We start from the raw sequence: 1,153,433 nt of genomic DNA, 5'->3' as shown, positions 1-1,153,433 counted from the left end.
GATGTACAGCAAAGTGATTCAGTTATACATACACATGTATCTATTCTTTTTCAAATTCTTTTTCCATTTAGGTTATTACAGAATATTGAGCAGAGTTCTCTGTGCTATACAGTAGGCCCTTGTTGGTTATCCATTTTAAATATAGCATTGTGTACATGTCAGTTGCAAAATCCCTATCTCCCCCCCTCCCCCAAGTAGTCATAAGTTCATTCTCTAAGTCTGAGTCTGTTTCTCTTTTGTAAATAAGTTCATTTGTATAATTTTTTTTAGGTTCTGCATATAAGTAATATCATAATATATTGATATTTCTCTGTCTCTGTCTGACTTCACTCAGTCTGACAATCTCTAGGTCTATCCATGTTGCTGCAAATGACCTATCTTGTCTTTATTGTAAACCTGGAGAAAGGGTGGAAGCCACAGTCTTATGATAGGCTTGTCAAGGTGAGTTTAAAAGTCTTTGGGATAAGACTTCAAGGCCAAGAACTTCTCGCATTCCGATCAGGTCTCAACTCCATTTCCATCAGGTGATCTTGCCCATCAGAGAGCAGCAATACTTGCACTCCTATTTTCCAAGTGTTCCTTCTTTAGGTTGACATTGTGTGACTCCTGGGGTTAAGATGTGGGGGAGGCAGGATCATTCCAAGCCATCAGTCTTGTCTCCTACCCCAGCTGGACTACATTAGTTTACTCTGTCACCTCCTCTTTGTGTTCAGTTGGCGTTGATGGAGGAAAGAACGGAGCACACCAGAAAGCTCTTCCACAGCATATTCTCTCATTTGGCTCTTGGCCCTGCTCCACCTTGGGTCCCCAATTTCTTCCCTCATAATGACCCTACCAACTTCCATTTCCCCAAAGGTCTTTCACAATTTTGCCTTATGCTCCAGATTCCATCAACTTCTTTCTAACTTCTGTGGTATGTTTAAGGCTAGTTTCATCAGCAGCTTAAACAGAGCTCTGATTTTGTTTCTTATTTTATTTAAAGATGCAGAAATTGTGTTCCTGGCATATGTTGATAACACTTGGTAATGTGTCACTCCCTAGCAAACTGGACATATATTAAAGCAGACCAGAGCCCTGAAATGGAAGTGATTTGTTTTCATATGAGGTCCAGATTTATATGTAAAGTTGAGTGATTATGCGGTAGCATTCAATGTTTTCTTTTCTCTCTTTTTTTATGTTCTGAATGTTTTATAATTTGGAACTATTCAGATGAAACTTTAGAGCTGTGTTGAATTGTTGTTGGTAATTTATTGATAGTAACTAAGTGACTGTGCCTGGTAGCAGAGCCAAGATACTCTGACATTCTGAAAACAACTAATATTTGTTTAACATTTTGCAAAGTATTATCATAGTAGCTGATACCACAAAACTGTAAAACAAGCTTTATTATAATTCTCACTTTATCGATGAGGAAACCAGGGTTAAGAAGGGCTTTTTGACTTTTCAAAATCATTCAGCCAAGAATAAAAGACAGGTAAATAGCATAAAGAAAAAGAACCTGGGCTGCCTCAAATGCTGGATTAAGCAGGCACAAGTACTGAGTATGGTAGTACTAAACCAAGCCAGCAAATGCAGAAGGGAGCAAATGCAAGAAATAGATATCTACTTATGGCTGCAAAACCTGAAAGAACCAAGCTGGTCTGGCTGCCAGAATTTAGCCTCCTCTATATCTCTATTTAATATAAGAAAAATACCTAGAAAATGTAAGACAACACACACTTAGTTTAAAATTGTCTTAGCAGTGAGGAAGCAGTGGGTGGGAGGGACAGAACAGTGGGAGGGGGAACAACTCAGGTGCTTTCCCCACAGCTTTCCAAAGAGGAAAACATTTTGGTTACTACACTTATTTTTAAAATGTCAAAACAATGGCATTTTCCTTCTCTCCACACTACCCTGACTTCTGTTTCTATCTCACACTTTCCTTGACTGATTTTTGTGCTACATCCCTTCTATCTCCACACTTCTTTACCCCAGAAATTTCTATGCTATTAAGGTGCTTCTCCTATTTTCCTCTATTTTTTCTCTTATTATTCTCTTCTGTTTCTCTTTAATCCAGCATCTGGATCATAATTATTCTACAATGATACATTAGGATCACCAACTCTGCAACATTTATGCCTAAAAGAAAGCTTTACAGTATTCTGATATTTGAGTTAATTTCACATTTTTATGTGTTCTTTCTGGTATGTAGATATTTTATTATTCCTAAATATTATTCCATTATCTGGGAGATTCTGAATAAAAGTGATGAAAGTGAGAGTCTTTATCTTTTCCCTGAGTTTAACAAAAATGATATATACCAGTTGTTCTGGGTATCTTATAAATATCTAAGATTTAGGAATTGTCTTTCTATCTTTACCTTAGTAGGTCTTTTGAATTTTATTTTGCTTTTAAATCAAAACAGGCATTTAAAATAATTATTTAAAAATATTTTTATTGTATATTAAGATAATCATCTTTTTAAAAAATTAATCATGAGCATAACTTTTTAAAAAATTATCATGAGCATAACTCATGATAAATAATTGCTTCATTCTTAAGAAAAAGCTTACCAGGTACTATTTGTAAATATTATATTTAAAAGTTTAGCTTTTTGTTCATAATTTATATTGATCTATTAGTTTTCCTTTATGTGCACTACTTATTCAGATCTGATTTCAGATTTGCTTTAGCCTCCTTCAGGAATAAGTTGTTTTTTGTTTGTTTTTTTTACTTTCCGTTTTTCTTAAATTTGTTTCTAACACTGATGGTATCTCTTCTTGAAGTTTTGGTGAAACTCATCTGCAAACTGTCTAGAACTGACATCCATTTTAGAGGTAGTACTTTCCATTGAAATTTTTTTTTCAAATTCTGTGATTATTAGTTTATTTAGTTATTTTAATTCTCCTTGAATTTTAGTATCTCTTTGTTAATGTATATTGTCTTAAAATATTAATTTAATTAAATTTAGTGACATGAATTTGCCTGCAGCAGTATCTTATTTTTTATAACTATTTTAATTTATGTAACTACTATGTTTTTAAGTCTTTTCTTCCAGTTTTGTTGTTGTTTGGTTGTTTTGGTCTTCCATTTTTCTTGATCAGATTTCCCCAAGGCTTGCTAGGCTATTGATCTTAAATAAGTTGTTTAAAAAAATAAAATAAAATAAGCTTGTTTATAATAACCAATAACATTGTTTCTATTATATTGTTTCTTGTTTTTATAATTGTTATGCTCTCTCTATTTTTAATTTATTTTGCTTTTCTAACTTCTTAAATTGAAAATTGATTTGATAAATTTTCAAACTTTTTTTGTTTTCTATTATATATATTTAAAAATGTAAATTTTCTCTGAGTGCCATTCTGGTCTCTGCCATGTTTAAATATACAAGTGATCTCATTGCCTACCATTTTAAAGTACTTGCTAATTTTTACCTCATTTCTTCTTTAACACAAGAAAAATTTAGTGGCATGTCACTTACTCTAGACATACACAACACTGGGAGAAAGGAGAGGAGGAAATGTTATTCTTTTGTTGAAAATGTCCAATTTTTCTCACAATGTTCATACAAGTAACATCTGCTTTGGGAAAGTTGTTGAGTTTCTTTAATGCCCAATATATGATCTGGTTTATCGACTGCTCTAGATTTATTTGAATATAAGTTTATTTCCAGTTTTTTGATACACAATTATATTTACCTGTCTATGACTATAAGCTGGTTGTTTTATTAACATCTCTCTATAATTTCTTTTAAAATGTGTTATCTCAGTTTCAGAGGGAGGAGAATTAATAAGATTTAATTATAATAGTGAATTTGTCAATTAATTTGTATAATTATCAAAAAACGTTTTTACTGTATTACAACAATTTTTTTTAGGCCTAAATAGGCTTCTTATTACTATGGGTCTTCACAAATTAAATCTTTAATGAACATTAAATAATATTGAACATTTATTGAGCTTCCTACATAACAGGCTGTGTTTAAGTACTTTGCATTTCTACTAGGTTGATAGTGTCATTATTGTTATTATTATTTCAATTTTACAGAAAAGAAACCTAATGTAAAGAATGAATACCCAAAGTTACTCTCAGCTAGCAAGCAAAGAGGCTTCCTGGACCCAATCCCACTGGCTCCAGAGTCATGTTCATTAATTATCACAATATGTGACTCATCATCAATATCATTCACAATTTTGTCTTTTTCTTGATTTCTATATTGTCTTTCCTTTATATGGTGGTTGTCTGGCCTACCTTTTCCCATTCTTTTGTTTTCAACCATTTTGTATTAGGTCCAATGTTTGTTAACATCATATAACTGGATTTTTAAAAACCAGTTTGATAGTCCCTCCTTTAATAAACAACAGAAACCCCCACCACACACACACACATTTTAATTGTGGGTATTTTGACTTAATGTTGTTTTATTTTCCTATTTACTATATATGTATTAATTTTTAAATTTATTTTTTCTTGTCAAATGTTCTTTACTAAATAATATTCATTTACCTCTCCTAATTTTCTTCATTACTCTATCTTCATGAATGTCATAATCCTCTCCAGTTGTCTAATGGTTAGTTCAACATTTTATCTTGTGTTTCTCTGAAAAGTCTAAAGAAAATCAGCTTTTATTTCTTCCTCTGAAACAGGACAAGAAATTTAAAATATCTAACTCTACCAACATATGCTGGGGGGAATTTTGTGCCAGAGTTATTTTTTTAAATATTGAATATTATCAATAATTTATAGTTAATTGAAAATATTACTTTCGTCTCATCAAGGTTTCTTGTATATAAAAATCTATTCTTTTGGCTTTGCTTTTGTAAGACCGAATGTCCATAATAATAACCTCTTTCATTTGAATAAAATTTTCTGTTTTCATTCCCTTTTCTTCTGTCTGACATGTTCTGGGATTTCCATTACATAAATACTAGATTTCTTCAATTACTCTTCCAACTCTCCCATGTTAAGTGCATAATTTTCTTATCCTTATTCAATTCATTTTAGTTCCAGGGAAAATACATTGAGCTGATCATAAAATATCTGCATTTCTAAATTGTTTCTCAGTATCTCCATGGCACTTGAAATTTCTGTCTTTAATCTCCAAGCAATCCACTTGTTCTTTCATGACTTCTGGCTTTAGGTCATAGGTGTATCTTTTTTTATGTTTTAAAGATTAAATTTTCATTTGTTTCTTTGAATAAGTCTTATTTGTAAGGAAGTTATTCTTCCAACTGACTCCCCCAATTTGATAAATCATTTTACATGACCAATGTTTTTTTATTTGCTTTCATTTTCTATCTTCTTCTATACATTGATTATAAAGACTGTGCTGAGTCTCCTCCCAGATAGTGTGAGCCTTTGATTTTCTCATGTCCAGCCAGACGGCACACATATTTTGAAAAAGTAAGACCCTTTTTTAATGACGAGAAGTGTGAAATGGAGATGGTAAGAGAGGGTTGAGAGAGAGGAAAGAGGTCAGAAGTACTTTTCATATAATGAGCAGGGGTTATTTTGCACACCAGAGGAAATGTGGTAATGCCTAGAGGCATTTTAGTTGTCACAACTTGTGGGGAGCTACTGGCATCTGGTGGATAAAGGCCAGGGGTGCTGCTAAACCACCTACAATACACAAAACAGCTCTCCAGATAAAAAAAAAATTATCTAGTCAAAATGTCAATAGTGTGGAATTTGGGAAACTCTGGTTTATAGAAATGAAAAGGAACTCACGGTTGAGGAAAAGCAGCAACAAAATAGTCAAAGAAGGGTCAGTAAGAGAGAACAAAGATCATTGCCACAAGAAGAATAAATACTGAGAACAGAATGCACCGGCAATTTTACATTCTCCAATAGAAAATAAAATATGATCCTTTTTTAATCTCCCTAAGAACATTTAATAAAAATCCATATTGTTGAACCTACTTTGAGTGTTGCATTTCTGATGTTTTCCTATTTGGTTTTTCAAAATTATTCTAAGAATAACTCCCCAGCAGGTGAAGCAGAAACTGCCGAGCAGTCCTTGTAACAGTATCATTATGCTTAGAATTATTGTAACCATATCAGAAGTTTCCTAGATTCTGAGAGATAGTTGGAGAGCAACAGCTAGAAGATATGGCAAATAAGCTGAACTTCCATGTCTTAACACAAAATAAGTGGATTTCTATTTAGGGCTAATACAAGTGGTACTGGTCAGCAAGAGTCTCCTTCCATGATAATTTAGGTTCTGTTTATTTTTGGTTGGGCCATCCCGGAGACTGCAGCATCAAGCCCGCAAATGGAAGATGAAAGAGTGAAGAAAGAACACACCCTTCTTAAATGCCTAAACCCAGAATTGATATACATTACACTTTTTCACTTTTCATTGGAGAGCACCAGTCACATAATGCCACCTAGATGCAATAAATGTAGGGAATGTAATACTTGATTGGGAAGCCACTTACCAGCAATTACTCTAGATATTAAATGGAGAGCATGTATTTTGATGAACAGTTGATACACATCATGAGATTTTTCATGTCCTTGAATTTATTTATTATTTTTATATTACCTGTGATAGTTTGACTTAACTGGGGAAATTCAATTATTCTCTTATTGACATACTTTTGGCCTTATTAGGAGGAAATGCTTAAATGTTCTGTTCCTATCAATAAGAACATGGTCTAGGTGTTGAGAAGGAGTCTCTCTTTTATCAGTTCTGTGTTGCCAAGTTTTCCTCCAAGTGGAAGAAGTCTGAGAAGTTCTACTTCTGGAGAGGTGTTTTTTATTCATTGTACAAATATGCAATGCATTCATACGTGTATAAGTTGTGAGTTTTTTGACCCTAGCCTCAATCTTATCTTACTTACATTATAACCTACAGAAACTCAAACATACTTGGAATGTATAGATTGTACCTTTGTCTAGTTTCTATGAAATATAAACTTTAAAAATTAATATTCATTTTTAATAAGAATTAGAAGAAAATGGCATAAATGAATGTGCTCAAAGTGTGCACATTCCTTTATGCTACTGAGAGCACTACTTCTTCCAACATCCTGCTCTTGTTAGCTCCAAATATGAAAACATTTGAAGTGTCAGCCATTATTGCATGCATGGGATTCTGAAGTAAAACCAAGGAAGTTCCTTATCATATTAAGATATGTGTTGATTTCCTCACAGTTCCTGCTGGAAATGAAGTGAATTTAGTTGTTTCATTTATGAAAGGACAGAGTTGTACGCATCAGTTTTAAGTTGTGAGAAGACCACAACAGTGGTTTGCAACGAGCAAGATATTTAATGCGGTCTGATTTTTTTTTGTTTGTTTGTAATCACTGCTGTATGCATTCCAATAAAAGCGTTTTGCATAAAAGGGCTTGAAAAAAAAGTGTTTACATGGCACTATCACAAACAGAAATTATCGCAAGCAAATAAGTATTTCCTGCCTTTTCAGAAATGCAGAGCATCCCTTTGAATCAAAAGGACTTTATTTAAAGATCATTAGATCACACAGAAAACAGTGTAATAAAAGCGCTTCACATTTCTTTACTGAGGACACAGAGAGCATATGTATATCTACCAGGGTATCACACCAACTCACGGGACACCAAGGGCATAGGGCTGGCCAGACCTAGATGTTCAACTCAGCACAGTTCTGGGATTTTACTGGTCTTCGTAAATATGTGTTAGGTTTAAGATAAATAACAGAAACAAAAGAATAGGCAGAAGAATAATTTCAGGGTGAAAGTTAGAAGACAGATTCTTAGAGATCACAAAATTAGAAAATGACATTAACAAGCAGAATTGATCCATTTTAATACAGTACAGTTTTCTCTGGGTTATACTCTCTCTGTCTTGACTTATTTGTGCTCAAAGATGATAATTGCATCCAAACAGAATTTAGGGTAACTCACTCATGATTGAGTAAAGGAAAGATATGCCCATTTGACTTCACATAAATGAATCTTAATAAGACCATAAGATTCTTTGAGTAACATTAAAGCCAGATTTTACTAATAGAAAATATTGTTTATTCAGCACCTACTCAAGACCATGAAGAGGAAACAACAATCTATAGGCATGTGCAAAATAAAAGCTTATAGACTACAGCAGAGTAGTTATGGCATCCACACCAATAACTGTATTCTAAGGTGCAAATTAATAACTGCCATAAGATTTTTGAAGATGAAATTATTTAAGAAATTCAGAAAACAGGGACACTGCTTGCATATTGTAGGAGATGTCAAAAATATCATGGAAAAAGACATTTGAAGAGAGCTTAAGATAACAGGAAAAATAAGTTTGGAGAACTATATTTAAGGTATGTTAGTAGAGATCCTCATACACTGGACTAAAGAGTTGAAACTGTTTGGTGCCCAACTGACAACAAGTGCTGAAATTCTAGGAAGAGGGTTAGGGAGTTCTACTTTAGGGAGATGCATTTTGCAGCACTGTAGTGTAATTAGAGGAAAGGAGACTATGAAACCGGCAAGGGCCATTAGTAGTTTATTGCAACAATTATGGTGGTGAAAGTCTGACTGCAGTAGCTGCTGTAGAATGGATACAAAAAGTGACTGATAGTGGTGTTCCAGAACACTTGGCAGAATGTGATCACCATTGTGGGTGAGTACTGCAGAATGATAGCACTGATGTTTCAAATCTGGATATCTAAAAGGACAGGAATTCTCTTAGTTTGGGTAAGGGATATACAAAGAAAATGTGGTTAGAAGTAAGTTTAAATACTAAATAAATACTCAACATATTTAAAAGTTACTTCGATATTTTAACACATAAAATAATTTTTAACACGACTTTTTAAGGATTAAAACAACATAGCATGAACAAATCATATTTCCAAAGGAAAGTGAACACTGATTAATATATCTACCAATTCCATCCATTATCTATTTTAACACCTGATAATATTTATATAAATCATCTCATTGCTATATTCTGTGCTTTACTTGATTGAGAAGATTTATCCTTAAGAAGGCCAAAGGACTCTAGTTATGTGAATATTAATGGCTAAGTTGGTTTGTTAAATTATTTTTGCAAAGTAACCTCTGGCTTTTAATAACCATTAACAGTAAAAACAATGGTCATGCCCTTTACAGATATATAGAATTTTTGACCTCCTGGGGAATAAGAATAAAATGATATGAAAGAAAACTGTCATAGTGTGATTAGAAGAACTTCTAGAGCACAAAGAAGGCCATGTTGTCTACATCAATTTGAGAACAAAACCTTTCAGCTAAATAATCCTTAGTACCAAGAGAGGAGTTAAACATAGACTGGAGGAATTGGGAAGTGGAACCCAAAAGAATTCTAAGATTTAACTGGCAATTTTTTTTCCTGTAAAAGTAATAAAGAGACCCTGAAGTAAATTTTCACAATGCACAAAACACACATGCACAAATAACCTCTCCAAAATTAACATTTCAGTACTTATCCTTCAAATCTTTTCTAGGTACATATATTCAGATGTTTACGGCATGCATTCATTATTAAGATCTAACTCTGTTCAATATACTGATCTAAATCAGTGGCTCTCAACTGAGGGCAATTTTGTTCCCCAGAGGACAATTGGAAATGTATGGAGATATATTTGGTTGTTATAATTTGGAGTAAAACTTGCGACTGGCAACTAGTGGGTAGAGGCCAGAGATGTTGCTGAACATCCTACAATTCACAGAACAGCCCTCACATCAAAGAAGTATCCAGCCCCAAATGTCAGTGGTGCTTAGGTTGAGAAACCGTAATATAGTTGCTAGGGATTCAGTAGTTTATAAAACAAAGTCTCGGTTTTCATAGATATTTTCTCTATTTGCTAGAGTAACACACACACACAAATACACACAAATACATAGGATGGAGACAAAATAACTAATAAAAGTTATTACAGAGTGATGATAGGGGGTGCCACTTTTATAGGGTGCCATGGAAGTTCCCTAAAATTCGTTATCATCCGAGCAGACATACGTAATGTAAAGGAGCTAATTATATGGGCATCTCAGCAAAGATACCACTGGGCAGAGGGTAAATAGGCACATATCCTGAGAAGGAAATGTGTCTAGTGTGTTCAAAGAAAAACAAGGTGGCCAATGTGCCTAGAATGTAGTAAGGAGGTAACTGTAAAGAAACAACGTCGGAAGATAAATGGCTGCCAGTAGCGTAGTACCTTGTTAAGCATGACAAAGGTTTGGGGCTTTTACTCTGGATGAGAGGGAAAGTCATTGGAAAGTATAAACAGAAGAGAGATATGATCTAATTTACATTTTTTTGTAAAGGATTATTTTTATTAATTTTATTTTTTATTTTTTTATAATCCATCTTTTTTTTTTATTGGAATAAAATTGCTTTACAATGTTGTGTTAGTTTCTGCTGTATGATGAAGTGAACCAGCTACATGTATACCTATATCCCCTCCTTCTTGGACCACCCTCTCTCCGTTCCCTCCCCCATCTAGGTCATCACAGAGCACTGAGCTGAACTCCCTGTGCTATACAACAGGTTCCCACTAGCTATCTATTTTACACATGGTAGTGTGTTTATGTCAAACTTAATTTTGCAATTCTTCCCACCATCCCCTTCCCCCCTGTGTCTGCATGACCGTTCTCTACGTCTACATCTCTATTCCTGCCCTACAAATAGGTTCATCTGTACCATTTTTCTAGATTCTACATATATGTGTTAATATACAATATTTGTTTTTCCCTTTCTGGCTTACTTCACTCTGTATGACAGACTCTAGGTCCATCCACATCTCTACAAATGACCCAATTTCATTCCTTTTTATGGATGAGTAATATTCCATTGTATATATGTACCATATCTTCTTTATCCATTTATCTATCATTGGACATTTAGTTTATTTCCATGTCCTGGTTATTGTAAATAGTGCTGCAGTGAACATTGGGGTACATGTGTCCTTTTGAATTATGGTTTTCTCAGTGTATGTGCCCAGTAGTGGGATTGGTGTGTCATATGGTAGTTCTATTTTTAGTTTTTAAGGAACCTACATACTGTTCTCCATAGTGGCTGTATCAATTTACATTCCCACCAACAGTACGAAAGGGTTACCTTTTCTCCACACTCTCTCCAGCATTTACTGTTTGTAGATTTTTTGATGATGGCCATTCTGAACAGTATTATGTATTACCTAATCGTAGTTTTGATTTTCATTTTCCTAATAATTAGTGACATTGAGCATTTTTCCATGTACCTCTTAGCCATCTGTATGTCTTCTTTGGTGAAATGTCTATTTAGGTCTTCCACCCATTTTTTTAATCGGGTTGTTTGTTTTCCTGACATTGAGCTCCATGAGCTGTTTGTATATTTTGGAGATAAATCATTTGTTTGTTGTTTCATTTGCAAATATTTTCTCTCATTCTGAGGGTTGTCTTTTCGTCTTATTTATGGTTTCCTTTGCTGTGCAAAAGCTGTTAAGTCTAATTAGGTCCCATTTGTTTATTTTTGTTTTTATTTTCATTACTCTAGGAGGTGGGTCGAAAAAGATCTTGCTGTGGTTTATGTCAAAAAGTGTTTTTCCTATGTTTTCCTCTAAGAGTTTTATAGTGTCTGGTCTTACATTTAGGTCTTTAATCCATTTGGAGTTTATTTTTGTGTATGGTGTTAGGGAGTGTTCTAATTTCATTCTTTAACATGTAGCTGTCCAGTTGTCCCAGCGCCACTTATTGAAGAGGTCGTCTTTTCTCAATTGTATGTTCTTGCCTCCTTTGTCATATATTAGGTGACCATACGTCTGATTTGCATTTTTAGAAATCACTGCCTGCCATGTGAGTAGACTAGAAGGGAGATTGGGCAGCCAAATTGGATACTGTCCAGCCAAAAAAAATTATTGTGATTTGGGCTAATGAATAGTAATAGAGATAGTAAGAAATTATTGGATTCAGTGTATATTTTGAAAATAGAGCTAAAGCATACCATCCTTGGGGACTAAGAAGTCCAAATAGTAGAACTCAAGGCTGTCAGGATGGGAGTGATGTTGAATCTGGCCTCTGTACCCTGACACTAAATTAAATCTCGGAGACAGAGTTTTCGGTGCAGTAGAAAAGAATAGCTTTATTGCTTTGCCAGGCAAAGGGGGCCACAGCAGGCTAATGCTCTCAAAACTGTGTGTCCTGACCTGGAAGGGGTAGTGAAGAGTTTTATAGTAATGGTTCAAAGAGGAGGGCATGATTGGGCCATGGAAATTCTTCTGATTGGTTGGCAGTGAGGTAAGTGGGAATCAGCAACATCAACCTTCTGATTCCAACTGATGCTTGTGGGCAGCATACAGTTAACTTCTTTCACCAGGAAGGGTTTCAGTATTTGCAAAACAGCTCAAAGATATTGCTATGTATATCTCTTGAGGGGGAACCAGGACCCTGCCCCAAGGCTGCACTATTGTTTCTTGACTGTTCCTCCCTTGTCTCCATGTCTCCTCCCTTTCTGGATTAGCAACTGTTTGAACCTGCCCACTGGAACTCAAGGAAGGTCATGGAGGCTGAATGAAGCCTATTTCCTATAATCAAGAACTGGGAACACAAAAAGACTTTTGTGCCCAGAAGCCCCACAGGGTTCTGCTCGATTTCAGCAGCAAAGATTCTGTGAGTGGTTACTAAGTATTTTAGTGTAAAGAGACAGTTCTACTCTATTACCCATTGATTCCTGGGTTCATGTATTCTGGCTATGAAAGGGAAGTACCATTTAATGTATATGGTTCAAGAACATATATACTTCATTGGGTAAGCCCATTTTTTCAGGGAGTTGTTTCCCAACTGGATCTGTAAATGAGTCTTTTGTAAGCCATCTTACCTTTGATTAGCCTAGCTGCTTCTTGGTGGTGAGGAATGTGGTAATCCAGTTAATTTTATAAGTATGAACCCACTGCTGAACTTTCTTTGCTGTAAAATAAGTTCTTTGATTAGAAGCAATTTGATGGGGAATGTTCTACGAGCCCACAGGTGGTGGTGCTGGCAGAAACATTAGGGGAGTGAAGGCAAATTCATTTCCAGGATGCATGTCTATTCCAGTGAGGTTTAATCTGTACTCCAATGTAATCAACCTGTACCAAATAGTTGGCTAGTTTGCACCAGTAAATGGTGGCATACCAAGAAGAGTGGATCTCTGCCTTTGACAGATTAGGCATTTAACAATAATGTTAACAAGGTCATTTTTGGTGAGGAGCATGTTACCAAGTCCAAGTTCGCTCTGTTTGCTGCATGACAGGCCAATAAATTATGAGGGAACATGTTGAGGCAAGGAACAGCAACTTTATTTGGATAGCCAGCAGACCAAGAAGATGGTGGAGTAGTGTTCCCAGAAGCCACCTTATCAGGGTCTGGATGCCAGTTTCTTTTATAGAACAGAGAGGGAGAGGAGGTGAGGAAGTAAACTAAAAAGGCCATTAGTTTTGCAAAATATCTCCTGGCTCGGGGCCAGCATCAGGGAGGGGATATGTTAATTTCTTCTTTTCTGCAGCCATTCACAGGTGGGCAGGGTCAAATTGTCTCCCTGTGAGCTGAACAAAGGCACTTTAGTTTAACATTCAGGCAGAGGGGCAGGGTTCCCTAAGGCAGGCCATTATGTATGATTATAATAGAAAAAGCAGTGGAAAGCAAAGGTTAAATTAGAAGAAACAGATCCAACATGGAGTCAGATTTTGCTCTTCCCTGTTACAAGAAGATTATGTTGTTGAGCCCAAAGTATAACTTCTAACCTTGTCACCACAGCTACTTTGTTCATGGGTCCATTAAGCAAACAGTGGGGTAGATAGAGAAAGAGGCTGATTAATGTGCACAAAGGGTATATGTCATTTTGTCTACAAGATTAGTAGGAGTCTCTCATGCAGTGGATACATTTTGATGGATATTCACAAGGGACACAAATATCTTCACAATCTATGCCCATTCTGAGAGGTCCATCCACATACTTCTTTACCAGACTTCACTGGGACACAGTGGCATTTTGAGTCTATGCACATGAGCATCAATTCAAAGCCAGTAATCTCTGAAAAGTCTGGATATTTATTTTTCTTCAATGTATAGTCATTTTGGTGAAGAGGCTTTTTGGAAAAGGGTTGGAGAAGATTTAGTATGGTGGGTGCTTTTGGCAATACTGCAAGTTCTTTCCTCAAAAGGACCCAGTCTTCAATTAAAAGATCTGTGAATTGACTTAGAACAGGAAACTGGATGAGAGGCTAGGACTCTCCACTGTGATTATTCAAGTCAGATTTTTGGCTGTCAGATTTAGTTTTTTCTTGTATATTGATCAAGCAATAATCTAGTGGGCTGTCCAACTATTTCATTTCTATAGATTTCATGATCAAATAGCCACTGTCAAATATCTCTGCACACCAAGGCATACTGATTACGGGTATGCCCTTGTAGCATTTTTCAGTAGTTATGCTCTTTCTGTCTTTGATAGTTAAGTGCCTCTAGGTGACCTCTGGAACTTCTAGATTTCATTATCCCCTTTGAAATCAGGGAGATCATCCCAATGGTGGTACCTAGGATCACAACTCTTCTGATGGAAAACCACACTTTGAGGTGGCTGGAAACCTGCTGCCCATTGGTCACTGCTGGCTGCAATGGATCGAAAGAGCCTGGCCAAATGACTAGACCAGAGACAGGAATAGAGTCTTCTTCCTCAAATGTCCCTCTAGTGTCCTCTACTGACCAAGTAAACACTCTGCTTAGTGACAAAAAAAAAAATTTATAGGGTTCAAATTCTTTATCACAGAAGGGTGGATTTGAAACTAAGAAACAATGCATTGATCACTAGCATGCTCTCTACTGTAAACATCCAAGTATGAGAATTTGGGGGTTTATCTGGAAGCTCCATAGTTGGAGAATCAGAATTTGTATTTTCTTATGCCCTCCACTTGGTTGAAGATGTTTTAAGACCACAGCCAAATCCCAGAAAACAACATGGAGGAGGAAAGAGAAGCATGCTTCCTTTTTTTAAAGCAGTGACTTGGAATTTGTACACATCACTTCCACATGCATACCAATGCCCAGAACATAGTCACCAGGACACAATTAGCTATGGAGACTGTATTATACAGTCCTTAGCTAGGCAGCATGTGATCATCTAAAATTCAGGTGCTTAATCCCTGTAGGAAGAAAGAAGAATGGATATTAGGAGTCAACTTCTTTTCGTCTTCTGTTATATTGTTCGAAATGCCTATTAGATATTCAAATGTCTTCCTCATATATGATTCCTAAACAGAAATCACACAGTACATGTTTCATAATTAATTTTTGTACTTAAAATGTATGATCATATTTCCATAACAATACCTCAATCTGAGATCTAATATTGCAACATGCTTTGTGTTGTTGCAGGAAGGGGGACACCTTCCAGGGCCCGAGAATGGGCTCTTGTCTAACATTTGGAAATGAATTGTCCTAGGAGACACTTGCTGACAAAGCAAGAAACTTTATTGGGAAGGGGTGCCTGGGCGGAGAACAGCAGAGTAAGGGAAACCAGGAGAACTGCTCTGCCACGTGGCTCGCAGTTTTGGGTTTTATGGTGATGGGGTTAATTTCTAGGTTGTCTCTGGCCAATCATTCTGACTCAGGGTCTTTCCTGGCGGTGCACGCATCACTCAGCCAAGATGGATTCCAGTGAGAGGGATTCTGGGAGGTTGATAGGACATATGGGCTGGTATCTCCCCTCTCCTTTTGACCTTTCCTGAATTCTTCCAGTTGGTTGTAGCTTGTTAGTTCCATGTTCCCTACCAGGACCTCTTGTTGCTAAGATAACTCATGAAAGTGGGTACTATCTTGCCTGGCCAGGGAGGGCAGTTTTAGTCAGTGGTTCCCCAACAGTGTTACTAACACCCTATAATGTGCTTAATCTGTCCCTTAATCCTAGACATTTTTACTGCTTCTAATTCTCAGTAGTAAATTAAAGCTTCATATAGACAAGACCCTGCACACGTGTTTAATTTTTGTTTAAAATGCATTCTGAAAAACTGTATTACCAGTCAATAAATGTGATTTTTAAAAAATTTTATGTGTTGACAAACTATACTCTTATAATATAAAAAATCTAAAATGATCTGTGCGAATGCCCATTTCATCACACTTACACCACACTATTTTTATTTTGTTTTTATTATTTGTCCATTTGTTTAAGTCACTTGCAATTTTTCTTATCTATGTCTTCTTAAAGTACTTTATAAAATATATTGTCAAGTATCTTGATCAGAGATATGTCAGACATATAAGTATGGTACGTCTCCATTACATTTTTAAATGGAATATTTTTGGTATATAGAAATTACTGATTTTTACATACTCACTTGTTTTCCTTCACAAAGTACTTGCTTCTTCCTGAATCTCTTTTGTTTTCCAGTTTAATCTCATATCATCTAAAAATAATAGTCAGATTGCCATCACTGTAATACTCCAAATTTCTTTTTTTTTCCTCTTTCCTCAGCTAAAACTTCTAAAACACTATTAAATAAAAGTGGGGGGCTTCCCTGGTGGCGCAGTGGTTGAGAATCTGCCTGCCAATGCAGGGGACACGGATTCGAGCCCTGGGCTGGGAAGATCCCACATGCCGCGGAGCAGCTGGGCCCGTGAGCCACAATTACTGAGCTTGCGCGTCTGGAGCCTGTGCTCCGCAACAAGAGAGGCCGCGATAGTGAGAGGCCCGCGCACCGCGATGAAGAGTGGCCCCTGCTTGCCACAACTAGAGAAAGCCCTCGCACAGAAACGAAGACCCAACACAGCCATAAATAAATAAATAAATAAATAAATAAATAAAAATTAAAAAAAAAAAAGTGGGGACACTAGTTGACCTTGTCTAGTTTCCAAATATAATTAAAATGCCCATTTAATTTCACCACTAAGCATGATAATGCTATTGGTTAAAACTGTTATTTTTCCTTGCAACTGAGAAGAATCTTTCCATTAACAACCTGTCAAGACTTCATTGTCCAAACTCATGTACTTTTTCCTAGTCAAGGCAATTATGTCAGCAGTGATCCAGGTAAGATAAGGCTGCATACATAATAAAGTCTCTATAAAGTTGTAGAGATGGTGGGATGGGTTAACAAAGCTTACTGGTGAGTATTACAGGTAACTCATTACCTGGTTATTTGGGTTTTTAAATTTGGAGGCAGTGACCTGACACAGCCATACCTAAACTGATGGAGGCAATGACAAGAATGACCTGGAATTACAAGTCAAAAGAAAGCCAATCTCAACCACATGAACAATTCAAGAAACTTTACTTTGCATTGCCTTTATATATAACATACACGTCTATTTTAACTCTAATGTCTAAGTGAGAACTTGGAACATAGTAGGCACTCAATACACATAGATGACTGAATTTGGAGATTATATTTTTGAGAATGTTCTACACACACAAAACTCATTTGTAATATTTATTAGAGAAAGAATTGAGGCAAAGGGTTGTTCTTAGATTAAGCTTGTTTAGAAAAAAAGACCAGCTATTACTGTATTCAAAACTAACACATAATAGAAGAAAAGAGTGAAATACTCAAAGGAGACTCAAGGAGACACTTTAGAATCCATTTATTATTTTTTCTGCATCCAGAGCCAGACTGTGTTCCAAATATGACTTATGACTTAGTTCTTTGACCCTTTAATTAATTTTGGGCATGATAATTATATCTTTTCTGAATGTTATTTTATGTCATAATTCCACTTTTTAAAAATGTATTAGAATGTTTTGTCTTCGGCAATTCTGGAGAAAGTAAAATACATAACTCTTAATAAATGTCTCTATGGAAATATGTATGGAAATATGTTAATATAAATGTTTCAGACATTACATGAAATTTCTAAAAATCTTAGATGTTCTGGTATAATGTTATAAGTAATAATCCTAGTTATTACTTTAAAATGTATATCTCAGAAATAACTAATTTTCTTGTCAACTGCATTATTATGAACTGTCATCAAATCTTTAACCGTGGTCATTTTTAAGTCTTTTGTCATTTACAGACAGTTCTGGGTGTACTCTGGTGATTTTGCAAATATGTTCCTATAAAAGGGTTTCATCTTCAAGAAATACATGGAAAAGACTCTGACAAGTACAGGTTTCTGGTAACGGACTGTACTGCTGAACTGAATGAATAAGCATTTTCAGAACTCTAATGAAAAACTGATGAACTCATAAAAGTGCTAACAAAAGATCAAGATGAAAAAAAAAAATTAATTACATGGGACTGAGTGAACTGATGAGGATGAGTATAATTTTTGTGACTTTCTGTCTGAATTTAAAAAAAAAAAAAAAAAAATTCCACAAGGACTCAGAGGCAAAGAATATACAAATCAATTTTCAGTGCAAAGTAAAGGAGCTGTTACAGTGGAGGATTACTGGACTGAATGTCAATACTATGACATAGTATGAGTGTGTTTCATGTTTGGTAATTGCAATCATTGTTGCTTTTGTTGTGGTCATCCATGTACAATGCTTGGTGTCAGTCGATTTATCTCTTGTAAAAATAAAATACAGTGTGTGTGTGTGTGAAAAAAAAAAAAAAAAAATGTCTCTGAAACCTGAGCCTTGTTTTCTATTTCAAAGCCTTATGTGCTCACACATACAAGTAAGTGACCTGCCCCACTTCAGGGCAATAATTCAGATATAATGTCAAATAAATATATTGTCCACGTTGAAGCTTTCAGTAGTCACTCTGCCTGCCAAAGCAAGACTCCTTTGGGAGACAGCCTTTTTCAGCATTGAGTCAAAAATTTCTATGCATCACACACATTTCACTGTCCCCACCATCTGTCACCAGAGGGAAAGTCCATGCCCTTTCCCCTAATAATCTTCTTACATTGATAATCATAGATCAAGAGAAACAGACTTCACATGCAAGCCACATCTTAATAGAGCTTAAATTAGCTGAGCTAAGTTTAAACACTTTTAACATATACCTGATGGTCCCAGTAAGTGATCATAAGTGGTTTCTGTGGCGCTGGTGAGTAGAGAAATCTTGATGTCTGAACTGCACTTGTATAAGTTCCAGATATTATAAAAATGCAAATGATTTCAACTGTAATCATGGTCCGCACCACCGCATGGGAGCAACCCAGAGAACATTAACACTGATATAAATATTCAGCAAGAGACTAATTTCTGGCACATTTGTGAGTTATTACTTTTATAAAAATATGTATATAAAAACATACTTCTGTTATATTATTATTAGCCTCAAATTTAAATAGTGTATAACTATATTTTATTTAACTAGAACATGGATTTCAATAAAAGTATTAAGGAAAGAAACAATAAACTAGAAAATAAATGATTAATAATATTTGTGAATTAATATTCTTGCTATGCAGAATAAATTTTTAAATCAAAAGTTAAAACTTTAACATCAATATAAAAGTAATATTGGAATATTGACTCACAAAGTAGGAAATACAAATGGTTAATAGGTATTTGGGGAAAAAAGAGGTTTTAACTTTAATATAAGAAATACTTTTTTTTTTTTTAAAGAAACCAGTTTTCTTAACTTCTAAAATACCCAATGTTTTAAAAATAATCATCTTCACCTTCAATGAACTGAGAACTCTCATACAGTTCAGATAACTGGAATAACATTATAGAAGACAATTAAGATATATATTCATTGCAAAATTGCATATATATACATGGGGGGGAGGAAGAAAATTTTCTGTACCTTTTAGGTTTTTCTGATGGTTTAAGAATTAAACTGACATGAGACAGATTAACAAGAGAAAATCAAACAAAGTTTAATAAGATGTATATGTGAGAGAGACCAAGAAATACTGAGTCACTGGCCTAAATGGCAGAAACCCTCACCTTAAATACCATTTTCAGCTAAAGACAAAAGAGGGTGTTGGGGGTAGGGGTTTGGGACTTCAAAATGGAGGAAGGGAATTCACGTTGATAAATGGAATATTTCATGCCACATCAGTAAACAGGATGTCACAGTCATCAGTGATTGCAGCCACCACCAGACAGTGAGCTGGTGAACCCTGAGGGAACTCAGGAAGGAAAAGAATACCTGCCATCTAGCAGCCATCAGACTGCAGCCACTTCCTATGGTGAGCCCTGAGGAAATTCAGGATATGAAAACACATCCTGGCCCCAGATAGCTGAGATACATATCAAAGGAATGATTTCAGTGAACCCAGACTCTTGTGTCTTCCCATATAGAGAAAAGTGTTAAATTGTTTTACTTGAGATTTCTAGTTTTCTTTAACTAACAATAATCTTTTGATGTTCAGACTACCTGTCCTTTGTTGCAAAGCTCTTATATATCCTGGCTCCTCCCATTTCTCACCTCTTAGGAACAGTTCTCAGGTTTACTTGAGATGCTGTCTCCTGGGCTTGAAGTCCTAAAAATTCCCACCAACTAAGACATAATTCTCAAGTTTTAGGTTGTGAATAATTTTTTAGTTGACAGCATGAAGATGGAAAAGCAAATATTTGATAAACAAATGAGCCATGCAGAGACAATGGGGCACAGAGAGGCTCTGATCTCTATGCTCTTCTCCCTCCAACACACTTAACCTATACAGTCGTAGGAAGAGGAAATCCTTCCAGGGCCCAGGAGTGGGCTCTTGTCTAACACTCGGAAATGAATTGTCCAAAGAGACACTTGCTGACAAAGCAAGAAACTTTATTGGAAAAGGGCGCCCGGGCAGAGAGCAGCAGGGTAAGGGAACCCAGGAGAACTGCTCTGCCACATTGTTCACAGTCTTGGGTTTTATTGTGATGGGGTTAGTTTCCAGGTTGTCTCTGGACAGTCATTGTGACTCAGGGTCCTTCCTAGTGGCATGCCCACTGCTCAGCCAATATGGATTCCAATGAGAAGGATTCTGGGAGGTTGGAAGGACATATGGACTGGCGTCTCCTCTCTTTTGAACTTTCCTGAATTCTTCCAGTTGGTGGTAGCTTGTTAGTTCGGCATTCCTTACCAGGACCTCCTGCTGGAAAGTGGTTACTATCGGGCCTAGCCAGGGAGGGTGGTTTTGGTAGTGGTTTCCCTAACAAAATTATAGTTATGTATGTTGATAGCTCCCTTCCTGGAACAGGTTCTCTGGCTACACTCTTTAATCAGTTAGTGAGAAGGTCAAAGTTTCTTTCTGAGTCTTTTGAGCCTTGACTGTTTACAGCTGAAAATAATCTGCATGCCAAAGAGACCTTTTGGAGTGGCAAGTTTGGCTCCCTTAATATGTATATGACATATATATATATATATATATATATATATATATATATATATATATATACATATGAAACTATCTACAGAGATGATAATGGAAGCTTTGAATCATCATTAAATTGAAAATATCCTAAATACCCAATAATAGGGAAATAGGTTATTCATTTATTTAATAAATATTTAATTTGACAATATGTCCAGACATTGTGTTAAGGGTTCTATGAAAGATAATACTTTTTTTTTAGTAATTACTCTATGTCAAATGTGTTAAATAAGTTGCATATGTGTTTATATTTTTCTTATCTCCTTTAATTCTTGCAAATGATATGTGTTAGTTACTTTTGCTTCAATTTTAACTTATGAGAAAACTAGATATAAGAGTTTAAGTAACTTGTCCAAAAGTTTATAGATAGTACATGAAAGAATCTGGAAGTGAGTCTAAAAGCTTAAGTCCATGCATTTAAGCAATAAACTTTCATAATAATAACAAAGTTAGGATGCACTTTCTATATGCCAACACTGTTCTGAAGCCTTCAGGTATATCATTTCATTTACAATGATAGCTTAGTAAGATAGATACTATTATTATGCTAGTTTATCACATGAGAAAACCATGGTACAGAATGATAAAGTAATTTGTCCAAGTTCTTCATCTAGAAAGTGAAAACCAGGATTAAAAATAGGCAGTCTGATTCTAAAGAATAAACTCTTTAATTTCAGGGGCAATGCTTAATTAAAACTCCATTATCGAAAATGATTTAAAACTTTGATCAATTATTTCTAATTGATGAATTGTATTGACCAAAACCTATAATTTGATAATATAATATAGACTTTTTTCATCAAAATAAATACTAAAAATAATTACACAAACTACTAAAAATACAGAAATTTATAAAACTGGAGCTCAGGAAATACAAAGAAGAAATAATAAAATAAATATAGTAGAAGAAAACTTCCTTGAAAAGGTCGGTGTCTTCAATTTAAAAGAGCCCCTTAAATACTTGTAAAACTAATTAAAAGACATACTGGCCTAAGTGAAATATAATTTCACTTTTCTAAATTTCAAAAATAAAGACTAAAATACTTAAATTTATTCAGATAGAAAAATATAGGTAAAATATAAATATAAAAAATATGCATATAATTATTAGTTTTTCAAATACTAAATGTTGAAAGACAATGGAGCAATGTTTTCAAAATTTAGTATAAAATTGTACTCAGCCAGACTATATGTGAACTCTATAGAAAGATATGGGCTATTTGTTGAATCAAACATTTTCACAAAATATATTACCTTTTCTGGAAAGTAAACTCTTGACCAAGTACTCCATATAATCAAGAAATTCAAACACACACACACACACAAATCCACACACAAATCAAAAATAAGGAAGACATGATATAAAATTATAAACTGAGACTAATAAAAATAACAAAATGAACATTAACTTCCAAAGAATTATTAATAACTTTTACTAAACAATGAAATATGCAAGGGTATTTTTGAAAGAGAAAATATTATGCTGTATAAAGCAACTAATTAATAAGTTGGGTCTAATAATCACAGATTATTTCAATAGATCTGGAGCTCAGAATTGTTGGGAAAAGTTGAAGACTTGCTAAAGGTCTTAACCTATTAAGAGAGATCTTTTAGAATTTTTATGTCTTTCACATTAATGGAAAATCATATTCATTTACAGTTCAATAGATAAAAAGTAAAAAATAAAAATTCATAAATAATTCATAAAGGTAGAGAGATATTTTAAAGAAAATAGCAAGAATTTGTAACATGTAGAAAGCATGACATAAAGCAAATGGATAGGGAGAAACATTACATACATAAACAATAAAAAAATATGGAGGGAGTAAAGATAATATTAGACAAAATGTACTTAAAAAGAAAGAATATGTAATTAAGGTTAAAAAGGTCTTTAGATTAAATATTTATGTATGTATATTTATAGTCAAACATTTATATGTTAAATAGTATAATATTTATAGACAGGTATATTTATATCCATAAAATATAACATTCAAAATTAAGTTATAAAATTCCTGGATGTGGAGATATATATATATATATATATATATATATATATATATCCTCAAACACATACACACAAATTGAAATAAAACAAAATGATTGCTCAATAATTATTTATGGAGCATATATTATCTTACGAGTAATGTAATTACTCAAAAAATGATAGACTTTTTGAATAAACAATAACTAAAGTAATCTAACAACTTTGAAATAATGAAATTAAGTTTACTTTGGTTAAAGAATTAATCAAAATTGCAAATTGCATTTCAAAGTAATCACAAATTATTATCAATGAGAATAACAAGATATTGGGAAAGCTGTACCAATTTATTTACTTTTAAGTTTTTAAGCAAGAAAAAATAAAAAGAAGAAAGTACAGTAAGATAAATGGAGTAAATGTAGAAGGAAGTAATTAATAATGATAGATATAATATCAGCATGTAATTTATTCAATAACAGAAGAAAAAAGAATTGACTAAATGAACACTTAATTTGTTAAATAACATCAATAAAATAGACAAAGTCTGTTAAGATCACTCATGACACAGTATGAAGGCAAAATTACAGTATATTATGTATGAGAAAAGGAATATATTAACACTGATATGTTTATTATATTAAAAATATAACCCAAAAATGCTAATTTGAAAATTACAACGAAGTAGACTATTCTGAAGGAATTTATAATTTAAAATGTTATTCAAGAACAGGTAGAATAACTTAACAACTAATAATAATAGTTGAATGATAACGTAAGAAACTGTAAGAGTTGTCAAAGAACTAAGCAGAAAAGTGGTATCTCATACAAATAGTTTTAATACTAGGTTTTATGAAAATTCATTTCTATTATATTTTAGCTGCTCAGGGCATTTTTTAAAATCTTATAAAAAAACACTCATTCACATACAAAAAATTATGGATGTGCCATACATAGGGAGTCCAAAATTCTAAATATATTAGCAAACAAAGCCAACTATATAATTGAGATCTACTCTGAGACTGGAAAGATGGTTGACTATTAGGAGATACATTAATAGAAATTATTATATTAAGTACACTGTATAGGAGAAGAGAGAATCTTGTCTGTTTTTATATACCACTTTATCCCTAATGACTATAACAATGTCAATTTTATATTAATTGATAAATACTGTCTGAATGACTTTTCATCATCAATAAGCAAAGGAGAAAAAATAAATGTATAATAACACTAGCATTTTATTGATCGCTTACTTTTTAAGAGGTACACTTACCTGTGAAGTGGGTGCAAAAAATACTTGAGTAAAGGGAGGTATAGAACCAATAATTTACATAGTCAAGTGATGAGTAGTCAATGAAGGTAGTCTGGCTCTAAATTCCTAGAAACCAGACTGTATTGCTTATACAATTAACATGCCAGAAGGGCAACTGATGAATTCAATATTCTTTACTGTTTAAAAAATGTTTTTAAAATCTGTTTAAACAATACTACCAGATGGATTTTTCTTAAGACCAAAAAGAAAAAAAAAGATAGATAGATATTAGATAGATAGATAGATGATAGATAGATAGACACACAGATAAGCCAACATTATAGTGAACTATCTTAATGACTATGAAACATCAGAAGCATTCTTTTCAAAATTAGGAAATGATATACAGAATTACTGAAACATTATGTAGGAGTATATTGTAGTTTTCAATGAATTCATAATTAAGAACTCACACATAGTAAAGCAGTCAATACCGTTGCTATTTGCAGATAATCTTATTTTGGTTTTTATATAAAATTTTTTTACAAAATATTCAAAACACATAGATAATGACACCATTCTATCCTCTGCCAAAATGAAATAGATATGAAAAGTTTGCCCGGTGACTTCCCTGGTGGCACAATGGTTAAGAATCCACCTGCCAATGCAGGGGACATGGTTTTGATCCCTGGTCCAGGAAGATCCCACATGCCGTGGAGCAACTAAGCCCATGCGCCACAACTACTGAGGCCCACGCACCTAGAGCCCATGCTCTGCAACAAGAGAAGCCACTGCAATGAGAAGCCCACACACCACAACGAAGAGTAACCCCTGCTCACCACAACTAGAGAAAGCCCGTGCACAGAAAAGAAGACCCAACACAGCCAAAAATAAATAAATAAAATAAATTAATTAAAAAAAAGAAAAGCTTGCCCGGTATTTATCTGATCTCTTTTCTATTAAAAACAAATTAAATGGAATATTACAGGTAAAGCTAAAGCTCCACCCCTGAAATACACTCGACACTGTCTCCTACACCATTTCTAAGTTCCTATTGCCATCTTGGTATTGCTATGAGCATTTCCCATACATGCTTATAGTATTTTCCTACATAAATGTGTATCTTACCAATGATAGGTAGTTTTATTTACAATTTTTATGATTTACATAAGTGGATTTGTTGTTTTCTTATATAAAGTCGCTTTCACAGCAATATATTTTTGAGTATTCAGGGACTTGATTTATTCATTTTAAGTGGTAAAACTGTATTTTTCCATGTGAACACACTACAAATGGTTTACAATTCTTTTATAAAAGGACATGAACAATAAACATCATTGCACAGGTCTCCTGTGCACATACACAAGAATTTCTGTAGAGTTGTCCCTTGGAAGTGAAAAGTCAGAATTTGATAATGTAGGCAACTGCAATATAGTTAGACATTGCCAAAATTGTTATACAAACTTATCCTTCTACCAGAAAAGGGTTACAACTCTGTTATCCCCATCAGCTGATACTTAGTTTCCCACCCTGATTGGCATGGAATGTATCATTGACATTTACATTTGTATTTCTCTGTGTTGAAATGTGTCAAAATAAATGTCTAGGCCCAAGATGGGACTGCTTTTGCCTGGTGCCATGTCAGCAAACCGAAACTTAGGTAACTTTCAAGCCACTATAAATTCTCCCCTGGACCAGAAACATATTATATGCAGTCAGCCAATCCCCAAACAGCCAAGCCAACTCTGGGCTCTATGCTTATTTCCTGTTCCTTATCATTTTCTATTTTTCTCTTCCCTGTTCCTTATTCTTTTTTTTTTTTTTTTTTTTTTTTTTTATTTTATTGATTTGAGTCCTCTCCCTCTTTTTCTTGATGAGTCTGGCTAATGGCTTATCAATTTTGTTTATCTTCTCAAAGAACCAACTTTTAGTTTTATTGATCTTTGCTATTGTTTTCTTTGTTTCTATTTCATTTATTTCTGCTCTGATCTTTATGATTTCTTTCCTTCTGCTAACTTTGGGTTTTGTTTGTTCTTCTTTCTCTAGTTTCTTTAAGTGTAAGGTTAGATTGTTTACTTGAGCTTTTTCTTGTTTCTTTAGGTAGGCTTGTATAGCTATAAACTTCCCTCTTAGAACTGCTTTTGCTGCATCCCATAGGTTTTGGGTCGTCGTGTTTTCATTGTCATTTGTCTCTAGGTATTTTTTGATTTCCTCTTTGATTTCTTCAGTGATCTCTTGGTTATTTAGTAACGTATTGTTTAGCCTCCATGTGTTTGTCCTTTTTACGTTTTTTTCCCTGTAATTCATTTCTAATCTCATAGCGTTGTGGTCAGAAAAGATGCTTGATATGATTTCAATTTTCTTAAATTTACTGAGGCTTGATTTGTGACCCAAGATGTGATCTATCTTGGAGAATGTTCCGTGCGCACTTGAGAAGAACGTGTAATCTGCTGTTTTTGGATGGAATGTCCGATATATATCAATTAAATCTATCTGGTCTATTGTGTCATTTAAAGCTTCTGTTTCCTTATTTATTTTCATTTTGGATGATCTGTCCATTGGTGTAAGTGAGGTGTTAAAGTCCCCCACTATTATTGTGTTACTGTCGATTTCCTCTTTTATAGCTGTTAGCAGTTGCCTTATGTATTGAGGTGCTCCTATGTTGGGTGCATATATATTTATAATTGTTATATCTTCTTCTTGGATTGATCCCTGGATCATTATGTAGTGTCCTTCCTTGTCTCTTGTAACATTCTTTAATTTAAAGTCTATTTTATCTGATATGAGTATAGCTACTCCAGCTTTCTTTTGATTTCCATTTGCATGGAATATCTTTTTCCATCCCATCACTTTCAGTCTGTATGTGTCCCTAGGTCTAAAGTGGGTCTCTTGTAGACAGCATATATATGGGTCTTGTTTTTGTATCCATTCAGCCAGTCTATGTCTTTTGGTTGGGGCATTTAATCCATTCACGTTTAAGGTAATTATCGATATGTATGTTCCTATGACCATTTTCTTAATTGTTTTGGGTTTGTTTTTGTAGGTCCTTTTCTTCTCTTGTGTTTCCCACTTAGAGAAGTTCCTTTAGCATTTGTTGTAGAGCTGGTTTGGTGGTGCTGAATTCTCTTAGCTTTTGCTTGTCTGTAAAGCTTTTGATTTCTCCATCAAATCTAAATGAGATCCTTGCCGGGTAGAGTAATCTTGGTTGTAGGTTCTTCCCTTTCATCACTTTAAGTATATCATGCCACTCCCTTCTGGCTTGCAGAGTTTCTGCTGAGAAATCAGCTGTTAACCTTATGGGAGTTCCCTTGTATGTTATTTGTCGTTTTTCCCTTGCTGCTTTCAATAATTTTTCTTTGTCTTTAATTTTTGCCACTTTGATTACTATGTGTCTCGGCGTGTTTCTCCTTGGGTTTATCCTGTATGGGACTCTCTGCGCTTCCTGGACTTGGGTGGCTATTTCCTTTCCCATGTTAGGGAAGTTTTCGACTATAATCTCTTCAAATATTTTCTCTGGTCCTTTCTCTCTCTCTTCTCCTTCTGGGACCCCTATAATGCGAATGTTGTTGCGTTTAATGTTGTCCCAGAGGTCTCTTAGGCTGTCTTCATTTCTTTTCATTCTTTTTTCTTTAGTCTGTTCCGCAGCAGTGAATTCCATCATTCTGTCTTCCAGGTCACTTATCCGTTCTTCTGCCTCAGTTATTCTGCTATTGATTCCTTCTAGTGTAGTTTTCATTTCAGTTATTGTATTGGTCATCTCTGTTTGTTTGTTCTTTAATTCTTCTAGGTCTTTGTTAATCATTTCTTGCATCTTCTCAATCTTTGCCTCCATTCTTATTCCAAGGTCCTGGATCATCTTCACTATCATTATTCTGAATTCTTTTTCTGGAAGGTTGCCTATCTCCACTTCATTTAGTTGTTTTTCTGGGGTTTTTTCTTGTTCCTTCATCTGGTACATAGCCCTCTGCCTTTTCATCTTCTCTATCTTTCTGTAACTGTGGTTTTTGGTCCACAGGCTGCAGGATTATAGTTTTTCTTGCTTCTGTTGTCTGCTCTCTGGTGGTTGAGGCTATCTAAGAGGCTTGATGGGAGGCTCTGGTGGTGGGTAGAGCTGACTGTTGCTGTCCTGTTCCTTATTCTTTATCCTGCCTTCGACACTATTTTGCAGCTCTCTTTCTCTGCACCCTTCTAAGCAGAGAATGTCTGTTTCACAGAGTGTTAAATAAAGTTTGTTTGTATCACCTGACAAATGACAAAACTAAAACAATTTTTAATAACGTGTTTAATGTTCTTTGTTGAAGGGAGAACAATCCATAGACTGGGAGAGTTCAGTGCCTCACAAGAGCCAGGTCCAAGAGCCAGTTTTACAGAGGTTAGAAGAGGCAACATGGAAGCAGAGCATGATGGGTTAGGAGGTCTGGATTTCCTTAGAAGGTGAGCAGGTTCTTCTTTCTAGGGTACAGAGAGCTAGAGAAAGAAGGGTTAGAAGATTGTGCTGGGTGTATGTTAGGTTTACTAGAGGTATGTTTCCTATAAATGCAACTGATTTAGGTTTGGATTTGTGATGTGGGCAGGGCCACTGGGGCAACCTCCATTTTGTGGGTCTCCATATGAATTAACTTTATCACACCTAAATTGGCTTCTTTGATCATTTTTAACATGTATAATTTACAGACAACAAGATTCACTCATTTTGAACATACCATTTCATGATTCTTGACAATCCAGGTATACCAAATGTCTATCATCCCACAATATTTCCTGTATCACTTCTCAGTGAGTATCTCCCTTCTCCCCAACTCCAGGCTTTCTGTCACTATTGACTAGATTAATATCCAACAACTTTTGGTCTTTGTAGGTAATTTTTTTTCTAGTTGCTTTTACAACTATGCTTCGTTCTGCAGGTTCACCCTTATGTATCTAAGTTGAGATATATTTTAAAATATTTTGCTTAAGAATTATTTTCCTTGAAACTTTCACCAACCTTGGAGAATTCTCAGCCATTATCTAGTCTATTTGAGGAAATAAAAGTTCACATTTTAAGAAAAGAGAAAGTTAAACATAGAACTTTTTTTCTGTCTTTGGCCTCCTCCCTCTCCTCAAATGTGTGTTATGCTTCTGTATTATGTGTTAACCAGACTTCCCCAATGGCAGAAATACCTGCTCAACCATAAAGATCAATTATTCTCCTTCTGACACCAACCATGTAGCTCCTTAGAAGATAACATTCCTTTTTGAATCCTGGAAGGGATCACGATGACCCATCACTCACCTTGTATGTGCAGATATCTTTGGTAAACTTTATGTACAATGCCAATATATCATTTCCTTTAGAGATAGCGATTGGTGCAGAACAGACTGGTCAGCAGATGTGGGGTGACAGTAGGCCACACCTAATGGATGTTCCTAGCTTAAATACTTACTTATGACCTTACTAATGTTATTAGCTATATTACTTGAATTCTGCCTATTTTACAAGGTTATAGTCTCTTGCATTACCAAATGTGTGACTGAGCCTCAGATAAAATTAATGATGATTAGGCAACTTGAAACGATTGACCAAATATGGAGTCCTATAAGATCAATTTTTGTAATAGTGTAACTCTAGATATGGGAAGAAGCAACAAGGGAGAACCATTTCCTGGACCATAATAGACTAATAAAACAGGTGGCACAGAGGCTTTTGGTTACTGTTAACAGAGCTTAGCCAGTAATAGCACATTGAGTGGCCTATCAGGAAAATCCTTGCCTAACCTGGGAATGAGCATTCCTAGTGCCATTGGACAAACTGGTCACAAATTGCCTCCCAAACCTAGGTTGAAATTAAGACTGAAAAGGAAGAGATTGTAAAATAAAGAATGTTTCCTACCATCCAGTTCTACATGAGTCAAGTCATTGGTCACTGCAATTGCTGAGCTTCAGTACTGAAGATTGGGATGAAGCACTCTGTGCTCTGGAAAAACTGGCAGAATAGCCTTCAGATAGATACTTTCAGGAGAAATTTTTTATGAACTTGGATTCTTATATTTTCCCATACTCACAAAAACACTAAAATCATTAACTAAGAAGTCTGTTCCTCCTGGCTAGCTGCAACCTTCTATTGAGATGTGTGCTTGGTTGTGTGTATCCCCTTCACCAAAATCACATGTATACTGACTTCCCCCCTTACCTCTTCAGAAAAGTTCTCAGAGCTCTCTGAGAAGATGTCTCCCAGGTTATAATCCTCAGCTTGGCTCAAATAAAATTTTCCATTTCTTTCTTTTTTTTTTTTTTTTTCCAGATAAGGCTTTATTGGGACCCCTGCTGCAGCAGGGGGGGAGCAAGAACAAACAACAGGTTCCCTTGCTTGATCACTCCCTGAGGGGGGGTGAACTTTTTCCTTATATGGGGTAAGGGTAGGGGTGTATCCAGGCGTTGGGCCAGAGGGGTGACCTAGGTGTTTTGCCCATCCCTTAGGTGTTGTTGTGTGCAGAGGCATGCGCAGTACCCTGCTTTTGCTCCTAACCCCCTGCTTTTGCTCCAGGCTCTTCAAAAGTGGCAGTTCGGTTTTTTGGTCTCTTTGAATCTTTTGTCCAGGATTTGCCCTAACTGTGCAAGCATGCAGTTATTTTTAGTCCTATATAGTTTCCTTGTATTTTGTTGCTCAAGGAGAGGTGTGTCCAGGCACAAGCATTGCAGCACTGTAGCAAAGGATCCCAGGTCCCAGCCTGTCTCATTCCCCCCGAGAGACTCTACACCCTTATTCTTAAGGGGTAAGGGGCCAAAGTTCTCTTCTTCTGAAACTTCTTCCTGCTGGACAGGGGCTGCAGACCCTAGCCTACCCTAGAGATGTAAAAGTCCCTCAGTGACTGTTCCAAGAACCTGTAGGGACCTGGGACATCCTCCTCTGGAATGGGTTGAACTCCTTGAGCTATCAGGAGCCTTACTTCAAACTGCTGGAGCCTAGAAGACACAAACTCAACCAAAAGGTTAAATAAATAAGGGCTAGAAAGGAGAAGAACAACAATAGCCATTAAAGGGCCCAGAAAGGGAAGGAACAAGGTTAACTTTGGGTTCCTTTAACAGTTGACTAGAAAAGGGAGACAATATTGCCCCTGCCAAAATTATGAAGCCACTCTGCCTGAGGGTATATTTCCTTAATGTTAACTTTTACCTGCCCTGTTAGGTTGATCCAAGCGTGGCAGGAAGTATTACTTATTGCTCCATTTCTTTCTTAGATTGACTATTGATTGATGTTTTTTCTTGACACATTCTTTCCCACAATTTTCTTTCACACAATTTCTTTATCATCTTTATCTCTAAACCCTAATATTCACATGTAGTATTTTCTCACTTCATCCTTAAAACTCATATTTTATAACAGTTTCATTCCTCATAATTTCCTCAGGTCTAACTTGAAATTGATAAGTTCTATTCCTAGACTTGTCTAATTTATTATACAATTCATCTACAGGTTTTAAAATTCATTTATATATTTAAAAATTTTAAGACATTCTGTTTAGCTCCTTTTCAAATCTAACTTTCTTTTTTTAAAGTTGTGATTAAATAATTTATGTGCTTAATCATTGTGAAAAATTATTTCATATTCTCTTTCTGATGTATCTGAAATCCATGTTTTCTATTATTGCTGTTATTTCCTATTGCTGTTTACACCTTGTGTTTATTCTTGCTTTGTGTATTTGGTAATTTCTGATGGTTAGTTCATAGTTGCCTTCTATTTTTTTCTTTTTTAATTCCTTGTGCCTAAGGTTGTCAAAGTATTTTTCCAGAGTGATTCTGATTGTCTTCTGCCAAGAACAAAATGCATATAATTGGTTCAATAGCACTAATCATGTTAATTTCTCAGATTGTAAATTCCAGGGCCACAATTGAAACATCAAATTTAAGCAAATTGTATACTAGAGGTTTTAAATTCTTAGAGCAGAATTTTCTACACCAGACCTCAAGCAAAGATGCATATTTTTGTCATCTTAAATCAATTTTTAATATTTATATTTATTTATGAAAGTGAACAAAGTTTCTGGATCCAGGCAGGTTATCATTATTACAGAAATAACAACATTATTTTCCCTTTTCCCCAATTCTTCCCTCTTCTAAAGTTATGCACGACAGGAGAGGGACCTTGAACTAGGAATTTGGGAGTTTTATAAGAGAGCTTGCACAGTAGCCCCTCCTCCCCTCCAAGAGAGGAGTGGAATAGTTTGTTTATCAGTATAAACAAATCCTTTGTAATGTAAATGATAGCTCCATATATAATCTCCCTTTGAAATGTAAACATATACCTCCAGGGAAGTAAATCTCTGTTCCAGAGACATCTAAATCATCTTTTAACTTGCAAGACTCATCCTTTAATCCAAGTTTAAATTTTCTTTGTTTGGAAAACCCTAACCATGCAGAAACATCAAAATATTTTCTCAACAGTCTTATAGTTTCCCAGTGTAAGTCGATTTTTTGAATATTCCCTTTTCATGAAGGGTGTATGCAGACTTTCAAATAGTCCCAACCAAATATAGGGCCTTCATACCTACTCCACAACTCACTCAATATGAATGCATCATTTGTTTTACCTGCATGGGTATTGAAACTCCGGCCTTAAATTGCCAGAATGAATAATAGCCTCAAATTCCACTCTAAGGCAATTATGGTAATTCTCAGTTCTTTATTCCTGGCACCTGAGGATTTTCCTTTGCTTTTTACCAGTTCTTTTATGCATCATTTACTTATTTATGTTCAAAAATCTCATACAGTATTTCTAAATATATCTGAAAGATATTCAGGTTATGTTTATCACATTGTCAGAAACGAGCAACCAATGATTGCGTTTTGTAATTGTAATAATAGTAGGTCCATGAGGTGGCTGCATAAAACATAAATTCAACAGACGTTCTATATGCCAGCATTAAGCAGTGTGGACAAAGAATGACACCTACCCTTTTAATAAACAAAGGATGTTTTAGCTATAAAGCATCAGCTACTGCAGCTGCCCCCTGATGGTGCACCCTGAGGAGTATTCAGGATGGAGAAAAACAGGATACTGGCCCTAGATAGTGAAGGTGTATATCAAAGAAATAAATTAAATAAGCCCAGACTCTTGCATCTTTCCATTCATAGAAAAGCACTAAAATCATCAACTTAAGATGTCTGTTTTTTGTGATTAGCAGTAATCTTTTGATGTTCAACTACATGTTTTATTTCTCAGCAAATTCCTATATACCCTGGCTTCTCCCATACCTCTTTGGAACATTTCCTCAGATCTAAGAGGCTGTTTCTAGGCTATAGTCCTCAATAACTCCCCAAGTAAAACAAAATTCTCAACTTTAGGTTGTGCTTTTTTTTTTCAGTTGACAGCTGATAAACAATAGTGATGAAATCCCATTCAACATAGTAGCAAACATATGCTCAAGGTTATCCAGTGTTCTGCAGAAAGAACTGGGGAAAGAAGCACTCTTGATGGGAGAGGAGATTTGGCACTTTCATATAGCAATTTGCCATTTTCATGTAGCAATTTGTCAATGGTCATTAAATATCCTCACAATATTTATACTTTCTGCTGTATTAATTCATATTCTAGAAATTTATTCTAAGAAAATTATGATGGATATGTGCAAAAATGTCTGTAAAATATGTTTATGAAAGTATTTTTTATAGATAAGTAGATTTGATTGATAAAAATGGAAAAAAAAAACCCTAAATGCTCAACAATATGGTATTAGGTAAATTATGGTATGCAGTAGTAAATAGCATGTAAAAGTTTTAAATTGTATTATACAGAATATTAACATGAAGAAATATTCATAATATAACAATTCATGAAAAAAGCAAGACACTGAAGTATATGTAGAGTTCGACATGATTTTTCATAAAATATATGAGAATGCTTAGAAAATTTACTTAAAATACATAAAAACTTTAAACAGTATTTATCTCTGAGCGCTGGATTCTACTGAATATTTTACATTTATAAATATTCTTGTTTCTTTTCTTGCATTCTGCAACAGAGATATGTAATTTTATAATTAAAATATAAATTTTAACGGCATAATAATTCCACTTTTAGGATTATGTTAAAGCAATATTTATAATAGTGAATCACTATTTATAATAGTGAATCACAATATTTATAATAGTGACTCCAACTCTATTATATCTCCATGTAAAGAAATAATATGCAACGATTAACAAAATGTTCTTAAGGAATATGTAAGATTGTGAGAAAAATGAAAACAGTATAAGGTTAGGTTAAAAAGTACATGATTGAAGATCATAGCATAATTTTCATTTATGTTCATTTCTTTTTTTATTTTATTTTATTTTTGAATTTTAGAATTTTATTTATTTTTTTTATACAGCGGGTTCTTATTATCCATTTTATACATATTACATTATCCATTTTATACATATTAGTGTATATGTGTCAATATGTTCATTTCTTAGATAAAAGTTTATAAATGGTCTTCAAGATTTTAAATAATAGCTTAGGTTATCATAAAATATGTTCCTTTTTGTATAAAATACTTATTTATATTCTGTGAGATTTTACAGGACTGCAATACCCTAGAAGCAATCACTGTGATATTATAGTTCATTAGAAGATATTTTGTCCCCTAGATAGGACATACTCCTGTAGGGCTTTGAAATTTAATCACTGAGTCAAATGCATAGCTTGTGCTGTACAATACTGTTGTCACTAGCTCCACCTGGCTATTTAGATTTAAATTAGTTAAAATTGAATAAGATTAAAATTGTGTTCCTTATGTTACAGCAGGTAGGTAGCTAGGTAAGAGCAGAGAAATGGGAGCAGGGGCCAGGTGTCAGGAAATCATGCTTCTTGTAAACAGCGGGGGTCCATAGGCAGACAAAGGAAAGCAGGAACCTGCAGACTGACGAGAAACCACACATTTTGGGTGATAAGTGTCTGGGTAGCAGAAAAAGAAATGTGGGAAAAAGCGGGAACCTCCTGAGTCTGAATGTAACCTGTTGCTCATTATGTTCTTATTACTATAAAATTAGCCTTACAGATAAGAAGTACCCATCATGCACTGACGCCATGACACTTCTGATCTAAGCTAAATAAGTACAAAAATCCCTCCTCTGCTCTGGAAAATGAAGCTGGGATGAAAATCAGGGAATGCGACCCCCAAACTCCCCCTTCCCCAGTGAATATTCCACCCCTTCATTTGTAGGCCCCTCATAACCAGCTTGCCAAAAATACCCCAGGGCAACAGCTCCTCACCTGTCCGCCCGCTCTCCCTCTGAGAGTGTATCCTTGCTTAAATAAACTCTCACTTTACTTTCTTAACCTCTCTCCTTCGTCTCTGAATTCTTTCGTGACGAAGAAAGAACCTTAAATTCACCGGGAACACTTAGTCACATAGCCATGTTTCAAGTGGTCGATAGCCACTTGGGACTAGTGGTTGCCGTAACAGCAGTTAGCCTAAGAGCAGAAGTGCCATTATATAATATTTCTATCATTACAGAAATTTAATGGGAGAGTGCTACATAGACTTTTCAAAATAATTCCCAAATGTCTAAGGAAATATAAGATAAAATAAATGATTAAATCTTCATATTTAAGGGAACAAAATTATTATTATTTTTTTTAACAATACTAGTTATATGCTGACTCAGAGAACAGTCAGAAAAATACAAGCCACCCTAGACATTTCAACAAGAAGAGATTTCATGCAGGGAATTGGCACATAGATATTTAAAGTTTGAATAAACAAAAGGGTACCAGATAATACAGTTACTGCAAGAAGCAGATATTATTCATACGACTATGGTAACTTAGGTAATAATAACTGAGGAATCTGAAAAATGGAAGAGGTAGTGGTATCTAAACCTAGGAACTCATAGGAGGGGCCCCAGATTGCTGCTTCTTGGACCTCTGAAGGATACATTACATGGTTGGTACAAGGATTGCTGAGGGAAGCATGGCCAGCTGAGGCTGGTACTTCCGGGGCTGGAAGGACCAAAAGAAGGAGATGGAGGATGACATTGTAACAGTCATCTGAAACTGAAGTGATAGTAACATGAACTGTAAACAGAAGGGAATGTCTATTCTCCCCTCATACTGCTTTCCTATCTTCTTCTAATACAGCTTCTTATAGAGCTAGGCGGACATCAGTAGTAAAGAGATGTGAAAATTGTAGTTTGCAGATCTCTGTGAGCGTCCCAGAGCCAAATACGGAAGAGAGGATTTGAAGCTGAAATATAATAGGTAAGTCGCCTATATACACTTACACAAAATAAACCTGAAATCACCTCATTATGTATGGTCCTCTAAAGAGAATAACTGCATTTAAATAAAACAAATATATATACTCATCTATATAATATATTAAATGTACATACACATGTATATTATATATATATACCCCCACTAGTTAAAACATACTTCATGGAATAGCTTTATTAATATTTCTAATGGCAATGTTTAGGATTTTGTATTCAATATTAATATTAAAACATTAATTATTTATTAATTAATTTTTAATTGCACTACTTACGTAGGTACTCTTTACATGTGTTATCTCATTTACTTGTAACAAAAATCCTATAGAGTATTATTTTACCATTTACTACATGTGAAACTGAAGTTTGGTAACATTCCCAAGAATTCACATTCAGGAAGAAGAAGACTGATATAAAAACTGAGCAATTAACCTCAATGGCCATCTGGCAATAAGGGATAGTCTGAGGTTATATGTTCCTATCACTCATTTAATATGTAGTATTTTGACTAATTATTGCTTAAGAAATGAAGGCAAACAAAACAATCTAATGATTAAAGTGTTAATACAGTAGTAGGCACTTAACAAAGATTCATGTAACTGCATACTAATTTTGACTTTCCTTACATAAGGCCCTGGAACATTTAGGGTACTCTATTAGTCAATGTATGAATATTGCATTTAGAGCAGTTTCCCCTGTCATTTTTATTTCCCATAATGTATCCTTTTATCTATAATGTTAGAATAATTTTTCCATGGTCATCCGGGGAAATCATCATTTTGGAGATCATTACAACTGATTTTTATACTATTTTTATTTTGACTAGAGATTATGCATGTGTCAACAAGTACAAAAGAGCATTGTCTTTTGGTAAAAACAAACTTCCAAAAATCATACTATCATTGCATCTAGAAGCATACATATTTCTAGGACCATGAGTTTTTGTACAGAACTGAAATTAAGAATCTGTAAGAGAGTAGAATAAGAAAATGAAAAGGAATTACATTTTATTGCATTCTTATTATCCAGCAAGTGTTCTGAATATGTGCTTTCCATTAATCATCAAAGTAAGCTTTTGAGAAAAATATATTATTTTACCTTTGATATGTGATAAAACAATTTCAGAGGGTGGGATGAGTACTTCTGGCAAATCTAGAGCTGGGAATCCAGTCCAGTTGGACCCCACAGACAATATACTCTCCTCAACACTAGGTAGGATTCTAGCTATTCATTTGGTGCTGGTTTCACTCTCCATTCACTGATTGAACCCAATTTTAAGAACCTAATATATTAACTAAGCACTCTGCTAGTAACTAGAGATGCTGAATGCATTGAGACAGCATTCCCAACAAAAAGAGCTCTGAGCCAAAGGACATAGAGGAGACATGCAATCAGACAAGTGCATCCCAGTGAGATAATTACTAATAAGAGGATAACCTGAGTCCTGTAGGGGAGATAGAGGAAGCCTACTTTTGCTTTCGAGTTTGGGAAGGCTTTCTTGAGGAAGTGGTAGACATTTACAGCACAGCAGAGTATTGTCTATTAGATGTGGAAAGCTTCATGCCTAGTAGGTTCCTAAAGGCAGCTGCAAGTTCTGACCACACTCCTCTGTACCATCTCCGTTTAAAGTTTGCTGTGATCTCCACATGGGAATAATGCAAATTTAAAGTAATATATTTAATTTTCAGAATCTCATATCCCACTTGGAGATTTCACAACTACCATTATCCTTGGTAATATCAAAGATTTGAAGAAATATAAAATAAATCTTATGTTTCTCTCTCACTATTGATTTGATACAAAACTTTATTTACAGAACTCTCTTTTCGCCCCGATTCATTATTCAACACTCAAAAAATTAAACCTAGATAAGCACTGATATAAAAAATTATGTAATATATATTAGATACTGAATAAGAAAATAGAAAACTTTACAAATATCTTCTTAAATGTTTTAGGATATCCTAGGATAAGCTATTTTATAGCATAATCAGCTTATGTTACTTAACCTCAAATATGTCTCCAAGTAAGAGCTATCCTTCTACATCCAACCTCATATCTGAACAAAACCAAGTTCAACATCTTTTCTCCTTTTGTACTCCAGAACCTGTTTTTTTTTTTTTTAATCAACATTTATTCAAGCCATAAAAACGAAGAAATGCTAGACACCTTCTTCAACTGCACCCAATGGGTCACCTTTTCCAGTCAACTGTATTTCTTTCTCTATACTTGCATAACAATTACTATCATTTGAATCTTCATTATTTATCTTATGTTTACTCATAAATGGATCACTGATATTAATCTTACCTACAGGTACCTTAGTTCAAATACTCATCATTTCCCATCTGAATTTTTATAATCACTCCCTAACTGGGCTCCATGTTTAACCTCACTTTGTTCCCAATGCAAATCTAATAACATGATTATCTACTAAAACAGTCCTATATATAGCCCTTATGTATGAAATTAGTTCTATGTGACTTAGCACAACATGCAAAGTTCTCCATAATCTATCTCATTTCTAATCTTTCCCATTGCATTTTCCATCCATGAACATCATCCCATGCTTCCAAACTCCAACCCATATTGAGTTTCCCCATTTCTCAATGAGCTCTTCTCTTCTCTGACTTTACATCTTTTCCTTTTCACCTATTGTTTCTCTGCTTGGAATTCTCTTCTTACTTCTCGAACTCTTCAGCACTTCAAATGTTACCTCTAGTGCTTTCTTCTCTGGTCAAACCCTTCTACTTCACCAGGTAAAGTCATGTATTTCTTACTCTTTGTGTAAGTTTTCTGGAGTGTATTTGTTTGGGTGGGTTCTGCTTAAGTGTTCCCCAACAGCTCAGCATTTTAAACAGGGTGACATTAACAACAATGTCTCCTTTTTTTTTTTTTTTTTTATTCCCAAGCTCTACTTCAGAACTCCATATTATTGATGACCTCTTATTACTCTGGTTGTCCTTAGTTATATCACATCTGTCTTGACAAATAAGGCTGTTTAGCTAAAATATATTTAAAAATAACAAACTCTTATGACTTGTGTGATATTTTGAGGTTGAGAGCAGAGACAAAACTACTTTCAGCCCTCCTCCCCTTACACAGCTCGGTCCACTGATGTTTTCCATTCCTTAATACCACCTCAATTTCCAAGTAAATCTTAACTCAAGTAGTCAGCATAAAAATACATGCTGGAGAGCTTAAAAATAAGTTCTCCAACCAGATGGGGATTTAGGTTTCCTAGCGTGAATGTTAGGCTTGTTTATTTTTCTCAAGAGCCCTCTGAACCTTAGATATCATGTACCTAGGAAAACCTTCATGTCCATGCTCATTAAAAGTCATTACTACACACCAACTGAGGGTCCACAAGTGCAGGTCTTGCTTTCCTGATTTAAGCTTTTGAGATATAAGAATAAGCCAGATAAATATTTGTTAAAAGATAAATTAAGGATATATCAATTTGTTTGGAGTAAGCAATGTTATCTAGATACAGTGAAATAATTAGCCTCACTTTTCTGATTTCTCATCTATGGCCACATTGGCTGATTCCCTAGGTTCTGATCCTCCCCTGTCTCCTATTCTCAGCTCTCTTCTATACTCAAACTCATGGCATCTCCCATTAACTTTGGAATATTCAGACTTTGGGGACCATTGAACCTCTACTTCCAGCATCACAAACTGAGCCCATCACCTTCTTGTCATTGGCTGATACCTTTAACTACTTTCCTTCAATTTTTACTCTCAGCCTTCTCTGTTCCAAATTATCATAAACTTGTATACAGGAAAGTACTGCAAAGGAAGTCCTAAATAGATGATTTTATCTTAACTCATTACAACCCAACTTCATCAACCTTGTCTTTGAAAGCTGCCTAGATGTTATAAAAGTTAGTGGCAAAAGAAAAAACCAACATATTACAAAAATTAACTTTTAGTTTATTTTTCTTAGTTTATTTTGTTTATTTCATACATAAAAGTACTTATTCATTTCATTTAAAAAATCCTTTAGTGCCCCATGTAATTAAGAACACTGTAAGTCTAAATACAGTTTAGAATTTATTTATCTACTACTTTCTAGTAGAGTCTAGTAGAGTTTTGGTTGTAATGAGTTAATATTAGGAAAGATGATCTGTAAGCTGCCTATTCTTTTGCAATGGCAAACTATGTCTGCCACTAATAAAATAATAAACTTAGGACTTCCTTTTCAGTACTTTCCTGTCTCTAAGTTTATTGTAATTTAGAATATAGACAGAAGGCTAAGTGAAAATTGAAGGAAGTTTATGAATAGTCAGTATCAGTCATAACAAGAAAATGATGGGCCTCGGGTTTTTAATGCTGGAAATAGATGTTGAATGGTCCCCAAAATTTGAATACCCTAAAATAAATGGGAGATGCCATAAATTTGGCTATTGAAGTTCATATATTACCATATATTCATATTACTATATGTAATGTTTCATGTTTGCAGTTGATGACAATTAGCCCTAAATCCAAGATATATATGGTGATTGAACTCCACATATAAAGAAATTTCTTAAGTTTGATTGTCCATCATTACCAACAGATTACTTCCTTTACAAGCTATCAAGTTGACCTTCAGATCCTGGAATATCTCCAGTGGCTCAGAAGAGTTTGAAATACCACTGAACACACTAGTCTACCATTTAGAATAACATGGTTTGAATGGTTTTGTTTCTTTTAGAAGACTTGTAGGTATAAATTGCCAGCAAAAGGCAAACCATTATCTTAATAATAAATATTCACTTTAGCACAAGTTTTTTTTCTTTTGAACTAGTCTCCAGAAAGAGATTTCTACTTTGATAGTGAACTACAGCATCTGAAGCAGAGACAGAAATAATATCTTCCATAGTTGCTACCATTGCTATCTGGCTCTCTTGTCAGCTACTCAGTTTAAAGTATTTTATTAGCCAATTTCCCAGTTTTTCTCTATTTATCAAGCTGTGCTTGGTAAGACATGGGAGAAGTTGCCAGTTTATAGGATTTCCATGACACAACCCATGCCCAACTGTTACATTAAATGAAAAATAACGATTGGATAGCTTACAAAACATTTGGTAAGGTACAAATAGGTTAATTTGATTTTACTAACACATAATAATCTTATAGCCAGTTTCCAAGTTTACTTGTGCACTAAACAAAAATTTTCAATTTACTAGAGCTCCGCAAAATTCATCTTAAAATTTGACTCTTGTGCATCAGACTAAAGCTATTTGGATTTTCAAAATTGTATTTTATGGCACACAGAAACATGGCCATATCAAAAGGTCACAATTTAGTTTTGTCCCAGACCCAACAAAGACTCAAAAATTATCTTTCAAAGTATTATTTGAGCAGAGAATGCAGAAATATCTTCATATGCTTATTTTTCCCTTTACATCCAAGGGGAAATGTCATATGCAAGCATGCTAATTGATCAACTGATTGCTTATTTTGGACTTATTTAAAAATTATTGCTCAAAATTATTGGTGATAATAGAAAATGTAAAGCACAGCCCTTGTCCTCAGTGAGCTCAAAATCTGAACAGAGATGAAAACCAGTTCTTAAAAAATTAATAAATAGAAGAAGCTAAGGACTAAACTGGGTGGAAGGATGTTGGTAAGCAAAAATTCTAAAACAAGGAAGGTTTCTTGAAAAAGTTAGAAGTTAGGGAGGCTATGAAGACCAATTGAAAAGGAGAGCTCATGCAATGGCAACATAGTATGGGATTCTTGTTCTCAAAGTCAAGTCAGACAGGCTCTCAGAACCTCTCAAGACCTTGCTATGTCATTATTAAGTCAGTTCAATGCACAGTGGTAGATATTCATCTGTGAGAGAAATAAACTCTCATTATTGCTTCCTATGTGAATATGTCTCTAATAGAGTTTTCATAATGTAAATAAAAGTGTTTCTGTTTTTATGAGTTTCTTTCTATTACACAAATACACACACATCCAAATATTTAGTTTTTAAAAGTATATACTTCTCTTTTACCTTTGTGTTCTGTCATTTGCTATTCAGATTTGTTGTTGTTGTTGTTATTGTCTGAAGTTATTTGATTAGGGAGGCCTCAGGAGTAATCTGGTTACAGATTTGTTTTCTTTGTCCATTGATGTTTTTAGAAATTGGATTTGTTCCCGTTAGAGAACATCTATCCAGTTAGAGAAGTCCCCAATAGATCCTATTATTTTATTGCAGTCACTCTGTCTATTGAAGGAGCCTTTATTCTCCTCCTATATGTCTTTAAATTCTCACAAGAAATAATTTTAACAGTCTGAAAACATTATGGGTTTTATATTTTAGAGTTAAAGATAAATATCATTTAGCAAAATACTCCTCTGATATATGACTAAACAAAATTTCTTCATCTCATTACGGAAATGTCTACCTGTAGGCTTTTTTTTTTTTTTTTATTAACCTGGGATCTTAGGCCTAATTTATTGTTAATTTTTACATAAAATATATTGTCACGCAAAAATTACTTATGCATTATTTTGTATCCATATTTAGAAGTGATTTAATTTATACTATGTTTAAGAGTTTAGTGTCTGAATTTTCCTATATCATTTATTTTTATTTATCTATTAGTTGATAGTTGTACTTACTTAAACATATATACACTTGTTTGCTTTTATTCCTGTTGACCTTGTCTCTTCTTAAGAATAACCATCATCCATATATTTGATATCCATTGTCTGTCACCTTTGTCTATTGTATTTTGATGTTCCTTTCTTTTATTTTTTACTCCTTTTCTTCTGTCTTCCGGTAGCAAGTATATACCCTGTCCCTGATTCAGTTCTTCTTTTTGTTAATTTCTATTTTTATCTTCAAATAAAATATATTTGACTTTGTTAACTTTAGTTTACTTAAAATATTTCTTTAATCTATATAGTTCTTTTATATCTCTTTCTGCATTCTTCTCATCATATTCTTTACATGTTTTATCTCACATTTTATCTGCTTTCATAGACTATACATTTCATTGGATTTTTTTGCAAGTAAAAAATATACTTTTTTCCCCTCCTTCTCAAGCATATTATTTATCTCTGTCATTTGCTTGCCAAAATATTTTGTAGACTCACATTTTGATTTTGTTTTTAGGTGCCGAAGACTTTATTCTTTATTTGAGGTAGATCTATTATGGTTTGTTTTGTGCTACAAAAGAGTACAGAACATTCTCCTTGATTTCTCCCAATCATAATAGAACTCTCCTTATACATACTAAATTAGAGAAGTGGTTAATAGACCAATTAAGAATAAAAAAAATAAAATATTTTATGTAACTTTCATTTATTACTTTTCTAATGCTCTCCCTTTCTTTTCATAGATCTTAATTTCTGACTGATACCATTTTCTTTCTTTTTGAAGAATTTATTTTAACATTTCTTGCAAAGCAGGTCTACTGGTAACAAATTATATCAATTTTATTTTTTTTTCTGGGAAGTTTTTATTCTTTTATTTTTAAGGGTAATTTCACTGGATATAGAATTATAGGTTGTTTTTTTCTTGCTTGCCTATTTTCTGAAGAGAACTCTGATGTAATTTTTATCTATACTGTTCTACAGGTAATGTTTTATTTGTTTCTTTGTTTCCCAGCTTCTTTCAAAATTTTCTTAGAAAATTTCTTTGTCTTTTATTTTCTGCAATTTAAATATGATATGCTCAGTTATAGATTTTGTAGCATTTTGCATGTTTACTTGTCTCTGAGATTCCTGAATTTGTGGTTTGGTTTCTACATTAGTTTTGGGAAATTCAAACTCATCAATTGCTTCAACTATTTCTTCTGCTTCTTTCTCTTTCTTCTTCTTGTGGTATTCCCCGTAAGCATATGTTACATGTTTTGTAGTTTTCCCATAGTTCTTGAATATTCTGGATTTATTTTAATTCTTTTTTCACTTTTTCAGTTTTTGAGGTTTCTATTGACATAGGTTTTTGTTTGTTCGTTTGTTTTAATTAATTTTTTTTTATACAGCAGGTTCTTATTAGTTATCTATTTTATGCATATTGGTGTATATATGTCAATCCCAATCTCCCAGTTCACCCCACCACCACCCCCACCCCACCCCCGCTTCCCCGCTTTGTGTCCATACATTAATTCTCTACATTTGTGTCTCTATTGTGCCTTGCAAACCAGTTCATCTGTACCATTTTTCTAGATTCCACATATATATGTTAATATATGATATTTATTTTTCTCTTTCTGACTTACTTCACTCTATATGACAGTCTCTATGTCCATCCACATCTCTACAAATGACCCAATTTCGTTCCTTTTTATGGCTGAGTAATATTCCATTGTATATATGTACCACATCTTTATCCATTCGTCTGTCAATGTGCATTTAGGTTGCTTCTGTGCCAGGCTATTGTAAATAGTGTCACAATGAATATTGGAGTGCATGTGTCTTTTTGAATTATGGTTTTCTCTGGGTATATGCCCAGGAGTGGGATTGCTGGGTCATATGGTAATTCTATTTTTAGTTTTTTAAGGAACCTCATACTGTTTTCCATAGTGGCTATATCAATTTACATTCCCACCAGCAGTACAAGAGGGTTCCCTTTTCTCCACACCCTCTCCAACATTTGTTGTTTGTATATTTTCTGATGATGCCCATTCTAACTGGTGTGAGGTGATACCTCATTGTAGTTTTGATTTACATTTCTCTAATAATTAGTGATGTTGAGCAGTTTTTCATGTGCCTCTTGGCCATCTGTATGTCTTCTTTGGAGAAATGTTTATTTAGGTCTTTTGCCCATTTTATGATTAGGGTTTTTTTTTTTTTTTTAATATTGAGCTGCACGAGCTGTTTATATATTTTGGAGGTTAATCGTTTGTCCATTGATTCGTTTGCAAATATTTTCTCCCATTCTGAGGGTTGTCTTTTCATCTTGTTTAGAGTTTCCTTTCTGTGCAAAAGATTTTAAGTTTCATTAGGTCCCATTTGTTTATTTTTTTGTTTTTATTTCCATTACTCTAGGAGGTAGGTCAAAAAAGATCTTACTGTGATTTATGTCAAAGAGTGTTCTTCCTGTGTTTTCCCCTAAGAGTTTTATAGTGTCCAGTCTTACATTTAGGTCTTTAATCCATTTTGAGTTTATTTTTGTGTATGGTGTTAGGGTCTATTGACATAGCTTTAAGCTCACTGATTTTTTTCAGCTGTGTCCAGCCTATTAAAAAGTCTATCAAAGGTATTATTTGTTTCTGTTACAGTGTTTTTGATTTCTTGTATTTCTTTTTGATTCTGTTTTAGACTTTCCATCCGTCTGCTTACATTACCCATCTGTTCTTGCATGTTGTTCACTTTTTCTATTACAGCCCTTAGCACATTAATCACAACTGCTTTAAATTTCTTGTCTGATAATTGTAACATCTCTGCCATATCCCTGTCAGGTTCTCCTTCCCCTGTCTCTTCAAACTGAGTTTTTTGTCCTTCAGTGTGCCTTGATTTTTTTGTGTGAAACCTGGACATGATGTACTGGGTAAAAATATGGGAAGTAAATAGTATTTTAGTGTGAAGTTTGATGTTTACCTGGCTAGGAGTATGACTGTGTATATTATTGCTGTGGCTGTGGAACAGGAATTCCCAATTTGGCAGCATTTGGTAGAGGGCAGCCTGGTCCCATTGGGTCATACCTTAGGGAAAATCATAGAGTGATATACATTTTGAGACTTGTCACCTCTGCCAAGATATAGAACAAAAAGTACTATCAAGCAGATTTATTAACTGGCTTAGGGTTAAATTTCGGGCATCTAAGGGCACTCATCTGCAGCACAATATGGCATGTGTGGAGTTTGTCAGCTGAATTGTGTTTTTTTCATTTACAAGGACAAAGTATTGCACAGAGCCAAAAAGTTTTAAACAATAACTTTGCATACAAATGAATAAAATATAATATTTGATTGGGGTGTTATAGTAAGTAACCAGCAAGCTCAAACCCAGGAATAAAGGAAGAATCATATAGACTCTAGATATAAGCCTGCAATCACTTTTATTACCATAATCTCCTAAGAAGCTCAGAACTAACATAACTGGCTGCAAACAGATTCTTGTGAACACAGGTCCATAATAATAAATGAAATGACATGTTTTCAAACAGGTTGGAGTAATGCTTAATATACATTTGTTAGAAACTCAAGTGTCTAAACAATGAAAAAAGAGAATTATGAGTTAGACTGGCAGTTGAACACTTGAGTCCATGTTATGATATTTATTGGGCTGCTCCTGAAGGCTGTAATTGTGCACATTTGGTTGATTACATAAACAGCTGCTGATATTCTGACTAAAATCAGGTTTGATATTTATAAAGGTTTTATTGAATATTATAGTCATTGGATATGGCTGAGCAATAGGTTCCAATGCTTACTGACCCATCAGAATGAAAGAACACATTGGTTAAGTTTTACAATGAGATACATACTTTTACTAATTATTTGAGTCAGTAATGCAGATAAAGAATTTGCTAAAAACAGAAAACACATTAGTTTGAGACGGAAGTTCTGTACTCTACTTCTACATCTATGACTCCTCTTAGTTTGGTCTCATGTTCCCATTTGCAAGTAAGAAGCTGCATTATATGACCTCTTAACTTTTTTTTTTCAATCTTGGTAACTCATCAAAAATATTTGGCAAGGCTTTGATAAAACTAGGAATACTTAGTTGTCATCTAGGCCAATGGGAACAGACTAACTATCAAGGAATTAATCCATTTATTTATATATTATTTTGTTTTCTCATTTTCTTTCTTTTCCTTTTTTTTTTTAAATTCTACAAGTGACCCTGTTGCATAACCAACATTTAGAACCCCTCTTGTATGTATCCTCTAAGTTCAAAATGGATTAGTGTCCAACTGGGCATTAGTATCCCTAATAAATTTCCTATCCATGTGGTACACCTCAAGAGAATAAGGGCTAAATCTAGGAACAACCTGAAGCAACTACCCAGGCAAAGATCGTGACAAAGAGTAACAATGAAATCATAAGTAGGAAAAAGTATATGGAAAATTTAAGGCAGCTTCAGACGCCTTAAGTGCCCAAGATTTGTTCTGATTTCAAACATTGGGAATCTAGGGTTGGGGTGCATTTCAGAGAATTGAAATTAAGAATCTTCAAGGTCTGATGCAATCCAGATAATTAATCAAGATCATCAATTTATGCAAGACAGGGAAGTCAATAGAAAGTGTACAACCCTGCGATAGAGCTGGTAAGTCTTAAAAAAATAGGACAAGTTCTCATTAGATGACTCCTTAACCAGGCTTAATATCCCTGGAGGGTAGACAGTAAGTCTCCATTAGTTTTCCCACATCAAAACCACTGTAGTTGGGAAACTATATATATGGGAGTGAGGAGGAGAAAGTGTTAGATTTAGGTGTTAAATTAGTTCTAAAATGCCAGAAGGAGAACCTTAATTAGGATTTGGTGTTTTAGCCCTAGAGCAAGAAATTTTCTAAACTCTATTATTTAACACAACAACAATGTATTTCTTTCCAACCTGTCACATAAAATCTAGTTAAATATTTCTCAATTATCTTCCCTCATCTCAAGTCCTCACTTGTTTGTCCTAGTCCAAATCCTTCTTATCTCCATCCTAATTAGTGCTCCAGCTTCCTCACTGGGTTGCTCTGTCCACTCTCTCCATCTTGCAGCCCAGTTCATCTTCCATATTCACTGAAGTAAGTTGTTTTTGTTTTTTTTTTTTAATGAAATTTGAGATATGGCTTGAAACTTTTAGTTGTTGTCTGTCACCGACAGGACAAATATTCTCTGCCATGTGAGGCTGGTCTTTTACCATCTGCTTGCTTCTCAAGACTCTTTTGATGTGTCCTCTATAAGTGCTCCGTTCCAATCAGGCACATCCACTTGACTATTTCCTCTTAATGATCCATGTTGACATGGCAAGTGGAGGCTGAAAATGATAATCCCCCAAATTGGAATGAGGAAACCAAGGCTTCTGGGGAATAAGAATAGGGATGCCAGATATAATTGTGTCAGCCTCTTCCCTGTGTCACAGAAGAAGACCCTCCCCAGTCATCTACAACCCCCTCAGGGCCAGGGAGGCCAGTTGCCCTTCGGGCCCCTGTTTGGTTGTGTTTTAATGACTAATTACCATATTTCTGGCTCAGACGATTTCCTCCAAAGATATGAAGAGAGAGCATTGTTGAGTTCACCAAGTCCAGTAGAGATGAGCCTAGCTTCATGGCAGGACTGATCCCCAACTTCTTTCCTGAAGGGACAACTCTTTTTCCAAACTCCAACTTCATAAACGTTGATTATTTGCATTGAATCAATAGGAAAGGCAGGATTCTCTGAGTTACTGAGGAAGAGGTGAATCTCTATTGATACTGACTTACAAAAATGACACAATAGAATTCTGATCTTTGCAGGAGGAGGCACTGGGTGTCAGCCATGCTGCCTCATTACAAATTGATGATCTCCAGATGCAGAGACACAGAGTTGTAAAATGGATAAGTATGGGAAAATAGTCAATGATAAAAATTTATGTTAATGCCTACCTTATTTTATGTGTGCTAGTATTCTTTTTCCTAGTGGTCTTATTAGGCAAATAGAAAGTGACAACAATGTCAATTATCTTTTTATCTTCTCATTGTGCTGCTTTATTATGTTTGTCTGTCTGATACCATTGAATAGTTCTAATTGAATCAAAACTCAGAAGTTGGGACAGAATTATAGTTTATTGGTCTCCCAAATTCAGTCATCTGAGGAAAATGTACAAAGTATATCAGAATTTGTACATTGACTTATTACACATTTTGTTTCTAAGTAGAAAAAGAAAACTGCCTTCTGATTATGTCACCTTTCTTTTCACCTTGTCTGTGGAAAAAAATACAGTGGTTAGACCCTAGTATGTATTTTTATTCAGTATTTTTCTATAAAATTAAGAAATTGGCACTCTTGTTGCACATAATATTTTCTAAATGTGTTAATCTGGTTACACCACAAACTTTATTGTTATCACCTTTCAGATTTCCCCTCAAATTCACCTATATTTTGAATAGTTTTAAGAGAATGTAATAGTTTAATAAAGATGAAAACTAAATAATATGCTTTCTTAACTCTAAGAGCTCAAAGTACAAGATCTGTTTTGCTTCCCAATGATAATTGTTTATATATGTGCAGCACTCCTGCATATATTCCCAATTTTTATCCTCAAAAGGATGTTTTGAAAGTAGCAGAGCAGATGTCAGTCCCTTTTTTACATTTTACTGAAGCACAAACTTGGAATTAGATGGGTTTGAAGATATGCCTAAAGTCACTTTAAAGAGTAAAAGCCAGTGAAAACCAAGCCTTACAAGGCCCAAGCGAGGCCATCAGAGTACCTGGGTGTATTAATTGACACTTTTAGTGTGCAAGTGCTAAAGATGTTTGTTTAGGTAGTTGACATGACTTAGAGCTCTAAAATGAACACACTGGGGAAGTGTCACAGGGCCTTGATGAGAGAAATTGCAGGATTTTACAATTTTGAAGGATCATTCTGGCTGCTTTTATGAGAATAGACTGTAGAGGGTGAAAGATGGAAGTAAGGACACCTGTTGGGTGACCATTGCAGTTATCTACGTGAGGGATGATGGGAGCTTGGACCAGGGAAGTGAACAGTAAAGATTCTGAGAAGTGATCTGACTAAATATATTTTAAAGAAAGAGTCAATAGGATTTTCTGATAATCATGGGACATGAGATAAATGAGAGGAGTAAAAGATAACTCAGCTTTTCATGTGTGAGATGCACAAAGTATGCAATTAATTAAGTGAAATGGGGAATAATGCTGGCGGAGAAACTTTGGAAAGGAAGATTAGAATTTGAGGCTTAGACATGTTATGTTAGAAACATTTTTGGACATCTAAGTCAGGACGTTAAGTAGACAGTTGTCTATGTAAACCTGGAGTTCAGAGGAGAGGTCCAAGTGGAAATATAAATTTAGGAGTCCTATCTGCTTTGTCCTTCTCTCTCTGGAGAACTTTCTCTGCTCCTTAGTTCACAGAAGGTACTATGCACTTTTTTCTAATTAAGAAGCAGCATAAACAGAGTAAAATTATTTGGTCCCAATTCTAATTTATTGAAGAGAATACCTGATTGGCCCAATGTTACTCAGGGGGGTCTACACTTTGACCAACTAGTTGCAGCCAGGGAATGGAATGATGAGGCAGACACATGGTCTAGCCCTGTAGGAGTGGAAAGTAGGTCCTGAACAAGAGTTAAATAGACCACCCTGTAGGTGACCACAATACACAACCAAGAGATTTTAATAGGTGAGAGAGCTTAGTATATTTATTAATGAGTTATAAGAAAAATGAATGTAACTAACTTTGACAGGGTAGAGAGAAGTATATATTAAAGGACTGTAACAGAGTACAGACACGTATAATAATTCTTGATTTAAAATAAATCATAAAATGCAAGAAAAATTGCAGGGAAAATAATCCAATCAACCTTCACTAATGTCAGCCCAGACAAAACAGTATCTCAATAGCAGATGCTTTGTTACATTCTAATTTGATAGCCAAATTCATATTCAAATTTGATCTGGTGATAATGTTGAGACTCATTATTTGCTATCAAATTTGAATATAGCAGCCATTAATGAGTCTCAATATTATCTCCAGATCACTAAATTCTCATTAAATTTTACTTAAACTTTTGTTATAGTTGTTAAAAAAATTATAAAATGTCTTTCTCTTATATCCTACACCTTTTTTTCCTTGATTTTATGTGTGATTTATGGAAAAGATGCATTTAACATGTAGTAAAAATAAAATTATAAATTTCTATGTATGCAGAATTAATGATTAAAATTCCTTATTTCTTTCTGTTCAAAGGGCTGAATATCCATTCCATGTTAATGACGACCAAGGCTGATATTATCATTGACATGAACCCAACAACTATTTTGTAGGTTAAGCTATCAGAGAGGTGGCACCATAACTGATTAATAGAGCCAAATAATGGTTTTGGAAATCATCAAAGATCTCGTTATTTTAAAGACAAGATTCGTGTTAAAGTTGCTATAAAAAGTGATATTGTACTTCCTTAGAATAAAAATTACAATGTGTTGTTAATACCGTCTGTCCCTTTCCAAAAGTAAAAATAAAGATTTTTCTGTAACATCTCTTCTTAGAGTGTGGCCTCAACAATACATTTGTGCTAAAATTACATGTTTCTTTGTCTCACCCAGATCTCTGAGGTAAGACGTAGTGTGAAATTTGCATTTTTAACAAACTCTCAAATGTGACTCTTATGTGCAATAGTTTAAAAGCCATTTGCTGAGAGTCAATATAACTGAATTTATTTACAAATTCAGTATAAGCCAAAAAAAAAAGCCAAATGGAGAATGAGATGACAGGTCGTGTTTCACAACCTTAAATGTTAGTGAGGAAAGAAGTACAAGTGTTATGATAAAAGTGGGCAAAAAGCCAAGATCATTAAAATTCTGATTGGGTTCCTGCCTGATTTCCCAATGACCTGGTCATATTTTAAGCAATTCATCAATCAAGAATAAATATTTAGTGAGATGTGTGGCATGTTCTAGGTGTGGTGTGATTTCTTCTGGTCCCTGGACATATGTTATATTTGCATGATTGATTATGCATGATATCTCAGTATTTATCCACCCCGTTGGCAGGATGAAACTGCTACTATACCCAAATTGCCTTTAACAGGCTAGTTATGAAGGGGAGGAAGAAAAAAACATTAAGTAAATAAATGTGTAAGGTTTACATATTAGGCAAATCCAATAGGACCATGTTGAATGCTGCTAAGATTTTAAATCTGTTTGGGGATGAACACAGAGAGCCTGGACTTTGACAGCATTCTCTGACTTTTTTATCACATTGACTAAACCATCTATTGAAACTATATTGATTAAAAATATTTGTTATACAGACCAGCTGAAGTTTAAAAAGCAAACAATTTGGAATTCAATGATCTGGATTTAAGCTTGACTGAGTTTCTCCAATACGTTATCTTTAAAATGAGGAAAATTATGAGTTCCTTATGGAACTGCTGGGACAATGAGAAAAAAAAAAATGTGATAATGTATCAAATGGTGAAGCATCATGTGAAGGGCTACAAAAATGTTATTTGAAAGAATCAACTGTTCATTTCAGGTAGACCCATGACAAGAACTGAAGTTTAAAGCTTGTCACTTGCACTAGGATTTGATAACATGCCCTGTGAAAACTATGATAATTCAGAAATTGGCAGGATTTTTGGCTCAACGTGTAGGAATTTTCTGAGGAGATGCATAGGGCTAAGATCCAATTAGGGCAGAAAATATCCAGCAAACAACAGGCAAATGTGATGTTAGGAATATCTTGTGGAGTTTCACCACCCTTAGCTCCAATATGACCATTGTCGTTCATTATAGTGATTTTATCTGTCATTTGTCATTCTTGGTATATTCTCTTGGTTCCTTCATATTTATCTATTTATCTTCTATTTATCTATTATTCACTACCACGTACTGCACTGAGCAATTTACTTGCAATAGGTTATTTAATCTTTATAACACCAATCTGAAAAAGACACTAAATTAGCACCATTTTCATTTATAAAGAAAGTGAACTCCAGTAATGAGAAGTAGCTTGTCCACTGTTATACAGAAAGGAAAATGTGAAGCTGGAATTTAAAACAAAACCATCTTTACTCTAGAATGCACACTGTGAAATACCTCATTATACTTCCTCCTAGGGTTTTTAATTATTTTGAATAACATATTAAAAGATGTGTTAATTATGGTTTTTGTTTACATTTTCATAAATGTCATGTATCTCAAATTTTTTTCTATTGAAATATTTTTAACAATTTAAATTGGATTCCTTACATATTGAATTCTAAGCTCTAGAACTGGTTCTCAGAAATAATTCATTATACCTTTAATAATAAATAAATGGGTGATACACCTTACATTTTATAATATTGATTTTTTTTAACATTAATTTTTTTTTCAATAATATGTTTACATCTATTTCTAGGGTTAAAGACTCCAGAATGTAATCTTCCCTCTGAACTTTATTCCTGTCCCCAAAATAGACGCATAAAAAAGATAAAGTTGTGAGAAGTTTGTTCCTCAAGTCAAAGGAAATTAGTGATCCAAAGTGAGAAAAGATCCAGGCATGGAGAAATAGGGAAAGAATTGGATAAGGCCTGCCCATCACACCTGGATAGACTCCAAGGACTGGTAGGCCAGAGGGAGCACTATCCTCTTAGAAATGAGCCTGCAGAGTCTTAGCCAGCCCCTCACTGCCAGTAGGTAGGATGGCTAAATATGGTCCAGTGTGCTGGGAAAGAAATGATGTAATCATCTAACTAAATCACAGATTATATTCTAAATATTCTTTTTTATAATATGACTGTTGACTTGAGTCCTAGTCCTATCGTTAGCTATTGAATGATCTTAAGAAAGATACTTAAATAATCTCTACCTAAGTCTCCTCATGAGTAAAAGGGGGCTCATAATAATGCCTACTTCATTAAGTTATTGAGAAGAGAAAATTTATTAATACATGCAAAAAATAAACAGAAAGTTGTCTGGTCCATAGTAAGTACTCAGTAATTGCTAGCTATTGCTTTTATTACCTATTTTTGTCTATCTAGTCCAGACTGCACTGCATGGAAAGATGAGCCTGGCACAATACTTGGCACAGAGATGGTGCTCAGTAAATGTTGTTGAATTAAATAATATATTTAAGCTTCCCCCAGTGAAATGACTTAACTATTCATAAAAATATTAAATGATCTATATTATAAGAAATTCATTAGGTTAGAAAGAATTCATATATAATCTTATCTTTATTGGTTACTGCTAGAAATGTTTTTTTTTTTAATGTATTTAGTTTTATTTATTTATGGCTGTGTTGGGTCTTTGCTTCTGCGTGAGGGCCCTCTCCAGTTGCGGCAAGCGGGGGCCACTCCTCACCGTGGTGCACGGGGCCCTCACCATCGCGGCCTCACTTATTGCGGAGCACAGGCTCCAGACGCGCAGGCCCAGCAACTGTGGCTCACGGGCCCAGCTGCTCCGCCTCACGCGGGATCCTCCCAGACCAGGACTCGAACCCGTGTCCCCTGCACCGGCAGGCAGACTCCCAACCACTGAGCCACCAGGGAAGCCCTAGAAATGTTTTATTAAAGTCAAAGCTAAAGCTATTTTCATGAAAATTCCACAGCTGATGGTCTTCAAGGTATATAAATCTTTAGATTTCCAATAAAAGAGCTCTGATGAGAAGGAAAGATTTGCCTCTGCCTGCTCTCTTCTAGAAGAATTCTGAGCTACTTGCCTGACAAATCATTATTAACAGAAATGCCTGGCTGAGACACGATTTGTTGTCAGTAATAGGACTGTCTTTCAAAGCAGGTCTTGTAGATTTTTAACCAACAAATTAAGCTCAAGAAAACGTTGTGTTTAATTGTATTTTTTCTCTCTCTCTTTGTCTTTCATAAATTGTATCCTCCTACATTACTGTATTAGAGGGCTATAAAATAAAATCTCTAAGCACTAAACATACAAGCAAGTTTGGTCTCATATGCACTCCAATTTTCCAGAAGTTTAGCCCAAAGAGATACATTTGGAGGGGTCTCTACCTCATACTACAAACCTAGAGAAACGCGCTCAGCACTTCTCTTTGTTATATAAATATTCTCTCTCTCTACCTGAGACAGCTTGAGTTTACTTGAATCCACCAGTCCTCCTCTAAGTGATAAGAGAACAGTGCACAGCTTGTATATGCTTAGTATTATTCACTAGAACTGCGAACACTGACAGCCTCCCCAGCACCCACTTTCCCCTCAGCTGCCAGTAGAGTTGATGCTGCCAGTGTCTGTAGCTGTTTCACAAGTCTTCCTTACACTTGTTCTTCTTCCAGAAAGACATTATATTTCATGAAAGAAGCCTGATCAGGCAGCCAGGGACAAGAAAGTAGAAAGAGAAATAATAGTGTTCCAGGTTTATTAGAAGTAAACTAGTAAGAACAGAGGTGCAGCAGTGGTGGTAGAAAGCATTCTCTAGCCCAGGGCTGCTTCCTCTGCTATCAAATTTACAGTACTTTGGGCCAAGGCAAGACCTCGTTTATAAACTTAGTATGTTAAATTAGGTGACCCCTTAAGTCTTTTCTCATTCAAAAATTACACTAATTTAGAAATTCAACTAAACATTGGAGTTTTCAGTGAGAAAAGGAGTTCAGTGTGCCCTGAGTCTTATATGGAATTTGTTATATAGGCCAACATGAAAAAATGTAGTCAAACAACTTCATTTTACGAAGAATAAAACTAAAATCCAACAAAGTTAAGTAGGATAGACTCAGGATTATAACTTAGTTGATCTAATTTTCAATCTAGTGTCCTTTCCATAAAACTTCATCAAAATTCCCACTGGACTGTTTCCAGGCATTATCTGGTAAGTTGTGGAAAGGGTAATTTAAGATTTAAAAAAAAAAAAAAAAAAAGACCTTTCTGAAGTCACTTAATTCATTTTGTGGGATTTATCCTGTATTCAGTTCTTAAAACACTCAAACCAATTGGCGTTGGCTTTTGTAGGGCTGGTTTGTTCACTTTATATGGGAATGCCTATAGGACAGGTGACAAGGTAGAGATGTCCAATTCCATAGGTTACAAGTATAATACATGTCTCTGAAGGTAAAGTCTGGATAAATTTTACCTCTGGATAATATTTTAAGTAAACATAAGCAGCTGAGGATTACATTTTGAAAAAGATTTCCTGTCCTTTGCCTCCAAATTTCAAGAACATATTCAAGGTATTTATTCTACATGATTTTATCTCATAATATATTCACTTTTACAATTTTAACTTTGAGAAATTTATTCTTTAGTGCCTCAAATTTAGAAAATCTAGAATAAAAATTTCCTTCTAAACACCTATACTGGGCATCTGGGCTGAACTGAAATCCCTGATATAAATGAAGTCCTTGGAGATGATCATTGTGGTCTCCCAGGGAAGTCAAGACACCTTTGTTCAAGTTTTCTCATGTATAGATCATGAAGTCCAGACAGGGAGCCAGTCTTTATGAATTGTAGCCAGTTTAGAGCTATACTCCATTTATAAGCAGGGCATTATATCCTTCACTGTGTGTATATAAAGAATGAAAAGACATAATTAAAATAGATCTGGTCAAGAGTAATGAGGTATTAGGTGAGAAGGAGACAAGGCTAAGTAAGTGAATAAATTATCAAATAAAGAATAATATTCAAACTCTTTTTTATTCTCCTAGCCTGAAATAAACCATTCCCTGAGTAGATTGACTATATCAGTTTAGGCTAAATTATGAAATTATAACAAACAACCCAAAAATCTCAGTGACTCACAACGTGTTTCTCTCTGAAATTACGTGTCAATCATGAGTTGGCTCTGATTCTTTTTCATGTTATTTTACTCCAGTATTCAGGCTTACAGTAGAGCCCTTATGTAAGACATTACCAATCTCATGTAGAAAATGTAAGTGGGAATTAATGCAGAAATAATTTGTGGGAAATAGCATTGGCATTTTCTCTTAAATCTCAGTGGTAATTGATTGGTCAAAGTAAGTTATGTGTTTGTGTTTGAGGCTAATAAAATAAGAATTACACTCCAAAGGTAGGGTCACCACAAAAAAGAATGCCCAAGAAGGGGCAACAAGTATGTTGAGCCATAACGCAACTTACCACATTGACCTATAAGTCAGAAGAGGAATGAATTACAGTTGAAAATGTCATGCAGTCTCACATCATCTCTCAACAAAAATAGCTTTGAAAGTACATATCCCTCCCTCCAAAAAAAAAAAAAAAAAAGAAAGAAAATCAAGACTTACTAGACTTACTACCAACCAAATGCCAGACTCTTGATTGATTGATTGATGGCACTAGACCAAGTAAACAGATAATCAACTAATAGTTTGTGCGTAGCATGACCATGTGTCCCAGTTTGCCAGGGACAATCTCCTTTTACTGTCAAAAGTGTCTTGCAGTATGTAAAAATAAATTTATAATGAAATGTTAGGGAAAAAAATGTGTCTCAGACTGATGGTCAATTATATGGTCACCCCTAGGGATATCTAATGACTGCCTGGACATGCTTATGTGCCAGATATATAGGTCTTAAAGTCATGGAATTTGACAGCCTTCAGCTTGCCCTGGGATGATGTCTATGAGGGTCTGGAAGGGCTCTTTTCCCACATATCCATGTGCTAATATCTTTCTGCAGTTTGATAGAAATAACTGAACAAAACTGAACTATCACTATCAGACCAAGCAGAAGTAGTGAAGAAGTAGTCCAAAATGACACTGTAAGTGTGACTGAATACAGGAAGAATATTTGGAAATTGTTATCTTTATTTCCTCCCTCAAGTGCAAGTACAAGAAAGTCAGGCTGTTTAAGAGCAGAAAATGAAACTTTTTCACAAAAGATGAGTAAAGTGGAGCAACACTTTACAAAGGACAATTTGTTGATATTAATTCTAATTCTAAGCAATGAACATGCCATTTATTTCAACAATTTTTCTTCCAGAAATTTATGCTAAGGAAACAATCACAGCTATAAGCAAAGAAGAGTTGAAGCAATTACTTTCTATACCATTTAAAAAACACAATGGGCTAAGACAGTACTAAGCACTTTACACACATTTTTAATCTAATACTGACAACAATATTAAGTCCAAATGATCATCTCCTTCTTCCACTTTGGTCTAAAGACTTTTTTTTTTTTTTTTCAAAGAGGTGAGCAAGAGGGAAGCCAAAGTCTTTTTTTTTTTTTTTAATTATTAGCACCTTTAATTATTATTTATTTATTTATTTATTTTGGCTGTGTTGGGTCCCTGTTTCTGTGTGAGGACTCTCTCTAGTTGCGCCAAGCGGGGGTCACTCTTCATAGCAGTGCACGGGCCTCTCACTATCACGGCCTCTCTTGTTGTGGAGCACAGGCTCCAGACGCGCAGGCTCAGTAGTTGTGGCGCATGAGCCCAGTTGCTCTGTGGCATGTGGGATCTTCCCAGACCAGGGCTCAAACCCGTGTCCCCTGCATTGGCAGGCAGACTCTCAACCACTGCGCCACCAGGGAAGCCCTGGTCTAAAGACTTTTAATGTCACTTATCCCATAAGCAGAAGTGGGAGAGTAAACATTTCAATCTAGATATATCACAACAGCTTCCCTACACTATTCTCAGAAAACTAGATACTACCTAAAAGGGAAAAATAACCATCTATTACCCACATTATATTTCAAATATTTTACAAGCAGTAGATAATTACAGTTTTTACAAAGATATTTTAGAAGAGACCACTAGAACAAATGGCAGAGTAGGTAGCTCCAAGAATTCATCCACAGGAACATTGAAAAATGAAGCAAACACTGTTAGAATCAGTTTTGTCAGAATGTTAGAAAATAGTCAAAGGATTACAACAACCAAGTCAAAACTGAATGAAGAAAATGATAATTTAGAAACGTAGAAAACTCCATGGTGTTTTGCTTGCATTTGCCCAACCCCCTCCCTGGCTTAAGGATGATCTTGAAGATGGCAGCTTACTTCCCAGTATGGAACCCTGGTCACTGGTTCCATAGGGAGCATAATAGACCTTATTCTCAATCATGTTTATCTGTTCTAACATGTATGGGGCTACATGAAGACTGACATAATTTCTTAATTTCATTTTGCCTAAAATAGAACTCACACAGTATGGAAAGTTGTAGGCATTTCAAAAAAAAAATTTTTTTAAGGCAATTGAACAACTTTAATTGAATTTAGCCTGTGGTTAAAGATTACATTTATGGTAAACAGTAAAATATCTAAATTCTGGAATAAAAGTTGAGGAGAGAGGGTTTTTTTCCTTTTTCCTTTTTGTTTTTTGTTTTTTTGTTGTTGTAGTTTTTGGAATTCAAAAAGGCTCATGTGTACTGGAGACTTTAGAAAGCCATGGGCACCCCAGGGCAGAACACATGCTCATAAAAGACCTGAGGGGACCCAGTGCTGAAGTGAGACTGTGTGAATACAGACCTTACTAAAATATTGTAGAAAAGTTGCCAAATAAACAGCTAAACAACACAGCAAACAAAAAAAAACAAAGACTGAAGATGGGGGAAATTTGACTCCAAGAGTTATCACATTATATAACTTAAATGTCCAATATTTTACAAAAAATTAGAAAGAATGAAAAGAAACAAGAAAGCATGGCCCATTCCTAGAAGAAATTTCCAGAAACTGTAGGCAAAGACTTTAAGTCAACCGTCTTAAATACGCTCAAAGAATTTAAACAACATAATCAACCTATTATTTTAAAAGAGATATACAGAACACTCTATCCCAAAACAATAGCATGCACATTCTCTTCAAATGCAGGGACATTTTCCAGGATAGACCATATGTTAGGCCATAAATTAAGTTTCCATAGATTTAAAAATATAGATACTCTACAAAGTATCTTCTTTGACCATAACAGGTGAAAGTTAGAAATCAACAAGAGGGACTTCCCTGGTGGTCCAGTGGTAAAGAATCCCACCTTACAGTGCAGGGGACATGGGTTTGATCCCTGCTCGGGGAACTAAGATTCCACATGCCACAGGGCAACTAAGCCTGCATGCTACAACTACTGAGCTCATGCACCTCAACGAGAGAGCCTGTGTGCCACAAACAACAGAGCCCACGTGCTCTGGAACTCGCGTGCCACACTACAGAGTCCACGCACCCTAGAGCCTGTGTGTCACAACTAGAGACAGGAAACTTGCACGCCATTGCTAGAGAGAAGCCCACATGTTGCAACAAAGAGCCTGCGCACCACAACAAGAGATCCCATGTGCCTCAACGAAGATCCCACATGCTGGAACTAAGACCTGACACAGCCAAAAATAAATAAAATAAATTTAGAAAAATAAAATAAATCTAAAAGAAAAAAAGAAATCAACAAGAACTGGAATATTCATAAAATTTTGGAGATTAAAAACACGCTTTTAAACAACCAATAGATCAAAGAATAAATCACAAGGAAAATTAGAAAATACTTAGAAATGAATGAAAATGAAAATACAACATACCAAAACTGTGAGATACAGCAAATGCAGTGCCAAGGAGGAAATTTATGACTATAAATGCTTACATAATAAAATGAGAAAGATCTCAAATCAATAATCTAACTTTACAACTTAAAGAACCAGTAAAAAGAACAAACCAAAGTCAAATTGAGAAGAAGAAAGGACATACGATTACATCAGAGATGAATGAAATAAAGAATAGAAAAATAATAGAGAAAATAATAAAACCAAAGTTGGTTCTTCAAAAATATTAACAAAATTGTTAAACCTTTAGTTAGATACTAAGAAAAAAGAGGGAAGACCCAAATTACTAAAATCAAAGAGTGGTCTGGGCAAGATGGCAGAAGAGTAAGAGGCGGAGATCACCTTCCTCCCCACAGATAAATCAGAAATACATCTACACGTGGAACTGTTCCTATAGAACACCCACTGAATGCTGGCAGAAGACGTCAGACTTCCCAAAAGGCAAGAAACTCCCCACGTACTTGGGTAGGGCAAAAGAAAAAAGAAATAACAGAGACAAAAGAATAGGGACGGGACCTGCACCAGTGGGAGGGAGCTGTGAAAGAGGAAGGGTTTACCACACACTAGGAAGCCCCTTCACGGGTGGAGACTGCGGGTGGCAGAGGGGGGAAGCTTCGGAGCCACGGAGGAGAATGCAGCCACAGGGGTGCGGAGGGCAAAGCGGAGAGATTCCTGCAGAGAGGATCGGTGCCAAGCAGCACTCACCAGCACGAGAGGCTTGTCTGCTCACACTCCGGGGCGGGCAGGGGCAGGGAGCTGAGGCTCGGGCTTCGGTCGGATCCCAGGGAGAGGACTGGGGTTGGCGATGTGAACACAGCCTGAAGGGGTTAGTGCACCACAGCTAGCCTGTAGGGAGTCCGGGAAAAGATCTGGAGCTGCCGAACAGGCAAGAGACATTATCTTGCCTCTTTGTTTCCTGAGGAGAGGGGATTCAGAGCGCTGCCTAAAAGAGCTCCAGAGATGGGCGTGAGCCGCGGCTATCAGCGCAGACCCCAGAGACGGGCATGAGACGCTAAGGCTGCTGCTGCCGCCACCAAGAAGCCTGTGTGCGAGCACAGGTCACTATCCACACCATCCCTCCTGGGAGCTGGTGCAGCCTGCTACTGCCAGGGTCCTGTGATCCAGGGACAACTTCCCCAGAAGAAAGCAAGGCGCACCTCAGGCTGCTGCAACGTCACGGCAGGCTCTTCCGCCACAGGCTCTTCCCGCATCCGTACCCCTCCCTCCCCCCAGCCTGAGAGAGCCAGAGCCACCGAATCAGCTGCTCCTTTAACCCCGTCCTGTGTGAGTGAAGAACAGACGCCCTCAGGCAACCTACAAGCAGAGACGGGTCCAAATCCAAAGCTGAACCCTGGGAGCTGTATGAACAAAGAAGAGAAAAGGAAATTTCTCCTAGCAGCCTCAGAAGCAGTGGATTAAAGCTCCGCAAACAACTTGATGTACCTGCATCTGTTGAATACCTGAATAGACAATGAATCATCCCAAATTGAGGAGTTGGACTATGGGAGCAGAATATATTATTTTTGCCCCTTTTCCTCTTTTTCTGAGTGTATATGTGTATGCTTCTGTGTGAGATTTTTGTCTGTATAGCTTTGCTTTCACCATTTGTCCTAGGGTTCGGTCTGTCTGTTTCTGTTTTTTTTTTTTTTTAACTTAAAAATTTTTTTTTCTTAATAATTTTTTTCTTATTTTTTATTTTAAAAAATTTAAAAAAAAATTTTTCTTAATAAATTTTCTTAATTTTTTTATTTTTTATTTTAAAAAATTAAAAAATTTACTTTAAAAAATTAAAATTCTTTTTCTTAATAATCTATTTCTTATTTTCTATTATAATAGCTTTATTTTATTTTATCTTACTTTATTGTATTTTATTTTATTTTATCCTCTTTCATTCTTTCTTTCTATTTTTTCTCCATTTTATTCTGAGCCGTGTGGATGAAAGGCTCCTGGTGCTCCAGCCAGGTATCAGGGCTGTGCCTCTGAGGTGGGAGAGCCAACTTCAGGACACTGGTCCACAAGAGACCTCCCAGCTCCACGTAATACCAAATGGCGAAAATCTCTCAGATAGCTCCATCTCAACACAAAGACCCAGCTTCACTCAACGACCAGCAAGCTACAGTGTGGGACACCCTATGCCAAAAAACTATCAAGACAGGAACACAGCCCCATCCATTAGCAGAGAGGCTGCCTAAAATCATAATAAGGCCACAGACACCCCAAAACACACCACCAGACGTGGAGGTGCCAACCAGAATGACAAGATCCAGCCTCATCCAAAAGAACACAGGCACTAGTCCCCTCCACCAGGAAGCCTACACAACCCACTGAACCAACCTTAGCCACTGGGGACAGATACCAAAAACAACGGGAACTATGAACCTGCAGCCTGTGAAAAGGAGACCCCAAACACAGGAAGATAAGCAAAATGAGAAGACAGAAAAACACACAGCAGATGAAGGAGCAATGTAAAAACAAACCAGACCTAACAAATGAAGAGGAAATAGGTAGTCTACCTGAAAAAGAATTCAGAATAATGATAGGAAGGATGATCCAAAATCTTGGAAATAGAATAGACAAAATGCAAGAAACATTTAACAGGGACGTAGAAGAACTAAAGAGGAACCAAGCAATGATGAAAAACACAATAAATGAAATTAAAAATACTTTAGAAGGGATCAATAGCAGAATAACTGAGGCAGAAGAACGGGTAATTGACCTGGAAGATAAAATAGTGGAAATAACTACTGCAGAGTAGAATAAAGAAAAAAGAATGTAAAGAACTGAGGGCAGTCTCAGAGACCTCTGGGACAACATTAAACACACCAACATTCGAATTATAGGGGTCCCAGAAGAAGAAGAGAAAAAGAAAGGGACTGAGAAAATATTTGAAAAGATTAGAGTTGAAAACTTACCTAATACGAGACAGGAAACACTTAATCAAATCCTGGAAGCACAGAGAGTCCCATACAGGATAAATCCAAGGAGAAACATGCCAAGACACATATTAATCAAACTATCAAAAATTAAATATAAAGAAAACATATTAAAAGCAGCAAGGGAAAAACAACAAATAACACACAAGGGGAACCCCATAAGGTTAACATCTGATCTTCCAGCAGAAACTCTGCAAGCCAGAAGGGAGTGGCAGGATATACTTAAAGTGATGAAGTAGAGAAAGCTACAACCAAGATTACTCTACCCAGCAAGGATCTCATTCAGATTTGATGGAGAAATGAAAACCTTTACAGACAAGCAAAACCTGAGAGAGTTCATCACCACCAACCAGCTTTACAACAAATGCTAAAGGAACTTCTCTAGGCAAGAAACACAAGAGAAGGAAAACACCTACAATCACAAACCCAAAACATTTAAGAAAATGGGAATAGGAACATACATATCAATAATTACCTTAAATATAAATGAAATAATGTTCCCACCAAAAGACACAGACTGGCTGAATGGATATAAAAACAATATCCATATATATGCTGTCTACAAGAGACCCACTTCAGACCTAGGGACACATACAGACTGAAAGTGAGGGGATGGAAAAAGATATTCCATGCAAATGGAAAACAAAAGAAAGCTGGAGTAGCAATACTCATATCAGATAAAATAGACTTCAAAATAAAGACTATTATAAGAGATAAAGAAGGACACTATATAATGATCAAAGGATTGATCTAAGAAGACGGTATAAGAATTGTAAATATCTATGCACCCAACATAGGAGCACCTCAATACATAAGGCAAATATTTACAGCCATAAAAAGGGAAATCGACAGTAACACAATAATAGTAGGGGATTTTAACTCCCCAATTTCACCAACGGACAGATCATCCAAAATGAAAATAAATAAGGAAACACAAACTTTAAATGATACATTAAACAAGATGAGCTTAATTGATATTTTTAGGGCATTCCACCCCAAAACAACAGAATACACATTTTTCTCAAGTGCTCATGGAACATTCTCCAGGATAGATCATATCTTGGGTCACAAATCAAGCCTTGGTAAATTTAAGAAAATTGAAATCATATCAAGTATCTTTTCTGACCACAATGCTATGAGACTAGATATCAATTACAGGAAAAGATCTGTAAGAAATACAAACACATGGAGGCTAAAGAATACACTACTTAATAACGAAGCAATAACTGAAGAAATCAAAGGGGAAATCAAAAAATACCTAGAATCAAATGACAATGGAGACACGATGAACCAAAACCTATGGGATGCAGCAAAAGAAGTTCTAAGAGGGAAGATTATAGCAATACAAGCCTACCTCAAGAAACAGGAAGCATCTCGAATAAAAAACCTAACCTTGCACCTAAAGCAATTAGAGAAAGAAGAACAAAAAAACACCAAAGTTAGCAGAAGGAAAGAAATCATAAAGATCAGATCAGAAATAAATGAAAAAGAAATGAAGGAAACAATAGCAAAGATCAATAAAGCTAAAAGCTTGTTCTTGGAGAAGATAAACAAAACTGATAAACCATTAGCCAGACTCATCAAGAAAATGGGAGAGCACTCAAATCAATAGAATTAGAAATGAAAACGGAGAAGTAACAACAGACATGGCAGAAATACAAACGATCATGAGAGATTACTACAAGCAACTCTATGCCAATAAAATGGACAACCTGGAAGAAATGGACAGATTCTTAGAAATGCACAACCTGCCGAGACTGAACCAGGAAGAAATAGAAAATATGAACACACCAATCACAAGCACTGAAATTGAAACTGTGATTAAAAGTCTTCCAACAAACAAAAGCCCAGGACCAGATGGCTTCACAGGATAATTCTATCAAACATTTAGGGAAGAGTTAACACCTATCCTTCTCAAACTCTTCCAAAATATTGCAGAGGGAGGAACACTCTCCAAATCATTCTACGAGGCCATCATCACCCTGATACCAAAACCAGACAAAGATGCCACAAAGAAAGAAAACTACAGGCCAATATCACTGATGAACATAGATGAAAAAATCCTCAACAAAATACGAGCTAACAGAATCCAACAGCAGATTAAAAGGATCATACACCATGATCAAGTGGGGTTTATTCCAGGAATGCAAGGATTCTTCAATATACGCAAATCAATCAACGTGATTCACCATATTAACAAACTGAAGGAGAAAAACCATATGATCATCTCAATAGATGCAGAGAAAACTTTCGACAAAATTCAACACTCATTTATGATAAAGGCCCTGCAGAAAGTAGGCATAGAGGAAAATATCCTCAACATAATAAAGGCCATATATGACAAACCCACAGCCAACATTGTCCTCAATGGTGAAAAACTGAAACCATTTCCACTAAGATCAGGAACAAGACAAGGTTGTCCACTCTCACCACTATTATTCAACATAGTTTTGGAAGCGTTAGCCACAGCAATCAGAGAAGAAAAAGAAATAAAAGAATCCAAATCGGAAAAGAAGAAGTAAAGCTGTCACTGTTTGCAGATGACATGATACTATACAAAGAGAATGCTAAAGATGCAACCAGAAAACTCCTAGAGCTAATCAATGAATTTGGTAAAGTAGCAGGACACAAAATTCATGCACAGTAATCTCTTGCATTCCTAGACACTAATGATGAAAAATCTGAAAGTGAAATTAAGAAAACATTCCCGTTTACCATTGCAACAAAAAGAATAAAATATCTAGGAATAAACCTACCTAAGGAGACAAAAGACCTGTATGCAGAAAATTATAAGACACTGATGAAAGAAATTAAAGATGATACAAATAGATGGAGAGATATACCATGTTCTTGGATTGGAAGAATCAGCATTGTGAAAATGACTCTACTACCCAAAGCAACCTACAGATTCAATGCAATCCCTATCAAACTACCACTGGCATTTTTCACAGAACTAGAACAAAAAGTTTCAGAATCTGTATGGAAACACAAAAGACCCTGAATAGCCAAAGCAATCTTGAGAATGGAAAATGGAGCTGGAGGAATCAGGCTCCCTGACTTCAGACTATACTACAAAGCTACAGTAATGAAGACAGTATGGTACAGGCACAAAAACAGAAACATAGATCAATGTAACAGGATAGAAATCCCAGAGATAAACCCACGCACATATGGTCACCTTATCTTTGATAAAGTAGGCAAGCGTATACAGTGGAGAAAAGAGAGCCTCTTCAATAAGTGATGCTGGGAAAACTGGACAGGTACATGTAAAAGTATGAAATTAGAACACTCCCTAACACCATACACAAAAATAAACTCAAAATGGATTAAAGACCTAAGTCTAAGGCCAGACACTATAAAACTCTTAGAGGAAAACATAGGCAGAACACTCTATGACATAAATCACAGCAAGATCCTTTTTGACCCACCTGCTAGAGAAATGGAACTAAAAACAAAAATAAACAAATGGGACCTAATGAAACTTAAAAGCTTTTGCACAGCAAAGGAACCCATAAACAAGACCAAAAGACAACCCTCAGAATGGGAGAAAATATTTGCAAATGAAGCAACTGACAAAAGATTAATCTCTAAGATTTACAAGCATCTCATGCAGCTCAAAAACAAAAAAACAAACAACCCAATCCAAAAATGGGCAGAAGACCTAAATAGACATTTCTCTAAAGAACATATACAGATTGCCCACAAAAACATGAAAGAATGCTCAACATCATTAATCATTAGAGAAATGCAAATCAAAACTTCAATGAGATATCATCTCACACGGGTCAGAATGGCCATCATCAAAAATCTAGAAACAATAAATGCTGGAGAAGGTGTGGAGAAAAGGGAACACTCTTACACTGTTGGTGGGAATGTAAATTGATACAGCTACTATGGAGAACAGTATGGATGTTCCTTAAAAAACTACAAATAGAACTACCATATGACCCAGCAATCCCACTACTGGGCATATACCCTGAGAAAACCATAATTCAAAAAGAGTCATGTACCAAAATGTTCATTGCAGCTCTATTTCCAATAGCCAGGACATGGAAGCAACCTAAGTGTCCATCATTGGATGAATGGATAAAGAAGATGTGGCACATATATACAATGGAATATTACTCAGCCATAAAAAGAAATGAAATGGAGTTATTTGTAATGAGGTGGATGGAGTTAGAATCTGTCATACAGAGTGAAGTAAGTCAGAAAGAGAAAAACAAATACAGTATGCTACTACATATATATAGAATCTAAGGGAAAAAAAAAAAAAGGTCATGAAGAACCTAGTGGCAAGATGGGAATAAAGACACAGACCTACTACAGAATGGACTTGAGGATATGAGGAGGGGGAATGGTAAGATGTGACAAAGAGAGAGAGTGTCATGGACATATATACACTACCAAACGTAAAATCGATAGCTCGTGGGAAGCAGCCGCATAGCACAGGGAGATCAGCTCTGTGCTTTGTGACCACCTAGAGGTGTGGGATAGGGAGGGTGGGAGGCAGGGAGATGCAAGAGGGAAGAGATATGGGAACATATGCATATGTATAACTGATTCACTTTGTTATAAAGCAGAAACTAACACACCATTGTAAAGCAATTATACTCCAATAAAGATGTTTAAAAAAAAGTACCAAAAAAAATTAAAAAAAAAATAAAATTAAAAACAAAAGTTTGCCCAGTACTACCAATTCTGCAAAAATAAAAAGGAGTATAGGACAGTATTATGAATAATTATATAGCAAATACTTGTATAACCTAGATGACATGGACAGATTTCTAAAACAGCAAAACCACCAAAGATAAACTCACAAAGAAATAGATAATCTTAAAAGACCTATAACTAGTAATGAGATTGAATCTGTAATCAAAAATCTTCTAACAACAACAATAAAAAAAGCCCAAGACTTGATGGCTTCACTGAGAAATTCTACCAAACATTTAAAAAATAACTACATCAACCCTTCTTAAACTTTCCCAAAGAGTTGAAGAGAAGACAATTCTTCTTAATTAATTCTATGAGGCCAGTGTTACCCTGATACCTAAGCAAGATGAAGACAGTACTAGGAAATAAAACCATAGACTAATATCTCTCATGAATATGGATGCAAAAATTCTCAACTAAATACTAGAAAACCAAATTCAGAACCATATTAAAGGGATTATACACCATAACCAAATGGCATTTATTCCTGGAATGCAAGGAGGGTTCAACATATAAAAATCAATCAGTATAATACATCACATTAACAGATGGAAGGGGAAAAAACCCACAATTTCCTCAATTAATGCAGAAGAAGCATTTGACAAAATTCAAAACTATTTCATGATAAAAATACTCAACAAACTAGGAATAGAAGAAATTATCTCAACATAATAAAATCCATGTATAAAAAAACTTATGGTGAACATCAAACTCAATAGTGAAAGACTTTTCCTCTATCATGAAGAAGCAGGCAAGTATGCCCACTTTCACCACTCCTATTTAACATAGTACTGGAAGTTCTAGCCAGACCAGTTAGGCAACAAAAAGAAATAAAAAACATCCAAATTGGAAAAGAAATAATATTATCTCTATTCACAGATTATATGATCTCATATGTAGAATACCCTAAAGATTCCACCAAAAAAAAACCTGTTAGAAGTAATAAATAAATTCAACAAAGTAGCAGAGTACAAAGTCAACACATACACACACACTCACACACAAAATTCTAGCTATACACTAACAGTGAACAATATGAAAGGAAATTATGAAAATTATTAATTTATAATAGCATCAAAAATAATGACACACTTAGGTTTAACTTAACCAAGAAAGTGAAAAATGTATACAATGAATACTACAAAACATTGCTGAAAGAAATTGAAGAAGGTATAAATAAATAGAATACATCCCATATTCATGAATTGGAACACTTAATATTGTTAAGATGTTAATACTACCCAATAAAATTTACAGAATCTATGCAATCCTTATCAAAATTCCAAAGAATTTTTTTTCTTTTTGCAGAAACATAAAAACCCATCCTAAAATCCATATGCAACCTCAAAAGAACCTGAACAGCCAAAACAACTTTGAAAAGAAAGAACAAAGATGGAGAACTCATACTTCCTGATTTGAAAACTTAATATAAAGCTAAAACAATTAAAACAGTGTTGTAGTGGAATAAAGACAGACATACAGAAAAATTAAAAAGAATAAAGAGCCTGAAATAAACCCATGGATATGTAGTCAAATGATATTTTACAAGGGCATCAAGACCATTCAATGGGGAAAGGATAGTATTCTCAAGAAGTGGCACAAGGAAAACTGGACACCCCAAAAAAAAAAAAAATATGAAGTTGGAACTTCACCTAACACCATATACAAGAATTTTTTTTTTAATGTTTCAAAGACCTAAAAGTAAGAACTAAAACTATAAAAGTCCTAGAAGAAAACATAGGGCAAAATCTTCACAACTTTAGAGTTGACAATGATTTCTTGGACACGGCACCAAAGGGAGAGACAACAAAACACAAAATAGACAAATTGCACTTTATGAAAATTTAGAATTTTGTGCATCAAAAGACAATATCAACTGAGTAAAAAGGCAACCCACAGAATGGGAGAAAATATTTACAAATAATCTATCTGTAAAGGGATTAATATTCAGAATGTATAGAGAATTCCTAAAACTCAACAACAGTAAAATGAACTGCTCAATCAAAAAATCAGCTAATGATTTGAATAGACTTTTCTCCAAAGACATATGCAAATGGCCAATAAACACATAAAATGTTGCTCAACATCACTAAGGAAATGCAAGTCAAAACTACAGTGTGGGGGAGACCTTCAAGATGGTGGAAGAGTGAGATGTGGAGACCGTCTTTCCCCACAAATACATCAGAAATACATCTACATGTGGAACAACTCCTACAGAACACCTACTGAACGCTGGCAGAAGACCTCAGATTTCCCAAAAGGCAAGAAACTCCCCACGTACCTGGGTAAGGCAAAAGAAAAAAGAAAAAAACAGAGACAATAAAATAGGAACAAGACCTGCACCACTGAAGGGAGCTGTGAAGGAGGAAAAGTTTCCACACACTAGGAAGCCCCTCCACTGATGGAGACGGGGGTGGTGGTGGGGGAAGCTTCAGAGCCATGGAGGAGACTGCAGCAACAGGGGTGCAGAGGGCAAAGCAGTGAGATTCCTGCACAGAGGATCAGTGACAACCAGCACTCACTAGCCTGAGAGGCTTGTCTGCTCACCCGCCGGCCGGGATGGGTGGGGGCTGGGAGCTGAGGCTCGGGCTTCAGAGGTCAGATCCCAGGGAGAGGACTGGGGTTGGCTGTGTGAACACAGTCTGAGGGGGCTAGTGCACCACAGCTATGCAGGAGGGAGTCTGGGAAAAAGTCTGTACCTGCCTAAGAGGCAATAGACCATTGTTTCAGGGTGCGCAAGGAGAGGGGATTCAGAGCACTGCCTAAACAAGCTCCAGAGATGGGTGCAAGCCATGGCTATCAGTGCAGACACCAGAGACTGGCAAGAAACGCTAAGGCTGCTGCTGCAGCCACCAAGAAGCATGTGCGCAAGCACAGGTTACTATCCACACCTCCCCTCCAGGGAGCCAGTGCAGCCTGCCACTGTCAGTCCCGTGATCCAGGGACAACGTTCCCAGGAGAACACAAGGCATGCCTCAGGCTGTTGCAATGTCACTGCGGCCTCTGTCCCTGCTGGCTTGCTCCGCATTCCATACTCCTCTCTCCCTCTACCCTGAGTGAGGGAGAGCCCCCTAATCAGCTGCTACGTTAACCCCGTCCTGTCTGAGTGAAGAACAGACACCCTCAGGCAACCTACACGCAGAGGTGGGGGCAAATCCAAAGCTGAACCCCAGGAGATGTACAAAAAATAAGAGAAAGAGAAATCTCTCTCAGCAGACTCAGGAGCAGCGAATTAAATCTCCACAATCAACTTGATGTACCTGCATATGTGGAATACCTGAATAGACAATGAATCATCCCAAAATTGAGGCAGTGGACTTTGGGAGCAATGATATATATATATATATTTTTTTTTTTTTTCGTTTTTCTCTTTTTGTGAGTGTGTATGTGTATGCTTCTTTGTGTAATTTTGTATGTATAGCTTTGCTTTTACCATTTGTCCTAGGGTTCTGTCTGTCCATTTTTGTTTTTTTTTAGCATAGTTTTTAGTGTTTGTTATCATTGGTGGATTTGTTTTCTGGTTTGGTGGCTCTCTTCTTTCTCTCTTTCTTTCTTGAATTTTTTATTTTTAATATTTATTTTTTATGTTTTACTTTAATAACTTTATTTTCTTTCTTTCTTTCTTTCTTTCTTTCTTTCTTTCTTTCTTTCTTTCTTTTTTTCTCCCTTTTCTTCGGAGCCATGTGGCTGACAGGGTCTTGGTGTGCTGGCCGGGTGTCAGGCCTGTGCCCCTGGGATGGGAGAGCCAAGTTCAGGACACTGATCCACCAGAGACCTCCCGGCTCCACATAATATTACATGGCAAAAGCTCTAGCAGAGATCTCCATCTCAACACTAAGACCCAGCTCTACTCAAAAACCAGCAAGCTAGAGCAATGGACATCCTATGCCAAACAACTAGCAAGACAGGAACACAACCCCACCCCTTAGCAGAGAGCCTGACTAAAATAAAAATAAGGTCACAGACACCCCAAAACACCATCGAATGCGGTCCTGCCCACCAGAAAGACAAGATCATGCCTCATCCTCCAGAACACAGGCACCAGTCCCCTCCTAAAGGAAGCGTACACAACCCACTGAGTGAACCTTAGTCATTGGGGGCAGAAACCAAAAACAATGGGAACTACAAACCTGCAGCCTGTGAAAAGGAGACCCCAAACACAGTAAATTAAGCAAACGGAGAAGAAAGAGAAACACACAGCAGATGAAAGAGCAAGGTAAAACCCACCAGACAAAACAAATGAAGAGGAAATAGGCAGTCTACCTGAAAAAGAATTCAGAGTAATGATAATAAAGATGTTATAAAATCTTGGAAATAGAATGGAGAAAATACAAGAAACGTTTATCAAGGACCTAGAAGAACTAAAGAGCAAACAAACAATGATGAACAACACAATAAATGAAATTTAAAATTCTCTAGAAGGAATCAATAGCAGAATAATGGAGGCAGAAAAACGGATAAATGACCTGGAAGATAAAATAGTGGAAATAATTAACACAGAGCAGAATAAAGAAAAAAGAATGAAAAGAATTGAGGATAGTCTCATAGACCTCTGGGACAACACTAAATGAATGCACCAACATTTGAATTATAGGGGTCCCAAAGGAAGAAGACAGAAAGAGAGTGAAAAAATATTTGAAGAGATAATAGTTGAAAACTTCCCTAATATGAGAAAGGAAATAGTTAATCAAGTCCAGGAAGCACAGAGAGTCACATACAGGATAAATCCAAGGTGAAACATGCCAAGATGCATATTAATCAAAATATTAAAAATTAAACACAAAGAAAAAATATTAAAAGCAGCAAGGCAAAAATGACAAATAACATAAAAAGGAACCCCCATAAGGTTAACAGCTGATCTTTCAGCAGAAACTCTGCAAGCCAGAAGGGAGTGGCAGGACATATTTAAAGTGATGAGGGGGAAAAAGCTACAACCAAGATTACTCTACCCAGCAAGGATCTCATTCAGATTTGACTGAGAAATTAAAACCTTTACAGACAAGCAATAGCTAAGAAAATACAGCACCACCAAACCAACGTTACAACAAATGCTAAAGGAACTTCTCTAGAAAGGAAACACAAGAGAAGGAAAAGTTCTACAATAACTAACCCAAAACAACTAAGAAAATGGTAATAAGAACATACATATCGATAATTACCTTAAATGTAAATGGATTAAATGCTCCAACCAAAAGACATACAATGGCTGAATGGATAAAAAAAAAGACCCGTATATATGCTGTCCACAAGAGACCCACTTCAAACCTAGGGACACATACAGACTGAAAGTGAGGGGATGGAAAAAGATATTCCATGCAAATGGAAATCAAAAGAAAGCTGGAGTAGCAATTCTCATATCAGACAAAATGGACTTTAAAATAAAGACTGTTAAAAGATGCAAAGAAGGACACTACATAATGATCAAGAGATCAATCCAAGAAGAAGATGTAACAATTGTAAATATTTATGCACCCAACATAGGAGCACCTCTCAATATATAAGGCAAATGCTAACAGCCATAAAAGGGGAGATTGACAGTAATACAATCCTAGTAGGGAAATTTAAAACCCCACTTGCACCAATGGAAAGATCATCCAACATGAAAATAAGTAAGGAAACACAAACTTTAAATGACATATTAAACAAGATGGATTTAATTGATATTTATAGGACATTCCATCCAAGAACAACAGAATAAAATTTCTTCTCAAGTGCTCATGGAACATTCTCCAGGATAGATCATATCTTGGGTCACCAATCAAGCCTTGGTAAATTTAAGAAAATTGAAATAGTATCAGGTATCTTTTCCAACCACAATGCTATGAGACTAGATATCAATTACAGGAAAAAAATCTGTAAAGAATACAAATACATGGAGGCTAAACAATACACTACTTAATAACCAAGAGATCACTAAAGAAATCAAAGAGGAAATCCAAAACTACCTAGAAACAATTGACCATGAAACACGACTACCCAAAAACTATGGGTTGCAGCACAAGCAGTTCTAAGAGGGAATTTTATAGCAATACAATCCTACCTCAAGAAACAAGAAAAATCTCAAATAAACAACCTAACCTTACACCTAAAGCAATTAGAGAAAAAAGAAAAAAAGAACCCCAAAGTTAGCAGAAGGAAAGAAATCATAAAGGTCAGATCAGAAATAAATGAAAAAGAAATGAAGGAAACGATAGCAAAGATCAATAAAACTAAAAGCTGATTCTTTTGGAAGATAAACCATTATCCAGACTCATCAAGAAAAAAAGGGAGAAGACTCAAATCAGTAGAATTAGAAAGGAAAAAGGAGAAGTAACAACTGACATGGCAGAAATACAAACGATCATGAGAGATTACTACAAGCAACTATATGCCAATTAAATGGACAACCTGGAAGAAATGGACAGATTCTTAGCAAACCACAACTTTCCGAGACTGAAACAGGAAGAAATAGAAAATATAAACAGACCAATCACAAGCACTGAAATTGAGACTGTGATTAAAAATTTTCCAACAAACAAAAGCCCAGGACCAGATGGCTTCACAGGCAAATTCTATCAAACATTTAGAGAAGAGCTAACACCTATCCTTCTCAAACTCATACAAAATATAGCAGAGGGAGGAACACTCCCAAACTCATTCTACAAGGCCACCATCACCCTGATACCAAAACCAGATAAAGATGTCACAAAGAAAGAAAACTACAGGCCAATAACACTGATGAACATAGATGCAAAAATCCTCAACAAAATACTAGTGAACAGAATCCAACAGCACGTTGAAAGGATCATACACCATGATCAAGTGAGGTTTTTTCCAGGAATGCAAAGATTCTTCAGTACAGGCAAATCAATCAATGTGATACACCGTATTAAAAAACTGAAGGAGAAAAACCACATGATCATCTCAATAGATGCAGAAAAAGCTTTTGACCAAATTCAACACCGATTTATGAAAATAACCCTCCAGAAAGTAGGCATAGAGGGAAGTTACCTCAACATAACAAAGGCCATATATGACAAACTCACAGCCAACATCGTTCCCAATGGTGAAACACTGAAAACATTTCCTCTAAGATCATGAACAAGACAATGTTGCCCACTCTCACCACTATTATTCAACATAGCTTTGGGAGTTTTAGCCACAGCAATCAGAGAACAAAAAGAAATAAAAGGAATCCAAATTGGAAAAGAAGAAGTAAATCTGTCACTGTTTGCAGATAGCATGATATCATACATAGAGAACCCTAAAGATGCCACCAGAAAATTATTGGAACTAATCAATGAAGTTGGTAAAGTTGCAGGCTACAAAATTAATGCACAGAAATCCCTTACATTCCTATATACTAAAACAAAATATCAGAAAGAGAAATTAAGGAAACACTCCTATTTACCATTGCAACCAAAAGAATAAATTACCGAGGAATAAACTTACCTAAGGAGAGAAGAGACCTGTATGCAGAAAACTATAAGAAACTGATGAAAGAAATTAAAGATGATAGAAACAGATAGCAAGATTTACCATATTCTTGGACTGGAAGAATCAACATTGTGAAAATGACTATACTACCCAAAGCAATCTATCGATTCAATGAAATCCCTATCAAACTACCAATGGCATTTTTCACAGAGCTAGAACAAAAAATTTCACAATTTACGTGGAAACACAAAAGGCTCCGAATAGCCAAAGCAATCTTGAGAAAGAAAAACGGAGCTGGAGGAACCAGGCTCCCTGACTTCAAACTATACTACAAATCTACAGTACTCACCACAGAATGGTACTGGCAGAGAAACAGAAATATGCATCAATGAAACAGGATAGAAAGCCCAAAGATAAACCCACACACATATGGTCATCTTATTTTTATAAAGGAGGCAAGAATATACAATGAAGAAAAGACAGCCTCTTCAATAAGTGGTGCTGGAAAAACAGGACAGCTACATGTAAAGAATGAAATTAGAACACTCCTTAACACCATACACAAAAGTAAACTCAAAATGGATTAAAGACCTAAATGTAAGACCAGACACTATAAAATTCTTAGAGGAAAACATAGGCAGAACACTCTATGACATAAATTACAGCAAGATCCTGTTTGACCCACCACCTAGAGAAATGGAAATAAAAACAAAAATAAACAAATGAGACCTAATGAAACTTTAAAGCTTTTGCACAGCAAAGGAAACCATAAACAATACGAAAAGATAACACTCAGAATAGGAGAAAATATTTACAAATGAAGCAACTGACAAAGGACTAATCTCCAAAATTTACAAGCAGCTCATGCAGCTCAATATCAAAAAAACAAACAACCCAATCCAAAAATGGGCAGAAGACCTAAACTGACATTTCTCCAAAGAAGATATACAGACAGCCAACAAACACATGAAAGAATGCTCAACATCACTAATCATTAGAGAAATGCAAATCAAAACTACAATGAGGTATCAACTCACACCAGTCAGAATAGCCATCATCAAAAAATCTACAATCAATAAATGCTGGAGAGGTTGTGGAGAAAAGGGAACCCTTTTGCACTGTTGGTGGGAATGTAAATTGATACAACCACTATGGAGAACAGTATGGAGGTTCCTTAAAAATCTAAAAATAGAAGTACCAGATGACCCAGCAATGCCACTACTGGGCATATACCCTGAGAAAACCATAATTCAGAAAGAGTCATGTACCACAATATTCATTGCAGCACTATTTACAATAGCCAGGACATGGAAGCAACCTAAGTGTCCATCAACAGATGAATGGATAAAGAAGATGTGGCACATTTATGCAATGGAATATTACTCAGCCATAAAAAGAAACAAAATTAAGTTATATGTAGTGAGGTGGATGGACTTAGAGTCTGTCATACAGAGTGAAGTAAGCCAGAAAGAGAAAAACAGATACCATATGATAACACATATATATGGAATCTAAAAAAAAAAAAAAAGGTTATGAAGAACCTAAGGGCAAGACAGGAATAATGACACAGATGTTGATAATTGACTTGAGGGCATGGGGAGGGTGAAAGGTAAGCTGGGACAAAGTGAGAGAGTGGCATGGACTAGTATATAATACCAAATGCAAAATAGATAGCTAGTGGGAAGCAGCCGCATAGCACAGGGAGATCAGCTCGGTGTTTTGTGAACACATATTTGGGTGGGAGAGAGAGAGTGGGAGGGAGACTCAAGAGGGAGGAGATATGGGGATATATGTATATGTATAGCTGATTCACTTTGTAATAAAGCAGAAACTACCACACCATTGTAAAGCAATTATACTCTAATAAAAATGTTAAAAAAAAAATCTACAATGTGATAGTACTTCATGCCCATTGGGATGGCTACTGTCAAACAAACAAAGACAAAGAAATTAAGTGTTGGAAAAGATACAGAGAAATTGGAATCCTTGGCACTGTTGGTAAGAATGTTAAATGTTACAACCACTGCAGCAAACAGCATGACAGCTTCCTAAAAATGGAAAATAGTTTTACCATATAATTTAGCAATTCCTTTTCTGGGCATATATTCAAAAGTATTAAAAGCAGTCTTGAAAAGATATGTGTACACATATGTTTGTAGCAGCATTATTCACAGTAGCCAAAATGTGGAAGCAACCCAAATTCCACTGATACATACAATGGAATATTATTCAGCCTTACAAAGGAAGGAAATTCTGGCATTTGCTACAACATGAATGAACCTTGATGACATTATGCTTAGTGAAATAAGCCAGTCATAAAGAGACAACTCTATGATTCCACTTATGTGAAGTACTTAGAGTAGTCAAAATCCTAGAGACAGAAGTACAATGGTGGTTGCTAGGTACTGGGAGAAGGAGGCATAGGGAGCTATTTTTTAATGGGTATAGAATGTCAGCTTTATAAGATGAAAAGAGTTATAAAGATGGATGACGTTGACGATTGCACAACATTATGAATGAGTTTAATACCACTGAACTGTACACTTAAAAATGGTTAAGATAATAAATTTTATATTATATATAATTTACTATAATTATTTTTTTAAAGAAGCCAAACAGAAATTCTCAAACTGGAAACTAAAATAACTAAAATGAAAAACTCACTAGATCATTTTAATAGCAGATTTGAGCAGGCAGAAGAAAGAATCAGCAAGCTTGAAGATAGGTCAATTGAAATTATCCTGTCTAAGAGGCATGTGGGACATAATCAATCACATTAACATATACAAAATGAGAGTCTCAGAAATAGAGGGGGAGAGAGAAATGAACAGAAAGAATATTCAAAGAAATAATGGCTGAAAACTCCCCATATCTGATTAAAAAAACATGAATATACACATCAAAGAAACTAAACAAGTTTTAGCAAAGTTAAACTAAAAATATTTATGCAGACACATTAAAATCAGATTGTCAAAAGTCAAATACAAAATGAGAATCTTAAAATCAGCAAGGGATATGTGATTGTCATATACAAGTGATTCTCAGTAAGATTAATAGTCAACTTTGCATCATAAACCCTGAAGGACAGAAAAAAATGGGACAGCAGTTTTAAATTGCTGAAAGAATTATCTGTCAACCAAGATTTCCATATCCAGCAAAATTCTCCTCCCAAAGTGAAGGGGGTATAAAGACTTTCCAAGATAAACAAGAATGAAGTTAGATTCCTACCTTGCATGATACACATAAAATTCTCTCAAAATGAATCAGATACCTAAATATAAAACTTAGAACTATAAAACTCTTAGAAAAGAATATAGGGTTAAATTTTTATGTCCTTGGATTTGGCAATGGAGTTTTATATATGACACCAAAATCATGAGCAACAAAAGAAAAAAAAAAGAAAAACAGATAAATGGACTTCATCAAAATTTAAAACTTTTATGTATCAAAGGACATTATCAAGAAAAGTAAAAAAAAAAAAAAAACAACCTAAATAATGGGAGGAAATATTTGCAAAATCATGTATATAATAAGTGTCTAGTATCTGGAATATATAAAGAATTCATGACTCAAGAACAAGAGACAAAAAGTTAAATTAAAAAATTGGCAAAGAACTAAAGTAGATATTTCTCCAAAGAAGATATACAAATAGGCAATAGCACAAGAAAAACTGTTCAATATTAGGAGTCAATAAGGGAATGCAAATATAAACCACAATGAGCTATCACTTCACACCCACTAGGATGACTATAAGTTTTAAAAATTGAAAATGTGTTCAAAAGGATATAAAGAGATTGAACGTTTTGTACATTGCTGATGGGTATGTAAAATAATGCAGCCACTAACAAAGCAGTTTGGTAGTTCCTCAAAAAGTTAAATACAGAATTATTATGTGACTCAGCAATTTTCTTCCTGTATATAAACCCTTAAAAATTTAAAATAGGAACTTAAACAATTACTTGCACATGAATGTTCATAGCAGCATTTCTCACAACAGCTGAAAGATGGAAACAACACAAAATCCATCATCTGTTGAACAGATAAAATATTATATATATATATATATATATATATATATATATATATGGAATATTTTCAGCCATAAAAGGAATGAAGTGATGATATGTGCTAGTACATGGATGTACCTCAAAAGCATTTTGCTAAGTAAAAAAAAAAGTCAGACACAAAACATCACATATTGCATAATTTCATTAATATAAAATATTAAGGATATTCAGAAATATTCAGAGATAAAAACCAAATTTGTATTTTCCAGAAGCAAAAGGGTGGGGGAAAAGAAAGTGACTACTTACTTGATATGAGATTTTTCTTTTGAGGTCATGAAAATGTTTTCGACCTAGATAGAGGTGATGGTCACAAAGTGAATGTATCAAGTGCCATTGAATTGTACACTTTTAAATTGTTGATTTTACATTACTCCTTTATTTTACTTCAATTTTAAAAACACAATGTTTTAAATATTTTATGACACAAAAATTCTAACCATGCATGTTGTTAACAGAATATGGATTAGGACGTTATGTGTGTATATTTGTGTACCTGTGTCTCAGATTATATACCCTATAGGACAGAGGGTTTTTGTTTTTTTTTTAAATCTGTTTCGTTTACTACTATATTGCCAGGAACTGAACCTGACATTAGTATGCACACAAAAATATTTGTTGAATGAATGAATAAATCTGTGAATTGATGGAAGATAAAGAGACAGACAATTTAGGTAAACACCAAAATGCCTGTTGCTATCTCTCAGGGAACTGTGGATGGTTTTTATTTTCTTCTACTTGCTTTTTTGTATTTTTCTAAAATTTAGTTCCTTTACATAAATATGTATAATTTTGTAGTGAAAACTGATTAACAACGAAAGTGTTTTAAAAGGAATCGAGGTTTTTAAATTAAGGATCCACAGAATTCAGCCCCTTCCTATTCCAGTTAAATAAAAAAACAACAACTAAAGAGGCAGATTCCAGCTATATATTTTAGCAGCACATAATACAAAACAGCCAATAAATCCTTCATGAAAGACATTGAAAATAATTCTCTTTGGGCACTACTAATAATGTCTTAGTGCTCCAAATATGAAGCAGTTATTTCTTTCGAGAAGAAAAAAAACTAGTGAATAGTAAACCTTTTCTAGTAGAGAGATCTCTGATATAAAAACAATAACAGAATTTGATGATCATGTCATCATTGTGCACACAAATTGCTGAAAATATAAAACAGCAAAAGCAAGGTCAATAGAAATTAACATACAGTTATTCAGAGCCCCAAGCAGGCAGATTAATGGGCTACTTAATAAAGTACAAGTCTGTCAAAGCTGGCTGTTTAATGAACAATTATAGCATCCCAGATATTAGAGAAAGGATGGAAGACAGCATAGTATTTTGGAACTCATAATGAGTCCGGATATAATGAAATCTACTTCAGTAATGAGATGACAATAGACCTGAAACATGGATCCCTGAAGCAGTGATGAGTTAACCTTTAAAAATCATTTGTGAGATCTAGTTAAGAGAAAGAGGTGAAAGCTCAGATTCTTTAATCTCATTAATTGGAAATTCTACTGCACACTCTAAAAATCAGGTTCATTATAACTGGAAGCCTCAACTATGTAGGAATAAAAATTGTCTTTACCAGGATATTATTTGAAACTAAACTCAGGAATTTAAATTAAGGAGGAAAGAGCCTTAAACATTCATGTTCACTGGGAAAAAATAGATTAAAGCAACATTCTGGACTGGTTTCATTTTATCAGAATTTACTTTTCTACTTCAGCTGGAGGCTGTCATATTTCTCTAGAGAAATCATTAATGATGTATTTGGAGTTCTAATAAAAATTTAAAGTGAGAATATAACAGGAGCTCCCTGTCCATGATGACAATTAATGTCAACATGTTTAATATGACATTATCTTTCCACATCTGTACTGAAATGGCCAAATATAATAGGAAAATCCAACATATCATCTAGAGGTTTTAATTGCAAGCAATAGAAAACCTGAAATGTATTGGAAGGATATTAAGTCACACACAGAATCACCAGGTATCCTTAAGGTCATACTTGGAAAACAATTGGAATTAAGAGCAACTATACACTATGAGATCTATCCAGTGCCACTCTCATTAAATGCTGGATGTTCTAGCTTGCTCCACTGATGCTAATGTGCAGGATACAGGATGTCACCTTATGCACTGTTGCATCTGGAAAGCTGATATTGCTGCCATCACCACCATCACCAAAATTGAGTTTATGATATTTCCACATCTATGTAGCACTAACTCCCATGTCAGGTTCAGAGTGTGTCTCTAAACGTTAAGGCTTAAATCCTTTGCCTGCCCTTTTGGTGCAAGAAAGGGTGTTTTCTCGGTTTCTATAGGGGACAGGTGATTCTGGTTCCCATGAAGACTTAAACACAGTTGCCAAACATAAAAGGATATTCCAGTGATGAACGGGTAAAAATTATTAATGTTACCTACAATCTAAAACTTTGGTTGTTCAACATCAGTGTATGTTTTTTGCACTTCAAAACAATGATCTTGCTTCTCACAATTCAACTATCTCATATTGCAAGCAAAATACCTCACCTTATCACCAAAAGGAGGCATCCAAATCATGGTATGTGTTGTGTCACCATTATCTGTGGGAGATTTGTGTTTCCTTACTTTGGCCTGAATACCACCTGTATATAGGCAAACTACTGACTAAGTCATACAGGTAGCCAAACCCATTTTACTCAACAATGGATAAAATGAGAGAAATTAAAAAGAAAAAGTCTGTCTCCCAACACACATACACACATGTATGGGAAGGAAGAAAACATATTTATAGTATAATATAGTCCTTACTTCTGGGACTACTCATGAGAGAATTTATTATTTCCCTTATCTAATAACAACTAAAGATTACTTCTGTTTTCACCAAGCACCTAAACTGATCAGAGATCTGTTTACAGTGGGATAGACCAAGCCTTCAGTCCTAACAGATCTGAACCCTTAGTGGTTCCACCTGTGTAGCGTTGCAGCGGTCTTATATTACTGTTACTCTTGAACCTAGTAGTAAAAACATGTACCCTAGGGCATCCCATGGGTGCCATCTGTGCTCCCCTTTGACTCCACAACACAGATGCAACCCAATTGCCCCTTGATATTTAAAATATATCACCTGGACAACATAATAACACCTTTCTGGGGGCTTATGTATAAACTGACCTCAGAACAACAAAGTGGCCCTGTAACAGACTTACTCAGCTTCCAATTCAGGGGAAATATTGTTATGTCTTTAGTGGAAATATTCTCCATAAGCATTAAAATTTCTGAACAGAGTTCAGAACAGAAGCAAGAATTTTACAAATAAAACCTGAGGGCTAATCATGAAATGTTCTACCCTGTAGATATCAGCCTTCTCTAAACGTCCCTCCCAAATACAGTAGACTTCAGACTGGCAAAAATATTTTGCTTTTCATTTTATCTCAGGTAAAGAGCATATATACATGTACCAAAAGTATCCGCATACTTTCTGCTACCCAAAACACAAAGCCCTAGTTGACAATGCAGGTGTTTGAATCAGACAGCCCTGGGTTAATTTTAGTGAAGCCAGTTACTGGCAATGTGATCTTAGACAAGTCACAATATCCTTTGAGTTTTAGTTTTCCCATCTGTAAAATGGAGATAACACCAACTATTCATGGATGTTGATTTCTTTTTCTTGTAATAAGATTATATAGTTAAAGTTCTTAGCACATTGCCTGCTAATGTGAGTGCTTGATTCATAGAAGCAGAGGTAATATTTAAAATATTTTGCACATCATAGTCACAAATCAATTAAAGCAGATTCAGGTTGTGATGTTAGAACAAGGTCTTGGGGGTCTGGCATCATCCCTTTTGATAGCAGACATTAGGGAGGTTCAGGGAAGGGGCTGGGACATCAGGAGCCATGTGAGGAGCTCTAGGGCAGCCGTATTTTACTAACCATGTAGGAGTATTCAGTGCTATATTAACTGGTGCAGCTAGAGTATAATAACTGATAACCAGCCTCTCATTAGAGACACGTAGTAGTAACAGGGATGGTGAGGGTGGTAGTGGGAGCTGTAATAAAACATTCTCTTAGTAAGGATAAGCAGAAAGAGATGAATCATCTAACACATGAAAAGCTAAGAAAAAACATAATGGGAGTAGGATAAAAAAAGAGGACAGTCATAACTTGAATGTAAATGATGTTCTTGAAATTTCAAAGCAGTACAGTTGTTCAGTAGTTTTTAACTGAATAAAAATGTGACTCATTATTCTTGGAAATAGGAACACCCCATAAAGTTTGGGGTTTTCTTTATGAAACAATTAATTTTTAAGGGAAATTTAATTTCGTTTGCCAGTGTTTTCTTCTAGCCAAATAGAAAATTCTTACCAAGAGTTAATTATATTTCATTTTCTAAAATGTGTGAGAAAAGAGGAAAACAGTTTCTGAGCCATGTGTTCTGCTGCACAGAAGAAAATAATACTCATAATCAACTTTCAATGTTTGTTAGTTTTTATACGTTTATATTTTAAAACAATAGCTATAATTAAAGATGTATTCTTCTCTTGAGAGACTATATTTCAAGTCACATTTATTGAGCATCTACTACCTATTAGGTAGACAATGGGGTACTGTGATTGATAGATCATGGTGTTTGTTAGGGAAACCACCATTTCAGCTCAATGACGTCCAACATGATAGACCAGACCCCTGGCTATCTCTCTGAACTCCTATCAATTCCTCCTTATTTACTATGTTCCAGAAAGATAGTTTTCCAGTCCCTGGAGGAGGCCTAGCTTATAGTTGCCTTAAGGTCTTTGCATTTACTCTGTCCTCCCTCTGGAATACTCTTGTCATGACTGTCTTCTTTTCAACATTTACCTGAAAAAAACCACCTTCTCAGAGAGGCCTCATATGACAATCATAGCTAAAGTAGCAACAATCCCCCAACTGTCACACTCTATCTCATAACCTTGTTTTGTAGACACTTTTAAGAGATACTTACCATTATCCAAAATATTTATGCTTATATATTTATGATTTATCCTTGAAATAAAAACTCTAGTAGGCCAAGATTTTGTTGTGATACCCTTAGTAATATGAACAGTTCTTGGCACATAGAAAGGTTCATAAATAATTATTTAATAAAAGTAGTGACACAAAGCAAAACTAAATCACTTGATTTCCAGCTATGTAAGTTTTGAGATTGTTTGAATTTTACACCACATTAGAAAAAGGTTAACTGCCATTGTATGCATCAAGTACTTGAAGAAACAAACATGAAGCTATCCTTGGGAATGGTATGTGTGGCTATTCCATGTGAGTTCTTTGACTATACTACTACATCTCAGTAGTAGATAGGGCTTGTATTAAAACAATTAAATATAAGCCTCAATTATGTTTCTTAGAATTTTCAACATTTTAGAGACCTGTTCCTGAGACCTTGAACTAATTTGCACTCATCTATTAATTATGGTGCCACTGTATGCAATCCCATGCTGTGAGGTTGTGATAATAATGGTTTATTTAATTTTTAAATCCAGTGTTCAAAGGGGAAACAAGCATTTTTCTCCTCTGGCTCCTTGTGGGGAGATAAAATGACTGAAGGGATGAAAGAACAGTAGATCAAATGTGAAACCACGCATCTAAAGCTAGAGGAAAAAGTCAGAAAAAGAGATAGCCAGATACCAAATTTTAAAAAGAGAGATATTTATATTAAAGAAAGATAAGAAAAAAGGGGAACCAGTTCTGCTGTATAAACTTTTCCACAGCTCATAAAAATACAAAAAAATTATGCATTTTAATATTTAACTAGCAAATCATTGTCATTTAATTGCTGACACAATTTTAAAAGATTGTGCACATAATAACAGTATTTAAATAACAGGTAACTGATAGAAAATAAATATCTCAAGTACAATAACAAGAAATGTAATATGCATAAAAATATCATAACAATAAATGAGAGACATATATAGAAAGAATAACAATACCCTATTGATGTCAATAAATTAAAAGGATTTGCTTGCTATTATTACTGAATAGTATGAAATATGTGAAATATATGAAAATGAAACCCACATTAGTTGAGTTTAATTCAATTCAAGTTAAAATCCTAATTATGCATTTTTTATAAAGTTTTACAAAATTATTCTAAAATTACTCCAAATTCAATATTAAAATGGGTGGTAATTCTCTCTGAAATAATTTTTATGTAATTTATTCCAGGGAAAATATTTATGATTGATTTTGGAAAAAAATGATTGAAAATTTAAAATTGGAAGAAAAATATAAAGACTACATGAAGGCTAGTCTTAAATAATATAAAAGTTATCTATGCAGTTAAGAGAATCTAAATAATATGATTCTGGCAATTGGAAAACTAAATAAGGAAATTGAACAGAAAGCCTAGAAATAAACCAGAATATGTAACTATTTAGTATATGAATGAGATGGTATTAAATACCAAGTTAGCATTAAATAACCAAGTTACTCTATAAATGGTGTCAAACTAATTGACCAGTTCTTTGGGGAGAGGAAAGATGTTTACCTCACTTTGTGCATCAACATAAATTTCAAAATGATTAAAGAATTAATAGTAAAACACTAATCCAAAAATATTACTAGACTATAAATGTTAATATAGAATTTAATCCAGAGAAGGCCTTTCTATACTTGACACCAAAGGTAGAAATTATAAACAGTATTGATAAGTTAAAATCTTCCTCATCAAAAACATACAACTAAAAGACAATGAAAAAAAATTAGAAAAAAGAATGTCATTCAAAATTAACTAACCTTTATTCTTTTGTAGAATTCATAAAGCTTGCTGTAAAATATTAAAACAATTTGTAAAAGTATAAAGAAATCAAGAAAAATTACTTTCAAACACACAGATTATTACATAGTTAGCATTTTGATAAATTTCCTTTCAAATATTATCTTCTCTGCATTGATATACATCCAATTGCAAGAATATAACTTTTCTTTTTAGATATGTTGTTCTGATAACCTACTTTTTCCAAAAAATATATTTTGGAACAATTATTTATATAGCATTTACATTGTATTAGGTATTATAAGCAATCTAGAGATGATTTAAAGTATATTGGAGGATGTGTGTAAGTTATATGCAAATACTATACCACTTTACCCTTTTTATAAGGGACTTGAGAATTCCTGGATTTTGGTATCTGCGGGGAGTCCTAGAACCAATCCCACACAAACACCAAGGGGTGACTGTGTATATTATTCCATCATACAACTTGTACTAAAATTCAATTAATCAGTCCCTTTTCTTCTATTATAATATGTGTAATTATTTCTTAACATTTTCTTCCTTGCTACATAGTGAGTGTCCTGACAACAGAGATGGTCTCTGTCATTTTTTCCTGCTGTAATCCCAGCGCTCATTGTGGGACCCAGCTAATGCTGAGTTCTCTAAAAGTAGTTATTGCGTAAAAGGATAGAGGTAGATTAAATATGTAAGGCTACATAATTTTGAAAACAAAATGGAGACTCTATATAGTCCGTGGGGGCCAGTAACAGGATTTAAAACCCAGATTTTTTAAGAATGAGTGGTAAAGATAACAGGTGATAGAAAAATTATGGGAATTGTTCTCATCAAACCATGTGACCATGAACCTGACTTCATTATACCCTTGATGAAACTAAGGGACAAAGTAAGTTTTGTTAATTAATTTATATCTGTTACTAATAAGATAAATTACATATTGGTTTTTCAGCTGGGGTCAACCATGTAGCTAAGGGAATTAATACACAAGGACTCCACAATTTTGGCAAAATAATCTCTTTTTTTGAGTTCCTCACAATGGAACTGGGTAAGGAGAAGGAGCTCACTTTGAAGTTACTAGCTGACCCATCACCATTTCCCTACAGAAACTTCAAGACAGTCAAACATTAATGTACAAAGATTGTAGAGCAGAGTTACTAATAATAGAAAAATGATGGACAAAGCCTACATAAACAGTGATAAAAGAATGATTTAATCAAGTCTGTGATTAGCAATGTCTAATCATAAAATGAGGAAATGGTGACTAGTTTTCTGTCTCTAGAGCTCCTCAAACTATCTGTGGTATAGATTTTTTTTTTCAATTTCTAATTTATTTCAGACTTATGTTTTATAAAATACAATTAAAAATTTTCAGCAATATCAAATTGCTGTAAATTATCTTAGTGTTTCCCCTGATATTCTGTACTTATCCGTTTGTGGACCAATTACAAACAGTTCAGAAACTGTCATCAGTCCATGGACCACACTTTGTGTAGCACAGTTTTATACAACTTTGGTAAATATGCTCATTGATTCAAAATGGAAATGTCTTAAAAAAATTTTCAATCTCAAATATACCAAATATCACATGAACTTTCTTGGAGTATTTTCCATTATGGTATATTCATCTTAAAGTGGCAGTGTGTAACACTGACTACACTGGAGAATATGGAAGTTATTTGTCATCAACTGGTTTTGTGTCACAAATATCAAAACTGGGAACTTTGTTGTTACCCAGGTTTTGTATAGCAACCAGGAGTTGATATTTAGTATACTTTATGATATATATAACTATTCTTTTGCAGATAAAATATCTTGACTTTTACTTTGTCCATTTTCCCTCTATAAATAAAACTATCATTCAAGTCTATTCTTGAGAAAATGTTAGCTAGGGTTCATGTACAACAGGAAACAAATAACTACTATAATCCTGGCCAGGAATTGTTTCCAAAGAGCTAATTAACTCCGAGTATTTGAAGCCGACAGGATTGCCCACCTTCACCCTAGAGAGGGCAAATAGGCCTTATTTCCATGTAATACACTCATAGCCTCTCTTAAAGTCTGGCAGTAGAAATCCAGCGGTTGAGTTTTTAGTGCTGTTAGATTATCCCAGGGCAGCATCAATTTCTGGCAGTGATAATGCATGCAGTGGCTTTCCGGCAGGACACAGCCACAGGGTTCCTGGCAAAGCTACTGAGCAAGGTTTTTGTAAGCAGATCCGTATCAGTTTTGACAGGGCTAACATATGGCTTTGAATTTCTGGCCAAAGCCTGCTTCATGGTTGCTATCAGAAGAAACCCTACATGCTGTCTGGCAGCACTGCCATGCAATGTAAAGAATTTAATTCCTGGAAGTATATTGCCACAATGGTTTGCTACAGAACAAATTTCGAAGCTGGTTTCCTGCCAACATAAAATTCTATAGGTCATGTCAAGGCCAATACTGCAGTGAGTTTTCAGCAATAAGATATTGAGCTGATCTTTTAATAGCCTTCATACTCACATTTTGCAATACTCTTTAAGTGTTTCCACGTACACTGAATGTAAATGAACTATTTTCTACATGAAAGGATATTGCAGTCAGTATGTGTTTTGTGCATTGGCTTATGTGAGCATTTTCCAGCACCTCTCACTTGTCCATCTAATACAATGAATTGCAATTATTTCACACTTTCACTTTAAATTGTAAAAGAACCAACGCATGTTCATGTTAACAGTAAGTATAGAAAGAACAACAACATCCCGCAGTTCAAATTGCAGCTTAATTCTTTCATCTTTTTATTCTGACCACAGGCTAACTCAGCAGCTTAACTGACTGCAAATATCTGAGGGGAAGAAGCCCTGGCTTTGAAAGGTGATTAGAGTTCAAGATATAGGACAGAAAGTAGCAGTATATCCTTCAGTGGGAGTGATGCATCATTGTTTTTTCCTAAAACAGAACTATGCACAGTGAATATATTTAAAACACTGTTCTAGTACTGCTTTCATGATACTGAAATTGACAATGTCACATGACATTTTCCTGATAATTTCATCACAACTGAGATCATCCTGCTTAGGCTTAACTTAATAAATACTGATTCAGACAAGAGATTTCTCAAAGATCACAGGATCATTACATTTCATTTGATTTATATAAAATACTAAACAAACTAATGAGAAAAGCAAGCTCAAAATAAAAGTGCTTTTAAAAATGGTTATTATGGGGCTTCCCTGGTGGCGCAGTGGTTGAGAATCTGCCTGCCAATGCAGGGGACACGGGTTCGAGCCCTGGTCTGGGAAGATCCCACATGCCACGGAGCAACTGGGCCCGTGAGCCACAATTACTGAGCCTGCGCGTCTGGAGCCTGTGCTCCGCAACAAGAGAGACCGCGATGGTGAGAGGCCCGCACACCGCGATGAAGAGTGGTCCCCACTTGCCGCAACTAGAGAAAGCCCTCGCACAGAAACGAAGACTCAACACAGTCATAAATAAATAAATAAATAAATAAAAGAACGTGAATTTCTTTAAAAAAAAAAAAAAAAAGCAAACTGGGCTATTCATTTCAGTAACAGTCAAGTGGTCTTAGTTTGCATTCAATTTCCAATCAGTTTCTCAATCTAAAAAAAAAAAATGGTTATTATGCAACTAAAGCAAACAAAAAATTATTCTAGGTTACTTCTTGTCTGTTTCATGGTGCCGCTGAAGTCTTATTATAACAATTAATTCAGGGTAGTTTTTTAAATCTGTTTATTATCATTCTTATAAAAACACTGTCCCCAAACCAAAGGCTAGTCACATTTGAGTAACCCTTAAGATATATGTGGATTAACTCTAATGTGTAAAATGATTTGTGGGCAAAACGTCTCAATGAAATATAAAGCTATAAAACTTACAGGCAAATTAAGGTTATATGTGTGAGACTTGTTTCTTTGTTGTTCATTTTGATATGCCTAAGGAATATAAAGTTTAGAAACAATCAGCAAGAATATTTTCTGAGTGCCATAGACCAGAGCACTGTACTGATGGATGTACTATAGTTATAATTCCAAATCAGCCCTTACCTCACTAGAGTCCCTTCAACAAAGCCTGAAAAATATCTTTGAAGCTGATGTCTCTACTTCTTTTTTGTCAACAGCTGCAAAGACATTCTGAATTAGGTGAAACTCTGGTTGTTCTTTCATAATCATTCTAATAATTTGGAATTGTCTTACTATATCTGATGCAATATTTGACATGTGTCACAAACCCTCAATATTTCTTTCATTTATTTTCTCAATCAATAAATAATAACTGAGTAGCAATTATGTGCCAGGTACTTAAGATTCAGTGATTGGTATGGAGTGTCCTCACAGGATTCAAAAATCCTGAACCTCATCTTTGGACCATTATAAGGGAAACCTTGGAAGTTATAATTAATTTTTGCCCTACCAAAAGAAATAGGTCAAAAAAGAAGAATGAAAGGGTAAGATTTACAGTCCAATGAAGTTGGAAGATCTCAAAATTTTCCAGTAAATCACGGTTTAATTTGAAAAACAGCATGTCATACTACTCTACTAAATACATGTACAATGTAATTTACTTCAAATAAGATATAAGAATTTGGCACCAGGAAAAAGCAATAACTTACCTATTACTAACCAACACTTTATTTTACAATTTTCTGTTAATGCAGGACCATCTCATACAACTCACTAAGTGTTAATGTTTCAGTCAAAGAGTTTGAGAATCACTTATCTGGCCGGTTCATTCAACAATGGCTCAAACTCAAAAGACAGCTAAAACACAGAGGAGCAATAAATCTGGCTTGGCAAAATCACTGAAAATGACAGTAGCTCTCAGGTGATAGGAAAAGACTCTTGGTCTTTGGCCTTTCTTTGACTTTGTATAACTTTGCATGCCTGGGTTTCTTGGTAGGTAATTATAGAGCAGTAGGTCAATAACGTGTAGGTTCATCCTTCTGAAGACTGAGATATCAAAAAGGAGTCAAACTGTCTCCCACCTTTGACAGGACAACAGGAAGGGACCACCAGGTAAATTGGTCAGAGTTAAGTGAACTACTACAAGAGTGATGAATATGTTTTTAAACAAGAACAACGGAAAAGACTTTGGGATATCAAATGGAAATATGCACACTTTTCCCCTGAGAAAAGGCAATCACTATGATTTTCAAAGCACTTACTAGGCACTAAAGAAAATTTTCAGATATTATTATGCTAATTTAAGAATGAGAAAAGCATCCTTACAAGTTAAATAAATAACCCAAGAATGCAGAACCAGCACCTGGCAGAGGCAGTGTTGGCATGCAGCAGGTTGGTGTCACTTAGATACAGCTGCACCCCACCCCCCCAACCAGACCTTCCCTAAGCTTGTGGTTCCTTTTTACCACTGGGAGTGAATGACAAAGACATCATTTTCCCACCTATTTTAGAGCACAGATTTGCTAACTATATTTCTCATTTCCATTCTCACAAAGCACCCAAAGTGCTTTTGTATGGGGTCAGAAATATCAGATTTCACCATGAAACCCTGGATTCTTAAACACATGATGTTTCTTTTAACAATATTTTCTATAATTAAAAAATAATGACCATAGGAGAAACAATATTAGCAAATCCATTAATTAGGGCATTTCCTCCCCTAGGAAAATAATTTTAGATCAACTGTTCAGCCATCATTAAAGCCATTACATTCTATAGAATAGAAAATATGTTTGAGCTTCCCACTGCTGTGTTTTCAGTTGGATTGTCTCCTACTCCACATTTTATCAAACTATTGTATAATCAAGGTACAGGTTAAGGTAACACATTATTAGGCTTCCCAAGAGAAGTGTAAATGAACTCTGATCTGTAAATTGGCCAATTATTTTTGTGCTACATCATTAGCTGTAGAAAGTCTTTAGACTCAAATGTATTATTGACAGAAAAATTCAAGCCTATCATTTATAAAAGGGACAACAGCATTATTCAAGGACATGTAATAGCTGAACCATGAAAGAATTTCTTTAATTCTTCTTAATTTAAATTATTTTCTTACTCTAAATGTAATAACTGTTCATTGTAAAAAATATAGGAAGATGCAGAAAACCACAAAGAAGAGAATAAAAATTGCTTGAACCCCACAACTCAGAGAAAACTACTATTACCATAACCAGTCTTAAAACATATATATATTATACATAACATATATATGTTTAAACATATATATATGCAAATGTATTTATACGCTTACAAAATTGGGACAATAATAGACTACTGGTTTATAGTCTAATATTTTTTTTCATTTAACAATAAACCAGGAGGTCTGGGCAAGATGGCAGAAGAGTAAGACACGGAGATCACCTTCCTTCCCACAGATACAGTAGAAATACATCTACACGTGGAACTGCTCCTACAGAACACCCACTGAATGCTGGCAGAAGACGTCAGACCTCCCAAAAGGCAAGAAACTCCCCATGTACTTGGGTAGGGCAAAAGAAAAAAGAAATAACAGAGACAAAAGAATAGGGACGGGACCTACACCAGTGGGAGGGAGCCGTGAAGGAGGAAAGGTTTCCACACACTAGGAAGCCCCTTCGCGGGCAGAGACTGCGGGTGGCAGAGGGGGGAAGCTTCAGAGCCACGGAGGAGAGCGAAGCCACAGGGGTGCGGAGGGTAAAGCGGAGAGATTCCAGCATGGAGGATCGGTGCTGAGTAGCATTCACCAGCCCGAGAGGATTGTCTGCTCAGCCGCCAGGGCGGGTGGGGGCTGGGAGCTGAGGCTCGGGCTTTGGTGCTAGCCGGGAGGGAGTCCGGGAAAAAGTCTGCAGCTGCCGAAGAGGCAAGAGACTTTTTCTTGCCTCTTTGTTTCGCGGCGCGCAAGGAGAGGGGATTCAGAGCACCGCCTAAACGAGCTCCAGAGACAGGGGCGAGCTGCGGCTATCAGCGCGGATCCCACAGCAACAGGGGCGCAGAGGGCAAAGTGGAGAGATTCCCGCACAGAGGCTCAGCGCTGAGCAGCACTCACCAGCCCGAGAGGCTTGTCTGCTCACCCGCCGGGGTGGGCGGGGGCTGGGAGCTGAGGCTGGGGCTTCGGTCCGATCCCAGGGAGAGGACTGGGGTTGGTGGTATGAACACAGCCTGAAAGGGTTAGCGCACCACAGCTAGCCAGGAGGGAGCCCGAGAAAAAGTCTGCAGCTGCTGAAAAGGCAAGAGACTTTTTCTTGCCTCTTTGTTTTGCGGCACGCAAGGAGAGGGCATTCAGAGCTCCGCCTAAACAAACTCCAGAGATGGGCATGAGCCGCGGCTATCAGCGTGGACTCCAGAGGCAGGCGCGAGCCGCGGCTATCAAAGCAGACCCCAGAGACGGGCGCGAGCTGCGGTTATCAGCGCGGACCACAGAGACAGGCAGGAAATGCTAAGGCTGCTGCTGCCGCCACCAAGAAGCCTGTGTGCGAGCACAGTTCACACTCCACACCACCCCTCCTGGAAGCCTGTGCAGCCCGCCACTGCCAGGCTCCAGTGATCCGGGGACAAATTCCCTGGGAGAACGCATGGCACGCCTTGGGCTGCTGCAATGTCAGGCCGGCCTCTGCCGCCACAGGCTCGCCCTGCATCTGTACCCCTCCCTCCCCCCAGCCTGAGTGAGCCAGAGCCCCCAAAGCAGCTACTCCTTTAACCCCGTTCTGTCTGGGCGGGGAACAGACGCCCTCAGGAGACCTACATGCAGAGGCGGGTCCAAATCCAAAGCTGAACCCCAGGAGCTGTACGAACAAAGAAGAGAAAGGGAAATCTCTCCCAGCAGCCTCAGAAGCAGCAGATTAAAGCTCCACAAACAACTTGATGTGCCTGCATCTGTTAAATACCTGAATAGACAACGAATCATCCCAAATTCAGGAGGTGGACTTTGGGAGCAGTATATATTAATTTTTACCCTTTTCCTTTTTTTGTGAGTGTATATGTGTATGCTTCTGGGTGAGATTTTGTCTGTATAGCTTTGCTTTCACCATTAGTCCTAAGGTTAGGTCTGTCCGTTTTTTTGTTTTTTTTTTTTAATTAAAAAAATTTTTTTCCTAATAAATGTTTTCTTAATAATTGTTTCCTTATTTTCTATTTTTAGAAATTAAAAAAATTTTAATAAGTTTTTTCATATTTTTATTTTAAAAAATTAAAAATTTTTTTCTTAATAAATTTATTCTTAATAACTTTTTTCTTATTTTTTATTATAATAGCTTTATTTTATTTTATTTTATCCTCTTTCTTTCTTTTGTTCCATTTTTTTCTCCCTATTATTCTGAGCCGTGTGGATGAAAGGCTCTTGGTGCTCCAGCCAGGCATCAGGGCTGTGCCTCTGAGGTGGGAGAGCTAACTTCAGGACATTGGCCCACAAGAGACCTCCCAGCTCCACGTAATACCAAACGGTGAAAATCTCTCAGAGATCTCCATCTCAACATCAAGACCCAGCTTCACTCAACGACCAGCAAGCTACAGCGCTGGACACCCTATGCCAAACAACTAGCAAGACAGGAACACAGCCCCATCCATTAGCAGAGAGGCTGCCTAAAATCATAATAAGACCACAGACACCCCAAAACACACCACCAGACGTGGACATGCCCACCAGAAAGACAAGATACAACCCCATACACCAGAACACAGGCACTAGTCCCCTCCACCAGGAAGCCTACACAACCCACTGAACCAACTTTAGCCACTGGGGACAGATACCAAAAACAACGGGAACTATGAACCTGCAGCCAGTGAAAAGGAGACCCCAAACACAGTAAGATAAGCAAAATGAGATGACAGAAAAACACACAGCAGATGAAGGAGCAGGGTCAAAGCACACCAGACCTAACAAATGAAGAGGAAATAGGTAGTCTACCTGAAAAAGAATTCAGAATAATGATAGGAAGGATGATCCAAAATCTTGGAAATAGAATAGACAAAATGCAAGAAACATTTAACAAGGACGTCGAAGAACTAAAGAGGAACCAAGCAATGAAGAAAAACACAATAAATGAAATTAAAAATACTCTAGATAGGATCAATAGCAGAATAACTGAGGCAGAAGAATGGATAAGTGACCTGGAAGATAAAATAGTGGAAATAACTACTGCAGAGCAGGATAAAGAAAAAAGAATGAAAAGAACTGAGGACAGTCTCAGAGACCTCTGGGACAACATTAAACACACCAACATTCGAATTATAGGGGTCACCGAAGAAGAAGAGAACAAGAAAGGCACTGAGAAAATATTTGAAGAGATTATAGTTGAAAACTTCCCTAATATGGGAAAGGAAATAGTTAATCAAGTCCTGGAAGCACAGAGAGTCCCATACAGGATAAATCTAAGGAGAAACACACCAAGACACATATTAATCAAACTATCAAAAATTAAATATAAAGAAAACATATTAAAAGCAGCAAGGGAAAAACAACAAATAACACACAAGGGAATCCCCATAAGGTTAACAGCTGATCTTTCAGCAGAAACTGTGCAAGCCAGAAGGGAGTGGCAGGATATACTTAAAGTGATGAAGGAGAAAAAGCTACAACCAAGATTACTCTACCCAGCATGGATCTCATTCAGATTTGATGGAGAAATGAAAACCTTTACAGACAAGCAAAAGCTGAGAGAGTTCAGCACCACCAAACCAGCTTTACAACAAATGCTAAAGGAACTTCTCTAGGCAAGAAACACAAGAGAAGGAAAACACCTACAATAACAAACCAAAAACATTTAAGAAAATGGGAATAGGAACATACATATCAATAATTACCTTAAATGTAAATGGATTAAATACTCCCACCAAAAGACACAGACTGGCTGAATGGATACAAAAACAAGACCCATATATATGCTGTCTACAAGAGACCCACTTCAGACCTAGAGACACATACAGACTGAAAGTGAGGGGATGGAAAAAGATATTCCATGAAAATGGAAATCAAAAGAAAGCTGGAGTAGCAATTTTCATATCAGAGAACATGGACTTTAAAATAAAGACTATAAAAAGAGACAAAGAAGGACACTATATAATGATCAAGGGATCGATCCAAGAGGAAGGTATAACAATTGTAAATATTTATGCACCCAACATAGGAGCACATCAATACGTAAGGCAAATATTAACAGCCATAAAAGGGGAAATGGACTGTAACACAATCATAGTAGGGGACTTTAAAACCCCACTTTCACCAATGGACAGATCATCCAAAATGAAAATAAATAAGGAAACACAAGCTTTAAATGATACATTAAACAAGATGAACTTAATTGATATTTATAGGACATTCCACCCAAAAACAACAGAATACACATTTTTCTCAAGTGCTCATGGAACATCCTCCAGGATAGATCATATCTTGGGTCACAAATCACGCCTTGGTAAATTTAAGAAAATTGAAATCATATCAAGTATCTTTTCCTACCACAACGCTATAAGACTAGATATCAATTACAGGAAAAGATCTGTAAAAAATACAAACACATGGAGGCTACACAATACACTACTTAATAACAAAGCGATCACTGAAGAAATCAGAGGGGAAATCAAAAAATACCTAGAAACAAATGACAATGGAGACACAACGACCCTTAACCTATCGGATGCAGCAAAAGCAGTTCTAAGAGGGAAGTTTATAGCAATACAAGCCTACCTCAAGAAACAGGAAGCATCTAGAATAAACAACCTAACCTTGCACCTAAAGCAATTAGAGAAAGAAGAAGAAAAAAAAAAAAACAAAGCTAGCAGAAGGAAAGATATCATAAATATCATGTCAGAAATAAATGAAAAAGAAATGAAGGAAACAATAGCAAAAATCAATGAAACTAAAAGCTGGTTCTTCGAGAAGATAAACAAAATTGATAAACCATTAGCCAGACTCATCAAGAGAAAAAGGGAGAAGACTCAAATCAGTAGAATTAGAAATTAAAAAGGAGAAGTAACCAGTGACACTGGAGAAATACAAACGATCATGAGAGATTACTACAAGCAACTCTATGCCAATAAAATGGACAACCTGGAAGAAATGGACAGATTCTTAGAAATGCACAACGTGCCGAGACTGAACCAGGAAGAAATAGAAAATATGAACAGACCAATCACACGCACTGAAATTGAAACTGTGATTAAAAATTTTCCAGCAAACAAAAGCCCAGGATCAGATGGCTTCACAGGCGAATTCTATCAAACATTTAGAGAAAAGCTAACACCTATCCTTCTCAAACTCTTCCAAAATATTGCAGAGGGAGGAACATTCCCCAACTCATTCTACGAGGCCACCATCACCCTGATACCAAAACAAGACAAAGATGTCACAAAGAAAGAAAACTACAGGCCAATATCACTGATGAACATAGATCCAAAAATCCTCAACAAAACACTAGCAAACAGAATCCAACAGCACATTAAAAGGATCATACACCATGATCAAGTGGGGTTTATTCCAGGAATGCAAGGATTCTTCAATATACGCAAATAAATCAACGTGATACATCATATTAACAAAGTGAAGGAGAAAAACCATATGATCATCTCAATAGATGCAGAGAAAGCTTTCGACAAAATTCAACACCCATTTATGATAAAAGCCCTGCAGAAAGTAGGCATAGAGGGAACTTTCCTCAACATAATAAAGGCCATATATGACAAACCCACAGCCAACATTGTCCTCAATGGTGAAAAACTGAAACCATTTCCACTAAGATCAGGAACAAGACAAGGTTGTCCACTCTCACCACTATTCTTCAACATAGTTTCGTAAGTGTTAGCCACAGCAATCAGAGAAGAAAAAGAAATAAAAGGAATCCAAATCAGAAAAGAAGAAGTAAAGCTGTCACTGTTTGCAGATGACATGATACTATACATAGAGAATCCTAAAGATGCTACCAGAAAACTACTAGAGCTAATGAATGAATTTGGTAAAGTAGCAGGATACAAAATTAATGCACAGAAATCTCTTGCATTCCTATATACTAATGATGAAAAATCTGAAAGTGAAATTAAGAAAACACTCCTGTTTACCATTGCAACAAAAAGAATAAAATATCTAGGAATAAACCTACCTAAGGAGACAAAAGACCTGTATGCAGAAAATCACAGGACACTGATGAAAGAAATTAAAGATGATACAAATAGATGGAGAGATATACCATGTTCTTGGATTGAAAGAATCAACATTGTGAAAATGACTCTACTACCCAAAGCAATCTATAGATTCAATGCAATCCCTATCAAACTACCACTGGTATTTTTCACAGAACTAGAACAAAAAATTTCACAATTTGTATGGAGACACAAAAGACCCTGAATAGCCAAAGCAATCTTGAGAACGAAAAATGGAGCTGGAGGAATCAGGCTCCCTGACTTCAGACTTTATTACAAAGCTACAGTAATCAAGACAGTTTGGTACTGGCACAAAAACAGAAATATAGATCAATGGAACAGGATAGAAAGCCCAGAGATAAACCCATGCACATATGGTCACCTTATCTTTGATAAAGTAGGCAAGCATATACAGTGGAGAAAAGACAGCCTCTTCAATAAGTGGTGCAGGGAAAATTGGACAGATACATGTAAAAGTATGAAATTAGAACACTCCCTGACACCTTACACAAAAATAAACTCAAAATGGATTAAAGACCTAAGTGTAAGGCCAGAGACTATCAAACTCTTAGAGGAAAACATAGGCAGAACACTCTATGACATAAATCACAGCAAGATCCTTTTTGACCCAGCTCCCAGAGAAATGGAAATAAAAACACAAATAAACAAATGGAACCTAATGAAACTTAAAAGGTTTTGCACAGCAAAGGAAACCATAAGCAAGACCAAAAGACAACCCTCAGAATGGGAGAAAATATTTGCAAATGAAGCAACTGACAAAGGATTAATCTCCAAGATTTACAAGCAGCCCATGCAGCTCAATAACAAAAAAAACAAACAACCCAATCCAAAAATGGGCAGAAGACCTAAATAGACATTTCTCCAAAGAAGATATACAGATGGCCAACAGACACATGAAAGAATGCTCAACATCATTAATCATTAGAGAAATGCAAATCAAAACTACAATGAGGTATCATCTCACACCGGTCAGAATGGCCATCATCAAAAAATTAAAAACAATAAATGCTGGAGAGGGTGTGGAGAAAAGGGAACACTCTTGCACTGTTGGTGGGAATGTAAATTGATACAGCCACTATGGAGAACAGTATGGAGGTTCCTTAAAAAACTACAAATAGAACTACCATACGACCCAGTAATCCCACTACTGGACATATACCCTGAGAAAACAATAATTCAAAAAGTGTCATGTACCAAAATGTTCATTGCAGCTCTATTTACAATAGCCAGGACATGGAAGCAACCTAAGTGTCCATCATCGGATGAATGGATAAGGCAGATGTGGCACATATATACAATGGAATATTACTCAGCCATAAAAAGAAATGAAATGGAGGTATTTGTAATGAGGTGGATGGAGTTAGAGTCTGTCATACAGAGTGAAGTAAGTCAGAAAGAGAAAAACAAATACAGAATGCTAAGACATATATATGGAATCTAAGGGGAAAAAAAAAAAAGGTCATGAAGAACTTAGTGGCAAGATGGGAATAAAGACACAGACCTACTAGAGAATGGACTTGAGGATATGGAGAGGTGGAGGGGGGAGATGTGATAGGGTGAGAGAGTGTCATGGACATATATACACTACCAAACGTAAAATCGATAGCTAGTGGGAAGCAGCCGCATAGCACAGGGAGATCAGCTCGGTGCTTTGTGACCACCTAGAGGGGTGGGATAGGGAGGGTGGGAGGGAGGGAGATGCAAGAGGGAAGAGATATGGGAACATATGTATATGTATAACTGATTCACTTTGTTATAAAGCAGAAACTAACACACCATTGTAAAGCAATTATACTTCAATAAAGATGTTAAAAAAAAACAATAAACCAGGCGCAGATTTCTATGTTATTAAAATATTTTGTATAAAGTTATATTTATGTCCGTAAAATTCATAATGTACCAAAACGTTTAGTCAATATAATTATTTATTTATTCATTTTCAAGTTTTCAAACTATTATAAACAATCCCAGGAGGAATATACTGAAAGAAAACAAAATGGCATCAACCTCTATGATGACTTCCTAAGAATAAATTAATGGAAAGAGTCAAAGAATATGTATTATTAATTTTTTTTCCCTAAATGTCATACCAGTTTAATATCTACCAACAGGGAGGTAAGATTGTTGATTTCTCTATCGTTGCCTAAAGTGGCTATTATCAAAACATTTAAACTCTTACCAATTTAACAGATTAAAGGTTTTATCTTGTTTTTATTTACCTGGAGGTCTTTGACTATTAAGTGGAAAAATTTTCAATATAGTCATTGGTTATCTGCAATGAATTATATTTTACTTTTTTGTTGTATTCATCTCATCATTCATTTGTTCATCCATTTATTCATTTAGTAAGTACCTACTGTGCTGCAGTCAGAATTCTTTCAGTTGCTAGTGAAGAAAAACTTCTGTTCACACGCTTCTGAAGGGAGCCAAATAATAAGCAAAATATCAAAAAATAAGTTACTTTTGGATTACTTGTATTAGTTTCTTAGGGCTGCTGTAACAAATTACCACAAACTGGGTGGCTCAAACAACAGAAATTTATTCTGTAACAGTTCAGAAGGCTAGAAGTTTGAAATCAAGGTGTCAGCAGGACTGTGTTCTCTCTGTCTCTAGGAGAGAAAATTTCCTTGTCTATTCTAGCTTCTCCTGTCCCCCAGGCATTTCCTTGACTTGTGGCCTCTTTGCTCCAATCTCTGTATCCATCTTCTCTCTGTGTGTATCCTCTATGTCTCTGTGTCCAAAGACATCCCTCCTTTCTCTTATAAAGATATCAGTCATTGGATTTAGAGACTACCCTAATCCACTATGACCTCAGTTTAACTTGATTACATCTACAAAGACCTTATTTCCAAATAAGGTTACATTTACAGGTATTGGGGGTTAGGACTTGAATATATCTTTTAGGGGAGCAAAATTCAATCCGCTAGACTGTGACAAACACTAGGAGGAAAACAAAGGTTTGAATTAAACTTCTATGATAGAGTGTGATCAAGTGTGATGGGCTGGGAGACCTATTTCGATGTAGTGTTCAGGGGAGACATCTCTGGGAAGGTTACCACTGAACTAAGACCTGAATGATGAGCAGAAGCCAGTCATGCAGAGATCTCCAAGCAGCAAAAAAACAACTAGTGCAGTGTCCCCAAGGGGTGGAGTGTTATGGGATAGATAGGGGCTGATCATACAGGACTTTATAGACCATGGTGAAGAGATTTTATTCAATCAGGGTAGAAAATAATCTTTTAAAATAACTATAATTGGATTGTTACTATATGTCAGGAAATATTGAAACAAGTTTTATATACCATACCTCATACATACAGAGAAAATAATTTATTACTCTCTTCAAGAATAATAAAGGCTCAGAAATTCTAAACCAGTATTTTTTAAGGTTAAAAGATAATTAGGAACATTTCTAATCGTTTCATCAGTACTTTTTCTATATTAAGTATGCTAATCTATATTTCTTTTGATGTGTAATTTCCTTTAATTAGTCTTTGGGCTTTTCAACCAGTACATGCTAATACAGTTCTACCTATAAATGTACTTAGCTATCTATTTATATACCTACTTATCTATTATTTTATGTTATGAGCTCTTCCTTGCCTTGTATGACTAGGGAAAAGAAAAACCCTGCAACATCAGGGATTAAAATAAATGATGGTCTACACTTTATCTTTTCTGTTTGTTTGTTTGCTTGCTTATTGTTTGTTTTTCATTTATTTTATATGTACTTCTTTCATTCATCTGGAAAATATTTTTGAACTAGAATTCATTTTGATATCCTGACCATTATATCAGAAAAAAAGTGGTGTCATAATGAAGGTATTCTCTCTGGTACAACATTTACCCAAAGCCCATGCACACAACTGCCCCAAACCTAAATCTGCAGTGGCAAAAAATCATTTTCTATACCAGGGCATGACATAACCCCATCTTGGTCACTTCAGGCTGCTATAACAGAAATACCATAGACAGGGTGACTTTAACAACAAACATTTATTTCTCACAGTTCTGGAGGCTGGGAACTCCAAGATCAAGGTGCTCACGCAGCCCATGTCCATTGACAGTCCTTTTCCTGGTTTGAAGATGGCTATCCTCACTTAGCATCCTCATCTGATGGAAAGAAGAAAGAGGAAGTTCTGATGTCTCTTCCTCTTCTTGTGAGAGCATTAATCCCATCATGAGGCTTCCACCCTCATGAGCTCCTCTAAAATTAATTACTTTCCAAAGGTGCCATCTCTAAATGCTTTCATATTGGGGATTCGGGTGCCAACATAGGAATTTGGAGGGACACAAACATTCAGTGCATAGTAAATATCTAGTTCTTGAATTTTCAAATCACAGAGCATTAATGTGGCTTTGTAATAATCTTCTCTACTGGCTTTCTGAAACACCACATTTCTTTCACAGAGGGAATGTTGTGAGTCAGCTTTTGGCATTTGCTTTTGTTTAAATTTTGTCCCAAAGCAATCCTATCTATCAGATTTACTCTGAATGCAATTACTATTTACCTGGACTCCAAAAATGACTCAGGTTTTTCCCTTCTTTTCCTTTGGTCATTTCAATAAGGTTTGAGAAAAAGATGGGGGAAGTTGTGTTCTTGGGCTAATATTTTTATTTGATATTGAAAATTAAAAATATTTCAGTATTACAACATATAGAAAAACATAGCTTTCAATGAACTTCCAATTTTTCATCAAAATGATAGAAATAAGTAATTTTCATTTTATTTTCAGAGTTAAACTTCTATCATAGATACCACTGGCTTCAATATAGTGTCTTACTTGTTTTCCAAATCAATCATTCACCACATTTCCAAGTATCTCCTAGTTGTTAATTCTTGGTCACATTGTGAGGCTTTCTAACAGAATCAAACATCAGATAATATCAGAAAGAAGGCCAATAAAATTGTTGGTTCGGTGACTGATTTGGCAGAAAATTATTATTAAAAATCTGGGTGCTATAAATTATTTCAAAATATCTGACAATATATAAACTGTTTACTCAAAACAGTGAAACACATGATACTGGGTCAATAAGAACATCAAGAAGTACAGATCTATAAAACAGAAAATGGTATGTGCTGATTCTTAGTCACTTATATGTGACAAAGTAGCTAAATCTTAGATTGGCAGAATTCAAACACTACCAACTCCAGACCCAAAAGAGAAAAGAAAGATGTGACTATTGGTATAAAACTCAGTATGGAAATCAGACAGAGAAACAAGAAAATCCTACCAATTTTCTCATGTAGAAGAAACTGTTTAATCAGTTACAACAGATCCATTTATATAGTTGTAAAATATGGGTGGTTCACTTTAAGTTACAGATTCTGAAAACTGTGCTCAGAATCTTATAGGAGTTAATTTTTTTTTTTTATTTTATGCCATTGTGATTATATTTTTCCCTAAGTAATAACTGTATATGAACAGTCCTCAAAACATGATAAATAAAATTTGAACTATCCTATTATATCCATCAATATAAACAAGGAAGTTAAATGATTTAGTTTTGTATGCATTACCTCTATTTTACTTGATTAGATTAGTTTAGAAGCTGAAACTATCTATCTATCTACCTATGTATCTATCATCTATCTATTTTCCTTCTTCTTCTATGTCATCTGGGTAGGCAAACCCAATTAGCACATGTTGAAAGCTAGCAACACCTTTTTCAACATTTCAAAGTTCTGGCAAACTCTAAAAGTTACTGTGTCACATAAAAGCTCATTTGGCACAATGAAGGGTTTGCAGTATGAATTTATCACATGAAATGATCATTTTTTAAGTGCATTGAGAACACACAGAACAATTGGATTTGGAAAAATCAGTTGAAATAAACTTCATTATTGTGATCCTAGGATCAATCCATTCAATCTCTTTAATGGAGTTCTTCACCTTCTCTACTTATACAAAAGAGAAAAAAACATGATCCAGAAGAGCCCTGGCCTTGGTCTGAGATGGTCTCATTTCTGGCACTAAATCAACTCACTAAGAGAATCTGGGAAAGGATGGAGATGAAGGCTCCAAGTTTACACTACAGGTTTTATAAAATTCCCAAATTCCTAAGTCTTTCTCATTATGTTAATGGTTTCCAAATCTCCTCAGAGATCAGCAATCAGTTTTCCTCAGTAATTATATACCTGAAACTGGCTGCCAATTGGCCACTAGTTTTTCTCTTCTACTTCAGTAACATGCATTAGAGAAATTCTCTGGTGTATTAACATTGGTCTGTTTTGATGTATATGCTATATTGCCTTGTTGACCATTTGTTCCAAATTCCTTTAAGGGTGACTTCCTTTATTCAAGAGGCTGGACAGCAAAATATTACATTTCCCAGATTTCTTTTCACCTGGAGTTCCAGATGTAATTTAGGACCCTCCATTTAAATACACTTGCCTGAGCATTGGATCTATAATTAAGTTAAGTAGGGAGACAAGCAATAGCCCTTGAAACATGCATTTCGCTGTTGCATCTCAAGCAGCCATAACAGGGTTCTGGGGCCACCAGCTCTGACATCAACTCCCTATCCCATTTTCAAGATTCTGGATTGTGGCAGAATTGGCACTTCTTTTGGTACACCAGTTCTATGGTGTTCCTATGCAGGATCTTTCTGTGTATGAATCTCAGCCAACACCCTGCTCTGCCATCATTTCCAGTGATTTGTGTGAGCTCTTACTTCCCAGAATTAAATACCTTCATGTTTAAAAGAAGTAGTTTTCATCTGTACTGGATTCTGACTTATAAAGTCGTAGTCTACTACAGTGAGATTACTATGTCCTTGAAATCAAATTACCTTTATGAAGTGATTTAAGCTACATCACATATTCTCTTTTATCTCCTTCTTGCACACACAGAGATGAGAACATGAGGAATTATTTTGGAATTAACAATATCATAGTAATTCAAGAAGGTGTCTTATTCTAAAACTAATACTTTTCCAGGTCCCTATCAGTATGAGGGATTATACTAAGAGCATACAACACATACCTTCATATACACATACCCATATTTTAACTACCCACTTCATACACCTGTTTGAAATCTCCATTGTAAACCAGCCCCCTCCCCATAATCTAAATCTAAATGTTCTCTAAAACCAAAAACACAACTGACACTGAAGCTAATGTTACCATTTCTCTACTTATGGTCATATTTTATTATTACTTTTAAATCATCCCTAATATCTAAACAGACTCTATGTCTTATTTGCTCTTTTATCACAACCATTCTTCATTAAGGGAAGCATGATAGAACGGGGCCAAACAGGTCCTACTCTGCCACATTCTAGCTCTTTGTGAGTGGCATCCTCTCACTCTCCTTAGTTTCCTGATCTGAAAAATGGGCACACTAATGTCTACTCTATAATGTTTGGAGGCAATTAAATGAGAACACTAATATATCAGTGGTAACTGGCTTGCTAGGTGCTTAATAAATTGTTGCTTCTTGCCTGCTGTCATCATTCTCATTCAAGCTATTATCATTTCATAACCATGTATTGTAATGACCTCTGAATGTTTCTGGCTGGGGAAAAAGATGTTTAGATAGACCATCATATAAGAGGACTTTAGGTGGGAAGAGCAAGGTGCCTTATAGGAACACATGTAATCTTAGGTTTTCTCCATAAACTCCTCCTATAATGCCATCAAAGCAGCTGTAAGCTTTTACTGGTAACACAAACCATTAGAAATCTCTTCCTCTTTCAAACATTTGTAATCTTTAACTCATGTAATTCCTACATTTTCACATATTTTTGTTTTCCTAATTATACTATAAGCTGGGCCCAGAGCTAATGCCACAGTGTTCATGCTCCATTACTTGCTGAATATCACACTATAGGTACCTCAAAAAGGTTTTGGTTGATCTAACCTGAAATCTGGAATTCTAGAATAAGCCTCATTCTTGAATCATTATAATAGTTTTAAGTTTCAAAATAATTCCTCATGCCCATATCTCTGTCTTTCATTTTACTTTTTGGTGCACTCTTAAAGTACAACTTCTCTTTTTCACAAATAGATAACTTGTTACTCAGACATTTTGCTACTAGAATTGAAATCTGTCCAGTCTTATAAAAATAGCTATTTCTGAAATTATACTCAGTCTCAAAAATTCTGCTTTACTAGTTCTAAAATGCCATAATTAGAATTATCACCTTGTTAGAGGTGACCAGAGCCATACTGAATGAAATCAGCTCGTCATGAGCTTACATCAGACTGTCCCAATATGATCTTTTAAATGACTGATGCATCTCAACTGTGTTAAGTAAGATGTGTTAGTGCATTAAAAAATAAATAAATAAATGTCAGGAAGATCCTTAAAAGCACAATGCTTGCAATAGATAAAATTTTGTACTTTAAAAAAAATAATAATAGATTAGAACCAATGATGGCTCAATATTTTAAAGCAAATATAATTTCTCATAATGTTTAGTGTATGGTTTTACGAGGTTATTAATAAACAACATTATTTACTGTTAGAGCTTAATAAAATATCACAGTGTCATATATCATCTACATTGTTCTGAAGAGACACAGTCATAGGCAACTCTGATGTGTAAAAGTTGCCTAAATGTTCATTTGGGATTAGCCAGTTTGGGGCTGAAATAACAATTTACCAATTCCACTAGTGGCTTAAGTAATTGAGCATGTCTATAAGGCTATGTCTTTAAAAGTGTCCTTGTTTTTCTTATACATCTTGCAAATACTTATGCAATGTGGGCACTGTTCAAAAGGCTAATTCCCACAGGGAAAAGAAGAAAGCCAAAATTTGAGTTCCCAAACTGAATGAAAATGTGTTCATTCCTCCCACTTCAGGGAGGTGTCAAAAAAGACTGTCAGTTTCATAATTATGCCTCTTGAGCAGATGGGCAGTAAGACATTCTGTGACATTTGAGAAGAAAATAATTTTAAAACCCTAAAAATAATAACAAAGGAACTTCTAAATAAAGTGCATGCTCCAACACACAAGTAAAACATCTTAAAGTAGGAATGGAGCTTTTAAAATGACTAGAGATCCATTTGTTAGCTAGACCTTTCTATGTTTACAGTACACACACCATCAGGTTTACAGCAGGTCATAACAAAAGACAACCCTGCAGAATGTTCTGGAATAGCTACATAAGTTTGGAACCAATGAATTTATGTAGTATGAATCCACAGTTTGCTCCCACTTTGAATCAACCACAAGAAATAGATGCTGCAGTAAACAAGGTTAAAATTACAATATGAATCTGGGGTTTGAGGAGGGTTGGTAAAACTCACAGCTCAAATTCCTATCAAAACCTGAAGGATACCTGGCTTTCTGAACTGCCAGTCTATTGACAGACAATAAAGATGTCAAATCCCTCAATCATCACACCCCTTCAGAACATAGTATTTTCTTTACAGTGTTTTTTTGGGTACACTGGATGGATAAACACCACAGCTTTAGGTGTGAACAGTCTATCTGGAGAAGCATGAAAAAGAATATTGACAAATCATTTGTTGCTTCTGTCTTTTGTGTCAGATTCAGAAAACCAAGGAAGAGCAAAAAAGAAAGCAAAAACAAAACCCAAAACAAAAAAACAAACAAAACCAAAAAGATTTCAAAGCCCACATCAAATTTTGGTTGTTGAGTCCTGCAACCACCAGAACAGATGACCCTCAATTTTTCAATATAATACATTTTTAAATTATGAAAGTAATGTATGCTTATTATAGAACAGATAGAAAGTAAAGATAAGCAAAAAAGAATAAAAAAAAAATGTGTTCATAATTCCATTACCTAGTGGTCAGTCAGGACTATAAACACTTGGTGTCAGTTCTTTTGGTGTATTTTTCTATATACACATAACTATAATGAAAAGATAAGATCATTTTTATTACTCTTCTATAGGCTGTGTGAAGGTTAAAAAGGAAAAATCTCGCTAAAATAGTCAGGAGACCAGAAGGGGGAGGTCTCACACACAGACCACTCCAGGTCAATACAGATCCCAATAGGAAGAGAGGTACCTTGCATCTCTGGCAAGGAAATGACACTACTTTACTACCACCAAGAGGAGGAAGAAAGAGTTTTTCCCCTTTGCCTGGCAAGAGCTAAACTAATGAGAGACTGTCACAGCTCAGCCAATTAAAATCCACTATACTTTGAACTCCCAGTTTCTTCCAAAGGCTTTTTTGTTTATAAGAGCCTCTTCCAACTTCCCCTTCTCCTCTGTAAAAGAATTTCTTTTCCTTTGTTTTAGTGGGCTTGCATGTGGTTCTCCTCCTGTCCTGAACTACAATTCTTTGCTGCTCCTGAATAAACCCATTTAGCTGTTTTTTTTTTTTTTTTAACCAACTGTTTTACTAGGTTAACAGGTGCTTTTTCCATGTACAGTTCTTGAAAACTGTAAGTGTCATTTGAGTTCTGTAATTTTAACAGCTATATATTGCTTATATGCATATATAATATACTAACATAATATATAGGTAGTTATAAATATAGATATAGACAATTCCTATTACATTACATATGCATTTAATGTTTTGATATATTCCTACTACATTCCAAACAGCATTAGGTATTTCACTTGGATTATTTCTAATGATTTGATATAAATACTGCTGAAATGAATTTTCTCATATATACAGCTTTTTAAATAAATTTTCTGAATAACTAAAATTGTTTCCTTAGAATTCTTAGGAGTAGAATTGCTTTGTCAAAGAGGATGTATACCCACATTTACAAAGATTTTGATATATATTACTATATTTTCTTCCAGAAAAGCTGTGCCAATTTAAGCTACCACTAGCAATTATTAGAATGCTCACTCTACACCTTGTCAAACCTGAACTTTATCTTTTCTAATCATATAAGAAAAATGCCACTCATAATTTTTTTCTCTATTTATATTATTTGGTTACCAGTGAGGCCAAACAATTATTAACAGTTTTGTTGGCAATCTATTTCTTATTTAATGAAGCCTTGCTCATGACTTTATTACTTAGAATTTAGTTGCGTATAACAGAATAACTACAGCTCTTTCAAGCAATTGAAATATAATCAGGGTTTTACATGCTTATAAAATCATTAGAAGATCTGGGAACACAGACTGGAGGCTGAACATATACAGTAGAGTGGATGTTACTGATGACCCACATGATTCCTCTTACCAGTTAGGATACCATGCCACAGAAGTTGTGAGAGTTAGTTCACAGCTGCCTACTTCTTTTAAGAATTTTCTTTGGCTGAATGGGAGCCACCTCACCCTGGTGGTTAGGTTACCCTACACCCCCAAAGAAGCTGGCAGGCAATAACTGACTAACATTAGATATAAAAGGCCAGATCCCTTGCCTCAAGGTGGTGCAATTGATGACTCAGAGTTTCCCCCACAGCCAAAGCTCCCCTTAGGTACAGGCAACATCCTTGTTTAGCCTCTCCCCAACTCATCCTGCTATCATAACTCTCCCTTTCCTAGGAGCATTCAATTAGTAAATCACTCACACAAAAATCCCCATCTTGGCTCTGCTTCTGCAGATCCTGACTGAACACAATGACTGTGAGGACAATACTGCATAACTGGCCCGCCATGGAGGCTGGTGGACCAATTCAAAAGCTTGGGAGTCAGGAAGGCTGCTTCCCCAGTACTGCTCAAATTCCAATACATAACAGATACCCTGGATCCTGTGTCTTAATGTCTACAAGGCCATGGAGTATCCACTGTGGCCATGACTACTGTTGCTACCATAAAACCAATGACTTCCACAAACAAACTTGCCCACAGAAGCAGCAAGAACAGCAAAAACATGGCTTCCACTTCATTTCTGTGCTACTTTTGTACTATCCACCTTCTTCACTGCAGCTTGGACCAAAAGCACTAAGAGAGTCTGATGAAGGTGGTCTCTGGCTTCCCGGTCTCTATCCAGCTTTAAGGCTGGCTGCAAGAGTTTGAAAGCATTCTTACAATTCTCAGCTTGCCACTTGTGGCCTAATATTGCTTATGATAATTTTTTACATTCAGACTTTTTTTTTTTTTTTCAAATTTGCTTTTTCCTTATAGTTTCTCTTTGATATCACCCTTAGAATGTCTTTCCCCAGAAAGTTATAACAAAAATCTTTCCTATACTCAGTTCTAATATTTTCATGGTATTATCATGCATATTCAACTATTTGAAATTAGATGAGCATTTGCAGTAAGATAAAGATTCTACTAAACATTTTTTTCAAATGTAGGCAGCTAAACATATGGGTCCAGATTATTGTACTCACTACTTTGATTTGGCTTGCTTACGCCTTTTGTATTTTTGGAAGTGTTATTTTTCTTAAACCATTTTATTGAAGTATGATTTATAAACAAAAAGCTGTCTATACTCAATGTATACAACTTGATGAGTTTGCAGATAAGTATACATCCATGAAACCCTCACCACAATCTATGCCATAAACATAGCCATCACCTCCAAAAATTTTGTATTTTTATATTGCCACTCATTCTTTGATTTTTAACCTTTCTCAGTTATTTCATTTAAAATGATGACATATAGTGGGGATTTTTTAACATAATCTAAGATGTGTAGAAAAAAGCAAGCACACTCACTTAACATGACAAACCAAAAAGGAGAGAGGAAAAAAGAGGTAACAGTTTGATAGCTGTGGGGGAACAAAATATTCATTTTGCACAGAAGGAAGTCCATAGATGGATAGTGAATAAAGTTAGAATGTAAAAAAATAACAGTGGAGAAGCACATTACCTAAAATTTTGAAATAGTTTGTCAGAAAAATCAGGTAAAATATTTAAAAGTTTTTAAAGTGAGTACCTCTGAGGAAGAGAATAGCATACTACTGTTCTTTATTATACTCCTTGTAAATAATTTCACTTAAAGTATGTAAATGCTTTATTTTGATAAAAATAAATTTAAAAAACAAAACAAAAGAAAATAAATTGATTGATAGATTGATAATAAAAATATTGCATCATTTAAGATCAAAATGGTAACCCTTTGAAGACTGAGAGACAAAAACCATTAATAGCCTTTGAGGAAAGGAGAGGGGGTAGAAATATTTGCATTTCACAACTTCCTCTACTCTTTGATTTTTTTACATCATGCACACACATCCATTCCATAATATGGGTGTTAGATATCTGTTTTTTTTAAGCTTTTAAAAAAAGAAAATGTAGGAAATTTTTAAAATAGAATAAAGGAATTTTGTTGAACTAGAGTAAATAAGCCTATTTAGAGAATTGTACTTTATTTTATGTTGTGGATGTATAGCTAAAATTTGTTCATAGTTTAAATTATTTTAAATAAATTAGGGATCTGGATACTTTAAAAAATTCTGTGTTACAGTGGCTTGGAAGAAACATGACCACAGAAGAATTTTCCTCTGACTAAAAGAAGTTTCAGAAGCGGGCGGGTGAAAGGGTGAGAAAAGCATGGGGAACTTTCATGGTTCCCCAAAGTAGCCCACAGAGGATCGGGTAAGTTTCCTAAAAGGAACAGCTGCCTGGTGCATCCTGGCAGAGAGAAATCACAAACAGCTTACTCAGATGTGCCTCTGCCCCAGGCGGGCACAGGGCTGCAGAAGTCTGCTGGAGGATCAGGCAGAAATGAAGGGAACATCTCAGTGGGTTCCTGTGTAAAGCACTGAAGAGTGCATAGCCCTGGATTGGTGGGGGGACCCCAGGAATGACTGAGGTTTCCTGCAAATATGAAAGAAGGTAGGCTCGCAACTGCAATTAAATTGATTTATAGAAAGTACAAAAAAAAAAAAAATCTGTGATAAACTCAAACAGGAGATACATATCTTCTTATTTGTATGAAATTGCAACTAAGACTTATGACTGAGAGCTGTATTAGTTATATAAACAGTTGACCCTTGAACAATGCAGGGTTTAGGGGTGTAGTAAAAGATCCACTTATAAACTATAGTTGGCCCTCCATTATACAAGATTCCTTTGTATCCGGGGAATCTGCCAACCTCTGATCATGTATTATTGTAGTATTTACTATTGAAAAAAATCTACGTATAAGTGGACCTGCTCAGTTCACACCCATGTTGTTCAAGGCTCAACAGTATGTATGTATTATTATACTTGTCTTCATATATATGTATATATGTATAATATTTATCTTAGTGAACAAATAGATCTAAATCTTCCCTTAATTCTAGTTAGAACATCATTTCTCTGTTCTTGGGATCTTGGGGTCTTCTTTTCCAGTGATTCTTCTTTTCAGCTATTATGCTTCTTCAAATAATGTAGTATGAAGGTTACATAATGGAAAATATCCTAATGGTGTGCATATTTGAGAAGGTTTTTTGCTACCTTTATACTTAAGTAAAAACTTGACCTTTAGAATCTGTCCTGTCAGCACTTCACTGAGAGAAAGGGAAATGAAGACAGGGCTGGTTTCTAGTTGTCAGGTCTGTCAGCCTTTTGGGAATGGTGGGAAGGGATGAAGGTCATCTCAGCAGGACAGCTTCATTGCTGGGAGATTTAGTTTATGTATTTACAATACTTGTGACTGCTGTCATTTCTGTTGCTACAGCAGACCTACATACTCAAGAAGCACCACTGTTCTTTCCCCTTCCACCCATTTCTTTACTTATAGGCCTAGGGATTGTGAAGCTCCAACTGCTTCAACTTCCTCATGCTCAGTGGGCAAATATCCTCTAAATGGGATGTTGACCATGGGTCTTCCTTACCATGGGTCACCATTCTTGTCTCTAGTCTTTGATTCTCCAAGATAGGACCTTGGGGAAAAAATCAACCCCCGTATATTCTCTATTGAATTCTGCTGTGTTATGATGCATTTGGGGAATGATGAGTTTCATGTTCGCTCTGAGTTCTCTTTATATCCTGTACCATTTACACTGCATTTGGTAGAAATTTTTAGTGTTTGGCATACAGATAAAACTAATTCAAACATCAATGCAGGGTTTTCACTCTCTATTTTTTTTTAAAGATTTGTGTTGGAAATAATATAATTGATTCTTTCCGGAAAACCCCTCCCCTCAAATATTTAAGAGCTGCATTTAATTTATTTGCAATCTCAGAAGTTAGAAGAAAATTTATTAGATTTCACTAATTAGCTAGGTAAGCAATCTTTTTCATTTATTTACATTTAGATTAATTTATCACCCTATGGAGGTTTTACTTAATATAAGAGCAAAACTTTCATGTAGGAAGTATAAATGAGTTTATGAGGTGGATGGAAAAGGACTCTTAACTGACTTAATTGTGCATGTGAAGATATTTTGTGTAAATAAATGGCTAGAACACTGTATTTGTTTTCTAGTGCAGTTACAGCAAGTTGCCAAGGGCATAACAGTTTAAACAACACAAATTTATCATTGTATGATTCTCCAACGATTCTGCAGGTCAGAGGTCCAGCATGAGTCTCACTGGGTTAAAATCAAGATGTTGTCAAGGTTAGGCTCCTCTCTGGAGACTCAAGGCAAGGATCTGTTTTTCTGCCTTGTCCAGTTTCTAGAGGCTGCCTGCATTCCCTGGCTCATGGACCCTCTCTCCAGCTTCAAAGGCAGCAATGTAGCATCTCTCTGATCCTGCTTTCATCATCATTATCTTTTTCTCTGAGCACAGCCAGGAAGGATTCTTCGATTTTGAGGACTCATGTGCTTAGATGGGTCTCATCTGGCTAATCCAGGATAAGCTCCCCTACCCAATGTTCTTAAATTGATCACATCTGCAAGTCCCTTTTTCCATGTCAGGTAACATAGTCACATGTTTCAGGCACTAGGATGTTGATAGGTATGAAGTTCTACAAATAAATGTCCAGAAAAATTTTAGAAAAGTCTCTTGATCAATCTGCCTTTCAGACCTTAGTATGAATAGTTTTCAGATCATTTTCTCAGACAAAGTTTTAACTTGGAGTTGGTGGGATGTTGCATTCTCCCCAACAGGAGAAGGTGGGGCCTTTGGGCACAGATAACATATTGCTCAGTAAATCCATAGTAATATTTCAGAGTTATTTTATAGGTAATCCTGTCCCTTGACAGGACCTCCAAGATTTGTTGATATTTAAAATGGTGCATTGCTCAGTATGAGAAACACTGGTATTTAGAATTTCATATAAATGTTCGTTCCACCACGCAACATAAGACCTGTCATGTTGTGTGGACTCTGATGGAGTTGAGCATGTAATGGTTCTCCAGAAAGACTTACTCCCTAGGCAAAGCAGCTCCCCTGTTGGATGCAGTGGTTGCCACACATATGATATCAACTCCGGAGTCTGCTCTTATGTTTCAGCTGCTATGATTACATTTCCTACACAGGCATCTTTCCAGTTGGTAGCTAGACTGAGAGGAGTGTCTCTCTATCTTAAAGCACCCTCTGGATGATTAACCCTTCATCAACTCCTCCCTCCCAAGCTCTGGGGAAAGCTGAAGGACACACATGCCCTCAAAGCCCTTGCTTAGTATGCCATGTCTTTGCTGCTCTCTTCCTACAACCTCACCACACATGCCAAACATCGGGCAGATGTGCTCATTCTGCTGCCTGTTTATTTTTCTTGAAGTGGTTTGCACAGCAGATTTTCCAGTAAGTGTTTTCTCCTTCATCTCTTTACAATTTTGCTACAAAATAGAAACTGTACACATGCTATTTCCCTTCATATTTTCAAAGAGAAAACTCTTCACAACCCCCTTTATACCTCAGTGGAAACTACCCTTTTTCTCCTGGGCACAGATGTAACTTATTTGGAGAGTGTGTCCCATCATGCTTATTTCATCAGCATCTTTCTCCACTTCCAGGTGCCTTTCTCTACAGCCTGATTACTGCATAGTTATTTAATTTCAGATTTCTCTGCTTTTTCTAACCCAGCAGCCTGGTTAGCAGAACAGTTTTGTCATATCTGTCCTTTTCATCCTAGCACTATTCTTAGTCCTGCATGCTTATCACCCAGCTTTTGAAAATGGTATCACAAGTTCAGATACCTTAGAAAAAAAAAGCTCATTACATTAAGTAAACATCTCTGTTTATTATAGTAATATCACAATAGTTGTGGTTTAAATGATCATATACGTGCATTTTATAAACTATTTTAATCAAAATATCAAATCCATTAAATAAGTTATTGAAATGCATTTACTCAATCATTCTACGAATATTTCATGAGAGGGTGAAGTTCTCAAGTTGAAGAGTCAAAGAGAGCTGAGGACAAAATGTTCATGCCAAGCACGGCTCATGTTAAAGTTAGGCAGAGATCTAAACAGTGAATAATGCTTTAGTATTCGCAAATTTACTTCAAATATTACACAGAACATACTTATACTTATTTGTGGTTTATGTGAAAATCAAATTTACCTGAGAGTACTATATTTTAATGGGCAATCCTACCCTCAGTTTATGAAAAGGTAAGAAAAATGGAAGAAGATGGTCTAGTGTGTTCAGCTTCCATTAGCATTAGAGTCAAAGTCGTTGCTGATTTGGGGTATCGGATTTTTTGTTTTTGTTTTGCTTTTTGCTAAATCTGGCAACCTATGTGAGGAGGATTCCTCTTAGGTCATTGCTTCTTACCAGTATTAAAGGCATTAATAAAATCCCTTTGAAACCATGTTCATGAACAGAAAACAAGGACCTGGATCAGTGTGGCCTTAAAAACACCTCATGAAAACCATTTGGTTCATCTGCAAGTTCTAAAAAGAAAGTTCCTGAAGTGATTCCTATGCACACAAGTTTTGGAAAACTATCTAGCATGTGAATAAATAAGTTAATATTTTCAACTGTATTATCCCCATTAACCTTCACAAGAATCCCATGTGATAAATACAATTGTTATTACCACTTTACAGGTGAGAAAACTAAGGCAAAGGTATTTTAAATCCCTTGATTTGCCTAGAGCTGGGATTTGAGCCCAAGTTTTAACGTTTGGATTATGTACTTATAAACACTATGCTATTCTGTCTCCAATTAATGTAACTAAAGGAATAATATTCAAAATTTTATATAAAGACAAGAAATCATATCTCTTTCTACTATCTCAAAAACTGCTTGAGTATATTATCTAAGCTCATTCACCAACATGAGCCAGGTGACACAATATGCCAAATTATAGTAAATACACTAGAAAATGCTTCAAATTGGTCTTTACTTTTATCAAGCAAATCTTTTGTTTCCACAGGTAAATTAAATTGTAAGTCCAAATTAACTCCCTACTCTCATTTCTTCTTATATTGCTAATTCCCATGCAGAGGGCCTATGCTCAGTCTTGTTTGGGCTGTAACAAATGTTGCTTCTTCAGCAATAAGTGATCACTCTAATGCCAAATCACTAATGTCTCCCACATTTCTGAAGTTCCAGTGAATCAACAAAACACATATCATATACAAATATCAGAACATCAGCCCTGAGCTCACAGGAATTCTAAAATATGATCAAATCTCAAACTAGTTTCCTATCAGATCTCTTGGAGATATGTCATTCATTATTCATTTCATCTTTTATGTTTAAAAGCTTTTGTTTTCCCTTTGGCTTCTGCCTTTCTGACATTTCAGTGCTGGATTGATATGAGCTCTGTATAGGGGAAACAGTCTTAATTCTTCTATTGTAAGAGATCCCCATAATTTGAATAGGCAACCTCCCTGACCCAGTATTCTTGCTTTGAAAAGTCCCCAAGACTTTTGTACCCCAGGCTCTTTCTAAGGGTTACTCCTAAAGATGTGACCTTTAGTCAGGTACTCTTCTAGAAACCATGCCTATCCTTGGTTTTGGGAATTTGTTACTCCAAAGACAGCACAAGTGTGTCATTCCAATCTCATTTTTCTACTGTAGCATACCCCTTTATTTTTTTCCTGGGTTAACATTTCAGCCATTAGTCCCAAGAGGAAAGGAGAACTTTGAATTCTAAACACAATGTCACCCACTGTTGCCTGGATCCTCCAAGCCAGATCCCTCCAGTGAAGTTCCACAAGGCAATGTTTCTCTGTTTTAGGAAATAAAGCCCTAGCTCCATCAAGGCTTTCTCTCCATGGAGGACTCTGACTGAATAGCAGCTGCCTTGTAATTTGAGACCCTATTTAAGTCTGCCTCAAATCCTAAAATTAAATCTTCCTTCCCAGATCAGATTCCATCTTCTAATTTCTTCAACCCCACATGAGATCGTGCCTGCAAGAAATGCAGTTAGTTGCAATAGCAGCTTGAATTCTAGCAGAAACTTTCCCAGCCTCAAAACAAATATCCCATCCTCATAAAGGCAAGATCCTTTTAGGGACATGTAGGCTATTTCTCAAGGAAAATGCTCTGTCAGCAGATTGAGATGTTATTACCAGTTGTTCAGGTAGGGGTTAGCCTCCCAGTTCCCAGTCTATTCCATATGTTCTTTTTTTTTTTAAATCTTCCAAGAACATTTGTTTATTTAACCTCCTCCTCTTCCTCCCAATAGCACTTAGTATGAACACAGCATTGTTCTGAGGGCTTTAAGAATATTAACTTGTTTAATTCCCACCCATGAAGTAGATCCTAGTATTATCCTTATTTTACAGTGGAGGAGCCTGAGGTTCAGAGAGAGGTTAAGACACTTGCCCAGGGCCACACAGCTGGGATGTGGTGGGGCTGAGAACTGAACCCAGGCAGCCTAGCCCAGAACCTTGAACATACCACACTGAGCTCTGCCCACATGCTGATGTGAGCTCTGGGCAGCAGTGGGCCCTGGTGCTTTGTGTGGAGTCATCCTCACTGCCCCTCACACAGCCTGGTGGGGCTGGTACTGCCTTTCCCAGCATGCCCCTGCCTCACTGACTGGGCCCCCAAGCCCCTTTGGTCCAACATAGGCCCCTCCAGACCGTTGGCCACCAACAGCTCCACCAGGGGGCGCTGTGGTCCCACGTGAGCCACTGCGTGTTTCTTAGGCAGCTCCTACCTGCCCGCCCTTTTCTCCCTCCCTTTGCCAGACAGACTGGCATTTTCCATCCCCTTCATGCACCCTGGGTACTCACCCCTTCCATGGAAGGGCAGTGACCTGTGGGAAACTACAGTCAAATGAGGAGGCTTAGGGCAAGGCTCCCTCCAGGAAAACGGGCTTTCCTTCCATCTCCTCTTTTTCCTTTTCTTTCTAAAGGATCCTAAGGGCAGAGGAGGGTGGGGTGGGATTTGAGGGGTGTTGGGAAAGCCCTGAGATTCCTCCCTTCACCAAAGTTTCACCTGAAATCCCATCTGCACCCCTTCATTTATGTCTTGCTGTCTTTGATCATTTTTTAAAATGATGTGCAGAAAAGGCCATGGACTGAGTTCCAATTCAAACTGCCACATGTGTGAGTCAGATCCGCTCTCTGGAGGATCAGTTTTCCTACCTGTAAAATGTTTTCTTATCTGTAAAATAGAGGCCAGAGTGGAGAGGTGTGTTACAGCCACTCGTCATCATTACAGCAGAAATAACAAGCGTTTTGTAAATAAGCTCATTTGTACCATTTTTTTAGATTCTACATATAAGCAAATGAAGTTATTTACAAAACAGAAATAGAGTCACAGATGTAGAAAATAAACCTATGGTTATGGGTGGTTGGGGGGAAGGAGGGATAAACTGGGGATTGGGATTGACACATACACACTACTGTATATAAAATACATAACCAATAAGAACCTACCGCACAGCACAGGGAACTCTACTCAATACCCCGTAATGATATGTATGAGAAAAGAATCTAAAAAAGAGTGGATATATGTATATGTATAACTCACTCACCTTGCTGTACAGCAAAAACCAACACAACACCATAAATCAACCATAATCCAACAAAATTAATTAAAAAAAAAAAAAGAACAAGCTCTAACAGCACTGTCAGGTGGGCACTTAGTTAAGTGTGGGCATTGGCCTGGGCCAATGTGGGCCAGGCATTGAGATTTTTTTTGTTTAACACCTGTATTAGAGTATAATTGCTTTACAATGGTGGGCCAGCCTCCTCTTCACAACAAAGTGAATCAGCTATACATATACATACATCCCCATATCTCCTCCTTCTTGTGTCTCCCACACACCCTCCCTATCCCACCCCTCTAGGTGGTCACAAAGCACCGAGCTGACCTCCCTATGCTATGAGGCTGCTTCCCACTAGCTATATATTTCACATTTAGTAGTGTATATATGTCCATGACACTCTCTCACTTCGTCCCAGCTTACACTTCCCCCTCCCCAGGTCCTGAAGTCCATTCTCTACATCTGCATCTCCATTCCCATCCTGACCCTAGGTTCTTCAGAACCTTTTTGTTTGTTTGTTTTTAAGATTCCATATATACGTGTTAGCATACAGTATTTATTTTTCTCTTTCTGACTTACTTCACTCAGTATGGCAGTCTCTAGGTCCATCCACCTCACTACAAATGACTCAATTTCATTTGTTTTTATGGCTGAGTAATATCCCGTTGTATATATATATGTGACATCTTCTTTATCTATTCATCTGTCGATGGACACTTAGGTTGTTTCCATGTCCTGGCTATTATAAATAGAGCTGCAATGAACATTGTGGTACATGACTCTTTTTGAATTATGGTTTTCTCAGAGTATATGCCCAGTAGTGGGATTGCTGGGTCGTATGGTAGTTCTATTTTTAGTTTTTATAGGAACCTCCATACTGTTCTCCATAGTGGCTGTATCAATTTACATTCCCACCAAAAGTACAAGAGGGTTCCCTTTTCTCAACACCCTCTCCAGCATTTATTGCTTGTAGATTTTTTGATGATAGCCATTCTGACTGGTGTGAGGTGATACCTCATTGTAGTTTTGATATGAATTTCTCTAATAATTAGTGATGTTGAGCATCCTTTCATGTGTTTGTTGGCAATCTGAATATCTTCTTTGAAGAAATGTCTATTTAGGTCTTCAGCCCACTTTTGGATTGGGTTGTTTGTATTTTTGATATTGAGCTGCTTGTATATTTTGGAGATTAATCCTTTGTCAGTTGCTTCATTTGCAAATATTTTCTCCCATTCTGAGGGTTGTCTTCTCATCTTGTGTATGGTTTCCTGTGCTGTGCAAAAGCTTTTAAGTTTCATTGGGACCCATTTGTTTATTTTTGTTTTTATTTCCATTTATCTAGGGGGTGGGTCAAAAAGGATCTTGCTGTGATTTATGTCATAGAGTGTTCTGCCTATGTTTTCCTCTAAGAGTTTGATAGTGTCTGGCCTTACATTTAGGTCTTTAACCCATTTTGAGTTTATTTTTGAGTATGCTGTTAAGGAGTGTTCTAATTTCATTCTTTTACATGTAGCTGTCCAGTTTTCCCAGCATCACTTATTGAAGAGGCTGTCTTTTCTCCACTGTATATTCTCGCCTCCTTTATCAAAGATAAGGTGACCATAAGTGTGTGGGTTTATATCTGGGCTTTCTATCCTGTTCCACTGATCTATATTTCTGTTTTTGTATCAGTACCATACTGTCATGATTACTGTAGCTTTGTAGTATAGTCTGAAATCGGGGAGCCTGATTCCTCCAGCTCCGTTTTTCTTTCTCAAGATTGCTTTGGCTACTCAGGGTCTTTTGTGTTTCCATACATATTGTGAAGTTTTTTGTTCTAGTTCTGTGAAAAATGCCATTCGAAGTTTGAAAGGGATTGCACTGAATCTGTAGATTTCTTTGGGTTGTATAGTCATTTTCACAATGTTGATTCTTCCAAGCCAAGAACATCTTGGTATATCTCTCCATCTATTTGTATCATCTTTCATTTCTTTCATCAGGGTCTTATAGTTTACTGCATACAGGTCTATTGTCTCCTTAGGTAGGTTTTTTCCTACGTATTTTATTCTTTTGGTTGCAGTGGTAGATGGGAGTGTTTCCTTAATTTCTCTTTCAGATTTTTCAGCATTAGTGTACATGAATGAAGAAGTTTTCTGTGAATTAATTTTGTATCCTGCTACTTTACCAAATTCATTGATTAGCTCTAGTAGTTTTCTGGTGGCATCTTTCGGATTTTCTATGTATAGTATTATGTCATCTTCAAACAGTGGCAGTTTTACTTCTTCTTTTCCGATTTGGAGTCATTTTATTTCTTTATCTTCTCTGATTGCTGTGGCTAAAACTTCCAAACCTATGTTGAATAATAGTGGTGAGAGGGGGAAACCTTGTCTTGTTCCTGATCTTAGAGGAAATTGATTCAGTTTTTCACCATTGAGAACAATGTTGGTTGTGGGTTTGTCATATATGGCCTTTATTATGTTGAGGTAAGTTCCTGTTATGCCTACTTTCTGGAGTGTTTTAATCATAAATGGGTGTTGAATTTTGTCAAAACATTTTTCTGCATCTATTGAGATGATCATATGTTTTTTCTCCTTCAATTTGTTAATATGGTTTATCACATTGATTGATTTGTGTGTACTGAAGAATTCTTCCATTCCTGGGATAAACCACACTTGATCATGGTGCATGATCCTTTTAATGTGCTGTTGGATTCTGCTTGCTAGTATTTTGTTGAGGATTTTTGCATCTATGTTAATCAGTGATATTGGCCTGTAGTTTTCTTTCTTTGTGACATCTTTGTCTGATGTTGTTATCAGGGTGATGATGGCCTTGTAGAATGAGTTTGAGAGTGTTCCTCCCTCTGTTATATTTTGGAAGAGTTTGAGAAGGATAGGTGTTAGCTCTTCTCTAAATGTTTGACAGAATTTGCCTGTGAAGCCATCTGGTTCTGGGCATTTGTTTGTTGGAAGAGTTTAAATCACATTCTCAATTTCAGTGCTTGTGATTGGTCTGCTTTTATTTTGAATTTCTTCCTGGTTCAGTCTCAGAAGGTTGTGCTTTTCTAAGAATTTGTTCATTTCCTCCAGGTTGTCCATTTTATTGGCATATATTTGCTTGTAGTAATCTCTCATGATCCTTTGTATTTCTGCAGTGTCAGTTCTTTGTTCTCCTTTTTCATTTCTAATTCATTGATTTGAGTCTTCTCCCTGTTTTTCTTGATGAGTCTGGCTAATGGTTTATCAATTCTGTTTATCTTCTCAAATAACCAGCTTTTAGTTTTATTGATCTTTGCTATCGTTTCCTTCATTTCCTTTTCATTTATTTCTGATCTGATCTTTATGATTTCTTTCCTTCAGCTAACTTCGTGGTTTTTTTGGTCTTCTTTCTCTAATTGCTTTAAGTGTAAAGTTAGGTTGTTTATTTGAGATGTTTCTTCAGGTAGGGTTTTATTGCTCTAAACTTCCCTCTTAGAACTGCGTTTGCTGCATCCCATAGGTTTTGGGTTGTTGTGTTTTCATGGTCATTTGTTTCTACATATTTTTTGATTTCCTCTTTGATTTCCTTAGTGATTTCTTTGTTATTAAGTAGTGTATTGTTTAACCTCCATGTGTTTGTATTTTTTACAGATCTTTTCATGTAATGAATATCTAGTCTCATAGCGTTGTGGTCAGAAAAGATACTTGATATGATTTCAATTTTCTTAAATTTACCAAGGCTTGATTTGTGACCCAAGATATGATCTATCCTGGAGAATGTTCCATGAGCACTTGAGACGAAAGTGTATTCTGTTGTTCTTGGTTGGAATGTCCAATAAATATCAATTAAGTCCATCTTGTTTAATGTGTCATTTAAAGCTTGTGTTTCCTTATTTATTTTCATTTTGGATGATCTGTCCATTGGTGAAACTGGGGTGTTAAAGTCCCCTACTATGATTATGTTACTGTTGATTTCCCCTTTTATGGCTGTTAGCATTTACCTTATGTATTGAGGTGTTCCTATGTTGGGTGCCTAAATATTTACAATTGTTATATCTTCTTCTTGGATTGATCCCTTGATTATTATGTAGTGTCCTTCTTTTTCTCTTGTAATAATCTTTATTTTAAAGTCCATGTTTTCTGATATGAGAATTGCTACTCCAGCTTTCTTTTGATTTCCATTTGCATGGAATATCTTTTTCCATCCCCTCACTTTCAGTCTGTATGTGTCCCTAGGTCTGAAGTGGGTCTCTTGTAGACAGCAAATATACGGGTCTTGTTTTTGTATCCATTCAGCCAGTCTATGTGTTTTGGTTGGAGCATTTAATCCATTTACATTTAAGGTAATTATCAATATGTGTGTTCCTATTACCATTTTCTTAATTGTTTTGGGTTAGTTATTGTAGGTGTTTTCCTTCTCTTGTGTTTCCTGCCTGGAGAAGTCCTTTTAGCATTTGTTGTGAAGCTGGTTTGGTGGTGCTGAGTTCTCATAGCTTTTGCTTGTCTGCAAAGGTTTTAATTTCTCCATTCAATCTGAATGAGATCCTTGCTGGGTAGAGTAACCCTGGTTGCAGGTTTTTCCCTTCCATCACTTTAAATATGTCTTGCCACTCCCTTCTGGCTTGCATAGTTTCTGCTGAAAGATCAGCTCTTCACCTTATGGGGATTCCTTTGTATGTATTTGTCATTTTTCCCTTGCTGCTTTTAATATTTTTTCTTTGTATTTAATTTTTGATAGTTTGATTAATATGTGTCTTGGCATGCTTCTCCTTGGATTTATCCTGTATGGGACTCTCTGTGATTTCTGTACTTGATTGAAAACTTTCCTTTCCCATATTAGGGAAATTTTCAACTATAATCTCCTCAAATATTTTCTCAGTCCCTTTCTTTTTCTCTTCTTCTTCTGGGACCCCTATATTTTGAATGTTGGTGCATTTAATGTTGTCCCAGAGGTCTCTAAGACTGTCCTCAATTCTTTTCATTCTTTTTTCTTTATTCTGCTCTGCAGTAGTTATTTCCACTATTTTATCTTCCAGGTTACTTATCCGTTCTTCTGCCTCAGTTTTTGTGCTATTGATTCCTTCTAGAGAATTTTAAATTTCGTTTATTGTGTTGTTCACCATTGTTTGTTTGCTCTTTAGTTCTTCTAGGTCCTTGTTAATCATTTCTTTTATTTTCTCCATTCTATTTCCAAGATTTTGAATCATCTTTACTATCATTACTCTGAATTCTTTTTCAGGTAGACTATTTCCTCTTCATTTGTTAGGTCTGGTGGGTTTTTACCTTGCTCCTTCATCTGCTGTACATTTCTGTGTCTTCTCATTTTGCTTAACTTACTGTGTTTGGGTTCTCCTTTTCACAGGCTGCTGGTGCCTAGTTCCCATTGTTTTTGGTGTCTACCCCCAGTGGCTAATGTTGTTTCAGTGGGTTGTGTAGGCTTCTTGTTGGAGGGGACTAGTGCCTGTGTTCTGGTGGGTCGGGCTGGATCTTGTCTTCCTGGTGGGCAGTACCATGTCTGGTGCTGTGTTTTGGGGTGTCTGTGACCTTATTATGATTTTAGGTAGCCTCTCTGCTAATGGGTGGGGTTGTGTACCTGTCTTGTTAGTTGTTTGGCATAGTGTGTCCAGCAATGTATCTTGCTGGTTGTTTAGTGGAGATGGGTCTTAGCGTTGAGATGGAGATCTCTGCTAGAGCTTTCACTGTTTGATATTATGTGGAGCCAGGAGGTCTCTGGTGGACCCATGTCTGAACTCTGCTCTCCCACCTCAGAGGCCCAAGCCTGATACCCGGCCAGAGCACCAAGACCCTGCCAGCCACACGGCCAGGTATGTGGCGAGTTTCTTGGCTGTTGGGAAGTGTGAGCTCTTCTGTCAGCATTCAGTAGGTGTTCTGTAGGAGTTGTTCCTCATATAGATGCACCTGTGGTGTATTTGTAGGGAGGAAGGTGATCTCCATGTCTTACTCCTCTGCCATCTTGAAGGTCTCCTATTCCATATATTCTTAATCTGCTGAGCCATGCAAGACCATATTTGGCTGGGGAGATAATTGTATTACATCTGAAACTGAAAATACAATTAATTACAATATCATGGCCTATTATATTTAATACTATTAATATTCCATTATGAAATCAGAGCTTTATAAAAATTATTGCAGAATTACAAAGAATTTTTTATACTTGGTAAAAATGACAGATGAAACACTCATATTAAATTTGAGTCCCTCCTGAATTCCCATATAATATAAATAACAGAATTTTTTTGAAGGCATAATCTCATAAAGGAAAAGGAAAGAAATTAACAACATTCAGAAGCTGAAAGCAGAAGTGTGAGAGGTACCTGACTTAGTATATAGAGCCAAACTGGAAAAAGCTTAGAAATTACCAAGAAGCCCCAGAAGTTGTCAGCAACATGTCCTCTGGAAGTCAGAGTGAAGATGGGGCTAAAAACAAAAAGATCCAAATCTGGAAGAAAAACATTAGGAAAAGTTTTTAAGAACATTAGGAAAAGAAAAACAATACATTAGGGCAAGTAACGAATGTTGGCTTTTAGTATCAATACTGGGTACGCTGGCAATAAAAATTTCCCACCCCAACTCTGCAGCTGAGGGACTGCCCCTTCCTTATCCAGGCAGAAGAGGGTAAGCTAGAGTATGACTATAGAAACCACAGTTGACAGCAGGTATGTGTACTTAAAGAAAGGAATTAAATGAATATATATTAAATAGTGAGACAACCAGCCCTCTTCTCCCTCTCATATCCACAGAATTACTGGCTAGATCAACACCCTCTTAGAGGACCTTGGATAGGTCCTCTCTGAGGAATCTGATTAGCTCCAGAGAAAGATTTAAGGAACCTGATATCAGAAAGGCCACAACAAAACAGCCCAGAGAGATGATCTTTCAGAGAAACTCATATCTCAATCCATATTTATAGTGCTGCTATGAGCTTTCTAGACAGAAACAAAGCAACTGAGGATCAACAGGAGTACAAGGAAAACTTCTAAGATGAAATTTAGAGGCCAAAACAGAGAAAAAGGCAGTAGGAAATTGGGGAAAACCATGAAGGGAGGAAAAAATTCAAAATTTATTGTAATATAAATATAATGTAAATTAAACAAATATATTTTAATCTATATACCTATATATAAACTGTATCTAATATAAATATGTAAAATTAAATGTATGAAATATTTTATAAAAGAAAAAAAGACTGACAAATGAAAAAATTACCATGAAGAGTGGGTTCATGGAACTGAATTTTAGAGCTTGAGAGTATTACAGAACTTTTGAATAAGCATGCAATTCAAATGCCTCCTTCTTTAATCATTTTTTGAGATTGGGAGGGTTAATTTCCTCCTTTGTGTCCCTCATTTGTAATATAAGGATAATAGAATATATCTCTTCTCAGTGTTTTGTGGACTAAGTGAGAAATGAATGTAAAAGTCTGAGGATGGCTTCTGTTGAATAGGAGATAGTTTTGATAGCTATTATTTATTATTACTGTTATTGTTACTATTATTAGTCTTAATATAGCAAAATTAAAATTAATCAACTTATCATTGCCAGTATAAAAATCCACATTATCTATAAATACCTGTATATTTCTGACCACAAACAAGAAATCATGAACTCTCCTAGAATAGAGGTAAGTGCATTTTGAGGCCAGGAGAGTTCCTACTCACTGCCATCTCTCCATTCCTCCACGAATTGTGTTAGACTGAATTCATTAATCTTCAGAGCAGGAAAGGCTGGAGAACACAAGGAATATAAGTACAAGATTTAAAGAACACAGAGAATGTAGGAGGGTTCCATCACACTTCAGAGAGCCCACACTTGCCCTCCCTGACTCTGCTTTCACTCTCCACCCATCTTCAGAGCACAGTGGGCTTTGAGAAGTGTACATTCATGGAGTGTTCAGCCCCTCACTGGAGTATTCTATTCTACCAGTCCTTCATCAGGTGCTTTGAGACACATTCACAGGTGTAAACTGAATGAGATTATATGGTTGAAACACAACAGATCTGATCAGTACTGAGAATAAAAGCAAAACAAATAAAGAAGTAAAACTCAAAGGAAATGTCCTAATGTAGCAGAATCAGAGATTACTATCTAAAGCACAGCTACAGCTATAGCCAAATGAATTCTCCATGAGTTAAGGTGATTTTTTTTTTCCCTGCTGGCATTGTTGTCAGGTTTGGCTGACCCACAGCTTATCCCATGATGTTTTGCTACATTAGTCTGCTGCTACTGTCTCATACACCAGAGGTAGCAGCCTTTGAGAAGTAAAACTACTTGACACAATTTGATAAAACAAAACAAACTGTTCCTTTTCTCAGTGTTTCAGGACGTGAACCCAGGCAGGTTTTTAGTCCTATCTGTTCTATTATTCGTTCTCTTTCCTACTCTTTTTGTCCATAGTGTAAAAGATGGATATATATCTATATGTCTATAGATATATGTCATAAACATTTATATAAGTATATTCATATCAATAAAAATATACATTTACATTCAAATACTGGAAAGCATCCCTATTACAGAATACGGTGCAAGTTCTGCTGCAAAGAAAGAAATAGAATTACTAGGTAGGTGTTTAACTTTTCAAACATAAGCAAAAGGGTTATCTTTTTTTCCAAATAGATATGTCCACACGAAGATTTTCTGTTTTGTTAAATGATAAGGTTTGCATCACTGCAGGTGACAACAGAGATATCATGGAGGAAAATGGTACATTGGAAGAGAGTTTAGTCACTACATTCTCTTGCAATTTTGAGAGCTCCTTGTTGTGTAAATAAGCACCAATTTGAGAAATAAAAGATACATTGTAATTTCAGATGTGATTGATACTTAAGAACCCCATCGTCAGTACTTTTACAATTTGTTTTCAAGGCAAATTATATTTTAAGTTTACATAGGTCCATCTTCCACTGCCCTGGGTAGCAAATGTAATGCTACATCCCTTAATTCAAAAGAAGGAAAGGCAATGGGCTTTATTCACTATTGATTGCCAGCTCATTCTTCCCAAGGCACTGATCTGCTCTTGATACTTTCCAAAATTAAAGTACAGTTGACACTTGAACAACATGAGTTTAAACTCAGAGTGGTCCACATATACCAGATTTTTTTCAGTAGTAAATACTACAGTACTACACAATCCACAATTGGTTGAATCTTGAATTGGCAGATGTGGAACTGTTGATACAGAGGATCCACGGACACAGAGGGCCAACTCTAAGTTATAGGGTCAGTGCCCCTAAATTCCCCATGATATTCAAAGGCCAACCAGTAGTTCCAGATTTCTGAGCCTTCCACCACCTGATCATGTCTTCTTATCCAGCCACACATACCCATTTGCTCCAATCTCCCTCCGCTGTCTCTTCATCTTGTCTTGCCTTTATATGTTTTAACCACTGAGCTAGATATTTTTTATAGATTATCATAATACAAAGTCTTACAAAATATACATTTTAATCTTAAATTTCAACTCAGATCTGTCCAAATTTTTCAATGTACTATAGTGTGTCTTACTTATAGTTCACAATTTGTAAGATATCTTGGCAATTTTAGATTTTTCCACTTTTATGTGGTTAGAACATACAGTGAGGATATTAAAGGTAAAAGAAAAATTGTTATAGAAAGTCACAGTATTGCTGTTATTGGCACACATGTAAAATAATAGATGTTCATTCAGAACTAAAGAAGAAAAGCCACAGAATAATTTAAAGGCTATTAGTAATCTGGTCCCAAATGACATCACCACAGCCACATGACAGTCCCTAATGATAAAGACTTTTAAAAGCTCTCTACCAGGCGTTTACAGGTCACACAACATCCCAGAACCAAGGCAGTCAGGTTTTATATTAAAGGACAAGTGCAATTTAGTGTTAAGACACAATTCAGAATGATGAGGCTAATGGAGTATTTTCAGATATAAACCTGCAAAAGCCTTGGTCATGCATCTTTGCATTGCTGCAGGGTCTACACAGAGAAAGAGAGAAAAACAACCAGGCTGCAGGTTCAGACACATTCTACAGTTGTGCCCATTAACTCTTGGAGAGAATACAGACTCACCACCTAATGATAGCAATTTCCAGTCAATCTAGCAAAAGACATGACCTGTTCTGGGTTTCCTGGAGGTTATAAGAACATTGACTAATTTACTGAGCCACTATAATAAGATAACCAGATGGAGAAGCTAATGAGCTGAGACAACGACAGTTAAACATTATTTGCTAACATCAGTACAGTGGGAAGTGGAGTATATTATAGGCCAGTACTTACCTTTTAATTAAAATAATACTGTTTTCAGCTTTATTTTAATACAGCAGTTAGGCAGCATGGACTCAGACTACCAGCCTTATTATTATCATTATTTTTTAAGCCTCTTTCGGGATGACTGAGCAAAGTCAGACAGCCTGAATGTCACAGTATTTTGATCCAGCTGTTTAAAGTCTAGTTTGTTGCTTGTTTAACCCTACCAAGTTAATATTTTAAAGAATAAGAAGCAGTATAGCAATATTCACAAAGATCGAAAATCTGAGAATTGAAAATAAAACCTTTAAGGATCATTAGGTACAATCTCTACATCCCATCTTTGAATACCTTCTAAGAGTTATTCAACAAACCATTGAAATTTAAAATATCCCCTACAGGTTTCTGTTTTTAAGTACTTCTAAGTTGTTTACTAAGCAAGACATGAAGACATTGCCTTAAGCAAATCCATTTCAGTGGCCCAACACTCTTTTACACCCAATTCTGTGATGAATATTACAAAAAATCTTGAAAAAACATTCTCATCATCTTACACCCAGAGTCTGATCAAATCGTACTGACCACATGTGTCTTAGATATTCTCTTGTACCACAAAGCCTTGAAGGTATCTTTCTATCCCCTCCCCTTTACATAACTTTTTCTTTAATCTTTACCTATGATCTTGTTTCAAACTTTTAGTTTGAACAAATGAAACACATGCTATCCCAGCTTCCCCTTTGTTGACTTATTCTATCCTCCATCGTTTTTCCTGTGTGCTTCATTCACACTTATTTTTAACTCATTCTGTCTCTCTACCCTTACTTTTACTATTTTATCCCTTTCTCTATCCCTCAATTATCCCTTCATTTCTCCCTTGAACTACTTTCTCTCTTTTCCTCTTTTTTTCCCCCTTCAGTCTTCTGAATTTACTGTCTCATCACTCTTATTTCAGTACTTGGTTTTACTTTTACTTTTCTGGCTTTAAGCTTTGAAAGGCAAACACACACTAGCGAAACCAGTGATAATAAATACACACACACACGAATAAAAAATCTTTATTTCTCTTTCCTCTTTTCCTTCTTCCCAGAGGTAGACAGAATGTGGTAAGAGCCAGTCTGAATTAATCTAACTTTGGCCAACTGAATAGTATTTGTAAGAGTAAAATTATAATTAAAGAAAAGTAGTACTTTTAGAGACTTAGTTTAAGTCGACTATTTTTCTCTGTGCATTCATCCAGTATGGGAGATAATATTCCACTATAGGTACCTTAAATAACAAAACTATATAGACCTCTTGTGTGGTCTGTGCTGCCACTACTGTATTGATTTGTTCTCCACTATTTTTTGTAAGGAATCTGTAAAGTACTCACTCTCTAAGGCTCTGGACCATGAAGCATTAACTCACCTTAAGGAAACTGTCATCTACCAACCTCCGAGTCACTTTGCAACTACTGAAGATTCTTAAACCTGACTGGAAGTATTTATCTCCACTCTTAGTTTTGCTGGTCATTTGTTAACTCTGTGGGTTTAGAGGAGAATGCTAGTTCTCTCTACAAATCAGTTTCTCCATCAGAAAATGGAGAAAAAAGAGTACTTATGTCACAGGATTATTGAATAACACTTACTTAATGACATAATAAGTAATTTAGATGAAGATTTTTAATGAGGACAACTATAAAAGCTGTATAAAATATTTTAAAAATCCACATGAGGTCATCAGAAAACTAGCAAGTTAGTGAAGTTATTTTTGAGCCAAGATCCAGGAGTGGTGGGCAGAGGTTTAGGGAATTGATCTCATTAGGCCCGCTCTTCCCTTTGGAGACATTTGCTGTTATCAGAGGAAATGGTTGAGAGAGTTAGAAGCTTATAAACATTTTTGAGAACCTCATGTGACAAGTGAGACAAGAATTGGAATTTAGAGTCCACCTAAACGGGGATGTGGTCCTGGAAACACCCCTTTGTTTAGGTTGGAATCTTCAGGGGCTCATACCAGAAGTAAGAGTGAACTGGAAATTAACATCCTATTGCAGGGTACTCCAGTTCAAAATTCTCTCCATCTCTTCAATTGACGTGCAGGTCAATTGTCTAGGAAGGGACTCGCTGGTCATGGGGAAACTAGACCCACTACTGAAGATCTTGCTCTGTCTTTTCTCTATGTGAGTAGAGCATTGTTCTATCCAGTACTCAATTGCATTGTGTTTTCCTTGCTGATTCTGATACCAAGATACAGTAGGCAGAAGCACTCAGACTTTTATTCCTGGTGACAGGCAACAGATGTCCTTTGCCATCAATCCAGATTTCCTCAATTTTTACTTAATGTCCTTCTTCTACTCCAGGATTTTATACAGGATACCACATTATGTTTAGACATCATGTCTTTTTAGACTCCTCTTGGTGGTGACTATTTCTCAGATTTTCCATGATTTTAATGACCTTGATAGTTTTGAGGAGTGCTAGTCAGATATTTTGTAAAATGCTCCTTTGCTGGGATTTGTCTAATTTTTTGTCGTGTGCTCATATTCAGTTATAGTTTTTTTTGGGAAGAAGATCACAGAAGTAAAGTGCCATTTTCATCTCATCATATCAGTGATATGTGACTTATCTCTGTTAATGTTGACTTTGATCACCTGGCTGAGATAGTGTTTGTGAAGTTTTCTGTTATAAAGTTACCCTTTTATTCCCCTTTTTCATATCATATTCTATGGAAGGAAGTCTCTATGCTTAGCCCACACATAAAGAGTGGGGAGTTATGCTCTACCTCCTTGAGGAAGGCGTATCTACACAATTTATTTAGAACTCTTCATGGGAAATTTGTCTCTCCTCTCACATGTATTTTTGTTCAAAGATTTATTTCAGTATGAACTTATGGATATTTATTTTGTATTTTGGGTTAAATACAGTATTACTATATTTATTTGTTTCTCAAATTTTTTCCATTTTGGCCATTGGGAACTCTCTTAGCTGACTTCTGTAACCCTTGACATATTCCCTCACTGTGTGTGTGTGAGTGTGTGTGTGCATGTGCGTGTGTGTGTGTGTGTGCATTTCCTTACTTTCTGGCACTGAAAGATGCCCAGGCTTATTTTGTATAGTTCTTGTCCCAGCCCTAGAATAATCCATTTCTTCAAAGAGCCCTGATTCTTTTAATTGGAAAATGGTATTAGAGATCAACATCTGGATGCTAACTGTGGTTATTGCAACTGAGATGTTGTTTCTAGGCCCTTCAGCTGATTGAACAAGGAATATGTGTATTATATATATGTATATTCATATATACACACCTAGAAATATTTATATATGTAACCATGCGTCTATATTAAGATAGGCATGAGTTCATACTGATGTCTCCCACTCTAAATCATTACTACATGAATCATTTTAGATTCTTCCCTTTGCTTATTTGTAAACTTCCAATCCAACAGTGAGAATCACCATCAATTTATTTCATTATTCAATTCACAATACATGTAGAGTAGTATTAGAATTGTTCCCTGTGGGAAACAACTTTGTTAACTAAATACAATGTTTATGTTGTTTCTTTTGCCTTTAGTCTTACTGATTCTATTCATTTCCAAAGTTATTTAGGTCGACATCTTTTTCATTTATAATACAGTAAAATTTTGCATTTTATTCAATAAAATGGCCAGCTAAATGATTTTTTTAATTTGCATACATTAAGATTTATTCCTTGACTGCGTGCATAGCTTCTCAGACCTTGGCCTCAAGGCAGAGACCACCATCACTCCAGGGAGAAGTGGAGGTAGCTCAGATTTGTGGCTCCAGCCCCTTGGGCCATGGTCCCATTCCCAACCAAGGTGGAGACTGCCATTGCTTTGAGGAGAAACTGAGCTCCCTCAGGGTTCATGCCCCTGAAAGGGCAGCAACTGCTGTCAAGCCTGGAAGAAACCCTGGCTCACACCTTGCTCTGGCTCTAGTGCCTCCAATTCCAGCCCTTTGCCTCACCAAGGTGGCTGTAGCCAGTGCACCCTGGTAGAAATCATGGCCAGTGACTTCAATCCAGCTATCCCCCCGAAACCATTGAACATATGCAGACTGCACAGGGATGCTCCCACATAAGAATACACCTCCAAGACCAGGATAGGTAACAGTTTAACTTAATTTTGAAGAGACAAACAGAGAAAGTCAAACAAAATGAGAAGTCAGAGGAATATGTTCCAAAGAAAAGAAGAAGATAAAACCACAAGAAAAAAAAACTAATAAAAGAGAGATAAATAATTTACCTGATAAAAAGTTTAAAGCAGGAGGGGGATCAAGATGACAGAATAGGAGGATGTGAAGTTCACCCCCCACCCACCAACAAACACATAAAAAAAATACATCTTCATGTGGAACAATTCTCATGGAAAGTTCAGTGGAAACTGGCAGAAGAACTCCTATGCAAACAAACTAGAAAGAGTTCCATGTAATGGGTAGAACAACAACCAAAAAAGGCATCAGGTCAGGACCTGTGCCTCTGGGAGGGATTTGTAAGGTAGAGGAGGTCTACATGGGTGGACCCTCATCCTGGGGAGTGAGCAGGCTGAGCTAAAATCTGGCATTCCAGGCCTGGAGGCCTGCATTAAGGAAACAAGCCCCCTTGCCTGTTAGGAAATCCAATGAGACAGATAAAAGGGCTGGAGAAGCCCAGATTCTAATCGTGAGGAGTGCACACATGCTAGATTGCTAACAATCAGGGAGGGGAAAGCTTTGTACTATTGGCTGCCATCTCACTGCACTTCCCAGTCTGAAGAGGCAGACACCTCAGCCTCACTCACTCCGCACCAGAGCCTGGCATGAGATCTGGGCAAAGACTTGATCTATCTATGCAGAGACAGACTGGGGCAACATGGGTATGACTCATGCAAATCCATGGAGGCCAGTGCTACACACTGGGCAACAGGTGTAGCCACAGGGATATTGTCAGAGAGCACACAGGGCAGTGCCACAAGGGCTTGCACAGCTAACTGTTGAATCTCCAGCAGACAGGTCCTGGGAGAAGACTCCATAGAGCTAAGCAGAGAGACAGCCTGGAGAGTCTGGGGAGTTGTCCAGCTGGAGCAGCATCAGCCATTGTCAGCATGCTCAGGAATATACAGTTGTTCCTCTCCCAGCCAGAGCACTCAGACGAAAGCACTCCACACTACAGCTTAGCACTAGATCTGGGGAAGATATAGGTCCTGGGAGAAGTCTGCCACAGAGGCAGCCCAGATCTCAGGCGACAGCACAGCCACCTCAATGTCTACAGCCACAACACCCTAATCTCTGGCCCAGTCTATTCCACATCACATATTTGCACTAGATCTGGGACAACACAACAGAGAAAGGGACATGGCCATGGGCTGCTTTTGAATGTAACTGCAGATGCCTACACAGCCAGAGTATAGGTCCTCTGTGACTTCATGGGCCTCACTTGCTTCAGCAATCATCTCCTTTGCGGCAGGGCATATGCTCAGGGCAAGGAAGCCTGATTTAACATGACTCTCAGAGTTTCTACCTCAACAACTGGAGAGCAGACACCACCCCTAACAGGTGGTAATAGCCACAGAAGAGAGAGGGAGCCTTACCTCACACCCAGCATGGGTTCTAGATCCTACAACACCAACAGCACCCCCCTATTAAGGGGATAATGACCAGCACACCCTGAAGAAAGACTTGGCTGGTGTCTATACCAAAATCAGCCCTTGCACCAAAAATACTGAACACACACAGGCTGCACAGGGATACTCTCACATAAAAACACCCCTTCAAGACCACAGTAAGTGGGACTTCCCTGGTGGCACAGTGGTTAAGACTCTGTGTCCCAATACAGGGGGCCCAGGTTTGATCCCTGGTCAGGGAACTAGATCCCACATTCATGCCACAACTAAAAGTTTGCATGCCACAACTAAGGAGCCCACATGCTGCAACTAAGGAGCCCACCTGCCACAACTAAGACCAAGCACAACCAGATAAATAAGTAAATAAATAAATATTTATAAAAAGACCACAGTAGGTAACTGATTCTCCTTAATTCATAGAGACAGAGAAAGTTAAGTAAAATGAAAAGGCAGAGGAACTACTCCCAATTAAAAGAACAAGTGAAATCCCCTGAAAGAACAAATAATGAAACAGAGCTCATCAGTCTACTACACCCCAAGTTCAAAAAGGAAGTGATAAAAGTGCTAACTGAATTAAGAAAGATTATTGACAGAAATGCAGATCATTGTAACAAGAAACTAGAAGCTACAGTATAAATATGAAACAATGAAAAATAGAAATTCTAATTCTCAAGACAAAAACCAATCAAGATGCAATGAATATCAGACAAAATGACACAGAAGAACAAATAAGTGATCTAGGAAAATAATGGAAATCACCCAATCAGAACAGTAGACAGAAAGAAAAATTTAAAAAAAATGAAAGCAACGTATAAGATCTATGGAAAATATAAAACATGCCAACCTATGCACAATAGGCGTTCCAGAAAGAGGAGAGAGAGATGGGGAACAAAAATATATTTGAAGAAATTGTGGCTGAAAACTTTTTAAATCTAAGAAGGAAACAGACACCCAGGTACAGGAAGTACAGAGGGTTCCAAGCAAGATAAACCCAAACAGACCCAGACCAAGACAAATCATAATTAAAATGTTAAAAGTTAACAATAAAGACAGGATTCTGAAGGCCGTAGGAGAGAAAACAGTCAGTTAAAAGGGAAGCCCCATATGGCCATCAACTGATTTTTCAGCAGAAACTTTGTAGGCCAGAAGGGAGTGTCATGATATATTCAAAGTCCTGAACAGGAAAACCCTGCAACCTAGAATATTCTACCCATCATGATTATCATTTAGAAGAGAAGGAGAGATAAAGAATTTCTCAGACAAACAAAAACTAAAAGAATTCAGCAATTCTAAACCTACTCTAAAAGAAATATTGTAGGCTCTCCTCTAAATAGAAGGGAAGCAAGAATACATAGGAAAGTGAAAATCACAATAGGAAAGGCCAATATATAAAAGGATTGAAGATCACATAAATAAGTCAGGGCACAGATTAAAAAATGATAAAAACTTGTAAAAGTGACTATAACTAAAATTAGCAATAGAAGTATAAGCATGAAGACGTAAAATAAGACATCAAAATCACAAAATGTGGTGGAAAGGAGTATAAAAATGTAGATCATTTTTAATGTGTTTGAACTTGAATGACTATCAATTTAAAGCAATTAGATATAGTTATAGGTCAACATACTTGAAAACCAAGGTAACCACAAATTGAAAGCACAAATAGATTCACAAAAACTGAGCAGAAAGGAACTCAAGCATACTACAAAAGAAAGGCATCAAACTGCAAAAGGAAAAACAAAAAGAAGAAATGATCAAAGAAGAACTACCAAAACAGCTGAAAAACAAGGATTAAAATGGCAATAAGTACATATATGTAAATAATTACTTTAAATGTCAATAAACTAAGTGTTCCTATCAAAAGACAAGTGGCCTATTAAGTAAAAAAACAAAAATGTATAATATGCTACCTACAAGGGACACACTTCAGGCTGAAAAGTACACACAGACTGAAAGTGAGGGGATGAAAAAAGACATTTCATTCCAATGGAAATGACAAGAAAGAGGGGGTCACTATACTCATATCAGAAAAATAGACTTTAAAACAATGGCCATAAAGAAAAACAAAGAAAGGCATTATGTAATGACAGAAAGATCAGTATCAAGAAGAGATTATTACTCATTAATATATGTGCACATAATATAGGAGCAGCTAAATATATAACACAAATTTTAACAGATATAAAGTGAGAAACTGACAAGAATACAATAAGAGCAGGAGACTTTAACACCCCACTGACATCAACGGACAGATCATCCAGACAGAAAATCAATAAGGTAACAGAAGTCCTAAATGACACTGTAGACCAGTTGGACTTAATTAGTATCAACAGGACACTACATCCAAAAACAGCAGAATACACATTCTTTTCAAGTGCTCATGGGACTTTCTCTAGGATAGAAGAAATATTAGTGCACAAAAAAGGTTCAACAAATTTAAGATAATAGAAGTCATTTCAAGCATCTTTTCTGACCACAATGACATGAAACTAGTTATCAACCACAGAAAGGAAAATGGGAAAATACTAAACACACAGAGACCAAACAACATGCTATTAAAAGACAAATGGGTCAATGATGAAATCAAAGAAATCAAAAATTTAATACTTCAAGACAAACAAAAATGAAAACACAACCTGACAATTTCTATGCAATGCAGCAAAGGCATTTCTAAGAGGGAAGTTCATAGTTATACAAGCCTTCCTCAAGAAATAAGAAAAAATCTCAAATAAGCAATCTAACTTACTGCATAAAAGAATTAGGAAAAGAAGAACAAACAGAACCTGAAGTAAGCAGAAGGAAGGTAATAATGAAGATCAGAGAGGAAATAAATAAAATAGAGATCAAAAAAACGAAAGAAAAGGTCAATAAAACCAATAGCTGGTTTCCTGAAAAGATAAAATCTACAAACATCTAGCCAGGCTCACCAAGAAAAAAAGAGGGAGGGCCCATCTGAACAAAATAATAAATGAAAGAGGAGAAATAATAACTGTTACCACAGAAATTAACAAATCATAAGAGAATACTATGAACAATTAAATACCAACAAATTGGACAACCAAGAAGAAAAACTGGACAAGGTTCTAAAAGCATACAGCCTACCAAAACTGAGTCAAGAAGAAACAGATAATTTGAACAGACCAATCACTAGAAGTGAAATAGACTCTGTAATAATAATAACAATAAAACTCCCAACAAGCAAAATCAGGACCAAAAGACTTCACTGGGCAATTCTGCTGAACATACAAAGAAGAACTTATACCTATTCTTTCCAAACTATTCCAAAAATTGAAGAGTCTGAACACTCTCAAATTAATTCTATGAATCCACCATCACCCTGATATCAAAATCAGGCACAGACACTACAAAAAACAAAAATTGCAAGCCAATATCTTTGATGAATACATATGCAAAAATCCCCCACAAAATATTAGCAAATCAAATCCAACAATACATAAAAAGGATCATACAATATGATCAAGTCAGGTTCATTCCAGAGTTGCTAGTATGGTTCAGCGTACACAAATCCATGAATGTGATACACTACATTAACAAAAGGAAAGACAAATACTGAATGATTATGTCCATAGATTCAAAAAAAAAGCATTTGACAAAGTTCAACATCCAATTATGATAAAAACTCTCATCAAAGTGAGTATAGAGGGAACATACCTCAACATAATAAAAGCCATTTATGACAAATCCATAGCCAACCTGACACTCAATGGTAAAAAGCTGAAAGCCTTCCCCCTAAATTCAGGAACAAGACAAGGATGCCCACTCTCACCACTCCTATTCAACATAGTATTGAAAGTCCTAGCCACAGCAAGCAGACAAGAAAAAATAAATAAACAAATAAACAGTATTCAAATTGGAAGGGAAGAAGTAAAAATATCATTATTTGCAGATGATATGATATTCTATATAGAAAACTCTAAAGTCTCCACCAAAAAATATTAGAACTAATAAATAAATTCAGTAAACTTGCAGGATAAAAGATTAATATACAGAAGTCTGTTTCTTTTCTATACCCTAATAATGAACTATCAGAAAGAGAAATGAAGAAAAAATACCATTTAAAATCACATAAAATAATAAAATATCTAGGAATAAATTTAAGGAGGTGAAATACTTATACTCTGATAACTATAAAACATTGATGAAGGAATTTGAAAATGATAGAAAGAAAAGGAAAGATATTCTGTGTTCTTGGATTTGAAGAATAAATATTGTTAAAATGTCCATTTTACCCAAAGTAATGTACAAATTTAATACAATTCTTATCAAAATATGCTTGCCATTTTCGCATAGAATTAAACAAATAATCCTAAATATATATGAAACCATGAAAAATCCAATTGCCAAAGCAAACTTGAGAAAAATGGACATAGCTGGACGGATCATGCTCCCTGGCTTCACACTATAGTACATCAAAACTGCATGGTACTGCCACAAAAACAGACACACAGATCAATGGAACAGAATAGAAAGTTCAGAAATATACCCATGCATCTGCCATCAATTAATCTACAACAAACGAGGCAAGAATATACTATAGAGAAAAGACTGTCTCTTCAATAAGTGGTGCTGGGAAAGCTGGACAGCTACACATAAAAGAATGAAATTAGAATACTTTTTCATATTATAGACAAAATAAACTCAAAATGGATTAGATTTAAAACCTAAATGTAAAACTGAAAATCACAAAACTCCTAGAAGAAATAGGCAGAACAGTCTGACATAAATCATAGCAAAGTTTTATTTTTGGATTCATCTCCTAATGCAAAAGACACAAAAGCAAAAATAAACAAATGGTACCTAACTAAACCTAAAAACTTTTGCACAGCAAAGGAAACTGTGAACTAAGTGAAAACACAATCTACTGAATGGGAGAAAATATTTGCAAATGGTATGACCAATAAGTGATTAATATTCAAAACATGTAAACAGCTCAACTTGGTTAAAAAAAGTTTAGGGGAGTTGGATAGATATTTTTCCAAAGAAGACATACAGATGGTCAACAGGCACATGAAAAATGCTCAGCATCACTAATTATCAGAGAAATGCAAATCAAAACCACAATGAGATATCACTTCACACCTGTCAGAATGGCTTTCATCAATAAGTCTACAAATAACAAATATTTGGAAAGGACAAGAAGAAAAGGGAATCCTAGTACATTGTTGGTAGGAATGTAATTTGGTGCAGCCACTATGGAAAATAACATAGAGGTTCCTCAAAAAACTAAAATACAACTACCATATGATACAGCAATTCTACTCCTGGATATATATCTAAAGAAAATGAAAGCATTAATTCAAAAAGACACATGCACCCTAATGTTAATAGCAGCATTATTTACAATTGCCAAGATAGGGAAGCAACCTAAATGTCCATCAACATACAAATGGATAAAGAAGATATACATACAATGGAATACTACTTAGGAATAAAAATAATGAAAATTTGCCATTGTAACAATGGGAATGGACCTGGAGGGTATTATGCTTAGTGAAATAAGTCAGATAGAGAAAGACATATACTGTATGTTATCACTTATATGTGGAATCTAAAAAATAAAATTTGTGAATGTATGAGAAAACAGAAACAGACTCACAGATACAGAGGACAAACTAGTGGTTACCAGTGGAGAAAGTGAAGGATGGATGGGCAAGATAGGGGTAAGGGATCATGATATACAAACTACTAGGTATAAAACAAATAAACAACAATGATATATTGTACAGCACATGAAAATAAAGCCATTATTTTTAATAAATTTGAATGGAATATAAAAATATTGAATCATTATTTTATACACCTGAAACTAATACAATATTGTAAATCAACTATAGTTATAAAAAAAGAGTTTTTGTGCATCCTTGCCAAATTTGGTATATTTAGGTGTTTCAATTTTAACCATCGTAGTGTGTGGTGGTAACTCACTGTTGTTTTAATTTTCAATTCTTTGATACATATGATATTAAGCACTTTTTCATATGCTAACCTGCCATCAGTATATGTTCTTTGATGGGGTGTCTGTGGAGATATTTTTGCCTATTTTTAGTTCAATTATTAGTTTTCTTATCATTGAGTTTTAAGAATTCTTTGCATATTTTTGGTATATATTGTTTATGAGATGTGTGTTTCTCAAATATTTTCTCCCAGTTTATCTCTTGTCCTTTTATCCTCTTAAACATGTCTTTTGCATATCAGAAGTGTTTTATTTTAATAAAATAAAATTTTCTTTTATTAATCATGTTTGGTGTTTCAGCTAAAACTCATCACCAAACCCAAGTTCATTTTTTCTTCTATAATTTGATCTAGAAGAATTATAATTTTGCATGTTACTTTTAGGCCTATGATCTATATTTAGTTAATTTCTGTAAAAAAGTGTAAGATCAGCTTCTACGTTTGGTTTTGTTTTGGGTTTTTTTTGCATATAAACACTGAATTTTTCCAGCACCATTTGTTTGTCAAAGATCAACTGATTATATTTGTGTGGGTCTATTTCTGGGTTATTTTGTTACATGATTCTGTTCTATGTGTCTATTATTTGTCAGTATGACCCTGTCTTAAAAATTATAGCTTTACAGTAAGCCTTGAAATTGGGTAGCACATATTCTACAACTTTATTCTTCTTCAGTATTATGTTGTATATTCTAGGTTTTCTGAATTTCTAAATAAACTTAGAATCTGTTTGCCAATATCTACAAAACAGTTTATTTAGATTTTGATGGGATTGCATTAAATCTATGTATCAGAGTGGGAAGAATTGAAATCTTAACAAAATATCTCCTTTTATTAGATCCTCTTTGATTTCTTTCACTAGTGTTTAATAGTTTTCCATATGTATATCTTGTATAAATTATACTAAATTTATACCTAAATACATCATTTGTATGTGTTTGTGTATACTAATGTAAATGGCATTGTTTTTATTTTCATATTTTATTTGTTCATTGCTGGCATATAAGAAAGCAATTGAGTTTTGTACATTAACATTGTATCCTGCAAACTTGCTGTATTTGCTTATTAGCTCTGGAATATTTTGTCAATTCTTTGAGATCTTCTACATAGCAACCATATTATCTGAGAATAAAGAGAGTTATAGTTCTTCCTTCTAATCTGTACACTTTGAATTTCCTTTTTTTGTTTTGTTTTGTTTTGTTGTACTATCTAGGTCTTTCAGTACCATGTTGAATAGAAATGGTGAGAAAGTACATCTTCGCTTGTTCTTGATCTTAAAGGATAACATTTTTCACTTTAGTTAGTGGATTATAAAACTTATATGCTAAACAAACACTCAAATTGGGTCAGAAACAAAGCACAAATCTGTAGTTTAAAAGAGGCAAAGTTAAAGATAAAATCTTAGAAAGATTAAATATAAAATAATGATTTTTAGAGAGCAATGTTAGGTAATTAGGAGATGCTCCTACCTTCTAATCAGAGAAAAAATCAATGCTAATGTCACATCTTGCAAAGAGTAGCTGATCCATCTACTGCCTCTTCTGAAATCCCATGTTTACTCTGAAAGGAGAAGAAAAAAAATCTAACTCCAAAATGATTGAAAACTTTCTCTAACTCTCAAAAACATTTGAGTTTTCTCTGTGACCTGGTTCTATGAGAAAAATTTTAGAAAATTTAATGAGAACTTCTGTTGGAATAAGTGAGTCACAGTGAAATAATACATATGATTAAAATATTTAAAAAATAAAAGCAAGCCAAGTACACAATTCAAAAGTAAATTTCCAGTAGTTTTATTTCTGTCACTATTCATGAGGCCATCATTCATGCACCAGAAAAATCTAAAAAAAGAATAAATTTTTATGTTTAGGCTAAAATACTTATACTGTAAATTTACCCCTCTCTTCCCCTATTTTTCTTTTCTCGCTGAAGATAAGAATGTACAAGATTTTTAGATCATCGGGGGCAAGATGGCGGAAGAGTAAGACGCGGAGATCACCTTCCTTCCCACAGATACAGTAGCAATACATCTACACGTGGAACTGCTCCTACAGAACACCCACTGAATGCTGGCAGAAGACGTCAGACCTCCCAAAAGGCAAGAAAATCCCCACGTACTTGGGTAGGGCAAAAGAAAAAAGAAATAACAGAGACAAAAGAATAGGGACGGGAGCTGCACCAGTGGGAGGGAGCCATGAAGGAGGAAGGGTTTACCACACAGTAGGAAGCCCCTTCACGGGCGGAGACTGCGGGTGGCAGAGGGGGGAAGCTTCAGAGCCACGGAGGAGGACGCAGCCACAAGGGTGCAGAGGGCAAAGCGGAGAGATTCCTGCAGAGAGGATCGGTGCCGAGCAGCACTCACCAGCACGAGAGGCTTGTCTGCTCAGCCGCCGGGGCGGTCGGGGGCTGGGAGCTGAGGCTCAGGCTTTGGTGCTAACCGGGAGGGAGTCCGGGAAAAAGTCTGCAGCTGCAGAAGAGACAAGAGACTTTTTCTTGCCTCTGTGTTTCACGGCACGCAAGGAGAGGGGATTCAGAGCACTGCCTAAACGAGCTCCAGAGACAGGCGCGAGCTGTGCCTGTTTCTATTTTTAGAAATTAAAAAAAATTTTTAGTAAGTTTTTTCATATCTTTTATTTAAAAAATTTTTTTCCTTAATAAATTTATTTATTTTTTTATTTTTTATTATAAAAAATTAATAAATCTATTTTTAAAAATTAAAAAAAAATGTTTCTGAATACATTTATTCTTAATAATTTTTTTTCTTATTTTTTATTATAATAGCTTTATTTTATTTTATTTTATCCTCTTTCTTTCTTTCTTTCTATTTTTTTCTCCCTTTTATTCTGAGCCGTGTGGATGAAAGGCTCTTGGTGCTCCAGCCAGGCATCAGGGCTGTGCCTCTGAGGTGGGAGAGCCAACTTCAGGACACTGGTCCACAAGAGACCTCCCAGCTCCACATAATACCAAACGGTGAAAATCTCTCAGCGATCTCCATCTCAACATCAAGACCCAGCTTCTCTCAACGACCAGCAAGCTACAGTGCTGGACACCCTATGCCAAACAACTAGCAAGACAGGAACACAGCCCCATCCATTAGCAGAGAGGCTGCCTAAAATCATAATAAGGCCACAGACACCCCAAAACACACCACCAGACGTGGACATGCCCACCAGAAAGACAAGATCCAACCTCATCCACCAGAACACAGACACTAGTCCCCTCCACCAGGAAGCCTACACAACCCACTGAACCAACCTTAGCCACTGGGGACAGATACCAAAAACAACGGGAACTACGAACCTGCAGCCTGTGAAAAGGAGACCCCAAACACAGTAAGATAAGCAAAATGAGAAGATGAAAAAACACAGAGCACGTGAAGGAGAAGGGTCAAAACACACCAGACCTAACAAATGAAGAGGAAATAGGCAGTCTACCTGAAAAAGAATTCAGAATAATGATAGTAAAGATGATCCAAAATCTTGGAAATAGAATAGACAAAATGCAAGAAACATTTAACAAGGATGTAGAAGAACTAAAGAGGAACCAAGCAACGATGAAAAGCACAATAAATGAAATTAAAAATACTCTAGATGGGATCAATAGCAGAATAACTGAGGCAGAAGAACGGATAAGTGACCTGGAAGATAAAATAGTGGAAATAACTACTGCAGAGCAGAATAAAGAAAAAAGAATGAAAAGAACTGAGGACAGTCTCAGAGACCTCTGGGACAACATTAAATGCACCAACATTCGAATTATAGGGGTCCCAGAAGAAGAAGAGAAAAAGAAAGGGACTGAGAAAATATACGAAGAGATTCTAGTTGAAAACTTCCCTAATATGGGAAAGGAAATAGTTAGTCAAGTCCTGGAAGCACAGAGAGTCCCATACAGGATAAATCCAAGGAGAAACACGCCAAGACACATATTAATCAAACTATCAAAAATTAAATATAAAGAAAACATATTAAAAGCAGCAAGGGAAAAACAACAAATAACACACAAGGGAATCCCCATAAGGTTAACAGCTGATCTTTCAGCAGAAACTCTGCAAGCCAGAAGGGAGAGGCAGGATATACTTAAAGTGCTGAAGGAGAAAAACCTACAACCAAGGTTACTCTACCCAGAAAGGATCTCATTCAGATTTGATGGAGAATTTAAAACCTTTACAGGCAAGCAAAAGCTGAGAGAGTTCAGCACCACCAAACCAGCTTTACAACAAATGCTAAAGGAACTTCTATAGGCAACAAACACAAGAGAAGGAAAACACCTACAATAACAAACACAAAATATTTAAGAAAATGGGAATAGGAACATACATATCAATAATTAGCTTAAATGTAAATGGATTAAATGCTCCCACCAAAAGACACAGACTGGCTGAATGGATACAAAAACAAGACCCATACATATGCTGTCTACAAGAGACCCACTTCAGACCTAGAGAGACATACAGACTGAAAGTGAGGGGATGGAAAAAGATATTCCATGAAAATGGAAATCAAAAGAAAGCTGGAGTAGCAATTTTCATATCAGACAAAATAGACTTTCAAATAAAGACTATTACAAGACAGAAAGAAGGACACTATATAATGATCAAGGGATTGATCCAAGAGGAAGGTATAACAATTGTAAATATTTATGCACCCAACATAGGAGCACCTCAATACATAAGGCAAATATTAACAGCCATAAAAGGGGAAATGGACAGTAACACAATCATAGTAGGGGACTTTAACACCCCACTTTCACCAATGGACAGATCATCCAAAATGAAAATAAATAAGGAAACACAAGCTTTAAATGATACATTAAACAAGATGGACTTAATTGATATTTATAGAACATTCCACCCAAGAACAACAGAATACACTTTCGTCTCAAGTGCTCATGGAACATTCTCCAGGATAGATCATATCTTGGGTCACAAATCAAGCCTTGGTAAATTTAAGAAAATTGAAATCGTATCAAGTATCTTTTCCGACCACAACGCTATGAGACTAGATATCAATTACAGGAAAACATATGTAAAAAATACAAACACATGGAGGCTACACAATACACTACTTAATAACGAAGTGATCACTGAAGAAATCAAAGGGGAAATCAAAAAATACCTAGAAACAAATGACAATGGAGACACGACGACCCAAAACCTATGGGACGCAGCAAAAGCAGTTCTAAGAGGGAAGTTTATAACAATACAAGCCTACCTCAAGAAACAGGAAACATCTCGAATAAACAACCTAACCTTGCACCTGCAGCAATTAGAGAAAGAAGAACAAAAAAACCCCCAAAGCTAGCAGAAGGAAAGAAATCATAAAGATCAGATCAGAAATAAATGAAAAAGAAATGAAGGCAACAATAGCAAAAATCAATGAAACTAAAAGCTGGTTCTTCGAGAAGATAAACAAAATTCATAAACCATTAGCCAGACTCATCAAGAGAAAAAGGGAGAAGACTCAAATCAATAGAATTAGAAATGAAAAAGGAGAAGTAACCACTGACACTGCAGAAATACAAACGATCATGAGAGATTACTACAAGCAACTCTATGCCAATAAAATGGACAACTTGGAAGAAATGGACAGATTCTTAGCAATGCACACCCTGCTGAGACTGAACCAGGAAGAAATAGAAAATATGAACAGACCAATCACAAGCACTGAAATTGAAACTGTGATTTAAAATCTTCCAACAAACAAAAGCCCAGGACCAGATGGCTTCACTGGCGAATTCTATCAAACATTTAGAGAAAAGCTAACACCTATCCTTCTCAAACTCTTCCAAAATATTGCAGAGGGAGGAACACTCTCCAAATTATTCTACGAGGCCACCATCACCCTGATACCAAAGCAGGAAAGATGTCACAAAGAAAGAAAACTACAGGCCAATATCACTGATGAACATAGATGCAAAAGTCCTCAACAAAATACTAGCAAACAGAATCCAACAGCACATTAAAAGGATTATACACCAGGATCAAGTGGGGTTTATTCCAGGAATGCAAGGATTCTTCAATATACGCAAATCAATCTATGTGATACATCATATTAATAAAGTGAAGGAGAAAAACCATATGATCATCTCAATAGATGCAGAGAAAGCTTTTGACAAAATTCAACACCCATTTATGATAAAAGCCCTGCAGAAAGTAGGCATAGAGGGAACTTTCCTCAACATAATAAAGGCCATATATGACAAACCCACAGCCAACATTGTCCTCAATGGTGAAAAACTGAAACCATTTCCACTAAGATCAGGAACAAGACAAGGTTGCCCACTCTCACCACTATTATTCAACGTAGTTTTGGAAGTGTTAGCCACAGCAATCAGAGAAGAAAAAGAAATAAAAGGAATCCAAATCGGAAAAGAAGAAGTAAAGCTGTCACTGTTTTCAGATGACATGATACTATACATAGAGAATCCTAAAGATGCTACCAGAAAACTACTAGAGATAATCAATGAATTTGGTAAAGTAGTAGGATACAAAATTAATGCACAGAAATATCTTGCATTCCTATATACTAATGATGGAAAATCTGAAAGTGAAATTAAGAAAACACTCCCGTTTACCATTGCAACAAAAAGAATAAAATATCTAGGAATAAACCTACCTAAGGAGACAAAAGACCTGTATGCAGAAAATCACAGGACACTGATGAAAGAAATTAAAGATGATACAAATAGATGGAGAGATATACCATGTTCTTGGATTGGAAGAATCAACATTGTGAAAATGACTCTACTACCCAAAGCAATCTACAGATTCAATGCCATCCCTATCAAACTACCACAGGCATTTTTCACAGAACTAGAACAAAAAATTTCACAATTTGTATGGAGACACAAAAGACCCCGAATAGCCAAAGCAATCTTGAGAATGAAAAATGGAGCTGGAGGAATCAGGCTCCCTGACTTCAGACTTTATTACAAAGCTACAGTAATCAAGACAGTTTGGTACTGGCACAAAAACAGAAATATAGATCAATGGAACAGGATAGAAAGCCCAGAGATATACCCACGCACATATGGTCACCTTATCTTTGATAAAGGAGGCAAGCATATACAGTGGAGAAAAGACAGCCTCTTCAATAAGTGGTGCTGGGAAAATTGGACAGGTACATGTAAAAGTATGAAATTAGAACACTCCCTGACACCACACACAAAAATAAACTCAAAATGGATTAAAGACCTAAGTGTAAAGCCAGACACTATCAAACTCTTAGAGGAAAACATAGGCAGAACACTCTATGACATAAATCGCAGCAAGATTGTTTTTGACCCAGCTCCTAGAGAAATGGAAAGAAAAACAAAAATAAACAAATGGGACCTAATGAAACTTAAAAACTTTTGCACAGCAAAGGAAACCATAAGCAAGACCAAAAGACAACCCTCAGAATGTGAGAAAATATTTGCAAATGAAGCAACTGACAAAGGATTAATCTCCAAGATTTACAAGCAGCCCATGCAGCTCAATAACAAAAAAACAAACAACCCAATCCAAAAATGGGCAGCAGACCTAAATAGACATTTCTCCAAAGAAGATATACAGATGTCCAACAGACACATGAAAGAATGCTCAACATCATTAATCATTAGAGAAATGCAAATCAAAACTACAATGAGATATCATCTCACACCGGTCAGAATGGCCACCATCAAAAAATCTACAAACAATAAATGCTGGAGAGGGTGTGGAGAAAAGGAACACTCTTGCACTGTTGGTGGGAATATAAATTTATACAGCCACTATGGAGAACAGTATGGAGGTTCCTGAAAAAACTACAAATAGAACTACCATATGACCCAGCAATCCCACTACTGGGCATATACCCTGAGAAAACCATAATTCAAAAAGAGTCATGTACCAAAATGTTCATTGCAGCTCTATTTACAATAGCCAGGACATGGAAGCAACCTAAGTGTCCATCATCGGATGAATGGATAAAGCAGATGTGGCACATATATACAATGGAATATTACTCAGCCATAAAAAGAAATGAAATGGAGGTATTTTTAATGAGGTGGATGGAGTTAGAGTCTGTCATACAGAGTGAAGTAAGTCAGAAAGAGAAAAACAAATACAGTATGCTAACACATATATATGGAATCTAAGAAAAAAAAAAAAAAAGGTCATGAAGAACCTAGTGGCAAGATGGGAATAAAGACACAGACCTACTAAAGAATGGACTTGAGGATATCGGGAGGGGGAGGAGTGAGATGTGACAAAGTGAGAGAGTGTCATGGGCATATATACACTACCAAATGTAAAATAGATAGCTAGTGAGAAGCAGCCACATAGCACGGAGAGCAGCTCGGTGCTTTGTGACCGCCTAGAGAGGTGGGATAGGGAGGGTGAGAGGGAGGGAGATGCAAGAGGGGAGAGATATGGGCACATATGTATATGTATAACTGATTCACTTTGTTATAAAGCAGAAACTAACACACCAGTGTAAAGCAATTATACTTCAATAAATATGTTAAAAAAAAAAAGATTTTTAAAATTATTAATTAAATGACATTTTGTCTAAATGACTATGTTAAGCATTTTATGATTAACACTAAACGAGAGAGCTTCTTATTAACTAACTTGTTTTGAAAGATTTATGTTCTAATATTACAATGGGTAAACCAGATGTAATCTGTGTTCTTAATTTAATTTTAGTTTTCTTCTTGTATTGAAAAGATTCTGCACTGTTTCTTGTTTTTAAGAACTGTTTAAAAAGATATTAACAATAATATTGAAAAAGATTAAGTAAACCAAAACAATTGCAATGAGAGCAAACTATGTCTCTGTCTATATGGTGTTTATACATTTGAAGAAAGAAGGAAGGGAGGAAGGAAGGAAGGAAGGAAGGAAGGAAGGAAGGAAGGAAGGAAGGAAGGAAGGAAGGAAGGGAAGACTTAGCAGGTTGGAATAAAACTATCTTTTGTTATAAAAGTCCCAGACTTGGAAAGGGCCAGACCAGTTTAAAATGGTATCTAACCCAAACTTCTACTGTTCACTCCCCTGACTTCTCATTAAATTACCTATAGAGATGGGAGAAGGGACCACAATGTAAGCAAGAACTAAGACTAGCAGGCATACCAATTTCAACTTCTGAGAAAAAAGTAGCAGAAATCATAAAACTGATTAATTTATATAGGGATTGCACTTATCAAACTAACATGTACTGAATCTTTTCGTGAAACAATGTAGCAGGCATTTGTCTATTCTCCATCATCTGCTGTCAGTGTCAGAGATACAGAGTTTCTATCATCCAAAGAAACAGGCAACTCTGTTACTATCATTTTCGTTGTTGCTATCATTTTTTTTTTAATAGATCTTTATTGGAGTATAACTGCTTCACAATACCGTGGTAGTTTCTGTTGTACACCAAAGTGAATCAGCCATATGCATACATATGTCCCCATATATGATCCCTCCTGAGCTTCCCTTTCATCCTCCCTATCCCACCCCTCTTGGTCATTGCAAAACACCGAGTTGATCTCCCTGTGCTATGCTGCTGCTTCCCACTAGTAAACTATTTTACATATGGAAGTGTGTATATGTCGATGCTACTCTCACTTTGCCCCAGCTTCCCCCTCGCACCCCGTGTCCTCAAGTCCATTCTCCATGTCTACATCTTTATTCCTGCCCTGAAACTGAGTTCATCAGTACCACTTTTTTTTTTTTTTTTAGATTCCATATATATGCGTTAGCATATGGTATTTGTTTTTCTCTTTCTGACTTACTTCACTCTGTATGACAGACTCTAGGTTCATCCACCTCACTACAAATGACTCAATTTTGTTTCCTTTTATGGCTGAGTAATATTCCATTGTATATATGTGCCACATCTTCTTTATCCATTCATCTGTTGATAGACATTTAGTTTGCTTCCATGTCCTGGCTATTGTAAATAGTGCTGCAATGAACATTGTGGTACATGACTATTTTTGAATTATGATTTTCTCAGGGTATATGCCCAGTAGTGGGATTGCTGGGTCATATAGTAGTTCTATTTTTAATTTTTTAAGGAACCTCCATACTGTTCTGCATAGTGGCTGTATCAATTTATATTCCCACCAACAGTGCTGAAGGGTTATATTTTCACCACATCTTTTCCAACATTTATTGTTTCTAGATTTTTTGATAATGGCCATTCTGACTGGTGTGAGGTGATACGCCAATCAGAATGCATTTCTCTAATAATTAATGATGTTGAGCATCTTTTCATGTGCCTCTTGGCCATCTGTATGTCTTCCTTAGTGAATTGTCTATTTAGGTCTTCCACCTATTTTACAATTGGATTGTTTGTTTTTTTGATATTGAGCTGTGTGAGCTGCTTGTATATTTCAGAGATTAATCCTTTGTCAGTTGCTTCATTTGCAAATATTTTCTCCCATTCTGAGTGTTGTCTTTTCATCTTGTTTATGGTTTCCTTTGCTGTGCAAAAGCTTTTAAGTCCCATTTGTTTTTATTTCCATTACTCTAGGAGGTGGGTCAAAATTATCTTGCTGTGGTTTATGTCAAAGTGTTTTTCCTAAGTTTTCCTCTAAGAGTTTTATAGTGTCTGGTCTTACATTTAGGTCTCTAACCCATTTTGAGTTTATTTTTGTGTATGGTGTTAGGGAATGTTCTAATTTCATTCTTTTACATGTAGCTGTCCAGTTTTCCCAGCACCAATTATTGAAGAGGCTGTCTTTTCTCCGTTGAATGTTCTTGCCTCATTTGTTGTAAAGTAGGTGACCATATGTGTGTGTGTTTATCTCTGTGCATTCTATCCTGTACCTTTGATCTATATTTCTGTTTCTGAGTTCTTTTTCCCAGATGTTTTCTGATGCAGGGGTAAGAATATTATTTCTACACATAGGGCCTTAATCCTGCTTTCTCTTATCTACCAATAAACCAGTAGGATCACCAAATTTCAGAAAGCACTGGGTAGGATATGACTAGGGCAGAGTTGGAAACAGGGCTGTGGGAAGACAAGTTATCCATAACCCAACCAAAGTTTAGTCTAAAAGATAAAAAGACTGGATAGAATAAAAGTATCTGCTTTAGCAACACATCCTAGTATTACAATTGTTAATATCCCAAATTTGTTTAGGGTATTAGACAATTAGGTAATGTATAGAAGGAACATTTGATATGTGTGCAGTGAGTATATACAGTGAGGTGAAACCTTGTCAGAAACCAGAATTTGAACACAGAATGGTGGATGGCTTATTATAAATCCAGTCATTGAGACAAAGAAACAAAAACTGATTTTATCTGTAGAATTCAGAAGAAAAGTTCATGAAAGTAATGTCTTCAAAAGAATATAAGAAGAATTAATGTGATTTGAATTTAAAAATATGACTAGCTTTTCTTAAAACATGGTAAAGATAATTATTAAAGCTTATTTTGAATAATAAATATCTTAGGCCAGTGATCCTCAAAGTGTGATCCCCAGACCAGAATTATTAGCATCACTAGGAACTTGTTCGAGATGTGAATTCTCAGGCTCCCTACCAGACTTCCTGAATCAGAAACTCTGGGTCTGAAGCCCAATATTCACTGTATTAAAAAGCCCTTCAGGGTATTCTGATATATATTCAATCTGTTTTGATATATATTCAGTTTGATTTAGATTATTTACTTTAGGAGTAAAGAAGTATAATGTAAGAGGCATCACATGTCCATATATCTACACATGTGCCTGTGTGTGGTCAGCCATACTAATTAAAACAGCATGGAAATAGCACTGAAATAGAAAGACATTCACAGAAAGAGAAATATGTCCAAGAAAAGATTCAAGAATATTGGCAAAATGAAGCTGAATCTTTATCTAAAACCATATACAAAAATTAATTAAAAATGTATCAAAACCTAAACATAAGAACTAACACTATAAAACTCTTAGAAGAAACCATAGGGGAAAAACTTCATGTTATAGGATTTGGCAATGATTTCTTGGATATGACATCAAAAGCACAGGGTGATGGTTAATTTTGTGTCCACTTGACTGGCTTAAATGATGCCCAGATAGCTGGTAAAACATTATTTCTGGGTGTGTCTTTGAGGGTGTTTCTGGAAAAGACTAGCATTTGATTCAGTAGACTGAGTGAAGAGAATTACCTTCACAAATGAGGGTAGGAATCATCCAATCTGTTGCTCCCAAATGGAGCAAAAAGGTGAAGGAAGGACAAATTCCCTCTCTCTTTTTGAACTGGGACATCCATCTTCTCCTGCTTTCTGACATCAGAGCTCCTGGTTTTTGGACCTTTGGATTCCAGGACTTATACCAGTGGCCCCATTCTCAGGCTTTTGTACTAAAACTGAATCATACCATCAGTTCTCCAGATTCTCCAGCTTGCAGACAGCAGACTGTGGGACTTTTTGGCCTCTGTAACTGTGGAAGCAGTTCCTATTTTATATATTTATATCTATTTATCTATCTCTCTATCTATCTATCATCTATCTATTATATCTCCTATTGATTCTGTTTCTCTATAGATAGAATCCTAAGGCAGGAAACAACAACAAAGTTGATAAATTGGACTAAATGAAAGTTCAAAACTGCATCAAAGGACATAATCAACAGTGTAAGGTGAAAAGGCAACATATAGAATAGGATAAAAAATTTCAAACCATATATCTGATAACGGACTATTATCCAGAGTATATAAATAACTCCTACCACCTAATGACAACAACAACAAAATCTGATTAAAAAGTGGCCAAAAAACTGTAATAGGCATTTCTTCAAAGAAGATATACAAATGATCAATCATCACATGAGAAGATGCTCAACTTCAGGAATCATTAGAGAAATGCAAATCAAAACAAAATGAAATATCACGTCATTCCTATTAGGATGGCTATTTAAAAAAAAAAAAGCCAGTGTTGGTGAGGACGTGGAGAAACTGGAACCTTTATACACAGTTGGTGCAAATGTAAAATGGTAAATCCACTATAGAAGACAGTATGGTGGTTCCTCAAAAAAATTAAAAGTAAAATTGCAATATAATCCAGCAATTCCACTTCTGGGTATATATCCAAAATAATTGAAAGCAGAGTCTCAAAGAGATATTTGTACAACCATGTTTATAGCAGCATTATTTGAAGTAGCCAAAAAGTAGAAGCAACATGTGTCCGTTGATAGATGAGGGGATAATCAAAACATGGTGTGTACATACAATAGAATATTATTCAGCCTTAAAAAGGAAGGAAATTCTGACAAATGTGACAAGATGGATGAACCTTTAAGATATGTTACGTAAAATAAGCTAGTCACAAAAAGAAACAAATACTATAATTCCACTTACATGAGGTAGTGAGAATAGTCAAAATTATAGAGACAGAAAACAAAGTGGTGATTTCCAGGGGCTGAGCAAAGGGGAAATGGGGAGCCATTGTTTAGTGAGTACTGAATTTCAATTTGACAAGATGAAAAGTGTTATATATGAGGGTGTGATGGTTGTACAACATTATGAATGTACATAATACCACTGATGCACACTTAAAAATGGTTGAGATGGTAAATTTTATGTTATGCATATTTTACCACAATTCAAATAATATAGACAAAATTAAAATATAATAAAATGGCAGTTTGAATCAGTAAAGATTATTTATCAGATGGTATTAAAAATTGGTGCCTATTTGTGAAAACATAGTTGTACCTCTAATTCAATCTAACCCCCACTATAAATTCTAGATATGTTAAAGAGTGAAAGGTGAAAGAGATTGAAACTGTAAAAATGTTAACAGAATATCTTATGAACATTTGTATAAGCTTTGAGTGAGGTAGGTTATTTAAAATCACAACAGAAGAAACTACAAAGGAAAAAAGAAATATGTCTGAGAGGACAAATAACATTTAAAAAATTAGGAAAAGAGAAGTGCCCTCCCCATGGAGGTCTGGGTAGCTCAGTATAAACTCTCCTCCAAGATGCTGAGGTACCAGCTGTTGATCTGCAGTGACCCTCCTAAAGGATCAGAGTCCCAATTCCGTGGAACACTTCTCTCAGCTTCTAGAATCTGATAATCTCAGTCTTTTCCTTTTGTCCTCCCAACCCTATGGGTAGAAGCTACTTCCTGCAATTATTAGCTCTGCAAATTCACTATCCCTTTTTCCTTTTTTTATTTCTTCAGAATCTGCTTTTGTAATTCCTTGTATTATCTGTTAAAATATCTGATGTTTTGTTTTCTTCATGGACACACATTTTAAATACTTTTCTTATATTAATAAAACACTTCATAATAATTTTATATTATAAATTAAATAAGAAGGATTATGTTAATTAAGTCTCAAAACTGTATGAAGAGAAGAGATAAGGATTTGTTGTGCAAGAAAAATCCCTTTGTAGTTGCCATCTGTCATGCACTAAGGCTTGGGACAAGCCATATTACATGAGTTAAGAAGTTAGTATTGTTTGGAAATCTTATAAACCTGGGGTCAACAAGAAGAGAAAGCAATTGTTCCACAAAGCCTTCATTTTCTACAGACATAGGCATGCCAGGGTTTTATGCAGCACATGGAGTATGGGTTTATAATCCAGGGCAGATTACCATATCCCTCTTTCTCTCCTTTTTTAGGACAAATATGAAAACAACTGAGTCACACGGCAGGATGTGGTGGGGGATATGCATATTATTGGGATGTCAGGCAGACATGTCTTGAAGCCTGCTCTACAGGAGTTGTCTGAGAAAGCCAGCTTCTCACTGGTGACTTTGGGACCTTTGGGAATTGTAGACCCTCCGTATCAGGTAAAGAAAGATCTGATGATAAATTGGATTCAGATATAGTCCCTCTGCAAGGAGAGTAGGAAGAGTCTATTCCAAGCTTCCCTGTTGTCTAGGAAACCCAGAATGAATATATTTGTTGCTCTACATACCTGACTCGTCTACATTTCTTTTATAAAATATATATATTGCCTGTTAACATACTATATAATTTGCTTACTTATTATGTCTATTGTCTTCTGTCTTTCTCTTTGCACTAGAATGTATAGTACATGTGGGCATAGTTTTTGGTTTGTTCACTGATGTTTCCAAGTGTCTAGATACAGTTTTCATATTATTAGGTAGTCAATAACCACTTGTTTAATAAATCAATAAAGGCTGGAGTTGCTTTCTTCCAAGTGTAGCTGCCTTTCATTTTCCTTTTCTGCTCACTTTCTTATCTAGACCACCAGTCCCTTAGCTCTATGAAACATTTTCACGTTCTACTCTCTAAAACAGGTTTCAACTTTTTTTCAGACACCATCATCTTTTCCATACTTATACATGTTTTTTCCCTCTTCACTACTTTCCCTCTCAAATTTCTTTAAGGAAAAAGAGTAAATTGAAAGAAAATAAGATGACATGTAGCAGTATGAAGAAATGGGAAAACTTTGAATGTATAATTAGAATGATCCAAGTTTATGAAAACAATAAAAGGAAAGAAAAATAAAGGGACCAAAAAAGAATGGTGTTCTCCATGAGTCTCAAAGCACAGGATTGGTAAGAGCTAGGGAGTTAGAAATGTGGTAAGGTGGGTAAGAGTAGTCAGAATTATATGTTAAAATTGAAGATTTTTGAAATGGAGAGAAAACCAAAAGATGGCAAAATTTATGCTGTTGCTACAGGTGTGGGTGCTATAGGGAGGAGAGGATAAAAGTTTCTGAGGGAAAGGTAAAGGATCTCTGAGGCCAGAATGTTGGATGGGCCACAAACACATAGGTTTAAGTCATAGATACAGTCTCAAAGGAGATCTTAAATGTGGAATTTTGCAGGTAACAGCTGCAGGGATAATAACTGAATAGTGTCAAGGGGGAGAAGTTATTTTCTCTCTTTCTTCTTTTTTTAATGAAAGATTATAAAACAATTGTAGGGAAGCTGCAGAGAGGGGCCAAGAGTGTGCTTTCTCCTTTCTCATGTCCCTGAGACAGAGGGGAAAGGAAGTTTTAGCTGGAGAAGTTAGTGAGACCATACCAACCAAACTCCATTGATAGAAATGTCAGGAAAGATCTGACGTGAAGGAAATGTCTGTGCTTCTGCTCATTATGGCCAAACCTTGGTTAATTTTAGAATGCACTATCTGCCACAGGTGAATCAGTTTGTTTTCTCTAGCCCAGGATTTGGCTCAAAGTCAGATTTCAGTGAATGCTTTTATTAACATAATGTTGATTTATAGATATTTCATTTGTGTAATGAGAAGCATATTCTCACACTGAAAGAGATACGACCTGTAAACACATCAGCACAGTGCTCAGTCCTTAGGGTGTCTTTGGCATTTAGGCAGAATTTGAAGTTGAATGTCACAGTGCTTCCCATTTTGATTTTCTTATTGAATCCTGATACACTTGTTTTCAAATTTCAAAATCAAACTAAATTTATTATTTGACTACCTACTATATCATCATAGTTATGCTTTATATGCAACTTATTAAACTATTTTCTACATTTTTCTTGTCTTTTAATTGGCCATAATACTTGAACTTAGGAAACATCAAGGTTAAGCCGCTTACCTAGATATAGAAAAAGAATGAAAAATTATGACAGCAGGAATTGTATACTATATGCCCTTCTATTCAATCATGCGCAACATGTCACTTCTCGTCCAACTTATCATGAGAGCCATTGAATGTATATGACAGGACATATATTTGACTGCGGGAATGATGGACGTCTTTGAATGTGTGGACCTGGATTGATGAGAGAAGATTATGAATGTGTGGCATCGAAGGCAGGTTCCCAGCAGAGGAAACGGAATTTCTACCTGATGCTGCACCGAGGTTCGGGGACATTTGCCTTAATATGATAGCTGACAGTTTGCATGTGTTTTAACTCTGGCAGTCAGTCAACCTGCTCTTGATGGGTAATTGCCAGCAGGAACCTAAGTTTTTCACATCAGTTGTCACTCATGTCTCTAATATTCTTATTCACCATTAACTAGATTGACGATGTTGTTTCAGACAAGAAGGAAGGAAAGGTTTCACTTTCTTCCTAGAAAGACACATTAGTTCAGCTAAATTATATAAGTAAAAAGCTAACAAATCTTTGGAGTAGGCACTGAAGATTAAAATAAATGGTAATGTCCAATGTCACATTCATGCATTGATCAGTATAAAATTGCTACATATTTTGTTGATGTACACGAAGTCAAGTTATTTTAGCTTGTGGAACAGAGATCCATGGATGCATTTTGAAAATAGGATCTTTTGAAAATACATCCACTTGATGTGGATATATTCTCTTTAAGTTTTAAATGCATTTGAAGCTAAAGCAGATTACTTATTTTTCTAATTAAATTATTATTAAGATAATAAATACCTCTATTAAAAAGAATATATGCATGTAAGAAAGTCTGGAAACAAGATGAGAATTGATATAATGAAGAAAATACAAAATATTAATTATTTTATCACAGGATAACTTTTGATATATGAATTTTCAGATATAAATACACACATGCATATATGTTATCATTATACATTATCACGCTAATGCGTGTTTCATTTCACCAATTTTCTTATTGCACATTTGAGTTTTTGTTAATTTTAAACTTTTATAAATTACGTTTTAACAGATAACCTTGAGATTACATGTATGAAGACACCTTTATTACTTATTTATGCTAAATGACAATAAAAGGAATTTCTGGGATTAAAGATATGCAATTTTAGACTTTTTATATCTGATGTTTAATTTCTCAGAATTTAAACTTCTAGTAACTGTAGAGTGTAAGAATTTCCACTTTCTCACATCAAAAGCTATTTTTTCTTTGACAACTTAATAAATTAAGAAAAAAAAGGTTACCATTGCTGTTTCCATTAGGCTTGATTACTGATGGATAAAACGTGATTATTGGGCATTTTTATTTCTTGTGTGTGTATTTCCATACGAATGTGTGTATGAAATGGTTGTTTTCAAAATCTTGACCATTTTCTTCATATTTTTCTTTGTAATTTACTTTTTAAATTTTTTTTTTGAGATAATTATAGATTCCTGAGAAGCTGCAAAAATAATGCAGAGTTCTCATGTAAACTTTACCTTGTTTTCCCAATATTTACATCTTACATAACTATAACACAATATCAAAACCAGGAAATTGACATTAGCACAATATGTGTTTACAGTTATATACCATTTTTATCATTTTGGGTAAATATCATTACAATCAAGGTACAGAGCTATTTCATCAAAACAAAGATTTCTCTTTTGTTATCTCTTTATAGTCACACCCACCCCTCTCTCTCCTACATTCCTGAACCCTAGGCACCACTAATCTGTTCTCCATCTCTGTAGTTTTGCCATTTCAATAATGTTATATAAATAGAAACACTAACTTATCTTTTTTGGACTCTTTGTATATTAAAGATATTACATAATTGTAATGATTTCTTTATGTTGCAAATTCTTCTAAAGGACCATTTTACTTTGTGGGGTTTTTTTGAGACATTCCTTTTACAAAGTTTTATATTTTATTTATTAAAATATCATTTTTATGGTTCCTGCCTTTAGTGTTTTCCTAATATCATCCATTTACTCTATATTATTCTTGTGGACTTAATGCATATACCTTTAATTTCTTAAATTATTTAAAATTTCATATTTAAATATTTCCACTTTGGTTTTATTTTGACACATGTTGTAAAGTAGAAATTTTAACTTTATTTTGTTTCTGCAGCAATTTTCCCAATATAAGTAGTTGAATTATGTATAAATATATACTTATCTGAAATATGAAGGAAATATATATATATATATATATTCTCTAATTTGAAAAAGCCAACTTTATAGAATATTTAATTATATATGCACACACATACATATACATTACACTTCTTTTATTCTGTTGGGTCTGTCTCTAGGTTTCTAAGTTTTATGTGAACTACTTTTCTCTTCTAGCAACAGTGTAGCCTTCTCTTAATTATTGTGGTTTAATTATATTTTAACTTCTGAAGATGTAACTTTACCTTTATTATGCTTCTTTCTGAGATTGTTCTTCTCATGTATTTTTGAATCCTTGTTATGATATTGAAAAATAGAAAAGTCCCATTGGGATTGTAAATAACAATAATACAAATTAAGAACTTAGTTTGGAGAGGATTGACATCAACACAGCATTAAATTCTCTCACTTAGTAGTAACCTCCAAGTCTTCTGCTTTTTTTCAATCTGCTGTCCTACAATTTATGTGTGGACCAATGTTCATATGAGGCTTATATATTTATTGTTAGGTAAATTCCTAGGTATTTTATAAGTTGTACCCTCTCACCTCACCCTAATAGGCTCTTGCCAGGCAGTGCCACTCAAAGACCCCCAGTCACTTGCACCAAATGGAATCTGAAACGAAGGAGTGTTACCCTGCCATCTGGGTGGAAATTAGACAGCCTTCCCCAAGCAGGGTATTACAGGAACTCAGCAAGCTCATCTTGCTGACTTTGCAGAGTTCCTGCCTTTCAGGGGAACTTACGGGGACAAGCTGGCAAAACAAAGGCCCGGTGTGTGTGTGGGTGGGGCGTGGGGGCTCTCACACAACATAGAAGTGCTCTCTCCTGCTTCTCCTAATTCTCCCAGCAGTTAGGTGGTGTTTCCATAGGGAGCCCTCCATCCAAACTTCACAGTAGCTATTTTTAACCTCTACCTCTATTCTCTTCCCCCTCATTCTCTGCAAATGACCTGTTAACCTACTTCACAAATAAAAGAGAAACTCTCTTAACACTCAACTCCTTTAACTTCCCTCCATGTACCTGCCACCTACCAATTTTCCTGAGTCTGCACCCACCTACTTTTTCTTTTTAACTGCTGTAATAAAAGAGTTGTCCTTCCTTTTTATAGCTTATTTCTCAACCTGGGCTATGGCTTTCTTGGAGACCTTGCTCTATTGATTTCCCTTCTTGTATTTCCTCAATACAGTTCTATCTACTGTCCTCTTTCCTTCAAATTTAGAAAATTTCAAGTGTCTTTCATCTTAAAAAATAATCCAATTTTCACGTCATCTCAAAGTACAGGTCTCTGTGGTTATATGACATTTGTAATTATTCATTCTATATAGTGTTTTCTAGCGAGCCTTGTCAGAAGACTGTCTACTATACTGATCTTTGCAAATAACCAGTGCCAATATTTCTTCATCAATTCTTAAGTGTTTGTATTTTCCAATTTGTTAATTTTGTTTTTACTCTTCCTCCTATTTTTAAAGCATTCTCCCCCCACCTATATTTTTAGTTATAGTCTTTAGAAATAGGGATATTGTTGCTGTTTTTCTTTTCACTTATTTAATTAAATATGAAATTCATTAGTAATTGTTTCTTGTTTTATAATGAAAATGTTTATTGCTCCTCTTTTTCATCTGATTTTACCTTTAGTTGCATCTCATATGCTTTGAAATATAGTCTTGTTATTTTCATTGTCTTTCTTTAAAGCCTGTAATTGCAGCTTTGATCTCTCTTTGACCCAAAAGTTATTAAGGATAGTGCTTTTGGTTTCCAAGTAGTTTGATTATTTTGGTTTATTTCGTTATTACTTTCTAGAATCATCTAGTGGAAGTCAGATAATATGATCTCCATAAGATATTCATTGTTATCTCAATTTTTAAAAACATTTACAGACATTAAAAAACAGTATATATTCTCTGTAGGGTACAACATTTTATATAAAACTATTAAAGCAACATTATTATTAAAGATAATATTCCATCACTCATTTTTTACTTTTTCTTTTTTTAGTTTGTCAAGTCTAACAGAAGTAAGTCAAAGTTTTCCAGTAAAATTGGGGTTTGGGCAATATTTTCATGCATTTGGATGCTACATATTCAATTGTATAAACTTTTATGACAAAACAGTTTCACTCTGTAGAGAAGTTTTAATCAAAAGGATATAATCCTTTTTATCTAATTTGTCTACCTGGATTACTAACTTTCCCATTAATATTGATATTGCTAATATGGTTTGCCTGATATGGTTTTGCTAATCTGTTTATGGTTATTTTTGATAGATGGTCTCATAATTGCCATACAGATACATTTTGTATTTTGACTCATTTTGAACTATATTTTAATAAAAATTTACTTACACATGTATTTATTAAATAGCCAACCTTTTGGAAAGTTGCAAAATTCAAAAGATATACATTGGTATAAGTGAAAAAAAATAATCTGTGTCCCTCCCCTGTACCCAAGTACCCTTTTACTGTTCTCAGAAGTCACACCATTAACTCATAACCATCTGTTGTATCTGAGATAGTCCATGCATTTACATACATTTGTGCATGTGCTTCTTTTTTCAAATAAATTGTAGCATATTCTTCACACTGATTTTTTTTTTTAACTCATATATTTTACCTAGCTATATGACTGTACACAATTCCTATCTGTTCATATATAACTACTCTATTCTTTTCAGTAACTACAAAATATGTCATTGGTTTCTTGTGTCATTTCTGCCAGGCTTCTTTCTTTCCCTTCACACATCTAGCTTCCATTAAGATTCTTTTTTTTTTTTTTTTTAGTGTAGATGAATTTGGTATGATTAATAAATCTGAAAATAGTAATTAAAATTAGTCTAAAATTAACACATGCACAGGAATAATCCAAATGTGTTTTAAACTTGGCACTCTGTCATTCTGAGCTACATAATTGTGTAATCAAATTACTCTTGTACCAGAAACATTGACTGTATTGACTAATTGATGAAGAGGCATAGAAATGTCTCACAGTAACACTTGTTTCTTCAGGCTATTTTGCCACACAGGTAGAATCCTAGCATTCCTCAGGTCAAGATTCAGCAGAGGTGAAATCTAACACCATTTGCATGAAACACATGTATCTTAACACTCAAACACACTCACTATTTGTGTTACTGCTACAGAATTTTGCTCTCTCTATAAAATAATTACAATTTATATTACTTTGGTTTATTTCACTATGAAAGAAATAAAAATATGTCTATAATTACAGATACTTCATTTTCAAGTATATTTCGATGGGAGCAAATTTCTATTTTAATTAGACTCCAAGACACCTGAATCCTGGACATACAGTTTTATAAATCTCAGATTAGAAGAAGTTTTCACAGATTAGCATCTGCCTCCATACTTTTCAAAACTTATTTCTTCTCCACTATTCACAAGTTTCTAAGGACAGGTGCTATGAGGCATGTTCATCTTGTGATTTGACCACTTGCCCTACACCTTCAACTACGAATGAGTCAGCAGAACAGGTAGCTGGAGCATTCTTAGAAGCCATTCCTACTCTGGGGCAAGGTGCTATAACTTAATTGTACATAGAAGCTACTGTGAAACACATAAATATATCCCTCTAAACCCAACCTACATGTATTCACTATAAAATTTCCTCTTTGCCTAAGTATTTTCAATCTTTTTGGTACCACTGACCTCTTTGGCTTCAGCCTGTGGATTTTTCAGAATAATAAGCGCATAAAATAATATACTAATATTAAAAACTAAATCAATTATATTGAAATCCATATATAAATAATAAAGTTGTAATATATTAATATAGGTGTGTCTTTATTATTACATTACAATTAAAGGATTTAATCCCTATGATTTCAAATAGTGATAAGCAAAGCATATGCAGAGTTAGCTATTATGACTCTATGATGATACAATATATATGTAATGTCAATGAGAAAAAACTAGTCACAGATATTGTTAATTTACTGTGGTTTAATGCTTTCGTTCATAAGTAAAGGAAATACTAAGTCATTGTACATAAAGATGTACTTTTTTTCACCCAAATTCACACATAAATTCTGAGTTCTACTCATTCATTTATATGTTAAGACCAAACAGAACCAAATTGTCCATGGCCACTCTAACATGATTAGAAGGAGAAGAATGGAGAGAAAGTTAAAATGGAACAATGTAGTGATTTAACAAATTCCAGTTAAAGTTTATTTTTAATTTTTTTTCAGTCTTTTCCATTATAGTTTATTATAAGATATTGAATGTAGTTCCCTGTGCTGTACAGTAGGACCTTGTTGTTTATCTATTTTATGTATAGTTGTTTGTATCTGCTAATCCGAAACTCCTAATTTGTCCCTCCTCACCTTTCCCCTTTGGTAAATATAAGTTCGCTTTCTATATCTGTGAGTCTGTTTTGTAAATAATCTCATTTGTTTGTTACCATTTTTTTGGATTCCACATATTAGTGATATTACATGATATTTATCTTTCTCTTTCTGACATACTTCACTTAATATGATAATCTCTAGGTCCATCCATGTTGTGGCAAATGGTGTTATTTCATTCTTTTTTTTGTGTGTGTGTAAACATCTTTATTGGAGTATAATTGCTTTACACTGGTGTGTTAGTTTCTGCTTTATAACAAAGTGAATCAGTTATACATATACATATGTTCCCATATCTCTTCCCTCTTGCATCTCCCTCCCTCCCACCCTCCCTATCCCACCCCTCTAGGTGGTCACAAAGCACCGAGCTGATCTCTCTGTGCTATGTGGCTGCTTCCCACTAGCTATCTATTTTACGTTTGGTAGTGTATATATATCCATGCCACTCTCTCTGTTTGTCACAGCTTACCCTTCCCCCTCCCCATATCCTCAAGTCCATTCTCTAGTAAGTCTGTGTCTTTATTCCCATCTTGGCACTAGGTTCTTCATGACTTTTGTTTTTCCCCTTAGATTCCATATATATGTGTTAGCATACTGTATTTTTCTCTTTCTGACTTACTTCACTCTGTATGACAGACTCTAACTCCATCCACCTCACTACAAATAACTCCATTTCGTTTCTTTTTATGGCTGAGTAATATTCCACATTACTATGTGGATAGTATAGGATATATGTGCCACATCTTCTTTATCCATTCATCCGATGATGGACACTTAGATTGCTTCCATGTCCTGGCTATTGGAAACAGAGCTGCAATGAACATTTTGGTACATGACTCTTTCTGAATTATGGTTTTCTCAGGGTATATGCCCAGTAGTGGGATTGCTGGGTCATATGGTAGTTCTATTTTTAGTTTTTTAAGGAACCTCCATACTGTTCTCCATAGTGGCTGTATCAATTTACATTCCCACCAACAGTGCAAGAGTGTTCCCTTTTCTCCACACCCTCTCCAGCATTTATTGTTTTTAATTTTTTGATGATGGCCATTCTGACCGGTGTGAGATGATACCTCATTGTAGTTTTGATTTGCATTTCTCTAATGATTAATGATGTTGAGCATTCTTTCATGTGTCTGATGGCCATCTGTATATCTTCTTTGGAGAAATGTCTATTTAGGTCTTCTGCCCATTTTTGGATTGGGTTGTTTGTTTTTTTGTTATTGAGCTGCATGAGCTGCTTGTAAATCTTGGAGATTAATCCTTTGTCAGTTGCTTTCTTTGCAAATATTTTCTCCCATTCTGAGGGTTGTCTTTTCGTCTTGTTTATGGTTTCCTTTGCTGTGCAAAAGCTTTTAAGTTTCATTAGGTCTCATTTGTTTATCTTTGTTTTTCTTTCCATTTCTCTAGGAGGTGGGTCAAAAAGGATCTTGCTGTGATTTATGTCATAGAGTGTTCTGCCTATGTGTTCCTCTAAGAGTTTGATAGTGTCTGGCCTTACACTTAGATCTTTAATCCATTTTGAGTTTATTTTTGTGTATGGTGTTAGGGAGTGCTCTAATTTCATACTTTTACATGTACCTGTCCAGTTTTCCCAGCACCACTTATTGAAGAGGCTGTCTTTTCTCCACTGTATATGCTTGCTTCCTTTATCAAAGATAAGGTGACCATATGTGCATGGGTTTATCTCTGGGCTTTCTATCCTGTTCCATTGATCTATGTTTCTGTTTTTGTGCCAGTGCCATACTGTCTTGATTACTGTAGCTTTGTAGTATAGTCTGAAGTCAGGGAACCTGATTCCTCCAGCTCCATTTTTCGTTCTCAAGATTGCTTTGGCTATTCGGGGTCTTTTGTGTCTCCATACAAATTGTGAAATTTTTTGTTCTAGTTCTGTGAAAAATGCCAGTGGTAGTTTGATAGGGATTGCATTGAATCTGTAGATTGCTTTGGGTAGTAGAGTCATTTTCACAAAGTTGATTCTTCCAATCCAAGAACATGGTATATCTCTCCATCTATTTGTATCATCTTTAATTTCTCTCATTAGTGTCTTATAATTTTCTGCATACAGGTCTTTTGTCTCCTTAGGTAGGTTTATTCCTAGATATTTTATTCTTTTTGTTGCAATGGTACATGGGAGTGTTTTCTTAATTTCACTTTCAGATTTTTCATCATTAGTGTATAGAAATGCAAGAGATTTCTGTGCATTAATTTTGTATCCTGCTACTTTATCAAATTCATTGGTTAGCTCTAGTAGTTTTCTGGTAGCAGCTTTAGGATTCTCTATGTATAGTATCATGTCATCTGCAAACAGTGACAGCTTTACTTCTTCTTTTCTGATTTGGATTCCTTTTATTTCTTTTTCTTCTCTGATTGCTGTGGCTAACACTTCCAAAACTATGTGAATAATAGTGGTGAGAGTGGACAACCTTGTCTTGTTCCTGATCTTAGTGGAAATGGTTTCAGTTTTTCACCATTGAGGATGATGTTGGCTGTGGGTTTGTCATATATGGCCTTTATTATGTTGAGGAAGGTTCCCTCTATGCCTACTTTCTACAGGGCTTTTATCATAAATGGGTGTTGAATTTTGTCGAAAGCTTTCCTGCATCTATTGAGATGATCATATGGTTTTTCTCCTTCAATTTGTTAATATGGTGTATACAGACTTCATTGGGAGTTTCTCCCTGTCTTTTCAGCTTATTTCTTCCATCTTCATTTACAATCACATCCTGGTCTAAGAGAGACAGCTTTCTTTTCAGCAGAACACCTTTCTCTTGAGCAGAGAGTGAAGGTTCTGAGGACACTCATTTTAAACAATCCTCTCTGGCAGGCATGTCTGTTGAATTTATAGCCTGTGCTGACCGAGCATGGTTTAGGTTTCCTTTGACAGTCTCTGAAGTGACCTCTGCTGTTTCTTCATTCTGCTCTGGGCTAAGCTCACTGGCACAATGAGACTCTTCTATTACTGAAGGAAAACCAAAAGGTTTGTTTTTAATACATGGTAATGAAATCCAGGAAGAGTCCTTCAGGCCTTCTTTTAAGCTTTCAGGTGATAATAAATCACATAAAATCTTGTCTACTTCTAGCTTTGCAGGTGCGAAATCTTCATCAAGCATTAAGCCCTGAAGAAACAGTTGTAAGGCATCACCTAAAAAACCAGCATCATGGAGGACTTTTCCTTTCCTGAAGTAGACCTGAGGCCAATTTTGCAGTTGAAAGAGAACTGCATTTAAATCTTCTATGGCTGCTTTAAACTCTCGCAGACCAGCATATGATTCAGCTCTGTAAATTTTCAGAGTCAAGTCACTGGGCTCTGTTCACAGCTCCTCGCAGGTGGCGGCCAGGGTCTACCCGTAGCGCCCCTGGTGCAGCAGCTCCCCGAGACGCCCGGCCACCCAGGCTCTCTCCTGCTCGCCCGGGAACCACTTTTCAGCCAGGTGTTTGAGAACGACGCTAGTCCTGAAGCCCGAGGCAACGATGGCGGTGGCCAGAGGCGGTGGCCACGGGGAGGTCCCCTCAGCATCAGCGGCCATGGCGGGTGGCAAATGGTCGCACTCTTTTTTTATAGCTGAGTAATATTCCATTGTATATATACACTGCATCTTCTTTATCCATTCATCTGTCGATGGACATTTTGGTTGTTTCCTTGCCTTAGCTATTGTAAATAGTGCTGCTATAACCATTGGGGTGCATGTATTTTTTCCAGTTAGAGTTTCTCCAGATATATATGCCTAGGAATGGGATTGCTGGATCATATGGTAGCTCTATTTTTAGTTTTTTAAGGAACCTCCATACGGTTCTCCATAGTGACTGCACTAATTTACATTCCCACCAACAGTGTACTGGGTTCCAACTTCTCCATACCTTCTCCAGAGTTTATTATTTGTAGACTTTATGATGATGGCTATTCTGACCAATGTGAGGTGATACTTCATTGTATTTTGCTTTGCATTTCTTTCATAATTAGCAGTGTTGAGCATCTTTTCATATGCCTATTGGCCATCTGCATGTCTTCTTTGCAGAAATTTCTATTTAGGTCTTCGGCCCATTTTTTGATTGAGCTATTTGTTTTTTGTTATTGAGCTGCATGAGCTGTTTATATATTTTGGAAATTAAGCCCTGTTGGTCATATCTTTGGCAACTATTTTCTCCCAGTCCACAGGTTGTCTTTTTGTTCTGTTTATGGTTTCCTTTGCTGTGCAAATGCTTATGTTTGATTAGGACATATTTGTTTATTTTTGCTTTTATTTCTATTGCCTTGGGAGACTGACCTAAGAAAACATTGCAATAACTTATGTCAGAGAATGTTTTGCTTATGTTCTCTTCCAGGAGTTTTATGGCATCATTTCATATTTAAATCTTTAAACTATTTTGTGTTTATTTTTATGTGTGCTGTGAGGGAGTGTTCTAACTTCATTGATTTACATGAGGCTGTCCAGCTTGCCCACCACCACTTGTTGAAGAGACTGTCTTTTCTCCATTGTATATTCTTGTCTCCTTTGTTGAAGATTAATTAGCTGTGGGTGTGTGGGTTTATTTCTGCTCTTTCTATTCTCTTCCATTGATCCATATGTCTGTTTTTGTGCCTATATGATGCTATTTTGATTACTGTAGGTTTGTAGTATTATCTGAAGTATGGGAGGTTATGCCTACAGCTTTATTCTTTTTCCTCAGGATTGCTATTGCAATTCTGGGTCTTTTCTGCTCCCATATAAATTTTAGGATTATTTGCTCTAGTTCTGTGAAAAATGTCATGGATAATTTGGTAGGGATAGCATTGAATCTGTAGATTGCTTTGAGTAATATGGCCATTTTAACAATATTAGTTCTTCCAATCCAAGATGGGATATCTTTCCATTTCTTTGAATCATCTTCAGTTTCCTTTATCAATGCTTTATAGTTCTCAGCATATAACTCTTTCATCTCATTGGTTAGGTTTATTCCCAGGTACTTTTTTGATGCAATTTTAAAGGGGATTTTTTTTCTTTTTACTTTCTCTTTCTGATATTTCATTGTTAATGTAGATATGCAACAGATTTCTGTACATTAATATTGTATCTTGCTACCTTGCTGAATTTGTTTATTAATTCTACTATTTATTGTGTGGAGTTTTGTGTTTTCTATGCAGAGTATTATGTCACCTGCATATAATGACAATTTTACCTTTTCCTTTCCAATTTGGATACCTTTTATTTAATTTTTTCTTGTCTGACTGCTGTGGTTAGGACTTACAATACTATGTTGAATAGAAGTGGTGAGAGTTGGCATCCTTGTCCTTTTCCAGATTTTAGTGGGAAGGCTTTCAGCTTTTCACCATTAAATATTATGTTGGCTGTGGGTTTGTCATAAATAGCTTTTATTATGTTGGGATATGTTCCCTCTATACCCATTTTGGTAGAGTTTTTTTTTTTTTTTTTTATCATGAATGGATGTTGAATTTTATCAAATGATTTTTCCACATCTATTGAGATGATCATGTGATTTTTGTCTTTTCTTTCCTTAATATGGTGTATCACATTGATTGCTTTGTATATGTTGCATCATTCTTGTGACTCTGGGATGACTCCAACTCGATCAGGGTGTATGATCCTTTTTATGTGTTGGATTTGGGTTGCTAATATTTCGTTGGGGATCTTTACAGTATATTGATCAAGGATATTGGCCTGTAATTTTCTTTTTTGGTAGTCCTGTTGTCTGGTTTTGGGATCAGTGTGATGGTGGCTTCAGAGAATGACTTCAGAAGTGTTCCCTTCTCTTCAGTCTTTTGGAAGAGCTTGAGAAGGATTGGTATAAATTCTTCTTTGTATGTTTGTAGAATTCTCCCTTGAAACCATTTGGTCCTGGACTATTGTTTGCAGGCAGTTTTTTTTTTTTTTTTTTCTTTAATTACAGATTCTATTTCACTTCTAGTGATGGGTCATTCAAATTATCTATTTCTCCTTGACTCAGCTTTGTGGACTGTATGTTTCTAGAAACTTGTCCATTTATTCTAGGTTGTCCAATTTGTTGGCACATAATTGTTCATAGTATTCTCTTATGGTTGTTTGTATTTCTGCAGTATTGGTTGTTATTTCTCCTCTTTCATTTCTTATTTTGTTTATGTGGGTCCTCTCTCTTTTCTTCTTGGTGAGCCTGGCCAGAGATTTGTCAATTTTGTTTATCCTTTCAAAAAAACAGTTCTTGGTTTTATTGATTTTTTTCTACTGTCTTTTAATCTTTATTTCATTTATTTCCTCTTTGATCTTTATTATTTCCTTCGTTCTGCTGACTTTAGGTTTTGTTTGTTCTTCTTTTTCTGATTCTTTTAGGTGGTAAATTAGGTTGTTTATTTGAGACTTTTCATATTTTGGGGGGAAGGTCTGTATTGCTATGAACTTCCCTCTTAGGACTGCTTTTTCTGTATTCCATATAATTTGTATGGTTGGGTTTTCATTATCATTTGTCTTAAGGTATTTTTAAATTTCCTCTTTGATTTCATTGTTTACCCACTTTTTTTTTTTTATAGCATGTTGTTTTGTCTTCATGTAATTGTTTTATTCTCATTTCTTTTTCTGTGGCTCATTTTTATTTTCATTTCATTGTGGTCAGAAGAGATGCTCGAAACAATTTCTATTCTCTTAAATTTATTGAGGCTTGTTTTGTGAACTATTACGTGGTCTATCCTAAAGAATATTCCATATGAACTTGAAAAGAATGTGTATTCTGGGGGTTTTATTGGATTTAATGTCCTGAAAATATCAAATAAGCCTAACTGTTCTATTGTGTTAGTTAGGATCTCTATTGATTACCTTATTGATTTTCTATCTGAACGTTCTGTCCATTGATGTCAGTCAGGTGTTAAAGTCTCCTATTATTATTGTATTCTTGTCAGTTTTTCCCTCCATGTCTGTTACTATTTCTGTTATATATTTAGGTGCTTCTGTTTGGGACCATATATGTTAACAAGTGTAATATCCTCTTCTTGTATTGATTATTTTATCATGATATAGTGTCCCTCTTTATCTTTATTTATGACCTTTGTTCTAAAGCCTATTTTGTCTGATATGAGTATGCTACCCCTGCTTTCTTGTCATTTCCACTTGAATGAAATAGCTTTTTTCATCGCCTCATTTTCAATCTATGTGTGTCCTTCACCCTAAAGTGAGTTTTTGTAGGCCGCATATTGTAGGCTCTTCTTTTGTTATCCAGTCTGCCACTCTATGTCTTTTGGTCAGAGCATTTAGACCATTGACATTTAAGGTAATTATTGATAGATATGTGTTTATTGCCATTTTCAACTTTGTTTTCTAATTGATTTTGTATTTCTTCTTTGTTCCTTTTTGTTTTTCCTTTTGTGGTTTGACGGTTTTCTTTTTGTCATGCTTGAGTTCTCTCCTTTTTGTTTTTTTGTAAATCTATTGTATGTTTTTGATTTTTGGTTACACTGTTTTTCAAGTATGTAAACTCATCACTATATCTACATGCTTTAGAGTGGTAGTCATATAAGCTCAAACACATTATTAAAAAAAAAAAAAAATCTACATTTTCTTACTCCCTTTCCCCACATTTTATGATTTTGGTGTCCTTTTTTACATCTTCACGTTTATCCTTTTTCCTGTTCATTGTAGTTATAATTGCTTTCCCAAAAGTATTTTGATTTTTGAAAAAAATCTGTGTACAGACTTATTTAAGTGATTTACTTTCCTATTGTAATTTTCTCTTTCCTGTAAATTCTTTTTTTCTTTTCTTTTCTTTTCTATTTAGAGAAGATCTTTCAGTAATTCTTTTAGGATAGGTTTAGTATTGCTCTATTCTTTTAATTTTTGCTTGTCTAAGAAATTCTTTAATTCTCCTTCTTTTCTAAATGATAATCTTGCTAGGTAGAGTATCTTAGGTTGTAGGTTTTTCCCTTTCAGGACTTTGAATATATCTTGCTATTCCCTTCAGGCCTGCAATATTTCTGTAGAGAAATCAGCTAATAACCTTATGTGGGTTCCCTTTTAAGTAACTCTTTGTTTTTCTTTTGCTGTCTTTAGAATCTTCTCTTTTTTGCCATTTTAAGTGTAATATGTCTTGGTGTAGGTCTGTTTGGGTTCATCTTGTTTGGGACCCTCTCTGCTTACTCTACCTGGATAACTGTTTCCTTCTTTAGGTTTGGGAAGTTTTCAGCTACAATTTCTTCAAATACATTTTCTATCTCCCTTTCTCTTTCTTCTCCTTCTGGGATCCCTATTATGCATAGATTGTCTCACTATATATTATCCCATAGGTCTCATATATTGCTTTTTTTTTTTTTTTAAATTAGTCTTTCTGTCTGCTGTTCTGTTTGGGTGATTTCCATTATTCTATCTTCCAGATCACTTATTCCTTCTTCTGTATTATTTAGTTTGCTAGTTATTGCCTTAAGCTAGATTTTCATCTTAGCTAATGAGTTTTAAATTTCAGCTGGCTCCTCTTTATAGTTTCTAGTTCCTTATTACAATGCTCTGCATTTCTGTCAATAGCCTTTCTTAATTCCTTCACTATTTTTATTACCTCCTTTTTGAATTTGGGGTCTGGTAGTCTGGAGAAGTCTGTTTTATTGTTTATTCTTTCAGGGGAATTCTCTTATTTTTTTAAATTAGGAGTGGTTCCTCTGCTTATTCATTTTACTTTTATTTATCTGACTCTATAAATTTAGGAGAAACAGTTATCTACTGTGGTCTTTCAGGGCTGTTTTTATGTAGGAGGGTACCTGTGCAGCCTTCATGAGTCTAATATGTTTGGTGCAAGAGCTGTTTTTAATATGGATATCTGCCACATCTTTCCTCAGTGTGTGCTGGCCATTATCCCTTTGATACCCCAATTGTGATTGGTGTTGTGGTGACAAGAGTCAGCATGGGATGTTGAGCAGGGCCTCCTCTTTGCTCTGTGGTTGTCATAGAAGTTTCAGGGACAGGGTCTGCTCCCCAGCTGTTGGAGTAGAAGACCCCAGATCCAGTTCTAAGCTGCAGTGTGAGGTAGGCAGTAATGAAGTGCTCCTGCTTGGAGAGGAGCCACTGAGTACTCCTCCATAGGAGTTGTCCACCAGGAAGTGCACCTTGTGGCATTACCTGTCACCCATTGTGAGAACTCACAAATTACACTGTTTTTGGCATTCCCCTTGACTCTGCCTCAGCCTTGGGAATGCAGGAAATCTTCCCAGATCGCCCTCAGGCACTGTGCTCACAAAGCGGCTGGTGCAGATCCGTTTATGTCCGGCATTGGGACCTGCTGTAGTAATACACATGGACCTGCCCTGGGAGCTACAGAATCAGCCCAGACCCCAGCCCTGCCTCTTCATGTTCACACCCACAAAGCCCATGGCTTCTAACATCAGACCCAACCCAGCCATGGGAGCACCAGTAATTTTCTTGGATGTCCTGGAGGCACTGTGGTTACAAAGCTATCAGCAGAGTAAATCCGCTTAAGTCACAGAGCCACTGGACTCAGGTCAGATGTTAGCCCTGCTTCAGAACTCCTGATGCCACCAGGGATCATTTCAGATTTCAGCCCCACCTCTGTGTGTGGGCAACCCTTAGAAGCTGTCATGCTCCTGGAGCTTGTAGAGGCAAAGCCTGGCACCCTGTGAGCATGAGGCTATGGTGGGCCCTGCCTCTCTCTTCTCATGTGGTTTAACAATGGGTCTTCTGTGGTGTACCTGAGCTCCATCTTGTGAACACCCCCAGTTGCAGCCTGGACCACACTCCAGTCCTTTCAGGCTGTCTCTGTGCAGTCTTCTCCCCAGGTCTGTTCACTGAAGCCTGAGTCTCAGTGCCCAGCCACCGTGCACACGAGCAGATGCACGTCTCTGGTTGTGAAGTGCATGAAGTGGCCAGGACAGTCTGTGTTGGTTTCTGTCTGTTCTGCCTGCTGCAAGCCAACTGCTGCCTCTCCTCTGAATCTCTGAAGTTCCCTGTCTGTCCCCACTGGTCTAGCTGGTGGAGGGGTTTCCCAGGGTAAGGGAGCCTTTCCTCTTTCACAGCTCCCTCCCAGAGACACAGATCCCAAACTGAAACCTGATTCCTTTTTTTTCTTCGTCTTACCCAGTTATGCGGTGAACTTTCTTGCATCTTTGGTTGTATGAGCTCTTCTGCCAGCATACAGTAGGTATTCTATGAAAATTCTTCTACATGTAGATGTATTTTTGATGTATTTGTGGCAGGAGGTGAGCTCTGCATCCTTCTATTAGCCATCTGATATCCCTACTTAAAATATCTCACTTTCGTAAATTTTATAGAATTCAATGACTATGTGGGCACATTGTTAGATTCTTTAGAAGAGGTCCATAAAAATGTGGAACACTGAAGCTTAAGGTCCATTTAGCTTCTTGGTAAGTTCATCTTGATTTAGATTCAAGGCAAATCCATTTGTGCATAATATGTATATTTGATTTCTTTTTCTCTATAGGTCTTACCTTTTGACTCTGTATTTTCATATTTCATGCTGTGAAAATGGCTCTAATTAATCAAAATATTCCAGTTATTGAACATAATGCCGTTTTCTGTTTGATCATTTTCACTGAGGTATGTATAAACCGATCCTATAGGAAGCTGAAGTGAACCAAAGGAGGTGTGAGTTAAATTTTGGACCCTTTAGTGCAGAATATGAAATATGAGAATGGTGTAGAATCATTGCAATTTTATTTCCCCAATGAGAAAAATAGCAACCTGTACGATCTTTTCTTAATTGAAATATAGTTTATTTACAAAATTATATTAGTTTCAGATGTACAACATAGTGATACAATATTTTAATAGACTATACTCCTTTTAAAATTATTATAAAATACTGGCTATATACCCTGTGCTGTACAATATATCCTTGTATCTTATATACATTATACATAGTAATTTGTGCCTCTTAATCCTCTACACCTATCTTGCCCTTCCCCCTCCCTCTCCCCACTGGTAATCACTACTTTGTTCTCTATATCTGTGAGTCTGTTTCTGCTTTGTTGTATTCATTCATTTTATTTTTTAGATTCACTTAAAGGGAATAACATACAGTTTTTGTCTTTCTCTGTCTGACATTTCATTAAGCATAGTAACTTCTAGGTCCATTCATGGTGTTACAAATGACAGATTTCATTCTTCTTTAATGGCTGAGTAATATTTCACTGTATATATCTTCTCTACCCATTCATCTGTTTATGGATTATTTCCATATCTTGACTCTTGTAAATTACACTGCTGTGAACATTGTGGTACATGTATCTTTTCAATTTAGTGGTTTCCTTTACTTTGGATATACACCCAGGGTGGTATTGTTCAACAAAAAGGTACTTATATTTTTAGTTTTTGAGAAACCTCCATAACGTTTTCTACAGTGGCTGCACCAATTTTCATTCCCACCAACAGTGTATTAAGATTCCCTTTTCTCTACTTCCTTGCCAGCAATTGTTATTAGTGGTCTTTTTGATGATAGCTATTATGACAAGTGTGAGGTGATATCTGCTGGGGTTTTGATTTGCATTTCTCTAATGATTAGCAATTTGAACATATTTTCATGTGCCTGTTAGCCATCTGCATATCTTCTTTGGAAAAAATGTCTATTCATGTCTTCTGCCCACTTTTTAATTTTTTTTTTTTTTTTTGCTATTGAGTTGTATGAGCTGTTTATATATTTTGGGTATTAACAGTTTATTGCTCATATCACTGGGAAATATTTTCTCCCATTTTGTAGTTTGTCATTTTGTTTTGTTGATGATTTCCTTTGCTATGAAAAAGCTGTTAAATTTCATTAGGTCTCATTTGTTTATTTTTGTTTTTATTTCTTTTTCATTCAGAGACTGATCCAAAAAATAATGCTACAATTTATGTCAAAGAGTGTTCTGTCTATGTTTTCTTCTAGCAGTTTTATGGTTTCCAGTCTTACACATAAGTCTTTATTTCATTTTGAGTTTATCTTTTTATATGGTGTAAGAAAATGTTCTAATTTCATTCTTTTACATGTAGCTGTCCAGTTTTCCCAGCCCCACATGTTGAAGAGACTGTCTTTTCTCCATTGTATATTCTTGCCACCTTTGTCATAGATTAATTTTATGGTACGTACATAGGTTTATTTCTGGGCTCTCTTTCTATTGCATTGATCTATGTGTCTGTTTTTTTGCCAGTATCATACTGTATTGATTATTGTAGCTTTGTAGTATAGTGTGAAGCCAGAGAGCATGATACCTCCAGCTTTGTTCTTTTTTCTCAAGTTTGCTTTGGCTATTTCTGTTCTTTTTTGCTTTCATATACATTTTAGGATTATTTGTTCTAGTTCTGTGAAAAATGTTTTGGGTATTTGCATAGGAAATGCATTAAATGCATACATTGCTTTGGGTAGTATGGATATTTTAACAATATTAATTCTTCCAATCAATGAACATGACATATCTTTAAATTTATTTGTATCATCTTCAATTTCCGTTATCAGTGTCTTATAGTTTACACAGTAGAGTTCTTTCACCCACTAGCCACCCTTCTGTGACTAGGTTTTCCAATACTATTTTAAGTAGAAGTGGTGAAGATGGGCATCATTATCATGTTCCTGATTTTAGAGGAAAAACTTTCAGCTTTTCACCATTGAGTCTGATAGAAGCTGTGACTGTGTAATAAATGTTCTATATTATGTTGAGATATGTTCCCTCTTTGATGAGAGTTTTTATCATGAATGGATGTTAAAATTTGTTAAATGATTTTTCTGTGCCTAATGAGATAATCATGTGATTTTTTCCCTTCTTTTTGTTAATGTGGTGTATCACATTGATGTATTTCTGAATATCAAACTATTCTTGCATTCCTAGGATAAATCCTACTTGATCATGGTGTATAATATTATATATATATATATATATATATATATATATATATATATATATATTGTTTACTAATATTTTATTGAGGATTTTTACATCTGTATTCAAAAGAGATATTGACCTGTAATCTTTTTTTTTTTGTAGTATATTTGTCTGGTTTGGTATCATGGAAATGGTGTTAAAGTCTCCTACTATTATTGTATTGTCAATTTCTCCTTTATGTCTGTTAGTATTTGCTTTATATATTTAAATGCTCCAGTTTTGGCTGAATATATGTTAACAAGTGTAATATCCTCTTCTTGTATTGATCCCTTTATCATTATATAATGCCCTTCTTTGTCTTTTGTTAAAGACTTTGTTTTAAAGTCTAATTTCTTTGGTATGAGTGTTGCTACCCAGTTTTCTTGCTGTTTCCATTTGCATGAAATATCTTTTTCCATCTCCTCACTTTGTCTTTGTTTGTCTTTAACTCTGAAGTGAGTCTCTTATAAACGGCATATAGAGGTTTTTTTTTGATTGTTTGTTTTGTTTTTTTATCCAATGAGCCATCTTATATCTTTTGATTGGAGCATTTAGTCTGTTGACATTTAAAGTGATTATTGATAGGTATGTACTTATTGCCATTTTGTTACTTGTATTCTGATTGTTTATGTAGTTCTTCTCTGTTCTTCTTTTAGGCTCTTCCTTTGTGGTTTGATGATTTTCTTTAGTGGTATGCTTGTGTTCATTTTCGTCTAGTTTTTGTGTACCTATTATAGGTTTTTGATTTATGGTTACCATTTGTTCATATATCTTGACCTATAACTGTATCTACTTGTTTTAAACTGGTTTTCATTTAAGTTCAAACACATTCTAAAAGACCTCCATTTTTTTACTCTCCTCCCCAACGTTTTGTGTTTTTGATATTATATTTCACATCTTCATCTTTATCCCTTTATTTTTTATTGAACTTATAGTTGCTTTTAAAATTTTGTGCTTTTTAATCTTTGTGTTAGCTTAACTGGTTGATTCACAGCCTTTACTATATATTTGCCTCTTTAGTGGGATTCTTCCTTTTTAATAGATTCTTACTTTTTGATGTAGCATTTTATTTTCCACATAGAGAAACCCCTTAACATTTATTTTAGGATAGGTTCAGTATTGATGAACTCTTTTAGTTTTTGCTCCTCTGAGAAGTATTTTTTTTTAAATCTCTTTGAATTTTAAATAATAATCTTCCTGTGTAGATTATTCTAGGTTCCTGATTTTTCCTTTTCAGCACTTTAAACATATTATGTCACTCACTTAGGCCTGCAAAATTTATGTAGAAAAATCAGCTTATAGCTTTATGGGTGTACCTGTTTGTGATTCTCTGCTTTTCTTTTGCTGCCTTTAGAAGGCTCTATAATTAACTTTTGCCAAGAGGGTGTCTGTGGGTGTGGGCTCTGTTCACAATTTTTCTGTTCCTCTGAAGTCTTCCCTAAGGTTATCCTAAGTCAAGTGAATCAGGAAAGTAAATGAATTAGTGAGAATTAAGAAGCTTTTGTGGAAGAGAGTAGAGTGGAAAGATGTGAGTTCACCTTTTCTTACAGAAACACCAAAACCACAACTAACTACTGAACAACCATTAAAAAAAACAAACAAACAAAAAAAAACCCTGGAACCTACCAAAAAAGATACCCTACATCCAAAAACAAAGAAGAAGCTACAATGAGATGGTAGGAGGGGTGTAATCACAATAAAAATCAAACCCCATACACACCGGTGTGGGTGACCCACAAACTGAAAAATAACTATACCACAGAAGTTCTCCCACAGGAATGAAAGTTCTGACCCCCATGTCAGGCTCCACAGTCTGGCGGGTCTGGCAACTGGAGGAGAAACCCCCAGAGAATCTGGCTTTGAAGGCCAGAGGGCTTTGACTGCAGGAATTCCACAGGACTGGAGGAAACGGAAACTCTACTCTTGGAGGGCACACACAGGGCCTTGTGCACACCAAGAACCAGGGAAAAAATGGTGACCTCAAAAGAGCCTGAGCCAGACCTACCTGCTAGTATTGGAGGGTCTCGTGTTGAGGTGGGGGACATCAGTGGCTCACTCTGGGGACAAGGACACTGCCAGCAGTAGTTCTGGAGAATAAACATTGGTGTGAGCCATCTTGGAGGCCACCATTTTCTCACCAAGACCTAGCCCCCCCCAACAGCCTGTAGGCTCCAGTGCTGGGACACCTCAGGCCAAACAACCAATAGGGTGGGAACATAGTCCCACCCATTAGCAGGCAAGCTGCTTAAAGTTTTCTGAGCATCATACTCAAAGGTGAAAAGCTGAAAGCATTTCCTGTAAAATCAGGAACAAAACAAGGATGTCCACTCTCACTGCTTTTATTCAACATAATTTTGGATGTCCTAGCCACAGTAATCAGAGCAGGAAAGAAATAGAGGAAATCCAAATTGAAAAGAAGTAAAACTGTCACTGTTTGCAGATGACATGATACTATACATAGAAAATCCTAAAGATGCCACCAGAAAACTACTAGCGCTCATCAATGAATTTGGTAAAATTGCAGGATACAAAATAAATACACAGAAATCTGTTGCATTTCTATACACTAACAACCAAAGATCAGAAAGAGAAATTAAAGAAACAATCTCATTTACCAATGCATAAAAAAGAATACAATACCTAGGAATAAACCTACCCAAGGAGGCCAAAGACCTGTACTACAAAAACTATAAGATGCTGATGGAAGAAATCAAAGATGACACAAACAGATGGAAAGATATACCTATCATGTTCTTGGATTGAAAGAATCAATATAGTCAAAATGACTGTAGCACCCAAGGCAATCTACAGATTCAATGCAATCCCTAAAAAACTACCAATGGAATTTTTTTACAGAACTAGAACAAAAAGTCTTAAAATTTGTATGGAGACACAAAAGACCCTGAATAGCCAAAGCAAACTTGAGATAGACAAAAAGGAGCTGGAGGAATCAGATTCCTTGACTTCAAACTATAATACAAAGCTACAGTAATCAAGACAGTATGGTACTGGCACAAAAACATAAATACAGATCAATGGAACAGGATAGAAAGTCCAGAGATAAACCCACACACCTATAGTCACCTGTTCTATGACAAAGTAGGCCAGAATATACAATGGAGAAAAGACATTCTCTTCAATAAGTGGTGCTGGGAAAACTGAACAGCTACATGTAAAAGAATGGCATTAGAACATTCTTGAACACCATACATAAAAATAAACTCAAAATGTATTAAAGACCTAAATGTAAGACATATACTATAAAACTCTTAGAGGAAAACATAGTCAGAACACTCTTTCACATCGCAGCAAAATATCTTTTATGATCCATCTCCTAGAGTAATGGAAAAAACACAAAAGTAAAGAAATGGGACCTAATTAAACTCAAAAGCTTTGGCACAGCAAAGGAAACCATAAACAAAATGAAAAGACAATTCACAGAATGGGAGAAAATACTTGCAAATGATGCCGACAAGGGATTAATCTCCAAAATTTACAAACAGCTAATGAAGCTCAATATCAAAAAAAAAAAAAAAAAAAAAACACAGCCCAGTCAAAAAATGGGCAGAAGACCTAAATAGACATTTCTCCAGAGAAGACATACAGATATCCAAGAGATACATGAAAAGATGCTCAACATCACTAATTATTAGAGAAATGCAAATGAAAACTGCAATGCATTATCACCTCACACCAGTCAGAATGGCCATCATTAAAATGTCTACAAACAATAAATGCTGGAGAAAGTGTGGAGAAAAGGGAACCTTCCTACACTGTTAGTGGGAATGTAAATTGGTACAGCCACTATGGAGAACAGTATGGAGGTTCCTTAAGAAACTAAAATTGAATTACCATGTGATTCAGCAATCCCACTCCTGGACATATATCTGGAGAAAAGCATGGTTCAAAAGGATACATGCACCACAATGTTCATAGCAGTGCTGTTCACAATAACCAAGACATGGATGTAACCTAAATGTTGACAGAAGAATGGGTAAAAAAGATGTGGTACATGTATACAATGGAATATTACTCAGCCATAAAAAATGAACAAAATAATGCCTTTTGCAGCAACATGGATGGACCTGGAGATTATCATACTAGATGAAGTAAGTAAGACAGAGAAAGACGAATATCATACAATATCACTTTTATGCTGAATCTAAAAAAATTATACAAATGAACTTATTTAAAAAACTGAAGCAGACTCACAGACTTAGAGAATAAACTTATAGTTACCGGGGGGAAGGGTTGTGGGGAGATAGATTGAGAGGTTGGGGTTGACATATACACAATGCTATATTTAAGAGAGATAACCAACAAGGACCTTCTGTATAGCACAGGGAACTCTGCTCAATATTCTGTAATAACCCAAATGGGAAAATAATTTGAAAAAGAATAGATACATGTATATGTATTACTGAATCACTTTGCTGTACACCTGAAACTATCACAACATTGTTAATCAACTGTATTCCAATATAAAATAAAAATTAAAAAAAAAAAAACTTTTGCTATTTTAATTATGATACGTTTTGGTGTGGATCTCTTTGGGTTTATCTTGTTTGGGACCATCTGTGCTTCCTGTAATTGGATATCTGTTTCCTTTTTTTAGGTTTTGGAAGTTTTCAGCCATAATTTCTCAAAAATAATTTGACCCCTTTCCCTCTCTCTTCTCCTTCTGGGAGAATGCTGGTACTTTTGATGTTGTCCTAGAAGTCCCTTAAATTGTTCCCTCCACCTTTTCTTTAATTTTTTTTTCTTGTTTGTTTTGTTTTGATTGCATGATTTCCACTATTCTATTTTCCTGACCTCTTACGTGTTCTTCTGTATCACTTTGCTGTTCATTCCTTCTAGTGGGTACTTCATTTGAGTTATTGTATTCTTCAATACTGACTGGTTCTATTTTCTGTTTCTTTGTTAAAATTCTCACTGTCTTCATCTATTCTTTTCCCTAATTCACTTAGCATTTTTATTAATAGTGCTTTGAACACTTTATCTGACAAATTACATTTTTTTCTGTTTCATTAGTTGTTTTTTAGGGGGTTTTTTGTTCTTTCATTTGAAATAAATTCCTCTGTTCTCTCATTTTGCTTAATTTTCTCTGTCTTCATGAAATTAGGTGAAACTGTTAACTGTTCTAGTCTTGAAGTCGTCTCCTTATATGGGCACATCCCTGTATCTTCTGAGTGTGCTCAGTGGCTTAGGTGGGAGAGCTGGAGTCATGCTTCTCCCCAGGGTGCACTAGAAGCTCTCAGCTTGGTAGGAGGTGCAGCTGGAGTTAGAGGGGCTTGAACCAGAGGCAGGTGTGAGCTGAGGCTTCTCCTCTCCTCAGTGGCCAATATCACCCTATTGGGGGTGGGGTCAGGTCCCAAGCTGCTGGAGCAGAAGCCTTGTGTGTCAGGTTCATTCTGGCTGTTTGCTATAAGTGAGTGCTTTATCCCTCCCAACACTGGCACCATTGCACCAAGGGAAGCTATACTGGAGCAAGAGGGGCCAGAACACACACTGGGCATGGGTCAGGGTATGGGCTGTTGTGGCCCCAGCACCAGAGTCTCAGACTACTCCTGACTCTCTGCCTCCATAGGCTCCAGCAAGACTGCCCATGCCCCCTTTGTATCCTGTTCTGGGACCAAGCTGGCTCTGTCCCTCACAACTGTTCACTCCCCTCAGTGTGACACCCCTCACCCTACGGCGGAGCTGCATCCTGGAGCAAGAGGGGCTGGAGCATGTGCTTGGCTCAGGCTGGGGTACATGCCATGACAGTCTCAGAAAACTGACCAGGGTCCTGGGAAGTTTAAATCTGCTACCTCCACCTTGTTTTGGGAATAAGCAAGTGTGTGTATGCTCTTCACAAGCAGAGTCTAAGTTTCTTTCAGCCCTTCTGTCAGTCCTACAAGTTTTCAAATCAGCTAAAGAAGACTCATCCTCCTGGTGTTGCACCCTAGAGCTGGGGCACCCAATACGTGGTTTGTACTACTTACTTCTCAAGGAGGATCTCAAAACACATGTAATTCTCCTCCTCTTCTGTGTCCCCTCCCAGTGGGTGCTTCTTCTAACCTGATGGTTTATCTTCTCTTCCTACTCAATTCTGTGTGGATCTTTCTTACAGCTTTGGTTGTATGAGTCTTTCTGCCAGTCTCCAGTTTGTTTTCAGTGATAAGTGCTCCACATGCACTTATTTTTTGATGTGTTTTTTTGATGTGTTTTTGGGGGCTGGGAGCTCTGCATCCTCCTACTCTGGCATCTTGGTCTCCCCACAATGTGTGCAATCTTGATGGGAACTCCAGGTGGAAGTTGTTGAGGCAAGGCATGTATTCTTCCCACTAAGTAAAAGCTTTTCTGTATTTGTTGGGTTAGCTAAAACTAGATAGGGCCAAGCATCCTCTACTAACTCATATAGTTGATAATGTAAGTGGTCTCCTGTGGTAAATTGAATTAGTGTTCATCCATAATTAGTGCTTCTCAATTCAATTCCCTTCCCAAGGAGAAGATTATATATTCTCAAACTGCTGAAATTTGGTCTTGCCATGTGTCTTGCTTTAGGCCAGTGATTTTCAACCAGGAGCAATTTTGTCACCAAAGAGACCATATGTCAATATCTGAAGACATTTTTGGTTGTCACAATTAAGGGAGGGGTTATTACTGATTCTGAATAGATAGAAGCCAGGGATGTTGTTTAAAATTCTGAAATGTACAGGACAACTCTTTATAACAAATAATTATCCAGCTCAAAATATCAGTAGTGCCAATGTTGAGAAACCCTGATTTAAACAATAAAATGTGAAAATAAATGATGTTTTTTCCTTCCAGGAAGAAGATTTGAGTGTAATTTCATTAGTTATTGTATCCCCTGATAATATCTCAGAGACAAGCTGCTCCATCACCCTGGCTCCTATAGTAAAAACAACATGGAACCGTAACCAATTATGAAGGGTCTGAGCTTTTACTCTACTTGCAAACATACAATTTCATCCTCCCACTGTTTTAGAATAGAAGGTATGAGACACTTGAGTCAGAGAAAAAAATTATTATTACTCACAGTACAGGTAAGCAGCATGAGCATCATGTTTCATGTCAGTTTAACTTGTCCCCAAGTTCCCCTTGGGAGTGACATGGAGGTGGTCAAGTTGAAGAGCACATGCATGGTAACCTTGAGTTAGGAAACCCAAATCTTTTATAATTGATTGAAACAAACATGGAGGGCATTTTTCCTGGAGGGATAAATTAACTTTATTATACTGGGCATTAAACAAGCACTTCTTTTGCTTCAGAGGGAGATACTTTCTCTATCTTCCAAGGCTGTTCAACATACAAACTACTCTGAAAAGATAGTCCAGAGTGATGTCCAACAATGTTTCTGCTCAAAGACAGTGGTGTGAGAGCACCATGGAAGACTGTCTTCCAAAAAGAGTAGGACCTCAGCAAAGCTGCACTGAACCTATAGCATGATCTAGAAATAAACTTGTAAGGTAAGCAGCTGTGATCTGGGCCACTCATTATGTTTGCTGGAAATCATATGACTTCTTACTCTTGATCCATTTACCAAATTGTCACCAGCTAACTAATTCCAACAAATTAATGATCCTTCTACAGCCCAAACTTATAATAGTTGCAGTCAGTCTTCAACAGGAAAATGAAGGAAGAAGATCTACAAAGAGGATTCCCCTAACACTCTCTTGATATATATTTGTGTCAAGCTGTAAAGTCTCAACTGCCTGGATGACAACTAACTTGTAAATCACTTACAAATTACTTGAATTAATGAGTATAAAATTAATATTTGAGCAATTGATACATTGTAAATATTTTACAAGGGATTTATTTGCTATTAGTCATAATTGTATGTATTCTGTTACATGATAAATCATTTCAAAAGACTAGTGTGTCTTGTGAATGATTTATAAATATTTGCAAAAATTTGTCTCATACATTGGCCTATAAATAATTTGTCTTTTACATGTTACCACATACTTATAATCTTCTGTTTACCATAAATATTTGAATTTCTGAAAATGCATTTAATGCTACTGAGCTCCAAAATGATCTTTTGTAGCTTGCTGTGACTGAGAAGAATAGAAATAGCTTTGTGGGGGTTTGTTTGTTTGTTTTAATTTTAACAATTACATATATACTTATGCCTCTAAGTGTTTAGAGGATGTGACTATTAATGGTGAGATTGCTAATTTTTAACAATAACAAAGAGTTTATAAAATTAATAAACATCAATTTTCAAATTAACATTTTTGGAGACCTACATTCTTTATCAAGAAATGTTCCTGTTTCAAAATTCACTTCTGAAATCCTCTTTAGAGTAGTCTTCTTCATAAACTTGAACTTTTTCTGTGTTTAGTTTATAAACCTACCAAATTTATTTAAAAAGAAAATTCCCAAATTTCTCTAGTTTCCTCTCCATGTGCTATTTCTCTCACTTACAAATAACTTATTTCCTTATTACAACATTCACTCTTGAACACACTAAACCTGTGTTCCCCATCAGTCTTCCATCAGAAATAGTTTTTTTAAATGATAACAAAATTTCTCATATATATATGTATATATATATATACATATATATGTATATGTATATATATATGAGTATTTTCTAACTGGAAAAGTAACATAGATTCACCATAGAATTTTACACAGTACAGAAAAATAAAAATAAGCAAATCTTTGCCATTAGAAATATATTCCATTGTTACTTTGATGAATATCCTACATTCTGTAGTCTTTCTGTTTTTTGTAAGTATAAATGTATATATTCTTACACAAATTTGCAGATGACACCAAATTTTATATTTATTTGCAGGCTATGAAGATGGTCTTTGAGGACATATACTGATTCAGAAACTGGGAATCTAGCAAATCTAGCTGAGGAAACTAGCGAATCTTAGACAGTGTATTTTGAGCATTTTAAGCTGTGATCTATATTAAGAAATATGTTTTTCATTGTGATCAATTATACACACATTTATACACACATTTTTCAAAAGTGTCATAAAACAATTCCCATTGTAACGACATCACTTTTAATATTTTCTACTCTATTTTCTATTTTAAAGTAACAAACTTTAAAATAGTTTCATTAGTAGGTTTCATTAGTAGGTCGTGGACAGTGGGTCACAAATTAGTAGTTTAGAAAACAATAATCTATGAGATGATTTATTTCCAGATCTGATAATAGACTCCTAAGTACTAATTCTGTTATCTTTGGGAGCTCATGGCTTCATTCAGTTTATCTGTTATAGCAGTCTCCAGACCTCTGTGACCACCTGGAGTGAATTACCACTGATTCAATCTCTGTTCCAGAGCAGAGTTTCCCAGTATTTGTTTCAGTTTTAATCAGTTTATGTCCTGACCTTACTAATCCATAGGTGTTTTAACAAATCAAAACACTATATCTCAACAGTAGTACTACTGATGTTTTGGGTTGATTAATTTTGTTATGGAGGGCTGTCTTCTACATAGGATGTTTAGTAACATTCTTTTTTTTTAAAATTTTTATTGGAGTATAGTTGATTTAAAATGTTGTGTTCATTTCTGTGGTATAGCAATATGAATCAGTTATACATATACATATATCAACTCTTTTTTTAGATTCTTTTCCCATATAGGTCATTTCAGAGTATTGAGTAGAGTTCCCTATGCTATACAGTAGGTCCTTATCAGTTATCTATTTTATATATAGTAGTGTATATATGTCAACCCTAACCTTTTAATTTATCCCTACTCCCCTGCTTTCCTCCTTGGTAACCATAAGTTTGTTTTTTACATCTGTGACTCTATTTCTGTTTTGAAAATAAGTTCATTTGTACCATTTTTTTTTTTAGATTCTACATATAAGCTATATCATATGATATATGTGTTTCCCTGTCTGACTTACTTCAGTCAGTATGACAGTCTCTAGGTCCATCCATGTTGCTGCAAATGGCATTATTTCATTCTTTTTTATGGCTAAGTAATATTCCATTGTATATATGTACCACATCTTCTTTATCCATTCCTCTGTTGATGGACATTTAGGTTGTTTCCATGTCCTGGCTGCCCTAAATAGTGCTGCAATGAATATTGGGGTGCCTGTATCTTTTTGAATTGTGGTCTTCTCTGGATATATGCCCAGGAGTGGGATTGCTGCATCATATAGTAACTCTATTTTTAGTTTTTAAAGGAACCTCCATACTGTTTTCCATACTGGTTGTACCAGTTTACATTTCCACAAACAGTGTATGAGGGTTCCCTTTTCTCCACACCATTTCCAGCATTTATGTTTGTAGATTTTTTGATGATGGTCATTCTGACCAGTGTGAGGTGATACAGATTCTGCCTGTTTCCCTCTAAGAGTTTTAAAGTGCCTTACATTTAGGTCTTTATTCATTATGAGTTTATTTTTGTATATGGCATAAGAAAATATTCTACTTTCATTCTTTTACATGTAGCTGTCCAGTTTTCCCAGCACTACTTATTGAAGAGACTGTCTTTTCTCCATTGTATATTCTTGCCTGCTTTGTCATAGAATAGGTGACCATAGGTACATGGGTTTATCTCTGGACCTTCTATCCTGTTGCATTGATCTATATTTCTGTTATTGTGCTAGTACCATACTGTTTTGATGACTGCAGCTTCATAGTATAGTCTGAAGTCAGGGAGCCTGATTCCTCCAGCCTCATTTTGCTTTCTCAAGATTGGTTTGGCTATTCAGAGTCTTTTCTGTTTCCATACAAATTGTAAATTTTTTTGCTCTAATTCTATGAAAAATGCTATTGAGGGACTTCCCTGGTGGTGCAGTGGTTAAGAATCTGCATGCCAATGCAGGGGACACAGGTTTGAGCCCTGGTCTGGGAAGATCCCACATGCCACAGAACAACTAAGCTCGTGCACCACAACTACTGAGCCCACACGCCTAGAGCAGGTGCTCCACAACAGGAGAAGCCAGCACAATGAGAAGCCCACGCACAGCAACACAACTAGAGAAAGCCTGCACACAGCAACGAAGACCCAACACGGACAAAAATAAATTAATTAATTAATTTAAAAAAAATGCTATTTATAATTTGATAAGGATTGCATTGAATCTATAGTTTGCTTTGGGTAGTATAGTCATTTTGACAATATTGATTCTTACAATCCAAGAACATGGTATATCTCTCCAACCGTTTGTGTCATATTTGATTTCTTTCATCAGTATCATATAGTTTTTGAGTATAGTTTTTTGTCTCCTTAGGTAGGTCTATTCTTAGGTATTTTATCCTTTTTGATGAGATGGTAAATGGGATTTTTTCCTTGATTACTCTTTCTGATCTTTCATTGTTAGTGTATAGGAATGCAAGTGATTTCTGTGTATTAATTTTGTATCTTGCAACTTTTCCAAATTAACTGATGAGCTCTAGTAGTTTTCTGGTAGCATCTTTAGGGTCTTCTATGTATAGTATCATGTCATCTGCAAACAGTGACAGGTTTACTTCTTCTTTTCCAATTTGGATTCCTTTTATTACTTTTTCTTCTCTGATTGCCATACCTAGGACTTCCAAAACTATGTTGAATAAAACTGGGAGACTGCACATCCTTGTCTTGTTTCTGATCTTAGAGGAAATCCTTTCAGTGTTTCACCATTGAGAATGATGTTAGGTTTGTCGTATATGGCTTTTATTATGTTGAGGTAGGTTCCCTGTATCCCCACTTTCTGGAGAGTTTTGACCATAAATTGGTGTTGAATTTTGTCAAAAGCTTTTTCTGCACCTATTGAGATGATCATATGGTTTTTATTCTTCAATTTGTTAATGTGGTGCATCACAGTGATTGATTTAAGTGTATTGAAGAATACTTACATCCCTGGGTTAAATCCCACTTGATCATGGTGTATGATCCTTTTAGTGTGTTGTTGGATTCTGTTTTCTAGTATTTTGTTGAGGATTTTTGCATCTATGTTATCAGTGATATTGGACTGTAATTTTCTTTCTTTTTTTTTTTTTGTCATATTGTTGTCTGGTTTTGGTATCAGGGTGATACAGTCAGCCTTCATCTCCCCAGGAGACACTTCAAGACCCCTAGGTAGGTTTAGCCCAGGTTCCTATGGAGGTACTGCCTTGTGGTTGTTCCCAGTGCATGTGAGACCTTGTGTACATCCTCAAAGAGTGGAGTCTCCGTTTCCCCAAGCCCTGTGGAACTCCTGCACTTAAGCCCCACTGACCATCAAGGCTAAATGCTCTGGGGGTTCTTCTTCCTGATGCCAGACCCCCAGACAGTCTTGGAGGGCTATTTTTATTTGGGAATGTCCCTGTGTAGCCTGAGTGGGTTTAATGCTTTTTGGTGTGCGTGCTCTTTTTGTTATAGATATCTGCCACCTCTTTCCTCAGTGTATGCTAGCCACTATCGCCTTGCTAGGAGGTGTGACTGATGTTGTGGTGACTAGAACCTGCCCTGGATCTTGAGCAGGTTCTCCCCTTTGCTCTGTTGGTGTCACTGCCCTGTCAGGAGCAGGGTCTGCTCCCTAGTTGTTGGAGCAGAGGCCCCCAGATCTGTTTCTTAGCTGTGTTTCTGATCTGCAGTGTGAGGTAGGTGGAATTGGAGCATTCCTACTGGGAGAGAAGCCACTGAGTGTCCCTCCTTTGGAGCCGTTTACCTGTGGGTGTGCTCTGTTGTGTCACCTTTTACCCATTTTGTGAGCTCTCAGATTACACTGTTGTTGGCACTGCTCTCAGCCCCACCTTAATCATGGAGATGTTGGCAATTGGCCCTGGTGGCTCTCAGGCATTGTTTTCCCCAGGCCACCAGCTCAGATTCACTGAAGTCAGGTCCTGGAATTGCAGTAATCATGGATCTTGGATCTGGACATGCTATGGGCTCTATGGGGGCAGCTCAGATTCTGGCCTGGCCCTACCCCTGTGTGTACTTGCCCACAAAGTCTACAGCTGCTTAAGTTAGACCCATCTTGGCTGCAGGAGCACTTGTTGTCTTTTCAGATGTACTGTAGGTGATGAGTTTACAAAACCAGTTGTGGGTGTGGCAGTCCACAGTTTGTGCAACTGTGAGGAGAGATTTCAGCTTTTCTTCTTTAGTTGTATGGCCCCTGGGGCTCGGCTGTGGTTTCAGCTCCACCTCTGCGTGTGGACCACCCACAGGTATCTGCTCCCAAGGCTGCCCCAGAGCACACAGCCCACCCCGGCGAGGAGGGGGGAACTGGCATCCAGGGCACGAGAGAACCTGCCCCAGTGGGGATGGGGCTCAGAAGAAGAGGCGGCTGCTGCCAGGGTTGCAAGAGCACCTGCCCTGATGGGAGCCTTTTCTAGTGCTCAGGAGGCAGGGGCTGGTGCATGGGAAAAGAAGCTGCAATGGCAGCCCCACCCTTCGTGCATCACTCAACAACGGCACTTCACTTTTATGGCAGTCCCGGTTTCCTCCACAAGCATTCCCGGTTGTGGATTTCCTCACTCCCATCTCCTCAGGCCATGCCCTCACAGCCAACAGCAGTCCTCTCCCTGGGTCTGCTCTCCAATCCCCATGTTCTAGCAACCAGCCTCTGTCCACACTTGTGGACACACCTCTCAGGATGGACTGTGCAAGGCTGTGGTAAGGACCATCTGTGTAAGTCTCACACTGTCCTGCCTGCCACAGATAAGTTGCTGTGCCCTCCTCCAATAGTCCCTGAAACTTCCCTTCTGTCCCAGCTGATCTTCCCACTGGTGAGGAACCTTCCCAGGATATAGGAACCTTTCCTCTCCTTCAGCTCCCCCGCAGGGGTACAGGCCCTGTCCTGCTTCCTCTCCTCTTCCTTTTCCTTCTTCTTTCCTTCACGCTACCCTGTTATGTGGGGATCTTTCTTACCCTTTTAGGTGTGCGAGGTCCTCTGCTAGCGTTCAGCAGGTGCTCTGTGAGAATCGTTCCATTTGTATATATATTCTTGATACATTTGTGAGGAGAGATGAACTCCATGTCCTCCTACTCCTCTGACATCTTGACTCTTCTCCTAGCAACATTCTTGTCCTCTACCTACTGTATGCCTATAATAATCCTTGACATATGCCATTTATGATAATTAAAAATATTCACATACTTTATCAAATGTGCCCTGGGAGGGTGAGAGCAGAGCCATTCCAAGTTGAGAACCATAGCTCTATATGGTCAGGCATTTAATCAGGAAAAACTTACAGGGAGACAAAAAATGAAATTCAAAGTCAGCCCCACAGTAGGTCATTGTCATAGCCCCTACCATAACCCCAGCCCTTACCACCTTTTGTTTAGCTCACAAGTACCAGGAGACAATATGTTCACCATGGGCCTATATCATATAATTCTGGTGTGAAAGAGAATAATAATAGTAATAATATACATTTATTATGCACCAGACACTGCTCTATATGCTTTAGATAACAACCCCATCCATGACTTGGAAAAGAACAGGGCACTTAAATGTCTTGTTTATTATGACCACAGAGGTCTATTAAGGATGGAGCCAAGATTTGAACCTAGGCAGTATGGCTTCAGAGTTTACACATTTACCTATCCTAACATAATTGTCTCAAGAATTCTGCACCTATAACTTGATTTTTAACAGACTGGTTTCTAGACATCTGTGCTCTCAAATGATCAGATGTCTGCAGAAGAGGGTTCCTGCAAAAGGGAGACACAATTCTTCCACTATCATCTGGCTATAGATTGTCCCTTTAGTACAATTCTTAACTAAGGTCATAGGGAGTAATTAATTCAGTACACTCTACCCATATTTTACTTAAAACTTTGCCCTCAGTGGATCTCGTTCTCTAAAGAATGTGTGTAATATTAAATTATCTCCTGGTATGGTAGAATCCACTTTGCTTGCCAGCCTCATTCAGCCAACCTTTCACCTCCACATGTATAATCTGACAGCTCACATACAAACCACAGACTGTCTGTGGTCTTAAGAGAAATGTCTGATGGATTCTTGGCTAATTAGTGGACTGGTTGATCTTGAGTGACAATATTTCATGTTTTATTAATTAAGCCTGCGGTGGAGGATGAGTTGGTGTAAGAGGGTTCAAGTGATACATCTCTTCCAGTGTCTGAGCAAGGCAGTTATATTGAACTAACTGTATTTGATTGGAAAATTGATTGTCATGTACAATTCAGACAGCCATCCCTTTTCTCCCAGTCTGTATTTCCCATGCTTCCTTCTGAATTACATTAAGATCCAATCTCTTAGATCTAAGTTAATTTTTCTAGCCTTAGAGAAAAATACAGTCACAGTTTGGCTAGAAGGCAAGAAACATGTTTGAGTGTCTGTGCTATGATACATGTCATTTTCCTAGGCCGTGTTCAAACTGCCTTCACCTTCTCAGGTGTGTCTCTTTCTTTTTGGACGGAAGATTTTTTGTTTTTGTTTTTTTGGGGTTCTTTTCTGACTGTGATAAATATGTAACTCTATTTTAGAATCTTCTGTTTTATGAGTCTTCCAAAAGCAGGAGCACTCTCAAGCATTGAAAATTTCATTTGTTTTAGACTCATATACATTGTTACAGTATATTTTTCAAAAAGATAAATTGTGACTCCAAGGTAAATATCAAATGAATACATGAAAATATTTTACTTAACTCATTAATTAATGAAGAAGCCAGTAAGATGTTATGGCCAGTTCAAAAGCATTTAAGGAGAAACTTATTTATAGTCTATTTGACAAAGAAGTATCAAATTAACCTGCAAGTTAGATAACTTTGCTAAGTCTGGGACCTTTAATAAAAAATAAACAATGAGATGAACTACATATATAACCCCAGTCACTTCTTGGGTGGCCTTTTCTGCCATATAATATTGAAAGATTGTGTCACCTACCTTTTCTGCCTTATTTCCAATACATGTGTAATTTTTGTATAGTATTAAAGTCTTCTCTATCATGAAATTTTTTATGAATTCCAAACTTTTGGAAATAAAGTGCACACAACTCAAGATTCAATTCCAAGACATAGAATCAAAGATCTAATTACATTTCCTTTCATGCCTTCCTTCTAATTTGTCCTTTGTAACACTTACAAGTATGCTTCCATGAAGTATGTATTTTCCCTTAAGCATAGATCTTGCCTTTGAGTGTGGTTCCTGTCTCATCATTATTTGCCCTTCTCAACTCGGTCTCTAAAATGCCATTTTTGTTTAATATTTTATCCAAGCAAGAGACCCAAAAGATAAGTGAGTATGGTATTTGATGAACTTGGACCAGATTGCACAATAGAATATTTGGAGTGTTTATGAACATGTATGTGTGTATATGTATGTGTATTACTTAATAACTGGAAGGAAGTATCAGATAAATTGTTATATATAATACCTACTACATTTTTTTACCCTGAATCAAAAGTTTTACATCATACTAGAAGCTGATGCCAAATGGATCTGAGGCTTCTAAACATTCAGTGGATGGTCGAGTCTTGACCATTTAATCTATATTGGCAGAGATGATCTAAAGCCCCCTCATAACTTATTCTTCTGTAGTAGCATGTCTATAAATGTAAATGCTGCAAAATTGGAAATATTGTTAAATGTGTACTTCAGGGACAAAAGAAGTAAATCTGCCATAGCACTTTTTTTTGGGAGTCATTATGTCACACCAACGAATCTGTGACAAACAAGACTTGGAAGCATATTCTGTAGACACTCATGCATGTTGAACAGAAATTTGCTTTGAGCTGTACTCCAAGTAGAATGACAAGCACATTATTTGTTCTGAGAGATCTACCCACGTGAAGAGCTGCTGCTTCATACTTGTGACTCTCTTGATCTCCTTCAATTCTCGGGAGTTACTGAAGTTTTTGGTTTTAGCTCTAAGACAACCAACAATACCAGAGATGGTGGCTGCTCCATCATTCTGTGTCTCTTAGTACCTAATGATTAGCAGAGCCCCCTGCCGGCATGCAATGGGCATACAAAATGAACAAGAAATAAACCTGTGCTGTTTTAAGCCACTGAGATTTGAAGATTTTGTTACTGCTGTATACCCTAGCCACTCCTGAGGTAATACAAAAATGGTTTTATCATTAACTTAAAAGTCAATGAATAAACAAGTAGAAATAGACAAAACAAGCAGAAAATAGTCTGTAACAATTATTCGTTTCCTTAATGTGTATCAGAATCACCTGGAAGGCTTGTCAAAGCCCAGATGGTTAGGTCTCACTTCCAGAATTTCTGATTCAGCAGGTTTGGGGGTGGGGTCCAGGAATTTGCCTTTTCAACACACTCTCAGGTGATGCTGATGCTTCTGATATGGAAATCACACTTTGAGGACCTCTAGCCAGAAATACTTTCAAAAGAATATTAATGATGGTGAGAATGCACATATATTATCATAAAATAAAATTCCAATGATACAAGCAGACTGGTTCTCTGATACCAAGGAATACATAAGTTAATGAATTGACTAAAAGGAGCAAAACCATATATAATAATATATGTATATGTTTTACTATTGTGATCTAAATACAAAATGATTTTAATTTCCTAAAACTAGTAATAATTGAAAGCATATTTCCTCTTGAGCAACTGACCTTTTTAATGATACCTTCATCTGACATATTTATTAAAAGAAAGTCAATTGAATTTAAAAAATAAGTTGTATATATAATTGAAAGTTTGCTCTCTTCTCCACAACTTTCTCATTCCCAGCTTCAGTCTGAACTTGCGGAGGGAAGGTCATCTCCCCATCAGCAGTCACAAACTTGCTTCCTGGTATCTGCTTCTCAAGTTAGAGTTAGAGGGAGTACATTCACTGTGACTGTCTGGTGTGTCAGCTGACCTCTTTTTGTTTGTTTGTAATTGTTGTGATGTGAGCAATTGCATATCTGTGTGGTGGCAATGATCTTAAAATGGTTATCTGTAAGGCATTAGGCTTTGAGTGTTGGTGAAAACCCTATGAAAGATGATTATTAATATGATGGGAAATTTAAACCCAAGCTGCTCAGCTGGTATTTGTGGTTCTTGGTAGTACTCAGCTATCTTCAGGCTCACCCATTCATTTCTTTGAAGCGAGTTTCTCTTCATGTGTGCCACTCTATCAGTCCAGCACACCTGCAGAGCCAGTTTCCACTGTTCCATGCTTTCTTATATGATACCAGGGTAACTTTTGGGGTCTGCTTTGATTTTTAAGTTCTAAGTGAAGAGATGATCCTTTTCTTCAAAGGTGTTACTTAAACTTTTCCAGAACTCTTAAAAAGTAATGTAGGAAAGCAGCAATTTTGTCCTGACGAGGGCTGCTACTCCAGGGAGACAGTCCACAGAGCTTCATGCCTTTAGAAACGTTCAGACCAGAGAAAAACACTCACTTCTATGTTTAAGAAGAGCCAACATTCAGTGGACACACATTCAGCATAAATGTTCATCACTCTGACCTGGAGAGGGAGTAGGGCTGCTGTAGAGTTTAAAAAAGCAACACTCAATATGAAACTTCTAGGCTCAAAGTATGTCCTTCCTGATTCTGACCTTCTCTCTCAATGTCTCCTTTTTGACTTTTCCTAAGGTCCCTTATATTGCTCTTGAGGTGTATTGGGAGTCATTTTGCCAAGAACCAGACATACATTGAACTTGGCCTTGGAAAATTTGGTAATTTTATTTTCAATAGGCCAATTTTCTCCAAGATGACTCCTATTATACTTTGTAAACTCCCAGAGCAAAAAGAATCTTAGTACTTCACACCATCATGTTATATAGTACAGTTATAGTGCATTACTTGATAAATGTGATGTTTTTACTTAGTGAGGAAATAAATATTTCATATTGGGTCCTGAAATAATTGATTAAAACTTTGAAGAAAAAATATATATTGAGGGTAGCTTATATTTACTAAATGTTTACAAAGCTTTGTGCTAAAGCCAATACTTTTAATGTCTTATTTGTTCCTCACAGTAAAAACAAGAAGTGAGTCATATAATCAAGGCCACATTGCAAATGAGGAAACTGAGGTTTGTAGAGGCTAAGAAAAATCATTAAACTCTTGGTTCTGACTGCATGTCCAAAGTGCTTAACCAGGTGGTTATAAGTCAAAGTGAGTTCTAGATGAATTTTAGGCATAAAAAATGAAGCCCTAATAAACACAGATGCACTTACATGTGAAGATGATCATACTGCTTAGATAGACAGTAAATCAGATCAAATTAACTACATAAAAATTTAATATTAACAAAAAAATACATCTGAATTTCTGTGTTGGCTTAGATCTGGATATATCTGAAATAGATTTCAAAAAAAGAAAAAAAAAAAACATAAACAAAACATTCTTATCCCAGATTTGTCATCATCATCTGTGGAACTCATGAAATGATCATTCTTGACATAAGGTCTTTGAAATAGTGATTAGAATGGTAAGATATGGAACCTCCCTGTGATGACCTGTGACTATAAAAGAATATTATGGATAACTATTTTTGACATAGAAAAATATTAGTAATATGCTAGAAACAAACAAAAGTGAGTATGAAAACCATTTTGAAAATTTTAAAAAAATATTTGTACCAAAAGTAAAAGCAACAAAATCAAAAATTTAAGAAGGGACTACATCAAACTAAAAAGTTTCTGTACAGCAAAGGAAACCATCAATGAAATAAAAAGGCAAGCTACTGAATGGGAGAACATATTTGCATATCAAAAATATTTGTTAATATCCAAAAAAATATATAAAGGACTCATACAACTCAAAAGCAAAAAACCAAACAGTTAAAGTTAAAAATGGGCAGAAGATCTGAATAGACATTTTTTTTTCCCAAAAAAGACATACAGATGGCCAACAGGTACATGAATGGATGTTCAATACCATTAATCATCCGGAAAATGCAAATCAAAACCACAGTGAGATATAACCTTGAACGTGTTAGAATGGCTATTATCAAAAAGACAAGAAATAACACGTGTTGGTGAGGGTGTAGAGAAAAGGGAGCCCTTGTACACTGTGGGTGGAAATGTAAATTGGTGAAGCCACTATGGCAAACAGTATAGAGGTTCCTCAAAAAATTAAAATAGAAATATCATATGATCCAGCAATTTCACTTCTGGGTATTTAACCAAAAATTATGAAAACTCTAACTCAAAAAGGTATAAGCACCCCCATATTTACTGCAACACTATTTACAATAGTCAAGATATGGAAACAACTTAAGTGTCCATCAACGAATAAATTGATACATTATATATATATATATATATATATATATATATATATATATATATATATATACACACACATTATTCAGCCATAAAAAACAATAAATTCTTGCCATTTGCAACAACATGGATGGACTTTGAGGGCGTTATGCTAACTAAAATAAGTCTGACAGAGAAAGGCAAACACCCTATGATCTAGCTTACATGTGGAATCAAAAAACCAAAAACAAAAATAACAACAACAACAACAAATCAAACAAACAGAAAATCTTACAGATGCAGAGAACATATTGGTGTTTGCCAGAGGCAGGGGTTGGGGGGGTGGGAGAAATGTGTGAATGGGGTCAAAGTTAAAATAAATAAATAAATACACACACACACACACACACACACACACACACACACACACACATCTTAGATGTATTTAGTAGTTTTTTCTTTTCTGGACTATAGAGATTATAAAGAATTGTTTCTTCATATTTTCCTTTTTTACCCAAGAGTTCTACATTTCAGTAATAATACTCATAATTAGAAAAAATGATTTTTAAATTCTTACTATATTTGCTCTCCAATGTGTTATTTAACCTCTTTTAGAAATATTAAAAGATAATGTTGATGGAAATGGCAATTATGGTACATGTAGTGGAGGAAATGTGAGGAAGATAGGCCATGCACGTCTGAATTACTATACCTCTGCTTTTCCAACACCTGTTCTCAGACACCAATTGAGTGTCCTACCATTCAATTTAATTCAACTCTGGTGTTAACTGCCCAGAGTTAGCACAGACCCCACGGGTCAAGGATTCAGTCCTACAAGACTGCCTCCATTTTAGATGCTAGCCACAATTGGGGTTCCCAGGCTACCCACACTTCTGTCTGACTCATCTACAATTTTAGGGATGCCCATGAATCCCCTTCAAGTTCAATAATTTGTTAGAGTGACTCACAGAACTCAGGAAAGCACCATACTTACCATTACAGCTTTATTCTAAAGGATAAAACTCAGGAATAGCCAAAGGGAAGAGGTGCACAGGGCAAGGTAGGGAGGATGGTGCAGAGTCAGGTGCTCTATTCCCACAAAGAATCAATGTGTTCTCCAAACAAGAAACTTCCTGAAGCTCATTGTTAAGAGTTTTTACAGAGGCTTTATTACAGAGACATGATTGGTTAAATAATTGGCCATTGCTTACTAAACTCAATCTCCAGCCCCTCTCCCCTCCAAAGGAGTTATTAGGGGGCAGGACTGAAAGTTATTGGTTGTTATGGCAACAGACCCTATTCTGAAGCTACCTAGCCTCCCCACTGCCCACTGCACAGGAGTTACTCAAGGATTTCAAGGATTTGTGCCAGCAACTGGTAGGCAAGGACCAAATATATATTTTTTGTTATACTACAGCCACAGTTAAAATCTATTAATTATTTGGTGAAAGATATATTTATAATGATTTCTAGAGATAAAACAAGAAAGATCTTAGTAAGCAAAAACAAACAAAATGGGACTTCCCTGGTGGCACAGTGGTTAACAATCCACCTACCAATGCACGGGACACAGGTTTGATCCCTGCTGGGAAGATCCCACATGCCACAGAGCAACTAAGCCCGTGCACCACAACTACTGAGCTTGTGCTCTAGAGACTGTTAGCCACAACTACTGAAGCCTGCATGCCTAGAGACCATGCTCCACAACAAGAGAAGCCACTGCAATGAGAAGCTTGAGCACCGCAACAAAGAGTAGCCCCCATTCGCCACAACTAGAGAAAGCCCGTGTGCAGCAATGTAGACCCAACACAGCCAAAAATAAAAAAAATAAATAAAGTACGTAAGTAAGTAAGTAAATTTATTAACAAACAAACAAACAAAAAACAGAAAACAGGATTTCAAGCCTTCTCTGTAACCTGGAAGAAAATCAGTAAAATTTAAATCTCCAATCTCCAATGTAAAACTTAGTAAAGCTGTCCTTCCTAGTCAGCCAAATCATGATGAACTTTGTAGCACAGAAAACACAACTTTGATATGGGTACCATGGAAAATCATTTTTCTCTCATTAAGAGGTTTAACCACTTCACCTGCCATCTAACATCTGATGGACGATTGTGAGTTATTGAATCTCCTCTTTTTAGACTTTGTGAACCAAACAATGTAGGATAGATGGCCTGCTCCCCACTGTGGCCACATCCTCCTTGAACAATTCCTATCTCTTAGCCATTTTGGCCTGTCTCCTTTATTTACAAAATTCTTAAAACCCATTCAATGAATTGATGATTAAAAATCGATACTTAGGTATTCTTTGCATCATTAAAGCAAGGAGCAGTTAAAATGTTACCATCATTGACTATGTTTGTCCAACAAGTTCTAAGATTGTAAATAATCTTGGCATCACAACTTAATTGTGATCAACCTGTACATGGGCATGTGGGCATATACCTTCGGGGTACTTCATCCATTCTGGGTACAAGCATCTACACAGATTTGTAGAACTATATAAAATTGGGAGGTTGTTATTAGCTATATGTTTTATGAGACTTTTTAAAATTACATTTTACTATGCAACAGGCTTTATGTGTTATAGAGATTCTGTTCTGTAAGAGTTTAAATGTTAGGTAGGGAATCAAGAGTTACAAATAAATTATGTTAAACAACAATATAGAATTAATAAATGTCTAAGACAATAATAAAAGGGGCTTATAAATTGGTGTCTGATTAAGTACAAAATGAACAGTACAAAAAATAGCAGGAATTTAGAAGGAGAAAAGAGCATTTAATGTGAATCTATTTTTGCACTCAGAATCTTAAAGTATAACCTTTATCAAAAAAAGACTATCACTGATTTGTAATTCAATCTAAAAAGGAGTATAAGTCATATTTTTAAAAATTATTTCCAGTTTTGCAGCACCCAAATGTATCTGTCTCATCAACAAACACTACAATTTATAAACCAACCATAATTCTTGCTTCAAAAGGTAACTGTTTACTACCAAATTAAAGACAATTTAAGCAGGTGTCACATATAATTTAACAGTTCATTATATTTCATTATTTTCTTATCTACACCTTGAAGAAATCACATTAATATTTGGGTTGATGTTTTAAATTTTTGATGTAGTTGTACTGTTCTCTGTTAAAAAAGAGATTGAAATTGAAAGGTTATAAAGTCTTGACAATATATTTTCATAAAGGACAATACTTGGAAAGGAAAATTACTTCATTCATGCAGCAGCAAGTCAATAATTCCCAAATTTCTACACTGAGAGTAGGATAGAGTTACACTTATCCAGTAACAGTACTTCAAATCCTGAAGGATCTAAAAAGCTGATTGTAAAGAAGTAATGATTTCAAATATAGCTAGTTCATTAGCATACATGCAGGCAATTTACTTTGCTCTTTGACATAAGTAATAAGATCTTGAGAATAGACATACACATATTAAAGCCATATTCCAAGCAAAGTAATTTATCTTACTTTTGAGGATACATTATTTTAAGTTCTGTGATTGATCTGGAGATAATTTCTAATGCCATGGCAAGGGAACCTGTGTCTCATCCCTTTTGATAGACTCATATTAAGAAGGCAGATTCTAAAAGGTGAAGTATTCTTTGAAAAACATGGAAGGTAGATAAAAAAGACAAAGAGCTTAAAAATAAATGCAACATTGAGAAAAGTAAGTGTACCTTTGGGATGGGTGAGAGCAATCAAGGGATTTTTGAGGAAGAAAATCAGAAAGGATCATTATTAAAAAGAGCATTTAAAAATACTACATCGGGGCTTCCCTGGTGGCGCAGTGGTTGGGAGTCCGCCTGCCAATGCAGGGGACACGGGTTTGAGCCCTGGTCTGGGAGGATCCCACATGCCACAGAGCAACTGGGCGCGTGCGCCACAGCTACTGACCCTGCGCTCTAGAGCCCGCGAGCCACGGCTGCTGAGGCCCGCGTGCCTAGAGCCCGTGCTGCACAGCAAGAGAGGCCACCGTGATGAGAGGCCCGCGCACCGCAACGAAGAGTAGCCCCCGCCACAGCTGGAGAAAGCCTGTGAGCAGCAACGAAGACCCACCGCATCCAAAAATAAATAAATTAAATAAATAAATTAAAAAAAAAAAAAAAATACTACATCAGTGGATGAAAGGGGATTTTCAAGATGGTGGAGAAGTAAGACATGGAGATCACCTTCCTCTTCACAAATGCATTAAAAATAAATCTACATGTGACCACAATGTTCATTGAAGCTCTACTTACAATAGCCAGGACATGGAAGCAACCTAAGTGTCCGTTAACAGATGAATGGATAAAGAACATGTGGTGGCACATATATACAATGGAATATTACTCAGTCATAAAAAGAAATGAAACTGAGTTATTTGTAGTGAGGTGGTTGGACCTAGAGACTGTCATACAGAGTGAAGTAAGTCAGAAAGAGAAAAACAAATACTGTATGCTAACACATATATATGGAATCTAAAAAAAAAAAAAAGTTCTGAAGGACCTAGGGGCAGGACAGGAATAAAGATGCAGATGTAGAGAATGGACTTGAAGACATGGGGAGGGGGAAGGGTAAGCTGGGACGAAGTGAGAGAGTAACAATTGACATATATTCACTACCAAATGTAAAATAGATAGCTAGTGGGAAACAGTGGCATAGCACAGGGAGATCAGCTTGGAGTTTTGTGTCCACCTAGAGGGGTGGGATAGGGAGGGTGGGAGGGAGATGCAAGAGGGAGGAGATATGGGGATATATGGACATGTATAGCTGATTCACTTTATTATAAGCAGAAACTAACACACCATTGAAAAGCAATTATACTCCAATATAGATGTTAAAAAAAAAAATACATCTACATGTGGAACAACTCTTACAGAACACCTACTGAATGCTGGCAGAAGAACACAGACTTCCAAAAAAGCAAGACAATCTCCACATACATGAGTAGGGCATAATAAAAAAAGAAAAAAAAAAAAAGACAAAGGAATAAGGATGGGACCTGCACCTCTGTGAGGGAGCTGTGAAGGAGGAAAAGTTTCCACACACTAGGAAGCACCCTCACTGGCAGGGACAGTCAGGGGGAGCTTCAGAGCCTCAGAAGAGAGTGCAGCAACGAGGGCATGGAGGGCAAAGTGGAGATATTCCCACACAGAGGACCGGTGCCAAGCAGCACTCACCAGCCTGAGAAGCTTGTCTGCTCATCTGCTGAGGTGGGTGGGGGCTGGGAGCTGAAGCTCAGGCTTCATAGATCAGACCCCAGGGAGAGGACTGGGGCTGGCTGTGTGAAGACAGCCTGAAACTGGCTAGTGCACCACAGCTAGCCGGGACTGCTACCACTGCCACCATTGCCACCAAGGATCCTGTGTGCAAGCGCAGGTCACTACCCACACCCTCCTGGGAGCCTATGCAGCACGCCACCGCCAGAGTCCCATGATCCAGGGCCAAATTCCCTGGGAGAACACACAGTGTGCCAGAGGCTGTTGCAACTTCATGCTGACCTCTGCCGCAACAGGCATTCCCCACATCAAAATTGTGACTACCATACCTCTCCCTCTCCCCATCCTGAGCAAACAAGAGAACCCTAATCAGCCGCTGCTTTAACGCCCTGATGTCTGTGTGGGGAACAGATGCCAGAGGGTGGCCTACATGCAGAGGTGGGGCCAAAACCAAAGCTGAATCCCAGGAGCTGTGCAAACAATGAAGAGAAAGGGAAATTTCTCTGTGCAGCCTCAGGAGCAGAGGACTAAATGCTCTCAATCAGCTTGGTAAACCGTGTGTCTGTGGAATACCTGAATAGAAAACAGTTGTTCCTAAAATTGAGGCTGTAGACTTTGGGGGCAACTGTGGACTTGGGGTTTGCTTTCTGAATTTGATTTCTTTTTGGTTTTATGTTTATCTTAGTTTCGTTTTAGTGTTTGTTTTCATTTGTGTGTTTTCATTTGTGTCTATTGGTTTGGCTGAACTCTTGCTTTTTTATTTTTCCCTTTTTGGGAGTGTGCGTTTGTATGTTCTTTGTGTGTTTTGGCTGTTTAGTTTTGCTTTTACCATTTGCCTTGGGGTTCTGTCTGTTCATTTTTTTTCTGCCTTTTCTTCCATACCATGCAGCTGGTAAGGTCTTGGTGCTCCAGTTGGTTATCGGGCCTGAGCCCCCAAAGTGAGATAGCCAAGTCCAGAACACTGGACCACCAGACACCCCCCGGCCCCATGTAATATTAATCAGCAAGAGCTCTCCCAGACATCTCCATTTCAACACTAAGACCCAGCTCCACCAAATGGCCAGCAAGCTCCAGTGTTAGACACCCCATGCCAAACAACTAGCAAGACAGGAACACAACCCCACCCATCAGCAGACAGGCTGCCTAAGTCATAGTAAGTTCACAGACACCCAAAAACACAGCACCAGACATGGCCCTGCCTACCAGAAGGACAAGATCCAGCCCTACCCACCAGATCACAGGCACCAGTCTCCTCCACCAGGAAGCCTACAGAAGCCAATGAAACAACTTCACCCACTGGGCACAGACACCAAAAATAATAGGAACTATGAACCTGCAGCCTGTGAAAAGGAGACCCCAAACACAGTAGTTAAACAAAATGAGAAGACAGAGAAATATGCAGCAGATGAAGGAGCAAGGTAAAAAACCACGGACCAAACAAATGAAGATGAAACAGGTAGTCTACCTGAAAAAGAATTCAGAGTAATGATAGTAAAGATGATCCAAAATCTCGGAAATAGAAAGGAGAAAATACAAGAAACTCTTAACAAGGACCTACAAGAACTAAAGCTCAAAAAAAAAAAAAATTGATGAACAGCACAATAAATGAAATTAAAAATACTCCAGAAGGAATCAATAGCAGAATAACTGAGGCAGAAGAACGGAGAAGTGACCTGGAAGATAGAATAGTAGAAATAACTGCCACAGAGCAGCATAAAGAAAAAAGAAGGAAAAGAATCCAGGAGACTCTCAGAGACCACTGGGACAACATTAAATGCACCAACATTAAAATTACAGGGGTTCCAGAAGAGGAAGAGAAAGAAAGGGTTCAAGAAAATATTTGAAGAGATTATAGTTGAAAACTTCCCAAACATGGGAAAATAAATAATCAATCAAGTCTATAAAGTGCAGAGAGTCCCATACAGGACAAACCCAAAGAGAAACACACCAAAACACATGTTAATCAAACTAACAAAAATAAAATACAAAGAAAAAATATGAAAAGCAGCAAGGGAAAAGCAACAAATACCATACAAGGGAATCCCCATAAGTTAACAGTTGATCTTTCAGAGAAACTCTGCAAGCCAGAAGGGAGTGACAGGACATATTTAAAGTGATGAAAGGGAAAAACCTACAAACAAGATTACTCTACTCAGCAAGGATCTCACTCAGATTTGACGGAGAAATTAAAACCTTACATACGAACAAAAGTTAAGAGAATTCAGCACCACCAAACCAAACAAATGCTAAAGAAACTTCTTTAGGCAGGAATGACAAGAGAAAGAAAAGACCTATGAAAACAATCTGAAAACAATTAAGAAACTGGTAATAGGAAGATACATATCGATAATTACCTTAAATGTAAATGGATTAAATGCTCCAACTAAAAGAAATAAACTGGTTGAATGGATGCAAAAACAAGACCCGTATACATGCTGTCTACAAGAGACCCACTGCAGACATAGGGAAACATACAGACCGAAAGTGAGGGGATAGAAAAACATATTCCATGCAAATGGAAATCAAAAGAAAGTTGGAGTAGCAATACTCATATCAGACAAAATACACTTTAAAATAAAAACAGTAACAAGAGAAAAAGAAGGACACTACATAGTGATCAAGGTATCAATCCAAGAAGAAGATACAACTGTAAATATTTATGCACACAGCATAGGAGCACCTCAAAACATAAAGCAAATGCTAACAGCTATAAAAGGGGAAATCAACAATAACACAATCATAGTAGGGGACTTAAACAACCCACTTTCACCAATGGACAGATCATCAAAAATGCATATAAATAAGGAAACACAAGCTTTAAATGACACATTAGACCAGATGGACTTAATTGATATTTATAGGACATTCCATTCCAAAAAAACAGAATGCACTTTCAAGTGCTCATGGAACATTCTCCATGATAGAGCATATCTTAGGTCACAAATCAAGCCTCGGTAAATTTAAGAAAATTGAAATCATATCAAGTATCTTTTCCGACTACAACGCTATGAGACTAGGTATAAATTACAGGAAAAAAACTGTAAAAAATACAACAGATGGAGGCTAAACAATACACTACTAAATAGCCAAGAGATCACTGAAGAAATCAAAGAGGAAATCAAAAAATACCTTGAAACAACTGACAATGAAAACACGACTACCCAAACCTATGAGATGCAGCAAAAGAAGCCCTAAGAGGGAAGTTTATAGCAGTACAATCCCAGGTCACGAAACAAGAAAAATCTCAAATAAACTACCTAACCTTACACCTAAAGCAATTAGAGAAAGAAGAACAAATGAATAAATAAATAAATAAATAAATAAATAAAACAAAAACAAAAACAAAAGAGCAGAAGGAAAGAAATCATAAAGATCAGATCAGAAATAAATGAAACAGAAATGAAGGAAATGGTCACCTTATTTTTGATAAAGGAGGCAAGAATATACAATAGAGAAAAGACAGCCTCTTCAATAAGTGGTTCTGGGAAAACTGGACAGCTACATGGAAAAGAATGAAATTAGAACACTCCCTATCACCATACACAAAAATAAATTCAAAACGGATTAAAGACCTAAATTTAAGGCCAGACACTATAAATCTCTTAGAGAAAAACATAGGCAGAACACTTTATGAGATAAATCACAGCAAGATCCTTTTGACCCACATCCTAGAGAAATGGAAATAAAAACAAAAACAAACAAAAGGGACCTAATAAGACTTAAAAGCTTTTGCACAGCAAAGGAAAACAAGAACAAAACGAAAAGACAACCTTCAGAATGGGAGAAAATATTTGAAAATGAAGCAATGGACAAAGGATTAATCTCCCAAATTTACAAGCAGCTCATGCAGCTCAATATCAAAAAAACAAACAACCCAATCCAAAAATGGGCAGAAGATCTAAATAGACATTTCTCCAAAGAAGATATACAGATTGCCAGCAAACACATGAAAGGATGCTCAAAATCACTAATCATTAGAGAAATGCAACTCAAAAGTACAATGAGGTATCACCTCACACCAGTCAGAATGGCCATCATCAAAAAATGTACAAGCAATAAATGCTGGAGAGGGTATTGAGAAAAGAGAATGCTCTTGCACTGTTTGTGGGAAAGTAAATTGATACAGCCACAATAGAGATCAGTCTGGAAGTTCCTTACAAAACTAAAAATATAACTACCATATGACCCAGCAATCCCACTGCTGGGCATATATCCTGAGAAAACCATAATTCAAAAGAATCATGTACCACAATGTTCATTGCAGCTCTATTTACAGTAGCCAGGTCATGGAGGCAACCTAAATGTCAATCGACATATGAATGGATAAAGAAGATGTGGCACATATATACAATGGAATATTACTCAGCCATAAAAAGAAACGAAATTGAATCATTTGTAGTGAAGTGGATGGACCTAGAGACTGTCATACAGAGTGAAGTAAGTCAGAAAGGGAAAAATGGATACTGTATGTTAACACATATCTATGGAATCCAAATATAATGGTTCTGAAGAACCTAGGGGCAGGAAAGGAATAAAGACGCAGACATAAAGAATGGAATTGAGGACATGGGGAGTGGGAAGTGTAAGCTGGGATGAAGTGAGAGAGTAACAATTGACATATATACACTACCAAATGTAAAATAGATAGCTAGTAGGAAGCAGCCACATAGCACAGGGAGATGAGCTCAGTGTTTTGTGACCACCTAGAGTGGTGGGATAGGGAGGGTGGCAGGGAGATGCAAGAGGGAGGAGATATGGGGATATATGTATATGTAGAGCTGATTCACTTTGTTATAAAGCAGAAACTAACATACCATTGTAAAGCAATTATACTCCAATAAAGATGTTTTTAAAAAAATAAAAAAGAAATGAAGGAAGCAATAGCAAAGACCAATAAAACCAAAAGCTGTTTCTTTGAGCGATAAACAAAACTGATAAACCATTAGTTAGACTCATTAGGGAAAAAAAGGGAGAAGACTCAAATCAACAGAATTAGAAATGAAACAGGAGAAGTAACAACTGACACTGCAGAAATGCAAAGGCTCATGAGAGGCTACTACAAGGAACTATATGCCAATAAAATGAACAACTTAGAAGAAATGGACAAATTCTTAGAAAAGTACAACCTTCCAAGACTGAACCAGGAAGAAATAGAAAATATGAACAGACCAATCACAAGCACTGAAATTGAAACTGTGATGAAAAACCTTGCAACAAACAAAAGGCAGGACCAGATGGCTTCACAGGTGAATTCTGTCATACATTTAGAGAAGAGCTAACACTTGTCCTTCTCAAACTCTTCCACAATATAGCAGAGGGAGGAAGACTCCCAGCCTCATTCTACAAGGTCACCATCACCCTGATATCAAAATCAAAGTTTTCACAAAGAAAGAAAACTACAGGCCAACATCACTGATGAACATAGATGAAAAATCCTCAACACAATACTAACAACCAGAATCCAACAGCACATTAAAAGGATCATACACCATGATGAAGTGGGGTTTATCCCAGGAATGCAAGGATTTTTTGATATATGCAAATCAATCATTGTGATACACCATATTAACAAACTGAAGGATAAAATCCATGTGATAATCTCAATCGATGCAGAAAAAGCTGTCGACAAAATTCAACACCACTTATGATTAAAACCCCCCAGAAAGTGGGAATAGAGGGAATCTACTTCAATGTAATAAAGGCCATATATGACAACCCACAGCCACCATCATTGTCAATGGTGAAAAACTGAAAACCTTTTCTCTAAGATCAGGAACAAGACAAGGGTACCCACTCTTACCACTATTATTCAACATACCTTTTGAAGTTTTAGCCATGGTAATCAGAGAGAAAAAGAAATAAAGGGAATCCAAATTGGAAAAGCAGAAGTAAAACTGTCACTGTTTGCAGATGACATGATACTATACATAGAGAATCCTAAAGAGGCCACCAGGAAACTACTAGAGCTAATCAATGAATTTGGAAAAGTAGCAGGATACAAAATTAATGCACAGAAATCTCTTACATTCCTATACACTAACAATGAAAAATCTGAAAGAGAAATTAAGGAAACACTCCCATTTACCATTGCAACAAAAAGAATAAAACACCTAGGAATAAACTACATAAGGAGACAAAAAACCTGTATGCAGAAAACCATAAGACACTGATGAAAGAAATCAGAGATCATAAAAACAGATGGAGAGACATACCATGTTCTTGGATGGGAAGAATCAACATTGTGATAATAACTATACCATACAAAGAAATCTACAGATTCAATGCAATCCCTATCAAACGACCAATGACATTTTTCACAGTACTAGAACAAAAAATTTTACAATTTGTATGGAAACAGAAAAGACCGTGAATAGCAAAAGCAATCTTGAGAAAGAAAAATGGAGCTGGAGGAATCAGGCTCCCTGACTTCATACTATACTACAAAGCTACAGTAATAAAGACAGTGTGGTACTGGCACAAAAACAGAAATATAGATCAATGTAACAGGATAGAAAGCCCAGAGATAAACCCACGCATATATCATCACCTTATCTTTGATAAAGGAGGCAAGAATATGCAATGGAGAAAAGACAGCCTCTTCAATAAATAGTGCTGGGAAAACTGGACAGGTACATAGAAAAGGATGAAATTAGAACAATTCTTAATACCATACAAAAAAACAAACTCAAAATAGATTAAAGTCCTAAATGTATAGGCCAGATAGTATAAAACTCTTAGAGGGCAAAATTGGCAGAACACTCTATGGCATAAATCACAGCAAGATCGTTTTTGACCCATCTCCTATACTAATGGAAATAAAAACAAAAATAAACAAATGGGACCTAATGAAACTTAAAAGCTTTTGCACAGCAAAGGAAACCATAAACAAGACGAAAAGACAACCCTCAGAATGGGAGAAAATATTTGCAAATGAAGCAACAGACAAAGGATTAATCCCCAAAATATACAAGCAGCTCATGCAGCTCAATATCAAAAAAACAAACAACCCAATCTAAAAATGGGCAGAAGACCTAAATAGACATCTCTCCAGAGAAGTTATATAGATTGCCAACAAACACATGAAAAGATGCTCAAAGTCACTAATCATTAGAGAAATCCAAATCAAAACCACAATGAGGTATCAGCTCACACCAGTCAGAATGGCCATCATCAAAAAATCTACAAACAATAAATGCTGGAGAGGGTGTGGAGAAAAGGGAACTCTCTGGCACTGTTGGTGGGAATGTAAATTGATACAGCCATTATGGAGAACAATATGGAGGTTTCTTAAAAAACTAAAAATAGAATTGCCGTATGACCCAGCAATCCCACTACTGGGCATATACCCTGAGAAAACCATAATTCAAAAAGAGTCATGTGCCACAATGTTCATTGTGGCACTACTTACAATAGCCAGGACATGGAAGCAACCAAAATGTCCATCTACAGATGAATGGATAAAGAAGATGTGGCACATATATGCAATGGAATATTACTCAGCCATAAAAGAAATGAAATTGAGTTATTTGTAGTGAGGTGGATGGAGTTAGAGTCTGTCATACAGAGTGAAGTAAGTCAGAAAGAAAAAAACAAGTACAATATGCTAATACATATATAAAGAATCTAAAAAAAAAAAAAAAGGTTCTGATGAACCTAGTGGCAGGACAGGAATAAAGATGAAGATGTAGAAAATTGACTTGAGGACACAGGGAGGGTCAGGGAAGGGTAAGCTTGGACGACGTGAGAGTGTAGCATTGACATGTATACACTACCTAATGTAAAATAGATAGCTAGTGGGAGGCAGCTACCTAGCACAGGGAGATCAGCTGGGTGCTTTGTGACCACCTAGAGGGGTGGGATAGGGAGAGTGAGAGGGAGGCTCAAGAGGGAAGAGGTATGGTGATATATGTATTCATATAGCTGATTCACTTTTCTATACAGCAGAAAGTAACACAACACTCTAAAGCAACTATACTCCGATAAAGATGTAAAAAAAAAAAAAAATAGTGTAAAAATAAATAAATAAATAAATAAAAATACTGCTTCAGTGGATGTTAATATTCAGAATTTGTCTAATTTAATACTAAAGTAACTGGCTAAAGGTCATAGAGACCTCCTTGTATGTAACTGAGAAAGTAAGTGTTGTTTGTGAATATTTTGGTATTAGTATTAGTCATAAGAAGCTAAGCTTTGCAGCAGTAACAAAACCCATCCATTCTCGGTGGCTTGGCACAAGATTCCAAATACCAGAGTTGTTGGTTGTGTTCAGGTGGCTGTATTTAGAACCTGCTCCTTCCTTAATGGTAACTCAGGAAGCCAGGATCTTTCCACAAGCCCTGGATAGAAAAGAGAGAGGATGAAGAATTCAATGAAGAATTCCAACCTGTTTTTAACTGTCTCAGGCCACAAATAACAGATGACTTTCACTCACTTTTATACTGAGCAGAACCCAATCATATGGTCCAAATTTAACCATCAGGGCTACTGAGAATTGTAGTTTTTCAGCTTTCCATAGGAAAGGAAAATGTTGTGGTAAACACATAACATAGTCCCTACCACAGTACTCTGGGGAATATAGGAAGAACTAGGTGAGTTACCAAAGGCTTTAAAAAATATAAACTTGAAAGGGAAAATTACTTCATCCATGAAGAAGCTAGTCAACATTTCACAAATTTCTATACAGAGAGTACAGTATTTTGTTTAATTAGTTGATACAGCATTACAAATTTCCAAAAGCAAGCTTCCTTGGGCCATATATATATTCATTAATTTGTTTTACCTACCAGGAGAAAGTGGACTTAAATATGTAAATTTAGACATACAAGTTTACCAGTGAGGAATAAAGGGGAAGGACAGATGAGAATCATTCTTCTAAAAGGAGAAATATATTGATTATATAGTATACTATAAAAAAGAGCATTGCTAAGTGCTGTTGTCATAGAAATTTGTGTTAAGTATTAGTCATATAATTTATGGGGCCCAGTAGGGGCCCAGAAGTCTTAGTAACCACAGACAATGTTTATTCTGTTTGGGTTTTTGCTTTGGTTTGAATGTTGAGACTGATGACACCTCACAGGCACCAAGAGGGTATGAAAAAGTTTATTACTCACATAATGAGACTTTCTGGAGGGAAAAGGGCAGGCTCCCAAGCTGGTTCAAAAATGGTCTTGAGCAAGCAGGGAAAGGAGAGTGGCATGGGATTTATGGTAGCTACAGGGTGGGGCTGGGCTTGGGTCCCTGCATACAGGATGGGGCTTGCATGGTTTTAATTTCCCACTTGCTCCAAGCATTCAGATTTTCTTATTAGCTAACCCAGGTGTAGGAGAGAAGGGCAAAGGGGAATGGTAAGAATTCAAAACTATCATCTGTCAAACATAAAAATGGTGTCAGACTTTATGACAGTTTTTCTGGATCTCATCTAGTGTGTTTCAGTCATAAATAAACAGCATCTAATCCTACTCTTACTCAACATTTCAAATTGTGTGTGTTTTGGGGGAAGGATTATAAATATTAATAAGATATTGGAAAATTTATTTTTTATGACCTGAAAAGATTCCTTAAGCAAGCTATAGAAATTGTTACAAACATATATATTTAATATTAAAGGTAAAAATTATGAGACTACTCAAGTAATCATTCTGTTTCTGGCAGGCAGGGTCCTTGATATTCTTTGGGGTAAAAACCCACAATGGAATAAATACTGGAAAGTATTATGCAGCTAGAAAATTAAAAAGATCTGTATTCATAAATAGTATCTTCACACTGATTTCAAACATGAAAATTATACCATGGATTTGTTTTATTCTTTCATTTCTAACAAATGTTTATTGTATACCTACTATATGCCAGGCTCCAGAATCTTGGCAAATTTGAAAACACCTGAATAGTTCATATTCAGTTTGAAATAAGTACTGTAGAAATTCCCTAGTCATTCAATATTTAATTTTGAGACTGGAAAGTTTGACAAATAATACATGTTTTATTATACTTATCCCACCTAGCATAACTGCATACCAAATTAAAAATTAGTAGAAATTGAAACTGACATAAATGAACTTCAGGATGTGTTTTCTCATCTCAAGTACTGAAAATAATCACACAGTTTGGGAATCTGGGGATATATATCATTTTGCCTTTAATGGAAAAATGTACAGCATCATTAGAATTTAGAAGGAACCAAGATGTCATTTAGTTCAAACTCCTAACTATTGCAAACCACTTTATACACTATTCTAGCAGTTGGACATCAGATACCCACGTTAATATTTGTACTAACAAGTTTTCACTACTTGCCAAGACAGGCCTTTATGTTATTTGTCAAAGCTGGAAAATTTTTTTCTTCAATGAAATCTATAATTCTTGTTATCCTGATGTTTTTCCAGGTAATCCTTTTGATTCTCCTTTAATGGCACTTTTTCTGTTAACTAGGGTTTTGATATGGTCCCATATCAAATATACACACAGTCCATGATCCATTTATACACACAGTCCATGATCCATTTCTTCAATTCCCATGGATTCAATATTTCCTTCTCGATATACACACAGTCCATGATCCATTTCTTCAATTCCCATGGATTCAATATTAAATGCTAATATACACACCCCTACCATTCTTTTTTTTTTTAAACATCTTTATTAGAGTATAATTGTTTTACAATGGTGTGTCAGTTTCTGCTTTATAACAAAGTGAATCAGTTATACATATACATATGTCCCCATATCTCTTCCCTCTTGCATCTCCCTCCCTCCCACCCTCCCTATCCCACCCCTCTAGGTGGTCACAAAGCACCGAGCTGATCACTCTGTGCTATGTGGCTGCTTCCCACTAGCTATCTATTTTACATTTGGTAGTGTATATATCACCCTTACCATTCTTAATTTCAGATATATCTATCTCGCTAGTCCCTGAATTGCACTAGTTGAAAATTCTCAAGTTTTTAAAAGTCAACAAGTCCAAAAGAGAATTCATTATTTTCTACCACAAACCATGTCATTCCTTCTGTGGCTGCTATCTTAGATAATAATATCATAATATGTAATAATATGTTCTTAGTTGCTCAAATCAGGAATATGGGCACTATCCTCAGTACCTCCCATTTCCTCAATTTTTGCCTGCTCCCAATTGCATGGTCCTGCTGCTTCTACTTCCTAGAAAGCTCTCATGTGAAGTCCTAAAATGTCATAGAGCATAGGTGCTAACAGAGCCTCTCTCTTGAGGAGACTTTCTGGATTAGAATAATGCTTCTGTGACTTACTACCTTAACTTCTCCATTTCTTGCATTCTTATCTGTAAAATGAAGCTAACAGTAGTGACTATATGTCAAAGAATTGTTGTGGGTCATTAAATACAATTATTGGAACAGTGCATGGTACACAGTAAGCACTTTATGAATCTTTACTATCCTCTCTATAGTTTTCTGCTCTTAACTCCCACTGGCATTTTCATAAGTCATTCATCATCTCTCAAGTGACATATTGCAGTAGACTCCTAACTGATCTCCAAGGTTCTCGTCTGTCTCACTTCATCCAGTCTTCATACCAAAGCCAAAATATGTTTACTATTCTTATTAAGATCCATTTATGACACCCTTGTTGCTGGAGTATAAATTCTAAACTTAAGTTAAAGCCCAAATGCAGCATAGCTGCCTTCACATTGCATGATCTGGCTTCTGATTACTTTTCTAACTTCACTTTATACCACCTCTTTCTTCACTTACTGCATTCTGTTTCCTTGAACCATTCATGTTCTTCTTACCTCTGAGTACTGTTGCCCTCTTTTGAAAACTCTTTCCATCTTGCCGACCCTCAATGCGGTATTTCCACTCTTGCCAATTGTGTCACTCTAGTATGTGTTCCAATTCTATCCCATTCTTTATTATAGCACTTCTGACATGGAACTAAAAATTGCCATCCAGATTTTTTCATCTGGGAAAAGGAGCAAGCACACTTCCCCTTTTTATATTACTATCATCTCAATCATTAAAGACAGGAATGTTTTACCCTACCTGAATCTCTTCTTTATTCTCAGTTCTCCAGTTTATTCCACAATACTGTTATGATTTCCAACATCCCAAGAGTCTACTCATCATACTCTATGTGAATTTCAAAGTGTAAGAAAACACAGTATATCAATTATTTTCAAACCATGATAAAATATTGAGAACTGAGATACTCTGTGTAGAAATTGGTACTCCATGCATTGTTTGTATAATATACTCTGACAAAAAGCTCAAAATATTTACTTTGATGACAAATTAGATAGCTCATTTTTAGAGTAGAATATCTTCCAGAAAGTTACATTTTTAATGTGAGAATTTTATACCCACACTAAATTCTCCTATTTCTCTTCCCTTCATTGGATAGCTCTTCATTAGGCAAAAAATGTGTTCCTAAATGTACTCTGTGTAAAAGTAACTCTACAGGTCTCAATAACTGTTATTTCAATGAAGAATATTCCAAAATTCAATAACGTTTGGGAAATAATGGATTCAAGCACCCTCTTTACTATAGAAATTCTCAAATATTTTAATATATCAATGAGCATTGAGAATGTCTGAGAGGGTGGATAAAACATATGACTTTCCCTTAAGGTTACTTGACCTTGGAACACTTTTGTGCAAAGCACATCATGGGACTAATGTAAAACCAATTTGGGACTTTTTTTTTTCTAAGTGATAGATTTCTTTAAGAACTCTAAGATGATATATAAAACTTTCTTAATTACCTCCTCTGATGACCTTATTAAGATCTATATTAATACTTCATGTGGCCAAAACAAAGTAGACCTATATTATCTATAAATATATTTAGAGTTCATACTCACTCAGAACCCCAAATAAACTGCATTCCCCTCAAGAATTCTTCTTCTAGAATAAACTGGCTCTTTCCCATATATAAATAAATAAAGTGATTCAGTTGAATCATTCTAGTAGGTATCCTGCAGCTGATGTTTTTCTTGGTTTGGTTTGGTTTGGTTTCCTGTCTGCTATCGACTGAACTGCATTCCCACCAAATTTATATGTTGAAGTCCTAATCCCCCCAATGAGTCTGTATTGGGAGATGGGGTCTATAAAGAGGTAATTAGGTTTAAATGAGGTAATGAGGGTGGAGCCCTGATCTGATAGGATTAGTGTATTTATAAGAGGAAACACTAAACAGTACATTCTCTCTGCTGTGTGTACAATATCAAGAAGGTGGCTGTCTGCAAGCCAGGAAGAGAACTCTCACCCAAAAGCAAATCATGCTGGAGCCTTGCGGTTGGGCTCTTCAGCCTTCAGAACCATGAGAAAATAAATTTTTGTTTAAGCCAAACAGTTTATGGTATTTTGTTATGGCAGCCTGAGCAGAGTAATCCATTGCCTGATTAATCCACACATTAGTCATCCTCCATCAGATTTCCTCCATTATCTAAAATCAAGTGAGTGCCCTGCTAAAGGGGTACAGCAAAACTCAATAATTTTGATAATATGAATATTTTTGACTCCAGGGAATACTCATCATACAGTTCTTCCATCATTTCCATTAGGGTAGCTTTTATAACATGTACAAAATCTGAACTCATGTCTGATCTCCTTTCAATGCATTTTTATTCTTATATTATTTTGAAAAGCAAACAATAATGAGCATAGGAAATCTAAAATCCTTTTTAACACTGCAATTAATTCCTTGGATCTGCTAAGGAAATGACTTAGATAAGATGAACCAAGGCCCATGTTTGGTCCTCTCACCTCCCCTTCTACCAGCAATCTTATTTCTTGTCTGAGGGTAAACTCTAGCCCAGAAAACACAGATGAATAAATGACATCACCTGAGGCTAGTGACTGATCAGGAACTTGTCAACTCACATAATAAAGGCTTCCCACATTACTGTGTGCTTTTGTTGATTTATTATGATTTTCCAATGCCTTACACAGCAGAAACAATGGGCCTAATCTCCAACAAGGGAAGAGGAATGTCATATATGGAGAGATCTATTAAATATTTTCCATTCATGATACCAGGGTCTTATCATATTCATTCTCATTTAATCCAGATGAATTTGACATATGCTCTGTTACTAGAGAGATTAAAATATATTGTGTTCTTAATTTAAATAAAAGCCTCACTGAATCTCAGAAGTAAAGAGTACATTATGTTATTTGTAAATGTGGAAATAGTTATTTGCAAAGGCACATGCTTTCCTTGATGGGCAAAGTAAGAGCATTCTTTAAATCAACATTTACAAACTCAGTTCTATAGAATATTAGTTCTGAAGGATTTTGTTAGGTAGTAAATTAGAGAAGGATATTGTGTTGGGACACATCTATTATAGAAAACCCAGGGTTAAACAAAGTGAAATGGGTTTCTTGACCACAATATTTCTGATATCTTTAAATGTTATAGGGTCTTGTGAATTTCCAAAGGGAGCATGTCATATGCAACATTTTATGAATTTAATTTGAACATAGGAACCTCTTTTGTTGTTGTGGTTGTTGCTGATGTTTATTTTTTGTTTCTTTGCTTTTATAGAAACCATCTTCTGTTAGTATTACACAGCACATTATAGAACATGCTCTGTACAGAAAGGTATAGGCCTCTCATGTTACGTGATTGCATAATGTTTCCACTTAAGTCAATTCTTATTTTAAAGATTCATTTAACATTAAATTCTAAGTAAATATGAAATATAAAGTTTGAGTCCTCACACAGAGTCATCAGCCTACAAGAATATAAATATCTATGCTCTATAGCAAAGTGGTTCTCAAAATGTTGTCCTCATACCAGCAGCACTGACATCACCTACTAGGAATGAATATTATCAGACTTCACCCCAGACTTAATGCATCAGACGTGCTGAGGGTGGGGCCCACCAATCTGTTTTAAAAAGCCTTTCAGGTAATTGTCATACATGCAACATTTGAGAACCTGAGAACCACTGATTTTGCATATTATAATCTAAACAGTGACTCAGACCTTAATCGAGTAGAATGGGCAGTTTTTTTGAAACTGGATTGTACCCCACCGTAGTACAAGCTCAACAATAGTAGACAGGGAATTGAGTAGCTAGCTAGCAAGGTATCATATCAAGAGGATAGAGCACCTGCCCAAGAGGTACTACAAGCAGAAGCAAAGGCTGCAGCAGGGCACATTGGATGTTTGAGAAACTGAGGTCATTTAGAGATCAGCAAAGCAGGTTTGGTAACAAATGACTGGGATTCATAGGCAGAAATCAGGTGCCTAGTAATATGGGCAAGAAAAAGACATTGTTCAGCCTTGGAGGAACCTGGATCCTAGAGATGTGCCAAGGCAGAGGAACTCAGAACTCCAGGGAACAAAACAGAAGGCAGTTACAGAATTTTGTTATAGGAACAATGCCGAGGTCCTGACACTACATGCATGCACTTGGACTAAGTAAAATTAAAACTTAGTTTCAATGATAGATAACTTGAGTTTCTGAACTTAGACTGGTGATGCTGGTTATGCTCTTCTGATTTAAAGGCAATTCAAGGTTATACAACATGCAGTATGGTAAATATGCCTTTATGAGATGCCATGAGGCTTTAGAAATTAGAGAGGTGTAGAGATGAGGAGCTTGACAAGGATCTAGGCTGGTTATTGCCATGAAAGTCTTGGAAGCATCAGCTAAATAATCAATTGCTAACACTGTGTGGCTGTCATGGGCCTGTAGAGCAGAATGAATTTTCTTCCTTTGCTTCTCTTCACTGTTTGATTATCTGTAATTCTTTAATAGCTTCATCCAATGAATGGTCCTGCTTTCAGTGCTTCAATAAGCAAGGATATATGCTATGGATTGCATAAATTTCAATATTCTGTTTATTATTCTTGTAGATGTCTCCTTGCTGATATAACACTGATACTGAATTCCAGGTGTGGTTTGACTAGTAAAGCTTAGATTCAAACAATAACATTCTCTATTTTGGACATCTCTATGACTTGTTTTCTTTGGTGGTCTTGTTGTAATTCACATGCATTGATTGCTCAAAAAACACAAGGGTTTACAGATTGAGATACTACATTTTCTCTCCTTTCTTAGTTTCATGACAGGGATCACTTTGTAGTGTAGATCTACCACAACTTCACTCAAGCTACTGGCAAAAGTGTGGCATGAAGGCCAATGGCAGATGCCAGGGGCATCCTCCTAGAGGTCTCCTTCCCCTCACACTGTTTTATTATTGAGTGAAATTATTTGAAATATTATGACTTAGTCTACTTTTAATTTTCAAAGTATTTGGGTTTTTGGCATTCTGCAAATGATGACTCATCATTTACATCTTTAGTCTCAGAAGGTCATATATGAAATATTGTGAGAAGAGCTACAATAGAATGAAATTTAAACAGATATATATATATATATATATATATATACACACACAATATTTATAGTTTCTGATTTTAGATATTTCTTTATTGCATAATACAATAAGTAAAAGCAAACTCAGCATTACTAAGAATATTTATGAAAAATGTAATCAGAATGTCCGAATAATTGACCATTCCAGTCTGTATGTATCACATTCATAATTCCGTTTAGGCATGGTTTTCATGTCCTTGCTCTATAAATACTCCATGATATTCCTCAACCTGCATAGCTTTCAGAGGTTCAATAAATATTATAGTATAAAATCAAATTACTAATCAGGATGGTCTTGAAATAGAGCATAACTTGTTTTAGGCTCTTTAACATTTTAACATGAAAAATAAGTAAAATCAAAATAATTCCTGACTTTTAGAAGACAGTAAAAAAAAAAACCTTATGTTAGCTATAAGTAGAGAAAAAAAAATCAAAACGTCTCTAGAGGTGTGATATATTTCTTCCACTGTACGCTAGGAAAATACTAAGTGTGTTGTTTGACTCATTGAATGCCACCTTTTAATGGGGCCACAATCCCAAATTTAAAACTCTCTTCCATGTTGAGGGAGAAGGGGGAATCTAGGGCAATCAGTTTGCATAGCACTTGAATGAACCAGACATGGTGATGAAAGTGACCTGAGGGGAGAAGTTTGCTCCATATCATTGAGGAGTCCAGACAATAATTTAGTCTGAGTGGTGACTAACAGAAACCTTGCATCCTCCTTGTTTACACCAGGCTTTCAGCATAGATATGATTGACTTTTGTGTTTAAAGGATGAATAATCCAATATTTGGTTCTTAAGTCATCTGCTGAAATATCACTAATTTTTTCAAGAAGCTGTTTTCTCTAAAGATCTACTTGATCTCTCATACAATATCAAGCTTGAATTTTTCAGTTAAGAACTTTTCTAAGCCTACTTAAGCAAAGATGTTTTTTAGGTTTTTTGGTTTGTTGGGTTGGTTGGCTGGTTTGTTTTTTTGTTTAATCATCAATAGAGTTCCAAAGCTCGGTATAACTTGTTCTGGCATATGTAAATGCTATTAAAAAAAAATATTTGAAAGTTTTCCTATTCAGAGGGTATAGCATTGTCATAATGTTGTCTGTTTTGTTAGCAGTTCAGTATTTCACATTAGACTTGAGGAAACAGTTGACCAAATATGGCAGTTTTAAATAACATGAAGAATATTATCAATGTAGGACTCTCTTTTGTTTACAAGAAACAGAAATAAACAGAATAAATTGTTGATATAAGCCAAATTTGGTCAAGATTTTTCAGGTATGACCTCTAGTAAATCACTTCAGGCAGGGGTGGGGTGGCAGATGGGATATATGGCTGATGTTGGATAAATGGAGAAGGTGGGAAGGGTTAAGAGAATCCTTGTAATTTGGGCAGGCACTCCAAAATGTTCTGCTACAAATCTGTTAAATAATTATTAAATTAAAAAATCAAAATGCCAAAGAACTATCTTTAATTTTTAAACTCATAGTCAATTCATTCTACTTGAATAATTAGGAAACATGGCCAGATATAATATAATCCAAATTTATAAATGTTAGCAGGAAGGTTACAAGAATCTGAGAGCAATAGCCTGTGTTCCAATGTGAAAAACTTCCTTTGATTTAATTTTCTTTAATATGACATAATTGTTTAATCAATTAAGATAGAATTTAACTTCAAATCTAATTTAAAATCATAGTAAGACAGAATGACTTTGAGAAAAAAAAATTCTTATACTTTATGCTTGTTTACTTTGATGTGAAAGTAATTGACAAAGCTCTTTTATTATTATTTTAGGAGAATTTGGAATTAAATGGATGCCAGCTATCTATTTAGTTCTTCAGAAAACCCACTAGTACCACCACATACTAGCACCATTCAGAATGCAAAATCTCACTTAATAAAGGATGACATAGACTATATAATTTCAATTTGTTTTAAAATATCAAATCAGACCAGTGGTTAGATCAGGATAATGTCCATAGTGAATCAGAGAATTGATGAGATATAGCATCACAGACCAAGGAAGTCAAGTGAAAATGGTTCAACTGATGTGTGCATAGGTATTTCCTTTGTTAAAAAAATGGGTGATCACTATGCCTTTTTCAGATTAGTAATCAATTTCCGCACAGTTCTCGCTCTCCTAGAAGATCATTCAACCTCTAACCCTTTCAAGGACACTTACTTTTTTCTCATATTGTTATTTAATTCTGTTTGAGTTACATCATGTCTCCAGAAGTAATTATGAATCCAGTTAGTTCATAAGGTATCTCATACTTCTTTTTTCAGGACTTCCTTACCTGAGGGTGGAACATACAGAAGGCACTTGATAGATACCAACATATTCTTCTTAAATTGCTCTGATATAGACTAGAAAGATTCTATAATATAGAGACAAAGCACTCAACATTAGGTGGGCTGTGGTGTACCAATTGCAAAATAATATGTTTATTTTTCTAACATTTTTTTCTTTTATTGATAAAAATTACACAAAAGTTAATTGATAATTAATTTAAAAACCAAGGTTACACATTATCTTGTGTTTAGAAATTTGTAGCTTGGCAGTTTCATTCATTGACCACATGGCCTTTGTTCTTCATATACCCCTAGTCCAGGTGAGAATATTTCTGGTTGTCTTCTCATTTGGAGGTCTTCACGTCTTTTTATTCACCTCTCACACAGTGAAAGCTCACAGTGAGGACTGCCAGTAGGAAAAAAAAAAAAAAAATCAAAACTCACATTGTATACAATGTGCCTTGAAGGATCATTTGCCCAGATTTTGTTGGATTTTCATTCCAGTAGCTTTGTCAAACTTTGTGGTCAACTTTATTTCTTTGTGGTCTGTGGTACACCAAATCTTCTTTTGGTACAACATAAGTTTGAACACCCATGTTTAGAATTGGGAACAGAATTGCTTGACCAGGAAAAAAAAATAAAACAAACCAAACATGAACAAATGACATTTTTAAAAGAAAAATGAAATGAAAGCAATTTTAATAATCTGTTACACACACCTAACAAGGAAAACTGTATTGTTTCCCCAACTTCCCACCCACACCTGGTTTGATGCTCCCCCCACCTCCCACCCCCTGTGGTTCTCCAGCCCAGGAACCATGCAGTGTAGAAAAAGCAAAATATACAAACAAACCTATAGGTAGCTAAGGTGAAATCTATTTTTATAAGAACTTGACACTTTTACTATTTATATCCAGGAACATTTCTGTTTGTATGCTTTAAAGCAAAGAGAATTCTGTAGTTCTCCTGGTTATGCTGCAGGTGCATCCACTGCCCTCTTTAAGCAGTTTTTTATTTGTTTGTTTCCTTTCGTCTATGTCATAAATGTCTTAGGAACGATGAGCAGGCTGGATTGCGTGATTTGGACACCCATTCTCCTTTAAAATGAAGGCCTTCCTTCCCCGCGTCGAGTTCCCCAATGAGGAGTTAGTTGCCTTTCACGTTAGTTTGTTATTCTCTCAAGGTAAATGGCTGGGGCTGCAGACCTGGCTATGGTGGCGACGAAGCTGTGGTCGGGCCCGAGCTCCAGGCTGGGAGTTTCGTCCTGCTCTGGAGACACTGCTTCGTAGTCCTTGTTGACATGGAGTGGCTGGTGAGCTTGGCAGTACCTGATCACCGGCTGGTCGTAGCTATAATATGGCAAGGGCTTCACGTGGTGTAGGATCTGGTTATGAGAAAGAAAGATACTGATTATAAAAATGCTTTGGATGAGAAGATGACACTCCTAGGATTGTATTTTGTTCTCTTTCATGGTGTTTTAAGTCATCACTTTCTGATCCAACTATAAATAAACATTAAACAAAATAACGCTTGTTAGTATGTAACTCAGTATTGTTTTGTCCATTATATATCATTTTATGTACAAAGTGTATATATACCTTGTATATGAAATCATATATAAAGACTTTTCAGTGTGTGTCCTATCATCTGTCCATCATCATTTATCATCTATCAACATAGCAGAAAGTTAGAAACAACCTAAATTCCCATCAAAATTTAACATAATTATGTTATGTTAAATAATTTTAACATATATTATGTACATGTACATTTGAATGCAGATAATACAAAGATTGGGGAATATCAACCTGTGTAATATGGTAAGATATGATATTAAGTGGAAAAATTAAGTTGTAAAGAATGTATAGTAGGATCCATTTTGTGTGAATAAAACTGTGAACATATACATTTTTTTTTTACTTTCAAAAATATCTTTATAAATCATTGAAATCTTTATTATGGACATATATAACTTTTATTTAACTTTTTTTTAAATTACAGTTTCTCACATATTATTACTAACAATTCTATAATTTCTGAACAAAAGTACTCTAGAATCATGAAAGTTGGCACATCTTTGCATTTGTAATAATAATGTTGTTGATTTTAAGCTAATAAGCTAAAATGTGTCTAATGTTAGAATAATAAACCTGAATAATGGTCTATAGAAATCTCTTTAATAGGAAATGCTGAAAATGTTAAAATTATAGTAATTTTGATTCTCTGTACAGCTTTTAATTATATCACAAATTTCCGATAAAGAAAAATGTCTCAAAACTAGAAAAAGGAAAATGATGATTGCTTAATTCTTGCTTTCATGCTACAGCATTTCTCATAACTCACTAGATCCAATATGACTCTTGATAACAGTCCACAAATGATAAAATTGCAAACCCTTCACTGTCCTGTAAGGTTAAAGGTAGTAGTGGCCTAAACCTTTGTCTCTTGGCTCCAGCCCCAGTTCTGTAGTTGGCTTTATGATGCTGGGCAGGGGCTTTGCAAATCACATTTCTGTTTTACCTGCTGCTCCCTGTTAAACTTTGCCAGTGGGGACCACTGGAGGGAGATGGCAAGACTAGAGAAGATAGAAGGACTGCTCTCTGCTTTTTCCTGCTCCAGATGTTTACCCCAATAACACTTCTTCATTCTCGCTGCAGCAGTGCCTTTCCATAACAGCAGGTGATTCTGGTTTGTAATCTTTTCAACATTTGCATTTCCAACATTTGATCTCATCATGTCCCCCACAGAGACTCTAGCACCAGGGAAATATGAGGTTCATCTCCACAAAGCTCCTCCTCCAAGTGTTTGATTTTTAATGATTCCAACATGTTCCTTTAGTTCCTTAACTCTATAGGTGGTAGGAGTGGCAGTATTTCCTGAAGTTGCTGTCTATGTTATACTATGACACTGTCTTTTAGCCTTTGCATGAACTTAGCAAAAATTCTGTATTTACTTAGCACTACTTTATAAAATTCTTTGTGAAAATCTCTGATAGGTTGTCTGTCTCCTGACTGGGCTATATCTGGCTCTTTCTGTAGGTTAAACTGTGGAAAATGATAAGTTGTTATAATTTTATAATTTAGTAGAGAAGTTAACTGTGGCTTAATTGTTCTGTAGGAAGTTAACTAGTCTTATATCTCACTTAGCAACCTTATTTGCAGAATCCATTCCTCCAATTACTATATAAATACCTCAAATGCTCTTTAAACTAGGTCTTGTGTTTTCTTCCTGATATCCTTATTAATGTGTTGAATAAAATTTTGACACAAATTCACTGTCTGTTTGTATGAGAATTATGTTTTTAACACTCTATACTTATTAAGATAAAAGTCACCTCCTCACATTTTTAAAGATATAGATCAAAGCAATGTTTTCTATGGCAGATCACAACTCATTAGTGAGTTATAAAATCAATTTAGTGAATCCAGATAAACATTTTAAAAATAGAATTAATTAGAATAGAAAGTATCAGAGTATATCATACGAGTAAAGGTAAGTTGTTTCATAAAACTTTTGTTTCACATTTGTGTGTACATATGAGTATGTGTCTACTGAATCATACTGTGATTTTTTAAAAAATTGGGAATCACCATAAAAGATGCTTTTTAAAAATAATCAGAAAACATATTCAGATTACAGATTATTATAATGTGATTAGCGATAGCCTGAATAAATTTCCATCCTGCTTTTAACTATTCTTTTTTTCCTAACTCATAATTCACTGTTTTTCTCAATGAATGAGAAAATTAAACTAATATATATTGCTTTGTTTCTATGATGAGGCATATTTACTTCTAATGAAAAGCAAACACTGTTTTCATCAAGTATTTTAAGAAATATTGAGGAAGAGGTAACTTCTTTATACTTTGATATAACCTGAATATACAATTCCATCCTCAAAAAAAAATCTGAAAAAAATACATACTAGGTCAAAATTGGGATTTATACAGAGATTTTTTTAGACATTAGACATTAATTTCTCTGCTCATAGTGAAAGCAAGGAACAAATTATAAGACAACATGGCCGAATTACCAAATACTAAATATAAAGTTAGGTCTACCCAAAATCAATAGTTTTTTTTTTTTTTCTTTTTTTTCTTCTTACTCATATAGACCTGTGTTTGTCAGCAAGTTCTATTTCAGGAAACCTCATTGGATTTTGAAGTGTGTTGGATAGGTTGAGATATCTGTGATTGGTGTCATGGGTCACCAAAACTCTGAAAAAGTGTAGAAATCAAATCATATTATTCTGACATTTCAGCAGGAAGAATTTTATGAAGAAGACCTCCTTACGAGTTACATAGTCCACTCTTACTTTTGTTGTTGTTGTTGTTGTTGATAGGTGAAATAGTATTACTTGAAAATATAAAAACTTTCACCAAATCATTTCCAATGACAGCAACATTCACTGGGTATAGAACATTTTTTGCACACTTTCATTTAAAGGAATGACTCATTATCTTCAAATTAACCAAATACCAAAAGACATCAAAATAAACATTAAGCATGGATTGTGATTTTGTTCACCATCTTGTATCCTCATGTATAGTCTTTCTCCAGTCATTGCAGTGAGAAGACACTTGAATCTACAAACATGTATGAGCAGAGAATGTGAGAATAAGACAGGGTCTTAAAGACCCTTCTGAAAACCAGGTTAATCTACAGATGAAAACCATTAGCTCATTTGTGAACATGGTTGAATTTCCAGTATAAAATAAAATCCCTAAAGTTGAACTATAATAGGAAAGAGCAATCCAATATCTAAGATACCGTGGTATTTGTCTTCAAACTTGTCAAGGGACTTCCATTAATTTCAGAGGCTTAGGTTTACATATTGCATCACCTCTGAACTCAGAAAATTTGTTTTGCTGTAACAGTTGTACCAGTTTATTTTTATGTCAATGAACAAGGGCTTCTGCCATTTTCTCTATTGTTTTTGAGACAAGCTTAAAACCTCTAGCAGAGTGAAAATATTGTAAAGTTATCCTGCACAGCAGCCCGATAGCAAGACTTCAAAAGCCAAGTGAATTGGCAAGCTCTGAAAGAGTATCTGCGATGTTTGCTCCTTTACATTTAAAGTCTATTCTGTAGGGCATTGTGTAATCAACTCACTCTGTGGTTTCTGAGGAACTGAGAGACTGAGGTTTTGTACTTCATAATAATAATGTACAGTACATTAACCACCTGGGTCCCTGTATGTATCGTTTCCAGCAGTCAAAACAAAGTATGCTTAAGTTCCTCTTAATGTGTATTTGGTATTTTTGTAAATGTGTTCTTAGAGCTTTTCCAATGGTCCCCGTGTTCCATCAGCTCTCTGATGGACTTCACTCTGTAGCACAGCACAACAACATTGCTTAAATATGGCCTCATTCACATGCTTGATTGCTCATTGACTGCCTTGGAAGCTGCACTTTATTTACAGATACTGGGTGTATTATGTGGAATGAAGGGAACTCATTGGGGGAAATATACTAAAATTCTGTTTGTTTCTCTCAAGAATATGAATATTTCAACTCAATTGCATTTAAACTTTTATAGAAATATATAAACTTCTATAGAGACATATTTCATAACTAAATTTGAGGTAGGTTACAAAGGGGAGGAAACATTATTATCACTAATTATGTCTCTTTAATTATCCCAAGTTTCCTGTGAATCCACTGAAAGAGGGAACAGTAATGACACCTCTTTTACCTCTAGAAATTTCAGATAACTCTGAAAGTACTCCCTGGTTCTCAAGAAAGAAGAATATACTGAAAAGGCATATTCCTACACAAATTTTACTCAACTTTGATAGTGTCTTTCCTGGAAACTGTGCCCTGTCTTTTGTTTCTATTCAGAGAGATGCAAGGACATGAAGGGTCACAGAGTGGCTCATTAACAGGGGCTTTCATTCCTACTTTGTGCATTCAGAAGCTTAACATCCTTAGTCTGTGTGCCAGTTTTCTAAAAACATTATTTACCTTTTGCCTAGAATATGTTTTTCTTCCAACATACTGAAGGGAATATAAAAGGACACACTTGTCTCAATTACAGTGGCCCATAGTGTTAGAGATTCAAAGAGGGAAGAGGAAAAGGGGATATTTTTAAATCTTAGGAGAAAGAGCAAAATTATAGAGGGATATGTGGCATTTCAAAAGTCTGAAAATTACTTCAGATCCCAGAGTTTTATATCCATAATAATTATATTTAAAATGAGAAATGAATGTCTCTAGTTAGTGAATGTGAGAGCAATGTGGACTCTTGATACATGTGATCATGAAAGGCTTTTGAAGTTCAGTTTTGTTTTGAGCATGAAATTCCAATATCATTACCCTCTTTTCTCAAAGGTATTAACATTAGTTATAAGTAGTTTAATAGCCTGATCATTCTAAAATTACTATGCACTATCATTAGTTTTATTTATTAACTTTTCATGAACATTGTTCACATTTCAGTATGAGTTCTTTCAGTTGAAGTCATAAAAAGTTGATTTTCAATTTCCTAAATGACATTCGGTCTCTAATTTTTAGAATTAAAGTGTAGTGTCTGACTACTCAGATCATCTAAAAAGTACCATCTTACAAATCTGGATGAGGAATTAAATATAGTTGAGTTGCTTAATGAAGATGGACACTTGGTTTATTGGAAATAAAATTGAAAAATGAAGGGCAATAGCTAAATGAATATATAACTTAGCCTTTATTCTACTTAATATATTAGTATTAGACAAGAATGGACAGGGAATAAGAAAATGTAAACAAGTTTGGGTACAGGTTTTTGCAGGATTTTGATACAAGCTGATAGAAGCTCAACTCATTTAAGTTAGTTAGGTAAAATGGAGACAATTGACTCATAGACACAAGAAAGGATTTAACAGCAACACTGAGGGAAGTTCAAGGTTACCACTAAGTCTCAGGAGCAACTGAAACTAGGAACACAAATGTTACCAGGGTCCTCTCAGTCAACCATGCCTTATAATCTCTGCAAGTTATCTTCATGTCCTATCAGTTTCTCCTACATGACTACGACAGCTCCAAAGCTGTACATGTTCCAGACATAGTAGATTCCATAAATGACCACAGTTCTTAGTAGCTCCTTTCATCCAGAAATTAGAGCCTATTTCTCTTTGCCTTTAATACTGGCTGTCCTTGTAACTCTCTTTGGGCAATAGAAAAGTGGCGGCAACACTGTTTGGGTTGCAAGGCACTTAGGATCCTGGCCAGGCTAGCCACCACCATGAGAACAAGCCCAGGTTAGACCATTGAAGGATGGAAGGCCTTGTGGATCAACTGAGGCATCTTAGACTAGCTAGCACCCGCTACAGCCCAGAGAAGCTCATCACAGGCACATAAGCCAAAGAGCAAAAATCCCAGAGGAGGTTATGAGCATCTGACTGAGCTGTAAAATTAATAGTTCCTACAAACCTGATTCCATCCTTCACGTCTCAAGAGAGAATTAACAGTTACCTTTTCATAAATTTTACCTCCTTGGGTTTTGAATATCTAAAGACATTTATAATATAAAAGAAAAGAGACACTATAAGTAATGAACCAAAATAGTTTTATCAAATGACATTTTTAATCCCATTCTACAATGAAACATTCTTATTCATTTTATTTTTAAATACAGGCTTGCTTCTTCATTAGAAAACACTGATTATCTAAGCATTTAGTTTCTGCTAATTAAAAAGTAAAACTTTTAATATCACATGACATTAAAAAAATAGAGATGTTTGTGTTTTTCTATCACCATATCAAAGACTCTGAGAAATTCCTGCAAGACAGACAGGAGAATGGATCAAAAGAAAACTTTACTAGCATATAATTCAGTGCAACTGGAGGAAAGCTAGTTTGGGCTGGGGAAAGGTCCTTTGCAAACCTATGAGACACTCACCAGCTTTGAGTATCCAGGATGGTAAGGAAGGAAGAAAACTCAGGATTTTGAACAATTCCTTGGCCAGGAGTAAAACCAGAGAGAGATGCAAGAAGAGAATAAGCCGTCACTCCCAGGATTCACAGCGTGGGACACGAAGTCAAGCAAGGGTGTGCCTGAACTAGAAAATTCATCTTCTATTTTAGAAAATGGTGAGTTTTTCAAGGGACAAAAGTGAAACAAAACTCTGCCTGCTGTTTTATTTCTTGTTGTTCAGCTGCCTTCACCAATAGCTTCTCTCTCTCTCTGTGACCTACAAACTTCAACTAATTCACTAATTAATCAAAATCTATACACACACACAAAGACCTTCCTCCCTAAGCAGTAACTATAACAGTGAAGAATCTCCAGAAACAAGAAAGATTCAAGAATTCAAGAGAAGATGATAAATCAAGGAATTAAAGGGCAAGATTTGCTAAAAATGAATAAAAATAATTTTAAATGCATTCTTATTAAACTTCATCATCTAGACACTGATTAGGTACGTAGTAGGTATTCACATATTGATTGAATGAAAGAACAATAAAAATCTTATCTTTCCCCTACTTTGTTTTAAAGATTAAAATAAGTCATAAATGTGAAAAACGTAAAATAATCTATTAATATTTGTTAACTACACTCATTAAACATATGACCTTTGTTTTAGAAAAACTTTAAAGGAAAACAAAATGATAATGGTGCAAATTAATAACTGCCCCACTTCCATTTTGTTTACAGGCTTTAGCTTGTACACAAAGGCTTGTACACAGAGTTGTGTGTACAGCAACTCTGGCACGTAAAATGCACAATGCTAGACACACTGCATGTTGACTTTTTATATTGACTGGACTCTTTGGACCATTTCAAACTCAAGTTCTGACAAAATTTACATGGTAGCATTTGTTTTTCTTTTTCTGGTCTTATTTAAAAGTGGGAATGTGTAGTATTTGTGCACTCATGGTTGTCCAAATTCTAACTTTTAAGTCAGTGATGGGAAAACAGAACAGAACATCCACTTACAGCTTTATTGCTCTCTTACCAGGATGCCATGTTTGTGAGGTGTCCAGAGAGTTGATTAAGTTAATGAATGAGTACTAGCCATTCTTTGAAGTTCACTTTGACTGCATTAACAGGGAAGATTATTACATTAGCAGCACTCTCAGCATTCACTGAGGTTTTGGACTAAATAGCTGGGTTAAGTAGCTAATATTAACATCTAAAGGCTTTCCTCCTGTAGCTCTGGCCCCTGAATTTGAAAAAGTAAGGTGTCCCCAATAGTGCAATGAAAATGAACATACTATTTAAGTGAAATCTATATAAATTTGCTTCCAAAACACTTAAGTAAAAAATAGAGACAATAAAATATCAAAACCCACATTTTTCCCCTAAAAAAATATGGAAGTTTCAATGATATACAATGATGTGCAAAAGACAAGTCTTTTCTATAACAGAACTTGAGTCTGAATCTACTTCCCAAAACTTGAAAACAAAACTATACAAAAGAAAACAAACAAAAAGAAAAACAAAACATCAGCTCATGAAACACATTCAATTTAAGATTTACTTTGTAATCCTTTCTCAGAAATTTGGAAAAGGAAATAAATAAAAGGCAGCAGGAATGCCAATACTAGGAAGGTGCAAGCAACAGGCATTAGAGCCATTTTCTTTCCAAGTTCACTTCCAGTTTCTCCACACTGTTCAGAGTAGCTTATTTCTAGTTTCCATATGAAATTTTGTAGTATGTATTTTGTATGGTTTTTTTGTTAAATCATTAATAGTGTCTTTAACTTGCTTTATACAAGAGTGTATCTCTTCCAAATGTGACCTGTTCTGTTTTTGAAGATATACTCACTTTGTGATCCTCCCAAATAACCAATTCAAATAGTGCAGTGAGTATTCAGTAAAAGCTAGAATATGTTTAAAAATGTAAAGATAAAATGAAATGAAATTCACAAATAAGGAAGGTGATTGAGTTTCTTGCAGTCATGTATCTTTTCAGAGCAGAATTGTGTATCACAGGGTAAAATGTTAGAACCAAATGACGAAAGCAGAAGGAAGAAAACCCCAGAAGGACATACACATACTTGATAGAATGAGATGAGCAACCTGAGATGAGTAACAGAGTTTAAATAGAACTTTGGGGGGAACTGGCCGATCCTCATGAAAAAGAAGCATGGTGATGTATGTTTACTTACAAAAATCAGAGAAGCCCATTTAGAAAACAAAAAGTTTTTATTCTGGTTGAATTTTAGACTAGCACAGCAGAGTGATGCACAAGTCATACTGGTCTCATATTTTTTAATAAAATGTGTTAAGACTGAAATTAATGCCTGGATCTCTGCCATGGAGTACTTCTGAGGAGTAATTACATAAAAAGTAAATTTGCCATTATAGTTCATTTATTTATGCATTCATTCATTTACATGAAAATTACTTGTCACAGAGGTTGGCAAACTTTTTCTGTGAAAGGCCAGTAGTAAGTAGTAAGTAAGGCTTGTAACCCATATAGTCTCTGCCATAAATAGTCAACTCTGCCATGATAGCATGAAAGTACATAGGCTTTGACAAAATGTAAATGAGTGAGCATGGCTCTATTTCAATAAAATTGATTTATGAACATTGAAATGTGAATTTGATATAGTTTTCAGGTGTCACAAAACATTTCTATTCTTCTGTTTTTTTCAACCATTAAAAAAGTAAAAATATTCAGGTAGTGATCAATTTACTGTATACTATGCATTGTAGTAAGTAAGTATCTGCGAGGTATCTGAAGAGGAATAAAATAAGGGTATTTTACTCAAGGAGCTTATTCAGAACTGATAGAATGAGGCAAACCCAATTCCACTTCCCTGTGTTTTATATTGCATAACCCAAATCAAGAAAGCAGAGGGAGAAAAGTGTCCAGCCAGCGGGAATTGCAGGTTTCCTTGTGAAGATCCAGGTCTTCCACTTAACAGCAAAGCTCTCAGCTGATCCAGACAAAGAGCTGGACTTACACAACCTCGGTACTTAGAAGTCAGACTTAAACCTCCAGGTGGGAGTTCTGAAGTCACCATTCAAGTCATTTAGAGCAAACATGCTTGGGCAGAATAAGCACCCAATGACCCTTTAGTGAAGACCTTAAGCAACACTCTTAAGCCAGTGAACATGCCCCTAGGTGTATGATGGTTTATAATGCAAAGCCCAAAAGAACTTTGGTGATTTTGTAAAAGAGGTTAGGTTCACAGGTCATCTAATTATAAACAGGTTTTTGTTTTGTTTTGTTTTGTGAAAAAGTTAAAAAGCCTTCTTTTCATTTCTCAATCTCACCAAGCCTTTTTCCATATCTGGGTCTCTGTACTCACCATACCCTTTGCCTGGGATATTCTTCTTCCAGCTCTTTGCAGTGAAATTATGTTAATCTCTTGGGGCACAGTTTAAATGTCATGTTTCTAGAGGGGCCTTCTCCAATCACTTTGTCTAAAATGCCATCCCATCCTTATTCACATACGTAAGCCATACCTTGTTTCAATTCTCTGTTGTTGTTTTCCCATCACAGCATTTATCAAAATGTTAAATATCCATGATTATATTTTATTTCTGTGTTGGGAACCAGCTGCAAGCTGACACAGTTCTTGCAGCTTAAAGCATGGCAAAGTCCTGCTTAATTCTTGACAGGACCCGAAAGAGTTATTAGAAAAGATATGAGTCTTGGCCCGTGAGGTTGCTTGAGGTTTCTCTAACTATAGTTTGTCCTTGGCATGTTTCGGTAATCACAGTCTGTTCTCACGCATGTTTATATTCTGGTTCGCAGAATGTTTTGTACTATAACTTCAACATTAAGGAAATACTGTCTGATGATTCTGTCTTGTGATTTTAACAAAAACATGTATTGCCTACTGCAATCTATAAAAAGGGTTTTGATGGGAGATAAAGTGTGTGTGTGCTTGTACACCACCCTCCTGACCCCGTCTCTTCTTAATCCCCTCACCTGCTCTCAGGACTTGTTCCTCAGTCTTACAGCGACTGACAAGTGGCGCCCGAACAGGGACCTGAGTACGTGGGCTGTTGAGAGGGACCCCGGAGATACTTCGCGTGCACGCATAAGGTAAGTGAGATTGTGCCAGGGGATGTTTTAGATGTAGTTTTTCTTTCTGTTTTGTTCTCATCAGGAGTAAAAATGGGGCAAACTGGATCTAAGGAACGACAACTTTTCGTTCAGCTACTGTACTCTATGTTTTCCACTCGGGGCGTTAAGGTTACGCATAAACAGCTTGATCGTTTTCTTCATTTTGTGCAGGAAATTTGTCCATGGTTCCCGGAAGGAGGAACTGTTAATATTCAAACATGGGAAAAAATAGGTCAGCAATTGAAAACTTTCTATTCACTTCATGGACCTTCTAAAGTTCCTGTAGATACTTTTTCACTTTGGAATTTGATAAGGGACTGTCTTGACCCAACTCATGGGATTCACAAGTTATTTAAAGCAGCGTCTTTATGCCGCTCTCCTTCTGCTCCTCAGTTACAAAATTTGTCTGAGGAACCTGAGCCTGTCTCTCCTACTGCGCCTCCCTTGTCGGTGAACGTGCCATCCTCAGAGTCCCTGGAGGACGATGATAAATTATCCTCAGAGGATGAGGCTGAATTGGAGGAAGAGGCTGCACGATATCACAATCCTCATTTTGATGATGGCATTTTTGCAGCCCTTAAGAATGCACCTGCGGGATCAGAAAACTTCCCTATATTAGATAAAACTTCATTTACTGCTCTAGCCCAAGCTTTAACTTGTGTAAAACATTTACATGATGTTACTCAAGATGCTTCCCTAGCCCCTGTTGGGCATTCTTCTGGTTTTTCCTTGCCAGTGAAAGTTCCTGATGAGTCCCCCTCAGTAGATCAGGGGTCTGTTTCTGTTTCTTCTACTTCCTCTCTGCCTGTGAGTCTTTCTTTTCCACTCCAAACTGCTTTATTTCAAGCTTCTAAGCAGGGGGAAGATATATCTTCTTTGGGGTTTAAAATAAAGAAGGGGGAATATACCACAATCCCGCACAATTTATTGCAACGTTCTTTATATACTTTAAATTTTTTGAATGTAGATAAGCAAGGACATACAGCTTCAGAAAGATTTTGGCATCCTGGTGCCTTGCCTTTTGCTGAAGTCCGTTGGCAGGATCCTCTTACTAATCAATGGAATGGTCCAGATCCTGTATTAATATGGGGACGAGGGCATGTTTGTGTGTTTCCTAGGGATGCTGAGGATCCTCGTTGGGTGCCTGAGCGCCTGGTGAGATTCTATGGATCCGGACCAAATGGAGAATTCCCTTCCCTGCATTATGGATCCGGACCTGATGGTGAATTCCCTCCCCCACCATATGGAGAGAATGCGACTGGACAGCATACTGTTAGGAATTTAACTGCTTTTGTTATGGCTTGTGTTCCATCACACTATGCTATTCTTACTGGTTCTGTGTACGTTTTCCAAAAAAAAGAGTTTGATGACATACGTTGTGATAATTGTAATTTGACAAATTGTATACCCACGGGGGAGTCCAATCTGAGATTTCTTCTTGTTCATCAGCCTCCGTTTGTTATGCTCCCTGTAAATGTTGCAGGTCCTTAGTATTCTAATTCAGGTTTGCAGGTCATACATGAACTTTCCCTTCTTTTACAATGGTCAAGCGATTTTGGGGGCTACTTATAGCTGGAATTACAGCGCTCATTGCAGTTATCGCTTCTGTAGTTGCTTCTGCTACTGCGCTGACTCAAAGTATCCATACTGCCACATTTGTGAATAACTTAGCCACTATTGTCTCTAATGCTTTGGGAACTCAAGAATCTATTGATAGAAAATTAGAAAGTCGTGTTAATGTGCTGGAAGAAGTTGTTCTTATTCTTGGAGACCAGTTAGCTGCTTTAAAACTGCCTTTTCTATGCGTTGTCATACAGAATTTTCTGCAATCTGTGTAACCTCTAAGCCATATAATCATTCGCAATGGCCTTGGCCTCAGATTAAGAATCATTTATTGGGAATTTGGTCTCATTCCAATCTATCCCTTGATATTGTTCGTTTACATGAGGATATCACAAATATCCAGCATGCAGCTCCCCTAGATGTAAATCCAGTGGAAATTGCTCAAGACATATTTACCCAGATTACACATACTTTTGCCCCGAGTTCTCTTATTAACCTCCTTTATCCTATAATTGTTATTGGTATTTTAATATTATTGTGTATTTGTTGTTTTCCAGTCCTCCTGCGAACTGGCTTATGAGCAATTGCAGAACTCCGAGTCGGAATCTACAACCTTACATTAAAAAATAAGGAAGGGGGACATGTCGGGAATCAGATGCAAGCTGACACAGTTCTTGCAGCTTAAAGCATGGCAAAGTCCTGCTTAATTCTTGACAGGACCCGAAAGAGTTATTAGAGAAGATGAGTCTTGACCCATGAGGTTGATGGCGGTTTCTCTAACTATAGTTTGTCCTTGGCATGTTTCGGTAATCACAGTCTGTTCTCATGCATGTTTATATTCTGGTTCGCAGAATGTTTTGTACTATAACTTCAACATTAAGGAAATACTGTCTGATGATTATGTCTTGTGATTTTAACAAAAACATGTATTGCCTACTGCAATCTATAAAAAGAGTTTTGTTGGGAAATAAAGTGTCTGTGTGCTTGTACACCACCCTCCTGACCCCGTCTCTTCTTAATCCCCTCACCTGCTCTCAGGACTTGTTCCTCAGTCTTACAGCGACTGACATTACTGTACTGTACTGTTTTCCCCCAATACTGTCAGAGAGCTTTTCTGATTGGTTTGCTGCTTTCTGGCTAGAATATTCCAATAAATACATGGTAAAAGAATGTATGAATTTATGAGAAGTATTAGAGAATTGGGTTTTATTTGGAAGAGGTTTGTCTCAGAAACTGTGAACTCCTCCCTTTCCTTTCTCTCTTTCCACTGTCTGTCATCCATTCTCAGCTTTGAATATAAAAGAGATGTACGATAACACACGAACATTTCTATCTACAAAAATTTGCATGCCTGGCATTGTGCTGAGACCTAAAGGTATGAGTATGACTACAGGTATCCATGACCTTAAGGAATCTATAGCCTAATATGGAAGACAAATGTGAGCAGATTTACAATGTAACATCACTTGTGGTAAAATGCAATACTGGAGGTATATGAACAATGACAAGGAAGGAAAGAAGAGAGAATAAGATGCTTATCAAGTCGTTCCTGATTCAAAGAACAAATGTTTATGGAGTCACCAAGAGAAAGCCTGGTACCACATGTAGCTTCAATATAGAGTCAGCACATACATATTGCCATGGCACATGGCTTCCTAAGTGCCATTGAGAACCTACTTCCCAAGTGGTGTATAACAAAAAGCTACTTTTTAAAAAATCTTAGCAATCTACCCAACTTACCCACAACTTGCCCTTGTACAGAATGGATTCCTCACCCTCAGTCTCTTCAGCCATTGTCCACACCTCTCAGGTCAACACTGCAAATGAAGTGTTGCAAATGAAGCATCCCAAAGTTATATTAGGCAATGAGACTTACCATAACTCTGGAATATGGAGACAGCAGGGCATTGCTACAAGCTGCTTTCTCAGCTGTTGCTGAGAAACAAAACAATCAACCCAAGCCACCCTTAATGGAAGCCAAAAAGTACTGCACTTAAAGCAGTAGTTCTCAGGCCTGGCTGCAACTTTGACATCTGTGATGATTTTTAAATACTTATGTCTCATCCCTACCCCAGATCAACTAAATCTGAATTTCTAGGGTATGGCCTATTAAAAAACAAACAAACAAAACAACAACAAAAAACAACAAAACACCTCAGGTGATTCAAATGTGCAACTACGGTTGAGAACACTGCTTCTTTTTAAATTTAGAAGCCTTTCCTTTAAAGAAGTAGGCCCAACAGGGAGTATACAGTTTGATTTAACTAATTTCCCACACCTGCCTGGCTCAAAACAGAGCTGATTACTTCCCAATCAGAAGTTGACATACATGTGCACATAGGTGTGCCTTCTTTTTTTACCTTTCCAATTAAGTTTTTCTTAAGTTCAATTCATTACTGCTAATTATTCTGTCTCACCAATTTAAGCTTTTTCACTTGGCCCTATTCATATTCTTGTTGGTGATTATTCTGTCATCCTTTTAGTTATCATCAATTTGGCTATGTATATATTCTACTCTTTTGTCTAAAGTTAGGTGTAATTCAGTTAGGTAGGTTTAACAACTATTATTATACACATGTTTTTTTAAATAGCTACTTGTAGGGTGAATTTACCTTGCCTTGATGGCGAAGTGCCCATAAATGTTCAGTCAGCTGGAGAACTCCTTTGGCTAAACATTTTCACAATCTATTTATTTTCTTTTTTTAAAGTAATTTAATTTACTGGGATGGTAGTAATAGCCCATTCCACTTTGCACTATGGGTAAGAAAGGATAATTTTATCTACTTAAAAGATAATAAAGGCTCCCACTGTTGAAAAATATCCACACCTCCCAATTGTTTCCATCAAGTGATAAATTTAAAAGAAAAGAAAAAGAATTAAAACTCAAAAGTGTTAGCAAGTAAGCAATAATGACTAAGAAAAATCTTTGGGTAGGATCACTAAATTCATCTTTGCTTTAAAGCAACCTGATACTCAATTACATAGGGGGCTGTAAAAGGGGATCTTCTACTGCTGAAATTAGTAAGAGTTGACTTATAATTGATGAAATTCACTATCTGTGGTAGTAAATCAGAGGAGGAAATGATCTGCAGGTATGAGACTACAGACATCAGCTTGAAGAAGCTGTTCTTCCACCCTCCACCCATCACACCCACTGTCAGCTGCCACCTACCCCAAAGATCACAGGACTTATTTACTTGCCTCTTACTACCATGTTCCACAATGGGCCACCAGGTACACATGCTTATAGTTTCCCAGCACTACGGAGTATTAACTTTTATAGACTACCTCCATAGGTCCCTATTTTATTTATTTATTTTTTAATTTAATTTTTTAAATTGAAGTATAGTTGATTTACAATGTTGTGCCAATCTCTGCTGTACAGCAAAGTGACTCAGTTATACACATACATTCTCCTTTTTATATTCTTTTCCATTATGTTTTATCACAGGATTTGAATATAGTTCCCTGTGCTATACAGTAAGACCATGTTGTTTATCCATCTTATATACAGTAGTTTCCATCTGCTAATCCTACACTCCCAGTCTTTCCCTCCTCCATCCCCCTCCCCCTTGGCAACCACAAATCTGTTCTCTATGTCTGTGAGTGTGTTTCTGTTTTGTAGATAGGTTCATTTGTGCCATATTTTAGATTCCACATATAAGTGATATAATATGGTATGTCTTTCGCTTTCTGACTTACTTCACTTAGTATGATAATCACTAGTTGCATCCATGTTGCTGCAAATGGCATTATTTTGTTCTTTTTTATGGCTGAGTAGTATTCCATTGTATATATGTAACACATCTTCTTTATCCTTTCACCTGTTGATGGACATTTAGGTTGTTCCATGACTTGGCTATTGTGAATAGTGCTGCTCTGAACATAGGGGTGCATGTATCTTTTTGAATTATAGTTTTGTCCAGGTATATGCCCAGGAGTGGGATTGCTGGATCATATGATAATTCCATTTTTAGTTTTCTGAGGAACTTCCACAGCGTTTTCCATAGTGGCTGCACCAATGTACATTCCCACCAACAGTGTGGGAGGGTTCCCTTTTCTCCACATCTTCTCCAGCATTTGTTATTTTTAGACTTTTTAATGATGGCCATTCTGACCATGGGACGTGGTACCTCACTGTAGTTTTGATTTGCATTTCTCTAATAATTAGTGATGTTGAGCATCTTTTCATGTGCCTACTGGCCATCGGTATGTCTTCTTTGGAGAGATGTCTATTAAGGTCTTCTGCCCATTTTTTGATTGGATTGTTTGTTTTTTTGTTGTTGAGTTGTATGAGCTGTTTGTATACTTTGGAAATTAAGTCCTTGTCTGTCCCATCATTTGCAAATATTTTCTGCCATTCCATATGTTGTCTTTGTTTTTTCTTTTTAATTTTTTAAAAATAACTATTTATTTTATTTTATTTATTTTTGGCTGTGCTGGGTCTTTGTTGCTGTGGGCAGGCTTTCTCTAGTTGCGGTGAGCAAGGACTACTCTTCGTTGCAGTGCACCAACTTCTCATTGTGGTGGTTTTTCTTGTTACAGAGCATGGGCTCTAGGCACACGGGCTTCAGTAGTTGTGGCTCACAGGCTCTAGAGTGCAAGCTCAGTAACTGTGGAGCATAGGTTTAGTTGCTCCGCAGCATGTGGGATCTTCCTGGACCAGGGCTGGAACCTGTGTCCACTGCATTGGCAGGCAGATTCTTAAGCACTGTGCCACCAGAAAAGCCCTGTTTTTTTATGGCTGCCTTGCTGTGCAAAAACTTGTAAGTTTGATTAGGACCCATTTGTTTACTTTTGTTTTTATTTCTGTTACCTTGGGAGACTGCATACATCCCTATTTTAGAATGAAGCTAAATTGAGTAGCTGAATTGACACAATCCAGAGGAGTTGGGTGAATCCATCATTCTGTGGTTCATTTTTTTTTTTGACCAACACCCAAAATCTAAACTCTTCTGGGTGTCTAAACCCACTCTACACCATGACTATAAAAGTATTTTCCCCAACCCAAATTTCTTTTCTATATTTCCTAAAAAATTCCACCCTGGCTTCTTGAATTCTGATTGGATCATTAACTACCCTTTATCTTAAACCACTTCAGTGAATTGCATGTAGCTTCCTCAGCTGTTTATTATAATTCACATACCTTTTACTTCTGACTATCTCAGCAGATCACTTCTAATCTACTGTTGTGTTCTAGTTTTATCTGTTTCTCCTAGATCCTGATTTCTGGGTGCTTGAAACTAGTCAAGGTATTTAGCCTAGATTCCTAATTTCCCACTGCTCTTAATAGTTCGATTTGAAAGCTCTTATTTCTGAGCTGTATCTTAATACAGATAAATCATAACATTTAACAAGGAGGCTGACACTTAGTGAATATGACTAAGAATGTTCAATAGAATGACTAATTTTTTAAGTGCCAACTTAATTGTGGTTTACTGTTATCACTAATAATACTTATTATTTATAATAGTGTTATAAATAAGCTTATATATAACATATTAATATAAGTTGTATTATTATTTCATCATGAATTTAGACCCTCAGAGAAGCTCTAGATGCCTGGAATGGAGTCTAGCATTGAGAATTTGGTAAAAAAAGAAATCACAATATTCTTGGAAACATTTAAATTTTTTTTTTTTTTTTACATCTTTATTGGAGTATAACTGCTTTACAATGGTGTGTTAGTTTCTGCTTTATACCAAAGTGAATCAGCTATACATATACATATATCCCCATATCTCTTCCCTCTTGTGTCTCGCTCCCATCCTCCCTATCCCACCCATCCAAGTGGTCAAAAAGCACTGAGCTGATTTCCCTGTGCTATGTGTCTGCTTCCCACTAGCTATCTATTTTACATTTGGTAGTGTATATATGTCCATGCCACTCTATCATTTCATCCCAGCTTACAGTTCCCCCTCCCCACATCCTCAAGTCGATTCTCTACAACTGCATCTTTATTCCTGTCCTGCCACTAGATTCTTCAGAACCATTTTTTTTTTTCTAGATTCCATATATATGTGTTAGCATACGGTATCTGTTTTTCTCTTTCTGACTTACTTCACTCTGTATGACAGACTCTAGGTCCATCCACCTCACTACAAATACCTCCATTTCGTTTCTTTTTATGGCTGAGTAATATTCCATTGTATATATGTGCCACATCTTCTTTATCCATTCATCTGTTGATGGACATTTAGGTTGCTTCCATGTCCTGGCTATTGTAAACAGAGCTGCAACGAACATTGTGGGACATGACTCTTTTTGATTTATGGTTTTCTCAGGGTATATGCCCAATAGTGGGATTGCTGGGTCGTGTGGTAGTGCTACTTTTAGATTTTAAGGAGCCTCCATACTGTTCTCCATAGTGGTGTATCAATTTACATTCCCACCAACAGTGCAAGAGTGTTCCCTTTTCTCCACACTGTCTCCAGCATTTATTGTTTGCAGATTTTTTGATGATGGCCATTCTGACTTGTGTGAGGTGATACCTCATTGTAGTTTTGATTTGCATTTCTATAATGATTAATGATGTTGAGCATCCTCTCATGTGTTTGTTGGCAATCTGTATATCTTCTATGGAGAAATGTCTATTTACTTCTGCCCATTTTTGGATTGGGTTGTTGTTTTTTCATTATTAAGTTGCTTGTAAATTTTGGAGATTAATCCTTTGTCAGTTGCTTCATTTGCAAATATTTTCTACCATTCTGAGGTCTGTCTTTTTGTCTTGTTTATGTTTTCCTTTGCTGTGCAAAGCTTTTAGGTTCCATTGGGTCCCATTTGTTTATTTTTGTTTTTATTTCCATTTCTCTAGGAGGTGGGTCAAAAAGGATCTTGCTGGGATTTATGCCATAGAGTGTTCTGCCTAAGTTTTCCTCTAAGAATTTTATAGTGTCTGGCCTTACATTTAGGTCTTTCATTCATTTTGAGTTTATTTTTGTGTATGGTGTTAGGGAGTGTTCTAATTTCATTATTTTCCATGTAGCTGTCCAGTTTTCCCAGCACCACTTATTGAAGAGGCTGTCTTTTCTCCATTGTAGGTACTTGCCTCCTTTATCAAAAATAAGGTAACCATATGTGTGTGGGTTTATCTCTGGGCTTTCTATCCTGTTCCCATGATCGATATTTCTTTTTGTGTGCCAGTACCATACTATCTTGATTACTGTAGCTTTGTAGTATAGTCTGAAGTCAGGGAGCCTGATTCTTCCAGCTCCATTTTTCGTTCTCAAGATTGCTTTGGCTATTCGGGGTCTTTTGTCTTTCCATGCAAATTGGGGAATTTTTTCTTCTGGTTCTGTGAAAAATGCCATTGGTAGTTTGATAAGGATTGCATTGAATCTGTAGATTGTTTTGGTTAGTAGAGTCCTTTTCACAATGTTGATTCTTCCAATCCAAGAACATGGTATATCTCTCCATCTGTTTGTATCATCTTTAATTTCTTTCATCAGTGTCTTATAGTTTTCTGCATACAGGTCTTTTGTCTCCTTAGGTAGATTTACTCCTATGTATTTTATTCTTTTTGTTGCAATGGTAAATGGAAGAGTTTCCTTAATTTCTATTTCAGATTTTCATCCTTAGTGTATAGGCATGCAATAGATTTCTGTGCATTAATTTTGTATCCTGCTATTTTACCAAATTTATTGATTAGCTCTAGTAGTTTTCCGGTAGCATGTTAAGGATTCTCTATGTATAGTATCAAGTCATCTGCAAACAGTGACAAATTTACTTCTTCTTTTCCAACTTGGATTCCTTTTATTTCTTTTTCTTCTCTGGTTGCTGTGGCTAAACCTTCCAAAACTCTGTTGAATAATAGTGGTGAGAGTAGACAACCTTGTCTTTTTCCTGATCTTAGAGGAAATGGTTTCAGTTTTTCACCATTAAGAACGATCTTGCCTGTGGGTGTGTTATATATGGCCTTTATTATGTTGAGATAAGTTCCCTCTATGCCTACTTTCTGGAGGGTTTTATCATAACTGGGTGTTGAATTTTGTGAAAGTTTTTTCTGCATCTATTGACATGATCATATGGTTTTTCTCCTTCAATTGGTTAATATGGTTTATCACATTGATTGATTTGTGTATATTGAAGAATCCTTACATTCCTGGGATAAACCCTATTTGATAATGGTGTATGATCCTGTTAATGTGCAGTTGGATTCTGTTTGCTAGTACTGTGTTGAGGATTTTTGCATCTATGTTCATCAGTAATATTGGCCTACAGTTTTCTTTCCTTGTGATATCTTTGTCTGGTTTTGGTATCAGGGTGATTGTGGCCTCGTAGAAGGAGTTTGGAAGTGTTCCTCCCTCTGCTATATTTGGAAGTTTGAGAAGGATAGGTGTTAGCTCTTCTCTAAATGTTTGATAGAATTCTCCTGTGAAGCCATCTGGTCCTGGGCTTTTGTTTGTTGGAAGGTTTTTAATCACAGTCTCAATTTCAGTGCTTGTGATTGATCTGTTTATATTTTCTATTTATTCCTGTTTCAGTCTCAGAAGGTTGTGCTTTTTTAAGAATTTGTCCATTTCTTCCAGGTTGTCCCATTTATTGGCATATAGTTGCTTGTAGTAATCTCTCATGATCCTTTTTATTTCTGCAGTGTCAGTTGTTATTTGTTTTTCATTTCTAATTCTATTGATTTGAGTCTTCTCCCTTTTTTTCTTGATGGGTCTGGCTAATGCTTTATCAATTTTGTTTATCTTCTCAAAGAACCAGCTTTTAGTTTTATTGATCTTTGCTATCATTTCCTTCATATTTTTTTCATTTATTTCTGATCTGATCTTTATGATTTCTTTCCTTCTGCTAACTTTGGGTTTTTTTTTTTTTTTTCTTCTTTCTCTAATTACTTAAGGTGTAAGTTTAGGTTGCTTATTTGAGATGTTTCTTGTTTCTTGAGGTAGGAATGTATTGCTTTAAACTTCCCTTTTAGAACTGCTTTTGCTGCATCCCATAGGTTTTGTGTCACCCTGTTTTCATTGTCATTTGTTTCTAGGTATTTTTTGATTTCTTCAGTGATGTCTTGGTTATTTAGTAGTGTATTATTCAACCTCCATGTGTTTGGGTTTTTTTACAGATTTTTTCCTGTAATTAATATCTAGTCTCATAGCGTTGTGTTAGGAAATATACTTGATATGATTTCAATTTTCTTAAATTTACCAAGGCTTGATTTATGACCCAAGATATGATTTATCCTGAAGAATGTTCCACCAGCACTTGAGAAGAAAGTGCATTCTGTTGTTTTGGGATGGAATGTTGCATAAATATCAATTAAATCAATCTTGTTTAATGTATCATTTAAAACTTGTGTTTCCTTATTTATTTTCATTTTGGGTGATCTGTGCGTTGGTGAAAGTGTGGTGTTAAATTCCCTACTATGATTGTGTTACTGTTGATTTCCCCTTTTATGGCTGTTAGCCTTTGCCTTATATATTGAGGTGTTCCTATGTTGGGTGCATAAATATTTACAATTGTTATATTTTTTTCTTGGATTGATTCTGTTATCATTATGTAGTGTCCTTTGCATCTTGTCTTTATTTTAAAGTCTATTTTGTCTGATATGTGAGTTGCTATCCCAGCTTTTGATTTCTATTTGCACAGAATATGTTTTTCCATCCCCTCACTTTCAGTCTGTATGTGTCCCTAGATCTGAAGTGGGTCTCTTGTAGACAACATATATACGGGTCTTGTTTTTATATCCATTCAGACAGTCTATGTCTTTTGTTTGGAGCATTTAATCCATTTACATTTAACATAGTTATCAATATGTGTGTTCTGATTACCATTTTCTTAATTGTTTTGGGTTTGTTATTGTAGGTCTTTTCCTTCTCTTGTGTTTCCTGCCTAGAGAAGTTCCTTTAGCATTTGTTGTGAAGCTGATTTAGTGGTTCTGAATTCTCTTAGCTTTGCTTGTCTGTAAAGGTTTTAATTTCTCCATTGAATCTGAATTAAATCCTTGCTGGGTAGAATAATCTTGTTTTTATGTTTTTGCCTTTCATCATTTTAAATATGTCTTGCCACTCCCTTCTGGCATGCAGAGTTTCTGCTGAAAGTTCAGCTGTTAACCTTATTGGGATTCTCTTGTATATTATTTGTTGTTTTTCCCTTGTTGCTTTAATATTTTTTCTTTGTATTTAATTTTTGATCGTTTGATTAATATGTGTCTTGACATGATTTTCCCTTGGATTTATCCTGTATGGGACACTCTGTGTTTCCTGGACCTGATTGACTATTTCCTTTCCCATATTAGGGAAGATTTCCACTATAATCTCTTCAAATATCTTCTGAGTCCCTTTCTTTTACTCTTCTTCTCTTGGGACAATTATAATTTGAATGTTGGTGCGTTTAATATTGTCCCAAAAGTCCCTGAGACTGTCCTCAATTCTTTTCATTCTTTTTTCTTTATTCTACTCTGCTGTAGTTATTTCCACTGTTCTATCTTCCAGGTCACTCATCCATTCATCTTCCTCAGTTATTCTACTATGGATTCCTTGTAGAGAATTTTTAATTCATTTATTGTGTTGTTCATCATTGTTTGTTTGCTCTTTTTCTTCTAGGTCCTTGTTAAACGTTTCTTGTATTTTCTCCATTCTATTTCGAAGATTTTTGATCATGTTTACTGTCATTACTCTGAATTCTTTTTCAGGTAGACTGCCTATTTCCTCTCCATTTGTTTTGTCTGGTGTGTTTTTCCTTGCTCCTTCATCTACTGTGTGTTTCTCTGTCTTCTCATTTTGCTTAACTTACTGTGTTTGGGGTCTCCTTTTCACAGGTTACAGGTTTGTAGTTCCCATTGTTTTTGGTGTCGGCCCCCAGTGGGTAAGGTTGGGTTGTGTAGGCTTCCTGGTGGTGGGAACTGGTGCCTGTCTTCTGGTGGATGAAGCTGGATCTTATCTTTCTGCTGGGCAGGACCATGTCTGGTGGTGTGTTTTAGGGTGTCTGTGACCATATTATGATTTTAGGCAGCCTCTCTGCTAATGGGTGGTGTTGTGTTTCTGTCTTGCTAGTTGTTTGGCATAGGGTGTTCAGCACTGTAGCTTGCTGGTCTTTGAGTGGAACTGGGTCTTAGCATTGAGATGGAGATCTCTGGGACAGCTTTCACCATTTGATATTATGTGGAGCCAGGAATTCTCTGGTGGACCAATGTCCTGAAGTCAGCTCTCTCACCTCAGAGCCACAGGCCTGACACCCAGCTGGAGCACCAAGACAGTCTCAGCCACACAGCTCAGAAGATAAGGTAGAAAAAAAGAAAGAATGAAAAACATAAAATAAAATAAAATAATTGGAATAAAAAATTACAAAAAATATTAAAAATAAAAAAATTAAAAAGTAATTAAAAAAAGAAAGAAAGAAGCAAGCAACCAAGTCCAAAAACAAATCCACCAATGAAAACAAGCACTGAAAACTATACTAAAAAACAAAACAAAACAAAAACGGATAGACAGATCCCTAGGAAAAGTGGTAAAAGCAAAGCTATACAGACTAAATCACACAAAGAAATATACACGTACACACTCTGAAAAAGAGGAAAACGAAAAAAATACATATCTTTATACTTAAAATAAAAAGGAAGAGAGCAACCAAATCAATAAACATATCTACCAATGAAAATAATCTCTAAATACTAAACTAAGAAACGTAAAACCAGAAACAAATTAGATACAGAAAGTAAACTCCAAGTCTACAGTTGCTCTCGAAGTCCACCGCTTCAATTTTGGGATGAGTCATTGTCTATTCAGTTATTCCAGAGATGCAGGGTACATCAAGTTGATTGTGAAGATTTAATCCACTGCTCCTGACGCTGCTGGGAGAAATTTCCCTTTCTCTTCTTTGTTCGCACAGCTCCTGGGGTTCAGCTTTGGCTCTGGCTCCACATCTATGTTTAGGTCAACTGAGGGTGTCTGTTCTTCTCTCAGACAGGACAGGGTTCAGGCAGCAGCTGATTAGTGGGCTCTGGCTCACTCAGGCTGGGTGGAGGGAAGGGTACAGAATGTGGGGCGATCCTGTAGTGGCAGAGGCTGGTGTGACATTTCAACAGCCTGAGGTGTACTGTGTGTTCTCCCCGGGAAGTTGTACCTGGATCACAGGACCCTGGCAGTGGCAAGCTGCACAGGTTCCTGGGAGGGGAGGTGTCGATAGTGACCTGTGCTTGCACACATGATTCTTGGCGACTGCAGCAGCAGCCTTAGTGTTTCATGCCCGTCTCTGGTGTCTGCGCTGATAGCCATGGCTCACGCCCATCTCTGGAGCTCATTTAGGCTGTGCTCTGTATCCCCTCTCCTCACGCACCCTGAAACAATGGTCTCTTGCCTCTTAGGCAGTTCCAGACATTTTCCTGGACTTCCTCCTGGCTAGCTGTGTTGCACTAACCCCCTTCAGGTTGTGTTCATGCAGCCACCCCCAGTCCTCTCCCTGGGATCTTACCTCCGAAGCTGGAGCCTCAGCTCCCAGCCCACACCCACTGGTGGGTGAGCAGACAAGCCTTTCAGGCTGGGGGGGATCCTCTATGTGGGGATCCTCTGTGCAGGGATCTCTGTGCTTTGCCCTCTGCATCCCTATTGCTGTGCTCTCCTCCATGGCTCTGAAGCTTCCCCCCACCACCTCCCATCTCCGCCAGTGAAGGGGTTTCCTAGTGTGTGGAAATTTTTCCTCCTTCACAGTTCCCTCCCAATGGTGCAGGTCCCATTCTTATTCTATTTTCTCTGTTTTTTTTCTTTTTTCTTTTGCCCTACCCACTTACGTGAGGAGTTTCTTGCCTTATGGGAAGTCCTAGGTCTTCTGCCAGCGTTCAGTAGGTGTTCTGTAGGAGTTGTTCCACATGTAGATGTATTTCTGATATATTTGGGGGGAGGAAGGTGATCTCCATGTCTTACTCCTCTGCAATCTTGATGGTCTCTTGGAAACATTCAATTTTATATGGCCTCTTTAGGCAACCTAAGTACCATTTTCCAGGATGATAGGAAATTTGTGTTTAACTAACTAAAAACATGAAAAGGCCCATTATTTTTTTAGCTAAGCATGTAGTAAAACCTCATCGATTCAGATAAATAGATGATCACTTAATGAGAATTATAAATTATGTAGCATTTTTTAAAATGTAGTGAACTTCATTGAGTGAAACGGAAATTTGTTTCCCTAACCTAAGGTCAACAAGCTACTAGTGTATGTAGACCATGCACTTTCCTACCTCCATCACCTTGATGGATAGTGACTTTATGTTAAGGTTAATTAAGATTAAATGAGCTTATAATGGTTGGGGTCCTGAATTCATAAGATTAGTGTCTTTATAAGAAGAGATGCCAGAAAGCTTGCTCCCTTTTGCTCCATGTGCACAGAAAGAAAAGGTCATGTGAGCACACAGTGAGAAGGTGGTCACCTACAAGCCAAGAGAAGGAGCCTCAGAATGAAACCTACCTTGCCAGCATATTTGACTTACCAGCTTCCAGAACTGTTGTTTAAGTCAACCAGTCTGTGGTATTTTGTTATGGCAGCCTGAACTGACTAATATAGGCACGGTCACTACAGAATGGTGAGGTTTTGCATGAATATTGCTGGATGCTCTCACAGTGATGGAAGAAATGTGGCTGTAGTTGATGGATCATTTTGTGAGAAAGTATTGTTAATTCTTCTACAGAGATCCAGAAAAAATTCTTAAGAGAGATGAGTGAAATCCTGCTATTTAATAGCAGAGTACATGGGTTTTAGTTGTATTTATCTGATTTCTCAATGCTGGACTGCAAAGATCAATATATTGACTCTCACAAGATGCTGAGATCTCTCTCCTAGAAAAATATCTATGAGTTTAGGACAGAAATAATAGGAGCATGATGATTTGTATTCTTTTTTGAACATCTTCTCCCTTCCTCCATTATATAATGTTAATCTTTGTACTATTTAAGTGAAGCTAGAGGTGGGAGGGGGTTATATATGAGGGGATTTTTTTCCCTTCCTTCTGCCTTATTTTTAATGTTCGCTTGGAATCCAAGCTGAAGACATTTTTATACATCTAAGCTGTAGTTCTCATAGTGTCCAGCTGGGGACCTGACATCGATACAGTTTCCTAGGAACCTACAAGTCATGGTGCTCCTTGTCTTTTCATGTTACACCAAAGGCTTATGACTACTGCAAAAGGGACCAGGTAACTCTAATTTAATGCATGCCTTTGGACTGTAAATAGATTATTTTCCTTTTGTCCCCTCAGAATTCTTTCTGCTCTTCCATACTCTGCTATACCCAAAGAATCTCAATTTATAACTAGACTGCTTCACCAAGCTCTCTTGCTTTCCAGCTTTGATTAGTTTCAGTAATGAGAGGTATCCACTTGTGGTGGGAATGGTAGGTCAGAGTATTTAGTACTTGACACACATTCTGGCCTTACTACAGTTCTGCAGTGTCTGGTTCTTCTACAGCAGTGGTTTTCAACCTGGAGGAATTTTATCCCCCACCCTCATCCCAGGAATATTTAGTGGTTAATATCTGGAGGTATTTCTATTGTCGAGACTGATGCAAGACAAGAGATTGTCAGGCCTGAAATATTACTGGAATCTAGTGTAGAGGCCAGGGATGCTACTAAGCATCCTACAATGCACAAGACATCCAACAACAACAACAGAGGATCATCTGATTTAATGTTGAAGTACCACTGTCAAGGCGCCCCGTGCTGTAGTTACAGCTCCTTTTAAATGGACCCTTTTTCACAACTATAGTGCCTACTTAGATCTGATCACACTGTATCTTCCCTCTGCTCCTTCAGGCCTTGGGGGTAGGAGGTCAGGAGAAGCTTCCAGCTTTTTCTGTTTGAATTCTTCTCCATGCTTTGCAGATCTCCCATTAACGCTGCTCTCATTTCTATACAATTCCCTTCACTAAACTCTCTTTGATTAAAACTTTTAAGTGTACAATGTTTCTTTGTGGGATTCTAAGTGACATGGAATTTTAGATTTACATGTAACAATTGATATGAATATTTAACATCGTGTTCATTTTGCTTAAATTAGAAACTTCCACCAGTACTAATTGCTAACAGTTATTGAGTCGTGTCTTTGGTCCACCCATCTTTATAAGTGCTTGATGTGATCAACTCAATGTTCACAAGAGTTCTATGATTTGGGTGCTAATGTGATTTTCATTTAAAAGATGGTAAAACTGAGGCACATGGGTGAACTGACTTGAACAAGGTCACGTACTGAAAACGGCTCTCAAGCCTGGGTGTTTACTACCTCAAGCAGTGCACTCTGTCTTCAGAAAAAAAAAAAAAACAACCAAACTGTATAATATCTATAACACAAGAAGCTATAGTTGGTGCTAGTGAATCATTCAAATAATCACAAAGAAATTTTCAGAGAAGCATCCAGGGCAACTCTTGGTGGCATTCTATACTCCACTCTGCATGTCCTTTGTTCCTCTTTCCTTTACTTCTCTGTCTTTGCCTTCTTCTTGCCTCCTATCTTTCCTCTCATTTCCTTTTTGTTTCTCTTTTCCCTTTATTCTTGCATGCCTCTCCATTTCCACTCTTCCCTCCCATTGCCTTGCCTATTTTAACAAAACTTGGTCTTTCTCTGGCACCTAAATGTTAAAATAAACTAGGTTCATTTCTTAGTCAGAATGGCATTCAAACCATCAGGAACAGAAAGAATGTATGAAATATTAATTAAAGCTATTCGTGGGATTTAATGAAATGTTAAATATAAAATCAAACTTTATTTTTCCAAGTGCTAGTGTCTTGAAGCAACAATATAGCCAATTTCATAAAGAATTTTTGTTATGTAATCAATTGAATCTTAAAGCTTATACTTTAAAAACATAGAAAAAGCAGGTTTTAATTTATATTCATATTATATAGAGATATGAAGCTTTTTTAAAAGGAATAGTTTTTTTTTATTATGAGGGCTTTGTTTTGAAAATATGAAATGCTGATATTTAAAAGTAATAGTTTCTTAGAAAATACTTTTTAAAAGTGGGCAAATTGATTCATTCTCTAAGGAATTATGACGGTAAGGGAAAAAGTATACTCGTGTTTTACATGCAACAATCCTAAATATGTAACATTTTCTATCCCTTTTTTATAACAAATATGTACAGTACTTAACACCAAAAGCTGAGTTGGCCTGACACTTTGATAAATGGATGCATTGGTGGATGAGTGAAATAAGATTTTGTCTTAGAGGAAATACTGGCTTTTTATTAGGTCAACTGAGAATTTATAGTATGCAAAGAATTGGTGTTATTCTAAAAGAGGTTTAAATACTCTTTCTAAAGATATACAAGTTATTTTTTCCTAGGGAAATTATTTCCAATTTCTATGACTAATTGAGAGCAATGCACAACATGCTTGCCCTAAACTTACATATAGAAAGAGTTAAGACTGGAAGTTTATGCTTGTAAATTCAAAGTGCTCTTCTAACTCTGTCTTCTTTATGGACAAAAGTAAATCCTCAGAAATAAGAAAACAAAGCACTCTATTTCTCATGGCAATTTTCTCTGTAAATAACCCTCTCACAAGTCAAAAACAAAGCATTCTCTTGGCATTTCAGAAATTTAGCTGAAATCAGGATGTGATTCCTCCTGCCTAAAACTATCCAGGATAACTGAAGAATTGGGAGAGATTAATTGCCTTGTTCATTCTTTGCAGGGAATAGAATGTGCTGGGGACAGGCTATATTGAAATTCACGTGAAACTGACACAGAGAAATGTCTCCTTTAGATGTGTACAGCACTCTAACTAATGTTATAAAGAGGTCTGAACAAAGATATCAAATGAAGCATCCTGTGGTACTGCTTAAGAAATGACTCATGTTTCTTTGACGGCTGCTCATAATCACCAACTAGTTTCAGGCACAGTGAGGCTATAAAGTATGTATTTCAATTAATTGCCATAAAAAGAGGCAGGTGAAGATCATTAACTTCTCCATAGGACTTGAAGGATCATTCTGCTACCTTGGTTTCATAAACTGTCATTGTTACCTAAGGAACTCCTCTTCATTAAAATGACTAAATGTACCCTGAAAAAAACAAAAATATTTTTCTAAAATGATTCTACCATGTTCTTCTTATTCCCAATCTGATGTAGAACCAGAAAAAAAAATACTGATAAGTAAAATGAAGGGATTAATTTAGAAGATATTTAAGGTCCACTTTGACTTATTCTATGTTTTCTGTGAATACAAAAAATTTTTTTTTTTCTTTTGGGAGTAGTTGACAGTGATAATATAACTGAAGTAGTGAAATTAATTAGATGAATTTGGAATTTGAAATTTAAAAGAAGTTCATTTGTTACTGAAAAAAACACTAATATTTTTGCTAAGGTGATATATTCAATGTCCTTTAACACCTCGCTCCTAGTAGTCTAGTCCACACCACCTAGGAGCTTGTTGGAAATGCAAAATCTCAGGTCTCACCCCAGACTTAGTGAATCTGAGTCAGCATTTCAACAAGGTCTCTAGATGCTTCATATGAATGTTCAAGTTTGTGCCACACTGCTTTAGCAGATCGTTTCATAGCAATCATCTACCAGAATGGTGATGGTATTTATACTGGATAACCCCAATGTTTCCATCATGCCTAGATCAAAAAAGAAAAAAGAAAGAAAAGAAAAGGAAATCATTTTTTTTAGATTCCAGAGAAGTGGTCGTCTGGACCAGTAACAGCAGCATGACCTGTTAACTTGTTAGAAACACAAATAATTGTACCCCTCTCCAGACCTACTGAATCAAACCTATGGGTTCAGGGCCCAGGAACCTGTGTTTGAACAGGCCCTACAGGTGATTCTGATGCACAATGTGACTATGAGAATGGGAGCTGAAGACTCACCAGATGTAGGTAATCAGGATGAAAAGCGGTTAACTGGAGTTACCAAATAAGAAGAAAACAGAAGTTCCAAAAAGAGGCTGAGAGTAAAAGGAAATATTTCCAAAAACAGTGCCATGTTTTAAAAGATTAGTAACATAATATATGCGGAATGGACTATGATTGTTATATTTTCTTCAACTCCATAAATTTTCCTTCAAAACTCATAAAATACTAGCTTCTTTAGAGAACCCATTTCTCCCAAACAGCATTGCTTTCTGTTCTGAACTCGCATCCCCATTATCTGTACAAGGAACCCTGTGGGATTGCTTCAAATATAAAAGTTCTAGAGGGTAGATATTTGGTCTTATACCTATGTAGCCCCCAGGCATCTAGCACTATACCTGGGATACAGTTGGTGTATAATATGTGTTTTCTATTTATTTGTTAATGTTTTGTTTTAGGATGAAAAGGCCTATTTATTTTCCTGGCTTAGAAGTCATCCTATTTTTTTTTTAAGATGAATAACTACCTGTAAAATACACTGAAGTCCTCTGATTAAAAATAAGCTATGTTAAGAATTTCTCCTTTTATATATTAAGCATTAAAAAAATCCACGAACAAAGTCATAGAAGGTCTTTTACCCCCCAATAGTACAATTGAAACATTTGACATAACATAAAATATGTCTCCATTTTCATCCATTTAAATTTCTAATTGTTTCTGGGTCCCTTGGAGAGCTTTTCTAGGTCAACTAAGTACTCACACTGTGCTACATGTTCCAAGAGTCCAAGTTAGTCTCATCTCTGTAACCCTCAAAAAATAGGATGCGAACAAATTCTCCTCATTTATACAACAGTTTGAAAAGATCTAAAGAAAAATTTGACTCTTCGTTAAATACAAGCCCTTGCAGGTATTAGGTTTCTTATTAACAATGTTATTCCTAGCTCTCTAATAATTTCCCTTTTCTCAGGTTCAATCCTGAAAAACAAAACAAAAATCATCAACAACAACAAAATGTGACAAACAATTGTTAAAAATACAGTGATATGATCACAAATGCCTAACCCTCATCATGTCTCACTTTCAACTCAAAGAAATGATTAAAGGATGAAAAAGTGTGTGTGTGTGTGTGTGTGTGTGTGTGTGTGTATACATGCAGGGGCTGGAATTGCTGTACCAGCTATTTGGAAACAGTGTAAAGTATTACCTTTTTGCCATGACCTTAGAGGACTTTGGGGCAATTTAATGCAACAAGAGACAGATAGAAGGAAAACAATGGCTGATTCAGAACTATTCAATCTGATTTAGATGAGATTGACATAAAATCTCACTAAAATGACCTTATTCATGAGAATGAGGAATGGAAGTGGGGTGGGGCAGAAGCAACAGCTCCATGTGGAATCCTTTTAACAGCCATGCTTCCACAGTATTCTTAAGTAGCTGCCTGGGAGGTCCGAGACCCATTGCTGTCACTTCAAACAACTTTGGCTAGAACGCTTCCCTGGAGCATCAAGAAGGCTGTGTGCTGCACCTTGAATCATTGCCAGATGAATTGAAAAACAGTTTGGTTTAAGACTGACCTGGAATACACCTCGTGACAAATACAGTACAGAAGTGAGTCCAAACCAACACAGAGAGGACCTTTCTCTTGACAGACCCCAGGGACTGATCTCTTTCTTTGCCTCTAATGCTATAGAATCCTGAATTTAGAGTCCCTTCCACCTAATATCCAGAAGGACTCATGCTCTCCATGGGAGCAATGAGGGATCTGAGGAAAAACCCACCCAGGTGATTTTGATGGAAATTTCAGCCCAGAATTTTTCTCATGTCCTCAAAGAGAGAGGAAAAGAACAAAATAAACATGAAAACATAGATGCCAGGTGTGAGACAAATGCAAAAATTTACAGGAAATTACTTAAGAATAAGAAAGAAGTTGTTGTGGGCAAAAAGAACAAGAAATTTATCAATGTCTAAATAAATGTTGATGGTGTACTAAGTACTAAAATAATGGAAAAGAATTATGGAAAAAGACAAATATGTAAAAGAAATAATAAACTGACCAAGAGAGCCTTTGTCTTCCCCTAAGCTGTACTAAACTTTGATCCTTCCAGACTATAGGCCACGTCCTTACCTTTTTTTAGAGCATTTACTTTAGAAAACTTGAAATTATAAATTCTTTCTCTGCGCTTGTGAGATGTAAGTCTTCTCCCAGCCTCTTGGCAGTTTTACAACCCAGGAATATCTTTCTCAAGGACATGGAGCCACACCTTTGAAATATACTCATTAAAAAATGGCCTAATCATATTAATCAATCTCCCCCGAATGTCCTCCAGTGACTTTCCACTAGCTCACAGAGGGCTTACAAACTGTCTGGTCTTTGTTTCAGCAGAGTTCAGTTCTATCTCTTTTCCTTGTTGCTGCAGTCTTTAGTAAAATCTTTCTTGCCTATTTAAGTCTGTTTAGTGGAATTTTTCTTTGACAAAACATATATATTTTAATAAAATCTATATATAGTATGGACCACATACAGTATATGTGGGTGAGTAAAATGATAAATTTTTCATCACCATTTCATACAGGTATGTAGTTTCACTCTAAAAGTTGAACTGAAAGAAAAAAATGCTAATTCCAAAGTAGAGTCAAAGGAAAGAAACAACTAAAAATAAAGAATAAAATGTAAAAATTTAAATTAAATTAAATTTAAATTCTCAAAGTTGTGATATTTACACAGAATAGTACATCAAAGAAATATATAAAATCAAAATATTTTAGGGGAAAAATCCCTAGAAACTCAATGAGAAATTGAATAGTTCCTTTCAGTTTTCCATAGACCATGTGGACAAAATAATAAAGGCTATAAATGGTTTAATCATGGAATCAATGTTTTGTTTACTAGGAATAATACAATTTTAGAATTCTTAAATTCTTTTGTTCTCAAATATATCTTAAATTTAAGATGAGGATAGTTGTCCAGAGGGAAAAATTAAAATATAATAAATACAACCATATTAACATTGATTTTAAATTAGTTAATGATTTCTGAAATTTTAAATTGTTGCTGGGGAAACAATTTAAATTGTGAGGGCAACATATATTAGAAATGGGGATATACCAAACACATAGCAATTACTTAAGCCTTTATTAAAATTTATAAATTCATTAAAAATGGCTTTTAACCTTTATTCTTTTTTTATTCTCTAAATGTGTATATATATATATATATATATATATATATATGTATATATATATATATATCTTAGAGATATTCATGCTTAGGTGCAGGGAGTTACATGTACAAGAACTGACAGAGAACATTATTTACAAATGGCCAATGTTAATTACTATTGGGAACAATTCATATCCCACCAACACAGAATCAATAAATAAACTGTATCATTTTCATTTAGAGGAAAATGTAGAACCTTAATTTTTTTTGGTATTAAAAAAATGAAAGCAAGCAAACTTAACATTTGCTTCAAGAAACTAAAACAAATTTTAAAAGATAATGAAATAAATCTGTAAGAGAAAAAGATATCTCAAGAAGGGATTTAACAAATTATTGAATAACATAAAAGAAAACAATTAAATATTAATAATTTAATTTTTTCTCTGAAAACTGCTATAAAATAATGACAAATATATTTTCCTTCTGTTAATCCATATATTCTCTTTTTTTCCTGCAGTATTTAACAAATACCTTATTTAACAATTATTTAATTGCACTTTCCACTAAATCAGACCTTGGGAGATAGATACATGGTAAACAAAACAGGCAGGGTTTCTGTCTTATACAATGATGTTATATGATCAAGTAAAAAGGTCGGGTTGGGAAGATGGCATTTCTGGCAGAAGAAAAACAGGTGCAAAGGCATGAGGCAAGAGAACACAATAGCATTTTTGAAAGAAATTCAAGGTGACAATACTTGTGTGTGTGCATGTGTGTATGTGTGTGTGGTGTACTTTAATTGCAATGTTCAATTAGTGTTTCAAACTGAGATGGAAGAAAGATGTGTATGAGCTTATAGTAAAAGGACTCATAACAAAAGTGACTAGTAATATATAGATTATTCATTTATTCATTAGGAAAAATGTAGAACTGGAGGGTTAACAAAATGTTTGAATTTTCAAAAAATGTAAAATTGTCTTGCATTTTCTTTATTTTATTGTGAAAGTGAGAGAATGCAAAGAATTATTTTTGGAAACTAATTTCCAAATAAGCTTTTATATTTTGAATTAAAATATCCCTAATGTTAATGATATATTCACATTTATCTAATTTAATGTTCAGTCATAACTATAGATGTATCACAATAAAAGATGCATAGGTACCACTAGATTAATATTTCTGAAAAAGAATCCCAGTTTCTTCAGTTAAGATGTTATTCAGATAAATAACATATACTACATTAATTTATGCATTGTAATCCTATGCAGACGGAAGATTATGATGGAAACATATTTAAGGTCAGGAAAAAGCTTTCATATACATGCCAAATGAAAAATGGAGATCAGAAATTACTATATTTCCATTAAAATAAATCCAGCACATATGCCTGTGCATAGATATGTGAGTATTGTGTTTTTCACTGGGTGATGAATTTGAGCTGATTTTTGTGCTCTTCTTTTATAATCACATAATATGAGTAAATGCTATCTTTTTAAAATTATTTATTTTATGTAATTTCATTTATTTAAGTTGTATTTATTATTGGGTACCCCTGATTTTGAAATGATAAATGTAATGTTCTCCTCATTTCATGCAAGAAGAGCTTCCCATAATCTTATTAATATCATAATTACACATCTGAATAACTTCTTAAAATACCAGTAACTGTGTTGGCCAGTAATTTTGTGAAGACTGAATTTCTTTCCATGTCATTTTTTATTTACTCATTTTCACAAAAATAAAATATTAAGACAGTTAAGTAAATATGCCTTAAAGAAAACTGCTCAGCCCAGCATGTAGTGAAATGTTTTAATTGTGAAATCAATTATTTTGCACAAAATTCAATTCAAATAGAAGTTCACAATAACTTAGTGGCAGACTGCACTGTAGGATGCATTGTAGCAATTTGGGTCTTTGTATTCTATCCCATCCTAATCCCTTAGAGGCAGTGTTCTCTTGTTGTTTACAATATGACTATATCAACATTCAATTATTTCTGCAGTTGAAAATAAACTATCTAGATGTTAGTCCTCCAAAGATTTCTTGCTACATGCATTCTTGAAGAAGAATGTAAGAAAGTATAAACAAGTATTTGAAAATTCTGATCTTGTGTTTACATTGGTGTCTATATTTTGAATAGTCTGAATAAAATTTAAGAATAAGAACTTTTTAAATAGTTGAATAGCAGTATTGTAATGAGAAAAATCTTTTCTCAAATGTCTGGCTACAGTTTTCTTTCTGAAGTTAAGCATGTGGTAATTTGAAGGATTAAGCAAAATAGAGCATTAATTTCTAATTTTGTGCTTTATAATATCAATAGTATTTTTTAAGTGGCTCAAGAAAACTTCTAATAAAGTCAAATTTCATGAGAGTGAATTTTGTTGGAAAACCAAATAGTCCATATCATATTTTAGAAGCAGATCATCACTAATCACCTTTTGTATGGTAATCCTGGAAGGATCCTTTTTTATTTAATTTAGAATGTGTTTCTATTTTCTACCAATAATTTAAATGATATCTATATAACATATTATTAATAATCTTTTTTCATAAAAACATATAAATAGAGTAAATTGTTTATGGTATATATTAAAATATTAAAGTAAAAAATATTTTTTTACCCTCTCAGATTTATATAATTGAGTTGCTGCAAATACCTGGTGGAAAATAAAATTGATTTTGATGTACGAGAAATTTAACAATTCTATATTTAATCTGTTAGCACGGCTTGAATCAATCATGTTCATGAATTTATTTATAAAGAAGGGCATTAAAATGCAAAGACCAGACATATAGAAATCTATAAATTTGGATGAGGAAGAAAAAGTATTGCCTGTTGGTCAACCAGAAACAAAATGAACCATGAGTAGAAATATCTTCAACAAGAGTTAATCAGTGACAGTGCACTTGACTGATTTCTGAGCAATATGCACTTTAGCTGAATGATACCTAGCTGCTCCTATCTCTTTAATAGTTTGTGACTCCAGAAAACATAAGGTATATGAGTATCTTGGCAAGCTATATCTTCAACCCTCACCCCAAATTCAACTTCATCTGGGAAACCTGCCATAATTGATTGGAAAAGAAGTACAAAGTTTTTCCTATTCATAGAGCAATAAAGAAAGCTTCTAGCTTATTTTCCAAAATGAAACATGAACCATTAATAAGCTACACTTAACCTTTTCCAAGTGATCAATTTTCCTTAGATTATAAGTTTGAAAATGGCAGAGAGTATATTGATTGTGAATATTTATAACATGTGGGGAAAAAATCAAGAAAACACAAATTATAAATGAGTAAATTGATTGTCTGGTTTCCCAACATCTCTAACACTTTCTTAGCAGTATTTGTATAATATTTTCAATTCTATCATAGCTTTCATTGTCATAACATTCTAAGAATAAAAATTAGTTGTAATTAAATTTAATGAAAACTTTGAAAATTTCTAATGTAACTCTTTTAATCCTTAAGGGAGTTGTCTGATTCAATTTTCCTTTACCTTTTCTCCACTCTGTCCTACAGAGGAGCAAAATAACAAAAGACCTCAGAGTAGAGAGGTAAATTAGTTTTAAAAATATCTACGGGAGGTGCAGATGAATTCAGACAGTTTCTATCACTTTGATTCCTGCTCTCTAAGTGGCCTCCTTTCAATTTTTTATCTTGTGTCAACAGGCTATGTGATTTCTGCAAAGTAATACAACATTTTCTTCGTTGACAAAATAAAAATAGCTTGCTTAAAGAATGCCGAGGGAACAGCATTTTCATACTGTTTCCCTTGCTGTTTTTCTTTTTTTTCTTCATGCTAATAGCATCATAGTGAAGCCATTCTAGTCAGCAAGTTCCTGACACTTTGATTGGCTGAACACAGTGAAAACTTGCTGAGGAGAAAATTTGACTGTCACTTTTCTATTTCCTTCCATGGCCAGGTGACTTGGAGACCCCCAAAGGCATATGGAAGGGAAATACATATGAGTGCTCTGGGGAAAATTCCCATCTTGCTATCCACAGCTGGAGAAAGACAACATGTGACCAGGGAAAGGAAAAACAGTATCCATGCTATAAAGGAAGCAGTGAGCTGTCAGGTGGCCAATGATATCTCTAATAGAAAAGAGAGAAGAGTGTGGAAAATAAAAATGATTTGGAAAACATGATGGTTGGATAGAGAAAAATCGCTCCAGAGGTAAAGAGTGAACAACTGGTATAAGGAGATTTGATTTGCGCTAATAATATATAACTTGCCATTATTGGCAATTTTCAGCCTATGCTGATCTTTATCTCTTTAGATTATTCCTGTGTTGACATATGCAACCTGCTCTGCATAATCTCACCAATGTCAACAATTCCAGAGTTCAAGATCAACAGGTAGGAGACCCATTATCTATTGAGTTCAACACAGAATATTTAATGATTAGGTGTTGAGTTGAAAATAGAGAGTGGGGGTTAAACACATGGAACAGGAAAAAAAAAAGGAATCTTTTATGGAGTGAATAGGAAAATTTAGTACTTTGGTTAAATTTAACAAAGATAGCCTATTTTGTGAAAATTAAAAGAGTTACAGGGAAAAGTCTGTGTTTCAGTGGAAAATTATGCATTTCCCAGAGTATACTTTTCCAGGTTATCTATTGCTGATCCCACAGGAGTTATTTTACAACTATGTAAAATGATTCTTATCTATAGACAACAAAGACAGTCTTTCAGATGGAGGTTCAGTTGACTTCTTTTCCTCTCCATGGAAAAAGCCGCTTTCTCTTTATAAAATCATTTCAACAGTCCTTTATATAAATTTTGTGCTTCTTTAACTTCTTTGAACAAGTTGTAACATCTGTCTAGAATCTTCATTATGAGTTAAGTAAAATCTTTAACACATGTTCATTTTGCCTGTATGAGGTTCATGATTTTACCATATAAAAATTATTTTTTAACAGAGTTAATATGTGTAAAAACAATCAGAACCTCGTCTGGTATAAGGAGAGGTGAATAAATGTTGCAGTTGTTACTATTATTTTTTATGAGCTAGCATTCGTGATTCTACGTGATGGGCCCAGTCATGATTAGAACTGAAGAAGGTCAGAGCATAGTGAGATAATCAATTAAATAAATAGTTCCAGTACAGTGTGCTAAGAAATGTAATTGAGGTAAATGTAAGTTACTGTAGAAATGTGGATAGAACAGCAATTGACTCTGCCTTAAGTTCAAGAGAAAAATGGGTTTGGGCTAACGCAACATTTGAGAGTTAGTTTAGAAACAGAGTTAGCCAATCACATTATTGTACCTAGCTATCCTTGATAAATAACTATAATCAGACATTGTAATATTAAACACAGAATCAGGACAAAGGCAATGAGTGAAAAAACTCTCTTTCACTCAATCAGAACTAAAATGAATTTGAACACAAGGTCACATTTACTAGAACTAGGAAGTGAGCAAAAGTACTAAGTGTTCTCTATTTGTGTAGATTTAGGAGTAGCTGAGATTAATCACAGCAAAGAAACACAAAAGACATAATTTAAAAATAAGTGCAAGGAAGCTTACAAAGCGAGGTTAAATTTAGATAAAAATTTAAGGCCAACTTTTTTTAAGGGTAATTACATAAGAAGGAAATCACATAAGGAGGAAATCACATAAGAAAAAAGTAATAATGCAAATTTGAAGCACTGTGTCTCTGTTCAATGTCCTCTTATATAATTATATCACTGTAACCTTAGAAAGAAGATCCTGTGAATTCATGTGAAGAAGAGAATATTAAAAGTTTTATTATAGTTGAGGACTCATAAACATAGGTTTTTATGCTAAGATCTGTGATAATAATGCTAAATGCTTTTATGTATATGGAACTTATGGTCTCAAAAATATTTTCTGTATACAATATTTCCTTTAAATCCCTAACCACTGTTAAAAAAGAAATTTTATTGAGAAAACTGAGTCAGACAAATAAATGCTCTTATACCAAGTTAAACAGCAAATACATCCTGCTTTTCTGGTTCTGCATTCTGTGCTTTTTCTACTACAAGCTACTTCTCAGTAAAAATGGAAACTTATGCTCTGGAGATGCTTTGGGGTCATAGAGTTCAGGGTTGAGGACCCATTAGGGATAAGGATAGAAGCTTTGTCCCTAATTCCTAACTTCTTTGAATTCCAGAAGAAGGGTGGGACAGAGATGGCAGAGGAGCCAATAAGTTACCCTTCTCTCTTGTCCCACCCTCAGACCATGATACCTAGAGGCAATAAAGAAGAATTGCATGTTATAATCTTTTATCCCAACACTATTATAGTTAGTTTACTTTTTGCCTTCTAAAAGAAATGCATTTTCTTTTTTAAAAAATGACACAGCATTTTGTTTTAGTTTACAGAAAACATGTAAAGATCAAGGCCAATCTTAACAACCCCTACATAACCATACTGGTTTCAATAAGGTTATTGTTTAACAAAGAAAACTGTGTAGTATAAGCCTATAGCTTTCTTGTTTATCTTCCTTGTATAGGACCAAGAATGCTAACTTGTTCTCAAATTCAGTTTGGGACATTGTTAGATGATGCATGCCTGGGGTATTGACTAATTTATCAACTTGCAGAACCACCACCTAGGATTTGTCAGGCTGTACCCTTCAGAAATTGCCCAGACAAACAAATGAGGGAACTCAATTCCAACCCACACTCCACCTACACTTTCTTCCCCATGGGGAGCACCTGCCTGGAGTTGGACTGCAATTATTTGGAGGAGATGTTCACTGTTATTTTATTCCCACTGAGATTCTGTACGTGCTAGCATATGTAGTGATGAAAGGGAATACAAATAGCAGGGAAGACACTGGAAAAGTGGTCAAGGAGGTGAGGTTTGTCTTTAGAAACCCCTGCTTCTCTTTCCCAAACCCCTTCTGTAGTTCAACAGTCTCTTCTCCTCCTCACTCACTTCCATTCTAGTGTTCTCTCCCTCTTCCAATAACACTCATCTTCAAAGAGTAACTCAAAAAACATGATTCGTCTAATAATCCTTCTTTGGAAGGGCTTCTCCATTGCTAAATAAATCACTAAAGAGGGAAATTCTGAAAGTTAATGGGATTTAGTTTTTAAGCTTCAGTGACATTCTAACTTTATACAATTTTTATTTATTTTTTATTTATTTTAGCTTAGTGAGAACTTAAATTTCAGGAGGAGTTTATGACATCTCCGTAATGGTTGCCATGCACCATTCATGCTTGAATATTAGTCACAGTCATGAAGAAAGAGTGTTGATCTGGAATAGCCAAATTCTAGGTTCCCAAGCCTATGGTTAAATGTTTCAATGTCATGGAGCTAAAGGGCATGATCTCTTTCCATTTTTTAATGTCCTTCTCTTCTTAGAAACCTGATTTGGGCAATAACACCTTCTGAATGGACCCCAGAGAGGATCATGGTAATCAATAAATACTGTGCTACTACAATGGCAGGGCATGTTTCTTTACCTCACTCTAAATATGGAAAAAGGAAAAAAAAAAAAACACTCCAAAGTTCTTTTCTCAGCTACGTGATAAGCCAGTTTGATGTTACAATGACAAAGAGATAATTTACCAGGGATATAATTTGTTGGCTATTACTCTGATGGCCTCAGAGGACACAGAATCAATATTCCCTTGCATCCAGTGAGTTCCCTGAAGTAATGCAGGGTTACCTCTTCTCAAGTCAAAATTGGAATCAGAGAATGATAGAACCAGAGTCCATTAAAGCTGCAAGTGATCAAGGGAAGGATCTTGCCAAAACCCTGTTACAGCTAAGATATGTGGAAAGGGCTTCACAGAACACCTTCTAAACTTCTATGGTAATCATTTCAACAATTCTAGAAGTCAGTGTTAGGAGGCATTATCTACTTGAGGAAACAAAGCTCCTTGCCCAAGTCTATCCATGCTCTTTAATAGATTAGAAAATCAAGAGAAGGGCTTTTGATTACAAAATTGGAATATAAGACTCTTAGTTGATTATTAAATAATTTATCAGCAAATTTAGAAAAGAAGTAAATGAGAATATCATGTAAACACCAAGATACCATAAAGAAGACAAAGGGCTCAGGAACTTAGGGCCTCTACTTCAATATAAATATTCAATAGAGCAATAAATCCAATCCTACCAGACATGTAGGAAAATACAGTAGGACACAGTGGATACTTCTGAATTGTATACAAAGTTTTCTTAAACTGTGAGGATCAGCTTAAGACACAATTTCAGTACCTTTTATGTTCTCATATGGAGAAATGTCATAATGCAAATTGGTGAGAGAATGAGCTACGCAGAGTTACACCTTCTATGGATACACAACAGAAAGGAACTTCCGGTTTCAGAGCTGTATTTATTTATTTTGCCAAAAAATTTTGTCATAGAGAATCAAGTCAAAACATTGTAACAAGCTAGTTTCCAATATGAAGCTTTAAAATCCCAGAGAATTCTTGGGGAAAAGCAAAAAATAAAAACCAAACAAAAACTTCTTAACTAGCTTAGCTTATCACCCACTCATGTTTCTGTATCAGATCTGGGTCATAAATTTTATTACATTTCAGTTTTCTCTATTATAGTGTTCTATTTCAGAAAGAAAGTCAGCTCTTCTTTATCTAAGCACATAAACCTAGAAGCAGGCAGAATACATAAAATACAAATGTCCATATTTAATAAAAGGGGGTTTTTCTGGTCATAAAACAAAGAACTTGCAGACTAAGAAAAGAAGATCAGATATGTGGTTTTTGATATTATGCTCCACCTATATGTAGTATTAGTTTGTCTCAGCATTTTAAAAATGTATATTAAATCATCTCAGAAAGAAAAAAAAAAAAATCCATAATAACAACACCCTCTTTCTGGGCAAGAAGGAAGTCACTTTATACATTAAATTAAATACTAGCCCCCAGAGATTAGGAATATATAGAAATTCTGCCAAGTGCCATAGAATGCTAGTGTTCAACTCCAGGAAACATTTATTTGGCATATAGTCTGTACAAAACACTTGTTAGGAACCATGGTTGATTTAAAAGTAGAAAGACATATACCCATACTTTAAGAACTTAGAGTATACTAAGAAAGACATGTGTGTGTGGGCATGTGTGTGTGTGTGATGGCACAAGGTAAGCTTTTCTAAGTCTTCTAGTAGCTATCAGAGAACAGAGTATTCCAGGCAAGAAAAACTGCCTTATGAGTAGCAATGTTGATGCCGTGAATGGTCACTCTTCTGCTGAATTCTTGATGGAGACCCTCTACAGATCTCTGGAATTCTCTCTTCCCCCTTTTTAGTATTTTTTCCTGTAAGTGCTAGTAGTTACAGACACTCAGCTCTGTTCCTTAATTCAGGGAGTAATCTGGGGTGTCCCTGGGTACCCCCTCGCTGAACTGTGCCCTGGAAACTCATTCAAGGCAGTAAGCCAGAGCAATCACAGGGTTCACCTTGTTTGTCTCCATATCTCAGGGATCAATGTCTTTCATTGCTTGATGTCTAGTATCTCGAAAACCATTGTTTTATATATCTTGTCTGAGTTTTTATTTGTTCTGAGTGGGAGGGTGAAACCTATCTATCTATGTCACTCCATCTTGATGGAAAGTAGAAGTCTTCATTGATTCTATACTCTCTTAGAAGAAATTACTCATTTGCCAGTGAAGAAACCAAAGCTTTATCAATATTAAATAACTTCCTGAATTTCACACAGAACATGGAAGTATGAGTTAGTATTCACACTCAAGTTTTTAAGAAAGTAGGGTGCAGGGTCCTATATAATGAAGTGAATGGCTTATTCCATTTGGTTTCAGGGAACTTGCTCTCCCCTTGTTATGCTTCATATTTGTTCAGCTTTCCTTGACTCTTCCCACTATCAGAGTACTTAGATACAAACAATATTCTTTATTCTCAAAGCCTGCTTTCTTTCTGGGAGTCTAAAATCTTGATCATGGTGATTTTTTTCTGTATGTCATAGGCTTGGTTTTCAAATTTTTTATAGTTTCTTACTTATTTGGGTATATTGTTCTAACTTTATTTTTCTTAATTATCTATAATGCACATTCACTGACTTTTCATAATATTTTCTGTCTACATAACTAGTATATATGTACATTGTTTTTGAAAGAAACAATTCATAAACTCATAAAGAAAAGAATCACCTAATATCCAATCAAGAGTTGTCCTTTTCTTTATCTCTTGATGCGTACACATACTTTATGCTTTTTTAAAATTTGCAAAATTGCTGTCAACATTATTTTGGCACACTTTTTTATTTTCCTGAAAAGTAAAAACCAGTATTTTGAAGGCCACTACCAAATTTCTAGAATTGGTACAGAATGATTTTGGAATCTACCATTATGTGCATCAGTGATGTGGAATGTTTCATGGCCAGTGACTTTTCTTGGAAAACATTTAGTCAGGAAACTCAAAAATGCTATGGATTACTGAGAATTTTCTGCTGGAATTTTTTTAATGTTCAACACAGAAAATAGATGGTAATCTTCTTATTTTAAAGAATGTTTTCTTCCATTTCTTTCCCATTTTAGCAGAGACAGTAAAGAATTCAAATTACATAATATCTCTGTCCTCTAGACCAGCTGTGTTTTGTTTGTTAAATGTTTCAAGTGATTTTCAAACAGCTGGGCTTTCTCAGCCATATTTTACCCCAATTATATTTCTCCATGATCTCAGAGCTATTTGAAATGATTTTCCCCTTCATTCAATACACATGTTTACAGTAAAAAAATTGGAAAATGGAGAACAAAGTGATGAAGAAAATCAGTCAACTATAATTGTACTAACCAGTGATAAATAACGTAAACATCTTTTTATCACTAGTAATTTTTCTATACACATACACACAAGTGCAATCCTATTGTACATATTGTTTTATACAATTTATCCCACATACTATAGCTTTAACAGTTTCCAATTTTGTTACATATTCTTCTAGAGTATGAACATTAATATTTGCAATTCATTGCTACTACTCTACAACCACCTTCCTTTCCAAGGTCTCCCCCTGTCAGTTATGCCAACTTCATACCTCAATTGCTCATGCTTAAACCATGGACTCTTCCATGACTCTTCCCTTTCACAACCCACATCCACTCATCTTTTTAACTTTACCTCAAAAAAATCCATAATCTACACACTTCCTACCCTCCACTGCTAACTCCTTAGGCAGACAATTTTTTTTTTCCTTTTCTAGTCGACAACAGAAGGCTCCCTTCTTCCGCTTTACCACTCCTACCATTGGTTAAATAGGTCAGACCATGTACTCGTCTGCTTAGAATCCACCAGTTCCCTTCATCACACTGACAGTAAAACCCCAAATACATGCCTTGGCCTACAAGAACCTGTATGACTGTCCTGTGGCTCCTCTTTGATCAATCTTTATCCTTCTCCCCTCTCTCACTGGACTCCAGCCACAGCTGTTTTCTTAAGGACGCTTGAACATGCTATACTTCCTTCTGAGAGCCTTTGCACTTTCCATTTGCTCTGGCTTTAAGATCTTTTCCCAGACCCTCATGGCTCCTTTTCTCACCTCATGCAGTTCCTATTCAAATGTTATCACCTCAGATACCAACCTATAAAAAATATCACCTGTGACTTGCTGTTCTACATTTTGCTTTATATTTCTTCACAGCATTTATCACCAGCTGATATGGTATACATTTATGTACTTGTTTTACTTACTTTCTATATCCTTCATTAGAATGTAAGCTGAATGAAGATAGTGACATTGTCAGTTTTTGTTCATTGCTATATACCCACCACCTTCAAAGTGAGTGACACACAACAGTCACTCATAAATTGATTAAACCATTTTCTTTTAACTGCAGTTTTTATTTTCTCTTATAGACAATGATTTTCATCCTTAATTATAACTTAACAGTAAACCCTAAGAAGTAAATTACATCATTTAAAAGATGTTAACATTTTGCAAAACGTTTCTTAATAACAGGTTTTCCTAATTTATGATTCCACTAATAGGGTATGAGAATGCCTATATTCCCATAACCTATGAACGCTGAGCTTTATCATTTTTTTCTCTTATATTTTCCATTTACTTGTGAGATAAGATATTGTTTTTGCATTTTAGGTATTACTAATGAAACTGCTTTGAGGTCATTTATGTAAACGGCCTGCTACATAGTGAGCTATCAGTACAGGTTAGTGATTCAAAAAAAAAAAATTATAAATGGTTGTTTTTCTAAAAAGTCTTAAAATCTAAAGAAATTGTATTCCAAATATAAAAGACAGGTTTTCAGCCTGTTGCAACAACTTGCTTACTGAGTTTCTCGATAAAAACTGTGCCTTGAGATCAATGGATAAGCCACATTACAAAAGCATGCTGATTAGGCATGAATGTGTTTTCTCAAGGAACTAAAATCCAGGAGGCTTATTTCTAGTTATTATTCAATATTACAAACTCCCTCTTAGCATTTATGAATACTTGGGGTTATTTTGAGAGATACTGCACTATTTCACTAGTGTGGTAATATTGTAATCTTTCATTAAAATATTATGAACTAGATCAACTGAAAATAAATCAGGAGATATTTGGACATGATTCATTTGAGAGAGATATGGAAATGAAAAGTCCTTCTTATTTGGACAAAGTCCTCCAACCATCCCACCCCCACCTTAGCCCCATTGTTTCTTTAAGGTGCCAGCCACAGACCTTGAAATTTCTACATTTAGAAGCATTTCTTTCTGTTATGGTTTTGATCCAAAAGGCTATTATCAACATGCTTGAATAGAGTTCCTGACACCTTGTAAGCAACCCCAAATTTTCTTGAGTATTCAAGAATCTATGTTATTAAAGAAAAACAAACATCAGCACTCCATAACCCCTTAGCCCACATATTTTATCTAATTTCATAGTTGTCACAAAGCAGCTTTCAGAAGCTTGAAGCCCTAAAGACAGATGAATAGACATTTTGAAGAGTGAAAGATAAATGAGGGCAAACCAAAATGGCTGGGGGCTCTTGGGCTTCCAAAAGGCAGCAAATGTACACTGACTACTTGAAAGGAGGGCCGCAGGCCACCTGAAAGCCCAAGGGAACAGCCACACCATCACATATCTCTACATTGTGAGTTTATTTAAGTGTGAGTTTATTTATTTCCCTTCTACCTGAAGGGAAAATCCATTCCTTCGTGGCTATCATTTTAGCTAGGTTTGTCTGCCTTTGTTGCTGCAATGTCTATATCTGGTAGATGAATGCGTTCATGCAAGAAATCAACATAAGAAAACTGAACACCAACAGAACTGACTTCATGTGTGTCTGAGCTGTGTCCCCCCACACTTAGAAGGGCCTCATGCTTGCTCTTTTAATTATTTGTTGAACAAAGGCCTCACGTTTTCATTTTACTGATCCTAAACACGAAGGAGGCAGAGAATTAGAATCCAAATTCTCAATGGTTGAAAGTAAGCCTTCATTTCATTTGGAAGGTAGGAGATCGCAGGGATACAGTTGGAAAAAAAAATCACACACACACACACACACACACAGAGAAAAAACTGTATGTTTTTCTACCATGATCCTATTCATTGTTTTTATTACATAGTAAGTTTACTCCTTTACTTTTCTTATGTTAATCTCCCATTTTCCTTACTCCCATTATACTAAATATGTTTCATAAGAATTAAATTTCAAACACTGACCTTTTTTTCCTATAGCAATAAAACATTAAAATAACTTATACTTCTTTTGATAAATGGATTTATTTGAACTTCATAAAGCACTAAGAAAAAATTTATAGTGTAACTGAATAATAAACACAGGTAGTAGAAGTCTTTGAGGTCTGGAAGGAGGAATGAAACAATGTATACTTCCTCCCATTTCATATATCTAATCCAATTTTCAGATCTAGGATCCATTCTAATCACTTAAACACCACATAAACTTCTCTGACATTTAATTATATTATGTGTATGCTTGGTACTATAGAAAGACCGACAGAATGAAAACTTCATTGAGTGTTTTCCTGGTTGCCAACCAATGAAATGCTCTGTAAGAACGGACAGTGGTTAACAAACACCTGGCCTGGCAGTAAATTCTCCAGTCTTAAGAGAGTTTTGGAAAGGTCTGAGAGAGGCAGCTTGCTAGAATGTGGTTTAAATTGACTGGGGATACTTGTTAGGATTGAAATGAGATCTAATAGGCTCGCACAACCTTGATAAGAGCCTGTTTCACCAAGAGACACAATTCAGAGTAATTATTGGTTTTTAATTATACTTGGGTCGCCTCCAGCCCCAGTGCTTTCCTATGAAGGAGACATGAAGAAGCTGTTTTGCAATAAGGTAGACTTTTTGTGCCTAGGCTGAAGGTGGGATAAATATTTAATCTGAAATGGTGCATTTACTGCATTTCTGCATTAAAATAGGCTTTTTCCAAGGTCAGATTTAGAGAAAGTTTGCATATGTTTTTGCTAAAAAATACTCAGATCCATTAAAGGAGGAATATGTATACATATTTCATGTGGAAAGGTGTGCATCAGGAAATCACCTCACTGGGGAATTGTTTATAGGAACTATTTTTCTTTACTTAAATCATGAATGGTATAATCTTGCTTTTGTCAGACGAGGCCTATCTCTCATCAGCTGTTTCATCAGATGTCTTTCATCAACCCTGGGCTTGCCTGACTTTCTCTCATTTCAGGGGAATATAAAAGCCCTGGGTCTGTCTCAAGACATGAAATCCCCAAGACATAGAGTATGAAAATATCTATTAATATTTTGTTCTTTTTAATTTGTCATATTCTTTCCATTAAAAATATATAATTCATGTGTTTTAGATGTAAACTACTCATTTATGTGAGCAGTAGAATAAATAATCCCAGGCAGCAAAAAATAATTAAGTAGTCCAAGTTAGCTTTTTGCACATTTCTTTCCTTTTGAATTTCAGATTAGGTTTGGTTGACAGGCTTTAGCTTTTATTACCCCTGCAGTGGTAGCAGGGGGCAGATGAGGAGGAGAGAGGGGTGTTATTTTTTAAATAAACTTTTTTAAAAAATAGTTTTGGATTTACAAAAAAATTTAGAAGAATTTTTACCAAAAAGATAGTATAGAGGGTTCCCATATTCTGCACAGTCTGTTTCCCCTATTCTTAACATCTTAGATTAGTGAATCCTTGGTGTTACACTGTCACAGTTAATTGGCATAATATTATTCACTAAAGTCCATTCAGATTTCCTTATTTTTTACCTGATGTCATTTTCCTGTTCCAGGACACTGCATTACATTTAGTCTTTATGTCTCCTTAGCCTCCTCTGGGCTGTAGCAATGTCTCAAACTTTTCTTGTTTTTAACGACCTTGACAGTTTCAAGGCGTACTGGTAGGGTATTTTGTAGCATGCCCTAAACTGGGATTTGTCTGATGTTTTTCTCATGATTATACTGGAATTATGGGGTTTTCAAAGGAATATCACAGAGGGAAAGTGCCATTCTCATCAAATTTATCAGGGGTACATAGTATCAACATAACTTATCACTGGTGATGCTAATCTTGATCCCCTGTTTTAGGCAGTGTTTTTTGGATTTATACACCATAAAGTTACTCCTTACTCCCACCCCTTTTCCATACTGTATTTTGTGGAAGGAAATCACTATGCATGGCAACACTTAAGGAATAGGAAGTTATGATCTTTCTTCTTGAGAAGGAGTGTCTACGTAAATTATTTGGAATTCTGCACTGGACATTTTTCTATTCCCTCTCATCTCTTAATTGATCACGCATTAATATTGGTATGACTTCATGGATATTTATTTTACACTTTGGCTTACAATCTATGATGTTTATTTTGTTGTTTAAATTGTTCCAGTTTTGGTCATTGGGAGCTCTCCAGTTGGCTATTTTTATCCCTCTGACATGGGTATATGTTTTTTTAATAATATAATAATGATAAAAATAGTGAAAAGGCTTAAAAATCTGAAGAAATGCAAATTTATCATTCCTCTGGTCAAAGCTAAAGCAGAGGTTTTGGTGAAAAGGATGTTTTTCAACTTCTGCTCACTCTTTACATCAACTCTTACTGTTTTATTTTTGTTTTTTTTTTTTTTTTAACTTCTTTATTGGAGTATAACTGCTTTACAATGGTGTGTTAGTTTCTGCTTTATAACAAAGTGAATCAGTTATACATATACATATGTTCCCATATTTCTTCCCTCTTGCATCTCCCTCCCTCCCACCCTCCCTATCCCACCCCTCTAGGTGGTCACAAAGCACTGAGCTGATCTCCCTGTGCTATGGGGCTGCTTCCCACTAGCTATCTATTTTACATTTGGTAGCATATATATGTCCATGCCACTCTCTCACTTTGTCCCATCTTATCCTTCCCCCTCCCCGTATCCTCAAGTCCGTTCTCTAGTAGGTCTGCGTCTTTATTCCCATCTTGCCCCTAGGTTCTTCATGACCATTTTTGTTTGTTCGTTTTGTAGATTCCATGTATATGTGTTAGCATACGGTATTTGTTTTTCTCTTTCTACTTACTTCACTCTGTATGACAGACTCTAGGTCCTTCCACCTCACTACAAATAACTCAATTTCATTTCTTTTTCTTACTGGTTTTAAAATCCCCAAGCAATGATAAAAGGAGGTAACACCTCCACTACCCAATTATTTCATATATGTTTCTCCACAAATAATGAGACTATTGTGAGAGAACACTCTCTCACCAATTGTAAGAATATTAACAAATTCCAGGACCTATCCATAGATCCTAGGTTGAAAAAAATAGTATATTTACCATGTAAATAAAACACAAATGAAGAATAAGCAATCCCTATAATGTACACTGTCTCTAAGTCAGATGTAGGAAACATCTGGTGTTGACATCACCAAGTGTTTATCTTTTTTAATTTTTATTTTATATTGGAGCATATTTGATTAATAATGTTGTGTTAGTTTCAAGTGTACAACAAAGTGATTCAGAAGACCTAAACAGACTTTTCTCCAAAGAACACATAAGATGGTTAAGAAGCACATGAAAATATGCTCAACACCAAGTGGTTTTAATGGTGTGAGTTACTGGCAGGTGGAAGTATAAAGTGGGTCAAATGTGTCCTTGAAAGCAACTCTTCCCTCTTCTTCTTTCCTGCTTCATTTTTTTCCCATTTCAGCAGAAAATTCCTCACCCCAGGGCACTTAGTGATTTCTGGCTGCCAATTTGACCCTACCTGTCATAGAGAAAAGCATCTGGTAAACCAAATAACAGAGCACACAATAAATCACCTAATGCTTTGACTTATTACTTAATGCAATTTCACTTGGCAGACATTTATGGAGTAGCAATTTTATGCTAAACAGGGGAATCGTGGAAAATAGCACAGCCTAGCAAGTGAGGCAGATACATACATAATCATGATTCAGTGAGATTAGAGACATTTAGTACGTATGCCTCCCTAAGATTTCATTTTTACCAATGGGATTTATGCGTGTTTTTTTTATTATTATTATTCTATAATATTTCAGGTGAATCATTAATTATAGAATTTTAGGCCTTAGAGGGTGTGATGATATGGAATTAAAAATGGGCATTCCCTTCATCTCACAAATGAAACCTAGAAAACTGACTATAGGTATTGTTTTAGTTACATGGGACTAATCTTTTAAACACCTCTTCATATTCTCACACACATGTGCATATTTATCATTGTATCCCTAGTACTTAGCACAGAACCTGATAATACATTTTTATAATAGGTATATATGCAATAAATATTTTTTGTTCATATACCTTTTTTGTTTCTTTTTATTTCACTTGGACATTAAAAATAGAGTGTATTTTTTAGAGAAGTTATAAGTTCACAACAAAACAGAGCAGAAAGTGCAGTTCCCAGATACCCTTGCCCCTACAAATGTACAGCCTCCCCCACTATTAAAATTCATTTGAGAATGAGAGGGAGAAAGGAAGAGAATTCGAGAGGGAGGGAACAGGCTGAAAGCAATGGTGAGTGCCAGGAGTAGGCATGGTTGTTTCTAGCATAAATGAGCAAGCAGTCTCAATAGCCTGTTAATTCTTTCTGATGTATAGTGGGCAATGATATTTCATGGGTAATATGGGATCAGATTGGAAGTTCAGGTTAGGTTGTTGCTGAGTTTGAGGTTATATAAATGTACCAAAGTCGACATGATTATTATAGAAGTAAAAGACATGAGGATTGAGGCCGTGTAAAATGGAGTTGGGGTCAGGATGTAGAAGAAGGAGCAATTAACTAACATTTATCAAATTACAATGCTGGGAATGGAATGAGTAATACCTTGTTTAATCCTCACAAGAATGGAAGAGGTTAAGTAACTTATCCAAGGTTGCACAGCTAGTAAGTTTATGAAATCACATTTTGTTATTCCATTCTTGACACTAGGAGTTCTGGGGAGCAGTTAGAATTGTAGCCAGAGAGTAAGGCTATGCCCATAACATATCTACTCAAGTCCTCAGCAACGTTCTTGGAAAACTTCCTTTAGTATCATTTTAAAATGCAAAGTGTTTTAAAATACTACTGTATGCTTAAATACTCTTTGAACAAGAGACATTTTTAATAATCCTATCAGATTTGCATTAATGAATCTGGGCTTCAGAGTAACATCATCTTGCTTCAGATATTCCAGTTTTATACATTTCAGGTGAAAGGACTGGTTTTCCTCTGCAGGGAAAAAGAGCTGTCATATTTATAATAGAGCATATCATCATTCATAAAATATAATCATGTTGGACATAACACTACAGGGTTTTATGCTCTCTTAAACTCTGAATGAATGAATATCCAGAGCAAGTTCTTTAAAACGTTAAGGATACAGATAGCAATAGAAGCATGGACATTGTGGTTTGTAGCCTTTGGTCAAGGAAAGGAAAAAATAAAAGCTACAGTGCATTATCCTTTGTAATATATACTTAAGCTGATGACATATTTCATAACCCTTAAAGATACTTTTCAATTTAAAAAATAATAAGACAAAAAGCAAATTAAAATTAAAAAGTAAAGTTAACTTTTACTTTTAAAGTAAACTTTTAAAGTAAAATTAACTTTTTAATGGAAATGTTTTCTTTAAACTTATGTTAAAAACATAGTGTTTTATTGATTTGTTGTGTTCCTTTAGTCAGTGAAAAGTACAGTAGAATTTACTTACTAGGACATACCCTCATATAATATCAAATTTCTACTTTAAAAACTCAGAAAAAAATACATGAAAACTATGATCTCCTCAGAGCCACGACCCATCGTATTACTGAACATGAAGTCTGAACTAAAACAGTCTCTCAAATTCCTCAGCTAGAATGAGCAAATGCTAAGATGTAAAATGTATTGTAGAGTGAAAGGAAAGTGGTAACCAATCCTCCCTTTCTCAGTTCCTTACAAATAAAATATTGATACGTTCCAAATGTGCTCAATTCAATTAATATTTAAGGTCATTAAGGAGATAGCCTTGAACATGAAAGTTCACTCATGTATCACCACACCCACACCTGCAGACAGCCCTCTACCAGACAGATTATTGTCCACATATGTTTTCTAAGAATATCATTTTTAAAAAACTGGTTAATCCTCCCCCCAAAAAATAAAGAGACAAAAATCATATACACTACATAAAATTAAAAGATGAGAAGTCATATACATTAAATATTAGTGAAACAATTAAAAATAATGTCCTAAATAATTGTTGACATGGTTATGAAACAAAGCAAATAATAGAACAGTTTTTGAAATACAAAAAATGCAATAATATTGTGTTTAAAATTCCATATTATATTATCAAAAATTGATAAAATAAAATTATTAGTCTATTTTTATAGACTAAAATAAAGCTAAACATATTACTTTATAATTTGGGAATAAAGGTAATCAGTAATAATAATAGCCAGTATTTATTGCTGTCTCATACCATATGTGCATTACTTCATTTAATCTTCATTCAATAAAATCACCTGAGGTAGTTAGTAATATTTTCTTTATTATACAAATGAGAAAGCTGAATCATAGAAAAGTTACATTATTTGCTTGAGGTTATAAAAATAGTATGTATACATCCCAAATCAAAAGGCATAAATAGCAAATCAAATGTCATCCTCAATGTAGCAAAACAGAGCTAAGGAAACTAAGAAAGAACAACAAAGCATTTTGTAATTAAAGTAAAAACTGACCAATTGGGCCTGGAAAGCAAAGCAACAAGCAAACTGTATCTTAACATTCTGTTGATAAGTGAGGTACTTAAACATTGGTAGATATCACTTCATAACATTAAAAATATTACTATTTCAAGAAAATAATGGGTAAAATTGAAAATCAAAGACTTTGCCACCCGACAGTGATACTTTCATAATTTTCCACTCCTAAAACTGTGATTCACTTTCTAGATTGCTATTCTCAGCCTACCACTGCCATTAAACCTTCAATTGAGAAAATTAATAATATCACATAGAACTTGCTCAGATGCCAGCCATCCCAACTAAAATTTAATTTTCATGTGCAACCATCCTTTTTTCCTTCCTCCAATTTTAGTAACCTCCCTGTGAAAGGCCAATCTATCAACTTTCTGCTTTTTCAGGAATTCCAAACCATCAGTATACCCACTCTGTGATCTGAATCTTCAACTTCTCTATCTCCTTGGCACATTTTAATAGTGCCCATTTTAGCAACAATGGCAACTACAACAAGAAAAACTTCTGAATCCCACATGCCTTTCCAGGTACACATCTCACAGTTCTCTTGCCCTTTAGTAGAATGTCTTAAGCAAAAAAACAAAGGAAACTTAACATAATCTACTTCTCTTATTCTCATTCTATTTAAATCAGGCTTTTGCTCATGCTACAACAATGAAATTGCTTTTTAATTGTTACTAAGTTTAATTGGTGCTTTTAAAGTTCTCATCTTGCATGGCCTCTCTTTCAAACTCTGTTGGGTAGGCAGCCTTCCTACCTGGCCTCTCAGTATTGGCATTTCTCAGGTCTTCATCTTGGGACTCACTTTCTTCTCATTTAACATTCTTTCTCTGGGCTCTCTAACTTCCTGCTGCATCAAATTAGAAAAGACAGTACTGAAGGCCAGATCAGGGCCAGGGCTATAGTTAATTCAGTCGGATTGGAGGAGACTGGAGAAGTTAAAGATTGCTTCAGACCTCCATAGGAGTGGGAGTAAAAGCAAAACAGAAATCTAGGGTAAATCATGGTTTCCTATTTAGACTTAGTTACTGGGAGGCAGAATCACTGGAAGAAATTTGTCATAAAAACAATGGACTATGTTTTAGATATGTTAATCTTTAAGGAATTATGAGACTTCCTTGGTGGTCCAGTGGTTAAGAATCTGCCTTCCAATGCAGGGCATGCGGGTTCGATATCTAGTTGGGGAACTAAGATCCCACATGCAGTGGGTAACTAAGCCCATGTGCTCTAAAACCTGCACACACAACTAGAGATAAGCCCACATACCGCAACAAAAGATCCTGTGTGCCACTGACACAGCTAAATAAATAAATATTTAAAATAAATCTTTAAGGAATTAGATAGATCTGCTTACCCAACTATATATGACTATCTTTAGTGTTTTTTGCTTATAGAGAACTACTTATACTACATCGTCAATTATCAAAAATATTAATTGAGACTGAAACTCTTTGTTAAAAATAATAGAAAAAGTAAACTTAAGTATCAAGCTGGCAATACTGCTAATGTTCAGTTATAATCTAATACTATATAAAACCATGAATGCTATTATTGCACTAATAAAATAAAAAACCACTGAGGCAAAAAAGGAGCTGGAAGCCATTACAGCATATTAATTCTCCATGATATCCATTCTTTGGAGACTGGAAATAAGGGCAAACCAGTAGGATATCACCTAATGCATTTGACATTCATTTTCTGAACTAAAAATGAGGTGATTAGATGTATGTTTTGATGTAAAATCATGGGTTATATCAGCATACTAAGCATGGTGCTATATCCCAGTGATGCTATGAATATAAAAACTAGATGATTTATGTCATAGAGTGTTCTGCCTATGTTTTCCTCTAAGAGTTTGATAGCATCTGGCCTTACATTTAGGTCTTTAATCCATTTTGAGTTTATTTTTATGTATGTTGTTAAGGAGTGTCCTAATTTCATTCTTTTACATGTAGCTGTCCATTTTTCCCAGCACCACTTATTGAAGAGACTGTCTTTTCTCCATTGTATGTTCTTGCCTCCTTTATCAAAGATAAGGTGACCATATATGTGTGGGTTTATCTCTGGGCTTTCTATCCTGTTCCATTGATCTATATTTCTGTTTTTGTGCCAGTACCATACTGTCTTGATTACTGTAGCTGTGTAGTATAGTCTGAAGTCAGGGAGCCTGATTCCTCCAGTTTCCTTTTTCTTTCTCAAGATTGCCAAAAAACCAAAAAAACCAAAAAACTAGATGAGGTGTTGATGAATATAAGAAATAAATGGAAACTGATTTTGAGCAGCCTGTGACCAAGGTAAGAAAAAATGAGTTGCTGCTACAACATAATGTGTCATATAATTGTGTAGCAAAATAAGGCCAAGCTTTTATGGAAGCACACATTTAAGAAGGGATGTAATCATCCCTTCTGCTTTGTTTAAATGCATTTTGAAACCAAGGTTCAACAGCTTGAGAAAATCATAAAAAGTGAGTAGGATAATTCAGATTTCTGGTCCTCTCTTCTCCAAGTGAAATTAAATTAAAATGGAAGAAAAATTGAGTGCATCCCTGGGTATTATGTACAATTGAGGATAAATGTCTGTCACCATGCTGCCCTGAGTTTTAATGTAATTACTGTGGGTTTTTTTTTTGTTTTTTTTAGTTTTCATAATTTCTGAAACATGATGTATTCATCTAGGTATAAAGCTCATAGAACCAGAATGAAAGACCTCAGAGACCAAATGCATTTCAATGGAAATCAGGAATCCAGTGAAATAAAAATAAATAACAGATATTGACATAATTTTGCAGCACCTGGCATGGATCATTTCCTTTGACTCTTCAGTCCCCTTGGTTTTAACTACTTTGAAAAGAAGTACACTAAGGAAATAATGTGCTGGTACATCCAGCAAATGCTCATTACAGTAGGGGAAGTGAAAAGGTGGGCTTTCTCCCTGAAACAGCTTCATTCCTACCTTATTAAAGTGGAGTATAAAGAAAATACAAAAATTTTACCAAATATGAGGGCAAAAAAATGTACCAAAAAATTTATTTATTGACCATCCTTATAGTGTACTGCCCGGTGTGTATTGGAACAGAGTCTAATAACTTTTTTTGAGGAAATCCTAAACAAATTAATCTATTCTGATTTTGGAAAATAATAGAACTAAATAAATGCTTACAATTTAATGAGTGAAAAAAAAATGAATTTGGTCCATGAAAATATTCAGTAAAATTTTGATAGAGATGATAGTCCAGATTCAAACAAAAATCATATATTCAGAAAAAAATGCTTTAGAAAAACAATAATGGGGAAATGAGAAAAGCAGAAATGGGACAAAATATAAATAGTTTTTATTATTTTACATTGAACAGAGTGAAAAGATCATATATTAGTCTTGATGCAATGATTACAAAATGAAATGATCAGGTAATAAAGTAAAAGTTACCATGGTAAAATTTAAAATAGGTTACACAACATACAAATCACAAGAGGAAATTAAAGAAGCATACCTTGTCCTTATAGCAAAAGACTGGAGAAAATATATCCAGGTAGAAGAGAACAGAGAAACAAGTAAACTAGAAAGAATTAAGATGAGAAAGTATGACCAAATAAAACATCTTTAACTAAATTGACTAAAAACTTTAATTAAAATAAAAGGCTCTCACATTCAGTTAATGTGGTGATTTAAAAATATATTCACAGATTCTCTTATACTGCTCCCTTCAAGAGGTGAAGGCTAATATATTATAGTAATGCAAAAATAATTATTATCCATAGACATGAAAATTCTGTCTTGTCTGGTAGAGATTTAATTGACTCTTCCCAAACTCCCTTTCCAGTTTTTCCTCCATTTACACAATCATTCAATATTCTTGATCTATAAATGTATCTGTTTTTTGCATTCTCTTTTGACCAGTTATGATATCTACCTGGTTTCCTCATAAATTAATGAGTAGAATACAAATTAGAATGTGTGTATTTTATTTCTGCATTATTGCCATAATTTTATTTTATTTTCATGAAAAAAAATTGACATGTTTGCTTCAGGGAAAAAGAAAAGCTATTTTCCTTCAACTGATACTCATAGACCCTTATAAATATAATGTTTTCAGGTTCTCATTGGAGTGTCTTCATGTTCAACCAATTAATTATAAGCCATTTAATAAATTCTTATTTTGAGTGGTATCAATACACTCACTTCATTAAATTAAACAAACACAGTAGTTAAACAAAATAAGAAGACCAAGAAATATGCAGCCAATGAAAGAACAAGGTAAAAGCTCACCAGAACAAACAAATGACGACAAAACAGGCAATCTACCAGAAAAAAGAATTCAGAATAATGATAGTAAAGATGATCCAAAATCTTGGAAATAGAATGGATAAAATACAAGAAACGTTTAACAAGGACCTGGAAGAACTAAAGAGCAAAAAAAAAAAAAAAAAAAGATGAACAACACAATAAATGAAATTAAAAATACTCTAGAAGGAATCAATAGCAGAATAACTGAGGCAGAAGAACGGATAAGTGACCTGGAAGATAGAATAGTGGAAATAAATACCAAAGAGCAGAATAAAGAAAAAAGAATGAAAAGAATCAAGGACAGTCTCAGAGACCACTGGGACAATATTAAATGCACCAACATTCAAATTACAGGGGTCCCAGAAGACGAAGAGAAAAAGAAAGGGACTGAGAAAATGTTTAAAGAGATTATAGTGGAAAACTTCCAAAACATGGGAAAGGAAATAGTCAATAAAGTCCAGGAAGCACAGAGTCCCATACAGGATAAATCCAAGGAGGAACATGTCATGACATATATTAATCAAACTATCAAAAATTAAATACAAAGAAAAAATATTAAAAGCAGCAAGGTAAAAGCAACAAATAACATACAAAGGAATCCCCATAAGGTTAACAGCCGATCTTTCAGCAGAAACTCTGCAAGCCAGACGAGAGTGACAGAACATATTTACAGTGATGAAAGGGAGAAACCTACAACCAAGACTACTCTACCCAGCACAGATCTCACTCAGATTCAATGGAGAAATTAAAAGCTTTACAGACAAGCAAAAGTTAAGAGAATTGAGCACCACCAAACCAGCCTTACAACGAATGCTAAAGGAACTTCTCTAGGCAGGAAAAACAAGAGAAGGAAAAGACCTACAAAGACAAAACCCCCAAATTAAGAAATTGGTAATAGAAGCATACATATCGATAATTGCCTTATATGTAAATGGATTAAATAATCCAACCAAAAGACACAGACGGGCTGAATGTATACAAAAATAAGATATATATATATATATATATATATGCTGTCTACAGGAGACCAACTTTAGACCCAGGGACACATACAGACTGAAAGTGAGGGGATGGAAAAACGTATTCCATGCAAATGGAAATCAAGAGAAAGCTGGACTACTAATACTCATATCAGACAAAATACACTTTAAAATAAAAATTATTACAAGAGAAAAAGAAGGACTCTACATAATGATCAAGGGATCAATCCAAGAAGAAGATAGAACAACTGTATATATTTATGCACCCAACATAGGTACACCTCAACACATAAGGCAAATGCTAACAGCCATAAAAGGGGAAATCGACAGTAACACAGTCTTAGTAGGGGACTTTAACACCCCATTTATTACCAATGGACAATCATCCAAAATGAAAATAGATAGGGAAATACAAGCTTTAAATGACACATTAGACCAGATGGACTTAATTGATGTTTATACAACATTCCATCCAAAAGCAGTAGAATACACTTTCTTCTCACGTGTTCATGGAACATTCTACAAGATAGATCATATCTTGGGCCACAAATCAAGCTTTGGTAAATTTAAGAAAATTGAAATCAGATCAAGTATCATTTCCAACCACAATGCTTTGGGAAAAGATATCAATTACAGGAAAGAAACTGTAAAAAATACAAACACATGGAGGCTAAACAATACGTTACTAAATAACAAAGAGATCACTGAAGAAATCAACGAGGAAATCAGAAAACACCTAGAAACAAATGACCATGAAAACACGACAAGCCAAAACCTATGGGATGCAAAAAAGCAGTTCTAAGTGGGAAGTCTATAACAGTAAAATCTTACCTCAAGAAACAAGAAACATCTTGCTTTAGAGAAAGCAATTAGAGAAAGAAGTACAAAAAAACCCCCGAAGTCAGCAGAAGGAAAGAAATCATAAAGATCAGATCAGAAATAAATGAAAATGAAATGAAGGAAACAATAGCAAAGATCAATAAAACCAAGAGCTGGTTCTTTGAGAAGATAAAAATTATTGATAAGCCATTAGCCAGACTCAAAAAAAAAAAAAAAAAAGGGAGAGGATTCAAATCAACAGATTTAGAAATGAAAAAGTAGAAGTAACAACTGACAATGCAGAAATACAAAGGATCATGAGAGATTACTACAAGCAACTATATGCCAATAAAATGGAAAACCTGGAAGAAATGGACAAATTCTTAGAAAAGTACAACCTTCCAAGACAGAACCAGGAAGAAATAGAAAATATGAACAGACCAATCACAAGCACTGAAATTGAAACTGTGATTAAAAACTTTGCAACAAACAAAAGCCCAGGACCAGATGGCTTCACAGGTGAATTCTATCAAACATTTAGAGAAGAGTTAACACCTATCCTTCTCAAACTCTTCCAAAATATAGCAGATGGAGTAACACTCCCAAACTCATTCTACAAGGCCACCATCAGCCTGATCCCAAAACCAGACAAAGATGTCACAAAAAAAGAAAACTATAGGACAATATCACTGATAAACATAGATGCAAAATCCTCAATGTAATACTAGCACACAGAATCCAACAGCACACTGAAAGGATCATACACCATGATCAAGTGAGGTTTATCCCAGGAAAGGAAGGATTCTTCAATATACGCAAATCAATCAATATGATACACAATTATAACAAATTGAAGGATAAAACTCATATGATAATCTCAATAGATGCAGAAAAAGCTTTCGACAAAATTCAACAGCCATTTATGATAAAAATTCTCCAGTAAGTAGGCATAGAGGAAACCTACCTCAACCTAATAAAGGCCATATATGACTCACCCTCAGCCAACATTGTTCTCAATGGTGAAAAACTGAAACCATTTCCTCTATGATCAGGAAAAAGACAAGGTTGCCCACTCTCACCATTGTTATTCAGCATAGTTTTGGAAGTTTTAGCCACAGCAATCAGAGAAGAAAAAGAAATAATAGGAATCCAAATTAGAAGTGAAGAGGTAAAACTGTTACTGTTTGTAGATGACATGATACTATACATAGAGAATCCTAAAGATGCTACCAGAAAACTACCATAGTTAGTCAATGAATTTGGTAAAGTAGCAGGATACACAATTAATGCACAGAAATCTCTTGTATTCCTATACACTAACAATGAACAATCAGAAACAGAAATTAAGGAAACAAGCCCATTCACCATTGCAACAAAAAGAATAAAATACCTAGGAATAAACCTACCTAAGGAGGCAAAAGACCTGTATGCAGAAAACTATAAGACACTGATGAAAGAAATTAATGATGATACAAACATAGGGAGAGATACACCACATTCTTGAATTGGAAGAATCAACGTTGTGAAAAATGATTATACTACCCAAAGCAATCTACAGATTCAGTGCAATCCTTATCAAACTACCAATGGCATTTTTCTCAGAACTAGAAATTAACATTTTACAATTTGTATGGAAACACAAAAGACCCCGAATAGCCAAAGCAATCTTGAGAAAGAAAAACGGAGCTGGAGGAATCAGGTTCCCTGACTTCAAAATATACTACAAAGCTACAATAAACAAGACAGTATGGTACTGGCACATAAACAGAAATATAGATCAATGGAACAGGATAGAAAGCCCAGAGATAAACCCACGAACGTATGGTCACCTTATTTTTGATAAAGGATGCAAGAATATACAATGGAGAAAAGACAGCCTCTTCAATAAGCGGTGCTGGGAAAAATGGACAGCTGCATGTAAAAGAATGAAATTAGAACACTCCCTAACACCAGACACAAAAATAAGCTTAAAATGGATTAAAGACCTAAATGTAAGGCCAGACACTAAAAAACCCTTAGATGGAAACATAGGCAGAACACCCTATGACATAAATCACAGCAAGACCCTTTTTGACCCACCTCCTAAAGTGATGGAAATAAAAACAAAAATAAACAAATAAGATTAGTGAAACTTAAAAGCTTTTGCACAGCAAAGGAAACCATAAACAAGATGAAAAGACAACCCTCAGAATGGGAGAGAATATTTGCAAATGAAGTAAATGACAAAGGATTAATCTCCAAAATATACAAGCAGCACATGCAGCTCAATATCAAAAAAAGAAACAACTCAATCCAAAAATGAGCAGAAGACCTAAATAGACATTTCTCCAAAAAAGATATACAGTTTGCCAACAACCACATGAAAGGATGCTCAACATCACTAATCATTAGTGAAATGAAGATTAAAACCACAATGAGGTATCACCTACACCAGTCAGAATGGGCATCATCCGAAAAATCTACAAACAATAAATGCTCCAGAGGGTGTAGAGAAAAGGGAACCCTCCTGCACTATTGGTGGGAATGTAAATTGATACAGCCACTATGGAGAACAGTATGGAGATTCCTTAATAAACTACAAATAGAACTACCATGTGAACCAGAAATCCCACTACTGGGCATATACCCTGAGAAAACCATATTTCAGAAAGAAACATATACCACAATGTTCATTGCAGCTCTATGTACAATAGCCAGGGCCTGGAAGCACCTTAGTGTCCATTGACAGATGAATGGATCAAGGAGGTGTGGCACATATATACAATGGAATATTACTCAACCATAAAAAGATACAAAATTGAGGTTTTTTTAGTGAGGTGTCTGTCATACAGAGTGAAGTAAGTCAGAAAGAGAAAAACAAATACCATATGCTAACACATATATATGGAATCTAAAAGAAAAAATGGTTCTAATGAACCTAGGGACAGCACAGGAATAAAGAAGTAGATGTAGAGAATGGACTTGAGGACACTGGGGAGTGGGGGAAGGGGAAGCTGGGATGAAGTGAGAGAGAGCATTGACAAACATACACTACCTAATGTAAAATAGATAGCTAGTGGGAAGCAGCAGCATAGCACAGGGAGACCAGCTTGGTGCTTTGTGACCACCTAGAGGGGTATGAGAAGGAGGGTAGGAGGGAGGCACAAGAGGGAGTGAATATGGGGATGTTTGTATACATATAGTTGTTTCACTTTGTTATACAGCAGAAACTAACACAATATTTTAAAGCAATTATACTCTAATAAAGATGTTATAAAAGGAAGTATTTAATTTTTCTCATATATTAAAACAAATCCAAGAAACGAACACTGAATTTGCTAACCTAGAGTAATTGATAACTTTGATAAAATAAGTTTCATTGTATTTGAATGGATGGAATTCCACTTAGACTGTTGAGGAAACAATGAGAAATAAGAAAGAGGTGGTTACATACCAGCAAGTGTTATCTAAATGTTTTGCTATAAAGAAGACCAAAGAAATGCCATGGTAACTGCACAGAACATTTTTCCTTAATATTGAAGATGAAGATCATTACCAAATGCAATTGTTAATGACACAAAAAATTAGCAAACCTAACAGAAGAAGATTACAGAAAAACCACCAAGTTGTTTATTATAGCAGCAAAGAATTTAGGCTTACGTGTAAGAAGCAGCTGGTTTTGAATCCAAGTATCCCTGCACACTGCACGCATCTTAAATAAGTTACATAAACCCTTTCAGCATTATCCAATCATTCATAAAGGGAAAACCTTAAGTTTGACAATATTAAGGACTACACCAATATACTCCTTAAGAATTTGGAAAGTTAGAATATGCATTGTCATTGAAACATAAACTGCTACATAGAAATAAATAAATAAGTTTATTTATATATATGCAATTTATATATTATATAAAAATGGATATATATAAAACATATAATGGATATATATACACACACATATACATACAATATGCATTTTGAAATTCATCTGTAGGAAATAGAATATCTACAAAGCCAATATTTAACAGTACTTAAATGAATTGCATTAAACTATCTAAATAATCTTGTAAATAATCAGCCATTGAAGCAGAAATAAAAGGAATGTCACTGGGGAAGGTGCTGATCACAGTGATTCAAATACAATGCAAAAACAAGTGTACATTAGTCATCACCCCCAAACATCTCTGTTTCATATGGAAAGTCCATCTTTGGAGTAGAAATCACTATATTGTTCTATAGCCAAGGGGATGTCTGTTTCCATTTTTGAAAGGAAACTCATCACAATAGCAAGGGTGGCTTCTAGCTTTCTCAGGCAGGCACACTAAGCTTGATTGACTCCATTCCCTTGTTCTGTTTCCATGCTCACCAAGCCATTCTCATGCTCTTGTACACATCTAGCTCATGAAGAAGAAGTCCTGATGTGATGGACCTTTGAGTATTTCTCTGTCTTGAGACCATTAGTTCTTGTGGTAAATCAATAAAGTGGTTTCTAATTTCGATTTGGCTTCCCATAGCATTGTATGGCAGAAGGGAAAATGTGCTTATCACTCTGAGTTCAAGTATTTCCTCATCCTATGACGTTATTTTCCATTGTAAAATAATAAATCAGAAATTCGTGCATGTTTCAACTCTGGAGACATTTGAAATAGTCTCTCACGACCTAATTCTTCCCATGTACTTGAAGAGAAAGTTTTTGAGTCTTAAAAGAGCTGCCTCAAATTTCAGGGGTTTGTCCTTATGATTCACCTGCCCTACTGGTTACTGATTGTGAGTCTCCATTAAAACAAAAACACATACTGCTTCATTCTTTCCTTTGAATGTTGCTCAGATTTAGTCTAAGGATTATGATGATACTAGAAATTACACACTATGATGACTATGTCTTGATGGATTGACATGTATTTCATGGCATTGAGAAAATTTCTCATCTGATTTCTGAAAATGTGTTATTTAAATTGACCATATTTCAGATTCATGTACAAAAAGTTGTATATGAGGATAATGAATTGAGACAACTAATTTTATTTCTTCGATTGTATATTTAAGATCAACATATTGTGTACTGATAGAATTAGAAATACATTGTTGTAGTTTTAGGCCATATTAATATCTATCAAGATACCTTGTGCCAGATTTTAAAGTTATTTCTTCATGGGAACTAGATAGTTATAGTACTACTGTTATTGTTGCTTTCTCTCAGGAATCAGATTTTCCATTTTCCACAGTTAATTATTCTAAATATAACATCCTAGTTTGGGAACACAATAGAACAAATGAAATGTTATTTTCAAAATACACAGGAAAATGTCATTTGCTTTGACTCTAATTTGCTGTCTATGTTAGAAAAGTCTTGCTTAGACTCAAGTGTTTACATTTTGGATTTAATGAAAAGAACAATCATTCCTTTCATCATTTCTTTATTACTACCATTTTCGGAATAGAATTATCTCCTGTGTGTTTCTCCTTAACATTGAATGATCTGATGTAAGTGGTTGCCTGATTGCCTAAGCATGCCATTTAGGACACTACAGAGCACTCTAAAGAGTTGCTTCTCCCTCCCAAATTGCAGTTAAGTAGGAAAGTTCTTAAAACTTCAAGAGGCAAAGGCCATCTCCATTTCAGTGCTTCCATAATTGCATCTTATTTGGGCCCAAATGCCTTATGTGTAGTGTATAAAAATGGAACAGTAATATGAAGTGGAAGGGTTATCATCGTAATGCACATTTTAAAGAAACAGTGCTACTTCTCTTGACTTCCTATGCTTTGAAGTGTTCAGAGAATGAAATGATGACACTTATGAAGAATCTAAAAATTTCCTTCTTGGGGAGACATTCAAGGTAGTGGAGGAGTAAGACGTGGAAATCACCTTCCTCCCCCAAAATACATCAGAAATACATCTACATGTGGAACAACTCCTACAGAAGAGCTACTGAACATTGGCAAAAAACCTCAGAATTCTCCAAAGGCAAGAAACTCCCCATGTACCTGGGTAGGACAAAAGAAAAAAGAAAAATCAGAGACAAAAGAATAGGGGCGGAGCCTGCCCCTCTGGGAGGAAGCTGTGAAGGAGGAAATGTTTCCACACACTAGGAAGCCCCTTCACTGGCAGAGACAGGGTGTGGCAGTGGGAAAGCTTCAGACCCATGGAGGAGAGTGCAGCAACAGAGGTACAGAAGCCAAAGAGGAGAGATTCCCACACAGAGGATGAGTGCCAACCAGCACACACCAGCCCAAGAGGATTGTCTGCTCACCCGCTGGGACAGGTTGGGGCTGGGAGCTGAGGATCTGGCTTCGGAGGTCAGATCCCAGTGAGAGGACTGGGGTTGGCTGTGTGAACACAGGCTGAAGGGAGCTAGTGCACCACAGTTAGTCAGGAGGGAGTCTAGGAAAAAGTCTGGACCTGCTTAAGAGGCAAGAGACCATTGTTTTGGGGTGTGCTAGGAGAGGGGATTCAGAGCACTGCCTAAACAAGCTCGAGAGATGGGAGCGAGCTGTGGCTATCAGCGTGGACACCAGAGGTGGGCATGAAATGCTAAGGCTGCTGCTGTAGACACCAAGAAGCCTGTGTGCAAGTACAGGTCACTATCCACACCTCCCCTCCCAGGAGTCTGTGCAGCCCGCCACTGCCAGGGTCCTGTGATCCAGGGACAACTTCCCCAGGAGAACACGGGGCACGCCTCAGGCTATTGCAACATCATGTTAGCCTCTGCCGCCATAGGCTTGCCCCACATTCCCTCCCCCTCCCTCCCCCTGGCCTGAGTGAGCAAGAGCCATCTAATAAGCTGCCACTTTAATCCCATCCTGTCTGGGGGGCAATAGATGCCCTCAGGTGACCTACACACAGAGGTGGGGCGAAATCCAAAGCTTAACCCCAGGAGCATTGTGAAAAAAGAAGAGAAAGGGAAATTTATCCCCGCAGCCTAAGGAGCAATGGATTAAATCTCCACAATCAACTTGATGTACTCTACATCTCTGGAATAACTGAATAGACAGTGAATTATCCCAAAATTGAGGCAGTGGACTTTGGGAGCAACTGTAGACTTGGAGTTTGCTTTCTGCATCTAATTTGTTTCCGGTTTTATGTTTACCTTTGTTTAGTATTTAGAGTTTACTATCATTGGTAGATTTCTTTATTAATTTTGTTGCTCTCTTCCTCCTTTTTTAAAACATATATATATATATATATATATATATATATATATATATATATATTTCCTTTTTCTCCTTTTGTGAGTGTGTATGTGTATGCTTCTTTGTGTGATATTGTCTGTATACCTTTGCTTTTACCATTTCTCTTAGGGTTCTGTCTGTCTGTTTCTTTTGTTGTTGTTTTTTTTTTTGGTTGTTTGTTTCTGTTTATTTTACTATAGTTTTAAGTGCTTTTTATCATTGATGGTTTTGGTTTTTGGTTTGGTTGCTCTCTTCTTTCTTTTTCTTTTTTTATTATTTTATTTTTTTTATTTTTAATAAATATTTTTTATTTTAATAACTTTATTTTATGTTATTTTTTTTCCTTTCTCTCTTTCTTTTTTCTTCTCCCTTTTCTTCTGAGCCATGTGGCTGACAGGGTCTAGGTGCTCTGACTGGGTGTAAGGCCTGTGCCTCTTAGATGGGAGAACCGACTTCAGGACATTGGTCCACCAGAGACCTCCTGGCTCCGCATAATATTAAATGGTGAAAGCTCTCCCAGATACCTCCATATCAGTGCTAAGACCCAGCTCCACTCAATGACCAGCAAGCTACAATGCTGGACACCCTATCCCAAACAACTAGCAAGACAGGAACACAGCCCCATCCATTAACAGAGAGGCTGCCTAAAATCATAATGTCACAGACACCATATAACACACCACTGGATGTGGTCCTGCCACCAGAAAGACAAGATCCAGCCTCATCCACCAGAACACAGGCACTAGTCACCTCCACCAGGAAGCCTACACAATCCACTTAACCAAGCTTAGCCAATAAGGGCAGACACCAAAAACAACAGTAACTACACACCTGCAGCCTGTGAAAAGGAGACGCCAAACACAGTAAGTTAAGCAAAATGAGAAGACAAAGAAACGCACAGCAGGAGCAAGGTAAAAACCTACCAGACCAGACAAATGAAGAGGAAATAGACAATCTACCTGAAAAAGAATTCAGAGTAATGAGAGTAGAGATGATCCAAAATCTTGGAAATAGAATGGAGAAAATACAAGAAAAGTTTAACAAGGACCTAAAAGAATTAAAGAGCAAAGAAACAATAAATGAATAATACAATAAATGAAATTAAAAATTCTCTAGAAGGAATCAAGAGCAGAATACCTGAGGCAGAAGAATGGATAAGTGACCTGGAAGATAAAATAGTAGAAATAACTACTGCACAGCAGAATAAAGAAAAAAGAATGAAATGATTGAGGACAATCTTAGACAACATTAAACGCACCAACATTCAAAATATAGGGGTCCAGAAGAAGAAGAGAAAAGAAAGGGACTGAGAAAATATTTGAAGAGATTATAGTTGAAAACTTCCCTAATATGGGTTAGGAAATAGTTAATCAAGTCCAAGAAGCACAGAGAGTTCCATACAGGATAATCCAAGGAGAAACATGCCAAGACACATATTAATCAAAATTTCAATAATTAAATACAAAGAAAAAATATTAAAAGCAGCAAAGTAAAAACAACAAAAAACATACAAGGGAATCCCCATAAGGCTAACAGCTGATCTTTCAGCAAAAACTCTGCAAGCCAGAAGGGAATGGCAGGACATATTTAAAGTGATGAAAGGCAAAAATCTACAACCAAGATTACTCTACCCAGCAAGGATCTCATCAGATTCAATGGAGAAATGAAAACTTTATACCCAAGCAAAAGCTAAGAGAATTCAGTGCCACCAAACCAGCTTTACAACAAATGCTAAAGGAACTTCTCTAGGCAGGAAACACAAGAGAAGGGAAAGACCTACAATAACAAAGCAGAAACAATTAAGAAAATGGTAATAGGAACATACATATTGATAATTACCTTAAAGGTAAATGGATTAAATGCTCCAACCAAAAGACACAGACTGGCTGAATGGATACAAAAACAAGACTCATATATTTGCTGTCTACAAGAGACCCACTGCAGACCTAGGGACACATACAGACTGAAAGTGTGTAGATAGAAAAAGATATTCCACGCAAAGGGAAATCACAAGAAAGCTGGAGTAGCAACTCTCATATCAGAAAACATGGATTTTAAAATAAAGATTATTACAAGAGAAAAAGAAGGACACTACATAATGATCAAGGGATCAATCCAAGAAGAAGATATAACAATTGTAAATATTTATGCACCCAACATAAGAGCACCTCAATACATAAGGCAAATACTATCAGCCATAAAAGAGTAAGTCGACAGCAACACAATCATAGTAGGGGAATTTAACACCCCATTTTCACCAATGGACCAAGCATCCTAAATGAAAATTAATAAGGAAACACAAGCTTTAAATGATACATTAAACAAGATGGACTTAATTGATATTTATAGGACATCCCATCCAAAAACAACAGAATACACACTTTCTTATCAAGTATTCATGGACATTCTCCAGGATAGATCATATCTTGGGTCACAAATCAAGCCTTGGTAAATTTAAGAAAATTGAAATCATATCAAGTATCTTTTACAACAACAATGCTATGAGACTAGATATCCATTACAGGAAAATATCTGTAAAAAGTACAAACACATGGAGGCTAAACAATACACTACTTAATAACCAAGAGATCACTGAAGAAATCAAAATGGAAATCAACAAATACCTAGAAACAAATGATCATGAAAACATGACGACCCAAAACCTATGGGATGCAGAAAAAGCAGTTCTAAAAGGGAAGTTTAGAGCAGTACAGAACTACCTCAAGAAACAAGAAACATCTCAAATAAACAACCTAACCTTACACCTAAAGGAATTAGAGAAAGAAGAACAAAAAAACTCCAAAGTTAGCAGAAGGAAAGAAATCATAAAGATCAGATAAGAAATAAATGAATAAGAAATTAAGGAAATGATAGCAAAGATCAATAAATTAAAGCTGTTTCTTTGAGAACATAAACAAAATTGATAAACCATTAACCAGATTAATCAAAAAAAGGGGAGAAGACTCAAATCAATAGAATTAGAAATGAAAAAGGAAAAGTAACAACTGACACTGCAGAAATACAAAGGATCATGAGAAATTACTACAAGCAACTACATACCAGTAAAATGGACAACCTGGAAGAAATGGACAAATTCTTAGAAAAGCACAACGTTCTGAGACTGAACCAGGAAGAAATAGAAAATATAAACAGACCAATCACAAGTACTGAAATTGAGACTGTGATTAAAAATCTTCCAGCAAACAAAAGCCCAGGACCATATGGCTTGGCAGGCAAATTTTATCAAACATTTAGAGAAGAGCTAACACCTATTCTTTTCAAACTCTTCCAAAATATAGCAGAGGGAGGAACACTCCCAAACTCATTCTATGAGTCCACCATCACCCTGACACCAAAACTAGACAAAGACGTCACAAAGAAAGAAAACTACAGGCCAATATCACTGATGAACATAGATTCAAAAATCCTCAACAAAATACTGGCAAACATAATGCAACAGCACATTAAAAGGATCATACACTGTGATCAAGTTGGATTTATCCCAGGAATGCAAGGATTCTTCAATATACACAAATCAAACAATGTGATAAACCATATTAACAAACTGAAGGTGAAAAACCATATGATCATCTCAATAGATGCAGAAAAAGCTTTCAACATAGTTCAACACCCATTTGTGATAAAAACCCTCCAGAAAGTAGGCATAGAGGGGACTTACCTCAACACAATAACGGCCATATATAACAAAACCACAGCCAACATTATTCTCAATGGTGAAAAACTGAAACCATTTCCAATAAGATCAGGAACAACACAAGGATGTCCACTCTCACCACTATTATTCAACATAGGTTTGGGAGGTTTAGACACAGCAATCAGAGAAGAAAAAGAAATAAAAAGGATCCAAAATGGAAAGAAGAAGTAAATCTGTTTACCTTTTGCACATGAGATGATACTGTTCATAGAGAATCCTAAAGATGCTACCAGAAAACTACTAGAGCTAATCAATGAATTTGGTAAAGTACCAGGATACAAAATTAATGCACAGAAATCTCTTTCATTCCTGTACATTAATGATGACAAATCTTAAAGAGAAATTAAGGAAACGCTCCCATTCACCACTGCAACAAAAAGAATAAAACACCTAGGAATAAACTTACCTAAGGAGACAAAAGACCTGTATGCAGAAAAATATAAGACACTGATGAAAGAAATTAAAGATGACACAAAAAGATGTGGAGCTATAGCATGATTTTGGATTGGAAGAATCAACACTGTGAAAATGACTATACTACCCAAAGCAATCTACAGATTCAGTGCAATCCCTATCAAACTATGAATGGCATTTTTCACAGAACTAGGACAAAGAATTTCACAATTTGTATGGAAACACAAAAGACCCCAAACAATGAAAGCAGTCTGGAGAAAGAAAAACGGAGCTGGAGGAATCAGGCTCCCAGACTTCAGACTATACTACAAAGCTACTGCAATCAAGATAGTATGGTACTGGAATAAAAACAGAAATATAGATCAGTGGAACAGGATAGAAAGCCCAGAGATAAACCCACACACATATGGTCACCTTATTTTTGTTAAAGGATGCAAGAATATACTATGGAGAAAAGACAGCCTCTTCAATATGTGGTGCTGGGAAAATTGGACAGCTACATGGAAAAGAATGAAATTAGAACACTAGCTAACACCATACACAAAAATAAACTCAAAATGGATTAAGGACCTCAATGTAAGGCCAGACACTATAAAACTCTTAGAGGAAAACGTAAGCAGAACACTCTATGACATAAATCACAGCAAGATCCTTTTTGACCCACCTCCTAGAGAAACAGAAATAAAACCAAAAATAAACAAATGGGAGCTAATGAAACTTAAAAACTTTTGCACAGCAAAGGAAACCATAAACAAGACCAAAAGACAACCCTCAGAATGGGAGAAAATATTTGCAATTGAAGAAACTGACAAAGGATTAATCTCCAAAATTTACAAGCAGCTCATGCAACTCTATATCAAAAAGCAAACAAACCAATCCAAAAATGGGCAGAAGACCTAAACAGACATTTCTCCAAAGAAGATATACAATTTGCCAACAAACACATGAAAGAATGCTCAATATCACTAATCATTAGAGAAATGCAAATCAAAACTACAATGAGGTATCACCTCACACCAGGCAGAATGGCCATCATCAAAAAATCTACAAACAATAGATGCTGGAGAAGGTGTGGAGAAAAGGGAAACCTCTTGCACTGTTTGTGGGAATATAAATTGCTGCAGCCACTTTGGAGAACACTATGGAGGTTCCTTAAAAAACTAAAAATAGAACTACCATGTTACCCAGCAATCCCACTAGTGAACATATACCCTGAGAAAATCATAGTTCAAAAAGAGTCGTGTACCACAATGTTCATTGCAGCTCTATTTACAATAGCCAAGACATGGAATCAACCTAAGTGTCCATCAACAGATGAACGGATAAAGAAGATGTGGCGCATATACACAATGGAATATTACTCAGCCATAAAAAGAAATGAAATTGCGTTATTTTTGGTGAGGTGGATGGACCTAGAATGTGTCATACAGAGTGAAGTAAGTCAGAATGAGAAAAACAAATACCGTATGCGAACACATATATATGTAGTCTAAAAAAAATTTAAAAGTTCTGAAGAACCTAGGGGCAGGACATGAATAAAGATTCAGATGTAGAGAATGAACTTGAGGACCCAGAGAGGGGGAAGGTTGTTGGGATGAAGGGAGAGAGTGGCATGGACTTATATATACTACCAAATGTAAAATTGATAGCTACTGGGAAGCAGCCACATAGCACAGGTAGATCAGCTTGGTGCTTTGTGACCACCTAAAGAGGTGGGATAGGGAGGGTGAGAGAGAGACGCAAGAGGGAGGGGATATGAGGATGTATGTATATGTATAGCTGATTCAGTTTGCTATCAAGCAGAAACTAACATACCATTGTAAAGCCATTATACTCCAATAAAGATGTTAAAAAAATTTTTTTTTACATAAAATAAAAAATTCCTTCTCAACTATTTAATGCAATGCTCCCTTTTGAGAGAGGACAAGGGAAAAGTGTACAGATCCATTAGGGAGTTAACAATTTCTTACTACAACTATGACGCTGTTGGTACCATGAATGTATGACTGAATTTTCCTTTGTGTTTTCAAAAACAGACCTTACCTCTTTACTTGCAAAAGACACTTTAACTAATTTAAGCTCATGTGAACACAGTGTCTACTGCATCCTCATAGAAAGTGAAAGCAAATTCATCTTTGAGCTCCCAGATTCTTTTCATTTTGCAGCTGTAGAAGAATGGAATAAATTTACTATGCCTACTACAAAAATTCTCTGCTCAAATAACCCCAAAGCTAACTTCCACTGGAGACTGGGTACACAGGCTTAATATACAGCCAAGGAGCAACTGATGGCTGGGATTGAGACAGTTATAGGTTGAGGGTGTCCATACCCATGTGTATGATGCTTGTCGAATGCAGGAAAACCTGGAGGTAGGAAAAGAAGGGAAGCAAGATGCAAGCTAGGTGTGACCAATTGCACTCTTTCTCCAATCCCACAAATATTAGGGTCTTTCCTGCCTAAAGTATTCAGCTTAATTCTACAATTTCTTAACTGAATTGGTCATTTTATTTCATAGAGAAGCTGCTCACCTATGACATCCGAGTTCATAGAATCTGCACTACAATCTGGTCCTTGATCATAGACTGTCAAGTGATTGCTTTTTGATTGGTTATGGCCTCCCTTTACCCTCTGTAATTACATATAAATTGCTTTTTTTTTTTACTGTTTAGTATACTGTTATGCATAAATCAATTACCAAGTTCATTTTGTTATATAAATGTACATGGAGAACCAGGCTTATGTTTAAATTAATCTGATTTTCTCTTCCATTTTTCTTTGGGTTGTTGATTTTATTAATGTGCCCAGGAAAAGTAAAAACAATGTGTCCTAGTGGTTTAGCAGCTTCTTGTTCTTGACTCCCCTAGAGTCCCCTGGACCTCTGCCTTACATTTTAATTAATCAGGATTGTAAACTTCATAGCTTTCATTTATACATTTTGAGGAAATTTATTTTTAGAATAGAATCATGGAGAATGAAGAAACATGAATGGCCATTTTGTTTACTCCCCCTTCTTTGGCAGGAATCCAGTGTCCTTGACAGATGTCCAAAGATTAATTGTCCATCCAATTAACCTTAGACTACCAGATGCATATATTGCAGGACTCTGAGCAGTTTTAACCGACCAATGTGTAATAAAATCCTCCCAGAATAGAAACAAATCTCATAATTTTACATGTAAGAAGTAACAGGAACTTGATTATCAGGGCTAGTGTTCTTTCATGGGAGAGTCTTAGAGACCCCAGATTCATCTGTGCCCAGTGTCCACATGAAACATTGTTCTTACCGTCATCAAAGTATTCACATTTCTATAAACTATATTATCTTATATTTAATTCCGCTATGTCCATTCTACTTTTATCCTTTAATTTTTACCTTCTAGGATTTTTATTTTCTCATTCCTGCAAAGTAATGGGAAAGGAATAATTAAGACTAGAAAGAAATTTCAGCCCTGCTTCCTTTTTTGTTGTCTATGTTTCTATGTTTAAAATTAGTTGTTTGCATGTGCTTTTGAGAGAGAGAGGGAGAGTTTGTGGGTGCATGCGTGTGTGTATAAGTGCTCCAGGGAGCATAACTATGGAATGAAATGGAGAATATTTGTATTTTTTGAATTCTGAAATTGTGTGTTTCAAGATTTTGTGTTCATATTAATATTAGAATCCTTGTTACAAAATTAAAAATTAAGCTTTGCATTATCAAAAATTCTTAAAAACAATGTTGTTATGAACTAGCATTGAAAAACATAAGAAAAAGAGTGTGTTTATTTAAAAGTAGATAATTTTTTATGTAAACTATTTCTATTTAAGGTAAAGCAAATGGAACAAATATGGTGAAATGTACCCAATGTTAATTTTAGTTTGTTTGATTTTTAGATCACAATTTTAGCTGTTATTATATATCTCTGATTCAATAAATAAAATATAAATATATAAACAAATGCTATAGTTCTAGTCATAGTTATCTTTAAAAACAGAGTTTTATGTGGTTACAATTTAGCACAATTGGTTTAAATTACTAGCCAATTACTTATTTTAAGGAGATTTTTATTTGTTTTTATAAATTTAGCAACGTTCCACCCCCTGCCTTGTTTAAAGGTGATGTTACTGGTGAAGATTCTTTATTTCTATTTTGTAATTGCAAAACAGTGTATCATCGTTAAAAATATAATAAATTGTATGTGCCTCTATATATATATGAATAAAATATACAATGAATATATCTACAATGAACACACATACACACAACTATACACACACACACATATATATATATATATGAGTATATATTAAGAATTTCAGGTGGTTTGCAACTACTAAATATTATTTGCAACTTTAGTATTTCTGCCTATGTACTTTCATTTGTGTGTGTACATGGTGCACAAGCATTCTTTAAAAATAGCCTCTCTACATGGTCTCTGCATCTCTACCTCTCTGTTCTACGCACATTTAAGAATACTTTAACCATTCCTTTGCACCCACTTAAATGGTTCCCTAATGTGTTTTCTGTTTACAATAGCTTTGCTGTGGACCCTCATCTATTTAATTCCTTCTATAGCATATATAATCCCGAACATAAAATTCATTAGCTAATAAAAAGGAGTATCCCTTGATATCTGATCATTCAGTTTTCAACCTTTGCTATAATGACTTGCAAAATGGAATTCGTGATCCATATTGTAACACTGCTATAACGAATATGTTCATATATCAGTGGAAATGTTGACATCTGAAAGAAAGGATGTTAGTATACTAACACCTTCGTTCAATCCCTCTCATGATATCCTATTGTTGTTACTAACAATTTCCCCATTTTTCCTGAGAATTTAGCCCTTATTGGGCTTCAATATTGCATCTACCAAGCACCTGTGGGCACTGTCAACCTGGGCGCAATTCGGACATCATCTTTAGTATCTTTACCATTTCTCTTCTTTATTTTTAGAATTTATATGGTGGCGCATGTTTGTTGCAGTGCAGAAAACAAATGCAATCTATAGCTGACACAGTATTGTATCTTTGTATTCTACATGTAAACATATCCTTTGGGGTTCATTAAACGTTAAATAATTTTAGAATTGGTATCTTAAGAACATTCTATTCTGCAGAAATCCTCAATGGATTTTTATATTGGTGGTTAAAAACAGTTTAAAGATTTGCAGGAAGATGTTTGGGGGTTTGGATACATTTGGAACCCATTCTTTTCCCTCAGTTTAAAATAATGCAATGCAGTTTACCACTTTCTGAAAATTTGCTCTCCAACACACTGGCAGACACAAATTAGGTTTTTATACTTATAGACGTCTATGCTCTACTTTATCTTATTGCTTTTATTTAGCATGTCTGAGTTTCCTATCACCAATGTAATTGTAAATCATTTGGAAATTTATCTTAGGCTTCTTTGCATCCGTATTGAGTCTAAAATGTGTTGCATGTGAAACAGGCACTTTACGCATATATTCAAGTTGATTAAAGCTTCACACACGCACACACACACACTCACACACATGGTTTCCCTGACCACCACGTGGATTGCTAATCTTATGTTTTCCTATAGTCTATTTTCAGATACATCATTTAGTTGCATCCTTGAAGTGATTCTTTTCTCTATCTTGTTTAACAGGGTAGAGAAGACTAAGAAACTCTTAGATCCTGGATGAAAATTTGTTAAAAGGTGAATTAATATTTTTACTTTTTCTATAATGTTTGAATTTTCTCACTGTATATCCAATATATTATATCAAAGATGTTTTAGAATGAATGTATTTTGATATTTATAGACTGAATTTGAATAAAAACATTCTAATTCCCAAGTCTTGCCATTTTAAATTAACTATAACTCATAGCTGAGACAGTGTGATTGATTCAAAGCCAGCTATAACACCTCTAGTGTACTTAAAGATGTCCAAGACAAAGATGACTGCAGGTCTCCAGGTATGATGTAATAAGGGCTTGATTAGAGTGCAAGGTATTGCAATAGAAAGCTAGGAAGGATTAGGAAAAGAGTCAATAGAACATGCTGATTGAGCTAACTCAGTAGGTAAAGAGCCCAGAGGAATTTAGACACCATCAAGTTGTTAATACTGAGAGAAAAGGGAGGATGTGGTACACTAGACACATTTTGATGCTATTAACAACATCAGAAAGTTAGAAAATAGAACATGTTTATTGGGTTGGGAGAGTTATGGTGGGTTATTTTGAGTTTGTGGTGACTGTTAGATATCTAAGTGGAACTGTGTATGAAATATGCATCTGGAACTTGGGTGAGTAAGCATAGTTGGAAATACAGATTTGGGCGCTGTAAGGCATAGAAATAACGGTTGAAACCATAAAAGTAAATGAACTCTTCAAGGGAGTGATCATAAAGCGTGAGAAGTTTTATTTTAAAGCTCTTATTTTCCTTTAAAAGAATCCTCTGTGACTTACCCATCCACATCCAAGCAGCAAACTCTGATTGTAAATATGCCATTTGTCTTGCAACTTTATATGGATGTTTTAAGTGGGTCAGAGTACTTGAATCCATAAATTTTTCTATATCCAATATATTTTATCTCAGAATTGGAGAAAAATTATAAAAAACTTAAAAATAACTTAGCTGTCCTTATATACGATGCACCTTTCAAGTATATGATAGTCTGGTCACTATAAAAACTAGTAAAACTAGTAGAATAAGGTTGATAGTTAACTTTCTCAGTTTAACTATGTATTGGAATATCCACTTATAAATTTATATTAGTAGCTACATATTATCAATAAACATAATTTTATAATAAATTATAAAAATGATGTTACTAAATTCATAATAAAGTTTTAATTTTGTTAGTCTTTAAAGTTATTTAACTTCATCATAATGATGTTTGTAAAACAATTTAAATTATAAAAATTAAAATATTTTCTTTTTAGAGAAATTAAAAAGATAATATTTTGATATGTCTATATTTTAAATATATTGATCTATTTAATTATAAGTAACAAAGATAATTTTTGCACTTTTCTATCTTTCTTTTTTCTCTTTTCCCTAATGGCATTAAATACCCTTCATATAAGTAGTTTTTAAAGAATGTGTAATACTCCACTGAACAGATAACCATGACATCATTGAAAGAGCTCTTATTTTTGGACTTAAAGGCAATTTCCAAGTATCAGTTACTCTAATTCTTCAATGAGAATATTTGTGCTTAAAATCTGGTTAGTCTTCTCTTTGCATATATTCCTAGACTTAGAATAGTGAGTCAAGGCTTGTAGGTGTACTTAAGGCTCTTGGTCCATATTGTTGCAATCATGTAAGAATTTCAGGTTCTAGGAATGTATGTAACGTTGTTGTAAGTAATTGGATTTTTGCCCATGGCCTCAAAGAGCAGACTTCTTTAATAGCTGTACAAGGTAGATTTAAGATCAGAGTACAATTAAGAGTCTCTTCATGCATTTCTATTCTGCTTGCTTTTTTTTTTTCTGAGCAATATATCATTCCATCATAATCATATTCATCATCTCTTTTATATAATATGTCATTTGACATGGGTATGCTTTCTCCATGGTCAGTGGCTCAAACTCCTATTCAAAGATTGCTATTCAATTCTGAGCTAGGATTTGTGAGAATATCAAAATATTTAGTTTGTTAGCTTATACACTACTTGTATAGATGGTGCATATATAAAATGTATAGATCTCTTTAGAAAGATGATTCATATACCAAATTCATGAAGTAAGAATAGAAGAAACACTATGCATAATGTTACACAGCAATACTTGAATAAATGCCAAATGAGTGTAAACAAAGAAAGTTACCAGCTATTACATGGATCAAGTCATTAGCCACTGCAGCTGTTGACCTACAAGTATACCCAAAAAGGAATTTAGGATGAAGCATCCTGTGTTTTGGATACATGGGCCCCTAGATAGATGAAATGGAAGAATTTCAATGACCCTCAGATTCTTACATCTTTTCATATATAGATAAGCACTAAAATCATTAACTGAGATATCTGATCCACATGACTAGCAGTAACATTTTACCAAGATGTATGCTTGATAACATGTATTTCTTACCTGAAAAAAAAAAATTATATATATCCAGGATGTTCCCCTACCTCTGTGGAGCAGTTTCTTAGCACTCCCGGAGAGGCTGTCTCCTGGGCTATAGTCCTCATTAAGTCTCCAAATAAAACTGAAATTCACAGCTCTCACATTGTGTGTTTTTATTTCAGTCAACATGAGTGATTTCAAAGAAGACCAAGGTCACCACTAGACCATGACCAATAAAAGGTTTTTCTTGGAAGACCATAAAGTTCTGATCTTCCCTTTATATGTGAAAAAGTTAATAATAGAAAGAAGACACATCAGTTCAATGACTAAATACTGTGATTTATAAGAAATATATATTTGGTCATTCAGATATGTTTGGTCTTTGTCCACAGTTCCTGGATCACAGGTCCCAAAACCCTTGAAATTTCCTGAGTGATAAAAATAATAGAAGCATCTTTTGTCATAATATTTGGTCTCTTGTTATCACTTCTTGAAATCGCTTCAGAGCCAAAAATATAAAATGGATGTCTTGTTATTCATAACGCACAACAACTGGGTTTATCTTAATAAGGGGACTTTTGGAAGGCATGTAATGATGGGAGACTGTTTGCCAAGGGAACCATGAATAGACAGCTGGAGCTTTCAGTCCCACCTCCTGACCTTCTGGGAGGGGAGAGAGGCTGGAGATCGAGTTCAGTCCCCAATTGCCATTAATTTAATCAACCAAGCTTGTAATGAAGCCTCCATAAAACCCCAAAAGAGAGAGCTCTGGAGAGCTTCCAGGTTGTTGAACAAGTGGAGATGTAGAGAGAATGGAGCATTCAGAGGGCGTGGAATCTCTGTTCTCTCCATACTTTGCCCTATGCCTCTTTTCCATCTGGCCTTTCTGGAGTTATATCCTTCTATAATAAACCAATAATCTAAAAAGTAAAAAAAAATTCTCTGAGCTCTGTGAACTGCTCTAGAAAATTAATTAAACCCAAAGTGAGGGTCGTTGGGACATCCAATCTATAGCAGGCCAGTCAAGTGACAACCTGGAATTGTGACTGGTGTCTGAAGTGGAGAGGGGAGGTAGTCTTGTGGGACTGAGCCTTTACCTGTGGAATCTGTCATTATTTCTGGGTAGATAGTGTCAGACCTGAGTTGAATTATAAGACAACTAGCTGGTGTCTGAGCATTGCTTATTGATATGGGGGAAAACCCCTCACCTCCATGTTGGAATTGGGTGATCAGAACTTTTACTATTTCAATGTTTAGTAAACTAGATGGTTTTCGGGAACTAATAATATCAGGATCCTTATAGTCTAACTCTGGTCTTATGTACATATTTCATCAAGAGTATCATCCCCATGGTAACATCATAAGCAGGATGTAAGAGACCAGTAATGGTTTAACTTAGCTTAAAGGAATCAAAATATCTGAATATTAATTCTTCCTTGTCAGTAATTTATTAGATATGTGACTTTGGTCCAACTACATAACTTTTCTGAGCCTCAGTTTCAATGTTTCAAAGACTCTTGGCATACTGCAATTTCTCAATAAATATTAGCTTTCTTCTTTGTTGTTTTGTTAATGTCTTTGATTATGCCCATGCCAACATTTGCAAGCACCTACTCCAGGGCATTCTCCATGCCTTCCTGTCTTCTTTCTCATTTTCATTTTCTTGCATACATCTTTCCAACAGGTCTCCCTTGTCTTGTCCTTTTGTTCCATCTTTAGTTGTAAAGACATGATAATGATACTATTGATAAACAGTTATTGAACAGTTAATATACACTAGAGACTGTGCTAAATGCTTTACATTCATGTCACTTAATTCTAATAACCCCATATGGTAAGATCTACTGTTACCCAAGCTTATTCTCTTATTCCATTAATCTCATAGATGGAATAAAGGTTCAGAAATAAGTACTGTCTTCAGTGTTACACAGCTGGGATTCAAATCCATATGTGGTCAGAATCCAAGATCTTGCACAATTCAGCATAGAATGTGTTTCACAAAGTCTAAGGAGGTGGAGAGAAAGATGTAACTAAAGTTTATGTTTGGCCATTAGTTGTTAAGATTGGTCCCATAGAAGTTGTTTTAATTTGTCTTTCCCTTCTGTTCCAAGAACATTTTAATATTAAGTTATATATAGTAAATAAAAATAATATATAATGTCATGAAATTAGAGGATTTTCCCCGTGTTGTATACAAGCAGGTGAAATGTTAGGATGGGATCATTCTGTCACCCTAGAAGTTAAGAATGAAGATAGAAGCAAAAATTTGGGGATGTTTAAGCATTTTAGTATTACTTAAATTTACATTCTCAAAAGTGTCTTAAACATCAACTATGTAATATACCAGAGATGCTTAATTGCATTTATCATTCAATTTATATTACTGTAAGAAATTATTTTGGTTGAGTTACCCAGAAGCATATTTTCAACTTGTTTTCTCTGCACAATATTTATAGTAGTTGTTTTTCTACTTCTAAGATTGTAATTAGTTTATATAAGAAGGCTTTCTGCAGTGTTTAATGTATACCCCTAAATCAAGAAGAATAACTCACTGAGTAGGAACAAATAATGTAACAATTTCAGACTCTATCCTACTGTTCTTCATGACAGTGTAAAAAAATTCAGCTCGTGGAAACCACTTCTAATTTTGTAACCTCAAGTGCTTTTGCAAATTAGTTTTAGAATCCATTTCCCATTTCCCCACCCAACCTCTATTGAAGTAGAGAGTGGCATTTTGCTTCTCATTTTACTTGAAACTGCTATTAACACTTACAAAGTTCTGAAATGTTATAGTCAGTTTCTTCTCTGAATCACACCTCCAATAACATCCAGAAATGTATGAAAATACGTTTTAAGTAATAGACGTTATTTTAATAAAAAATGATATTCTTGAATTGATAATGACATGGGACGTGTTAACAAGAGCTCATTGATAGACTTAAAGGGCTAAGTAACCCAAATATCACTTTTGAATTTGATCTGGGAAAATTTCATCAATATATGCTGGATTTAATTATCAATTATTTCAGGATACCTACTTTTTGTTCTGCAAACAAACCCATCCATTCAATTTGTCTTAGTTTACGTAATTATTTTGTTTTTACCCAGAACAATACTAGCAATAAAGTGTATAACATCCATTACTCAATAAAAAAAGAAAGGGAATTTGGATACCCATTATGGGAGCCAGATCACCTCAAGTCCTCTGTAATGTAAATATTCTGCACTAAAATATTTTTGTAGCATATTTCCTAAGGACATTTACCATAATATAGAGTTAATTATGAAACTGTTAAAAGATAATAATAAATTAAGAGGCAGTGTGAGGAAAATAAGAAGTACTCTCCCAAATAATTGTTGACAACAGATGGAGAGTCAATGAAGTAGAGAGATACAGATATTTCATCCTCAAATGACAATTTCTGAAAGGGAAGTTCTCTAAGTATAAACACAAGATTGCATTAACAGTTCTAACCAGATCTCAGAGAATGTAAGACTCACAGAAGACAGGAAAGAAATTCTTAATTAATCTTTTTATAACTAAAAACATTTTACTGTCCCTAAATTCTCAAATTGTAATCTTAAATTAATAAGAAAGCAGTGAACTATTTTTACTGTACAATTACTTGACAATTTACAAACAGTATCCATTTTCCTTATAATAATTAATTATATTTTCTAATATATTGCACATCAATTGCACATCAAGCCTTCCTGATAGATCATTTTGATCCTGTCATTTTCAATTAATCATGCCTGTTTGCTGGTGATGTTTATCCTGGAAAACTGTCATAAAAATATTATTCTAGCACAGTATTTCCTACATCATAGAATAGATTATTTCCACTATTATTAATAGTAGAAAGTAAATATTTGCATATATCATATAACTAATTTCTTTATCAAATAGTTTATTATGCTTATAAATATATTTGAATAATTCAAGTAATTTCTAAATAAAATTTTATTTTTTAATTGCTGAATCTTGTAAAACTGCACAAAGGAGTATTTGTTCTATCAGTATGAGGAGTAATCTCAATGTCAGTGTCACACTATGAAATTCTTGTTTTATCAAATGGTTCTGGAATTCGGAATTTTTCTTTTATTCACTTAGTAAGAATTATTGAGTGTCTACTGTATGCCAGACACTGAGCCTGGCTCTGAGGACACAATAATAAATAATGGAGACTCACCTGCTGTCCAAATATTGTTTCTACTCCTGAAGGACCCTCCTTTAACTTTGCTTTTTAGGTTCTGATAATAGTGTTCTTTTGAATATCATCAATAGTTAAAAAACATTGTTTTCCCTTTGAAAATGAATTTCTTAGTAAGGAGGGTTATGGGACCAAGACAAAGTGGGCTAACAGCCATTTGTTATTTTAAATTAAGTTTAGTGAAATGCAGAATGCTCACATTGTCATTGTTCCTTTTTTTCAAAATCATAGATTAAATAAAATACAGTGGGAGCAAAACAGGTTCTGAGGGAAATTGCAAAAATAATGCCAAAATTGTTTGAGCAAAGGCATCGTCTTAGAAGGCATATTCCACAAATGCAGCCTTTCACAGCTAGTAAAAGAGCTTTCCTTTCCTTTTCTTGCATCTCTCAGAACACAGTCTGGGTATCCAGCAAATGCTTTGGTGTACTTGTTGGAATGTTCACCAGCACCTGACAAGGTCATAGAGTGATAACTGTGAATATCAAAATTTTATCTGCTGGTTCTCACATACAGAAGACAGGATCATAAAACAAAACAAAAACAAAAGACAAAACAAAACAAAAACCAATTGGTTGGGTTTTTGCAGATGTCCTGCATACATGTAGTTTTCTATTTCCTATGGTAACAGGTAAGAAAACAAAAAAGAGAGGATGGAGTTGGTATTGATATCTGGATTCTTGTTTCTGGTCATAAATTTGCCATCTCTCTGACCATACATCCAGGAAAATGTCACTTTCAATTTACTGCCTTTAAAAGGCCTTTGTAACACTGGGGTGTGATGGGAATTCATTACAATGAAGTACTTTGAAATCTTCAACTTTTAAATACCATACAAGTCCAATGATTATTAGTATTCAAGGCACACAATGCCAGTCAAAATATAGAAAGTTCAGAGCAGTTTGGTAACCTGGAAAAAAGGGAAATGAAAAGTGTACTGTGTACATATGATAAAAAAGCATTCAATATAAAAAAGACAAATGCTCCAATACAAAAATGTAAAAAGTGTGTAAACATTCATGAGACAAATGAAATAACCAATAAAATATCAAATACTCAACCATACTATTAACCAAAGACACACAACTTAAAGCAAGAGATATTATTTTCACATATCAAATGGGCAAACATTTAAAAGGATGTCAGTGAGACTGTGAAAAAAATGGACTCACACATACACTGCTCATAGGAGGCAAAACTTGGACATTTGTTATTAAAAATTGAGCATTAATTATCATTAAAAACATATTTGGAATTTAGCTTCAACTGTTTAAAACTTCTCCTTCCCATATTTCATTTGAAATAATATCAAAATAAGGAAAATTCTGGATTAGTGAAAAATTAAAATAGGGAGGAAATTGACCCTCTCTTTTCTTATGAGTGACATGTGATTAGGGTAAATCTTTATGAAATCTATCTATATTAAGGGAGACTAGCTACTTTTTATAAATATATATTTGGAGTTAGCTGTCACTTCTATGGATTCAGATGCAGAGAGAAATTTCCTCTGCTTAGAAATGGCCCATAGGCTCAAAGTTGTGCTCTAAAATATGTGAGAAAATTTATACATTGCCACTCTTTTTCTTTTTTCCATCAATAACTTCAACACCATAGTGTGGCTTTGCTTGTTATCATTTCTGAGTGACAAACAGGTAATAGTCATCTTTTTGGGCAACACAAATAGGTAAATATGAGTGAGGAAGAAGTGAGAGCAATGGGTCTGGATAGAGGGAGAAGAGAGAACACAAAGGAGGAATCCAAAGATGGTCAGAGTGTGATTTACAGTTTTTCCAGTCTCAATTTTATTTTTGTATTTGCCCTTGATGACTTTTTGATGACTTAGATTTAATGCATATTCCCAAAATCTAAAATTGTATTGTAAAATATCTTATTAAAATGAATATATATATATATCTTACCTCATTTAATCCTCAACCCCCCTTTCGGGTGAGGCTTTTAACCTCATTTTACAAATAAGAAGAATGAAGCCATACAGAAGTAAGAGGAAAAATAAGGCCTAAAATCAAGTTCTTATTAATGGATAATTGGAAATATTCATGTTGACTGGATATTTGATGATAATAAATTATTTTAAATTTTACATCTAATACTGATGTTTTGGTTAAGTTAATGAGTTCTCATTTTAAAAATTATATACTGAAATACTAACATATGAAATGATAAGATTTCTCAGATACATTCAAAAAAATTTGAAGGAGGAAGGTTGGAAGGGGGTGAGGCTAGGGTAGGACTGGCCAAGGTTGATGGTAGCTGAATTCAGGTGGTAGGTAGATGGCAATTTTTCATACAAAACTATTTATGCGTATGTTCAAAATTATCCATTATGAAAGTTAAAACAATATCAATACTAAATATTTCCATCTCCAAACCCCATGCTTTAAAACACACACAATAATTTCTTTATTAATATTTACTTGAAAAAGAATCACGATTTCTGTTTCTCTCCTTGTTTTTTGTTCCCATCTTTATGTCAGCAAAAGTTGAATTAAATTATTTCTTTATCTATTACTACATAATTTAGTTTTTAACTAAAGTTTCACAAATAAGCAAAGAAACAAACAAACCATGTATCATCTCCAATAATGTTGTTTAGAATTGGTGAGTCCCAGGCTAAATGTATTTTACCATTATTTCTATTCACAAGGAGGGTTAAACTGTTTTAGAAAAAAAGATTATTTGATTATAATGTCTCTTAACCTCCACTTCTAAAGTCATTGAACATCTTACTTAGTGGTGGATCACTGTTGTGTAAAGATTTTAATGAGAAAATCTGATATAATGCTACCAAACCCATACACATTGTATAGTTGGATTTCAGCCTAGAGGTTGCTTAGTCATTTTTTAAAAAGGAATGTATTCCCTTCATTTGGAGAAATGACAATGGGATTCTTTTGTTACCAATTAAAAGGCAGTCGTAAAGAGTAGGGAAAGACATGCTGGCAGGGCTTGCTTTAAGCAGAGGTATGGTGAGTTTGCAAATGTGAATTCATTTTAGTGATGCAAGTGAGAATCCCGGCCCCCAAATCTATAACTTCGGTTCCTCTATTATAGTCTGTTTGATGTCAGAGAATTAAAGATTCATGATTTATAAAACAAAAGTCTGGAGGTGGAAAAACCTGACTGTAAAGAAATTAAAATGCAATCAAGGTGATAAAACCAATGCATATAAGACAATCGAAAAACCACAATAAATAAGAAATTAAAGTGTATGTAACAAACTAAAAAACACAGGGTCTACTGTGGACAGCAAGGTGAGTGGCAGCTCCCTGTAGACGTGTGAAGAAGAATCCTCCCCAGGAGGCAGGTCTCAACTGGAGGCTGTAGATGGACTGTGGGATCAGGTCACACCAGCAGATGCACTGAGGTGGAAGTGAACATTGAGGACACTAAAAAATGCATTCCTTAGTATGCAGGCATTTTTCTATAAAATTCAAGTACTATCTGGGCAACTTAGATGAATTTTTTTCAGTCTTTTTATCTCAAAAATGAAACAGCTATTTATAAAGTTGTCTATGTGATAGCATTCTCCACATGAACAGTGCAGAAACAACTGGAGCTTTGATAAGGAAATAGGACAGAAAAACTCCTAAATATGATTGGGGTTCAGTGCTCTAGTTCAGGAGGACATCTCAGAAGCTAGGCATCATGGGAGGCACTGGAAATTTGGAAGAAAGCTGATAAGGTAGTGAGGTAATTCCAAAACTGGGCAATTGCAGAGACCGAAGTGATATGAGTGAGGTACCTAGGGGGCAAATTTAAGGTTGCACTCATTTTCAGGGGCTGACCCCACACTGGTACCACCCTGATGAGGACTTCCTGAATATTTGTGCCCTAGGTGCCTTCCTCCCTTCTGTTTGTCCTGATCCACGTACCATTAAAAAACGTCAACTAGAGTAACATTCTACTCAAAACTAAGGCTATGTGTTCTGTATAAATGTATTTGTACAGATTTTATCAGATTTTCTCCCTCTCTCTCTCTCTGTCACCTATCTCTCTTTATGTATTATCTATCTATCTATCTATCTACCTACCTATCTATCTATCTACCTATCTATCTATCATCTATATATCTGTTGACAGGAAAATCATTCAATAATGCTATACTAATTCAGCACAGAAAAAAAGAGAAACACTTTTAATTACAAATATTTCTGGATAATTAGAATATTTAGTTGGTTTACCTGCTCTGTACCATTAGATTCAAATACTAATAAATATTTTCACTTTTTCCTCAACTATATACTAAGAATAGCTTTATATGTTGGAAACACAAAATTGGATCTACCTAGAAACCTTCCTGAATTTAACACACTGTTTAGTAGGTGAAAGATAAATATTTTGTAAAAAAGTAAAATTTGAGCTAGATTTTGAAGGACAAATGAACAACTACTTATTAGATCAGTGCTTTCCAGATAGACCAGATATCAAGAACCAACTAGGAACATTTTATTTTAAGTGGAGTCCTTAAAAAGGTATAAAGAAATAATTTATTAATTCTTATTTTCATGACAGATGTATCCGGGAAAGATTGTAAGTTTTGTAAAATAATATGTTTTGAACTTCTATCCATCTATCACCTCACTCCCAACGTACTTGTGCCTCCTTGCCAACACAAACAGTTTGTATTGAAAATTCTACTGGACTTAATATGTTTTCTTTGGAATAAGCTGTCCAACAAAAAGATGCTTTCTGTAACAATGACCACAAATTTAATATTAGAGAGATTTTTATAATAGTACTTAAAATTCTAAAATAAATACTGCTTTCATTTTATAATTTCCACATGAAAGTAACTTTCCTGTTCTTCATCATCTCTTCTGCAGCACCCTGTCTCCATTTTTAATATAGATTTTCTCCCATTTCTCCCAAAGGTATTTATCAATGCCTTTCTATGTTTATGAAAGGTGTATGGCCAGCAGGATAGGTTGAGTTTCTATAAAAATTATTTTAATTTTATTATTTTCTGTTACTTTCATAAAATAAAATTCTGTTTGAAAAAGAAAAGAAAAAATGTCATTGGCTTAATTACAAAGGAGAATAAATATTCTCGTGTATTTTAATATTCTGTTTCATACATATTTTTAAATATTCTACATTTGCACAATTTTGTTTATCTTTATTAAGTACTTTATAAGAAAATTTATTGATTATGCATATTAACTTTTGTCAATTTCAGAATTAGATACTCATTAGACTTTTAATGGGATTTCATAAAAACTTTAAGTTAATTTATTTTAAAAATTGACATCTAGGGCTTGAGGCAGTCGGAGCCGAGGCGCCGGGCAGCGTCCTTGCGCTCCCGCCCTGCTTCTGTGTGCGGCTGCGGCCGGAGGCTTTGCAGGTGAAAATACAGCGTTTGTGAAGAGTGAATGGTTTCTGAGACAGAGTACTATTTTGAAGCGCTGGAAGAAGAATTGGTTTGACCTGTGGTCAGATGGTCACCTGATCTATTATGATGACCAAACTCGGCAGAGTGTAGAGGATAAGGTCCACATGCCAGTGGACTGCATCGACATCCACACGGGACATGAATGTCGGGATATTCGGCCTCCAGATGGGAAGCCAAAAGACTGTCTGCTGCAGATTGTTTGCCTAGATGGGAAAACCATCAGTCTTTGTCCAGAAAGCACAGATGATTGTTTGGCTTAGTAATTTACACTTCAGGATTCCAGGACAAACACAGCTTATGTTGGCTCTGAAGTCATGTATGATGAGACTGCCGTGGCTTCCTCCCCACCTCCTTACACAACCTATGCTGCACCAGCCCCTGAGGCATATGACTATGGTCCATACAGTGGTGCATACCCGCCAGGAACTCAAGTTGTCTATGCTGCAAATGGGCAGGCTTATGCTGTACCCTATCAGTACCCGTATGCCGGACTTTACGGACAGCAGCCTGCCAACCAAATCATCATTCGTGAGCGGTATCGAGACAAGGACTGTGACCTGGCGCTGGGCATGCTGGCTGGAACAGCCACAGGCATGGCCTTAGGAGCTCTGTTCTGGGTCTTCTAGGGTCCTTGGAACCTGGATGTGCATAGCTTCTGATACCCTGGGTGCAATAATATACTTTGCAAGACATTTCTGTTTGTTATAAATGTTTTTAATAACAGTTTTAGTAGTTCTTTTGAAAGAAGTGACATCATACTTATAACTAATCCATATAAGTACCACAGAGAAGGCTTTGGACTGCTGTTTAGCTAAAACGTAGACTATCTGGGGGCACTGGCTCATTCTAGGAGTTTTTTTATGGAACTCTCAGAATACCTTATTTGAACACACCTGTTTGTAAAGGCCATTTTCTTTTTAGAGTTAGGCCTTAGTGCTTAAGGGATAATTTATTTTAGTGTTATGCTAGTAACATGGTGATGTATGAGTGAGCGAGTGATTGTGGCAAGAAGAACTGCAGCTGTTTTGGTTTAATGTCAGACTTTGAGACCTCAGACCAGAACTGGTTGCACGTTACTTCAGGAGTTGTAGGATGGAACCTTCCTGAGGCAGCCGTGTGATATCCCCACAGCCTCTGGGGCTCTGCAGACTTTCAGCAAAGCTGACTGCTCAGGATGATGGGCTGGATGGCAGATACCCCCCTTTAAAATGATGCTTTTTCATTTTATTCTTACTAGTTTGTTTTTGGTAGTGATCCTTGGAAAACATCCCAAATTAGGAGTAGACTTGAGTCTCAGCGTTTTAGGGCTTTATCATTTAAAACTTGAACAAGGCAAAACAATTACAAACAAGTGTGTGGAGGTAGATTTGCTTTATTCAGAGATATCATGTTTTTAGTGTTTGCTTTGGGCGTTTTTATTGCCACTTCAGCCTACTTATAGCTTATTTTTCTACCTGTTGAGAAAGTAATATTAAGAGAATGGTGAGGAAAGTGGAATGAGAGCCATAGTTACAGTGTTACTGTTTCAGGGGATTGGGCTGCACTAAGGATTCTCTTTTCCACCCTTCTGAAGGCTGTTAAAGAACCCATTTCCTGTCCTGTGCAGGACTGGGGCACTGTGGCTCTCCCGGAGCACTGGGGTGCCTGGAGCCCTGGTGATGGCATGGTGGGGTAGAGTCAGGTTACAGATGGGAATTGCAGCCTAAAGACATGAATGACCTGTGCAAGGTATTACCCCACCTGACTAGGACACTAGCCTTGTTTTTATTCTTCACTCAAATGTCACAGAGTCACTTAAACCTTTTAATTTGAGCCCCAACTATGTGTGAAGCTCTGGAAAACTGAGAGTCATGCATTTTTGTTATTTCTTTATTTATGTAAATTTTAAAATTTCAATTATTCCAGTTTTCTGTCCTGCATGCTTTAAAAAATTTACTTTTTACAAAGGCAGTTTAGCACATTGAAGGTCTCTGCCTCTATACTCCATATGGCCCTATTTTCCATAAAATACACTCGTAGTAGCACAAATTCTGTTTTAATCTATGTGGCCAGTTACATACATAGTCATTTGTTTCACTGATCAACCCACTCCATCTCTAAGGCAGACTTAAATGGATCTATCTCCGTATGAAACCAGATGCCAAATGAACTTTGTGGTGACCACAGGTCTGTTTTCCTAGCCAATTCTATTGCACTTGTTGACACTGGAGAGTTTGTTTCCAGCTGAAAAGAAGTATACTTGGCTGTCATCTCTTCGGATGTTTGACATGGTGGAAAGTTGCCATATGTGATGTGTGACAACACTGGTTTTGATGGTTAAAAGTGTTGCTTTAGTTATTTTACATTTATGTAATAAGAATGGTTTTCTTCAGATGGTAATCATTATTTGAGCTGTATGCTTTACTTACAAAATACTAAACTCAGTTTTTAATGTTACATCGGGGTATTAATTTTGAATTTGGTGTTACTGGAACCACAGATACCAAATTATGTCTTGAGTTATGTCAGTGAAATGCCCTTGAAGCAGATGGTCTCCCTGTGTTCCCCTGGCTTCCCTCTGACAGAAGGGGGAGAGCTATGGACTGAAGCTTGGGCACACATGTGCCCCCCCATATCCAGTCCCTGTCCCCAGTGGGGCCAGCCCCACTAGGCAACTATAGTTGAGTCTTGAAGTTCACTGTCACTAGTGACTTGATCCTGAGAGGAAATACATACTCGGTATAAAGATGGGCTGAGATACTTCATTTCCCTGACCCCAACTCTCGTAGATGCCAATGCTTAGGTAATCCTAAATCAAGAAGTTAGGTGAGTTGGAAAGAACTTGTTCAGGTTTAGTCAGTATTTTACTTCCATGTGTACTTTTAACTAGTTGGCCATTGACATTGCACACATGCCAGTCTGCTTGTTTCTTAGCTCTGTTCTTTGAATTCCTTGAGTTAACTTCATGGTCTTAGATGTAAAGAGAAGGGAGAGACCCGTGGTTGTGTTTCAGATCATCATTCATGAAACAGACTAGACCGGGACGCAAGATCTGTATCATGGGAGAAGTTCCTGCCATTGAGACAGAATGACCCACATTTATTTTTCTACATTAATTGTGATACTATGTGATCTTTCTTTCTCCTTCCCAAGTTTATGTAGACACCAGCATGGGATGCAGTTCCATTTTTTTCCCCTAGGGTTGATCTTTTTTTCTGATTGCTTGCCTGTCTCTAGTATTCTGTTGTGTCCTCAGAACCTATTTTTCCCTGTATATGAAAATTGTGTATTTATAAGTGATAATGTTAATACATTAAATGATTGTTAACCTTAAAGCATAAAAAAAAAATTGACATCTAAAATTCTCATATCTCAGTACAAGTAAAAGTCCTTATAAGGACATTCACTCATCCAGTTGCCCATTCATCTGCAAACATACTCCCTCTGGAGCATTCAAACGAGGCCATGGGTTCCAAAGATTGATAAAGAATTGGTCACCAATCCCAAACAGCTCAAGAAGAGACAGACATTTAAACAAGTAAAATAATAAACAATGCCTGATCAGTAGAATATGGAGTGTAGCAATTATGTTACAGTGGTGGTCCTGGATCTGAAGAACAGTTGTTATTTGAGTGGGTTGTGAAAGATTTTATGTAGTGGAATATAACTGAGTTTGTGAGCTAGGCTAATTCATAGGGGTTGAGGTCAAGGGTGAACACAGTGGGTGATAAAATGTGTAAAGGGATCTCCATTGCTAAGTCAAAAAGACATGGAATAACATGTAGCATTAAGGGATTTGGTTAGAGATTAATGCTACAGGTATGCCATTCTAGATGATGAGGTTGGAAAGGGGAAAAAAAGGACCTATTCATGGGTGATATTTTATGAAATTTTTGAGAAATACAAAGATAGCTCTAGTCAGACATGGAGATGTACTGACCAATGAAGCAAGAATCAAAGCAGGGCTGAATCTTAGAAAAAATTCAATGGTGGCGGTTTTCCAGAGATCTCATTTATATATTTTTCCTTTTGATTCTTTTTTCTTTTCTTTCTTTCTTTTTTTTTTTTTTTTTTGAGTGGATATATGAGTGACTTTTTCTCCTACTATATTTTGATTTCTTATTGCTCTATACATATTGATGCTATATGTGAACAATATAACTTTTTTTTGAGGTTTTAATTTTTATTGGAGTATAGTTGCTTTACAGTGTTGTGTTAGTTTCTACGGTACAGCAAAGTGAATCTGCTATACATAGACATATATCCCCTCTTTTTTGTATTTCCTTCCCATTTAGGTCACCACAGAGCACTGAGTAGAGTTCCCTGTGCTATACAGTAGGTTCTCATTAGTTATCTATTTTATACATAGTATCAATAGTGTATATATGTCAATCCCAATCTCCCAATTCATCCCATCCCCCCTTTCCCCCACACTGTTCTCCATAGTGGCTGCACCAAATTAAATTCCCACAAACAGTGCAAGATGGTTCCCTTTTCTTCACATTCTCAACAACACTTTTTATTTGTTGCAAGTTTTAAATAATTGCTATTCTGACAGGCATAAGGTGATATCTCATTGTGGTTCTGATATGCATTTCCCTGGTGATTAGTGATGTTGAGTATCTTCTCAAGTGCATGTTGGCCATCTGTATGTCTTCTTTACACAAATATCCATTCAGAACTTCTGCCTATTTTTAAATCAGTTTGTTTGTTTGTTCTTTTTTTTGATGTTGAGTTGTATGAATTATTTATATATTTTGGATATTGACCCCTTATCAAACATATCATTTGTAAATATCTCCTCGTATTTAATATGTTGCCTTTTCATTTTGTTTTTGGGTTCCTTTGCTATGGAAAGCTTTTTAGTCTGTTGTAGTCCCATTTGTTTATTCTGCTTTTGTTGCTCTTGCCTGATGAGACAGATTCCCCCAAAAATATTGCTATGCTATATGTCAAAGGGCTTACTGCTATGACTTTTTCTAGGAGTCTTATGGTTTCATGTCTTATACTTATGTCTTTAAACTGTCTTATTTTTGTATATGGTGTAAGAAAGTGGTCTACACTACTTTCATTCTGTTGCATGTAGCTGTCCAATTTTCCCAACACCATTTATTGAAGAGATTGTCTTTTCCCCATTGTATATTCTAGCCTCCTTTGTTGTAGATTAATTGACCTTATAAGGATGGGTCTATTTCTAGGGTCTCTATTCTGTTCCATTGATCTATGTGTCTGTTTTTGTGCCAGTACCAGTTTGTTTTAATTACTATAGCTTTGTAGTATAGTTTGAAATTAGGCTGCATGATATCTCCAACATTGTCCTTCTTTTCAAGATTGCTTTGGCTATTTGAGGTCTTCTGTGTTGTGTTCCATAAAATTTTAGGATGATTTGTTCTAGTTCTGTGAAAAATTCCTTTGGTATTTTGGTAGGAATTACATTGAGTCAGTAGATACCTTTGAGTAGTATGGACATTTAAACAATACTAATTTTTCCAATCCATGAGCACAGTATATCTTTCCATTTATTTGTGTCATCTTCAGTTTCTTTCAATGATATCTTATAATTTTTAGTGAACAGGTCTTTTATCTCCTTTATTAAATTTATACCTAGGCATTTTATGCTTTTTTTATGCAATTGTAAATGGGATTGTTTTTCTTAATTTCTCTTTCACATGGTTAGTTGTTAGTGTAAAAAATGCAACAGATTTCTGTATATTAATTTTGTGTCTCGTAAGTTTACAAAAATTATTATTATTTTTTGGTGGTGTCTTTGGATTTTCCATATACAGTGTCATATTATAGGCCAATAGTGACAATTTTGTTTCTTCTCTTCCAATCAGGATGTATTTTATTTCTTTTTCTTGTCTGATTGCTGTGGCTAGGATTTCCAATACAATGTTGAATAAAATTGTCAAGAGTGGGCATCCTTGTGTTGTTCCTGATCTTAAAGGAAAAGCTTTCACTGTTGACTATGTTAGTTGTGGGTCTGTTACATATGACTTTTATTATGTTGAGGTATGTTTCCTCTATACCAACTTTGTTGAGAGTTTTAATCACAAATGGGCACTGAATTTTGTCAAAAGATTTTTCTGCATCTGCTAAGATGATCATATGATTTTTAATTACCTCCATTTTGTTAAAGTGGTTTATCATACAGATTGATTTGTAGATATTGAACCATCCTTGCATCCCTGCATTCCAGTTAACCATGGTGTATGATCCTTCTAATGTATTGTTAAATTTGTTTTACAAATATTTTGTTGTGGATTTTTGTATCTGTGTTCATCAGGGATATTGTCCTGTAGTTTTCTGTTCTTGCACTGTTTTGTTTGGTTTTAGAATAAGGGTAATGCTGGCCTCCTAGAACATGTTTGGAAGCATTCTTTTCTCTTCAATTTTTTGGAATTGTTAAGAATGATGGGTGTTAAATCTTCTTTAATTATTTTGTAGAAGCCATTTGGTCCTGGATTTTTGTTTGTTGGGTTTTTAATTACTCATTCAGTTTCATTGTTAGTAATCGGTCTGTTCAAATTTTCGATTTTTTCCTGATTTACTCTTCTAAGAGTGTATGTTTCTATGAATTTATCCATTTCCTTTAGTTTGTCCAATTTGTTGCCATATAATTATTTGTAGTAATCTCTTATGTTTGTTTGTAATTCTGTGGTATTGATTGTAAAGTCTCTTTTTATATTTTGAATTTTATATATTTGGGCCCTCTCTTTTTTTCTTGTTTAGTTTTGCTAATAGTTTGTCAATTTTGTTTATCTTTTCAAAAAACCAGCTCTGAGTTGTATTAATCTTTTCTAAATTTTTAAAAAATTTTAGCCTCCCTTTCATTTATTTCCACTCTGATCATTATTATTTCCCTCCTTTTACTGACTTTGGGCTTTGTTTGCCCACCTCTTCATTGATAAACACCTTTATCATTATGTAATGCTCTTATTTGTCTTTTGTTACAATCATTGTTTTAAAGTATATTTTGTCTAATATGAGTACTGCTACTCCAGCTTGTATTTTTTTCATTTTTATGTGTATGTAATATCTTTTTCCATACCTCCACTTTTAATTCATGTGTGTCTTTAGTTCTGAAGTGAGTTTCTTGTAGGTCTTGTTATTTATCCACTAATCTACTCTACGTCTTTTGATTGAAGTATTTAGACAGTTTACATTTATAGTGATTATTGATAGGTATGCACTTATTGCCATTTTGTTAATTGTTTTCTGGTTGTTTTTGTAGCTCTTCTCTGTTCTTTTCTCCTTCTCTTGTTCTCTTCCCTGGAAGTTTGATTTTCTTTAGTGTTTTGTTTGGTTTCCTTTGTTTATTGTGTATCTATTGCAGGTTTTTGGTTTGTAGTTACCATGTAGTATATATATATATATATATATATATATATATATATATATATATATATGTAAAATAGTTTATCTTAAGCTGATATTCACTTAACTTTGACTGCAAATTAAGCTAACTTTAGTTGTGAATTTTCTTATTTAAATCTCCAGTTCATCATTATTTTAAAGCTGGTTTCCATTACTATTTTATTTTATTTGAAACCCATGAAATTATCTTTGTATAACGTATGCTGAGGATTTCTAAACTATTTTCATACATGTGAATATTAATAGCAATTTCAAAAAAGGGAAAAAAAAACTTTTCCTGATGGACAAATGTTTGGGGAACATGTGCTTATACTAAGTGCAAATGTTTATTTACAGTAAAATATTTGAAATATTAGAAAATTTACATTTAATAGACTTTATTTTTATTGCAGGGCAGAAAAGAGTATGCAAGATTTTGGAAAATTAATTCATGAGAGCACGCTCCTTGATGGACATGCTTTATACCAAATATTTTGAGGAGTCCTAGTTACCAAATACCCACTGGTAAAAGTTCTGACAAGCAAAATCTGTATTCTCTACCATGCCAGACCTCATTTTCCCCCAGATACTGTTCTTATATTAAAATTTACCTTTATGAAACAGATTGTAAATAAAGAAACAGAGTGTAAGCAGAATGTAAATACAGGTTTATTTTTCAGGATTAAATAATAGTACAGAGTTTTAATCAAGGCTTAATAAGTGCTTTGAGAATGGTATAGAGATGGTGGTGCAAAGGAGAGTGAGTAGGTTGAATTAAGGAAAGGCAATCATGTGGAGGGCTATTTCTCTTTTAATAAGGTTCTTGCCTTTGTGCTCAAGACATGCATTATCAATGTGATCCTCCTCTTCCATCCTTCTTTGAGACAGCAAGACTTCTCCTCTTGGAAAAATTAAAATATCTCAGCTGTGATGTAATGTTTCTTCTTTGAATTAAGGAAGGCTGAAAACACAAAGTTGGATTATTTCCTGTTTTGTGAAAATATATAAATATATCCTACAGAAGAAATTGTCCAAAATAAATTCTATGCATTTGTAAGAATAATGAATGGAAATGGGAGGAAAAGTCTTCTTAAAATGAATGCATTGTTATACTTCTATAAAAGGTGACTTAAAAAATCTTTTGTGCAAAATATATAATCATGATTATCAGTAATCTCTACCAAATTCTTCTTTAGAAAATAAGTTCCAAAAGTAAACTTTCCTAAATTTTTAATGAAATCAAAACAACTTATTTACAAATATCTGCAACTAGATTATAATCTCCTTGTATTTAAGTCTGTATTATAATTTCAGTTATTTCACAGTATTTAAAATAATGTTCAGTAATCCCTTAGAGGTTCAAACAATTTTCTGAAAAGAAGAAAAAAAGAAGTGATAATGATATGTTCCTTTCATACAAAGAAGTGATTTACAATAATATTTTCCCTTCTTATTCACATGAAAAGTATAGTGATTGTTGGAGGCTGGTAAAAGGAGTTGAATCTTAGAGCATAGGTATGAATGATGATGGAGCAAATATGTCCTCATGCACATAGTGACAATCATTTGGTACTAGTGGATAATTATTAGCCCTTGAATTTTGAAGTCTCCACTATTTTAGATCCTTCTCAATCTAATTTCAATTTTCCAACTTTCTATCTGAAAAGTCTTCAAGTTAAACATATTATTCTAGACGTTTCTGAGTTTTCCTGCTCTATCCAAATCCTTTGTGCCCATCTGTATTTCATGCCATATCTTTTTCTTTCTTTACAATCATTCACATCTTATCTATCTTTCAAGACCTACCAAAAGTTCAATATGTTCCATGAAGAGATGTATTTACCAGAAACTCAGTGAAAAGGAAGCAGTTGTGCTGTAGACAGATCAGAAAATGACAGTGTAGCAAGACCATGGATTAGGACTAAGAAAAGTAGATTCAAATATTCGTTGCATTAATAATTCAGTGATGTAAAGCAAACTAATGAATAGTTTTAATATTAGGTTTTTCCATTTGGTAGTTGAGAATAAAAATAAGTAGGATCCAAAATTGCTAACTAGATTAAATACCATGTTTAAGTAAGAAATATGAGAGGGTAGGAAAGGGAAGGTATGCATATTTCTCCATTAGATGTTAAGTTTTCTGCATGTGGTAGGCCCTTGACACATGTCACTTTTCTCTCCCCACCTCTGCTCAACTGAAGAACAAGAACGACATCACCATGTCATTGGATGTGTGTGTGTGTGTGTTTGTACAGACGCTTTGTAGTGCTGGGTCCAGTATTATATACATAATTTTCTCAATAAATAGTCTGTTAATGCTTGACTGATTCTAAGAATTAAATTTGTCAATTCTTAATAATAAAAGGGGAAATGGAAAAATGAGAGAAAGCTAAAAATGGATCATATATCACAATTAAGACTTATGGGAGAGACCTTCAAGATGGCAGAGGAGTAAGACGTGGAGATCACCTTTCTCCCCACAAATACATCAGAAATACATCTACATGTGGAACAACTCCTACAGAACACCTGCTGAAAGCTGGCAGAAGACCTCAAATTTCCAAAAAGGCGAGAAACTCCCCACGTACCTGGGTAGGGCAAAAGAAAAAAACAGAGACAAAAGAATAGGGACAAGACCTGTACCTCTGGGAGGGAGCTGTGAAGGAAGAAAAGTTTCCATACACTAGGAAGCCCCTTCACTGGTGGAGACAGCAGGGGGCGGAAGCTTCGGAGCCATGGAGAAGAACACAGCAATAGGGGTACAGAGGACAAAGCGGAGAGATTCCCGCACAGAGGTTCAGTGCCAACCAGCACTCACCAGGCTGAGACACTTGTCTGCTCACCTGCCGGGGCCGGTGGGGGTTGGAAGGAGAGGCTCCAGCATCAGAGGTCAGAGCCCAGGGAAAGAAGAGGGTGTGGCTGTGTGAACACAGCCTGAAGGGGGTTAATGTGCCATAGCTAGCTGGAAGGGAGTCCAGGAAAAAGTCTGGAACTGCCTAAGAGGCAAGAGACCATTGTTTTGGTGTGCATGAGGAGAAGGGATTCAGAGCACTGTCTAAATGAGCTCCAAAGACAAGAGCAAGCCACAGCTATCAGCGCAGACACCAGAGATGGGCATGAAACACTAAGGCTGCTGCTGCAGCCACCAAGAAGCCTGTGTGCAAGCACAGGTCACTATCCACACCTCCCCTCCCGGGATCCTGTCCAGCCCTCCACTGCCAAGGTCCCGTGATCCAGAGACAACTTCCCCGGGAGAACACATGGCACACCTCAGGCTGTTGCAATGTCATGCTGGCCTCTGCCGCCACCGCCTCATCCCACATACTGTACCCCTCACTCTCCCCAGCCTCAGCGAGCCAGAGATCCCTAATTAGCTGCTACTTTAACCCTGTCCAGTCAGAGCAAAGAACAGACGCCCTCTGGTGACATACATGCAGAGGTGGGGCCAAATCCAAAGCTGAACCCCAGGAGCTGTGCGAACAAAGAAGAGAAAGGGAAATTTCTCCAAGCAGCCCCAGGAGCAGCAGATTAAATCTCCACAATCAACTTGATGTACCCTGCATCTCTGGAATACCTGAATAGACAACAAATCATACCAAAATTGAGGCAGTGGACTTTGGGAGCAACTGTAGACTTGGGGTTTGCTTTCTGCATCTAATTTGTTTCTAGTTTTATGTTTATCTTAGTTTAGTATTTAGAGTTTACTATTGTTGGTAGATTTGTTTATTGATTTGGTTGCTGCCTTCCATTTTTAAAAAAATATATAGATATATATACTTTTTCCCTTTTCTTTTTTTTTTTGGTGAGTGTGTATGCTTCTTTGTGTGATTTTGTCTGTATAGCTTTGCTTTTGCCATTTGTCCTAGGGTTCTGTCTGTTGTATATTTTTTTCTTTTTTTAAGTATAGTTTTTAGCACTTGTTACCATTGGTGGCTTTGTTTTTTGGTTTGGGTGCTCTCTTCTTTCTTTCTTTCTTTCTTTCTTTCTTTCTTTCTTTTTTTCTTTTCTTTATTACCCAAAATTTTTTTTAAGAACGTTTTAATTTAATAACTTTATTTTATTTTATTTCATTTTTTTCTTTCTTTTTTCCTTTTTTCTCCCTTTTCTTCAGAGCCATGTGGCTGACAGGGTCTTGGTGCTCCAGCCAGGTGTCAGGCCTGTGCCTCTGAGGTGGGAGAGCCGAGTTCAGGACATTGGTCCACCAGAGACCTCTGGGCTCTATGAAGTATCAAAGAGCGAAAGCTCTCCCAGAGGATCTCCATCTCAATGCTAAGACCCAGCTCCACTCAACGACCAACAAGTTACAGTGCTGAACAATCTTTGCCAGACAACTAGCAAGATAGGAACACAACTCCACCCATTGGCAGAGAGGTTGCCTAAAATCATAATAAGGTAACAGACACCCAAAAACACACGACCAGACGTGGTCCAACCCACCAGAAGGACAAAAGCCAGCCTCGTCCACCAGAACACAGGCACCATTCCCTTCCACCAGGAGGCCTACACAACACACTGAACCAACCTTAGCCACTGGGGGCAGACACCAAAAACAACAGGAACTACGCACCTGCAGCCTGCATAAGTGAGATCCCAAACACAGTAAGTTAAGCAAAAAGAGAAGACAGAGAAACAAATAGCAGATGAAGGAACAAGGTAAAAACCCACCAGACCAAACAAATGAAGGGGAAATAGGCCTTCTACCTGAAAAACAATTCAGAGTAATGATAGTAAACATGATCCAAAATCTTGGAAACAGAATGGAGAAAATACAAGAAACGTTTAACAAGGACCTAGAAGAATTAAAGAGCCAAAAAAATGATGAACAACACAATAAATGAAATTAAAATTACTCTAGAAGGAATCAATAACAGAATAACTGAGGCAGAAGAACGGATAAGAGACCTGGAAGATAAACTAGTGGAAATAACTACCACAGAGTAAAATAAAGGAAAAAGGATGAAAAGAATTGAGGACAGTCTCAGAGACCTCTGGGACAACATTAAATGCACCAGCATTCGAATTATAGGGGTCCCAGAAGAAGACAAGAAAAATAAAGGCTTTGAGAAAATATTTGAAGTAATTGTTAAAAATAATTTGAAGTAATAGTTGAACACATCACAAATAGAGGAAAGGAAATAGTCAATCAAGTCCAGGAAGCAAAGAGAGTCCATTACAGGATAAATCTAAGGACAAACATGCCAAGACATATATTAATCAAACTAAAAAAATTAAATACAAAGAAAAATTATTAAAAGCAGCAAGGAAAAAACAACAAATAACATACAAAGGAATCTCCATAAGGTTAACAGCTGACCTTTCAGCAGAAACTCTGCAAGCCTAAAGGGAGTAGAAGAACATATTTAAAGTGATGAAAAGGAAAAACCTACAACCAAGATTACTCTAACCAGCTAGGATCTCATTCAGATTTGATGGAGAAATTAAAACCTTTAGAGCCAAGCAAAAGCTAAGAGAATTCAGCACCACCAAACCAGTTTTATAAGAAATGATAAAGGAACTTCCCTAGGCAGGAAACACAATGGAAGGAAAAGACCTAAAATAAAAAATCAAAAACAATTAGGAAAATGGTAATAGGAACATACATATCGATAACTACCTTAAATGTAAATGGATTAAATGCTCCAACCAAAAGACATAGACTGGTTGAATGGATACAAAAACAAGACCCATATATATGCTGTCTACAAGAGACTCACTTCAGACCTAGGGACACATGCAGACTGAAAGTGAGGGGATGGAAAAAGATATTCTATGCAAATGGAAATCAAAAGGAAGCTGGAGCAGCAATTCTCATTAGACAAAACCTACTTTAAAATAAAGACTATTACAAGAGGCAAAGAAGGACACTACATAATGACAAAGGATCAATCCAAGAAGAAGAAAAAATAATTGTAAATATTTATGTACCCAACAGGGGAACATCTCAATACATAAGGCAAATGTTAATAGCCATAAAAGGGGAAATCGATAGTAACACAATCATAGTAGGGGACTTTAACACCCCACTTTCACCAATGGACACATCTTCCAAAATGAAAATAAATAAGTGAACACAAGCTTTAAATGATTCATTAAACAAGATGGACTTAATTGATATTTATAGGACATTCCATCCAAAAAGAACAGAATACTCGTTCTTCTTAAGTGCTCATGGAACATTCTCCAGGGGAGGTCATATGTGGGGTCACAAATCAAGCCTTGATAATTTAAGAAAGTTGAAATCATATCAAGTATCTTTTCCGACTACAGCACTATGAGACTACATATCAATTACAGGAAAAAATCTGTAAAAAATACAAACACATGGAGGCTAAACAATACACTACTAAATAACCAAGAGATCACTGAAGAAATCAAAGAGGAAATCTAAAAAAATACCTAGAAACAAATGACAATGAAAATATGACGACCAAAAGCCTATGGGATGCAGCAAAAGTAGCTCTAAGAGGTAAGTTTATTGCAATACAATCCTACCTTAAGAAACAAGAAACACCTCAAATAAACACCTTAACCTTACACCTAAAGCTATTAGAGAAAGAAGAGCAAAAAAACCCAAAGCTGGTAGAAGGAAATAAATCATAAAGAGCAAATAGAAATTAATGACAAAGAAATTAAAAGAAATGGAATACAAAGGCTCCTGAGAGATTACTACAAGCAACTACATGCCAATAATATGGACAACCTGGAAGAAATGGACAAATTCTTAGAAAAGCACAACCTTCCGAGACTGAACCAGGAAGAAATAGAAAATATAAACAGAACGATCATAAGCACTGAAAATGAGACTCTGATTTAAAATCTTCCAACAAACAAAAGCCCAGGACCAGATGGCTTCACAGTAGAATTCTATCAAACATTTAGAGAAGAGCTAACACCTATCCTTCTCAAACTGTTCCAAAATATAACAGAGGGGGAACATTCCCAAACTCATTCTGTGAGGCCACCATCACCCTGATACCAAAATCAGACAAAGATGTCACAAAGAAAGAAAACTACAGGCTAATATCACTGATGAACATAGATGCAAAAATCCTCAACAAAATACTAGCAAACAGAATCCAACAGCACGTTAAAAGGATAATACACCATGATCAACTGGATTTTATCCGAGGAATGCAAGGATTCTTCAGTATACACAAATCAATCAATGTGATTATCCATATTAACAAAGTGAAGGAGAAAAACCATATGATCATGTCAATAGATGCAGAAAAGGCTTTCACAAAATTCAACACCCATTTATGATAAAAACCCTCCAAAAAGTAGGCATAGAGGGAATTTAACGCATAATAATAAAGGCCATATATGATAAACCCACAGCCAACATCATTCTCAATGGTGAAAAACTGAAACCATTTCCTCTAAGATCAGGAACAAAACAAGGTGGTCTACTCTCACCACTATTATTCACATAGTTTTGGAAGTTTTAGCCACAGCAATCTAAGAAGAAAAAGAAATAAAATGAATCCAAATCAGAAAAGAAGAAATAAAGCTGTCACTCTTTGCAGATGACATGATACTGTACATTGAGAATCCTAACGATGCTACCAGAAAACTACTAGTGCTAATCAATGAATTTGGTAAAGTAGCAGGATAGAAAATTATTGCACAGAAATCACTTGCATTCCTATACACTAATGATGAAAAATCTGAAAGAGAAATTAAGGAAACACTCCCATTTACCATTGCAACAAAAGGAATCAAATACATAGGAATAAACCTACCTAAGAAGACAAAAGACCAGTATGCAGAAAATAATAAGACACTGATGAAAGAAAATAAAGATGATACAAACAGATGGAGAGATATACCATGTTCTTGGATTGGAAGAATCAACATCGTGAAAATGATTATATTACCCAAAGCAGTCTACAGATTCGACCCAATCCCTATCAAGCTACCAGTGGAATTTTTCACAGAACTAGAACAAAAAATTTCACAATTTGTATGGAAACACAAAAGACCCCGAATAGTCAAAGCAATCTTGACAAAGAAAAATGGAACTGGAGGAATCAGGCTCCCTGACTTCAGACTATACTACAAAGCTACAGTAATCAAGACAGTATGGTACTGGCACAAAAACAGAAATATAGATCAATGGAACAGGATAGAAAGCCCAGAGATAATCCCATGCACATTTGGTCACCTTACTCTTAGTAAAGGAGGCAAGAATATACAATGGAGAAAAGACAGCCTCCTCATTAAGTGGTGCTGGGAAAACTGGACAGCTACAGGGAAAAGAATGAAATTAGAACCCTCCCTGACACCATACACAAAAATAAACTCAAAGTGGATTAAGGACTCCAATGTAAGGCCAGACACTATAAAACTCTTAGAGGAAAACATAGGTAGAACACTATGACATAAATCACAGCAAGATCCTTTTTGACCCACCTCCTAGAGAAACGGAAATAAAAACAAAAATAAACAAATGGGACCTAATGAAACTTAAAATCTTTTGCACAGCAAAGGAAACCATAAATAAGACGAAAAGACAACCCTCAGAATGGGAGAAAATATTTGCAAATGAAGCAACTGACAAAGGATTAATCTCCAAAATTTACAAGCAGCTCATGCAGCTCAATATCAAAACAAAACAAAACAAAACAACCTAATCCAAAAATGGACAGAAGACCTAAATAGGCATTTCTCCAAAGAAGATATACAGATTGCCAACAAACACATGAAACAATGCTCAACCTCGTTAATCTTAGAGAAATGCAAATCAAAACTACAATGAGATATCACCTCACACCTGTCAGAATGGCCATCATCAAAAAATCTACAAACAGTAAAACAGTAAATGCTGGAGAGGGTGTGGAGAAAAGGGAACACTCTTGCACTGTTGGTGGGAATGTAAATTGATACAGCCACTATGGAGAACAGTATGGAGGTTCCTCAAAAAGCTAAAAATAGAACTACTATACTACCCAGCAATCCCACTAGTGGACATATACCCTGAGAAAACCATAGTTTCAAAAGTCATGTACCACAATGTTCATTGCAACTCTATTTACAATAGCCAGGACATGGAAGCAACCTAAGGGTCCATCAACAGATGAATGGATAAAGAAGATGTGGCACACATATACAATGGAATATTACTCAGCCATAAAAAGAAACAAAATTGAGTTATTTGTAGTGAGATGGATGGACCTAGAATCTGTCATACAGAGTGAAGTGTAAGTCAGAAACAGAAAAAAAAAATACCATATGCTAACACATATATATGATATCTAAAAAAACCAACATGGTCTGAAGTACCTAGGGGTAGGACAGGAATAAACTTGCAGATGTAGAGAATGGACTTGAGGACATGGGGAAGGGTAAGGGTAAGCTGGGATGAAGTGAGAGAGTGGCATGTACATATATACACTACCAAATGTAAAGTAGATAGCTAGTGGGAAGCAGCCACATAGCATAGGGAGATCAAGTTGGTGCTTTGTGACCACCTAGAGGGATGGGATATGGAGGATGGGAGGGAGACGCAAGAGGGAGGAAATATGGTGATATATGTATATGTATAGCTGATTCACTTTCTTATAAAACAGAAACTAACACACCATTGTAAAGCAATTATACTCCAATAAAGCTGTTTTTAAAAAAAGACTTATGGAATATTCGTTTTCCCCTATAACTTAGTGTAGACTCTTTTAAGATACCTGAAAGATTGACACTATTTCTATATATATTTAATTACCAAAGCTCCAATTGCTTTTGGCTAAAGAGCAGCAGCCCGTTTGGGTAAATCTAGAGCCCTTCTTGGGCTGAGGGCCCAGTTTTGCTAACAGTGCACATTCTGGGAATACTGTGAGCAATTCTGTTTATCTAAGAGTTCAGCCTCATGCTTGACTTTGCAAGTGCAGCTGTAAATTTCAGGTGATTTACAGAGTGGAAGCACACCAAATCTGAAATTATAATGGAGTTCAAGGCTCACAGCATCTTTTGTTAGATGCTCTGGTTTTATGATTTTGGGTTGATGCCACCACATTTTTCTTCCAAGTGCAATAAAAAATGATGCCATTCAAGCTGAAAAGCTTAACAACCACTTTACTTTTATTGAATCTGTAGCTAATGTACTGAAATAGCAGGGGTTTTGCTGCAAGTATAATTTTGGGTTTTGTCTGGGCATCTCTTTATGCCTTAAAAATGGGTTTGCATTGAGGACAAGTGAGTTACCTAAAAGATCTAACGATAAAGACGCAGGACATGACCTTATTTTGCTGACAGATGCCCACCTAGAACCAGTGAGAAAGAAACACTGGTTTAGAGATCATGGGGATTGTGAAGCCATCTCCTAAAAACCATCATACAAGACTAACTATTTGTAGATTTAGGCAGTTGCTTAACCTCTGCAGGTTTCACTTTTTCTTATCAATAATTTGATAGAGTTTGTGTTGATGACCTTCAGTTTCCTTCAAAGTCCAGCAGTGTACTCTTTTAAGGAAACTTTCATGCTTAATTTGTTTGTTTGTTTATTTGTTGATTTGACACTGAATGTTTTCCTAAAAACTTTTCCCAAAAGTGATGTTATCTTCCTGGGATATGGAAAATTAAGCACAGGTTTTTTATTCCTATTTATGTTACAATTCTGATTACAATAAAAAATTACAATTTTTGATCCCATTTGCTAATCACATAAGAAACAGTCTCTATATCTGTAGAAGCAAAGGGAACAAGGGAAAGCACTACTTTCATGACTGTGGAGTCTTAATATAAGTCAGTATTACTTAAGGTTGAATCATACTGTATGTATGATAAAGTCCCAAGGAAACCTCATTTCTTCTAATCCTATTCACATTTAACTAATAATTTTGAACACTTACTATCTCTTACACATTATCCTAGGGAATTATACCTGCATTGTTGAATGTTATCATCAAAACAGCCTTACTGAAGGTCACAGGTGAGTAAGAAGATTCTAACTCTGATCTTCTAATTCCAAACTTAGCAGTCTTTCATAATACCTTTTCTATTAAATCCTGCTTCTTACTACCACTCAGCACAAACTGGAGGCAGCATTCAACCTAGATTCCTACCATAATCTTAGCTTCATTCCATCCTCAAAATCATCTATGCTTTTTGGAATTGTTTGTTGTCATTCTGTCCTAGGCTATGCAAACTTTACACTTACATTAACATTCAAATGATGTTCCAATCCTCATCAGGAACTCTTAATAATAATTACATCAGATTTCACCAATTCCCTTTTCTGAATATTTTTAGTGAATTTTGTCTGCATCACTTTTGGATGCAATTTTAAGCTCTCATATTATTATTTATTAAATTAGTGTTTGCTTATAAGCTCCTTTTCGAAAAAAGCATATTTCTCTGGCCACACATAAGATTTATAATAATTATTGTTTAACCCATCCATTTGTTCAATAAAATTTTTAACATTCTTTGCTCTGAAACATGCAAATACAATAAAGTATTCTTAATACTTTGGAAATTCAAAGAGTAAGATAGGGTTACAGACACTCAAACAAATAAATTAAAATATTACTATAGGAGGAGCTTCAAGATGGCGGAAGAGTAAGATGTGTAGATCACCTTCCTCCCCACAAATATATCAGAAATACATGTGGAACAACTCCTACACAACACCTACTGAACGTGGGCAGAAGACCTCAGACCTCCCAAAAGGCAAGAAACTCCCCACATACCTGGGTAGGGCAAAAGAAAAAAGCAAAAACAGAGATGAAAGAATAGGAACGGGACCTGCACCAGTGGGAGGGAGCTGTGAAGGAGGAAAGTTTTCCACACACTAGGAAGCCCCTTCACGGGCGGAGACTGCAGGTAGCGGAGGGGGGAAGCTTTAGGAGCCACAGAGGAGAGTGCAGCAACAGACGTGCAGAGGGCAAAGCGGAGAGATTGCAGCACAGAGGATCAGTGTCATCCAGCACTCACCAGCCCGAGAGGCTTGTCTGCTCACCCGCCGGAACTGGTGGGGCCTGGGAGCTGAGGCTCGGGCTTCGGAGGTTAGACCCCAGGGAGAGGACTGGGGTTGGCTGCGTGAACAGAGCCTGAAGGGGGCTAATGCGGCAAGGATAGCCCGGAGGGAGTCCAGGAAAAGGTCTGGAACTGCCGAAGAGGCAAGAGACTTTTTCTTGCCTCTTTGTTTCCTGGTGCATGAGGAGAGGGGATTAACAGCGCCGCTTAAAGGAGCTCCAGAGAAGGGTGCAAGCCGTGGCTATAAGTGCAGACCCCAGAGATGGGCATGAGGTGCTAAGGATGCTGCTGCAGCCACCAAGAATCCTGTGTGCAAGCACAGGTCACTATCTACTCCCCCCTTTTGGGGAACTGGTGCAGCCTGCCACTGCCAGGGTCCCGTGATACAGGGACAACTTCGCCTGGAGAACACATGGCATGCCTCAGGCTGGTGCAATGTCACGCCGGCCTCTGCCTCCACAGGCTCGCCACACACAACGTACCCCTCCCTCTCCCTGGCCTGAGTGACCCAGATCCCCCGAAGCAGCTGCTCCTTTAACCTCATCCTGTCTGAGCAAAGATGAAATGCCCTCAGGCGACCTACACACAGAGGTGGGTCCAAATCCAAAGCTGAACCCCAGGAGCTGTGCAAACAAAGAAGAGAAAGGGAAATTTCTCCCAGCAGCCTCAGGAGCAGCAGATTAAATCTCAACAATCAACTTGATGTATGCTGCATCTGTGGAATACTTGAATAGAAAATGAATCATACCAAATTGAGTAGATGGACTTTGAGAGCAATGATATATATATGTTTTCCCTTTTTCTCTTTTTCTGAGTGTGTATCTGTATGCTTCGGTGTGTGATTTTGTCTGTATAGTTTTGTTTTTACCATTTGTCCTAGGGTTCTGTCATTCCGTTTTTTTTTTTTTTTTTTTTTTTTTTTAGTATAGTTTTTAGCACTTGTTATCATTGGTGGATTTGTTTTTTGGTTTGGTTGCTCTCTTCTTTCTTTCTTTCTTTTTTTTTATTACATGTTAAATTTTTTAATAATTATTTTTTTATTTTAATAACTTTATTTTATTTTATTTTACTTCATTTTATCTTCTTTCTTTCTTTTTTTTCCTCCCTTTTATTCTGAGCTGTGTGGATGACAGGTTCTTGGTGCTCCAGCTAGGTGTCAGGGCTGTGCTTCTGAGGTGGGAGAGCCAAGTTCAGGACACTGGTCCACAAGACACCTCCCAAATCCATGTAATATCAAATGGCGAAAATCTCCCAGAGATCTCCATCTCAACGCCAAGACCCAGCTCAACTCAATGACCAGCAAGCTACAGTGCTGGACACCCTATGCCAAACAACTAGCAAGAGAAGAGCAAAACCACATCCATTAGCAGACAGGCTGCCTAAAATCATAATAAGGCCACAGACATCCCCAAAACACACCACCAGACGTGGACTTACCCACCAGAAAGACAAGGTCCAGCCTCATCCACCAGAACACAGGCACTAGTCCCCTCCACCAGGAAGGCTACACAATTCACTGAACCAACATTAGCCACTGTGGACAGACACCAAAAACAACGGGAACTACGAACCTGCAGCCTGTGAAAAGGAGACCCCAAACACAGTAAGATAAGCAAAATGAGACGACAGAGAAACACACAGCAGATGAAGGAGAAAGGCAAAAACTCACCAGACCTAACAATTGAAGAGGAAATAGGCAGTCTACCTGAAAAACAATTCAGAATAATGAGAGTAAAGATGATCCAAAATCTTGGAAATAGAATGGAGAAAATACAAGAAACATTTAACAAGGACCTAGAAGAACTAAAGAGCAAATAAACAGTGTTAAACAACACAATAAATAAAATTAAAAATTCTCTGGAAGGGATCAATAGCAGAATAAATGAGGCAGAAGAATGGATAAGTGACATAGAAGATAAAATAGTGGCAATAACTACTGCAGAGCAGAATAAAGAAAAAAGAATGAAAAGAATTGAGGACAGTCTCAGAGACCTCTTGGACAACATTAAACGCACCAATATTTGAATTACAATGGTCCCAGAAGAAGAAAAGAAAGGGACTGAGAAAATATTTGAAGAGGTTATAGTTGAAAAGTTCCCTAATATGGGAAAGGAAATAGTTAATCAAGTCCAGGAAGCACAGAGAGTCACAAACAGGATAAATCCAAGGGGAAACACACCAAGACACATATTAATCAAACTAACAAAAATTAAATGCAAAGAAAAGATATTAAAAGCAGCAAGGGAAAGACAACAAATAACACACAAGGGAATCCCCATAAGGTTAACAGCTGATCTTTCAGCAGAAACTCTGCAAGCCAGAGGCAGGGCATATTTAAAGTGATGAAGGAGAAAAACCTACAACAAAGATTATTCTATCCAACAAGGATCTCATTCAGATTAGACGGAGAAATTAAAAACTTTATACCCAAGCAAAAGTTAAGAGAATTCAGCACCACCAAATCAGCTTTACAACAAATGATAAAGGAACTTCTCTAGGCAGGAAACACAAGAGACGGAAAAGACTTACAATAAGAAACCCACAACAATTAAGAAAATGGTCATAGGAACATACATATCGATAGTTACCTTAAATGTAAATGGATTAAATGCTCCAACCAAAAGACATAGACTGGCTAAATGGATACAAAAACAAGACCTGCATATATACTGTCTACAAGAGACCCACTTCAGACCTAGGGACACATACAGACTGAAAGTGAGGGGATGGAAAAAGATATTCCATGCAAATGGAAATCGAAAGAAAGCTGGAGCAGCAATTCTCATATCAGACAAAATAGACTTTAAAACAAAGACTATTACAAGAGACAGAGAAGGACACTACATAATGATTAAGGAATCAATCCAAGAAGAAGATATAACAATGTAAATATTTATGCACCACACATAGGAACACCTCAATACATAAGGCAAATACTAACAGCCATAAAAGGGGAAATTGACAGTAACACAATCATAGTAGGGGACTTTAACACCCCACTTTCACCAATGGACAGATCACTCAAAATGAAAATAAATAAGGAAACACAAGATTTAAATGATACATAAAACAAGATGGACTTAATTGATATTTATACAACATTCCATCCAAAAAGAACAGAATACTCATTCTTCTCAAGTGCTCTTGGGACATTCTCCAGGATAGATCATATCCTGGGCCACAAATCAAGCCTGGTAAATTTAAGAAAATTGAAATTGTATCAAGTATCTTTTCTGACCACAATGCTATGAGACTAGATATCAATTACAGGAAAAAATCTGTAAAAAATACAAACACATGGAGGCTAAACCATACATTACTAAATAATCAAGATATCACTGACTAAATCAAAGATGAAATAAAAAATTACCTAGAAACAAATGGCAATTAAAATACGATGACCCAAAAACTATGGGATGCAGCAAAAGCAGTTCTAAGAGGGAAGTTTATAGCAATGCAACACTACCTTAAGAAACAAGAAACATCTCAAATAAACAACCTAGCATTACACCTAAAACAATTAGTGACAGAAGAACAAAAAAACCCCCAAAATTAGCAGAAGGAAAGAAATCATAAACATCAGATCAGAAATAAATGAAAAAGATATGAAGGAAACGATAGCAAAGATCGAAACACCTAAAAGCTGGTTCTTTGAGAAGATAAGCAAAAGTGATAAACCATTAGCCAGACTCATCAAGAAAAAAAGGGAGAAGACTCAAATCAATAGAATTAGAATTGAAAAAGGAGAAGTGACAACTGACACTGAAGAAATACAAAGGATCATGAGAGATTACTACAAGCAAAGCTATGCCAATAAAATGGACAACATGGAAAAAACGGAAAATTCTTAAAAAGATACAAAGACTTCCAAGACTGAACCAGGAAGAAATAGAAAATATGAACAGACCAATCACAAACACTGAAATTGAAACTGTGATTAAAAACCTTCCAACAAACAAAAGTCCAGGACCAGATGGTTTCACAGGTGAATATTATCAAATATTTAGAGAAGAGCTAACACCTATCCTTCTCAAACTCTTCCAAAATATAGCAGAGGGAGGAACACTTCCAAACTCATTCTACAAGGCCACCATCACCCTGATACCAAAACCAGCAATGATGTCACAAAGAAAGAAAACTAGAGGGCAATATCACTGATGAACATAGGTGCAAAAATCCTCAACAAAATACCTGCAAACATAATCCAACATCACATTAAAAGGATCATACACCATGATCAAATGAGGTTTATCCCAGGAATGCAAGGATTCTTCAATATATGCAAACCAATCAATGTGATACACCATATTAACAAACTGCAGGAGAAAAACCATATGATCATCTCAATAGATGCAGAGAAAGCTTTTGACAAAATTTAACACCCATTTATGATTAAAACCTTCCAGAAAGTAGGCATAGAGGGAACTCTCCTCAACATAATAAAGGCCGTATATGAGAAACCCACAGCCAACATCATCCTCAATGGTGAAAAACTGAAACCATTTCCACTGAGATCCAGATCAAGACGCTCACCACTATTTTTCAACATAGTTTGGATGTTTTAGCCATGGAAATCAGAGAAGAAAAAGAAATAAAAGGCATCCAGTTTGGAAAAAAGAAGTAAAGATATCACTGTTTGCAGATGACATGATACTATACATAGAGAATACTGAAGATGCTACCAGAAAATTACTAGAGCTAATCAATGAATTTGGTAAAGTAGCTGGATACAAAATTAATGCACAGAAATCTTTTGCATTCTTATGCACTAATGATGAAAAATCTGAAAGTGAAATTAAGAAAACACTCCCGTTTACCATTGCAACAAAAAGAATAAAATATCTAGGAATAAACCTACCTAAGGAGACAAAAGACCTGTATGCAGAAAATTATAAGACACTGATGAAAGAAATTAAAGATGATACAAATAGATGGAGAGATATACCATGTTCTTGGATTGGAAGAATCAACATTATGAAAATGACTCTACTACCCAAAGCAATCTACAGATTCAAAGCAATCCCTATCAAACTACCACTGGTATTTTTCACAGAACTAGAACAAAAAATTTCACAATTTGTATGGAAACACAAAAGACCCCGAATAGCCAAAGCAATCTTGAGAACAAAAAATGGAGCTGGGGGATTCAGGCTCCCTGACTTCAGACTTTATTACAAAGCTACAGTAATCAAGACAGTTTGGTACTGGCACAAAAACAGAAATATAGATTAATGGAACAGGATAGAAAGCCCAGAGATATACCCACGCACATATGGTCACCTTATCTTTGATAAAGGAGGCAAGAATATACAGTGGAGAAAAGACAGCCTCTTCAATAAATGCTGCTGGGAAAACTGGACAGCTACAGGGAAAAGAAAGAAATGAGAACACTCCCTAACACCATACACAAAAATAAACTCAAAATGGATTAAAGACCTAAATGTAAGGCCAGACACTATAAAACTCTTAGAGGAAAACATAGGCAGAACACTCTATGACATAAATCACAGCAAGATCCTTTTTGACCCACCACCTAGAGAAATGGAAATATAAACAAAAATAAGCAAATGGGACCTAATGAAACTTAAAAGCTTTTGCACAGCAAAGGAAACCATAAAAAAGACGAAAAAACAACCCTCAGAATGGGAGAAAATATTTGCAAATGAAACAACTGACAAAGGATGAATCTCCAAAATTTACAAGCAGCTCATGCTGCTCAATATCAAAAATACAAACAACCCAATCCAAAAATGGGCTGGAGAACTAAATAGACATTTCTCCAAAGAAGATATGCAGTTTGCCAACAAACACATGAAAGAATGCTCAACATCATTAATCATTAGAGAAATGCAAATGAAAACTACAATGAGATATCATCTCACACTGGTCAGAATGGCCATCATCAAAAAATATGCAAACAATAAATGCTGGAGAGTGTGTGGAGAAAAAGGAACCCTCCTGCACTGTTGGTGGGAATGTAAATTGATACAGCCACTATGGATAACAGTATGGAGGTTCCTCAAAAAGCTAAAAATAGAACTACTATACTACCCAGCAATCCCACTACTGGGCATATACCCTGAGAAAACCATAATTCAAAAAGAGTCATGTACCACAATGTTCATTGCAGCTCTATTTACAATAGCCAGGACATGGAAGCAACCTAAGGGTCCATCAACTGATGAATGGATAAAGAAGATGTGGCACACACATACAATGGAATATTACTCAGCCATAAAATGAAATGAAACTGAGTTATTTGTAGTGAGGTGGATGGACCTAGAGTGTGTCATACAGAGTGAAGTAAGTCAGAAAAGGAAAAACAAATACTGTATGCTAACACATATATATGGAATCTAAAAAAAAAAAAAAAATGGTCATGAAGAACCTAGGTGCAAGACAGGAATAAAGACACAGGCCTACTAGAGAATGGACTTGAGGATACAGGGAGGGGGAAGGGTAAGCTGGGACAAAGTGAGAGAGTGGCTTTGACATACATCCACTACCAAACGTAAAATAGCGAGCTACTGGGAAGCAGCCACATAGCACAGGGAGATCAGCTCGGTGTTTTGTGATCACCTAGAAGGGTGGGATAGGGAGGGTGGGAGAGAGGGAGACGCAAGAGGGAAGAGATATGGGGACATATGTATAACTGATTAGCTTTGTTATAAAGCAGAAACTGTCATACCATTGTAAAGCAATTATACTCCAATAAACATGTTAAAAAAATGTTACAATACAATTCATGACTAAAATTGCCTTAAATGTTATTATAAGAATATATATGGAAAGTAACTTTGTTAAGGGTATCTTAGGTTTGAGAACACATCAATGAGGAGGCTGGAAATTATGAAAAATTGAGCTTTCTTTTAGATAAGAGAGGATTTCGTTAGAAGAAAAAATGTATGCAAACACAAGTATGGTATATTCTCAGAAGAGGATGGGAATCTGTGTACTATAGCAAGTTGAATAGTAAGAGATGACACAGAACTCACAGTTTGGTACATGTCTCTTGAAAGCTTTATGCTATGCTGAAAAATCTAGGCTTTATCTTAGGAGATGCTGAAGATTTTTCAGTTTTGTTTTGAGTTAGGCAGAGCTTTGATGTGAAAATTTTGGTGTTGGAGAGATAAGGTGGGTACAGTGTGGAGGATGCATGGGGAGGAGCTGTTGTCCCTGATATAGTTGTGGTGAAGAAGGAGAGGTAAAAAATTGATTCAAGAGATGTTTAAGAAATATAATCAACAGAACTGACTGAATTGAGATAGGCTCTCTGTCCCCCTAGATTTTTTAAAAAATATGTCTGCCTTTATTTCAACCTCCAAATTATTGAGAGCACCTATCACCTTCTAAATAGAACACAATTGCTTTCTTGCTGATTTTTTTTCTGGGACAAACCAAACACTTGTTTTTGCCCTTTGGATATTAAAGCTGTCTTTGAATGGGAATACTGTTCAGTTGTGGATAATTTGTCTAAGAAATGCTACACAGAACATATACTTTAAAGTGACTTCCTTTAGTACTACTTAAAATAGTCTAAGTGGCAAATATAATACTTGTGCACAGCAAAAAATTGTTAATCCTAAAGAAGATCTTGAAAGTAGTACTTTAACTCTTTTCCACAGTGGATATCAGGCATATAACACATCAAAAAAAGTGTTAAGATAAATCCCAGATGAAGTCATTTTCCAGAAAGCAAAGAAAACAAAAAATATAGAATTGATTAGTGTTCTGTAAGGACAAATGCAATGACAGTGTTACAGCTGATCCTACATGATGCTGACCTGCCATACGTGATATCTAAAGGAATGTGTTTTCTCAGTGACACAAAATTCAGTTGCCTTTCCCTCTCAGTTGTGGAAATTGTTGAAAATTCATATGCATCTGCCTCTCCTCAAAATTGCAGGTGCTCATTTGTCTACCCATTAATGAGTTCAGTACTTAAGAAAATCTTTCATCATGGTCTGCCTTTAGTAGTAACCACTCTGAGTTGGCAATCTTACAGCCTTCATACTCCACTTCTTTCCTAGCAACTAATTCTTGATTTTGTTCAGGGATGCAATTACATTTCCAGTAGATGAGTTATGACTACTCTAAGGCAATAGTAGTGGAATATTTCCCATTGCTAGACATTCACTGTCACAGTCTCCTGTGCAACTAAAAGATGGTCCTGTGACAAATATGGGCCAATGAGAGGTTAGCACTAATCTTTTAAGGAATATCTGAGAGAGCCTTGGCTGTCTGATAAAAGAACTAGTCATGCTGAGAGTTTGCTTTCACTTTCCTTCAATAAACACATAAATCTTAAAAAGAGTCATGATACAGCTGAAGTGGCAGTCATCTTTCAATCATGAAGTAACAAGCACAATAATCCAAATCAATAAGCATGGTAGAAATAAAGGAATGAAAAACTTGGGTCCAGAGGGATGTTGATAAACCACTTTTTGAGAGCAAAAAGTCATGATTTGTATTGTTTATCAATTTTAATGGTGTAAATATTCCAATTATCACTGAATTGAAATTACCAATCACTGAACATGTAGCACGCCACAGACTGGGTACCTGATGACAAAAATTGAACTACTGAGCCTGCTCTAGACTATCTACTTTAAGATATCTCTATTTATTTGAAAAATATTTATTGAACATCTACTACATGCCAAAAGTTATTCAAGGCATTTGGGATACATCAGTGTGCAAAACAGAGAAAAATATCTCTGCCCTCATGGAGGTGAGATTCTAGAAGAAAGGGAAAGATAATCAATGATAAGCATAATACACAACTGAATTATATAATATTTTAGAAGTTGATAAGTAGTACTTTAAAAAGAAACAGTAGATCACAGAAAGGAAGATAAAGAGAGTCTAGTGGCCAGAAGAGGTAAATTGCAGTAATAAATAAGATGACTCAGATAAGATGCATTGAGACAGTGACATTTGACCAAAGGTTTGAAAGAGAAGAAAGATTCAGCCAAGCAGATATCTGGGACAAGAGTATTCCAGGCAGAGAGAATTGTTAGAGCAAAGGTTTTTGGTCAGAAGCCTGGGAGGCCAGATTGAGGAGTCACCAGGAGCAAGATGAGGGAGAGGAGAGGGAGAGTAAACACTTTTCCCAACTGTTTACCCATTTAATGTATTTGTTCTTCTAAACACTGCGAGACAGGATGGGAACTTTAAAGGTGGAGCATAGAGGACTTAGGCACAGATGGCACATCCCACAATCATATTGCTAGAATACTGTGAAGGAAGAGCTCTGAAATCACAGCCCCCACTGCCCTGATGAACAATTTACAGGACAGGGTGTGTCAGGAGGAGAAATGCCCATTGCGACCAAGGGGAAGCCTTTGTGAGAAGATTATTTCAGGATGTTCCCCGTTAGCCAAGCACACCCCTGATCCTGTGCTCGTAATCAATCTAGAGACTGTGAAATGGTCAAGTGGGGGTTTGTCTCTTCCACCTCTGTCAGCAGCATCTTAATTTCTGCATCATATGAAGATTTATTCAGGCCAAGCATCTGTAGGTCACATTCCAGACTGATCAGGGCTTCACACAGCACCACCGCCCCATCACGGTCCAAGCTAATCCATTCCAGGTTCATGCACCTCAGTGATTTGCAGACAGTGAAAGCCAAGGCCAGGTCCTCACAATAGGCAGAGGTGAGCTCACACATCTCCAACCCAAGATTCTCTAATTTACACTTAGGATGCTTCAAAGCTTCACATAACTCTTTGACACCAGCATCATATATCTTATTGTTCCCTAGTTTCAGAGTTTTTTAGTTTTTCACTGTGAATAAGTATAGTAGCAAGGTCCACACAGCAAACAGAAGTGAAGTAACCACCCATCAACCACAACTCCTGTAGTCTGCAGTTTGGGTGCTTCAGTGATTCACATAGAGTTATCACTCCATCATCTTCCAGGAAATTTAAGGTAACAGGTCAGGGAGGACTTTTAGGTTATGAGTTGTTAGGTCATCGACCATCATTGCCGAAATAACTGAAGAAAATTACTGATCCATATCTAGGACATAGATTGATATTTATGAATGCCCGACCTCATACTCTTTGACAATCCTTAAATGCTAACTCATGCTCTGTGAGATCAATTTCACTTTAGGACTTAAAATATTCCACAAGAAAACGTTTTCTCCTTAAATGATGGTTAGAGCTAAAGCTATTAAAATCTTATATATTTTCCAATTTGTTATAAAAGGAAACATACACTCTAAAATTTTATCTTATTTGACAGATAGTAAAATCATATAAGATACTTTATAAAGTTTCCTTTAAAACCAAACAGCAATGGCATGTTACTCAGTCATAAAAAGAAACAAAATTGAGTTATTTGTAGTGAGGTGGATGGACCTAGAGTCTGTCATACAGAGTGAAGTAAGTCAGAAAAAGAAAAACAAATACCGTATGCTAACACATATACATGAAATCTAACAAACAAAAAAAAAGGTTCTGAAGGCCCTAGGGGCAGGACAGGAATAAAGACACAGACGTAGAGAATAGACTTGAGGACACCGAGAGTGGGAAGGGTAAGCTGAGACAAAGTGAGAGAGTGGCATTGACATATATCCACTACCAAATGTAAAATAGATAGCCAGTGGGAAGCAGCTGCATAGCACAGGGAGATCAGCTTGGTGCTTTGTGACCACCTAGAGGGGTGGGATAGGGAGGGTGGGAGGGAAACACAAGAGGGAGAGGATATGGGGTTATATGTATACATATAGCTGATTCACTTTTTTATACAGCAGCAACTAACACAACAATGTAAAACAATTATACCTCAATAAAGATGTTAAAAAATAAAATCACACATTCTGTGAATAGATTATTGGTAGAGAAAAAAAATTTCATTTATCCTAGTCTCTTCTTTTGCTCTCCACACTGTTTAATGAAACCACAAAAAAACATAAAAAATCAGATTATTTTAAAACAACATTAAAATTAAAACCAGTAAATAATAACATCAGTATGCCAAAATGTAAAAAAAATAGGTCTGAAAACATATAATGTGGATAAATCTAAAAAGTGAATCTGAGGGTATTAACTCGGAAGAAGAGATATCATCCTGCTGTTGGCATATGTGGGTACTGTGTGAGGTTAAGGGACCTTGATAACAAGGCCCCCAACTGGCATGTGGAGATTCAAGAGAAAGCACAAATAATAAAAAAGAGAGAGAGAGAAAGAAAAAAAAGCACAAATAATGCTGCTGTTGAAAGGTGAGAATAAATAGTAGATTTAGATAAAGACGTTTCTGGAATTTTTTAAAGTGGGAAATTGAAATAAACAATTCATAGAAGAACTACAGTTGGTTACTCTGGTAATCATTCAATTACTCTGATAATCAAAGAAACAAATTAAGAAAAAATGAGGTGTTATTTTTATTTTTATATATTTAAATTAATATTACATTGGGTATATACCCAATATACTTGAAGTGCAGGTTAAGAGGTCTCTTATGTATATAAATGTAAATATTGCAATAGTAACACTTATTAATGAGAAATATTAAGCCACATGTAGCAAAAGCATTATCAGTACACCTAGAATTTATCTCAGAAATTTGATTTCTAGGAATTTCCATTAAAAGGTTAATATTGCTTTATGTAATTTGTGTAAAAGTGTCCTTTTAATAGATAAAAATAGGAAATGACCTAAGTGTTTAATATAAGTTAATACTTAAATTACTACCTATTTATCAATAAAATATTTTATTTTCCATTTAGAGCATATGTATTAAATGATTTGTGAAAATGTCCTTGTATATCATTAAGCTGAATGTGTTTTAAACCTGCATAGTGTTTTATTAAAAAAATATATATGTCTATAATCAAAATATTAAATATATACATATGGCTGAAATAAAGTTTATACAATGATACAGCAAATTTAGAATTGGTCATTGCATTATTTTTGCTTCTTTGCTTTCTTGCTTTTCTCTTTCCCCTCCCAAGTTTTGAAAAATAAACATACATGTCTTCTGTTCTTAAAAAAAATCATTAAAACAAAATAAAAATTTACAGCAAAAAATCTTCAAAATTCTTGTTAACAAAGTATGTTTCTCTTACTGCTCCAATATATAAATGTCTCCATTACCCTTTTTGTTTGAAACACATTTATTTACAAATTTATCAATATAATATACATAGAAATACATAATTTTTATTCATATATTCATATTAGTGTATTCATAATGCAATATTTGGACACTCCAAATAGTGGACAACTTCTGGGAGTTCAGAAGTTCAAAAGTTTGCCTTTTGTAACCTCTAGGCAAAAGGCTACAATTACTGGTTTTCCAAGGCAGAAAACCTGGCATATACAATTGCCCATATTGTGTATTTACATGTGACTTTTTACTGTCTATTTATTTTGCACTTAATCCTACCCTGCAATATGTTAAGGAAATGCTAAGGATACTGGCACAGGAGTTGAAAGAGAGTGACTTCAAAATCCTGCTTTGTCATTAATCATATCTCTTGGCTTTTTGTACATCATTTGAACTTTGTGTCTCATTATTCCATTAAAAAGCAATACTTGTGGGCTTCCCGGGTGGTGCAGTGGTTGAGAGTCTGCCTGCTGATGCGGGGCACACGGGTTCGGGCCCTGGTCTGGGAGGATCCCACATGCCGCGGAGCAGCTGGGCCCGTGAGCCGCAACTGCTGAGCCTGCGCATCTGGAGCCTGTGCTCCACAACGAGAGGCCACGATAGTGATAGGCCCGCGCGCCGCAATGAAGAGTGGTCCCCACTTGCCGCAACTAGAGAAAGCCCTCGCACAGAAACGAAGACCCAACGCAGCCAAAAATAAATAAATAAATAAATAAAAATTAAAAAAAAAAAAAAAGCAATACTTGTTATTATAAATAACATTTAACATTTATTGAGTGTCTAATACATACTGGGCAGTATTTAGTGTGTTTAATGGGTAATACATACTGCTCAAAACAACCCTATGAAAAGGTTTCTATTTTATAACCAAAGAACTGGGGGAAGCCAGAATAAATAGCTTTAAGAAAGAGACAACAAATGACAAAGCTGGGATTCAGGCTCTTTCTGATTCCAATATCCTTGCACTCAACCCATATCCTTCACCTCCTCACTAAATTAAATACAATTCTTTTTAGCCCTTCCTGCTTTATAGTTTTTTTTAATGAAGTACGATTACATGATAATACAGAAAATTGTTTTGGAAAGTATAAATAGCTATGCTTTAAATACAAATTCAATAGCAGTTACTCTTCTGTATGTTGGGTTTAAAGAAGCCCCACAACACAGTCTTTTGCCAGAGAATAGTTATAAACTGGCTTCCAAGACACCTATGTGAAGACATTTTCTTGGGGACTGCACAAGAGTCCTGATGTTCCAGAAACTTGAACTATTCAGTATCCGAAGGATCTGGGGACTTAAAATGTCGGCTCATATAAATTAAATTAGCAGGAAGCGTTTGGTGCTGTGTAGTGCCTCTGCTTAAGTGGCTGGTAAGGTCTGGCAGTAGTGGGTATTTGTACTCTTGGAACACAATCCCTTTCAGGTTGAGAGTGTGTCCTTGGGATGTGAGGAAGCTTAGATTAAATGGTAATTCACAGCAGTGCTCAGAAAATGGTTTTTTGAATCTAGCAATCACTTATTTGTTGATTCTACCTAAAATTGCTGTGAACTTTGTTCTTTATTCAGGGAAGTGCTTGGAAAGGGTGATAAAGCCAGCTGCCACTTCTCAGGTGAGAAACAAATGCTGAGAAATGCTATTGCCCTGAAAAGATCATGCTGAAGGTCATTGCTCTGGACCAGACACAACAACAGACAGTAGCAGCATGACCTTCCTGACTGAAAGAAAAGGAAGGTTGTACTCTGAGGAGAGGGAGGGAAATACTATATACACATGTATTTATTATATTTATTATATATAGTACATATATACTATGTATATCATAAAGCAATGATATTATATATATGATATATAGTACATATATACGATGTATACCATAAAGCAATACTCTGTAAATGCAATTACTCTGTTAAACTGAATTCTATTGATCCATGCTTGAACAAAGTAAGAACTGAAAATGAAGATCTTATTCACATATATTTGTTGACTTTGAAGGAGGACTGGCCCGCGCCCGAGTCACGGCCATGGCAGCCTCGCTTTTGCTGGGGCAAGGTTGAGCCGGGGTGCTGAAGACTGTGTTTCTAGAAGCAGGAGTGTTTCGAGGAGTTGTTCCTATAGTTTCTCTCTCTGCAGAATCAGGAAAGAATGAAAAGAGATTGCTAACGAATCCCAAGAAGCAAAAAGTCCACCAAAAAGCCACTGCCCTTGCTGAGCCATTTGACAACACTACCTACAAGAATCTCAAGCATCATGACTACAGCACATACACCTTCTTAGACCTAAACCTGGACCTCTCGAAGTTCAGGATGCCTCAGCCCTCTTCAGGAAGAGAGTCACCTCGCCCCTGAGAGCTCAGTTTAAAGATTAAACTTCCTGTGTCTTTCTGCATTCTTGCCTGCAAAAATAAAATCTGCTCAGCAGTCAAAAAAAAAAAAAAAAATTGGAATTAAAAGAGAGAAATGTGATTTTAACAAATGAAGACATCTAGCTGGCAAGATGGATTCTTATGGTTGCAGAAAACCACGTGGTTAAGGATGGCACCATCTGAATATTCTTTTGTGTAATCTAAAGCAGATTCTACTTCCAGACTATATTTCTGCCCTCCAATCATCTCCTTTGCCAGGGCAGAATTTAAGTCATACACCATCACAACAGTATTCAAAACTGGAAGCATTTTGTTGGTGACTTAAACATAACCCCTCTGGACATTTCTACCTCTCACCTACTCACCACTTTCATTCAAATTATTTTATTATTTGTAAAATTGTCCATCTCCTCCAGGTTATTATAAACTTCTGGTAAGAGAGAAAATCTAACTGCCAAGAGCCTTGTATTTGTATGTAATCATTCAGTTCACACAATATTTTGGTATATAATTGAGAGTGTGTGTGTGTATGTGTGTTTCCATGTCAGAAAATTAAGATGAAAAGGTTAGTGATGTACTCTAGATCACATAGCTAGTGTAGCAGATATAGTAAATGAATCCTGAACTGCCTGGCACTAAATTTACATTGCTTCCTCTATTCTTCACAGCTAAAAGTGTTTTATAGTTATATATCTTTGATTCCTCCCTTTCATTGGCTAAGGTCAAGTCCACAGTTTTTCAAATAATAATTTTAAATAGATGCTAGTTATACACAAATAACTAAAACACTCCCCAGAAATTAATAGAAAATACAGAGGAAGAGAAAGTCATTTTCCTTACATGTTTATTACCAAGTTAATTTTTCACAATTTTCTGATGATGTAGAAGGTAAGACAACCATATTTCACAAGTCTAACACTCAGGCATCTGAAATACACTGGGTGACTGAATTAGACTCCAAAGTCCTTACCTATTTGGAATATCAGGTGGCATCTAATTAAGATGAAATTTAATAAAAATTAATGTTAAATACTACACTCTGATTTTTTTTTTTTAAATCTGCAAGACTTAAAAAGATTTAGGCACATCTAGCCTAAACTTGCTCACTACATTTTAGCATGGGAAACCAAACAAATTATATCCCATTTTTAGAATGATGGTCAGGGTTACTAAGTAAATTGGGAATATCCCATCAAAGGAATTTTGCTTAAGAGAATAAAAGTCTTGGGGAAAATATGATAGTCTTCTTGCTGTATTTTGATATGGTCATGTGGGATAAAAATTGAACTAATTCTCCTTGTTTTTATAGTGGTAGAATTCAGATCAAAAGGCAGAACATGGAGTCAAAAATTTCCTCTTACTACATAACCAAGTTGGCCAAAGACAGAATGAAATACCTGGAGAGTATAAATTTCTTCACTCCTTGAATTTTTTATGCAGAAACTTAAAAACCATTTGTTGGGGATTTTTAAAAAGGGATTTCAGTGTCAGACAGTGCTTATAATCCCATCAAAATCTTGATTATTACTTATGTTCTTCATATTCTTGTAGGAGAGAATTGTTACTGGGACTCTGACAACATTCTCTACCTTCATTCCTGGTTAGGTTATGTTGCCTCACCACACTCTCCCATAGCACAAGCAACCATTGTGTAGCACTTTGCACACATGCTGTTTTCAGAAGTTATTTAGCATGTGTGTTCAAATCCTTTCACTTTAGACTATATGCGCCATGAGGGCAAGGATCATGTCCATCCTGATATTCATGGTTTACCCACCTTTTTGGAGGAAGAAGTGGGTTCCCTTTTCAGAAGCCACTTCTAGATATTCTCTGGTAGTGAAAAAGAGTCAAAGACCAATGGAGTATTGATGCCAACAACACCATGGGATCTAGGGGATGGGCATGGCCCACCTATCTCATGGGTTATTTTGAATGAAGTTTATAAAATTAAAGTCTTTTCCAAAATAGCATTTTACTTTTTTGTACCTAGTTTTCATTCACATTTGTTACTTTATTAGAGAAGTTATTATCCATTAATAAAACTCATATTCCTAATTTGAAGAGGTCAGTTTTTCTAGGCTTTTTCCTAACTTCTCATTAAGCATCTGGGCTAACAGGATTTTGAGCTCCCTCCCATAATTGCTAAAAGTCAAGGTTTAAATATTTTAGAATCAAGGGGATCACTAAGATTCAACCTTACTTTAAAGGAATAAATTAGGCAGAAATACACATACTTAGGATATAGATATTGACTAAATAAAGGGCAAAGACTATACATTTAAACAAAGAGAGAGAGACCTGTTATTACCTGATGACCCTGTTTAGTATTATATAAAAGGAAGATGTATTAGCACTGTCACATTGCATATTACTAGACAGCAAGTAAGAAACTAAATCAAATTTATCTTTAGACCTCTGAAGATTAATGTTAGAGTCCAGAATACTACATCACATTATGACAAATGTTGTATATATCAAAACTCCCATATTCAAATCATTCAAATTACTTTGAAGAAGGCACATGTTACTCTTAGGGTGATCAATACAAATTTCACAGAAGACTTTACTTAGCAGCTGGAGTGAAATGAGCAGGCGGGGAGGAGTCTTGGTAGGTACTATACCACATCCCATCCCTGAATGCAAACAAAATAGAGGAACTTGGTACTATTCCTTCCAGAGCAGGATAATGCTCTTGCCAAAGAATAATCCCAATTACCTACCTCCCTTCAAGATTTATCCAAAGTTAAGGAATTAAATTCCTTTGAGGATCACTGAACATTTCAGAAGTTAATTTAAACCTCTCTGCATGCACTTCAACTGCGGAACAATCTCAGTTCCCACCATCCTTCTCTTTGAAGCCTTGACAAACTCACCAACATGAAACGATTATGATGATCTCATTCTGAACATTTTCCTCAGGGTTTTCATCAGCTCTGCTGGTTACCTTTCTTTCCTTAGAGCAAATTCAATTTCCTATGACTCAGCAAGCAACATTGGATCGGCCCTTCATCTTTTTTTTCCTAAGACGAATTTAAAACCTTTCTCTTCCAAAAGACAAAACTTGGAAAACTCTGCACTGCATCCTTTTTCAAACAATCCTTGATTGATGTGTCATGTTGTGTCACATCACTTTAGGTAACTCCTGTCTCCTTGCATTGTACCCATCAATGAGCAAGTGAGAATGATGGACTGAACTGAACAAGAAACATTAGGATGCAATGTGATGCTTGTTGGACAGGTTTCTTTGAGGTTTTACAACAAATTCTGCCAATGAATACAAATATGAAAGACTTCAGATCATGTTTGCAAACCAAATTGGATACAAATAAGGCCAAGTACAAATGATTTAAAGATTAAAATGCCTGGGACATAGCCCAAACTCTGGAAACAATTTTGCTGTTCATTTCTTCTGGGTATCTTTGGTGAGGATGATGTGTGTTTATTTTAATTTTTTGTTTGTTTCCTTTTATGAATGTTAGAAGTTAGTTACTATAATAAATTCTTTAGAGATCTTTCAGTTGGGGAGATATTTGCCATTAGGTTAGTGTGCAACTGATGCTACAGTGGTCCTAAAACCACAAACAATATACTCCCATCACTGTTCATAGATTTTCCCCTATTTGGTAACACCACTTTAGTATGTAATCACTGACTTAACCTTTTAAAATAGGGTGCTCTTGTCAATTTATAAGTTTTGGCACTATGAGGCAGATGTTGTCTGGAATAGAATATATTTTCTATCAGACATATACCTTCCTATAACACACACAAGTACACATATACATGTATATTTCTTGTCATTCTAATTAGCAATGGAAATTCCACCAAAGTCCCAAGATACATAGGATTGAGGTGTTAATGGCTTACATAGCCCTAGGAATTTTCTAGAGATTAGCTTCATGAGAACTTCTTGTTAATTCTTACTGCCAAGTTAACAAAAAAAAAGCCCTACAGGGTCAGTTCATGTGTGGGAACATTTCCTGTTGATAGAGATGTTCTGTCCTACACTGGTCTAATGTGAGTATCACAGGTTGAGTCAGGAAAAAAAATATAAAGTCATCTGATCGAATTAAGTATTTTTTTCAACTGAACTCAGTCAATCTATAGAAAGATTTTAGACATAGACTCTCATGCAAAAATCTCAGAATAAAGGTAGATTTTTCTGATATTATTATTTTTTACTTGATTGATTAAATTAATAGCTCATGAAGGCATCAGATTTAAGATCTAGTCTGTACTCCTACATGAATCTGAATCACATTTATTAAAATTTCAGTATCTTCTATCTACAGACATGCCACGGTCAGTTTTCAACAAATTTTTTCTAGTGTGAACAGGATAAGAAAAAATATCTCTCATTTATATAGCACCTTTCAATCAGAATGTTCTTTATACACTGTACATGGTAAATTTTTCCTCTCAAAGACATGCATTAAACTCCCACAGATCTATCAGCAATTTCAAGGGCCTATTTTAGGATTATGTTCGAGAAGGGCTTTAGCAGAATAAGAAAGCCTGGTATAGCCCTCACTCAACTTAAGGAAGTTCAAGCTATTTTTATATTGTCAAGTTCTATGCAGAAATATTGTTAAGAACATAATAAAAAATATCCAGTGGCTTTGCAATAGGCAATATGTAGGAGGGAGCCCTGTCACTTAAATAAAAAGAAGCCTAAAATTTTAACTGAGTCAGATCCAGATGAAAGAGGACAAAGTTGACCTCTGATCTTTTCTGGGCAGTCCTTTTTGCCCCCATTTAATCATCCTTTGTCTCTTCCTATTCTCAAGTACCTGAATTCTCATTATATTTTCACTGGTCACCCTATTAAAATTGCTTTCAGGAAAGGACAGGGAATTTACTCAACCCTATATATGTGCAAGTGTTAACAGTTTTATTTGACCTCTCTGGGGTTTTATATTTTAAAAGCTAATAAAACTTGAAGGTGAGGAAGATAATTTCAGGTAGCAAGTTGAAGAGACTGAGCCTTCTCTTTGTCTTTCAGATTGTATAACAGGATAGTCACCAGTTTCATGTATTTTTTTATGTTAGGCTTGTCTTAACCTTATAAATGCAGACTGGCAAAGCTCTGAAATCTCACAGGATGGTTTGGCTTATTCTGAGGCTGATTTGAAAAATGAATTAGAGGTGAGAAAGGGTAGATGATTGATATTTTTTAAAAAGGTCAGATCTTTTTGGGGAACTTAAAAAATGTCTGCCAACTTCAGATATACTTAAGTACATGGTTGGCATTATGTGTGATATAAGTAAATGTATGCTATTAAAACCAAATACAATATAATCAAAGGCAAATTGAATTTACTAAACCTAGGAAGTAGAATTGAGAGTTTATATTGCATGATTATAAGATAATTTGAAAGAAAACTACAAACTAAAACAATACGCAAGGAAGGACAACAAAATATTCTAGCAGGCAACAACGTATAAATTAATAATAATAATGATAAGGAACTAGTATTATGAATGTGCACATTATTTGGCATTTAACACATAAATTTACAATTACCTTCTTATAATATGCCCTTCTAGGTGAGTGATAGCGTAATCCATTTAGGACACAAAGTGAGACATTTTCAATATAAATGGAAAGGAAAAAGAGATTTAGGGAGACAGAAGACAGTTACCCAAAATGGAATTTTGTCAGAACACATAGATTAACAGTCCTTTCCTGGGAGAAGTATCCTGGGATCTTTAATGCTCACTAGTAGCCAGGATCATTCTTTTATTTTTCACTGGAAAGACATATGATATTTTATCCTACTGAAATCTTCCAGTGTTTACTGTTTGCTCAGCATTTTTGCATACCAATGCCTTTTACTGCCTTCTCCAGGAAGAATATATAGTTTACATTTGGATCTGCAGAGTTGCTGAGTAGTCTGACAAAGTCTTTTTGAAAAGGTTGTGTGCTGGGTCATATAATAAGAGATATTATAACCCTCTCTGGCATCTCTCTTTGAGTACTGCAGGACAGTACATTGTTGAATAATGATTGCATGAGCATAGCCAGAACACCCCCAACTCCATCCTTAGTGTTTCCCAAAAGAAAAACTGAAATCTTTGGATAAAATATTTTCTTTGGGAAAAAAAGAAGCTACAGAGAGAGGTTAGATAGCAAGTGCAGGTATACAGCAGGGCAGGTGAATGAAATTTGTCCAGTATATTTGATTCTACTGCTAAACAGAGTAGTGGCCAATTCCTTTCCTATCATTTTAGATCTTTTATTTTTCTCCATTTGTACACATGTCAAACTTCATGAAAATGTTGTAACTCAGCTGCTCCCCAATAATACACAATTTAATCATCCTACCTTTGTACTAATCTGTTCTCTGAATGAATCCAGGGACACTGCTTCTGATTATGTGTACAGAGTTCTACATCTTACAGACTACATAATTAGGTTGCAACACAGTACAATGTAGGTTATAAAATCGTTGAAAAAAATCAGCACAACCTCAGCTTGGTTACCCATACTTTAAAATGGCATATTCTATACTGTAGAGAACAAACATTGTCTCAACTTTCATTTCATATAGAGTTGCAAAGGTAGAAAAAAAATGAACTTCCACTTAAATATTTAAAACACCCTTTTGCCAAATTTGCCTTAAAAGTTCAGATTACTGTATCTGATGCACAGTAATAAGATATTAACATTAAAATGATTTCTAGTCCAATCTCTTGGTATTATAGATAATGAAACTGGGCATAAGTGGAGTTGAGGATTTGACTAACATTGTATAGTAGTTAGTAGAGCATCTAGAGTTTATACTATAGTCTCCTTTTACCAGTAACCAGTTTAGCAATCTAAATAGTCTTACCACATCTTCTAGTCAAGGATATCTCAAGTAAATGCATATATTGAATTAAAAATTTTGTGTTTCTGCCATAATTTATGCATCTCACTTTAGCATATAAAACTTGTAAAACTGTGTAGTAGAGAGACTCTGAGGTGGTTCCCCAATGATTTCTTCCTCTTTGTACTAATGTCCTTGTATATTCAAGTGGGCAGGAATTGTGACTTGCTTCTAACTAACAGAATACAGCAGTTGATGGGCTATTATGCATGATTGTAATTTTTGTCTTCCTAACTAAAAGCCTGCTGCTCATTTTATGAGCTGTCCTATGAAGAGACCTGGGTGGAAAGGAAGTGAGAGCTACCTCTGACATCCAGTAAGGAATTCAGTCTACCATTCACACAGTACGAGGAATTTAATCCTGTCAACAGCTGTGTAAGTAAGCTTTCAAGAAGATTCTTCCCCAGTCAAATGTCAGATAAGTCCTCAACATAGGCCAGAACCTTGACTGAAGCCTTGTGAGAGACCCTGAAGCAGAGGACCCAGCTATGCCATGCCTGAACTCCTGACCCACAGAAATGGTGAGGCAATAAATATGTTTGCTTTAAGCTGTTAATTTTGAGATAATCTGTTATGCAACAATAGATAACTAATACAATTTGCTTTGGGTAAAATAGCAAGGTACAATGTTTAAAGGAGATAAATCTTGTCTACAATCAAGGGAATGTAACTGCAACATACAAACATTAAGTTTTTTCCATACTTCAGGGTAGGTTAAAATCAGAGTCATGAAACCCCTATTAAAATGATCATAAAACAATTGCATAACCATGAATCAGTAAAAGCAATAATAAAAATGGAATTAATAATAGAAGTAAATTATAATTACCTTCCAAAATGTCTTTACACACAACAAATGGTTCTTTGAATGTCACTCTTTACTTGCCTATAGATCCCCTTACTGAAGTGCTCAGATTGTCATCTCCAGGAAGCCACCTCTGACCTCCAGTGTCTGTGTATGGTCTTGGCTTCATTTGCCCTCCCTAAGAACTTACTGGTTGCATCAGTTATGCAGCACCTAAAATATGTTACTGATAATACTGATGGGTGCACAGACCCATATCCTGTCTCCCTAATATGCCCTTCTAAGTAAGTGAAACTTCCTGAGGTCATGTATAATATCTTTTACCTCTCTAATACCAGCATAATATATAGACATTTATGACAGACAAGATGCTCACATATCTGTCTTTGTAGGTTATGTTGCTGATGTTATCAATAGAAATAATGTCTCTTTTATTTAAGGGAAAATTCAAATATCAAAAGTTTTCAAGACATGAGGAAGTCTATTTGCATTATAGTAGGAAATTAGGTAGTTTGCTTAGTATTTTCAGACCTAGACCCTCCTTGACACTGGTGTATTTACCATCACCTAGTCAGCCACCTATGCATTATACACAGCCTAGTTGTAAAACCAGCTCTGAAAAAAAATAGCTAGTTCCTCTGAGCAATTATTGATTTTTCTTCTGGCATTCAGGCAGCTAATTAGACTAACACTTTATCCCATCTTTAAATTTTGTGATAGCCTTGTGACCCTGGCATGAGTGAGACCAACATGCTACTAGGTAGCATTTTGCTATATGACCTTATGGTTAATCATCAAGGTATGCTGCTTGAAGTCACAAATTTTACTAGGAGAAACACATGAAATTGGTTGATAGACTGATACCCCAATCCTGATGCTAATGCATTTAAACACAAGAGGACTCATGAACAGCGTACACAATAAATTTAAGTATTGATTACTTCTTTTGAAGGTCAGTCTCCTCTAATCCTTTGAATCTGTTGAAAATTTGTAAGGTTAATTACTCCTAATTTAATAGCAAATCATGTTTGTCATAAACAAGATTTAATAAAAATTTTTAAACCGAGAAAAAAGTTATAAATACCAACCAAAAATCTACCTCTCATAGAGAATCATTGTTAGTATGTTGGAGTACTTTATGGAAAATTCAAATCATACTGTATAGGAAATGTTTGTGTTTTTCTTTGGACATTGGCATATAATTTTTCTTCTGTCTGGAACATTCTTCCAAACATTCTTTGTCTGCTTAAATCCTATTCATCCTTCTTGTCTCATACTAGACAACCATTGAGGAAGTCTTGACAAATCACAGTTGATTTTGACCCAACAAGCTGTGCTCACCAAATTTTTATTATGTTCTCTTAGTACCTTTCTCTTTTATCTCAACAAATACACACACAATATCACATTTAAATTGCCTGATTCTTTGTTTAACTCTAGAGCTAGGCTACAATCCTCATGAGAGCAAAGACAATGTTTTGCACAAAACTGTACTGCCAAAATAGGCCTGTATCAAAATAGTAATAAACATTTCATAAATGAATGTCTTGGCAAATGAATGGCCTGTTTTAATACATAAATTAAATTATGAGTATATTTGATGATGATCAAATATTGAGAATAATATTTTGAATAGCTGTGTAATATTCCATCACATGAATGGACAATTGTTTATTGAGAAATTCTTTTTGGTTGGTCATTGATGTTATTTCTAATGCTTTGCTATTTTAGATAGCAATTCAGTGGTGGTTCATTTTGTAATATAATACTAATCTCTTCTTCTGATAATTTCCATAGAATATATTCCTACAAATAGAATATTTTTAAGCCTCTTGATACTACTGCCAGATTAGTTTTTTTGGAAAGAGTAATGATTAGTAATGTTAACAGTGGGTATAATTTATTTCTTATCATTTTCTTATTTTATATGTGACAGCATCAGTTTTCATGTTATAGTTAAGTGATGAAGGTCAAATATTCTGTTCATGTATTTATTGCTTATCTGTTACAATAATTTACATGTCTTCATTTATTATAATTATTTCCATTTCTCATCTATAGTTTGTCTGCCAATATCCCTGGTTCATTTGTTTATTGGAGTGGCATTTGATTTGTGGAATTATTTTTATGCCTGTATATTCTGCTACACAATGGCAGAAACTAGAAGCTTCTACATGAGCCAAGTAGCATACAGGTTAAAATAAACACATGTTCAGATCCACCAGAGGACAGACAGCAGAAGCAAGAAGAACTACAATTCTGCAGCCTGTGGAACAAAAACCACATTCACAGAAAGATAGACAAGATGAAAAGGCAGAGGAATATGTACCAGATGAAGGAACAAGATAAAACAGCAGAAAAACAACTAAATGAAATGGAAATAGGCAACCGTCCAGAAAAAGAATTCAGAATAATGATAGTGAAGATGATCCAGTGTCTCAGAAAAATAATGGAGGCAAAGATCGAGAAGATACAAGAAATGTTTAACAAAGACCTAGAATTAAAGAACAAACACTTAAAATAATTAAAGAAAAAACAAACAGAGATGAACAACACAGTAAGTGAAATGAAAAATACGCTACAAGGAATCAATAGCAGAATAACTGAGACAGAAGAATGGATAAGTGACCTGGAAGACAGAATGGTGAAATTCACTGCAGCAGAACAGAATAAAGAAGAAAGACTGAAAAGAAATGGAGACAGCCTAAGAGACTTCTGGGACAACAATAATTGTAACAACATTCGCATTATAGGGGTCGCAGAAGGAGAAGAGAAAGAAAAGGACCCGAGAAAATATTTGAAGAGATTATAGTCAAAAACGTCCCTAACATGGGAAAGGAAATAGCCACCCAATTCCAGGTAAAGCAAAGAGTCCCAGGTAGGATAAACCCAAGGAAAAACATGCTGAGACATATAGTAATCAAATTGGCAAACATTAAGGCAAAGAAAAATTATTGAAAGCAAAAAGGGGAAAATTACAAATAACATACAAGGGAACTCCCATAAGGTTAACAGCTGATTTCTCAGCAGAAACTCTAAAAGCCAGAAGGTGGTGGCATGATATATTTAAAGTGATGAAAGGGAAAAAGCTACAACCAAGATTACTCTACCCAGCAAGGATCTCATTCAGATTTGATGGAAAAATCAAAAGCTTTACAGACGAGCAAAAGCCAAGAGAATTCAGCACCACCAATCCAGCTCTACAACAAATGCTAAAGGAACTTTTCTAAGTGAGAAACACAAGAAAAGAAAAGAACCTACAAAAAAAAAAAATGACAATTAAGAAAATGGTAATAGGCACATACATATCGATAATTATGTTAAACGTGAATGGATTAAATGCTCCAACCAACAGGCTCACTGAATGGATACAAAAACAAGACCCGTACACATGCCGTCCACAAGAGACCCACTTCAGACCTAGGGACACATACAGACTGAAAGTGTGGGGATGGAAAAAGATATTCCATGCAAATGAAAATCAAAAGAAAGCTGGTGTAGCAATACTCATATCAGATAAAATAGACTTTAAAATAAAGAATATTACAAGAGACAAGGAAGGACACTACATAATGATCAAGGGATCAATCCAAGAAGATATAACAATTATAAATATATATGCACGAAACATAGGATCACCTCAATACATAAGGCAATGGCTAACACCTCTAAAAGAGGAAATCAACAGTAATACAATAATAGTGAGGGACTTTAACACCTCACTTACACCAATGGACAGATCATCCAAACAGAAAGTTAATAAGGAAACACAAGTTTTAAATGATACAATAGACCGGATAAATTTAATTGATATTTATAGGACAATCCATCCAAAAACAGCAGATTACACTTTCTTTTCAAGTGCGCACAGAACATTCTCCAGAATAGATCACATTCTGGGTAACAAATCAAGCCTCAGTAAATTTAAGAAAATTCAAATCATATCAAGCATCTTTTCTGACCACAATGCTATGAGATTAGAAATCAATTACAGAGAAAAAAACATAAAACACATGAACACATGGAGGCTAAAAAATACGTTACTAAATAACCAAGAGATCACTGAAGAAATCAAAGAGGAAATCAAAAAATACTTAGAGACAAATTACAATGAAAACAAGATGATCCAAAAAATATGGGATACAGCAAACACAGTTCTAAGAGGGAAGTTTATAGTTATACAAGCCTACCTCAAGAAACAAGAAAAATCTCAAATAAACAATCTAAACTTACAGCTAAAGGAACTAGAGAAAGAAGAACAAACAAAACCCAAAGATGGCAGAATGAAAGAAATCATAAAGATCAGAGCAGAAATAAATGAAATAGAAACAAAGAAAACAAAAGCAAAGATCAATAAAAATAAAAGCTGTTTTTTTGAGAAGATAAAATTGATAAACCATTAGCCAGACTCATCAAGAAAAAGAGGGAGAGGATTTAAATCAATAAAATTAGAAATGAAAAAGGAGAAGTTACAACAGACACAGCAGAAATACAAAGCATCCTAAGAAACTATTACAAGCAACTCTGTGCCAATTAAAGTGGACAACCTGCAAGTAATGGACACATTCTTAGAAAGGTATAACCTTCCAAGACTGAACCGGGAAGAAATAGAAAATATGAACAAACCAATCACAAGCAATGAAATTGAAACTGTGATTAAAAATTTTCCAACAAACAAAAGTCCAGGACCAGATGGCTTCACAGGTGAATTCTATCAAACATTTAGAGAAGAGCTAACACCCATCCTTCTCAAACTGTTCCAAAAATTGCAGAGGAAGGAACACTCCCAAACTCTTTCTATGAGGCCACCATCACCCTGATACCAAAACCAGACAAAGATACCACACAAAAAAGAAAATTAAAGAACAATATCACTGATGAATATAGATGCAAAAATCCTCAACAAAATACCAGCAAACAGATTCCAACAACACATTAAAAGGTTCATACACCATGATCAAGTGGGATTTATCCTAGTGATGCAAGGATTCTTCAATATATGCAAATAAATCAATGTGATACAGCATATTAACAAATTGAAGGATAAAAACCATATGATCATTTCAATAGAGGTAGAAAAAGGTTTTGACAAAATTCTACACATATTTATGATAAAAACTCTCCAGAAATTAGGCATAGAGGGAACTTACCTCAACATAATAAAGGCCATATACGACAAACCCACAGCAAACATCATTCTCAATGATGAAAAACTGAAAGCATTTCCTCTAAGATCAGGTACAAGACAAAGATGTCCACTCTCACCACTATTATTCAACATAGTTTTGGAAGTCCTAGCCACAGTAATCAGAGAAGAAAAGAAAATAAAAGGAATACAAATTGGAAAACAAGAAGTAAAACTGTCACTGTGTGCAGATGACATGATACTATTCATAGAGTATCCTAAAGATGCTACCAGAAAACTACTACAGCTAATCAATGAATTCAGTAAAGTTTCAGAATACAAAATTAATGCACAGAAATCTCTTGCATTCCTATACACTAATGATGAAAAATCTGAAAGAGAAATTAAGGAAACACTCCCATTTACCATTGCAACAAAAAGAATCAAATGCCTAGGAATAAACCTACTTAAGGAGACAAAAGACCTGTATGCAGAAAACTATAAGACACTGATGAAAGAAATTAAACAGATGGAGAGATATACCATGTTATTGGATTGGAAGAATCAATATTGTGAAAATGACTCTACTACCCAAAGCAATCTACAGATTCAATGCAATCCTTATCAAATTACGAATGGCATTTTTTACAGAACTAGAACAAAAAAATCATAAAATTTGTATGGAGACACAAAAGACCCGGAATAGCCAAAGCAGTTTCGAGGGAAAATAACGGAGTTGGAGGAATCAGACTCGCTGACTTCAGACTATACTACAAAGTTACAGTAATCAAGACAGTATGGTACTGGCACAAAATAAGAAATATGGATCAATGGAACAGGATAGAAAGCCCAGAGATAAACGCATGCACCTATGGTCAACTAATCTATGACAAAGGAGGCAAGGATATACAATGGAGAAAAGACAGCCTCTTCAATATGTGGTGCAGGGAAAACCGGACAGCTACATGTAAAAGAATGAAATTAGAACACTCCTTAACACCATACACAAAAAAAAACTCAAAATGGATTAGTTACCTAAATGTAAGACTGGACAGTATAAAACGCTTAGAGGAAAACATAGGAAGAACACACTTTGACATAAATCACAGCAAGATATTTTTTGATTCACCTCCTAGAGTAATGGAAATAAAAACAATAATAAACAAGTGGGACCTAATGAAACTTAAAAGCTTTTGCATAGCAAAGGAAACCATAAACAACACAAAAAGAAAACCCTTAGAATGGGAGAAAATATTTGCAAATGAATCAATGGACAAAGGATTAATCTCCAAAATATATAAACAGCTCATGCAGCTCAATATTAAAAAAAATAAAACAACCCAATCCAAAAATGGGCAGAAGACCTAAATAGACATTTCTCCAAAGAAGACATACAGATGGCCAAGAAGCACATGAAAGCTGCTCAACATCAATAATTATTAGAGAAACGCAAATCAAAACTACAATGAGTTATCACCTCACACCAGTTAGAATGGGTATCATCAGAAAATCTACAAACAACAAAAGCTGGAGAGAGTGTGGAGAAAAGGGAACACTCTTGCACTGTTGGTGGGAATGTAAATTGATACAGCAACTATGGAGAACAGTATAGAGGTTCCTTAAAAACCTAAAAATAGAACTACCACATGACACAGCAATCCCACAACTGGGCATATACCCAGAGAAAACCATAATTCAAAAAGACACATGAACACCAATGTTCATTGCAGCACTATTTACAATAGCCAGGTCATGGAAGCAACCTAAATGCCCATCAACAGATGAATGGATAAAGAAGTTGTGGTACATATATACAATGGAATATTACTCAGCCATAAAATGGAATGAAAGCAGGTCATTTGAGACATGGATGGATCTAGAGACTGTCATACAGAGTGAAGTATGTCAGAAAGAGAAAAACAAATATATTAACGCATATATGTGGAACCTAGAAAAATGGTACAGATGAACCAGTTTGCAGGGAAGAAATAGAGAAAAAGATGTAGAGAACAAACCTATGCACACCAAGGGGGGACAGTGGTGGTGGTGGGAGGGGAGGTGTTGTGTGATGAATTGTGAGAACGGAATTGACATATATACACTAATATGTATAAAATGGATAGCTAATAAGAACCTGCTGTATAAAAAAATAAATAAAATTAAACAAAAAAACAAATAAACACATGTTCATTTATTTGTAATGATGCACACATGACGGGCATGTATTTTTCTGAAATAAAGTAGATAACTATTCCTATGGTAAAACTTATGAGACAATAAAAGATGTGTCTGCTGCAGATATCAGCTAATTCCTACCATGTTCTGATATATTCTAGGACCTTTAAGTGAAATAGCGCTCCCTCTTTAAAACTTCTCAATGATTTCTTCTTCCTTAATATTTTTTTATGATTTACACAAACTTTTCACATTCACTCATCATATTGCTTTTAGATTATGCACTGATTTAATTTTATTCCTCTGAATGACCAGGAAGCCACCTTTGTAATCTCACATCTAGCCCATATCTGACAAATTTTGTTAAGATATGTAGTTTAAAAAATACTGAATAATGAGTGAATGAATCAGTCAAGTAATTAAGATGCATTTCCATTTATATTGTCATTGCAGATAGTGGGTGTATAAAGGAATAAGAAAACCAAATTTTGATGACTGGCATATGTTAAGAAATATATAGACTCTGACCTTTGTCTGTGTCTCTATGGGTTTTTTTTAGCATCTTTTTTTGAGTATAATTTCTTTACAATGTTGTGTTAGTTTCTGCTGTATTACAAAGCGAATCAGCTATACATATGCATATATCCCCATATCTCCTCCCTCTTGCATCTCCCTCCCACACTCCCTATCCCACCCCTCTAGGTGGACACAAAGCACCAAGCTGATCTCCCTGTGCTATGTGTCTGCTTCCCACTAGCTATCTATTTTACATTTGGTAGTGGGTATATGTCCATGCCACGCTCTCACTTCTTCCCAGCTTCCCCTCCCCCTACTCTTGTCCTCAAGTCCATTTTCTAGGTCTGCGTCTTTATTCCTATCCTGCCCCTAGAGTCGTCAGAACCAATTTTTTCTTTTTTTTTTATATTCCATGTTTATGTGTTAGCATATGGTATTTGTTTTTCTCTTTCTGACTTACTTCACTCTGTATGACAGACTCTAGGTCCATCCACCTCACTACAAATAACTCAATTTCGTTTCTTTTTATGGCTGAGTAATATTCCATTTTATATATGTGCCGCATCTTCTTTATCCATTCATCTGTTTATGGAAACTTAGGTTGCTTCCATGTCTTGGCTATTGTAAATAGAGCTGCAATGAACATTGTGGTACATGACACTTTTTGAATTATGGTTTTCTCAGGGTATATATGCCCAGTAGTGGGATTGCTGTGTTGTATAGTATTTCTAATTTTAGTTTTTTGAGGAACCTCCATATTGTTCTCCATAGTGGCTGTATCAATTTACATTCCCACCAAGGGTGCAAGACAGTTCCTTTTTCTTCACACCCTCTACAGCATTTATTGTTTGTAGATGTCTTGATGATGGGCATTCTGACCAGTGTGAAGTCAGATTTGCATTCTCTAATAATTAGTGCTGCTGAGCATCCTTTCATGTGTTTATTGGCAATCTGTATATCTACTTTGGAGAAAAGTCTATGTAGGCCTTTTGCCCATTTTTGGATTGGGTTGTTTGTTTTTTTGATATTGAACTACATGAGCTGCTTGTATGTTTTCGAGATTAATCCTTTGTCAGTTGCTTCATTTGCAAATATTTTCTCCCACTCTGAGGGTTGTCTTTTCATCTTTTTAATGGTTTCCTTTGCTGTGCCAAAGGTTTTAAGTTTCATTAAGTCCCATTTGTTTATTTTTGTTTTTATTTCCATTTCTGTAAGAGGTGGGTCAAAAAGGATCTTGCTGTGTTTTACGTCATAGTGTTCTGCCTATGTTTTCCTTAATAGTTTGACAGTGTTTGGCCTTACCTTAGGTCTTTAATCCATTTTGAGTTTATTTTTGTGTATTGTGTTAGGAAGTGTTCTAATTTCATTCTTTTACATGTAGCTGTCCAGTTTTCCCAGCAAAATTTATTGAAGAAGCTGTCTTTTCTCCACTGTATATTCTTGCCTCCTTTATCAAAGTTAAGGTGACCATATGTGCATGGGTTTATCTCTGGGCTTTCTCTCCTGTTTCATTGATCTATATTTCTTTTTTTTTGTGCCAGTACCATACTGTCTTGATTACTCTTGCTTTGTAGTATAGTCTGAAGTCAGGGAGCCTGATTCCTCCGGCTCTGTTTTTCTTTCTCAAGATTGCTTTGGCTATTCCAGGTCTTTTGTGTTTCCATACAAATTGTGAAATTTTTTGTTCCAGTTCTCTGAAAAATGCCAGTGGTAGTTTGATAGGGCTTGCATTGAATCTGTAGATTGCTTTGGGTAATACAGTCATTTTCACAATATTGATTCTTCCAATCCAATAACATGGTATATCTCTCCATCTGTTCGTATCATCTTTAATTTCTTTCATCAGTGTCTTATAGCTTTCTGCATACAGGTCTTTTGTCTCCTTGAGTAGGTTTATTCCTAGGTATTTGATTCTTTGTGTTGCAAAGGTAAACGGGAGTGTTTCCTTAATTTCTCTTTCAGATTTTTCATCATTAGCTTATAGGAATGCAAGAGATTTTTGTGCATTAATTTTGTATCCTGATACTTTACCGAATTCATTGATTAGCTCTAGTAGTTTTCTGGTAGCATCTTTAGCATTCTCTATGTATAGTATCATGTCATCTGCAAACAGTGGCAGTTTTACACTTCTTTCCCCATTTGGATTCCTATTATTTCTTTTTCTTCTCTGATTTCCGTGACTAAAACTTCCAAAACTACATTGAATTATAGTGGTGAGAGTGAACAACCTTGTTTTGTTCCTGATTTTAGTGGAAATGGTTTCAGTTTTTCAGCATTGAGAATGCTGCTGGCTGTGGGTTTGCCATATATGGCCTTTATTATGTTGAGGTAAGTTCCTTCTATGTCTACTTTCTGGAGGGTTTTTATCATAAATGGGTGTTGAATTTTGTTGAAAGTGTTTTCTGCATCTATTGAGGTGATCATATGGTTTTTATCCTTCAATTTGTTAATATGGTTTATCAAATTGATTGATTTGCATATATTGAAGAATTCTTGGACTCCTGGGATAATCCCCACTTGATCATGGTGTATGAACCTTTTAATGTGCTGTTGGATTCTGTTTGCTAATGTTTCATTGAGGATTTTTGCATCTATGTTCAACAGTGATATTGGCCTGTAGTTTTCTTTCTTTGTGACATCTTTGTGTGGTTTTGGTATCAGGGTGATGGTGGCCTTGTAGAATGAGTTTGGGAGTGTTCCTTCCTCTGCTAAACTTTGGAAGAGTTTGAGAAGGATAGGTGTTAGCTCTTGTCTAAATGTTTGATAGAATTTGCCTGTGAAGCCATCTGGTCCTAGGTTTTTCTTTGTTGGAAGATTTTTAATCACTGTCTCAATTTCAGTGCTTGTGATTGATTATATTTTCTATTTCTTCCTGGTTCAGTCTCGGAACATTGTGCTTTTCTAACAATTTATCGATTTCTTCCAGGTTGTTCATATTATTGGCATATAGTTGCTTGTAGAAATCTCTCATGATCCTTTGTATTTCTTCGTTGTCAGTTGTTACTTCTCCCTTTTCATTTCTAATTCTATTGATTTGACTCTTCCTTTTTTTCTTGATGAGTCTGGCTAATGGTTTATCAATTTTGTTTATCTTCTCAAAGAAACAGCTTTTAGTTCTATTGATCTTTGCTATTTCTTTCCTTCATTTCTTTTCCATTAATTTCTGATCTGATCTTTATGATTTCTTTCCTTCAGCTAACTTTGGGGTTTTTTTGTTCTTCTTTCTCTACTTGCTTTAGGTGTAAGGTTAGGTTGTTTATTTGAGATGTTTCTTGTTTCTGGAGGTAGGGTTGTATTCCTATATACTCCCCTCTTAGAACTATTTTTGCTTCATCCCATAATTTTTTGGGTTGTTGTGTTTTCATTGTCATTTGTTTCTAGGTATTTTTTGATTTCCTCTTTGATTTCTCCATGATCTCTTGGTTATTTATCTCTATGCTTTTTAGAAACATCATTTTCTTTATTAAGCACTTATGTCAGTTACCATTAATAATATAGAAATCTTGATGTGTTTACATGGGTTAAGTATTTTTTTCCTCCCATGACCTTTCAGATGTTTCTGGTCACTTTATATCCTCAGCGGAAACTATTTTTCCAAAGGCAATAATGCTTTTTAAGACAGTGTATGGTGGGGCTATAGGCAATCCTTGCAGGCAAACTCTTATTTCCACTGAATTGTGTCATAGCGCATGGTTAAAAATGTGTTTTTCATTAGAGTGTTGCTGACCTGGGAGCACATTTTCAGTAAGAGTATTTACTAAGTTGGAATACCATTTAGAGTAAAAAAAAAAAAACAAAAAACAAAAAACCATCTTTTAACTTTTTTCCATATTTACAGTAATTCAATTTCATGAGTGTTTCTTTAGCCGTCCACAAGGAATCTACTCTCTAATCAAGTCTAATTGGTGTTTTCCCTGGAGTTAAGAATTATACACACAGAGTAAAGAACAAAGTCGGCTTAAAGATTTTAGAGGAAAAGGGAGGAATTTTTTGAGAAATGAGTAAGATTTGGATTGATTATTGTTAAATCCTGACGTACTTACACCTAAGTTCAAAATATTGTTCATTCACAATATCTCTGAACTCAAAAGACACTTATAAAAAACTAATGAAGTATTGGATGTTAGTGCTGGGTCCAGAGGCATAACACTACCTAAAAAGATGGCATTATTGCATTAAGATTAGAAATTGTTAGATATTTTTTGCTAGTTTAAAGTCCTGGGAAATGTACTGAAATGAATTTTTTTTTTTTTTTTTTTTTTTTTTTTACTGAAGTATCTCTATTAGACATAACATTATAAGAAAAAAATTTAATTTCCATTATCCTTAGATAAAAATATTAAAAAACTCAAAGGATAATATAATGAGTATCTACATATCTGATGCTCAAAATTAACATATAATGTCTATGATTTTCATATTTGCCTCAGAACATTTTTGTTAATAAATTCTTATACACAAAGTTGAACATCATTCTTGATTCTCTTGCCCTTACTCCCCTCCTGTCATCCTACTTTCCTCCTTCATAAGAGGCAGCTACCATATCATGAAATTTTAATATATCTCTCCATGTTTTTATATATTAAATGCTTATTGTGATTCTAAAAGTAGTATATTGTATTTTTATTTATGTACTTTAACCTTTAACTCTGGCTGAATTTTTTTCTTGGCTTATAAATAAAAAAATTGCTCTGGAACTTGGTAAAAAATAACAGATTGTTGGTTTACAGAGATAGAGGTTGGGGAGTGGGTGAAATGGTTGAAGGTAGTTCCAAGGTACAAACTTCCAGTTATAAAATACATGTCTTGGGAATGTAATGTGCAGCATGGTGACTATAGTTAAAAATACTGGATTGTATATTTGCAAGTTGCTAAGAGAATAGATCTTAAAATTTCCCTTCACAAGAAAAAAATTGTAAATATATGAGATTATGGAAGTTAACTAGACATATTATTGGCCATCATTTCACAATATATACATAGATCAAACCATTGTGTTGTCCACCTGAAACTAGTATTAATATGAAATGTCAATAATATCTCAATAACAATTTTTAATCTAAAAATAAAACAATAATGGATATAAATTGATGACATGCAATAGAAAGGAGATGATGGTGCAGTGAAGACCACATTGATAAATTGGTTAAAATAAAGGTTTCCAGTCTTTAGTTTTTCAAATTTTAAAATTAACATTTTTTATAGTTTGTACACTAAAGAAGATACAGGCATACCTTATTTTATTGCACTTCACTTTATTACGCTTTGCAGATATTGTGTTTACTTTACAAATTAAAGATTTGTGACAATACTGTGTCAAGTTTATCAGCGACAATTTTCCAACAGCACTTGTTCACTTTGTGTCTCTATGTCACATTTTGGTAATTCTCAGAATATTTCAACTTTGTTCATGATGTTTTTATTTGTTATGGTGATCTGTGATCAGTGATCTTTGATAGTACTTTTGTAGTTGTTTGGGGGCACCCCAAACCACACCCATATAACACAGCAAACAATCATAAATGTGTGTTTTCTGACTGCTCCACTGACAGGAGTTGCTCTCTCCTTCTCCTTGGGCCTCTCTATTCCCTGAGATACAACAATATTGAAATTAGGCCAATTAATAATGCTACAATGGCTTCTAAGTGTTCAGGTGAAAGGAAGAGCCTCATGTCTTTCTCTTTAAATCAAAAGCTAGAAATGGTTAAGCTTAGTGAGGAAGGAATGTTGAAAGCTGAGATAGGTCAAAAGCTAGGCTTTGGAGCCAGTCAGCCAAGCTGTGAATGTAAAGGAAAATTTCTTAAAAAAAATGACAAGTGCGACTCCAGTGAACACATGAATGATAAGAAAGCAAAACAGTCTTATTGCTGATTTGGAGAAAATTTTAGTGGTTGGGATAGGAGATTAAACCAGCCACAACATTCCATTAAGCCAAAGCCTAATCCAGAACAAGTTTCAACTCTCTTCAATTCTGTGAATGCTGAGAGAGGCAAGGAAGCTACAGAAGAAAAGTTTGAAGCTAGCAGAGTTTGGTTCATGAGGTTTAAGGAAAGGATCTGTCTCCATAACATAAAATTATAAGGTGAAGCAGCAAGTGCTAATGTAGGAGTTGCAGCATGTTATCCAGAAGACCTAATTAATATAATTAATGAAGGTGGCTAAGCTAAACAATAGGTTTTCTATGTAGGCAAATCAGCCTTCTATTGGAAGAAGATGACATCTAAGACTTTTATAGCTAGAGAGGAGAAGTCAATGCCTGGCTTCAAAGCTTCAAAGGACAGGTTGACTCTCTTATTGAGGCTAAAGCAGCTAGTGGCTTTAAGTTGGAGCCAGTACTCATTTATCATTCTGAAAATCTTAGAGCCCCTCAGAATTGTGCTAAAGTTAGTCTTCCTGTGCTCTATCAGTGGAACAAAAAAACCCTGGATGACAGCACAACTGTTTACAACATGGTTTACTGAATATTTGAAGCCCACTGTTGAGACCTACTGCTCAAAAAAAAAAAATTCCTTTCAAGATATTATGCTTCATTCTTTCATAGACAATGCAACTGGTTAACCTAGAGCTCTGATGGAGATGTACAATGAAATCAATGTTGTTTCCATGCCTGCTAACACAACATCCATTCTGTAGTTCATGGATCAAGGAGTAATTTTGACTTTCAAGTCTTATTATTTAAGAAATACATTTCATAAGGCTATAGCTGCCTTAGTGATTCCTCTCATGGTTCTGGGCAAAGTAAATTGAAAAGCTGCTGGAAAGGATTCAGCATTTTAGATACCATCAAGAATATTCATGATTCATGGGAAGAAGTAAAAATATCAACATTAACAGGAGATTAAAAGAAGCTGATTCCAATCCTCCTGACAAACATTGAGATATTCAAGATTTCAGTGGAGGAAGTAACTGCAGATATGGTGGAAATAGCAAGATAACCAGAATTAGAAATGGAGCTTGAAGATGTGACTGAATTGCTGCAATCTCATGATAAAACTTTAATGGGTGAGGAGTTGCCTCTTATAGATGAGCAACAAAATGGTTTCTTGAGATAGAATCTACTCCTGGGGAAGATGCTCTGAAGATTGTTGAAATGACAACAAAAAATTTAGAATATTATGTAAACTGAGTTGATAAAACAGCAGCTGGATTTGAGAGAACTGACTTTGAATTTGAGAGAAGTTCTACTGTGAGTAAAATGCTGTCAAACTGTATTGCATGCTCCAGAAAAATCATTCATGTCAGGGCTTCCCTGGTGGTGCAGTGGTTGAGAGTCTGCCTGCCAATGCAGGGGACGCGGGTTTGAGCCCTGGTCTGGGAGGATCCCACATGCCGCGGAGCGACTGGGCCCATGAGCCACAATTACTGAGCCTGAGCGTCTGGAGCCTGTGCTCCGCAACGGGAGGGGCCGTGATGGTGAGAGGCCCGTGAACCGCGATGAAGAGTGGCCCCCACTTGCCACAACTAGAGAAAGTCCTCACACAGAAGCGAAGGCCCAACACAGCCAAAAATAAATAAAATAAATAAATTAATTAAAAAAAAAATGTACTTAAAAAAAAATCATTCATGAAAGGAAGAGTTAATGCATGCTGAAAACTTTGATATTGCCTTATTTTAATATATTGCCACAACCACCCCAATCTTTGTTACCCATGACCCTGATCAGTCAGCTGCCATCAACATTGAGCAAGACCCTTCCCCAGTAAGAAAATTACACCTTGCTGAAGGCTCAGATGATGGTTAGCAATTTTTAGCAGTAAAGTATTTTTTAATTAAGATATTTACATTGTTTTTCTCAGGCATAATGGTATTGCACACTTAACAGGCTACAGTATAGTGTAAACATAACTTTTATATGCATTGAGAAAGCAAAAAATTCCTGTGATTTGCTTTATTGCAGTTGTCTGGAATTTAACCTGCAATATCTCCAAGGTATGCTTGTATTTTAAACTTAAATTATTTTAAATTTTGGGAATTTTCATCTAGAATGTATCAGAGGTTTTGAAAAATATAGAAGGATCTTACAACTTTTAGCATTTAACACTTTTTTAAAGAGTTACAAGTATATTTTATTTAATTAATTAATTTATTTATTTATTTTTAAAATTTTATTTATTTATTTATTTATTTATTTATTTATTTATTTATGTCTCTGTTGGGTCTTCGTTTCTGTGCGAGGGCTTTCTCTAGTTGAGGCAAGTGGGGGCCACTCTTCATCACGGTGCGTGGGCCTCTCACTATCGCGGTCTCTCTTGTTGTGGAGCACAGGCTCCAGGCGCGCAGGCTCAGCAATTGTGGCTCACGGACCTAGTCGCCCCGCGGCATGTGGGATCCTCCCAGACCAGGCTCAAACACGTGTACCCTGTATTGGTAGGCAGATTCTCAACCACTGCGCCACCAGGGAAGCCCAAATTTTATTTTATTTTGAGCAGATTCTGTCTACTCTGCTTCTTTGGTAAAGTTTTTTTATTAATTCATTTATTTTATTCAATTTTAAGTGAGTAGTCTGAAAAAGTTGGTTGAAAAATGATATTTTATTAGTTAAAATATCCATAATTTTGTGCAACTTTGAAAAGGAAGAGTTTATACATTTTTACAATTATTCCTTTAGATTTTTAAATTTTTTTGCTGCTTAAACTTCTAAATCTTTTTCAGAAATTAGTGACTATTCTACCTTTATGAACAATGGTTAATCAACTAAAGGATCAGCACTTTATAATTACATGTTATTTAGTGTAATTAGGGTGACGTAAAATAATACCTATGTCTATTGGAATTTTAAATTGAAGGTAAATGGTCAAATTAAAAATGTCTTAGGTTGTGTTTTACATTCTAATATTAAATTAGTATTTAATATTACATGCTAATATTTCTATGTTTATTTCAGGAATATAAAAAAAAATCCCAATTATTTTATTCCTTATCAAAATTTTATTTTCTTCCTGATAAAAACGTTATCAAGGTCACTTAGATATAAATCAAATATAAGATCTAATTAATAAAAAGAAAACAACTGAGGTTTTAAATTTGAAGTCAGGGAAACATTCCATAATATATAGTTTACAGGGATGGAATAGTCAAGGGAAAAATTAAAAGACTTGGAGAATCAGTGAAGTAAATCCAATATCTGTGTAGAGGTATTCTAGAAAGAGAGCACTAAAAAAAAAAAAAAAAAAAAAAAGGAAAAAGAAGGAAAGGAAATAGCCACAAAACTATTGGAAGAAAACTATTTGGGGCCATAAGAAGACAAGCAGCTTCAAACTGATCAGACTTCTGGACCCTGGAGCCTGGTGAATGGACACAAGCCCATGACTAGAGAGAAAATCAAATTAATTTTTCCCATGACCACAGCTACTACAACAGCAATGTCACAGCCTGCTAATAAGTGAATTGAGAACCAATTTGGGATTTGACTTTTCATTAGTGACCATGAAGGAAGGCAGAAAGAACATTGTCATCGTCCTTAAAATAATCAGTTTGAACCCAAAATTCAGTAGAGCCTAATTAGCAATCAACTGTGAGGGCAAAAAGGAAACATTTTCAAACATTTAACATTTCAGATAGTTTACTATTCACACATGGTCTATGAAATTTTTTTTCTTTTGTTAGTAGGTCACTTTTTTCCATTACATTTATAATGATAATTTATATCTGGTATTATTGTTATTATCTAAGAATGTAACATTTTTGCAGTGAAGGTTTGCTTTGTTCTTTTAAATGTGTTCTTATTCTCTTTTACTTTATGTTTTTTAGCCATAGATATTGAATTTATATTAATGTTATTGTTTTAGTAAATTTTAGTAAAGAGTCTATTTTAAATTCTACTTGTGTTAACTTTTAGGGAAAAAAAATTAATCCTATTTTTTCTCTAATAACCATCATCCAAAATGAATAGAACTTTGTTTAAAATTGAATTTCTAGTACAAAATTCTTTTTCAACCACACTTAGGGTTTGACGCTCTGCTTGTACTCTGTGCATAATTGCTTTCTACTACGCTGTTCAAACTAGATTATGAATGTCCAAAGATGAGAGGCTGGGTCCTCTTTATGTTGCATCTCCACCATGTGGTAATGTCTAGAACATAGTTAAGTGCCCATAATTTTTTGTTGAACAAAGGATGCATTAATTGGTATCTGAGTGCTACCCTTCATCTGCAGAACTTTTCCAGCCCTTAAGCTCTTCTTCAGACCCAGGAGGACTTTCTCCTGGAAGGTTTCTACCACACTGCTATACCCCAAAACACCAAGAATACCAGCCCTGGAAGGTTATTTTAATAGCAACCCTACACATTTATTTAAAAGGGAGGAATGGTAGTGCTAAACTTGCAAGAGGATTTTTGTAGCCAGACTAAGCTGCAGTTTGAGAGCCAGATTCCATGAGCTCAACCAAAAAGGTAATCACACAATCCCAACAGGATATGTATGGCTAGGGTAGTGGAAGGCGGACAAGAGAAGATCCTATTAGCAAACAAAAAAGTCAAAAGTGTCTCATTGTACTCCACTCTTCCCCTCATCCCACTTTTTCTTACAAATCCTTACCTCAGGAATTGAGAAGCTTGGAGCAGTCACTGTCCCTGAAAATTACTTTATCAGCCATCTCAGCTTCAGTAATCTGGGAGAACTAAAGTTGAGTACTTCAGAGAGGCTCTAAATCTCTAAATGAGTGTGAGTTGGTTGAAAGAAAAGTATTTTATACTGATCCTAATGTAGTCAAGATTTAGATGTTTTATTGGTACCTGATTTAGACTAAGCAAGCCAACTAAGGAGAATGTGACTTTTAAAAAATGCCTTTGCACCTTAATATTGTTGAGCACTTGATTTTATAACAGGCACCATGCTAGACTCATTGTTATATTATTTCATTGAATTCTCACAACAACCCCATGAAGAGAAGAAGAAAGAAGCTTAAAGAAGTGAAGTAGGTTGCCCAAGTCATGCAGCTAGTTAAAAGTCAGGGAATCCTAAACCAACTGTCAAAAACCAAATCATAACTACTATGACAACTACTTTAAAATTTATATTATGTATAATGCTGAATATTGGAAAAAGACTAAATTCCAATGATGACAAATGTTTAAGCAAGCTATAATTCTACCCAAAGATTATTATGTGCCTATTAACAGATTTACACATAAAGATGTTTTTGTTAGGCCAAAGAAGTAGAATGTAAAATTGTATATAAATTATGATTACAACTACATATCTGATTAAAACAACAACACAACCAAATCCTCCTGCATGGGGGAAAAATGAAGCAAAATCCAAAACAATCTTTCTATTCTTTGGTAATATGTACTGAAAGCTTTTTAAGTGTTGAAACATTTAACCCAGTAATTCTATTTCTTATAATCTGTTTTAAAGAAGTCATATAAAAAGTGGATAAACACTTGTGAATAAAGGTGCTCATCAAAGTGAAAAAATGTAAACAACTTAAATATCCAACTGGGCACGTTCAAGAAAATTATTGTGCACATAGGATGTAATTTTACATAGTTATTATACCTTCAAAACCTTTTTAATGGCAAGGAAAAATGCTTGAGATATAATGGTAAGCAGAACTGCAGTACGCAAAATTGTATGTGTGGTATGATTATAAAATATAAGCACAGATAAAAGACTGGAAATACAATAAAAACACTAAAATGTTACTAGTGGTTTTCTCTGAATATTTGGATGATGATTGATTTCCATGTTTATAACTTTCTGTATTCCACAACTTTTCCACAATCCCCATATTTTATTTATATTTTTTAAAATGTCACTCCATGTTAAATAAATAAATAAATACATAAATAAATAAAAAGTCACTCCAAATTCCAAACTTTCTCTATTAAGTATGATTATTTTTATGAAGAACTAAGCACATTTAAAAAGATATTGAATGGTGACTTGTAAAATAAAGTCCTTCCCTATTAGACTGTAGACACTAAAATGCAGCCACAGCATGTTAATAATATGTGTATTCCCTTAACTTACCACTGTGTGCTCAATAAATGCTAATAGAATCAATCAATCAACAAAAGGCATGGAGGATTTGATCTGACTGATAAACAGAAAGGGAGCTTTGACTAAAAAAAAAGTCTAGAAAATATCATGAGGCTTTGGGAGTTTTATGGAAAATACATATGAACTTTCAACTAATAAATAAGAATTTTGTATGTAAACTTTTCCAGCTCCTAAGACATAAATCTTTTCAATTCATTGCAAGAAGCTAGCAACACCTCAGATAAATAAATGTGACAAAAATAACACTTTCCAAAAAACTAAAAGTATAGTACATCATATCAAATAGAATCCATTTCTAAACTTAAAAAATGTTCAACATGACTTATTAAACCAAAGGTTAAAGCTAAAGGCATTGGAGAAAAGTCAATATCCTGAATATAAAATCAAAGAAAAGCAAAGCCAAGCTAAGAAAATTAAGAAAAAAAAAAGAATATTAAGAAATAAAAAAATTATAATACATTTCCCTTACTGTGATATAGAATACTTATCTCAAATAAATAACAATATTTTATTTAATAACGAGCAATAGTCTTAACCATTTGAGTCCCAAACACTTTTGAGTCTTCATCATTAATGATAATTAAACACCCTTAAACTTGCACATACGCACATTTTTACGTGATATCTGGGGGTATGTGGATTAGCTTGAATGTTAATGGAACTCAGGTTAAACACCTCTGCTTTAGAGAAGTTCCTTTTATAGTTAAGTATAAGTAAGGATTCCCATGATCAGCACTGTTATGGTATTTTTCTCTATCTCATGCAATAAAACCAATAGTGAGATAATATGAGTGAATATGAAGGAAAAAAAAGAGACATATCTTTAGGTCAAGATGATATAGTTTACTACCTGGAAAACCCATGGGAAAAACTGAAAAGCCAATAGACTTAATAAGCGTGTTTATAAAAATGTCTGGTTACAAAAATAAAAAAACAAACATAACTTTCCTAGATACTAAAAATTATCATTTAGAAAATGAAGTGTTTAAAAAAAAGATTGGCAGAGAAAAATATTAAACACCTGGTAATGTTAACACTACATGTGTAGGATCTGTACAATCAAAACTGTCTCATTCCTGATAGATTTAATAAATAAAATAAATGAAAATCTTTTACTATACTATAAAACAATGAATGAAAGATTCAACACAAGAAGGGTATTAATTCCTCCAAACTGATCCATAGGTTTCATAAATGTTTTAGCTTAATACCTTGATATTCACATTTGTCTGCAAATCTAAATGTGTATTTCAGAATTTTTCAAAGTTATAGTAAAAGAGGACTTGCATTGTACTATTATTGCATCACAATTATTTACTTTTAAAACTGGGTTGCTAATACCAGAATGTATAGAGAGATCTATAAAATGAAATATTAATCAAAAATACACAGACAAGCAAATACTTTTCAATAAAAAATAAATTATTCAAAATAAGTTTGAATTAACTGTTTAACTCATTAAACAGGAAAGAAAATAATTATCTAGTATCATATGCTAAAATAAATTTGAGCATTAAAGTATAATGTGAAAGTAAATGTGTAAAATATTTTAAAAACTTGTCATATTTAATTTAATTCAGTAAATCTTGTATGTATACAAGGGAATCTTTTTCTAAGGCTCACAGCAATGGCAATAATCAAAAGAAAAACATGGTAGATGTAAATATATGACCAATAGTACCATCACTACAAAACAGTAACAGTGACAAAAAATTACAATTGATACTCTTAATTTATATATATACACATAAACATATGTCATAAATATGTATATATTGTATATACCCATAATATGTTTATGTATGTATATATGTTACTATATATATGTATAGACACATTTCAAAATAAAATACAATAGAGGATAAAGTTAGAAAATGCTTCACTATTGAAAGTTAAGAAATTCAAATGGCTGAGAAAAGCATGAAAAGATAAAATAACTTACCTAGTAGCCAATGGAATGTGACCTAAAATAATGATGAACTACTTTCACTTTTTGGCTGTCAAATTGTCACGACTAAGAAAAAAATAATGCCTAAGTTATCAAGTGGAAGCCCTAATATTCACCTTATGAATGGATAAAATAACAATCTACTTGGAGATGAACTTGTTGCTGTTTATCAAAAGCCTTTAAAAGTGTATACACTTTGAATCATATATTATATATGTGGGTAAATATACATATATATATTCCTAATGTCTGTTATTGTGTGGGTGTATATATATATAACATTAAAGAAAAATATATAATTATATGTATGTACATATATATAATTTTAAAGAAGAAATAGTTTAGCTGCTAATGTATTTTTGGAATAATAATGAAATGCAAGAAATAACCCTGAAGCTCATTATCATATGCATATATGCATTACTGTATAATGTATAATATATAGAGATAACATATGTTTTGTTCCTGTACATACACACCCCCGCCCCCCCCCCCCACACATTTGAAAGGTTATATTCTAAAGTTTTACAATTATCAACTATGGATGGCTAGATTTATTTTCTTAACGTGCATGCATATCTTTCACTGTCAATAAAAATATATTTAAGGCTAAAACTAGCTTACTTCAAGCAAGGAAATTAAGAAAGGCATTCTGATTTGTTGAGATGGCAGATGCTTGTAATTATTCTTATAAATCAAAATTATCACCTTAGTTTCAAATTCTATTCAAATTTAAAAGTTCATTTTAATTATCTAATGCTTTTTTTTCCCCTAAATTTTAGTTTAGATCACTGCTTTCCTTGCCTCTTGTGTTTTGTATTTAATAATATTTATTTTGTTGCACATTTTTCTTTTGCTATTCTGGAGAAATAATGTTCATTCTTTTGCATCTAACACCTGGTTGCCATGTCCAAAGAATGATTGTTCTTTTAATGATTTGTTGATTAAATCAAGTTAATGCTTTTTAAAAAATGATGCTTATTTTGACAATCCTGCTTTCTCCTTTTTAAGAGAAAGACTGCAATTCTAAATTTTTCAATTAAGGCATGTCAGGAACCTAATTTCAACAATCTTTTTTTTCTTAAGGAAGCGTATGTTTCGATACTTAAATATCCCATGGTAATACTTCATGTTAACTCTGAATTAGAATGACAATATCACACAGGTAAAAACAAACAAAAACTATCAAAAATTGAATTTGAAATAGACTATTTGTTTTTCTTTTCATGGAGGAGAATTAGGAATATTTGATCTTTGCTTTGGTTGGGTTAACCATGCAATTGATGTAAAATTAATAATATTATCTTAATCACCATTTTACTCATCTGTTCATAAACTAAGGTTTTGATTTTAGTTTTGAACATGCTTCACCACAAACCTCTCTTAGCTAGATGAAGCTTAGATTGAGAAACCAGATATTGATTTTGAGGAATAAATATTTCTATATAGACTAAAAATACTGCTTTTTATGTGTATAGTCTTTAAAAAAAGAAATGAGAACGTCTTACTGAAAAGAAGTGAGAAGAGCCTTTACTTGAAGTATGTCTTTCATTTTCATTAGTATTAAAGTGAAAAATCCACTATCACTTCTTTCTATATCTTCATTATTCTTAAAGATATTAGTGTTTAGTATATGATTTATGAATTTAAGAAATGAAGGTGGTAAAGATAGGCTAGAAACCTGGCAACAGATACATAAAAATAATTTGACTCCAAAGATCCAAGGATACAGATTGAAGCAAATGGAAGGTCAAGTTAACTGATGATCCAATTAGCAAGGTGGCAGGCAGGCAAAAGGGCTGCACTTTAACATGAGCAGTAGCCCCCACCACACTCTCAGTGCCTGTTTAAATTACATAGTAGAAAAATTATTCTTGCTTTTATCTTTCTTTGTGTTTCTTTCACATAGGAGAGGAAAAGAGACAAATAAAATGAAGAAGAAGGAGGAGAAAGAAACAGAAGGTAGAGAGTGAGATTGAGATAGAATGATTGCAAAAATGAACAATCAAGAACTTGCAAGTGATGGCCAATGGCCACAGGTACTGAAGCACTATTCACCTCAGGGCATTCTGTTCTGTGACCTATTCTTAGATGAATAACTGCAGGGATATTTGGGGAGATCAGTCATTCCATCAAGAGCAAAAAGATCTGAGGTCATTTGCTGGTGAATGTCCCAACCACGATCAATGAAAAGAAGTAATTGTAGCACACACACCATCAAAAGCAATATAAAAACTTAGACTCTTAGAGTTGGATTTCATCATCCCACCACACCAACCAATAACTTTATTCTGATAAAGCCAAGGTTCATGATTGTGAAGCATACACAGCTAGCTGTCTAGCCCTGAGTGGTTATTAGAATCTAGGTCTCATGATCCAACAGTGTTTTTAGTTCATAGATTATTACTCCTGCAAATTAAAATTTCAAGTGGGGATGAGCCAAAACCTCACAAGTGAAGTGAGAACAAAAGATATTATGTCCTGACCATCTTAATATTCTACTCAACAAGTTCTAACATCATGGTTAAGTATGATTTATGTAATTATCAAAAGTTGCTTCAGAGGCCAAAGGTCTTGCCAATGTTAATTACATTTTCTTTAGACTGTTTCATGACCATATTTCCTCAAACTAAGTTAATGCACATTGAAAATTTATGACTTAACAAAACAAACATCTGAAAGAAATAGAGAAAAAAACTTTAAAATATATATATGAAAACTGTATATACAATAGTAAAGAATGTAATGTTTCCATAGGACAATAGGAGCTAACTCAGCTTTTCAAAAATCATACATATCAACAATAGCAAATACAACTGACCATAATCCATACCTAATACATAACTGATAGAAAGATAATGCTACAAAGTTGAATTTATATAGAACTATTGCAATAAATAACTTAAGCAGAGCCAGCTCTGACTCATATGCCGAAAAAGAGGGTTAGGAAGAGTCTGGGTAAAGAAAACGGCTCCAGAAGCCTAACATAGGCAGAAAACCGGTGAAATCACTCTTAGAAAGAGAGAAGCATACCCTGATGGGCAAGATTCAGAACAGATCTGAGACTGATGGGTCTGAGGAAAGATTACTGACAAGGCAACAGGAAGCTTTGAAATTTCAAGGCACTGAAAATGTCAGTCTTAGGGCACCACTTTAAAGACAAAGGAAGGATGAAGTCAAAGGAGGAGGCATTTAAAGACTTAGTGAAGGAAAAGAAGGAAATTAAAGATTCTACAAAACAAAAAGGATCATATAGGCAGAAGACATTCCAAATAAAACAAAAACTACTTAAATATAACAACTGGAGAAGATCTCAAAGAAATGTAATAAAACAACTCAACCACTTTTGCCTAAAAAGAATAACCTATTATTGCTTGTCCAGAAAATTATAAGGACTTTCAAAGTAAACAAAAGAGTAGATGACATCCTTACAAAACTACCTAAGGAAAAAAAAAAAGAAAAAGAATCAGTATTCAGCTGCTGGAATGGAGAAAATTCTTACAAAACTACTCCATGCAAACCATCTCCAGCCTTAGAATATTTTACAAGAAAACTCTATCAAGTTTTCAAAAAAACATAATCACAATATTATTTTACATTTTCCCAGAGTATATGAAAATAGAATAACATTCAGATTCTTTATATGAAGCAAAGTTAACATTAATGCCTAAACATATATATGCACACTTACTCACATAAAATTACCAATCTCACTTAAGCATATTTATGCATAATAAATTATGTAAGATTAGTTTAATATTCATAAATCTTTTGACTATAATTTACTAGGTTAATAGATCCAAATAGAAAATTCATGATTATCCTTGTAGATGTTGAAAGGGTCTTTTATAAAATTCAATACATATCTCTGAAAAAAACAATAAAATAGGAGTTGATGGATACTTGCTTTACATAGTAACAAATGTATGCCTCAATCCTAAAGCCAGCATTTTACTTATTGAGGAACACTAGAGGCATTCCCACTAAGGAGATACAAAAGGTAAGGATGCCCATTATCTCTTCTAATATTTAGCACTGATTGGAGGTGTTAATGCAGCAGTCCCCAAACTTTTTGGCACCAGGGACTGGTTTTGTGGAAGACAATTTTTCCACGGATGGGGGCAAGGGAGATGGTTCAGGTGGTAATGCAAGCAATGGTTCAGGTGGTAATGCGAGCAATGGGGAGTGATAGGGCGTGGGAGATGAAGCTTCACTTCTTCACCCACCGCTCACCACCTGCTGTGCAGGTCTGGTTCCTAACAGGTGGCAGATGGGTACCAGTCCACAGCCCAAGGGTTGGGGACTCCTGTGTTAATGAACACACTCAGACAAAAGATTAAACAAAATGAACAGAACACAACCAACCACAAACTAGCAGAGTTGTAGCAACTGGACAAAAAATAAAAAGACTTTTTTCCAGATGGCCACTTATTACTGGCAACTGAGGACAGGGGGTCAGCAAACTATGGCTAGCAGCCTGGCCTTCTGTTTTGTAAAATCAAGTCTTTGTATATAAAGTTTTACTGGGACACAACCATGGTCATTGATTTATGTATTGTCTGTGCCTGCTTTTGTACTACAACAATAGAGTTAAATATTTGTGATAGGAAAGTCATTGCCAAGGAGGCCTAAAGTATTTATTATCTGGCTCTTTCAGAAAAAGTTTGCTAACCCTTTCCTTAGAGAATCAGTGATAAGATTAACACAAACAATAACACTTATTTAGGTGGTAGAATATGAAATTGTTAGGTAGTTAGTCAGACATTAGCAGCAAGGAGGCAACAGTGGTGAAAAGACAAGAGGGGAGTAGTTGAATCATACCCCAACCATCTGGGGACCCATCTCTGACCCCACCCAGAATGGGTGAAACTATGGTCGCGTGGTGGGCAACTTTTATCCTGATAAGAGGGAGCACAGTAACACGAGGGAACTTCCCCAGGCTGAGCACGCCCAGACCAGACAGGCATATCACCTATAGTAAACCCAAACTCATTACACCATCACTATAATAAAATCTGCATGTGGTTTTGCTCTCCCATCTCCCTGCCCCCAGGTGTGCTTGTCTTAGCAAATCAAGGGTAAGGGCATGCACAATAATGAACTTGTTACACAACTCAGGACTGTCAATCAAATACTGATCCCCTGTCACTCACCCATGATCGCACCCTATCTCCTTGCAAATCACTCCTTATAAACACCCTTAAGCCTGTTCAGGAGGGCTGGTTTCACTTCACAGAAACAGCCCGCTCTCCCTCTGAGAGTGTAACTATGCTTTAATAAACTTTGCTTTGCGCTTAAGCCCAAAGTGGTAGTCTGCAATTCTTTGCTTGCTATCACAAGGACTGAGATTGCTGGTCCGGGTCTTCCATCGACCTCCTTGGTTAAAGCTATTTGACACAACACTCACCAACCTGGTGACAAACTGACCAGGCAAAAGTCAGTAATGTTTATATATAAATAACATCTAGTTAGAATATTGTAAGTGTGAGCCCAATTTATAATAGCAATATGAAAAAAACACTTTTTTTTTTTTTTTTAACCACCAAAGGGAACTCTCCTACACTGTTGGTGGGAATGTAAATTGGTACGGCCACTATGGAGAAAAGTATGGAAGTTCCTTAAAAAGCTAAAATAGAGCTACCATATGATCCAGCAATCCCACTCCTGGGCATATATTTGGAGAAAACCATAACTCAATACATACACCCCAATGTTCACTGAAGCACTGTTTAAAATAGCCAGGACATGGAAGCAACCTAAATATCCATCAACAGAGGATAAAGAAGATGTGGTATATATATATACACAATGGAATATTACTCAGCCATAAAAAAAAATGAAATTGAGTTATTTGTAGTGAGGTGGATGGACCTAGAGTCTGTCATACAGAGTGAAGTAAGTCAGAAAGAGAAAAACAAATACCGTATGCTAACACATATATATGGAATCTAAAAAAAAAAAAAAAAAAAAATGGTTCTGAAGAACCTAGGGGAAGGACAGGAATAAAGATGCAGACATAGAGAATGGACTTGAGGACACGGGGAGGGGGAAGGGTAAGCTGGGACGAAGTGAGAGAGTGGCATGGACATATATACATTACCAAATGTAAAATAGATAGCTAGTGGGAAGCAGCTGCATAGCACAGGGAGATCAGCTCAGGTGATTTGTGTCCACCTAGAGGGGTGGGATAGGAAGGGTGGGAGGGAGACGCAAGAGGGAGGGGATATGGGGATGTATGTATATGTATAGCTAATTCACTTTGTTATACAGCAGAAACTAAAACACCATTGTAAAGCAATTATACTCCAATAAAGATGTTAAAAAAAAAAAAAGAAAATAAGTAACTTAATAGGGCTGTTGTATTACTCAAGTTTCCGTAAGATATTAATGTGTAAACTGGAAAAATTAAAAGAGATTTAAATTCTCAGTTATTATTTGAAGAATTCATGTAATAATCTCTTAAAATATAAATGCTTTAAAGTAAATTGCAACTGGTATATATTTCTGGGCAGTTTCTAATAGTAAAATCTGTGTCCAATAGAGTAGGAAAGTTTTTGGAAGATGGTTGTATATTTGGCTATCTGGGAAATAATTTACATATCTTTAAATTCTTATAATACTACTAATAATATAAGCAACAAGAATAATTGTTATTATTTTAGAAAGCCTAATATGCCCCTGTTTTATGCACTTTCATATATATCTCCTCTAAGGTAATAGGAACCTGAGAAGTTTATCATCTCCATTTATACATGAGGAAATGAAAGCAGTAGTTGAGTAACTCACCACCGTGCACAGCTGGCAGTGGGAGTTTTGGGTCTCATCCTGGCTACAGTATTGTACTTGATGTCCAGACCAACAGAAAAGCAGGCTTCCACCAGAATATTTGTGGCCTCTGTTGCATCTCTTAATATCCTCAACAGAGAAAGAGACCAGAGACTGTGGAGTAATCAGACAATAAACTCAGTCTTCTAACTGGAACCGAGCAGAACCCTGGGTGTCCCCAAGTACAAAGGCCCCACCACGTCCCCTGCCTCTTATTTGTAGAAAAGATAAAGTCTCCCAAAAGAGCAGGCTCAAGCAGTTAATGATTAGGACAATAGAGTTACAGAATCTTTCAGTGTCTGATGCACATTCCTGAGTCATTTTACAGGTACTATAACTGCCACCAGAGGGAAAAAGCTAACTGCATTATGACCAGACTGCAGCCATGAGACAAGCTGCTCCATCTTGAGCAGTACTGTGTCTATGGCTAGCACAATTCCAAGAACTGGCCTTAAGAGAATGGAATTAACACTATTGCTCATAATAATCTAAATCTTTGTGGGTATCAAAATAATTGTAGCTTGTCCTGCCAGTATATGTAAGCAGGCAACTAAAATAGTCAGCAAAGAGACGCTACAGACCCATGTTGACATCTTCCACTCTAAGAATATGGCACCCTATTTCAGCATGAAGAAGTTACAGAAGACGGACCTTCACCCCTAAACCCATAGAAATGAAATGATGTTCTGACAAGTGGGGATTTGTAGGCAGCTTTTGGCAGAAAGAGCTCTTTGCAGGAAACAGCTCTCTGCAGGAGGCCCCTTTTGTCTTGTCTCTTTAGCAAAGCTATATTGTAACTAACCTAACTTTAAACCAGGCACCCCCATGCTCTACTCATCTCCAGCCTAAGCACCTTTCAAATCTTTTGATCACACAATACCTTGCATATTGGTTCTTTCCGTAGATCAAAGAAGTAGAAATGAAGAATAAATAATTAACAGATGACCAGATCTCTTCCTTAGCTTCCCCTTCAGCAATCTTGTGAACAAATTGTGTGAACAAGATAACATTTAAAGAAAGATCACAAGGAGTTGACAAGTCTGCACGCAGTGGGAGATTCTGATCTCCTATCTCCATTATTAACTGAGATTACTTCCACTTTTCCCTTTAAAAACTTTTATGGCTGAGCAGAAATTTTGGAGTTGGTTTTGGGAACACGAGCCAGCCTTCTCCCCAGATTACCAGCTTTTCTGATTAAAGCAACTTTCCTTCCCACCAACACTTGCCTCCTGAGTATTAATTTTCGAGCAATGAGCATCCAGACCTGAGTTTGGTAACATAACTGCTGAACCCAAACCATACTCCACTCTCTAGGTAACCTTTCCATCCTGGGACACTGTTCACTTGGTTACCTTTCTGGTTCTATTTGTCCTTTCTGATACAAAATTATAAGCTGGATTTATCATTTATTTGTCAAATATATATTTTGATTATTTTCTCTTCCAGTTTTGGACCTTCAGCAATAGTCCCTAGTTTTCTAGTTACTTGATGGTAGCACAAATTTTCCATGCTGACAGCCCTAGCTGTTTCATTCTGCTTTCAAAGTTGCTGCCAGGTCCATGATGTAAATGTTATAATGTGGTATAATGCTCATACCATTTTTATTGCTTCTAGAGTAGATTTTTAGGAAGTTAGAAAGAGTTAATAGACCCCTAAGGCATAGTTTCTCCCACTTTAGGCATTTGAAAACTGATTTAAGTGTAAATTACTTTTTTTGGCAAACCTAAAAACAGTGATGAATATCAGGAATTCCCAAAACATGTTCCAAGGAACCACAAAAGTCAATAAGTTTAATTTTAAGAGGAAAAAAATCAGTGTGTGAAGTGGGGATTCAAAATGAAATATATTTAGGAAAAGCTGGGTGATTTTGCATTGTTTAAACTTGGAAAATCACAGCACTTTAAATATTCATTATTACCCTCCAAGAGGGAAATGAAGTATGTAGTATTTCCCAAATATATTTTCCTCACATCATTTTTCAAGGAAGATCTTAATGGATTAGAATTCCTCAAAAATATCTTTGGGAAATATTGACTTCGAAGGAAATATGATAAGAAATATTGAAATGACACTTCAGTGGTATTCTTTGGGGATTATTAAAAATCTTTCCTACTGACATATTCAAAGTTGTCCCAAAAGCATAAAAAGATGTTGGAAATCATGATTAGAGGACTATTACTTAATTTGAACCTCAGAGAAACAGACATAACTATTATCAGCAAAAAACAAGCAAAATAAAAATCAGTGGACAAAAAATTAATGAAAAACTGACTATAGAATTTGAATTTATAAATCAACCATTTAGTGAGATTAAAGTAGTAATATTATTCTATTATTTAGTGACAAAAATCAGTTAGTTTTGTTTTATATTAAAGGAAAAAACTTTTGCACTTGACTTTTAAAATAAATTCAGATACATATTGTTCAAAAGACATACAAGGAATTATATTTTTCTAAAACAAATTGATACATGTTGTTCAAAAGACATACCAGAATTATATTTTTCTAAAGTCACATTCAAATAAAAAGGAATACTTTTCCCAAAGAGGGTGGATTTTCAAAAAAGCTATTATTGACCTCAGTAGAGGTAGAAGAACTTTAATAACCTAATAATCTCTGATAAATTTGATAATGTTAATTTTAAAGTTTTAAAGAATTAAAAATCAAATGGCATTCAAAACAGATAATTCTTGGTGAGTTATTTCAAACCTTCAAAGAGCAGATAATTTATAGTTTATTTGGTCTATTTCAAGGCAAGAAAAAAATGTGTTAACAACCTCAAAATATTGTTCCCAGGTAGATGAACAAGCTAAGAAAAACAACACAAACAGGTAAACTCCAGGACAATTTATGGCATGGTTTAGTTGTGTATTTGTTGTTGTCATCAAAATGGTACTGATTAATGTATATACCCATGCACAGAGGGAAATTTTACTGGAATTCCACAGGGATCTTGATTCATCCTCATCCTATTTTGATGTGTGTGTTTCTGTTTCTCTTTATGTGTGTATACTTATACAGAATATCAACTTTAGTGTAAGCTGATGTCCTCTGCTCCAGTTAAGGCATGGGTCTTCCAGGAGTCTATTTGTTTGAAAGAGAACTCATCCTAAGGACACTGACATATTTCCTGACATGAATGGTCAGGATCAGAGATAGAGAAGATTCTAGTTGTGTCAATGCATTCTGTCCTTATTTTTTCCATTAAAAATGTCACACACTCATCTCTGAGTCCCAAGGATTAAAAACAAACAAACAAAAAAACAAACTCTAAATAAGATCTAAAACAGCTGTTTTACTCAAAATAACATATGTATTTAGTACACACTGTGTTTGTACATTTCATGTGTTTAACACTAGAGAGCAGAAAGACATTTTTTATTATTTAGTCATGAGTCAGTGTGCAGCCAACAACTTTTCCCTCTAAAATATGGATGATTTTTCATGTGAGAAGAACTTTGACAGATTTTAAATGGCCTGAACTCAAATAGCACATCTGGTTCAATCAACTATAAGTAACTCTCCCAATTAGATAAATTCAAATGTGCATATTATACTGAAAAATGGTTAGCTACTTTTATGTAAAAAGGGTCTTTATTAATGTCTGTTGTTAAAGATATGCAAAGATGACCAGTGGATGGAATTTACAGAGAGATAAAGTTTGACTACTTAAAACTTTTCTTAAAATTAAATGGTGTTTACAATGAAGTTGGTTTCCTTGAGAGGCAGTGGGCTTTCTTCCACATGCTAGAAAACCATATGATGATAATGCATTAGCAATAATTCAAGCACTGGTGGATAATTGGATTATATGGCGTATCACATCCCATTGGGCCTGGGATTCTAGAATTCTATGATTCTTGTTTGTAGAAAGTACTGAGTCATTTGATCCCTTATATCTTGATAGAGGCCATGTCTACTTATGGTTTCTAAATTGACCGCTTTTGAGGATAATATGTTTTTGTGCTTTTTTTAACATCTTTATTGGAGTATAATTGCTTTACAATGGTTTGTTAGTTTCTGTTGTATAACAAAGTGAATTGAATCAGCTATACATAAACATATATCCCCATATCTCCTCCCTCTTGCATCTCCCTCCCACCCTCCCTATCCCACCCCTCTAGGTGGTCACAAAGCACCAAACCGATCTCTCTGTGCTATGTGGCTGCTTCCCACTAGCTATCTATCTTACATTTGGTGGCGTATATATGTCCATGCCAATCTCTCACTTCATGCCAGCTTACCCTTCCCCCTCCCCGTGTCCTCAAGTCCATTCTCTATGTCTGCATCTTTATTCCTGTCCTTCCCCTAGGTTCTTCAGAACCTTTTTTTTTTTTTTTTAGATTCTATATATATGTGTTAGCATACGGTATTTATTTTTCTCTTTCTGACTTACTTCACTCTGTATGACAGTCTCTAGGTCCATGAGGATAATATGTTTAATTCATCTTATTAATTAGCTTGTTTGTAATCGATTGAAACTTTCAGACTGTTAGGTTGTTACAACAGCTTACAGTAGCAGATCAGCTGATTTTTAATATGGTGTTTGTAATTAAACGGTATTTTGCTGGAAAATTATGTTAATGTTCCTATTTTCAAAATGGGCCAAATGTTAACTCTTTTGTAATACTGAATTCTATTTGGTGAAGGTTAAAAAAAGCACTATAATAAATCTTTGCAATAGTTTGAATTACATTATTTTTTCTTTTAGTAAACTGGCAATTCAACTCAGCGAATAGTTTTGAACACTTGATTGTAAGCTTGCTTGACAGATATCTATATGTAAATATCTGTATATGCATGTGTGAGATATACACACACATATAGTATGTATGTGTGTATATGTTTATATATGTGTGCATGTGTAGGTAGGTTTATATACATATATAGGTTTATATATATACACACACATTGTTTATTTACAATGTATGTGCACAAATACACATAGCTATACTAGATAGTTAAAAATAATGCAGTTCAATAACAACTTGATTTATGCATTATAATAATATTAATATTATATATAATTAATATATAATATATACTATATATTATACTATATACTATATATATTAACTAATATATATAATATATTAATATATGTCTCTTAAAATAAATTATAATCTTGCCACTGTCACCTCTTTAGAATATTCACTTACCAAATATTAAAGAATGACATTTCATTTTTAAATGAAACAAGGAAAAATACTTTGGCAGACAATGCAATTTTTAAAAAGAGCCAGATTTAATAGGACATTCCCAGGTAGATATTTTCCCACTATAAAATTTTAGCACTTCATTTGCATTTCTATTTGTAACGTATCTACTTTTTTATAACATTCTGTGTTACTTTCCAACTCTATTTATATAAAACTTGTGGAAGATGTTAGACTGATTTGCTATGGATAAAAATACCTCATATTCAAATAGGCTTTATAAAATAGATTACCCATAAGTTCTTTACTAGTGAATCTATTCTCAAACTGCAGTAACATTTATCCATCAAAGAGAGGAGTGGTCATAATAAAAACAGTGCTTTATGCAGTATTTATGCTGCATAAAGCAGTATAATTTATATTACACAATTTATAAATTTATAAATTTATACAATTTATAAATCAAGGTCACAAATATTATCTCATTTTGATATAGAGTCTCAGAACAAAGGCAGACATGGTGACAAATCAAGCTAAAATTACTCATCCTCTGAATCAGTGGGTATGGAATTGAACAAAAATACAGGCCTCGGAATTTTCTTCCCTCCCAGTCATGGTTTCTGATGAAGAGAAGCAAACAGATTGTTAGAGATTTAAATATTTCTCTACTTTTAGCTTGAACTCTATGTATGTCCATTATCTGTCCATAAATCCAGCACACTCTTCAGATTGTACAGTTAAGAAGAGAATAATCTGTGCCTTTATCACTCCATCTGAATGGAATGTGAAGAGCCACAGGGGCAAACACAATGCAAAAAATGTATTGGTGGTTTTAAGCCTAATTCTGTCTTTTTATAAATAATTAAGAAAATGACTAACTTCCATGTAGACTAGGAAGGGTGGCGACATAACCCCAATTACTTGCATTGACAACTGAATTAATCTTCTTCTTTTCTTTTTCTCTTTTCAATAACATATGGGCTCCACTCAGCTGTGGAATATGATGGAACCTCACTGGGATCACATCTGTCAGGTTTACAGGGTAAATAAAAGCACTCAGCAGGTTTGTGTGCTACTGTGTGTGAATACAGAGGTGGATAAGTGCCAAGTCTATGTCCTTGGAAAAACACTTTAACTTGTCCCAAAGAAGTTAAAGATCATTATCTATTACATAGATGAACCCCACAAAATATCCTTTATGGGAAAATTCCAAGAAGAAAAATGTATCTAAAATGGCTTACACTAAGTTGGAATTTCTCTGCAGCTGACACATGCTTAGTTTAGACTCTGTTATGTTTTTCCTATGGTGTGGCAAAAAATCACTTGATCAATAACTTAGACAATAAACACCATACCTATGCAGTCACAGTTAATTAAAATGTAATAGAATAAAAAAGCATATTGCTTTGAATATAAAAGTAACAGTTTTCATCAGGTATAGACATATTCTAATTTCTACCTGACCCTGGCCAGGGAACTGAAAATTTTATTCTTTTGTATGAAAAAAATTATCAAGCTTGAACAATCCATGTGGCTTATCTCAGGTGCAATTTTTCATGATATGGCAAAATTTTTTTAAATTAAGTATGCTATATTTGGCAAAAGTTTATATGGTTCAAACTATAAAACCTACATATCAGTTATTTAGAGTATTCTCAGAAGATAATCACTTTAGTTAAAACTGAATCTCTTTATATTTTTACTTAGTTTATGAAAGTGTCATCTCATCAAATCTTTGAGTCAGTCTGATTTTCAAATCCTTTCATTTCATAGCAAGTGCTTATTGAACACATTCTGACAGTACCCTTAGGGATTATGATTGCTGTACACGATATACATGATGTGTTCCTAGTACCAGAGGCTCATTATTTGGCAACACTAGTTATACATAAAAGATAGAGTTAAATAATTATATAATGCAATTTCTAACAAACTAATGTTATTATACAAAAAACATGGGCTATACATGTGAGAAAGGAATTAGAAGAAATCTGGAGTCTGTACTTTTAATTTTCCTGAATTTGGGAGAGAGAATATTCTGACGAGAGTGCACTTAACTAAGTGCACTTAACTAAGATAGACTTTCTTAGGTTAAGTTTCAAAAAGGAGGTGGTTGTTTAGACAACTCTACAGTCATTGCTCTAATGAGTCTGAAAGAGCCCAAATTCTCTGAGAACTTTATATAAGAAGGCAAGCTTTGAGCTGAATTTTAGTTGTTTATCCAGTGCAGAGAATGGGATGGTGTGGGGTTGCCTGATAATGCAATCACCTTCCCTCCTGCATTTAGAGAAAATTTAGCTCTCTGAAATTTAAGTTCATGAGCAGACAGTGGAAAGAAATGTCACACAACACCTGTGACATCTCAAATTTCATCTCCATATCTAAAATAAAGTAAGAGTTTGTATGATAACCAATACCTACTTTTATTACTAAGTCTATTGGGCATAAAGGCAACAAAAATGAATCAATTTGAATTTTCTCATGGAATTTGTACATTGTGCTTATTCTCTATAGAGTATAAAACATTATAACAAAATCACCTTTTATTAATCTTTGGTAAATAAGCATAATATTAGATGTAAAGAATAAAAAGAGAAAAAGAGTAAGATGAAGTCTTGAATTCTTAGATCTTAGTCAATCAAAGATGGTCATCATAGCTGTTGCTCTATGTATATCCATTTTTAACCTCCAATTAGTACAACGAGGAGGTAATACACTTTAGGCAAAGACAAATGTTTTCATCACTGACTGGGCTATGGCCAACTGAATGTCATTTCCTTCAGTGTCTGGGGCTTGGCCATATGTTAATGGGAACATTTCATAGGTTCAGGCTAGTCATTTGCTCTGTGGACCCTTGTCCTTGAATCCTACCTCTATTCCTGCCTGGCCAATTAATAACAACAATGTCTTTCATTCCATAGAGGAAGGAAGAACAAAATAGGTTTTTCATATTAGTAGAATTAAGCCATCAAAAGGGAAGACAATCTAAATAGGGAAGACTTTATATAGAACAAATATTCTAATGTCTTTACTTTTTCAAATGTAAACTCCAGCCCTTAACAAGATGGCCCAGATTTGTTCCTTTGCCCAGTCTTCCTTCAGAGTTTCTCTGTAGATATGGAATAAAAAAGGAGAGGGCACAAATGAATGGCTAAACACCCTCTAGTATCAGAAAATTTAGCTAAAAGAAATGTGACAAATTCATACAGGCTCTCTTCCCTTATAAATAAATTTGCCTATGTATTCTAAAGCAGTTGTCCCCAATTTTTGATATCAGGAACCAGTTTTGTGGAAGACAATTTTTCCATAGACGGGGTAGGGGGATGGTTTTGGGATGATTCAAGTGCATTACACTTATTGTGCACTTTATTTCTATTATTATTACAATGTAATATATAATGAAACAATTATACAACTCACAATAATGCAGCATCAGTGGGAGCCCTGATCTCATTTTCCTGCAACTAGATGGTCCCAGGGGTGATGGGAGACAGTGACACCCTAGGTGTGTTGCTTATGTCCAGCCTACTCCATAAGATGCAGCTTAATTGTCACTTGCCACTCACTGATAGGGCTTTGATATGAGTCTGTAAGCAATTGATTTATTATGGTCTCTGTGCAGTCAAACCTCTCTGCTAATGATCTGTATTTGTAGCCACTCCCCAGCACTAGCATCACCGCCTCAGCTCCACCTCAGATCATCAGGCATTAGATTCTCATAAGGAGTGCACAACTTAGATCCCTTGCATACGCAGTTCACAGTAGGGTTCGTGCTCCTATGGGAATCGAATGCCACCACTGATCTGATAGGAGGCAGGGCCCAGGCAGTAATGTGAGCAATGAGAAGCGGCTGTAAATACAGATGAGGCTTCGCCCACTCGCTTGCTGCTCAGCTCCTGCTATATGGCCAGGTTCCTAACAGGCCACAGACCAGTACCTTCCGTGGCCTGGGGGTTGGGGACTTCTGTTCTAAAGGATGTATATTGCTACTTATATACATTGTGTTGTACTCTTGGTTGTTTCTGCTTCTTAATTCTGTATAAATAAAAAATATGTACTCATTATATAGTGACTATGTATTTGTTTTTAAATACATAGGAATGTCTCTGCAAAGCTATTTTCTTCTGTTATATGGAATATTTGCTAACAAATTTTCAGGGATCAGCAAATTATATAGCTATACAGTATTTGAGACAATGTGACAAACAACCATTAAAATAATTTCCTCTTGTATATTGCAAGTCAAAATTTTACTTCTGTAGAAAAGGGTAATTTCAAAACGTTCATAATGGTACATTCACAGTACGGTAATGGGTGGTGGTACCGGATAATGCAATTAATGTCCCCTGTTCAAATCTGTGTTAATATTTTTATTATTCACAATCATGTACAGTTTCCTGAGCAAATAGCTCTAGGGATATGGCATCTTATGGACGATGTCTACTAGTTCTAAAAAGAACTAATATAAGAGTATAAGATACATATAGCTTTCTTTGTAATTTTTACACACATTGTACACCAATTATTAATTTCTACTTTTGATTCTAATTTTTAGTTTAGCTTTTTTTTTTTAAACATCTTTGTTGAAGTATAATTGCTTTACAATGGTGTGTTAGTTTCTGCTTTATAACAAAGTGAATCAGTTATACATATACATATGTTCCCATATCTCTTCCCTCTTGCATCTCCCTCCCTCCCACCCTCCCCATCCCACCCCTCTAGGTGGTCACAAAACACCGAGCTGATCTCCCTGTGCTATGCGGCTGCTTCCCAATAGCTATCTATTTTACATTTGGTAGTGTATATATGTCCATGACACTCTCTCACCCTGTCACATCTCCCCCCTCCCCCTCCCCATATCCTCAAGTCCATTCTCTAGTAGGTCTGTGTCTTTATTCCCGTCTTACCACTAGGTTCTTCATGGCCTTTTTTTTTTTTCCTTAGATTCCATATATATGTGTTAGCATACTGTATTTGTTTTTCTCTTTCTGACTTACTTCACTCTGTATGACAGACTCTAACTCCATCCACCTCATTACAAATACCTCCATTTTATTTCTTTTTATGGCTGAGTAATATTCCATTGTATATATGTGCCACATCTTCTTTATCCATTCATCTGATGATGGACACTTAGGTTGCTTTCATGTCCTGGCTATTGTAAATAGAGTTGCAATGAACATTTTGGTACATGACTCTTTTTGAATTATGGTTTTCTCAGGGTATATGCCCAGTAGTGGGATTGCTGGGTCGTATGGTAGTTCTATTTTTAGTTTTTTAAGGAACCTCCATACTGTTCTCCAGAGTGGCTGTATCAATTCACATTCCCACCAACAGTGCAAGAGCGTTCCCTTTTCTCCACACCCTCTCCAGCATTTATTGTTTGTAGATTTTTTGATGACGGCCATTCTGACCGGTGTGAGATGATACCTCATTGTAGTTTAGATTTGCATTTCTCTAATGATTAGTGATGTTGAGCATCCTTTCATGTGTTTCTTGGCAATCTGTATACCTTCTTTGGGGAAATGTCTATTTAGATCTTCTGCCCACTTTTGGATTCGGTTGTTTGTTTTTTTGATATTGAGCTGCATGTGCTGCTTTTATATTTTGGTGATTAATCCTTTGTCAGTTGCTTCATTTGCAAATATTTTCTCACATTCTGAGGGTTGTCTTTTGGTCTTGTTTATGGGTTCCTTTGCTGTGCAAAAGCTTTTAAGTTTCATTAGGTCCCATTTGTTTATTTGTGTTTTTATTTCCATTTCTCTAGGAGCTGGGTCAAAAAGGATCTTGCTGTGATTTATGTCATAGAGTGTTCTGCCAATGTTTTCCTCTAAGAGTTTGATAGTGTCTGGCCTTACACTTAGGTCTTTAATCCATTTTGAGTTTATTTTTGTGCATGGTGTCAGGGAGTGTTCTAATTTCATAGTTTTACATGTAGCTGTCCAATTTTCCCAGCACCACTTATTGAAGAGGCTGTCTTTTCTCCACTGTATATGCTTGCCTCCTTTATCAAAGATAAGGTGACCATATGTGCGTGGGTTTATCTCTGGGCTTTCTATACTGTTCCATTAATCTATATTTCTGTTTTTGTGCCAGTACCAAACTGTCTTGATTACTGTAGCTTTGTAATATAGTCTGAAGTCAGGGAGCCTGAATCGCCCAGCTCCATTTTTTGTTCTCAAGATTGCTTTGGCTATTCAGGGTCTTTTGTGTTTCCATACAAATTGTGAAATTTTTTGTTCTAGTTCTGTGAAAAATGCCAGTGGTAGTTTGATAGGGATTGTTTTGAATCTGTAGATTGCTTTGGGTACTAGAGTCATTTTCATAATGTTGATTCTTCCAATCCAAGAACATGGTATATCTCTCCATCTATTTGTATCATCTTTAATTTCTTTCATCAGTGTCTTATAATTTTCTGCATACAGGTCTTTTGTCTCCTTAGGTAGGTTTATTCCTAGATATTTTATTCTTTTTGTTGCAATGGTAAACGGGAGTGTTTTCTTAATTTCACTTTCAGATTTTTCATCATTAGTGTATAGAAATGCAAGAGATTTCTGTGCTTTAATTTTGTATCCTGCTACTTTACCAAATTCATTGATTAGCTCTAGGAGTTTTCTGGTAGCATCTTTAGGATTCTCTATGTATAGTATCATGTCATCTGCAAACAGTGACAGCTTTACTTCTTCTTTTCCGATTTGGATTCCTTTTATTTCTTTTTCTTCTCTGATTGCTGTAGCTAACACTTCCAAAACTATGTTGAATAATAGTGGTGAGAGTGAGCAACCTTGACTTGTTTGTGATCTTAGTGGAAATGGTTTCAGTTTTTCACCATTGAGGACAATGTTGGCTGTGGGTTTGTCATATATGCCTTTATTATGTTGAGGAAAGTTCCCTCTATGCCTACTTTCTGCAGGGCTTTTATCATAAATCGGTGTTGAATTTTGTCGAAAGCTTTCTCTGCATCTACTGAGATGATCATATGGTTTTTCTCCTTCAATTTATTAATATGGTGTATCACGTTGATTGATTTGCATATATTGAAGAATCCTTGCATTCCTGGGATAAACCCCACTTGATCATGGTGTATGATCCTTTTAATGTGCTGTTGGATTTTGTTTGCTGGTATTTTGTTGAGGATTTTTGCATCTATGTTCATCAGTGATATTGGCCTGTAGTTTTCTTTCTTTGTGACATCTTTGTCTGGTTTTGGTATCAGGGTGATGGTGACCTCGTAGAATGAGTTGGGGAGTGTTCCTCCCTCTGCAATATTTTGGAAGAGTTTGAGAAGGATAGGTGTTAGCTCTTCTCTAAATGTTTGATAGAATTCACCTGTGAAGCCATCTGGTCCTGGTCTTTTGTTTGTTGGTAGGTTTTTAATCACAGTTTCCATTTCAGTGCTTGTGATTGGTCTGTTCATATTTTCTATTTCTTCCTGGTTCAGTCTCGGCAGGTTGTGCATTTCTAAGAATCTGTCCATTTCTTCCAGGTTGTCCATTTTATTGGCATAGAGTTGCTTGTAGTAATCTCTCATGATCTTTTGTATTTCTGCAGTGTCACTGGTTACTTCTCCTTTTTCATTTCTAATTCTATTGATTTGAGTCTTCTCCCTTTTTCTCTTGATGAGTCTGGCTAATGGTTTATCAATTTTGTTTATCTTCTCAAAGAACCAGCTTTTAGTTTCATTGATTTTTGCTATTGTTTCCTTCATTTCTTTTTCATTTATTTCTGATCTGATCTTTATGATTTCTATCCTTCTGCTAGCTTTGGGTTTTTTTTGTTGTTCTTTCTCTAATTGCTTCAGGTGCAAGGTTAGGTTGTTTATTTGAGATGTTTCCTGTTTCTTGAGGTAGGCTTGTATTGCTATAAACTTCCCTCTTAGCACTGCTTTTGCTGCATCGCATAGGTTTTGGGTCGTCGTGTCTCCATTGTCATTTGTTTCTAGGTATTTTTTGATTTCCCCTCTGATTTCTTCAGTGATCTCTTGGTTATTAAGTAGTGTATTGTGTAGCCTCCATGTGTTTGTATTTTTTACAGATCTTTTCCTGTAATTGATATCTAGTCTCATAGCGTTGTTGTCAGAAAAGATACTTGATACGATTTCAATTTTCTTAAATTTACCAAGGCTTGATTTGTGACCCAAGATATGATCTATCCTGGAGAATGTTCCATGAGCACTTGGGAAAAATGTGTATTCTGTTGTTTTTGGGTGGAATGTCCTATAAATATCAATGAAGTCCATCTTGTTTAATGTATCATTTAAAGCTTGTGTTTCCTTATTTATTTTCATTTTGAATGACCTGTCCATTGGTGAAAGTGGGGTGTTAAAGTCCCCTACTATTATTGTGTTGCTGTCGATTTCCCCTTTTATGGCTTTTAGTATTTGCCTTATGTATTGAGGTGCTCCTATGTTGGGTGCATAAATATTTACAATTGTTATACCTTCCTCTTGGATCGATCCCTTGATCATTATATAGTGTCCTTCTTTGTCTCTTGTAATAGTCTTTATTTTAAAGTCTATTTTGTCTGATATGAGAATTGCTACTCCAGCTTTCTTTTGATTTCCATTTGCATGGAATATCTTTTTCCATCCCCTCACTTTCAGTCTGTATGTGTCTCTAGGTCTGAAGTGGGTCTCTTGTAGACAGCATATATATGGGTCTTGTTTTTGTATCCATTCAGCCAGTCTGTGTCTTTTGGTGGGAGCATTTAATCCATATACATTTAAGGCAATTATTGATATGTATGTTCCTATTCCCATTTTCTTAAATGTTTTGAGTTTGTTATTGTAGGTGTTTTCCTTCTCTTGTGTTTCTTGCCTAGAGAAGTTCCTTTAGCATTTGTTGTAAAGCTGGTTTGGTGGTGCTGAACTCTCTCAGCTTTTGCTTGTCTGTAAAGGTTGTAATTTCTCCATCACATCTGAATGAGATCCTTGCTGGGTAGATTAATCTTGGTTGTAGGTTTTTCTCCTTCATCACTTTAAGTATATCCTGCCACTCCCTTCTGGCTTGCACAGTTTCTGCTGAAAGATCAGCTGTTAACCTTATGGGGATTCCCTTGTGTGTTATTTGTTGTTTTTCCCTTGCTGCTTTTAATATGTTTTCTTTATATTTAATTTTTGACAGTTTGATTAATATGTGTCTTGGTGTGTTTCTCCTTGGGTTTATCCTGTATGGGACTCTCTGTGCTTCCAGGGCTTGATTAACTATTTCCTTTCCCATATTAGGGAAGTTTTCAACTCTAATCTCTTCAAATATTTTCTCAGTCCCTTTCTTTTTCTCTTCTTCTTCTGGGACCCCTATAATTCGAATGTTGGTGCGTTTAATGTTGTCCCAGAGGTCTCTGAGACTGTCCTCAGTTCTTTTCATTCTTTTTTCTTTATCCTGCTCTGCGGTAGTTATTTCCACCATTTTATCTTCCAGGTCACTTATCCGTTCTTCTGCCTCAGTTATTCTACTACTGATCCCATCTAGAGTATTTTTAATTGCATTTATTGTGTTTTTCATCATTGCTTGGTTCCTCTTTAGGTCTTCTACGTCCTTGTTAAATGTTTCTTGCATTTTGTCTATTCTATTTCCAAGATTTTGGATCATCCTTACTATCATTATTCTGAATTCTTTTTCAGGCAGACTACCTATTTCCTCTTCATTTGTTAAGTCTGGTGTGTTTTGACCCTGCTCCTTCATCTGCTGTGTGTTTTTCTGTCATCTCATTTTGCTTATCTTACTGTGTTTGGGGTCTCCTTTTCACAGGCTGCAGGTTCGTAGTTCCCGTTGTCTCCTTTTCACAGGCTGCAGGTTCGTAGTTCCTGTTGTTTTTGGTATCTGTCCCCAGTGGCTAAGGTTGGTTCAGTGGGTTGTGTAGGCTTCCTGGTGGAGGGAACTAGTGCCTGTGTTCTGGTGGATGAGGCTGGATCTTGCCTTTCTGGTGGGCACGTCCACGTCTGGTGGTGTGTTTTGGGTTGTCTGTGGCCTTATTATGATTTTAGGCAGCCTCTGTGCTAATGGATTGGGCTGTGTTCCTGTCTTGCTAGTTGTTTGGCATAGGGTGTCCAGCACTGTAGCTTGCTGGTCGTTGAGTGAAGCTGGGTCTTGATGTTGAGATGGAGATCTCTGAGAGATTTTCACCGTTTGGTATTACATGGACCTGGGAGGTCTCTTGTGGACCAGTGTCCTGAAGTTGGCTCTCCCACCTCAGAGGCACAGTCCTGATGCCTTGCTGGAGCACAAAGAGCCTTTCATCCACACAGCTTTTGGGAGGTCTGACGTTTTCTGCCAGCATTCAGTGGGTGTTCTGTAGGAGCAGTTCCACTTGTAGATGTATTTCTAATGTATCTGTGGGAAGGAAGGTGATCTCCGCGTCTTACTCTTCCGCCATCTTCTCTCCCATGGTTTAGCTTTTGAAATGTTTTGAAAGACTGATTTTCCTTGGAAACAGGACCTAGTTTATATAAGAATGTGCTCTTTGATTAAGTTACATTTACAAACCAGTAGAGGAAAAAAGGTTTATGATCAAATTGTGTTGAAAAATTGGTTAACTCCACATTTGAAGAATTATAAGACTCTTAGCTAACTCCTTACACCAAAACAAATAATTGTTTAATTGAGATAGAACTAAAAATTTAAATGAAATATAGGTGAATATTTACAAACTCAAGGTAGGAAAGAACTTTAATAGTTTAGTCAACAAATATATAGAGAGTGATCATGTGGATACAGAGGTGAACAAAACTGCACAAATACCTGCCCTCTAGGAGCTTACATTCTAGTGGAGGGGAGATAGAACAATAAGCAACATATCTATATACACTTTACTTTAGAATAGTAGATGATAAACACTATTAAGAGAAAGGATAAAAACTGTTGATTGTGTACTGTTTAAGAGTTGTTACAAGACTGGTCATTGTTAGGCCTTATGAGGATGATATATGAACAAAGACTTGAAGGAGGTGAGGGATAAATCCTAAAAATTCTTGGAGGAAGACTCAACATGAAGGAAACAGCCAATGGAAAATGCCTAAGGTGAGTTCATCCTGGCATATTGAAGGAACAAGGAGGATAAGGGAAGGGAGAGAAGGAAGGAAAGTAATAGAAAAATTATTGAAACTATAGATGGATTTACTGAAATGATTGATAGGTTTAATTATATATGCATTTACAACTTTCTGGACATTAAAGACATTGAATAAATTAACAGACAAACGACAAATTGAGATCATATGTTGGGAACAAATATAACAAAATGTAATACACTAGATATCAACATCTATGAAAGCTAGAACATTTTTTGGTTCACTGCAGCAACTCCAGAACTTAGAACAGGACATTTTGTATGATGTCCACACTAAATACTTCTTGTTGTTTAATAACTTTCTTGTGGCTGTAGAATATGGATTTCTTTGAGGTATTAGAGAGTTAGAAATACCTATCACAAGTCTCAAAATTTCATGCTGTTAAATTCAATTATCATCCCTATTCCCTCATCTTGTATTATTTTCAAAGTAGTCAGTCTTAACATTATATTTTACATTTATTTTATTATAATGTATCTATTAGGGTAACAGTTTTGTTTGCTCTTTCCTGTATGCCTAATTATAGAATAGTTCCTGGTACATCACAGCTTTCTATAAGTACTTTGTGAATAAATGAATAAACAATTGTACTTCTAGCAAATAATCCAATTGAAATAAGGAATACAAAGATCTATGTAAAAGGATGTTCATTACAGCATAATTTACAATAATGAAACAATGGAAAACCTCACATTTACAAAATAAAGGTAATGATGAGAAATTATTGCATATCCATTTGATGGAATATCATATAGGAATAAATCTTCTTTACAAAGAACATTTAATATTACAAAATAATGCTCACAATATGTTAAATTAAAACAGTGCAATTCTAAATCTAACGACATTCAATTAACACTTATTGAAATTTAATCATATATTAGCAGATGTTGACTAGAACTGAATTTCAGAATTGTAGAAGCCTAAAAATACAGTTAATCCAGGCATTATCTAACATTTCTCTCTCTCTCTATCTCTCTTTGTATACCTATTCTCTTATTCAAGAGAATTTTTAATCAGGATCTTAATGAAAAAAATCACATTTTAAATGGAGTCACTGTCACTGTGATTCAGAGAAGGGAAAGAAGAGGATGGTGTGGGAAAGGCCCCGTGTCCTAATTCCTGAAATTCCATCCTCCTATTCCCATCTTGCTGTCCACAGAAAGCTCAGAGGCAACACTAAGATTCTGAGGCTGCCTCTGAAATTAGTGGAAAAATTTTTTCTGGTTTAATTGAGATCCAAAAGAAGATACTGAGACTCAGAATGTCAAGTTATTGTCTGTGGATATGTGTCTTTTTTAAAAAAATAATTTTAATTTAATATATTTTATTTATGACAGTACATAAATTTAATGTGTTACCAAGTACAATGTGTTACTTTGATATATTTATATATTGTAATATGATTGTTCTGGTAGTGATATTTATCACATTACATTATTGTAGTACAATATTATTATTTATATTCACTATACTGAACATTATTAGATCTCTATGGCTTATTTTCTACCCAGCAGGGCTGGGTTCCTTCCTGGAGATTCTAGATAAACTGTAAATTCTTGCCTTTTCCAGCTTCTAGAGGCTAGCTACATTCCTTGCATTCCTTGGCTCATGACCCCCTTCCTCAATATTCAAAGCCAGTAACATTATATCTCTCTCAACTATTCTTTCATAGTCACATCTCGCTCTCATTTTTTCTCCTCCTCTTCTTCCACTTAAAAGAGCCTTTTAGTTACATTGGGGCATCCACATAATCCAGAATAATCTCCCTATTTTAACCTGGATTCCATATATAACCTTAATTTCCCTTTGCCAGGTAGCCTAAATATTCACAGGTTCACAGAATTAGAACATGGACCTCTTTGAGGGATCATTAGTCTATTACAAAGAACAGTTAAAGAAAAATTCCCCAATATATCTCACTTTTTTTTTAATACCCAACACATGCACATATGCATGCATGCACACACACACATTTTCATCCACACACAGTCTCTTCTGTAATGCAAGGAATTTTCAGATTTCCTTTGGACCAAGACACATAGAAAAGCTGTAAAAATGTGAATTTTATTTAAAAGAAAGTTATAAGTGGAAACCTACTTAATTGATCTCTACTTAACATACTCACAAAATTGATGGTCAATCTCCAAGTCTTCTAAAAAACATAGTGTCTTATTTACAAAACAGAAGTAGAGACCCAGATGTAGAAGACAAATTTATAGTTACCAAGGGATAAATTAGGAGATTGGGATTGACATATACACAGTCCTATATATATAAAATAGATAACTAATAAGAACCTGTAAAGCACAGGGAACTCTACTCAATACTCTGTAATGGCCTATATGAGAAAATAATCTAAAAAAAAAAAAGAGTGGAGATATATATATATATATATACCTGTATACCTGAAACTAACACAACACTCTAAATCAACTATACTCCAATAAATTTTTTAAAAAAATTTAAAAAAAGAATGTGAGTCTTCTACAACATCCTGACCACTGTAGCTACACCTGGATATTCCTATTCCTACCTATCACACTATAAGCAGACCAGGAGTCATTTATGTTTCTCCCTTTTTAATCTACCTTTCTTAAAATTAAATAACCAGTGTTTTTAAAAAAATTATTAGTATTAACCAGTATCTATTCAATCAGACTTGAGAAATTGTCCACATTAATGTTTTAACAAAAATTTCTGTATGAAATCACTTCTCATAAACTATGGGACTGTTGGAGAAAAGAACACAAGGCACGTGGATTTTGATGACTGAGAGGAGTCTAGAAAGTTTAGAATTTAGGGGCAGAGATGGAAGATGATAGCCAAGAATGAGGGCCTCATAGGACCAGAAATTATAAGGGGAGCCCTAGGGAGACAGTTCCTGAATGAGATTTGTGCCAGTTAGTAAACTTTGCCTATTTTAAGTTTTACCTGGGCTTGCGCTCTCTTTTAAGTTCTGTTCTGCACCACCATTTTATTTTTCATTGAACACTTATCTAAGATCAAACTGCCTTAGTTTTAAAATATTCTACTGTTATACTTTCACTGATCTCAAATTGATAGATTTCCCTGGTGCATTTGAAAGAAGTTTTAGAAAAAGTTACCATGCTCTTTGCGTTCTTACCATTTCTTGGTGTCTCTGAATATAAAGTTCTATTTCCAGGGACTGACTTTTTCTATAATAAATTTAAGAATTGGGTGGGTCAAGATTAATGTAATTTTAAACTGTCAATAAAATTCCACAGCTTCTCAGCTCATTAGTATATACTGAACTGTTTCAATTATTTTTCAACCAGATTTCATTAAAACTACAAAAGCTTATTTTATCCAAGCTTGGTAATGCTTGTTGATGACATTGCTGTCTAGAGAAATTAGGAATCTGAGCAGCAGTCAAAACATGATATTCTTGCAACTGAGATACATTAAAAAGTGAAATATCCATAAAGCATTTTCATCATTTCATATTTCCTTGGGTTTCGAGTATCTGTAGATCCAGTTACTAATAAAATGATCATAGAAAAGTTGCATTCTGGAAAGGTGATATGCTACTTTTCTCAACTATGTAATTTTTCTTTTCATTATAACAGAAGCCCTTAGTAAATAGATTATTATTCTATTCTATCCATTCACTTTATACTACCATGTGTAAAATAGATAGCTAGTGGGAACCTGCTGTATAGCACAGGGTGCTCAGCTTGGTGCTCTGTGATGACCTAGATGGGTGGAATTGGGGGGGTGGGAGGGAGGTCCACGAGGGAGGGGATATATGTATACATATAGCTGATTAACTTCCTTGTACAGCAGAAATTAATACAACATTGTAAAGCAATTATACTCCAATTAAAAAAATATATTTAAAGGAAATCCCTTAAGTGTTTCAGAATTAAGTGGCCATTCTTCAAATGTAGGAATACAATGTAATGAAAATGTGAAAGCCAGGTGCTCTTACGTTTAATCTTGGCAAGGATACTGGACGACAGGTCTTATTCCCACCTACTGCTAAGGAACTGAAATCGAATGGAATGAAGTTACTTCCCAGGTTTGCATAGCATGGGAAAATCAGGATTCAGTTAGAGTACTCCCAGTTCAGTGCCATCTATTACTATTACAATTGCCCTTGAGGCAAAGCAGCTTGTGATTCAACCTCATAGGATGTCTTTGTTGTATAATTGGAGTATGCTTAGCAGATCTTCCTATCTTCCAATTAAGCTATTTCAGTTAATTGCCTAATAGAATTTCACCAATTTATTGAAAACAAAAATGGCCTTCTTGGAGAAACCATGGGGGAAGAATATAAGAGAGAGAAAGAAGCATTTGCTTATAGGGAAGATAGAATGAATTTTTAAAAATAATAAAAAAGAGCAAAGGGAAAAATGACAAAACTTGGGTTGATTTGGGATAATCTGGAATACTACATTTTTAAAAAAGAGAAAAGTAAAAGAGGAAATCAGTTTTTATTTTTTATTAAAGTATAGTCGATTTACAATATTATATTAGTTTCAGGGGTACCACATAGTGATTCAATATTTTTACAGATTATGAACCCTTAAAAGTTATTACAAGATAGTGGCTATAATTCATGGTACTATAAAATATATCCTTTTTGCTTATTATTTTATACATAGTAGTTTGCATCTCAGTACCATGTCCCTCTCTCCTTTCCTATCCCCTTTGGTAACCACTAGTTTGTTTTCTATATATGTTTGTCTCTTTCTGTTTTGCATATACATTCATTTGTAGTATGTTTTAGATTCCGTATATAAGTGATGTCATATGGTATTCGTCTTTCTCTGACATTTCATTAAGCATAATATTCTCCAGGTCCCTCTACATTGCTGCAAAGGGCAGAATTTCATTCTTTTTATGGCTGAATAATATTTGATTGTATACGTATATGCCCCATCTTCATCAATTCATCTGCTGATGGGTATTATTTTTGCCTCCATAATGTTATTGTAAACAGAGCTGTTATGAACATGGGGGTGCCTGTTTCTTTTCAAATTAGTGTTTTCATTTTTTCCACATGTATGCCCAGGAGTGGAATTGCTGGGTCATATGGTAGTTATATTTTTAGTTTTTGGAGGAACCTCCATATAGTTTTCCATAATGGCTGCACAATTTATATTCCCTCCAACAGTGTACGAGGGTTCCCTTTTCTCCACATCCTCTCTAGCATTTGTTATTGGTAGACTTTTTGAGGAAAGCAATTCTAACAGGTGTGAAGTGACACCGCATTGTGGTTTTGATTTGCATTCTTTAATAATTAGTGATGTGGAGCATCTTTCCATGTGTCTGTTAGCTATCTGTATGTCTTCTTTGGAAAACTCTCTATTCAGGTCTTCTGTCCATTATTTGATTGGGTTGGTTGTTTATTTGATATTGAGTTATATGAACTTTTTGTGTATTTTGGATATGAACCCCTTGTCAGTCGCATCATGTGCAAATATTTTCTTCCACTCAGTAGGTTGTCTTTTCATTTTGCTAATGGTTTCTTTTGCTGTGAAAAAGTTTTTAAGTTTAATTAGGTCCATTTGTTTATTTTTCTTTTATATCCTTTCTTTAGGAGACAGATCCAAAAAAATGTTGCTAAGATTTATGCCAATGAGTGTTCTGCCTATGTTTTCTACTGGGAGTTTTATGGTTTCCAGTTTCATTAGGTTTTAATTTATTTTGAGCTTATTTTTTATATGTTGTGAGGATATGTTCTAATCTCATCCTTCTTCATGCAGCTATCCAGTTTTCCTGGCACCACTCCTTGAAGAGACTGTCTCTTCTCCATTGTATATTCTTGCATACTTTGTTTTAGATTAATTCACCATAGGTACATGAGTTTAATTCTGGGCTCTCTATTCTGTTCCACTGATCCTTGTGTCTGTTTTTGTGCCAGGACCATGCTGCTTTGATAACTGTAGCTTTATACTATAATCTGAAGTCTGGAAAGGTGATATTTCCAGTTTTGTTCTTTTTTAATCAAGATTGCTTTGGCAATTTGGGGTCTTATGTGGTTCCATATAAATTTTAGAATTATTTGTTCTAGTTTTATGAAAAATGTCATGGGTATTTTGATAGAGATTGAATTAAATTTGTAGATTTCTTTGGGTAGCATTTCTATTTAATGATATTAAATCTTCTGATCCAAAAGCATATGCTATCTTTCCATTTCTTTGTATCATCTTCAATTTGCTTCATAAAAGTTTTATAGTTTTCATAGTATTTGTCTTTCACCTCCTTGGTTAAGTTTCTTCCTGGATATTTTATTCTTTTTGATTTTAAACAGGATTGTTTTCTTGCTTCCTTTTTCTGATAGTTAATTATTAGTGTATAGAAAAGTAACAGATTTCCGTATAATAATTTTGTATTCTGCAAGTTTGCTGAATTCATTTATTAGTTCTAATAGTTTTGGGGTGGAGACTTTAGTATTTTCTGTATAAATTATCATGTCATCTGCAAATAGTGTCAGTTTTACCTTTTCCTTCCCAATTTGGATAGCTTTTTGTTGGTCTGATTTTGGTGGCTAGGAATTCCAGTACTATATTGAATAGAAGTGGTGAGGGTGGACATTTTTGTTTTGCTCCTGAATTTAAAGAAAAGACTTTTAGCTTTTTATCATTGAGTATGATGTTGGCTGTGGGTTTGCCATATATGGTCTTTATTATGTTGAGATATGATCTCTCTTTAGCCACTTTGATGAGAGTTTTTATAATTGATGGATGTTTAATTTTGTCAAATGCTTTTTACGCATCTATTGAGATGATTATGTGATTTTTATCTTTCTTGTTGTTAATGTGGTGTATCACATTGATTTGTGAATACTCATCCATCCTTGCATCCTTGGACTAAATTCCATTTGATCATGGTGTATGATCTTTTTTATATACTGTTGGATTCAATTTCCTAATATTTTGCTGAGGATTTTGCATACATAGTAATCAAATATATTCATCTTTTGTTATAGCCTTTTTTAAAGTCTATTTTGTCTAATATGACTATTGCTACCTCCGCTTTCCTGTTCCTGTTTACGTGAAATGTTTTTTTCCATCCCCTCAATTTCAGTCTGCCTTTAGCCCTGAAGTGAATCTCTTGTAGGCAGTATATTGAAAGGTCTTGTTTTTTTTTATTCAATCACCAACCCTATGTCTTTATTGGAAAATTTAATTCATTGACATTTAAAGTAATTATTGATAGGTAGGTACTTATTGCCACTTTCTTACTTGTTTTCTGGTTGTTTTGCAGTTCTTCCCTATTCATTTGTTCTTTCTACCCTTGTGCTTTGATGATTTTCTTTAGTAGTAAGCTTGTATTCATTTCTTTTTGGTTTTTGTGTATCTATTGTATATTTTTGACTTGTGGTTACTATGGAGTTCATATATGTTCACCCATAATTATATATACTTGCTTTAAACTGGTAGTTATTTAAGTTCAAAAACACATTCTAAGAGATCTACATTTTTTACTCTCTTCTAGGCACATTTTGTGTTTTTGTTATCATATTTTACAACTTCATGTTTATTATATTTTACAATTTTTTGTCTTTCAATCTGTGTACTTATTTATTTGAGTAATCTTCAATTCTTGCTGTATATTTGCCTTTCCTTGTGGGATCTTCCCTTTCCTGTAGATTTTTACCTTTCTTTTGCCTTTGGAGAAGACCCTTTAACCTTTCTTTTAGGGTACATTTAGTATTGATTAATTATTTTAGTTTTTGCTTGTCTGAGAAGTTCTTTATCTCTCCTTCTATTCTAAATGATACTTTTGCTTAGCTGAGTATCTTAGGTTGCAGGTTCTTCCCTTTCAGCACTTTGAAAATATCATGCCACTCTCTTCTAGCCTGCAAAGTTTCTACAGAGAAATCAGCTGATAGCCTTATGGGGATTCCCTGGTAATTAGCTCTTTGTTTTTCTCTCACTGCCTTTAAAATCTTCTCTTTATCTTTAACTTTTGTCATTTTAATTATAATATGTTTTAGTGTGGGGCTGTTTGTTTTCATCTTATTTGGGACCATTTGTGCTTCCTGAATCTGGATATCTGTTTTCTTCTTCAGGTTTGGGAAGTTTTCAGCCATAATTTCTTTAAATACATTTTTGATCTTCTCCTCTTCTCCTTCTGGAACCCCTACAGTGTGAATGTTGGAATACTTAATGTTATACTAGAGATCTTTTACATTGTTTTTATTTTTTTTCTTAACTTTTTCTGCTGTTCTGATTGAGTGATTTCCATCATTCTATCTTCCAGGTCACTTATGTGTTCTTCTGTATCACTTAGTCTGCTTCTAGTGTGCTTGTTATTTCAGATATTGAATTATTTATTATTGATTGGGTCTTTTTTATATTTTCTAGTTCCTTGTTAAAATGATAATTGTTTAACTAAATCCTTTTTCCTAATTTAGTTATCATTTTTGTTACCAAAGTTTTGAATTCTTTATCCAGTAAATTATTTATTTCTGTTTAATTATTTAAAATTTTAGGAGTTTTCTCTTGCTCTTTCAATTGAGAATAGTTCCTCTGCCTTTTCCTTTTACTTAACTTTATATGTCTCTGTAAATTTAGGTGAAACAGTTACCTATTGCTGTTTTGAAATGGTGCTTTTAAGTGGGACTGTTTCTATGCAGACTGTGTGTGCCTTTGGTAGGAGGGCTGGATTTGATGTGGAAACCAGTTGCATCTTTCCTCAAGGTTTTCTGAAAGCTATCACCTAAGTAGGGGGTGGAGCTAAAGATGGAGGGCTAAAGTCTGTGCAGGATGTGAAGCAGAACTTCTCTGTCCAGTAGCCATCACTGCCCTGTCAGAGGCAGGGTCTGATTCCCAAGTTGCTGGAGCAGAAGACTTGGGGGTCCAGCTTAGGCCTGCTCTGTTCTTTTTAAGTGTGTGTTTTCCCCATCTCCCTACACTGGGACCTTTGCCCCAGAGGAGGGCTGTACTGAAGTAAGTGGGACCTTTGTGTATACAGAGATCCAATGTGCTACCTATGTAGTCATCTGTGGCTCCACTCAGATGCAGCCCATGGCAGAGTTTTATCCCTGGTCTGGCTGCTCCAGATCCAGTCTGGTCTGTGGCATGGGCTGAGAGGGCCGGAGGGTTCACATGGTTTAGCCTGGGGTGCATGGTGAGGTGGTCATGAAAAACTTGGCAGCCTCAAGAGCAGACCTCTCTCTGACCTTTCTGGGGGAAAAAACCCCTTTGTTTCTCACAGTGTATCACTGGCCCCAGACTCTACAGCCCCTATCCTTTTACGGAACTGCTCTGCAGTGGTGGCAGGGCTTGGATGATTTTTCTGTGTGTATTGGGTGGTGAGCTGTGGCAGAGAAAGGGTCAAGAATGGCCACTGCCACCCCACCCAGATCCTCTGCCCCAGGATCTTGTCACCTCTGGGTCCCAAGTTTAAGCCATTTCCCCAGTCTTTGCCACCCCAGATCCAATGCCACACGGTGGCATGGAGTGAGTCGGAATGGAGCATTTGTTTGGCTCTGGCTGAGGTGCATGGTGAGACAGTCATGGGAAACCCAGCAGCCATTAATGCAGACCTCTCTCTGCCCTTCCCAGGGGCAAGCCAGCATGGGTGTACTCCTCAGAAGCAAAGTCCAGGTTTCTCCAGCCTTTCTATCTGTCCCAGCAGTTCTCCAACTGGCCAAAGGGGCTTGTTTCCTCAGTTAGGACACCAGCAGTAGGATGCCCAGACTATAGCTTAATCTGCTAACTCCCCAGGGTGGATGTCCACTCATGCAATCTCCCTTTTCGTCAGATTTCCACTCACCCCAAGGTCACATATCCTGATATGATCACTTTTTTTCCTTTCCTGCTAATTACATGTGCATTTTTCCTACAGCCTTGGTTGTACAGGAGTCCTTCTGCCAGTTTCCAGTTAGTTTTCATTGAGAATTGTTCCACATGTAGATGTATTTTTGGTGTGTTCATGGAGGGAGGTGAGGTCTGCATCCTCTTAGCTTGCCATCTTGATCTCTGATAGTCTTAAGTTTATACCAACAAATTCCAAGCATTTTCATGTATTTATTATCCTCATTATTATACTATAAATTTTTTTTTATAATCTTCATATTATATATGGAAACAACATAAGGTTCATGGTTTAAAATGCTAGGCTAAATTCATTAGATTAGAACAAAAAAATTGAGATGAACACACTTCTATATGTCTCTAAGTTCATACACTGTCAACTGCTTAACATTTTACATTATGCCAAACAATAATCCAGTGTGAGTTATCAATTGAAAAGTTAAAAAAATACTATCGTTTTTCAGAATCATAGTGATGATGTTGATACTGTAGTGGAAACATTAATAAATGTGTTTACAACTTTATGGAATTATAAATGAAAACATACAATTAAGGCTCAGAGTTTTAATGATATTAATAATGTGGTTATTGAAAACATTTGATGATGGAATTAATTCATATATCTACTATAAGTAGATCTTTTTTCAAGATTAATGAAAATATGCAGTGAAGAACTTATTAAAAATAACTACTTTAGAAAGAAAAAAAAGACTAAGACATTAGCAGATCTGACTCAAACAGGAACAATAAAATAAAGTCAGAGATTTAAAAGATACCCAAAAAAAATCTTCAAAGATTTAAAGACCTACTGCATGAAATAAGCCTTAAGTTTCAGGTTTGAATTTTAAGAAGGTATTTTTTCAGCTTAGCAGTAGGCAGGAACTACCAGGAATAAAGGCTATACAAGAAAAGAATGAGATACTTAATGAGCTAATCATTGCTGGAAGTTTTAATGGTGGGGCTTGGTTGGCATTTGTTTGCCGTGTTGTATGCAAGATTCAAACAGGCAAAGAAAGAATTGACAGGATACTTCTATGTCTCTTCCAACTCTCATTGCTTATGATTTTAATTTCACTATAGGGAATATCAATGTGAAAATACTTATTTACTTAATATTTATATTATGTAGATCAGTGCTTCATTTGCCAAATATTTTTTTTACCCCTTTGCGTAGGCCAAGATGGAAAAAATCTGTCATGAAGTTTCCATTACATAGCTAGCTAACTTCTGAGAAGAATATAACCTTATTCCTTGAGTAGCTGTACATTTTAAGGAGTAAAACATACAACCCTACTGATCACAGCAGATTTGATTCAGAGATTGTTGCTCAAGGAAGAAAACACTCACAGATAGAGTAGACGTGGAATCCTCCCGATTTGATGGGATTTAGTCACACACTTGATGTCAGTCTTATGTTTCACAATTGCATATATCATTACAACATTTTCATGATGGAAAATAAGCTGTGTTCCTTGCATACAAGCTTGAGAATATGACTGGCTGAAACAACGTGTATCTCTCAGCAGTGTTAATGTAAATCATTGTGAGAGTATAGAAGATTCTAAGTGTCTGTAAAGGACACATTTTCATATATCAGAGCAGTGAGGAATCTACATCAATATCTTAGAAGGCTGTTGGACCTGTAGAAAGAACATCTGCTTGGAAGTTAGAAAACTCCTATGGAAACTCCATCTACAATTAACAAGTTCTATGATCTGAGGAAATATCAAATGTCACACATGTAAGAAAACCGGATATAATGTATAAAACTATGCACCATGAAATGTCATAGTGAAAATAGCATGAGCCACTCACTTGTTGAAAGTGCTTTATTCTTAAATCTCTATTATTAAGCATAAATATTTTTCAGTTTCTCCTTATTCATAGATTAATGGAATACCTTATAAAAAGTGTGCAAGCCCAAGGATAAAGCTTGTGTCAAATTCTTTACTTACCACTCTAGATAATAACTTTGTAGTTATGAAAGAAGACTGCAATAAAATAGTCACAAAGATGCTGGAGGGCCACCCATTTCACAGAAATACTTTGTTATATGAAAACAACTGTGGTGTGAAATGTTAACTGATCTCATATGATTTCTCTTTCCAGCTTATTTCCTTTTTCCCCCAACATATAGTAGAACTATATCTCAATTCTTCTACTAGACATTATCTGTCTTTTTTGACTATTTTCATGCATTCTCCACAGTGTCTTAGACTAAATAACAAGAAAAGACACTGACGACCTTGATGGTATTGAGTAATAAATTGATCTACAAAAAAATGCTTTCACTCAGTAAAACAATCTATAAGATTGCTAATCTTTGCAGAAAATATGGAATTCACATTTGATTCATAATATTTACACATTTTACTTAGGGAATAAGATGAAAAAGAAATGTCTAAAAAAGTGTTCTTTAGTTAACAATGAATCATTTAGGAAGAATCATTTTTCTTGAATGCAGAGAATAAAGGTCAATTAGGTATTGAATTTGCAAAGGAAACCTGCAGTGAATAATATAATAGATGGATTTGTTGCAAAGCCAGAGTAGTAAAAACAACAAATATTTTATCATACTATTTGTTAATACAATAATAATTATTAGGATTTTCATAATTATTTGCTTTCAGTCCATAAAGGATTTATTGAAAATAAAAGTGCAAATCTTGTCCCTGACAGCCAAGAACAAATACTGTGACAGAACATAGTCTTTCTCAAGAAATGGTTACACACTCAACCATGGTGTAAATCTTTCCATCTACAGTAATTCTATCAAGTGTTTCAAAAAAAATTCTAGTATTTGAGAGTTACAGCTTTTTCCTACAGTTCATAGTTAATGAGCTATGGCTTTTTCCTATGCTTCTTGGCAGTGAGAGGTGAGACACTGGGCCATTGAATGGATCATTATGGAGCTCTGTTATGCTCTCTGAAGAGGAGAAATTGAGTATGGGAGAAGAAGAAAACAAAACAACAGAGAAAAGAGGAGTAATGGGGAAGGCAGAGAGGAATATATAGAAAAGGAAAGAAAGAAAGGGATACATAGAAATATCCCTTTATATTTAATTAATACTTTATTTATATTTATTTATATTTAATAGATATGTATAAAGACATGGAAATAAACTAGAGTGGGCTAATCATTTTTTTATGATAATATGTAATATGTACACTCAAAGAAGAACAGAAAAAATGAAAACATTGATATACAAACTTGAGTAAGTTTAAGGTGTACAATGTGTTAATTTGATGTATTTATATGTTACAATATGATGCTGGGGAAAAAAAGAAAACTAACGGTACATCACTTTGATGGAATTATATGCAACAGTTAAAAGTCACATTTTCCAATTTAAAAAAAAAATTAAAACTTTATGATTTGTATGTGTGTGTGTGTGTAGACGTGTATATGTGTAGTTTGAAATTTTCCTTAACCCCACCACAATGAATTAGAAACAATGAGTTATGATGTGTCTTTTTCATTAGGTGTGTGTATAATAATAAGTAATGCATTACACACACTACTTTACAAATGTTTTTCATTTACGTTATCAAAATTGTTATTCCATGTCAATAAGGATACTTCTGCAAAAATGATATAATATTGCATTTTAGGGATATGTCTTAGTTCAGTACATTTTTCAATTAGATTGTTTCCAATTTTTTGGCAATTAAAAATAGGCCTATGATGAATCTCTTGCTGTTTTAAACTTTAATCCACCCTTAATTATTTTCCAAAGATAAAATTTTAGAAGTAAAAAAACAGGCAATAAGTAATGCAAAAGACCTTTGGTAATTCCAAGACTGTTGTAACATTTAGAAATAATGCCATTCAGAATGCTCATGATGACTTAGGTTTTGCCAGAAAAATAAAGTTTTGATATCACAGGACCCAATTTCTTACCATTAGACAGCACTTATTATCATCATATAGTTTAATTTTTGCAAATGAAAAATATTATTTATTTTGTAGCATCACTACTATTCATACTGAACTTGTCTTTACATCTATGTTTCTTCTACTTAGGCTATATGCTACCTTGATTCATTTTTCTTAGATGCATATGTTATATTTATTGATCTGTAAGAGATCTATATATTTTGGAAACATTAGAATTCAGCATTTGAAAAATTTTTGGTATGTTTCATGGTAAGCTTATTACTGGGTATATTTTTTCTAATGTAAATGGTATTTTTTACAATTATCTCAGATTATTGCTAATAAAGGAAAATTAATGTAAGTTCATTTACTTAAGTAAAATAATAGTGGTGATAGAAAACTTGTTTCTTTTTTAGTTTAGAGCATATTTTAGACTTTTGCCACTGTGTTTGAATATTGTTTAGAATCATTTAGAATTTTTTTTTTTCCAGAACAGGATTTCCTTTCTTTCTCTCTTTATTTCTTCTTTCCTTCCTTCTCTTCCTTCCTTCTTTCCTTCCTTCCCTCCTTCTTTTCCTTCCTCTCTCTCTCTCTTGCTTCCTTCCTTTCTTCCTTCCTTCTTTCCAGTTTTATAGAGATATAATTGACAAGAGCACTATGTAAATTTGTCATACAGCATAATGATTTGACTTACATAAATCATGAAATTATTACCACAATAAATTTAATGAACATGCATAATTTCATATAGATACAAAATATATAAAAGAAAAAGAAAAATTTTGTTTTCCTTCTTGTAAGAGCTCTTAGAATTTATTATTTTAACAATTTTCATATATAACATACAGTAGTGTTAATTATATTAATCATGTTGTATATTATATCCCTAGTATTTATTTATCTTATAACCAGAAGTTTGTACCTTTTCACCACCTTCCTCAGTTCCCCCTCCATCCACCCCCTACATTTGTTTAACACAAATCTGATATCTTTTTCTATAAGTATTTTTGGTTTTGTTTGTTGAAGTATAATTGACCTACAACACTATGTTAGTTCCTGGTGCACAACATAGTGATTCCATATTTCTATACAGTACAAAATGATCACCACGGCAAGTCTAGTTACCATCTGTCACCATTCAAATTATTATTGACTATAATCCCCATCTATATTTTATCCCTGTGACTCATTTATGTTGCAACTGGAAGTTTGTACTTCAATCTCTGTCACCTATTTCTCTCCTTCCCTCACCCCCCTCTCCTCTGGCAACCACCTGTTTGTTCTCTGTATCTATGACTCTCTACCTGTTTTATTATGTCTGTTCATTTATTTTGTTTTTTTAGATTTCACGTATAAGTAAAATTATGTGGTATTTTATTTTCTCTGTCTGACTTATTTCTCTTAGCATAATGTCTTCTAGGTCCATCCATGTTGTCACAAAAGGCAAGATTTCATTCTTTTTTATTGCTGAGTACTATTTGATTGTATATGTATATCACATCTTCTTTACCCAGTCTTCTGTCAATTGACACTGAAGAAATCCACCTTCTGAATACCCAATAAAATATAACAAGAAATAAGAACTGTTGCTGGATCTGGGAAAGTGCCATCAAAATGTCAAAACATTTTAGGAGTGTCTCAAAAAATTTAAAATGAGACCAAAAAAAAAAAAAAAAAGAAGAAGAAGAAGAAACAACCAACTGGAGATTTACCATATGCAAAAATATATTTGCCTTGGGAATGAGGTGGATCCTGGGAGCAAACTGGGTGATGTCATCCTGATTGGAGTGGCCAAAGGCAAGAACAAGTGAGCTAATGGTTTATAGTGTAAGAGAGAGTATCTATTCTGAGTCCTCACAGAAAGTTCTGCAGGTAAGTGAAAGTGATATGAAAATGAAATCCAGTCCTAACAGTTACAACAGACCTATGCCTTGAGGGTTGGTCTGTTTAAAGTCGCGTCTTTTTTAATAAGAGAGACTGTCCCAGATAAATTTGCAAGATTTATTTTTAGTAAAGAGGCAAAGATCATCTTCTCCAGCTACTGCAAGCTGTACAATTCTTTTGCCTCTAAAGCTCAGGCTTCTGACATTTAACTAAAGATAATGATTAAAGATAATGATTAAAATGCAGGTATTTGGATAAGTTTACCTCTTTCCCTCAACTGAATTTGCATTTTTTTATTCTTCCATATTCAGAACATAAAGGAGACACGCAGGTACCTCATGTCATACCTGAAGGAAACCATCTCAACCATCTCCACTTATCTGGAACATAGTAAAAAAAAAAAAAAAAAACCTCTTTCAGGGACTAAGTGAAAGTAAAAAATATTAAAATATGAAAAAAGAAGTTCAAATTAAAGGACACACTCTGGGGTAAATAAAAGTTATTATAAAATAAAATAAAATATAATATATATATTATAAAATATACAACATAAAAGTTATTATAAAAAACTGAAGAAAACTATGAAATATCTATTTAATATTTTCATAAAGATTCAAAACTGTAATTAGATCTCACCTCACATCTGTCAAAAAGGCTATCATCAAAAAGATGAGAAATAACAAATGTTAATAAATAAGGTTGTGGGAAAAAGGGAACCCAAGTACACAGTTGGTGAGAATGTAAATTAGTACAGTCATTATGGAAAACAGTATAGAAGTTCCTCAAAAAAATTAAAAATAAAACTACCATAAATCCAGCAATTCCACTCCTGGGTATTTATCTGAAGAAAATGAAAACACTAAGATATATGCACCCCAATGTTCATAGCAGCATTATTTACAATAGTCAGGATATGGAAACAACCTACGTGCCCAACCACAGATGAATGGATAAAGAAGATGTGGCACACACATATATATACACACACATGGGAACGTTACTCAGCCATAAAAAGAATGAAATATTGCCATTTGTGACAGAATGAATGGGCCTAAATGGTATTATGCTTATTGAAAGGCAGACAGAGAAAGATAAATACTGTATGCTTTCACTTATATGTGGAATCTAAAAAAGCAAATGAAGAAATGTAACAAATATAGCATACTCACAAATACAGAGACAATCTGCAGTTGCCAGAGGGTAGAAGGATAGGGTGGGGGGAGGGGTGGAATAGGTAAAGGGGATTAAGAGGTACAAACTACCAGTTATAAAATAAATAAGTCACAAGGAAGTCATATATAGCACAGGGAATATAGTTAATATTTTTGAAAAATTTTGTATGGTGTGTAATCTATAAAAATATTGTATCATTATGTTATAAACCTGAAACTAATATAATATTGTAAGACTACCATACTTCAATAAAAAAAGTTTTAATAGCACATTATTTCTATGAAACTAGAACAATTATTATATAATAAATGATACATTTTACTGAGAAAAGGATTATTGGAAAATAAAAAGTTAATCTTTGCATTTTTAATCTGGTAGTAAGCCTCAGATTAGTAACTGAAGAAAACAAACCAGTGCATTTGAAGATATAGACATTTTCTCAGCAATCAGAATTCAAAAATAAAGAGATGGTAGTGGTGAGAGGGAAAAGTGACATGTAGAACAGATTCTGGGGATAAATTATATTTAAAATATAAATTCCAGAGGAAAGAATAAAACACAGGGATTCTGATAATTTAACCAAAGAAGTGGTAGAGTTTTAAAGATACATACGATCAACCAAAATTAATAAAAATTTACTAGCATCTCACTGTACCCAAGATTTTGAAACTACATGTAATTTCTTAAGTTGAAATCCAGGAAACACTTGGGAAGGTGTTTTTATTTTTCCTGGGGTGTGTCAATATTTTTCCTGGGGTGTGTCATACACAGGTCCCCTTTGTTAACAAATTCTTTTTGGTGCAAACAAGGGGTTGGCCAACTTTTTCTGTACAAGGCCAGATAGTACATATTTTAGACTTTGTGAGCCATGGGGCCTTTGTTGCAACAACCCAACTCTGCCATTGTAGCATAAAAGTAGCCATAGACATTAATTAAATGAATAAATATGGTTATATTCCATTAAATTTTTATTTACAAAAGCAGGAGGCAGACTTGATTTGGCTCAAAGGCTATACTTTGCTGACCCTTGATATACTAAGTTCCCAGAACTCTTTCCAAAGACTTTTAATTTAATTATTTTTATATTGGATTTCATAGCACTGTCATCCTTGAAAACAGTACTTGTGTTCCTAACCAGAGGTTCATGCATTATGTATCTCCATTGGATGTCTTAACTTTTCCTGAGTTCTGTTTTTCCCTCATTTTCACCCAAAATTGTTGGATAATTTTCCAGGACATTTACCTACATAGAAAATTCAGGGAGATTATTGTGCATATATCACTATATGCCCATCTCTGTAGTGTTGCTAAATACCATGAATCAAGATAATAAAACCACACTCCAAATTTCCTCTCAAGTTCGTGTCATACTCAGTCATGTCCCTAAGAGTCTTCCCTGAGAGGGTAGAATTGATCCTCATTTCCTATTCTTCCTCTATTTTTTCTCTTCTCTACTCCCATTACTTTAACTAGTGCCCACGACCCCACCCCCGACATTACCCTCATTTTTGTATTGACAAGGCTTTATTTTGAGGGAAAATGTATTTCCAAATCCTTCTGCCTGATACTTAGCCAGGCAAAATGTACCATCTTTTTCTTATTGGGGCAGGGAAGATGGATGAACACACCATTCGATACTTCAAGGTATTAGTTGATTTCCCGGGATTAATACTTAACATATCACCTTTATTGCAAAACAGTAACAATGCTATGTTAATAAAACTATGAGGGGGTTTCCCTGGTGGTGCAGTGGTTAAGCATCCACCTGCCAATGCAGGGAACATGGGTTTGATCCCTGCTCTGGGAGGGTCTCACATGCCGTGCAGCAACAAAGCCCATGTGCCACAACTACTGAGCTGTGTGCCACAACTACTGAAGCCCGCGTGTTTTAGGACCCGTGTGACGCAACTACTGAGCCTACATGCTGCAACTACTGAAGCCCCCATGCTTAGAGCCTGTGCTCTGCAACAAGAGAAGCCACCACAATGAGAAGCCTGTGCACCAAAATGAAGAAGAGGTCTCGCTGGCTGCAACTACAGAAAGCCCATGGGCAGCAACGAAGACCCAAATCAGCCAAAAAATATTAAAAAATAAAGCAATGAATACTAAAAATTGTAACAACACACCAGTATTTAAGAAATACACTTTCTTGAAGATTGCCTGCCCTTCTAAACCATTTATGAAAGTTCTACCAGTTGCTGAATTAAACATTAAAATCACAAAACAGCAACAGGCTTGCAGCAAACAAATATTAAGTTTTAAAATAGTATTTAATGTTCAAATACTTTTTTTTTTTTTACTTGTGGTGCAATCAAATGACATTATGGCATTTTCTTTCTGTCTGTTCATATTTAGAACTGTCGTGTACCAATTTGGGATAAATGTTTTCATACAATTCAGAATTTCACCTTTAGGTCCCATTTTTAAATTTTTTTGACTTTTGTCGGGAACATATTTGGCTTATCACATAAGTCAGAAGTGTGGGACATGAAGGCTTAGCCATATACAAAAATGTAAAAGGGAGGAGCTTCAAGATGGCGGAAGAGTAAGACGCGAAGACAACCTTCCTCCCCACAAATACATCAGAAATACATCTACAAGTGGAACAACTCTTAGAGAACACCTACTGAACGCTGGTAGAAGACCTCAGACCTCCCAAAAGGCAAGAAACTCCCCAATTACCTGGGTAGGGTAAAAGAAAAAAGGAAAAAACAGAGACAAAGAATAGGGACAGGACGTGTACCAGTGGGAGGGAGCTGTGAAGGAGGAAAGGATACCACACACTAGGAAGCCCCTTCACGGGCGGAGACTGCTTGGTTGCGAGGGGGTGTGGGGGAGGGTGGGGAAGGTGGAGCTTCAGAGCCACGGAGGAGAGCACGGCACCACGGGTGCAGAGGGCAAAGCAGAGAGATTCCTGCACAGAGGATCAGTGCCAACCAGCACTCACCAGCCTGAGAGGCTTGTCAGCTCACCCGCCTGGGCGGGTGGGAGCTGGGAGCTGAGGTTCGGGCTTCCATGGGATCCCAGGGAGAGGACTGAGGCTGGCTGCGTGAACACAGCCTGAAGGGGTTAGTGCACCACAGCTAGCCAGGAGGGAGTCCAGGAAAAAGTCTGGAGCTACTCAAGAGACAAGAGACTATTTCTTGCCTCTTTGTTTACTGGTGCGTGAGGAGAGGGGATTACGAGTGTTGCTCAAAGGAGCTCCAGAGATGGACGCCGGCCGTGGCTATCAGCGTGGACCCCAGAGACGGGCCTAGGATGCTAAGGCTGCTGCTGTAGCCACCAAGAAGCCTGTGTGCAAGCACAGGTCACTATCCACACCTCCCCTCCCCGGATCCTGTGCAACCCACCACTGCCAGGATCCCGTGACAACTTCCCTGGGAGAACACACGGCACACCTCAGGCTGGTGCAACATCACGCCGGACCTGGCCACCTCAGGCTCACCCCGCATCCGTACCCCACCCTCCCCACAGCCTGAGTGAGCCAGAGCCCCTGAATCACCTGCTCCTTTAACCCCGTCCTGTCTGAACGAAGAACAGACACCCTCAGGCAACCTACACGCAGAGGTGGGTCCAAATCCAAAGCTGAACCCCGGGAGCTGTGTGAACAAAGAAGAGAAAGGGAAATTTCTCCCAGCAGCCTCAGGAGCAGTGGATTAAATCTCCACAATCAACTTGATGTACCCTGCATCTGTGGATTACCTGAAATGACAATGAATCATCCCAAATTGAGGAGGTGGACGTTGGGAGCAACAATATGTATATATTTTTCCCTTTTTCTCTTTTTGTGAGTGTGTATGTGTATGCTTCTGTGTGTGATTTTTGTCTGTATAGCTTTGTTTTTACCATTTGTTTAGATTCTGTCTGTCCAGTTTTTTTTTTTTATTACTTAAAAACATTTTTTTTCTTAATAATTATTTTTTATTTTTTATTTTAATAACTTTATTTTATTTTATATTCTTCGTTCTTTTTACTTTTTTTTCCACCCTTTTATTCTGAGTCATGTGGAGGACAGTTTATTGCTGCTCCAGCTAGGCATCAGGGCTGTGCCACTGAGGTGGGAGAGCCAAGTTCAGGACACTGGTCCACAAGAGACCACCCAGCTCCACGTAATATCAAATGACAAAAATCTCCCAGAGATCTCCATCTCAACGCCAACTCCCAGCTCCACTCAACGACCAGCAAGCTACAGTGCAGGACACCCTATGACAAACAACTAGCAAGACAGGAGCACAACCCCATCCATTAGCACAGAGGCTGCCTAAAATCATAATAAGGCCACAGACACCACAAAACACACCACCAGATGCAGACCTGCCCACCAGAAAGACAAGATCCAGCTTCATCCACCAGAACATGGGAACTAGTCCCCTTCACCAGGAAGCCTACACAACTCACTGAACCAACCTTAGCCACTGGGGGCAGACACCAAAAACAATGGAAACTATGAACCTGCAACCTGCGAGAAAAAGACCCCAAACACAGTAAGTTAAGCAAAATGAGAAGACAGAGAAACACACAGCAGATGAAGGAGCAAAAACCCACCAGACCTAACAAATGAAGAGGAAATAGGCAGTCTACCTGAAAAAGAATTCAGAATAATGATAAGAAAGGTGATCCAATATCTTGGAAATACAATGGAGACAAAACAAGAAATGTTTAAAAAAACCTAGAATAACTAAAGAGCAAACAAACAATGATGAACAACACAATAAATGAAATTAAAACTTCTCTACAAGGAATCAATAACTGAGAATTGATAATAACTGAGAATAACTCAGAATAACTGAGGCAGAAGAACGGATAAGTGACCTGGAAGATAAAATAGTGGAAATAACTACTGCAGAGCAGAATAAAGAAAAAAGAATGAAAAGAATTGAGGACAGTCTCAGAGACCTCTGGGACAACATTAAATGCACCAACATTCGAATTATAGGGGTCCCAGAAGAAGAAGAGGAAAAGAAAGAGACTGAGAAAATATTTGAAGAGATTATAGTTGAAAAATTCCCTAATGTGGGAAAGGAAATAGTTAATCAAGTCCAGGAAGCACAGAGAGTCCCATACAGGATAAATCCAAGGGGAAACACGCCAAGACACATATTAATCAAACTATCAAAAATTAAATACAAAGAACAAATTTTAAAAGCAGCAAGGGAAAAACAACAAGTAACACATAAGGGAATCCCCTTAAGGTTAACAGCTGATCTTTCAGCAGAAACTCTGTAAGCCAGAAGGGAGTGGCAACACATATTTAAACTGATGAAAGAGAAAAACCTACAACCAAGATTACTCTACCCAGCAAGGATCTCATCCAGATTTGACAGAGAAATTAAAAGCTTTACAGACAAGCAAAAGCTAAGAGAATTCAGCACCACCAAACCAGGTTTACAAGAAATGCTAAAGGAACTTCTCTGGGCAGGAATCACAAGAGAAGGAAAAGACCTACAATAATAAACCCAAAACAATTTAAAAAATGGGAATAGGAACATACATATCGATAATTACCTTAAATGTAAATGGATTAAATGCTCCAGCCAAAAGACATAGACTGGCTGAATGGATACAAAAACAAGACCTGTATATATGCTGTCTACAAGAGCCCCACTTCAGACCTAGGGACACATACAAATTGAAAGTGAGGGGATGGATAAAAGATATTCCATGCAAATGGAAATCAAAACGAAGCTGGAGTAGCAATTCTCATATCAGACAAAATAGAGTTTAAAATAAAGACTATTACAAGAGACAAAAAAGGACACTACATAATGATCAAGGGAGCAATCCAAGAAGAAGATATAACAATTGTAAATCTTTATGCACCCAACATAGGAGCACCTCAATACATAAGGAAAATGCTAACAGCCATAACAGGGGAAATCGCTAGTAACACAAACATAGTAGGGGACTTTAACACCCCACTTTCACCAATGGACAGATCATCCAAAATGAAAATAAATAAGGAAACACAAGCTTTAAATGATACATTAAAAAAGATGGACTTAATTGATATTTATAGGACATTCCATCCAAAAACAACAGAATACACATTCTTCACAAGTGCTCATGGAACATTCTCCAGGATAGATCATATCTTGGGTAACAAATCAAGCCTTGGGAAATATAAGAAAATTGAAATTGTATCAAGCATCTTTTCAACAAAAGCTTTCAACAAAATTCAAAACGTATTTATGATAAAAACCTTCCAGAAAGTAGGCATAGAGGGAACTTTCCTCAACATAATAAAGGCCATATATGAAAAACCCACAGCCAACATTGTCCTCAGTGGTGAATAACTGAAACCATTTACACTAAGATTAGGAACAAGAGAAGGATGCCCACTCTCACCATTATTATTCAGCATAGTTTTGGAAGTTTTAGCTACAGCAATCAGAGAAGAAAAAGAAATAAAAGGAATCCAAATTGGAAAAGAAGAAGTAAAGCTGTCACTGTTGGCAGATGACATGATACTATACATAGAGAATCCTAAAGGTGCTACCAGAAAACTACTAGAGCTAATCAATGAATTTGGTAAAGTAGCAGGATACAAAATTAATACACAGAAATCTCTAACATTTCTGTACACTAATGATGAAAACTCTGAAAGAGAAATTAAGAAAACACTCCCATTTACCACTGCAACAAAAATAATAAAATATCTAGGAATAAACCTACCTAAGGAGACAAAAGACCTGTATGCAGAAAATTATAAGACACTGATGAAAGAAATTAAAGATGATACAAATAGATGGAGAGATACACCATGTTCTTGGATTGGAAGAATCAATATTGTGAAAATGACTATACTACCCAAAGAAATCTACAGATTCAATGCAATCCCTATCAAACTACCACTGGCATTTTTCAGAGAACTAGAACAAAAAATTTCACAATTTGTATGGAAACACAAAAGACCCCGAATTGCCAAAGCAATCTTGAGAAAGAAAAACGGAGCTAAAGGAATCAGACTCCCTGACTTCGGACTATAATACAAAGCTACAGTAATCAAGACAGTATGGTAGTGGCACAAAAACAGAAATATAGATCAATGGAACAGGATAGAAAGCCCAGAGATAAACCCATGCACATATGGTCACCTTAACTTTGATAAAGGAGGCAAGAATATACAGTGGAGAAAAGACAGCTTCTTCAATAAATTTTGCTGGGAAAACTGGACAGCTACATGTAAAAGAATAAAATTAGAACACTCCCTGACACCATACACAAAAATACACTCAAAATGGATTAAATACCTAAATATAAGGCCAGACACCATCAAACTCTTAGAGGAAAACATAGGCAAAACACTCTATGACACACAGCAAGATCCTTTTTGACCCACCTCCTAGAGAAAGGGGAATAAAAACAAAAATAAACAAATGGGACCTAATGAAACTTAAAAGCTTTTGCACAGCAAAGGAACCCATAAAAAAGACCAAAAGACAACCCTTAGAATGGGAGAAAATATTTTCAAATGAAGCAACTGACAAAGGATTAATCTCCAAAACATACAAGCAACTCATGCAGCTCAATATCAAAAAAAAATCAACCCAATACAAAAATGGGCAGAAGACCTAAATAGACATTTCTCCAAAGAAGATGTACAGATTGCCAACAAACACATGAAAGAATGCTCAACATCATTAATCATTAGAGAAATGCAAATCAAAACTACAATGAAATATTATCTCACACCGGTCAGAATGGCCATCATCAAAAAATCTATAAACAACAAATGCTGGAGAGGGTGTGGAGAAAAGGGAACCCTCTTGCACTGTTGGTGGGAATGTAAATTGATATAGCCACTATGGAGAACAGTATGGAAGTTCCTTAAAAAATTAAAATTAGAACTACCATACAGCCCAGCAATCCCACTACTGGGCATTTACCCTGAGAAAACCATAATTCAAAAAGAGTCATGTACCAAAATGTTCATTTCAGTTCTATTTACAATAGCCAGGACATGGAAGCAACCTAAGTGCCCATCAACAGATGAATGGATAAGAAGATGTGGCATATATATACAATGGAATATTACTCAGCCATAAAAAGGAACGAAACTGAGTTATTTGTAGTGAGGTGGATGGACCTAGAGACTGTCATACAGAGTGAAGTAGGTCAGAGAGAGAAAAACAAGTACCACATGTTAACACATATATATGGAATCTAACAACAACAAAAAAAAAAAACAGGAAAAAAAAAAAGAAAATGGTCAGAAGAACCTAGGGGCAAGACGGGAATAAAGATGCAGACCTACTGGAGAATGGACTTGAGGATACGGGAAGGGGTAGGGTAAGCTGGGACAAAGTGAGAGAGTGGCATAGACATATATACACTACCAAACGTAAAATAGATAGCTAGTGGGAAACGACCACATAGCACAGGGAGATCAGCTCAGTGCTTTGTGACCACCTAGAGGGGCGGGATAGGGAGGGTAGGAGGGAGGGAGATGCAAAAGGGAAGAGATATAGGGATATATGTATATGTATAACTGATTAACTTTGTTATAAAGCAGAAACTGACACACCATTGTAAAGCAATTATACTCTAATTAAGATGTTAAAAAACAAACAAACAAAAAGATTCAAAAAAAAAAAAAAATGTAAAAGGAATAAATGAGACTGACCAAAAAATGGGGAAGGAGGGTAATGTAAAGATATAGAGGAACCAGAAATCATCTGCATCATTACTCTTGGTGGCCTAATTAACAGCTATTTCCTTGCCTTATTTTCCTTCATAACAACTTACCTCACATGATAGAGGCTAAAACTGCATCATTCTCATTTTAGCCTCAGTTAAGCTAGGAGTGGCCCTGTGACCTGCTTCTGACTAGTACAAATTAATTCTGGGAAAGATACCCCTCTGTGATGAGAAGAGACATAAATGAGAATATTGTCCTCATTGCTTCCCACTTCTGACACCAACTTTTCTGGGGTTCCCCAAGACCACACTCAGGATCAATCATTAGCTAGAAAGACTCACAGGACTCAGAAAAGATGTTATACTCAAGGCTATGGTTTATTATAACAAAGTGAAAAGATGCAAAGAGTGGAATTCAGGAGAAACCATGTACAAGCTTCTAGGTGTCCTTTCTCAGTGGAAGCACAGTAACATGCTCAATTCTCCCAACAATGTGTGAAACACATGGAAAATGTTGCCACCCAGGGAAGCTCACCCAAGCCTTAATGTCCAGGGTTTTTATTCTTTTTGGTGGTGGGGTGTTCAGTCACATAGGCATGCAGCACCTCTATGACTGACCTTAGCTATTCAGACTCCAAAACCCCAGAGCAAAAACAGGCATTCACCATAAACCATATTGTTAGCATAAACTGTCTAATCAAACTGGCACTTCATGGCACAAGGCCTCGGGCATACTAAACAGAACACAAAATATTTTTAAAACGCAGCTGGAATATTCCAAGAGCTCGAAATTTATCTCCCAGGAACTAGTCAAGGGCCAGTTCTGAAGGCAAAACTTTCTTGGGAATGTGCAGGATTTGAGACGTTTTTGATATGATTTACCACCTCCAAACCACCCTTCTGTGAATACCTTGAATGTGAAATATACTATTAGGCTCTATCTTATTTGGCTATTCTCTTTGGTTCAGCTAAATGGATCTTAACTGATTCAGTATCTAATGTATACCATAACATACACGTATATGTTTTTAAAACATATATATTCTGATACAATTGGCTCTTAGATTGAATATCAATATGGCGGAAAGTCTGTGTTCTTGTCCTGTCTTCTTCTGGTCCTCTGTCTAGTGCTAAATATATTCAATAACTGCAATATCTCTATTGCTATAATTCTGAGAAACTCACATTCTCTTTTACTCCTTTATATTTCCTTGAAATGTTATTTCCAATAACCTAGCCCAGTGTTTTTTATAATGAACTCTCAATAAATACATTGAATGTTGAATTTCAATTCCGATTCTATGTTCTTCCAATGAGATTTTGCCACTTATCTCTCTCAAAAGAACAATTCAAAATCCTTTTCTGCCATCTACAGATAATAAAAATTAATTTGCAACAGATACTTAGGACGTAGTTTTGATAGAAATGGTCAATTTGTAGCCATTCCACATTTTTCTATTTTCTCTTCATTTTCAATAGAAATAAAAATATTTTTCCTCAAAAGAATAAACTTTGATGTAATTCTCTGTTAGTTTCAGATTAGCTGCATTAAATCCTAGCTAACCTGAAGTTTCTTTCACAATACTTTTAATCCTTCAGCACAGTTTTAGACTATAAACACTCCTTTAAAATCAGGATTGAATGCCTGGTTTTGAAATAAATGTTTAGTTTCCCATAAAATTCTGAAGGCTTTGCACTTGTGCAAAAGAAGGACATTGAGGTTTTAGCAATTGATTTCAGAACCTGGAGAAGACTTCATTTTCATACCTGTCACACTTGGTGTTATGTAGGCCCTAATAACATTCAAAAGTTGTCAATTTGATATATTTTTAATTTGGGAGACTCAGCTGTTACTTATTTAGAGCTGGTTTGTTGGTTTAGAGGTGTTTTCTTTTTTGTCTAAATATAGAATGATGGAAAAGCAAAAAATAAAATATATGTAAAATGAAGCACCTAGCTCAGCCCATGGTAGATTCTCAACAAATGGTCTTTGCTTTTCATTTCATTTGCCAAAACACCATTATTCTAGGCCATATCTCTACCACATTTAAATTAATTCATATATTTGAAACATTTTTTTCCTAGTATCTTTCTTTGATTGTTTTCAATTTAAGTAAATTTTTTACTTTAAAAAACTTTAGATATGGAAAAGTTATATAGAGATAAGTATAGAGTTCCCATATACCACTCACCCTATTTCCCCCATTTTTACCATCTTACATTAGTATGGTGGATTTGTCAAAATTAAGCCAGCCTCAGTATAATATTATTAACTGAACTCTATACTTTATTCAGATTTCACTAACTTTCACCTACTGCCCTATTTTTTATGACAGCCTCCCACCCAGGATATCACATTAAATTTCGTCATCATATCTCTTTAGCTTTTTCTTGGCTAAGACAGCTTCTCAGACTTGGTTTATTTTTGATGACAACCTTTTTGAGGAGACTTGGTCAGGTATTTGGTAGAATGTTGCTCAAATTGAATTCCTCTGATGTTTTTCCTTATGGTTAGGCTGGTGTCATGGGTTTCTGGTAGGAAGACCACAGAGGTGAAGTGCTTTCTCATTATTTCATATTAAGTGTACACTCTATTAAGATGACTTATCACTGATGATGTCACTTGTGGTCACCTGGCAGAGGTAATGTTTGCCATATTTCTCCACTGTAGTTACTCCTCTAACCCCTGCTTTTTTCATGTCCTGTCCTTTGAGAGTAAGTCATTAAGCACAGCCCACATTCAAGTGAAACTCCATCTCCTGGAGCAGGTAATATCTATATAAATGAATTGGAATTCTTCTGTTTGGGAGATTTGTCTCTTTCTCCCATTTGTTTATCTATCTAACCTTTTATTTATGTCAGTATAGATTCATGGACATTTATTTTATACTATAGGTCATATTAATTGTTCGTTGCTCAAATTTTTCCAGGTTTGGCAATGGGGTTTCTTTCATGTTTCTGGGTCCCTTTGACATATCCCAATTTTTTTTTTTTATTTTTGAGCACTTCCTTACTTTCTGGCATTACAAGATGATTCACGCTCCTCTTGTATATTCCTGCTCCAGCCTTAGAATCAGCCACTTCCAAAAGGAGACCTGGGTCTTTTTATTGAAAAGAACATTGGAAGCTAAGATCTGGGTGCTGGATGTGCTCATTGATACCAGGCTCATTTTTATTTTTGTCACAGAAAATTTCAAGCATATATAAAAGTAGAAAAATTATTGAATCCCTCAGTCTTTCACTCACTCAATAATCAATACAGGCAGGAGGAGCTTCAAGATGGTGGGAGAGTAAGACACGGAGATCACCTTCCTCCCCACAAATAGATCAGAAATACATCTACATGTGGAACAACTCCTACAGAACACCTACTGAACACTGGCAGAAGACCTCAGACTTCCCAAAAGGCAAGAAACTCCCCACGTACCTGGGTAGGGCAAAAGAAAAAAAGAAAAAACAGAGACAAAAGAATAGAGATGGGACCTGCACCAGTGGGAGGGAGCTATGAAGGAGGAAAGGTTTCCACACACTAGGACGCTCCTTCGCGGGCGGAGACTGCAGGTGGCGGAGGGGGGAAGCTTCGGAGCCATGGAGGAGGGTGCAGCAACACGGGTGTGGAGGGCAAAGCGGAGAGATTCCTTCACAGAGGATCAGTGCTGACCAACACTCACCAGCCCGAGAGGCTTGTCTGCTCACTCGACGGGGCGGGCGAGGGCTGGGAGCTGAGGCTCAGGCTTCGGTGGGATCCCAGGGAGAGGACTGGGGCTGGCTGTATGAACACAGTCTGAAGGAGGCTAGTGTGCCACAGCTAGCAGGAAGGGAGTCCAGGAAAAAGACTGGAGCAGCCCAAGAGACAAGAGACTTTTTCTTGCCTCTTTGTTTACTGGTGCGCGAGGAGAGGGGATTAAGAGCACCACTTAAAAGAGCTCCAGATAGGGGCATGAGGCGCGGCTCTCAGCGCAGACCCCAGAGACGGGCCTGGGATCCTAAGGCTGCTGCTGCTGCCACCAAGAAGCCTGTGTGTGAGCACAGGTCACTCTCCACACCTCCCCTCCTGGGAGCCTGTGCAGCCCGCCACTGCCAGGGTCCCGGGATCCAGGGACAACTTCCCCAGGAGAACACACGGTGCACCTCAGGCTGGTGCAACGTCATGCTGGCCTCTGCTGCCGCAGGCTCGCCCCGCATCCGTACCCCTCCTTCCCCCTGGCCTGAGTGAGCCAGAGCCCCTGAAGCAGCTGCTCCTTTAACCCCATCTTGTCAGAGTGAAGAGCAGACGCCCTCAGGTGACCTACACGCAGAGGCGGGTCCAAATCCAAAGCTGAACCCCTGGGGCTGTGCAAAAAAAGAAGAGAAAGGGAAATTTCTACTTCAGCTTCAGGAGCAGCAGATTAAATCTCCACAATCAACTTGATGTACCCTGCAACTGTGGATTACCTGAAAAGACAACGAATCATCCCAAATTGAGGAGGTGGACTTTGGCAGCAACGGTATGTATATATTTTTCCCTTTTTCCCTTTTTGTGAGTGTGTATGTGTATGCTTCTGTGTGTGATTTTGTCTGTATAGCTTTGCTTTTACTATTTGTCCTAGGATTCTGTCTGTCCATTTTTTTTTGTGTGTTTTTAATACTTCAAAAAATTTTTTTTCTTAATACTTATTTTTTATTTTAATAACTATTTTATTTTACTTTATTTTATTTTATTTTAACTTCTACGTTTTTTCTTTCATTTTTTTCTCCCTTTTATTCTGAGGCATGTGGAGCACAGGCTCTTGCTGCTCCAGCCAGGTGTCAGGGCTGTGCCACTGAGACGGGACAGCCAAGTTCAGGACACTGGTCCACAAGAGACCTCCCAGCTCCACGTAATATCAAATGGCAAAAATCTCCCAGAGATCTCCATCTCAAGGCCAAGTCCCAGCTCCACTCAATGACCAGCAAGCTACAGTGCAGGACACCCTATGACAAACAACTAGCAAGACAGGAACACAACCCCATCCATTAGCACAGAGGCTGCCTAAAGTCATAACAAGGCCACAGACACCAAAAAACACACCACCAGACGTGGACCTGCCCACCAGAAAGACAAGATCCAGCCTCATCCACCAGAACACAGGAACTAGTCCCCTTCACCAAGAAGCCTACACAAGTCACTGAACCAACCTTAGCCACTGGGAACAGACACCAAAAACAATGGAAACTATGAACCTGCAGCCTGCGAAAAAGTGACCCCAAACACAGTAAGTTAAGCAAAATGAGAAGACAGGGAAACACACAGCAGATGAAAGAGCAAGGCAAAAACCCACCAGACCTAACAAATGAAGAGGAAATAGGCAATCTACCTGGAAAAGAATTCAGAATAATGATAGTAAAGATGATACACAATCTTGTAAATAGAATGGAGAAAATAAAAGAAACGTTTAACAAGGACCTAGAAGAACTAAAGAGCAAACAAACAGTGATGAATACACAATAAATGAAATTAAAAATTCTCTAGAAAGGTTCAATAGCAGAATACCTGAGGCAGAAGAATGGATAAGCAGCCTGGAAGATAAAATATTGGAAATAACTACTGCAGAGCAGAATAAAGAAAAAAGAAAGAAAAGAATTGAGGACAGTCTCAGAGACCTCTGAGACAACATTAAATGCACCAACATTCGAATAATAGGGGTCCCAGAAGAAGAAGGGGAAAAGAAAGGGACTGAGAAAATATTTGAAGAGATTATAGTTGAAAACTTCCCTCATATTGGAAAGGAAATAGTTAATCAAGTCCAGGAAGCACAGAAAGTCCCATACAGGATAAATCCAAGGGGAAACATGCCAAGACACATATTAATCAAACTATCAAAAATTAAATACAAAGAACAAATAATAAAAGCAGCAAGGGAAAAACAACAAATAACACATAAGGGAATCCCCATAAGGTTAACAGCTGATCTTTCCGCAGAAACTCTGCAAGCCAGAAGGGAGTGACAGGACATATTCAAAGTGATGAAGGAGAAAAACCTACAACCAAGATAACGCTACCCAGCAAGGATCTCATTCAGATTTGACAGAGAAATTAAAAGCTTTACAGAGAAGCAAAAGCTAAGAGAATTCAGTACCACCAAACCAGCTTTACAACAAATGCTAAAGGAACGTTTCTAGACAGGAAAAGCAAGAGAAGGGAAAGACCTACAATAATAAACCCACAACAATTAAGAAAATGGGAATAGGAATATAAATATCGATAATTACCTTAAATGTAAATGGATTAAATGCTCCAACCAGAAGACATAGACTGGCTGAATGGATACAAAAACAAGACCCGTATATATGCTGTCTACAAGAGCCCCACTTCAGACTTAGGGACACATACAGACTGAAAGTGAGGGGATGGAAAAAGATATCCCATGCAAATGAAAATCAAAAGAAAACTGGAGTAGTAATTCTCATATCAGACAAAATAGACTTTAAAGCAAAGACTATTACAAGAGACAAAGAAGGACACTACATAATGATCAAGGGATCAATCCAAGAAGAAGATATAACAATTGTAAATCTTTATGCACCCAACATAGGAGCACCTCAATACATAAGGAAAATACTAACAGCCATAAAAGGGGAGATCGATAGTAACACAATCATAGTAGGGGATTTTAACACCCCACTTTCACCAATGGACATATCATCCAAAATGAAAATAAATAAGGAAACAAGCTTTAAATGATACATTAAACAAGATGGACTTAATTGATATTTACAGGACATTCCATCCAAAAAAACCAGAATACACATTCTTCTCAAGTGCTCATGGAACATTCTCCATGAGATCTCCCAAGATCATATCTTGGGTCACAAATCAAGCCTTGGTAAATTTAAAAAAATTGAAATCATATCAAGTATCTTTTCTGACCACAACACTATGAGTCTAGATATCAATTAGAGGAAAAAATCTGTAAGAAATACAAACACATGGAGGGTAAACAACACACTGCTTAATAAACAGGATGTCAGTGAAGAAATCAACGAGGAAATCAAAAAATAGCTAGAAACAAATGACAAAGAAAAAACAATGACTTAAAACCTATGGGATGCAGCAAAAACAGTCCTAAGAGGGAAGTTTATAGCAATACAATTCTACCTTAAGAAACAAGAGACACCTGAAATAAACAACTTAACCTTACACCTAAAGCAATTAGATAAAGAAGAACCAAAAAACCCCAAAGTTAGCAGAAGGAAAGAAATCATAAAGATCAGATCAGAAATAAATGAAAAAGAAATGAAGGGAACGATAGCAAAGATCAACAAAACTAAAAGCTGGTTCTTTTAGAAGATAAACAAAATTGATAAACCATTAGGCAGACTCATCAAGAAAACAAGGGAGAAGACTCAAATCAATAGAATTAGAAATGAAAAAGGAGAAGTAACAACTGACACTGCAGAAATACAAAGGATCATGAGACATTACTACAAGCAACGCTATGCCAATAAAATGGACAACTTGGAGGAAATCGACAAATTCTCAGAAATGCACAACCTTCCGAGACTGAACCAGGAAGGAATAGAAAATATGAACAGACCCATCACAAGCACTGAAATGGAAACTGTGATTAAAAATCTTCCAACAAACAAAAGGCCAGGACCAGATGGCTTCACAGGCGAATTCTATCAAACATTTAGAGAAGAGCTAACACCTATCCTTCTCAAACTCATACAAAATATAGCAGAGGGAGGAACACACCCAAACTCACTCTATGAGGCCACCATTATTCTGATACCAAAACCAGTCAATGATGTCACAAAGAAAGAAAACTACAGGCCAATATCACTGATGAACATAGATGCAAAAATCCTCAACAAAATACTAGCAAACAGAATCCAACAGCACATTAAAAGGGTCTTACATTATGATCAAGTGGGGTTTATTCCAGGAATCCAAGGTTTCTTCAATATACACAAATCAATCAATGTGATACACCATATTAACAAATTGAAGGAGAAAAACCATATGATCATCTCAATAGATGCAGAAAAAGCTTTCAACAAAATTCAAAACTCATTTATGATAAAAAAAACCTCCAGAAAGTAGGCATAGAGGGAACTTTCCTCAATATAATAAAGGCCATATATGACAAACCCACAGCCAACATCATCTTCAATGGTGAAAAACTGAAACCATTTCCACTAAGATCAGGACCAAGACAAGGTTGCCCACTCTCACCACTATTCAACATAGTTTTGGAACTTTTAGCCCCAGCAATTAGAGAAGAAAAAGAAATAAAAGGAATCCACATTGGAAAAGAAGAAGTAAAGCTGTCACTGTTTGCAGATGACATAATACTATACATAGAGAATCCTAAAGATGCTACCAGAAGACTACTATAGCTAATCAATGAATTTGGTAAAGTAGCAGGATACAAAATTAATGCACAGAAATCTCTCACATTCCTATACACTAATGATGAATAATCTGAAAGTTAAATTAAGAAAATTCTCCCATTTACCATTGCAACAAAAGGAATAAATATCTAGGAATAAACCTACCTAAGGAGACATAAGACCTGTATGCAGAAAATTATAAGACACCTATGAAAGAAATTAAAGAGGATACAAATAGATAGAGAGATATACCATGTTCTTGGATTGGAAAAATCAGCATTGTGAAAATGACTCTACTACCGAAAGCAATCTACAGATTCAATGCAATCCCTATCAAACTACCAGTGGCGTTTTTCACAGAACTAGAACAAAAAATTTCACAATTTGTATGGAAACACAAAAGACCCCGAATAGCCAAAGCAATCTTGAGAAAGAAAAACGGACCTGGAAGAATCAGGCTTCCTGACTTCAGACTATACTACAAAGCTACAGTAATCAAGACAGTATGGTAGTGGCACAAAAACAGAAATATAGATCAATGGAACAGGATAGAAAGCCCAGAGATAAACCCACGCACATATGGTCACCTTATATTTGATAAAGGAGGCAAGAATATACAGTGGAGAAAAGACAGCCTCTTCAATAAGTGGTGCTGGGAAAACTGGACAGCTACATGTAAAAGAATGAAATTTGAACACTTCCTAACACCATACCCAAAAATAAACTCAAAATGGATTAAAGACCTAAATGTAAGGCCAGACACCATCAAACTCTTAGAGGAAAACATAGGCAGAACACTCTATGACATAAATCACAGCAAGATCCTTTTTGACCCACCTCCTAGAGAAAGGGGAATAAAAACACAAATAAACAAATGGGACCTAATGAAACTTAAAAGCTTTTGCACAGCAAAGGAACCCATAAACAAGACCAAAAGACAACCCTCAGAATGTGAGAAAATATTTGCAAATGAAGCAACTGAGAAATGATTAATCTCTAAAACATACAAGCAACACATGCAGCTCAATATCAAAAAAACAAACAATCCAATCCAAAATGGGCAGAAGACCTAAATAGACATTTCTCCAAAGAAGATATACAGATTGCCAACAAACACATCAAAGAATGCTCAACATCATTAATCATTAGAGAAATGCAAATCAAAACTACAATGAGATATCATCTCACACTGGTCAGAATGGCCGTCATCAAAAAATCTACAAACAATAAATGCTGGAGAGGGTGTGGAGAAAAGGGAACGCTCTTGCACTGTTGGTGGGAATGTAAATTGATACAGCCACTATGGAGAATAGTAAGGAAGTTCCTTAAAAAACTATAAATAGAACTACCATACGACCCCGCAATGCCACTACTGGGCATATACCCTGAGAAAACCATAATTGACAAAGAGTCATAAACCAAAATGTTCATTGCAGCTCTATTTACAATAGACAGGACATGGAAGCCACCTAAGTGCCCATCAACAGATGAATGGATAAAGAAGATGTGGCACATATATACAATGGAATATTACTCAGCCATAAAAGGGAACGAAACTGAGTTATTTGTAGTGAGGTGGATGGACCTAGAGACTGTCATACAGAGTGAAGTAAGTCAGAAAGAGAAAAACAAATACCACATGCTAACACATATATATGGAATCTAAAAAAAAATAAAAAAGAAAGAAAAAAAATGGTCAGAAGAACCTAGGGGCAAGACAGGAATTAAGATGCAGACCTACTGGAGAATGAACTTGAGGATAAGGGGAGGGGGAAGCATAAGCTGGGACAAAGTGAGAGAGTGGCATGGAAATATATACACTACCAAACGTAAAATAGATAGCTAGTGGGAAGCAGCCTCATAGCCCAGGGAGACCAGCTCGATGCTTTGTGACCACCTAGATGGGCGGGATAGGGAGGGTGGGAGGGAGGGAGATGCAAGAGGGAAGAGCTATCTGGACATATGTATATGTATAACTGATTCATTTCATTATAAAGCAAAAACTAACACACCATTGTAAAGCAATTATACTCTAATAAAGATGTTAAAAAAAATAATCAATACAGCCAAATCTTGTTTCATCTACTCTTTTACTAGCTTCTCTCACATACTCCTGATGTTCTACTGTCCTTGCTTCTACAGAGTGTCTAAAAGATAAATACAGGTTTTAATGTAGCCACAATGCTATTATTAAACTTAAAAAAAATCATTCTGTAATATTATCCAAACTCCAATTAGCATTCAAGTTTAATTGATTGCCTCATATTTTTAAAGTTTATTGTTTTCTTCCTAAGCTTATATAAAATGTTTAGAAATCCAGGAATTTTATAATAGCTTTATTCATAAATGGGTGGAAGATTATATTGCTAAACAGTTGCTTAGGCTATACAACCAGGAGTTAACTTTTTCAGTGACTGTCAAACAATACTTGTAATTTCTAGAACAACACATTTGCAGAGATTATGTGTATTCCTGATTATAGCTGCTTCTTGTGGATGCTTATGGTGTAGCTCCATGACCACTATGACAGAAATGTTGGATGCCTACGATTATTTAGGAAAGGACAGAGGTGATAAAGCCTGGTCACCAGATTGCTAGATAAGAGATGGCTGAAGGTAAGGTAAGACCACAGAGTGTTTTGTCTGGACCCAATAGGTTAGATGTTCAGCTCCTCTCTACTACTGGCTATAGTAGGCACTATGTAACTATTTGTTGAAGGAAATATAAATGCTTTTTACCAGAATTATGCTTTGTCTAACATTACTAGTATTTGTCACTGGCATTATTTTTTTCTGTTTGTATTACCTATATGGGCAGTTATTCATCCCTCTATTATTATTTTTAAATGACATTTTCTTTTAGATGCAAACAGCATTTAGTTGTTATTTGTTTTTGAACTTTTTTGGGAGTCACTGACTCTCATTAAAAATTTTACAAAATTAACCTTTTTTTCAATAATTTACAAACATATTCTTATTTTCATGTTTATTCTTACATTTCTTAGCCACTACATATTTTTCCTTATACTTTTTTCTATTGAGCAGTTTTTATTCTCAACCCCACACGTACCCCATATATTCTAGGAAAGCTTTTTCTTTGTTTATTAAATTATAGTTTGGCACTTAGTTTAGCCAAATCCCACCACACTAGTATAATGCACAAAATTCTCAAATGTGTGTTGTTTTGATGCTATTTCCTTACCGTATTTCACGAAGGCTAATTGAAATAATCTTATTTTAGTTATGTCAGTGGTAATTTGGTGCTAATTTGGATTAAATATATGGTCACTAGTCATCTTCAAAGAGGAATGTCTTCTTATTCTTTTTCACATTCCTGAAATAGTCATGTAGGATGATCCACACATGAGGCATTTTTAATATTGTTTCAGAGATGTAAAATATTCTTGACTTAGCTTGTTTTGACACTTAACCTGTTTTTGCTTATGTTCCTGATTGTCTTTCTGCAGAGGAAGTGCTATTGGGAGAATACACTGAAATTTCTTAACTAGAGTGGAGCCTTGATAGCTGGGCAGCATTTTATAAAAGATCAAGTGAGAAATAGAGACAAAACTATTTATGTGTTTCTGAAATTTTCTGTTACAGAAACTCATTTACTTTCAGAAACTCTCTTGTACCAAACACATTTTAAAACGAAAGCAAAATACACATAATAAATATCATAGTGGTTAGCTTTAAATTAGAACTCAGGTATCCAAACTGTACCACAGTGCCTTTACAATATATTTTCCTGAACTCTTCTCATTCGTTCTCTATGAGCTCTACATCATTATGTAGATAAACCACATATCCATCCCATTTCTCTTCTTCTTTGGCTCATTGGAGCCATGACCACAATTCAGCAAGGACTTGATGGATTGAAATAAAGCCCATTTGTGTATCTATTCCAAATCCAAAGACTATTCCAATTCTATTCAATTTAAAAGGTACTACAAAATTTCCATTCTACGCCAACGTTCTAATTCACATTAGTCCCAACACGACTGATATATTAAGGAACAACCTGAGCATAATACGAATTTTGCATTTGCTTATGCATGATTTAATCTGTGAGAAACAATAGCTGAATGCAGAAAACTGCACAAAGCTGAACTGAGCTACTGGGTAGGAATTCACAAAACACACACACGCACCTCAAACATCTACCAGCTACCTCCATTCACTACATGTGTTATAATCCCCATTGATCCACATCTTGTGTTAAAACTTTTCATCCAATTTCATGTAGCTCTCCTATCACCACTTCACAATAACTCACAAGCTGCAACTGTTCTGTTTTAATAGAATTCAAAGATGGCCTCCAGTGACTCATGTCTTTGTATTAATCCCTTCTCTTGAGTGGGAGGGACTTGTAACTTGCTTCTAATCAATAAAACATGCAAGAGGTGATGGGTTATCTCTCCCATGATCAGGATACATCATATGGTAATGGTGAAGGAAATTTTCCAATATAATTAAGTTTGTTAATCAGTTAACTTGAACTGATTTAAAGTAGATTATTCTGGGTGAGCCTTACCTAATCATGTGAGGCTTTAAAAAGAGGGTCTCAAGGTCAGGGATGAAGGAAGTTAGAGCTCCTCCTCTCCTGCTGCGTTGTGAGCTGCCTGTGGGGAAGGGTGGCCTCCAGAAGCTGAGACTTCAATCCTGCAACCCCAAAATCTGGCCTGCTTACGTACTGAGTGGAAGAGGATCAGAGCTTTAGTAGATATCACTACCTCAGCTGACACCTTGATTTCAGCCTGTGAGACTATGGGCAGAAAATTCAGCTAAGCCGTGCCTGGACCTCTGGTCTATAGAACTGCAAGATTAATAAACAGGTGCTGTTTCAAGCCATGAAGTTTGTTGTGATTACCATGCACGCAATAGAAAACAAATGTTGTTTCTGATGCCCACATCCACAAACAAACTTCAGGCCATTTACAATGTAAAGTACCATTTTGGGAGCAATATTCATGTATTTCTTAATCATTTACCATGTGTGAAAGTATGCTACTGTTTTTATTAGGTTCCTATCTTTTCTTAAATGTGTCGTTAATGAAGTTCTTAAGTGTTGTGACCCAACCCCATTTTTCCAATAGGCTCTGTATTTTCTAGTGTGCAATTTTACACAGCATAGTGATTTTTAGGAATACATATGCCATCTTATATTAGAACTGGCTGTATTTGCAATATATTTGGGGACAAACCCTTTCACAAATATTTACAATGTAAACATCTTACAAAGAGTAAAAACTTTTTCTAATAGTATTCAATGTAGTTGCCATATTTACCCTCAAACTACCTTTTAAAGTAATGAACAGTTTGTGAGGCCTTCAGAAATAAAACCAAGTTATTACAAGGCTGCTCTTTCCAATCTCTACCCTCATAAACAAGATGTGAGTCTGAGACTTTATTTAGGAATTACTATAGTAAGTGAATTTTTTCTAAGTTCTACTTTTTATAAATTGAGGAATCTGATTTGTTTTCTCTTCTGAGGTTATAAGGTTCTCCATTCAGGGACTATTTAGAGGACTCAGTTAAATATGGAATGTATTTAAGAATACTTTCATGAAGGATTAACCAAGATCTTAAAAACATTCATTTTTCAAATACAGATAAAATAAAACTATTATAAATAGTCTTACAAAGAAAAACTCTTTAGGCAAGGCTATGCCATTGCCAGTCAACAATAGTACTGATTCACTCTATATTAGGTCCAATACATTTTATATATAACACATGAATTCTCTGGTTTACTCCCTCTAATGAAAGCCCATCATTGTCTACTACTGAAGAGTAAATTGATGGAGTAAGAGAAAACTGAATTACAGTTGACATTTTCATGAATTGTTATAAGTATGATGATAATGGTGCTTTCATCAAGAAAAAAGAAATTTCCTCTCAATTGCATCCACATACTGTTCTGTATCTTAAAATTTCCTCAAACTACTTCAGAAAAGCTCATATAAATATGAAATGTCTTCCTAGTTTCAGTAGGAACAAAGCAAAGGCATATGAACATGTGTCAAGATGATGAATGGAGACATAATATATTACGTCTGTTTAATTTATTTCTGCATTCGAATTGCAAATCAACAACTATTTATGGTGATTTTACTTATGATGTTTTCATTTATGTTTATTAATACTTAAGCTGTTTGCAGTAGTTAGGTTTTGTATGCTTGTAGTTGATTTCTACAGAGGTCTTTATCAGTGGTCATCTTACATTTTTCCTGGGAGCCCTCCCTTTGTTATATTTACATGACCACATGATGTACCGCTGTATTTATATACATAGTTTATTTGTTTTGGAATGTGAATCTGTCCCAAATTGAACCAATCAAATTCCTTCTTTGGAATTTTAGAATGTGAGGGGATTAAGATATCTGTAAAGGCCTCTCCAATGTAAAAAGTCCATGATATAAAACTTTGTTCTTCTTGATAGCTGTGATTAGCACAAGTCAAGTGTGAGGGATAATGGAGATAAGCCAGAGACAAACAGAGACAAAGATGAAATGGAAAAGACCTGATGGTAAATCTTGATTCTTGAAGCTACCCTCTTTCCCATGATCTGGTTTTCCAACAGTTATGTATTTCAAGAGTAAATTAGTTCTCCTCCACTAATTTACTTTGGTTTCTGCCATTTGCAATGGAATCCTAATTAATAAACTGTTACAGAGGTAACAAATGAACATATGTAATTTAGCTTCCCAGCTTGTGCCTTATGCTTTCTCAGTTTACAAGTTCAGTCTAATGTTTTGGTCTCTTTTTCTAGAGTTTTTCAGTTTTAAAGCACTGATATCTGTCTATAAGGTATTCAACAGTTGGGACAGGAGACAGTGAGGCTAAGCAGGTAAAAGGAGGTAACTCTCCTCTAATCTAAGCAATAAGGTTTATTTTCTCATAAGATTTATTACCTTGAAGGTCTTGTTTTTGAAAATCAATTACACTAAAGTGATTCAAATAAACTGACTAATTTTATAAAACACATACTCTAATTACCTTCCTAAATTTCATGCTCCTGGAAGGCAGAGAATGTGTCTTTCCAATTTTTATATGGCTTTACATCAGATATATAGTAGTCACATAATAAACGTTTGTTGAACTGAATAGAAGGACAGGAGCCATGTGGATGTGGGAATTTGGGTTTGTGACAAAAGTCACACTTTAGAATCACACTTCATCTCTAATGCTTTAAATCCTTTAAAATATTGATAAAATAAAAATTCAGTGTTAATTGGAATTCTCTATTTTGACTGTCAGTTCTCTCATTTAAAACATTAAAAGCGGTATAATGTATAATTTACTGAGTAACAGCAAAAGCCATCCCAAAGTGTTATGAATTTGTTTAAACAAGTGCAGGACGAGAGGCTGAGACGTAAAGACTTCTAATTTTGTGGTTTCAAGATCAAATTCTGCAGTGTGCCTGTAGGTCTGACCACTACCCATGCAGAAGCTTTGAGGATTTTTGATGATGTAGAACAATCAGTGGTGAAAGATCAAAGACTGGAACATTGAGGGCAAACACGGGCTCATGCATTTTAAAGACAGTCATGCCCGAAATAATTTCAATGCATAGAATGAAGCTTCTGGTACTGGTGGAATGAGCATTTAAGGAAGCCAATTTACCTTCTCTTTAGATAAACGGGAAAAGAAAACTACAGCCCAAAATATTGTTTCTCAATTTTTTCAAGCTAGTTGAAAGACCTTTAATCAGTTCAAGGAATAAAAATGCTTGTCAAGGTTTCTGCTTAATTACTGATAATTTTCCTGATAATTCCACCTTTGACTTAACACCATGAAAAAAAATTAATTAAGGACTATCAAAAAGCAAGACTGTGGTGTAATCATCTTTAATATAAAATCATATTAAATCTATTTTCTGTGATTGGTTCTATGTTACTGTATTTAATTTCACATGAACTTTAGAAAGTTTTATGTAATGTAGTATGTTCTTACTTTTAGAGGGAGTTGAATATGGTTTTTGTGAGGATTACACTGCAAAAGTGGGCAGATGATCAAATTATAGGTTTAGGGTTCTACTGAAAAAAAAAAAACCTCCTTAGGATAGTACTGACTGCACATTTTAACCAAAAGCTGAAGCTCACCAGCTCAGCTTCTTCTACGAGCTCAATCTCTGAATGCTTCAAAGAAATAAAAACAAATTAGACAACCAAAGAGTTAAGGGTCAGAAATATTAGTAAGAAGAAGAAAGAGGTTGTGGGTTTTTTTTGTTTTTTTTTGTTTTCCCTTTGTGGATTGTTCTCATTTGTTAAATCGTCTCTCCTTTTCCTCTCTTTCAATTCCATCATAGAGATGGCCTGGAGAACCCTCATACTAGGAGGAGCAGTCTACATCTGCTAAAGACCTAAAATGATCAGCAAAATAGGACCCATAGGCCACATCCTTCCTGTTCCACATCAAACCTGACTATGCTCATTGCTGCCATGGCAAAGATGAGTGGTTGCAACAATGGTCTTTTAGCCCACAAATCTGAATTTGCATTTATTATCTGGACACTTACAGAAAATATTTGTTGACCCACCAGAGTTGGGTTCAGGTGGAAGAAGTATAAACTGAGAATTTTAAGCTGACTCTGCTCTAGTTCTTAGTTTTTTCTATCTTGGTTTTTCCTTTGAGACTTCCTTTGCCAATAGGGTGAGAAAATCTAAATATCCTAGTACAGACTTCAGGAGAAGTGAAAAGAGCAGACATGCTTCTAGTCCTGACTTTAAGTTAAATGTGCCAAGTAAGGTCTTAAACTACACACGTAGTCCAGCATAATTCAACAAGGCACAGACTGTGGGAGTTTAAAGCCAAGCTCATCTTACATAGCAATAAAGTGAACATTTGCCCAGCATTCCCTCCATGTAAATCCCTCATGGATCTAGTGTAGGACAGGTCTCAGAGTCCAGCCACATGCCCTAGCATCAGTGATCTGACTGAAAAAGCATACTGCTTCAAGATGAATGTTAAAGGAACCTCACATATCCTATCTTTTGAGCTTGTTCATTCATAAAGAATAGAAAAAACATAGGTGAATCTGTTTTGTAATAGAGCTCTAAAAATAAGTCAATTGCAATTGGAGTTGCTTTTATTTTTTTAAATTTGACTTATAGCGTATTTTTTTAGGATGAAACCAGTTTAAGTGGGAGAACTACCTCTAACTGTAGGATTTTTTTGTTGGTGATGTTTTTCTTTTTTTTTCATTTATTATCTCTCTGCAGAGAGATTGAAGATCAGTGCCATTTCGACTTCAGACTCTGTGTAATAATGGTGTAATTTCTAACAGCCAATCACAACAAACCCATGAAACTTGTCTTAATGGGATTTTACTTTGAGCACCATCTGTAATTAGGTAGGGGGTTACCACTGCAACTCCATTACTGTGATTTTTAGGTGAGTCTCTTGGGGCTCCTTTGGCCTCTGGGTTTCCAAGCTTCACAGCATTCACTGAACATTAGGTAAGCTTCTTCTGATGCTGAGGTGCACGTGCACACACACACACACACACACACACACACACACAAACCATAGTATGGTTAATATCCATCAATAGTTCTGTAATTAGTAAATGTGTCTGTGCTGAAAGTTTTGTTCTTATTTTACTAATATTTCTTCCTTTTTGCACATATTGGCTCTTTTGATGTAAGTATAATCCAATCTAGAGACAGAAGTAAACGCAGATGCTGCACCAGAAGTATGCTGATGACACCATCTGCTTTCTGCAGTTCTCTCTTGGTCATTGATTTCTCTGAGAGATTTTCTTCAAAATAGTCGGACAATCTTATGGCATGTTGTGTGACATATGGAGTGCTTTTTCACTAGTGACTTCAGCGTGCTGAAGTTGAGAAAGCAAGGGATATGGAATCAGATGGATAGATAGATTTAGAAGTCTGGGTTGGTTTCCTCACTGGATATAGTCATGTGTCCTTCCTGTCCTTAGTCTTCGAATCTCTAAAATAATGACCAATGTCATGGAGATGCCTAAGAGGTGCTATGATAAATAACTGATAAAACATTGAAAATGCTTGATAAATTATAAAGTGCTATTTAAAAATAAATTATAATTGTATTTTTCTTACAGTTTTCTTAATGGAAGTCAAATCATCTCTAACATCAAAAAGGAAAGTTCTCACTCCAGCCCTAGTGATATTTATACCACTTCTGTCAGCATTGCTTAAAACTCATAGACCCTGTTTGATTTTTGTGGTATTAAACTTTTGTTTGAAGAATTTGCACACATTTGTTTTATAGCAGTATCTTAACTATGTAAGAAAAAGGCTATAGGATTATGGTACAAAATCAATGAGTAAGAAAGAGAGAAAAAATTGAGAGAAAAAAGATCCTTTGGAAAGAAAAATTAAGTAAAAAACATATCAAACTTCTTTATCAACTATGAAACCCATGTTATTGTGATATCTCCTACATCCATCAAATAAATAAGAAAGCTATTAAATAGAGGTGATTATTTGCATTCTGGGCATTTTTTTGGAGAAATATAAGCATACATTAATAAATATTAGCAATACTACTCATAGCTCAACATTATGTTAAACTCATCTTCTGTAATGAAATGAAGAAATATAGCATAGTGGAAACCATTTCCTTATTCGCCCCATAATTCTGTGCTTTGGCCTTTTGTCGTGCTGCTCTCCTTGATTTTTCCCTTGACAATTTCTTTTTTGATTCATAAGCAGTATGGTGAAGGCTTCCCTGATATGCCCATAGCTTGCCTGTATGTATTCTCAATGTTCTTTCTCGGTCACACTCTTACTCTCTCCCTCTTGCTCTCTTTTTTTCCCCCATTTCCTGATGCCTCCCAGCTGTGTTATTGATCAGAACAGTCCCTCCTTACTCTCAGGGTTGAATGGACAAAATCCAATTGGCTGGCTAAGTACATATGTTCTCTATAGGGCTTGATTTAAAGGAGTAAAGTAAAAAAAAAAAAAAAACACAAAAAACCTATTTACACCGCAGGTCCAATGCACTTTCTTCAGTCTAAATTTACTACACCTAAAGCTGATATTTTGATACATATTTTACTCTTATTTTAGTTTTCAAATGATCCAGAATCATTGAGTGGGGGACTTATAACTAATTAGTACCTTCAAAAATCCAACAAATATTTTCAATATCAAGGTAGTTTTCATCAGGTTGAAAGAAAGAAACAAAGCAGAGCAGAGAGGCTAGTAAGTGAAAGAATAGTCTTAAGATGTACAAGTATGTCTCCAAAAATATTTGGCTCCAATTACTCTAACCTGGGAATTGATCACAACAATCACAGTGACTACTGTGTTATCCCCCTTTTCCCCTTATTTAAAGTGAATTTTATTCTGTTTATCCTGCTCATCTTTCATTGTATATTGACTGAGACAGAAACACGTACCTTGAGCCATGAGCATTACATCCAAATGTGACCACATCCCAAGTGGTTGGACTTTGAGCAGAAAACATGAATTAACTGAAACCTTGATGATATTGCCTTTAGGGAGGGAGAAAATATGTTCATATATGAGAAGGGTTCTGAACATTATCTCGGTGATCAAAGTACAAACTGATGAGAGAGAATTGTTGTCCCCCACTGATAACTCTTATCCACTCTTTCTCTTAGAAATAAAATCTCCAACTTATATCTGACACCAAGCTACCCATAATAAAGATATTCCCCTGTCTTCATCATAGCTAGGTGTGACCACTGTATTAAACTGTGACAAAGGAATGTGAGTAGAAGTAGTGGGTGCAAGGAATTATCCTTAAAGGAAGGAGGGGCACATCCTTCTTTTGTATTCAATATGTACGCTGGACCTCACTTGTCTCATTTGTAAATGCAAAGCCATTGTCCAGAATAATATCAAAGTTCACTACCAGGTCTGAAAAGCTTATCACTTTCTGATAACCCTTTAAAATCTGCCTCAGGCAGATATAGCCAGAATTTTCCACTAGTAAATTTTAAAGTAGATGAAGCTTTTTTCCAACAACTTCTTTTAGCTTTATTATTTTTGTAAAATGGCGTATTCACTATCAGAAAGGAAAGCTGTAAGTTATTTCTGAGAGTAGTGATGGTGGAGGAAGTGAGTGAATTCATATTAATGTGTTGGTGACTCACTGTATTAATCCCCTGGAGTGTTTGCCTTTTGAGGAAAATAAATACATACACACACATTACACACATACATATACTATACAGGTATTGCCCTCTTTTAGAAAGTTTGTGTTATGCCATTTTGCTTTTACAAAAGACCTACATTAGTACCTGTTTTTGCTAACCAAAAGAAATCTGAAAAAAGATTCTCACCTCTACGAAAAAGAAAATTGCTTCTTCATTTTAAATCATTTGGCTTAACAAAAGTTTTCATAGGAACCCTGTACTTCAGAATAGCAGGAGGATATACACACACCACATGTGCATTCTGTCTATATACATATACATATATGCATATGTGTATATACATACATAAGACAGGAAAATGCTTGCCTTAAAGAAATTAATTTCAAATGATGGAATTTTACACATTCAGTTGAAGTGCGTATAGGAAAATAATTTGAAATACCTGCATTTTCTTCAATTCCTCAAATCCTAATTTTGTGGACACAGGACTTAGCCAATAAGACAAATAACATTGAATGCAACAGTAAGTCAACTTATGATAAATGACAATAAATACATCTAAATAGCACATTTTGAAAATCTGTGAAATAACATCAATTCCTTTCATCTGAATTTCATATCAAAGTAATCACTGTAAGTAGTCACTTAGAAAGATATGCTTTCTTAAGCAATAGAATTGTACGTTATCCCATTCTACTATTGTAAACCTGCCAATTACTACATATTAAAAATATTTTTTCTGTATCCAAAATTAGGCGTTCTTTTTATGCTCACAATATTCTATAAATAGCTGCTTTTCCAAAATTTGATCATATTTCTAGTACTAGAGTAAGAATCAAATTTTGCATATTTACCTAGAGTAATTAGAGGATGATAAATAGAATTGAGGTATGTAAAAGAAGTGCTTATTAATTTTTTAGAATTTGTTACTAAAATTAGCCTCTGGTATTAATGATTGCATAATTTTAGGATATCATGCTTTGAAATAAAAATATGCAGGGTTTGACCCATTGGTGTACTAGCAGTAGCTATTATACTGATTGAAAGCTGCCAGATAAGTCTCTCTTCATTTACAAGGTGTTGACTGGATCAGAGACTGATGATTTAAATAAATAAAGAGGGAGAAATTTCTGAACACAGCACTAGTGTCAGAATCAATGAATTGTTCCTGCTGGGTATTTGTTAGTACACCTAGAAATACTAACTTTAGAGGCAGCCATGACATTCCTGGGAAAGTTGATGAAAAGTTTAACCCTTCACTCCAAATTTACATTTTTCCCTTTCCTACGCTACTTGGATATTAAAGGTAGAAATTTAAAATATATTGGTAATAGTCTGCCCTACACAGGTACTTCTATGCTGAGAAATAACATCTTCAGGTCAGTGGCCAAGATGCCGACAGCATTCATCAATTGATTTACCAGTGTTCACCTTGCATCAGGACTCCAGTTCTCAAAGCAAGATTCTACATTAAATGAAAATAGAGCACTATGCAGAAAAATCTCATGAGGATTTCAACAAACTTGGATTTTTGTCCTTGTCACTCAGAGTTCCTTCAAAAATATCACTAGCATTTAATTATGCTAACCATGATAATTAATCCATTAGAGCGTGTATGTATATATATATATATATATATATATATATATATATATATGTATGTGCGTATATATATATGTGTGCACGCATATTCACCTGTATAACTTTATCACACAGATAAACAATATTGGAATACAATTATTTAGTGATACAGAATAACAACCCTGGAGAAGGGTGAAAAAATAAGTGAGTTTCAGTCAAAAAACCTGCATTTCTATCCAATTACACACATGACAGTCATGTGATGAGGTGTAAGCCAGCTAACATATTGGAATCTTGGATGTCTTATCAGTAAAATTCAAATTAGTGTACATTTTTCAAATAGTTACAAGACATACATTTAGTGATACGCTGATAAACATTTAACAACCAGTTGTCCAGGCCAAGAAAGGCCTCAATCTGTAGCAGTTGCCATTTTTTTGAGAGTAAATATTCCCACCATAGCCAATTTCAAGGTATCAATATGATAGCACTGAGCATGGAGGTGGAAAGGGATGCACAGAATAGATTTTGTAAGCTGGTGAAAGCTAGTTCCAGTACACACTGCTTCCTTTGGAAAACAGGTGAGCTGTAGTGTGAATCACAAAAAGCAGATGCTCACTAAATCTGTGTTGAGTGAACATGTGCATAAAAATATTCGTGAAGGTGATCAGCTGATGCAAATCAAAATCTCGTTAATCTAGCTATAAGACAAGGGGGGAATGGAGTATCTAGGAAGTTCTAGTGAAAGACACTTAGCATAACATTTTGATAACAGTTTTCCCTATATTGGTATGATAGAAAAAGTGGCAAAGAACCAGTGTGGTGGTCATTCTGATCTTTGGATGGAACTTTCATTTTTTTTAACTTGATTTTGTTTAGGCATCAAATAATCCTTTTATTTTAATTAAGGCATTATGCAAGATGATAGGTGTATCTATCAATAGATTTAATTAAGGCATTATGCAAGATAATAGGTGGATTTTATCAATCACTGCATATTGTAAAAAATGCATAAGCTCTAATGACACTTGAGTAAATCACTGAATCAAAGTATCGCTTATAAGCAATAAAGTAATGTTGATTTTGTTTAACATTTGGGAGCTTTGGCTCTGCTTCATCAAGATTCTCCTGAGTGTTTTCCCTCCCCAGAATTTTTTAAATATCCAATAATAAACTTTTCATCCCAATTTGTTTTTTTTAAAAATAATTTCTGGTAAAGAAAATTTCTGTTGGCTCATGGCTGCATTTCATCAGTTCGTTTCAACAGCTTTGATTTTTTTCTCTGACATTCCTTAGTTCTAATTCCATCTAATTGGCAAGTCCAGAGAGAGTACAAAGATTAGTCCTGACACAGGTGTAGAGAACAAACTTATGGACACCAAGGGGAGAAAGTGACTGGGGGTAGGGGTTTGTGTGTGATGAATTGGGAGGTTGGGATTAACATATATACACTAATATGTATAAAATGGATAACTAATAAGAACCTGCTGTATAAAAAAATAAATTAAATTAAATTAAAAAATTCAAAACAAAAGAAAAAGCTTCATTTGGCCCTAACTGCCTGGCAAACTTAAGTATTTGGCAAACAATCATACAGATCATATTTTAGAAATTGGGACAAAACTATTGTGACATTTCTTAATTTCAGAGACAAAAGAATATAAATTATTGTAAAAAAGTATATCTCAAATTGTAATGACAGTTTTAGAACAATTTTCCTGATTATGGATCACATAATTTCATTAGAAAGAGCTTCTTCATAACTGCTTTTTATTGTTTGTAGTTATGTTTTGGGAGATGTGATTTGACACATGGTATGTTTGCATATGAGAATTAATGAACTAGATTTTAATGAGCCTCACTGAGTAAAATGAGATACTACATTTTGTGTGATGTAGAATTTGTATCTAACATTTTCCCTCATTTTTAAACAATTGTTCAAACAACTTTAGATTTAAAAGCTAAGTGGGTTTTGTTTTGTTTTGTTTTTTAGGAAGAGTACTTATAATGCTGTTCTGTTGATCGTAGTTATACGCAAGCAGGAAGGCTATTATGGAAAGTTATTTTTGAAAGACATTAGTGTTTTTATAATATTATATCTGAAAAAAAATTAATAGGGAAAGCAAATAAAATGTTTTAAATTATTCATATGTTATTTATCTATATCATAAAAGATCTTATTTTCATCCTGTGTTCTTTTTATTTTTTAAAGTGTGTATATACAGTCCTATCTTCTAATTTTATGTCTCACAGAGGATTCCAGCAAAGAAATGCCTGGGGAAAGCAAAGGAGCAAAGCAGATTTAGCATTCAATTGTTTGTTATTCTTTGTAGTAAAATTATTCTCTATAGAAACATCTTTGTCTATGAAGAATATTTGGAGGATCTGTTGGCAACAACTGTTGGTTAAGCACAGCTTTGGCATTCTTGCTCTGTAAAATTATTTGTGACACAGACCCTATGGGGATGACACATTTCTATTATGCTAATAGTAGAGAAAACAGATTATCATCTAAGAAATTCTATTCAAGAAAACTTGGAATCAACCTATATATCCTTTAACAAGGGAGGTGATGAATAACATTTCTGTACTCTAGTCTTTCCCATTGCCCTTTTTCCATCCTCACTCTTTGTAGGAATGCTGTCTTTGAGCAAAATAATGCATTAAAATTCAGTCACATGAACCATGTTAAGAGAGATATCATTTCATATTAGATGTAGGGTTTACAATTTGGATGAGCCAAGGGTTTGAGCCAGAACGAGATTGAAGGAGTGACAGTATGAAATAGAATGAAATTGATAGCGAGATGAAAAGATGAAGCCAGGTGTTGGAGTGAATAAGACATGCTGACCAAAGACAAGGGTGAGGGAAATTTTACTGCCGATGTTAAACTAACTCAGCTAAGAATAAAAAACAACCACAGAGGAAGAGTGTACAAATCTTTGTATTATTCCCTGGACTCCAAGTGTATTAATAGTCTAGTGGTATCATATGGTTATTTCTGATACAGACTGTCATTTGGTCTATTCAAGTATTTTAGAGATATTCGTATAATAGCTGCCTTCTATCAGTGATGACGTGAACATTCTGTGAAGAAATTCCAAGCATTTTGAAAGTTAAAAAACAGAAAAAAATACAAATTAAATTTACTTAAGTATAGTATTAATGAAGAAGTATTATTTGTTTTATAAAAACAAATATTCCTAAAACTATCCTCTTGGTATTATAAAAATCAAATTTAATTGCAATAGACCACTCAAGTAACGAAGGACTCACCTCCCACTTGTCTTCATTGAATTGTGGGGTTATGTAACATATCCATTTTTTATTTATGTGTGTGTGGTCAAAGGAATATTTGACAGGGAATATGGAAATCTGGTGCCTTTTCATATATTTGTGACATTGTGAAAACATTTAACTTCTTATCTTCAGTTTATCTAGAAATCATGAGCTATACAATATGTTAAGTCATTTCCAGATATGAATTTTATGCCTTTTTGGATTCTCCTAGAGGTTCACTTATGAATTTATTTCACTTTGCATTACCATTGAATTCAAGTAGATCATTATTCAGTCATAATTAATATTTCATAAATTTTCTCTTGATTTCTATAGGATAAACTATTAAAATAAACTTGTTTAAATATTAAATATATATGTGAACGTGTTTATGCAAATTTATTCTTAAGTTTATATATGGAAAATTAAGTACTTATACAGTTAAGGTAATATACTTACATATTTTGTGTTAAGACTTCTGGCATCCTACTCATTTAGGCATGAATCCAGAAGAAATGTAAGATGTAATATACCTTCTAAATAATAGAGTTCATATATTTTAGGCATTGGGCATATAATACATCTGGCCTCAATTTGCACATGTGGTTCACTGGAAATAATTTATTTGTAACCTTAAGCATAGTGTCTAGTGCATAAAGAGAACACAAAAGGTATGTATAATGCTATTGATCATTATGATAATAATAATAATGACAATAATAATGATAATTATACTATTCTGTTATGATTATTACCTGATACCTGCTGACTTCTATGAAAAACTCAAGGCTCTTGAATCCTGGTCACTTCATTCCCTGATGCCTCTCCACTCAAAAGTAGAAATATTAATAACATAGGATCATTGTCAAGGATGTTGATTATATTCCAATTCTAGATGAAGAGCTTTTAAGATCTAGTAAAGATCTAATGTATTCAAGCTCTTTGTTTCATTGTCATTATCTCTGTCCTAGCTGGAATATGGGATAATCAAAGGCCTTGAGTCTCCCTGCTTTCTGGGATATGCTTCTTTCTTAAGGCCTGCGACAGATAATTTAGATCAACCCTGCAGTAAACATTAGGGAAAATATGCACTTTCCTCTTCTTTTGCCTTAGACTTTTTCTTGCCATCAAAATAGTAAGATAGTTTTATAGATAAAATTTAGAGGAAAAAAGAACTAAGGAATCCATTAAATCTATTGGAGTTAAAATCTCAGGCCTACCTTCTCAACACAAGAGTTTTTGCATATCTATAGCGTCCAACTCAGTTCACTCAGGTCTGAGATTTAGGCCGACATGGAAACAAAGAATAAAATGTTCCTTCCTTGCTGTCCTCTGAATCTACATCTCCACAGAGAGACTTGTGTTGTAATAGTTGTGTTAGGATAAATTTCAGGAATGATACATATGTGGTCTTCTCTGAAAAATTTTCCATCAGGCCCATGGATTATAGAACCTCATAGATAACTTATATTTCTTTATTTATTTCAACCCACTAATGATGATGCTTTTTGATAGCTAATGAAAAGGAGACTCAGAACAAAACAACGAACAATAAAAACCCAGATATAAGACATGGTAAGTGACAACATAGGAGTGACATGCCACTAACAAAAGAGCAGGAAAAGCTAAATCAGAGTAAGTGATTTTATTTATGACGAGTTGTTTCTGAGATTTGTGACAGAACAACATAAACATTCTGTAGAATCTAGAAACTCCCCACATATTCCACTTTCTAGATGAACATTCATACTTCAAAAACTTCTATATTTACTAGAACAGAGGATAATACCTTCTAGCAATTTTTTAACTGGTCACTTTTTATTGGAAAAATTCTGGTGATCTTACTTTTAGAGTGCATTAACAAACTTTAAATTTTAGATAACACAGTAGAAATCTCTAACTCAGACAACGTTTCAGTGCAGTTTTTCCTGGGTACTTTCCTCTGCATGAAGATTCATGAATTCAGATTGCTTTCATCAAATGCTCTATGGTCTTGTAATCCACATTCAACATCAAATGAGGGAAAAATAGTGAAGACATACCTGCACCTTAAAAATCAGAAAATTTCATGTTTCACTTCTGCTCATATTCCACTGATGAAAGATAGCTCTCTCCCAGTGGTATAGTCATGTTATGGAAGATAAAATACATTTTTGGTAAATATCTACTGGCCCTGTCTTGGTATTCAAAGAATAAAAATAATATTTTGCCACTGTTCTGACAGATGCTGTGTTTCTCTCCTATACTAAATGACAAATTTTCTTCTGACCATAAAACTGTGGAACAAATTTTATCCAAAGTAATTACAGGTATTTCAGATAGTTGCAGATGGTCTGATTTTTAAGTGATATCCTTTTAATGAATCTGTATTCAGTGGCTTCTAACTGGCCAGAAATCATCAATAATTCTTAGCATTTTGCAGCAGATTTAGGAAAAAAAAATCATGGGTCATTTCCCCATATATAATTGATTGATACCATTGATTGTTATATTCAAATGAACACGTTACTGACAATTATTCATTATTTCAATGCCAAAATAGGGTTGGTTCTTCGACTACTCTGTTTCTTGTTTAGATGTACAGGTTCCAGATTATATTTGTTTTCTAGACCTCAGGAAGAGAGTTCCTGAAGAGGGTATGCAGTGTAAATCTCCACTCACCCTCCTTACACTGTGCTAACCTGGATCCCCTTCTTTTTTATGCCCAGAATTTAAATCTAATACCCCAGCTCTAGCAAAAATCATCCTTTCAATTAGAGTCCTTTTTCTTTCTCTCTTCTTATACAAGTCTAGCAAGTCAAGCTTCATACAGCATTTCACTACCTACTGACTTCTTACCACTTAGTTTTCCCTAGAGCCGAGGTTGATTCTCATAGCTGTGTTTAGCAACTCATTTTTTTTTTTCTTCTTAACTTTATGTCTGGAGTTTTATTTGTTTTTTCATGGAATATAAGGAAGGAATGAAAAATAAGGTAAAGCACAATGCAGAAGATAAATAAAAATGTATGCAAAATATTATTTCAGAAATAAGATCAAAAAAAGAAGGAAAAATTTAAAAAAGAAGAAAAAGTTGTTTCATGGGCTGCATTCACTAGCAGGATGTACATATACTATATGTTTCATACATTGAATCATATTTGATTAATTTTCAGGCAAAAATGGCTGTTTATATTAAATATTCCAAATACATTCAACTAAGAGTCAGGTGAAAGAGTATTATGATTTAGAGATAAATGGTGTTTTGCCCCCAAGGAGAACAGACAAAAGAATACATATTTCTAATGCTTAAATCTCTGTGCTAACTCTTCTTTGTTATAAAAACAATCTCAAACAGAGTTTCAGCCAGAAAAAGAAGGAAATGTATAAATTTGCATTATAAAAATAATGTGCCCAATAGGGCTTATGAACACTGGGTCTACCTGTTAATATATTTATAATGGGACCTTGGGCAAGTAAGCAACCCCTAGGATCAAGAGATTTTTATTTCAATAGTACAGGGTAATTATAGGTTTTTAATTTTTTTACTGCATGACATAATTTATATAAAACTCTTAATAAGAGTGTGGGGAGTACTAGGTACTAAATATATATTAATTTCTGTCTCAGGGTTTTCTAGTTCCAAGATGAATGTATCCATGAAATAACATAGTATTTTGTAAATGTAGGTAATTAATATTGCCAATGATTAAAACTACATGTTGCAATAAGTAGTTCTAAATCACATATCATTTGTCATAAACTATATGTCTACTGGTCCTTTCCCTTTGATAGGTAATAAAATTTTGAGAATTACAAATATACCATAAAGTTATAATCAGTAGATTTTAGTTCTGTCTTCATGTTAGAATTCCTGTAAAGCTGTTATAACACACCAATCTCTGGATTCTGAAACCCTCAAATCCCCAGATTCTGATTTGATTTTTCTGTGACCAGGACAAAATATCAATATTTTTCAAAGCTCCCTAGGAGATTAATATGCAGCTAGTTTTGTGTATCACTTAAAAGATTCATTGGAAACAGTAATCATGACATGAAGAGGTGTTTACATTTATTTATGGTCTATACTTCCTCATTACAATTTATTCTTCTATCCATAACAATTGTATTCTGCTCTACTGCTCTTGTGAGCTCCAGACTTCTATATCCCACTGCCTTCTGGTTGGCTTCAATTGTATACCCTGCAGGAATCTAATCTTCAAAACACCACAAAATGAACATATTACTTTTGTCTCAGATCTACTTCTTCTCCTCTATTATGTACTTCAATAAATGGCACTGACACACATTTGTTCTTTTAAGCCAAAAGCATAAGCATCAACTTTAATGTCTTGCTTTTCTTCTTCCTTCACACACAATCCCACACACCAGAAGTCTGATAGCTTCCCCTCTTATACATCTCCTGTATCTTTTCATACTCAGGTCCACTACCCTAGTACCACCATCTTATCTTTCCTGGACTATTCCTATAGCTTCATCATTGATCTCCCTGATTTCAGTCTTATTTGTCATCAATCCAAGTTCTATACTGAATCATCAAAAGAACATATGATCTCATCACTCTTTAACCTAAATGCTAATGTGGTCTCTGATGCCCTTTAAGATTGGCTACTTGTCTCTTAGGTCTCATTTCTCTTCTCCCCTATAAGTTCCAGTCACACAAGCCTTCATTCTGTTTCATGTATGGTCTTAACTCTTTGAACATGCTATCACCACTTTGTGAGTCAGAGTTCCTAATACCTCTCTTTCCTACTCCTGACTCATACTTTCATGCCACCTCCTCAAGGCAGCCTTCCCTGGCACTTAAATCCAGATGAAATTTCTTCTTAGGGACTCTTATGGTACTATACCTCCCTTCTCACAGTACTCACACATTGTACTGAATTCTCTATCTACTTGTTTATTTGTTCAAAAACACTGAAAGCTCTCAGATGGGACATAACTGCTTTGTTCCCAGCTACATCTCCAGTGATTTTCCCAATGCCTGAGAAGTAGTAATCACCCAATAAATAATGAATGAAGGAAAAGAAGAGAATACATTGTTTATGACAATGAAAGAACACGCCTTATTATGAATCATGTATGCATACATTCACCTACAGATAAGAATTAGTGGGAGACAAATGAAGATAAAATAGCTCAATGCTATTGTTTTCAATTTTGTTCTAAAACTATAGTCGTACTTATCTACTGAAAATTTAATTATGGTTATAGGATATTCAGTTAGTAAACTGAGAAGTGTTCTTCCAGGTGTTCTCAGAGTATATTTTAGAACACCAGACAGGAATTTCACCAAAGGCAAGTAAAAAGATATTCACAATGAATGAAGAGATAATCAAAGTTATGTATTTTTAAAGGTGTAAGTCTGTATTCACTGGGGACATTAATGAGTGTTCTTCAGCTCAGATATAAGAAAGGAGATGGCAAATTATGGGGTTTCTACAGAGCTTACTTGGAAGGTTGTTGCAGGAGTTCAGGACTCCTATAAAAGGGCACATAGTTTGTGGAATTTAGAAATCACCTGTGGAGTCAGGACCCAGATTTAAGGATTTGAAAATCCTAATTCAGGTTTAGGATAGTTGTGTTTTGTTTAAGGTCATGGGTAGAGTAAATAGCAAGACATTATGACATCTATAAAATGAAACGTAATTACCTAAAGGAGAATCTTAACCAAAATAACTACTTAATAGTTTCCCTTTTATCTTTGTAAAAAAAAAAAAAAAAGATAGAATATGCAAGTAACTTCAACTCCTTCAACTCCAAGGAATTGTTCATAAGATAAAGCAACTAGGATATCTAAATGACACTTTTTATATTTTCCTGAGGAAAATAGATTCACTTTAATGTATACTGATTGGTCTCAGAGTAACAACTTCTTCAGTGCAGAAAAATTTGCTGTGAAAATGTCACAATAATAAAATGTATGATGTTTTATTTTAGCAGATTGAAAATGGCCCATTAAGGCATGGGGCAATATTGGTGAAAATGAAACGTCAACTGCTGTGGCAAATGTACAGTGCAGTTGGTGGCAGAAAGAGGATCCAAGGTGTAATACAAATTATTAAATAACTCTTCATAGAATTAGAAGCAGCATTTGATTACAAAGATTTTTAACCTATTGGGCACTGAAAAAAAGATCTGCATATCTTTAATGCAATCTTTTTTTAAAGTCTTATAATGAACTTCAAGAACAAAGAGAACAGAAAAACAGTAAAATTTTGATTAATATATGTGGGAAACATTTGGGATAAAAAAATGAAACATGTCGAGCAATCATATTTTGAGTGAAAAAATGTGTATTTTTTTTTCAAAGAAGCATTATGGAAGGTGGTTTTTTAAAAAATCACAACAACAAAACTGTTTTTTCTTTTACTTTTATTTCATTCAAATATGCAACCATAATTGTATCCACAATTGAGAAATTGTGGTAAGAAATTCATATATCCTTTCTCATGCTTGTTTTCCACTCAATTTCTCTTAAAAAATTTAAGGTTTCTCTTAATAATACTAATAGTAATTAAACTTTTTAAACAACTTATACTTGAAATCTCAGTGCAGTGTCTTTAAAGTGCAGCATTTTGTCATGTTTTCTAAATGTAGGCCCATTGCATCTTGACTCCATGGGTAACAACTTAGAAGCCAGTTATTTCCTTACACCTAAATACTTTCCTAAAAGATGGTTGAAAACCTTCTGGGGAGTAAATATTACAAGGAAATCACATTTTTAATTATGTTCAGTGGGATTGATATAAGCATATGTTCATAAATTTATACATTTATATTTTAGTTTGCATTATCTTTATAACTTGGTACAGACTAAATATTTGTGTCTCCCAAAATTGGTATGTTGAAACTTAACTCCCAATGTGATGGTATTTGGAGGTCATGAGGAGGGAGCCTTCACGAATGTGATTAGTGCCCTTATAAAAGAGATGCCAGAGAGCTACCTCTGTTCTACCATGTGAGAGCACAGTGAGAAAAGTGTGGTCTATGAACCAGAAAGCAGGTTCTCACCAGACATCAAGTCTGGTGCCTTTATCTTGGACTTCCTATCTTGGACTTCTTCCAGAACTGTGAGAAATAAACTTCTGTTGTTTCTAAGGCACCAATCTACAGTATTTACTACAGCAGCCCTAACAGACTAAGACATAACTATAAAGGCAAATTCAAATCACAGTAAATATATGAAAAATAGAAAAAACTATTCTCAATTGCATGGAAAGAAGATGTCCAGTGTTCTTATGTGTTTGGAAATAAGGCTGTATATAAAAGCACAGATAAGACTTCAGTATTTGAAAAAAATCTTAGCAGTATAGTCCTAAAAACATACACTAAAAATCATGCACATTGGATACCTTTATCACTTCCTAATACTTAGTGAACTTACAAGTTATTATTTCTGAACCACAATTTTTTTCTTTAAAATTGAGATAATAATGTATGCATTGCTGGCTTCATTGAAGAAATAAATGCAACAGAATACATAAAGCCTGGCCAGTTTCAGCAGCCCCGTAGGCATGTAACAAATGTTAAATGTTTTGCTAATGCATACTACAGTAAGGATTTTGTCTATAATCTTCAAAATTATACAATATAAAAAGGAGAAGTTAATTTTTCCTCTAAAGTTTCATTGAAATTTTTAAATATCACTTGAATCATCATTCAATATACATGGATTTATTTATGAGCCATTACTCAAAGTATGTCCTTTCTGCCAAATAAGGTATACCTGGCATATACAGGTGAGGAAGAGAACAAATGTTAAGTTCCTTTCTTTTACTATAATCTTTTAAAAAGATTATAATATCACCAGGAAGTCCTGAAAGATGACATGTTTAGATAATGATAAAATGGTTGGAATGATAAATAAAACTTAATTCATAAGTGTGATGGAATCACCAGTTTTGTATTAAGGGACAGGGTTTTGAATTCTCAGTTCTTGATCTGGGAATTTCAAGGAAATATTGAGATTTGAGATGGAAAAAATGAAATTCTTAACATGTTAATGCACTTGTCAACTGAAAATCAATCAGGAGGAATAAGAGAGTAAGCTGATAATAATAAGTAGCAGCAGAAGTAGAACTAATAGTTATTGAATTCATTCAATGATCCTGAGGCTACAATGAGGTACTTTATGCCTTATCTCTTTCAAGTCTCATAATAGTACTGTTACTAGTAGCCTCCCCATTGTAGAAATGAAAAAGACATTAACAAATTAGATAGGATACACAACTTGCCTAGAAGAACAGATCCAGTAAAGTGAACATGACTGGATTTGAAGTCAGATTCTTCCAAGGAATGGTCATTATAAATTAAGTATAATAATGTAGGAATTATGACTTGTTTTATAAAGTCAGATTCATGCCTAACTTAGTGCCTCACCCCATCTTATCTAATTCATGCTTGCATGTTCAAGCAATCAATTTACAGATAAAACAGAAATGAGACATCTTCACACAGACACATGGACAAACTGATAGACATTTGTACGCACTCATGCATGCAAGCATGCAGACACATACACACATACAAACAGCCTTCTAATTTTGACAACTTACTTTAAAGGGCAGCTGCCCATTAGAGAGGAGTAGAAGTTGTAATGAATACAATACAACCACTAATCACAATGTCATTTATGCCTGTCATTTATGCCTTCCTTTTTATTCTTAGGTTTGAGAGAATAGGTATGCTTACGCTAGCTTCTTAGAAATGACCAAACAAAAGAAAGGAATTTCAATGTGACTCCTCAGATTAAAAAAAAGAAAAAAAAATTATGAGCTGCCCAGATAACTTGATCTTCCTTCCTCATGCCTTGGACTGGAGAATGTTTTAAAATTATGTACTATCAGTTGATTTCTGCAGTTTTCTCTTTGTGCAGATCCTCAACCTATTTTATTCACAAGATAGAGAGGAAGGAAACTTTGACTTAAGATAGAGAACTCCAAATACCGTGAGAGCTGCAAGTTGCACAGCAACAGCAAGTAAACACCAGCACAAATCTATTCAATGGCAAAAGGGATAGGGCTGTCCTTTGTTTCTTCCTGCCCTCATTACTTCCTGTTACTGTGAGCAGAAAATTTTACAGACAGAGGAGATGACAAATATACCTTGAGGCTATGTTCCTATTGTACCCATAAATCTTTTTCACCATTTAATTAGACTAGAGATATGTATAATCTACATGACTGAACTCTCTTGGGTTTGTAATGTGACAAGCCCAATTCTTTGCATTTTAATCTTTTTTCATTAAAGTCTACTGGACATATTTGCAGAGGAAATTTAATAATCTTACACTATTTAGAAATAGTTTATTTTTAGGATTTATTATCTTTTTTTCATTTATCTGACTTCCATTTCCAGTAGAACTGGTCATAGTAACTTCATTTGGAATAAATTCCTTGGTCTGATTATGATTCTGCAGGTGTTATGTAGTAACTTAATAATAGTTCTTAGGCAGTTATTTCACTAGAGATAATTTATAGTGGAAATGCATAAGGAATAATATGTTACTGCTCCACTGAATTTCAAAGGAATTCATTATGATTAATATTACAATAGCAATAGAAGGAAGTAATAAAGATTTGCCACAAGTTGTAAGGAATCATTGAATAGTTTTAATCTGACTATACTTAAACATTGAACTGAAAGTAAATTCAGCAATACTCAGTAATGAGATTTGGGATTCATAAAAATGCCATTAATCATAACTAGGTTTTGTAGATTTTAAGGCAAGGACTACATGATATCTGGAGGATTTGATTTAAAATATTTTACTGATTTTAAATTAAGCTATCTGTGTGAGATTTGAAGCCTGTGGTGATTAAGTCTTTACAAAGGCCATATTTGTTTTAAGTGATTGATAGGTTTAATTCTCTCTAGTGAATATTCCATATTTATACTCAAATTCAACTATTTCATACAATTAAGAGAAATAGAGTGCTTTAGAAAAAAATGAGCAATCTTTTAGCTAATAAAAATACATTTACACCCACGTCCCTGTTTCTTAGGCATCCCTGGCCCTTGGAGTTAACCTTAAATCTAGATGCATTTTTTAAAATAAGTTCAAGTAAATTAATAATTATTAAGTTTCTAGCTCTGTGTTAAAGACTTGGGATATAAGTATAAAGAAGTCAGACTGCTCACTCTCATAGAATTCCCAATAAAGTAGATGCAGAGCCATATACAACTAAATATAATACAATATAAAACCTTCTCTCCTAGAAGCTGGAAAATACCCCAAAGAAAGAACAATTCTTTCTGCTTGAATAGTTCACAGAACACTTCATAGATGAGAAAACATTTTCAGCCAGACTTGATGGATGAAAGGAATTTCAGCTGTTGGGGGAGACATGGAAAAACGTGCCAAAAATATTAGTAGAGACGTGGTAATGCTCAGTGACCACAGGATTTGGAAAGATCTCAGATTCTTCTTGTATATTCAGTCTCTTTGTGTTTCAGTTGACTTATCTATAAAATATGTTACTTCCCTGTTACTGTGATAATTTGCTCATATCTAACAGAATTATCATCAATGAACACATTGAGATAGTTGAAATCACCTTGTGATATTGTAAACACATTATTTATTTTGATATAAAATACTTATGGTGATAATATTAGAAAAATATAGACAATGCAATAACTGTTTCAACAGAAAAGTGGTAAGCTGCATTATCATTGACTGGTCAAGATCATAGACGAAGTCCCATTATAACCAAAATTAAGAGCCATGGAGAAAGAAATAAGTAGGAAAAATAAGGGATACGATAGAAAATATGTAAAGTTAGTAGAGAGTAAGAAGTCAGCAGTAAGAGGTGTAAGTTTGACAAGAATGAATGAATAGAGGCCTTGGTGCAAACAAAGAAAAGTGGATTCTCAAGGGATAGAAAGTGTAGTAAGAGTGGCAATTCTTGGGAAAAGGATCAAGCAAGCCCTTCCAGATTTCTGAGCATTTTTATGAGAGCTCACAAAATCTTAAAGAGATTTCCCAAGAAAAAAGTAAGAGCAATCCATAGTTCTGAAGAATAGCCTAGAAGTATATCATAAAAGGTCACCTCAGAGGCCTCTATGGTACCATGGCATTTTAGCTCATTCACATCTGAAGGCATGCCCATCAAGGTACTTCAGGTATTGTTATGAAATTGGTCACAAATACAACATAACCTCATGCTTAAGCAGCTCAATTTAACCTAGCATATGGCAGAAAAATTATCCAAACTCCATCTAATGCAATGTAAATGGTGTTAGTTAAGAAAATTCTATTAACCTTCTAAACTGTGAATATGGATATTGTATTTGAATTAAAAAGGTTAGAAAAAAACGGAATCCTTTGCTGGATCTAGTCAATACTGATTAATTTGTTTGAAATAATATCCTTTGAGCCAAAAGATATTTCTATCCAAACCTTCAATAATTATTTTTACAAATAGTTAAAAAAGACTACATTCTGTACATAGTCAAATTTGTGTCCCTATAAGAATATTTTTAATGTAGGAAAAAGGGAAATATTGAGACCTGACCCAATTCTTTTAAAAAATTAAATAATTTTTTTAAAGATCAGTTGTAGGTGAAAGTGTTTTCAAGAAGGAGTTTTGTCATAGTTAGATTTAAAGCACATGAAATTAGGAATTCTGTTTTGCTATTCTTTTCTTCATTGCCAATAAATGTGTGTTGGTTGAACAAATGGAAGTGTAGATAAAACATTATAAGACTAATTATACAGGAAAAAGTACCCTTCAAGTAAGACTGCAACTATTTCAAATAAATAAATTCTGAACATTATTCTTCCTTTCAAAATGTTAAAAATACTTTCTGTTCCAGTATTTTTAAGTTAGATGACAATTGGTGCCTGAGAATCAGTTGTCCTTGTGTTGAAGCAAATATAAGACAAGCTGATAATTTTAAATGTGCCAATGCCAGTCCCTCATAAAATAGACCTTCACTGATAAAACAATATGACTCTTCCACACCACTGAAAGCTAAAGAACATTAATTTATTGCTTCCACAGTTTATGTTTACATTTGAATGAAAAATGGCAAACATTCCCTAACTGGTTGAGTCATAAGTTTGTATCTTTACTAATGTATTCAGAATATAGTTTAGCTTTTCTATTTCTGGATAATTATAAAGCTTATCACAAGGACAAGCAATAAAAGTCTCATGAAACTATAAGATTTGGATTATTTAATAATAATGTCCTCCACACTGTTAATGGTTTACTGATTGGGAATTAATGAAATGCTATCTGGAAGCACATTTGTCTATTTGAATGGAAGCAATTCTGACTCAAACAATTACTAGGGTTTGCCTGCTTAGTGGCATATTCTTTTGCCTTCCTGGAAAGAGCTTTGTTATCACCATTAATATGTAGCATAATTGAGTTATTCAGGAGCTGTTTTGTCCAATATCTAAACATGCATCATTAATGAAGCTAAAATGAACTCAAGTTTCCCAGATGTCAGGAAAACCTCATTGTTTTCCTGACAATGTGTCTCCAGATATACCATACAGATGCATTCACGTACAGCCTGTTTTACTTAATTTCAACACTTTGGAAGAGGAATACATCAACGTGATTTAACAATAGGTCTACATATTAGCATTTTTCTATTTTAAGGAAGAAATAAAATATAGTAAGTATACCACATGTTATTTATGATGATTTTAGTCTAGAGGATTTATACAAAAGTCAATTGATAGATCGGCTGTTTTTTAAATAATAGCTGGAAAAAATTAAGTGAAAATACACATAAATAAATTCTTTTCACTTGTTCCAAAATTTAAAAGTAATCTTACAAGCACTAGGTAATAATAAAACTGGAGTGGAATGATGGAAGTTAACTAGACTTATGTATTTGATCATTTTGTAATATATATAAATATTGAATCATTATGTAGTGCATCTGAAAGTAATATAAAGTTATATGTCAATTATACCTCAATTAAAATATAGAAATAAATAAAATAAATTTGAGTGATTAACAGACTGGAAGTGTCTGTTCTGTGATCCTGCTGATCAGTTTGTGGACAATATGAATGGCAAATGTGTAAGTATGATGATTAGGGGAGAAGTTGATTTGAGTTTTGTCTTCTTCTGGTCTTAAGGGTAGCTTCTTTACCACTTAGTTTTTAAGATGCCCACGTTATTCACAAACACATTTTTTTTCAACTGTACTCTTCATAATGAGAAAATATGTCTTTGGTTAATTATAGGAAAACAGGTCACTGGACCACATCTTCCTTCTACTCCAAATAATATTTTCTGGACCTTTTTTTCTCACAGTAGGGGAAACATAATTTAAGAATTTCAAGGTAAGGAATATTGTTTTACTTTCCAAAATAACAAGAAAATGTATTAACTATTCAAAATTTAAATCTAACTTTCACAATTTCAAGAGAATTCTTTATTTTCATTTCCATAATTTACCATTTAATCTAGGTCAAACTTGGGTTACCATATGCCCTTCCTGATCGATTTAAATTGATTTGGCAGTATTTTAGTGTCCACTATTGGAAAGTGAACTCTTTGATAAAATGACTAAATTCAACCTACTTTAACAGGATGAAAAGACTTGAATATGAGAAGTAATAATCCAAGTTTCTCACAATGGCACACAGTCATATAATTTTGGAATGACGACTTCTCAAAATATAGACCCTTATGATGTGGCTTTGTTAAATAGAGTAGATTTCCCTCAAGAGATATGCACTTTTATTTTATTCAGGTTTAAGTCTTCTATTGTCATGGTTACAATTTCAGCTATTTTCAGCTGTAAATCTTGGGTACCTTTGTGACAGTACGGTCAGGTTTAACTGTTGATATGACTCACATGGTGGCAAAAAGTTGTCTTATTAACTACAAAATTTCATGGGATCAAACATTTCTCTACTCTTTCCATTAATATGAAATTAAATATTTATAGAAAAGCTAACCATTTGCACCCAGTAGCTAAGCAGAGGGCCTGTGCTATAATCATAGTGTTAAATTTCTTGTGAAAATCTCTTCCCGGGAATCCAGAATGCAAACTAGGAATAATTTTGACAGAATCTCTTGATTGATGAAAATTCTGAGGCTGATTTTGTAGCTCTCTGGCATGATGAGTTGATAAATTTTCCAACTCAAAGTGAGCAACTGAGCCCCATGATCATTGGAATAAGCAAACCTTGTAACACACCCACCCCCACCCAAAGGAGGGAAATATACTGAAAAAATTGAATGTTCCAATTAGAACACTTTTAAACTCCTAGTTCATCTGCTTTCATAGTTGTTTAAATATTAAATACCATGACAAATTAAATTTAGCATCCATTTTCATGGAAGATCATTCTGGTTTACAATGAGACCCTGAAGTAACACTTGAATCTCACCTATGTTCTTTGTGTTATTTGAACCAAGCAAATAAATCTTGGATTGCTTTCATGTTTCAATGAATATAAGACAAAACTATTCCTCTAAACTGATACTACACCGAGAATAAAATTATCCTCAACCAAGAATTGGTAAGATTATTCTGTGAAGGGCCAGATAGTAAATATTTTAGGCTTTACTGGCCAGATAGTCTCTACTGAAACTACTTAACTCTGCCATTGTAGCATGGAAGCAGCCATAAACAATAAGTAAATGAAAGGGCATTGTTGTATTCTAATAAACATATATGTATTTATAGAAACAGGCAGTAGGTTGGATTTGGCCTACATACCATAAAGTCTGACTCAGACCTAACTGAAACCTCAAAGGTCTGTTGTTACTTTCTTGATCAGCTAATGGAGTCTGAGGAAATCTTACCATTCATATCAGCTGTTACAGTCCCCTTCTGCTTTTTATCTCTGGGCTGTAGAACTCAAAACTTGAGTCTACAAAGGTCCCAGAATCTTCTCCCTACCAAGCTTCTATATCAGTCAGTTTTTCAACTTAACCAAAGCTTCTGGCTCAGACAGTTCATATCCGTGAAGTAGGAGGACATGGCAGTGTGAGAAGATTCCACTCAGGCGGAGAACCTCAAGCACATATGAGGATCCAGTTAAAAAATAAGCACTATTTTGTAATTTAAATCAGTGTTTCTAAAAACCTTAGCAAGTACAAGAAGTACCTGAGATTCTCGCTTCTAAAACTGCAGTCACAATGATCCCACTCCCCAGATATTGCAGTTCAATATGTAAAGAAATCTGAATTTTTATCAAACCACCCAGGCAATTTCAATATAAATGATCCACTGATTACACTTTGGGAATTATCACCTAGTCACCAAAACTGACTGAATACATACAAACCCTGTCAGAAATTATGTCACATGCTTTGGAACCACATGAAGATTCTAGTTACTAAGGATGATCCTGTCATGAAAAACAAAGACAGGTATTTCCATCTGTAAGGACTAATGACAGGTTATCCGTGAAGGAGTTCATAGGCTCCCTCAGAGAGCCTAGAAAATAATGGTAACTGATTTGGAGGGTGCACCCTATACAATCTTTTCCTTTATTCTCCCTTTTATGAATCCTTCAGGCAACGTATCAGTATGCCAGCTACTGGTGAGCCTAATGAGAGCCTGATCCAGAGCTGAACACACAACCCATGGCTTCCAGTTGCTGAAGAGAATTTTTGAAGGAATGTTCTAAGGAACTGTAGTCCTATGGAATAGTAATAGGTGTTAAATGAAAGAAGAATTGCATGCTTAGGTGGGAAGGTAGAATATGTAGTATTTCTCAAATTTTTAAATCTTGAAATCTCCTCATCTACACTCTGTTGCAGCAAGTATCTTGTTGGAATAGTTTTCCAAGCTTGTTGCCTAGAAAATGATCCTGTAGAAGGTGAAGAGCCCAAGGTGGGCTGTCCTCGGTGGTGAAAGGAGAACTCAGAGGCAATGGTCACATTATTAATGTTTCCCTGAGTGCCTTTTCTAGAGAATATTGAACTGTTTGTTGACGATGTCCAGCACCATGAGTATCTGACCTCTAAATCTAGAGTGTCCCCTTGGGTAATTATGATTTCTGTTACTTGATGCTGAAATTTGAAATTTCAAAATTTCCCCTAATCTTCACCCAAAGTAGTCTATTAAACTACTCTTTTTTTTTTTTTTTTTTTTTACCAAATGTGGACATTTATTACTGCAGATTTAACAAATGGACTAGAAAATACATTTACAGACAACTTGCTTAGCTCTTAAAACTAAGACATTTTAGTCTCAAAATAAAAAAGTTAATGCTATTGTACACTTTAACGCAGAAAGTAAAGTTTATGGAGGGTGAAATAAGAGTTACTAAATGATGCAGCTCAACTACTTTTACTACCTAAATGAAATGCAAAAGAGATTGATGGGGAACTCAAGAGAAAAAAAAAAAAAAAAAAAGGTGCCTAGGCTGTAAGAGGTTTTTAGAAATTCAAGGCAATGATCTCAATAATGTTTATCCAAATAGGTCATGACATTCCATAAATCAAAATAAACTGATTCATTCCTTTTTCCATTTTAGTCAAGTGGAAATAAGCATTAAAAAAGATCCTCAACTCCCTATATATGGAACTTGCAAAATCAGTATCAAATGATGCTTTATTGCTATTTTAACTATTTAAATTGAGTAAATACTTAATTAAAATACTCTTTAAGATACTCTTGATAAGTTCTCAAATTTTAAAATTGTATCCAATGTTGTTCATAGTATTAATTAAAAATAAATGTCATGATGGAGAGAAGTACAATTTGAATATAAGGATCTAGCAGCTCCTTCCTAGAAAAATACTAAAATAAAGAAAACATCCTAAATATAGGAAAAGAAAACCCCACATCAATGTTAGCGATGGGGCATAGGCTGCTATCTAATAGCTAATATCACAAACATCAAAGCGTTCCTGGAAAAAGAGAAGACAAGATAGAAGACATAAGAAAAATTATTCCCATCTCAAAAATGAGTCACATCAGAAGTGCACATGAGAGTGTTACAAAAAAACAAACACTCAGTTTGAATAGGGAAGGGATCGAGAGGAAGGTAGTATCTGGAATAGATAAGGCACACATGTACTAGGAAAAATTTCAGCAGCGTATGTAAACAGCATGCAAAATAAGCTGTTCTAAGTATTTGATGTTGGATACACAGAATTTAAATATAGTATGTGATACAACTACTGTTCATTTATCTTGGTAGGCTGGAGGGTACAATTATAATGGTAGGGATCAGTGGTATATTAAGGGTTATGTGTGTGGGAGTCCACATCCAGGTAAGGAAGAGTACTATATCACTTGAATTGTTTTAAATGCCAGTACATGGTGATTTTTTTTTTAAGGAGGCTAACTCATTTTGTTTTATTACTATGTTAAAAATCTCTACAAATATTGCATCCCATTATTACCTGTACTTGGGGAAGACCAATTCCATTGTTACTACCTTCATAACCACTGGTTTATTGTGCATTAGAAATGAAAATATGACCAAGCAGAAAACTAGTTCTTAGAAATTGCCTGATGTGACAGTGACTTCCCAAGACTACAAGCAGAAAGAACACAAAAAGTGAGTTAAATCAGGAGGACCACACATACCACATCTTCTTCTCCATTCTCTTAGTTAGTAAACAGTAAAAAAAACTAATTAAATTCTTACATATTAAAAGAGAGAATAATATATCATTTTGAAAACTTTTTATAGGATATTATTTCATATTTTGGATAAATGTTCCAAATATATTGGTTAGGTAAAACAATGTTACAATAGAGAATTCACAGTACGATCAACAATTTGTTAAAAAAATACATATGCAGGTTCAGATCAAGATGGCAAAGTAGAAGGACATGGAGCTCCCCTTCCCCCATAAACACATAAAAAATACACCTATGTATGGAAAATTTCTCATGGAAAACTAACTGAAAACTGGCAGAAGAACTCCTATATAACCAAAGCTTCAAGAAAGATTTCCACATAACTGGGTAGAATGGAAAAAAAGGCATAGGGTCAGGGCCTCCATCCCTGCAAAGGATCTGAAAGGAAGAGAAGATCCACATAAGCAGATACTTGCCCTGGGGCACGAGTGGGTTGAGCCAAAGTCTAGGTGTCCCAGTCCTAGGGTGCTATGTGAAAGAGACAAATGCCCTTGCCTTCTGGGAGAACTGCTTGGACAGATAGAAAAGATGGAGAAGTCTAACCTCCACTCGCAAAGTGTGTACAGGTGCTGGCTTGCCAACTAAAGGGTATCAAGAGTTCTGCACTGGCAGTGGCTACCTTGCCACCATCACCAATCCAAGCAGGTGAATACCCCAGCCCAGATTATTCCATACCATAGCTTGGAATGGGATCTGGGCCGACCCTAAGAAAACACTTGATCTAGCTACAGAGTGACAGCCTGGGAACCTGGGGTGTGGTCCAAGTGTGGAGGGGGGAGTAGCAGCTATTTTCTGTGCTTACTCAAGCAGTGCCACAGGAACAGCTCCAACCCCACCCACTCCACAACACAGCCTTGGACTAGATCTAGGATGACCACAAAATGGTAAGGGACACAACTTGGGCTGCATCTGAGCCGAGCCCTGGAAACCTACACAGGCAATGAATCAGACGTCTATGGGCTCATAAGCTTCATTTACTTCAGCACTCCCCTGCTTTGGGGCAAATGCACACTCAAAGGGAACAGAGCCTGATTGAGGTCAAACTTCAGGGCTTTATTTCCAGTAACTGGGGAGCAGACCGCATCCCTGACAGGGCTGTGATAGCCACAGACCAGAAAGGAAGTCCTGCCTCACACCTTGTGCAGCCTTTAGATCCTCTAACAGCAACGACACCCCCTATCAAGGTGATAGTGACCAGCACACCCTGAGGAAAGATGTGTGTGGCATCCAAATCAAAACCAGCTCTCACCCCAAAGATATTGGACACACGCAGTCTACTTAGGGATGGTCTCACATGAAAACACCCCTTCAAGACCACAATACATAACTATTCATCTTAAATTCATAGACAGAGAAAGTTAAGTAAAATGAAAAGTCAGAGGAACTACTCCCAACAAAATGAGCAATAGAAAACCCCTGAAAGGACAAACAATGAAACAGAGATCATCAGTCAACCAGACACTGACTTCAGAAAGATGGCAATAAAAATGCTAACTGAATGTAAAAAGATTATTGATATAAATGTGGGTCATTGTAACAAGGAACTAGAAACTTAAAAGATGATCCAATCAAAAATAGACAATTAATTTCTGAGTTCAAAAGCAATCTAGAAGCAAAGAATAGCAAAAAAAGTGACAAAGAAGAATGAGTTAGTGATCTGGAAGATAAAACAATGGAAAACACCAAGCAGAACAGCAGACAGAAAAAGAAACTTAAAAAAAAAGAAAAGAAAAGAAAGCAATATACAAGATCTACGGGTTAATATAAAACATGCCAACTTACACGTAATAGAGGTTGCAGAAGGAGAAGAGAGTGAGAAGGGGATCAAAAATGTATTTTAAAAAATTATGCCTGAAAACTTCCCAAACCTAAAGAAGTAAACAGATATCCAGGTACAGGAAGCACAAAAGGTCCCAAGCAAAATGAACCCAAATAGACCCACACCAAGACATATCATAATTAAAATGGAAAAAGTTAAAGACAGAATTCTAAAGGCATCAAGAGAAAAACAGAGTCATTTAAAAGGGAACCCCTACAAGGCCATCAGCTGATTTCCCTGCAGAAACTTTGCAGGACAGAAGGGAGTGGCATGATATATTCAAAGTCCTGAAGGGGAAAAATCTGCAACCTAATATACTCTACCCAACAAGATTATCATCTCTAGTAGAAGGAGAGATAAGAAATCTTAGACAAGCAAAAAATAAAAGAATTCAACAATACTAAACCTAGCATAAAGGAAATGTTGAAAGGTCTTCTCTAAATGGAAAAGTAGCAAGAATCTATAGGAAAAGAAAAACGCCAATAAGAAGACAAGTATATAGTAAGGATTGAAGACCATTTAAATAAGACAGTACATAGAATAAAAACCAAAAAATTACAAAAGCAACTATTACTACAATAAACAATAAAAGGATAAGCAAGAAGATGTAAAATAGGTCATCAAAAGATCAAAATGTCAGGGAGGGGAGTAAAAATGTAGATATTTTAGGCTGTGTTTGGACTTAAATGATTATCAGTTTAGAGCAAGTAGACATAGTTATGAGTCAACATACATGAACCCCATGGTAACCACAAATCAAAAACCTAAAATAGATTCACAGAAAAGCAAAAAGAAAGAAACATAAGCATACTACAGAAGTAAATCATCAGACCAAAACAGGAAAAACAAAAAGAAGAAATGAACAGAGTAGAACCACAAAAACAACTGGAAAACAAGGAATATAATGGCAATAAGTTATACCTATCAATAATTTCTTTAAATGCCAATGAACTAAATGCTCTGATCAAGACATAGAGTGGCTGACTGGATCAAAAAGAAACAAGAATCTTCAATATTCTGTCTACAAGAGACTAATTTCAGGGCAAAAGACACACACAGACTAAAGGTGAGGGTATAGAAAAGATATTTCATGCCAAAGGAAATGAGGGTAGCAGTCATATCACACAAAATAGACTTTAAAACAAAGGCTATAACAAAAGACAAAGCAGGACATTACATAGTGATAAAGGGATCAATACAGGAATGGACTTTTACACTCCTTAAAATATAGGAACCCAATACAGGAGCACCTAAGTATATAAAGCAAATACTAACAGACATAAAGGAAGAAATTGACAATAATACAATAATAGTAAGAGCAGTTAACATCCCACTGACATCAACAGACAGATCATCCAGAAAGAAAATCAATAAGGCAACAAAGGTCCTAGATGACACAATAGACCAGTTGCACTTAATTGATATATAAAAGACGCTACGTTCAAAAAACAAGATACACATTCTTTTCAAATGCATATGGAACACTCTCCAGGACAGATCACATACTAAGTCATAAAACAAGCCTCAACAAATTTAAGAGGATAGAAATTTTATCAAGCATCTTTTCTGACCACAACAGTATGAAACTAGGAATCAACTACAGAAAGAAAAATGGAAAGAGAACAAACACATAGAGAATAAACAACATGCTAATAAAAAAACAATGGTTCAAGGATGAAATCAAATCAGAAATCAGAAAATACCTTGAGACAAAAAAAAAATGAAAACACAACTTTACAAAAATATGGGATGGAGCAAAAGCAGGTCTAAGAGGGTAGTTCATACTGAAACAGGCCTTCCTCAAGAAAAAGGAAATACCTCAAATAAAAAAACCTAACTACTACTTAAAATAATTATATAAAGAAAAACAAAGAAAGCCCAAAGTCAGTAGAAGAAAGGAAATCAGAAAGATCAGAGAGGAAATAAAGTAGACTTCAAAAAAAAAAAAAAAGAAAGAAAAGATCAATGAAACCAAGAACTCTTTTTTTTAAAGATAAACAAAATTGAGAAACATTTAGTGAGACTCACAAAGAAGAGCAAAATCCCAAATACATAAAATAAGAAATGAAAGAGGAGATATAACAACTAATACCACATAGATACAAAAAATCATGAGAATAATATGAACAGTTATATGCCAACAAATGGAACAACCTGGAAGAAATGAACAAATTTCTAGAAACACAGAGTCAGCCAAGACTGAGTCAGGAAGAAATAGATAATTTGAAAAGACTGACCACTAGAAATGAAATGGAATCTCTAAAAAAAAAAAAAAGCCCCTGCAAATAAAATCCAGGATTGGATGGCTTCACTGGGGAATTCTACCAAACATATAAAGAAGAACTTCTACCTATTTTTCTCAAGCTATTCCAAAAAATTGAAGAGGAAGGAACATTCCCAAATTCATTCTACAAGCCCACCATTACCCAGATAGAAAAACCAGACAAGACACTCCAATTAAGAAAAAAAAAAAAAAAAAATACAGGCCAATATCTTTGATAAATATAGATACAAAAAGCCTCAACAAAATATTAGCAAACTGAATCCAACAATACAAAAAAAGGATCATACATCATGATTAACTTGGATTTATTCCAGGGTCAAAAAAATAGTTCAACATACTCAAATCAATCAATGTGATACACCACATTAACAATAGGAAAGACAAAAATCACATGATCATCTCAACAGACACAGTAAAAGCATCTGAAAAATTTCCATATCCATTCAAAATAAAGAAGAAAAACTCTTATCAAAGTGGGTATGGAGGGAACATATCTCAATACAGCAAAGGCCATTTATGACAAACCCACAACCAACATAATACTCAACAGTGAAATTCTGAAATCATTTCTGCTAAATTCAGTAACAAGACAAGGATGCCCACTCATACCACTTCTATTTAACATAGTATTGGAACACCTAGCCACAGCAATCAGACTAGAAAAAGAAATAAATTTATACAAATTAAAAACAAAGAGGTAAAACCATCACTACTTGCAAATGACATGATACTCTGTACAGAGAATCCTAAAGTCTGCACCCAAAATCTGTTAGAACTATTAAATGAGTTCCAAAACATAGCAGGATGCAAGATTACTATATAGAAATTGGTTGCATTTCTATACAATAATAATGATATATCAGAAAGAGAATTTGTTTTTTTAAATCCCATTTAAAATTGTATCAAAAAATATCTGGGAATAAACTTATCCAAAGAGGTGCAAAAGTTATATGCTGAAAACTATAAAACATCGATAAAGGAAATTGAAGATGATTCAAAGAAAAGGAAAGATAGCCATTCTCTTGAATTGGAAGAATCAGTATTATTAAAATGGCCATAATTCTCAAAGGACTCTACAGATTTAATGCAATTCCCACCAAAATACCAAAGACATTTTTCACAGAAATAGAGTAAATAATTATAAAATTTATATGGAACCACAAAACCCCCAAATTACCAATGCAATCCTGAGAAAAAAGAAAAAACCTGGAAATATAACCCTCCCAGACTTCAGACTATACTACAAAGCTACAGTAATCAAAACAGCATGGTTTAGACACAAAGATCAAAGGAACAGAATAGAGAGCCCAGAAATAAACCCACACACCAATGGTCAACTAATCTATGACAAAGGAGGCAAGAATATACAATAGAGAAAAGACAGTCTTCAATAAGTGGTGCTGAGAGAATTGGACAGCTACATGTAAAACAATGAAATTAGAATATTCTCTAAAGCCATACACAAAAATAAACTCAAAATGGTTTAAAGACCTAAATGTAAGACATGACATCATAAAACTCCTAGAAGAGAACATAGGCAGAACACTCTTTGACATAAATTGTAGCCATATTTTCTTAGATCAGTCTCCTAAGGCAAAAGAAATAAAAGAAAAAATAAACAAATTGGATCTAATCAAACTGAAAAGTTTTGCACGACAAAGGAAGCCATAAGCAAAACAAAAACACAGAGATGGGAGAAAATACTTGAAAATAATGTGACCTACAAAGGGTTAATATCTGGAATATACAAGCAGATCATACAACTCAATGCTAAAATCATAAATAATCCAATGAAAAATGATCAGAAGACCTGAATAGACAGTTTTCCAAAGAAGACATAAAGATGGCTAACAGGCATATGAAAAGCTGCTCTGCACTGCTGATTATTAGAGAATGCAAATCAAAACCACAATGAGGGGCTTCCCTGGTGGCGCAGTGGTTAGGAATCTGCCTGTCAATGCAGGGGACATGGGTTCGAGCCCTGGTCTGGGAAGATCCCACATGCCATGGAGCAACTAAGCCCGTGAGCCACAACTACTGAGCCTGCCTGCACGTCTGGAGCCTGTGCTCCGCAACAAGAGAGGCCACGACAGAGAGAGGCCCATGCACCGCGATGAAGAGTGGCCCCCGCTCGCCACAACTGGAGAAGGCCCTCGCACAGAAACGAAGACCCAACACAGCCAAAAATAAATATAAATAAATTAATTAATTAAAGAAACGTTTAAAAAAAAAAAAACACAATGAGGTATCACCTCACACCTGTCAGAATGACTATCATCAAAAAGTCTACTAAATATCAAATGCTGGAGAAGATGTGGAAAAAAGGAAACCCTCATTGACAGTTGGTGGGAATGTAAATTCGTGCAGCCACTATGGAAAACACTATGGAAATTCCTTAAATAACTAAAAATAGAACTACCATATGATCCAGCAACTCCACTCCTGTGTATATAACCAGAAAAAATGAAAACAGTAATTTGAAAAGATACATGTACCCCATTGTTCACAGGAGACCTATTTACAATAGCCAAGATTTGGAAGCAATCCAATTGCCCATCAACAGACAACTGGATTAAGAAGGTGTGGTATAAACACACACACACACACACACACACGCACATGTACATGCACACACAGTGGAATATTACTCATCCATAAAAATGAATTAAGTTCTGCCATTTGCAGCAACGTGGATGGAACTAGAGATGATTATGCTTAGTGAAATAATTCAGACAAAAACATTACTGTATGATATCACTCACTTGTGGAATCTAAAAAATAATACCAATAACTTTATATACAAAACTGAAACACACTCACAGACATAAAAATAGACGTACGGTTACCAAAGGGGAGAAAGAGGGAGGGAGGGACAAATTAGAGGTATGGGATTTATAGACACAAACCCCTATACATAAAATATCTATTTTATTATTGAGTGATATGAGCTGCACATATGATTTCTATGAGCAACAAGGATTTACTGTATAGCACTGGGAATTATACACAATATCTTGTAACAAATTATAATCTGCAAAAAAAAAAAAGCCTGAATCACTATGCTGTACACCTGAAACTAACACAGGTATTATTATAAATCAACTACATTCAATAAAAAAATACAAATAGTTCATCACGCTGTAAATTCTCCATTATATACATATGTATAAATGTTTTGTACTATATATAGTATATAGGTTCGTATAGAAAACCTGAGAGTTGGAATTACATGAGATTTTATTTTTCCATTTTATGATTTTCTATTTTTCAAATTTATAAAATAAACAGTATTATTATTGAAAAGACAAGAGGGTCAAAATAAAGTATAAACTGTTCCATCTAAAGGAACACTAAAGCAATACTGCCTTGCATGACCTCTTTACTCATTAGTCTCAAAAATTGCATCATAAAATTGCTGCACAGTCAGCAATATGTGGTATCTTTATCACAAATACTCATATTAGCGTGCACAGACACACACACACAGGAATACCACATATCCTTTTCAGGACCACAGTATATTAAAAACAATTTTCTGAGGGTCAAGATATTACACAGGTTAAGAGGACTCTAGAATCACATGATGTAAGTTTTAAACTTGACTGCATTTTCTATTGTATGACCTTTTGCAAGTTATTTTTCCTTTTAAAACAAAATCTCTGTATAGTTATAACCCAGTCTCTTAAAAATCTGAACTTATACCATTCTTATGAGGTTTAAATTGAGAAATATATTTAAAATGCTTAGTAGAATGTTTGTCACGTTATAAACAATAAATGCTCACCATTTATATTGAGTAATGACTATGCAAAATATACTGTGCTAGGACTGTGGGAGAAATGAAAATAATACCAAGAGATGATTTATTTTACCAGTGTGATTTTGGAATCAACACTTGTGAATAATTAGGGAGAATGTAAAATCTTATTTTCATTGTGCCCATCAACATTGATTCATGATTTATTAGTTACTCTCTAGTGTGCTTCCTTGACTATATACAATATGAGATATTTGAATGAAATAAATTTATGATAAACTCCAGATCTACCTTACAGTTTTTCTATAATATCCAAAGTCAGAATATCTGAAATTTCCCTCTGATCCTTCTTATCATCCTCAAATAAGAGTGTTGAATCTGAGGTATCACCTCACACCCATCAGAATGGCCATCATCAAAAAATCTACAAACAATAAATGCTGGAGAGGGTGTGGAGAAAAGGGATCTCTCTTGCACTGTTGGCGGGAATGTAAATTGATACAGCCACTTTGGAGAACAGTATGGAGGTTCCTTAAAAAACTAAAAATAGAACGGCCATATGGCCCAGCAATCCCACTACTGGGCATATACCCCAAGAAAACCATAATTCAAAAAAGTCGTGTACCACAATGTTCATTGCATCTCTATTTATAATAGCCAAGACATGGAAGCAACCGAAGTGTCCTTCGACAGATGAATGGATAAAGAAGTTGTGGCACATATATACAATGGAATATTAGCCAAAAAAAGAAATGAAATTGAGTTATTTGCAGTGAGGTGGATGGATCTAGAGACTGTCATACAGAGTGAAGTAAGTCAGAAAGAGAAAAACAAATACCACATGCTAACACATATATATGGAATCTAAAAAAAAAAAAAAAAGGTTCTGAAGAACCTAGGGGCAGGACAAGAATAAAGACATAGACGTAGAGAATGGACTTGAGGACATGGGGAGGGGGAAGGGTAAGCTGGGATGAAGAGAGAGAGTGGCATGGACATATATACACTACCAAATGTAAAATAGATAGCTAGGGGGAAGCAGCCACATAGCATGGGGAGATCAACTCGGTGCTTTGTGACCACCTGGAGGGGTGGGATAGGGAGGGTGGGAGGGAGGCGCAAGGGGGAGTAGATTTGGGCATATATGTATATGTATAGCTGATTCACTTTGTTATAAAGCAGAAACTAACACACCATTGTAAAGCAATTATATTCCAATAATGGTGTTTAAAAAAAAAATAAGAGTGCTGAGTCTTAACATTTTTCCCTCTGCCTGAATCAAACTAAATAATGCCATAGGTATCTGTAACACCTGTCATATATTTAAATTGTTTGATGTATTTCAGACTTGTTTGACTTATTTCAGACACCCTCCTTCCTCTCATGTTCCAAATTCAGGTAGTCAGAAAGTTTCCCATATTTTATCTCCTAAATATGTCTCTGATCTATTCTTCTCCAGTTGCAGGATCTCTATCAATTCAGATTCCAGTAACATCATATAGAGTTCCACCTACCCATGTATTCTACAAAACTCAATTGGTTTCGTCTTTCAATGTGGCAATTTTCATCATGTCACTTACAACATAAGGTCATTCAGCTTCTCCACAACAAATTGTAATCTCTAATATTGTTGGAATATGGGCATGGGATCTTTTGGCACTCCTGCCTACCTCCTTTTTTAATCTTCTCAAATAACTTTTCCATCACTTAACCTATGTTCCATCATGCAAAATAATTTTTAATTCATCAAACTGGCCATAGTTATAAAACTTGCTCTTTTGCTCACGACAATTCTTAGGATATCCTTTCTCCTCAGCCACATATGTAGTTTTGTCAAATTCCTACTCTTTCTTTAAGTCTTACATTATATATCATTTCCTCTGAGAAGCAAGTTTCTCTTATTTTTTTAAATAACACTTTGCAAATACTGATGTTATAACACTTATTACATTCTCCCCCTGGATTTTGGACTCTATATGAATAGACCCTATGTCCTATTTGTACCTCTATTCCCATCAACTAGCTCAGTGCCTGATGCAGTATAGTGGTTTAACAATATGAAGACAAATGAAGGTTGACTGAGGACTGGCATGTCATTTTCAACTATTTATTTGGTTAAAAAGGCAATAAGGGATGATTAAAAGATTAAAGATGTAAGTAAGCAAAGTAAAGAAACAATGTCAATTACACCATTCATCTATCTGTCATCAACATTTTGGCACATATTCAGGCATTTATTTATGGAAACCTTACATTAAAAATGTAGCTTACAAGGCATATGTAAAAACTGTTTAATTCACTAATGATAATTAAAAATATATAAATTAAAACAGCACTGGGAACTCTAAAAGTAAAATCAAATTTGGCAATGAATCTAAAATCTAATAACACAGAGTATTGGTCAAATGGAAATATAAAGATATGTAAAGTATACAAAAAGAAATTAATCTTTCCCTTTTGCATGCTCTCTCCTCTCCTCCCCTCTATATCGATCTATCATCTATCTATCTATCTATATCTATCTATCTATCTACCTACCTATCTAGCTAGCTATCATTCTATCTTTCTATCTTCTCTTATTGAAAAGACAAGAGAGTCAAAATAAAGTATACACTGTTCCATCTAAAGGAACACTAAAGCAATACAGCCTTGCTGTATGAGTGTATGTATGTGTGTGTATGTATATATATACATACATATGTGTATATATATATGTGTGTGTGTGTATACACACACACACACACACACATATATATATATATATAAACTTTCAGAAGTAAATACTCTTGCGCAGCCAGCCTATTCTTCCTCAATAGCTTTCCTTTAATCTTTAGCTCATTTAGCTTTTAACTCTCTTGGGTTGGCCAGAGGAGGAGAGTAATAAGTATTTATGGTGGAGGGAAAAGGAACAGGTAAAGAGGAAAAGATAAATGATGTGCACAAAATTCTTGATAATCCACACAATCAGGTAAGAATCCTCACCCTGCGAAACTACTCCTCTCTCACTTTAAGCTCCTGCCCAGCATTCAGAGTTCAAAGGCTTCTGCTCAGTAAAGCACTTAAAGTGGATTCCCCTATTCATTGATTTGTGGCTTCTTTTTAAAGATCTCACAATCTCAGAGTTTTGTTTTCAATGTATTAAATCAAAATTGAGCTCCTAGGGAGCTGTCAATTACCTTGCAGTCATTTAGCCTTTGCTAATTGAAAAATAAAGAGAACACTGCCCTTATCATCCTCCGAAAGGGCTTTCCTCTCATTTATATAGTACATCCAAGGATTTTCTCGTATCTATTTCAATTTTTAACGTCGAAGGAATCTGATTTTTTTAGATCTTAGAAACATGTTTAAGGAAGAGCTTTGGGTCCTCTTTAAAAATACCCTTCTTTATGTTAGCAGTCCATTAAACAGCTAATTAGCCTCTTGTGAGGATAGGTTGGGTGCTGAAGGAGTAGTACCATAGACCTTTCTTCTTACCTAATCATTCTGCAAATTAAGTCTTATTCTATTTTGAAGAAGTTCTGGTATATTTTCTATCTTTTTTGTTTGTTTGTTTGTTTCTGCCCTCCCTGTTTCCAGCTGGTGCCAAATACAGAGATGCAAAAGTGCAAGAAAAATGATGTTTTTAGTATTCGCCTCAATCCAGAAGCAGATGTTCTAGAATTCCTCCAAGAAACACAACCCTAGAAAAGTCAGTGCAGGTCTGAATATAGAGAAAATTTAAGCCATTCAGGTAGACATAACAGATAGCTAAATACTAATTACATGCTGACTAAAGCTTTGCATTTTCCATATAGTAACAAAATTTTCTAATTAGTAATAAAATGCCATAGCAATAGAATAATAAAAATAGCACCAATAATAATATAATTATAATGATGAAAATGATGATGCTATTGGTAATGGTTTTGAACACTTACTGCATTCTCAAACTATATTATGGACCACTTTTTTTTAGATACATTGTCTTCATTGCTCACAACAACCACAAGATTTGAAATTGCTATCTCTGTATTCTTTAAAAAGATAAGAAATTGAGGTTTAGAAAAATTAATAGTTGACCCAAATTCTCAAATGCATCTCTCCTGGTCTGCGTCTTCTTCAAAATATCTCTATTCTGCTGGAACTTCTGATAACTTTCATGTAACTTCAAATCAGAAACCATTTTAGAGATCACTCAGTCCCACTCACTCCTTTTAGGGAAAGGAAATTGAAACTCACAGAGTTAAGTGATGAACCCATGGTCAGTCAACCAGGGAGTTCAAAGCAGTACACAACACAGTCTTCCTTCCATGACATCTACAATGGCTCTAAAAATTAGGATTCATAATTTGATAATTGTGAATAAGTGTACAGGATAAAAGTGATAGAATATTTTAAATCTCTGAGAAGCCAATGAGTACATTCAAGATATACACCATGCTGCCTATTTAGTTCTTAGACAAAAGAAATGTATTTCACAGTATTCAATTCTGAAAGCTTTTTCTTCTCCTAGCACTCATGACACTAATAGTATTGTAAATAGTGAGGAAACAATTTTTATTCTGTTGTAAATCCCAAATATTCCTTGTTGGTTTCTTTCCTATTAAAATGATAAGCACATTGGTCTGGGTCCTTACTTTACAAGTACACTATTGATTTATGAGAAGTTGAATAAATTCAGCAATATTCATGGCATGTTATACAAATGTTATAAATATTATAGAATAACTATTATCCTTAGCTCAATAACTTCTGAAAAATAATTGGTTTGCATTATGAAACCTGTAATTTCTCACAAAAGGAAAATACCCTGAAGTAATTTAACACCACCTTCACATATGTTCTGCCAACAGTTACATAAAGCCAAAACTCCTAGCCTAAAGCTGTAGCAATGTAATTAGATTTCATTTTATGACTGAATATGCTGATTTCATTGGAAGGTGTTTAATCACATATTTTGCTTATTATGCCAAAATGTCACATTCAGAGATTGATAAGTTGAGTTACAATTACATGCACTATTTTGGGGAATAACTGAGACAAGAGCAGTATGAAGTTCCCATTGGGATGTAAATGAGACCCACTTAAGTCTCAGGATCATTGATTTATTTGCTCTTTAGAACCAACCCCTTTTTTCAAAGTCTCTCCAAGGCTTGCAGAACAGAAAATCTGATGACAGTACAAAGCAGCATGTGAAGGCAGCTAGGTAATTTGATGATCCAAGATTCTTGAGCTGGAAACAAGAGCAAACTCCCTATGATGGGACTGATGCTAGAGGGGAGAGCAGCTGCATATGGAAGAGCAGTCTTCTGAGACAGATAAAACAGACTCCCACTAGCACTTTCTCAAAGTCTATAGTGAGTATCACCTATATCTGCATGCACCTGTGTGTTTGTTGAAAGCACACATTCTCACCCAACCAACCCATTCAGAATGTTTTGAGTTGGAGTCCTGGAATATGCACCTCTGATAAGCTCCCCAGTCAATTCTGAATGCACACTGAAGTTTGACAACCACTGATCCCTAGAATTTGGTGGCAGGCAATTGATGAGAGAAAAGCAGATGATTAACAGGTGCTAAATCCCTGCTAAACACGGGGCATCAGTTGAATTTCATTGGGAAGGCCAGTCACTGCATTAGGAGGAATGGGGGGGATTCAGATAGGTGATTGGCATCAGAGGTGTCTGTCAGGTAGAATAGGAGCAGGCTCTAGTCTCAGGTTTGGGTAGAGTTCTGATCTCAAAGAAGAAATAATTTTCAGTGTAGCCCCTTGTTTGAGAAATATTGGTACAAACCTGGATAGTAAACAAGGAATAAGGAGTCAGCTTGGAATGGAGAGCATAGGGCCAGAGTTTAACTATATTAACTGTTTTTAAATGTATTTACAAATACATTCAATCATTCAATTGTGGATTTGTTTTACAAAGTTTTCAAATGGACATAGCAGAAAAGAATAGAAAATAACTCGCCCTCCTCCAGAAATACATGGATAAAACAGAGAGCAAAAAATCAATAAGATTTAAATTGTAATGAAAAAATTTTATGGTTATTTACTTTTCTATAAAATGAAGACTGATGATTATAGTGATAGTGTTATATTTCATCCCACCTATCATGCTGTTTCATTGATCTGCAAGGGAACAGATGTCTTTATTTTGGGGGTCACCATCATTTTTCCTTTATGGCCTTCATTTAAAATGCAGCACAGGACCTGGTTGTTATCCTAGCACTTTCCCAGAAGTCAGCCATTCCAGGAAAATCTCAACAATTCTCAATGGATTTTTCTCCAGAAGAATTTGTCAGCGAAAAGGAGGTACCCAATAGTATTTCCCAGAAAATCCTGGTCAAATCTGCTCATCCAATTAGATGAGAGGTCTGGGGAGGATGAGGATATGAGAGAAAGTAACAGGGAATGTAAGTGTGGCTAGCACCCACGGTGAGCCTCTCAGGAGAGAGAAAGTCTCTTCCTCCTACTGTAGTCAAGCTCCTAATTAATATAACTCTGAAGTCACAAATCACTCTCTGCCTTGTAAATATCATGTGTAATTCATTCATTCATTCAAAACATTTTTAAGCTCCTTCTGTGTGCCATGTGGTAGTTTAGGCACACCCATAAATAAGACTGTTGATGTGTCTAACTTCATGGCATTTGGAACCCTGGATGGCAAGGTTTGTGTCTGAATTATCATGCCACCTCCAATGAAAAATATTTACCATATGAAATCATGAAATTAGTATGAAGAAAAGGTTTGCTAGAGTTAATTTTGTGGTTCTTCTTCCTGCTTTCTCTTTAAAAGGTAAGCAAGAATATTCGGTAAAGATTTTTTTCTACCAAAATTTGACAATTATGTACCATTTGGACCAGATCAAAATGAGAATGCTTTCTGTGATACCAAAATAACAAAATCAAGTTTTGACTCTCTGAGGTGGTTGACAAACATTATCTGGTGATATATAAGCTAATTTTATTGCATAAAAAGTGGTGTAACTGAGGGCAGTTGGAAGGAAACTGATAGCTGACAAAGAAAGGGTTGGAAGATCAGTGGCATTGAATTAGCATATGATTTCTATGAAATTATAATCATAGGATAAATGACTAAATGTCTTGAAGGTACTAATTACAGTGTCCCATGTCACACTGCAATTTTCTTTGTTTTATTATGTTTATATAATAGGAGAGTACTATTTGTCCCTACTTCCAATTACATTAAATTGATGAGTTTTACTGATTTTTAAAATATTCTTAAGTGGAAGAAATATTTTCTCAGAAGTTTTAGTTCTCCAGTGCATATTACAGAAAATATATGTCATATTTGACATGCACACTCTCCTGAAGGTAGACATGTTGTTTACTTTTTCCATTGGCTAAAGTTTTCAGATGGAAAGAAGTCTTCACCGGTATTTGGAACACTCTGCCCAAGAAAATATTGCCTTTCCTGTGAGACAAGGGGAATTGTAGACCATATCGCTTCTGATGAGCTCTAATATATACTTTCAAAGGCAATGCTCATTTCTACTCTATCAGTGCTAATACAACCAGATAACCCATTTATGCAATTTTCTACCTTTCTACAAGATGGATGAGTAAGCTTAATGTACAAAAGATGACAAAATGAAATATGGAAGTCTGGACAGAACAGAATAACCAGGGTAGCACATACAATTACTAGCATCTGTCAGTCTTTCCCTATCATTTGTCATTCATTCTGCTAATAACTCTCACAGTTGAAATTATATGTCATGGAATAAATGTGATAGAAAGTTACTTTTCAGCTTTTCTTAAATAAAGGATCAATGAAACATGCATTGCGAAAAAAAATGCAACTGGTATTGCTTGTCATGTTCACATTTTCAGGGTGGAGGAAAATGTACTCTCAAAGTAGCACCTGTTAAGAACACAGTACATACGGAGAATAATTTCCAGTTCCTTAGAAAAATGTCTTGTCATCTGTTCAGATAAATGCACATTTTCTAATGCTGAATTATATGATTATTAATACATTTGCTCTAGTATATCTGTATATTTTTTATTCTGACATACCAGAGCATGAAAAATGATTTAACAGATTTTTAAACATATTTTGACATTATTATTCCTGAAAGTTAAATGTTTTTTAAGTTAGAAACATTTATTTTGAGAACACTAGACAGTTTGAAAATACCAAATGATTGTATTATTACTATGGTGTATTTTATAATATTAACCAAACCCTCACTATGCCTAAAAATTTTAATAAATAAGAGAGTGGGATTACCAATGTGATACACATACACACATAATGAAAATGACGAGAAAGCCCAGAGAATTATCCAGGTAATATATCTACACTTTAGTTTCTAATAAAAGTGGAATTTCAAATGAGTACAAATAATATTTTTCAGTAAATTGTGCTAGGATTTGGAAGGAAATTTGATTACATTTTAAAGTCAAATGAATACTCTGATATACTAAGATTAGAAATTTAATTTTCCAGGCTCCCCTGGTGGCACAGTGGTTGAGAATCCACCTGCCAGTGCAGGGGACACGGGTTCGATCCCTGGTCCGGGAAGATCCCACATGCTGCAAAGCAACTGAGCCCGTGCGCCACAACTACTGAGCCTGCACTCTAGACCCTGTGAGCCACAACTACTGAGCCAGTGTGCCACAACTACTGAAGCCCGCCCGCCCTAGAGCCCACGCTCCACAACAAGAGAAGCCACCACAATGAGAAGCCCACGCACCGCAATGAAGAGTAATCTCCGCTCTCCGCAGCTAGAGAAAGCCTGCATGCATCAATGAAAACTCAGTGCAGCCAAAAATAAATACATAAATGTATTTAAAAAAAAAGAAATTTAATTTTCCAAAAATATTTCTGGAGTATATTCAACAATATATTTTAAAAGTTCTAAAAATTTACACGCTTTTATCTTTTAAAACCGTTTATACTTTTTTTTAATCTAAGGAAATCATGAGGGGCATGCAGAAATAATTATGCACAGCAATAATCATCTTGGCATGTGCTTTTAAAATATTTTCTTTTATATGTATTTTCTACATTTCCTAGCATTCAAAATTGATAAATTGTTAAATTGAGTGGCACTTTAAACAGTGGATCTTTATTTATAAATATCACATGAACTGTGTGCAGAGGTATGCTGATAAATATTTAACAAAAGAAACAAACAAATGAACAAACAAAAAGCCCTGATTAGTAGCACTGGCTGATTTCTGTGATGTAAATTCTCCCACCACGGTGGGTTTCTAGCTACCAACCTGACTTCATGATGCTGGAGAGGGAAAGGGATAAGTACAGTTGGTCTTATCTTTGAGCACACGACTGGACCCATTTAAGAAAAAATAGCATATCATAGGCTCGGAGAGCTCATCTTTTTTTTGTACAAACCAAGTCTCTTCTCCTCATAGTGATTTCTTAAGTAGGACCCCTCTTTGCCATGCATGTGGTGAGAAACAGGCCACTTTGCTCTTAATGCTTAGTTTAGGCAAGGAGCATGCATCCTCACTTGTTCACTAGGAATCTGAGGACAAAATCTAACAGGAATAAAATCAAAGGACATTTTTGGCCAATCCTCTGTGATTTTCTAGGGAAAGTCTGGAAGTAGAGGGAGGTTGTTTTCAGAAAGGGCTAGCAGTAGTGTGGAAGAGACCAATACCTGCCATATTATTTCCTCCCCTACTATTCCGTATTCTAAGCATTTTATTTAATATCACTACATTTTAATTTTCATGTCTCAAAAATAAAAGAAGATAATTATACCCACACTAATAGTCAAAAGATGATTCTGAGGCGAATATTAGGAGTTACTTGTGGAAGTACTCTACTAAGCAGAAAATATTAAACAGACATGAGCAAGATATTTTATTGGACCATTTTTGGCAGAGTCCTTTGTAAAAGGCCCTAAAGTGTCTTTATGATGCCACAATAACTGATAAGTTTATAGGAAACAGTGAATCAAATCAGCATCTTTTTCTCTCTCATTTGTTTACTTTGTAGCTAATCAAATAACTATTAAGTGATTTAGAAACAAACATAAATTCTAGAGATAAAATAAGTCATAGAACATTTTGAGAAGAGATAACTTCCTGTTTTGTTTTTGTTTTGTTTTTTTTTTTCCTAATGAAATAAATAGATTTGCATTCTTGGTCATTCATGCCATGTGTATGGATTTTCTTTTTTTATTGCCTCTGATTATTTGGGGAAATAATGTTTCTTTTATTGGATTTTAATTCTTCTTATAACAAATATGTTCCTTTTATTGAAAATTGGTTTGTGTGCATTTTATATTAAAGGGTTTCAAACTTTTATGCAATCTCCAATCCACTTACAGGCATAGTCTGCAATATTTTTGTCTTTAAATGCATAAAAGATGTTCTTCCAGATTTTTTTCCTTTGCTTGCTTATCACACAATTAACCATGCAAAGAATCTTTTAATAATAGCAGACTATGTTTATATCAAAATACATTTTAAATAATAAAATCAAGAGAACAAACACAATAAAATTATGACCTAATTAGACCCAGTATCTGTGGAAAGAAAAACATATTGGGCTTGATTTAAAGAAATCCATGCTTAAATAATGACTTCTTTATTTAATGGAACCATTTAACTAAGAAAAAGAAACCAAAACAATCTAAAACATATGAGTAATAAGGTTGGATAAGCTAATCATTCATTAAGAGACAAATCATTATTATATATCAGTAATTAGCTACTGTCTCTGTTCTTATATCTCCTTTTAGGTCTTGTTGCCGTCTCTGCCTTCTCCATAGTTCTCTGAATGTCAGTGTGGCCCAGGCTCAGACAAAATTTCTTCTTTACCCACACATACCATTATCTTTTCTCATACATCTCTATGGCATTAAACGTCATCAATATGCTGATTGCATTGTATGTGTTTGTGTGTGTGTGTACATGTGTGAATGTGGGTACATGTGTAGATAGTCTTCTCAGTGGAAACCTTCCCTTTGAGCTAGCAATTTGGTCATTTCCTTTGGGAGTTCATTAATTCCACATAAATATTAATACGTTCAAAATGGCACTCTTGATCCCACATTCCTGGGCATTCTTAATGGCACCAGCAAATATCCTTTTTTTAAATAAAATATCTAGATGTCATACTGATTTTCTGTACCTATCCTCCAATTTTTTGTCCATATTTGAAATCTTTTGCTCATCTTCTCTTGGGAGTAATGTGTGATCCTTAATTTTTGATCAAGTTAAGTACAAATACCCATGAACTTACCCACCTGGTGGCAATCACAATTTCCTGCATAGAGTTCACACAGCGTGAACACATTTTATTGCAAACTAATTCTGAAAGATTGCAAGTATTGGCTTATTCTCAATAAAAACTAAAATTTCAGAAGGCAGGTAGAGCATTAACCCACTGCAGTCATACACACTTGAATCAGCAGCCTGTTGATTTCCAAAATATCTAAGGCTGCCTTTCAATGCCTAAGGCATAAATGCAATAACCATCCCAAACTGTTATTGGATTCCTAGGTCCTCGCAGACATAACTCATGTAGAGGTTTATTTCTTTTGGAATATTGATAATGTTGAGACCAGAGAAATATGACATCTCATTCTTCTTGGTATAATGGTTGTCAATTGGTGATTCTTTATTATATTTCAGTCATGAAAGAGCAATCTAAAGCATAGGAAATGTGTTTTCTCTTTCAAAAACCTATTATATAAAAACAAATAAGGATTAGGGTATAAACTTTTTTTTCATCCAAATGTAGTGAAAACAGTGGAATGCCCTTTTATGCTAACTACGTCTAGGAAAAAATTGAAAAGCTTGCTGAGCCAGAAACATAAATGACTTTGATAGCACTGGAGTTGAAAACCTTTATTTACATTCACTCAGTGTGAATGTGAGCTTCCATATGGTCAAACCCATGGCTTATGAGTCTGTGGGGAAGGTTAATACGTTATCTGGTTCTTCTCACACAAATTATATTCTAATGGCAACCATTAGCCCTCTCATAGTTGTCTTTCTTTTATGAGCCTTCCCAAACTTTTCTCCCTCTTGGCCTACAAACAGATTACTTCCTCTGCTAGGCTGGTTCAGCATTATGGACTCTGAAGGCAAGGTCCTTTCTTTTTTACTACAGAAAAGTAATTCTTTGCTAAGGCATTTCCTTCAGAAGCATTTCGCTGTGTGAAATTTAGATACTGGAAAAAAAGAATCAAGGCACATGTTTGGCTTAAGTTAGAGGATTTTACTGCTTAGTTATGTTGGTGATGATGAATGATAATAGCTGTAGTCATTTTTCTTATATAACATGAAAATATATTTTTTAGTGTTCTGCTTTCACATTTATTTTCTTCAGTCCAAATGCTCACTCATTCATATGGCCTCTAGCTTAGGACTCTTGCATTCTAAGCAATGGGTGAGAAAAAAATAAAACTGATGAGATACCACAGAGCACTTAATTATTCCATCATTAACTCTGTCATTTATTCAATCAACACACATACTACTTTCAGCAGAAAGGGAAGCTTAAATATGTTTGGAAGTGCCTGGTGAACTGGTAAACAGATCTTCATGTAGTTGGTTTGCATGAAAACGTATTTGTTTTGAAGAAGGTGAAAGGGGAGATTTTTTTGGATGCTGGCACCTTGTGACTGAGCCTAGAAGGGGGTGGTGCAGAACAACGCAGCGTTCTCCCTTACCTTGCAGCATGAATTGGGTTTGAGGTCTGAGGAGACAGAGATGAAGAGGAAGTACATAACATATTTTCATGTAGCCTCATATTTGACACTGAGAGACAGCCTGAAGTTCTCATGTCTTCAGACAATATAAAATGACACAGAGTGGGAGAGAAGGATTTTGTTCTCTGTTCCACACACATAATACAGTATTAAGGTTATTGGACCATGTGTAATTTCACTGTGACTACCAGTGATCAGAAAAGAGTCACAGAAACCAGAATGTTCAATGGTCAGTGAGGATGCCTGACCCCCACTAAGTAGTCAGCAGTTGCTCACCTAAGTAATGGCAAATTCCACTATTATCAGACATACATGTGATCACATATCAGAAAACCCTTGGAGACTCCCAGAAAAGCCTGGAGGATACTTTCACATCATTGAGGTACTGCATGAGCAGAAGCAGGCAAGGACAAATGGAGTTTCTGTTACTACTGTTAATTTAACCTCATTAAGAAATAGTTACAACTTATTGGTAGATGCTGTAAAAATTCAGAGGGAGAGTGATGTGTGAGCAAAGGATGAATGTGTAATCCAGACTTGTGAGACTGAGTTTGGAAAGATATAGAGGAAAAAAATAGAGAAATCATAAAAAGCACTACAACAAAAGGATTAGCAAGACATTCTAAAGTATATTCATGGACTTGAAAAAGTTTGCTTGTGTTTGAAGCAAAGGTTTTAATTAGGGTGTAAGCAATAGATAGATAGATAAGTAGATAGGTAGATAGATAGATAGATAGATAGATAGATAGATAGATAGATAGGTAGATAGGACAGAGAGATAGTAAGGTAGAGAGATAGACAGATATGAGTTTAGAAGACAAATAAGGTTCATGTCATAAACTATCTTGTGTTCTTTCCTGGTGTCAGGTTCTACACGGCTAGAGACCACATCTGTCCTATTCACTGCTATACTTCAAACAGCAGCACAGTAACTGGTAAGCAGCAGAAATTCAATAAATAGTTGTTGCCTGAATAGATAAATGCATAGTAAAGTGATCCAAGTTTATCTTATACCCAGTATAAATCATGGCACAATAGCACGCAGAGAAGAATCTTGTGATGGGAAGAAAATATTAATACATAGAATAGCAGTTAAAGCTTTCTTTTTTAGGTGATAGAGTTGAGCATATTTATATGCTGGAGAGAAAAAGCCAATAAGGAGAGAGAAGATGAATATTCAAGACAGGAGGCAATTGTTGGAATAACTGCCTAAGAAGAGTGAAGAAATAGGTTCCAAATCGTGGATGGAGGAATTTTCTTTGGACAGACAAGAGGATACCTCCTCCACTTGAGAGGGAAAGCAAAAAGATGATGGTGAGCATGGAGGTTGATCATATGACTAGAGAGAAGAGATTGGGGGAACACAGGAGGCTGAGAGTGAACCTTCCTTATGTCCTCTATTTTCTCTACGAAAAAGATGAAATAGTCTCAGAAGTTCAGGAAGAGGCAAAAAAAAAAAAAAAAAAAAAAGTTGGAAGACTAACCTGATCAGAATCTGGTTGATGGATGTGGAGAAAGCACTGACTATCTTGGCTAAAGCTAGAAATAGGATCAGTGCTGGAAATTATTTGGGTGTATTATTTATCTTCCACCAGTTTTATTCATAAAGAAGTAAATGAAAAGGAAGTGGATCATTGTATAGGGAACACACATAAGAAGCAGAATAAGCATTTATTCAGAACTTATTTTGTGTAGGTTTGTATAAGACAATGGGAGTTCAAATAGTGTAAAGAAATATCTCCCATGACATTGTACATGAGTGTGAATTTCACCTCCCCATGTTAACTTTAAGCTCTTTAAAAAAGGGGATTGTAACTTTACTTAAGCACCGTTGCATCTAGTCTGCTACTTCACTACTTTGGACATATACCCATCTTTGTTTCCAATTCCTTAATAAAGGAAGAACTGTGTTGTAGTAATGATGTTTAAGGTCTCTTTCTGGTCCAATAATATTCTCTGTCGGGGGCTTTTCTTCTCTTCTTATTCTTCTTTCTTTTTCTCTTTTTTCTTTTTCTAGTAGAGTAAATGTGTAAAATTAATGATAATGATATTATAAGACATTGAGACATGTCTTATTGTACCTTTGTGTGAAAGGGTAAGTCAAGGTGGCCATGTTTTGTTCCACATGGTACCATCCCCAGCCAATTGAATGAGAAGCAGTCACTGAACTCAAGAGTAACCATCCAAAGTCCACTCAGCAACCCTTGACTTATTATCTGGCCACAAATTATGAGCATATTCTAAATCTCATCACTTATAAGCCAGGACTACTGTTAGAAAAGGGCAAGTTAGGTTTGGGAACAGATGCTCAAAAGATTTCTTAAGAAGAGTTGTTAAGTATCACTGGTTCTGTGATGGGCCAAGCACAAATTGAACATATAAGATTAAAAAATATATTTATGAGTAAAGAAAAATCCAGTCAGAAGATAAAACAGGATGAAATACTAGTGTGAACTAAAGAGAATGTAAGGAAGACCCTGTGCAGGCTATATGAAGCAAATTTCTAGGCTATGTCCCTACTACATCTTATTTCCATTGTATTTGTGAATATCATGAAGTTTAAAGGCATAGTCTATGGAAACAAATTTCTTGGGTTTGAATTAAACTCTTTTTCACTAAACATGTGCTCATTGGAAAGTTAAATTTTCTTGCATCAGTATCATTATCCATAAAATGGGAATTATAATACTTGTGAAGAATAAATTAATAGAAAACATTCTTGAAAAAATCCCTCCGTACAAAGCTCTTGATATTATTGTAATATTCCTTACAGTCAATTAGATCTGTCTAAAAGTTTCCATTTCCCGCTTCACCAGTTGTTCTATGGAATCATGTTACATTTTAAGACATTAAAAAAATTAAACTGTATTTGTATATTCAAAATGTATTTGGGACTTTTAGACATAGAAGAAGGGTGAAAAGTTCTTGAAGATGTTACTCTTTGAAGATACTTAAACTCACACCAACATGACAATATGTGAAAGTAGTGGACTGATTGGAGCAGACTTTAGATTTTTATCTGACTGTTTGCTCATTATTCCTCTTATTATGGTAACATTCTTCCTTATCGCCCCTTCTTCTGGGAATAACTCCTCTGATCCCACTCATCACACACTGTATCCACGTGTTTACTTTCAGAGGCTGGACACAAGCTCAGACAATCATTCCCTTCTCTGGATTTTAGATGATGGAGAATGAGATTAGCCTTTCCTTAGGTAGCTATAATAATAATATGTAAACTCAGATAGTATAGGTAACCATGTGCTGCTGTATGGACTGAGGAGCATAGAGAGCCAGTCTTCAGCAAGACAAAAGAATACCACAAACTCTCAGAGAGAAGCAACAATGAGAGAAATGAGAAAGTGTGCTGATGACAATTGAGTCCCTGGGTGGAGCTGGTGCTAATGTCTGGACATCTCTATCCTCAGTTTTCATGTGCATCCCTGGAATATTTTAAGTGCTATGGTCTGAATGCTTGTATCACTCTCCCACCCCATCACATGTTGTAATCTTAATGCCCAATGTAATGGTATTAGGAGGTGGGACTTTTGGGAGGTGATTGGGTCATGAAGATGGAACCCAAATGCATAGGATTAATGCTCTTATAAAAGAGAGCCCACAGGACACACTAGCCCTTTCTGCCATGAGAAGGCTGAAACCTGTGAAGAGAGCCTCACCAGAGCATGCTGGCACTCTGATCTCTATTCCCAGCCCTCCTAACAGTGAAGAATAAATTTCTGTTGTTTATAAGCTATACCTTCTGTAGTATTTTGTTATAGCAAACAAGTTATATATTTGTTCAAACTAGCTTGTGTTTAGCTTCATGTATTTGCCAAAAGGTTGGGGGATGGGGCAGAAATGGCTCTGAATAATAAATCTAGGTTGTTTAAAATTTTTCAAGTATATGACTATCTGGCCAGTATAGCAGACTATCATTCTCTATTAATTCACTCAAAGTCTTGTTACATTTGAATACAAAATAGTAAGAAACCCTACTGAGTAGGAAAATCATCAAAATAATATGAATTCTTAGAATATTAATAGCATTTATATAATTTCACTCTGAAAATTCCAATGATGCAAAATGGGAAATATTTTTAACCACATATTTTATTTTTAAGCCATCAGTCTCTTTTGAGGGGTTTAAATTAAATGGAAAGGAAAGAATAATTTGAAATCTATTACACTCATATCAAGGTTGATAATAAAAAGGTAAATTTGCATAATTCTTGACCCTTTATAGGAGAGTTGGAGTGGTAGAGGAGTTTGTGACCAACTGGGGGAAACTTAATTGAGTGATGGAATGTGACCTATTTCAGTTGCTGCAGCATGTGTGGATCAAGAGCATATCCAGAAAGACAGAAGGAGCATGGATGAAATCCAGAGTTACACAAGGAGTGTTTGAAGGTTTGATATGAAATGATTCAGGTGTAAACCAAACAACAGGGTAAATTATGAAAGCCAGTGTTTAAATAGACTTGCAAAAGTAGGATACACTTGCAAAGAAAGTGAAATGAGGGGTGAAAAGTTGCAAGTTTCATTTATTTTTAAAACTTATACCTACAACTGTGGCCCTTCTACAACAAGTAGAAAAGCATTTTTTAGACAATTTTTCTTATGCTCCAAATGCAGATAAGTAAACTGAGGCTCTGGCAGTTAAATAACTTACTCAAGGTCACACATCAAATTAAATAAACTTACTCAAGGTCACACATCAAATTAAATTATTTAATGTAAGTCCTTTAACTATAAATATTGTGTTCTTTATAGGATAGTACCATTACACTCAAAAGATTTTAAGTAATCCTTTTAATTCCAGCATAACATTAAAATAATAAAAACCACTCATTTCTCCCAGCATAAGAAGGTTGCTGTACAATTCAGAAATGCTTTAATAAACCTAAATATGCAAGAAAATGGTATAGATAGAATGGAGCAGAGGAGTCCAAATTGGCCTTAAGTTCCCAGCCCTTTTTCTAGACTCTTAGAAGTACATCATTGAACAGTAATGTTTCTTAGTTTATATTTGCATTTTATTTATTTTGTATTTTTGTGTTTATATCATATTCTTAAAAATCATACATGAAATTAGAAAGGAAAAGACTCAGGGGTTGTTTCCAACCATCTTCATGTAATCCAACTCTACAAATCATTTCTGTGAGATGAAACAAGATTAGGCCCTAAAAATTTTTTAAATTTGTCTGTCTTCATAATGTCCTAGTATATAGACAAAAATCCAATAAAAACAGTGATATTGGGTCCACAAGGAAGTTGTGCTCTTAAATAGCACACACCTATTTCTCTGTATATGTTTTAAGATGGGAAGTATCAAACGTTGCACAAACACACATTTGAAAACAGCAGGATGATTCCCAGTGCAACTACCTGACACCTGCTGCTTGTGATCATTATCTGAATTAAGATTCAATCCACGGTTACCTAAACAATTACGAGTTATTTACAATTTTAATGAAATTTACCATGTTAAAATGTTACTAAGCTCATTTTAGGGAAGTAGAAACATACAATACAAAATGTTCCTCTGACTAAGAATTAAAACACTGTGGTTCCTTTGAGACATGTCTTCTCAGCTCCGAGATACATTATTAATTTAATAACAGCTGCTTTTGAGTGTAAAATATATTTAATATTAGCACACATTGACTGAAATTTGTTTCTCAGATTCAGAAATGTTTCAATATTTAAAAATATGTAGATTCTATTTTTTGTAGAATTAAGGAACAATTTAGTATCTGGTGGTTTTTACATGTTTATCTCTAAGAAAATAGGCAAAAGAGATGCAACACTGTTGCATAGTTTTAGCTGTTCTACACCTCAGTCCCATTTTTCCTAGATGACTTATATGTATGGTGGCCATGTGATAACATTTTGACCTATGACACTTAAGGGGGAGTCTTCTGGATTTGACAGAGTCAACCAGAAGGCTCTCTGTACAACCTTCTTCTTCCTGCCCTAAACTGGGATGTGATGCTGGAGTTAGGGAAGGCTTCTTACGACTTGAGGCCAAGGACCAACACACTCAGGTTGATAGATCAAAAACCAGCAGAAGTCTTACACATTAAGGATATTGTGGAGCCACTGAATCGGTACTAAACTGCTCTCAAAATTCTTATATAGGAAAGTAAACTCCTACTTGTTTGAGTTCATGTTAATTGGATTTGCTGTCACACGCAGGACAAAGCATTCCTAAGTATACTGCTCACTTTCAAGTTAATATGATTAAAAAACTGAAATAGGTATAATGTATTTAGATTTGCATAAGTAGATAGTAAAATGGAGGTTTGACAAAATAAGAATTATTAAGATTAAAAATAATATAAGGATATTTTTTCTGAATTTTGGGGAAACCAGAGGGTAAAGTTTCAGTGCTATAACATTATAGACATTCAAAGTAAAGTATTTTAAATTTAGAATGAATTATGTGCATTTGGTTTTTCAAAATCTCATAACTTCAAGCAGATCCTCTCATACTTTTCCTCCAAAAATATTTTTTTGATCTTTTATCAAATTGTGGATACTCTTCAGGAAACTCTTTAAACTTTTGTTTAAAACTATTGCATTAAAAAAAAAATGAATTCACAATTAGAAAACTTGGTGTAAGGGTTTGTATTAGAAATACATAAAAGTTGTGTATATCTAAAAAGTCCCCAGCTGTGAATTATTAGGGGAGATAATGTTTCCTTAAGAGTAAATTGAGAAATTGCCTCCTCTGTATTAGAAAGTGTTCCCAGAGAGACTGGCTTTCAGCTTAGAGACACAATGGGATAGCATTTCATTGCTTTCTTCTGCCAATACCACAGAAAAGGAACAGAAGAATAAGAAGAAATAGGATGCCCCTTCCAGAGACCTTAAGTGACAGTAAAGCAAATAAGACTCATCACGCAGGGTGAGAGAGCCCATCCTGAGACAAAAGTTGTCAACTGCTAAAAGGATGTTAGTGAAAATTCTGTTATGTCAATAGTCTTGCCACATGATTGAAGTTTTTATTAAGGAGTTCAGGAAGTTAGAGACTTCTGAGTAATGTGTGAGAGGCAGTCAAAAAGGAGACGGGGAGGACCTTCAAGATGGTGGAGGAGTAAGACGTGGAGATCACCTTCCTCCCCACAAATGAATCAAAAATACATCTACATGTGGAACAACTCCTACAGAACACCTACTGAATGCTGGCAGAAGACCTCAGACTTCCCAAAAGGCAAGAAAATCCCCACTTACATGGGTAGGGCAAAAGAAAAAAGGAAAAAACAGAGCCAAAATAATAGGGATAGGACCTGCACCTCTTGGAGGGAGCTGTGAAGAAAGAAAAGTTTCCACACATTAGGAAGCCCCTTCACTGGTGGAAACGGGGGGTGAGGGGGGGAAGCTTCGGAGCCATGGAGGAGAGTGAAGCAACAGGGGTGCAGGGGGCAAAGCGGAGAGATTTCCACACAGAGGATTGGAGCTGACCAGCACTCACCAGCCTGAAAGGCTTGTCTGCTCACCTGCCAGGGGTGGTGCAGGCTGGGAGCTGAGGCTCCAGCTTCAGAGGTCAGATCTCAGGGAGAGGACTGGGGTTGGCTGCATGAACACAGCCTGAAGGGTGTTAATGTGCCACAGCTAGCCAGGAGGGAGTCCAGGAAAATGTCTGAATCTGCCTAAGAGGCAAGAGACCATTGTTTTGGGGTGCATGAAGAGACAGTATTCCTTCTCTGTCTGCCCACAGAAGGCAGAGCACTGCCTAAACAACCTCCAGAGATGGGCATGAGCCATGGCTATCAGCTCAGACCCCAGAGATGAGTATGAAATGCTAACACTAAATAACAGTTAAATAACTGTTAAATAACAGTAACAGAATATGGATGGGGAAACATAGAGAGTAAAGTGTAAAGAGGCCACAGTCTAGTTCAGGAGGAAGACAGATGTTGTAAGTAACCTTAGATTTTGATAGTTTAGTGTGTATAAAAAGACAGTGATAAAATGACTATACTACTCAAGGCAGTCTACAGATTCAGTACAATCCCTGTCAAAGTACCAAGGGTATTTTCACAGAACTAAAGCAAATAATTTTAAAATTTGTACAGAAACACAAAAGACCCAGAATAGACAAAACAATCTTGAGAAAGACAAACAGAGCTGGAGAAATCACCTTTCCTGACTTCAGACTATCCTACAAAGATACAGTAATCAAAGTAGTATGGTATTGGCATCAAGACAGACAGAACAATGGAACAGAATAGAGAGTCCAGAATTAAACCCAGGCACTTACGGTAAATTAATCTATGATAAAGGGGCAAGAATATACAATGGAGAAAAGACAGTTTCTTCAATAAGTGGTGCTGGGACAACTGGACAACTACATATAAAGGAATGAGATTAGAATATTCTCTAACACCATAAACAAAAATAAATGCAAAATGGATTAAAGACCTAAATGTAACACTGGAAACCATAAAACTCCTAGGAGAAAACATAGGCAGAACACTCTTTGACCTAAATCATAGCAATAATTGTTCGGATCTGATTCCTTAGGTAAATGAAATAAAAGCAAAAATAAACAAATGGGACCTAATTAAAAGCTTTTGCACAGTAAAGGAAACTTTTGACAAAACAAAAAGAGAGCTTACCAAATGGGAGAAAGTATTTGCAAATAATTTTACTGATAAGGGGTTAATATACAAAATATAAAAACAGCTCATACAACTCAACTTCAAAAAAAATAATAACCCAATTAAAAATAGACAGAAGACCTAAATAGACATTTTCCAAAGAAGACATACAGATGGCCAACAGATACATGGAAAGATGCTCACCATCATTAATCATCAGAGAAATGCCAATTAAAACCACAATGAACTATCACTTCACACCTGTCAGAATGGCTATCATCGAATGACCATAAACAACAAATGTTGGAGAGGATGTGGAGAAAAGGGAGCCTTTGTTCACTGTTGGTGGGAATATAAATTGGTGATGCCACTATGGAAAACAGTAGGTTCCTTAAAAGAAATATAAATAGAACTCTTGTATGACCCAGCAATTCTACTCTTGGGTATATATACAGAAAAAAGAAAACAATAATTCAAACAGATACTTGCACCCCAATGTTCACAGCAGCATCATTTATAATTGCCAAGATATGGAAGCAATCTAAATGTCCATCAAGAGATGAATAAAGAAGATGTGATATATATACATATATCAATAGAATACTACTCAACCACAAAAAAGAAAAAAAAATTGCCATTTGCAAGAATATGAATGTACTTGGAAGGTATTATACTTAGGGCAATAAGTCAGACAGAAAGATAAGTACTGTATGATATCACTTATATGTGGAATCTGAAAGATAAAACAAACCAGTGAATACAACAAAAAAGAAACAGACTCAAAGATATAGAGAAAAAACTAGTGGTTACCAGTTGGAGGAGGCACAAGAGAAAGATAAGAGATTAAGAGGTACAAACTACTATGTATTAAATAAATAAACTATAAAGATATACTGTACAACACAGGGAATATAGCCAAAATTTAATAAGTGGAATATAACCTTTAAAATTGTGAATCACTGTGTTAAACACCTGGAGCTTATAAAATGTTGTATATTAACTATACCTCAATAAAACAAAGACATTGAGTGGGATTCATTCACTTATTCAGTACATATCTATTTAGGGCTTAATATGTGCTGGCTAGAGTCTTATGTGCAGAGGAACTTCAGCCTATACCCTTAGCTGAGGAAAAATCATGAAGTGTCAAATAAATATTCTTAGATAGTCACTAGCTGGAGAAGGACAGTACCAGTTGTCAAGGCTTAAACCTGTGAGGGTTACTGTGAGAGAATTCTGAGTCTTATAAAGGAAAAAAATAAAGAAATGCTTGCTGTGTTCTAAGGTTTGGGCTGTATTTGAACATGGAGACTGGTAACTGGTGCTGGTGTAGAAATTTCTATAAAGATTTGGGGAATACTAAAAGAACTTGGAGGAACTGTGGTGCAGCATACCTAAGAAGAAGATGGGACATTTCTTGGCAGAACCCAGTGGTTTCCTAGCTCCATAAAGAGAAAAAAATGCTATGGGACTGAAAGGAAGGCACTAGAAACCATTAATCTTATTTATCTTCTAGGCTATAATTATGCTCATTTGTAAGATTATTGTGCTTTGTTTTCATTTCCAAGAGAGCTCTGTTGGGCTGCACCCTCCAGGCGTACAAACCTTGCACTTGCCCAGCTTCAAGACTGAAGAAAGAGCCCAGACTCAGCAACAGAGACATCAGTGGTTTAATGCATGGGGGAGTTTACACGTCTGAAGCAAGGTCCTGGAGAGACACCCCACTGTGTGCAGTGCATGGTGGCAGGACATGGTGTCAGTCTTCACTCCCAGGGGTGTGGGAGGAGGGGAAATTACATAATTCCTATAACTGGAATTATTAACCAGTCAATTCCAGTTATAGGGGAATTGACATCAGGTGGGCTCATTAGTTACCAGGGAAACAAGAAGAGTGGCATGCCCCTCACTGCCCCTTTGATAAGAGCAATCACTTGCTGGAGCCTGGAGCAAGTACATAGGAAGGTCACCGTGTGTCACGTGCATAGGGTATAGGTGAAGCAGGCACTGGTCGAGAAGGGGATATACAGAGAGCAAGAGAACAGCCATCTTGACTGGCCTCACCATACAAAGCTCCATTAATAGTATATAGATTGTATTGTATACATGTAGTTTTGAACTATTCTCATATGAAATTGAATTGACTAATGAGTTGTATAACTAACAATATGCTGCCAAACTCAGATCATATTTAGTTCACTGTAAATAGTCTTAGGGAAGTGTGAGGTAGAGGAAAAGCCATATGCTTGGGCATGAGAATTTCACAATTAGGTGAGAACACGTGAGAGAGATCATATGTGAACATTGCTACTTTACTAGAAGTTGACTCAATGTCTTCTGGTCAATTGCATATTATATGCCCTTCAATGCATTCCTCATTGTTCCCAACAGAATGCAGCTCAAGAGCTGAGCTTTTCTCAGTATAAGAATTCTATCTTATCCCCCACACAATCAGACAAAAAATAAATAAATAAATAAATAAATAAATAAATAAATATGTCAGATGACGGATGTATTAAGTAGATAGTGGGAATCCTTTTACAATGTATACATAAATGAAATCACCACTTTAAATATCTTACACTTTTATTTGTCAATTATATGTCAATAAAGATGAAATTTTTAAATTAATAAAATTAAAATTAAAAAAAGAAATAACAATAATCATGAGATTCCTAGTGTCCTGCTAATGAAAGCTGTACCAACTTCTATAACTTTGCCTACTGTCCTGTAAAATGCCCTTTTTGCAGCTTACCAAAACAGAGGAAGAATATTTCAGAGTAAAAAAATATGAAGAGGAGTTACTTCTTTGAAGAATTGTGGGGAGAAGCCAATTCTTAATGATAATAAAATTTTGCTTAAGAACATATATCACTAAAAATTAATAGAGGAAAAACAAGGATGACTATAAAGCTGTATTAATTCCTAAGCACAATCCTAATACAAATGATCTCTTGCCTGAAACATGTGTAAAGCTCATAAGTACTCATAAGTGGGGTTGAGGTTTGAGGAGAATAAACCTCTGGTAATATTCTTTAGGAGAAAATATACAATGATGTTAATGATTGACAAACTTTCCTGAAAATCTGCTCAGCTGAAATGTAAAAATCAAACTAAGTGTATTTATAGAAAAAAAATATTTTTTTTGCATAAGTGAGTTATTGGCCTAAGAGTCACACCTAAAACAATCTTTTTTTTAGAGACTCACTCTTGTAGGTGCTTTGCAGGAACTTGTCAATATTTTAATATATCCAGAAAGCAATCAAGAGCACATATCAAGCCTAGTAAATGTACAGTCCAAAGGGGAAATATTGGTCCTGGTCAAGGGAGAAGGAGCCAGAACCATAGGATAAGGCATTGTTGGGTTATTTTGTGTATTTATTCAGAACCAGACTTTTCTGATGGATTTCTCTTAACGTCTTATTCCAAAACCAGTAAAATTTTAATTAACCTAATTTCCCTCATTCTGATCCCATGCTCCCCAAGCAATCATCAACTTATGAAGCTCAATCAAATGGACTTGAAATATTTATGATCTGTCTGACTGTGATTTCTAGAAGTGAATTAGTACTCTCATTCTCAGTCCTGACGTTTTTTTTTTTTTTTTGGTTCCCATGCAGTTTGAAAATAGTGACAGAGCTTGTTTTTGTAAATATGTAAATATGTTGGAGTACATGTCATTGCAAATGTTTTATTTTTCACTGTAAGTTTGGCGATTTAGCAGTCTCTTGTTTACTTTAGTGTTTTCAATATTTTACTTAGCATGACTCAGTCCTCTGGCTCAGCCCTCATCACGCATGAACACTGATAAAATAAGCTTTTGGGACCCTAGAACGATGTTACCAAATTGAGGTGCTATGTCATGTGATCCAGCAGAGCTCAAACCAGTCTTCCTCCAGATTACACTGCTCCCACTTCCTAACTCACTCTACTAATTTATACAATTCCTGTTTTATGAAGGAAAACCCATGAAGTTGCATTTAAGGATACGTGGTTGGTAACATAGCTAGAAGCGGAACTAACATTTTGTGAAGTATATACTACATTCCACACACCGTGCCCCCAACATCTTATGCAGATCCTTCTGTTTATTCCTTACTATTTCCTACGTAGGTTTAAAGGGTTATATCATCAGTCCCACTGGAGAATTGAGGGACCTGCATACATAAGCTGGCATACAGTGTCTTCCCAGGGCATCTATGAATGGGGTTAATATTCATGTGTGGTCCCTCTGCTAGCTGTATCAGAATCAACTTGAGTACTGATTAAACATACAGTTCCATGACTTCCCTTGCCACCACACACAAAACAACAACAAGAACAGCAACAGCAATACAAACAAAACCGTGAAGTTTTAATTTCCAGGCTGAGAGTTGAATCCACATGACCAAAAAGTAACCCCAGGTGATTTTTGTACACATTGAAGTCTGGCATCCACTGCTCTAATCAGCCATCCCTTTGGAGAAAGAACCAATGTGAAACAAGAGTCATTGGTGCTATTCTCCATTACACTTTCCTTAGTTTTTTCTTCTTTTTCCCCTTTCTTCTTAACATTAGGCATAAGTTAAAATTTCTTTTAGTCAGTCCTGAAGTATAGTTCCTTTGTGGTTATGACTCATCCAAAATACTTTCAAACAGAACTGCAGCAGAATCAATAAATCAATGTAATTAAATCACAAACATAAAGAATATTACTTAACAGTATAAGAGCTGTAACACTTGCCCTAACATGTGTTTCTTTTCATTTCCTATCCTGCGAGTAGATACAATTCTCAAGTGAACAGTTTCAGAAAATATCTTGATAGAATCTCAAGATGTACTTGAGCAACTGGTACACAGTAATGATGACTGTGACTTAAGGCGCTCTGGGGTTCAATCTTAGGACCATAAAAAGTGCTTAACTCCAAGAAAGAAAACACAAAAGGAAACAAAATAGCTGGTGAGGAGTTTCCAAATAATAATGTGAGATACATGAAGTTTCTCTCAATTTTATAAAATCAGTATGTTTTTAGCCTATTCGGGCTAAAACAGAACTACCCTGTTTTGGATCATGAGAGCAACATAAGGGCATTTGAAGTTTCTCTATTTTCCTCCACTTTAAAACTTGAATTACTTAAGCTGTTAATATAGTACAAATAATCTGCATATATCTGGTACAATGAATTTTCTCCACCAGCTTATAATGAATTTAATTTTGTCTTTCACAGCACACCATTTAGAGTTCCCGTAGCTGTATTCATTCTTCATTTGTCTCAGGATGTCAAATAGAAAGCATTTTGAACAATTATATAATATAGATTCCAAACTTTTATAAAACTGCTTCAAAATGCCATTTTCAGATGGTTTCTATTGTACCTTAAAACTAAGTTGTTACAGTTTAAAGGTGTACAAGAGCAGTGTGACAGTTCTATATACTATGGAAAGAACTAAATGGAAGATGATAATAGCTACTTTTGGCCAGAAAACTGTAAAATAGATCGCTCTTCTTTACACATTACTGAAGGTAGACTGAAAAATATAGGCTATGTGATTTTTTTTTTTGGATTCTGAGCCTCATTTAACTTGATGAATTGACAAAAGCCTCAGACAGTACCTGAGATGGAGACTGTCCATAGATGGAAAGCATGACCCTAAATCAAACTGTGAATGAGCCTGCGGGGCAGCTGAGGCACAAGAGAGTCCTTTGGACTGAGCATACAGTCTATCTTCTTAGCTTTAAAGGATTTCTGGGAGAAGTAAAGTGGTAGTAATTGTATGGTCTTTTCCATCACAGGGTGCTGACATTTCAAATTCCAAGAGCTATAATAACTGATAGCTTGGGAGAGAACATGGCAGGTTTGGTTTGCAGACCTGCTGGTAGGAGGGTCGAGCATGGCTATGCTCTCGATCTTGGTGGCGGTATCTATGACATGTGAGGGGTGAAGGGATCACTGAAGCAATATATAACTCAATATTGTTAATTGTCCTCAGGGACAGCAGACCGCAAAGGTGCAGTATTGGATTGCCCTAAATGAAAGGAGGTGGGAGGCATCACTTTACTGTCCCATAATTGTGTAGTTTGTGGGACACGGAGCAAAAGAGAGGTGCATATCTTGAGTTGTCCTGGAAACTTGCAGATTTTAAGAGTAATAGAATAACTGAGATTACTATGGCCATTTTTTCATCTTCTTCTTGTTTTTTTTCCAAGCCATTATTTGGGCTCTGTTCTCTGTCTCAGGAAACTTCCATTTCCTTCATTCCTCAAGTTAACCTATGCCCCTCCATGGTGGCAGTGGAGGGAAGTTTTACATGGGAACCCCCTGACTCTTATTCCCTGGAATCCCTTTGTCCTTGAAAATGCAAGGACATTGCTCTCAGAAGCTATAAGCCCAGACCAATCAAAGTACTGACTTGCTGGGCTGTGGCATGTGTCACCTTAGCAGCAGCTTCAGAGAAGCCTATACCTGCCCTCCTTGAAATTTACATTCAAAGACTTGAGGCCAGAGAAAAAAGACAGTTCTTCACCATCCTGTCTTCAGATTACCCTATGAATTTCAATTTTTTTCCATTTTTGGATCACACTTTTCCCTTGAATAATTGGCAGGGGATCCAAAATGATTAGTGTAACTGGAGAGCCAGGGTCCTTACTCTCATGAATGTGTTGCCTCAATAAGACAACCTTATCAGAATGTAGTACAACATTCCTAAGCCAAGTGTGTGTAAGTAATGGGGGGGGGGTGTCAGTGGGTGGGGAGTATCACTGTGGATCAAACATTCCCTTTCTCTGCATGATAGAATAAATTATCGTTAATACTTCTCTGAGAACAAAAGGTAAGATTAGAATCAATGAATAGGCAGAAAACACAGCATCATCCCTGAACTCTCTCTTTCCTTCACACTCATAGCCACTTCTCTCCATCTCCACTAACTTAAAAATCAGCCCGTCCTGTAAAATAGATGCCATGAAAAATTAAGACTCAATTTGAGAGACACTGAACAATTGAGATTTTTCCACAGTGCTGCATGTGCCTTTGTCCTGGCAACTGTTTCTCCCACCACCTCTTTTACAAGACCATAACTCTTAACTGCTACCTCCTGCTACTCTTGACAAAATTCATACTGCGTAAACAATGGCTGGTGACCTACACAAATAATTCCTTCTCAAGAATCACCCTTGACCAACTATTCCTGAAACTAGCCAAACTGCCACTCACCCTGCCTGATAACCCTCCTGAAACCATTAAACCCTCCTGCCCCAAGGTAGAATGTTCCTTTGGAGCCTTCTCATGCTTGGTATTTTCAAATAAAGGTTTATGTTAATGATGATTGATTGATTTTCTTCCACCCAGTGTATAAAACACATGCTTAATATTTTACCCTCTTCGAATTAATCACTATGCTTTTGCAGATCTTCAATATCACTCTCTGTGTTATTTTGAGATAATATTGTGATTTTCCTTATTTTCAAATGTATATTTGACCTCTTTTCAAATACATATCTTAGTTTGCTTTTCAAATAAGCTTTTAAAGTCTATTTTCTGTTAACCCCAGAGCAACTCTGGGAAAGACTTAAAGTTGGGGTTCTGCCCATGTATGAAAGGAAGCTGTAAAAATGATGCATTATTGAGAGATGTGTGGTAGATGCCCAATTCCTGGCTGGCAAGACTCATTTTTTCCTGTGTTCAGATCCTCAGCAAATATTACAAGCCATATTTCAGAATTCCTAGTGTGTGGGCATTTTTTCCCCATAACCACCACAGTGGATTTTGTCCCATCTGAAACCATCACTCATCTGAACTATAACTATTGCCTTCTAAGTGGCATCCCTGCTTTCATACTAGGCCCCTGCAATCTATTCATTTCATAGCAATCAGATTATTCTTCTTAAAAGCATACAACAGAATGTGTCACTCTTCTGCTTAAACCCCCAAGGTTTCACACCACAGTACCCTTTGTGTTTCCTGGAAACAAGGAGCTCATTTTTTCTCTGCCCTTGATGTATCCTTGTCATCCTTGTTCTCACATCCTCTTCAGACTGATTTCTTCCTACCATTCAGGTCTCTACTTAAGAGGCCCCTCATCACAGGTGGCCCCTAGAAGACTGAATCTAAACTCTTACCTCTCCCTTCAGCCACTGTAATTTATTTTTTAAGTATGTATCATTTTAATTTATTTTTTTAACTTTTACTTGTTTAATCACTGTCTTATTAAGAATTTATGCTGTATAGAGCTAAAACTTGTCTTGTCTACAGTGGTAATGCAATGCCTAGAACAGAAGTGACTTATAGTTGGTAGTCAGTTGAGTTTTTATTTTAAGTCTTTTTTTTTTTTATGTTCAAGTCTTTACTTTTGCAAAGAGAACATATCCAATTTCTCTTAAAGTCCCTTAGGCTGAAACTTCAGCTTTTTATGTGTTATTTCTGTCATTTGCTTCCTGTCAATGAAATGTTCTCCATGTATTTTTTTATAACTAAATTTTCTATTCATGATAATTGTAGATTCCAGTTTATTTTATTTGCTTGTTGGCATTATCATTATTATTAAACACGTACATAGAGCTTATACTATTTTAGGGATTATTCTAAGAAATTTACAAACATTAGCTCATTTACTAATATCCTTCTGTAATCACACAGATAATATTATTATCCTTATCACACACACAGAGAAAAGGAAGCACAAAGAAGATAAGTAATGCTCTTAATCACACAGGTAGTAAATAAAAGAACCAGAATTTAAGCCCAAATTTAGGTAGTGTATCTCCAGAGTCCAACTTCTCAAATGAATAAATAGGTCAAAACCCCAAAATGGCATGTATTTAAAATATTTTCTCATATATTCATTTCTTTTCAATCATGTGTTTCTGAGAATTTCTAACTCTTAAACAAAGGACCTCCATTCCTTCAGGGGGAGAAAAATATGGCCTAGAATAAAATGGTTACTGATAATTTTTGAATCAAGAATCTAACATTTTTGGAATCCTAGTAATCACAATAATTTTAAATCTAAGCCAAGCTGAGAAAAAGATTTTTTTCTAAATTCTCAAAATCCATTGTTACTCAGATCAGATATCAAAGATATGTTCAGTAGACAATAGTAAAAAATATTTGAGGATTATTATGAATGTTGTCCCCTTCCAAAAGTAAAGCTTCCACAAAATTTAATTTTAGTGGATGGGAGTAGAGGAAAGAGATGAAAATCTTAACACTGGGATCGAGGTCTATTGCCCTTAGCAAAGTCCATATCTACATGGCATTCTGAGGTACAGAGAGGTTAAGGGCTACAGGAGGTGTCTAGGTTGTTGGGCTGGAGAGCAACCCCTTATAGTTTGCAGGTACCAACATGCTGCAGAAAAATAAGCTGAGATATCCTGAACTTTGGAGCTGTGGAATACTTGAAGAGAACTGGTGGATTAGAAAGGTCTGGGATTGGAATATAGTGGTTGCAAACATGGACCACTTGACAAGGGTCTCTGGCATATGACAACAAGCCACCCACAAAAAACAGGCAGGGCCAGGCAACCTTCAGTGGACACCAGACCCTGACACAAAGAGAAGAGAACAGAGCAAACCTAGACCTTGGGAAGATTGATAGAGGTCCCAAGGACAGAAGTTGGACCAAATATGTCTCTAGCCAAACACATTCATACAAATGTCCTCTTATGTCCAGATTCAAGGAGGGCAAAGTGTAAGCTTTATAGAGAGAAGAATAGCCCAAGATGATTGTTTTTAATTCCAATGACCTTTTATTAACAAGAGTCTGAGTTAATCTGAAAGACCCAGTTTTAACTTGTGAAATCTTGGGAGAAAAATAGAAACTCAAGAGAATTAGAGCTTTTTCTTATAAAAATAAAGAGAAGGGATTTTTTTGCTCATACAGGATATAGCGTATACACATTTACAATTCTTTTATCTAAGATAACTAAGAATTCACAGAGGAGATGTGAGTAAAAAGAGGAGGTAAACATCAAGACTCCCTTGTGTATTATATTAAAAGAAACATTGGGAGCCTTTTGACACAGTGCAAAATATTGAAAATTTGAAAAGATCAATATGAAGATGGCAGTCATGCACGTAAAATCTGTTGAGGTATATTTGTTATATGATCAAATTCTATTCCCATGTGAAAGAACATATTTGGAAAACAATGAAAGTCTATAAATAGAAATAGGCATTTCCATCCATAGGAGGGCCAAGGAAAAAATGGTTCCAAGCTTTGAGAAAGCATTGGTCTGTCATAGTCCTTCCCCTGTCTAATAAAGTGGCAACATGAATGTGTTCATAACTTGTACCTCTGGCTGGCATATTAGTGAATATTTTTACAACTACGTCTCACCATTCAGATCTCTCTTAAGGGGACAGACTAAAGGAAGGTATTTACACTGTTCTTGCAATGGGTCAGTGAAAAAGAAAGGTTGCACATCTTTTGTTTTTCTTCAGAGAGAGTTCCATGAATAGAAAATTGGGTCTTTTCCTAATGGCTCTTCTGGGAATCAGTTATTGTGTGCAACTCCATGTGTGCAACTCCATAACCTACATATCCTACAAAAGACATGGCAGAGGTCAAGTGATTTTGTTCTACATCCAAGACAGCTCATATAATTTTACTGTTCCTTCGATGAATTGAGTCATTCACTGAAAATACATACTTTTATTGTGCCTTAGATATATTATCTAAGGTATTAATCTCCATTGCACCAAATTGAAATAGAGAAGAAAAATGTAAACCACAACAATAATTGTAGAATCTTGTTGTTTAACCAATCACCTATTGTTTGACCAGATACATTGATAGAGAAGACAATGAAAAAAGAAAATAAATGAAAACCTCAAATGTGGTTTGATGTTATAATGTAAAATAAAGTCATCCTGGATGGCATTCCTTACAAATGGCATTCTTTATAAAATGACCAAAAACAGCTACTTGAATTGGTGGTACCCACATTTATGTTTATCCCAGCACCCTAAGTGAAAGTTGATACATAAAACCTCCAATCTTATTTTACCTTATAATCAAATGTAATCTGTATTACATTTTTTTCTTAAACTCAATCATTCCTGAAAGCAGAATCACAGAAGTATCATAGAATATATGTGTCAGATTCTTCAATGTGTTCACAATAATGTAGCTTCACTCAGAAGCTAACGTAACTGTGGGCAGTTTGACCTCACTACTGATGTGATATCAGTTCAACTTTTTAAGTAAGGTTGCCACTGTTGTCACCATAAGACAAACAAGATAGGGGCTGTGGTGATTAAATTCACTAACTGTTGGCAATACAGTGTCTAACAGCTATATATATGAATAACATCTGAGTACCAGACTAAACTCTTGTCTTTCTTGCAGAGGTGTGTTTGCCATATAGCTCAGACTTATATCAGTAGTCAAATCATGTACATCAACTCAGTCAATTTATTGCTTCTGCCTGGGACATAGGGATTTCCAAATGTACAATTTTTATAATTGTTTTCTAGGCCTGAAGGCATGGCAAGGTGTTGGCAATGCCTTTCTGGTAGCTTATTGCTTTCTCCTTGTAGAATTCACTGTTTCTGACTGGGTCAGCACTATATCTAACACTTTTCTGTTATACAGTATGCCAGCTCTCAAGCCACACTGGAGCCAAGAAGGAAAAAACATGATGAAATGCAGCTAAACAGTTTTGCTGACATCTTCTTGTCTCATTTCATTCACAGAGTGTGAACCCCTGGAGTTTTACAATCATTTGAAATTCAAAGGCAAATGCTGAGAGCATACCATCATGAGAACTGGCACCAATAAAAAAGTTTGTCAAAACTGCTTTGGCACTGAAACCACTGAATGTTTCCAGCACAAGTGGAAAGCTGACACCATTCATACACAGCTCATGGGCCAACCCAAAGAAAAGATGTCAGCTCCAGTGAATTTCTTTCCTTTCAATTACTGTATGACTTCAACACTGAAGTCTATAAGAAATACTGTTTTTCTCTGAAATGTGTTCTGTGGTATTATTTTCTTTATCATGAGAAGTTTGTCCTCTCATATTTCCTTTACAACTTGAATATGCATTTTGGAAGCCTGCTATTGACTTTGAATTTCAAAAGAGATAACAAACATGATTCATGTACTATGACTCATCCCTCTTAAATGTTCTAACTGTATAAACTACATCATTCAAAGCATCCTACAGACACATAAAATATTAAACACATTTAAAAGCACCAAGAGGTACGATTCCTTCATGATCACTGATAAAACTGTAACTGATCCTCTACTTTATGTCTACAATGAAAAATAAAACTAAAATGATGGTAAGCCTTACATTTTTAATATTAAACTTGAACACACTAGCTCTAATATCCCAGAAGCCCCATTTTACGAATCAATGAAAATCAACTCCACTTCCATATTCATGGCTTTCTATAATTTCCCACTTTGTTTGCTTTAAAAAAATAAAATTGAAATTATTTCTTGTATGTTGTACACGTCTTTTATCAATAAGTTTATTTCCTTTAACACAATGTAAGCTTCCATCTCCTAATAATTTGAGAAAGAAATGATCATTGTTCAAACCATTTAAAGAAAACCACTTCCAGTTACTTTCTATCATATTATTCTTTTATTTTGCCCAAGATATGTCTCAAACTCTCTAATCACTCTTTTGCTTATCTTATCATCTGTCTCCCCTCATTAAACTCTATGTTCCCTCAGGACAAGTCCCTTTTTTTAACATGTTCAAAGTTGTATCCCCTCCCCCTAGGCCCTAGGAGAGTAGCTGATATTTAGGTGGTAACAGAGAACATCTGTTGAATGAATGAATACATAAATAAACAAATAAATGAATAAATCTATGTTCACAGTGAGGTTAGTCAACTAAAGTCCTATTTCACAGGTAATTTTCTAAGCTGAGATTGATTGTGTTTTGGGGTCCTGGAAGAGAATATTACTTTACAATTCTCACCACGTAAAAGCAACATTTAAAAAGAATTGATCAGCTGGACATCAAATAACATTTGAGGGCTTTTTTCTAATATTACTCATCCACATAGGGGACTGAAGATATTAAAATTACTGAATTAGTCAGTTTTCTGAGAACATCATAAGTGTATGAGTAATCTAGAATAGTACTATCTAATACGAATACAATGTGAGCTGCCCATGTAATTCAAAATGTTTTCATAGCCACACTAAGAAATGAAAAGAAAGGTGTGGATTGAATGATTGTGCCCCCCACCCCCACAATTCTTATATTGAAACCCTAACCCCCAGTAGATGGTATTGGGAGGTGGGGCCTTTGGGAGATAATTAAGTTTCGAAGAGGTCATGAGGGTGAAGCTCCCAGATGGTATTCCCATCCTTTTAAGAAGAGGCAGAGACTAGAGCTTTCTGTCTTCCATGTGAGGACACAGCAAGAAGGTGACGCATCTGCAAACCAGACAGAAGGCCCTTACCAGACAGCAAATCTGTAAACACCTTGATCTTGGGTTTCTCAGCCTCCAGAACTGTGAGAAATAAATTATTGTTGTTCAAGCTATTTAGTCTATGGTGTTTTGCTATAGAAGCCAGAACTAAGACAGAAATGATGCAATTAATTTTAATATATTTTATCTAATACAAAATTTTCAAAATATGATTACAACATACAATCACATAAAAAAATTATTGATGAATTTACTTCCATTTTTTTTACACTAAGCCTTCAAAATCCATTGTGTATTTAATACTCATAGCAGATCTCAATTTAGACTAGTTACATTTAAGTGCTCCATAGTCATATGTGCTAGTGGCTATCATATGGGACAGAACAGAGCTAGAATAGGGACTTATTACTGGGGTTAGACACTACATAATTATGAGAACTAATGGAGGAATCTATGCAAGGTTTAACCTCTGTGTTTAACATTGAGTCTGATGTTTCTAAAGATCAGCCTGATTGACAAGTGGAGAAGAAAGTTTTTTTGTGGCGAAGAAAGTTTTTTTTGTGGACAAGAATGAAGAAAGAGTGGAACACAAGGGGAAAAAGTGCAACACACCTATGTTTCTTACCACCTCCAACCTAGATGCCACAGATGGACCTACATACTCATGTGGTCCAAAACTCAGAGCTGCTGAAGGGAGCAAGCTGGTGGGAGGTGGGAAAGCTGCAGGTTCAGATGCTGCCTCACACCTACAAGGTGAGATAACAAATCAGCTACAGCACATGCCAGCTGCCACAGTGTTTAAAGTCCTGCATCAAACTTTAAAGCATATAAATATGGCTACAGCTTTACTTCTGCCTTCCAAATCTCATGTAAAATGTCTTTTGTGGCCAATGTAAACCCTATGACATACAGGGAATGAATTCTGGGAAATGAAGTTCCAGCTTAAATTCATAACAGTATAAATGCACCACAGGCAGGTAGGGAAGCCTACTCAAGTGTTTCCAAGTCCTATTAAAATTGAAATTATTCTTTGAAAATATCATCTCAATGACATTACAACAGAGGAGTTTGAAAGAGAGGTTCTAATGAAAATTCCTGTAAGGCAGAAACAGTTTTTACACTGAGAAATGAACATTTACAGAGTTTGTGTTGGTATATCTCTCCCATCCTCTGCTGCTTCTTTTTTCTTAATCCAAAACTATGGACACAGACACAAAATCATTTAACTGCAGAGATCCTGGAGAATATAAAGAATCACCTACAAAGCCCAGGCAGGATTTGATGAGTGCTAACTGCACTTGAAGTCAAAGTTCTAACGCAATTTTTAAAGTAAAAATATCACAGGCTTTCAGACTAGAAGTAGTTTTTCAAAATATCAGATTGAATTTCCAGATAAGGAACTGAGACCCAGAAACATGAAGTGAGTAACCTCAAATTTGATTATGCAGCAATTCAGCAAAAACTAGGACTCTGTTTTCCAGAGATCTAATATACTATAACAGAAATAAAATGAGAAAAGCAAATAAGGTTATTCAATCAAACAAGGATTACTTTCCTGGTTAAGTCTAACTCACCACACATACATAATACCTATTAGTAAGTATTATCCACAACACTGTTAAAGACTTACCCATAAAATGAGTGCAGTACATTATGACTAGTAACCTTAAGGTACATCCCCCCCAGGGAAAAGATAAATGTTCAAGAGGTATACTTTTAATCACAGCAAATAGATTTAATAAAAATTAAGGTTAGATGACCTTCTCCCCACTTTCCATCATTCTCATTTCCTTTTCTTTTTACCTTCTTTTTTCTCTCAGCTTTCCCACTGAAAGAGGTCATTACAGAATGGTCTTCACTTACCCAACTTTGGGTTGAATCTCAATGGAAGAGGTGGAACTATTCAGAGCACTTGAGATGGAAGCAGGGAGCAGGAGAAGGTGTGCAACTTGATTCTAGTTTGTTTTTTGTGCTCCTATGAGTTGGCTGCACAGAGTGGATGTGCTCTTGTGACATGTTTCAGCAAAGATAGAGTCTGAGGAAAGTGCCTGCCATTCTCCTTCAGCTCCCAGGAAGTAGAGAGAGGGTCTTCCTGTTTGAGCAAGCTTGCCTGTGAGGTCACCACTCTGAGGGAAAAGTGGCCTTGTAAGGAACATTGCAGGCAAACTAAAAGTCAAATGGAAATCAAAGCCAAGCCTAAGATGATCTGCACTATTAGAAATTGAGGTGAGTAGGAATATCAACACCAGTGATGACATAGACCAGCCCTACCAGAACAATTGTCTCAACAACCAGTGCTGAGAGGACTGAATATGAGTTACTATAGCCTCTGGCTTCTAGTCAGTGGTGACAACAAGGGCAGAGGTCAACGCCACCCAAAGCCAGTGGTGACAACAATCTTCCCAACACATTCACAGACTCTCTTGGACCAAGGAAGAGGTAGTAAAACTCTGTGGGATGGGAGGAGTAACTCAAGTAAGGAATTTGAATTTTGAAATAGTTACATATTTACCCCAACGAGATCATGATAACTATAAAGAGACTGTTATAAGCTGGAACTGTCTGTTGCCTTCAACTGGGTGGGTTACTTCTTAGTGCTTCAGTATTCTATGGGTAAAGTGGGGATTGCTGTACCCATTTTGAAGGGATTTTGAAGGTAAGATTAAGTTTAGTTAGGTTACTTAGGTTAGTAAACTTACATTTTTTTTTTTTCATCCCGCCAGGTAGGAATCAAAGTGAGTAAATTCTCAACACTGTGCCATGAGTATGATGAGGAAGTATGATGAATATGATCAAGTTTGCATGGTGAGTATGAACTTGATCATTTTGTTTGTTTGTTCCTCCTATATGCTATGGATTTGGAGAACTTGAAGGAGAGAATGAATAGAGAGAACTGTATGAAGGCAAATAACATGGAGAAGGCCAAATTTGGAAGAAACAAAAAAAAACTAGACAAAAGTCAAGGTATAGGCAAACTGTAAGCACAAGTATGCTTAGAATGCAGGACTATGTGAGTATATATATTCTACTTATAAATTAAATATTAATTTATTATAAAAAGAATACCTTCCAACTGAAACATTTCAAATTTGTAGAACACAAACAAGGCAATCCCATCCTATAATATGAAGCATTTTCTGCCCTTTTTCCATGTAAGAATTTTTACGTAGCTAATAAACACTGTTTATATGATTGACTATCCTTTTTCTCAAGAGCATTACAGAACAGGCATTTATGCCATCTAATAAAACTTTTTATAAACATTACTTTTAATGACTATACAATATCCAAAAAGATAGTTATACTATGATTGACTTTTCTTTCTTCCAAAGAACTTCATTATATAGGGACTGGGATGGTTTTGTGATTTGTCAACTGGCTAGGCTACTATCTCCAGTTATTCACTACAGGTTAACCTAGATGCTGCTGTGAAGATATTTTGTAGATGTAATTAAAGTCCATAATCAGTTGACAGTCAAGGAGAATATCCTGGATAAACAGGATGGAGCTGATTTAATCAGTTAAAAGGTCTTAAAAATAAAGCTGAGGCATCACCCTGTGGACAGTAGCTTTGCCTCTACCCAGAACTCCACTCTGCCCTTCCTGACAGTCTGCCCTACAATACAAATTTCAGACTTGCCTAATCAGCCCCTGCTATTGCAATTGTGTAAGCCAATTCCTTGCAATATCTCTTAATATATATCTCCTACTGGTTCTACTTTTCTTTTTGGATTGCACTGGTACAGGGAGGAAATTTTGCTTTTCATAAATAATATCACCATGGAATATAATTTGAAGTAGGAAATAAATGACCGAGAAAAGCTCATCAGCCTAGTGAATGCATGAAGTGCATAAGGAAAAAAAAAAAAAAAAAAACCTGGAAATTTGAAATCTCTCAAGACTAAGTACTAGATCTGAAATGTCAAAGAAAAGGAAATGCCAAGGTGATTGTTAACGTGCTAACCAAGCCTTGTTTTGTGGATGAGGAGGGAACAGTGAGAAAGAAGAGAAAAAAGGAACAACTCCTAATTGATGAACATAAATAAGTTTTTTTAAACTTAGAGTTTCGAGATAACCAGGATTTTCCTCCTGGCACCATGAAGCCTGTAAGTATTGTAGTCATGTGCCAACTCAAATGGAAATGTTTCCACATTATTTGCAACTGGACCACGTGGATTGCCTCTCCTCTCATGCTGCGTTCGTATTTCTGATGAAAGAACATAAAATATCTTGCCCCTGAAAATGCAAATAAACTTACCCTTACAGAGGTGCCCACAAATGATAAACGGAGGCCTTGAAACATTTCCTCTAGTGAATTACATATTAGAATTACACTTTCTATTTCTGGGAACTTCACATTCTCACCTATTGCCTTGTTCAACATTTGCTGCCTTTGGCTGCAGAAACTGATTAGGAAGTAAGGCCATTTGGAGATTTGAAATGATACTGTATTGAGTTTTTTTTTTTTTTTTTTTTTTTAATACGGCAGACATAGCCAGCAGAGAAATGTGTAGTAGCATTCTTTATTTAATTGTAGTTAGGGTCATATCTTGTTTCCTCTAATTCATAGTAGCAAATCATGAATACTCCATGTCTCCTTCTCAATTACACTCAGCTAAAAATATTGGGTGTTACTTATTTTAAAGGCATAAGGGAAGAGAACAACACTAGGCAGTAGGTACTTTGTCCTTTGTTAGATATCCCTTAAATGACATCAAAAAGAATTCTCCAAGACAGGTGTCATAGATGAGGGCACTGGGGCTGCAGAAATTAAATGTCATATCCAAGGCAGAAACAGGATTTTAACTAAGGCCTGCTCTCTTTTTGCTTTGCCATGCTGCCATTGAAAGTTACACACGTACTCTATAAAAGTCACATTTGAAATAAATCCCGTTTTAGTAAACACACTTGTGAACTATCTACTAAAAATAATCATTTGCTATAAACTCCTTTTGTAGAACAAATGCCATCCTTATTGGCCTTACACCCTTTTCCATTTATTTTCTCTTCTAATTTTGAGAAAGATATAAAAGAATCTTTTTTTCCTAACAGCATACCTACTCCATTAACTGTACATTCTAGGATTTGATAAATACAGGTAAAGAGATCATTTACTGAAGCTAAATGAAAGTAGTGCTCACAGCTCTCATGTGCTTTTGTAGCATCTACAGAGAAGCAATTTCCTATGAGTAAGGATGTTTGATTAGACCTATGACATGGTCCTGGACTACTGATACCAAATACATTATCTATGTAAATAAGCCCTCTCTTCCTGCCCCTCTTCCCATGACCCAGATTAATCATCAAAATATCTGAAAAGAAAAATAAATAGTGGGTATAAAAGAAGATTTGGGGTATGATTGTGTGAAATCTTCTAATCTCATTAATTTGGCTTTTTATAGGTTTACAGAATAGGAGAATCCCATCCACTTGTATTTAGCAAGTTGGATAATAATCAAAAGATTATATATTAAGAAATATCTTTATTTAAAATAGGAAGTGTAGGCTCAACAAAGATATGAACAAATAATCATAATGAAATGTTATGTAAATATGTTTTGTATATAATTAATGTAAATCTAAATATCTGGCTCATCTGCATGTATGTTAAATCAATATGTACTTGACTTATTTATAGATGTGATATACAGATTGTTTAGTGTAATAAACAATTGAAAGAACTATTTTGAATTTTGATGTTTTTGAAATCTAGTTTCCACTTGAAACATTTCATTTCTGTTATGTGATGAAAAATAGCTCCCCTAAAGAAAAATGCTTTGGTTTTCTTTGTTCAAAAATGCATTTCACTTAGCCATAGAGTTCTGAGTTCTCAATTGTTTTTGTTTTTTGTTTTTGCTCTTTTTCTGACTGTGAGCAGATGAAAAAAGAACAGGAGGGGTGTAAAACCCTCTTTGATACCTGAAGGATTCCTAAGGGTTCTTTTATTTGTTGATGGCTGGAATTTTCTCATTTACATCCTTTCTGAGAACAAATAATGTAGCTGCCATATCGTATCTGTGTCTGGATAACCTTTTGCGCTAGACTGCTGTGTATGGATTAACTCAGGATGATTATTGATTCAGATATCCTACAGCACTTTTTCTGAGCAGAAGGCAGAAACCAGCCTCTTCCATTCCTTATCATAACAACAACACCCAGGCCAATTTCTAGAATCTTAGATTTTGATTATAATAAGAAATACGTACATTTTTCTTTCTTGAAGTTAAATTCTAAATTGCTACTAGTTCAGAAGTTAGGCTGAAGGCTTACATTAACTCAGAAAGCTTTTTAAGCAAATAGGAAAAAAAATTTTTTTTTTTTAGGACAAAGCTTAAAGCCTTTTAAAAGGTTTAAGTCTTCTGATGCAGTGTGGAAAGTATAATTTGCATATAAACAATTGGTATGATAATTATAATTATTTTTCCTTCCAAAAAAAAAAATTAAGGATTTCTAAGGGGTAGCAATGTTTCAGTCTAATTTTAACACTGGTTTTTGTTTGAATGTGGTAAAACATGCTTTCTTTAAATATTTTTTATTCTGAAATTTAATTCTCTTTCATGTAGTGCTCTGCTCCTCCCCACCCCCAATCTCAGTCTCTAAAGTAAAAAGTAGGAATACCTTGTCACAGAAATGTAGTGAATTTGCAGCTCCAATCTTGAATCTCACTCCTTGGAAGGCCCCAATCTGCTGTTCATTTCAGAGTGCTATGTGAAAAACTTCTTGAATGAAATATGGAAACTCAATTTTTAGACTTGTTACAGAGAGTCAGAATATAACTCCACTAACAAATAATGGTATTGAGTTTTACTAAATAAGATTTATTCAAGAACATACAACTGGATGCTAAGCTTGTCCCTGTTTTTCAAATAAAGACAACATAGTGCATTGACCCTGATTATTGATATCCCTTGTCATTATTAAGGCCCCAAAGACCTTAATGTAAAATATGCAACATTATGGGCAATATTATATAGTGTTTAAGGGTATCATTTCTGCAGTCAGAATATTAAGGTTTAAATCCAAAATTTATTACTTTCTATGTGACCTTGAGAAGGTTACAAACCTTTTCTAAGCCTCAGTTACCCATATCAGTGAAATGTTACTATGAATCTCATTTGAAGGAACTGTTGTGAAGATATAAGGAGAAAATGAATTTAAATCCTTTGCACAATGATTGGCAGATAGTAACTGCTTAAAAGGCTTAGTATTTATTTGTATTCATACTGCTAACTCAGTGATAACAATTAAATCATTTGCAGATAAAGCCATTTCTTATTTCTAAAACATGCAAACCAATTTTAAGAGAGACAAACTTGCTTACATTTATAGATTATTACTTTAATGGTACTCATTATGCAGTAATAGATAACTGAAAAGAAATTTTTTTTAAAAAGCTGAACTGAAAGAGAAATTTTCAGTTCACAAGTGATGTTAATAGTAAATATAGAGGGCACAAGACTTGCTTAGTTTGAAAATTGTATTTTCTCCAGTCCTTCCCGTTAGTAAACTATTCTCAAAATAAGAAATGGCCTCTCAGTAAGGAGTAAGTTTAATATAATTTTAAGATCCTCTGTTAATAATTTAGAAACATGGACCCCATCAGCTTCATAAAATGTTTTCTAAGAATCTTAAAGGCTCTGCCCCAACACTCTATGCAAAATAGAGAGGTCTGTTTCAGAAATAATTGTAGATATGGCTTGTGAAACATGATGTGAACAGTTACATGCATATGAAGCTCACATTTTTAAGGGAGTAGTATCAGATTGAACTAAAAGGGTCAGAAGTAGTTCAAAATGAAAAGATATCTCTATGCCCACATAGATATTTCTGTGATCTAAAAGCAACCTGAGAAGATACTCAGCCTCAAACACTGGTCGTTTCTTACAGAAGAGTATCTCACAGGGTGGAGCCAAGAGTCACCAAGGACAAAGAATTTGAGAATCAGACTCCCAGTGATCAGAAACAGACTCTAATCAAAGAGCATTCCCTGTCTTTTGAGTGGGGAATCCTGAGAACAGACACACCCAGCTATTTTCAGAATTGTTGTGGACTAGGGACTGCCTCTCATTTCTTAACTTTTTGAACAGGAGTGTTTATCGCAGTTATCCTGTATTGTCTCATCACTGTATGTTGGCAGTATAAAGGTGTGTAATTTATCTTTTTAGTTTATGGATTCCTGGAATAAGAGGAACACATAAGGTACTGAAAATAAAAAAAAAAAAATATTATCAATATCCAGAATTGATACAGATAAGGAACATGGACTTTAAGACTAATACTTTGATTGAATAAGACATTGGAGTTTTGGCAAAGTGTGAATATATTTTACAGATGGACTGGGGCATTAATCATTGGACTCAGAGAGCAGAACAGGATAAATTGTTTTATATTACTCAGGGCTTCCCCTTCTGAAATATCATGGCCAAAGGGATATCAACACACATGACACAAGAAAAGATATGATAAATGATTACATTGCTGAGCTTGCCAGCTGTCACTATGTGAAAAAATGATCACACTTTTTACACTAAAGATCACATGGAGAGAGATCCCCAATTATCCCAACCATCCCAACTAAGCCCAGCCTTTTACCAAACTTCCAGCTGAATGTAGCTGCATGAGTAAACCCAAGTGAAATCAGCAAAAGAAACTTTCCTCCAACCCACAAAGTCAATAAAAAATATATCTTTCTTGTTTAATCCTCTGAATTTGAGAGTGGTTATACAGCATAGATAACCAATGCAATTACTAATGCCATAAATTCTAATACAAGCAGCCTATCTCACAAATGCACATCATTGGTTGAAAAGAGTCTAGAATAAAAATAATAAAACAATTCAAGTCCTTAAAAGACGACAGAAAAAGAAAAAATCAAAAAGAAAGAAAAAGGGGAAAAACATTTCTTTGTTACTAATTAGTTGTGTGACAGTGAGGCAGCCATGTAGCCTCTTCTTATTTTGGTTTTAGGTAATTTTTCTCATCTATGGAGTAATACAACACAGTTTACTCATTTACGATTTTTCCCATTTGAGGGTTAACTGAGATAATATATGTGAAACATTCTGAAAAATATAAAACAGCCACAATAAAGATGTTTGTAAAGGTAGATAGTAGGAATTCCATTATTGGAAACACATTTTAAGCACTGAGTCTAGCACATCATTCCCAAGGGATGTTTGGAAAGCTAGTTAGGATATATCTTGTTTGAAATGTGATGAGCTCTTTAACTGATAATGCAAACAGATAATATTTTTTGAATTTGTGCCAATAACAATTAATTTGAGAAATTATACCGTTTTGTTTCGGTTGGAATGAGAAAGACTCTTGATCCATATTTTTGAAATTTTAAGGCTTTCAACAACTCAAGGCATGCATATTTTCACATTTTATGTTGTGATAAGTTAATCAGTCCCTCCATAATTAGTGGAAATTTATGTCACATTCTAAGATTTAAAAATTCCAACTAACAAAGAGGTCTGTAATGCTTTCTTTCCCTTGCAAAATCCATGCCCCCTTAATAAGTCACAACTATTCCCCTGGAAAGATACTATGAGTTCTTTCAAATGTATGTTGTTAGTAATCCTTTCAAATAATGTCTTGAAGTAGGTTGATTTATAATTACAATATCGGATTCCTCTCTCCTGCTGTTTTTCACAATATCTAATATTTCCTACTTGAATATGGCTAGTTCCCTCTACAACCAATGAGCACAGGGCAAATCTTGGAGGAGGTCTTGTATATGTTTGGATGTAAGAGAAACTTAGTCCCCACTTCCAGATTGGTGAGCGTTAATCTCTTTCTTCTTTTCTGCAAAACGGTTCTTAGAAATGGCAACAATTTTTCCCCCTCCCTCTCTCTTTCCCTCTTCCCCTCTGTTTCCCCCTTGCCCTCCTTCTCCTCCTCTTCTTTTTCCTCCTCTTTTTCATTCCTTCTCATCCTTTTTCTTTTTAATATTCTGAATCTATCTTCCTTTTTTTTCCTCAATAATCAGAATGTAAATAAAGTCCATCAATATTTCAACAGATCATTTCTTTCAGAACTTAAGCAGTATTGGGTACCAAAAGATGCCAATCTTTTCCCCATTCTCCATTGTACAATAACTTAGTGAATGGCTAAAGGGAAAGGGCCAGGGTGGAGGGGATTGTGTTAAAAAGTAGGTAGCATAAATATAGAGCTACCAAAGTATGTTTGTTTAGGGAGTAACATAATATTACAAAAACTTAACCAACTCCACCATGAAATGGACAGGACCCTATGGTCTTTGCCCCCATGTCCTCAGTCTGCCTTTTGTCTGTGGAAAACCTTTAGCCAAAGAATAATTTTAATTAGAGAAGTAAGGAAATACAGAAACAAAGAAAAACTGTCCGACAAGACTAAATAATAACAGTTTAGTCATTAAGCATATTCAATGACTTTTAGTTCCTCTTCAAGGGCTACAGATAATATTCTGAGCCATATCCTGTGAGCTGTTGTATAGATACTGAAACCCCCACCAGGTGGAAGAGGTTAACTACATGGTGACCAGATGGTAGCCATGATATAAGCTGCCACGATTTCGAGAACTGGCCTCAAAGAAATGCGAACAAACCAACCCTGGAACTAAAGACTAACTGTACTTAAAACAATAAGATGACACTGATCAGACCACTGTATGACCAATTTCAAGATGACTGTCAGAGCTGACTGTGCTGTTTCTACATGTAGCCCACTCCCTCCACCTGTAAAAGCTCTTGCCCACTGGTTGTCAGTGGGAGGAGTCTGCCCTCCCCCTCCCAGATTGCTGGCATCTTAAGTAAAACAAATTTTCCTTTCCACCAACCTTGCCTCTTTATTGGCTTTAGAGCAGTGAGCAGCGAGACACCCACTTTTGGTAGCAACCAGGCTCTGCCTGCATATACATGGGAGATGATTCTTCCTTTCTTTATTCCTTATTTTAGATGTCATTTCATCAACGACCATTTCTACACATACTTGAAAGGAGACCCTAGTTAGATCAGTATTCCAGAGATTAAAGTCAGTTACCACTTCTTACAAATTATCTTGCTAAATAAACAAGCTATGACAACACGTGCCTCCTACTTAAGTCAAAATAAAGCATATAGAATGGGGGAACAACACATGCACAGCTCCGAAATTAAGTCATACATTATAAACATTGACTAAGACAAAATTTTATTTTCTTTGCCTTGGTTAAGTAATTTTACTGGGGATTAAATGACATTAAAGAACATTAAAGCTTAGTCTGTGGAACTCTTTTTGGTAATTAGGACTGCAAGAGAAATAATCTTTTGATTTATTACAGTGATGATAATAGTAGGTAACATTTATGTTTCAGGGGCAGTTTGAAGCACTTTACATGCATCATCCTATTCAATCATCACTGAAACCCTAGGACGGAGATATTATATTTTCTTGATTTTACAGATAAGGGAAATGAGGCTCAGAGAAATTAAAAACTTTGTGTAACTTGGAAGGTGGAGCTGAGAGTCAACTACTTATATGCCAGATTCTAAGTGTTTGGTTTTTAAACAAATCAATAATTATAAGAATAGTAACTGTCCAACATATGCATTTGCAAAAATCTAAATTATTACAATAATTTATAGTGAGTTTTACCATCTTTTAAATTATATTGCAAAATTACAACCAAAGTAATTCTAAGTGACTAATCTAGTTTTTATTAAAATTTGATATCTGACTCAATTTTAATTATTATACCATATATATGTAAATCCTTCTACAAAACCTGAAAAGCAGTTTATTGTCATATAAAAATTAAAATCCTGAATGAAAAAAGTTTTATTTGCATTTTTGCTTGCATATTACACACACACACACACACACACACACACACACACGTTAACCCAAGTATTGTTTCAAAATTTTTGTCTGAATTAAAATTAGGGATAGGGAGGGTGGGAGGGAGATGCAAGAGGGAAGGGATATGGGGATATATGTATACATATAGCCGATTCATTTTGTTATACAGCAGAAACTAACACAACGTTGTAAAGCAATTATACTCCAATAAAGATGTTAAAAAAATGAAAAAAAAATATTTTGGGAGGAAATTCACAGTATAATACTGAGCTATAGTGGTATACAAGTATTTAAAAGAAGATTTCAATATTTGTAAATGCAAGGCAAATAAATATTAGATACATCTGTTAATATTTAGTAAAATGTTACAGGAAATGTTCATTTGAAGGAAAATATATAGTACAACATAATGAAAGATCAGCAAAGAAAAAAATCTCTCCCCTTAGTTAAAACTCTACAACAGAATTTACATCTTCCTATCTACCACCTTGATCTTTTTGTATCTGCCATATCACCAGGAAGTATTGCAATTACAGTAATCCCTATAGTGCCCATATCTCACACCTCCCCCCGTGCCACTTCTTTCCTTTCCTTCTCTCCTGAATTATTTATAGACTGTTTGCACTAAGGCCATCTCTTTTTATTTGCATGCTTCTTCATACCAAAGAAAGTGCCATGTAAGAGCAAGGTTCAGTGTTTAATGAGGGAATAGATGCTTTAACCTGAGGATTTTTTTTAAGGTTACAAAATTGTCGGAGTTGAACTGACTATTAAAGGGAAATAATAAATGTTTTTAAAAATAGCTTATGTAATAGACTGAATTGTCACAGAACGCCAAAATTAATTTTTAGTACATATAAGCACCAGTGATTCAGAGGTTTTAAGAGCATTGATGTGCTTCTAATCTCAAAAGCCAGGTGGCAGTGTCAGAATGGGTAGGTAGGTAGATCATGGTAAAAGCTATTTACCAGCCAGTGTAGAAGCAATTTAATATTTTAACAAATGGCATGACAGTACCAATTCTACCAGTGTAATATCAGCTCTGAGTGTATAATGTGCTTCCTGAATCACTAGGAGCCTTCTAAATGATTATAGTTAAAAAGTGAATTTTCTAGAGGATCATCCCATCTAGTTTAATCATTTATTGACTGTTTGCCTTTTAAAATAACATGTAAGGGAAATATTACAAATATCAAGATATTTGAATTACAATGTACACTGCATTAATTTTAGCATGTTTGCCCAATTCTTACCATGTGGATTTTAACATATTGTATTTGCAATATCCAAAGTATATGTTCACTAAAGTTCTATTTGAGAAGCAGCAATACTGCTTAAGAGCAGAATAAAAAGAATTAACGATTCTTTTTTAAACTGCTTCCTATATCTTTTCCTCTTTTTTAGTAACTGTCTCTAGATTTTAAAGAACATAGAGTTCTTTCAACATAGAGTTGAAATAATGCACAAATATATAAAATGAATTCATGATTTTTCACTTTACACCCATATAAGCTTTGACAAGGTTTTACACCAATTAAAATAAGCAATTTTTTATGGTACTACCTCTATTAAGCTTTCCATGGATAAAAGGAGGATTAACTTAAAGAGTCTAGCATTCAGCTAGGAAAAGAAAAGGTAAATGTACTTAAATCTAAAGTCCAAAATAAATTTGAAGAAGGAAGAGATATCAGAAAGCAACATATGACTCACTAAGCAATAAAAGATACATAGATCAAGAAAGTTAGCGAGTGTTCAATGATATAGAAGTGGAACCTCAGAAGCCAAAAGCATGAATGAAAATCAAGTTTCAGAAAACACTTACAAACGTTAATCAGAGGACTTCCAGGAAAAAATGTTGAATTTAGATCAACTTTCTAACCTTCCATCCCTCCATTAGAAGCCTTCTGGAGAAGCCCAAGGGAATATAAGATAAAAAGGAATCAACCATATGGCTAAATATTCAAAAAATTTGCTTGGATATTAGATTCTATGAGAGGAGATTGAAAGAAAAAACAAAGAACCACTCTCGAGTCATCCTCTCTGTAATTTCAATGAGAATGAGGAAAATGGAAATTCTGAAAACAAGGAAACAACATCAACCATGGGACAAAAATTACTATGATGTTGATAAAAAGAAAGCACACTGAAAATAAACACAATATAAAATAGGTGGTGATATAAAGATCAAAAGATAAGAAGAAAACAACAGAGAATTAAACTATTCATAAGCAATAAAGTCAGAGCTATCCATGCCCACAGTAGATTCTATGATGTAGTGTACAGGTTTGATAAGTCCAGTATTAAGAGGTTAATGTCAGAGATGAAAACTCTAAAAGAGATTATTTGATAAGGAAGTCAGAAAATAGAAATCTAATATATGGCAATTAGAGCTCCTGAAGAATAGAACAAATAAATTGTAAACAAGCAATAACCAAAGATACAATAACATGAAACATTCTTGAGCAGAGGTAAGATTTGTTTCTAAATAAAACGAATCCTCATCTACCTTGAAACATTAGAAAAGGAGGCCAAGGGTAATAAAGCAGAGTCCCATGAGGTAGGACAGGTTTCAGTGGTGACCAAGAAACCTTAGAGACTTGGTGGGGGCGGTGGGGAGGGTGGTGCATCAAACAAAATCAGAGGATTAAAATGAACAACTCAAGAGTTGTAACATTACAGTATAAAATGTCTAATAGTGAGTGCTGCAATAATTGGTACATAGAATTTAGCATGAGGAATTTGTATGTCCATAAGACAATACTAAATTTAAATTTCATTTTTATTAAAAAATCATTTTATTTTCATTAAAAAAAATTTACTGTGAGGGCTTCCCTGGTGGCGCAGTGGTTGAGAATCTGCCTGCTAATGCAGGGGACACGGGTTCGAGCCCTGGTCTGGGAAGATCCCACATGCCACGGAGCAGCTGGGCCCGTGAGCCACAACTGCTGAGCCTGCGCGTCTGGAGTCTGTGCCCCGCAACGGGAGGGGCCGCGATAGTGAAAGGCCCGCGCACCGCGATGAAGAGCGGTCCCCGCACCGCGATGAAAGAGTGGCCCCCGCTTGCTGCAACTAGAGAAAGCCCTCGCACGAACCGAAGACCCAGCACAGCCAAAAATAAATAAATAAATAAATAAATAAATAAATAAATAAATAAAGTAGCTATAAAATTAAAAAAAAAAAAAAAATTACTGTGAACTAATGAACACTCACACATAATATCAAATATCACAGATTTAACAAAGCAATAAAAATGCAAATATTTGCTTAAAGGAAGGAGTTTTTTAATAACGTTTAGAATTTAATCTTAAATGTATAAAAATCTTAGGATGATGAATACAAGTATATAAAACAGGATGTATACTTTCCAATTGATAGAGGATGAGGAAAAAAAAACATCTGAGTTCATACATCGAATGTTTTTTAAAAGGAAACAAACAAAAGCAATCAAAAAGGATAAATTCTCAAAAATGAACAATTTGATATGTTATGAAAATAAAATTAGGTGAGTCAAATGCTACCATTAAAAAAAATAAGACTCATTATTTCCTTGCAGTAAAGTCCCAAAAGATGTTTTCTAGGACAAAGATTGTTGTCAGTCTTCACAGCTTTTATCAGTAATGCCAAATTATCTATTAGAAATCTTGTACCATGCCATCAACAATGTTATAAAGAGACTCTTCTCACTCCATCAAAGCTCAGACACTATCCAGGGTCTAATCTTGCCATTTTCTTAGGCAAGCATCTCTCTTAATTTGCAATTTGTTGATAACTATTGATGTAAATATTTTAAGAAATTTATTGGTCTATGGTATTTATTTCCTCCTCCGTGAATAAACTATTCATGTTCTTCACCCATATTTCTATTGTGATTTTTTTTCCAGATTTGTAAGTGCAATTTATAATACACTATGTAGAACATGCATGCATAAGATATTATTCTTTTTGCTATTTATATTGCAAATATATAGTTCTAAATTTGCCATTTACATTTAATTTTATGATGTTTGTTGGCATGTCATTTTTTTTTCAATTTCTATGCAAGCTAAATCTACTATTCCATTAATTTACTATTTGTTCCATTAAGGAGAGACTCATGCTTTCACCACTCTGAGATCAAATAAATATTTTCTTATAGCTGCCCTATGGTTTTATATCTTCATTTAATTATTCAGTCTACAAAAAATTTGTTTAGCTATAATATCTGAGGTAGGGATTTAACTTCCTTTTTCAAGTAGATCACAGTTATCTAGAGTCATTTACCCTAGTTTACCCATGGTTAAAACTAGACATTGTTCTAGCAAAAGAAATTACAGATTATTATAGATCATAGATTATCCTAAGGAAGCAGGATACATTTGAGAGCCTAAGGTTTATTTCTCAGTCCTCTTTGTATTGCATGTTTGTGTTAGTGATCATACACAGTCTCATGGTTTTAAGTATCATGTATGTCTGATGAGCCCCAAATGAATGACAACAGGGACTCAGTTTTGCTCTTATTGCCATATGCTAGAGCAGAGATTGTCACAAAGTAGAACTTCAATATATTTGTTGCATGAATAAATAAACAATTGAATAAATGAAAGCAAGCCTGACTCACTGAGATCTGTTTGATCCTATTTTCTTCCACTTCTTTTCTATGAGGTGTTCAGTTTCAGAGAAATTTAGTTATTAATATATGATTTATAGTCATATACACAAGTGTTATTCCTTACAAGGTGCTAAAGAGCTACATCAGAACCTTCTTAAGGCTTACCTGTTTAATTATTTTTAAATTTCTCTGATTTATAAATAATATTTTTATAATAATTATATTTCAATAATGATATGTTTGGAAATCTTTTTACAACCAATTTTGTCATATTGATTTACTAGGAATTTATAAAATACAAGTTTTCTTTCTTTCTGGATTTTAATTGTCCTTTATACCGTAGAATATGTTTCTACTCATTGTACTATGTAAAAGTGATCCACCTGCAACACATTTTATATTTAATAACATGTTCAAACTCCTAATAAAAGAGCACACAGATGAAGAGGAAAAAAGGACTTTTGAGACAATCACAATCTATGGTTACCTGGTGTTTTTAAGTTAAAGTAACTGAAAAGTTGCAACAGAAATGATGTCTTGGGAAGAAGGGCTTTAAATTTTAGCCACAATGGAAGAACAGTAATTCCAAGGAACCAACATAGGTTGTAATCTATTCAGTATTTAAAACTCACATTTTCTAAACAAGATCATTATCACATACATTTGTTATTTTAAATGTGCTCTCAAGAAAGCATTGAATTTATATTTATGAAGACATTTATTGCACACTAAATGCCAAGTAAAGATTATAAAAAATATCTTTATTGAACTCTAACAACAATGAAAGACATTTTCCATTAGTGGCATAATTAGCTCATAATTATGTAAGTAATAAATGCATAATTAGTTTTTTTTATTCTCAATATATTAATATTGTATACAATATTGGCCATGCAGCTGTAAATAATATTGACAAATTAAATCACCATTTCCTTGTGTACTGAATAGCAATTTAATTGAAGGAACAGATATTTCTAAAACACAGAAGAGTTTAAGAATTCTTCCACCACAAATCTACATAGAACTCTTCTCCTTGGAAATCTGAGCATAGATTATACTTTTCCATATTTGAGGAGGTGAGGGATATAATAATCTAAGCTCTGTAAGAATCAACATTAGAGATAGGACGACTTATCCTCTCATTTGATATCCATAGAGTCAAGATACAGAACATTTCCTTCACCACAAAGGTCCTTCTTATTTCACTTTTAAAGCTACAGCCACCTCTCTCACACTCCCATCCTCTCTGTGTGATCAATTAGTCTCTTCACTATTGCTATAATTTTGCATTTCCAGAATTTCATTAAAATGGAATTATATAATAAGTAATCTTTTGGAATGGACTTTTTTCATTCAGCATAATCCTCTGGACATCTAGGTCAGGGGTCAGCAAACACCGTCCCCCAACACACACCCCCAGCGCCAGCCGCGGTCTGCACAGCAGGAGGTGAGCAGCTAACCTTGGAAGCTTCATCTGCCACTCCCTATGGCTCGCATTACCCCCTGAACCATCCCCACAACCCCCGCCACCTGTCCGTAGAAAAATTGTCTTTCACGAAACCGGTCCCTGGTGCCAAAAATGTTGGGGACTGATGATCTAGGTTGTTGCGTTTATCAATAGTCCTTTCCCTTTTATTTCTGAGTGCATTCCATGTTATGGATGTAATACATTTCAACAATTCACTTATTGAAGAACACCTAAGTTGGTTTTAGTTTTTTAAATATTACAATTGCAGCTGTTATAAAAATTTCTCCCCCTCTACTACATATGTATGTTAGTTTTGTACCATCAAAGTGCATTTTTATTAATTTCTATAGCATTTCAGGATGTTAACAAATATTAGTTATTGAAAATCATATGCTGTCTGTGAAAAAGAACCATATGTGAATTTTTTTAAATTAAACTTCTTATGATGAGATAATTGTAGATTCACATGCAGCTGAAACAAATAATAGAGATCTGTTTTACTACTTGCCCAGCTCACTTCTAATATTAACAATTTTTAGTTTTATATCATAAAGATGGCTTGTCTCTCAAAATGTAATAACATCTTATTAAGTGGCTTAATACCAAAAAACTCCTATAAAGCATGAGATGAATTACTTAAATGTTAAATAAAGACAAACACTGCAGAAGTTTAAGTCATCAAAGTTTTTTATTTCCCTTATTTTAAAAGCAGTTAGCAAAAAACCAGCATGTCTGAGGCTGAAACTATAACACAATCAATATTTCAAAATCATCTTTTAAATAGAAAGCATGTTTACTATGTTGGTGTTAATTAAAACTAGGAAAAGCTACAATTGTCCTATTATGGCAAATTGTTATGTAAATATTGTACACCCTATAAAGGTATATTATACTAGTTTAAAACAAGTGTTTCAAAGTATTTTTAAAATGTGGAGAAATGTTCACTATAAAATACTTTCTTAAACATTTAATTAAAAATAAAACAAAGTATACACAGAGCTTAATTATATATTATAAAATGAACATCCTTGTCACCAAAATCCAAATCAAGAAACAGAACTTTGCCAGCCCCCTAGAGATCCTGTACAAGTCCACCAATTTAATCAAATTAAGTGCTCTCCTGACATTCATAGCAACTGCTTTCTTTTGAGTTTTTCTAGTTTTAATATCAACGTGTACTTCCTTAGACACTATAGTTTAATCTTGTTCAAATTTTAAAAACATGATATGCATTTTAAGTCATTGTTCAATCTGCAGATACTCACTTCATCTTTTATTTTTCTCTTCCCAATTATGTTTAGAAGATTAGGGAGCATTTGGGTCTCCCACAGTATGGATTTTGCTGATTTCACAATCATGGTGCAGTTCAACATTCCTCTGCCTCCCGTCTTTCTTGAAAATAGGCAGCTGAATCCAGAGACTTGATTAGACTTAGTTTTAATCACTTTGTCAAGGATACAGATGTTTTCTTTCTTCAGAAAGCATATTATGTCTATTTGCTTGATGCTGTTAACAACCATTGGTATTCAATGCCTGGAATCACTAATTTTTTGAGGGTTGCAAACTGGTGATAGTATAATTCTTTCTTTTTTATTTATCAGTTGGAGTAATTCTATAAAGAGAAATTTCACTCATCTACTATTAGTGTTATAATTCATACAGGAAAGGCAGGATAAAGGTGACTTTTTTTTGTATTATTTCTTTTAAAGAAAATAAATTGGTTCCCTGATGTCCTCCAAAGGTGACTAACTAGGATTTTCCTTTTATTTTAAATAAACATTTTATTTTGAGACAATTGTAGATTCACATGCAGTTGTAAGAAATAATATAGACAAATTCTGTGTACACTTTACTCAGTTTCCCCCAATATGAACATCCTACAAAACTATAGTGTGATACTACAACCAGGCTATTGATATCCATAGAGTCAAGATAGAGAACATTTCCTTCACCACAAAGGTTCTTCTTATTTCACTTTTAAAGCTACAGCTACCTCTCTCAAACTCCTAGCCCCTCTGTGAGATCAATTAGTCTCTTCACTATTTCTATAATTTTGTATTTCTAGAATTTTCATTAAAATGGAATTATATAGGAGGGTCAGGATCAAGATGGTGGAGGAGTAGGAAGCAGAGTTCACCCCCCTCCACAGAAACATTGAAAATACATCTACGTGTGGAACGATTCACACAGAACAGCTACTGAATGCTGACAGAAGACTTCAGAAGTCAAAAAAGACAAGAAAACCTCCATGTAACCAGCTAGGACAAAAGGAAAAAGAAAAAGAAGGAATCAGGACAGGTCCTGAGCTTTGGGGAGGGAGCTGTGAAGGAGGAATGCTTCCTGCACCTTGGGAAGGCTCCTCACCATCAGAGAAATTAGACTGGATGGAGAGGGAAGTTTGGAGCCTAAAAAGGGGGAGAGCAGCAACCTGTTTGTGGAAGGCAAAATAGAGAGTAACATGCCCAAAGGGTCGGCTCTGCCGCATTGCACTCCCCAACCTAAGATACTCCTCTGTCGGTGAGGGTGGGGGTCAGGTGCTGAAGCTCAGACCCGGAAGCTCAGGCCCAGGGAGAGGACAAGAATTAGGTGTGGAAACAGTCTGAAGAGTTCAGGCCGTGGCAACTGAGTGTGTGCTAGGTAGAAACCTGGGCTGGCCAGAGAGGCAAGTCACCATTATTGGGAGGTGCACAAGGAGAGGAGCAGAACCACCACAAAACCTTCTTTCCCTGTGAGTGCTCCCAGGAGACAGGGTACCACGTATGGGAGCTCCGGGGGTGGGAGTGAGTTGCCGCTGCCATCTTGGCTGCAGAGGTGGGCACTGGCTGCCCCTTCCAGACCCATGGGAAGATGCCAGCCCCCAACCATGCTGACCTGGAAAGGCATGGACAGCTCCCGAAACTAGAAATTCCACCAGCCAGTCACAGTACCCGCCCTCCCAACCTGGAAGGGTGAAGACAGGTTCCCCCACTGGTAATTCTGCTGGTGGGCACTGGGACACACCCCCAATGATCTGGAGAGGCGTGCACCAATCCAGCCACCGGGAATTCCACCAGCAGACCCCAAGACCTGCCAATGCTGTCCTGCGAGGGTGCAAATAGCTTCTGCAACTAGGAGGTCCATTGGTGGATGCCTGAACCAGCCCTGATGCCCCAGGAGCATGTGGGTAGCTCTGTCTACTGGGAAGCCCACCAGTGGGTTCTGGGACCCACCCTGCTGTCCTGGGAAGGCATGGAAAGCTTCCATGACTAAGAAACCCATCAGTGGGTACCAGAACCTACCCTGCTGTCCAGGGAGCACGTAGATAACTTCACCCACCAGGAAACCCATCAGTGGGTGCCAGAACCTGCCCCACTGCCCTGGGAGGGTGCAGATAAATCCCCCCCACTGGAAATCCATCAGAAGGTGCCTGGAGCTGCCCCACCATCCTGTGAGTGTGGAGAAACCTTTCACAACTAGGAAACCTGACAGTGGGTGCCGGGACCCACCCCGCTGTCCTGGGAGTTCACAGATAGCTCCCCCACTAGGAAATTCACTGAGAGGAGGGGCTGAAACCACAGCTGAACCCCAGTGGCTATGTGACTAAAGAAGAAGAGCTGAAATCTCTCCTCACAGCTGCATGAACTGCAGAGTTACACCTCTGCTGACAGCTTCCTAAATTCAGCACCTGCGAGACATCCAAAAGGACAGCAAGCGCTCTTGCATCTGGGTCAGGTCTGGCTTTAGCAGCTGTGGACTCTGTGGGCATGTACACATGCAGGTTGGGCCAGACCAGAGTTCGAGCTCCCCCAGCTTGTCCAGGTGAATGACTACTGCAGTACTGGGTCCTAACCTCTGTGGACCTATGCTGGTGGCTGGATGAAAACAATGCCTGAGAGGCACTAGGGCCAATTGCCAGCATACCCACAGTTAAAGCAGGATGGAGAGAAGTGTCAAAAACAGTGTACTTTGTGAGCCCACACAACAGGTGAAAGTGGACACAACAGAGCACATTCACAGGTAAATACCTCCAAAGAGAAAAATACAGTGGCTTCTCTCCCAGTAGCAGTGCTCCAATCCCACCTACTTCGTACCACAGATCAGATCACAGCTAAGAAACAGATCTGGAGACCTCTACTCCAATAAGTAGGGAGCAGACCCTGCCCCTGACAGGGCAGATACAGCCATAGAGTAAAGGGGAGGCCCCACTCAATATCTAGAGCAGGCTCTGATCACCACAACAGCAAATCCATCAAAACCATTATCAAGGGGATAATGGCACAAGCTGTTAGACCAACCTCCACACACCAGGGGCAGACACCAGAAGCAAAAGGAACTGTGATTCTGCAGCCTGTGGAAAGGAGACTACAAACACAGTAATTCTGACAAAATTAGATGACAAATCTATCTGAAAAATAATTCAGAGTAATGATAGTAAAGATTACCCAAGATCTTGGAAAAAGAATGGAGGCATGGATCGAGAAGATACAAGAATATTTTAACAAAGACCTAGAAGAACTAAAGGACAGGACAAACAGAGATGAAAAAGACAGTAACCAAAATGAAGAATACACTAGAAGGAATCAGTAGCAGAATAACTGAGGCAGAAGAACGGATAAGTGACCTGGACAACAGAATGGTGGAAATCTCAGCCACAGAACAGAATAATGAAAAAAGAATGAAACAAAATGAAGACAGTTTCAGAGCCCTCTGAGGCAAACTTAAACACACTAACATTTGAATTATAGGGGTCCCAGAAGAAGAAGAAAAAGAGAAAGGGCCTGAGAAAATATTTCAAGAGATCATAGTCGAAAACTTCCCTAATGTGGGAAAGGAAATAGTCAACCAAGTTCAGGAAGTGCAGAGAATCCCATACAGGATAAACCCAAAGAGGAACACACCGAGACAAATATTAATCAAACTAATAAAAATTAAACACAAAGAAAAAATATTAAAAGCAACAAGGTAAAAGCAACAAATACCATACAAGGGAAGCCCCATAAGGTTATCAGCTGATTTTTCAGCAGAATCTCTTCAGGCCAGAAGGAAGTGGCAAGATATATTTAACTGATGAAAGGAAAAAACCTACAACCAAGAATACTCTACCCAGCAAGGCTCTCATTCAGATTCAACGGAGAAATCAAAAGATTTACAGGCAAGCAAAAGCTAAGAGAATTCAGCACAACCAAAACAGCTTTATAACAATTGCCAAACTAACTTCACTAGGCAAGAAACACAGGAGAAGAGAACAAAAGAGGAAGGGAAGAAAAAAAGACCTAGAAAAACAAACCCAAAACAAGAAAATGGTAATAGAAACATACATATCAACAATTACCTTAAATGTAAATGGATTAAATGCTCCAAGCAAAAGACATAGACTGGCAAGATGGATACAAAAATAGGAGCCATATAATTGCTGTCTACAAGAGACCCACTTCAGACCTAGGGACACATACAGACTGAAAGTGAGGGGATGGAAAAAGACACTCCATGCAAATGGAAATTAAATGAAAGCTGGAGTAGCAATTCTCATATCAGATGAAATAGACTTTAAAATAAAGACTGTTACAAGAGACAAGGAAGGACACTACATAATGATCAAGGGATCAATCCAAGAAGAAGATATGACAACTGTGATATTTATGCACCCAACATAGGAGCACCTCAATACATAAGGCAAATGATAACAACTGTAAAATGGGAAATTGACAGTAACACAATAATAGTGGGGAATTTTAACACCCACTTACACTGATGGACAGATCATCCAGACAGAAAATTAATCAGGAACCACAAGCCTTAAATGACACATTAGACTGGATAGAATTAATTGATATTTATAGGTCATTCCATCCAAAAGCAGCAGAATACAATTTCTCAAGTGCACACAGAACATTCTCCGGGATAGACCACATCTTGGGTCTCAAATCAAGCATCAGTAAATTTAAGAAAATTGAAATCATATAAAGCATCTTATCTGACCACAATGCTATGAGATTAGAAATTAAGTACAGGAAAAATAAAACTGTAAAAAACACAAATACATGGAGGATAAACAATATGCTACTAAATAACCAATGCATCACTGAAGAAATCAAAGAGGAAATCAAACAATACGTAGAAACAAATGACAATGAAAACACAACAATCCAAAACCTATGGGATGCAGCAAAAGCAGTTCTAAGAGGGAAGTTTTTAGCAGTACAATCTTACCTCAAGAGTCAAGAAAAATCTCAAATATACAACCTAACCTTACACCTAAAGCAATTAGAGAAAGAACAAACAAAACCCAAAGTCAGTACAAGGAAAGAAACCATAAAGATCAGTGCAGAAATAAATGAAATAGAAATGAAGAAAACAATAGCAAAGATCAATGAAAACAAAAGCTAGTTTTTCGAGAAGATAAACAAAATTGATAAACCTTTATCCAGACTCATCAAGAAAAAAAGGGAGAGGACTCAAATCAATAAAGTTAGAAATGAAAAAGAAGTTACAACTGACACCAAAGAAATACAAATGATCATAAAAGAATACTACAAGCAGCTATATGTCAATAAAATGGACAACCTGGAAGAATTGGATACATTCTTAGAAAGGTACAACCTTCCAAGACTGAACCAGGAAGAAATAGAAAATATGAACAGACTAATCACAATTAAAGAAATTGAAACTGTGAATAGAAATCTTCCAAGAAGTAAAAGTCCCAGACCAGATGGCTTCACAGGTGAATTCTATCAAACATTTAGAGAAGGGCTAACACCTATCCTTCTCAAACTCTTCCAAAATATCTCAGAGGAAGGAACACTCCCAAATGCATTCTACCAGGCCACCATCACCCTGATACCAAAACCAGGGAAAGATATCACAAAAAAGAAAATTACAGACCAATATCACTGATGAACATAGACTCAAAAATCCTCAACAAAATACTTGCAAACAGAATCCAACAACACATTGAAAGGATCATACACCAGAGCAAGTGGCATTTATCCTAGGGATACCAGGATTCTTCAATACATGCAAACCAATCAATGTGAGACACCATATTAACAAATAGAAGAATAAAAAACATACGATCATCTCGATAGATGCAGAAAAAAGCTTTTGACAAAATTCAAAACCTATTTATGATAAAAACTCTCCAGAAAGTGGGCCAGGGCATAGAGGGAACCTACCTCAACATAATAAATGCCATATGCCACAAACCCACAGAAAACATTATTCTCAATGGTGAAAAACTGAAAGCATTTCCTCTAAGATCAGGAACAAGACAAGGATGCCCACTCTTGCCACTATTATTCAACATAGATTTGGAAGTCCTTGCAAGGCAGTCAGAGAAGAAAAAGAAATAGGACTCCAAATTGGAAAAGAAGGAGTAAAAATGTCACTGCAGGGGACTTGATACCATACATAGAAAATGCTAAAGATGCTACCAGAAAACTACTAGAGCTCATCAATGAATTTGGTAAAGTTGCAGGATACAAAATTAATACACAGAAATCTCTTGCATTCCTACACACTAATAATGAAAGATCAGAAAGAGAAATTAAGGAAACAATCCCATGTACCATTGCAACAAAAAGAATAAAGTACCTAGGAATAAACCTATCCAAGGAGGCAAAAGACCTGTATGCAGAAGACTATAAGATACTGATGAAAGAAATCAAAGATGACACAAACAGATGGAGATATATACCTGGAATGGAAGAATCAATGTTGTGAAAATGACTATACTACCCAAAGCAATCTACAGATTCAATGCAACCCCTATAAAATTACCAATGACATTTTTCACAGAACTAAAACAGAAAATTTTACAATTTGTATGGAAACACAAAAGACCCTGAATGGCCAAAGCAATCTTGAGAAAGAAAAACAGAGCTGGAGGAATCATGTTCCCTGACTTCAGACTATACTACAAATCTATAGTAATCAAGACTGTATGGTACTGGCACAAAAACAGCAATATAGATCAATGGAATAGGATAGAAAGCCTAGAGCTAAACCCATACCTATGGTCACCTAATCTATGACAAGGGAGGCAAGAATATACAGTGGAGAAAAGACAGTCTCTTTAATAAGTGGTGCTAGGAAAGCTGGACAGCTACATGTACATGTAAATGAATGAAATTAGAACATTCCCTAACAGCATACACAAAAATAAACTTAAAATGGATTAAAGACTTAAATGTAAGGCTGGACACTATAAAACACTTAGGAAAACATAGGCAGAACACTCTCTGACATAAATCGCAGCAAGATCTTTTTTGATCCACCTCCTAAAGTAATGAAAGTAAAAACAAAAATAAAAAAATTGGGTCTAATTAAACTTAAAAGGGTTTGCACAGCCAAGGAAACCATAAACCAAACAAAAAGACAACCTTCACAATGGGAGAAAATATTTGCAAATGAAGCAACTGACCAGAGATTAATCTCCAAAATATACAAACAGCTCATGCAGCTCAATATAAAAACAAACAAACAACCCAATCCAAAAATGGGCAGAAGACCTAAATAGACATTTCTCCAAAGAAGATATACAGATTGTTAACAAACACATGTAAGGATGCTCAACATCATAATCATTAGAGAAATGCAAATCAAAACTACAATGAGGTATCACCTCACTCTGGTCAGAATGGCCATCTTCAAAAAATCTCCAAATAATAAATGCTTGAGAGGGTATGGAGAAAAGGGAACCCTCCTACATTGTTGGTGGGAATGTAAATTGGTACAGCCGCTATGGAGAGCAATATGGAGTTTCCTTAAAAAACTAAAAATAGAGCTACTTTATGACCCAGCAATCCCACTCCTAGGCATATATCCAGGAAAAACCATAATTTGAAAGGATGCATGCACCCCTATGTTCATTGCAGCACTATTTACAATAGCCAGGATATGGAAGCAACCTAAATGTCCATTGACAGAGGAATGGATAAAGTAGATGTGGTACCAATATACAATGGAATATTTCTCAGACCAAACTATGTTGACAATGGATTTAGGTAGAGTTAGAATTAGCTGAGGAATTGTATCAAAACTACAATGATTAATGGTAGTTGATTTATATTTGCCCTCTTCATCTTGCATTCTCAGGGGAAAGTTTCATGGCAGGAATGCCTAAGACTATTGACTTTGCTTTCTGCAGGACCAAACTCTAATAAAAATTATAATTATGCATATAAAAGATGTTATCAACTGTCAGAGTGAAATTAATGTTAGCTACTAAATTTTAAATAGACAGTTTTTAGAGAAGGCAGTTTATCTCAATAAAATGAAGAACTTAAAAACTGGAATATTAATGCTATTTAACCCTTACATAGAAATTACTATTTGCAAGAACTGTTACAAGTGCTTAATAGATAAACTTTCTAACACCATTGGAGTTAGGGGGCTTGCTCATGGTCACTTGGAGTGAGTGGTGGGACTGAGATGTAAACCCAGGTTGACTGGCTTAAGAAATTATGTTCTTAACTGCTGCACTGTACTGCCTCTCAAACTGGAACTATTCAAAAATAAAATGGGTTAGTCCCAGAGCTTATCATTGTCAACCATTTAGTATAGCAGGACTTTATTCAGAGTTATTGTAGATAAGATCTCTTCATTGAGTTGGTAGTTTGATTTTATGAGCAATGTTGATCAACTCTAAGATAGTGTGATTCTAAGAGAAGTGGTCCTTTTCTATGTCACAAATCATATGCTATGACTAATACATATATATCCACCTATTTGTTCAGCTGCATTTTTATTCCTTCTCTGATGTGCTTTAGTATCTTCTTTTTCATATCATCTTAAATCGACCAGTTCTATTTTTAAAGCAAACTGATTCTGTATAGTGCTTAGAAAAATGACTGATCATCCCAAATTTTCATGCCATGTTCTATATATTATCATAAAAAGGGGCGAGATATTTTATGGTTTTGTTAACTGTCACTTTTATTTTTAATTGTTTGCTTGGCATTTAAGTAGTTCTGCCAAAATTTAAAATTACCTCAAGGTTCCTGGATAATTATGCTTGGGCGTTTAAGAGTACCCAGGTGTTCTGATTTGGTAAAAAGGAAACATGAGATATGCCCAGCATATTAACAATTTACCTTTCCTAAGCAATATGATATTAAGTACTAGATAACAAGAAACGAAGGGCATATACATATCTAAGGAAGTTCTACAAAGATTTCTACATACGTGTATACTCGCATATATATAAATGTGTGTGTGTGTGTCTTCCCATTGAGGAGGAGCTGAGAAGGAAGTGAAGTTCTGCTCACTTTATCAATGCTGCAAATTCCAGGGATGGCAGTATTTCTCACACCCAAACCTAAGTACAAGGGCATTTCTCAAAATTAGCTTTGGAATTATTTATCTTTAAAAATTTTATATGTCACTACTCCCTTTCATTATTATGGATAATCGAGAGTTGATAGTATTAGGAAAAGGCAATGTTTCAGTTAGTACTTTAAGTTCTTTTTTCTATTAAGATTGAAGCACTGTTCTCTCAATATTCTGGACAAATTTGAAAGGAAATCATCACTACAGGTGTTAATATTGAGCTGCTATATCATTGTGTTCATACACAATTTTTAAGGCTGTCATATCTTGCAATATTTACTTACTATGCTAATCTATTTTCAAGTTTTAAGCACAATCTTGACCCTTCTGTAATTTCCTAAAACTATATTCTGTTTTCCTACAGTCAGCTCAACTTCCCTTTATGTATTATACTTTAGGAAAACACTCCATTGTAAAATAATCATGAGAATTTCCTTTTGTACTAACAAAAAGAAAAAACAAAATGAAACAAGAATACATATTTACATGCATAAACATGTAAACTAACCCACATCTCATTCCCTGCCCCTTCCATGAGCCCCAGAATCATACTGAAATGTCAAAAATATTAGACTAATAAAATGCACCACAGATCTAAGTATACTATCTATCACTCAAAAAATAGGAATATTTAAAAGTGCCCTATAATACTGATGAAGGTAATACATAGATACAAACTGGTTCATTAAGTTATTAATGTGAGAAATGTCTTTCATTTGTAATTTTATAAATTAACAATTATATGCTACTAAAATTAACACCAGGATTATATGTTCTAAATTACAAAAAAAAAAAAAAGGAAAGAAAAATAGTGCCCATAAAAAGTTATAGGACATATAAATAGTATATTCTCAAGATGAAATACAGGCTATCAATTAAAAATCATTTTGACAAAACGATCTACTGACCTGAGGAAATGTTCTTGGTTCACTTTTAGGTAATAAAAGCATATTAGTAAGCAGTATATTTAGAATGAAGCCTGAATATTTAAGAACAAAAAATAATATGAATATATAGAAATATTCAGATTACATATATAAAGCTTTTTAGGAAATTCTCTAAAGTTTTAATTTATTCTTTGTGCTTTTGGGCCTGTCTGCATTTTGTGTGTGTGTATACACACATTCGTATGTATATATGATGAATGAATGAGTATATGTATAAATTCTGTGTAAGCTATAATCACATTTTGGGAAAGCATGAAGAGTGTTATTAGCATTTTATCCCAGTAGCTTTTCTTTAAATGTAAATGTTAAGTTGGAACTATTTTTGAAATAGTTATTTTGAACGAAGACCAACTCTATCTGAAGGAAAATAAATAATGTCAAAAGAGCAGTTAATCACAAGTTTTGATTATAATATACAAAACGTTCTTGAAAGTTTTTCTAGAACATTAGACTAATTTGTTACTTAGTCCAGCATTTGATTTGATGACAAACACTAATCAGATTTGTAGTTGCACTGCATCAGTCAGTGGAGATTCACTCCCTCATGAAGAATACCCTTTGAATATATTTAAATTGTATGTTACATTCAGGACAAAATCTCATCTCTCCATTCACTATTTCTTTCGCAAAATCCTGTTCTATGTCTGGCATGCAGTAGGATTTTAATTAATATGAATTTAATTAAATAAGTTAATAAGAGAGTCTAGTCATGAAGAGATTACACTTATAATCTGAAATGTTAATAAATTATTTGATATTCCAAAATTAGATTGAATAAGAAATTATAGGTAAGAAAGAGAAAAGCAGGACCAAATCTTGAGAACGCCTCTCTCCTCCCACAAAATTGGAGGTAGAGTAAGAGTAAAAGTGACAGCAAAGGAAACTGAAAATTGATTTCCAGGGCACACAAAAGGACAGTAGACTGTGGTGTTCTGGATTAAACAAAAGAAGAATATTTCAAGAAGAAGGGTGATGTCAGCTCTGTTGAAGGCTACTGATAAGTAGAGTAAAATCAGGACGGAAAAATGTCAATTGAATTTAGCCACATGGAGATTATTAATGACCTTGGAAAAAGCAAATTCTGTGAGGCAAGAGGGGATTATTTTACATGTATTTTATTAGTGGTAAAAGTCATTTTAGTCTTTGGATATGGTTGCCTCACACTTTTGAAAGCCAAATTTAGAATAGGTTAAAAAGTGATTGAGAGATTATAAATGTTTTTTAATTAAATAACTTAGAAGGAGATTTCTAATTTTATACTTTTCAAATTACCTCGCATACTTACACTCATCTAATCCTCAAGAGACACTTTTGAACTGAATGCCCAGAAATATCTTTTTCTCTCATAAGAAGGAAACTATTATATAGCACAAAAGAGACTAAATTCTAGTTTTTCTGATTCATGGCCCCCTGTTCTTTTGACAACAAATTACAATATAAAACTCTGAAATACACCTTAACTGTAACATGACACAAGCTTTTAATACTTTACAAGAATTTGGATGACTGTTAGCAGTTAAGGCTTGTTTGAAAAAACTTGATTTGATTAAGCTCTAAGGAAAACAGCCTAATGGTTTTGAGATTCCAGACTTCAACTGAATCTCCCTAGGGTGTTAGAGTGCCTTACTCTCAAAGAGTTAGATTGGACCTTTAATTAATTAAGACATATTATTCCCATGGCAATGTAGATGTTGCCACATAAAAACTAAGGAATACAAATTGATAACTTATTCACATGCATCCACTTAAAACATAATGAAGAACCTATCACAGAACCATCAAAAGAAAGCATTATGTTGAAATGAAAAACCAAAGTCAGAGAAAATATTGAAGAAAAAATTATGGGTATGGGAGAAGAGAGAAAAATAAAATAATTGCAAAATAAAGTTCATATAGGTGGAGGTACATTTCTGGTTTTATCCACAGTTCCGTATAGAAATTACATAATTTCATGGGCTAAAGTATTATCCTGTATATTCCTTTGTTCAGGCTGATTTTTAACTCCTGGAACAATATTAATTTTTCTAACAAACAAAAATCTATTTTTTAAAAAATTCTACTATAAGGATCCTGCTCAGATATCACATTCTCAACAGAGTCATTCCTGATTAGCTCAGCAGAGTGGGTCTCTACCAATGCTTGGGCTCCTGCAACCTTACCACCCATTGACTCTGGGCACTCTCTAAATGTTCATTTCTCTTTTCACACGAATTTATCTTATCTCTTAAAAATATCATGTCTAGGCTTCCCTGGTGGTGCAGTGGTTGAGAATCTGCCTGCCGATGCAGGTGACACGGGTTCGAGCCCTGATCTGGGAAGTTCCCACATGCCGTGGAGCAACTAGGCCCGTGAGCCACAACTACTGAGCCTGCGTGTCTGGAGCCTGTGCTCCGCAACAAGAGAGGCCGCGATAGTGAGAGGCCCGCGCACCGTGATGCAGAGCGGCCCCCGCTTGCCGCAACTGGAGAAAGCCCTTGCACAGAAACGAAGACCCAACACGCCAACAATAAATAAATAAATAAATAAATAAATAAATAAATAAATAAATAAATAAATAAATAAATAAAAATTTTAAAAAAAATCAAATAGCATATTAAAAATATATATATATCATGTCTACTGTGTAACACTGATGCTATTTCTATATAAATCCTTTTATGTACTCAGTACAGAGATTTTCATATATTAGATATACTGGACTTGATAAGTTTGGCTTTTGTTTAATAACCATAGATATTGTTGAATCCTGGAAGAAAGAGGAGTCTCTTCCAGTTGACCTAATAATAATGACTGAAGAAGGAAGATGGTGAGAGATGTTTTATTCATGCCCCTCCCACCTCAACTGGGGATTTCTTAAATAAATTTCCAGTTGATCAATGCAAAGCATAGAAACTCTTTACTAGTCTGAGTTTGGGGAGAATGATCTAAAAGTTTCTAGAAGTGATTGAGCCCTATTTAATCCTGCAGGGTGGTTACTCAGATGTTTAGAATTCTAGAATCTCCCCTACCCCTACCAATTGCTTGGCATTTCCCTAGGTGGTCCCTCAATAGGATGGTACTGTGAGACTGAATTTCACCATTTCCCTCTCCCCTAAATCTGGTCACCAAGACAACGGGATGGGATTCCACTGCTAGGCTGTAATCATCTAGGAGGCCAAGAGTATAAATCCACTTATATTTTCTTCAGTACAGTAGTCCACACTTATCTGCATTTCCCTTTCCTCGGTTTTAGTTCCTTGCAGTTTTAGTTACCCGTGGTCAACCTCAATCAGAGAATATTAAATGGAAAATTCCAGACATAAGCAATTCATAAATTTTAAATTGTACACACTCTGAGGAGTGTGATGAAATCTCCCATCAGGAATGTGAATCATCCCTTTGTCCAACATATTCTACCTGTTAGTCACTTAGTAGCCATCTCAGTTACCAGATAAACTGTCGAAGCTACTACAGTGCTTATGTTCAAGTCACCTCTATTTTATTTAATGATGGCCCCAAAGCACAAGAGCAGTAACGCTGGCAATTTGAATATTCTCTTACTGTGCCTGATTTATAAATTAAGCTTTATCATAGGTGTGTATGAATAGGAAAAATCATAGTATATATAGGGTTCGGTACTATCTGAAGTTTCAGGCATCACCTGAAGGTCTTGGAACATAGCTTCCTTGGTTAAAGGGGGAACTTAATATAGAAAGAGAGGATGTGGGCTTCAGAGATCCTGGATTCCCAACAAAGATCTTCATCCAATTCAATAAGGGTTAAAATATCTTATAGAAACTGTGTTAGAGATCAAGTACATGTTCGTCATCAAACAATATGGTCTCCTGTTGTATTTTTATGAGTCTTGACTTTATAGGAACTCAGTCACTTAAATCACTTGTAGGCCATAATATTTCCCTCTATAATCATTGTTTAATCCTGCCTTGCAGGCAGTTTCAAGTGTTACACACCTCCTAAATATTCTGTTTGTCTCTCATTGCTTGAAATATTACTTGCAAATATAGCCATGTCAATGATTTCTCTCATAGCTGTTTTCTTTATTCTTAGTCTAACTAAAGAGAATCCTCACATTTATTTAATACATTGTGTCTCCTTCAAACAGAAACCACAAATCTCCACTTTAAAAGATGTAAAAACTCAAACCATGGGAAGGGGTGCTTTAATTGTGTCTTAAGGATACAATTTCAGATCTCTGTATAGTCCCCAGTGGACAAATTTTATGTTTGTTTTCAGTTTCCAGCATTTCTGACTAGAGTTGAGTTTTGCCTACAGTTAAATGGTTATAGATTCTAAATGCTCTCTCAATTTTAATTTCACATTTTAAATTGGTTTCATATTAATGCATTTGGTGGGAAGTATACGTTTATCTGGTTGACTCTCTCAAGGACTTTAGTAATGAAGTATGCCTGGAGGCCAGTGACTAGTGAAACTGTCAGAATCCTCAGGATCATATTCTTTGCTAAATAAAATCCAAGTGAGCCTAGTGGTCTTCAAAGTATCCATATAATTACAGTAAGCAGATTTTCTCCCCAGTAAAGTACCCATATGTTTCTTTTTTAGACCACTTATATTTTCTTCCTGAATATTTATTAATGAATACACACTATTTCCAAGGAAAATCTATGGAATTTTGAGTAGAAAAGTTGCAAGAACTAATTCAAAATTGTTACTATGGTTTTTACTTATTCTTTACAAATCTTTTAAAAAGAAGCAAATGACAACCATGATTTTAATGCATTCAAAAATCCAACCTTTGAAATTTGCCTAATAGATTGATATCTGCCATGCACAGTCAGGAGCAGATTTGCTATTAGAATTCACCTGACCTTAAGCATGTTAACTCCAATTCTAAAAGAGCATCTGTTTTGTTTTGTTTCAGTTTGTTTTTCACAAGTTACCATTTACACTCTGGCTAATTTTTTTTTTTTTAATAGAAATTATACTGTTCAGATTCTATGAAGCCATGTTTCAGCATTATCCATTTCACTTGTTAAAGGGTGGAGTGATGCAAAATTCTGACCTCCCTTCAGTTTCATTTCTACCATTATCCCCAACGGTATTTGTATGGTGTTTTTAAGATTCTGATACTGATAGAACTGAGTCATCAGCAAATCCCTTTCCTGTCCCCACCCCCATTTTACTGTCCTTCCACCTTTTATAAAGCCAGTTCTCAAGGAATGATTCTGAAAATAAAATAATTTAAAGGTTTTCTTGGTGACTCAAATTTTTAAGCAACACAATGTAAATAGGGGAGTTATTTGGGGAGTTTCCTTCTCCCTTACCTTACTGTTCATAGCACTAACCATTTCATATTGCATTTTTATTTCTTTGCACGTCTGATTCCCATATCAGACTAAAAGTAGTTGAGTTTAGGGACTATATTTAGGCATTGCTCCTAATATATAGTGTGTTTTAAGAATCTGTAAAATTAGCAATATAGCATTTGCAATTCTATAGGCCCAGTGAAGGTCAATAGATTTCTAAGTTCATAAAAAATTTGAATTAGATTATACATCTGCAGTATAGTGATGAATGCAATTAATGAAAAAAAAAACAATCAAAATCTTGTTTTGCTTAAATAGGACAAGAGAAGTAATTAATCTCTAAAATAGTAAGAAAAATAAAGACATAACCTATTTAACATTTAACAGATCTGTCATCTCAGAACAAGGATGTCACAAAACAGCTCCTAAGGATAAAGAGGCTAATGGTGGTTAAATTTTGTTTTGTTTGTTCTTTTTTTTTGACAGATGCTTTAAGTCCAAGCCAGGGTATATCCTGAGATAAGTCCCAAACATCTTTCAACTGACTTTTTTTATTGAGCTGTAGTTGATGTACAGTATTACGTTTCAGGTGTAAAAGTCCAAGTGAGCCTAGTGGTCTTCAAAGTATCCATATAATTACAGTAAGCAGATTTTCTAAGCAGTGATTCACTGCAGTGAGCAGTGATTCACATTTTTTAGAAGCTATAGACCATTTAGAGTTATAAAATATTTGCTATGTTCCCTGTGCTGTGCAATATATCCTTGTAGCTTATTTATTTTATACATAGTAGTTTGTGCCTCTTAATTCCCTACCCCTTAATTTCCCCTTCCCCTTCCCCTTCCCTCTTCCCACTGGTAAGCACTAGTTTGTTCCCTTTCTCCACATCTTTACCAACATTTGCTATTTGTGGTCTTTTTGATGACAGCTATTCTGACAGGTGTGAGGTAATATCCCATTGTGTTTTTAGTTGACATTTCTCTGATTATTAATGACGTTGAGCGTCTTTTCACGTGCTTGTTGGCCATGTGTATGTCTTCTTTGGAAAAATGTTTATTCAGGTCTTCTGCCCATTTTTTAATTAGGTTGTTTGTTTTTTTGATGTTGAGGCATATGAGTTGTTTATATATTTTGGATATTAACCTCTTATCAGTCATATTATTCACAAATATTTTCTCTCATTCAGTAGGTTGTCTTTTTGTTTTGCTTATGGTTTCCTTTGCTGTGCAAAAGCTTTTAAGTTTCATCAGGTCCCATTTGTTTATTTTTGCTTTTATTTCCTTTGCTTTAGGAGGCAGATCCTCAAAAAAATATTGCTAAGATTTAGGTCAAAGAGTGTTCTGCCTATGTTTTCTTCTAAGAGTTTTATTGTTTCTGGTCTTACTTTTAGATCTATAATTTATTTTGAGTTTATTTTTGTATATGGAGTTAAAGAAAGTTCTAATTTCATTCTTTTACATGTAGTTGCCCAGTTTTCCCAGCACCATTTATAGAAGAGAATGTTTTTTCTCCATTGTATATTCTTGCCTCTTTTGTCATAGATTAATTGACCATAAGTGCCCGAGTTTATTTCTGGGCTCTCTATTCTGTTCCATTGATCTATGCATCTGTTTTGGTGCCAGTACCATGCTGTTTTGACTACTGTAGTATAGCCTGAAGTCAAGGAGAGTGATTCCTCCAGTTCTACTCTTCTTTCTCAAGATTATTTTGGCTATTCAGGGTCTTTTGTGTTTCCATACAAATTTTTAAATTATTTGTTCTAGTTCCAAAATGCCCTTGGTATTTTGATAGGGATTACATTGAATTTGTAGATTACCTAATTCTTTCAATTAATGAACACACTATATCGTTCAATCTGTTTGTGTTGTCTTTAGTTTCTTTCATCAGTGTCTTATAGTTATATGAGTGCAGGTTCTTTAGCTCCTTAGGAAGATTTATTCCTAGGTATTTTATTGTTTTTGATGTGATTGCAAATGGATTATTTGCTTAATTTCTCTTTCTGCTTATTCATTATTAGTGTATAGAAATGAAACAAATTTCTCAATATTAATTTTTAATCCTGCAACTTTATCAAATTCATTTATCAGCTCTACAGTCTGTAAACAGTGGCAGCTTTAATTCCTCCTTTCTTTTTTTTTTTTTTTTAAACATCTTTATTGAAGTATAATTGCCTTACAATGGTGTGTTAGCTTCTGCTTTATAACAAAGTTAATCAATTATACATATACAATATGTTCCCATATCTCTTCCCTCTTGCATCTCCCTCCCTCCCACCCTCCCCATCCCACCCTTCTAGGTGGTCACAAAGCACCGAGCTGATCTCCCTGTGCTATGCGGCTGCTTCCCACTAGCTATCTATTTTACATTTGGTACTGTATATATGTCCATGACACTCTCTCACCCTGTCACATCTCACCCCACCCCCTCCCCATATCCTCAAGTCCATTCTCTGGTAGGTCTGTGTCTTTATTCCCGTCTTGCCACTAGGTTCTTCATGGCTTTTTTTTCCCTTAGATTCCGTATATATGTGTTAGCATACTGTATTTGTTTTTCTCTTTCTGAGTTACTTCACTCTGTATGACAGACTCTAACTCCATCCACCTCATTACAAATACCTCCATTTCATTTCTTTTTATGGCTGAGTAATATTCCATTGTATATATGTGCCACATCTTCTTTATCCATTCATCTGTCGATGGACATTTAGGTTGCTTCCATGTCCTGGCTATTGTAAATAGAGCTGCAATGAACATTTTGGTACATGACTCTTTTTGAACTATGGTTTTCTCAGGGTATATGCCCAGTAGTGGGATTGCTGGATCGTATGGTAGTTCTATTTTTAGTTTTTTAAGGAACCTCCATACTGTTCTCCATAGTGGCTGTATCAATTTACATTCCCACCAACAGTGCAAGAGGGTTCCCTTTCCTCCACAGCCTCTCCAGCATTTATTGTTTCTAGATTTTTTGATGATGGCCATTCTGACCAGTGTGAGATGATATCTCATTGTAGTTTTGATTTGCATTTCTCTAATGATTAATGATGTTGAGCATTCTTTCATGTGTCTGTAGGCCATCTGTATATCTTCTTTGGAGAAATGTCTATTTAGGTCTTCTGCCCATTTTTGGATTGGGTTGTTCGTTTTTTTGTTATTGAGCTGCATGAGCTGCTTGTAAATCTTGGAGATTAATCCTTTGTCAGTTGCTTCATTTGCAAATATTTTCTCCCATTCTGATGGTTGTCTTTTGGTCTTGTTTATGGTTTCCTTTGCTGTGCAAAAGCTTTTAAGTTTCATTAGGTCCCATTTGTTTATTTGTGTTCTTATTTCCATTTCTCTGGGAGCTGGGTCAAAAAGAATCTTGCTGTGATGTATGTCATAGAGTGTTCTGCCTATGTTTTCCTCTAAGAGTTTGATAGTGTCTGGTCTTACACTTAGGTCTTTAATCCATTTTGAGTTTATTTTTGTGCATGGTGTCAGGGAGTGTTCTAATTTCATACTTTTACATGTATCTGTCCAATTTTCCCAGCACCACTTATTGAAGAGGCTGTCTTTTCTCCACTGTATAAGCTTGCCTCCTTTATCAAAGATAAGGTGACCATATGTGCGTGGGTTTATCTCTGGGCTTTCTATCCTGTTCCATTGATCAATATTTCTGTTTTTGTGCCAGTACCAAACTGTCTTGATTACTGTAGCTTTGTAATATAGTCTGAAGTCAGGGAGCCTGATTCCCCCAGCTCCATTTTTCGTTCTCAAGATTGCTTTGGTTATTCGGGGTCTTTTGTGTTTCCATACAAATTGCGAAATTTTTTGTTCTAGTTCTGTGAAAAATGCCAGTGGTAGTTTGATAGGGATTGCATTGAATCTGTAGATTGCTTTGGGTAGTAGAGTCATTTTCACAATGTTCATTCTTCCAATCCAGGAACATGGTATATCTTTCCATCTATTTGTATCATCTTTAATTTCTTTCATCAGTGTCTTATAATTTTCTGCATACAGATCTTTTGTCTCCTTAGGTAGGTTTATTCCTAGATATTTTATTCTTTTTGTTGCAATGGTAAACGGGAGTGTTTTCTTAATTTCACTTTCAGATTTTTCGTCATTAGTGTATAGAAATGCAAGAGATTTCTGTGCATTAATTTTGTATCCTGCTACTTTACCAAATTCATTGATTAGCTCTAGGAGTTTTCTGGTAGCATCTTTAGGATTCTCTATGTATAGTATCATGTCATCTGCAAACAGTGACAGCTTTACTTCTTCTTTTCTGATTTGGATTCTTTTTATTTCTTTTTCTTCTCTGATTGCTGTGGCTAACACTTCCAAAACTATGTTGAATAATAGTGGTGAGAGTGGGCAACCTTGTCTTGTTCCTGATCTTAGTGGAAATGGTTTCAGTTTTTCACCATTGAGGACGATGTTGGCTGTGGGTTTGTCATATATGGCCTTTATTATGTTGAGGAAAGTTCCCTCTATGCCTACTTTCTGCAGGGCTTTTATCATAAATCGGTGTTGAATTTTGTCAAAAGCTTTCCTGCATCTATTGAGATGATCATATGGTTTTTCTCCTTCAATTTGTTAATATGGTGTATCACATTGATTGATTTACGTATATTGAAGAATCCTTGCATTCCTGGGATAAACCCCACTTGATCATGGTGTATGATCCTTTTAATGTGCTGTTGGATTCTGTTTGCTAGTATTTTGTTGAGGATTTTTGCATCAATGTTCATCAGTGATATTGGCCTGTAGTTTTCTTTCTTTGTGACATCTTTGTCTGGTTTTGGTATCAGGGTGATGGTGGCCTCGTAGAATGAGTTTGGGAGTGTTCCTCCCTCTGCAATATTTTGGAAGAGTTTGAGAAGGATAGGTGTTAGCTCTTCTCTAAATGTTTGATAGAATTCACCTGTGAAGCCATCTGGTCCTGGTCTTTTGTTTGTTGGAAGGTTTTTAATCACAGTTTCAATTTCAGTGCTTGTGATTGGTCTGTTCATATTTTCTATTTCTTCCTGGTTCAGTCTCGGCAGTTTGTGCATTTCTAAGAATCTGTCCATTTCTTCCAGGTTGTCCATTTTATTGGCATAGAGTTGCTTGTAGTAATCTCTCATGATCTTTTGTATTTCTGCAGTGTCAGTGGTTACTTCTCCTTTTTCATTTCTAATTCTATTGATTTGAGTCTTCTCCCTTTTTCTCTTGATGAGTCTGGCTAATGGTTTATCAATTTTGTTTATCTTCTCAAAGAACCAGCTTTTAGTTTTATTGATTTTTGCTATTGTTTCCTTCATTTCTTTTTCATTTATTTCTGCCCTGATCTTTATGATTTCTTTCCTTCTGCTAGCTTTGGGGTTTTTTTGTTCTTCTTTCTCTAATTGCTTTAGGTGCAAGGTTAGGTTGTTTATTCGAGATGTTTCCTGTTTCTTGAAGTAGGCTTGTATTGCTATAAACTTCCCGCTTAGCACTGCTTTTGCTGCGTCCCATAGGTTTTCGGTCGTCGTATCTCCATTGTCATTTGTTTCTAGGTATTTTTTGATTTCCCCTTTGATTTCTTCAGTGATCACTTCGTTATTAAGTAGTGTATTGTGTAGCCTCCATGTGTTTGTATTTTTTACAGATCTTTTCCTGTAATTGATATCTAGTCTCATAGCGTTGTGGTCGGAAAAGATACTTGATACGATTTCAATTTTCTTAAATTTACCAAGGCTTGATTTGTGACCCAAGATATGATCTATCCTGGAGAATGTTCCATGCGCACTTGAGAAAAATGTGTATTCTGTTGTTTTTGGGTGGAATGTCCTATAAATATCAATTAAGTCCATCTTGTTTAATGTATCATTTAAAGCTTGTGTTTCCTTATTTATTTTCATTTTGGATGATCTGTCCATTGGTGAAAGTGGGGTGTTAAAGTCCCCTACTATGATTGTGTTGCTGTCGATTTCCCCTTTTATGGCTGTTAGTATTTGCCTTATGTATTGAGGTGCTCCTATGTTGGGTGCATAAATATTTACAATTGTTATACCTTCCTCTTGGATCGATCCCTTGATCATTATATAGTGTCCTTCTTTGTCTCTTATAATATTCTTTATTTTAAAGTCTATTTTGTCTGATATGAGAATTGCTACTCCAGCTTTCTTTTGATTTCCATTTGCATGGAATATCTTTTTCCATCCCCTCACTTTCAGTCTGTATGTGTCTCTAGGTCTGAAGTGGGTCTCTTGTAGACAGCATATATATGGGTCTTGTTTTTGTATCCATTCAGCCAGTCTGTGTCTTTTGGTGGGAGCATTTAATCCATTTACATTCAAGGTAATTATCGATATGTATGTTCCTATTCCCATTTTCTTAAATGTTTTGGGTTTGTTATTGCAGGTGTTTTCCTTCTCTTGTGTTTCTTGCCTAGAGAAGTTCCTTTAGCATTTGTTGTAAAGCTGGTTTGGTGGTGCTGAACTCTCTCAGCTTTTGCTTGTCTGTAAAGGTTTTAATTTCTCCATCACATCTGAATGAGATCCTTGCTGGGTAGAGTAATCTTGGTTGTAGGTTTTTCTCCTTCATGACTTTAAGTATATCCTGCCACTCCCTTCTGGCTTGCAGAGTTTCTGCTGAAAGATCAGATGTTAACCTTATGGGGATTCCCTTGTGTGTTATTTGTTGTTTTTCCCTTGCTGCTTTTTATATGTTTTCTTTATATTTAATTTTTGACAGTTTGATTAATATGTGTCTTGGCGTGTTTATCCTTGGGTTTATCCTGTATGGGACTCTCTGTGCTTCCTGGACTTGATTAACTATTTCCTTTCCCATATTAGGGAAGTTTTCAACTATAATCTCTTCAAATATTTTCTCAGTCCCTTTCTTTTTCTCTTCTTCTTCTGGGACCCCTATAATTCGAATGTTGGTGCGTTTAATGTTGTCCCAGAGGTCTCTGAGACTGTCCTCAGTTCTTTTCATTCTTTTTTCTTTATCCTGCTCTGCAGTAGTTATTTCCACCATTTTATCTTCCAGGTCACTTATCCTTTCTTCTGCCTCAGTTATTCTGCTATTGATCCCATCTAGAGTATTTTTAATTTCATTTATTGTGTTTTTCATCGTTGCTTGGTTCCTCTTTAGTTCTTCTACGTCCTTGTTAAATGTTTCTTGCATTTTGTCTATTCTATTTCCAAGATTTTGGATCATCCTTACTATCATTATTCTGAATTCTTTTTCAGGTAGACTACCTATTTCCTCTTCATTTGTTAGGTCTGGTGTGTTTTGACCCTGCTCCTTCATCTGCTGTGTGTTTTTCTGTCGTCTCATTTTGCTTATCTTACTGTGTTTGGGGTCTCCTTTTCACAGGCTGCAGGTTCGTAGTTCCCGTTGTTTTTGGTATCTGTCCCCAGTGGGTAAGGTTGGTTCAGTGGGTTGTGTAGGCTTCCTGGTGGAGGGGACTATTGCCTGTGTTCTGGTGGATGAGGTTGAATCTTGTCTTTCTGGTGGGCACGTCCACGTCTGGTGGTGTGTTTTGGGGTGTCTGTGGCCTTATAATTTTAGGCAGCCTCCCTGCTAATGGATGGGACTGTGTTCCTGTCTTGCTAGTTGTTTGGCATAGGGTGTCCAGCCCTGTAGCTTGCTGGTCGTTGAGTGAAGCTGGGTCTTGATGTTGAGATGGAGATCTCTGAGAGATTTTTGCCGTTTGGTATCACGTGGAGCTGGTAGGTCTCTTGTGGACCAGTGTCCTGAAGTTGGCTCTCCCACCTCAGAGGCACAGCCCTGATGCCTGGCTGGAGCACCAAGAGCCTTTCATCCACACAGCTCAGAATATAAGGGAGAAAAAAATAGAAAGAAAAAAAGAGGATAAAATAAAATAAAATAAAGCTATTATAATAAAAAATAAGAAAAAAATTATTAAGAGTAAATGTATTCAGAAAAAATTTTTTTTAATTTTTAAAAATAGATTTATTAATTTTTTATAGTAAAAAATAAGAAAAAAATTTATTAAGAAAAAAAATTTTAATTTTTTAAAATAAAAAATATGAAAAAACTTATTAAAAATTTTTTTAATTTCTAAAAATAGAAAATACGGAAAAAATTATTAAGAAAACATATATTAGGAAAAAAAAATTTTTTTAAGTAAAAAAAAAAAAAATGGACGGACCTAACCCTAGGACTGATGGTGAAAGCAAAGCTATACAGACAAAATCTCACCCAGAAGCATACACATATACACTCACAAAAAAAGGAAAAGGGGAAATTAATATATCCTGCTCCTAAAGTCCACCTTTTGAATTTGGGATGATTCGTTGTCTATTCAGGTATTCAACAGATGCAGGCACATCAAGTTGTTTGTGGAGCTTTAATCTGCTGCTTCTGAGGCTGCTGGGGGAGATTTCCCTTTCTCTTCTTTGTTCGTACAGCTCCCAGCGTTCAGCTTTGGATTTGGGCCCGCCTCTGCATGTACGTCGCCTGAGGGCGTCCATTCCCCACCCAGAGAGAACGGGGTTAAAGGAGCAGCTGCTTCGGGGGCTCTGGCTCACTCAGGCCGGGGGAGGGAGCGGTACGGAGGAGGCGGGGCGAGCCTGCGGCGTCAGAGGCGTCGTGACATTGCAGCAGCCTGAGGCACGCCGTGTGTTCTCCCGGGGAAGTTGTCCCCGGATCACGGGAGCCTGGCAGTGGCGAGCTGCACCGGCTCCCAGGAGGGGCAGTGTGGAGAGTGACCTGTGCTCGCACACAGGCTTCTTGGTGGCGGCAGCAGCAGCCTTAGCATTTCCTAACAGTCTCTGGGGTCCGCGCTGATGCCGCAGCTCGCGCCCATCTCTGGGGTCCGCGCTGTTAGCCGCGGCTCGCGCCCGCCTCTGGAGTTCGTCTAGGCGGTGCTCTGAATCCCCTCTCCTTGCGCGCCACGAAACAAAGAGGCAAGAAAATGTCTCTTGCCTCTTCGGCGGCTGCAGACCTCCTCTCCGGCTCCCTCCCGGCTCGCCGCGTCACGCCAACCCCTTCAGGCTGTGTTCACGCCACCAACCCCAGTCCTCTCCCTGCGATCCGACGGAAGCCCGCGCCTCAGCTCCCAGCCCTGCCTGCCCCAGTGGGTGAGCAGACAAGCCTCTCGGGCTGGTGAGCGCTGCTCGGCGCTGAGCCTCTGTGCGGGAATCTCTCCGTTTTTCCCTCTGCGCCCCTGTTGCTGTGGGATCCGCGCTGATAGCCGTGGCTCGCACCCGTCTCTGGATTTCGTTTAGGCAGCGCTCTGAATCCCCTCTCCTTGCGCGCCGCGAAACAAAGAGGCAAGAAAAAGTCTCTTGCCTCTTCAGCAGCTGCAGACTTTTTCCCGGACTCCCTCCCGGCTAGCACCAAAGCCCGAGCCTCAGCTCCCAGCCCCCGCCCGCCCCAGCAGGTGAGCAGACAAGCCTCTCGGGCTGGTGAGTGCTGGTTGGCGCCGAGCCTCTGTGCAGGAGTCTCTCCGCTTTGCCCTCCGCACCCCTGTGGCTGCGCTCTCCTCCGTGGCTCCGAAGCTTCCCCCCTCTGCCACCCGCAGTCTCTGCCCGCAAAGGGGCTTCCTAGTGCCTGGAAACCTTTCCTCCTTCACGGCTCCCTCCCACTGGCGCAGGTCCCGTCCCTATTCTTTTGTCTCTGTTATTTCTTTTTTCTTTTACCCTACCCAAGTACGTGGGGATTTTCTTGCCTTTGGGGAGGTCTGACGTCTTCTGCCAGCGTTCAGTGGGTGTTCTGTAGGAGCAGTTCCACGTGTAGATGTATTTCTACTGTATCTGTGGGAAGGAAGGTGATCTCCGCGTCTTACTCTTCCACCATCTTGCCCCTACTCCCCTCCTTTCTTATTTGGATGCCTTTTATTTATTTTTCTTGTATGATTACTGTGACTAGGACTTCCAATACTATGTTGAATAAAAGTGGTGAGAGTACGCATCCTTGTCTTGTTTCTGATCTTAGAGAAAATGCTTTCAGCTTTTCACTCTTGAGTATAATGTTAGCTGTCATATATGGCCTTTATTATGTTGAGTTACATCCAATATATTCCTACTTTCTGGAGAGTTTTTATCATAAATCGATGCTGAATTTTCTCAAAAGCTTTTTCTGCATCTATTAAGATGATCATATGGTTTTATTTTTCAGTTTGTTAATGTGGTGTATCACATTGATAGACTGCAGGTATTGAAAAATCTTTGCATTCCTGGGATGAATCCCACTTGATCATGGTGTATGATCTTTTTAATGTATTGCTGAATTCAGTTTGCTAATATTTTATTGAGGATTTTTGCACCTATGCTCATGAGTGATATTTGGCAGGTAACCTTTCTTGAAAAGCTGTTTTATTAGTGCTGAACTCTTTTAGCTCTCGCTTGTCTGTGAAGATTTTGATCTCTCCATCAAATCTGAATGAGAGCCTTGCTGGGTAGATTATTCTTTGTTGTACATTTTTTTCCCTTTGTCACTTTAAATATATTGTGCTATTCCCTTCTGGCCTGCAGAATTTCTGCTGTAAAGTTAGCTGATATCTTTGTGGGTGTTCCCTTGTACATAACGTGTTACTTTTCCCTTGCTGACTTTAATATTCTCTCTTTATCTTTATTTTTTGCCATTTTAATTACAATGTGTCTTGCTGTGTTCCTCTTTGGGTTAATCCTATATGGGACTTTCTGCACTTCCTGGACTTGGATGCCTGTTTCCTTTCTCAGGTTAGGGAAGTTTTCAGCTATTATTTTTTCAATTATGTTCTCAGTTCCCTTTTCTCTCTCTTCTCCTTCTGGAACCCCTTTAATGCAAATATTAGTGCACTTGATGTTGCCCCAGAGTTCTCTTAAACTGTCCTCATTTCTTTTCATACATTTTTCTGTTCATCATTAGTGATTTCCTCTGCTCTGTCTTCCAGTTTGCTGATTCATTCCTCTGTATCATTTAGTCTACTGTTGATTCTTTCTAGTGTATTTTTTGTTATTGTATCCTTCATCTGTTTGGTTGGTTCTTTATAATTTCTAACTTTGTTAAAAATGTCTAACTTCTCACTCTGTGCATCTATCTTTCTACCGTGTGCTTTGATTATCTCTAGAATCACTACCTTGCAGTCTTTCTTGGATAGATTACCTATCTCCACTTCACTTAATTCTTCTTCTGGGATTGTATCTTCTTCTTTCATTTGAAACATGTTCCTCTGCCACCTCATTTTGTCTAATTGCTGTTTTTAGTTTTATTCATCTGGTGGTTGGTTATGTTTCCTGAACTTGAAGAAGTAGTCTTTTGTAGAAGAAGTCCTATGCACCTCAGCAGCACATTCCTCTCTCATCACCAGAACTATATGCTCTAGAGGTTCCTGTGTCTTGAGGACACGGGGAGTGGGAAGTGTAAGCTGGGACGAAGTAAGAGAGTGGCATGGACATATATACACTACCAAATGTAAAATAGATAACTAGTGAGAAGCAGTCTCATAGCACAGGGAGATCAGCTCGGTGCTTTGTGACCACCTAGAAGGGTGGAATAGGGAGGGTGGAAGGGAGGCACAAGAGGGATGGGATATGGGACATATGTATACATATAAGTGATTCACTTTGTGATACAACAGCAACTAACACAACATTGTAAAGCAATAATACTCCAATAAAGATGTTAAAAATAAAAAGTTAAAGGAAAGGAAAAAAAAAAAACTATTGTACCACTCATTAGAATAGCATTGAGCTCACTAAAGGGAAGGTTGTTTTTAAATTATTTTAATAGAATGATTTTGCAGAGGGAACAAAACTCAACCTAGTAATTTTGTCATTGGACAATATTAATGAATGTTTTTTAATAATTATTTTCTTACCTCTTAAATAGTTGAAATTAAAATAAACTCTTTTTATAAGCAAGAGTATGTGGATTTTTGTTGTATCTTGTTGGCTAAATCAAGTTACCTTTATGCTTATCTTAGCATTAGTAGACTGGTTGGCAGGACAGAAGAAAACATAAAAGCAGAGTGGTCTAATTGATGCCATCATAGACTTCATTGTGGTCCAAATCCATAAAATTTTTAAAACTATAGGTATTTTTCTGTGCTTTTTTTTTCTTTTGTATAATACTAATTAAAATTTTGTTCTTCCATTAAACAAGACATATATTTTGAATCTTCTTTCTGTTCTCTACATTATATATATACTCATTGTGTATCCAAATTATAGCTCTTCATTTGCTAAATGCTTGCAGATATTTTGACAAATGCTACACATGTAATAACTAAAAGTAAACAAGTCTTGTTTAATCTACCGAAACTCTAAATGAAGCTTGAATAAGGTTATATCATATGAAGCTGAAAGAGATTGTCAAATTGATAAATTTTAACTACGCCTCAGTAAGTTCAGTGAAACATAAAAAAAGAAAAAGAAAGAAAAGAAACGAAAGTCATCAAGCTTATGTTTTGGTAGCCCTACTTAGAAGCACTAATAAATAGGCTTCTCAGTAGTTGAAATGCTCTGGAATCTTGGCATTTGACAATTGTAGAGGTTAAATACTCAAATACAAACTACATACATTTCCCAATATACAAAGCAGGAGAGCTGGTGTGATATACTGGACTTAGGAATGAGATTGAGAAATCAAAGGAATAAGTATTTGGACACCAAATCAGTCACTCACTACTTTTGCAGCTCTAGAGAAGACAAATTGTGTGAGTTCACTTTCTGTATGTGTATAAGGAGAGAAGAAATATTACAAATTAAAAAGAGGCCAAAGAGATATAACAGTGAATGCAATGTGTGACCCAAGTTTATGTTTGTTTTTTCTGTCTATAAGGACATTATTGGAACAAATGGAAAATTCTGAATAAGGCCTGTAGTTCAGATAATAATATCATATCACTCTTAATTTCCTGATTTTGATAGTTATACTATGCATGTATAAGAGAATGTCCTTGTGTTATAGGAAATACATGCTGAAGTGTTTAGGGGTAAGTATTCAAAAAAGTAGAAAGAAGGAAAATGATAAAGCAATATGAAAAAATGTTAACATTTGGGAAGTAAGGTTAAAGGATACGTGGGAATTCTTAGTACATTGTACTTTATATAAATCTCAAATTACATCAAAATAAGTTAAAATTTATAAAAAAATGTATGAATAAGAATATCTCTGCCTATTATAAATTTTAATTTGATGTATGAAACATGGCAGTTACTTAACATCTGTTATTACGGGTACTCAACCAAATCAGAATTATAACAAGACTGTAATCTATGTGTATAATATTGTAGAATATAATATGGGGTCTTTTTATTATACAGAAAATTTTTTTAAATAAAATGTAATTTTATATAATCCTTATGATCATGGGTAAATGCTTTATGTGAACATCATATAATGTAATGTTACTAGTGGAGTGTTTATAAACTTACATTGATCAAGAGCATTTCCCTTGATGGAATTTAACTATAAAGACACCTGTAGTCAGAACATTAGACTCCTTCCCTTTCTCCTCCTCTTCCTTAGACCCCTTCCACTGTCCTTGGGCAAAGTCTGGAATGGACCACAGAGCTGAAAGATAGGGCTTTCTCTGCTCCAAACAAAGGGATAAAAGCTAGATCTGGTGCTGTGGGTTACAGTGGGGGGGTCTTCTTTGGGCTCTATCTTTCTTCTATCAAGATGCCCTGGTTCTCTTGGGAGCTACTCAGGCCTAGGAAAGCATGTGCATGGTTTTGTTAGGCCAGCTCTGTCCTTGGGTTTAGGAAGTAAACCTTGTTTTCCCATTCTTTGCTGCTTTGCTTCTTGTACTCACCTTTCACTGATGTGTGAGTGGGTGTGGTTCTGGGAAGATAAGAAGATAATTTGGTTCTAGGTCAGCGGCTGCCTCTAGTGTAGGCATTCAGATTTGAAGTTAATGTTCCAACTGAGAACTGACTTTTTTTGTATGTTTAAATTTTCTCATTATCTATCAGAAGTGTTGTCTATAGGAGGATAGAAAATGAGGATTCAAGCATCCTGGCTTCTCAGCAAGTGTTATCTTCCAATTCTAACACAAAATACAACATTGCAACACGAAATATTTCTGAGAAATTTCTAATTCTCTGAAGGGTCTTCCTGTAATGCTTGCAGAAGTGTTTTTAAGATGCTTAAATGAACGTTGCTGTGTTTAATTTATGCAGCCTACTGAAATCAAATTCAAGCCATAATCAATACTGACATTGTGTGAGAGAAGAGAGAGAAAGAGTTAAGCAAGTACTATCTGATTAAAAAGGTACAATATGGGAACATTTAATTATAACTGGACTATTATCTTATAAATGTGCAGATTACCGCCAAACTTTATGAAGGATGATGAATCAGGAACAGTCTAATGATCTTATAATCTGGCAGAATTCATCTTGCAAACATTCTTATTTTAAAGTGATGAAGCATTTCTGCCAGAATAATAACTAATGGATGTTAAGTTCTATATGTCAGGTAAAAAAAGAAATCATTTATAACTTATTTGCAATTAAAGTAGCAAAATGGTCAATTCTGCAGCCCTCAAGTAGGCAAAAACAATTTTTAGCCCACATCCTGGATAGATTAGTGAGCCTCCCAACTAAGGAGACACCTGCACACTTATTCCAGGATATGCGGTACCTCAGTTGGGAGAACTTCCTCATTTTCTCCTTCATTTCTGTTTGTTTTCTTCCACATCTTCTTACCAGATAATAACAAAAAATGAAGACAGAAATCATGAATGCATTAAACATTCTAGGGAAGTTCCTGTAGGTATTTTATTGACTGCTGTAGGGATTACAATATCCTTGCTTAGCCCTCACAGTATGGGAATACACACCGAACCGACATATTGTCCATTACACTTGAGTACCTTGAACTCATTTGAATATAAAGTGCATTAAATTTGTAAAAGCAATATTATTTTAATGTAATTAAAGATGCAGTGCTTAAATAAAATAGTTCAACTAAAGATTATCTGTAAAATACGGTGCTTAGAATGTTTATTTGAAACTCTGCAAGTTACATCAAACTGTCCAAATATTACTTTGTATAAAAAACTCAAAAGTACTAGTCTTGATCCTGTTCTCTTTGTAAACAGAAATATTTTAAAAGAGGAAATTCATACAGATCTTACAGTCGACCTTAAAAATATTTCTTATGATAATGTATTTTTCTAAACAAATGCATGTATTAGTTAAGACTGTGTGTGTGTGTGTGTGTGTGTGTGTGTGAGAGAGAGAGAGAGAGAAAATGAGAGAGGGAGAGAGAGAGAAGGAGAGAAGAAGGAGGGAGAGATGGATATGGGGGTGAAAATCGTTTATTTGATGTCTTTTCCATGACTAATACATTTTTGGCATTATACACACACAGATATTATGGACAGTCTGGCATAGATGAGGCATATATCTGCAAGAATATTTTGGTAGTGAAAATCGTGTGAATATGAATATGATAATCAGTTACCAAGCATTAAATGTTATGTACCTACATTTTAAATATGTTAACATAAATTGTCTTTACATGAAAAGATCATGTCAGTTTTTTAAACAGAATATAACAATGAGATTAGAAAGTTAATTTTAACCCAGAATGAAGCTAGTAAATTTGGAGAGAAAGGTAAAATTTGAACCCAGAAATGTGGGAATCTGAACTTGGTATCCTTACTTTTTGTATGTTTGCTACAAAAAATTTCATGCTTCATAAAAAAGTAGAGAAAATTTTGCAAATGAACTCCCATATGCCCATCACTCAGTTTCAAGAAGTGTCAAGATTTTTGCCCCATTTGTTTTATCTGTCACTTATTTTTATTATTTTTTTTTCTTTTTTTGCTGAAGTATTATAAAGCTAAATCCTGGTATCATGTCATTTTACCTCCAAATTACATCTGTATTCATCTTTTTCAAAAATACAGGATATATTTTAACCTAAGAATAAGTCCATTTTTATACTTAAATCAAAATTGGCAATTTTTGTATCATTATATATTCAGTCCCTAATTAAATTTCCCTGATAGCTTCAGAATTTTTTTTTTAGTTAGTTGGAATCAAGATACAATCCACACGTTGCATTTGTTTGCTATGTCTCTTGTTTCTTTAATGCAGAACAGACCCTCCCTTTTTCTTTCACACCATTGACTTGTTAGAGAAATCAGATTAGTTGTTCCATAATATGTCCAACATTCTGAATTTGTATGTTTGATTCCTCTTAGTGTCATTTAAGTTGTTCCTCTATTCTCTCATATTACCTGTAAATCTAGCTAAATCTTGATATGATGGCAGTTGAACTATTTAGGAAGAAATACTTCCTAGGTGGTCCCATGTGCTATATATTGCATTAGAACCAGCCCCACAAGCCTAGAAGAAAATGCATCTGATTCTAAAATGCTGCTTTTTGCAACACCTTCCTTTACACTAGTCTATAAACTTTATATCTGGGGACAATTGTTAGCACAAAAGGCCAACCAATGTCCCGGATATGCAATGGACAGATTTGTTTTCTCTGGGAAAATAGTTATAAATCTGTAGTAAATGGAAGCTTAGTGCCAACCTATATATTCTCTCACTCCACCAAATAGTACCCTCGAATATAATCTGATATTCAATTGCCACAGAGCCCTGGCAGACAGTCTCAATGATGAAGTCCATGGAGGAGCCTTTGGCAGAATGACTAGAGTAGATACTGCTTAGCAGGAAGACAAGCTGAGTCTGACACATGTACCCTGGAGGTTGCAGTGTGGAATTAGCCACTTTCTTCCCAGGAAACAGTTGCTTCTTTCACACTGCAAAAAATAGTAGAAGACATAATTTTTTTTTAAAATGAAGTATAAGGAATATGCAGAAGGATATCTGCTCCACAGTATAGACACACATGCATGTGTATCTATGCACACACATGGGCACACACAGTTTTTGTCATACAGGAAAAGATAGTTTGACTTTGGACAGACTTTGAAGTGTTTACATTGGACTTATCAAACCAAATGAGGTGACTCTGGTGGGATGAATAAAATGGAAGCAGAAGTGTGATATTTCGAAATGCATTCATAAGACTGACAGAGATATGTAGAAAGAAGAAAGAGCTTGAAGTCCATCCTTTAGTTCTTTATTGTGATTGCTAACTTATTCCACATGAAGGTGTTCTGCTGCTAACTCAGAACAAGTGTCCAAGAATCAAGGTACATTTTGTCACAATTCAGGAGTTAAAATGTGTTTAGTGGTTCAGAAATATGTTACACTGAAGCTTGTGAGAAACCTTGATGGGAAGAAATCCTTGTTCTTGGGACTTCCCCTGTGGCCCAGTGATAAAGAATCTGCCTTCCAGTGCAGGAGACACGGGTTCAATCCCTGGTTGGGGAACTAAGATCCCACATGCCACGGGGCAACTAAGCCTGTGCGCCTCAACTACTGAGCTTGTGCACCTCAATAGAGGTAGCCTGCATGACACAACTACAGAGCCCATGTGGCCTGGAGCCTGTGCGTCACAACCAGAGAGAGAAAACCCACGCACCACAACTAGAGAGAAACCTGAGCAGACCACGCACCGTATGTAATGGAAAAGATCCTGTGTGCCATAACTAAGACACGAAGCAGCCAAAATAATAATAATAATAAGGAAAATAAGTAACTAAAATAAATAAATATTTACAAAAAAGAAATCCTTGTTCTTGGCACCTCTACAGCATTTTGGCACACCTTTATCAAAATATTTGTGATCTTTCTTTTGGTTTCATATATGACATTGATTTAAGCCAGGTAAGTGCATTGCTAAATGAACTGAGCTTTAGCCAGTCACTGCAGGCAGATTGTTGTTGTTATTTACAATACTTTTCAGAGTTGTTCCTGAGCAGAAACTTTAAGTAAACGGAGTAGTAACAGAGAAGTTAAAAGCACTATGTATTAGTTTGCTTGAGCTGCCATAACAAAGTACCACAAACTGAATGGCTTCAAGAACAAATGCTTATAGAGGCTAGATGTCTGAGGCCAAGGTGTTAGCAGGGTTGGTTCCTTCTGAGGGCTGTGGGCAAGAATCTGTTGCACGATTGTCCACTAGCTTATGGTGCTTTGCTGGCTATCTTTGGTAGTCCTTGAGCTGTCGAAGCATCACCCTAATATCTGCCTTCATCTTCACATGATATTCTCCTGTGTGTGTATGGGTCCAGATCTCTCCTTTCTTAAGGACAGGAGTCAAATTAGATTAGGGGCCCACCCTACGCCAGTGTCATTACATCTTAACTAAGTACATCTGCAACTAATTACAACTAATTGCAACAATGACCCTATTTCCAAATAAGGTCATGTTCTGAGGTACTGGGGATTAGGACTTCAACTATAAATTTTGGTTGGACACATTTCACCCCATAACATCCAATATATCATTTAGACTTAGATGATGAAATATTTGGGATTCTCAACCTCAGCATTATTGATATTTTGGACTTGCTGATTCTTTGTGGGGCGGGGATATTGGCTGTCCTGTGCACTATAGAATGTCCTTAGCAGAATCACAGACCTCTACCTACTAGATGCCCAGTAACACCTCAACCCCCAGTTATGGCAATCATAAATGTCTTCAGATAGTACCAAGGGTCCCCTGAGATAGGGGGATAGCCCCAGTTGAGAAATCACTGAACAATTAGATAAACTTTAAGTTATTTCTGTATGTCTACAGAAAACTGAAAATTATCATAACTCAGAGACAAGTTAACATTGTTATTCCCCTCAGAAATAGTAATGAAAGAAGAGTTAACTTATTTTTTCAAAGTGGTAAATTTGTATTTTTAATAAAGTAGTTATTTTTATAACTAGATACGAAAATATTTTGCTGTAAAATGCATTTCTCTAATTTCTCATCTGTATCTCTCTGTATTTTTATTTTGATCTCATAAAAATGAATTGAAAATGAAATGAGGTATGGGCAATGGAAGGACCTGTGTTAACAGGGGAAAATAAAGCAGCATATACTTCTGATATGCATAAAACAATCATGATTTAAAATAGATAAATTGTGTGTGTGTATACTTTTATGTGGTGTGTGTGTGTGTGTGTGTGTGTGTGTGTGTGTGTGTGTGTGTGTGTAGGTGTATACTTAGGTGGGCCAGACAAAGCATTGGCATGAAAATTTGGTTTTATCATCAAGTGAGTCAAGAGAGGTGGAATCATACATGTATTTGGGTATTGCAACCCTGTTTTGGCATGGATTATTTTATTTAAAAAATATGGATAGCCATCATAGATCAATTTTCAGAAATAGGCAGTACAGTTGGTTTGTGTTAAAGCTTCTTAATATAACCCTCTAAAAACTGGAAATTCAAATAGAGAATGTCTGTATGCATATAATTAAAATGATGCTTCAAAGACAGGTCTAAATAAATTCTGTTGATTTGAAAGAAAAAAATCCCTATTCTTTGTACATTTGCTATTGAAGCTTTTTTAGGGTATCTTTCAGTAAATTTTGATAAAATTAGTATAATACTCCTTCCTTGCCTTGAAAAGGTCCAAAGAAAGAAGGAATGTACACATCATTTTGCCAAACAATCTCAATATCTCTTACCCAAATGACTCGTTGACAAGGAATATAAAAAATTTAGATGAGTTGAGCAAATTTTTTGACTCTTTAGGTTTCTATTCTGTAAAATAAAAACAGTGAAATGACCAAAAGTTTAATAACAGGTGATAGAGCAATATTCTTTTTTTTTTTTTTTAAAGAATGTACCCCATGACTTATTTGGAGCAGAGGTCAAAAAGAGTGTCCGATGGACTGTACCTGTCTGCAATAAAATCATTTTTCAAGTGGTTTTATTTCTTATAATGAATTTAAACTAAAGAAAAGAAAAAGGAAAGTGTTCGATCCAGCAAAACATAGGTGGGCAGAAGTCCTAAATAGACTTTTCGCCAAAGAACACATACAGATGGCCAACAGGCACATGAAAAGATGCTCAATATCACTAATTATTAGAGAAATGCAAATCAAAGCTATAATGAGGTATCACCTCACATGGGTCAGAATGGTCATCATTTAAAAATATACAAGTAACAAATGCTGGAGTGTGTGGAGAAAAGGGAACACTCCTACACTGTTGGTGAGAATGAAAGTTGGTGCAGCCACTATGGAAAACAGTGCAGAGGTTCCTCAATAAACTAAAAATAGAGTTGCCATATGATCCAGCAATCCCACTCCTGGGCATATATACAGACAAAACTCTAATTAAAAAAGATACATGCACCCCAATGTTCACTGCAGCACAGTAGTCAAGACATGGAAAAAACCTGTGTCCATTGATAGATTAATGGATAAAGATGTGATATATATATATATATATATATATATATATATATATATATATATATCACAATGGAATATTACTCAGTCATAAAAAAAGAATGAAATAATATCATTTGCAGCAACATGGATGGATCTAGAGATTATCATACTAAGTGAAGTCAGTTGGAAAGAGAAAGACAAATACCATATGATATCACTTATATGTGGAATCTAAAATATGAAACAAATGAACTTATCTACGAAACAGAAACAGACTCACAGACAGAGAACAGACTTATGGTTGCTAAGGGGGAGAAGGGATGGGGGTGGGAAGGATTAGGAGTTTGGGATTAGCAGATGCAAACTATTATATATAGGATGGATAAACAACAAGGTCCTACTGCATAGTACAGGCAACGATATTCATTATCCTGTGATAAACCATAATGGAAAAGAATATGAAAAAGAATGTATATATATATATACATACATTATATATATATATATATAAAGAAAAAAATCACAACATTTCCTTTAAAAATCTGAGACTTCTGCTTTTCTTGAGACATCAGCGTCTCTGGAATTCCTGACTCTGCATTCTTACATGGCAACAATCAGACAGAGTTCAGAAGCTATAGCCCCTTTGTCTGGGTATATTCTTCAGGAGGCCACTGGCCCCACCATTGTCACTTTTCCCCAATGATGCCTAATGCTAGATGTTATTTATGTTTGTGTTTGTTCTAATCTAGGTCAATCCCATTAATTTTATAACCCTATAGATAGAATAACGGTTTGCCATTTCAACTTAAAACTTGAATCTATGAAAATCAATTGTTTCAAGAAACAGGTATCAGAACACTTCTGTACAAAAATAGGTCAAAAATATAAGGCATCATTATGAAGACCAAGAACCTGAACCCACAAGAGTTTGTGTATTCATACATACAACAAAAGTTTTTGCCACTAACTGCTTGGCACTGTTAGAAACGCACTATGTCTTGGATCTAAACTGATGTCTTGAATACTGCAAAATGGATCTCTTATCTACTTCTTTTGCTAGCTATGTAATCATGGCATTATTTAACCTGCCCAAAACTCACTTTCCACTTCTATAAAACAGGAAAAGTAATTGTATTTATTACATAAGCTTAAGTAAGTATTTTAAAAAGATAATATACTTTGCTTAAAATTATGTTTGGCAGAGTAAGCATTCATTAAATGTTACCAATTATTATTCTAGCTACAATTATTCTGACAACTCACTAACTCATTCTGTAAATAATCATCATGTCATATTCTCAACTGACTCAAATGAGTAATTAACTTTACTTGTATCTATCTAGATCAACCAGACTCCAAAAAAATACTATAGACAACATTAAATATTAGAGCCACTGTTCTCAAACCTGGGTGACTTTGACCCCATAGGACAGTTAGTAATTTCTGCAGATATTTTTGATTGTCAAGACTGGGGGTGTGTGCTATTGTTATCTACTGGGTAGAAGCCAAAGATGTCCCTAAATAAACTTCAGTGTACAGGACAGAGCCCATAACAAAGAAATATCTGATCCAAAATATTAATAGTGTGAGATTTGAGAAACCTGCACTAGAGATATTTACTGACATGAATTAAAGAATTACTGTTATGAAAGAGGGTGAAAAATAATCAGAAAAGGGAGATATATCTAGAAAAAGGCCAAGTGACAGTCACAAACTGTTTTTATTTGCACCATATATTCCTCAAAGAAGTTTTCATTGTCAAATGAATTAAGTGCTTTTCTTTGGACGACAGAAGTTTGAGTTTCAAAAGAAAGCTTTTAGAATCAGGATAAATCTATCATCTTAATGTCTGACTAAACTGTTGAAACCAAAATAAATGAAATCCCCCAGTGGATCACTAGCCATTTGTTCCAGTCTGCACCTCAAATTAATACATGTAATGTCATAGCTTGAAACTACTTTCCATACTTTTTTTCTGCGATAGATAAGACACCAGATTTTAAAGGTCCCTAGACATCTACAAAACCAGTTTTTGTGTAAGGGTCTCATCTGTTAACATTAACTATTTACATAAAGACTAATTTGATTATCAAATTTGAAATCTGAGCATCTGGATAAAGACTTCATTTTTTTTTTTTTTCACTCTTTGTCTCACCTTGGCAAATAGGAAATGAAAGCAGTGGCTGGTTTTCATGACAGTGGCATAATCTGTGAAAACCAACCATTTCCCTCTAGTATACTAATGTTTTTAGGAGATGTAATTGTTTCTGAGGTCTGAAGTACTTTCATTTCTATTCTTCCTCAAGGACCTGCAGTAATCTATATGTAATTTAAAAAACAAACGTATTTTATTTGTAGATGGAAGTTAGGTTATGTTTGGACACATTCTTAACCTTTGACAAGAGCAATCAATGAAAGAAATGCAACAGCACACACAACCTGGGAAAAAGAATACAAAAGGAAATAAAGTTACATCTCCTTTCTCACAAAAGAGAATCATGAGACTCTTAAAAGTGATCATTTTGGGCCATATTCTTCATTTAATAAGTTACAGATTTTCCTCTTGTCTTTTACTTCATGTATTTTTTACTGAACTGGAGGAAGAAGCCATATGCTACCATGTCTTATAATGATATTATGTTCAGAATCTAAACAATAGGTTTTATTCTAATTTTTATAATCATTGCATTTACTTCTCTATAATACTGAAGTGTGTGTGTGTGTGTATGCGCTTGTGTGTGTATATAAAATCCTTGTGAAAGTTTCTATTAATTTTCTATTTTAATTATTTTCTTACAATACCAAGGATGCTGACACAGAAATTCAAAACAAAAGTGAAAAATGTGCTTGATGTAAAGCTTGGCCCCACTGATTTTCTTCAGGGCACATACAATAGAATAGCTTTCCATCTGAGTTCATGAAAATAATTAGGTTTTAGGTCCCACTTAGTAATTTTTGAAAAGGAGCTAGGAATCCCAGGATAGAAGGTAAAAAAGAAGTGACAAAGTCAAATGTTGATAAAAGGATATTTTACTAACATAGTTTAGGAGAAACAGAAAGCTGTGTGAAATTTAAGAGAGATAAAGAGAGTACTTGATGATAACTACAGCGTCACTGGTTCAAAGAAACTATAAGATGAAATGCAAGGTTTATCACTAAGACAGAATTCAGACACTACACAAATGTTTATAGGACATTTTACTTCTATTTGTAGATACATGACAACTCTTTCTCCTGTAGTTCCATAACTGATCACTGTAAATGCAGTGTCCAAATAAGTCCAAATAAAATATTCATATTTAAAAATATAAAGGAAATGAACAAAATTTATTAATTAAATAAGACCACAAAACTGGGATAGTGAATGAGGAAAAAAGCAGACAGAGCAATTAAGGTTTAATATGAAGCTAAGTGGGCCAAAATATTTAAAATTCAATATATATCATCAGAAACCAATGATAATGGATCTGTGGAAATGAAAAACAGAAAGACAACTGTAAGCATATGACTCTCAATTTTAAAATAATACAGTTATGCTTGCTTTGTGTTTTCTGCAGATTTATCCCAAGCCTAAAATGATTGCTTACAGCTGACAGCTTGCTGGTCTCCTAGTGATTTCAGTAATTATCTCTATTGAGTTAGTGTATTGATCTGTAGCTGCTAGCCATTTCAAAATTCCTCTTTTATCCTGATAGAGGTAATAGAATAAATGAGTCTCTTTGCCAAACATAGCAGGAACATTGGGTACACAATTAGGTCACAATATGAAACTGAAAAAAAATAAAGGAAAATTAAACAGAAATTTTGAGCTAAAATAAATTTATATAAGACATTTTTTTCTGTTTAATTTGTTAAATATAGGCGTGATACTAAAACAATAACCAAAGAAAATCAGATTGATTGACTAGCACAACTTCAAATTATCCTTTGTTAATATGAGTAGTAAAACAGTTCAAATACAAGTGGTTTTGAGTTATAAATGTACTTAGTAACTTTTAAAAAAATTCTTCCATGGCAGCTATTTATGATAAGGTTCTGAGTTCCTATTCCACATCAGCATGCCTGAAATAGAATTTGGCTTTGCTTACTTTCTAGCTGTGAGACTTTGCCTCAGTGTCCTTGTCTGTAGAACGGGGATGGTACAGTACCTTCTTCAGGGGATTCTTCTGAGGAGTCCATAAGAAAGCAAGTCATGGGGAAGTTGGACCTTGGGATACAATGCCTACATAGATTCTACAAGTTTCCATCCCAGTGGACAAGTGGATAGAAGCCTCAAGGAATGGTTTGAAGTGAACTCTTAAAAAAATAATTTTGGTTGAAAAAATATATTGCACATTGTTCAAAATCACAAATGAATACAATGTGAATTTGTACAATCACTGATTTTAAAACATTTTTCTAGAGGCATCCACTTTTACTTTGCAAATAATTAGGCAAACCTGGGGATACAGACTACCTGATATGATGATGAATGACAGGAACGCTAAACAAATACTTTTTCAGTCACATACAAAAAAAATTGTATTTATTTGTTTCGCTGGGCACTTCAGATTGTTTACAAAAGGATGTTCAAAGCTATTTAATAATAAAAGAACTAAAACTATGCAGGATAAATGGAGTAAACATGGCTAAACATTTAAAGTAGGTACTATTCAGGAAAAAAATATCCCAAATTAGATATTTCTCATTAATTTGGCATTCTTAATAAGCATAGATATTCTTACAGCCTTTGCCTTAAGTGTACCCATTTACAGATAGAGAGCGCTATATCCTTAGTTTAAAGAATCATGGTTTTTATAAGTAGAGAGGTTAACACTGTTAACACTGTTTTGAAAAGTAGAAACAATCAGATTGCTATTTCTTTAGTTTGAGTAATTGCTGTTTTTAAAAGTAAAGCAGGCATCAGTGACTGGAAAAATTGCAGAAACAGTGACTGGAAAATATTCACTTTTGATCAATTTATCACTTCAACAACTTTGTTTTTGACTTATTCATTTTCGACCCCCCTCCCAAAAAAAAACCCTCAATTTATTTGCAGTCAGATTGTCTGCTTTCCACATAGTAGGAATTGAGCAGCTGCATTTATTCTTGTTCCAAGGGCAAGGTTGGGCCAAGAGCTGGGGCCCTGTGATGGCTGGTTACCAGCAGTAAAACAGTGCTGGCAGAGAAGAAGAACACTGTCTCCCACAGCTGAGAGTTTCCACAGCAAACACAGGAAAGGAACTGTCCATCGCAGAGATGATTTCCCTGCTCTATTTCTGCCAGCTGACTCTATCAACTGCTACGTGAAGAAGCAAAACAAAATGACAGGGCCTCTAAATTGCTCCTTTTCTCTGGGACAGGGCCTGAGATACTCAAGGAAGAACATGCCCAACTGCTGACACAAATCAGTTGTGCTCTTTTTTCTGGGCACACGTCTTATTTATAAAACCAACTGAGAATAATAATGTGGTGTAAGATATAGCAGTTCAAGAGCAGGAAAAGCAGCCAAACCAGCCAAAGTGTCTGATATGTCCTGCTCTAAAGTCAGCTTGCTTTAAGAAGGAAGTTGTTGTTTTTTTTAATTCTTAAATATATATTTAACATTTATACTAGATTAAAAACTATAAGACCTTTAACATGAAATTAAAATACAAACGAGGCAATACAGAGAATATTGGCCATAACAGAAAACAGAATACATGACTTAAACAAAGTTTCAAGATCAATGGAAAAAAATAAAGACTGAAGAACAGATAAAAATATGAAAAGATTGTCATTGGTAACTACATAAAAATAAGAATACAATAAAAGACTTAAAAAGTCATTAACTCAGCAGAAACTCTGCAGGCCAGAAGGGAGTGGCAGAATATATTCAAAGTGATGAAAGGGAAAACCTACAACCAAGATTACTCTACCCAGCAAGGATCTCATTCAAATTCAACAGAGATATCAAAAGCTTTACAGACAAGCAAAAGTTATGAGAATTCAGCACCACCAAACCAGCTTTACAACAAATGCTAAAGGAACTTCTCTAGGTAGGAAACACAAGAGAAGGAAAAGACCTACAAAAACAAACACAAAACAATTAAGAAAATGGTAATAGGAACAAACATATCAATAATTACCTTAAGTGTAAATGGATAAAATGCTCCAACCAAAAGACACAGACTGTTTGAATGGATACAAAAAGAAGACCAGTATATATGCTGTCTACAAGAGACCCACTTCAGATCTAGAGACATACAGACTGCAAGTGAGGGGATGGAAAAAGATATTCCATGCAAATGGATATCAAAAGAAAGCTGGAGTAGCAATACTCATATCAGACAAAAGAGACTTTAAAATAAAGACTATTACAAGAGACAAGGAAGGACATTACATAATGATCAATGGATCAATCCAAGAAGAACATATAACAATTGTAAATATATATACATCCAAAATAGGAGCACCTCAATACATAAGGCAAATGCTAACAGCCATAAAAGGAGAAATCAAGAGTAACACAATAATAGTGGGGACTTTAAGACCACAATACACCAATGGACAGATCATACAAACAGAAAATAAATAAGGAAACACAAGATTTAAATGAGACATTTGACCACACGAACTTAATCAATATTTATAGGACAATCCATCGAAAAACAACAGAATAAACTTTCACCTCAGTTGCACATGGAACATTCTCCAGGATAGATCACATCTTGGGTCACAAATCGAGCCTCAGTAAATTTAAGAAAATTGAAATTGTATCAATCTTTTCTGACCACAACACTCTGAGACTAGATATCAATTACAGGAAAAAAAACTGTAAAAAATACACACACATGGAGGCTAAACAATATGCTACTAAACAATCAAGAGACCACTGAAGAAATAAAATAGGAAATCAAAAAAATACCTAGAAACAAATAACAATGAGAACACAACAACCCAAAACCTATGGGATGCAGCAAAAGCTGTTCTAAGAGGGAAGTTTAGAGCAATACAATCCTACCTCAGGAAATAAGAAACATCTCAAATAAACAACTTAACCTTACACCTAAAGCAATTAGAGAAAGAATAAAAAAAAAAAAAAGTTAGCAGAAAGAAAGAAATCATAGAGATCAGATCAGAAATAAATGACAAAGAAATGAAGAAAACAAGAGCAAAGATCAAAAAAACCAAAAGCTGGTTCTTTGAGAAGATAAACACAAGTGATAAACCATTAACCAGACTCATCAGGAAAAAGAGGGAGAAGACTTCAATCAACAGAATTAGAAATGAAAAAGGAGAAGTAACAACTGACTCCAAAGAACTACAAAGGATCAAGAGAGACTAGTACACGCAACTATATGCCAATAAAATGGACAACCTGGAAGAAACGGACAAATTCTTAGAAAGGTACAAAGACTTCCAAGACTGAACCAGGAAGAAATGGAAAATATGAACAGACCAATCACAAGCACTGAAATTGAAACTGTGATTAAAAATATTCCAACAAACAAAAGACCAGGGCCAGATGGCTTCACAGGCCAACTCTATCGAACATTTAGAGAAGAGCTAACACCTATTGTTCTCAAACTCTTCCAAAATATAACAGAGGGAGGAACACTCCCAACCTCATTCTATTAGGCCACCATCACCCTGATACCAAAACCAGACCAAGATATCACAAAAAAAGAAAATTACAGGCCAATATCACTGATGAACATAGATGCAAACATCCTCAAAAAATACAAGCAAACAGAATCCAACAGCATATTAAAAGGATCATACACCATGGTCAAGTGGGATTTATCCCAGGAATGCAAGGATTCTTCAATATACACAAATCAATCAATGTGATATACCATTTTAAAAAACTGAAGAATAAAAACCATATGATCATCTCAATAAATGCAGAAAAAGCTTTTGACAAAATTCAACACCCATTTATGATAAAAACTCTCCAGAATGTGGGCATAGAGGGAACCTACTTCAACATAATAAAAACCATATATGAGTAACCCACAGCCAACATTATATCAGTGGTGAAAAGCTGAAAGCATTTCCTCTAACGTCAGGAACAAGACATGGGTGCCCACTGCTACCACTATTATTCCACATAGTTATGGAATTTTTATCCACGGCAATCAGAGAAGAAAAAGAAGTAAAAGGAATACAAATTGGAAAAGAAGAAGTAAAACTGTCACTGTTTACAGATGACATGATACTATACATAGAAAATCCTAAAGATGCCACGAGAAAACTACTACAGCTAATCAATGAATTTGGTTAAGTCGCAGGATACAAAATTCATGCACAGAAATCTCTTGCATTCCTCTACACTAAAAATGAAAAATCAGAAAGAGAAATTATGGAAACATTCCCATTTACCATTGCAACAAAAAGCATAAAATAACTAGGAATAAACTTACCTAAGAAGGCAAAAGACCTGTATGCAGAAAAGAATAAGATACTGAAGAAAGAAATAAAAAATGATACAAACAGATGGAGAGATATACCATGCTCTTAGATTGGAAGAATCAACATTGTGAAAATGACTATAATACCCAAAGCAATCTACAGATTCAACGCAATCCCTATCAAACTACCACTGGCATTTTCCACAGAACTAGATCAAGAAATTTTACATTTAATATGGAAATGCAAAAGACCTGGAATAGCCAAAACAATCTTGAGAAAGAAAAACAGAGCTGGAGGAATCAGGCTCCCTGACTTCAGACTATACTACAAAGCTACAGTAATAAAGACAGTATGGTACTGTCATGAAAACAGCAATATAGATCAATGGAACAGGATAGAAAGCCCAGAGATTAACCCATGCACATATTGTCACCTTATCTTTGACAAAGGAGGCAAGAATATACAATGAAGAAAAGACAACCTCTTCAATAACTGGTGCTGGGAAAACTGGACAGCTACATGTAGAAGAATGAAATTAGAACACTTCCTAACACCATACACAAAAATAAACTCAAAATGGATTAAAGAACTAAATGTAAGGCCAGACACTATAAAACTCTTAGAGGAAAACATAGGCAGAACACTCTATGACATAAATCACAGCAAGATTCTTTTTGACCCACCTCCTAGAGTAATGGAAATAAAAACAAAAATAAACAAATAGGATCCAATGAAACTTAAAAGCTTTTGCACAGGAAAGGGAACCATAAACAAGATGAAAAAACAACCCTCAGAATGGGAGAAAATATTTGCAAATGAAGCAACTGGCAAAGGATTATCTCAAAAGTATACAAGCAGCTCATGCAGCTCATTATCAAAAAAACCAAACAACCCAATCTAAACATGGGCAGAAGACCTAAACAGACATTTCTCCAAAGGAGACATACAGATTGCCAACAAACACATGAAAAGATGCTCAACATCACTAATCATTAGAGAAATGCAAATGAAAACCACAATGAGGTATCACCTCACTCCTGTTAGAATGGGCATCATCAAAAAATCTAGAAACAATAAATGCTGGAGTGGGTGTGGAGAAAAGGGAACCCTCTTGCACTGTTGGTGGGAATGTAAATTGATACAGCCACTATGGAGAACAGTATGGAGGTTCCTTAAAAATCTAAAAACAGAACTGCCGTATGACCCAGGAATCCCACTACTGGGCATATACCCTGAGAAAACCATAATTCAAAAAGAGACATGTACCACAATGTTTATTGCAGCACTATTTATGATAGCCAGGACATGCAAGCAACCTAAATGCCCATCGACAGATGAATGGAGAAAGAAGATGTGGCACATATATACAATGGAATATTACTCAGGCATAAAAATAAAGAAAGTGAGTTATTTGTAGTGAGGTGGATGGACCTAGAGTCTGTCATACAGAGTGAAGTAAGTCAGAAAGAGTAAAACAAATACTGTATGCTAACATATATATATGGAATCTAAAAAACTGTTACTGGTGAGCCTAGGGGTAGGGCAGGAATAAAGACGCAGACGTAGAGAACAGAGTTGAGAGCACAGTGGGTGATGGGGAAGCTGGGACTAAGTGAGAGAGTAGCACTGACATATATACACTACCAAATGTAAAAGGGATGGCTAATGGGAAGCTGCTGCATAGCACAGGGAGATCAACTTGATGCTTTCTGATGACCTAGAGGGGTGGGATAGGGAGGGTGGGAGGGAGTCTCAAGAGGGAGGGGATATGGATATATATGTATACATATAGATGATTCGCCTTGTTGTACAGAATAAACTAACACACATTGTAAAGCATTTATACTCCAATAAAGATGTTTAAAAATGTCATTCACTGTAGAAATAAAGATTTCACAGTAATGTGAACTAGGCAAAAGTTTATATACTTAGGTATAATAGTGGCTAAGTTTTAAAAGCATAATGATATAAGAAAAAAATCAGTTCCCACCCCCACCCCCTATGGTTGCCTATTTCCAAGAAAAAATCTGTTATCTAATTTCCCTTCATACTGTAAATATCTAAAGACAAGATCCAGCATGTACAAAGTTTTGAAAGATAATAATCGTAGAGCAAGAACTATAGCCAAACTTTAGTTCGTACCATATGAGATTTGGCAGACTACAGCTTATGTGCCAAACCCGGCCCACCACCTGTGTAAATAAAGTTTTACTGTAACATAGCCACGTCCATTCATTTACATGTTGCATATGGATGTTTTCAGACTATGACAGAATAATTACAATAGAGACTGTATAGCCTGCAAAGTCTTAAATATTTGCCATCTGGCTTTTTACACAAAAACTATGCCAATCCCTGATACAAAATTTGTAAAACCCCTGATCAAAAGGGTATATAATGATTCAGAAAGATTGCCACACATTTATTTTTCCTATGAAGATATTATATAAAATAAGTTTGGGGAAAATCCTGTAAAACATGGGATAAAGTGTAAATAACTGTGACATTATTATGAAACCTATGTATATATAAAATTTTTCTGGAACAGAATAGGCTAACAGTATAATATATACTTACTGTTGAAAGCAATTGTGATAATGTGTGTGAAAATGCTTTGAACCCTGGAACAAGGTAAACAAATTAATTGGATTATCATTAGGCACAAGAAGACCATTAATTAGAGTAATAACTAGTTCACAGTATACTAACATACAGTTTAGTTTTTAAATCATAGAGCAAGCATGGTTAATTTTACTTTTCCTTACTATTAATAACATGAATTTTAGTCTGGCTGTTTTGATTTCAAGGAACTGAGAACCAACCAAGTTAGTCCAGTGGTTCTTATCCTGGCTGCACATTATAGTCACCTGGAGAGCCTTCAAACAAAATACCAAGTGCCCTTTCCATATCCCAGACCCATTAAATTAGACCTCTTGTTAATTTTCAAAAACTCACCACAAGCTTCTAATGTGCAGCCAGGTTCAAGAAACATGAGCTATTGAAATAAACATATAAATAAAAGGAACCTGTATTTTGGGTGGATATGGACTGGAGAGTTAAATTTCATGGGAAGCTAAGACTAAGGTTCATACTAGCCCAGGGATTCATGGTTTTTTGAACTGAGAAAGTTCCCACAAGAGTATAAACACACATAAACGTGACTTACTCCCACTTCTCGCATCAGCTTTTCCATAGTCTGTTACCAATTGCCTTCTTCAGTTTCTATGTCCCCATAAATTTTTGGTCAATAGTTTGGAGTTTTCATGGATTTCTGGCATCACTTCCAAATTATGGCAAATTTTACAGTAATCTTTTTATTTTCCTATACCTAATTACTCCAGTATTTATTTTTAACTCAATCTAACCAACTAAAAATCTCAAGGTAGGGTAGTCTTTTTCACTGTTTATACTTCATAGCTGATTGTTTCATAGAACAGAGGTTGTTAGTTACTGGGCATTCTTTTCAATTGTCTGTCTTTGCTCCTGTAACAAGTGTTTCTGGATGAAGGGGAATAAATTAAAAAGGGCCAGCCAACAGGAATATGAAAGGTGTGCAACATCATTAATCTCAGGGAAATGCAAATCAAAAGCACATTGAAATATCACATTACTTCTGTTAGAATGGCTATTGTTAAACAGACAAAAAAAACAAGTGCTGGTGAGGATGTGGAGAAAAGGAAACTCTTGTGCACTCAAAAAACTAAAAATAGAGCTACCATGTGGAAGCAATTCTACTTCTGGGTCTTTATTCAAAGGAAATGAAAAATGCACCCCTCAGAAAGAAATATTCACCCCTATGTTCACTGCAGCATTATTTAAGCAACCTAAGTGTCCATCAGTCGATGAATAGAGGAATAGATAAAGAAATTGAGGTATATGTATGCAATGGGATATTATTCAGCCATAAAAAGAAGAAAATTTGCCATTTACAAAAACATGGATGGACCTTGAGGACATTAAGCTAAGTGAAATAATTCAGAGAAAGACAAATATTGTATGATCTCACATATATGTAGAATCTAAAAAACAAAACAAAAAATCAAACTCCTAGAAAAGAAAAACACATTGGTTGTGACCGAGACAGCTGTTGAAGGTGGGCAAAATGGGCAAAGATGGTCAAAAGGTACAAACTTCTATATATAAATAAGTCCTGTGGGTATAACCTACTACATGGTAACAATAGGTAATAACACTGTATTGTATGTATGAAAGTTGCTGAGAGAGTAGATCTTAAAAGTTCTCATCACAAGAAAAAAAATGTAACTCTGTGTGGTGATGGACTTACTGTGGTGATCACTTTGAAAAATGTATAAATTTCAAGTCATTATGTTCCACACTTGAAACTAATAAAATATTATATGTCAATTATATCTCAATTAAAAAAAACTGCTAGGGCCAGAGTGAAACCAGTTAATGTTAGCTATAGCTAGTGCCCAAAAAGGCCTTCCTCACTCAGTATTGTCTTTTCCCTACCTTTTACTTTTTCTTTGATTTATTCTTCTGTTCTCTCTAAACAAAGTAAAATACCCTGTAACCAACTTTATATTTCTAATATATTACAAGTGGCATTAGAATATTTAGTTTTCTTTTTTTAATTAATTTTTATTGGAGTATAGTTACTTTACAATGTTGTGAGAATATTAATTTTCTTGATTAAAACATGTACTATTATAAGAAATTTTAAATAGTTATAATATACTAGCCACTAATGAAAATTAGAGTAAAATGTCTAACAAAGCAAGAATTTTTTTTTTTTTTTTTGGTTCTCCACATTAGACATATGACCCAAAAAATCGGATTTAGATAATTATTTTAAAAGAGGATTGTTGTCTTTTTATCAATTCAATATAGGTAATACTGAACAGTTAGTTCCTTTGAATCTCAAGTCCTGGATTTTATAACTTAATATTTTTCATTCAATGCTTAGAAATATATTTAGGAATGAGAATTTTCTGATTTAGTAAGCCTTGAAATAACTATTTTCTAAGTAACTTTTATAAATTTCTTCATTACTTAGGTCAGTCAAAAGTTGTCATTTTTGAAAACAAAGTCTTTTTCTTCTCCCACTAAACTTGTCAGTCTTCTTTTTATTTCCTAAGCTTGGCAATGGCTTTCTGAATCTGCAGCTAAATTTATTCTTTTATACAGGGTTATTTAGCATACTTGAATCAAGAGAACTAGATGATCACCATAAAACAATGTACTTCAAAACAAATATATTGTGTTTGTCTCAATTTTTTAATTTCCTGACAAATGTCTTGGGATTTGGAAGGCCATTTTTCTTTCAGTAATAAACTATTATCATGTCTCAGTGGATAATAATTCCTTTAGTAGAGTTGTCTAAATATTCCCAAGCCTTTTTCTTTTTCTTTTTTTTTTTCACTTGGGTAGCTTCAGCACTTAGATATTATAATAAAATAGCAAGAAACTAAATATAATGGCTTATGTTTTGGCATAGAATCAACAAAAGCTCTGTAAGTGAGGTGCCGGTTCCTCCTCAGTCATAATTTGAAACACATTTCATATGCCTGAGCAGCATGATTTGTTTAGAATTAAGTCAGTGGTAAGAGACTCAATAATTTTGTTTCCTTTTCAAATGAGTTATAGGGAATCTCTTAAATCTGAATAACACTTCTTTTATGGGCATGTTCTATACCAAGTGATTGATTCTTACACAGTGGCAGGCAATCATAAAAGGCAATACATTTTTCATTAATGATCTGTACCTGTCCTCTTTTGGGAGGAGTTGAAAAGTAAAGCAAAAAACATTTTGCTCACATCTTAAAGTCACTTTTTATATTAAATGTATCTTTTTTCTGCCTCATGCTGTTCTATTATACCCTGAATCATTTTGCCAGTTCTCAAGAACCGCAGATTTGCTATCTCCAATTGGTTGTGGAACAGGCATCTCGAGGAATAACACAGTCAAAGTAAAGGTCTTTGCTCTGTTTCTTTTGTTTTCTTTGTGAAAGGCAAGGTAGAGTAAAGGTGAAGAGCAGAGGCTGGCAAACTATGGCCCATGGGCCCAATATGGCTCTCTGTGTATGGCCCTTGAGCTAAGAGTGTATTCTACAGGTAGACATTTGCAATCTATGATATGATAGGGAACACTGGAGTCATTTTGTCTGGAAGGCATCTTGGTTTAGCTAAATTACCTTGGGCCAGTTATGCAATCTCCCTATGCCTTAACTACCTCACAGCATATATGCTTAGAAAAAAAGCCTATGAAAGCATATGCCTAGATGTTAATTGTGGTTTTCAGTGGAAAAATTACTAATGACTTTTTCTTTTTCCCATGTGTTTTTTTGAGACGGGACATTTGCAAAAGTTTCTGTGGTAAATATGTAATTATTTTATAATATAAATATACTATGGAAAATATTAAGCAGTAAATGGGAAGAGTTCAGATCAAATGTCCTTGGAGAAAATGGATTAGCATCTTTGGGAAAAAAGATTTAGGTAAATATGTATTTGGAATTTTAAAAGTATTAAAGCAACTTAGCTGTATATATTCTTATTTGTATCAAAAAAACCATACATAAAAATGTAGAATTATACTAGATAATTTAACAATTATTTTAAGTTCATGGTAAAGTATGTAAAGTCCAATATTAAGGAAAGGGAATATCTATATACGTTATACACACTATTATAAATGCTATACAGCTCTAGATCTAGAGTTTGTTTATGATTCAAATTTGGCTTATGCAATTTAACAGCGCTTACCTTGGGTAATTGTAATTTATCTAAAATGCAGTTTATTTCTTTTTATCAAAAATCAGGGAAAATACAGTATTTTCTTAACAGGGATGTTTTGAGTGCTAAGTCGGATAAATCATGGAAAGATTTTAGCACAATGACTGCCTGGAACATAAATGCTTAATTATCATTCAACACAATTTATATAAATTTATTATTTCTATGTGTGTGTCTGTTTTTCAAGTGTGAAATAGAAACAATAGCAAATCAGAAAGTTAAATCGTTAAGAAGTAAACAATAGTTTACTAGAAAATTATAAGAGCATGTCACATAGAATCAAAAATATCATCTCAAGTCCTAGTCTTGCCACTTCCTTGATTTATAACTTTGGAGATGACATTAGATTTCTTTTAAGTTTAGTTTCTTTAAATCTATACAATCAGTACATATCAGTTGTCCTTCTTATATCACAATGTCAGTGAAAAGCAAATTAGATAAGGCAATATCCTTTAGATTACAGACAGTAGTAGCAATTTTAATTATCATGATTATACTTGGCAAATCTTAAAAGTAAGTTCATATTGCTAATAGCAGTAAATGAAATGTTAAGTCCAGGGTTTTAAGGCTGCTCTCATCTGTTCCCTAATTTAGTCTACCAGTATCTGGAAAAAAAGTTGTCTTCAAAATCAAAAGAATAAACCTGCTGAGATTCTGAGAGCCAGAATGTCAATTACTTCTTCACTTAATGTTATTCAGAAGCTTTCAAAGTGAAATCAGTTCTGCTTTAGGCTGGTTTACTGCATTAGTCTGAAGGTTTATGACAAACATTCTAGTCTCCCTCCAGGAAGAGAGCTCGGTATGGAAGCCAGATGAACATGATTAACCCGCCTTTGTTTGCAGCATTGCCACTTCCCAGATTAGTATAAAATATCATGTTCTTATATATAGCAAACCAACTCCCAAATGTGACATTAGTGTGAACAATCATAATTGTTAATTGAACTAGCCTTCTCTCTCTCTCTCTCTTTCTCTGTTTAATTGAACCCCAGTTGAATACTTTCAAAGTCATCTACACAGTACTTAATAGTTGATAGTTGTTAAAGAGCCAATTAAACAAAATATTTTATGCAGGCTCCTTGAGAATGTGTAAAGCACAAGTGACCTTATAAAGCATGGTACAGTGAAAATAGCTAATGTTCTGGGATATGCTTGTGAAAGATGTGTGAGGGGAATAGAAAGGTGAGAGGTGAGGCATTTGTCTCATTGATCAACTCTGGCTTGAGTTAACCCTTGAAAAACCCTCATTTTCTTTTCCTGCATACATTCTGCATATTTACATTGTTGGACAAACCTCCAGTCTGGTAAATTTCTGCTCGCATTAGGCAGTAACGCCAAGATCTAAAAAAAATGGCAACATCAGTGTTTGCAATTTATTTTAGCTTCTAAACCAGATTAATCAAAGAGCACCTGGTAGGAAGAAAAACAGATAAGAATTTCTCCATTTAAAATGCTAGAACCCTACATAACAGTAGAATTTCAGTCTCTGCAGAAAAATGATAAAACTCAAGATTTGAAAAGAACTTATACTTGCAACTTAGTGTAATCAATTTAAAGCTAATAATAATTTTAATCAGTGTTTAAATGATGAGTAACCTGATCTGGTGATTATTTCAAGTTTTCGAACTTGACAAAGCTCTCTCTGGGAAATGACCAGGTTCTTCTGTCTACTCAATATGCATAGAGATTATGCTGATACTTTAAAAACCAGGGGTTGAAAAGCCTGAGAGCACTTGAGCTGGAGGCAGAAGCAGAGAGGTAGAGCCCCAAGTATAACTTACCCTATAGCACTCCTTGGTGAGATGCAAAAGGACAGGATGAGGCAGGCTCTTCCGGAAATTTTGGAGAACTATTTTGGGAGTGAGGGGAGGTTTCTTTGTGTTCTAGCAGTCAAATAGCATTTTACCCAAGGGACTCGGGTGCGACTCAGGTTGGGGGATGACTCAACTTTTAAAGATTACTTAAATTTCAATTTTTTAATTAAATAAGTTTGAAGTTTCATTATTTTTCAAAATTAACTTAGAGATTTTAATATTTTAAGTTTTGAAAATGTAATTTAACTTTGCAAATATAAGTTTTGGAAATTTAGTTGAGATTTAATTTTTGAAAATTTCATCTGTGACCTTTTCATTTAGTTAAAAAAAATTTTGTTTAAAATATTAATTTAAGATTTGATTTTGTGAATAAGATGTCTAAAAAAATTTAATGTTTGACAATTATTTCTTTTAAAAACTATTTGGCAGCTGTTTTACATTTGTGTTGATGCATGATTCGTATTTATACTTATGTTACAAATACCTATTGTCAAATGTATGCGTGGCCATGATTTAGGCGACTGCCTGTACCTCGAGCTTTATTCTCTCCAGGACTTGTTTTCACAGTGTTGGGGTCCAGGGTAGGCCACCCAAAGCTCTGCCCCAATGGCATACTGATTATTTTGAATTAAAGGTACAGAAGAAATGGTCACCATAAGAGGGACACTCTGACTCACCTTTCTGTCTCCTTGAAAGCAGGAAATAAATCTCTCCTGTGGAAGGTGCACTCCCTGCATTTGGTGGTAGAAGAACATCATTATCAAAGACAGGGAATTCTGGGCTGAGAAGGTTTTATAAACAAACCTTACTTCTTTAATTTACTATCCCAACCCAAACTCTATTTAGATTCTTCACTAATTGGGGACCCAAAACCTAAGTTTCTTTGTTTATAAAGCATAAAAGCTGCCTGCTTTGGCCACTTCTTAGGTCACATTTCTATGGAACCTCCATGTTCATGAATTAATTTTTCTTTCCTTTTTCTCCTGTTAAAAAATAAAATAAAATAAAAATAAATAAATAAAAACCAGGGGTTGAGGTAAGGCTCAGATGGTAATTCAGGTATTCATTCTCTCTCTCTCTCTCTCTCTCTCTCCCTTTCTCAGCAACACAGCATAGTCTTGGATCTTTCATGATGTCTTATTCTTGCCTCCAATAAAGTGCAGCTGGGGCAGGTGGCTTATAGTTCTCCAAAGTTTAAACATTCTTCAGCATTCTGTAATATCGGCACAAGATACAATGTTCTGCAGCACAGATACAGGAAGGTAGACGTGGGCCTTAATTGTTGTCAGTGCAAATTTTATGTCTTGAACATTCTTCTGATAACTTTTTCTTCAGTGTTTTGTTCCCCTTGTCCTTTTTACGGTAGCTTAACTTTCTGGTCATTGCTGTATTCACATTTTAAATCACAGTAAGGTCTCCAAAGACTTGTTTTACATCTGTTGAGTTCATTGTGTTTAGAATAATGTAATGCTGCCTCCTTAGCCTGTGTATTTGCTAACCATGGGGCCATTATATAATCTGCCTCTATGTTTCCACAAAATTATATGTACAACTACTATCCAGAAAGAAAAAATATAGAACAGGAAAATAGTGCTTTTTTTGGTGATAATTGTGCTGTCAACAGAAGATCTATGTGTAGTCTTTTCCAAATTATGCTTTTTTCCAAAAGTCTTTAAAAAATGCAATTGAACATAAAGGGCAAATGCCATTCAAGTTCAAAATCAAAGGAACCCACTTTATAACATCTGAAATTTCAATAATATTAAAAGTCGTCCATTATTTTTGGTCAAAATTAAATTGAGCAGGTTTTGGAAGGAAACATTCCATTTCAAATACTGCACACAATGTCAAAGGCTTATTATAATAAACTACAATTCTGAATCTATAACAAGTTTAATCCTTCCGCATTGTGTTCTACTCAATTAAATCAACTCTATTCTATAGTTACTGGAAGTCTACCGCATGTTACTAAAATAAAGATTATTGATGGTCTGGATTATTATTTTTCTGAAGGAGACAAAGCCTATTTGGGAAGTAGATTCAAAAGTAAAAGTATGAGTAGGAGGAAAGATTAAGTTGTGTGTGCATGTATGTGTATGTATACTTACAGCATGACTTTCAAGAAAGATTATAATTTGTTTCTTACTTTCCTTAATGTACTCATGAAATGTGGAAGCATAATTCAAAAGAATCCGTTGGGAAAAAAAGTTAATATTTTCATCGCAAAACCAATTTAGCTTTGGTTTAAAAAAAAGGTTTGGGGAACTCTAATTTTATTCAGTAGGTACTCCCACCCGAGGTACTATTGTATAAGCTTAAGAAAGTGATAATTGTAAAATGAGGTCTTGCAACAGTATGACTATGTATTATTTAAAATAGGCCTTCAGTGGGCAACCTGATAATTGCCCGCATTTACTGCAATATATATAGTGTAGATAAAACATTGAGGGCTACAGAGGAAGCTAAGGAAGGGTATCTTAAGAATTTAATTTAAAAGTAGATTTCAAAGTTGACATTTTTTCCCTCACTGAGAGTTTCAGGCAAGTTGTGACAGAAGACACAGATATAGATCCTTTAAAGACACCTGCCAAAAAATAATTTCAAAGAACAACTATCAGCTACATTCTTCAGGCCAGGGAAGTATGTGCATACCTTAGCGGAGATGGTCTTATCTCCAAGCAAGTTTACCCTTGGTCACTCAGGCCAGAAATTAATCATTCTGCACATTTCTCTCACAAGATGAAACGACATCTTGTATTTGCTTGATACAGTTTCTTCATATTCTCTAAGGACTATATGCCCATAAAATTATTCAGCATTTTGGAAAAATCTTTTAACATAGAGAGAACTTTTGAATATTCTATCTGAGCAATGGTGTTTTTTCATACCTCCTTCCCCCTAGTCACCCTTTCTGATTGGCAGATTTAACCTATTCTTGGGGAACCTAAATAAGATATCACTTACATTCTGAAGCCTACCCATACAAGCACAACTAGTCCCTAGATATTCTATGATATGATAAATCTTTATAATTAATGTTGATTAATGTTATTTAACACCTATTGCATTCAACTGTGGTTCATTCACATATTGATTTAATACCTATAATAATAATTAATAATATTAATATTTTATTGAAAAAGTATTATGAGTCAAGTATTACAATGAACGATTTGTAAGTATTATTTCTTTTAATTTTCATCAAAGTCATTTCAAGTATTACTACTCCCATTCAACAAGGAACTTAGCTATTATTTTCCTACTGCTAATTGGGTGGCAGAACTGCTTTTGTACACAGATCTGCTGGACTTAGAGGCATAATTCTTTCCATCTTTTTATTAATTTGCAGTAATGGACCCAGAAGTTACAGAGATAATAGTCACAGACCTTGCCCTCAGAGAACTCACACATAATTATGGAAATTAATTTTGAAAAATATATTTTAAATACAATGTAAAATTAAGTCACGTCCCACTCTTTTTTGACCATTTTTGGGGGTCTTAATATCTTCAACATCTCAACTTTCCCATAAAGGATGCTAAATACATGTTTGTTGAATGGGTGAGTAAATGCTACTAAATCACATTCTGTAACAACTGAGTTTGACAGAATAACATTCTGGATTACATAACCTGAAGCTGCATGGAATGCTGGAAAACCCTGGGGCTGTGATTCAGGTGAAGCATACTCAATATCAAGAAGGGAGGTGTAACGTGGGAACAAAACATTTGGCAGAGTAAATTCCTGGTCCAAAGCTAAGAGTCTCTGTTAATCTTGTCATTTGATGCTTCTCCCATATAATAACAGAATGGAGTGTATTCCCAATTTACCCATTTCAACCATTTGCATGGTTGTCATTAGCTCTGAGCCTCCATTTTTACATCTGTAAAAAAGAAAAAATGATGCTAGCCTTATTCATTTCATATAAATTAAATCATATGTGTGAGATACCAACTACAGCTCCAGGTACATAGTTTGTGCTTAATAAATGTTTGTTTATGTGAAATGGGATCTAATAGATCCTTCCTATACACTCTGGCAATGTCTCAAATAAATCCAGGATGGTGTAAAGAAGCTGCACAGTTTTACAGTGAAGAAAAATGATATACTCTACCTTTCTCTCTTGGATTCCTCAAATGCTAATAGTAACAACTTTCATTAGTGAAAGACACAGAACAGCATACTGGTTAAGAGCTCTGATGCTGAGCTAGATTGCCTTTTCCCAATCCTGCCTTTATTAATTGCTATTTTGTGACTTTCAATATGTTCTTTAAGTTTTTATATGCCTCAGTTCCACCATCTATAAAAGGAGGTCACTAGTAGTACTGGACCTGCCCAGTCTGTTGAATTAAATGAATAGAACAAGGATGGGGCTTAGAACAGTACAGTAAACACCTTTAAAAAAGGAGACTAAAGGGCATCATCTCTGTGGGGACAGCCAATTGTAGTCATAGATTCATGCTCAGAAGTTCAAATTCTCTTACTCAATTCATTTTAAAGCTCAAGCTTTAGAGCAAAAGACTGAAAGCATAAGGGTCACTACAGCTTAAAAGAAGTAAAGTAATAGCTAGAAATCAGGAGCTTAATGTGAAAGCTCAGCAGTTTCCCTTTTTTGGAGCATCTTCTGTGATTAATGCAACACACACAAAAAAATGGAAGACTCTTCTTGTCATAGAGGAGCTTGATATGTAGACAGCTACATAAGTAAATATATACAAAAGGAACATATAAAATATTTAAACATTATGAGCCCACTGAAGATTAACATTTTATGAAAGATGAATTAAAGAAGATGTGACATTTAGGTTGAATCTTGAAGAATTACTAGGAGTTCCCTAAAACAAGGATGACTAGTAATGAATGCTGTGCATGGTATGTCCAGAACAAATGTATGGCTGACAGATGAGTTGGCTGCTGAATTCCAGCCCATGATCTAATCTAATCACAAACCTATGAACATTGCCCAGTTCTTCTGGGGAGACTGCCAAATTCCAAGTTTACTCAAAGACAATATATTGGGAGATAGGGGACAATTGCTCCAACTGCTGTGTCATCTGTTAACTTTGTTTAATTTTTTAAGGACCTGTCATACTTTCCTGCAGTGGCTGCACCATTTTGCATTCCTACCAGCAGCATATGTGAGTTTCAGTTTCTTCATATCCTAGTCAACACTTACTTGTTTACATTATTTTATTATTGCCATCACAGTGGGTGTGAAGTGGTGTTTGAGGTTTTGATTTGGATTTCTCTTATAACTAATGATGTTAGCATCTTTTCATGTGTTTCTTGGCCATGTATTTATCTTCTTTTTTGTTTGTTTGTTTGCTTTTATTGAGGTGTAGTTGTTTTACAATGTTGTGTTAGTTTCTACTGTACAGCGAACTGAAGTAGATTTCCCTGTGCTGTACAGCAGGTTCTCATTAGTTATCTATTTTATACATATTAGTGTATATATGTCAGTCTCAATCTCCTAATTCATCCACCGCACCCTTCCCCTCTTGGTGTCCATACATTTTTTTTCTACATCTGTGTCTCTGTTTCTGCCTTGCAAAACGGTTCATCTGTACCATTTTTCTAGATTCCACATATATGTGTTAATATACGAATTTGTTTTTCTCTTTCTTACTTGCTTCACTCTGTATGACAGACTCTAGGTTCTTTTGATACTTGTTGATTCAAATCCTTTGCCTGTTTTTCAATTGGGCTGCTTGTCTTTTTTATTATTGTATTAATAAGAGTTCTTACGCTCCCATGTTCATTGCAGCATTTTTTTATAATAGCCAAGATACAGAGACAACCTAAATGTCCATTGATGGATGAATGGATAAAGAAATTGTGGTATATATATTCAAAATAGTACATTGTTTAGCCATAAAAAAGAATGAAATCTTGCCATTTGCAAAAACATGGATGGATCTTGAGGACATTGTGCTAAATGAAATAAGTTAAATGGAGAAAGACAATAATGCAGAGAACAGATTGATTGTTGCTAGAGCTGGATTGGGTGGGACTAGGGCAAAATAGGTAAGGGGATCTAAGATACAAATTTCCAGTTATAAAATGAGTAAGTCAATGGATGTAATGTACAGCATGGTCAGTAAAGTTAATAATACTGTATTCAATATTTGCAAGTTTCTAAGAGAGTAGATCTTAAAAGTTCCCATCACAAGAAAAAGAAATGGTAATTATGTGTGGTGACAGTTGTTAACTAGGCTTATAGTAGTGATCATTTCACAATATATACATATAGTGAATCATTATTTTGTGCACCTAAAACTAATACAATGTTATATATCAGTTATACCTCAATATTAATTAATTATTAAAAGGCCTTTCTGGTCAAAAATAAGAGTTCTTAATTCTGGATATTAGACACATCAGATGTGTGATTCCATTATAATTATAATTTGGCATTAATGGAATTGAAAATATATCCTAATGATGCTTTTCACTGCCTTTTGCAACATAATAATGGGAAGTAAGCAAAGTGAATATCTGTCAGGAGACAGTCTGAATTTGACACCGTATTTTCTTAATTCCTATTAAAATGATGGAAGGAAGAAAACAAAAGAGAACGTTTAAATCATTTACAAAACTTAAGAAAGAATCCTGATAGCTAGAGGAATTTCTAAAAGGTAAAAGACAGGTGAGACAGGACAGTGGGAATGGCGGATGACCTCATCGTATATTTCAAATTAGAGAAAAGTACCCTTAGGTATTAAAACCTGGCACTAAAATAAGTCAATGACAATTTCTGATTAGGATCATTGGCCTAACAATAAGAAGGGCCTCAAAGTAGGCAATGGAGAAGTGGGTGTAATGGGTTATATTTTGATACAACTAACTAAAGTTTTAAAGCATCTTTTAAAGATAAAATGGAATACTGTAGAAAAAAGATCAATGAATTCGAAGGTAAGAATACAAATTTCGCCAGAACTTGGGGAGAGATTAGGAGATAAATATTATGAGAAAGCCATAAAGAGAACTAGGATGGTCGACTTTCAAAGGCACGTATGTACGAAATCAGAATTTCAGAAAGAATAAGGAAAACAGAAATTGAGGGAGCCATAAACCAGTACGCCATAAGATATATTATATTTGAGCCCAAAGTTAGCCTCATTTTAGAGAGAAATCTCTTACTGAGTACAGTCAAAATTAATGAAAAGAAATATATAAGTAGAAATATAAATATATACTAATCTTGTTGTGTGTCAAAAAGAAAAAGAAATATACTGATAGGTTTTTATTGTATTTGTTTAAAGTATCATAAAATAAATTGAAATAAAATGACAAATTTGGATACAGAGTGTCAACATATAGGGAAGAAATATGAATATGTATACGAAGTGTTCTTACAAATTAATATACTTTTATTAATAAAAAATATATTCACACTAGAGATGAATGCAGACAAGAAAAATATGGAGGCTTTTGTTTCATTTTTGTTTCTTGGGGTTTTTTTTGTTTTTTGTTTAGGAGTATAGACTCTAGGTTGTGTATAATCTGTTGTGGAAATAAGAGCACAAATTTCATATTTTTTCATATATAACTTCTTGTTTCTTAAAGAATTCTGTCTCTAAAATGAAAAAAAGGAACATCTGCTAGCCAGAAACTGGGTGATTATTTCACTTTGATTCTCAATGCTTCAGTTTTTTGCTTGTTTGTTTTTTAAAATTGAGATATAATTCACATACCATAAAAGTCAGCCTTTTAAAGTGTACAATTCAGTGGGTTTTAGTATAATCACAGTCATGCAATCATCACTATCTAATTTCAGAACATTTTCATCACGCCAAAGAGAAACCTCAAACCTATTAGCATTCATTCCTCATTCCCCTCCTCTCCCAGGCCTTGGAAACTACTAATCTACTTTCTATCTCCATAAATCTGCCTATTCTGGATATTTATATAGGTGAAATCAAACAGTATGTGAAATTTTGTATCTGGCTTCTTTTACTAGTAGAAAGTTTTCATGGGTCATGCATTTTATAGCATGCACCTGTACTTCATTTCTTTTTATGCTGAATAATAATCCAATGTATGGCCGTAGTACATTTTGTTTTCCATCATTCAATTGATGGACTTTTGAGCTGTTTCCACTTTTGGCTATTATGAATAATACTGTTATTAACATACACGTATATGTTTTGTGTGGATATATTTTTAAATGTTCTGAAGTGTATAGCTAGGAGTGGACTTGCTGAGTCATATGGTAACTATGTTTAATTTTTTGAGGACCGGGCAACTGTTTTCCACAATGGCTGCACCATTTTGCGTTCCCACCAACAATGTATTAGGGGTCCAATTTCTCCACATCCTAGCTAACGCTTGTTATTTTCAATTTTTAAAATTATAGCCATCATAGTGGGTATGAAGTGGTATTTCTTTGTGTTTTTGATTTGCTTTTCTCTAATAACTAATGGTGTTGAATATCTTTTAATGTGTTTATTGGCCATATTTATATCTTCTTTGGATAAATGCCAATTCAAAATTGTTGCCCATTTTTCAATTAAGTTGTTTGTCTTTTTTTTTATTATTGTATTATAAGAGTACTTGATATATTCTGGATATTAGACACTTATCAGATATATAATTTGCAAATATTTCCCTTTCTTGATTATTGTAGCTTTGGAGTAGCATGAGCCCTCCAAATTTGAAATTGTTCTTAGTTTTTTCAAAATTGTTTTGATTATTCTATGTCCCTTGCATTTCCATGTGACATAAGATCAGCCTGTCCAGTTATGCAAAACAGAGTTGAAATTTTGACATTGTATTGAATGTGTATATAAATTTAGGGAATATTGAATCTTAACAATATCAAGTCTTCTTCTCCATGATCATGGGATGTTTTTACAGTTATTTAAATTTTCCTTAATTTATTTCAACATAGTTTGTACTTTTCAATGAACAAGACTTTCACTTGTTTGATTAAATTTATTCCCAAGTATTTTATATATTTTAATGCTGTTATAAATGGAATTGATTCCCTTAATTCATTTTCAGATTGTTCATTGCTGATGTATAGAATAACAATTGATTTTTGTATCTCCATCTTGTATTCTTCAAGCTTGCTAAATTCTTTTTTTTTTAAAACATTTATTTATTTATTTATTTATTTATGGCTGTGTTGGGTCTTCGCTTCTGTGAGAGGGCTTTCTCTAGTTGCAGCGAGCGGGGGCCACTCTTCATCGCGGTGCGCAGGCCTCTCACTGTCACGGCCTTTCTTGTTGTGGAGCACAGCCTCCAGACGCACAGGCTCAGTAGTTGTGGCTCATGGGCCCAGTCGCTCCGCGGCATGTGGGATCCTCCCAGACCAGGGCTCGAACCCGTGTCCCCTGTATTGGCAGGCAGATTCTCAACCACTGCGCCACCAGGGAAACCCCCTAAATTCATTTTTTTGATCAAATAAATTTTTTGTGGATTCTTTAAGGGTTTTCTATATATAAGATCATGTCATCTGCAAATAGAGGTGGTTTTACCTCTTCCATTCCAAATAGATCCCTTTTATTTTGTTATTTTGCCTAACTTCCTTGGCTAAAACCTCTAGTACAAATTAGAAAATAGGCACCTTGTTTTGTTCCTGATTTTAGGGGAAAAAGCATCCAGTCTTTCATCATTAAGTATGATACTAACTGTGTGTTTTTTGTAGATGTGTTTTATCAGGTTGTTGAGTGTTATGAAAAAATGTGAATAGACATGGTGTTGGATTATGTCAAATAATTCTTCTGCATCTATTGTGATGATCATGTGGCTTTGTCCTGTATTCTATTAAAATGGTACATTACATTAATTAAATTTTTATTTATTTGACAAATCTTGAATTCTTGGGATAAATCATACTTGATCATGCTATATAATCCTTTTTACACACTGATGGATTTGGTTTGCTAGTATTGGGTTGGTGACTTTTGCATCTAAGGGATATTGGTGTGTATTATTATTGTACTATTTTTGAAGGGTTTATTTTTGAAGAGTTTGAGAAGGATTGATGTTAGTTCTTCTTTAAACATTTGGTAGAATTCCCCAGTGAAACCATCTGGATCTGGGTTTTTTACTGTGGGAACTCTTCTGATTACAAACTCAGTTTCTTTACTTGTTATAGGTATATTTAGATTGTCTATTACTTCATGGGGTAGTTTTGGTAGTTTGCATCTTTCAAGAGATTTCTCCATATCACTAGATTGCCTAATTTGTTCTTATGCAAGTATTCATAGTATTCTTTATAATCTTTTAGAAAAAATCCTCTAAAGTTTGTGGTTATGTCTTCTATTTCATGTCTGATTTTTTGTAATTTGATTCTAGTCTCTCATTTTTTTTTTCTTGGTCAGTCTAACTAAAGGTTTATCAATTTTGTGGATCTCTTCAAAGAACCAGCTTATGATTTTATTGATTTCACTATTGTTTTTATATTATCACTTTTTGCTCTAATTTTTATTGTTTCTTTCCTACTATTTACTTTGAGTGCTGTTTGCTACATTTTTTTTTCTTTCTTAAGGTAGAAGATTAGGTTATTGACTGGAGATCTATTTTATTTTTATTAAAATTATTATTTATTTTATTTTATTTTATTTTTTCATTGAAGTATAGCTGATTTACAATGTTGTGTTAGCTTCAGGTTTACAGCAAAGTGATTCAGTTATATGACTTTTATATAAATGTATATATATTCTTTGTCATTATAGGTTATTACAAGATAGTGAATATAGTTTCCTGTGCTATATAGTAGGTCCTTGTTATTTATCAATTTTATATATAGTTGGGTGTATCTATTAATCCCAAGCTCCTAATTTACCTGTCTCCCTCCTTTCCCCTTTGGTAACCATAAGGTTGTTTTTTATGGCCATAAGTGTATTTCTGCTTTGTAAATAAGTTCATTTACATTATTTTTTAATTCCACATATAAATTATATGATACTTGTCTTTCTCTGTCTGACTTACTTCACTTAGTATGATAATTTCTAGGTCCATCCAGATTGCTAAAAATGGCATTATTTCACTTTTTATGACTGAGTAATATTATATATATCATAATATTATATATATCGTAATATTATATATATATATATATATATATATATATGTATATATATACACACACACCACATCTTCTTTATCCACTCCTCTGTCAATAGACACTTAGGTTAATTCCATGTCTTGGCCTTTGCAAATAGTGCTGCTATGAACATTGGGGTGCATATATCTTTTTCTATTAGAGTCTTTGTCTTTTCTGGATATATGCCCAGGAGTTGGATTGCTGGATCATATTGTAACTCTATTTTCAGTTCTTTAAGGAACCTCCATATTGTTCTCCATAGTAGCTGCACCAATTTGCATTTCCACCAACAGTGTAGGAGGGTTTCCTTTTCTCCACATTTCTCCAGCACTTATTTGTAGACATTTTGATGATGACCATTCTGACCAGTGTGAGGTGATACCTCATTGTAGTTTTGATTTGCATTTCTCTGATAATTACTGATGTTGAACATCTTTTCATGTGCCTGTTGGCCATCTGTAGGTTTTCTTTGGAGGAATGTCTGTCTAGGTCTTCTGCCCATTTTTTTGCTTGTTGTTTGTTTGTTTGATATTGGGCTGTTTGCATATTTTGGAAATTAATCCCTTGTCAGTTGCATCACTTGCAAATATTTTCTCCCATTCCATAAGTTATCTTTTTGTTTTGTTTAAGTTTAATTAGGTCCATTAATTTATTTTTGCTTTTATTTCCATTACTGTAAGAGACAAATCCAAAAAAAAGATTGCTGCAATTTATGTCAAAGAGTGTTCTGCCTACATTTTCCTCTAGGAGTTTGATAGTATCCAGAGTCACACTTAGGTATTTAATCCATTTTCAGTTTATTTTCATATTTGGTGTTAGAGGATGTTCTAATTTTATTATTTTACATGAAGCTGTTCAGTTTTCCCAGCACATCTTATTGAAGATACTGTCTTTTCCTCATTGTATATTCTTGCCCCCTTTTGTCATAAATTAATTGACCATAAATGTGTGGTTTGTTTCTGAGTTTTCTATCCTGTTCCATTGATCTGTCTCTTTTTGTTTCGGTACCATACTGTTTTGATTACTGTAGCTTTGTATTATATTCTGAAGTCTGGGAGGGTTATATTTCCAGCTTTGTTCTTTTTTCTCAGGACTGCTTTGGCAATTTGGAGTTTTTGCAGTTTCATATACATTTTAGGATTATTTGTTCTATTTCTGTGAAAAATGTCCTTGGTACTTTAATAGGAATTGTATGTTAAATCTGTAGAGTGCTTTGGGTAGTATGAACATTTTAAGACTATTGATTCTTCCAGTCCAAGAAAACGTCTATCTTTTCATTCCTTTGAGCCATCTTCAATTTTCTTTATCAATGTTTGATAAATTTTAGTGTATAAGTTTTTCACATCCTTGGATAAGTTTATTCCCAGATGTTTTTTGATACAATTTTAAATGGGATATTTTATTTTAATCTCTTTCTGATATTTCATTACTAGTGTATACAAATGCAACAATTTTATGTATTAATTTTGTATCCTGCTACATTTCTGAACTCATTTATTAGTTCTAATTGCTTTTGGGTGGAGACTTTAGGGTTCTCTACACAGAATATCATGTCATTTACAAATAATAAAAGTTTTACCTCTTTGCTTTTCATTTGTATACTTTTTATTTCTTTTTCTTGTCTGATTGCTATGGTTAGGACTTCCAATACTATGTTAAAGAGAAATGATATGAGTGGGCATCCTTGTCTTATCACTGAATTTAACAGAAAGGCTTTCAGCATTTCACTGTTGAGTATCATGTTGGCTGTGGGTCTGTCATAAATGGCTTTTGTTATGTTGAGATATGTTCTCTCCATACCTACTTTGATGAGAGTTTTTTATCTTGAATAAATATTGATTTTTCTCAAATGCTTTTTCTGTGCTTATTAAGATTATCATGTGGTTTTTGTCTTTCCTTTTGTTAATGTGGTGTATCACATTGATTGATTTGCATATGGTAAACCATCCTTGTGACCCTGGAATAAATCCAAGTTTATTGTGGTGTATGATTTTTTTATGTGTTGTTGAATTCAGTTTAGTAATATTTTGTTGAGAATTTGTGTGTCTATATTTATCAAATATATTGGCCTATATATTTTTTTATTGGAGTGTCTTGTCTGGCTTTTGTATCTGGGTAATGATGGCTTGTAGAACGAATTTGGGAGTGTTCCCTCCTCTCCAGTTTTTTGGAATAGCATGAGAAGAATAGATAGAAGTTCTTTTTTATATGTTTGGTGAAATTCCCCAGTGAAGCCATTCAGTCCTGGACTTTTGTTTGCAGGGAGTTTTTTATTAGAGTTTTATATTTCATTTCCAGTGATCAGTCTGTTCAAATTGTCTGTTTCTTCTTGACTCAATCTTGGCAGGCTGTATGTTTCTAGAAATTTGTCCATTTCTTCTAGGTTATCCAATGTGTTGGCCTATAACTGTTCATATTGTTCTCTTGTGATGTTTTGTATCTCTGTGGTATTAGTTGTTAGTTCTGTTCTTTCATTTCTTATTTTGTGTATTTGGTATCTGTCTCTTCTTGGTGAGTCTCACAAAAGGTTTCTCAATTTTGTTTATCTTTAAAAAAAAACAGCTCTTGGTTTCATTGATCTTTTCTATTTTTTTTTTTTTGAAGTCTACTTTATTTTCTCTCTAATATTTATTATTTCCTTTCTTTTGCTAACTTTGGGCTTTGTTTGTTCTTCTTTATATAATTATTTTAGGTAGCAGTTTAGGTTTTTTTATTTAAGGTATTTCCTGTTTCTTGAGGAAAGCCTGTATCATTGTGAATTTCTATCTTAGAACTGCTTTTGCTGCATCCCATAGGTTTTGTAATGTTGTGCTTTCATTTTTGTTTGTCTCGAGGTATTTTCTGATTTCTTATTTGATTTCATCCTTGAACCATTGCTTTTTTATTAACATGTTGTTTATTCTACACGTATTTGTTCTTTTCCCATTTTCCTTTCTGTAGTAGATTCCTAATTTCATACCATTGTAGTCAGAAAAGATAGGTGGAGTGTCTGTTAAGTCTAGTTGGGTTTTAGTGTTTGTCAAGTTTTCTGTTTTCTTGTTGATCTTCTGTCTAGATGTTCTCTTCATTGCTGAAGATCTGTTAATAAAGTGTCTCTTATTACTTTTTTATTTGTTACATCAATCTGTTAGTTTTTGTTTCAGGCATTTTGAAGACTCTGTGGCAAGCTGAATATGTGTTTACAATTGCTATATCTTTTTGATATAACAGGGTTTGTTGTTGCTGCTTGTTGCAGTTGTTTATTTAGTGACTTTTCTGTACTAATTCTGTAAAGTCTATTTTCTGTCATATATGGCCACTATTATTTCTACTCGGTGTATTGGTTATCTAATGAATGGAGAGAGATTTTCTTAAAAGCCCCAACCAGTAAAATTCCCAGTCTTTGCCTTTGCTCTCTGTGTGCTTGTTGGAGTTTGCCTTCAACTCTCAGCCAGCCTAGTTCAGAACCTCATAGTCAACCAGCAGTGAGAACCTAGAGTCTCTTTAAGTCTTTCTGGAGCATGTTCACAATTCTATACAAATGGGTGCTTTCTAAGTTTACAAGAAAATGGAGTAGTTTTTCAAAGTTCCTATGAGCATTACCTTGGCTTTTTCTTTTGTGCTTTTACAAATTTTATGTTTCTTTTCCCCAAATTTTCCTTTTCTTTTGGCATAAATTTGACATGTAGCATTGTGTAAGTTTATGGTGTACAGCATGTTACTTTGATACACTTATATCTTGTAATATGTTTGCCAATGTAGTGATATTTAACTATTTTCACATTATATAATTATAGTACAATATTATTGTCTATATTCATTATGTTGCCATTCAATCCCTATGGCTTATTTATTACTTGTTACAGATGTAAACATTTAAACACCATCACTCTTATCCTTCCCACCCCTATCCACTGGTAACCACCAGTTTACTTTCTGCTTTTTAAAGGTTTAACTTTTTTTCGATTCCTCATATAAGTAATATCATGTAGTACTTGTTTTTCTCTGTCTGATTTATCTTGCTTAACATAGAGTGCTCAAGGTCTATCCCTGTTGTCACAAGTGGAAAGATATTCTCCTTTCTCATGGCTCAATAATTATTCCATTGTATATATGTACCACATCTTTTTTATCCATTCATTTGTTGATGGACATTTGGGTTGTTTCCATATCTATTGTGAGTAATGCTACAATAAACATGGGAGTGCACATATATATAGTTGAAATTCTGTTTTCATTTCCTTTGGGTACATACCCTGAGTGGTACTGCTGGATCATATGGTAGGTCTATTTTTAATTTATTGAGGAACTTCCATATTGTCTCCCATAGTGGTTAGAGCAAATTACATTCCCATCAACAATGCATAGGGGTTGCCTTTCACCACATTCTCCCCAGCACCTGTCCTGTCTTTTCTTCTTGATACCCATTCTAACAGGTGTGAGGTGATCTCTCATTGTGGTTTTGATTTGCATTTCCCTGATGATTAGTGTTGTTGAGCATCTTTTCACATGTCTATTGGCCATTTTGATGTCCTCTTTGCAAAAATATCTATTTAGTTCTTTCACCCATTTTTTTTTATAAATTTAATTTTTATAAATTTATTTTATTTATTTCTTTTGGCTGCGATGGGTCTTTGTTGCTGCCCTCAGACTTTCTCTAGTTGTGGTAAGCAGGAGCTAGTCTTCGTTGTGGTGCCCAGGCTTCTCATTGCAGTGGCTTCTTTTGTTGCGGAGCATGGGCTCTAGGCACACAGGTTTCAGTATTTGTAGCACGTGGGCTCAGTAGCTATGGCACACAGGCCCTAGAGCACAGGCTCAGTAGTTGTGGTGTATGGGTTCAGCTGCTCCGCGGCATGTGGGATCCTCCCGGACCAGGGTTCAAACCTTTGTCCCTTGCATTGGCAGGCGGATTCTTAACCACTGCACCACCAGGGAAGCCCTTTTCACCCGTTTTTAATGGGATTTTTTTTGTTAGGTTGACTGAGTCATTTATATATTTTTGATATTAACCCTTTTTATCTGATAAATCATTTGTAAAAATGTTCTCCCATCCTGTAGGGTTTTTACTTTTGTTAATTCTTTCTTTTGCTGTGCAGAATCTTTTGAGTTTGGCATAGTTCCATTTGTTGATTTTTGCTTTTGTTGTCTGAACTCTTGGCATCATGTTCAACAAATCATTGCCAAGACTTCTTCCCTATGTTTTCTTCTAAGAGTTTTATGGTTTCAGGCCTTATGTTTAAATGAGTGGTGTGAGATAGTGGTCCAATTTTACTGTTCTGCGTGTGTTTCTCCAATTTTCCCAGCACCATTTGTTGAAGATACTACCCTCTCCCCATTGGGTATTCTTGATTCCCAAGTCAAATATTTGTTGATTGTGTATACTGGGGTTTAATTCTGAGCTTTCTATTCTGTTCCATTGGTCAATGTGTCTATTTTTGTGCCAGTACCACACTGTTCTTATTACTATGGCTTTATAATATAGTTTGAAATCTGTAAGTGTGATGAAACTAGCTTTGTTCTTTTTTTTTTTTCCTCTGTTTTACTTTGGCTATTCAGGAACTTTTGTGATTCCACACAGATTTTAGGATTGTTTCTTCTATTTCTGTGAGGAATGCTTTTTTTGGTTAATCTAGTCTTTGCCCCAACAAAATGCCATTGTCCCAGGCAGTTGCAAAGTTCAAAACAATTGCCTGCAAATGTTTTTTGATACACCCTGTGGGAGAAGTTTTAGCCTTCACAAACTGGAGTCAGGTCAATTAAATACAAACTTTTTGAATAGAAACTTCTAGGTAACTACCAGACTTTTCAGATAATAACAATTATTTGGGAATGAGGCTTGGAAAAAGCTTCTGCTTTTTTCTTCTCCTTCCAGTTCCTGATATACAGACCATTTTTTTTTATCAAGAGTCCTGTCAAATTTAAGAACAGGGGATGGGACTAGGACAAGATAAAATGCCACAAAACACACTGTTATTACTGAGAGTCAGCCATTTTTTGAAAATAAATGCTCTATGGGTTGCTGCATGTCTTTGGTTAATTTCAAGAGTTATGGTTTTGAACAATTGTTTGCAGGTTTTGTGTTGATTTTATGGAGGAAAAATTTTATGGAGACCTTTACTCTGCCATTTTCACTGATGTCACTCTATATAGAATAATTAAATGATAAAATGTAAATGACCAAACTACATTTCAAAAATATTCACCCTTTCTACTATGCAGAAAAGCAAACTAAAGTAATAATATTGTTTAATTTATCACCAGAATTTTGGCAAGTGTTTTTTATTTACTCATTTTTTTGGTTTTACTTTCTAAAATTTCTACAAAATTATACAACAGCATCTTTTTAAATTAGTAAATAATACACTTTTTAAAGAACAGTTTTAAAATCAAATGACTATATTCCTTCAGAATCTTGTAGTTTCAATCCTATCCAGAGCCTAGGTTTTACTTTCTGTGCACGTCTCATATTTTATTCTTTTTAACTCTAGAGGTCACATATACTTTGAAAATGGTGTACATAGGTAAATACAGGAACATAAAGAACATTTCACAAAAAGTTCTCGAGATCCATATCTTCAGTGCCAAAAACAAACCACCAAAATCTTCATGAAGGAGGTAAAGATGACATATAAAATTCTAGTGTGAACTTTAGAATCTACATAATACTTACATAACTTGAATTTTAATTTTTTTTGGTGGATCAGAATGCCCCAACAACAAAAATTTCCTTAACCTAAACTGTTACTGGTATATTTGTACACTGCAGTGATTTTCTAGAGACTTACAAATGTCTATTACATTTCTGACCTATATTATTTTAATAAAATTCAATGAAAATGGAGAATTCATGCATACCAAGACAGCTGTCTAGTATTTCAAATAATCATTTAGCCATTGTGACTCAATCTTTAATATTTTAAGTGTAATGGGGTTTTCTGTATTAGAATTTTTCTCCTGAATTCTCTTCAAGGCAAGGAATATGAGAAATATGAAGTCAGTTATAAATATGGGTCATAGTGGAAGAAAAGAGAAGCAGAGTTTTATTCCTACAACATGAGTTAAACCTGAAAAAAAAAATGTTAAAAATCTCAAGTTGTAACCATTATAAAAATTATGAACAGGTAAAACAAATCCAAAATTAATTGTTTTTATTTTGTTTAAAACTATGTACCATAGAATGCATTCCTGTTCATGGCTAAGTGTGCTATATAGACTCTTACAAATAGTAAAATTTAAGAATACAGTATTTGTTGTTGATAAAGAAAAATCTTCAAACAGACTCCACAGTCTAGCATTTGGAGAGGAAAGTTGAGGGGACTAGTGTTTAAACTTTATGTATATACTCCTATACTACAGCCCAGGCAGCATTAAGTTGGTTGGTGGTACAGAACATGAAAGCTGACAGATGTTCAAAATTTTGACTTGGTAGGATTTTCTCATTTTATTTCATGTCACTGAAATCTCCAACAGTTTTTCTACTCTCTCTAATCTGTCAAAAATTTTCACTTGACTTTGTCTAATAGAAAATATACATTATTTTTATTTATATATATACACATAATCATATTTATTATTACTATATATTGCTATATATACATATATGATTTTCTATCTCAAAAACTCAGAATTGTAGGAATGTTATTAAAGATTCAAACCTTTACATTCCATGCTGTCAATTTAAAAACATAAGAATGAGAACTAATGGTGCCTGTCAACAGCATAACAATAGAAGAAAATTAAATCAGCTGTTTACAATGTTGACTGTATTTAAAATTTATAGGTTAGTCTCTTCTAATTCGGTGGTCTTTAGCTGAGCACCCAGCTGATTCATTTTGCCATAGTTATAAACTATTCAACAAGTTTTTCATTATATTTGAGGCATTATTTTGCTGAATAAAATTAATAGCCCAAACACATAAATATATTTGATTTCAAAATTCAGTGGACCCTTGAACAAACATGGGTTTCAAATGTGCAGGTCCACTTATATGCACATTTTTTTTCACTAAATATGTACTATGGTACTACCTGATCTGTGATTGGTTGAATCCACACATGCAGAATGATGGATTAGGAGGGCCAACTGTAAAATTGTGAGTGGATTTTCTACTGCATAGAGAAATACCAGCACCCCTAACCCCCACATTGTTCAAGAATTAATTGTAGATGAAGCCAAAGATTTGGGACATATGATTTTTAAGATTCAAGCATCCCACATGGCTCACCCAAGAATGCCTTATCAAACCTTTCCACAATCCCCAAAGTATATATGATTTTCGCAGTTCTCCAGCTACTTTTTCCAAAGCCTTCTATTGTATCTGTCAGATCACAATAGAAGGCTTTGGAAGATCACGGTTTATCAGGACAGAAAGAGTTTTTCTAGTTTGCACTAAAGATTTTAGAGGAGGGACAAGAAAATGGATTGCAAATATTCTGGTTTAAATTTTATCATGTAATCATTTTTGATTACATGATAAATTCATCATAAATATAGAACTTATATATAAATTTAATATATAAAATACAAGTATAAATTATTTGTTACTGACATTTTTGATAATGCAGAAAAGCATAAAGAAACAGAAATATTATCCTCTAGCAGAATCTATAGACCCTTGCTTCCCAAAGTGTGGGGCTCGGATCAGCTGCATCCCCATTACCTGAGAGATTTTTAGATATGCAGAAAACCAGTCTACATTCCAGACAGCAATATCAGAATTTGTTTTTAAACAAAATCCCCAGGTGATTTATGTACATGTTATGGCTTGAGAAACACTAATATAGAGGCAGCCACTATTGAAATTTTTGTGGGTACACAGGTGGTTTTTCTCCTCCAATATGTTATAGTTTATATATTCATACAATTTTATAATACTATATTATAAATATTTCTTATATCATTAGAAGTTATCGATATTGTTTTCTAATTTTATTATTAAATATGACATGCCTTTTTCAAAAATGTAGCAAAATAGAGCAGAAATTGAAAACAACCTGATTCTTATCATTAGTATAAAATTTTGATGTACATTGCTTCAACCATTATTAATATATTCTTGCATATTATACATAGAATATGGAATTATATAGTATGTAAAGTCTTGCAACAGGCTTATTTCAGTGACACTTTTCTTGTCATAATGTTTCATCTCTATGTTATAGTACCTCCTGTAAACATGTTCTCAATATTATGTTCCATAAATCATTAGCATTGTAAAATGGTCTTCTTAAGATTGAATCTTAAGAATCAGTCTATTTATCTCTTGTAAAAATAAAATACAGTGTGTGTGTGTGAAAAAAAAAAAAAAAAGAAAGAAAAAGATAAATTGCAACTATAAGAGACATGAGCAGGGGCCCGATCTGTCCTTTGGAGATGCTCCAAGTCTGCTCTCTCCACTTGAACTTTGTGACACGGCACTATACATAGGTCAGATGATGACGCTCAAGAAAACCCACAAAAACTTTTTATCTTAGACAAGCTGAATTTCATGAGAAATCAAATCTGGCAATTATAAAATCATGCCATGAATGTGGTAATACAGTTTTATTTTCTATGCAAAACAAATATAAAATGACCCCTTAAAAAAAAAAAAAAATTGAATCTTAGGAAATGAGTTTTTTTAACCACAAAATTATCCATTTTTAATTATTTAATTTACATTTTTTTTGTTGTTGATCTTCAAATACACCATAAAAGAAGGGTATAAAGGAGCAAACGTGTATTATTATGGAAAATAGAATACCAATTCTAATTTCGTGTTACAAGGGAAAATCTGATCTTTCCTTCTTTATAGATAATTTGTCTTTCTCTGCCTGGGTATTTGTATATATTTTTGCTTTTTATAATAATTTAAAGATAGCTATGGTTAAATATGTAAATTTCAGCAATGATTTTTTTTTCTAGGAATGTGGTAAACTTTTCATTTGCATATTCCTGGTTTTCTTTTCAGCTGAGGCCATTTTATAAAATCTATATGATTTTACCATTTGTATTTATGAAAAATATATTCTTAATTAGCTCTATATATTTTTCTTATGAATATTTCATCCTTGTGTACATTTGTACTTTTCTTCTGCATTCTGAAAACCTTTGCAAGTTTGACCTTCGTATCAATGACTCGATATTGCAATGTCTAGTTTATGTTCCATTATCTTCAATGCAATTTAAATTTTTAATGGATATTTTAATTGCCCCAAATTCACCTTTATCTATTTCTCCTTTAATTTTATCCTATTATCTCAACCTTTATATCTTTATATTATTCTCAAACATAAGTGATCTATTTCTAATCAGTCTTTGCTAATAGTGTGGGTGTGTGAATTGCCTTTTTTCATACAACCTGTGTCCTTGGACCTAGTTGATCAGCATCTTCAAATTTGCAACATAAAGTACATTTTTGTCCACAGTCTCATAAACACTTTTCACTGTTGAAGTTGACTTTATCATGTGGGAAATAGCAGTAATAAAATGACATGTTCTGTTTTCTTTTCACTCCTGTTTGGAATTATAGAAACTCAAGGTTAAACATTCAGCATTCCTGGATTCTTTATTTCTGTTATTAAGCCTACAACACTCTATTTTTAGTGACTGAATTACCAAGATTGCACTCTCCTGAATTTTTCCTATTCAGTTGATAACTATCATCTATCTAATCAATCTATATCTATCTCTATCATCTATCTAGCCTTCTATATCTGGATGGATGGACTTTATGGCTGTGAATTACAGTCACCAATAGGAAGTTGAAAGAAAAGTCCTGATTTGGAACAGAGGAAAGAAGGACTATTTTAGAAATTAGCCCTAAACATTAGAATGACATCAGGTCAATGGTAACAGATCTGGACTTTCTAAACTAAGAGGTGGCAAAACTGAGAATAGGTTTTCCTATAGTTCCTAGTTGGCATTGCAGAGGGGTGCCAGCATTTGAGTTAATCAAATAAGTTCCCTCAACTTATGTTTAAAGGAAAACCAGGTACACCAGCAGAAGTTTGACTTAAGATTGACTTTTTTCAGAACATAATGATATTTTGCTGTTTGCTATATTTTAATAAATATTTCAGTGGGAATGTGGGTGACAGCATATACAGACTGCTAACTAGCTATCAATTCAAGCCAGAAACTATCTCTGGGTCATGTAAACCACACCAACATTCTTGTATCAACATTAAGATTTATTTTATTTTATGGTATGATCTTCAGTGAGTTTTTCCCACAGAGTAAATAGTAGGTGAGATGCTCCCTCCAATATATGCTAAATCTGAAGTTGAAAAAGACTAACAAGAAATATAGATAGTGTATCCTTCCAAAACTTATCCAGAGATTGAGTTTTGAAGGAATAGTGTCTTAAGAAGTGAATTATTTGATTATTATATTTTCTACTTGTAAAAGTTAGATTTAATAAAAAATAACCTGGACTCTCTGTTAGTTTATTAATCTTAGTAAAGAAATCAGCAGTTAAATTGCTTTAAATTTCTTCAGACTAAGTTGAGTTTGGGATTATATTTTTATTTCACAAAATTTGTGACATGCTTCACAGCGATTAAGATGATATAGCTATGGTGGCAATAACACTAAACACTACTTAAGATCTCTTTATAAACTTGTCATAAAATAAGTTGTATATTGTTCTCTCATACATGCAAGTAGGATTCAAATTTGATAATAAGAATCCAAATTTAAAACTAATTTTTGACTTTGTTTTAAATGGAGTGGGATGAGCAGTTAAGCTGGTTTCTTATAGGGTCATTCTAAAGTCTGATGTAGATTCCTTTCCAAGAACTGTTTCCATTTATTTCAGATTTTTTTTTTTTCCTAGCACTATGTTGATCAGTGAGGCTTCTGACAGTTACATAAAGTAAAAGGCATTTTCATTCTCTCAGAGCCATTCTTCGAAGAGAAAGATGCTGCAGCTAGGGAAAACATTAATTAGATTTACTTCTAATGTAAATGGCTTGTCACTGAGTTACAATACTTAGCAGAACTCACACTGTCCTTGGAAGTTAGAAAAATTCCTTCAGTGCTTGAGTTTAACTTGAGAAGTTAGCTACTTTAATTTGTAGCAATACATATTATACACAGGCTGCAATGTATTTGCATATTTTAAATACTTTAAAGAATATTCCACCAAATGATCCCTTAATGGAATGTAATTTAATTCACAAGTTAAAAATGGGATAATGGTTTCAGCCCCCATCACTCTCCTAATGCTTGAAGTACAGCTGGAAAATAAAACAAGCAGTGCATAAAAAACAGATATTGTAGTAACAACTGTCATGATAAAGAGAAGGATACACTGTAGTGTTTTTGTTTATTTATAATAAATGAGCATGAATATCTTCCTGTGTTTTTTTGGGGAATAGTGTTCATTCTTTTTGCTATATTTACATGAAATATGGGTAATGTCATTGAATGTGTGTCTAAATTACTCTAAAATGTTATATTATAGAAAAAATAAGATAAACGTCATACAAATGACCATAATGTTTATGTTATCCATTTTTGCTAGTTTTAAGTTGTGTGATTTTGACATAACTCTTTCATTGTTAAAATTATTCATGAATGGCTAATTTATTTGCAAAAGTAGCCTTTGAGAAAACAGACTGTGAGTGCTTTCTTACTACTAGATCTATGCCAGACTTGTGAGCACCAAAATTTGCATCAATTTATCCCTTTGTCAAGAAACATTTTTTCTTTCCTCTCTATTTACCCTAATAGCAATTAGGTTTAACAACAACAAGAAAAACAAAATGTAACAACTCTAAGATGGGTACTGCAACTGTTGCAGTCAATTCTTATCTAGTACCTAGAAGGTCTGAAAAGCAAAATTCATTTCCTATGCATTAGTATGTACACAGTATGAAAAATTACATAGAAATAGAAAAAAGGATAGCTCCATATTGATTTACGTGCATAATAAAGACTTCTCTTCAAACACGTAATAAGTCACCTTCTCACTTATAACAGAAGCATCAATAAATTATGCCACAGATTTCACTGTCTTAAATCCATACACTTCTTGAATATCTATGATCAACCTAAAAATGTGAGATTAGGAACCTTGACCAATACTAGCTTATTTCCAGTCTATGAACATAATTTGTTACTACATCCTAAAAGATACCACAGATGAGACATATCAGAGATATTTTCCAGTTCTTTCAGGAACCATTTGGAATTAGGTCAGAAACTTTGAAAAATTCTGATATGACATTAGACATTTTCAACTCTTCAGAACAGCCTGTGGATCAGAGTGGAAACCCAATTGGCTGGAGCTATAGATGATGTCTCTCACCTCTATTTCCTAATCACAGCCCATGCTCTTGGAACTTGCTGAGACCACTCCAGTGTGCAAGATCCAGAAGGACTACCAGTAGCATAAACACGGTTCCTGTGAGTTTATAAGGACTGGGAGTGACTAGCCTAATAAAAATCCAAAGTATGTTTTACGGGAATAAGAAACAATCTTTTGGTCTGTTTTTATATGTGTAGAATATACTCAGTAGCATCTGGAAACAGCATGTTGACCAAGATTGAAGGAGCTTGCATTTTGGTTAATGAGTTATACGGAGAAAATTCACAATACTTAGTATTTGTCAAATAATTAATCTTCATAGCCCTCTGTAATAAAAGTAGCCTTGCATTTTTAAATGAAGACAGAGAGAAGTAAAATTGTGTGCTTCCTTCCATTTTCCTCTGGAGCTTTCTAATCCCATTTCCCCAATATTTTTAGTGAACCAGATTTCACTCCCTTTCTGAAGTAGTTGAGCTACTCTTTCAACTGCCTGAAAGCAAGATTTTCTTTGTGGTTTTATGGTTTTACCTTTTGCTATAAAGCGATAAGCAACATGGAGATTAACTTTTTGTTGTTGTTGTTATGTATCCCCAAGAGCCATCTGAGATTTCTTTAATAATTCTGTCATCTTATATCTCTATCTGCCACAAACTAATCCAATAGGGATTGGCAGTGTTGAATTGTATCTAAGTGTAAACTTATTTTATTAGTATTTTCTTTTCATATCCAGTTTCTTCTAAAACAAAAAGAACAAGGAAAGAAACTTTTCTTATTGAAGAATATATGTATAGCAACAAAGCAGAATAATATAACAACCTTGTCTGAGAGGACCTTGTTCTTTATTATGTTTATAATATTTTTTCTAATCAGTATTTTATCAACTTAGCAAGTCAGAAAGTCTTTTGTATAGAAGAGCTGTCATGATATATGACAGAATAATTGCCATTATTTTGAAGAGCTATTTATCTTTAGGGCCTTTGGCAAAAATTTGATTATCTGATACCTGTATACTACAGTGGCAAACCTTGTACAACAAGCAAAAGGCTATGGAAAACACATACAGACTTCTGTTAACATTGTCTGTAGTTAGAGAAATAAAATTTAACTGCTCTATTTAGATCTGATTGACATACAAAAAGCTGTAGATATTTAATGTATACAATATGATGTATTTAGACATAAGTATATGTTGTGAAACCATTATCTCAATCAATGCCATAAACTTACCTATTACATACAAAAGTCTCCTTCAACCTACAGCCCTCCTGGTTTTTTTTTTTTTTTGGTTGTTTTTTCTTTTGTGGTAAGATCGCTTAATATAAAATGTATACTCAAGAAAATTTTAAGTATGCAATAGAGTATTATTAACCATAGGCCTTATGTTGTATAGGAGATATCCAGAACTTATTTAGTTTGCATAATGAAACTTTATACCCTTTGACTACCACCTCCCCATTTCCACTTCACCCAAGTCCCTGGCCACCACCATTCTCCGCTTCTATGTGTTTGACTATTTTAGATTCCACATATAAGTGAGATAACACAGTATCTTTCTTCATCTGGCCTATTTCACTTAGCATAATGTCCTCTGGGCTCACCTATGTTGCCACAGATGGCAGAATTTCCTTCTTTTTTAAAGCTGAATGACATTCTAATGTATAGATATAATACATTTTCTTTATTCATTCATCTTTCAATGTATAGTTAGGTTATTTCTATATCTTGGCTACTGTCAGTAATGCTGCAGGTGCACATATCTTTCAAGATCCAGATTTTAATTCCTTTGGATATATACCCAGATGTGGGATAGCTGGATCATATAGTAGTTCTATTTTTAATTTTTTGAAGAACCTCCATATTGTTCTCGATAGTGGCTGCAACAATTTATATTTCCGCCATCAGTGCATAAGAATTCCCTTTTCTCCACATTGTCGTCAACACTTGTCCAGGGAAATGCTTTAAAATACATTATAAATAAAGAGAAACACACTGACAAAAGGAAAACTGTCTTTTCTGTGAATAATGGATTTGGACTTTACAAATCAAACATTTCACCTCTTTTTTTTATGGAGTTAAATCTAGGGTCTGGAATCTTAAATGCCACGATAGTTTTGCATAGTGACTGGCAAACTATGGCCTGCAGGCCAAAGAGAGCTCAATGTTTGTTTTTATAAATATGATTTTATGGGAACACAGCTCTTCTTATTGATTTACATATTGTCTGTGGCTGCTTTCACCATGCAACTGCAGAATTGAGTAATCAAAGCCAAAACTGTATGACCTACAAACTTAAACTACTGTGGTCTCTGTTAAAGACAAAATTTTCTGACTCCTTGTCTTACTGTGCCATGAATTTTAATAATTATTAATTAAAAGATAGGTAAGTACTATTTATTTACTGATTGATAGAATAATGGTGGTTTTTATTTCCATTCTTTTACTTTCTTCTTTCTAGTTATCTCTATGTTCCAAATTTCTTGGAATGTTACATCTAATTCCTATAATGAAAACACATTTTACACTTAATTTTATTTTAAGTATGCATTTTACATAAGAATATATTTTCAAATGCACTTTTAACAACTATCATATTTCTTTGCTCTCTTTTCAGCAAAATTCCTCAAAAGAGTTATTTATATTCGTCTCCCATTTTTAAAATTCCCAGTCTTTCTAAACTCATTCCCATCATGATCTCACCCCCATGATTACTTTAAAATTGCCCTCAGTTTCTTCAATGACCCTACATTACTGAATTCAATATTCACTTCTTGTTTTACTTGACCTATTAGCAGTATTTAAAAGGGTTAATCACTCTTTCCCCCCGAAATGCTTTCTGCAGGTGACTTTCAGAATTCTATCTTCTCCTGTTTACCCCTACATAACTGGTTGCTTGTTTTCAATCTCTTTTGCCAAACTTCCTCTTTTTTCCAATCTCCTCTTAACTGTGGATTTTTGCCCTAGGCTTCAGTCCTTGATCACCTTTCCCAGTCTACACTCACTCTCTTGTGCATATCCCATCTCTGGCTGTTAGCCCCATCTATATGTAAACAACTCTAAAATATATATTCTTGGATCATTCTGGAACACCAGAAGCATGTATCTTGCCTTCTTGACATCTCTACTTGGAAGTCTAACAGACATCTCAAGTTTGACCTGCGCAAAATTGAACTCACGATCAATGTTCTAGCCCAAATTGACTTGACCAGCATCCGTTTCATCTCAGTTAATGGAAACGCCATGTTTCCAGGGGTTCAAGCCTAAAACTTTGAAGTCATCCTTGACTTCTCTCTTTCTCTCACAGCCCATTTTAACAAATCATGGTAATTCCACCTTCAATTTATGTCCAGAACTTAAGCCTTACAGATTTTACCACCAATACAGCTAAGACCCTGGTCTGAATCATCATCTCTTTTCTGCAAGGTACTTACAATGCTTATACAGGCCTCCTTTATGATTACTTTGCCCCCATTTCACTCCTCTTTACCAAACTGTCTCCTTCAAGTTCTACAGTTAAATGGAGCACTCCCCAGCTTCAGGGCTTTTGTGTTTGCCCTTCTCTCTGTCCACATCCCCAGCTATAAGGTAGGTAACTTCCTTAATTCCTTCAAGCCTTGTTTTAGTAGAAATGTCTCAAGGACTCCCACCCTGCTCATATAGCAGATCCTTACCATCTTACTCTACTTTTTCTTTTATTAATTGCATTTGTTATCTTCTGTCATAATCTATAATTTACTTCATAATTATGTTTCTTTTTTTAAATTATCTCTCCCTTGCATGGAAAATAAGCCACATGAGAAAAGTGATCTTGTTTGTGCCCTGATGCATTTCTACTGCCTAAAATAGTAGCTGAAAATCTGACAACTATATATATATACACACACACACACACACACACATATATATATATATATATATATATATATATAAGAAATTAACACACATGTGTGTGCACATATAGACAAAATCTCTACCTGCTACTCACACAAGAAGCATTCAGGCTTTCATCACTTTCAAACATTTTACTCTAGAGAAGTGACTTTTTTCCTAATAAATTCCAGGTACATTTTGAAGTTAGGGATTCTATATATTTTTCTCAAATCTTACATTTCAATAGCAGTTTATCAGTTTGGAAATGTACTCTGGATAGGTTTTAAAAAATGTTTTAGACTTAATTTTCTGACAATGCTGCACCCTGGAAAACTGTTCAACTTTCTTGCCATGGGCGATTGCTGAGTCAACTAAATATCTTCCTAGACCAATTAGATATACTCAACTTCTGGAAGCAATACTCCAATAGTGACAGCTACAAATCAATTAGAAAATTTACAAAGACACATTTAGTCAGCTTTTTGGTTTTTATTTTCAAATAAATAAATGAAAACTGTTATCTAAATTCCATCCTAATGCTGTCACTATTTTGCAATGCACACATATTCTTAGAAAGATTTGAAGTTGTTAACTTTAGTTACACTTATATATACCTCTCTTTGTATTTTTATTTTGTTGTTTATTTACTCCTTGCTATATTTCAGGAAGATAAGTAGACCCCAGAAGAAAACCTCTTCTCTTGCATGCCTTTTCTCATCGACTTTTCTGTCCTAATTTCTACTTATTTTTATGCTTCATGTTAAATTCCAGGAATATTAATGTATCATTTTGAGTTTGAGCCTGAGGTACAGCTCATTCTTGTTTTTCCCAATTGCTTGGTTGATTCAATTTTTTACTACAATTTTATTCATCAAACACCTATGATGTGACTAATATTGGCCCACATGCTTAGAGGAACCCAGATGCCCAAACTCAAAGACTTTACTATCTTGCTTGATTTCCTTCTTTTCATGAGTCTTGTCATAGAAATAGTTATTAAATTCAAATATATTTTTTAAAATTAATGTTTATAGTGAGTTTTCACAGCTTCCTCAGTTGAAGACAATGTTACAACTTTATTTAAAGACAGCTTAATTTTAAAATGGCCTATTCAAAAGGGCATGATTCATACATAGTACGTAGGTCAGTGCAGAAAATTGATGTTGGCTTAATAAGTTGAGAAATGGTAAAGATAAACCAGATGTGAACACATATATATGCACTATTTGTATTTCTCCTCTGATTTAAAAAAAATCAATATGAGGTAGAGAAAAATAAAATGAAAAACCCCCCTCTTTAGTTCTGACATTAATACCAGAGGAAAAAAATCTATTTTGAACGTTTATCTTTTTCTTATAAGAACTACACATTCTTACACTATGTTGCACATTTGCTCTTAAAGAAGAAACACAAATGCCCTGTCACAAATACTATATACACAATACAAACAATATTTTGTCATTTTAATTAATTATTTTCTGTTCTATTAGGAGATCAGCTTGTTATGACTCGTATATTTGGAATAACTCCAAGCCTTTATACATCCTCAAGAAGGAAAAAACATCAGCAGATATACTGAGGATTATTGTTTATTAATTTATAACTTTTTAAAGTATACCAATATACCTATCTGATTGATATAAAAATGCTATATTTGTACATCTGTGATTTTGGTAAATATGTACAGATTTATTCCTTATTTTATTTATGAGCTGATTGGAAAATCCCGAGCCCTTTAATTTTCCATAAAATGAAAGGCAGCATGGTGGGAATTGCATGGTGCATGAAAAAACACATGTTAAGGTAAGGATGTGGCCCAGTTCCCCAGGTACCCAGTTAGCCACCCTGTGGGGCAAAGGATGCCATGCTAGGGGTTTGGAGGAGTGTTTACACTTCCTTAAAATACCAAATCCTAAGAGACTCCGAAGAGTTTGCCCACATAGACAAAAGTTGTAGCAAGTAGAAAATCTACCACACATTTCACCAACCATTTATTTCAACAGTGAAAGCCAGAAAGACAGTCAAAACTAATGAAACAGACACATAACATAGGAAGCTAATCCTGGCAAATATTAGATAGTCTATAAGTTCCTATTCTCTTTTCTACTTCTTAATGAATATTTAGTAAAGAACCATAACTATAATATTCCTCTTACTCACTCTGTTACTGAGTGTTGACTGAATCCCAGTAGCAATTCTCCCTTCTTTCTTTCATAGTACTAGAACTTCCCAATTTTTAACTGGAAACAATGTTTTTTTATAAAAATGTGATTAATTTCTCATGAATGATATAAAAACAAAAGAGTACATGAGAAAGTTCCAATGAGCAGAAAAGTAACTTTGTCTTTTGCCCATCTTCAACTAGTTTTACATTCCGATGTCTGTGATATGAGATGTAATGATTGAACTACTAGCAACCATCTTAACCCCGAAGATAAAGACCACCAAGCTTGATAGGTGGCAAGCTGAAATATGCCCACATAGCCAGGACTTTGTGAAAATAATTTCCATAGCAGCATTCAGAATTTTATATGAGAAACAAGTGCCTCTCGTTTAATTATGTTTAATTTGGTTTAATTATGTTTAATTTGGTTATTTCAGTCGACCTAATTCTAATTATTACACTTAATATTTCCAAATTTACCTTGATATTGTTTTTGGTGAACTACTTCGTTTATTTTTCTGCTTCGTGGGTGTTTTACCAATTACCTACATCATTTATTGTATACCTAGAAGTAATGGTTATGAGCATGGGCTCCGGGGCTTGAGTGATTTTGATTTTGCCATTTACAAGATATATTTTCAAGTTATATAAACAAGCCTCAGCTAGTTTAATCATAGATAGTAATAATAATAGCACTTACTACTTATTATTGTCATGAGAAATAATTTTGATATTATATACAGGAGCTTATCTTAGTTGAGAACACATATTAAGTATTATAGATATATGTATGTATAAATTTACAGTTGTATGTTTTTTAATTATGAGCTGTAGAACAAGTACTGGAACATTAATATAGGCTAGAGTTTAATACTTAATAGTGGTTATGATAATTCTATACACACACATATGCCCACACATACACAATAAAATTTAATTCCAAAATATCTATTGTAAAAGTCAAAGCTATCTTTTCTATAAGTAAAATTTTAGAATGCCTGTAGTGTAACAATGAATGCCTGTATATCAACTAAAGGTAATCTGATTTAACAGTATAATTTTAAAAGCAAACCTTTCTATTGTTGGAAAAAAATTTTTTATATGTTAAAAGAGCTAATTTTAAGAATTTTAGATGTACTTAAGCTTATGAAAAAATAGTTTATGGGACTATCTTTTCTTTAATATCACATTTATTATTTTTAATATACGTATATACATAGTTAATAAATCACATAAAATTTTTCAGTGATACATGAAAGTATTTTCATAGTCAGTTTTTTATTTTTGGACATTTCTTTACCTAAAAGTATTATATACTAACAATAGCTCAAGAACCATTGAAGAGTTGAAAGAAAAAGCACCCCTCTCCTCGCACACACTCACATAAATACATATATATATATATATATATATATATATATATATACACACACACATACAAACATATTTTCTCTTTTAAGGATATTACTTGTAAATTTTGGGGGAGATTTGAGTCTTACCTAATTCTCTCAGTAAAAGATAGATTAACTTTAACTAGAAATCATTAAAGATTTATATAATTTCCTATTCTCTTTTTAACACAGAATTATGTATTAAGAAAGAATTGTAGTCTGCCTTTGCATTCTATGGAAAACTAATTGCCAATGTGCTATTTATTCATTTTCAGCAAATACTATATGAAACACAATTTTCTGCCTGACAAAATTCCTTTAGTTTTTACCAAGAAAAATGTGTTCAACTAAAGAGAACAATCAAATGATTTTTATTTCAAATTGATACCATATTTTCTTTATCTATTTTCAGTACTTTGTGTATCACATAATGATTTTCTGCTTGTTTAAAGATAGCTTCTTACCACGAACTGATTAACCAATGTAAAATATATGAGATTAAAAAGGTTTCTAAATGTTCTCAGTTCCTAAATGTTTTAAGTATTTCTTGTTTGCATGAATGTTCTTATCCTCACAAAATGTATGCAGATAATGAAGAGCCAAAAGGAACAAGTTCTTTTATGCTATTGACATTACCCTATAATGTAAGCCAATTTTTGAAAAGGGGGGAAAACATGTGAGTTAAATTCAGGTCAAAAAAATCCTGTGACAGATCATATAGATTAAGTAATTTGGAATTACACTGAAGGTGGGCAGGAAAAAGCAGTAATAATAATAGAAAGTATTCATAGAACATTTTAATATTCCAGTAGCTGTTCATCACCCTTTTTCTATATGCATTCATTTAATCATCACAGCCATCCAAAGAAATAGATAGTGTTATTTGTGTGCCCATTTTTTAGTTGAGAAAAGTGACTCAAGGAGAATGGCAGCTGGACTAAGTTCTAACATTATAGAGGTGTGGGAGCCGGAAGTCAAGCTCAAGTGGTCTGTCTCTAATGTTTATGTTTTCCACTAACATATTTTGTTGCCTCTTAAATGTTGCATTTTTTCTAATTTTTAAATCATTTATTGATGTTTGTTTTTAAGAAGTTGATATTAGAGGTCATACATCATAATAATATTTAAAAAAAAACACAAAAACCATGGTGCAAGCCTGGTAAGCCCTAGTACAGTGAATTTACTCCACAATTAAATGTCAGAGAACTAACTTCTGTCTCTAGCAGCAATGTTATCTAAATAACCTGAAGAAACAACTGACAAAGCACACCTAGACATTCTAGGTAAAATGTAAAACTACAATCTTTTATTAACATTGTAGCTGAAGTCACAATATAATATTATAGATTACCAGAGGCTGAAAAGAAAAGGGAGTTAGAAATAAGAATGGCAAGTTAATACTAAAACTAAAGCAACCAGTGCATTGCTGCTGAGCTTATTAAGCAAAAGGCTTGTTTGCTGGCAACTTGGGTTTTAATAGTGGCTCTGGAGACCAGAAAAAAGACCTTAGGCTAAATAGCATCAAGGAGATGGGCACACACATACACACACACACACACACACACACACACACAGAGGAAATTGAACTCTCAGAAGTTTTCATCCTAAGTGAACTAGTGGACTAGAAAAACAGTTCCTGCTGGCAATGGCAAAACCCACAAGCTAATTAGCTTATCTTGGCCTAAGGTCTGGTAGGAAAAAATCTCTCCCATAAAAATTCACAGTCACAGCCTTCTCTCAGCAGTTAGGAATCTGATTTTACAATTGGTCCAGAAAAATGACAGTCAACAAGTTCACTTAAAATTTCCCAGGTTAAAAAAAAAAAAAAAAAAAAAAAAAAATTCCCAGGTTGACAGTAATCTAGAATGCCTGGCTGAATTAAGCCTCAGTACTCTTCTGATGTGCAGATCCTCAACCAGTCTTCATAGAAGTCTCACAAACTAAATCTTGGGAAACCTGAGCTCATCATTTAAAATTACTAAATACATGAAGACACAAGCCACACTGAGTAAGAACTATCAGGAACATTTAGAAAAGAACTCAAACACCAATAGCATAGGGTAAAGATAATAAAATAATTGGATGAAGAATGTAAAAATGACTATGTTTAAAGATAGAACTGAGAACAACAGGAAGGCATATAGTATTATTAAAAGAGAATGAGCAGCTGTGGAAAAATATTTACAAAAGAAATATATAATCATTTAATTTAAAAATCAATAGTTGTGCTAAGTTAAATAACAAAGGAGAGAGAATTAATGAACTGTTAGAAAATATGTGCAGAAAATAAAGTAATAGAAATATGACAGCATGTCAATATATTTCTTTGCCCAGTTCCTTCTTCCTGAGGCAAAATATCATATGCAAACACTTCATTGGGAAGTGTAATACCAGGGAAGCATAAGAGAGTGAAAATGGGAAGTGAAGCAGGGAAGCAGAGATAAGAGATAGAGTGGGTTGCTGAGCAAGCTACAACTTCATGACAAGGTGAATGATTAATCTTGCCTGAAACAGGAAGAGAAAGAGATGAGAATTGATTTTGCCCACTGGATTTCTTCTATTTGTCAAAGTTTATGACCTAAGGAGTTAAGTCCATTTACTTTCCAGTTGCAGATGTACAGATATCAAATAGGTCCTACAGAGTCTCATACCTCAGAAGCCACTGGAAGCCCTGAGGTGAAGACAAGAGGGAGAAGTGACAGGCATGATGTTAGTACCACTTGATATTATGGGTTGAATCATTTAGTGGCAGAAGGGCTTAGGAGCAGAAGCTTCAGAAGATCCTTCAGGCTGTAAGGATGTTGGTCATAGTGACCTGGCTCCAGGACAGAGAAAGAAGCAGCACAAACCATCTACAGAGCCTTTGGACCAGATAGTGAGGGAAAGCACATACTGAATCTAGCTGCCTATGAACTGTCTCTTGCAAATTAATATCCAGAAATACGCCCTGTGTTAGAGGAAAAATGAAGTCTAACGTTAATCTAATTGATGTCACAGGTGAATATAACATAGAGAATGGAAGAGAGGTAATGGTAAAAAAGATAATGACTAAATAACTTTAGAATTAAGGAATGATGTAAAATTAGAGAATCAGATTTCTCAATGGCAATAGCAGAATGGGGAAGTTAAGGAATATTGCCTTCAAAATGTTGAATGAGAACCTCTCAACTTAGAGTTGAAATACATTCATATATCATAAAGTTATGAGAAAAAAATGACATATTCAAAAAAAGAAAGTTTACCAATAAGAGATTTGCAGGAACTATAAAAGGGTGTTCTCCACGAATAAGAAAAAAAAAAATTATAAGAAAATATTGTGATGTAAGAATAGTGAGCAAAAATATGGATTAACAGATGAGTAAATATAAACAAAAACAGAGTGCACAGAACAATAATAAAAATAGCTGTAATAAGAATATGGGGCAAAAGACAAAATTGAAGTTAAATGCCTAATTACAACATCAAATACAATGGAAGGGATTGATAAAAGCTAAAATACTGTATATTTTCTGAATTAGACTGGGGTAGAGATAATAGATATAAGTATTGTCAAATCAAATACAAATGTTTGCATGTTTGAGAGTAAGTACAAACACTAAAAAAACAGACTATAGAATTTCTATTACTGGGAAAAATTAGATAAATTATTATCCAAAAGGAGGAAGAATTTTTAAATGTAAAATAAAGCTCAGAAAATCAGAGTAAAAAGAAAGCTTATATTAAGTGACAGAAATAATTCCAAATAGATATTATCAATTTAAGATAATTGGACTAAACTCTTCAGTTAATAGTAGTGATTTTAAGGCCTCATTCAAAATATAAAATTTATATGCCAACTTATTTCCATATATATTATTATAGAATTTATAAAGAACACAGTTAAAATATAGGATTATAGAATATTTGAAAGCAAAGGTGAAAATATATGGCAGGGGAACACTAATCAATAGCAAGCTAGTAGAGCTACAGTAATATTAAGAAAAAATAAGGTTAAAAACATACTACACATAAGGAGAATTATTACATAAAATATATGTGACCACTCAGCTAAAAGATAGTAAAATTCTCATATTTTATGTACTTATTGACATTGACTAATCATTCATAAGGCAAAACTATCTGAATTATAATGAGGTATTGACCAATCCACCATTATTTGAGAATTTCAATGTTAAAAATAGGATGTTTAAGTAATTGTAAGAATAAAAAATTTTAAGAATCTGATTATCATAACTTATTTGTAGTTATTTATAGAACTTTGCATCCCTTAATTAAAAAATACACATTCTTCTTCAGTTGGAATAAAGCTTATGGAAAACTATAAAGGAGTGTTGAACACATTTTAAAATGTCATGTCATACAGATAATATTCAATGACCATGATATAATGAATAGACATAAATAAGAAAAAGATAACTAAGCATATTAAGAAAGTTAAAAATATGTTTTTAAATTAATATTAAAACCACAATGACAATAGACCCACAGATATAGAAAACAAACTTATGGTTACCAAAGGGAAAGTGGGCACAGGAATAAATTAGGAGTTTGGGATTTACATATACGTGAATCTAAATACATATCTGTACATAAAGTAGATAACCAACAAGGACCTACTGTATAGCACAGAGGACAATATTCAATATTTTGTAATAACCTCTAAGGGAAAAGAATCTTAAAAAGAATACATCTATATCTATATAAGTATAACTGAACCACTTTGCTGTACACCTAAAGCTAACACAACATTGTAAATCAACTATACTTCAATAAAAAACAAAACAAAACAAAACCATAATGACATACCATTTCACACCTACTAGGTTGACAATAATATGAAAATCTGATAATGTCAAAAGATGGCTAGTAGGTAGAACAATGGAAGCTCATACATTCTGGTGGTAATTTAAATTGATTAAGACCATTTTAGGGAAAAATTTGGAATATCTAATAAATATGTAAACTCCTAGGTATAATCTAGGAAAACTTTTGCACAGGGGACACAGACAAGAATATTCACAGTAGAAGTATTATTTCTCATAGCAGAATAATTAGGTAAAATACTGTCCCTCTATATATAAGGAAAAATAAATTGTGATGTTTTCATGATTATCTATTGTATAGCAGTGAAAATGAATGAATTAGACCTATATATGTCAAAATGAATGAATTGCACAAATATATTGTTATACATAAAAGTTGGAGAATAATGCATATATTCTGAGTTTATTTACATATATATTAAAATGTGTGTATTAATATTGCACATGGTTTAGGGAGATACACATATATTCTATGGATATATATACTTACATATACTTTAAATGAATACCCTCAGAGGAAAGAGAACTGGATGCAATTGGGAGTGTTAGCCAGGAGACTCCAATAGAACTTAAAATGTTTTATAGGTGTATATTGGTCACATGAATGTTGTTCTTTATGCTTTTTATATATCAGAAATAATTTAAAATGAATGTTAACCAATAGGGAGAACAATCAGATCAACATGTATAAATATCTGCTTAAGTCAAGAAATTAAAGAAACAGTTGTTTGGATTGAATATTACAATTAAGTGAAAGCTAAGGAATCTGGATAACATTCAAAGTATTTTAGTATAATAAAATTTATTTAAATTTAACATTCATCTGAACATAATTTTTAAAATAAATATTAACATATTATTCACTGTCACTTATGTTTTCATGAATGTACAGTACATAAATGCAGCTGTACAACTTCCTGAAGACCATAACTTATGGGTATTTTATAAGTAACATAATTGTTCTATAAACAGTTGAATCATCCTTTACCAAAAATTATTCTTCTCTTTCCTTTAGCTACTCATTGTTTTTGTTTTGTTTTGTATCCTTTGGTGTCCTCTTGTTCCTTTGACTAACATGCAATGAATTTTCTGTCATTTCTGTAACATTTACACATTAACCTCCTTCTCAGCCTTATTGCACTTTTTTGACACATTACATTAATAATGTTGACTGTGATAAAAGAGGAAGTATCCATCACTTTTTCAGGAATTTATGCTAACTTGGGTTAAGAATTTATTTTATATCATTAAGCACTTCATCAGATCATACTCACAATACCCCGACATGCTTTTCTAAGAACTAAACTTCACACTGGACATCTTAAATGACCAGTCACTAATATTGTAAAATGTAATGTAATGCAGCAGAAAATGCACAGCATCACACATGAAGTGTTCTTGCTGCAAAAGCAATGTTGCTGAGTTGAATTATACCTTTAGCTTTAACACTAGTTTATAAGAAAAAGCAAGGATAGAAGGTCAAGTCAAACCTCACCACAGGGAAGCAATCAACCAAATCCAGCATGTGTAACATTCTACAGGACACATAGCCTGGCTTCTCCAGTGATAAGTATCATAAAAAATAAAAGCCAGAGTTTCTTAAAACCTCTTAAGAGATGTAATATTAAAATGCAATGAGCAGCCGTGTTTGGTTTAGTTTAAAATAAATAAAATGTTGGGAAAAAATCATTGAGGTAATCAAGAAAAGGAGACTATGGACAGGGTATTAGATACTATGGAGATATTTTTGTTTATCTTATTAAATGAACAAACAAAAATAAACTCAAAATGGATTAAAGACCTAAGTGTAAGGCCAGACACTATAAAACTCTTACAGGAAAACATAGGCAGACCAGTCTATGACATAAATCACAGCAAGATCCTTTTTGACCCGCCTCCTAGAGTAATGGAAATAAAAACAAAAATAAACAAATGGGACTTAATGAAACAGCTTTTGCACAGCAAAGGAAACCATAAACAAGACGAAAAGACAACCCTTAGAATGGGAGAAAATATTTGCAAACGAAGCAACTGACAAAGGATTAATCTCCAAAATATACAAGCAGATCATGCAGCTCAATATCAAAAAAACAAACAACTCAATCCAAAAATGGGTGGAAGACCTAAACAGACATTTCTCCAAAGAAGATATACAGATTGCCAACAAACAGATGAAAGAATGCTAATCATCACTAATCATTAGAGAAATGCAAACCAAAACCACAATGATGTATCACCTCACACAGTCAGAATGGCCATCATCAAAAAATCTAGAAACAATAAATGTTGGAGAGGGTGTGGAGAAAAGGGAATCCTCCTGCACTGCTGGTGGGAATGTAAGTTGATACAACCACTATGGAAAACAGTATGGCGGTTCCTTAAAAAACAAAAATTAGAACTACCATATGACCCAGCAATCCCACTACTGGGTATACACCCTGAGAAAACCATAATTCAAAAAGAGACATGTACCACAGCGTCCATTGCAGCACTATTTACAATAGCCAGAACATGGAAGCAACCTAAGTGTCCACTGACAGATGAATGGATAAAGAAGGTGTGGCACATATATACAATGGAATATTACTCAGCCATAAAAAGAAACAAAATTGTGTTATTTGTTGCAAGGTGAATGGACCTAGAGTCTGTCATACAGAGTGAAGTAAGTCAGAAAGAGAAAAACAAATACCATATGCTAACACATATATATGGAATCTAAAAAAAAAAAGGTTCTGATGAACCTAGGGGCAGGACAGGAATAAAGATGCAGATGTAGAGAATGGACTTGAGGACACGGGGAGGAGGAAGGGTAAGCTGGGACAAAGTCAGAGAGTAGCACTGACATATATACACTACCAAATGTAAAAAAGATAGCTAGTGGGAAGCAGCTACATAGTACAGAGAGATCAGTTAGGTGCTTTGTGACCACCTAGAGTGGTGGGTTAAGGAGGGTGGAAGGGAGGCTTAAGAGGGAGGGCTTATGGGGATATATGTATACATATAGTTGATTCACATTGTTATACAGCAGAAACTAACACAATATTGTAAAACAATTATATTACAATAAGGGTGTTAAAAAAAAAAAAAACCCAAAAATGAAGCAAAGTTGTTAGAGTAATAGTAAAGGTTTTGATTTTTGTATAAATTCTGATAAGCAATATTTGTAAATGTGACATGTGTACTATGCCCCTACCCTACACCCAAGCCTCATAGTTAGCCTACTAAAACCTTGAGTCAAATATATCTAAAACTAGTTTGTGCTAGATTGTCTTATAGCCAAAAGCCTCCTTTAGAACCTCCTTTTTATGTGATTCTGCAAACTACATTTCCCACATTTCCTTAGTCTGTTGGCATTCTAGTAGATGATGCTAATGGCAGGAACGAAGCAGAGATTTTAGCGCACGTAAAGGGACTTCCTTCCTGCTTTCTAGTAATTATTACCTATATTGTTCCAGCAGCAGACGACAACTGACTCGAGCTTGCAGCTTCTTTCAACCCTCAAACCCCAGGTTTGCCATGTCCTCTTGGCAATTAGTACACCAGACACACTGCAGGCTCCCATGCACTGGCCATGTGGCCCAATTACCAGTCAGGCCTTGCTCTTTCCTCAGAAGCCCAAGCACCTCTTAAGTGTTGCTTCCCATGCCCGCCCCTCTACCAGCAATCAAAGCACTGCACTAGTGGATATGTATTTTGCTGCTCCTAGGTTTGGTTAATTCCATATATTTCCACTTTTTTCACCCGTTCTAGAAGTGACGGCTGCTTTGGGCAGTTATAAATTTCTAGGTTACTTCAGAGTTCTTTTCTGATCTTTCAAACTTCTAACATCAAGGTAAACAGACCTCCTTTGTTTGAAATATGTAATATGTTTTTCGGGCTAGACCCAAGTGAAACACATTTTAAGATAGGGATCTTAGTACATAGTTAAATCTTCTATAATATAAAATTATTTTTCAAATGATCAAAGGAATGTAATACTTGGAAAGGGTGGTTGGCAAATACTGTTAGCTCTAAATCAAGATTTTTTGGGTAATATTTTGGGTGCAGGAAAAGGCATGGAGGAAGGGTTAAAAATAATTTGAAATTCTGGAGTTCTTGGGCTTACTCAGGAAACTCTGAATGCAGAGGGAATGCTTTCCAGTGGAATTCCTGTAATATTACATAATAGAGGTCAGCAAACTATGGCTGGTGTGACAAAGAAATCTGTTGTCTGTTTTTATAAATAAAGTTGTACAGTCACATTTATTCATTCATGTATTGTCTATAAAGATAGAGGTGAATAATTGTGACAGAGATCATATGACCTAAAAAGCCTAAAATATTTACCATTTAGCCCTTTATTGAAAAAGTTTGCCAGTAGGGTAGACAGTAGATCCAAGAGTAAAATACAGTGTTATTTGTATTAAACAAAGTTTAACACCAACATTAATTCCAAATATTATACTTGGTGCAAGAATTCACACAGATAAGAAATTGAATCATTTCATTCACTACAGGTTTCATTTGAGGCCAGGGGCAGTAGGCTGACCGTCAGAGGTGAAGGCCACTGTCATAAGTAGCTGCTAATGAGAGAAGTCATGACATCTGGAAAGGGAAGATATCACAAAAATAAAAATAAAAATAAACATAAATTGTGTTAAACCACAGAAAATAAAAGGAGCATTTTGTCCTTCAGGGTTATCACAGATACAAGAAAGTTAGCACAGACAATTGAAGATTTAAATTAGCAAATGGAATCTAAACTTTTTCTACCTCTCATGTCATTAAAGATTCAAACAACTCAATGCAATCTGCAAGAGAATTCTCAAGTGTAAAAAATAGCCATCCATCTGTAAGAATAAGAAACCATTTGTTCACTGGGCATATGAATTAGATTTATCAGTTGAAAAAGAGGGGAACCAATATTTGAACTCTGTATTAACATTTAGAAATAGATCTACAATGTGAGACACTAAAACGCTGTGGTGTCTGTAATTGACACTCAACATAATTCAGGAGGGCATAATATATATTACAACAGAATATGCAGTCATGACAAGGCAATACTCTGAGTGAGGGAAAACTGATCCAGAGGGAAAGGTTGCCCTATTTTAAAAATACAGTGGAGGCAGTCAAAGCAAATCACAAATTGCAGGAAATGCAACTATTAATTAATTAAAGAAATTCTCCTAGAATTTAGATAAAAATAAGATTCAAATAAGAGAAAGAGTGAAGATAATTAGATAGCTCTCTGTCCATTAACTGTCCCTGGAATTCCAGACTGGAAGATTCACTGCTCATTTGACAATTTCACTTGAATATCTAATAGGGATCTCAAATTTAACAAGATCAAAACAAAATCCTTTATTTCTATCACTCAAACCTTCTCTTACAGTAGCGTTCATCTTAGTTAACATCACCTTCCTACAGTTGCTCAAGGCCAAAATCTACAAGTTGTTGATTCCTTTCTTTCTTTCACCCCATGAGAAATCCACCAGCACATTCTGCCACACTTATCTCTAAATCAATATCGTCTTCTGAGTGTTCCCTCCACCTCTACCTCCCTGGTCCAGGTCAACATTTTCACTCACCTGTACTGATATGAAAGCCTCCTTGCAGGCTTCCCTGCTTCCACTTCTGTCCCTCATGAATCCATTCTCCACGTGGCAAGCAGAGTGAGCTTTTAAATATGTAAATCAGTTCATACCACTTTCCTACCAGAATCCTTAAATTACTTCCCTCTATAAAAATAAACTGTAGGAATTTGAAGGCAGTGGTGGGGTAGTTTTTTTATGAGTACTGCCTTAAAAACATATGGGACAAGGATAGCAAAACCACAAACTCACACACAATATCTACAACAGAACTAAATGTTAACATATTCCTACAAACCTCAAAATATAATCAGGTGGTGAAAAACTGCTAAGAGCTAAAGATACAGATTTATCAGCATTTGTGCAGAAGAAAGCACAGGATCAAAGAAAACTGAAAAGAAAATAATCTCCAAATAGTCAAGGAGTCCTCACTGGAAAGCTTGGTGAGGCAGCTGAGAAAGAGGTGAGTTTAACCCAGTCCAACTCAGAGCTGAGTGACGGACTCAACTAGCCACTGTTCCCTTCACATAAGCAGAATAGCAGATAAAGGATATAAACAAACATGCATAAAACTGTTAAAGACAGCAAAGAAGGTTCAAAACAGGAGAACAAAAAAGAAGCCAGGGAAATCTGAGAAATAAAATAATAGAAATTTTTTAGTTGAAAAAATAACTAAAATAAAAAGCAAAATATATGTTCTAAAGAACTGAAGACAGAATCAGTAAATGGCAAGATAGATGTGAAGAAATTACCCACAGTACAGCACAAGCCACTAAAGAGATTTAAATACATACAGTACAGCACAAGCCACTAAAGAGATTTAAATACATATTTATATAAATAATTAAAAATAATATCTAATTGCAGTGTAAGAAATAGAGAACAGGGAAAATGAGGGAGAGATACATGCAAAGTGATATGACTTCACATTTTTCATAATTGAATAAAGATATGAATAATTAGATGCAGACATCACACCCACACACAAAAGAAATAGCATAAAGAAGGCAAACTCCACATCTAGTCACACCAGAGTCAATCTCCCGAGCACTAAATTGATGGGTACGATTGATCAGTGGGAAACAGCTAAGCACTTACAAAGAAAAGACAACTGTACTGACTCCTTAAAATACTGGGAGAAAATAGCTGGCAACTTAGAATTTATACTCAGCTAAACTATTGTGTAAAAACCAAAAAAATAACCAAATCAAATAAAAATAACATCTTCAGACAAATCAAAATCAAAATCTACCAGCAGAGTTTTGCTGAACTAGGTCCTGTAAGATATTACTTATGGCAAATAACATTGAATCCAATAAGGATGGAAGTTTAAGCTGATACAAACATAAATTGCTATTATACATTAAAAAAACTTTAAGATTTACATCCTTTGCACCAGAAATTCCTTATTTATAAGTTTTGTCCTAATAATTTTGTCATGGATATGTGCAAATATTTGCCTACAAGAAAGTTTTTGAAATCAGATCCCCAGTAAGATGGAACTTGTAAAATATTGAAATATTATACCATCACTAATCATGTGTTTGTAGAGAGACATCTGTCTAAAAGCATGGATGTGTATCAAAGGTATATTATTTTCAAAAGTGGTCTACACTATTATATAGAGTTTGAATACAATTTTGTTGAAATATTACTGGAGACATATCATCCAAAATATTAAAATTAGTTATCTCTGGCAATGGAATTGTGAGTACTTTCAAATTGCTTTTTTGTGCCTGACTATATTTTAAAATTATTTCTACAGTAAACATTTGCTTTTGTACTCAAAAGAAATATTATCAAAAATAAATGCTATCTTTGGGTATAAATATGGTCTCAGTTTCTGAAATTGTGAACACATAGAATTCGAACAAGACATGTAGGAGCATGAAACAGCTGCTTTTATGAGCTCATGAGTGAAGGAACTATTGAGAGAGTTTTTCTACATTGGACCATGACCTTTAGTCTCACATGTTTAAGTTAGAAAATGTGAGGCAGGAGGAGGAAAACAAGAGGTGAAAAGGATATCCAGGGGAATCCAAGGCTGTTTCTAAGGCAACAGTGTATATTCTAACTAATCTCAAGATCTGATCACTTATTTAGATGTCTGCAATGTAAGAATATGAATACTGATTTTTAGTAAATGTTATATTTGGTGATTACTACTGTATAATTCTATTTATTTAAGTTCTCCTTGCAAATAGAGCTTGTAACGGACTATTTTCTTGAATGACCAAGAAAGAAATTAAGCTACCAGTTTCCACGGAGATTATAAATAGATTAGGAAGTAGCCAAAATATGTGGTGTTTTATTACCATTTTTACTTAAAATGACTTCATATATGAATACAATTCTAGGCATAGATATCATACTGAAAAGTCATTCTTGAAGTTAAAATAGTATTTTCCCTTTTATATGGCTTTTGCAATTGATAAATCTGTAGTTTTTCAATGTTACACAAAACATTATATTGATTTTAAAGTACAATGCTCAAGAATCACTGATGAAAGGTTTAAACAGATAGGGTGTGTAATATGCTTTTTCTGAGGTAATGTCTACTGGCTAGAGATGAAGGGGCATAGATATGTGGACTCTGAGATTCCAAAGTATAACACAGTGAGGATTCAGTGACAATATGATTTATTAGACAGATTGGAAGATGTCACTTAAAATTTTTTTTTAAGGTAGTATAACCTGATCAATCTAGAACACTGACTTTATCCTCTAATATTTCTAAAAGCAGAAGTATAAAAATCAACTCCAATTTAACACTAAAGTAGTCCATGTAGAGAAACATAAAAAAAGAACCTAAATATTTATTGAATGTATAATTATTTCATATATATATTTTTTTACAGTTCAGGGAGAGCTAATCATAAAAGCTTGAAGGTTATTTTTACTAAATTTATACTTCAAACTGTGCATTATTGTCCACTTACTTTCTAACCATGAGGAAAACAGTCAACCATCCTTCATCTCCTTTAACCTATATGTAGCACAGCATAATGCACTAACTTTTGCTCAGAGTATCAGGAGAATTGCAATGGCTGATAATACAGTCCTCCAAAGCCTAACGAGATTCTGTACTCTATTTCTTATACAGTGAACACTTTTCCTTTTAAAAAATTTTTTATACAAAATATAAATGCTGTTTTCTGCTCCCCTATGTACTCAACATCTTTTTCTGTTTTCAAAATAAATGAAGGTTTTTATATATCATATAATTGACTAATTTAAAGTGAAAAAATCAATGATATTTTAGTAAATTTATCAAGTTGTGCAACCATCACTATAAATCGCTTTTAGCATACTTTCATCACCCCAGTAAAATCCCTCATGCATTTACACTGTTAACACACATACACACAACTATCCCAGACAACCACTTTCTTCATAGATTTGCCCTTTCTGGACATATCATATAAATATAATCAATAATATATGGTCTGTTATGTATGGATTTTTTTCAAGAGTATGATGTTTCGAAGTCCATCCATGCTGTAGCACATATCCATAGTTTATTCTTTTTAACTGCTGAATAAGATTCCATTGTATGGATATGGCTCATTTTATCTATCCATCAGTTGATGGACATTGAAGATTTTTTCCTTTCATGAATAATGCTGCTGTGAATATCCATGTACAAGTCTCTGCCTGGACATGTTTTCAAATATCTGTGTAATTTTAAGGAATTGAAATTAAGATTAAAAAAGCTTGGAAAATGTACAATTTTAGAGTGATTCAATAGAGTCCAAAAATGGTACTCTTTTTCATTGTAAAATTTGGAAAAACTGTTTAAATATTTTCTCCTACATGTCTTAATAATACATGCATCCATTTGTCTTCATCAGAATTAAGGAAATACATTATACACTATATCTAATACTCAATTGTAAATTCATATGTTAATTTTTCCTGGAGTGACATCTTTCCCTTTTTACCATAAATCATCTGCTCCTATGGGAATGGCAAATATATGAGAAGTAACTTTTTCTCTATATCAGCAATGACCAAATAAATAAGTAGCACTGCCAAGCCAAAATGTATGCAGTGAAGTTGATGCAAAAAATAAAATCAGCTGATCCAATTTAAAAAAGTTTTAGTCATATGGGAAATCCACAAATGGTATGCACACATGTATAAATATACATTTTTGTTATGTATTTTTTAAAAAAACTTTTAAGTGGTCTAATTTATTCAAACATTCTAAAAATAATTATGGAGCCAAGACCTGTTCTAGGTTCTGGAGCTTACTACTGCCTTAAGACTTCAAGAGTTAATTGTGTCTAACTGCATGTTGTTTGAAGAGATGTGACTCTAGCACTATAGAAGGTAATTTCCATCTGCAAAACTCCAGCATTGTGAAGTTCAAAATTTCTGTGTTGTACCCAGAGCATTTTTTATTGTTAAAATGTAGTTTCACAACTAAATTACTACTTCCCATGTTCTAAATTCAATAATTTAGAAATTACAACAAAAAATAAATTTGCTGTCTTCAGAAAATGTTCCTCCTCATCGCACTGACCTCATTTATTTACATAAGGCCAGATCTTCTAACAAAGACTGTCACTGCTAGAAATTGGGCACGTTTTGTAGAGATGCTGTCACTGGGAGAGAAGCCCATTTCATGTCATCTTGGTTAGAAACAAAACTGATAAAGTATCCTTAAAAAATAAAGTGTTAGTCTTATTTGTAAATATTATTAAATTATAGCTTGGTTTAGGAACACTGAGTACTAATATTGATGTAATGTCTAGAAAAAATTATAACCTCAAACTAGGAAGAGTATCTACTTTCTTCATGAAGGAAAGTTGTATACTCATTAATAATGTCAGTGCAGTGGTAAGTCACTAACTCCGTTTTCATGGTTTGCTGTGGTTTATGAGTTGACAGAGACACATAGTTTCTTTCAATCCTGCTTGCTCATTATTAATGCTCAAAATCTTTCAGTGATGGATAGAGTATGCAACATTGCTGAGTCATCATTACACACATTTATTTCTGAGACTCTTCAGCTTTTAACAAAGTATAATTTTGGAATCTAGAAAAACGGAATCAATCTAGGTGAATGTTCATCACTGAACACAATAGACATATTCCTGGAAAGCGGAGGGTGGTAAGGTTAACTGGTTAAAAACATGCGTTATTGAGCCATGCTACCTGACTTATTATTAATTATATGAGAGCTAGGAACAAGTTACTCAACTTTTTAGACTTTGGTTTTCCCACCTCTCAAACAGAGATAATAATGGCATAGAGATTCTTTGAAGATCAAATGAGAAAATCCGTAAGGCTAGGTAAACCATAGAAGTTTTTGTTCTCATCAGGACACTTTGAAGAGGGGACCTATTAATAATTACAGTGGGATAACACACATAAAGCAAGATTTCCTGAGTAAGATGTGCACATGATTATTTTATGTAAAGCACCCTTAGCTCAGTGCTTGACACCTGGTAAAGTTTCAAGTAATGCAAGTGAAGATTAGTACAATTTTAAATTTTATCTATTTGCCTGATGTTTGAAAATCAAATCCCCTTTTAAAATATTTTGATCTAAGAGCAACTAACATGAAAATTCAACCCAAGCATTGTCCTAGGAAATTTGCTCATAGGCATAGCTATGAAGTAACCATTAATTCGTGTAAGTCATGTGTACTTTGCCTACTCTACTCCAAGTACTGGAGCAGATGCTGTAGATAGAGCAAAGAGGAGACAGTCCTTGTCTCTTGGAGCTTCCTTTCTAAAAATACACTCAAGGGACATTGTTTAGGTAACTTTATTTTTTTACTTTTTTAAAATTTTTTATTGAAGTATAGTTGATTTACAATGTTGCATTAGTTTCAGGTGTACAGCAAAGTGATTCAGATATAGATATATAGATATATATATTCTTTTCAGATTCTTTTCCCTTATAGGTTACTTCAAAATATCAAGTATAGTTTCCTGTGCTATACAGTAGGTCCTTGTTGGTTATATATTTTATGTATAGTAGTGCGTAAAAGGAGGTAACCAATGGTGTAAATCTGCTTCTGTAGCAGAATTTCCAAATGAAGCTTGGATTCGATCTCTAGAATTTTAAATATCACTGCTCTGGGTAACTTATTCCTCTCTTCTATGCTTCTTTTCTACTATTCAGATCAAGACTGGAGCTGAAATATGAAGATATTCTGGGGTTTATCTAGGATCTACTGTGTCTGAAGAGCTGGGACTCGCATAAGTAAGGGTAACCTACATTTATGTATAACCCCCCAAATCTCAATTACTTAACAAGTAAATGCCTACTCTTTATTCATGGAAATTTTGCTACTAGTTGGACATACCTCTAGAACAGCTTCCAGATGGTCATTCGGTGATCCAAGATATTTCTATCTTATGAACATACCATCTCTACACTGGCTTCCACAGTCATTGCCAAAAAGGAAGAGAGGTGTTAGACGTTGAAAAATAGCTTTAGTCCAAATTGGTTTCACATTACTTCTGCTCATAACCCATTGGCCTTGGGTAGTTGCAAGAGGGCTGGAATATGTGTGGGGGCATATAGATATTCAACCAGCAGCAAATGTATCATCTGCATGGAAGTATTATCACATGGAGAGTGGGTTAACAGGAGTGGCACTATAGTTAAATTCAGTTTAGGATTTGAGCAGAAATTGAGATGAAGGATAGTGGTGAGAATTTCAAAAGATGTACTTTATTTTTTTTAAAAAGATTTTTTTTTTTTGATGTGGACCAATTTTTTAAGGTCTTTATTGAATTTGTTACAATATTTCTTCTGTTTTATGTTTGGTTTTTTGTCCGCAAGGCATGTGGGACTTAACTCCCCGACCAGGGATTGAACCCACACTCCCTGAATTAGAAGGTGAAGTCTTAACCATTGGACCACCAGGGAAGTCCCCAAGACGTGCTTTATTAAAGTATGAAGAAATGTTTCAGAAAGAAAGTTATCAAAACTACTTAAAGCAGAGCTCTTCCCCAATATTAATTCAAAAATATGAAATGGAATATTAAAATGGATCATTTAAAAGCATTCAGAAACTTGAGGCACACAAGGTTTTCAAATACTTCATTAATTTTCTAGGCCAATAATGTAATTTCAGGCTTCTGATGCTTCATTTTCAAAACCATATTGAAGCATCTCTCTTTCATAAGCTCACTTTCTCAGACACAAGTCCATTGATAAATGACTTGACAGTGCTGGAAAATATATTTTTTTGGATAAAGGACAATATTTATCTTGGTAGAAAAACAAACTCTGCACATTGAAAGAATGTCTTTGGCATCTGTGATAGAGCCAAACATTGCATTCACTTCACTGATGCATGGTATTTGTGTCAATGAAGGAAACTTTTTTTTTTTCTATCAACACATCTTATTCTCTGACAGTCTGAGAAAATATAATTTGATTTGACTTTCAACTGCAGCCTACAGTTCTACAGTTCAGAACCTCAAGTGTTCAGAATGATTTTGAAGCAGATCTTGAAAAAGAAACACAGGAGCTGTATGTGTCTATGTGTGGGTTGTTTGTGTGTAGGTGCACTGTTTGGAAGATAATGACAAGAGAGATAAACAAGACAAGAGACAGAGTTTTAGTGTCAAGCCTCATGTCTAGGTGAAAAAATTAGTTTTTTTGGAAATGGGGGCAGGGAGAATGTGAAAAGGCAAATTACCAACTCACCATTTCATTTCATGTTTCCAACAGCTGTATCACTCTAAATTTTGTTTGACATGAAAATAAATGTCTGAATTTTAAAGACTAAACTGTATATAATGATTTTATCATCAGCTCCTCATCTTAATATCAATATGAACATTTTTAAAATGAAACTGAACTGCACCTAATTAAGAACATAGCACAATAAATTACCTCTCTCAGGGGATACATGGTGTTGTGCATCCTCAATTTAAGGCAAAAACAAAGTGTTAAGAAAATATATATTTCTTTTGATGCTTAACATTTAGAAAAACACACACCACAAAAATTTGAAAGCCAAGATGCTTGCTTTGGAAAATTCTGTAAAGTTTGATTTTACAAAGTGAACAAGAATTATTTAAAAATAAATAAGATTTTTATGCCACGGAAATTAAAAAAAATAAAATAGTTTAGAAGATAATAGACTATTCTTATGGAAACAAATTTCCATAGAAAAAACAGCAGAAGTTTTATTGTACAATTAGGGATTCATAATGACTATGTAGATTTCTTCTTTAATTTGATGGATAATTTTAGTCCATTTTCTCTGGGTAGATGATATTAGCTAAGCAAGCACTTTTCTACCATTTGCTATAACTAATTGAGATGATGTTTCAGGTTACCGTCTTTCTGGTGAAGACAGAAGGAAGCAATGATTTAGGCTACCCTTTGGTGGGCTCCCACTACTAACGTGAAATCCTCAGATGTAAGAATTTAGCATGAATCTATTTAAAATTTACATTTTGGAATACTCCAGAAGATTGATTTATTAATAATCGATAAATTATGCAATTTTGCAAAAAATTGCAATATAGTTATCAGTAATTGCTTAATGTGTTGACAGAGTAGTTTTTGTTTTGGAATGTACAGACATGCACAATATTTATATGTCTATGTATAAATATGTGTCTTATATAATATATATTATTTTATAAACAACTAAATATAAAAATATATTTGTTTAACTAAGTTCACATTAAAAACTAGAGATTTAACTGTTTCATAAAAAGAACTTGCACAATTTATCCCTCCCCTCCCCTCCCCCACCCCGGTAACCATAAGTTTATTTTCTATATCTGTTACTCAAAATTTTTTTTTGGCCACTCTGTGTGGCTTGCGGGATCTTTTTTCCCCTACCAGGGATTGAACCTGGCCTACAGCAATAAAAGCACCAAGTCCTAACCACTGGACTGCCAGGGAATTCCCTGTGACTCTATTTCTGTCTTGTAAATAAGCTTACTTGTACCTTTTCTTTTTTTTTAGATTCCACATATAAGATTGGGAATGACCATACAGACTACTGTATATAAAATAGATAACTAATAAGGACCTACTCTATAGCACAGGGAACTCTACTCAATACTCTATGAGAGTAATGACCTATATGGGAAAAGAATCTAAAAATGAGTGGATATATGTATATGTATAACTGATTCACTTTACTGTACACTTGAAACTAACACAACATTGTAAATCAACTATACTCCAGTAAAAATTTAAAAAAAACAACAACTTGCACAAACATTCCCTGAGAGAAATGATTGAGTTCAATGGAAACTATTTACATCAGATACTATAAAAGAATCACGTTAACAAATCTTAGTGCCATGCCAAGTACATTAAAAATATTTTTTGTACTATAACAATGTGTGATAAGTTCTCATGATACGTTATTGTGTTCAGTTTCCTTTTTAAGTATCTTACATCACAGGAAGTTTTCATGATGCAGGATTCATTCTCTATATATGTATCTGAAAGAACATATTTCAGACAGGCAAACACCATTCTTGCAATTTGCGTATGGGTAACACAGAAAGTCTGATATTGGGCAATCGAATGTTAATATTCCATTCTAAAGCTCTGCCATCCATCATCCATGAATGTACTTTTCCCCATAGCAGTATGCTCACAGACTTAACTGAATAAATGATAGAAAATCATCCAAGTAAAAAGCTTCTCTCAAGTAATAAAGGACAATAATATCAAGGAGAGGCAAAACTCAGAAAATCCAGCAATCTGTGATGAGTGAAAAGTAATTAATTTTGAAAATAGTATCTGTGTGATTTTATCACTCCAAGTAATTCAGCAGTCCCTCAGTTTGCCTCAAGGCTTTTATTTATGTAAGACATGTCAAATTTATATGTGTCCACTCTAAGAGTCAGAAAAATGATGAGACCCTGTAATAAAAATTAATGGCATGGCTCAATGTGTTAAGAACAACAAACAATGAATTAGAATCAATTCAAATATGTGAAAAATGTTTTCTTTTTTCTAACACTGAATATCCAAATTAATTTACATAGTGGGAACCAGTCATGGGAGCAAATGCACAAGCTGAGGAGAAAAACAACATAAGCAAACAAAGAAAAAAAATTTCCTCCTTATATACAATCCCAATTCCACCTGGAGAGTGAGAGAGAGAGAGAGAGAGGTGGGAAGGAGGAAAGGACGGAGGAGAAATGTAATTCATAATTCACTCTTTTTACTTCATGTTTTGGCAGACTTTTCATATTCTCACAGTAAAGTAAATTAACTTTCCTGAGGAACTCCATTTAATTAATTTTTTTTTTCTGTTTTCTGGCTTGCAGCCTAAGGTAAATAAAAAGAAAAGGAAACCCCAACTGAATCATGTATAAACCTTGAATGGCAATGCTGCAGTATTTCTTCCATGTTCATTAGTTTCTGTACATTTTGTGTGGGACTAAGACTTTGGAAGGAACAGTGATATTAAGAAACATATGTAGGCAGAAAGTATCCATAATGGTATAAGATCATGAATCCAATATCTAATCCTTTATGTTGAATATCATATTCAATACAGTGATGAAGTAATACACATTTTTAGAGTGAAATCTGGATGAAAAAGAGGTTTAAATTCATTTATTTTTTTTAGAAACTTCTAATTCCATCTCATTTTCTTTCTCCTTCTAAAGGAACAATGAAAAAAACTATTCTTGCTAACACAGAATATAGTTTTTAATATTGTTTTCACATCAGGAGTTATTTGCTATGCTAATGCATGTTGAGTGGCACCACAAGTGATTTCCATGGCAGGCCACACCAGTATTCCAATTAAAACAGTAGCACGAGACTTCACCTGTTACCCTCTCTGCCTTGACAATAAGTAATAGCAATCTAAGTATGTCTTCCTAGAATTTTTGGGACGGAATGAGAAAGTATCACACCTATGTGGCACTGCAGGCTGTAAGCCTGGAAACAAGGGAGATCTAGAAATTGGTGCAGTGAGGAAAGATTTCCACTATGGGCTAAAGTAAAGAGTATTAGAGGCCAAGGATAAGGAATGCCATTGGCAAGTAAAATAGTGATTTACCTGATTGTCTAGACCCAGCCTCAGGGATGTCTGACATCAAGGAAAATGAAGCCACAGCATTAGAGCTCAGAGGCAGAACTTTAACCATAAGAAAAATGGGCAAGTTAGAATCAGGGTCTTTTATGTGAGGGAACTGGGGGTGGAGATAAAGAGAACCAAAACATGAAGACAAGGAAGAATAAAGGGGCAAAGTGACAGAATGTGGAAAGGGCCTGGGGCTTGTACAGAGCAACAAGACTAACAGCCAAGTTAAAGACTTTCAGGACAGTGTCAAAGTAGAATCAGAATGACATGATTCTCTCTGTGCTGTGACATTAAAGACAAAGAAAGTAATGTTTTAAATTCCCCTACTTTGAGACAAAATTGGTCATAAATTTGGGCACAGAGTAGGACTAGCTCAGAACTTTAAAACAAAAATTGAGTGTTAATTCACCAATTTTTGTTCTAGAAGAAAGCTTTCAATAAGGTAGGATGGAGATCTCTTTCCTGTCCAAGTTACAGACCTCACCAGATAATCCATGCTACCTCTGTAACTCCTTGTCAACCTTTGATTAAATTGGCAACATTGGAGTCACTCTCTATTTCCGGCTTCCTGGAGGGAATGTTAATAATTTTGATTGAGTTTTGTGCTCCTCTGGCCATCAGCACAGATGTACGTATCATGTTTTCCAGACAATGGAACATGGCAGTAAGATATTCTGCTGACTGTACTGTCTTTTGACCATGATGTAGCTCATGACATCTATCTCCTTCAGGTCAATACATAACATTGTGCTGATTCTTTAAAAACATTTCTATTGTATAGCATGTCTTGCAGATATGTCTGAAGGGAATAGGAATCAGCAAGCAGAAACATGTAGCTTGCATATAATTCTGGGCCTGGTTGAGCAGGACATGTTTTGAATAAGCAACAAGGGTGTGTCATCTGCTCCTTTCTTATCTTCCAATTTAAAGCTCCCAAAATCCATAAAAATAAATGACTCTTCAGATTGAGATGGGAATCTGATTGATAAGGATCCAAAGTTATTGTTGATGCCATCATGAAAAGACCTTAGTAGGATTTCCTGTTAAAATTTTTGGCCACAGGTACACAAAATTTGCTGGAGCTCTGACTGAGTGTATTATAAGTTTTGACCCTCAGAATAGAAAGCCATATTTTGGATATCATCTGTGAAACAGTATCCATTGGTCTTAAGATGACATTTAAAGTTTCTATAAACACTATTTCTATAATTTTAGATGATATGATATGATATGGAGATGAAAAAGATAGTCCACAAAAGTTTCCATTGGAGAGAGAGGAGCATGTGAATACAGTCCCCCCAAGAGCTGACTTTCAATCCCCTCTCACAGGGGACTGGCACACATTTGGTAGACCAGGCTTTGCTTTTCATCTTGTATTATTTTCCATCCTAAAAGCCCCACTCACATTGAACCTTCTTTATCATTTGGGTTGAGGTTATTGATAATTACATGTAAACCAGGACTGTCCTGCACTAATGAGTTTACCATAGTTAGGATAATTCCCTGAATCCTCCTTTTTTGACATTTAATGTTTTTTTATTGTCTACATAACCAATAAAATGGAACTGTAGGGGCTTCCCTGGTGGCGCAGTGGTTGAGAATCTGCCTGCCAATGCAGGGGACACGGGTTCGAGCCCTGGTCTGGGAAGATCCCACATGCCACGGAGCAACTAGGCCCGTGAGCCACAATTACTGAGCCTGCGCGTCTGGAGCCTGTGCTCCGCAACAAGAGAGGCCGCGATAGTGAGAGGCCCGCGCGCCGCGATGAAGAGTGGCCCCCACTCGCCGCAACTAGAGAAAGCCCTCGCACAGAAACGAAGACCCAACACAGCCATAAATAAATTAATTAATTAAATAAAATTAAAAAAAAAAAATGGAACTGTATGCATTCTTGTGTGTCCTTAATGTGTGTGTGCATGATTTAAGAAAGATATGAAGATATGGACATTTTAAACCTTTACACCGAAAACTATGAGATCATCATTTCTAGTTTATATGCTTTAAAAAATTATTATGCATAATAGAAATTTCACTTGAAGCTAGTAACAGAGCTTTGAATCAAGTGACTTAAACAAGTAGTGATTGCACACACATACACACATGTATGTGTATACATACATATACATGTGTGTATATAAATGTGTATTTGTATATATATACACACTGGATCATATATAAACATATAAATTCTGGGTTATATATTTACATATATACATATGTGTGTACATGCTGAGTAAAAATAAACTACTCATCTGCAATAGGGAAGTAAAATAACTATTATAGTCTCTATATAAGCAAATAAACTATATTTATGGAATTCTTAGTAGTTTACATCATTCAGTTGCTTTTATTTTGAACACCTTTATGTTGTAAAGCTAACTTGCCTGGATTGTTGTTTATTTCAAAGTGGCATAATACAATAAAGGAATACATTAATAAATAGTACTCTGGGAGATAAACTAAAAATTGGAGAGACAAAAGATTACACTTAAGAATCATTAACAATGGCAAGTTAATGAGGGAATAATTATAGATATTTCATATTGGGACCCTAGGTATATGATGAAGAGAAGCAGGGAAAAGGTTTGAGAGATAGAAGTGGGCAGATTATTGTTCTAGGTTTCTGTATTGTTTATTATATCTTCTCCTTGCTTCTAGTATGGCATATTTCTCCTTGTGCAATGAAAGGAAAAGGTTCTGCATCTGGTACCCCAAAGGTAAGTAAAATGGTGATTCCATTATAAAAGAGGCTATTTAAGTAAGAAAGATAGATTCCCTTCATGGGAAATCAATTCTCTAAGCTCACTTTATAAGGATTTCTCTCATCTTACAAGTAAAATGTAGGATGTAGACAGAAATTGTGAAATGACATAGGGGTCTTGTCAGGTCATTCCTAGAAAGATTTGGAGCTATTAAGGGGGTCCTCCTGGAGTTGATTTAGTTACGTCTAAAATGGAAGAACAAAGTAGATGAAGGATACCAAGATGATAAAAGGAAAATCAGGCATTTAATCCTTGGAAGGTGTTTGCGTCACTGGCTGGTAATTATAACATGCAAAGCCAAGGATTAGTGAGAGGTCCTGGAATTTATTTTTGATTCTGCTACTGGTGTTCTGAAGGTTTCTATACTTCCCTTATGTACAAATCCGTCTTTTCCCCATTTTCCCCCTTAATCTTTTATTATCCTCTAAATATACTGAAAACTTACATGATATGCCATGATTTCTTTCCTCTCCAATATTTTTATTTGACTTCTCTCCTCCACAGTTTAGATGTCAATTACTCAGATGTCTGACTTCCCTGGCTACCCAAGCTCTAGTAATCTCAAAGAATCCTGAACCCAACCCAGCTTTTTTCACTTCTTTTTTAATCTTCTGCTACATGCTGTCCTTATGAGTTCTTTATGGCTCATCACATGCACTTAACAAATATTCAGTGAGTAAACTAATCAAAATTACTTAATTTAAATTGCATTAATCATATAAATCAATAAACTAATACATTATATTCCAGCTAATCTCCAGGATAGCCCGAAGTGTACTCAGCTTTTGATACTCACCTAGTGTGTAGCTCCCTTCCACATTATACAAGAATTGGTTTGTGAGACCAATAGAACATAAAAATGGTTGTAGGTCATATTTGAGATAAGGTTATAAATGACTGAAGCTTCCATTTTGATCATTCTTTCTCTCTCTAATTATTTGCTCTGTGGGAAGTAATGTTATAAGCAACCATATAGAAAAGCCCAGGTAGCAAGAACAGAAGTCTCCTACAAAAAAGCACATGAATGATCTTGGAGCCAATCTTCCAACCCCAGTTTAGTCATAAGAGATGATAGTAGCCTTGATGGAAAGTTTGACTACAATCTCAGAAGAGACCCTGAGCCAGAACCACACAGCTAAGTTACCTCCAGATTTCTAAGCCTCAGAAACTATGTGAGACAATAAGTGTTTGTTGTTTTAAACTGCCAACTTTTGGGCTAATACAAATGAATTATTTCAGGGGGAAAATCCCCAAAACCAAAAACACATGTACATAATAAATACCCATTGTAAGCAATTAATAAGTTTTGGATGTTTTCTTCACCAAAAGTTTGACATCTGGGTTTAGAAGTATAAGATAACCATGAAAGCACACCAAATATGAAATGCTGTAAGTTACAAACACATGCTAAGCAGTGTGTCCTCAAATTTAAGACTAAATCTCACAACAAGCATGGTACCTTAGTAGATTAATCACTCCATGAAGTCCCATTTTGTAGCATTATATAAAACCTATCCAACCTTTTGCTTCTTTCTTATAGTCAAAAGAACCATTCCATCGTGTATTATAAGGAGAAAGGAGAATCATGCCTAAATTTTTATACTTGAAAATTGTACTGAAAAAGATATTTTTCATATTTTTTGTGCCATGTTTGATTTTCCACTTTGTCCTTGCAGACAGATGCTCCCAATCAAAGAAAACATATTTCTGTCTTTGTATCTCCTTTGTTTTCCTGGGCTTCTTATTCCCAAGGCATGTTTTCAGGGATCTAGCCACATAGCCATGGCCTGAGAACATTGATTTAACCTAGGGGATAAAGCAAGTAGTGAAAAAAACAGCAGTTCACTCCCCTCCATAACCTATAAGACTGACTGATCTCTTGATCATCCAGTGGTCTCACATAATGAGTAAACAAGATTTTCACTAAATGCTGATACTAAGCACTCTTATGGGTAAGTGTGAGGAAAGCAAAACCCTTTTATATCCTCTGTACAAACAAATGCTAATAATGCAGAGGTAGGTGTCTTAAATGACTAGGCAACTCCTGCAAGGAAGAAGAAACTGATTAGGTCTGGGACAGTGCAGAACTATGTGAAGTATATGCACAAAGGGCCCCTTTGGGTGAGTGGACATGAGCCCTCTTGCTTTATTTAGCCTAAGTTTTCTTCATATTTCAAGCTGGTTCTCCAAACTTTTACTATTTTTGATAGACGTTGTCTGACCCAAAGCCTGCTTGGCCTAACTTGGGTTTCTGGCTTCACTGACATGCCTCAATAAAGTGCTGCAGTTATTCCTTTGTGGCAAGAATCAAACCTTGCCAAACATCATCTTAAATAAAATGAAGAATAAAGTGTTCTCCACAGATATCATAATCCTAGTTACACAAAGTTTCCAGGAAATCTCTGTATAAACCTGATTGGCAGCACCATGGAGCCTTGTATATTTTAAGTAAATGACTGCCTGCATGGCATGACCATAAGGCCTTTCACAGAATTGTCACTCTCTACTGCTAAGTGAAACGCAATTGTTTCTCCTTTGGGATAAGGCCTTGGTTAAGGAAAGCAACTATTAGCAACCCAGAATGGTGGGTCATCAATGATTTCAAACATCCTGAAATGTTAAGGTTACACTTCAAATAGCAATAACATAAGTAGTAGCAGAGATGTACCTATCACATAGTCTTCCTCCAAAAAAGTTCTAATATCACATATTGGAGGTTCTTATTTATTAGGATATATCTATCTTTGTATTCTTTCTCTATAAGTTCCTTAAATCTACTAATCACCTTCCTTCAGAAAAGGTAGTTACCAGAATCTCTATAATATGCCTTATTCTATCCCCGTCAGTTTTTTTAAGTGTCATATATTGGGTATGTGAGAAAATGCACACTATTTTCTAATTTAATTAAGATAATTGCCTCTACTTAACAAATGTGAATTAAAAAAATGAGAAACAAGGCTCAGATGCTTTGATCCAGAAGTCTTCAATTTGCATTTGTTCTGGAAATAAGTGGAGAAGCCTTTCCATTCACCTTATGTTTCAGACCCACATGGTGTGTTCACAATTAAATTCTCCTTAAATCACTCTCTGGCTTCCTCATATATGCCTACCTCATTGTTCTTTAATCTGAATCTCTACCATGAAAGGTATAAATTTAGGAACATCACAAATAACTGGATTGTTACAAAGTTAAGAAAAAGAGACCTTTGTTTCTTCATATTCAGGAGTGTGTATGTGTGTGTGTGTATGTGTGTGTGTGATGGGTAAGAGAGAGAAAGAGATGCATAAAATTACCAATGAAAATAAATTTATTTATTTTTTCTCTTGAGTAACTTGTATTCTATGCCCCAAAATATTGCTCAATGCAACTTTCAGTTCATGATATATTAGAGTTAATCCATGTTTATTATCCAAAGACTGTGGAAAAGAACACAGAAGTTTGAAGTGTGGCTTAAGGCCAAGAACGTGAGTTATTTGTCAGAGCTGTTTTTAATGAGTATCAGTGCTTTGTAATGGATTTATTACTAGGGAGATTAGTTAGAGGGAAAGACTTATTGAATTTCACAAAAACATGAGTATAATTGAATGTATTATTCACTTGGTATAAATCCAACTTTATTAGCAAGTAGGCATCATTCAATTTTTCAGGTTTTCCAGAGGTCAATATCCTTTCCTCAAGGCTGGTGAAAAGTTATTAGTCTTCCAATCATTATTTGGATTACTTAAGGCTGTGACAGAAGGAGAGTTATTTATTTGTTTTTTTGTTTTTTTTTTCTTTTTGATCATCATCTGTAAAATGTGGAAAGTGTTGAGGAGATTTCCAGAGTAAAATAATAACAGTTATTATTTTGGGTGCCAGGCACTATACTATAACATATAATATTTGCGTTTAATTTATCTTTTATTATTTTATTTCCCTATGTATCACACAAAGGGGCAAAGTGTAATACATAAATGTGTGCTAAACAAAGCTGCAAGTAAATATTTTATAGGTATTTAATCATCACAGCAACCTACGGGGTAGTTATTAGTGTTATTCCCATTTTACTGACACAGTAATTAAGATTCAGAGAAGTTAAACTAAACAAGATCACTTCCCTTGTGGGTATCAAAACTGGAATGAAACATCAACTCTTTGGAAATCCCAACTCTTTTAACACCAGTATTTCCATCGCTAATTGGCCGTGGCAATCTGGTATGTTAAATACATAAAACTAAACTGATGGAGTTAGCTTGTCTTTTGCTCAGTAATATAAATACCTAGGTTTGGGATCTTAACTGAACCAAAATCGTGGTTCATAATATGTTGTGCACTGCCAGAACATAATTTATTGTAAAAGAGTGGTATATTGCATGGGAAGCTAGAGAAAGGCCAAATGTAAATTTCTCAGCCTAATCTGGACTGCACACTCTCAAGAGGATGTCAGTGGTGAGAGCATGGGGGAGGAATTGATAGAGTCATGTTTCCAAAGGTAGGATCTAAAAGCCTCCCACTTCTCAATAAATTTTCTGTGAATATAACTGACTAGTAAATACTTAGGAGGAAACATCCCTGAAGGACCCAGAAGAAGAATTTTAAGAAAAAGAGAAGGAAAGGTAAAGAGAAATTAGAAGAAGAAAGAGGATGTGGAGGAAGTGGAGTAGGAGGTGGAGGAGGAGGAAGAGGGATAAAATGCAGATGAGTATAAACATTAAGCCACTATTACCTGATGTTCCTTTGCCTGGAGTGAATCCTGCAGCTTCACAGAGAATGTACTTCAAGTTATTGAGCAGAGCCAATGGTAAAATAAGCATTTTGAGTATAAATTATGTCTGTGTTGGGTTTTATTTGTTTAGAAATGGAGCTAAGCTAGTGTTGGCAGCTTGGCAAATATCTAAGACAGAGACCAGCCAGCTCAGTAGTAACCGAGATAAACATCAAGTACACTTAGTGTGAAATTAACTTTTACTAAGGGAAAATTGGGGATGATGACATTACACTTCATCGATGAGTAGGCTAATGAACCAATGATTTTTTGGTTTTAGTGTCACAAACCTCAGTTCTGTCGTGTAGTTAAGACATACTAATTTAGATTTAGATGTCAAGTGAAACAAACTATTTCTCTGCATGGATATGCATGCACCCTGGTACTGGGTGTATACCATGAAAAAAACTGGCACAGTGATAATTACTTCCTCACAATATTACCACTCTGTCATTAAATGTCATCCTGTTACTTGAGGCTTGGGTTACCACAGTTAGATGGGATTAAAAGTATGTGGTTACACTTTGTTTTGTTTTGCTTTCCTCATGTATATTTGAGGAATTATAAACCACTTATTATTTGAAACAATAAGAAGAGATTTAAAAAATGAGCTATACCTGCCAAGTCCAAAAATCAATGTTATATACTCTGTCTTGGTAGCTAACATTGAAAACAGCAAAGATTTAATAGCACTAGACAAAATTCTATTAAATATAAATATAAAATATACCATACCTATCTATTTTGAGTAAAAATCCATAAATGTCTAGGATCAAGAGAGAGTAAAGATAAAAATTAACACCTTTTTTTAAAGCTAGCACTTCAAAGTTGACCAAATAAAATTTATAAGGAATTTAAATCTTATATTGTCATGGCTTGTTTACGATAAAGACATGCAAAAGGTGTGCTAGCAGGTGGCTTACAGCTTGAAGTGCCCAGCTTAAAACAATTGTTTTTAGACTGATGACTTTGTCCAATATTTTCATGCACATTTTTTCCATTAGAAAAATACTTTTCATTAGCTTTACGTTGACCACAAGAAGTTCAAGGTTCAGGAGACATTTGTTATTTTAAAATATGTTAAATATATTTGTGCTAAATATGGAATTTGTTCTCCTACTAAGGGACACCAAAAACTTGGACTTAATGCTTCAATTTACACATGACTAAATATGTCAAATTTCTTGTAACTCACAAGTATAGTGATTTTTTCCTTTTATTTTCAGTTATTTTCCTTTTAGAATTTTAGTTCTTATATTCTTATTTGTACACTTGTCTTTGTACATTTGAAAATATCATTTCTAAAGGAAAAGTGTACTGAAGTCTTTCTATAACAGAGCCCTAATAACATGCCAAATACTAAATGTCTTTTAGGTGAAGAAAACTCATGAGAATATCTTTCTCATCATATAAATAATCAATCACAAAGTGAATTAAATGAGCATATGTTCTTTATTTACTGCATCTATGCTCAGGTTACAATGTAAACCTGAGTATAGATGCACTAAATGTATTGTAATGTATTCCCATTTAAAGATGAAATCAATAACAGTAAAAGTTTAGTTCTACAGAAAGGGAGTGAGACCCTTAACATTCAAAACTTTCAGAAGCATCAATAACATTTATTTGAAAGGTACTACAGATAGAAATCCTGAAATTATGCTGACTGAAAATTATAAGTGAAACAAAAATCTGAATAAAAATGGACTGGTAAAAACATTCCATCCAAATTTTGAAAACCCTGGATCTGTAACAGTCCCACATCTCCTACAGAACCAGTGTCCTGGCAAACACTGGCCAATGTGCAGGGCTTACATCACTAGTCAAAGTCTTAATTAGTGCTAAAGGACGTCAGAGCTTTCTCTGCATGAGGCCGGCCCATGTGTCCCTTTTCAGACAGAGCATTCTTCCTATGAGGGGCATTCATTATGTCCAATGGCACATGCTTACTTCTGTCTTCATCATAGCCAGGGTACACAGTCATCAGTGAGGAGTTCTCCATCCTAGTCAGAAGGGTCTTCTGGGATTACAAAATCCCTGCAATGTATGGATTAGATATCAATGTGGTCAGTGACAGTACCACATATATACAATAAAATGGGTTATGGCAGAACTTGATCTAGAAAATAAATGCTATATTTCCTCATTACAACAACACATTCTGATTAATCTTCACTTCTGAAAATTCTCAGTAAACAGTTGATTATGGTGAAGTCTACTGTTGTGAATATTCTTTGATTTTTTTTCAGTATTACTTTTGAAGGCCTTTACATATATATGTATAAAATTTAGAAGTTAGTGCCTTGAAAGTAACCACAACAAATATGAGAACTACAAGGATATAAGTAGCAATTCAATGTAAAAAGAATTAATATAGCAAAATGAATGAATAAATAAAATTTTATTTTCTGAAGTGGGTTGCCAAACTCATTTGACATTTGTTAGAGACTCCTAATGTTATTATCGTTATACATCTTTTTTTTGACTATTATATATCTCATCTAATGGTTAATATTATGTTTATATGAGGACACAATGGCTCTGAGGTTGTATGTATCGGCACTCAACAGCTGTGTAAACAGAAACAAGTTGCATTTCATGTAGGTAACGGAGAGGATACAAACCCAGGCCTTCAATTCCAAAGTCTCTTATCTAAATCACAGTTCTACTCTTTGCTAATTACATTCATCTCTAGAGTTCATATTTACTATCTATGCTAGAGCCAGAGCTGAAATAGACTGAAAAATCTGCAGTTGACAACACATTGAAGTATATACAAAATCACAAGTAAGAAATGTACTCCACACTAAAGACAGCAGGTTTTATAGTTTAGCAACAGGCTTGATAGTTCTAGAAAATGATTGCTAGAAGTCTTCCTCAGTGATCTGAACTTTTAGAATTAATACCCCTGAAATGTATGAGAACATTTACAGCATCAAATTGTTTTGCACTTTTTCACCACAAATTTTTGACAAGACTTTTTAGATGAAAATCCTCTATGTTGTACCCTGTGTCTGAGTTCTTGTTCCTGTTTCCATGGTTTCCTGGGATGTTTAGTCCAAGGACTAGACTAGATCAAAAACCCTAATGAGCCAGTTTGCTTTTTGTTGCTTCTTGTCACATCTTCACACACACACAGACAGTCTCTGCGTGCTTCTCAAAGCTTCACTAATTAAAGAAAAAGTTGATAGTTCTATTGATAAGTATAAAAGGTAATATCCACTTTTTATTTTAATGTCCTAAGTAAATTAATAATTAATTTTTGAATTCAAAGGTTAATTATATCACATTCTAGATGTTTGTCCTTAATAAATCAGTCAAGCAAAGCAGTTTTAGTATAATAACAAAGATGGTCATTGACCCCTGAACCCCATGGTGAGAACCTTTCATAAACTTTGGGAAAGGATATTGATAAAGATGGATTGAAGAAGGGAATGGCAGTGATGATATCTTACATGTTTACAATATTAACATGTTTGTAAGACAGTTTTATATATATACTCTAATCTGATTCTTATAACACATAGTCTCTAACCATTGTAATATACCATTTTTTAATTTGTACTTATAAATAAGAAAACTGAGTGAAAGGGCTATTAAAAATATGTCTCAAGGTCCCACTCCTCTTGTGACAAAGCCATAGTATGAATCTAAGCTTTTAGTTCAGGAAATCATATTGCATCAAATAATTACATTTTCCTTATATTTGAGTTCTCTGTCCCCACACTCAAACAATATTAGCACCGACACCAACACCACTAATAATGAGGCAAATATAGGAATGATGGGGATTCAAATCCAGACTGGATGATTTTAAATCTATGCTTCTTCTAATTCCAATTGTAACTATTCTGAGTAAAGCAACCTTAATTAGAACATTTTTGTCAGTTCTCTTATTTGAACTAGTATATCTTTACAATCAAAATGATTTTAATATAATAATTATATCTTAATTTAACCTTCAAATAGCATTAGTGTGTATAGGAAAAACACTGTGATATTTATTCATTTTTGTTTCAGGGACTTCCAGTGCTCTCTGTGGTGGCAAAAGACATATAAGTTTTTATACCAAGAATATGTCTGTGGCATTTGCTTAGAGATGGGTGATCTGAGCTCATGCTTATAGCTTTCCCCTTCTCTCAAAAACTTCAATGAAAATAATCAGTGGTATAAAAAAACAGAGAAAGCAAACTATAAAACTATAAGATTCTAGGACAATTTTATCATCCACAAGCCAGAAGCTTTTCAGAATTTCTGCAAGATATAAAGAAGGAGAAGCTGGATTTAGGGAAGGGCCAAACAATTCATTGTTCACAATGTGTAAAATAAGAGCCCAGAGGGAAAACAAAGGGACAAAACTGTTAAAGGAGTTTCATTGCCAACTGCTAGCTTTAGAAGCAAAGGGTGAAATTGTAAGGAAGATGTTGGACAATCAGCTGCGGCTAGATCTAGATACTGAATGTATGTCCCATAAATTCACTAGGTTTGTGCATTCACACATAGTTAAAATACCTGTGGTCATTTCATGTAACTAACTGTTGCAGGGTGGGTTCCTCTGGAAGCAGATTCAGGAACAGAGCTTAATATTTAGGATCTTTATTATGAAATGCCCTTGGAAAGGAGGAAAAGAACAACAGTGTAGCATTGGGAGAAGTTAAGTTGTTATGAAGGTCCAGTTATAGGTTTGGCCAACTCAGTGGGAAGGCCTGGATATAAATTGTCCTTCTGAGTTGTCCTGAAGTGAGCCAAAATGTCCAGGACTTTATGACCTAACATCAATTGGTCACTGCATGTGGATCATCCTGGGAAGGGTTGTGACTTTGGACAATGTGGCTTTCTACAATTAAGTCACTTCCTGAATGAGCTGATACATGAAGGCTGCTTTCTGACAATACCCCCAACAAGCAGGCTACAGGTCCTTCCTTGAAGTGAGACTTGGGAGCACATCAAAGTGTTCACCACACTTACGCAAGAACAAAAATAACACCAGTTTCTGATGAGAATAGTTATGCTGGGTAGAGAAGGAAACATAGAGCCAGACATGAATTACAAAGAAGAGAAACTGGTCCACAGATAAGACTGTCTGCCGCAGTTGCCTTCATCTACAGTTCTACTGAACTCGGCTGATAGAAGCAATAGGACTTCAGTGCTAGAAAAATAACACTTCAGAAGAGCTAAGCTTTTCCCTTCTTTTTTACATGACTGTGAAATTAGAATAGAGAGTTACACATATGTAGAATTCCGCTTAGCTTCCAAACTATGATAGTCTATAGACTATCATATTGAGAGACAATCAAAGAGAAAAAATAGCACAAGTCATATAAAGAGATTTAGTAATTCTAAAGAGAAAATATCTGGGGAAGAAAAGCAAATATATTTCAAAGCAATAGATTTGCTGGAAGGACCACTAGAAAACTGTCATTCTCAGGGAGATTTGAGAAGACTTTGGATTTATTAACTTCAGAAAGAGTAAGATTGGAAATATGTGCTCTGATATGAAAATATGATTGGAAGAATTTTAAACATGAAATAATGCAAATAATGTGCAGCAAATAAAATGTGTAGAAAACCAATTTATGGCCTTGAAAAGAATGTCTAAACATATTAATTCCAGCAAGAAAGACTGGCAACATTAATAGGAAATGATAAAGATAACAGGCAGAGAGTAAAAAGCTAGGAAAGATGCCATATTCATGGAATAGAAAGTCCAAAAGTAAAGAGCAGAGAAATTGACAAAGAGTAGTAAAAACAAACAAAAATAGTCTTTGAACATGAGAAAGCCTTGTGGTTTTTATTTTTCCCCTCATCTATATTTTATAATATGATATAGTACATTTGTATTAATTTCATGACAAAAGCAGTAAATGATATAGAGAAGAATATTTCAAAGAACCGAAACCTTAGTTGTCATCAGAGTTTTTCTCATAAAATGTGCATGTGTCCTTGGGTAAGAGAAGATAATATCCTGAGAGCATTGCATATGCATTCTTGCAGTCTTATTACTGTGTTTCAAAGACTATCCTTCTGCCAAGAAAATTTAAGACCAAAGATTTTCAAATCCCATCACCTTTAATCTACAGTCCTCCATCTGCTTGAAGTGTGTAAACAATATTAAAAATGTGGCCTTGGGGCTTCCCTGGTGGTGCAGTGGTTGAGAATCTGCCTGCCAAAGCAGGGGACATGGGTTTGAGCCCTGGTCTGGGAAGATCCCACATGCCACGGAGCAACTGGGCCCGTGAGCCACAATTACTGAGCCTGCACTTCTGGAGCCTGTGCTCCACAACAGGAGAGGCTGCGACAGTGAGAGGCCCACGCACCGCAATGAAGAGTGGCCCCCACTCGCCGCAACTAGAGAAAGCCCTCACGCAGAAACGAAGACCCAACACAGCCAAAAATAATAAATAAATAAATAAATAGAAATTAGAGAGAGGAAAAAAAAATGTGGCTTTTTAAAATCTATATTCAGACCTTCTTAGTTGATGGTATATATTTAACCTCCTGTTTCAGTGTATATTTACTTATTTATTTTTGGACCCTACTTTTAACCTTTAAGCACTACATAATTGGGCACCTTTATCCCTACAAATATAAGATCCTGTTCTCCATATTATTCTGCAACAATTAAGAATCTAAGGACTGGCAACAGAATTACAATAGTAAAGGGTTTCATGTCTAATTTTAATGAGGATATAAACACAAACTCTTATAATACTTTGTATTTTCAACAAACAATTTCAACTCCAGCTTAAAAAGTGTTTCAGGATCAAGAGTGCTTACATCTGCTTGTGGGCAGAGCACAGCATAGATGCTAGAGACATGCTGCCATGTTTATCCTCTTTTAACCTTAGAACTGAAAAGTCAAACTAAGCTGAGATGCTGAACTATAAGGACTTCTATGAAACAAAGGGCCCTGTTCCAACTCAGGGTCATTGAGAATTAGGAATGGAAGACCCTCAAGTTTTAGACTAGGTTAACAACAATTGAAACTTTCTTTTACCATTGCTGTCATGTTTTCCTTTAGTTCCTTTAAAAGCCAGAGATTTCTATGAGGTAGAACACAGAGATTCTAGAAAATAAAATACGTTTCACTAATATTTTGTAATTTCACCTTAAAGGACACTTTCTATTTTAGAGTGGAACCAATTCAAATTTCCAAGCATTAAATCAGTCCTAAATAACTTCCTTTATCCAGTTAAGCCACTTATTCAGACAGTATAAAAAATTAAGAATCTTTCCTCTTTCACACATTCTTCTCCTTTCTTGACAAAGATTACTTGAGCAATACCTTATTCCATACAGAAAAAATAGAAGGAGGCAGTTTATCTGACAAACTAATTGAAATTAATTTAATAATAAAAGTAGTCATTAGATGACAGTATCTGATTTCATAATAATTAATAAAATTTTCAATTTAAAAAACTATACAACTTTTCCAGAGAATAAAAAGACTACTGCATTAATGTAAGGATGGGTGAACTTAAACGTATTATTTTCTACACATATATTTCTTTTCCACCATATCTTTAAGCATACAAAGTTCAAAGGAATGGTTTCAATGTTGTTGGTTTCTATATTTACACCTGCTGTTTATTGCCAATAAAATATGATACTTTGCTATCCTATACTCAGGGAAGACTCCTGCAAGAAGGATTTCCCATCCCAGATGACAAGAGTCACAAGTACTGTATATCAAATCTAATGGCCCAGCTCAGACAATAAAACATATGTCCTGGGAGCACATTTAATTAAGACAGGAACTGTTAGTGTGCAAGAGAGCAGAGCAAAATTAATGGCACAGTGTTTCTCTGTGGACTCTGAGTGGTTTGTTTTCATGTGATTAGAAAAATCTGTCACGTACATTATATCATCACCTTTTTATCCTGTTACCAGGACTCTCTTAATTTGGGTTTGCTTTCTCACTCAGACAACTTTTTCTTCCCTGGCTTCAGCACTTTCCCATCTACCATTAAACTTCTTTTTATTTTCCCCAAATTTCATCTAGTCATTCTGTTGTACTGTTGCAAACATTACTTAAAAGTTATTTGCAAGCACTGATGTCTTCAGTTAAAGCTCTCCCTTAAACTCAACTGAGAATATTCAAAAAAATAAATAGAAATTAAAAAAAAGAACATTGATATGAATTGGATAATTTGTAAGGAGGCATACACAAGAATGTGCCAACTGTGTAAATAAAATGGAAATACTAATCTAATTATGGATAGAATAGTTTTTTTTACCTTTAAAATTTTGTTTAAACTTTGAGGGCTTCTAAATGGAAGATTTCCCCTAATTTATATAGTACTTTGCATTCAATATAAATGATTTTTATTAGCCATTTTTAGAAAATGGTTAACATGCTTTGGCACCAACTCTATGGCTCCACCTCTTGGCATGCAACCACTTACTTTATAGAATCTACCTTCCTTTCTAACTTGTACCTCATGAACATGTGCAATCAGCTGTTCCTTGGGTTGCTATTGATTTCAGCCTGGCAAATGCATCCTGAGAATGGCTTGGCCTTGGCGGTCTTGCAAAATGAAAATTATTTGGCATACCTTGAAATGATGGTGGAAAATGAATAGGGAAATAAATATGTGTGACTTTTATTTAAATTGCTACACTAAGAATGTGAGGAATTTAACCTCTCCACATCTTATTTTTCTTCTTTTTTTAAAAAAACAACATATACATCTAGTTGTCAATGCCCAAAACACACATTAGTCAACTTACTTTTGTAAATGGTAATTCTGTTGCATTTGAATAATGGAAATGAAGTGAAAGGTCAACTAGTTGCAGTGCTGTAACATAGGAATCAGGCACCTAGAAAGACAAACAGGTGACAGGAGAGGAGAGAAGGGTTGGTTTGGAACTAGAAAAAAGGTAAAGAAAAATCACCTGCAATTGATGGTTCAAAACTCAGTTTTGAGTACACAGTTGCAGCAATTCACAAGCTGTTAGTGAACTCGCATCAAGGATTTTCTACGGTCAAAATCCAATGAGGAAACAAAGGGTAGGAAGTAAAGTGTAGCAGTCTTACAGCAGATATTCCTAATGCAATCATCTCTCAGTATCCCCAGGGAACTGGCTCCAGGACAAACACCCCCTGACAAAAATACAGAGGATGTTGAAATCCCTCCCTTCAGTCCTCGGGTTCCCCGGGTTTCAGCTTCTGGGGATTCAACCAACTGCAGATCATGAACATAGTACAAGCTGAATTAATGTACTTAGTTAATTAATGTACAAATTAACTGGTAATAAATACAAATTTTCAACCTCATTTAGAGAAAAAAAATAGTCCCAAAGGACCGCATTGTTTGTCTTCATCACGTCAATAATGTATGTAAGTGAGGCTATATGGCCTCCCTGGCAAATCCAAGGAGAGAGAGCTCTATCAAGCAGGAGGGGGAGTGAGGCAGAAAATGATTGGTGTGACTGCTTGGGAGTCCAAGTTCAGTGAGGTGTGAGACTCTGGCAGGTAGGTTCTCAGGGCTCACCAATGAGGCAGGCAGCCCCTAATGAGTGCCTGTCCACAGAGTCACATTCAGAAGTTCTCACATTCTTTCTCCTTTAAAGTTTCCTTGAAGCATGGTACATTAGAAATCAATCTCCTTAATGAAAATTCAGACAGGTTTTTATGCCTCTGGACAACATGGTTTTCACATTTTTCACAGATCAGATATATTCTGTAAGTATGTATCTGCAAGAATCCACAATAGAACACACACTCTTTCTTTACATGAAGAGACCCTGTGAGCCTCTGGCTCTTCTTTAATAGACCAGGGAATCTGTGAAGTTAATGAAAGATCTAGATGAATGCTATTCAATAAAAATACAATGGGAGAGATACATGTGAGCCACATATGGAATTTTAAATTTTCCAGTAGCCACATTGAACAAATTTTTTAAAAATTAAAACCATATTTTACTACAGTAAAAATAATTGAGATATTTTACATTTTTTTCATATTAAATTTGTGAACTCCAGTGTGTATTTTTTCCCTTACAGCACATCTCAATTCACACTGGCTGTATTTCAAATGTTCACTACCTTTGTGTCTAGGGGCTACAGTACTTACTAATACAACTCTTGATTCTAGACTCAGAAAAACATGGTGTGAAAAACATGTCAGTTTACCCTTGACAACGTCAGGGAGCGGGGCCATTAGGGGCACTGACCCCCTGCACAGTCAAAAATCATGTATAATTTATAGTTGGCCCTCTGTTTAGGAGGTTCCTCAGTATCTGCAGATTCAAGCAACCATGGATCATGTAGTATTGCAGTACGTATTTAGTGAAAAAAATCTACCTGTAAGTGGACCCATGCAGTGCAGTTCAAACTAGTGTTACTCTAGGTTCAACTAGACACCTATATACATACATCTTTTTATATATAATGTTTTCCTACGTGACTGAAGAAGAATATGTAAGAAAATAATATAAGAGTTGCCTGTTAAAAGAACAGCTTGACTGGCTCAGGAACAGAGGTGGCTGGATGCCATTTTCATCTTTTAAATTGTATACCATATCTTTATATTATTCAAAAGTAAATTAAAATCATATTTTTAAGTCAAATCAGTGTGTCATATTTTTCCTCCCACCACCACCCCTCAACTGCTACATCCTCTTCTATTGCTCTAATCTTTCTTTTTGGAGTTTTTCTCCATCATTTTCTTAAAGTTAGTTTTCTCTTTGTCTCACCTCCCATTTATTCAACAAGTTGAACACACTTACACACTTTAAAAAATATCATATAATGGAAAGCAGATTGTAATTCCCTTAGGTATTGTAAGTACATTTAGAAACAGAAAGGTTTTGTTTTCTTATTTGACTCTAACCCAGATCAAATCAATTTGTATAAAGGCTTTGTATCCTACTCAGTATTTTCTTATATTAAGGTTGATTAATTTAATATTTTGAAACAGGAAGACATTTATCTCAGTAATGCTTTTCATGGAATCTTACCCAATTGGGTATCTTAAAGGGATAAGCATGTAGACAAAATGGATCTAAAATTTAACCAACATCTGGAAAATGCAAAGAAAAAATAAGAAATTTGATGTAACTCAGGTTTCTCTGCTTAAATTTCTTAATTGATGTCCTGGCTCCATACCACCTTGTTCACCTCTATTCCTTTTGTGAATTGTCAAAATTCCTAAAGGGTGTCTAATTTGGGCCTACAGAGATGCTTAACTGGTATCCTTAAGGACGTCATGTGGGGCTGCCATTTGATCCCAGCAGAGGCCAGAGAGCACGGTGTTAAGAGCACTTCCTTGCTTACTCCAGAGCCTCATTGCCCAGGTACACCACATACGTGACCTGGAACCTTGGACATAGCTCCTCACTTTTTATATCTTAGTTTATTCATTCACAGAATAGAGATAGCAATTACACATCAAGGGCTTGCTGTGTGATTTAAATGAGCCAATTCATGAGAGACACATATAATAATGAGAATAATGAGTAACTACTCAATAAGTGCCAATTTTTCATTATTTTTCTCCTATTCAAACTCTATCCTTCTTTTTTGATATTTACTCTAAGATTCCCCTGTCTTCAAATTTGCACCGAGGTGGCTTCTTAATACCGTTAATGCTCACAGAGGACCTCCTCCCCATTAGAAGCAATACTGAGCCTTCTGGGGAAAGAGGTACTGAAGATCAGTGCTGTACTCTGCAGTCGTCAATATGCTATGACTGTGTTGTCTAAAGATGAGGGGAGAATGCCTCCCTGCCCACATTTTCTGTAACAGTTTTTCACATACTTAAAAGGATGGTCACCTTGCTTCGTAAGTATATAGTCTTCAGTGAAGTTAATTCTCTGAGTATTTCGTACAGCTTCTAAGTTTAAAAATCTGAGAAATACTAACTCATGTAAATTTAATACAAAAAAAATTGAGCCATTTTCTCTCTCTTTAAAGGCCAAGAAAAATATAGTTTTTAACCATGAATAGGGATGCAGAAATCGCTATTTTACTATGTCTCAAATTAAAGACCCACGTGCCTTATTTAAAAGCTGAATTTTCATTCATGATGAGATATTTTCATATTGGTTTTCCAGGTGGAATATTTCTTTGAGCAAAAAGAACATTTTTAGGGTTAATGGGCTCTGTTCTCATTAAAACTAAAAATTACAAACACTTTTAGATATCACCTAGGGGAAAACACAGCAAATGCAAACTGTCAATTCATACATATGCATTCTAAAATCTCAGTCAAGCACAGTGAAGTCTTGTCAGGAAAAATAATTATTCTCTTGATTTAAAGAGTGCACTTTTTCTGTCCCTAGTGACAAAGGAAACATTTAATTATTAAAAGCTTATGGTTCACAGTTGACATCCAGTTTAATTCATCACTCCAAATATACTGTAAGATACTCTGCTTAAGAAAAAAATCTTAGAACTTTCAGAATTATTTCACAGAAGGTTAAAATAAATTGCTATATTTCTCAATATTTTTCAATTTTAAACTTTCTAATTACTAAAATCAACAACAATTCACATGAAATTCAAAGGAGTTGTAAGATAGTGGAAAGTGTTCTGAATTGGCTTTATGAGGACTTATTTCTATTCCTGGCACTCCTGTGAAAGTTGTGATATTAGCAGAGCTATGTAACTTTCTTCTCTTTTTAGTTTCCATGTTGAACAATTGCAGACTTAACCTAAATATGCTTTATGATCCATCCTAGAGACAAACTATTTAGAGTGTAATTTCTTTTCTTAATCAACCTTCTGTGCACTTGATCCCTCAATAACAAGAAGAATTTTACAAATTGCAATTGAACAATTAATAAATGGCCAACCTAAACAATAATTAAATAATTTTATTTTAAAAGTGCATTTCATAAACTCTGGGTTTTGACAGTGTAATTGGTGATTGGCAAAGAAAAAAGGCTGATTAGAATTCACATTGGCATGAACATAGGAAAACAGGCACTTTCTTAAACTGCTGAAGCAAGTGTGTATATTAGTAAAAACTTTATGGATAGTAACTTGCCAAGATGCATTAAAAGCAATAAAATTAGCCATTTAATTCAACACTCTGTCTTCTAAGAATTTATACTAAGACAATAGACATATTTACAAAGGTGGTTTACATTTATACTTAAGAATGTTTAGCATAGCTGTTCATAAGAGAAAAAATATGAAGTATGTAAACAAATATTAAAGAATAGAAGATTAGTTATATGAATGTTGATGGGACTCTGCACAGCATAATAAGAGTTAGGGACATGGGATTTGAAATCAGAGAACTGTTTCAGTTCAGGACTCTGAAATTTCATAGCAAAAGTTTCTTATGAAAAATTTTTAACCACTATAAAACTCAGTTTCTGACCCTTTAAAATGGGTATAATCATGGTATCAGATTGTTATCAGAAATTTTTTGTGAGAAGTAAGTAAGATATGATTTGTATTGCGCCTTGAACACTTAACTCTCAGTTTTAATGTAAATCTACATGATGGGCACTCCTAGGCATCCATTAACAATAATGGTGCAAAGCTAGGTCAACTAACATGGGAGGTAATTCTTAATTAATTGCTGAATTTAAAAACAGCTAAAAGTTACATAGCAGCAGAGCAACATTAACGTAAAATTTTATTTTAGCTATAAATAGGGAAGGAGAATGAAACATCTGCATATAAATTCTTTATATATTCTAGCTTTCTATGATTTCACAAATTATTGTTTAACTTTTAGAAAAAAATTTACTCTTTGCTAAGTCATATGCAAGCCTAAAGTTGAGTAAAAATCTGATATTCATGGGATTTAAAAAAAATAGAATTTTAAATTATACTTAATTACAATGAAGTGTCTAAAAGATAAGGTATATATTTTCTAATACAAATTGTATTTATGTAGTTTGAGAAATAACCAGGGATAGAATCAAACAAATAATAATTTTTTTTTAGATTTTTGGACAACATGGGGATTATGATAAATAAAAATGATTCCAAATTTGGCTATAAACACATGAAAATTTTAAATACTGTTAAATATGTCTTTTAATACAGAACTGATCTGGTGAAGGGGGGCAGGTGCCATAAATGCAGTAAGAATGGAAAGCAAGTACAGAAGTGGGATCTGAAACCAAGATGTAGTATTTGCACATAGGCCCTGTGGGCTGTGTTCAATGATGTCCACATTGAAGGTATCTCCATGTACCAGATGATGGGGCTGAAATTGAGCCCCTGTGTAGAGAAGAAAGTTTTGAAAAGCTGATTCATCTTTGAAGAGAGGACTAGAAAAAAATTCCTTTCTTTACCCATAGGAAGCTTAGCTTCTAAAGAAATAGAACCCCAGTGTCCCTCTGAGTACACAGAGGACTCCCTGAAGAGTGTGGGGGGTGTTTAAAAGAGGAGAGCTGTAAATAGTACTTCAATGAACATTAGGATGCATATACCTTTTTGAATTATGGTTTTCTCCAGATATATGCCCAGGAGTAGGATTGCAGGATCATATGGTGGCTCTATTTTTAGTTTTTTAAGGAACCTCCATACTGTTCTCCATAGGGGTTGTACCAATTGGAAGCAACCTAAATGTCCATCGACAGATGAATGGTTAAAGAAAATATAGTACATATATGCAAAGGAATATTACTCAGCCATAACAAAGAATGAAATAATGTCATTTGCAGCAACATGGATGGACATAGAGATTAAGATACTAAGTGAAATAAGTCAGACAGAGAAAGACAAACATCATATGACATCACTTATATGTGGAATCTACAAAAAAAAAAAAAGATACAAGTGAACTTATATACAAAACAGAAATAGATCCACAGACATAGAAACTTCTGATTACCAAAGGGAAAGGGAGGGATTAGGAGTTTAGGATTAACATATACACAGTAAATATATACTATCTATATAAAATAGATAACCAACAAGAACCTACTGTATAGCACAGGGAACTATATCAATATTTTGTAATAAGGGGAAATAACCTGAAAAAAATAGATATAGATGTATGTATAACTGAAACACTTTGCTGCTCACCTGAAACTAACACAACATTATAAATCAAATATACTCAAATTTAGAAAATAAAAGTGGTTAAAAAGATAAATTTAATTTTATGTATATGTTATAATATAACAATAAACATTTTTTAAAGGTAAAAACATAAAAATAAAATAAAGGAGGGCCTGAACCAAGATGGTGGAGTAGAAGGACATGCTCTCACTCCCTCTTGTGAGAACACCAGAATCACAAATAGCTGCTGGACAATCATCGACAGGAAGACACTGGAACTCACCAAAATGATACCCCACATCCAAACACAAAGGAGAAGCCACAATGAGACAGTAGGAGGGGCGCAATCACAGTAAAATCAAATCCCATAACTGCTGGGTGGGTGACTCAGACTGGAGAACACTTATACCAAAGAAGTCCACCCATTGGAGTGAAGGTTCTGAGCCCCACGTCAGGCTTCCCAACGTAGGGGTCCAACAATGGGAGTACGAATTCCTAGAGAATCAGACTTTGAAATCTAGTGGGATTTGATTGCAGGACTTCAACAGGACTGGGGGAAACAGGGACTCCACACTTGGAGGGCAAACACAAAGTAGTGTGCGCATCGGGACCCAGGGGAAGGAGCAGTGGTGCCAGAGGAGAATGAACCAGACCTACCTGCTAGTGTTGGAGGGTCTCCTGCAGAGGCGGCGGAGGCTGTGGCTCACCGTGAGTACAAGGACACTGGCAGAAGAAGTTCTGGGAAGTACTCCTTGGTGTGAGCCCTCCCAGAGTCTGCCATTAGCCTCACCAAAGAGCCCAGGTAGGCTCCAGTGTTGGGTTGCCTCAGGCCAAACAAGCAACAGGGAGGGAACCCAGCCCCACCCATCAGCAGTCAAACGGATAAAAGTTTTACTGAGCTCTGCCCACCAGAGCAACAGTCAGCTCTACCCACCACCAGTGCCTCCCATCAGGAAACTTGCACAAGCCTCTTAGATAGCCTCATTCACTAGAAGGAAGACAGCAGAAGGAAGACCAACTACAATCCTGTAGCCTGTGGAACAAAAAAACACATTCACAGAAAGATAGACAAGATGAAAAGGCAGAGGGCTATGTACCAGATGAAGGAACAAGATAAAACCCCAGAAAAACAACTAAATGAAGTGGAGATAGGCAACATTCCAGAAAAAGAATTAAGAATAATGATAGTGAAGATGATCCAGGACCTCGGAAAGAGAATGGAAGCAAAGATTGAGAAGATGCAATAAATGTTTAACAAAGACCTAGAAGAATTAAAGGACAAACAAACAGAGATGAACAATACAATAACTGAAATGAAAATTACACTAGAAGGAATCAATAGCAGAATAAATGGGGCAGAAGAATGGATAAGTGACCTGGAAGACAGAATGGTGGAAGTCACTGCTGTGGAAAGGAATAAAGAAAAAAGAATAAAAAGAAATGAAGACAGCCTAAGAGACATCTAGGACAATATTAAATGCAACAACATTCACATTATAGGGGTGCCAGAGGAAGAAGAGAGAGAGAAAGGACCAGAGAAAATATTTGAAGAGCTTATAGTCGAAAAGTTCCCTAACATGGGAAAGGAATAGCCACCCAAGTCCACGAAGCGCAGAGATCCCATACAGGAAAAACCCAAGGAGAAACACGCCGAGACACATAGTAATCAAATTGGAAAAAATCAAAGACAAAGAAAAATTATTGAAAGCAGCAAGGGAAAAATGACAAATAATATACAAGGGAACTCCCATAAGGTTAAGAGCTGATTTCTCAGCAGAAACTCTACAAGCCAGAAGGGAGTGGCATGATATACTTAAAGTGATGAAAGGGAAGAACCTACAACCAAGATTACTCTACCCGGCAAGGATCTCATTCAGATTCGATGGAGAAATCAAAAGTTTTACAGACAAGCAAAAGCTAAGAGAATTCAGCACCACCAAACCATCTCTACAACAAATGCTAAAGGAACTTCTGTAAGTGGGAAAAACAAGAGAAGAAAAGGACCTGCAAAAACAAACCCAAAACAATTAAGAAAATGGTCATAGGAACATACATATTTATAATTACCTTAAATGTGAATGGATTAAATGCTCCAACTAAAAGACACAGGCTTGCTGAATGGATACAAAAACAAGACTCATGTATATGCTGTCTACAAGAGACCCACTTCAGACCTAGGGACACATACAGACTGAAAGTGAGGGGATGGAAAAGATATTCCATGCAAATGGAAATCAAAAGAAAGCTGGAGTAGCAGTACTCATATCAGATAAAATAGATTTTAAAATAAAGAATGTTACAAGAGACAAGAAAGGACACTACATAATGATCAAGGGATCAATCCAAGAAGATATAACAATTATAAATATATATGCATGCAACATAGGAGCACCTCAATACATAAGGCAATGGCTAACAGCTCTAAAAGAGGAATTCGACAGTAACACAATGATAGTGGGGGACTTTAACAGCTCACTTACACCAATGGACAGATCATCCAAAATGAAAATAAATATGGAAACAGAAGCTTTAAATGACACGATAGACCAGATGGATTTTATTGATATTTATAGGACATTCCATCCAAAAACAGCAGATTACACTTTCTCCTCAAGAGCGCAAGAAACATTCTCCAGAATAGATCATATCTTGGGTCACAAATCAAGCCTCAGTAAATTTAAGAAAATTGAAATCTTATCAAGAAATTTTTCTGACCACAACGTTATGAGATTAGAAATGAATTATGGGAGAAAAATGTAAAAGCACAAACACATGGAGGCTAAACAATACGTACTAAATAACCAAAAGATCATTGAAGAAATCGAAGAGGAAATCAAAAAATACCTAGAGACAAATGACAATGAAAACACGACAATACAAAACCTATGGGATGCAGCAAAAGCAGTTCTAAGAGGGAAGTTTATAGCCATAAAAGCCTACCTCAAGAAACAAGAAAAATCTCAAATACACAATCAAACTGTACACCTAAAGGAACTACAGAAAGAAGAACAAACGAAACCCAAAGTTAGCAGAAGGAAAGAAATCATAAAGATCAGAGCAGAAATAAATGAAATAGAAACAAACAAAACAAGAGCAAAGATCAATAAAACTAAAAGCTGGTTCTTTGGGAAGATAAACAAAATTGATAAACCACTAGCCAGACTCATCAAGAAAAAGAGGGAGAGGACTCAAATCAATAAAATTAGAAATGAAAAAGGAGAAGGTACAACAGACACCACAGAAATACAAAGCATCCTAAGAGACTACTACAAGCAACTCTATGCCAATAAAATGGGCAACCTGGAAGAAATGGACAAATTCTTAGAAAGGTATAACCTTCTAAGACTGAACCAGGAAAAAACAGAAAATATGAACAGACCAATCACAAGTAATGAAACTGAAACTCTGATTAAAAATCTTCCAACAAACAAAAGTGCAGGACCAGTTGGCTTCATAGGTGAATTCTATCAAACATTTAGAGAACAGCTAACACACATCCTTCTCAAACTCTTCCAAAAAATTGCAGAGGAAGGAACACTCCCAAACTCATTCTATGAGGCCACCATCACCCTGATACCAAAACCAGACAAAGATACTACAAAAAAAGAAAATTACAGATCAATATCACTAATGAATATAGATGCAAAAATCTTCAACAAAATACTAGCAAACAGAATCCAAAAACACATTAAAAGGATCATACACCACGATCAAGTGGGATTTATCCCAGGGATACAAGGATTCTTCAATATATATGCAAATCAATCAATGTGATACACCATATTAACAAATTGAAGAAGAAAAACCATATGATCATCTTAATATATGCAGAAAAAGCTTTTGACAAAATTCAACAACCATTTATGATAAAAACTCTCCAGAAAGTGGGCACAGAGGGAACCTACCTCAACATAATTAAGGTCATATACAACAAACCCACAGCAAACATCATTCTCAAAGGTGAAAACCTAAAAGCATTTCCTCTAAGATAAGGAATGAGGCAACGATGTCCATTGTCACCACTATTATTCAACATAGTTTTTGAAATCCTAGCCACGGCAATCAGAGAAGAAAAAGAAATAAAAGGAAAACAAATTGGAAGGAAGAAGTAAAACTGTCACTGTTTGCAGATGACATGATACTATACATAGAGAATCTTAAAAATGCCACCAGAAAACTACTAGAGCTAATCAATCAATTTGGTAAAGTAGCAGGATACAAAATTAATGCACAGAAATCTCTTGCATTCCTATACACTAATGATGAAAACTCCGAAAGAGAAATTATGGAAACACTCCCATTTACCATCGCAACAAAAAGAATAAAATACCTAGGAATAAACTTACCTAGGGAGACAAAAGACCTCTATGCAGAAAACTATAAGACACTGATGAAAGAAATTAAAGATGATACAAACAGATGGAGAGATATACCATGTTATTGGATTGGAAGAATCAATATCGTGAAAATGACTATACTACCCAAAGCAATCTACAGATTCAATGCAATCCCTATCAAATTACCAATGGCATTTTTTATGGAACTAGAACAAATCATCTTCAAATTTGTATGGAGACAAAAAAGACCCCGAATAGCCAAAGCACTCTTGAGGGAAAGAAACAGAGCTGGAGGAATCAGACTCCCTGACTTCAGACTATACTACAAAGCTACAGTAATGAAGACAATATGGTACTGGCACACAAAGGGAAATAGATCAATGAAACAGGATAGAAAGCCCAGAGATAAACCCACACACCTATGGTCAACTAATCTATGACAAAGGACAGAAAGATATACAACGGAGAAAAGACAGTCTCTTCAATAAGTGGTGCTGGGAAAACTGGGCAGCTACATGTAAAAGAATGAAATTAGAACACTCCCTAACACCATACACAAAAATAAACTAAACGTGCATTTGAGACCTAAATGTAAGACCGGACACTATAAAACTCTTAGAGGAAAACATAGGAAGAACACTCTTTGACATAAATCACAGCAAGATCTTTTTTGATCCACCTCCTAGAGTATTGGAAATAAAAACAAAAAAAAAACAAATGCGACCTAATGAAACTTCAAAGCTTTTGCACAGCAAAGGAAACCATAAACAAGACGAAAAGACAACCCTCAGAATGGGAGAAAATATTTGCAAATGAATCAATGGACAAAGGATTAGTCTGCCAAATATATAAACAGCTCATTCAGCTCAATATTAAAGAAACAAACAACCCAATCCAAAAATGGGCAGAAGACCTAAATAGATATTTCTCCAAGGAAGACATACAGGTGGCCAAGAAGCACATGAAAAGCTGCTCAACATCACTAATTATTAGAGAAATGCAAATCAAAACTACAATGAGGTATCACCTCACACCAGTTAGAATGGGCATCATCTGAAAATCTACAAACAACAAATTCTGCAGAGGGTGTGGAGAAAAGGGAACCCTCTTACACTGTTGGTGGGAATGTAAATTGATATGGCCACTATGGAGAACAGTATGGACGTTCCTTAAAAATTAAAAATAGAATTACCAGATGATCCAGCAATCCCACTACTGGGCATATACACAGAGAAAAGTATCATTCAAAAAGACACATGCACCCGAATGTTCATTGCAGCACTATTTACAATAGCCTGGTCATAGAAGCAACCTAAATGCCCATCGACAGATGAATGGATAAAGAAGTTGTGGTACATGTATACAATGTAATATTACTCAGCCATAAAAAGGAACGAAATTGGGTCATTTGTTGATACGTGGATGGATCTAGAGACTGTCATACAGAGTGAAGTAAGTCAGACAGAGAAAAACAAACATCGTATATGAATGCATGTATGTGGAACCTAGAAAAATGGTACAGATGAACCGGTTTGCAGGGCAGAAGTTGAGACACAGATGTAGAGAACAAATGTATGGACATCAAGGGGGGAAAGCCGCGGGGGTTGGGGATGGTGGTGTGATGAATTGGGGGATTGGGACTGACATGTATAGACTGATATGTATAAAATTGATGACTAATAAGAACCTGCTGTATAAAAAAATAAATAAAATTAAATTAAAAAATTAAAATAAAAAAGAAAAAAAGAGTTAAATCCCCTGATCCCCAGGTGGGGAAAGATGATAGAAATCTTGATTGGGATAAAAAAGTATAATATTCCATTGGTTAGTTCTATTTTTGTTTCTGAAACAATGTCTATTGTTTTTTGGTTGTATGCTGGAGACCTAAGAGATTTTAAACTTCTGATGGAAAAGAAATTCTTAAAAGAAAAAAAAGAAATTTTACGTAGGTTGGCAGTGTAGTAGCAGCGAATAAGGGTCCTTATGTTCCACAAAAATATTTCAGTCTATTTGGGGACTTTCTTAAACTGGGCTGGAGAACCCTTCTCTGTAACATAAATACTTTAATCCTGATTGAAAATTACTTCCCTTAAGAGTATGGGGAATGCTTAGGAATCTCCTGTGGCTCACAGCAGAGCCCCCATGTGGCAAAATTGTGATTCAGGAAGAAACTGACTGAGTTCTTGGAAGTAAATGCCATGCATCTCTCATAAAAATAAAATTTATTTATCTGGTAAATAAATAAATAAATAAATAAAGGAGGAAAGTTGTATTAAAAATGAGCAGTCAAATAAAAAGAATTATAATTTATAAGCAACATGAAAAAACTGTAGTTCCATAACAGGAGCAGGTTTAGCAAATAAGAAACACAATTAGGACATAGTAGAGCAAAAGACTATAAGATTAGAATTTTAAAATAATTTAGGAAATACAGGTTGGGAAAACTATTATGAAGAAAGAAAAGGGCACCAAAAAATGAAAAAGAAAGTATTTTAAATTAATGTCTAGTCACAGGAGAATGGTTAAGTAAATTAGAGTATATTCAAACAATGGAAATTTGGACAGAAGTAAAAATGAATCAATCCAAGCTTTATGAATTAAAAGGGACATTGGGTAAAAGTGATAGATATTTCAGTATAGTTTCATTAATACAAAATTAAAAACATTGAAAACAATGACATATATTACTTAGAAATACATGTGTAGAATCAGTGTCAACAAATGCATTTAAACATGAAACTCAGGATGACAGAAGAAGATGGGAACTGGAAAGGGACACATTAAGGTCTTTAACTGCTTACTAATGCTTTTCTTCTCTCCAGGTTATTTAGTAGGTGTATTACTCTTTATACATTTTGTATTTTTGAAATATTTTGCAAGAATCAAATAATAATAATTGAACACTTTTAAAAGATAATGTATGAACTAAAAGGTATATCCAAAAAGAGGGTTACTTAACATTAGAAAATCTAAATTGTATTTTTCACAACTGCATAATAAAGTCTAAGCTATAGTATGGAGTTTATACATATATAACAAAGGGAGAAAAAAAAGGAAGAAGGTAATGATGTTGGGTGGGGTCTGTCAATAAGATGTTAAGAATATATGAAGGGTCATATTACTTAATATAAATTTCAATAGAATATGAATATCACCAAAAGGCCAAGAAGAGAAATTTTTAGAACTAAAAACATGAACACATGTAAATATGGTGTTAAGAAATCATAATAATGGCCTTGTTTGTCTTATTCTTGACTTCAAAATTAATGTTTCTGTTTGATCATTATATGTGATATTTGATGCATTTTATAAAAATAACCTTTTCCCAAATGTATAGGTACTGTTACCTTGTTGATACTGATGTTTAACTTGATATCTTTGTGATCAGAGTGGAACAGCATTCTACATCTGATTAGGGATAAGCCTGTGATGTAAAATTCCTGCCACCTTACTGAATTTTTATCTACCTCCTCTATCTATATTAAGAGATTGATGTTTGAATCTCCCATTAAGACAGTGGATTTTTTTTAAAAATTTTATTTATTTATTTATTTATTTTTGGCTGTGTTGGGTCTTCGTTTCTGTGCAAGGGCTTTCTCTAGTTGCGGCAAGAGGGGGCCACTCTTCATCACGGTGCACGGGCCTCTCACTACCGTGGTCTCTTTTGTTGTGGAGCACAGGCTCCAGACGCGCAGGCTCAGCAGTTGTGGCTCACGGGCCTAGCTGCTCCACGGCATGTGGGATCTTCCCAGACCAGGGCTCGAACCCATGTCCCCTGCATTAGCAGGCAGATTCTCAACCACTGCGCCACCAGGGAAGCCCAAGACAATGGATTTTTAAATTTCTCTTTGCAGATACATCACATTTTAAATCATGTATTTTAAAACTGTTATTAGGTGTATAGTAGTATGAAAAATTCTATGAAGGCACAGCCACAAATGGGTGATTCATAGGTGCTTATGCAGTAACCACAGTGAAACTTGAGAATCACAAGCAGTGCCACTGCTACCAACCTCAGCTGGCAATTTTCAGAAACTTGTTGTCTTCCTGCATATTTGTCAGGGAGTGTTACTAGGAAATAACTTCTTTTCCTTCCTTCACACTTTCAAAATTTGACAGGGGTGGGCTTCACCGATAATCTCTCATCTGGACCCATAAATATAAGGCGATACTAGATAATGTAGTTCCAGAAAATATTGCACATTAGAGTTGAGTTGATGTAATATTTACAGTTGATAACTCAGCACAGCGCACTACCTTGTTTACTCAACATCCATAGACATCCTTCTACCCTCATTTAAATATCTAAATGCTATATACAAACAACAGTATTCTTTCGCCAAACTTAATATAACTACCCATCACAGAACAAAAATTTGCATACCCTTTCCCCAAAATATGTGATCTCTATGTGATAAATATCTGTTTGATATTTATTCCTATTCCAGTTCGGTCATGATCTCCCTATGATATATCAGTGAGGATAGAGAGGGTTATGGTTTGGTAACAAATAAACCCCGAATATTAGTAGCTTAAAAAAACAAAAAGTTTACTTCTAAGGCATGGTACATTTCCATGTATATTAATGAGGTTTTCTGCCCCATGTCTTCATCACGTTGTGTCTCAGGCTAACAGAGGCTACCTCAACCAGAATGCTGATAGTCAAGACAACAAGGGGAAGAGAAAGTGGAGAATTGAGCACCAGTTAAATGCTTAATTCAACAGATCACCTCTATCCATATTTCATTGATCAGTTCTCATGTCCTTGCCTAACTCTAAGAGAGGGGGAGTCTGGTCTTCCTGTATCCCTGAATGTAGAAGGAAACTACATATCAATAAAGAGCAATAATATTTAGCACAGTTATCTGTGATAGAAAATAAGATTTTTCAAGTGATAATAACCAAGGAAGTAAAACAAACAAACAAACATCTTAGATACTTCCCCCCAAACACTTCATTACCACAGGTTGTTTCAAAATTTTTAGCATCATAAAGTATACTTTATTTTCAACAATTATTTTATTTCTTATTCAGTTAGGATGTGACATTTCACTGTGAAAGAATGTTACAAAATGGTTGGCTTTTCCTCCTCCCCTTACTCTTACTCAACATTTGATTTTCTTTTCTGTTTTTTCATTTCCGTCTCCCCAACTTTATGGAGTAGAACTAGAAACATTACAAGTCCAGCTATGTCACCAAGCTATGGTGGAAGTAAAGTTATGTCTTAAGATATTTTCTACTTTTCAAAAAAAAAAAATACCCAAGAAATAAGACCAATTGAGCACTGATTTAATTTCATATTGGTTTCTTGTAACATTTTTAGCTGAGATCAGTGATTCAACAAATGTTCAATTTTATGAAAGAACTTTGTAAGGACATTACAAAACTTGAAGGATACCTTTGAATATTTAAATAAAGCTTAACTATTTAATCCAAAAAACAACTTTAAAAGTAGAAAAATAATAAAAGAGGTTTAGACACTTGTATAGAGGCAAGAAGAAGTATAGTTATATTCAGTGCATGGCCAGAAATGTATTCCACAAACTTTTTTTGTCACTTAACATGTAAGGATTTGAGGAGACATGAGAATATTCTTGAAGAAAAACAAGGCTATCATAGTGCTTGTTTTTAAGCAACACAGCAATATTATTTGGAAAATGAAGGTGTCTTCAAAGCCCTGCCTTCAGTCATGGTTCATGTTCTCTAGACCTCCTCCCCCCTTCAACTTCCTCTTTTTCCATCATACAACACATATCTCCAACTATCTAAGGAAAGAAAGGAGAATACTTTTCAGATACTTGTACAATAAACTTGAATACGATTTATCTATGAATGTATCAGGTATCTTGCTTACAAAGAGAAATCTAGGGACAGAGATTGAAGGCCTTTGAGAGGAAAGAGGAAACAGAAGATACAGTAATCTTACCTTTTTTTTTTTTTAATCGTAATGGAGACCTAAATTGTGAACTAATTGGATTATAATACTTTTTTTTTTTTTAAGTACTTGTTTATTTATTTATTTATGGCTGTGTTGGGTCTTCGTTTCTGTGCAAGGGCTTTCTCTAGTTGTGGCAAGCGGGGGCCACTCTTCATCACGGTGCACGGGCCTCTCACTATCGCGGCCTCTCTTGTTGGGGAGCACAGGCCCCAGACGCGCAGGCTCAGTAATTGTGGCTCACGGGTCTAGCTGCTCAGCGGCACGTGGGATCTTCCCAGACCAGGGCTCAAACCCGTGTCCCCTGCATTGGCAGGCAGATTCTCAACCACTGCACCACCAGGGAAGCCCATCTTTTTTGACTTTTTATTTCTTAAAGAGTAAACTGTTCATTCATACACTTTTTAGTAAAAGGAATAGAAAGAAATATCATAGGAGGACAGGGCAGTAAGATCAAATAGAACCATTTTTATTCTAGATGAAGAGAGCTGAACACATTGAAGGCAAAGAGAAGTGTTCTAAAGGCAGAGATACTTCAAATAGAAGAAAATTAGTACAAATTTTGTTCAGTTTTCTTAAGTCCTGGAAAGGGGTTATAAAGAGAGTTTATAAGGGTTGAAAGAGGGTAATAAGTTTCTCATCTAAAACGGGAAGAGGGATTTTCCCAGTGGCACAGAGGTTAAGAATCTGCCTGCCAATGCAGGGGACATGGGTTCAATCCCTGCTCTGGGAAGATCACACATGCCACGGAGCAACTAATCCCGTGCACCACAACTACTGAGCCTGTGCTCTAGAGCCCGCGAGCCACAACTACTAAGCCCATGTGCTGCCACTACTGAAGCCCACGTGCCTAGAGCCCGTACTCCACAACAGAGACACCACCACAATGAGAAGCCTGCAAACCATAAAGAAGAGTAGCCCCCTGCTCGTGCAACTAGAGAAAGCCCGCATGCAGCAACAAAGACCCAACACAGCCAAAAATAAAATAAAAATAAATAAATAAATAAAATGGGAAGAAAGGCTGAGAAGATAAGGTAAAGAGATAAGTATGTTAGATAAGAAGTACAATAAATACGGGATTTCTTATTAGAAATCCTAAAAGTCTCTGTAAAGCAAGGAATGATATCTTCTGGGAATGATGGGCAACTTGCTCAATAAAGACAGTACTGCAAAAAGGAAGATACAATCTTAATAACCTAGAGTGAAGACTTTGCCATGGAAATAATCATAAATAAACCCAGGGATCAATAGGTAACAGCAGTGTCTCAATTGAACTTACAGGATCTAAAATTCAGTTTGATCATGATTTCCTCTCTTTTGTCAGATCATAAAGAAACTGAATTAATATTGTTGAATGAATGAAAAATGAGTAAAATGCCATCCCAAGAAAGTAGTCAGTTTAAATTCAAAGGAAGAAAATGCTTCCATTTTACTTTCCATTTCCTGATCTCCTCATAGACTGTCAGAGTTAGGCAGGATCTTAGGATCTAACTCTCAATTCTAATATCTTCTATACAGTTCTCCTGAATAGTAATAGAAAGTTACCTACCTGAGCCCTGAAGCTTGGGGACAGTGGGTGGTAGGCAAACTGGGGGGCTGAATGGTCTTTATTATTTCAGCTCATTGTGCCTCCACTGAGTTCTCTGCTGTTGTGACAGATTGCTTTCTTCCTATTTGATATGAAATTTCCTCAGATGGTTAAAGTCAGCCATCAGGTTAATGTTTTCTAGACACGTGAGACTACCTTCCAATTTGTCAAGGCCTCTTCACATTTGTCACGTATCACTCTGGTTATAATTCTGTACCTGTGTTGAGGTATTTATGCAGATCATACAATTAGGAAGACCAAAAATCCCACTTTGCCTGAAACTAAGAGGGCTCCCACGATACCTGACTTTCACTGCTAAAACTAGGCAAGACCTATGCAAACTGAGATGATTTGATTACCCCTCATCATATAAATTGCTCTGTTCATTATCAACCACCACAGGAAAACATTTACTTCTAGATCTGGTTTCAATCTCTTTCTCTTTTTTCTGGTAATTCCTCTGGAAAAGGTGCTAATGACTGATTCAATAGGGAGCAAGAGGGTGATGGAATGGGGAACAATCAATTTAAATCACTTACACTTGGATTGTCAGCACCAAGGTCATAAAAAAATTAATAGATTCCTCTTAAACTACACTATGAATTGAGATGATTAGGAAATTTATTTAATATGGTGGTTTTATGTTATTTTCGGCATCCCACTGTTTCAACTACCACAAACCAAGTTAACTGAATTAGATTCTTGATGCACAAATAGACAATAGCAAATTATTTAATATGTTTCTTGGAACTGTGTCTTAGAACCTTATTTAGAAAGCAAAATACCCTCTTCATTCAAACTGTGCAGAAGGAATCCATGGAAGTGCTTCACAAATTGCTTTCCCATTTCCCACTATGTCCCTAAGTGTCTTCTACCTTCCAAGTACTTCAAAGATTTCTCCATTCTCTTAAAATTATCAAGGTGAAGAAATCTATCCCTTTTAACAAAAGCATTCTTATTCAGAAGTCTACCCAGCCCCATCAAGTGGGGCTTCTTAAAGATAAACCTGCCAAACCAGAATGGTTTCTTATGACTTCCATAGTCTAAAGAACTTTCACATTGAAGTCCTAGTTTTCAAATAAGCATAAGAAGCCCCAGGCCCCAGGGGACCCTGGAACTGGATATTTTTTAAGTACTTGATTCTTTCCAGTTAAAACATTAGGCATGAATTTATCCTCTCTCCATACGTGAAGTAAGTTGACTCCACTGACACTCCTTTGTTCCCTTCCAGTCAGATGTCTTCAAAACTCTGGAGAAGAATTAGAGTCAGTTATCATTAACAAAATTCCTTTGGGAGACTTTTACTACAGTGAGAGACCCAAAAGAGAAAGATTATTCCATATGCATAGCAATATCAACAAGCTTATTCATACTGAATAAGTTAATACATGTAAAGCACATAGGAGAGTGCCTGGCACATAGCAAGTGCTCAAAAAATGTCAGCTATTACCTGCTATATCTTAATACTATATTACAATGAATTAATGTTTTCTTAATATATAAATAGTTCAAGGACATTAAAAACATAGAAATTGAATGTAGAAAAATATAAAAGTTATCTGGAATCATTCTGCTCAGAGAATTATTCTTCTCAGATAATATTTGTACATTTGAAATTATTCTCTGTAGAGAATTTAAAGCTCTTTGTTTTTACTGTTTCACTATTTTATATATTCACTTAATGACTGTGTAGTCTTCCATCAGGTAGCTGTAAAATGGTATAATTAATGAATTCCTTAATAATGAACATCAGCTTTTCCTGAAGTTTTATTATTTTGAACAAATTTGGGTGTTGATATCTTTGACCAAAACTTTTCAGCAAAGTATTATTACTTTAAGATCAAATTCTGAAGGTGCATTTTTGGGCCAAAGGATACATTTTTTAAAATGTGATTCATATTGTAACACTAATCTAAAAAATTCTGGCCAATTTCCTTTCACCTGTAGAGTGCCAAATTTCCTACATTTTCCCAAATCCTTATAAATGGATGAAGATATCCATATATATGTAAATATGTAACCATTAATTTAATCTTTATCTATAATTGTATTTTAGCTTTTTAACTGTTTTTTTTTTAACATTCTTTTTAAGGAATTTTTGCATAATTCAAAATATTTTTATATTTCTGTGGTGAAGATAGGATATGGATAATTAAGGGACAGAAGTCCTATGGCAATCTTAGGATAGACGACCCATTCAGCAAGAGGTAACAAAGCAAAACCTAGGTCTTTGAATGCCATGCCTGGAATTCTTTCCATTTTAGCAAGCAAAATTAACATGTCAATAAGCAAATTTCCTGAAATATAGTGGCAGTAGCTAGGATCATTTACTCTATTTTAGGAAATCTAATTTGGCTTTGAACGTAAAGTAAGTCAAAGAAGTCAATAAACAAAGTCAGAATAAAGGTACTTACAGATGTACTGAGTCAGTGGTCCTTGAAATATTTAACTTTTTCCCCTGTGGGTTGCTTGAGACTTTTGCTGAATAATATGATGCGAGATTTAGTAATTGTTTGTTCAGTTGATTGACAAGCATTACGGTGAGTAATTACTTGTCATTCATCAGTATTTCAAAACGACTGAGGTTAAATCTAGAGTAAGTCACATAATGTTTAGGGGTTTAATGTTCGATTTTCCATTGACATGTCAGGTTTTACTCTATTAAAAATTAGACCATAAAACTTTTCTAATAAGGACGATTCGGGCTTCAGCTGGAGGATAGAAAAAATGAGACTAAGAGCCAACTCATTTTATTACTAAGACAAGACTGATTTCTTATCAGCATAATCACCTTACTTCCAGGTTGCAGATCTCAATGTAGTTGAAGTTGAAAAGTGTTGTAGCCATAGACATAGAAAACCAGTTCTTTTAAATAACAAGTTTCTCCGATCTTTAGGAAACAAAAATTGACCAACAAACAAAGTTGTTGATCAGAAATATCTAAACATATTACATAAAGTTATAACAAAATTAAATGTTTTGTTCAAGAACTGAATAGTTCTTATATTGAACTATTGAACTTCTTATATTGAAGAGCTGAATAGAATTATTATAAGAAAGTGATTAGCTAAAAAAAATAAGACAAATTATTATAATTGCTTATCAGATTAGCTCTTGTCTTAGATGCCAAAGTATAAGAAATTAGCATCTGAAACCCCGTCAGAAATGCTGTAAGAATACAGGAGAGTTTTCTGAGAATCTTGTAGGACTGTTATAGTCTCTTGCATAGAACAGAAATTACAACTTTAACAGCACCAGACAGAAATGTCAGTACACTGATACACTGATTCTGCCTGATTCTGAGTCCCTGTACATTCATCTACTAAGATATTCTATCTCTTAAAAATGGAGAATATTAGTTCATGGCCAAATGAGACACTGGTTGGCCTGCCTAATTATCGCGTTATTAATATGTTACAAATTATAGCTTTAAATCCTGGCTCTTCCAGTAGTTAGTTGTGTGACTTGTATTAGTAGTTTAACCTCTCTTTGTTTCAATTTCCCCCAAAATAAAATGGAGATTTAGTTCTTCCTACTTCATGGACTTGTACAGAAATTCATGTAAAACACTCATTCTGATGCAGGGGATAGATGGGACCCCCGGGCACAATGTTTGCATTCGTTTCTTGTGGACAGATATTCCAAGATGGGAATAACAGGACAATTGAGAGAGGAGGCTGGGCCCTGCCCAGATAGAAGATAAAAGACCACATACTCATTCTCTAAGTCAGGAGACCTCCCCAACTACACATGCACAAAAAGGCTCCTTGGAAGTCAAAAGGGGAGTGATGCCAAGTGGCCAAACCAACCTATAGGCCTCTGCGGTAGAATCCATCTCGGCTAAGAAATGCACGCGCACACGTGGGAAAATCCTGAGATACACCAAATATGGACTCTGAACAAGGCAAATCAAAATGTCCCATATTTAAACTGTCACAAGTGCGCGACTCTCTCTGAACCCGCCCGTGTGTCTATCCACATGTACTGTACTCTTTTATTCTCTTAATAAATACTTTATTTGTTTCACTATTTTCCATCTTTGTGGGAATTATTTTTATGCAAAGCCATAGGGCCAGTGCCTTGTCACTGACCACTGGTCTAGTGGCTAAGATTTGGTCACAGCTCAACCTCAATCACTGGCCAGGAACCGAAGCGTTGCTTCAAGCTGCTGCAGGCCGAGGCCCCCTGGGATCAATTCCAATAAAACATAATTTTAATTATTTTTTTCTCCAGAAAGTTTGTGAAAATCATGAAAATATTTTTTTAGTGTCATGATGTTGAATGTTAGTTTCACTTCAATTTGTATTTGGAAGAAAATTTTGATTGGCTTATTATGCCACTGTACTGTAAATTGATGATATCCATTTGTCATAAAAGCTATGCCAAAAGGATATCACGCAAACTGTTTAAAAAAATAGTGAATCTGAGGATTATGGAACACTCTGTTTCAATCTCTGAAGATGTAATGTACATATTCTCAGAGTCAGGCATGGACAATAAACACTGAATTAATGTGAAATTTCAGTGCACTTTCATTTCCTATATAAATTCTACCCTCTATAGTTTATGTTTAATCCTTTTATGTTAAAGCTCTCTAATCTTTTATCTTTAAAAGAATTAAAAACTAAACAGGCATGAGGAGTGGAAACTATGTTTTGAACCCATGGATTAATCTGTTCATTCCTAATCCCAAATGATTTTACAAAAGAAATATAGTAATGAGTAGAAATTGTTTCTAGCAGGATAGAATAAGGCAGACAGATGTTTTAAAAAATATCTGTTGGGGCTTCCTTGGTGGCGCAGTGGTTGAGAATCTGGCTGCCAATGCAGGGGACATGGGTTCGAGCCCTGATCTGGGAAGATCCCACATGCCATGGAGCAACTGGGCCCGTGAGCCACAATTACTGAGCCTGCGCGTCTGGAGCCTGTGCTCCGCAACAAGAGAGGCCGTGATAGTGAGAGGCCCGCGCACCGCGATGAAGAGTGGCCCCCGCTTGCCACAACTAGAGAAAGCCCTCGCACAGAAACCAAGACCCAACACAGCCATAAATAAAAATAAATAAATAAATTTTTAAAAAATCTGTAGATTACACTGCAGGTTAGACTGAGTTGAGGGCAGGACGTGTGATTTACTGCTTGAAAGAAAAATCTCACAAGGGTATATTGGGAAGGGTGTCCAAAAGACCCATGGACAAACTTAACTTAGACTAGCAATTTGTGGCTGGTGGTGAAACAGATGCAGAAAGGGAAATGGAATAGTTAAACAAATTACTAAAGACTTAAAGAAGTGGCCAGACACCCGAGACAACACAGATCATTATCATCCCAGTGCCAAAGATTTGCATTTGACTGACCGGCTTGTGGTAAAAAAAAAGAACAATGGCTTAAAACAGATTCAAGAGAAAGGCAATGGTGCCAGTCAGGACAGAATTAACTACCATTTTGCTGACACCCAGAAAAGGAATACAAAATTTTAGATACAAAAGTAAAACTTCTCATAAAAATAGCAAACAACAACAACAGAAATAACTTACCCAAGCATACATTTAAAAAAAAATGAGCCATAGTAGGAATGCTATTTAAATATTCCCAAATAAAACAGTATAAGAACAGATGAACAGTTAATACTGTTAAATAAGATGTTAATTCTTTCTATGTTAACTAATAAATTTAATGTGATACAAACAAAAAAAAGCAACAGGGTTTTTTTGGGGGGGGGAGGGAGTGGCAATTTAATAAGATTATTTCAAAGTACACATGGAAAAATTAATCAAAGGATATCTAGCAAAGATTAGAAAAATAATAATATGGGGTACCAGCCTTACTACAAAATACAATGAAAAATTTCAACAATTAAATTGTAGTACCAATACAGAAATAGACAGAAACACTTATTAATAAACATCAACAAACAAGAAAAATCACAAAGTTTATAAAAGAAAATTTGATATCAAATTATAACAAAATGTGATATAAAGAAATGATTTTTCATAATAAAACCAGTCGTATTCGTATTTAATATTTAAATAATTACTGGTAACATGGCTATAAAACACAATCAATGGAAGCACACTGAAGTGAAAGAAATGTTTTGTTTCAAGAGCCATTATCATCTAGAGCTAAAATCTATGGTTTCTCACCATCATTATGTGATGTTTAAATGGTTGGAGAAGTGTAAAAATATGCCAGAAGTTTTCATTTTACATCAGAAAAGTAAACAATTCAATTACTTATGATTTCAGCTGAAATAATTAGGTTCAGCATTTTGATTTTATTATAACATAACAAATATTCTAATGATCTTAGGATATATATCTTCCAAATCACCAGAGGGGACAAAAAAAGAGAGAAAACAAAAATCTTTAACTCCAAAATTCTGATAGTGGTCCAGTATTAGAAATGTGATAATAAAAATGCATCACTTTAAGAGATTTATAGTGAAAAAATATATAATCTGGAATGATGCCCCTAAAAAGCATCTGATAAATTTCAACGTATGTTGATGGTTTTTAACTAAATACAACACTTTTACTAAATAGAAATTGAAGGATAAGTTAATACCATGGTAAAGATTGATTATCTATCACAAAGAAAAGCTAAAATCCTACATAATGGAGGCCTTCTCATTAAAATCAATGAAAGAAAAAGATATCTGACTTATCCCCTGTTATGAAAGTACTAGCCAAGGTAAATGAATAAAAAGTGCTTTTAAAAAGAAGTAATAAAATTGGAATAAAAAATTAAAGCAATGACAAGCTATCTTGAAACCACAGAAGAAACAATTGCAAAAAGATTTGAATTGTTCCAAAAGTAGTATGAGCAACCAAAATTACATATGGCTACATAAAGATTGTAGAATTAATGTTATTTTCCTTTTCTCCATTTGTGCATTAAATTTTTCTTCCATCAAAAAGTATTTTGTTAAAAATTTTAATGAAAGTTATGAAAATATATTAAAATAAACTACAAATCTAAATAAAAAATTAAAGTCACTTTCATAGCACACAGACTAATAAAGCACTACAATTTTATTAATGCCTAAAGCTTTTAGTATTCTCCTTGAATGTTTACAAGTATTATTAATACATTGTACCTCATTCCCCTTAATTCACTCATGAAAAACATAGTCTGCTTTTCCTTGGAGCTAGAAAATCATGATCCATAATTCTTCAGTGTGAGTGAGTTTATTAGAAATTTACCTTATTCAAATTTATCTTATTCATATCCTCTTTCTCTTTCACACACACACACAACTAAGCAAACTTTACATGCATTACTTTAAAAAACATTTACGTCTTTCCAAAATATGAATTATTATCTCCTCTTTTAAGATGGGAAAACACAGCCACGAAAAGAATAACGCTGACTTGCCCTAGGATTCATAGGGAAGGAAGTGGCAGCACTGAGACTCACGCGCATTATTTACCTCTCACAAAGTCTCCACAGAGAGAACTGAAAACTGATGAGGGATTTCACATAAAAATTATATTCTGATGAAAATATCTTTGAACAATTGATTTATAATCAGTTGATGTCTAGCTATATTTTAAAAAATAAACACTACAAGGAAAGCTGAATTATTGTTCCTGTCCTGCCTCCCAAATATTACTGGTATAGCTAGGCAATACCAACAGTAATGCTCAGACTATTAGAATTACATATAAAACTTTTCCCAATAAAGTTTCCTTTAAAAGTTTGTCTTTGGAATGGTTCCAGGTGGAGTTCCACTTCCTTCTAGTTCCCTCTTATTCCAGCCATAAATAAAACAAGCAGAAGAGGGAGATATTGATTTCTGTGTAAATGTTAAATTTGTATCTCCCTATGTAAAAGTGGTAATCATTATTTCCATCAAGAGATGTATTCTAATATTTGCTTCCTTGTTAATAAAATTGAAAACTGGAAAAGTATTATGTGACTTTACATCTTATATCAATGTATTTGGGAAATAAGATAACATTGATATGGGGGGATATTCACTTCTTGTGTCCTTTATTTTTCATATGGAGGAATTACTAGGGCCTGAGCCTCACATCAGATTGATTAAAAAAAAAAAATCTCTTTGGTGGTGGTTTCTATATACTGCACACTGTACACCCAGGGATGAAATCCATGGACCTAAACTAACACTTCTGTCCTTTACCTTCCCACTCCCCACTCATCAATCATTCTTGCCCATGGGAAGAAGAATAAACTTTATATTTAGTAATCTTTGGAGAAGGAACTGAGCATGCCTGACTTAGTGACAGCTTTCTTAGAAGCCAGCATATCCTCAGATCCACATGTTCTGGTCTGTTCTCTGTCTTGTGATAAGGGGGCCACTCCTGATGGGAAAATCTACCCTTTTCCAGTGCTGATGAGATGAATTATTAGCATGCTCATTTGTCCACAGATCTAAAGTAATTTTCACAATAGCTGTATCAGTGATAAAGGTCATATCTTGATCCATCAGGTTCATGCCTTTATTACTCTATTGGATCTGGAAATGGATGAGCAGAGGGGCTGTTATTTATACACTACCCCCTTCCTGCACAACTTTGAGAGTATAATTTCCATTTTACTTTACTTTCACAACTGAGAGCTAAGTGACCAGAGTCCCACAACAAGTGTGTGAATGCATGTTTGGGGTGATCATGGGTGTTAGGGTTGCTGGTAGAGGTGGAGAAATCAAGCTAAGGTACAAACAAGAAACAGACTTTAAATTACACACTGAGGTTGTTTCTCATTCAAGATTAAGTAGGTGACCAAGAGTCACATACATCTTTTAAAACTAACCTTCACCCAAAGAGTTAGGTGCAGCAGGTGTTTGTCAGTTAGGACCATGGAAATTGAAGTCAAACACGCTTAGTTTTAATTCCTGCTCAGCCATTTACAAGTGGTGTGAGTTTAAGCAAGTTACTGAACCTCTTCAAGCTTTAGCTGGCTAAAATGAGAACTCACCTTATGAGCTTTGCATGAGGATTATGTGAGACAATGCTTGTAAAACCTTCAACACAGTGTTTGGCATATAGTAATCAACAGATATTAGCTATTATTATCATTATTTTGTAATGAAGACCTGACACCTAGAGAAAAAATAGGTAATGTGCTTACTATCACAAGGCTGCAAGGTAACAGAAAGGAAGAAATATCAATTGGTTTTAATATTCTTCAACATTACACCCACCTTCATTCCCATGAACTTCAGTCCGATTAGTTCCCGGGTTTTCAGATTGAGATTTGGTGCCTTGCATCCTTCACATATTCTTCTCTGATATTTATCAGTTCTAATGTTATAAGATTTTATCTCTTACATGAAGCCCTCCAAGGTCATCAGAAGGTGTTTACTCTTTCATAATGAATATAGCTTGCACTTCTCATGTGGTACTAATCAGAGATTTCCTTGGGTTGAAATAAATTGTGAATATCTTTTAGTTACCTTGCTGGATTTTATGTCCCTGGGTAGCAGTCTTATTTCTTTGTTTAGTGTATTACTTTATATAGAATAAGCACTTAATAAGTGCGGCCAAATAAAAAATAAATCAGAGAACCTAATATTCACTTAGAAAGCACTGTATTTCTCAAAAACTTGAAATAATGAGATTGTAGAAACAATGACAAAGTCAAATTCAAATAAAATGCTATAGGTCTCATATAAAAAGGAAATAATTCTCTAGGGTGAAAATTAATCAGCATGAAATAACTTTAAACCCCATAGGTGCTTCTGTTATAGCCAGGTATCAATTATACAGTCTCTTCAATAAGTGGTGCTGGGAAAACTGGACAGCTACATGTAAAAGAATGAAATTAGAATACTCCCTAACACCATACACAAAAATAAACTCAAAATGCATTCGAGACCTAAATGTAAGACCAGACACTATAAAACTCTTACAGGAAAACATAGGAAGACATAACACATAAATGTTATGTGTTTGACATAAATCACAGCAAGATCTTTTTTGATCCACCTCCTAGATTAATGGAAATAAAAACAAAAATAAACAAATGGGACCTAATGAAACTTCAAAGCTTTTGCACAGCAAAGGAAACCATAAACAAGACGAAAAGACAACCCTCAGAATGGGAGAAAATATTTGCAAACGAATCAATGGACAAAGGATTAATCTGCCAAATATATAAACAGCTCTTGCAGCTCAATATTAAAGAAACAAACAACCCAATCCAAAAATGGGCAGAAGACCTAAATAGATATTTCTCCAAGGAAGACATACAGGTGGCCAAGAAGCACATGAAAAGCTGCTCAACATCACTAATTATTAGAGACATGCAAATCAAAACTACAATGAGGTATCACCTCACACCAGTTAGAATGGGCATCATCCGAAAATCTACAAACAACAAATTCTGCAGAGGGTGTGGAGAAAAGGGAACCTTCTTGCACTGTTGGTGGGAATGTAAATTGATACGGCCACTATGGAGAACAGTATGGACGTTCCTTAAAAATTAAAAATAGAATTACCAGATGATCCAGCAATCCCACTACTGGGCATATACACAGAGAAAACCATAATTCAAAAAGACACATGCACCCCAATGTTCATTGCAGCACTATTTACAATAGCCAGGTCATGGAAGCAACCTAAATGCCCATCGACAGACGAATGGATAAAGAAGTTGTGGTACATATATACAATGGGATATTACTCAGCCATAAAAAGGAACGAAATTGAGTCATTTGTTGAGACGTGGATGGATCTAGAGACTGTCATACAGAGTGAAGTAAGTCAGAAAGAGAAAAACAAATATCGTATTTTAACGCATGTATGTGGAACCTAGAAAAATGGTACAGATGAACCAGTTTGCAGGGCAGAAGTTGAGACACAGATGTAGAGAACAAACGTATGGACACCAAGGGGGGAAAACCACGGTGGGGTGGGGATGGTGGTGGGCTGAATTGGGCGATTGGGATTGACATGTATACACTGATGTGTATAAAATTGATGACTGATTAAAAAAAAAATACCAACAAACAGAATCCAACAGCACATTAAAAGAATCATACACCATGATCAAGTGGGGTTTATCCCAGGAATGCAAGGATTCTTCAATATATGCGAATCAATCAATGTGATACACCATATTAACAAACTGAAGGATAAAAGCCATATGATTATCTCAATAGACACAGAAAAAGCTCGACAAAATTCAACACCCATTTAGATAAAAACTCTCCAGAAAGTAGGCATAGAGAGAACTTACCTCAACATAATAAAGGCCATATATGACAAACCCACAGCAAACATCATCTCAATGGTGAAAAACTGAAACCATTTCATCTAAAATCAGGGACAAGACAAGGGTGCCCACTCTCACCACTATTATTCAACATAGTTTTGGAAGTTTTAGCCACAGCAATCAGAGAAGAAAAAGAAAAAAAAAAAAAAAGAATACATATTAGAATAAACCATAATGGTATGACACTGACAAGATTTTAAGACTTGCTGAAGGAATGTTGGAGTCGGAAAAATCCTTAGAAGGTCATCTTGTATTACTCTGCATGCCCTTTACAAATTAGTGCTTGCTTACTAGATTAAAAAAGGAAGAGAAAATAAAAACATACCAAACCAGGACTGGGAGTACAGATGGAAATTAAAGAAAAAAATATTCATAGTATCATAATAGCAAACTATTAGGGGCTGACAGGAAGGCAGTGAATATAAACATAGGTAACTCACTATTATTTTGGCTAAGGAGAGCTCTAATAAACCCAAACAATTGGTAAACGTGATAGTATACAAATGGTCTATGAGGCAGTGTTTACCTGAAAAAAAATGGGAGAAATAAGAAGTACTTAACACTTCTTTTAAAGTTCCCAAATTCTTCCATTCGTTTAAAGTATTGCACAACTATTTCCCAAAGTATTAAACGGAAAGTTCTTAACATTAATAAAGATCAATTTTTTTAAGAAAAGAATGTAGTCTTGAAGACTTAATACCCTAGATAGTGAGTGTGAATTTCCTCTGTTGTTCTGTGAGACCGTGTGGATTTTTTTTTTTAACTACATAAAAAAAGAATGTTTTGTAAATTATCTGTAAAATACTTTAAAGTGTTCTGAGATTTTTTAAACGAAGGAATGGAAATTTATATATAAATTATTAATATTCCTTGTAGGCATTTTAGTCTTTTAAAATATATTTTCAAATATGCAGTTGAAAGTAACCATGTAAGTATAAAGTATGCATAATTTGATAATGCAGATCACCCAGTGTGGCCGTGAACACAGTTTAGTCAAGTAAATCAGAGGCATGACACCACATTCTATTTTCTCCATTTAGAAGAGACTATTACTGACAAAAGGCCAGCCCCCAATTTTTAAGCCAACATGGCAAAAATTTAATTGTCTTGGAGAAAAGTCCATTACTCATTTTAGAAGTCATTTTGGAAGATAGTCAGAAGTTTTCTGCAAATAGGAAGAAATTATTCATTTGTTAATTTTGGTTTATACACCTAAAGTAGGGATTGGCAAACTCAAGTACCTATTGGAGTAGGGAGTTAAATGCGTAAATGAATGTAAGATATAATGTAAGAGGATTGGAGGCACCTGTGACAAACTGGAGGCTACAAGCCCACCTAAAGCCATTCAAAATTGAAAAATTTGTGAACATTTTGTTGGGGGAAAAAGCCGTATCTTCAGGCTGCCAGTTTTTACCCCTGATTTAAGGCATGTTGTAAATAAATAAATAAATAAATATTTTGTTTTACCTTTGTTAAAAAAAAAAAAAAAATTATACAATCCCTCCGACTGTTTTATAGAGAGATTTATATGGGGCAATTAATGCTCAATATCCAGCTATGAGTCAAGGAAAACTTTTTTGCACGCTGTTGCTAACTCCCACAACAAAACCCCAAGGGCTACTGATAAGTTTTGGAGCCATAATAAGAGCTATTTTAAAAACGTATTACATTATGAAGATTGAAAATAGAATAATATATAGACCTGTTGTCAAGGGCTGATAGATTTGCCTTTAAAAAGCTATTATATTCCTTCCTCCCTATGCAGCTTCCTAAATAATATCAAACCAGTACCAACACACGTTTAATATAACCTTTAGTCTAGCCTTTTTTGATCCAAACTTATGGTTAGATTGATAATATATAAATTTAATTCACATTGATAATGACATAATTATAAATAATAAGATAGTTTCATGAATTAAATGCATAAATTAATGCATGAAACATTTAATGCTAGAGTTAGCATTACATTAAATTTTAGGTTTAGAGAAGATACTTGATTCATACTTCTTGCAAGGAAGACATTAATCTCAGGCTTTAGATGATATTTTTATCTTTATCTTTTTTCTATTTTCTAAACTAAGATCTACATTTGATACTATCACTCTGCATAGAGGAAGGCTGATTATTAGCAGTTTATTTTCATAGACTACATCCTGTTCTCCTGAATAGAGATAGGACTAGTGTAAGGTAACTGAAGTATTCATCCCCCATACAAAATTTCAGGAAAAACAAAAAACACAGTGATCAAGATAAATACTATGTTTATACAATATTAAAAAAATCAGATCAGCAAACCATGGCGCATAAAATGGCTGCCTATTTTGCTAGTGAAGTTTTATTAGAAGTATCAACAATAGGTAAGTATATATTCAGTGTCACGGGGATTTAGGCAAAGAATCTTGCTGATACTGATTAAATTACATCATAATAGAAGTCAACATTCAATACAATAGGTTGATCTGCTGAGTGGTATTTGAGGAATATAGAGTGAAGCAGGTTTTTTTTTTTTTTTTTTTTTTGAAAATAGTAGAAAAAGAATAGTGAGTATTACAGAGATTATAGACTTTGAATACCTTTCTCTTCACCCAAAGAACAAAATGTGGCAATTACTGCACTCCCACTTGGACAAATTCTTTTCATTTCTTTTAGAATACTTTAACTGTACTGAATTCTGTGGATTTCTTTAGATCCATATTCAAGGACTGAGCCCAAGAAGAAGGCAAGAGATGTATAAACCCTTCTAATTTGTTGAAAAACTAAAAATGGTCTTAGAAACACACATATACTCAAAGCATACCAGTAGCTTTAAATGGTGGGATTTTTATCTGAACCACAGAACCAGTTATATAAGGAGGTAACATGTGAATTATTTATCTCAACAAATAATCACTTATTAATGATGACTACACCAAGGGGTTTATTAGATAAATCCAGATAATTTGGTTTAGGAATTACCATTCATATTTTATATTATTAAAAAAATTGAAACCAGAAGTAAGCTAATTACTGGTGGACAACAATTTGAACAGACTTTTCACTAAAAAGTACATGGTCTTTCTACCAAAACACATTGCTGAAAATAACTTCAGAAGTTATTTAACCCAACTGTTTTTTTCACTAGGAAGAAAGGGATTCTTGTCCTGATTAAAAGCAGAATAAGGACTCTGACGTCCCAGGACAAGTCTTTTTTCATTGTCCATGGTAGTAGAAATGCAGTTGCCTCATCCAGCTCCAATTTACTGCAGATGTACCTCTCCATGGCTGCTAAAATGATCAGAGATGTACCTTTTCTATATCAGGGGTCATCATACTCAGAAATGCCCAGGGTAGGAATTGAGACCTGTAGCCAATGACTGACCGAGGTTAGTATGTTAAGAACCCAGGCCCCTTGCCTAGAGATGGGATAGCTGAGGTGCCATTTAAGAGTCAGATTTCCCTGTGAGATCATTGAACCTAGATATTTATTTTTATTTTATTTTATTTTTTAATTCCTCATCCCTTAACAAGCAAAAGCTGTGACTATTTTTAGCATCACCACTGAAATGAGTAAAAACAAATATGTTCTCCATACAAACATGCAAATTAAAAGCTTTTGGAGAAAAGTCACAGGGAGAAGAGTAAATCAGTTTAAAATATTTTCTTTTAATTAAGTATTATTCCATACCTCTAATGAAAATATATAAATACACAAGATAATTTTCTAAAATATGAGTTGCAAGTACTGTGTTTTTCTAAATATTGTATTTTCTTTGTCTTTTTAATAGTTTTTATTAGATTTAAATTGTACTACATATTTCTGGCTCCTCCTGGAAGGTCCCTCCCACCTGCCTCTCCTGACCTCCCTGGTCTCGGGGGTGCCAATCATGTCTGGCCTCCACTTCTCCTCCCCTCTCAGTCCCCCCATGTCCTACTGGTTCACCTGGGGGCTCCTGCAATCTCCTTGGGCATCATGGACCCCCACCAGTGGCTGGCAGGTGTCCTAGTTGTGGGGAGATGCTAACTCGGCATCTTCCCACACCAGGGCATAGGAGGGAGGCAGGGGACATCAGGAGTGGCAGGTGGGAGGGGCCCTCTGAGAGGAACGGGAGAGGAGTGGAGGGTGTTTGCCCCACGCACTCAGGCCCAGAGAGCTTGCTGAGCTCCCAGGCCTGTCCCCTGCCCTCCAAGGCCCCCCTCCCCCCTGGCCACATTGGTCTTGGGGGGCATAGGAAGGAGGCCAAGGGGAGAACAAGAGAGGCAAGCATGAGGGGACCTCCAGGACTGGAGGAGCAGGAGAGTAGAGGAGAGATTTCTCTTGCCCACTTGAGCCCAGGAAGCCTGTTGGACTCCCAGATGAGGTTCCCCATCCTCTGAGACCAGGGGTTGGGGGAACGCCTGGGCCCCTTCTGTTCCATTGAGACTAAGCCCCACCCCTACAGCCCCCAGGGCCTTTTCCAGCCCTGTGGGTCCTAAGCATAGGCCCCGCCCACCACACAAACCTCGCCCTTGCTTAGGCCCTGCCCTCCACAGCTAAGGCCTTTCCCTTCCCTTTTTTTCCCCTCCTCGTCTTTTTTATTATTGTGGTACTGTAGTACCTTCTGGTTGTTTATTCATCTATATTTTTATTTTTATATTCTTTCTAACATATCTGTTAGTTTCCTAGTCTAATTTTATTTTTTACTTTGTTATTGTTCTTTTTTTTTTTTTCCCACCCACGCAGCTTGCTGGATCTTGGTTCACGAGCCAGGAGTCAGGCTGAAGCTCCTGTGGTGGGAGCACCTAGTCTGAACCACTGGACTAACACAGAACCTTAGACCCCAGGGAATATTCATCAGAGAGAGGTCTCATTGAGGTCCTCACCTTAGCAACAAGACCCAGCTCTACCAAAGAGCCTACAAACTCCAGTGTTGGAAGCCTCAGGCCAAACAACCAGTAAGACAAGAACACAATCCCACTCATAAAAAAAACAAACAAACAAAAAAAGAGACAGCAAAAAATTATGTCACAGATGAAGGAGAAATGTAAAAATCTACAAGACCAAATAAATGAAGAAGAAATAGGAAATCTTCGTAAAAAAGAATTCAGAGTAATGATAGTAAAGATGATCCAGAATCTCAGAAATAAAATGGAGGCATGGATTGAGAAAATACAAGAAAAGATTAACAAAGACCTAGAAGAACTAAAGAACAAACAGAGATGCGCAACAAAATAACTGACATGAAAAATACACTAGAAGGAATCAATAACAGAATAACTGAAGCAGAAGACGAATAAGTGATCTGGAAGACAAAATGGTAGAAATACCTGCCGAGGAACAGAATAAAGGAAAAAGAATGAAAAGAATTGAAGACAATGTCAGAGACCTCTGGGACAACACTAAATGCACCAACATTCAAATTACAAGGATCCCAGAAGAAGAAGAGAAGAAGAAAGGGTCTGAGAAAATATTTGAAGAGATTATAGTCGAAAATTTCCCTAACATTGGAAAGGAAATAGTCATCCAAGTCCAGGAAGCACAGAGAGTCCCATACATGATAAACCCTAGGAAAAACACACCAAGGCACATATTAATCAAACTAACAAAAATCAAGTTCAAAGAAAAAATATTAAAAGCAACAAGGGAAAAACAAAAAAATAACATACAAAGAATCCCCATAACATTATCAGCTGATTTTTCAGTAGAAATTCTGCAGGCCAGAATGGAGTGGCAGAATATACTTAAAGTGATGAAAGAGAAAAACCTACAACCAAGATTACTCTATCCAGGGCTTCCCTGGTGGCGCAGTGGTTGAGAATCTGCCTGCCAATGCAGGGACACGGGTTTGAGCCCTGGTTTGGGAAGATCCCACATGCCATGGAGCAACTAGACCCATGAGCCACAACTACTGAGCCTGCGCATCTGAAGCCTGTGCTCCGCAACAAGAGAGGCCGTGACAATGAGAGGCCTGCGCACCACGATGAAGAGTGGTCCCCGCTTGCCGCAACTAGAGAAAACCCTTGCACAGAAACGAAGACCCAACACAGCCAAAAATAATAAGTAAATAAATAAAAATTAAAAATAAAAAGCCCCAGATTCCGTCACAAGTCCCTCCCTCTTCCCCGGCCCATCTTTCCTCCTCTTCCCAGACTCACCTCCTGGAGAACCTGTCCAAGATCATGCTTTAAAAAAAAAAAAAAAAAAAGATTACTCTATCCAGCAAGGATCTCATTCAGATTCAACAGAGAAATTAAAAGCTTTTTAGACAAGCAAAAGCTAAGAGAATTCAGCACCACCAAACCAACTTTACAACAAATGCTAAAGAAACTTCTCTAAGAGGGAAACACAAGAGAAGAAAAAGACCCACAAAAACAAACCCAAAAAAATTAAGAAAATGGTAATACGAACATACATATCGATAATAACCTTGAATGTAAATGGATTAAATGCCCCAACCAAAAGACACAGACTGGCTGAATGGATACAAAAACATGACCCATATATATGCTGTCTACAAGAGACTCATTTCAGACCTAGGGACACATACAGACTGAAAGTGAAGGGAAGGAAAAAGATATTCCATGTAAATGGAAATCAAAAGAAAGCTGGAGTAGCAATACTTGTATTAGATAAAATAGACTTTAAAAAGAAGACTGTTAAAAGAGATGAGGGACACAACATAATGATCAAAGGATCAATCCAAGAAGAAGATGTAACAATTATAAATGTTTATGCACCCAACGTAGGAACACCTCAATACATAAGGCAAATGCTAACAACCATGAAAGGAGAAATTGACAGTAACACAATAATAGTAGGGGACTTTAACACCCAACTTACACCAATGGACAGAGCATCCAAACAATATAAATAAGAAAACACAAGCTTTAAATAACATGATAGACCAGGTAGATTTAATTGATATTTTAGAACATTCCACCCAAAAGTGGCAGAATACACTTTCCGCTCAAGTGCACACAGAACATTCTCCGGGATAGATCACATCTTGGGTCACAAATCAAGGTTCGGAAAATTTAAGAAAATTGAAATTGTATCAAGCATCTTTTCTGACCACAATGCTATGAGATTGGGAATCAGTTACAGGGAAAAAAACTGTAAAAAACACAAATAAATGGAGGCTAAACAGTGCACTACTAAATAACCAAGAGATCACTAAAGAAATCAAAGAAGAAATTTAAAAATACATAGAAACAAATGACAATGAAAACATGATGACCCAAAACCTATGGGGCACAAAAAGCAGTTCTAAGAGGGAAGTTTATAGCAATTCATTTTCACCTCAAGAAACAAGAAAAATCTCAGATGAACAACCTACCTTATACTTAAAAAAAACTAGAGAAAGAAGAACAAAGAAAACCCAAAGTCAGTATACTGAAAGAAATCATACAGATCAGAGCAGAAATTAGAAATGAAGAAAAAATAGCAAAGATCAATAAAACTAAAAGCTAGTTCATTGAGAAGATAAACAAAATTGACAAACTTTTAGCCAGACTCATCAAGAGAAAAAGAGAGTGGACGCAAATCAAAAAAATTAGAAATGAAAAAGGAGAAATCACAACTGACACTGCAGAAATACAAAGGTTTATAAGACACTACTACTAAACAACTATATGCCAATAAAATGGACAACCATGAAGAAATGGACAAATTCTTGGAAAGGTACAATATTCCAAGACTGAACCAGGAAGAATTAGAAAATATAAAAAGACTTATCACAAGTAATGAAATTGAAACCGTAATTAAAAATCTTCCAGCAAACGAAAGTCCAGGGAGACATGGCTTCATAGGCATAGAGTAATCCTGGTTGTAGGTTGATCTGTTTTATCACTCTTTGTATGTCCTGGCACTCCCTTCTGGCGTGCAGAGTTTCTGTTGAAAAATCAGCCGATAACCTTATGGGAATTCTTTTGTAAGCTATTTTTTGTTTTTCCCTTGCTGCTTTTAATATTTTTTCTTTGAATTTCACTTTTGTTATATGATTAATATGTGTCTTGGTGTGTTTTTCCTAGGGTTTATCCTGTATGGGACTCTCTGTTTCCTGGACTGGGGTGAAGATTTTCTTTCCCATGTTAGGGAAGTTTTCAACTACAATCTCTTCAAGTATTTTTTTATTTAGAGAAGAGCTAACACTTATCTTTCTCAAACTCTTCCAAAAAATTTCAGAAGGAGAAACACTCCCAAATTCATTCTACGAAGCCCCCATCACCCTGATACCAAAACCAGAATAAGATACTACATATAAAGGTAATTATAGACCAATATCACTGATGAACATAGATGCAAAAATATCCTACAAAATACTAGCAAATAGAATCTAACAGCACATTAAAAGGATCATACACCATGATCAAGTAGGGTTTATCCCAGGGATGCAAGGATTCTTCAATATACACAGTTCAATCAATGTGATACACCACATTAACAAATTCAGGAATAAAAACCGTATGATCATCTCAATAGATGCAGAAAAACTTTTGACAGAATTCAACACCAGTTTATGATAAAAACTCTCCAGAAAATGGGCATAGAGGGAACCTACCTCCACATAAAAAAGGCCATATATGATAAACTCACAGCAAGCATCATACTCAATGGTGAAAAACTGAAAGAATTTTCACTAAGATAAGGAACAAGACAAGGATGTCCACTCTCACCACTCTTATTCAACATAGTATTGGAAGACCTAGACACAGCATTCAGAGAAGAAAAAGAAATAAAAGGAATACAAATTGGCACAGAAGTAAAAACTGTCACTGTTTGCAGATGACATGATACTATACATAGAAAATCCTAAAGATGACACTAGAAAACTACTAAAACTAATCAGTGAATTTGGTAAAGTTGAAGGATACAAAATTAATTCACAGATATCTCTGGCATTCCTATACACCAACAAAGAAAAATAAGAAAGAGAAATTAAGGAACACTCCCTTTACTATTGCAACAAAAAGAATAAAATACCTAGGAATAAACCTATGTAAGGAAATAAAAGACCTGTATGCAGCAAAGTATAAGACACTGATGAAAGAAATCAAAGATGACATAAACAGATGGAGAAGTGTACCATGTTCTTGGATTGGAAAAATCAATATTGTGAAAATGACTGTATGACCCAAAGCAACCTACAGATTCAATGCAATCCTTATCAAACTACCAATGGCATTCTTCACAGAATTTGAATTAAAAATTTTACAATTAGAATGGAAACACAGAAGTTCCCAAATAGCCAAAGCAATCTTGAGAAAGAAAAATGGAGTTGGAGGAATCAGGCTCCCCAACTTCAAACTGTACCACAAAGCTACAGTAATCAAGAGAGTATGTACTGGCACAAAAACAGAAATATAGGTCAATGGTACAGGATACAATGCCCAGAGACAAACCCACGGACACATGGTCACCTAATTTATGACAAAGGAGGCAAGAACATACAATGGAGAAAAGACAGCCTCTTCAATAAGTGGGTCTGGTAAAACTGAACAGCTACATGTAAAAGAATGAAATTTGAACACTACCTAACACCATACAAAAAAGTAAACTACAGGGGGGATTGGTTCAAGATGGTGGAGTAGAAGAACGTGCTCTCACTCCCTCTTGTGAGAGCACCAGAACCACAACTAACTGCTGAAACAGAAAATATGAACAGACCAATCACAAGTATTGAAATTGAAACTGTGATTATAAATCTTCCAATAAACAAAAGTCCAGGACCAGCTGGCACCACACGTGAATTCTATGAAACATTTAGAGAAGAGCTAACACCCATCTTTCTCAAACTCTTCCAAAAAATTGCAGAGGAAGGAACACTCCCAAACTCATTCTATGAGGTCACCATCACCCTGACACCAAAACCAGAGGAAAGATACTACAAAAAAAGAACATTACAGACCAATATCACTGCTGAGCATAGACGCAAAAATCCTCAACAAAATACTAGCAAGCAGAATCCAACAATACATTAAAAGGCTCATACACCATGATCAAGTGGGATTTATACCATGGATACAAGGATTCTTCTTATTCAACATAGTTTTGGAAGTCCTAGTCACGGCAATCAGAGAAGAAAAAGAAATAAAAGGAATACAAATTGGAAAAGAAGAAGTAAAACTGTCACTGTTTGCAGATGACATGATACTATACATAGAGAATCCTAAAGATGCAACCAGAAAACTACTAGAGCTAAGCAATGAATTTGGTAAAGTTGCCAGATACAAAATTAATGCATGGAAATCTCTTGCATTCCTCTACACTAATGATGAAAAATCTTAAACAGAAATTAAGGAAACACTCCCATTTACCACTGAAACAAAAATAATAAAATACCAGGAATAAAACTACCTAGGGAGACAAAAGACCTGCAGGCAGAAAAGTGTAAAACATTGCTGAATGAAATTAAAGATGATACAAACAGATGGAGAGATATACCATGTTCTTGGACTGGAAGAATCAATATTGTGAAAATGACTATACTACCCAAAGCAATATACAGATTCAATGCAATCCCTATCAAATTACCAATGGCATTTTTTATGGAGCTAGAACAAATCATCTTAAAATTTGTATGGAGTCACAAAAGACCCCGAATACCCAAAGCAGTCTTGAGGGAAAAAAATGGAGCTGGAGGAATCAGACTCCCTGACTTCAGACTATACTACAAAGCTACAGTAATCAAGACAATATGGTACTGGCACAAAAACAGAAACATAGATCAATGGAACAAGACAGAAAGCCCAGAGATTAACCCACGCACCTATGGTCAACTAATCTATGACAAAGGAGGCAAAGATATACAAAGGAGAAAAGACAGTCTCTTCAATAAGTGGTGCTGGGAATACTGGACAGCTACATGTAAAAGAATGAAATTAGAATACTCCCTAACACCATACACAAAAATAAACTCAAAATGGATTAGAGACCTAAATATAAGACTGGACACTATAAAACTCTTAGAGGAAAACATAGGAAGAACACTCTTTGACATAAATCACAGCAAGATCTTTTTTGATCCACCTCCTAGAGTAATGGAAATAAAAACAAAAATAAACAAATGGGACCTAATGAAACTTCAAAGCTTTTGCACAGCAAAGGAAACCATAAACAAGACGAAAAGACAACCCTCGGAATGGGAGAAAATATTTGCAAACAAATCAACGGACAAAGGATTAATCTCCAAAATATATAAACAGCTCATTCAGCTCAATATTAAAGAAACAAACACCCCAATCCAAAAATGGGCAGAAGACCTAAATAGACATTTCTCTAAAGAAGACATACAGACGGCCACGAAGCACATGAAAAGATGCTCAACATCGCTAATTATTAGAGAAATGCAAATCAAAACTACAATGAGGTATCACCTCACTCCTGTTAGAATGGGCATCATCAGAAAATCTACAAACAACAAATGCTGGAGAGGGTGTGGAGAAATGAACCCTCTTGCACTGTTGGTGGGAATGTAAATTGATACAGCCACTATGGAGAACAATATGGAGGTTCCTTTAAAAACTAAAAATAGAATTACCATATGACCCAGCAATCCCACTACTGGGCATATACCCAGAGAAAACCATAATTCAAAAAGACACATGCACCCGAATGTTCATTGCAGCACTATTTACAATAGCCCGGTCATGGAAGCAACCTAAATGCCCATCAACAGACGAAAGGATAAAGAAGTAGTGGTACATATATACAATGGAATATTACTCAGCCATAAAAAGGAACGAAATTGAGTCATTTGTTGAGACGTGGATGGATCTAGAGACTGTCATACAGAGTGAAGTAAGTCAGAAAGAGAAAAACAAATATCGTATATTAATGCATGTATGTGGAACCTAGAAAAATGGTACAGATGAGCCAGTTTGCAGGGCAGAAGTTGAGACACAGATGTAGAGAATGGACATATGGACACCAAGGGGGGAAAACTGTGGTGGGGTGGGGATGGTGGTGTGCTGAATTGGGTGATTGGGATTGACATGTATACACTGATGTGTATAAAATTGATGCCTAATAAGAACCTGTAAAAAAAAAAAAAATCACTAATAGCAATGGAAATTTAAAATTAAAACTCTAATGATAAGTACTAAGAAGATTAAAATGATAGGAAACATTACATATATGCTAGAAGTTTTTTAAGAAATGTTTATAAAATAGTGTTTCTTGATAAAAAGCAATTTGACTTATTTATCTCAAGAAGTAGAAAATTTGGATAAATAAATCGCCATGTGAAACATTTGTTGAAAAAATTCTGAGAAAGATTAAAATTTTTTAGAGTAGTTAAAAGTACTTTTTCTACATATCTATCACCTGGAACTATAATCATGATTTGGGGAATATGAGGGACAGACCGATTCCTAACTTTAACAGGACAGAAACAATAGTACAAATCAAGTCCTCTCTGCTAACTATATGTTTAAATATGTAAAAGATAAAAATAAAGATAGCCAACTAGAAAATAAGATATGGTATACCTCTACCCACAACAGATAAACTTTCTAATATAGGTACATGAAACTAGAATGTTCTATAACTGAAAATTGGCAAAATATCCAAGACAATTGAAATTGATACTGTACATGCTGGGTGTTGATGGGTGCAGTGTTTATAAGAAAAATAAAATAATAAAGGCCAAATTTTACATTTTTTAAAAAAACCTATATGATTTTTACTTCATATATTTATGACTGTTGCTTCCATTTCAGCAAATTCACTAGTTAGATTGTTTAAGTCAAGATTTTCACATAAATGTACTGACCTTGATATTAAACAAGACAACATTTCTTGAGGTATTGTAGTTCTTGGTTATTTTTTAAAATTTTTTATTATAAATTGCTATTATATTCCTCAAATTTTTACTTTTTAATGAAATTATAACTATGGTACTTAATTTTCTTTCTTTTTTCCAAGTTTTTCAGTGTGACATAATACCCCAAAAAAAGGGAAACAAAACCTAAAAATAGCAACACATGTTTTTCAGTTGACTAATATCACTCTTCTTTTGAAATTTAGAAAAATTATTTTTCTAAAAAATTTTATCTTCTCCAAAGTGAAATAGCTAGACTTAAATTAGTTTGCTTTCATTTTTTTGTAAGCCATGCCAGAAAATTGTAGATAGCACAAGTTCAAAATTAATTTGATTTTCTGCCAAAGATCACAATTGACTTCTAGTATATCTTGCAACATATACATTATATTAAATCAATTTTTTTTTACAGAATTTACATACCATTACCATTGTGTGTCCAAGAGCAGTTTAAAGGTAAAATTTTGTATGTGCTTCACAAGATATTTCATCTTTGGGCAGATTCCAAAAGCATCATGTATAATATTTGAATTTTTCAAAGAATATCATTGCTATTAGCTCAGTAGCACAAACAATAGATTGTATATGGAGAAATAAAGCATTTGATTTTCAGTCAAAAGTCTAGCTTGTACATTTTTTCTTTGCTCTTGACAATACTTAAACTGTTCAAATAAAGCTAAAGTTTTTATTTTTTGAAAAATTTTTGGAAAAAACTTAAATGTTAAATATTTTTTATAAAATAAAATAATTCACAGTTCTTGTATTTAAGAATCTATCTAGTTGCAATATAAAAATTGGTATCATGCCTTACTCCTGTTACTTGTAGAATACATATATACAAATTTGAGAAAAATATGAGTTTTTAATATCACAGAATATCTTTCAGTCACCATGTCCACTGTTGAACACTATTAGGACCTGTATATGAGGAACACATAGAGAAGCAAGAAGATGGAAACTTGCCCCTCTGGGAAGTGATTATGCCAGAATCTATAGTACTCATGCTCTCTAAGAGAAAGGATATAGCAAGTTAATTCATTTAAGCCCTTCTGTTGCTTAAAATTTTATTGTTCTGTAGTGGACAGTGGTGAAATTCACACACCTTAGGGGCATTCGTCTATAGTCACCTTTTGTTTTGAGCATTAGAGTGAGAGGTGTAGAGAAATGTCTCAATGATACTGAGTGATGTTTGTGTCATGGGTACCCTCTTGCCCAGGTCTTGGAGTAGTAAGGAGGAATCTAAGAGAAAATGCCATTATCTTGAAGATGAAACATTAAAAGAAATAGAGAGAATTGGGTCTTTGATGATGTCATCGAGCCCCTGAAATAATCACCTCCAGAACATACCTACCTCCAGAATTCTTATGTGAGAAACTAAAAGTCCATTGATTTAGGCCACGTTTAGTTAGCATATCAGTCAGGATTTGAAGAGCAAGTCAGAAACTGCTTTCTGTATTTCAGGAATAAAGAATTTAATGTAGAAATTACAAAAGCATTTAAATACGTGGGAAATGGAAGTCTAGGAAGTCACAGTTTAACATATCAATCTGAAAAGCTGAAATGTGAGGTTCCTAGCATTCACAGGGCAGTTGCCACAATTCTCAAGAATCTGTAGAAGTTTCCACCGAGTGCCTAGATAGCATCAACAAATCAGATGTCCTCAAGAGCTTAGTGGTAAATGACTGGAAATGTTCTGCCTATCCATTCATCTGGCTATACTGCCTTCAGAGAACAAAAGCCTTTGTTCCTTTTCAGCTTCTAAACCTCGCACAGTAGCCTCTCATTAGAAGAATCTGACCTGTAACCTGTGCGGAAGGCGACCCTGGGTAACATGTCTTGGATGCTGCTCTTTGGGACCCACAAGAGAGAGTGTACATGGAGGTTGCCATATTGCAAGTTGACTGCAGACAATTCAACATGTTTGGGTTTTCTTTCATTTGCAGGAAAAAGTGCCCCATCAGAGCACTAGAAGTATTCAAATTAAGTGAAGGAAAAATAAGTGACAATTTATTTTTTAAGAATGTCTAACATAGTTATAAAATTAAAATATTTAAATGTCACAGTGTTTTCTTTACATACAATATGCTGAAGCTATAAATATTTGACAATCCATGATGGAAAAGATCCCTTGATACAACATGAATTAAATTCAATAATATTAAATTTGTTTTTATATGTTTATTATGTATTCACCTGTATTTTCTAAATTATTCAAAATAAACATGTGTTATATTTTAAGAAGTTTATTGGGTGGGAGGAATTAATTTTTTATCCTACTTGCTTTTGTTACAATGACATGCTTCTGAAATTATATTAGGAATAATTTGCATCTTGAAAATGCTTAATAAATTATTAACACTATTAATCTTTATAAATATTTTCTTAGGCATTGTTCCATACAAATGCGCAACAGGTAAATACTGGAAAATGAAAAATTTTAAAAGCTAGACATTTATAACTTAAATAAACAAGACTATTTTACACATATTTTAAAACCTTTAATAACAACAAATAGGAAAACTTAGCACCTACTCTAAAGAACTGTATTTAAAGCTAAGATCATTTATTCAAAATTTATCAAATAAGTGCTGGCTGCATTTCAATGCACTTTATGCAACTAAAATTGTAAATGTAGATAATGTCAAATTTCTGCATTTAACCTAATATGATGAAGACTATATATATATAATATATATAGTAGGTTATATATAGTATATATGTATGCATAATGAAACTGTAACAGTCCAAATTCCAAATTTAATAAATTCCAAAATATAAACATTAATAATATAATACAAAAATAAAGAGTAAAAATTAACTTCAGTTCTAGTTTTTTAATTTCTAAGGTAGTTGGGTGACCATATAATTTACCACCCAAATAGGTCATGAAAATTATGTTGAGAGAGCATAGTGGGTGCTGTTAATTATGATGAGTTCTCAGTTTGAGCCTGAGTTCCCAGGTTCAAACAAGAATATATGGCCACTATATGGATAGGAAATGACTTCATAGAAGAGGCGCTATTTAAAATGGATCTTGAAGATTGAATGTTGTAGGAAAACTTCCACGTGTGTAGAAAAGTCATTAACTTTCCAGGACAAGAAGAAATCAGTCCCTTTCATGATGGCTCTTGAACACATATTAAAACCCAAATACATTACTTTGGAGGATGAAGACATTTAACAGTCATTAATACATTAGAAATAATGATGTATTTTTTCAGTTATTGTCATTTCCAAAATTTTGTAGCAGTGAAGAGAAGTTTATATTTTTAATAAGGAGATACCATCGGCCAGAATTAAGCAGAGATCTTAGTTAGAGGACAACATGAGAACCCTGGATATACACAGGACATCAAAATAGGACAGGGGAAGAGAGGAAAGACAAACTGTTACTTAACAACTTTAAGTAAAGTTGAACCTAAGATTTATGAAAATGAATTTAAGAGTAAGAAAATAAGTATGAATACTTAATACAAGAAAAACAAAAATATGAGAGAGAAACCATTTTAAAAGAATTGGCTGAAATTTTAGAATAATTTAATAAAGAACTCTAGCATCACAGATTTCTTTATTCCGGTTTTGAGTGCATACCAGGTTTTTTCTTTTTTTTCATCCAAAATTTTCTTGGTCTCCTCCCATTGACTTCATGAATCCCAATTACTAAATCTATTGGTAAAATTTGGCAGTTTTTTTCTCTCTTGACATTAATAGGCCTACCTTAATTAAACTAAGTCATCCTAAATTTGTACCTCGAGTACAATGTTGAATAGAAGTGGAAACGGTGGCCATCCTTGCCTGTTCTTAATCTTAGTGGAAATCTCTCTATAGTTTTCCCATTATGTAATGGAAATAAATTAAAACATCTTAAAATAAATGTGTTCTGAGGAAATTACTTTTGAGAATATTGAGGTCATGCAAGAAAACAGGAAAATGAACCCTACATACTGTTTACTCTTTATAGTCTACACACACCACAAAATAAAAGAGAATAGTAAAATTGGCATTAGATTTTCCATATATCTGTATTATGCAAAATGAGGAACAGCATCAATGCTGATTGATTTTGGAGATTATTAGACTTAAAGAAGATATACTCCTCCTGCAACTTCTTATTCAAACACTTTAATATAATGCTATTATTTGAAATAACAGATGCCAATCTATTATACCTCTAAAATTTTGTTCTGTTAATATTTAAACAATAAATCACATGAAAAATGTAAATGAACTGGGAGGCAGCACACTGGGATAAGGCCTCAGTGAGGCATACTTTGTGATTTTGCAACTATTTTTTAATGAGAACTCGCTTGGGAAATTAATTCATTACAGCTGAACTCCAGTTATTCCATCTGTACAGTAAGTATCTCTTGTGCCATGTTCATTTTCCCCATCCATTTGCCTAGTATATCATTATGTAGGGAATGATAATAAGTTAACTATTTTTCTTTCATTTATTGAAAACTTGATGTCTTCCAAAAACATAGACAAAGTTCTAGTTCTATTGCTTTGCATGCATTATATCAACCAGGAGAGATATTATGTTAAATTCTATTTTCATTTAAGTTTTATTTTTCAATCGTAAGAGAGAAAGAAATACACACACATAAACATGATTTTATGTTGACAGCTATGAGTTTTAGTTAGGTTAGACTAGATTATATTGTAGTACAAAAAACTCTCAAAACCTTAACAGTTGACACAACAAACATTTGTTTCTTCCTCATGTAACTTGCACATTGAGGATTGCTTTGTTCATTGCACATTCTCTAGGACCAAGGGCAACTGAGACTTCATCTTGACAGCCTCTCAGTTCACTGCCTTAGTGGGAAAGGGCCTCTGAGGGGTCTGGCACAAACTGAGGCTCTGGCCAAGTAGTGACACATGCCATTCCCTACACCACTCACTGACTAGAATAGCACCCCATCTTACCACACAGGGCTCAGAAGTTTCAGCTTTCTTATGTCAGGTTGTAGTCAGAAGAAGAAGACCTGGATATCAGACAGCACCTCTAAAAGTTCACATTAGGCAATCTGTTTGCTCAGAAATTATAAATATGTTTGCTTCCATTAGTTTCAGATGCAACATTGTCAAGCTTGTTGAGTGATTCTAGCCGTTTGGTTATCATTAGACAGATTGTTAAAATTAAAACTGGTTGTAACTCAATCAAACTAAACTGAAAATATATTATTTGGAAGTAAGCAGGGGTGAGAGTTCAGAGAGAATTAAAAAAAAAAAAAACCTAGATATATCTGGCACAGAAATTATAAACCAAATTTTTTAAAATAATCATTTAGCTATAAAGCCAGTGAACTTAGTCATTTGATTCCAATCATTGACATTTCCTAAGCTACTGAATAATCTTCATTTTTACACTACAGCACAAATCTACCATCTTTGTAGAGCCTTCTCTACTAGAACTAATCTAATTCACTTTGGTTATTCAGTCGAACATAGACACAGAATGATCTCTCTAAGCATCCTGTTTACTATCTTCTGAGTGTTCATTATGTGTCCTACATACAATTTTTTTTCTTCTTACTTTTGATTGCTACTCTCCTCAGACTGTAAATACTACATGGTCAGGGACACCACCTGCCATGTTAGTCTTTGGAGCCTACCACACAATGATTGACTTTTCCAATTCCTCTGTGTCTTTGGTGTCTGTATCTCTGCTTTGGAACTTTGGACCCTTGATCACAAACCTTCCAGTATTGTCTTGAGAGTACTTATTGGATGCTAAATCATTAAATATTATTAAATATTCCACATAAGAGCATTAAATAAATTCTCTTCTGAAGACACAGCTAGAAATCAGAGGCTTGAATTCTAATGGTAATAATAATAGCAAATACTTATCTAGCACTTGCTACACACCAGATAATGAAGTTTTATGTATTTTAGTTCATTTGGCCCCAAACAATAACCTTTTGAGGCAGATGCTATTGTTATGCTCATTTTACACATGAAGGAATTAAAAACACAAAGAGTGAACAATTGGCCCAAGATCAAATGGCTAATAAGTGGTAGAGCCAAATTCAACCTCAGATAGTCTGACTCGAGAGCATGTGATTTTACTCATTAAGCTATGTTGGAGTAATCATTTTCCCAGTTTTTGGTTTTTTTTTTTTCCCCTTTTGTAAAAAATTTTAAAAAAAAATTGAGAACAAATGATACTCAGATCCCACTTTCCATTTCATGTATCTAAGAGTAAGGTAATGGCAATGGTTTTAAATTGCAAACTTTTGGATACAAGAGTCTTCACAATTTCTACTCCGATATAACTGACAGAGGTGACACAAATTTCATTTGTAATGCCCTGTGCTGTCTTATGCTGTCATATTATTATACCTCAAAGACAAGGAAAAATTATAGCTGTTTAATAAAGGAGGTTTACTCATTGTAATTAATGAATAGCAAACATAAGTTAGTTTCAAGAATGTCATGCCCAAGATAAGTGGAAGTGTCACATGTTACAACCAAGAGAAAGTTGGAGTCAAAGGCATTTGAGGCAACCACTTATAAATATATCACAAATTTCTCTAAAAGTTCAAAACTTCTAAGTGCTTCTTTTTTAAGCACTTCAATGTCTTCAAGAAGTTGTTAGATATGGAATCAATTTCATAGTCAAATACATGTAAGAAATTTAGATTAGGCAAATTTCTTAGAATCTTTACTATGATGATAGAATCATATACTTCTCTTAGAAGGAACAGACTTTCCAACTTACTATGGAAACCCTACTTCTCTCTTGAAGTATCTTGTGTGAAACAAGCTTTAGGAAACACTGATTTTTGGAGTTAAGGGAATATGACATAAAAAACAGTGGGTTCATTTTAAAAGTCCCAAGAACTTTAAAGAAACAATAATATTTTAGCTCTCTTAATAATGTAACTTTCTGATCAAAAGTTTAATTTCTCTGGGGCCTGATATATGCTGCCAAAAATTATTAAATCTGTATGTGTACATACATCTTTCTCCTATATATATATATATATATATGTATAATTATTGTTATATTTTATATATATAACAAAATACAAACTCAATTGACAAAGTAATTACCTTTCTAAAATGTTTATGAACGACATGAATATCCATACTGGAAAACTCTCTTTAATGAATATATCCATGTTCTCAGAAGAATGTTTGATAAGTCTTTGGAAAGACTCACGCTAGGTAGGGTAAAAATGTTCAGTGAAATGTTATCTTCACTTATTTTTCTCCCCAGGCTAGAACTGTCTGCTATAAAGGTCAACAGTTGCAGTCCTCAGTGGATTCTTAGAATGTAGAATGGGGAAGTTTGAAACGATTTGTTCTGTCACCTGTTCCCAGAAAAACTGACATAATTTAATATGATGACTGTTCTTCTTTACCTCATTAAACTGGTAAAGGAGAGCTGGATAAAATCCTAAGTTATTTATGACCAACTACTTATAAAATATGAGTTTGGGATTTTAAACTCTACTTTCCACAACTGCCTTCCTATTCCCACCCACTAGCCAAAATCATCTATACGCACATATAGAAAACCTGAAGCAAAATCCTTTCTAAATCAGCCAAGGCAGATGTAAATAAGCACATCACAGTTTAATATGTAACACCACCTTTAACTTTTAGCAAAACAATGATTTGAGGAGAGTTATTCTTTATATTGTCAAGGCTCAGAATCAATGGGTTTCAAAAGAAGAAAAGAAAAAGTAAACATTCAAAGTATGAACAAAAAAAAAAAAAAAGAGATAAAGATTCTTCAAATAGGACTCCAAGGTAGTGGCTGAGAACTTGGATTCTTAGAGGTTGACTACACAGATAGTAAGAGGGGTCTGCAAAGTATATTTTAGAGATTCAGAAACCAAAATGGGAGTCATCTCTAAGAGTGCCCAAAAAAACTAAACTGCTACATTTTCTTGGTTTTGCCTAAAATTAGTTTAAGCCCATGTTATGTAATGCTGATCCCTGGACGTTGGAAGCTGTATATGTGTTTAATTGACTGAATTTTTGGAAAAAGAAATAACTTCCACTTAAAAGAACAGTTTATCTGACAAATATTTTTAAGAAGCTGTGTGTGTATGTATATATATATATATATATACATGGCATATATATATATATATATATATATATATATATATATATATATATATATGTCAGTATAATTCAAACCAAGAAACAGAATGCAAAGAAAGAAGAGACAAGTTTTTAAGCAGATAGGACTATACTGAAAAGAAAAGGCTTATGTTTTACCAAGCTCCCTAGTGGAATAAATAAAATGGGCATAATAGCAAAAATCTAATATATGCCAAGAAGTAGTAACATTCCATAGAATTTCTGATAAATCACCTTGTGATATTAAAAATCACAGATTTCTAGGGTTTTATTACAGATAAATGGAGTGGATTATAAATAGCCATAAACATAATCTCCTTCATTTTGTAAAGTACTTACCAAATTTCTAAATATGATTTTTCATTATACTTCTTTTCAGGGGTACTACTAGGGAAGGATGTCATGGATGCTTATTTCAGATCTATCATATATAATCTTCTCATCTGCCAAATTTTTGAGACTAAAAGCTGAGCTCATGTACAAGCTGACAAGAAGCGGTGATGAGTCTAGGCTTTCTTGAAGGTTGTTAAAAGTTTAAGTCCCCCCATTGTGCAGATGCTCTCTGAATTGGCTTAGCAATTTTTATAATGACAGTCACTGTCAGGTGAGAGGGTAAATTATTCAGTTCAACTGGTAATGTTGTCAGTAACAGAAAAAGGGTGCTAGAAATAGAAGTGGCCCCAGATAGTGTAGAAAGTGACTTCTGTAAACTTATCAAATCTCTTTGGAAATCCTGAGTTGTTTCGTTTTCCCCCAGGTATGCTTTAAAATCATCACTTCTACTGATGATTACACTTTCATTACATAGAAAGTGAAGTGAAAAACTTATTCAGATTAGCTGAAATAGGAAAAAACCCAAACATGTCAATCTGGAGATTTTGGCCCTGACATCTCCATGTCTGACAACTCCTTATAAATGATGTTACTACTAATTACTATTATTAGTAGCAGTAGTACCAATACTACTATAAGTGTACTACATAGTTTAATGTGTATATCCAAAAATGTCTACAACTTAATTGTCTCTGGAAGTGGTCAAGCAAAATAGGTTGCCAATTTATATCAGAATTTGGAAAATTATATTCTCTAGGCAAGGAAAGGTCTAAGAGAAGTTGCTCAAAATTTTATAGCTGACTGCAGTATTCCAAATGAATAGAACTGGAATTATGTTAGCCTTTGGTGTAAGCTGAGAGGCTTAGGGCAGTTTCAGAGAGTTGTTACGGTCATTGTTTTATTTTATTTTTCTGTTTAATTTTATTTTTTGTCTTCTCAGTGTTTCCTTTTAAAATTTCCAATTTTAGAAATTTTGCCTAGAGACAAAAATTTAGACAAAGTTTTGTCTAAAGACAAAAGCAGATTTCCATTGTCAGGAGAGAAATAGACAGATTACTCAACAGCAACAAGGACAAGGGCCCAGTTAAATGCTAAGTTATACAACTTGAAGTTCCTGGAGATGGACAAGGAATGATAAACAATGAAAGAAAAGGATTTCAAGAACTATATCGCACTGTCATTATTGAAGAACAGCACATATAGTTTAAAATCAAATTCCAGTAGACTTCTTTGCTATTCACTGCCTTAGGTCAAGACTTGTGTTGGAATCTGGCAGTGGGGTCTAGCTTACAGGCCGGGTTTCAAGGACACATTCCTGCTGTGACAATGAGAATGGATGCAGAGACTTTGAGTCTGGTCTCCAATAATTGTGTATTCTGGGATGGAGCTCCATAGTGTTGACTTAGAAAACACCACTAATTACTTTATTCTGATGATAAAGTTTTTTAAGCTGTGGGAATACAGAACAGATTCAAGTACAGAAGGTTCATTCAAAGGCAGTGGGTAGTCTTAATAAGAGATATATATTTCTGGTACAGCCAGTGCATGGTAACTCCCTCTGTTCAGAGATGTTATGCTCAAAATGTTCTATTGTAAGGTTAAGTTAAAGAAACATGCTGTTCCACCAAGATATGTTGAAAAGACATAAAACTCCAGGTAGCACTGACTTTTAGTCTACAATCTGAGGTAGAAGACTTTTTGCCTCTTTCTAGGTCACAGAGAAAGTCACTATAGCAACCAGAGACCTGAACTACAGCTACTTGATGTGTCAGGTGCCATTATCTGAAATGTCCTGGAGTTTACAAGGTCACTGTCAGATATGGAGACCTGGGCATTAAGCCATGCCCTTTGTCTATACCGACATGGGAACAAAGAGGGCATCAACGAAAGAGGGCATCTGCCTAGCAAACTGAGTCCAAGGCAGACATCACAGGGAGAAGCACTTTTTGTGATTCATTGTGTGGAACTGTTTAGTTGCCTGCTCTCTGTCTCAGTAAACTGTAAACTCCATGAAAGTTGGGGCCATTCCAATTTATGCCCTATACAAAGCACAGCACTGAGCAGATTAAGAAGTGCTCAATAAATACTTCCTAAATAAATAAATTAATCTATCAATTGTCATAGTATACCTACCCACACATCCCTCAACTTGGGTAAGAGTGCCATAAAAAAAAAAAAAAAATCAGATATAAAACCAGGAGCATCAGAGACCCTCAAGATGGCAGAGGAGTAAGACGTGGAGATCACCTTCCTCCCCACAAATACATCAGAAATACAACTACATGTGGAACAACTCCCACAGAACACCTACTTAACACTGGCAGAAGACCTCAGACTTCTGAAAAGGCAAGAAACTCTCCACATATCTGGGTAGGATAAAAGAAAAAAGAATAAACAAAGACAGAAGAATACGGACAGGACCTGCCCCTCTGGGAGTGAGCTGTGAAGGAGGAAAAGTTGCCACACACTAGGAAACCCCTTCACTGGTGGAGACAGTGGTTGGCGGGGGTCAAGCTTCAGAGCCATGGAGGAGAGTGCAGCAAGAGAGGTGCAGAGGGCAAAGTGGAGAGATTCCCCACAGAGGACCAGTGCCGACCAGCAATCACCAGCCTGAGAGGCTTGTCTGCTCACCCGCCGGGTCAGGTGGGGGCTGGGAGCTGAGGCTCGGGCTTCGGAGGTCATATCCCAGGGAGAGGACTGGGGTTGGCTGCGTGAACACAGCCTGAAGGGGGCTAGTGGGCCACAGCTAGCAGGGATGGAGTCCAGGAAAAAGTCTGGAACTCCCTAAGAGGCAAGAGACCATTGTTTCAGGGTGCATGAGGAGTGGGGATTCAGAGCACTGCCTAAACGAGCTCCAGAGATGGGCACGAGCCATAGCTATCAACACGGACACCAGAGACTGGCATGAAACACTAAGGCTGCTGCAGCAGCCACCAAGAAGCCTGTGTGCAAGCACAGGTCATTATCCACACCACCCCTCCCAGGAGCCTGTGCAGCTTGCCACTGCCAAGGTCCCATGATCCCAGGACAACTTCCCTGGGAGAACACATGGCACACCTCAGGCTGTTGCAATGTCACATCAGTCTCTGCTGCCGTAGGCTTGCTCTGCATTCTGTACCTCTCCCTACCCCCGGCCTGAGTGAGCCAGAGCTCCCTAATCAGCTGCTATTTTAACCCCATCATGTCTGAGAGAAGAACAGATGCCCTCAGGCGACCTACACACAGGGGCAGAGCCAAATCCAAAGCTGAGCCCCAGGAGCTGTGCGAACAAAGAAGACAAAGGGAAATTTCTCCCAGCAGCCTCAGGAGCAGTGGATTAAATCTCCACAGTCAACTTGATGTACCCGGCATCTGTGGAATACCTGAAGAGACAACAACTCATCCCAAATTTGTGGTGGTGGACATTGGAAACAACTGTAGACTTGGGGTTTTCTTTCTGCATCTAATTTGTTTCTGGTTTTATGCTTATCTTACTTTAAAATTTAGAGTTTATTATCATTGGTAGATTTGTTTATTAATTTGGTTTCTTTCTTCCATTTTTTTTATATAAAGATATATATTTTTCCTTTTTCTATTTCTGTGAGTGTGCCTGTGTATGCTTCTTTGTGTGATATTTGTCTGTATAGCTTTGTCTCTACCGTTTGTCCTAGGGTTCTGTGTGTCAGTTTTTGTTTGTTTGTTTGTTATTTTTGTTGTATAGTTTTTAGTGCTTGTTATCATTGGTGGATTTGTTTTGTGGTTTGTTTGTTCTCTTCTTTCTTTCTTTCTTTCCTTTTTTTCTCCCTTTTCTTCTGAGCTGTGTGGCTGACAGGGTCTTGGTGCTACAGCTGGTGTCATGACTGTGCCTCTGAGGTGGGAGAGCCGAGTTCAGGACATCAGTCCACCAGAGACCTCCCAGCTCCATGTAATATCAAATGGCAAAAGCTCCCCCAGAGATCTCCATATCAATGTTAAGACCCAGCTCCACACAACGGCCAGCAAACTACAGTGCTGGACACCCTATGCCAAACCACTAGCAAGATGGGAACACAACCCCACCAATTAGCAGAGAGGCTGCCTAAAATCATAATAAGGTCCCAGACACCCGAAAACACAACACCAGACCTGGTCCTGCCCACCAGAAAGACAAGATCCAGCCTCATCCACCAGAACACAGGCACCAGTCCCTCCACCAGGAAGCCTACACAAACCACTGAACCAACCTTAGCCACTGGGGGCAACACCAAAAACAACAGGAACTACGAATCTGCAGCCTTCAAAAAGGAGACCCCAAACACAGTAAGTTAAGCAAAATGAGAAGACAGAGAAACACACAGCAGATGAAGGAGCAAGGTAAAAACCCACCAGACCTAATAAATGAAGAGGAAATAGGCAGTCTACATGAAAAAGAATTCAGAGTAATCATAGTAAAGATGATCTAAAACCTTGGAAATAGAATGGACAAAATACAAGAAACATTAACAAGGACCTAGAAGAGCTAACGAGCAAACAAACAATGATGAACAACACAATAAATGAAATGAAAAGTTCTCTAGAAGGAATCAATAGCAGAATAAATGAGGCAGAAGAACGAATAAGTGACCTGGAAGATAAAATAGTGGAAATAACTACCACAAAGCAGAATAAAGAAAAAAGAATAAAAAGAATTGAGGACAGTCTCAGACACCTCTGCAATAACATTAAATGCACCAACATTCAATTATAGGGGTTCCAGAGGAGGAAGAGAAAAAGAAAGGGACTGAGAAAATATTTGAAGAGATTAGAGTTGAAAACTTCCCTAATATGGGAAAGGAAATAGTCAATTAAGTCCAGGAAGCACAGAGAGTCCCATACAGGATAAATCCAAGGAGAAACACACCAAGACACATATTATTCAAACTATCAAAAATTAAATACAAAGAAAAAAATATTAAAAGCAGCAAGGGAAAAGCAACAAATAACATACAATGGAATCTCCATAAGGTTAAGAGCTGATCTTTCAGCAGAAACTCTACAAGCCAGAAGGGAGTGGCAGGACATATTTAAAGTGATGAAAGGGAAAAACCTACAACCAAGATTACTCTACGCAGCAAGGATGTCATTCAGACTTGATGTAGAAATTAAAACCTCTACAGAGAAGCAAAAGCTAAGAGAATTCAACACCACCAAACCAGCTTTACAAAAAATGCTAAAGGAACTTTTCTAGGCAGGAAACACAAGAAAGGAAAAGACCTACAATAACAAACACAAAACAATTAAGAAAATGGTAATAAGAACATACCTATCGATAACTACCTTAAATGTAAATGGATTAAATGCTCCAACCAAAAGACATAGACAAGACAGCACTATTTACGATAGCCAGGACATGCAAGCAACCTAAACGCCCATCGACAGATGAATGGAGAAAGAAGATGTGGCACATATATACAATGGAATATTACTCAGGCATAAAAATAAATGAAAGTGAGTTATTTGTAGTGAGGTGGATGGACCTAGAGTCTGTCATACAGAGTGAAGTAAGTCAGAAAGGTACAAACAAATACCATATGCTAACACATATATATGGAATCTAAAAAAAGAGAAAAAAAGGTTCTGAAGAACCTAAGAACAGGACATGAAAAAGACACAGACGTAGAACATGGACTTGAGGAAACAGGGTGGGGGAAAGGTAAGCTGGGGCGAAATGAGAGAGTGGCATGGACATATATACACTACCAAATGTAAAATAGATAGGTAGAGGGAAGCAGCTGCCTAGCACAAGGAGATTAGCTAGTGCTTTGTGACCACCTAGAAGGGTGGGATAGGGAGGATGGGAGGGAAATGCAAGAGGGAGGAGATATGGTGATATATGTTTATGTATAGCTGATTCACTTTGTTATAAAGCAGAAACTAACACACCATTGTAAAGCAATTATACTCCAATAAATATGTAAAAAATAAAAAAAGAAAACCAGGAACATCTAGAACTGTGATAATTTACAACTTTTGTCTGATGTGAAATTATTATGACATCAAAGTATAAGGCTGTTGGTATTATAAAGTCCAGAGCTAACTTGAGAGATTTATAATTCCCCAGCAGAAGTGTGACTATTTAAGCCATTGGAAGGCTATGAATAATTTCCAGTCCTGGAATAAGGCAATGTATAAATGCAATACATTACAGCACTCAAATATTCATTTAAATAGCAGCTATTTGAATAGCTCTTATCCTAGGTTTGGGGAATGCAATAGTGAACGTGATAAAGATGGTCCTTTGTTTTCATGGAGATTATATTCAAGAGAGGAATAGAGAAAACAAAGAAACAAGAAACCAAGCAAATGAGATAATATCAGATATTGAAAGGCACCATGGGGAAAAAATATATTGGGTAATGAATTCAGAGGAAGGGGAAGTACTAAATGGTCTATTTTAGATTAGATAGTGGTGGATAGCTTCTTGAAGGAAGTGACTTCTTCAGATATGAACAAGAATTTACTAGTGCTGAAAAGATATGGGGGACACTATTCCAGGTAAAAGAAACAACATGGGTAAAGGCTCTCAGAAGGGAGTGTGTGTGATGTGAGCAAAGGACCAGGAGAGAAAAGGAGTCTAGAGCATAAAGAGCAAGAGGGAGAGTGGAGTTAGACAAGGTCAGAAGAGGAGGAGACATTAGATCCTAAAGGATTTGCACACCATGACAATTTGGATGTTATTCTGACTCCAGTGGAAATCCATGAGGTGTTTTCAGCATCAGTAAGGTTATAATAAACCATCATGGCTATTATAAGAAGAAGGTATCTATTCTGTCATGAATGCTGAATGAACACATTGTGTATAAACTTCAGACATCATTAATAATGATGTTGCTAGAGCTTTTGCCTCTTTTCAGTGCTACATAAAGATTTCAAAATCCTTCTGGCTGAACACTACAGTCTAACTGTTCTCTATTCTCCAACATCCCCAAAATGATTTTGTTGACATATCAATATAAACAGCCTTAATTAATGCAGTGCGGGTCACATTTAACATCAAAGACAGCTAATTTAAATTGGGACCAAAAATTACCAAACTTTGGAAAAGTCTCCTATCCTAACTGCAGTTTACTGTAGCTCCATTGCTCAAATCATCCCACAGAGGTGGCAAGGACAATTCCCCATTTCATTTCATGAAAAATGTGACTTGCCAGTTTTTCTTTTGTTTCTGACCAGATTGAAAAAAACTTAAAAATTATGTTTTTCCTAATTTCATTTTGTTTTCTCATCAGAAAACTTTTAGGATGCACTTAGATGTTCCCTTCTCTTCTCCTTGTAGCATGTCATCAGGTAGAGGTTATAATTGATGCTGACACTCAAGCAGACTGTGACTTATTGTCCACTGCAGAGTTAAGCTCACAGCATTTGGCCACTTGTTATAAATTCATACAAAGTTTTGCAAGTTGGTGTCCTTGATGTCTCATCACGCTATTACCTTTAAATGCCTGTAGTAATCATTGACAATTCTGTGTGATGTGGAGATTTTAGCAGGCCTCTAGTTTCTCCTTAATATTTTCAGCTTGTATATAAACTATGTATTATATGTTCCATAAATTATTTAAAAATAAATCATGTTCAATTTTTTCCTCTCTATATGGAAGTGTTTCTGTATTCTCTGTTCTGTGCTAGATACTTGTTAGTGAATATTGACTAAGACATAGTTGCTTCTTTTAAGGGGTATAGAGCATAGTAGGGAAGACTACAATTTAATCAACAATTACATGTTACATGTAAGAATTAGATGCTGTAAGGGATGGAGCCTCCCCCCATGAGGTGAAACTTCAACAAGACTTTGAAGGATAAACAGAATAATTATGTGAAGAAGGAATTCCTTCCATACATGGGGAGACAAGCAGGATTGGGGATCTAGAGCAAATGTGAGACTGCAGGAGGAAGGCTACTTCCACTCACTGAATCAGAAGGGGAAAGGAAAGGTTATAGGTAGAGATACTGGTCAACTGTTGGAGAAGTTGGAAGTTATCTCAGGAAGTATGAGATTAGGTTATTTTACTGCAGGGGAGAAGGATGACTGCTTGTTCGGTCAATGTGGGAAGCAGAAGACCAGAGGTTTAGCCTGGAAAATTAAGTCATATGCACGTTAATAGTTTATTAGAAAATGCCAAGGTCAAGGGCCTGAAAGTTTTGGTGGCAAAGTAGTTATATACTAAAACAATTATATCTGGGGATGATTTAACATAGTTGGCTATTTGCATCACACGAGTAAAATAGTATTTTTAGAAAGTCTCCTGTGTTTTAGAGATGTCAGTGATTCTATGGTTCAGTGCTAAAAATTCACAAAAATGAAATTTCTCCACCTGAAATTTCACTCCATATCTAACTTCCACCCTAATTCTTCCCTCTACTCAGCCTTCCTATGGAGGCTTTTCCTCCCATGTCTAAAATATTCAACCTGCCTCGTCACCAGATCTTTGTTCTCACAGGGCTCCCTCCATCTCAATTTTCAATAGGACTTTAAGTCTTTGAATGGTTATCAAATTATCAAGATTATAAACTCATTATAGAAAGGAAATCTTGCTGTACATTTTTTTTTCCTTTTTCTTTCCTCTACCGAAGAATTCTCAACCAAGCTGTAGCTTAAAACATACTTTTGCCTTGTCTCCACAATGAAACACTAAACCAGAATTCCCGGGAAGTGGGAACTCGTCATTGGTGTTTTGGGAAATTCTCCAGGTGATTTTAATGTGCAGCTGTAACAACCAAATGTTAGTACCTAGATGATGCTCAAGAGAATAGTGTGCTTGCAAAGCTTTTGTTCTTAAGAAGAAAATTGGGCAATTTGATACCAAACTGCAAAAGTACAAACATCACAATAGTTCTTCCTCTTGCAATGGCAAGGTCAATTTCCTTAAAGCACAGATAATGTTTTAGAACTAAGCATTATCAACAGTGGTGCAATTTAAATAAAGTTCATTTGTTGAAACACTTAAACATGTTTTCAATCTGATGATTTACATGCATTTATTTAGCAAAAAGAAAAAAGAAAAAAAGCGATATTTCTACTGAACTCTAATCTTCTTATGCCATTTTCTAAAAGGAATAAAAGGCAACAAAACAATTACATTGAAACAATGCTCTGACCTCAATAATCACATATTGAGAATACTTTTATTTGGAAAAAGCCATTAGGAGAAACTGAACAAGGTGAAAATAGCTTTTGTGTGTTTTGGATAATAGTAACTCAGCAGGACTACAGAAGTAAGCCCTATTAAATCTACCTCACATTCTACAATTCTTGTTCTTCACAGAGTAACTCTTTGACTCCTGGTTTCAAAACTTTCTGTTCTCAACCCAGAATACAATAATATAGCCATCTACCTGGCTTCGGTGGGCATTACACTTGTCATTAGGATGTGTTAGACACTATATGAATCCACCACAAATATACCAAGTTATATTTTATTTACACAAATAGTAACTAATTTTGTTGCTGATGATTTCTAACATGCCAAGGGATTGACTAGGCATTTGAAGGAAAGATCAGACGCAAAATAGGTTTAGCTTCTCCCTATCACCTCTGGGCCTTATGCTGCCTTTTTTATTCTCAATCCCGTTAGTAATAGCATCTTTGCTTCTTATTTTATAGTAACACAAAACTCATCCAGTCCCACCTTTTCTGGAAATCTGTAGTTCTGGAAGTTCTCTCTTTCCCTGAATTTTCTTCCCCCTCCCCTCATAAAGCTTTCTTTTAACTAGCTAACATCTGGAAAGAATAGAATCCTTTAAAAATAAATTAAAATTCTTAGAAAAAGTCACTAAAGAAATTTAAAAATTTAGGAAACAAAGAGGAAAATTTACCGCACTGATAAAACATGTATTATTTTGCTTTGTTTTTGTCTTTGTGTCATATTCATAAATAATTTTATATATCTTGTCAATTGAATCTCCTTTCTCCAAAATTTTTACCTCTCTCCCAATAACCTTAGGTCACACCACTGGTTAATGGTGGAAATAAAACTTTAATCAAGTTCAGTTTGACTCCTAGTTTGCCATTCCTCATACCCTGCCCCGCTCCCTGCATTTTCAGTGTCTGATGATGTCTTTGAAATTGCAACAGAAATAGAGAGCTTGTTTAGAGGTTTGACCTGAAGACATTCAGCTAATCATTTCCCTGTACTGAAAAATTATATCTTCTATCAGGCAAGTTTATCCTAGTCCCCAAATATGTAGGTGCATGAAGGACACACAGCACATGGAGAGAGACTGACAGCACTGTCTCTACTGCCCAATAAGTACAGGAAACTGTGCTGAGCTACAGAGTAACAGATGTGTTAGCCCACCCATTGCCTGAAAGGTGTAATGGATGTAAAAGAATAGTCACCCTGCCCTAAGGAATCCATCAGATAAAAAGTCTCTCTGAAGCCCTCTTGTGCTCAAGGTCCATCCATTAAAAGAGAGCCCAGGTAATTCTATAGAATAATTCAATCTGGGGAACTAGACACAGATGTATTGCAAAACCTGAACACTAATGAAGGTGTGACAACCCAAAGTGAAATACATATAGAAAGTACCCTCAGCTCTAGAGCTAGAAAGACAATAATAGAAACCAGAAACTAAGTGTTAGGACCAACATGCAAGATTGCAATGATAGAGAGGGGATACCCAGTAAGTACTAGAATCATGAAAGAGAAGGCAGATACTGCCTGAATCAGCACAAAAGCAGGGGGAGAGAATGAGAAATATGCAGGCTTCTCCCATTCTTTTATCCTCAGTCTCCTGACTGCCTACACTGAAAGTAATAGGAAACTATGGAGCAAGGGAACAGAAAGGGAAATGTGTTTGAGAGAAAATGGGCAAGTGATTGACCCAACTGCAAATTATTCACAATTTGATTCTGAAGATAAAGTATTCAAAGGAAATCAAATACTTATTATCATTGTTCAATAATATCCAAAGGTATATTTCCACCTGGTTCTAATAATTATTATAGATCATTCTAACTCTACCACAAGTCTTTTCAGCTAAATTAAGTGGGTAAATGAATTCCCTTTAACTAACCATGGGATCAATTTAATGCCAGTGAGGCTGTCAGAAAGACTCCATTCACATAGCTATGTCTCTCAACACTTTAAAACCTTCTGAAGAAGATATTTATGTTAAATTTCCTTTAGGTGTTCTCTAGATAATTCAGATCTTTCACCAATCTTTATATTAAGTGTAATATGAGTAAAATTTAATTCTTACATTATTACATGCAGTTGTATTCCCCAATTTTCCTATGCAATTAAAAGTTTATTACTTAGTATCATGTTCATTAATTCTTCATGAAACTTTTCTTTCCAACCTAGTAATAAACTCTTTGTGGATAGAAACAATGAGTAATATGTCAGTGCCAATGGCACGTGATCCAATACTGTGCATATAGTGATGAATTTCAGGGTTAATGAAATATACCTCCTTTTTTGCTTGCCATACATATACATCAAAACGCACAGTGTGTGGGATGACCTAAATGTATAGGAACAAAGACACCATAAATCATTACTGAAATGACAAAGTGATATCATTAGGTTCAGAATGTTTAGAAAAAAAACTCATTATTCTAGGTTGATTACTTACCAAAATACTAATAGTTATTATAATGTTAATAATGATATATTACACAGAAGAGTTTCTATGAAAAAGTAAATTTACTTTGGAATTTGTGGAGCTATTATTAAATGAATATTAATTGTTTTATATTTTCTTAATGTAATTCTGATAACTAACTCATGTGATAACTATGTGTATTCCTATTTTAGAGCTGAGAAAAATAGAGGTACAAAAATTTAAGCAAACTTCCTTATATAAAATAACTTCTAAATTATAGCATTAGTTTGAGGACTCTAATTTATTACTTTATTTGACTGTATCTGCTCCTCACTGCTGTGTCTTATACAAAAACTCTAAGGTGGTAATGTATACACTATACCAGGTATAATTTATTTTTAGTAAATCTGTTTATACAATCTTTTTCTTGGTTAAAAAAAAAAAAGTGTAGTATTTATTTCGTGTACTTAGTCTTTGAAAATAGAGATGAAACATTTTAGGAATGAGCTATAGAGTCCACACAAGAAATCTTATTTTGTACCCACTGTTCACATAATGAACTTCACAAAAATACAAAATATATACTATTTGAAGATTTTTTCTGTCAAAACTTTATTTCAAGTTTGCAAATCGATCTACTAATCAAAGTTAATTTTCTGAATTAGTAGCATAGCAACTCTCATTAACACCAGTTAACACCTGCAAATGAGATAGAGAAACAAAAGACACTGGTAGGTCATTCTGTCAAGAATGCTATTCTTAAATATAATTTTCAATTTGTTTTAAATACTGTTAACATCAACTTTAGCTTGTAAAGTAGGGACATGCTGTCTTGCCAAACACCTGAGGCCACTCTTCTGTCTAGGAACTGGGGAATGCAGACTAGTGGTCAAAATCAGGAACTTCTGAGCTAGATGGACTGGATTTGAATCTCAACCAGCTTCTCAACTCATTGTGTTACCTGGTCATGTCCCTTGACTGTTCTTGGCCTCAGTTTCCTCATCTACAAAATGGTCATCGTGATAATAACTCCTATCCCATAGGGTTGTCATTAAGAACAAATGAATTAATATATGTTAAGCACATAGAGGAGTACCTGGCACACAGCACACTTTCAACAAAGTTATCTGCTATCATTATACCATACAAGAATTTGAAACCAGGCCTTACATTATCTTCCAACAGCAAAAGACAAGATAGACTTCTTCACAAGCTTTCCTTTCCTGGTGGATGCTGAGGTCTATAAAACCCAACCTCAGACTCTCACAACCCATGTGGGACTAAAGGAATAGGTTGAGCTGGCATCTTCTCTTATCTGCCAGCTAGCTTCAGCTCAGATGTGCTAGAGAGTCTTACAGGTTGCTGGGAGGGTATAATTGATTTTTTGTTTGATGGAACTCCAGCGGAGAGAAAAGTGTTTTACTTCACCTATCCTAGTAGTAGGGCAGATATGGAAAAGATATGAAATGAATGTGAAAGCAAAATGTCATCAGCCATTCAGCTCCTTTATAAAAGGCTATATACTGCCTATTCCTTACTGTATTTGACTGTCATTTAGACTCTATTTTTACAGCAGTAATGATAATATTTCTTTGCATAAATATTAATAATTATTAAATTATATACTGTAGAGATTGCTCAGTTTTATGCCAGATGCACAGCAGGTTCACAAACGAGGCTGTTACTTTATTAGTTTGTCTTCAGTGCAATGACAATTATTCTGTACAATGGCAAAACTTAATTCATGCTTACATAATTTGACTCCAAAATGGTACTTTGCCATTTTCAATAGAAAAGATAGCTATGTGAAGATTTAGCTTATTGAATTCATCATTATTCATGGTACATGCCATGCTTGTATTAGTAAACCTTCCCTTAAGTATAATATGAAAAAGAAGTAAATAGTAAAACTACTAACTTTTTATAGAACTTTTTTTTTTTTTTACCATTGCTAATTCACTGATATGGACCATCATCTCCAGCCATCGGTTAACTCTTTTCTCTGCAAAAATATTTATTTATAATTCTATCAGAATACAGTCCCTCTTTGAATTGAACAGATACAGTGGTGTTTAGCATCCTAAAGAAGCATTCTCTCATCTTTATTCCAGGGTGACTTAGTTTTCTGTGAGGTCGCTTCTAATCTTTTCTTTCACTAAATAGTCTAGAGTCTGCTTTCTTCAGATTAAATAAAATCAAAGTTCTTATATAATTTAATTGGCTTATATTATACTTAGTAACTTTCCAAATATCTGTTTTTAGTAAACTGATAAGGACTATATATATATTCCAGATGTGGCTTAATGTAGTCAATTTTGGCTGGCTACTCTTTTATCAGTGAACATATGCAAACCTTTGTTTTAACAATAAGATTCCTTCATTTAACAATAAGAGCCTTAGAATTTCAATTACAATTAGTTATGTACCAGAAGACATATTTTAAGAGGGGAAAAATGCTAGGGAACAGGAAAAAAGAACAAGAAAAGATTGTGGAAGATGGTTTTGAAGGGAAAAAGTTCAGGGAGAAAAGGAACCACTCTTAAAACCTGTGGCCTTCATGAATTGAAAGGTATTTTATTTTTTTTTTAATTTTTTTTATTTTTTATTTTTATTTTTTTCATACACACACACACTGTATTTTATTTTTACAAGAGATAAATAGACTGACACCAAGCATTGTGCATGGATGACCACAACAAAAGCAACAATGATTGCAATTACCAAACATGAAACACACTCATACTATGTCATAATATTGACATTCAATCCAGTAATCCTCCAATGTAACAGCTCCTTTACTTTGCAGTGAAAATTGATTTGTATATTCTTTGCCTCTGAGTCCTTGTGGGATTTTTTTTTTTAATTCAGACAGAAAGTCACAAAAATTATACTCATCCTCATCAGTTCACTCAGTCCCATGTAATTAATTTTTTTTTTCATCTTGATCTTTTGTTAGCACTTTTATGAGTTCATCAGTTTTTCATTAGAGTTCTGAAAATGCTTATTCATTCAGTTCAGCAGTACAGTCAGTTACCAGAAACCTGTACTTGTTAGAGTCTTTTCCATGAATTTCTTGAAGATGAAACCCTTTTATAGGAACATATTTGCAAAATCATCAGAGTACACCCAGAACTGTCTGTAAATGACAAAAGACTTAAAAATGACCACGGTTAAAGATTTGATGAAAGTTCATAATAATGCAGTTGACAAGAAAATTAGTTATTTCTGAGATATACATTTTAAAGTAATAACTAGAATTATTACTTATAACATTATACCAGAACATGTAAGATTTTTAGAAATTTCATGTAATGTCTGAAACATTTATATTAACATATTTCCATACAAATAACCCAATGAAAGTTTAGTATTAGTTGTTTTGTTTGTTTTTTTATACTGCAGGTTCTTATTAGGCATCAATTTTATACACATCAGTGTATACATGTCAATCCCAATCACCCAATTCAGCACACCACCATCCCCACCCCACCGCAGTTTTCCCCCCTTGGTGTCCATATGTCCATTCTCTACATCTGTGTCTCAACTTCTGCCCTGCAAACTGGCTCATCTGTACCATTTTTCTAGGTTCCACATACATGCATTAATATACGATATTTGTTTTTCTCTTTCTGACTTACTTCACTCTGTATGACAGTCTCTAGATCCATCCACGTCTCAACAAATGACTCAATTTCGTTCCTTTTTATGGCTGAGTAATATTCCATTGTATATATGTACCACTACTTCTTTATCCTTTCATCTGTTGATGGGCATTTAGGTTGCTTCCATGACCTGGCTATTGTAAATAGTGCTGCAATGAACATTCGGGTGCATGTGTCTTTTTGAATTACGGTTTTCTCTGGGTATATGCCCAGTAGTGGGATTGCTGGGTCATATGGTAATTCTATTTTTAGTTTTTTAAGGAACCTCCATATTGTTCTCCATAGTGGCTGTATCAATTTACATTCCCACCAACAGTGCAAGAAGGTTCCCTTTTCTCCACACCCTCTCCAGCATTTGTTGTTTGTAGATTTTCGGATGATGCCCATTCTAACAGGAGTGAGGTGATACCTCATTGTAGTTTTGATTTGCATTTCTCTAATAATTAGTGATGTTGAGCATCTTTTCATGTGCTTCGTGGCCGTCTGTATGGCTTCTTTGGAGAAATGTCTATTTAGGTCTTCTGCCCATTTTTGGATTGGGGTGTTTGTTTCTTTAATATTGAGCTGAATGAGCTGTTTATATATTTTGGAGATTAATCCTTTGTCCGTTGATTCGTTTGCAAATATTTTCTCCCATTCTGAGGGTTGTCTTTTCGTCTTGTTTATGGTTTCCTTTGCTGTGCAAAAGCTTTGAAGTTTCATTAGGTCCCACTTGTTTATTTTTGTTTTTATTTCCATTACTCTAGGAGGTGGATCAAAAAAGATCTTGCTGTGATTTATGTCAGAGAGTGTTCTTCCTATGTTTTCCTCTAAGAGTTTTATAGTGTCCAGTCTTATATTTAGGTCTCTAATCCATTTTGAGTTTATTTTTGTGTATGGTGTTAGGGAGTATTCTAATTTCATTCTTTTACATGTAGCTGTCCAGTTTTCCCAGCACCACTTATTGAAAGGTATTTTAGATGCTTCATTAATGAGAAGAGTAACTTAGCCAAAATATGCTTCAAAGTTACATGGTACAATTGGACACTTCTATGCCCAGATGCATCACTTGCCTATAAGAAACTGTCACAGGCTAATTAAGAGGTAGTCTAACACTATATTTAACAGGGTGGAATTATGCCCAATTTTTTTTTCTTCAACTATCCTTGGTATCTCCTCATTAAACACAAATTGGCTTATTCTATCATACTTAGAGCACAGATGAATTGAAGCCTTACTTTTGGAGTGAGAGGTTGACGCTTAGCTCCTATCATTTTCATTTGAAATGGCTATGAGGCACTTTTTTTATTGAGAGAACTGTTTCAGACTTTCCTTTCTTTTACAGTTTAGTTGAACTTTGGTCAGTCTAGTTTCTTCGGAATGGCTGATTTTAATTGCCACAACTGAACAATGTCAGTTATCCTAGAACCTTGTAGATTTTCGATGCTCATGCAGTTTTTATTAGTGAAAAGTTTGAAATTATTTATATATATTTATAAATATGATTTTTCTTTAGAATTATTATTGCTAACGACAACATCAGCAAATTATTTGTCAACTATAGGATCCCCTCCCCCCATACATCATTTGATCCATGTTCCTATTGCTTGCTATGTCACAGGTAGGCTGCTAGAGCTGGTATAGGAATAAAGAGGGGAAGCTTCTATCCCTTGTAGAAAAGCTGAGGACTATGATGCTTTGAAAAGCCCTCCCACAGTAATACAACTAGGATTTGAATAAACTCGAAAGCATGATGTATAAAGCATTTCTGAGATTTCAGAAAGATAATAGAAATTTTCCAATTTTAGTGCATATAGTAACTCGAATGCAATGCTCATAAAGCGTTTTTTAGAAGAAATAAAAATGAGCTTACTTTAGGAAATATATGATGTATTTGTAAATAGCAGTATTTACTTAAAATTTCTCCCTTGAAGATAGCTTGCTCACCTAAGCAGGTATAACGGAGTCCCCTAAATCTGCGGTTTCTATTTGAAAGGGTAACATGTGACATAAGCACAGAAATAAACTTCATTAATGCAGATATGTTTCAGAGTTTTGCAAACTTATGTGTGCATCAGGATCACATGAGGATACTTTTGATCACATAGGAGGGTGCATCCTAGGTCAATGAATCAGGATTTCCAGGGATAGTTCTGGACTGGTATCCAGGCATTGATTGCTTTTGTGAAAGAAGAAAAATTTAAGATGGCTAAGCCAAAGAGCATTGTTCACCACCAAGTTCTACAAGGGTTAAGTTGTAACCCACACAGTCACTGACTGACAGTGCACTCTGAAAGTAATTCATGATGAAAAACAGAATGAGACATTCTGTGCTTTGCACTAGCAGGTATTTAGAGTTAGATGCATACCTCAGAAAGAATTTCAGTGACCCCAGACTCCCATCTTCCATACATAGAAAAGCACTAAAATCTTTGAGATATATCTTCTTTGTGACTAACAGTAATCTTTTACCAAGATATATGCTTCACTGCATCATATATTAACGGGCTCCTCCCCTACCTCTTCGGAGCACTTTCCTCAGGGCTTACTGGGTGGCTGTCTCCTGTACTATAGTCCTCAGCAAGACCATGAGTAAAAATTAAACTCACAGTTCTTATGCTGTATTTTTCTTTAAGTTGACACTCTCTTTTTTAAAAAAATTCTTCATACAACTTTGATGTACAACTATCGTTGTTGCATATTTTATCCTTCTATTGAGAGTTTTGTTTATTTAGTCTGCTTACTCTAGGTACCAGAATTTTGAGGTCAGCCTATTAGAGATATTAATATTTAATAATACCTAACTGATTTATATATAGTCACTAAGTTTATGTTAATTGAGAATGACTTGGGCTGCATAACAGAATGAACTACCTATTTTTTTTAAGCCTTTAATTTGAAGATAATATACAAATAATAGAAATTGTGTTTCTAGAATTGAGTTCAAATTACTCCTCACCTAAGCTAGAGCTAGAAGTATCAAGGCAAACATAACTGTTTTTTGGGTCATGTTGGTCCTGCTCCATTTATTGTTCTGATGTAGTGTTCCGTGTCCCACATCTATTTTGAGAGGTTTTCTTTCCTTTCTAAATGTTTTTAATACCAATTACAGATAAATTATAAGGCTTAATTAGTACTTGTAACATAGTCTTCACCAGCCCCACTTTCATATGGTAATCTTCTTTAGCCTTGATTGCTAATGACAGCATGGAACATTAATATGTTAAAGACCTTGATTCCCAAATAAATACAGTAGAAGTGTCATTATATTAGAAGCTGTGTCTCCTTTGTTGGGTACTATACCCACTATCAGCACCTAACACATGATAGAGGTTCAATAAATGTTAATTAAACAAAATTGAGCTTTACTTTTCCTAAAACTATTGCTCAGATTTGAGTTATTTTTGATATGCATTCAGATATTTTATCTTCAATGTGATCTTTCTGCAAGGAAAAAACAAAAAGAGTGGGGGGAAAAATGGCTGTCTCTTACCCCAGAAATTACATCTCTTTTAATTCTCTGAAGTTCTGCTCTGTATTCTTCTGTTTTGTGTTTTTTTTTTTTATTATTAGTGCTATGATATTAGAAATGTTTTTAAGAACCGTCAGATATTTAATGAAGAATAAACAGTTTCCAAGTTGAAAAAGACTTTGGGGATATTTCAGATATATCCCCAATATCTGAAACCCTTGGGTCCATGACCCTTCCCTGGTGGAATTATCAAACATGTCTCTTAGCTATAGCCACCGAAGCATTTAATGCTACATATCCAGCTTCACATGAGAAACAATTTCAGTAAGCTTGGATAATGTGGCTTTTTGCAACACTATTTGTGTAAAATTTGTGATTCCTTTATTGAATAAAAAGTGCCATATATGAGGCAAAGCATTAATTAAAAAAAAATTTTATTGAAGTATAGTTGAATTACAATGTTGTGTTAATTTCTACTGTATAGCAAAGTGATTCAGTTATACATATATAGACATTCTTTTTTCATATTTTTTCCATTATGGTTTATCACAGGATATTGAATATAGTTTCCTGTGCTATACAGTAGGACCTTGTTGTTTATCCATTTTGTATATAATAGTTTGCATCTGCTAACCCCAAACTCCTAATCCACCCCTCTCCCACCCCCTTGGCAACGACATGTCTGTTCTTTATTTCTGTGAGTCTATTTCTGTTTTGTAGATAGGTTCATTTGTATCATATTTTAGATTCCACATGTAAGTTATGTCATATGGTATTTGTCTTTTTCATCTGGCTTACTTCACTTACTATGATAATCTCTAGGTCCATCTATGTTGCTGGAAAAGGCATTATTTCATTCTTTTTTATGGTTGAGCAGTATTCCATTGTATGTATGTACCACATCCTCTTTATCCACTCTTCTGTCGATGGACATTTACTTTGCTTTCATGTCTTGGCTATTGTGAATAGTGCTGCTATGAACATAGCAGTGCATGTATCCAGATATATGTCCAGGAATGGGACTGCTGGATCATATGGAAACTCTAGTTTGTTGAGGACCCTCCATACTGTTTTCCATAGTGACTACACCAATTTGCATTCCCACCAACAGTGTAGGAAGATTCCCTTTTCTCCACACCCTCTCCAGCATTTGTTATTTGTAGACTTTTCAGTGATGGCCATCTGACCAGTGTGAGGTAGTACCTAGTTGTATTGATAGTTTTGATTTGCATTTTTCTAATAGTTAGTGATGTTGAACATCTTTTCATATGTCTATTGGTTATCTGTATGTCTTCTTTGGAGAAATGTCTATGTAGGTCTTCTGCTAGGCAAAGCATTATTGATACTGAGATAAAAAAAAAAAAAAAAAAAAACACTAAACCCCTGCCACAAAGGGCTCAAAATAAAGTGGAGAAGAAAATGTAAACAAATAAAACAATGCTTCTGATAACTGCTGGGCATTGTTAGAGTACCACAGAATGTTAGAGTGTTGAAATTCCTCTGAATAATGTTAAAATCAGATTTTTTAACCACAGATTCTTTCTTAATAAATAACTAGGCATGGTGCAAATTGCTTCCTCCCTCCTGAAAATATTATAAAAGAGGCAGGAGGAATCCTATAAATTTCAGCCTGACACTTCCTTGAATTCTTTAGATGGGGAGGAGCTTCAGCTGTATTTCTCTCAATGTATATGGGTTTGGGAGAGCTGATTCTGTGATAAGAACAATAGGAGAACCATAAAAAAAGCAGGGTTTGCATCATCAGATCCTCTTTGTATTTACTTTGCATACATAATGAGTTTGTTCTGGTCACCATCTGGAATTATTGGTCAAATAGCATAACCTGTCAAGTCACTGGAATGAAAGATATCAGAAGGCCTCAATACCCCTCCCCTAGGATCCTGAATTCATAGTGCACTCCCTCACAGTCAGGAAGTCCTAGGATTAAAAAACAGGACCATGATTTAACACGTGCATATATATGGTAAACAAATACTCAGTACCCTTGTTCACAGTACTGAAAATTTCTGAAAAGAACTTGAGAATTTGAGATACATCTTCGCCACTCAGCAGCTGTGTGACTTCAAGCAAGTCACTTTAATGACAATAACAATAGCTAATGTTTCTAAATTGCCTATGGTGTGTGCTGCACTCCTCTAAGTACTTTCACTTCTTCTCTTCCACGACAAATATTTATTGAGTACTTGCTAGGTAAATAGAGAACTTACTATCTATGGGGCCTTGTTAGTCTCACAATTCTCCATAAATGTTTACTGAGTTAATTAATTAATAATGCTTATACACATTGTAATTATACACTGTACATAAATAAATAATTACTATTTGGCCTAGACCTATATATGCTATGGTGAAAACAGATGAAATAGATAACATGGCCATGCCCTTGAATAGCTTTATCTAAGGAGAAAAATTAAAATGTACCTGAAAACTGATTTGAGTTGCTTACATCATTTTGTCTTTGCTTTTAGTAGAAATTAGTTCATTACAATACAATATTTTACAGAGAAAACAGAGATAGACATTTCCATCTACAGAGAAGACATCTAAAAGTTTATCTTTGGAAATGAACAGTAAGTAGCTATTATGTCTGATAAGCAATTCGTTCTTACTGCATGACAGTACAAATAAACAATGTAAAAAATATGTACATGTTTATTATTTTAAAATTTTATTTTTTAAAATGTGTGAAGTTATGAATTTTAAAATTTTTATTTTATTTTAAAATATATTTGTTTTTAACATTTATTTAAAATTTATAAATGTTTAAACATTTATTTTCAGATAATTTAGATCACTCTCAAATTATAAAGACTAAAATTTAAAGATCAACTGAAATTTTCCTATCCAATATTTTATGTAAAATGATTTGAACTAGGCAATACCTTAACCTACATCTGCCAGAGAATTCTTTTGCTCGCTCCTTTTCCTACCCTGGATAAAATAAGCTCAGGTAGGATTAGAGATCACAAAGCAAAAATAAAAATTACAAACAATCAGATATGACTTCTATCCCTTTTTAATTTTTATAATAATAGTTCAATGTCTTTGTAATTAGAGAATAGAAATATATAAAGGTTCATTTACGCTTCATTTCCCCAATTAAAATGAATAAGCTCCCAGTTCTTGCTGTTGTTAGCATTTGTTTTCTATCAGTTAATATTTCTACTGATAGTTTATTACTGATAGGATGACATATATCATGCAAATGCTCAAAACAATTTCTGATACTTAATAGTTCTTTAGGAAAAGCTTGCTAAATGATGTAAAATTTTCTCAAAAACTGCACTTAAAAAACTCATTTGTTGAGCTTAAAAAATAAAACATTTGTTCTCAGGTATAGGTTTTCCTCTCAAGGCAAATATACATTCTATAAATCTTTCTTTTGACATGTTTTGAATCCTTAAGTAGGAACACAATTGGGGTAGACTAATATTCTGAAAATAGAATTATTTGCACAGGCACAAGGGAGAATGTACTAATAATGAGTAATTTTAGGAAGGTGATGGATTTTAGACAGAGTGCATACGCTATGCCTCTAAGATCTGAACTAAATCCTCCCATTCAACATCCAATACCTCTTTCCCTTTGCTCCACATTGTATTTTCAATGTTCTGCCTTATACTCTACTGGATGGAAAGTTAATGAATGTGTTTTCCATTGACAGTTATTCCCAGCCATATCTAGGGACAAGCTGAAATTGGGTCAATAGCACTGCAACCTGGTCTTCTAGTTCTCAGTGCTAGTTGTTGCTAATATCTGCCATACTAGAGTAATGCCAACATCACTTTTTCTGCCCCCCAACCCGGTTTTATGAGTGTTAGCAGCAATCTGCTTTAAGAATTTAATGTGTAGCCTCTGAGATACAAAAGGACAGGAAATTGTACTTTTATGAATTTCCAAATTGCCATAGCTCACATTCAATGTTTATTTTATTTTAATATCACTGCCAATGGGTTTGCGGAGTGCAATAAATTTAGCACTAATGAGCATATTTTGAAAGTTTATAAACATAATTTAATAAATGATTCAATGTAATCTCTACAAAAATGACTCTAAGAAGCTGAGGAGTCATTGAGCAGGAGGGAAACCATGAGGAAACAATGAGACAAAAAATAAATAGGTGGAAGCAATTATGATTTTTATATTAGCAATTAATCAAGGAGTTGTTTCTTTTCAACATCACAAAGACAGTGTTGTACAATGACAAAGTTAAGTCAATTTAATTACAAACATGCATAGAATAGTTATTTGATTAAATTAATTAAACTAACAGGGCCTGGGACATAGTAGGGTTTACATATGTTGGTACCTTTCTAATCTATATTTCTATCCTGTTTTACCTTACAGTGTTTAAATAAAGATCATATAGTGTGGTCTGGCAACTAATGTTTACAGTTAAATTAATGAATTAGTTAACCATAGTTGTTGTATTTTAAATTAAAATTATTATTTTACAATAAGAAATGTTAAAAGGAGCATATTTTCTAGGCTTTACAATATGATTGTACTTTCCAATTTTTATCTTATGCATATGCTTACATTATTATTGCTTCTTTCAAATTGAGCTATCATAGGACTATTTCATTTCTTCCTATTATCACTATTTAAATAGTAATTAATTTATCAGTATTATGTAGAGCTTATGAGGCAAAATAAAATATTGGTGTCACAAAGATATTATTATTAAGTCTAATATTACCTTGGTTTTGAAATAGCACACAATTATAAAGTCTTATAGTGCAATGTAAGCCTGAGCTGAGAAATCTGAGGAAACTGAGAATCAAAGAGATTCAATTTTTGCTCATGATCCATAACAGTTCTAAGATTTTAATAATAGTGGATGCTGTCCAAATACATGATCTTTCCACTAAAGTTTATTTTTTTCACATAATAATTTAATATTTACATTGTTAATTTCTATCTGTACTCTTTAACTCTATTTCCTGTCTTCTCCTTCTCTCTTGAATCCATTACACTGTTTTGCCCCATCTTATCCTAGATTGATCTTCTGCAGACTGGTCACTCAGAAAAAAAGATAGACTTTCTGGAAAGCTCTACAGAAACTGGATAGAGTTCAGTGAATAAGGCTGAGACTCAGCTCACTTGTTCATGCCAGAAGAGGGTCTGATGAGTTTCCAACCAAACATTCTTATGTGGGAAATCTTGCTGCCAGCGTTTTGCCTTACACAGCTACAAACTCAAAGCTTGGACACTAGCCCACTGATCACCCCAGGGAAAGAGCTGGTACTGCTCGCAGCTATTCAGTCTGAGTTAGTGTTTGGGCTGCAGCAAAGGTTCTGCCAAAATGTATTCTGTTGTGTCCTGACCTTTTTCGTACCAGGAGAAGACCTAGTGATTACTTAAATCAGCTTAAGGTTCCCAAAGCCAGACTTCCTCACTTGTAATCTCATGTTCATTCTTGCTGGATACCTGGGGGTTACCCTAGAATGAATGTGCATCAAAGGATCCATATATCTGCTACTTCTCCTATGTCCATGAGTTTTCTCCCAGTGAATGGGGGGATGAATGAATGTGCTCTTTGACCACTTAACTCCCTTCAGTTTTTAATGAAAATCCCCAATTATCCAGCAAAAGAGCTGGCCCACCTCCACGTTTCCAATCAAGTAATCACATTTCTATCCTTACACTATTCACCCTAGCAGCAGAATTTGACAGCATTGATCATGACCATTTGAAACACTTTCTTAACTAGTTTCTGGAATACCATATTCTTGGTTCTTTCTCTGTCTTACTAGTGACTCCGCCTCATTCTCCTTTGTTGGATTATATTTGAATTCACAAATTGTAAAATTAGAGTGTCCTAGTGTTTTGTCCTTCTCTATATTTCTCTATACTCATTGCCCAGATGACCTCATACTTCTCCTTGACTTTGAACATCACCTATAATCAATGAGTGACAACTTTATTTTCTAGCTTCAAACTCTTCTCTAAGCCACAAATTGCTTTATCCAACTTACCTCTCAACTTTGTAAGAAGGTCATAAGCAAGTGAGTTCTAAATTTCTTTGGTCTTTAAGGAAATCTTTACCTAGATTACTAATTAGTACTTCAAGTTTAATGAGTCTAAATTTGCCAGCCCCTAAACTTGCTTCTTCCTCAGTCTTCCCATTATCATTGAATGGTAACCACATTTTTCCAGATGGTAAGGCTCATTCACTTACATCCCTTCTGATATCCCTCCTTCTCTAGTACTCCACATCTAAGCCATCAGCAAATTATGTGGACAGTTCTTCTGAAATATATCCAGAACACAATTTCTGCTCCCCACATCTGCTCTGCATCCACAGTCCAAGGCACCATCATCTCATGCCTGAACTTAACAATAGCTTCCTATCAATTCTCTGTGCTTTTGCTCTGGCCCTTCTAGTGAATATTCTCCAGACAGCAGCAGCAGAATGAGAGTTTTGAGAACAATATGGATGTCACTTTGCTGCATATGTGTCATTAGTCTCATGAGCCTTCTTTGAGTATCTCAAGTACACATCTGCTCAAGGTTTTTGCAATAGATGTTTCTGCTGCTTAGAATGCTATTGTCTTAAATAGTTGAATGGCTGCTTTCTTATTGTCTTCAAATCTCTGCTCACATATCACCTTATCAGTGTTGTCTTTTTAAAAAATTCTCCTATAAAATATCACATCCCTCACAATAACTTTTTATCCACTCAACTTGCTTTATATTTCTTCACTTAGTTTACTACCACAGGAAATATTCTGTCTGTTTTCCCCAGAAAAATATACACTACAAGAGAGCAGGACTATTTCACTATTTCTAATTTTTCAGTGCTTAGGTCTGTTTGACTGCTCATAAAAGTGACTTCCTTTAGAGTTTTTAGTATCGTGCTGTAAATTTAGTTTCAAAATAAAGGATTTTAATATAAAAGAGTCACACTCTTTGCATTCATTCAACTTGTACACTAAGCAATCACATAAATATTAATTTATACTATTAATTATTCAATCCTGATGAATTATTCACCAAGTATACTTTTAAACCCATATACACATAAAACACTGTGCTAGATAGTACTGGGAATACATATATAAATAAGATCCATTGTTTCCCTTAAAAACTATAGAAAAACTATAAGCATCATCAGAGAGAAAAAGATATAAAGATTGCAATCGAAGAATGTTCCAAAGAGAAATTATTCCTAGAAAGACAAAGAACAGTAGTAGAAAGCTTTGCTTCATAGCTGGCCATTGAACTGGGTCTTTATGTAATTTAAATATAAAAAGATTGAGAAGAAATAGCAATTCCATTACTTACTAATTATAGTAAATGATATTTGAAATTTTTTCCTTAAATTTTTATTGATATTTTGTTTTTAATTCTCTGATATTTAGTTTCTTCATCTATATAACAGGGAATTTTATGCATATTAAATGAAAAAAAGTTCATAAAACATATAACCTAGTGCCTGCACATAATAAGTTTTCAATTATTATTATAATAGTAAGGACAATACAGGCTAAATAAACAGCATGAATGATGTAGCTGTACAATGGTAGGCTTAACTTTTATATGTATTTTTAAAAGAAATAGCTGTAACTTTAAGAATAAGAAAAAAGACCCCAAAACTATTATGAAAAAAACACAAAATATTTCCTATTATGTAATGGTCATTTTTGTATACTAACAACATACTTAGTAGTTTTCTACTGTTTGTCACAAAATTTCTAATTATTGCAGGTAGAGTTGCCAGATTTAGCAAATAAAAACACAAGGTTCCCTGTTAAGTTTGAATTTCAGATAAATAAAACTAAATGTCTATACAAGTATGTCCCAAATATTACATGGGACATGTTTATACTTAAAAAAATAAATTTAAGCTGAATTTCAACTTTAACTGGCATGCCTGAATTTAATCTGTCAACTCTAAATACAATATCTTCTTTTATTTTTTAATTTAAAAAGCAGCATGCTGATAAACAGGCTCATCAAACACACACATACATACACACACACATGCATGCACACATACATACATATGCAAGCAGAGGTCTTATTGCCATGTTTGCCAATTTCATCTATTGAGCTGGTAAGGGCAAGCTCTGATATACCATTGGAAGGGAACTCAGAAAACTAGGAGGAGTCTTAGAAATCAAATTAACATCCATTTAATGTATAGAGAAGTGATCTGCAGTCTAAGGTCTGTGAGCAAAATCTCACCTATGGCTTCTTTGTCATAGCCCTCAAGCTAATAATTTTTTTACATTTCTGTATTTTGTATTTTAATTTCTAAAATTAAATTCAATCTCTAATCCATATCCATAGAGTAAACGGTTAGATAAAACCAAATATATAAGATCCTATTGTGGCTGTACAATTTGGCATAGGTGCCTGGGGAAGGAGACTTTTAGACTTTGTTCTAAAGATGTAAGAGAAAACCATGAGGCTCATAAGAAGCCAGTTCTGCCAAACAGGGCAATATTTGTAATTAATCTTTGAAGAGTCTCTCAGAAGTTGCTCTGTGTGATAATCACAAATAATCACAAATAAATGTGTGATTATAATAGATTTAAGAATATTATGGATCATATGCAAAGAATAATGTGCAAAGAGAACTTATATGGTCCACAAATCTTAAAATATTTATTATCTGGCCCTTTATAGAGAAAGTATGCCAACTCATGAATAGAGGAAGGAACGCATTTGTCATTCATTCATTCAGTAAATAATTTTTGAGAGAAATGCATTAAATTAAATAAGCACTGAAATAAATCATTGAGCACTGAAATAAATTTATGTGAAAGTATAGAGCATTATGCACACAAATGATTCTAAAGTTAGGTATTCTGACTTTTTATAAAACAAGTAAGTAATTTATAACACTAGTAATTCAGCCCTGCCAAGAATGAAAACCTATTTTCTGATTTCTTTTTTATGTTTAGTACCTGGCATTTTAAATACTTAATTCAAAATTTACTTTTCATATAACTTTTGTTTTTCTTCAGATTATTCCTTCGTTCAGAGTTTTCAAAGAAATTCTAGCAAGGCAATATGTTACATGTATATTAAGCATAGAAGAGTCTCATTATCTTCCAAATCAACTTACTTTATCTAAAATGCAAGTTCCAGCAGGGCATATGTTGAGTGGTGAAAGATGAATGGGGAAAAACACTCAAGTGGCCAGACCCGCCAAATCTACTCTGCTTGTGAGTGTGATGGTAGCTATTATTGCCCAATACTCTTCAGATCTGACCTTTGTCTTTATTTATAGCCAACATATTTTCCCAAGTCATCTACTCTTATATTTCTTTAAAAGTTAATATTAAAGTAGAAGAATTTGTTACTTATACAACATTAACATTTCTGCCTAGGAACAGAATTTGAGTCCTTGAACTCTACTTACTACACACCTTTTCATGTCATTCATGAAAGACATGTTCTCCACAGAGCAACTCTTTTGTTGTTGTTTTGGCTGCACCCTGTGACTTACAAGATCTTAGTTCCCCAACCAGGGATCAAACCCAGGCCCCTGCAGTGAAAGTGCTGAGTCCTAACCACTGGACCACCTGGGAATTCTCCACAGAGCAACTTCTGAGAGACTCTTCAAAGACTGATCCAAATATTGCCATGTTTGGCAGAACTGGCTTCTTATGAGCCTCATGGTTTCCTTTTGCATCTTTAGAACGAAGTCTAAGTCTAAATCTCCTTCCCCAGGCACCTATGCCAAATTGTATAGCTGCAATAGGATCTTATATATTTGGTTTTATCTAACCTTTTACTCTATAGATACGGATTGAACATAGAGAGGAAATCTCTGAACTCTCCCTATTATTTTGCCAATGGCAGAAATGTGAAATAATCTTAAAGCTTTGTAAAAGCAACATGAATATATGGTCCCAAACAATCACTAATTACATGATAGGGTCTTTCCCACTGTTAAGTCAAACATTTAATAGAAAAAAATTAAAATATGCCTAAGGTAAATGGTTCTTCAAGGTGTAGAATACGTTTATATTTTAAAATCATATTTTTTCTCATAGTATGTTTGCAGTTGAGTGAAAATGTTTAAGTTCTGAGTTTAACTGTCAGATGAATTGATGAACTCAATTATTTGTCTTTAGAAAGTATGACAAAACTATAACAAGAAAAAAATCTTTAAAATAAAATTAAACATACACAATATAGATTGATAGATAGGTGATACATAAAGAGATTGCATTACTTGAGACTTTTTAGTTTTCTAGGATGAATCACAGCTAGGAAATCTACCTTTTGGGGGGTCACAAATCTCACAACAAATTAATATCTTAAAAAATTTAGTTTTTTTGTAGAAATGAAATAGTGTTTATGAAGTACTTGGAGGCTTGGACCTTGTTAAAAAGGTTTAAAAAGGTTAAAACCTATCAATTTGCTCTCCTTTCTAACCATTCTTTAATCTTCCTTGGCAAGTTCCTAACTGGGAGACTGGTTTTACAGCTGCTTTATGAAACAACTTATATCTGGGCTTCTGAGAGACTCCTCACCCCCAGCTCGGTTAAAGCAGAAATGTTAAAATATTAAAGATATCTCTATAAAATTGAGACTTGACATTTCTTAATTTTTTTTCTTTAATATTATGAATTCTGGAATATCTTTGAATCATGTTTATACCTATACTTATTTATTTTTTGATGTTTCTGTTTATATTTATGATGTAATATTTTGGTCTTTTATTTTTCTGCATCACAAATTTTATATTTCAATTTCTCTATATCTCAAATTCTCTCTGTTGACAAAATGTCAATGTTTTTGCTCACTAATAAATTCATAAATAATTTGATGTTTTAACAATTAAGAACTTTTATTTAAAACTTTTTTTGTAAATCAAAAACTCAGAGGATATTTTCTGTTCATGAAAATTTTCTTCTAACTATCTGACATTTGTCTAAGTAGCATGTTTTCTGAGTAGCATGTATGTGCCAGTTATACAGTACATGATATATCTGACAATATAACGGTCACATCTATTGAACTGGATCATGAAAAACAAATCATCCAAAAGACATATATGTTCTTGTTGTTTCTATACCCCCTTCATATTTTCTAATATTCTGTGCAGACTCAAAAGAACCTCAGCTAATAGCCTACCCAACCATGATAACAGAAGAGCCCAATGGGACTGATTTAACCCCTTGGAAAAGACACCTCTCTCCTTAGCTCACAAAAACAAATCACTGTAATGATTTCAAATAATCTGTGACTACAGCTTGGATGTGACCTCAGGTAGAATATGTATCTACAAGTGTAAAAAAAATGACCTTGGTTGGTTTCACTGAAGGAGGTAAGATTAAAAAATGAATACCTTCAAATAAATGTGTGATTATAATAGATTTAAGAATATTATGGATCATATGAAAAGATTTGTTATTTCACACACTTATAGGACCATTTAGAATGATCAGAGCAGTGATCTTAACCTTGGCTACACATTAGAATCGCCTAGGTAGATTTTAATAAATACCCATGCCTGGGGCTCTGCTCATACCAATTAATTAAGAATCTCTGAAGCTTGGGACTTGGGCATCAATATTTATTAAAAATGTCCCCATTGATTCTTATCAGGACCCAGTGTTGAAAGCCATGGCATTAGAAGTTATGCATGGTGCTCAAGTTTCTGGGGTTCTCAACTGTAGTTGTGTATTAGATATACCTGGGAAGCTTTTATTGTCTTTATTGTTATATGTTTAGTACTGATGCAGGAGTTCTGTTTTCCCCAAAGACACAAAAATCTGTTAAAAGCCTAACTCCCAACAAGAAAAATCAGACAGGCTACAAAAATTATAACTTTCTTAAACCCAGATTGCTGAACTCACATGGCTACAACATAGCTTAAAATTTAAGAACTTTTTGCAAGCACTGTTAACTTACTGCAGAGCATGAGGCGAAGAGACAGAAAATGTCCTACTGACAAGAAAGAAGACTTCACCCTAAAATTTTAATGAACTTCTGAAGTTTGAGAGTGGATCACAATGAGAGTACAGAATCACTGGGAGCTACAGACACAGGGGAATTTACACTTACTCTGGGGCTCTTCTTCATGAACCTCCATCAAGTTCTCATTTATTAGGTTGGGAACAGAATGGTAGACTGCAGAGAGCCTCATTTGGTGGGGTAAATCTGGAGGAGGAGAATGCCACTACAAGAGGAAAGACACAGAGCTCCATCCAGACCCTTCTTGTCTACTATTCAAAAGCTCTAGGCTGCCTGGAAGGAGCAGCAAACACTTGCCCCAGGGCACAGGTAACAACCATTGTGACTGAGTGAAGAGCAAAAGAAAAATAATAATAAAAACCCTAACACTATGGGTGGAGAAAGTTTTGGGTGCAAAAACTAAAGCAACACATTTGGAAGTCGCTTAACTTTGGAGGAGAGCAGGACATTCTCTCTCAAGAATACCAAAGAAAGAAGACATAGTCTGTCTGCTACACATAGGAGATACTGCAAAGAAAAGTACCACTGCAAAGACACAGGCGTACAGTGCTTGCCTAATGCTGAAAGTCCATCATGAAAACAGAGATCTGTCCCTCTTCCCCTATGTTCCCTCATCTCAAAACCATGCTAGCAAGAACCAAGTAACAAGCAATAGCAATCTATTGTTGGGAGAAGGAAAATCATATGCAGAAATCCAAGCAGAACGAATATTAAAATCAAAACAAAAATAAAACACTATTAGATACATTATATTTAAACTGCTTAAAATCAAAGATACAGAGTCAATTTTGTCGGCAGCCATTAAAAAAAGAAATATAATATGCTGATAGAGGATCAAAGGCAAGAATTAGAGCAGATTTCCTGTCAGAAACCATGCAACTAGAATACAAAAAAAAAAAAAAAAACTGACATCATTAAAGTACTGAAACAAACAAAAACAAAAAGTCAAACCAGGATATTATATCCAGCAAAAATAAGTTTTTTTCATTAAAATAAATAGTTTTCAGAGGAACCAGTGCTAAGAAAATTCATTACCAGCATACTTGCACTATAAAAATGTTAAAGAAAATTCTTCAGAGAGAAGGAATATATCAGAAATAAATGTGAAATAAGAAAGAGTTTCTGAAACGGTCTCAATGGTCTAAATAAAGATAGAGAAAATATTTTTATTCCTATTTTTAATCACTCTAAATATAATTGACTGTCCAAACAAAAATAGTAACAATGCATTGTAGATGTATTGCATATGTAAAAATAAAATATATGACAATAATAATACAAAAAAGGAGAGGGAGGAAATATAAGTATACTGCTGTGTATACTTGTGTATACTGCACAAAATTGTATAGCATTATCCAGATGTAGATTGTGATAAGAAAATAAATAAGAAGTCAATATTGTAGTTAAAATGGAACAATAAAAAATATACCCAATTATTCTAAAAGCAGGCAGTAAAAGAGGAAAACTAGAACAAAGAAGATATGAGACAAATAGAAAAATGCTAGCAACTTGCTAGATTTTAAACCAACCATATCAATAGTATAAAATGCAAATTGTCTAAACACAGCAATTAAGAAAGAGATTATCAGATTGGATATAAAAACTAGACCCAACTATATGCTGTCAACACAAACGTCACTTTAAATATAAAGTTATCAGTGGATTGAAAGCAAAAGGATGGGGGAAAATACACCTCACAAACATTAATCTAAAGAAGAGCTTGATTAACTATATTAAAGATTTAGGAAAATCATCAGGGATAATGGAGGTCATTCCAGAATGATAAAGAGTTCAATCCATTCAGAAGATATAATAATTGTAAACATTTTTTCACCTACTAACAGGACTTCAGAATTCATAGAGCAAAAGCTAATAGAACTGAAAGCAGATTAAAAAATTAAGAAATTTTGTTGAAGATTTTAATGCTTCTCTCTCAGTAATGTTAGAATAAGGGAGGTAATACAAACAGAAAAGACCTAGAGAATACTATTTGTTCTTCAATCTATTAAGGCAAGTCAACCTATTTCACCTAACTGTCATTTAAGGCAGGGTCCCCAACCTTTTTGGCACCAGGGACAGGTTTCATGGAACACAATTTTTCCACAGACGGGGTGGTGGGTTGGGGGTTTGGGATGGTTCAAGTGGTAATATGAGCACTGGGGAGTGATGGGGAGCAGCAAATAAAGCTTCACTTGCTCACCCACTGCTCACCTCCTGCTGTGAGGCCCAGTACCTAACAGGGACAGGTCCCAGACCAGTACCCGTCCACGGCCCAGGGGTTGGGGACCCCTGATTTAAGGAAAAATCCACTGAATAACAGCAGAATACATGTTCTTTTCCAGTGCACATGGACTGTTACCATATAGAGGTGAGGCGTAAGGTATAAGTTGTGGAAGATGCCATTTCTTTTTTCAATATGCATGACTAAAAGACACAGATGGAAGAACTAGTGATATAAATATGTATTATATATTTATACATATTTGTATGTATGTTAATTTTATGTGTCAGCTTGACTGGGCTAAGGGATGCCAAGATAGCTGTTATTTTAAGGCAATTGGCCTATATGTATACCTTTACACCAGTACCACACTGTTTTGATTACTGTTACTTTATAAATTTGGAAAGTTGAAGTGTGTGGTTTTCAAATTTGTTCTTTTTCAAAATTATTTTGGCTAGTCCAGGTTGCTTAAGAGTCCATATTAATTTTAGGATGAACTATTCTGTTTCTGAAAAAAACCCATGAATTTTGATAGAGAGTGCACTGAAACTTAGACTGCTTTGGATAGTACTGACATATTAACAATATTAAGTGGCAATGAGTTTTTAGATATGACACCACAAGCAATAAAGGCAAATATAGGTAAACTGGGCTACATGAAAATTAAATACTTCTCTGTGTCGAAGGACACAATCAACTGAGTGAAAAGGCAACCTATGGAATGGAAGATCATATTTGTGAATCATATATCTGATAAAGGGTTAAAATGCAGAATATACAGAGAACTACAAGTCAACAACAAAAAAGCAAACAACCTGATTAAAAATGGGAAAATTACTTGAATAGACATTTCTTCAAAGAAAAATGCAAATGGGCAATAAGCACATGAAAAGATGCTCAATATCAGTAAGCATTAGGGAAATGTAAATCAAAACCACAATGAGACACCACCTCACATCCATTATGGTGGCTACTATCCAAAACAAAAATAAACAGAGAAAATAATGTGTTGGTGAGGATATGCAGAAATTGGAACCCCTATACACTGTTCATTGGAAAGTAAAATAATTTCACTGTTATGAAAAACAGTATGGTGGTTCTTCAAAAAAATTAAAAATTGAATTACCACTTCTGACTATAAACCCAAAATATTTTTAGGAAGGGTCTTAAAGATATATTTGTACACCCATGTTTATAGCAGCATTATTCATAATAGCCAAAAGGTGGAATCAATCCAAGTGTCTATCAATGAATGAAATGATTAAAAAATGTGGTCTATACTTTGGAATAATACTCAGCCTTAAAAAGGAAGGAAATTCTGACACATTCTACAACAAGGATGAATCTTGAGAACATTTTGCTGAGTGAAATAAGCCAGTCACAAAAAGATAAATACTGCACTATACCACGTATGTGAATTAGCTAGAGTACTAAAATTCATAAGACAGAACGGAGAACTGTGGTTGCCAGGGTTTGTTAGGAAGTGGGGAATAGGAGTTGTTGATTACTGGGTATAAAGTTAGTTTTGCAAGATGAATAGAGTTCTAGAAATTGGTTGCACAACAATGCAAATGTACTTAACTTTACTGAACTATATACTTAAAAATGGATAAATGGTAAATTTTATGTTATGTGTTTTTTACTACAACTAAAATTTTATTTTTAAAATGACAATTGATATATTATCCCTTAAAGTAAAGTACATCTGTTTTCAGTTTTTTTTAACAATATTTTAATATCATCATGAATAACAGACATTTATATCTACATGTTTTAAAGGAAATTTGCAGCACTAGAATGGGAGCAAATATATGGGAGATTGGTAGATACCTAAAAATAGAGGTTATGACAGGCAGTTTCTGAAATGACTTTAATTATGCCCTCCATCTTGATGTTCATGCCTTCATATCATCTCCTCTTCTTGAGTGTAGTCTGGACCTAGAGGCTCATAATTAATGGAATATAGCAAAAGTGATATTATGGAATTTTTAAGATTAAGTCATACTGTAACTCCCCTCTTGTTCTCATTCTCTCTCAAGGCCTCTCTCTCTGCCTCTTCACACTTGATCACTATGATGAAGCATGTCGCTATGTTCTCAGTTGCTCCATGAAGAGGGTCACAGGCAAAATCTGAAGGAAGCCAGCAAAGAATGAAGACCCTCAACCCAAAGCCCGCAAAGAATCACATCCTGCCAATGCCCACATGAGTAACCTTGGAAGGGGATCCTTTCTCAGTAGAGCCTTGATATGACTCATGCCTTGGCCAACACTCTGAGCTCTTATGAGAGATCCTGAGACCTAGAAGACCCAATCAGGCCAAGCCCAGCTTCCTGACCCACTTAAATTCTGAGATTATGGTTTTTCATGCCACTAAATTTTGGGATGTTTTGTTAGGCGAAAATAGGTAATGACTATGACAAATGACATTGAGTGAGACAGAAAAAAAAATATGTAAAAGAATTAGAAGAAAGTTCAAAGAAGACAATAATCTCCAAGAACACTGGCAGAAATAATACCCTAAAGGTTGGAACTCAGCATGTTCCTAAAGTTTTCTACACATATAACACGTGTGTTGGGGGTTTTGAAGCAATGGAATAAAAAGGAATGGAAAAGAATGAAGCAGGTTTCTCAATCATTAGTAGAGATATCCACTTCCAGTTTCTGAATGAACACTGGTAGTGTGAAGCAACATTTGAACTGCATGAATTTTATACCTGGAATCTCACAAGAGAAAACTTGGTCCTTGCTAATCACCAGAAATCTACATTGATCAACCATATCACATAATCAGTCAGTTCCATTAATCTTAAATGCCAGTAAATTCTCTGTAAATCCTTAGCTGAATTACTTATCTTCTCTGGTTTTTCCAATGCCTGTTTGACTAGCTGACTCTAGTGATAAGTAGGCAAAGCTACTTTTCATTTGAAATGTGTGTGATACTAGATATAAATATTTGCAAGTGACAAAATAAGTTATTTCACTAGATTTAGTGACTGATCAACAGTTTATGTTCTACAACCTAATTTCTTAGCAAGTAAAAGACACCTACATCTGAATGTGTCTTCTAATCTGTGCTTCCTCACAAGTTGTGAATTAAGCAATGTATTTCACTGGCTCTACAATGTGGTCAGCATGATGGAAGGCACAAGTCCAAATCTGTGTACTCACTGCAAAGGTAAATAAGTGAATCAGTATATAAATAAATGACACTGTATACCCGTGCTATTAAACATTGTCATGAGTGACTATTGAAATTAAATTAAATTAAATATTTCACTCCTCAGTCACACTAAACATATTTTAAGTTCTCAATAGCAATATGAGTTTAGTGGTTACTGAACTGTACAGCACAGGTATAGAACGTTATCATTATCACAGAAATTTCTATTATACAAACTTCTTTCAACATCATCCTCTTTGATTTTCCCATCTTTAAAATGAAGATGAAAATCCCTGTCTACTTCACAGTATAAGTAGGATGATCAAATGTGAAAATGAGTGTAAAAGCTCTTTGTATTTATAACAGCATATTATTATCATTGTTGTTGTTTTCATTGTTTTGATTCATTTTTATCAATGAAAATATGAAACCTCTGGATGAATTTATAGGACTCTTCTCAGAGGTAAACATTCCAGCTTACCTAAACGTATTTGAAAAATGAGATGTTTTATAATTACATTCATATATTACTATGTTTAATATTTTTAAAATCATATTTTTACCATTGTAATCCATGTAATTTTACTTCATTTTCTAAATAAATATCCTTCTTCTAATAGGATAAGATTTTTAAATTATATTGATTGGTATTTACAAAACATTTTGATTAACAAAAGTGCACGTGTGTCATACATTGTCTTTAGTAATATGATAATCACTTGGAAACGTATTTTAAATTAATAAATAATTTTAAATTAATGAATATTAATGGCAACTACAATAAAAACAAAATATAACTTCACAAGGGGTGGAAAGTATGTCATGTACAAAACTGAGGACCTGCAATTTCTATTCACTTAAAACTTGATGTAGGTGAATTGAATGATTATAAAATCACACCAGTATATGACTTATTGAAATATTCCTTTTTCTTTTTATTTAGAGACCTGAAAAATCTTCCATCTGTTTTCTAGTTTCTAGCAATGGTATCTTTCAGATAGGTATTTAGGAATAATAGGTCTATTTGTTCTTCTTATATAGCACTCAGAACAGAAAGTACTTTGCAGAATCCATAGCTGTTTTGAAGATACTGTTCCTGAAAATTACAAGCTCCTTTATAACTCTATGTGGGCTCTGATTTTTTATAACTTAGGTGTCCACCACATCTCTCAGTGCTCTTATTACTCTGTCAACATTTTGTGATCCCTAAGAAGTTGGAGAGAAAATTTAAGCAACACAAAACTGTCAGGATGAGATATTCCTCCAATAAAGTGTGCATGGGTAACACTAAAAAAAAAAAAATTATGTTTACATCTGTAATTAAGAATGGTGCCCACAGAAGGTAAGATTAATTAATATTTTGAAATTGTGCTGTTATGTTCAGTATTTCCTGGAAGAGCAATTGGTTATTTTTATATGAGTATTTATATTATTATGTTACCATAATTTTTAATAAGTATAAACTAATGTACTAATAAAATGTATATATTAGTATAATGCAAATTATACTAATATGATTTAACCCATTGATTAATATAAGATAATATAATGTTATGATATAATATTAATTGTATTATTCAATATGTTATTGGCATATAATTTTAATGTCGGAGACTGAATTTTTGTTATTCTGGGGCACAAGAAACAATTATCATTAGACATTTAAATATAATTTTTAAAAATTGCTGACACATTTTATATACACATTATGTAAATATAATATCTATACATGAATTTCTATATACATAAATCTTAAGTGTTTTATAAATATATAAATATATACATGTATGCATTGATTTACAAAATAAAACATAGGCACCAAATAAGTATGTTTAAGTGTATATGTGTATTTATATATATTCATTTGCTAATTAAAAATATGGGCACAAAATCAATACATATTTATATTGCTTCAAAGTAAAGCATAGACATAAAATATTGATACCAAATAAATATAATTATTATAGAACCTATCAAATTTGAATAAAAATGATTAATTTCTATGTTACCAAAATTATACTTCATAGAAAATCAATTTTAAGTGCGATTTGAGCCTGAAAGCCATGAGGTAAGCTGGAGTGCAAACTTTATATAACTCTAACTGTATAAGTACTATTAACAGAAAATCACAAGTAATATGCAATTAAAGATACATTTAACAGTGAAAGGGTAAATCCAAGGTGAAAGCTTGTTTTTTTTTGTTTTGTTTTATGTGAGTAGGTTGTATACTCTATCTCCACATACATGGCTACCAAGGGAGTATGCCCTTTTTCAATCTGTATTGCTATAATTTTATTAATATTATCTTAATGTATGCATAGCAAAAACAATTTCTCTATAATTTTGAATAGAGCATAAATTCTATAGGATTTCAGTTAGGAAAAATAGGTAAAAAAAATTATGAAAGCTTTTCAGAAAAATAAATGCTTCAGCAAATGCATTTAAATTCTAGTTCTCTCCAACATTCCCAGTGAAGTGATTAAAGGCCATAGAGCATGGGTGCCTGAATATTTGTATGTTGTCCTTGTGTGTAACTTCTCCTGTTTCTAGAAAGTAGCTGGGCTCTGTTCTTTGTTTTTTGTTTTTGTTTTTAATTTGCCACAGATTTTGAATGACAAGAAAATAATTAAAAGCACTTCCTCTCTTTTGGTGCAATTTTAAGCTCAGCAAAGAGGATTCCTAGGATTTCCAAGGAAATGGAGGAAGAAGAGAATTAAGAAGTAGTTAGATGGGAAGGACTGAGATTGAGAAGGGGGTTCACTAATCTGTGTCCTTGGGAACCCACAGCACCCCAGGGAGAAGGCAGGAGCTCAGAGAAGCATAATTCAAACACATGTGTAGAGCTTGCTGTGTGCAAAGCACCGTTTTGAGAACTTCACCTGCATTTATTCATTTAATCCTCACAAAAATCTTTGAGACCAAGTATTATAACTTACATTTTACAGCTGAAAAGGCTGAGGCAAAGGGAAGTTATTTAGTATGCAATGCCACACAACAAAAGTAGAGACAGTACTCTATTCAGAGCTTCTTTGCTCCACCGCCTTTGCACTCACCCACTGTACGCTTTCACTGCTTATGGTTATAAGCTTCACTTACATGATGTCTGGTTGACAAAGTTCTCACTGTTGTGGCACTAAATAAAGCCCCATGAGAATTTGTCTCTTTAAAGGTGATGATATTTGAGTACGTGGTTGTTGTTAAAGTATGTGAATTTCTGAAACTGAATTTTCTACCGGTCTGGTGGCATGGATGCTCAAAGGCATAATTAAGTTAATTTAAAACAAAAATTTTAAAAATATCAATATTCTCACACATTTTCAGACAGAAAATAGTGTGCAAGAAACTTTGAGGATTAAGTAAGAAAGAATACAGAAAGGACTAGATCTGATGAAAGGCCAAGAAACCCACCATTCACCAAATTCAAGCAACCATAGACCTCAAATATGTGAAGCATATTCCCCAAAATCAGCATTCTTGTTTCAGAATGTCTGGCTTCAGAGATAGGGAAGCTGCTGGAGCAGAGGGAGGTATGTCTTGATCCAACTATGATCCCGAGGAAGGTCACAGATGCCTGAGATGACACAGTAGGGATCCAGTGTTGGCACATAGTGTTCCCTGCTTATACCTGGGGGAGCTGGACTGGCTAGACAAAGAGATTTAGTATTTTGTTTGTTTGTCTTTCTAGTAAATAAGGTAAAGTGAGCTGAGAATGAGACCAGTTCCCTAATCAACTTCTAGTGACACAACTAAAATGGAGACAGACCACATTTTGCTTCCTACTTCATTTGAGTTTAAATGATTCAAACCAAAACAAATCCAGTCTCTGAGATGACCATGATGAAATTTCAATGAAGCACAAGCACACCAGTTTAGCAAGGAAAAAGCCATCACAGAAGCTAAAAGTAGACAGTCAACCATAAAGAGGGGAAAGAATTGAGAACAAGAAAAAAAAAAAATTGTTACCTGCATCTTAGCTAGGAACATCTCTGACTTTGGTTTGTTTGTTTGGAGGGGTGGGTGTAGGGAAGTGGCTTAAAGAGAAATTTGTTTTCTCACAATTCTGGATACTAGAAGTCAAAGATCAAAGTTCTGGCAGTGTTGTTTCTTCTGAAGCCTTTCTCCTTGGCTTGTAGGTGGTCATCTTATCCCTATGTCTTCACATGATCTTCCCTCTGTGTGTTCTGTGTCTGGCTTTTGAAACTTTGTAAAATTGTCTTGAATTCCTTTCTGTGCCTGATTGCATTATCCTCTCCACAAATTTCATAGCTCTTGGAAGTCCAAGGGTTTCTCAAGTATCTATGCTAATGCTAAGGAGATTACATTCTCCTTGCTTTCTGTCTCTTACATTATTTACTGGCCCTAACACATTGCCCCTAACATAAAACATGACACTTAGTCCGTCCCTTTCACACACAAAAAAATTAATCAAATTCATTAACCAAACATTTGTATGTTGAAAATATGTTGGAGCCCCACCACAGGGGTCCTGGTGAGCATATCAGAACTTTCATAACCTCCCTGACTCTCTCTACCTCTTTCCTCACACGTGATTCAGCAATCATTCTTGGTTCTTGAGCATTCCCTTAGCTTCTTATCCACAAGCGAAATATGTTTCCAATATAATCTTCTCTCTAACAGGAATTCTTGTACCAGCTGTTCAGAGAAATAAATGTTTCACCTCAGATGAAAAACATGATATAACTGATATAAAAACTGTAACACAGGGAGTGTACAGAATGTTGGATATTGTAGAAACCCACACGAGTACTAGATGTCAATTTTCAGAAATATTTCACACAATACCTAAGAAAAAGGAAAAGAGAACAAAAATTATGACAGTAAGGAAGGTACAGGAAATTGTACCCTGAAATATGATCAGTTGTCCAGATTGCAGTTAAGAACAAGAAGAAAATCAATGATCAAGAATTAATAAAATTAATCTTTCTGGGATGAAGGAATATTTGAGATCAAGATGGCTTAAAAACTACCATGCAAATAAATATATAGAGGGCCACAACTTGGTACTTAGCCCTGTAGGAAATCTTAATTGTCAAAGTTAAAGAAAATAAATAAAATTTTCTAAGTATTTTCAGAGAAACAAGCACAAATCCAATCCATGCTAAAAAATGTTTTATGTTGGTGGCACACTTTTCTTCTGCATCAGTAATGTCAGAGAGCTATAAGATAATGTAGAGGGACATGTACATGTATGTATATATACATATATATATTTATATAGCTATGCATATATATGTATGCATGTATGTGCTTATTTATTTATTTATTTAAAATCCTTCAATCTATAATACATAAATCATGGCACCAAATGGATATTGCCAGAAATATAAAATTTTCAAAATGCAATATAAAATTTTTAAAACCTCTTAAAGATGTACTCCAGATGACTAAGAAATTAATCACATTAAAGCATCAGTAATAAAGTTAAAATAGACAAACAAAAACCTCTGTTTCCTAAAAGATGGAGTAGAAGACATTCTCTACTCTTCCTGCTAACTACATTGAAAAACACCAGAAAGAAGAAAGCAGACTGGCAAGGGACCTTGGCATCCAATGGTGAATTCTATGGGTTTTCTCTTTTCTTCATATATTGTAGACTTCTTGCTGCAAAAGGCAATAACTTGTAAACATCAAATGGACACAGACTAAAAAGAAGCCCAAAAAAGCCTGCTCCTCTCTAGTAAAAGGACCAAAAAAAAGACATTCTAGCAAGATAAAATACTTTCAGAAAACAGCCACTTTGCTCCATCCAAATCACACACAAAATTGTGACCCCATTTCCACCCACATCAGCAAACACCTAGAGTAGAGCTCTGACTTCCACCATCTACTGGTTATAAAAAGTTGCCCAAACCTGCTCTCAATGAGAGTGGATCAAAGAAATCTAAGTGGTGAGCCAGAACTTTCAGCCTTGCAGAACAAGTGGGAATCCATTCCCACCTAAGAGTAACAAGGTAACCCTTCTTACTCTTGACTGAGGTGGTATCAGAGTGGGCCTAGTAGAGAGTCAGGACTTCATCACTACTCAATGGTAAAAAGAAGTCCCTCCTCCTCTCCAGTGTCAAAGGAGACTGAGTGGGGGAAAATGAACTTCCACTCTCTCCTAACATTCCCCCTTCTCCTGCCAGAGCAGAGTCAAAGAAGGCCAACCAAAACAAGATTTAAATGAGAGGAGGAGTCCCATACATAGTCTCCAAAATATCCAGGGTTAAAAAAAAAAACCTCTTTTAAAATCTCTTGACATAAAAAGAAACAGAAATATATCAACTTGAATGAGAAAAAGTAACCAACAGGTGCCAACAGCTAGATCATACGGATGTTAAAAATATCTGAGAAGACTTTTAAATCATCCATAATAAAAACAAACAATTATAAAGACACTTGATACAATTTCTTTAAAAAAGAAAATCTCTGCAAAGAAACAGAAGATATAAAGAAGAACTGTGAGAGAGAACAAAAGAAATCATGCAATTTGGACAGGAAAAAAAAATCTGCAAAAATAACACAAAAACGGAGTCTTAGGGATCATTGAAACTGTTACAAAAGATCTAACATTCATGTTATCAGAGTGTCAGGAGAAAAAAAGAAAAGGGTAGAGAGGAAAAACGTATTCAAATAAGTCAATGTTGAAAAATTCCTCAAATAGGCAAAAGACATTAACTTATGGATTCAAGAAACTGAGCAAATCACAAACAGGATAGGCTCAATGAAATTCATGCCAAGACATATAAGTGAATTTTAAAAACTAAAGAAAAACAATTTTTGAACGAAGACAGAGAGAAACAACACCTTGCCTATAGGAGAAAAAAAATTGAGTGGCAATAAATTTTTCTTCAGAATCCATGGAAGCTAAAATTAAGTGGCACATTTTTTAAGTACTAAAATAAAAAAGCTGTCATTTCAGAATCTGTATCCAACAAAGATATTCTTCAGAAATAAAGAGGAAATCAAGACAGTCTCAGATGATGGAAAACAAAACAAAAGAAACAAAAGAGAAACAACAACAACCAAAGAGAATTGTTACCAGACAACATACCATAAAAGAATGGCTTAAGAAAGTTATGTAAACAGAAAAGAAATGATAAAAGAACACATTTTGGCACATCAGGAAGAAAGGAAAAGAACAAAAAGCAAAACTATTGCTAAGTACAATAGTCTTTCCTTTGCCTATTGAGTTTCTAAATTATATCTGATGATTAAAGCAAAAATTATAACACCATCTATTATAGCTCTCAATGAATACAGATAAAATATTTAAGACAAACATATTATAATTGAAGGAAGATAGAGATATGTAAAGGGAGAGAATTTTTCTACACTTTACTCAACTGGTAAAATGTTGACACCAGTAGAATGTTATAAGTAATGTATATATAATTCAATGCCTAGAGCAAATATGTTTAAATTCTATACAAAGAGATACATTTAAGGACATCATAGATAAATTAAAATGAAATTCTAAATGATGCTCAAGTAACCCACAGGAAGAGAAAAAAATAAAACAGAAAAGTAAAAAACATAGGAAACAAGAGTAAACAAAAAACAAAATGACAATCATAAGCCCTAACATACCAATAATTACATTATAGGTAAACTAGCTGAATTCAACAATTCAAATACAGACTAAAAGAGTGGATTGAGAACAAAGATGGCGGAGTAGAAGGATGTGCTCTCACTCCCTCTTGCGAGAACACCAGAATCACAACTAGCTGCTGAACAATCATCGACAGGAAGACACTGGAACTCACCAAAAAAGATACCCCACATCCAAAGACAAAGGAGAAGCCACAATGAGATGGTAGGAGGGATGCAATCAGAGTAAAATCAAATCCCATAACTGCTGGGTGGGTGACTCACAGACTGGCGAACACTTATACCACAGAAGTCTACCCACTGGAGTGAAGGTTCTGAGCCCCACGTCAGGCTTCCCAACCTGGGGGTCTGGCAACGGGAGGAGGAAATCCTAGAGAATCAGACTTTGAAGCCTAGTGGGAATTGATTGCAGGACTTCGACAGGACTGGGGGAAACAGATACCCCACCCTTGGAGGGCACACACAAAATAGTGTGTGCATCAGGACCCAGGGGAAGGAGCAGTGACCCTGGGGGAGACTGAACCAGACCTACCTGCTACTGTTGGAAGGTCTCCTGCAGAGGCGGGGGTGGCTCTGTTTCACCGTGGGGACAAGGACACTGGCAGCAGAAGTTCTGGGAAGTACTCCTTGGCGTGAGCCCTCCCAGAGTCTGTCATTAGCCCCACCAAAGAGCCCAGGTAGGCTCCAGTGTTGGGCTGCCTCAGGTAAAGCAACCAACAGGGAGGGAACCCAGCCCCACCCATCAACAGTCAAGTGGATTAAAGTTTTATGGAGATCTGACCACCAGAGCAACAGTCAGCTCTACCCACCACCAGAGCCTCCCATCAAGCCTCTTATATAGCCTCAAACACCAGAGGGCAGACAGCAGAAGCAAGAAGAACTACAACCCTTCAGCCTGTGGAACAAAAACCACATTCACAGAAAGATAGGCAAGATGAAAAGGCAGAGGGCTATATACCAGATGAAGGAACAAGATAAAACCCCAGAAAAACAATTAAATGAAGTGGAGATAGGCAACCTTCCAGAAAAAGAATTCAGAATAATGATAGTGAAGATGATCCAGGACCTTGGAATAAGAATGGAGGCAAAGATCGACAAGATGCAAGAAATGCTTAACAAAGACCTAGAAGAATTAAAGAACAAACAAACAGAGATGACCAATACAATAACTGAAATGAAAACTACACTAGAAGGAATCAATAAAAGAATAACTGAGGCAGAAGAACGGATAAGTGACCTGGAAGACAGAATGGTGGAGTTCATTGCTGCGGAACAGACTAAAGAAAAAAGAATGAAAAGAAATGAAGACAGCCTAAGAGACCTCTGGGACAACATTAAACGCAACAACATTTGCATTATAGGGGTCCCAGAAGGAGAAGAGAGAGAGAAAGGACCAGAGAAAATATTTGCAGAGATTATAGTCGAAAACTTCCCTAACATGGGAAACGAAATAGCCACCCAAGTCCAGGAAGTGCAGAGAGTCCCATACAGGATAAACCCAAGGAGAAACACGCTGAGACACATAGTAATCAAATTGGCAAAAATTAAAGACAAAGAAAAATTATTGAAAGCAGCAAGTGAGAAACGACAAATAACAAACAAGGAAACTCCCATAAGGTTAACAGCTGATTTCTCAGCAGAAACTCTACAAGCCAGAAGGGAGTGGCATGATATAATTAAAGTTATGAAAGGGAAGAACCTACAACCAAGATTACTCTACTCGGCAAGGATCTCATTTAGATTTGATGGAGAAATCAAAAGCTTTACTGACAAGCAAAAGCTAAGAGAATTCAGCACCACCAAACCAGCTCTACAACAAATGCTAAAGGAACTTCTCTAAGTGGGAAACACAAGAGAAGAAAAGGACCTACAAAAACAAACCAAAACAATTAAGAAAATGGTCATAGGAACATACATATCGATAATTACCTTAAACGTGAATGGATTAAATGCTCCAACCAAAAGAAAGAGGCTTGCTGAATGGATACAAAAACAAGACCCATATATATGCTGTCTACAAGAGACCCACTTCAGACCTAGGGACACATACAGACTGAAAGTGAGGGGATGGAAAAAGATATTCCATGCAAATGGAAATCAAAAGAAAGCTGTAGTAGCTATACTAATATCAGATAAAATAGACTTTAAAATAATGTTACAAGAGACAAGGAAGGACACTACACAATGATCAAGGGATCAACCCAAGAAGAAGATATAACAATTATAAATATATATGCACCCAACATAGGAGCACCGCAATACATAAGGCAACTGCTAACAGCTATAAAAGAGGAAATCAACAGTAACATGATAATAGTAGGGGACTTTAACACCTCATTTACACCAATGGACAGATCATCCAAAATGAAAATAAATAAGGAAACAGAAGCTTTAAATGACAAAATAGACCAGATAGATTTAATTGATATTTATAGGACATTCCATCCAAAAAGAGCAGATTACACTTTCTTCTCAAGTGCACACCGAATATTCTCCAGGATAGATCACATCGTGGGTCACAAATCAAGCCTCAGTAAATTTAAGAAAATTAAAATCATATCAAGCATCTTTTCTGACCACAATGCTATGAGATTAGAAATGAATTACAGGGAAAAAAAACGTGAAAAGCACAAACACATGGAGGCTAAACAACACGTTACTAAATAACCAAGAGCTCACTGAAGAAATCAAAGAAGAAATCAAAAAATACCTAGAGAAAAATGACAATGAAAATACGATGATACAAAACCTATGGGATGCAGCAAAAGCAGTTCTAAGAGGGAAGTTTATAGCTATACAAGCCTACCTCAAGAAACAAGAAAAATCTCAAGTAAACAATCTAACCTTACACCTAAAGGAACTAGAGAAAAAAAACAAGCAAAACCCAAAGTTAGCAGAAGGAAAGAAATCATAAAGATCAGAGCGGAAATAAATGAAATAGAAACAAAGAAAACAATAGCAAAGATCAATAAAACTAAAAGCTGGTTCTTTGAGAAGATAAACAAAATTGATAAGCCATTAGCCAGACTCATCAAGAAAAAGAGGGAGAGGACTCAAATCAATAAAATTAGAAATGAAAAAGGAGAAGTTACAACAGACACCACAGAAATACAAAGCATCCTAAGAGACTACTACAAGCAACTCTATGCCAATAATATGGACAACCTGGAAGAAATGGACAAATTCTTAGAAAGGTATAACCTTCCAAGACTGAACCAGGAAGAAACAGAAAATATGAAAACACTAATCACAAGTAATGAAATTGAAACTGTGATTAAAAATCTTCCAATAAACAAAAGTCCAGGACCAGATGGCTTCACAGGTGAATTCTATCAAACATTTAGAGAAGAGCTAACACCCATCCTTCTCAAAACTCTTCCAAAAAATTGCAGAGGAAGGAACACTCCCAAACTCTTTCTATGAGGCCACCATCACCCTGATACCAAAACCAGACAAAGATACTACAAAAAAAGAATATTACAGACCAATATCACTAATGAATATAGATGCGACAATCCTCAACAAAATACTAGCAAACAGAATCCAACAACAGATTAAAAGGCTCATACACCATGACCAAGTGGGATTTATCCCAGGGATGCAAGGATTCTTCAATATACGCAAATCAATCAGTGTGATACACCATATTAACAAATTGAAGAAGAAAAACCATATGATCATCTCAATAGATGCAGAAAAAGCTTTTGACAAAATTCAACACCGATTTATGATAAAAACTCTCCAGAAAGTGGGCATAGAGGGAACCTACCTCAACATAATAAAGGCCATATAGGACAAACCCACAGCAAACATCAATCTCAATGGTGAAAAACTGAAAGCATTTCCTCTAAGATCAGGAACGAGACAAGGATGTCCACTCTCACCACTATTATTCAACATAGTTTTGGAAGTCCTAGCCATGGCATTCAGAGAATAAAAAGAAATAAAAGGAATACAAATTGGAAAAGAAGATGTAAAACTGTCACTGTTTGCAGATGACATGATACTATACATAGAGAATCCTAAAAATGCCACCAGAAATCTACTATTCCTAATCAATGAATCTGGCAAAGTTGCAGGATGCAAAATGAATGCACAGAAATCTCTTGCATTCCTATACACTAATGATGAAAAATCTGAAAGAGAAATTATGGAAACACTCCCATTTACCATTGCAACAAAAAGAATAAAATACTTAGGAATAAACCTACCTAGGGAGACAAAAGACCTGTAGGCAGATAACTATAAGACACTGATGAAAGAAATTAAAGATGATACCAACAGATGGAGAGATATACCATGTTCTTGGATTGGAAGAATCAATATTGTGAAAATGACTCTAGTACCCAAAGCAATCTACAGATTCAATGCAATCCCTATTAAATTACCAATGGCATTTCTTACAGAACTAGAATAAATCATTGTAAAAATTGTAGGGAGACACAAAAGAACCCGAATAGTCAAAGCAGTCTTGAGGGAAAAAAACGGAGCTGGAGGAATCGGACTCCCTGACTTCAGACTATACTACAAAGCTACAGTAATCAAGACAATATAGTACTGGCACAAAAACAGAAACATAGATCAGTGGAACCAGATAGAAAGCACACAGATAAACCCACGCACCTGTGGGCAACTAATATATGACAAAGGAGGCAAAGATATAGAATGGAGAAAAGACAGTCTCTTCAATAAGTGATGCTGGGAAAACTGGACAGCCACATGTAAAAGAATGAAATTAGAATACTCCCTAACACCATACACAAAAATAAACTCAAAATGCATTCGAGACCTAAATGTAAAACCGGACACTATAAAACTCTTAGAGGAAAACATAGGAAGAACACCCTTTGACATAAATCACAGCAAGATCTTTTTTGATCCACCTCCTAGAGTAATGGAAATAAAAACAAAAATAAACAAGTGGGACCTAATGAAACTTAAAATCTTTTCCACAGCAAAGGAAACTATAAACAAGACAAAAAGCCGACCCTCAGAATGGGAGAGAATATTTGCAAACGAATCAATGGACAAAGGATTAATCTCCAAAATATATAAACAGCTCATGCAGCTCAATATTAAAGAAACAAACAACTCAATCCAAAAATGGGCACAAGACCTAAATACACATTTCTCCAAAGAAGACATACAGATGGCCAAGAAGCACATGAAAAGATCCTCAACATCACTAATTATTAGACAAATGCAAATCAAAACTACAATGAGGTACCACCTCACACCAGTTAGAATGGGCATCATCAGAAAATCTACAAACAACAAATGCTGGAGAGGGTGTGGAGAAAAGGGAACCCTCTTTCACTGTTGGTGGGAAGGTAAATTGATACAGCCACTATGGAGAACAATATGGAGGTTCCTTAAAAAACTAAAAATAGACTTACCATATGACCCAGCAATCCCACTACTGGGCATATACCCAGAGAGAACCGTAATTCAAAAAGACACATGCACCCCAATGTTCATTGCAGCACTATTTACAATAGCCAGGTCGTGGAAGCAACCTAAATGCCCATTGACAGACAAATGGATAAAGAAGATGTGGTACATATATACAATGGAATATTACTCAGCCATAAAAAGGAACGAAATTGAATCATTTGTTGAGACGTGGATGGATCTAGAGACTGTCATACAGAGTGAAGTATGTCAGGAAGAGAAAAACAAATATCGTATATTAACACATGTATGTGGAACCTAGAAAAATGGTACAGATGAACTGGTTTGCAGGGCAAAAGTTGAGACACAGATGTAGAGAACAAACGTATGGGCACCAAGGGGGGAACACTGTGGTGGGGTGGGGATGGTGGTGTGCTGAATTGGGCGATTGGGATTGACATATATACACTGATGTGTATAAAATTGATGACGGATTAATAAAAAAAGAATTGCAATAAAATAGAAAAAATATAGAGTGGATTGAAAAAGAGTGGATTGCAAATAGCAAGAAACTCACTTAAAATATAACGATACATGTAGGTGAAGTGAAAATATTTATAAAGAATATTCAAATAACCAAAAGAAGGCAGGAGAGGCAATATTAATATACCAGGCAAAGTAGATTTCACAGCAAAGAAAATTACCAGTAAAAGAGTGGTTCATTGTACAATGATAAAAGGATCAGTCTGCCAATAAGACAGTAATACTAAATGTGTATGCATCAAACAACGGAACTGCAAAATATGTGAAGCAAAACTGATACACTGAAAGAAGAAATAGATCAATCTACAATTATAGTTAACTTTTCCACACTAACCTCTCAAAAAGTGATAGAAAACTGGACAGAAAATTGGCAAGATTGTAAAAGAAGTCTGCGTCATTATAAACCAATAGGATCTATAGACCTTTATAGGATACTTCACCTACCAACAGCAGATTACACATTATTTCTATAAAACATATATCAAGGGCTTCCCTGGTGGCATAGTGGTTAAGAATCCACCTACCAATGCAGGGGACACTGGTTCAATCCCTGGTCCAGGATGTTCCCACATGCCACAGAGCAACTAAGCCCGGGAGCCACAACTACTGAGCCTGTGCCCTAGAGCCCACGAGTCACAACTACTGAGCCCATACACCACAACTACTGAAGCCCTCATACCTACAGCCTCTGCTCCACAACAAGAGAAGCCACCACAATAAGGAGTATGCTCACTGCAATGAAGAGCAGCCCCCACTCACTGCAACTACAGAAAGCCCACACACAGAAATGAAGACCAAACACAGCCAAAAGCAAACAAATAAAAAGTTAAAAATACATATCAAAATAGACCATATTTAAACCATGAAACAAACTCAGAATCTTCAAAAGAATTTAAATCATACAGAGTGTAATCTCTGACCACAGTGACATCAGAGTAGAAATCAATAATATAATAATAACAGAACAATCTTCAAACACTTGAAAACTAAACACTAGCTTCTAAATAATTCATGGGTCAGAAAGAAAGTCTGAAGGGAAATAGAAAAATACATTTCTCTGAATGAAAATAAAATTACCATCTCTCAATATATGTGGGGTGCAGCTAAAGTAGTGAAGAAGGGAAATGTATCTCACTAAAATGCCTACATTAGCAAAAAAGAAAAGCCTCAACCTAATAATCTAACCTCCCATATTAAGGAACTAGAAAAAAGTGAGTAAAAATAAACCCAATATTTGCAGAAGTAAAGAAATAACAAATACACAAACAGAAATTAATGAAGTGAGAAACAAAAACAATGGAGAAAATCCGTGTAACAAAATCTAGTTCTCTGATAAGATCAATTAATGACAAGCCTCTAGCATAACAGACAAGAAAATAAAGGAAAACATCAATGTCATGATGAAATAGGGGATACCTCTAAGCCTCCACAGACCTCAAAGGGATAATAAAGGAATAATACAATAATTCCACAAAAATTAATTTGACAACATATATGAAATGGAGCAGTTCTTAGAAAAACAAATTATCATTACTCAATCATCATTAAATAGATTATGTAAATAGCCCTATAACTCTTCAATTAAACTTAGTTTAAAAATCCTGAAAAAGAAATCTTCAGGCTCAGAGTTTCATTGGAAAATTACACCAAACATTTGAAGAAGAATTAACAATTTTAAACAAGCTTATATAAAAAATAGAAGAGGAGTGAAGACTTCCCAAGATAGCTAAAAGAAAAAAAAAGGAGAAAAAGAAAGAAAAGAAAGAAAAGAAAACTAGAGATCAAAATCTCTCAAATAGACCCAAAATTACTTAACAAAATATTAGCAAATAGAATTCAGGGATATAAAAAGATACACTATGACTAACTGGGATTTACTCTAGGGATGAAAGGCTGGATCAATATTCTAGAATCAAAAAATATAATGAGCTCAGATAAACTGGGAGTATGGGATTAAGAGATGCACATTACCATATATAGAACAGATAAACAAAAAGTTTTACTGTGTAGGAGACATTCAAGATGGTGGAGGAGTAAGACATGGAGATCACCTCCTTCCCCACAAATACATCATAAATACATCTACATGTGGAACAACTCCTACAGAACACCTACTGAACACTGGCAGAAGACCTCAGACTTCCTCAAAGGCAAGAAACTCCCCACGTACCTGGGTAAGGCAAAAGAAAAAAAAAAAAAAAATCAGAGACAAAAGAATAGGGATGGCACCTGCACCTCTGGGAGGGAGCTGTGAAGGAGGAAAAGTTTCCACACACTAGTAATCCCTTTCACTGGCAGAGACAGAGGGTGGTGGGGGTGAAGCTTAGGAGCCACAGAGAAGAGCACAGGAACAGGGGTGCAGAGGGCAAAGCAGAGAGATTCTGGCACAGAGGATTGGTGTCAACCAGCCCTCACCAGCCCAAGAGGCTTGTCTACTCACCCAGCTGAACGGGTTAGGGCTGGGAACTGAGGCTCTGGCTTTGGAGGTCAGATCCCAGGGAGAGGACCGGGGTTGGCTGGGTGAACACACCCTGAAGGGGGTTAGTGAGTCACAGCTAGCCGGGAAGGAGTCTGGGAAAAGTCTGGACCTGCCTAAGAGGCAAAAGAGCATTGTTTCGGCGTGTGTGAGGAGAGGGGATTCAGAACACTGCCTGAACAAGCTCGAGAAATAGGCGCAAGACATGGCTGTCAGCACAGACACCAGAGACGGTAATGAAACACTAAAGTTGCTGCTGCAGCCACCAAGAAGCCTGTGTGCAAGCACAGGTCACTATCCACACCTCCCCTCCCAGGAGCCTGTGCAGCCCACCACTGCCAGGGTCCCAAGATCCAGGGACAACTTCCCCGGGAGAACACACAGCATGCCTCAGGATGTTGCAACGTTGTGCCCATCTCTGCTGCTGCAGGGTCACCCCCCATTGTCTACCCCTCCCTCCTCAAGGCCTGAGTGAGCCCAAATCCCCTAATCAGCTGCAATTTTAACCCTATTCTGTCCGAGCAAAGAACAGACACCCTCAGGTGACCTACACACAGAGGCGGGGCCAAAACCAAACTTGAAACCCAGGAGCTGTGCAAACAAAGACGAGAAAGGGAAATTTCTCCCAGCAGCCTCAGCAGCAGCGGATTATATTTCCACAATCAACTTGATGTACCCTGCATCCGTGGAATACCTCAATAGATAATGAATCACCCCAAAATTGAGGCAGTAGACTTTGGGAGCAAACTGTAGACTTGGGGTTTGCTTTCTGCATCTAATTTGTTCCTAGTTTTATGTTTATCTTAGTTTAGTATTTAGACTTTATTATCTTTGGTAGATTTGTTTATTGATTTGGTTGCTGTCTTCCTCCTTTTTTTTTTTTTAATATGTATATATGTATTTTTTTTCCTTTTTCTTGTTTTGTGAGTGTGTATGTGTATGCTTCTTTGTGTGCTTATGTCTGTATAGCTTTGTTTTTACCATTTGTCCTAAGGTTCTGTCTGTCCGTTTTTTCTGTTTGTTTGTTTGTTTCAGTAGAGTTTTTAGCGCTTGTTATCATTGGTGGATTTGTTTTTTGCTTTGGTTGCTCTCTTCTTACTTTCTTTCTTTTTTTAATTACTTTTTAATTTTTAAAAATTTTTAATAATTATTTTTTATTTTAATAACTCATTTTCTTTTCTTTCTTTCTTTCTTTCTTTCTTTCTTTCTTTCTTTCTTTCTTTCTTTCTTTTTATTCTCCCTTTTCTTCTGAGCTGTGTGACTGACTGGGGCTTGGTGCTCCGGCCGGGTATCAGGCCTGTGCCTCTGAGGTGGGAGAGCTGAGTTCAGGGTATTGATCCACCGGAGACCTCCTGGCTCCACGTAATATCAAATGGCGAAAGCTCTCCCAGAGATCTGCATCTCAATGTTAGCACCCAGCTCCAATCAGTGACCAACAAGATACACTGCTGGACATCCTGTGCCAAACAACTAGCACAAAAGGAACACAACCCCGCCTGTTGGTAGAGAAGATGGCCAAAATCATAGTAAGGTCACACACACCCCAAAACACACCAGCAGATGTAGTCCTGCTCACCAGAAAGAGAAGATCCAGCCTCACCTACATCTTCCTGGTGTCCCCTCCACCAGGAAGCCTACACAACCCACTGAACCAACCTTAGCCACTGGGGCCAGACACCAAAAGCAACCAGAATTACAAACCTGCAGCCTGTGAAAAGGAGACCCCAAATACAGTAAGTTAAGCAAAAGGAGAAGACAGAGAAACACACAGCAGATGAAGGAGCAAGGTAAACACCCACCAGACCAAACAAATGAAGAGGAAATAGGGAGTCTACCTGAAAAAGAATTCAGACTAATGATAGGAAATGTGATCCAATATCTTGGAAATAGAATGGAGAAAACAAAATAAACGTTTAAAAAAACCTAGAAGAACTAAAGAGCAAACAAACAATGATGAACAACACAATAAATAAAATTTAAAATTCTCTAGAAGGAATCAATAGCAGAATAACTGAGGCAGAAGAATGGATAAGTGACCTGGAAGATAAAATAATGGAAATAACTACTGTAGAGCAGAATAAAGTAAAAAGAATGAAAGAACTGAGGACAGTCTCAGAGACTTCTGGGAAAACATTAAATGCACCAACATTCAAATTATAGAGGTCCCAGAAGAAGAAGAGAAAAAGAGAGGGACTGGGAAAGTATTTGAAGAGATTATGGTTGAAAACATCCCTAATATGGGAAAAGAAATAGTCAATCAAATCCAGGAAGTGCAGAGAGTACCACAGAGGATAAATCCATGGAGAAACACGCCGACATATATATTAATCAAACTATCAAATATTAAATACAAAGAAAAAATATTAAAAGCAGCAAGGGACAACAACAAATAACATACAATGGAATCCCCATAAGGTTAACAGCTGATCTTTCAGCAGAAACTTTGCAAGCCAGAAGGGAGTGGCAGGACATATTTAAAGTGATGAAAGTGAAAAAACTATAACCGAGATTACTCTACCCAGCAAGTATCTCATTCAGTTTGATGGAGAAATCAAAACCTTTATGGACAAACAAAAGCTAAGAGAATTCAGCACCATCAAAAAAGCTTTACAAGAAATGCTAAAGGAACTTCTCTAGACATGAAACAGAAGAGAAGGAGAAGACCAACAATAACAACCCCAAAACAATTAAGAAAATGGTAATAGGAGCATACATATAGATAATTACCTTAAATGTAAATGGATTAAATGCTCCAACGAAAAGACATAGATTGGCTGAATGGATACAAAAACAAGACCTGGGGGGCTTCCCTGGTGGCACAGTGGTTGAGAATCTGCCTGCCAATGCAGGGGACATGGGTTCGAGCCCTGGTCTGGGAAGATCCCACATGCCGCGGAGCAACTAGGTCCTTGAGCCACAACTACTGATCCTGCGCATCTGGAGGCTGTGCTCCATAACAAGAGAGGCCATGATAGTGAGAGGCCCGCGCACCGTGATGAAGAGTGACCCCCGCTTGCTGCAACTAGAGAAAGCCCTCACACAGAAACGAAGACCCAACATAACCAAAAATAAAAAATAAATAAATAAAAGAAACCATGTTCTCATGTGAAAAATTAAAACAAACAACAACAACAACAACAAAAAAAGACGTGTATATATGCTGTCTACAAGAAATTCCCTTCAGACCTAGGGACACATACAGACTGAGAGTGAGGGGAGGGAAAAAGATATTATTTGCAAAGGGAAATCAAAAGAAAGCTGGAGTAGGAATTATCATATCAGACAAAATAGATCTTAAAATAAAGACTATTACAAGAGACAAAGAAGGACACTACATAATAATCAAGGGATGAACCCAAGAAGAAGATATAACAATTGTAAATATTTATGCACCCGATATTGGAGCACCTCAATACATAAGGCAAATGCTAACAGCCATAAATGGGGAAATCGACAGTAACACAATCATAGCAGGGGACTTGAACACCCCACTTTCACCAATGGACAGATCAACCAAAATGAAAATAAATAAGGAAACACAAGCATTACACGATACATTAAACAAGATGGACTTAATTGATATTTCTAGGACATGCCATCCCAAAACAACAGAATACACTTTCTACTCAAGTGCTCATGGAACATTCTCCAGGATAGATCATTTCCTGGAAAACAAATCAAGCCTTGGTAACTTTAAGAAAATTGAAATAGTATCAAGTATCTTATCCAACCCCAACGCTATGAGACCACAAACCAGTTACAGGAAAAAATCCGTAAAAAATACAAACACATTGAGGCTAAACAATACACTACTTAAAAACCAAGAGATTACTGAAGAAATCAAGATGAAATCAAAAAATACCTAGAATCAAATGACAATGGAAACACGATGACCCAAAACCTATGGGATGCAGCAAAAGCAGTTCTAAGAGGGAATTTTTTGGCAATACACTACTACCACAAGAAACAAGAAACATCTCGAATAAACAATCTAACCTTACACCTAAAGCAATTAGAGAAAGAAGAAAAAAAAAAAATAACCCAGGTTAGTAGAAGGAAAGAAATCATAAAGATCAGATCAGATATAAATGAAAAAGAAATGGAGGAAACAATAACAAAGATCAATAAAACTAAAAGCTGGTTCTTTGGGAATATAAACAAAATAGATAAACCATTAGCCAGTCTCATTAAGAAGAAAAGGGAGAAGATTCAAATCAATAGAATTAGAAATGAAAAAGGAGAAGTAACAACTGACACTGCAGAAATACAAAGGATCATGAGAGATTACTACAAGCACCTATATGCCAATAAAATGGACAACCTGGAAGAATTGGACAAATTCTTAGAAAAGCACAACCTTCTGAGACTGAACCAGGAAGTAATAGAAAATAAAAACAGACAAATCACAAGCACTGAAATTGAGACTGTGATTAAAAATCTTCCAACAAACAAAAGCCCAGGACCAGATGGCTTCACAGGTGAATTGTATCAAACATTCAAAGAAGAGCTATCACCTATCCTTCTCAAACTCTTCTAAAATATAGCAGAGGGAGGAACACTTCCAAACTCATTCTACGAGGCCACCATCACCCTGACACCAAAACCAGACAAAGATGTCACAAAGAAAGAAACCTACAGGCCAATATCACTGATGAACATAGATGCAAAAATCCTCAACAAAATTCTAGCAAACAGAATGCAACAGTGCATTAAAAGCATCATACACATGATCAAGTGGGGTTTAACCCCTGGAATGCAAGTATTCTTCAATACACGCAAGTCAATCAATGTGATAAACTATATTAACAAAAGAAGGAGAAAAACCATATGATCATCTCAATAGATGCAGAAAAAGCTTTTGACAAAATTCAATACCCATTTATGATAAAAACCCTCCAGAAAGTAGACATAGAGGGAAATTACCTCAATAAAATAAAGCCCACATATGAAAAACCCACAGCCAACATCGTCCTCAATGGTGAAAAGTTGAAACCATTTCCACTAAGATTAGGAACAAGACAAGGTTGTCCACTCTCAACAGTAATCAGAGAAGAAAAAGAAATAAAAAGAATCCAAATCAGAAATGAAGAAATAAAGCTGTCACTGTTTGCAGATGACATGATACTATACATAGAGAGTGCTTAAGATGCTACCAGAAAACTACTAGAGCTAATCAATGAATTTGGTAAAGTTGAAGGATACAAAATTAATGCAAAGAAATCTCTTGCATCCTTATACACTAATGATGAAAAATCTGAAAGAGAAATCAAAGAAACACTCCCATTTACCATTGCAACAAAAATAATAAAATACCTAGGAATAAACCTACTTAAGGAGACAATAGACCTCTATGCAGAAAACTATAAGACACTGATGAAAGAAATTAAAGATGATACAAACAGATGGAGAGATATACCATGTTCTTGGATTGGAAGAATCAACATTGTGAAAATGACTATACTACCCATAGCAATCTACAGATTCAGTGCAATCCCTATCAACTGACCAATGGCATTTTTCACAAAACTAGGACAAAAAATTTCACAATTTATATGGAAACACAAAAGACCCCGAATAGTCAATGGAATCGTGAGAAAGAAAAACGGAGCTGGAGGAATCAGGCTCCTGGACTTCAGACTATACTACAAAGCTTCAGTAATCAGCCAGTATGGTACTGGCACAAAAACAGAAATATAGATCAATGCAACAGTATAGAAAGCCCAGAGATAAACCCATGCACATACGGTCACCTTTTTTTGATAAAGGAGGCAAGAATATACAATGGAGAAAAGACAGCCTCTTCAATAAATGGTGCTGGGAAAACTGGACAACTATATGTAAAGAATGAAATTAGAACACTCCCTAACACCATACACAAAAATAAACTCAAAATGGATTAAAGACCTGAATTTAAGGCCAGACACTATAAAACTCTTAGAGGAAAACATAGGCAGAACAATCTATGACATAAATCACAGCAAGATCATTTTGACCCACCTCCTAGATAAATGGAAATACAAACAAAAATAAACAAATGGGCCCTAATTAAACTTAAAAGATTTTGCAGAACAAAGCAAACCATAAACAAGACGAAAAAACAACCCTCAGAATGGGAGAAAATATTTGCAAATGAAGCAAATGACAAAGGATTAATCTCCAAAATTTACAAGCAACTCATGCAGCTCAATATCAAAAAAACAAACAACCCAGTCCAAAAATGGACAAAAGACCTAAGTAGACATTTCTACAAAGAAGATATAGAGATTGCCAACAAACACATGAAAAAATGCTCACCATCATTAACCATTAGAGAAATGCAAATCAAAACTACAATGAGGTACCACCTCACACCAGTCAGAATGTCCATCATCAAAAAGTCTACAAACAATAAATCCTGGAGAGGGTGTGGAGAAAAGGGAACCCTTTTGCACTGTTGGTGGGAATGTAAATTGATACAGCCTCTATGGAGAACAGTATGGAGGTTCCTTAAAAAACTAAAAATAGAAGTACCATACGAGCCAGCAATCCCACCACTGGGCATATACCCTGAGAAAACCATAATTCAAAAAGAGTCATGTACCACAACGTTCATTGCAGCTCTATTTACAATTGCCAGGATATGGAAGCAACTTAAATGTCCATCAACAGATGAATGGATAAAGAAGATGTGGCACATATATACAATGGAATGTTACTCAGCCATGAAAAGAAAGGAAATTGAGTTATTTTTAGTGAAGTGGGTGGACCTAGAGTCTGTCATACAGAGTGAAATAAGTCAGAAAGAGAAATACAAATACCGTGTGCTAACACATACATATGGAATCCAAAAAAAAAAAAAAAAAAGGTTCTGAAGAGCCTAGCAGCAGGACAGGAATAAAGATGCAGACGTAGAGAATGGACTTGAGGACATGGGGAGGGGGAAGGGTAAGCTGGGACGAAGTGAGAGAATGGCATGGACTTATAAATACTACCAAATGTAAAATAGCTAGTGGGAAGCCGCTGCATAGCACAGGGAGATCAGCTCAGTGTTTTGTGACCACCTAGAGTGGTGGGATAGGGAGTGTGGGAGGGAGACACAAGAGGGAGGAGATATGGGCATATATGTATATGTATAGCTGATTCACTTTGTTATAAAGCAGAAACTAACACACCATTGTAAAGCTATTATACTCCAATAAAGATGTTAAAAAAGAAAAAACTAAAAGTCTTCCGCACAAATAATAAAAGACTTTAGCCATCTTAAAAAAAAAAAGTTTTACTGTATAACACAGGGAACTATATTCAATAACTTGTAATAAACTATAAAGGAAGAGAGTGAGAAAAAATAATATAGGGTATACATAATATATACACATATGTTTGTGTGTGTGTGTATATATATATATATATATATATATATATATATATATATATATATATATATACATCTCTGAATCACTTTGCTGTACACCTGAAACTAACACAATATTATGTCAACTACACTTCAACTAAAAAAAAAAAAGAAATATAACCAGCAATATTATTAGGCTAAAAAAAATTATGTATAATCTTAACAATCAATGCAGAAAAATCATTTGACAAATTTCAACACCAATTCATTATAATAATTCTCAGAGAACTAGGAGTAAAGGACTTCTCCATTTTGATTAAAAAATCTACAAAATAATCTATAGCTAACATCATATTTAATGATGAAAGACAGAATGTATTTTCCTCCAAGATTAGGAATACAGCAAAGCAATGCAGTTTCTCCACTGCAGTTTAACATAGAAATGGAAGTTCTAGCAAACAAGATATGGTAAGAAAAGGAAAAAAAGGCATATATACTGGAAAGGAAGAAATAATTTCTATATGCAGAAGATTTGATTGTCTACTTAGAAAACCTCCTCAAAATTATGCAAAATCCTCTTTAGAATTTATAGGTGAGTTCAGAAATGTCTCAGAGTGTATGATAAACATAAAAAAATCAGTTACATTTCTACATGCTAGCAATGAATATGTGAAAGTTAAAAATGGAAAGACTATACCAGTTACAAACCCTCAAAAAAGAGAAATACTTATATCACATCTAAAAAATATGTACAACCTTTATATGTTGTAAATTATAAAATTCTGATAAAATGGAAGATCATCTAAGTAAATGGAAAGCATAACATGGTCATGAATTGGAAGACAACATATGAAAGACAAATTTTCTGCAAATTGAAATAGACAGTTAACAGAACTTCTATCAAAATCCTAGCAAGCTATTTTGTAGACATATACAAGATTATTCTAAAATTTATATGGAATGGCAAAAGAAATAAAATAGATAACATTTCTTAAAAAATTAACAAATGTAAAAATTATCAGTCTATCTGATTTTAAGACTAATTTTAAAGCTGCAGTAAGAAGGACTATTTGATATTAGCGAAGGGTTAGACACAAAGATCAACAGAATAAGATAATCCAGAAACAGACCTACAGAAGTACAGCCAACACATTTTTGACAAAGGGACAAAAACTATTCAAAGGAAGAAGAATAGTTTTTTCAATAAATTGTACTGGAGTAATATGATACCTATAGGTAAAAAAATAAATAAATAACCTAAATTTCAAAACTTACACAATTTAAATCAAAATGGACTGTCGACTTAAATAAAAAACAAAAAATTACAAAACTTTTTGTAAACGTAGGAGAAAATCTTTGAGACTTCAGCCTTGGTGAAGAATTCTTAAACATGACAACAGAGAGATATCCATATAAGAAAAGAAAAAAAATGAACTGGATTTTGTCAAAATTAAAAACTTCTGTTTTGAGTAGGACCCTGTAAAGAGAATGAAAAAATAAGCTCTAGACTGGGAGAAAATATTTGCAAACCATATATCTGACAAAGGACTTTGATCAAGAATTCATAATGAACTCACACAACTCAACAAGAAAAAAATCTAATTAAAAAATATGCACAATAGTGGGAGAATTCATGAATGGTATGTGAGAAGATGTTTAATATCAATAGCCACTAGGAAAATACAGATTAAGACCACAATGAGATGCCATTCACGTCTATTAGAAAATTAAACATAGTGACAATACCAAATGCTGGAGAGAATGTGAAGAAATTCAATCTCTCACACATTGCTGATGGGAAGGTACAATGGTAGAGTCACTATAATAAAACAGCTGGGCAATTTCTTTGAAAACTAAACTATACATTACCATACAACAGATCAATTGTACTTCTGGGAATATATCCCAGAGAAATAAAAATTTCTATCCACACAACAACCTATACCTGATTTTTCACAGCAATTTTATTTATAACAGCCAGAAACTGAAAGCAACAAAAGTGTTACTTTTAAGCATGAAATGTTAAACAAAGTGTGGTGTCTCCATATCAAGGAGTACTATTAATCAATAAAAAGGAACAAAAAATCTATTTATACAGCAACATGGATAGTTCTCAACAGCATGGTGCTGAGTGAAAAAAGCTAATCTCTAAGGGTCACATGCTGTCTGTTTCCATTTTGTAACATTTTTAAAATGACAAACTTATAGAGATGGAAAACTGATTAATGCTTGCCAGAGTTTAGGTATAGGAAGGGGTTTGGGCATGACCATAAAGAGGTAGCACAATGGAGATCTTTATGGTAATGAAGTAGTTCTGTATCTTGATTGTGTATTGCAGTGGTGGTTTAATGAATATTCATATGTGATAAAATGACAGAACTATATTCACATTTTACAGTGCTATCATTTTCCTGATTTTGCTATTGTGCAGTAGCTGTATAATATATAATCTATGGGGGAAATTGGATGAATGGTATCTGAAAAATCTCTGTGCTATCTTTGCAACTTTCTCTTACTCTATACTTATTTGAAAATAAGAGATTAGCAATAACAAAAAAAATTGACCAAAAATAATTAAATAAAATAAATACAGGGCATTGAGTTAGTAAACTAGTAAACTTTTGTGTTACTATTAAATCATTGTTTATACAGTATTAAGGAAAATGATTAAAACACTTGAATATAGAGCAAATTGATGGTTGCATGTCCCCACTATCCTCATTTTTAATATATAAGTTCCACAACTCAAATAAAAATCTCAGTGGGTTTTTGTTGGAATAAGACCAAATTCTCTTAAGGTTTGCCTAGAAGAATAATATGAGCAACATGCTCAAGAAGATTTGGGGCAGGAAAAAAAAACAAAACTAACGTGTGGCAGCAGGGATTTGGAGGAGGCCTGGAGTAGCAGGGAAGATCAACTTGTACTAGAGAGACATCAAAATATATAATAAAATTACTATAACTAAATTTGTACATTATTGACCAGAAATTAACACAGAGATATTTGGCACTAATTAGAAAGTCCAAAAACAAACAAAATTTTTAAAAAGAAGGTAATGTCCTTTAAAGTGTTAGTCCTCAAAATGTTAGTGACAGAATATGCCAGGAGCCAAGAATATGGGTTTAGGAATCAAGTAAGCTTAGATGCAAATCCTGGCTCTCACATTATCTAGCTGTGTGACACTGAGTGAATTATTTAACCTCTCAAAAACGTATCTAAGATACTTGTAAAGTAGTCAGGATTAATATTGCTTTTAAAAAGAGATATGAGTATTGAGACAATGCATATGATATGCTGAGTGCCCAACATGTAGCAAGTTTTAATACATGTTTCACATCATTTGCAAGACTGAGAGGAAATAATTTATTTGAAGTTAATGTAATCAGTTGACTTTTCATCCCTTCCATGTATAACACCTACAGGTTTGATGAACAAAGAAGTTCAATAGAACAGCCCATGTCAAGAGCCTTTGTAGGTCAAAATAGAGTCATAACTCTTCAGTTAATTATTGTGAATCGAAGGAGAAACACAGAAAGGAAAGGAGAGGGCATTCTATTTGGAGAGTGGTGAAGCAAGCAAAAGCTGAGTGTCAGGAGGTTTAAGATGTGAATTAAAAGAAGATCAGCCTAATAGATCATAGGGTTTCTTTTGGTACTAGCAGGAGAAAATTCTGTATGAAGAGATTTGGGAAACAGTCTGTGTGATTTTTAACAGAGAAGTAAATTTCTATTCAGCTTTACAAAGTTATGGGTCACAGCACAGGTTATGGAGGTAAAGAATATGCTCATCTGAAATTGCACAGAAGAGGTTGAAGAGATCAAAAACATGAACAGAGCACAAGTGAATATGAAAGTTCCCTCCAGGTTTCCTACATTAGATTTTCCCTAACTCTTGACCTATCGTTAAAAGAGATTAGAACTGCCAAGAAATTGTGTGTGTGTGTGTGTGTGTGTGTGTGTGTGTGTGTGTGTGTGTGTGTGTGTGTTTGGTTAGTTGAAGTGTTGTTTTCAGTGTAGAGTGCAGTGTTATCTGTATATTAGGGGTCAGAATAATATTCTACAGAAGTGAATTTCTACAGGATAGTTGTGATTCATAACACAACACTACACAAATAGATAGCAGCATTTAGATATCAAACCATTTCTTGCCAAAATCTGCCAAAATATTATTCTATTAATCATTAACTACCACATTATAAAAGAGATTCTAATTTGTTATCATTCAGTTCTTGATGCTATTAAGAAAGGAAAATACAAACTGAGCTTGTACCAAGATGCAAAATTAATTCAACTAAACTTGTAAGCACAGATGCAATAAATGCAAGTCAAAACATAACATTTTCATAGGTGATTGGGCATTTACATTACTGAGTGGATTTTTAGAATTATAATTATTCAATTTAGAAGGCAAGAAGACAATTTCCTTATGAAAATAAAGCCTCACCAAGCCTGATCAAAATGCCCTTGGGGACCTTATACTAATTTATGATACTGGAATTGGAGAAAATCTTAGAGTAATGATTTCAGGAGATGAACCATAGAGTAATTTGTACTTTTCCCTATCACTAGGCAATAACTTTAAAATAATCATCTCCTATATTCACACATATACTCATTTCATGTTTCTTCTTATTTCCATTTGTAAGTATTAAACAAGCACAAATTGGAGGAAGCATGAGTTTTGTGTTTAGTCTATAAGAGATGGTGGAAAACTGGGATCTAATTGGGGTTCCCAGTTCCTCTAGAGAATGAACTGACAGTACTGTGAGTATTGAAGATTAAGCAGTTTCATAAAAAGAGTTCCCAAATATTTTGGAAGTACTAATTAAAAAAAGAAAAGAAATTGGATAAAAGTAAGCAAGGAGTGGTAAAGAATGAGGAAATAAGAATGAGTGGTAAATTTACTGATGACCAAATATTCCACTTGTTCCATGCATTTCCCAATCTCCTTGCAGCTGGCAACTGCCATATGAAAAATTCTAATCAATGGACTGTGAGGAAAAGTAACAGGCATCATTTCTGGACTAAGGCAGTAAAAAGTAGATATACAGGATACCCTTCCTTGTTCTGGTGAACCTGGAAATCTTGTTTGAGTTGGTGCTGTTATACAAAGTTCCCTTTAGCCTTGGTCTCTGAGTAAGCAGATCCCCTTGGTGTCCCAAACTGGAATTGAAACACGAGAAAGAAATAAAGCTGTATTACTTTAATCCACTTTTGAAAAATATCCAAGCCCAGTCTCTCCTGATTAATACACATGGTGCCTGGTACAGGATCCTATGAGGCAAACTGGATAAATGAGTCTGTGAAGGATTCCAAACAGTATTAGGATTACTGATCCTTGGAGAGGGAAGGCTCTCTATCCTGGTTTTTGGGTCTTACTGACTTTGGGTAAAAACAAGTTAAAAAAATAGCATCCCTTTCATACACTTACAGTTTTAAAATAAACTTTTTTTTCAAGGGCTTTCAGATGTACTAAAAAGCTTCAATATTGTTCAGAGTTCCCATATACCCCTTACCCAATTTCCCTGATTGTTAACATCTTACATTAGTATGGTACATTTGTCATAACTAATAAACAATCATTAATACATTATTATTAATTAAAGTTCATACTTTATTTGCATTTCTTTAGGTTTTACCTAATATCCTTTTTCCTGTTCCATAATCCCATCTAGAATACAATGTCATTTATTTTTCATGTCTCCTTAGACTCTGCTAGACTGTGACAGTTTCTCAGACTTTCCTTGCTTTTGATGACCTTTGCAATTTTGAGGAGTACTCATTAGGTATTCTGTAGACTATCTTTCAATTTGAATTTGTCTGATATTTTTCTCACAGACTGTAGTTATGGATTTTGGGCAGGAATATCACATCACACCAAGAGTACCTACTATTAAAATGACTTAGCACTGATGATTTCATCCTTAATTACCTGACTGAAGTAGTGTTTGTTAGGTTTTCCCCACTATAAACTTATTCCTTACCCTACCATTTTATACTGTACCCTAAAGAAGGAAGTCCCTTGCATACACATTTTTAGACTTAGATAATTCTTCCTGGAATCTCATGCTCCACTTATAGAATGTTCCAATATTTCTTGGTACCTTGTCTTAATGGTATCTATGCAAAGGAAGACCTTCGGGTAATGAAGGTTTTCACTTGTAGAAAGATATGTTAAGCTCATGCTTCTTTAACATTTTGCTATGAAATTTCATCATAATACTTACATACCTACTCTGATAGCAACTCAGAATATTAACATTTTAGAATTACATAAAGAGAGGTATATTAATCTGCTCAGGCTGCCATAAAAATACCAGACTAGGTAGCTTACACAACAAAAATTAATTTTCTCATAGTTCTGAAAGTTGGAAGTCTGAGATCAGGATGCCTATATGGTTGATGAGGACTCTCTTCCTGGCTTGTAGATCACAGCCTTTCCCTCCCACAGCCTTACTTCAGTCCATTCATGTGAAGAAAGAGAGAATGAACGAGCTCTCTGGTGTCTCTTCTAATAAGGACCTTAACTATATCAGATCAGTCCACCCTTATGACTTCATTTAACCTTAATTATATCCTATAGGCCCATTGCAAAATTCAGCCACACTGGTGATTCAGGTTTCAACATATGAATTTTTAGGAGACACATTTGGAAGACACATAACTTAAGGTAAAGAAATAAAATGAAAGCCAAGGGTTTAATAAAAGACAATATATAAAATCTAATTTCTCTATTACCCAATACAAATAAAATAACAGCAAATTACTGGGAAAAATGTTTTGTTTTTATTGAGACTATTTGACTACTGTCTTTGGGAAAGCAATAATATTTATCTTTCAAATGTGCACTAGGCATTCAGACATGAGTAGATATAAATCTATTCAAACCAACCCTAAAATAAGCCCCCTTATATAAACACACAGCACAATTAGAATGAAACAGTCATCTTAATACTGCTCTGCTAATGAGAACTGCCTCTATGAAATGACTATATTCATTTAATTAAAAAACCCATTATGGATCTCATTCAAAATGCTGTTCAGTGAACTCTTCAGAATAAATCTAATTTGTTTTAGTGGAGTGTTTAGAAGTGTCATTTTTATTTGTTTTCAAAGATGGTAAAACAACAGGAAAATATGATGAGTCATTCACCAAGAGAAGTCACAGTGAATGGCTTTTATAAGTTGAGAAAGCCTTAAAATCAAAAGGGAAGTCATGTCATCATAATATGTTAAGAAAAGGACAAAAGAGAGGTTCTGCTTAATACAACAGAGAACAAATGAAACAATGATATAAGATGTAAAGCTTTCCTCTACTTGCTACTCACTCAGCATATTTATAAAGTTGTATTTTAACTACTCCAATTACCATATTTGAGAAGGAAACAGTACAGTAATATCTTCTGCATTAGTAACGTGTTCAAATCAATGTGTTACATAGTTTTATATATAATTACATTTCATTTAATGCATGTGGAACCTTGAGAAAAGGCTTTTCAAACCCAAAGAAGTGAAGATAAATCTTTAGTCTATAAAAACTTAGAATCACAAAGTGATAAGAAAATAATGAATAATTAAATATATTATATTATAACAAATGATTATTTTAGCAGAAAGAAAATGAGGAATCTTACTTAATGTTGTATTCCAAATTTAATTTCAAGTGGAATAAGATTTAAATGTAAGCAGACATTAGGACCAAAATAATATTCCAACAGATTTTTGGACAACAAAGATGATAAAGGAGTTGTAAATGATTTAGTAGAGTGGAGGAAATGACACTCCAAGGGTCTACAGAGGGCATTCTGATAAGAAAAGGGTTGATTTGTCCCACCCATCTCCTGAGAGGGTCCAGCGGAATTATAGTGGATAGTGGGAGACTAAAATTATGTTTGAAAGGCCTAGTTCTTCTGACAGCAGGAAGCAAAGGGACAATTTTACAGATCAGTAGAGCTACAGAGTCTCTGAATGTGGAGGACACCAGACCCAGTCAAGTACAGGGACAAGGCATCAGGCTGAAACATGGGGTAAGTTGACATGTTGAACTCAGAGACTTCTCCCTCCTCTCTCAACCTACTCCCTGAAAATAGGTTGGAAACTTGAAGATTGTTCAGTAAAGCACTATCCAGAGAAAAGCAAAACCATTGAAGGAATGGTATTTGGTGAAAGGAGAGTTCCCTACACCAAATGTCATGCCCTGTTTTCCTTGAGATCTCTGTACAGTAAAGCCACCAGGAAACAATTGTCCCCATATAAATCTTCCAATAAGCTCTTTAGTGCTTAATTTAATTACTCTCAAAGAAATTCCCCAGAAATGATTGACAATAAAAGGGCAGAAAACTTAAAACATTAATCCAGAAGATCTAACATATCACTAATGTAGAGAGACAATATATTCCAGTTTGCCCTGGTCAGTCCTGGTAAAGTCCATATGAAAATAATTAGGCATCTGAAACAGCAATTTTATTTTTTTTCCTCCTACAACCTCTCAACTTTCTTTATCAGCTATTTTTCTCTTTTTTTCTGTCAAGTTTTATTTCCTTAAACTCAGTTCTAGGTCTTTTCATGTTCTCACTGTATACTTTAATCTTAGGTGATTTGATCCACACACAAAACTTCAAATCCATCAATAGGTCAATGACTTTCAAATTTGTATTTTGGGCACATACTTTTCATCTGAGCTCCAGGTCAAAAGATATCCAAATGCCCATTTGACATTTCTACTAAAACAAACAAACAAACAAAAAACCCCTCAATATCCTAATTCTACTATTCCTTTCATCACTTCCACCTCCAACCTGGCCCTCTTCCAGAAATATTTTTCCCTGGATGGTACCATAAAGGACCATCCAGGTATTAGAAGGCAGAATTCTTGGAGTCATCTTGACTCATCCCTCTCCAATACTCTTATATTGATTTTCTTATTTCTTATTTTCTTATTTATTTCCATGTCTTATTGATTTTCCCTCCTATATATCCCTTGTATCTCTCTCAGTCTCTGCATTGTCACTCCTGTCACCCTGCCATTGCTCTCCTCTGAACTCCCAGAATAAGCTCCTAACTTCTCTTCTACCATGTATTCTTCTCACTTCCCTTCCAATTCTTTCTGCGCAGTATAAACCCAGTGATCTTTTTAACAGACAAATGTGATCAAATCAGTTACTCGCTTAAAATCCACTAAGGTATACCAATTTTTCTTAAAACTATGAAAAAAATCTTATAAAGCCTTAAAGCATCTGTCTTCTCTCTACATTTCTGTCTCCTCAATCCCTTGTTCCATAGTCACAGTGGACTAACCATAATGATCTTCCTTCAATTTCTCTAATCCAGTGGTTCTCAAAGCACGTTCTCCAGACCAGCAACAGCAGCAGCATCTGAGGACTTGTTAGAAATGCACTTGGTGTAAATTCTTGGACACTGCCTCAGGCCTACTGAATCATAAGCTCTAGGATGGGGCTCAGAACTGTGTGGTTTGTTTTTTTTTGTTTTTTTTTTTTATTTATTTTATTTGGCTGTGTTGGGTCTTCGTCTCTGTGCGAGGGCTTCCTCTAGTTGCGGCAAGCGGGGGCCACTCTTCATTGCGGTGCAGGGGCCTCTCACTATCATAGCCTCTCTTGTTGCAGAGCACAGGCTCCAGACACGCAGGCTCAGTAGTTATGGCTCACGGGCCCAGCCGCTCCACGGCATGTGGGATCCTCCCAGACCAGGGCTCGAACCCACGTCCCCCACATTAGCAGGCAGACCCTCAACCACTGCGCCACCAGGGAAGCCCAGAACTGTGTGTTTTAACAAGCCCTCCAGGTAATTCTGATGCACTCTAAAGCTTGAGATCCACTAAACTTTTCCACATGCTGATTTCTTCATTTGTAATTATTTCCCTCCTCCCGTTTCCTTACTTTTTATTTGTTTTCTATATTTCAACTCAAGTTTTATTTCTTCTGGGGCATTTTTCCTGATGCTTCATCTTCCCCTACGTCTAGATTAGATTTTCTTGTAATAAGCTCTCACAGCTTCCTGCATTTATCATTCAAACCAACTATTACAATGTGTTATTATATATTTGTGTGATTAGTTGATTAAATGTCTATCTAGAATTTGCAAAACAGGAGGTCCTGGATCTGATTGATTGACTCATAATTTATCAAGAATGGTGGCACATAAAAGAAGCTCAATAAGTATTACCAGCTTACTGTGAATATGGTAAACATAGAGATGAAATGGTGGTGAAACAATAAGGTAAATGAAGCCAATTAGCACACTGCGTTGTTAATGACAAGCATTCACTGATCTAAGTAAGACAATAGATTATATGTCATTATATAAAACTTACTGAATCAAAGTGTCTGTTAGACATTCTAAGTCAGTACCATTTACAAATATAAATGAAATTCAAATATACCAATTGCTGGTAATCACTTAATGAGAGAAAAAAGTGCTTGGTTATACAGCGTATGATTATACAGAGCTCACTTGTAAACAAGGACCTTTGTTAAGATTTTTTTCCCCTTAATTTCTTTTTCTTTCAAAGCACAAGACATTTTATTCAATCTGCACTTGTTTTGCACCTCTTTTATATAAAACTTTGTATAACATTCAACAAAAATCAAACAATAAAAGAATGAATAGTTAAGTGTTTTATCTTTGGGAACAGCGATATATTGGAAAAAGCTTGAACTAAATCCCTGAAGCCCTGGTTCCTTAAATTCTGAATTTTTTGCTTGGTTACTAAGTAACATGGAGCTTCAAGAAAGACCATGCTTTCAACACCCATTTAGCTGTGTCTTTCCTACCTGTGATTGTTGAAAGACATAGAAGTTATGGTCATCTGGCCACAGGCATGCACTAAAGTGGAAGATGATTTAAGATCTGAACTGGGGCAAATGTCTGGATTGACTGATCAGGCAGCAGTTGTTCATCTGCATCCCTCTGCAGAGGCTTGGGCAAAAGTAAAATCCTCTATCTTAATAAGATGTATTTGGGTCACTGATTTTAAGAAAGAAAGGGACAGCTTAGAAAAATGACCTAGAAAATTGAAAAGTTAGGGCTTAATTGGAAGAAAAAGATAGAAAAGGTAGTAGGTCTTGCTCTCAGTTTGCCAAGGAAGGTTGTGAAATTGCATCCGTTTGCATTTTCTTCAAGCCCAAAAGGGATATTATTTAGACCAAGGTCTACCGATGATGACTGGTGTGAAAATAAGGTCACCCTTGCTTTGTTGTCCTCCAAATGTATTTTTCAATGAAAAAGATAATTCTAATTTGGTGTAGTAATAAACGTACGATAAAAGACTGTGGAATTAAAATTTACTAGGACATTTTCTGGAAGAAATGTCTGCTTCTTTTCAGGAGCCTATCAAGGATCCGCATTTCATAACCCATGTTATTCTTCTTCCTCATTGGTAGTTGACCATTTACATTTCTGATACCATTCCCACCCTCCTTTTCTAAGTTCCTATCCTGCGTGGGGAAGACCCTCAATAAGTATATTGTAAATGAATAATTTAAAATTCATTACAATATAATAATTTACATTTATAGTCCCTTATACATTAGACTGAACTGAGACTCTCTTATATTTATATTTGCAGTGCCTACACAAGGCCAGTGTGATTATAAGCATACAATAAATCAGTTTGAACAGATGAATCAGTGGATGAAAAAAGGTTATCAGTTAAATTTCTAAACTAGACATAACATAGTAAAGAAGGAATAGTTTGTCCCCACTCACCTTCCCTTTCACCCTATTAAACCCCTTTCTCCACCCCACGTCATATATTGAGCCTGTTCTCATTGGTCTTTGACTTTTCTTCCCCCCACCCCATTCCTTGCCCCCCCCACCCCCCCACCCACCCAGTTGCACAATCCTTACTGCCTGGGACTTTTATTGACTTGTTTGTTCCATGATGACTCAGGTATATTGACACTTTAATAGGATCGAAAAACTGAAAGATTTTAAGGTCCAAAAGAATGAATCATTAAAAGGGATTTCAAGCAATCTAATGAACATAATAATAGCTATTTGTGAACTGTGGGATGCAGAAAGAGGAGAAAGGGGGAAGGGAAAGAAGCAGCAATTCACCCTGCCTGCCCTGAGAAGGTACAGAGTTTCTTTGAAACGAGGTCATTAAACAAGCATGTTGATCACTACTTCCAACTCCTTGACCGTCAAAACAAAGTGAACCTCATAAATACCAATTTTTTTTTTTTTGCAAGATATACATTTATTTAGAACAGTAGAAAGCAATATTTTTACATAAGATTCTATGATTTGACAGCTTTTAAAGTACAAAGAGCTTTCTATGGCACTATTTTTTTAGTGAATTCTGTCTTAATATTTTCATTCTATGTGGCATAACAAATTATAATGGGACCACTTTTAATCAACTTGTTTTTTCATCCTGTTAATTTCCATGTCTATTTGGGACATCCATTAAAGTCAATATCCTTAATTTAATGGAAGATTTCCTTTTGAAGCTGTTACATATTTTCTGTCTAAATTAACGCTGAGAATGTGTAATGGATGTGTTAAATAGATAATGCTATTAATGGGAAAACTGCATAAATTAAATACAAGCTTGATAATTTTCAGAGCAACTGTTTTATTTTCAACAGTTTAGATTCTCTTATGCAGTGAACAAGCAGTCTGAAGAAAACAGACCTCTACCCTCTGTTGTCTATTACACTAGAATTATAATCACTATGGCAAAAATGTTAGTCACTAAACCCTATTTTTACTTGGATAAGGATTTAGCAGAAGGAAGCATATGGGTCTCATGTGGACAACACCTTCACTCACACACCTAGCCAGGGATTTGTGTAGACTTTAGGTGGGAGTCATTATTTAAGAAAACTGTGAGATGAATAGTGAATTAAGACATTCTAGGGAATTAGATGTAAGGTTTTTAAAATGTTTAAAAGGGATAAAAAGCAAAATGTTCTGTTCTAATTTTATGCATTCTCTTTAGAAACAAAATAACAAGACCAATATATAAAATAAGCAGTAGGAATTTTTAAAGTTTTTTTATGGTTTTCTGCTTTGCTTTTGATATCTGATGGCATTTAGAAATAGATACAACTTTTGAGATTCTTAAACTGCTGATTATATATATATATATATATATATATATATATATATATATCATGCATTGATTTTACAAAATATATGGACATATATCTGAATATATGTCCATATATATTCAGAATATATATGGACATATATATATATATATATATATATGCTCTGAAACCAGCACTTTTTTTTTTTTCTGGTAGGGTAAATGCAAGATGCCTACTTCTTACTTATTTCAGTAATAAGAAAATTCTTAGGAAGTGACCCTCACAAAATATGTTTTTTGAGTCTCTCCTAAAAATAGAGGCTAACAATGCTTGAGACTCATTAATTTCATTACTCTGGCAGCATGTATGTTCACTCTGGTGAAATAATGCTAATTTTTTATTTCCAAAGCCCTCATACTCTTGTTCTCTTTTGCTTTTTTTCTTTCTTTCATATGTGAATGCACACACACAGACACACACACACACACACACACAACACAACATTGAAGCTTGCTGGCAATCAAGCAGGTAACTTTTCTGTTGCCCATTCTATATATTAGAAGACCAAATAATCTATCACAAAAAGGTTAATGAGCATCTAGATGAGATGCAACCCAAGGGTTTTAATGTTCATTTGGTGATTTTAAATGCCGTCTTGGCTTCCTTCTGTATCTGTTCCTGTGGAAAAATATCTCAGACTTCAGAGGAGCATGGAGAAACTACAGGTACAATAAATGTCATGGTGTCTGGATGATAAATGTGCTCATTTAACTATCCATATTTTTTTTTTATGCATAGAACTTTTTTTAAGAATCAGCATAAACACTTCCAAGTTGGTCTTGGGAAATACTTTATGTCTCTGTGATTTTTTTTTCTAGTGTATCTAAAAACAAAATTTAGATACTCAATCAATAATTTCCAAGTGACATTAGTGAACCCAAATAACAATGTGTCAGAAGATTTTGGCAAAGAATACCTAATATAGCTATTATATTAAATGCATGATCTTAGAGTATTTTAGCTATGTTACTTTCATAAAATTAGTTTTTGGAGCTTTAATGGAGCAATAATGACCCATTTATAATATCCACCAAAGCCCTAGGTATCTAATTGTTAAAACATATGTAAAGGGGGCCATAGATGAGTTAACAAGAACAACTGTCATTAGGTCCTTCTTTCTTCCCTAAAATTCCAAAATCTAGGTAGTTTGACAGTGTGTGTAGTTGGAAAGGAAAAAAGAGTAACAAGCTTTTGGTGGCTTTCACTGTGTATGTCTTCCATTCACCTAACCATGGGTATCACTGCATGTGTCAGGCTGTGTGAGAGCCACTGAGGAAACAGAGATTATCAAGAATGAGCAAAAACAATAAAATCCTTACCATGACAGAAATCACAACCTATCCAAAAGACAAAGTTTAAGTCTTAAAAGTAAAAGAGGGGAGGGGAAAGGAAGGGAAGGGGAAAGAAAATGGTTGCTATGGATCATTTAAATCCATCCTGACATATGCAAAAGCAGGTCTGGCTGCCTATAAATAATCTCTTCCCTTAAAACTTCCATAGCACTTCTCTGTGCCACACATTTAGTACCCACCTACACTGATTTGCATTGTTCCTGCAGAAATTTCTTTACAACTTTTAAGTTAGGTTATAAAATCCTGCAAAATGAGAGTAATACTTTATAATGTTTTGATTCTCCTCTCCCTCCAAGGCATTGATCAGTCTCCTCCATAATTGCAACTAAGGTAATATTTGTTGAATTTGTTATGGAAGCAAATATAGCCTGATGCAATCAATAGAAGCTCAGTAAATGTTCTTGAATATACTTTAAAAATATAATTGATAATCAGGCAAAATTATTCTGTAGGCTATGTTACCATGCAAAAAATGCTCCAGAAAGTAAAATCAGGAGCATATAAATTGATTTAAGGGGCTTACTACTATATAAATAGTAGTAGACCTTTAAAGACTATTGTATCTCTTGCGGGGCTTCAGCAGTTCTATAAAAAGACATAGGCCTCTAGGCATCTACAAATGTGTTTCTCTCTATGCTGGACCTCAACAGTGCTCACATTTACTCGACCTGAGTGATAGTGCATAGCTTGAAGATTGTTATGATATGCAGACATTAGAAAGTTCCAGGACTCTCAAAGTTAACATGACACCAAATCAAAGAGACAGATAAAGAGATAAATAAGATAATGGGAGATTTTCTTGGAGGTTCTGCCTTGGAAAAAAATGATTACATGTATTCAACTTTTGGGATGAACTTTCTTTGGAGTCCCCACACTTAAGATAACAATCCTCTTCCTTTTAAGGCTTCAGGAAAGAACTGATTTTCAAAAATTGAGCGTTAAATGGGAAGTACATGCGTCATTAAGTAGAGAAGAGTTAACCGACTTAAATATATGGGATACAGGCAAAACAACCAAACAAAGTACAAAAAAAGTATTAAATGTATCTTCAACTACTGCTCCATAGTATCCGCTAGGCTTATCATTAAATTATAATTCTAATCATTAAAAACAAGCCAGTGGTTTTAAAAAATTTTTTTATTTGCTGAAAATCTCCCAAATTGACTATTTCAGAGGCTCAAAGAAACGTTACACCATAAAAATATATAACATGCTAAAACCTAGAAGAAAGATAGATAGAAAGGAAGGAAGGGAGGGAGGGAAGAAAGGAAGATGGAATCTTGTCATAGGAAGTACATATAGACATATAACTACAGGCTGCCCTCCATATCTGCAGGCTCCACATCTTCGGATTCAACCAACCACAGATCAAAAATATTTGAAAAAAAATTCCAGAAAGTTGCAAAAAGCAAAACTTGAATTTGCCACATAGCAACTATTTATGTAGCATTTACATTGTATTCTCTATTATAAGTAATCTAGAGATGATTTAAAGTATGCAGGAGGATGTGCGTAGGTTATATGCAAACACTATGCCATTTTATATAAGGGATTTGAGCATCTGTGGAGTTTGGTAGTTGCAGGGGATTCTGGAACCAATCTTCCAGGACTGTACTGTAAAATTTAAAAAAATATATATATATTATATATATACACACACATACATATAGATTTGTATGTGTGTTTGTGTGTGTGTATATATATATATATATATTTTTTTTTTTTTGTGAGGGGGTCCTAAACACTGGCTGCTGGAGTAACTCATGAAAGGAAAAAAGAAGCAAGAAGGAACATGGGGGATTGAAATAACCCTTGTCTTCCAGCATTGAGGAGATAAGAGAGCTCTCTCTGTAAAGGATGAAGGGGATCAACAAGACCAAACAAAAATCATGAGGAGAAGAGGCCAAATTTAGAGTTTAGGGGTAGAGGGTGAGGTGTGGGTAGTCACCTCAGTCACCTTATTGAACTTTGTTCTTGAGATAATGGCTTCACACCCTCTATCAGTATTCTGTGCTCTAGGATGTTTATTCTTTAAAATGTAGTAGACAAGGCCAGCAACTTACAACTACAAAGCATGTGGCAGGGCAGAAGGAACAATTCAAAATGTACATTTTGAAATAATTTTCTAAAAGGTGGCATGTACCTCGTTGTTCCATAGTTTCACTTTTTGGAAAAATTATACTCAAAGCCAATTACAGACAGCAACAGTAGCACAGAGAGCATATTTTCTGAGAAAATAAATTTTACTATTTTCAGCTTTTAGTACATCTGTATAGCAATGGAAAATACTTTGTTTTAGTTTATTATAAGTTTAACCTATCTTTCTCTGATCTGGCCAATTATATCATAAAGAAAATCATTGTTTTGGTAATTGGATATTATCCCACAGAAAATTAGAACTTGTATATTATGAAAATGTATAGTATAGAGACATAAAATAATGAAGAGGTTAAACATAAGAGACATACATCTGTCTTTTATTCAGGTCCCCTTTCAAACACACAAAAAATTAAAAGTTATATACATATTCTTCAGATTTTCCATTCCTTTTCTCTACCAGCCTTTGCCACGAAAGGAGTTAATGGGGAATATCCTCATGGTTAGATTATTTGAACCCAAACCATTGGAGAATGTTAATTTGGATATTTTCTGTCTTAGACTGGGTTTAATGCACTGTTAAATTTCTTCCTTCATATGTAAAAGCAGATGATCTCATTTTCTTAAGTGACAAATGGATTCTGTGCAATATAGCTCATTCCTAGTGAACTTTACAAATGACTCACACCATATATGACTTGTGTAATTACATTTACATTTGCTTGACATATTTACTCTAAAATGTCACTGAGTACTTTTTAAAGTAGCTCTATATGGCAAACTAAAGATGAGAAAACTGTAGCTATTTGTTTCAGATTAATTCCAACTCTGATTAGACCCATAAGAAAAATAAATCAAATTCATTTACTAGGGTTAACGAAAGTTTTTCACTTGGGATTTTGCGCTCTCTCTCTCTCCCTCCCCTAGAAGTAGCAATGAAAGCCTCAAAGCCACACTGAAAGCTAATTACCATGTTGGAAAGCTGAGGCATTTTACTTGGAAAGGTCATATAGCATAGTGAAAAGAGCACTGAACTTATAATTAGAAGTCTAAGGATCAAAGCCTGGTTTTCCTCCTGTCTAGAGGGGTGAGTATGTTATAGTAATTGCACCTCTAAAGCCCTTCTGACCTTTAACCAGCAATGTGACCTTGAACAAAGACACTTAGATCTCAGTTTCCTCATGACACCTTTCTTTTTTAACAGTACTTATAGGGATCAAAAGAGATTATACCTGACAAACATTTAGAAAAATATTAAGTTTATATACAAATGAGGAATTTAAACATTATTAAATGAAAAATATCTTCTTTGCGTGTAATACTGTCTTATGACAGCTGGAAGGAACTTAAAAATTCACCATATGTATGTTTGTGCATGCTTGACTGGCATTCCTGAAATATGTTTTTCATTCATTAAGCATCTCCTAGCAATAGACTGAGACTGCTTTGAAAATCACAGTGGTAGAGCACTAAATGTCACTTAAAAAAAGATTTTCCCTAAATTGCATAAAGGTATATGAGAAGAGTTGGCAAGAAAATTAAAAAGCCAAAACTGAGTCTCAGGGTATGTCTAGCGGGAGCCAAGGGGACACTTATACTAATATAGCTGAGCAGGAAAGACTCAGGTACATGGGGAGGATATAGATTCCCCACCCACAGTATCTTACTTCACCAGTTTGTAGAGGTCAGGTTAGGAGGTAGTGTATTCCATATGGACTCCACCAATTTCTGGCCTAATATCATTTGGCAAGTATAGGATTTTTCCTCCCATAAGCACCCTCATGGGCTTGGTATTTTAGTACTTACAGCAGTATAAATCCCTCTGCCCTCAATCAAGTAAGATGCATACTGTGCCCTTTGTAAGTTGGCTCAAAGCAATGAGATTTCACTTGTCTTGTCCAAACACTTCAGTGTGATTATAATAGACAACTGTTACTTTGTAAAACTGAGAAATCAAGTAGAATGTGTTGTATGGTTTTAGAGATTATTACAAACTAAAAGGGTCAAAGTTTCATCCATTACCAAATTTTAAGTCTAGGTTAGAAGAAACTACAAACCTTTTGAAGTCCAACAAACTACTGTTTGGATCCTCTTCATGAGGTCATCTAACTCACTGTCATTCAAAACAGCTCTTTCGCCTTTGGATAACTCAAATTATATAGATAACCAAGATTATTTCCATAATTCTTCCCATGGATCTACTAAATATTGTTGGTTTTTTTTTGTTTGTTTTCTTGGGTTTTTTTGCCTGTGCTGCCTGGCATGTGGGATCTTAGTTCCCCGACCAGGGATCAAACCCACACCCCCTTCAGTGGAAGCACGGAGTCTTAACCACTAGACTGCCAGGGAAGTCGCTAAATATTCATCTTATCAGGGGCCAGGGAAAATAAACTTACTTCTGTTTTACCATAATGATCTTTAAATACTTGATAATATTATGCCAGCACTTTTTTTTTTTTTTTGACCAAGGTAAAGTATTTCTTCAACCAAATTTATGTAGATTGCTATCCATGTATCATTTTAGCCACTCTCCTATGAATATGATCCAGTTTGTCTACATTTCTTTCTATTGTAGTAATCAAAAGTGGATATCATAAATCAATGGTTGTTTATCTATTATATACTGTGGAATACTTGCTCTCTTGTTCTATATATTAAAATTCTACTATTTTAGTACGTATTGCATCAGCTTTTAGATTGTTCTCATTATATGACTGATTATTATAGAGTCTAATAAAATCCCTGAGTTTATTTTTAAATTTTTATTATTAAAAATTTAAATATATACAAAAGTAGACTAATATAGTAAATACCCCATATATTCATCACCCAGCTTCAATAATTCTCAACTTCCAGAATATTATCGATTTTATAAGCCATGAAGTTGGTTGAAGGTTATCTATAAAGTAATGAAGAGATAATAAAAGGTTTTAAGCAGGATATTTTAAACTAGAAATTGCACTAAGAAGCTCATGCGAGTGGCTGTGGGAAGAAAAAACAATGCTCACCAAATGATAAAACCATGTATATGCCTTAGAGATTTCACTCTTTCTATAGAGAATGAATTAGAAAAACTGTTAGAACAATGGTCAACCCAAAGATGTCTACATCCTCCTAATCCCCAGAATGTATGACTCTGCTAGGTTACATGGTAAAGGGAATTAAGTCTGCAGATGGAATTAAGGTTGTTAATCAGCTGACCTTAAAATAGGGAGAATATTCTAGATTATTTGGGTGAATCCAATGTAATAATCACAAATGTGGATTAGGGGGACAGAGGGAGAGAGTCAGGAATATGTAACTATGGAAGATAGGCACAGAGAAATGCAATATTGCTAGCTTTGGAGATGTAATGGGGCCATAAGCCAAAGAATGCAGGCAGTCTATAGAAGCTGGAAAAGGCAAGAAAACAGATTTTCCCCTAGAGCCTCCAGAAAGAAAGTAGCTTTGCTGACACCTTAACTCTAGCCCAGTGAGACCCATGTTGGATTTCAAGCCTACAGAACTATAAGATAATAAATTAAAGTTGTTTTAAGCCATCAAGTTTATGGGAATTTGTTACCATGGCCATGGAAAGCTCTAATTCAAAGAGGCAAACTCTAATGTTAATTATTACATCATCCAAAATATTTCAGATACAGGTTATGCTAAAACTGATGAATATGTCATCTATAGCTTCATTGCTGTAATTAATTAAATTGTGTAAAAGTACAGAACAAGTCAAGTGGTTATCACATAGTGGTTAAGGGTATGATTTTGAAGTCACACTTACTGGGTTTATATTATGGCTTTGCCAGTTATAAACCACATGACCTAAATATAATACAAAGTACTAAACTTCCCTTTGCTTCATTTTTCTAACTTGAAGGATGTGTATATTTCATAGATTATGAGGGTTAAGAATATTAGAGCATGTATGTAAAGCACACAGTAGTGGCTTCTACATAAAGAGTTATAAATAAATAATTGTCATTAGTTTAATGTTTTAAAATTATTTACACATTATCATAACTTTTCTTCAAGCAGAAATTGCTCTTAAATCCAGTTCATTTTATCTTGTCAGCAAGCAAGACATCAGAAGACTTATCAAATACCTGGCTGAAATCCAGACCCTGTCTACAGTGTCTCTAATATCACCCGATCAATTAAGCTACTAACCCTATTAAAAGAAGAAATTGAATTAGTCTGAGATGACTATCTGTGTGAACCCATACTGTAGCTGAGTGGTATGTGTTCTTTCTTTCAGGTATTCACTAATAATTTCTTTTTAAAATTAGTTCAAGAATTTCATCTGAAATCAATGTCAACCTCATTTGGCTAATGTTTGTCCAATACCCTACTCTTTTCTAAGTTGTTTCATTCCAGAAACCTATGCTTAGTATTTCTTGTGATATAAAATATTGTGAAAGTTTATAAACAGCTTACAGTCTGGGAAAGGTCATTCTCAGGGTTCCAGAACCTCATATTATCTATAATTTCTGGAGATTAGAACAATGTTTCCAGAGTTTATAATTTCTAGATTTTTTAAAGGTTTTAATATATTAATAGGAAAGATTTTCAGTGAGAAAGTTAGCAACCAGCCGAGCTTCTGTATCTAGGGTCTCCCATTTTTCCAGCCCTCCCTTCACCTTCCCAAAGTTACAAGCCTCTGAATCAGAAATGGGACCAGCTTCTGAAACACATAAGTCACTTCCATTTATTTCTCAAGGCTTTAAAAAAATTGTTATTAACACGTAACATGAAACATGAAATCGACCTTTTTAAATTCTTACCAGAGTACAGTATTGTTAACTATGTGCACATGTTGCAAGCAGATCACTAGAACTGTTTCATCTTTTGTGTCTGAACCTCTAAGCCCATTGAACTGCAATTCTCCAACCTTCCTTCCCCTTGTCCCTGGCAACCACGCACAGTTCTACTCTCTGCTTCCAGAGTTTGACTACTTTAGATACTTCAAATAAGTGGAATCATGCAGTATTTGCCCTTCTGTGACTGGCTTATGTACTCAAGGTTCATTTATGTAGCATATGAGCAAACTTTTCTTTTTTAAGGTGATTAATATTCCATGGTATGCATATACCATATTTCCTTATCTGTAATTTAGTTTTACTTTTTTTCCCCCAGCTTTATTGATATACAATTGAAATATAACTATGTAAATTTTAAGGTGTACAATGTGATGATTTGATACATGTACACAGTTGACCCTTGAACAACATGTGTTTGAACTGCACAGGTCCACTTATATACAGATCTTTTTTCAAAAAAATGCAATACTTTAAGATCTGCAGTTGGTTGAATTCGTGGTTGTGGAACCATGGATTCAGAGGGCCAACTATGGGACTTGAGCTTCTGTGGATCATGGAGTGTCCTGGAACCAATTCCCCGTGGTTACCAAGAGACGAACCTACCTGGATTTTTGAATGCTCAAGCGTGTGTGCCCCAACCCCCAGTTATTTAAAGGTCAATTGTATATTGCTAGATGGTTACCACAAAAAGGTTAGTAAATACATCTTTCATCTCACATAATTACTATTTTTTTTTTTACTGTTGTTATGGTGAGAATATTTTAAATCTACTCTCTTAGCAACTTTCAGATACATAAACAGTATTTTTGACTATAGTTACCACGCTGTATATTACATTCCCAGAACTTATTCCTCTTATATCTGGAAGTTTGTATCCTTTGACCAAAATCTCCTCATTTCCCTAAACTCCCAGCTCTGTTAATCGCTAATCTACTCTCTGTTTGTATGAGTTTAGTCTTTTTAGATTCTACATATAAGTGAACATTATGTAGTACTTGTTTTCTTCTCTCTGACTTATTTCACTTGGCATAGTACCCACTTTGCATAAGTTTCACCTATGTTGTTGTAAATGGCAGGATTTCTTTCCTTTTCATGGCTGAATAACATTCTGTTGCATACATATATCACATTTCCTTTATCATTCATCCATCAAGGGACACTTAAGCTGTTTTCAGATCTTGGCTATTGTGAATAAGCCTTCAACAAACATGGGAGTGCAGATATCTATTCAAGATTCTACTTTAAATTATTTTAGATAAATATCCAGATGTAGAATTGCTGGATCACATGGTACATCTATTTTTAATTTTTTGAGGGATCTCCATACTGTTTTCCATTACAGCTGCACCATATTACATTCTAGATTTGTTTCTTAACTGGAGCTTCAATATATCATCATTTGAGTGACACTAGTGCCTATTCTTATGCTATCTCCAAACATCTACTGAAGAACTGAGTCACCATGACTGAAATATCAATTTATTTCTTAAACAAATGATAAAAGTAAATTTAAAATTAGTAGAGGTGAAATAGGACATTTTTCACATATCAACTTCTTGCAGTTCAGCTTTGATAATAAAAGAAAGGACTAATCTGATTTGTGATTTAGGTAATAGGGCTATCAATTTGCAACTGCTCCTAATGTGCCTCATTCGTAGGAGGAAAAAAATTAGCATGACAGAAATGATATGTATTATACATATCCAAACAGTTTCAGCCTTTCAGTGGTGGACAGGTATATGCTGATGGGTTACATAGAAGCGTTGACTTAAGTAAATGTGTTAAAGAAAACATGCAAACTAATCACAAAAACAGCCAAGTATAGAAAGAGTTCACAAAGAGGAAACTTGACCTCTTAGACTGAGTCAGTTCTCTGACTTCCATCATGCGTCATAAAATAATTAAAAATAAAATGCAGGTGACATATCCAACAGCTTCTGGTTAAACTACTTTTCTTTCCTTTTTTGTTTCTCTGTTTTTAATAAAGCACTTTTTCCCTGTATTGTTTCCTGAATATCTAAAAATACTGCCTTGAGATTACTTAGGTGGATTTTAAAATTGTGCTGCTGTATTCCTTTCTTTGTGCAACAAGTGAAGCTCATTCCTCATTTGGGAGTTAAAAAATAAGGACTACTTATTGCCCAAGTCTTTCTTTGGCCTGAGTTTCACAGGGGAAGTATCTACACTTACAGTAGTGGATGTATCAAATATGCACACATGGTCTGTTAGTGATAATTCTCATAGTGTACTCATTGTCTCAGAAAATAATATTCTATTAATATTAAAGTCAGATGACAACACATACTAAAAAATTCAAAATTATCTAAACAGGTTGAAATTACATTTTATTTTCTCTTTCTATCTAATGCATTTTTCTTAAATATAGAAAGTAATTTAAAAAGAAAAAAATAACTGTACTTAAAATTCTCAAATATGGAAAGTAATTTAAAAAGAAAAGAAAAAAAAAAACTATATCTAAAATTCCACATGGACAGGTGACATATTTACTCTTAGGTGTCAGTAAATCACTGAAAAGATAGATACATAAGAGGCATTAAACACATTCTAGAATAATCCCAATATTCCAACTCAGATGGTCTCTGGGGCTATCCTCCCATTCTGCAGTAATTTTTCGCAAGATCTTATTCAAAGTTAATGATGGAGTTAAAAATGGAATATTTTTCCTAAGTCATTCTGTCTTCCACCTTATCCTGGTATTTGCTTGTATGATTTCACAGTAGTGAGGAAGAGATGAATTTTAAATAAATTGGAAAATGAAGGAATCGGAGGAAACTAAATGTCGATAATCTCAATAGTTCTTGAAGTCTGCTTATCTACTATTAAATAGGCAATTCACTCAGAAGCTGGGGAAACCTTAATACTCTCATCAAAGTCCTCTTTACAATTACAGAGGTATTAAAGCAAGTGTCCATCAGTGAGAGGTGAATCTTAGGTAGTTTAAAGATTGTATTTAGACGATGAAGATAAGAGCAATAATGCTTAATGCTACTGTAGAGCCTTTATTCCTGGAGACTCAGAGTATTTAACTAAAGGTCAAATGATATAAACCTCTGATAGGTGCAGAACTGGGCTAAAAAACTTTAGTCTAATAATATTTTCTGTTTTTTTCCTACCCTTTTATTTCCGGCAGTAGGAAACACACACACACACACACACACACACACACACACCAAAAACACAAAAACCCCAGGACCTCATTTTAGCACAAATTCTCTTTAAAAAACAATGAGGGTATTTTCAACTTGCAGTAAGAGGAACTAATTCAGTACCCCAACACAAAATTTTTATAAATTTTATTTGACCAATAGAAATACAAAAATTCAATAGCATGAGTAACTGCAAGAAAGCATTACAGAAATTCCTTAAGAAAGAAATATTAATAATAGATCCTGATAGTCTAAAACAGAAGAGGACAAGTAACACAAATTTTTAGATATTTCATGCCTTCCAAATTTTGCCAGTTAGAGAAATTTCTGACTTCAAGATGTAGGATAAGATAAGCCATATTAAGTGGTAACACTGTAAAATGAATGTAAATCTAAGCTTAAAGAAATAATGTAAAATGCTGCACTACCAGACAAAAATGATAAAACAAAATACTTTCCTTAAATATTAAGAACTTTTTCTTATACGTAATTATAGATGTCTAACCTTATATTTCATGGCCTGTTAAACTGTATTGGGTGTGGCTGATGGAAAGATGATGTGAATGTGAGATAAAAAATGAAGTCACTTTTGTTAAGGGGTTTTAACATGAAGCTGAGAGGCCATTATGGAGTGGACCTTGTACACATCCTCACCAGGTGGAACCATGAACTTTGGAACTTCTCAAACGACAAATATTCCAAGGACTCTGCAAGAACAGCTGTAACTTGTCACAGCAACAGATTCTTTCCTTCCCTCTAGTGATAGCCTTAGCACTCAATCTTATTTAGCCAAGACTAACTTCTGCCTCCAACTCCAATTAAAATTCTTTACAATGCGAATCTCCCTTCTTTGCCTTTAAAAGCCCCTGACTTTTACTCCCCTAGCAGGACTATATTTGGGCTTCTACCCTAATCTGTGTGCCAGGGATTGCAATTCTTTGATCCCAAATAAATGTTTCCTGCTTTATTATTGCCTCCTAGGTTTATTTCAATTGACAAGCGCAATCTAATAAACATTGGGAACCTTATAATCTTATATATGGTAAACTTGTATGTTTCCTGCTATTTACAGAGCTGAAAGAATGCTCTGGATGGATTGTTTTGAGGATCTGCTTAAATCTTATAAATTCAGCTTGAGTATGCAGATTGAAATCTAGAATTTGAAGATGTTAAGATTATTCTTCATACTTATCTTGGTGAATAATTCAGTAAACTGAAAGTGTGTTTTTAAATACATAAAATACAAGGTAGTCAAAGTTTACATTAATAAATCATTCTAAGCCATTTAAATGATATTGATTGTGTAAATACATGTTAGAAAAGAATTTTTAATTATTAATTATCATACTTTTAATCTAATTCCAAAAATGATTTAAAATCATAATTGATTAAAAACATACTAAATGTTAACTAACATTCTGGTCTTTAAGCATCTGCTATTTTAACATTATAAAATGCAAATGACTTTTTCCCTCGATTGGCAGTTTTCCTTCCACTATAAATCACCACCAACAAATATATATATATAGGAAAAATCCTCTAGCAAGAAAGAAAATCACGTTGTAGAAACCACACAGTGATATTTAAGACAAACAGAAGAAGTTAAGAAGAGGGCTTCTATTTTAAACTGGTATCTCAGTAGGAGTTCTTAATTTAGCCTAGACCAGATTTTATAAAAATGCTCATTAAGTAAATGGAAAAAATTATAACCAAAGAAATATTTAAGAATTGTCATATTTAAAGGGGAAAATGATAGTAATTGATGCTTGTATGCTACCTGAAGGAAAAACCTATTCAAAATTAATCTTATTAATTTTTCTTGCCCAATCCTATCTCAGACTCTCCATGTTTGAACGAGTAGAGAAATTTGATAGGGAAAATCAAGGATAGTGTTGTGTTCATGGCTGCCATCCCAAAACAAGGCACCACTCGACCACTGAGTGAATTGGTGCTGGTTATATAATGCAGCATCCCTGCATGGGTTAGGCTATGTAGGTTACCCAGGAGACTAGAAGAAAGGGGAAGGTATTATAGAAATCCAAGAAGGGAACTGTAGTTTGTTTTTGACTTGTTTGTTTTACACCCTGAAAAATGTCCCGAAAAACAGAAGAATTATAGTGAATATCTAGTACAGACAGGGTGCTCTTCATACCTACTCATCCTTTACCTTATCCAAAGCACAAGTGCACAAAAAAGGGCAATCCATTCATACTAAAGCATTGGACAAATTTGTTGTCTGGACATTCTTTAAGGATGAGGAAAAACAAACAAGAGAGCAAGCTACAACATTGGTTCTGTGGTTACAAAAAGAGGAAAATAAAAATGTCTCCATGATTTGGGGGGTGATCTTATCTCTGAATATGACCCAATAGAAACTTCAGAAGGAAAACACAGAAAACTGATATACCAAATAGATGATAATACAGCCTTGTCCCCCTGAATCAGAAGCAGAGCATAAAATAGAGAAAATAGACTAATTAAGACAATTAGATTAAGTAATAAATTTAAAAGGGAAACTAAAAAGGAAGAATAGTGAAGAAAGTAAACAACAGTAACAAAAATGGAATTACAATACAATTTGGAGACAAATAACAAACATAATATTGCAGAAAAATGATATGGATAAGCAAACTTGTTTTTAAAAAAGTAAAAATAAATTAGGTTAATGAGATGGAGTAAGTTAGACATGCTAAAGAGAACAATATACCAAAAGCTAATGTTTCCAAAGGAAAAGATGAAAAATAAAAAGAACAGAAGTAAAAAAGCAATGCTGTATTAGAAAATAATATTTATAAATTATGAAAAAGATTATACATACACTAGTTTTAAAAACCCATTATTCTCCAGGATAGTTTGTCTAATATATCAACATACCATTGAAACTGAGCAGAACACTGCAGGGGACCCCCCTAAGTGCAAAGGCCCCTCCACATCTCCTGCCTTTTGTTTGTAGAAAAGCTGAAGTTTCCCAAGCCTCTCTGAGTCACAAAAGAGCAGGCTTAGGCAGTTAATAATTAGGACAATAGAGTCAAAGAATCTTTCAGTGTCTGATGCACATTTCTGAGTTGTTTTACAGATACTGTAACTGCCACCAGAGGGAAAAAGCTAACTGCATGATGACCAGACTCCAGCCATGACATAAGCTGCTCCACCTTGAGCAGTACTGAGTCTATGGCTAGCACAGTTCCTAGAACTGGACTCAAGAGAATGGGATTAACACTATTTTTCATAACAATCTGTATATTTGTGGGCATCAAATTAATTGTAGCTTGCTCTGCCCATGCACGTAAGCGGGCAACTAAAATTGTCAGCAAAGATACGCTACAGACCCACGTTGGCATCTTCCACTCTGAAAATATAGAACCCTATGTCAGCATGAAGTTACAGAAGACGGACCTTTGCCCCAATCCCATAGAAACAGAATGATATTGGACAAGTGGGGATTTGTAATCAGCTCTTTTGTCCCATTCCTGTTTGCTTATTTCTGTCTCCCTTAAACCTTAATTATACAAATGAAATCACTAGGTAACCTTTAACCTAACTCCTGATTTATGCTGTACTAAATGCACACAATGCCTTGCCCTACCTTTTGATTCTCTTCCTAGATTGAAAGAAGTAGGAATGAAGAATTAAGTAGCTAAAGACTAACTAGCTCTCTACTAACAGGAGCCCCCTTAGCAATCCTGCAGGCAGACCATGAGACAAGATAATATCTGAAGGAAGATAACGAGGAGTCAGCCAGCCTGCATGCAATGGAAAATGACACAGATCTTGACCTCCTGCCTTGATGATTCACTAAGATTCTTTCCCAATTTTTTCCTATAAAAACTGTCAAGACTCAGCAGAATCTTTGGGGTTGGTTTTGGGACATGAGTCCACCTTCTCCCCATATTGACAGCTTTTGATTAAAGCAACTTTCTACCAACACTTGCCTCTTGAGTATTGGCTTTTGAGTGGCAAGCAGCTGAACCTGAGTTCGGTAACACCATTGCAATGTCTTTGAGTTATAAAGCACATAGGCAGGGAAAAAATAAATACAAAGGAATAAAAATTTTTCTATCTCAAAGTTGTACACTGCAAACATTAATGTTTAGAAAAAAAAATGAAATAGTATCTATATAGATTTTAGATTTTTGTACTATAATTGTTTCAAATTCATCTTGACTATCATGTTTCCCACTTTCCTACACATTCTTCCAGCTAGGTGTACTTGTGTCATATTTCTGCCCAGTGATAGCTCAAAAGAAGCCAGATGGGATGGAGCCACAAAAATAATGTTGCAAGGCATTACTAGCATATCACTTATCACTAAACATTCGGAAATAAAAACAGTAAGGAGACAATTGATTAGTTTAGTGTTCACCCATATAATGGAAAATTGTTTGCCATTTAAAGTATTTTGAAAATGAATAGTTGTTTTCTGATAGTCAAATACTTTTTATAGTATAGTGTTAGAGGGTTTTTTTTGTTTTTAATATACAATTTTGTATGTATAGTTGTATTCTTTTATTAAAACCAATACTCTATGCATGAACTAGACATTGCCTGGAATCACCAACATGTTGTGGAAGGGGTGCACAGAGAGTGATAGCATTATGCATATTTTTTTTTTTTTACTTTCTTTCTTAATTCAGTTCTTTTTTTTCCCCTTGTCACAATAACATGTCTTAATTTAGGCTTCAATATAAAATGGGTGTTTCTATTTTCAAAAGGAAAATTTGAAAGTTAATGGTTTTATAGCCCCAAAATTTCAAAACTGTGAGTATGAAAATGGTTTCTTAAGTGATTGTATCCTTCATTAACTACATATTTACACATGAATTGAGACATCATGCTTGCATTATATGCTACACAATTACCATCATCCCTGGAGTTACTATCATAACCCTGATTAACATTTATATTAACCATGGGCTTCCTAATGCACAGTTGACAAAGACACTATTATTTTATCTCATGCCAATAATGACACATACAAAATCATGAAGATATGTTTGTATTTTTAGGAATTGCTCTTTGGAGGCCAACCTGGGTTAATACTGAAAACTTAGACTCTGGGGCTTGTACTCAGGCCTATTTCTGTCTCTAAAGTAGGCATGTTAATTGAATTTCATAATCAATGAGTATGTGATAAGATTTTTGTCTATTCATTTCTGTTTGAAATAGTAACATCTCAATGTTTAAAATCTCTGAGGTGAATCTTTCTTTAATAAGAAAAACCACACATTATTCATCTCTTCTGCCATTTTTCATATTTCTCAAAATAGTGTTCCTTCATTCTTTCTCTTGGCCACTTGCTCCCAGTTAATTTGGCTCGTAATCCATCAGGGAAAACTCATGAAAGATATCCAGGAGGAACTATTATCTCTTTGTAATATTAAGAAGGGTTTTGCTTCTTCATCAGTTGACTTTGCTCTGTTAATTTTTAAAAAAAAATATTTACGTATTTATTTATTTATCTATTTTTGGCTGTGTTGGGTCTTCATTTCTGTGCGAGGGCTTTCTCTAGTTGCGGCGAGCGGGGACCACTCTTCATCGCGGTGCGCGGGCCTCTCACTGTTGCGGCCTCTCTTGTTGCAGAGCACAGGCTCCAGACGTGCAGGCTCAGTAGTTGTGGCTCACGGGCCTAGTTGCTCCGTGGCATGTGGGATCTTCCCAGACCAGGGCTCGAACCCGTGTCCTCTGCATTGGCAGGCAGATTCTCAACCACTGAGCCACCAGGGAAGCCTGCTCTGTTAATTTTTTAATGCCTTGTAAGCATCCTTAAATGTTTTGTGAACTAAAACAGGGTGAAAATTAATGAAAACATATAAAAGACTGGAAGGAGAGTCTGTGTGATTCATTAGACATGGTGGAACATAAAAATCCTAGTCTACACAAATATGGATGCTTATATCATCAGTAGCAGTAACTACTAGGCGATATCTTTCCCAGTTGTCATACAGTATTTATTCAAGAGAGGTTAACATGTACTTGACAATTTTCCTCGCATGTTTGAATTCATCTCCAATGCTGTCCTGTAACTTTCAAAGTCCAAACTCTAGTATTACCATCTAAGTCCCTTCACAATATGGCCCTACCTATAATTCTAGCTTCCTTTTCTTCTTGCCTTCCCTACAGCTTCAGGATTTTTTAAATGCTCCAGCCACACTCAGTTACTTAAAGTTCTTGGAATTTGTGTTCTTCCATGCTGCATCTGCTTCCTGAAACATCTATGAGCCCTGAGTTCCTAGTGAACAGTCAGCTCGGGAATCTTTCTATCTCAGTTTAAGACACACTTCATGTGGAAGTGCATTATTGCTGGGCTATATGCCCCTTTTCTGTTCTCATAGCCCATAGGGAGCTTCACATTCTGTTCTAGTGAATAAGGTAGGGACAGTGCCATACTCAGTAGTGTGGAATCTAAAAATAACAAATGAACAAGCATAACAAAATGAAACAGATTCATATATAAGAACAAACAAGTGGTTGCTGGGGCAGGGGGTGAGGAGTATAGTTAATTATATTGTAATATCTTTGTATGGTTAAAAATAAGGTTAAGAATTTTCTATTTGTAATCAGTGTATTAAAGTTTTACTGTGTATTTAGGTTAAGTTTTTCCTTCTCTCACCTAGCAGGGACTCTATGAACCATTTAGTCTAAGGTCTATCAAATTTATTTGAATCTGGGAAATTTTTACTCCATTATTACTGCACTAGTTCCTCCTTTCTACTTTTTCTCTAAGATATCCATATAATTGGGATATTTATGCTTTTTCTCTATATTCCTTAAATTTGCTTTTGTTTTCTATATCACTTTACTCTCAACATCTGTGCAATTTACCCCAATTCAAGTCACAAATTCATTTTTAACTGTTTCCATCCCACATTTTATCTCTTCCATTGTGTTCTTCATTTCATTCACATCTAACATGGTAATACTTTCCTTCTTCTTGTTAAATATACTTATTATGCTTATTTTAAATTATTCGTTCACTGCTTCAATAATTATTCTTAGTTGATATGTATTGTTCAGTTTCTGTTTTTCTTTTGAAGTACTTCTCTTCTTCCATTATCTTGTATTTTGGCCTGTGAGCTACTATTCTCCTGGAGATAGCAGCTTTTCTCTTTCTGTGAAATATAGGTGGAAATGGCTGATGACCCACTTTTTTCATTATGTGCAAAAATATTTAATGTAAATATGTGTTATTAAGGAAAACTAAATTTTAATATATTCTGGGTGTTTATATTTTGTTTGGTAGCTTTAATTTTCTGAACTGGTAGATGTCTTCATAACAGTATCTAATAAAAATATCAGAGTACCTGTACCAGGCATTATGCTCAAGATTTAATCTAGAATGTCAACTAGGATTTTAGTTAATGGCAACAGTCTCATAATTGACTAGTGCTGGCATAAATGAGAAGATTATTTTTTTTAACACAAAAATTCTAGAGTTAGGCTGTTTGGGGCTTGTACAAGCTGCAAAAATTTCAAAAAGGGTCATTGTTCCTTCTGTCTTCTTATCCCAATTTAGCTTTGGACTTTCATCCACAAGATACTAAGATAGCTTCTGTCCTTCTATTAATCAAAATGAGTTTTGATATTCCACATAAAAATCATGGGGTAGGGCAAATGACAAAGGGCAAAGTGAGGTGCCAAGAGGGTTTGTGTATTATATAAACTTTCCTGGAAGCCTTACCTAATATTTTTCTCTTACATTGCTTTGGTTAAACTTGAGTCACCAAAGAAACTTGGAGTACCAAAACAGCAAGGGAGCATGCCTGCTTCTATCAAAAAAATAATAAATAAATAAATAAATAATTGTGGCTTCTGCAGACTCCATACACATTACCTCATTGGATTGTTATATAAACTTGGTAAAATATGTATGTAGCACCTACATTAGTGCTCTGGATTTTTGAGTGTTAGAATATTATTCTTATAATTTTCTAATCTTACGAAGAACAGCATCAAGAAGTATGCCTTAAAAATTAAACTTTCTGTTGTGCATGGGTCCAGGAAGCAAAGATTGGAAGCAGAAGAAACTAATTTACTAGGAGCCATGGAGGAGCTTTGATTTTGTTTTGTAAAGCAGATATGAGAGGAGCTGAATAAGACATGATGACTAAATGTAATGTGCTACCTTGGATGGGATCCTGGAACAGAAAAAGGACATTAAGTGAAAACTAAGGAAATCTAAATAAAGTACGAATTTAGTTAATACTAATGTATCAATATTGATCTATTAATTGTAACCAATGTACCATACTAATATAAGAAGTTAACAATAGAGGAAACTGGGTGCAGGGTATATGGGAACTCTCAGTACTATCTTCTTAACTTTTCTGTAAATCTAAAACTGTTCTAAAAATAAAGTTTATTTAAAAGAAAAAATAAACTTCAAAATGTAAGAAGTGATAAAATTAAAATTTCCTTTGTATTTACATAACTGTGTCTTATTTACTTCCAATGATATCAACTTAAGTGATTGCCAGTAAAGATCAAAAACTTAAAAGCTGTATAACACTATTCACATATAAATATTTAGCAGAGTTTCTGTGTGCTTCAGAATTTCAGATAAGAGAAAGTTTTGGGAAAAGAAGAAAATAAACGAACAAACCTGTATTGAGGGACCATTATATTTTAGCATGTGGTCTATATTTTTCTATTTAATAAGTCTGAGCCATTTTTGTTACTCACCCATTTATTTTAATGGTTAAATAAAAATTCAACTCTAATAGATTATTTCTTTAAAACATATCCCTAGTTATTAGCAGAATTGGAAACTAAATCCAGATCACATGCCTTTAAGTCCAGTATGCTTTTAAAATATACCACATCTTGTCAAGAGGAAAATTTTTATTTTTGTATCAAGACACTATGAACTTGTGTACTTAATTCCTTTCCTTTTCAAATTATCATGGAAATCTATAGGAAAATATGACACTTTGGGGAAGTAAAACTAAAATGTAAAATCAGGAGGAAAAATGTCAAATAAGAAATTGAGGAATTTTCACAGTATATACTAAAAATGGAATTCAAATGAGAAAAAGTGGTGATTATCACCAAAAGTAATAAGAGCTAACATTTGTTGAGAACTTAGGGTGTGCCATATGAAAAATATACAAGACTGGAAGGAGAATTTTAAACCATATGATTCATTAGACACATTATGTGCCAAGCACTGTGACCCATAGTTAACTGATTAAAAGAAAAAACAGGGAAGGGGGTGAGTGGATAAAATGGAACATTTTTTCATAAATCCATATAATGGAAAATCAGGGAACCACTAAAATGATGATATAGGTATTTATTAACATAAAAATGGTAACATTATTATTGACATTCTCTATTGACTAGGATATATATAAAGCATAAAAAAGAAAGAATAAGAAGGAAGAAGAGAATGAATAGTTGTGCAGAACATTGTGGTTAATCTTTCCAATGCTTATCAATAGACATTTCCCTCTATTTGGACATATGGGAGGAATATACTTCTCCATCATCTGCAATTAATCAAGGTCATGTGACTAACTGTGGGTAATGTATTATTGCCAAAGCATTTAATTGCTGGTGTGGGAGCCTGCAGCACTAGCCCTCTCCTCCCCTGCCATGGTAAACCCTGAAACCTCATGATGAGATAGAGATGTCATAAGATGGTGGAACTTCTGCCATCTTAGGGTCCCTGAGTGACTAAGGAAAGCAAACCCTTCCATTGAATAGTGTTGAGCATAAGCGTGAGGAAGAAACAAACCTTTGTTTTTTCAACCCATAGAAATTTGGTTTTGTTACTGCATCATAATCTAGACTAGACAAGTAATACATGTGTATATACCACCGACATGTATATCAGACCTGTGTATTTATGTGTGTGTGTATCAGAAATATTCAATTTTTCCTTATTCCTGGATGGTAGATATTTATGTTATTTTATCCTCATTCTCTGTTTTCTGGGTTTTGTTTTTTTGGTACATTTTTTTATTTCAGGTAGCATGCACTGTATGTGGAATAACTTAAACAATTATCCAATTAGTAAATAGTGGCTGATCTGAAGAGAAGGAAATGACTTTTAAATATTGATTTTCATCTCATATCAAGAGCCATAATTAAAATCAGTTTATCAAATATAGATAACTTTGATTCCTTGTCACAATAAAAATTAGAATTTACCTAATTTTCAGAGATATTAAGAAGGCATGCATTTGGCAAAACATGTTCATATAAACTAAATATTTTAATTTAGTATTTAGAAGAATGATGAGAGTAAGCAATGTTAGAAAAGAGAGGGGTTAATAAATGCAACCTTTTTCTGTTCCACAAGATATTAGAGTAATATAAGCAGATATAAAGCTTAAAGACAGTCTTGTATATGTCTTCGGAACCTAACTACATGGAATTTATCTTTTGAGTGGGCAGGAGAGTAAACATTAATGGATACCAGTGAGACACTTTTCTTGCCCTACTTGTAACAAGACTCAAGTGTGACCTGAATGGCTCCCTAGTGCTTAAATTTATATTCTTCTCATAGGCATTGGATATGGTATTTCACTACAAAGAGCTAAAAACATTGCAATCATTATTTATAAATCTTTAAGAAAAATGCATTTTCTTAGCAGCAACTATGGCAACAGGGAACTCGAAATGACACTAGAAAAGAATTGAGCTCAGTTGCAGTGTATTATAAATGGATTATATAAATGCACACAGGATTTATATTTTAACATCGTCTATATTTTAAAACTGGAAAAATCAAAACAGACATTCACTATATACAATTATTTTGTATATTTAATCCGTGTGTTCCATTTAAGTAACATTTCAATGTAATTAAAGTACACTTATTTAATCATCATGAAAAATTTATAAACTTAAAATGATTCCAGGTGATCAAAATCATCTTATTTCTAGGGTACTGTCAACTTTATATATTTGTAATAATACTAGAATTTCTAGCCATAGTGCTGTACTTATATTGCTGTCACTTGTTACAAATTTAATCAAGTATTTCTAGCATTGAAGATATCATCATCCTTTTTTAAGTGTTTAATTTAAAGCAAGTGTGATTTATTTTACATATTATTTTAAGAACATAGCTGCAGTATCCTCTTATATTACATTAGATACAGAAGTAGCTTATTTCTTAGCAATTATTTTTCCCTTAAAAAAAAAAAATTCCCTAAAAAAAAGAGCTTATCTTTTTTAATCAGAAAACTTTCTGCTACTTATAATATTTCTTACTAAGGTATATATTTTACTTAAACTTTAAAGTCTACATTTTTAAAAAAGAGTTAGTTAGGAGATTGTATTTTGATCAGTACTTTCCAGTCCATGTTAGCAGGTTCAGGCAAATTACACTTCCAATAATATTGATATATTAATGTATTCAATTATTTGACCTGACCATATTGGATTAATTTGCTAGGGCTGCCATAGCTAGTACCACAGATTAGGTGACTTAAACCACAGAAATTTATTTTCTAAGAGTTCTGGATGCTAGAAGTCCAAGATCAAGGTGTTGGCAGAGTTGGATCCTTCTGAGTGCTGTGAGGGAAGAGTCTGTTCCAGGTCTCTTCCTGTTTCATTAGGTGAGACCTGGAATCAACACAGAAGAGAGAGTTCGCTGCCCCCAAGTCCTCATCACAGCTCTATCAGGTAATGAATATAGATTTCGCTAGTATTTTGGCATTCCGTTATTAGTAAATCTTGTTTTTTTGGTTTTGTTTTTTTTCCACATATTTCTTTTGCATCTATCTGGAGATTTTCTTCAAACATTTTAGCTGCCTTAAGGGGGTTGCAGAAACTCTTTTCTATCTTTCACTATTTTAAAAATGTCTCTCTTATATGAGTTTTACATCATCGTAAATAAAAAGAATAGATTGTCTGACCTATTTATGTCTTCCCTGGTGGCGCAGTGGTTGAGAGTCTGCCTGCCAATTCAGGGGACGCGGGTTCGAGCCCTGGTCTGGGAAGATCCTATATGCCACGGAGCAACTGGGCCCGTGAGACACAACTACTGAGCCTGCGCATTTGGAGTCTGTGCCCCGCAACAAGAGAGCCCGCGATGGTGAAAGGCCCGTGCACCACGATGAAGAGTGGCCCCACTTGCCGCAACTAGAGAAAGCCTTCGCACAGAAACAAAGACCCAATACAGCCAAAAATAAATAAGTAAATAAAATGCTGGCTTAAAAAAAAAAAAAGTTGGCTAAGATGTAATGAGAATGATTATTTGACTCACTGAGAGCATTCTAGTTATTCCATAGTCACCCCATTTTACTGTATACCTGATGAGGTTAGTGCCTTCTCTCTAGGGGCACTATCTATACAGTGAGAGATAGGGGAAAGGGAAAACTACAAACATACTTCAGTAGGTTGATCTTAGGGACTCTCCTCAGTCATGAAATAATTAGTGTTTACTTCTCTTTGTTTACACTTTGGGACCCAGAGATTAAGTAAGCCTGGTTTGTTCTTTGGTCTAGTTATACCTAGGGGTACTTCTCCTACCAAGCTTGGTTATAGTCTTTTTCAGAAACCCCTAGGTGCTGTCCCTGAAGGCAGCCATACCAGAATTCTCAGATTTTTTTGCCTTAATAACAGAGTCAAGAAAATAGACCTTAAAAAAAAAAAATAATGTAATGAGAAAAGTTTTCCCCCGTGGTGATCCCCCTGCTCTTAGTTCATCAATTTTAAGTTCTCTAAATTAACAATACCTTCTGATTACAATGCTACTTTAGGACTGACACAACATCATGTGGTCAAAGGCTTACCCACTTAGAAAGAAAATGAGCTGCTTCCTCCTCTTCTTCTTCTTCTTTGAAAAAAATCTTTCATCATTCTCCAAATCAAGTGATATGATTTATATTTCTAATTCTACACAGAACCCTTGGGCATTAAGTATGATGAATGAGCATGTGATCTGTAAGAAACTCATAAGAAGAGAGTAAATGCTGCCTTTCAATAATCCAAGATCAATAAACAAGTGGATTAATCAGTTACCAGGAGTAGTATCACCTTGTGTCCTCTGTGGATCTATTCTCAAATAAAGACAATCTAATTAAGATAGACAAGTGATTATAAAAATTATTTCATATGAGAACCACTAGAGGAAATTTTAAAATTAATTCCCAGATCTCACTCCAGAGTTAATATCTCAAATGTTGTAATCCAAGAACAGGTATTTTCTGAAAATTCTAGAGGTGCTTTTTATGCAAAGCCAGAGTTGAAAACCACTATGATATTTGATGAACCAAAATAATGCACTAAGTATGTGTTAACCAATCCTGTCTACAATTTAATGTCATGAAGTTTACAATTGATTAATTAATCTTGCATTCATCAGAAAGTGTCCTGCTGCTATCATTCCAGAGGAAAAATACCTTGAATAAAAACAATGCCATTATTGTATTCATTTTCCAACCAAAAAATGGAATTTTGTTGTCACATTAAATTATCTTGCCTTACTACTAATCATAACTCTAACTTAATAGTGATAAATACTTGTTAATGATTAAAGTCTATGAGAAGCACCTAACATGGTTTCTAAAATGTATAGAAGATGATGAATAAAAAGGTTTATATAAAACATTATACATAAATGTTCATACAATGTATAAAAATATTCTCCTTTTAATGAAATAGGAATTTACAATCTGGCTGAAGTGCAAATTAAGAAAACAAAGATAGTAATAACCATTAAATTTTTAATGTGACACTCTACATGGTTGTTTGCAATAATGCAGATAGACTTTCTTGAGAAGGAAGAGAAATGCACAATAGTTCTTCCGACTTGTCACAATATACATATCTCACAGGATATATAACTGATACATATATATCTCACAATTATGTTTTCTTCATTACCACATTATGAGTGGTGAAATATAATTAATTTCAACTTTAGAGGGATTCAAGAAGATTCCTGAACTAAGAAATAGACTCTTCAAAATTCAGTCTCATGACTAGAGGAACTGGAACATTGTTTCCTTTTCATGTGGTAGCAGAATATTTGCTACTTTTAGCCATCTATTTCTAAAATCGAGTGCAAGAAAAATAAAAGCCTAAGTAAAACTGCTACATTATCCATTGTGAGATACACTGAGTCTCTAAAAGGTGGATAAGAAATGTAGAGAAGTTAATCCATTATACCTTATTGAAAAGGAGAAGTTAATCCATTATGCCTTATTGAAAAGAAACACTTTAACCTTTCAAAGAAAACATGTTGACAGACATATGGAGACATAACAACACATTGTCACCAAGTGTGAGGATATGAAGTGATAATGAGTTTTTTTAAAGTTTGTTTGAGGCCCGTGAATTCTAATAGAGTACATAAAAGTGATGTCTTCTAGAAAATGTGGGGATATTTTATGTCTAATTTGTAGAAATGATTATTCACAAGTCATCTTATTTAATCAGAACTGTCATCATAACTGGAAGACTTGTGCTAATCTTTTGGTGATACCGTTTAAGTGAAAAATAGAGATATTTTAAACTTTCGTGAGGTTCTTAAAGTATTTTTACATAAAAGTCAGAGGACAAAATAGTTAAGTGTTAAGACAATTCAGCATTACAACCTATGATTATGGATGAGTTCTAACAAAGATTAGATGGGCAACTGTGGGCTAATTTACCTAATATGTGGCTCAATTCTTCAACTGTAATATAGATTTTATAATAAACAGCACATAAAGTTGGAGTGAAGAATAAACTATAATAACTATGCATACCATTTAATACAGTGTCTAGCACAAAGGAAGTGTGAAACCGAGGAGGACATTGTGGGGCTACTGGGCACGGAAGCATTTTATGTCCCCTGTTTCTGTAGGCAAGACTCCAGCCTCCATGACCTTCCCTGAGTTCCAAAGGGCAGATTCAAACAGTTGCTAATCATGGGAGGAGCAGCCAAGAAACCATCTGAGGCAAGATTAAAGGGACCAGAGAAGCTCACCAAGATTAGGAGACCAACCACCTGAGACCCTGCACATACCCTAATCTTGTCAGCAACTTCCACCCTTGAACTGTTGCTATAAAACTCCTCATCAAATCCTCCCTGGTTGGGACATGTAGCTTTTCAGTGCAGGAGCCCATTCTGTCCCCCTTTGCCTGGCAAAGCAATAAAGCTATCCTTTTCTACGTCACCCAAAACTCTGTCTCCAAGATTCAATTTGGCACTGGTGGTACAGAGAGGCTGAGCTTTTGACATCAAGTGCTCAATAACTGGTAGCTACTGTTGCTATCTGTAAATCAAATACAACATGCATGTGTGTCATTTATCAATTTACTACTTCTGATATGAGGATTTGAGAGATATATTTAATGTGCACATTTGTATGTTCATTTTGTGTTTATCAATTATCCTTATCTATCTGATTAGGATAACAACTGGCATTCTGTGATATCCTGGGTTTTCTATGCCTTCACATTTAAAAATAGTAATACATACTAAATTAAAAGAAAGGTGTAAATCATACTAAAGATCCAGTTGCAGTAAACTGAAAAACACTTTAAACGTCTCTAAATAGATAGACTTTTCTTTTTTTTTTTTTAACAGGATACAGGGCCATACATACAAGGTCATGTCTCTTTTAAAGTTAATTGAACTCTGTGGTTTGTCTAGGATTAACAGAAAAGATATAAATCTTTATAAAAAATCACACTACACATTTTTAATATACTCTGAAATAAACACTTCATGAAATTTTTATGATTGCTTTTCTGTTTAACTTTATGTATTTAAACAGGTTTGTAAGAAAATGGATAATTTTTATGCTCTGAAATCATATAACCATTGAATGTTGATAATTTCTAATTTTAAGTTTATACAATAAAGTAATTAAATTTGAAAAATATAATGCCATAGCTAAAGAAATAAATTATTGCTAAAAATTTAAGTAGATACTACCAGATAAAGTATTATCAGAAAATATTAAATAAATAAGAATGATATTTCATGAGGTTTTACCCTGAAATAGTATATGTCTCAGGAAGTTTTTTTATGTCATTATGTCACATAGATTATATTAAGTAGTAATTACTGCTAACAAAATGTAATATTGCACTAATTACCACAGTTATTAACACAACTTTATAAAAAATAAGATTACTGAGCCTGCACATCTGGAGCCTGTGCTCCGCAACAAGAGAGGCAGCAATAGTGAGAGGCCCGCACACCGCGATAGTGAGAGGCCCGCGCACCACGATGAAGAGTGGCCCCCACTTGCCGCAACTGGAGGAAGCCCTCGCACAGAAACGAAGACCCAACACAGCCATAAATAAATAAACAAATAAAAATAAATAAATAAGAAAGCTATTGCTAAAACTATTACATTAATGTCCCTCTGAGATTTGAACTATAATTGCTGTCATTTTTATTTTGCCCCATGAGACACATAGGAATGCAGGAGGCTGCTGACAATATACTCATGTAATTATATTTCTCCCTATGTTTGAACTGTTAGGCAGAATTTTTGCTAATAAAACTTAAAATAAATAGTATCCTATATTCCCTTCATATTAAGCTTGGTTATTCTTGGGCCAAGAGAGATTCAAACACAGGGTAGAAATGGCATATTGTGTGTCTGTGACCTCTACTCAAAACTTATTCTGTAACATAGAGAAGCTAAGGAATCACAAGAAATAAAGGATAGTTTAGACATTGCCTAGCAACACCTCAAAAAAAATGAAAGCTATGGAAGACTCACCAGAAATGAGAACAGGTGAAATCATTTAAAAACTATTTTAGACATAGTTTCTAAGTCATCTAGGTGGAAAAAGAGAGCTAAGCAGAAATGGGCTCATTTTCCATGCATCAGAGGAGCAATAGAGGAGTAGGGAGAAATAAAGACATACTCTTCTAGTCATCACTGCAAACTCACATCAGGGCAGTAAAATTTTCAACAGAAATAATAAAAAATGAGTTCCAAATTTAAAGTAGTAAAATATAAATCTAATATAAAAATAAAGAATTGTGTCACAATACTATTCAGTCTTGCTTCAACGTGGCATCCATGAGATCATTTCTAGCTCTTATTATTTTAAGAAATAGTAGATAAATCTGCCCTTCATTTTAAAATTTAAAGTTTTGTTATATTAAATATATGTTTATTTTTAATCACTGAACATGTTGACTTTTTTGCAAATGGCTCTCAATAGCATTAATAGTGGGATTCAAGATTTCCTCTAAGGCAGCTGTGATAGAATGCAAAAAGAAATCATGGAGTTTGAAGTCAGAATATGCCTATCAGTGTTGTTGTGAGGATTAAATAAAACATGTAAATAATGTTATTTAACACAGTCCCTATTTTATGGGAGAAGGGAGGTGTTTTCAATAAATATTTGCTCACTCTTACTCTAATTTGTAAAATCCCATGGAAATTCTTACAGTAGTAGAGGGGACTTATGTTGGCAATAGTAGATGGAGGTGCTATAAACTACTACAACACCTTCAGTGAGATTTCTGCAGCAGTTTTGAGTGAAATATTTATACACACACCCTTTCCTGGGTCTGAGGAATGAATTTGAGGAAATTACTACCAGACAGTATTAGGGGAGGGAGGAGACAGAGCCACTTTGTGTGGAGATAATGTTAGATAATGTAAGACAATCTGTCTTAATATAATCTAGCTTTTGATTGAAACCACTATGCATGGAAGGGGTGGGATGATAAAATGAGGAAACAACTCAGATCAGCAGGCTGAAGTGTCTAGGTTCTGAGTAGGTTAGGGTATATATGCTAGACTCTGTCATTGTTCAGGCCGTGGCCAAAAAAAAAAAATGTTGCCTGCCATTTTGGTAAACAAAGAATGTTTCCTGCCTTTTTGATAAAAAACAAATACTGTCTACTTTCAAGCCCTCAGACACTGCAGCCACCCTGATGTGTGCCCTGAGGGGAATTCAGGATGGAGAAAAACAGGATATCAACTCTAGATAGTTAAAATGCAGATCAAAGGAATAATTTCAATGAGTCCACGTTCTTGCAACTTCCCATACAAAGAAAAGCACTAAAATCATTAACTTGAGATGTGTTTTTTTTTTATTCAAACAGAAAGTCACAAAAATTATAATCATCCTCATCAGTTCACTCAGTCCCATGTAATTAATTTTTTTTTCATCTTGATCTTTCATTAGCACTTTTATGAATTCATCAGTTTTCCATTAGAGTTCTGAAAATGCTTATTCATTCAGTTCAGCAGTATAGTCAGTTACCAGAAACCTGTACTTGTCAGAGTCTTTTCCATGAATTCCTTGAAGATGAGAGATGTGTTGTTTGTTTGTTTGTTTGTTGTTGTTATTTTATGTGTGTGTGATTAGCAGTAATCTTCTGATGTTCAACCACCATTTTTCCTTTTTTTTTTTTTTTTCAACAAAACTCCTACATATCCTGTCTCCTTCCTTACATTTCCAGAACAGTTCCTCAGAGCTATCTGAGAGGCTGTTGCCTGGGCTGTAGTCTTCAGTAAGTTCCCCAAACGATACATAACTCCCATCTTTTAGGTTGTAATGTTTTTTTTTCAGTTGGCAAAGCCCTAAGAGTTTTTTGTTTTCCTGGATGATTGCAATTCTATATATCTATCCTGCCCCTTCTTTACTTTACCTGCCCCAGGTAAATTTTTCTAAAATATAAAGCTGAAAGTTTTAATCTCCTGCTCAAAACTACCATGTCTTTCATTCTTCATCAGGAAAAAGTGTAATTGTCACAAGTTTATTGGTAGGTATTTGAAAGTAGATTTAACTGCAACCAGCAAATTTTAGTAGAGAGGGGAGTTGTAGTTAATATTTCCAAGAAGACAAAGGCTTCTATATACTTATTTTGATACGGAAAGTGATTAATTAGAACAAGCATGTCCACTGTCACGGTGGGACCCTAGCAGGGTCTGACTGTGGCACAGATTTTATCACACATATTAGTGTCCTGAATCCCACACCACTCTAACTTCAACACCTCTTTCCACAGTGCTGATCACGTGGTAAACACTCAACAAAAATTTCTTGAATGAGTGAAAGGAGTTCTCCTGAGGAGAAATGAATGCCAAGTTCCTGAACTCAGAAGAAGAAGTGTAGAATTAAATGGCAAGTGGTCATCATCTAAACTACTTTTGTGGAACTAATTTTATCCAAGAAATGATCTGAAATGAATGAAAAAAAAAAATAGTCAAATGATGCACCTGAAAAAAAAATACTTGAGGGTTAGTATGAATTAGAAGTCAGACAGAAAAACTAGAAGGGAATAGCTCTTGCCTCTCGGTTTATTACAATGGTTACCAGACTAAGTGTACTAGTACCAGAACAACCAATGATTGTGTTAATGTAGTAACGACCATGTATTGGGCAACTAGTATGTGATCAGGCATTATGATCAGTGCTTACCTGACATTATCTCGTTTACTCTTTAAAAGAACCTTCAAAGAAATGGTATTGTAACAGGGAAGAACAAAATCTGGCTCCATGTTGGATCTGTTTCTTTTACCTTGACCTTTGCTTTCTGTTGCTTTTGTTCTGTCTATAGTTATAACCATTTATGGCCTGCCTCGGGGAACCATGCCTCTCTGTCTGAATGTTAAACTAAAGTGACTTTGTTCAGCTCACAGGGAAACACCCTGACCTTGCACACCCATGAATGGCTACAGAAAAGAAGAAATTAACACATCCCCTCCCCAAAGCTGTCCAAAACCAGGAGTTATTTTGCAAGACTTATGGCCTTTTTACTTTACTTCCTCATCTCCTCCCCCTCTCTGTTCTATAAAAGAAACTAGTATCCAAACCCCGATAAGATGATACTCTAGGACATTAGTCCACCATCTTCTCTGATGCCCAGCTTTCTGAATAAAGTCACTGTTCCTTGCTTCAACACCTCGTCTCCTGATTTATTGGCCTGTTGTGTGGTGAGCAGACTGAGTTTGGATTGGTAACAGTAGTATTGTGTCCATTTCACATATATGTAAACTAGGCTCAGAGTGATTAATTACTATCCTAGATCACACAGTACATAGTGTGACCAGAATGCAAATGAACACCTTTCTGACTCCATATCTTCTTAGGATGGCATACCAAATTTTTTTAAAACAATATATTTTAAGATCCCCATGTAATATACCAATAATTATGCTGTGTAAATTAACCAATCATTTTATTCATTCATTGTGGATTAATTCTTCATATTAGGAACATCATGTCATGCATATATATGAAATGAAGGAACATTGTTAATGCACATCAGTCTCTGAGAACATTGGACCAATATAAACTAAGGTTGAAAAGATACACATAAAACTCAGTTACTTGAGATTATTATTTAATTATTGTTTTGAAACTCAGAACTAGTTAATTCAACACCAATACAACATAGATTGTCTAGTTTTCTTCATTGACTTACATACGAATCAGGTTATTTTGTTTACCTCTTGTCAAATTTCTTATTTTTTTAATGTTATAAATGCCAATCCTGTATACATACTACAAAAAAATTGAATTGTAAACAATATTGTTATTCTTGGGAACATGTTTAAAAGCATGCTTGAGCTTAATTTAAATTCTCAAAATGTTCAAATATTAACCCCATTTTAAACCTTTTCTCTAACTTCACATGTCTTACAAAGATTCAATATGAGTAATACCTAAAATAAATGATTGTAAAACAAAATTATTTTTTTTAAACATCTTTATTGGAGTATAATTGCTATACATTGTTGTGTTAGTGTTTGCTGTATAACAAAGTGAATCAGCTATATGTATACATATATCCCCATATCCCCTCCCTCTTGCATCTCTCTCTCAACCTTCCTATCCCACCGCTCTAGGTGGTCACAAAGCACTAAGCTGATCCCCCTGTGCTATGCGGCTGCTTCCCAATAGCTATCTATTTTATATTTGGTAGTGTATATATGTCCATGCCACTCTTTCACTTCGTCCCAGCTTACCCTTCCCCCTCTCCGTTTCCTCAAGTCCATTCTCTATGTCTGCGTCTTTATTCATGTCCTGCCCCTAGGTTCTTCAGAACCTTTTTTTTTTTTAGATTCCATATATATGTGTTAGTATACGGTATTTATTTTTCTCTTTCTGACTTACTTCACTCTGTATGACAGACTCTAGGTCCACCCACCTCACTACAAATAACTCAATTTCATTTCCTTTTATGTCTGAGTAATATTCCATTGTAAACAAAATATTTTGTAGTAAACTTTCTTCTCAACCGTGCACTTCATTTATTAAAAGCTGGTGTCTGAAAATAGTTCCAAAGTTGATATACATTATGCTAAATGAAGTGTTTTAGGCACTAGCAATTTCAGGTGTTTAATATTCAACAGACATAGTTTTAACAGTCTGTGCATGTTTTAAAATTTTCATTTCATAGCCATGCGTTATTGCTGAACTCTTAAAATCATTGCTTTGTTATGCTACTAAAAGTTGGCAAGATGGCCTTTTCATATGCTACCCTAAAATTATAAATTAAAAATGGTTGATGTTGTGTTTTCTGAAAGTTGTGCAAAGTGATATGCTGAAATAGCATAACCAGAATTATCTCTTTTATGTTCTCATAATAAAATAACAACGCTGAACATTTCAAGCTTCTAAAAAAAATCTATAAAATCATTACTACTAATTCAATATATTTTATTCTGAAAATTTAGATAAGACAAAATAAAAGTATGTGCATGTTTGTGTGTACAAAATGGATCACATCATTCGAAATCTGTATTTTCCTTACACTTAGGCATTATGACCATGTGTCTACATCTATAACTTCTTCTTAAAGGCCGCATATTATACATTGTCTGGATGCATAATAATTTGTTTATTCAATCCCATATATTTGGATATATATGCAATTAGTTTCAGGGTTTTTTTTCCATTTTGTCATCAATTCTGTAATTTTCTAACTATATACATAAGATAAATTATTTTAAGTGAAATTGCCACATTAAAGCTATAATTTTTAAAAAATAATTTTAATACGTATTGCCTTTGTAGTTTAATAACAGAAATCAAATTCTGTGCCCTTTTGCATCCTGCAGCATCTGACATGTCACTCAACAATGACAAGTTGTAGAGACAATAGCTCACATCAGGATGGTGTGTAACCTCCTTGCAATTGCTCTACTGCAATTTACCATAGCTTTCAGATATTTCTGATGGGCCTCCTGTTGCAAAACCTTAAACCTGATAGTTTCCATTAAGTCACACCTGAGGCATTGGGAGCAGACATATCCCAAAATGGTATGCAAATGTGTCAATACTAGTATTCAAATAACTATTCAACTTTTGCAGCTGATAAATCTTTAAAATCTCTTTTCTCCTCTCCTCCCCAAATCAGTTAACCTAAGGCCGATTAAGGATCATTTTAATGCAATTTTCTGTGGTGCAGTTACCTATCCCAGGTCAAGGGTATGAGAAACAACTATATTTGGAGAATAGTTCGATACATGTGACCCATTTTTCAAAGAATTTTTTTTTTCAGGTTATAAAATAATGAAATAGAAAAAAAAGTCAGATGTCAAACCGTGAACTGCAACTGATGAGATGAAAGCTCTAATGTTCTTAATCATTTAAATAGTAAAATTAAAAACTGTCATTTCATATAGTTTCTAAAATAGTAGCTATATTCATATTCTGCTTTTATATATTTTTGAGGTCTAGTTTGAGTACTAAAATCCTACAGAATAAAATATAAAAGGGTTAGAGATCAACCTGAAATTTTCTCTGATACATGAATTACTAGTTACTTTTTGTTTCTTAGCTGTGCTTCTTCTTCTTATATCTATGCACCCAGTATCTTAATTTCAGATTTCATTTGTTAAAAAATGAGAGATAGACTTTTTTCTGTATATGATATAATGTTTATAATTTATATTTATTTTAAAATTTAATAATTCAATTATATATGTACACACATATGCCACTTCTATTACACATACACAAATGTATACAATTTTGTCATGTTATTTGCTTCTGTATTGAGAAAAGGTTAAAAAGCATGAAAGCCTATAATGAAATATTTGACTTTAAAGGGGATGTTTCTTTTATTATTAATAATATGCAGTATAAATTCAAAATGGAGCAGGACCCTGTGGGCCCTCCCGGGTACAAATCCTTTCTGTGTCCGTCCCCACCACTCCGCCCCTGTTTCTTGTTTTTAGAAAATATGCTTCATTCAGCCTCCTTGACCCTCCCTGAATTCCAAAGGGCAGATTCAAACATTTGCTTGTCAGCAAAGAGAGGGAATGCAGAAACTAAGGAGGAGTAGTCAAGAACAATAGTTCAGTGATAAAGCACCCCTCCTCAAGGAATATACATTACAATACCTTTGAGTTCTGTAGGAAAGGTGGAGGATGGTGCATATCAAAGGAATGATTTCAATGAGCCCAGACTTTTGCATCTTCCCATGCATAAAAAGTGTTAAATTCATTAACTTGAGATGTCTGGTTTTCTTTAGTTAACAGTAGCCTTTTGATGTTCTGACTACCTGGTTTTTGTTGCAAAAACTTGTATATATCCTGGCTTCTCCCTTACATCTTCAGAGCAGTCCATCAGAGTTATCTGAGAGGCTATCTTCTGGGCTTAAGTCCTCAGAAAGTCTGCCAAAAAAATATAACTCTCAACTTTTAGGTTGTGCAATTTTTTCAGTTGGCAAGTCCAAACTATTATCTTCTGCAGCAGTGTCTATCAAATTATGCTGTATTCTGGCATTTGAGATATGGGTTAAGCTCATCCTAAAGCTCAGTAGAATGCACAAATTCAAAAAAATAAAATAAAAACAAAACCTAACAATAAGTGTAAAATCACAAAAAGAACCTAATTTTAAATTCTGAGCCTTCTGGCATTGATAACACAAATTGCAAAAACAAACAAAAATATACATAAAAAGAAAGAAAACAAAGCCCTAAATTTCTGTAAGAATGAAAGAGAAGTTGTTATCTCAAGTTCATGTGCCCGAAGCACAGTGAGGCCAAACAAACTGAAATGTTGGGAGTTTGGAGTAGAGAAAGGTTTACTGCAAGGCCATGAAAGGAGACGAGGTGGCTCATGCCCTAAAAAGCCCCCAGCTCCCTGAAGGGTTTTGGCAAAGCACTTTTAAAAGCCAGGTGAGGAGGAGGGTCGCAGGGTATGTGATCTGCTTGTGCACAGTTCTCTGATTAGCTGATGGTGGGGGAGCAGGGTGGTGTCACAAGGGTTAACATTATTAGTCCTCAGGCTCCAGGTGGCCTGGGGCTATGTGTTCATGGTTGTGAAGTAGTTAACATCTTCCATTTGTTGGGGGGAGAGTCACATCTGCAAACCAACTCAGGAAATGTGCATCAAATACCATTATCTAGGTACTCCAGAGAGGAGATAAGCAGAATATATGGGGGAAGACCTGTCCTGGGAAGGCCCCAAAGGGTCCTGCTTGCTTACAAAGTCAAGCTGGGAGGAGGAAGAACTGGTACTAAAGCACCCCAATGCTTTATAATGGCCCCCTCCAAGCCAGAACTCCAGTTACTTATTTGTGCTCAAACTCTAACTCGCTACACAATGGAAGAAGGATCCACACTGAAGAAGCAGATATCAGGATGGACGTGCATGTAGTGTGTTGGGTTTGTAGCTGGAGAACATTTCCATAACAATAGAATTGGATGGCTAGGCTTTAAAATCTTGGGTGAGTTATTCTATTGTGCCTCACCAGGATACGTTTCATATGCCAAGTAGATAAAAAACCACGGGCCACTAATTGCCTATGCAATAACTCCACGCCTATACAGTGTATGCTGGGAACCTTGATTACCTCTTTCTCAATCCACTCCTTAAATGAATCCAAGCACTGGGCTAGTTCATTAAAACTATTCACTCGATTAACTCGATATTTACATGGTGGCATCTCAGATGGAGACGCCTATTTCTTTCGGTACACCTTGTTACTATGGTGGGGAGTAACCACCCACCAACATGTCCATCGAAACTTATCTCATACTCTTACTGCCATAGCTAACAGTACCACTAACTCTCTCACTAATTTACAGAAGTCTCTAGATTCACTGACCAAGGTGGTCCTTGACAACCAACTGGCCCTAGATTATCTGTTGACAGTACAAGGAGGGGTATGTGCAGTTGCCAATACTTCTTGTTGCACATATATTAACACTTTTTCCCAGGTAGAGACCAACATTGAGAAAATTAGATAACAAGCCACCTGGCTTCAGCAGACAATTAACCACCAATCCTCACTATTCAATATGGGCGCAGAAATTGAAAACTGGTTCTCCAGCTTGTTCTCCTGGATCCCATAAGGTATTAAAAACTTTCTGATGGGATGTTTCCATTTTTTCATAAACTTCCTCTTTTCAGCCATAATGATTTATATTTTATTTTGCCTAGTGTTCCTTACTGTTGTGCTTCTGCAACTAAGATCTTTTTGTCCAAGAAGGAGGCCTGGGGCTAACAGGTTCAGACCTTCCATTTTAGAAATACAGCAATATACTAAATTTTAAGCCTGAGATTAAGAAAATTATGCTGACCTTGTATAATCAGATTCTTACCCTTGCTTGAGTGTCTGATTATAATAGTCATTTTCTAGTCTTTAGCTCCAGCTTCTCTAATCTAATTGCTTAGTTTGCTTTCTCTACAGCATCACAGGACAATGGTGATGCAGGGAATCAAGCTACTCCCCAAAGCAGATCCTGCCAAAATAACAATGGAAGTCACCCTGGGGCCCCATAATGAGACAGGGCAAGAGCTCTGTGACCCCAACTAGGTAGGGTCTACAAGCCCCTTGCCAGCCTGGAGAAGCTACAGAAGACAGATCTTCACCCTTCATCTTCCCAATAAAGATTTCTTGGGGTCTACGTCTCTCAGGGGAGATTTATGGCAGTAGACAGATGGGCCCCAGGATGAGCAGCTGGAGTTTGAACTCAAAAATGAAGATAGGTGAGGCTGAGCCCTACCCAGGTAAAAGATAGAGACCACATATTTCTCATTCTGGAAGTCAAGGAGACCTTCCCGACTATAAAGCTCCTTGAAGGTCAAAAAAGGAGGGGGTGCCACCCCATCGTAGGTGATGTCAACCTACCCATAGGCCTCTTCGCTGGAATCCATCTTGGCTAAAAGATGTGCACACACATGGGAGGATCCTGAGATGTACCAAATATGGACTCAGAACAAGGCAAAGAAAAATGATTGGCTAAAGGAAACCCAGAAGAAATGCCCCATAAAAGTGATTCAAACTACCACAAGGGCATGACTCTCTCTCTCTGAGTCCACCCATGTGTCTATCCACACATCCTCTTTTACCTCCTAATAAACACTTTACTTGTTTCTCTACTTTCTGTCTTCGTGGGAATTCTTTTCCACAAAGCCAAAGGGCCAGGGCCTTGTCACTCACCACTGGTCCCTGGTGGTCTAGTGGCTAGGATTCAGTGCCCTCACTGCTGCAGCTCAACCTCAATCTCTGGCCAGGAACTAAAACCCTGCTTCAAGCTGCTGCAGCCCAAGGCCAGCCGAGATCAAAAGGGCAGAAATAAACCCACTTAATGTTGATTCTTTGTTTGCCATTTCCAATTCAGAGAGGCAGAAACTGGAGTACAGTTCAAATAACACACTTTTAAATGACATTAAAATAGCAACATGTCCTGAAAAATCAAATGGACAGGTCACTCTGGAAGATGACAAAAGTCTGACTCTCTCCTTCCTTGTTTTTGGACTTAGGAAATGTGAAAACTTCGCTGATCTTCCAAGCTATGTTAAAAAACCATCCAAATGCTGAAAATGTTGTGGGATGTATTGACGTGCAGGCATGACTATAGTAAAACAGCATGTCCATCAAATGTTGTCTTGTAATTAACCTTGCTGATAAAATAGGACACACCTGAGACAACATAGTGGAGGAATTCCAAAGTTCACTGAGGCCATCTGGCTGGGAAGGAGAAGCCCTGGAAGTACAGTCAGGCTGGGGGAGTTATTAACTGATAGGAAAGCTAGCTCCCAGGTATGATAATCACAGCACTGAGAGGCATGCCTGCAGTGGAATACTTGCCAGTGCAAGAGCTTTTATAATAACAGAAGGCTGAAAGCACATACCCCATGGGAGCAAAAGGCTTAAATAAACCATACCATACCCATACCATGGAAGCTTCTGCCAATATTAAAATAATATTTTAATATGTAGTGTAGGTCACAGATGGGCAATTATGATCCACGGGTCAATTCTGGCACATTTCCTTCTTTTGTAAATAAAGTTTTATTGTAACAAAGACACACATTTATGTAGCTATTGTTTATGGCTGCTTTTAAGCTACAATGACAGAGTTGATTAGTTGCAACAGAGATCATTTGGCCAGCAAAGTTTAAATTATTTGTTATCTTGCTGTTTACAGAAAGTTTTCTTACTCTTGGTAAGAGAGAGGTATATTTATGAACATGGAAACATTTTTGTGAGATAATATTAAGTGGAAAAGGAAATTATAAAACTATGTATGCTAAGCTTATATTTTTGTGTACCTAAAAATGTGTATGTGTGTTAATGTGTATGTGTTCATTTGTGAGTGTATAGGAAGGATAAACATCATGTTAGTGATGGTTATGGTTATGAGAAAAGATTATTAGGGACTTCCATTTTGTCATTATTATGCATTTTAAAATTTTTTCCATAAAGAAATTACACACATAACTCACAAAAAGATATTTTTTAAAAGAAAATGAGCAAAATCTTTGGGGCAGTCTTTATCATTGGCTGTGCAATCATTGTTTCTAACAGCTGAATTTTCAGAAGAGGAAAACGGACCCTACTTGTGTTTCAATAGTGTGGAGCCTGCCAGCCTCAAGTAGTATGTAGGCCTCATTCTAGAGCAGGGCAGCTGCAAATTATGTCAAGGTTCTATGAGTTTGATAACAGTTGTCTGGAAGGGGGACAACTGCTCATTTTCAACTGTGGTCTCACAAGCATGGAGAGACTAATTTTCCTCTGTGCTCCTTCAGCTGAACACAGAACATCTGTCACAAGACTGTTGTCTGATGTGGCAGCAAAGGCGTCTCTTGATCTAAGAGCCCAGCAGCTGCTACAGAAAAGGAGATCAGACAAGTACAACCAATATGTCGATATTGTTCCAGACGTCCATGATTAATCAATTTTTTTAATGACAATAAATATTGCAGCATTGGGAATAATAATCATGGCAGTGTGTATATTATATATACATATTTTATTTATATATATATAAATGTACATATTTATCTATTTAAATCATGTTGAGCCTGACATTTGACAAAAATAGACTCATTCTTAAAGGAAGAATATAATAATATATTTGAAATATCTCTAATAATTCATGGTTTTAATTTTCAGTATGAATTTAAGCCTTGGATGGCAAAGTTGGCTTTTCATTGTCCAGTACAAGTTTGCAAATATTGTCACAGAATAACCCGAAATTATTTGACAGTACTAAGGTTTTTTTGCAAAAATTGAGTTGAATTCAAATGTAACTGTAAAACAAGATGAACAAATCTTGCCCAAGATTTGTGCCCAAGATTAACAAATTAAGGTGCAATGTAGAAATCTGATGAACTTTAAAAGACCTGGCCTTTTAAATACTGTTCTCTGTATATCATATTTGATTTATTAAAACTCTCCCATTTTCTGCTGGTTACAAAGAAGAATGTAGATGAAATCTGGGGGTCAGAAAGAATTACTTAATTTACAGAACCTAAGAGGTGAGTGTTTATGTGGGAGAAAACAAAGTACCCAGGTTAACAGCATAACCTCTGGAGACGGGATAATTGGGATTGAATTCTGCTTACTGGCTGTGTAAAATTGGGCAAGTTTAAAGCCCTCAGTTTGCTTATCCTTAGAGTGTAGGCAATTATACTACTGCCTGTCTCTCTCATAAAGTTATTTTCACAAACAAATGGTCTAATTGTTGTAAAGCGTTTAGCACAGTAGATGGCATATATCAAGGACTGTGTGTATTATGTGCTGGTTAAGTAAATGATGACGAGTGTGAAGTTTATTTGGTAGGTCATAATGAGCTGCCAATGTAAAGTCACTAGAAAGAGGGAGCATGAATGAAGAAACGCTTAGGAAGGGAAGATGAGTTTGGTTGCAGGCTCAGGGCTTAGTCAGACACAGATTTTTAAAAATTCCAGAAGGGAAAAGACTATGGAGAATTCTGGCTTTGGTAGAAAATATGATGACTAAAAATTAAGAGAGTCTAACAAAATATTGAGTTGTCAGGAGAAATGTAAGCAAATTTTGTTTTACTCTTACCCTGGCCATTCCAAATGAATATGAGGCAATCCAAGCAGGGGACAGTGGACTCTGATTTTTTTTTTTTTTTTTTTTCTCTGTATATTCCACAAATGATCAGCAAGCACAGTACATTTTGCTTTTTTATCATTCCTCACTCTTAGAGTGTTGGTGAGTTCCTATAACTCCACCCATAACCCAAACCCCCACCTTGGACACCCAAGCTATTGAAACATGTGATCCATGTTTTAAAGGTTGTTTGACTTTAATCCATTTCACTGCCCACATATTTCTGTCATTAATATGAATTTCTCCCATTATTTCTCAGTAGTGTGTTCCATTCTACAAATGTATATTATTCCTCAGAGTTAATTAGATATCACTTAAATCTTCTTAATGATGTGAAACTGACCTGCTTACTCATGTTGTATTTCAACCCCTTCTGGACTGTGATTGTTTCAGTTAGTGAAAAATGCTGTTATTAAATCCCATCAACAAGTTATCAACACAATTATGTAGATGTGATTTTATTTTGTGGGCACTACCAGATAATTTTAGATAATTGAGGCTCAATTATCCACTTTGAACCTCAAATTAAAAATCTAAAGTTTGAAGACAGAAATATTTCTCACTTTAAATATTTTTTTTAGATAATATATAAGTATTCTTGTTTATTTCACTATGATTTACAAAACCCATACTTCAATTCTTTCAGCTCTGCATAATTACCTATGTGGTTCTTAAAGCACACACACAGACATACACACATAGACACAGGCGTATACACACATACACACTTTCATAATGTGGCTTAAACCTTAAGTTCTTTCTAAAATCTTATCTAAGTAAATGGAAATCCATCATCTAATAAGCCTAACCTACTCTGAAAAAGGAAAAACAAAATTAAACAGACACTAGCTCAAATAACTCAAAAACTGGAATAGAGGTTTGATGTGGCCCTTTTAGAATCATCAAATGTTAAGGGAGAATTTTGAGTAGATGTTGAAGTCACATGAATAAGGTCAAATGAGTCAGTACCAAAGACTCTGCATTGATTAGAGTTCTGGAAATGAAGGGAAAAGCTCTTGAGAAAGACAAGGATGCCTGCATAAAATTAGAATAAGTAAGTTTATAGAAAAAGTAGGCATCATCTCTGTAGGTTGTTTCATTTCCTTCCATTGTTAGGAAGATCTAATCCATATCACAGAGGTGGATTTTCTGACTTTTCAAGTCAAAATCTACCTTCAGTGACTAAAGAGCTTCCTGGAAACTGTTGCTGTGTTATCCCTCTCTAACTTTTCTCTTCATCCTGACATCCATGAGCATCCTTCCTGATGTTCTTTTGTTCCATATTCTTTTTCATCTTCTTAAAAGGCTTAGCACAGGATATCCCTCTTGTTTATTTATTACTATCCTAATCATCTGTGTGGTATTCTTATCCCCAGTCTCTCCTTCATTTTGGTTTATCCCACATACTGTTGACAGTGTTCTTCCTAAAACAAGTAATGCCAACACATTTCTCTTTGAATACAAAAAATACCCTTAAACTTCAATAATTCCCCAAAGGCTACCTAGTAACATCCAAATTCCTTAGGAAGCTATGCTCCACTCAAAATCAAAATATTTTAATGACTTATTGCCCTCCTCTTAGAACAAAGTTTGTTATTCATTTTTTATTACAAAAGTCTACAGTAAAATGAAAAAAAAAATTTCAGTGGAGATTGCTATTCTCAATTTTGAACCAAAGTTCCTCTGTTATCTCTAAATGTTGATAATGTAACTTATCCTCTGTGACCAAATAGGTAATTTTTGGAAGATGTGGACATTTCAGATGATCATAGGAAATACATTTTCACATGTTTCAGTTCAAGCTTATTTATAGTCAGACATAATTTTTATTCACTTGGTTTTCTTGGATGATCAAATTGTAAAAGAGTTTCTACAATTATAGTTCTTCTCATATTCTAGGTATGTTCTGTTTGTTTTATATTTTGCTGTGCTTTAATGTTCAATGAACAAAGATTCATCAATCATATCTTTTGAAAATAAATATTTATTATGTAATACTATCAATGCAATCCATGCTTAAATATTAACTAACAAAAATAAGAAAATAAAATTAATCTTATCAAAGAGAGGTAAGCACTGTTCAGATCTTGTTTTATAGCCTTTTGTAAATTTTATACATATATCAATACCAGTTTTCTAAGAATAGGATCATAACATATTTACTTCTTTTCAATCAACATTTTTTCACTCAGTGTTATATGCATATGCTCTATGTTTGGGAGGTTTACTAATTAAAAGTTATTCTACAAGATTATTTACTAGCTGTGTGACCCTAGGGGAGTAACTTAGCATCTCTTCGATTAAATATTCTTGTCTGAAATACAGAAATGAAAACTGTACCTTCCTCTTAGGGCTCTTGAGAAGATTAAATGCAAAGTCCTTAGAAAATATAGTATGTACTATAAAATAATAATAACAACATGTTATTACATATCTTCCTCAACTTGCCCATTGGGTTATGTCTCAATAATCCCATCCTAAATTGCAAATAGCATAAGCTGAAAATGCACTTAATACATAAAGCTATGGAACAGGATACCTTAGTCTAGCCCACCTTAAACGTGCTCAGAACACTTACATTAACCTACAGTTGGGCAAAATCATCTAACACAAAACCGATTTTACAATAATGTGTTGAATGTCTCATATAGTTTATTGATATACTGTATTGAAAGTGAAAAACAGAATGATTGTCTGGATCCAGAATGGCTGTACGTGTATCAGTTGTTCAGCTTCATGACCCTGTGGCTGCCTGCAGGTCACTGCTGCTGCCCAACATCATGAGAGAGTATTATACTCCATATCACTAGCCTGGGAAAAGATCAAAATTCAAAATTCAAAGTCCAGTTTCTACTGAATGTATAACACTTGCACACCATCATAAAGTCAAAATATTGTAAGTCGGGGACCATCTGTATTATTAGGCACAGATAAATTTTTTTTTTCTGTAGTAGTGTATGGCATGTACACATTTTTATTATTAGGTTGCAAACAATCTATATGAAATAGCAGGGGTTTGCTTAAACAGTAAAATGTCAAATAGAAATTTAGAATGCTATTCTAGAGTGTTGTTATTTACAAAGAACAACTTTTAAAATACATTGTTAATTAGAAAAAGTAGGTAACTCATTTGCATAACATATTTAAATAAATAGTCTAAATATAGGTTTCCTGCCACTCAGTTCTTTCTCATTTTTCTATAACAAATATAGATTGCTATTGCTATAACATTTACTAAATTATAAAGTGAAATACAGTTGTTGAAAATTATTTGCAGTAAGTATGACTAATGGAGAGTTAATTTCTTTGAATATCAAAGATTATTTGAATGACCAAGACAGTCTAAAATTCACCTCAGCTTGGCTAAACTTTAGACACGCTTCTTCCTGACTCTAGGCCTCTAAATTCCCATTTCTGAGAGTAATTTAATTGTGAGGGCAAAGTAATTGTAAATCCTTTTTCTACCCAAAGCCTCCTGCCAGTTTCACAAGCCAGAATTGTCTTTCTCAAGGATCTGAGAAACTTCTCTTTGACACGAAAACATCAAGAAATAGAGCTGGATTTTTATTTCTTGTTCTATAATTTGGGGCAAGTTTAATGGTTAAACTTCAACTTTTGATTTGTAAATAGGAGTTTACAGCACCTCCCAAGCAAGATGGTTGTTAGGGTCAAAGGAGATAACGTAGTAGGTAAAGTGTTTTACAGAATGATGCATAAGAAGTGCTCAGTAAAAGTTAGAAATGATACTCTAAGGGTTTAAATAAGCAATTACAAAAATAATCTGCTAATTAACACCTAAAAAATTTTTCATGTCAGTTTTTTTTTTTTACTGGAAGTTGAAACAGTAAAATGTTAGTTTCTAGCAATCAAAGTGACAAAAATTTAAAAAAAAAAGTCTCTGCAGAGTTGGCAAATATTTGGCAAAGCAAATATTCTCATATGCCAGGGGTGAAAATATAAATTGCTATTATATTTCTGGAGGGCAATATGACATTAAATATTAGAAAAAATATATTGTGCCTACTTTTAAGGCTAAGAAATTGTTCAACATCAGCAAATATTAATCAGCTCTGATGTTTAACCCAACTCTATTTTTAATATTATTATATCATTATTTTTATTATTGGAATCAACCCTGAGAAACCAAATTATAGGAGATAACTTAAATGAAGCATTATACAACTATACAAGGGAATGTACTATATAAACGTTTAGAATCACATTTAAGAACCTTTTATAGTTTGAGAAAATTTTCATGATAAATGTGAAGTGAAAAAAAAAGTACAACAATTTATACATCGTAATCCATAACTTCTCTATCAAGGGGGCTAGTTAGCAGTCTAAAATGCATAATAAAAAACATTAACTGTGATGGATCATCTTTGCAGTTTTCTGCCATTTCATAACTAATCACAAAATATATAAAAATGATCAAAGTAATCAACTTTGGTATTCATCTGCTAGCTAAAAAGCAAGAGTTTCTTCTAGGTCATTATTTTTCTAGAAGAAATTAAAATAAATATTTCTATATTGTTTGATGTCTTCTTTTTAGACACCCTTGACTGCTTTCTTTTAGCTTTTTTGACTTTTTTCCTATGAACTCTCATTAACTCCTATCTATATGTCTATAGTAAATTTTGTTATCTCCAAATTAATATAATAGTTTCCTCTATAATTTTATATTTGTAAGACTCTCCCATGTCCCAAATAGACATTTTTTTCTTACATATTTTCCTCTTTTAGTTGTCAAGTGGTATTCTTAAAATTAGATAATGCTATGTATCACTCTCAGAGAGTTAGTAAACCACCAGTCAGTTCAGACAGTCCACTGATGTAGTGGGAACTAGTAGGAGGCTGGAAGGCCATCTTTTTCTGTTTGACTCCTTTAATAAATACATGGGACTTTATTTCTGTTCTCCACATAGATAAAACTTAAAACCACTGCCTGCATGTTGTTTATTGAAAAAGAAAAAAAAAAAACTCTCCTCTAAGAACTCCAAAATAATGTGGACTCACCATGGGTTGGTAATGATGTTAATAAAGACTCATATGGAGAATTTTATTTGTTCAGAATACATAAAACTAGTGTATTATAGTTATAACTATAGTTATAACTGTATTATTGTTTTCCTCTCCAAATCAACATTTTCATTTAAATTTCTAACACTCAATTTTATTTAAAGCATGTTTATATGGTAAGTCTCTTGACATGAATGACATATTGTTAAATTGTTACATGTGACTCATGTGGAGACACACAGGAAACTCAAACTACATATTTATGAACTTAAAAGCACCATGGGAAAGCAAACTCAGACCAATACTTCCATAGAACTGCTGCAGATCACGTTACCTATAGCTGAAAATTAAAATGACACCTGGAAAATATAACTACTCTTTTCAAGGGCCAGATCTGAAATCTAATAAACTCCTTACTTAATATCTTTTTGGCTTGAAATAGGATAGTTAATCGAATTTGGGTAAAGGAACAGGTGGTATCAATTTATTTATGTGGCATCACCAACTCTCATTTGAAGCTAGACTAATATAAAGATTTGTAAGAAAGGAGACTTGAAAGCTAAGGTAAACCTGTTAGACTTCTGTAAAATTCTGAGCATTATGGATTATTTATATACCCATCTGCTCAGTCTTTATTATTTAGTTTGAAATAATGTCAGACTTACAGAAACGTTGCAAAAATAGCACAGAGTGTCTTTATACTTTCACCCAGATTCCTCTATCGTTAACAGTTTATATGACTACAGAACAATGATAGAAGCTAGGAAATTACATTAATACAATATTTTAAAATGATTTACTGATATTCTTTGAAATTTGCCAGTTTTCCCACCTATATTAGTTTTTAGGTACAGAATCCAATCCAGCCTCCTACATTGCCCATAGTGGTCAATTCTCCTTAGGTTCCTCCAATCTGTGACAATTCCTCAAACTTCCTTCTGCTTTATGATCCTGATGATTTTGATGAATACTCTTCAATTATTTTGTAGAATGTCCCTCAATTTGGGTTTATCTGACATTTTCTCATGACTAGATTGAAATTATGGTAAGAATAGTACAGAGCCTTTCTCAGTGCTTCCTATCATGAGGTATATGATATTATTCTGACTTATTTTATCCTTGCTTCTCAGAGTAGGTTACATCCTTGAAAATATCATAGAAGTAACACTTGGTCACTATCCCAAAATGTTCAGACCGAATAATTCATATTTATGCCTATGATGCTTGTTCAAATGAAATATAAAAATCAGGTATTAGGGTAAATGGAAATGTTTTTACTATTTTAAATTTTACTATTACTCTTACTGTTGGAAGTCATCCCCACCCAATTTAAGAAGCAGATTCCCTTGGTAAACTTGAGATGACATTTATTTCTTTAAAATGTGGTAGCCAAGACTGGAAGAGCATAATACAATTAGGTTGATATAAGATAAATGAAGGCCACAACCAAAGAAAGAGGTCAAATAAAACATGCCAAGAGCAAATGCGAATATAGTTTAAGAGGTCAAAAAGCTTAAATTCACGGCAATTTTTCCTATACGAGCCATGTAAAGTTTTAATTTTTAATATTGAAAAATATTATACACACATACAAAAATGTTACCAAGTCAGCATGAGTTAAAACAATACATGTGAGTTTATCTGTAATTGGAGTTAACGCTGGCTGTTAGATTACTCCAATTCCATAAGCATTCAGCATTTAAATAAATTATTGTGTTATAAGACTTATATTAACTTTAGCTTCTTTGATATTTCACCTCTCATTATTTGACAGAGACCTGATAGGAATATTGGAAAAACCATGCTGAGCTTTGTAAGGTAATACGTTAATAACAAAAATATATATATATATAGACTGTTTCATGGCATGGCAAAATATTACCTTCTCTCATTTCTGGTTAGTTTCATTAAAAAAAAAATCTACAGAAAGGATATTCAAGTAACCTCATAAATTTATTACTAAAAGCACCATCTACTGGTTACTAGAAACTGATGTATTTCAATCTGTCTGTCTTCAGATCCTCTGATAAAAGAATAGAAACACATTTCTCTCTTGCAGGCCTGCACACTTTCTCCTCTGCATATTGAAGCCTAGAGAAACAGGAGGTAGATTTTACTGGTAAAATGTTTTAGTCTATGTGTGTTTGTGTGTGTGCAATGGAAATCAATTTTTCAGCTTGCCTTTTATTGGAAACCTTAGGTATATAAGTGAGAGTATTTTCTCTTCTAAATAAGTCTTACATAACCAAAAAACAATTGTTAGTCCAGTAAATGCAAAGGCCTCCCCCACAGGAGACGGTACAACATCTGAATTGAAGTGTTTTAACTTGCCCAGCCTGTAGCCTGATTCTAGCCCACAGTAGGTTCTAAATAAGTATTGGATGAATGAAGAAAGGAAAAACACATTCTTACTCTGAAAAGAATGTGAGATAAGATTAAAGGGGGGGAACCCTCATATTTTATATTCATTAGACAGTTAATTTTAACCATGACAAAATTTGATGTGTGAATTTAACAAGGGAAGAATGAAGCATTTTATTTTTAAAGAAAGATCGTCATGAAAAGAATAAATTTAGAATTTTTTGATATTTCAAAAATGTAGCAAGGTATTATTTCTGGGATGTTGAAAAGACTTTTAGTATGAGCATTTGACCTAATGGATTATAAACACAAAACAAAAAATTCTTCTGTTGCTACATAGCTTTGCTGTAAATTCAATAGAACTCATTTTCTACATTTTCTTGAGAGGATTAAATGGATTATTTCAAATTGAAATTTAAGATATGAAATTTTGAGTTGCAGGAGGGAAAAGTTTGTTTTATTTTTAAATTAATTTCTCCCCATTACAGATGGAGAAATTGAGTTTCAGTGGTAATCAAGGGAAAGTCACATCACAAAAGTAGAGTTGATAGAGTTGACATTTGAATTCAGGCCCTTTGTTTACAAAAGAATTTTTTTTTCAAATTTGTGAAGAAGGTGCTTAATTATACCAGTACAGTTTCCTGGGAGGTGGGAGTGGCTGGGTAGCTGAGAGTGAATATGCTTACCGTATAAATGGGTAATCTCCTCTAAGCTTCACTAGGATGCTACTTTACCATCTTCTTATGTGATCCAAATATACCTCTTTAAGTAAAACAAATTGACATTAAGAACATTTCCTATGCATCTGGCTCATCTAAACACTTTGAGAATAAACTCTCAGTGTTTCAAAATGTGATCCTGTCTTAGTACAGTTAAACTGAAAATGATTCTGCTTTCACTAAATGATAGGGCAAATTTAACAATCCATTCAACAGATACTCTCCCAAATGTTGAAACATGTCTGAATTCAATGAGGAGAAAAAATGCATTCATACAAACTCTGTAGGTTGACTATTAAAAAAAAAAAAAAAAAAAGAGTGCTTGGTATGGCTTTAGGGAGAAAAAACTGCTTCTGTCAGGAACACTTACGTAGATCTAGGGTAAAAATAACCTTCACAGATCCAAATATAAATAAGAGATCTTCATCAAACAGGTGTCAAAATTAGTTTAAAAAAGTGAAACAACTAGAATCCACACAAATTTTACAAAATCCCTCTGATTTTGGTATACATATGCCAGAGAAGGTCCAAGACAGAGTTGGGACTTTGGAACTGCATGAGCTCCCTCTCTCTCTCTCTTTCTCTCTCTCTCTAATGGTTTGTTCCATATAAACAGTTGTATAAAACAGAAACATCAACAATAAATATCTGTTACATAGATATTTATATTAAAAACAAAAACACTATAAAGGTAATAATTTTTAGTGAAAATTCATTGCTTGTCTATTCAACATCATTGTCTCCCATAGCATCCAGAAGTTCCTTGGGAGAACGACCCTTTTTCCATTGTTCAAAGACAAAAGGTTGGGGTGGCATTGGCTTCTGGGGAGAGCTCTGATTATCAAACACCAGCATCTGCTCTACTTATCTTTCCCCAATGAGCAGTCGCCCAGATATTTGCAACTGTCTCATGTCAATCTCCTGTTCACTTTGCTTCCTGACCAAAGTTATTCTGAACAGAGTAAATCCCAGAACTTCCTTTCCCAGAATTTGTTTGGTGGTTGGAGGAAAAATGCTCTTACTCTAAACCAGAAAGAAGGCAGTACTTACATTGTCTGCCACCATTCTGAGAACATGAAGGAATCTAGCCTTTAAATAAAGCTGCTACACCAGAAGAACAGAGAGTTGGAAAAAGCCTGAGTCCTTGGTCACATTGCTCTAACCTTGCCTGGAGTCCACCTTACACTGGACTTTTCAGCTGTATGAGCCAACCATTTTCCTTTATTGTTTATGCCAGTTTAATGCAGGCTTTCTGCTACTTGCAAACAAACACATAATCACAATATAGTGGCAATGGCGGTAGTTATTATTATTTGAGTGTTTCCTAATTGAAAGGCTTTGTGTTAAATGTTGCCTGGGAGGTAAAGGCTTTTATTGCCTCCATTTCATAAATAAGGAAACAAATTTGAAGAAGTTAAATGACTAGCTAAAGATCACACATCTGCTAAATTGTCAGAGCTACAATTCAAATGGCTTTCCCAAAGTCTACACTATGGGAACCCTGATTGAGAGCATGGCTGTTAAGAAAAGTAATTTTGGACTTTATTACTGGCTTCACCATTGTTAGTTCCATGACCTTGGGCAAATTATTTAACCTCATTTGATCTCAATTTCTTCAAACATAATTTTGGGAAAATAATAGTTCCTAACTTATATGAATATTAAAGGAGTTAAAACATATGAAGTGCTTAGAAATGTACCTATGTAATAGTAATCATTCAAAAAATACTAGCTTTTATTATAATTACTAGTGATAAAGTTAATTTGTGTATTAGGACCCACAAAATGAAGGCTGCCCCTGTGTCCTGGTGCACATCACAAATCTAAACCTAAGTCAGCCTACACTTAAATCTAAACACCTGTCAAGGAAATCTAATATGCACCAATCACAATCCTCCAACTAATCTTTCTCAAGCTCTCCGTACCCTAGAAAGCAGGACCTGCTCACCTTCTAAGGAAATCCCCGACCTCCTAGCCCATCATGCTCTGCTTCCATGTTGCCTCTTCTAACCTCTGTAAAGCTGGCTCTTGCCCCAGATCCCTCAGGAATAGTGCTCCACTGCTTGTGAGGTACTGTATTCCCCCAACCCATTGTACTCAAGGGAGACATCAAACTCGTTACTAAATTGTTTTAGCCACTTGGCACTAGGCTTGCATTTATTTGTTTTCATGGAAACATTTTCAGATTAGGTTTCCTAAACAACAGAATACAGATTCTTTAGGCACATCATCCCTGCCTAAAAACAGACCTAAATAAATCTCAGCTGGAAATGTAGGGTTATCATAGAGCTCAGAAAGAATGACTGTAGTATTTCTTGTTTTGTCTTCTTATTCCACATGTATTTGACCTGATTGATTTTTTTCCCCAACATATATTTATTAGCATTTAGCTTGTGTTTCAGAGTTTTGGAGAAAGGGAACAGAGTAGCAAACATAAAGCAGATAAGATTTTTACTTTCATGTAGCTTAACAGTCTTGTGGACTGTGTAGGAGACAGACACTTAAATAGGTAAACCCACACACAAAAATACATTTCTGACAAAAGTGCTACAAAAGTAAAGTGTAGTGTACTGTGAGAGCAGTTAAATGGAGACTCAAATCTATTCCAGAAAGCAAGAGGATGGTCCTCTGTGAATAAGATTTTTGTCTAGAACTAGCTTCATCTGGAGAAAAGTGTTTAGAAGAGAGGACAGTATGAACAACAGCCATGAAGCAGGAAGCAACTTCATGCTTTTAGGAAATTTAACATCCTCTAGTAGCTAAATTAGAGTCAGAGGACATACAGTTAGGGAAATGGCTGGAGAGGTTGACACAAAACAGATCATATTGCATTTTGTAGACCATTTTATAGACTTGTGAATTCATCCTATGAGTCTTAAGTAAGGTAGTGGAGTGGTTTCATTTTGTTTTTTAAAGAAGTCATTGACTGTTTTGTGGAGGATAGATGAGAGAGACATACAAATGGATTTGTGAAGAATAATTAGGAGAATATATTAGTGGTTTTGAAAAGCAAAGCTATTACATTGAACAGGGTAATGGTAGAATGATAGAGGAAAATAGCTGAATCAATAATTATTTAAAAATTAATGAGACTTGGTGATACACTAGATATAGTTGCTGGAGTAGATGCTGTGGTGACCTACTCAAATCCCCTCTACTGGACCAGCTGCTGTTTAAGTAGGTTGCTAGGCTTATACCTAATCCCTTTAACAGAGAAATTCAAAACCTGCTCAGAAGTTAGATACCAATCTTCATCCCTCATACTCACACCCCGAGCCAATGACTGTCAATCTCCAAAGGACTGTCTCTCTTGATACAGAATATCTTGTGTATCCAAATTCCTGTCTCAGTCTTTTCTAGGGAACTGGAAATAAGATAGCCAGAGAGTTAGCAAAGGATAAAATATTCCTAGGATGATTCTCATCCTTCTGGCCAAAGAATCTTTGAAATGCACTGGAGATAGAGCTGAGTATGGAGGTTATATGCAAGTTCATTTGGAGACATTAAGGGCTTGAGACCCATATGAGCCAACCGTGTAGAGATGTCAAGTTGTTTTTTAGGTAAAGGAGGGAACTGGTGCTTTCTGGACCTCAGAAAGGAAGGGAAATAAAATTCGATTGTATAGATGTCATAAAAAATAAATGCAGCTTGGGAATGAGAGAGAGAATAGCATGAGAAAAAGGTCAAGCCTCCCCTCAAAGATTTGGAATTACAGTGAGCCATTTGCTGACAGAATTTTCTCCACTTCTTCTCTGAGGGCCCCTTTCATGTTGAGGCTTGGGAAATTTACCCTTTTGGTTTGTTTTGGTGAGGGCACTATTTCTGAAGCGATACCAACTATTTTTGCAGCTTTCAGCTCTTTGTACTTTGTATTGGTAAAAATTGTTGTGAAAGCTTTTTTCCTTAGGCAGTGAATCAGCTTTATCTGGAGTTGATTCTGGCAGTAGAAATATTATATGTCATGTTCAAACCTCTCATAGTTTAACTTTTTATTGTCCAAATAGATCACCACTCTGTCCATCTCTACTTTAAATAGAATCTATAGGCTCTAACCTTATTTCCAGCCAATGGAATGAAAGATACTGCATTTCATCCTACTAGACTAGTTTCCCTTTCTCTGTTAACATCTTGTCACAAAAGTGTCATGCTTACTTCGTGCAAGTTTGAAACTATCATTTGACAAAATTGTTTTCCCTGATTTTGCATATGAGCTTCCATTTCCCTCTCCTGCCTGTATTAATTCCAGAATGCAAAATGTTCCCTAAACCTGGACCTGAGCTGTCTCTGCTGCAAGACATGTCTTAGGCCAAAGGAAGATTTGTTCCATTTTGTTTTTTTTTCATCTGTGGTTCTCTTCTCTAAAGTGGATACAGCAAAGGAGTAAGGGAAAGAATTTCTTCCTAAGTTAAATGTAGAGGACATCTCATCACATGGATGCAAGGATGGAGATCAGCTAATTCATTATATTAAACTATTTATATACACTCTGGAACTAAAGGGTAACACTATGTGAATCAAGTAATGTGTTGGTGTAAGCACATTGTACAAAATATTAAAAAGTTATAACAGATTGAAAACTGGGGTAACCTGAGAATGTGATACAAATAGTTTTTTATATAATTTCAAGACTCTCACCTCCTACAGCTCCCTAATATTATACACTACTTCAGTGGATGTAGAGTTCTTTTTTCCATTGTAATTAGTAAAATATCAATAACAATAAAGAGCTATTTGGCTATATATAATAAAGACTTATGTAAAACTTCTCCTAAATCATGGTACACTTTGTATTTGAAAAAGTAATTTAACTTCTCTATAGGTAACAGAAGGAATGAAGAACACTAGATTATAAGTTGGGCAGGTAGGGACAAAGGAGAGAGGAGTTGAGGGATCCTTTTTTTTTAAAAAATATCTTTACTGGAGTGTAATTGCTTTAGAATGGTGTGTTAGTTTCTGCTTTATAACAAAGTGAATCAGCTATACATATACATATATCCCCATATCTCCTCCCTCTTGCATCTCCCTCCCATCCTCTCTATACCAGTGATCCTTTATTCTTCTATGTAATTTCAGCATTTTGGACTGATGTAATCTATCATTTGCTTTATATTTTTCCTTAGTTTAATTTTAAGCAAGCCTATCTTCTCTAGGTAGTATGTTTTGGGGGGAATAGGGAGCCCAGTAATATTCACATAGTTATCTCCTTCAAAAATAATCTCAGGGCTTCCCTGGTGGTGCAGTGGTTGACAGTCTGCCTGTCAATGCAGGGGACACAGGTTCGACCCCTGGTCTGGGAGGATCCCACATGCCGCGGAGCGACTAGGCCCGTGAGCCACAATTGCTGAGCCTGCGCATCTGGAGCCTGTGCTCTGCAACAAGAGAGGCCGCGATAGTGAGAGGCCCGTGCACCGCGATGAAGAGTGGCCCCCACTTGCCGCAACTAGAGAAAGCCCTCGCACAGAAACGAAGACCCAACACAGCCATACATAAATAAATAAATAAAATTAAAAAAAAATAATAATCTCAATAACTAGAATGTAGAAGGAAAAAGGTAAAGAGAAATAGAATGGAATATTAATAAAATGGGAAAAACAGAAAGAAGGAAAATAAGAATTCAACAAGAATGGAAAGAGTAAAGGAAAGGAAGAAGTAAGGAGGAGGGAAAAGAAGAGAGAAATTTAAAAGGGAGTGGGGATAGGAGAGTCAGAGGAAAGAGACAGGGGAGGAGAACAAAGAAGAGAGGTGAAAACATACAGGGGAGGAAAGGCTACTTGACAGATTTTTTATTTCACAGATTTATATCCAGAATCTGCTTTTTATCAAAATACATGTGTTAAGACACATAGCATTGCATTTCTTACTACATACTGTGCTAAGCCCTTGGTGACCTCTTAATTTTGGTAATAAAAGTCATAATTTCAGCAAATAGGTTTTATCCATTAACTCCATAACCTGCTTGATATAACTTGAGATTAAGTTAAATTTAAAGTCCAAATGAGCTCAAAGGTGTAGGTGAAGGTTGCTGCTATTAGGTCTAACTGAATAATAGCTCTTTGCAAAACCCCAGCCTCGTAAAACCCCTGCTCTGGCAGTCATAGTAACCTCATCCCTTCAGATGTGATTGCTGTCAGAGAGCTGGCTGATTTTTCCATGGAGAATCCTGAAGCTTGCTGTGTGGGTTGACATTTTTACAACTACGTGGTTGAAGAGGGAAATTTCCAGTAATGGGAACTGGTGTCATTTTTCTTCACCCTCACTCTCTTTCTTCTTTCCTTCCTTCTCCCTCATTCTCTCATCCTCTTTTTTTCCTTGATCACAACTATTCCGTTAGAACATATTCAGGCCACAGTTTGAGGGTATAAGGATTGGAACTGTACAATGACAGTTTCTAAAACTATAACTTTCTAGAAATATTATACATTCATAGCAAAATGTGAAGCCTTGGGGGACAGTGCAGTGAGCTATGATATATGGTTTACAAGTGCTGTCGTTGGGAGAAGTTACACAGGAGTCTTCATGTAACTTGGCAAGTGATTTATTTCTATTTAGGGATTTCAGGCTGCACCATAGGCACATAAATTGAAATAAGCTGATGAACGGCTTCTATACTTCAGCACTGATGCTCACAAAAGGCATTGTGAATGCTCTAGGTATAGAATCCCTTCAGCAGAGATCTCTTAAGAGCTAAGTGAGACAGCAACAGGTCAAATGGTCCATCAGCTACCTGGGAACCTTGACCAGGTATCTTTGATGTTTCTGAATTGAGTTTTCTCACTTGTAATGTTTAGAGAATAGCCAGGATTTTGTGAATCCCAGATGAGATGGCCATTAAATGTTAACATCAACAGAGTGTCTTCTTTTGATGTTAGAGAATTTAGGTAGCTTGTCCTAAGTGCTCTAACATCACAGAAGTGGCTGTGGTACTCCACTGACTGGTTAAAATACATTTAGCTATGAGTAACTTTACAGAACTCAGTCCAACTTACCAGAAAATTGCTCATGTAAAGTTGTATCTTTACCTCTGTGTCCTTTTACTTTTTAATCAAATATAGGTTTTCATTCAATAGACATTTAAGTGAGCATCTAATATGTGTGCTGGTCTGGGAATTCTTCTAGGTGGGAAATAATGGCATGAACACATGGAAACAGAATCTTATACTCAGGAGTTTAAATTCTACGGATGACTGGCAACTGGAAAGAAAAAAAAGAGATGTACCAGTAAAAACTATAGTTTGTTTAACAATGCTAAATGCTAAAGAAAAAATAAAGCCAAGGAAGTTTCCCTGGACTGCATTTGACTGAAACTCTAAAGCTGCCTATACCATGGTCCCTGGCCTGAAGGTGGTCAGGTTAATGAGGGTGTCAGGGAAATCAACAAATATGATGCATGGGCCTTAGATCTCCTCACAACAGGATGCACAGGAGCATGTGGGAGGGAAGTGGGGAGGATATTTACTTCTGACTGTAATGTGTGTGAGGCAGAGAAAAAAATTAAGAAAAATTTCATAGAAGGAGTTGGCATTTGTTTGGGGTCTTGAGAGTGTATAGAATTTTTCCAGATGACCTGATTAACCAGGATGAAGGTGTTATGGGAGTAGATAATAATTCCATTATTATTAGAATAAACAAAATATCCCTATTCAGCTAGGCAAGGAGGAGTCAGGAAACTGAAAGAATGGACACTGACTCGGGCTTGACTAGAGGATGAGAGAGGAGGCAGGAAGAGCAAGGAAGGCGGGATCAGATCACTCAGCTTTCTCCCCTCTAAACATCAGACTGGACTGATTTGGAACCTTGGATGGCAGAGGGACTGACTCAAGTTTGTATTTTAGAAATGCCACTTGGTAAATGTCACTTGGAGGGGGATGATCCAGAGGGGCAGGGCTGTAGGTGGGGAGACCACTTGCTCATTATAGATTAGGCATGCATTAAAGTTTGGGAGTTGTTTTGTTATTTAATTGTTTGCTTTCCTAGACTTGGTTACTTATAATGTGCCCACATGGTTCAAATCACTTGCTAACTTTCCACAAAATGAACTCACATGCATCCAATTAATAATGCTTTATTCAGAGGTGCTGATTACAATCTAAATAGTGATATTTAAAATACTATTAATTGTTTATGCTTTGCTGAGTGGGGAGAAAATTGGTCCTTCAAAGGCTGTCATCCTACACTAAGTGAAGAATAATAAGTTGATAAGCTGCCATCCCAAACTATGTTTACAAAGAATTTTAATGATGTAAGGAAATTCCTACAACATGTGAAAGAAAATGAAAAAAAATCTGGTTTCTATTTTATATGTATGTATATGTGTGTGTGTGTATCATATATATATATATATATATATATATATATATATATATATATATACACACATACAAATAAAATATGACATTTAATAGTTGCTGTCTTTAAATAATTGGATATTGGGGTTCTTTTTTTCTTTTATACTCATCTATGTTATAAAACAAACAAAAAAACTTGTTCTAAACTTTCTTTTAGTCAAACTACTTATTTGAAAAAATAAAATTTAGGAAGTTTCATGTATTTAATTCTGCTCAATGGTTGAATCAAATTCAAAGCCCAGTACTTCACAGTGCTTTTTATATTATGGGAAAAGGAAATGATTAAGTTGTCAAAATATCAAAATGGTGCTTTATCCATTATCAAAATAAAGCAGTGTGACTCAATTAAAGATTTATTTATTTATTTTTGTTCATTAAGGCTCTTTGGAAGCCGGCAATAATCTATTTGTTAAACACTGGTTTATGTAATTTGAAAGACAAAACATGCAACTGGTTGGATGGATCTAAAGATTCAAAGAAAACAAGACCTTAGGGATCTAACTCAGTACTCAAACAATATTTTTATCTTGATTTCTCTCATTCTCTTTCTCTACAGTTCTCTTTCCAAATTTGCTTTCTTCTTCTTGCTGAGATTATTCTCTCTTACTTCAGACATGTATTCTTTCCATGGTACACGTTTATCCATTCCAGTAGGGAAAAATAAATCAATCTCCTAAGATTAATATAGCAATTCCAAGGAAGATTCACTGACCCTGTTTGATTCGCATACCCTTCATTGTACTAGCCATTATAACTAGGGCAATGGGATGAGGGACGATGATTGCCCAGTCCTAATTTTAAAATTTGGAGAGGGAAAAAAATACCATAATTGAAAGTGTATAGTAAATAATTAAGTAGCAGGTCCTTCAATCTCTTCTCTCCTTTTATTGGGTGTTGTCCTTAGGAGAGAAAGGGCACAAAGTTTATGAACCTATCTAAGTGAAAATGGAGAGGTTGCATGATCAAATTGACTTGTAGTCTGTAAGTTATGTGATTGCACAGAATGAGTAAGAACCTCTTATGTTAATCTGGGCCTGAATGTGGCAAGAAAAGATCTGAGAAATGGTCTTTGAGGTTTCAGAGTTTTCCCTACTGTGATTCTACCCTGTGGTTACTTGTACTCCTAGAAATTTTAATACAGTTGATACTGAGAAAGATCTTTAATTTTTGCACATACAATTGACAACCAGTCCTTTGTGTTAAGCCCTGCCAAAACCATATGGAAAGGAACTGGGATAGTTCCCTAAACAAATAAATAGGCATACACAAGTAAATTATTTTTATGAAAACTCTCTGAAACCAGATATGTATTGAAAAACTTATGCAGAAGGACAGAAAGTGTATTTTCACTAAATAAGACCAATTTCATTATCAGGGCAAAGCAACAGATATTGTCATAAATAATAAAAATGCCAATTTGTTTCCTAGGAAAACTTTGCATTCCTAGTTTTCTAGGAAAAACTATTACATATTGTAAACTGGCTAAATTCTAGAATTGAACTTCTTCAAAACGCAAGGGCTATCATAAATATTGCAATCTGATAAAAACAAAACAAAACAAAACAAAAAAATACACAAACAAATCTTTTTAGATTTACTTGAACTCATCCCTCCAATAAGACTTGGACAATTGGAATTTTGACTTATAAATAAGCCAAACAATAAATACGGCAGGCCACAAAGGACAATAGTTGGATGTTTGGGAACTTCTGGTGAGAGTCAAAAAAATAGAAGAATCAGGAGCTGCATAATAAGTAAATAATAACCCCAATTTTTAGTAAACATTTTAGAATAGTCCTCCACAATTATGAACTTGGTTTTTCTCTAATACAAAAAAAAATTATTAATGGTCTAACAAAGGGATGCATATGTGTATAGTGATGGTATAATAATTGATTGTAAGGATTTCTTCCCTTGGCCAAACCATATATCAAATTCTACCTGACTTCTGTTTTTAAATAGGCTTTAAGAAAACGTTGTTAATCATATTCATTCTTAGAAAACAATGACAGAAGGGTCAGATTATAGTTCCAAGTATTTTTCTCAGTAAAAATATAAAAATGCCCCAACATCCCTAAATTTATTACAACTGGTTTTTGCATTTACTTGGATTTATAATCATTTACATATTAATGTATTTAATTATATATTTTTTCAGTACAATGTATAAAAATATATTTCATTGTAGACAATATTGTTTAATACTAGTGCTAAAAAGAACATGGACTTTGAGGTCTGGCAAGCTTGGGTATTTACACAAATTCTGACGTTCACTAGTTATTTGGTCTTAAATGCTCTAACTCCAGTTTTCTCATCTTTAAATAGGAATAGCATAGTACTTTGCTCATGTGAATTGTGAGGTTGAGTGAGGTACTGCAATAAAACACTTAATGTGATGCCCCCTACACAGTAATCCTCAGTACATGTCCTTGGCATAAAGAGGCATTTGTTGACCTAGCACTGCAGAATGTAGTGAATGGGTCCATATTTCCTTGGCACACCCTTCAGAACTGAGTCATCTCTACTTCAGTCAGGAGTTTTCAAATAGAAGTAATTTTGGAGCTTCTTGCAAAGTATCCCTTGTTAATTTGTCATGTCTAACAGTCTTTGCACTCAAGAAGTTAGGGTTTAGTGCAGGGGTGAGCAAACTTGTTCCGTAAAGAAGCAGACAGTAAATATTTTAGGCTTCCTGAACTATACAGTCTCTGTCACAGTAACTCAGTGCTGCTGGTGTAGCACAACAGTAGCTGTAAACAATACATAAATGAATGGGTGTGTCTTACTTCCAATAAAATTTCACTTATAAAAAACAGGCAGTGGGCTGGATTTGGTCTGCAGGCCATAATTTGCTGCTCCTTACTCTAGTGATTGTATGGTTCTTTTGTGAAATTATTTCTAAAAAATAAACAAAAGAGAGAGAGGAAAAAAAAAAAAAAAAAAAAGAGACACTACCTCACAATACCTTATGAAAGCCTTGGATTTTCAACAGTTAGCTCATAAATGAGTTTTTGACCAAAACTATAAACTGTTTCCTACAACTCCTTTTAAGATATACCAAAATAATCTCAAGTGTTTCTTCAAATTACTTTTCACAATATATTTTAAATATTTTTATCTAATTATGTTCTCTAAAATTAATAGTGTTAGGATAAACAGTTTTTTTCTCTCTCTGACATCAGTATATTGGAGGTTATCGAAGGTCACTGATCTTTGTAAAGTGGTTCACACAAGGATCTCTCATGATCTGTCCCGGCTTGCAGCTGTAGCCAGGTCTAGTACATCTGTTTCTTTGCTTTAAAGCTTAAAATTGTTTTTAAGCTTTAAATAGTTTAAAATAGTTTTAAAGTTTTTTGACTAAACTAAATAAATCTTCTCTTACAAAAACTACTTTAACAACTAGGTCAAAAAATAATGTCCTATCAATGTGGTCATAATCGAAGTTCATACTGTTTAAACATGGTCTAAATTTGTAGTCACCCATCTTTTTAAGGGAAAGACTTAGAATGCTTCTGTGACTGCAAGGACATTTTACCAATCCATTTCATATTCCTTTTAACTAGTAGCCCATATAAGAAATAGCTGACATAAAACTAATAAGACACTGCCTTGAAATGGCTCTGTGAAATGATTTGTCATGCCAAAATTTAATTGTGCCATCAACTTACAAGTGCCCAATGATTCACATAACTAAATAGATATTATAAAAGCACCACAGGTATTTATAGGCATCAGAAGGCCTTGTGCCTATGCCTGGATGAACTGGAGGTCTCTGATAGCCATTGTTCACCCTAATGTTTTCTGCCTTACCTATCTCATTATTCCAGGAAATTGGCCTATTTCCTTCCTCCGAGACCCACACTCTGAATAAATTTGAAGAGACTTAACAAATAAAATATTAACATAACACTTCACATTCAGAAAGCTATGCCTTGCTCTATCATTTCACTTATGGCTCATTCAAAGCCCAACTTCTTAGGAAAATCTTCCCTGCCAGTCCTACCTAAAGTATCCTCTCCTGTTTCCCCATCACTCTCCATTCCCCCCCTTTTTTTTTTTTTTTCTTGCTTTATTTTATCAAAAGCAATTATCACTATTTGATAGTATGTTTACATATTTATTTACTTGTTTACTATTTGTCTTCCTCATTTAATTCCATTAGGGCAGCATGGCCATATAGCAGGTGCTTAATAAATATTTGTTAAATGAATAATTAGATAAACCTTGTCTATTGGAGATGTGTGTATTAGTGCCCTAAATTAGAAATGAGAAAAATGAGACTCTTTTTGCATAAATGAGTGTTTGAGACCATATAGCTCCTTATTAAGGTTTCAGACTCTTATTCCTTAAAGACTCTCACTTTACTATGCTGCCTTATCCTCCCCAACCTGAGATGGGTCAGAGGCAGATATATGGAGACTGGATAGAAGGCAAGAAAATGTTAGAGCTGTATCTCCTCTCCCAGAGGCTGGGAATAGTGTGACAAGTGGAGGAGAAGAATAGACTCATCTCTTAAGCAGAGGAAAGATTTCTGCCAGGGAAACTTATGCACTCTTAACCCTCACACTTGTTTTTATTCTCTCCAATGAATGTTGCTTTATTTCCTAACTAGAATGATACACATTGATGATTGTGACCAAAGAAATGGGCAAACACTTAGAGGCTATAAATCTATAGTCTGAATATGAGTTTACATGGATTTAAAGGAATGCTAGTTTAAAACAAATTTCATAAGAAATGTGATGCACCATATTCTGATAGATTTTTAAGAAATTGATTAACATTATTAGTGCATCCTGAAGAGGATAGGTGTCATAGAGTATACTTTATTCTTGCCAGATAACTTAGTATGCATCTGTTTGGTTTCACTAAAATATAAATGTTAAAGATATACCCTCAGCCATGCATTCTTAGAGGTGGTGAAGAATGTGGCTTTGGAATCAGAAGGGTATAAATCCATAATTTATGAAGTCACAGATATTAGGCAAAGCAACCATTTTAAATTGGTATCTTCAATTAGATTACACAACTCAATACGTGTAATGAGTTTAGTACACTACGTGACACATTGTAAATCCTTACTGAAGGTTAGGTATTCCTGTTCAAATAATCAAATGCCTACATAAATGCAGAAATAACACTAAATTCACCACAGTAAAGCTCTACACAGATTGTTGACTTTTTAAACACTTTCATTGTCACATGTAGAAAATGAGGAGTGCTTATATTTGGAGAAGAATTGGTAGGGGTGGAATTATGAGTCAAGAATTCTAATTAATGTAAAAATAAAAGAAATTATGGTGTCACTGTGTGTGTAGTGCCTTGATTTATCATTTATTGAGACCAGAAATTATTTTAATTTGGTCTTCATGATTCATGATTTAAATATTTGGCATTCATGATTCATGATTTCAATATTCTTTTCAGGCATTTGACTCTACGAGTTGCTTAATAGAATAAATATATGCAACTTGTTCAGGGAGCATGATCTACATTTCAAAGTAAAAGAAGTCCAAAAAAAGTTACTTGGTGAGAGTATAGAGAGGAAATTTAACAGTGCATATCACACAACCTCATAAAATACCTCTGAGTAAGAGAACATTCAAGCAGCATAAAATCCTGACATAAAGCATTTTGAAATTCCAATTTCAGGTGTTCTGCCAGAGAAATGAAATCCTTCATAGGCACAATGACATACATACATATCTCCTACCATCCTATGGGTTATCAAGACTATAATGGTCCATTTACTCAGAAATATTTTGTGAATAACTAACACTTTGCTAGCCACATGGGCAGATGTGAAGACTAGGACACAGTCCTTAATATCTGGCTGAACATAACCAGGTTGAGAAGTACATCCACATCTGTATTAAATTACCCTTCCCATGCTCAAAATCTAAGATAAATTCCTCCTAGGATTTTTGTTGTTCCAGTTCTATGAATGAAACATGTTCTCTTTTGCCTCTGAGCCTTTGTTCATGTTTTCCTTCTGCCTGTGATGCTCCTCTCCACTGCTACTCTTTTTGTTGTCCTGGTAGACCCTGCTTAGCTTTGAGGTTTCAGACGAGATATCACTCCTTCTTGGAAACCTGGAGGTTATTTCAGCTGCTATGGTTATATAGAACAATCCATACTTCCTAGAACAGCAGTCCCCAAACTTTTTGGCACCAGGGACCGTCTGCATGGAAGACAATTTTTCTACGGATTGGTGGTGGTGGTGGTGGGGGGGGTGGATGGTTCAGGCTGTAATGCGAGCGGCAGATGAAGCTTTGCTCACTTGCTGCTCTCCTCCTGCTGTCTGCGGCCCAGCAGACCCTGTCCTAGAATAATGTTTATCACAGTTTTATTGATGATAGCATGTTAACTTTCTCTCCCCTACTAGCTTCTATGCTCTATGAGGAGAAGAAGTACATAGGCTTTCATTCATCACAAGAGACTCTACTCAATAAATATATGTTGAATGAATGAAAAAACAAATGTGTCCTGACAATTTGGGTTAAATGCTGAGAGGCTACTAAGATAAAATAATGTATTTTCTGGGAAGACTAGAGAGTTTATATTGAATAGTGACTCTTTCATGAGGCTCTTAAGGCTCTAATAGGAGTTTATCAGGCAGGATTAAGGAGAAGGGCATTTATAGACAGAAAGAAAGAATTTTTAAAGTCCAAAGGATCTTTTCCAAGTTTGAATTGGAAAACTTCCTTGTAGAGAATAATAGTTTGTGAAAGACAGATTGTAAAGGGCTTAGTATAATATGTAAAGGCATTGGGATCAAGATGGATGAAGCATCACAGTATCACAGAAGTTCTGTGTCAACTATTGGGTGATTCAGAAAGAAAAGAACAGTTAAGTTAAATAAAATTTGTACAGGTTTCATTATTGTAGGATTTCTCAGAGCTATTTGCTATACCAATGTACTACATAATGGACTTTACCATGAAGTTTATAGTTTATATAGAGTGTCCTTAACATATTTATCTAACGAGAACTTCTCTTTTCCACAGAGCATCATGAAGAATGTACATACACAAAACACATTCTGGGAATCAGTAGTGTAGTTCAAGGTTCTCAACTGGGGTAGGTTTATTTTTTTACCCCAGAGGACATTTGGCATTGTCTGGAGATATTTTGGGTTGTCACAACTGTTCAGGTTAGGAGTTGCTACTGATTTCTACTGAGTCAAAGCCAAAGATGCTGCTAAATATCCTGCAATGCTCAAGACAGCCCCCATAACAAAGAATTATTCAGCCCATAATATCAATAGTGTCAAAGTTGAGAAAGTCTAGTGGAGTAGAAAAAGCAACCATTGTGGATTCAGAGAGGACTTGAAGTCTCCATTTTGTTGCTTAATTGTTGAATTTTAAATTATTTAATCTGACTAGGCCTCAGATTCTTCACTGGAAAAATAGAAATGAAATTAATTTTGAGGGTAAATGTTTGAAGAAAAATAGTGTGTATGAAATTGTACAGTGGGATAAACTGCCATTAGAACAGTCGTTTAATAGATGAAAACCGTGATAGCTAGATGGTGTTGTTTATTTGCTTGGCTGTTTAGTGCACACTTGGGAATCCTACTTTTTCTGCAAACTCTACTCCAGGGACATACCAGTATGTTGTGCCTCAAGCTGGTTCAAACTTAGGACCCTGTGCCAGTAGCCACAATTAGAATCCTGAGAATGAGCAGATGATCCAAACCAGGACATTAATGCCTTTCTCAAGGATTCCAAACTTGATAAAAAATAACAATCTTGTTCCCTTGTCAAGAGATTGAGCTACAGTTATATTGGATATGACTAAAACTCTTTTACAGTAAAAGAATTTAAAGCTGGTATTGAGCAGAAAGCAAATATAAGAGGTGTAGATGGAAAGACTGAATTTAAGCTCTGTATCCAATCATCTCTGAAGCCTCCACCATCATTTGAGGTAACAAAAGCTTCTATTTTTATTTAGTTAGCTCACTGGGTGTCTGTCACTTGCAACCAAAAGAGTCCTGAAATACACAGATACAATTATTATTCATTCTGTAGGAAATGGAGAGTTCTCCTGTTTTCTAACATACATTATAATAGGGTTATCCTATGTAACTGTCTTGACTTCATCATAAAATAGATTGCCTTAGGAGAAAAATATGAAATGTTTCATAGAAATTAATGCAAATAATATTATTGAATTAAAATATTAAGGATTCCTTAACCATAAGTTAGTTATGGGATTTCATCCAATGTATATTAACTTTTCAAGACCAGTAGATCTCAAACCTGTGGTAATAATAATCTTTCACTCTATTTTAAAAATTTAGTTTCTAATTTTAGTCATATAAGGCTAGTAGTACTTGCGTAACTTGTACTGACTTTCCCAAAAAAAGTCTGGTAAAGCAAAAAAAAAAAAAAAAAAAATTTAAAGTTGAAAATATTATGACTATAACTATTATATACTCTAAATGTAGAATAATAAAACAATTTTTAGCTATATATAGCAGATTTGTTTATTAGGTATGTGACTACTATGTTCCAGTTACTACGTTGAAAAACTGATAAGTTTACCTTAATGATGAAGACAAATAATGAGGTAAAACCCTTGTATTTTTGTACCATGAGGTAATAAGAAATTGTGATATAAATATAAGTACAGGCATACCTCGGAGAGATTGTGGGTTCAGTTCCAGACCACCATAATAAAGCAAACATTGCAATAAAGTGAGTCACTTGAATGTTTTTGTTTCCCAGTGCATATAAAAGTTATGTTTACACTATATTTGTAATCTGTTAAGTGTGGAATAGCATTATGTCTAAAAAAAATGTACATACCTTAATTAAAAAAATACTTAATTGCTAAAAAAATGCTAACCATCATGTGAGTCTTCAGTGAGTTATAGTCTTTTTGCAATAATAAAATCAAAGATTACTGCTCACAGATCACTATAAAAATATGATAATATTGAAAAAGTTAGAAATACTGGGAGAGTTACCAAAATGTGACACAGAGTCACAAAATGAGCAAATGCTTTTGGAAAAATGTCTCTGATAGACTTGCTTGATGCAGGGTTGCCACAAACCTTCAATTGTAAAAAACGTGATATCTGTGACGCACAATAAAATGAGGTACACCTGTATGCAAGTAGTCAGGGAAGGCTTTTCTGAAGAAAGAAGATTAAAGCTGCTATCTGAAAGTGGGGAAGTTAGGCAGGTAGAATTGCAGGAAGAGTACATCAAGAAATTCAAATACTTGATACAAAAGTCCTTAGGGAATTAGATTGTTGCACTGGTGAAATAGAAGAAAGGATGGGGCGGCTAGAAAAAAGCATGGGAAAACTGGATACAAAATAAATAATAAATTTTAAAATTTGTGTCATTCTGACCATTAAGTGGTATTCACACGAGCCTTCTAAAACAAACAAACGAGCAAGTGAGAAAGCAAAAAAAAATCAGCATTCTCTATAAGACATAAGCAGGACTTAGTGTTCCATAACATAATAAACTATTCAGAATACAAACCAAAATTACTCTACATACAAAAGACATATATCATAATAAATCATATTAAATATATATCATAAGATATCATATTGGCATGTCATAATAAAAAGATGATTAACAGATACTAATTAATTCTGAGCTACATAGATGTTGAAATTATCTGACAAAGACTATAAAGAACCAATATAGGGCTTCCCTGGTGGCGCAGTGGTTGAGAATCTGCCTGCCAATGCAGGGGACACGGGTTCGAGCCCTGGTCTGGGAAGATCCCACATGCCGCAGAGCAGCTAGGCCCGTGAGCCACAATTACTGAGCCTGCGCATCTGGAGCCTGTGCTCCGCAACAAGAGAAGCCGCGATAGTGAGAGGCCCGCGCATCGCGATGAAGAGTGGCCCCCACTTGCCACAACTGGAGAAAGCCCTCGCACAGAAATGAAGACCCAGCACAGCCATATATAAATAAATAAATAAAAATAAATAATTAAAATATATATATATATAAATAAGAGCGAACATGTCAAATGAATTAAGACACACCAAGTCCTGGCAGAGAAATATAGGAGAAGTAAAGGTAAGTTTTAGAATGAAAAATAATGGATTAGGCTTCATAGAAGAATGGGACTTTTACATCCAAAAAATGTGAGTGAACCTGAAGATATAGCAATAGAAATTATCCAATCTGAATAACAGGGAGGAAAAAGTTGAGGAAAAAAATGAACACAAAGCATTAGGGACTTATGGGCAATACCAAAGTTTAATATTTGTATTATTATACTACCAGAAGAAAAGAAGAGTGTGGTGAAGAAAACTTCCAAACTTTGTGAAAGTGATGAATTCACAAATTTAAGAAGCTCAGAGAACCTCAAACAGTATTAAATCAAAGAAATCTGTGTTAGGGTATATTGCAATCAAACTGCTGAAAACTAAAGGCAGAACACTTTAGAGCAACTACTAAACACATCATACAAATAATAAAACACTCAATAAAAAGCTAAATGAAATAATAAAAATATGCAGGCAATTCAAAGAAAGAAAGAACCAGAAAACAATTGTAAAATAAAGAGGAAAATAGAAAACAAAAAGTAAAATCCAAACATTCTAATAGCCATATTAAATATAAATTGTGTAATCATATTATTTAAAATGAAAAACAGACTGTGAGAATATATTTTTAAAATGATAAGTTAGCCTTTATTGAAGTTAATTGTTTTTTCTCTGAGAAATGCAATGATAAGAGTAGGAAAAGACAATCCACAGGGTAATGCAAATTAAAATATCAAAATATCATGAGATATCACCAAGTACCAACTTGAATGAAACAATAATGACAACAACGCTCTGACAATACCATTTGCTGGTGAGGATGAGCAGCAATTGGAAAGCCAAGCATTATTGGTGAGAATGCCATGTGATAGAGTTACCATGGAAAACAGTTTGGCATTTTCTTTTAAAGTTAGATATGCATTTACTGTAAGAATTTGTGATATCATTCCTAGATATTTACCATAGAGATGAAAGCTTACATTCACACAATATTTGTACATTATGTTTATAGAAGTTACATTGATAACAATAAAATCCAAATGTCCTTTACTGAATGAATGGATAAACAAACTGGTGCTTTTGTACAATGAACTACTCCTCACCAATAAAAAGGAATGAACTATAGTTACACACAACAACCTGTGCAAATCTCAAGGATATTATGCTGAGTAAAAGAAGAGATTCTCAAAAGGTTATTTAATATATGATTCCTTTACATTACATTCTGAAAATGGCAAACTGTAGGAACAGAGAACAGATCAGTGGTTGCTAGGGGTTAGGCACAGAGGAGTTTGAGTACAAAGGAGTAGTACTAGGTAAGGTGATAGAACTGTTTTATATCCCAATTATGATAGTAGTTACATGGATCTAACCATGTGTTAAAATTCACAGAGTGGTAAACAAAACAAAACAACAACAAAAAAATTCAGTTTTACTGAAAATAAAAAAAAAAAAATGAAGAATATGAGAAAGTTTGTTTGGCTGTACTTTTTCAAGTTTATACACAGGCATAAATTGTGCTAGAAAAATATGGATTTGAAAGAAAATTAAAGTGTTTAGTGATAAATAAATGCAAAAAAGTGCAAGCAGGTTATACCTGATGGGAAATTTTGCAAAGAACGTGAATATAACAGTTTTAATTAACCCTAAGTTATGAAGAGCTCTTGCCAATTCATTTTTTAAAAAATTGACACCCAAATTAAAAAATGGTTAAAACCATATTAAGGCCATTCACAGGAAATAGAAATACAAATGGTTAATATGATATGAAAAATGTTTTAATTTGCGATCAAATAAGCATACATTTAAGAAGTGTGAGAAGTATGGCTAACAAAATGACAGACAGATATAGATGTGTACAAGTGCATTTATGTGTGTTTCTGTGTGGAGGAATCTATGTACTTATCTGTGGACGTGAGCAATCGAAATGTGGAAAAATAGACACATATATGTTGTCAGTAGGAATTTTAAATTGGTACAATAGTCCCTGGAATATTTATGATAAGCTTTAAATATTTTCAAAAAAGTAAAGGAACTCTACTTCTGGAAATCAAATTTTGTCTAATCATCAACATAGACAAAAATGTAGCTTTGGGATTTTCAACTGTGGAGTTACTTATAATATTGAATAATTTAATAACATTTAAATAACCATTAATAGAGGTTTGATTAAATAGTAATAATAATACAAGCAGCTATTGAAATGATGTTGAGAAATATATTTACTTAAAAGGAAATAATCACCATAACAGATTTTTAAAAAATTAGTTACAGAATATAAAGACATTTTGATAATATTTTCTAAATATTATTTATATATTTCTTAATTTGTACACTACCCCAAATAGTACAAATTATGTGCATTAGGTGTTATATCTTTCACTCTTCTCTACAGATCCACTCTCCACCCTCTCCTCCCTGCCGTGGGACTACATCACTGGGCTCCCTTACACCCTGGCTTCCAGCTGGTTGGGCCAATCTAAGACACTGACTAAATTGGAAAGGAGGGGGAAGATTGAAAGTGTTTATTCCTCAGCTCTCTCCTTGAAGACTATGATTGGATAGTAGTTACATGACTTGACCAAAGGCCATAACTCCTGTCAAGTGGTTAAACCCTATACCCAGAGTTTACACAGACTTCCAGTAACCACTGCCTCCTATTCAGACTCAGGAGATATGATGGTTTCACACTGGTCTCAACCCTGGAGTTTTTCAGCTTCCCTTTGTCATTAACCTGAAGCCTTTGTAAGTAGTTTATTTGTTAAATTCTGTCAATAATCAGCTCACTTTATACTAGGTATTTCCTGCCAGGATCCTGAACATTACCTTCACTAAAACATTAGCAGAAGTTATCCCTTGCTATGGAAAAGTATTTATTTATTTATATTACTTTTATGTGGATTTACTTCTATGCATGTGTTTTGTGTGTTATTTACTGCTATGTGTATTGTGTGGATTTTTGTAACTACAAAAGGAAAAAAATGTAATTTACTACAATAATGTTTGTCAAACTACTTATTGTGAGAGATTACTTGTTTTTTAATCTGTCATGAATATAAAGTTTTATAAAATATAATGAAGGTAATTATAAAAAATTAAATTAAAAATACATATACAAGCCACATCTTTTATATTTAAATTCAGGAGACATAAAATTGTTCTGTTAAATTGCTATAAACATTTCTAAATATTTTAATTTATGTTTGTGTACCTACATCTGTTTGCAGACCACAATTTTGGTAGTGTTGGTCTAAAATATGATCAAGAAGATACCTGTATCTCTATCTGTATCTATAGCCATATATTTTATCTATTTATATCTATATCTATCTAGCTATACATAGGTATAGTTAATGATACCAAAACAGTGCCTTGTCACCTATCAGGTACTTAATAAATATTTGATAAATATATGAATGAACATTAAAAAAATCAGTAACAAAATGCAGAATATACACAGTCTCTTATTGCTAAAGTTTCAGAGAATATGGCTCTCTCATATACTGCTTGGGGCAGTATCTATACTATACAGTACAGATAGGCAGAAACTATCTACATGTTTAAATGAGCATATTTTTTGACCTGACAATTAAGCTTAACAGTATTATTCACAAGAAAAACTGGAAAAATCAAATAAAGATCCAATCAAAAGGAAGAGTTTAAAATGCTTTCATAAAATCAAAATAGAACACAAAGCCAACCCTAAAATAAAATTGTAGAAGCATATATAATGTCATGGAAAGATAGAAATATTTAGCTAAGTGAAATATAACTTACAAGTATGCAAAACAGAATGTCAAAATTTAAATAATATTTTTCTGGAAAAATATAAAAAATATTATGTTAAAGTTGTTATTTCTGTTACTGAGATTATCATTTTATTTTATCCTTTTGCTAATAAACAATCTTCAAATATTGTCAATGAACCCATAGTTTGAAATTTAAAAGATAAACACATACAGATAAAACTTTATGAACATAGTTACAAAAAGTATACAAAAATAATAGCAAATAGAAGACATTAATATAAAAAGATTATGTTTAAGTAGAATGTAGTACATGAATGCAGAGGTGGTTAGATAAAAAAAAAATCTATCAACATAATCTCACATCCACAAATTAATTAAAAAAATGAAAAGGCATTTGATAAAGTACAGCAGCCGCTTAAAATAAAAACTCCAAAGAAAACAAAAATAGAAGACCATTAAAACTGACAGCAAACATGATTATAAATGTCAAACCACTAAAAGCATTTCAGTAATATGAGGAGATGGACAGGGCTACTGGCTAGCTCCATTTTTAAAATCAATAATCTTTTGGATGATCTAGTGAATGCAATAAGAAAATGAAATAACATCAGAAAAATAGAGATAATACCCTATTTATGCTTAGAATATTAAAGACTAGTGAAAAGCCATTAAAGTTAATGATCGACTTTCATATGTTGGCTGCATGCAAGGTAAATACATTAAAAAATAAAACCCTAGCTCTTTTCTATTCCAGCAGTAGTTACTGGAAAAGCTGATAGAAATTTAAAAATTTTTTTCCATTCATAACCTCAAAATCACCCAGAAAGTGCTCATGAGTGAATTTTGTAAGAATGGTCCAGAAGAATTGATAAAGAAAACTCTAATAATCTTTTTGAAGGACATAAGATTTCAACAAATGGAAAGTGATACTATGCTCTTAACCAGAGGCTTATTTTCTCAAAATTTACTGTACATTTAAAATAATTATGAAAGCAGATGACTTGTGATATTTTTGTTGTTGATGTGTTTTTTGTTGTTGTTGGGGTGGAAGGTGGGGTGGAGATAAGCTGACCTTAAAGATTATAAGAAAGAATAAATGAATAAAAACCAAAGATATTTTTTGCAAAAGAACAATGGAAAAAAGGGACATGCTTTGCCAGATATTAGAAAATCTATAAATTTATGCAATAAAACTTATATGGAAACTGTGAAAAAAAAAATCCATGGAGCAAAATAGGAAATTCATAAAAATAAAGTTCCAATGTTTATGATAACGTAAGTTAAGAAAGTTGCATTATTCCAATGCAGTAGGTAAAAACGGACTATAAATTATTGTCATCAGGAATGCTACATGGCTAACTAGAAGAATATAAAATTATTCTCCTGTTTTACACCACATACAAAATAAATTCCCAATTATTCCCCTAGAACTAGGTTCAGACTCTTCAAGAACGGGAACCTTAACTTCAGAAACTTCAATTTTTCCCCTCATAAATTTTTCTCACAGAGAAGTTGATAATGCTGAGATTTCAAAGAATGAATTTAGAATAATTTGAGAAAATATAATAATTTGGAGTAAATAAATATTTAAGTGTTAAAAAATTCTTTAAGATTTCTCTGAACTTATAGGCATAATGCATATTAAAGTATAACCAAGACTTGAAACCTAAAACTATGAAACAAATGGAGATATATTTAATTATAATAATAATTTAAAATAGTTTGTAGAAATACCATAGACAAATTAAAGGTACATACAATAGAGTTGCAAAGACTTATTTCCACCAGCAAGCAGAATATTAATAACTACAAGATAATCCAAAAACATATATGAAGCTGTTCAGACTCATCAGTACTCAAGAATATGCAGTGTATAAAATTATTTCATTTAGTAAAATTTCATTTTGAGCTTACTGCTAAAAAAATGTAAAGCTTAACAACCAAACAAAACCTTTACTGGTGAAAATATAAATTGTTACAGTGCATTTTGATATCAAGTGGTCAAAATCTATAAAGTACTGAAATGCATATTTTCTTTGACAAGATGTCCCCAATTCAAGTATTATTTTTCTTGTAAATAACAATTATATTGAATGATGCAAGTGGAATGATGTTTATTGAAGTATTTATTACCGTATAATTGTAAAAGACTTGAAACAAATTGAATTCTCATCAGTAGTTGGATGGCTAATGATCTTGAGGTACTTCTGTACCATGGAATATTAAAGGATAAGCAGAACTAAGCCAAATGATTTGTAAACATTTCTATGCAACATATTTGAATGATAAAAGCAAGATGCAAAATATAATATACTTTCATGAATGAATGGCAAACCCTTATATATGTGAATTTATGTTATAAGTTTGCACACACACACATACACACACACATGAATATAGAGAAAAATATGGAAGGATTCATATTGAGTCATTAACTCAGACTACTTGATGTTTAATGTGTGCAATGAAGAGGCAGAAACCAAACAAATTAGGAACAAAAAGAGGATCATACTACCACAAAATAGCAACAAGAAGAAAAAATGTGAAAAAAAGAGGGCTTCCCTGGTGGCGCAGTGGTTGAGAATACGCCTGCCAATGCAGAGGACACGGGTTCGTGCCCCGGTCCGGGAGGATCCCACATGCCACGGAGCAACTAGGCCCGTGAGCCACAACTACTGAGCCTGCGCGTCTGGAGCCTGTGCTCTGCGTCTGGAGCCTGTGCTCCGCAACGGGAGAGGCCGCGACAGTGAGAGGCCTGCGCACCGCGATGAAGAGTGGCCCCCGCTCGCCGCAACTGGAGAAAGCCCTCGCACAGAAACGAAGACCCAACACAGCCAAACATAAATAAATAAATTTATAAAAAAAAAAAAAAAGAACATATAAGACAATAGAATTCCTTCATGAGTGTGTGTGTGTGTGGATGTGTGTCTGTACTTTGTGTTTGTAAAAACAATTTTAAAACAAAATAAGGATTACTATAAAATACATTTAGGAACAGCTGCTATTTCTTGTCTACATTCCTCTGAGTATCCTCTTTGTTTCTTTTGTATAATTTTATTAACAAAGTCACCTTTATTACATGTTTGAAATATGTGACAGTGTAAATTAAAATGGGAAATGAAAGATCAAGTTTCATGTCATAATTCCTAGTCAATCACATAATTCCTAGTCAATCAATTGGGAATGAGGGAAGATTCAGGACAACTTTTCTTTTCCTCTGCTTAGCATTAATGAGAAGCAATTCACTCTCCTCTTGATGCTGAGCCTGACCTTCCTTTATGGAATAGAAGTTTAAAGCTTTTTGTTTAGTTCTCTTTACCAATGTTTGAATAATAATTAGATTTTAGGAGTGAAGTCATATTACTGATTTGATGTACAATTCACCAGATGGCCAACAGAAAATGTGTTAGTTTCCTACATTTGACTGCAATGAAGAGTAAATTCAACCTCTCCCTCAGTGACCTAACAGTGAAGACAGATTACTCTGGCAATTATTAAGTGATCTGCAGCACCCTTGGATCTTTATGGAAACTCCAGGAATTACAATTAATGTTATGCATGACCCATCTTATTTAAATTGCTTCAAACTAGATGTAATCAAAAGTTCTCATTGTTCTAGGTGTTTTACATTTGAGGAGAGACCAGATTTGTCCCTGCTTAATAGAGCTATATTTAACATGAGTTATTGATCTAAATGTGACAGTACAGAGATCCCTTAAGCCTTGCAACAATTCCATCTTCCAAACCAGGCTAAGATTTTATTGCAACCTGGCATGGAAACTTAGAGGAGTTAAGGAGAAAAAAAACAAACAAACAAGAAAACAGTTTGTTGTTGTTGTTGTTGTTTTGTTCCTTGGTGCAAGCTATTACAAGTGCCTTTTCAGTGTAAGTTGACTGATGGAGAAACAAGAACATACAGAGTAGGAAGTCAATTGCACAATTTTTAGCAAAGAGCCTAATTGGTAATATTAAACACATCAAAACAAGTAGCTATAACTAATTTTTATATTCTTATTAATAAGTTTAAGTAATTAAACTTTATGACTAATTTTATTCTGTGAATTTGAATTCTGCAACATTTAAGGTAAGCAGTATAAAACGCTTTAAAATTTTTAAGTACTGGTTTTACACATGTTAAAAAAGGAATTAAAATATTTTCTTTAAAAATGCTTTTATTTATATTACAATATATATGTTAGATGTAGCAACATTAGAAAATGCAAAAATTAAAATTAAAGGACTTAAAGATGCAAGTAAGAATCACTATAATTTTATCATCTTCAGTTAATAGATATTAACTTTTAATGTATATTTTCAAGGATTTATTTTCTTTTTTCTCTGAAAAATAAAAATGCATATATACTTTGTTGCTCACTGTATTTTTTAAACATTTTTTAATGTTTATAATTTTTAGAGTGCTATGTTTGAAGACTAAGTAGTTTTCTTCTGTATGGCTAAATCATAATATATAAAGTGTATTTCCTGTTTTTAAAATATTCAGGTTGTTTCAACTTTTTCCTTCATATAAACTGTAATAAACAACAATATACATGTATCTTTTCTGAATTGTGTATGTAGAGATAATGACACCATGTTGAAGTAATAAAACTATTTATATTTTCATCTAATTATTCTATAATTCTATTAATTATTTTTACCTTTTGAAGTTTATTTTGGTATAAAAATGTATCAATTTTTAAACCAAATTGATTTTTAAATATACTGATATTACTTATTGAACAATTCTCATACACTAATATTAAGTATCCTTCAGAGGCAGGATTGAGATAGTGGAATAGGAAAACCCTGAGCTCATCTCCTCTGACAGACACACCAAAACTACAATCACATATAAAACCACTCTCTGAAAATATCCTGAAGGCTAGCAGAAAGGCTCTTCCACAGCCAAGGATATAAAGAACAAAACCACACTGAGAGGAGTAGGAGAGGAAGAGAGGCTATCTAGTCAAGACCACAACCCAGTGAGTGACCCAAAAGAGGAAGGGGATATAACGAACTCAGAGGTTCTCCCTGAGGAGTAAGGGGTTCAAGCCCCACATTGGGTACACCAGTTTTGGGGACTGGGAACAAGAAGACAAACCCCTTAAATGGTTTTGGAAACCAGTGGGGTTTACAAGCAGGAGAGTTGGAGGGCTGTAGGAACCCAAGATTACACATTTAAAGGGTGCATGCACAAACTCACTCGCTCCAAGTCCCAGCACAGAGACAGCAGATTGAAAAGCACATGGTGCTTTAGCCAGCCTGCAAAGGTAGTCTCAGTATGCACTCAAGCATGTACATGATTCAGCTCCAAACCCCCATGCCAAGGCCACAACCCCAAGTGCATCCTTGTAGAAGCCATAGCCTGTGCTCTAGTCCCTTCGACTCTAGATGCCCCTGCCAAGGTGGTGACCCCAGCATGCCAGCAAAAAAGTATTGGCTTGTGCTCTCTTTAACCCTAGACCTCCTGTCAAAGCCATTGGGTACCTGCAGTCTGCTTAGGGATGCCCTATACAAGGATGCATCTTCAAGCCTGGGAAATGTAACTGTTTTGCCTAATTCATAGAGCCAAACACAGAAAATCAAAAAAAATGAGAAGACGGGAATATGTTCTAAATGAAAGAACATGATAAAACCCCAGGAAAAAAATCCTAATGAAATGGAGATAAGTAATTTAACTGATTAAGAGTTTAAAGCAACAGCCATAAAATGCTCACCAAACTCAAGAGAAGACTAGAGGAACACAGTGAGAACTTCAACAAAGAATTAGGAAATATAAAAAAGAACTGAAAAAAAGAGCTGAAGAATACAATAAATTAAAAAAAAATTCATAACAGGGAATTAATAGTAGATTAGGTGAAACCAAAGGACACATGAGTTACCTGGAAGACAAAATAGTGGAAATCACCCAAACAGCACAGAAAAAGGAAAAAGAATAGAAAAAAAAAACAAACAAAAAAACAAATCAGGATAGTTTAAGGTACCTCTGGAATAACATCAGGCATACTAACGTTTATATTTGAAGGGTCCCAAAATAAGAAGAGAGATAAAAAGTGGTAGAAATGTATTTGATGAAATAATGGCTTAAAACTTCCCCAACCTGGGGAAGGTAACAGATATTCAGGTCAGGGAATCACAGAGAATCCCAAACAAGATGAACTCAGAGAGATCCAGGCCAGGACATATAATAATAAAATAGCAAAATTTAAGGATAATAAGATAATTTTAAAGGTAGTAAGTGAAAAACAAAGAGTCCCTTACAAGGAAATACCCATAAGACTATCAACTGATTTTTCAGCAGCAACTTTGCAAGCCAGAAGGGATTGGTATGATATATTTAAAGTTCTGAAAGGAGAAAACAACCAAGGATATCTATTCCAGCAAGTATCATTCAGAATTGAAGGAGTGATAGAGGTTCTTAGATAAGCAAAAACTAAAAGAGTTCATCACCAATTAACCAGCCTTACAAGACATTTTAAAGGGTCTTTTTTAAGCAAAAAGAAAAAAAAATCCATAATAAGAAATTTAAAAGATAAATGAGGGAAACGATCTCACTGGTAAAAGCAAATATATAGTGAAGGCAGTGGATCAACCACTTAAAAAGATATCCACAGAACATTCCATCCCAAAGTAGCAGAATACACATTGTTTTCAAGTGCACATGGAACTTTCTTCAGGATAGATCATATACTAAGGCATAAAACAAGTCTCAATGAATTTAAGAAAATTGTAATCATATCAAGCATTTTTTTTGTGATCACAAGGATATGAAGCTATAAATTAATTAAACAAATAAAATGGAAAAAAAACCCACAAATAAGTGGACTAAACAAGATACTTATAAAAAAAAAATGGGTCAATGAAGAAACCAAAGAGAAAATAAAAAAATAGCTTGAGATGAATGAAAATGGAAACTCACTTTCCACATCTATGGGATGCAGCAAAAGCAGTTCTAAGAGAGTTTATAGCAATACAGGCCTACCTTAAGGGACAAGAAAACATCTAACTTTACACATAAAGGAACTAGAAAAAAAGAATAAACAAAACCCAAGTTAGTAGAAGAAAGGAAATAACACATATCAGAGCTAAAAAAAATAAAGACCAAAAGCAGATAAACAAAATTGATAAATTGTTAAAATTTTACCTTAGATGCAAAAATTCTCTACAAAATATTAGCAAACTGAATTCAACAGTACATTACAAGGATCATACATTATGATCAAGTGAGGTTTATTTCAAGGATGCAAGAATGGTTCAATACCCACAAATCAACCAACATGTTACACCACGTTAACAATATGAAGGATAAAAGTCACATTATGACTTCAATAAATGTAGAAAAACCATTTAACAAAATTCAACATCCATTCACATAAACCCTCAGCAAAATTCATATAAACAGCACAAAATAAAGGTCACTTATGACAAACCCACAGGTAACATCATACTCAAAGGTGAAAACTGAAAGCCTTTCCTCTAAAATCAGGAACAAGACCAAGATGCCCACTATTGCCACTTTTACTTAACATAGTATTAGAAGTCCTATCCACAGTAATCAGACCAAAAAAAAAAAAAAAAAAAGTAAAAGGCATCCACATTGGAACAGAATATGTAAAACCGTCAATGTTCACATGATATGATACTATATATAGAAAGACCTAAAGACTCCACCAAAAACCAGTAGAACTAACAAATGAATTCAGCAAAGTTGTAGGATATACAATTAATATACAGAAGGCCTGTTGCATTTTTATACACTAATAACAAATTATCAAGAAGAGAAATTAAGAAAATAATCACATTTACAATTGCATTAAAAAGAGTAAAATTCCAGGAATAAATTTAACCAAAGAGTTGAAAGACCTGTCCTGCAAAAACTGTAAAACATTAAAGAAAGAAATTTAATGGATTGGAAGAATTAATATTGTTGAATTGTCCATACTCCCCACAGCAATCCACAGATTCAATGCAATCTCTATTAAAATACCAATTGCATTTTTACAGAACAGAACAAAAAATAAATTCCAGAATTTGTGTGGACCCACAAATGATACCAAATAGCCAAAGTAATCTAGAGACAAAAGAACAAAGATGGGGCCTTCCCTGGTAGTGCAGTGGTTGAGAATCTGCCTGTCAATGCAGGGGACACGGGTTCGAGCCCTGGTCTGGGAAGATCCCACATGCCATGGAGCAACTGGGCCCGTGAGACACAATTACTGAGCCTGCACGTCTGGAGCCTGTGCTCTGCAACAAGAAAGGCCGTGATAATGAGAGGCCTGCGCACCGCGATGAAGAGTGGCCCCCGCTTGCCGCAGCTAGAGAAAGCCCTCGCACAGAAACGAAGACCCAACACAGCCATAAATTAAAAAAAAAAAAGCCTTAAAAGAACAAAGATGGAGTTATCATGCTCCCTGATTTCAAACTATACTACAAAGCTCTGGTAATAAAAACTGTACAGTCCTGGCACAGAAAAAACAGACACATATGTCAGTGGAAGTGAATAGAGGGCCCAGAGAAAAACCACACATATATGTACAATTAATTTATGACAAAGGAGCAAAGCCATAGAATGGAGAAAGAATAGTCTCTTCAATAAATAGTGTTAAAAAATTGCACAGCTGCAAGCAAAAGTAACTGGACTGCTTTCTTACACAATATATTAAAAAAACACAAAGAAACCTCAAAATAGATTAAAGCCTTAAATGTAAGACCTGAAACCATAAAACTCTTAGAAGAAAACATAGGCAGTATGCTCTTTGAAGCAGATCTTAGCAACATTTTTTAGATTTTTTGGCTAGGGCACCAAAAGCAAAACTCAGCAAATGGGACCACATTAAACTAAAAAGATTTTGCACAGCAAAAGAAACTGTCAACAAAAGGAAAAGTCAATGTTGAATGGGAGAAGATGTTTGCAAATGATTGTTTGATAAAGAGTATCTAAAATATATAAAGAACTCATCCAACTCAATATCAATAAAACAAACTTTGATTTAAGAATTGGGCAGAGGACCTGAGTAACCTTTTTCCCACAGAAAAAATACACATGAAAAGATGGTCAACATCACTAATCATCTGGGAAATGCAAATCAAAACTACAGTGAGGTATTACCTCACACCTGTCAGAATGGTTATCATCAAAAAGACAAGACATAACAAGTGTTGGTGAAGATGTGCAGAAAAGGGAATCCTTGTGCACTATTCATGGGAATGTAAATTGGTGCAGTCACTATGGAACACATTATGGAGGTTCTTCAAAAAACTAAAAATATAAGTACCATATAATCCAGGAATTCTACTCCTGAGTGGTGGAATTATTTACACTAGCCAAGATAGAGAAGCAATTTAGATGATGTTCATCAACAGATGAATGGATAAAGAAGATATATATATATACTGAAATATTACTCAGCCATAAAAAAGACTGAAATCTTGCCATTTGCGACAACATGTATGGACCTGGACAGTATTATGCAAAGTGAAATAAGTCAGACAGAGAAAGATAAATATCGAATGGTTTCAATTATATGTGGAATATAAGAAACAAAACAAACAAATGTATATAACAAAACAGAAACAAAGAATAAACTAGTGGTTGCCAAATGGAGGGAGGTGGGAGGAAGGGCAAAATAGATGAAACAGATGAAAGTGATTAAGAGGTACAAACTCCCAGTTATAAAATAAATAAGTCACAGGGACATAATGTACCGCACATGTCATATAGTCAATAATAGCAGAATAACTTTGTATGTAGTATAATCTATAAAAGTATTGAATCACTATGTTGTATACTTGAAACTAATATAATATTGTAAGCAACGATACTTCAATGTAAAAAAGTATTGCATACCTTTCTGTGTGTATACTTTTGTATCTATATTGGTGCATGTATATTTGTAACACGTATATGTAAATGTGTATTGTGTGTATATGCATAGATATATGCACACGTATGTGGATATACATGCCATTGACCAATTCACCCACTGTTGTATTCTGGTTCCATTTTGATTTTTAAACTTATTACAGACTTAGAATATATCAGGTATCTGACAGAGCAAGTCACTCCTCATATTTATTGTTTAAAAAATCTATGATATTCTTGCCTATTTATCCTGCCAACTGTTATTTAAACTCACTTTTCCCAGTTTTTAAAATCTCTTTGGAGTTTTAATTGTAAGTTCTTTAAACTTATAAACAAATTTTTAAAGAATACACAAGTTGGCCATGTCTGAAATCTTCTTAGAGTCTGCAGGCCAGAAGAAATTTGCATAAAAGTAAACAATCTGAGAAACTTTCTTAATCCCTCTCAACTTGAGTATCCTCTTTTGTAAATGAGTATGATAATAATGCATATGCATAAGGTTGCTGCAAGGATTAATTGAGATAATTTGTGTGATATAAAACAGTACCTAGCACAAAGCAAGTTCTCCAGATATTACATTTATCAAAAATGTATGCCAAATAAGTAAATATGAACAATCTAATACCAATTAGCAGTCAGCTAAATCATTCAACACTTGGTGAAATAATATTTTTCACAAAAATTGTTATATCAAAATAAATTTAGAAGAAGATTACATTTCTTACTATATCTAATTTGAATTGTTTTTTATTCTTAAAGGAAAAAAAAAAAAACAACAGAAGTCAAATAACTAGTACGCAACAGTTACTTATGATTTAAACTGCTCATCATTTGTTTAGGAGTACAGGGGTGAAAAATCTGATCATTCTTCTTTCCCTGCAGGAGGGTAAGGAAATTCTTTGAGGTTATTGGCAAGCCTATAATATGGGTAGAGGAAAAGGCAAATAAATAAAAATAGCTTTATTTATTTATTTGTCTTGTTAACAAGATGATGATAAATGATAGATAACAGGCAGATAAATAGATAACAGGAAGGAAGGAAGGGACAGAGAGAGATGGAAGGAAGGAAGGAAAGAAGGAAGGAAGGAAGGAAGGGAGGGAGGACAGGAGGAAGGAAGGAAAGATAGGTAAAAAAAATGAGAGGAGAATGATAGAGGAACAGACAGGGGTAAGAGGAGAGAAACAAAGATGTTAAAAAGCTGTGGGCTATGAGTTAGGAGATACATTTCCAGACAAGTGGTTCTTAAACTTTAGCAAGCATAAAAACCATCTGGGGAACTTCTTAAAACACAAATTTCTCTGACATACCTCCTAGAAATTTTATTCACTGCATCTGGGGTGAGGCCACAGAATTTGCATTTCTAATTACTTCCCGGATGCTGCTACTGTTGTTGGTTTGAGGACTACACTTTGGGTAGCATGTTCCGTACTTTGTTTTCACTAATCAACCATATAACTCAGTGAGTTTCCCAGAAACAAATTTGAAACCAGGAATCTTGGGCAAGTATTTTATTAAAGGAAGTTCTTCCAAGAGACACTGGAAAGAGAATGAGGGAAACAGGACAGGAAAGAAGAGAAAGACCAGCAGTGATGTGATTTCAGGCAGAGTCTAAAGTTTAGCCAGATACCACAAGGGGTCTCCAAGGTACAAGTGATTTCTGAGAGAGCTCCGAGCTTCTTCTCAGCTCTAGGCAAGGGAATTGCTCTTTCATGCTTCCACTAGTCAGCCACCGGCTAAGGACCTCTTAGAAATGGGCTCAATATACTCCCAGCCTTTCCACCTCTCTTCACCTACAGGAAAAGTGACAGTGCTCAGAACAGAATCACAGATCCACAGGGCACTGGGTGGTCACAGACAAAGCCCGCTTCTCTGTCTCTCTTGTTATCCAGGAGCTGCCAACTATTTCCTCAATTGGCTTTAAATATACTTGACAATAAAAATGGAATGAATAGAAACCATGTAAACAATTGCATAATCTCTCCTAACTCTGTATAATGCCCTATTTTATTGAAATGTATTATTGAATATGAGAAAGAATGTGGTCATCTAATACACGGATTCTTTATTACAAACACTTAAACACCTAATGACTTTCTTCTACTGTTTACTATGCTATGGTCTAATGAATGTAAGTGCCATTTATTATACCATAAGTATTTATAGGTAAAAAGTGTTGGATAACATCTTTGGGAATTTTAACTAATTCCATTTCATATGAAAATAACAATTGGGATGGTGGTTTTAAAATTAAGGATGGATATTATAGTGTCAACCCCTCCCTCCTATGTAATTTACACTGGACAACAAAGAGTAAATCTGAATATCTTGCTTTCTGTTTCCAAAATCCTTTGGAGGGTCTCTCTAAAAATTTCTTACCACTCAGAGTAAAGTATGAATGTTGAAAGAGTCACCTGCTATGCCAGAATGATGCATCTGTACTAATCATTAGTTTTCCTGATCACTTGCATGGTCATAAATTGCTGTAACAATAAGGTTATCATTGGAGAACATGCATATTCAGACAAAGGACAAATAAAACACAGATTCTGTTTGTTTTTCTCAGTATCAAAGCACTCAAAGATAAGACATAAACAAATACATCAAACCCCTGTGAAGAGGAAAGATAGTCTGAAAGAGCAGAGATAAAGGGCCTATAAAATGATGCCTGCTGAGGAATGGCAATTTGTTTGACTGCTTCTGGTTCAATGCATGGCACTAGTGTAACCCCTGTTGAAGTTTATGTTGGAATTAAATTATAGGTGGGCTTTGAATGCCAGGATAATTTTTTTTTTTAATGCAGATCATAGAGTAATTGAAAAATTAAAGATTTCCCTCAGAGGAGTAATGTAACATGACCATGGCAACATTTTAAGAGTATTTAATAGATGCTGACTTTTCTGGTGGTCTGAAAAATCTTCTAAAAGACATTAGACCAGTTTTAGAGGTTCCTGAAGTATTTTAGTTTTGAGGTTGAAAAAATCTCTACTAGTGTGATGGCAGTGGGATTTCTTCAAAAGACATTGATAATTCAAAGGAAAATAATAACAGAAAATATACAAAGATGGAAGAACTTAAGTGGAGGGAGCTTCAAAGATCTCTCTAATGTGCTGAAGCTCAGAAACTGGAAGAAATGTATTTCTGTAACATAGAGCAGCAAAAAAAGAAATCACATCAAAAGCAAAAAGTGTCTTCAGCTTAGTTGGTTAGAATGAGAATAAGGAACAATTTGTTTTGAGAAATGCCTATTAAAAGGAATCAGTAAGACAAGACATCTGTTTTCTGTGCCTTGGCACTATGCTATCATTTCAGAATAGTCACATAAACATGTATAATGACTACAGGGGCTAGTAGGCAAGGCTAAGTGCAGATGTCCACTTAAAATAATTATAAAACCAAAAACTTGAAATCCAGTCTTAACACTAGGACTATTCATTGTGGGATTTTAGATTTTCATTCCACCTTTTGTTGTATCAGTTTTTCTATCTGTAAAATGAGGGTATGTGCTATATTCTAGGCATTATAATTGCTATTAAGGGTGAAATGTAACACATTTAAAACATCTGAATTTTTTTGGAAGAGTATTATGTGCCATTTGACTATCATGATTATGAAACACCTATACCTAGTAATTCACCATGTCTTCTTCCTCTCATTTTGAGGAAGTTTACAGTGACACCCTTAGTTTTTAGTGACTTAAAGTATTATTTGGATACTGTACATTATAATCTCTTGTGTTTCATGGTTATGAACTAATATCAGGTTAAATTGTGTTTTGCCTGACATATTTTATTATATGGTGGCATTATATTCACATTCCTTTTTCTTACCATCAAAACGTTTAAGTTGATTTTATTATTTGTTTAGACAGTGGAAGGGAAAACTAATTTCAAAAGTCTTTGAAGAAGAAAAACAAAGAAATGAAAACTAAAATAAGAACATTTTATAACAAAAAAGTGTTATTATAGTGTTGCAAAATGAGCAAAGATGATACTGACATTTTCCTATTTCCCCTAACACATTACAAATTAGCACAGCTGGAATATTCTATAGAAAATCAAGAACCATGGCCACATATTGCATTCAACATTGGTATTTTAATCATTGCTTGGAAAATTCTCCCCCAATATTCCTTATCCTCCTAAATACTAATTAAATGGAAAATATCTAGTTAGCTTAAACGTCTGCTTCAAATCTTCCAAAGAGTTATGCATATAAATACAAACTTCATTCATTTGCTAAACCAACTTTGATTGTTCTCTCTATTCTTGGAAATGCTTTGGGTGTTAAGAAGACAAAGACAAAAGAGTGTGTCACCACAGCAAATTTGGAAACGACTAAAATTTACATAAATTTAAGATAAGATAATGTACAATTTATTGCATTAAACAGCATTATATCTATTAAAAAACACTTCTAAGTTTTAATGAGTATAAGATTAGTTCACATACACATAACATTTTTAAAACAAATGTTTATTTTAGGGACTTAAAAAACACAGTTAGGGATGAAAATGAAAAGAAAAAATAACTCACCAGCCAGAGGGAATGTTATTATTTTAGTGTATTCCCTTCATATATTTTTTTGATGTTTATGAGTAGTATGATGAAATAGATAATATTTTAGAGAAAGTTAGGGTCATACTTTATATACTGCTTTGAATTCAGTTTTTTTCTCCCACTTAATATATGCTGAAATCATGTCCTTAACCTTTCTTCTAAAACATAATGTTTTTGTTTGTTTGTTTTATTTATTTATTTATGTTTGACTGCATTGGGTCTTCACTGCTGTGTGCGAGCTTTCTCTAGCTGCAGCGAGTGGGGGCTACTCTTTTGTTGCAATACATGGGCTTCTCATTACGGTGGCTTCTCTTGTTGCAGAGCACAGGCTCTAGGCATGTGGGCTTCCGTAATTGAAGCATGCAGGCTCAGTAGTTGTGCCTCGTGGGCTCTAGAGGACAGGCTCAGTAGTTGTGGCACAAGGGCTGAATTTCTCCATGGTATGTGGGATCTTCCTGGACCAGGGATTGAACCCATGTCCTCTGCATTGGCAGGTAGATCCTTAACCACTGTGCCATCAGGGAAGCCCAAACATAATGTTTTATGTCAGGAAAAAATTATATTTTGTGGTTATTTTCAGTTTTTAACAGTATTCATTTTCTTACATAAATTTTTCCACATTTTGGAATTTTTAATGAGATAATTACTAGATGTTGAATTACTCTGTTAAAAAATATGAGGTTTTAATGTACATTGACAAATTTTATTCTTGAGAGACTTTTCTAATATGTATACCCAATATCAGTAAATGAGATTGCCAACTACCTTATAACTTTGGGAACATTTGTTAACAATTTTACAATTTTTCCAAACATAAAAATGGAAAATTTAATTTAGTTTAAAAATGTTGCTCATTATTAATAGGGTTGGGTACAAATATTTAATATTAAATATTTAATATATACTTTAGCTAATGAATTATCTTTTATTTGTGTGTGAATTTCCTCTCTTGATATTTTGTCCCTTTCCCCATTAGGTGATTCAGCTTTTTCTTATTGATCGATGAAAGCATTTCATCAATTGTATTAATTATCATTTATTTTTCATTTAATTACAATATTTTACTAGTTTCTTACTTTTTTAATGCTTTTGATTACTAAATTTTAAAAATCTTATGAAATAAATGTATCAAATTTTAATTTTTTTTGCATTTGGACTTGGTCATAAACCTTTCTCAGCCTAAAATCAGATGACTGTTTACTTTAGTTTGTAATTATATTGTATTGTTGGTTTTCAACTTTAATCTTTTAATCTAAATTAAATTGATTTTTCTTATTGTTAGGCAGGGATCTTCTAATTTTTTTTTTCCCCAAATCCAATCAAATTATTTAAATGAGATTTTTGATATAATCAATCATCTCTCATATAAAATTCTTGCAAGTTTTGGGGTGTCTTTGAGTTTTCCATTCTATTTTTCCATTAATAATAAATTATGTTAACTCCTGTAGTTAAAAAAAGTTTCCCATCTCATATTTCCCTAATTCCATTCTTTCATTGCCTTATTATTCTGAGAATTTTTCTAATTAGAGAAAATATGATGGTATTTATGACATAGTATACGTAGGTCTTATGAAATATATTGCTATAAACTGTATTACCATTAGGAAGACTTTTCAATCTCTCTGTAAACTAAGAGAAATATAAAAGCCTGGAAGGCTAAGATTTTGTCAGGTATCTTTCATAGACCTAGGTTTGAATCCTGAATCTGCCACTATATATGATTCCATTAAGCCTAATTATTTTCAAGTATAAAATGTGAGCAGTGATACTTCCCTCAAATGATGGTTGTGCAAGTTGAGAGAAATGAGATATGAAAGTTATCTGGTACATAATATTTGCTTTGTACCTTCCCCTACACTTCTACTCAACAGGGTAAATTAACTTGAAATACATTATGGCCAATTTAAGTTAGTTAAAGGAGACATTACAGATAGGGACTTTTTAATAAGCTCTGACTTAGTCACTAAAATAGAACCTGAATTTTCCTGCTCTATAGTCTTTAAAAAAAATAGGATATATGTTTACATATCTGAGAAATGGAAATGTAGTGTTGTATAAACATGTTATAATAACTTACATAAACTTTATCTTTAAATCCCAACTATTCTATTTACTAATTTATTCACCTGATATGAATCAAATGTTTACCAAAAATACATAGTGCTATAATTTGTAGATAAATAAATTAGCCCAGTGGATTTAAGTGACTTCTCTAATGACCCCTTGCTAGAGAAGAACAGAGCAGAACTGGGATTTGGGGTTCTAGAATCTTTCGAATAGTCCAAAGTACTGTGATATAACTGAATAGACTTAACTGAAATTCAACAAATATATTAAGAATGTTAACTTTTATTAGTTAGTAGCCATTGATCCCTCCAGGATACTCTTATTTCATTATGAATTTTTTAAAGGTATATTGCAGCTTCCTACATTAATCTTCTCCCAAGTTCATTAATTATTTTCCCTCAGTAGTTCACTCAGAGTCTTTCACATCTGCCACCATTTCTATCGGTATCTTACCATTGGACTTAACTTTCTTAGTTAGTTACCCACATTTTGTCCCAGGCTGTGATGAATCCAACAATTTAGCTTTCTGTTTCTGGTCTTGGACAGCTGACTGAATGCATAAGAAAATCTCACAATCTTGTTACAGCTTCATAAAACATTCAGATTCTAAACTCTGACAGGTCCTCCTCAATATGTTCCTATTAAGTGTAACTCCTTCAGGAATTCTTCTACATATTGATTTATTTCCTGTAATCCCATATGCCTCACCTCCTTCCTCCTCTCAGCAAATGATCCTTCCTCCTTCACTGAAAAAAAAAAAAGGCAATCAGGCAAGAACTGTCTAAACTTCCTCCTTTTACCACTCGCAGATGAATCAAACTCTGCATTCTTCCATCCATTCGTCCCATTTTAGTTGAGGAGGTTTCTTCTCTAAATGAAAATTTAAGCCTTTTTCTCTGACATTTTGAGATATCGTGTTATTTCAAACACCTTCATTCTCTCCATCCTCACTCTTTTACATTTTTTGACTATTACCTTAGCTAAATTATAATGCTCAATTTTATCTCATCTTAAAAGAAAATGTTCCCTGAAATCCACATCTTCTGCTAACTATGGTTCTATATATTCTCTTCAGAGCTAAACTGCTTGAAAATATAGTCTAGAAGACATACCATTTATCTTTTCAGTGAACTAATCATGCCTGATATACCTTTAAACAGTCCATTAAACAAACTATAAAAGACAAACACAAACAAACAAAACTGGCAAAAATTTTGTAAACTTAAGATCAGTGACATAAGTTGAAATCTGGTGTCATCTTAGGATCATTCCACATCAACATCAAATATTTTACTTCTTGTATTTCTTAAACCCATCCCTCTTTCTCCATTTCTATCACTATAGCCATTGATATTTCATGATTAAGAAAACTGAGGCCCAGAAAGTTTAGTTAAATTGCTGAAAGTGGCATATTCCTAGATTTCATTCCAGGCAGCCTGTCTTCAGAGTTCATACTCTTAACCATCAAACATATCTGTCTCATACCTATGCTCAGCATTTCCTGGTCAGAAGAAGATTCTAGTATATAAGACTGGTCTCCCTAAGTAAGGTAAGCATAAACAGAACTTCAATTCACACCACTCTGGGAAAACCTAAAGCAATCAGAGATCAAACCAACACTTCTAATGTAGAACAACTTTGGGGGAGAAACTAGGTTGTTTGAAAGATGAGAAACAGGGACAGATGCTACCCTAAAACTGACCCCATGAGAGGTAACATGGGGACTGGCCTAATTTAGCTATCATTCTAGAGTAGCCCATTTTATGGTAAGTATTGAATAAAATCTGACCTGTGATGAGATGATGAAATTCTGACTGATTCTGCCTTGGCATCAGGGCCATAAGATAGAAGATATCATAACTATTCCTTCCATTTTTTTAAAAAAAAATTTTCTCCATAACAACCATATAAATGATTCCTACTTTTAAGTGCCTAATTTATAAATTTCTTGAGACTAAACAAGTCAGTAGGAAAACTAGAATAGTCAGTCAGTAAACAAAAGCTGGTCCAACATTAGCACATTTCTTAATTTATAAAGCAAGAAAATTTAACTTAATTTAATTTTAATGTACAATATTATGTGTTTAACAAAGGATCTTCATAAGAATCCATATGGGTACTATTATTGCCCACAGATGGGAAGACTGAGGCAACAAGAGGTTAAGTAACTTGCCCAAGATCAATAAGTGTGAAGAGGACACTTGAAACTAGGCAATATGTCCCCCAAATCTGTCTTCTTAACAGCAATGCTATTCTGTCCCTTTATAATTTATACTATATCCATAATTAAAATCCACAATAAACATTATCAGGGTTGATAATAAAAACATTATGCTATGCCTTCAAATTTCATGTTATGTAGTTCTCATGGGCTATCCACATATCTTTAGTACTTGGCACTGAATATTGAAAAGAAAAAAAGTAGGAGGCAAAGAAGAAAAATAATGAAACTGAAAAGTGTAGGAAATCAGAAGAAAAAGAAAAATGTGCTCCTAAGAATATAGCATATAGTCCTGAACTGACACGGACTCCAGCCTTGTCCCTAATGACAGTAGTGAGATGGAAAATAACAAAGCCAGGTATTATTACCAGTCATCTCACTGAATAGAAGTAGTGGTGGTAATTTCCCTTATGTCCTTTAAGGAATCAGGGCCATGCACCATTTCATGAATTCTGTGTCCTGTCATCCTGAAATGGTTTACTGAGCTTTGCGTCCAACCCAAAATTCCATTCTGACTCAGAATTGTGACATAAATAGTAAATGACTAATAAAAGTGCTCTTCAAAATTCTGTCTCATTAACATTAGGTCCTCAATAAAAGGGGGAGAATTTACCACAAATAATTGCATTCTCTATACATAGACTACAGCTCTAACTGAACACAGAGTATATATATAAGATTTATCTCCTCTTTTGCAATAAGGCATTAAGAGGAATGCTTTGCAATTTTAACTAAACCTATTATATAACTCTTTGAATTCTCAAATGAAAAGAAACCATTTAAAATAGTTGAACTCGAGTACTTCTTAGTATAATGGAAAGTTTCAATTACAAGTGATATATAATTCCACATATGATTGACACATTTACCACAGTTACAAAATTACTAAAGATAATGGGCTACATGTATTCCCTCTAAACATACCTCAATTTGAATCTCAAAAGGCAAATTTAGTTGGTAAAGTCTTTCTCATAAATCATGCATTTAGAAGCAGAGAATGCCATGGACAACAAGCAAAAAAAAAAAAAAAAAAAAACTCTTGTTTACTTCCCTCTGTGTGCACGAACTTTTATTTGCATTCAGTATCAGCATACCTGCCACAGTGTAGCAGGATGAGTGGTTTCCGAGCACAAGAATGTTTACCTTCTGCTCCTCAGCACACGTTTGTTTAAAATTCCACTAAAAATTGAATCTTCAAACTAACTGCTATTATAAGGGATGCATTTGGAGAAAGCTACAAAATTGATTCTATTTTAAAGGACTTAGAGAATTAAAGGAAATTGTGGATTCAACTCCTAACAATAAAGAAGGAGTTAACCAGGAGAGGGCCAAATGTTAACTTACAGACAAAACCTCTACCAGGATATATTTTAAAGGGACAGCCCTAAGAGTCTAGCAGTCATAATGAAAATTGGAGACACTGCTCTTTGAATTTATAGAGCCATCTTAATTCCTATTGTGCCCTCTGCAATTCCCATAATGTCCTTTCACTCCCTCCTTTTGCTACATCCTCCATCTCCTGGAAGTTTGCCTCACCCTCAGTGAGTCAACAGCCTTTAATGCAGCCTCTACCCCCGAAGGAAGAAGACAGCAGTCTAACTAAATCCACTCCAATAACTAGCTGTCTTAACAGTAAGGCAGTCATGTAAAATGAGCCTAGAGATCTTAGATTCATCATAATAGAGATCTTCTGATTCATAATAACCAGAATCACCTGTATTATTTTTGCTATTTTCATTGTTGTAGTAATTTCTGTGTGGGAAAATCACTGCTTTTAGATTCACCAGAGTAGAACGAATCCCCAATAATCACATAATCCTACCTCTTAGCAGATAAACAAACAACATTTATTTAAATCAAACTTTTAAACCAACATTGATCCTTCCAGTGAGAAGGATTTCACTTTTATGGATTCTATCAAGTCTTTCAGGGCCCAAACCTCTACCTCTATTTTCAGGGTAGAAGTTGAACACTAATGAGATGTAAGAACTAATCATCTTTAAAAGAAAGAAAAAAAAAAAAAAAAGAGTAGAAAGAGGTAGAGTCTAGGTCTACATTTTGACTCTTACACATAAAATATAGCCTTAAGTAGAATAAAATTTACCAAGAACATGTTTACTGAATGTTGATTTTCTCAAGAAATACTACAGAGTCAATAATAAAAGTCTTGTTATCATCTAGTTAATTGCCAAATACCACAAAGTTCAGGTCAGTCCCCAGAACATAATACTTAATTAAATCCTATCAGCCTGTGTTCCAGCTCTGTGAAAACACTCAGCTTTTTTTTTAATTACGTGAAAAAATTATGAATAAACTAAGCAGTCATTCAGTGATCAAGCAACCAGAAAAGCTCTCATGATTTTTCTCTTGACACAGTTTTTTTTTCATAGAGGTTAATAAGTTTAGATTTGGCATATCTCTAAAATAAACTGTAAGACCTCTTCCTAAACAAAGGGAAGGTAAATAATAATATTTGTTTGTTACTTATTAATTTGCTTGAGTGACTTTATTAATACTTATTAATATAAATATTACCTATTAATATATGCAAATAAACCATGTAAGAGTGTTGGGATTGTGGATGTTTTTATTTGCATCTTTATTTTCTCTATGTAATAATTTTTTAAAAATCTAAGCAATAAATCCCTTCTTGTTGATGGAACAGTTTGATTATACACCCACACATTCACACACACACATATGTGTGTGTATATATATATGTATATATATATATATGAAATGAAATGTGCCAGATTGGTTGATGTACCACTTTGAAAGTTAAGTCAAAAATAAATATAATGAACCTTCTCTTCACAGACAACTTTGTTAAAAGCATTGTTCATTATTTCTACATCCATTGTTTTACCTCCTTCTCGCACATTCAGTCCAATCTGGCTTCTTACACTGCCCTCCTCCACAGCATCTTTCACCAAGGTCTCCAGATCTAATGGTCATTTACTCAATGACACTCAACCTAATTTCCTAGTTGATTCACTTCAGTTGACTATTCTCTTTCCCTTGAAACATGCTTTTCCTTGGCTTCCAAGACATACCCTTGCCTATTTGTCTAGTTACTTCTTCTCCACATTTTAAGCTTCATTACTTTCCACCTAGTCTTTAACTATTCAAAATCTTCTAGGCTTATTCCTAGATGGCTTCCTTCTCTTACTTTATATTCTCACCCAAATTGTCTCATTTCCACCCCAAGCCAAATTTATGTCTCTAGCCCTGACCACTCCTGAAAGCTCCAAGCAATTTATTAACTTTTAATCTGACATCTCCATTGGGTATCTCAAAGGCCAATATCATAAAAAAATTAATCTATAATTCCTCTTACCCCTCTCAAATGCTTCCAACTTCCAGTCTCTTATCTCAATGAAAAGTACCACCATCCATGCAGCAGTATAAGTGAAACACAGAGTCATCAGTGTTGTTTATTTCATACTCATATACACTATCCAATACCCTCTTCAGTCTCAAGAACTGTACTTACTATTATCATTTTTATATCTATCTCGAACAACATCCTTGGTCAAGTTATTATCATCTCTGCCCCAGACACTGCATTATCCACTTAACTTCTCCCTCTCCCGTCTGTCTTTCCAAGCTAAAACCAAAGCAACATTTAAAAAGTTACAAGTCTAGTCACATCACTATCTCTCCCTCTTCCTCCTCCTCATTATTAATAAATTCCAACTGCTCTTATATGAAGACAAAATCCTTTTGCAGCTCTCATTTAAAGGGGTACTTCCACAGAGAAGCCTTCCTTTCCTCCCAACCTAGGTCAATGCCCCTCCACACTCCCACATAGGATTCCATGGCACTTGCACTTGGTGTCATTCTTTCATTTTTTAGTGTCACTTACTAGATAATAAGCTACACAAAAGCAGGAGCCTGTCTATATTGTTTTTGATTGCAACTCCAGCTACTGCCATGAAAATGTGTACATGAGACAATGATTAATTGTGAGCACATATCTCATTCTCTACTTGAGATAGTAACTTGTTTAGGATTGAATAACTTGTTTAAAGGACTTTTGAACAGAGCATATCTTATGTGAAATTGTGGAGTAGGCAAAGACTATTAATACCTCTGCTCTCTTCTTCCATTTTTGCTACCCCCTTCCAATTTCTGGCGATTCCTCATCTTTAGAAACTCAGTGACCCCCACAGCAGGCTGAAGCTAACTCTACTCTTACTAAACAATTGTAACACACCTCTCCCCGGATACTTCTGTTTCCAAGTACCTAAAGAATAGGGGAAATTACAGAAAGTATAAAAAGAGCTGCAGGATTGAGTAATAAGAGATGACCAGTAACTGTTCTCTGTCTAGGGAAGACGTTCACTTACACATTCATTAAACAAGGATAGATTACCTCATAGGAACAGCTTCCATTTGTTGACAGTGAAATTTTGTAGCTGCATTGTCCAATATACTAGTCAGTAACCACATATGGCTATTTAAATTTAAATTAATTAAAATCAAATATTATTTCCTGGTTTGCAAGGAAATACTTTAGGTGCTTTTGTCCATCATCATATAAAGCTCAATTAGACAATATTATTTGATAATCTGTGTTTTAAATAAAAAACTCTGTAGTAGGAAAATATTTCTTCCTCTGTCATAACCTAGACTTCTCTTCTGACCCAAGCCACCAGGAGTGTTACCTGAACTACCCAGAGGTGGCTTAGAAGAGCCAGCTTTCTACTATATGACCTTGCCAATACTCACTATCCTCTTCACCCAGGGACAGGTGTAGTCAGGTTCCCAAGGTAGGGCAACCTCTCTTTTCTCAAATAATTTGGAATTTGGGCTGAAGAAGAGAAAGATCATTTTATCTGCAGGTAACTCACCTGTTTCTACCATGTGTTTTGGAGAGGAAGAGAAATTGGATTCAAGAAATAAAGAAGGTAGCAGATTACCATCAACCAGGTATGAGAAGGAAAATGGAAGTCATGGTTGTATTCACATACAGTCTTGTTCTGAGTCCTTTCTTTATCCTTGCCCTTGGGGTACTATGATATACCCTTGAATCCTTAAACATAAGCTACTTTTTAAAAAATATAAGCTAACTTGAATAACGTTTATTTAATCCTCATAATAAATCATGAAGTATATTTTAATATTTCTATTTACAGATGAAGATACTTTGGCTTAATGAGTTCAATAAAAAGTAATAGAGCTCAAATTCAAATCTATATGGTTTATGTGAATTGAAAACATGTCACATTTCTATTATGCTACAATATATGCAAGGTACACGTCTCTGTTTTAGAAGCTGGGAATAAAAGAATAAATAAGGCATTGCCCTTGGTTTATATATACTTTTATATATTTTTAATCCATTGTGGGTCAAGGTATAGGAAAGAAAGAGAGACTAATGATATTGAGGCAGGGTTTTGTGTATAATATAGGAAAATCCCAAGAAAAGACTGATACTGAGGTCATCCTCAAACTTTCTGATCAACATAAAACAGTTACCAGAAACACTTGAATAGATTGGAGTTGAAGTATCCACAAAGACTATGGTCAGGGCAATGTACATGGCATTTCTAGAGAGATACACTCTTCACTAAAGCTAATCTATACTCAGGCTGGAAAGAAGCAAGGGAAGATGTTGAGCTTGGCTTGAGAAAGCAAGGGGTGGGGGAGGGTCAGAAAATGGGGACAAATCTGATGTAGGACTGTAGATATATAGCCCATCAAGTTTCTAAGTATAATAACTACAGCCCCTAGCAATGGTACTTTATGAAACATTAACATAAGGTTGATTTGACACTAATCTTTACTTTTCTAATTTTGGAGAAATAGCATCATTTCATTTCACAGGAAATTCATTCATTTTCAAACTGTAAATGAGAGAATGCTTCTATGGCTGCTAAATGAAAATGAAAAATAAAAAGAGGTTTTCTTTGTTTTTGAAGTTTAGAAATATGTCTATGGATGACTAACCAAAGATGACAGAATTTAGATATGATGAGATGGATTGATGTAGCTATCTGCCAAACAGCACAATTAAAACCATTCAGACCCAGAAAATTGAGCAGAGAACATAGGCTTTATTTCTGTAAACTAAACTGTCACCATCAGACTTAAGTGCTCTTGTCTTGTCAGAGGATTTATTATTATTAAGAGTTTCTCTGACATGCATTTGCCAAGTGCTTCATTGAAGCTCCCCATCACTCACAGCTCCTTGGTGACATGGTCTGGCTAGACTTCACTAATAAAAAGAACAGAGGCATCCAGGCAAATTAACTCTAGTTTCATGCCCAAGGACCCTCATTAATACATGATTTCAAGACAAGGTGGATTTAATCTGTAATATGATTAGTTGGATGGGAGAGGACTGTATCATATAGTAAAAAGGTTAACACCTTTTAACACATTTTAACACCTTTTAACATGAACATGTATGTAAGTTTCAACTTTTACTGGAGAATCAAACAATGAGTTTTCTGTTAAAAGGATGTTACTCAAATAGATAGCTAGTGGGAAGCAGCTGCATAGCAAAGGGAGATCAGCTCTGGGCTTTATGACCACCTAGAGGGGTGGGATAGGGAGGGTGGGAGGGAGATGCAAGAGTGAGGGGATATGGGGTTATATGTATACATATAGCTGATTTGCTTTGTTATATAGCAGCAACTAACACAACATTGTAAAGCAATTATACTCCAATAAAGATGTTAAAAAAAGGATGTTACTCAACTATCATCTCAATGGTCATCTACATCTGTGGATGTACAATTAGCTAGGACCTGGGATGGGCATGAAACTTTAAGGTTCATCCCAAAATAACAGGCAATGGATATTACTCTTTGCCTTTACCAGGAAAATTAAACTTCTGAAATGGGCCTTCTCTACTATTTCACAGCAACTTGCTTCTGCTAGAGACCATTATGTGACAGTATTTTAAGAACTCTACAGATGAGTATTTTCTGAACTCAGCGGGGCCCTCAAAACCACCTATCAATCCCATTACCTGTCTTTAGTCAGCTACTTCTCCCATCTTCTTACTGACAATTTCAGAACTATTCCTTTTCCTCAGACTTTCTCTGTACTCAATTCTCACCCCCTCCCTCAGCAGATTGCCTGACAACCTAGAAAATTATGGCCAACAGGCTTGATTTTCCTCAATTTTCCACCTCTTTATTTATTAATCTTTCCACTGCCACAACGTTCTTTCTTTCTTTTTTCCATTCACACAAGATGAAGTGGCCTTCCTCTTGCTCAAAGCCATGCTTTACTCTCGTGCCTTGAGATTCTCCTGTCAATTCTGTTCTAGGAACTGACTACATCAGTCATATCTCCTTTACATATGTTCAACCTGTCCTTTGTGCTCCTCCCTCTGAGCTTAATCCTCCAAATCCAATATACCTCCCTTTGGCTTCAAGTTCACCTTAGCTACTCACTAAGTTGTAATGTGCTCCAAGCTAAATCGTTATTTCAAGAAACTTGAAGGGAATGAGATTTTACTCCACTTGAAGGCTAGCAACTCAGTCTACCACAGTTTTAAGCATAGTGGCAGGAGACACAAAACTCATATGTAAGAGATAAAGGTCTTTATTACTCATGGTACAGCAAGAAGCATGGGCTTTATGTTTACTTTGGTTGCCTGGGCCCCTAGGGCCCACAGCAGTGATGCATATGGCCAAGGGGGTGTACCATGTACACAGTGGGTTTATCTTACAGCTAAGGAACCAACCACACTTAGATAAACCCCAGTATTATAGCAGGCTTCTGGCAGATTCATCCAACTTTGTGCAGGAAGAAGACATTATCTTTGTTATTCTGGTCAGGAGCAAACCTGCCCTCTGCTGAGGAAGAAAGTATCTCTATCTTCCAAGGCCTTCTGTTATAAAAACCTCCTTGGAAATATAATCTGGGACAAAAGCTGTCCCAACTCATTTAGAAATGCCATGGAGAATTGATCTTCAAAAAGTTGTCTTTATTTATAATCTTATTAATTTAAAAAATCTACTGAATGTTGCCTACATTATAGCCATTTTGCTAGGTGGGGAGTTACAGAGTTGCAGAACACAGTACAGTACCAGATTTGAAGAACTGAATTCTTAATAAACACAATGAACCTCACAGCACATTTCAGGAATAATGGTGATTTTTAAAAACCTTTAATTATAAATCATAAATCACAGGTAGGCATTTCATTATAAACTGCAGAAATGTTACTAGTCATTGATATCTGGTAAAAAAATCTCCACACATATTAGTACTGATCCAATAAAAATGAATAAATTGCAAATAATATTTCAGCATTAACAGTGCTTTCTTCACTCTGGAAGGCACACATGGCACTTCATGGAAAAATACACTGTTGTAGTTGCTGTAAGCCTCCATGTTGTTTTAAGCCCACATTCAAAATTGCATGATATTAAATAATTGCATGTGCTTGGTCTTTTGGGGTAGGGATGAGAAAACACATTGTGCCAAGTTTAGCCACTGTGAGTTCAGAGTTCAGAAGCAAATTCAATTCCTTCTGGAAATGAGTGCAGTAGAACAGCTGGTCAAACACAATTTACTTGCTCACAGAAATAAACCTAATGATTTCTGGGGAAAAAGAAAAAAGGCTTACTGAAAAGGGTCATAAGAAATATCAACCAGATTGGGGATACTTTTGGCTTAAAACGGCATTTGACCTTTATGCAACTTTTCCCGGTCCTCAAAAACAAAACAAAAAATAATAAAAGAAAATAAACTAAAATTTAAAAATAAAAACCAACAAAAACTAGGATGGTATGAGAATAAAAAATAGTCACTTAAAATTTCTAAAACTTACACTTACGGATAACTTATAATGAGGGTCTTTGAATATATTTCACTAACTGTAAGAGTAAAAAAGAGATTACGGAAGAAGTAAACAATTAATATAATGGATGTTTGCATTATAGTCAACCAGGAAATAAAACTCACTTGTGAAAAAAATATGTTAGAAAATGATTTATCTTCAATTTCTGTCTGTCTCTAGACTCATAAATCCAAGGTTTATACAAAATATAAAATGGAAGCACTGTCCTTCAACAACATTGGTACTGTGTTTTGAGGTATATGAAACATTCATTGCTTCATGTCTCCCTCCTTCTTCCTTTTTTCAACTTTTTAGTTTGAAACATATTAGGTTCATAAGAAGTTGTAACAGTACAGAGTTCCCAGGTACCCTGCGCCTAGCCTCCTTCAATGAAAACATCTTATATAAGCATATAACATCAAACCAGGAATTAGACTTGTTACCATACTATTAACTAAGCTAACAACCTTATTTGGATTTCCTCACTCTTCTTTCCCTCCCCTTCATTTTTAAAGCTATATTCAGATATACGACTCATAGAAAACAATTGGTCAGGAAGTATATGGTAGGAATGGAGTGGGAGTGGAAGTGGAGGTGTCCCTTGCAGGACTGTTAACATTGCTGTTAACATAGAGTCAGAAAAGTCTAGGCAGGAATGGAAACAGCCTGGATCATTGTACAATGAAAAGTCCACTCTGTAGTAGAAAATGGAGATGAAACTGCTCAGCTACAGAGTCAAAAAGGCAAAGTCTCACTGGAAGTGAGAAACTGGGCAGGGACCTTTCCACATGCCCTCTTTTATTCACTCACTTCTGAAGATAGAGGGCAAGCACATGTCCTCATCCTGCCTAACCACAGTTTCCACTGCTGAATAAAAATATATAACGTTCGAAAGTTTGGCACACTCAAAAGATTACATGAAGATGTGAGGCTCCAGGAAATAGCTGTAAGAAAAAAAAGACTGAAATTTAAAGTAAATGAGCTGTGATGAAAATGTGAGACCGAGGAGCTAAGAAGGAATTTCAAAGCAAATGGGAATAAATATATTGAAGACAGAAGAGGGAACTGACTTGCAGGGAATTAATCAGTGAACTTCCTCTTTCCATAATTTACAAAGGTGTTTAAAAAGAATAATCCAGGAACTAAAACTTAGTACCCATTTCCCTATGGTTTCTATATTAGACAGACATGATTTTCTCAAATATACAAACAAAAAAACCCACTATTTCTCTTCTTAAAATTATTTGTTTAAATGTGAGTGAAGCTAATAACTTTGCACAGATCTTGCCAACTTTTCTAATATGGAAGTGAAAGTCACTAGATGGTAACTCTAGGGTTTATAGTGGGACTTTTCTTTTGGAAAAGTAAATTTTGATTCTAACAGCGTGACTACTCTCAATGACTATTTATTTTTACTATGAAACTTTAGTGCCAGTCTTAATTGCTTTCAAAAATCTTGACTAGAGACCATCTGGTCTCAAAGATTTATCTATATCTAGTTTATAAATGCAATATCAAACATTCTGTGGTTGTAGCAATTCTTGATCTAGTTGCTATAAATTTTAAGTTCCAAAGTCATTTCGTAGAGAAGGACATTCTAGTTTTCTTTAGTAAAAGAAAAGAAAAGTATTAATTGTTTTTCTAGTATAAACTTTAATTTCTGAAACTTCATCCAGAGATTATTGGATGATCCTACTAATATCTCAGTTTCTTACAATTTTATCAGCTTCCCAGGTTCCATTTTTCCTAAATTTCTTCTGAATATTAGGTCAAACCATTTTTTTTTAAACAAAGTTTACATGTCATACATCCATTCACTCTTTTCTTGTTTCCATTACTCAATGAGAACTCAAATTTTACAAATTTCAAATCACAACTTTTTCACACTCAAGAGAACTCTTTAATTTGATTAAAAAATAAATGTAGATGTTAGTAGGAAACAGAAATTGTTTGTAATTTGCTACAGTTACCTTCAGCTTTCTCTGGAAGAAAGGACACAGCAAAATTAGGAAAAAAATCTAAACAAGAAAAGAAACAAAACTCACATTGTATTTATTGCTAGATCTCTAGCCTCCAAGGCTTTTTTTTCTTTCTCCAACCTCAGGAAGTTGGCATTATCATTCCAATAAATGCTTAGAAAGACTAGAGGGAAACAGCTTGAGTTTGAATCTGTGCTCCACTGTTTCCTAGCTCTGTGATGTTGGGCAAGTAACTATCTGACTGTGTGCCTTGATTTTTTTCTCTGTAAAATGGAAAAACATGGCTATTGCTTCATGGAGTGTTTGTGAGAGGAAAAAAAAAAAATTGAAACAAATAAAGACCTTAGAAAATTGCCTGACATTTAGTACTGCAACAACAACAAACTACTAACCTCTTAGCTCATGGGGCAGTACAAAAACAGACTATGAGCTGGATTTGGCCGACAAGTCATAGTTTTCTGACCCTTCATATAGATTACTTGGGGTTAGTTGACATTTTACAATATTGATTCATCTTTATTTTTAGTCTTACTCTTTTGGATACATCTCCAGAACAATGTAAAATTGTATGTTCTACTACTTTTTGTAAAGTGCAATGTTTTCTGCAAGTTTTTGATAATACTACTTATCACGTTAAAGAAGTAATCTTCTCTCTACAAGCTGCTAAAAAAATAAATACATCTTATAGGGGTGCTCAATATTATCACATGCTTTTCTGAATCACTGGAGAATATCACATTCTTTTTTTCTCTTTTAAATCAGTTTATGTGATGAATTACACGAATAGATTTTCTAATAAGACTTCCTTCCCTGTCTGAAATTAAACTCTTTTTAGTCAGGATATATTATATTTATCTTTTCATTGCTTTGTAAAACATGCTAAGACTTTATTTTATAATTTTGCATCTATTTCCTTAAAGTAAAATCAGTCTATTAACCTTTTAAAAATTAATTTGATCTCTTTAATGTCTGTATTCCTATCAAAATCTTACATCTTTCAAAAATAGTTTATTAATTTAGGTTGTTCTATAAAAGTCCATTTTGCCCAAGTTTTCATATTTACTGCTTCACAATTATTCATGATATTCATTTATAATTTAAAAACTATATCTGTAGTTTAAATGTTATTTTATTTAACTTTTAATCTTTTTTTCCTCTTTTTGTAATCTTGTCATATGTCTATTTTGTTTTATTTTTCAAATGACAGTAGTTAAAGGTATTAATTATTCTCTATACAGTATTTCAATTTATTTTCCACTTTATTAAATCTGCTTTTATCATTTTCTCCTACTTTTGGGGAGTATTTGCCCTTCTCTCCTTGTGATAAATAAATTTAATTGATTTTATTCTAATACATTTAAGATTATAATTTTTTATTTCAAAGGCTGCCTTAAATTCATTCCCCATGTTTAGATATCTGGTATTTTTGTTGTTTAAATATATATTATTTTTATTATTATTTCTTCTTAGAGCAATTCTTTATCTCGTGTGTGCATGTGTGTTTTTAAAAAAAAAAAAATCTCTCTGTATTACCTTTTTGGAGCTATCATATGCTTTCCTGGATAATTAACTGAGTGCTTTGAGAACATGCTCTGTATTTTCAAATTTTAGGCATTTTTTAGACTTTGTTTGTAACCTGATCAGGTGTTGTTAAAAGTCCCACACGTGCCTGGATTCAATCTGCATTATTTCAGATGTGAGGTAAATGTCTCTTTCTCTAATTGTGGCAGCTTCGTATGTCCTGCACCATCCTAGGCTTTGCAGCCAGGCTTACTGCATACATCTGACTTTATCCACAGCTAGATGTGTGAGTTCAGAATGGGTACTTAAACTTTCAACTGCTGTGACCTCATGTGTACAATGGACACTCCTGTTTGGTTGTGATACATCGTGAGCAAATTAATGTGTGTGAAGCACCTAGAGGCTGGGCTGGAATGTATTAGGTGACATAGTGTTTGCCATTTCACATTTCAGAAGGTCAGAAATTTATCTTCCTGGTAAACTCTTCCTTTTGTCATTATGCATAATGGTGCTCTTTGTGACGAAAAAACTCATTTTTTTTCCTGATTTTGTCTAATGTTGTTCTTATTTGTAAGTGACTCTAGTATACTTTCTCATTTTTTGCTTTTAATCTTATATTTTAATCTTATAGTTTTCAGAGGTGTCTGTTTTAAAGATGTATATATTTCCATTGAATATGTATTTCTGTCCTTTAAGAGTAGATTTTATTTTCACTCTTTTGATTATTAATATTTTGGATTTATTTTTTTGTTATATTTTGTGCTTTTATTTTCAGTGTTTATTCTTTCTCCCTCATCTCCTTTCTGGACATCTATTCATTGATAGAATTTTCTGTATTAACTTTTATTTCCTTTCTTTATCTTCACTGGTTTGGAAGTAATACCTTATATTTATGTAGTTTTAATGTTTGTGTGTATATCTGTAATATGAATATTTGGCATGGCAACATCTAAAGAATTATACACTCCATTCTCTTTCCAATAACATTTGACACTTAGATTAGTTAACTCCAGTGGCTAGTCTCACATACAGTATATTATTGTTGTCCTTTATTTTACCTCTATCTTAAATTTAATCTCTTTCACTAGTTCCTGCTATCAATATTGATATTTACAGTAAATTATATATAGATTTCACTACATGACTACCAGTTTCTTTGCTCATAATTGTTATTTCCCTGTGTTTTCTACCGTGTTAACTTGAATTATACCTTTGTGGTAGATCTTTAGAAAAGGCTTATAAATAAACCCTATCTAGTTTTACCTTTTATTTTTCTGCCTTTCATCCATGGTAGTTAATTGGGCTATCTGAATGGCAGTTATTTTTCACAACAAGTTAAACATATGATGTCATTGTTTTCTGACCTTTATGTTGAAGTTGGGAAGTCTGCTCTCAATCTCATTATTGATTTGTAGTTAATCTATTTTTATTTCTGGTTGTTTTTAAAATTTTCACTTAGTGTTTGATAATCTACAGTTTCATAATACTGTGTTTATATGCAGATAGCAAGCAACAAAAAGGCATATGTGGGTCTCATTTCTTTAGGTAATTTTTTTTTTTAGACTATGAAGTTGTAATTCTTAGCAATCATCTCAAATAGTATAGACCTTTATACTTATAGCTCATTAGGTAATATGCTTAAGACAAAACAAGGACAAATATTCCACTGAAACATGAAATTAGTTTAAAAATCCTTTGTATATTAAATTTTTAAAGATTTTTATTGTTATAGATTGACTTTAGAAACATTATCAAATATTGGCGAGGTTTCAGTTAAAGGAAAAACATCATGCACAACTCAGGGGGTAATAGTCAGTAAAACATCCCTTTGGGGTAATATGTCAACATATGAAAAAAGCCGAAAATATATTCATATAGATTTACCCAGGAACTTAACTTCTAAGAATTGTTCATAATGATAATTTTATTCAGAAGACTATGAAAAAGATACTTAACACAATTTTAAATAAAATAGCAAACAAGCTGGAATTAGCCTGCTTAAAACTTATGGCATGTCTATGTAATGAAACACTTACCTGGCTATTAAAGTAAGGTTTACAAGGAACTTCAGGGGAAAAGACGTGTCATGTTAAAAATTAGTTTATAAAAAAATATACAATGAGATAAAAATATGGTCAAATTAATTGATTAACACATTGATAGATAGATAAAACATAAGAAAATAAGTGAATAATATATATCAACTAGTGGCAGGTTCAGTATTTGTGTAATATCATGATGAATACTTTTAATTTTCTTTTAGTTTTCTAAACTTTCTAAGCTATTTACGTGAATCACCCTTGTGATCAGGTGAATCAATTATTTTGAATGGGAGGAACACAAGAAACCTAGAAAAAGTAGATATAAATAAGATGTTTATAACATAGTGTATAATTAGCTATTATTAATTTATGAGAGTACTGAAAAATGGAGATTAATAAGTTAGAGATTTCAGACTTAGAAATGTATAGAAAAATTTTCTTAGTGTGATACATAAAAGAAAGGCTGAAAAGGAAATATTAATGAATTTGATTACATAAAATTTTAAAGTTTTTGTATAGATGATATAATAAACCAAACTGAAGGACAAATAACCAGAAAAAACCTGGCAACTATATGACAGCAAGAGAGTGAAGTGCTTTACATAAAACATTTCTTAGAAATCAATAAAAAAAAAGACCAGTAGCAGAATTGATCAATAAATAGATAAATAGCCAATAAGCATACAAATGTACAATCTCAGTTGATTTAAATAACTGCAGATTATAATAAAAACCTACCATTTTCTATTCATATGTCAGGTAAAGATGAAGAAGTTTATTAATAGCCAAGGTGAATAGGAATTTGGGAAAGGAGTTGGTCATTTTAGTGTTTTGATGAGTGTGCAAATTGTCACAACCTTTTTAGTTAGGTGATTTAGTGGTATTTTGAAAAAGAATATCCAGTGAACTCACTTCTAGATATTTACTATATAATCACACATACACATTTTTGCACAGAAAAAGAATGTTTGAGACCACTCATTTTCTTGTGACAGGGTGATGGACTTTAGCAAAAGAAGAAAAATTTATATAATTTATAATATAATATGTAAATATAATAAATATATAAGGCATTTCAGTTTCTCACTGGAATACTAATAAACAAGCTATAGAATAGTTTTTGTATTGTTATCATGCAATATGAATACCTCTTTAGGTATTTTCATGTTAAGAATATTTGTATAAAGAGAATAATTTTGTAGAACTTTTCTACTGTCTTTCAAGTCATGGTTAAGACTGAAGTATTCAGATTTATTATATACTCCTTGAAGATTTTTCTGTAATCTGGCATGCATGAGAATGACAGCATTTTTCAAACTAAATATTTACAAATATTTTATAAATAAATATAAAATAAAATATTTACTAATACATGCTTTGTTCTCTCTACAGGTATTTAACCCCTGATTGGCATGCTTAATTTATTTGCACACTTCCTAACCTACAGGAAGAAAATGTAATTTATTTTTAACCACCTAATTTCTCCCAGAAAACCTGCACTTGTCAACATCAGATAGTTACAAGTTCAGGAGAAAGTGCCTGTGGTATATCTAAAATAATTGATTAATGAGTAAACTCCCAGAGGTTATGAGTCAGTGGTCCTGGGAGATGCCCAGAGACCTAAATTTTTCACCAACATCCCCTGTGATTCTGGGGCAGGTACCCACAGACTACACTCTGAGAAACACTAACAAAAGTCTTTGTCCTTTATGTAAATCCTAGCAATGTTAATCTGATTCTATTACCCTGCCATCTGCCTCATGAGGTATGCAAAAATATTCAGGAGCATATTCTCACAACAGTGGCCACAGAATGACCTTTTATGTAAAACTGTTTACACTGGATATCATGTCTCTGCTGTATTTTTTCCTCACATCATTTTAGATTAGAATAAAGTGGTCCTGTTAAAAACAGAAAGGAATATTATTTTTAAAATTGAAATCTAAGTATACAGGGGATCTAAGCTGAAAAATGGGGCAATCGGTAGAGTACTAGCCATACCTAAACCACTTACTTTATATCTTTAGATATTATCCTGTTATGCGGTTACTTTTGCTGTGTAAAAACCTCATTTGAATGGAACCCTGGTACAGCACATCCTGTTGCTAAAAAAAATACATATTCTCCATTTTGCAATTTTGCAATACATTCTCCATTTTGCAATACATATTCTCCATTTTGCAATTTATGGAAATACTTATTCTCCATAAATTGCAAAATTCCTTCAGTTTCAATTTTATTGCTAGCATGTTCACAAGGAACAAGGAAAACATTTGATATGTTTTTGTACCTCAAATTAAATTTTGGAAATAATATCAATTTCCTGTTTCATAAACTAAAGTAAAATGATTGAGAAAACTATGGATCATGTTAACTACCCATAAAATAGTGATGATAATTTTATTCTTAAAAACATTCATCTTGAATTTTGTATACTTCAGATAATTAAAAATTACCTGAATTCCTTTTTCTTAATTAATTAATTTTATTGGAGTATAGTTGCTTTACACTCCTGTGTCAGTTTGTGCTGTAAAGCAAAGTGACTCAGCCATATGTACACATATATCCCTTCTTTTTTGGATTTCCTTCCCATTTAGGTCACCACAGAGCACCGAGTAGATTTCCCTGTGCTATTCAGTAGGTTCTCTTTAATTATCTATTTTATACATAGTAGTGTATATGTGTCAATCCCAATCTCCCAATTCATCCCCCCCAACCTTTTCTCCTTATTATCCATACGTTTGTTCTCTACATCTGCATCTCTATTTCTGCTTTGCAAATAAGATCTCTCTCTCTCTTACTTGACTTTCTGACCTCTACTCTGCTTCTCTTTAAATCATCCTGCTTTCTTCCACTTCTCACATACCTTTTTTTTTTCCCATGAGTCTCTCTGTGTTCGTTGTACAATTGTTTCGATCTTCTACTAAGGCTTTTCTCATGCTTTTCTTATACCTCAAGCTCTTCTTCTCTGCTATTCTGAGAATCACAGCTGAGTCTATTTCTCAATGCTTTGCTTTTTTTCAGCACAACACACACACACAAAAAACAGTTTAGGAAACAGTTGGTTATATCAATGCTTGCAACTTAATAATTATAGCTAATATAAAAATTAATATGGTTAATAATTACTGAGAACTTATGTATGTGCTAGGCACTATTGTAAGCAATTTACACATGCTATCTCATTTAATCCACACAAAAATTCTAAAGTGCCCTTTCAATAGATGAAGAAACTGAAGCCCAGAGATATTAATCATTTGCTCAAGTTCACACAGCTTAAAAGTGAAAGAGTTGGGGTTCTAGCTCCACACTTCTAGAATCACTAACCAGTGGTTCTCAAAGATTCGTTCCTGGAATAGCAGCATTAACATCACCTGGGAACTTGTTAGAAATGCAAAATATTGCAACTACCCCAGATCTACTGAATCAGAACCTCTGAGGGTCCAACAATCTGTGCTGTGATAATCCCTCCAGGGAATTCTAATGCAAGTTTAAATATGAGAACCACTACACTAAGCTGCACTGTTGCAGTGTTTAATTTTACAAGAGCTGAGTTTGCAGATAGAAATGTGCTGGAATAAATGAGGCTATTGTTGGTTACTTTATTATTACTCTTAATATTTATATTTTGTTAAACTGCATATTTTATAATTCACTGTATCAGTTGTTCAATTAATGACTTAATATTCATTAAGAACTTTCGGTGTACATGAAATTAGGTTCTACAAGGGAGCAAGAAATGTATAAGACATTGTCATTTCCCTCAAAGAGCTTTTAATATAATTAGGAAGATAAGACTATCAAAAAAACATAGATCATTAAAAATGCTCTATAGAGCATATATAGTTATATATCATTTGTGCAGCTTTATCCATTATTTGTTCAAATACTTGATTGTTAAATTTTTCTTAAAAGAACTCAACATATTAGGTTTTTATGAGAATTAAATGAGAAAGTGTGTATTTTGGACAATGTCTAACATATATTAAGCTTCCAATAAATGTTAATTACTTATCACTATGTCTCTTCCTACTATTACGATTACTAGTAGTAGTACTACTAGCAGTATACAATCTATGTAAAAAATACTAATGAACAGCAATAATAAAAGAGGTTAATTATAATTTGATGAAATTGAAAGATCACTGAAGGCTTGGGTGTTCAAGGAAAAGTTTAAAGAAAAGATGAGGCCTAAATTGAGCAAGGTCTGTCTTTATCTTTCCCTAGTGAAAAGGAAAAGGAGTTGCTAAAAAGAGAAATTTGAAAAAAATATTTCTGGGAAAGTAATACACCAGTTTTGATACAACAACAGGTTTGTGAAGGACAGTAGGTGAAGATGGATCAAGTTTAGATTTAAAGTTAATATATGTGGGTACTATCTTGCTATAAACTAAAATTCATCTCTATTAAAGAAATTTCACTTTATATAAATAATATATGCTACAGTAAAGCTATGCAAATTATAGTACTCAAGTAGTAGCATTTACAGAAATCTAATAATCTCCCAGCTATACTGTCTTCTTTTAATCCTCTAAATGCAATTCCGGTGAAAAATGCATAGGAAGGAAACTTGAAGTAAAAAAATAACACTTTTAGAAATCGGAAAAATAACATTGTTGGGTAATGCATTTTAAGAGGTAACAATCACAGTAGGATCTCTGCAGGCTGAGAAACAGATTAGGAGATAATGGAAAATGGAATTCTTCAAAAGGGATCAGAGTAGATTGCACTCTAATGACCCATTCGATTTTATAAATTCCATCCATAATTCTAACTGTACATTTCTAAACCTTTTATCCTTAGGGCTTAGCCAAAATTAAGTCAACTAACACTAGCATTAACAATAGACAAGAGAACAGATTTGTATTTACCGTGGTTGCAAAGAGATTTCTGAAGTAGATTCACTAGTAAAGAACAAATCCTCTTTAGTTATTGTTGGCTTTGAAAATGTTTGTGAAGCGGAATTCTTTGCTCCTCAGTTAACCCACTCACTGACTACTTAGGCAGTTGTCTTAAGGCAATCATAAGCTTTAAAATGGGAGTAGTTTTCTAGCAAAAACTCATATCGAATAAGCATGACTTATTATAGTCTTAAGATGATCAAGTTTACTTTAAAACATACTTTTGAAATGTATGAACCTCAGAATTTCTCACTCCATCAATAATACCAGATGTCCTAAGCTAATAAGTAGACTTTCTTCTTTTTTTTTCTTTTTGAATAAAAATCTAGATTATACTTAAAACACATTACATGGTGCAATTTTAGAAGTTCTGATGTAGAAAATAGATTATTTCTAAAAGAAAATATTTTTAAGATTTTTGATGAGCCTAACTCCTCATCAAATTGTTCTAAAATAACTGCACTTGAAAGCTTAAAAGACCAAAAAGAGAGGAAAGAGTAGTGTTGGCTATATTAGATCAATAAGCTTTCTAACATGAACAAAAGGGACAGATTTCATAAACCTATAAATCTACTTAATCCTCTATTAGCACATTTATATAAGGATGCTACTACCTCCTAACAAAGTTAAATAAATTCAGTGCATCTACTAAGTCAACAAAACAAAGAGAAAATTTTTAATCAAAAGTTGATTATTACCTTCATTTCACATAAGGCCCTCATACATATTATTTCTCAGTGTGTTATACCAGTTTTAGATCCCACTGCTTCTATGGAATGGTTTTATGACCAAGAGGCAGGTAATATTCCTTGTGAGACCATAAATTTCCTTGTAACTGAGAAGGAAATAATATTCCTTCTCAATTGAGAATTATATAATATTCTTATATAATTGAGAATGTAATTGAGAATTATATAATATTCTTCATAGAGAATATGTAATTGAGAATTATATAATATGCTTCATAGAGATGATTTAGAAATTAGAGTAAAAGTATATATGAAAATGCCTGGAATATGACAGGCATTTAATAGATGTTAGATATGACTAGATTTGGTTGATTAGAATGTCTTCTTTCCTAATGTCCTTAGGAAAGAAGACATTCTAATTTTTATAAGCATGCAGATTTCTATATAAAGGTGAATTTTCTACATTTTTTGTTTTTGATTTTTCTTTGTTTATGAGGACCGTTGAGAGACAATTTTTCATGGATCCTGCATGTTTCTGCATGTCTTCTAAGCAAGGGGCATGTTTCTTTGCTGTCCAGGATATCTCCATCTGGAACAAAGTTGAGCAGGTTTGGTCCTCTAAAAGACTGGGGTTTCCTGAACTCAAAGTTGCTCACCATCAAGCTGGACAACTCCATATCACCCTGTAGGGCTGGGGAGGCAAGAGAAGCCATGTGAACAGGAAGCTCATGCTGTCTGCTGTGCCTTGAGTTCTCATGCAACTTCTCCCAGCTTCTGTGAAAGTGTGGCAGGCTAACTTGTTAGCTTGCAAGCAGGGTACCATCTTGGGCCCTTCACAGTCCTTGACAAGGACTAGCTTACCTAAAGGGAAGTCATTCCATCTGATGAGAAAAAATATGTATAAACTAGGGACATAGTAATGAGTTGGAAAGCATAAGCCTAATAGTTAACAAAATTACTTCACCGTTACTTCACATTACCTCTATTTTTTGAATAGAGATTATATTAAAATGTCCTCAAGCTTTTATCATATACCACTTCACTGATAGTGAAACAAAAATATGATCGAGGATATTTAAATGGATTCTCTACTTCATGTTTTCACAGGACCTAGGATAAGATCAGTTCCTTGTTCTTTTTCTGCTCACATCACTCTTTTGATGTAGATTTTTGTCCCTGACTGGATGAAGGCCTCTGATGTATGGTGTGGTAAATTGATTTACCTGACAGTGTAACGGAGGACTAAGAGACATGATCATCTTCAAGAAAGGAAAAGTCAGATTAGAAACTTCAGTCTTCAAAAATAGAAAAAGTAAGCGTTTCTGAAAGTGAACAGTCATTCAGGCCCCATGTGTAGAGAAGTGAATGAACTGAATCGCACAGTAAAGATTAGATTAGCTATAGAATGTTAAAGCTGGATCAGACCATAAATATCATCTAGCCTAAGTCTAGAGAGATTCGGTCACTTGTCCAAGGTCATACCATGTAGTTGGTGGCGCACAGATCTCATAACTGCAAGGCCAGCATATTACTTCTGTACATCAGACATTCAAAACTGTGACAGCAATACAAAAGGAGTCTGCAGGCCCTGATTTGGAGGAAATAAATCAGAGAGAGTTTCTCTTTTTTATTCATTGTTTCTTTTTTTCACTTTATTGGGAACATTATTTTTCTTTCATGCAATTTTGTTACAGTTACAAGTAAATTTTGAGATTTATAAATATTGTTTATCACCTAGGTTAATTTATAAAGTCTCCCTTTCTATTACAATCACTTTATATCAAATAATTTATAGCATACATGAAAGAGTACTATTTATGAATAATAATGAATTAGTATAGTGTCAATTGTATTTTAAATTTTGTACTTAGCTGGATGTTTTCTCTAAGTCTTTTCGTCAGCATTTCCGAAGGCAGGTGTGTTAGTGAATGTGTTTTATGTCATTAATTCATTATGTCACTAATTCATTTCAGTGAAGTAATAAAATAAATAAATACATAAATGAGTAAATGAATATGTAAGATAGCATATAGATACTCTTTTATATAAATTCATGTACTTTATAATATATATTTTTAGTTTAAAGTCCCATATATAATTGGAAAGGTTTTGTAAATAGTAATTTGGGTGATACAGTACTAAATAATCTAATATAACCATTAACAAGAAATTCCAAGGATATACCAGATTTTATAGAGTTAGATATTGAATGAAGGAGTCTTTTTCTATAATCTGTACTAAAATATGTATTCACAAGTATTTTAAAGTTTATAAAAAAAAAGTGTAATTGAGCATGAAAAAAGTTCCAGGTGAAAATTTTACAATCTCACTTTAAAACTATTGGGTTTTAAATAGCTGCCAATCATATTGCCATTTCAAATCAAGTTAACTGTATTTTTTATTATAACTATATTTTAATATATCTATAGAAGAACAGTTAAGAATTAAAAGGGCTGAAAAATGCTTGATTTTGTTTCAAAAAGAAATTTGGAAAATCTGAGGGACTGAATAAGATATCAATTCTACACGCAGAAAAAGTAATGAAGCCTTTCTTAGAGCCAGGGCCAAAGATAAAGCCAAACCAGGCTTGTGATGAATTAGAACCACTCAACTGTGTTAAAAATGCAAAAGTAACTAGTAGGTGGACAATTTCAAACAGGTGATTATCAGATGATTATTTATACACTGGCTCTTTGTTTGGATATAAAACCAAAAGAGACTTTAAGAGGTCTTGATATTTGTAAATCCCTAAATGCTATCCAGTTACCAAAGTGAATTTGTAATTTAAATCTATTTCCTGACTGATCATCTTAAGAAAATTGATATCTCCTTATACTTAAACTACCTCCCATTAAAGGAACTTCTGTTTCAAGATGGTACTGCCAATTGAGCTAACAAATCCCTACTTATCCCACCACATTACAAGCAGGAATAATTCTTATCTGCCTGAACAAAACTATAAACCTTCTTTCTTTCCTTCACTCTCTCCCTCCCTCCCTCCTTTCCTTCCTTCCATCCTTCCGTCCTTCCTTCCTTCTTCCTTTATTACTCCTTCCCTCCCTCCCTCTCATTTCTTCAGGTCCTAATATGTGTGAGACACTGTGCTGGGCTTTGTGAATACAATGGGGCGGCTTTATGGAAACACTTATTATGGAAGGCAGCCAATATTGACTTTATTGGAGCTACTACACCTGAATGAGATGGTCCCCTGTCCTGAGTCCTGGGCTTTAGAGGCTTAGTGTATCACACAGGCACAACATGTACTAAAGAACAGGACCATCTTGTCACTCAGAATCTAGCAATCAGGCCAGCACATGGTAACGCTTAATCTTAAATATTCACTTTCACAATAACATTGTCTAAACCCCAGGGAAACACCTCTTTATATTTTTGCCCTATTCCTTTTAAATCAAAGACAACTGTGTCTGAGTGCTGTAAAAATTTGTGTGCTGTACAGCTTTGAAAAATGGACAATGCTTTGGCTACCATGGAGAGAATTGAGCAGTGGATGAGCTTAGGAAAGAGAAAATACACATGTATATACTTTTAAAGTTGGCATGAAGGCAATAGCTCCTCACGTAGTGAAATAGCATTTCCCAGAACTGTGGAGCATTAATTTTTTCCCCATAGTATTCCATTTTATGCTTCTAGAGGTACTCACACATTAGTGCAATTTTCATGTAAGTTACACACAGCAGTCAAGAATCATTTTGCAACATGAAATAATTCATATCACCATAAATAAATATATATAAAGGTTTAGACATAATTCATCTGAAGCATGATCCCTGTTCATAACATTGGCAAACCAGAATGTTCTTTGTGTTCTCTAAAGCTATAATTGCAAATTGTGTTATTACTATAAAAATACGCTATATGGGGAGACCTTCAAGATGGCAGAGGAGTAAGATGTGGAGATCACCTTCCTCCCCACAAATACATCAGAAATACATCTACATGTGGAACAACTCCTACAGAACAACCTACTAAATGCTGGCAGAAGACCTCAGACTTCCCAAAAGGAAAGAAACTCCCCACATACCTGGGTAGGACAAAAGAAAAAAGAAAAAACAAAGACAAAAGAATAGGGACAGGACCTGCACCTCTGGGAGGGAGCTGTGAAGGAGAAAAGTTTCCACACACCAGGAAACCCCTTCGCTGGCGGAGATGCAAGGTGGCGGAGGGGAAACTTCAGAGCCATGGCGGAGAGCACAGCAGTACAGGTGCAGAGGGCAAAGTGGAGAGATACCCACACAGAGGATAGGTGCTGACCAGCACTCACCAGCCTGAGAGCCTGGTCTGCTCATCAGCTGGGGAGGATGGGGGATGGGAGCTGAGGCTCTGGCTTCAGAGGTCAGACCCCAGGAAGAGGACAGGGGGTGGCTGCATGAACACAGTCTGAAGGGGGCTAGTGCACCACAGCTAGCCAGGAGAAAGTCTGGGAAAAAGTCTGGAATTGCCTAAGAGGCAAGAGACCACTGTTCTGTGTTGCGCGAGGAGAGGGGATTCAGAGCACCATGTAACGAGCTCCAGAGATGGGCGCAAGCCATGGCTATCACCGCAGACAACAGAGATGGGCATGAAACACTAAGGATGCTGCTGCAGCCACCAAGAAGCCTGTGTGCAAGCACAGGTCACTATCCACACCTCCCCTCCCGGGAGCCTGTGCAGCCCACCACTGCCAGGGTCACATGATCCAGGGACAACTTCCCTGGGAAAACACACGGCAAGCCTCAGGCTGTTGCAACGTCATGCTGGTCTCTGCCACCGCAGGCTTGCCCCGCATGCTGTACCACTCCCTCCCTCCGGCCTGAGAGCCAGAGCCCCCTAATCATCTGCTCCTTTAACCCCATCCTCTCTGAGCAAAGAACACATGCCCTCAGGCGACCTACATGCAGAGGTGGGGCCAAATCCAAAGTTGAACCCCAGGAACTGTGTGAACAAAGAAGAGAAATGGAAATCTCTCCCAGCAGCCTCAGGTGCAGTGGATTAAATCTCCAAAACCAACTTGATGTACCCTGCATCCCTGGAATACCTGAATTATTCCAAAATTGAGGCAGTGGACTTTGGTAGCAACTGTAGACTAAGGTTTGTTTTCTGCATCTAATTTGTTTCTGATTTTATGTTTATCTTAGTTTAGTATTTAGAGTTTATTATCATTGGTAGATTTGTTTATTGATTTGGTTGCACTCTTCCTCCTTATTTTTTTAATATATGGATATATATATATATATATATATATATATATATATATATATTTCCTTTTTCTCTTTTTGTGAGTGTGTATGTGTATGCTTCTTTGTGTGCTTATGTCTGTATAGCTTTGCTTTTACCATTTGTCACAGGGTTCTGTCTGTCCTTTTTTTCCTTTTTCTTCTTTTTTATTACATTTTAATTTTTTTTTTGAAGGAATCCTTTTTTTTTTTTTAAACCAGATTTTATATTTTATTCAAATCACATTTATTTTAAATTTATTTATTTATTTATTTATGGCTGTGTTGGGTCTTTGTTTCTGTGCGAGGGCTTTCTCCAGTTGCGGCAAGCGGGGGCCACTCTTCATCGCGATGCGCGGGCCTCTCACTATCGCAGCCTCTCTTGTTGCGGAGCACAGGCTCCAGACGCGCAGGCTCAGCAACTGTGGCTCACGGGCCCAGTAGCTCCGTGGCATGTGGGATCTTCCCAGACCAGGGCTCGAACCCATGTCCCCTGCATTGGCAGGCAGATTCTCAACCACTGCGCCACCAGGGAAGCCCAATTTTTTTAATTTTTAATAATTTTTTATTTTTATAACTTTATTTCATTTCATTTTATTTTATATTTTCTTTCTTTTTTTCTCCCTTTTCTTCTGAGCTGTGTGGCTGACAGGGTCTTGGTGCTCCAGCTGGGTGTCAGGCATGTGCCTCTGAGGTGGGAGAGCCAAGTTCAGGAAATTGGTCCACCAGAGAATGCCCCAGCTCCACGTAATAACAAACAGCGAAAGTTCTCCTAGAGCTCACCATCGTAACGCTAAGACCCCGCTCAACTCAACGGCCAGCAAGCTACAGTGCTGGACACCTTATGCCAAACAACTAGCAAGACAGGAACACAATCCCAACCGTTAGCAGACAGGCTGCCTAAAATCATAATAAGGTCACAGACACCCGAAAACACACCACCGGATGTGGTCCTGCCCACCAGAAAGACAAGATCCAGCCTCATCCACCAGAACACAGGCACCAGTCGCCTCCAACAGGAAACCTGAACAACGCACTGAACCAATCTTAGCCACTGGGAGCAGACACCAAAAACAATGGGAACAATGAACATGCAGTCTGCGAAAATGAGACCACAAACACAGCAAGTTAAGCAAAAGGAAAAGACAGAGAAACATATAACAGGTGAAGGAGCAAGGTAAAAACTGACCAGACCAAACAAATGAAGAAGAAATAGTCAGTCTATCTGAAAAATAATTCAGAGTAATGATATAGTAAAGATGATCCAAAATCTTGGAAATAGAATGGAGAAAATACAAGAAACGTTTAACAAGGACCTAGAAGAACTAAGGAGCAAACAAACAATGATGCACAACACAATAAATGAAATTAACAATTCTCTAGAAGGAATCAATAGCAGAATAACTGAGGCAGAAGAACGGATAAGTGACCTGGAAGATAAAATACTGGAAATAACTACTGCAGAGCAGAATAAAGAAAAAAGAATGAAAAGAATTGAGGACAGCCTCCAAGACTTCTGGGACAACATTAAATGCACCAACATTCAAATTATAGGGGTCCCAGAGGAAGAAGATAAAAAGAAAGGGACTGAGAAAATATTTGAAGAGATTAGTGTTGAAAACTTCCCTAATATGGGAAAGGAAATAGTCAATCATGTCCAGGAAGTGCAGAGAGTCCCGTTCAGGATAAATCCAAGGAGAAACACAGCAGGACACATATTAATCAAACTATCAAAAATTGAATACAAAGAAAAAATATTAAAAGCAGAAAGGGAAAAAACAACAAATAACATAAGAGGGAATCCCTATAAGGTTAACAGCTGATCTTTCAGCAGAAACTCTGTAAGCCAGAAGGGAGTGGCAGGACATATTTAAAGTGATGAAAGGGAAAAACCTACCATCTAGATTACTGTACCCAGCAAGGATCTCATTCAGATTCGACAGAGAAATTAAAACCTTTACAAACAAGCAAAAGCTAAGAAATTCAGCACCACCAAACCAGCTTTACAACAAATGCTAAAGGAACTTCTCTAGGCAGGAAACATAAAAGACAGCAAAGACCTAAAATAACAAACCCAAAACAATCAAAAAAATGGTAATAAGAACATACATATCAATAACTACCTTAAATGTAAATGGATTAAATCCTCCAAACAAAATACATAGACTGGCTGAATGCATACAAAAATAAGACCTGTATATATGCTGTCTACAAGAGACCCCCTTCAGACCTAGGGACACATACAGACAGAAAGTGAGGGGATGGAAAAAAGATATTCCATGCAAGTGGAAATCAAAAGTAAGCTGGAGTTGCAATTCTCATCAGACAAAATAGACTTTAAAATAAACTATTGCAAGAGACAAAGAAGGACACTAAATAATGATCAAGGGATCAACCCAAGGAAAAAGATAAAACAATTGTAAATATTTATGCACCCTACATAGGAGCACCTCAATACATAAGGCAAATGCTAACAGCCATAAAAGGGGAAATCGACAGTATCACAATCATAGTAGTGGACTTTAACACCCTATTTTCAACAATGGACAGATTATCCAAAATGAAGATAAATAAGGAAACACAAGCCTTAAATGATACATTTAACAAGATGGACTTCATTGATATTTATAGGACATTCCATCCAAAAACAACAGAATACACATTCTTCTCAAGTGCTCATGGAACATTCTCAAGGATAGATCATATCTTGGGTCATAAATCAAGCCTTGGTAAATTTAAGAAAATTGAAATCGTATCAAGTATATTTCCTACCACAATGCTATGAGACTAGATATCACTTACAGGAAAAAATCTGTAAAAAATACAAACACATGGAGGCTAAATAATACACTACTAAATAACCAAGAGATCACTGAAGAAATCAATGGGAAAATTAAAAAATACCTAGAAACAAACAACACTGAAAACACGGTGACCCAAAACCTATGGGATGCAGCAAAAGCAGTTCTAAGAGGGAAGTTTAGAGCAATACAGTCCTATCTCAAGAACAAGAAACATCTCAAATAAACAACCTAAATTTATACCTAAAGTAAATAGAGAAAGAAGAACAAAAAACGCCCAAAGTTAGCAGAAGGAAAGAAATCATAAAGATCAGATCAGAAATAAATGAAACAGAAATGAAGGAAACGATAGCAAAGATCAATAACACTAAAAGCTGGTTCTATGAGTAGATAAGCAAAATCTGTAAACCATTAGGCAGACCCATCAAGAAAAAAAGGGAGAAGACTCAAATCAATAGAATTAGAAATGAGAAAGAAGTAACAACTGACACAGCAGAAATACAAAGGATCATGAGAGATTACTACAAGCAAGCCTTATGCCAATATAATGGACAACAGGGAAGAAATGGACAAATTCTTAGAAAAGCACAACCTCCGAGACTGAACCAAGAAGAAATAGAAAATATAAACAGACCAATCACAAACACTGAAATTGAGACTGTGATTAAAAATCTTCCAACAAACAAAAGCCCAGGACCAGAAGTCTTCACAGGTGAATTCTATCAAACATTTAGAGAAGAGCTAACACCTATCCTTTTCAAATTCTTCCAAAATATAGCAGAGGGAGGAACACTCCCAAACTCATTCTACGAGGCCACCATAACCCTGATACCAAAACCAAAGATGTCACTCAGAAAGAAAACTACAGGCCAAAATCAATGAAGAACATAGATGAAAAATTCCTCAACAGAATACTAGCAAAAAGAATTAAAAGGATCATATACCATGATCAAGTGGGGTTTATCCGAGGAATGCAAAGATTCTTTAATATAAGCAAATCAATCAATGTGATACACCATATTAACAAATTGAAGGAGAAAAACCATATGATCATCTCAATAGATGCAGGAGAAGATTTTGACAAAATTCAACAACGATTTATGATAAAAACCCTCCAGAAAGTAGGCATAGAGGGAACTTACCTCAACATAATAAAGTCCATATATGACAAAACCACAGCCAACATCATTCTCAATGGTGAAAAACTGAAACCATTTCCTCTAAGAACAGGAAAAAGACAAGGCTGTCCCCTCTCAAAACTATTATTCAACATAGTTTTGGAAGTTTTAGCCACAGCAATCAGAGGAGAAAAAGAAATAAAAGGAATCCAAAATGGAAAGAAGTAAAACTGTCACTGTTTGCAGATGACATGACACTATACATAGAGATTCCTAAAGATGCTACCAGAAAACTATTAGAGCTAATCAATGAATTTGGTAAAGTTGCAGGATACAAAATTTATGCACATAAATCTCTTGCTTTCCTATGCACTAATGATGAAAAATCTGAAAGAGAAATTAAGGAAACACTCCCATTTACCGTTGTGAGAAAAAGAAAAAAATACCTAGGAATAAACCTACCTAAGGAGACAAAAGACCTGTATGCAGAAAACTATATGACACTGATGAAAGAAATTAGAGATGATAAAAACAGATGGAGAGACATAACATGTTCTTGGATTGAAAGAATCAACATTGTGATAATGACTGTACTACCTAAAGCAATCAAAAGATTCAGTACAATCCCTCTCAAACGACCAATGGCATTTTTCACAGAACTAGAACAAAAATGTTCACAATTTTTATGGAAACACAAAAGACCTAGAATAGCCAGAGCAATCATGAGAAAGAAAAACGGAGCTGCAGGAATCAGGCTCCCTGACTTCAGACTATACTACAAATCTACAGTAACCAAGACAGTATGATACTGGCACAAAAACAGAAATATAGATCAATGGAACAGGATAGAAAGCCCAGAGATAAACCCATTCACATATGGTCACTTTATCTTTGATAAGGAGGCAAGAATATACAATGGAGAAAAGACTGCCTCTTCAATAAGTGGTGCTGAGAATACTCAACAGCTACATGTAAAAGAATGAAATTGGAACACTCCCTAACACCATACACAAAAATAAACTCAAAATGGATTAAAGACCTAAATGTAAGGCCAGATACTATAAAACTCTTAGAGGAAAACATAGGCAGAACACTCCATGACATAAGTCACAGCCAGATCCTTTTTGACCCACCTCCTAGAGACAGGGAAATTAAACAACAATAAACAAATGGGACCTAGTGAAACTTAAAAGCTTTTGCACAGCAAAGGAAAACATAAACAAGATGAAAAGACCACCTTCAGAATTGGAGAAAATATTTGCAAATGAAGCAACTGACAAAGGATTAATCTCCAATATATATATGTAGCTCAGGTTGCTCAATATCAAAAAAACAAACAACCCAATCCAGGAATGGGCAGAAGACCTAAACAGACATTTCTCCAAAGGAGATATACAGATTGCCAACAAACACGTGAAAGAATGCTCAACATCACTAATCATTAGAGAAATGCAAATCAAAACTACAATGAGATATCTCCTCACATCAGTCAGAATGGCCATCATCAAAAAATCTACAAACCATAAATGGTAGAGAGGATATGGAGAAAAGGAACCCTCCTGCACTGTTGGTGGGAATATAAATTGATAGAGCCACTATGGAGAACACTATGGAGGTTCCTTAAAAAACAAAAAATAGAGCTTCCATACGACCCAACCATCCCACTTCTGGGCATATACCCTGAGAAAACCATAATTCAAAAAGAGTCATGTACCACAATGTTCATTGCAGCACCATTTACAATAGCCAGGACATGGAAGCAACCTAAATGTCCATTGACAGATGAATGGATAAAGAAAATGTGGCACATGTGTACAATGGACTATTACTCAGCCCTAAAAAGAAATGAAATTGAGTTATTTGTAGTGAGGTGGATGGACCTAAAGTCTGTCATACAGAGTGAAGTAAGTCAGAAAGAGAAAAACAAGTACCATATGCTAACACATATATATGGAATCTAAAAAAAAAAAAAAAAAAAACGGTTCTGAAGAAACGAGGGGCAGGACAGGAATAAAGAAGCAGATGTATAGAATGGACCTGCGGACATGGGAATGGGGAATGCTAGGATGGGATGAAGTGAGAGAGTGGCATGAACATGTGTATAGTACCAAGTGTGAAGAGGATAGCTAGTGGGAAGCATCTGCATGGCACAGGGAGATTGGTTAGCTGCTTTGTGACCACCTAGAGAGGTGGGATGGGGAGGGTGGAGGGGAGACGCAGGAGGGAGGGGCTATGTGGATATATGTATGGCTGATTTACTTCGTTGTATGGCAGAAGCTGGCACAATATTGTAGAGCAATTATACTCCAATAAAGATGTTAAAATATATATATATGCTACAAATTCAATTTTTTCAAAAAGCTAAATAAAAACTGAAAAAGCATTTCCTCTAAGATCAGGAACAAGACAAGGATGTCCACTCTCACCACTATTATTCAACATAGTTTTGGAAGTCCTAGCCACGGCAATCAGAGAAGAAAAAAATAAAAGGAATACAAATTGGAAAAGAAGTAAAACTGTCACTGTCTGCAGATGACATGATACTATACATAGAGATTCCTAAAGGTGCTACCAGAAAACTACTAGACCTAATCAATGAATTTGGCAAAGTTGCAGGATGCAAAATGAATGAACAGAAATCTCTTGCATTCCTATACACTGATGATGAAAAATCTGAAATATAAATTAAGGAAACACTCCCATTTACCATTGCAACCAAAAGAATACAATACCTAGGAATAAACCTTCCTAGGGAAACAAAAGACCTGTATGCAGAAAACTATAAGATACTGATGAAAGAAATTAAAGATGATACCAACAGATGGAGAGATATACCATGTTCTTGGATTGGAAGAATCAATATTGTGAAAATGACTATATTACCCAAAGCAATCTACAGATTCAATGAAATCCCTATCAAATTACCAATGGCATATTTTATGGAACTACAACAAATAATCTTAAAATTTGTATGGAGACACAAAAGACCCCGAATACCCAAAGCAGTCTTGAAGGAAAAAAACGGAGCTGGAGGAATCAGACTCCCTGACTTCAGACTATACTACAAAGCTACAGTAATCAAGACAATATGGTACTGGCACAAAAAGAGAAACATAGATCAATGCAACAAGATAGAAAGCCCAGAGATAAACCCACGCACCTATGGTCAACTAATCTATGAAAAAGGAGGCAAGGATATACAATGGAGAAAAGACAGTCTCTTCAATAAGTGGTGCTCGGAAAGTTGGACAGCTACATGTGAAAGAATGAAATTAGAAAACTCCTTAACACCATACACAAAGATAAACTCAAAATAGATTAGAGACCCAAACGTAAGACCGGACACTATAGAACTCTTAGAGGAAAACATAGGAAGAACACTCTTTGAATTAAATCACAGCAAGTTCTTTTTTGATCCACCTCCTAGAGTAATGGAAATAAAAACAAAAATCAACAAATGGGACCTAATGAAATTTAAAAGCTTTTGCACAATAAAGGGGACCGTAAGCAAGATGAAAAGACAACCCTCAGAATGGGAGAAAATATTTGCAAATGAATTAACGACAAAGGATTAATCTTCAAAATATAAAAACAGCTCATGCAGCTCAATATTAATGAAACAAACAACCCAATCCAAAAATGTGCAGAAGACCTAAATAGACATTTCTCCAAAGAAGTCATACAGATGGCCAAGAAGCACATGAAAAGCTGCTCAACATCACTAATTATTACAGAAATGCAAATCAAAACTGCAATGAGGTATCACCTCACACCAGTTAGAATGGGCATCATCAGAAAATCTACAAACAACAAATGCTGGAGAGGGTGCAGAGAAAAGGGAACCCTCTTGCACTGTTGGTGGGAATGTAAATAGATACAACCACTATGGAGAACAGTATGGATGTTCCTTAAAAAACTAAAAATAGAATTACCATATGATGCAGCAATCCCACTCCTGGGCATATACCCAGAGAAAACCATAATTCAAAAAGACACGTGCACACCAATGTTCATTGCAGCACTATTTACAATAGCCAGGTCATGGAAGCAACCTAAATGCCCATCAACAGACGAATGGATAAAGAAGATGTGGTACATATATATAATGGAATATTACTCAACCATAAAAAGGAACGAAATTGGGTCATTTGTTGAGACGTGGATGGATCTAGAGACTGTCATACAGAGTGAAGTAAGTCAGAAAGAGAAAAACAAATATCATATATTAACGCATGTATGTGGAACCTAGAAAAATGGTACAGATGAACCGGTTTGCAGGGCAGAAGTTGAGACAGCAGATGTAGAGAACAAAGTTATGGACACCAAGGGGGGAAAGCCGTGGTGGGGTGGGGATGGTGGTGTGATGAATTGGGGGATTGGGACTGATATGTATACACTGATGTGTACAAAATTGATGACTAATAAGAACCTGCTGTATAAAAAAAAAATTAAATAAAATTCAAAAAGTAAAAAAAAAAAAAGCTAAGTAAAACGATTTTCATATAAACATAATTTAAAATTTGGTTTACATTTAGATAGAGTCAAAACAAATTATACTACATAATTTTTAATAATTTAGAGGAAATTTTTTTGTATCAAGAAGTTAATATCTTGATTTATTTAGTTTATATTTTTATTAAATATATCCAATTCTATATACTTTGAATAAATCATGTTTTAATTTTTAATCCTTTTGAGTATTGAGAATGAGTATAATGATTGTTAGCAAAATGGGAAATTTAAAAATGTTACAGAAGAAAAAATGTAAACAAAAGGAAATATATAATCTTTAGAGAGGCTGTCTGCTTAAATTTTTAAAAGCTTGAGACTGTGAAATGGAGCATATATTTGTAGGGCATGACCCACTTAAAATTTGCAATCAGGACATTATAAATTCTTTATTAATGAATATTTAATTACTTAATTGCCAATTGAAACAGTGAAACTAAGAAAAAAATTATTTTCATGAAATCCACAGCTTGAATATGTCAGACGAAAGTTTTATAACTTTATATTGTTTTCTCTACTTATTGAACATTGTGTATGTTACCTCTTAAAAATAGCTTTTAATTCAATCATTTTTAAAGAGAGTTTGGTTAAGGGTAGGGAAATTCTTTCACAGCTCACATTAGTCAGTTCCATTCTGTCTTCAATACATACGAAAAGAAGATATTATAGCCTATACTTCTATACAGTATTTAAACAAATAATTGGATGTCATTTACCTAGCATGGGACAACATAAAGGAAAAAGCATAAAGCAGACTGGCAAGTAGGGGTTAGCTAAGGGAGGAAGAGGGAATGTATGAGAAGTTCTTTTAAGGCAGAGGAATCAAGATGAAATGAGGCTCACTGTAGGTGAAGTTTAATTTACAGTGGATAAACTGGAGAGGAACACAAGTCCTAGATCACCTAGGGCTTTGCCTTACCTTATTTAGTAAGGAGTTTAAATTTTATTCAGAGAGCTCTGGGGAACCATTGACAAATGTTTAGCAGGCAAGTCACTGTAATCAGATATGTGTTTTAGAACAATCACTTTGCTACAGGGTGGAGAATAGATTGGAAGAGTGAGAGAATAAAACCAGAGACAGTTAGGAGGCTGTTGGAATGATTAGAATCAGAATGATTATGGTCTAAAGGAAGGAGGTGGTGGCAGGGACTGAGATGAATATACAGAATTACTTGTTTTTGTTTTTTTTTAAAATGTATTTATTTACTTATTTATGGCTGTATTGTGTCTTTGTTTCTGTGCAAGGGCTTTCTCTAGTTGTGGCAAGCGGGGGCCACTCTTCATCGCGGTGCGCGGGCCTCACACTATCGCGGCCTCTCTTGTTGCAGAGCACAGGCTCCAGACACGCAGGCTCAGTAATTGTGGCTCACGGGCCCAGCTGCTCCGTGGCATGTGGGATCTTCCCAGACCAGGGCTCGAACCTGTGTCCCCTGCATTGGCAGGTGGATTCTTAACCACTGTGCCACCAGGGAAGCCCCAGAATTACTTGTTGATTAATTTGTTTTGAGGTTGACACATTGGGAGTTAATGAGCTTCCTACCGTCCAGGGTTGCCAGAAATCATCAAATAAAAATACAGAATGATCAGCTAAATGTGAATTTTAGATAAACATACAATAATTTATTAATAAAATATGCCCCATGTAAATTCAGGACATTTCTCTAAAAAAATTATTCATCATTTATTTGAAATTCAAATTTAAACAGGTGTCCTGTATTTAATCTGACAATCATACTGTGGTACAGTATTAGATATAGTACCTGCATTTTTGCAATATTCAGGAATTTATCTAATTTCTAACACAAGTACAGGTTTATGTCTCATGTAATACAACTCATAATTTTAAATCAAGGATACCAGAAAAAGCAAATCTAAGACCAGAAAAGACTGGAGCAAAGGAAAGCTAATAGTGTAAAAATAAAATAGATTTAAATAAACAATTCAAGGAACTTAATTTTATTCTGTTATAATGCCCCTGGCTTCCTTCCAGATTTTCATTCAGGAAAGTAAAGAATCATCAGGATATTTGTGACAAACATTTTCCCTATATCAGTGTTTTCTCCCTCTCTTCCTTGCTTATTTTTGTTTTTGCTTTGTGGGGAAGAGTTTATTACTCAGTGTTATTTAATATGTGAGAAAATACTAGTCTAAAACTTCTCATGTGTAAGCTCATATAACAATTAATGAGGTAGATATTAATGTTACCTAGCTTTATCTACTTTGTAAAGAAGTCTCAAAAAAGTTAAAAATTTACCTGAAATAGGGCTTCCCTGGTGGCGCAGTGGTTGAGAATCTGCCTGCCAATGCAGGGGACACGGGTTCGAGCCCTGGTCTGGGGAGATCCTACGTGCCGCGGAGCAACTGGACCCGTGAGCCACAATTGCTGAGCCTGCGCGTCTGGAGCCTGTGCTCCGCAACAAGAGAGGCCGCGATAGTGAGAGCCCCGCGCAACGCGATGAAGAGTGGCTCCCGCTTGCCACAACTGGAGAAAGCCCTCGCACAGAAACGAAGACCCAACACAGCCATAAATAAATTTAAAAAAAAACAAAAAAAAACCTTGACCTTTAAAAAAAAAAAAAAAAAATTTACCTGAAATCACATAACTAGACCCAAAAGTATCAGTGCTTGAATTTAGATAGTTTTGACTATGCCACAATACTAATTCCCTTGAAGAGACCCTCAACTACAGCTTCCCTCATGTCCCTTTGTGTGTGTAACATATAGCATTTTATAAGTTGACAAGTCTTACTAAGTTGTTCTGATGCTTCTATCATAGTTAGGTTGCTGTTTTGAAAATTTTAAAAATCTAACAGAAACTTAGTCTTTGGAAAACTAAAATGCAGGGACTTTCCTGGTGGTGCAGTGGTTAAGAATCCACCTGCCAATTCAGAGGACATGGGTTCGATCCCTGGTCTGGGAAGATCCCACATTCAGCAGAGCAGCTAAACCCACAACTACTGAGCCCATGGGCCACAACTACTGAAGACCGCACGCCTAGAGCCTGTGCTCCACAATGAGGGGAGCCACCACAGTGAGAAGCTTGTTCACTGCAACGAAGAGTAGCCCCCTCTCGCGGCAACTAGAGAAAGCCTGCGCACAGCAATGAAGACCCAACACAGCCAAAAATAAATAAATAAATAAATAAATAAGAAACGGTAATTAAAAAAAAACTAAAATGTATTTATTCTTTGTCTCCGCACAGACACAAATGAGACTAGCTGACCAGGGATATGTTCAAAACTTCATTTATATTCTTTAAGCCCATTGGGCAAGGATTTACTTCAAATTATTTAAACACTCAAAAAGTGTTTTGATGCTTTAGTATTCACTTAATATCCATTTCAGTACTACCTCAGTTGTTCTCCTTAGACATTTTTTCTTAAATGACCCAATTTTCGGGCTTCCCTGGTGGCACAGTGGTTGAGAATCTGCCCGCCAATGCAGGGGGCACGGGTTCGAGCCCTGGTCTGGGAAGATCCCACATGCCGCGGAGCAACTAGGCCCGTGAGCCGCAACTACTGAGCCTGCGCGTCTGGAGCCTGTGCTCCGCAACAAGAGAGGCCCCGACAGTGAGAGGCCCGCACACCACAATGAAGAGTGGCCCCCGCTCGCCACAACTAGAGAAAGCCCTCGCACAGAAGCGAAGACCCAACACAGTCAAAAAATAAATTAATTAATTTTTAAAAAATGACCCAATTTTCTTCCTAATTTTTGCTACATTTAAAATAATTAGATACAAATGGATGTGTTTCTATGACATTAGTCAAGAGACAAGGAGCTAATTTTGCTCATTATTAATTATCTCATATCTTTCATATCTTGCATTGATATTTTTACTGAAACATTTCTTCGAACGTTATTAAACTCAGAATTATGTTTGGAATCATTTAGATTCTATTATCAAGGCATGTTTAATTTTGTTGATTTATTTATTAAAACCACCAAAATGATTTATCCACTTTAGAGACTGGTTAACATTTTAAAGGCTAATTAACACATAAAAAGCCTCTAAAGCATGTATACATATGTGTGTACCTGTGCACATATGTACATGCATCTATGTATATGCATTCCACATTTACCTTCAGCAGGAAAGTAATCTCTGCAGCTGCTGGATTCAGTAGACTTTGTTTATGCTCCTCTTATGGCTTTCATCATTTTTGGAGCTTGTATTCAAGCTATTTATGCATATTTCTTGTCTCCCAAAGATTTTCACAGGTAGGAACTGTGTTTAATTCATCTTTATAGCTCCCACAGTGCCTACATACAGCTTTGCATACTGTTGAGTACTTGTTAAATGTTTGTTAAATGAATGACAGAAAACAGTAAATTTAGTTTATTTGACCCTTCAGTCTAGAAATGTTTTATTAAAATGCAGTAAATCTAGTCCCTATAAGCTTTTCCTCAGACCTTTCTTTTATTTCTCACTGATGTATTTTATTTCTCAAACCTTAAATTATTTTTTATCAGTAAGTACCATCTTCTACTGCAGATGTGAGGTTAAAAAAGGGATTTAAGGTGAAAATAGAAAATACTTGAGATTTATTATCCTGCCTTCTGTTATACAATCCTTCTATATTGTGCAGTGAAGCAAAACAATATAGTTTCTGATATAGCAACTTACCTGAATAGTCTACAAATGCCAAAGGCCAAAAGCTTATTCCATAGAGGGTCTTCAGAGAATAGTGATGGCTTCAGAATTGGCAACCAAAATTCCCCCCCTTGATATTAGAAGTTGACTGAACAAAGGTATATAAAAGTAGAGAAAATTTGCATCAGCGCTGTTAATAGGGAAGGAAGACATCCACATTCTGAAATCCTCAAGAGATCTCTGCTTAATTCAATTGAAATGGAACCTTATAAGGAGCAAACATTTACTTCCTGAAATAGCAATACAGATGCTGCTAAGTAAGTGGGAAAAATAGAAAAAAACAAAACAGAACAGAATCTCACAAACAAGTCTTAATTTAGAAAGGTGAGGACTGGAGGGAAAGAATGGAACTATTCTGCTAGGAATCCCTTTGGCCACTGTGGATAAAAAAAATTTTCAAGTCAGCTGATTTGGAGCAAAGTTCAGGAGCAAGAGTATGGACACACTAAACTGAAATCAGCTAAGTTTCTATTTGGTAAGGGTTTCCCATGATGCTGTAGACCCCTTCCTTATGACGAGCAGTGACAAAGAGGGCAGGGCACAACCCTCTGTTTGCAGAGTACAGATAAGTAGAACAGAAAAGCTGGTCTCTATAGGGATAGATACAACACAGAGAAGAAAGTCACGTTTCAATGTACCCATACTGGGATTGCCCATGGCAATCCTTGCTCTAGATCACTAATCCAAAAATTACACTTGTTTCAGTCACATTTCCACACCTGAATCTCCAAAAGGAACATTCTAGCAATAGAGGCTATGGGTAAAGAGATCTAAAATTGGTCATTTACATTATTTTGAAGTGAAAATAAAATCATAAAGACCATTTTCCTTCAAGAATAAATGAAAACAAATGAAACCATGCATTTCCTTCAACAAAAAAGAAAATCAAGACAGCACTCATGAGATAAAAGAATAGTATACAATATAAAGATATACTACGGAAACATAATTATTTGTAAAAGCTTGACTTTCCTTAAAAGTATTGAAATGTGTGGTCTGTTTGCTTAGAAGGAATGAAGAGTTTTACAAAGACTGTGGTGTACAAAAGTGCAAACATAGTTGCTTCTCCTTGAACTGAAGCTAGAAGAAAAAAGCAATAGTATTTTAAAATTGATTTTCTTATCTTTTATTAACAATCTTGGTTAGATTATACTTGTGTTAGGATTGTCATTAAAACAAGGAAACCTCACAATTGAACTTTCTCCTTACCAGATAGAATATAGCACGATTCCTGACAAAAGTCATAGGAATGACAGTCATCAGACTAGAAGGTTGGGAAACAACTTTGACCAAAATGACCTTTTAATACCTGGATGTTCAAAATTCTAGACAGTTTGTCCTGACTGTAAGTGAGAGAGCCACTTTTGTGTCCTGGGCAAAAATGTCCTTGGACAGCTATTTAAAACATTGTACCTTAAAGGGAAAGCATGACACTGAGAAAAGCCCATTTCTTGCCAGTGAGAATGTAAAAGTCCTATCTTTTGATGCCCTTTGAATATCACTAAATTATTAACAGACAAGGAATAATCCCTACTGGATAATCTGTGTGGTAAGCTCAAACTTTTGAAACATTCAAAAACAACTGAATTATTTATTTAAATTAATATTTGTTATTTTTCCTATTTCTCAAAAAGATTTGATAAGTAGCAAATGACTACCAAAACAGATGTTGCTTTCACAAGTAACTACTCTAATTTCCAGAAACCAAGGCATTTCAAGCCAAATTTTAGGACTTAGGTACATGGGAAAATTTTAAAGTTTGGAAGCTTCTAAATTCAGAGGAACTTCCCATCCATAGAGCTACCCTGGCATATAGTTTCTCTATTCTTTTCAGCCACTTAATCAGATTAAAATATGATAGTATGAACTCAATCCTTTATAGGTAATTTAACTTCTTACTTTTCTTAAAACACAACTGTTCCTTTGCAAGGGCGAGATGATGTTGGAGAGTACAGATAAAATTGATCACTACTGTTAAAAAAAAATCTGAACCTACTAATGACAGTTTATCCACAGTACATGTTTTTTCAAAAGCAAGAAAATTACTTTGGAGTTGCACATGTATAAGTTACTGGGCTCCTTAACAGCTTGACCTTTCTTCTGGGATCTCAGTCAGCTGACAAAAGTTTGTGTCCTGACTCTTTCGCTGACTGGCTGTGAGATCTTGAGCAAGTTACTGAAAATGTGTCTCAGTTTTCACTTCTGTACAATGGGCTTATTTATATAATGGACACATTAAGGAAAATATCCACAATCATTTTTTTTCTTAAATAAAATTTACCTATTGATGGAAATGTTATAATAGAAATATTTTGTAAGTCAGCATAAATAAGAAATAACATAGCATTTATTGAGTAACTGTTATGTACTGAGGTCTTTACATGTATCATCTGATTTTAATTGGAAGTTTTATATTTGGTCTTTTAAAATATTAATTTCCTCTTTCCATTAACACTGTATTTTCTCAGTGTTCATTTGCATAATGAAAACGTAATGCTTCAGAGATCCTCACTTATTCAGTATTCATTCAACTGAATAGATCCAGGGATTTTTATAAAGTATCTACTGTGAGTGATCTCTTGGAATATTCTAGATGAGGAGGCATTCACCCCTGTTTCTTCACTTCAGTTGACAGATCTCTATGGTCATTCATAGGATGCAGTTAGCTGCAGTTGTTGCTATGTCAATGAAACAATGTTGCCTTCCATATCAGTAACCAAAGGATATTGCGGCCATCAAGCCATCACATTACAGCCACCCCTACAGTGAGCCGTGAAGGAACACAGCATGGAACGTGATGATTGCTATCTAGCAGTCATCAGACTGCAACCAGTCCCAACAGGTGCACCCTGAGGAGACTCGGGATAAGAAAGAACAGGCTACTGGCCCCAGATAGCTGAGGTGCAGATCAAAGGAATGATTTCAGTGAGCCGAGACCCTGGCATCTGCCCATACATAGAAAAGTGCTAAATTCCTTAACTTGAGATATCTGGTTTTCTTTAATTAACAGTAATCTTTTGATGTTCCAACTACCTGGTCTTTGTTGCAAAAACTCCTCTATATCCTGGTTCCTCCCTTTCCTCTTCAGAGCGGTCCCTCAGAGCTATCTGAGAGGCTACCTTCCGGGCTTAAGCCATTGGTTTTGTCCACGATATAAAACATAATTCTCAAATTTTAGGTTGTGCATTTCTTCAGTCGACACCATCTACCCTTATTATCAGTTGATAGTGGAAGAAGTATTCAGTAGAGAACACAAAGGCAATATTCTTTATTTAGAACGTGATTATCAATATTTCTCAAAAATCCACACTCTTTCTCCCCTTTGCCTAATGTAGCATGTTTGAATTTCTGAGTCTTAATTTTCCAGGCCCTACAAAACACAATTTATTGAAAATAAAATGATTTAAATAAAAATAGATGGAGAAGGGAGGAAAGATAAAGAGAAATGGAGAGGGATTAGAATAGAGGGAGGAAAGGAAGAAGAGAATGAGAGAGACTGAGAGAGAGAGAGATGGAAAGAGAGAACAACAAAACTGAATTGTTGGTTATCTCTAGGGTCTACATTTTGTGAAAGTTCTTCTGAATAAATCACACATACACACGATATGGTCTTTGCCTGGGTAAAAAAGAACAACCTCAAATCCTCTTAAAATCCAAGAAAATTTACTACAAATTTATTTTTCATGATAGGCCAAAACAATGCATACTAGATTATGAGAGTTTAAGAAAAACTGTCAGAGGTTTATGTTTCAGCACCATAGTTAACAACAAGTTATTTACTGGTGAGACCAAACAACCTGTACACTTTCCTGAACAACACATAGAACAGAAAAGTGATTAAGTGGCATTGTTGCTGCTGGAAGGTTGAACAGCAAGGTCAATAGAGATCAATGTCTGAATATACATTTCATAAGAGAAGGCTATTTATGCACAGAAGACAGTACATTGCTACTGTCTTCTCTTATTGCTCTTCTTCACTTTACCCATGGGAAAGTTGTACATAACAGGAACCTCTGACAGGTGGCTTCCAGGACAGCAAGACACAAAGATCGACTGAGACTTTGATTTGCTTATACATTCAACAAACTTTTACTAAGTGTAGAGAGTGTGCAATATATGATGAACACTAGTTGATTATCAAAATAAGTATGTGAGGCTATACTAAAATATTTCCATTTGCATAGTTAATGTGTAACAGGTGTAATAAGAACACCCATCTTAGAATAAGTTATCAAATCAAGACTGGAACTCAGGTCCTCTGATCCCATATTTCATGGCCATTGCTTGTAATTTTAGTCATTCCTTATTGCGATATGCTAACTCTCAGTATATTCCCTTATGGTGGGAAGACCTCTAAGACTGATTTCTGCTAATTAAATGCAGACATCAGCAGACAGTGAATCAGAGAGAAGATAAAAAAAGGCATTTTAAAAAGACTTGATGGTTCACAGGCCATTAGGATGTGATTATAACCTGATCAAATTATTTATCATCTCTACGAAATAATGCATCTCTCTAAAGAGGTGTAGCTTTTCAGGGCATAGAATACAGAGGAGAGTCATAAAGAAGAACCTCTGCAATGCTCATTCCATAGCTATGCTGAGCCTTGAGGTACCCTGGTCCAAGAATTTGATTTGCCTTCTCTGTCTCTACTATTCTTTATATGAAACTATCCTTAGTTTATCTCATGCATATGCCACTAACCATTTAAACTCATACTATTATCCCCTTTTAAAAATCATGATTCTATGCTAAGTAAACAGAATGATGCCTGTCATTGTCTTTCCATGTGCTGGACCTTATGTTCTATCCTCTTATCAGTAAATTTTTAAACTAATACCTTGAGTATAATTTGGCTTTCTACATTACACCCCTTGCCTATAGGGTCACTTTGCATTACGTCGGTGGTTCCTTACTGTCTACAGATAAATAAGGAGGAATCAATCACTTGAAAACATTTCAGTGATTTGCTCAAAGCCACACAATAAGTTGCTGAAGACATAATAAAAATCAGTGTCCTTGCCCTTAAATATGACACTAAACTTACTCCAAAAAGGGAATTTGGAAAACATGTGCAAGTTAAATCTTATAATTCCCTCCTCATTTTGTCTCCTTAAAAGTTGCCATGGGAGTTTCCCTGGTGGCGCAGTGGTTGAGAAATGCCTGCCAACGCAGGGGACATGGGTTCGAGCCCTGGTCTGGGAAGATCCCACATGCCGCGGAGCAACTAGGCCCGTGAGCCACAACTACTGAGCCTGTGCGTCTGGAGCCTGTGCTCCGCAACAAGAAAAAGGTGGCGATAGTGAGAGGCCCGCACACCACGATGAAGAGTGGCCCCCACTTGCCGCAACTAGAGAAAGCCCTCGCACAGAAACGAAGATCGAACACAGCCAAAAATAAATAAATAAATAAAAATTAAAAAAAAAAAAAAGTTGCCAGAAGTATAGACCATAAAGTCAGAAAACTTGGATTGAAAACTGTCTCAGAAAACTTGGGTAAAGGCACTTCAAATTCTCTCATGCTAATTTATGAAATGGCCAACTAATGGTCCCTATAGCATGGGGTTGTTAAGATGACTGAATGAGATAACATCATGTGACCTGGCACAGTGTGTTCACAAGTGACCATCAGCTGCTCAGCACTGCCTTTGTAGTATTGAAGAAGCCCACAAGGCTCAGACTGCTCCTCGTCCTCACTCCAGGCCTCATCACTGACCCCAAAAGACTATGTAGAGCCATGAAAGTCTTCTTTCTCCTGGTCAGACCACCGCTCTTCCTCAATATGCCCATATGATCAACTATGACACTACCCAGTCTCAAGAAAATGCAATAATTTGAAGTTGAACACATACCCCCATTATGTGCTATACACAGCCTAATTTGAGTCTCACTCCTTCCTCTGGCCTATAAAGTATGTCCTCATCAACAGAATCCCTCAATTTCTTCTCTGCATATCTCCTTCATGAAATCAGGCTGCAGTTGGATAAAAGAGATTCCTCGGAAATCTTTTCAAGAAGCAGATGTTTTTCTTTTGTCTATTTTCTCTCATGCCAATTCACAGAAGTCCTGGAGATAAGCATAGTTTTCCTTGTTATTCCCAGACTACAAAAAATAGAAGTAATCAGATAAGAGCAGGTATATCCTCTCCCCACATGTTCTATATCTGCACTTTTATATATTACTCTTACCTCTCTCTTGTTTCTATAATGACAGTCCTCCAACCATGAACAAGATGCCATCTTTTCTAATAAACTTAAATACTAAACCGGAAAGTTTTCTTAGTCTCTTCCCCTTCATCAAGATTTTCCTCTTAGCTGGATAATTCATATGTGTATGCTGTAATATTTCCAGTCTTTACTGGAAAAGGGGAGGGGTGCTGCTTATTTCTACACCTTTCCAGCCACTTCCCCATTCTCTGTTCCCTGTATCAGCAAAGCTTTTCTAGAACAATCTGTAAACACCATCTCTACTACTTTTCTCCCAATTCTTTGGCCAATTCTTCATCTTCATCTTTACTTTACCTCCCAGTATCTGATCATGCTGAGCCCATTCTTCTTAAAACACTTTCTTTGCTTGGTGGCATAATGCTCTCTATATTCTTTATTTTTTCCTCCATCATGTCTAATGTCTATTCTGCCTTTTTATATTTTTTATTATTTATTTTGCTCTATTGCCTACAGTTGAATAATTGACCCTTCAATTTGTTCTAAAGCCTACAGCTCAGGAATTGGCCCTACAGTTCACCTGGCTTCCAAGACTGAAATGCTTTAAACTGTCATTGATTTCTTTCTCTTTCATCTCACAGCTCATCCATCAGTACATGTAGTTGGTTTATATCTCCAAACCTCACTTTCCTCCACTTGTATACCATTGCCTGAGTTCAAGGCCAAGTTTTAACCTGGATAATTGAGAGAAGTTTCTGACGAGTCTCCCTGTTCTTTTCTTGCTTCACTTTCCCACAGTTTTGTCTCATGTTTATATAGAGCAGACAGAGAAGGACTTTGAAAATGTATCAGATCATACCATTTCTCTGCTGAAAATCCTCACAAATGATTTATTCATTAGAATATACTCTGGGAAGGGCCTATATGACATTTCATGGATCCCTACACATACTTATTGAATATCTACCAGTTTCAGGGCTCTGTATTATGGTGGTAGATGAGAGAAAAAATTAGTCCTTTTGCCCATAAAAAATGTACACATTTTTCTACTTTCTGGTGGTCACTATCCTAATATAGGTCAACATTATTATTTCTTAGATTCCTATGTGAACATTTTCATGTTTCACTCTTTTTAAGCCACTCCCCACACTAAGCCATAAAAATGATTCTCAAGCACAAATCTGGTCATACGATTTTTGTGCTGAAAACCTAACAGTGACTCCTTGCTAACCTAAGGTAAGTTTTAAAGTCCCTCGCGTAATCAGGACAAACTCAATCATCGGTTTGCCTTTCTATCCTGCCCTTTTAATAGTATTCCTCCACAGCCACCCTGCAAATGAACAACAACAAAAAAAACAAACAAAAAAACCTTCCACTGCCATCTTGGTTTCAGGGTTCTAATTCTCCTGAACTAATTTAAGTCCTTTGATTATTATCTCTGGCTCTATAGGTATATATTGATAATTGTGGTCCTGTCTATCCAAAATTCTTCCTACCCCCTTTTCTGCTTTTTTTATCCTGATAGCTCCTGTTTTAAGATCTCTTCTCAGAATTCCATAGCAACAGAAAGGCTGTTGCAGTCCCCCTAAGTTGATTGGTTTACTCTCCTGTGTGTAGTCACAGTGCCCTGATCATTATCCCAGAAATCACTTACTGCTAGTATTGTCTTGTGGTTGCCATAGGATTGCAAATCCCTTGAGGTTGGAAGGTATGTATTGCTTCAGGTGGATTTCTAGTACTTAGTACAGTACTTGGAGTAGAGTGAGTATTTATTATTTTTACAAAGAGGGAGTGAATAAATGAATGAGTGATGAATGAGAAATAATGGAAATTGGGAAGATTTTATGTACATAATAGAAATATATTTATCTATCTATATATAATTTAAAAAAACAAATTCACCATCAAATATATTGAACTTTTATTTCTTCTTTTTCTTTTTGCTCTACTTAATAAGTATTTAATTAATGACTTCTAATCCTTCAGTAATGGGGTTGGGACTTGATAGGTCCTAGATAATTCTAAGACAGTTGGCAGGACTTAGATAATTGAGGTGGGTCTTAGATAATTTCTCCCTTTAAATCTCTGTCCACTCTGAGATGTATGTGTCATATTATGCCATTATCATCTTGAAACTTAATCCTACACTGACTCTGACTATATCATGCAATAGCCAACACTAAATATAACTAATTTTTGTTTCTGCTGTTGTTTTAATAGGTAAGTAACATCTTTTTGCCTATTTATATGAGAAACAGATATATATTTTAGGAAAGGAAATTTGGTTGAGGGATTTTCTTTTTTATGAAGAAGAAGAAAGATGTTTATTACACTTTTAAAATCATTTTATAAAATGTCTTATAGATAAATATAATGCAATGTAATTTATTGTTATAGTTTTAAAGGATCCATCTTAGCATTCAACATGAGTAAGTTGGAATCATAAGTTGTCTTGCCTGGATAAATAACAGAATACTACTTCTATTCTAATTTATTGTTTCATATAGGAGAATGGTCCTTAGATCAGTTCTCCTTATGGGAATGTTGCATGACGATGTTCTGGTTTCTGATTTAGCTATTCACTCTACTTTAAAATATTGTCACATAACTAATTTATAGAAATGAAAAGCGAATACAAAATTGGTGTAATTGTGTGCTAGTGAAAAAGCATGCTCTTCAGTTGTCACTATTTTTAATTTCCCCATCATCTTTTTCCAAATGACCGCTACTTAACACTGGCAAAGAGTTTTATTCAATTTGATGGGTCAGCTTTTTACAATACAGGCACACCTCCTTTTATTTGTGCTTCCGTTTATTGCATTTTGCAGACATTGCATTTTTTATAAATTGAAGGTTTGTGGTAACCTTGCCTCAAGCAAGTCAATTGGTGCCATTTTTCCAGCAGCATTCGCTCACTTCCTGTCTCTGTGTCACATTTTGGTAATTCTCACAATATTTCAAACTTTCTCATTGTTATGGTGATCTCTTATCAATGATTTTTGATGTTACAATTGCAAAAAGATTACTCGCTGAAGTCTCAGATGATGGTTAGCATTTTTTTAACAATAAAACATTTTTTAAAGTAAGGTATATACATTATTTTTTAGACATAATATTAATGCACCCTTAATAGACTACAGTACAGTGTAAACACAACTTTTATATGCATTGGAAAAACAAAAAAAATGTGTGTGACTCACTTTATTGTGATATTTACTTTGTTCCAGTGGTCTGGAACTGAGTCTACAATATCTCTGAGGTATGCCTGTAATGATACTGTAATTAACAAAAATGTTTGCTAATATTAAGACTTTCTCTATTGGGCACTACATTTCAGAAAACAGCAGAGTTATCTAATAAGAGTAAGAAAAACATCTTCCCTTAAGCAAATTTAAAGAGGCAAAAGAGGCCCTTAGAAGGAGAGGAAATGCTGGGAATACATATATAGTAGCTAAACATACTGTTTAACATATATATCCCAATAATAGTTTGACCTCTGATTGTTTAATCCTAGTGAATTTTCAAATGGACTAAAGAGATTTGGGGTTTTCTTTCAACACCATCAAAACCTCCAAATTTCTATAAAACATAGTTAAGCCACACAGCCAGATTCATCAAACTCAACCCATTATGTTATCTGCCTATCTCACAGGAAAAAATCTGTAAAAAATACAAACACATGGAGGCTAAATAATACACTACTAAATAACCAAGAGATCATTGAAGAAATCAAAGGGGAAATCAAAAAACAGGAATTATTGGGTACCTTGAATTTAATGTTTCTAATATTTTTCATAAACCTCTCTCCTTTCTCCTTTTAAAATCATTGAACTTTCATATTATTGGTAAAGGTGATGCACTGTTTAAGATAAATTTATAAACTTATTAAACACTCTGCAATCAGCATTACTAAATAGCAGGTGTAAGCCATGGTTTAAATTACTCTTATAATGTAATTTTAAAAGTCTAACATAGAAACTCAGCTTCCACAGAGGTTTGAGTTGAAAACTTCCGCTTATCAGTCTCACTCTAATTGCAACCAAGTTAATATAATTTACTTTGATATATGAGAACAATGCTCATTTTGATTTGGCTGCCCATTCTGGGAATTATGAAAAACCCACTTTTTATAAAATACTAGTAGTAAAAATACTACTTCACCTCAAAACTGGAGTGGGGGTGGAGGAAGCTCCTGGTCATGGTAGAGAGGTGCTATCCATGAAGTGGGCCTCTGTTCACCACCCTAACCCTTTAATACTTTGTTTCTATTCTACTGAACAACATGTATGTACCTGAATGTGATATATCTCTTGGTCTTTGAACATAGTTTCATGTCAGCACTGAACCTTACACCATTGCATCATTATACTATTCTTCTTAGCCAGTGTCTCTCCCTTCACTCCTTTTTCAAACTTCACCTATATAATACTGATTTTTGTTCAATATTTCATTCAAAGATATACCCTTCCAGGAATTCTCTTTTAATCCTCTGAAATTAATTTAGCAACAGAGCTACTCATGAAACAAAGGAGGTGTTGGCAATTATAATTGGTAAGTGGCCTTGAAAGTGAAGCAGGAATTTGAAAGCCTAGAATCAGGACTCCAAGTCCAACCATCCCGCATCTACCCAGAGTCTTCTTGCATCACAACTCTTGGATTGTCTCTGTTTTACTGTACTGAGGAAGGAGGCAGTTTCCTCATACTCTCCTCAGTCTAGTATGTCTCCTCCACTGGTTTCCATAGCTTTTATTTCTCTCTACCCTTTTTGTGTGTACACATGTCTGACTCTCACACTAGACAATGAGCTTCTTAAGAGCAGGACTGGCATCCGTTTTCTTTATCCCTGTAACAAAGCCTAACACTCTGTACAAAACCAGTAGATATTGGATAAATAAATGAAAAAAAATAAATGAATAAAAATGTTGACAAACTAATATTAAATCACTCACATTTTAATAGAATGATATTTGCCATACTAATCTTTCTTTCTTTAATAGTTGGGAAGTGAAAACAAAAGCAGGGAAGTAAGAAAGAAAAGCTTATACCTGGAAACTGCTCACTAGAATTTGGACCAAAAACTCAAATTGAGACTATTTATTAATCAACTGCTAACGTAAGCAACCAATTAATATGTACTAGGTTTCATAATAGAGACTTTTACATACATCATCTATTTTGCTAATATTAGTTTAGGTTACTAGTAAGAAAATTATTTTTTTTTTTAAAAGATAATATAGTCGTTACTATGAAAATCGATGGTCATCAGACCACTTTGCATGGATTGAGCTTAAATTTCTTCCTTCAGTGTGATAAGAGATTAATTTCATCTCATACAAAGAAATACAGTAGAAAAGAAAACCTGTTTTGCTCTAAATCAACAAATAACAAGGAAAGACTGGGACAGAGTAATCTTGTATCTTAAAAAAATATGACCACCAAAAAAACAGGTCTTTCCATTCTAATGGGAAATAACTGATGAAATATATTGCCCAATGTCCTGGGAGAAATAAATTGTCCTTCAGCAGGTTGCTGATGTACATCCTACAAAATTAACTACTGTAGGTAGATCAATAAAGCCAATCTTTTTCATAGATAATTTCTAATTGTAGAGGAAGTATTTATTCCTTAGACCTGGATTATTGAGTGCACTTGTAATTAAAAGTAAATCTTACCAAGAAAATCTCACAAAGAATTGGCATGCTTGTTTGCTTTGTGGTATTTATCAGGGCAGAGGAATTTATACATATACACCAATCTTCCATGTCCCCCTTTGAGAACAATTTGAGACAGGGACAGGAAAATATTTGGTTAGAAGAAAACAGAATTTATATGAAGCAAAAAAAAAAAATTACCTTCTTATTATGTTTAGAAAGTGCCTTGAAGTATTTTTTTATATGTATGAGTTGTAATCACTGCATGAAATTTTTGAGAGCTGTAATCTTGATGTGTCGATTTCAGACTAACAAATACTCTGGAGAGTGAAGCTATAGCTTTGGACAAAAACTACGTTTGTACTACTTTTAAGTACATGATTTGTTTTAAGTTTGAGTTTATTGTTAGTTTATGTTTTTGTTTATTTGTTTTGGCAGTTAAAGTTCATTAATTTGACAACAGGAGCCTTGGGAGAAATCATATGTATACATTTAAAAGACTGCAAGTAGGGACTTCCCTGGTGGTCCAGTGATTAACAATCTGCCTTCTAATGCAGGGGAGGCGGGTTTGATTCCTGGTAGGGGAACTAAGATTCCACATGCCGTGGGGCAACTAAGCCCACGCGCCCCAACTAAAGATGCTACGTGCGCAGCTAAGAACTGACGCAGCCAAAAATAAATAAATATTAAAAATAAAAAAAAGACTGCAAGTAGCTTCACCTATTACTCTCAGGGGTCTTTCAATGCCTCCAAAATTGTCTTTAAATAGTAACTCTTTGAACGTCTTTGATCTGGGCATAGATTTTAAAGACATAGTGATCATGTCAAATAACCTGGCAACAGGAAAAATATCACAAATACCTGGCTAATTTTTTCTTTGGTCAAACTTAGAGACTATCCCTTCACCCTTGGTAAGTTTCAGAAGGGAATTTGTAAATCAGACTCTGTAGGCTTACATATACAAGAGTGTCTATTTCTCCAACATTCAAAAAATTATCAACCCCTGTTAGAATAGAATTTTTCACCTAAATATTTCCATTTAAAAAATCAGTTTTCAGTATTGATGCTTTCTATTCTTATCCTTTAATCTTACCTCCTAGTGGAAATGATTTTTTCCTGTCTGTATTTGTTTATTAAGATTATGGCTTCTGCCATGCACATGATATGCCTTCATGATGGGTTCTAATCCCATAGAAGTAGAATATTTGCTCTTGTATCTGCTACTGAAATTTATCTTCCAATTTAGTGTTTCTTTGTTAATAGCTCAATATCTATCATGGTTTGTGATATTTTCCAGACATAATTTTCCATAGACCAAATTATATCAGGTCATAAATCCCAATTTGAAATATGTTATTAAATGATGCTGCTACTAATTAGGACTTTCATCTGTTAAGTTTAGAATTTAAATCCCTAAGAGATATAATATAAAATCAATATTTAATTTGCTGAAGTTATGTTCACAAATAATTTTCATTGTGTGTTTTCTCATAAAAATAAGTAATTGCAGCAACTGGGGCATTGACTGCTTTGTTCATCAAATTACCTGTGAGCCCTGTGTGTCTCCAGAAGCCTCTAATCCTCTTGTCAGGGTTAGATGCTCCTCTGCTGTCAAACTCTTATTCCCATTGTTGCCCTTGTCACTTTGAATTATAATTGGTTTTCTACTTCTCTGTATCCCCCATTAGCCTGAAGCTCTTCAAAAAAAAGAAATTATGCCTGTTAAATCCTTAGTGTCTGATACAGGTGTTACAGTTTCTGTTTAATAAATGTTTGCATGAAAAAAATTAATATCAAACAGTCAATTTGGAAAATATGTAATGAATCACATGTGCATGTTCTGCTGTCTTTTGGTACTAATGATTTGCACTTTTTGAGAAAATATTATAATTGAACCAACTTTTATTGGGAAAACTATAGCTGTTTTCATCTAATCATACAAATAACATTCTTCCACTGAAAGTGTTTTTTTTTTTTTTTTAATGAACATTGAATCCTGCATTGTGGAATTTTCATCAAGATAGGTAATGGCAGAAAAAAATGAAAATAATATCTTATCCTCATAGGATTAGTTTGCAAATTAAAAATAATAAATATGTAAGAGTATCTGATACATAGTATCATTTAACCAATAGGAGTCCTTTTTGTTTGTCTTTTAGGTTGGATATGTGTATATTTGTGTGTGTATGTGTGAGCATGTGCATGTGTGTTTTTAATTCTTTTAGAAGAATTTTAAAACAAAAAAAGCAAATAACTGACAAAGTTTCTTTAATAAGAAATGTCATTTCTCAGCCTTTGTTCTTTTAAAAAATAAAAACAAAACTGTTTTTTTTAAGTAGAAGAGTCCTATCTTTAGTTTTAACTTATCTGCCCTAAATTGATATTAAAGTTGACTGAAAAAGTTTAAGGAACAATGCCACTCAAACCCAGAGTAGAAAGAGAGGCATTTGCAACATCCTGGTGTAGCACTTCTCCTCTGGTGGCAATCTTGCCTCACTTGTTCCACTTAACCTCACAACAAGGAAAGTAGGAAATGCCCATCAACAAAGAAATCTTGAGTAAGCTTTGAAAGAAAATAGCTTGGATTTATCCACCTTTCACTGCTAATCTCGTTCCACAAATCATTATACATATATATATGTATATATATATATATATATACTATATATATATATATATATGTATATATATATATATACATATATATATATATATATACACACACATACATATATATGTATACATATATGTATATATATATATATATATATATATATATCAGAAATAAAAACAAACAAGTCTCATAGGTTTTAAAAGATACTATAGAAAAGAACAATCTACAGATAAATGTTTTCTAACATTCAGGACTTTACATTCAACAGAGAGAAATCACCAGAAACTTTTTCATGTCACTTTATAACTGGGGTCTGATATTTGAAGAAATGGGGCCAGCCACATCAGTGGGGAGCCAGTTTTGTTGTGATTTTATATGTCTGTTTTAAAGAACTCCCTGTCCTAAAATAGTTCCCACACTGGTACTTGAAACCCCTATTAAATATCTTAAACCCTTAAGATTTTGTTCCTCACATTTTCCTATTAAATTGAAATTGCTTTACAGAATGTAGCACCATAGGAAGCATCAGCTAACACCTAATCAGGGATTGCTTTCCAATCTGGCAGACAGCTACTTAAGTGAGATAGTTCCTATGGGAAAGTATATTGAGGATAGGGTGCCCACAAGGAGGAGAGGAATACTGAATGAGAATAAGGATGTTAAAGAAAATTTGGGCAAATTGAAATTTATCCTAAGGATACATGTATTGGAAATCAACAGCATTTTCTTTTCCACTCACGAAAGTACAGGTATTTAGTCAGGGATATATATCAGAATCATCTGGGAGTATTAAACAATGTCCTAACCCCCCAGTTGATTGAATGCATCAGAATGTCTGGTGGATAGGCCACATCTGCATGTTTAAAATCTCTCCAGATCATTCCGTTACATACACCATTGCCATAAAAAGCTAGCAAGGTAACTATTTTGGGCTCATTTTCTTTCAAGAAACATTCATTGGAAAAACTTACTACCTAGAAGAAACAATGTTGAGGTAATATAACTGTAATGAGACATGAATCTTATTTTCAAGGAGATTATAATCTACCAGGAATAATAAATCATGAACATTAGAAATACAAGGCATAATCTGTTAAATATTATAAAAATGTTGCAAATAAAATATAGAGGAATACATTACTTTTGAAGGGAACATTCAGGAAAAGCTTCCTGGAGCACATGTTCAGGCCCCTTCCCTATTTCCCTTACCTCTCCCTGGTCTCTCACAAAGGACTCTAGCAGCAATCTAAACCACAGCCTTAGTCTCCTTTGTGTCCCTAAACTATGTTAGGCTTAAGACCACAAGTATCCCCAGCAAAATATGGGGGATGAGATCCTAGATTCCAGTCACTTTACCTTATACCTTGTCCCAGGTTAGGGTACCAAAGCATTAGACCCCAGGGTCTTGGGTTTCTACTGCAGCACTTAACCCATCACCACACCAATGTATTTATTTAGCCAATTTACAGAGGCTATCATGTAAAACAGTATGCTTGGCTCTGAAAAACAGGAATATATAAAACCCATCCTTATCCTTGAGGAACACATGACCTACTGATAATGCGATGGAGGTTTTAGGCTCTGAGATCATACTGTCCTCTTGCTTGTCTCACTTTATTTTAAGAATGAACGTCTGCGGTATCAGCCCAGTCATCTGCCTCAATCTTAGTCTTCCCACAGACATGATTGTGGTCCTTAGAATGGATTCTCTAAGGACTAATCACTTGTTCCTAAATTACACTGGCTACAGTCCTGTCTCACTTTGGCATTATTCGTAGAGACCTCCAAGTACTCCCCACATAAATATCTCCTCAGTGTGAAGAATGACAGGTAGATCAGTGGAGCAGACAAGGACCACAGACACAAGTAGAATATCTGAAGGCAACATTTTAGTTTGCAGTACAGCCAAGATTCTAGCAGGATGCCATTTGGAAGAAATAAATTTATCTCTGAACAAAGACTAGCAGACAGTGGAAGAAAAGTATCACTCTTAATATGTTCCATTCCTAAGTTTTCCCCAAATCTCTACAGCATACTACAATTGCATCTATTCAGCCACCTGTAAATGCAGAGTATTTGCAAGCATTTTGCAAGCAACTATGAGTGTTTAATTTTAGGATAATGTCTTCTCGATGTGCTAACCCCAAGAGTATTTTGAACAGCCTAAATGTGAATTACTGGTTGTAAAAAGGAAATCTGGCTGCTTCAAATCATGTCTGTCTGTAACTGAAGACATGACAACATTGAAACACAAGGTCATGTCTATGCAATCAGAGCCCATAAGGGTATTTTTGGCAGCAGGACTATCAAGGGAGATGTGTGTAATAATTAATCAGAAACTGCCATCATTAATGAGATACAATTTTGCAAATTATTCTACATTTTACCAGCAGCACAGAATAGCAGAGATATAGTTGGATAAAAAGTTGAAATATCTTGATTTAACTTTCTACCGTCTAGTTTCTATACCTCAGTTTCATTGTCAGTAAGAAGAAAAAAAGTAATGTTCATTTTTGAAGCATTAATGATAGTCTCATATTTATTTGTTTATTAATGTACTACTTAAAAAGTATTTTAACACACATTGTCTCTATTGAGACTCACAATGATATTTTGAAGTAGGCAGGATTTTTCTTTTTTCTTTCTTTCTTTTTTTTTTTTTTTTTTGGCAATCAGTTTCTCAACTGCAGAGGTGACTAACCAACCAAGTGCAGTTGGTTAGTGCCAAGATTATTGACTCAAATACTGGTTTTATAATTCTTAGTTCATTACTTGCATCATTAAGGATTGTTTTGCTTGTAATTAGAGGAAATCTTGACTCAAATTGTAATAAAATAAAAAGAAATTGATTGGTTCATAGACCTGAAAAAAGTATGGTTAAGTCTGGTTTTACCTGCAGTTAAAGCTCAAACCAGGTCATGGGGATCCCTATCTTAAGACCCTTTCCTCTGTTTCATCATCAAGCTGCTTCCCTTCAGGATAACCAACTGACTTCAGCAGTCCCAGTCTCCCAAACTGGCACTACTCATTCCAAAAACAGTGAAAGTTTTTCCTTTTCAGAAGTCCCAGAAAATGCTTTCTTTGATCAACTCTGTTCTGTGCTACTGAACCAATTATTGTGGAGTGTGAGATGGATAGTCCAATTGGTTTAAGCCAATACACCTGGTGTTGGAGAAAATTCTACTCACAGATGAGACTTAGAGGCACGATTTGTCACAGGAAGTTTGCGAAACTCTTTCCAGTGGGAGAGAGAATTGATATTGAGAAGCAAAATGCTTCTATAGGGCTCTCCTTCATCTAAACCCCCACCCACAAACAGTGCCCACTATTACCTCCTGGAATGAAATCGTTCATTTATATATGGATCCATACTTTAAACACCAGGCAAACATCAATAATATCTCTTGTCCAGTTATGCAGTTAGTTCCCTCAGAGACATCCCCAGCTATGTGGATGCCTGGGGTCCTTTACCCTAACTCAGCAGGAAACTTGTTCACCAAAAGTCAATGAAACTTTCCTCCAAACAGAGTTTACCACAAATCTATTTAACTATAAAAGAAAAATGAGGAAATATTTGCAATACTTCTGACTGACAAGATGCTTGAAGGTTGGAAGACTAAACTGTTATCTGAAAATAAATAAAATAAATAAATAAAAAGCTTCTAATTCCACCTGATTAGGTCATGTTTCTTTCACTTTCTTTCCTTTCTTCTTACATTCTTCTCCCCTTTTTAGTGTTTTCCTATCTTCTTTCCATCAAACAAACAGATATCAAAGGTTTTCAAGTGCTAGGCACTGTACCATAGCACAGCTGAGAAAACAAAGGTAAATCCAGATCCTCACTTTTAAGGGCAGACAGACAGTACACAGATAATTATAATTTAGTCAAATACTATGAAAAGAGAGATGTTGAGTATTATATGAACAATCTCTCTGCTATCTTCAATTGGCCTGCCCAAGGAAGCCTTCCCTTGCTCATTTTCCAAACCTTGTCTGATCAGTGATCTCTTTCTGTGTTCTCAAAGAGCCCTGTTCATACTTCAGTTTATCTCAGTGTGTTTTAATTGTCTCCATTTCTTTGCCAACCATAGTCCTATCAGCAATAAAACCAGTTAGAGACCATGAACTCCATGATGACAGGTTCCCAAGTATAATTTGGCATTAGTAAAGGATGTACATTTTTCTAAAATTTCTCATAGTAATTACTATGAGAAATGCAACCATGCTTTTTCAGGAAGACAGATTATTATTAGGGAAGGAGCAAGAGTGAAGTCAGCAGTCTAGTGTTCATGCCAAGAAATTTATGCTTATTGATCTATGATTTGTGAACAAAACTCTAGCCCTCCCTGCAACACTTTATATACTTTTCCCCCTTCCACATACACAGCACCAGTAATTCATTTCCAATACATGAGCTACCTGGCTAGAAAATCAAACATCAAAACATCAAACCTAAAATCAAAATGAGCAAATTACTAAGATTTCAAGTGTTATCACCACAAAACAAAACAAGAGGTAACTGTGTGAATTGATGGATACGTTAATTACATGATTGTGGTAATCATTTCACAATGTATACATATATTAAAACATCAAATTATGCACTTTAAATATATTCAATTTTTGTCAATTTTACCTCAAGAAATCTGAGGGAAACCAAAAAAATGGAGTTTGACTATTTCCAATGACTTTTCTTTTTTAACATACAATATGAAGTTAGACAAGATAATCTCTAAAGTCCTATTGAAATCCAATCATTCTATAACAGGTTTAGAAAGATTTAATGGTAATGATTTAAGAAGGAGTGAATATTGATCATGGTTCTAAATTGTACTGACATGTTTGCATTCCAGTGTACTGCAAATCAAATTCACTGTAAAATCACTAAAAAAGACATAAATAAGTTTGCCCACTTCACTCAATGTTTGATACATGTTTTCTTTCTGAGGGAATACTTTTTTTCCTAAAAAAGTATTTCCTAATCATACTCCTGTACACAATACTTATAATGGAATAATTGTTATACCTTAACTATAGTTAACAGGGTTTACTTAGAGAAATACATTTCTTCATGTGAATAAGTATTCACTTTTCCTGTATTAGAGATTACCCTCTTTAAGGTATCTGCCAGTTGAAAATTGTTTTCCTTTTTATGAGGTGCAAGAGCATATTAATTCCTCACATTCACTCTTTCTCAGTTGTGCAGCCATCAAGATTTCTTGGTGAATTTGAGATTTACCCATAAGGCCTTCTTAGGCTCCAGGTGTCAGCCATTTTGACCCACGTTTACTTCTTGCAAAACACGGCGTCTCCTTGTCTCCCTAGGAGAACTTTTGTGGATACTCCTCTGTCTGCATAAAACATCTTATCTCCCCACCAATTTGCTTGTTTAATTCCTTTTCAACATTTAGAGTCATCTTAAGTACTACTACTAAAAAGTACTACTTCTTCTAGGATTCTCCTATAGAATCCCTTATACGGATATGTCTTAAGAAATTTATATAGCACCTTGCTTTTATCTCAACGTTTTGTATTGTGATTGCCTATTTATTTACGTGTACCTTCCTGGCCTAATTCTATGAGATCAAACACGGTTTCTCTCTCATGGACTTTAGCACAGTGCTTGGTACATCATAAGTACTCCTTGGATATTTGTCACATGTATAAATAAATAAATGAATGTCATTGATTAAATGCTAGTTAACTCAGCATATCCAAACATGATTGATTTATTCTTGGTTACTAGGTTATGACTGAAATCCTCTATAGGAAATCTATGTAATTGGCTAACATTTCTCTTAATTTATACTTTAGAATCAAGGTATATTATGAGAATATGCAAATATTTTCTCTCCATAGTCCACATCACATCTCTTTTTCTTTAAAATAAAATATGATTTGTACTTTTCCTTTTGTGCATTGATTACATTTTTCCAACATGCTTTATTATAGAAGAGAATAATATTCCTTCATTTTGTCCTCTAAATCCTGTGGACTTTCAAATCATGACTGTAAAACTAAAGATGAATAGTTAACAACTGATAAATATTCACCTCCATTAGGTAAATTTGTAGGCCCATGATGGACCTACAAATGAGCAAGTCTGATGTTATCACACTTTTTGGATTTTAGCAACAAATATTTTTCTGTGGTCGCTTACAGATTCTTCAGTCCAACTATTAGATTTTTTTTTCCTGAAATAAATATATAACTCATGGTATGTACACAAACATTTATTTGTACGGGTTGCTACTGAATGTCTTCAGTGTGTTCATAAATATGCCCCACCTTTTACAAAAGCTTATAACTGTAAAACATTAAAATGGCTACAAATTCATTCTCAAAAAAAAAAAAAAAACAAAATTCAGACTTTTCTGGCCCTCCCTTAAAATGAACACGAAAAATTACTATCGTCAAAAGATTTTTCTTACTATGGACATTTATTAATGGAATCTTAGTAAAAGCATACTACTTCAGACAAAACTACAGCTTAGAACTAGACTTCCCAGGTTTAGTAAAAAGAGCCCCTTTCTGACAGAAAAACTAAAGAAACTGAGTCAAAGAAAAAGTAAGGAAAAAAGAAGTTAGTATGGTAACTGAATAATTGAATGTCTAAAATAAAGACTATAATATTTCATCTTTCATTAGATCTACTTATTTAAAAACATCAAAAGCATTAAAAATATGAGTTTATTAGCTATTAGACCTCCTTGTTTAATAATTTAATAATGAACACAGATGATCACAGTATTCCCAATCACATGTTCATTCAACAAATAATTTTTGAGTACCTTCTCTGACACTTTAGATGCTAGAGGTAGATCAGTGAACAAAAATCACAAGCCTTTCATATCTAATTTTTCCCTTAAGTAGTGACTTTATCAATCAGACGTTTATTTTGTGTATAGATTTTCTTACAATTTTTACATTAAAAATAGCTTTTCAAACGTGAGAAACCTCTAGTATTTATTTTACACATAGTCGATACAATATAAATGCAATGAAAGTGTATTCTTGATTACTTTAATGCTATGATAATGTTTTCTGAAGGCAAGTGTGGCACCACACTCTAAATTATTATATTTTTATTATTTTCACAGTAGGACTCAGAGCTTTCATGGCAACATGATAGTAGCTACCATCAGATATATCTTCTCTTGTCCTGATAAATTATATTAAATGTGTGAAAAAAAAACCTTCCCTCTCAACCTAAATGTTTTATATTTCTTGAAAGGCAGAATTAAAAATATTTCTGAAATCAATGCAAATTAATTTTTTTAAATTTTCAGTATTTCATAAAAATTTGCTTTTCCTGCAAAAAGTATATTAAATTTCCTTTTGCAAATAACATGCTAATATGTTTTCACTCTCTAAAATGTCTTTATAAACAGATTTCTCTAAAGCAGTGGGCAAGGAAATTGAAAACATGGTAAGAAGTTAACCATTTTGAAAAACCACATAGCAGTAACTTCATCTTGCAATACATTTTTTTGGAATTTACTTTACATTTTTAATTGAAGTATATTTGATTTACAATATTATATTAATTTCAGGTGTACAATGTAGTGATTCAATACTTTTATGGATTATACTTCATTTAAAGTTGTTATAAAATATTGGCTATATTCCCTGTGCTGTACAATATATTCTTGTATCTTATTTATTCCATACATAGGAGTTTGTCCTTTTAATCCCCTACCTCTACCTTGCCCCTTCCCCTTCCTTCTCCCCACTGGTAACTACATTTTTTCTCTAAATCTGTAAGTCTGTTTCTGTTTTGTTATATACATTTTTTTTTTGATTCCACATATAAGTGATAATATACAGTATTTGTCTTTCTCTGACATATCCTAATTTAATAAAATTTTTCACTTTAAACATTTGAGTGCTGAAACTATTATCCTGTTGTTTGTTTAACCAAAAAATAAGTATTTTAAAATATTTTCTTAAGTTGTCACTTTAGAATGAAACACTCAAATAATCTGACTCTTTGAAATAATATGATTGAAGGTTTGGATGTTCCTATTCAGAGTCCTTTATGTGTATTTCACAGGCACACTGTATGGCTCATATCTTATTAAAGGTGAGTGAGATCATCAAGTAAGTAATCTATACCCTAAATAGAGCTACTTTCAAACCTTCTGTATGCAGAAACTGCATTTCTATGACTTACCCATTTTTTAACGATTTCACCATTTGGTGGGGACTAGAAATACTAAGAACACACAGAGTTTCTGAGTCAGTAACAAAGAGGATCATTCTTATCATTTGGTTCTTCCCTGGTCATGATTTACTGGAGAAAGGCATCAACAGCCCACATGTATTAGACCAAACTAATTTCCATCAGACATCCACTAAAACTCTTGACTGCCACTCTTTCAAAAGAGTCTTTTGCATAAGTTCTGTGTTTTAGAATATTTCCTGTGACGATTCTATGGTATATTGCTAGGAAATCCTTCCTCCCCAAGACTCATTCATATTTTATCTGAGGTCAGATCAGAGGAAGAGGTATGAATTTCTTATTTTTGTACCATTTCTCTTCTGACAACTTGTGAAATCAGAGAAAAAGACACATGGATACACCATTTTCCTATAATACTAATCATATTATAGAAACCTGATGATTATCACTGAAACTAGATTATTTAGCACTTATGAAGTAAGCTTGAAATGTATTGAGTTAAATGAAAATTGTATTTACTAAATGAAAAATATATATATGCTAAAGCAAATTTAACATTTTTTTCAAGCATCCAAACCAAGCTATATGTGAACTTGGCTCTTGAAAATCTTCTAATCATCCTTGCCTTTTCATTTATTCTCACATTTGCTTATTCTTGACCTAGGCTACGTAGAAATTTCCACCCACTCACACTCCTGACTTCCTTTAAAACTGCTTCAAGACATCTTCTCCAATAAATCTCCTGGTGAGCTCTAAATTCATTCTGACCAACGCTATTTTATATTTCTACAGGACTTTATATCAAAGTCAGCAAGAGGTTATCCCAGGCTTATTTTAATTATCTCTGTTTATTTAATCATGTCTGAACTTCTAACTATATAATAGACTCATGAAGGTCAGGAAGTCTCTTTCAATTCCATTATTTGCCCAATTATACTTTGAACAGAATTATATAAACACCAACAAGACAGTAAATGACTTCTAAATTAACATATGTTAAATTGCTAAACTCTCTCTTTTTAAGAGAATAAAACAAGAACACAAGATGTACGAAACACATTTTTAAAAATTGAGATCAACTCTGACCCTCAGAACAGAATCAGAGAAGTAAAGATAAAGTCTAAGAGGTGGTGGCGGCTCTGAGTTCTGCAGAGGAAAACAGGCCTAGGAGGACATTGTCTCTACTCTGCTATATCTTGCTAGGCTGACTTTACTAATAAAAATAACAGACACTGATAGGAAGGATCAGAGAGGTGGGGGAATGGGGTCTGATGGATTACTATATACATACATACTATACACACAAGGCACTGAGGTATCCTTATGTGTGTGAGCCGGCGTATTGTATCTGCTAGACACCAACTGGCCCAGGGTGTCCCTCAACATTAGGGGATGAATTGTCTCTGTCTACATGTTATGCTAACATATGGGAACTATTGCTGATCTTGCGGTCCTGGCTGCCCTCTAGGGGCTCTACACAAAAAGTAGAATTATTTCTCTATCATGCAACTGAAAAAGGACTACTCTTTCTGGTCAAAGACTGAGAACCAGGAGCTTTCCCTTAATTCTTAGGAAAAGACTTAGTTCTGAAGCCCATTTACTTTCAGCCTACAGTAAAAGAATTGTTTCTGTGTACTCCCTCATGAATGACAACTTCTTAGTCCCTGCACTAAGAAGTTAATAATAAACTCATGGTGAGAGATGGTCTAATATGAATGGAATAATATAAATAGACAAAGGGCATTTACTCTTTGTTTAAGGGACTCAGTGATTTGAAGAATAGAGATCAATCTGACAAATTGCCTTAGGTTATTTTCTCTGAAGAAGGTTTAATAAGAGAAAATTTTAGGGCCAAAGGAAAAAAAAAAGTCTATATTTAAAATTTTTAGAGAATGCAAGAAGCTATTACAAAAGAATGATCTGGGAAATATATATATATATATGTATATGTAGTACACAATGCATATATGTGTGTTGTAGAAATGTATATGTATATATATTGTACGTACATGTATATATGTGTATATATTGTATATGTGTGTATATGTATGTGTATACATATAGACATATATACCGCTAATACACACATGTATATATATGCAATATGTACTTTGAAACACCAAAAGAGAATGATAACAGAATAGATAATTTTGAAATAAACTTAATGGTCTAGAATACCAATAAGGATAATTATTTAATGAAACTGCTATGGACTGAATTGTTTCCCCCCCCAAATTTGTATGTTTATGCTTTAACCCTCAATGTGACTGAATTTGGAGACAGAAATTTTTAAGGAGGTCATGAGGGTTAAATGAGGTCATAAGAGTGGGTTCCTAATCTGATAGAATTGGCAGCCTTACAAGAAGAATAAAAGAGCTCTCTCTTCACCATGATTGCCATCTGCAAGACAAGAAGAGAGCCCTCACCAGAAATTGAACCCTGATGGAATTGAATCATGCTGGTACCCTGATCTTGGATGTCTATCCTCCAGAACTGTGAGGATATTAATTTCTGTTTTTTTAAGCCACCTAGTATATGGTATTTTGTTATGGGGGCCTAAGCTAAGACAAACACTGAGCAATTTTTTTTTTTTTTAATACTGGAAAGTAAAAATGAAAACTTAAGAAACAAGGAAAATATATCACTTTATCCACTTTTTGGATTATAAAACTTCAAGAAGGAGAGAAAAGACCAAATGAAGAACACAGTCTCATTAATTAGATAGCTAGTGTCTACAAATCAGTTTAAAGGCATAGGATGATATCTGAAGGAAGCAAATATGGACTTGCAGCAGGGGAGCCCTTAAACATTAAAAAGAGGTACATAGCACCCCATTCCAGCTATTCCTGTGTCAGAGGGCTCTTAGTTCAGGCTCTAACTAAATTTTTGCTGTTTATTAAAATGTAAACAATGTGGGCTGTGGAGTTCTCCAAACTGATTTTGTGAGGTAAGGACAATAGCTGTTGGACATAGTATTCCTAATGATTTTTGTTTTCAACAATATGTGACTTGATCTGGTTGACTGATATATTTTTGTTTAATCTTTTGATGATTTTGTACATTAAACTGAGAAAAATATGTTTAAATATTAAAACACACAGAAATTTGTGATCAGATTAGAAAATTATTAGATGGTGCTTCATCTCCTGAAAACTTTCTATTTGATCACCGTAGCATATGCTTTTGGTTTATCTTGAAAAACAGAAGTTGAAGTAAGAGATTTGTCATCCTAACATTACTAAGAATTCTCTGCTCAAAAATTTCTACTGATTCTCAATTGTGTGCAGAGAAAGATACAAAGTCCTCCTATGCTTATTTGGCCCTGCAAAAGCCAGTGCCCCCCTCAATGTCTCTTTATGTTTTCCTTTCCTCTGTCTCAACCACGTGACTCCTACACCATGGCAGGTATTTGCCTGCCTCAGGCCTTTGAACTGTGTGTTCCACAGCGCAGATGTTCTTCTCTAAGTCACAGACTTTGCACACAATCAGATTGTTAGATAGGTCTTCACTATCCATCCTATTTCAGTTTAAACACATCCCCATACATGTACTCTTTATCTCCTGCCCTGCTTTATTTATACCAGTTTCCATGATAGCATGTCATTTATTTACTGTGGCCAATAGACTCTTAAGTTGGCCCCTAGGACACATGGCATTCTGACATTCACTTATTTTTCATGTTTATTGTTTATCTCTTCCTGCTACATTGTAAGTACCATGAGGGCATGACATATTTTCTGCTTTGTTTACAGATGTATACTGAGTGCTTAGCATACTTAGTATATAGGATACACAATGTTTGTTGCATGAGTGAATATATTCTTTTTGACTGCCCTGTCTGTGAACCTGTCTACTTGTTTTTGTTCCATATTACCGTCTATGCTGTGATTACAAACATCTGGGCCCAAAATTAATAATGCCCAGTCAAGAGACAATCCCATATTTTGACATGTGTTATATCTTGTTTGGAGTCTATTACTAATTTATGAATATCCAATTTTTCCCCAATGTCCATTATGAACTTTACAGAACAAATTTTGGCAGGCTTAAAAATAAAAAAACATGTAAGATTAAAAAATGAAATTTCAAAAAAAAGGAAAACAAGGATGAATCACAGCTGTCCAGGCTTATTTCTCCCATACATTTCCAGGAAAATAAAGGAAAGGTATGATCAATCACAGAAGGAATATGGTTAGTAAATGCATTATGCAGTAGTTTGTATTGTTGCTCCGCCTCCTCTAAGAGAGCATTTGGTAATATCTGGAAACATTTTGAGTTGTCACAAATGAAGGAGGGTGTTACTGGCATCTAGTGGGTAGATACTAGAGATGCTGCTAAACATCATTCAATGCACAAAACACACAACAAAGAATTATGTGGACCAAAATATCTATAGTACTTGGATTGAGAAGCCTTGGTATAATGGAATGAAGGTAGTGCCATAGTTATAAGACTGCAGCACACAGGAATTTTACAATAGAGCCCAAATCAGCAATTTTTGAGCCAGCATCAAGCATTTACAAAGACACCTTCGAATGAACTGGGCCATTGATGGAGGATGCATGGTGACATCAGAGGTGTTCGGTGCTCCATGTGCACTTCACCCTCACCTGTGGTTTCCCCTTTCTCAAGTTTGGGTTTCTGGCATTTGTTATTCCACTTCTCTTGGTTTCCAAAATGTTAGCTCACAGTGGGTTTGCTTCACATGTTGATTAATCTTTAAAATAATTATTTCAAATTGTTACTTTCCACATGTATGTGCCTGAGTGTAAAGATATGAGGGGAAGGGGCAGGGCACAACCTTTAAAAGAATGACATAGCCATAGGACATGACAAAAACTGGTTAGAACCAACTAGGTCAAAGATGGCAGAAGATTCAACTTCCAGTAGGCCTTGAGCCTCATTATACACTCATTGTAATAAATTAGCATGCTGAATGACACACCCACCACTGCCATGACAGTTCTGAGGCTAATCATAGAAGGCCAAAATATTGGGCAGTGGCCCAATTCCTGGAAATCTCCACCCCTTCCCCAAAATAATTGGAATAATTCTCCCACACATTAGCCTAAGAAATTACCCAACCCATAAAAACTAACCACGTCATATTTCGAGGCTCTCTCGCCTTCTGAGATGGCCCACATTCTGTCTGTGGAGTAGGTTTCTCTCTAAATAAATCCACTTCTTACCTATAACTTTTGTCTCTCACTGAATTCTTTCTGCAATGAGACATCAAGAACCTCAAATTCACTGACAAAAGAATAAGAGCTTATTAATTTTGGTTGTAAGCAACACATGTGACAAAGGCTTATCCTGTTTCCTATGAAAAATTTGCTCTTAATACAGCCAAAATTTGAAGCTCCCTTGACTTGCATCCCAGGTCCAATGATTCTGCTGCTCTCCTCTCTTATAGAATCACTATGAATATAATTCTTCAGTATTTTACATGCTCAGTGAACCTGTAAATATATTGCAGTGGCAAAATAAAATATAATAAAACAGTATAACTAATAAATAAAACTGTTTTCTGAAAATAATAAAAATAGACAAGCCACTAATGGGGCTAATAAAGAAAGAAAGGTGTGCTATGCTTTGGGTGAAGAAGGCTTAAACAGAGAATTTTTTTTAATTGACAATGGTAAAATAACCATTAAACCAGAAAAAAAATTAATTACTTTGGAAACCTAGATGAAATGCATAAATTTTTAGAAAAATAAGAACAACTAGACAAAATTATCCCTAATAAAGACAGAAGTCTAAAAGGCTAGTTACCAAAGAAAGTTGTTAAAGAACGCAACACCAAACCCAACAAAAACCTAGCTTCAATTGGTTCTATAGAAAATGTTTCTTCATAACATAAGAACTGATGAATACCTCATCTCCAAGACTACCTCTTCCTCAATGGAGAATAATAGAGATTTTCTTGATAACACCACACACACACAAATACAAGGGTACTCACTATCTACACTACAACCTAGATTTTATTAAATGTATTATCTAATACAATTAGAAAAGAAAAAGCACCATAACAACTGGAAAGACAGATATAAATAAGCCTTTTGTTTTTCAGATGATACTATTATAGATCAAGAAAACTCAAGAGTCAATGGAAAATGTACTATCAACAAGATAATTGAGCAAAGTAGAAATTTATAAAATCAACACAAAAATATCTTTCATAATAAAACAACTTGTTACAAGATGTAATGGAAGAGAAAACTACATTTAGAATAATTCCAAAAACAGAAGAAATTCAGGCAAAGATTTTTTTAAAAGTCTAAAGCCTATACTTCTGAGAAACAAGAAGCTAAACTTGGGACAAGTCTAGGTCCAAGACTTGGTGCAGATGGAAAAGTGTACCTTACTCTTGAATATAAAACATTAACATAACAATGAATGACCATCCTACTTCATAAATTTTTTCTCTTTTTTTTTTGGCTGCGTTGGGTCTTCGTTGCTGCTAGAGGGCTTTTCTCTAGTTGCGGCGAGCGGGGCTACTCTTTGTTGTGGTGCGTGGGCTTCTCATTGCAGTGGCTTCCCTTGTTGTGGAGCACGGGCTGTAGGTGCATGGGTTTCAGTAGCTGTGGCTTGCGGGCTTCGTTTCTCTGTGGCATGTGGGATCTTCTAGGACTAGGGCTTGAACGCATGTCCCCTGCATTGGCAGGTGGATTCTTAACCACTGTGCCACCAGGGAAGTCCCCCACTTCATAAATTTAATGTAATCTTAATTAAATTACCATTTTTCAAAACTGAAATTAAGTAAAACAAATGAAGTTAGAATAGCAGGAAATACCTTATTGAAGGGGAGGGGTCTAGCCTTTCAGATATTAAAAGATATATTTTCTAAATTATATTAGTGTGGCTTGGACACATAGGCCAAAGTTAAAGAATAGGAAATATGGGAAAACAGTTTGGCAGTATCTTAAAAAGTTAAATACAAATTTACCATATGATACAGCAATTCTACTACTAAATATACACTCAAGAGAAATAAAATATATATTGTCCCCATCAATACACATGTGTGAATATTCATAGCGGCATTATTTGCAGTTGACAAAAAGTGAATACAATTCAAATGTCCATAATCTAATAATAAGATTAAAAAATGTAGTGTATCCATACAATGGAATATCATTTGACAATACAAAGGAATGAAGTAGTGATACATGCTACAAAATGGATAAACCTGAAAAACATTATGCTTAGTGAAAGAAGCCAGACAGAAAGTGGTTTCCTGGGGCTGGAGATGGGAATGGAGAGTGATGGCAAATAGGAACAAGAGATCTTTTGGGAGTGATAGAAATGTTTTAAACTTAGATTTTGGTGACGGTTGTGCAACTCTATAAATTTACTAAAACTCATTTAATTTTACCCTTAGAATAAGAAAATTTCAAGGCATTAAATTACACCTCAATAAAGGTGTTAAAAAACAAATAAAAATCCAGATAGACACAGTACGTTTGGAATTGGACTGTAATGTAAAAGTATCTTCTAAAATCAATAATGTAAAGACGAACTTTTAAAATTAGCAGTGTTAGGATAACTGGGTAGCCATATTGAAAAAGTTAAAGTTGATATTGCTCTTCTTACTATATACATTAGAATAAATAAAAATTGATTCAGAATTTTCCTACAATTGCTAAGGAAAAGCATGGATGAGTTCTCCTCTATTTTGGGCATTGGGAAAATTTCTAACCATTACTCAAATCCAGATGTAGAAAAGAAAAATACTGATTTTTTTAAAAAAGAATCTAGTTTTTTTTTGTTTTGTTTTCATGGTAAACAAGTTAAAAGGCAAATGCATAACTGAGAAAATATTTTCTACTAACATTACAAACAGTTGATACACCTAATATCACCTAATATCACCTAATATCACCTAATATCACCTAATATCACCTCTGAAAAGAAAAAAAGAAAAAAAAAAAGAACTGATAGTAAATGGGCAAAAAATTTAAAACGAATATAAATATATGAAAAGTTGCTGAGTCTTGTTCTTAAGAGAAATGCATATGAAAATGGTTGAGATACTTTTCCTACCTATCAGATTGACAATAATTCTAAACTTTGACAACAAACTGTGGGTGTGGCCATAGGAAAACATTCTCATATATTGCTGGAAGAAAGTAAAATAGTTCAAATCCTGTGGGGTAAGAAGAGAATTAGCTAATATCTTACAAATATACAGGTGCATTTATGCTTTGATGTAGCAATCCTACAATTAGGAATCTATTCCAATGATACACTGGAATAGATTCCTAATTGGGAAAAATATAAAAAGATAAAAGCACAAGACTATTCACTCCAGTGCTGTATTTAACAGCAAAAATCTGGGAAAGACCAAAATGTCTACTGAGAAGGCATTGGTGAAAAAAGCTATGGTCTATGCACACAAATATGTCATGCATCTGTGAAAAAAGGAAAGTAATATATTTTGTATCTAAGGTAGTGATGCTCAAAAGAGATTGATATTGTTCTCCAGGGGAGTTTTGGTAACGTTTGGAAACGTGTTTCTTTGTCAAAACTGGGTGGGGAGGTGCTACTGATATCTCTTGGGTAGAGGGGAGGGAGAGTGCTAAACATTCACCCAGACTGTACTCTCTAAATTCTATTTTCTTCAGAAAGAAATAGGATTCCTTGGAGAAATAGTGGATTTCAGGCCTGAGCAGGAAATGTACAAAATTAACTTGGATTAACTTGTTAGAGTAGAAAGCAAGGCCTCTAGATGTATCAAATGAATTTAAGAAACAACTGTGAAGAGGCTCCAACAGACCAAAAATAGGAAAACATGAGCATAAGTTGGAAAAGTACATTATATTCAAGATATAAAATACATTTTAAATCATGAGTTCATAATCATATTAGAAAGAAATCTCCTCTATCTCCTCAAGGAACGCTTGAGAACTAACTCATCATTTTGAAAACTGAGAAGTAAAGGAAAAGTATACATTCTGCTTTTCATGTCTAAACTATAGAATAACCCAGTGGTTCTCAACTGGGGACAATTTTGCCCCTATGGATAATTTGGCAATGAGGGGGACATTTTTTGTTCTCATGACTGGGGGAAGCGTGTTACTACCATCTAGTAGGAAAAGGCCAGGAATGTTACTAAACATGCTGCAATGCACAGAACAACCTTTTAAACGGAGAATTATCCAGTCTAAACATAACACCTGGATTGAGAAAACTTCATTTAAACCAAATAGTTGAAGAGCTGAAAATTTTCTTTATAGAAGTATTTCAGTTAACAAAGTAATAATGTTTACAGTAAAATACCAACTTTCTGCAAACTCTAATAAAAGGTGGATTTGAGCAATGATCATCAATAACACCTAATATCACATAAACATGAAAGAACACAACCATTCCCATAGTTTTATTGACAATAAACTGAATCCATGTCTGACAGAGGAACGTTATAAATGGCACCACCTAGATGCAATTTGCTAAATCCATACTTAGAGAAATTCTACTGGACTGATGTCTCAATTTCTTCAAAAAGTAAATTGCAAAGAAACAACAACACGCAGAGCAGACACATCAACCAATTCCAGGAAATGGAAGATATTTGGATTCCAATCAATACAAATAAGCAGAAAAAATTTATAAGAGCATCATGGAGATTTGAAAAGAAATTAGATAGCTGATTATAATGTTAAGAAATTATTTAAATCTTTATAGGTGTGACAATGATATGGTGATCATATTTTTAAAAAGCATTCTTTTCAAGATATTGTTTGGAATTGTTACAGAAAAATTATATGATATTTGTTGGTAGTTACCTCAAGATAATCTAGGATGGAAAAAGAGAATATGTATAGGAATACAAATGAAACAGTTTGAAGTTATGAGTTCATGATACCATTTTCCCTACTTTTACATTTTTCTGAAATTTTGCATAAAAGTTTTAAAAGTTGCATGAAAGTTTTGTATTACTGTAGTCATAATTAAGGGGGAAAATCAGATGATAATATTGCAATAAAATATTCCATAATGCATATCAACTTAAAACTTAGCATTATATATGCTTTAATATAGTACTTTAATCATGCTGTATTAATTTTAACTTTCTATTTATATTAAAACATGTTTTCTCTTAGCATTATTCACTATCAAGGCTCATTTTCTTGTTAGATAACAGTCCATTAAATAAACATCACTTGTTTAATTTACCTTTCAACCCCTACTTACCATTTAATTTTTTCTACGTTTCAGTATTATAAATAGTGCTGAAATAAACAGTTTTGCATATAATATAATTTCTTATTCAAACTCATTCATTTTAGGGCATACAGGTCTTGTATAAATTGATCTCTTTGGAATAATTCCCAGAATTTAAATAACCTAATAAGTTCTCATCATTCTAAAGATTATTGAGACATAGAGACAAATCACTCTCGGCAGAGATTGAAAGCATTTGGCTGCCAATAACTGAACATCCTATAATAATTACCTAAATAAGAAGTGTTTTGTTTGTCTCACGTAATATAAAGTTCAGGGCTAGTACAGTAGCACAATGGTGTCATCAGTAACACAAGTTCTTTCTGTTCTTTTGTTGTGCCATCTTTAGTGCTACCTCATGGTCATGATTCCTTTGCTGTTGCAAAGTATCTAGGCACCAGATTGGATTGAGTTGAAAGTGCAAAGCCTCCTTTCAAGTCTTTGTCTCTGTATGTAGATAAGCAAGTAATTCCTCGTAGACTCCTTCTGACTTCTCATTGGTGAGAAATGTGTTGAAAGTTCATGCCTGACTAGAAGTTGTGTAGGAATATAAAGTGTTTAGTTTTCTAGTTTCTATAAAAGTTTTCTTTTTTTTTTCTCCGTTTTTACTTACATTAAATACATTGGTAAATCAGCAGTAGCATTCTGTTACCACGATTGTTACGTTGGGAGAGGAAGAAAGGGGAAAAAAAGGTAAATGCTTTCTTAGAAGCAAAAAAAAAAAAGATCAGAAGAAAAAAATGAAGAACTGGGAAATAAAAACTAAGATTCCCTAAGCCCAACAGAGCTCAAAGGAAAGCAGCTTTCCCTGTCTCTTCTCTATAAAAGAGACAAGGTAGCTAGGAATGTCTGCTGAGTGAGTCAATTCATCATACATGAGCCCCACATGGTTCAAGAATACCAAAGTGCTAAATGATATCCGATTTGTGGTACAATCATTTGCATTTCATTTCTTAATGAATTTACATAAAAGATGTTATTTTGTTTTTAACTTGCACTTATTGGGCTGTTAATGAGATCAAATTTGTTTTGTATCTTTATTAATTTTATTATACTTTTCCTAAGCTACCTATTCATGTGTTTTGCCACTATCTAAATAAGTATCTGTATGTTTATTAAAAAATTTATATCAACAATTTTGGGATAAGCAGATGTTATAGTGATTGAGGGGGTTGAAAACTCAGAATCCATAGTTAAATAACCTAGTTAGTGTAATGCTCCAGCCCTTAGTAATCACGCAAACTTGGCATACTGCTGGGCACATAGCAAGCATTCTATATGTTTTAGTTTGTTGTTGTTGTTGTTAATAAAATAAGAGATCACTGGAAAGTTGAATTCAAGAAAAACATCTTTTAAATAATGTTTTTTCATTCACCCTCTATGGATAGTGCTTTAGCTCTGGAAATTTTGTTCTGCTCTTCTGCCTTCAAAAGTTCTTCATAATATGTCTCATTATAGAATAAGCTGATATCACCTCACTGTCACTTTGGATAAGATCAGATAAACTCTTTAGTACTAAAGTGTTAATAATAGACATGAGGTAACTCATCTTTCTTCTATGGAATATTTTCATTTCAACCAAAACCAGTCTTTATCCCAATAGAATGTGTATTTCACAATGTGTGATGTCTCTGTTAGCAACTTTCTGATGAGCAAAATATTATAGCAAAAGGAAATTTTCTAGAACCCATCAAATAACACATTCAAGATGATTGTATAAGTTGCTATCACTGTTGAAATGGATTTCTTGAGACTATTCAACAAAAAATGCAGCAGAACAAAAGATTTGGGGAGCATTTGCTATAAACTTGAGGAATTCCAGTTTTAATCACTTATACTCTCATGGTGGAAGTTATACTGTATTTGGCTATAGACCCAGGAGTGCCTATAGATGACAGAGGCAAGTGTTAATGAGTCCATTATTAGTGTTGTTTGTATTAAAATATCACAAAGCTCCAGGAGGTGGACTAATATATTCTTTTTTATTTTAGATGCTTGATATTTTAAATGGAATATGAAACATCTTTGAATCACAGTGGCAGATTCTTGAAGATGATTAAGCATGGTGTCTATTAAAAAACCATGTGAATTGCAAAAAGATCCATGCTAAATAAAACTGCACTCATGCAGTGTGAAATTTAGCATTTAATAATCTTCAAATATTTTTATTTCTTAAATTTTTCTTCCTGTTTTTAGTTGTTCAAAGTAACAGTGTCTGAAAATTAGGGACCAAGTTAAATATCTTCCAGTTTCATAGACAAACTTATTATAAGAGCTGTCCATATTGACTCTTTTCATTTCCTGCCCTTTTAAACAGTTCTCAGCTTAGTCATTAATTTAGTCCATCACTCTAAATTGTTCATGACAGTCACCAATCAAACTCATTTTTCTAAATCTATTGGCTATTTACCAACCATCATATTACTTGTCTTCTAAGCATCATTCATTCTTGTTGACATATTTTCCTTTGGCTTCCTGGTCGTTTCTCATTTGTTTTTCTTCTCTCATGTTAGGCTACCCATTCCGTGCCTCCTTTTGGAGACTTACGTCTCTACTGATTGGAATTCTTCAGGACTCTGTCTAAAGTCTCTCTTCTTTGCACTCTATACTATTTCCCTAAGTAATCACAGTAATCACATACATATCAATTGACACCTATGAACAGAGACACAGATTTATATGTTTAGGCCAGATCTCACTCTTAACTCCAGACATCTATATCCATTGTCTCCTTGACAACTTCTCCTTGGTTTCAAAGGCATTGTGATCTTTAGGTGGTCTATATCTACATGTCCTTTCAAAACCTGTCCTCTCATATAACAGAACCCCTTTGCATCTAGTTACTCAAGTCAGTAATTGAGTCGACTATGACATCCATTGACTGATTTTCTCTATCTAATTCATCAAAAATCTTCTCAAATATACCTGTTAAATATTATCCAAGCTCATGTAGTTCTGAACATGAATATATCTCTTGCTAATACCATTTTTTTAGTCCAAGCTACTATTATGTCTATTTCATATCTACAGTAGAGACCTAAATCATCTACCCACATGCACCACCCCCTGGCTGCCTTACAGTTCATTCTCTGCATTCTGCCAGAGAAATACTTTCATCACAGTAACCTGATAATGGTTTTCAAGTAAAACAATGATCAGCTTCCCTTTTCTCCTAGAAATGTTGGTTGAGTTACCCTTACCAACATTTTACTGAGGTTATCTACTAGACCTTCACAGTAATATGTTTCCCTGCAGTCTCAGGGCCTGAACTTCAAATTATCTTTTTTTAATAATTTCTATTTATTCTTCAGATCTGATTAATATATCTTCTCTGTTTTCAAAGTTATAATTCTGTATTCCCTCATAAGACTATTGAATGTCTGGGTTCCCATTATTCTTTTAGCTCCATAAGAGCAGGAACCATGTCTAGTTTAATTTACTCCTAACACCTAATGAAGTGCTTGGAAACTTCTTAATATTTAAGAGGGATTTGTTGAAAAAATAATACATAAATACTTTCAAGTCATATACCCCTACCTAATTCTACCTTCATGTATATTTTCCTTTTTCTTAAGCTAAGAGATTTAACAAGTTAAATATTTTCCCTTGGGAATACTCTTGCTAAACTGAAAATAACCTGTACATATTTTCATGCATACATTAATTCATGCAACAATGCTCTATCACCTTAGAATACAGAGAAAATTCTCCTTTATTGGTAGTTTGAAGTTAAAATTCTTACAGCATTACAAGATAAATCCAGTTTTGAAGATGAATGATCCATATAAAACAGTTATGTAGTTGACCTGTTGACTTAACATATATTTCACCTTAAATTATATGATATGGCTGTCAGTCTGCTACGGAGAGAGAACAGAGGGGAGAATATTCTGTATTTTTGGGTATGTAATTTTTACTTAGATTCCAAAACCAAAGCTCAGTTGAATGGATTAAATTCTTTGCCTATTGGCATATGAATCAATCTTACTAATATTTAACATCTTACATACCATATAATACTCAAAAAAAGTGTTTCAGACTGGCATAAATTTGCCAACTTTTTCACTTGCCAACTATGGATATTAACAATGCCCACATTACTTGTTCAATCACCATGTCATCAGCAGAAGAAGGATATATATTAACACCAAAGAAAAAGAAACAAAGGACAGACTTTTCAATTAAATAAAAATGATTTTTTGTTAAACTGTGGTGTGTTCTTATTTTTATCATTTCATATTGGCCTGTTAAAATTGCCATCAGGAGACTGGCCCCAGTTCATAATTTGACATATGGGAATCACTCACATAATGTAAGTGAGTAAAATATTTCTTTTCCTCATTCCTATGAAAAATTCTAAGAAATTTTCTTCATTTTTGACAAATAGCTTCAAAATAACTTTAGTTATCTATTGGATAAGTGATAAAGCTGAGAAAAAATGTTGAAGTTGGCTTGTGTATCGTCAAAAGGAAACACAGGTAAGGTCTTTTATTATTAATGGAAGAATAAGAACAGTAAACAGTGGACAAAACTAATGCATGGTCTTAAGCAAAATTTCATCGAGACTGTTAAAAAAGCAAATAAAGTTTAAATGTCTTGTGATTAATAGAATCCCTTGAATGTCTTCAAACTCATCAGTGTGCCCCAAGACTCTGGTGTACTTTTAAGCACATAGTGTGATGCTTAACAAATAAATATTGATTGCTATGTATATGGAGTAGACACAATTAGGAGAAAAAGAACAGAGCTAAATTAATGCTCTGCTGAGTGGGAAAAGTTAACAATGTCATTCCCCAGGTTTGACAGTAATTTTATTTAAAAATTTTTATAAATAACCTAAAAGTGGGAGTACACAGTAAATTATCCAAGCTCTCCTCAGCAAAGGAATGCTGAGCCAGTGGGAGTAAAATGTTCACGAATCTGTGTGGGGTAAGGCAAATGGCAATTGAGCTCCAATGTGGGCAAGTGTGAAGTAAAGCATTTAAAGAACGGTTCTAGATATGGAATAATAGATTATGAGATACCATTTATGATCCAGGAAATTGATCTAAGCATTACAATATGCTTTTTCATTCAAAAAAGTTTTGCAAAAAATCACTCACCATGGATTCCTTAAATGCTGGCAATTCCTTAGAAGACCATAAGACTACATCTTTTCCTTCCTATACACTATCCAAGGTAATCTGCTTCCAAAACTGTGGTTTTAATTGCCATACTTAATGGATATTTCTCAATCTTTTTTTTTTTTTTTTCTTTAATGTTCTTTTTCTTTGCCTGGCCAGCTTACTATTCCCCTTCTTGGTAACATGTTCTAACTTTCCTTAGGGGGAATCTTTTCTGTTCTTCACTCAGGTGTTTCCAGATGATGTGAAGGTACATATGGCTCCAAAGAGGCAAGATCAGCTTATGACAATCAGCACATCCTGTACCTTGCCCATGGTTATCGGTTCAGGGAAGAGTAAGTAACCCCATCAGAGTAGAGGAGATATGAGATGTTTGGTGGAGCTTTGAGGGAAGAAAAACATCCTATATTTTCTAGGGTTTTGGTGACATGAAAATATGGGTTCTAGACAGTAATTGTTGAGAGAAGCCTGAGGCTGGTGGCAGCCTTCAAATGTACCCTCAAAATGGGGCCAACCCAAAGGAAATACAGAAGCTTGACATCTCTTTGGACCCCAAATAAATTTGTACCTGAAAAATAACTCTATGTATCATATAAGTGAAAAATTATTTTTTCTACTTTTGAATTGGTTTTCTGTCACTTTCAGTGGAAATAAATGCTGATCAGTATAGTACATATACTTACAGTACATATACTGGTGTACACTGGTGACTTATTTGAAGTGCAAACCTCACCTTTTGAAATCCAGCCATATTTCCAATTGAATGTCTATGTTTATTTGGGTATTTCTTAGCAATGTTATAAATTTCATATTCAAAACGGATCTCCCTACTTTGTCCCACAAAGTGTGTCATTTTCTTACATTCTGTATTTTAGGAAGTAACATTAAGGTAATCATATACCTAATTGCCAAAACTTTTGGAGTCATTTTAGCTTTCTACTTAATCTGACATCTACTGAATTATTAAATTGGAAGACTTTATTTTAATAATTACAACTTGTATACTTTTCATCTCTTCCTATTGTCACTACAATTCAGCTATTAGTATTCCTTACCTCTCCCAACTGACCTTCCTTTCCATAATGCAGACCCATCTCTCTCAATATTAATTATTATTGTGATTTTGACAATAAAATACTCTATTACCATTTCCTTATTTGAAATATTTCAATGGCTTTCCAGGATTTTCAAAATTAATTTTAATAGTTTTGCCAAACACCTCAGGAACTTTATCTTGAAGCCCTCCCTATTCTGTTCAAGTCTTGTGCCCCATTCCTATGCACCACACTCCCTGGGCACACTGAACTGCTTGGAGTTTCTCAAACAAATCAAGCTTTCCTTTACAGTGTACTTTTGCATTTAAAACTTTTGTTTTGTCCCCCAACGTTCCCACTGCTGGTGAGCACATCTTCATCAAGCAGAACTCAGTTTTACTGAAGTTTTATATGGACTCTTTCTCTGGATTTCTGATGCTGTTAGATTCTTCACTTCAGGAGCTCCATAAGATTTTGTAAAACCACTCTAGTTTTAGGATACGGTAGTGCAATTATTGAGTTTTTGTATAATTTCAGCAATACATGAACTGTATCTCATTTTTACAGTACACTACCATAGAGTGTTTACACATTGGCACAAGATTAATACATGGATGAATAAATGAATGGGCCTTGCCTTTTTCCAGCTAATCTTATCACTGTTATACTAAATATTTCAACTAAAATTTTTATTTTAACTCAAAGTACAGGACCTCATGATAAAACAAATGTCCAAATTTTGGGTCCAGAATCCTTGCTTTTTCGGCTATACAATACCTGTCTGCCTCTGAAAATACTGGCAATGAAAAATGAAGCCATGTACAAAATACTAAGTATCCTAGAATCCAAAAGGAAATATTATAAAATATTCATTAAATTTATATTTGGTGCAGATAAGGAAACATTCATTTTGCTTTAGAAAGTGTACTTAGTAATTTATATTTAGAATTCAAAGCAGTTCTGATGTTTTGAAATACTTGGTTAATGTTCTGTTTTTTCCTAGTTCATATTCTCCATTTATCTATCTATCTATCCATCCATTTATCTATTTATTTATTCATGTTTGCAATTTCAAACCAAATATTATGTTGGGAGTTATATTAAATAAAAAGTTTAGTAATAAGTAATACAACATACTCATTTCTATCAAAAAACATTCTGCCACATTTTGTATGCATTTCTCCAAACTATCACTGCAAGATTCCAGTGGCAGATGAACTTTGCAATTTGCCTGTGAAAATTCCAAATACATTCAATGATGATAAATTAATTCAAGGGAAGACTTTTTGTTTAATTGTTGTTACAAGGTAAGGTCAACTTGCAATTTGTCACTTACAGAAAGAATGACTTGCAAAAAGCTACTGTAACAATTTAATAATTCCAGTTTATTCCAGTGATATTTTAGAGCTCTGCAAAGCATTGGACTTCAAAAATTGCAGCCATATGCTCCATATAAGGCTTTGAAAACCAGGTATCTTCTTGTACATTTTAAGTTTACATCCAAGATTTTTTTTTCTTAAAATCATTGTGAAAGATGTATTTTTTGGCAAATTGTAAATGGTATAGCCTTTAAAATATATTTTTGGTTAAACTTTCAAGGGACAGATTTATCTCATTCAGCTTAGGGAAAATGTCTGCATTAGTAAAATCCAGTCTTTTTTGTCAAATCATTCATCCAAATTAGACAAATTTCTCTCAGAAAAAGTAAGACATTTTTAAAAAATAAAAATAAAAATATGGCTTATGTCTTTGTGGTAACCTTCTCACTATGAATTCTAATTCTTACATAGGTAGAGAGATAGAGATAGAGCGATTAAGAGATAAATACACATTTGGCATATCTTTGGGTTTATGAGTATTTACACACATACACATACCAAAACAATATTGAAATTATTGGTAAGAAGTATTGAAAGAAGCAGATACTAACTTCATTCTAGAGATAAGCAAGAAGTATGTAACTAGGATGAAATCAGACTCTGTCCCTTGAAATACTTATTAATACTTTCTTTGCTTTTCTCCTGGGATTACCCTTCAAAAAAAAAGCATTTTCCAATTGCTTCTGTGCTTCATGCTCAGGAGATTTTTAATAGCTATTTTCAGTGGAGAGATGGTAGCTGAGTGAAAGTTGTATCTTTCTTCTGTAAAATGGGTAAGCAGTAACTGAGAAAGAGGAGGTGGGAAAAGAAAATCTGCAGTCAATAGACAGTTCTCAGGTGGTTCAGTTTTAGGAAATATTATATGTGGATCAGGAAATTAAATCCCTTAAATCTATTCATTCCTTTGCAACCCCTGAGCCTTCTTCCTGCACCTTGAGAAAAGGTATTCAATCATTTGAAGACTGCTGCCCTGTAGAAGGACTCAGGCAGCCCTACCCTTTTATTTCCTTAAGAAAGAAAGTTATGAGGGCAGTATGAGAAAAATAGAATGTGTTGAAAGCTATGATGTTATATTCTGAGATAATAAGAACTGGGAGAGATCAAACAGAATCAGCAATGACATCATAAAATCAAAACAGCTTGGGGATCCAAGAGGAAAATTATCTTCATTTCAACCTTGCACCAGTATTAACAAATCTAAGAATGCCTAAATTTCTAAAAGTCAAACACTATACCTATAAAGTATTCTCACTATGAAATAGAGTGTCTATGTAGTAATGGGAGATTAAATAATGATTATGTATGATTTTGATAACTTTATCCATTTAAAAAACTTTTATTTAAATATAGTTGATTTACAATGTCATGTTAGTTTCAGGAGTACAGCACAGTGATTCATACAAATGTATGTATTCTTTTTCAGATTCTTTCCTCTTATAGGGTATTAAAAAATATTGAGTATAGTTCCCTGTGTTATACAGTAGGTCCTTTTTGGTTATCTATTTTATTTTATTATATTTTATTTATTTATTTTTCAACACGTTTATTGGAGTATAATTACTCTACAATGGTACATTAGCTCCTGCTGTATAACAAAGTGAATCAGCCATACGTATACAGGAATCCCCATATCCCCTCCCACCCAACCTCTCTATCTCACCTCTCTAGGTGGTCACAAAGCATCGAGCTGATCTCCCTGTGCTATGCAGCTGCTTCCCACCAGCTATCCATTCTTCATTTGGTAGTGTTTATATGTCCATGCCACTCTCTCACTGTGTCCCAGGTTACCCTTTTCCCTCCCCATGTCCTCAACTCCATTTTCTACAGTGGCATCTTTATTCTACGTCTGCATCTTTATTCCTGCCCTGCCCCTATGTTCTTCAGAACCTTTTCTTTTTTTTTTTTTTTTTTAGATCCCATATATATGTGTTAGCATACGGTATTTGTTTTTCTCTTCCTGACTTACTTCATTCTGTATGACAGACTCTAGGTCCATCCACCTCACTACAAATAAGCCAACTTTGTTTCTTTTTAGAGCTGAGTAATATTCCATAGTATATATGTGTCACATCTTCTTTATCCATTCATCTGTCGATGGACACTTAGGTTGCTTCCATGTCCTGGCTATTGTAAATAGTGCTGCAATGAACATATATGACTCTTTTTGAATTATGGTTTTCTCAGGGTATATGCCCAGTAGTGGGATTGCTGGGGCGTATGGTAGTTCTATTTTTAGGTTTAAAGGAACCTCCATACTGTTCTTCATAGTGGCTGTATCAATTTACACTCCCACCAACAGTGCAAGAGGGTTCCCTTTTCTCTTCACCCTCTCCAGCATTTATTGTTTGTAGCCTTTTTGATGATGGCCATTCTGGCTGGTGTGAGGTGATACCTCATAGAAGTTTTGATTTGCAGTTCTCTAATGATTAGTTACATTGAGCATCCCTTCATATATTTGTTGGCAATCTATATCTTCTTTGGAGAAATGTCTATTTAGGTCTTCTGCCCAATTTTGGATTGGGTTCTTTGTTTTTTGATATTAAGCTGCATGAGCTGCTTGTATATTTTGGAGATTAATCCTTTGTCAGTTGCTTTGTTTGCAAATATTTTCTCCCATTCTGAGGGTTGTCTTTCCGTCTTGTTTATGGTTTACTTTACTGTACAAAAGCTTTTAAGTTTCATTAGGTCCCATTTGTTTATTTTTGTTTTTCTTTCCGTTTCTCTAGGAAGTGGATCAAAAAGGATCTTGCCGTGATTTATGTCATAGAGTGTTCTGCCTATGTTTTCCTCTAAGAGTTTTATAGTGTCTGACCTTACGTTTAGGACTTTAATCCATTTTGAATTTATTTTTGTGTATGGTGTTAGGAAGTGTTCCAATTTCATTCTTTTACATGTAGCTGTCCAGTTTTCCCAGCACCACTTATTGAAGAGGCAGTCTTTTCTCCATTGTATACTCTTGCCACCTTTATCAAAAATAAGGTGACCATATGTGCATAGGTTTATCTCTGGGCTTTCTATCCTTTTCCATTGATCCATATTTCTGTTTTTGTGCCAGTACCATATTTTCTTGATTACTATAGCTTTGTATTATAGTCTGAAGTCAAAGAGCCTGATTCTTGCAGCTCCATTTTTCTTTCTCAAGACTGCTTTGGCTATTCAGGGTCTTTTGTGTTTCCATACAAATTGTGAAATTTTTTGTTCTAGTTCTGTGAAAAATGACATTGGTAATTTGATAGCAATTGCACTGAATCTGTAGATTGTTTTGGGTAGTATAGTCATTTTCACAATGTTGATTCTTCTAATCCAAGAACATGGTATATCTCTCCATCTGTTTGTATCATCTCCAAATTCTTTCATCAGTGTCTTATAGCTTTCTGCATACAGGTCTTTTGTGTCCTTAGGTAGGTTTATTCCTAGGTATTTTCTTCTTTTGTTGCAATGGTAAATGGGAGTGTTTCCTTGATTTCTCTTTCAGATTTTTCATCATTAGTGTATAGGATTGCAAGAGATTTCTGTGCATTAATTTTGTATCCTGCTACCTTACCAAATTTATTGATTAGCTCTAGCAGTTTTCTGGTAGCATCTTTAATATTCTCTATGTATAGTATCATGTCATCTGCAAACAGTGACAGTTTTACTTCTTCTTTTCTGATTTGGATTCCTTTTATTTCTTTTTCTTCTCTGATTGCTGTGGCTAAAACTTCCAAAACTATGTTGAATAATAGTGGTGAGACTGGGCAACCTTGTCTTGTTCCTGATCTTAGAGGAAATGGTTTCAGTTTTTCACCATTGAGAGCGACCTTGGCTGTGGGTTTGTCATATATGGCCTTAATTATTTTGAGGTAAGTTCCCTCTATGTCTACTTTCCAGAGGGTTTTTAGTATAAATGGGTGTTGAATTTTGTCAAAAGCTTTTTCTGCGTCTATTGAGATGATCGTATGGTTTTTCTCCTTCAATTTGTTAATATGGTTTATTACATTGATTGATTTGCGTATATTGAAGAATCCTTGCATTCCTGGGTTAAACCCCACTTGATCATGGTGTATGATCCTTTTAATGTGCTGTTGCATTCTGTTTGTTAGTATTTTGTTGAGGACTTTTGCATGTATTTTCATCAGTGATATTGGCCTATAGTTTTCTTTATTTGTGACATGTTTGTTTGGTTTTGGTATCAGGGTGATGATGGCCTCGTAGAATGAGTTTCGGAGTGTTCCTCGCTCTGCTGTGTTTTGGAAGTGTTTGAGAAGGATAGGTGTTAGCTCTTCTCTAAATGTTTGACAGAATTAGCCTGTGAAGCCTTCTGGTCCTGGGTTTTTGTTTGTTGGAAATTTTTAATCACAGTTTCCATATCAGTGCTTGAGTTTGGTCTGTTTATATTTTCTATTTCTTCATGGATCAATTTCAGAAGGTTGTGCTTTTCTAAGAATTTGTCCATTTCTTCCTGGTTGTCCATTTTATTGGCATATAGTTGCTTGTAGTAATCTCTCATGATCCTTTGCATTTCTGAAGTGTCAGTTGTTACTTCTCCTTTTTCATTTTTAATTCTATTGATTTGAGTCTTCTCCCTTTTTTTCTTGATGAGTCTGGCTAATGGTTTATCAATTTTGTTTATCTTCTGAAAGAACCAGCTTTTAGTTTTATTGATCTTTGCTATTGTTTCCTTCATTTCTTTTTCATTTACTTCTGATCTGATCTTTATGGTTTCTTTCCTTCTGCTAACTTTGGAATTATTTTTATTCTTCTGTCTCTAATTGCTTTAGTTGTAAGGTTATGTTGTTTGTTTGAGATTTTTCTTGTTTCTTGAGTTAAGATTGTATTGTTATCAACTTCCTTCTTAGAACTGCTTTTGCTGCATCTCATAGGTTTTGGATCATGATGTTTTCATTGTCATTTGTTTCTAGGTATTTTTTGGTTTCCCCTTTGATTTATTCAGTGATCTCTTGGTTATTGAGTAGTGCATTGTTTAGCCTCCATGTGTTTGTGCTTTTTAAAGTTTGTTTCATGTAATTGATATTGAGTCTTATAGCATTGTGGTTGGAAAATACTTGATACAGTTTCAATTTTCTTAAATTTACCAAAGTTTGATTTGTGACCCAAGATATGATCTATCCTGCAGAATGTTCCATGAACACTTGAGAAGAAAATATATTCTGTTATGTTGGATGGAATGTCCAAAAAATATCAATAAGTCCATCTTTTTTAATGTGTCATTTAAAGCTTGTGTTTCCTTGTTTATTTTCATTTTGGATGATCTGTCCATTGGTGAAAGTGGGCTGTTAAAGTCCCCTACTAGTATTGTGTTACTGTCGATTTCCACTTTTATGGCTATTAGCATTTGCCTTATGTATTGAGGTGCTCCTATGTTGGGTGCATAAATATTTACAATTGTTATATATCTTCTTTGATCGATCCTTTGATCATTACGTAGTGTCCTTCTTTGTCTCTTGCAATAGTCTTTACTTTAAAGTCTATTTTGTCTGATATGAGAATTGCTACTCCAGCTTTCTTTTGATTTCGTTTGCATGGAATATCTTTTTCCATTCCCGCACTTTCAGTCTGTATGTGTCCCTAGGTCTGAAGTGGGTCTCTTGTAGACAGCATATATACAGGTCTTGTTTTTATATCTATTCAGCCAGTCTATGTCTTTTTTTGGAGCATTTAACCCATTTACATTTAAGGTAATTATCAATATGTATGTTCCTATTACCATTTTCTTAATTGTTTTGGGTTTGTTATTGTAAGTGTTTTCCTTCTTTTGTGTTTCCTGCCTAGAGAGGTTCCTTTAGCATTTTTTGTAAAGCTGGTGTGGTGGTGCTGAATTCTCTTAGCTTTTGCTTGTCTGTAAAGGTTTTAATTTCTGCATCAAATCTGAATGAGATCCTTGCTGGATAGAGTAATCTTTGTTGTAGGTTTTTCCCTTTCATCACTTTAAATATGTCCTGCCACTCCCTTCTGTCTTGCAGAGTTTCTGCTGAAAGATCAGCTGTTAACCTTATGGGGATTCCCTTGTAAGTTATTTGTTGCTTTTCCCTTGCTGCTTTTAATATTTTTTTCTTTGTATTTAATTTTGATAGTTTGATTAATATGTGTCTTGGAGTGTTTCTCTTTGGATTTATCCTGTATGGGACTTCATGTGTTTCCTGGACTTAATTGACTATTTCCTTTCCCATATTAGGGAAGTTTTCAGCTATAATCTCTTAAAATATTTTCTCAATCCCTTTCTGTTTCTCTTCTTCTTCTGGGACTCCTATAATTCGAATGTTTGTGCATTTAATGTTGTCCCAGAAGTCTCTGAGACTGTCCTCAATTCGTTTCATTCTTTTTTCTTTTTTCTGTTCTGCGGTCTTTATTTCCACTATTTTATCTTCCAGGTCACTTATCCCTTCTTCTGCCTCAGTTATTCTGCTATTGATTCCTTCTAGAGAATTTTTAATTTCATTTATTGTGTTGTTCATCATTGTTTGTTTGTTCTTTAGTTCTTCTAGGTCCCTGTGAAACGTTTCTTGTATTTTCTACATTCTATTTTCAAAATTTTGGATCATCTTTTCTATCATTACTCTGAATTCTTTTCAGATAGACCACCTATTTCCTCTTCATTTGTTAGGTCTGGTGGGTTTTTACCTTGCTCCTTCATCTGCTGTGTATTTCTCTGTCTTCTCATTTTGCTTAACTTACTGTGTTTGGGGTCTCCTTTTTGCAGGCTGCAAGTTAGTAGTTCCCATTGTTTTTGGTGTCTGCCCCCATTGGGTAAGGTTGGTTCAGTGGGTTGTTTAGTCTTCCTGGTGGATGGGACTGGTGCCTGTGTTCTGGTGGATGAGGTTGGATCTTGTCTTTCAGGTGGGCTGGATGCATCTGGTGGTTTGTTTTGGGGTATCTGTGAACTTAGAATGCTTTTAGACAGCCTCTCTGCTAATGGATGAGGTTGTGTTCCTGTCTTTCTAGTTTTTTGGCATGGGGTGTCTGGCACTGGAGCTCGCTTGTGGTTGAGTGGAGCTTGGTCTTAGCGTTGAGATGGAGATCTCTGGGAGAGCTCCCACCAATTGATATTACATGGCGCTGGGATGTCTCTGTTGGACAAATGTCCTGAATTCAGCTCTCCCACCTCAGAGGCTTAGGCCTGACAGCTGGCCGAGAATCAAGATCCTGTCAGCCACATGGCTGGAGAAGATGGGCTATGAGTTGGGTGTCAACCACTGCCCTGTTGTAGCTCTGTCTCAGCTGTCTCCAAAGGTCACCCAGACACATTGGGCTATTCAACCATTCCTCAGAACTTGTGCATGCCATTCTGGGATTTGTTGATGTCCTCCTGATACCCTTCATTGAAATACCTTGTGTTCATGGTGGTGAGAGATATGCTAACAGTGTTTGTTCTCTTCAGTTCAGAGACTGGGACAGTCTGAGCCTTCATGTGGCCAAGTTAGGAGCAGCTGGCCAACGGTCCCAAAGTGATAACATTTCAGATTCCAAGAAGGATTTCTGCAGTGCCCAAGCAGTAGTCCCAAACAGCTGCTCCACTCAACTGAAGCATTCTGACTGGGGAGCTCGGTGAGACCCTCAAACGAGGATTTCTACTGGACCTAGAGCTTGACTTGCCCACCCAGGCAAGGAGCTGAGGAGAGTGTCTCCCTGCCCCGTCTCACCAGAAGAGTGGACACCTGGAAGCTGCGTGGCCAACAGCGCAGGAGCTGAGAGGTGGGTCTGGTTATCTATTTTACATATAGTAAGTTTACTTACCCATTCTTTTTAAAACTTATTTATTTATTTATTTATTTTCAGCTGCATTGGGTCTTCATCGCTGTGTGCAGGCTTTCTCTCGTTGCAGTGAGCTGGGGCTACTCTTCATTGTGGTGCACGGGCTTCTCATTGCAGTGACTTCTCTTGTTATGGAGCTCAGGCTCCAGGACGTGTGGGCTTCAGTAGTTGCAGCACATGGTCTCAGTAGTTTTGATCCATGGGCTTAGTTTCTCCATTGCATGTGGGATCTTCCTGGACCAGTGCTCAAACCTGTGTCTCCTGCATTGGCAGGCAGATTCTTAACCACTGTGCCACCAGGGAAGCCCTACTTACCCATTTTTAATTCCTCATTGCCATAAGATCTTCATTGCCATCAAATAAGGGAAGATATAGCAGACATTTTCTTTTTAAATTATTTATTTATTTATTTATTTTAACATCTTTATTGGAGTCTAATTGCCTTACAATGGTGTGTTAGTTTCTGCTGTATAACAAAGTGAATCAGCTATACATATACATACATCCCCATATCTCCTCCTTCTTGCGTCATTAAAAAAAAAAAGAAGATGGAGAAGAAGAATCCTTGGCTTCTAGATTTTCAAAAGCTGAAGTCCTAACACAAACAACAGGAATGGAAAGAACATTTTCAAGCCACTGTGATGCTACCGAATAAGTAGATATACTTCTCTCTACCCACATTTGAACTGAGACATGGGAGCATCAGAGAGAAGAACAAAATAATTAAGTCAACTTTGCAAAGCTTCCTGAGAAATGGCCTTCTACCTTGTGTTTTCACCCTTGTCTGAGCTTTATGAGAAAGAGAACAGTTGAATCCCTAGACAAGTTTTGGGATTCTAGAGCAGATAATACCTTAGTCTGGTTTCATAGGCCTGCATGAGCATCAGGTTCTAGAGTTCCCTCTACATGAATATTTTGCTGTAGCAATAAATTTACACATAATCATCTACTGTGTCTGGATGTGAGATTGCCCTACAGAGCTTCTCACAGAGCCAAAATGGTATAGGATAACATCCAAAAGTTCCCTATGGAGAACGCAGAGCTGCAGAGAATAACATGCTGGTCACGGTGTTGAACAAGCAGAGTGAGGTGTGTAAATACGTTATCAGAGCCCAGATTTTTTAAAATGCCTTCCAAATGCCAGAGGAGTATATCGCTTGCTGAATGGGGATAGAGAAAATAAAGAGCTGCCAAAGATACCAAAATGGGTCAGCAGTCACCAAGAACTCAGCCACCTTTCATGGGCTTTGATGAAAAGTCAGAATGAGTCAGAAACACATGCAACTTTAGAAATAAAGGGAGAACACAATAACTATTAATGTATTAAGAAACTAATGAATTATTTGAGTTTATCAACAATTGACTAATTTTGTTTCACCATCAGGCTAAAAAGATCTGGTGGCAGAAATTAATTGGAGTCATGAAAAAAAGAAGTTAAATTTTTTGCACACCACAATTGATATAGCTTCACAAATATCCTTACACAAAATTAACATAATTGTTGTCATTTATTGAGTGCTTATTTTTTGCCTGCATTATTTTACCTTCACAACAACCCCACAACTTAGAAATCATTACTACAGCATTACTATTTTAAAGGTAAATAAGGTTTAATGAGTTGCCCCTCGTTAGTAAGCAAAGAGGTAGTAGAACCAGGGATTAAACCCAAGTATACTCATAACAATTCTACTTCTAAAAACCATACCATATATTTATAAGCAGAATTAAGTAGAGGGATACCGGTGAGTGAGTATATACACTGAAACTGAATTGAAGGTTTTGTTTACCTCTTATCTCAAGGGAACTGGTTCTCTAGTTTTAAGGATTCTCAGCCTTGGTGCTAATTGAACTTTTGAGCCAAATAACTATTTATTGTGATAGGCTCTCCTGTGCCTGGTTGGGTGTTCAGCAGTATCCCTGAACTAGATGCTAGTAGAGCTTTCACCTACGGTTGGGACAACCAAAAATGTCTCCAGACATTGTTAAGTATCCCCTAGGAGGCAAAATGGCTCCTAGTTGAGAACAATTGCTTTATATTTAAAGTGACTGAGGGGCCACTCAAATGACCTTTCCTTTACTAGCTGCCCTGATTCTAGTTTTGAGATTTCTTGTGACCTCACAACTTGAATACTAATAGTTAGAATAGTTGGAGACATTTCTACAATTCACAGAAAGAAATTGCATCATAGGACATATTTTCAAGTTTTATTATTCAACCATTCTTTAATTGAATTGCTTTATTGCTCAGCTGAAAATTCTTAGGCAGGTCAATTACTTTATCTATGTATAGCCTCTCATTTCTAAAATAAAGATCATAATATCAACTTTGTATAATAGCTTAGGAGGATAAAATGAAACAATAAACACAAAACTCGTTTAACTATAATGCCAGGAGATTAAAACCATATTTACCTTGACCATAAGCACAAGGGGAAAATAAATCAAGGACCAATGGAACTCTCAGAGAGATGTTTGACTCATGCCTTTACTCAGTTTTAATTCCTTTATTTCCACCACATGAAATTTTTCCTTAGATAGTTTTGACTTTCCATGTGTGAGGAAATATATGTGATTAGGAGAGACACTGATCATTTCAAACAAGACAAAGTGTTGTAGGAAAGTTATTAAAAGGAATATTAAAATTATTGATTGTTCTTCACAGTGAAGAAACCATGCTGTGTATTTTTATGGGCTACCAGAAGAAAGAATGACCAGAGCAGGAATAAAATCTTTAATTGGCTATACAACATTTAATAAAGTCAAATAAGTTGCAAAGTGCTAAAGTTACAATACTGATCATGACACATACCCTGTCTTCCAGGTGATGCCACTGATTCTAGTGTAATGATAACTAGACTACTAAAAATAGGAAAATTATCTGTCTTTGAAGATCGATGCTAAGGTTGTTAGATAATTATATAAAATCAATTATATTAATTATATATGTATATAACATCACATATGTATAAATATAACTGATTTTACATAATTATATAATGCCCTAAAAAGTAAAGTTAAAATTAGGAGTCACATCTTGACATTAGGAAGAAGTAAGTTTAGGACCAATGGAAGAGAGATTCGTTTACTGTAGAAATCATTACCTCCAGAAATGATATGCACATAACAAACAAAAGATTCTAGAAAGCTTTAGATGGATTAAATGGGTAAGTCACAATATATAATCTTTAGATAATGAAATACAGTAGAAGAGAAAAGAAATAAAAATGTTATGCCTTCGATCTTACAAAGACTTTATTTTCTGCTGCTAGTCCTATAATGATAATAATCAAGTATTTTCTGTATGTAACATACTAGTTATGAAGGTAATATTTTATTTGTATAGACAAATAATTCTGTCAAATCTTTCTCTAAACTCCTAAAATAGCAAACAAACTAAGTTTAAGGACTTGGACTTACTTAATGTAATTTGCAATCAGTTCTTGGTACAACTACAACAAAGAGTATATTTTTATCAGCTGAGAATCCACACAAAGTATAGCAACTTAAATATTAATATAAATAATTGATCTACAACAATAACTCTTATGTATCTGTGTGTATGATTGGCAAGACAATTCTAATTAACTGTTTCAGCAGTGATCTGATTAGAAACAACCCAGAGTATAATAACTTTGCTAAGAGTATAACTTTTATTAAGATGACCTTTCAACATTATTGGCCTGTTACATATCCAGTTGGTTAAATATGATGATTTTTATTAATTTTTGATCAAGCAAGATGTTTAGGATAGTTAAAGAAGTCAGATATATCAATGATATTTTTAAACATGAAAAGTCAAGCTTATTAAATATGCCCTTCTGAGCAAGCAAGCATGAGAAATTTAAAATATGCTTTGCCTTTCACAACAACTTCATATTATTCAGAAATTCAACCCTCTAATGAACTCCATTTTTTGACTCATGCAAGAAAACAAGGCAATTGTATTATCTCAAGCCCACTGACTTTTTAAGCCATGGTGTTAGAGCTATTACACTCAATAATTGCAAAGAAATATATTAAAAAATAACCAAGTTGTTTTGAGGAAATTGGGGCACAACCTTTTCATAGAAAAAGTGAAAACTCATTGAATTGGAAAAATAATATTTTTATTAGGGACATTTAACTCACTAGATACATGTAAAACATCATCATTGCTCTTGTAAAGTTATCGAAGTGATTAAAAATAACATAACAAGTACATTCCAAAAATTGACTGAGTCATGTTTGATAGGAAACATAAGGCCAGAATATTTAATGAATCTCTATTTTAGACTTTGTTTTTTGCTTCTATAGACCATTTAATATTATCTCATTCACTTTTTGAATATTTTTCTCTTTTGAATATAATAATGAAATGAATAAGCTCATATTTACTGAGCATTTATAATATACCAATTTCCTTTTAATTTCCTCCAGATAAGAACAGAATAGAAACTATGTTGGGATTATTAATCAGTTATAAAGAATTAACAGTGTACTGTAACTATAGCTACACTATATGCATAGCAACATTATTATCAAGTTGTTATGGAGACAAACTCTCGTGACTGATGTCACAGTTATTGTATAAATGGCATCTTTCACTAAATTTCTTAAAATTCAGGAAAGCTAGCTGGATCACAAAAATGAAATGAATATATTTTCATTTCAGAGTCAGGTTGTTTACAAAGTGTATCTAAAATATATAGAAACTATACTGCCAAACTATGAAATGAACAAAACTTATGTATTTCAGTAGAGTGGTAAATATTGTTATAGCATTGAATAAAATATCAAAAATAATTTTGACATAGTTGATATAATAAAGAAATTAGTAGAGTAGCAGTGTGAGTTTGAAATCACATTACAGGGACTTCCCTGGTGGTCCAGTGGTAAAGAATCCGCCTTCCAATGCAGGGGATGCGGGTTTGATCCCTGGTCAGGGAACTAAGATCCCACATACTGCGGGGCAACTAAGCCCGGATGCCACAACTACTGAGCTTGTGCGCCTCAACTAGAGAGCCCACATGTGCCACAAACTACAGAGCCCATGTGCTCTGGAGCCCATGCCCCACGACTACAGAGCCCACGCCCCCTGGAGCCTGTGCGCCACAACTAGAGAAAACACGCATGCCACAACTAGAGAGAAGCCCACGCACCACAACGAAAGATCCCGCATGCTTCAGTGAAGATCCCGAGTGCCACAACTAACACCAGATGCAGCCAAAAATAAATAAATAAATAATAAATCTGTTTTTTTAAAAAAAGAAACCACATTACAAAAATGCTTATTTTGTGGGAAAGGTAGAATAAAGTATTTGTTAGAATCTAAAAGCTACTTTTTCTAAATGATAATGATAATTAGAAAAATATAAATTAATCTTTTCAAAAAATAAGGGTTGTTAGTAGCATAGGTATAAGCAAAGACATATCAAACTGTGGGCCCTTTAAATACAAAACATTTCTTCATTCCAGGAAGCATGGAACATTTTACAAAAGTGGGTATCATTTATAAATGATACAATCTCATAAATTTCTGGAAAAAGAAAACCCAAAAATTATAGACACTGTTATGTGAGCATAATGCAATAAAACTAGAAATTAATTAAACACACACACACACACATAAACAAGTTACTCTGCCAATTAGAAGTTAACGAATAGTCCTGAATGTCACTTGCAGTAGAATAACTCAAACTGCACATACAGACTCTTTAGAAAGTAAGGGGATAAGACAGAGCAGTGTTAAGTTCATGATCTTCAGACTCAGGCTGAAGTGACATGAAGCTGAAGAAGTTACTTGACCTTTTTAAGCCTAAAATTCTTTTCTTATAAAAGGGCAATAAAACCAGGACTAAACTCAGGATGTTGAAAATATTAGAGATAGTTCATCACTTAGAGCCCCTAACAGTCTTATGTCAAAGGATTTACAATGCTAAAATCGTATTTTTCTCCTTCCTCTCTTTCCTCTTCCTTTCCCCCTCTTCTTACTCCTCTTTGTTTTTAAACTATAATTGCCTCTTATGGAATAAAGCCAGATATGGTCAAATAAGGCCAAATATGGAATTAATCATAGATTAATTTATTTATTTTTGTTATCAAACAATAAAAACTCAAAGTCCTCATTCAATTTAGGAATTTTGGAAAATATTAACCACCACTGAGGAAGAAATTTGTAAGAAAATCTATTGAAGGAGAAGACATATTATTCTAAGGATTATTATTTTCCCAAAATTAATCTCTAAATTCAATGCAATAATAATCAGAATAGTAATTCCAAACAATTATATTTAGAAATTAACAGTATAGGTTGTTAAGAAAGATAAGGACTTTCTTAAAATAGCACAAGTAATAATGATAACAACATAGTGATACTATGTACCATACTGTGCACTCTCAAAAAGCCAGTGCAGTGCTATTTTACATGTATTATCTCATTTTATACTTCGAAAACAAAACTACATGGAAAGTGATATCATTATTTGCAACTTACAGATGAACCAGTTGAAATAGGAAAAATTGGAGTACTATTTTGAATTTTACACTTAGCACAAAATGAACCAAGCTGGAGGATTTCAGAAATAGTGTTCTTAAAAAGTATACTGTACATCTAAATACAAAATATGATATCTACACTATCAAAGAATAAGTTATTCTGCAATATAGTAATTAAATAAATGTGGCACTGGCAAAGGAGAGAGGGATGAAAATGAATATTCTACAAACAAGCCTGAGAATGTATTAAAAATCTTGTGGGAGAGAGATAACACCGCTTGGGAGTACAGTGTCTACTGGGGACAAATATCAGGATTCTCTTCTAGTGTTTACTAAGGAATTAAATATTTGCTGTAAAAATAATTTTATTTTGGACATTGATTGCTTAGAATGTTAATGCCAAATAAAGTAAAACTCAGAAGCTCCTGTCTTTAAGTTTGCAAATCAGTATCACTTCAACAATTATTAATTAATTAAACTAATTTAATTCTTACAAAGGCAGTGCAAATACAATATATTTCTAATGCATGTGATGTCTTGTATTACATATTATTTTTAAAACACTAAACTATGCTCAGGAAAAATATTTCCTTTTGTTACGTATAGATTGAATGCCCTAGGAAAATTTAGATACCTTTGCCTTCCTTATTCACATAGATTTAGTTTTGTAGATATGAAAGTAATATTTAAATGGAACAGTCCTGATTGGCCATTCCATATGTAAATTAAGAAGCACTCTTTCCAATTCAATGAAGAAGTCACGTTATTGTGTATTTGTGCATGCTGGAAATCCCTACATTATTTACTCTTAAAAAAAATTCTCACAGTGAACTAAATATGTTAACATAGTCTGAACTTGACTTTGTTAATAAATATGTATACTTTAATAAGTTTGTGGAAAGTCTGTTTAATGTCTAAACACCTCTATCTCACCTTGAACTGAAGATGATCTGGTATAATTTATTTAAACCAAGTCCCTAGATTTGAAAAAGTATATATTTATTAAAAATCCACTAGAATAACTGCTCAGGAGAGCAAGGACTGAGATTTTTAAATAATATTTTTTTAAATTATACCCAATGCCTAGATCAGTAACTTGCCCCTTGTAGATGGTCAAAAAATACTTGTTTAACAAATGAATGATATAAATAGTTAATATGTTTGGGTACTTATTATTTTCCAGGTATTGTGCTAAGAACTTAAAGTGGATTGCCTTGATTAGTGCTCACAATCACCTAATTAGTATTTTTCTATTCCACATTTATAAATGAGGGTTTACATGTCAGCTTTTTTATTAGTTTTTTTTTTTTTTTTTTTTTTTTTGGTTGGGGGGGAGTGCAAGTCAATGAATCTGTGTCTCTCTCTGAGTCTCTCCTCATCTGTAAAATGGAGATAATAAGCTTATCTGGCCTAGGTCCTTAGAAATAATGACTAAAATAATAAATGTTTATCACAGTGTTAGACACATAGTTGATAGAATAAAACCACTAAAAGTATTTCAATGGGCCTTCAAATCACACTTTTTTCACATCCTATAATGACAGTTAACTAAATAGAAGTTGGACATAGTTTTCCTTGCTTGAATCTGTATAAACTTGTTATTTCTGGACGCTTACTTAGATACTGTGACTGCTCATTGTTTTTAGTCAATAAACCCTTTAAGGACCATTTGAGGTAAGGATAGGAGTTCTGAGTATTGTCTAGATATTTTATTTCAGTTAAAATCAACATAAAATAAAAATTTTTTTAAAAATTAAAAAAAAATATATATCAAGAAGACTTCAGAATAGAAGCCATCGTCTTGGATAAGCAAAACAAAATAAGAAAAAAAGTGAATGATGCAGAGACAGTAGTGGATATTATTTTCAGAAATTCTGCACTGCCAATGTTCTCAATGTTCCAGAGAGGAATGTAATATGGAAAAACATGGGCACAGAGGACTCTGGTTATGGTATTTCTAAAACCTCTTTGCGTTTAACACCCTGCTTTTCTGTATCAGATTTTAACCCAGTTTATTTCACATATATTTTCCTTTTATCCATGTACATATCATTGTCTAAATAGTCTAAAAGCATTATTTCAGTAAGTAAAATATACAATATTCTGACAGAAAAGCATCGTCATTTCTTATTTTCTTTCTAAGAAGTCTATAATATCATGATGAGTCTTACAATTGATGGCGTTTCAGATTTCCTAAAACTCAGTAGTTCATGCATTCAGACGGAAGCAAGAAGAAATTTTATGTACAGCAACTCAAAACTGTTCTTCCTTCCAGAAACAAAAATTTGACTGATACTACCCACAATGTAGCATGGCGATTACATTAGTGCCTTCAGCATAACTTCCCTCAAAGCTGCATGTGTGTCAAGCTCTTTTGTTATCAATAATGCCTGAAGACATAAAAACATTTTAGCATGCAATAAAGTTCTTTAAACCTCACATATCAAATATATAGTATTGATAGAACAGATGTTTGTTGATATTATAAATGTTCTAGGCCCTGTGAGAAACTATGAGAACTCAGTGGTGCGCAACAAAAGACATTTCGCTCCCTCATTGCACTTGGTACTCAATGCTACGTGGTGAACAGAGTATGTTGAGGTGTATGTTAAGTGGATTTAACTAAATCAAAGAGGTAAAAGAAGATATTCCTGAAGAAGTGACCCTTGGGTAAAGGTCTGATTGAACCAAAACCTTTTAAATTCATGGAGATGGTATGGGGGATTATTCTAGGTATTCACATTGATAAAGTCTTACTTTTATGGACATTGTGAGGATTGAGTTATATATATATATATATTGCTTTGATCAGCTCCTGGAACAGAGTAAGAGCTCACTTAGTATGTTAGCTACTTGCATTCTCCTTCTTTCTCTCCTTCTGTCCCTGCCCCCCTTCTCCTTCTTCTAATTATCATTATTAACATAAATAATGACATGTTCAAAAGCCCTATGTCATGAGATAGTGTGGCTAATAAAAAGTGTCTCAAAAAAGACAGGGTGGCTCCAATGGAAAGAGAGAAAAGAAAGTTGTGTAAGATGGGCTGGAGAGGGAGGTGAGAGTCAATCCAGCCAGAGCTTTGTATGCTGAGCTGTTTTTCTTGAATTCTAAGAAAGATTTCAAAAGGAAAAGGGGAAGAGTGAATATGAACTAATTATATTTGAGCTTATACAAGATGATTCTTCCTCTGTTGAGTCACAGAGATTGGAAAGGTGTCACACTGGATGTAGATCCATCAATTAGATATCCTGGTAGTTGTCCAGAATAAAAAGTGGTGCCATGGAGGATATAACTTCTATTTTGTGCTCAATAAATATTTTATTATTTGCATACTTTGAAAATACAGATGGGTAGGTAGGCAGTGCATATAACTATTTTATTAAAGTGGGTACTATAAATGAAGTTCTTGTAATTCCAGAAGCAACATATACTTGAGCTAAATATTTAATGTTTTACTGACTTTATCAACGTTTGACACTCACTAAATGCTAGCTATTTATTATTATTGTAATAACTACTATCATTATTGAAATTAGATCCTCAGATAATAAAATAAGTAACATGTGAAGCATTCTGAGTTCTATGGAGGAAAAATAAGTAATATAAATATAAGCATTTTTCATAACCACAGCAGTGTCTCATAATACTTTACATAAAATATAATTGGATTCCTAACATAGACATTCAATATGAAATGGTTGATTGATTCATTTCTAAATTTAATATCTTCACTAATAACAACAGCAGTATCAGACAACCAACATCAACAACAATAAGACCCTTACTTGGGCCGAATCCTATGAAAAACATTTTTAAAAAGTAATAAGTAGGTAGAAAGAAGAAGACTTGAACAAAGACACATGGACAAAAACAGGATGTTCAGATCTCAGTCATAAGTGCTTAGTTTAAACAAATTAAATTAACTTGGGGGATATTATTTAAAGAGGTAAATAAGAGCTAATCTAAAAAATAACTGGCATAACAAAATTCAGGGACTCTTTGTAAGATGGTAATTAAGAAATCAAAGTTATTTCTTATTCAGGAACAAGACAAGGATGCCCACTTACACCACTTTTAGTCAACATAGTTTTGAATTCATGGGTACAACTTTGCGGTCTCATGTCAGGCTTGAGAATAGAGACATCCCTTCAAATAATGACAACTAACCTGGGAAAAATATTTTGAATGATTCATGATCCAGTACAATACAAGCCACCAAAAAGTGGCAGGCCACCTAAGTGGGTTAGAGATAAAAAAGTATAATGAAAATATCTGATATATTAGCATTGGGTTGTAAAAACAACTCAAGCTAACTGCTCAAGATATCACCTGTTGCTAACTGAAGTGCTTGGTTACCCAGTAGCCAAAAAACCCTGACTTAGTATCTCAAATACTATCTACTGCCTGCCTATGAATGACACTACTTATTTCTTAACCTATGTGTGTCTAGACAACTTTCAGTTACACTCAAACCAATCAAATAAATGCATCCCAATTGTATTTCAGTATGCTACAAAGCTACAGTCATTGAAACAGTATAGTATTGCCAAAAAAAAGACACATAGATTAAAGGAACAGAATAGAGAGCCCAGAAATAAACCCACACGTATATGGTCAATTAATTTATATCAACAGAACCAAGAATGTACAGTGAAAAAAGAACAGTCTCTTTGATAAACGGTGCTGGGAAAACTGGACAGCTACATGTAAAAGAATAAACCTGGACCACATTCTTACAGCATATGCAAAAATAAACTCAAAATGGATTGAAAACTTAAATGAAAACTTAAGACCTGAAACCATAAAATTCCTAGAAGAAAACATAGGCAGTGCATTCTGACTTAGCAATATTTTTTTGGATCTGTCTTCTCAGGCAAGGGCAACAAAAGCAAAAATAAACAAAAGGGACAACAATCAAACTGAAGAGCTTTTGCACAGTGAAGGAAACTATTGACAAAACAAAAATGCAACCTACTGAATGGAGAAGACATTTGCAAATGATACACTGATAAGTGTTTAATGTCTAAATATATGAAGACCACATACAATCCAATATCAGTTAAAACAATCTGATTAAAAAATGGGCAGAGGATCTGAACAGACATTTTTCCAATGAAAATTGCCAACAGGCACATGAAAAGTACAAATCAAAACCACAATAAGACATCACCTCACACCTGTCAGAATCGCTATTATCAAAAGAAAACACATAACAAGTGTTGGTGAGGATGTGGAGAAAAGGGATCCCTCTTGCATTATTGGTGGGAAGGTAAATTTGTACAGCCACCATGGAGAAGTGTATGGAAGTTCCTCAAAAAAGTGAGAACAACCATACCATCCAGCAATTCCACTTCTGGGTATTTATCAGAAGAAAACAAAAATATTAATTTGAAAAGGTGTACACACCTCTATGTTCATTGCAGCATTATCTACAATAGCCAAGATATGGAAACATCTTAAGTGTCTATTGGTAGATGAATGGATAAAGAAAATGTGATTTACATCAAGGGAATATTTCTCAGCCATAAAAAAAATGAACTCCTGACAATTGCTATAATATGGATGGATCTAGAGGGTATTATGCTAAGTGAAATAAGTCAGACAGAAAAAGACAAATACCATATGATTTCACTTACATGTAGAATCTAAAAATCAAATGAACAAACAAACAAACAGAAACAGAATAACATATACAGAGAACAAATTGTGGCAACCAAAGGGGTGGTGTAGGAGAGGGCAAAATAAGTAAAGGGGATTAAGAGGTATAAACTTCCAGTTATAAAATAAATAGGTCATGGGGATGTAATGTACAGCATAGGGAATATAGTCAATAATATTTTAATAACATTGTAGGGTGACAGATGGTTTCTAGACTTATTGCAGTGATCAATTTGTAATATATAAAAATGTTGAACCATTATGTTACACAATACACCTGAAACTAATATAATATTGTATGTCAAATATACATCACTAAAAATAAAAAGGAAAAAAATACCAACATTGAAAGAAATAGCTTTTTTGTTATTATAACACTCAATATTTATATTGAACAACATTTATGCCCTGGCTAGGTACCTATGAATAGATGCTTAATATGTTGTTCATATATAAGATATATGGATCTTGTGGATACACATGGAGCAAACACATAGTCACAAAGTTTCCAGGGTAATATTTACTCATCAAAAGTAACCTTTATATTTCCAGTAAAACTTCATATTTTCTGAGGTTAAATCTTTCATTGCAGTGATATAATTGCTTACTTGTAAAACTGTAGGTGTTTTATATGTTATTTTTAATAAAGAACTATGTGGAAGGACGGATTCCAGGCTGATAAAATTTATTATTTTAGGGATGCCAGCAATATAAGGAGACATAATGAAGGCACATGATATTCTTTGCATGATTATCTCTTTATATTTACTATTTCACTTATTAAAATGATCATATATTGCTGATTTAACTTGCAAAACATCAAGTTAAAAAGTAAAGTTTAAAAATGTGAAAATCTTTTAACATTGATTTCAGCCAACATGATAATCACTAGATTCAAAATAGGAGTTTCTATTAAATTCACAGATTAATGAACAATTTTCTTCAATAAGTTACTTCAACCTCCAGCATTCTATCTGTTGAAAAGTATCAGGAAAAAATCAGTCTCACACACTTTCCTGTCATTTTCCTTTAAAACCTATTTTATGTGGGTTATAAATACATTAAAATGCAGAGTTGTATGCATCTGCCTTCTCTCTCTCTCTCTCTCTTTCTCTGTGTGTGTGTGTCTTCATCTCTCTGTCTCTGTCTTTTTGTCACACAAACACACACACAAAACACTGATGATCAGCAAAAAGAGATCAATTCCTAACTGATTTATGCTTAGAAATATTGTCAAGCTATTTCAGGGACTGATTTTCCTTGTTTTAAGTCTCAAGTATCTTTTTTAAGGCAATTGAGTATGGTTAAGACCATGGGTTTTAGAGCCTTAGTGTCCATATTCAAATGCAGATTCTTGTTTGTTTGCCATTCATATGGCCTGGACAAACTATTCAATCCTATATGCCTCAGTTTTCTCATCTGTAAAATGAATGTAGTAGGCATGCAGTAAGTCCCCTACATACAAATGAGTTCCATTCTGAGAGCACGTTCGTAAGTCTAATTTGATTGTAAGTCCAATGAAGTTAGCCTTGGTACCCAACTAACACAATCTGCTATATAGTACTGTACTGTAATAGGTTCATAATGCTTTTCACACAAATAATACATAACAAACAAACAGAAAAAATAAAGAAAACATTTTTAATCTTACAGTACAGTACCTTGAAAAGTACAGTAGTACAGTACAACAGCTGGCATACAGGGGCTGGCATCAAGTGAGCAGGCAAGAAGAGTTACTGACCAGAAAAGGGGGAAGAGGTGAGAGATGGTAGAGCTGAAGGATCTTCAGCAATAGGAGATGGAGGGCAAGCTGCAATTTCACTCATACCTGACTTTGGACAGCCTAGGTTCTGGTTCCTTGCTGGATTCAATTCCATCTACCCTCTTGAAAAAACAATCCAGTGATGTCTGGGTAGTAGCTCTTTTTTTCCCTCATCCTAGATGACATGGTAGCACTGGATTGCATCCCGAACGGCTGCTGCAACCTTCATGTATCATTCTACATTTGGGTCCTCTGCCTCAAAAACTAACACTGCTACTTTTACACTTGCTTCCGACATCCTGGGATTGAAATAAAGATACTGTGCTACTGTACTCTATACAGTACTGTACAGTAAAGTACACAAAAGCACAACCACTTGTAGAGGATGCATGCATGTGACAATGTACACCAGACACATGAACTAACATGATTGGACATGTGGATGCACGTTCGCATCTTTGAAAGTTCGCAACTTGAAAGTTCATACATAGGGGACTCACAGAGTTATTGTGAGAATTACATGAGTCAATACACGTAATACTCTTAGAAGAGTGTTGGATGTCTAGAAGGTATCAACTTTTATCATTTCCTGTGTCTGTCTATGGAAAATTTCCTTCTCATATCCTTGAAGCTGACATGACTCTACTACTTATACAACAAATTTCTAGCATACATTTTGTCCCTCTTTCTTTTTTCCCTTTTTTTCCCTTTCCCCCTTTTTTCATTTTTTTAGCTATGTCTTCTGTTGGTCTTCAAATTTCTGAGTCTCTATGTATCACGGGGGTGAAAGTATAGTAGAGCAGAGTTTACTGCTTTTCTAAGCATCAATAAAACACATTTAGAAGTAACCTTAAAATGCTCGGCATATCAGTATACAATTGAACACCCCCAAACAACATACTATTTGGCATAGCTACAATAAATTTGGGGTCCCTTAATATCAAGATTTATAAAAATGTTTTCATGAGTAATCCATTTTCATTCCCCACTTCCTGGTTCCACTACTGCAAGCCGTGTGACTTGGGTATTTATCCTCTCAGTTTCCTCATCTGTAAACCAATGAAAAAAATAATTTATCCTATGGACTGTTGTGAGAATTGAATGAAATAGAATATGAAAGGTATTCAAAACAATGTCTGGAACATGGTAAGCATTCAGCAAAGGTAAGTTATTCATATTACCAGTATTATTATTAATTTTATTTGTCCCAATGACATGAGATGTTGTTATCATCAAGCAAAAAATATGTACCATGTTCTAAGTTCCTTTGGGATAGGGTTAGGGACTGATATACAACATAATGAAGTACTTTCAAAACAGCAGCATCAGCACACAATTTTTATAGACAGAATAGATCAGTGCTTTACTAAATGTAATACTCAGCACGTAATAATTCATCTATTCATCTATTTAAATTAATAAATTGTTATAATTCCTCTACAAAATGTTTTCTCAATCTTGGTATTACTGAGATAGATAGATAGATAGATAGATAGATAGATAGATAGATATCTTTATATGTATTCTTAGTGCCCAGATTCAAATGCTGTCTTGGTTGGGTCATATAATTCTTTTTTGTGGGAGGTTGTCCTGTGTATTATAAGCTGTTTAGCAGCATTCTTAGTATCTTCCCCCTAGAAACCAGTTACACATCCCATGCCTTAGTTGTAACAATATCTCCAGACATTGCCAAATAGCTCCTGGCAAACAAAATTATCACTGTTTGAGAATTACTACACTACATTGATCTCCAGAGATGACAGTATCAGTTGTTCATCCTCAATAACAAAATATGACTTATGTTGGAAAGTAAGAGAATAAAACAATAGTTAGGTTATTCTTATAACTAACTTAGTACCATTAGCAATCTGCAATAATTAGCTCTTTGTGGGGCTTAATTTGGTCTACTTCCAATGTAAACTCACACCTTTTTGGCTTCACTAAGTTTTAACATCAATTGCACTGTTCTCTTCTTTCATTTTATTGATTAAACAAGAATCAGCATTTGGACTTTAGCTACAACAAGATAGCAATTTAAATATGGACAATGTAAACCGGATGCACTTGTTTTGTGAACTTCCCTGAACAAATGCAGTTTTTCTCTGTAAAAAATACTCTGGCAATCTCTGTAACCCGGATTTGGTGAAATCCTCCTCTTTACCAGTACAGAAAACAATGGAAATAATAACTCAGGCTTTGGGGACTGACAAAGGTACACAAAATTATGAAAACATATTTGGAAATGAACTCAAAACTTCCTTATTGAATCAAGTAAGTATTTGTAATTTGAGAGTTTAGAGTTTTCAGAGTATGAAGCGAAACTAGTCCAAAGTCAAGATGAAGAGGGTACATAATCTTGTGATGCAAAGGAAAATTTTAAACATGGCACCAGCAATATAAATCATAAGGAATGGTGGTCTTATTCTATATGCATTGCTCATGAATGTATGCATGTATATGTGGATATTTATGAGAGAAGATTTACAGTTTTTTTCAGATTCTCCAATACTTTACTCCAAATACTACTATACTATATTGTGTCACTTATTTTTGCTATAGGTAGTTCTAGTAAAACACTTGTTTTGAAAACAGATTTATTTCAAGGCAGTTGATATGTGCATAGAAGTAATATGTCATATATAGTTATATGATATTATATATAGTTATATTTATGATATATATGCTGTAAGCAAATATATCTATAAAGCATAGGTATATTTGCCTCTATATAGATATAAATATGTTTTCTTATTTGAAATTGCATCTGCAAGAACACTAGGTGGATGCAGAAAACTGCACCCAGCTGAATGCAGCCAGGTAGCAAACATACTTCAAAGTCTACCAGTGACCTCAATTCACTGTGTTATTAACTATGACCACCTACATCTGGTGTCCAATTTCTAGAACTCTCCTTCTATCACTGTGTAATAAAGCAGGAGCTCCAATTACTCTAAAGTCCTCTTCCACCCTCAAAGTTTAGGTATTTTTCAAGGTTATGTGCCAATTTATTGTGTTATTTCTATATGTCTTAATGATTCAGTGTGTATAAAACTGTGCTACAATTTTTATTAGGGTCTTATAATTTTTAAAAACTATGTCATATTGAAATATGAAGTTTTTGAGTGTTGCACCCCTAACTCCATTTTCCCACAAGCACTGTAGCTTTCATTGCACAATTTTGTGTATCACAGTGGTTTTCAGGAACACGCATGTCAAGTTACAGCAGACCCAGCTGTAGTTTAATGATATTGGTGAATACTCCTAGAGTTGTTGGCATTAGCTGTTTCACAAGCTGTTTCACTAAGGATTTTGTAACTAATGTTGAATGTGGGAATGTTAGCATTGAATTAGTACAATTTATTTCTTAAACATTTTCCTTTTTACATAAGAAGCAGAAAAGGCATTGTTTTTTTAAAGAGCAGATTAAATGAATGAACCCTTGGGAAACAGGAGAAAGGTGAAAAAGAGAAAACAAATTATGAGAATGTTCCATTCCTTAATCATCCTATAATTAATTTCTTATTCCCTCTCAAGGGGATAGAAAGCAGAACATGTGCCATAGCACACAGAAGGTGGCATTAGCTCCTTTGTTACTGTCAGTAGATTTTGTGTAAGAATCAGCTGTTGTGGTGTGGATGGCTCAGCATGTTCTGACCTCCCGTCCTGCACTATGGTTTAACTACAGACACCCTCAGATGACTGGCAAGGCCTGAGCATACCTGGGTTCTGGTAGAGATCAGCCCTTTACTTTAATGACGAAATTATTACTTATACTCCACATAGTACCTTCTGTAGCCTCATCTTTAAATCGTTCTTTAGCCTACAACAATAATAACTAGACCCCTAGGGGAAAACAGTTTACAATTTGCATCTGTATCATTCTAATTGTGTTAACCAAAAAATCAAAAAAAAATTTTTCCAAGTAACTTCGTTCACTTCTGCAGCTTGGATTTTAAAGTTACCATTATCTGATGTGCTCTAATAAGAAAAGAACTGGAGAAGGAGTTTATAAATATGATTCTTACTCTTCTGAAACTGGGAATAAAATATTTTCTTACACACACACATACACACTCACATATTACAAATTAAATGTGATCAATCGGGTATGTTGTTACTAATTGCACTGCCTCTGTATTAACAATAGAAAATCATGGAGTTCAAAATCAATGATATCACAGGTGTGAAGAGAGAGCTTCCACTCTCTTCCAACGCTGAGCTCATGTCCTTCTTTGTCCTCCTTTTGTACCTCAAAGAGAAGAAAATGTGCAGTATCTGTTAATCTGATTTTTTTTATAGCTAAGAGTTACAGTAGCAAACACTTAGAATATGCTAATCACTGTTCTAAGCACCTCACATGTATTAGGACATTATATCCTCACTGCAGTGTTAGTCTTGTCTTACAGGTGGGAGAACATTAGCACAGAGTGGTTGAGAGACTTGTTAAAGAGACCCTTACAATTTGCTATGCTGCCATTCTGAGTCATGTAAAAATGGAGTAATGCTGAGTTTCTTATAAGCACAACTGGGCACTTTCATTTTGGCCCCTCACTATGTAAGAGAGAGGAAAAGGAAAGTTCTTGTCTGAATTCAGGGTTACTGAATTGTGCAGTACTCCATAGTGCTCAACTGTAATGCATGCTTCACTTTTATTTGAATAATGGTCCCATGTAGGGCTCATTGTATAATTTTTAGAGAGTCAGATTAGACAGTTGTGACTGTGCATGAGTTGAGATGGGAAATACAATCAAGGTGAATTTTTTGACCTGGAGGATTTGGGGGTAGAGATCTGGCTTTCTCAGAAGACTATAAAGAAACTGTATTAAGTATTTGAATAATAGTTCCATATAGAAGAAAGCCAGATCCCTCCTATAACTTTTATTCCCTTCCTTAGTAGAGGAGAGCACCATTTCTCTTGCCTGTAGCCTTGAACACTGAATCCAAAGAGTAAAGAGGGAAAGATAATTGGAGAAGGAAGAGGAAACAGGGTATGCAGGTTTAGGGGAAGTTATGAGTGCCTTTTTCTATTCTATGGGTACTTCAACCTTTCTATATTCTTCCTCAAGGTAGGAGAACATGCTAAAATATAGTTAAAAGTATTAGGCATTGATTGAGCTATGATTACTACTGAGCTCCTTAAAATACTAGAAGCCATGCCTGCCCTCTATTTCCACTCATCCTGCCTCCTCCCATTCCCATCCTCCTACATGGGACTCACTAACCTTTCTCTCTGTCTATCCTTGTGGATTTACATGGCTGAGCACATATAGATGATAACTTGAATCAGCCTCCCCAACACCACCAACCCACACCCTCAAGAAACAGTCATTTCCCTCTATTTCTAGTTCCCTTTTGCTAAAAGAGTAATTTGGGACATGGCCATATCTAAACCATCACAGATACAACTGACTACATATATTCTAAAATTAGAAAAGAATGACTAAGGATACCTACAGAAGACTTGAGGCTTCAAATCCAAATGTCCTGCTCCAACTCAGCCTTTTCTAGAGCTCGGCAACTTAGCCAAGCCTTGTTAAGGGCATCTCTGACTTTACAAGCATGAAAATAAAGCATGGGGTGCTTTAGGAGCCCCATGGGAAGGAGGCATGAGGACAGGAGATTATTGATTTCTATAAACCTGGTCATCATCTACTGTAACAGGATTAAAAACACACCTTTAAGGATTAGCAAAAGTTTTAATCTTGATTATGTCGAACTTTCTATTTTTAACCATATGAAATATCTTGAGCTTTTGTCATAAAATTATGAAAATTCTTTGATACTTTGATACTTTTGGGAGGATGATAGTATAGGGAAGAATGAGTAGAAGAAGCTGAAATGTGTAGTTCACTTTTCAATCGACACTCACAAGTAGTTTCCTTTCACTTTCTGTTTTTCTTAAGGAGTCTGAGAAAATAAATGTAATATAATGGCACTAAGAAGGAACTGACACAGGTCCCATGCCACGTAACTAAAGTGCTTACAATTAACTCAAAGCTTATTTAAATAAGGTCCTGCACAAAACTAACCACACATGTGATACTTTCTTGGCATTTAATAACTTAAAATAAATTCAAGAAGCCTTAGTCAAGAAAGCCCTTTAGGTGGTTAGATTTTATTTTTCAATGCTTTCCATGAAATCTGTTCTTTAAGAAGCTGCCAACTTTACCTTTGCAATTATAACCTTCCTACCCAGGTGGAGCTCCCTCTAACTTCCACTTTGAGTTCTGAGCCTATTGATATATATCTAATATTTAGGTTGACAGAAATGTTATTTTCAAGAAAATAGATGTGGAGTTCAGCAGATGGAAAATCTATGATTAGACTAAGTTGAACCAGAATTAAATAAGTTGAAGTGTACATCTAAATATGCTGGAATAGGCACATTCATTCAACAAATATTCATGTATGACAATGATTTTTCAATCTCAATGGGTATAATAATTACCTGAGATATTTTTTTTTTAAATATGAAAAATTCAGGGCCCCACCTCTGGAGATTTTTGTTAAGTAGGTTTGGTATGGGGCCAAATCCCTAGGGTTTTTGATACAGTGAACCCACTGACTCCTTTGGAAAGAAATAAAAGTGATTTAAGAGAGAGTTGTCTCTAAATTTACTAAAGACTGAAAAGATGGCAAGAAAATAGTCTTTGCAATTGAGTATTTCATGAATGGAAAAAAGATGTTGAGGTAATTAGACTAATAAAAAAATACCACAACGATCCATGTGATTAAAGAAACATGCACACAGGACTGAAGGACTAGAGAGGAAGGGACCGAACTGCAGCACAGGCTTCAAGCTGGAGACACAGGAACTGAGTACTGGAACTCTTTAGGAATTAACTGGCAAAAGACAGAAGTAAGGTTGGTACAGATAGAGGAAATAAGCAGCATATCCAAGGACACCCAAAGCAAGATATTCTCTCAAGATCAGGAATTACAAATTGCTGAGCCCAAGAATGAGGTTGCATGAGGGAAAATGAGGTAGCAGAAGAAGTTCTGGAATCAGGTAGTGCTCACAATGAGTGTCACTGCCCCTCTGTGCCATGATCTAGGATTTGTTCTAAATCTAATAAAGAACATTTTTTAAAGTGTTGTGTGAAGGAATATAATCATTTTATTTTAATGATGAGAGACTGAGGCCAAAAAATAATAATAATAATAGGGATCTATTGCTATAATGTAGTCAAGTGATAATGAAGGCAAGGGCAGTGAGAACGCTTTGGGGTTGGCGGGGGATTGACTAGAAAGGTACTCAGAAGATAAAGTTGACAGTATTTGGTGAATGGCTGGATTTGGAGGTTGTGTGGGAGGAGGGGTCTGTGACTTTAGGCTTGTGAAGGAATATACACATCGAGTTGAAAGGATCCACAGAGATTCACAGGACATTGTATAACCTGATATGTGAGTGAAGAACTCCAATTTTTAAATGTTGACAACTAATTCAAAGCATTTAAAAATGGTATAACTGGCCAAATAAAAGATATCTGTTGGGCATATATGGCCCATACTCTGCTTCACCTTCTGATTTAGTTGGAGGGAAAACAGGACCCAGGTGATAAATAAACTGTTCAAAATTATGCAGATTATTAGTGGCAGAGTAGGACAAGAATGCCAATTTTGTTTTCTACTAATGATAGAAACACTTTGAAAAACTTTAATCTGAAAATATCACATATGTACAAATTGTGTGCTGCTATATGTTCACTCTTGGGTTGTTGATTAAGGAAGAAGGAAAGAGTAGTTTTTGTGGAGAGGCAAACAGCACCATCTCTGTGGGTATGGCCAGTGATGATTCAATGGTATAAAGTGAGAAGTTTTGCAGGGTAAGGGGACTACAACTAATTTATTGTGTATTTGGAAGTTTAATATTTTTGTTTGTTTGGTTTGTTTTGTTTTTGTCAGCCACTATCATGCTTTGGAATCCTAGTTAACATATTAATGTAAAAGTAGAGTTAATTATCTTATGTCCAAATTCCTTTGGTTGGTTGTGCTGTTTCATCTTTTTTTTTTTTTTTTCCAATGATCATCTAAAGAGTCAATATTAAATCAGTTGTAACTATCACTCTAAGTCTTTTCTGAATGAAGTGAGCTGAATCATGCCTAAGTGGAACTATATGATAAATATGAAGAATATTATCAGGATCGGTAGTTATGGGGATGTTAATGAAACATTCCTGAGGCCAAATTAAAATCATTTAATCCCAATTTGTCAAAAACTGTCTAATGTATTTTGTTCCCAGAAATAATTCTGCCACTAACATAAACTCTTTTCCTCATTGTAAAAAAATGCCTATAAATAACAATCCAATTACTAATGTAATAATTATGATTTTAATTAATTATAATGTTGCTAATATGGACAAATGTGTGTTCTACCTGAATTAACCTACTTATAACCTAAAAGATAGCAAGATATAAATGCAAGATTGTATGGGAGATGGAAAAAGAAAGAAAGATAAAAAAATAAACAATGGTTTGATATCAGCATACTGGAAACAAATGTATACCTCTGTAGACTGGAAGTGAGGTAAAACCCTTTGGATACTGCAGTTCCTTTAGGGACAGAAAAAGATGGTGGAAAGGTTGGATGTGGAAAGGGGAGATTTGTGCAGAGTTAAAGGTCCTTCTCAACTGCTCAGCATGGAATTAGCCCTATTTGCATTTGTGTTCTGAAAGGACTTCAACAAATGTAGTCACTTCAAATCACAGGTTTTAAGATTGTAGATTTTGGCACAAAGTAAGGACTCATATATATGTTACATTTCTCTGTCTTTATTCCTTAAAATGTGATTATATTATGTAATCAATATTGTATAAAACTTACACATACTGTAAAAACTAATAATAAAACAAAAAAAAACTTACTCAGATTAAAAAATTGAACATTTTCAGCACCTTAGAGACCCCTCCTGTACCAATTTCTGATCGCATCTTTTTACTTCCAAAGGCAGTGATGCACTCAATCTTGTGTATACCTTTCCCTTGTTTTACTTTTAATGCCACCATTATAACTACATTACAGCATAAGATTATTTTATTACATTATTTTATTTTAATATTAATTTATTATTTATAACCAGGTTTTTCCTGGTTTCATACTTTATACAAATCAAATAATATTGTATATATATCCTTGTGACTTACTCCTTTCATTTAATATTATGCTTGAGATTCTTTCATTTTGATGTGTATAGCTATAATTAATCTATTTTCACTTCTGTAGAGCCTTCTCTTATATAAAGCAAATTTTTATTTTCAGTTCTCCTGTTAATGCAATGTTTGTGTCATTTCTAGTTTGGGCTGTTATGAATAATGCTACCATAAATATTTGCTTGAGCATGAACAAGAGTCTCTGGGAGTAGTTCTAGGAGCAGAAACACCAGGTTGTATAGTGATCCCTTCTGTAAGATCTTTTATTACAAGTGGATGTTATTTGTCAAGACTCAAAACTGTATTATTTCTGAATGTACCTAGCAAATTTAAGAATGTACTTTTTATATTTTAGTAATTTTTAAAAAATATGACCATATCAATAGATAATGATCCTCACATATTTCTGGAAAGTGGCAGGTTTAAGTCATTTTAATATATTTACAACTGACATTGGAATATTTGAAATTCCATGATCATAAACATAGATAAATTAGTAGCATTTTGACAATATCTTCCATATCTCTGTGAGTCTTAATATAAGAAAGAACAGTAAACTGAGTCTAAAATCAAACATTATTCTTTAAGTTTATGCATTCCTTTTCTGTCATTGGCCATAAATTTTAGATTATTAAGGGATATAAAATCTAATGGAAACTATTTCAAGCACATGAATATATGATTAAGACAATTATATTTCATTTGTATCTTGAGATATCCCAAAAAGTTTTGGAGCACGGAGTCATTGGCTTGGGTTTTAGAATCTGACAGGACTTGGTTAAGATGTTGGCTGGTCAATGGATTAATTAGAATCTCTGCATGTCAGTTATTTCATGTTCTAAATAATTATAATAATATCAGAGTTGTAGTAAGTTTTTTTTTTTTTTACAGCAAGTCTTAAATTAGATAATGTACAGGGAGTGAATATTTGTCATTTTTGTTTCTTGTTTGTTTGCCTTTTCAGAATTTTGAACCAGCTTCCTCTCTTTAGGGAATATTACATTTCATTAGGCAAAGCATTCTTGTGTCTATAGAAGCTAAAAGTGCCAGTCTCATTCCCTAGCCTTCCTTATTACTAGGGTGCAATCAGGTGACCTGGACTGTGCCAATTAAACATACCCTCCACAGACTTTGAATCAGAAACTAGTGATAGAAGGAAGTAGGGTCTACACAGAACCCAGTGTGGAAAGAGGTAGCCACTGGCAGCAGCTACATCTACTTTCCAGAATCAGTAGTTCTGTGGTCCAGTGTGCTGTGGTGGTGGGGTCAGTGTTGTCAACTGCAGCTTCTGGTGCCTGGTGTAACCAGAGTCTAACTTCATTGGATCATTTCCTTTGGCATATTTTGGGCACTGTTAAGGGCTATGTCACCTCAAATCCTGTTCTCCAGCTCCACTGTTAATGAATTCTGCTCATGCTTGAATCAGCCAGTTTCTCTTTCTTTTGGCTATAAACCGTGACTGATACAGTATGTTAAACACTTAACCAGTACCAGATTTATAGTAATAATGAATATAAGCTCCAAGAGTAATTATGTTTGATTTGTTAAGTGTTATATTTCCAGCACCCAGCTCAGGTTAGCAGATAGTGGACACTAAATAAATATTTATTGGATAAATGCTTGCTATTATTATCTCAGAAATAAATGTCAGATAAAAATGTAGTCATGAAAAAATGTCATTGAAGTATTAAAATGATTATTTAAAACAATTTTAATATATTTTAATAACACAACACTACTATATATTTGGTTTAGAGAGACATTATTCAGCAGCTTAGGAGTTACATAATATTAACTCCCCCCTCCCCCACTCAGGTTGCACACACACACACACACATACACACACACACACACACACACACACACATCTCATCAGGTACAGAGTTACAGGGCACATAATAAAAATTATCTTGTACCACCGCATTATCCAAAAAATACATGTCCCAGTGGAAAACTATCAGACTAGAACTTAAATCTCAATTTTAACTTAAATGAATATCATAGAAAGAAAGGACTTTATAATGTCTTTCTTTTTCTGTTTTAACTAAATAATTTTTGATGGTAAAGCTAAATAAAGAAGATAGACAACTGTATTTATTCTTCACCTCAGTGCCAATAATCAGCACTGTGACTGTACTGGACTTTTAGAAACTGGAAGAAAGGAACATATCTATCTATAAACAGAAATCATGTTTTCATAGGAGTTTCCATCTACTATCCTTGCCTCTCTTTATCTCTATATTGTAGAGAGTTGAAACAATACCCAAGAATTTGATTCCCTTTCTTCCCAAAGCAACTACAAATGGTCATGTGTTAAAGACTTGCTATTTTTATCTCCCCTGTTCAATTTTCACTATAGACATTCTAGCTGAAGCACTTACCACCTTATATCTAGACAATTCTAATATTCCAACTTTTATTCCCAGCTCCAAGTTTCTGGTAGTCCAATCTCTTCTATAATTTTTTATAGATTAAATCCTATCTTACTACTTTCCCAACAGTACTCCCCTGTATTTTAACTTTTAAATGCATTTAGCATTCAAAGATCTCACAATCCAACTAAACATAAATTTCTAATTTATTTTCCATAAATTCTATATGTAAACATTTGTAATAACCTAAATAGTTCACTTTATTGTCCCATAAAATTTCTTTGAAAAGAATCATATTTACATTTGCAAGTCTTGTTCTCTAGTCCAGCCCAGTCCATCTTTTAAAGGCTATCTGATGATTAGCGCTTCCCGAAGTCATCACTGGTCACCCCAGTCCCAATCTGTTATGAATTTCTTTAGCTTTTTGAAAGTATCCCATGTGTTGCACTGTTAGATAGCATCCAGGCCCCTCTAACAGGTGACACAAGCATTGCTTGCTATATATTTTTTAAAATTTTTATTGGAGTATAGTTGCTTTACAATGTTGTGTTAGTTTCTACTGTACAGCAAAGTGAATCAGTTATACGTATACATATATCTCCTCTTTTTTAGGATTTCCTTCCCATTTAGGTCACCACAGAGCACTGAGTAGAGTTCCCTGTGCTATACAGTAGATGCTCATTAGTTATCTGTTTTATACATAATATCAATGGTGTATATATGTCAATCCCAATCTCCCAATTCATCCCACCCCCCTTTCCCCCTTGGTATCCATATGTTTATTCTCTACATCTATGTCGTTATTTCTGCTTTGTAAATAAGATCGTCTATACGAATTTTGTTCAGATTCCACACATGTGCATTAATATATGATATTTGTTTTCTCTTTCTGACTTACTTCACTCTGTATGACAGCCTCTAGGTCCATCCACATACATCACCTAATCTTGCTCAATGCCTATAAGAGACAGTCAATAAATATCTGTTTATTGATTTTTATATGCAATCTCAGCATCATTGTTACTTTTCCTGATGAGCTGGCAAATGAAATTTAGAGGTTCAGTGGACTTGATTAGAGATGAGACTCAGAATACAAAATCAGACCTGGTGCACTTTTTTCTTATTTTGGCTGCGGGGAAAGCCCTTCTATATGCCTGCTCATTCTTTTATTGTTAATTCTAATTTTTTTTTTACAGAAAGAGGTCTGTACATTTTCTTTTTGTACTTGTTCATTGAAAACTTGGAACTTCTTCTAAATTCTAGGTACTATTCCAATCACTGATAATACAGCAAAGAACAAGATACTCTTTACATAGCTCTTGTTTTGCAGTAGGTGGAAACAAAACTAAGGAAATAAATAATTAAGGAAACGTTAGATGGTGATAATTACTTTGAATACAATCCACAGGGTAGTGGACAAGAAGGGAGAGGCCTCTTCAGGTTAGAAGTTCTGTGCATGAGATAGATGAACTGAGAGAGGAATGATAAGGAAGAGCTGGCCGTGAGCTGTGAAAAGCTCTCCACACAAAGGGATGTGTAAATGTTCAGAGGCCTTTACTCACCAATGAGTTTGGTTGTTTAAAGGTAAAACTTCTGACGTTTCTAGTTATCTTCTACTTACAGAATACAAGAGAATAGGGAATGAGGGAGTAGACAAGTAGGCATTTGAAGAACTAGACAGGGCCAAGATGTATGTGTTTTCCTTGTAGAGCATTGACAGGAGTACAGATTTCACTTTATATGCAGTTGAAAGTCACCGGAAGGATTTAATCAGAGAAGTCTCATGCACTGATTTATGGTTTTAAAAGTTACTTTTACATTTAGAAGGAGAATGCCTTACTAAAGATAAAAAAAAACAAACAAAACAATAAACGGAGACTACCTAGAATATTATTATAGTTATCCATGTAGCGGGGGTAGGATGACAGCAATGGAGTTGTGGGGAAATTGCCAAATTCAGGATACATGTGGGTGGTAGAACCAACAGGACTTGCTGATGGATTGGATGTGGAGAGGAAAGGAAAAAAATAAAATCAAGAAAACAGAGGTCCTCTTACTTAGTAAGAACTTTGGATATTATTCTAAGAGATATAAGAACATTTTGAGGGTTTTAAGATAAATGTGTCATTAACTCATTTTAATGACTTTTCTAACAAATGCAGAGTACAAGATAGCATGGGCTAAACTGCAGCACTGGACATAGAGTAAAAGCATTTTAATGGATTTTTTTTAGGAGGCAGAGGAATGTATTATTGAGGGACATCAGATGTGCAACCTGGGCAGTGACATGGGCCCCCAAGCTCAGAGGGTCCTGCACTTGGCTTATTAAGGTTCTGGTGTCCTTGTCTTGAAATTCTTAACAATTTTTTAACAAGAGGCCCTGCATTTTCATTTTGTACTGAGTTCTGAAAATTATGGGTGTAGTTGGTCCAGCTAAAAAGTCATACTCAAAAATAGAAAGTGACATTGGGGATGAGTTAATAGTAGCTAAAATGATGACTTTTTCAGCCAAGATTTTTGATTAGATTCAGTATACCATGGGCCACTGGAAGAACTAAGATTTATATTTCCAACTTCCAAGTCTTTATTCAATGCACTTTTGCACAAAACTGTTTCCTACAGCCTCAACCATACTTGTTGAGTTACTGATAATGTAAATGATCTTTTACACAAATATTTTATGCATATTTAGAAATAATATCTGATAATATGGGAGAAATTTTGATATAAAACTACTTTCTTCTCTGTCTGTAATGTCATCCTTCATTTTCTCTCATCTTCCCCTAACCCCCCTATTATTTGCAGACTATTTATTCTTTATAAACTCTAATATTTTCCAATGGAGTATTTTGTCAAGACTTCTTTGTTTCTCTTCCCTTGATGATTTATTCTTAGTTAGTGGTTTTTACATGTTATCTATATGCTAGTTAACTTTAAACTCTATCTCCTACTCTGAAGATTCCCTAGAGTTGGATATTTCAATATTTACCTGTCTAGTGATATCTCACACTTAACAAAGCCATATAAGTATACTTTATTTCCCCCTCTCTCACCACAAAATCTTTTTCTCCCTCAGATTTTCATATGTCAGTGAGTGGGATATGGTTAAGTAAAACTAATTCTTGATTTCTTCCTTTCCCTCATCACCCCAATCCTCTTTACACACAAATCTAAAAACTCTTCAAGTTCTGTTATATCTCAGCACATAACCCATCTCTTTTTTGACACCTCTAATCCAATCAACTTCATTTCTCAACTTGACTATAGCAAGAGCTTCCACACCAACCTCCCTGCCTTGGTTCATTTTCTATAAAGAAGCCAAAATGATATTTTAAAATAGAAATCATACACATGTCTATCCTACTTAAAGTCACTTAAACAGCTCTCAATTTCCCTCTAAAAATTTCCTAAAGCTGCATCATGTACTACAAGACCTGTGATCTTTCTACTGTTCATTTCCTTATGCTCTGATGATGTCTCTTTCATCTTTCTTGTCTTCCATCAGTGCATGGAAGCCAGTGCACTGGACCTGTTTTTGTCCCTCCATAAAACCCATTTTATTCCTGAATTAATTCCTTGATATTTTTTGTTCCATGGTCTAAAACGTCTCCCTAGATATCATCACCTGGCACCTTCTCTTCATTATGCCTCAGCCCAAAGATCAATTTCTAAGACATGCCTTCCTGGATCACCCTGCACTCCTGACACAGTTTTATTTTAGAGTTCAGTACAGACATGGATTTGGAGAAAGGAAGTCAGGCTAGAAGCAGTGAGCCCAACTTGATGAAAGTTAAAATTACCCAGGTAAGAGAAATGTCCGACCTGTCTCATAGGTAGCATTGGTTTAAATCCTTAGATTAGCTCTCTGTTTAAAACCTATTCCTTGTGTATGTCCAATATATTTTTTCCACCTCTACAGAGTTCATACAGTCAATAATTCTTTTCCAGATTTGGGATTTAAGGTGGGATCTATCAGAGATTATGTTGATTTCTGTTCAAATATTTCCAGACCAGACAAAGGAATAAAAGGGAAGGTTTAGAATTGCTCTATTTTCAGCTGCCAGGATGGAGTAGCAAGGGAGCTATAGCCAGAAAGAGCAGAGACATAGTGCTTCATCTTTCTGCCAAATAGTTTCTTTTTGTATTTCTCAGAGCAGCAGGCATTAGCTGGGTCAGTGGCACTGTTTAGAGCTGGCACCACTCCCTTCATTTGGAACCAGCTATAGTACTGCCTTGCTTTACTGAAAAAGCCATGCATGCCAAATGTAACCTGGGAGACAGCACCACTGCAGGCTTGTCCTGTGGATTTGATTCCAGCATTTGATAGAAATCTGGAGGAATAATGTGATCAATTTGTACATCCCGTCAAAGGCCCAGAGGCTGCCTTTAGCTCCATCTTCTGCTGGTCCAAATGAAAGAATGTTAGTGGGATTCCACAGTGCAGCTACTACCCCTCATATCCAAATGGGCTTTTCCAGCTCTGCAGAGACTCACTGGATGGTTGACTGTCCTATTAAGATGTTCATTCCTACAATTTATTTTACAGAAATTCTTCAATATTTTTCACATTTGAGTGGCTTCCTGGATTTAAATATAGATAGGAATTTTAACTTTAAGTGCATTAATTTTTTTTTTATTTCAGTGGAAATTCAAAAATTAGGCAGGAAGTTTAAATGTGTGAGCTCTGATTGATATCTTAAATATACATTGAAATGACAAGTGAAATAACAGTACTATATCCATGAGTTCATGACACCATGGCCTTTGGTTCTTTCCCTGTTCTGATATTACATGATCCATGTGAATTTTTAAAAGTTCATAATGTTAACTACATGGAAATTCTGATTTTTTAAAATCTGGACTGTATCACAACTTGATTTGTTCAAAAAGTTCAGATATTTGTTTCTTATCCAAAATAATAATAAATTACTAGAATAATGAACTCTTCATTCTATAAAATGCTGGAAGGAACTATTATTTATCTCCTCAAAATATCAACTTCATCTTCACCCCATTCTTGGAAGAGGTATGCCATGTTATTATTTAACCTGTGTTATAGTACTGTTAAGTCATGGATCATTTCAAAGGAGTAAAAGTGAAACATATTTTGATCATTTTGGATGACACAAATAAGGTGATTATTTCAGATGTACCTAAAACTCATCATATTAAAATTAGGATTTTTTTTTCATGTTTAAATAAACAGATACACATGTAACAATTGAGATTGGGGAACTTCTCCTGAGACACATTTTAAAATCCTCTCTCAACAAAAGACAGATTCTTTTTTTTTTCAACTAAAATATTCCAATGATCCACTGTCTTTTTTAAAAACCAAGAAATTCTTAAGTGACTCATTTTATTGTGATATTTGAATTATTGCATGGTCTGGAACCAAACCAGCAATATCTCCCAGGTATGCCTGTATATTATTTGCAAATATCTTGCCTCATTCAATAGGTTGCCTGCTTGTTTTGACGGTTTTCTTGGCTGTGCAGAAGCTTTCTAGTTTGATGTAGCCCCATTTATTTATTTTTGCTTTTGATTCCCTTGCCTTTGGAGTCATATCCCACAAAAACATCTCTAAAACCAATGTCAATAAAGTTACCATCTATGTTTTCTTCTAGGAATTTTATAGTTTCAGATCTTACATTCAAGTCTTTAATGCATTTTTAGTTAATTTTTGTGTTTGGTGTAAGATAGTTTCACTATCTTACTTGCTTCATTATTTTGCATGTGGCTGTCCAATTATCCCAACACCATTTATTGAAGACCCTATCCTTTCTCAATTGTATGTTCTTTGCTCCTTTGTTGTAAATTAACTGTCCACATATGTTTGCATTTATTTCTGGCCTTCAATTCTATTCCATTGATCTGTGTGTCTGTTTTCATGCCAGTACCATACTGTTTTGATTACTACAGCTTCATAGTACAGTTTCAAGTCTGGGAGCATACCTCCAGCTTTGTTCTTCTTTCTCAAGATTGCTTTGGCTATTTGGGGTCTCTTGTGGTTCCATACAAATATTAGAGTTGTTTTTTCTAGGTCTGTGAAATGCCATTGGAATTTTTTTTTTTCATTTTATTGCTTTACAAATTATTTTATTCTTTTTTTTTTTTTAAACTTTGGGTTTATTTATTTATTTATTTATCTATTTATGGCTGTGTTGGGTCTTCGTTGCTGTGCGAGGGCTTTCTCTAGTTGCGGCGAGTGGGAGCCACTCTTCATCGCGGTGCACGGGCCTCTCATTATCATGGCCTCTCTTGTTGTGGAGCACAGGCTCCAGACGTGCAGGCTCAGTAGTTGTGGCTCACGGGCCTAGTTGCTCCGTGGCATGTAGGATCTTCCCGGACCATGGCTCGAACCCGTGTCCCCTGCATTGGCAGGCAGTTTCTCAACCACTGCGCCACCAAGGAAGCCCTTTTATTCTTTTTGAAATTTTTATGTTATTTTGGAGCATAGTTTATTAACAATTTTGTGTTAGTTTCACACATGCAGCAAAGTGATTCAGTTATACATATACATGTATCTGTTCTTTTTCAAATTATTTTACCATTTAGGTTATTACAGAATATTGAGCAGAGTACCCTGTGCTATACAGTAAGTCCATGTTGGTTATCTATTATAAATATAGCAGTGTGTACATGTCAATCCCAGACTCCCAATCTATCCCTTCCCCCACCCCCCGGAAACCATAAATTTGTTCTCTAACTCTGTGTGTCTGTTTCTGTTCTATAAGTTCGTTTGTATAATTTTTTTAGATTTTGCATATAAGTGATATCATATGATATTTGTCTTTGTCTGACTTACTTCACTTAGTATAATCTCCACATCCATCCATGTTGCTTCAAATGGCATTTTGTTCTTTTCAATGGCTGAGTAATATTCCATTTTATATATATACCACATCTTCTTTATCTGTTCATCTGTCAATGGACATTTAGGTAGTTTCCATGTCTTGGCTATTGTAAACAGTGCTGCAATGAACATTGGGATGCATGTATACTTTTGAACTAAGTTTTTCTCCAGATATAGGCCCAGGAGTGGGATTGCTGGATCATATGGTAGCTCTATTTTTAGTTTTTAAAGGAACCTCCATATTTTTCTCCATAGTGGCTATACCAATTTACATTCCCACCAACAGTGTAGGAGAGTTCCCTTTTCTACACACCCTCTCCAGTATTTATTGTTTGTAGATTTTTTGATGATGGCCATTCTGACTGGTGTGAGGTGATATTGTAGTTTTGATTTGGATTTCTCTAATAATTAGCAATGTTGAACATCTTTTTATGTGCCTCTTGACCACCTGTATGTCTTCTTTGGAGAAATGTCTATTTATGTCTTCTGCCCATTTTTTGATTGGGTTGTTTGTTTTTATGGCATGAGCTGCTTGTAAGTTTTGGAGACTAACCGCTTGTTGGTTGCTTCATTTGCAAATATTTTCTCCCAATCTGTGGGTTGCCTTTTCATTTTGTTTATGGTTTCCTTTGTTGTGCAAAAGTTTTGAGTTTAATTAGTTCCCATTTGTTTATTTTTGTTTTTATTTCCATTACCCTGGGGGATGGATCAAAAAAGATATTGCTGTAATTTATTCAGAGAGTGTTCTGCCTATGTTTTCTTCTAAGAGTTTTACAGTATCTGGTCTTACATTTAGGTCTTTAATAAAAGCAACAAGGGGAAAGCAACAAATAACATAAAAGGGAAATTCCATAAGGTTATCAGCTGAGATTTCTCTGCAGAAACTCTGTAAGCCAGAAAGGAGTGGCATGATATATTTAAAGTGATGAAAAGGAACAACCTACAACCAAGGATACTCCACCCAGCAAGCTTCTCATTCAGGTTCAACAGAGAAATCAAATGCTTTACAGACAAGCAAAAGCTAAGAGAATTCAGCGCCAACAGACCAGGTTTGTAACAAATGCTAAAGGAACTTCTCTAAGCAGAAAAGAAAAGGCCACAACTAAAAACAAGAAAATTACAAATGAAAAAGCTCACCAGTAAGGCAAACACACAGGAAAGGTAGGAAATCATCCATACACAAATATGATATCAGAATTAACAGTTGTGAGAAGGGGAGAACACAAAAGCAGGATATTGGAAATGCATTAGAAATTAAAAGACCAGCGACTTAAAACAATCTTGTTTATATATAGACTACTGTATCAAAACCTCATGGTAACCACAAACTAAAAATCTACTACAGATACACACACAAAAAAGAAAAAGGAATCGAAACACAACACTAAAATTCGTCATCAAATCACAAGAGAACAAAAGAGGAAGTGAAAAAAAAGACCTACAGAAACAAATCCAAAACAATTAGCAAAATGGCAATAAAACATACAAATCAAAATTTAACTTAAATATAAATGGATTAAATGCTCCAACCAAAGACGTAGACTGGCTAAATGGATAAAAAACAGGACCTGTATATATGCTGTCTACAAGAGACCCACTTCAGACCCAGGGACACATACGGACTGAAAGTGAGGGGATGAAAAAAGTATTCTATGCAAATGGAAATCAAAAGAAAGTTGGAGTAGCAATATCGTGTCAGGCAAAATAGACTTTAAAATAGAGACTGTTACCAGAGACAAAGAAGGACAGTACATAATGATCAAGGGATCAATCCAAGAAGAAGATATAACAACTGTAAATATATATGCACCCAACATAGGAGCACCTCAATACATAAGGCAAATGCTAACAGCCATAAAAGGAGAAATTGACAGTAACACAATAATAGTGGGGGACTTCAAAATCCCACTTTCAACAATGGCCATTGGAATTTTGATAGAGATTGCACTGAATTTGTAGATTGCTTTGGGTAGTATGGACATTTCAACAACATTAATTCTTTCAATCCATGAATATGGAATAACTTTCCATTTATTTGTGTCCTCTTCAGTTTCTTTCATCACTGCCATAATTTTCAGTGTACAGGTTTTTCACCTCCTTGGTTAAGTTTGTTCCTAGATATTTCTCTTTTTTTTGATACAATTGTGAATGGGATTGTTTTCTTAATTTCTCTTTCTGATAGTTTATTATCACTATATAGAAAGAAACACCACAGATTTCTGTATACTGATTTTGTATTCTGTGAATTTACCAAATTCGTTTGTTAGTTCTAACAGCTTTTTGGTGGCACTTTAGGGTTTTCTGCAAATGGTATCGTGTCATCTGTAAACAGTGACAGTTTTACTTCTTCCTTTTCCATTTTGGATGATTTTATTTCTTTTTCTTGCCTAGTTGCTGTGGCTAGGGCATCCAGTACTATGTTGAATAAGAATGGCAAGAGTGGGCATCCTTGTCTTGTTTTTCACAACAGAGGAAAAGCTTTCAGCTTTTCACCATTGAGTATGATGTTAGCCGTGAGCTTGTCATATATGACCTTTAATATGTTAAGTTATGTTCCCTGTATACCTACTTTATTGAGAGTTATTATCATAAATGGATGTTGATTTTTGTCAAATGCTTTCTCCACATCTATTTGAGATGATCGTATAATTTTTATCCTTCCTGTGCTAATGTGACATATTACACTGATTGATTACCAGACATTGAACCATCCTTGTATCCATGGAATAAATGCTACTTGCTTGTGGCGTATGATCCTTTTAATGTATTGTTAGATTTTGTTTGCTAATATTTTGTTTGATAATTTTTGCATCTATGTTCACCAAAATATTGGCCTGTGAGTTTCTTTTTTTGTGGTGTCCTTTCCTGGTTCTGGTATCAGTGTAATGCTGGCTTTGTAAAATGTGTTTGAAAGGTTTCCTTCCTCTTTGATTTTTTTGGAAGAGTTTGAGAAGCATATGTATAAAATCTTCTTTGAATGTTTTGTAGAGTTCTCCAGTGAAGCAATGTGGTCCTAAGGTTTTCTTTGTTGGGAGATTTTTTATTACTCTTTTAATCTCCTTATTAGTGATTGATATATTCAGATGTTCTATTTCTTCAGGATTTGTTCTCGGAAAATTCTATGTTTCTAGGAATTTATCCATTTTTTCTAGGTTATCCAACATGTTGGCCTATTTTTGTTTGCAGTATTCTCTTATGATCCTTTTTATTTCTGTGATATCAGTTATAGTTTCTCATCTTTCATCTCTGATTTTATTGAGTCCTTTCTCTCTTTTTCTTGCTTAAAATAGTTAAAGGTTTGTTGATTTTATCTTTTCAAAGAAACAGCTCTTAGTTTCATTGATCTTTTCTATTTTTTTAATCTCTACTTTATTTATTTCTGCTCTGAAATTTATTATTCCCTTCCTTCTACTAATTTTGGGTTTTGTTTGTCCTTCAGATTTTTTAAAAATTAGGAGTCAGCCCTTAATTATCCCCACTATAATAGTCTCCACTCTAGAATCATTGTATAAAATATTGGTCCTTTGCAAAACATCAAATTCTGGCATCTGTGACATTAATATTAATAGCTCATATTAAACATATTTAATGTCAAGCCTAGCTAACACTCCAGTGAAATACTTTTCAATGAAATATAATTTAGTAAAACAAGGGACATAGAAGTAAATTCTTTCCCCATGACACGCTTAAAGCTTTATACTCTTTGTATACATTGGTTTTGGTTTAAAAAAAAAAGTTTGCCACGAAACTGTGTGGCTCTTGAATAATCATTTATGCTAATGGAATCTCAAATGCTTGTGAGTTAATCTTGTCTTTTTGCAATGGGCTTCTGCCTTGTTTTAAGTTTAGTTCATAATTCTTCTTATTACAATGAGCAGCTCATCAAGTCCCAATCTATCCTATGATCATGAAGAAAAATGATGGTCTCTAAATTGCTACATTTCTCTTTCCACTTGAGCAAACTAATTGAAATAATTCCACATCTGCATCCTCCATGGATACAGAGAGGAGTACAAGAAAACATAAGGAGAACAGACTGAATACCTAAATATCTGCATAGCTGCTGAACTACATACATTTTCTATACATTAAATATACTGATTCCCTGAATACTTCCCCACCGTAATCAAGCTAACCTAGGCTTCTGCACATAATCAGAGACAAGTTTCCTTTTCTTTCTTTCTTTTTAAACATATATTATTTTCCATATTTAATTCTGTTTATTGGAAGCAGCATGAGTGCTGGACTAAGACAAAGCTGAATGTGCACTTTTGTTAACCATACAAATTTTGGTTAAGTTACTTAATAACTTTGATCTTTCTTTTATCCATAAGAGAGAAACCATTAGAGTCACTAGTCTGAAGATGATGATGACAAATCTCTTTTGCATGTCTGTTTATCTTAGGCAAGAAAAAAAAATCCCCAGGTAGTTTATTTCTTGAGGTCATTTTAGTAAGTCTTGACAACCATAAAAATCAATTTAAAATGATGATTTATATAGTTCATTAACCAAAAAAATTATTTACATGTAATAGAATAATTGATAATGAAAGAAATTTCTTTTTGGAATGATGTATGATAGTCAGAAAGATAAAAATAGTTAAAATATTTGATTCGGTTGTTAGAGAATGCATTTTGCATTTCGTAGAGTTACTGGATCTCTGTACCTAAATTCTGAGCACCAGGAAAGGAGCAGTATAAAAGCCCCCAGGAAAGTAATTCCTTTGACCTCACCCTAGTTGGGGTACTAACTTTCAATAAAATAGCTGTATTCTGATAATCTGTTGTGACACTGGAAATTCCAACCCATTTCCCCTACCCTCTACCAAGCCTGATATTTTTTAAAGTAATGGTTTCCCCATTGAATATTGAAAGTGGAATACAGACTAAATTTTAAAGAATTTGAAAATTACAAAGAAGTAATTGGAAGAAAAAAAAAATTCTTCAACCCAGAATCAATTATTTTTAATTCACTATTTAGTGTACTTTAATTTTCTTATGTTTAAAACATCAATGTATTTTCACATACATACATACACAAACATAGAATTTATTTATATATATATATGTATATGTATACATATATACACACACAAACCAGAGTTGTATATGCTGATTTTGAACACTTTTTTTCTCTGACTTAAAATGTATACTTATTTTACAAAACATGGAAACACATGAGAATACATTATAAATAATCCAGAGGTATCCACTTTTACCATGGATCTTATTTTTTTGGTTATTGTATGCATCCTCAAATGCAAAGCAATTTATTCAGATTCAGTACTTGCCAGCAGCCCTGGTATTTGGACTTCCTTGGCTCTGCTCATTTGAGTGCTGGTCAAATATCTTTGTAGATTTGTAACTGAATGCACATATCTCCCTGCCATGGCAGGGATTAAGAATTTCAGAGGCCATATCAACTGAAAATGTCAAAATATCCCATTCCCTACTTCTAACTACCTCTATGCAATGAAAATTAAAGATAGTACAAAATTTTAAAGCAAACATAAAGGACACTGTTTTACTAATGAGGACTGCTTTTATGATTATTTTGAAATAACAAATATAAAATTATTTTGCTAAAAAATTACATACATATTACTGTTTGTTGGGGAGCTAAGCAACTTCTTTACAGTAAATCCAATTCATTCTGAATTTTATGAACATTACTGCCTTTTCACTCACCATCCCCTGCTCTGTGGCTGATTTTCGTCTCTCATCCTGGAATTATTGAATTGTACTGAGCAAGCAATAACATGACTTTTCAGTCAGTTGCCTCAAATGGCTGTCTGAACTGCTATTCCTTTCTCTGATTATTTGTTTTGTTTATCTGCTTGCCTTTAGCAAAAACTTACTGCTTTTGTCTTTCTGTACATATTAATTAACATCATTCAGGCCATAATCCTTGAAAAATAAAATATATCTTGAATTGACTTTTCTCTGAGAACAAACTGAGAACATTCTGTCTCTTTTCCCCCTTGTTATCTACTCACTTAACCCAGCAGCTCAATTGACACTTTCTTTGGGAAGTCTGACTTGAACACCCACATGCTCTGCCCTCACAACATCCCATGATAACTCTACCAAGGCACTTATGCCCATTGTAAAGGTCAGTTTGCTTGCTTTCTTTCTTACAGTATTGTGGAAGTCATGATGTGAGCTCTGGAGTATTCACCATTGCATCCCCAGTACATAGCAAAATATTGACAGAGAGAGATCATTATCAAAATAAAACCAAATCTCTCAAGGGAATGATTATTGTTGCTAAGAGGAAGTGATCAGGAAGTGATCAAGAATGATCAGCCCAGACATTTGGAAAGTCTCCTTTCATATAGGAATCACTGTGGTGTAGCATTCTTCCCTGGCAGAGATTTGAGTGAGAACAGGAGCAAGGGTTATTAGAGCCCAGCCTCCTTCACTCTTCCTGACCCAGCCCTACCCTCACTTCTGACCACTACCAATCAGTAAATAAACTGCCTGTCTTGACATAAGGAACCTTACAAGGAAATGGTCTAGCATATGGAAATGCACGACTGGCTCACCAGGAGAAAAATTAAAAAATAAAAACAGGTGGCAGGAAGATCTAACCAACAGCTCTCTCTTTGATATTCATGCTATTGCTGGATTAACAGATGATGAAATACTCACAAGCAAAGGCTTTTAAATGGAAACAAAGCAGGTCTTGCATCTGCCCTAATTAGCAATCAGCATAAGAAAAAATAAAACCACAAATAGCCTACCTGTGTAGAAATCAATGTACATACAATTTTTAAAATTTTAGTCCAGGGCAATCCTTCTTGTTTTAACAGCCTTCTAGAAGGGTCCATTTGTGTGTGTGTTTGTGAATTGAGCAGTGAATTAACAGAGAAGGATCTAGGCAAAGATTATGAAAGTCTCAAAGAAGAAATGACTAGGAAGACACAGGGGAGAATTATTTTGATTTTTATGCTGAATTTAATTATTATTTGATTATATCATCTTGGTAAATAAATAAGAAACCCGCTCTCTTTTATATTAAGGTACGTTCATGAATATTGCAAATCTCAAATATTATACATGAATACAAATACTCTAACCAATAAACCAAAATCTTTCACATGTTCATAATTATGAAATTCAAAACAGCTTATAGATACCTATATTGCAACACAACACTGGAAAATGTTTATGGGCTTTAAGTGCATTTTGTGATAGTAACTGTCCTCCAAGAAAATCCACCAGAGAATCATGATTATATTTTCTATGAATGGAAGGTCATTATATATTTTACAGCTCTGACAATGGCTCTAAGATATTCTCATTCACAGACCTTGTTACCTTCCTCCTACTTCAATCCCTTTTAACAACTGGAATAATGAATAATGAAGTAAATATACATATTTTATCATAGTTGCACTGCAGTGCCATCTCTAGCAATGTGTTTTATAATATTAGTGTAGTCAGTGATTGCACGTCCTCCCTTTACACCATATCACTGGTTGCTCTAAAGTACACAATAATAAGAAACATTACTATTGCAACATTTTAATACCTTTTGGGGTGAATCAATGAATTGATGAATACAGAGTTACAGAATAAATGTTATAGATACATGTTTCTTAAAGATGGGATTTGAACTGATTTTGATGGAATAATAGGAATGTATAATGTAGCAATGTATAGTCTTGTTTGGAAGGACAGACAAGGCAAATGACCTGGATATAGGCTGGTTCAGAACATAACAAGGAAAGAGAACACATGGGTCCAGTGTGGCTCATGCATGGGTTAAGACTAGGGAAATATCAGAAAGACCCATATATACCACAATAACATGACCCTGGAAGCAAGTTCAGGATAACAGTGCAATTATTTTTCATAGATTTTTAAATAAACAAAGGCCCATAATTGGTCTAAGACAGTACTCCAATAGAACTATAATATGAGCTTCATATATAATTTAAAATTTTCTAGTCACCACATTAAAAATATCTAAGACTGAACGCCCTGGAGCCCAAGGAGAGGGCGGCCTCACTGAGGCTGCCAGCTCTGGAGGGACCCCACCAGCCAAAGCTGTGACAATCCTTGGGACCTCGGGACAGAGTGAGTACAATTTGGAGGAGCTTCAAGATGGCGGAAGAGTAAGACGTGGAGATCACCTTCCTCCCTACAAATACATCAGAAATACATCTACATGTGGAACACCTCCTACAGAACACCTACTGAACGCTGGCAGAAGACCTCAGACCTCCCAAAAGGCAAGAAACTCCCCACATACCTGGGTAGGGTAAAAGAAAAAAGAAAAAACAGAGACAAAGAATAGGGACGAGACCTGCACTAGTGGGAGGGAGCTGTGAAGGAGGAAAGGTTTCCACACACAAGGAAGCCCCTTTGCGGGCAGAGACTACTGGTGGTAGAGGGTGGGAGCTTCAGAGCCACGGAGGAGAGATCAGCAACAGGGGTGCAGAGGACAAAGAGGAGAGATTCCCACACAGAGAATTGGTGCTGACCAGCACTCACCAGCCCGAGAGACTTGTCTGCTCACCCGCTGGGATTGGTGGGGGCTGGAAGCTGAGGCTCGGGCTTCAGAGTTCAGATCCCAGGGAGAGGACTGGCGTTGGCTGCGTGAACACAGCCTGAAGGGGTCTAGTGCACCACAGCTAGCTGGAAGGGAGTCCGGGAAAAAGTCTGGAGCTGCCAAAGAAACAAGAAACTTTTTCTTGTCTCTTTGTTTCCTGGTGCCCGAGGAGAGGGGATTAAGAGTGCCGCTTAAAGGAGCTCCAGAGACGGGCATGAGCCGTGGCTATCCGCACGGACCACAGAGACTGGCATGGGACGCTAAGGCTGCTGCTGCAGCCTCCAAGAAGCCTGTGTGCAAGCACAGTTCACTATCCACACCCCGCTCCCGGGAGCCTGTGCAGCCTGCCACTGCCAGGGTCCCGCGATCCAGGGACAACTTCCCCGGGAGACCGCACAGCGCGCCTCAGGCTGATGCAACGTCACTCTGGCCTCTGTCGCCGCAGGCTCACCCCACACTCCGTACACGTCCCTCCCCCCAGCCTGAGTGAGCCAGAGACCCCGAAGCAGCTGCTCCTTTAATCCCGTCCTGTCTGGGAGAAGAACAGACGCCCTCAGGCGACCTACATGCAGAGGTGGGGCCAAATCCAAAGCTAAACCCCGGGAGCTGTGTGAACAAAGAAGAAAAAGGGAAATTTCTCCCAGCAGCCTCAGGAGCAGTGGATTAAATCTCCACAATCAACTTGATGTACCCTGCATCTGTGGAATATTTGAATAGACAGCGAATCATCCCAAATTGAAGAGGTGGACTTTGGGAGCAATGATATATATATATTTTCCCCTTTTTCGCTTTTGGTGAGTGTGTATGTGTATGCTTCTGTGTGTGATTTTGTCTGTGTAGCTTTGCTTTTACTGTGTCCTAGGGATCTGTCTGTCCAGCTTTTTTTTTTATTACTTAAAAATGTTTTTTTTCTTAATAACTATTTTTTATTTTAACAACTTTATTTTATTTTACTTTTTTTTATTTTATCTTCTTCCTTCTTTCTTTCTTTTTTTTTTTCTCCCTTTTATTCTGAGCCGTGTGGAGGACAGGCTCTTGGTGCTACAGCCAGGCATCAGGGCTGGGCCACTGAGGTGGGAGAGCCAAGTTCAAGACACTGGTCAACAAGAGACCTCCCACCTGCACATAATATCAAACGGTGAAAATCTCCCAGAGATCTCCATCTCAACATCAAGACCCAGCTCCACTCAACGACCAGCAACCTACAGTGCAGGACACCCTATGCCAAACAACTAGCAATACAGGAACACAACCCCATCCATTAGCACAGAGGCTGCCTAAAATCATAATAAGGACACAGACACCCCAAAACACACCACCAGATGTGGACCTGCCCACCAGAAAGACAAGATACAACCTCACCCACCAGAACACAGGCACTAGTCCCCTCCAACAGAAAGCCTACACAACCCACTGAATCAACCTTAGCCACTGGGGACAGACACCAAAAATAATGGAAACTACAAACCTGCAGCCTACGAAAAGGAGAGCCCAAACACAGTAAGTTAGCAAAATGAGAAGACAGAGAAACACACAGCAGATGAAGGAGCAAGGCAAAAACCCATCAGACCTAACAAATGAAGAGGAAATAGGCAGTCTACCTGAAAAAGAATTCAGAATAATGATAGTAAAGATGATCCAAAATCTTGGAAATAGAATGGAGAAAATACAAGAAACCTATAACAAGGACCTAGAAGAACTAAAGAGCAAACAAACAATGATGAACAACACAATAAATGAAATTTAAAATTCTCTAGAAGGGGTGAATAGCAGAAGAATGGAGGCAGAAGAACGGATAAGTGACCTGGAAGATAAAAGAGTGGAAATAATTACTGCAGAGCAGAATAAAGAAAAAAGAAAGAAAAGAATTGAGGACAGTCTCAGAGACCTCTGGGACAACATTAAACGCACCAACATTCGAATTATAGGGGTCCCAGAGGGAGAAGAGAAAAAGAAAGGGACTGAGAAAATAGTTGAAGAGATTATAGTTGAAAACTTCCCTAATATGGGAAAGGAAAGAGTTAATCAAGACCAGGAAGTGCAGAGATTTATCCCATACAGGATAAATCCAAGGAGAAACACAGCAAGATGCATATTAATCAAACTATCAAAAATTAAATACAAAGAACAAATATTAAAAGCAGCAAGGGAAAAACTACAAGTAACACATAAGGGAATCCCCATAAGGTTAATAGCTGATCTTTCAGCAGAAACTCTGCTAGCCAGAAGGGAGTGGCAGGACATATTTAAAGTGATGAAAGAGACAAACCTACAACCAAGATTACTCTACCCAGCAAGGATCTCATTCAGATTTGACGGAGAAATTAAAATCTTTACAGACAAGCTAAAGCTAAGAGAATTCAGCACCACCAAACCAGCATTACAACAAATGCTAAAGGAACTTCTCTAGGCAGGAAACACAAGAGAAAGAAAAGACCTATAAAAATAAACTCAAAACAATTAAGAAAATGGTAAGAGGAACATGCATATTGATAATTACCTTAAATGTAAATGGGATAAATGCTCCAACCAAAAGACATAGACTGGCTGAATGGACACAAAAACAAGACCCGTATATATGCTGTCTACAAGAGACCCACTTCAGACCTAGGGACACATACAGACTGAAAGTGAGTGGATAGAAAAAGATACTCCATGGAAATGGAAACCAAAAGAAAGCTGGAGTAACAATTCTCATATCAGAGAAAATAGACTTTAAAACTAAGACTAACACGAGAGACAAGGAGACTACATAATGATCAAGGGATCAATCCAAGAAGAATATATAAAAATTGTATATATTTATGCAACCAATATAGGAGCACCTCAATACATAAGGCAAATACTAACAGCCATAAAAGGGGAAATTGACAGTAACACAATCATAGTAGAGAATTTTAACACCCCACTTTCACCAATGGACAGATCATCCAAGATGAAAATAAATAAGGAAACACAAACTTTAAATGATACATTAAACAAGATGGACTTCATTGATATTTATAGGACATTCCATCCAAAAACAACAGAATACACATTCTTCTCAAGTGCTCATGGAACATTCTCCAGGATACATCATATCCTGAGTCATAAATGAAGCCTTGGTAAATTTAAGAAAATTGAAATTGTATCAAGTATCTTTTCCAACCACAACACTATGAGACTAGATAACAATTACAGGAAAAAATCTGTAAGAAATACAAACACATGGAGGCTAAACAACACACTACTTAATAACCAAGAGATCACTGAAGGAATCAAAGTGGAAATCAAAAAATACCTAGAAACTAATGATAATGAAAACATGATGACCCAAAACTTATGGGATGCAGCAAAAGCGGTTCTAAGAGGGAAGTTTATAGCTATACAAGCCTACCTTAAGAAACAAGAAACATCTGAAATAAACAACCTAACCCTACACCTAAAGCAATTACAGAAAGAAGAACGAAACAACCCCAAATTTAGCAGAAGGAAAGAAATCATAAGGATCAGATCAGAAATAAAGGAAAAAGAAATGAAGTAAACAATAGCAAAGATCAATAAAACTAAAAGCTGGTTCTTTGAGAAGATAAACAAAATTGATAAACCATTAGCCAGACTTATCAAGAAAAAACGGGAGAAGACTCAAATCAATAGAATTAGAAATGAAAAAGGAGAAGTAGCAACTCACACTGCAGAAATACAAAGGATCATGAGAGATTACTACAAGCAAATATATGCCAATAAAATGGACAACCTGGAAGAAATGGACAAATTCTTAGAAATGCAGAACCTTCCGAGACAGAACCAGGAAGAAATAGAAATATGAACAGACCAATTACAAGCACTGAAACTGAAACTGTGATTAAAATCTTCCAACAAACAAAAGCCCAGGACCAGATGGCTTCACAGGCGAATTCTATCAAACATTTAGAGAAGAGCTAACACCTATCCTTCTCAAAGTCTTCCACAATATAGCAGAGGGAGGAACACTCCCACACTCATTCTACGAGGCCACCATCACCCTGATACCAAAACCAGACAAAGATGTCACAAAGAAAGAAAACTACAGGCCAATATCACTGATTAGCATACATGCAAAAATCCTCAAGAAAATACTAGCAAACAGAATCAAAGAGCACATTAAAAGGATCATACACCATGATCAAGTGGGGTTTATCCCAGGAATGCAAGGATTCTTCAATATACGCAAATCAATCAACGTGACACCATATTAACAAACTGAAGGAGAAAAATTATATGATCATCTCAATAGATGCAGAGAAAGCTTTCGACAAATTTCAACAGCCATTTATGATAAAAACCCTCCAGAAAGTAGGCATAGAGGGAACTTACCTCTACATAATAAAGGCCATATATGACAAACCCACAGCCAACATCGTCCTCAATGGTGAAAAACTGAAACCATTTCCAGTAAGATCAGGAACACAACAAGGTTGCCCATTCTCACCACTATTATTCAACATAGTTTTGGAAGTGTTAGCCACAGCAATCAGAGAAGAAAAAGAAATAAAAGGAATCCAAATCAGAAAAGAAGAAGTAAAACTGTCACTGTTTGCAGACGACATAATACTCTACATAGAGAATCCTAAAGATGCTACCAGAAAACTACTGGAGCTAATCAATGAATTTGGTAAAGTAGCAGAGTACAAAATTAATGCACAGAAAACTCTTGCATTCCTATACACTAATGATGAACAATCTGAAAGTGAAATTAAGAAAACACTCCCATTTACCATTGCAACAAAAGGAATAAAATACCTAGGAATAAACTTACCTAAGGAGACAAAAGACCTGTATGCAGAAAATTATAAGACACTGATGAAAGAAATTAAAGATTATACACATAGATGGAGAGATATACCATGTTCTTGGATTGGAAGAATCAACATTGTGAAAGTGACTCTACTATCCAAAGCAATCTACAGATTCTATGCAATCCCTATCAAATTACCAGTGGCATTTTTTATAGAACTAGAACAAATCATCTTCAAATTTGTATGGAGACAAAATAGACCCCGAATAGCCAAAGCAGTCTTGAGGGAAAAAAACGGAGCTGGAGGAATCATGCTCCCTGACTTCAGACTATACTACAAAGCTACAGTAATCAAGACAGTATGGTACTGGCACAAATTCAGAAATATAGATCAATGGAACAGGATAGAAAGCCCAGAGATAAACCCACGCACATATGGTCACCTTATGTTTGATAAAGGAGGCAAGCATATACAGTGGAGAAAAGATAGCCTCTTCAATAAGTGGTGCTGGGATAACTGGACAGGTATATATAAAAGTATGAAATTAGTACACTCCCTTACACCATACACAAAAATAAACTCAAAATAGATTAAAGACCTAAATTTAAGGCCAGACACTATCAAACTCTTAGAGGAAAACATAGGCAGAACACCCTATGATATAAATCACAGGAAGATCCTTTTTGACCCACCTCCTAGAGAAATGGAAATAAAACCAAAAATAAACAAATGGGACCTAATGAAACTTAAAAGCTTTTGCACAGCAAAGGAACCCATAAACAAGACGAAAAGACAACCCTCAGAATGGGAGAAAATATTTGCAAATGAAGCAACTGACAAAGTATTAATCTCTAAAACATACAAGCAACTCATGCAGCTCAATATCAAAAAAACAAACAACCCAATCCAAAAATGGGCAGAAGACTTAAATAGACATTTCTCCAAAGAAGATATACAGATTGTCAACAAACACATGAAAGAATGCTCAACATCATTAATCATTAGAGAAATGCAAATCAAAACTACAATGAGATATCATCTCACGCTGGTCAGAATGGCCATCATCAAAAAATCTATAAACAATATATGCTGGAGAGAGTGTGGAGAAAAGGGAACCCTCTTGCACTGTTGGTGGGAATGTAAGTTTATACAGCCACTATGGAGAACAGTATGGAATTTCCTTAAAAAACTAAAAATAGAACTACCATACGACCCAGCAATACCACTACTGGGCATATACCCTGAGAAAACCATAGTTCAAAAAGAGTCATGTACCAAAATATTCACTGCAGCTCTATTTACAATAGCCAGGACATGGAAGCAACCTAAGTGTCCATCAACAGATGAATTGATAAATAAGATGTGGTACATATATACAATGGAATATTACTCAGCCATAAAAAGGAACAAAATTGAGTTATTTGTAGTGAGGTGGATGGACCTAGAGACTGTCACACAGAGTGAAGTAAGTCATAAAGAGAAGAACATAAAACGTGTGCTAGCACATATATATGGAATCTAAAAAAAAAAGAAAGAAACTGGTCAGAAGAACCTAGGGGCAAGATGGGAATAAAGATGCAGACCTACTAGAGAATGGACTTGAGGATACGGGGAGGAGGAAGGGTAAGCTTGGACAAAGTGAGAGAGTGGCATGGACATATATACAGTACCAAATGTAAAATAGATAGCTAGTGGGAAGCAGCCGCATAGCACAGGGAGATCAGCTCGGTGCTTTGTGACCACATAGAGGGGTGGGATAGGGAGGGTGTGAGGGAGGGAGATGCAAGAGAGAAGAGATATGGGGATATATGTATATGTATAACTGATTCACTTTGTTATAAAGCAGAAACTGACACAGCATTGTTAAGCAATTATACTCTAATAAAGATGTTAAAAAATAAAAAAAAAAATAAAAAGAAAGAGTAAGTACAATTTAATAAAAAATATTTAAAATGGTAAAATTAATATAACAATATATATATTATTTATCCCAGTATATCCAACAGAATATCATTTAAGCATGTAACCAATATAAAAATTGTTAATGAACTACATTATATTCTTTTTTTAACTGTCTTCAAAATCCAGTGTGTATTTTGTATTTTCAGCACACCTCAATTTGGGCCATGCGTATTTCAAGGGCTTAAGAGCCACATGTATTGAATGTGGCAGCTCTCAGACAGTAATTGGCACGTCTGTTCTTCTGAAGCCCCACTGTAGGGCCTGATATTACAGTGGATAACCAAAGTTAACTATCCATTCTTTCAGGTAATTTTGTCTCAAAAGGTGACCAGTTAAGCACCTGCATTAGAATCACCTCATATGCTTATTAAAATAATCCACTCCAAAGTTTATTAAATTAGAACCTCTGGGTTGGACAATAAGATTTAGCATTTTTAACACACCTAACCAAGGATTTCTTGTGTAGATATATGCCTGAAAATGCAGATTTAAAAAAAATACTTTCCCAATAAGAGACATAAGGAGCGATGCTACATGAAACCATTAACATTTTAGAGCCAAATCAATTCTAATCACCTTTTACCTTGAGAGGCAGCATGGTAGAGAATAAAAAATTATGAAATACATAATCACCATGTTCTCAGAAGCTCAAACAATTAATTTTTCATCATAGCATTTATCACTGCCCCACACTATAATATAGCTTGTTGATTGTCTTTCTGCCACCAACAGCATATAATCTTCATGAGGTTTGGGACTGATGTATGGTATCCACATAATATATAGTATATATCTATCAAAACAGTTCCTGGCAAAATAGTAGGTGTTCAACAAATAGTTGATTGATGAATGAATGAAATCTTTACTTCCTTTAGCCAGTTATTTAACCATGTGAACTAAAAATTTGTCCACCCACAAACTGAAGATTATATGTATCTTTAAGTATTGTATGAAATGAAAAATTGATTATATGTACAGGGTTTTCATTTAACACAACTTTTCCCCAACAGATTGTCTATTTTTTCTGTGCAGGAGAAGAGTGAATTCATAAACTCACAGTTGTTAATAACTTGTTGTATTCCATCTCCCAATAACTTCTGCATTTTAAAAGCACATATCTGAAGAGATTCACTTCAATCCATAAGGAGTTGCTTTAATAGTTGTTATTCTGTCCTGTGATCATAGTAGGGGGACAAAGAAAATCCCTTATAATTGTATTATATAGAGAGACACCTAAGATTCACCCACCATTTAAATCCTGGTTCAACTCAACGACTATAGGAGGGAAAAATATCTGTTTCTGCCAAAGATTTTACCTACTCGTTGTTCTGGAAAGCATTTTCTTTCAGAATACAACCGTTACAATATTATGATTTCTGTTTGGATTTATAATTTTAGCCATATTTCTCTAGTTTTCACAGGTATCATGCTCCCGGTCTCTGCACTGATTAGACTGGCATTACAGAACAATGCATACAGGCAGCTGGCACCAAAGGTAATGATAAAAACAGCAGGCTTCTCAAATGCAATATGGACTATTTTCCCTTACACCATTATTTTGCTTAGTGATTATAATCCACTCACAGGACATAAAACGTGTCTGTCGCAGGCCCTAAACAACCATGACTCTTTTTTATGTAAGGAGGAGATCTTTGTTTTAGGGAAAAACAACAGGATTTAACGATGGGATACATTTCTTAGAAACCATAGAATTAAATTCAGATGAGTTATCCACAGAGTTTCAATTCTGAACAAAGCTTATCAGAAGGGGGCATATGGGGACAGGAAAGTCTTGTGAATTTAATTGTATGGAAGTGAAAAGAACCCTGCTTCTGCAGAATTCTGATTTTTAAAACACCCCAAATTAATTACTTCAGAGAAGTTGGAATTAAATTGGTCTTGTTTACCACTGAGCAAGAAAAGAAAAATAATGTGAATATCTGGTAGCTAAGTATAAGTATTTTGAGTTTTATAACCGCAAAGGTGAAGTTAACGGTCTGGGAGAGATGCCTTAATGCAAGGAACTGAAGTTGCTGATGTGATGCACTAGAGTCACTAACTAAACAATCCAATCCCTCAACTATTTCATGGTTTAAAACATCTCTTCCTTTTATATTAACAGTTAAATGATAATATCATGTTTCTTAGTCACTGTTTTTCTTTGTGAATAATTAATCAATTCGGATCTGTAAGATACCAACACAAGAAAGTTCCTTTTCCAATCCTTTGTTTCTGGAATAATCTGTTGCCAATAAAATAGTTGGTGCTGTGATAAGAGCTCCCAAACTATGTATAGCAACTTTCACTTTCTGTTCACTACTGAAACTAAATATCACATTTTACATGCTAACATTTTTATATGAAAAAAGTTTTTTTTTTTGCTGTTGGTCTGTTTTTGGTGGTGGGAAGGGGGAATGGAGTTTGTGGGGTTGAAATATATATTTAATGGAAGCTCTGATTTCTGAGTTTTTCACCAGGTCTAGTGGTCAAAACATTGTTTGTCTTCTTACTTATTTATATATTCCCAGTTTGGAATACACATCCTGACATGTAGCAGAAAGACTCAGCCCCCTCCATGGACAGTTACAGCATGACATTTCCATCTCGTGGGCTGCTCTGGATTCTTATCTGCCAGGGATTACACAACAGCCATCAGTCATTTTACACCTCCCTTTAAGGAGTCTGGGTGCTTGGATAAAATTCCACTTCAGATAGACCAAGAATGTATACACATTCATACACACATTTATGATTGAACGTGTGTACGTGTAGGCTTGTACATTTGCATTCTTAACCACCAGGAGAGTGAAGGGAATCTTACGAACATATTCTAAGAATAATTCATGTCAAAGAAATTAGGCCAAAGCACGGTAATTTGGTTTTGAGTTAGGCTGATATTGAGTATGTAAATAATGTAACAGTGGTTTTAAACACAATGTAATTTGACATTTTAAAACCATACAGTTTTTAGAAAAAAAAAGTAGCAAAGTGTTCTTAAGTTTGGATGGTAGGGAAAATGACAAGACCTTAAGAAAAGAAACACATTCTGTGTGCTATCAAATCAATGGCTGTCAACCCTGAAAAAATATTTTGAATAAATGTCAGAGGTCATTTGTTGATTTGTCTTTTTTTCCCTGCTACTGTTTACAATTGAGTAGCAATCAGAGGCACTTATATACTTCTCTATGTCAGCCAAGAGGTGAAAAAATTCATGTCATATGGGTGTCTATTTGTTTTTGTGTTTTGCTTTTATTTCATTGGCTTTCCCCTTTTCTTTCCAAAATGTCTATGATATTATAAATATCCATCACGGTATTTCCTGCCAGTGCCTGTGGTATTTTTTTATAACCCTCCTCTGCTTCTTCTCCAGAGAATAAAGACCAAAGGGTCAGAGAGTAGCAAGGAAAAAAAAAAATTATTAAAACCACATTAATTAACTATACATTTGGCTATCACTGGTTTTTTTTCATTCTTCTACTTTTTACGTCATTTGACAAATATTTAACTCTTGCTATGAGTATGGCACTATGCTATATTCTTGGGAAGCATATGAACAAAGAATCGTTATTTATTGAGAATGTAAAATGCTTATTACACACTCTGTGTCCGCAGGAAGCCACAGTCAGACAAATTGATCATTCTGTTAGAGCGTGCTATAAAATTGAGGTATACTTAAAGTATTTTTGGAGCAGTCTGTATTTATTCTTCAAATATGGAAAAGCTGTTTTATTCTGGATCACTAAGCCCTTACTGGGCTTAGATTCTATAAAGAAGACAGACACATCAAAGGGCAATTGCCATGCAGGGGTGAGAGCAGCACAGTGCTCTGAGGCCATCTTTACCCAGACTTGGGAACACTGATTCTCACTGGGGCAGTCTGGAAGTCTTCACACACTCTCCTAGCTCTCTTCCTGCTCTCATGGTTCTGTGTCCTGTGTTCTCAGGGATGTCTGCATGCCCAACCTCCCATGTGATGTTTACCACACAAAGGGATACCCCTAAAGGTCCAAACTGATCCTCTTCCCTTCTCTCACTGGAGCAGCACAAGAGATCTTCTCTCAGTCACTGCAGACATGACAAAAAATGTCTGCAAAATGGACCCGTCCTGAAATTTTAACCCCTCAGAGTACCTAGTACAGTACGTTACCTGTTTTTGCCGCATTTGTGCTGAAACTGAAAACTAATCCAGCTCTTTACTTAGTAGGGCAGGACTGTGCCCCATTAGTGCATAAGGTGCCTTGTTTAGGGAACACAGAAACTGCCCTTTCACACCCAACTTTAGTTGCTTTCTTAAAAGGAAGGACAGAGAAAGGGAGTGCGGAGGGAAACACAAGAGGGGAAGACGTTAATTTGCCTAAATATTTACATTTGGGGAAAGTAGTGAGACTGCAAGGGTGATCTCTAAAAACTACAGAATCAGCCTGGGCAAAAGAAGCAGCAAGGGTTTGCCTCTGAAAGCAGAGGCAGCACGGAAATCACAGCCCCACACAGAAGCGTCTTTATTTCACAGAAGGCCACTAATAAACTACTCAAACAGAAGCCTATTTGATGGAGAAAGAGAGAATGTGTCAGGGGGCAGAGAAAAAAAATCCTACAAGGAATTCAAACTGAAATTTAGTAATAGAGAGCTAATGTACTGCAAAAATAAGCTTGCTGCTAACAGTAAAGACACTGCCAAGACATAGTGCCAGGTTAACAGATAAATCAAAATTTTGCAATTATGCAAATGAGAAAGCCAGAAACTTTATTTCATTTCCATATGATTCCAGAATAAAGGCCCTAATTTTGATAAATACATAAAAAGATTTTAAGAAAGTGAGATGATGAATTACAGCAAACTGAAGATATCAATCTCACTCTGGTAAAGGAAGATGATTAAAAATTTTTATACATGTATATCACATATATATTTTAAACATGCATATGAATGCATATATTGCTATAAATCTATTCAGTATTATAACTTTTACATATTCAATGGCAACTTTCTTTTTCTATATCACTTTATGCTCTTTCTGACATTTTTGCACAATTCTTGATAAGACTGATATAATTATCTCCATTTTTAAGTGATAATTAGTTTAATATCACAATAGAGTAAAACAAAGTTTAGTTATTTATAAAAGTGCAGTTAATTACAATAAACTTATATTCCTGGAAATGTAGGATTACACACTGCTGTGAAAGACATGGGTGGGTAAGATAAGGTAAGAAGTGAGTCACTCAGGATCAATTTGCTTTAGCTCTAATAGGCATAGTTTCTTATGACTGACTAGAACTGCTACAGAAAAGCAAGGGCATGTGTTCAGGGTGTAGGCAAATACATTTTAAAAGTACATAACATTATGCAAGCAATTGTATCATTCACAATTACATATCACACAGCAAGGTAGAATAATTCATGCTGTCCAACTATTTCCTTCAGAACTAAGGATTAAGAGCCATTTACCTTGGTTTTTGGCACGTGAATAAGCAGATGGGTGGACGTAAGAATTTTGAAAGGCACATCAAGTTGATGCTGAATGTGTTGAATATTACATAAAACAGAGACCGAATGACACAAAGCAAGTATTTGAAAGCATGAAATATTTTTGAGAGGGAAGATACAAAAATGTGTTTTTAGAAAAACTAAATACTAACCCACAAAAAGACATTTGGTTTGCTATCCAATGAAACTGTATAGAGCAGAAAGGTGAGTCAGTTGAACAAGCATCAGATAGATACAAAGACTGCTGCCTCAAGTAAGGTAACGAGATTTATGGCACAATCACAACTTTTGGTTGTTGACAGTCCATAAAAATGCACCTCAGCATTATAGGGTGATTTAAAAATTAATTTACAATTCATCTGGTGTTTTATGATACATTTGTCTTAAGACTGCATTTGAAAATATAGAACACAAAATTGCACTCTGGTGTCTTTAAGGTATAACTCAGTATTTTTGAAATGTACAACTTTTATTTTTCATTTATATTATATAAATAAGGATACAATAAGATCATGCCAACTGTTTACGAAATCACGGGAAGCTTCATGGACTAAATTAATACCAATAAAACAGATATAAACACTTATTAAGGCCAAAAATCATCTAGTAATTTAATGTACAGGACTCAGTCTTAGCACCTTGTATCCTCCTTGCTCAGTGATCCCCCCCAGTCTCTTGGTTTTAAATATTATCATATGTGTCTGATTCCCAATGTACAACTCTAGTCTAAACTTACACAACAGCCAAGGACTTGATGTTTCCACTTGTGTTCCAAATCTGCATCTGAAACTTGGCATACACAAAACCAGGTTCCTGATTGTCCCTTTCCCCCAAGCCATCCTTCATATAGTTTTCCCCTCTCATTGAAAGCAATTCCATTCTCCCAGTTGCTCGGAGAGCCATCATGGAGTTACCATAGACTTTTCTTTTCCTATACCTTATACACAGTTAGAAAATCCTATCAACTCTATTTTCAAAATAGGTCCAAAGTTTGACCACCCCTGACTGTCCCAGGACAAAGTATCATCATCGCTCAGCCAAACTATTGTAATAAGCTCTGGAACTGTAGTAATCTCCTAAATAAATTCCTTCTTCCCTCCCATCCATTCTCAACAAAAGTCAGAATGATCCACTTTAAATATGTCAGATGACGCCTCTCATCTTCTCAAATCCCCCTTGACTTCCCATAGCTCTCTCTAATGCCTCATGTGACCTATCCCTTTGCAATCCCTCTGAACTCATCTCCTCCATGATTCTTGCCTCTCTCCACTTCTGTTCCCAGGCCTTCTTGCTGATTCTCAAACAAAAGGATGGTGATACTGCCTCAAGTCATTTTCACTTGCTATTCTTTGCCTGGAAGACATTTCTGATACATATACACATGGCATCCTCCTTAACTTTCTTAAGATTTTTATTCAAATGCCAGCTTGTCACAGAGGTCTTTACTGACAACTTTAGACACATACACACACTCACCACTACCAGCAGCAGCACTTTCTGTCCACTTTGCCGTGATTTATTTTTCTCCATCACACTTTTTACCATCTGGTATGTTTTAGACACATACATACACGTAATCTGTCTTCATTTTTCACAAATTCTGTATTTGCAAAATTGCCCACTCACTGAAGTTTACTTGTTACCTCAAATCTAATACTTGCAGTGGTGTTTTCAAAGTCATTCACAGGCATGTGCAGAGCTGTGAAAAATTTGTCACTCAGGGACACATTCTCATCTGAGGCAGACCTCTCTACCTTCTTGTTTCATCTCTCATACTATAGACAAGTGTCCTTTTTACAGTATATTTTGTGCCATGTTTTTCCCATTTTTCATGTTTTTGTTAGTGATTTATCTGTTTAAAATAACCCCAAGTGTAGTGCTGAAGTGCTGTCTAGTGTTCCTAAATTCAAGAAAACTATGCTGTGCCTTGCAGAGAAAATGTGTGTCCTAGATGAGCCTTGTTCAGGCATGAGTTACTGTGCTGTTGGCTGTAAGCTCAACGTCAGTGAATCAACAGCATCTATTAAACAAGGTGTCTTTAAGCAGAAACACACATAAAACAAGGTTATGTATTGCTCAGTCTACAAAAAATCTGTGATCAGAGGCTCACAGGAACCTAGCCGGTATTTCCCCTAGGAGCAATGGTTTAGTATGTGTTAATACAGTGTTCGTGGCAACACTATAAAGCATAACTACTGTGAATAATGAGGTTTGACTATATTTGTTCCTTTTTATTGTAATACTTTTTCCTTTAATGTAGGGGATTCTGAAAAAGCAGGGCCTTGTTTATTTTCCTAACTAATATATCTCCAGAGATTAAATCCATGCCTGGAATGTAGCTGGTTCTCAGTAGTAATAATATATTATTACAGCATATAATCCTCCCAACAGTTCAATGTTGTAGGGACTATCACACTCATATGACATATTAAAAAAGCTTATAACAAGGAGGTCAATCACTTACTTAAGTTTACTCAGTGCAAAGATGTGAAACCAGGAAGTGTATTTGGATTCCTAACCACCTCAGTATTGCTCAAGGTGACATTGGTAGAAAACTATTTGGTTGATGAATGAAATGAAGGAAGGTTAAATGAATGAATTAAACAACACATGCATTTCAGGTATATCTAATTCTAAACTGAATTTATCATTTTTTGATCACAAGCAAGCCCATATCCCTAGTTATTAAACTAATTGTGATATGAAAATGTATTATTATCCTTAAATTAAAATGCTAAATAGATAATGGCAGTGATTAATCTGAACTAGAAATCAGCCTAGAGTAGATAACAGATTGAGGATATAGAGTTAGAAAATGTGGACTCTACTCCCGTATCATTCTACCTTTTATCCTTTAGACAACATGCACGCACACACACACACACACACACACACACTTACATACACATACCATCTATCCTCACTATCAAGTCACAAAGACTTTGAAACTCAGATTTTGCACTGTTATTTACATATAAACTTATCTTCCTTACCTACTTTTCTGAATTGTTGAAGGAATCAAGAAGGACCATGAATGTAAACACAATTTGAAAAAGGCTCAATGTTATGAAATATTATTAAAATAATGAATAAACATTTTACAATATGAATCATTCTTCTAAGATTTGAAACAAATATTTATCAAGGGATTCATAAAGAAGTAGTTTAGGATAAATATGGTTATTGTTATTATAAGAAAATGCGTAAAATCAAAGACATATACACAAATTAACATCATTCAGACACAAGAGTTTTGCTTTCCCTTCAGGCTAATGGGATTGATTTTATGCACAGTGCTCACCTGATAGCTCTATTAGTCTTTTTTTTTTTTTTCTTTCTAGAAATGAGTGGGACTGATGTACAAGTAAAATCAAATAAAGAAAGGACCATTGACCCGATTGCACCTTGACAACTGTGACACAGAACACCTTCCCCTCACAGACTTTGAGCTTTGGTTTTCCCCTTTGAGGCCTTCTGAGCTGTCATTTTGACTTAATTATTTCTTTGGGGAGTAAAAACTGATAGTTGACCATGATTTGTGTTGATTTTCAGTAAAGTCACTGCCAGGGATATTTAAGGCAAAACATCTGCCTGACAGCTTTATTGACACCAGTGTATGTGACACTAATAAAGAAATGAAAGGGAGATTTCCTTCTATTGTTCATTTTCTTCTCTTTCTTTGGCAGGTAGAATTCTAAGCATTGCAGCAGTCAAGCCAAGCCTACTTGTATGTCATTCTTACAAATAACCACTTATTCTGTTAGTCCTGGCAATTTAGAGGGTTCATTGTCACTTCCCTCACTTAGAATGTGAGCCAGGTGAATTTGTCTACTTTGTCCTTGTTTTGTTATCATCCTTCATTGGTATTACACTGAAACACAAATGTGTTTTTTTGTTATCTCTGGATCAGTGATGCAGAAAAAAATCAGCCATGGATTCACACTTAAACAAAGTGTGTGTGTGTGTATGTGTTTTTAATTTGCAGAGAAAACACATTTTGTTAAATTGCTTCAAAAAATTAACACGTGTGGAAGGATAGCCTGACAGAGGAAGGGATAGAGGGAGAGAAGAAGAGAGACCAGAAGAGTGAGAGAGCACCTGAGAAATGGAGAAGTAAAAGATGTTGAGTAGACTTTGAGTCATTTGTCTGGGGCTGCAGCTATTTGTTTACATAGGTAAGATTTTTTATAAATTGTCAGTCCCATCTCTTGCTTTGTTGACTTAATCATATTTATGGCTTTCTGACAGAACCCAACTGCCGAGTCTTATATGATTCATGGTATATATAATAGTCACAGAAGCCTATTTCAGTGGAAACTTCTCAATAGGGGTGAAGTTCTACAACAATGTCAAAACTAAGATTGAAACAGAATCAATATGATAGACTTCGTTTAAACAAAAAAAAGTCAAAATTAAATCAAGACAATAATTATTCAAAGCTAAATAAATGATATAGGAAATAGGTACCAAATTTGTAAAAATATAAAGGTTATAAACCCCTAGTTTTCTTATTTTTACTTTATATTTGACCCATATTGACTTATTTAAATCCAATATGTCTATTATTAAGGGTCAAAATGAGCTGTTTTTTGCAGTTGTAGTGATGATCACATTTTATTCAATTATGTTGTTTGTAACAATCAGCAATTCTTTTATATTGCATTCTGTAAAATAATAAAGGTATAGCCATCTCTCCACATGTCTCTTTACCGTGTCACACAAAAATGAATCATCTAACAGTCATCTCTTAGGTGTCAATATCTAGCTACAGACTGGAATTTAATTCCCTTTCCTTCATATGATATTGTTTCTAGAGGCCTCTTATCAGAGCAAATTCTCTTATTTTCACTTTAAAGATTGTTACTGTCAGAGAAAAAATAGCTAGCAAAAAAAGCAAAAAATAAAATAAAATAAAGGTATAATATGATAAAATTTTCAAATAATCAACACATATCTTTGTAATATGAATGTAGTTAAGGCTTTCACAACATTGTTGTTGACTGCCAGGCAGCATCACAGCGTGATAACCTAAAACTTTGCTCATCCACTGGTATCCAAAAGTCCAAATTCCATTTTGTGAATCAAGTAAGTTGAGTAAAGGAAGGGGTCACTATACTGCAAACAACTGATTGTGTGAAAGACATATGAACATTAAGAAAAATTTGTGACCAAGAGAGAAGATGTATTTATGGGAAAACATTTTCTTCTAAAATACGTAAAAGAAGAAAAAATTATTCTTTCCCTAAAACACCAACTGTGTGTTGCAGAGGAAGCAACTCCAATCCACACATATAAAGAAGCACAGGTGGTATTGGTTTTATAACTCAGTTCATTCATAAGTAATTAATTTAGCTTAATTTGGGGGGGGGGACATTAATCCTATTAAAAATTCAAACTTTCAAACTTGAACAGATAGCCTACATCATTTTTATAGTCCACTATATATTGCTAGAGCTCACAGGTTACTATCATAGTGAACAATGCCTAAATTACTTTTCACAAATATTTCATCTATTTTGAACCAACACTTAGTATTTATTTAAGGAATATACAGTAACCTCACATAGAATTTTTTTTTTTTTTTTTTTTTGCAGACAAGGCAAAGATGAATGTCTATTTCTTCAGAGAAGTTTCTCAAATATATGCTTTATAGGTTAACTAATATGCATATTTTAAAGTCCTTTGATACAGATTTCTAAATTGTGTTCTAGAAAGGTTTACCCATTCTCTGCCAACACTAGCATTTAATAATTTTAAAAATATTCTGACAAGGAAAAGAAGATAATTAATTTTAATGTAATTTGCATATATTTTATTTATGTGTAAATTTGGGCATTTCTTCATATATTGGCACTTTATATTTCTTCTTTCTTAGGTTGCCTCTTCATATTCTTTGTCTTTTTTAATTTAAGGTTTATGACATTTTATTTTTGATTGATTTATTTGTAGGCCCACTTTCCCTATTTAATAAAATAACCATTTTTCCATCATAGCAATCTCTATATTATCTTTTTCTTTACAATTTTAACGTTTTATTACACACAAAAAATAAACTTCTGTGTTTCCCTGTTGATCAATATTGACCGTTTCAAACACAGACACATTAAAAAATTTAATGAAAGCAATGGAGGATTTTCTCAGGGTAAAGAGTTCAATTGAATCTTTTCTCATGAGAAAAAGTACTGAGAAAACTTTGCTTAAGCATGTAAAAAGAATCATGAACTACCTGAGCCCATTAGTGGACTGTGTATTTGGAAGAAACCTCTTCCTTGTTGCCCTTTTTGTGCCATGCCTGCAATGCCCTTCTCCCAGTCATCTTGCCTAGACATACACCTTTGCATCATTGGTTCTTTAATGTTCTCATTTATTTCCGTATGTCAATTTATTCAGAATGCTGTTTCTATTGTTATATGATATGAATCATTAACCTCTTTTTTTTGTCTAAAATAGTTAATCAGTTATCCCAGCTCCATCTAATTAAGATTCCTTTTTCTCCCTGAAAAGAAATACTTGATAGATGTATGTGAGAATCATAAATTTATGACTTTTCATACAAGTTTTTAACTTTCCCATTTTAGAGGGGAAATTTTTTATACATTTTACTCAGTCCTTGACATATCAAACTTGTAGGAACATAAATAAGATGTTCAAGAAATGGGATAATGTAATTGATAGGATTTATTTTAGAGCTATGTATTGAACTATCAAAAAGAATATTCGATTCTTATGTGCTTGTAGAACATTTACAAAATTTAATCATATTCTAAATGAAAATTAAATACAAAAAATTCAAAACCAGTAAATATATAGATCTGATTATTTGATTATAATGAAACAAAAGCCACAAATTAATTTTAGTAGTAAAATACCTTGAAAATTAAGTAAACACAAAGTATTCCTTTTAATAACTCTTAAATCAATAAGAAAACTAAAGCGTCATTTAGAAAAAGTTTACAATATAATGAAAAGTGTAGAAACCATGAATTGTAGTTAAGGCTATAAATTAAATCCAAATTTATTTTGGAAAATCTTTATAATGGTAAATAATGCAATTTAAAAATAATGTTACAGTAGAATAAACACATGGAATGATTGTCATACTAAAGCCAGTTACAAACATTATTTAAATGGTTTGAAAAACACATGAAAGGATGCTCAAAATCATTAATCATTAGAGAAATGCAAATCAAAACTACAGTGAGATATCACCTCACACTGGTCACAACGGCCATCATCAAAAAATCTACAAACAATAAATGCTGGAGAGGGTGTGGAGAACAGGGAACCCTCTTGCACTGTTGGTGGGAATGTAAATTGATACAGCCACTATGGAGAACAGTAGAGAGATTCCTTAAAAAACTAAAAATAGAACTACCATATGACCCAGCAATCCCCCTACTGCACATATACCCTGAGAAAACCACAATTCTAAAAGAGTCATGTACCAAAATGTTCATTGCAGCACTATTTACAATAGCTAGGACATGGAAGCAACCTAAATGCTCATCTACAGATGAATGGATAAAGAAGATGTGGCACATATATACAATGGAATATTACTCAGCCATAAAAAGTAACAAAATTGAGTTATTTGTAGTGAGGTGGATGGACCTAGAGTCTGTCATACAGAGTGAAGTAAGTCAGAAAGAGAAAAACAAATACCGTATGCTAACATATATATGGAATCTAACAACAACAACAACAAATTGTTCTGAAGAACCTAGGGGCAGGACAGGAATAAAGACACAGACATAGAGAATGGACTTGAGGACACAGGGAGGGGGAAGGGTAAGCTGGGATGAAGTGAGAGAGTAGCACTGACATATATACACTAACAAATATAAAATAGATAGCTAATGGGAAGGAGCTGCATTGCACGGGGAGATCAGCTCTGTGCTTTGTGACCACCTAGAGAAGTGGGATAGGGAGGGTGGGAGGCAGATGCAAAAGGGAGGGGATATGAGGATATATGTATACATATAGCTGATTCACTTTGCTATACAGCAGAAACCAACACAACATTGTAAAGCCATTATACTCCAATAAAGATGTTTAAAAAAATTAATAGTCTAAGTAAACAATTTACTGTAGTATATTTTACCAGAAATATAAGTGAATAATTGTTTTCTCTAAGGGGTAAGATTGCAGATTATTTTCTTTCCAAAATAATCCAAATTACGTACAATTCCAGAAGACTACTGAGGATTCAGGGAAACTGTTTTTAGGAAATCACTAGGCACCAAAGAAAATAAAAGTATTTAGTGAGGTACATCTGAAATATTCTTGGTGACATGCATATCAGTACCATATAGTATTCAAAATGCATTAATGTTTTTGTACTCATTCAACAACCACGTGAGGCAAGTACTGTTGCTTTAATCCTAAGAATAAGGGAATCAGGCTCATGGATTTTCATTATCTTCTTCAAGCAAACATAGATTATAATCTTCAAGATGAATTGCATTAACATCTATTTTGGACAGTCTTGTAAACCACTGGTCTCCCTGCTAGTATTGATACTTGCTTCTCCCTAAAAATTTATCTTCGCCTCTATTTTCTTTTCAATCTCACATATTAACAAAATTGATCAGGACTTGTGTGGAGGTAATGGAAACACACAACTTCAAACTTTACTCATGGAAAGTAATCTCCTTTATTTCATGATTAGTTCAAAGTGCAATTTAAGATAAAAATGTTATTTTTAAGTGCAACTTTATCTTTACATCTATGCAAATATTACTTATCATTCAATAGAGCTCAGCTTTCAAAATTATCAAGATAAAGTGCTATAACCATTATCCATGCCTTGCTCTTCAATCTCTTTTTTAAGTTATTAGGTTTCTCATAGGTTATTTAGAAAACCTTATGCATCTAAACATATAGTGTCCCATATCAGCAGTTAGTAATTTAAATATTTTATTTTATTTTTTTCTGGATTCCTTAAGGAGAGAAATTTTGCTTCTGCGAAAAGTTCACACTTTCCACAAAGCCCATTGATTGAGAGGTATTTGTCTCTACACATACACTGGCATATATACACTAATTCTTTTCCTGGCAAACAATCTGAGTTTCTAAGATATTCAATTAGAGAAAATGCCCTTCTATTTGCTCATGTCATTTCAGAAGCACTTACTTCTAAAGACCTGTAAGTAGTCTCTGATGTGAAGATGCTGTCTGCTATAATTGCCACATATGAGTTTATAATTTTTATATTTTCTAAAAAGAAAGCAAGGGCTAGTGTTGATCGATCCTCTATAGTGAAAGATTTTTATGTAATTCAGTATTTATTTTTCTATAAGGAGTTTTCTGTCTCATAAGCAATTTCATTTCCTTGTTGACCTTTTCATTAATGTCAATGTCTGATTTTTTTAAATATGAAAATGAATGTGAGAATCTTTTAATGGGCTCTTTAACACCCATCATAAAAGTGTATAGGAAGTGAGATACTCCAGAAATCAATATTTTTCTGTTAACAAAATATATCTGACCAAAAAAAAAAAAAAAAAAAGAGATCAAATAGGCAGTGCACTTTGTAAAAGCTATGGAGGTTTCAAAAAACAAGTCCTCAGAGTTTACTGGAGACTGTCCCCTTAGCAGGATACTAATCCCTGCAGACTTATAAACAAAGATAAGTAACAGGAGGTGACTTTGATTGTGAAAGTGATGTGAGCTGCAGGAAGTACACAGTACAGTTCTGCCCTGTAAGTCATCCGGAGCCACAGTGGGTCTCAGGGTTACAGGAGGTATCCAGTCATCACTTCATGCCATTTTCTGACCCCTCTCTCTCAAACCCATAGATCCTCAGACACTTCAGAGTGATTGTAAACTTCATCTTTTCACAAAGGCTGTAAGCTACCTGTTATTCAAATAATACAGAAATAGGAAAAGGCTAAATGTCTAGGAAACAAAACAAACATATTTCAAATAATACTTTACTATGACACAAGGTTTTCCCATCTAGGATCTCATTTTACCCTTATCCCCAACTTAATTTGACCTATAATGGTGATGCCACCACCATCCAGATGAAGAGAGTGAACTTTCCAGAATTAGAGCCCGTGCAGACAATGTTGGAATTTGGTATAAAGGAGAGATGACGTCTGCCTCAGCCCATGCTCTTCCATTTAAACAGCATTGCCTCTGATTATAAACCTCAGCAAATCCTGCCTAATTAATGAAGTTGATGTTAGTGGATTTCTACTTTAAAGGGGAAATTATCAAGTGAAAAAAACTACGGAAGAGAAGAGAGACAGAGCCTTTGCAAAAGATCTCCAGCACTATTGCTTGGCAGCAGATTATTTTCAGGTAATTCAGAAGGTGTTCACTCTTCCTTAGAGATGCTTTGTGCTAATTCTTGTCTTATTTTTCCAACAGATAGTACATTCTTTATATTTTATTATGCTAGCAAGTGCGAATGAGAAGAAAAGAGAGCACAGCCCATGGTAAAATGAACAGTCACCTTGCCCAGGGTTAATGTCTGGCTGCTCACTGGACACTTGTTCAGTTCACCATCATGAAGGCAAACAGGTCCAAGCAAATCAACTAATGCATCATTCCAATTCCTAGATATATCTTTTTCTGCCTACTCCATACTGCAACTATTAATAAAGCAGGCAAATTAAGCACTGCCAGCCGCAGGGGGTAAAAAGAAAGTGCAAGCATAAAAGCTCACAATTTACAAAAAGAATAACCCATATGAGTCATTCAGCATCACTCTCCAACACTCTGAAATTCAAAACTTGCTGTTTTAGAATGTGTGTGTGGGAGCAGGGAGTCAGAGCCAGAGACAGAGAGACAGAGAGAAAGACAGAGACAGAGGAAAGGAGACAGAGAGAGAGAGAGCCAGAGACAGATAGAGAGACAGACAGACAGCAAGAGTTCTTTGTGCAGGTTTTTCTCTCATTTTTTTCTTTGCAGATCAAGTCTACATCCAAATGCAATGCAGGGTCACTGAATCACCAAACACATCCCAAACTGCAACATCTGACAGGGCCTTGAACTGATGTCAGATATTTCAGAGATGACCTAAATGGAAATACAGCATTAGTCATCCTCTCTCTGCTCTCTGCCCAGAGAATTTCAACTCTTCCACTAAGAGTATTAATTCACTGCCTACTTACTGGCACCTTTCAGGAAAAAACAATATGAGTATTAATTCACATTATTGAGCACGTTCTCTGTGACAAGTTCTGTTCTAAACTGATATGTATGTGAGCTCACTTAATTTTCTTTACAACTCTGTGATACATGGGTCTAGTACTATCTTCATTTTGCAGAAGAGAAAATTGAGGCTCAGATAAATAAAGTAACCTGCCTAGTATAAGGCAGAGCTGAGATTTAAATGCAGCAACCTGGTTCCTGTATCTGCCTTCTTAACAGTGACCAATACCTGGCTTTAGAAAGGCAATCCATTAGTTCCCCTCCCCTTTACACATTACAGAACTAAGCAGATGAGAGTAGGTGGACTCTGCCTTTGCCTAGATAGCCAAGTAGAAGTTTGATAAAATTAAAATAGTGCAACATGGAATATTCTCCAGGATAGATCACATCTTGGGTAACAAATAAAGCCCAGTAAATTTAAGAAAATTGAAATCATATCAATCATCTTTTCCAAGCACAATGTTATGAGATTAGAAATAAATTACAGGGAATTTATTTTAAAAATGTATAAAACACAAACACATGGAGGCTAAACAATACTAATACTTGGTTACTAAATAAATCACTGAAGAAATCAAAGAGGAAATCAGAAAATACCTAGAGAATAATGACAATGAAAACACGACGATCCAAAACCTATGGGATGCAGCAAAAGCAGTTCTAAGAAGGAACTTAAGAGCAATACAATCCTACCTCAAGAAACAAGAAAAATCTCAAATAAACAAACTCACCTCACACCTAAAGGAACTAGAGAAAGCAGAACAAACAAAACCCAGAGTTAGCAGAAGAAAAGAAATCATAAAGATCAGATCAGAAAAGAATGAAATAGAAACAAAGAAAATAAGAGCAAAGATCAATAAAACTAAAACCTAGTTCTTTGAGAAGATAAATAAAATTGATAAACCTTTAGCCAGACTCATCAAGAAAAAGAGGGAGAGGGCTCAAATCAATAAAATTAGAAATGAAAATGGAGAACTTACAACAGACACCGCTGAAATACAAAGCATCCTAAGAGACTACTACAGGCAACTCTATGCCAATAAAATGGACAACCTGGAAGAAATGGACAAATTCTTAGAAAGGTATAACCTTCCAAGACTGAATCAAGAAGAAATAGAAAATATGAACAGACCAATCACAAGGAATGAAATTGAAACCGTGATTTAAAATCTTCCAAAAAACAAAACTCCAGGACAAAATGGCTTCACAGGTGAATTCTATCAAACATTTAGAGAAGAGCTAACACCCATCCTTCTCAAACTCCTCAAAAAAATTGCAGAGGAAGGAACTCTCCCAAGCTCATTCTACGAGGTTACCATCACCTTGATACCAAAACCAGACAAGGATACTCCAAAAAAAGGAAATTACAGACCAATATCACTGATGAATATAGATGCAAAAAATCCTCAACAAAATACTAGCAAACAGAATCCAACAACATATTAAAAGGATCATAAACCATGATCAAGTGGGATTTATACCAGGGATGCAAGGATTCTTCAATATACACAAAGCAATCAATGTGATACACCATATTAACAAATTCAAAAATAAAAACCATATGATCATCTAAATAGATGCAGAAAAAGCTTCTGACAAAATTCAACACCAATTTATGATAAAAACTCTCCAGAAAGTGGGCACAGAGGGAACATACCTCAACATAATAAAGGCCATATATGCCAAACCCACAGCAAACATCATTCTCAATGGTGAAAAGCTGAAAGCATTTCCTCTAAGATCAGGAACATGACAAGGATGTCCACTCTTATCACTATTATTCAACAGAGATTTGGAAGTCCTAGCCATGGCAATCAGAGAAGAAAAATAAATAAAAGGAATATAAATTGGAAAAGAAGAAGTAAAACTGTCACTGTTTGCAGATGACATGATACTATACATAGATAATCCTAAAGATGCCACCAGAAAACTACTAGACCTAATCAATGAATTTGGTATAGTTGCAGGATACAAAATTAATACACAGAAATCTCTTACATTCCTCTACCCTAACAACAAAAGATCAGAAAGTGAAATTAAGGAAACAATCCCATTCACCTTTGCAACAAAAAGAGTAAAATACCTATGAATAAACCTACCTAAGGAGGTTAAAGACCTGTACTCAGAAAATTGTAAGATACTGATGAAAGAAATCAAAGATGACACAGATGGAGAGATATACCATGTTCTTGGATTGGAAGAAGCAATATTGTGAAAATGACTATACTACTGAAAGCACTCTACAGATTCAATGCAATCCCTATCAAATTACCAATGGCATTTTTTACAGAACTAGAACAAAAAATCTTAAAATTTGTATGGAGACACAAAACACCCTTAATAGCCAAAGCAATCTTGAGGGAAAAAACGGAGCTGGAGGAATCAGACTCCCTGACTTCAGACTATACTACAAAGTTACAGTAACAAGACAATATGGTACTGGTACAAAAACAGAAATACAGATCAATGGAACAGGATAGAAAGCCCAGAGGTATACCCAGGCACCTATGGTCAACTAATCTATGACAAAGGAGGCAAGGATATACAATGGAGAAAAGACTGTCTCTTCAATAATTGGTGCTGGGAAAACTGGACAGCTGCATTTAAAAGAATGAAATTAGAACACTCCCTAACACCATACACAAAAATAAACTCAAAATGGATTAAACACCTAAATGTAAGGCCAGGCACCATCAATCTCTTAGAGGAAAACATAGGAAGAACACTCTTTGACATAAATCACTGAAGATCTTTTTTGACCCATGTCCTAGAGTAATGGAAGTAAAAACAAAAATAAACAAATGGGACTTAATGAAACTTAAAAGTTTTTGCACAGCGAAGGAAACTATAAACAATTTGAAAAGACAACCCTTAGAATGGAAGAAAATATTTGCAAACAAATCAATGGACAATGGATTAATCTCCAAAATATATAAATTAATGAGCTGCTCATGCAGCTCAATATTAAAGAAACAAACAACCCAATCCAAAATTGAGCAGAAGACCTAAATAGATATTTCTCCAAAGAAGACATACAGATGGCCAATAGGTACATGAAAACCTGCTCAACATCACTAATTATTAGAGAAATGCAAATCAAAACTACCATGAGGTATCACCTCACACCAGTTAGAATGGGCATCATCAGAAAATCTACAAACAACAAATGATTGAGAGGGTGTGGAGAAAAGGGAACCCTCTTGCACTGTTGGGGGAATGTAAATTGATACAGCCACTATGGAGAACAGTATGGAGGTTCCTTACAAAACCAAAAATAAAGTTACCAAATGACCTAGCAATACCACTACTAGGCATATACCCAGAGAAAACCATAATTCAAAAAGAGACATGCACCCCAATGTCCATTGCAGCACTATTTACAATAGCCAGGTCATGGAAGCAACCTATATGCCCATCGACAGACAAGTGGATAAAGAAGATGTGGTACATATATACAATGGAACATTACTCAGCCATAAAAAGGAACAAAACTGGGTCATTTGTTGAGACATGAATGGATCTAGAGACTGTCATACAGAGTGAAGTAAGTCAGAAAGAGAAAAACAAATATTGTACATTAATGCATATATGTAGTATCTAGAAAAATGGTACAGATGAACCGGTTTTCAAGGCAGAAATAGAGACACAGATGTAGAGAACAAACGTATGGCAACAAGAGGGGGAAGTGGGGCAGCGGTGGTGGTGGTAGGATGAATTGGGAGATGGGGACTGACATATATACACTAATATGTATAAAATAGATAACTAATAAGAACCTGCTATATGAAAAAATAAAATAAAATTCAAATAAAAAAATTAAAATAATGGATGTGCCATGGTTCTCTAGCTAGTGGAGCCTCTTCATCCTCCAGGTTTGAGATGAAGGGAGAGACAAAAGTCAAGGGCAGAGATTCCACCACCCACCTTCTCGTGCACTAGGAGCCACCCTTAATTTCTCCTTCTACATTATTTGCTTCTTAATTGAAGATTGTGAGATGTTTTGTTTGTTTGTTTTGTTTTGTTTTGTTTTTGGAAGTGTGTGGTATTTGTCTCAGGCATCCCTTGTCAGTTCTTTTCATGGATACATAAACTTGAAAACCTCTTTTCCAAAAAAGTGTGATTATCCAAGGATGAGGGCAACTGCTCCAGGTTAACCTATTTCACATAACAAGACTACAGTATAACATAACAAGAGGGTGGAGGTTGATTTTTTTTTTTTTTTTCTTGTAGTTATTTTGGGACCTAAGCATGAAACACAGTATTTCTCTCAAAATTCCTGGGTTGAAAGTTCTGTTGCAAATTTTAGGACATAAAACCAGTGTATAACTCCAATTTCTAACCAGCTATATGAAGATAATGAAAAAATGCTCTAAAATTTCAAATGAAATGTTACATGTTTCAAGTCAATGGGTAGCTAAACTTTTCCTGAGTTTGAATTAGTGACTTCAATAAAAAGAAGATGATGGATGGGGGAAGCATGTAATGAATGACCATCGTTGATTCTCACTAATTTGAAATTGCTGGTGCTTTTTTCCCATATGATTTGGCCAGTCTTTATTCCAACTGTGAGGGAATAGGATGAGCTTTTATTTCTTGTTTGATTTCCTACAAGGCACTGGATTTTAAATCGAATACCCTACATGATGTTTTTGAGACTTCATGAAGTAAATGAAAAGGCAAAGAAAGAAAAAATGAAATATAAATTACTAAAAAACAATGTATTTTTGAATAAAAAAATTTCATAGACATGTTTTTAAAAGACTAATTAGGACATGTAATTAACTTTCTATTCCATTTGAAAATATTAGAAAATAAAACTTGACACAGATTCCAGAGAGGTGTCGATCCATAGAAGAAAAAATAATTACATGACAAATTTAAAAATTCAAAATCTTTATGTAATATGTTGACTAATACATTTTTAGATATAAAATGACATGGCAAAATATCTTTCATCCTTCTGTAATTTATTGCAAATAACTCTAACATGTATCACTTTCAAAATCAGGTTTTAAAATTTTATAATCTCATTTATTTATTGAGAATATATTTCATTTAATAGAATTAATTAGTATTAACTGATGAATAATGAAACCCATTTGTCCCCTCCCTCAAAATATTTTTTATCTAATATAAAATTTCAAGTTATTGGGTTAAATGCCATGAGATTCTAAGTTACAATGCATATCTGCATATCTATCTATCTATCTATGAATATATCATCTAAAGACTTATGTATGATAAGTGAGTTTTTTATCTTGGGTGAAAATCTGGAAGACTGCATAGGGTATTTTTTAATTCATATGAGTGATAGGTGGGTAAATAAGAGAGGATGTCAAAGTCCTAGCAAGAAAACTTGAGTGAAGTTTCCTCTTTGGTGAGAAGCTCTAGGCAGCTAGAGAACAAAAATGACCTTGAATGTGAATTGAAATCTAAATGAGTGAACTGAAAAAACCTTGGGGTAGCTATCTGTGACAGCTCTTCTCATGAAAGTTAGTGGTGTGAAAAAAAAACCAAGTTTATCTACCTAATAAATTTTAGTAACATTATTTTTGGTTAATGAAGCAAGCTGAGCATTTAAGTATAGCTGGAATGGATGGTAAGTATCTTTAATAATAGCTTGAATTTACTGATTGTCTATTATAAGTCAAAGATTCTATCCATTTTATATAGACTTCTTTTTAATACTTCAAAGTACTTTTGTTTGTTTGTTTGTTTTTACCTCATTGCTAACTCAGTCTTAGAAGTTTGTCTAATACAGATAGTATGTGTTGTTGTGTTACCATTAGGCCATAGCATAGTGAAGTATAGTTGGGCTGCATTTATTTGACTGGTCTGAGTGTAACTGAAGAGTGTCTAGGCATATATAGGTTAAGAAGCAAGTGGTGTCATTAACAGGCAGGCAGTAGGTAGTGTTTCAGATACCAAGTCAGGGTTTTTGGCTACTGGGTAACCAAGCACTTCAGTTAGCAACAGAAGATTTCTTGCACAGTTAGATTGAGTTGTTTTTACAGCCCAATGACAATTTTTCTGATATTTTCAATATTTTTTTTTCCTCTAACACACTTAAGCTACCTACCCCTTTGTATAAATCATGAATCATTCATATATTTTGGCCAGGTTAGTTGTCTGTGTCTGAAGAGATGTCTGTATTCTTGAGCCTGACATGAGACAGCAAAGGGGTACCTATGGATTCAAATTGGTCTAGAATATGAGGGCTTTTTCTGAAATTTATAGTTTGCCTTTTAAGAATCTCTTTCTCAAGGTCAAGAACACTGCACAGAGCCATTAATAATTACAATAAAGTTTTCTTAAATTTATAATTTTTAGTATGCTAACTAGAAACACATTTCAGACATCCACAACATAACTTTGATGCTGGAAAGTATAACTCTAATTTTTAAATTATTTTATTTAATTAAATGCAAATGCTAAAAATTTAAAAAACAAATTCTCAGGGTTTTTTCTTTGTATTGATAAACTCACTTTCTCTTTATTGTTTTAACAGTTAATTAAGAACTATCTTGCAATCACTGGTTTTAATTACTATAATTTAAATTTACCCAAGAATAAATGGAAATTAATGACATATTTATCAATAGAGAACACTGAGGAATATATACACATAGAATCTTTACAGAAAAACAGATCAGGAAAACTCAGGCTAAAAACAAAAATTCAGTGTATATGTATAGTTGATTCACTTTGTTATAAAGCAGAAACTAACACACCATTGTAAAGCAATTATACTCCAATAAAGATGTTAAAAAAAAAATTCTCAATGAATCAGGATCTCAAGTAGAATTATAATAGGTTCCAAAATTGGTTTCTGCTCATTCAGTTATTTGCAGGATTTAATATGTTCTTTAGACCATGGGTACTTTTAAAATTTATTTTTGAAAACATTTTATGTTAGACAATTTATGAGACTCCTAGATATTAAAGATAAATACAATATAGGTTTTTAATCCAATGAGCTCAAATTCAACTGTGGGGAATAGTATGTAAACAAAGAGTTTTTTTCCTTTTTTAAAGTGGGTCATCTATTGTAAATTTGGAGAGACACAGAGAGCATGCAAAACTTGAGAATACATAAGAGTATACACTAAGTCACTTGGAGAGTTGAAGATAAAATTTGAACTGGATCTTAATTGAGGGTGATTTTCCAAGTAGATACAATAGGGCAAATTGTAATCTATATAGAGAGAAAAACTGTGAACAAAGACCCAGTAAGTGAAGAAAAATGTGATGTTCCTTTATAGTTGTGAACCAAAGGGCTCCTGCTGGGAAAAAAATATATATATAATGGGGATTAACAGGATTTTAATTCGGATAGAAGGTTTGAAATCAGGTTATAAAGATTATAAAGAGGTTAAGAGTTTGGATGTTATCAGGAAGAGAAAGGAAGTCAAGGAGATTTTCAAATCAGGAATGTGACATAAGATTTGTTCTTTGAGAAGATAGCCTTGGAGGCACTCAACAAAAATGAAGATTGTCAGCTTCATCCATATACTTCCTCAAAGGAAGGGCTGCATTTTTAAAATAAATTTGAAACTTCTAACACGCCATATAGGAACACAATAAATATTCAGAGATTGTTACATAGCTACCACTTCTTAAGCCATGAAGACTATTTTAATTGGCTATTGTTTCACACTGATTGGAATATACATTTCCTTCCAACTCAATAGAGCAGTTTCATCAGAAATAAATAGTAATGGCAGTTATTCTCATAGAAGTTAAAAATATCTGAACTAACGGATTTTGGAAACAAATGAAAAACTGTGTATTGTGTCCTTTCTCTTCCTACTCAGACAAAGAGAGAGTGAGAGAGAGAGAAGAGGGAGGGATTATTCCCTGTCTTAGAAAAAAATAATAAAATATTTTCCTCAATCACTGTGGCAAAGAGATATTTGTGTGAAAAACTATATTTATTTTGTGACAAACTTAAAAAAAGGATATGGTATAATATTATGGATTATAGATTACAAGGATGGAGCCACTATAATTACATATAATTGCATACTTCTTATGAAAAAAGTGATATTATTAAGCAAGTTAAAAAACTATTTTTAAAGTTTACATATATGGCATGATTGATCACTGACCTATGTACACTTTTAAATAAGTTCACTGAGATGAAGAAATAAATAATGTCAAAGAGATGATAATGTCCATTTCCAACTCTTGTGATAAACATCTAAAAATGACAGATCTATATTAGAAATGTTCTGCTCTCATTTGAATGGAAAGAGACTATCAGAGATAACAGCATGCAGTAAGAGTTAAATAGGTAAATATTTCTATTCTCACAAATAATTTATAGCACACCGAAGGACTGTGTAAATACCAGTTAAATAATGAAAATTTTTAAATTAAGTAGAAAGAGCAGCACGTTGAAAATTTAATAGATTCTTAAAGTGACATATTTTCAGATCTATCAAGCAAAACAACAAGCTGTTCTTTACTACAAACAAATATGAATTAATTTCCAATACTATGATCTAATCAATTTCAGGAATTAATAAACTGGTTTACAACCTCTCTTCTTATCCAACACTTATAGTCTTTGCCATGTTTGAACCAGGCACTAGAATGAGTCTTACACAATGCACTTATCTGTTTGGTAGAGGCGCAAAGGGCTTTAATAATCCATATCTATTTGTGACTTCATAAAATGTTATAAAACATTACCCAAAGTCTACTAGTCTATCTAACAGGTATATGTATTAGTAATACAAACAAGGATGACCAAATTGTCTCTATATTTCTTGATTTTTCAATACTACTATATGATGTTTACTTCTGATTTCTTCAAACTGCCTCTAGTCCAGAAGACTATTATCTGTCTAAACCTGTGCAACTATTACCCTTTGCAGATAACACATGAGTTATATCCACAGGTGTCCCTTCATGTTTTCATTTACACAGAACTGCATTTTATCTACAACTTATCAGTCTTTCTTAGAAGTTTGCTTTTACTGTGATTTGGAGAACTATGGACTGATATTCAAAATAGTTAAACAACTACTTGTAATATAAACTCTGATTTATGATTGCACAAAGCAACAAGTCCTATAGCCAAGAATGGCTTGTTCACAAAAGTACTTTATTTTAAACAATCCTGCTATAGGAAACATTAAACATTTAGATCAACATGCATCTTTAAGAGTTTTCTTTATTTCAAAATCATGGTCTACAGAGCTTAAGGAATAATTATCATAGGTACCCTTGGAGCTTGCCTAAAGTATTTAGTATTAAAAAATAATAATAATTACCTCTTACAGCATGCAAGAGTTGTAGCTGAATGGACCAAGGTGGCAAAACCTATACTAGATTTCTAACTTCTAATGACTCTCGTGTACTCTTCCCATCCTTGATCTTCCTTAGTATTATCTGTATGATATTCAAAGAAGATTTAAAGTGTGATAGGAGATATAAGTTTGTATAATGGAGGTAACAAACCCCTTGCTAAAGAACATGCTATCTTGAGTTTAGATGTATTCATATTTTGTGAAATGTGATTGAAATTATTCAACTGCTATATAAAGATAAAGACATTATATTATAAAAGTTGTTATATCTTTTATAGTGCCTCTATTTAATCAATTTATTTTAAAATTGGGTAAACCAAGCCTACCCAATTTAAGAGAATTAATAATAGTTGACTATTATATTTGCAGATATAAAAATCACATGCATGTTTTTTTCATAAAGATAAAATGGCATATAGGTAGCAGACTCTCATACATAGCAGACTCTCCCACCTCATCACTATGGGCCCAGCACACTTCCACTGTGCTACTCTGCTTCCCAACTTATCGTTCCATCATACACAGATAAAAAATAATGACTATTAAAATAGGATTGAAAACTAAGACAGAAAGCTAATCTTTTCACAGATATTGAATGACCCTTTCAAACAATTAGATAAATAGATCCTGACTGAGACACTGCTACATGGAATAAATACACGTAGTATCATGAAATAATGGTTCCTGAAAACAGTCAGGCAAAAGTTTAATCCCTTCCTTATTGTCCACCATTGTTTCCAAAGATGCAAGAACTGCGCCAAAAAGAAAACTAGCCACCCAACCTTCATTTATAGTTCTTAAACGTATTACTTATCTTCAACACTAAATATCAGAAGTGTAGCAGTATGTGCCCAAAAATAACTTTAGGCTCAGCCTTGCTAGATTATAAGTACGGAGAAAACAGAGAGACACATTCATATACAGAAAGATCCATAACATATACCACTTATATCTGTTTGTCCTTTAAGCAATTATTTGAAGACTGAGTCTATTTTACAAGACATAAAGCATAATAAAGAACTGAAAAAGGAAAAATTATCTTATAAAGATGTCAGGGAACACTGACAATACCTTACATACTTTTACTAAAGTATATTTTTTCATAAATTTGGAATAAAATTAAACCTAAATGTAAAAAAAAAAATAATATGGGAAAAATACAATATTTCTACAGAGATTCATATTCCTCTAATATAAGGGTATATCTAGTAGTAAGAAGAGCAGAAGTATATTCTGGGAGGTGCAGTCCACAGAAGAAAAGTCCTTACAAGAAGAGGATATTTTTGCTATCACAAGAACTTGAATGGCAGTTCACAATATAACTTTTTATTTTACTATCCTATCTTGCTGCAAAGTACAAGCATACTTCGGTGATATTGGGAGTTCAGTTCCAGACCACTATAATAAAGTGAATATGACAATAAAGTGAGTCAGACAACTTCTTTGGTTTCCCAGTGGATATAAAGGATATGTTCACACTATACTGTAACCTATTAAATGTGCAATAATATTATGTCTAAAGAAAAAAAATGCACAACCATAATTTTAAAAAATACTTTCTTGCTAAAAAAAGCTAATCATCATCTGAGCCTTCAGCAAGTCTTAATCCTTTTGCTGGTGGAGAATCTTCCCCTGATGCTGACAGCTGCTGACTGATCAGAGTGTTGGTTGCTGAAGACTGGGTGGCTGTGTCAATTTCTTAAAATAAGACAATGAAGTTTGTTGCATGATTGATCGTTCCTTCCACTAATGATTTCTCTGGAGCATGTAATGCTGTTTGATAGCATTTTTACCCACAGTAGAACATTTTTTTCAAAATCAAAGTCAATCCTGTCAAACCCTACTTCTGCTTAATCAACTATGTTTATCTCATATTCTGAGTCCTTTCTTGTCGTTTAAACAATCCTCAAAGCATTTTCTCCAGGAGTAGATTCCAACTCAAGAAACCAATTTCTTTGCTCATGCGTAAGAAACAACTCCTCATCCATTCATGTTTTATCACAAGATTGTGTCAATACAGTCACATTTTTAGGTTCCACTTCTAATTCTAGTTCTCTTGCTATTTCCACCACATCTGCAGTTACTTTCTCCACTGAAGTTTTGAACACCTCAAAGTCATTCATGAGGGTTGGAATCAACTACTTTCAAACTCCTATTAATGTTGATATTTTGACCTCTACCCATGAATCACAAATGGTCTTCATGACATCTAGAAAGGTGAATCCTTTCCAAAAGCTTTTAAATTGAATTTGCACAGATTCGTTAGAGGAATCACTATCTATGGCAGCTAAGAAATGTATTATTATTTAATAAAAAGACTTGAAAGTCAAAATTACTCCTTGATCCATGGTCTTCAGAAGGGATGTTCTGTTAGCAGGCATAAAAACAACATTATTCTCTTTGTACATCTCCATCAGAGGTCTTGAGTGACCAGGTGTGTTGTCAATAAGCAGTCATATTTTGACAGAAATCTTTTTTTCTGAGCAGTAGGTCTCAACAGTACACTTAAAATATCCATAAACTATGTTGTAAATACATGTGCTGTCATCCAGGGTTTGTTGTTGCATTTATAGAGCCCAGGCTGAGTCAATTTAGTATGTTTCTTAAGGGCTCTAGAATTTTTGGAATGGTAAGTGAATATTGGGTTTAACTTAAAGTCACCAGCTGCATTAGTCCCTAACAAGGGAATCAACCTGTCCTTTGAAGCTTTGAAGTCAAGCAATAACTTCTACTCTCTAGCTATGAAAGACCTAGATGGCATCTTCTTCCAATATAAGTCTGTCTCATCTACACTGAAAAATGTGTTGTTTAGAGTAGCCACTTTTATTATTTATTTTAGCTAAATCTTCTTGATAACTTGCTGCAACTTCTGCATCAGTACTTGCTGCTTCCCCTTGCACTTTCATGTTATAGAGATGGCTTTGCTCCTTAAACCTCATGAATCAACCTCTGCTAGCTTCAGACATTTTTTCTGCAGCTTACTTAACTCTCTCAGCTTCCACAGAATTGAGGAGAGTTAGGGCCTTGCTCTGGAATAGGCTTCAGCTTAAAGACTGTTGTGGCTGATTTGATCTCTCCAGACTACTTTCTCCATATAAGCAATAAGGCTGTTTCACTTTCTTATCATTTGTGTGTTTAGTGGAGTAGCACTTTTAATTTCTGCCAAGAACTTTTTTTGTGTATTCAAAACTTGTCTAACTCTTTGGTGCAAGAGGCCTATATTTTGTCCCAACCTGGCCTTCAACATGCTTTCCTCCCTAACCTTAATCATTTCTACCTTTGATTTAAAGGTAGAGACATGCAACTCTTTTACTTGGACACTTATAAGACCTTGAGAGGTTATTAACTGGCCTAATTTCAACATTGCTTTGTGTCAGAGCATGGGAAGAGAGCACGGGAGCAGTCAGAACACACAGTATTTATTAAGTATGCCTTTTTATATGGGCACAGTTCCATACAAGTAGAAGATATAACACTTATTAAAATGCATGTACCTAATATAGGAGCAACTAAATATATAAAGCAAATATGAACATACATAAAGGGAAAAATGGACAATAACACAATAATAGTGGGGGACTATAACAACCCACTTACACCAATGGAAAAATCATCCAGACAGAAAATCAATAAGAAAACTGTATTCTTAAAAAACAGATTAGATCAGTTGGATTTACAAGTTGGATATCTGCAAGACATTTCATCCAAAACCAGCCAAATACACATTTTTTTCAAGTGCACATGAAACATTCTCCATAATAGATCACATGCTAGGCCACAAAACAGGTTTCAAAAATTTATGAGGATAGAAATTATATCAAGCATCTTTTGCAATCATAACCATATGAAACTTGAATTCAAGTATAGCAAGAAAAATGGGACAAATTAAAACACTTGTAAACCAAACAACATGCCACTAAAACCCACTGGGTCATGAAGAAATCAAAGAGGAAATCATAAAATACCTTGAGACAAATGAAAATAAAACACAAGTTTCCAAAATCTGTGGGATGCAGCAAAAGCAGTTCAAAGAGAGAAGTTTATAGAGATACAGGTCTACCCCAGGAAGCAAGAAAAATCTCAAGTAAACAACCTAAACTACAATCTAAGAAATTTGAAAAAAAAAGAACAAAGCCCAAAGTTAGCAGAAGAAAGGAAATAATAAGTATCAGAGAGGAAATAAATAAAATAAAGACAAATAAAAAAACCACTATAGAAGAGATCAATAAAACCAAGAGCTGGTTTTTTGAAAAGATACACAAAATTCATAAGACTTTAGCCAGGGTCATCAAGAAAAGAAGAGAGAGAAGACACAAATAAACAAAATAAAAAAACTAAAGAGGAGAAATAACATCTTATATCACAGAGATACAAGAAATCATAAGAGAATACTATGAACAGTTATATGCCAACAAATTAGACAACCTACAGGAAATGGACAGATTTCTAGAAACATCCAACCTTCCAAGACTGAATCAGAAAGAACTAGAAAATATGAACAGATTGATCACTAGTAGTGAAATAATCCATGATCAACTAGGATTTATTCCAGGGATGCAAGAATGGTTCAATATCCACAACTCAATCAATGTGATGCACCACTTCAACAAAAGGAAGGATAAAGATCACATGATCATCTCAATAGATGCAGAAAAAGAATTTGATAAAATTTAACATCCATTGATGATAAAAACCCTCATTGAAGGAGGGAACATATCTCAATATAATAAAGACCATTTATGACAAAACCATACACCATACTCAACAGTGAAAAAATGAAAGCTTTTCCTCTGAAATCTGGGTCAAGACAAGGATGCCTACTCTTGCCAATTCTATAACACAGTATTGGAAGTACTAGCCACAGGACTCAGACCTGAAAAAATAAAAGGCCTCTAGATTGGAAGGGAAGAATTAAAACTGTCACTATTTGCAGATGACATGATACTATATTAAGGAAACCCTAAATTTGCCACCAAAAATCTACGAGAACTAATAAATGAATTCAGTAAAGTAGCAAGATATACGATAATATACAGAAATCTGTTGCTTTTATATGCACTAATAATGAACTATCAGAAAGAGAAAAAAATCATGTTTAAGATCACATCAAAAAAACCCCAAAATATCTAGGAATAAACAACCAAGGAGGTGAATGGCCTATACTCTGAAAACTATAAAACAGTGATGAAGAAAATTGAAGATTATACAAAATAATTAAAATATATCTAGTGTTCATTGATTGGAAGAATTAATATTGTTAAAATATCCACACTACACAAAGCAATATACAGATTTAATGCAATTCTTATCAAAATACCCATTTTTCACAGAACTAGAAAAAATAATCCTCAAATATATATTGAAACACAAAAGACCTCAAATATCTAAAACAATCTTGAGAAAAAAGAAAAAAGCTGTAAGTATCACACTTCCTGACTTCAAACTATACTATGAAGCTACAATCATCAAAACAGTATTATACTGACACAAAAACAGTCACATAGATCAATGGAACAGAATAGAGAGCCCAGAAATAAGCTCATACAATTATGGTCAATTAATGTACGATAAAGGAGGTAAGAATATACAACAGAGAAAATACAGTTTCTTCACTAAGTGGTGCTGGGAAAACTGGACAACTACATGTAAAAGAATAAAATTAGAACATCTTCTCATATCATATAGGAAAATAAACTCAAAATGAGTTAAAGACCTATATGTAAGACCATAAGCCATAAGACTCCTAGAAGAAAGCATAGAGGCAACAGTCTCTGACATAAATTGCAGCAATATTTTTTTTTGGATCTGTCTCTTAAGGCAAAGGAAACAAAAGCAAGAATAAAAGAATGGCTTTCTAACCTCACCTCTCTTTCGGCCTGTTCGGCGGCGGAGGTTCGGACTGTCCCAGGCCTGTGGCCGCCTGGCCTCTGACGGCTGGGGTGCCACAGCCAGGCTGGGTCTGAGGCTCCCAGTCCCTGAACGCATGGAGGGCAGTGGCCTGGTGTGCCCTTTGCCACCTTGTTGGTTTTAATTTTCGTTCAGGTGAAAGATGGATGCTTGAAACATAAACTGCTGCTAGCTGACTACTTACTATCTGGGAGCACAAAGATGACCTAAGGATGTCCTCAGTCAGGAACTTGACAACTTGATCTTTGGGAGTTGCTTAGAGTATTTAAAATTTCCAGGATTGCTAAAAAAATACTGCTTTTGGATAGTCCATAAATGTACATCTAAAACAGTGGGGCTATAAATAAAATAATTTAATGTGAAAAAAAAAAGAATAAAAGAATGTGACCTAATTAAACTTATACACTTTTATACAGCAAAGAAAACCACCAGGAAAATAAAAAGACAACCCACTGAATGGGAGAAAATATCTGCAAATAATATGACATATAACAGGTTAAGATCCAAAGTATATAAACAGCACATACAACTCAATATTAAAAAACAAACAACTTGATTAAAAGAAATACACAGAAGACCTGAATAAACATTTTTGCAAAGAAGATATACAGACGGACAACAGGAACATGAACAGATGCCCAACATTGTTAATCATCAGATAATTGCAAATCAAATGCACAATGAGATATCACCTCACACCTGTTGGAATTGCAATCATCAAAAAGACCACAAATAACAAATGTTGGTGAGGATGTGGAGAAAAGGGAACATTTTTGGTAGGAATGCACATTGGTGCAGCCACTATGGAAAACAGTAAGGAGGTTCCTCAAAAACCAAACACTAGAACTACAATGTGATTCAGCAATTCCACCCCTGGGTATATATCCAAAGAAAATGAAAACACTAATTTGAAAAGATACACTCACCCTGATTTCATAGCAACATTATTTATCATAGTCAATATGTGGAAGCAACTTAAGTGTTCATCAACAGACTAATGGATTAAGAAGAAGCTATACACACACACACACACACACATACACACACATACACACACACAATGGAATATCACTCAGCCATAAAAGAATGAAATGTTGCTATTTGCAACCACATGGATGAACCTGGAGTGTATTATGCTTAGTGAAATAAGTCAGACAGAAAAGACAAATACTGTATGTTATCACTTATATGTGGAATCTAAACATTAAGACAAACAAATGAATATAACAAAAACAATAGACTCACAGATATAGAGAACAAACTAGTGGTTACTAAGGGTGAGAATTTGGGAAAGGGGCAAGATATGAGTGGGTGATTAAGAGGTATAGACTACTCTGTATAAAACAAATATGCTGCAAGGATATACTGTACAACACAAGAAATATACCAATATTTTATAATACCTTTAAATGCAGTATAATTTATAAAAATATTGAAGTACTATGTTCTACACCCAAAACTAATATGATACTATAAATCAACTATACTTCAATTTAAAAAAAGAAACACATATACAATATCTGTAAAGTTCAATAAAACAAAGTGTGCCTGCATATGAAAACTAGGCAGCCTAGATAGAGAATGTTAGTACCTCATTAGAGTAAAATGGACACCATAGTCAGCCTTGCCTCCCTGTGTCTTTACAATACTGTATCTGAATTAATTTTTCTTTCTCTCATGAAGAACAAAATATGGGACTGGTAATAATATATGACAGAACAAAGGAAAGGAAAGAAAAATCAATCTCATTAAGAACTTTGAAAAGGATGAGAGAGACAGTTCACAAAAAGGTTCCTTTAATATAAGTTACAGTGATATCTGACATTTACCAAAGAGTACAGAATATCAAAACTGGAAAGAAACTTGGTATAAAAAATCAACAGTATGAGAATATAGGAGAGAGAATGAGAGAGAGGGAGAGAAAAGAAAAAACAGACTTAAGAGACTTCTAAAAAGAGCAAATTTCAGAGAAAAAATCTACATTAAAAGATATAAAATCAAAATAGTTTGTTGAAAATTTAAGTAACAGAAGAAATATTTGAAAATAATACTTTGAATGTAAAAGGAAATTAAAAAGCTGGGAAATATTGAGAGATTACAAAATAGATAAGGAGGAAAGTGAATGATTAGCCAAATATGGATAAACACAGAAGTGAAAAAGAGATAAAGGAAGTAAAGCAGAAAAATAATTGGATGACAATTAGCAATGTCCCTGAGATGAAAAATACCCATATACAGATTTAAAGGGCTTATCACATCTCAAACAGTAGCTTAGCACATCCTAGATAAATATAAGAATAATGTACAACAGGGACTTCCCTGGTGGTCCAGTGGTTAAGAATCCACCTTCTAATGCAGGGGATGCAGGTTCGATCCCTGGTTGGGGAACTAAGATCCCACATGTTCCAGGGAGACTAAGCCTGCTCGCTCTAGAGTCCACATGCCACAACTGGAGAGCCCACATGCTGCAACTACTGAGCCTGTGTGCTCTAGAGCCTGCATGTCACTACTAGAGAGAAGCCCACGTGCCACAACGAAGAGCCCGCTCATTGCATCAAAAGATCCCGCATGCTGCAACGAAGATCCCAAGCACTGCAACTAAGACCCGATACAGCCAAAAAAATAAAGAATAATGTATGACAAAGTTCCACATTGTCCAGCAGAATGAACAACTTTAATTGCTGTGATGTAATGACACGATGGAATAAAAGAGAGAGAAGTCGAAAAAATCTGAAATGCCATTGTTCAATCCATAAAAAATAAATAAAATTTAAAATATGAAAGATTTAAAGTAATATGTAAATTATATGATAATGTAATAACAAAATTAGATCTAAAATAACAATAAGAATATATTGTTGAAGAAGAGGGAAAGAGTAAAAGAATGATAAATTCCTTGTCTCAGGTAGTGGGCATAACATTTTATATATTTCTTCATTTCTCAGATAATTAGTGGAATCAGAAATTGAAAAAATGAAAAAAATAAAGACAATTGTTGGAATTACAAAACAAGATATGTACATTTTGAGTGTAATAAAGATGAGAAAGTCTAAAATTAAAAAGCATGCAATCATAAAATATGAAGAATGTATCAATTACATATAAGAATAATTTCAAGTGGACCTAAGGAAAAATCTAGTTAAATTATATACAAAACTATTTTACAAGAGTCATCCCTTAAATTGAAACAAAGAAAACTCACATTTAAAATCACATATGAAGTATTAGAAATTATGTTAATATGTTAGAAAAGTATATTAGGAAATTTTTTTTAAATTCAGGATCACAAAATTAAAACAAAATTTTATAGAACATAGGTGAAAATAATTTTTCTGGACAAAAAACATTGATATATATTTCTAATTGTACCATTCCCAAGGGACATAAAAATTCCTGAAAATCTATGTATGGAAATAATACAGAATAAAAATGTATAAATACAAAACTATTCATACTAAAAAATAAAATAATTAAGATTTAAGGATCCTTGGGGCTTCCCTGGTGGCGCAGTGGTTGAGAATCCGCCTGCCAATGCAGGGGACACGGGTTCGAGCCCTGGTCTGGGAAGATCCCACATGCCGCGGAGCAACTGGGCCCGTGAGCCACAATTACTGAGCCTGCGCATCTGGAGCCTGTGCTCTGCAACAAGAGAGGCCGCGATAGTGAGAGGCCCGCGCACCGCGATGAAGAGTGGCCCCCGCTTGCCACAACTAGAGAAAGCCCTCGCACAGAAACGAAGACCCAACACAGCCACAAATAAATAAATAAATAAATAAATAAATAAATAAATAAATAAATAAAAAAAAAAAAAAAAAAAAGATTTAAGGATCCATTATGAAATTAAATGTGGAAAACTTCATGAAATTTATATATAGCCCTTAGTTTTGAGAGATCAATAAATAAGCAAGAAATTATACAACTTAAGTAATATCATAAAGATAGTTTATATATTTACAGTTGTACCATAGAAAGAAATAACATTTTCATACCCAGAGCCTATAATACTTAAAAAAAAATTGTGTGCACTGATCAACACAGAAAAATCTCAATTTGTTTTACAAAGTAAAAGTAATGTAATAAAATTAGAAAACAAAATTATTTCTGAAAGTCTTAAAAAGCAAAAATACAAAAACCAAAGTATACCATTCTCTTTAATAAAACTAGGCCTAAAATAGACAATAAAACAGCAATTAAAATCTGTTTGAAAATTATCAACAATCAGAACCATACCCATCAGGGCTCAAGCCAAAACTCTACTCTGAACAAATGTCATGGGTTAACGTTTTTCATTATGAAACAAAAGAGGAAATTCTAAAAACTAAACCACATTTAGTAATACAAAAGATAAAAAAAATATATTTAAGGGAAGGTATAAATTGGTAACAAACAAAAATAATCAATGTATCAGTAATAAAAATTAGAAGACTATGTGGCATATTTAATAAATACTTCTTAAAGCAACTTTTTAAGAATGATAAATATATGCAAATTTCTTGAAAGCAAAATCAAGATATGAGATATATACATTAAATATGTGTATTTAAGAAAGGGGTTAAGACTAAGAAAATGAGTCATTTATAAAACTGTAAATTGAGAGACTTTTTTATTTACTTTAATATTTAAAATATCTATTTCTACCACTGCAAATAAACAGAATATCTTAAAAATTAATTTCTAAAAAGTAGAAATTTTCAAAACCATTTCATGAGGACTATTTAAATAAATCCTTGAACATAAAATTGTATAAAAATGAGTCAAGAAATATATGTTTCCCAAAAGACCCAGGACCCCAAGAATTTTAAGGATAACATAAACAAAATACATATCGATTTTTATGTACTTTAAACTATTGAAGGAGGAAAAAATTATGCAAAGCTTCATAATTCATTTAGCAAACCCAGTTTAATTCTGGTAATAAAAATGGCAAATTGAAAAAAAAAGTACTAATTATTTTTTTACAGATATACATACCTAATACTTAATATTTTATAGCCAGTTTATTTCAGCCATATATTACCATGATATTCTGTGATAGAGTTTCAAGTATTAAGTGATGATGGTTGAAAATTAGGAATTCTCATAAAATAAGTAAACTTTAGTAATAAGTTAATAGAAATTATCTCCATAGATATGGCTTACCTCTATGTTAAATTTCAATATGAATTTCTTATAAACTGAAAATACAGTATTCCCTTAACATGTTAAAGAATGTCTACCTAAAACTAATCGTCAATAATTTTGGACTACAAAAGACCTGTCAAGCTTGTGTCTATGAGTGGAGAGAATCTAAAAGAGGAAAAATAAACTAAGCTTAAAAAAATTAGGGACAGAAGTGGCTTCACCTCTCATTTGTTTGGTTTGGTTTTGATTTTATACCACCGGGCAGTCCCTCCCTAGATCTCTATTATCAAATCTTTCTTGATCTTTCTCATGGCTGTCAGGGGTTCTTCTACACAGTGGTAGGTGATGGAAAATGACTTGTGCTAGTGGTCCCTAGATCCAAAGTTTCACAACATTTAGATAATTCTAGTTATTCTCTTGGCCAAGACCTGTGGACTATCAAGGAAGCTCTCAGGCAGGATATCAGCAGATAATTAAAAGTGAGACCATTACTTTCCCATTACTGCTCCTCTACTCTAAGAATTTGTCACAGAACAATCCCCGAATCTGTGCACTGACTTTCCCCACTGCTTTTTATTTAGTATGGTCCAGGCCAGAGATTCTCCTTCAAGACAGTGGTTGCATTTTTTAACAGGTTTACAAAGTACAATTAACATGCAGTGTGCTGCACATATATAAAATACACAATTTGGTGAGATTTGGCATGTGTATACATTAGTGAGACCATCAGCACAATCAAGACTGTGAACATATTCACCACTCCCAGAAATTTCTTTGTGCCCCTTTTTAGACTTCCTACCAATAATCCCCTCCGTCTCCAGGAAACTGCTAATCTTTTCTTTATCACTATACATTAGTTTGTATTCTCTAGAGATCTACACAAATGGAATCATGCATAACATTCTCTTTTTTGCTTGGCTACTAGCACTCAGCATTAACATTATGAGATTCTACTATGGTGTAGTATCCTTGATGAGTTCATTTTTATTTCTGGGTAGTGTTCCACTGTATGGATAAAACACAATCCGTTTACCTGTTAATCTGTTGATGGGCATTTGGATGGTTTCCAGTTATTACATATTACAAATATAGCTGTTATGTCCACTCATGTACCAGTCTTTGTATAAGCATGTGCTTTCATATTTTCTGATTAAATACCTTGCAGTAGAAGCGTTAGGTCACATGGTTAGGTCCATGTTTAACTTTTTAAGAACCTGCCAAATGGTTTTCCAAAATGATTTTACCATTTTACATTCTCACCAGAATTGTATGACAGTTCTAGTTTTTCCACATCTTTGTCAACACTTGGTATTAACATGCATCAGTTGCATTTTAGCCATTTCTCTCAGTCTGTGGCTTATATTTTTATTCCTTTAACAGTGTCTTTCCGAAAGCAAAATTTTTAATTTTGATTGTCTAATTTATCACTTTGTTCTTTTATGGATCATGCTTTTGTTATCATATCTAAAAAAAAAAAAAAAACTACAAAGATTTTCTCTTATATTTTACTCTAGAAATTTTATAGTTTTAGGTTCCATATGTAGGTATATGATCCATATTATTAAATTGATATGAGGTATGAAGTGTTTTTTTATTTTCTTCATATGGAAATCAAACCTCATTTGTTGAAAAGACTATGCTTTCTCCCTTGTAGTGCATTTGCATCTTTATCAAAGATCAGTTGTCCATATATGTATGGGTTTACTTATGGACTCATTGCCTATTTGTCTATCTTCATGTCAATTTCATACTGTATTGAATACTAATGCTTTATAAGTCTTGAAATAAGGTAATTTGCCCTCCAACTTGCTCTTCCTTCACAAATTTCATTCGAGTATTCTAGGTCTTTTGCATTTCAGTATGAAATTTAGTATTTCAATGTCAATGTGGCATTTTCCACAAAAATAAGCCTGCTGGGATGTTGTTTGGAATTTTATTGACTCTATAGATCAATCTGGGGAGAATTGACATTGTAATAATACTCAGTCTTCTGATTCATAAGGAAGGTCTGTGTCACTGATTATTTGTGTATTCTTTAATTTCTCTTAGTAATATTTTGTAGTTTTCAGAGTACAGATCAGGTCTTGGGCATTTTTTGTCAGATTTATTTCTAAGTAATTCATATTTTGATATTATCATAAATAGCATTGTTTTTATTTAAATGTTTGTTTATTATTAATATAGAAATACAATCGATTTCTTATATAATAATATGGCACATTGTAACCTTGCTAAATTCACTTATTCTGTGAGTTTTGTGTTGTTGTTTCATAGATTCCATTAGATTTTCTACTTAGATGGTCTGTTACCTGGATATAGCTTTATATCCTTCTCTCCCATCTGGATGCCTTTAATTTCTAATTCTTGCCTGTTGCACTGGCTAAAATTTTCACATTATGTTACATAGAAGCAGAGAGCAGACACTTTTGTCTTGTTCCTGATATTATGGTGAAAGCATTCATCACTATTATTTATGATGTTGGCAATCAATATTTTATAAATGACCCTTATCTGTTGAGGAAGTTTCCTTTTATTCCTAGTTTTCTGAGTTTTTACTAGAAATGTATGTTAGATATTGTCAAATGCTTTATCCATATGTACTAAGACAATTATTTGTTAATTATATCATCTAATAAATTATACTGATTGATATTAGGTACTATACCAAAGAGTGTTCCTGGGTTCCTCAGATAAGCCCCCCTTGGTCATGATTACAAGTTTTGGAGTATGTATAGAACTTTTGCACATATATTTATTAGGTGTATTTGCCTGTAGTTTTTGTTTCTTGTGATTTGACTGCTTCTTGTATCAGTGCAGTGATGGCCTTACTGAACGAGTTGGAATGTATTTCCTCCTCTTTAACTTTCTCTTCAATCCTCTTCAGTTTGTATTATTTCTTCTTTCAATGTGTGGTAGAATTTATCAGTGATGACATCTACACCTGGAGTTTCATTTATGGTACTTATTTTATTTATTTAATAGACATAAAGATATTTAGGTTACCTTCTTGAGTAAACTTTTGTAGCTTGTGTCTTTCAAGGAATTTGTTAATTATATCTAAGTTATCAAATTAATTTTCAAAAAGAAGTTTATAATATTCCCTTACTTTGCTTTTAATATCTTTAGAAACTGGTGTGATTCCACCTCTCTCATTCATGATACTGATATTTGTGTTTTGCGCTCTATCGTTTTTTGTTTTTTTTTGCAGATCAATATGATTAGTGTTTAATCAACTGTATTGCTTTGCTCAAAGAATAATTTCCTTTATTATTTTTATACCTTTTTATTTGATTGATTTCAACTTCTACCTTTATTAATTATGTATTTCTGTTTACTTTGGATTTGATCTGCTCTTTTATTTTTTCTAGTTTATTAAGGTATAAGCTGAGGTCATTTTTATGAGACATTTCTTCCTTTACAATATAGGCATTTATCACTGTAATTTCCCATAAGTACTTGCTGTAATTTTGAAATTTTTTCCAGAGCTTATAGTCAGGATCTCCTACCAGATGTCCCCTATGTTGCACTTTTCTATAGCTTCAAGAAGTCAAGAAGACAAAATATTTCAAGTCCAGATCTATATCCACATTCATGCACACACACACCCACAAACACATGGTCTCTCTCTCTCTCTCTCTCTCTCTCTCTGTGTCTGAATATACGTATATGTGTCTGAATACGTATATATGTCTGAATATGGATTTATAAAAAATTTTATATATGAATATAGAGAAATAAAATATATAATTTTTTTTATCTTATATAATGTCTTATTCCAAAATGGCACCACATATTCTGTAATATGCTTAAATAGTTGGTAACAGTAATAGACTTAATCAAAAATTAGTGACATGAGTAAAGAGGGAGGATATTACATGCATAATAACACTATCACAACAATAGCTACCGTTTGTTAAGAACACTCACTGTGTGCCAGAGACTATGTTATTTCCTTTACTATAGGACATCTTCATATAAACTTATCAGGTACAAATGGTATCATTATTTTATAGTTAAGAAAACAGGTTGACATAGCTTCAAAGTCTGCCCATGATTCCGGAGCTAAACATGGCAGGGCTAGTGTTAGAGCCTAGGTCTTTTTGACTACAAAATATTCCTAAAGGGAGAAGAAAAAAATATCATTTTCTTTTTAATTTCAGCCTCTCCATGGTACCAGTCAGTCTGTGGCATTTGTTCAGATTTCATTACTTGTGAGCCTCAAACTCAACTGGAAGAAATCTTTCATCAAGAGTTTAACCATATCTCTCTCATTTAATAGGGGGAAATTCTACCATGCATGAAAATTGCTTCCTCTAATAGAGCAAGTCTTGTGAAAAACTATATTCTTAGAGATTGTAGAAAATTACAGAAATACCTCTGCCAGTCCCCAAGTTTTTCCCGAGGTTAGTTTCTCCTACACATTTTCACTTGGTGTGTTCAAAACCTTTTATTTGCTTTTCAGTTTTCCCCTTGATTCTTGCTTTTCAGGTCTTCCAACTTTGAACTGAGAGTAGAAAATCTTTTATTATGGTGTTTCCCCTTTCCATGTATATAATGGTCAAACAAAGTCATAGTCTTAAATTCACTGATGCCTAACTAATATTTATGCATTAAATATTGTTAGACCTGCTTGGTGCTATTTGTGTTTCCCAAACCCAATTACTCAGGAACCTTATGGCTGACAAGGCTGACAAGTTCCGACAAGAACTATCACGTACTTACTTCTCCCAACATTGCCTCTCCTCATGCAAAATTCTCTAGGTCTACATTACTACTATGGTGGCAGCAAAACCATTCATTTCTTCTCATTCTTTCCTGGAACAAGATTGTTACCATTTTAACTGTAGACACCTATTAGTCCTTTAACCTTGGATAAGAGTCACAGTAAAACAAAGCATATCATTCCCGTCATCAACAAAATACTATATCACTTTGTTAAAAGCTTGACATAGAAATTCTTTCAATTTTGATGTGAGCCTGAGTTTACTTTAGAGTTACCTACCCATCTCTGCTTAGATTACCCCTTGTTCCATGTAGATGACATCAAGATTTTGAAGTCTAAGGATCACTAGTGAACTTTTCTTGGTTACAGAAATGTATTCTTATCTCTCCAAGACCAAATCCTATGTGCTACATCAGTGGTTCTCAACCATAGTTGATGTTACTTCCCTTTTCCCAGGGAGTCATCTAGCAATATCTGTAGACACGGTTAGTTGTCACAACTGGAGGGTGAGTGTTGCTGCTGGTTTCTTATGGATCAGGCCAGACATGTTTCCTATGATGCTCAGGTCAGATCTACCCCCTGCCAACACCAAATATCTGACCCCAAATATCAATAGTGCTGAGGTTGAATAACACTCTAGTAGATCATTTCCTACTTTAGGAGTTTTTTTTGGGGTGGGGAGAGGGGTATGAAAATATCCATACTTCAGCATTTACAAGTCCCTGAGGAAAGTTTTCCTAGTTCTAGTTCTCTACACACTTACCTGAGCCTGCCCGATGTTAATTGTGTCTCATTATTTTATAGATAAGAAAACAGTTGACATAGGCTACATAGTCTGCCCATGTCACTGTAGGTTTCCATGGTCCCACTAATTCCTAATCCTTATTTATTTATACATATTGCTTCATATAATCTTTCTTGCCCTTGAAGACATCTGAGTTTGCCTAGGTTTCATTAAATGCAACCCATGGGCAAATTTAAACAGAAGATTCCTAATATTTTGACACAAACTTATATGCTTATTTTGGCTCCCTTGGTAGCTCCACCCAAAAGATTACAAGTGTTAGAAGAAGCCTAACAGAAGATACTAAAGAAGAAAGTGATATTACTCAGAGCAACTTGTCTAAGTCTACTCCCTCAGAGTAGAGACACTCTCATTTGAGAATTGCTGCCAGGCCACCTTATTGCAGCCCCTTCCTGCAGAAGAGTTTTATTATCCGCTATAACACTGCTCTATCACTTTGAACATTCTAGGTTTTGGTCCAAATCATCCACAGTAATGATTTTCCTCCTCAGACTATTGTGAAGATGAGAGGGAGGGAAACTGTTGAGCTTCCTAACTGGTCAACATCATTTCAGAAGTTTGACTAAAATAAATGATGCAAATTTTAAGAGTTGGGAGAGTTAAGAGATAATGGATAAATGAAGAATGTCCTATTTATTAAACCAAAGAAAATATACTGAAACACAATTGGAATTAACATTTGGAATAGTATTGTTTTTGGTTGTAATAGGCACATAAAAAAATACAACCCCCACTTCTACATACACACACAAACATGGATTAGGTGGATGATAGCAAAAAACAGGTAGAAAATATCAAAAAAGGAAAATTCATCATGTACATATTAGGAAAAAATTAAAATACAGTTGACTTTGAACAATGCAGGGGTTAATCTGCCTATAATTTATAGTTGGCTCTTGGTATTTGCAGTTCCTCAGCATCATCAGATGCAATCAACCATGGACTGTATAGTATAGTATTATTTATTATTGAAAAATATCCACGGATAAGTGGACCCAAGCAGTTCAAACTGGCCTTCAAAGGTTAACTGTAATTGTAACATATATAAAATAAATTTTCTCCCATATGCAAAATATTTTAGTGTTTCACTGTTTACTTAACTCAGATATAAGTTAACAAAAGTAGAGTTTTATCATATCTCAAGATGAAGATTTAGAATTTAAAAGGTATTAATTCACTCCGAATTATTCTTTAAAAATAACACAATTCCAATAAAAGTATCAAATAAATTTTATTATGGTACTAATATAATAATTCTAAAGTTCATCTCCATGTTTTCAAACATCTCACTTGTCTGCCACTAGAGAATCATTTTAGTTAACTAAAAACAAAGAGGTAGATCTTTATTTGTCATCATGGAGAAATGTCCAAGATATATTACATGAAACAAAGCCAAAAGCATACAAACAGAATTTAGATCATTACAGGTAGTATAATATTATACGAGAAGAAAAACATATTCATTTATATATGCACAGAAAATATCCAAAAGAATACAGAGTAAAGAGTTAACAGTGATTTATTTCTAGAATACGATTTTGGAGAGGTTAAAAAGCAATAGAAAGCAAGGTAGCTGAAAAAACCACATATATATAATATAATGTATATTATATATAATAATATAATGTATACATATATAATACTATATATGTATAGGTATACATATACTATATTATATATAATGACTTTTATAATTAAGTATAGAAACTCAAAATTATAGCCAGAATATTTTAAAAATATGAACAATGAGATGTAATTCAACTGATTATATTAAATAAAGACTGGATAAAATTATTAGAAAAATTAAAAGTTTAATAGAAGAGCATGTGTATTCATATATATTTGTATATATATGGAAACATATATGTGAAAACATAATCCATGCATAGATCACATAAATATATATGCATACAGTTTTAATATATGTATCTATAAGTATTTAATGCTTTGCAGGTTAACAAATAGAACATTTCATAACTGTGAGTAAATAACAAATGAGTTTGTGGAACTAGGTAAAATTTTGACAACAAAAAGTTGAATTAATGATTTGCATGTAAAAAATAAAACCATGAAGCTATTAGAGGATAAAAAAATGAATATTTATTTAATATTTCTGGAGATAATTTTGTACTATCCAAAAAGGCAGAAACCATAAAATAAAACATACAATAATTTAATTATGTGAAATTAATTTTCTAATTATATAATCAAAATCCCACCTGAAATCATTAAAAGATGAATAACAGGTGCTGAGAAAAACATCTGTGACATTTATAAAAGCTAAAAGATTAATAAATTAATTTAAAACCTATAGAAGTAGAAAAAAAAAAAACCTACAGAAGTCAATAAGAATTATGAATTGGCAAAGCAAATGAACATAATATACAGAAAGTAAAATATACAAATGTCAAAAAAATGTAAGATATTATGGGTATCATTTGTAATCAAAGTGGTGAATCTTAAAAAAACAACAAAATACCCTTTGATCTAAATTGTAACAGATCACTACCAGTTTTTTTTTTAAATGTTGGATAAGATGGTTCGAAATTTTAATATAAAACTGTAATCATTAAGTATATTTAGAAAGACATAAGTGCAAGGGTGGTCATCTTAAGTTTGTTTATTCCAAAAATTTTGAAACAACCACCAAAACAAAACTATAACCCGTGTACAGTAAAATAATATACAGTATTATGCAGTAACTAAATTATGCTGTAGGTGGATGCTTAATATGCTCACAATAAAGTAAATAAAAATGGCAGGTTATAAACAATTTGCTTCTATTAATTTTATTTGTGTAACAAAAATATACAAAAATGCTAGGAAAATGATAAACAAAGTTATATATATAAACAAAGTTATATATATTTTTCTTGCTTTTGTCCTTATGTATTTTGTCATCTTGAACATAGACATAATAAGATGAGAAAAATTATTATTAAAAATGGGCTACACCAAATCTGTATCCTAATCTACAGTTTTGAACTTTAAATAATGAAATAAACTTACTAATTTTTCAAGAGAAGAATTTATAAAGTGACTTTTCAAAGAAGGGAGTCTATTTTTAAAAGGCAGAAAATAAAGAGAAGTAAAATTTGGGAATGCACTTATTTATTCTTTCAGTAAACATTTATGACATTCCTCTTCTATACAATGTATGGAGTAAAGCATTGGAGATAAAAGTCAAACAAAAACAGTCATATATTACCTTTCCTTGGATACAGTAGATTCAAATAGAATTGGAAGATGTTAATCAAATCATTATTAAAAAGAAGTGATAGTGAGGAAGAATTAAATCTTGTGGTTTGACAATAAGGATTTCAGCAATGGCTTCCTGAGGAGGTGATGGTTAGGAATTAACTAAGTAGAGTAAGTAGCATCTAGGGCTGGGCTTATAGAATGACGTTGTCAAAGGATAAGTAAAAGGAAGCTTCTTTGGATGGAGATTTGAGAGCAAAGAGGAGTGTGATGTGAGAAGGATCTGTGAAGGAAGGGCCAGATCATTCAGGGTTTTTAAGGTCATGTTAAGGGTTTTAATTTTCATCCAAAGAACAACAGGACTCCACCAAATTGCTTGAAATAAAGGAGGATGGTGACATGATCAGCTTTTGTTTTGAACGATGCTTCTTGTTTTCAGTGTAGAGAATAAATCCAATGGAACAAGAGCTGAGCTAGGAGACTAAATAGGACAAAAAGGTGGCAATAGTAAAGATAGAGAGGAATGGATGGATTTGAGAGATACTCAAGAGGTAAAACCAGCAGGACTTCATGGTGATTTGTTTGGAATGTGAGAGTGAGGACGGAGCCAAGGATGGTTCCTATGATTCTGACTTACAGAAGTGGGTAGCTTCATTCACAAGACAAGAACCGGCAAAAGGAAAACAGGCTCAGAAAGAAAGATCATGATTTTGTTTGGAAATGGGATTAAGGTACTCTTCTATAATTGAATTTAGATGTCAAATAGGAAATTGGTATACATGTGGGGAATGCAGGGAAGAGGTCAAGCAATAGAGAAATAACTTATTTATTGTTAGTAATAAATGGTAATGCATGCTGTATATGTAAATGTGATTATTGAGACAGAGAGAGAGAATATAGTGGTATAAGAGGAGATGCAAGGAAAGAGACTTAGTGAAACATAATATTCAGGTTGAGCTTACAAAGGAAATGGAAAAGGATATGTTGGAATGAAGAGGAAATGGTCTGATTACAGTATTCTGGAAAGGAAAACATTTAAAGAAGGAAGAAAAGACCCAGTGTTGAATGTTACTGAGATATAATAGTGAAGCAAAGAATTTTAATAAGGACATAGAATTTAGTGATAATGAAGTCAGTGGCAAATTTAGCAAGAGCTCTTTCGATGGCTTGACAGGCTCTGATGACAGATTGTAGTGGGTTGAAGAATTGAGAGACTGATGAGGAAATACAGACTGGGATAGAATCTTATGACAAGATTTTCTATGAAGGGGAGGACTAAGACAGGGCAGTAGTAGAAGAAGGTATCAAGTTAGGAGAAAATTCTATGCTGTTTATTTTTGAGTGTTAAGACTCAGGAATGTTTAAACTGATCTAGATTAGGAGTCAGCAAATTATAAGACATGAGCCAAATCCAGCTGCTGCCTGTTTTTGGCAAATAAGGTTTTGTTGGGACACAGATGTGTTCTTCTTTTATATATTTTCTATGGTTGTTTTCATGCTACGATGGCAGGTAAAGTAGTTGTGACAGAGACCATATAGCCCACAAAGTCTAAAATATTTACTATCCGGTCCTTTCCAGAAATATTTTGCCAACCCCTTATAGATCAAAGAAATAATTTGGCTATATAAGGCAGTGAAATGTAAGATAAGAATGATAAGGTAAAATAACTTAGAATGTCAGAGAGTATTGGTGGAGGGATTCATTCTTACATAGATGATATTATACCATGGGAAGTAGAACATTGATATAATTTCCTGTAGTTTGAAGATAATGCGTCTCAAGTTCTTTTAAGAAAACAATAAATCTGAAAACCTTCAGCAATTATGAACAAGAATAAATTAATGAAACTAAAATACAAAAAAGTACAACTAGAGAAGTTATACATCATTAAGGAATGTAAAATCTTAAGAAAAAAGTACATCTAATATTTTAATGACTTTATTCTGGATTATTAGAATATGGATTGAAGAAACTCACCTGCCTCCTTTACAGTTTCTAGTATAGTGGTCCACAGAGACTGAATGAACAAATACATGACTAGAGAAGATGTTTAAGAAAATGTAATTATTATATAAATCATTATATATGTTACATTTTCAATGAAATGGGTATTTTTCTAAGAAATCTAATTCAACATTCTGATTCAAGGACACAAAAAGGCAAAAAAAAACTAGATAAAAATGTGTGCCATTTTCTCCCAAAAGAGAACCATGAAGGCAGTTTTTGGGGAATATTTTATAAATTTCAAGGAAAAGATCATGTCCATATTATTTCAACCATTTCAGAACTAGAAAAATGATAATAAATGTGACAACTGATAAAGAGAGCTTAATTTTGAGTTCCCTTATTAGTGAAGAGAGATTTAAAAATTGCAAACAAAAGTAGACACAATGATAGCTGATCTAGGAAAAATATTATGAAAGAAACAACCATAATGTATTCCAGAATTGCAAATAACTTTTAACATTAGGAAATAAAAGTATGTAATTCATAAAATGAATAACTAAAAGGTGGGGAAAAATACAGGACGCATAAAAAGAGAAAAACAAAGTGCCAAAAAGTCATTAAGTAATACTTAATATCCATCCTGATAAATGTGTATTTTATGAGACTATAGGTATGAAAAATGTGACAAATAAATTTTTACCTAAAACAAAGTATTTTATCCACTACTGTAAACACAGCACTGAGCCCAGTGTTAACAGATACTAATGTAGGTATACAATACATTTTTGTTGAATAAATAAGTGAATGAATAAATAGAATGATAAAATGTACAAAAACACAGGAGACAGTCTGTGTTAAAATTAGAAAAAAAAATTTTTTGCTCCAGATCACCATAATCGTGTAACATTATTCTAGAAGATTTAGACAATACAATATAGAAAAATAAGTAAAGAAGAAATGTAGCTATTAGAAAGCTAACACATTTTTTTTCTTTATAAAATTATTTTTGAACCAGAAATTTCAAAAAAAAAACAATCTACTGAAATTAAGGATTTGGTCAAAATATTGATAATAATTATACATGCATATATATATGTTTTTATATACATATTAGAATCATAATAAAAGCAAATCAGCTCCTGTTTATTGAGGACGTAAGAAATAGATAATATAAATGGAGCTCTATGCCATTTTTATGCCATAACATTTATAACATTTCTTTTTGATGACTGTAGATATTTCAATTATTTCCAAATGAATTAATCGAGCAACACAATCCCAGTCAAAATACTGTGTGTGTGTGTATGTTGTATGTGTGTGCTCCAGAAAAAAAGAGACAGAGAGAGAAAGATGCAAAATTTTATTTCAAATAAAAACAGTGATGAATAAACAAGACAATTAAAAATATATATGTGGAATTTAGCAGCAGGAGTAAAGACACATTTATAAAAATTAAAAAAAAATACTTAAAAACTGTAATAGGGTAAACATATGATTCTGATATAAGAATAGAGAATGAACCCATGGGAAGAAGATAGAAAACACAAAACTGATGCAGATATATGAAAATTCTACATTAAAATGGTAAAACACATTTTTCATAATTCTTTAGTGATAAAAAACAAATTAGCTCCATGTTTCACATGATATACTAAAGGATATTGTAGGTAGATTAAAGAAATAAATATAAAAATAAAATTATTGAGGGAGTGATCAAAACATAGTAAATGTTTCCTTGCAGGATGGAAAAGGCCTTTCTAAAAATAAAAGCAATGTAAAAATACATAATGAAAACTAGTATTATTGTTGACACCACAGACTATTTATATATCATATTTCAAAATAAGAAATCCAATAACACAAAATACACAGAAAAAAAATTCTACAGCCTATAGCCAAAGACATAAATATTAAACACTAAAAAAATTGTCAACTTCTTAAAAAAAAAAGATAAATAATGTTGGTGTATATGTGGGAAAATAACTCTTGTACAGTTCATGTGGTAATACAAATAGGTATATATTTTTAAGAGAGTAATTTGGCGACATGAGTTAAATTTAACGTTTTCATTCATTTGGCTATGAATTTTATCTTCTAGGAATCTATCTAGATGAGGAAGCCATTGAAGAAATATTTATAACAGTGAAACAAAGCATCATAACGGTTCAAGAAAAAGGGAAGTGTAAGTAAAATATGACACTTTAGGGATGTAATTTCAAAAACAGTATTTTTAAAAGTGACTATTCATCACAAAATGTTAACTTTAAAGTAACAGTATAGTTTATGTAATCTATGCTACAGTTTTCAATGCTAAATTAATTGTATAAACACTCACATACACATATCTGTGCATATTATTAGATGTAAATGTAGCAGAATATTTAAAGTATTATCTCTGCATAGTGGGATTTTTTGATAATCTTTTCCTTATTTTTATAAATAATCTCATATTTTCAACATTTCCTAAACAAAGCATTCATTTAAAATTAGAAATAAATAAATAAATAAATAAGAACATGTCAGATTAATCCACAAAATTATACTTGTTCATATTTTAGAATAAGATTATCTCTTTGTTTACTATCAATAGAATACGAATAGTTCGACAACATTAATAAAATTGTATATTTGCTTATGCAATTGATGACCATGTTCCAATAAATTCTAAGAAACACAATGAGAAAGAGAATGGATGCTGTCTTCTTTCTAGGCCAATGATCCTTGCCAATCTTCATGTTTTGGAGGAAAACTGTATGCACATTCTCAAGGAAGGTGTTATGCCAAAATTAAAGGGGAAATAGTTGGAATATTGGTTTAAAATTATCTCTTATCCTCTATAATCATTTGAGAAAAGATAGATAGACCATGAGTGGATAGAGAGCTCAAAGAATTATGAATTGCAGAAAGTCAGAATTTTATATTTACATTTTATATTCTCTTTTCTTTTAAGTTTCTAGATTGGAGTCTAAGCAGTAATTCTCAAAAACTAAAGAAAATCTGGTTAGAATACTGTGGACCATATTCCAAGATGATAAAATTGATTGACAGCCTGGCAACTGAAGAGGGGAAAGAGATTGAAAAAAGTAAGTTCAGGATTTATGTCTCTCTTGTCACTCTTCACTGCAGGACAGAAATTACAGTGGGAACAGCTACCACTGAACTGGTGTCCCTAAATGTAATGTGAAAAATGAGATTCTTGGGTGGCACAGGTCTAGTGCCAAGACAAGATGGGCATGGTTACCATATGGGACAGTAGAGTTAAAGCAGTAATCAATGTAGTCTGATTCAAAACAGACCTATGATGTTGTCTATTTAACTATGGTGTCCTTAGAAAAAAATACAGGAGCAGTCTACTAAATTCTTAGTCTGTATAAGTGGAAGACTGCTAGGTCAAGTGGACAGAAGTCTAACTTAAATCACAATACATTTACATACAGCTATTTACCAAGGTGAATGTGCACTGGGGAAAGTGAAGTAATCAGACTTTTGTGGATTATTGGGGACATCAACTCTGAAGGGACACTAATCCTGGAGATCCAAAACATCATTGTGGTCCCCTGGTCAGAGTAGAGGCTCATGAAATCAATGGAGTTTTGGTTCAGATCTATTTCACAGTGGATCCAGTGCGTCTGTGACCCCATTATGTGGTTATTTCCCTCATTCTAGAATACATAATTGGAAGAGACATTCATCAACTGGCAGAATTTCCAATTTGGAATAATTCTGCCTTTCCAATCACAAAGAAAACAACTTACTGTCTTCTCTAGCAATGCTAGAGTTTTTCTTTGTCTGCAGCCTCCTTGTTTTTGTAAAGGACTTATACCAGTGGTGCCCTCTATTTTACAGCATACAATAATAGTCCATGTGAAAATTTAAATGTATTTCATTTTTAAGTATATCATAAATAATAGGAATTATATAACCATATATTTATGCAAAAATAAGAGCTCATTTTATATTCAACCAAAATACTATTCACATCAAAGCATTAAACCTATGTGTGTCTGTATGTATATACATATACACTAGAGAAATATCCGGTTCTTAAAATCACGTATTAACTTATTCAAAAGGAATACCCTACATATTATTTGAAAATCCCCACTTGTCATGCATAAACACTTTGGGGAAATTAAAACTGCCTCCATTTGTTAAGAAAATGAGCTGAAGGGCAATACTTGATCAGATTGGAAACTTATAAGTTGTTTCTATAACCCATTTCTTCTTTAGAGTTAATACCAATAAAAGAATTGTAAATGCTGCTTTCTTTGAAACATGAAAAAGTATTCAGCCAAGGAAGTATTTTACAAACCCTGAGGTATTATTTAAATATCAGTGCGTCTGGTACCCAAACTAAATTACAGCTCAGACAAGGGACTGAAAGTTCAGGTTTATTATTCACTTTACTAAAAATGTAACCACAACACTTGTTTCTACATCAGGGAGTATTATAACCATCATTATAACTAATAATAACAATGAAAATAATACAGCCACATTGTATTTTGCATTTTTCCGTAGACAGTAGGGCTTATGGCTAGTAATAATTTATATTTACACTGAAGCTTTTTTATGGAGGAGTTCGGAGTGGTTTCCGAATAGTAGTTCATTAATCATTTCAACAAGTTAGTTGGAAAGTTATTATCCCAGTTCAATAGATGGAAAAATTATATCACAGAAAGGTCAGATATATTTACTTGTCCAGTATTACAGAAGTAAAACAAATCTCTGAGACCTCTTTTTCACCCCTTGATCTAACCACTGGATCAATGCAATTTTGGTCCATGTTGTGGTTTGACTATCAACCTAAAGTACTTTAAGGCTGACCTCTCTGCTATTACTTTTTCAGACCTATAAACACAGAAGAAAATAACAATATTTCATCTATGGAGACCATACCAAAAAAGATTCAGACATAATTAACTTATATTTCTATTATTTTCTTTTTTTTTAGTCTTATTAGGAATATTTAACAATAGCTGGTCTCAATTTAAAATAATAAATATCAAATAGTGAAATGCATCATGATCAACTTTATGCTGAAACAAACAAGCAATATTTTCAAGACTTCATTTGCACATAAATGTATTTAATAGGAATCGGTTAAAGGAAACAAGAAATCAACTTTTTATAATTCCTAGCACAGTAAATAATTAGATCTCCAGCAGAAAATGAAAAAAAAAAAACATTTCAGTAAATGTGACTTGAGGGAAGAAGGAGGAATTGAAAAAGCAAGCATAGAATTTATACCCAAAGATTGTTTCTTGTTTGTTTGTTTTAATAAAATCAGTATAATTTCAATGATTTATCTGATGATATTTAATTTTAAAAGAAGGCAGCAAAACAGCAATCATTACCTTTTAAAATGAAAACATACAGTGAAGATGAATTAAGTAGTATTGACTTTCCAAAATAAAACGATTTCAAGCATTTTCCCTCTTTGTATCATTTGGTATTCCAAAATTAGTGTCTATATGGTTTTGCTCTAACATTAAAAATAACCTCAAAATGGAATCAATTCATAACATTATATATTTCTGTTCTGGAATACATTTGCTTACTGAGATCCTAAAAAACAGCGAGTTTTCTTAAACAAATCCATCTATACTCATTTTAGCTTGTCTGTTTCAAATATTCAAATATATTGTAAAACCTAATACAATTTTTAGTTTTTATAATTCAATGAGATTTGAAGATCCTAACAACTGAAATAGTAGATAAAAATGATAATTATAAATTTGTTTAGGAAATTTTGTTTTGATATTATAGTTACTCTTTCTTTACTTTAAAATTCTCTTTTAAAAATCAAAGTGACAAACATGTTTACTGTACCTTACTTTTTTCTACTAGAAGACTTTACATTTTTTTAAAAAATAAAAGAAAAATCAAAAGAGATGACCCTTCTTGATAGATTTAGTTATTACATCTTTACCCCTAACTCTAAAGTCTGAGAATTCAGTGAATATATGAAAGACTGAAATAAAGGAGAGAGAAGCTGTATGGATGTCCAAAAATTCAGAAAACCATCATGATACATTGAGGCAATGAGAAAAGAAACATAAAGTTATTTTGATGCCATTAAATTTTTTTAATGTTTCCTCCAAATGTTTATATTTGAGGCAATTTATGGGGACTGGTCAAGTTAGTAAAGAATGGGGTTTATTCAAAACTATAATATATATTAATCTACTACCTGTTTACAACATATATTTCAGTATTTCAGAAATATTTACGTGGGATATATGGGTGTTTAATTGTACATGGTTGTTGAAATGCAATTATATTTCAAAGTTATTTTTAAGTATGTTTAAGAATACCATTTATATAGTATTAAAAGATATCTCATTTCCATGTACAGACAATAATGTTAAATATCATAATCTTATTTAATTATGCACGTGTTTATTGTTTATCTGATATCGAGACATCAATTTTATTCAGCTTTTTTTTTTTTTTTTTTTAGTCAAGCTTGTTCATAATTTTTGGACATAATTTTTTCTGAAAATTGTATATTCTCACCCTTACTTTAACCTTTTTATTAATGTGTATTCACTTTGCTGTCATTTAATTACCAAACTTTACAAGTATTATAATGTGTAAGATTTGACTTAAAGTCAAATGTCTTACTTTTAAAGGACCCTAATTTCTCTTGATGGTGGAAGCATTATTTTTAAACCAGTTAGCAGGAGTATAAATCATATCCTTTGCCCCTATAGAGCAGTTTCAAGCATATTAAAGCAGTTATTAAAAAGTCAGTGATTCTGATATCATAGGAAATACTGTGCTTTTTCTCAACCTTCCTTAACTAACAGTTAAAATTTTAATGGCTTATGGAGTGCATGAGAAAAATACACTCACAATTTCTCTTTCATTTTAAGAATATTGAGATATTATCAAACTGACTCAATGAATGGTAGTTCTTTGGGTAATATAAAAATCAGTTTTAATTTTTAAAACATATTCAGCATCTCTTTTATGCTTTTCACTGATCAAAAGACAGAGTAATTTTTCAAAACTTCCAGTGTCTGGTGATATACAGGTTGCTAGTGTTTCACTTTGATTTAGTGATTCATGAAACTCTAGAGACATGAAAATTCTGATGAGTCACCAAGTACCCAATGCTAATATTCCCGAGCAAATTCCAAAGCATAGAGCTATCTATAAATGTAATTCTTGAGAACTAGGATGACTAGATTTTACTGAACATAGAAAAGTCACAGGATGAAAAATTCTGGAATCATCTAAAGATTACTGGGGTGTGTCAAAAGCTATCCATTCCTAAGACCAGAGTCAGACTTCTCAACTTGGGGACTTAGAGAGCAACCAATTATTAAAAACTTGTTCATGAGATGCTAATACTAGCTAATTCTAGAAAAAGGAATTGAACCATTTATTGTCAGTTTAAAACCTGTCCTAAATTAGCCATGTTGGGCCTTCTTGGCAGCTGTCACTCTTCACCAGTACTATTTGCAGACTAATAAAAATTGTATTCATGAATGAAATTTAGTTGCATCAAATTTAGATGGTAGATTTTTTAAAGTCATATTTTAAATGCTTTCAAAATAACTAGTTACTTGGAAGAATTTAGAAGACATATAAGTGTGTGTGTGCGCTCATGTGTGTGCGTGTGCGTTATATATTTTGCCTTCAAGCATAAAGACATTGTATGGCTTTTCACCTGAGCATGCCACCTTTTAGTAACTCAAGAAGTTCTCTCTTTCCTCATTGACAATGAATATAAATAGCTCAGTTTTTCCCCCACATGCCATCTTGCTCTTGTAGTCCTGGGAATGACCACAAAGATTTTACAAAGTTGACTATTCTGAGGAATGATTTGAGTTGGGATATATTGCACTAGTTGAATTACACTCATTCAGTGATGGTTCACAGAGAAATGAAATGACTCACCCAAAGTCACAGCAAAAATGGTAATGTGTAGTATAAATTCTGTTTTTTCAAAAAAGAACGCTAGACTATCTAGACATAAGATACATATAATTTTAGAGATTATTAAACATTTATTCTTAAGAAGTATTTTCCTAAGTAACAAATTCCAGTAATCATGGCCCAAGTTTTATTATTAGTATTTCAAGTGTTCAAAATGGACAAAATATACTTATATTTTCCCTCTATTTCTGTATATGAGCACATACACTTACTTACATAATACAAACACACACATGTACATACACACACACACACACAAGCATAAATAGACTTCCTTTAAATACACAAAGTATAGTTTCAATTTTGTAACATTTTAATATGACACAGTAGTAGTCAGCCACCAAAATTAACTTTGTTTTCTACAGCTTTATATTAGTAAAGTGTATTAAACTCAGTGATACTGGGCCTGTTTCACTTAGAATCCTCTCTGAATATATTATGATTTTTAGTTATTGGAAGTTCATTCAGTATACTTCAAAATGTCAATTTCTACAGTGTAGAAAGAAGTTAATATTCCCCTTTAAATCAGTAGTTTGGACATGACCTAATACCTTCAATAAATATAAATTGTTAGAAATGGTCTATACCACCCACTGCACAGCAGTGAAAGAAATAATATAAGCCCCAATTGACAACCAATTTATTTTTATTTTACTTGATTTTGAAGAGTGTAACCAAAATACTAAATATTTGAAAAATATGTACTTAAGGTCACCTATATTCCCATTTCCCTAATGACAGCACTGTTAGCATTATGGGATCATTAAACTTTATATTTTAATTACTTCTCCTTTAAAACACTCTGAACGCAGGATCTCTTTAGAGACCACTTTCAGTCATGTTAAGGTTTTACCAATTTCAATTTTTTTTCATTCAAAAGGCAAACTCTCTTGGCTTATATTCACAATTACTAATTTTATAAAAGTCCTTGCTATTTTCAGTTGATAAAACATATCCTAGAAGAACCAGGTATTCAAAATTTTGTTTGTATAATCTTTAAGTAAAAATTTGGTATGCAAAATGAAGTAACTTTATAATTCTTATAATTTTTTTATGAAATAAAGCTATCCAAAGTTTCACAAGCTATTTTCAAAAGTAAGTATTTGCAATTTTCTCTGTCAGTGGCACTAAGTTTTAGACAAAGCTGTATCCTTTTGGTTTTATGTTCTCTTCTCTGAGCACATATTGAGAACAAATTAAATGATTCAGTTCAACAAAGCACACTGATCCACTCAAAGTATGACTGAAATGTATCTGTTGGAGTTGTGCCATAAATCATATTAATTATTCATAGCTATCTACTCTATCCTTTTTTTATAGATATAAGAAAGTTTTACTGCCTATATTATTATGATATTCTCCTTCAGATTATTATCATATGATGTGCACTTGGAACTTTAAAATTTTAAATTTATAAAGATCAGAGCCAAAATTATTTACTTTATAAATTGCATGCTAGATGTGTGTGGTGGCTCACAGACATTATTCTAAGGAAGACTGTTAATATTTTTATTTTCTTCTTAAAGGAAACAGACAAAATGGATATTTTAACTATATTTAGATTATGATCATTGAAGGTAACATCAACTATATAAGTGAAATTTTCAATTTAATGCAATTTTTTCAAGGCACTCTCTTAGAAAATTAGCATTTGGTGCTAAGTTTTCTAGTTAAATATTTATGGCTTTATTGGGTAGAGTTTGATGTTTTGAATTAAAAACCTACCTCACAAAAACGTATTATAAATATAATAATGGTTCACTATTTTTCTAAACTATTGATACATGAGGTTTCTCAAAACACCACCAGACCTAAACTCAACGTACCTCCACTATCCTAAGAAGTCATAAACTTGGGCAAATCGATTTTCTCTTTTGGCTTCATTTTGTAGAGAAGTTTTCTCAACAAGAGAAATTTTACTCTGGGGTGACAAAGAAGTAAGGGAAAATTATTGTTTTCATAACAATTTCTAAGAATCTACTTTTCCTCATTTCTTACTTCCATCTGTAACTGTAATATACTGAACACTGATTACACTGACAAAAAGGAGGAGTGGCAGCTACACTTTGTTTCTGTGTATTTGTGTTTCAAAACAAGTTAATACTCATTTAAACGTAGCTTTATTGGACCCCGAGCACTCAGAAGTGGAGTTAATGATCTCAGATGTATAGCCAACCATTTCCTACTTTTTAGGGCATGGAGAGTTTGACTACTTCAGTAGGGCTACCATTTCAACTCAACAGCTTCATTATAACATTTAATTAAATTTTTCATTACTTATTGCTGTAACACCACACCCAACCCCAACAATGTCACTGCAATTTCAGGACCATAAACATCACTCTACAGAACACATATAATATCAAAATGTATTTTTAAACACTTTTTTACAGAATGAAATATGTTTTTATTTTGTTTCTATCATGGTAATGCCTATGGTCTTTAAAGGATAATCTCTGGAATTTAAGATCTCTGGAAAAGTTTTAGAACCACTTGTTCTGAAGTGCTAGCTCTTTAAGAATCTTTCTTGGTGATTCTTACAAATAAAAATCACGATTCTAATATAAACGTTAAGAGAAAATGAATGAATGGAAGTGGATTTTCCTTTTCTTTTTATATTACTAGTTTTTAAGAAGATCTCAAAATAGAAGACAAATCTAGAATAAAGCAAGATGAACTTGTTTTACTAATATTCACAGATATTATATAAATGTCAGCCTGCAATAGAAACATCAAGCCTTGTTAGACTTTTATATAAAATTTTTTATTCTCTTTAATTTTTAAGGGCAATTGCTTATACAGGTTTCTTTCAGGAATTTATTATCTGGGATTACTTTTCTTATTTTCAATCATACACAAAGAGGAGAAAATGAACTCTGTGAAGAATAGCTCCATATTCCAAATTACACTGAGTTGCAGATTACTTCAGACTCAGTGCTTTGTCTGAAAACATTTTCATTAGCATCTGCATTTAGGATTATGGAAAGATTTGGGAATATATTATCAAAGAGCAATTTATATTTTTCAACTCTTATAACTAGTATTAAAAAGGGCAAAGTCTTTAAATTGTCACTAAAACTTTCTTTTGAAAAAGTAATCATGTAAAATTGGATACTAAGATGACACAGAGCCAGAACTTTACCTCTCTTTACTAATTTATTCTCGTAACAAGGCCTAGGCAGTCACAGTCTTTGCACTTTTTGATCAACTTTACCAAGTAAAGAATAATTTGCATCCAGTATTACTTATTAACAAGTTGGAAATCTGTGACCAGTTTCCTACTCATAAACACATTCCTATATGTGACCTTTAAAATTAAATAATCAGACACTGATCCAAACTTATTCTCATGAAAATGAAAATAGTATAACATGAAATGCCTTCATTTGAGGTGATTGTTACAGAAAGGGAAAATACTCAGAACCCAAATCTCTCTCTTTTTATTTATAAATATTTGCATCACTTAGTTTTGGATTAGTTTAACAAGAATACACATTACGTCTTTGGGGATGACAGCAACACTGACAAACAGTCCCTGTTATGTTTGTCATTATGTTATTGCTAAATCATCCACAACATCATGACCTGATTTTAGTTACCAGGGACAAAGCCAAAATGTAGAATTTAAGTTTCATTCTGATTACATACAGAAAGCCAGCACTTAAGAAAACTTTTGAAAAGTGATCTATGTCCAGTAATAAAAAAACAAAAACAAAAAATAAAAAGGGAAGGAAAGGAGGAAGGAAGAAAAGAAAGGAAGGAAGGGAGAAAGAAGGGAAGGAAGGCAGGAAGGTAGGAAGGAAGGAAAGGAGGAAAAAACACATCTTTAAATGCCTTAATACAATTACACAATAGGCCTGACATTCTCTATGCTGGTATAATAACTAAATGGCAAGTAACACAGAAACAGTTATCCCTATGAGATCCCTGTTGCATGCTTTAATTAAAACTATAAAATGTACAACAAAATCAACCCTTGGGTAAATTGCTCTTTGGTTTAAATCTTCATTACCTCCTGGAATTTTGGTAGAGTCACTGTTTTTAAATTAAGCTGGCCCCTCCTTCTTTACTTGATTACAAAAGTCAAACAACAAGAACCAGACATAAATTTTAGGATGAAAAGAGTTTTGTGTGTATGTGTGTTTGTAAATCCAACCCCTGTATACAAACTGTTAAAAAACAGATGTTTTAACATAGTGCTTTATTCCAACTTAATATCATCCTTGAATGAACTTCCTTCAAGTTTCAACCATTTAAGGAAAAAAAAAAAAGCAGTCAATTTCCTGGTGGTTGTAATTTAATTAAGTAACCTTTCACACTGAGCAAAACCCAAAAGCAAAAGGGTCATTACTCTTTCTAGTGATTAGAGACAACTCTAGAGCTTCAAACATTTACCTCTCCTTTCCCACAGTAGAAACGCTTTTAGGAGGATCATGGTTCATACCTCACATTCCCTGGAGCCAGAGATGGTATATGTGCAGGGCCCAGATCCATTAACCGATATATCCATGGTCTCAGAGTTTGTAGGCTTGTAGTCCACATAATACTCCTGTAAAGGGGAATTCATTTGTCTTTCAGACTCTCTGGTCTTTTTCCGCCGCCTCTTCATAAGAGAATGTTGCTGAAGTTGTTTCATGCTGGCTGGGTAGCGTTTCCAAGACACATATATTACCAAGAGGATCATGGCCACCGAAAGAAAGAGAGCCACGCTCCCTGCAATAATTTTGTGAAATGAAACATGCTCATACTCTTGCTCTGTGCCAGGAATCTGAAACCCTGGGGAAGGGCTTGGTGTTTCAAGGGTGGACTGGCTGGGGTCAGATTTTGAGGTTGTCGGTTTAGGGATAATTAAAGGCTTCTGGGGAGTTTGGGGAACAAGTTGTGATTTTTCTGTGTTGACCACCTGGACTTCAGAACAGATATTATATGTTTCCACTGCATCACTAACTTTTTCACCTTGGATATGCTTAGGTCCTGCACATATCATGGTGCTTTCCTTATTTCCTTTGAAATTCTTAAGCCAATAAAATAGAGGACAAATGCTCCGACTGCATTCCCACATATTCCCAGACAAAGTAATGGATATTAATGATATCCACGCATTGACAGTTTCCTGTGAGATGTTGGTAAGCTTGTTGGAATCCAAATTCAATTTTTGCAAATTGGGCAAACATTTAAATGTGCCTGGCTCAATTCCTTGGATATCGTTCCCTGATAAATCCAAGGTGTGCAAGGAACTCCAAGTCCATGTCAAGCCTTGGCTAATGGAGCGAATCCTGTTCCATTGTAAGTAAATTGAGCGGAGGTTGAAGAGACGTGGAAAATGAGCAAAGTTGATCTTGGAAAACTGATTGTGCTCCAGGTGGAGCTCTTTTAACTTCAACAGGCCAGCAAAAGCATTTCGGGACAAGCTTCGAAGACGATTATAACCCAAATCCAGAAAGTCAAGATTTCGACAGTCTTGAAAAACTCTGATGGGCACTGTCTTTAATGAGTTAGATCTCAAGTGCAAAATGATGAGTTTCCGAAGGCCTTTAAATTGTTCGGATTGCAATGTCTGAAGCTTATTGTAGGAGAGGTCCAGACTGCGGAGATTGGGAACCGGGTGAAATGTTTTATTGTGCAGATAGGTAATTTTGTTGGAGCTTAGAATTAATTCTTTCAGTCTACGGATCCCTTGAAATGCATCTTCATCCACTGAGCTAATGTAATTATGGTCAAGATAAAGCCATATAAGCTGGTTAAGGCTGGCAAACTGATTGGATTTGAGTTTCTGAATGCTGTTGAACCTTAATGATAAGCCTTGTGATCCTCCAGAAATGTTCTCAGGGATATCTGTGAAAGCATGAGACTCACAGTACACAATTTTCCCATCACATCTGCAGTTCTTTGGGCAAGCTTTCTGAGCCCCCGTGAGCATAACAAGCAGCAGTGTAGGAAGTAGCACTAGCACTACACGCATGCCTCTCAGCTGCGTAATTAAATGGAAACCTACAATATTAAAAGAAGACAAATGCACATTGTAAAGCTATTAATGTAAATCACCACCAGCTTACCAATATCAGGGGCATTTCATCTAGTGTAGTAATGGCACAGTTGATTTAAGAACAATGTATTTGACACTTAAAGCTTTATTTTCTTCAGTGTTGCACGTTTGCTATTTAGGTTTCACGCTTTCTTCCTTGATTTCCAAATCGCCACAGCGTCATAGAACTAAGCACAGCTTCCTGAGTTTCAGGAGTTCGTATGTGCATCAACACTGAAAAACACTGAGCCTATCTTATCACATAATGGCGACATTTAATAACATCAGTGCTTGGCTAGTCACTCTATTGAACACCAGGACCAAAAGGAAGAGTACTAAGTCTTCCGGTAATGGGAAAAATGTATCTTAGTAAGCCCTGTACTTGTACATCTTTCTTAGTTGAGTAAAGAGGCTGTGATTTGGCAAAGGAGCTTCAGTAAACTGTCAAGGTAACCCAAGTTCGCCTTGCTTGAAATGGCATCCTTATTGCATAATGAGATAACCATATAGGAGCTCTGAAAACATGTCCCTGGGACCAGTATAAACAGCCAGTGAAGCATGGTATGAAGACTAGTAACAGCAGGAGGTACTCTCAATGTGTTAATAAGCATATATGCTCTCAACATTCAGGAAGAGATTCCTACTGAGGCTCTCCTGCTCAGTGATCACCGGCTCAGTGTCCTAACTACTAATAACACAGAACATTCCAAAGTTATGATTATCAAATTCTTATTAAATATTTGCATAAGATACAAAATAATCTTGTGTAGCACTAGTTTTTTTCTGATATATTTAACACAGTTGGTTTTGCAAATTTGGGGGATAAACAAGCAGAGAAACAGCAGACTATTATTTCCCCCCTATCCCAACCTGTTCAAATTTCTCACTGACTCTTTTTTTCTCCCCAACCTCCGTTAACTTCAGAAAACCTGCAAAGTTGCAATCTATTGGCACTTATGCTGCATTTCCAAGTCATAGCATGTTAAAGGACTTCTTTCCTCTGTCAACAGTAGATTTATTATTTCTTAGTGGTGAGGGGAAAAAAAAGTACCTTGTGCTGCAGTTTCTTTATTAATCTTAAATATTCATGTTTTTAACCAAGAGGCAATCAGCCAAATCCCTAATTTAAAAAACAAAACAACAACAAAAAAAAACTTCTCCTTTTACTCAGTTAAGATTTTTTTTTTTTTTTTTTTAATTTGAAACCCGATCTTGCTATCTGTCCTCTTGCCAGCTACAGACTCATTGAAATACATTCCAGCTCTCCCAGACAGGAAAAAGCGGTGGGGGGGTGGGGAGACAGTCGCACTTGAAAAAATAAGACTGGCAAATGACTGCTGGAAATTTGGAAGCTGTGTTCAGGGTGCATCTTCAAAGATAAAACAAGCCCTTGTGCGACCTCTGATAAAGTAATGACCCCACCCCTACACACACGCAGTAAAGTGTTAACAATCTTCCTGACAGCAACCAGAAATACAAGCATGGTTAATATTATCAAGAAATAGAAGGAAACAACATTTATCTCACGCTCAATTCCCAAGCCAGGATACGCATTCGGAAGAGACAGTCTGAAAGATATTTCTCCAGTCTGTTTAAGTCCATGTTATGCATTTACAGTTTAAAAGAACGAGAAAAAGGAAAATGATCTAAAAATATAATAGCAACTATAGTGAGTCAACTGGCAAACTCCGAGGCTGCCGCTTTTTGCCTGTTTTCCCGTCTTTTATCAGCTAATGCCACGACTGAGAATACGAAGCCAAGAGCATCAGCTTTACTAAGAAGGAAACAACAAAAGTTCACTTACCCATCCTTTGTCATCCAAAACGGTTCCCCCCTCTCTCAGCTTTCTTCTTGTTTGGTCTCACGTGTTGAAACCACCACCACCTTCATGATACAGTGCGGCTGTCATTCACACCATTCTGATCCCACATGTGAGCTAGTAGCCCCATACAAACTTCCCCAGAGGGGACAGACAAAAAAATATATATATACATATAGGAAAAAAAAAATCAGCACGTATTGGGATGGGGGGCAGGGAGAAGGAAGCAGTTGGGGGGTGGGGGAGGGCCTCTAGGCTCTGAGCATCATTGTGTAATTCACCAGAGACCCATCAGCAGTAATTGGCAATCTGTGCAAAAGAGCTACAGCCCATCTCGAAGGTAACCAACTTCTCTGTAAAGAGAGAGGAAAAAAAAGAAAAAGAAAAAGAGAATCTTCAGAATACCTGGCATTCCTTATTGTGCTGGCTTTTGCCATTCCCAGATAAAGCAAATCATCCTCTGGATTTTCAGTTCTTCAAGCAAGTAGGCCTCCTGTGCTGTATGAGACCCCAGTTTAAAAGCTATGCAGGGTAGGTTTATCCATTTAGCTGGTCAGGTTTAAAGTGTTTTGTAGCTGTGCTGAGAGGCAGGCCTTGTCTAATTCTGAAGGCTTTCCAGAGACTGATGTTCCTCAGAGCTTGTTGGTGCTAATGCTTGAGTTTGTGATACACTGAGTGCCCTCCGCTGGAGAAAACAGATTGCACATTAAAGACGGGAACAAGTGAGCCTGTCAGTGGTGTGCAGCCTTCCCTCTCTCAGAAAGGGAAATTAAAGGCACAGGATCACTTTTTTTTCTCCGATAATACATGTTATGAAAGGTTTATGCCAAAGAGTTCCATTCAGTGATTTCAAATATTAAGTAAAATACTGCATCTCTAAATATTATTCAATTGGTAGTTTTTAAAGTTTCCTTGACCTGATTTTTTTCTACATATATCACAGGGGATATGTGTTTTTTAACAACAGAAATAATTTCAGTTTTATTTTTGTTGATGTTGGTTTGTTTTATTTACAGATTTTTAAGCAAACCACAAAGAGAAGCAGTCTTTTTTTTAGTAGAATTATGTTTATTTTCATTCAATAACTTCGTTCAGCCTGTTCAGTGTCCATATTTCCATTACTCTCTTGATGGGTCATATGGATAGAGTGCTCAACAGGAATAAACAGCCCAAACTGAACTTCATTAGCCGTATATGCAGAATTCTAATGCAAAAGGCCAGGAATTAATAGAGGCCTTTCCCTTGAGAATAAAGTCATACTCAAGGAAAAATATCACTTTTAAAGATAGTTACATTAAAAAAATTTACTTCTAACTTTTAAATTCCCAACTTTTGATAATAAAATATATTCTGCAATTTTGCACATTTATTGAGGAGTCTAGATCATTACTTTCAAAAGTGCACATTTGTGGCCTAAAACAGTCATCTTTAAATACTATATTACCAAATGTGCAGGTAACTAAGAGAGACAATGTTAGATAAGAGAATTCCTGCTTGACATCCTTATTGCTGGATGCACTGTCTTTAAAACTCATTTACATTTTAATGCAAGGTTTTTCCTATGCAAGTCAGTTATCATAATGGGCAATTCCAGAAAAACAGAAGCATGTGAGTTCTACATCATTGTTGTATTTCTCTAATTTTTGCAGAATATCCTCAGAATTAGAAGGGATAAAATGATATAATACCCAAAATATGTTTTGTTTTTTTTTTAAATAACACACTTTCCTTAACTTGTACTAAGCTTTGAAGAAAATAGTATAACTCATTACCTCCATTTTGTTTCTCTTCTTATTTATTCCATAATCTTCTGGGAGATAAAATTTTTTTGGAACAATCTGGAATAACGACCCAATACAATACAGAGAGAGACTGCTAGATAAGTGTGCTAACCTAATTGAGCAGGTGTGGGAAGTATAACTGAATTTTACATAATCATCTAGGATTGCTGTGGATCATTGGAAATGGATATTTTTAGAAATAGTCATTGATTTTAGATTGTCTTCCAAAATATTAATAAGGAAGGGGGGTTTATCATATGAATAATATATATTATTTAACTCAGATTTATGAGTAAGCAATATCAGGCAATTGCTTAATTACGAGGATTTCTCAAGGAACAAATAAATCCTTTTCTCATTAACTGATACCTAAATTTCTACTTTAGAAAGTATACCTTTGGTTTAAGACTTAATACTTATTAAATGAAAATGAACACCAAAAGAGATTAATGAAAAGTATATACCTTTCTAAGGAAATTAACATAAATGATACACATATAATTTGTTTATAGTATTGTGGTTTACATAGAAATAAAAACCCCACCTAAATATTCAATGATAGAGGATTAGTTCAGGAAAGTTAATATATTCATGAACTAGAACACATACTGCCATTGAAATTAAAATGGTTTGTATTTGCTGAGAGGGAATGAGGAGCACAATGTATAAAGCAAGAATAGGAGGGGCAGAGGACACAGGTACTAGAGAATAATGATAGGGAGTCTATTTCTGTACATATTTTTATTTGCATGGGCACAAAATAAAGCAGATTTTCCTGGGAAATTAATTTTGGGTGTACTTCATTTCATTGTTTATGATTTTTTCATTTATTTGTATTTTCTATTTTTTTTAATATAATGAATATGTGGTACCTGAGATGTGTATATATGTATGTGTATGTTTGAATGAAAGACATGAGAACAGTTTTGATAGTAGATTGGAAAAATCTCATGATGTTACCCACATTTATGGTGTAATAACCAGCTAAAATTCAAATTTTGTTTGAAGTACTAAGATCTAATATATGTGTATTCCAAAGGAAATACTAGACCATACACAGAATTTATAAAGAATCTTTTGTCAAAAATCAGTTACAGTTCTCCTGAACACACTGTGAGGACATTAAAGGGTAGAGAGAGCTGAGAGTAACAAAGGATATTGTGTGGAAGATTTATTTGGAAAGAGCTGTCCCTGTATTACCACATGTGCATGTGCATAAGACACACACTCATAAACACACACACACACATACACACACACATCCCCTCACCCAAAAGAAGGTGGAGGGGATGTCAGCTCCTCAGCTTAATTGTAGTGCAAGGGGCTTCTTCAGGCAACTTGAAGAGCTTGATATGTCTTTCCCACACTGAGCCCAGAACTATAGAATGGAATCTGGCTCCTGTCTGAGAAATCCAGAAGATAAAAAATGGGTTTGCCAGAGCAAAGAAGAGTTAAGTTAGTGTTGGGATTGGCTTTCACTTTCAGAGTTTGTCTAGATAAAAATATGTATAGGTGTTTTCCATGAAAGAGAGGTGGGTTATGAGACAGAGAGAGAGAGGGAGAGAGTTCAAGCCATTTTAAATCCTGGTGATACCCCCCAAAAGAATGAATCTGTGTAAGTGCATTATCCAAACAACACACAGATAAACAAAAAACAAATAGAAACCAATCAAGTTTGGAAAGGTACCAGACATATGGAGAAAAAAATGTGTCATCCTTGTCATGGGAATAATAGCCTCTTAATGAGGCTATTAAGGATCTATCAATGTGTCCGTGAGAAAGATAAATATTTTTGACTTCTGCTAGGCCCAGAGATCAAAAAACCTTTTTACAATTGTACCAGTCAACCAAAAAGTTTCCTGGGAAGGTCAGAAACGGCAATAAGTAAGTGTGGGAGAAGGTGAGCAAGGATGAGAGAAGCTGACTTCACTTCCTCGTTTTTCCTAGGTAGCAGATGGCCCATCTGCAACTCGTCCTCCAGGGGAATGGGGGGGAGTATGCTTAAGATTTATATGAAATAAGAGGTATTAATTAATATGATAGACAATATTTTCATTTACTAAATTGAGACATTAAAACTAAGGATATAATAGGAATTTTTGTTACTTCAAAGAGAATTCAGTAACCTCACTTTGATAATTTTAAATTGACCATGGTAGGAGTATTTACACAAAGGAAATCAGCAAAAGCTAAAATTTAAGGCATGATCTATTGTTTTGTTGAGTGTCTAGTCTTAAGAAATTGATGGAGGAAATATTAGTATTAAAGATTAATCTTAAAAGTGCACTGTATCTGTAGCCATTTAATTACAAATAGCACAAAAATTGAGACATATCCTTCCAATATTTGAAAACTATTAGCTGATTGAGCAAAGAAATCACTCATGACATTGCCAAGTGAAATGCCAACATATGTCTATATTATTTCACTTTTGTCTTACTCATTAATGTATCAGAAGTATTCATGTTGGACACATGTCCCCCCCCGACACACACACACACACACACACACACACACATTGAAAATGTTTAGAAATAATTTACTCATCAAGACACATTTTAATTATGTACATAATTCAATTTCAACCTGAAGAGGAACCTTGAATCACCTTTTTCAAAATGAATGAACTCTTCTCCTTTTTCAGTTTACTCATTATAATTTAATAGTACCTCATTTCTGATAGTAGTGATAATTACTTACTTGCTAAAAATTTAAAGAAAAATAACATCTTATTATATGTGTTCAGCTGAATTTAGGAATCTTAAGGTCCATACTTAAATCCTTTAATCTTAGTGTGTAAATTATGATAATATTCACATTATTAATATAGACACAGCAAAAATTGTACTAAAATACAGATACATAAAAATGGACTATTTCTGTCTTATTTTATTAACCAGTGAACTAACATATCAAAAGAGAAAAATATATTGATAATCTACTGTAGGATATTAATGAGTAAATAATGATAATGTAAAACATGATAAAATGGGGGTTGAGGTGTGTGGAAATTGGACATTAAGCCAATAAAAACTAAAATGAGAATATAATTTATAATTATGATAAATGTTAGTAAATGATAAAGTATGTTATGAAGCAGAATAATGGGTGATAATTTGCATTGGAGAATTGGGAAAGGAATCTTTAAAAATAATCTTTTAACGGGCTTTCAAGTAAAATACTCTCATACATTTGTGGAATAAATAAATTATCATAGTTTAGACTAAATGAATGAGAGGTGTGAACTAGGCAAAAATTAAGGACAACAGAGAAGAACACAACAGAGAAAACAATAAGAAAATAGTTTGGGAAGAGGTAAATGCTTGTCTTTGTTTGACTAAATAATAGGAAAAAACAAGCAGACAATAGAAACAGACTCACAGATAATTCAACAGTAGAGTTACCAGACACAGACTTAAAAATAATTATCATTACTATCTTAAAAAAATAGATCACAAGATGGGGGATTTCAGCAGCTCAATGAAATTTGTAAACAAGAATCAAATCAAAATTAGAAAACTAAAAACAGAATGAAAGTTATTGAAATTAATAACTCTATAGATATATTTAAATGGAAATTGGGCAGAACAGAATGGAAGATTACATAGAGAACTAGATAAAACAATAGAATGGGAAATTTAGTTTAGGGACTTTCAAATATATATATATATATATATATATATATATATATATATATATATATATATATATATATTTTCACCATCACCCATAGAAAATAATATATTTTACTGAATTAAAAATGCCTTTCATAAAGCAATATTTCTCTGATATATTTTATTTTTTTAATTTTTGCTATATAATATACTGATAGTGTACTTAATTGACTTCTCTGTATATGGTTTAAACAACATTGACATGAACATACAAACATATAAACTAAAGTTAAGGTAAGTTTAGTAGCCTTTTCAAAATTTCATAAATAGTTAACATTAGAGCTTTGAACAGAACTCAGTGCAGGTGCTATGACATTGTGTTTTTTACATAACATGAGCATTTTGTCTGTTATAGGAGTAGTGGCAACATTCATTGGAAGTTCCATTACCAAGGCGTAACTTTGGCTCAATTAATTATTATTGTTTGTTTGTCTCCAAAGTCCGTTGTTTTTATACAATTTGAGGTGATATAAGAAACCACACCAGAAGAGCTGACAAATTCTTGTACGAAAATGCACAATTTAGCTTCAATGAAAATTTTAAGAAAATGAAAACAATACATCAAGACTTTGTTTCCATAGGATATTTAAACTGCTTACACTATAGATGGGGTAACAAGATATCAGAAATTCAGAAAGTCAGATGGGAAAAAATATAAAATATATATCCCTACTAGGAAAAGAAATAAAAGTTAAGTCACATACAGACTATCAGATATTATATTTTAAATTATATTTGTACATGTTTTTATGTATGTTGTAAAACCTGTATCTATAGTATAAATTGGAATAATTATTTTTTCATATACTTAGCTGTATCAAGATCCATAGAAACAAAAGTTACTAGCCTTTAACCTAATGTTTCCATTCTAAGATGTCTTAAAATAATAGAATACAATATTCAAACATATGCATTGCAATATTATTAGAAAGAAAAGAAAAAAGTCACAAAATAAACTTTAAAAAAAGAGAATATTTTATTGAACATGACACATTAATCAATAAAATATTTGTACTCAATAAATATGAAAGTAATTTTTATGATTAAAGTGAAATGGTATTCATCTTACTGATTACAACCATGCAAAAAAATCTACACTAAGACCCAAAAAAGAGTGAAGGTAACACAGGAAAAAAAAAAAAATTGATGAATTTATAACTTTTTGATAATTTCTCTATGGCTATAATTCTCTTCCTGCAATACATATGAATCAGAAGGATAGAAGATGGCTCCAGATGGGTGTTGATTTCACCCTAAATTATGACAAGTTAATTTCAGATATCAGTCAAGTTTCTGACTTTATTATTGAAAGATCTGGGATACTTTATAAATGATTTTAAGCTGTCTTTCCTGACTACAAAATCACATGCAATCAGACATCCATTGCAGGATACTGACTGGTTAGAGTAGGTATTTTACACTCTAACAACCTTTTGTATCTGAACCATGCTGATAAATCTCTTTACCCTTTGCATCTCATATTTATCTTCTATAACGAAGGGGATTATAACATAAATTTGGAAAGCAGAGACATTTTTAAAGTTAAGTAAATAATGATAGCAAAACATTTAAAGACCTATAAAATGTTTAGCTCTGCTATGATATTTCCAGTAGAATTCATGTCTATATAGCTGATAAAAATTATATTAAGTACTAGTGTTTATTATTTTCTGCACATTGTCCTGACATACCTAGCAATTAAATTTTGGTAATTTTCATCATATTGCTGTTGTTGATTTGGTTTTGGCCTTCTACAAAGTGTGTTTTATCATATCTTCCATAAACAAAATTTTATAATCATGCATGAGACAGTTATATTCATTGTCATCAAGACAGTGTGCTTATATTTGTGTATGGTCCTCTGTGAAGTACTACACAGACACTTTTGAATGAAATAGCTCATCCAGATATTTTATATCAATTACTTTATGAAGCTTTAAAAGACACCACCAATCAATATTATTTTTCTTTCTGCCACACTGGTACATTTTTTCAAATGAAAGCAAATCAGTATATTAGCAAGAACATGATTATTGAAGTAAAAAAAAATTGCATTCCAATGCAGCACTAGTAGCTGTTTCTCTATGTATTGAGTACTTTTTGAGTATGTACTGTATCAGTGAGCAAAAAAAGAACTCTGTGTAGCTGGATTAAAAAAAAAAAAAAAGTTAAGTTATCAGTAAGTTAAGCAGTCCTACTCTAGTCCCTTATCTGTAAAATGGAAATAATAGGATAATAGTATATAATTGCTAAGGATGTTTTGAGTATTAAGTGTATATATCTCCATATCATTATCCATATATTGATAGGTATAGCAATATATTTGTATTTAATTAATGCATGTTAAGTGTTTTCCCTGATAGATTTAATGATATTCAACTGAGCCTGTGTGTATATATTTTGTATTTTTCACTATCAATTATTTTCTTGAAAGAGAAAATAGGCTTTGTACTTCTTTTTTTTATTGACTGTCATTGCCAGTACATTAATAGAACTGCTCAAGTCTTCACTCAAACATATCTTATTGCACTGGCAATAACACCATGGGGGCCTGTGTTATGGTCCAGATTCAACTATAAGCCAGCAAAGTAACCTTAGTAGTATTATAATTTTGCTAAATAATTTTTTTCCCATCAACTCTAAGAAAGGCATCAGATTTCTTTAGGTGCTAACAGTCTCTGATTAATTGCATAATAACTATATTAAAGCAAACAAATAATAGGTTATAAATATTAGGAAAATACAAGGGAATATTTGGTCATCTTGCTTCCTTGCAAACTCTGACAACATTAGATCTATCCTGGACTATTCTACAGCCCCTAAAATGTCCTCCATCCATATCATGTATTACATAAAATAAAAAGAAAATGTCTGAGAATAACTTCTTAGTTAATTAGGTAAGATATTAAACTGCCACCTGCCCAGATAAAAGTCTTCTATAAATCAATTTATGACTTCACAAGTTAACCCTTTATTTCTAAACAAAGAAAATCTTGAAACTGAAAAAAATGTTTTAAGTATATCCCAAATGTAACTTCTCCTTATTTGTAGCCGTATAGAGCTCAACTGGGAGAAAAAATGTAAAAGTTGAGTTTATATGTAACAGTTTGCAGCAAATTCAGAGTTAGTATTGCATTTATTCAGGGAAGTAAGATATATGTTTATGCTACAAGGTCCCCAAATGACCCTGAGGCACTCTCATCTAAAGCAGGAGTCATGAAGTTAATAGTGACAATAGCAATAGACCAGAATGAACATGCTTCAGCAGCTTAGAATAGATTTCTCTCCATTCTGTAGGTGTATAAGTAAGGAGGCATCAGGAACTAAGATGTTTATCAGTGCAATTCCTATACCCTCTGGGTTTAATGATTGACACATAATTAGAATGTAAAGAAAAAGTATCTAAATAGTACTCTGAAACACGTCCCTCAGAAAATACTCTGTACTAGGAACACTGATTTCTCATGTATATGTGAGTATGCACACACACACACAGACACACTGTTTTTTGCATGTTTTTACTTCCAAATTACTGCCCATGAAAATATAGTTGTATTTAAAACAATTTTCCAATAGAAAATTCTCACATCGTATTTATAATTGGCCATTACAGTAATGAAAAAACTCCAAAGGAAACTGAATGTCACTAGAAATTAACAGGGGAAAATGCAAGGGTCTGCCACATTTTGGCAGGAGTCTAGGTTTCTGGTGTTATCCAGATACCAGTTATGAAAATATGACTTTGGACTAGTTATTTAAAAACTCAAGACCTTGGTTTTCACATCTGTATATAGTCTTATAAATTTTAATATATTTAATACAGGTAATGGCAAAAATGAATAGGTATTAATAGGTTAAAACATGTGGACCTGGAAACTTCTACAGGCTAGCTAAAGCATATTTACAGGGGATCATGAAATGAATTTAAATTTAAAAGAGAGTTTTTATTTCAGGAGGTGGTGCTTCTCAATTATAGTGGAAGCAAACAGACTCACCCCTCTGAGGAGGTAAGTACCTAACTTCAGCATGAGACAAAAAGAGACATGAGACATGAGAGATGTAAGAGCTTGTTTCAGAGGACAAATGGGCTGGGGAGACATAGTATGCTCTATACCTCAACACAGAGGCTGGAACCCCAAAGATGCCTTGTTCCATCCATTCAGATGTGTGACCCTAGGGTTCAACTGAAGTACAGCTGGCAGAGGAGGGGTACAGAAAGTCAGCCTTCATCACCCTGTGATAAACTCCATAGTCATACATCAGAGTTGATAGCAATCACCGTAATGAAAACAACAATTAACATCTATGTAACCCTTAGAGTTGTACCCACACCCTCAGCCTCTGGGCTGGCTCATTGCAAGCTGTTCTAGACCAGTTGCTCCTGAGAATGTCAGGAATTGTAAATCCCCACAGTCTTGGAAGTAGTCTTAGTCCTAACCAGGTTTGACTTTTACTCTAAACTAAAGTTGTACGGACAGTGACTAATCTGCAGAGCTAAATTAGGCAACAAACTCACTCTGAGCCAAGAAAAGTGTGGGAGCTGTAATCTCTGGACGTCTCCCTTCTGATAACACGTTTGTGTGGGCTGAGATGTCCTGCAAGGGAATGATGGAGAATACCAAACTACTTTGAAGAATGGCTGACTACATTTCTAGGTCCTTCAAAGAATAGTATCATTCAAATAAAAACTGAACTGACTGATGGAGATCATACTGATGGAAGGCTGGTGGGCTAAGGGCAACTGGAATTTTCATCATACATTTGTTTTTAACCAACGAATTGACCTAAAGGAAATATTAGAACACCTAGAAGAAATTTCTCTTTTTGCTCTCAAGTTCTATAATTCTCTCTCCAGCCACATATTTTACAAATGCAATTCACTGACTACAAGATGGACTAGGAAAGGTAAGAATATGTTATTCCATGATGAATCATTTATTATGTCTTGCTTAGCCTTGTGGCATTAGAAATGGGAGTACAAATAAATATGATATATATCCAATTTCTAGGAATTTCTGGCTCTCTGAGGGAAATAATGTCCATATTTTAAGAGATAGACTAAAATAATACTTAAATAATGCTTAAAAACTTACAGGTATTAAAGTAATTAAACAAGGAGGTGGCTCTGATGCCTTAAGAGCCTGTGTAAGCAAACTGAAACTAAGCCAGAATCAATGCAGTCAAATTCGAGAATATGAAACTTAGGAAGAATCAGTCACAAACAGCCAACCAGCTTTCCCAAATAATGCAGCCTTAAACTTGTAGCCAATCAAACAATTTCCTCGTTTTGCTTCCATGTCTTCCTTGTAAAAATATCTCCCCTATCTCCTGCCAATGGGGTACTCCTAACAACTCCTGGTTTGGTGTTGCCTGATTTGAATTGATGTATGTGCAAATAAGCTCTTGAAATTTTTAATGTGCCTCAGTTTATTTTTTAACACAATGCATGACAAAGACGTATGATGAAACTAAGTACTGAAAGTGTAGAATATGAATGTGGAGAATTACTCCTGTGACCCATGCAGCTTTTGACAGAGAACAAATTTGTAAGGCTGGAAGCCATTTGTCTGTTAATAGAAGTGTCAGCAAAATTCTTGTAATTCGAGTCTTCTTAGGCTGTATAACAATTCAATCCTTACTTACACTATACTTTTAGGTCAAACTGTGAGTTAATCATGGCACTGAGAACATCTATGAACTTTAATTTGTCAAATTCTTATCCAATATTAACTTGTAATTTGAGTAATGAGGTTTTTGCATCATACTGCTTTTCATATCCGTATAGACACAATAATGTGACTATATATTGCATGATGTATAAAGACATGTATATTATTATAACTCTACAAAAACATGGATATTATTTAAATAACTCAGATCGTGCACTGACTGTAATTTTCAAAGCCCGACAACTATGAGAAGATTGCTGAATTAAGCAATATTTGGTGTCTTAATGTCATAGCTGTTTTTCGTAGACATAACCAATATGTAAAATCCATGCATAAATCTTAGAGTAAAGGAGTCTTGCATAATAAAGAGATACTATGTTCGATATGTCCATTGCAACACAAAATTGTATATTATCAGGATTCAGTTTTTACTTTTTAATACCTGCACACTCATGGCATTATTTCTACTTGCATGATTTAGCAAACTGTTCCTTGGAGAAAATGTTGGAGCTAATGAAGCTTATTTTATTATTGATTTGTGACTTGTGGTTGATTGACTTCTTGACTTAATAAGTGACTTGACTAAAGGTGACACTTAAACACTCTTTCTTGAAATAGCCTTCACCAGTGATGTCAAAAGTGCTGGAGCTACTTTCTAAGGAAATGCTAGGTTCCGTGTTCAGGGGTAGGTTTTTTCTGCATGGCGACTAATATGTTTGTACAAGGTTTCTCAAGGACAGCACTGTCAGCATTTTGGACCAGATAATTCTTTTTCTGGGGGCTGTTCTGTGCATTGTAGGATAGTTAGCAGCATCTCTGGTCTCTAATCATTAGATTTTGATAACTAATTGTTATAATCTCAAATGTCATCAGATATTACTAAATATCCCCTAGGACCAAAATACACTCTCTCCCCGATTGAGAACTGCTTCTCAAGTAGAAGAGGAAGGTGAAGGAAATTCAGAGATCACAAATCAAGGGTAGAGTCTAAGCAGAGGAATTTTTCTAGAAAGGTCTTTGAAGCACAGAAAACACCATTTAATATAGATTAAATTGAAGAATTAAAATCAATATATTTCATTATGTTAAAATTATTAGACAAATTGATTATTAATGTACACATTTTTAAAAGTCAATCAGCTTCAAGACCAAAATAATTTACATATCCATATAATTTAAGATCATCTGAATTCCCAAATTAAGAAAATGAAATATTTGAAGGCACTGCTGTCTTTTGACAGATTCTTTTGTTCTGAAAATATTAGGCCCTGAAATTCTATCTTCTAGAATTTTCAAAATGGAACATAGTAATAATTTTGTTTTTGAAAAAGACTGACGTTTTTAGAATGAGGTATTTCTTATATCACCTTATCAATGATAACATTCTCTAATTATTAATCATTTTAAACTCAAGGCTAATTGAGAAAAAAAATTATCTTAAATAAGAGAGACATTATTTGGCTATCTCAAACACATGTAAATATAATATAAAAGATGGGTAGACAGTAAGTTAGCTTTTAGAATATTCTATTCTGTTTTTTGAAACTTGGAAATCACAATTATTACAAATAAATTAGAATTATAGTAATTTTATTAATATAACTTTTAATTAACATTATCCTCAGATAATAATGATATTAAGAAGACTTGAATTTACTAGCACCAGCTCCAATTCTTTCCTTAGACAGTACAAATTATCATTATATTAAAGATCAGCCTAGAGTTAGTTAATTGTGGCTAGAGTGCCATAAAAATAATTCAAACGGCGATTCTTAATAAATTTAGACTCTATAATTTGTGTCAGCCTCAGAACAATTCAACAGACTAAGAAGTCACTTGTCCTTATTCTTAATGCTATTAAGAAAGAAACTTATGAGATATGCAATATTCAATGACTACATTAACATGTGCTCATTTATACTTTGGAGTAGACAATTAAACTTCTGGCATTCCCGCAGCCAAGATGTGTCAATTCTTAAATCAAGACCAGATTTACTAAATGTGTCTGTAATGTATCACAGACCCTCTTGCAAGCTTCACACTGTTTTCCTGTGGTGGTGATGCCTTAATTTCTATAAATAAAACTGTTTTGAAAAACAACAGATATTACAACCACATCAAGCAATTCAAGGGATTTCACAGACAAACTATTCACACACAGCCTATGAATTTTCTGGCTTGAGGCACTGACAAATAGTCACATTCACCCTGTGTGAAGCTAACCCTAAGGCTGCATGTACAGACATACTCAAGTTGAAATTGGCAGGTGGAAAATAATATATTATGTCAGCTAGCTCTCTACAGGAAAATGTTGCCTGCTAAAACTTTTTATTCTCAGTGGCTTTTATGTTCTTGAAAGCTTAGTTTTAGGCTTTTATGTAAAAGTAAAAGTGAGTTAAAAACAAGTCGTCTCTAGAAAAATGGGAAACTCCAGTCTGCCTAACAGGTACTACTGTTGAGGCTGTATCAGGCACTTCTTTGTGAATGTTATGGCTGCAGTTATGGCTAAAATATACATATATAATGTTTATTTCACCATTTATTATTTGTTTTGGTAAGAGCTGTCTCCAGGTGGCTAACTAGAGGGAATCTGATCCAGAGTCTAGAAGCTCAAGGAAGAATATCTTAATTTCACACAGACAGAGAAACCCTAAAGGGGAAAAGGCTGAGAAAGGCAAAGACCAACCTGGATCATTTTGAGGATGCCTCCCATGAAGCATTTCAGACTGAGCAACTGAGTGTTTGGACCTGGACTGGTAAGGATTTTTGTTTTCCGACAGACTGTCCTGAAGGTCTCAAGCTTGAGGCCATCAGCATCCTAATGGAATCAACATCTGGTGCAGATATTGCAATATAAAGGAAAGAACTCTAGGGAGTAAGTGGCTGGACTCAGAGAGAAGACAACTAGAGAATGGAAGTTACTCTCAGTTGATGACCTGAGTTGGTCTCTGCATGGTGATGGTTATTTTATGTTTAAAAGCTCATTTACCAAGTTTGGTCAACGTCATATATTAAATCAGACACCTTTCACCACATTGATTATCAATTCTACTGATATCCTATAATAACATTGCCTCTTTTATTTTTATAGCATTGAACTTTTAATATCAAGTAATAGATACTCAATAAATATGATTTTAAAAATTTAAAAATATATATTTTGTAAAGTATTTTCTCCTAGAGATAACCACTATTAAGGTCTTTAGTAGAAATTCGAATCACATTATGATTAAACATAAGTAGACAAACATGCCTATATAATTTTCAAAACTGCTAAATTGTAAGGCTTCCTCCAAGGCATATTTTTACTGTGAAACATATAAATACATATACATATCCACAGATATTTTTCTGAAGGGTTTCTTTAACAGAAAATACCAAAATCTATATAAAGGAATTAAATGATCTGGTTTTAAATTTTAAAGTGAATTTGTGTTTTTCAATACCTCTATTCTACTTCTGATTTTTTTTCATTTTAGTAATCAAAAATTACAGAACGATGATGAATAATTATGAGTAAGCATGCAAAAATTGCGTCTATATCTCTTCATTAAGTTTGATATTAGTTAGTAGAATTAAATAGCTTAAATTTATAATGTTTAGTGATTATACTGTTTATAGATTGCTAAGGAATTTCCAAAGCTTTTAAGTTTCATTAGGTCCCATTTGTTTATTTGTTTATTTTTGTTTTAATTTCCATTTCTCTAGGAGCTGGGTCAAAAAGGATCTTGCTGCGATTTATGTCATAGAGTGTTCTGCCTATGTTTTCCTCTAAGAGTTTGATAGTCTATGGCTTTACACTTAGGTCTTTAATCCATTTTGAGTTTATTTTTGTGCATGGTGTCAGGGAATGTTCTAATTTCATACTTTTACATGTACCTGTCCAATTTTCCCAGCACCACTTATTGAAGAGGCTGTCTTTTCTCCACCATATATGCTTGCCTCCTTTATCAAAGATAAGGTGACCATATGTGCGTGGGTTTATCTCTGGGCTTTCTATCCTGTTCCATTGATCTATATTTCTGTTTTTATGCCAATACCAAACTGTCTTGATTACTGTAGCTTTGTAATATAGTCTGAAGTCACGGATCCTGATTCCTACAGCTCCATTTTTCGTTCTCAAGATTGCTTTGGCTATTCGGGGTCTTTTGTGTTTCCATACGAATTGTGAAATTTTTTGTTCTAGTTCTGTGAAAAATGCCTGTGGTAGTTTGATAGAGATTGCATTGAATCTGTAGATTGCTTTGGGTAGTAGAGTCATTTTCACAATGTTGATTCTTCCAATCCAAGAGCATGGTATATCTCTCCATCTACTTGTACCATCTTTAATTTCTTTCATCAGTGTCTTATAATTTTTTGCATACAGGTCTTTTGTCTCCTTAGGTAGGTTTATTCCTAGATATTTTATTCTTTTTGTTGCAATGGTAAACGGAAGTGTTTTCTTAATTTCACTTTCAGATTTTTCATCATTAGTATATAGGAATGCAAGAGATTTCTGTGCATTAATTTTGTATCCTTATACTTTACCAAATTCATTGATTAGCTCTAGTAGATTTCTGGTGGCAGTTTTAGGATTCTCTATGTATAGTATCATGTCATCTGCAAAGAGTGGCATCTTTACTTCTTTTCCAATTTGGATTCCTTTTATTTCTTTTTCTTCTCTGATTGCTGTGGCTAAAACTTCCAAAACTATGTTGAATAATAGTGGTGAGAGTGGGCAACCTTGTCTTGTTCCTGATCTTAGTGGAAATGGTTTCAGTTTTTCACCATTGAGGACAATGTTGGCTGTGGGTTTGTCATATATGGCCTTTATTATGTTGAGGAAAGTTCCCTCTATGCCTACTTTCTGCAAGGCTTTTATCATAAATGGGTGTTGACTTTTGTCGAAAGCTTTCTCTGCATCTGTTGAGATGATCATATGGTTTTTCTCCTTCAATTTGTTAATATGATGTATCATGTTGATTGATTTGTGTATATTGAAGAATCCTTGCATTCCTGGAATAAACCCCACTTGATCACGGTGTATAATCCTTTTAATGTGCTGTTGGATTGTGGTTGCTAGTATTTTGTTGAGGATTTTTGCATCTATGTTCATCAGGGATATTGGCCTGTAGTTTTCTTTCTTTGTGACATCTTTGTCTGGTTTTGGTATTAGGGTGATGGTGGCCTCGTAGATTGATTTGGAGAGTGTTCCTCCCTCTGCAATATTTTGGAAGAGTTTGAGAAGGATAGGTGTTAGCTCTTCTCTAAATGTTTGATAGAATTCTCCAGTGAAGCCATCTGGTCCTGGGCTTTTGTTTGTTGGAAGATTTTTAATCATAGTTTCAATTTCAGTGCTTGTGATTGGTCTGTTCATATTTTCTATTTCTTCCTGGTTCAGTCTCAGTAGGTTGTGCATTTCTAAGAATCTGTCCATTTCTTCCAAGTTGTCCATTTTATTGGCATAGAGTTGCTTGTAGTAATCTCTTATGATCGTTTGTATTTCTGCAGTGTCAGTGGTTACTTCTCCTTTTTCATTTTTAATTCTTTTGATTTGAGTCTTCTCCCTTTTTCTCTTGATGAGTCTGGCTAATGGTTTATCAATTTTGTTTATCTTCTCAAAGAACCAGCTTTTAGTTTCATTGATTTTTGCTATTGTTGCCTTCATTTCTTTTTCATTTATTTCTGATCTGATCTTTATGATTTCTTTCCTTCTACTAGCTTTGGGGTTTTTTTGCTCTTCTTTCTCTAATTGCTTTAGTTGCAAGGTTAGGTTGTTTATTCAAGATGTTTCCTGTTTCTTGATGTAGGCTTGTATTGCTATAAACTTCCCTCTTAGAACTGCTTTTGCTGCATCCCATAGGTTTTGGGTCGTCGTGTCTCCATTGTCATTTGTTTCTAGGTATTTTTTGATTTCCCCTTTGATTTCGTCAGTGATCACTTCGTTATTAAGTAGTGTATTGTGTAGCCCCCATGCGTTTGTATTTTTTACAGATCTTTTCCTGTAATTGATATCTAGTCTCATAGCATTGTGGTTGGAAAAGATACTTGATACGATTTCAATTTTCTTAAATTTACCAAGGCTTGATTTGTGACCCAAGATATGATCTATCCTGGAGAATGTTCAAGGATCACTTGAGAAGAATGTGTATTCTGTTGTTTTTGGATGGAATGTCCTATAAATATCAATTAAGTCCATCTTGTTTAATGTATCATTTAAAGCTTGTGTTTCCTTATTTATTTTCATTTTGGATGATCTGTCCATTGGTGCAAGTGGGGTGTTAAAGTCCCCTACTATGATTGTGTTGCTGTCGATTTCCCCTTTTATGGCTGTTAGTATTTGCCTTATGTATTGAGGTGCTCCTATGTTGGGTGCATAAATATTTACAATTGTTTTACCTTCCTCTTGGATCGATCCCTTGATCATTATATAGTGTCTTTCTTTGTCTCTTGTAATAGTCTTTATTTTAAAGTCGATTTTGTCTGATATGAGAATTGCTACTCCAGCTTTCTTTTGATTTCCATTTGCATGGAATATTTTTTTCCATCCCCTCAATTTCAGTCTGTATGTGTCTCTAGGTCTGAAGTGGGTCTCTTGTAGACAGCATATATATGGGTCTTGTTTTTGTATCCATTCAGCCAGTCTGTGTCTTTTCATGGGAGCATTTAATCCATTTACATTTAAGGTAATTATTGATGTGTATGTTCCTATTCCCATTTTCTTAAATGTTTTGGGTTTGATATTGTAGGTGTTTTCCTTCTCTTGTGTTTCTTGCCTAGAGAAGTTCCTTTAGCATTTGTTGTAAAGCTGGTTTGGTGGTGCTGAACTCTCTCAGCTTTTGCTTGTCTGTAAAGGTTTTAATTTCTCCATCAGATCTGAATGAGATCCTTGCTGGGTAGAGTAACCTTGGTTGTAGGTTTTTCTCCTTCATGACTTTAAGTATATCCTGCCACTCCCTTCTGGCTTGCAGAGTTTCTGTTGAAAGATCAGCTGTTAACCTTATGGGGATTCCCTTGTGTGTTATTTGTTGTTTTTCCCTTGCTGCTTTTAATATGTTTTCTTTATATTTAATTTTTGATAGTTTGATTAATATGTGTCTTGGCATGTTTCTCCTTGGGTTTATCCTGTATGGGACTCTCTGTGCTTCCAGGACTTGATTAACTATTTCCTTTCCCATATTAGGGAAGTTTTCAACTATAATCTCTTCAAATATTTTCTCAGTCCCTTTCTTTTTCTCTTCTTCTTCTGGGACCCCTATAATTCGAATGTTGGTGTCTTTAATGTTGTCCCAGAGGTCTCTGAGACTGTCCTCAGTTCTTTTCATTCTTTTTTCTTTATTCTGCTCTGCAGTAGTTATTTCCACTATTTTATCTTCCAGGTCACTTATCCGTTCTTCTGCCTCAGTTATTCTGCTATTGATCCCATCTAGAGTATTTTTAATTTCATTTATTGTGCTTTTCATCGTTGCTTGGTTCCTCTTTAGTTCTTCTACATCCTTGTTAAATGTTTCTTGCATTTTGTCAATTCTATTTCCAAGATTTTGGATCATTTTTACTATCATTATTCTGAATTATTTTTCAGGTAGACTGCCTATTTCCTCTTCATTTGTTAGGTCTTGTGTGTTTTGACCCTGCTCCTTCATCTGCTGTGTGTTTTTTTGTCTTCTCAGTTTGTGTATCTTACTATGTTTGGGGTCTCCTTTTCACAGGCTGCAGGTTCGTAGTTCCCGTTGTTTTTGGTATCTGTCCCCAGTGGCTAAGTTTGGTTCAGTGGGTTGTGTAGGCTTCCTGGTGGAGGGGACTAGTGCCTGTGTTCTGGTGGATGAGGTTGAATCTTGTCTTTCTGGTGGGCACGTCCACGTCTGGTGGTGTGTTTTTGGGTGTCTGTGGCCTTATTATGATTTTAGGCAGCCTCTCTGCTAATGGATGTGTTGTGTTCCTGTCTTGCTAGTTGTTTGGCATATGGTGTCCAGCACTGTAGCTTGCTGGTCGTTGAGTGAAGCTGGGTCTTGATGTTGAGATGGAGATGTCTGAGAGATTTTTGCTGTTTGGTATTACGTGGAGCTGGGAGGTCTCTTGTGGACCTATGTCCTGAGGTTGGCTCTCCCACCTCAGAGGCACAGCCCTGATGCCTGGCTGGAGCACCAAGAGCTTTTCATCCACACAGCTCAGAATATAAAGGAGAAAAAAGTAGAAAGAAAGAAAGAGGATAAAATATAATAAAATAAAGCTATTATAATAAAAAATAAGAAAAAAAATTAAGAGGAAATGTATTCAGAAAAAATTTTTTTTAATTTTTAAAAATAGATTTATTAATTTTTTATTATAAAAAATAAGAAAAAAAATTAAGAAAAAAATTTATTAAGAAAAAAATTTTAATTTTTTAAAATAAAAAATATGATAAAACTTATTAATTTTTTTTTAATTTCTAAGAATAGAAAATAAGGAAAAAATTATTAAGAAAACATTTATTAGGAAAAAAAATTTTTTAAGTAAAAAAAAAAAAAACCAAAAAAACCCCCCAAAAAAAAACGGATGGACCTAACCCTAGGACTAATGGTGAAAGCAAATCTCTACAGACAAAGTCTCACCCAGAAGCATACACATATACACTCACAAAAAAAGGAAAAGGGGAAAAATTAATATATCCTGCTCCCAAAGTCCACCTCTTGAATTTGGGATGATTCGTTGTCTATTCAGTTATTCAACAGATGCAGGCACATCAGTTTGTTTGTGGTGCTTTAATCCGCTGCTTCTGAGGCTGCTGGGAGAGATTTCCCTTTCTCTTCTTTGTTTGTACAGCTCCCGGGGTTCAGCTTTGGATTTGGACCCGCCTCTGCATGTAGGTCGCCTGAGGGCGTCCGTTCCCTGCCCAGACAGAACGGGGTTAAAGGAGCAGCTGCTTCAGGGGCTCTGTCTCACTCAGGCCGGGGGGAGGGAGGGGTACGGATGCGGAACAAGCCTGCAGAGGCAGAGGCTGGCATGACGTTGCAGCAGCCTGAGGCGCGCCGTGCATTCTCCCGGGGAAGTTGTCCCCGGATCACGGGAGCCTGGCCGTGGCGGGCTGCACTGGCTCCCGGGACGGGCGGTGTGGAGAGTGACCTGTGCTCGCACACAGGCTTCTTGGTGGCGGCAGCAGCAGCCTTAGCGTCTCCTGCCCGTCTCTGGGGTCCGCGCTGATAACCGCGGCTCACGCCTGCCTCTGGGGTCCGCGCTGATAGCCGTGGCTCGCGCCTGTCTCTGGAGTTCATTTAGGCGGAGCTCTGAATCCCCTCTCCTTGCGTGCCGCGAAACAGACGCAAGAAAAAGTCTCTTGCCTCTTTGGCGGCTGCAGACTTTTTCCCGGACTCCCTCCTGGCTAGCACCAAAGCCCGAGCCTCAGCTCCCAGCCCCCGCCCGCCCCGGCGGGTGAGCAGACAAGCCTCTCGGGCTGGTGAGTGCTACTCAGCACCGATCCTCCATGCGGGAATCTCTCCGCTTTGCACTCCGCACCCCTGTGGCTGCGCTCTCTTCCGTGGTGCCGAAGCTTCCCCCCTCTGCCACCCGCAGTCTCTGCCCGTGAAGGGGCTTCCTAGTGTGTGGAAACCTTTCCTCCTTCACAGCTCCCTCCCACTGGTGCAGGTCCCGTCCCTATTCTTTTGTCTCTGTTATTTCTTTTTTCTTTTGCCCTACCCAAGTACGTGGGGATTTTCTTGCCTTTTGGGAGGTCTGAGGTCTTCTGCCAGCGTTCAGTGGGTGTTCTGTAGGAGCAGTTCCACGTGTAGATGTATTTCTACTGTATCTGTGGGAAGGAAGGTGATCTCCACGTCTTACTCTTCCGTCATCTTGCCCCTACCCCTGTCCTTTCTTTTTTTTAATCACTGTTATTCTTTTTATTATTATTTAATTTTACATTCATATATATATTTCCGGAATTCGTGTGAGGGTAGCATACTAAATGAATCTTTGCATGACAATGAATCTGTTAGGTGTTTGTAAAAGAATCATGGTTTAGCTGATTTAAATTTCTTCAGTCACAATCTTTTAAACTCAAATTCTAAATCCCTCTTTCATTGCTTTCCTGCATGCAGAGAAATTTGAGTCCAACTAGAGGTTTTTTTTCACTTTATAGATGGTATGTCTTTTCTGCATGAATGTTTGTATGATTTTATTCTATCAATTTTCATCAATATTTCTTTTTTTTTTTAAAGAAATTCACGTTCTTTTATTTATTTATTTATTTATTTATGACTGTGTTGAGTCTTCGTTTCTGTGCGAGGGCTTTCCCCAGTTGCGGCAAGTGGGGACCACTCTTCATCGCGGTGTGCGGGCCTCTCACCATCACGGCCTCTCTTGTTGCAGAGCACAGGCTCCAGATGTGCAGGCTCAGTAATTGTGGCTCACGGGCCCAGTTGCTCCGTGGCATGTGGGATCTTCCCAGACCAGGGCTCGAACCCGTGTCCCCTGCATTGGCAGGCAGACTCTCAACCACTGCGCCACCAAGGAAGCCCCAATATTTCTTAAAATAAAATTTTAAGCACATGTTCCATATCTCGAACTTATAGAAACACTTAAAATGTAATAAAATTAATATATAATATTTACAGCTACACATATAATAGGCAAAAGGGAAAGAACATAGCCAGTTGACAAAGATTATAGTGTTGGATAGCTAATATCCAGTGACAACAGGAGTTTAGAAAAAATACACTTAAATCTTAACAGTGTAATTATTTCAGAATATCTGGAAATATGTATAAACATGCATCCTTTTCCATGCAGCAATTCTTTTCTAGGTCTTTATTGCAAGTAAATAATTAACTAATGAAACAAAGTTACATAGATTTTATAGTTCTTAAGGTTTTAATCATAATTATCAAGTAATTATGTCATATATATCTATAGAAATTATGCTTTATAAACCAATAAAATAAAATATTGAATACAGAAATAAAACCACATATATATGGTCAAGTTATTTTTGACAAGTGTAACAAGACTGTTCTATGTGAAAAGGATAGAACAGTTTTCAACAAACTTTGTTGAGAAACTGAATAGGCAATGCAAATTAATGAATCTGCAACCTTACCTAATATCATATAAAAAATTAACTCAAAATGGATCAAAGACCTAAACATAAGACCTAAAATTTTAAAACTTTTAAGGAAAAACATAGGGGAAAATATTCATGACATTGGGTTTTACAAAGATTTTTAAAATATGACATCAAAAGCATAAGAAGAAAAGGAAAAGTAGATAATTGAATTACATCAAAATTTAAAACTTCTGTAAATAAAAGAACATAATTAACAGAGTGAGAAGGCAACCTATGGAATAAGAGAAAATATTTGCATATCATATATTTGATAAAAGGTTAATAAACAGAATATATAAAGAACTGCTACAAATGTACCTCAACAGAATAAAGGCCATATATGAGAAAAGTTAAAAACTTTTCTTCTAGATCAGGAACAAGACAAGGATGCCCACTCACCCCACTTTTGTTCAACATAGTACTGGAAGTCCAAGAAACAACATTAGGGAAAAATAAATAAATAAAAGGCATCCAAATTAGAAAGAAAAAGTAAAATTATCTCTATTTGCAGATGAAATGAGCTGATATATAGAAAACCTGAAAGACTCTACCCCAAAATTGTTAGCCTAAAAAATGAATTCTGTAAAGTTGCATGATACAAAATTGAGATACAAAAATCAGTGGTGTTTTTATACACTAACAACAAACTATCTGAAAGAAATATTAAGAATGAAGTTGCATTTTCAATAGCATCAAAGTCAATAAAATACCTAGGAATAAATTTAACTAGAGAGATGGAAGACCTGTACACTAACAACTAGAAGATATTGATAAAAGAAAGTGAAGAAGACACGAATGAAAAGATATCCAAAGTTCTCGGTTAGAAGAAATAACAATTTTAAAAGCCCATACTATTCAAAGAGTTCTACAGACTCAGTGCAATCCCTATCACAATTTCAGTGACATTTCTCAGAGAAATAAAACAAACAACCCTGAAATTTGTATAGAACCACAGAATATGCCGAATATTCAAAGCAATCTTCTGAAAGAAGAACAAAGTGGAGGTATCACACTCCCTGTTTTCAAACTATATTACAGAGAAATAGCAATCAAAAAGTATGGTATGAGGAATTCCCTGGTGGCGCAATCATTAAGAATTCACCTGCTAATTCAGGGGACATGGGTTCGGGCCCTGGTCCGGGAAGATCCCACATGCCGTGGAGCAACTAAGCCTGTGCACCACAACTACTGAGCCTGAGCTCTAGAGCCCGCGAGCCACAACTACTGAGCCCATGTGCCACAATTACTGAAGCTCATGTGCCTAGAGCCTGTACTCTGCAACAAAGAGAAGCCACCACAATGAGAAGCCCATGCACCACAACAAAAAGTCGCCCCTGCTTGCCACAACTAGAGAAAGCCCACACGCGGCTATGAAGACCCAAAGCAGCCAAAAATAAATATTTTTTTTTTAAAAAGTATGGTATGGTACAGTAATAATAACAGGCACATAGAACAGGGGAATAGAATACTCCAGAAAGAAAATCACAAATATAAGATCAACTAATTTTTGACAAGCATCCAAGAACACATGATGGTTAAAGGAGAGTCTCTTCAATAAATGGTGTTGGGAAAACTGGATATCTACTTGCAAAAGAATGAAATTGGACTCCTATCTTACACCACTCACAAAAATTAACTTGAGATGGATTAAAAACTTGAGTGTAAGACCTGAAACCATAAAACTTTTAGAAGAAAACATAGAGTCAACAATCTCACTACTGGGCAAATACCCAGAGAAAACCATAATTCAAAAAGACACATGCACCCCAATGCTCATTGTAGCACTATTTACAATAGCCAGGGTATGGAAGCAACCTAAATGTCCATCAACAGAGGAATGGATAAAGAAGATGTGGTACATATATACAATGGGATATTATTCAGCCATAAAAAGGAACAAAACTTGGTCATTTGTATAGACATGGATGGACCTAGAGACTGTCATACAGAGTAAAGTAAGTCAGAAAGAGAAAAACAAATATGGTATATTAACATGTATATGTGGAATCTGAAAAAATTGGTATAGACGATCTTATTTACAAAGCAGAAATAGAGACACAGATGTAAAGAACAAACATATGGATACCAAGGGGGAAAAGGGGGAGTAGGATGAATTGGGAGATTGGGATTGACATATATACACTACTGACACTATGCATAAAGTAGATAACTAATGAGAACCTACTGCATAGCACAGGGAACTCTACTCAGTGCTCTGTTGTGACCTAAATGAGAAGGAAGTCCAAAAAAGAGAGGATATATGTATATTATACGTATAGCTGATTCACTTTTCTGTACATTATAAACTAACTCAATATTGTAAAGCAACTATACTCCAATAAAAAAAAAATTTCACTAGAAAAACTCCTTGATATTGATCTTAGCAATTATTTCTTGGATAAGATACAAAAGAACAGGAGACAAAAGCTAAAATAAACACATGGGACTACTTCAAACTAAAGAGCTTTGCATAACAAAGGTAATGATCAATAAATTGAAAAGGCAACCTACAGAATGGGAATAAATATTTGCAAACCATATATCTGATAAGGAGATAATATTCAAAATATATAAAGAACCATACAACTCAATAGGTAAAAACCCAAATAATACAGTTAAAAAATGGGCAAAGGACTTGAGTAGACATTATTTTTAAAAGAGACTTACAAGTGGCCAACGGGTACATGAAAAATGCTTAACATCACTAATCATCAGGTAAATGCAAATCAAAGCCACAATAAGATATTACCTCACATCTTTTAAGATGGCTATTATCAGGAAGACAAAATAGAGTAAGTGTTGGCAAGGATGTAGAGAAAAGGGAACCATTATACATTGTTGGTGGGAACTTAAATTGGTATAGCTATTATGGAAAACAGTATGGTGGTTCCTCAAAAATTAAAAATACAACTAGTAATTAATAGGCAACAAAAGATCTTTTTTTATTTTAAATGATTTTTCATTGAAGTATAGTTGATTTACAGTGTTGTGTTAGTTTCTGGTGTACAGCAAAGGGATTCAATTATAGATATATATCTTCTTTTTTATATTTCATATTATTTTCTATTATGATTTGTTATGAGATATTGAATACAGTTCCCTGTACTATACAGTAGGACCTTGTTGTTTATTTTATATATAGTAGTTTATATCTGCTTATCCCAAACTCTTAATTTATCCCTCCCCTCAACTTTTCCTCTTTGGTACCCATAAGTTTGTATTCTATGTCTGTGAGTCTGTTTTTTAAATAAGTTCATTTGTATCATATTTAGATTCTATGTATAAATGATATCGTATGATATTTTGACTTTGACTTACTTCACTTAGTTTGATAATCTCTAGGTCCATCCATGTTACTTCAAATAGCATTATTTCATTCTTGTGTGTGTGTGTGTGTGTATGTATGTATATATATATATATATATATATATATATATATATATATATATACCACATCTTCTTTATCCATTCATATGTTGAGGGACATTTAGGTTGCTTCCATGTCTTGGCTGTTGTAAATAGTACTGCTATTGAACATTGGGGTGCATGTACACTTTCAAATTATGGTTTTCTCCATATATATGCCCAGGAGTGGGATTATTGGATCATATGGTAACTCTATTTTTAGATTTTTAAGGAACCTCCATACTGTTCTGCATAGTGGTTGCACCATTTTACATTCCCATCAACAGTGTAGGAGGGTTCCCTTTCTCCACACCCTCTACAGAATTTATTAATTGTAGACTTTTTAATGATGGCCATTCTGACCAGTGTGTGGTGATACCTCACTGCAGTTTTGATTTGTATTTCTCTAATTATTAGTCATTTGACCATCTTTTCATGTGCCTGTTGGCCATCTGTATGTCTTATTTGGAGAAATGTCTATTTAGGTCTTCTGCCCATTTTTTGATTGGGTTGTTTGGGTTTTTTGTTATTGAGATGTATGAGCTGTTTGCCTATTTTGGAATTTTTTGGCCACATTGTTTGCAAATATTTTCACCTAGTCCGTAGTTTGTCTTTTCGTTTTATTTATGGTTTCCTTTGTTGTGCAAAAGCTTAGAAGTTTGAGTTGGTCCCATTTGTTTATTTTTGCTTTTATTTCTATTGCCTTGGGAGACTGACCTAAGAAAACATTGGTAGGATTTATGGCAAAGAATGTTTTGCCTATGTTCTCTTCTAGGAGTTTTATGGTGTCATGTCTTATATTTAAGTCTTTAAGACATTTTGAGTGTGGTGTTAGGGAGTGTTCTAACTTCATTGATGTACATGTGGCTATCCAACTTTCCCAACACCGCTTGCTGAAGAGACTCTTTTCTCCGTTGTATATTTTTGCCTCCTTTGTCAAAAATTAAAATCTTTAAATATATAAAATTGAAAATGACAAAGGAAAGATCTGCCTACTGATTAAGACAAATACAGATCTTGATTTTCATACCAGTGGTTCTCAGGTTTTCAGACTTAGTGTGCATCCAAATCACCTCAAGGTATATTAAAACACAGATTAATGAGTCTTGTCCCAGAGTTTCTAATTCAGCAAGTTCAGGATGGAGCCCAATAACTTGTATTTCCAACATTTCCTATGTGATGCTACTGGTGCTCCATCTACACATTGGAAACAACCAATGAATACTGATTTCAAAATGCACAATCTCAACACTTTTATTTTCAGAAAGAAAAAACCTAATTCCATTCAAACTCTGCTACTGTCTGCCGAACCAAAACCTGTGTAGCAGCCTCTTGAATATCTTATACATGATAGCCTGCTTCAATGACAGCCATAAAATGTGATTCTCTCTGTGATGAAATGGGCCAGCATAAGCTACTGCAAGTTATTTTTTAAAAGAGAGAATTACATTTTTTTTTTCCTTAGCTAAGTAATCTCCATGGTTTGGGATTATATACATTTTTTCATTGGATAGATGAATTCCTAAAATTTTGTATGTACATATTTCATATCACAAACAACATTAAATCTCAGATGGACATGAAAGTAAAAGTAAAAATTCGAGGTATAGAAAAGTTGGTTCAAAATAGAAAGTTTATCAAATGTTGTGAAGTAGAAATTATTAGCCATGGAAGTGAAAGGAAAAATAAATTATGGCTCCATTGACTACAAAAAATTAAAAGTAATTTCTCTATAACAAAAAATATAATTAAAAAAGAAAGCAGACCAAGAAAATATTTAAATCAGTTCTAAGAGACCACATATAAATGTGCTTTATGCAAAAACTTGTAAATATTGAAAAAAATGTATCTCTATTCAACTAGATATATCAGCAATGGACATGAAAACTCAATTCTTACGTGGTAAATGTAGTCAGGAATTTTGAAAGTGGGAATGTACATTTTTAACATGAAATAAATGCAAATTAAGACAAAAAGAAGATAGTAGTGCATTTAAGGAATATAAAAACAATAAAAGTTAATGTGGATGTAGAATAATAATTTCAACAAGAAATAAAATTTCAACACGGTAAATGTTTTCATTTATGTGTTTCAGTTTCCTTGTAGTATAAGAAGACGCAAGTTTTTCCCTTCCTTGAAAAACTCATATTCTCCTATTACTTCTTACTTTTTGATGGCATAATTAGAAATATGAAATGCTGTTGTGTTCTCTTTCCTCTACTCTAAGTTATTAACTTACAAAGACAATGAACTTTGTATTTTAAACCAAGATAATTAGGTTGATCTCGATTTAGCTACAGCTACTCTAGATGTATAAACGTACACTGAAAGGGCTTCCCTGTCCTGGGAGGCCAGCCTGGTCTGTGCCATGCATCATTGGGCCTTGGAATATATCTACCCACACTCAAAACCAGGATGGGCTGAAAGTCTGAGAGAAAGTCCGCCCATACACTAGGAAGAGGTGAGAGTGCTGAGTCAGGTGGGCCTGTTTGCAGAAAACATTTTAATTTTTTTTAAATTTGCAGTTACTTTATGCAATGCTGAACTTGAGATGAACTTTACAACAGAAGTGGTTATCTACCGCCATTATAATTACTTAGGACATGTGAATTTAAACAAGTGTGCACTTCAAACATGCCATTTTTGTATGGAAATTGTCTTCTTTTTAAAAATTTCTTTGAAATAAAGTAGTACACACAGTAAAAAAAAAAAAAAATGAGTGCAATACTTATACAATAAAATAAGAAAAAAACAAAACTAAATTTAAGTCTCCTTGTCCTTTGACCCTTATTCCCTCTCTCTAAAGGGTAAGCACTACTTAGTTTTTCCTTTCTGTTCTTTTTTTAAAAAATTATGTATCTATATATATGTATATATATATATTTGGATCTGTATATGTATATGCATATTATCTCCACATATAAACATAAATATGACTATACTCCTCAATTTCTTTCCTTGCTCTTATGAATTGAATGTATTTTAAAAACGTTCTTCAAAATAGCTTTAAAAATTATGAAATTCTCTCTAATGCCTGCATCATTCACCAGAGAACGCACGAATCTCTACCATAAAATAAAATTATATTCTCCTACACCTAACTGCCAAAATCTGTGGTCCTTATAATGTTTTAATTGACCACATGTTTTGAATAACCAAATGACATTTACTAATAGTTAATTAGTATAATTTTGAATAATCAAATATTTATATAAATGTCAGTTAAACACTTAACATGAGATTCATTTATATTCTCAAGATACATCCTTTGACAGTTCCATGGGCCAGTCACTGAGTTAGAATTCACACTAGGAAGGCAAAAAATCATCACTCAGAAATGTGCAGGTAAATGTGCAGAATTGGATGGCCCCTCTATATAGATGGAGGCCTTTGATGATTCAGTATTTGAAGTTGATAAAGGCTCTACTCTAGACGTGAGTTGGTCCTTCTCCATATCTTTCATATACAGGTGAAATTAAAAGGGAATCATTTATATTTACTATATTTTCCTTTATCCATTTAGAGATACACAGAATGAAGCTTCACAAAGAGAAGAAGGAATCTGACATTGCTTAACAAATGTTGATCACGCAAGCTTGTTGTTTTGGGGGAAAAAAGCAAAAACATATTGCTTCTGAGCAATTCAATCTTTCGATGGAACAAATATTTCTTGGGAAAACAGATCAAATTTGCTTTGAGTAAAGCCTATTATATAAATAATACCCTGCAGATATTATTTTCTATTTATTTGCTTTAAAATATTTTAAGATTTAAGGAAGATGGAGAATGTAATTATTTCAGGTGGTCTACATTGGTGTTTGTTCCTTTAGCTTTAGATTAGAGACTTAAAAACAGGTTTAGAGGAATGCATTTTGTAAAGCCAAATACTTGCAAGTAAAAATGTTATGCTCTGAAATGGCAATTTAATTACACCCTAAACAAAAATAAAAGGGGAATGACAAGTTGGAAAAGTATTGGCAAAATATACTAGTGAAAGGATTACTTTTCTCAAGGAGATATATTAGGGTCATAATTAAGTTAGAGGCATCATAAAAAAAGATAAACGTCTTAACAGTAAGAAAGGTAAAGATATAAATGACAACACTCACACACAGAGACTCATGTAACAAATACAAAAAAGGAGTTCATTCTGATAAAAAAATAAATAAAAATTAAATAAAAAAGAGTAACTCTCTACAACCTTCACCACAGGCCCAATCCATTAACAATTCTTATAGTTTAGTTTCAAGATAAAGTGAGACTGTGTCCCCTTGACCTCCCTAGTCTAAGGCACTGTCATGATTCACCTGAACTATTGCAAGAAACCCCTGCAATTCTACTCCTACTTTTCTGTAATCTATCCCATATTGAACAGCCAAGGTAATGTTTTAAAAATATAAATAAACCATGCCATTCCTGTGCTCAATGCTCCTTTCAGGCTGATGCTTCTGGAAAGGGAAGCACAAGCTATACCCTTGGCAGATGCATGAGGGCACCTAATCAATATGCTCACAGATTTCTACTTCTTAGGTATTTAGACATGTGTAGTGAGCTGGGACCCCTGGCTTCTTTTCAGAAGAACACACCTTATTAGACCCATGTAGTAGGGTGTGTTATGTTTCTAAGAATGTAGCCCAAAACAAAGCAAGTTGGAAACAGTATTACCCTCTGTGCCAACATCCAATGTATGTTAGGAACAGCTAATAACATCAAATTTTCTTCCCTCAAACTCCAGAACATGCATCTCATCCCCACTGTCCCCTCATTTATAACTTCTGTCTGCTACCCTAATGTAGAGAGTGTAAGGGCTGTTCCTCTTGGGACCCCTTTCATTTAAAAGTAAATCCTTGGGTTAATTTGCCCTTCCCTCAACCAGCCTGCAGTGTATCTTAGAAACATTTCTCAAAGTATTCTTCAGGAAGTTTGTATTTGTTAAAGTTACTACAGCTCTGTAACTAATTAATCAAAATTAGCAGCTTAAAACACCTAATTTGTTATGCTCAGTGTTTTTGGGTACAGAAATTTAGACAGAGCACAGCAGGGGTGGCTTTTCTCTACTTCACAGTGTCCAGAGCCTCAGCTGGGAAGAGTCCTCATCTGGGAACATTGCAGAATGCTTGTTCACTCCCATGTCTGGCACCTGAGCTTGAAGGACGGGAACACTAGGGAGCTGTATGGCTTCTCTATCTGTCTCTTAGCTTCCTAGCAGCATGGCAGACTCAGGCTGATCTTCCTTAATTCTCAGGGCTCTAATCACAAGTGTTACAACCAAACAAGGCAGAAACTACATCACATTTTATGACTCAGCCTTAGGAGTCACACAACATAATTTAGTCCATGTGGTCTGAGTAGTCACAAGCCTGGCCAGAGATTGCCAAAAGGAAGGGAATGTGTCAGTGAATTGGGATTCATGTTTTAAAATCTCCTCAGCACTGATCCTTGTACTGATACAGTCATCCCTCCTCAACTTTATATTCTTTTGATCACTGTTGTGAAACTTGAGAATAGATTGATTAGGGTGTGGAGGTGGCTACCAAAAGAGTGGGATTCATTTGGAAAACTGATTTACCCAGCTCCATTTGCCAAAAGAAGTAGAAATGAACAGGGATATATGAAAACAAATCTGATCACCCTGCTGTTCAGAGCTTTGTTGATGGTGAAGACGATGTTGATGTTTTACTTATTAAAGTTCTTGCACATTTTTAACTTACATGAAACTTGTGAATATGAAAAGTCATTGTAAAGTCAAAGAACACAGGCAGACCTTATAAAGAAAAGTCAGGGCTAGAATTTATGGAAAATTTGAATACAATGGGAAATTTGAATGTCTTTGCCTGTTTTCTTTGGGATTACAAGAAGTAGTAAAAAATTGTATGTGTGTTAAATATGTGTGTGTATGTATGTAATTTTTGTTTGGTGTTAAGTGTATTCACTAAAAGTTACCAAGAGAGAGGTTATGCAGAAGATATGTGAAGACAGCAGAGGCTAAAGCCCTTGTTTTTGTTTGTTTGTTTGTTTGTTTTTAACTATAAACAATCTAAGTAGAAATAACATCCTGCAACTAATTTTTTAAAAAGAGTGTGTGTGTGTGTGTGTGTATGATCAAAAGCAGTCATATCTCAAGTATTCAATAAATTTATGGAACTGGTATTTTTCTTTAATGAAATAGCTTTAATATGCATGTTATGAAATATATTTGGTATATTTTTGTTTAAATATTTATAACTAATAGAGTTAGTAATTAAAAGTGTGCTAAATATATTTTAATGTTTTTTATTTTTATATTATCTTAAAACATATGCATTTCAGGACTATGATTTTAACCATCAGCCTTTTATGAGGCAGACTTTTTAAAAATATCAGTTCAGACAGAGTTCTGGGTAAGTAAATAATAGCTATTTAGAAGTTTGCTCTATATACCTTTCTTAGAATTAAGATATTTTTATAGTAGAAATACTCTGCTGCTAACACACAAATGTCCTTTAAAAACAGATGGAATTTTTATACTCAAGAGTCCAAATAGTGCTTCTTAGTGAATTTTTATTCTAGTTTCTGTTTGGGGATGGGGGAATATTATCCCTTAAAGAAACATATTTGTAAAATATTAGTGATGCAAATGTCTCTCAGCCTCAAGTGCAAATGCTAAAAATGATCATGCAACATTATTAAACATTAGAACTATGTCATATGCTTTTTTCCCTCAGAGGAGCTCTTTTAATTTTTAAGTTGTTGTCTCTTAAATCACTCTCAATTTCATAATTTACTCCATTATTCAAATCATAAACAAATAATAAATAACATATTATGTACAGTGCAGTGCTATATTTAGAAAAACAGAAAAAATAACAAGAAAAATGTACAATGCACATTCTATAAGTTATCATACTCTAATAATATCAGTTAAAATAATAGCCTTTATGAAAGATCCCGTCTTCCTTTTTGCAGTCAGGGGAGTGATAGAGGATAGATATATAAATTAAATTTTCTGTGTAGTGCTTCTGATAATATTTAATCAAAACTTGTTTGGCTATTATAAGCCATCTATTCTTTAATAAATAATTTAGAATCACTTCAAATGTCAGGGAAAAAAAGATAAATTTTCATCAAAAGAACCAAAGGAAAAGAAAACTAAAACATATTTGAGTTTCCAGAACACAGGGTGATATAATTCCATGAACTGAAGAACCTTGGTCTCCTAAATTTTCATAGAAATTAGCAAAGGAATTCAAAAATAAGAAATCATATGCATCTATGCTGAAAACCATGATAAAATATACCTCACACCTCAGAAATTTCAGATTTCTGATTGAGATATGAGATAATGTTGGCCAACCTGACTGACTGTATGAGAATGACCATTCCATTCTTGTTTCTGATGAGGAAGGACATAAAAATGAATGCCTAACATTTGAGAGTTGAAGTTGCAGTAATTGGATCTAAATACCAGTAGCATAACAGCCAATGGGGGGCACATATTGATCCTTGACAACTGACATTCCTTCAACATAAATTGACTATAGGTCAATTTTCCATTCTTTAAAAATATAAGGAGAGAAATCAACAGCAATGAAGAGCAAATTTAGTCAAAACTGCAAAAAAAAAAAAAAACTCTTGTAAAATCTTTTTGGTTGCAAAAAAATAGATATGATTACAAAATACTTTAAAATTATGTCTTAAGTATTGTCTGATTGGATTATCAAAAAATGCAAATTTAAAATATTTAAGACTATACATATATTGTAGAAAATAATGTGTATATAAGTATATATGCACTAATAATATTACTGTTATCAACTATAAAATTTTTTTAAAATATGTAAACATGGTCTAAAACATCATATTACACCAGCTGAAACATAAAAATGAAGGAAGATAAAATCTGAAGCTAGAATGGGCTAACTGTCTTATATCCCATAAAAAAAGGTAAAGATAATTTTATTTTATTGCATAGTTTTAAAAATATGTTTTATTTTATTTGAAAATTGATTTATTTAAATTGATTTATGTTTAAATTGATTTCTATTTAGAATAGATTTAAATGAGTTTTTGAAAAAAGTGAAGGTAAATAACTGCTAAACCAGAATAAGTTGGTCTTTTTCTTTCCAAATTGCTAAAAGAAAAAAAATTAAACAATGCAAAAGTCATTATATCTGAAGATAGAAAAAAATTTAAAGAACCATGAATAGCAGTCTGAAAAAAGCTATATAATTTATGGTTCTTTTATACAACATTCTGGAAAAGGCAAAATTATAGAGATGGAAAACAAAGCAGTGGTTGCTGGGGATTTGGGAAAGAGAAAGTGTTTAATAAGTAGAACACAGAGGTCTTCAGGTTCATGAAACTATTCTGTATAGTTTTATTTTATTGGGTTGTTACATGACATTATGCATTTGTCAAAACACATAGAACACAAGGTGAAGTTTAATGTATGTAAATTTTTAAAAAATCATTCATGATGTCATGGTATCTCAGAATGGAATACAGACTGTGACAAAAGAATCTCAGTGTATTACAAATGAATGTAATGATCTCATTCTGGGAGACTGGAGAACACATGCTGACAAACTATTTTTGAAATTCAAGGAGACTATAAGACTAAAGGCAAAAGGAATTCTACAGAAGCATTATAACCTAGTTGATAAAGATATTTTTCCATGGGGGTTTGGGTTAATAGTATTGAAACCACTATAAAGGTATACTGGAATTTAAAATTAAGTAAATGGATGATGGATGTTGGGAACCATGTTTCTCACTGTTGGAAATGATGGGCAAGTAAGGGGAGAAGACCAGAATAATCAATGTGATAATAGATTAGAGTTGGCAACATCAGTATGAACTAGTCATCAGTAGGACATAGAGGAAACCATTTATAAATATCTGTATATATTTAGGTTAGTATACACATATATGTTTCCATGTTCTGTCACTGAGAGGACATAAAATATTGACAACCTAGGAGTAACAGGAAATGTAACACCCATATGTCGGTTGTTGATATGATTCTTCAAACAATGTAGAACCACAGCTTCTTGGAAAACTGGCTGATTCTAGGGCTGAAGTAGAGAACATACAGATTAACCTTGATCATCTTTTAATGCTAGAAATTAAGGAAGTACTTACAATAACAACAACAAAATTAACAACATAATGATGGGAGTATGTGAAAGTGACAGATGAGCCAACTGAAAGAGCTCTTAATAGCCAAACTTGGAACAATTTAAACAACAGAATAAATAACATATTGTTGAACTATCACCCAAAGAGTAATATAAATATGCATAAATCATATGGATATAAATGATTCAATAAATAAATAAAATAAGGGAACAGAGACAAATATCCCATACAGAACAAGTCCAAATAATTTATGTATATACACCACCCTCAATAACAGGTAGCACAACTCTCCACTTTTAAAGTTTGGGCTGCACACTGACTTCCTTCATAAAAGTACAATAGGGGAAGGGAAAACAAATAACTTTACAGTAGAGATATCTCACAAACACTACCTACAGCCAGATGTCCAAGGTTAGCATTAACAATGATTAGTTATATTGATACTCTGTACTCCTGATAATTATGTAAAGAAAATGGCACTTTGCCTCTGTTGGCATCCTATCCAGAAACAAACAAACAAACAAACAAATCCCAGTCTTATCATGAGAAAAATAAAATCTCAATTACAAACATTCTATATACAGAATATCTGGCTAATACTCCTCAAAACCATCATGATCATCCAAACAAGGAAAGTCTGAGAAATTCACAGTCTAGTTGATCCCTTATAAGGAGACAGAACTGCTGAATGTAATGTGTCTCAGATAGGATCCTGGAATAGAAGAAAGACATTAAAACCTAGGAAATCTGAATAATAATAGACTTTAATTAATAATTACATATCAATATTGGTTCATTAATTGTGACAAATTTACCATATTAAAATAAAATGTTAATAGTAGGGACATCTGATGTGAGGTATACAGAATCCGTACTATCTTTACAGCTTTTCTGTAAATTTATAACTTTTCTAAAATGAAAGTTTGTTTTTAAAAATCCTTTTAGTAATATGTGGTAATGTCATCTGGAATTGATTATCTGTCCTATAAAACAGTCCAAACATTTTTAAAAAAGAGAAGAACAGGTAGCAGAATGAAATACAAATGACTACAAATGCAAGTACATTAATAGTCGAAATGAAAATAAAGAGAGTCTAAGATTTGGTCATCCAAAACTAAAAAGCAGCAACTCAAAACGGGATAAAAATAAATAACACATTACGTAAAAACAAAACAACACACACACACACACACACACACAAACAACAGTCATATTCAAGCAAAAAATACAGCTTTTTTGCCCCATAGCAATACTGTAATATGTAGAGCTAAACAAGATCAAGAGTGTTAATTTTAAAACTAGAAAATAATGTCCATCAATAGTGTCACAAAGAGAGCACTCAATATTCCACATGACCATCTTATCCAGAAGTTCATAACACTTTTCAAAGGTTCAGCTCGACTGATATTTCCAAGTGCCCCATCATGTTTACCACTAAGTAATGAAGGTAGATATCAAAGACGCTTTTTTGAAGTTTAAAAATACCACCAACAGTTACAAAGATTATTGTTATGGAACAAATTCCCCTGCTCCTGTTGCTAATGTCCAACTCAGAGCACTGCTAATTGTCCCTGAGCCAGGTCAGTCCAAACACAAACACAGTCTCTACTCTTTGTCACAGCTGACTGCAGGTTCTTGTCATTCCCTGCCCTTTTCCCTACCCCTGTCCTTGTCACATTCATTTTAAAGCCAATGACAATAAGTCATGTACACATTTCATAGAAATGTCATAGAAAACATGCAATAAATTATTGAGGTTGGATTTGAATGTACAATATTTGTACAATGACTAGAAATACCATGAAAATTTAAAGTAAAATAAGAGAGAGATCAAGATGACGGAGGAGTAGGAAGCAGAGTTCACCTTCTTCCACAGAAACATTGAAAATACATCTATTAGTGGACCTTCACACAGAACAGCTACTGAGTGCTAACAGAAGACTTCAGATGTCTGAAAAGACAAGAAAACCTCCACGTAACCATGTAGGAAAAAAAGGAAAAAGAATAAGAAGGAATCAGGATGGGGCCTGCACCCCAGGGAGAGAGCTGTGAAGGAGGAAAGGTTCCTGCACCCAGGGACGTCTCCTCACCATCAAGGAGATCATCATGGATGGAGGGGGAACTTCAGAATGCAAACCCGAGAGTAATCTGCATAGAGGGTTGGCACCGCCACCCTGCACTCCTCAACATGACATACTCCTCTGTCAGTGTGAGTGGGGGTCAGGTGCTGAAGCTAAGGCTCTGGAGATCAGTCTCAGGGAGAGGACCAGGGTTAGGTGCAGAAACAGCCTGAAGAGGCCAGGCTGTGGCAACTGAGGGTATACTAGGAAAAAGCCTGTGCCAGCTGGACAGCCAAGGTACCATTATTGGGAGGCACACAAGGAGAGGGGTGGAACCAATATAAGAGCTTCTTTCCCTGTGAGCACTCCCAGGAAACAGGACATCACCTATAAGAGCTCCAGGGATGGGTGCAAGTCACCACTGCCATCTTGGGCTCCAGAGGCAGGCACTGGCTGCCTCTTTCACCCCTGGGCAGACACCAGGCCACTCCCCCATGTTTAAGGAGGATGTTTATAGCTTCTATCACTAAAAATCCACCAGCGGGCCCCAAGACCCACCCTTGCCAACCCGGAAGGTTGTTGACAGCTCCCACCACTAGGAAATCCATCAGCAGGCCACAAGACCCGCCCCCACTGACCCAGTAAGGCAGACAGCTTCTGCCACTAGAAATTCTGTCAGCGGTGCCAGGACACCCCTCACTGTTCCAGGAGCATGCGGATAGCACTTGCTAAAAGGAAATCTGTCAGTGGGTGCCAGGACCTGCCCGTGTGGTCCCAGGAGGGCATGGATAACTCCCTCTATTAGGAAATCTGCCCAGAGAAGGGGCTGAAACCACAGCTGAGCCCCAGGGCCGTGTGACTAAGGAAGAAGAGCTGAAATCTCTCCTTGCAGCTGGATGAACCATGGAGTTACACCTCCGCTGACAGCTTCCTAAATTCAGTGCCTGTGAAACATCCAAAAGGGCAACAAGTTCTCCTGAAGATGGGACTGGCCTGGCTTTAGCAGCTGTGGGCTTTGTGGACATGTGCACATGGGGACTGGGCCAGGCCAGAGTCTGAGCCGCATCCATAGCTCCCACAGCTAGTCCAGGTGCATGACTACTGCAGTCCTGGAACCTGACCTCAGTGGGTCTTCGCTGGTGGCCTGGTAAAAACAATGCCTGAGAGACACCAGGGCCAATTGTCAGCATACCCACAGTTAAGGTGGGACTGAGAGCAGTGACAACAACGGTGTATTTTGTGAGCTTGCACAGCAGGCCAAAGGGGACACAACAGAGCACATTCACAGGTGAAAATCTCCAGAGGAAGAATACTCAGTGGCTTCTCTCCCAGTGGGAGTTCCTCAATCCCACCTACCTCACACCACAGATCAGAAACACGGCTAAGAAACACATCTGGGGACCTCTACTCCAGCAACTAGGGAGCAGAACCTGCCCCTGACAGGGCAGTGACAACCACAGAGCAGGAGGGTGGTCCCACTCAATACCCAGGGCACACTCTGGTCACAACACCAGTCAAACCCTCTACCAAAGGGTAACAGCCACCATACACTGAGGAAAGAGGAGGCAGTCATCCATAATAAAAATATCCCTCACACCAAAAAAAGAAAAAGAAACAGAAACAAAACAGAAACTAAACCTACAGAAAAGAACATAGTCACCCAAGTCCAGGAAGCACAGAGAGTCACACACAGGATAAACCCAAAGAGGAACATGTCAAGACACATATTAATCAAACTAACAAAAATTAAATATAAAGAAAAAATATTGAAAACAACAAGAGGAAAGCAACAAATAATATACAAGGGAATCCTCAAAAATCAGCTGATTTTTCAGCAGAAACTGCAGACCAGAGGGAGTGGCACTATATATTCAAAGTGATGAAAGGAAAAAACCTACAACCAAGAATATTCTACCCAGCAAGGCTCTCATTCAGATTCGAAGGAGAATTCAAAAGCTTTATAGACAAGCAAAAATAAGAAAATTCACCACCACCAAACCAACTTTACTACAATTGCTAAAGGCACTTCTTTAGGCAGGGGAAGAAAAACAAAAGAGGCCACAACTAGACACAAGAAAATCACAAATGGGAAAGCTCACTGGTAAAGGCAAACATACAATAAAAGCAGGAAATCATCCATACACAAATACGATATCAAGACCAGCAACTGGGAGAAGAAGAGAGTACAAATGCAGGAAATGAGAATTGCATTTGAAATTAAGAGACCAGAAACTTAAAACAACCTTGTGTATATATAGACTACTTTATCAAAACTTCATGGGAAATGCAAACCAAAAACTACAATAGATATACACACAAAAAAGAAAAAGCAACCCAAACACAACCCTAAAGATGGTCATCAAACCATAAGAGCAGAGAACAAAAGAGGAAGGGAAGAAAAAAGGCTTACAAAAACAAACCCAAAACATTTGAGAAAATGGCAATAGGAACATACAAATGTATAATTACCTTAAATGTAAATGGAATAAATGTTCCAACCAAAAGAGATAGACTGGCTGAATAGATACAAAAATAAGACCCTTATATATGATGTCTACAAGAGACCCACTTCAGACCTAGGGACACATACAGACTGAAAGTGAGGAGATGGAAAAAGATATTCCATGCAAACAGAAATCAAAAGAAAGCTGGAGTAACAATACTCATATCAGAAAAAATAGACTTTACAATAAAAACTGTTAAAAGAGACAAGGAAGGACACTATATAATGATCAAGGGATCAATCCAAGGAGAAGATATAACAATTGTAAATATATATACACCCAAACATAGGAGCACCACAATATAGAAGGCAAATACTACCAGCCATAAAGGGAGAAATTGACAGTAACACAATAATAGTGAGGGAACTTAACACACCACTTTCATCAATGGACAGATTATCCAGACAGAAAAACAATAAGGAAACACAAGCCTTAAATGACACATTAGAGTAGATAGACTTAACTGATATTTATAGAACATTCCATCCCAAAGCAGCAGAATACACTTTCTTCTCAAGTGCACATGGAACATTCTGCAGGATAGATCACATCTTGGGTCACAAATCAAGCGTCAGTAAATTTAAGAAAACTGAAATCTTATCAAGCATCTTTTCCAAAACAACACTATGAGATGAGAAATCAATTACAGGAAAAAGCTGTAAAAAAACAAACACATGGAGGCTAAACAGTATGTTATTAAATAACTAATGGATCACTGAAGAAATCAAACAGGAAATCAAAAAATACCTAGAGACAATGACAATGAATGCACAATGATCCAAAACCTATGGGAGACAGCAAAAGCAGTTCTAAGAGGGAAGTTTATAGCAATACAATCTTACCTCAGGAAACAAGAAAAATCTCAAATAAACCTTACACCTAAAGCAACTAGAGAAAGAAGAACCAGCAAAACCCAAAGTTAGTAGAAGGAAATAAATTTTTAAAAATCGAAAAATCAGAGCAGAAATAAATGAAATAGAAATTCTTCATTGTTTTCTTCAAACAATAGCAAAGCTCAATTAAACTAAAAGCTGGTTCTTTGAGAAGATACACAAAATTGATAAACCTTTAGCCTGACACACCAAGAAAAAAAGGGAAAGGACTCAAATCAACAGAGTTATAAATGAAAAAGGAGAAGTTACAACAGCCACCAGAGAAATACAAAGGGTCATTAGAGACTACAATTATATGCCAATAAAATGGACAACCTAGAAGAATGGAAAAATTCTTAGAAAGGTACAATCTTCCAAAACTGAACCAGGAACAAATGGAAAATATGAACCGACTAATCACAAGTAATGAAATTGAAACTGTGATTAAAAATCTTCCAACAAACAAAAGTCCAGGACCAGATGGCTTCACAGGTGAATTCTAACAAACATTTAGAGAAGTGTTAACACCTATTCTTCTTAAACTCTCCCAAAAAATTGCAGAGAAAATAACACTCCCTAGCTCATTCTATGAGGCCACCATCACCCTGATACCAAAACCAGACAAAGATATCACAAAAAAAAGAAAATTACAGGCCAATATCACTGATGAACATAGATGTAAAAATTGTCAACAAAATACTAGCAAACAGAATCCACCAACACATTAAAAAGACTCTACACCATGATCAAATGGGATTTATCCCAGTGTGCAAGGATTTTTTAATATGCACAAATCAATCAGTGTGATACACCACTTAAAAATATTGAAGAATAAAAACCATATGATCATCTCAATAGATGCAGAAAAATATTTTGACAAAATTCAACATCCATTTATGATAAAAACTCTCCAGGCAGTGGTCATAGAGGGAGCCTACCACAACATAATAAAGGTCATATACAACAAACCCACAGCAAACATCATTCTCAATGGTGAAAAACTGAAAGCATTTCCTCTAAGATCAGGAACAAGACGAGGATGTCCGCTCTCACCACTATTATTCAACATAGCTTTGGAAGTCCTAGCCATGGAAATCAGACGAGAAAAAGAAATAAAATGAATCCAAACTGGAAAAGAAGAAGTAAAACTGTCACTGTTTGCAGAGGACATGATATTATACATAGAAAATCCTAAAGATGCTACCAGCAAACTAGCAGAGTTTATCAATGAATTTGGTAAAGATTCAGGATACAAAATTAATACACAGAAATCTCTTGCATGCCTATACACTAACAATGAAAGATCAAAATGAGAAATCAAGAAAAAATCCCATTTACCATCGCAACAGAAAGAATAAAATATCCAAGAATAAACCTATCTAAGGAGACAAGAGACCTGTACTCTCTAAGCCTATAAAACTATAAAACTGATGAAAGAAATTAGAGGTGACACAAACACATGGAGAGATATATCATGTTCTTGGATTGGAAGAATCAAGATTGTGAAAATGACTATACTACCCAAAGCAATCTATAGATTCAATGCAATTCCTATCCAATTAGCAATGGCATTTTTCACTGAACTAGAATGATAAATTTTACAATTTGTATGGAAACACAAAAGACCCCGAATAGCCAAAGCAATCTTTAGACAGATAAATGGAGCTGGAGGAATCAGTATGGTACTGGCACAAAAACAGAAATACAGATCAGTGGAACAGGATAGAAAGTTCAGAGATAAATTCAAACACCTATGATCACCTAATCTGTGACAAAGGAGACAAGAATTTAAAATGGAGAAAAGACAGTCTCTTCAATAAGTGGTGCTGGGAAAACTGGACAGCTACATGTAAAAGAATGAAATTAGAACACTCCCTCACACCATACATAAAAATAAACTCAAAATGCATTGAAGACCTAAATGTAAGACTGGACACTATAAAACTCTTAGAGGTAAAATAAGCAGAACACTCTTTGACATAATCCCAGTAAGATCTTTTAGCATCCACCTCCTAGAGTAATGAAAATAAAAACACAAATAAACAAATGGGATCTAATTAAACTTAAAAGCTTTTGCACAAAAGAGGAAACCATAAACAAATGAAAAGACAATCCTCAGAATGTGAGAAAATATTTGCAAATGAAGCAATAAACAAGGGATTAATTTCCAAAATATAGAAACAGCTCATGCATCTCACTATCAAAAAAACAAAGAACCCAATCAAAAAATGGGCAGATCTACAATAAATAGACATTTCTTCAAAGAAGATATACAGATGGCCAAAAAGCACATGAAAATATGCTCAAAATCACGAATTTTAGAGAAATGCAAATCAAAACTATAATGGGGTATCACCTCACACCTGTCAGAATGGCCATCATCAAAGAATCTCTAAACAATAAATATTAGGGAGGGTGTGGAGGAAAGGGAACCCTCCTACACTGTTGGTGGGAATGTAAATTGGTACAGCCACTATGGAGAACAGTATGGTGGTTCCTTAAAAAACTAAAATAGAACTACCATATGACCCAGCAACCCCACCCCTGGCATATATCTGGAGGAAAACATAATTCAAAAAGGTACAAGCAGCCCAATGTTCATTGCAGCACTATTTACAATAGCCAGAATATTGAAGCAGCATAAATCTCCATCAATGGAGGAATGGATAAAGTTGTGGTACATATATACAATGCAATATTACTCAGGTATAAAAAGAAAACAAAATAATGCCATTTGCAGCAACATGAATAGACTTAGACATTGTCATACTGAGTGAAGTAAGTAGGACACACAAATAAAAATATCATATGATATCCTTTATATGTGGAATCTAAAAAAAAAAAGGTACAAATGAATGTATTTACAAAACAGAAGTAGAATCACAGATGTCGAAACAAACTTGTGGTTATCAGAGGGTAAGGGCAGGGGAAGGATAAATTGAGAGACAGGGATTGACACACACACACTACTATATATAAAATAGATAACTAGTAAGAACCTACTGTATAGCACACGGAACTCTCCTCAATACACTCTATGGTCTAATAGGAAAAGAATCTAAAAAAAGAGTGGATATATATATGTGTATAACTGATTCACTTTGTTGTACACCTGAAACTAACACAATATTGTAAATCTACTATACTACAATAATAATGTAAAAAAACAAGGTAAAATGAAAAAAATGGAGCATATAAAAATATAAGGGGAGGAGCTTCAAGATGGCGGAAGAGTAAGATGCGGAGATCAACTTCCTCCCCAAAAATACATCAGAAATACATCCACATGTGGAACAACTCCTACAGAACACCTACTGAATTCTGGCAGAAGACCTCAGACCTCCCAAAGGTCAAGAAACTCCCCACATACCTGGGTAGAGCAGAAGAAAAAAGAAAAAAGCAGAGGCAAAGGAAAAGGGACGGGACCTGCACCAGTGGGAGGGAGCTATGAAGGAGGAAAGGTTTCCACACACTAGGAAGCCCCTTCATGGGCGGAGACTGCGGGTAGCAGAGGGGGGAAGCTTTAGGAGCCATGGAAGAGAGCGCAGCAACAGGAGTGTGGAGGGCAAAGTGGAGAGATTCTTGCACAGAGGATCGGTGCCAACCAGCACTCACCAGCCCGAGAGGTTTGTCTGCTCACCCACCGGGATGGGTGGGGCATGGGAGCTGAGGCTTGGGCTTCGGAGGTCGGATCCCAGGGAGAGGATTGGGGTTGGCAGCATGAACACAGCCTGAAGGGGGCTAGTGAACCATGGCTAGCTGGGAGGGAGTCCGGGAAAAGGTCTGGAACTGCCAAAGAGGCAAGAGACTTTTTCTTGCCTCTTTGTTTCCTGGTGTGCGAGGAGAGGGGATTAAGAGCACCACATAAAGGAGATCCAGAGATTGGCGCGAGCCGCGGCTATCAGCGTGGACACCAGAGACTGGCACGGGACGCTAAGGTTGCTGCTGCCACCACCAAGAAGCCTGTGTGCAAGTCCAGGATACGATCCACACCTCCCCTCCCGGGAGCCTGTGCAGCCCGCCACTGCCAGGGTCCCGTAATCCAGGGACAACTTCCCCGGGAGAACGCACAGTGCGCCTCAGGCTGGTGCAACTTCATGTTGGCCTCTGCTGCCGCAGGCTCACCCCGCACTCCGTACCCCTCCCTCCCCCCAGTATCAGTGAGCAAGAGCCCTCGAATCAGCTGCTGCCTTAAGCCCATCCTGTCTGAGCGAAGAACAGATGCCCTCAGGTGAGCTACATGCAGAGGCAAGGCCAAATCCAAAGCTGAACCCCAGGAGCTGTGCGAAAAAGAAGAGAAAGTGAAATCTCTCCCAGCAGCTTCAGGAGCAGTGGGTTAAATCTCCACAATCAACTTGATGTTCCCTGCATCTGTGGAATACCTGAATAGACAACAAATCATCCCAAATTGAAGAGGTGGACTTGGGAGCAATGATATATATATATATATATATTTTTTTTTTTTCCCCTTTTTCTCTTTTTGTGAGTGTGTATGTATATGCTTCTGTGTGTGATTTTGTCGGTATAGCTTTGCTTTTACCATTTGTCCTAGGGTTCTGTCTGTCCATTTTTTTTTTTTTTTTTTTTTGCTTAAAAATTTTTTTTTCATAATTAGTATTTATTTTAATTGCTTTATTTTACTTTATTTTATTTTGTCTTCTTCCTTCTTTCTTTCTTGTTTTTCTCCCTTTTATTCTGAGCCGTGTGGAGGACAGGCTCTTGGTGCTCCAGCCAGGCATCAGGGCTGTGCCACTGAGGTGGGAGAGCCAAGTTCAGGACACTGGTCCACAAGAGACCTCCCAGCTCCACGTAATATCAAACAGCGAAAATCACCCAGAGATCTCCATCTCAACGCCAAGAACCAGCTCCAGTCAACGACCGGCAAGTTACAGTGCTGGACACCCTATGCCAAACAACTAGCAAGACAGGAACACAACCACATCCATTAGCAGAAAGGCTGCCTAAAATCATAATAAGGACACAGACACCCAAAAACGCACCAACAGACATGGACCTGCTCACCATAAAGACAAGATCCAGTCTCATCCACCAGAGCACAGGCACTAGTCCCCTCCACCAGAAAGCCTAAACAACTCACTGAACCAACCTTAGCCACTGGAGACAGACACCCAAAACAACGGAAACTACGAACCTGCAGCCTGTGAAAAGGAGACCCAAAACACAGTAAGTTAAGCAAACTGAGAAGACAGAGATACACACAGCATATGAAAGAGCAAGGTAAAAACCCACCAGACCTAACAAATGAAGAGTAAATAGGCGTTCTACATGAAAAAGAATTCAGAATAATGATAGTAAAGATGATCCAAAAATCTTGGAAATAGAATGGAGAAAATACAAGAAATGTTTAACAAGGACCTAGAAGAACTAAAGAGCAAACAGTGATGAACAACACAATAAATGAAATTAAAAATTCTCTAGAAGGGATCAATAGCAGAATAACGGAGGCAGAAGAACAGATAAGTGACCTGGAAGACAAAATAGTGGAAATAACTACTGCAGAGCAGAATAAAGAAAAAAGAATGAAAGGAACTGAGGACAGTCTCAGAGACCTCTAGGACAACATTAAAGACACCAACATTCGAATTATAGGGGTCCCAGAAGAAGAAGAGAAAAAGAAAGGGACTGAGAAAATATTTGAAGAGATTATAGTTGAAAACTTCCCTAATATGAGAAAGGAAATAGTTAATCAAGTCCTGGAAGCGCAGAGTCCCATACAGGATAAATCCAGAGAGAAACACACAAAGACACATATTAACTAAACTATCAAAAATTAAATACAAAGAAAAAATTTTAAATGCAGCAAGGGAAAAACAACAGATAACACATAAGGGAATCCCCATAAGGTTAACAGCTGATCTTTCAGCAGAAACTCTGCAAGCCAGAAGGGAGTGGCAGGACATATTTAAAGTGATGAAGGAGAAAAACCTACAACCAAGATTACTCTACCCATCAGGATCTCATTCAGATTTGACAGAGAAATTAAAAGCTTTACAGACAAGCAAAAACTAAGAGAATTCAGCACCACCAAACCAGTTTTACAACAAATGCTAAAGGAACTTATCTAGGCAGGAAACACAGGAGAAGGAAATGACCTACAATAAACCCAAAACAATTAAGAAAATGGGAATAGGAACACACATATCGATAATTACCTTAAATGTAAATGGATTAAATGCTTCAACCAAAAGACGTAGATTGGCTGAATGGATACAAAAACAAGACCTGTATATATGCTGTCTACAAGAGACCCACTTCAGACCTAGGGACACATACAGATTGACAGTGAGGGGACGGAAAAAGATATTCCATGCAAATGGAAATCAAAAGAAAGCTGGAGTAGCAATTCTCATATCAGACAAAATAGACTGTAAAACAAAGGCTATTACAACAAACAAAAAAGGACACTACATAATGATCAAGGGATCAATCCAGAAGAAGATATAACAATTGTAAATATTTATGCACCAAACATAGGAGCACCTCAATACATAAGGCAAATGCTAACAGCCAGAAAAGGGGAAATCAACAGTAACACAATCATAGTAGGGGACTTTAACACCCCACTTGCACCAATGGACAGATCATCCAAATTGAAAATAAATAAGGAAACACAAGCTTTAAGTGATACATTAAACAAGATGGACTTAGTTGATATTTATAGGACATTCCATCCAAAAACAACAGAATACACATTCTTCTCAAGTGATCCTTGAACATTCTCCAGGATAGATCATATCTTGGGTCACAAATCAAGCCTTGGTAAATTTAAGAAAATTGAAATCATATCAAGTATCTTTTCTGACCACAACGCTATGATAGATATCAATTACAGGAAAAAATCTGTAAGAAATACAAACACATGGAGGCTAAACAACACACTACTTAATAACCAAGAGATCACTGAAGAAATCAAAGAGGAAATCAAAAAATACCTAGAAATAAATGACAATGAAAACACAACGACCCAAAACCTATGGGATGCAGCAAAAGCAGTTCTAAGAGGGAAGTTTATAGCAATACAATCCTACCTTAAGAAACAAGAAACATCTGAAATAAACAACCTAACCCTACACCTAAAGCAATTAGAGAAAGAAGAACAAAGAAACCCCAAATTTAGCAGAAGGAAAGAAATCATAAAGATCAGATCAGAAATAAATGAAAAAGAAATGAAGGAAATGATAGCAAAGATCAATAAAATTAAAAGCTTGTTCTCTGAAAAGTGAAAGAAAATTGATAAACCATTAGCCAGACTCATCAAGAAAAAAAAGAAGACCCAAATCAATAGAATTAGAAATGAAAAATGAGAAGTAACAACTGACACTGCAGAAATACAAAGGATCATGAGAGATTACTACAAGCAACTACATGCCAATAAAATGGACAACCTGGAAGAAATGGACAAATTCTTAGAAATGCACAACTTTCTGAGATTGAACCAGGAAGACACAGAAAATATAAACAGACCAATCACAAGCACTGAAATTGAAACAGTGAATAAAATCTTGCAACAACCAAAAGCCCAGGACCAGATGTCTCACAGGTGAATTCTATTAAATATTTAGAGAAGAGCTAACACCTATCCTTCTCAAACACTTCCAAAATATTGCAGAGGGAGGAACACTCCCCAACTCATTCTATGAGGCCAGCATCACCCTGATACCAAAACCAGACAAAGATGTCACAAAGAAAGAAAACTACGGGCCAATATCACTGATGAATATAGATGCAAAACTCCTCAACAAAATACTAGCAACCACAATCCAACAGCACATTAAAAGGATTATACACTATGATCAAGTGAGGTTTACTCCAGGAATGCAAGGATTCTTCAATATATTCCAATCAATTAACGTGGTACACCATATTAACTAATTGAAGGAGAAAAACCATATGATGATCTCAATAGATGCAGAGAAAGCTTTTGACAAAATTCAACACCAATTTATGATAAAAACCCTGCAGAAAGTAGGCATAGAGGGAACTTTCCTCAACATAATAAAGGCCATATATGACAAACCCACAGCCAACATTGTCCTCAATGGTGAAAAACTGAAACCATTTCCACTAAGATCAGGAACAAGACAAGGTTGCCCACTCTCACCACTATTATTCAACATAGTTTTGGAAGTTTTAGCCACAGCAATCAGAGAAGAAAAAGGAATCCAAATTGGAAAAGAAGTAAAGATGCCACTCTTTGCAGATGACATGATACTATACATAGAGAATCCTAAAGATGCTACCAGAAAACTACTAGAGCTAATCAATGAATTTGGTAAAGTAGCAGGGTACAAAATTAATGCACAGAAATCTCTTGCATTCCTATACACTAATGATGAAAAATCTGAAAGTGAAATTAAGAAAACACTCCCGTTTACCATTGCAACAAAAAGAATAAAATATCTAGGAATAAACCTACCTAAGGAGACAAAAGACCTGTATGCAAAAAATTATAAGACACTGATGAAAGAAATTAAAGATGGTGCAAGTAGATGGAGAGATATACCATGCTCTTGGATTGGAAGAATCAACATTGTGAAAATGACTCTACTACCTAAAGCAATCTACAGTTTCAAAGCAATCCCTATCAAACTACCACTAGCATTTTTCACAGAACTAGTATAAAAAATTTCACAATTTGTATGGAAACACAAAAGACCCCGAATAGCCAAAGCAATCTTGAGAAAGAAAAACGGAGCTGGGGGAATCAGGCTCACTGACTTCATACTATACTACAAAGCTAGAGTAATGAAGACAGTATGGTACTGGCACAGAAACAGAAATATAGATCAATGGAACAGGAGAGAAAACCCAGAGATAAACACACGCACATATGGTCACCTTATCTTTGATAAAGGAGGCAAGAATATACAGTGGAGAAAAGACACCCTCTTCAATAAGTGGTGCTGGGGAAACTGGACAGGTACATGTAAAAGAATGAAGTTAGAACACTCCCTAACACCATACACAAAAATAAACTCAAAATGGATTAAAGACCTAAATGTAAGGCCAGACACCATCAATCTCTTAGAGGAAAACATAGGCAGAACACTCTATGACATAAATCACAGCAAGATCCTTTTTGACCCACCTCCTAGAGAAATGGAAATAAAAACAAAAATAAACAAATGGGACCTAATGAAACTTAAAACATTTTGCAGAGTAAAGGAACCCATAAACAAGATGAAAAGACAACCCTCAGAAAGGGAGAAAATATTTGCAAATGAAGCAACTGACAAAGGATTAATCTCCAAAATTTACAAGCAGCTCATGCAGCTCAATATTAAAGAAACCAACGACCGAATCCAAAAATAGGCAGAAGACCTAAATAGACATTTCTCCAAAGAAGATATACAGATTGCCAACAAACACATGAAAGAATGCTCAACATCATTAATCATTAGAGAAATGCAAATCAAAACTACAATGCGATATCACCTCACATCGGTCAGAATGGCCATCATCAAAAAATCTACAAACCATAAATGGTGGAGAGGGTGTGGAGAAAAGGAACCCTCTTGCACTGTTGGTGGGAATGTAAATTGATACAACCACTATGGAGAACAGTATGGAGGTTCCTTTAAAAACTAAAAATACAACTACCATATGACCCAGCAATACCACTACTGGGCATATACCCTGAGAAAACCATAATTCAAAAAGAGTCATGTATCAAAATGTTCATTGCAACTCTATTTACAATAGCTAGGACATGGAAGCAACCTAGGTGCCCATCAACAGATGAATGGATAAAGAAGATGTGTCACATATACACAATGGAATATTACTCAGCCATAAAAAGGAACGAAACTGAGTTATTAGTGAGGTGGATGGACCTAGAGACTCTTATACAGAGTGAAGTAAGTCAGAAAGAGAAAAACAAATACCGTATGCTAACACATATATATGGAATCAAAAAAAAAAAAAAAAAGGGTCATGAAGAACCTAGGGGCAAGACAGGAATAAAGATGCAGACCTACTAGAGAATGGACTTGAGGATATGGGGAAGGGGGAGGGTAAGCTGGGAGAATGTGAGAGAGTGGCATATACATATATACACTACCAAACGTAAAATAGATAGCTAGTGGGAAGCAGCTGCATAGCACAGAGAGATCAGCTCCGTGCTTTGTGACCACCTAGAGGGGTGGGATATGGAGGGTGGGAGGGAGGGAGAGGCAAGAGGGAAGAGATATGAGGATATATGTATATGTATAGCTGATTCACTTTGTTATAAACCAGAAACTAACACACCATTGTAAAGCAATTATACTCTAATAAAGATGTTAAAGAATATATATATATAAAAAGATCTTAACAATTAATACGAAAATTCTAAAAATTCCTAAAGGAGAGTATGTAAAATGTGACTATTGTACATTTAAATATTATTAACATGTGAAACATATCTAGTTTCACTCATTGTCAAAACTTTTAATTGCAGATTTGTCAATGATTAAAATATATTTTTTAATATGAGTGTAGTTGCAATGAAATGGTCAGTCTCAAATATTTCTGGAGGAGTGTATATTGTCACAAACTTTCAGGAGTAATATATGCTGAAGAAATAATCCTGCATCGATTCAAAGTTGTTAGTTATCATAATAATCTGCATTGTCAGGCTGTTTATAATTGTGTATTTACATTCTGTATAAATTAGAAAAATTGATTAGATAATCTAGTAATGTATACAATGGAATATTATATAAACATCTTTCTAACTTCATAGGCAATTTGTAATGACATAGAAGGCTGTTCACAATATTTGTACAATTAGAATTTCATAATTGTTTGTAACAAGTAGTACATAAGTATGATATCACTTTGAAATTAATATATGCATATGAAATTTCTAGAAGAATATCCAACAAAAAGATGTATCTCTAAATAGTTGAATACTATGTAATTATTATCAACTTTATTTTGTGAGTAATAACTGCATTTATGAAGTGAATAGTTATTAATGTGCCCTTAAATACTGTTATATTTCATGAACTATATGAACTATACTGAATATGAATGTATGAAATATAAAACATTTTTCCAAATTTTGCCCTTAAAATCTATCACAAATCAATTTACTAGCATGAATAAATATTGATTTCATAATTATTTTCACAGTGAGATGACGTTTCCATTTAAATGATGGAAATAAAATCATTTTAATATCAAGTTTGGCAGTGCTAAAACATAGACCAATTTGAGACTTTCAAGTGGCCTTTCACAAACCGTGGGCCACACTGACTCCATTTTGGCAATAAAATGTACTACATGCTGACAAAATTTTGATGATATTCTGATGGATAGCCTCCCATTAAAAATGCTTGAATCTTCTATAGAAGAATTTTCTCAAAGAATTAGGTTACTAAAGTAGTCATCTTCTACATCTTTCTATATAGTTTTTTCAGTGTAAACAACAGAGAAAAAAACAAAAGTTTATTAACTTTTACTTTTCAGTCCATTTTCTTCCCGTTATCTATTACATGGATATGAAGATATAACTTTAATTTTGTCCACACTTTTTATGGTGGTAAAACTAAGTTGAGATAGTCAAGAATTATATGCTAATTAAAAAAGACAGACATCCACTCACCAATGCATTTTTGAAACAGAATTGTTTCCTAGGTCTCATAATACTGTTTGCATACAATTACCTGCCAGATTTTTGTGTATTATGTTTTTCTAATTTTTTTGGTTTTTTGCACCAGCTTACTGTAACCTTTAAGAAAAGTAATATTCATCCATTGATCAAGGTACATTTGAAGATGGCCATTTAATAAAATGATAATTAATAATTCATTGACAAATTAATCATTTCATTGGAGTTACTTGTATATAATTTTCATCTTCACAATCTTCTATAGGTCAAATTAACCTAAACTTCTTTAAATCATATATGATTTTCCTCTCTCAGCAATATTAATGATTAAAATAATAGTTAACATTTATTATTTACAGTTTGTCAGGTGTGGTTCTACAGATTTTAAATGAATTAAGTTGATGTTCATAATAACTCAAGAAGACAGGTGAGTTAGGTTGTGTTCCCCAGAAGCAGGGCCTGAGAAGAAGATTTATGAGTATGTGATTTATTGAAGCAGTGCTCTCTGAGTAACCTGTAAGGTCATGAGAAAAGCAGGAAAGAGAAAACAGTTATATTTGTGCAAGAATGTGGATTCAGGAGAGGTCTAACTGAGAGCCTCATCTCAAGGGGAGCTCTGGAGGGTAAATTACTCCAAAGACTCTATTCCACTTTGAATCAAAGAAGAGCTTTGATTTCTCTCTAATTGCCTATGACCCCAGTGGAGGGAGTTTTAAGGTAGAAGACATGGGGGTGGGGGCAGTTATAATGCCCAAGCAACTCATGCTAGGTAAGCTCAGTTTCATGAGGGTATTCCTTAAGAATTCAACTATATACTATTTAGGAAAGTACCTAGTACCCCAGCAATAGGAGATAGGCACAACTACAAAACTGAATAATGCACTCCAGGAGATCTAGGCAGGGCACCACAGACACCTGACACTATTATTTCACTCCTTTTAGAACTTAGGACACAGGGGTCCAGTAAAAGCATGTGATTTACCCAACAGCACGCAAGTAGGAAATTAGAATTCTATGCAAGTCTTGTCAGTCTGGTTGTAGAGCCAGAATTCTTACCTCCATATATTAAATTGACTCAGATTTTCAAGTTAGCAATGTATTTGTAGAGATTTTTAAAAGCCTGTTTGGGTAATTACTTAAAAATTCATACACAGTCTAGGGCATTAAATGAAACCAAAAGTACTAAAGATGCTAGAAAACACATAAGAAAGTTTTCTTAATAACACAGGGCATTATTTTTTAAAAAAATCAACTTTAATTTCTAGCATAACTGCTCCGCATTTCTTTCCACACAGAGGTTCCTTTATTTAAAAGTTTGTTTTACATTCTCAAGGTATTTCATATTTTATTATTTGAGTAATTTTTCAGAAAGATCAGAATTAATCTATTTAGTCAGAATTTTCCCATTCCAAAACCAAGAGTTTGCCCAGAAAACGTGTTTAATAAGGAATTCAAAATCAATAGTAATTAAAGACACTCACATGCAAGATTTAAAAATTATCATTGTAGGAAATATGCGATGCAAAATAAGCACTTTAAGTTGAGTGATATGTGGTCCTGCCAACAGCAAATAGGTTGTGACATGATGCAGACCCAGATATTCCAGTCACTACAGTAATAAACATTCAAGAATATAATATGAGCACACAGTTATGAGTTTTAATAAGGATATGCTACAGCTAAATTTGGAAATACTTTGGGGGGTAATGGACCTACATAATTTAAAGATCGGCAGTAAACTGCAGGCAGTAAAATTCAATTACACTGACTATAAGATGCATTCAGACATGCTCCCATGAAGCATACTATTCCCAGCATCATTTTGCTGATAATGTTTCCTACAGTTATGGCTGACCACACTTTTATTTTGATCATTTAATGTATGAACAGAATAGAGAAATTGAATTATTGGTTTGGGATAAGGAAAAAAAAATCTTAAAGTTTCTCACAGTGATAAATCCTATCTTCTGAAAAGCATATGTGGACTTTGTAAAAGCGACTACATAGTTTAAGAAAAAGGGGTATTTGTTAATCAGGGTCCCAAGTTTATTAGGAAATGAAAAGAAAACCATATCAGTGGGAGAAATAATGTTTACGGTAGGAAGCTGGAAGAAAATCATGAAGACAGACAAGGCTAGTTAGCACATCATTCTGAAAGTGATAAGATACTCGGTTAAACTATGCATTTTCAAGGTCATCAGATGAATTCAAGAAGGAGGGAAAAATTACTTCAAGTATTTTCTCTAAGGAGTATATAGCAACTTAGTGGAACTTTTATTTCATTACTTCAATAAGTGTCTAAAATATCTATATTATGTTTCTTAGAAAGGGTCATTATTTGCTATATGATGGTTTTAAAGTCCCATATTACAAAATGCTAGTATAACATACCTTTTACAAACACAGTAATTGTATTTAAGAATACTTCTGCAAGGAAAAGAAAATTGCCCACAATATATGCAAATTGCATGGAAATTGTTGATTTGAATGAAATGTACATATCCTTAACTGACAGATTATTAGATACTAGGAAGATAATATACGGCATTATGTTTAGCAAATTTACAGGCCATAAAAGGAAAGCATACATTAAAGCTATTTATATCATACATAGCAGGCTACTGAAAAGTTACATATGAAGTTGAACTACGCACTTTATTTTGTCAGCAAACAAACACAATCCAAGTGAATGTAAATATTTTTCTATTGTGCACCATTGTCTACATGCTATTTTTTAAATTTACTCTTTACATAGAAAATACAGCAAAATGTTAATCTTACATTTTTCTTCATTATATCCCCCATCTCAATTCACTAAATGATAAAGTTATATAAATAATATCTTTGTTAGAATCATCTTCTTAGTAGTAGTGACATCTGCCATAGAAAATGGTGGAAAAGCCAAAGATAAGGCTTTCATAATCTTGGAAAATGTACTGAACTATTATCTTTATATATTAGTATAATTACATTTTAAATACATATTTTCTAGATACCTTCAAGACAAAGATGAAGTTAAAAAGTAAACAAAAAGATCAGGTAAGGAGACTTTGCCTTAGTGACTTACTGCTTTTTGGGAGGCCTACTTCATTATATTCTCGTCTCTTGGATTTTTAAAAATAAGTATTTTTTACAAGCTTTAATAAACTTTATTTTGAGAGCAGTTTTAGGTTTACAGCAAAATTGTGCAGAAAATTCTGAAAGCTCCCGCAATCTCACACCCCAGCACAGAGTTTCCCTTATTATTAGCATCTTGAATTAGTGTGGTACATTTTTTGCAATTGATGAACCAATATTGATGTATTATTATTAACTAAAATCCATGTTTACATTAGGGTTCACTCTTTAGGTTGTGAAATTCGATGGATTTTGACAAATGCATAATGTCATGTAATCACCATAGTAATACAATAGAGAATAATTTCACTACCCTAAAATTCCCCCATCCTCCACAAATACATCCCTCCCTTCCTCCATCTCTTCAAATACCTGTCAGGCAACTAATGATGTTTTTACTGTCCTGTATTTTTCCCTTTTTCAGAATGTTATATAGTTGGAATCATACAACTATATGATACAACTATTCCAAAAGTTTGGAATCAGCCTTTTCAGATTGGCTCCTTCATAAGTTTGCATTTAAAGTCCTTCTGTGTCATGTGTTTGTGTTTGTGTCTGTGCATTTTTTTATTAATAGTGATGAAGCAGAAAATACAAATTAGATTCCTGAATAAGAAATTAATGAGTTACATTATAATTAAAAAAAAAAAATTAAGCAACAAATTTTAAAGCCTATGTTCTAGTTACTTTACTCAGGTTTTTCCCGCAGGTTTATTGAGGTATATTTGACAAATAAAAATGGCATACATTTAAGGTACAAAATGTGATGGTTTTATATATGTATACATTGTGAAATGATTACCATAATCAAGCTAATTAACATATTTTCACCTCACATTTGCTACAATTTGTGTGTGGTGAGAACACTTAAGATTTACTCTCTTAGCAAATTTCAAATATACAATACAATACCATATTATTAACTATAGTTACAACCTTATTCATCTTGTAACTGAAATTTGTACCCTTTGACCATCATTTCTCCATTTTCCCTACCCCACAGCCTCTGGCAATCACCTTTCTATTCTCTGCTTCTGCGAGTTCATTTTTTTTTTTTTAGATTCAACATAAATGAGATAATACAATATCTGTGTCTTTCTGTGTTTGGCTTATTTCACTTAGAATAAGGTCCTCCTCCTTCACCCATGTTCTTACAAATGAAAGGATTCCCTTCTGTTTTTATGGCTGAATAATGTTCTTGTGTTTGTGTATGTGTGTGTGTGTGTTTATATAACATTTTCTTGATCCATTCATTCATTAACAGATGCTTAGGCTGTTTCCATATGTTGGCTATTGTGAATATAAAGTTGCAGTGAACATGGGAGTACAGATATCTCTTTGAGTTACTGATTTGATTTCCTTTGGATATATACCCAGAAGAAGTGGGATTGCTGAATCACGTGGTAGTTGGGACCTGATCCCAACAAACCTGGTAAAAATTATTTTTAAAACATTTTAAAATCTGTAAATGATTCCAAGGACATAACATAAATGAAAACCATTTATTCAAGAAAATCTACTAAAATTCAATTAAAACTATGACTGTATGTGGTATTTAAACTGCTTCCTCCACATCATCTCTAGCTCAATGAGATGGAAATTCCACCATAGACTTGTTTAGCCAAGAACACAGGACTCTCTCTGCCCCCAGAACCCAGTTGAAGGGCAGAAGCAAGTATGTCCCTAGAGAGGCAGTGTTTCAGCATTTCTCATCTTCTCTCTACCTGTTGCTGAGGTTAAGCTTCAGGTTAATGTACCCAAAGTCCAAGGTATCCCTGTTCGTGCAAAGCCACTACTCATGGGACAGAGGTCCAACCTTGTGTGTAACATTGCTGAGAATAATATAGCCCCGCATATCCTTCCCCCAGCTCATAAGTCAGCAGTTCCTTTATAGGAGAGGCAAAAAAGACTTGAGCCTGCTTTTCCACTCTACCAAAAGCTTAGGTCCTAAAGCAAAAGTATCATTTATAGACAAGTATGTCATTGGTTCCACGCCCAGCTTCAGAACAGTGGTTCATAGATTTTACCTTGTGAGAGAAGCAAGCTATTAAACAGATAGCTCCCAATCTCTTCCCCAAAAAACTGATTTCATTTCCAACAGAGTGTGGAAAAATTCAAGCCTAAGGGCACTTTCAAAAACAGCAGAGGCTGTTGAGACAAATTATTGGGAAGAGATTGGTGGATTCTTTGGATATATAGGCTAAATTGTAGGCTGACTGGTTTTTCCTTAGAGACTCAGGGAAGGAGAGAACTAAGAAAAACCTGCTGGTAGTCAAAATAACTCTCAACACTAATCTCAGAACTACCACTTCAAAGGAGACCAAGTTTCACTGGTTAAGTCTGTGGAACAATTTATACTCCAGGGCTTTGTTAAAACCATTAGATCAATCAGCTCACAATGAGTAAACCTAAATATTGATTGTATTCATAGACAGTGATAGTCAAAGAGAATCCTGCCAGAATCCTGCAAAAAGCACTGTCATCCCAGACTGACTGTGGAAATGCCTCAGACTGCACCCTCTGAGGAGCAACTGTGTAAGATGGGGAAATAGACTCCATTAAGATTATCCAGTCAGTCACTACACAATCAAGCAAAAAAAAAAGGAAAAAGAAAAAGAAAAACAAGCCCTGAGAGATATGTATTGCACATTTGCTGCAATATAAGATTAAAATATCCATTTTCCAAAAAGTAAAATTACCAAACATGCAAAGAAACAAGAAAGTATGACCCAAGCACTGGAAACTTCCTATGAGAGCAACCAGATGTTGGATAATAGAAAAAAATCTTTGAAGCAGTCCTTTTAAGTTAAAGAACTAACAAACCATGAATAAAGAAATGAAGCAAGTTTTGATGACAATGTTGTATCAAATAGAAAATATAAATACGAGATAGAACTTATAAAATTAAATGGAAATTATGAAGCTGAGAAGTATAACTGAAATGGAAAATTTATTAGAGGAACTCAGTGGTAGACTTGAAATGGCAAAAGAAAGGATTGATGAACTTGGAGACAGATGAATAGAAATGATGCAATCCTTAAAACAGAAAGGGAAAATAATAAAATAATATAAACAGAGTATCAGAAAAAGGTGGAACACTATTAAGCCCATTAACATATGCATAATGGGAATACCAGAAGGAGAGGAGAAGAAAAAGGAGTAGAAAAAAGAAATTCAATGAAATTATTGCTACAAGCTTCCTAAATTTATTGAAAAACAATAATCTACACACCTAGGAAGTTCAATAAATTCCAAGTAGGATAAATGGGAAAAGATTCACAAGTAGATATATCATGGTAAAAATGCTGAAACAAAAGTTAAGAAAAATCTTAAAAGAAGAAGAAAAAAAAGGAGTCATTATTTACAAGGGAATCACAATAAGGTTAAAAGCTGACCTAGCAAAAACAAAAATGGAATCCAGCAGGCAGTGGAATAACAGATTCAAAGTGCTCTAAGGGGAAAAAAAAAAAAAAAACCCAAAAAACCTGATAACAACGAATCCAATATACAGCAAAGCTCTTTCAAAAATGGTTAAAAACTTAATGATACCAGAAAAACAAAACTGAATTTGTCACTAGCAGACCTGTCTAATGATAAATATTAAAGGAAGTTCTTTAGGCTGAAACAAGTGTCCAGACAATAATTCAAATCCACATAAATAAACAAAGAAATCCTGTAATGGTAATGATGTGATTATAAAGGATAGTATAAATAAATATTTTTCATCTTTCTTCTCTTAATTGATTTAAAGAGCAGTTGTATAAAACAATATTATATTATATATAAAACAATAAAAATACTGTGCCTCTAACATATAGAAATGTAGTACATTTTCTATTAAGGAGGAAAAATCAAGTTGATGGGAGCAATGCTGTGTTAAGGAAATAATTACAAACTGTTACATGAATCATAAGAACAAATGAAGAGAGCCATAAAATTAATATAATAAAAACTATAAACATAAACTTTCTTTTCTTCTTTTAGTTACAGTAAAGATCTAAACTTATATAATGTGCTAGATATAAAAATGTAATTTTGGGTTTGTGACATTTATAAATATAATATGTATAACAATGATAGAACAAAAAGGGGTTAACTGTAGGAGTGACATTTCTATATCTGACTGGAATTAGGTTAGTATAACTTGAAGCTGATTCTGATAAGTTATGATGTACATGGTAAATCCTAGAGCAACCATTCAAGAAATAGCTAAAAATGTAGTAAAAAAATATTAAAGAAATTAAAATGCTGCACTATAAAATATTAAGTTAATGCAAGAGAAAACAATAAGGAGGAAATACAGGAACGAAATAAAAGGGTGTGAGACATAGAAAACAAAAGGTAAAATGGCAGACATAATTCTAACAATATCAACAAAAACTTTAAATGAGAATGATTAAACAACCCAATAAAAAGGCAGAGACAGCCTGAATTAAAAAAAAAAAAAAAAGATGTGACTATATATTTTCTACAAATTTAGATCTATACATACAAGTAATTAAAACTAAAAGAATGGAGAAAAGATGTTTTCGTGTAAACAGCAAAAGCCTAAAAGACATCCAGAGTGAAAACATAGAAAGTAAACTATCTCTATTTTCAGACAACATGATCTTGCACATAAAAAGAAATATTAGAAAATACTTTGAGATGAATGGAAATGAAAACACAATAAACCAAAAGTCATGGGATCAAGTTAAAACAGTATATAGCTGTTTATATCTATAGTATTAAGGAAAAAATAAGCTCTTATTCAAATCAATAACTAAACTTCCACTATAAGACACTGGAAAAAGAACAAGCTAAATTTAAGATAGGCAAAATAAATAAAAACATTAGAAAGGAAATCAAAGAAACAGAAAAGAGTAAACCAATAGAAAATATCAATGAAACCAAAGTGGGTCCTTAGAAAGATCAATGAAATAGGAAAACCTTTAGGTAGATTGACAATGAAAAAAAGGGAGAAGATCAAAATTACTAGAGTCTGAAATGAATTAATTAGACAACTTCAATGAAATGGAAAATTTCCTAGTTATACCCAAATGACCAAAACCAACAAGAAACAGACAATCTGAATAGACCAGTAACAAATAAAGAGATTGAGTTAGTCATCAAAACCTATCTACCTGTAAAGAAAAGCACTGCTCAATGGCCTCACCACTGATTTTTCCAAACACTTAAAAATTAATTCCAGTTATTCACAAACTCTTTCACAAAATAGAAGAGGAGGAAACAATTACCAACTCATTTTATGAGGCCAGATTTACCTTGACACCAAAACCAGACAAAGACATTATGAGAAAAGCAAACTATACCAATAGCTCACAAATATGGTTGCAAAAATCCCCAACATAATAGTAGAAAACCAAATCCAGCAACGTATAAAAAGAATTATACACCATGACCAAATGGAATTTATCCCAGGAATGCAAGATTACTTTATCATCCAGAAGTCAATTGTGTAATATGTCTTGTCAGTAGAAGACAAAAACAAGACAAAACCAAAAAAACGCATGATCATCTCAATCAACACAGAAAAAGCATTACACAAAATACATCAACAGACTAGGAATAGAAGGGAACTTTCTTAAACTGAATAAAAGCATCTATGAAAAACCGACAGCTAACATCATACTTAATGATGAATGACTAGATACTTTCCCCTTAAATCAGGAACAAGACATAGAGTTCTGCTCATGCCACTTCTATTCAACATTGGAGTACAGGTTCCATCCAGAAAAATTAGATTGAAAAGAGAAATAAAAGGTATCCAGAGTGAAAAGATAGAAGGAAAACTATCTCTATTTTCAGACAACATGATCTTACACATTAAAAAAAAAACAAAAAACATATTCTAGAAATAAAACCATTTGTCTATAGTCAGCAAACTTTCAACAGGAGTGTCAATATGATTCAATGGGAAAGAACAGTCTTTCAGTAATGGTTCTGGGACAACTGGATAGTCACAAGCAAAAGAATGAAGTTTGACCCTTACTTCATACCATATATGTAAATCAACTCAAAATGGATCCACTACTTAAATATAAGAGCTAAAGTGATAAAACTCTTAGAAGAAAACGTAGAAACAAATCTTCACGATCTTGGATTTGGCAATGGATTCTTAGATATGACACCAAAAGCCCAGGCAACAACAATAACAAAATAGATATATTGCATTTTATCAAAATTAAAACTTTTGTGCTTCAAAGGACGCTGTCAAGAAAATACAAACAACCCACAGAATGTGAGAAAATATTTGTAAATCATATATCTGGCAAAGGGACTTGTACCAATAACTCAATTTTTTTAATAGCCAAAACATCTGAATAGACAGTTCTTCAAGGACAATATGAAAATGGCCAATAAGTATATAAAAAGATGCTCAACATCAATAGCCATTAGAAAATGCAAATCAAAACCACAGTGAGATATCACCATCATACCCACTAAGATGGCTATATTTTAAAGTCAAAGAATAACAGCTGTTGACGAGGATGTGGTGAAAATTGAATTCTCCCACACTGGTAGTGGGAATGTAAAATAGTGCAACTACTTTGACAAACAGAAAGTTTCTCAAATAAATAACATAGAGCTACCATATGACCCAACAATTTCACTTTTAGGTATTTTTTCCAAAATAAATCAAAATATATGTTTACACAAAAACTTGTACACAATTGTTTATAGCATGTATTATTAATTGTGCTAAAAGGTGAAAGGATAATCAAAATGTGGTATAAATACAATGGATTATTATTCAGCCATAAAGAGGAATGAAGTACTATCACATACCACAAGACAAATGAATCTTGAAAAAATTATGCTAAGTGAAAGAAACCAGGCAGAAGACAGTCACAGAAGATGACTTACTCTGATTTCACTTCATGATTCCATATATATTTCATTTATATGCAATCCCATTATAAGGATAGGCATTTATGTCTATAGTGACAGAAAGTAGATTATCGGGTGCTTAGAGCTGGGGGAGGAGTGGAGAGATGGGTTGTCATACCTAATTGACCCAGGATTTGTTTTTGAAGTGATGAAATGTTCTAAAGGTGACTGTGGGAATGATGTCAAATATAATTGAATACACTAAAGACCATTTTTGTGGTAAGGGAATTATATTTTGATAAAGTGGTTTTAAAATTAATAGATTAAGAAAAAATAACATAGCACATCTTTGTAATTTGAAAATTTATGCTTGTATCTGTGTTCGGTAGGAGCACTAGAAAGAGACAAAATTAATTATAGTTGAGTTAGTAAACTAAGCCATTACATGGAAATTACCATTAGCATTCATGAAAGGAGAATACTACTTGCAGACAGCAAAACTCAAAACTAAATAATGTCAGAAATCACCACAAAAATTTATTAAGTGGAATTATTGTCCAGAATTATACCATGTAGTAAAAAGTATAGAGTCAAGGGCTAGATTGCATTAGAGGTTTCCACTCTTAACACCAGGGTGATCCTGTTCAACTTGCTTTTCTAAGCTAGAATTCTATTTTGGAAAGTTCACATATTTTAAACTGTAAAACACTACAGAAATGTGAAAGATGTCAATATATAGGATAGAATTGAAGTTTAATCATGAGAATATATTTCAGCAAATATTCATCCTGTACAATTACTAACTTCATTGCTCTTTTCTAAATCTCACCACAGGTTTGCTTCATCTTTGAAATATTTGGTAACCATGTCCATCATTGTCCACATGCCCAAATTTCACACCAGCTCCTTTTGTTTTCCGTCTTAGTGGGAGAAGCATGCAACTAACATAGTAACTTGTGACATGCCTGAATTTCAAACAGATTATCTTCAGTAAACTAAACTTCACTATTATTTTTCTATTTACAGTCCCATCATCATCCTCATGTGACCTTTTATAATATTATAGTTAAAACATTTGAGTGAAAATAATTTTTTTCTCTCATAATTTAATATAATTATAATATACTCCCAGTATATAGTAGTCCATAATATACCATAATTTATTCCATATAATTTCTTAAGAACTTGTTTCTTTTTCAAAGTCCTACTATATATTTTATACTTATGTATTTTAATTATAAATTATATTAACATTTAAAGTATATTTTGATGTCTTGATAGAATTAAATTACAATAAAATGGTTTTACACAACTTCCACAAATTTAGAAAAAGGTTAACCAAAGGCCATGCATTCTTTGCAGTGCATGTATTATGTTGTGGAACAAGGACCTTGAACAGAATTGTTATTAATTGGCTTTTCAAGCTTTATGATTGAAACTCAGAAATCTTTGATGTAACAAGGGTACATAAATTCAGTAAGTAACAGTAATAAATTCTGTCTTTGACCTAAATCTGAGAGTTTTTTTTTAAAGTTTAAACTAACAGAATACTCCTTTATAGTTCTTTACACAGAATTTTTATATTTATGTAATTTGATGCTAGAAGTATTTAAATTTTAACATGTATTAACTTTTACGATAAATATTCTAAACTATTATTTCATAAAAACTGCACAAATTCATCCAATAAAGTGGAACATATAATTTCAAGTAATTTCAAACAATTCTTCCTTCCCTGTCAAAAATACTATTCTAAACTTGAGAAAAAAAACATATTTGTGTCCCATCTACTCACATTGTCTCTGGGACTGAAATAGCATGAAGATTAAAAAAAATAGTGCTTCCAATATTCAGATATGCTCTATCAGCAATTTTTAGGCATTGAGGAATTTATTTAGCTCATATCACTAATAATGTATTGACAAAATCTTCTTCAATTGCTTCCACCCTCAGAAAATATAGATTGGTCATTATTCCATGTTCCTGTTGGTTTTCCATTTCTTGGATCTGCTCTCAGATGATTTCATTAAATCATACACTAGCACTTCGCCCTCAGCAAAAATTCAGAAGCTAGACAGGCCCCTCATTTATGGATATATAAGAACTTATATTAATGCATACTACAAAAACTTAAAATGTTTGTCAATATTCATTAAATCAATTTATCCTAACAATAACTCTGTGAAATTCTTATTAATTTATGGCATGGATGAGTGACAGGGAGAGAAATTATATGACCCTGTATGCCACGACAAGGAGGTTGAATTTTTTTTTTAAATAAATTTATTTATTTATTTTTGGCTGTGTTGGGTCTTCGTTTCTGTGGGAGGGCTTTCTCTAGTTGCGGTGAGCGGGGGCCACTCTTCATTGCGGTGCACGGGCCTCTCACTGTCGTGGCCAAGGAGGTTGAATTTTAAGAGCAGCGGGACCTATTTTCAAGCTTAAAGGAGAGAAGTGAAATGGTATGATGTAGATTTAAATAATTGTATGACTGTGGGGAAAGATTAAAGCTAACAGAACTAGAAATATGGCCATTGTAATGGTCTAGATGAGTGGTAACAGTGACCTGGAATAGAGCCTGGGGAAATGCAGAGAGGTAGAATGAGTCTAGATTTGTTTGGAGAAAGTCCAGCAGGACTTAATAATGGATTAATATGAAAGGGAAGATAAAGAATATATCTTAGTGTTGGAGTTTAAGCAAATGGGAGGATTACACTTCATAGAGTCAGTGAATACTGAGAGAATCAAATTTATAGGAAAAAATCTGCTTTGGACACCATGCATTTCAAATGATTAGACTTGTGTTGTCTAATACAGTAACCACGAATCACATGTAGCTATTAGTACTCAAAATGTGAACAGTCAAAATTAAGACGATAGTGGTGAAAAATACACATTGTATTATGAAAACATAGTGTAAAAATAAAAGAAAGTAAAATATTTCAATAATTTTTATATTGATTACAATTTGAAATGATAATATGTTGTATATATTCAATTAAATAAAATATTAAAATGAGCCTCTATAAATTTAAAATTAATCTGTGGCTTACATTATATTCCTATCTGAAGAAAACGGATTAAGCCAGGGGTCAGCAATGGCCTGTAAGTTAAAAGTGACTAATAGCCAAAAAAAATTAGTTAAATTATTGTTTTTATTTTATTAAAGTAACTTACAACTTCCTTGCATTTTTCATGTGCCTACACACACTTATATAGACTGAAGAGATCCCGCCCTGCCAGCCCTTTAAAATCTGTTTCTTGAAGAAGACATTTTCCCAAGTTACAAAATACATGTCAGCATTTTGGAATAGCTAATATTTTTCACAAGAAATCTAAAAGTATGGTGATATCTTCTCATTAAAAAAATTAATAAGGAAAAAATTCCCCATTGACTTACTCTAAAAAATAATTATGGTGCTAAACATGATTTTGTTTTGTTACTTAAATTAAATCTATTTTTTTCTAATTTTCCTTACTTTGGTTATGAAAAAGGATGACATTTTTAGGAGTTTAATATGTAGGGCAAAATTGTATATGCTTTATAATCATACACAAAATACTACTTGAAGTGTGGACATATTTTTTGAATATTCACACACATGGTAGTAAGTGTCTAAAGAGAACAAGTCAGAGGTCTGGGAGAAGAAAATATTTGTGTTTTTTTATTCAAGATAATATTATTCATAGGGACTGTCAAACTTCTGTGCTGGTGATATGTTTAAACAATAAAGGACACATCTGATTTTTTACTTCCTATTTTTCAGGAAAGACAGGGGATGCCATTCAGAAACAAAGAAACACTAGCTTGAGTAAAATTTGAAGGAGAGTGAGTTGGGAGACCACAGTTCTAACCCAGTTATAAGAAGCCCAAGAGACACTGGATAAACCATTTAACTTCTTTCTTTCTTTCTTACTTTTCTCTCTTACATATAAGGTGTTGGTATCGATGATAAGCTTCTTTCTCATTTCTTCCTTATTTGGAAATTTTCTATTCCATTGCAAAATAGTTCTACACATTAACATGCCACAAGTTCACAGCCATAACTAACACGTGTTTAGACTATGAAACACTTTCATATTAAGTTAATATAATTCTAAAATATATTCACTAAGAAAAATGGCTGTTTGATCCTTGCTGTGTTAGTCTCTATCCTCTGATAATATGTAAGCAAACAAAATACATTTTTCCTTAGTAAGTCATTTATCATTTCTTAAATACAATGAATTTAGTGGATATATAGAAAACTAAAATATTGGCTTTTCTCCTCAGGTTCAATTTTTTCCTATTTTATCACTTTGAGCAAAGATGCAGAACACATAATTGATCATGTTTCATAAGCAGACCCTGCCACTGAAGTTGTTGCTTCCTTTGACCTGTAGTAATTTTTACATTTCTAAAGATAGGGCAGATTTATAATTCATACCAAAAAAGGAACACAGTCTTCCACAAAAATTATTTTCTAATTATTTGAGCTTCATAAAGTAATTTCAAAGATAGGTCAGAAAAATATTCATTTGTATAGGTTTATCAAAACATAAATTCATGCTCACAGGACTGAAAAGCTGGAAAATTCAAGGATCTATAGAGACACAGGTGCAAATTGAATCCTAGGAAACAATTGTTAAGAAATCAGCACTGTCTTACAAATGCAAAGCTGTAAGTAGGAACAAATGAACTAGAGGGGTATTCTATATTACTTTTAAATCAAGACCAGAATTTTTTTTTTGATACACTGTGGTTGGTGTATTCAGCATGTCTTCTCACAAAAGAGAAGGGAAATTCCATCTTTCTGATACCACTTGGCTATGGAGCACACTTCCATATCTCACTGCCTCTTACCTGGGCTCTGTCCTTTCAACATTATCTTTCTTTAATCCCTCTGGTACATCTCTGTCAAATTAAACTTTAGAAAATATCACTTTCAACATTTTACTGCCCTAATCAAAAAAGCTTCCATAAACTCCTTTGGTGACACATATTTTGGCAATCAAGGTCTTCTACAATCAGGCCTCTACCTTCCTTTCTATACCAATATACCAGGAAAGAAGCTATTACCTTGTATTACCTTGTTTCATTTTATTTCCTTTCCATTTTGTTTTTCCCCACACTCTCTTCTTTAAAGGCATAGGTGAGGAGATATGAGACCAGTGCTAGGGAAGGACAGCCTTCAGATTGTGGAGCCAAATTTAGCCCGTGGAAAAAAATCTAGGATTGAAAGGAAAACCAAATTCTGACAGAGCATGCAACAAAGCCTAAGTATGAAGAGGCAAATCTCAAGGTTGAGGAGCAACCCTACTAACAGGGTAAAGACATGTTGAAATGAAGGGTCAAGAGAAGTTCCCTGAGCTATCGGAACTCTGCAGGCAGAATGTATGTGGAGGTAAAATGTATGTGGGGAATTTTCTTGTAAGGTACCAAAGGGATTTAAGTCTTTAGTTGTAATAAGTGAAGAAAAAAAAAAAAGATAAAAGACAGAGATAGGAAGTAGTGAGAGAGAGAGGGAGGAAAGAATGGAGAAAAAGAGAGAGAGAGCTAGAGAGAGAGAGCGAGAGAGAGAGAGAGTGAGAGAGAGAGAGAGGACACGTGCAAGGCAGGAAGAGATATAGAAACAACCAAAACAAGAAGGAAAAAAGTAGACAGTAGAATTCCCATGGCCCTCTTACTCAGAATGGACTATTTCTGTCTGTCTCAGAAGTGGCTATGAAGCAGATTCTAGGCTTAGGCATTTAAATATAATTTTTAAATGTTTGGTTCTTCACAATTGTAAGAGCATTACAACCAGATGAAAGATAATTTTTCATCATCTTCTTAGATGTCAAATTCCTTTGAGCAATTTGTAACATTCGAAAAGAATATTGACAGATCAGCAAAAATTAAAGGGCATTTTCGTCACCTTGAGAAATGATGATCAAAGGAAATGTGCCAACCAATTAAAAGATAATCAATGCTTCTATTTCCTTTCTTTTCTGTCATACACTGTGGCTAGAAAGAATTAAGTTATTATTTTTTAAAAATCTGCCTCATCTTGATAATGTCATATAAGAAAAGCAATTTGGATCATGGAGTGTAAATATACCATGTGGTGAATTACACTGATACAATTTTATGAAGGCAGTATTAATCATATTTGAAATACGTGGCAGTCTGTCTAGTAGTTAGAGAAAGTGATCGGTATTGGTAGGCTTAAAATGCTTTTATGCTTTTGTTGACAGATATATAAAAACAAAATTAGCTTAAGAAATCATGGTATTAATTTTCTTAATTAAAACCAGTTATAATAAAGTATATTTTCTTCCTCAATGCACCTGAGACAGGCTGGGGCCTGGGACCTTTTGCTGCAGTGCTGCATGCATGCGCAGTTGGGGTAAATTCTGGACAAAAGATACAAAGAGACCAAAAACCCAACTGCCACTTTTCAAGAGCCCAGAGCAAAAGCAGGGGGTCGGAAGCAAAAGCAGGGTACTGTGCATGCCCCTTGCCCACACCACCTAAAGGGTGGGCAAACCACCTAAGCCACCCCTCAGGCTGACCCCTGGATACACCCCTACCCTCATTCCATATAAGGAACAAGCTCACCACACCCCCCAGGGAGCGAGCAAGCAAGGGAACCTGTTGTTTTTGTACCCTCCTGCTGCAGCAGGGGCCCCAATAAAGCCTTGCTTGAATTTCTTGTCTGGCCTTTGATCAATTTCTATTCATTAAGGAGGTCAGGAACCCTGGTCAGTAACATACCTATTTCTTTATCTCAGGAGAAAGCCAGCTTGGCAATTTGGATATATTAAAACAGAAAGTACATTTTCTCTATCTGCTACACACCTTTGTAAATTATGATTCTGGATACCTTGGGAAGACACATATAGATCTGGCATATGCTCAGATGTCAAAATATTTAGGAGCCTGGACACATCTGGAACTTTTACAGTTCTAGGGCCAATGATTAAAAACTGTCAAAACCTCACTGAGATGATAAGGATCCCAATGAGACTCCCAAGGACAAATGTGTTAAAGTGACAGTTTGTGCATATGCTTGTTTCTTACCTCTCTCCCTAGGAGCACCTGCTATTCTCTTCCTGGTTGTACTGACATCCTTCTTGAACCCTCTGTAAGCCACAATCCCACTAGTTCTTACCATGCTTTATTCACAGACCTGAACCTCCAAGTGAGCTGTTTTGAGATAGTAACTGGGTTAGACCCCTTCCCCTAACATACCAGCTGGCATACTTAAAAGTAACCCATGTCTCACCTGTAATCTATTTGCCAACTCTAGAGGGCAAGGTAGAAGAGCTAGGAGGTAGGAAGGCCTTTGCAGGTATCCATGAGAAAGAGGATAGCTGGGACCATGTGATGGATGGGTCAATGTTAAGGGTTTTGATTCCTCTTACCCTGGCTTCAATTATGTTTCAAGTGAAATAGAAGGTAAGGGCCATCAACATGGAATGAAGTTGGAAGAGAAAAAACTGGGCTGAAGGATAGAGAAAAAGGGTGAGAAATAGAAATCTGCTAAAGAGGAAGAGTGCATAAAAGTGTGAGTGGCTTAAGGACTTAAAATTCAGCTGCCTGGGGGCATTAAGTGAAACTCATGGTTCATGGTCATAAACTTGAATTGGGTTTAATCATTGTGAGTTTTCCCAGCCATTTCAGCAGCAGAGGATTAAACTGTTTATAGTCAGAAAAACAGAGTGTGTGAGTGTGGGCATATTCTTTATAAGGAGGATGATGGGTAAAATAAAATAGGGAGACAATTTAAAATTATTCTCCACCTTTTCTTTTTTATCAAAGTGCCATCATTTTCCTCTAGCATTAATAATTTATTCTCTTTCTCTAAGGCATACAATTTATAATGATTTGTTTTGTAGTTAGCTAATTTATGTGATTTTTATAATTAAAGTAGTAATTATATAAGTTATTTGGAAGGCATCTTCACTATAAAAATAGTATATTTACAAATAAGGTAAAAAATTCAGAAAACATTAAAGTTGGCCTATAAACATACAAAAAAAGATAGGAACATTGTTATATAGTTATGGTCTTGATGAGTTTTTGTTAAAAAATATTCATGAACATACTTAGAATTGTCAAGAGCACTGTAAAGAAAGATTTGCCTATATACAGAAATTCTGTCATAGTTTATTTTAATAGAAAATATTTTTTTTATTAAAAATTGTTAAAGTGATAAACACATCCTTGGATTGACTCCATATATTTTATACCCTAAAGCAGACTAGCACTGTGAGTTCCAAGGAAAGAAAAGCCTACGGTTTTCTGGATGCAAATTAGCAGGATGGATGGGCAGTCATAACTGCAGAGATGCCCAGAACAGAGCACTCCATAAGCAAAGGCTAAGATATAAAGACAAATTACCCAACTAAAGGAAAGTCCACCTGGTATTAAATATAGTATAACAAAGACACTGTTATATAAAGTCCAACTATACTGCTGAAAGAATAAGACAGTATATTGAAGAACAATGCACTTTATCATAATGATATCTATTTCAAAAATGGCCACTAATACCCTAAGGATAAAACACTATAAATTTTGCTTCTATTAAAAATAATGCCTATATTACTCCTAATATTATTCCAGAGGGTCTAGTCTATCCAATAAGAGAAAAAAAATCATTAGTGTTAAAATTTATAGGCCAGAGTCTACAAGGATATTAAGATGAAAGGATATATATATATATATATATATATATATATATATATATATATATAACTACTTAGAAATTTTAATAACATAAAATGTTGCTAATTTATTTTTTGTGTGATGCTTCTATTTTTGGATCTGTAGTAAACATACAGTTTCTTATATTAAGACAATCTTTTACTCCATGTATTAGACTCTGCTCAGTCTTATGCAATTGATATTCTGAAATGCTGTTTAATTGTCTTTACTAGTACAGCACTTAGTATTTTTTTGCATATTGATTTATAAAAAGTATTGTTTTTCACTACCCTTTTCCTAGAGTTACCTTTTGTTATAAACATAATTTTGGTTCAAAATATACCTTAGGTTTTACTATGTAAATTTTAAATAATCTGTCTTCCAAAAGTTTGAATGAAATAATAAGTGAAACCATCTAACTGGAGTTTCATTATTTGATAATGTTTTTGTAATTGTTTTCAGTTCCTTCCAATCTTATTTAAAATGTTCTATGTATTTCATACCATTCATTTATATTCTATTTGATAAAGTTATTGCACATACACCGCAGAAATTTTGGAAAATATATAAAAGCAAAAAATAAACTTAATTACTGTAACTGCACAAACAGCAAATAAGCACTGTGAACATTTTGCTGTATAGAAGATTTCCCATGCTTCATAATCGTCCATTTGTAAAATCCTTAGTCTTCGTAGTTTATCTTTCTTCTTTTCCATTTCACCCTCTTCCCCTGCCGGCTTTCTGAACGACTTTCATGGAGTTGATCTCACTGCGCACCTAGATAATCTATCGATTATTCGAGAGTTTTCTTCTAGAAACGGAAATGGATCATTTTAAACTATTTTTTCTAAGTCTTTTTGATGCTGATTCTCTCCCAACCCAGATTTCTCTAGTATTTTAATATACCACATTTTAATGTCTTTGTTTTCTCATATTTGAAGATGGTAAAATGAGTCAAGTATGCCAAAAGAAGTGTGTGACTTTAACTTGTTTCTGTCTGTATGCATGGCAGCCTTGCTATAGTCACAAGACACTTTCTATTATGGAAGCAAAGCACTTTGTAAAAATCAGTCACTTCATTTTGGAGAATGACAAAATGACCAAATCATTGCTTTGTTAACAACTTGTTTCTATTAACTATTATGAAATTCTAAAATTTTATATTTGGGAAAATAAAATATTTTAAGTAGATTTACTGCATGTTGTAATCCAGATAGCTCTATCCTTAATACTTCTGCTGAACCCAAGTCTTGCTTTCTCAATAGGTCAAGAAAGAGGTTTTGGCAGAGCCCTGTACATTGTGTGAGGAGGAAGTTTCCCACCCTTGTTACACTAACGCATGCGCATGCAAACGTTTATTTATCACAGGCTACAAAAAGTGTGGTTGTGTCTTGGCCCTAATAAGGGCTCTCTAACCTTTAGGAAGATACTGTCTGATTTATTTTTACTTCTTTCTTTAGCATAAGTAAAACTATATGTCCACATAGTCAAGTCTGTCTCACTAGAGCCCTTCACTGAGCTTGAAGTTCAGAGTTGCCTAATCACATGGTCCATTGTGTTCCATTGTCTCCTGTGCATGTCTTTTCCTCAGATACCTGAATGAGATGAGAACGTTAGAAAGTTTCAAGATATCTTGTCCAAGCTTCCCTATTATTTCTATATAGATCCCTCTTTTTCACATGACTTATATTTCCAAAGATTTTTAGGTACATTCAGACAAAGACATATGTACAAAGATGATTATTAAGTATTGTCTGTAATGCAAAAAAGGAGCAAGAACTTTTAACAAATAACCAATTTAATCCAATTTGTTAAATATTACAAAAGAATATTGTGTGGCCATTAAAAATGATCTTTATTTTTTGATTTGTTTCAGGTGCTAGATGAATAAGGTTGAAGGGAACTGCTTTTCACATTTTTTCTAATATGGGTGCATGCTGATGGAAGTAAAATGTCTTCATTCCCAGGTTCAAAAAAATAGGAATTTTTATTAAGGTTGTCTTAATAAATTTATTATAGAAATACATAGTGCCACAAACTGCCCCATTCTTACTCATCCTTCATTACCAAGAATGTAAGGTAAGTTTTACACTGATTACATATAATTAATTATATAATCACATATTACAAGTTGATTACATATATTGGAATTATAATATTTTAGACATATAACATTAAATAAATGTATTACTAAATTAATTTCATCTGTTCCTTTTAGTTTTGAATGTGGTCACTAGAAAATTTTAATTGCATATGTGCCTTTTACTTATGTAGATGACAGAGTACATAGATATAGATTTAAGTATGGATATACACAAAAATACATGCAATATGTATTTATGTACATTTACATGGAACAAAACACTCTGCAAAAACATACCTCTCAAACAATGACTATCTCTGAGTGATAGAATTTTTTTAAGATAATCTTAGAGAATAAGTCTTTTAGAGGAGTGCTGAGATCTCTACCTGGTTTATTCTTCTCTTTCTTTGACAACCTTCTTTTTAGACAGAAGAACCATAGTCATTGCTCCTTGTAAAATTGTCATCTTCATTTTCTAATGGTATATTTTAACATCCTTTGACCTGGACTTCAAGGGAACTAACAGCATTCTCTGCATTCTGAGCTTGAATTTGTTTGTGAAGTTTCTTACATTCCCTGGATGCCCTGACTTCCATTCCAGGCCTTGCTGCACAAAATAAAATCTAATGCTAGCTTTGCTGTTCTCTTTTACACGTTCCTAAATTATGAGGCAAACTCTTCCTGAATCTGTGAGAGACTGAGAATCTTAAGTCATGAGCAAAATTAAATCTTAGGATATAGAAAAACTCATTTTCAAAGAAAATGTATTTTAATAAAATTATATATCACTCTTTTATAGATAAAATTCCTGGGTACCTGGTTGAAACATTTTCTCTCTAATAATTAAAATTTTATAATAAATGTGAAATATGTTTTCTTCATAATACTGGCAATCTTCTTCATAAAAATGCTTTACTTATTACTTTATAAATATTCTGTCTGTATCACGGGCCTTAGTTTAAGGAAGTCAACTTCTCCTAGCAATATTAAGATATTGACTCTGGAATCAGTCAGGGAATGAAAAATGAAGTTATGCATATTTAATCTACTCAGTGAGGATTCTAGGCTGCCTCTGAGAATAAGAGACAAAATTAATAACTCCCCACCCTCCTTCACAAGGATATTTATGAGGACAAAATTATATCAAAATATATGGGAAAGCATTTACAAAGAATAACAGGATATAAAATGTAGGACAGTTTATGAGTGTTTTTATGATAGATAATTATAATATTTAAACTTTAGAAGAAACATTCATTTGACTTTTGTGACTTTAACACTTCCTTTAAAACCTAAGGGCCAATTCCTTTTTTTTCTTCAAATAAAAAAGTCTATTTCACATCAATAATAGGATGTATATTTTCTTACCCTTTTTTAACCTTTCAAGAATAATAATTTATGTAGAACAGTGTTTAGCCTTGGCCACCTTTTCTTAACAGTCTGGACCAAGGGGACTCTTACATGCTATTCCTCCCAGAAAAATAAATAATGAATAGAATACCATTTCTTTCATAGGTATAGAAGAAAAGGGCAAAAGAGAAAGAGAGGGAGTTTTGCTTTTTTTAATTTTTCCTTTTTGGCTAATGTATATATAACCCTTTAAAATATTATAGTATTATATTCATTAAGTTATTTATACTGAAAGTCCTTAAAACACTTGTTATTTTTCAAAGTAAGCTGTAAACAGTGAAAGAAAGCAAGAAAGCAAGCAAGCAAGCAAGCAAGCAAGAAAGAAAGAAAGGAAGAAAGGAAGGAAGGAAGAAGGAAGGAAATCAAGGAGGTGGGGGAGAGGGAGGAAAAGGCAGACAGAAGGAAGTTAGGAAGGTAGGAAGAAAGGACGGAGGGAAGGGGAAATTAGGCACTGAATTGAAGGAGTATCCAGTAAGTACTAAAATTTTAACTGTACTTTCAGCTGTAAAACTGACTACTTTAGTATTATAAGAGTTTCTAGTCTCTAATTTGAAGATTGGAGCTCATTTTGGGGAAATATTCCCATTTTGTTCTGGGACAGAAAGTGGAAGGTTGGACTTTTTAAGTCATGAGGACATGTGACAAGACCTACCCATCATTGTCTTTGTTGCACCTGTGAATAGTGAGGTGACCAGGTACTTCAGACTAAAATGCTACCTTTATTTCTAATAAGAAAATGTGTAATCAGGTGTAGTACTATGCTTTCTGAGAATATATATTTTCCTCATAAGTCTGCCAAATGAATAAAAAGCATTGTTAATTTTGTACTATGTTACTCCGTAGGTAAGATGTAAGGATCTAAAACAGCTCAGGAAGGGTTTATAAACTCAGACTAGGGCTGTCATCTCTCAGAGAAACTATTTTCAATGATTGTGGCCATCTAGCTTCTGTATGGAATTTCTGGGTACCTGGAAATTTCTGTATGGAAATTCTGTATGGAATTTCAAGTGCAATGACTTCAGAAAGATCATAAGATCTTAGTTGGGCCGTGGTGTTTTTGTTTTGTTTTTGTCATTAGTCCACAGCATCAGTGCCCAGTTGAGTAACAACACCAAGGTCCTCTGTAGCAGAGGTTAACCAAAAGGAGTCCAGAAAGGAAGGTTCTTAAGAACTAGTCTGTAGCATATATTATATGATCATCAATTTACCCACACAACAACCAAGTGTTTTTTAAAAAATGTAAATTTTTTTGTCACTTCTCTATCATTCTTTTGAGTTCCCATCCTGTTGGGTAACAAACACACTTAGATTTGCCAGTGAACAGTATCTTATTTACTTCTACTTTAATGTCTTATTTCAGCTTAAATACTAATCCTATTCGAAGTCAACCTCTTCATAATAAATTAAATAGTCCCTTTTGATGACTCTGGTATACATGTTTTTCAGAGTTGAGTTCTCCCCTCTTTCTGCCCACCCTCCTCTCCAGAAATTCTGCTCCTTTGAATAATAGCTATGTGAGTGAGGATCTTATTGTGTTTTCATCGTAATAGTGAAAAGGGATAGTGGGCTGGGACTGGATATTACCTGCAAATGGCAACTTTTCTCTGCAGTGGGGGCTCCTAGGCTGTTCCCTGGGCTAGTGATTGTTCTAGTGCAGCTCACCCATTTTGCCATTGAGTGTAAAGTTTTGGCATCTGACACTGGAATCAATTTTGTCATATTATGACTCATGGCAAGCCCAACAGGACCTAAGTGCGATAGAAAGATCCTATGGATGTCAAGTATTGTTTTCACTAAATCCAACCTGTTATATTTGTTAAAGAATGGCTTAAGCTTGTTTATTTTCTTAAGAAAAACTGGCTATGCTTGCTGCTAAAGTGAAAAGGGGAGTTGGAGTAAATATTCCCAGAGCAAGATACTCTGTGTTTAGGTACTAAGTTATATTTGTATTTGTTTAATTTGTGCCATTCTGCTCCTCTCCTGACCTATTCTTCTCCCTCCCTTAAACTCATACAAACACACACACATGCACACGTTTACATACAGACAGGAAGACATGTGACAACAGAGACATTTTATTCATGGCTGTATTTCTACACTTAGGAAGTTGCCTGGTATATAGTGAAGTGTCAATAAACATGTGTTGCATGAATGCATAAATCTTCAATTATACAAGCCAAAAACTCGTGAGAAATCATCTAGTTGATTAATAAACATTTATGTCCTTCATACTCAAAGTGCAGCCTGTGGAACAGCAGCCTCCACATCACTTGACAGATTGTTAAAAATGCAAAATCTTGTGTCCCACCCCAGACCATAGGAAACAGAACCTGCATTTCATCAGGTTTCCTAAGTGCTTCATGTCACACATGACATGAAGCTAGTCTTTTTTAAGCAATCATGCATATTGCCACACTCTCACCTGTACCTATGGTGGGGATCACTGATTATTGAAGACAACTTTTTCCACTGAATTTCACTCAGTCACGACTCAAAAGCCTCCCTGTCCAACTCCACATAGCTTTGACTAATCAACTGAAATTGACATATGGAGGGTTATAGATTTGTGGATGTTTATTTAATAAAGTTACTTTCTTCTTTCTTATCCTTTCAATCTGAGGAGTTAGTAAAACTACAGCAGTTGAAAAACTTAAATGAAGCTATCAATTAATGAAGAAGCACTTATAGAATGGTAAATAAATGATTAGCTCTGAATTATGCTTTTAGAAGATAAAATCTTAATAAGTGATCTCTTAATAAGTTTACAAGTTGAAACATAAGCCAAAAAGGGAAAAAAGAAATAAAACTGCAAGTATTGGAAATCAAATAAATCCTTCTGTAATGCTCACTAATTTAATAAGTATGAAAACTAATATTTCTAAGTCCAAAAATATAACCGACATCTTAGGAATTATCTGATGTAAACATACAAAGGAAATTACAAGAAATAATATTCCAACTCTAAAGATAATAAAATTGATACTCAAAGCAAATAAAAATTACCAAGAGAATAGAGGATAAAATGGTGTTTTGAACAATTTGTGACTTGCCTCCTCATAGAAGTCAATAAAATACTCAAATAAATAGAAATGTAAGAATGGCTGGCATCTTCAAAGGAAGAGAGAAGACATCTCTTATGTTTGCTGCTTGTCATCCCTCCCTTCAGGAAACTATATTTATTCCACTCCACTCTTGCCCTTCCTTTTCTTCCTTGACACACACCCCAGGAAAAGGGGGATGAAACTGTGGCCAAAGTTAGTGAACTAGACTCTGTTATCTGGGCATTTGAGTCTTGAGGGAAGTTTCAGGGACTAAAGGCTGTTGGAGTTGAGTCATTGTTGGCAGCCACTGATAAAGTTTCATGAATTCATGCTGGTGAAATCTCCAGAAGGGTCAGAGCACACCCTGCTATTTTAACTTGTCCTTTGATAACAGTGAGACATCAGTATACTTTCAATAGCATCCTTTATTTTTCTTCACTTAACCCGATTTGGTTTCTGTTGCTTATAAGAAATCGTATTTGATAAAGAAAGTGATAACAAAAGAAGGATGCAAGCAGGTGACTCCAGGTGAAATACAGGAGCATTCACAATTAATTGCTAGAAAGAAGTGGGGTAAAATAGAGCATTACAGAATATATATAAATTCTGAATGGGATATCATTATACAGTATACATTGGGGAACCAGTCATTCAAGTAATCACCAACATACTTAATGAGAATGAAACCTGAGGTTAATGTGTCATATGGAGAAATGTCAATTTAAAGAAGATGAATAATGTCAATTTTAATAAAGACAACATTTTGCTCACTTTTATCCATGTTGCTCTTATTTCCTTAGAATGAAAATGACAAGATTTTTCTGGTATATGGCCACCAGTCAAAGACTGCATATGCCTACTTACCTGCAGTTAGGTATGGCCACATGCCTGAGTTCCAGCCAGTGAGATGAAAGCAAAAGTATTTGTGAAATTTCTGGATCATACTATGGAAGTGAAGAGGCATGATCTTCACTCCTTCTTCCAACTTTTCCACTGGCTAGAAAATAGTCTTGTTTAAGGGGGCAGAAACAGAAAATTTAGTGCACTTTATCGAATCCATGAATTTAGGATGTCAGAGCTTCACTGAGAAACATTTATACAGCCCTTAGCTACTTATATTTGGACTATACTGTGAGAGAATTTTAAAATTCTACCTTGTTCAGCCACTGCTATTTTGGCTTTTGTTAGGAAACTTGATCATTGTCCTTCCTACTACACCAATGGTCGTTGCTCATAACAACATTAAAAGTGAGAAAGTGACAAGAACAAACTTGAAATTCTTGCCTCAAGGTATGGGATAAAACACAAGGATTTTTAGTACCAAGGTTTAGTGCTTAAACCTGTATAGAGAACATTACTCAATATTGAACTTGGCAACTGATTTCACTCAATTGGGGATATACAACAACATTTGAATACACAGTCTTTATAGGTGTTTTTTTCTGAAACCTAGGATATTAACAAAGAAAGATCAGCATCTTAACAATAGAAACAGTGATATATCTGAGAATTCAGAAATTCTGGATAATCTTAAACCACCAAAATTTATAGAAAATCATGTCCTCTCTGAATCTCCTTTGCCTGATGAAGATTTCCTTTAACAAGAAATAAAGTAGAAAAATAGCACTTTCTTTATATACTCTCCTCATATGTTTCTTAAATAAAAAGTGATTTTGAACTCAACATGCACTAGTGGTAAAATGCAAAGAATAGCCAAGGGAAATATTATATCCTAAATGTATTCAAATAAATTAAGAAAAAAAATATACTGTAAAGATTCTGGAATTATCTGAGGGAATGGAAAAAGAATGGACATGACAAAGGGTATATTAAAGTTTTTTCATGTAGCTCAATTTATTGACATGAATACTAGAGAAGCTACATTGAACATTGTATCCCAGGCTGTATTTTTCTTGGTATGTTAAACTCTACTGCACAACAAAATGGACAAAAATTCCTCTAAGGTGAAAACAAAACATCAAAACAAACAAACAAAAGATAGTCTAGTACTTTAGGAAATTAAACTTACCATGCTTGTATTACTAACCTTGAGTGAGATTTTTTTTAGGATTATAGTGTGTGAAAGACTTTTCCAGGTGTTTAGTTTCACTTACATACTGACTCCCTAATTAATCTGATTTGAATGTATAATAGGCTTTGAAAACTTAACAAGTTCTAAACAGACTTAACTGATTTCTACATTCTCCCCTTTATCCACAAATTTCTTCCCCAGGCATCCCCATTTCTATAATTGGTACCAGTTTTCTTCATTAAGTTGCCAATGCAAAAAACCAGGGAGTTGTTATTTATTTTTCTGTTTCCCTTTTATCCACATCCAATCCTTCATCAAATAGACTGGATTTTCCAACTATGTTCAGAGTCTGACCACATATTATGACTTCTGCTTTGACTTCTCTAGTCCAAGTGCCTTCATTTCTTGCCTGGAAGACCGCAATAGCCTCTTAACATATCTCATTTTTCTTTCATGCTCCTCACACAAAATTTTGCTACTTTCAGGCCTACACAGAAAACATAGATTGTAGTGTTTATTAAAGATTTTTATTAATAGAAAAAAAAAAAGGAGTAAAGGAAGGAAAGAAATAATTTTGAAAAGAATCCATTAAAATAATGACCATTTATATCGAATGAAAAAGAAAGAAATTAAAGCAAAAGAGGTAGGTGAAATTGAAGTGTTCAGTAAATTCAGGATTGTTTATACATTGTTTTTGATATAATCAACATTCATTTTCATTTGATCAACTCTATGCAAGGAAGAAAACACTACAAATACCTTTCTTAACTCCAGGTAATCTCTTATTTTTAATATTTCATCATTGAAGTAATTTATAGTGGTTAGTATAAGAAGTTTGATGTTGCTTAATTTTCATTTGTTCCCACCAATTCCATCTCCAACATTCTCTGAATGGCTTTATGATCTCTTATAGACTGTGAGTCATGTCCTCTTACCTTCTGACTTTTAGTTGGATTTGGCCAGAAAGAGACATTAGCATAAGATTGGAGAGTAATAAAAAAGAGAGGTGAGATAAAACAGGTTTCTTTAGCTGGAAGTTAAGAGCATTGGTTTGAGATTTTCTTATTTGTTCATATAAAACATCTGGTGCTATTAATCTATCTCTAAAGAAGGCTTCATCCACAGCACATACATTTTTTTTAATACATTGTGTTTCAGTTTTAACAAAAATCAAAATATTTTCAAATTTCATTGTGATTTCCTATTTGAATCATGAGAGTTTAAAATTATATTGTTTTACCTCCAAATGTCTGGGCATTGTCTCTTGTTAATTTTTAGTTTAATTCCTTCTCATAGAGAACATGATTTTATTATTTTTTTTTAATTGTTTTAAGTTTGTTCATGGTTGTTCTATGGTCCATAATGAGGTTTATGTAGGTGAAGGTTCTATGTATACTTGAAAAGTGTAGGTAGTTTATGTTACTGAATAGAGTGTTATATAAATAGAAGTAGGGTCATGTTAATTGACAGTTTTCTTTAGGTATTTTATATCTTTCACTGATTTCATCTGTATTTATCTTATTTATTATTGAGAGAAGAGTGTTGAAGTCTTCAAATATAATTTAGATTTATCTATTTCTATCAATTTTTGCTTTAGGTATTTTGAAGCTCTGGTGAAATCATAACTTTGTATAGTATTTGTTTATATCCCTGATCATATTATTTTCTTAAAATTACTTTACCTAATAATAATATATAATAATATAGACATTCACCTTTCTTTTAATTAGTGAAGGTATGAAACATATACTTTTCCAATCTTTCATTTCTAACCTATCTATGTTGACTTATTAGAAGTGTTTTTTTTCACACATAGTTAGTCTTGCTATTTTATACTTTTATAATCTCTGCATTTTAATTGGGGATGTTCAGACCATTTGCTTTAATGCAACAATTTATATGATCATATTTGTATTGACCATAATATTTAGTTTTTTTCTATATGTTCCATGTTATATTTATTGATTGCTGTATGATTCTGTTTCATCCTTATTCCATTTTGTCACCTCTTTTGTCTTGCTTGTTATGATCTATTTTAAAATTTTAAGTGGTTGCCCTAGAGTTGATCATTTATGTCTTTATCAAAATATACCTATAGGTAATATTTGCACCTATGGTGCAAAAGACTTACAAATTTTATATATGTTATAAAACCACAAAAAACTGTTACTATTATTTGCTTTAAACATTAAGTTACCTTTTTAGGATATTAAGATGAATAGGGCTTCCCTGGTGGTGCAGTGGTTGAGAATCTGCCTGCTAATTCAGGGGACACGGGTTCGAGCCCTGGTCTGGGAGTTTCCCACATGCCGCGGAGCAACTGGGCCCATGAGCCACAACTACTGAGCCTGCGCATCTAAAGCTTTTGCTCCACAACAAGAGAGGCCACGACAGTGAGAGGCCCATGCACCGCGATGAAGAGTGGCCCCCACTTGCCACAACTAGAGAAAGCCCACACACAGAAACAAAGACCCAACACAGCCAAAAATAAATAAATAATTAATTAATTAAAAAAAAAGATGAATAGAAAAACATTTCATATATTCACCACCATTTTTACCATTTCCACAGGTCTTCAGTTATTTATATAGAGCCAAGTTTTCTCTGGTATCATATTGCTGGCCTTAAGAACATCCTTTTATCACTTATTGAAGCACAGGTCTGCTGGAAGTGAATTCTCTAAACTTTTGTGTCATTAAAAATGTCCTTATCGACCCTCGGCTCTGCCATGACTGCACCCTATCCAATTTCAGATTCTCAGACTCCTTTACTTTCACCTACATTGGCGACCCCAATGTAGATGAAAGTAAAGTGTCAAGCCTGAGCCTTTGAGAGAGCCGAGTTCAGGACATTGGACCACCAGAGACGTCCAAGCCACACGTAATATCAGTTGGCAAGAACTCTCACAGAGATCTCTGACCCAATGCTAAGACCCAGCTCCACTCAACGACCAGCAAGCTCCAGTGCTGGACACCTTATGCCAAACAACTAGCAAGACAGGAACACAACCACACCCATAAGCAGAGAGGTTGCCTAAGATGATAATAAGCTCACAGACACCCCAAAACACACCACCAGACACGGTCCTGCCCACCAGAAAGACAAGATCCAGACCCATCCAGCAGAACACAGGCACCAGTCCCCTCCACCAGGAAGTACACACAACCAACTGAACCAACCTTAGCCACTGAGGGCAGATACCAAAAATAACGGGAACTACAAACCTGCAGCCTGTGAAAAGGAGATGCCAAACACAGTAAGTTAAGCAAAATGAGAAGACAGAGAAATATGCAGCAGATGAAGGAGCAAAGTAAAAACCCACCAGAGCAAACAAATAAAGAGGAAATAGGCAGTCTACCTGAAAAAGAATTCAGAGTAATGATAGTAAAGATGACCAAAATCTTGAAAATACAATGGAGAAAATACAAGAAAGGATTTAAAAAGACCTAGAAGAACTAAAGAGCAAATAAACAATGACAAACAAAACACTAAATGAAATTAAAAATACTCTAGAAGGAATCAACAGCAGAATAACTGTGGCAGAAGAAGGGATAAGTGACCTGGAAGATAAAATAGTGGAAATAACTACCACAGAGCAGAATAAAGAAAAATGAATGAAAAGAATTGAGGACAATCTCAGAGGCCTCTGGAACAACATTAAATGCACCAACATTCAAATTATAGGGTCCCAGAAGAAGAAGAGAAAAAGAAAGGGACTGAAAAAATATTTGAAGTGATTATAGTTGAAAACTTCCCTAATATGGGAAAGGAAATAGTTAATCAAATCCAGAAAGTGCAGAGGGTCCCATACAGGATAAATCCAAGGAGAAACATGCCAAGACACATATTATTCAAACTATCAAAAATTAAATACAGAGAAAAAATATTAAAAGCAGCAAGGGAAAAACAAAAAATAACATAAAAGGGAATCCCTGTAAGGTTAACAGCTGATCTTTCAGCAGAAAATCTGCAAGCCTGAAGGGAGAGGCAAGACATATTTAAAATGATGAAAGGGAAAAACCTACAACCAAGATTACTCTACGCAGCAAGGATCTCATTCAGATCGATGGAGAAATTAAAAACTTTACATATAAGCAAAAGCTAAGAGAATTCAGCAACACCAAACCAGCTTTACAACAAATGCTAAAGGAACATCACGAGTCAGGAACACAAGAGAAGGAAGCAACCTACAAAAACAAACCCCCAAAATTAAGAAAATGGTAATAGGAACATACATGTTGGTAATTACCTTAAATGTAAATGGATTAAAAGCTCCAACCAAAAGACATAGACTGGCTGATTGGATACAAAAACAAAACCCATATACATGCTGTCTACAAGAGACCCACTTCAGACCTAGGGACACATACAGACTGAAAGTGAGGGGATGGAAAAAGATTTTCCATGCAAATAGAACTGAAAAGAAAGCTGGAGTAGTAATTCTCATATAAGACAAAATAGATGTTAAAATAAAGACTATTACATGAGACAAAGAAGGACACTACATAATGATCAAGGGGTCAATCCATGAAGATGTATAACAATTGTAAATATTTATGCACCCAACACAGAAGCACCTCAATACATAAGGCAAATGCTAACAGCCATAAAAGGGGAAATCGACAGTAACACAATTATAGTAGGGGACTTCTTTAACACCCCACTTTCACCAATGGACAGATCATCCAAAATGAAAATAAATAAGGAAACACAAGCTTTAAATGACACATTAAACAAGATGGACTTAATTGATATTTATAGGACATTCCATCCAAAAACAACAGAATACACATTTTTCTCAAATGCTCATGGAACATTCTCCAGGATAGATCATATCTTGGGTCATAAATCAAGCCTTGGTAAATTTAAGAAAATTGAAAGCATATCAAGTATCCTTCTGAACACAATACTATGAGACTAGATATCAATTACAGTAAAAAAAAAAAAACTGTAAAAAAATACAAACACATGGTGACTAAACAATATGCTGCTAAGTAACCAAGAGATCACTCTAGAAATCAAAGAGGAAATCAAAAAATACCTAGAAACAAATGACAATGAAAACACGATGACCCAAAACCTATGGGATGCAGCAAAATCAGTTCTAAGAGGGAAGTTTATAGCAATACAATCCTACTTCAAGAAACAAGAAACATCTCGAATAAACAACCAAATCTTACACCTAAAGCAATTAAAAAAGAAGAACAAAAAATCCCCAAAATTAACAGAAGGAAGGGAATCATAAAAAACAGATCAGGGGGCTTCCCTGGTGGTGCAGTGGTTGAGAATCTGCCTGCCAATGCAGGGGACACGGGTTCGAGCCCTGGTCTGGGAAGATCCCAAGTGCCACAGAGCAACAGGGCCCGTGAGCCACAATTACTGAGCCTGCGCGTCTGGAGCCTGTGCTCCGCAACAATAGAGGCCACGATAGTGAGAGGCCCGTGCACTGCGATGAAGAGTGGCCCCCACTTGCCGCAACTAGAGAAAACCCTCGTACAGAAACGAAGACCCAATACCGCCAAAGATAAATAAATAAAAAATAAAATATGTATGTTATAAAAAAAAAAAAGATCAGAAATAAATGAAAAGGAACTGAAGGAAACAATAGCAAAGATCAATAAAACTAAAAGCTGGTTCTTTGAGAAGATAAACAAAATTGAAAACCATTAGCCAGACTCATGAAGAAAAAAAAGGAAAAGACTCAAATCAACAGAATTAGAAATGAAAAAGGAGAAGTAACAACTGACACCGCAGAAATACAAAGGATCATGAGAGATTACTACAAGCATCTATATGCCAATAAGTAAAATGGACAACCTGGAAGAAATGGACAAATTCTTACAAAAGCACAACCTTCTGAGACTGAACCAGAAAGAAACGGAAAATATAAAAGGACCAGTCACAAGCACTGAAATGGAAACTGTGATTAATAATCTTCCAACAAACAAAAGCCCAGGACCAGATGGCTTCACAGGCGAATTCTATCAAACATTTAGAGAAGAGCTAACACCTAAACTTCTCAAACTCTTCCAAAATATTATCAGAGGGAGGAATACTCCCAAACTCATTCTACAAGGCCACCATCACCCTGATACCAACACCAGAAAACAATGTCACAAAAAAAGAAAACTACAGGCCAATATCACTGATGAACATAGATGCAAAAATCCTCGACAAAATACTAGTAAACAGAATCCAACAGCACAGTAAAAGGATCATACACCATGATCAAGTGGGGTTTATTCTAGGAATGCAAAGATTCTTCAATATATGCAAATCAATCAATGTGATACACCATATTAACAAACTAAAGGATAAAAACCATATGACCATCTCAATAGATGCAGAAAAAGCTTTTGACAATATTCAACACCCATTTATGATAAAAACTCTCCAGAAAGTAGGCATAGAGGGAACTTACCTCAACATAATAAAGGCCATATATGATAAACCCCCAGCCAACATCATTCTCAATGGTGAAAAACTGAAACCATTTCCACTAAGATCAGGAAAAGACAAGGTTGCCCACTGTCACCACTATTATTCAACATAGTTTTGGAAGTTTTAGCAACAGTAATCAGAAAAAAAAAAAAAAAAAGAAATAAAAGGAATCCAAATCATAAAAGAAGTAAAATGGTCACTGTTTGCAGATGACAATATACAATATATAGAAAATCCTAAAGATACTACCAGAAAACTACTAGAGCTAATCAATGAATTTGGTAAAGTAGCAGGACACAAAATTAAGGCACAGAAATCTCTTGCATTTCTATACAGTAATGATGAAAAATATGAAAGAGAAATTAAGGAAACACTCCCATTTACCATTGCAACAAAAAGAATAAAATGCCTAGGAATAAACCTACCTAAGGAGACAAAAGACCTGTTATGCTGAAAGCTATAAGATACTGATGAAAGAAATTAAAGATGATACAAACAGAGAGATATACCATGTTCTTGGACTGGAAGAATCAACATTGTGAAAATGAATATACTACCCAAAGCAATCTACATATTCAGTGCAATCCCTTTCAAACATCCAATGCCATTTTTCACAGAACTAGAAGAAAAAATTTCACAATTTGTATGGAAAAATACTCAGAGCAATCTTGAGAAAGTAAAATGGAGATGGTGGAATCAGACTCTCTGACTTCAGATTATACTACAAAGCTACAGTTATCAAGGAAGTGTGGTTCTGGTACAAAAACAGAAATATAGATCAATGGAACAAGATACAAAGCCCAGAGATATACCCATGCACATTTGATCATCTTATCTTTGATAAAGCAGGCAAGAATATACTGTGGAGAAGAGACAGCTTCTTCAATAAGTGGTGCTAGAATAACTAGACAGCTACATGTAAAAGAATGAAATTAGAACACTCCCTAACACCACACACAAAAATAAAATCTAAATGGATTAAAGACCTAAATGTAAGGTCAGACACTATAAAACTCTTAGAGGAAAACATAGGCAGAACACTCTATGACATATCACAGCAAGATACTTTTTGACCCACCTCCTGTAGAAATGGAAATAAAAACAAAAAATAAACAAATGGGACCTAATGAAACTTAAAAGCTTTTGCACAACAAAGGAAAACATAAACAATATGAAAAGTCAACCCTCAGAATGGAAGGAAATATTTGTAATTGAAGCAACTGACAAAGGATTAATCTCCAATATATACAAGCAGCTCATGCAGCTCAACATCAAAAAAACAAACAACCCAATCCAAAAATGGGTGGAAGATCTAAATAGATATTTCTCCAAAGAAGATATACAGATTGCCAACAAACACATGAAAGGATGCTCAACATTACTAATCATGGGAGAAAGCAAATCAAAACTACAATGAGATATCACCTCACACTGGTCAGAATGGTCATAATCATTATCAAAAAAATCTGCAAACAGTAAATGCTGGAGAGGGTGTGGAGAAAACGGAACCCTCTTACACTGTTGGTGGGAATGTAAATTTCCATAAGTGTATGGAAAACAGTATGGAGGTTTCTTAAAAAACTAAAAATAGAACTACCATATGACCCAGCAATCCCACTCTGGGACATACACCCTGAGAAAACCATAATTCAAAAAGAGACATTTACCACAATGTTCATTGCAGCACTATTTACAATAGCCAGGACATGGGAGCAATCTAAGTGTCCATCGACAGGTGAATGGACAAAGAAGATGTGGCACATATATAGAATGGGATATTACTCAGCCATAAAAAGGAATGAAATTGAGTTATTTGTAATGAGGTGGATGGACCTAGAGTCTGTCATACAGAGTGAAGTAAGTCAGAAAGAGAAAAACAAATACCGTATGCTAACACATATATATGGAATCTAAAAAAAAAAAAAGTGGTTCTGAATAAACTAGGGGCAAGACAGGAATAAAGACGCAGATGTAGAGAATGGACTTGAGGACATTGGGAAGGGGAAGGGTAAGCTGGGACGAAGTGAGAGAGTGGCATTGACATATGTACACTACCAAATATAAAGTAGATAGCTAGTGGGAAGCAGCCACATAGCACAGGGAGATCAGCTCGGTGCTTTGTGACCACCTGGAGTGGTGGTATAAGGAGGGTGGGAGGGAAGCTCAAGAGGGAAGGGATATGGGGATATATGTTTACTCATAGCTGATTCACTTTTGTATACAGCAAAAACTATCACAACATTGTAAAGCAGTTATACTCCAATAAAGATGTTTTAAAAGAAGTCCTTATCCACTTTATTTTCAAAAGGTATTCTTATATGTGCATAGAAGTCTGTGTTGACAGGTTTTTATTTTCCTTTCAGTACTTCAAAGATATCACACCATTGTCTTCTTACTTTCAGAGACCTGACAAGAAGTGTACAATGATCTTAATTATTGTCCTCTACAGATAAGGTGTCCTTTTCTCTGGCTTCCATCAAGAATTTCCTTTATTTTTCATTTACAGTAGCTTAAATATGATGTGTCTAACTATGCTTTATTTGATATTTATCCTGCTTGAAGTGATCTGAGATTCTTGAATATGTGGTTTTCTGTCATTTATTATTTGAGGGAAATTATTGGCAATTACTTTGTCCTCTGTTCTTACCCGGGTCTCCAAATGAATGTAAGTTGAACCACTGAATCTTTAGCTTTGTTGAGTCTACTGATGTGTCCATTGAGTAATTCTTTTCCTGATATCATTTAAAAAGTATTTCTTGTATTTCTTTCTAATTCTTTTTATGTTTTCCATCATTTGCTGAAAATCCCAATTTTTTACATATGTTGTGCACATTTACCACTATATTTCTGACTATAATAATCATAATAATTTTAAAGTCCTTGTGTGATTATTCCAACATGTAAGACATTTCAGTTTATGTATTTTGGTTGTTTTGTTTACTATCTATAGTGTCTTATTTCTTGCTATATTGTGTATCTCATAATTTTTGAGTGAATGTTGGTCATCATGTATGGAGCAACAGATACCAAGGAAAATAGTATTTATTTCTGGAAAAGGGTATGCCTTTTCTGTCATATCTTTGAGTAGAGTAGCAGTTGAGGTACTCTAATCAGGACTTGGGTTTGAATTTTGTTTTTGCTATAGTTAACCAAATTTGTACCAAAATTGTCCAATTTGTCTAATGATACCTTGTTCGGAGGGTGGGAACTGAGATGTTGAAGGGTTTTCCTCTAGCTGACCTCTCAGATTTCAGCCCCCTCTGTGGCCCTGAGACTCAGAGAAGGTCACTTTCCATGCTCTTGTCCCTCTGCATTGTATGATATGATATATATATATATATTATATTAGATATGATATATATATACATATATTATATTATATATATATTATATATGAGAGTATGTATATATATAATATAATATATTAACATAATACAAATTATATATTAATATAATATGATATATATCATATTATATGATATATTATACTATTATATATTATTATATATTGTAAGATATATATTATTTACATATTATATGTTAATAGTATCTATTATTATATATTAATATAAAGTGACATGACATGATATACATAATATATAATATAATATATAATATAATGCATATATTACACATAATATATAAGGTAATATAAAATTAAATACTATACATAATTATTTACTATATTATATTAGTATAATATATAATTTTGTATATTAATATTATATCATATGATATTATATATATTATATGATATTTTATATTATATATAATATATATTATATATAATGTCATGTCAAATTATAATAATAATGTATATTTTATAATAATATATAGTATTATATAATATATTATAATGTTATATAATATATTATTATATTAATATAAAATATAATATATTATAATATATGATATATGATATAGTATTATATTTTATATTACATACATTATATATAATATGTCATATGTTATATTAATATATAATAACATATTATATGATAATATAATATATTAATATAAAATTATATTTTAATATTATAAATTATGATATATTATACATTATATTATATTTTATGTTATATACATTATATATAATATGTCATATGTTATATTAATATATAATAACATATTATATGATAATATATTATTATATTAATATAATAAATAAATTATATTTTACTATTAAAATATTATATGATATATATCATATATAATACATATCATATCAATATATTATATATATTATCTCATAATATATATTTATATCATATTATTATAATATAATATATTGATGTATGTTTCATTATATTATATTAATAAATACATAATATATTGATATTATATTATATGATTTATTTCATTTATCATATATTTCATATATAATATACATATCAATATTTGTATATTATATATTACATATTTAATGTTATATTTTAATATATGACTAAATATAATTTATTATACTATATTTATAATATATGACATATATTACATCTAATATTATCTATGATATATATATTATATATAGTAATCCCATTGCATTCTTTTGTTAAGTAGCCTAGGCATACAGCTTCAATACAATCAACATTTATAGAGTACCTACTGTGCACAAGGTATAACAGTAAATATGATGAGGTTCCTACTGTTTAGGAGTTCATAGTCTAGTGGGAGAAAAAACGTACAGATACAGGTGGAGCTCAATTAAAAACAAATTAACAGCTTTTAAAAATCATTTTCCATTTTTTAAGTGCCATTAAAATATGTGGCTCCTGATTTCAGGTACAATTTTAATGAAGTATGAGTTAAAGGCTGTGGCAAATTTGATAATTTTTTACTACATGAATAAGTAAAAAATTTGTGGCAGTAAATTATTCAACTTGGATGGATAAGAATTGAAGACTAATGATAAGACTAAAATCATGTTTATTGATGAAAAACTATATAGTCATTTGAGAATGGGTGGCTGAGTTGGAGAACAAATATTTCTTAGAAATGACATAAAAAATAAGTGACCAAATTATATGATATTACATAGTTGAATCACAAAGAAAAACACATTCAGGAATAGCTTTAGACAGGGTAAAATATGAAATGAAGCAGTGAGCGAGAGACACTTTTGAAGGACAATAAGCCAAGAGTCAATGTAATATAGTCAGATAGGTTTTGCAGCAAATATACACACACACACACACAAATACCCACATATATATATATGTACATATATATTTACATATCTGTAAATGTATATATTACTTAACTGAACTTATATATGTGCATATTTAAATATATGTAAATTTATATTAGGTGAATTATAAGTAATAAATTATATACATATACATCTTTTTCCAGAAGGAGTTGGAGTAGTAGTTTGGAATGAGCAAGAAGAGGCCATTTTTTTCTTTTTCTTAATTATAATGGATTTGAGAGAAAAGGATAAAAGGCCCAATTTTATAATTCTAGGATTGCAATAGGGTAAGTGGCCAAGATTATGTTTTCTTTTCCATGTTTACATTATTTGAAGTAAGACTTATAAAGTGCATAGTCAAATAGTTAAGCTGAATCTATCTTCTGGGGAAAAAAGAAAAGCCCCTGAAGTCAAAAAGGAAATAACACCTTTTAGAATGACTACAATCTAGAACACTCACACCATTGAATACTGGTGACAATATGAATTCTCATTCATTGTTGGTGAGAATGCAAAATGGTACAGCCACTTCGGGAAACTGTGTGGCAGTTTCTTACATAACTAAACACACTCTTACCATACAATCCAGCAATTGCAATCTTTGATATTTACCCAAAGGAGTTCAAAACCTGTACACAGATATCTATAGCAACTTTATTCAAGATTGCCAAAACCTAGAAACAACCAAGATGTCCTTCAGGAGGTGAATGGATAAATAAATTATTGTATATCCAGACAATAGACTATTATTCAGCACTAAAAAAAAATGTGCTATCAAGCCATGAAAGGACATGGAGGGAACAAATGCACATTCCTAATTGAAAGAAACCAATCTGAGAAAGCTAAATACTGTATGATTCCAGCTATATAGTATTCTGGAAAAGGCAAAACTATGGGAAAGTAAAAAGTCATTTGTTGCCAGATGTTAAGTGTGAGAGATAGATGAATAGGTGGAGCACAGAGGGCTTTTAGGAAAGTGAAACTACTATATATGATACTACAATGGTGGAAACATGTCATTCTACATTTGTTCAAAGCCATAGAATTACACCACCAAGAGTGATCTTTAATAAAAACTATGAACTTTGGGTGATTTTGATGTGTCAGTATAGGTTCATCAATTGTAGCAAATGTACCACTCTGATGAGGGATATTGATAATGGTGGAGGCTGTACACAAGGTGGGGCAGGAAGTATATAGGACATCTCTGTATCATCTACTAAATTTTGCTGTGAACTTAAAACTGCCCTAAAAAATAAAGCTGATTTAATACAACCAAAAATCCCACATTAATTAGGTAGAATAAGGACTTAAATTCCTTTACTAGATCATATATATAGCTAGAATGAAATAAACAATTATAATTTTTTAAGAAAAGGAAATAGAATCTGCTAGTAAAGAATGACAATAATAAGTAACTTTATTTGTTGAGTATATTTGTTTATTTTGTGCCAGAAAGTCTTCAAAGAAATGTATGTGTATTAAATCATTCATTCCACACACAAAATTTTATAAATGTACTTGCATTATTTCTAAAATTATTTAGATCAGGTAACTGAGGCCCATGGAATTTAATCAATTTTCCTAACGTCACATAGCCCAAAAATGGTAGATCCCAGATTCAAATTCAAGCATTAGAGTTCTTGAGTTATTAACACTCTCTATCTACTAATCTTCATATAGTTATTACTTGAATCTTCCCTATGGTAGTATTATGGTTTTAGGTTATTACATCTAAACTAACAGAATAGTGTGAAAACCAAGTCTCAAAATATATTTAAGTGAAGTAATGTGGGAAACCATTCAATCAGGAAGACTACCTTCTTTCACACTTGCAGGTAAGAGGGAATGCGTACTTGTCCCCATCAGATTATAGACTGGGTGATATAGTTGAAGTGATTATTTTCCATGAAGATTATAGGAGATTTTTGTGCTTTGGTTTCCAAAAAAATGGAATCTATAGACGCTTTATTCTTTATGTTTTTCAAGATAGGCTGGTACTTTTTTTTTTTAATCAGATCATGTTGATCTGTATTTCTTATTTTTAAGCTACATTCCATAGAAAAAGGTATTCTATGAGATATGAAAGATTATTTTAAGAGATGGCTGGCTGAATTTGTTTGGAAAAATTCTGTGTAGACAAGGTTAAATAAGTTATTGAGTATTTCCCTAATATTGAACTCAGTGAAAAGTGGGAGCAAAGTATGAAGTGTTTCCCAAACCCAGCACCTCATTACAACTCTTGGTGTATTTTTACGATCATTATTTAAAATTTCACTACCTTTGAAAACCCTCATGATGTAACTGAGGTAGCTATGCTTATAATAACTTTATTCCAATGAAAAGTATGGTAATAAAATTTTCAGTGAATAAAGCTAACAGTTAATATTTCAATGTTGTTAAATAAAATAATTTAAGCTCCACTGTATGGTCTACCCATCAACACCTGAGACTAAAGGTATAAGCAGACTCAAATTACAATTAGATACTTATATTTTCCCCAAGACAATGATATATTTTCTTTCATTTGTAGAAATTAAAAACAGATCCATTTAGCTATAGGAATTTAGTAGGGAATATTAAAAGTGATAATTGACATAAGTCAGGAAAAGATGTATTTAACACATTGCATGTATTATTAAGTCATCCATTTGGGTGGAAAAAAAATGAATCCTTCCCTCCTACTACATTAAAGAATAGATTCTAAGTGGCTTAAGGAAGTATTTTACAGTACCGGATGAATTATTTTTCTTTGTGACTATATTTATAATCTTAAGTGCATGTAAGGGCATATTAAGTAAAGAAGCCAGAAATGATAATAATAAGTACCACAAATACCAAGCAGTTACTACCTGCCAAATGCTGCATTCTTTATTTGAATTATCTAATCAGTTCTTACAATCTACCTAGTACCAGGTACTGTTATTTCCTCCTCTTTACATATTTATTAACCTAGCCAAGAGAGGTTTTTGTCCAATATTCTAATTGCTTAATATTACAGCAATAAAGTGGTAAAGTCAGAATTTAAAATAATTTAGTTTGGCTTCAAAAATACAACAGCAAAACATAGGTAATATATTCAGATTGTCATAATTTTTTAAATGTTATATTGTTAGTGATATCAAAGATAATACGGAGAAGTTATTCTCATATAATGTTGTACTTACTGCAGTTTGATATATACATTTTGAGAATGATTTTGCACTAAAATTTAAATTTAAAATATGCCTACCTCTTGATTCAGTCTTTGCACTTGTAGGAATTTATCTGTTATCCCTGTTAGACTTTTTTTTTAAACATCTTTACTGGAGTATAATTTCTGTACAATGGTGTGTTAGTTTCTGCTTTATAACAAAGTGAATCAGCTATACATAAACATATATCCCCATACCCCCTTCCCCCTTGAGCCTCCCTCCCACCCTCCTCATACCACCCCTCTAGGTTGTCACAAAGCACTGAGCTGATCTCCCTGTGCTATGCAGCTGCTTCCCACTAGCTTCTATTTTACATTTGGTAGTATACATAAGTCATGCCACTCTCTCACTTCGATCCAGCTTACCCTCCCCCCTCCCTGAGTCCATTCTCTATGTCTGTGTCTTTATTCCTGTCCTGCCTCTAGGTTCTGCAGAACCTTTTTTTTTTTTTTTTTTTTTTTTTAGATTTCATATATATGTGTTAGCATACAGTATTTGATTTTCTCTTTCTGACTTCCTTCACTCTGTATGACAGACTCTAGGTCCTTCCACCTCACTAAAAATAACTCAATTTCGTTTCTATTTATGGCTGAGTAATATTCCATTGTATATATGTGCCACATCTTCTTTATCCATTCATCTGTCAATGGACACTTAAATTGCTTCCATATCCTGGCTATTGTAAATAGAGCTGCAATGAACATTGTGGTACATGACTCTTTTCGAATTATGGTTTTCTCAGGGTATATGCCCAGTAGTGGGATTGCTGGGTCGTACGGTAGTTCTATTTTTAGGTTCTTAAGGAACCTCCATACTGTTCTCCATAGTGGCTGTATCAATTTACATTCCTAACAACAGTGCAAGTGGGTTCCCTTTTCTCCACACCCTCTCCAGCATGTATTGTTTGTAGATTTTTTGATGATGGCCATTCTGACTGATGTGAGGTGGTACCTCATTTTAGTTTTGATTTACATTTCTCTAATGATTAGTGACATTGAGCATCCTTTCATGTGTTTGTTGGCAATCTGTATATCTTCTTTGGAGAAATGTCTATTTAGATCTTCTGCTCATTTTTGGATTGGGTTGTTTGTTTTTTGGATATTGAGCTGCGTGAGCTGCTTGTAAATTTTTCAGATTAATCCTTTGTCAGTTGCTTCATTTGCAAATATTTCCTTCCATTCTGAGGGTTGTCTTTCCATCTTG

The 1,153,433-nt window shown here is 34.9% G+C and overlaps 1 protein-coding gene and 2 pseudogenes across 1 annotated transcript; 2 read left to right on the top strand and 1 right to left on the bottom strand.

Annotated features, from left to right (window-relative positions):
- Positions 1 to 222,060: 222,060 nt before the first annotated feature.
- LRRTM4 (leucine rich repeat transmembrane neuronal 4) lies at positions 222,061 to 1,058,490 on the bottom strand. The gene is made up of 3 exons (XM_059942820.1): positions 1,058,462 to 1,058,490; positions 1,055,077 to 1,056,623; positions 222,061 to 222,282 (listed from the first exon to the last, which is right to left on the bottom strand). Exons 1-3 carry the CDS (start codon positions 1,058,463 to 1,058,465, stop codon positions 222,061 to 222,063), a joined length of 1,773 nt encoding a protein of 590 aa, XP_059798803.1. The 5' UTR covers positions 1,058,466 to 1,058,490.
- On the top strand, positions 310,471 to 311,170 carry LOC132376867 (pleckstrin homology domain-containing family B member 2-like; annotated as a pseudogene).
- On the top strand, positions 343,969 to 344,292 carry LOC132377265 (NADH dehydrogenase [ubiquinone] flavoprotein 3, mitochondrial-like; annotated as a pseudogene).
- Positions 1,058,491 to 1,153,433: the final 94,943 nt, after the last annotated feature.

The sequence above is a fragment of the Balaenoptera ricei genome, chromosome 13, assembly GCF_028023285.1.
Source record: "Balaenoptera ricei isolate mBalRic1 chromosome 13, mBalRic1.hap2, whole genome shotgun sequence".
Classification (NCBI taxonomy): domain Eukaryota; kingdom Metazoa; phylum Chordata; class Mammalia; order Artiodactyla; family Balaenopteridae; genus Balaenoptera; species Balaenoptera ricei.
Note: the sequence above shows the minus strand (reverse complement) of the source record. Positions and strands in the feature narration are given on the sequence as shown.

Coding starts and splice junctions, on each gene's coding strand:
- LRRTM4 (XM_059942820.1), bottom strand. Junction 222,283..1,055,076: donor CTGGCTCCAGGGAATGTGAG/GTATGAACCATG, acceptor TCTCATAACCAG/ATCCTACACCACGTGAAGCC.